We start from the raw sequence: 1,153,433 nt of genomic DNA, 5'->3' as shown, positions 1-1,153,433 counted from the left end.
ATCTCATCCACGCATTACAAGTGCTACAGGCTACCATTGGTAATATGTTGGGTGAGACATCTGACACACTTATCATGTAGTAGCTTGCTTGGCAAGTAAGGCACTTTGCCACAGGAAAATTACCCTTCGGCGTATATTTAACTTTCTCACTTCTGCCCATGACCGCATCTCGATTCTTATCCACCTCAATCTTACCTGCACCATTCAACAAAACTGATCCTTCCACGGTACTTGCTACCCTCATCTCCCTAGGCACACACAGTAAGTATGGTCTTAGGATTCCGCCTTTTGCTCCATTCAGAGAGGTTAGGGGTGTGGTGGTCTTAACACAAGGGATGACAAAGGATGGAGAGTGATTGGGGTGGGATTCTAAAAGATAAGGAGGTATGGTAAAAGGGTAAATAGGAGGAGATAAAGAAAGAAAGGGGTATGTGTAAAAGAAGGGCTAAAAGTGAACGTTCTAAGGAAAAGAAAAATGCAGAATAGAGACAATGATGAAGGAGCGAGGAAGAAAGAAGTAGGAAAGTATACAAAAATCAGGCAGCAGGACAAGATGATAGGGAAAAGGCTTGTTATGGGAATAATAGTGGACAAGAGGAAAATATGGAACTTCAGGGATATGGCATGAAAAGAAAAGAAATAAAAGGAACAATCTGATATAGGATAAACGCTACACGAGAAAACACATTTTAGATAAAGGACATTTTTTAGGATGCAATTTATCAAGTTTGTAAATTAGCAAACATTGACTAAAATGGATTTACGCAATCCATGTGCTAAAACATATTTCCTTTATTTGGTTTTCACCACAAATTTACATAGGTTGGTTACCCACAACCTCCAAACCCACATTTTTTACTGTTCTCAGACTGCATAGTTTCGAGGCTTCCTATAAAGGTAATGGGAAAGAAACCAACAGTTGGGTGGACTTTTTCACAGTGATCAAAGACGTATAGCTTCCCGAGTTCCACATAGGAACAATGAGGGATAGCACAGTTGAGTGGCTACCAGTGTGAATTGTTTCCGGGTGCTATCATAGGCTAAAAACATGAAACATAACCCCCAATTCTTTAAGATGATTCTTTGGGTGAAAATCGCTACATTTGTAGTTTTCCACCTAAATACATTTCAGCTACTTTGGGCAGAGTGGCACTCTACTCTTAGTAGGAGGCATATGTATCCCCACTTCCTTATATGAAAAGTGAGACTCATGCAACTTAAAATATCACTTTAATGTTGCATCTAGTCACTTTATGGGTGTATTACAGTTGTAAATCAGTCAATTGTTGTACTTATCGTAGGCAGAGATCTTCTCTTAGGCTCTGTAGAACTACAAATTGAAAAGAATATCGAAACAGACATCACCAGAACAAAATGAGGCACACATGTAAATCATTACAAGTGTAAAGTACATAAATAGAACAGCACCCTAGGCTCTTAGCTCTTATGAGAAAGTCCAGGCATGGGGAGTGGTGTGTGTGCGTGTGTGTGTGTAACATGCCGTGTTATGTTTTTACGAAATATAGATTAAGCATGGTAGTAAAATCTGTTTCGTGGGCGATTTTGCATATTTTTGACAATTTTGCGATCCACGAATCGCGCGAATTTGCCCAAAAATCCACAAATTCGCAAGCTACGACTTATTTTGCTTGGTCGCGCTTGAGAAATACAATATCGCGCGCGCGGCGCAGACTTACCGTGATTCTGAGTCCGCTGAGTTGTTTTTCTCCCGGTTTGCGTGTGCTGCACCATTTTCGATCTTGCTGCGTGATCGTGCGAGAGTTTTTTGAACGCAATTACGTTATCGCAGTTTGCCACCTTGCACAGCGAGAGTTTGACAACGCGAGTTCGTCATAAAGGCCCGCGATCACGCATTGCGGGAGTAAACAGTGCCGAACACGTAGATGCGGCGCGCAGCTGACTTCCGGCGGGAGATTTGAACAGCTCGCGTTCCCGAAATTGCAAAAATTGCAATTCTGCGCAAGAAATCCACCGCAGGAAACATAAACCTTGTGAAAATGATGATTTTGATCAGAATAACTCCTCAGATTGACATTTGGCTGCACTTTTTGGTGCAGGAGCCCATTTTTTGGGGTGGGGTGGGAGGAAGGAAGTGTCCTAGAGTCTCTAACTTCCTGTTCCTGTCCGGCAGGCTCCTCCCAGTGCTTTGTCCATGTCCTGGTCACTTTTGATTTGGCTGTGGAGCTGGAAGGATTACTTTTTGTGGCTACTGCTGGATATTTGTATTTGAGGACTTTTTGGACTTTGGAGTTTGGATCACTTTTGGACTTGAGATTTTACAAGTAAGTTGGTGTTGTTTGTTTGGGGCATTGAATGTTGAGGCAACTACAGTTCTAAAACTTTTTCACAACTTTAACAAAATACATATTGTGGGTAGCCACAGTATCCAGTAGGCCCAGGGTTAGTCATGGGTGCATGATACAACTGATTCTGTGATCTAATTTTCATTTATGTCATGGAATTGTAGCTCACTGTTATATGTTGATTTTTTTTTAAACTTTGGGGTACCTGTAAAGCCTCCCTAGCCAGTAGGCCCAGGTGTAGTGACTGGTGCATGGACCTAGTCTTTCTATGGGATGTCTTGAATTTAAACATCATTGAGGGCATGAATGGCATTGGATTGTGGTGATTTGTGTGTGTTTTTTGACTTTTTGGGGTGGTGTTGGGGCCTCGCCATGTGGGTGGGGGCCATTTTGAGGCCTGGGACAGGCAGGGCCTGGTCATGTGGTGGGGGTGAAGGGGCCATTTTGAAGCCAGGCAGTGTGCTCAGGCCTGCACCCAGTTTGCCTTGCTTTCAACCATTATGCCCAGGGGTACTCAGTGGTGCATGGGCCTAGTCTTTCTGTGGGGTGTTTGAATTTAAACATCATTGAGGGCATGGATGGCATGGGATTGTGGTGATTTATGTGTGTTTTTTGACTTTGTGGGTAGGTGTTGGGGCCTGGCCATATGGGTGGGGGCCATTTTGAGGCCTGGGACAGGCAGGGCCTGGTCATGTGGTGGGGGTGAAGGGGCCATTTTGAAGCCAGGCAGTGTGCTCAGGCCTGCACCCAGTTTGCATTGCTTTCAACCATTATGCCCAGGGGTACTCAGTGGTGCATGGGTCTAGTCTTTCTGTGGGGTGTTTTGAATTTAAACATCATTGAGGGCATGGATGTCATGGGATTGTGGTGATTTATGTGTGTTTTTCGACTTTTTGGGTAGGTGTTGGGGCCTGGCCATGTGGGTGGGGGCCATTTTGAGGCCTGGGACAGGCAGGGCCTGGCAATGTGGTGGGGGTAAAGGGGCCATTTTGAAGCCAGGCAGTGTGCTCAGGCCTGCACCCAGTTTGCCTTGCTTTCAACCATTATGCCCAGGGGTACTCAGTGGTGCATGGGCCTAGTCTTTCTGTGGGGTGTCTTGAATTTAAACATCATTGAGGGCATGGATGGCATGGGATTGTGGGAATTATTGTGTGTTTTTCGACATTTTAGGTTGGTGTTGGGGCCTGGCCATGTGGGTGGGGGCCATTTTGAGCCTGGGACAGGCAGGGCCTGGCCATGTGGTGTGGGTGAAGGGGACATTTTGAAGTCTGGCAGTGTGCTCAGGCCTGCACCCAGTTTGCCTTGCTTTCAACCATTATGCCCAGGGGTACTCAGTGGTGCATGGGTCTAGTCTTTCTGTGGGGGTTTTGAATTTAAACATCATTGAGGGCATGGATGGCATGAGATTGTGGTGATTTATGTGTGTTTTTCGACTTTCTGGGTAGATGTTTGGGCCTGGCCATGTGGGTCGGGGCCATTTTGAGGCCTGGGACAGGCAGGGCCTGGCCATGTGGTGGGGGTGAAGGGGCAATTTTGAAGCCAGGCAGTGTGCTCAGGCCTGTACCCAGTTTGCCTTGCTTTCAACCATTATGCTAAGGGGTACTCAGTGGTGCATGGGCCTAGTCTTTCCGTGGGGTGTCTTGAATTTAAACATCATTGAGGGCATGGATGGCATGGTATTGGTGATTTTTGTGTGTTTTTCGACATTTTTGGTTGGTGTTGGGGCCTGGCCATGTGGGTGGGGGCCATTTTGAGCCTGGGACAGGCAGGGCCTGGCCATGTGGTGGGGGTGAAGGGGCCATTTTAAAGCCAGGCAGTGTGCTCAGGCCTGCACCCAGTTGTCCTTGCTTTCAACCATTATGCCCAGGGGTACTCAGTGGTGCATGGGCCTAGTCTTTCTGTGGGGTGTCTTGAATTTAAACATTATTGAGGGCATGGAAGGCATGGGATTTTGGTGTTTTTTGTGTGTTTTATTACTTTTTGGGTTTGTGTTGGGGCCTGGCCATGTGGGTGGGGGCCATCTTGAGGCCTGGGACAGGCAGGGCCTGGCCATGTGGTGGGGTGAAGGGGCCATTTTAAAGCCAGGCAGTGTGCTCAGGCCTGCACCCAGTTTGCCTTTCTATCAACCATTATGCCCAGGGGTACTCAGTGGTGCATGGCCTAGTCTTTCTGTGGGGTGTCTTGAATTTAAACATCATTGAGGGCATGGATGGCATATGATTGTGGTGATTTTTGTGTGGTTTTCGACTTTTTGGGTTGGTGTTGGGGCCTGGCCATGTGGGTTGGGGGCATTTTGAGGCCTGGGAGAGGCATGGCCTGGCCATGTGGTGGGGGTGAAGGGGCCATTTTGAAGCCAGGCAGTGTGCTCAGGCATGCACCCAGTTTGCCTTGCTTTCAACCATTATGCCCAGGGGTACTCAGTGGTGCATGGGCCTAGTCTTTCTGTGGGGTGTCTTGAATTTAAACATCATTGATGGCATGAATGGCATGGGATTGTGGTGATTTTTGTGTGTTTTTTGACTTTTTGGGTTGGTGTTGGGGCCTGGCCATGTGGGTGGGGGCCATTTTGAAGCCTGGGACAGGCAGGGCCTGGCAACGTGGTCGAGGTGAAGGGGCCATTTTGAAGCCAGGCAGTGTGCTCAGGCCTGCACCCAGTTTGCCTTGCTTTCAACTATTATGCCCATGGTTACTCAGTGGTGCATGGGCCTAGTCTTTCTGTGGGGTGTCTTGAATTTAAACATCATTGAGGGCATGGATGGCATGGGATTGTGGTCATTTCTGTGTGCTTTTTGACTTTTTGGGTTGGTGTTGGGGCCCGGCCATGTGGGTGGGGGCCATTTTGAGGCCCGGGACAGGCAGGGCCTGGCCATGTGGTGGGGGTGAAGGGACCATTTTGAAGCCAGGCAGTTTGCTCAGTCCTGCACCCAGTTTGCCTTGCTTTCAACCATTATGCCCAGGGGTACTCAGTGGTGCATGGGCCTAGTCTTTCTGTGGGGTGTCTTGAATTTAAACATCATTGAGGGCATGGATTGCATGGGATTGTGGTGATTTGTGTGTGTTTTTTGACTTTTTGGGTTGGTTTTGGGGCATGGCCCTAGTGGGTGGGGGCCATTTTGATGCCTGGGACAGACAGGGCCTGGCCATGTGGTAGGGGTGAAGGGGCCATTTTGAAGCCAGGCAGTGTGCTCAGGCCTGCACCCAGTTTTCTTGCTTTCAACCATTATGCCCATGGGTACTCAGTGGGCATTGGACCTAGTTTTTCTGTGGTGTGTCTTGAATTTAAACATCATTGAGGGCATGGATGGCATGGGATTGGTGATTTTTGTGTGTTTTTCGACTTTTTGGGCAGGTGTTGGGGCCTGGCCATGTGGGTGGAGGCCATTTTGAGGCCTGAGACTGGCAGGGCCTGGCCATGTGGTGGGGGTGAAGGGGCCATTTTGAAGCCAGGCAGTGTGCTCAGGGCTGCACCCAGTTTGTCTTGCTTTCGACCATTATGCCCAGGGGTACTCAGTGGTGCATGGGCCTAGTCTTTCTGTGGAGTGTCTTGAATTTAAACATCATTGAGGGCATGTATGGCATGGGATTGTGGTGATTTGTGTGTGTTTTTCGACTTTTTGGGTTGGTGTTGGGGCCTGCCATGTGGGTGGGGGCCATTCTGAGGCCTGGGACTGGCAGGGCCTGGCCATGTGGTGGGGGCGAAGGGGCCATTTTGAAGCCAGGCAGTGTGCTCAGGCCTGCACCCAGTTTGCCTTGCTTTCAACCATTATGCCCAGGGGTACTCAATGGTGCATGGGCCTTGTCTTTCTGTGGGGTTTCTTGAATTTAAACATCATTGAGGGCATGGATGGCATGGGATTGTGTGGTTTTTGTGTGTTTTTTGACTTTTTGGGTTGGTGTTGGGGCCTGGCTATGTGGGTGGGGGCCATCTTGAGGCCTGGGACAGGCAGGGCCTGGCCATGTGGTGGGGTGAAGGGGCCATATTGAAGCCTGGCAGTGTGCTCAGGCCTGCACCCAGTTTGCCTTTCTTTCAACCATTATGCCCAGGGGTACTCAGTGGTGCATGGGCCTAGTCTTTCTGTGGGGTGTCTTGAATTTAAACATCATTGAGGGCATGGATGGCATATGATTGTGGTGATTTTTGTGTGGTTTTCGACTATTTGGGTTGGTGTTGGGGCCTGGCCATGTGGGTGGGGGGAATTTTGAGGCCTGGGACAGGCAGGGCCAGGCCAAGTGGTGGGGGTGAAGGGGCCATTTTGAAGCCAGGCAGTGTGCTCAGGCAGGCACCCAGTTTGCCATGCTTTCAACCATTATGCCCAGGGGTACTCAGTGGTGCATGGGCCTAGTCTTTCTGTGGGGTGTCTTGAATTTAAACATCATTGATGGCATGGATGGCATGGGATTGTGGTGATTTTTGTGTGTTTTTCGACTTTTTGGGTTGGTGTTGGGGCCTGGCCATGTGGGTGGGGGCCATTTTGAAGCCTGGGACAGGCAGGGCCTGGCAATGTGGTGGGGGTGAAGGGGCCATTTTGAAGCCAGGCAGTGTGCTCAGGCCTGCACCCAGTTTGCCTTGCTTTCAACCATTATGCCCAGGGTTACTCAGTGGTGCATGGGCCTAGTCTTTCTGTGGGGTGTCTTGAATTTAAACATCATTGAGGGCATGGATGGCATGGGATTGTGGTGATTTTTGTGTGTTTTTGACTTTTTGGGTTGGTGTTGGGGCCCGGCCATGTGGGTGGGGGCCATTTTGATGCCTGGGACAGGCAGGGCCTGGCCATATGGTGGGGGTGAATAGACCATTTTGAAGCCAGGCAGTTTGCTCAGTCCTGCACCCAGTTTGCCTTGCTTTCAACCAGTATGTCCAGGGGTACTCCGTGGTGCATGGGCCTAGTCTTTCTGTGGGGTGTCTTGAATTTAAACATCATTGAGGGCATGAATGGCATGGGATTGTGGTGATTTTTGTGTGTTTTTCGAATTTTTGGGTTGGTGTTGGGGCCTGGCCATGTGGGTCGAGGCCATTTTGAGACCTGCGACAGGGAGGGCCCTGCCATGTGGTGGGGGTGAAGGGGCCATTTTGAAGCCAGGCAGTGTGCTCAGGCCTGCACCCAGTTTGCCTTGCTTTCAACGATTATGCCCAGGGGTACTCAGTGGTGCATGGGCCTAGTCTTTCTGTGGGGTGTCTTGAATTTAAACATCATTGAGGGCATGGATGGCATGGGATTGTGGTGATTTTTGTGTGTTTTTCGACCTTTTGGGTTGGTTTTGGGGCTTGGCCCTAGTGGGTGGGGTCATTTTGAGGCCTGGGACAGGCAGGGCCTGGCCATATGGTAGGGGTGAAGGGGCCATTTTGAAGCCAGGCAGTGTGCTCAGGCGTGCACCCAGTTTCCTTGATTTCAACCATTATGCCCAGGGGTACTCAGTGGTCATTGAACCTAGTTTTTCTGTGGGGTGTCTTGAATTTAAACATCATTGAGGGCATGGATGGCATGGGATTGTGGTGATTTTTGTATGTTTTGTGACTTTTTGGGTTGGTGTTGGGGCCTGGCCATGTGGGTGGGGGGCATTTTGAGGCCTGGGACAGGCAGGGCCTGGCCATGTGGTGGGGGTGAAGGGGTCATTTTGAAGCCAGGCAGTGTGCTCAGGCCTGCACCCAGTTTGCCTTGCTTTCAACCACTATGCCCAGGGGTACTCAGTGGTGCATGGGCCTAGTCTTTCTGTGGGGTGTCTTGAATTTAAACATCAATTTCGGGCATGGATGGCATGGGATTGTTGTGATGTTTGTGTGTTTTTCGACTTTTTGGGTTGGTGTTGGGGCCTGGCCATGTAGGTGGGGGCCGTTTTGAGGCCTGGGACAGGCAGGGCCTGGCCATGTGGTGGGGGTGAAGGGGCCTTTTTGAAGCCAGGCAGTGTGCTCAGGCCTAAACCCAGTTTGCCTTGCTTTCAACCATTATGCCCAGGGGTACTCAGTAGTGCATGGGCCTAGACTTTCTGTGGGGTGTCTTGAATTTAAACATCATTGAGGGCATGGATGACATTGTATTGTGGTGATTTTTTGAGTGTTTTTTTTTACTTTTTGGGGTGTATAACTAATATTCCTCTGGCTTCCTTTGCTTTTAGGTGCACAAGAGAACCACTAGTGCCAGGAAGAAGTCCTGCAGCGGTGTGTGCAGCACAACGTCACGTGACATCACATTTGGCCACAGACAAGACAACTCTGCAACTCGTGCAACTGCGGCCTGCTGTTGTGACATCTCAAGAAGATGGCCCCAAAGAAGGTTGGCCATAGCGCCTCAGCGAAAAAAGTTGCCAGTGTCACTGCTAGTAAGAAGGAGCAGATGAAGCAAGTGGCACCACCTACCAAGGAGACTGGTGTGCCCACTGACACCTTTTTTGGGAAACAAACTACGCCAGCAGCAGCAGCGGTGTCCGCCGGGAACCAAGCTGGAAGCAGCACCTCAGCTTCATTGGGCTCAGTGCTACCACGGCAAGTTAGGTCCAAGAACATGAGTGCTGCTGCGGCAGTCACTTTGGTTGTTCAATCACCATCGACCAGTGATCTTGGCTCATCACAAGAAAGTACCATCCAATCAACGCCGGCTGTAACTCAGCTGATGAGTGTTCAACAACCACAGCCACAAACACAGGTGCAACTAGTACAAGCGCAAGTACATGGGTAAGGAGAGGCGCAAGGAGAGGCGCAAGGAGAGGCGCATGGAGAGGGCCAAGGAGAGGCGCATGGAGAGGTGCATGGAGAAATGCAACTGGAGGTTCATGGAGCGGCACAACTGCCTACAATGCTTGTTCCTCCAGAAGTAGGGGCACATCAGGAAATTGATATTCAAGAGGAGGTATCATCCGAGGAAGCCACTCCTCCTTATGATGATCCATTGCCTTCCAGATCCCCAGCAAGAAAAAGGTCAAGAAGGGATACTACTACTACTACAAGTTCTTCTTCAAGCCCCCTTCATTCTGATGACCTTGATTGTGATTGGAACCCAGCAATGCAGTCTGAGAGTGAGTCACGCCATGAGCCGACAAAGGTAGCTAAGCCTAAAAGGAAGGCTCCCACAAGGCTTCGGGATATGGGCGGCGTAGCACTGGTACCACCACCGTTAACTACAACACCAACACGACCTACAGCTTCCATCTTTTTTAGTCAGAAGGGCCGGCATGGACCTCCATCCAGCTCGACCTCAAGTAGTGGTACTGTAAGTGAACAACAGAAACTAATGCAGCCACGCCCATCCTCCACTTCATCGGGCATTGAAAGTCAAAGTAGCACCTCCACCACCAGCAGACATTTCCAGTCCCCAGTTTGGGACTTCTTTACTGTTAGCACAAAGGCGGAAAACATGGTCGTTTTTTCGATTTGTAAAGTATCCGTTAGTCGGGGTAAGCTTGGTACCAACTATGGCACAGGAGGCCAGAGAGGTCATCTCAAGAAACACCACACTATCATTTGGGAAGCACACATGAGAAAGATCGAGGTACGGCAAAAGAAAAACAAATCCAAATGTATCCCTTGATATTGTATCTGATGATGACGAGAGGCTGATCGTGCAGGGGGGAAGTGTAGAAGCGACAGACATTTTTTCTGGTACACTCAGTACCGCTGGCAGCAGCACTGCAGTGGTATCGCCCACACCCTCTACCCCTGCAACATCTATGAGGCACACTAAGAGTCTGGGAGAGACACCAATGCGAAAAACTACATCACTGGGCCTAACTAGTTTGAAGACGTCATCATCATCATCAAGTAAAATGATCCAGCCCACCATTCGTGGAATGTTGTGGTCGGAGGCACCATTTGAACGCAACCACCCAACGGTACATCTGTATAACGCAAAGCTGGCTAAAATGCTAGCGCTGGACCTTCTCCCTTTTTCTTTCATTGAAGGGGTGGGGTTTCTAGAATTAGTGGCAACAGTCTGCCCTAAATGGAAGGTTCCTTGCGGTCCTATTTTGCCAGAGCTGCGGTTCCAGCACTACATCAAGATGTGCTGGAGGTGATTGGGGCAGCTTTGCAGAAGAGTGCTGTTCACACTATCCACTTGACAACAGACATGTGGGCCAGTTGCCAAGCCCTTGATTACATGTGCATCACTGCACACTGGGTCTCTTTTGCAGGGTCTTTTGTAGGGGTTAGAGACAAGTCAAGTGCAGTTGTTGACCTGCACAAGGTTTACAAGCTACTCGGAAACATGCAACATTAGCCATTTTTGCCATGGAGAAAACTCATGCTGCAAAAAACATTTTGGAGGAGTTTAACAGTAAGGTCTCTGAATGGCTGGAACCAAGAAATCGCATAGTTGGTTATGTTTCCACGGATAATGGCAGTAATATAGTTAAGGCCATGCAGCAAGGTGACTATTTCAGATTGCCGTATTTGGCGCACTGTATAAACCTGGTTGTGCAAGATTTCTTGAAAAATGGAAACACAGTCAAGAAGTTACTGACCACCTGCCGAAGAATCTGCACACATTTCAGCCATTATTTTAAGGCCCGGAAGGAGCTGAGGAGCATTCAACATGAACGTAAAGTGCCAGTCAAATGACTCATCCAGGAGGTGGGAACACGTTGGAACTCACCCTTTTACATGCTTGAGCATCTGTCTGAGCAGTGCATGGTAATCAATGAGTATGTCTTTCAACTAGGTTCTACTATGAAAGACATGAGGCTAGAGTTGGAGGAATGGAAGCTAGTTAAAAGCCTGACAGACATGCTTCATCCTTTTGAGGTCTTCACACGTGAAGTCAGCAGGGAGGACTGTTCTTTGGGCAAAGCTATCCCATTGTTGGTCATGCTAGAGCACCAACTGAAGGCGGTGTGCTCAACGTTCAGAGATGATGTTGAAAAGCAAGACGCATATCCGTTGGCGGAGAGGGTATTAAGCTGCCTAGTTGCCAATGAACAGCTTAAAAACATACATACAGAACAACATTACATTTGTGCCACTATTCTGGATCGACGGTACAAAAAGGCAGTGGCCAGCAAAGCATTCATTCCTTTTGATGAAGCAGATGTTTCAAAGTACAAACATTGGCTAGCTGTGTCAGCCACTCGGTTCGAAAAAGATCGGCAGAAAATTCAAGGAGCAGGCAGAAGTCCAACTGAATCAGCAGGCCATCCAGCGTCAAGTTCCACTTCTGAATCTGTGGGCGAAGGGAGTCACTTTCCCTCACAGCCGTTAACGACACCAGCAGCAACCGTATCATCATCCTCACCTGCACCAGGCCCAGCCATAATATTGTCGGAAGCGGATTGGCTAACTCATCAAGGGTTTGCTCGTTCCAGTGCTGCAAAGGCCACAGATGGTACGCAAAGTGGAGCAACCGTGGGGAACTGTAGGAAGGTGGATACCTGACTTTGGTTACCCCAGATTTTTTGCCTTTTGTTTAGCTGGTTTTCGACTTAGTCGGCCTGGTTCCCTGCTAATCAGGGCCCCAGGCTATCTGCTCTCTCCTTAAAATGGACTCCATGCACCCTAGGTGCATAACCGATTTGTTACTGGACACCTTGTCAACCCCTATACAGTGCACTATAGGTGCCCAGGGCATAGGTGCATCCAAGGCCTACCAGGGGCTGCAGCATAACTTTTGCCACCCCTGGCTGGTTCTTAAATTGACACAACTGGCTGATCACTCAGCTGGGGCAAGGTGGTGTAATCACCCCTTGCTTAGATATAGTATACCTATATCTAAACCTATATCTGGACACATATAAACCTATAAGTCACTCCTATGGCAGGCCTTATCAATCCTGGAAACAGAGTGCTTGGTTTTATGTGAGATGGTGCTCTAGCATGAGCTGAGCCTGTCTGCAGCTATCGGGACCAACTCCCTTAGCTGTTCCGGGATATTGCCATACCATATACTCTTAAGTGCATTATAATTCATTGCGGTTATGTGCTAACTTTGGTTTGGCTTTATCGAAACATGTTGTATAAGGTGTCATACGATTTGGAATACAACCCCCTCGCCAGTCCTGGCGACGGGGATAGCATTCCACCCTTCTAGAGGGAGAAGACATGTTACTTTGCTAAAACGCGGTTAATTCTAACCAGAGCCTCAGCATCACAAAATGGATGCTGCTGCCACCGACACAAGTCTGACCTCCTGCTGCTGACCGAAACATGGCAGAGGAGGCCTGGACAAAGGGTTTCCTGTTGCAGGGAGGTGCTACACCTCCCCAGACAGGAGATAGTGTATTGGGGCAGGGTGGGTTGAATAAAATCAGACACTGCCAGGGGCGCACAAGGCTTCCCCTTGCATAATCCGGTCAAACCGGTTCTGGGGCTCGCCAGCCCCAGTCCCAGCATGACCCTGGACAAAGGGAAAGGGGTGTAACCACCCCCTTCCTGGGTCCCACCCATAGGAGGGACCTAGCAGGTAATCCAGCCCACTAGATTGGTATAAGAGTGGGAGCAGTGCTTGTGCACACAGATTATCCTGATTGAAACTTATGAAACAAAACTCTGGACCCTTAGACATCCTACTCGACGTAGAAGACTGAAGAATCTCCCTTGTGGTCAAGGAGTGACCACCCTGTGCAAACAGGCACCATCCAGCACCTCACCATTTGCTTTGTTGCAGTTCCTGCCAGAACTCGAGCAACCTAGATGGACAAGACCCAGCGTTCCTGCCTTCTTACAGCCCGATTCACAGTCCAAGCAAATCTGAGACCCGTGGAGGTGACCTGAAGCGTGGGGCCGACCATCTTGGAAAAACCACGAGGCGCTGACCGTGCAGCTCCCGAGGCTCCCTTGATGCTGTGCATTGGGGCCTAAGAAGCCCAGCCCTGAGCAGCTTTTGCACCAAAGCTACTTCCTCCACACTCTCCGAGTGCTGCGTGGGACCCTTGTGCGTTTTGCTGCTCAATGCATTGGTCCGGTTGCTTGCCCATTGGCTAGCGGCCCCAGTACCGCCGAACCTTTGAATTCGCTCTGCCAGTCCAGTTGCTCTGGACTGGCCCTCGCTCCCCTGAAAAGGAGCACCCACTCTAACTTCCTGGTCCGAGTAAGAAGCAATCTTCGAATCCTGCGTGGGTTGCACTTGCCAAGGTTTATTTGCTCCAATCCGGAAGCCGAGACCGCCGACAGAAAGAGCTTTTGTGGGACAGCTTGTGGTCCACTCCTGGACATCCTCGGTGCCCCAGAGTCCACGTGGCAGCAGAGACAAGCTTCTCGACAACAACCTGATTGGGCCCGACATTGCCTGGTTCCTTCCTGGTTCCACCCTGGTCACTGCTGAGTGACCCAGACTCTGTCCCCTTTGCTTTCAGGTACCCTTCAGCTTCAATCCACCCTTGGATCGCACCGGACACTTCTCTTCTGGCCGCCTGCAGCATCATCATCTTCAGGATCCTTAGATCCACACGACGAAAGCCGACACGATTTTGCACCTGTGCACCCGCTTCCTGTGGGTGAGGTAACTCTTGAACGCCGGTGATCCTGTAAAGGTATACACGTCTAGTGTCTAGGTCTAAAGTTTCGTCCTTCTAGGTCAGTCGGAAGACTCTTAAAACAGTAACTCGATAACTTTTACGCACCCTTGACTTTGCATTGGTGCATGTGTGTGCTTTCAGCGCTGCACCCGAATCCTGCGGGCTTTTCCCGACTTCAGCATTGCTAGTCCTGATTGCTCCCAGCAATTCTTCAGGCCCTAGGCCTGACCACTGTTCGATTAGTGATACTTATACCACTTTTTTAATATATGGTTTGAGTGGCCCCTGGGCCTCATCCATAATTGTGCATCTTTTATATGTTTAACTGTGCTTTTGTTTAAACACTTGTGCCCCTGCACTCATAAAGAGTACAGAGGATTATTCTAGTAATAAATACATATATTTTTATAATATATAACTTGTGTGGTGTCCTTTAATTTGATATTACAGGATTGTGATTGGTAAAACAGCTTACTTAACATGTCCTCTTGAGTTAAGCATCTAAGGCTGCTTGGCACATGCTACCCTTAGGATAGCTTGTCTATAAGGTTGACTTACAACCATCACCATAAGGGATTGTTTGGACTGATACAAGGTGCCCCCAGAATTGAAGACATCATATATCAGGCCAACTTCTCACATTGGTAAAACGGCTTGCTTTACATGCCCTCTTGAGTTAAGCCTTTAAGGCTGCTTAGTCCAAGCTACCCTTAGGATAGCTTGTCTATAGGTCAAAGCTGTGGACAATGCTCTTGGATCTGGGTTTGGATCGTGCCCTTGTGGATTTCCTGGCTGAAGTCCACAGAGACCTGAAGGAGTCAATACGCATGACACAAGAGGGGAAGTGTACTGCTGGCTTTAAGTCGGGTAGAGGTGTACGCCTGGGGTGCATTTTGGCCCCAATGTTATTTTCTATCTATATTAACTCACTAGGAAATACCTTGGCTACAGCTACCATTGATGTCCCATATGTGGGGGGGGGGGGGGTCCCATTGCCTGTTCTACTGTATGCTGATGATACAGTCCTGATTTCAAGGACCCCCATCGGCTTACAACATCTTCTTAACTCCTTTGGGGCTTTTATGCACAAAATAGATCTTGTGGTAAATATGGAGAAATCCCATGTTATGTCCCTGGGGAAAGGGAAAAATAATACGAAAACACTCACCTGTAATGGCGCTGTACTAACAAAAGTTAAAGTCTTCACCTACCTTGGAGTGGTGTTTGATGACATGGGCTCCTGGGTACCCCAAATCTCTAACAAAGTGGCTGCTGTGAGAAGATCGTCGGCTGCAATTTTGGGGTTCGCAACAAGATTGGGCGGAAAACCAGCAGAGGCCATACTGGCTATATACAGATCTAAAACTATAGCCATAGCAAGATATGGAGCAGCGATATGGGGCTATAAAGACTCTGCCCAAATATAGAGAGAGGAAAATAAGTTCCTGTGTTCACTTCTAGGGCTACCCCACTCCACGTCATCCTTTGCAGTACATATGGAACTGGGGTTGGGTTAAATTGAGGATTCCCTTAACATGGCACCACTCTTGTTTTGGATCAAAACATGGCTGAACCCAAACCTTACACTAAATCACAAGATCATTAAGGACTGTATGGGACGTGATAGAGCAAAGGATATTCAATGGCTGTCATTTATAAAAACAACAGCAAAGCAACTAGGTCGGCCTGAATTATATATTAACCCCGAAAACCTATGCAAGGAAGATATTGCATGGGTAAAGAAACATTTTGTGGGTAACAAAGTAATAGAGCGTGAAGCTCGAGAAATTGTTAAGCCAACAGTAAGAGTACATTATTCCCTGATTACGACAATGTCTATACAATCGTATTTGACTATTGCCACAAGACCATACCATCGGTGGCTTTTAACAAAATTTCGTTTCAATCAGGCACATTTTTTGCTGGGCTATTATGTGAAGTGGTGTAGACCAACGGAAAATGAACCATGCAAATGTGATAGTTTCTCTGACCAAGATCTTATACATTTTATGTTTTTTGCCCTTTTTTTGTGGAAGGACGGAAAAAGTATATTGTACCACTGCTAAAGGATAAGGGGTTTACACAGGTAAAACCTGCATTGTTATATCTACAGCTTATGGAGTCCCCAGTAGTGATGTTTGGGGTTGCGAACTTTCTGATAGCATCTATCCGTGCTAGACGGAACAGAGTAAGGGACATTACATCATTGGAACCGCATAATGTTTAATTGCCACAGCTTTCATCTATTACCAAGTATATAATGAATTAATAATGCAATAATAACTGATATGAGATAATGTATACTTTTGTAAAATTTCTCCATAGAATCATCTATATAGTCCGTTGTTTTTTATATTCATGTGCTGTATTGTTTTTATCAAATCGTTTCTTAATAATTTTATATAAACTTGAAAATTTCTGTTTATAGGTAAAGTATACTTTTATGATTTTAAAATAATCGAATAAAGTGACTTTGACTCTGACTCTGACTCTATATGGTTGACTTACGACCATCACCATAAGGGATTGTTTGGACTGATACAAGGTGCCCCCAGAATTGGAGACATCATATATCAGGCCAAGTTCTCACAGGAACCTTGAGTCGATGGTGCAGGCCTATCTGGATGACCCAACAGAGGTCTTTGTTAATGAGAACCCATTGCTGTATTGGTACAGGAAAATGGCTCTCTGACCACTGATCACCAACCTGGCGATAAATTATTTGTCTTACTCACTCGCAAGTGTGTCTTCTGAACGTTGTTTCAGTGCTGCTGGTGCCATTGTAACTTTAAAAAGGACCCGCCTCTCGGCCAAAAATGTGGAGAGGTTAACACTGATCAAGATTAATCAGCACTTCATACCACCAGATTGCAAAGTAGGTGATAGCCCGCAGGAAGAAGAGGACACCAACTTAGGTGACGGAAGTTCTTCTCTGTTACCTGACCTACTCCCGTCTCAATTCATGGAGTTTGAGGACGAGCTCTACTTCCCTGACACCGAGCCCTGAAAATGACTTCCTTTTTTTCGTCCTTATTCACTTTTATTCCTGTGTGTTTTTCTTTCTTTTGCAACTTTTACCACAACAAAACTCTAATCACCTAATCACAACAAGTCCATCAGCAGCACTGTCTTTATCTTATATTCCTTTTTGATTGAAGGTGCCGCAGGCTGCATTCCTGAGGTTCACAAGTTCACAACTCACAACTCAATCATGCTCCTTTATATTCCTCCTCCAGACTCCCCCTATCCATTTCCCTCAAGGCAGATGGATGGATTACGACGAGTTCCCTCAAGTGGGACTGAAATTACTGAATGACTACATGCTTGCTGATTGCTGACAGAGTTCCTTCTGAAATTGACAGGAGAGGCTGCCCTGTGGACCCTCACTTTCTGAAGAAGATGCAGACAAAAAGTAGAACAGGTAATGAATAATTGAGAAGATGGCATGCAGTAGACAGCAATGGCTGTCTGGCTCTGATGAACCTAATTGCTGATTGTTTTTTGTGCATGAAATGATGATTCATATGTCTTGTCTTAGTTATTATTTAATCTTTTAGACAGTAATTGTAACTCATGTCAATAACTCTGTTTTTTTTACCTTGTTTAATTAAAATTGTACTTCAAATTCAGGGGCCACTATATTGCATTTCACAATATGCAAAATGTCCTTAGAGAGGACTCACTTCCCAATATACCATGATGATTGGTTAAATAATATATCTTTTTTCTTTACAGTCACTCACTGGGATGGATGGATCATCAGCGTCGGTTTACGGAAGAACTATGGCCAATTTGTGAGTGGCAAACAGGTAAACCAGTCTACAACAACTACTACAGCAGAACTATATGTCTGTCTATTCGTGGTATGCATTGGTCGAGCACGAGGCAGTGTACTGTTGTGGTTATGCGAGGCAGAGTCCACTCCAGACAGCAGTTCATGTAAAATTGGGGCTTTGTGGCTTGCTGCATACAATTAGATATGCTTTGTCTGTCTAACAAAGAGCCTAGGTATGCAACATCAGGTTGCTTCACTCAGTGGTGCCTGCCTTGACCCTCTGCATGGCACTGCCTCAAGCTTGGGCCAAACATCTGTTATGTTTGCAAAATTTGCTGTTTTTTGGTATTTCGCAAATCTCGCGAAATTACCGAAAAATCGCAATTTCTTGAGCGGAACGGATTTTTGGCCCATGCTTGCGGCAGGGCCATGCAGACGGTCAAGGCAGGCACCATTGAGTGAAGCATCCTCCTGATGTAGCATACCTAGGCTCTTTGACACAGACAGACAAAGCATATCTAGGGTTTAGGGTTCAGTGCGATTTACTAGGGTTTTTGGGTTTAAGTTGGTATGGTTGACGCTGATTCTAGGGCTCGGGGCCTGATGCAGGCTCGTTCATAATGATGTTGGCAATCTTTTAGGGGGGTTTGGTGTTCTTTGGTCCAGAATTGGCAGAATTTTGGCCTTTTTGGGTGTTTGGGTGAAAACTAAGTGAAAACTAGTCGTAGACCTTCTTCTTCTTCTTCAAAGAGCGCAGTGGCTTGATTTTGTTCTGCCTTGCTGAGATTCTTGTGAATCGCTGGAACAAGTGACTGTCCAGGTAGGTTTCAAGAGGATCGAAGTAGTGGAAGTGCTGAAAACAGCAATGTTTTGTGAACAGCGCAATTTGCCATGTTTTGAATATATCAGTATTGCGTGTTTTTGGGGGGCTGTTTGGGGGTGTTCTAGATTTGTGGGGGTGCGTCTGGGGGTCTGGGAGCACTGCTGGAATAGCATAATTTTGATTGGAAGTGATTTGAAGAAAATCCATGGTGGGAAAGAGGAGTTAGGTCCCAACTGCAGAGCGCGTTTGGACGAATGTTGACTGGAAGCCTGAAAATGTTCTAAGTATGAGTTTTTGCATTCTTGCTTTTTGCCTTTTTATGGGTGTTCTGCTTTTTTACGGGTGGCTGCAGGGGTCTGGGGGCAAAGCTCGGATGGTCTAATATCAGAATCAAGTGTTTTGGACCAAATCCATGGTGAAAAAGTTTTTCAGTTTTTGCTCACTTGCCTGTCTTTTGGGTGCTGTTTGGGGCGCTTCTATGTTTTTGTGGGTGGGTTTTGGGGTCTGGGAGCACTGCTGGCACAGTCTAATGTTGATTGCATTTGTTTTTCAGGAAATCCATGGTGGAAAAGGGGAGTTAGGGCCTAGCTTCAGAGCGCATTTGGACTGAATTCCAGGTAGGCCCGAAAGTTGCTGTCTCACTTTTTGCGGTTTTGCTTTTTGGCTGTTTGGGGGTGTTAAACTTGTTTTCGCCCGGGTTGATGGGTCTGGGGGCATTTCTAGGAAGGTATTATACCGGATAAAAGTGTTTTAGATAATATCCATGGTGAAAAAGTTTTTAACTTTTCAGAGTTTTCGTTCCCTTTTTTACGTTTTCTGGGGCCTGCTTGGGGGGTTCCTGGTGTTGGTGGGGGTGGTTGGGGAGTCTTGGAGCAACGCTGGGTATGGATAGTTTTGATTGCAAGTGGTTTGAAGAAAATCCATGATGGCAAAGGGGAGTTAGGGCCTAGCTGCAGGGTGCGCACGGAGTGATGTGGGAACTAGACACACATTTGTCTAAGTCCCCATTTTTGCATTTTTGCTTTTTGGCTGTTTGGGGGGGTTAAACTTGTTTTCGCCCAGGTTGACGGGTCTGGGGGCATTGCTGTGAAGGTCTAATACCGGATAAAAGGGGTTTGGAGAACATCCATGGTGGAAACGTTTTTCGCTTTTCAGAGTTTTTGCTCACTTTCGTGCTTTCGGGGGCCTGCCTGGGGGTTTCCTGGTGTTTAGGGGGGGTTGGGGGGTCTTGGAGCAATGCTGGGTATGGATACTTTTGATGGCAAGTGGTTTGGAGAAAATCCATGGTGGCAAAGGGGAGTTAGGGCCTAGTTGAAGAAAGCGTTTGACACTATTTTTAACTTAGGGCTTGTTAGGGTTAGCAGTATTGCATGTGTTTGGGGTGTTCGAGATATTGGCAACTGGGTTCTGGGGTCTACTCTTGGAGCACTTATTGAGAAATGTCTAATTTTGGTTGCAAGTCGTTTGAAGAAAATCCATGGTGGGAAAGGGGGGATTTGGGCCTACTTTACTTTCAAAGTACATTTTGTCACCATTTTCCACTAGGCCTCAGACAGGTAGCAGTATTGCACGTTTTTTGGGGTCTGATTGGGGGTATTATACATTTTAGCATCTGGGTTTAAGGGTCTGGAAGCACTGCTGGGAAGGTCTAATTTTGTTCTAAAATCGTAGTTTACAGTACACCTAGCTTGAAGGGAAAGATCCACAAAATTTGCCCATACTTATTTATCCTTCAAAAGGAGACTCAGAGTCCACCCTTTCGAACCTATTGTTCTGTCGATTCTGAAACTGAAAGTGTGACTTTATGCACTACACAGCGTACATACCTTATATTTTTTTCTCAGTGGTGTTTTAATATCACTTCCTGTTTTTCCATCAACATTTACATGGCGGCTTTCACCCTGTGCAATGGAAAAAAGGATGAAGTCAGGCTTCACATTAGCGAGCTGCAATTCAACATCCGCCAGGCAGGCAGTGTACAGGGTGTCTTCTGGTCACCAACATTGATCGACAGAGCGTCAGATGGAACGGAGGAGTACCCGCAAATAAGAGAAACGGCTGGATGCATGCAACTTCCTAAATTCAACAGGACAAGTACAACAACATACAGTAACAGTATCCATTCATTTCTACTTATCTTTTAAGGAATGTTATTGCTGTGAACTTCTATGAGTGTGACTCTGCATTTCTTTCCTCTCTGCTTCTAAATTCATCCCTCCAGCCATTGTATAGTTTTACTTTGCTATTTTTCAAACTAATTTAATGAACAAAGTGTTTCTCTGAGTGCAGAGATAGCCAAGTGAAAACGCATAATTACTGCAGCCCTGTACTGTTGCATTCTTTCATTCATTAGAAAGTACTACTTAGTTTAAGTAACCTAACCATCCATTTAGCAATCAACTTCATGCCTTCAGTAATGCATGCACTTCCTTTATGTCCCTTTAAAATATTTATGGATATCTTCGTATCCAAAGATTTGTTTATCTTCATTTGTTGTTTGTCCATGCAGGTTCATCAGTCAACGCTCTGCGGGTGGCCTACTCCCCACCTCACAAGGACTTTGGCTGTATGCAGCGAGCGTTGGCTGCAGGGCCTGGCCTCAGTCCAGGCTCTATGCCCAACCATTTTGTATTATAATGACAATGCTGCAAGGCCAGCGAGCCCCTGTGTTGTAATCAAAAATCCTGCCTCTCAGGGGTGTCACTGATACGTAGTCCATAAAGCAGTAAGAGACTGACACAGAACTCTGAAATATCAAAGGACAGTTTATTACACTCATATGAAGTGAGGCTGCGCCGCCCAAAAGCCATGGCAAATGAACGAGACAGTCTGAGGAATTCAGAAAGCTGGCGCCTAAAATACATTTCAGACTTACACAGTAAGCATACATGAAAGGGGCAGTCCTGGCTCCTGTGAGCACGCAAAGAATACCTAAAATGGACATACAAGTTCTCTTTGTTCAACCAAGTGGGAGGAGCTAACAGTTTCAGAACGTAGTGAACACATTCCTATGTAAAACGAATCAGTAACAGCTGCAGACTCTACCAGGCATTTCTGAGCATGCGTGAAAGTGGAGGAGGCTAAATATATCCTGTTACTAGGCAGACTTCAGGCGCAGCTAAAAGGAAAGTAGGACAAAGCACATGGTGAGCACATGGCAGCAAGATGGCTGCTAGGAAGACAAAATGGCTTCTAAACAGCAGATAAGATAACTTCTAAATGCAAGATGGCTTCTGCTAACTCTAACCCATTTCTGCCAATTTACAACAGTCGCCCGTTTTAGCGTTTGCTGAAGACATTCATATGATCCAGTAGGAACATAGAAAACAGGTGCTCATTAATTTTCACATAATTTCGTCAAGTTCCTAATTCATTGCTAGATAAGCATTTCCATTCTAAACATTTCAGCAAGGGTATGACCAAAAATACTAAAGAAGAGGACATTAGGTCATAAACATACATACAAACAGTAGGAGAAAGTAATGACCACTATTACAGAGAAAATTAGCAAATTCACAACCCTAAGCAATAGCAAATCCTAAAATCTTTCAGAAAACACTATATACTCATGTGAAACATTGGCAATGCAATCCTTCAATGCTCTCAAGTTGAATAGGGATACTCTTCCACAGAGAATGAACTTATATTCTACCTGTACTAAACAGAATACTACTCTAAAATACTGTAAGCAAGACAATAAAAATTAATTCCACAACACCCAGTAATTAACTGTTCAGGAATCGCTTATATGATCACGACTTATGCCCAGAGTCCAATTCCAAGTCTCTCTGGCAGATTTTTATTGTTCATCGAATCTCTTCTTCCATCACCGCATGGGCCTCTTCATTTCAGGCCTTCCATGGAAATGTGTCTCAGCATCCGTTGGAGTGCCCTTTTGGCAAACACTCATAGTTCAGTCGAAAGTCTCAATGTCTCAAGGCAGTGCAACAGTGTCTCTCATCTGCGGCAGACACTACAGATATTATACTCTTCTTTGATCATGAGCACAGGTCATCTCGTGCCAACCAGAACTACATTTTCAAACTCCAACACTCCCTATTCAGTGTCAGAGGACGCTCAAGCTGCTCTTTCATGGGCACCATAAGATAGTGCCTCTTGCCAATCTTGAATTCTCCATTGCACTGCTCTTCCGGTAGGCAAAAGGGGAAAAAGGGAACGACGTGGCCAAAACTCAGGCAAAGACTCAGGCCAAGACTCAGGCCAAAACTCAGACCAAAGGGCTCAGGGGCTCATGGGCTGTACACTGTCAGAGGTTGCCAGTACATAACAGGTAGCTTTTGCCCTTTTTCCAATTCAAATTCTGTCGCAAAACCAAATCCTCTTTTCTCTCTGTCGTGCAGTGCTGGCCAATGAAGCAAACAAAGGACTTGGAAATACCATTGATGGCGTGCAGATTCCTTACTGGGTGCTGGGTCTATAGACCAAAACTTCCTGCTTTCATCTATGGCTGTCAAGGATAGGAGTTAGAATTCGTCTTGGTCATTCGTTCTGCAGGGTGTCACTCACCCTTTGACTCTGTAATATCCTGCAGAACCCAGTGATGTAGGAAATGTGACACAATTGTTAATTCCCTTCAATTTAGCACAAAAAACAATTCAATATTTAACAAGGGGACTGCAAACAGTTGGCCTGCAATGTTCAAGAGAGTGGTCATACGCCATGGGACTATCATGATCTAAAATGCACTATCATTCAATTCTATCTGAATGGATGTCCTTACACATAGTAGCATCATTTAATGGGGTAAACATTTTCCTCAATGAGAAAATCTAAGTGTTCCTAAATCCCTCATCTAGAACACCTAAAAAACGAAATCACATAAAACAGATGATCAGGGACATTCAGAAAAAGGTTAATTTATCAAAAATGTGAAAACAGAGAAAAAACACGAGCTACAAAACTCCTAGCGTTTCCATTATTAAAACACATGTGGTCTATCAAATATCAAAACAGCAGAAAAAAGAACTGAGAACCTAATTAGAATGGGCATTACATTTTTCACATTTCAAGAATGAACATACAGTGTCTCCCATTGAGATGGAAAACTTTTCTTACTATACTATTAAGTCAGTTAACCAGTCTATCACTAAGCTGACAGTCAGACTGGAAAGCATCAAAAATATAGGCCTAAAGAAAAGTCTTAAGAGAAAGAAACAGTCTGGTCAGGTCACACAAAAGGGAATTATGCATAATGTGGTGATTCCTATTACATCTCTGCAGTCTAAAAGTGTGAACCTGAACAATATATTAATCATAAAAAAATGAGTTGACTGGTAAAAAGAAATACGAACTCAAGTAATAGTCAAGTTTGTGACATAATACCAAGAGTATGAGCAGCACACAAAATGTCACAGTAGTGCAGAAATGTGAACTCTACTGCTGGCCGCTACACCATATATCGTAATCTCAGCTAATGGTCCAGTTCCTTCTTCAAGGGAAAAAAAATGAAGAGTGTAGATCACCTTTAACAAGAGCCACAAATCTATAATTTCATCCTTAGGTCCAATCAAGGATATGTATATAAACCTAGGCCTGCCTGTTCCTTAAGGGAGAAGGGCAGTATTGTGGCTTCCTGTATATCTCTTTTATTTTACTTCAATACTATTATGGCCAAATTTTAACATTCACGAAATTTAGTATCAGCGCAAATATTAACCACGTGGTGTAGAGCGACACATACCGTCATACATGTTTCTTCACAACACAGGCAAATTTGTAATAATATAAAAAAAAAAACAGCAACATTAAACAAAACAATATCTCAAGCCATCAGATATACATGCAGTATAGTAAGCACAAAAAGCATAGACAAAGCACAATGGCACATGTAATCAAGCAGTAACGCATGCATTCATGCAACCCAAAACCCAAAATCCAGGCCTGCTTAATTTGTCAGAATCAAAATCAAAATCAAAACTACACCAAAATTACGCTTTCATTTACTCACACTCCGCTTTTGACAGGTGATCACCAGTTGCTGGTTATCAAACTGGCAAATAAAACTTACAGTGTCGCTTGTGACACATAGGATCAGCAAGAACCATTCATAAGGGAAAAAATGTAAAATCATGACAAAAACACACAAACATTTCTTTTAAAAAAAAGTCATAATAAAAACCCATCTCTTTTCAACATACTGCTGACACAGCACATAACAGATTAAATCTCAACTGTTAAGCAACCATCCTTCTTTTAAAACATGCTAACCCACTTTAATACTGTCCAAAAATAAAGTACTTTCACAGACACACATTGCGTCCTGTACACCAGCCTATCCTTGCGGCCCTGGGAGCCTGTGAGGCCCTCGTGCCCCCCCCCCCAAGGCCCCTGAGGCCCTCGAGGCCCTGCTGTTTCCCTTTTCTTCAAGGCTGGTCAAGAATGCACTTCTCGGAGACAAAGCCCTAATGTAATGAGCTGCAGACGTGGACATAAAAGCCTCACGCAAGCCGTCTAATGTGCAAGCTTGAAATTCTGCTAGTCAGAGAAGCTTTTCACCAAGCAGTCATTGCTCCATCTGTCTTCACTTACTGCTAACCCCATCTCACTGACCTTAAGGTCAAACTCTGCCAGGCGAACCATGCGCTCCTTTCAGACCCCCACTTCCTATTCTCTGACTCGAACTAACAAAGGAAAGAAGCCGTCCCTACTCTTTCAAACCTACAAAACCAACCCTGTTGAAAAACACATGTTATATAAATGACTTCTTTTAGGGATAAAATTCATTTAGTCCTATATTATAAAACATTTACTGTGAACAATTTGCAGAACATAATAACATAGCATACCAGCAGTAAATGAAATGTTTGCTACCTCCCTCTGCAATGGTACTCATCTATCAACCCTACAAAGATGAAATACAAAATGAGCCCTGCCAAAGGTAGAACCTTCAACTCTGATATTAAACACAAACCTCTGCACCGGGCACAGTGGTTCACTGAGCTATGAAGAACAACCTCAAATAATAACAACCCACAAGTTTGTAATATACACAAATATGCATTTTCTGAAAGCCAGAAACACTGCAAAGCTATTGTAAACAACAAGAATGCTGTGTAAAAAGTCAATTTTAACTCAAATTCGACTTTTGACTTTGGGGCACTTGAAAATAAAAATCCTACAATTGTATTACATATTAATCATCCTCAGAATGTACTTTACATGTTGCAAAGAGCGAACATGAGTCATAACGCATGTAATGCCTTAGAAAAATGAGCTGTTACGCCTGCGCCAAGTGAAAACCCAACATGCAAATGTCCTAATTATGCAGTCACACATTACTTAAATCAAATTTTAATTTTAGGAGGTCATAGTATGAGTATTAAGCTTTATGAATATCTAAAAACGATTTTAAAAAGCACTTATTTTTTTTCAAATAATTTTTCCATTATTAATAATTTTTTGTGTCTAAACCCAATCTGAAATACGAAATCCCCATATAAAAACAAACTGCATCCTTCGCCAATCTTTTTAGACGCAGTCATGTATGAGCCTATGCACAAAAGCCTAACTGAAAACAAGACAGATTTTCGCGCTAAAATTTAAAAGGACATTGAGCAACAAAACCAGGAATATACCCCCCTTTTTTTTACTGTGTTTAAAAAGAGAGGAAAACCACAATTGAAATGTCTTCCTGTGATACAAAATAATGAACCTTACTTTTGTAACCCTCTAAAACACTTATTCTGAAATGCTAAATTCAGACCGTGATGAACTAACAGCTAGGCTCTGGCTGAATAAACATTCCGATGTTATTTATGGCCTTTCAAAAACCACATCTGCCGTTCTCAAGGCAGGAAAGGGCCTGCACAAAGCTGAAACCCAGAACTTTCAGTCTTACTGAAAACAGACATTTTCAGAAATGCGTGTGCCACAAGATGCATTTAAACATAGCAAAAATTCACTTTAGCTGAGGTTTTAGCATTTTACATGTATGAAAATGCATGTAAGTAAAAAAGGCTACAAATTCGTTTTCCTACAGAACACACAATTTAATTTTGAGGCCTTTCATAGTCCTAGTGAATGTAAATTTTAACTTTATCTATTTTAAGCATTTAACATTTTTGCACATATGTGCCTTTGCTTAGTCTATAAATTAAAAAGCAACATATAGCGATTTTAGCAGGTAACATGGCAAATTACTGCATTCTTATTTAGTTTCCACCTAATATCAATTAATCCAACATTTTTCTTAACAGACTGAAAACATCAAGAAATCCACAATCACGCATTGAGCTCATTTCACACAGAAACAGAAAAATTTCAAACATGCAGGACACACAATCCAGCGCTTAAGGCATGTGTTTCATAAATTCGCGCCAACGCTATTCACAAACAGAAGTTACACTAACAGGAAAAAACCCACATTTAAACACACATTGAACCCACAGATCAACACATAGGACTGAAACAAAAGACAACCCACAAACGGAACTTAAACCAAACCAATTGTAAATGCTAGTTGTACGTCATATTTAAAAGGAACGTTTGGCAATGGTGTTTCAATTCACAAGTTTTGACTGGCAGAGCACCAAAAATCGCTCTGCATTCCCCATTCATAAAAGTGCACAGAACAAAGGATCCTTATATGTATTATGTCCATATTTTAATTCCCTTGGGATACAAAATCACCAAGGAAGAAATATGTTTTCACACCTAAACCTATTTAGGTATCCCTTCTAAGGGAAGCCGGCTCATTTACTTCACATCACATTATGGTACCTTTCACAAAAGCAACACATTTTAACATGTGAGCTTAACCAAAGACAACAACAGGCATGCCAAAAATAGTGCAAAATATACACTACTATCAAAAGTTTGAGGAAATATCCTCGCATGACCTGCCTATATGAGTTGCAACACATACATATCAAATCAAATCATATTCATATCATATTCATCAAAGGTCAAACAAAATCCAAAGTAGACAAGTCTATCTCAAATACAAATATGCCACAGTAAGCATTCCTAAGACTGCCTTACCATACAAAGGCATCCAAAACCTAGAACAGGTGCCACAAAATTACTCCTATCAAACATAAGCTGTCCAAATTCTAACTGCCAAGTTCTAAATGACCTAACAGTCTATCTTTTTATGTTACATTTTAATACTCACGCCAAAAGTGTTCTCAGTCAGGGGTGACATCATGGGGAGGATCAAAAATCAGGAAGGACAGAAACACACTGAGCTGCAGACACAAGGAATCACCAGAAGCGCCGTGCACAGCATACCTTCTTTGCAGAAACCAGTCTCATGCTGCTCAGCAGTTTTCTGTCTCCTGACAAGGTGATCACTCCTTCAGATAGTCACCTCTCTGATGAGTCCCATCTGGGGTGCCAACTGTTGTAATCAAAAATCCTGCCTCTCAGGGGTGTCACTGATACGTAGTCCATAAAGCAGTAAGAGACTGACACAGAACTCTGAAATATCAAAGGACAGTTTATTACACTCATATGAGGTGAGGCTGCGTCGCCCAAAAGCCATGGCAAATGAATGAGACAGTCTGAGGAATTCAGAAAGCTGGCGCCTTAAATACATTTCAGACTTACACAGTAAGCATACATGAAAGGGGCAGTCCTGGCTCCTGTGGAGTGGTGTGGCTCACTGGTTAGAGGCGGCAGACCCGTAAGCAGAGGACGGCCCGGGACCAGGGTTCGGTTCCCGACGCTGCAGGGTCGTGGACCAGGGTCAGCGGGCTCAATAATTCTCGCCTCGGTGCCTACTCCAGTCAGGGACCACACTCGGCAACTCTGGGCATTATCTTGCCTCATCTTCACAACGGCCCCCCCAGACCGCCAGGGATGCTTGGTCGCACCTTAGAGATACCCATTAGGGACCATCTCTCAGGGTGAGCCAGGACGGGTTCCCCAGCGGTCGAAGCGCGGAGATACTCCTCCAGGAGTCGATTTCTAGCGCTATATAAACACGCAAAAAATTAAATTTTTCCTGTGAGCACGCAAAGAATACCTAAAATGGACATACAAGTTCTCTTTGTTCAACCAAGTGGGAGGAGCTAACAGTTTCAGAACGTAGTGAACACATTCCTATGAAAAACTAATCAGTAACAGCTGCAGACTCTACCAGGCATTTCTGAGCATGCGTGAAAGTGGAGGAGGCTAAATATATCCTGTTACTAGGCAGACTTCAGGCGCAGCTAAAAGGAAAGTAGGACAAAGCACATGGTGAGCACATGGCAGGAAGATGGCTGCTAGGAAGACAAAATGGCTTCTAAACAGCAGATAAGATAACTTCTAAATGCAAGATGGCTTCTGCTTACGCTAACCCATTTCTGCCAATTTACAACACCTGGGCCCAAAATCAAACAATGGCCTGGTGGGCACTAGGGCACAACGTAGATAAAAGTAAATGTAAGCTCTAGCATGGCCCTATGAAATGGGGCTGCTTCCAAAGAGCTGGTGAGAGTGCAGTAAAAAATAGTGAGTGTCCCGTGTAGGACTAGATCCCCCTGAAAGACAAAAAAAAGAAAAAGTAAATAATAAATGAGTGGCTATAGCGGCTTATTTATTATTTACTTCTCCTTCATGGGTCCCCCTAAAATGACCTAGAATGGCTATTTACAAATGTTTTATTTTTTTAGTGTCCTCCCTAGAAGGGGCAGTGACTTCACACATTTTTCTATATGGTGGGTAGGCTGAAGGGAATTCTGTAGCCCCCCAGCAACACAAAAAAACAACTGTAAATCTCCTGTGTCATTGAAACCATAAGCCAGGGAAAATTGACCATATTTTTCTGAAGCATTTCCTAGGCTGCAGCTTTTACTCTACAGCTGGTATTGGAGTGCCACCTAGGGACTGGTTGCATTTATGTGTTAAAGATCTATCATATAAAATACAAGACTTTTCTGTGATTATTTTTAGCACTACATTTTTTAGGGTGTAAAATGAGACAAGGTAGAACATAGACTTATTTTTTGATTTTATTTAAAGAAAAAATAAATATCTCTGACTATTTGTTTTCAGAATTTTCAACCCCCATGTAGTTCAATAAATGTTTTTTGAATGTGTTTAAGTAATTTTTGAAATATACACTTGGTTAAAATTATGGGTGATCTTTTGAGAAAGATGATTGATTTGCTTTATATATAGGGGGTGCTTGGTTGTGGAGTGGGCGGTGTGAGGGAGGTTTGGCTGCATGCGGGGATTGGCCACAGGCCAGGCCCTGTGGCAAATCCCCACCATGCATGTTCGAAGGCTGTCTGCAGCGTGGGCTTAGCTGTCTGTGAGGAGTTGGCTGCCCTCCGCCCAACCCCCCACTGTGCATGACAGAAGGCCATGTGTGGTGGGAGGTTGGATTTAGGTATAGTGATAAAAATTACTTTATGTTAAAAGCCTAGAAATTCACAGAAAAAAACAAAGGCTACAGTAACTTGATGGTTAGGTGAAATGTTCAGGACCAAAATTACATTTTACACAAAAAAAAACAGAAGTTCACCAAGTAACTATAACTCGTGCCCTAAGGTAACTATAGCTCACGCCATCACCATGCACTTCTAATTACCGCACACAATACATCAGTCATGACATCTTCTATGACATAATTAATACCATCACTGCAACATTTGTAAATAAATTATTGATGAGAAAACTGTACATGGAGGGAGAGTGATTATAGTTACCTCAGGGCATGAGTTATAGTTGCTTAAGAGTGCAGTGGCATACAGTGTTGGGGATGTGGCACAGAGTGGAATAGAGGAGGGTGGAGTAGAGTGGCTTAGAACAATGGAGTAGCGTGGCTTGGAGTAGCATAGCGCTGAGTGGCATTGAGTAGAGTGAGGTAAAGTAGAGGGGCGTAGAGTAGGGTGGCATATAGGAGAGTGGCATGTGGGGTAGCGTGAAGTGGGGTAGAGTAAAGTGGGCTATAGTAGAGTGGCATTTGAGTAGTGTGGTTTTGTTTGCGTGGAGTAGGGTAGAGTGGCTCTGAGTAGAGTGGGGTGGCCTAGAGTAGAGGGGCATTGAATAGAGCAGTGCAGACTAGAGTAGAGTGGCATAAACATAATTGGTGAACAGTAGAGTAGAGTACAGTGGCGCAAAGTGGAGTACAGTGGTGCAGAGTGGAGTGGCGTAGAGTGGCTTGGAGGGGCAAAGAGTGGCATAGAGTAGAGCGGTGTACAGTAGAGTGATGTACAATAGAGTGGCATAGATTGAAGTGGGGTAGTGTAGAGTTGTGTACAGTAGAGTGTTATAACGTAGAGAGACGTGCAGTTGAGTGGCATAAAGCAGAGGCATCGCATGGAGTGTGGTAGAGTGGCTTAGAGTGGCACTTTATGGAGTGGAGTGGCATAGTATGGAGTTGAGTAGCATGACTAGATTGGCATAGAGTACAGTGGAATAGAGTAGAGTGGTGCAGAGTAGAGTACAGTGGTATAGGGGGAATTGGTGTAGAGGCATAGAGTTCAGTGGCATAGCATAGAGTGGTGCAGAGTAGAATATATTGGCTTAAAGAGCAGTGAAGTAAAGTGGTGCAGAGTAGAGTGTATTAGAGTCCGGTGGCGTGGAGTGGTGCGGATTAAAACGCATTGGCACAGAGTGCAATGGCATGGAGTGCAGTAGCATAGGGGAGAGTGGTGAAGAACAGAGTGATAAAGAGTAAAGGGGCACAGAGTACAGTTGCTCAGAGTGCAGTGTTGTCCAGTAAAGTGGTGCTTGAAAAATGATGGCTGTATGCGTACCCAACCGCGAGCCGGAGAGCAGATGCCTCTTCCAAGATGGCAGAGTGACACACGCCGGACAACCGACAGCCCTGCTGGGCTGACCTGTGGATCGGCGGCGGGATCGGCATGCAGTTCGGATGGCGCTAGGGTCCCCCAGATCACGTGGGCCTGTGAGTGGAAGCTAAAACCGCTTACTACACTCCGTTCCTTCCAGGAGAGCGATGCTGAGGACCCCTGGCTGCTGGGAGCCGTGAACATGTCCGAGGAAGACCAGAGGCAATGCTGATTACATCACAAGCTCATTGTAGTAGCGGTGGTAACTTTTAATATGCATCAGTGAAGACTCTACCCTCCGGTCAGTCTCTTTTCCCTCTGCCGACTACTGTGGGCCAGGGCCATGGGGGGAGTCCGCCTCCGGGAGCTCTGCCTGACCTCAAGATGGCGGCCGAACAGATTGACACACTGGGGGTCCACGCCTGTTTAGCATTGGGATCCCCAGCTGAACGGTGGTAGGAGCTGCTTCTTCCCCCGTACCATCGAGACTATGTGGGGACATGGCCCCTGCAGTGAAAAGACTCTGCGCAAGGAATTAAGGCCGTCTATCACAGAATACTTTACTCTCAATAACCCGCAGGCTACATCCCCACAGAACAATTGGGACGTATTTATTGGCGGTGTTGAGGGGTAAATGAATCCAACTTAACTTGGTTCTTAATAAACAAAGGCGAAGGAACGCGATGCCCTTGAAGGGGAGTTAGAAACAGCTGAAAAAGCACATAAAGCCACACCCACAAAGACATTGCAGCGGCAACTTACTGCAATATGGGGCAAACTACGCTCCATTTACAACAATAGAGCCAAGTACACACTGCTGAAGCTGCGGCAGACATCCTACGCACAAGGCGACAAGGTGGGTCAATACTTAGCACGTCAGCTCTGAGTGAAACGAGAACTCAAATTCATTGGGGGTATACTGGATCAGGGAGGTCAGCTAGTCCATACTGAGGCCACTAACGCCAACATCTTTGGCGACTTCTATGGGAAACTCTATCACTGTACATGTCCAGATATGCACCTACAACAGCAGCATCTGGATTCAGTGACTCTCCCTCATGTCTCCCCCACGATCATCAGCTCCTTAGATGCTCCCAACACTTCACAAGAGGTGAGGTAAGCCATCTCAATATGTAACCTTCATAAAGCGCCTGGACCTGATGGCCTCCTTGCACAATTCTTTAAATGTTACGCATCCAAAATCACCCCACCTCACTGAGGTAGTCCAGACGAAAGAAGCAGAGGTTTCAGTCTCAACGTCAATGGCCGAAGCTGTGATATCTGTTATTCGCAAGCCAGGGAAGGACCCCCAACTCTGTGCTTCATATAGGCCCATAGCGCTTCTTGACGCGAAACTCTACTCCGCCTTCTTATCCGCTAGGCTGGAGGACGTGATGCCTGAACTAGACCACCCTAATCAATCAGGCTTTATACAGGGAAGGCAAACACATGATAATATCCGCCACCCCATACATCTTATGAGAATGCATCTAAATTTTTATTTCCGGCAATCTTAATGGGTCTTGATGCAGAAAAGGCCTTCGACAGGGTGGACTGGTCGTTCCTCATCCTCGCCATGCAGCAATTTGGCTTTGGGGACACATTCCTCAACATGGTCAATGCCAACTACCACTGCCCATGCTCACGCGTTATGGTCAGTGGATGTGCATCACTTCCCTTCATTCTTAGCAGAGGCACTCAGCAGGTATGCCCGCTTTCCCCCCTTTTATTCACCCTCAGCATCGAACCCCTTGCGACGCAAATTCGGGCCAACAAGGAGATTCTGGGAATACGCTTTAGTCGTACAGATCACAAAGTGTCCCTTTTTGCTGACAACATCTTGCTCACGCTTACAGAGCCAGCCTTTTCGTATAGGGCTGTTCAAGAGGAGCTGAACCACTTTGAACCAGTGGCCGGATTTAAGGTAAACCTGGCCAAATCCTCCATACTAAATCTCACGCTCCCTTCCATTGAGGCAACCAGACTGAGAGGGCAGACGTCCCTGCAATAGGCTAAACACTATCTCCTTTACTTGGGGGTTCACCTCACGCCCAGACTTGGGGATCTATACGGGCCAACTTCCCCTCCCTGGTGACTCAGTGCAACAAGATTTTAAGAGATGGAAGCCACTTTACATTTCCTGGCTGGGGCGGATCAACGCTGTTAAGATGATGGTCCTACAAAAATCCCTATATTTTTTTTTCAAGCCTTACCTATTGAACTTGATCAAGACCTACTGCCCAGCTTGCGCTCACTAGTCACTAAATTCAAGGTGGGAGGGCCTGTCTTCCTTTTCATGTACTGCAACAGCTGCTGAACGAGGGAGAAGTGGCTCTGCCAGACTCTACTATCAAGCGGCACAGCTACAAGTAGTGACCGATTGGTCTGCACGTGAGTCTGACAAGCACTGGCTCCACATGGACAGGTCGAATGTGGGGTGCTCCATTTGGGATGTCCTGTGGAAGCCAAAGAAAGATCGGCTGAACCCTCCCACTTCCACTGCTCTGACAATCTGGGATCAGGTCACAAGGAGGGAGGGGTGGACCTCATTTCTCCCCATATACCCCAATTCACTTCAACACAGCATCCCCACCAGCACTCCGAGAAGAAACCTTTGATTGCTGGAGGAAGGGGGGATGCCTAAAGCTCTCTAACTTATTCCATATTTAGGACATCCTGAAATTCGGAAACTGCAAAAGAGAATGTGAGGGATTCGCCCACCCGACCCAACCCAAGATGGCAGCTGGATGGGACCACGTCGGAAATGAGGTTAGCGTAACAGGCTTACAGGCAACACCAGTCACGACTCCATCCGGCCCTCGCATTCAAATGGCCGGCAACGCGGGGAAGGAGGTATGTCTGCCGGAGCCGGAATCCTGTTACGAGAACCCGGAAGCAGAGAGCGAGCACAGAGAGGAGGACGTGACCAACACCGCAAATCGCCCAGGAGAAGACGGAGCCAAAAAGACACCCGACAACGCGAGCGAGACCGGCCCCCTGAGGGAACCAGAGGAGGCGGGATCTCACCAAGCCACGGTCACCAGGGACCGTGGCAACAGGCAAGTGACGGCGGAGACTGGGTTTTCTATAAAAAGGTGGTGGGTGAGCCGCCTGAACACTTCACAACACCGATATCACTTTGCCCCCCCCCCTCACTTAGGCACCTCACTGTTAGGGACCGGTGTGGGAAGGCCACATCTACCCTACACTACTATACTTGTGTACAGAAGCCCTGACGCTTGTTTTTGTATGTTTTTCTTTTCCCTTCTGCCCCCCTGCTGGAGGCCGGTTAAAGTCTACGCCGACGTGAAGTAATGTGGGACTAGAAAACTCGAGGAAGAAGCCAACTGAAGCTACGTTTAACGCTACTTACCAGAACTATTCCCTAAGGAGCATGATTCCCCGGTTCCCCTTTACTTTTTGGATTATTCTTTCGCCCCACTATCCTTACAACCTGAGACTCCATACCTTCCGGTCTCTAACTGGGATGCTTCCCAGTACATGGATAAAACTGAGCATTTAACCCCGAACAGAGTTAAAGCCTTCAAATCCTACCCTACGACTCGCTCTTACCTTCATACAACCCGGGACCGGGGCGGGGTTCCCCACAGTGGTGTCAGAAGTGGGATTTTGACCGCTGTCTTGCAGTCGGACCCCACCAACATGGAAAACATCGTCACCCAGTTGGTGGAGGAACAACGCCATTTTCAACTAATGGTAGAGGAACAAGGGAAACAGGCCCAGAAGGATAGAGAGGAGCTACACACAGCTCTCAGGGATCAGGCTGCTATTCAGGTCAACAACCAACAGGTGCAAGACACGGCCATATTGCGATTGTCTAACGTTGTAGCCAACACCAGGGTTCATCCCAACGTGCCCAGTGCCGTATTACAAAAATACCAAACAGGCAATGACCCTGATTTTTTCCTTGTAAACTTTGAGTTGGTGGCCACCCCTGCCACATGGCCTCCAGAGCGTTGGGGACAATATGTCGCCCCCTTATTATCTGCAGAGTTACAGGCAGCCTACCAGGCTGCTAATCCTGATGGAAACACCGCCTATACAGACATAAAGAAAACTATCCTAGAGAGACTAGGGTATGACACTGAATATTATAGAACACGCTTCCGAAAAGAAAGATGGTCAACAGGCGACAACCCTAGGACTCTAAACTATCATGTTCCTGATCTAGGGTGTCATTGGCTCCAACCCACCACCGCGTCAGTAGACGATTTGACCGAGAAAGTGGTCCTCAAACAATATCTAGAAGCACTGCCATGAAACACCCAGAGCTGGATACGCCAACATCCTCATGTGTCAGCAACTTTAGCGGTTGATCTAGCCTGTGCCTTCCATCGCCCCCCAGATTTCCGCCCCTTGGCACACCACCCCAACACGACCTCTGTCCGTCTTCCACTATGACCAACACCCCCTCCAGTTAATCCCCGAAGTACCCCTTCCTCAGTCAAAACACCCCAGAGATTTCAGCCGGCCGTAACACCACATCAGGGTCCCCAGTGTTTTCACTGCGCAGAGTGGGGCCATATTGCACGTAATTGTCCAGCCAAATCCCCTGCCCCGAACCCATGGATCTAGGCTATATCAAGGGGAGAATCTATAGCACAGGAAACACAACCAGCCCTTAAAAAATAAAAATTAATGCAAACGGGAAACCAGTAGAAGCAGTGCTTGACACAGGCTGCCAACAAACTGTGGTGGCTGCTGATTTAGTACCAAAAGCCCTTTTAATTCCAGACACTGAGGTTCAAGTGACATGTGTACATGGAGAACACAAACTTTATCCACTGGCAGAAGTAACACTGGAAATATTAAAGGAAATACAGCTAAGGAAAGTAGGGGTTATCCCAGGGCTACCCGAGCGGGTCCTCCTCGGGACTGATCTCCGCGTTTTCCCGATTACTTACAGTCATTAACCGGGTCTACGACATCCTCTGAGTGGTTGACTGACGCCCCCTTTGCAAAGATCCCCATAGATCAACCACCAGAGCGCAAAATAAAAAGTAGAAAAGAAAAAGGCAGAAAAGGGTTCTCTTCTCCATGCAGAATTATTCCCACTCAGTGACTGTTCTTTCCTCCCCAGAGCCATCTTCAGGTACCAGTTGTAACTTCAGGGCAGACCAACGGGAAGACAGCTCCCTACAGAACGCATGGACATAGGCCGAGGAGGAACAAGAAGGGAAGGTAGGCCCCTATTTTGTGGTAAAAAGGGAGTTTGTTGTATCGCCTTACTCAGACTGCTAGAGGAAAAAGGGAACAGCTACTAGTACCCGGTCCATTTAGTCACCAGGTACTGCTCTTGGCCCATAGCCAAGCTGGAGATGGCCATTGCGGAAAGATAAAACCCTAGTTTACTTATTAGACCGGTTCTATTGGCCAGGGGTTTATCACGAGGTTGCCAGGTTTTGCGCTGGTTGTGTACGTTGTCAGCTCATCAATAACCCCACCCTACCTAGGGCTCCCCTTCAACCCTTGCCCATTATTGACATTCCCTTTAGTCGGGTGGGGATGGAACTAGTGGGACCTCTAATCCCCTCTGCCCGCGGTCACTCCTTTATTTAGGTTATCGTGGATTATGCCACTCGATATCCCAAGGCTTTTGCCCTAACCACAGCGAACTCCAAAGCAGTTGCCCAGGCCATGGTAACCCTGTTTTCAAGGGTAGGTTTCCCCAAGGAAATTCTTAGCGACCAGGGGACTCTCTTCATGTCGCGACTTATGAAACAAGTTTGTGACGTTCTCCAGATTAAACAGATAAGGACATCAGTGTACCATCCCCAGACCGACGGTCTGGTGGAGCGGTACAATAAGACCATAAAAACCCTGTTGAGGAAACACATTGATAACACAGGAAGGGATTGGAATCGCCAGCTACCCCTGGTCCTTTACGTAATTTGCACCCATGAACAGAGGTCTACGGGGTTCTCTCCCTTTGAACTTGTGTTTGGGCAGAGACCCCGTACCTTGCTAGACATGGCAGCAGAACACTGGGTGGAAACTGAAGAGGAAGGAAAGCCCCTGCTTCAGTACAGCGAAAACTTTAGAGACACCTTGGCGTCAGTTTGGGAAGAAGCACACACTCAGTTAGATCACGCCCAAGCACAACAAAAACGTCTCTATAATCGACAAACCCGGGACCATGTCAGAAATGAGGTTAAAACAAATGTAAACAATAAAAAAACCTGCCTCAAAGCGGCCGCCAGACTACTAACTGGTTCAAGGAAATTCGACCATATTTCTCCTCACCTGAAAGCTCTGAATTGGCTTCCTCTACAGGCCAGAACCCAACTCAAGTTGGCATGTATCACACACAAGGCAGTATACTCAAACTCCCCTGCATATCCTGCCCAGAAACTGGTGTTATCTATAGGAACCAGAAACACACGATCCTCCAGAGACCTCTTGCTCCAACCTGCACATTTTCGGAAAAAGAAAACTTACAATTGGGCTTTTTCTGGGGGTGCACCGAGAATATGGAACTCTCTCCTGCCCGCCATTAGAAGAATCTCTTCTCTGGCTCGCTTCAAAAAAGATGCCAAAACCTTCCTGTTCATCACCACCCCATTTTCTGAATCATTTTTGTCCACCATAAGGTATACTCAGATGTGAGTCCCTAGCTCATTGCACCATCAGGATTCAAGCATGCCGGGCCGAAGACGGCTGAAATGCCAGAAACCGGTCCCCGTAGCTTGTTTCCTTCCCAGTATAAGAATTGGCTTGGTAGTTTGGTCTGCCCTGTTCCCATGATGCACTGGGCCAGGGTCAGGCTAATTTGCATATAGCCAAGTTCTGAGCTGGGATGGTGCAGTGAGCTAAAAAACGGTGATGGAGCAAGCCTTGATCTTTGGACTGGGTAAGAGTGGTCTGCTTAATTCAGACACTCTGTTCATCACCACCCCCTTTTCTGAATCATTTTTGTCCACCATAAGCGTGGAAGGGTATACTCAGATGTGAGTTTCTAGCTCATTGCACCATCAGGATTCAAGCAAGCCGGGCCGAAGACGGCTGAAATGCCGGAAACCGGTCCCCGGTAGCTTGTTTCCTTCCCAGTATAAGAATTGGCTTGGTAGTTTGGTCTGCCCTGTTCCCATGATGCACTGGGCCAGGGTCAGGCTAATTTGCATATAGCCAAGTTCTGAGCTGGGATGGTGCAGTGAGCTAAAAAACCGTGATGGATCAAGCCCCGATCTTTGGACTGGGTAAGAGTGGTCTGCCTAATTCAGACACTCTGTTCATCACCACCCCCTTTTCTGAATCAAACCTTCCTAATGGGCAAATTCCTTGCCTAATCTTGGCCTCTTACTCATCCAGAGACCGTGCCCTACTTCCGTCTAATGCATCCTTCTGGAGTACCTTGACACTATCCACCCCAAACTTCCGGGCATCCCTCCATGTACTCAGGGACCTACATTGTCTCAGAAAATACAAATGTAAATTTAACTGTTTGTCCTTTATCCCTTGTGTACCCAGCCCCCCCTATGTATGTTGTATATTATTGCTGATTCCTGTAAGGTGCTCTGATACCCGAACAGGTCAAGCTTGCGCTGTATACAAACTTCAAATAAATAATTAAAAATCAAAAGGGGTTTCAAGATGGCACCCAATACTCCACTACCCAGGTTTCCAAACCATTTACCTACAGCAGAAAATCATCTTTCAATGGCTTCCCAGGCTCCTGTTGCTTCTAACTATTTCAAATCCTTAGTTAAATCAGATATATTCTGAATATACTTCTCTAAGTCTTGAGGTTTGTCTACCCTCTTTGTGCTACTGGTCTTCAGGACATGTACACTGGACCCCATTAAACATTGTCCTTCCATAAGGTTCTTCCTTTTGTTGATAGGATTGGATAAGGTGTCAGCATAAGGTGTCAGCATTTGGAGTCTTCCTTAGAAGTCAATCCACTTCTATTGGGCCAGGTAGCATGAAGCTACTGAGACAGAGCTTGTTCTAAGATGCTCTCTCTCCAAAGGGCAAAAAAGAAGTGGGCTCTTTCCCTACTTACAATGTTCCCAATATCTCAGGCATCTTCCCAGGATGCATTTCAGGTCACACCATATAATCAGGCCACGTTCTAGTAGGTATTTTTCCACAATACAAAGATTTAGCATGACCTTGATTCCCAGAGCTTCTCCGGTGAGAAAGTACAACAGTTCTCCTTATCGGTGTTAGCTCCCAATGTATCCTCTTCTCTCCTTGCCTGACTCCTAAAACAAAGCCATTATTCCAAATAACAAGGGCACTTCCTTCCACCTGCAACATAAATGTGATAAAGAACAGAATCTAACAAGCACACAAAATTCAACTATTATTTCTAATGCAAGAGCTTCCAGAGGAAATGCATTTCAGGCCTACAATATTCAGCTAACATAGGAGAAATGAGCATGCGCTTTACATAGAAATTAGTACATATGCAGTTAATATTTTTGTCCATGTACAAAATGACTGGATTATTAAACACATTCAATAATAAAACAATTATCAGTTGCACAACACAGGTGCTTTTTGTTAGTGCTCTCTGCTGTTTACATTTGATTTTCTACAGAATTCTTCATATATTCTACATTTTAGCCTATGCACGTCATTTTCATGTTATTACATTACAAGAGCCTAACACTCAGGTTAACTTGACAATATATTATATGCAGATGAGGTGTGATTAAAAAGAACTCCTACAATGAGAATTGGATTTTGCACTACACCACCTGGAGCAGCTGGGCCCACACTGCAGAGGGTCGGTTTGGGCAGCGGTGCTCCCGAAGCCATGGATAATACAATGGAGCAGAAGACTCAGGGAGTAGCCACGGTTAGATTGGTGAACACTGGGCTGAAGGAAGAAGGCCCCGGTTGCCAAACCAGATAGGGAGGTCCAGTATATCCTCTGTTAGTTCAGCCAAGTACTGAGCCTAGATTCCTGCCCTAGTAAGAGTGATAGAAAAGCAAATGAGTCAGTTGCTGGTTGGTGGCTATTTATGGTCCTAGACTTGGACGTGTAGGTCAGGGGTCGAGTCTGGCCAGTCGGTTGAACTGCACTTGAAAGCGTGGAAAAACAATATCTGTCTTTCACTACCAAACAATCCAGATCCTGCTGCAAGACACATATCACGTTTGTTTTCTTGTTAGGCAACAAAAACAGGTATGCACATCCCAGTTTTTAATAGTCATTAAGGTTTTATACTCAGCTATTCAAATCACAATATGGTTTATTATATCCGTGTCCCCTCAGGCTCGTCAGGCCGTGTTGGTGGAATATGGTGGCACCGTAATTGTATGCAGCAGGGATACCGATTGCTATCTACTGCCTTGTGCCCTACATGACGATTGCTAAGGTCCAAAAAAAAGTAGTGTTTCGGGCCATAAAATGCCATGGTCAGTAACACGTCACGTTGCTATTTCCAATACCTTCTGAGGGAGGACACTGCCCATGCCGAATTGAACCTGCAGGTTCCACACAGACCATAGTGTAGAGTAGGGGGCGCTAGGTCCATGCGCTTAGGAAATAAAGCACACAGACACAGTGAGTGTAGTACTGTAACTGGCCCAGTGCATATGTGCCTGGCCCCTTTTACTAGCAGGGTCACCTGGCCAGTGGTGCTGTGATGGGTGGGTGTAAAGTGGGGTTAAAGCACAAGGCTGAACACTAGAACGTGTCTAACAGGACACTACATCCAGCTCAAAGTTTATTGGAAACAAAAAAAACAAAGTCCAACCTATGGGAAATACACACAACAATACACAGCACCATTGAGTCTCTTCAGGCCATCTGCCGGGCAGTGCTGTATCTCTGGACCGCACAGTCAGGAGGTTTTAGTCCACCTCTGTGATGTAGGTCAGGCCGGCCTGGTCTCAAGGTGTTGGAGTCAATTTATATGGCTCAATGGGGGTGCACCTGAAGCATGGTGGAATCCATTTAGGAGTTCTTCTTGAAAGCGCTCAGGCACGGTGGACGGCAAGCCTGCAAAGACTGATAATAAACTTGGTGGATGAGGGCCTTCCTTGAGGGCAATGATGCTTCCCAATGCCCTCTGGTAGTGCATCTTCAGACTTTCCTCTCCTGCCTGGACTCCTCTCTTACAGGAGTCTTCATGAGGCCGTTTTCTAGCCGGCTGTTACGGGACCGTGCAGATTATGTGGGGCTGTGCGAAGGTCTGATAGCGAAGGTAAGGGTAACACCATCACCAAAAGGAGCATAGTTTAGTTTAAAGCCTAAATAAATAGCGCTAGAAAATAATTGCTCAAGTTAGATAAATGTCCTGATTCCTGATTCCAATGCTCAGAACCTGAAGACTGGCAATGCAGTACTGGAAGGTGATGCAAGCAGGAGATTGCTGGAGCGGTGTGAGTATCAATAGGGTTGTGAAATGTTGTTAATATGCTAGGATGTATTTTTGAAGTGTTGAAAACAGTAAGTGTTTTTGACTGTTGGTGAAATGTTGCTCATTTTGAATTGATGGTTTTATTGATTATATTGCTAGTTTCACAGGACAGAATGTTTTGATTATTGATTCTATGTGGGTCAGTAGTAGGAATTAAACTGACTGAAATTCAAACTGAAAGCATTGGAGAAAATAAATTGCATTGAGCTATTGCAGAAATGAAAATGTTTGAAGGTTTAAAGAAACTGTTGGGAGGTAAAGTGAAACATTTGTTTTTAATTATTGATGCTCTTGGGACAACATTCATGTATGTGGGTTTAACAATGGTGCAAGATTGCTGAAAAAGAAGGTCCTTTGAAGTTTCCAAAGATGGTACTTTTGAATTGAAAATTATTGACAAATTAAGGGAAGTGTTATGTGAAATAAAGACACCATCTAGAGCTGCACAATTTGAGGCTTTAAGCACGTTTGCGATCTCCGATAGCTTTAATGCATGTGCCTGTAAGCTGTTTCTCTTTTTCAGGGTCTGGGTTAATTTGTTCCCCCAAGCTCTCTATCTTTTTAATCACTGCTGCTTTTTCAAAGCAGGTTTGAAAAATCCCATTTCCAAATATATTCATTTTACTCTGGGCTGCAGATGTTGTAAAGACCACTTTCCCCCCACCTTTCAGTGCTTGAACTGTCTTGGGTAATTTCTGTTCAATAATCTGTGAATTCTGAGTTTCTGAAATAAACCCGGCCATAATCAATCCTTCTGCAGCTCTTTAAACCTTTTGAGTGGGTTCCATATTGATTGGGATAGTCATCATTTTTCTAGGCATTGCCTGTGCATCTGCAGTTTGTAATATTTGGACTGAATCAGTTTCGTTTGAAGCAGTAACACCTGGAGATACCACGGTCAGTGCTGAATCAACAGATAGTGGGTCAATCTGAAAGGTCTGCACAGTTCTCTCAATCTGTGTTTCTCTCTGTTTAACAGAAGCAATAGCCACTGTAGTACTTACTGGTACATTTAAGCATGTGGGAAAAAGCAGCAAGGGAAAAAGCAAGTGAGGATAAAAAGGTAAAGCACCAGATGCAGGAGAAGGGAATTAACGATGACAAAAAGCTTTAAATAAATAATGATTCAGGGGATGAAATAATGGATGCATTGTTAACTAATGTGGCCCCCACTAAAAATAGTGATAATAATGTGCATCTTTTCAATGGTTGAAACATGTAGACCTTATTATTAATTTTTCTTGTAATACTCACATAGCACACTACGCTATTGTTAACGCATTACACGTTTTGAGACACCAAAGCCTACCTAATTAGGCACGGGGGCCACACTGCTTTTATAGGGGTCCAAGCACTCAAGAATAAAGTCTTGAAGTGAGTAGTTTTGGCCCTTTTTAACACACTTGTCACTGTAATTTTTATGGACATATAAAAGAAAAAGAAACCCGCTCCACTGTAATCAGGTGTCGCAGCACACCCTGTGGGCACTCGGCCTATGGGGTGGGACCCCGATGATGAAGCATGTCACCAACTAGGTTGGTGAGTGAGGGGTCTTCTAGTAGGACATGCACTGTCCGGTAACAGGTTGGGGCATACTGTGCTGACCTGAGCTTTAAGCTCTAGAAACAGAGAATGTTCTCTTTTTTTCCCAGGGGGTACTCCTCCATTGTTGTTACAAGAAAAAGAAACCACCAGACCTGTTGAGAAAAATAATAAACAGGATGAGGGAGAAACCTTTGCTTACTCATTGAGAGAAAAGGTGGGAGCAGTGCATGTTCATGTGCCACGGAACAAAAGTGAACTTGCAGCATTTCTGAACACATTCCCAAAATTGAGAGACAAACTTATGCTGTGGTACCTACAAATTGATGGATTTGCTGAAAGTTTAAATGAGTTATGTATTAATTTGGAAATGTTCTTTGACATTGCCATGCAGACTGAATTATGGTTTGAATATAAAGTTGTTGTGCCAAGGCCAGGTGAGAAGACAATGAAAAGGGTTTGCATGAGTGCACCATCATTTTCTGTTGTTATGGAGAAAAACATAGCAGTGATTACTTTCCTGAAGGGCAGAGTACCAGCAAAGGATGTTAATTGGGTACAGATTAAAAGAACACAGGATGGAAGTAAAGCTGTTTTGGTTTGTTCAAATTCAGATATGGATGTTGTACTGCTGGAAACGTATTATTTTGCCATCTTTATAACAGATTTGAGCATTGGAAGAAGAAATATAAATTTAAACATGATGCACAAACAGAGAGAGAAATGCAGGTGCAAATTATGCCAGTTAAGCAAATGCACATGTCAGTTCAGAAACAGGTATCAATGGCAGGAGTTTTGCAAGCCCAGATGCTCCCACAAAATATGAAAAATGCTCTAATTAATTTAAATCAGTTATCCAGAGCAAGTGTGAATTAATTCCAGAAACAAAATCAGAACCTATTTCAACAGGTTACTGTATACACAGGCCTAGCAGGAAAACAATTGTTTTGCAAATTAAACAGCACAGATTACTGTAAACCAGATAATGTTAATTTTCAGATTCCTGATGAGGATGTACATTTTAAAATGGCCCAACAAGAGACAGCTGTAGCATTGTTTTCAGAACAGACAGTTGAAAATGTACCTTCTGATTTGAAAGAAATAATAAACACAGAATTAAGAGAGTTCACAGAGGAGGCTGTCAGATTAATAAAATGTGCAGAACATGTCTTATTCAAATTAGAACCAGATGACATGTATTGAAGAACACCATCAGTTGCAGAATTGTTACCCATAATTGGAGATAAACTGAGTAAAGGATTTTTGATGCAATTAATTGGAACTTTGTGTAACTTTCTGATCACAGGTTCACAGAAACTAAATGAAAAGAACAGATTAATGCCGGAGATTAATAGCATAACTTTTCCATGTTGTCCTGTGGTACTAAATCCAGCCAACATATTTTTTCACAATCCTTGTGCTGATGAATGGCTAACTGTTATTTATTGTTGACAAGTTCATGTCACAGTGCCATTGCATGAGAATAGTCAGGAGTACTGTCAAAAAGAAGATGAATACCTGGGACACAAAATTGGAAAGAGAGGTAGAAAGGTGTCTCCAGGGAGAGTGGAAATAATTCACCAGATAAATCCATCTCATATTCAGAAAGAAGTTAGGAAGTTGTTGGAATGGTTAGCTGCTGTAGAGAGTGGTTATTAAACATTTCCCTAGTGGCTACGCTATTACTGAGGCTGACAATTACACAAAAGCATTCCTAGAGTGGAAAGAGAAAAAATGTTGTGCCCGAGCACTAGGAATGAAAGTTTATTTGAAAGAAAATACACCAATTTGCAGTGAGAGGGAGGGCTGTGCTCTCTCAGTGCCTATTCAAAAACATGAATGTGTTCAAAGGTCTGTAATGCATTTACCAATGACCTTTGACACTAACTTCACAGAAATGCCAGCAAATTAATTGGTTTGTGTCGAAACTGAATATGAGTGTCTAGATGTGGTAAAAATATGCATAAAGCCAAGATCAGACTTTAAGGATGAACGTCTGATTCAGACCAACAATGTCCATTTTGTAGATGGCCCATATTTGAAAGGTAACAATGACACATTAAAAGCAGCACACGCTGTACTCCTTATACATTATGTTGTCAAAGCTTCATGGCTTTCAGTAGTTACCTCAGCCCAAAATTTGAAATTGATTGCCCTTACCATAACATGCACTATATCTGCTCCAATGGGAGTCATTGTTGTCATGGGAGAGAGAAATGCTAATTCAGTTGCACAAAATTGTGCTCTGTTAGCATATACATTCAATGGATCTTTCACAGGTGAATTAATAGAGGCCCAAGAAATTGTTTCAGAAGCAGAACAACATGGTTGTATCAGAATTGTTTTTGAGACAAGTGACAACCACATAGTAGCAAATGTGGTATTGCAAAAACTGATGCCCAGGTATAGATTGCCAGTTTCTCTGTAATCAGATCATAATGAGGTTTTAAAGAGGATGTGTGCAGAATCACAGATTGGACAACAATTGGATTGTAGCAATGTGCCAGATGTTTCAAGCATAATAAAGCAACACAAAGACAGTACAGAGTTACACTTTGCAAAAGACTGTGTTTCAGCTTCACTGATTGGCTTGAATATCTAATGCAAATGCACTAGTGAAAAACACAGATGAAAATATCAGCCATTGCTGTGCAGGTCTAACTGATGTGGAGCATGCAGTTTCTCACCAGATTGCAGCTACTACACAAGATCTACATAATGTATGATGCCAAAACTTTGATCTGAGAGATGCTGTGAAATGAAAGGCCTATTCCAAATGATCCTGGGAAAGACTGTTGTGAAATGTGGTGGCCTTCCAAATTGGGTGCATGACTCTAACACAAAAATGGTCCTGAGTCCCCCTGATAAAACAGCTCCTCTTCAAGAAGAGATGCCAGCTGTGGTCAAAAGCCCACAAAAGAGGGCCAGTCAAGCTGTGAGGGAATGCACAGAGCATGAAGCAGCACTAGAGAAAATTGAAGTGGCCCTGGAAAAGCAAAAAGTGGAAACTGACTCAGATGAAAGTGGTGTCAAAAGAGTGAATGAGTCAGGTGCAGCCTCTAAAGAAGAAATTAGTGCTGTGGGCTTACGAGTGGAGGTAGGAAAAAGCTGGCTTAAATGGTATTCAAAAAGTCTAGAGCGGTCACTTGAAAAATCATTTGCACCCATAGCTGAAACATCTGAATCTGATCAAAGTGAAAATAAAAGTAAAAACCTTGGATTGAAAAAGTGCAAAGTAATGATGGTGCTCTGTCAGAGCTTCTCAGCACCTGAGTGCTCAAATTGCATAAAAAAATACAGAATGCCACAATGTATGAGCCACCCTGATGGTTAGCTGATAAAGAGCAAAGAAATGCTGAAACAATAACTGAGAATTGTCAAAGAGCTGAAGAGAAAAGAATCTTTGAATGATGAAAGAAAAAGAATAAAATATGAGAGAACTGTCCTGTTGATTTTCCTTTTATTATTTTAGTTACTTATTTTAGAGACGACTAACAGTTCCAAGAAGCTACTTACAGAACTCTGCACTAAACACTTGAGCTTGGCTATATATGATCTGATTACAGACAAAACTTGTGTTGCCTTAGAAATAGAGGTAACATTGTTATATGATCAACTTTTGCAATAAAAATGTCACCTGTGAAAATAAATAAGTGTGATGATTTACTGTCATGTGAAGTATCATGATTTGTTATCATCAAAGGTTGAGTTGATAAAGCTAGATTTCATCAGGATTAAGCATCGCTCTGTTTTGTGTTTCAGACAGACTGCATTTAAAATGGCAAGCATATTTTGGTGCAAGGGAAAACACATGGCACATGAAACATGAAATGAGACCTCGTCAAATGCTTTTCAAAAGTGACTCTTTTGGTGCATGCAAAGTGAAAGACATGAAATGAGGCCTAGTCAAAATCCTTTCAATCTGAAATGCTTTCATTTAAAACCATGCTCAATTAATTTATCATGGATGTTAACGTGTTTAGTTTAGATTTAACCTCACTATAGAATGTACATTTAATTTAGAGAATGTTTTTTTTTACTTTTAAAGTAGCACATAATTGTGCTGAATTAACGTGTGTTTTTGCAGTGTAGAGAAACTTGTGATTGCAGTTTCCTTTTTAGCTTTGAAAATAAGCATGGAATGTGTTCTCTCCTCCCAGCTCATTTTCCTTGTAATCTACACTCCCTGTTTCCGTCTCAAGAGACTTTGTTGCATATTTAGACAATGCATATTCAGTTCATAACACGTCTTCCTTATAATATGTATTAATTAATCAACCATGCGCCAACACTACATGTTTGGCAAACGCATTTTGCATGATAAGCTATCTAAAACATTAGAGCATGTTACTAAGAGTATGTATTATCTGTTTGTGCTTTAAACTTTGCACTGGTGCATGTTTATGCTATGTTGTACAGTAAACATTTTTGCATGTTGTGTACAAATTATAGAAAAGCTGCTTTAAACTAATAGCTTTTGCTAGGTAATAACTAATACAGGGTACTAGTATGGGGGGAGGTAAACATAATGGGTTTTATTTAATAAATTATTATTCTTTTGTGTTTGTTTTGTTTTTGGGCCCAAAATAAAATGAATGCCTAGGAATCTAGCATGGCTGAGAATTGTTAGCAGTGTCCTGAATGGGAGACACATGCGCAGAACCAGCTGCATGAACTGCCAAGTGCTCCAAGTGAGGACACATGGTTCAAGGCCACAGTGAACTGTACACTCCTGTCATCGTGCCAATGTACCAGTGTTTGTGGGAGAGTGTCATTCCTGCGTGCGATGTGAAAGCGAGAAGGGAACGGACTGATACATTTTTTAATCTAAATGTTGCAACATTTATATAATTATTGATGGTGATTATTCAAATTCAAATTTCAAAGCTTTATTCGACATTTGTCATAAACGCATCCTCCTAACCCTATTACAATAAATACTACAGATAAAAAATGGTGATTATTTATGGTGAAACATATGACTGTACGGAGCCTTAATGCTTCCTTTGTTAGAAATGGTATGGGTTGGTTTTGCAATAAGAACAGGCTGGTGAGACCCTCATGTCATCTATGCTAACCAATCGCAGTGCAAATGTTTACTGAAATTGCAACATTATTAGTATAGTCATCCAATAATTAGAGTATACGAAATAACCCCATAGGGGGCGTGTCAGCCTTAAGCCTTAGAGGAGAGGAGAGGAGGTTGAGCAGATACTGATCAGACATCATATGGGTTAGGTACGTGAATGTCGAGGGCGCAGCCTGGGAGGAGATTGCGTCCAAGGAGAGACAGAGTGAAGGAGGGGGCAGACAGTCATAGGCCAGCCTTGCATGTCATATTTTTGGCAAGGCAGATCACATTCCTCTGTGGTCTTGTGAAGGGCTAGCAGCCACTATCTGTGAGACACAGAGAGGGAGATTGAACAGACCAGGGCAGAGAGAGGGCAGCTGATGGAACAGGTTTAGAGTTAGATGCTAAAACTCTAAGTTTATGCTTTGACTAATTAACTAGTGTTGAAAAGATTTATTTGTCTTATGCATTTATTTCTCTTTATGGGTGATTTTTGCCAATTATTAATTATTGATTAGCCTTGCAAACTCGCTCTTGAATTATATTTTTCCTGAACTCTTTAAAGAATTCTGACTGAAAGTTGATGCCTTTATGGAATTCCTTGTATTCAGTCTGAAATATGTTCTCTATTTATTCTATTTTTCCTATTTTCAATTCTGTAACCTGATTGATATTTGATTAATGAATAAAGGATAGGAGAACCTTAAATTTTAAATAGAAAATAAAACCCTTTAAAAATACTCACAATTCTCTATTGGCTTAAATATTAAATACATTTAGATTTTTCATGTTTATGTAAAGTCTCCTAGAGGTGGTAACACAGTGCCAAAGGTCCATCACCTTTAAAGCGGTAAATTAGAGGTAAATGATGTTTTGAATTAAGAAATTACCATGAAATTACAGCTGGATCAAAGGCATCTCTGAGGGTCTGTGTCCTCTGGCCATCAGGACTCAGGTTTACATGCCTTCCTCAGATAGCCATTGGGTGACAAGTCTCCATCTGTGACCTCCATGCTTCCCAGTGCCTGCGTGGAGCTGCTGCAAATGTGTCTCTCTTGTTGGGATTCTCCTCTCACTGGAATTCGGTTGAGGCCTTTGCCCCTGGATTGCCAAATGACTGCATGGGCTGTGCAGGGCCTCTCGTAGGTTGTGCCGAGGGGTCGCTGAGGAACTCCAAAAAGGGCCATGGCCAAGCATTTTGCAACCCCCCAGGGTGGATAGTCCAATGGTTAAATATGCTCTCTTCGGCAGGCTTCAGGTTCATGGGGGCACACATGTTTCACCCACAGCATCAAGAATGTCCCATTGGATTCCATATGTTTCAAGCGTTTGGATCCACTCTGGTGGTGCGATGCTCCTTAGATGTTTCTGGTGATGCACCTGTAAAATTACTAAGATAACTTTCTTTCACTTGGGCGGCAGGCGGCGATATCTTGTTTAAGGTGATATTGTGGAGTGAGACGGACTGGAGAGGCTACATGGTCACTTGCGGTTATGTTTTGGTAGGTGCTAGCTGTGATGCCATTGATTGCAAGCAACCGGCAGGTGACTGGATGGTCACACTGTGCAGCATGAAGCTGGGACACAGATCATGCTTGCTAGCAGCTTACGTTGTCCTCCCGCGAATCTGCCTCCAGTGACGTCTCAGCACCCTGGTGGCTGGCTTACATTGATGACCACCTTCTACAGTGCTGGCACGAGAACTCTGTCTATTGCTCATCTCCCTTTTCTCTTTTTTGCCCTTGGTGGTTGTTCGTCCTGTGACATCATGCCACCTTTCTTCTCCTCCTTTGTGCTGTGGCGTCCTGCCACGTTCTTGCTTACTTCCGACCAGGTTTCTGATGCAAGTCTCCTCACCCCTCTCAGTTTGCACCAGGCTCCGGATTCCGGAATTCGAATTATGTGTAGTCATTAGCATATCTAATACTAAGGTGGGATCCATACACAGGGTTTGAAATACCACACTACAGCAGGGAGTTACCGGTCAGCAAACAGCTACCTGCACCTACAAATATAGATTTGAGCAAAATGATTTCCTCAGTTTGTTACCCCAGTGTTGCAAAAGCCAATATTTTGTTTGATTGAGCACTTCCCCAGACCATGCTTTCGGTAACTTTCTGCCTATCAGCATGGAGGGCATGACTGCTGCTCATCATGGGCATCTACCTTAGGTAACATTATTTTCACACTAATTTAAATGAGTAGGACTGTTGTCTAAGTATACGACCTGGTATGGAGTCATGCAGGCTCGGTTACCTTTCCTGCCACCTGTGGAAATGTAAAACGAACTGATGGAGGAATGACTTAAGGAGTTAAACAGACATAACTGCCAGTCAGAGCAAAACAGCTTCCTGTGCCTGCAAAATGAGGGTTTAAAGGGAATATAGCAATATACGCTACCTAATACCCTCTATATAAAGTCAGAATTAAACTCACATTGTCCATTAAAGCTTCCATAAGTGCAGATGAACAGGGGAGGCAGGACAGGTGAGAGCAGGCGGTTGGAAGGCACGTGACAAACCTGCACTCTTAGAGTGCTTCTGTCACAGGTCTGGGAGGCGGCTGTGAGCGCAGGGCAGCATAAGCATGTTGGCCGGAACGACATAAAGACTGAACCTGTTGCCAAAAAGCAGAGTCAAAGCCTAGTGGGCCAAAAGAAGCAAAACATCATTTTAAATAGCCCAATAGTTGGCAACTCACACAAATCAGTTTCTAGCACAATCAGGAAAATGTTGCCCAATTGTATAGCCTAATCTGGCAGCACTAAACTCCAGATTTCAGAAATGTGTGGGTTTGGTAGGTTTCCCTAGATGGCCGCCGAGCTCGGGACAAAAAATGCAGGTGACCCCCTTGTAAAACCATGGCATTTTGAGATAGATAATTTTAATGTCTCCACTGTACGTTTTGGGCTTTTCCTTGCCTCAGGTACTTGGCCCACCCGCACAAGTGAGGTACCATTTTTATCAGGAGACCTGGGGAAGGCTCTGGGGTAGAAAATCTGTATCAGCCTAGTGATCCCAAACTCTCCCACACAGAAATGTGAGAAAAATTAGATTTTTTTTCAGCAAAATGTTAGGTTTGCAGGGGTTTTTTGGTAGGAAACGTTGGGAGATCCACTCAAGTCACACCTCTGTGGACTCCCCCGGGTGCTAGTTTTCAGAAATGAATGGGATTTGTAGGTTTCCGGGATCAAAAATTCGGGTGACCCCCCACAAACAAGGTCTTTTTGTAATTGATAATTTTGAAGTCTCTACAGTATGTTTTGGGACATTTTTTGTCACGGTCATGAGGCCTACCCACACAAGGGTAGGCCCAGACGTAGGTTCCTTGCTCTCTTTGCCACTGGATTCAAGCTAGCCTGGCTGATGAGGGGTTTTACCCCGAAAGCTGTCCCAGGAAGCTTGTTTACAGTCCAGGGAAAACCTGGCTAGGCAGTTCGGGTTGGACTGTTCCCATGAGGCACATGGTCAAGACTGATTTGCATATAGCTGGGTCTGAACTGGGGCGGAGAAGTGAGCTAAATAACGATGATGGATTCATCCCAGATCTGTGACTGGGGGTTAGTGTCTGAAAAGTTTCAGCGGTTTGCCATCATCTCCTTGTGTTTGCTTTGTTTACCCACACAAGTGTGGTACCATTTTTATAGGGAGACTTGGGGGAATGCTGGGGTGGTGGAAGTTTGCTGCTCCCCTTAGATTCCAGAACTGTCCATCACAGAAATATGAGGAAAATGTGTTTTTGTTTTATAAAGTTTGAAGTTTGCAAGGGATTTTTGGTAACAGAACCTGGTGAAAGCCACACAAGTCCCCACATCCTTGATTTCTCCGGATGTCTAGTTTTAAAAAAGAATTATAAGTTTGCTAGGTTTTCTTAGGTGTTGGTGAGATAAGGTCTAAAATCCACAGCTAGGCACATTGCTAAAAAAAGATCAGTTTTCATTGGAAAAATGTGATCTGTCCACGTTTCGTTTTGGGCAGTTTCCTTTCACTGGTACTATGCCTGCCTACACAAGTGAGGTACCATTTTTATTGGGAGAGTTGAGAAATTCTGGGTGGGTGGAGGTTTGCGGTTCCTAGGCGATTCCAGAACTTTCTATCACAGAAATGTGAGGAAAATGTGTTTTGTTTCACAAAGTTTGAGGTTTGCAAGGGATTATCGGTAAGAGAACCTGATGAAAGCCACACAAGTCACCCCATCCTGGATTCCCCTGGATGTCTTGTTTAAAAAAATGTATAGGTGTGCTAGGTTTCCTTTGCTGCCAGCAGAGCTTGGGTCCAAAATCTACAGCTAGGCACACTGCGAAAAAAGGGTCACTTTCACTGGGAAAATGTGATGTGTTCATGTTGCTATTTGGGCCATTTACTTTCGCGGATACTAGGCCTACCCACACAAGTAAGGTACCATTTTGATTGAGGGACTTGGGGGGCTGCTGGGTGTATGGAAATGTGTGGCTCCCTGTAGATTCCAGAACTTTCCATCACAGAAATGTGAGGATCAATTTTTTATTTTGCAAAGTTTTGGCTTTGCAAGGGATTCTGCGTAATAGAACTTGGAGAGAGCCACTCAAGTCACCCCATCCTGGATTCCCCTGGGTGTCTAGGTTTAAACATTGTACAGTTTGCTATGTTTCCATAGGTGCCAGCTGAGCTAGAGACCCACAGCTAGGCACATTGCAAAAAAAGGATCTGTTTTCTGTGGAAAAATGTAATGTGTCCATGTTGCGTTTTGAGCCATTTCCTGTCACGGGCACTAGGCCTACCAACACAAGTGAGGTACCATTTTTATTAGAAGACTGAGGGGAACCAGAATAGTTGAACAATTCTTATTAACAATTGACTTTCTCTGTATATCTACCTTCCAAACGTAAGACAATGTAAAAAAAAATGTCATTTTGAAAAATGTCCTCTAATTCACATGCTTGTATGGGTACCCACAATTTTCAGAGCTGTACAAATAACCACTGCTTCTGAACTCTATATTTTGTTCCCATTTCGGAAATATATAGGTTTCCTTGGTACTTATTTTTCACTCTTTATATTTTACGAAATGAATTGCTTTATTTATTTATTTATTTATTTATTTATTTATTGTGATTTATATAGCGCACTATAACCCAGAGGTCTCTAAGCGCTTTGTTAGGATCAACTAGACAATAGAAAGGATGCATCAGATTACAATCAGCGGCCACTCCAGGCTTGCTGGAAAAGCACAGTTTTTAATTTCTTGCGGAAGGGCATTAGGTTCGTCTCATTGCGAAGTTCCAATGGTAATTTGTTCCACATAGCTGGCAGAGTATGTGAAAAAGCACGCCCACCCACAGTGGTCAGTCTACAGCGTGGCTGAACAAGATAGATGGAATCAGCAGATCTAAGCACCCTCCCTGGTTTATAGAGGGTCAGGCGTGATTTCAAATAGGTAGGTGCCCTTCCATGAAGAGCTTTGTGGGCAATGCAGAGCCCCTTGAACATTAGCCTCTGCCTAACTGGCAACCAGTGGAGTTACCGCAGGAGGGGGGATGCCTGGGTGCTCCTCGGTTTCTTACAAATGAGCCTAGCGGCATCATTCATGAACGTCTGCATTCTGTTTAGAAGACCCTGTGGAAGTCCTATGTACAACGAATTGCCATAGTCCAACCTGGCTAAAATCATCGCAGAGACCGCACTCCTTAAAGTGGAAAAAGAGAGCAGTGAGGAAACTTTCCTGAGTTGTCGGAGGACGCCGACACAGCTGCCCACCACAGCTGTGACTTGCTTTTTCATGGACAGCTTACTGTCCACCTGGATGCCCAGGCTCTTAACCACCTCCGCCGGTTCCGGAGGCATGCCCAACTCCCCAGGCCAGAAACGATCACACCAAGGGTTGCCAGAGATGGTAATCGGCAGCACCTCGGTTTTGTCCGGGTTGATTTTTAGGGAGTTACCGGACATCCAGTTAGCTGTACTTCTCAGAATGTTTTGCAATCTAGCAAAAGCATTCTGGCTATCATCCAATTGGATGATGATCTGAGTGTCATCTGCGTAGTTATATACCTGGCAGTCCATTTGATTAAGCATTAGAATCAAAGGCTGCAGATATAAATTGAACAATAGGGGTGACAGAGCAGACCCTTGTGGGACTCCGCAAGTGATCGAAGTTGCGGTAGAAAGCATGTCACCTAATTGCACTCTCTGCGTCCTCCCTTGAAGGAAGGATATGAACCATGCCAATGCTGTGCCCTGAATGCCGAAATCCCTCATCCGCGACAGTAGTTGTTCATGACACACGGTATCAAATGCCGCGGAGAGGTCCAGCAGCACCAGGGCCCCCGGGATTTTCTTGTCTGCTCTGTTCCTAAGCTCATCTACGATTGACAGCATAACCAGCTCCGTGCTATGATTAGCACGGAAGCCTGCTTGATTCGGCTCTAACAGCGTGTTGCTTTCCAGGTGTTCCGATAGAGTGGTGAGGACGTGCTGCTCCAGTACCTTCGCGAGGAACGGTAACTGGGAAATTGGTCGGAAATTTTTCAGACATTTCGCGTCCGCCCCCGGTTTTTTTAACAAAGGAATCAGACGGGCTTCCTTAAAAGAGGAGGGCACTTGACCAATCTGTAAAGAAAGGTTTAAGAGGCTCAGCACATCTTCCTCTATACCAGGGAGTGCGAGTTTAAACACTTCAGGTGGACATGGATCCAACCTGGAGCCTGACTTGACCCGCCCCATGAGAGAAACTAACCTATCCTTTGTAATCAAGGGTAGATTGGAGAGCAAAGTTGTGGCTGGCATTCTAGCTGGAATAGCCACCGGTGGACAGTCAATTTGCGAAGTTGCCATAATTTCAGTGACCAAGTCGATGATTTTGTTGGTAAAGAAATCCTGGAATTTCTGACAATCCTCCTGACTAAAGTCCGGAGACTGTTCCTTATTCTTCCTGAGCTCCGTAAGGACTCGGAAGACTTCTTTCTGTGGATTCGTAGCAGTAGAGATCCTCTCCTCGTAAAACTTGGACTTCCTAGCTATAATCGCTTGCTTATAGCTAGCGAGAGCCAGTATGTAACTGCTCCGAGAATCAGGACTGTAATTTTTGCGCCATATTCATTCCAGTTTACGTAACCCACGTTTCTGTGCTCTGAGTGAATCGTTATACCATGGGGCCACCCGTTTCCTATCCACAAGGTTCACCCTACAAATTGGTGCTACTTTGTCCGTGGCCTTCCGGAGTTTATCCATGAGTACCCCACAAAGGACCTCTGGGTTATGGGGGCGATTATTGGGAAGGGGGTTGGTGCGAAGTAGATGTATCATTTTATCACCATCAATTTTGTTCCACTTCCTGACTGCCTTCCACCCTCCTTTAGTTGTTGTTCTCTGTCTGTCCACCAGTAACTTGCCTCTCACCAAATGGTGATCGGACCATACACATGGCTGGGCCGTTGCCATGTCCTGAACAGGAACTGTCGTCTACACCAAATCCAGGGTGTGTCCCTTGGCATGGGTTGGACCCCTTACTTGTTGGGCCAGATCCAATGAGGTTAACGCCTCCTCGATCTGTAACGCCTGACCATCTTTCGGGACCTTCTCCCAATGGTAGTTGAGGTCACCCATTATCACTACCTTATCATATCTTGAACGAATGTCCTGGGCCAGTCTTATGAACAAATCGGGGAATTCAGGCGAAGTCCACGGAGGGCGATAGACTAGCAGGATAACCAGACAGTCAGTCCCTAGTTTCAACTTGACACCCATCACTTCCGCACCCGCTAAATTTTCCGTCAAGAACCTTTCGACCAATAGACGTGAGTCATAAAGGAGGGCAACGCCTCCCCCCCTCTTAGCTCCAGTTCTATTATAGAAAAGTGCCGAAAAGTCGGATGGAAAGGAAGCAACGAGATCCGGCGTAGAGGAATCTTCTAACCATGTTTCGGTTAATCCTAAAAGGTGTAATTCTCTTTCTTCTAGAAGGGAAAAAACCTCTAAGTTATGTCGTTGCAGGGAGCGTGTATTAAGTAGGCCATAGCGTAAGCTTCGGACCTTACCCATATCCTTCCGACCAGACTGGGAAGTAGGGGCAGTAAGGAGTCCCTCCCGCACAAGAATGGCAGCACATTCTGGACTAATAGCAATATTTCTGGAGTCCAGAGCCTCCAACTCACCTCTAGTATATTCAATGCATGAACCAGGGGTCGTGGCCCTGGGTCCCGTCTGGTCACTGATGGGCACAGATTGGCTTGCCTCTGGCAGGCCTCCGGCGCGCCCACGCTGCGCGCATATGCTGCGCGCTTGCATGAGGGCAGGATTAAGTAGCCTCGAGCGTGCGAGGTGGCCAGGCAGCAACTAGGCTGTCAACCACAATGGCGTCCCAAAGTGGCACTTCCTCCCCCAAGATGGCTCCCGCCCCAAGGAAACAGCTAAAGACCCGCTCAACAGCGGTGTAGTATCCAATTAAAGTGCAGGTATGTCCTAACACAACCCCAGCGAGAAGCGGGACCCACAGAGTGAATTAAAAATTAATTAATTATTTCCGCATTAAAAAGCGCTGTGCTCACGCTAGTCAGCAGCATAAAATTAAATCAGCAGCAGCCTCAGGATCGTGGCGCTTACCTAACAGGGAGAAGCCCTGAACTAGTCAGCTTAAGTAGCCTCGAGCGTGCGAGGTGGCCAGGCAGCAACTAGGCTGTCAACCACAATGGCGTCCCAAAGCGGCACTTCCTCCCCCAAGATGGCTGCCGCCCCAAGGAAACAGCTAAAGACCCGCTCAACAGCAGTGTAGTATCCAATTAAAGTGCAGGTATGTCCTAACACAACCCCAGCGAGAAGCGGGACCCACAGAGTGAATTAAAAATTAATTAATTATTTCCGCATTAAAAAGCGCTGTGCTCGCGCTAGTCAGCAGCATAAAATTAAATCAGCAGCAGCCTCAGGATCGCGGCGCTTACCTAACATATATACATATATACTCTGTACACAATGAAAAACCATTGCTAGACGCATCTCAGTTATTGGCTCTGGGTACCTCAAGTTCTTGATGAACCAACAAATCCTAAATATCCCCCCAACCAGAAGGATCCAACAGACATAACGGTATACTTCTTTTTGCGGGGGGAAATTGTGTTTATTAGTCTTTGGTTTAAATTATACAGATCCTTAGGCAACTATACATTTTCTTTTTGCAGCCGTTTGGTGGATAATGTCATACATCTAGCAGTATTTACTGTGGTTTATTATCAATGCTGCCTTGGGATCCTACATTACCACAACTTTTTTTGTACATAGCAGTGAACATTTTAGCAACTGTCTTGCACCATAGAGAGATATCTTGCTAAGTGTTGCCAGTAGGAGCAAAATTTTTAGCCCAGTCTTTTGTTTGGTGTTTTGGTACTGAGTGCGAAGTGGGTAGGCCCGTCAGGGCGGTCAGAGGGGGCTGCCAAGCGATGATGGACTACATGTTCTGTGTGAGACGAATCATGCATAACTGTGGGTATGTTTGTGAAAGGGGGCGTAGTGTAAACACAAATTTGAAGTGGCAGGTTAGTTTTGTGTGACACCCTGATCTGGGGGTGTGGAGTTCAATTTTAATTAAATGGATGTTAAATATTTATGCTAATCTGTGGGATTGGTCGTGACATGAGGGCTTGAGACATTGTCTTGGGATGACTCGTGTTTAGCCACTAGTGACCTGTGGAGGCCAGATAGCCATAATTGTATTTAAGGTGTCGAACTCGACTTCCAGGCCATGGCCAATCTACGTTTGGCCAGGCTTAGCGCTAGGTCTAAAAATCTGTTGATGTTCCTGCGGCATGAGTTGCACTTAGTTATGTCCAGTTGGAAGTGGGGGCCCTGTCTAGTGATCGGTGTGCCAGTGGCCTCAGATATTGTAGTGGCCACATTGCTCTAATACACTGTTAGTTGGGGGCATGTCCATACCACATGTATAAATGTGGCGCTTGGATTGTGGCATCTACGGCATGTGTCGGTTGAGGTTGCATACATGCTCACTAGTCTATGGGGAGTAAAGTATGTGTGGTGAAGGTAGTTACATTGTGTTTTCTTTAACCGTGCATTAGTGGACACTGTCTTTGTGAATCTTATTGATTGTTCCCACTGTTTATCAGTTAATGTGATTGTAAGGGTTGTATCTCAGTATTTTCTGAGTGTCGCTAGTAGGGAGGTGGTGTCAGCCTCATCTTTTTTTTAAGTTTATTTTTTATTTTACAGAGATTTATATAGTGGGAACTTGACCCGAATAGGGTATCAAAGCAATTTGCATAGCACCAGTTGCATTACATGAGGACACACTCATTTTTTTGTCAGGCACAGGGAGATTATGGGCCAGATGTAGGTGAAATAGATTTACCGATTTTTAATTACCGAATTTTACCGATTCGGTAATTAGAAATCTGTAAATCTATGGGGTGGACATGTAGGTATTCCAGATGTGCTGGAATACCGAATCGGATGATTTCGGTATTTACCGATTCGGTATTTACCGAATCGGTAAATACCGATTTTCACAAGGGTGCAGGGGGTGTCACTTTGACACCCTCTGGCACCCCCAAAACAGGCTCGGGGTGCCATGTGGCAGGCATACATGCCCTAAGGGCAGGTCTGCCTGTCACATGGCATAGGTGTGCATGCAAACATGTGCATGCACACCGGAATCGGTATTTTACCATCAAATTGGATTTGATGGTAAAATACCGATTCGGTAAACCCTCTGGGACTCTGAAGTGTCCCACCTACATCTGGGTGGCTCACATTCGGTAAATTTACCGATTTTTTTATTTTACCGAATCGGTAAAATTACCGATTCGGTAATTTTACCGATTTGGTAAAATAATGCCCCCTACATACCTATCACCTATTTACTGATCGATAACGGCCGAAAATACCGATTTTCGGCCGTTACCGACCGACCTACCTCTGGCCCTATGTGATTTGCCCAGAATCACAGGATGTTCAGCATTATTGCTGAGACTCAAACTCAGTTCTCCAGATTTGAGGTCTCAGCAATAATGCTGAACATAACTGTGGGTATGTTTGTGAAAGGGGGCGTAGTGTAAACACAAATTTGAAGTGGCAGGTTAGTTTTGGGTGACATCCTGATCTGGGGGTGTGGAGTTCAATTTTAATTAAATGGATGTTAAATATTTATGCTAATCTGTGGGCTTGGTCGTGACATGAGGGCTTGAGACATTGTCTTGGGATGACTTGTGTTTAGCCACTAGTGACCTGTAGAGGCCAGATAGCCATAATTGTATTTAAGGTGTCGAACTCGACTTCCAGGCCATGGCCAATCTACGTTTGGCCAGGCTTAGCGCTAGGTCTAAAAATCTGTTGATGTTCCTGCGGCATGAGTTGCACTTAGTTATGTCCAGTTGGAAGTGGGGGCCCTGTCTGGGCTAGGGAATACCCTGAGGGGTAGGTCAGGAGCATATGGCAGAGGTGAGTGCCTCGGCAGCAAATATCTGATCCAACTTTCACGAGCTGTGGTCATTAAGATGTTTCTTGCGTCTTTTAGACACTCTGATTTATAACCGGATAGCCACTCTAGCAGCGTAGGCTGGTGTAAATCAATCGCTCAGAGCCCCAGCTCAGCAGTATTATGCCCGCTAGTCATCGCATTGGCCATTGCTGCTGTGCGGCTTCTTAGTATTGTTCATAATTAGGGGTACCTAATCCTCCCTCTGTTATAGGGTCGTATAGTTGAAGGGCGACTCTGAGTCGGGATTTATCCCAAATTAAGGATGTGAGGAGCGAATTCAGATCACAGAACATTTTCCTTGGCAGTTGGAAGGGGAGGGCAGCGAAAAAGTAAAAAGGTCTTGTAGGCAGTACATCCACAAAGTTAAGGAGGAGAAGGCATTGGTAATTGTTAGAAATGGGATCCCCGGCTGGCCAGGGCTTGCGCCAAAGTCAGTCAGAGACCACCACTCCTAAGTCAGGGCAAGGGAGTTACACGCCAAGATAACCACTGCTCACCCTCTAGGTAACGTGGCGCGAGCAGCAAGGCTAAACTTGGAGGCGATATGAGTTAAGTATTTGCGCACGCACCCCAGCGACAACACCCAAGGCCCACCACAAAGGAAACTCCACACAAGGTTATATATAAAAATAGCCTTTGTATTACACCAAAACACATTAGATAGAACACACACTTTACAATGTGCCAACAGGCACGGGCAGAATTTGCAGGGGATATGTATAAGACAGGGCCACATGGACCACTGTCCGGAATAGGCACTTTTAGAACACAACCAGTAATCACTGGTAAAGGTTAAGTAGCCCCTACGCAATCCTACCCACCTTAGGAACAGGTCACACAGGGAACTAGGACCTCACTAGCACCACCTGTGCTAGCAAGAACAACCACCTAAGTATCACAATACCTGTAGGGGTATAAGCACATAACACATGATGCATGACATACATTCAGAGGTGTAAGGAACAAGGCACATGATGCATAACCAAAACATTCAGAGGTGCAGGGGAGCAAAACACATGATGCCTACAAACATTCAGAGGTGTAGCAATAACAATTGCACAGTAATCACATTGGCACATAAATCATAGATGCGCCAGAACTCACATTAGTCACCACCTGTGACTGTCCCTAGGCCAACTGGCCTCTCTAGGGCTAGGATGCCCTGCGTCCCAGTGTCAGGGCCTAAACGTGGCAGCTGCCCACGAAGTGCTGGGCAGCTGTGTGAAGGTGCTGGGGCCAACGTTGGAGCCTCGCAGGCTCTGAATAAACAAAATGTCCCCCTGAGCCTCTCTGGGCTCTAAAACAACAAAATGCAGCGCCTTTCTATGGGAGTCCCCTCTCTGGGGACTCAAAGTGACAATGCCTGCCAAGAGCCTCGCTGGGCTCTAAATCAACTGATGCCCCGGGGGCACCTTGTGGCTCAAAGGAAATGCTCCCACTCGTTGGAGCCTCTCTTAGGCTCGGGAAATGGTGCCCGGTGTTGGGTGAGCAGGCCGCTCCCTGGCGGGGCCGCTCTCTCGCCAAAAATGCACCCTTGGAGCCTTGGAGCCTCTCAGGCCTCAAAGAACAAATGTGCACCTGAGAATGGAGTCCCCCCTCGGGGGACTCGAGATTGATGTAAGGCCCCACGGGCCCTGCACACTCCTGTGCTCGTTCCAGAGGAGAGGGGCGGGCACCGGCAATGTGCCCCGAGGCCCCCTCTCCTGGGAATGGGGCCCGGAGCCCTCGTGGACTCTGCTGCTCGCCGGACTCTCCTCCCGCCCCAGCACTTACCAGCTTCTCTCTCCTCCAGCTGGCGGCTGGCGGCAGGGGCAGAGGCGGCGACGGCGGTCTTCTCGTGAGCCTCCAAGGCTCTTCCTCACTCTTTCCGGGGCGAGGGCACCGGGGAGCAGGGTAGGCTCCGGCCTGCTCCGTTGCTCCAGACAGCCGAGACGCTTCGTGGGAGGCGGGGTAGGCTCCCGCCCTCCTACTTCCTGGCACTTCCTCCTGTCCCGCTTGTCCCGCCCCCGGCCTGCCTGACTTCCAGTTCGGCCGGGCGGCGACGGAGACAATCTCGGGCAATGCCGGGTGGGCACCGGCAGTAACAGATGAAGCGCACCTCAGCGCTATAGGAATAAAAGCACTGCCAGGCGCTGTGAGGAATATAAAGCACTTCCAAGCGCTAGGGGGGTACAGATAAAGCGCTTCCTGCGCTACAAGCGAAATAAAGCGCTCTTAAGCGCTAGAAGCACAGACACAGCGCTCCCAGGTGCCCTCAGGCAGATAAAGCGCTCCCAGCGCTGGCAGACAAAATAAAACGCTTCCAGGCGCTTCAGGGGAAACACAAGTCCAGCAAAAGTTCCTCAGGGCAGGCAGGGGGCAAGGCTGGGCCCAGAGCCAGCATACTGGGTCTCCAGGCAGGGAGACACTCCAAGTGGCGGTTCTCTGGCCTAGCGACAGCAGCAGCAGCCCCCTCAGGATCCTGGAAGTGAACAACATCTGTGGGGACACAGCCCCATTTTTATACACCACATTCCTTTGTCTAAGGGTGCAGGGTGCAGGAGAAACCAGTCACAGCTGGTTTTGGAGCACTCTTGATGGCTCAACCACCCATTTCATTCACTGGCAGGGCTAGGGTCATCAATCGCACCACAGGGGGTGGAGCCAGCATTGTCTGGGGAAAACCCAGCCTCATTCAGGACACAGGTACACTCCTCCCCAGCCATCAGCATGCTAATATCCCACTCACCAACGGGCAGACCCATCCAGCCTTCCTGGAGCCAGGCTCACCAGCCAGCTCCAGCCAATCACACGCCAGGCATATTTTACACTAATATGCCAACTCCTAGAAGAGGCATTTGTACACAAGAGACACTCATGCCACATACATCATTGCGAAGCATTCACTCTCACGAGTTCGCACATACCAAATTCGAGAATGCACACCTCACACATCAGGAACTACCAGGGACACAGACATTCCCCATGCATTCCTATGGGAGGGCAGACCCATCTCATCACATGCACTCGGAGTGCGCACACACTTTCCACTGGGACACAGTGAAAGTGCGCAGAACCCAAAAATCACCATCACCAGGTCACCCTTACAAGCAAAAAGTCTAGGGGTGAACCTGCAGAAGGGCCAAGTCCAACAGTAATCGCCTTGCCTAAGTTACCATCTATGAGGTCCACTTGCGTGTGGGATACTTGCACTCCTAAGTACTTAAAGATGTTGCAAAACTAGGTGAGTGGGGCAGTTGGCAAGTCTGTCCTTTGCTACAGGGTTACAGGGGTAATCTGGAACAGGAGTGACTTTCCCCAGTTCACCTGTAGGCCGGATATGCACCTGTCGTTATCCAGTAACTCCGCCAATCCAATTAATATTGTTTGTTGACCCCAGAGGTAGATTAACGCATCGTCGGCGTATAACAAGATTATGTGCCCCAATGCTCAAATTAATTATGCTGCTGCGTAGCAGACAGGCCTAGATCCATCGCTAGGGCAAGAATGAGTGGCGATAGTGGGCACCCCTGTCTGGTGCCACGTTCAATGCTGAAGGGGTCCAATGTCATGCAGCCAGTCTTGACTAAGGCTTGTGGCGTGTCACATAGCAATCTAACTCATTGCAAGAATTGAGGGCCGATGCCATAACCCACCCATACCATGGCAAGGTGCTCCCAACCTAGGGTTGGGAGCACCTTGCCACAGCTATTCATGCTGGCTCCTGCATTGTACATTCCCAGTCCAGTAGCATAAAGAAGCGATGTAAGTTTAAAGCGGTGAACCGGCCGGGTATGAAACTGTTTTGGACGGTATGAACCAGCAATTGTGTCACCTCTATTAGTCTGTTGACCAGAAACATGTCCAGCATTTTATAGTATGTATTCAGGAGAGATAGAGGGCGGTATGAGCCCATCTGCAGCGGATCTTTGCCTGGTTTAACTGGAGCCACAAGCACAGCTTCTCGAAGTGAGAGGGATAGTATGCCACTTTTATAGGCCCCCGTGAAAACCTGATATAGCCGGGGGACCAATTGTGAGCTAAATACCATCTGAAATCCATATGGTCATCCATTCGTCCCTGGGGTTTTACCTCTTGCTAATTGTTTATTGGCTTCAGTTATCTCTGACTCTGAAATAGGTAATACTAGGGCTGTGACGTGGGTCTGTGGAATTTGTGGGAGAGCTATACGTCCCAAGAATTGTTGCAGTTCTTGGATGTTTTATGGTGAAGGGGCTCTATGGAGGGAAGCGTAGTATTGATAGAAGATCATATTAATTTTGGCCGGAGTGTTGACCAGTTGGCCCTGCAGGTTATAAATAGCGGTGATGGGTGTTTGGGATACATTTGTTCTCAGTAGCCATGCTAGTGTGCTGCCCGCTTCATCCCCCTCCAGGGTTTTCTAGTTAGGTATTGTTTATAATTCAGGGCAATCAGTCAGTCAAGAGTAATTTTGTGGGATAGTTTGGCTTGGGTCATTGTGGCTATGACTTGCTGGTCTACCAGTGTAAGGAGTTCACATTGCTTTATTTCCTCCTTCAGGTCCTTAAATCTTTTATTAAGGGACATGCGGGAGCCGTATACTGCCTTTATTACATGACCACGGAGGACCACTTCAAATGCATCCCATTCTAGTCCTGTAGTGGATGCAGTGCCTTCATTGTCTAGGATGTATGCCTTGATGGATTGTGATGAGGTAGTTTGCAGTGGAGCATCTGTGAGCACTTCCAAGGGGAGGCACCAGGTAGGGATACTGTATTTATTATTGCTCTAAGATATCTGCAGTTGTAATAGATTGTGGTCCGATATTCTGCGGGCAAGGTGTTCTGCGTGGGCGACTCGAGGTAAAGATTTGCTAGAGTAGTATATCATGTCTATCCTGGTGTATAAATCATACTACCCAGAGTAGTGGGAGTCTTCCGTGCTAAGGGGGCTATACCCCGCAACAGGTCTTGCAGGTGCAAATTTGTTGACCATGACTGCACACTTTGTGAGAGGGTAAAGGGTTGTGCACCTGGTATTGGGGGTGTGAGCTGTCCATGTTGATATCCGGGGTACAGTTGAAGTCTCCATCCCAGCAAGCCAGAGCGGATGGGTCACAGAGAAATGCAGGGTTCTTAAGAATGAGAGTTGGTCAGAATTTGGTGTGTAAAGTGAGATAAACAATATTGGTGAATCATCCAGGATCCTCTCCAGTATTGCATCAAATCTGTTTGGATCAATACATGCGTTGAGTGTTTCCAGTGGAGTCACTGGTGCCCCCATATTAATATTCCTCTGGCATGACCACAGTATGTGTTCCCTCTATCACCCATCTCCAGCGTTTCCCCATTGAGGTCAGTGTTTGTGTGGTCAAATGTGTTTCTTGAAGGAGCGCAATGGTAATCTTGTGCCTCCTCAAGTATTGGTATACCCGGTGTCTTTTGGTATGGCCTGCTAATCCCCTAAAATTCCAAGTTAGTAAAAGTATGCGATTTCCCTGTATTCCCATTCATAGTGGTTTGTTGTGCAAGTAGTGGCCGGCCCCCAGAGTGCCAATAACATTCCCCTCAACCGCTTGCACACACAAAGCACTCATATGGCGTCCAAGCAATTATGTACTCCCTTAGTGATGTGTATGGTATGTGAGTGTAGACAGTGCTTTTCAAACTTTACAAGTCCCCAGCCTCATACACCAATGGGCGTCCAGCCATCTGCACTTAATTTCAATTCAACTAAGGTAATCGGTAGAAAAGAAAAAGATATGAACAGAAAGAAAGGAGCAGAAAGAGAAATGAGAAGAAGCAATACTGCAATATTGGGTAATGTGGACCTGTTGACGAGGTCGGAAAACAAGTTCCTTAGGGACCTAATGGCGCTCTCCCAGAGCACGCCCAGGCTACCCCTGCTCATCGATTTGGGTTGCCATGCAATATCCGACCTCGCTAAACTTCGACCACTCTTACTATGGGCTCGCTTATAGCGCGCCCCAGAACTAACTAAGTATGCACAGGGTTTGTCAGAAGTCATGTCTATGGTTGGTTGGCACAAAATTAGTTGGCTCAAGCAAGTTAAAACACTTTTATGTGACTTGGACCTTAAAGACTCCTGGGCAACTAAATCTGCCCCCGCTAAAGTAGTGTTAAAGAGAATCTTCTGGAACTGGGTAGCGTCCAAACAACGTTCTGACCCTAACCTAGGCAGGCTTACTGAACACTTCATGGAGATTAAAGATGTAGCACTTTGTGAACCCTATCTGGATATTATCCTGAACCCCTTTGACCGGGCACTGTACTTTAAATTCAGGGTTGGTATTCTACCGATCTGTGAGTTCACAGCTTGTTGGGCGCCTCCCCGACAGACCACACCCAATTGCCCCTTCTGCACCACGAGGGTGGAATCAATGGCCCATGCTCTGTTCTGTTTGCATGCCCATTGTATCAATTGCCAAGGAGGCACTGGCTTAAGCCTCTCTGTAAAGAATTGGGAACAAGGCAACATTCTGTGGCACTACGTATTTTTAAATCTGATACCCGTACACTTTATGCTTGCGGCAACGCTAAGTTTTTAAGTTGGGCTTGGACCATCAGAACTCAAAGGCTTAAAGTTACTATTTAATCTAGTTTTTGAAAATCTGTGTTAATGAATTGTATCCTTATGTCCCACCTAATTGACATTATGCAAATTCTTTAGGGCGACTTCCATGTATTTTATAGCTACTGAAACTTTGCACTGGGCGATAAGGATGTTTTATCAAATGTTTTCAATTTTATGGAATAACATGTGTATTTATGCTTTGAAGATATGTTTTTTATCGAAATAAAGCACTTTGAACTGAACTTTGAACTGAACTACTGTTATCTTTCTGGCATAGTCACTCAAAGTGGGTGGATGGTGTATATGGTAGCTTTGTAAGCTCAGAGTACCCGCTGGTTGGAGTTACAGCAGATAACCCTGGTAGTTCCTGTAGTGCAGTAGTTGGTCGAGAGTTTCTCTGCAATCCACGTTGACCCCTGTCTGGGTATCGGATTATACAGTTTCTTTGCAGGGTGTTTTTCACATTAGGTCATCAGAAGTTTACAGGGTGACAGTGGGACCCCCGCCCAAAACTGCTATTTGTTGCGATTCTGTTAGTGACGGGACATACTCCTGGTTATTTATTTATTTATATTTATTTATTTAATTTATTTATTTATTTTTTGCATTTGTAATGCGCGCAGATACCCACAAAGGGTTTCCCGGCGCCAGGACTAAGAACCAAACAGCACAGAAAACAAGACGGCCAGACACCAAATTATTTATTGAAAAGCCAGGTTTTAACGCTTTTCTTAAAGCTGGCAAAGTTTTCCTCCTTTTGTATAACTGGGGGAAGGGAGTTCCAGAGGACTGGTCCCAGATAGGAAAAGGATCTCCCTCCCACTCTGGCCAGTTTAAATCTGGGTACCGCAAAGTTTGCTGCATTTAGAGAGCGGAGATTACGTGCAGGAAAGTAGGGCCTGACTAATTTTTCCAAATACTTTGGTGCGGTTCCTGCCTTTATTTTGAAGATATAGTTCAGGGCTTTGAACCGAACCCGGTTCTCCACCCTGAGCCAATGCAGGTCCTTAAGGTACTTAGAAATCCTCGCTGTCCTGGGGATTTTACACAGCAACCTGGCTGCGGAGTTCTGGACAAGCTGAAGCCGTCTGATCACGGCTAAGTTGGAACCCAGGTAGAGGATGTTACCGTAGTCAAGCCGTGATGTAATGAGGGCATTGACCACGGTCTTCTGGGTATCAGCAGGCAACATCCAGATAATCTTCCGCAGCCATTTGAGGATAGTGAAGCAAGTACCAGCCACTTTGTTGACCTGTTGTTTCATCAATAGTGTGTCATCGATGTGCACCCCTAAGTTTCTGACCTGGGTAGCTGGAATAGGGAAAGCGCCCAGGGATGGCGGCCAGTGAGTATCCTGCCAAAGGTCTCTATTTTTACCTAAGAGAAGGATCTCAGTCTTCTCCCTATTTAGCTTCAGCTGGTATCTACCGTCTCCGATCCTGAAGGCGAAGGGGGACAGGGGGCTGCATGCCGTTCAGCGTCCTTTAGTGCCTGTGCTCTCTCATTTGCTGCCCATCCCTTGGAGGGCCCTTGTGGGCGGTACCTACCACAAGGTCCATGTTGTCATTGTAATTGCCATTTCTGAAGGGACAGGACCTCCGACCCCTTACTGTGCGACAGGCTGTTCTGTTCCATTCAATCCCATGCTTCATCTGGGGTTGTGCAGAAGTTGGTGTTGCCTTCCTATTGTATCCATAACGTATCTGGGAACTGGGGGACATATTTCAGATTATGTGCTCTCAGGTTCTTCTTTACTTCAAGGAAGGAGAGCCAACATTGCGGCACCGTGAAGGTACAGTACGGTGACATATGTGCCACTGTCTTTTCAATTGGCCACAGGCCGCAGGCTCTTATCACATGTAGTATGTGGTCTTTGTTGCGATAGTTAAAGAGACGTGCCACCACTGGTCTTGGGGGGTTTCCTGGGAGGGGGGGGGGGCTGCCCGGTACTCTGTGGGCCCTTTCCAAGGAGAAAAAACAGGATTGTTTGTCCTAAAGGTTCTCGTCTGTGAACCAGTATTCTAGGTATAGTTCCATACTTTGGCCTTCAATTTGTTCCAGGATGCCTACTAATCTAACGTTGTTTCTACATGCCCTAATTTTTTGTGGTTGTCATAATGAAGCCCCACATTGATACATAGTGTGTCCATCTGGGTGCCCAGGGTGGATTTGATATCCATATTTGCAGCGAAGAGTTCATCGAAGCAGCGTGATTGATCCACTGGGGTGTCTAGTGTTGACTTTCTGGTGTGGGTGTTGTCTGTCAGGCGGTTCTCTGGGTCCGAGCAACCCCCATCTGTGCTTGGGGCCTGTCCACCCTGATCTTCCCCATCTTTGAGAGAGTTGTATTAGGCAGCTGCTTATTTGATAGTGTCTGTGTCCAGGGTGGTATTAGTTCAGGGCTTTGGCTATTAGCATGGAAGTCGATCATGTTCAATCTGTTTTGTTCCGCTGCAATATCACTGCGTCAATCTGTTGCCACTGCCTGCTGTGAGGTCGGGTCAACAGCATGTCCCACAGATCTCCTCCCTTGACCTATGTGCTTGTGTTGCTGTCTTCAGTTAGTCCCAGGTTTTTCATTTGTTTTCCACTTTTTCCAGCTTCTGTGTATCGGATGTTGGAGCCGTTATGGCCAGGGAGATGTTTAGTTATGCAGCCTTTGTCATTATTTGGTGCTAAGGTAACGTTGATCCTGCATGTACCTCGCACTGATCATTATTTATATATGTCCCAGGTGTCACACTATATCCAGTCTCTCTGGGGGTAGGACAGGGCCAAATTATTTTCCTCCTCTTCTCGCTTTTCAGAAGGGACCCTGGTATCTGGCGGTCCACCACACACCCTTGGCTCTAGCACCCAGTACTCCTGGTGCCCGTTGAATGGTGCGCCTCTGCGGCCTCTCGCCCGTTTGCAAGTCTCTGTTGTGATTATCCCTGTGCTGGTGGTCACCTTGGCTTGGGAAAAGGCTGGGCGACTGCACTACTCTGCTGTGGTCCAAATTGAGGGCTGAGTCGCCTGTCAGACCACGGCTCATCCGCTGCTGTATTTCGTGTATGAGAGAAGCTCAAAGGTCCAAGCTGCAGGATCAGAGGCAGGCAGAGCACAGCACTTCACAATCTCCTTTGAGCACACCCTTCTCCCCATGGACTCATGTTCGTGTAGCCTGTACTCGCTGTGTTACATAGCTGTATCTTGTAGATCAAGTCTCCCTCTGGCCTGGGCACTGCCGGGGCCCGGCTGCGCCTACTAGTCTGGTAGTCCAGGTATCGAGGGCCGCCACTGCTCCGCTCACTCATTTTTGGCACCTCTCAGGTGGGTAGCCCCTCGGGCCACCATTAGCATCGGTCCACCACCCCAACCAGGAAATGTGGTTTGCAGAGTCTCCCACTTCTGTAATGCTCTGCTGGTCACCAACACCTTTGTGGTATCAGTGTCAGGCCCAATATGCCAGCAAGGTGTAGGTTGGCACAGCTGCTCTCTGCAGATTGCACTCCCCTTACCCCACCATAGAGTTGGTGACCGAGGTGATCAGGTCCTTATTAACTCAGGATCATAGTGACCGGTCTGCTTGTTGAACAGTGGACCACCGTCATGTACATGCCAGGATAATATGCAGGTCCGATACGGAGTTATTCAGTAAGCGTCTGATGCGGCTGACATCTTCGCCATGCCCAACAGTATAGTGCTTTAAAAAATCTGCCATACTTATAAGAATGTACATGTGAAAATGTTAGCACAAATGGCTGATTTTTTAAACTCAATTTCAATGTTCTTTTAATGTAAATAGTGAGTTTCTATAGAAAAATCTTTAACGATCTACACAAATGACACCTTGCTGAATTAAGAATTTTATCTACATTCCTGAAATGTATCATTTTCTGGGATCCATTATTGCTTTTACATCAATTACTACCACTAACTGGAAGGAGGTTGAAAGCACAACAAAATAGGAAAAATAGGCTAAGTCCCAGGAAAATGCCAAAACTATGTACAAAATGCTGGTTTTCTGACAAAAGTCTGCATGTTCCTGAAATCTGGGGAGTTACTGATTTTAGCACCACACACCATTTGTTGATACCTTTTGCAGGGAAAAAACAGAAGCTTTCTACTGGTTCACTTTTTTCCCATTTATCCAAACAATTAGCTGTAATTTGGCCAATTTCTCGGCTCCCTCCAGAGGAATTCACAAACGCTGGGTACCTTTAGAATCCTCTAGATATTGGAAGAAAAGGACGCAAATTTTGTGTGGATTCCTTATGTTGACACAACTTTGCAGGGGCCAAAGCTCAAACCACCCCAAAGAGCCCAAAAAAGGCTTAGCATGGGGGGAGGAAGGCCTAGCAGCAAAGGGGCCATAGAGCTATGAACCAAGGATTTCACGGGTTTGTGAAAAAGGTTATGGTGTGACCATTTATAGTATAGGATAAAGTACCCCTTGCCATAGATGATAAGGATATTGCAAGTCACATCAGAGTACAATAACCTCATAAAGAAATTCACCCTTCAGCCTTGTTCTTCTATATGGTCATGAAACTTCTCAGTGAATTGCAATGTACTTGTGAGATACAGAAAGGGGAACTATATCGCATATATAAAGTAATGGAGGGGCCTTTACTACTATATATGTGTGCCACGCACTACGACATACACACCTGTGTTAATACAGCCAAGATATTCACCTACCTCTTGGAGTCTATCGGTCTCCTGCTATCCTTCACCCTTGGAGCCAGTCAATCCCAACCTTTTATGGCCCGTCTAACCCTGAGGTCTTTAGTGGGATCTGGTACCCCTCTTATTCTTGCAAAAAAGGCAATTGCCGACAACTGCCTGCGAACCATAGCCTGCGATTTTCCTCCCTCTTTCTGGCGAACTATGAACAAAAGCACTCCCTGTGGCTGAAACTGCTCTGCCCCCTTTCTCACTGCAGAACTGTTAGGTATTCCTGCCATGCCTTCTCATATATACTCTTAGTCTTGGGAGCAACTGAAGCTGCTATTAGATCTGACGCAACGGGGCACCAAGCTTCCACTGGCTTTCCGGGAAGGCCGTAATCTGAACGTCTGCTTGTGGCCATTGCTCTCTGAATTCTGTCAACTTAAAATGAGACAGTGCGTCAGCCACTGCATTTTCCACACCTGGTACATGTTTGGCAGTAAAACACACATTACGCCTGAGGCAACTCCGCACCAACTCTTTCAGCAAACAGAGTACCCACGGACATTTCGCCCTTTGGCTGTTCACTGCTATCACTACCGACATACTGTCAGTCCAACACACAATTCTTTTGTTTTCTAGCAGTGCGCCCCATACGTGCAGTGCCACAATAATGGGAAATAACTCTAGACAAGTGATGTTACGGACCAACCCCGTCCTGACCCAATCCGCTGGCCAATGCAGCATACACCATCTTGGTCCTAGCACTGCTCCGAAACCGACACTGCCCCCTGCGTCAGTGTACAGTTACAGCTAACCATTTGCCTGTGCCGGTTGTTGCAATATCACTGAACCATTGAAGCACTCCAAGAAATCTCTCAAAGTAACCAAATCATCCTTCACTTCCACAGATAGCCTTGAGTGGTAATGTTTCGCCCTTAAACCTGACATTGCCCTGGCGATATTTATTGAGAAGACCCTGCCCATGGGTATCACCCGCAATGCAAAATTGAGTTGACCCACTAACACCTGCAATTGGTGCAAGGTGACCTTGCGTGACCTCAGGCACTCCTCCAATGATGCTTGAAAAGCTCTTATCTTTTCTTGTGAAAGTTTACACACTCCTTCAATGGTGTCTGTCTCAATACCCAAGAAAGTTAACCGAGTCGCGGGGCCCTCCGTCTTGTCCTCTGCCAAGGGCACCCCCAATGCCACTGCAATGCGCTGGAAACCCACCAAAGCTTCCTGACAAGCTAATGAGCTAGGCGGCCCCAGGAACAGAAAATCGTCCAAATAATGCACCACCTCTTGCGTGCCTACCGCTTCCTGAACTATCCATTCCAGGAAACTACTAAATCTTTTGAATACCGCACATGCCATGGAACAACCCATAGGCATGCATAGGTCAACAAAGAAATTGCCATCCAGCGTGAAACCAAGCAACCTCGTGTCATCCGGGTGCATCGGCAAGAGGCGAAAGGCCGACTCAATATCTGATTTGGCCGTCAGCGAGCCCCTACCCTGCCTCTGGAGTTTTTGGATTGCCGTGTCAAAGGTGGAGTAGCGCACTGTGCACAGTTCTGGGTCTAACCCTTGGTTGACCAACAGGCCTGGCGGACTGGATGAGTTATGTATAAGGCGGTATTTTCCCACTTCCTTCTTTGGCACTAGGCCCAAAGGTGAACAGACTACGTCCAGCCTTGGAAATTGTTGAAATGTGCCCGCCACCCTCCCCAGCAATATCTCCTTCTCCATTTTTTCCCAGGTCACACCTGGATTTCTTAGCACAGAGAGGTGATTGCGCATGGAAACTGCAGTGGGCCGGGCGTTAGACAGGATACGAAAACCAAATTTAAACCTGTGGTACAAAAATTGAGCTTCTGCCCGCCTCTCATATCTGGCAAGCAGGCGGGCCAATACATACAGTCTAATAGGGGTAGGCAAACTCTTATGATGATTGGGCAGGGCGTCCCTTAGGCTGTGTGTTGGCAGGGGTGCGCTGCTCCTTGGGTTTCCCCACTATCTTGTAACACTTAATCTCTGGGTGCCCGACTATTCCACAGAAGGAGCAAATGTGTTTGAACTTACACGATGCTCCTATATTACAATCATTCTTGTTGAACTGCCAACATGCTTGCTTCTTGTCCCCTGCACCCTTGTCTCCCCGAAAGGAATCCGTGGGCTTGCTGACTGGCGCGGCAGAATAAAACTCGCCATGCCATATATTAATTTACCTCTGATCCCACGCTACTCTGGCCGCACTGCTTTCCTCTGCCTGAATTTCGTGTCATATTGCAGCCAAGCAGTCCCTTGAAATTCTAATGCCGCCCCATGAATCAATTCTTTTCCCAAACAATTTTTTAATTAACGTTGGGGTGTATGTATCACTATTTTTCTTGTGCTGGTCCAATTGCCGGTATGACACGCTGGAAGTCATACCGGCAATTGCACCAGCACAAAAAACGAACAGACGGTGAATGAGGCTCCGCCCATGCCGAAAAATGGGCCGAAGAAAAACACGAGTGAAAACCAGTACACACCCCAGCCAAGAAACACCAAGACTCCTCCAGTGGATCCCAGGTGGCCCCACAAGAAATAATAAGGTACACGAGTCCTGGTTTGGAAAACCCATTTTCCCTGACGAAGACCTTCACCAAAAACACGCCACATAGAAGGTCGAAACATGTCAGCTCTTTAGAGAGAGCCTCTCAGTCGAGCCGAATTGAAATTAGGTCCATAATTGGACTTAACCATTCCTTAAATCAAAGGTTTTGTTGTTTCGTGCTCTAAGATAATCCCCCAAGACCTCTCACCTGGCAAGATAAAGAAAAACAGATTAAGGACGGTCAAATAGAATATACTGCCCTGTCGTATAAAATAATAGGACTGCCTTTGTGGACATCAAGCCCTTTTGCTGTTCAAGTACCTTTTGAACAAATGTGTATATAATTGTCTTACTTCTTGAATGTATATAACACCATATAACAGTTTTTTTCACTGTATATAATGAATGGACACGTGTTTTGTTTTTTAAAAAGTGTGATTTCTATGCTTAACTGCACAATTTGATAAAAACGGGGTCCAACTTGATGGGCATTGTTGTTTTGCAACCAAAAAAAGAAAAATAAGAAAAATAGTGATACATAATACACCCCAACGTTAATTAAAAAATCGTTTGGGACAAGAAATGTTTTTCTAATTTATGGTGTCAGAGGTAATTTGTTTTGTTGTATTTATGATTGTTAATTCCAGCCTCTGTGTTTGTATTTATATAGCGCCTTCTACCCAGAGGTCTCGTAGCGCTGTATTCATACCGCTGTGGAACCCTTCCTGGCTTTCCTGTGAGATGTCCACTCCTGGGCACCCCCAAGGTGAAGCCAGGCATCCAAGCGCTGCTGGGGCCGTTGTGGAGATTAAGCAAGCTATTGCCCAGAGTCACAGAGTGGGACCCATGATTAGACTAGGCACCGAGGCGAGAATTATCAGGTCCGGGGAGATTGAGTCCAAGAGCCGCCGAGGCGGGAATTGAACCCTGGTCCCGGGCCAGACCTCTGCATCAGGGTCTGCCGCTCTAACCATTGAGCCTCCGCTTCTCTGTCCATTCCTTAACAGAATCAATCCCCTTTGTTAGTACTGCCCCATGAATCAATGACATGTAGCTTATCAACTGAGCCGCTAAAGTAGGAAACCGCTTAACCATAATCGCTGCATAAATAGCAAAACCAGTCACCCAGTACTTTAACGACCATTCCACCCACACCTTCTTCTGTTTAAGCTCCCCATCTTTGCCTGCTCTGCTTTTCCCAGTGACCACCCCTGCATTGATCAAATCGAAGACATCCACATATTCCCCCTTATAGATTTTCTCCCTAGTCTCTGCTGGCACGTGCCAAGTTATACTTGCTGATGGTGACACTGCCAACGATGTGGAACCATATAATACCGGGCTTTGTGAAAGGGGAGTCTGAGCTGACACTACCGCGGCAGGAGAGCCCACTGGCATCACTGCCACTGGCCCAACCCCTGAAACTCCTGCACTACTCACTGGCCCTTGAGCTGTTGTAGCCACCACCACAGGTGATTGAAGCACTCCTCCTGACCGGACCCACACCTGAGCCACCTCACCCCCCTGTTTCGTGACTACTGGAACTATAGCCTGCGTGGTTTCCGGCGGGACCTGGACTGTAGCACTTGACACAGCCCCCACCCCTTCCTGCACCACCGAATTTGATGGGCTGCTAACCCCCACCGCTGGCATCGCGGCTGGTGCCACGCTCTGTGTAATCCCCCCCACAGTGTGCAGCCCATTCTCCACCTGGCCTGTCTGTGCAACCACACCAGCCACCTGCCTATTGTCCGTGCATACCAGAGGCTTGCCCACTGCCATTGCCATACCTGCAATGTCCGTTCCTGATTCCGCGCCCCGCTTGGCCTTCTCCTGGTGCGCATCCTTAAAACGACTTGGTGTCCGCCATATGCGTTTTGGCAAGGAAGGCTCTTGTTGAGAATTCGCTCCGGCATCCTGAGACAGAGTCTTCACCGGCCAATCAATGCCCCCTTTCTTGGGTACCTTCCATAATGCAGCCAAGGAACGAATATCCTCCGCTGACGCTGGGGCTTCCTTGGCCCCCTGTGTCCTTTTTGGCGGCAACCTGCCTACTAAGAAATAGAGAGGAGAGTCAAAGACTAACCACGTTCTTTGTGCCCTTTCGACCGTCCTTCCACCAGAGCGCCTCTGTCTCCATGCACATGCCACACCGCAGACCAGGGCATTAGAGATACTTACCTCCCTAGTGTCACCTTACACCATGAGCCATATTTAAACATGCCAAGCCTCCCATGGTGGAGAACCAGAGATACTTACTGCTCCAGCGTCACCTTATGCCATGCATCATCCTGCATCATGCGCATATAATCTAATGATTTGCCCTTTCCATGGGGTGTTCAGCATACTTACTGGCTGAGTACCCCGGAATCACCATGCACCGCCCCAGGCCATAACAGTCCTTTTCATGTCACTTCCAACACCCCACCGAACCTCGTGCCTAGGGTGCCCCACCAGCATGCTCACTCCTCGCACTGCAACAGTCCATGCCCCTGTACTTGAATGCCTAAACTGTATCTGGTGTCATTTACCTAATTGCAGCAATATGCCTCGGATCACTCAAACCACTCGCGGTGTTAATTTCGTTGCATGTCCATTACTTCTAGTTTAACACTGCACGCTCCCCTTTGCAGTTTCCTGCTTATTCCTAATTGCCCGATTTCATCTGATTGCCACATGCATGCGCGTTGTTGCGATTGCTCTCAACTTTCTTACCTCCCCCTGCGAGCCACTCCATATGCGCTCACTACCGTCCTTTGTAATTCAGACCCGCTGAGCGCGCTCAATGTACTAAATCTGGCAACCTAGTACAGTGCTTCCCACAAAGCAAATCAACACTGACGCGCTGCAGTCTACACCCACACCTTCAAACCTGCAACCCGCCGCCGCATTAATTAACTTTGCTACGCTACGTGAGAGGCCCCTCACCTCGAGAATCACCACCAGCGCCGCCGGGCCAAGGGTGGGCAACCGCTCCAGCTGCGCTTCACAGGCAACCCCCAAAGGCGAGGAGACAAAGGCCCACATGCATCATTGTGTCATTTTGCATTTCTTAATTTGCGAAAAATAAGGAATCGCAAATTAAGAAGTGCAAAATGCTATGCATCATTTTTTTCGGTATTTCTTTGTGATTCGGTAAAAATCGCAATTTTTACCGAATCCCAAAGAAATACCGAATACTTAAGTTAATTTTCGCAATTCCCATTGATTCCTATGGGCCAAAAGGCCCATAGGAGTCAATGCAAATTGCGAGTGGCACTTAGAAAATTTCATGGGTGCAGGGGGGGGTCCAAAGGACCCCCCCATGCACCCCTGAAATGTATTTTTCGCATCATGTTTCACACACATGTCCTAAGGACATGTGTGTGTGAAACATGAATGTTGAAAAAAAAACATTCAAAGCATTTTAAACACTTTTTCCAAATTTACCGAGTGGTTCAACCACTCGGTAAATTTGGAACCCTAATTGCGAATTTCCACTTATCGAAGTAATGATGCATTGCTTTTAAGAAGTCGCACATCTGCGACTTCTTAAAAGCACCCGCAATTTTAGAACTCGCAACAATGTTGCGAATTCTAAAATTGCTTCACGCATCCCAAAAAGCACTTTTGCATTCGCAAACGGCCGATTTTAAGGAATCGCACCGTTTGCGAATGGAAAAGTGCTTGATGCATGTGGGCCAAAGAGGGCTACTCCCTCGGGACCTGCATTTTTATGACCTACGGGGAGGGATTGTACACGTACCACCCCGACGTCTCAGATTACCCTGCGACCCTCCCCATGACTGCTTCCCGGGAGACGAAACCTATTCCTTCAGGCTCAGAATCCCACTAACGGCCCCCTCCCCTAGGCGAGGGGGTTGGGGGGGGGGCGGGGAGGGGTGCCTCTCATTAGGCTTTTCATAGGTGGATATAGAATATGGCAAATGCAGGATATCGACAAAAAGCAGTAGATGTCTCATCCCCCTATTTAGATTGCATAACCATTCAGGCACTATAAATATGGTGAGAAGACACCCGCCACTTTTTGACAAATGTCCTAACTGACACAATGCGGCGCAGCAAGCCAGCTTGCTGCACCGTGCTGCACCATTAAGAAAGTGCCGGGATGCATCATATTTACAACAATATGACACATCCCTGTTCTTTTCTCTGCGCTGGTGCACAAGTGTAAACATAGGGACACTTGCCCCATGGTGTCTGTGTTGTAAGAATTATTGTTTTTGTGCAGGAAGGGGAACCTTCCTGCACAAAAAACAATCAATGTAGGCGTTGTCCTACTATGTGTGCTGCAAAATGCAGCGCACATTGAAAGATGAAAAACCAAGGAAAATTCAGACATTTCCCCTCGTTATGCCCCCCTAAGGGGGGTTGTAGGTTTCTGACACATTCCCAGGTTTACAAATCCTTGTAAATGTGGGAATGCGTCAAAATCCATGGGTGTTGCATGGGAACACCCACTGCAATGCCCATGGAACGTCTCCTTGACGTAGAGTAAGCGAACACAGCAACTTGTGCTGCGTTGCCGTACTCTATATCTACAAGGCCATGTAAAGACACGCAAAGTAGCCTTGCGTGGTCTTGTAGATATGGGCCTGCAGCCTGCGCTGCCGAGCGTCATAGCAAGGGCTCCACCAGCGGTGCCAGCCACGTGCAAATATGCCCCTAAGTGCCTCCTATGAGTATGCCAAGATGTGTAATGCATGTATAGGACATGCATGTATATGGCATATCCAGCAGGATACATTGGTTTACAATAAAAAAAACAAGTTGCCCTCAATGAACTTTTTACCCTGCTAACTTCCAGGCTAGACAAAGTGCCTCCCTGCCCTCCCTCCGGCTGGATTGCTTTTTGCCTGCTGCCAGTAAGTACCTGGGCCTAGATGTATCAAGCCTTTTGCGATTCGTTAAGGCCGAAATTTGCAGAATTTCGGCCTTAACGAATCGCAAAAGGACATTTTGCATCTTTTGGGATGTATGAGAAATTAGCAAAATAAGGAATCGCAAAAAATTGCGATTCCTTATTTTGCTTAAGCATTTAAGGAATCGCAATTTTGCGATTCCTTAAATGCCATGTATGAAGCACTTTCAATTTGCGAATTCAGGTTAAAAAATCGCAAATTAACACCCATTTCAGGTTGGTGTTAATTTGCGAATTCCATTCAAAATTCACAATTAAGCATTTTTGAAGGTGGCATGTGGCACACATACATGCCCATAGGGCATGTATGTGGGCCATATGCACACACATGTAAGTTTCAGGGGTGCAGCAGGGTGTCCATGAGACACCCCTGCACCCTTGCAATAATTCTCAAATTGCGATTAGCAAATTGCGATTAGCAAATTGCGAATTCGCAATTTGAGAATTATTTCACAATCATTCCTATGGGCCTCCTGGCCCATAGGAATGAATGGGAAATTATTCCTTATTTGCGAATTCGCAACTTGCGAATTCGCAAATTAGGAATAATAAGGAATCGCAAAATAAAAGCGATTTTAAACATACATCCCATTTTGCGATTTCTTAATAGCGATTCGGTAAAAATCGCTATTAAGAAATCGCAAATGGGAATGATGATACATCTAGGCCCTGGTCTGTTTCCACTTGTTCTTTCTGATTATCTCGGTGATTTCGACTCGAGCACTTGACAAGTCCTCGAATGCGTGCAGTAAAACAGCAGACTCTTCTTGGTGGCTTGCGTGTTGTATAGGCAGTCCAAAAATGATCCAGTGCTTTTCCCAATATTTGAAGGTCATCTGATTGTGTTCCAACTCCTATATGCAGAGTTCACTGCTAAAGTCAATAATTGACCAGAATAATGGGTTTCTTTACCACACACGGTGTGCTTCACCTTCTGTTGGAATTCGACATGTCCCTCAAGCCAGGAAGAAATGCAGACAGATGAAAATCAAGGTTAGGAGCATCTAAGTCCAAAACAGAAAGTGCTGAGCCTCAGAGATAACTCGTTCCTGTTCTGTCAAATGTAAATAAATGCTAATGCCCATTGTGCTGCAGATTAAAGTTGATGAATTGTCTAAAGAGTTTCAGTGTTTGCCTCTTCCAGTTTCAATACAGACACTGCAATCCTAAAAGACAAGGACCCAGAGGTAGTCATTTTCATACACAACAATCAAAGGTGCCGAACTGTGTTCCACAGGGAAACCCGTGGAGAGCCCTATCTACTATGCCTGGTGTGCTGCTGCTGCTGCTGTCATCCCCTGTGCTGATGCTCTCTAATGCTTCCTTGAGTGACAGAGACTTGCAGATGTCCGTATGTGGTGCTTAGCATAAGAATTGCACTGGAAGCAATGTCATTCCAGTACAAATTATCATGTCTAAACAAGCTTTCCGTCAAAACCTGATCCGCCCTAATAATACCCTCTTCATACAAAGCCACACAAACCACTGAGAAAAGGTCATCTTCTAGCGCAACAACATTTTGTGCTGGAGAGCAAATGCCATTGGCCACTCTATGTCACTTTAGGCTGGTGCAGGGCCTTAGAAAATCTAACCCCAGTTCTATTTCCATGAACAAGTATTCTCTATTATGCTCCCCACGTTATTTGATGGAATTGAAGAAACATCCGCTGCGAAAATCGATTGAAGTGGCAAACATTTAGAATGCACCAAGAATCTCTGAAAATGCAGTTTGAAAGAAAATGTAGTTTAAATGGGAGAGGCAGACAAGGAAGTCAACAAAATGCCTAAACATGGAGGACATTTACGGAACCCATTAAATAACATACAATTAAGTTATGTGAGTGAAATGCAATGAAGAAAAGTTGAAGTTATCATAAGAAAAAAAGTTAAACAATACAGTAATTCACCAAGTAAAAGGGGAAATGTGGAAGCGTTGTTCTTATGCATTTTAGAGATAACGATTAAGTTTGAAAAATATCTACTAATGCAGATACCTTCTACTCCTTCGGAGTCAAATCTGCAAGTGTGGCTTTTCTGAAGAAATATTTTGCGGCACAGGTGAATCTTAAGGCTTGTGAAACGGAGTGGGCAGAACAGAACAGAGACTTGATCCAAGTACTACAAATATATATAATAACCAAGAAAAGTCACAGAATTGAAAAGATCAAAACGTTTGGATTTTGAAAGTGCTAGTAATCATTGCTTAACTGAACTCTCAAAAATGAACCTAGAAGGATTCACTGCACAGCTTGCTTACAGTGGCAGATTCATGGAATTCTACTTCAACGGCAACCTCAACTTAAGAACTCACATAACAAACAAACAAAGCCACTTGGCGCCAATTCCACAAAGTGAAAGGCTTTCTACTAAAAGCAGACCTTCAGAACCTCCATTTAAGTATTTGTCCATTCTGCTCTTGATGGTGGTACAAAAGGGGGTGGTGATGGTGGTAGCAGCCTTTTTATGCCAGCCTCCCAAGACACACCTATCCATTCCAAAGAGTGTTCTACATGTAGTGCCCGGTTGATCAAACTTTTGCAGAAGTTGGACAAATTCAACTTGAATGGTGCACAGAAAATATGAGGCTTAAATAGATATACTCCGATTTCTAAGGTGAACATGCTGGCTATGCACACATTAAAACTATCTGCAAGAGAAGAGCATAACCACGTTAGTGGTGTCGCATCTGGCCTGTAATACAAAATCGGAGACTTCACGGCAAGCAATCATTAGGAAATCTTGGGGCATATTCTCAAGGACTTATCGCCGAGTTAGCGCTCTTTATCACAGCCAAAGTGGCAATACACTTATCGCCCTATTCACAAACTGGTGCTAACAGCCGCTATCACCAGATTTCCTGCGATAGCAGCTGCAAAAAACATCACCACAGATGACACCGGCAACTAACACTAATGATATGCATAGTAGGTGTTCCTGTGCAAAAAGCAGCAACAACACCGCTTTGCAAAATCCCAATGACCAGCCAGATCAGCAAAAAGATCACAAAACAAGCGATAAGGCGCGTTAGCAGCAGGGATTTAACAACTGCTCTTACCTGGTGTTAAGTCGGATGATAAACTGCACCATAAAAGGGAGCCCAGCCCAGAGCCACATCTTAAGATCAACAGATGCCATGGAGCTATTGATCATGCAGCTCGGAGCCCGAAGAGGGCCACAACACCCACCGCCACCACCCCAAGGCCCCCCATCCCCCCGAACCTCCTCGAACCTCAGACTACCACAGAGGCAGCGCAGACAAAGACAGCGGACCTTCAGAAAACGGACCAGCCGCACAGACTTAACACCAAAGGATGTCATTGCCGACTACAGGCTCAAAAGGACAACCATCCTCCACATCCTGACCATCATTGCCCACAGTCTGACGGTACCAACACAGCGTCCAACCAACATTCCTCCGCAGACAAAGCTGCTTGCTGTGCTGCACCTGTTGGCCTCTGTTACCTTCCAACCAAAAATTGCCTGAGTCGGCGGAGCTATTACAGAGAACAACGGTCCTGAGGAAGTTCGATAATTAAACAAATAAAGTTGTAGACTACAATCAATACTATAATCCATTTTCCAGACCCAGCCGGGCGAGGAATATTTAATTTTGGAATAAAAAGGAGGGGGTTTTTGATTGACCTAGAGAGGGTCACATACAAACATTTAGATAGGGCACAATCCTGTACCTAACCGAAGAGTGGGAAAAACCAAAGAATAAGAGAAGTAGGTGAGTCAAGAGAAGAATTTTTACAGGCAAAGAAATGTTTGGAGCCAACTGTCGCTTGCAAATTAATAATCAATTACAGCAAGATTTGACATACAGTGTCTGAATCCGCTGCTCTTGTGTTGCTGGGCTCGCTTACGGGGAGTTATAGCTGGCGAGAAATTATCAGGCCAACATGGAGGAAGGACTAGCTCTTCCCACTGCGTTTACCAACAGATACCAACAGATAAAGGGAACGTCCATGGGCTCGATTTTTGCCCCAAACTTGGCCATATTGTTCATGGATGAAATTGAAAGGCAGGTCATCTTGGTACCATCTAACCCCTTTTTCACCGGCATCATCATGTGGCATAGATACATTGATGACATCTTCATGATATGGAGTTTGGATATCAATGTTCTACGCCATTTTATGCACTGGATGAACAACAATTGTTTGGGTCTAAATTTCACTTCCGTGTCTGACAACTTGTCCATAAACTTCTTGGATCTAACAATTTTCCATCATGAAGGTGAACTCCTTACACGGTTATTCAGAAAACCCACTGAGAGAAACACGCTGTTAGAATACACTAGCAATCACCCCGGGGCCCTAAGGGATTCGCTACCGTTCTCTCAGTTCCTAAGGATTAGGAGAAACTGCTCGAACAGGGAGGATTACTTTAAAGACAGCGCCATTCTCGCCAATAAACTTAAAGATAGGGGTTACCACAGGAAAGTTGTAAAAAACACCTTGAAAAGGGCATGGTTCCGCCCCAGGGAAACACTACTTGTCCCAAATCCAAAGAAAGATATGGATAGAATAGCATGCATAACAACCTTCTCCCCCCTCTCAAATAAACTGAGGAAATTGATTCTACAACATTGGCCTGTGATTAATACAGGTATTCTCGAGATTGAGCGTCCACTGTTCGCTTTAAAAAAAAGTAAGAACTTAAAGGACCACTTGGTCCGAGCAGCCCTTCCAAGCCCTAACCATTCCTCTACACTTGAAGCTGCATGGGGTCTGTCCCCCATTGTAGGACACGTTAAATGTGGGGGATGTACTGTGTGCAATTTGACCATTGAAGGTAAAACACTAGTGTTCATTAACATTACGTTCAGATGCAACACTCTTACAAATTGTAATACAAGTAATGTTATTTATCTCATCCAATGTCCCTGTAATAAAATCTATGTGGGTCAAACATCACAAAAAATCAAAACCCGCATCTGCCAGCATAGAAGCCGCATCAGATGCAGGACACGGAATGCTCCGCTGATGGAACATTTCACGGAAGCAAACCATGATGAGGATGATATCCGATGGACGGTTCTAAAGGCGCTGAAACTACCCCAGAGAGGAGGCAGTATGGCCAGTCTCCTAAACAAAGAGGAATTGAAATGTATAATAATGCTGGACTCGATCCGTAAAGGACTAAATCGGACAGAGGATTGGACTTCGCTCCTCTGAGTCCGGGACTGCTGTTTCTTACCAAGTCTGCAAAAAAGCCTCAGTAACTTTCACCCAGTAAGACATTCATGGAATGGGTGGACTAATGACAGAGGTTCTTCTCTATGATTCGAAAATTGATAATGATGCACGTAGTACATGTATTTTCTTGAGTGCAAACCAGCTTAGATTGGATCTAATGCTATGAATGTATTACTAGTAACATTGTCATGTATACACTCATATGTAAATAGTCCTATGTGTATAATTGCTGGGCCCCACAGGCCAGCCCCTCACCTTGAGAGCACGCACTATCACTTGGGCTCAACACCTCCAAATTATCCATTGTTTTCTTAGTTTAATCACAATCGTGTTCTCACAATTGGTGCCGGTTAAAGATTAGACCTGTCCAAAATGGCCACCATTATTGCCCCGAGTATCTCGGTCCCTAGACCACTCCAAAATGGCCACCGCAAACGCAGTGGGAAGAGCTAGTCCTTCCTCCATGTTGGCCTGATAATTTCTCACCAGCTATAACTCCCCGTAAGCCAGCACAGCAACACAAGAGCAGCGGATTCGCGCTGTCCATGATGAGGAGAGAGACCACTGTGTCTCCACCATCAACTCACCACTGAGCGACCTGCGCAGTAAGGTAAGCGCCAGCCGAGGCTCTCGAAATGGTGCATAGGATACTGTCCCAGACGGGACCCCCAGCCCCATTAATGTAATTTTCCCTCCCACTTTAGCTTCCAGATCGTCTTAACAAAACGGATTCATAACCTAAGGAGCACCTTACTCCTAATCCCGGTCACAACCTTAAAAGGAAGACCCGCTGGCGAGATTACTTTTTCTACGTCCATATCCGACTTAACAAAGGTAATAATTATGCCCTGGCACCTCACAGCGGGAACCCACATTCGGCACTGTTCTCACCCTATGCTTCCCCTCTTTAGGCACCCCCAACTCCGGGGTACTTGACAGAGCCGCCAACGCCCAACAGCGCCTGACCAAGACCACTCCACACACTTGGAAGGTCAGTGGAACCATGAATGGGTAAACAGCCATCGCCCAGAATTCGTTAGGCATGCATGTTATTAGCCACTGAACCCTGGCCACAATCACGAACTGCAATGCGTGTCGGACCCACTCATTGCGCTACTATATCATGCCTCGGGAATCTGACACCTCCTCACGAGCACCACGCCAATGACCACGCACAATTCACAATTGCTCGATTTATCGCCGATTCCATGCGCCGATCCTCACCCATCCTCCACACTGTGTTGACACCGTGACAATTAGTCACTTAGGAATTCATCACTTCACCGCGCCGATTACTGCTTCTCTGACACTCACACGCCCTAGAATTTCTGCAGGTATTGAGGAGGTCAAACTAGATCGACTTCAATGTAACGTTGCCATCTTCACCAAGCCACGGCCCTCGAGGCGGCCCCCATTTGCATGAGTGTGCTGCACAATTGCCTCTCAACTATGAACCAACACCTTGATTTTAATTGAGAGTGGCTATGTAGCCATACACTTGGACCTCGCTAGTATTATTTTCTTTATGTTTCTCTGTTATTATTTCAGGCGGATGCCTTATGCTGTTTTCTTATTTCTTTCCCCCTTTTTACTCCCACAGGCATTCGTAATGTAAACAGGCAGTGATTAATACAGTCCTGATGATGATCCCGGTTCATTAGGAGCCAGGGGATTGAAACGTTGACGCTTAAAACAGTGATGCAAGAATTGCATGTGTATATTATTCTGTAGACACTGTATGTCGAATCTTGCTGTAATTGATTATTAATTTGCAATTTGCAATCCCCATTTGCTTTGTTTTGATTTGTAATAGAACTCCTGCGAACACTGTAAGAATGGCCAGTTCTTAGTGACATCTTTATTGACGTCTTATGTCCAAACCCTATGTCAAACTCGGCACCTTTCAGGTATAAATATACCAACGTTGGCTTAAGCAAACACACGGTGGTGGTTTTGGAGCAGAGCACCTATCTACTTGCCGAGAGCCCAGCTGATGCGAGAGCCCACGGACGCTGCCCCTCCTCTTTGATGCGTTGAGAAAGACGCTGTCTTTTCTCCTGCCGAGAAAATCCAGCTCCGGCGTTTCCAGCCTACCCTTCCGGGTTGCTGGGATATCAAGTCCTGAGGAAAGAGATACCAGACCTCCTACAATCTATTTCCAAGGTACAGTGCTGACTAAACCCTTAAAGAGAATTCTTGAATCAGATTCTTGGCAAAACCATGTTAACTCAAACTGCTACTTATTTACTCCTTCCCACGTATTAGGCTTAGGTCAGGTACACCGGGGTAGGCGTATTTTAGAAGCACCAGTTGAGCACGTTAGTCAATGTATATATGTATTTATATATTTTACCCATTTTAAAGTATCTTATGGCTAAGAAACCATATCAATGCTTTTACAGTATTATTTCATAATACTCCTTTTACTGTACGTACTTTACTTTATATTAGGTATTGCAATTGTGGCAATTCATTTCTCTTGCATGAGAAGGAAGACTGCTCAATAAATAATACCTTTTATTGAAAACGCCCGTCTCTCTCTTCTCTGCACTCTGGTGAAACTAAGAACGCACAATTGACTGAGTGAAATAGCTGTCTATTGTTTTCACACAACTCTAGAGATTTACTCTTATTCTGAGGGAGCAAAGTTTTCATGTTATATGGTTGTCGGAAGCTAATACCTTCTTGTCTATCCAGGGAGGTTAAACTCCTCCTCATTTATTCAAGAAAGTTTCTAGTGACCTTTGAGCTAGCTGCAAACCTTAAGTCTAATATAGTCAGAAGAGACCTAGTCGACCTCAGTCCTACGTCTACACTGCTGAATATATTATTCCAATGTGCAGAGCCTATTGGGAATATAGGAACTAGACTACATGGCGCCCAACGTTTGGTAAGGCGATAAAACTAACGCAAGATGTTAGAGTAACTAAGTCGTGCTTTTTCACACAGACCCTTTTTCCCGTAAATACTCCAATAGACGTCTGGAGTGGGTGAAAGGCTAAAATACTCCGGAACTTAGTAGGAAGAGATTCCTATGTAGAGTTTTTGGTTTAGTCAACGTTGAAGGATACAGTGTTCCAAAATATTGTGCACCTAATCTTTGTCTCCTTGAAAGTAATTCTGCAACAGAAAAACTTTCAGTCAGTAAAATGACAGAAAGTGATGACGACAGGGAGCGAGTAAAACTAGCAGCTCAACTCCTAGAGGAGGACACGAGTCTCCTAAAGGCAGAACCGAATGCAATACTCATTCCGGTCAATTTAAGAAGAACTATACCTCTCAAACTTATAGAAAATGGACTGACATCACGAGGTGGTACAGTCATATTCGTGATAGAGGCTCACGAATATCGGCAGACAGAAGTATTCTATTCATGGATAAACTTTCCAGCAGCAAACGCTGTAACACACAAATTCCACTATTACAAAATAGAGGAACCTCCGGATGAATACACTCTTTTCGAGGATGTTGAAATCCCACTAAATTACCAAGAGCATCTGCTCTGGTTTAAAGGCGCCCTAAAACATAATTATCACATCACCAGGCTCGGTCCACTAGGTAGACTAGGAGCAAAGTGGCCGGTTCTTGCCAGCTACACACCACATCCAGACATCGAAAAAATGTCAGACCGGAACTTTTAGCCTAGCTAAAAGTACTAATTAAAATTCATAGACAGTTAGTCCAATATGTAATGCGGACTGCAACAGTCCAACCAGCTATTAACATTCCACAGCTGACCCCTCATCAGGGAAACCCAAACAAAATTATACCACAGAACATACAATCATGTCTTGGTAAAACACCCGCAAAACGGGAACAAATTCCATTCTGGCCAGCACAAAAGATAACTCAAATAGAGGCAGTATTCCCGAATACTACACCTAGTGAGAAACACAGAATTCTGACTATCTGCCTTCCAATGGGGGTCGCACCACATATGGAGGATTGTGACACTTGGGGGCACAGTCTTTGCTTCCATTTACACAAAAACACATGGTGTTCCGTCTCTGGCGGTAATACCAGATGTATTAAGACAGATTCAAAATGAATATGGTCCAGAACCTGCTTTAACTCTGGGTATGAAATTACTGAAAGACTTCAAGCAGGTCTCGGCTATATTATTAGTCAACATAAAAGGAGAAGCAGCATCTGTGGCGATCCGACAAAAAATGAAAGCAACAGATATAGCAGACCAACCAATTGAACTTGCCAGAATCATAGAAAAATCCTATGAAGAACTAGGTAGAGATAGTTTGGGTGGGAAACCGGTAAAACCCCAACTACTTGAAAATCCTGAAAAGATATTTATTAAAAATAATCTAAACACTCCAAAAAAGAGCTGGGTTGGAAATAAACAATCCACTCCCAAAGAAAAAAGATTCCAGTCCAGAGGAAGGTCTCCTCGGCGGAGGGAAAGAACTCCGAACCGAGAACACAAGTCTCCCCAAAGGGAGCCCTCTGAAAAAAGATGCAACCTTAGAAATAGGGATAATTTGAAAAGGCCTGATAGTTATCAAGATATTGATACACGTCCCTCTCGATCTTTTCAGACTTCCTCGCAGAAATTGGAAAGAAGAGGACGGTCAGAACACAGGAAAGAGCACGTCAAGTCCAAAGACAAGGAACCTGCTCAAAGTAAAAAATTACAATTCCCAAGAAAGAAGGTAGCAAGTATTAAAATAATCAAACATGCCGAGGATACTGAGGACACAGCTGAAAAACGGAGAGTGGGCACAGACAATGCTAGACAGCGCAGCAGAATTGACCATAGCTCGCAAGATCCTGATGAATCATCTGGAGACAGTGGACACGAATGAATACATTCAGGTGGAATCTGCAGATACCAGAGTTAGCGAACCTCATAAAATATACGAAATAACATTGCGTATAGAGGGAGATAAGACTAGGAAGGTAAGGGGCCTGTTTTGGGATAACCTCTCAAAAGGCTATGACATCCTAGTGGCTGAGAAAGACTGGCCACCAGAGTTTGTCAGGGAATGCCCTCATGGCGAAGAAATGATTATGCCTGCCTTCTCAAATCATATTCCAATACATAGAAAATACATATATGCAAGAAAATGGGCAGTAGCTCAAGCACCTGCATTATATAAGAATCATGTAGGACGGGATGAGGACTCTCCTCCTCATAAAATCCAGTTAAAATGTCAACCAGAACAAAGACAGTACCCAATTAAGCAAGAAGCTAAAAAACAGGTCAGGGAGATCTTAGATGAACTTGAATACCAAGGGGTGATTGAAACATGCACCTCTCAAATGAACAATCCTTTGTTTCCTGCCTCCAAACCAGACGATTCATATCATCTAGTCTTGGACTACAGACACCTTAACTCATGTTGCAAGACATTTGCTGTACAAAATTCGCACAGTGCGGCACTAATGAATAACATCATTCGCAAAAATTACAAAACAACATTAGACATTTCTAATGGATTCTTTTGTCAAAATATCGCACCAGAAAGCAGGTATTTAACCGCTTTCTCAATAATAGGGTCACAGAAAAATTTCTGTCGACTCCCACAGGGATTCAAGAATAGCCCAGGATTATTCTCAGCAAGAGTAACAGTATTACTACAAATATATGATGATGAGGAATTATCTTATGTCGATGACATCTATCTCACAGATGATGACCTGGATACTCACTTGAAAAGAGTGAACACCATAATACTTGGGTTCGCAGCTGAGGGTTACAAATTCAACTTTAAAAAGTCACGAATTGCCCATCTAACTGTCCTATTTTTAGGATATGAATTATCAAGTGAAGGCAAAAGCCTAGCAGACAAATTCTTAGAGAAGTGCGCTGTAATCCAAGCACCAAAAACACTGAAGAACTTACAATCAATACTATGTTTCCTGAATTTCAAAAGAACTTACATTCTAAATTATGCAGAGAGGGTTAAACCTCTCTATGAATTAATAAAACCTGATTTTAAACCAATCAATTGGATTCAGAAACACACAGAAATTTTGAGATCATTGCAAACAGACATGGTAGCTAAAACAAAATTAGAAACTCGCGACAATACATGCAACCTTGTAATCCGAGTCATCCCAGGAAGATGCAGATTCACGTACCTGACCTCTAATGAGGGAGAAACGGTACCAATAGCTTACAAATCACATTTGTACACACAAGCTGAAAAAACATTCAGTCTTACAGAAAATACTGTAAATGCGGTTCAGACTGCTGTAGAAAAGAAAGAGCCCAAGCCCAAGGCAAAGGAATAACTGTTTTTACAGCAGAATCAGCCTTTGAGGCGTTATTCAGCCCAGTTAATCTAAAAACGGTGGCACTAGTTCCAAAATGGATACAGTGGGAAAATTCTCTTGCTGCAGAAGACGTGACATTCTATTTTGACCCGAACATGAAAAAACTGAATGATTTGAAATATGAAAAAGAATATCCTCTGCCAATCGAAATTCTGCCTCTCCAACAGTACTCTTGTATAATCTATACGGACAGATTTGTACAACATTACGATGTGTATAATAAATCCTACAATGCAGCATGCGCGATCGTTAAAGGTCGCTTGCGCTGTGGTAAATTCAGACCAAAAATAATAAAACCTGAATCACTGAGAAACTGTTCGGCTCAGCGAGCTGAAATCAGATCTTTAAAGATGGCGCTTGAAAATGCCGATCGTGAATTCCCGACACTAATAGTGTGCGATTTGCATTTCTGCGTTAAATCTTACAATAATAACTTGCAGAATTGAGTTCAAAACGATTACAAAGATGGCACAGGTGCCACAATAAAGCATAAGAAGCTTTGGGAACAGGTAGTTCTTTTACAAAGAGAACTACAGAAGACTCACGTGATACACACACTGAGTCATCAACGTGATGGCGTTCACGTTGCAGGGAATTCATTGGCTAATACAGCCACAGTGGAAGCAACTCAACAGGCTTCCGTAGCCACAAAAAAGCGTTCAGAAAAATACATAGACGGGGAAACCATGCTGGCAGTAAAAACGTCTTCAAAAGGCGACTGTGCAGCACTACCCATGAACTATCCACTCAATTATACATACGTAATTGACGCAAACTCCGTTCCTTTTGCTCGAATCCATGGAGTGGGGGTTAGAGTAATTCCAAACACGAACGGGAGAGTCTTCTTAATAGCGGACGCACACATGGGATTGGGTCTGAGGCACAAAAAGATCAAGGAATCTCTGAAAGAATTACAATCAGAATACTGGTGGCCGGGGATGAGCCTGCAACATTATACATTTGCAAAGAGCTGTCCAAACTGCAACAGAGATCACAGTAGCGAACCGACTGGAGTATTGCCATGGCCCTTTCTGTAGTTAGCATAAGGCTATCTATACATAAATTCCAGCGTCGCATTAATTTCCTTTTAAGTCTAGATTCACTTAAAAATACAGGCCCCAGCGCTCAGCTGACGCAGAACTGTTATAAAAGATTTGCGAGTCTTTATTGGCACATACGCAATTAGCATGCTACATTCTGACCAGGGTCCTGCTTTTAGCTCTCGAGCTTATAAGGAGGCCATGACCAGCATGGGCATTGCATTGCGGTACTCTTGTCCCTTCCATCCTTAGGGAAATGGGATTGTGGAAAGAAAAAACTGAGACATAAAGCAATCTATAACGGCAAAGGTATTAGGTTCGGGTGATGGGTGGGTCCAACATTTAACAAGTGTCCAATGCAGTCTTAACAATCTGCCAAGAAATTCTCTAAAAGGTTTCAGCCCGTACGAACTATTGTTCGGAACTAGAATGTATATTCAGGATTTAGATAGTCAGACTTCAGTGGTAGAAGAAAAAATGCTTTAACATCAAAGATCGTTTGGCTGTTTTACAGGACTTAAATGAAACAAGAAAAGCCCTGAGCAACATAAAGTTAAAACAGCAGCCAACAGCCACTGAAGATAAACCACCTGTCCCAGCAAGGCCTGTCTGTATTCCAAAGATTGGGGATCTGTTCAGAGAGAAGATCGCTGTGAAGAAGGAATTTGGGCCTTCTTACAGAAAAGCAGTACCTGTCTTAGCTGTCAGCGGTACAAGATCAGTTGTACTACCGCCCGTTGCTGGTAAAAAGGAGAACCGAGTTGTATCCATTGACCTGGTAAAACCACAATCATGTGGCCAATAATAAGTAGTAGGCCCAGTGGACTCCCAAGAATTAGCAGAACCCCAAAACTTGCTACAATCCAAGAGGTTCAAACTGAGAGACTAATCACATTTGACAAACCTGCAGTGAATAAAAAACGACTATGCAACAATGCAATGGAACTTGTGCCTCTTGAAACCCAAATTGAAACAGTTCGTCAAGAAACACCAGTCTACAACGATATAGCCACAGACTATGCTAATGAAAGAAAAATTGAAAAAATAATTCCAACAATTGACAGAACTGCATCTGGCTACTTCATCAATTTCAATAACTTTTCTGAAGATCCAAGCAAACCTGAAGAAACGCCAGCAACAAAAACTTTTAAAGACAAAGCAATATAACTCTGTCATCAACTCAAAGAAACCTATCTGATTTCTCCATGGATTAAATTTGGATTGTGTTAGGTGTACTTTTCCTCCTGCTTTGGCTCATCATGGTACTTTGTTTGGGAAAATTCATTGAGGGAAAATACAGTACAATGGACACAGCAATTCAGAACATCAACTTGGTCCTAAAACCACACAAGTCATCTCACATCGAGAAAAGAGAACTATCATCAGTGAATGTCACAGCCATTCCAATACCCGGTGGGGTAGTTTGGGACAAAACGGATTACGAAATCTATGGCCCGGTTGAACTCTTGAAATATCCACATCAATTCAAAGTTTCATTAAGTGACTTTGTAAAACCAAGTACATTCTCTGATGATTGGGACTTTGAAAGCATAAATAATATGATGTCAGATTTAGTAATGTCAGAAAAATTTACAGAACATGATTATTTACAGGGTTCATCGAACTATGAATAAATGTACTGCTATAACCACTTTGCACATCACTATTTGCATAAATCTGCTCAACCTAGAAATGTTTTTAAGTATAATCAATGGGAACATTGTGCAACTCCACCTAAAAGCAGTTCGAAAACATTTTATGAGAAATTCCCATACTTCTCAGGGTTTAACACAAGTGATGCAGAAACATTGTATTATAAACTGTTAGATAAAACAGGGACAAAAACTATGTTGACAAATACTAAATTGATTTATTTGGAAACATTTTATGAAAAAATGATTACATTCGGTTTTGATTTCTGGAAAAACAACATTGAAACAAAAACCACCTGGGGTACAAAAGAATGGCATGTCCAAGGTTTAGAAGCATTATTTCGAGCCTGCATGATCCCAGAACAAATAATGTTCTTGAATGACACCATTCAACAGACTACTTGTCTTGGCCTAGCTAAGATTAAAGACCTAAACAAACCACCTATTCCAAAGCCAATACCTGATAATACGACCACAGATATTGAGATAGACGTATCCCATATTTTCCACCAAAACAGAACACATCCTGATTGGAAAAAGTGGTTAATCTGGCCAACAGACACAAATAACTGTCAAGATGGATTCCTGAACAAAATACAGGGGTTCAAAATGACCAGACCAGACCCTAGATACTCCCAGAGACAACATCCAGGGATAGTAACAACATACAGTGTAGGGAAACTATGCCTTGAATGGCTACAGACATTCACACTGGCAGAAATTAAGCAACACTTGACTTTACTTAAAGACTGTGCTGACTTGCGCGATTTCATAATGGGACCACACAAACAGCGTCAAAAACGTTTCATAGCGGCCAGTATATATGCTGCATACAACGAAGCTTGGAAAGTAACTCAAATTGAGACAGCAGAGAAAATACGAGGAATTGATTGTATGAATTTGGAAAAATCACTTTCTGTTGTGGACAATGGGTTAATGACTCTATCCTCCAGAATATATTCACTGGACAGTATTGTATCATCTGCTATCGATATAATAGATCAGGACTTGCTAATGTTACAACACGGTCAGTCCCAATTACGTTCTATTGTACAGCTCGGCTGGACGTTGCAAAATCAGCGTTCAGGCTACGTGCCATGGCGTCTGATAAACACAATGTCATTATTCTCCATCTTTAACCTTATTGATAAATAAATCAGTTTGGCACAAAAAGGAGCAGACTATACGATTCTGAGCATTGAAAAACTTGAGAGATTACCATTGACAATGTCAGAAAGACCTGTCATTGAGTGGATAATACACAGAATAATCACAATTCCGATAACAACTTTCCAATTTAAAAATTGCCAAGAGTATATACCAGCAGGCTAGTATGAAAGGTTGGGTAAATGGTACTTTAAGTCATCATGGAAATTACCTTACACACACACATGTTATAGTGACAAGAACCAGAATGTATTTCTTAGTGGTAATAATTGTAAACGATCACAAAGCGGTATACTTCTGTGCCAAGGTATTAATTTGCATGGGGCCTGTGAGGGGACTTCAAAAAACCTTTCATGCCACCAGCACGGCACACCTGCAACACAGATAGAGCCATTCTTTAGACAACTTTCTAGCGGGAGTTACGTTCTAATAACGGACCACAGCTGTTGTGGCATGGTGCCAGGGAAAGCATATCTCGTAAGCGTTAGTTCCATGGTCACTTGCTGTATGCAAGTATTGTATCCAAATGGCCCTCCTGATACAGAGGCGACGATTTGACCTTCTTTGAATATCTCTTCAATACGAATTGATACTTTAAGCAGAATGAAGTCTGCTCTTTTACAGACAACCGTGCCTTTAACGTCATCAAAAGAAACGTATGATCTTCAAGTTGCAAGGACAACAGCAGAGATACATACACTTTTATCAACTAATTGCCCCGTGCATTGCGTAGAAATGCTAAGCCAAATTCTAAATATGTCAGATGCCAGTAGCATCGCACATGTATTTATGACAATTTTTTCGGGACTATTAACACACTTCGAAGCAGTTCTGGGCACCTTTCCCAATTTTGTCCATTCTGTCTTTGGCGGCCTACCACTTCTTTTGGGACTCGTAGCAGGAATTTTATTTTTGACTCTTCTGCTCCGATATAGCAAGCCAAATCGCAGACAAGACTCCAGCCACGATGGAAGAAACAATCCTAGCTATACGCTATCGGGACCGCATAACTAAAGTCCTTGGATTGGCCCGGCTAAGAGATCTAAATATGACCTGGTTTCTTTCATTCAGACCTATATGGCAAAACTGCATCTTACCTGTGCTTCGATGTATGCTATGCGGAGAAAAATGTGTGTTGGACACCTGTCTTACACTACAATCAGCAGTACCAATGGATATTGATACTTTGCTAAGTTCTGTAACAGCTCATGCATCGTGTTGTCCCCAGCGGTTACCAATCCTGATGACGGCATTCGTTGAATCTTCACCACTACGACTAGGTGGCAGTGAAGTACGAGATGAGAGCAACATCACCCAGGTACGACCCTCTGTGAGCATTGCTGATCCTGACATTGATGATAGCAATCATTCTCACGACTGCACCGTAGCAGCATTTTCAAACTTGGTCGAACCTTCACCTGAAGCTGTAGACTGCTTTTTTGCACATCTGTCTGAAATGTTGTTCTCCCCTGAACAGAAAGAATAACTTTTTAAGCAAACCGGCACACAGCGTTCCCCTGAACTCTGAATTCGGCCTTCAGCTTTGATAAACAAAAGCTACTGAAAACATTTGGAACTATTTTCTCCCCTGAAAACAAAATTATTTTTTTTCAAAATTCAAAAATATTTACCCTTTTTCGGGCACATGCACTCTGCTTAAAGTAGAACTATTCTTAAAGAACAGAGCTTCTATTTTTAGTAATTCTAGAGACAAAATATTACCTCAGCCTCTAGCACACTTACAAGCAATTGTATTTATATGTGATGAAATAGTCTCGACCTTCTTTTCTGTATTAAGAGACATTTCATGTGTAATTTTCGCAAATCGTTCAGCTAAATATATATGCATCCTTTTTTACTGAATGATTACACTGCTTGGTAAACGTACAGTACCAATAATCTTTCGTGCATTTCGCTTACACCATTTCAAATGCAAAAATGTATTTTGGGGTCGGTTGGAATACACATACACCTTTAAATGTTTACTATTGCTTAGTTTTAGTAATGATGGACATTAGATCGTGGAGTGGGTATTGTGTTTTTATCTAGGAACCTGAATCAATATTGCTATTTTATGCCCTTGTACGGCTATAATCAATAATATCCCTATAATGGCGTAAGAATCAGATCCATATTTAAGTAAATAGCCCTTGCAGTCCAAGGCACGGCAAAAAGCTACTTCCTTGGATTCCTAGAAAGCACAACGAGTTCTTTCGACACACCAAACCTCCAGCAACCTGGGAAATCCCCATTTGGTTTGTTTTGATTTGTAATAGAACTCCTGCGAACACTGTAAGAACAGCCAGTTCTTAGTGACATCTTTATTGACGTCTTATGTCCAAACCTTACGTCAACCTCAGCACCTTTCAGGTATAAATATACCAACGTTGCCTTAAGAAAACACACGGTGGTGGTTTTGGAGCAGAGCAGCTATCTACTTGCCGAGAGCCCAGCTGATGCGAGAGCCAACGGACGCTGCCCCTCCTCTTTGACGCGCTGAGAAAGACGCTGTCTTTTCTCCTGCTGAGAAAATCCAGCTCCGCGTTTCCAGCCTACCCTTGCGGGTTGCTGGGATATCAAGTCCTGTGGAAAGAGATACCAGACCTCCTACATGCTATTCCCAAAGTACATTGCTGACTAAACCCTTAAAGAGAATTCTTGAATCAGATTCTTGGCAAAACCAACGTAACTTAAACTGCTACTTACTTACTCCTTCCCACGTATTAGGCTTAGGTCAGGTACACCGGGGTAGGCGTATTTTAGAAGCACCAGCTGAGCACGTTAGTCAATGTATATATGTATGCATATATTTTATCCATTTTAAAGTATCTTATGGCTAAGAAACCATATCAATGCTTTTACAGTATTATTTCATATTACTCCTTTTACTGTACGTACTTTACTTTATATTAAGTATTGCAATTGTGGCAATTCATTTCTCTTGCATGAGAAGGAAGACTGCTCAATAAATAATACCTTTTATTGAAAACGCCCGTCTCTCTCTTCTCTGCACTCTGGTGAAACTAAGAACGCACAATTGACTGACTGAAATAGCTGCCTATTGTTTTCACACGAGTCTAGAGATTTACTCTTATTCTGAGGGAGCAAAGTTGTCATGTTATATGGTTGTCGGAAGCTAATCCCTTCTTGTCTATCCAGGGAGGTTAAACTCCTCCTCGTTTATTCGAGAAAGTTTCTAGTGACTTCTGAGCTAGCTGGCAAACCTTAAGTCTAATACAGTCAATAGAGACCTAGTCAACCTCAGTCCTACGTCTAAACTGCTGAATATATTATTCCAATGCGCAGAGCCTATTGGGAATATAGGAACTACACTACATTAGCTAAGCCAAGACAGGTTGTTTACTGAATTGTGTCATTCAGGAACATTATTTGTTCTGGGATCATGCAGGCTCTGAATAATGCTTCTAGACCTTGTACCTGCCATTCTTTTGTTCCCCAGATGGGTTTTGTTTCAATGTTGTTTTTTCCAAAACTCAAAACCAAATGTTGACATTTTGTCATAAAATGTATCAGAATAAATCAATTTAGTATTTGTCAGCATGCCTTTCATTCCTGTCTTATTTAAACTCTTGAAATAAAACTTTTCTGGATCAGTATGATTAAACCCAGAAAAGTATGGGAATTTTTCATAAAACGTTTTTGAACTGCCTATTGGCGGAGCTGGACAATGTTCCCACTGATTATAAGTAAAAACATTTCTAGGATTCTCAGACTTATGCAGATAAGGCTGACCATATTATTTATAACAGTACATCTCTTCATAATTCGATGAGCCCTGTAAATAATCATGTTCTGTAAATTTTGCTGACATATCTAAATCTGACAGCACATTATTAATGTTTTCCCAATCATCAGAGAAAGAACTTGGTGTCACAAAGTCACCTAATGAAATCTTGAATTGATGTGGATACTTCAAGAGTTCTACTGGGCCATAGATTTCATGGTCAGTTCTGTCCCATGCTATACCACCAGGTATAGGCTTTGCTGTGATGTTCACTGATGATAGTTCTCTTTTCTCTATGAGAGAGGATCTGCGTGGTTTCAGGACCAAGTTGATGTTTTGACTTGCTGTGTCCATTGTACTGTACTTTCCATCAATAAATGTTCCCAAAATTAAAACTAGGATTAGCCAAAGTAGAAGGATAAGTAAACCTAACATAATCCATAGTTCAATCCAAGGGGAAATCAGTTATGTTTCTTTGAGTTGATGAAGAAGTTCTATAATTTTCTTTTTGAAAGTTTTTGTTGCTGGCTTGTCTCCATGTTCACTAGGATCATCGGAAAAGTCATCAAAGTCGATAAAGTAGCCAGATGCAGTTCTGTCAATTGGTGGGATTGCTTCCGGATTTCCACTGATCTTTGCATTTTCTTTTGGTACATTTGTATAGTCAGTGGCTACATCGTTGTAGACTGGTGTTTCTTGAACTGTTGCAATTTGGGTTTCAAAAGGCACAAGTTCCATGGCTTTGTTGCATAGTTCTTTTTTATTCACTGATGGTTTATTGAAAGTGATTAGTCTTTCAGTTTGAACCTCTTGGATTGTAGCAAGATTTGGTCTTCTGCTATTTATTGGGAGAACACTGGGCCTACTACTTATTATTGGCCACATGATTGTGGTTTCACCAGGTCGATGGAAACAACTCTGTTTTCCTTTTTACCAGCAAGTGGCGGTAGTACTACTGATCAGGTACTGCTTTTCTGTAAGAAGGCCCAAATTCCTTCTTCACCGTGATCTTTTCTCTGACCAGATCCCCAATCTTTGGAATCCAGACAGGTCTTGCTGGGACAGGTGGTTCTTCAGTGGTTGTTGGCTTAGACTTTATGCTACTTAGATTTTTTCTTGTTTCATTCAAGTCCTGTAAAACTGCCAAACGATGTTTGATATCAAAGGTTTTTTTCATCTACCACTGAAGTATGACAGTCTAAGTCCTGGATTCTCATTCTAGTGCCAAACAATAGTTCGTATGGAGTGAAACCCTTTAGAGAATTTCTTGGCAGATTGTTAAGACTACGTTGGACACTTGTTAGATGTTTGACCCACCCATCACCCGAACCTAATACCCTCGCCATTTTAGATGGCTTTATGTCACGTTTTTTTCTTTCCACAACCGCATTTCCCTCAGGATGGAAGGGAGAAGAGTACCGCAATGCAATGCCCATGCTGTTCATGGCCTCTTTGTAAGCTCGAGAGCTAAACGCAGGACCCTGATCAGAATGTAGCATGCCAATTGCGTATGTGCCGATAAAGACTCGCAAATCTTTTATAACAGTTCTGGCATCAGCCGAGCGCTGGGGCCACATCTTTAGTGAATCTAGTCTTAATATTTATGGGACCGCATTTGTCCGGTCGGACGTCTGCGCATAGATAGCCTGATGCTGTCTAATAGTGGTGTCTGGGCTGGTGCCTGGTCCGGTTCACAACGGCGATCTCTGTTGCAGTCCTCACAATTTATTGCAAAATTGTAAATTTCTACGCTCATTCCCGGCCACCAGGATTCTGATTGTAATTCTATCAGAGATTTCATGATCTCTTGGTGCCTCAGACCCAATCCCATGTGTGCTTCTTGTATCAAAAAGATTCTCTGGTTCATGTTTGGAATTACTCTATCCCCCACTCCAGGGATTCGAGCAAACGGAACGAAGTTCGCATCAATTATGATTGAGTGGATAGTTGAGAGGTAATGCCGCATAGTCGCCTTTTAATGAGGCTTTTACTGCCAGCATGGTTTCTCCATCTATTTGTTTTTCTGAACGCTTTTTAGTGGCTACGGAAGTCGGTTGACCAGCCCCCGCTGTGGCTCTATCAGCCAATGAATTCCCTGCAACGTGAACGTCATCACGTCGATGACTCAGTGTATGTATCACGTGAGTCTTTTGTAGTTCTTTCTTCAAAAGAACTACTTGTTCCCAAAGTTTTTTATGCTTTTTTTGTGGCACTTGTGTCATCTTTGTAACCGTTTTAAATCCAAGTCTGCATGTTCCTATTGTAAGATTGGACGCAGTAATGAGAATCGCACACTATTAGTGTGGGGAATTCGCGATCGGCATTTTCAAGCGCCATCTTTAGTGGTCTTATTTCAGCTCGCTGAGCTGTACAGTTTCTGAATGATTCTCTTTTATTGACTATTGGTCTGAATTTACCTAAGCGCCAACGACCTTTAACAATCGCGCACGCATTGTTGTAAATTTGCTTTTCCACAACAAAATGTTGTGCAAATCTGTCTGCGTAGATTACACAGGTGTATTGTTCTAGAGGCAGGATTTCGGTCGGCAGAGGATATTCATATTCGTATTCCAGATTTTCTAGTTTTTTCATTTTCGGATCAAAATAGTGTTTCACGTCTTCTGCAGCAAGAGAATTTTCCCATTGTATCCATTTCGGATCTAATGCCACTGCATTTAGATTGCGTGGGCTTCTCAATGCCTCAATGGCTGATTCTGCTGTAAAAACAGTTAATCTCTTGCCTTTGGCCAGGGCTCTTTCTCATGCTACAGCAGTTTGAACCGCTGTCAGAATCTTTTCTGTGAAACTAAATTTCATTTCAGCTTGTGTGTACAAATGTGATTTGTAAGCTATAGGTACAGTTTCACCCTTATTAGAGGTCAGGTATGTGAATCCGCATCTTCCTGGGATGACTCGGATTACCAGATTGCGTTCATTTGCGCGTGTTTGCAGTTTTGCTTTAGTTAACATGTCTGTCTGTAATGATATCAAAATTTCTGTGTGTTTTTGAGTCCAAATATTTGGTTTGAAATCAGGTTTTATTAATTCGTAGAGAGGTTTAACCCTCTCTGCATAATTTCGAATGTATGTTCTTCCGAAACTCAGGAATCCTAGTATTGATTGTAAATTCTTCAGCGTTTTAGGTGCTTGGAGTACTGCACATTTCTCTAGGAAATTGTCTGCTAGGCTTTTGCCTTCACTTGATAATTCATATCCTAAAAATAGGACAGTTAGATGGGCTATTCTTGACTTTTTAAAGTTAAATTTGTAACCTTCCGATGCGAACCCAAGTATTATGGTGTTCACTCTTTTCAAGTGAGTCTCCAGGTCATCGTCTGTAAGATAGATGTCATCGACATAGGATAATGCCTCATCATCATACATTTGTAGTAATTCTGTTACCCTTGCTGAGAATAATCCTGGGCTATTCTTAAATCCCTGTGGGAGTCGGCAAAATTGTTTTTGCGACCCAACTATTGAGAAAGCGGTCAAATACCTGCTTTCAGGTGCAATTGTTTGACAGAAGAATCCATTAGAGATATCTAATGTTGTTTTATATTTTTGGCGCACAATGTTATTCATTAGTGCTGCACTGTGAGAGTTTTGGACTGCAAAAGTTTTACAGCAGGAGGTTAAATGTCTGTAGTCCAAAACTAGACAATATGAATTGTCTGGCTTGGAGACAGGAAACAAAGGATTGTTCATTTGTGAGGTGCACGTTTCAATCACCCCTTGATATTCAAGTTGATCTAAGATCTCCCTGACTTGCTTTTGAGCTTCTTGTTTTACTGGGTACTGCCTTTGTGCAGTAGGATGATTTTCTAACTGGATTTTGTGGTGAGGAGAGTCCTCATCCCATACTACATGATTTTTATATAAAGCAGGAGCTTGGGCTACTGCCCATTTTCTTGCAAATGTGTATTTTTTATGAATTGAGATATGATTTGAGAAGGCAGGCATAATCATTTCTTCGCCATGAGGGCACTCCATGACAAACTCTGGTGGCCAGTCTTTTTCAGCTAACAGGATATCATAGCCTTTAGAAAGATTATCCCAAAAGAGACCTTTTATTTTCCTAATTTTATCTCCCTCTATACGTAATGTTATTTCATATAGTTTATGGGGCACCCTAACTCGCGTGTCTGCAGTTTCCGCCTGAATATATTCATTCGTGTCCACTGTCTCCAGAAGATTCATCAGGATCTTGCGAGCTATGGTCACTTCTGCTGCGCTGTCTAACATTGGCTGGGACCACTCTCTTTTTTTCAGTTGTGTCCTCAGGATTCTCGGCATGTTTAATTTTAATACTTGCTACCTTCTTTCTGGGAAATTGTGATTTTTTACTTTGATGAGCAGGTTCTTTGTCTTTGGACTTGACATGCTCTTCCTTGTGTTCTGACCGTCCTCTTCTTTCCGATTTCTATGAGGAAGTCTGAAAAGATCGAGAGGGACGTGTATCAATATCTTGATATCTGCCAGGATTTCTTAACTTATCCCTATCTCTAAGGTTATATCTTTTTTCAGAGGGCTCCCTTTGGGGAGACTTGTCCCCTCCTCCTGGAGATTTATTTCTCCGTTGGGGAGACCTTCCTCTGGACTGAAATTGTTTTTCTCTGGGAGTAGTTTGTTTATTACCCTCCCATTTCTTCTTTTGAGAATTGAGATTATTTTTAATAAAGGTTTTTTCAGGTTTTTCAATTAGTTGTTCTAATCGGTAGTTTGTACTGTAAAGTGTAATTTGAACTAAATCTCTACATGCTTTTGTTAATTCTTTTATTTTAACTAAGAGTTCTTCGTTTGACATTGTTTCAATGTCCGGGTGTGGTGTGTAGCTGGCTAGAACCGGCCACGTGGCTCCTGGTCTACCTAGTGGACCGAGCCTGGTAATGTGATTTTGATGTTTTAGGACGCCATTAAATAAGAGCAGGTGCTCTTGGTATGTTAGTGGAATTTCAATTTCCTCAAAAGGAGAGTATTCCTCTGGAGAATCCGCTACTTTATAGTAGTGGAACTCACTTGTCACAGTATGTGCTGCTGGAAAAGTTATCCAAGAATAGAATACCCCCTTCTGCCGAAACTCATGTGCCTCTACCACAAATACAACTGTACCACCTCTTGGTGATACCCCATTTTCTATAAGTTTTATAGTTATGGTTTTTCTTATATTGATCGGGATGAGTATTGCATCATGGTCTGCAATTTGGAGGACTGTGTCCTCTGCTAAGAGTTGAGCTGCTAAAGCCTCTCTGTCTCTTTCCTCTTCACTTTCCGTCATTTTTACTGACAGAACTTTTTTGTTGCAGATCAAGTTTTGAGGAAACAAAGATTAGATGCACAATATTTTGGAACACTGTATCCTTCAACGTTGACTATACCGTAAACTAATACATAGGATTCTCATCCTACTAAGTTTCAGCGGATACTAACCTTTCACCCACTCCAGACGTCTATTGGAGTTTTTACGGGAGAAAGGGGTATGTGTGAAAAGCACGACTGAGTTACTCTAGTATCTTGCGTTAGATTATCGCCTTACCAAACGTTGGGCGCCATGTAGTGTAGTTCCTATATTCCCAATAGGCTCTGCACATTGGAATAACATAAACGGCAGTGTAGACTTAGGACTGAGGTCATCTAGGTCTCTACTGACTATGTTAGACTAAATTAGTTTTTGCCAGCTAGCTCAGAGGTCACTAGAAACTTTCTCGAATGCATAGGGAGGGGTTAACTTCCCTGATTTAGACAAGAAGGGATTAGCTTCTGACACCCATATAACATGACAACTTTGCTCCCCCAGAATGAGGAGTGAATCTCCAGAGTCGTGTGAAAACAATAGGCAGCTATTTCACTCAGTCAATCGTGCATGCTTAATTTCACCAGGGTGCAGAGAAATAGAAAGACGGGCGTTTTCAATAAAAGGTGTTATTTTATTGAGCAGTCTTCTTTCTCATGCAAGCGAAATGAATTGCCACAATTGCAATACTTATCATGAAGTAAAGTGCGTACAGTAAAAGGAGTATTATAAAATAATACTGTAAAAGCATTGATATGGTTTCTTAGCCATATGATACTTTAAAACGGATCAAATATTTACATACATAAAAAACATTGACTAACGAACTCAACTGGTGCTTCTAAGATACGCCTACCCCGGTGTACCTGACCTAAGCCTAATACGTGGGAAGGAGTAAGACAGTTGCAGTTTTAAGTTAAGTTAGGTTTTTGCCAAGAATCTGAATCAAGAATTCTCTTTAAAGTTTGAATCAACTCCGTACCTTGGTTATAGAATGAAGGAGGTCTTGTATCTCATTTCTCAGGACTCGATCTCCCAGTAACCCGCAAGGATGAATGGAAAACACCGGAGCTGGATTTCTCGACGTGAGAAAAGGCAGCTTCTCCAGTGTGTCTGAGGGGAGGGGCGGCTTCCTTCGGCTCTCGCATCAACTGGGCTTCAGGTAGGTAGATAGCCGCTCTGCTCCACACCACCGTGTGTCTGCTTAAGGCAAGTGTTCGTATATTTATACCTGGAAGGTGCCGTGTTTGAGTAAGGTTAGACATAAGACGTCAATAAAAGATGTCACTAAGAACTGACTGTTCCTTTAGTGCTCGCAGGAGTTCAATGACAAATCAAAACAAAGTTATGGGAAATTCCCAGGTTGCTGAACGTTTGGTGTGTCAGAAGAACTCGTTGTGCTCTCTAGGAATCTAAGGAAGTAGCCTTGTCGTATTTGGGCTGCGTTCATTCTGGAGGAAAAAAGGATCATCTTTATGGAGGTGATCAAACACTACCAACAACTTCTCTGGTGCCAATAACTCCTTGGATCGCAAGCCAACGACATGTGGCTGTGTGAGCCTGCTGACCGCTGCCTCCGGCCTACACTGCGGTCATGTAGGTCACACATTTGTAACTGAGCCTTGATTTCTTTATGGCAGAGTTTACATCATTGTACAACCCTCATCGCAGACTGCATCCCCTTTCAGCTCTGGTGCCACTAACTCTGTGCCCCGAAATTCATGGACAATCTCTGGATGAACTTTGGTGGCGTTTGAGTATATGGCCTGGGGGTTGTCTTCATCATCATGTAGCTGATACTGACTTGGTGTTAAGAATGAGCCTGTAGCATGCATCTCCTCCATATTGCCTGTTTCTGCCCTCTGCATCATGCCCTGGAAGAACACATTCCACTGTGTCCCAAAGCACTCCTCGACATTCACCTTGGACATCGATGAGGACCCGCTCAGGTCTCGTGGCCCTACCTCAGTGCACCGCAAGTCACCGTCCCATGGTGGTGTGCCTGTGCCGGCCGCAGTGCTTCCGAGACCACTAACTCTGTGCAGTTCAAGTCATGGACCCTTGCTGTTTGAATTTTGAACTTCTGATTGTCTGATCACTGTTGTAGTTGTTGCCAGCACCAACCACTCCCTGAGGGCTGGCTTACACTCGCCCAACACCCATCCAGCACATGGGTCACTGTACATTTGACCCTGGCAATAAAAGGGGCTGGGCGCATGCGCCCATAGCCAGTTCCACAAACTATCTAAGTGTGTCCGTGTGATCCTTATGTATGCATGAGGGCCCCAGGCCCTACCACATAACATTGTGCTGTGTACAGCGGGCGCAACCATGTCACCTCAGGCAGTGCGGTAGACCTGGGATATGTAGCTGTGTCGTACCCCCCTGTAAGTGTAAGCGGAGTGGACTGTCGTATGACAGTCCAGCGTAAGGGTGCGGTTAATAAACCCAGGGCTCTGGGCGTGGTTAAGTTTTGGCCTTGCCAAGGAAGTAACTAATGTGTGTGTCTCTGTTGTAGTGTTGGCGCCACCCGTCCAGGATTAGACAATGTTGCAATGTAGCATGCCCCCGGAGTGCGTGCTTGGCCGAAGGGGTAAATGAGGGAGCACAAGCCCGCTCGTGGTCCGGGATCATACGTGCCAACTGTTGTGTGTGTCGCTATTACCGCAGCATAAGCCAAAGGTCTACCCTAAACCACATCACAAGTTCAGCCAGCCATGAACTTTACATCTGTGTCTGCCCTATCCTTACCATAGGCCTACACACACGTGGCTGCCCACCTTCAAGGCACAACATCACAGTGTTTTTGTCTGGCTTGTGGACATGCGCAGAGAGGCATGACAATGGTGTGCCGTAGGAGTGCAAGTGATACAACTGCGCTGCGCACACTAGTAAATAGGCTCGGGGGAGGGAGGAGCAACAGTGAGGCTATGTAATACCATTGATGCCATTCATTTGTTACAAGCAGTACGTGTCAAACAGGAATCACGAAGTCACACATATCGCACACCAATGAACCATTGAGCCTGCCAACACATCATGCAGAACTAACTATTGACCCATGTCTCTCTGCACTGTCACAGGTGGCCAAGGATATGCACTCTGCCCTTGGATGATGACACCCCTCCGAGCCCTGAACAGACAGGCCCAGAGGCAGTACAATGTGGCCCACAAACGCACCAGGGGCGTCTTGGAACGCACATTTGGTGTGTTCAAGTCGCGTTTCAGGTGCCTGGACATTACAGGTGGAAGGCTCCTGTACAGACCAGACATCATGTGCAACATGATCATTGTATGTTGTGTGTTGCACCAATGCCCCATGGCTACAAGTGCCAGATGCACTAGACGATGATGTGGAAAATGAGGCATGTGGACCACACCCTACTGCAGCTGCAGCAGAAATAGCCCGTAGGAACACCATCATTGACAATTTCTTCACATGAGCAAGTCACATTGTCACAGTCCTTAGCAATCATGGGGCAGTACAGAATGACCACAGGCACAGCATGTGCAAATAAATTCATACCAACATACATTCCCTGAGTGCATGTCACTCCTCTGTACAATCACATCACTGACAAGTGTAAGTGCAACATGTAGTGATAACAATCTCAAGATTTTAAAAAAGGTGTGAAGTGTGTCACCTCTGTACAGAGAGGCTGTTTGGGGTGTCACGTATTGGAAATGTAATTTCTGTCTTTCAAAGATAGTACGGAATCCCACTCATCAGCGTTTCACATGTGTCCCAAATCATTACATATAGGCTGTCATTTGTGACCTTCAATTGACAACAGGGCTTGTTTTGGGGTCAGATATGTACCACCATGATGCAGGGATGCACCCTGTGACTCAAGTCCCACAACATGAACAACATGGACGTAAGGGGGAATCACTGCCCCTACATTCGTCCATGCTTTCACACTTGATTAATCATAGACATGACACATCTGTGTGTATTAGAATGTATTATTCACTTTCAGTGGAATGTTGACGCTGTCTTAGTACTACAATGTTGCCCCGTGGATGGCTAGCCAGAGTCCTTTAGAGATTGACAAGTTACTCGGAAGGGGAAGAGTCCAGTCCGCAGGCTGATCGCTGTGTCATTGTTTTGCAAAGAATATATGGCATTCCATGTCGAGGTGCAAGGTTAGTGTTGTAGAGTGTATCGGGGGACAGTGGAAGGTGTGATTACAGGGCATGATGCAGAGGGCAGAACCAATCAGAAAGAAGCCATATGGCGGAGATGAATACTACTGCTTCCTACTTACCACTTAGGCAGATTCATCCTCATTTTCGGCCTCCGACGTTTCATGTGCCTCACATGTGGGTGGTGGTGTTTGTTCTGCAGCACTTTGTGACACTGACACATCAGGGGCCGGAGATGTGGATGTAGAAGTAGCAGCAGCATTCATCTGCGCAATGTCTAGTGGCATCATTCCCATGATGAGCATCTGCAGGGCATGAACGATTCCATCTACAGCTTTCTCATGTGCAGCCATGGTAGCCATTCTTTGCGCCTGTATCAACTCCATGTTCTCCATGACCCTCCTTATGTTTCCCAAATCCCGGATGACATCGCTGTAGCCACTCTGACTAGACAGTTGTTGTTGTTGTCTCCAAGTCATGACTCCAGTGACGCCAGCCATGGATTGTTGGAGGGCATGGGGCGGACTGTGGGTGTCCGTGAGGGAGTGTAAGTGGTCCTCGTATGGCATCTAGTTTGCCTGCCATGAGTTCGAACCCCACCCGCAGCTGTTCAGCCAGCTCCTTCTGGCAGTCTAACACACATCGTTGGAACGCCATGTGTTCTTCAGTGAGGTGCTGGGAACCAGACATGGTGGTGCTTGCTTCCTGCTGTGTGGTCTGTGCATGGGGTGGGCTTACCTCAATGGTGCTGGGCTACCTGCTACTGGAGGTGGGGTGCGGAGACTGTCCATGAACCGTTGGAGGTCATCTAGGTCGATGTCCTGGGGGTCGTCTCCAATATCACTGAAGTGATGTAGGGTCTGCTCTACAATACCTGTGATTGACCCTCTGCAATGTGAAGGGGAGATGAAGTTTCGCAGTGTGTTCCATGTATGTTGACGCATTGGCAAAGTTTACATACAGACTGCATGACAATGTACATTGTGACTGTTTGTGGGTAGATGCCTATTTGATGCGGGACAGTGGATATTTGTACTACATCAGGGATGTGAGGTTGTACTCGTACATTGTCATCTCACAGATTCCTGCTATGCCAGATGTGATTGGCCATTTTGGAAACACATGCAGCACCCGTTGTGTCCTGTTTTCTGTTGTTAAAGTGTTGCAGTTTGTACCACATTGTTGTAAATGTTGAGGTGCTCCTATTCTTATGTGTGTGTGCTGCATTGTGGGTGAGTTGCCAATGCAGCTCTGATTTGGCAGCCCCTTATCCATTTTAGATGGTGTGCCTTTGAGTTCTGTGCTTCTACAGAGCTGAGATGTAGCAGACTTGGGTGAATTGAGCTCTTGGTCGAGTTGTGACTCGGGCATGGTTTGTCTGCAGATGTTTTGTTGATGTCAGGGGTTGTTTGTGCACGTGGATGTGTCAGAGTGTGACCTGCTCCTTTCCGAATGTGGTCCACGTACAGCCACCTCAGTGTTGTGGCATGCACAATTTCATGATGATTGGATTGCAGCCATGCTAATCGTCATGTAGTGTCATTTGCAGTGTCAGTATGGCTCAAAAATATGCATTTTTGCTGGGTTTCGCATGTGTGCATGTGTTGGTGGTGAGATCTGTGATGTGTGGGGTCGGACCCCTTTGGGGTCATGGGGTATGGAGGCCTACTTGGTGTTTGTATGTGTGCTGCAGTGAGCCATGGGGATCAGGAGATGATACAGAGTCATTGTGGGTGTGCAGTGTGCTCTACATAACTGTGCATGTGTGCTATTGTGGCCATCTCCCCCTGTCCCCCCAGTCCCTGGTTGGTACTCACCCTGTTGATGTTGTCAGGTCATGTTGAGCAGTGTCCAGATCCACAACTCCTGGCCCGTATCCCGACTGATGACTGTGGCCACCATTTTGTCCATGTCATCCAGCTCCTGGTGTGCGGCTGGACCCCCACCTCCAATGAGAGTTGCAGCTTCCATGTTGGCATCGAGTTTCTTATTAGTTTTGCCCTTCATATCATTCCAGCGCCTCTTGACCTCTTCCATTGTCCTCCTCAACTCTGAAACTACATTCACATGGTCCAAGATAGTCTGCTATATTTGCGACTTTGTTGCCAATGACAAGTTGGAGGTGACAAACAGTTGTTGGTAATGTTCTATCACCTCCATGACGATGATCTTGTTTTCCTGCGGACTGAACAGCATTTTCCTCTTCTCCTTGGCCTTCCCCGACCCCGAGGTTCCTTGATGGTTGTCTGTGGGGCTTGTGGGGTTTGCGTTGTCCTCTGCACACGGTCCGGGTGTATCCATGGTGCTTTGCAGTCTATGTTTTTTTGTCTTTTTTTGTTCTGCTTTTATAGTGCATTTTCCCACATGGCTCGTGGGAATTGCAGGCCTGTCGCTGGTTATCGCTGATTTTTGTATCGCGATTGGCCACATCGCAACTTTGTTTGCATTCGTGTTTCGTGTTTTTTAGGCATTGCGTTCATTTTAACGCGGTCATTTGGAGCATTATCGTGAGACTATCACATGGTGCCGCCGGGTTGAGAATACAACATTAACACAGCGTTATTTTCCCGCGAAAGACTGCGATGTGCAAAGTTGTGTTAAGCTGATTTTGCGATAATTATCACACGTTCTTGAGAATATCCCCCTTGTTTTTATTTTGGTCGACATCCAGCTGATTGCCAGGCTTTTCTTTCATTTACTTGAGCCGTGCTTCTGGCACATGCAGTCAGTGATCTAATGATTGCCACAAGTGTGTCTGATGCCACCAGTTACAGCAAGAAGGGGGTAACACAATTGCGGTTCGCGGACAGTGCACACCTTTGTCTAGTACTACCATGGTTTGCAGCTTTTTTTGGCTCCGCCAGAATAGGAGGACTTTTGAAAGCCGCAAAGTGAAAGCAGGTCACCCTATAGGTGCCTTGTGCCTATGTATCTGTTTAATATATAACTCTAACTGAAAAACAAAAACAGACTTACTATACCAAAAACAAAAACATGCTTATCACTAATATTGAAAAATATTTTCAATATTTTTTTTACCTATGATGGCTTACCCTACACATCAAACACCATCAGAAACAGAGGATGTTATTGATTCTTCCTGTCACATGTATGCAGTAACTCAAACTGAAATACTGAAACTCCACCCAATAGGCAAAACCCTTCTACTGCATTAGGAGACCCAGCTATACCTATGGCTTCCTGTGCAGTAATTAAACATCAACCAACCAACACTGTTCTTTCTAAGGGTGGGCGTAATTCGTGAAGTAGCGCTACGCGAAGCTATGCGAAGTGCACTTCGCACTACGCAAACTTCACGTACCACTACGCGAGCTGCGTAGTAGGATGTTCGCACTGTGCAAGATGCGTTTTCAATGATTGCACAGAGCGGACAAGCATCCGGCACTGTGCAATCATTGAAAATGGCATCTTGCACAGTGCAAGCTGTAGTTTTCTGCTGCTCGAGTAGATTTTTACTCGAGCGTCAGCTTTCTCAACGCGAACTGGTAGTTTCTCATTGCGAGCGGTTGCGAGCATGCGCAACCACTCGCAATGAGAAACCTGACCTCCAGGCATTGAGAATCTCGCCGGGATGTCATTTTGCTTGCTCGCGGTTACGAACATGGCGTTGAGGACCGCGAACAAGCAAAAAATGACTGCTGCACTACGCTACGCTGCACTACGCGTGCTCGCACTGTGCTACGTGCAGCTCACGTAGTGCGAAGTTGCGCAAACTTCGCAAACTACGCGAGCGTAGCGTAATGCTTCGCCCAGGGTTAATTCTATCCTAATTTAGAAAGAGAAAGAAGGGATTTAAGGCACACAGTTCCCCAAATTAGAGAAGTCTGGGAAATCTCTCCTAATCCAGCACAATTCTATGCTTTGGAACAAGCAATAATAAAAATTTAAAGAACACACAAAAGGTGATGGGAAGAATGCTGGCAATTTGTCTAACCAGTGGCAATCCCTCTGGGTAGCAACCCAACCCATCGCTCTTTTGCCCACTACGCAACCTTAGTTCGGACCCAGCCAGATGCAAATCAATCTTGAACCTGTTCCTCGTGGGAACTGTCCATCCCTACCTGCCATGCCAAGTCATCCCTAAACTGGATTTCAAGCATCCCATGAATGGTTTTGCCATAATAAAAGCATTCCAACCATCACTTTTTGTATACTCTAGTATGCTGCCCAAGTGAGATGGGTAAGCCGACAAGTGTGTGTCACTGGAACACTGCTACCTGGCTCATGAGGCCATAACAAATGCAAAACCAGACTTGCGTTGATTCTGTTTCAATTCAGGGAGGACCTTTTTTGACAGTTCAGGCTGGACTGTTCTCATTGGAACAGGGTCAAAACCCGTTCTCCATATAGCTGCGTCCAAACTGAGGTGGCATGGTGTGCAAAATAACAATGGAAGAGTTGCGACCAGAGTAATTGCCAGTGGATGAGATTAATTCACACCTTAATCCATTACTTTTTGTAAACTTATGAAAGTTCCATGAGAGTAGCACAGGGCATACCTTCAATTGAGTAAAAAGGTAACCCAAGCCTTTTCATGCTAAGTGTAGCGTGAAAGGGGGCCTTATTGACAAGGCAGCGTTAAACCATGTTAAGTGGCTTAATGTGGCATTGTAAATAAGGCAAAGCCCCTATAGACACAGGAATGTCATAAAAAAGTGCCTTTCCTATGGCGATAGGGGCTTGTAAATATGCCCCCAGATGTCAATAATGATCCTTGTTTGCGTCGGAGCTGCATTGTACCTCAGCAGTCTCTGTTTTTGAAGATGAAGGTATTGATTCATGATCCAGGTTCTTAACGCATATGCGCTGTCACCTGAAATTTATCAACCCTGTATTAGATTTTTTTTAATACCGAAATGTGGCCACTAACTTTACATTAAAATAACAATTAGAAGAATTGATTGAAGGCGTCCCTGCGTTTGGCCGCGAACTATGGACGTCAGGACAGGCTGTTGAGCGTGCACGAGCGATGCAGGCTGTGGGCTGTGGGCGGAGCGGAGTGAAGGCGGCTGCAGCTGCAGAGGTGGTGGCGGCGGCGAGGGCGGTAGGGGCAGCGAAGGCAGTGAAGGCGGGGGAGATGGCTGGGCCGAGTAAGTGGACCGAGAGAGTGGCTATTGAGGAGCTTACGACCGGCTGTTACAGACCAACGAACCAACGTGAGTCCCGAGTCGATCTTAGGCCGCCGACTCCTAGTGCGGTTGCGCTGCGCTGTGGTTCAATGACAGTCGGCATCGAGTCAGATCCCGTCCTCTCTACTCGGCGCATTGTGTTCTCAGCCAACCCTAACCCTTGCTTTTTGCCCCGCTTGTCCCCGAATTGCCTCTGACCCGTCTCGGTTTTTCACCCAGCCGCATGGCCCGGTGCAGCGTCATCTGCCAGCTGCCCCAGCCCCAGTTCCAGTTGCCCCTAGTCTCTGCTCTGTCCCCCTCTCCGCCCCCCCTCCTGCCGGCTTGACGTTCTCGGGTGCTCACTCGCCCGGTCCTGTCAGCCCTGGTTCTGCTCCCCCCACCCCCGCCTATCCCTTGTCGTCACTGCCGGCCCTACTGTCTAGACAGGAACTGGTCCATGGCGGCTAACTCGGTACCCCCCATACACTGCGTCTCCACCTGGCCTTGGCTTTGGCCTACTAGTTGTGGATACAGTACTGGGATTGTGGAGGCTAGGAGTCAGGCCTAGGAGTCAGGCCTTTGGAGAAGCCTTAGGAGTAGCGGACAGGTGGTTGTGGGCAGTGAAAGGCGAGGGGTCGTGTCGGAACAAAGTGAGCTGGGGGTGCCTGCGCATCACGGCCACCACTAACTGCCCTTGCTGCCCAGGATAAGATAAGATTCAGCACTGCCAGATACAGGGCCAAGTTGGTTCTACACGACCTCTCCTGATCTTCCGGACCACATCTTTGTTCTGTTGGCAATAAGAGACTGGACGGCAGAGGGCCCATTTAAACTAGTTTTTAATTCACAGGCCTGGAATAACTACGCACAACAACGGAAGTGATGAGATCTGGGAAAATAAGAATAGCACCTTCATTACAAAAACGAAAGAAATCAAAACGGCCGGCCACAGAAGTGGAGGGTGCCCCAGTGAACCGCACGAAACACTGACCCCTACGGTCTTATTGAATGCTCCTAACTCTTTGTCCAACGGATGGCATCATAACAGCAACATGCATTCCTCTCATGTACCATCCCCGAATGCTTCAAAATCTTTCTCTCTTTTGGATTATTTCAAAAAAACACCTGGTGGAGTCAAGCACCCCTCCCCCCCTCAAGTCACCGAGGCAACTAAGCATTGTGACTCTAACCAAACTACTGAGCCAAGTGCGCTCCTGCTTCAACCGCCTCAAACGTTAACCAACAAGCCTGCCTTGTTACCGGATGTCTTTATCTTTGGATCATTAGTTGATGATCAGAACACAGCTTCGGAGTGCTTTACGAGGGCCACTCAACATTCTACACCAAGTCACCAACCTTCACCAAGCCACTCTCTTCCCACCCATGACACCTGCAAGCAAGTGGCCCGGTCTAACCAACCATCCTCCGCGACTCCCACTTACAACTCTAGTCCCCAATCACTGCAACCATCGCAGACAGAGAATTTTTAGACTATGTTACCAAAAAACTCTCTTTTAATTTTCCCACAAATTCATGCACAAAAAGACTTTGTACCCAATTCTGACGTATTTAGTCCACGCTCACTACAGGGGTCAAATCCCCTTGAGGGGAGTTCAGAGTCAACTAAGTCCCAACAAAGACCAAACTCACCTCCAGCAGCAGTAACAGTTTTTTCAAAGTACCCACAAAAAACCGACCCAAATGATCAACTGCAATCGGACTTGTCTTTTTTTCTTAAAAATTCTCAAAACCCACCCAATCCTAGACTAAAATCCGAGTCACACCCCGACCACTCTACAACAATGAGTATCTGGCCTCAATTACTCCAAACTTTCCAATTAACAGTCACTGCCTTTCCATTCCGATAAATTGGATATGCAGGTTGATCTATTGAATACCTAAGCTCTGTAAACAGCAGGGATCGACAATAAGCTGGAAAACCTGAATAATCTAATATTAGGAGCGCAATCATCCTCAAAATTAGTACAGTCAGTCTGCTGTTGCTCGCCTATTGTTGATTCTCTCTCTCCGCTTCCAACTTTTTTACCAGTGTCATAAACAAAGTCAAGTTGCTGAAGGGAGGCCGAGTAACTGAACACCTCGACCAGTCATCTAAAAAATTTCCAACACACAACTCAGAACCGGCTAACTTTCTGATCTCACCCACAACTGGGACTTTGGTGAGTGGGGAAGTAAAACCTCCCCCCAAACAGACTGACCACCTCCAAGACCTCCAAGACCTCCACCAAGACCAAGGCTCTTTATCCTCAATGGCATTTACTCCATCATCGGCTTTAAACCTTCAGACAGCGAGTGGGCAAACTCATACAACTTATAACAACGAGGTAGGGTCTTCTGTTAAACCAGCTGCTGTTGCAGCACCCAACCCCGAAATGTTTCCTGTTCCTTTGCCAGCCTGCAGTAAGACAGAGTGTAAACGTCAGCGCAAACAAAGAAACAAATTAAGACTAAAACCAACAGTCAAATTACCTAAATTATTCCCACTGTTTTCAACCATTGCTAATAAAAGAGCCTTAAGTGTCACACAACCACCACCAATATCAAAAAGTTTCTGTCAAAGCTCCTCCATGGTTGACTTAGCCTTAAATGCCAGTCAACAGACTTCTGCATGCCGTCATGACCAAAATGCTTTACCCGCGGAAATAGTGGCGCTAGAGTCACAGGTTTGTACTGAAAAAACAAGTGGTAAATTTAACGCACTGACTATAAGGAAGACGACAGATATGATAACTCAACCTCAACCAGCTTCCCCTTTAAGTCTTCTTCACCCTGAAAAATCAAACACTGGATGCATTCCCTTAAAAGTAATTTTTAATAACATATCAATTCCATTCAAAGACACCCAGATATCTAGGCAAGGTTCACGAGATTCTCCCCAATTCCACCTGGGATCAGAATTAGGCTCCTTAACTGATAAATGTATTCTGCCTAACTTAAGCCCTAGCACTCAGAGTGTCAAAAGTGACTTGCAGCATTCCAAAATACTTCTTGCTCCTGAATATAAATCAAAAGGTCAGCATGATATCCTCAACAGATAAAATATAATCAAATTAGTGAACGGTGCCCCGGGTTTTGAGGCTCTGACATCCGACAAAATTGAGTCCATTGAATTTCTTCCACCAAGAGGCTTACAACCCTCAGAGGTAACCCTGGTGACCTTTAGATATGTTACTTGGGCACAAGCATTCTTAGCCCAAAAGGATATTTTTCAGCAATGGGGAATTAAAATCCACCCTTACTCTACCCCAGGCTGTCCCACAGCACTATTAAAGCAGCCAGCCAAGGATTGGTGTTAAAAACAGGCCTTACTCAATCCTATAAAATGCCTTAGGTACAACACAACTGACTGAAAATTCATTGGCTAAAACTCCTAACCTTGAAAAAGCTCAAGATTGGGGTTGGCTTCCGGCCGCCCTGTCCCACAAAAAATCAGACTGACCACTTGGAAAACTCTCTGCAGACCCAAATTGCAATGACTCAGTGCAATCAAGACCCCAATTATCACCTCCTATAAACCTTTTAAACCCCCAGTTGCAGTCATCCTTTACACTGTGCTCATGGAACATCAGTGGTCTCCACCAGAAAATGACCAACTTGGAGACGTACAACTTCATATTTGGGCACGATTTAATAGCCTTTCAGGAAACATGGGCCACCCAAAATTGTCCAGCGATAGGCTTCATTGAATACTTGAATCCTGCAATTAGAGACCGTATTTACGGCCACCCCAAAGGTGGTCTGTCGATCTAGGTTTCAAACAACCTAAAAGGCCCGACCGAGCTATTGAACTTGGATGAGGACTGGTTACTCAGAGTCAAAATCAGCTCATGGAGCAAACAGCGATCGCTTTTACTTCTTAATGTTTACATTAACCTGAGCACGCGTTCGAAAAAGGAGCATTTAACACGCTTAATCAAAATCGTATGTGACCTGGCTGCGGATTATTCTCATTCAGACTGTATGATCACCAGAGACTTTAACACCAACCTCTTTCAGGGAAACTCTGCAGACTTTGAAGGGCTTTTACCATCCATATCAACAGAAGTAGAGGCACAGTCCAAACCACCAAACCAAGCATATTATGATCTAGGATAGCTTTGTGTGTTGCAATTTTACAGTGCCAGCTTTTTGCTAATGAATGGTAGATCTATGAAAGACATTCCACCAAAGTGGCCCTGGGCAAACGGTCGCAAACATTCCTATCTTGATTATACCATCTGTAACTTAGCCCTGTTCCAACACTTGGTAAACTTTAGCATTCACCCCCGATCTGAAAGCGACTGTGATATGATGATCACTATTCCAGTGAGCACCTTGCACCAGTTCAAACGACCCTTATGGTGATTGGTTGTAAGTCAACCTTATAGACCAGCTTTCCTAGGGGTAGCATGGACAAAAGCAGTCTTAGGCTAAACTCAAGAGAGCATGTGAAGCCAGCTGTTTGACCATATGCAATCCTTTTAACATCAAATGAAAGGACACCACACAAGTTATATATTATAAAATATATGTATTTATTAATAGAATAATCCCCTGTACTCTTTATGAGTACAGAAGCACAAGCGTTAAACAAAGAACTTCATATAACATACAAAGGTTGCACAAATATGGATAGGACCTGGTGGCCACTCAAACCATATACTAAAATAGTGGTATACGAACCACGGTACAAACAATTGTAAGGCCTAGGGCCTTGAGAATCGCTGAGGCTACACTGGACTAACAAAGGTTAGGTCGGGGGAGGCCCACAGGATGCAGGTGCAGTGTCTATAGGCACACACCTTTACCAATAAAAGTCAATGGTGCGTAAAAGTTAGAAAGTTACTGATTTGGGAGTCTTCCGACTGGACTAGAACTTAACCACTTAAAACTAGGAGACTAGAGGTGTAAACCACTACAGGAGCACCGGAGTACTCTCGTTACCTCACCCACAGGAAGCGGGTGCATAGGTGTCAAAGTGCGTCGGGTTTCGTCGTGGAGTTCTATGGAGCCTGGAGGAAAAGAGGCTGCAGGCGACCAGGAGAGAAGAGTCCGGTTGGATACAAGGGTGGATCAAAGATGTAGAGTACCTGAAAGCAGAGGTGACAGAGTCTGGGTCACTAGCCAGTGACCAGGAAGGAACCAGGAAGGAACCTGGCGATGTCGGGTTGCGATCGGGTGATGTCGTGAATCTTGTCTCCACTGCCACGTGGACCAGGAGGTATCAACGATGACCAGGAGGTGGACACAGACTGTCCCACAAAGTCTCTCACTGTCAGCGGTGTCGGTTCTCAAATCAGAGTGAACAGGCCTTGGCAAATGCAATCCACGCAGGAATCGAAGATGGCTTATGGATCAGAGCAGGGTCTGAGGGGCTGCTCCTTTTCAGGGGAGCAAGGGCCAGTCTGGAGCAACCAGACCAGCAGTGGAAATTTGAAGGTTTGTCATCACAGAGGCCACTAGCCAACGGGCAAGTGACCGGACAACGTGTCGAGCAGGAAAAATGCAAAAGGGCCCCACGCAGCACTCAGTGAGTGTGGAGAGGTGATCTTCGGTGCAAGAGCTGCTCGGGGCTGGGGTTCTCAATCCCCAATGCACAGCTTCGTGGGTGCCTCGGGAGCTGCACAGGAAGCACTTTGCTGGCTTTCCAAGATGGCCGGTCCCACATCTCATGTCGCCTTCATGGGTCTCAGCTTGGCTGGGACTGTGGATCGGGCTGTTGGAAGTCTGGGAGTCCAGGCCTTGTCGCTCTCTTTCGTTCGAGCTCTGGCGGGAGCAACAACAAAGAAAACCTTTGAGCGCTGATGGTGCCTGCTTGTGCATGGTGGTCACTCCTTGACCACAAGGGATATTCTTCAGTCTTCTACATCGAGTAGGATGTCAAAGGGTCCAGAGTTTCGTATCAAAGTTTCAGTCAGGATGATCTAAAGTCTATGGGCACAGCTCCTACCTTTATTACAAATCAAGGGGCTGGATCACCTGCTAGGTCCCCCCTATGGGACCCAGGCAGGGGGTGGTTACACCCCTTTACCTTTGTCCAGTTTTGCACCAGAGCTGGGGCTGGAGTGCCCCAGCACCGGTTTGAACTGGACTTTGCAAGGGACACCTTGTGTGCCCAGGCAGTGTCTAGTTTCATTCAGCCCTCCCTGCCCCAATCAACTTTCTCCTGTCTGGGTGGTGCTAGCACCTCTCTGTGACAGGAAACCTTTTGTCCAGGCCTCCCCTGCCAGAGTTTCAGTCAGCAGCAGGAGGCCAGACTTGTGTCTGTGGCAGCAGCATCCATTTTGTGACTCTGAGGCTCTGGTTAGATTTAACCGCGTTTAAGGAAAGTAACATGTCTTCTCCCTCTAGAAGGATGGAATGCTACCCCGTTGCCAGCACTGGCGAGGGGGTAGTATTCCAAAGCGTATGACACCTTACACGACATGTTTTGATAAAGCCAAACCATAGATAGCATTTAACCTCGAGGTTCATAATGCACTTAAGAGTATATATGGTATGGCAATATCCCAGAACAGCAATACGGACATGGTTCCGAAAGCTGCAGACAGGCTCGGCTCATGCTAGAGCACCATCTCACATAGAACCAAGCACTCTGCCTCCAGGATTGTTAAGGCCTGCCATAGGAGTTACGTATAGGTACATATGTGTCCAGATATAGGTTTAGACATAGGCATACTATATCTAAGCAACAGGTGATTATACCACCTTGCCCCAGCTGAGTGATCAGCCAGTTGTGTCAGTTTGGATGGCCAGCCAGGGGTGGCAAAAAATATGCTGCAGCCCCTGGTAGGCCTTGGATGCACCTATGCCCTGGGTACCTAAAGTACTTTATACAGGGGCTGATAAGGTGACCCAATCCCAATTGGTGATGTAACTAAAGTACATGGTTGTGAATTTAGAGCGGGAACAGCAGGGCTGTGGGTCTGATTAGGAGGCCCACAGCCACATTAGGTCGAAGACCAGTGAAGCAAAAAGCAAAAAGTGGGGTGACCATAGGAAAGCAGACCCTACTCTCCTACATCGACCATCGCCCAAAAGTCGCTACCTTCAATGAAAAGCCAGTGTATCATAAATCTGCCTCAACAACTTGCAAAGGAACCTACACCGAAAACCTTTAACGACTAAGATGGAGTGAAGACATCTGCACTAACGTTATGAAGGAATGTTTGGCCCTCACAACAGGAGGCATTGACTTGGCGGCCTCCCCCACTGTTTCCTGGTCCATTTTCTGTTCCCATTTGATAAGCCTTTTTCCATCTAAACAGCATTCCCATAAGGCTTCTTCCAGTCCCCAGTTTTCGATCTCAAGCCAAACTATGGCACTGAAGAAATCTAGAAACAATGCCTTGCGCACTTTTAAGAAATCTCCTGGGAACAGTCAGCTCTTGAATGTGTACAAAACCGCCCCAAAAAAATTTAGGAAGGCTCAACAAAAAGAAAAACGACTTTACCTAGGCCAATTCTGGTGTAAACTACTATGGGAGAGCAAAAATCGCATCCCAAGAAAATTTTGGGCCCTAATCCATCGTCAAAACTCTAGATTACCCATATCTGGGTGTGCAAACATTGCAGAAGCCAACTGGTCTGCCTTTTTAATTGTCCACTTTGGGGACACAGAGGGAACAGCCTCTACAGACATAAGTGCTCTCAATCCCACAAAGTAAGCCCGAGCAAGGGCCGGAGCAGTTCCACTGAATTTTCAGAATCTCCAAGTTAGGACCTGCAGATCTCTCAAGAAATGGTCACCAAAGTACTAATAAAACCAAGATCAGATGGAGCGCCTGGCCCAAATGGTCTACCACAGATTTTGTTCAAAACAAATATAAACCTTTGGTCAAGATATTTAACTACTCATGGAGAAGTGTGGCTCACTGGTTAGAGGAGGCAGACCTGGAAGCAGAGGTCAGCCCGGGACCAGGGTTCAATTCCCGGCTCGGGGGGGTCTTGAGCCCTAAAATGTCCATGGACTTGACAATTTCACTCCGGTGCCTACTCGATTCACGGGTTCACACTCTGCGACTCTGGGCAATAGCTTGCTTAATCTCCACAACGGCCCATCGCGGTGGGATGCCTGGCTTTCACCTTGCGGATACCCTGCCGGGGTTATCTCACAGGGGAATACCAGGATGGGTTCCCTAAGCAAGCGCTTAGAAACCGCTTGGTGATTTACGCTATATAAATTCCTGTACATTTACATTTACAACTTTGCTTTAAGAAGTTCAACCATACCGGATTCTTGGCGAGGCGCAATAATCCATCCGATCTACAAGTCAGGCTCTCACAAGTCTCCAAACAACTACAGACTAATCGCCCTTCTAGACATTGAGGCAAAGTATTACGCACGTTTTCTACTGGAGGAACTGAGAACCTGGGCTGAGCAGAATAACTTGATCCCAAGGAACCAAACTGGCTTCACTGCAAATTCTGGCACCATGACTAACCTACTGACACTGTCTATAATTGTTTATAATGCACTTATTACATTTAGGTCTGTTTTTTGCTGCTTTGTAGATTTTAAAGCCGCATTTGACCGGGTCCTCAGGGCTGCTCTTTGGGTAAAGCTAAAAAAATGGGGGATCCCAGCTAAACTTCTGGAGGCGATTATCCAACTGCACTCCGGCACATGGATACAAGTCAAGCTGGGGACTGGCACACATCTCTCTCGGAAAATCATGACAACTAGAGGTCTCAAACAGGGATGTGTGCTAGCCCCATTACTCTTGAATTTGTTTATAGCAGACTTACCAGCCACCCTAGAAGAAATAAACAGCCATCCTCCCAAGATTGGTGGTGCGTCAAATAAGTAACCTTTTATATGCTGATGATTTGGTCCTTTTTAGTCTCACCCGGGTAGGGCTGCAAAGGCTACTAAACAAACTACACAGCTACACCACCATGAATACTTTAGAGGTTAATCTAAGGAAAACCCAAGTGTTATCTTTGGCAGAAAACGCAACCACTCTGGTGGATGGCTATACAACAATATAAGTCTTACAATAGGAAAAACATATAAATATTTTGGGCTCAACTTTGACTCTAGGGGAACCTTTGCCAAACAACGTAGCGAAATATCAATAAAAGCCATGAACCTTCAGGTGAACCTTTCTAAGCTCTCAAAAAAACTGTCTGGTCCGAGTTTATCACCACTGTTGGAAATCATGAGAGCAAAAATCGGGCCTAACCTGTCGTATGGCATTGAAATTTTTAGGGGAAAACTAAACGCCAACTTAAACCAACATGTGACCAAAATTTACAAAAAAGTCCTTCACATGCCTAAAGCCGCCTCTGCCGCACAGATTAGAACTGGGCCTACTAAACTATGAAATTTCAAACACTGGCACATATTTGAATCTGTGCCCCAAACTTAGGCAAGCAGACCCAGGTTCCTTGGAGTCATTACTTTGGCTAGACATTTCTCAGAAAAACCCAGGTGGCTCTTATGGCCGATTTTTTAAGGACTCCGTCCAGCAAATGTTTGCGTGCGATCTATGGCATCTCAACCCCAGCAAGGCAGTTTTTAAAATCAGTATTAAGAAACGCATTTGAATGAGGTCCCAAATCACTCATAAAGCTCACTTTGCTAAACGTAGACATGCATGGGCAATAATGAATTCTTATTGGATGGCCTCTTCTCCTTCTTATCTGTCTTACACCTATCCCCTGTACTTAAAACTTAGCTTTATGGCTCTTAGATTGGGTGACTGGCAATTTTTAAAGGATTTACCCTCCTGGTGCCGAACGTCAGAGGATCTATTGTGCAGAGGGTGTGGCAAGACGGCTGAAACTCTGGAGCATGTAGTATGTCTTTGCCCTGCTCTACTGCCACAGCGCAGACTAAAACTGAAAATTGATTGGAACAGGCTGGGAATCCGGACCCGTAGACAGGCAATTATTGCTGCTCTGACTCCTGAAAATACAGCTCTACATATAGGCCTTACAATTTTTATTCGTTATGCATACCGTAATTTCACTCAGTAACCGGAAGGGCCTGCCAATGCTTTTTTAAAGAAACCAACATTGAACAAAGCTAGTTTTTAGTACCCAGGGCCGGTCCTAGAACTTCTGGGGCCCCGGGCGAAAGGGAAGATGTGAGGCCCCCCTAATTTCTATGTAACATCCATTCGCGGCCGGCATGATGCACGGGTGGGGGGTCTCATAGGGGTTCGGCGCGGGGGGTAATTAAAAAAAAAATAAACTTACCTTCCCAGGTCTCGTAGTCGTCTCAGCTCCTGTTCTGCTCTCCTGCTTTCCTGCCTCTGGCAGGAACAGGAAGCAGGCAGCCTCCTTTCCCTAAGCCAATCACAAGGCTGCAATGGCAGCATTGTGATTGGTCGATACGCCGACCAGCCAGGCGCCTATGGGAAGGCCTTTTTCTCCATGTAGGGTGCAGTGCCCATGACTGGTTTGGTCGGCCCAGAGGGCCGACCAAACAGTCAGCGCCCTTAGCAGTGGGCAAGGGACTCCTCCCCTGCCCTAAAGCAGACCCGCACACCCCCAACCAAACACTTCTGCTTTCTTGCAGTGCGACAAGCAGAAACATAAAATGGGAGTTTTAGAATTTTGTGTTTCTGCTTCTCACACTGTGAGAAAGCAGTAGGGCGACACTCCTCCGCCTGAGTGGAGGAGCCGCCCTTGGTAACATCACAAGAAGTGACATCACTGAAATTGGCATCTTGCACAATTGATAATATTTGGCATCCCGAAGAGACCTAACTTGGATACCAGTAACATGGACAAAAAGATCAATATACATATAAAATAAGTCCATATATTTTAAAACTGTATTAAATGGATTACATTTGTCACATTGGATGGAAAAGCTAGGTGCAGTTCTCACAAAAATGTATATTATTTACTCCTCGTTAACTGATTGTTTCCAGATGAGTGCAAGATTCAATTTCCAGTTCTGCCTCATAAAGGGGGGAGATCCTGTTGAGGTAATGAGGGGCGGGATCATTCAAAATATAAAATGACACAAGAGAAAATCTCTCACACCATGGAAATAATTGCAAATTTGAAAAGGCTCCCTTATCTTTCTGTGCCATTATTGTGCTACCTTAGGATGACATTAATACTTCTTAATTTGTTTTAACATAAATCCTCTCACCAGTATCCCGCATACACATGCTAAGAGATGTAGGACAATCTTTTTTGTGTGTGGAATCTTTACTCGCCAGAATTGTGTTAAGTGCAAAAACACAACGCCTAGTACAAAATTACAAGACACCATTGAAAACAAATAATGATTGTACATAAATAAAAAAAGACTTGAAACAACCAAGACCACTGCTAAATCATACATTGACTTGAAGGTAAACTTCAGATTCAAGGGGTTGTCAAATCAACGTTTTTGATTTGGTGGTAGAACTGTAGGAAGTAGAAGTGGCCGCCTTTAGCGCTGGTGGAGCCCTGTGCGACAATGTTGGTGACCCTCAATGACTCTGCCATGGATTGCCTCACTACCACCCTTTAACAGTGCCACCCTTTAACAGTGCCACTCAAGTCTCCATAACCACACTCTCTCTCAGATACATTTAATTTAATTTACAGAGCCGCTGATACCAGTGTAGGGTTTCAGAGAACTTTATATCACACATTACATGGAGACAATCAATCCTACGTGTGTAAATCACAATAGGTAATGTTACATAAGACAAAGGACTAGGAGTCACATTACAATCATACTAGTAGGCAGTATGGTGCATTAGTGATTGATCAGGAAAAACACAAACTCTGAATTTAGAATGTAATACCATGGTTCAGGGTTCTATTTAATAACTAGAATTGATTTCTGTCTTTTTGCAACATTGGGATACTCAAAGACTGGGGAAAAAACCATAACGCTGTAATTTATACCTTGTAGTTTGCATGCAGCTCTTATGACAGTTAATAGCTCATTGTTCAATGTTAGGATTTTGACTTATAAACTGCAAGTAACAATAGCATCTCTCTGACAAAAGCAGTAACCCATTGGCCTATTTAAATTATGTGGATTTAGTGATCTGCATGGTACATTTTCTTTGCAGCAGGCACATTAACCCTCTGCGCTACCTTTTAAAGAAGTCAAAATTTCCACTTGACAAAACTCCATCTCTCTCTAGGAAGAACATTAATCATCGGAGTATTCATGACAATTTTATTGTGGCCAAAATTGTTGGAGGCCAGGAAGAAGGCAACAAGTGCTTTTAGAAACATAATATACTCACAAACATGACTCCCCCACCCGAAGTCAGCACTCAGTGCGTTCTCATAGGTCGAACCGCCCTAGAGCCTTCCTGCTCAAGGGTCCTATGACCTCAATGCCAGTCACTAGGGTGTGCTGCTTCGAAGGCCTGCCCAAAAGACTCAAGTTAAGCTTCAATAAGGGTTGTAATGGACAGGCCTTCAAGTTTAACCCACACTTGCCACCGCTATGGTCCACCTGCTGGTGCTCAGACACCATTCTTCTAAAGTCTTTTGGGGCCTACTGAATGTGCTCTCTTGGGAGAGTGGTCTGGTCATGAAGGTTGAACCTGGTTCCCCAGTTCCAAATTTGGCCGCTCTGACCATAGTGCCACATCCTCTCCCTCACTGAACACCATACTGCCCCACTGGGAGAAACTTACATTTTGAACCTTTTATTTCTCTCCATCCCAATGCTGCAGGTTGGAAGAGAAAAATGTCAGAAAAAAGACGACCTTTCCAGCAACTGTTTTTATTTTTTGGATTCATTTCACTTGAGAACAAATAAAGTAGTACTGGCTACAAGGCCCAGGGAAAGGGGCCCCCACACCTGGACCTTGCAGCTTTCTATAGTGCTTAGAGGCCATGGGAAAGGGGGCCCCCACATCTGGACCTTGCAGCTTTCTATAGTGCTTAGAGGCCCAGGGAAAGGGGCCACCACACCTGGACCTTGCAGCTTTCTATAGTGCTTAGAGGCCCAGGGAAAGGGGGCCCCCACATCTGGACCTTGCAGCTTTCTATAGTGCTTAGAGGCCCAGGGAAAGGGGGCCCCCACACCTGGACCTTGCAGCTTTCTATAGTGCTTAGAGGCCCAGGGAAAGGGGGCCCCCACATCTGGACCTTGCAGCTTTCTATAGTGCTTAGAGGCCCAGGGAAAGGGGGCCCCCACACCTGGACCTTGCAGCTTTCTATAGTGCTTAGAGGCCCAGAGAAAGGGGCCCCCCTCCCCTGGGCCTTTGAAGCTGTGAGTCAATTCGTAAAACATTGCCCTAGCACTGGCAGTTCTACATACATTAAGTTAACAAAAGCCAGTTGATCTGGCTGCTCCCTCCTCCCCTCACCCACCTTCCTTACCTGTGTCCGGCTGGTCCTGGAAACAAAGGGGGCCTTCTGTAACCTGGCAACAAAATGCAGACAGGGAATGGCCGGTACTTAACAGAGGTGCTGCTCCGCCCCTGACACTGTGATGCTGGCTGGCTGCTCTGCCTTCCCCCCACCCCTGCACCCCCAGGAATGCCAACACGCCGTGATCAGCAAGGTCGACTCCAGACCATGTGTATTGTATTGTGATTGTGCGGGGAGGGGGCCCAGCAGGAGCAGATGGGCAATCTGTGAAAGTGTGGCCTTTCACAGTGAAGCGGTGGTGGCCCCCTGTCTTGCAGCCGAGCGCGAGGCCCTGGGCAGCTGCACACACTGCCCATGCCTAGCGCCGGCCCTGTTAGTACCAATATTGTTACAGTTTTCTTTTTTCTTTTTCTTCTTTAAAAAAAGCACTTCCATCACATTTGAGTTATTTTAACTGTTTATTTATGTATATGCTTGTATGTACCCCACTTTTATGATTATATATTTTTAATCAAATAAAGTATACATTATTGTCTGAATTAGCTAACAACCATTTGTCCCCAATAATTACTTTTGCTATTCCCTTCTATAGTCTAATCCACAATCTAAAAATCAGGTGTGTTCCCAGGGTATCGTAAAACAAGATCTGAATATTTAGTAAATGATGACTCTTTCTTTTGCGATACACTTACATCTGTTTAAGAGGGAGGACACATTGGAGCATGCGACCATCCAACCATCTAATCACTTGTGGAAATGAGAAATTGCATAGAATTGGAATTTTGTATCTTCTAACACAGCACAGATGCTTGAAAATGCTATGTATGAATTATTTTTTGACAACAAAGCAACGCAAATATTTCTAAGAGTCCTGCATAAGGCACTCTGGGATATCTACCCTGAACCTGCATTGATGTGTTGGTAGCTCCACGGTGCTACATGGTGAAACCTACACAGCACCAGAATGTAGGTAGGAATAGCACAATTGCTTAGTGTCGGCCAGCTTCATGCAGGGCGCACTTCTTTAATTAAAATGATCGATTTATTAAACCTATACCCATCAAAAAATCCTCATCTGTTTAGATGAACAAAGACACCCTCTGTCTAAAAATCATTCCCCTTTTTTTCATCCTCATATTATTCAACTGAGCTCCAAGAATTCTCCCCACTACAGATAGGGTGCAGCCAGAAAGATTGCAATGCATTTTGGCATAATTTTATACTTTGCAACTGGCTACCAAATCACACGAAGGAGAAACTGCAACATTTTCACCAGTTAGTGCATTCTATAGGCCTCCTCGCAGGCAATTCTGCAAATCTGCTCTCTTCCCATCTCCTAACTACCGTTAGATGTTTAACCTCTGTGATCGATCTGTGATTCATTTGAGGCACAACCAGCGCTTAATTTAGCCGCGTCTAGTGGCTTAGTACACTAATGGGTTCACTTTAGGGTCCTGTTTTTAACCTCTTGGTCACAGGTTCAAATTCTGGTGAGTTCACTCAGCCTTTCATCTTTTTAAGGTCAATAAAATGAGCAATATTGAGTTGGGTAACAATCATCTGTTATTCAGCGCCAAGATACTCTTCTGGGTCAACGTGGGATGTACAAAAACCCTTGTTAATTTGTGGCAGTGAATTTGAATTTAATTTTGAATTTAATCTTTATTGTTTAGTTAATTAAAACCATAACAAATTTTCTTTCCAATACTCATCCAAAACTTAAAAGGAAAATCACGTTGATTATATTCAATTAAAAAATAAATAGCAACATGGTAAGATCCGAATCATACATCTCCGGAAAGTGAACTAAAATCGATATAAAATGTAAAAAATGCAAATATTTTAACCATAGGCCTGGTAAGTCTTAAAAATATTAGATTGCTTTCAGGCGTTTCTCAAAGGTCAGCAAGAACTTTACCATCTTGCAGTTTATTTGAGGGGAAGATGAGTCCAATCCACTGATTACTGCAGTCCTGTAAGTGCGTAATCTCTTAACCGTAAAGATGTTCTTTAAGAAGAGTCTTCGCTCCGTATTCAACATCTTACAGTGACATATGATATGAATTAAGTCTTCTTTTGTGTTTCCACAAAGGCGACAAATAACAGAATCAGAATGCTTCCAGACAGGCTCATCGGCTAAAGTTGGAAATTTGCTGAATCTCAAGGCCATCGACCTTTTTTTGATAATAACAGAGTAGGTTGCATCCAAGTAAGCCGCTGGTGTGAGTGATTTATAACTATTGATCACAGCCTAAGAATGAGATCGGTGAGAGAAGATTTCTTTGTCCGTGATCAGTGAATGGAATTTCGCGGCGCTATTTAATGCCAGTTTGAATGACGTAAATGGCAAGTTTTTATCCCAAAGCTTGGCAGCGCATGTTAAGTTCAAAGCACTAGAAAGGAATTTGTTTGCCTCTGATTTTTTTTTGCGTTTCTAGTTCCTGCCACAAAAATTTGTTCAGAATATTATTGATGGCTTTCTTCTTGATCTGATACCACACCTTGATACATGAGTAAAGTCGACCCAATGACTCATTTTTTAAACCGAATTCAAGGCGCATTTGGACAGGTGAAGCAGAGTTGGGGAGACGTAAGACCTTTTTGTAGATTTTAGTGATTAAATTGTTTAAAAGAACAGAATCCTTGCCATGCATAGCTACGCTGGCATAAGCTAAGGTGGGCAAGGCTTTGTTAGCAATCACAGTTAGTAATGGTGTTAACGATGGACCTTCCAATTTAGTTGCCAAGGTACTGAGTGCAAATATTAGGGCTCCTGCTCCGTGTGACAAGTAAATTTTCTGATCTTTTAAAGAGAGCTTATCGTCGATATAATACCCCAGGTATTAATAATTTGCAACCCTTTCCAGCTGTTTTCCTTCTAGCCAGATATTATAGTTTGTTGTGCATCGATTGGCAATTAGCATTATTTTGGATTTGGATGAATTAAGGACCAGCTTGTTTTCTGAAAGAAATGCTGAAAGAGCTGTTACCAACCTAGATAAACCGACTTTTGTAAGACTCATTAGCATGATATCATCGGCATATGCCAAGTGTGTCAGTTGTAGGTTGCCTAATTTTGGGCAATGAGAGTTACTGGAGTTTAGCTTGCCAGAAAGATCCGAAATGAATAAATTAAACAAATGAGGAGCCAGGACACAACCCTGGTTTAATCCAATTGTTGTGAACACTTTTCTTGATAAGTGGGATCCATTCCCTAGTTTAATTTGCGTCCAGGTATCTGAGTAGAATACCAACAGGCCCCTTAATATTCTCTCTGGTATCGCCCAAGCTCTTAATTTAGCCCACAACAAATTCCGGTCCACACTGTCGAAGGCCGCTTGCAAGTCTATAAAACACAAGTTTAAGTCCTGTTTGGTACGCTTGCATTTATCGGCTATCATTGTGATGGCTAAGATGTTCGATGTTGTTCTGATCCCTTCTCTGAACCCAGTTTGATTGATTGGCATCAGTTCTCTTTCTCCAGACCACGTAACAAGATCTTTTAAGAGCAGTGATGCGAAATTTTAGCTTCAACATCCTGAAGAGCTATTAAGCGGTAATTAAGTGGGCTGGTTCTGTCTCTGCCTTTATATATAGGCGTTATAATGGAGCCTTGCCAACTTTCTGGGACTCGGTTATAGGTTTGCACGTCTGTGAAGAGTTTCTCGAGCAGTGTGCTCCAATATTCCGGTGCATATTTATAGGTAGCTTGCAGGATGCCATTTGGGCCTGGAGCCCCATTACTTTTGCCCTTTTTGATTATTTTTTTATCTCCTCTGCGGAGTAAGAGCCGTAAGTTGCATCTGAAAGTGAGATTTTGCGCTGAACGGTAGATGGAATCTGACTGCAGCATTCTTCCTCGATAATCCTTTTATTTTGATGTTTCAAGATAAGTGCGTACCCAGGGACTTTTTCTAAGCTTTCTTTAAATTTTGATGAGAGAAAAGTGGCCCATTCGGATTCCTGCACATTCGAAGTTATAACATTTAGAGGTCTTATTAACTGATTTATTATCTTCCAAAATGAATTTGAATTCGGAAGTTTAGAGCTGAAGAGCAATTTGATCCACAAGCTCTTGTTTGTCCTCCTTTTAAACTCCCAGACCAATTTTTTGTATAAGTTTCTTTTTGCGAGAAATGTATCCAGTTGACGCACGTGTTTGTCATTCGACTGCCACTTCTTATGTGTTCTACGCAGATCCTTCCTTAGATCTAACAGTTCCTTTGGTAATTTGCTATTTGTGCCGAGCCTCTTGTCCTTAGTAGCTTGAAATTGTATTTTTTTTTTTTCATAACCAATTTTATTGAGCAGAAGAGTATCAAGAATGTGGTACCTTCACATACCAAGATCCCCACAACAGTATTAATGCAACAGCGATATACTCGGCAATCCATGAATCAAATGATGAAGCTCAGCTTTAAGGACGCCCTAACTGCCCACCCCAACCCCAACTACCCCCCCCCCCCTTACCCAACCCCCCCCACCACACATGTACAGAAGCAACATAAAGACGGTATACATATAAGAATCAGGTATGATGCAACCAGGGCTTTGCCATTCGGGCCAGGAATGTCACTGCGATCAAATGTCCTCCTCTTGTTCCGCTGGGGGTTCCAAGGACAGGCCGCGGTAGTCGGCCCACCGCTTCCAAATCTTGAAATGTTTGCGCAGGCAACCCCGCGCCTCAAAGACTGGTTTCTCAAGGCCCATGAAGTAGTCCAGCCCAGCCTTCCATGCAGACAGGGGGGGAGCCCTTACAGATTTCCAAGCCCGAGCCAGGTCACGCTTGGCCACGACCAGGCCCAGGAGCAACAGGTGGCGCTTATACACGTTACCCCCAACCCCTTCCATAATGTGCAGCAGGCCTAACCGGTGGGTACGGGGAAGATCCCAACCCAGGACCTCAGCCAGGCAACTCCATACTCCCCGCCAGAATCCAGCCAGGCGACCACACGACCACACTGTATGCAGCAGGGAGCCAGGCACCTCCCCACAACGCAGGCACTCCGAGGACGCAATCAAACCAGCCTTCCACAGGCGTTCACGTGTGTAATAGGCACGATGCAGGTATTTGAATTGTATCAGGCGGAGCCGAACCGCAACAGCAGCGCCACGTGGGGACTCCAGTGCCTCCCTCCAATCGTCCTCGTCCAGGGCGCCCACATCCACCTCCCACGCCTCCCGAAGGGAGCTGAGAGTGGAGGAGCAGTGTGTAACGAGGGACTGATAGATCCTAGAAACCTTCTTGTCTCCCAAGTCTCCCATAAACACTTTCGCCTCAATGGGGCTGAACTCGGGCAGGGAGTCGAGGCCGGCGATGCTCGGGGCTAGGGCATGCCTCAGCTGGAGGTAGCGGAAGAACTGGGAGTGAGACATCTGGAACTCCGCACGGAGGTCCTCAAAGGACTTGAGGGTGGTGCCCGATACGACCTGGCCCAGTTGTGTAATTCCAATAGCCTCCCAGCCCTCAAACCCGGCCAAAGCCGCCAATTCCGGGAGCATGCCATTGTGCCACAGCGGTGTCTCGGCTGTCAGTTTGCCCCACCAACCCATACGGCGCAGAGACTGCCGCCACACGGCAAAGACCACTTTAGTTACCGACGGCAACCCACGGCGTATACGAGCTGAGTAGAGAATGGTGTGAAGTGTACGGTCTCCCATTAGGTGTCTCTCCAGGGCATAGGCCGGATCACTCCTATCTCCATACCACCAATCATTGAGGACAAGGAGGTGTGACGCCTGATAGTAGGAGAGGAGGTCGGACGTGGCCAAGCCCCCACAGTATGTGGACAGAAAGCACGTTCTCAGGGCTACCCTGGCTGCTCCGCCATCCCACAGGAAGCGGCTCAGCACAGAGTTCACCTGACGGAACCATTCCATGCCAATAGGGTGTGGGAAGTTCTGGAGTTGGTACAGCAGTCTCGGCAGCGCCACCATCTTAAAGATTGCCGACCTCCCAAAGATTGTAAGGGGCATCCTGGACCATGTTTTGACATCGGTCTGGACCCGGTCCCATACCGGTAAGATGCTACGTGTCCAGGCCACGGCCCGCGAGGTCGAGAGGAAGACGCCCAGGTATTTCAGGCCGTCTGTCGCCACGCGCAAGTCTGCGGCCCAAGGGTCGGCGACCATTCCGCCACGCAGAACCCACAGGGTCGATTTAGACAAATTAAGATGGAGCCCCGAGACCTCGCCAAACCCCCGCATGATCTCCAAGACTCGGGGACCCGAGCGCCGCAAATCAGTAAGGAACAGGAGGACGTCGTCAGCATAGAGTGCGATCCTATCAGTTAGGTGGTCGTTCCAGACAAAGCCACGTAGATGGGCATCCATCCGGACCCGCGCCGCCAGGGGCTCCATGGCCAGAGCAAACAAGTAGGGGGAAAGTGGACAGCCCTGCCGGGTACCACGGCCAATCCGGAAGCGCCCAGAGACCGCACCGGCGACACGGACCGAGGCCGTGACATTGGTGTACAGGAGGCGAATATAGGACAGGAAGACCGGCCCTAGATTGAGGCGGGCCACAGGGTGAACAGATATGTCCAACTCACCGAGTCGAAGGCCCGGTCCATGTCCGCAAGAAGGAGTGCAGCCTGTTCGTCTCTGGCTCCCATGGCGTCGATCGCTGCCTGTGCCCGCCGGATATTATGCCGGGTAGCCCTGCGTGGCATGAACCCGGCCTGATCAGGGTGGACCAGGTCGGCGATGTGGGGTAGCAAGCGGTTCGCAAGGGCTTTCGCCAAAACCTTGGCCTCAATGTTGAGGAGGGAGATCGGCCTGTAAGAGTCGTGCCGATCCGGCGCCCTGCCCGGTTTCAAAAAGACCACAATCTCGGCGTGGCGCCAGTCAGGTGGCAGCTCGCCCCGAGACCTCGCCGCCTCCAGGGCGTTGCGGAAATGGGGTCCCAGTTGAACGTGGAACTTCTTATAGAATTCGGCAGGATAACCGCTCGGGCCGGGTACCTTCCCCGTGTTCAGCTGGCCGAGGGCCTCCCCAAGTTCCTCGGAAGTGAGAGGGGCCTCCAGGGCCGTTCTAGTCTCATCCGGGACTGCCCGTGGGAGTAGGTCATCCAAATATGAGGCTATGTCGCTCTCCACTACTGGGTCCCGAGGAGCATATTGTGCCGCGTAGTAGCGGGCAAAGCTCGCCGCCAGCAAACCCGGGTCGGACATGACCGACCCGTCATCCGCCGCAAGGCCGGGCAGTTCTAGGGGTTGGAAGGTCGCCTAACAAAGCCTATGCAACATGGTGCAGGACTTGTCGCCCCACTGGTACACCCTGCTACGCGTGGCGAGCCACGCCTGCCGGGCCTCCTCGTATAGAACCGAGGCATACGTCTGCTGGGCCTGCAGGAGCCGTCGCACGACGCCCTCGTCGCCCCCGAGTCGGCTACGCTGCTCCAGGTCCTCCACTCGGGCCGCGGCGGTCACAATGGCCTCCCGACGCTCCCGCCGAGCGGCCGCACACCAGGCTATATCGATGCCCCGTATCGTAGGCTTGAGCGCTTCCCACACAACAATGGCATCGACACCCCCCACCAAGTTCTCGCGCCAAAAATGATCGATCGCTTGGCGTATATGCGTCACGTATTCCGGCCGCTGTAGCTGCCAGGCGGACATGCGCCATCGAAATGGCTGCCGTTTAGAGGGGAGGGTCACGGTGGCCAGGACAGGGGAATGATCCGAGAGGCCCCTGGGGAGGATCGCTGCATCCCTGACACGGCTCAGACAGGCACCCGGCACAAACAAGTAGTCGAGCCTAGAGAAGGACCCATGCACCGCCGATACATATGTGTAGGCCCGCTCCGCGGGGTGGAAATGCCGCCACACATCAATCCAGCCCAGACTACGCACTGTCGCACACAACCGGGTGGGAGCAGCCGCGGGGGGGGGGTCAGGCACCACATGCACTCGTCGCCGGCGGTCCAGGCTCACATCCATGACTTCATTCCAGTCGCCCCCAACCATGGTCAGGACCTCGGGAATGTCTTCCCACAGCGCAAACAACCGCTCAGACAGTGCCCACTGCAGGGGGGGAGGGGCGTAAACACTTCCAAAAACCACCGGCTCGGAACCCAGCAGGCCTTGAATAAAGACAAACCTACCCTGAGGATCGATCCACTGTTTCTCATGAACATAGGCCACCCTACGATGCACCAATATGGCCACCCCCCGTGAACCCCTCGCAAATCCAGCATGGTAAACCTGTTGATAACTAAACCTTTGGAGGCTGAGGGCCTTGGAGCCCAGCATATGAGTCTCCTGGAGCAGGAGTACATCCACCATCTCCCTCTTCCCCCACCGCAGCACAGCCCCACGCTTGATCTTATCCAGAATGCCCCGCACGTTCCATGTCACTACCCGCAGTGTTTTCAAAGGAGACATAAGCGCAGTGTCAGCCATTATCAATACCTAGCCCAACATCCGGCCCTCCCTCCCACCCTGGTGCAACCCGCAAACCGACAAAAATCAAAGCCTCAGACATGTGTGGACCCCCCCCCCCAACCCGCAAACACAGCGCTCCCTTCCCGACCCAGAGCCCCCCCAACAAGTACAACTCCAAAACACCCCCCCGCGCCCCACACCCACCACCCCAATACCTCAGAAAACATTGAAGTACCTGTCGCGGCATGGAGAGACCCGGGTCCCAAACAGAGGACCTAGGACCCACCATACCAATGGATCCCAACAACCCCACAATGACACACACACCCCCCCCCCAACAACACTCACATCTGTGAGGGTCTGAGGCCCACAAGTGGTACCCCCCAAGCCCCACTGCATCCCCATGACAACAACTGAAGTCTTCACAGGGGAACTGACCGGCACATCAAGGACAGTATGAAGCAGTCTCACCGGCCAAAGCAGGGCAGTTCAGTATGCAGCATACAAAGTGCGTGTAGAACCAGCAATGTTCAGCTGCCCGCGTCAGAGTGCTCCGAGTCCCGGGCATCGCCCGGCCGCGTCGTGCTGGCAGAGGCCGATCTCTTCTTGGAGCGGGACCTCCGATGGCGGCCCTTCCTGTTCGGGCGATCTGTTCGCTCCGGCGACAAACCCTGGGACCTGCCTGGATCCAGCCCCGGCTGGGCATGGGGCCTGAGCCGCACCGATTCATCTGTCCAGCGGAACACCTCCTCCGGCGAATCGAAGAAATGGGTTCGAGATTGATATATGACTCGCAGGCAAGCTGGATACAGAAGCGAGTATTGAATCTTGAGGCCCCTAAGCTTGGCCTTAGCGTCCATGAAAGATTGCCGCTGTTGCTGAACCATCTTCGTGTAGTCCGGGAAAATCATGATATTGTGATTCTCGAAGGCAAGGGAGCCCTTGTTCCTTGCCTCCCGGAGGATAACATCTCGGTCATGGTAGTTCAACAGCCGAGCGATAACAGGCCGTGGGCGCTCGCCTTCCGGTGGTCGCTGGGTCAGAGCCCTGTGTGCCCTCTCGACTACGAAGCACGTAGACAGTGCCCCTTCGGGGAGCCAGCTCTCCAACCTTGAAATTGTATTTTTGATTTTAATTTCTTAAGGAAGAGAGACCATGCTTGTATGTTATTCATTGGGGCGTTACCTAAATTATGCAACGTATCATCTATTATTGTGAACCACTCCGTTTTATTAGAGTTAGACCAATTTATGCGCTTCTGATTAGTTGTGCATGATTGTCCCTCCGGTATATGATATGTTTGGAAACTTTCCATAAAAATATTGAACTTAATATGTTGCATCGCATGATCACTCAGGCGTGAGTATTCGATGTAAAAACTTTTTATTAAGGGGATTAACGATAGGCTTACGATGGTGTAATCCAATGTTGATTGAGCATGCGGGCCATAGTAAGTTTTCTTCGGTGGACGATCTCCATCTATCCTGCCATTCAGGACGCGCATGCCTTTGTACTCTAATTCTGTTATCAGAAGTGTGCCCAGTCGATCCTTTCGAGTACTCACCCCTCCTTGTATCTGCTGTGGAACGCACCAATCAGACCCCCCAGGATATAGCGGCATGGATTCGCAAATTTAGCGGCACAAAAATGGAAATTTCGCGGCACAAATATGGAAATTTAGCGGCAATTTTGCGGCATTTTATTTGGCCATTTTTCCTACAACAAACACAGATATCTTAGCTTTTTTAGTTATTTAACAACATGAAGCTATGTATATTTGGTTTAATTACAATGTAGACACTTTGTTTCCTTCGAAAAGCATGTACTGAGAGTGCTGGTGCGGGGAGGGACACCCTGTGCTGGTGCTGCGGGTAAAAGCAGAGAGCAGTCTCCTCCTGAGTGGGCACTTCAGTGGGTGAAGACTTATTGGTGAGTTCTGCCCTCAGTGTGGGGCTCTAGGTGCTTCACGAGGAAGCTTTCTTCCTGCTGCAGCTCCGTTAGCTCTCTTCTGGGAATGACTCGATGTGCAGGGTTGCAAATTATGGTGCTGGGGCTCAGCCTAGTGAAGCCTTGAGCGGAGGGCTTTGCTCTATCTCTCTCGCTTATTTTGGAGCAGTTCACACAGGGGCACTGCCAGCCATGCTGTCTTGTGCTTTGTCCAGTGTTGCATAGGTCTTTTATGCTGTACATACTTTTCCCCAGGGCTGGTGTTGTGAAAAGACATGTCCAATATCCCTTGCTATTGTTCAGATGCCACCATGCACTCAGGCCGGGGCAGCTCTTTGGGGTTTGCAGGTGCCGGTGCTGGCTGGGGCTTACTGTCCATGCGTGTTGGCTACCTTTATCCCCTTCAGCCGGTCTGGATGGGAGTTCACCATGCCTCATGGAATCCTTGCTGAACTTTCGACCATTGGGAATGACTTGGGCTTTATTCCAGTCCAGGTTTTGCTCACTTTGCCCAAGGTAGGGATCAGCCACATTCAAGTTAGTCTTGTTCCTGCTTCAGTAGAAATTGTCGAGCCCAAAAGGGCCAAATGGTGACGTGCCCCTGTGCACTGGAAGGCCCTTTGCAAAGGTTGACTGGGCATCTTGTAAATGTTTATTGTTGTAGTTCGGTGTTAAATTAGAACTGACAAAGTGAAATGTTTCCCCAGATAATATTACCATGTGTGAAGATGGCAACAATTAAGTAATACTATCACAGAATGTGCCGCATTACACAGCTTAATTTGCCTTTTCTTGCTACATAATTTAGCTTGCACTGACACATAATTGGGTCCACCTCTGCCTCATAATTCCAGTAGCCCTGGCTACCGGTAAATACGTTACCACACTTAAAACATGCTGTTGGTGTCTCTGCACTGTGCTGGCACTGTTAGCAAGGATAGCTGAAGTTATTGAGCACGCCACACGGTGGCGCTGTAAGATATAATGTTGATAGTTCCTTCGTCTTCAGCATTTTGGTAATTCAATAGCTAACTGTTGGAGTTTCCACATGTCCGCAATTTAATACAGGACTCTGTCCGTTAGCATGTATGTCACATGCAAACATTTTCATATTTCACTTTCAATGCTCTTGCACATGCCCTATGCCGATGTTGTAAAATATGATGTTGACATTTACAGTGTACGCAGCATATTGGCCCTGAAAGTATAGATTCCGGTATTTCCCATGGACTCCCCTAGCTGGCACCGCAGTCGGATGACGATAGCTCACGTGCACGCCGTATTTTGGCACTGGAAATTGCGACTCTAATAGTTAACATGCATGTAGCAAGCAGCATTGCATAAGTAGTAAAATTAATATGTGGAGGGGCCAGGTAGCTCCTCCCCTCCGCAGTCTAGGCTTGATTCCACCGACGAATGCCTTGCCCCAAGGAAGCAGTGTCCCCAAAACCACCGCAAGACCCTGACACCTGCCAGAGCCGAGGATAACAGGCGGGGGCGTGAAAAACAAAGCCTCATTAACGAGTGAAAGGTCTTTTAATGACCTGTTAAGTACTCGGGTGCGGCTGGCAGCCATCTGAAAACTGACTGTGTGTCCCGGGAAGCTGCTGCTGACACACACGAGTGGGGGCGGCGGCGCGCACAGCCAATAAAAGGCATTGTTTGAAATATCGCGGCCAATATGGTTATTATCGCGGCCATCGCGGTAATCTGCCGATTTCGCGATGTTTTCGTGAATCGCGAAATCGCAATAAACTGGAGGGTCTGACCAATACATATTATCTGTGGTTAGTATTTCATCTTCCTCTGGGAAGTATATCAAGTTTGAATTAAAATCGCCTGTTAATATTATGTTCCATGAAGGATCTAAGGTGTGAAGGTCCATTATTACTTTACATAATAAGGCATTTTTTATCCTTTTCACTCCTGAGGTTGGTTGTGTGTAATAATTAATCAGGATTGTTGTCATATTACCGGTTGCATTTCGACTCGATAGTTTGATTAATTGAAGACTTGGATCGGTAGAATTTAGCTGTTCCGAGTTATTTTGTAAGGAGGTTGATACATAGACGGATAGGCCTCTGATGGCCCAGCCATATATTTTGCATTTTTCAGCGGCAACAGTATAGTGAATAAAGCCAGCCAACGCAATTTCTTCTTGCAGCCAAGTTTCTTGCAAAGCAATTTTGTCGCCGTTAGCCCATTCGTCTAGAGGTAAACCTCTGACCCAGTCCTGAGGCGGAAGCCGGGAGCTGGAGGTACTCTTTTGTTTTAAAACTGCCCATTTTCCTTCATTTGTTGCTTTGTGTGGTGTCACTAAATCCTATGTGTTTTAAAATAACAAGGCACTAATTAGCGCTCACACTCACCGTGCGCACAGCTGATTTCTAGCTGGTCGCGCCCCTCTCTGCTCTCTGCCAGCAGCCGCCATCGCCAGCGGCGTGCGCGCTGACTCCGCCCCCTTTTTAGACCACGCCCCCCTTTTTAGGCCACGCCCCCTGATCGGCGTACTTAACCCGCTGACTACAAGCGACAGCCAGTAAACCTCTGACCCAGTCCTGAGGCGGAAGCCGGGAGCTGGAGGTACTCTTTTGTTTTAAAACTGCCCATTTTCCTTCATTTGTTGCTTTGTGTGGTGTCACTAAATCCTATGTGTTTTTAAAATAACAAGGCACTAATTAGCGCTCACACTCACCGTGCGCACAGCTGATTTCTAGCTGGTCGCGCCCCTCTCTGCTCTCTGCCAGCAGCCGCCATCGCCAGCGGCGTGCGCGCTGACTCCGCCCCCTTTTTAGGCCACGCCCCCCTTTTTAGGCCACGCCCCCTGATCGGCGTACTTAACCCGCTGACTACAAGCGACAGCCAGTAAACCTCTGACCCAGTCCTGAGGCGGAAGCCGGGAGCTGGAGGTACTCTTTTGTTTTAAAACTGCCCATTTTCCTTCATTTGTTGCTTTGTGTGGTGTCACTAAATCCTATGTGTTTTTAAAATAACAAGGCACTAATTAGCGCTCACACTCACCATGCGCACAGCTGATTTCTAGCTGGTCGCGCCCCTCTCTGCTCTCTGCCAGCAGCCGCCATCGCCAGCGGCGTGCGCGCTGACTCCGCCCCCTTTTTAGGCCACGCCCCATTCCTTTCTCTACAAATGTGCATGCATAGGACGCGCAGCGGACGAGCGCAGCGGGAGCGCCGTTTGCGCGCCGAAGGCGCACCTAAGGCAAGCCCGTCTGCGCCCGTCCGCGCCAAGACCGCGCCAGGCGCAGGAACCCCTGCCCAAATTACTCCAACCATCAGGTACGCTCCCAACGTCCTCCTCAAACTCCAAGGTAGATCTGACTGCCCCTGCAAGCTTGATCTTGCTAATGTATTCGGCTCCACCAGCTGTAACAATTGTCGCTGGACTCTCAACTTCGCCTCCAAACAGCCAACCTCCCCCAACAGTCCGCACTTTACAGGCGGTTTGGTAAATGCTAGGTCATTGTGTAAACATAGTCAGGATATCCACGACCTTATCATTGACCATGACCTAGATTGTCTCTTTATCACCGAGACCTGGCTTACTGAAGACAGTAACCCAGACATAGCCATCGCCCTCCCCCCTGGCTACTCCTTTCACAGACAAGACAGACAGAAAGGTAGAGGAGGTGGTGTTGCATTCATCCTGAGGAACTCCTTTAGCTGCCACACCTTCTGCCTCGACCCTCTCACGGATACAGAGGGGCTAGGTTTCTCCATTAAACTTAGTCAAACCCTTTCCTTCTCTGGGGGTTTGATCTACCGCCCACCCGGCAATGCCGCGAAGTTCCTTGACTCCCTTCACGAAGCCCTCGGACACTTCTTACTCCGCTACCCCCATTTCACCCTCTTAGGCGACTTTAATCTACATCTCGAAAAATCTTTCGACCCCCTTACTAGAAATTTTCTGCAGACACTAGACATCTTTAAGCTGCAACAAACTGTTAAATTGCCTACTCATTCCCTTGGTCACACTTTGGATGGTGTCTGTTCCAATTTCCCGTCCATCACCACCTTGTCCCCCACCCCCCAAATATGGACTGACCACTGTTTGATCCCCTTTCACATTTCATGCGATCCTCCGCCTACCTGCATAAAACGCACTCGCCAACCCATTCACTCTATTAATTGGAAAACTGTTGAGAAAAGTTTCAGTTCCTATCCCTTCTCTCCTACCACTACCCCCTCCTCCTCTGGTAACATCTATACTGATGCAGTATGTCTCAACAACTGGCTCTCTCACGAAATCTCAAAACGATGCCCTCCGAATAACAAAGGCAATACCCTAAAGAAATCGAAAATTAAAGCCCCCTGGTACACGCCTGATCTAACAGCCGCTCACCTACTCTGCAGGAAAGCTGAACGCAAATGGCGTAGATCTTACGACAGTGTTGATCGTAACTACTACATCCTACAGAGGAAAAATTATCTTTCAACAATCAAATCAGCAAAAAGAACATACTATGTAAACGCCATTAAAGAGGCCAGTCAAAAACAAAAAACCCTCTTTTCCATAGTAAAATCTTTCACCAAACCTAAAGCTCTTCAACCAGAAATCCCCCCTTCCCAAGAGCTGTGTGATAAGATTTCTGACTACTTTGATGAAAAAATCTCCTCCATCCATAAAGCCTTCCCCCCTCCCCCCCCTGTGCACTCAATCTTGGATCTAAACCAAACTCGCCCAATTGCTAACAGTCTCCACCACTTTACCCCGGTGACCTTGACTCAGACCAGAGAAGCGATCCTGTCATGCAAATCGGGCTCCCCCTCTGACCCTTGTCCCCCCAAGATCCTCCATATCATCATTGATGAAGTCAATCCTATCATTAATGAAATAGTCAACCTCTCCCTCAAAACTGGTTCTGTTCCCCTCTCTTGGAAAAAAGGGGTGGTTAAACCTCTCATGAAAAAGGCAAACAAACCCCCCTCCGATCTAACCAACCTCCGGCCCATCACCTTATTACCTGCACTAGGCAAAATAACTGAACAGTTAGTCCACAAGGAGCTCAAGTCCTTTCTTGACACTCACAACCTCCTTCACCCCCAACAATCCGGTTTCCGGTCTAAACATTCTACCGAAACCGCCTTGATCGAGCTGACCGATACCATTAAAACCCTCCAAGATCAAAGGAAGAAGGCCATCCTAATCCTTCTTGACCTCACGGCAGCATTCGATACCATTTCTCACTCCATTCTGCTTAACAGACTCAAGGACATCGGCGTTACAAACTCGGCCCTAGCCTGGATTAGTTCTTTCCTCTGCAACAGGTCTCAAACTGTCACACTGGGCCCCTTCCATTCAAAAGAAAAAATGGTATCCTGTGGAGTTCCTCAGGGCTCCATTCTGAGTCCCCTCCTTTTTAATATATATCTCATCCCTCTGCTTACCCTCATAGAATCGTTCGGCATAACCGTCACGTCTTATGCCGACGATACCCAGCTTGTCATCCCTATCGACGACAATTCAAACACGGCCGAACTCAATCTTAAGCACTGTCTCACAGCGGTCTTTCAATGGATGGACGCCAACCACCTCCGCTGCAACTCGAATAAAACCGAGATCCTGCCCATTGGTAAGAACGCTTCTTTTTGCCCCGCCCTGTGGTGGCCTGATAATTCCGCTGCCCCACCTCAGACAGTTTCATCAGCCAGAAACCTCGGAGTTATTTTTGATTCCGATCTCTCTTTTGATACCCACGCCACGACCGTAGCAGGTAAATGCTTCGGCATCATAAAGTCCCTGAGAAAGTTCTTTGACTTCCTCCCGCTCGACTCCAGAAAGACCATCGCGGTAGCCCTCATACTTTCTCGAGTGGACTACTGTAACGGCCTCCTGGCAGGGACCAAAAAGTCCACCCGACTGAAACTTCAAGGCGTCCTACACACTGCTGCGCGCCTTGTCCTTAAACTCCCACGCAAATCCTCAATCTCCTCTGCTCTTAAATCCTTACATTGGCTCCCCTTGCATAAGAGAATACTCTTTAAAATTCTCATTGTAGCTTTCCGAGCCTTCAACAAATCCGGTCCAGCATATTTGTCAAGCCGTTTCCCCCACTACACACCGGGCCGCTCTCTCAGATCCTCGCAAGAAAACCTCATGACCCCCTCCAAATTCAATCTGAAGTCTAAAGGCGGTAAAACACTTAGCTCCCTGGCTATCAGAGCCTGGAACAGCATGCCAAGGCATCTCAGACTTCAGACGCTTGAAAAGCCGTTTAGGAAACATCTCAAAACGTGGATTTTTAATCTTTCTGATGACTGGACCAAAGCAGCCTTCTAGCCCCCCACTATCTTCTTTGTGATTCGGTCATTGGTTTGTCAGCGCCATGATGCTCCTTCCGGAGCGAACGTTTGCGCTCTATAAATACCTATCCAATATCCAATATCCAATATCCAAACCATCCTCCAGCAGTCTTTTAGCACCGGCAATATTCCACGATATCACATGTATGCCTTCGTTTACAGTTTGATTCACCTTAACTCTATTCAGTCAGTTCTTTCTTTTATCATTTAACATACTGGGCAGCCATTTCCAAGGAACCTTCGATAGTTGTGGATCCCCCATTTCTATCTACATCCGTTCCCTCCTGGGTGAGAACCAAGTCGCATCTGCCTTTAGCGTTGTATACGATTGAATAAACTGGCTTTTGGGGAGCCAAATCAGTCAATTTCCTGGTAAAGTGCACTCCACAAGGTTTCTTCAATGGCAATGGGTAACGCTGGGCGATGGTCTGTGATAATTGTATATCCCATGATTGAAATAGGTCTGTGCTCCTTAATATTAGTTGAACTATCCCTTGGGTTTTCCAAGTGGTCAATGTTTGCTCATTTTTTGTATTCTTTAAATCTCTTAAAAATTGAACCTGTTCCAGATCTTTGGATTTAATATTGCATAGTACCTTGATTTCAGCCATGAGTTTCAAGATGTTGCTCCTATTTAATATATCATAGCTGCCTGGAGTCCAAATGATTTGATGACATTCATCACCGAGCTTTGTTGAATCTATCCTTGTTGCTTTGCCATGCATCCGATTTGGTTGCTTAATTTCCTTATTTATGCAGATTCTTAAATTGCTCTGACTTAAATTGCTCTGGGTTTTTGTGGCAGTGTTTTCCTCTTCTCAGAAGCAGCACTAATTTCGTAGCACTGGTACATATTTATGAGAGTTCGAGATATGGTGGCACTCTATTTTTGTTTAGAGCACATCAGTGGCATAATTTATTTATAAACGTAATATAATCTTGAAGAAATAGTATCACTGGCACTTCAAGGTCATCCCTCCATTTTGAGGTGACCTGGAACAGTACAAAATGTCACTCTTGCTTGAGTGTGATTGTGGCACTGGTTTTAAGCAGCAGAGTTAGTAGCTATAGGTGGTGCCAGTAGATGGGAACTCGAGTGAAATATGTTTGTCCCTTGCACTGAATATGTTCACATTCAGGACTGAAGATGACAAAGCACATACACCGACCCAAGGCAGCACAGAGCACACATTTGTCATGGTTCAGATGTTTAGATCCCACCTGGGGAGGGGCTCTACTCCCCAGAAGTTGTCTACAAGATCAACCCTGCATGTTGCGCAATATCACTATGAACACTTACTCACTCTATCCAGCACTCCGGGTCTAACCAGGTCCCTAAGCTGGGCCACTGCACGTAGATGACGGTCTGCGTGTTAACAACCAGATTATTACCTCATGCTTCACATAGGTCCGACAATAGAATGTCTTACAGAGATAAAACATTCAGGACATGCCTTGGAAGAGAGGTAAGTTGCAATTATAAATTAAAGTGTCATTGAATGGGGTTATGGGCCCTGAATAGGTCGTCAATGCTTATTATTGGCCTTTTGGAACTCACTGTCCTCAGTGAGCCTCAAACACGACAATGATATGAGGGAGTGCATGTGTGTGGACATTTTATGTACTACCAATATGTTATCCTTTTCCCCTTTAATGGCATTTAAGGCACAGCACCCCAACAGACAAGTCTACAGTAGTCATGAATTCAGAGTCAGGAGAATGGTTTGTGTTGCTGAACAACTGCTTTTAGAAATGCCTTTCAAAGGTAATGATGTTATTTGGTAGCATAGCCTGCGTAAGTATTTTAAAGGGTTAATGGCCCATTGACTGGATCGAGAGATCTAAGATTTAAATGGATAGAACATTCTGTGCCATTTACGATAATAAAATGCACATGAAAACACTTTTCAAAATTAATGATCCGCATCTTAAACGATTGCCAAGCCTTTGCGGCATAAATGACAAATTTAAATTAACATAAATAAACAGCTAGGTTAACTATTCACACTAAAGCACATTGAACAATGTGGATATCATAAAGGTTCACTTTGTGATTAACAGAAACTCCTTTATCAATTTACTAGTTGGCTCTATTAGATCCTCAATAGCCCCATAAATGATTTGTTAGCGAAGTACATAGCCTGCGCTCATCAGTAGGCCTTTCACCATTAGCTCATAGATGTGTAAGGTCACAGACTCGAAAGAGACCCAGGGCATCTTAGGAGTATTTTCACAAGCATGTGTGATAACTACCACAAGAGTAGCGTAAAGCAACTTTCAACATCGCAGCCTATTGCAGGAAAATAACACAGTGTCAACATGGAATTCACAACAAGGCGGTAGCATGCAATAGACACCAAATAACGTAGGAAATATCTGAGTGAAAATCAACGCCGCGCCGCAAAAATGCGGTTTGCGAACTCAAAAAAACATGCGATGAGGCCAACCACGGGACAAAAAGTAGTGAAAACCAGCCACAGGACTGCTAATCCCACGCGTCTGGCGGGACAATGCACCATAAAAACCACAGAAAAATACACCAGAAACAAGCCAAAGCACGTAGCAACATTGAGGCCTACTCAAACTCCACAACCCCCACAGACCACCAGCAAGGAACAACGGACTCGGTGAAGGCCAAGGAGAAGAGGGAGAGGAAGACGGGGTGCAGACCGCAGGAAAATAAGAACATTGTCACGGAGGTGACAGAACACAACCAGCAACTGACCCAATAGCAGAGGTATCCAGCCCCCCCCAAACAGTCACGCTGTACACTGTCATACAGACTGCATGCAAACTAGCACAATGTGCCAACATATATGCTAATAAAAAGGCAACACACACCCCACTTCACATCGTAGAGGGGCACACAATATCTGCAGCAGAGCACATAATACAACGCATCAGTGATGCCGGAGAGGACCACCACACCGTCAACACCGAAGCCCTCCAACAGCCCATGGATATCCCAAGCAACCGCCCACCAGGACCCAGACAGCCAAGAAACTCGAAGGAGAACACAGAACCTGCAACAGACCACACAGCAGGAAGAACCCGCAGGCACAGCGGGCTCACAACACTTCACCCACCCACATATGGCACCCCAATGGCATGTGTCAGCACGCCAAAAAGAGGTGGCCCAACAGGTGTGGGAGGGGGCCGAACCCACAGAATGCGAACCAAGACACATACATAGGGGTCTATCATCCTACAGGGCCCACCCACAACCCACTAAGGAGACCCATGCTGCCATAGAGACACATGCAGATGCACATGCACAGAACAGAACCACGCCCAGGGGCGTGCAATTAGCAGTCACACACCCATGTTGGCTCTGCAGACGACGGCCCTGGCCACTCCCCTCATGAATGGAGTGGGTGACGACAAAGCTACATATCCAAGCCCCAACCCGCTGTCTCCGATGACATGTCTGCCTCTGTGGTACTCCGCACAATGTAAAGTCGTAGGGCCCAGGGCCCACATGCATACTACAAGACCACAGGCACACATGCAGAGATAATGTTGAACTGGCTACGGGCACATGCGCCCGGCCCCTTTATTGGCAGGGCCACATGTACAGTGATGCCTGTGCTGGATGTGTGTGTGGTGAGTGTGCGCCAACCTGCACAGAATGTCTGGTGTTGGCAACCACTTGGACATTGGACACTAGTGCAATGCAAACATAAAACACATGCAATACGGAGTCAACTGATGAGCAACATGGGGTAATCTGGATAAAGTCAATAGGACAGCCAACATGCAAACAGAAGTGTCCACGAGTCGAGGTGCACTGGGCTGTGGACACTAGAGAAAAGTGCGCTCATGTGCAGAAAAAGTCTCGGCTTGTGTCCCTTCGATATATTTATGATGCAGATGCAGTGGGGTGTGTCAGACCTACATCATATTCACCATCAACGTCTCAGGGCCCCCACACTGTTTGAGGTGACATACCTGCGCAAACGCTCTACAGGACAAAACACGATCAGCTACGGACAATGACCTGTGGTGCACTGAGTCACTGGCACCTGGAGTGCTGAGCAAGGTAACAGGCCGATGATGGCATCCACGACACGCCTGAGCAACCACGAAGTCTGTCTGGACCACTGCTTCAACTCTGGCAGATGGTGTTTGGAGGTGGGCTTTGCGGTAGTGGCTTGTCTCTCCTGCAGTGATGCTTCATCCAAGCAGGTCTTAACTCGCTTTGGTGTTTGAGCCCTGGTGGGAGGCATTTGGGCCTGGATGCTGAGTACAGGGCAAGGCCACAGAGTCATGGCGTTGATGAGACCAAGGCCTATGCCTCAGGGGCCAGCCTATGTCTCCGGAGAAGGGGTCCCAGACTTGACCAGCACGGAGTTAGTGGCCCCGGATGCAATGCGTCCGGCACAAGCACCCAGCCACGGCACAATGACTTGCGGTGCAGTCAGATGGGCCATATGACCTAAGCGGGTAACCATCGTTGTCCGAGGTGTATGTTTCTGAGTGTTTCATGGGACAGTGGAAGGTGTCCTCCAGGGCAAGATGCTGAAAGGTTTGATTTTATCAGTAAGCAGCATATGGAGGGGTGGAATGTGACAGCCCGTTGCCACCACCAATTCAGTATCAGCTACTTGGGGTGAAAACTGCCCCTTAGTCCATAGGATCAGACGCCACCACTGTTCGACCAGAGAGTGTCCATGAATGTTAGGGAACAGACTTAGTGGCACCGGGCCTGAGTGGGGATGAAGACTGCGATGATGCTAGTACACTGATATGGACTCCTCCATTGCTGAATCATGACTCTATGACCTACTGGACCGAAGTAAGCCATTCGCAGCGGTCAGCAGTGGCCTACAGCCAGGTGACTTTGGCTTGCGAAGCACAGCTCTAGTGACACCAGGGCAGTTGTCAGTAGTGTACGAACACCTCCATAACGATGATCTTTTTCTCTCCTCCAAGCTGCAAGGCGACATCCTTTTAGGCCTCTGCTTGCGTGCAATGATGTGTAATCTGCCTTTGCATACTCGATGTTCAGTGCCAAATCTGTGGCCTACTCGAGCACAGCCTAGACTGAGAGCAGTATAGGCCGGAGGCAGCGGACAGCACACGCCATTCACTGAGTTTCACCGGCATAGGTTGGTGGCCCCACCATCCTGCGTAGTTCAGGTTCAGTAGCACCACGTGTTCGGTCACCTCTGTGACTGTGACCCGGCTTTCGCCCGGACTGAGCCGCATCTTCCTCTTACTCCACTCTGTGTGTCCACTGGTGTGGACTCAGCCATTTGTGAATTGTGACTAGATGCTGGATGTGAGACCTACTGGTCTGCATGGTTGTCCTGGTCCCTCATCCTCGGTTCGCCGGATAGCATTGGACAGGGTTTGTGGCAGGATGTGTCGCAAAATGCGCATATGGAACTATGCCTCACTGATCGAAGGGAGTCTGGTGCTGTGGCCCCTGTCCCGGATTTGGGGTCACTGCCATTCAGGAGCTAGGACACAGTCTCACATATGGGACCCACTGGCCGCAGAGGTCACCGGTAGAACATGTAAACGAGAAAGGAGTAATATGGGCCAGCGTCAGGGGGACAGCGGTGGTCTGAAAGGCCGGCCGGGTCGTTGGCCTCTGGCTTGGAGCTTACACTGGCATGTGGTGGGCCCTCCATGACACATGTTGGTTTTGGATACTGATTAGTGTGGCCTGGCTGCGTAGGGTCGACCCTGATGGGTTTATGGTACGGCAGGCCGGGGTATGGCAGGCGCACAGGGTCTCCGCTAATGAGGACGGCGCCTGCCTCGTGGCGGGGTGGGAGGCACCGTCCTGGCAGAGACGTTGAGCTTTTCGGAAGAGGACAACGCCCAGGGCCACGTGCTTTTTTTTCACACCCCCTACGCTAGCCTGGCGTACGCCGACCCATCCCACTTTGCTCACGTTTACGGGTGGGGCGTAACAGGCAATATTTCCGCAAGGACCCTCACTGGCTGGGGTGACATGGTTGCATCCACTGTCCACTACACTCCATTCACCAGAGGTGTATGTCGATGTAGATATGGGGGTGTTCTGCATACTGCGGTTTGTTCAGCACTTCACCGCCACTCTTGGCATTGTGTACTTTCCCAGTCATGGTTCTACTGCATCGTTCACATGTGCCTGGTTGCCTCCTCTCCCAACATTCGTCTATTGTGTGGCTGAGGTGCCATGCAGTAGATTGGTCAAGTTCACGGCTTGCCCAGGTTACCATTGTGAGTTGTTCAATCGTGACTGGTGGGTGGGCATGTTGTTGTGTATCTTGGTTCTGGACTTGTGACATGTGCATTGCCAGAGTTGTAGATTGCATGGTTGTGGAGTTGAGGTGAGTGGGGTGTTAATTAGGAAGTTGCCAAGGGGATGTGCATTTCCCTTTGTGCCATTCTGGGACAGCTGGCTGTTGGACTGTCGGAGGGGGAAGGAATCATCCACATTGGCTGTGTATTTGGAGGCGACATTGGTGAAGTTCCCATGGTGTTTGGATGTTGCCTGCACATTGATGTGTGACGTGTGCTTCCTGTTGCACTGATTGTGCTGTGTCACCAGGGGGCACAGGTGGGACATGTGTGTAGTGGATTGCCACTTAAAGGTGCATGCATCCGGCTATGGCGTATGGTCTTTGCTTGGTCTCCTGCGGTTCCTGCACATTGTGTTGGCAGTACGGGGACTGCTGTGCCAGGGTGATGGTGATGTCCAGGACAGGTGTGAGGGTCTTGGATGTGGCTGGCTGCGAGACTCCACCGACTCTGGTGGGTGTTGTTTGGGGTGTGCCAGTAGCCAACAGGTGGTGCACAGTTGGTGTGGGGTGGGATGTTGGTTGTCCGCTGTGTTGGTGCCATATGCCTTTTAGGCGATGATGGCCAGGATGCGTAGGATGGTTGTACTTAAATTCGAAAGCATAAATTAATTTATGCCTTCGAATTTAATCAAATAGATTGTTATGTAGAAATCAGGTTAATTGAATTTTGGACATTGAGTATTTGTTCATACACATATATATGCACTAAGAAAGATGATGTGCTGTGGAGTACATATATATATATATATATATATATATATATATATATATATATATATATATATATATATATATGTATGTGATGTATATGGGTCAAAATTGTCTTTGATTTATCTACATGTTTTTTCTATCATGAGTTTTTGTAAAAATTAATGTTTTATATTGTCTAAACACAGTAATGTAATAAATGTTGAACGTTTAGTATTATATTTTTGTTTAAAATATGTGTTGCTCTGAACAAAGAGAATTTCCACAAAATATTTTTTTAAATATTTGAATAAAGGGTAAAATAAAAAACCTGAACCACTAAAAGTATATAGTGTGGTGTCTTGAAAATGAAGAAATAGGATTCAAAGTTTTTCTTGTTAAATTCATTGTTAAAAGGCCCTACCTGGGTCCTGTCCATTGGGCCTACCCTCTATTTCAGTCAATGATTGGAATTATGTGACATGATGTGGAGGGTATTTGTATAAAATGTGTTACCAAGTTTAAAAACAAGCATTGGAAATGCAATAGGTCTCGCATTTGTTTGAGTTAGAGCTATTGCTGTTATAAATAAAGCACAAGGACAAGTTTAATTTGGGGATGCCTTTTAAGGTGTGAATTCAAAGTACTGAAAAACAATACTCCTAATCAGTTTATGAACTTGTTTATGAAGTACAGAGGGAGAAATTCTATGGCCTCTAAGCAGCTGCAAATGTATGTAGTCACTGGCACCGCTCACGTTTGCATAATGTACAAGCAGTTTTCAATTCATTTAGTCTACTTTTCAAAGGTGCAGAAAGGAACCAATGAATATATATGTTCTTGCATTGTGTGAGGCGGAGAAGGGACAGTGGCGTACAAAAAACGCAGCTCTGGTCCAGGAACACATTCCCCAAGACTCAGAGCAGTGCATTATTGAAGGGAATACTAAAGGAAAACAATGCAGTTCAGAATGGCTTTCGTTGCATAAGGTATATGACTATATCATGATGTTGACATATATAATAAATACAATACTGAACCTCATTAAATAACGAAAATAGATGATTTCTTGTACTTGCTAACTGCTTCATCATTTCCGGAATTCAAGTTCATTCAAAAATATACTATACAACGTGAAAACATCCTGTAGGCAATATACATTAATTCACTGCTGAAATATTCTTAAACAGAGGGTTGATCAAATATCAAAAAAGCAACTTACATTAAACAGATTGATCGGACTAAAGGATAATTATCACATAATAAATATTTTGCCTATGATAAATTAAGCTAGGATTACAGAGAGGCCCATATCCGAATACCCACAACAAGGGTGACAGGTCTAACATCTAAAGTTCGTGTAGGCACAACCACCTTACCCTAGGGGTTAGCTTATGTATTTAAGGGCTGTCCTTGGCCTCTAATATTCCCATAAGAAAGTTTTACAAATGGAATCTATTTCATTAAACCGTTTCGTGAGGACTACAAAGGGGGGTTGCCCTGTGAAAGTACAGTATTTTCAGGAGTGAACCTCAAATGTGTACTCTCATTTAGGGCTTGCTCAGTTCTAGTTCGGGTAGATGTATTCAGGTTTATGAGACAAACTGAGTTTTAGGTCTGAGGACACCCAGTGGACTGTGTTTTTGGGTGGAAATGTCAACACTATCTCAGGGACAGCCTTTAAATATTTTTTTTATAATTATGTAACAATACTCATATTGGTCTTATAGGCATGTCTAAACAATGGACACTTTTGCTTCCATATATGTGCATCATACTGTACACCCCATATCATAGTTCTGAGCACCGTCTGCACTATTGTTGCACTACCTAAGGTGCAAACAAGAATATAACAGATTTGCAATTTGAAACGCCTCTGTTTTTAAATCACTGAATAAAAAGTGTATAATTTGCAAGGTCTCACACTTGGAGAAGTCCTTGAAAAAAAAATAGACCAACGGAAGCGTTGTTCTAAAATTCCACACACACACTGAACATCGCTGTCTCTTCGCTGCACAGCCGTTACCTAAACAAATTAAAAGTACCTTCTAATTCGAAAACCTACTTTACAAAAACCACATCTGTTCCGCAGCACCACAGTGCCTTTCGTTTGCATCAAAAAAATCCAGATGTGTTATTTCAAAGCTCTAATGTCATGGCAACTATACTTATTATAGGGGAGTGTAGAGAGCACACCCGGACTCTCCTCTACTATGTTGCCACTTTGCACGCATCCACGCATACCCCGGGGCGGGCTCGCGCCGTGGTATAAATAAATAAGGCGGAAGACCGCTCGGGGTCTTTCCGGCTAGCACGCAATCACAGTGTCTGTCTCCGTTATTGTGACACCACGTGCAAGGCCCTGTCGCGGCCCACCACATTGGCGACGAGGCCGGTCTGCGCCCACGTGGGCCGGATCGCCACCCCCTGCCTGCTGTGCAGTACGGCGTCGCTGAATCTGGGAGATCACCCGCACTGCTCCTCGCGGTCGGGGAGGGGGAACTCAGAGTGCTGCCCGCGCTCAGGCTCGAGGCCCGCCCTCGGGCTTCCCTGTCGGGAGCGCCTTCGGCTGGCATGACTCGCCGAGCACGGTTTCATCAGTGGTGAGTCTGTCGCTTCGGCCTCCCCTCCCCTGCAAGCACTGCACCTGGCGCCACCCCGACCTTGGCGTGCGCCCCACAACGGCGCTAGCGATCGAGCACGCCACCACTTCGAGCCTGCAGCCTGCTCGAGGCCCCGGTGGGAGGGGTGAAGAACACGGCGCGCCTGAGCCGGCAGCCAGCTGAGGCAATTTACTCTCCTCACACCAGCACATGCCCCAGCAGAAAACAAAAAATAAAAACACCCGCAAGGGCACGAGCACGGCTCAGTCACTGTGTATCGGGTGACTCCCCAAACAAACACAAGCACATCCAACTGCATGACACGGTGAGGGAGCATCCCAGCCTGTTTTCTTGCGACTTCCACACCTCCAGGCCGCCAACCAAAGGCAAGCAGCCCAAGCAGGACAGTGGGAGCCCCCAGAACATGCAATGCAGGCGAAGGGAGTACGCCCAGAGCTCGAGAGCGGGGAGGCCACCACTCACACTCACGGACGTCACTCCAGCAACTCCGAGTAAATTCAGCAGGACACCGGCGCGACAGCCATGTCGGTTGTCCCCACACAAGGACCTGGCCAAGCCAGAGGCGGCCAAAATCAAGCTGCAGCTACTGCCCCACCACCACACCCTCCCCTGCCGCCAGCACCGAATCAGGCTGCGGCGGCTGTTCTGCCATTGCCCAGCCACCCACACGTGGGTGCGGCGCCGATTCCCCCCTTCAGCGAGGCTGCGGATCCTGCGACGTCGGCAGCGAGGTGGAAAGCCTGGGTGGGGAGGCTCAACTTATATTTCAAGGGCACACACGAGACTGATGGGACAGTCAAAAGGTCACTCCTCATCCTATATGGGTGTCCCGAGATTTATGACCTGTTCGAGACACTCCCCAACACTGGGCAGGAAAACTACTACGACGCAGCAGTCGCTGCGCTAGACGCCCACTTTTACCCCCAACTCAATCAGGATTTTGAAAAGTTTAAATTTAAGAGAGCATGGCAGAAAGACTCGGAATCGGTAGACATGTTTCACGCGCGGCTACGCCGGCTGGCCCGCTCGTGCCCTTTCACCAACCCGAGAGAAGAAATTAGAGACCAGATTATACTGGGGTGTCAGTCCAAGCTACTAAGGAAACTCATACTCCGTCAACCTGGAATTTTATTAGATGAAATATTGTCCCTAGCCCGCTCCCACGAACTCTCTGACGCAAGAGCGGAGGAGATGGATATGGCCCTGCGGATGCCAGTGGCGGTACCAGCCCAGACCCGGTCACAGCCAGTGATCAAGGAAGAAAAGGTCGAGGTGGTCCAGAGAAGATCCCCGGGAAACCGCCAGTGCACCGCAGCCACAAGAGGGAATCAATGCGGCTACTGCGGCGAAGATCACCCGGCAACCGCAACGTGTGGGGCAAAAGGAAAAACGTGCTTAAAATACGGCCGGCTAAATCACTTTGCCCAAGTATGCCAAGGAGGGCGATATCGGCCAGCAGGTCCGCTGTCCAAGAACATAACACAGCGAGTTCGCCAACTATCGATGAACCAGGAGCCGTGTCCCCCGGACAACCAAGCCCAAGAAAGGCGACTGCGGTACGAGGACGACAGTGACGACGAAGTATATGTCATCTCATATGTTAGCAGGGTATCGACGAGGGAAAGACCACCACCCATGTGCTCTGTCTCCATAGAAGGCACAGAAGTGAGAGCTCTCATCGACACGGGGGCATCCGTGAATGTGATGAACTCCGATCAATATGACAAGATGTCACCAAAACCCCCTCTCGAATCTTCCAAAGCTCTGATATACACCTAAGGAGGAACTGACCCGCTGCCACTGCGAGGCGTTATAGAGACAACGGTTGTGAACGGGGAATACTCCACCAAGACTCGTTTTCACATCACCGAAGGGAAGAAGGGCACACTTCTGAGCTGCAATACCGCAGAAGATTTAGGACTTGTGTTCTTTGCGAACCAGGTGCATCAGGCTCATGCAGATACCCTACTGAAGGAATTCCCCGAACTATTCCAGGGCCTAGGGAAACTCAAAGGAAAGAAAATCAAGCTTCACATTGACTCGTCGGTGCGACCCGTCGCCCTAAGGCACAGACGGGTACCGTTCAACTTGAGACCCCTAGTGGAGGCAGAGCTCTAAAAGCTGGAAGACCTCGAAGTGATAGAGAAGGTGTCGGGTCCGACCCCGTGGGTGTCCCCACTAGTGCTAGCACCTAAGCCGAAGCAACCTGGGGCCATCAGATTATGTGTGGACATGAGGCTACCCAACGTGGCCGTTAAAAGGGAGCGACATATCACCCCGACCAAGGACGATATAGTGGCCAACCTAAATGGAGCAAAATGGTTCTCAAAGTTGGATCTCAACTCGGGATACCATCAACTCGAGCTGGACCCAGTGAGCCGATACATAACCACATTTTCCACCCACGTAGGGCTACATCGATACAAGCGACTGAGCTTCGGAGTGTCCTCAGCCGCAGAGGTGTTCCAAAATGAAATACGTGAGGTGCTGTCAGGACTGAGTGCAGTAATCAACCTAAGTGACGATATACTGGTCTACTCTGACATCCCTAAGGAACACCATGCGCATCTGAGGGCAACTTTGCAAAGGCTGGTGGACAGTGGCCTGAACCTACACCAGTCAAAATGCTCCTTCTACCAAGAGTCCATCGATTTCTTTGGATACACATTCACAAGAGAGGGCCTGAGGGTTGATCCCAAGAAAGCCGAGGCAATCAAGGCTGCCAGCACCCCGTGAAACCCCACCAAAGTGCGGAGCTTTCTGGGCATGGCAACATACTGTGGCCGCTTCATCCCCAACCTAGAAGCCTTGGCAGAACCAGTAAGAGCACTCACGAGGCAAGACCACAAGTGGGAGTGGACAGTAGCGGCCAACAAAGCTTTTCAAGACATAAAGACAAGCCTCCTAGACACAGCAGTGATGGCCTACTTCCAACCCTGTAGCAAAACGGAGCTCATAGTTGACGCCAGCCCGGTAGGCCTAGGTGCGGTACTCTTACAAGAACATGGGTCAGAAGTATGGAAGCCAGTAGCCTATGCCAGCAAAGCCCTGTCCGATACAGAAACCCGATACGCACAAATCGAGCGTGAGGCTCTTGCTATAAAGTGGGCCTGCCGGTCAAGAATTCAGCGTGGTGAAGGACCACAAACCACTACTGCCCCTGTTTGTGGGATCTACCAGGCTCGCACCCCCCCGGATAGAGCGATGGGCTGTCCAATTGCAAGGATACAACTTCAAGATGATTTTCAGGCCCGGGGCACACAACCCCGCTGATTACCTATCCTGGCACCCAGATATCACTAGCCGATCTGACCACTGGAAGATGGAATGAGAGCAGAGGCGTTCATTCACATGATCTCGCAAGCAGCGTGCCCCGAGACAATGACACTGGCAGAGATAGGAGAAGCAACGGCAGCGGATGAAACCATGTCCCGAGTCCGCCATGCTCTCGAAGGGAACCAATGGGCCCATTTCCTAGATGGAGCGCAAAATCTTCAAGCGGAAGTCAGTCACATGCGCCAACAACTGTGGCAGGTCCGGAACGAGCTGAGTGTAGGGGACGAAGGAGTCGTTCTGCGAGGACACCTAATCGTAATTCCCGAAAGCCTCCAGGCAAGGATATTGGCAATTGCGCATGTAGGCCACCAGGGGATGGCCAAGACAAAGGCACGACTGAGAAGTAAGGTGTGGTTCCCAACCATGGACAGCATGGTAGACGAAATGATGCGTTCCTGCCATGCCTGCACGATCACAGGCAGCGAACCAGCCCCAGCTCCAGTTATCACAGAAGACTCTTCCCTGCGTCCATGGACCCACCTCAGTATCGACTTTGGGAGCTTCCCAGATGGCAGACATACCCTTGTCCTGGTTGACTCATTCTCCAAGTTCCCGGTAGTGGAGGTACTGTCATCTACAGCATTTCCACAGGACAAGAAAGCTCTCAATCGTATTTTCGCCACCATGGGAATCCCGGAGGAAATCAAGTCAGACAATGGACCACCCTTTCATGGGAGAGAGTTTCAAAACTACCTGCAGAGCCTCCAGATCGCCCACAGGAAGATCACTCCGCAATGGCCGCAGGCAAATGGGGAAGTGGAGAGATTAATGAGGACCCTCAATCGTGCTCTAAGGATTGCCGTGGACGGAGGGGAAGACCCGGAGACTGCCCTTGATCAATTCCTAGGGGCATACCGGCAGACACCAGACAGCACTACAAAGTGTGCTCCTGCACACGTGTTATTCAAGCGAGCACCCAGAGACAGCATCCCAACTGTCCCGGCGTGGAGGCCTGAAGACAGGAATGAAGAAGCCATTCAAGCTCGGAGGCAGAATACTAATCAAAAAGCGAGTGAAGCGAGACATGCCCAAGAGCCGACGCTGCAAGTAGGAGACACCGTGGTGATTCAAGACAGACACCCGGGGTGGAAATTCCGAACCCCGTATGAACCCGAAGTGTGAATAGTAGATAGAATTCAAGGCACCATGATCACCGCCCGGCGCGGCGGACAGATGGTTACCCGCAACGTCTCCTGCTTCAAGAAAGCGCAGGCTTCTGCGGGTGTCCGAAGTACAGCTGAGGGCCAAGAGGCTGGGGAGGAGTTTGGTCAGGGTAACAGTGCCTCATTCTCAAGACCACCCCCGGCCAGATCGACCGGTGTAATCTCACCCTGGGAAACTGAACAAGATACCCGATCCGGGCCCAGCAACCCAGGGGTGGATTCCCAGAATGAGAGTGTGGATTCATCCCCATCCAGAGCAGTGGGGTCTCCAGTTACACGCAGCCAAAGATACAACTTACGACCGAACCCAGTACCCAGCCAGAGGCTGCAAGACTTTGCATGGTCCTCACCATAGGGAACGGATGCTGGGAAGAGAACAAGAGACTAAATTGAAGGAGATATGTAGAGAGCCACCCGGACTTTCCTCTACTATGTTGCCACTATGCGCGCATCCACGCATACCCCGGGGCGGGCTCGCGTTGGGGTATAAATAGATAAGGCGGAAGACCGCTCGGGGTCTTTCCGGCTAGCACGCAATCACAGTGTCTGTCTCTGTTATTCCAGTGCTAGTGACACCACGTGCGAGGCCCTGTCGCGGCCCACCACAGGGAGACAAAAGAATTTGTATAGAGACAAGATAAAACTACAGTCGAAGCAATGATTCATTTCTGCGCACATTAGTAATGTATCAATATTCACAGTAATTAGCCTCCCAGATAAGTATTCCAGTCATGCTAACGGACAGACGTCTACAGAATGTCTTACACCTACAAAATGCTACTACACTGCCAGCGACAAAACCAATAAGAGGCAATGCCAAGTCGACCCAATATATTTGAAGTTGACGGGTATGGCCGCGAACCCAAACAGACTTGCACATTTTCTCAAGCAGTCAATACAGTGCATAATGAACTAGGCACCTACAATTCCTAGTTGAATACATTTGTTAAAACGGTTTGCTGTGAGAGTAATTAACACTAAATAGGATATACGATCACCACACCGAATAGTCCAGAGATGACAATGATGTCATCTACAATACCGAGAGGATGGGACACTAGCTCACTGCGTAGTTTTTTTCTTACAAATTCTCTTAAAACTAAAAAGACTGTTTCCGTTTTTCCTGGATCACCCCCGATGCGGATCTGTCTGGTAATGACATTTTTGTAATTGCACACCCCTTAAAATTCTGCAATGTCCATGTTCTCAGAAAACAAGCTCGCCATCCGAGTCAAATTGACGTGGTTGTCGTTTCGCTTAACTATTTTAGGGGCATATTAACAAGGGATTTATCTCCCTATCAACAACTTTGCATGTTAGCACCCTTTTTCTCTACGCTTCCCTTTGCATCTCTAATGAGATGCAAAGGGGGTGTTCCAGAGCAAAATAATGGGAGAAATGTCGCTAAGCGACATTTCTCCTATTACCAAGCTTCACACTAACCCTCTAAGAGATAAAAAAAAGCAGCGCCAACCACGGTTAACACTGCTTTTTAAAATCTGCTAATTTTCAGACTTACCTGTATTGGGAGGTGGATTATGTGACTGCAGCCACAGTCACTATCACCAAGGTTATCAAATTTTTTTATTGAATATCGCTGGAAATCCAGCTTTATTCAATGAAAACAGCAATATTCCTGCTATCCCTGTTTTTTTTATCGCCATGGAGCTCAGTGTAGATAACATGCGCTACCATGGCGATTATCACCAGGGATAGCCGGCGATATATTTTTTAACGCTAACAGCGGTCAGCGATAATTTGTGCTGCCGCTTGTTAATATGCCCCTTAATATGTAGTGAATTCACCAGTGTTTAAAGGAGCGTGAGTAAGTGTCACTCACTCATGTATCACACAACAAAAAACATGCAGCTTCCAGACTCAGTAACATTTTGCGACACTTAGTCCCACAGTCAAAAATCTTTACAAGTTCAGTGAGGGCGATTCTCTTCGCTTCCCGCACAGAGCAACTTTAAACACCGACGGTAGGGAAAGCTCGTCTCTAGTGACTGACCGGAAACTTGAAAATGAAACATTCGCTCTGGAAGAAATTTAATCTGAAGTTATCTCCCCAGTTGCAGTTAAAAAAACATGCAGTTGCAATTCAAAAAGCCTTGCATTTCCGAGACTTTGAGCTATCGGAATTGCAAATTGATAATTCCTTTTATGTATGTACTTTGAAAACCTGTAGGTTTTTAAAATACTTAAATAAAAGGCATTGTCATTTGCAATGGCTGAAACTCTTCAAAATGCGAGACCTATTACCTTGCAACTGCTCGCTATTGTAAGCAATGCTCCACTAAGCGCTTACTTTGTGAGGGGCAATTTGGTACGGGCAGCCTTATAGCAAGGACTCTGATTCTCCCACAGCAGTAAAGCTGGTAATATTGAGGTTGATTGATGGCTTGGCTCAGCTAAGCTGCAGTGGAGGACGCGGGTGTTCTCTGGCCTGCTGCAGCTGGGTGAAGAACCACTCCGGCGGCCGGCAGCCAACATGCTTAGGGGTTCAGTGGGCTCAGCTGGTGGGTAACGGGTCGGGCGGGTTATGACCTTGGATAGACAACCACCCGCGGTGTGAGCTACAGCGCACTGCCATTGACACAGCAGCTGAGCCAAACTGTTATTAACCCCTTAGCTGGGGCGGCTATTCCACCGCAGTGCTAAGGGGGGGGCGGGGTCCCGCGGTGCTCCCGTACTCATGACGGAACTGCTCCGTCACGTTCCTCGCGTGGGCTGTGCTTGTGACGGAACGGTTCCCTCACGGCCCCGCCCGCTCTTTAGAACATCAGCGCAGGCGCGGAATTCACGCCGCGCAGGTGCGGCGAGCCGGCAGTGACGGAACCGTTCCGTCACCAGCACAGCACACCCGAGGCTCGTGACGGAACGGTTCCGTCACAAGCACGGAAAGGGTTAATGTGTAACCACCCGCATTGCTCGCTTCACAAACGAACCTACTCGCCGAATGCAGCGGCCCCCATGTTGCACACATGAAAGCGGGCTCTGCATTCAAATGTTAGCACGGCATGTAAAACGTATGCACATCGTGGCCCGTGCCAAAAATCATGAAAATGGGAGCTGTGGTTAAACTTCACAAAATTAGGTAGATGTCAAGGTTGAAAGACGCTAAATACTTTTGAAAAGAAACACTTTACTTTCACTGAGAAGTTAATTTTGTAACTGCGTTTAGAGATTTTTCAGACAGATGGCTGAAATGAAGCAACCCAGAAATATGAGTTAAAGAAGTAAGTTATCAAAAGGCTTCACTGCCATGAAGAGATGTTGAATACATGCTCTCTTTATTATAAAAGGCATAGTCTGTATTTTGTTTGTGCAACGCCATGAAATATTACAGCTTAAACGTAAACAAAATGGAAAACAATGTAAAATTGTAAAACATATCATTTAGCAACAGGTGGGCGGCAGCGGCAAAGAATAGTTTAAGATTTTGGAAAGGAGGCATAATTGGGGCAAATTAATGACTATTGTTATATTGTGTATTCAACATTGCTCTCTGGCATGCACATTCTTCTCCCACATAAGCAATTCGTTAACCTGACCTACCAAAGGTAATTGATTGCAAGTCAGAATTTGCTTGCCTAAATATATACGTTCTCAATACTTTTATGTGGATTTTTGGCAGTGTCATGGTGGATGGTTTGCTTTCGAGCTGGCAGCGAGTTTGTAATGCAGTTGGCAAACCTATTGTACATTTTTCAATGAAATAAATTGTGCTTACAAAGGGTGCTGCTGCAGATGAATGCACTACTAAGGTAGCTCGGTGGGTATGTGTACCTTTGCCAGCGGAAAAAAAATTCAGCAGGACTGTAATGGAGATTTCTTGCCAATACAAGACTAGGGGCCAGATGTAGGAGAGAAAATACTGGTCGGTAACGGCCGATTTCGGCAGTTAACGACCGGTATTTAGGATTTGGCATGTAGGGGCCATCATTTTACAGAATCGGTAAATTTACCGATTCTGTAAATTTACCGATTCTGTAAAATACCGAATCCACATGTAGGTGACACTCTCAAGAGTGTCACAGGCCCTTAAGAATCGGTATTTTACCACCCAATCCAATTGGGTGGTAAAATACCGAATTCAGGTGTGCATGCACATCTGTGCATGCACACCTGTGCATGCACACCTGTGCAATGTGACACACAGACATGCCCTTAGGGCATGTCTGTGTGCCACATGGCATACAAGTCCGGAATTGGGGTGCTAGAGGGTGTCAAAGTGAGTGACACCCCCTGCACCCTTGCAGGATTCGGTATTTACCGATTCATGGCCAATAGGAATCAATGGGCAATACCGATTTGGTATTTACCGAATCGGTAAATACCGAATCCTACCGATTCGGTAATTCTCAAATTCGAATTACCTACATCTCCCCCCTTCATATTTACCGACTCTTAAATACCGAATCGGTAAAATTTGCTATTTAAGAGTCGGTAAATATGAATTACCTACATCTGGGCCTAGGTTACTCTTTTGCCTGCCATGTCGCAGGAACCTTTATTTCTATGCAAATCAAATGCTTACATTAACACAAAATGGTGTTTTTTTTTAGACCCTTGGCCTAATACCACATTTTAGTTTAATTTTTAGGCTGACCTCTCCGCCGGACTGTTCTCCATGGAAGATAAATAAAAGACAAAACTGCAAGCTGAAAGTCGTATCTAATAAACTTCTCTGTAAAAAATATATGGAATGTGCTCCTTCATACAGTGTCTCAATACACCCAGGTATTCCAACATGGCTACATATGGGCTTTACTATCCCCAGCAGTGTTGTAGCGTCCATTGGTGAATCAGGTGAAGTGACACCGGGGCACCGAAGAGTGAGGGGCCCTTATTATTGCTGTGTTTCACAGTTCATACAGCGGCCAGAGGGCCCAGTTCCATTCTTGCACTAGGGCCCAGGACATGTTGGCCTGCCAATACTCACTGGAATCCCAAGATTATTCTACTATAGCGGGCAGGCAGGTACGATGGCCCATGTGGGTGAAGGCATTGGCATAGACACACAAAACCAAGACACTGAAGGCACAGTCTTTTTTACAAATTTGTGAAATGTATTTGTAATGCTTACAACTTTTTTCTGGCTCGATCCCACATGAGATGAAACTAAAAACAGGTGAGGAGTGCTTATTTTACAGGGCTGCCAGAACTTTAACACAGTTAATAATTATTTTTTTTATATTTCTTTTTATTGAACCAAACATCAGCAAAAACACATTACAGAGGGTCAATTCCAGTAGCTGAGCAAACATCATGGGGTGACAGGATATACAAAATTCAATTGAAAATTCAGAACTTCACGGAGAGGGGGAATCATCAGAAGCAACATCAAAGGGTGGTGTACAAATCTCTCCCCTTTAGCTATTCCTAGGCCCCAAAATCATGGACCATTTCCGAGGGCGTCCCTTAGCGAGATCCGTAATCATCTCCTTGAACATACACCAATCCAGTTTATTTTCCCACCCTTCCAGAGTGGGGCCGTGCTCCGCTCCCCATAACTGTGCGATATTACGTTTGGCTATCATATAACCCAGGGTAACCCATTGCATCTGTGAATTATTTAAGTCAGTAGGTTCCCATATGTTCAGTAAGCATCTCCTCGCTTCTGTGTTGTAATTGGACGATGGCCGAGTTAGCGCTTAGCTGTAGCTACACGTTTTCTGTCTAAATTGGCCATACACGGAAACGCCATTTTGTGTGTTACGGCGGCCATCTTAGATCATGAGCGGCCTCGTGGCCAGCGTACCCTTTAGTCCGTTGTCCGTACCACTGACCACTTGAGTTTGCCCAGCAACAGGCTATTTTTAGTAATGGTCAAGCCTGTACATGCGCAGTCCCCTCTGACCAGTCACCCCTCAGGAATGTGTTGCAAACTGACCAGTGGGTTTGAAACCCTCCAATGAGCTGGCAGTGTTCCAAAACATGACCATATATGTACATAATGTTCTGTAACTTTGTGCCGCCTGTCCTTTTTATTACCTGTAAAACGTATAAAAGAGGGGGTCACACCGATGTTCGGTGTGATACTTCTTGCATTACCGAAGGGTGCTGTAGGAATGTACCACCACCCCATGGGGTCTTAATAAACTTGTTCTTTGAATTTTTCAGTTTCCGTGCCAACAGTCCTTCCAATGTAAGTGGGTTATCTTTGGAGCATGTAGGCCTTGGGAACCCGATACAACAAATTGGCGACCACGAAGGGACTCATCGGCGACTCGGATGCCCGAAGGAGAGGTCGTGACGAAGGTTTGGACACTCGCCATGGACGCGCGCTGCCACTGAGTGACCCGAGTCTTGGCACCCACGGTGTTTCTTCCTTTCCTTCCGATCTTACCTTCCAGGTGGCGCCGGTCTCCGACTGAGTTTCCGATCGTCTGTGTTGCTGGATAAAGCGCCGTTTGGCTGATTCGATTAAAAGGACCTTGGCAGTTGGAACCTGGACCTTTGATACTTTGGGTAAGATTTGTGATCGGTAAGGTAGTCTGCGGAAGCTTACTGAGGTTCTGTGATTTGTGAGCGGTAAGGTAGTCTTCGGACGCTTACCGAAGTTCTATGACCTATGATTTTGATTTGAGTTAGCTAACATTTGTGAATTTGTGATCTTTGAATCTATATGTGTAGTGCACTTCACATAGGCAGGCATGTAGAGATGTTTCTCTAATTTTGTTTTTTTCCTTTGAGCGGCACATTTGCGTGAAGTACTGTAAGTGCCATTTTTCTACGGTATCGCGCTTTCGTGGTACCACCTTGAACATGCCTGTTTTAAGCACACTCCGAGGGATGTGCTGTCTTGGAAATGGTACCACAATTAGGTTAGCGGAAGCACAGCCGGCTCCCCCAGAGGGAACACCAAATAGGGACATGTATATAAAGCATGGCCTTCCACCTATAATGTACAGTAGATTATGGAATAAGTACACCAAATCTGATCCTGAATTGCAATGGCCTCTACATGGGTCGTTCGATTTGCGAAAAGTACAGTTTGTGGAACAATGTTTGTTTCAGCGAAGGTCTAGACAGAATATGTTTGATTGTGTGCGAATGTGGGAGAAAGCGGTGCGTGAGCGAATGAAGCGTGAAGTTGCCTTGGCGGACAAAGAGCAGCGCAAGGCTGCTCGGGATAAGGCTTTACAGCTTGAGGAAAAAGAGGAGCAGGAAAAGAAAGAGAGGGAGGAACGGGAGCGTAAATTGCAAACGACTGGTCAATTCCCTATTCGTCGACCGCTTTATCCTGTCCTTAATAATGAAAGTGATGATTTTTCTTTATTAGATCGATTACCGCCTCTGTACGTTTCGCCTACGGCTCCACTTCCAGAATCGGATGATGAAGGACAGGATAAGTCGGGAAAGAAGGGGATATCTGCTCTCAGGTTTACGGCGGAGAGATCCGCGCATTTACGTAGTTGGGCTCGTAGAGTGAATACGAAGTTTGCTTCTCAGTCTGAAATTATTGCTGAAAGGGGTACCTGGACAGACCGAGAGTTATTGTATTTTATGTCCACTTTGGCAGACGAAGTTGTTACCTCGTTTCGTAAAATTTCAGATACACTAGAACCTAAGGATGTGTCAGTTCATCGTGAGAACATAGAAAAAGGTGTGTTTGTTCTTGCAGATGTCGACGTCTTTTACAAACAACTGATCAAGCTGCGAGACGAGACTAGCAGAGTGCGAGACGAACGGGAAAAGATTAAGGAGCCCGGGCTGGAATCCGACGGGCAGTCTAAGGAGTGTTCTCTCCGGGGTTCAGATAAGAGTTCTGCAATGCATGTTATGCCTATGCGTGAAGCTGCACCTTTGTATGTTCCACCGAAGGGGGAAGGTACAGATGATGATAGAAGGTCGAAGGATGCGAAGGGGTATTTTGTATATAATTGGGTGTATACGCCTTGGAATAGAGCGGATGTTATGGCGTTGAAAAATTCTCTACCTGACCTTCGTAAAAATCCGGCAGCATTCTATGAAAGGGTGGAAGGGGCTATTTCATCTTGTGTGATGACTCTGGTTGATATAGATTTGTTTTTTGGGTTAATACTTCCGCCTGACATGTGGAGACAAATTCGTAAGAATAATGATGAGACAATACTAGGGGGTACATGGAAGGAGATCAATGAAGCTGACTTAGAGAGGAAACCGGCATGCAAGCTGATTTTAGATCTTCCAATGGCTATTTTGGTTAAATTAAAAACGCTCGTACCTTCTAAAAAGATAGATTGGACCATGTTAGCTTCGTGTAAGCAAAAGCCAGATGAAACGGTCTCAGACTTTTTTACACGCTTTGAAGAGGCGTTTCACGATTACAGTGGTCAATCTTTAACAGACGATACAGGTCGGCATTTGTTTGTAGATAAGTATGTGGCTAATCTCCTGCCGGAGATTGCCAAACGATTGAAGTTGAGTGAAAGTTCCTGGGCCACGGCGACCCCTGCGTCTTTGTTGACTATGGCTCAGTATTATGAGCGACAGGAGTTGGAGGCTAAAGAAAGTGTTGATAAAAAGGCGAAAGAATTGAAAACGAAAGTTATGTTGGCACAGGTTCGTGGAACACAGGGTAGAGGGAACGACAGGGGTAGACGAGGTGGAGGAAATACGTCGTATGGTCGTACGGATATTGCGGAGGATCAATGTGCTTATTGTAAGGAGTTTGGTCATTGGGCTGAGGATTGTCCGGTACTACGGGAGCAACGTAGCCAGCGTGGTCGAGGAGGTGGTAGGTCGTGGGGCGGTTATGCAGGGGCGAGAGGTGGCGGAGGTGATCATGGAAGGGCTGAGCAAGGGGGCCGTGGCCAGGATGAACGAAATACTTTTGATAGACGAAACCAATATCAGATTTCAGAGGGTGAGAATGTGGAGCATCAGGATTATGTGCATGCGTAGGACTGCGTAGGATGGGGTGCGGAACCAATTGAAGTGCCGGTAGATCAGGAGGGTCCGTATGTAACAGCGGGCATTTTGGGTTCTACTGATCAATTCCTAGTAGACACCGGAGCTACTCGTAGCGCCTTGTCAAAGAAGTTGGTTCCGAGGGCTCCCCTGTCTGGCGAAATGATCACATGCGTAGGGTTCGATGGCACACCCTCCCCTAGCCCTTTGTCTAAACCCCTTGCACTCTGTCTTGATAAATTTTTTAGTTTCGGCCAATTCTTGTTATCTCCCTATACCCCAGATAATATCTTGGGTCTTGATTTGCTTAAATATTTTCGAGCAACGATACGGTGTGCTCCTGAAGGAGTGCGGGTTATCCTGAATGACAATTACCCTGATCCAAATAGGTTCTATACCATATCGGAAATTCCCGCTTTGGCCTCTCTCCCGCACACGTTATGGGCGACCTCAGACACAGATGTGGGGGAGATGCGTATTCCACCTATTCATATTACTGTTAAGGAGGGGGCAGTTTTGCCACGAGTGCCACAGTATAAGATTTCGAAGGAAGGTGACATTGCCCTGACTCACATTGTTCAAGACTTGATTGCTGCTGGGGTGGTGGAAGAGGTTTCTTATAATGTCTGTAACAGCCCTATTCTCCCGATTCTTAAAAGAGATACTGATGACAAAGTCTATCGCTTTATTATTGACTTGAGAGAGATCAACAAAATTGTCATTCCCCAATATCCAGTGGTGTCCGATATTACGACCTTGCTTACACTGGTACCTCCAACAGCCACGACCTTTAGTGTAATTGACTTGAAGAATGCGTTCTTCTCCATCCCTGTCCATCCTGATAGCAGATATTTGTTTGGCTTCACGTTAAATAATAAATCGTATAGATTTTGTCGTGTTCCTCAAGGTTACACTGAGAGCCCGAGTATCTACAGCCAGGCTCTGAAAAGACAGCTTGATTCCTTTGAATTGCAATCGGGGGTTGTTCTGATCCAATATGTGGATGACCTTCTGCTTGCTGCAGATTCTTACACACAATGTGAGGAGAGTACGATTGCGCTGCTTTCCTTTTTGGCACAGAATAATCACAAGGTTTCTAAGAAAAAGCTACAATACTGTAGACCCAAGGTGACCTACCTCGGTCATCTTTTGTCTAAGGAGTGGCGTGCATTAACATCAGATCGAATTCAGGCGATTTTAGATACACCAGTCCCCCGCACGCAGAGAGATGTGCGCGCCTTCATAGGGTTAACGTCCTTTTGTAGGCAGTGGATCATGGGGTTTTCGCACATTATAAAACCCTTGTTAGCGTTACTGTCCAAAGCTACGCCAATGCCCCTTGAATGGACAGATGAATGTCAAAATGCTTTTGAACAATTGAGACAAGCCCTTTGCTCTGCCCCCGTATTAGGTACACCAGATTACACGAAGATTTTCACATTGTATGTACACGAGAAGGATGGGTGCGCGTTATCAGTGTTAGTGCAGACACACGGGGACAAGCAGAGGACATGTGCGTACTTCTCAGCCATCTTGGATCCTGTAGCATGAGGGTTACCTGGGTGTTTCCGAGCAGTCGCAGCAACAGCAGTAGCGATACGGCAGAGTGAGGGAATAGTGCTATCGCACAAATTGTTGGTGTTAGTTCCTCATGCAGTAGATGCCCTGCTAAACCAAACAAAGACCCAATATCTCACGAGTGCACGGTTAACAGGATACGAGCTTACCCTGTTGGCGCCACATATCACACTAAAAAGATGTGCTACTCTGAATCCTGCCACTTTATTGCCCTATCCGGTCGAGGAGGGTCAGGAAGAAAAACATCATGACTGTGTTTTCCTGACCGAGGAACAGACAAAGGGTCGTGTTGACCTACAGGATATGCCACTTCCAGATGTGGATGGGGAACTGTGGGTTGATGGATCATGTTTGAGGCTGCCAGATGGCACAACTTCCGCAGCCTATGCAATAACGACACTTAAGACAGTGGTGGAAACAGCTAGAATACCACAGAAATCGGCTCAAGCAGCGGAGCTGATAGCCCTGACAAGAGCCTGCAAATTGAGTGCTGGCCTATGTGTGAACATATACACAGACAGCCGGTATGCCTTCGGGGTAGCACATGACTTCGGTCTACTCTGGAGAGAGCGTGGGTTTTTAACTTCTCATGGAGTACACATTATGCACGGAGAGTTGGTGCGTGATCTCCTCAACGCGTTGCTTTGTCCAAAGAAAGTAGCGATAATTAAATGTAGCGCCCATAAAAAGATCACTGATGAAGTAGGTCAGGGAAATGCTTTTGCGGACAGCATAGCGAGACAAACGGCTATGTCCCGAGCTGACTCCCCCATGTACGTGACAAAATCTCAAGCAGAGCGATGGAATGATGCTAGAGCGGAAATATTAGACATTCAGAAATCAGCTACTGAATCAGAACTTGCAGCATGGGCAACTGATGGGGTGCTAGACGATGAAGGGTGTTGGAGAAGTAAGGACATGGAGAAATGGAAATTGCCTGCAGCTTACTTGCAAGCGATGGTCCAGATGACACATGGGTTAGCGCACGTGGGGGCTCTTGCAATTACTCGATTGTTAACGAGAGTTTGGGAGCATCCCGAGATTGCTAATACTGCTAAGATAGTAGTGCAGACCTGTCTGATATGTTTGCAGCACAATCCTGGAAAGGGGACCCATACTCCGAAAGGAGGGTTCGTTCCACCTTCTGCGCCATTCGAGGTACTCCAAATGGATTATATCCAGCTTGAGCGTTGCAATAACCTGAAGTATGTCTTAGTGGTGGTATGTGCTTTTAGCAAATGGGTTCAGGCCTTCCTCACGAAAGATAATACAGCACTGACAACAGCTAAGGTGTTGCTCAAGGAGTATTTCCCTCGATTCGGAATTTGCAAATTTTTGTGGAGCGACAATGGGCCTCATTTTGTCGGGAAAATTGTGGAATACGTGCTGAAGGGGTTAGGGATCCAGCAGAAGTTTCATGCTGTGTTCCACCCTCAGTCGGCAGGTCTTGTCGAGCGGTATAATGCCACGTTGAAATTAAAATTGGCTAAGATCGTGGCGTCCACGTCATTAAAATGGCCGGATGCCTTACCGCTAGCGTTACTCTCTCTTAGATCAGTGCCCCACTCACGAACAGGCCTCACATCATATGAGGTGGTGTTTGGAAGGCCTATGAATATCTGGGGGGTGCCCAAGCCGCGATTGATACATGATGTGCCTTGTATAATGATGAACGATTATTTGGCACGATTAACAAATGATTTGCTTTCTATTCATCAACAGGTTCGAGAAGCGCTCCCCGACAACTCTACTGGAGAGGTCCATGATCTTCGCCCTGGTGATCATGTAATGATCAGGTCGTTTGAGAGGACGAATAGCTTGGAACCGAGGTGGCGTGGCCCCGAGCAGGTCCTCCTGGCTACTCGAACGGCTGTACGAGTAACCAACAGGAAGCGGTGGATACACTCATCCCACTGCCGTCGTGTCTCTCCTGACCTGGTGAATCCTGCTGTGTTGACCGACTACAAAGAGATTCTGGATAAAGAAAAGAGCCCAGCGGTGACATCGGCTGAAGCTGAGGGAGCCTTCCCGGACCACACTGTTTCTGGACGAGAGCACTACAATCTACGGCCACGATAAGAAGATTTTTTTGGGTTGTTTTTTTGAAACTGGTTGGTTACCGCTCCAGGTTTGTGAAACGGAAACCGGGAATTCCAAGGGGGGGGGATCAGTTCTGCTCAGTGTAGCGACACCCGTCTTGGCCCGGAGAAGAAAACAACGGCTACCTCGGAGTTCAGCACCGTATTTTTTCTTTTTTAGGTATAATACACACATATGTACATTTGAGAAACTTGTGAACTTTCTGAACTTTTTGAACATTTAAGACTTTGAGCTATAATTGAACTATGGCGTCGTCTGCATCACGGGATAAACGAATACTGGGTGCCATCCTTTTTGCTTTGACGATTGTGGTAATAGCAGTGATAGCCTGGGTAGTTGAACTTGTGGTGCCTGCACGTGAACATTTGCTGCCGACTACCCCGGCTCCATCTGAACATTTTCACTTCACCTTGCCTTACCATGAAGAACGGCACCAACAGACTTATTTGAACAATAGTTTTATTCAGATCCTACATCATACGCACAATATGACAAATACATCTAATTGTTGGGTGTGTGGGATGTTGCCTGGGCACCAGAAGAAAGGGGGTACTCCACTCATTCCTCTCCCGTTTTCACATAATGGATCCTGAAATGCCTGGTACACTCTCCTCTTCACTCTGAGATGGCCAACGAAAGGGGGGGTACTTTTCCGTTTGAATAAAGTATGTTACCATGACCGAGATGGGTATCCGCGAGCTGAGGGTACTCGATTTGAATGGGAGGAGTACCGGCCCGATAATGTATCTGCCCCACGAGTTTACAACAATCAACGGAATATCAATGTATCGAGTGCACATGTCATTAACGTTATTGCCACTAAAGCTGATTTGTGTATACGCAATAAAGGTACAATTTCTGTTGGGAAAAGCGAATGCAACACCACACTCACATTTGACAGTCCTAATGGCATATCGTTTGTAACATCCCGAAATACTTACTTTATTTGTGGAACGAAGGGTTATCATCAGCTTCCATTAGGATGGTCAGGCACTTGTTATGTATCTTTCGTGTTGCCCCCTGTATTCATTGCCCCACCAATGTATCACAATGACTATATTCTGTACCATGACTTTGTTTTGAATAGAGCTAAACGTGCTGTCGTGTTGAATGACATTGACCAGACAGATACTACTTTACAGCAGTACGTGGATTTTAATTTGGGACTGTTTTCCTTTGTGGGGGCTGCTCTGAATAGCAGAAAGATACGACGATTGACCCGTGTTGTTGAAGCTGTAGCCAATGATACTGCTATTGCATTGGGAAATATAACAGAAGAACTGCAAATTTCTAGGATTGTTACGCTCCAGAACCGAATGGTTCTTGATGTAGTTCTAGCCGACCGTGGGGGGCATGTAGAATAATCGGAAGTAGCTGTTGCGTATATGTGCCTGACAATTCACCATCTGTTTATGATGCTATTACCAAGCTGCATAAGATAGCTGCCGAAATACACCCGGACAATGGTACTTGGACTCTGTCAGGATGGTTCTGGTCAATGCTCTCCACATGGGGATGGAAGCTATTAACTATTTTATGTATTATTGTGGGGTTACTGTTCGGTGTATGCTTATGTATTCAATGTGGTCCCGTTTTTTGCTCTATGTGTCTATCAGCTTGCATACCATCATGACGAGCTCTCGCTCACGACAAAATGATGCTTCATAAAGAAGTAAATCAGATAATGTTGATTGACATTGAAGATGAACACCCAGATTATGTTCACTATGAGGTAGCTTCAGCTGAACGCTAAAAGGGTCGTCTGTCGTAATTGGACGATGGCCGAGTTAGCGCTTAGCTGTAGCTACACGTTTTCTGTCTAAATTGGCCATACACGGAAACGCCATTTTGTGTGTTACGGCGGCCATCTTAGATCATGAGCGGCCTCGTGGCCAGCATACCCTTTAGTCCGTTGTCCGTACCACTGACCACTTGAGTTTGCCCAGCAACAGGCTATTTTTAGTAATGGTCAAGCCTGTACATGCGCAGTCCCCTCTGACCAGTCACCCCTCAGGAATGTGTTGCAAACTGACCAGTGGGTTTGAAACCCTCCAATGAGCTGGCAGTGTTCCAAAACATGACCATATATGTACATAATGTTCTGTAACTTTGTGCCGCCTGTCCTTTTTATTACCTGTAAAACGTATAAAAGAGGGGGTCACACCGATGTTCGGTGTGATACTTCTTGCATTACCGAAGGGTGCTGTAGGAATGTACCACCACCCCATGGGGTCTTAATAAACTTGTTCTTTGAATTTTTCAGTTTCCGTGCCAACAGTCCTTCCAATGTAAGTGGGTTATCTTTGGAGCATGTAGGCCTTGGGAACCCGATACAACATCTGGAGAAAGGGAAACTCCGAGCACTTTGTGAATAGTGTTATGTATACTACGCCAGTATGTCGTGACATATACACACTCCCAAATGATATGCATAAATGTACCTACTAGACCACAATTCCTTTTACAATGCCCGAGTCCAAATGTCCCATGTGGACCAAACTCGGACCCGTTAGGTAGACCCTACGTAGAATCTTGAGTTAAACCAGACGGAAGCGAGCCGGGATCGCAACCTCCCTAGGTGATGACACAGCTGACCGCCAGTCTTCCTCATCTAGTTCAATTTCATCTTGTGACCACTTGTCTCTAAGCACCTCAATAGATTCAATCCTGTGGTTAATCAGATTTTTGTATATTAGAGAGATCGTTTTGTCCGGTAAATAACCATCCAGTATTCTATCTTCCAAGGGGGAAGCTTCTAAGGGTTCCGCCCCACCGGGCAACACTGACAGGAGAGAAAGTAGGACCTGTCCATACCAAAAGAATTCAGAATGTGCAATTTTATATTCCTTCTGCATTTCCTCAAATGATTTAATCTCCCTCTTCCCCCAGACTTCTCTAACAGTGGAGATGCCAATGAGTTCCAACTTATCAAAGCCTTTCGTCTTCCACAGCTTGCCAAGCCGTTCGGAGTCCCAAAGCGGGGTGGCCATGGTCAACTTGTCTTTCCAACCCAAAGAGTCTGTAGCCCCATGCCAGACATGGACGGAATGTTTAGTGGGCCCTGTTAACTTCCCCCTGTTAGGCTGAGAGTATAGGGCTCTGTTATAATTACTTCCGGAAAGAAGCCATTTGTCCATCGCATAGCCAGGGTCATCGACCCGGCCATACGTACAATGATTAATTGCTGCTAAATGGGCCACCCTAATAATACCTTTTGATATCAGGGAGGGCAATGCCTCCATCGTACCAAGAAAGAGTCAACTTATGCAGTGCAATGCGCGGCCTCCCTTCCCATAACAGACTACGCTGTAGACTCTCAAATTCACTGAAATAATGTGAAGGCACCACATCTAGGGAATTTTGCAAAGCGTAAATAAAACATGGGAGGGCCATCATTTTGAAAAGAGACGCCCTACCCAATAATGAGAGAGGGAGCTTCTTCCAATTGGATATATCACTCTTAAGTCGATGAAGAGGGGGAAGAAGGTTGCGAGAATACCTGACGGACGAATCCAGAGACACAAAGACCTCCAAGTATCTAAACCCTTCTACAATGAACTGTATAGGACAGTCTCTAGGCGGTACAGGAGGATCACCTTTTAAAACAAATAAAACAGACTTGTTCCAATTAATGGAAAAGCCAGAGTTTCTCCCGAAGGAGGCAAGGACATCGAAAACCACAATAAGAGATTTACGGGGGGAGGCCAAACAAAGCAAAATATTGTCCGCATATAAGGATATGCGGTCCTCCCAGTCAGGGGACCACCGCAGACCCCTAATCGAGGGCTCCCAACGTATCCATGCTGCCAGAGGCTCCATCGCCAGTGCGAAAAGAAGGGGGGACAGCGGGCAACCCTGTCGGGTACCTCGCCCCAACAAGAAGGAAGCCAATACTTTGTTATTTACTACTTCTTGTGCATGTGGCTCAGAGTACAACAGGTGTACCCAGCCAATGAATCTGGTGCCAAACCTAAACTTCACCAAGACCGCCCAGAGATATGCCCATTCAATCGTATCAAATGCCATTGTTGCGACTAATGATGCAATTATAGCCGGTTCTTGCAGTGTCTGAGCCCTGGCCAAGATCCCCTGCAGTGTACGCAAATTCAAAGCCGTATTTCTGTGGGGCATGAAGCCCGATTTATCGGGTTGAACCAGATCTGTAATGACCTTTATAAGTCTGTTGCCAATAAATTGGCCAAAATCCTGGGCTCGGCATTGAGCAGAGAAATAGGTCCATACGAGGCACAGCTGGTTTTGACCTTACCCTCCTTATGTATCACCACTATTGATGCGACCCTCTGGTCCCTTGGGAAGGTACCTCTCTCCCTGGACTCCAGAAGCATGTCTTTCGGGTAGGGCGCAAGGCGATCTGGCCTAAGCTTGTAGAGTTCTATAGGGAGACCATTAGGGCCCGATGCTTTACTTGAGTTTAAAGGACGGATAGCCAAAGCAATCTCATCCTTTGTCAGTTCACTATCCACACAGTTTTTATCTTCCATGGAGAGATATGGAAGTTGTATGTCTCGGAGTAAATGATGAGAGTCGGCCTCCGGGTATGACGAGACCGAAGTATAAACAGTATGGAAGTGTTTAGCAAATTCATCTACAATAAGCTGTGGATCTATAAGTCTCTCACCTTCCTCCGTCATAAGTTCAGGGACCAGTCGGCAGGCCCAGTCCTTCCTGTCCAACCATGCGATGAGTTTCCCCGCCTTGTCTCCCAAATCATACAGCCTACCCTGTTGCTCCCTGCCAAGAGCTCTGGCCCTGTCCGTAACCAGGGCTTTTTATTCATGTTGTTTAAGGCTCAGCTGATGAAGCCTACTCTGCATCACTTCTAATTCAATTTCCCTTTCCAACCCCTCAATTGTAGTATTCAACTCAACCACCTCCCTCTGTTTCTCCATCTTAGCGCCCGCTATCAGCGACAAAGCCTGACCCCTAACAACCGTTTTAAAAGCCTCCCATATGGAAACCGAAGAGGCGACATACCCTACATTAATGACAAAATATTCTCCTAGTTTAGCAAAAAGGTCTTTCCGTATTTTGGGATTATGTAAATACCATGGGTTTATGGGGGCCACTTGCCCTGCTGAGCCGCGGTGTACGACTATATGTAACCATAAAGGAGAATGGCCCAAAATCCCTCTAGCGAAGTGCCTAACCTTCGTCACATAAGAAGCCTGTGGAGTCAGGACCAGACAGTAGTCCAATCACGAAAGACTATTATGTGCCCCAGAATAGCATGTATAATGCTTTTGATCAGGGTGCAGCAGTCTTCAGCAGTCAACCAAACCCATTGCCTCCATAAAGTCAGGTAGCCATCGCATCGCCCGTCCCATTTATCGAGGGGATGCCTGTCCATCAATCCTCAAACAACTGCATTAAAGACGCCTCCCAAAATTAAAAAACCCCCTGGGAGCGACAGGAGGACCGACCCAAATCAGCTAATGTTGTACCCTGAAGCCTTGGGGGGACATAAATAGAAAGAAAGGTTATGTAGTGACCCTACCACATGCCTGAGACTCCGACATACCTACCCCTCCCATCTTCCCACCCGACAGTGGAAATGCCTTGCGGATCAATATTCCTACCCCTCTAGATCCTGATGTGAACCCCGAATGAGCAATCAACTTATATCCCATTCTGTGTAGTGCGTTACATGAATTACCAACTAAGTGAGTTTCCTGAAGAAGAACCATATCCGGTGCCTGCCTCTTGGGAAATTGAAGAACAACACTCCGTTTAATTTTGTCCTCCAGCCCGTTAATGTTCCAACTCATTACTTTTATTTCACTACCCCCCTCGCCTACCTACCACCGCCCACTTCCACCCACATGCTGCCTATTAAACCAAGATATAATGCTGATGAAACCTGCAAAACTAAAAACAATAATCATTAACTTTTCCCCTCAAATCCCCCTACCCCACTACCCTGCTCATTGGGCTCAAAACTGCCCGCTAAAAACTGCAGAGTGCCTGTCGCCCCTAACACTTTAAAGAAAGAAAAAACTCGAAGAGGCATTGCCGCCATGTAAAGCCATGCGGTCTTCACTCTTGGGGCCCCCTACGGGCCCCCAGAGTGAAGGAGGGGTGGGGGCTGCACACAGGGGGGGTACCTGTGGTACCCCCCACATTTGCATAAACAAAGTGGCAGGCACCGCGATGTGCCTGCCGCTTTGTTTATGCAAATGCTAGAAATGTAGGATGTGCCCGCCACTGTGGCGGGCACATCCTAATACCCCCCACGGGACCCCCGCCCTTATGGTGGGCGGTCCCAATCCCCACTAGAATGACGGGCGGACAAAGTCCGCCCGTCATCCTAATGGACCCTTTAGTTTCTTTTTTGACTGCCAGGAAATTACGACGCTGTTTCTGTACTGCCTGTGTGAAATCCGTGAAAAAGGAAGGGGTGGCGTTCTCAAACCGGATGGGGTCTCCAACCTTTGCTGTCTGCAGGATGAGATCTCTGTCCGAAAAGTTAAATATTCTGGCAATCAATGGGCGGGGCAAGGCCCCGGGTTTCAGTTTCCCCCAGGGCACCCTATGTGCACGTTCAACTGTAAAATAATTACTGAGACCCTTAGGCTGGAGATGCTTGAGGACGAGATCTTCAACAAATAAGTCAGGCCGGCCCCTCCGACCTCTCAGGAACCCCCAGAATGTGGATGTTGTTTCACCGGGCCCTGCTTTCATACTCATCCAGCTTGCGTTCTGCTTGTTCATGAGAGGATTTGAGCATTTGCACATCCTGCAGGAGCTGGGCAACATCATCAACCTGACCGGAAGTCTTAATGTCTAATTATTTGACCTTCTCATTTACTTTAGTGAGGTCGGCTCCTATGAGGTTCACTTCAATGTATACTGTGTCCAATTTGACATCCAGCGTCACCATCTGTTGCCCCAGGGAGGATTTAACACTGTCTATAGCTCCCATGATGTCCTGTAGCGTGACTTTCCCTCCCTGTCCGGAGGCATCCCCGATGCGACAACTGGAGACCCCGATCCAGATGGCAAGCCTTTAGGCTGAGTATAGCGGTCTAATTTGTTAGTTTGCACCGGCTTTGGGCCTCTCTGTCTCCTAGAAGAGTGCTTCTCTCCCTCCTGTTTGGATGCCCTTTCGTATAATGTTTAATGCCTGGACCAGTCATCAATCTGAATGCTCCACTCCTGGTGTTCCTGCACCCCAAGATCAAATTATTATTGTATCCCCAGCTGAGTCTCAGGGCAAGCCACTAACCAGGTGGGAGGCTGCAAGTCCGGCACCCTATCAACTCAAAACGGCTGCACCTCACCCCAAGGCACCCCAGCCCATCCAGCTCTCCCTTTCAGGCCACCTTAGATTCGGGCTCTGAGAGAGCCACTGCTCCGTTCAATTCGCTCCAGGCTGGCAGCGCTGGGACTGGATGTTCCAACAAGCAGTGATTCTGCCTCCACCAATAAAAGGGTTACTCCTCATTCTATCACCGAAGCCCTAGAAAGTCAATTGGGGGAGGGGCCCCAGTGACACCTCAACCCACCCTCACCCCCAGCCGAATCACTGACGTGCCATACCGGCCGCCGCCGTAATTACCATTCAGGCCGAATACAGAGCCTTCCAGGACCCCGTGTCTCTACGCAGAGGAGGGGGGGCGTCTCCCAGTCTCACCGGCGCCACGCGCTGCCCCCGCCGCCGTCTACGCCGCTCCTCCGAGGTACCCGACCGGGAACTCCCGGTTTTGGGTCCCCGATGTTGTTGAACTCTGAGACGGCTGGCACGATCACTCCAGACCCCGGCTTCTGCTTGCAATAGGCCCCGATTTGAAACGGGCACAACTTCGGTCCCGATTGCTCCCGTGAGCACCAAATGCCCCACGCGACCTCCGGAATCTTTTCCTGGGCTCAGAGGTCAGGATGGAATTCAGGATATCGGGGCCGGTGGACAGACTTGGCAGAGCCCAGCGTCTACGCAGCCATCTTCATCGACGCGTAGCTCCTCCCCAACACAGTTAATATTGATGTTCTGCCATCGTACAAAAAAAACATACAAACTATTTTCCCTATCTCCTAACATGCCTAATCCCTGTCAATCCTCACATTCAGGCACACAAGCAGAGACAGATGAAACACCTGGTAATAACTCAACTCCATGAGCAGCAAGCGTAACAGGACTACCAAAAATGCTATAAGGGAAACGTTTGGGTGTTGCTGCCCCGCCCCCTCGACAACTGGCTTTAAAGAGGTTTCAGGCTAAGAGAAAAGAAGACTTGGAAGGAAGATACAGACAGGGTGTGTGCTTGCAGCAGGAGTGCTTTATAGCGCTCTTTTAAGATGGGTGCTACTTGCCCCCACTCCAGCCTGAAAATCTGCCGACAGGGTATTTTGGAAGCTACATGCCACCTCTTGTAAGGCAACACAAGGGCTGGAATCAATAGGTATCCTCAGTTTTTAAAGGTGAAGGGAGTTGCCCCCTGTCCCCTGTGCAAAAAGAACTATCGATGGACAGAATGCAGAACATTGTCAAACATTCAACCCAGTACAATGATCTGGGCCTAAATCCATCGATTTATTTTGCTCACCATGCCATTCAAGTTTGGACCCAGCCATATGCAAATCAGTCTTGACCCTGCACCCAATGGGAACAGTCCAGCCAAAACTGCCAGTCCAGGTCCTCCCTGGACTGGAAACAAGCATCCTAGGACTGGTTTCGGGGTTTCACCCCTCTTCAGCCAGGATAGCTAGAATCCAGTGGCATGGAGAGCACGGGACCCGCGTCTGAGCCTACCCGTCCCACTCGGGGTGAGAAATGCAAAAAGAACTATTGATTGACAGAATGCAGAACAATGTCATACATTCACCCCAGTACAGACATCTGGGCCTAAATCCATTGTTTCAGACGTGGGTCCCTTGCTCACTGTGCCACTGGTTTCAAGCTAGCCTGGCTGATGAAGGGTGAAATTATCTAAAACCAGTCCAAGGATGCTTGTTTCCGGTCCAGGGAGGACCTGGCTTTGCAGTTCGGGCTGGACTGTTCCCATGAGACACAGGGTCAAGAATGATTTCATAATGGCCAGGTCTAAACTGGAGTGACATGGTGAGCAAAAGAATAATGGATTTAACCCAGATCTCTTGACTGGGGTGAATGTTTTGATTTGTTCTGCATTCCATCCATTAATCGTGTGTCTTTTGCTTTCTCGCCCTAAGTGGGCCAGGTATGCCCAGACATGGGTCCTGGGCTCATTGTGCCACTGTAATCAAGCTATCCTGGCTGAAGAGTGGTGAAACCCCGAAACCGGTCCTAGGATGCTTTTTTCCGGTCCAGGGAGGACCTGGCTTGGCAGTTTGGGCTGGGCTGTTCCCATGAGGCACAGGGTTGTTATAAACGAAATTGAGGCCTTAACATAGGTACTGTCTCAGAGGCACAAATCCTTTGTGTCACAGAGACAAGCAGGCCCTTTCACAGAGACAGGCAGGCCCTTTGACCTAGATTAGCCCTGATTTCACAATAACGAGCAACAGAGAGGCTGTCCCCTTATCTGATCACTGTGTGCTCTGTGCACAGAAGACGGTCCATCCTAAATACGTAATCTCCATGTCCAACAGTGACTAACCTACGTCACAACAAATTCTTTTTTTTTTTTTTTTTTTTCATCCTCATACATGCCACCAATAGATGTTAACTCTAGATGAGCTTACTCTAGGCCACCAACACTACCGCCCTTTTCCGCCCTTGTGTTGTGGAGAGCCGTTAGAGATTGCCCAGAGGTAGGTCAATTCCAATCCAACTCCCAATTCCGATGTTACTTGCCACTTTGGGAGGATCGGACCAATTAACCTCTGGCATAATCATTGGACTTATGGATATAATTTCTCACACCATGTATTTAATACTGACCACAATTTTGTTGAATTTGCCCCACCACACAACAAATCCAAGGGGCTTATTGCCATAATATTTCTTAAACAGTCTGCAAATTTTGGAGGACTTTCAGATTTCCACTCCCTACAGATCTCCCTCCTAGCAATAACAACTACGTAAAAAATAAACTGTGTAATACGGCTTTTTATGTTATAGTCATGTGAGAGACCAAATAAAACTAATCTAGGGCTATAGATTATTGGTATTGATAACACTTCTTCAAGAAACTCACACACCTGCCTCCAATACGTAGCTATTTCTGAACATTCCACAAACATATGACCATCATCCGCTGCTGGCGATTTGCATCTTGGGCATAAATATTCTTCTGTTGCAATTTTAGAAAGTTTCGCAGGTGTCCAGTACGCCCTATATGACGTAAAAAGATGGGTTCTTCACAAATTTGAAGGTTTTATGATTTTTTGAGACAGGGTAAAGGAATCTGTCCAGACTTTTTAACAAATCTCCTTCGATCTGTACAGTGGAATTGTCCCATAGCTTAATGATTTCCGCTTCTTGGTTATCCCTGGTTCCCACTAGAGTCCTATACCATGGTGCAACCTCGCCTTTCCATCCCTTCTCTCTGCTAATTGGTTCGAAAATGGTGCTCTCCTTCTCACTAGACCAGTTCTGATTTCCTCACCAGGCAGATAACTGATAGAATTTAAATCTGGTCATAGTTCCTCCTGTTAAAATATTATATTAATATACAATATAGGGTTCATTTTTATAAAAACATACCTTTCTCAGCTATAGACATTTGCGAAAAAAAACCCTTAGAAATTCACTAAAAAGTACATAGGTATGAAGCCCTATAAAAAGTTAAGAATTAGCAGTTAAAAAACCTATGAAATTCACAGAAGAAAACAAAGGTTTCACACCAGTTATAGTTTGGAATTAGCAGTTAAAAAACCTTTGAAATTCACTGAAAAAACCATAGGTTTCACACCAGTTATAGTTAGGAATTAGCATTTAAAAAACCTATTAAATTCACTGAAAAAACCATAGGTTTCACACCAGTTATAGTTAGCTGGAAATTTTACTGACATAAAACCATTGAAATTCCCACGTTATAGTTAGTTGGACTCACTATTACTTGCGCGCCTGCAATGCACTGCTGATGACGTCACATATTACATCACTCATGACATGGTCAGTGACATCACTGATGACATCACTGATGACACCATCCTTGTGACAGAGTGACAGACCTCCTTTCAGTGTAATGTAAGCCTTGAAACACATATTCAAAAATAGAAATTAACATTTTCAAAAAAATGGAGATACCCATACCAGTTACAACAAACAATTCAGTAATTCCACCATCTATATACACATCCACTCATTCACCAACAGTTCTATATAGTCACTCATACATATACTCACTCATTATATGTAGTGATACACCTATACATCCTGTTACACACCGACAGTCATCCAAAAGTTACTCACACACATATTCACACATGCAAAAAAACTATTGAACATCCATTTATTTGCATATACAGCTATACACACACTACCACTTTACTTCTAAGGAAACTTACACATACTTACTCTCTTAAACAATCACTTATAGAAACACATACTTATTTAAACAGGAACTCTTGCAATCTCTCACTCTCACATATACTCACTTATATATATCAATACTCACATATACTAGATTAAAACATATGTCGTTACTGAAAAAGACAATAGTGAGACAGTTGTTTACTCACTAACATACGCATATACACACTCATCCATCCATACATTCCTGTACATATGCTGTCTTCAAAACACATACAAACAGTGAGTCAGTCACCAACCCATACAGCCACTTATACACAAAGTGAAACACTGATACATACATTTCAATATTTAAAAGTTACTTGCTAATATATGTATTCACTAAGATACACTTAATAAGCCAGTTAACCAATCAATTTTTTTTTTAAAAAAACATCCATTTACACACTTATTTAACCATTTATTCTTCCATCGTCCTTTACAAATACATAAATAAAATAAATATGTTTTTTAGAAAGACACACATTCACTGGAGGGTGTCGTTAGTGATGTCATGAGTGATGTCACTGACCATGTCATGAGTGATGTAATATGTGACGTCATCAGCAGTGCATTGCAGGCGCGCAAGTTATAGTGAGTCCAACTAACTATAACGTGGGAATTTCAATGGTTTTATGTCAGTAAAATTTCCAGCTAACTATAACTGGTGTGAAACCTATGGTTTTTTCAGTGAATATATATATATATATATATATATATATATATATATATATATATATATATATATATATATAACGCTCCAATTTCTTCCAAATTGGTAGAAGAACCAAAACAGCACTCGAAGGTGGAAGGTTTCAACACGCTAGATTTTATTTAGCGAGGGGGTGCACACAGTTGCGTTTCGGCGTTCTGCCTTCGTCAGTGTGTGTTGCACTGTGTTTACTCCCAACATAGTTTTAAGTGTTGTGTATTCACTCCCACATTCTGTAAAGCATGGACAAAGAAAGGGGACTCACACCATACATAGAATAGTGGCGGACATCTTACAATGTTTGTTTTTAAATACCAAACACATTAACATCTTACATATAGTAAACGTTGAAAGCCCGCTGATGGGCAACAGCCTCATTCTGAGTACGGTATATATCACATGATAATCCAAAATGGATAAAAAACATTTAGCCGTGGATCGGCTGGTGTCCCCTTACAAAGTAAATGGTCCAATGCAATTAACCAAAATATGAGACTTCAGGTTCAATAACATTTCAGTTGAAGATACTCATACGTGAACTGTGGGAATATTAAAGTGGGATGCCTCACGTATAGCAGCAGAAAACAGATTGAATTCATTACAAATCTAGGAATCACAGTTCATTTTTAGGAACGATCTCTAAAGATGCATAAAAGAATACGTGAAAGACAGTGGAAATCAAAATAGTAAATAAAGAATTGGAAAATTACTATTGCAGTAAATCCATATGGAGATCTAAACAAACATTCATCAATTATGAGTCTTGGGAAGTCATTTGCTTTAACTCATATTTCATATATGCCCAAATGGCTTGATATTGTTCAGACATTGACTCAGTTTCCACATTTATGTGTCTCATAATCCTGATGGAGTTTTCCTCATTCACGTTTGGGCAACATGATATAAAAAATCTCTAACGTAAATATCTTCATATGACACAAAACAGATAAAAACCTTAGGCTATGTGTACGCTTAATATAGGGATTGTCTATTAAGGATGACACTCAAGTAGTTCTGATTACAGTTTTTCTTGAATTATATGTCATCATAGATCTGTATAATCCTATTGCTGTTCTTCAATCAATTGGATTCATTACCCTAAATGAAAGGCCATCTCCTCCCCGCTGTTGAGACCCTTGGGATGTTTAGTTGAGAGGTCTATGATGTATCTGGATTCAAGTCTCCTTAACCTGCGTAAACGGTCACCGCCACGTATATTGGGAGGCACAAGGTCCAGGCCGAAGTATTGGAGGTTACTCCGGTCTCGATTATGGGCCTCTGCAAAGTGGCGAGTCACCGGATAGGCCTGATCCACTTTATCGATGGCTCTTAGGTGCTCGAGTATTCTTAACTTGAGCTCCTTGATAGTGCTCCCGATGTAGCGTAAGCCACACGGGCACGGTAGACAGTAGACGGCATACTGCGTACTGCAGGTTATACATTTATTGATACTCATTTTCCTGCCAGTATCAGTAATGGTGTAGGTTAGCACCCGTTTACTTCCTGCGCACGCTTTGCAGCGGCTGCAGGGGTAAAAGCCTTTTTGCTCCCTTATGGTGTTAATCTTACGGGGCAGTTTTTCAAAGTGGCTGGTCACCAGCATGTCGCCTATCGATCTGGCTTTGCTGAAGGTTAGGAGTGGCTGGGTTGGTAGGTCCTCCTTGAGCACATTATCCATTAGGAGAATATGCCAGTTCTTCTTTAAGATAGCTCTGAGGGTTTCAGCTCCTGATGAGTAGGGAGTTATGACTCTAAATTTTCCTTTACTGTCACCTGGTGATCCCCTACGGTTCCCATGGTCAGGATTATTGGTCAAGAGGGTCTGTCTTTCAATTCTCCTGACTCTGTTCAGGGTATTATTCAGTAGTTTATCACCATAACCCCTGATCCTGAACTGGGATATACACTCCGAAGCGGCCGCTTCGAAGTCAGACATTTTTGAGCAGTTCCTGCGAAGCCTGAGTAATTCCCCATAGGTACTACTGTTAATCAGTTGGGGAGGATGGCTGCTGCTGGCAAAGAGTGTAGAATTGCCAGCAGTTTCTTTTCTAAAGAGGCTTGTGTTATATATATATATATTACCTACTGGCGGTCGCCAGTAGGTAGTTATAGTTAGGATTATTTTCAATGTTAAATCTCAAAATTCTATTTGGAATAACTATGGCGCCGGTTGACGAATCTGCCTGAAAATTTCCTCAAAATGGCCTCTTTGAGCTCAGGTCCTTCCCTGAAAGTTTGGGGGGGATTCGTCAAGCGGGGGCCGAGATAAAAGGGGGGTCCCAAAACACGTATTCCCCATGTTAATTTCCATATGGCGGTCGACCTCACTTTTAGCCCGAACGGCTGAATGGATTTCCACCAAGCTTGGCAAAATTGTAGGGACTGGTGGCCCTATGTGCCTTTGCTATGTCTCAAGATATGTGCTCTAGTGGATTTTGAGTAATTTAGGTTAAAACAAATATATATCTGTAAGCGCACCCCGGTACGCGCACCGGGGAGCGCACCAGGCGCGTCACGCGACTTGCGCACGGAAAGCTGATTGGGTCACGGGTGTCTGTAAACATTCTAAACAGTCCGGAGCGGCCTCCATCTTGTGTCTTGGTAGGATCGAGACATTAGAGGTGGCCAAAACAAAGGGGGAAATGACCATAAGGGGGCAGAGTAGACCCTCCCTGACCCCCTAGGTTTGATGTGGGGGCTTTAAAAGGGCCCTGCGGGGCCCAAAAAAAATTTTTTTTTTTTTATTATTGCGGGGGAAGCACCCGGTATGCGCAGCGGGGAGCGGACCGGGGAACGTATTATGGGGAAAAAAGAATGAAACTTTTAAAAATTGTATGTTTATTAATTGTTCTTTTTGTTGTTTTTTTTTATTTAAGTACCAACATGTAGGTACCAATGCAGAGTCTATAATTTAATATACACCGTCTCCTTTGTAGATATCTTGCATGTTGTTACAGAAGTTATTGTGGTATATGGAATTCATAGCGTAGTCTGTCAGGAAAGCAGAAACAACATGGAGGCAGGAGATGATAAAGAGATGTTAAATACACATTGGAGATAATATAGTGGAAGAAAGGAGGTAACTATGAGCAAACTTACTATGTAACACAAAAAAGTTGAACAGTATACTATAAGTCTCACTTTATATTTTAAACATTTTTGATCTACTTGATGAATTACATATAAAAATGAATAATGGCTCGAACAATTTTGATTATTAAATATAAATGTATTCTTCTGATTCTTTTTCATAATTTAATAAAACTTCTAATAATATATTGTCTGGAATGTCCTCATTTGTATTCTGTGATTCCATTGATTCCAACACTGAACTAATTCATGGTCCAGAGACTCATCCATAAAATCAAAGTCATCATTTTCAGCAATTCTTTCTTCTGTGTTGTTGTCCAAAACAGTTTCAAAAGAAATATCCTGTTCTCCTTCCATTTTGTTGCTGTAAATTGCATTAAAAAAATATATGAGTAGAGTTAGGGCACTTTTGTGTTTAAGTTCAGACAGGCAGTTTGGATTTCTTAATAGTGAAGCTATCTTTGGGTAGTGTATGGTATTAGGCTGGAATTTGAAATATATAAAAGTGTATGTGATAAAGCCTAAGTAACTTTATAATAATACAAGGGAAGCCTAACTCAATCTATAACTATAACAGAGAAGGCTATCTCAATCTATTTCTATTACAGTGGGATAGTATATAACTAACAGAATATTTTTTCTCAAATTAACTGAAAGTGCACAACATACTTCACTTTTCCAAATAACAACTTACCTTTAAGAAAGCAGTTGAAGTTGTCAGTGTAATTTCTTTTCAAATGTACTTCAGGAAGTAGTAGTCAAAATGGCTGTGTTTCCTTCTCTTTTTTTATATATATTTATGTACATAACCAATCAAATGTCAGGAAATAAACGTAGAAAATGTAAGAAACTTTTTAATTGGTTGTCAATTCTAACACTTCATATGTGTTTGGTCATGTAATTTACCTCAGGATATTTAGACAGGTCTGTAGCCTAAATGTCTCAATGGAATTTCACCAAATTTGGGCAAATGGTAGGGACTGCTATGTAGTAGGGCCTATTCTATATTTGATGAAAGTGTCTCCAGTGTTTTTTCTGTGAATTACTTTCCCACCTTTTTTTATGGAGCGCTTACCGGTGCGCGCTCCGGTACGCGCACCGGCAGCGTTGCGGGAGTCCTCCATTTTGTGTTTTGGTACAATCGAGACAGAAGATGGAGGACAAACAACGTTGGGAATGGGTAGAAGGGGGAACGGTAGACACTTCCTGACCCTCTAGGTTTTCTGAGGGGGGCTTAGGACGCTCATATAGGCCAAAAATAAAAAATAAAATTTGAAAATTTCGCGGGGGGAGCGCCCGGTACAAGCACCGGTAAGCGTACCGGGGAGCGTACTCTGGTGAAAAATAGTGAAAAAAGTTAGAAAAGATAAACGTTTTGAATGATCAGAGTTAGGGTAGTTCTGAAAAGAGCTTTTGGGTTCTGTGGCTGATTTAGGTACCTACAAGTAGGTTCCAATGCACAGTCTTCAATTCAGGAGGAATATTCTATTCCCCTCATCTGAAAAGTGCACACCATCTCCTCTGTAGATGTCTTGCATGTTGTAACGCAAGTTATTATTGTATATTGAACCCATTCCACAGTCTCTCATGTGAGCAGAAACAGATTTATTCACATGTTTCCGTGCTTTCTCAAATTGTGGACAAAATTGGTTGGACCAGTTCCATTTCTGTCTTTGGCATATATAGGAATATACCAAGGCAGTTTGTGGAAAAAGTGTCATCAATTGATCAAAGGTGTCCTTTAAAAGCATTTCCAGACCAACCCCAGTCATAGTGCCCAAATCATTTCCACCACAGTGCACTATTAAGAGGTCAGGGTTTGGCAGATGCAAAAAGGTTTTCACCAATTCTATCAATTGATGACATCTCGAACCTCTCTGGCTAATCCACTTAATTTCCACATTTGATAAATCAAGGTTGTGATAATTTCTGCTTGCAGCATACCTTTGACCCCAGTGGATGTAGCTATGTCCAATAATCCATACAGAATACATGATGTGAGAAGGTTCTGGTGCAGTCAGATGAAGTGTGGGAATGAAATGGCAGTTGGAACAGTAGGAGTTTACAGAAAATAATTGTGGAGTTTCCCTGCTGTTGAATCACAAGCAATGATTGGTGGATTCAGTTAGTTGAAAACAGAAAGTTAGGGTGCATGGTTGTGTTGTGTGTAAGAAGCAATTTGAATGGTTAAGAAAAAGTCACTAAAAGCAATAATGCCCTGGATAAGTTGGTGTATTGAGAGGTCAAACATCCTTGCTGACTTAATTTGCAACATTGTAGAATAAACTTTTGAACCTGAGAGTTCAGTTAGGAGGGAGTTGCTATGGTAACAGATAGAAAGGTCTGACAGGGGGAAGGGTGTTGGTTTGAAAATAGTGAGGGAAGACTTTTGATTGGTTGAAATAAGGCATATATGTGTAAAGTTAGAGATTTACTATGCCAGCCTTGGTTTAAGTGCATTGAGTGCACACCTTTTGCTCTGCTAAAGAAAAAATGGTGTGTGTGTCTTACACTGTTTTCAATCTCCCAAAGCATTTGTAAAGGTAAGTAATGATTTATTTAATTTAGATAGAGACTTGTTTGCTCTATGGAGAATATTTGGAAGCAGATAGTTATGTTTCAGTAGTGAAATTGTATGCTTGTACATAGGTCCTGTGTTGTGTTTCTAAAATGTTATTAAAAAAACGATTTTGGGTGCAAATCAATGGTATTTTCATTTGGCCCTTATTTATGATTGCCTTGTGCAGCCGGTGCATCGCTTTAAACATGGGAAATAAGTGACACTCTTGTGGCGCAAGGCCTTCATAAATAAGGCCCTGATTTTTTTTGTTGTTGGTTTGTGTTTTTGCTTTTTGATAATACTAGCTATGAACATTTGCAAAATAGTGGATTTGTATTTTGGGAAACAGTGAGGTTTCAAAAGTGATATTGAGTGGTTGTACATAGGTTCTGCGCAGTGTTTCTAAAATGTTATTCAAAAAACGATTTTGTGTGCAAATCAATGGTATTTTCATTTGGCCCTTATTTATGATTGCCTTGTGCAGCCGGTGCATCACTTTAAACATGGGAAATAAGTGACGCTCTTGTGGCGCAAGGCCTTCATAAATAAGGCCCTGAGTTTGTTTGCTGTTGTTTTTTTTTTTGCTTTTTGATAATGCTTGCTATGAACATTTGCAAGATAGAGGATTTGTATTTTGGAAAACAGTCAGGTTTCAAAAGTGATATTGAGTTGTTTTACATAGGTTATGTGCAGTTTTTCTAAAATGTTATTCAAAAAACGATTTTGGGTGCAAATGAATGGTATTTTCATTTGGCCCTTATTTATGATTGCCTTGCACAGCTGGTGCATCACTTTAAACATGGGAAATAAGTGACGCTCTTGTGGTGCAAGGCCTTCATAAATAAGGCCCTGATTTTTTTTTTTGTTGGTTTGTGTCTTGCTTTTGGATAATACTTGCTATGAACATTTGCAAAATAGAGGATTTGTATTTTGGGAAACAGTGAGGTTTCAAAAGTGATAATCAGTGGTTGTACATAGGTTCTGCGCAGTGTTTCTAAAATGTTATTAAAAAAACGATTTTGGGTGCAAATTAATGGTATTTTCATTTGGCCCTTATTTATGATTGCCTTGTGCAGCCGGTGCATCACTTTAAACATGGGAAATAAGTGACGGTCTTGTGGTGCAAGGCCTTCATAAATAAGGCCCTGATTTTTTTTGTTGTTGGTTTGTGTTTTTGCTTTTTGATAATACTAGCTATGAACATTTGCAAAATAGAGGATTTGTATTTTGGGAAACAGTGAGGTTTCAAAAGTGATATTGAGTGGTTGTACATAGGTCCTGTGCAGTTTTTCTAAAATGTCATTCAAAAAACGATTTTGGGTGCAAATGAATGGTATTTTCATTTGGCCCTTATTTATGATTGCCTTGTGCAGCCGGTGCATCACTTTTAACATGGGAAATAAGTGACGCTCTTGTATAGGTCAATGGAAGAATAAATGTTTAAATAAGTGTCTAAATGGATGTTTTTTACATTACTTTATTTCTGTTTCTGTATCCTTCACTCTTGCTTTATTTCTTAGTATACTTTTTTGTTTTTTTCCTCTTGACCTGTTTCTTCTATTTTAAAAGATATATTTTACTAATTATAACTTTTTTTTTGTCTTTCACAGATACAAAGTGTAGTTTTAACATGGAGTAAAGTTCTCAATAATTATATGGTAAGTGTGATTAAAAAAAGTAGTTTATCATCACCCTTTGCTTTAACTTCACTACTTTTCTCTCACCTACTTCACCCCTAATTCCTTACTGTGCTTCCCTCACTTATTCTTATCCTCCATGTTTACTTCTCTTTTCCTTACTTACCTACCACATTCAACTTCTTTCAGTGTCCCTGCTCATTTGAACTCCTTCACTTACCTTTTTTTTCTGATTCCCTTAGTCCCTTTCTGACACTCCTTCCTTTACTCTCTCTGTTCTTTCTCTCTATCACTCCCCATGTCTTACCCTTATTCACTTTTATCCACCCTCTTTCACTCCTCTTTACTTACACTCACTGCTATTTTGTTTCCCTCTGTCACCACTGTTCCTTTTCTCTAGTTCTGTCCCCATCCTTTACTCTCCTTCCTTTTACTTTCATCACCCATTCACATTCTCCCAGAACTTCAACGTTAGTCTTCTTCCTCTTTCTTCTCTTCTTTTGCTCCCTTATTCATTTTCCTTTTCTCATTTTTTTTCTTTTTTTTTAAAAAGTGCGCTGACGGAACGCGCCCCGGTACGCGCACTGGGGTGCTCACCGGTAGGCGCACCGGAAGCGCACCAAAGAGTAATTTTTAAAAAAATGAATATACTTCAAAAAAAATATTATATTAATATACAATATAGGGTTCATTTTTATAAAAACATACCTTTCTCAGCTATAGACATTTGCGAAAAAAACCCTTAGAAATTCACTAAAAAGTACATAGGTATGAAGCCCTATAAAAAGTTAAGAATTAGCAGTTAAAAAACCTATGAAATTCACAGAAAAAACCAAAGGTTTCACACCAGTTATAGTTTGGAATTAGCAGTTAAAAAACCTTTGAAATTCACTGAAAAAAACCATAGGTTTCACACCAGTTATAGTTAGGAATTAGCATTTAAAAAACCTATCAAATTCACTGAAAAAACCATAGGTTTCACACCAGTTATAGTTACCTGGAAATTTTACTGACATAAAACCATTGAAATTCCCACTTATAGTTAGTTGGACTCACTATAACTTGCGCGTGTAATGCACTGCTGATGACATCACATATTACATCACTCATGACATGGTCAGTGACATCACTCATGACATCACTGATGACACCATCCTTGTGACAGAGAGACTGACCTACTTTCACTGTAAAGTAACCCTTGAAACACATTTTGAAAAATAAAAACTAACATTTAAAAAAGTGGACATACTTATACCAGTTACAACAACCAATTCAGTAATTCCACTATTTATATACACATCCACTCACTCACCAACACTTCTATATAGTCACTCATACATATACTCACTCATCATATGTAGTGAGACACCTATACATCCGTTAACACACCGACAGTCTTCCAAATGTTGCTCACACACATACTCACACATGCAAATAAACTATTGAACATCCATTTATTTGCATATACAGCTATACACACACTACCACCTTACTTCTAAGGAAACTTACACATCCTTAGTCTCTTAAACAATCACTTATAGAAACACATACTTATTAAAACAAGAACTCTTTCAATCTCTCACTCTCACATATACTCAATTATATACACCAATACTCACATATACTAGATTAAAACATATGTAGTTACTGATAAAGACACTAGTGAGACATTCATTCACTTACTAACACATACATATACACACTCATTCACCCTTACAATCCTACACATATGCTGTCTTCAAAACACATACAAACAGTGAGTCAGTCATTGATGCATCTATGTGCTAAGTAACACCCCGACCAAATCAAACAGATAATAAAAAAAATCTAATAATTCATATACACACACATGTAGCTACTCACCAACCCATGCAGCCACTTATACACAAAGTGAAACACTGATACATATATTTAAATATTTAAACATTACTCGTTAATATATGTATTCACTAAGATACACTTAATAAGCTAGTTAACCAATCATTTTTTCTTAAAAAAACATCCATTTAGACACTTATTTAAACATTTATTCTTCCATTGACGTATACATATACATATATAAATCATATTTATTTTTCAGAAAGGCACACATTCACTGGATGGTGTCATCAGTGATGTCATGAGTGATGTCACTGACCATGTCATGAGTGATGTAATATGTGATGTCATCAGCAGTGCATTACACGTGCAAGTTATAGTGAGTCCAACTAACTATAACGTGGGAATTTCAATGGTTTTATGTCAGTAAAATTTCCAGGTAACTATAACTGGTGTGAAACCTATGGTTTTTTCAGTGAATTTGATAGGTTTTTTAAATGCTAATTCCTAACTATAACTGGTGTGAAACCTATGTTTTTTTCAGTGAATATATATATATATATATATATATATATATATATATATATATATATATATATATATATATATATATATATATTACCTACTGGCGGTCGCCAGTAGGTATATATAGTTAGGATTTTTTTGAATAGGGATTTCTGCAAATTCTATGTTGAATAACTTTGGCGTTGATGGACGGAATTGGCTGCAATTTTCAGGAAAATGGCACATTTTGTTTCTGAGCGTCCCCTGAAAGTTTGGGGGGTTTTGTGAAGTGTGGGCCGAGAAAAAAGGGGGTCCCAAAACGTGTTTTTAACATTGTGTTTTCCATAGGGCGGTTGGACTCACTTTTAGCTCGAACGGCTGAACGGATTTCTATGAAACTTGGCAAAATTGTAGGGACTGGTAGTCCGATGTGCCTTTTCTAGGTCTCAAGATATGTGCTCTAGTGGATTTTGAGTAATTTAGGTTAAAAAAAATATATATATCTGTAAGCGCGCCCCGGTACGCGCACCGGGGAGCGCTCTGGGCGCGCTACGCGACTTGCGCGCGGAAAGCTGATTGGCTCTCGAGTGTCTGTAAACATTCTAAACAGTCCAGAGCGGCCGCCATCTTGTGTCTTGGTAGGATCGAGACACAAGAGGTGGCCAAAACAAAGGGGGAAATGACCATAAGGGGGCAGAGTAGATCCTCCCTGACCCCCTAGGCTTGATGTGGGGGCTTTAAAAGGGCCCCGCGGGGCAAAAAACAAAAAATATTTTTTTCGTTTTTTTTGCGGGGGGAGCGCCCTGTACGCGCACCGGGAAGCGGGCCGGGGAGCGTACTATGGGGAAAAAAGAATGATAGACGTTTCAAATATTGTATGTTTATTGATTGTTCTTTTTGTTGTTTTTAAAAAAAAAATGTATTTAAGTAGCAACATGTAGGTACCAATGCAGAGTCTAAAATTTAATATACACCTTCTCATTTGTAGATATCTTGCATGTTGTTTCAGAAGTTATTGTGGTATATGGAATTCATACCATAGTCTGTCAGGAAAGCAGAAACAATATGGAGGCAGGAGATGATAAAGAGATGTTAAATACACATTGGAGATAATATAGTTGGAGAAAGGAAGTAACTATGAGCAAACTTACTATGTAACACAAAAAAGTTGCACAGTATATTTTAAGTCTCACTTTATATTATATCTTTTTGGGTACTATTTCATAATTTTAATATAAAAAAGAATAATGTCTAAAAACAATTTTAACTTTTTAAATTTAAATTTATTGTTGTGATTTTTCAAAATCTAAAAGAATTTGCAACATTAATTCATCTGGTATGTCCTCCTTTTCATTCCATGATTCAATTTCTTCAACACATTTAATTAAGTCTTGGTCTACAGTGTCATCCAAAAAGTATATTTCTTCTTTGTCTTCCTTAGGATTGTTTTCCATATTAATTTGAAATGAAATATTATTTTCATTTTGTTGGGCTTCCATTTTCTTGCTGTAAATTGCATAAAAAATAAATATATCAGTAGAGATAGGGCACTGTTGGGTTTAAGTTCAGACAGGTACTTGTGAGTTTTTAACAGTGAAGTTATCTTTGGGCAGTGTATGGTTTCAGGCAGGAAGTAGAACTATTAAAAAGTGCCTGTGATGAAGCCTAAGTAAATTCATAATTATACCACAGAAGTCTAACTCAATCAATAATTTAAATCAGGGGTCTCCAACCTTTTCTGTAGTTAGAGCTACTTCTGATCAGTAAAAATAGTCGTGAGCTACTAAAGGCCGAGCAACTCGCGCATTTTTCTGAGACATCCCCCCACACCCAGCTTCATAACTTTAAGCCTAATTACTGCTGTTCATCAGGGAAGACAAGGAAACACTTCCCACATAGGATCACAAACCAAAGAAAACATGTCCAACTACCCACGGTACACATGCCATAGCTTGCTGACCATGTAGGTAAGTGCTTCAGTGCCACACATTGGATTAGTAAGTGCTAGAATAGATAAAAAGCTGCAACAGAAGGCCTCCCCTTACTTCATTATAAAGTAAAGTAAACAAAGGGAGAAAAGTTATGTTACAAGTGAATACATATTACTTTTTTCATGCTTGGGCTTTTGCAAACTATTAAAACAGCAACAAATGGCCGGTATTTGGAAAGGTGGCAAACCTACTTTCACTATAAAGCACTTCACTCAGTTCTATAACACATACTTCAACTCTACAAAGTCCAGAAAATGCATAGCCATAGTTCTTCATTCTGTTCAGCCCAGCAACATACTGTCTGCTAAGCCTTCCACTCTCTGCCCAGTCTTCTACTTCCAGAAATCCAACTCCAATCTCTTGGCAGCCTTTTATTTAATCAAAACCATAATTTGCAGTCTATTTTACAAGGGCTTACTTTGCAGTCTAGCTTTCACTCCTAACTCAATTATGTTCTCACATTTCGTCCTGCACTTCAGATTTCAGATGTCAGCATTTTCTGCATCCTACACTAAGCACATCTCCATTTTCTCAAAAGCCATTCACTAACAGTACAGCTGTCCTCTACGCACACTTGCTACATACCCATAAGGCACACAGGTGTAAACCTCTTCAAAAAATGTTTTGAATGTGAGGGCATCAATCTGTCTGTGTACAATCCCAGCCATGGTGATTCACCTGCTCAAAATGTTGAGGGCTACCAGTGCATACTTGAATTCATTTTACTATTCTTTGTCTCAAAAACCATTGTGCTCTGTCTGATAATTGTTTGGTCTGCGCACCGCTAACTAAATGTTTGATGGGTCCCTACTCATCTGGAGCCTGTGCCTTTCTGCAAAAGTAGGAGATTGGAAAGTAAAAATGTATTTTCCCTTCTCACATTGTGTGGCATGAGTTTTGCAGTCTGGACATTGAAAAGCAAAGAACAAGACAAAAACTCATCAAAGGGACTCCGTCTTTGACTGGTGGCAATGCCCGGTTTCTGCATGTTTACACATATGTTGCAGAATGGAAATATGCAAAGCAAGATGCACACAGCCTTCATGTTTCAAAAGAAATATACATTTAATAATGTTGACAGTGCAAGTACATATTTTCAATGCACTGTTGGCCCTAGTCTGACCTTCATTTTAAAATTTCCCCACAGTTAAATTACAAAAATGAAGCTCAGTGCATACGAGGCCCTTTGATTGCAATATCCGCTGCCACCGCACTTTTACTATTGAAGAAAGATGTAAAGCGCGGTGGCTGCCAACGTTCCTTGCATGCTCGGAGCAGCTTTCTCTGTCTACTTCAGGCAAATATATAGCGCGGTGTAGTAATCAGTGAAAACTTTCACTGAATATTACACCACGCAATATACTTGCCTGAAGTAGACAGTGAAGAGTTTTATTGCTGGCAAGGATTTTTTTGTTATCTGCCACCGTGTTTTACTAATGACGGCAGGCAAATAAAAAAGCGCCGCAGCTGCCCAGTGCATGCAACAACTTCTAATTCAAGTAGATGTAAAGCGCTGTTGCAGCCCATATTAAACTCAAAGTTCCTTGCATGCACGGAGCCACTTTCACTGACTACAACGCGCAGGCAAATGAAAGCGTGGTGAAGTCAGCTCCGGGCATGCAAGGAACTTGCATTTTAGCACCGACTGCCACGGCGTAGCAGCCCAGTGCCTGCAAGCACCTTTGATCTTAACGTCGCCTGCCACCGCGCATTATTTTTTAATGCAGATCTAAAGCGCGGTGGGAGCCGACGTTCAAACCAAAGGGCCTTGCTTGCATGGGGTTAATTTTAACAAATCACTATGCTGCTGCTCGGCCACGGGCCATCTTACCTTGCAGTAACTCCGGGTGGATGAAATAGGAAATACGAAGCACGACCCCAGCCTGGAAAAAAGAGGTGGTGCATTACTTCAGGAAGCGTGACTTCAGGAAGAACGTCACGTTCTTCAGCACGCCCCGCCCCAGCAAAGCTCACTTTAGCCAATCTGAGGAGCTGGTTTGGGTGAAGGCGGGCAGGAGCCGATTGCCATAAAAGAGAATGATGTAATACGAAATAAAATGCGAAATCACGTCTTAATTAGATAGGAGGCACGAGCTACTCCCAGAGGGTCGGCGAGCTACCGGTAGCTCGCGATCGACCGGTTGGAGACCCCTGATTTAAATAAATAAGCCTTTCTCAATGTCTAACTCTTATAGAGGGACAGTATATAACTATCTGAAAACGTTTTAAAAAAATTAACTTAAAGTGCATAACATAGTTCTCCTTTCAAATTAACAACTTACCTTCTTCAAAGTAGTTGAAGTTTTCTGTCAAATTCTTTTCCAAATGTACCTTAGGTAGTGTTAGTCAAAATGGCTGTGTTTCCCTTTCATTTTTATATATATTCATGTTCTTAACCAATCAAATGTCAGCACATAAAAGTACAAAATGTAAGTAACATTTTAATTGGTTGAAAATTCAAACAGTTTCAGATGTGTTTTTGACATGTAATTTACCTCAGGATATTTAGACAGGGCTACAGCCCAGATGGCTCAATGGAATACCACCAAATTTGGGTGAATGGTAGGGACTGCTATGTAGTAGGGCCTATTCTATATTTGATGAAAGTGTCTCCAGTGGTTTTTCTGTAAATTACTTTCCCACCTTTTTTTTGCGAGCGCTTACCGGTGCGACCCCCGGTACGCGTACCGGCAGCGTTACGGGAGTCCTGCATTTTGTGTTTCGGTAGAATTGAGACACAAGATGGAGGGCAAACAATGTTGGGAATGGGTAGAAGGGGCACTGTAGACACTTCCTGACCCTCTAGGTTTTCTGAGGGGGGCTTAGGACGCTCATATAGGCAAAAAATACAAAATCGCGGGGGGAGCACCCGGTACGAGCACCGGTAAGCGTACCGGGGAGCGTACTTTGGTGAAAAATAGTGAAAAAAGTTAAAAAAAGATAAACGTTTTGAATGATCAGAGGTAGGGTAGCCCTGAAAAGAGCTTTTGGGTTCTGTGGCTGATTTAGGTACCTACAAGTAGGTTCCAATGCACAGTCTTAAATTCAGGAGGAATATTCTATTCCCCTCTTCTGAGAAGTGCACACCATCGCCTCTGTAGATGTCTTGCATGTTGTAACGCAAGTTGTTGTTGTATATTGAACCCATTCTAAAGTCTCTCATGTAAGCAGCAACAAATTTATTCACATGTTTCCGTGCTTTCTCAAATTGTGGACAAAATTGGTTGGACCAGTTCCATTTCTGTCTTTGGCATATATTGGAATATACCAAGGCAGTTTGTGGAAAAAGTGTCATCAATTGATGAAAGGTGTCCTTTAAAAGCATTTTCAGATCAACCCCAGTCATAGTGCCCAAATCATTTCCACCACAGTGCACTATTAAGAGGTCAGGGTTTGGTAGATGCATAAAAAATTATATTAAATACATATAAAATATATTTTTCCTTTAAAAGAAGAATACATTTTAAAGCTTTTGATATTTGCTATTAAAAAAACATTGAAATTCACTGAAAAAACTATAGGTTATAGACCATATATAGTTAGGAATTAGCATTTACAAAACCTTGAAAATTCACTGAAAAAAACATAGGTTATAGACCATATAAAGTTAGGAATTAGCATTTACAAAACCTTGAAAATTCACTGAAAAAAACATAGGTGATAGACCATATATAGTTAGGAATTAGCATTTACAAAACCTTATTTTACTTACACAAAACCATTGAAATTCGCATATATAGTTAGTATATAGTTATCCGCAATCCACTGCTGATTATGTCACATATTACATCATTCATGACATGGTCAGTGACATCACTGATGACATCACTGATGACAACTCAAATAACATCACTGATGACAACATCCAGTGACTGTATGTTTCTGTAAAGTTAAAATATGTCTTACATATTGAAGAATGAGTGGATGTATAAGTGTCTGGATGAAGGATTTAGTAGGTGCATGACTGACTGTATGAGAGAGTGATTAAATGTGTCTCACTGAGTGCATGGGTTAGTGACTAAACTGTCTTAATTTGTGCATCATTATATCTGTTGTTCTGTAAACTGCTGCATGTGTTGATCAGTAGCTATATGATTAACTATATGGGTTATTGATTGGTTGCCCAAGTATTTTTTTATGGGAGAATAAGTGTGTGTGTGGGTGGCTGGGAGGTGTGTGACTTTGTGCATAGATGTGTGAGCAGTTGATTCACTAGATGTATGGGTTCAAAACTGCATGTGGAAACTAAGCATGGGCGGATTTTGTGGATCCACGATCCGCGGATTTTGCGGATTTGCGGATCGTGGATCCGCAAAATCGGCGGATTTTGCGGATTTGCGGATCCGCGGATTTGGGGCGGGGCTTCCATGCGAGTGCACATGCCTCTTGTGTGTTTAAAAGGTCTGAGAAAGATCAGTTCAGCAGATGAAGAGAAAGAAGCCCCTGGTCACAAGAACAGCACGGGTATTGTGCTCGTGAAAGTCAAGGATGCAAAGGCCTCTATCCAGCATCACAGCTGATGTTCCACGGTAGATTTGGGATGATGGCACACCTGTCCAGCCTCGACGACGCTCACGATTGTTTTTGGGCTAATGAATGAGTCACTGAATTTGAGCTTCAACTAGTTCGAGCGACCATGTGTGTGTTACTATGCAATCGCCCCGAAGGGCGCAGGGGTCCCTGAGTGAGCTGTCCATCATAGTGGGTAAATGGCGGGAAGACGGTGCAAACCGCGAGTGTGTGGGTGGGGCCAAACAGGCATGGCTTCAATGCGAGTGCACATGCCTCTTGTGTGTTTAAAAGGTCTGAGAAAGATCAGTTCAGCAGATGAAGAGAAAGAAGCCCCTGGTCACAAGAACAGCACGGGTATTGTGCTTGTGAAAGTCAAGGATGCAAAGGCCTCTATCCAGCATCACAGCTGATGTTCCACGGTAGATTTGGGATGAAGGCACACCTGCCCAGCCTAAACGACGCTCACGATTGTTTTTGGGCTAATGAATGAGTCACTGAATTTGAGCTTCAACTAGTTCGAGCGACAATGTGTGTGTTACTATGCAATCGCCCGAAGGGCGCAGGGGTCCCTGAGTGAGCTGTCCATCATAGTGGGTAAATGGCGGGAAGACGGTGCCCACCGCGAGTGTGTGAGCGGGACCAAACGTGCGGGGCTTCAATGCGAGTTCACATGCCTCTTGTGTGTATAAAAGGTCAGAGAAAGATCAGTTCAGCAGATGAAGAGAAAGAAGCCCCTGGTCACAAGAACAGCACAGGTATTGCGCTAGTGAAAGTCAAGGATGCAAAGGCCTCTATCCAGCATCACAGCTGATGTTCCACGGTAGATTTGGGAAAGGAAATTACACCAGCCTGGCCTGATGTAACTATTTTACGATGGCGCCGGCAAGCTGCCAGCGCCATCCTAAAATAGTTACTAAATTAGCTTCAACAGTAAGCTCTAATAGATAAAATCGAGCACCTGCTTTATTTTATCTATTAGAGCTTCCTGTTGAAGCTAACTTAGTAACTATTTTAGGATGGCGCTGGCAGCTTGCCGGCGCCATCGTAAAATAGTTACAACAGGCCAGGCTTCAACTTTTGCCCCCGGATCCGCCGCTCCCGGATTCGCGAATTCTCGGTAAATTCGCGGGAGTTCGCGGATCGCGAATTTACCGAAAATTCGCAAAATCCGCGAGTGGAACGGATTTTGAGCTCATACTTAGTGGAAACAGCTGTGTGGGTGGTTGACTGTGTGCATGAGTGTATTGGTGAGTGAATGGATATCTCAGTGCTACATGTCAAAGTAAGTACATATGTAAAACTTAGTACATGTGAGAGTTGACATATATAAATAACTGTGTATAAGAGCCAGTGAATGTGTGAGTGGCTGTATGGATCATTGGAAACTTGTATCAGTGATTGTATAAGAGAGTAAATATGTGTTAGAATATGTTTGAATAAGTAGGGTGTGTATAACTGTATATTTGAGGAAATGGAGGTGTGATTGATTCTTTGCATGACTGACTAGGTGTATGAGTAACTCCATGGATGAGTGACAGTCTGTGAGTGTCTGTTTACACTGAGTGTATCTAAGGTTATATTAGAGTCTGAAGAGGTTCATTGTATTATCACATGAATGATGTCATCAATGATGTTATCAGTGATGTCATTTGAGTTGTCATCAGTGATGTCATCAGTGATGTCACTGACCATGTCATGAATGATGTAATATGTGACATCATCAGCAGTGGATTGCGGGTGCGCGATATATAGTTAGTGCAACTAACTATATATGCGAATTTCAATGGTTTTGTGTGAGTAAAATAAGGTTTTGTAAATGCTAATTCCTAACTCTATATGGTCTATAACCTATGGTTTTTTCAGTGAATATATATATATATATATATATATATATATATATATATATATATATATATATATATATATATATATATATATATAAGAAAGTTGCAGGTCTCAAAGTTAGACTTGCACAGAATCCTAAGGACTCAACTTCTGAACGGGGATTGGGCTCAGACAATGTTAAGGCAGAGTGGCAGTAGTAACAATAGCTCACCAGAACCTGAAGGAATTTCTGGACAGCAAAATTGAAAGATTACATCACTGTGGAAACACCAGACAGAAGGGTGAGCGTCCAGCACAAGTTATATGAAATAACACTCCGCACGGAGGAGGACGAACACACAAAAGTAAAAGGTCTCTTTGCGAAGAACCTATAGTCTGGTTTTGACATACTATTAGCAGAATAAGGTTAGCCGCCAGCATTCGTCAGGGAGCGCCCAAAGGGAGAAAGTATATTTTTCCTGAATTTTTTCAACCATGTTCCCTGTTCACCTTAGACATAAATATGCACAGGAGTGGGCAGTATCCCAGGCTCCAGCATTGTAGAAAAATCACACTGGATGGGATGAGGACTCAACCCACCATGTGATCCTGTTAATAGTTTCACCGCATGCTCAAAGACAATATCGTATTAAGCAAGAAGCTAAAACACAGGTCACTTAGATCTTAGATCAATTTGAATCCAAGGGGATCATTTAAAAATGCACTTCACAAATGAACAAACCCTTGCATCACTTATCAAAACCTGATAATACATTTAGTCTAGTTTTCATTTACAGATACTTGAACACTTACACAAAGACACATGCTGTCCAACATGCAGATAGTGCCGCATTAATGAATAACATTATGCGGGAGAAAATACAAATCAACACTTGTTGTCTCAAATGGATGTTTCTGTCAAACTATAGCACTTGAAAATAGGTACCTAACAGCATTTAGTATATTAGAATCCCAGCGACAATTTTTTGTCATCTCCCCCGTGGGTATAAGAACAGCTCAGGGGTATTTTCTGAAAGAATTACTGAATTGCTAAAACACTTTGATGAAGAAGTGTTGTCCTATATTCTGTGATATTTATCTAAACGGACAACCTTTTGGGGAAACACTTGACCAGGGTGAGCATCATTAGTATGGGATTGCCCTCTGGGGGCTACAAATTTAATTTTGAGAAAATCAGAAATTTCCCACCTCAGTATTCTATTTTTGGGATATGAGCTTTCAAAGTGAAGGCAAAAGCCTGGCAGCTAACTTTTTAGAAAAATGTGCGCTGCTCCAGCCTCAAAATATATTAAAAAACTTCCAATCAGTACTGGGGATTCCTAGATTTTGGCAGAACATACATTTTTGATTTCAGGGAGAAAGTAAAACCTTTCTACGACGTTTTTCAAACCTGACTTTTCAGTCAAACACTGGGCATAAGAACACACCAATATTCTTTGTTCACTCAGGAAGATATTATTGCTTCCAAACACATGCACACACGTGTACACTTGCACCACATGGTACTCAGTATCATTTTGGGTCAATGTGGGTACACATATTTTACCTTTTAATAAAGGTCAAACTGTACCAATCATATACGATTCTCATCTGTACACAAACACAGAAATTAGTTTTAATTCAACAAAAAAAAATCTAACAACCATTCAGGCTGTAGCAAAAGAAAGAGCACTGGCTCATGGGAAGAAGCATTATTGTCGTCACCCCTGTACTGGGGCTAGCATTCCTAATGCCAAAACCTTACATCCAGAATGGATACAAATGGCTATCTCTTTTGCTGCATCAGACTTTGAATGCAGATTTGATCCAAGTTTAAAAACACAGGCATTCCTGCAATATGACAAAGAAACTAAATGAAATCTTGCCTCTAGATCAGTATGAATTTGAAAAATCTACACTGATGGGTCTGCCCCACCAGCCGCTTTTTTGTTAAAGATCAGATGCTGGATGGCAAGTTCCGTCCTCATTGCACCAAAAAAACTACCTCTAGGTAATAGCACGGCTTGGTTGGCAGCTTTAAAAGCCCTGATACTTGCACTTGTAAACACGGATCGAGAATTCCCAACACTCATTGTGTTTGATTCTTTTTATATAATAAATATTTACACCATTGGGAACAAAATGGGTTTAAAGATGAAACAAGGTGGCATAAATAAACACAAAAATTATGGGAACAGGTAGTGGAGTTGAGAAACGACCTACCAAAAACTCACGTGATTAACACTCTGAGTCATCAACGTGATGGCGTGCACGTTGAAGGGAATTCAGTGGCTGTTGAAGCCACAAACGGGGGCTGTTCACACAGCTTCCATAGCTGCGCACACTCGCCCAACAACGAGAATAGACGGTTAGAATATGGTGGCTGTAATTGCTTCACGCAAAAGCAGCACACCAGTGCCTAAAATTTCCACTCAAATACTCCTACAAGGTAGATGCAAACAACATTCCATATGCTCAGATACCTGGAGTGGGGGATAGAGTATTTTCCAAATATGGAAAGTAGGCAGGAATTAATCATTTAAAGCAGTGGTTCCCAAACTTTTGACTCCTGAGGACCCCCATTGAGTTACCACTGGAAGCCGGGGACCCCCAAGCAATTTGTATGAGTTAACTTTCAAACATTAAAAGAGTAATTCAAAAAAAATACACATGTGTGCACACAAAACAAATACTCAAAGTACTAAGGATTTTGGGGCCCGATGTACGTCCATTTCATTTAGCGCCTCGCAATTGGCGACACATTGCGAGTGGCAAATTGCAAGTCGCTAAATGAAATGTACAACAGTGTGTTTAACACTGTTTGGGATTTCCAATGGGGTCGCAAATTACGAGGTTCATTAATATTAATGAGCCTCTCGCAATTTGCAAACCCATTGGGAATGCCAGCCCTCCCAGCGATGGTGGCCTGCTGGGCTCTGCAGGCCATCATGTCTCGGACTGCTTTTAAATAAAGCAGTTTAAAAAAAAAATGCAGCCTGTTTACCATGCATTTAAAAAAAATGCACTGCCTGCCCTTAAAAAATAATTTTGCATGGACCCCTTCCCATTTGCGAATGCATTACCATCTACTTGAAGTAGGTGGTAATTGTGACTGCTTTGCGACCGCAAACATTTGTACATGGTATTGAGACTCGTTATTTGGAAGGGAATGCCCCTTCCAAATAGCAAGTGCAAAACCTATTTAGAGAGTCGCAAACAAATTGCGACTTGCGAAATAGATGATGTACATGGCCCAATAGGTTTTTGAGTGCACAAACGGGCTCGCGAACCCGTTCGCGCATATAAAAACAGATCGTAAATCTGGCCCTTAGTATTTTATATTGAAGTAATAGCCCCTCTGTCACATGTATTTCATTTGTTTTATAGCATCTCTCATACCATTGTAGGATGTCAGAGCACTTTACATCACACACATATAGAGACATTGAATCATTACATGTAAATCAGTGTGTATATAAAATGTTTAAAGAGTGCTTGGTCTGGAAAAGCACAAACTCAGGATTCAGAACATAACACAGTGGCTAGCATTGACTTTAACATTAAAATTGTATTTCAACCCACATTTATATTTTTAGCAGCATCAGGATAAGTAATAACTGGGACAAAATATTAGTTACTAACTGGTACCATGCAATTTGCAAGCAGCTCTTTAATGACAGTTTACAGGTCCCTCTGCTAGATTACGATTGTCACTTATGAAGTGCACAGTAACAAAAGAATATCTGTGACAAAAGCAGTAACTACGAACCTAGGCACATAAAATGCTGCTTTTTAAGATGCATGTTACACGTTCTTTGAAGTAGGCACATTAACCCTCTGTGCTACATTAGTTAAATCAAAGCTGGCACTTAACAAAACTCTCCTCACTCTCCAGAAGGTACATTAATCACTGGCATTCTCTTGACACTTTTATTGTTGCTGGAAAGCTGCGAATTAAACGAGAAACATTTCTGTGCTTTTAAAACTGTTGCCCACGGACACCCTGGGAATGTGTCACGGACCCCGGGGGGTCCGCAGACCACAGTTTTGGAAACACTGATTTAAAGCACACAAGGGCATTGGCTCCGCGCATTCAGGGGTAATAGCTACTATTTCTTCATTGCAACAGTGCTATTGGTGGCCTGGGATCAGAAGACAGACTATTAGCTTTGTCTTGAACTGCAACATCATCAAACGAATGCCAGGCTACACCATCACAAGACCAGCGCAGGTCCCATTGCTAGACAGCCTCAGACTGTCCACTTGATCGTGTCGTGTAAAGGACCACTGTGGCCCTTCTCATATTTTGAGGTGGCTTAAAAATATATCTTAGTGGCAGTGGGTCCTTGCTCAAGTTTCCTATAAGTATGGCCTCAATACTTGGCTGACGCTCAAAACTGTTATAGAAAGATTTGCGAGTCCACAACAGGAGATACTCAATCAACGTTACAGCCTGACTGTGGCCCCACACTTGGCTCTCGAGCCTACTGAGAGGCCATGGAAGGATGGATGTAGTATTGCGGTACTCCTCTCCAACGCCATCCTGAGGGTATTAAGGTAGAGGAGAGGAAGGACTGGGGCATAGAGCAATCATTAACAGCTAGGGTATTAGGCAGGGTATTAATGGGGTCAAACACTTATATGGATTCAGGGGGAAATACACACTCAGCCAAGAAGCTCTCTAGGAGGTGTCACCCCATTTACAAATATGGGAACCTGATCGTACATGTGAAGGCACAGTGGCGAAAGAAAACCATTCTGTATCTATGATCATTTGGCAGGAACTAAAGGAAACAAAGAAACAAACAAAGATTCTGTCAAAGTTAAACAGGCCGCCACTGGGAAGTCGAGGTAATCACGGCAAGTCCTGTCTGAATCCAAAAGTCGTGGATCTGGGCAGAGAGAGAAAAAGATTGTGGACACAAAGGAATTTGGGCCTTCATACAGAAATACATGTGGCACTCCTTAAAGTGAAAGGAACAAGAATTGAACTTTTGCCGCATCCTGCCATGATAAAAACACCAGATTCAATTCAATTCAATTCAATTAATTTATATAGCGCGCTACATACCCAGAGGGTCTCAAGGCGCTTGGAGAAGGGTGGGGAATTACCTGTCGAATATCCAGGTTTTAAGTTGCTTTCTGAATGCTAGGTGGTTCTGAGTGAGGCGAAGGTGAGTGGGAAGTGAGTTCCAGGTTTTAGCCGCCAGGTAGGAGAAGGATCTTCCTCCCATGGTGGTTTTGTTGATGCGAGGTACAGCATCAAGGGCTTGGTTGGAGGAGCGTAGCTGGCGGGAGTAGGTGTAGAAGGAAAGTCGTGTGTTGAGGCATTCAGGTCCAAGTTCGTAAAGTGCTTTGTGTGCGTGGGTTAGGAGGCGGAATGTTATCCTCTTATTGACGGGGAGCCAGTGGAGGTTTTTCAGGTGACCAGAAATGTGGTCTTTACGCGGGATGTCTAGTATGAGTCTGGCTGATGCGTTTTGAATGCGTTGGAGTTTTTTCTGAAGTTTTGCGGTGGTACCGGCGTATAGGGTGTTTCCGTAGTCCAGGCGGCTTGTAACAAGTGCGTGGGTGACCGTTTTTCTAGTTTCGGTGGGGATCCAGCGAAATGTTTTTTTGAGCATGCGAAGAATGTTGAAGCAAGATGATGAAACGGCGTTGACTTGTCTGGTCATCGAGAGTGAGGAGTCTAGAATGACACCCAGGTTCCGTGCGTGGTCTGTCGGGATGGGTGCTTTTCCAAGGGACTCTGGCCACCAAGAGTCGTCCCAGGCGGAGGAGGAGGTACCTAAGATAAGGACTTCTGTTTTGTCGGAATTCAGTTTCAGACGGCTGTGCTTCATCCACTCGGCTACTTCTTTCATTCCTTCATGTAGGTTGGTTTTGGCGGTGTTAGGGTCTTTGGTGAGTGAGAGGATCGGTTGAGTGTCATCAGCGTAGGAGATGATGTTGAGGTTATGTTGGCGTGCGATGGCTGCGAGGGGGCTCATGTATACGTTGAAGAGGGTGGGGCTGAGTGAAGATCCTTGTGGCACGCCGCAAATGACTTCAGTGGCCTCTGACTTGAAGGGTGGGAGGCGGACTCTCTGGGTTCTTCCAGCAAGGACCGAGGTGATCCATTCCAGTGCTTTTCCTTGGATTCCGATGTTTCTGAGGCGTTGTAACAGGGTGCTATGACAGACTGTGTCGAAGGCTGCGGAGAGGTCGAGGAGGATGAGGGCGACTGTGTCTCCGTTGTCCAGTAGAGTTCGAATGTCATCTGTTGCTGCGATGAGTGCGGTCTCAGTGCTGTGTTTGGCTCAGAAGCCGGACTGTGAGGAGTCAAGGGATTTGTTGGTTTCGAGGAAGGCGGCGAGCTGGTTGTTGACAGCTTTCTCTGTGACTTTGGCCGGGAATGGAAGGAGCAAGATGGGGCGGTAGTTTTTGAGTTCGGTGGGGTCAGCTGTGGGTTTTTTCAGAAGGGCGCTGAGTTTGGCGTGTTTCCAGCTTTCCGGGAAGGTGGCGGAGTTGAGGGAGCAGTTGATGACGTCTCGGAGGTGTGGTGCTATGATGGAATCTGCTTTGTTGAAGATGTGGTGAGGGCATGGGTCTGTTGGGGATCCTGAGTGGATGGAGTTCATCAGGCGGATGGTGTCCTCAGTGGAGATTGGGTTCCAGTCAGTAAGGATGTTCAAGGGGGTTGAAGGTACGGCGGAAGGTTGGGTGGGTTGGTCTCCAGGTTGGTTGTCAAAGCTGTTGTGGATGTCTGCGATTTTGTCATGGAAGAACGAAGCTAGGGAGTCGCAAAGGGCTTGAGAGGGAGTGATGTCGTTGGAGTTGGCAGTGGGGTTGGTAAACTCTTTGACGATGTTGAATAATTCCTTGCTGTTGTGGGCGTTGTTGTCAAGTCGGTCTTTGAAAGCGGCTTTCTTGGCAGTCCGGATCAGTTGGTGGTGTATGCGGGTGGCGTTTTTGAAGGCGTCCCTGGTGCTGGTGTTTGGGTCTTTTTTCCAGGCCTTCCCAAGGGAGCGACAGAGTTTCTTGGATTTCTTAAGATCATCGTTGAACCAGGGGGCGTTTTTTCTGCCTAGTTTGATTTGGCGTTTTTTCAGGGGTGCTAGGTTGTCGGCGCTGTTGGTTAGCCATTGAGTGAGGTTAATGGCTGCTTGGTTGGGGTTCGAAGAGTGGGCAGGGGGGTTTTGAAGAAGCGATGAGGAGATCTGGTCGATGGTGATTTTGTTCCAGTTTCTTCGCAGAGTAGGTTGAGGATGGTTGTGGGTTGTGGTCTTTTTGTAGATAAAGTGAACGCAGCTGTGGTCCTTCCAATGGAGAACTGTGGTGTGACTGAAGGAGATATGTTTGCTGGAGGTGAAGATAGGGTTGAGTGTGTGACCTACGTGGTGAGTCGGGGTATTAACAAGTTGTTTGAGTCCGAGGTTGGCGAGATTGTCCAGGAGGGTGGTGGTGTTGTTGTCGTTGCTTTTTTCCAGGTGAAAATTGAGGTCTCCCAGTAGAATGTAGTCCTCAGAGGGGAGGGCGTGTGGGGTGATAAAGTCAGTGATGTCTTCACTGAATTGTGCACGGGGTCCTGGTGGCCTGTAGAGGAGGGTGCCTCCGAGTGTGGTCTTGGGGTCGGTGTGGATCTGGAAGTGAAGGTGTTCGGCGCTAGCGAGGTTGACGTCTGAGCTGGTTGAGATGCGGATGGAATTCTTATGGACGATAGCAATGCCTCCTCCTGTTTGCTTGGTGCGGTCTTTTCGGATGATCTTGTAGCCTTCCAGGATGGCAATGGTGATGTCTGGGGCTGAGGAGGCGTTCATCCATGTTTCTGTTAGGAAGGCGACGTCCGGAGAGATGGTGTCTAGTAGATTCCAAAGGTCGATGGCGTGTCTGTGGACCAAGCGTGTGTTGAGCAGGATGCATTTTAGGTGGTTGGTGTCAGGTCTCTGTTTGGTGTTAGTGGATGGGGAGTTGGTCTTGGTGCCGTCATACTTGCAGGAGTTGCATGTGAAGGATCCATGGGTATGTCCAGGGGCGGCTTGGGTGCAGTTGGGGAGTCGACCGGGGTTTAGGGCTAAGAGGGTGGAGGGGTCGTATGTAATGCGGGTGGGGTGGGTGGTACGGGGGCCAGGGGGTCTGGCGCTAGGCGCGGGCTTGGCGCGGACGGGTGTAGACGGGCTTACCTTTGGCGCACCTTCAGCGCGACCCCTGCGCGTGGACACTGCTCGAAAGTCCATCTGTCTCTAATGGATAGTGGAGGGGGCGGAGCGTGGGAGGGTCAGCTGGGAGGTGGGAGCGAGGTGGAGGAAGGGCCAGGGGTTCCAAACAAAATGGCAGCAACAACAACAAACTCAGCAGCAGTGGAAATGTGGGCGCTTGATAATATGCAAAACACGTTACCATACACAGCTAAGAAGTGCAAGCTAGCGATGCTAAATAGCAATTTCAAGTCAAGCGCTACGATATGACTAAGGGCTGTGCAGTCAAGCGCTGCGTTATGAGTAAGTAATCTGCAGTTAAGCGCTACGATAGTAATTCCTAAAGCAGAGTCAGGCGCTACAATACCGGTCTGCAGTCAAGCGCAACGTTGCTATTGCCAGAAGTGGAGACAGGCACTACAATACCAGCTCTCGGAGAAAATTACAAAAAACAATTTGATGGACAGAATGTAGATCAATGTCTTACATTCACCCCAGTACAAGGATCTGGGACTAAATCCATCGTTTTTTGCACTCCACACCACCCTGGGTTAGATAATGGCTTTATGCAAATCAGCTCTGACCCTGTGCCCCATGGGAACAGTCCAGTCCGAACTACACAGCCATATCTTTCCCAGACCGGAATCAGGCATCCGAGGACCGGACCGGTTTCGAGGTAACACCTCTCATCAGCCCGGCTAGCTTGACTCCAGTGGTGTGGAGGCTCTGGGACCCACGTCTGAGCTACCCCAGTACACTCAGGGAGAAAATTACAAAAAACAATTTGATGGACAGAATGTAGATCAATGTTTTACATTCACCCCAGTACAAGGATCTGGGCCTAAATCCATCGTTTTTTGCACTCCACGGGAGCCAGGTGGAGGAAGGGCCAGGGGTTCGAAACAAAATGGCAGCAACAACAACAAACTCAGCAGCAGTGGAAGCGTGGGCGCTTGATAATATGCAAAACACGTTTCCACACACAGCTAAGAAGTGCCCGCTAGCGATGCTAAATAGCAATTTCAAGTCAAGCGCTACGATATGACTAAGGGCTGAAAGAATCAACCAAAACCTATGTGGCTAATACTGAGCAGTAGGCCTCGTGAATTCCACAATAGTAGACGTCCCTCTCACTACTATTCAAGAAATTCAAACTGAAAGGCTCATCAGGTTTGAGCAATCAAATCCATGGAGTGGGGGACTATGCAACAATGCAATGGAACCAGTTCTCCTAGAACCAACCTTTCAAATTCAAAGTAAAAATCGAGACAACACTCAAGTTGCAATTTGGCCAAAAACAAATGTGTACATCAACGTTTTTTCAACAAAAACATCAAATAATAAATGTTTCAACGTTTTTCAACAACAGCATCAAATTATAAAAGCTTCAAAGTTTTTCAACAAAAGCATGAAATAATAAACGCTTCAAAGTTTTTCAACAAAAACATCAAATAATAACTTCAACATCTGAACGTTTTTTCAGCAAAAACATCAACTAGTAACTTCAACATTTCAAGGTTTTCAACAAAAACAGCAGAAATAACTTCAACTAAATACGATGCAATTTCAACAATTGAAATTACAGCTACTGGCTATTTTATTAACTGTGATACGTTTTCCATTGATCAACGTGAACAGGAAGCGACAGCCAGCCCAAAAACAAACAACAAACATACAAGTACAAACTTTTGAACCTTTTCCTTTCCAAAAGATACAGACCTGGCTTCACCATGAGTAGAACTATGTGGTATTTCTGGGTTCATCTTTTTCTGTTCTGGCTTTCCTTAGAGCTAGCTTTTTGTATGACTCTTAGTGGACACTTTCTACAATACAGGATCAACATAAAACTGAAGCCACGTCCATTTTCAATTCAGATGCAGAAGAGACTTATAAATGTATTCGACCTGAACAAACCTTTATATTCTAAATGATGTACTTAATCATCCAGTTTTTAATTCTGATTAATGTATTTTGAACTTTCATTCATTTTCATTTATTTTTATCATGCATACAGTGTATAATATGCTGTCTGTTTTAAGAATAATTGCTACATTTTCAGATCATGAAATGTTATAGATTTATTCATATTGCAACGCTTTATACCTGTTACCTTCATTAAGGTTATCAACTCCTTCAGAATTGAAATGCATCTAGAAATGTGGTTGTTTAAACACCAGTAGGAACGTTGCCAAACACCACCATACATACATCAGCAGAGGCAATATTAGATGCTATTTACAACACAACAGAACAGACCCAGTTAGGAAAATATGGGTGGTTTGGCCTTTTGACAGAAATACCTGTCACAGAAATGATTCCTGAACATCACCAAGGGACTCAGTATACATAGGCCAGACCTACGTTATGTACAGATAACATCCAGAGGTAGTGAAATCTTACAGTGTAGGAAAGCTGTGCCTTTAAAAAAAAAAAAAGGCACCAACACTGACAGTAGTAAAAACGAAAGTTTCCTTTATAAAATGCAATGCTTAAGGCAATCTGAAAACTATGCTTGTGCAGCATCTTTTCATTTTTCATTTTACATCAGCTAAAGAAATATTTTTTTCCTTTTTGCAAAATGGCACTCTTAAATTTAGACTGCCCCTTTTTCCTTTTTGATAAATTTGGTCTTTCACATACAAGCAGTGTATGGGAATACCTTGAACAGGAACTAAGCCTCTCATGGTTTCTCATTTAAAAGACCAGTCTGACAAGACTGCAACGTACCTGTTCTTGCAATAGAGAATGTGCATCTGTCTGACACTTCCAAAGGAAAACGCCAGTGGCAATTACCACCATGCAGGGTCTGCTGAAGTCCCATGCTTGGCTGTGTCCCAAGCATATTCCCATCAAACCAAATCATTCCTTACAAATCCATTGTGTTCCTTGTGCTTCATTTAGCAACACCAAGGTATGGATTGAGACCTCATCGGCGAATATGGCTAAAGGTGAGGTACGAGTAAATCCAGGCACACAGGTACAATCTTCAGCACCGGCTGCCTCAGAACAAGCAACTGGCAGCACTGTCTTTCTGTGCTTCCACAACGACTATGCGAGGTATTAAAAAGGTCTGTTCACTGCAGCAAATGGCTACGAGAAATGTTGTGACTACCAGTACTTTGTATCTCTAGTTCTTCAAAACATGTCCTGAAACACATTTTTTCTGTTATTGTTTCAACTTTCACCGAGTCCATGGAGCTTTCCCTCTAAATTGACTTTTTTAAAGGAAGCATGGTCTTCTGAAAAAAGCATGAAAGAGTTTTCAATATTATAAACCGAAACTTTTATAAGTAACTACTTACTCTAAAGAGTATATATATATTTTTTAATGACACTATAGATTTTTCCTGTCTCCACAGCTGCTAATTTTTTCAGCTCATAAAACTCTCATGCAACTACCTGCCAATTATATGCAAATGCCTATTTTAGTCACGTAGTTTGCTTTTAATGGGTTATTAACCTTTGTCCATAGATTGGAGTGGGTGTTATAAACGAAATTGAGGCCTTAACATAGGTACTGTCTCAGAGGCACAAATCCTTTGTGTCACAGAGACAAGCTGGCCCTTTCACAGAGACAGGCAGGCCCTTTGACCTAGATTAGCCCTCATTTCACAATAACGAGCAACAGATAGGCTGTCCCCTTATCTGATCACTGTGTGCTCTGTGCACAGAAGACATTCCATCCTAAAAACTTAATCTCCATGTCCAACAGTGACTAACCTACGTCACAACAAATTCTTGGAAACAGACCAAGAACACATCTTCCTCTGACCAACATTACGTCAATCGAAGACACCGATCCAGTATAAGTATACCTCCCTTTGCCCAAGCAAACCAGAGGAGACAGAGACTTCCAGGGTGACACTCCGCCCGAGGTGCTGCAACCTGCATCATGCCACCGCTCCATCTGGAAGAGGTCCATCACCCATCTGTGGGTGTCCAGCTCAAGATCAGGATGAAGTCCCACTAAGGTAATGGGGTTAGACTAACTCCTAGGGGGATTCTTGGCTCTCTAAGACCTACACACATGCTAGGTACACTTAGGTACATCTAGTTAGGCATCATAGGGGTATACGCTTTATCTTAATACATTCTGTATTTCATGTATGTATACATTACTATTGCAAAATGGTAGAACAATGCCTTTTTATTTAACTGCACTGCTGGCCATAATTCTCTGCTACTGTCCAAACAACAGTTGTTGCAGCACATATAACCAGTACTAGAATAACAACTGTGCAATAAATTTTATTGTAAACACACCTGACTGTTTCTTCTATGTACTTATCTGAGATGAGTGACTGAATGAAAAGTAGTATATTGTTTCCATGATCCTGAGGGATGTGGGTTTTATGTTATGTGGTTGCCAGAAGCTATTCCCTTCTTGTCTTCAAGAAGTTTCTAGTGGCCTCTGAGCTAGCTGGTACACAGTAATTAAGGTTAATATACATAATAGGGGCATACAGACCTTAGTCCTATGCCAAGCCTATTGTGTATGCTATTCCAATGCGCAGAACCTATAAGGGAAATAGTAACTACACTACAGGGTAAAGACTGATTTGCATATGGCCCGGTCTAAACTGGGGTGGCATGGTGAGCCAAAGAATGATGGATTTAACGCACATCACTTGACTGGGGTTGAATGTTTTGATTTGTTCTGCATTCCGTCCATCAATTGTGTGTTTCTTGCTTTCTCACCCTAAGTGCGCCAGGTATACCCAGAATTGGGTCCTGGGCATCAGTGCCACTGGAATCAAGCTATCCTGGCTGAAGAGGGCTGAAACCCCGGAACCGGTCCTAGGATGCTTGTTTATGGTCCAGGGAGGACCTGGCTTGGCGGTTCGGGCTGGACTGTTCCCATGAGGCACAGGGTCAAGACTGATTTGCAGATGGCCAGGTCTAAATTGGGGTGGCATGGTGAGCAAAAGAATGATGGATTTAACCCAGATCTCTTGACTGGGGGTAAATGTTTTGATTTGTTCTGCATTCCGTCCATCAATTGTGTGTCTTTTGTCCTGTCCTCTGGGGTCTTGGGGTTGAAATTTCAAGCAGCAGACACACAAACTGAGGAAGGTTTGAGGTCTAGATGAGTCTTCAAATAGGGTGAATCAGACAACTGGAGTTGGCAACAATCGGCCCCGACAGAGGTGTGCGGTGAAGCCTGAAACGAGAATTGCCCGAGGCATAACACAAAAAGCATGATAAACTAAGCATATGTACCTGTAATTTTGGAGGTCTTCCAACAAAAACTGAATATGTAATAATAATGGAATACTTTGAGACATTTGACATAATTGCTGTGCAGGAGACACCTCATTAATTTGGGCAATTTAATTCAACAGATTCAACAGATGGGCAAGCAAAACTAGCACCCACTGAGTAGCAAAATGGGGGCTAACGACCTGTGTGAACTCAAATTTATCTGTTAAGGTAACACCATTTGATATAGAGGAACCTTGATTACTTGCTCAATGTCTGGAGTGATGGAACAAGCAGTCTAAAAGTCAATTGGTCCTGTTTAGCATTTATATCAACCTGAGAGAATAAAATAAAAGACTAGGGAAACTAGTCAAGCTGCTCCTGATGTCGAAAGGCGATAAACAAATGGCAAACCTGGAATTTACTGGAGATTTCTATCTGAACCTTTACCAAGACACATATGAGGCTACAGACAAGTCATTACAGGTGCTGCTTGTACAAAGTCACCCCCGCATAGATGCCATGACAATCATGGGAAAAGGCTTTGGAAGGCTTGTGAAGCAGCTGGTCTAGAGTACTCAATGAGCATCTCCCAGGAAGAGATCCCACCTACTTGGACAAGGCATTTATTGAAGATGGTCTCCTACCTTGACTTTATGATGGTGAGTGACAGACTCTTTAGTGGAGTAGTCAACTTCAAAATTGAGCACAGAACTGAGAGCGATCATCACCCACAACATTTCTGTCTAAGCACTGATGTATCCGTACTAGATCAGGCGCGGAGAGTGCAGGCCGAAGCTCACACCAAAAATTTAAAATGCCTCAAATGGAACCCAGACAACATTGGATGCTTGGCATGTGAGGCCGAAGGAATCCTGAAGGAATTTTTAACTAGCAAGGAGACCCCTACAAAGGCATGGTAGTGCCTCTCTTAGACCCTAGCAGCAAGATACCTGGCCAGCAATCTGGAAAAAGGTAAACATATTTCCCACAAGCATTTTCTCATTCCGCCAAAGCCAGTTTGCCTCATCAGGTCAAGAACATAAAAAGCACTGCGTCAATTGTGGCGCTCACTTCATGATTTAGTAATACTAACATGCCTATGTATGTAGCATAAGACCTAAAAAAGGTGGTTAGGCTGCTATAAAAAGAGAGATTAAAACCATTGTGGGCAAAACTTATTCACTCCTCCAAGCGAAATGTGTTTAGAAGTGCCTAGAAACTGGTCAATGAGCTGGATAAGGGCCCTAGAGCAGCAAACAATGCTAACATAAGCGAGGAAGAATGGATTAAATATCTAACATTATAAGGGAAACACAGGTGACCATTCTGCCCCAGACCCTGGTTTGTCCTTACATGTAAAAGTTCACAACACAAGTCCACATGAGCTGGTGACCCTGACAACCAATGGCAATGGTGATTCTGACATCCCATACCACTCAACGGAACCCCTAGATTTCTCAATGGAGGCATTGGTAAAAATAATTAAGAACTTGTGCTCAAGCTGCGCTCCTGGCACCAACGGCATACCAACTTCTCTTCTAAAGCTCAATGCCACAACCTGGGCTTTTAACCCAATGTTTATGCAAATATTCCTGCCAGAAATTATATGGAAAAGCTGGAGAGGCTCAGTGATCCACCCCATTTTTAAGGGCGTGGTAGATGCACCTGTAGCAATTACAGGTTGATATCACTGCTCAATGTGGACATCAAATACTTTTTAACATTACAACTGCAGGATTTACAAGAGTGGGTGACAGAGGCAAAAAGGGTGCCAATGAACCAAACAGGGTTCACTAAAAGCAGGGAACCACCACTAACTTGATGGCTGTGGGCCTCATAATAAAAAGAGCATGCAACACAGGGACATCCCTTTTCATCTGTTTTGTGGACTTTAAAGTGTTTTTGAATGCTTCCCCCGAAGCCTGCCCTGGGAAAAACTATCACGTTGGGGAATTCCACAAAACCTTTTCAGGGCCATCCAGCTGATATACACAAAGACCTGAGTAAAGATCAAGGAGGGGGACGAGCGCAATTTATCCTGAAAAGTTAACACCTCCCTTGCTTCGAAACAGGGATGCGCTTTGGCCCAGCTGTTAGTTAATATTTTCATCAGGGACCTACCAGACTCCCTGGTAGAAGTGGTTTCACAAGCACCGGGTCCCAACAGCTGAACAACATCATGTATGCAGACGATCTACTGCTTACTAGTCAAGTCAATTCAAAAATAAGTTTATTATGACAAATTGGTCTTTCAACTACACACACCATCATAACACAGATAAAAATACAACTATAAAATTCTATTCTTAAAAGGACCTAAAACCAAATTTCATTATTTTCTCATAAAAGCTTGTTTTTGTATTTACATACTATAAGACAAAACCAAATACTTAAAAATTCAATGCATAAAATACTTTGTCTCAAATTATCCCTCCTTGGTCCCCCCTTCCCATTTCCTTATTGCATGAGAAGTCTTTTTGCTTCTTGTACAAAGTTCGCCAAGGCAATTGCAATGTCAAAGAACTGCATTATCCATAAGGAGCTTAGGGCTAGATGTAGGTAATTGTAATTTACCGATTCGAAAATACCGAATTGTGCTGATTCGGTATTTTCGAATTGGTAAATGCAATGTAGATAAAAAGTCGGTAAAAAATATTGAATCGTTAAGATTCGGTATTTACCGAATCAGTATTTACCGATTCGGTAATTGCCATTCATTCCTATGGGCCTGCAGGCCCATAGGAATGAATGGCAATTACCGAATCGGTAAATACAGATCTGGTAAAATAGGGAAAGAGTCAAGGGTGGCAGGGTGTCACTTTGGCACCCTGTTGCACCCCTGAATAGTGCTAGTGTGCAGAAGTTGCATACATACATGCCCTAAGGGCATGTATGTCTGTCACATGGCACAAGTGTAAATGCACAGATTTGCATTTACAGAGGAATTCCTTATTTACCACCAACTAATAGTTGGTGGTAAATAACGAATCCTAAAAGCACAAATTATGATTCGGTTAATACCGAATCGGTAAATATACCACCTACATCTGAAAAGGCTATTACCGGTCGGTAACTGCTGATTCTGGCCGTTACCGACCGGTAATAGCCTTCCTACATCTGGCCCTTGATTGCTTGCGTCCTTGAGATTATTCCTTATTTTAAAAAGAGTGGCCTTTAAAGCTTCCGCCATACCGGATGCAATTTTTGGCAATCCATTACAAAATGGACACTGGTACATTTTACATCTAACCCGCATGTACATTTACCACAGTCATCCATTAAACTATTTTTTATTCTTTCATTTTAGCGGGTGCGGGATTGATGCCTATTCTCGCTTTCAATAATTCCAATCTCATTGCATAATTTGGTACAGTATCTAGATAAGGATACCAATTGTCGTTACTCCAGGTATTTAGCATAAAATGCAGTTTCCTTTTGATTCAAGTAATCCAAGTCAATCTGCCTAGACTTTTCATTTCCCAGGATTTTTAGAACATTCTTCCGTTCATCAATGCATAATGACTCTGGGTCAATTTTTACTCTTAGGGTTTCACAAATGGAGTACAGTTTCTGGTAGCTTTTGCCGATTTCAGTTCACTTAGTTGGATCTCCCTCCTACACCAACATGCCACTTTCTGCTCCTCTCCTGTTCCCAACCATTTCCAAAATCTACACAGGATTACCTGGACTTGTATGTTCCATGCTGGCCAATCTAGTTCTAACCTAATGGCCTGTAACATTGAGGAGCTGGGTAAGGAGAGAAGAGTTTTTAAACATTTCCCTTCTTCCTTATCCCATGAACATTTTCCTTCCAAACACAACATGTCTGCCCCGTACTGGCATCTGAGGGGGGATCATAGCCTTAAATGCTTTCATCATTGGTCTATGAGACATGTCTCCATAATTACTATTAATATTTTCAACCCACATATTCCTGCTAGGCCTTTTGTTTTCTGGGCCTGTACATGCATACCCCAGTTTAAATTTCTGTTGAACCATACTCCTAAGTATTTATATTCATTAACAACTTCCAATTTTGTCTGACCAGCTATATTTATATTTTTTCTTTTTTCCAAAACACAATATATTTGTTTTCTCCATATTTACTATTAGGTGTTTGGATAAACAATATGTTTCAAAAACATTTAGCTTTCTTTGCAACCCCAATTCTGTTTGGTCAAAGATAACTAAGTCATCAGCATATAGTAGCAAGACAAATGCTTTCCATTTACTTTTGGGCTTGCTCCTCTTTCAGTTATTAATACTTTCGGTAAATCTGCAATAAAAATTGAGAATAAAAGAGGGGCATACATTATTTATTTTTATTTCTTGGGTAAAACCTCCTGCTATATCTTTAATAAGTTGTGCCCAATTTTCACTATGCAGTGCCTGAATAACCTCTAAGAGGGCCTCGGGGATATTATATCCTTTTAGCGTCTCCCATAAGCATTCTCTATCTACCAGATCGAATGCTGCCCGGAAGTCAACAAAACAGCAGTATAATCTACCCTGCTGTTCTACAGACTTCCTAGCCACAGCCAACAAGGCAAAACAATGATCGAGTGTTGAGTGCCCCTCTTTAAACCCTCCCTGTTCTACCGGGACAAATGCGTTTAATTCAACCCATTCTTTCAGTTTTCCCAAGATTATTTTGGAGAACACTTTCACACCGATATCTAACAGATTAATTAATCTATAATTATTTGGGTCTTTTCTATCCCCTTTTTTGTGCAAAGGCCTAATCATGGCTCCCCTCCAAGACTTTGGAATTGTACTTGTGGTTAATACTGCTATGAACATTTTTGAGAAAAATTGGGCCCACCATTTTAACTCTGTTTTGATTATAACTGCAGGTAAATAATCAGGCCCTGCCGCACGGGTTAGATTTAACCTTTTAATAGTGTTCATTACATTTTCAACCGAGTATAAGGGAACCAGATTTTTTAAATTGTGACGCCTCCAGGTTTTCTCTCCACTGATTACTGGCCCATTGCTACACTTATCTAAATGATTTAGGTGCTCCTCCCAGGAAGTCTCATCGACTTCCAATTCATGGTTCCCGGGGATTGATGCGCTGCATCTTGGATCAACCTCCAGAACCCTTTAATATTTTTACTTTCTATTGTTTCCAGTAAAGAGACCCAACATTTTTCTTTGAAGCTTCTTTTCTTGTTTCTCACTAACATTTTGTATTCCTTCCTCAGTTTTAGTAAATTATTGTAACCCTCCTGATCATATCTTAACTTCCCCAACGACATACCAACTGCTTTTCTAAAGCTCAATGCCACAACCTGGGCTTTTAACCTAGGCCCTTATTTATGAGGCCTTGCGTCACTTTTGCGCCGCCGGTGCGTCACTTTTTGTGACGCACCAGCGGCGTACAAAATGCGCCTTGTTGCGCCATATTTAAAAAGTGACGCATCTAGGTAGATGCGTCACTTTTTAAACCCCTGCGCCACATTATACCTGCGTCAGGTATAATGTATGCAGAGGTGGCGTTCCCCCGCAAAAAGCCTCGTAATAGTGACGCAGTGAAATCTATGAGATTTCACTGAGTCACTTTTAGGATGCTGTTGCGTAAAAATCTTGCGCCTGCCTCATAGTGCCCACACCGCCAGCGCTCGCTCCACACTGCGCACGTTAACACTTACATACCAAGGAAACTCGTGAGACATATTTTTTGGGAAAGCAGTGGTGCAGGTTTATTTCGCACAACAAGTAGCTGAAAAGGTGGGTCATCTTACAGGCGATCCAATGCGGCAGCCCCTCGCTGACCTGCATGCCTAAGGAGCCATTCTTGCACGGCGAGTCGATGCTCTGACGGTGCAGTAACTTATCACTTTATTTCGTTCTACTCCCGCCCCCCCTGTCAGGGCGGAGCGATGAGGCACACCCCCGGTCGGTTCAGGCCCCCCGACCGCCCGAAGGACTAACGGGACGCCGACGCTGTTTCCTGGAACCCCCTCGGCTCCAGGTTCTTGGCTCAGGCACCCTTACTGTGCCAGGCAGAGGTATTTAGACTGTATCCTTCTGCCGCAGAGGTACCCCTACTGTCCATCTGCTTCCAGATCGCCCTGTGACTCCGCCTGCAACACAAAACATGACCGTTAAAAGTTCACAACTTCCGCCCTCCGCTCTGCCGCTGGGTCAGGGTTAGGGTGGGAACAGCGCAGAGCAGCCCACGGCACCGACGCGGCAGGAAAGACCGAGCAACGTGCTGGGCCTGCTATAACAAACCCCTGGGCACGCCCCCCCGCCTAGGAGCGCCCTCCCATTGGCCGTTAGTGAGGAGGGGGGTTGGTGCGCTGTAGGCTCCTCTCGCTCGTCGTGTGGTACTAAGACGCTGTCTCGCCCATGCTCCCCTTTGTGTCGCGCGGCCAGCGGCACAGCAGGCGTAATACTGACGCAAGCCCTTTCACATGGGGCTTTCCCCATGTGAAAGGACGCATTGCTGGAGTTGCGTCACTTTTGTGACACACTCCAGCAATGCGTCACTTTTGCGCTTACAGATGCGTCAGAAATACTGACGTATCTGTAAGTCCTTGCGACATGATGCATCATACATTAAATATAACGCATCATTGGTGTTGCAAGGAGGGCGCAGTGAAAAGTGACGCTTCCCTGTTTTCACAAAGCGATGCGTCACTTTTCATAAATGAGGCCTGTTGGACCCGGCCCTTTAGGCAGGTTCACCCGAGACTTTTTGCCTTTTCCTAGCCTGTTTCTGGAACCTGGTGGTGGTGATTTTAGGCCTCTGCGCACTTTTTCACTGTGGTACAGTGTAAAGTGCTTGAGCTCTCTGTGTATGTGTGGTGAGTGACCTGCCCTCCCATAGGAATGAATGGGTAATATGTATGCCCATGGTAGTTCCCGATGTGTGGGGAGTGCAGGGGCGAGTTTGGTATGAGAGAACTCGTGAGACTGAATTCTGCAAAATGGTATATGCGGCATGAGTGTGTCTAGTCTAGAAGTGCCACTTTTAGAAGTTGGCATATTTGTGTAATTTGTGTCTGGCGTGTGATTGGCTGGTGAGCCTGGGTCAGGAGTGCCCGGGCCTGCTTGTGGATTGACTGTCTGGTGTGAGGGTGACAGGGGCTGGAGAGCCCAGGAGGTTGTCTGAGTCAGCCCATGGATGAAAGGCAGCATCTGCTGCCAGGGAAGTGGGAGGAGATGGCACCTGATAGTGAAGGGCTGTGCCTGCCTGACTACAAAGCTGGCTCCACTTCCCACTGGGGGACTGTCACCTCTGTCCCTGATACTGACAAGACTTCCCTATAACCAGTTCTAGCTGGTTCTCACACTCCCTACACAAAGACTTCAAAGACGTTTCTGTGTATAAGAAGGGGCTGTGTCCCCTTCCAATTTGTTCTTGTTTCTAACTTGAATCTGCCAGGAGCATGCTGCTGCTGGGGCTCAGGGGAATCCCTGGAACCTGCTCAGCCCCTGGACCTCTGATGGACTTTCCTGGATGCCTGGAGGACTTCTGGGGGACCCCTCTGCCTGTCCTGGAAGGAGGGGGACTTTGCTTTACCCTGGAGGGACTTTGCTGTATCTCCTGGAAGACTTTACTGGACTTTGGATGTCCTTATAGTGCTGGGGGCGCTGTAGATCGATTCTTAGCGCTGATAGCGCTTTATTCTTAATCCTGGGCTTGAGGGCGCGTGTTCTTGCACCTTTAGCGCTATGGTGCGCTTTATCTTGCCCAAGCGCTTAATAGCGCTTTTATTTTCATGTTTATTTATCTCGAGGGAGCCCACCCCTCGGATAATGATTGCCCGCCTGCCTGCCTAAAGCGGGGCCGCTGCGCTGCCCGCAGCGACCCGGAAGTGGTTGGCCGGCCAGCCAATTGGAGCGCGGCCGGCCGGAAGTCCCGCCCCTGAGGCCGCCGGAAGAAGCCCCAGTCAAGACGCCACCTCACAGCAAGTATCCGGTGAGTGCGGGCGTCTCAGGCGGGGGGTCTCCAATGGAAATGTAGAGCGGCCCCGTCTGGCAGCGGGCCGCTTCTCGGTGTAGGGGCGCATTCTTCGCAATGTAGAGCCCAGAGAGGCTCATGGGCATAGTTGAAGCCACAGGGCGGCCCCGGTTGGCAGTGGGTCGCCCCAACGTGAAGTAGAGCCCAGGGAGGCTCTGAGGGGGCATGTCTTGAGAGCCCCCGAGGGGCTCAGGGCCCAGATTGTGTTAAGAGCCACGGAGGCTCTAGGGGGCAGTTGGAATTGCGAGGCTCGAGGGGCCATTGTCTGCAGAGCCAGAGGGCTCCAACGGCCATATCTAGTTTAAGAGCCTGTGTAGCTCCAACGTTTGGGGCATGTGCTGCCCAGAGCCTGTGTGGCTCCATCGTTTGGCCATTTTCAGTTAGAGGGGGCGCCGGGGCATATTGCCGGTGCCTGCCCCCTGCTGCCTGCGAGGAATTTGCTTTTAGAGCCTGTGTGGCTCCCACAGTGGGTGCAGTTCGCGCCCAAGGGTCAGTGAGGACCCTGTCACAGTTTCTTTGATGGTTCTCCAGCTGCCCAGCAATTAGTGGGCAGCTGCACCGTTTAGGCGCAATTTCAGGAGAGAGCCCCTGGGTGGGACAGAGAGGGCACAGTGGTGCCAGGCCTTCACAGCTGCGCAGCACTTAGTGCCAGCTGCTACGTTTAGGCTTTCTTTTCTTGGACTGGCGCTGCATGGCAGCACACCCTGACATTGAGACTCAGGGCGTCTGAGCCCCAACAAGGCCAGTTGGCCTAGGGACTGCCACAGGTGGTGGCTTATGTGAATTTTTGAGCAATTGTATGGTTATTGCACCTCTGAATGTGATTTCTTGCATCGTGTGTTATTCCTGCACCTCTGAATGTTTTTAGACATCATGTGATTTTTTGCGCTATTGTGTTGCTCTGGCACCGCTGAATGTTTTATTGCATCATGTGCTTTATTCTTAACACCTCTGAATGTTTTAGGCATCATGTGTTTCTCTTTAATACTCCTCTGAATGTGTTTCATGCATCATGGGTAATGTGTTCTGGTACACCCCTAAATGTATTTTGTTCTTAGGTGGTTGTCCTTTTTAGTACAGGTGGTCCTAGTAAGGTCCTCGTTCCTGTTACCAGTGGATACTGGTTGTGATCTTTGTGATTACCCTTTTAGGTTCTTATTCTAGAAGTGCTATATCTGAATCTGACAGTGGCCCATGTGGCCCTGTCTTGTAAATAATCCCTTATGAATGTTGCCGTGCCAGTTGGCACAATGTACATGTGTGATTTTTATCTGAAATGTGTTTTGACAATACAAAAGTTATTTTATAATAACCTTGTGTGGAGTTCCTTTTGTAGTGTGCCTAGTATGTTGTTGCTGTTGTGCGCTGACGCAAATGCTTTACACATTGCCTCCGAGTTTAGCCTTACTGCTTGTGCCAAGCTACCAAGGGGGTGAGCAGGGGTTATCTTGGCGTGTGACTTCCTTGCCCTGACAAGAATGGTGGTTTCTGCCTGGCTTTGGCGTCAGCCTTAGCCTACCAGAAATAGCTAGTTCTAACAAGGCCCCTAATGTTTATGCAAATATTGCTGACGGAAAGTATACGGAAAATCTGGAGAAGCTCAGTGATCCACCCCATTTTTAAGGGCGTGGTAGATGCACCCGTAGCAATTACAGGTTGATATCACTGCTCAATGTGGACATCAAATACTTTTTAACATTACGACTGCAAGATTTGCAAGAGTGGGTGACAGAGGCAAAAAGGCTGCCAATGAACCAAACAGGGTTCACTAAAAGCAGGGAACCACCACTAACTTGATGGCTGTGGGCCTCATAATAAATAGAGCATGAAACACAGGGACATCACTTTTCATCTGTTTTGTGGACTTTAAAGCGACATTCAAATGCTTCCCCCAAAGCCTGCCCTGGGAAAAACTATCACGTTGGGGAATTCCCCAAAATCTTTTCAGGGCCATCTAGCTGATATACACAAAGACCTGGGTAAAGATCAAGGATGGGGACTAACGCCATTCATCCAGAAAAGTTAACACCTCCCTTGCTTCGAAACAGGGATGCGTCTTGGCCCAGCTGTTGGTTAATATGTTCATCAGGGACCCACCAGCCTCCCTGGTAGAAGTGGTTTCACAAGCACCGGGTCTCAACAGTTGAACAACATCCTGTATGCAGACGATCTTCTAATACTAAGCAACATCCATGTGGGCATACAGAGGCCCAGATCAATAGGCTCACCGAGTACTCAGTAAACAACCAGTTGGAAATTAACCTTAAGAAAACAAAAGTTATACATATTGAAAGGACTAATAGCAAACATATCGAAATGGCGCCTAAGTGGTTCCAAATATTTATGAAGTTGCTACATACATGTCTGTAGTGTTGCGGACAGTGGGGTGTACCACTGCAGCACACGCCCCCCTCCCACTGTTACTATGTGTTTTACCCCTGGAGCGTAAGGGGTCTTTGGTTTGGTCCAGGCGTGAGCGTGGACACGCAAGTTATGCAATAAAAGGCCCAAGGCTCTGGGCGTGGTCAGGTTAGTTTGCCGCCACCAACTATATCACACCTGTTCTGTGTCTTGTCTACCTAGGCCCCAACTGGGACACCACACTGGTGACGAAGGTGGTCTACGATCCACCCCTCCACGTGCTTTGCTGCACTGCGGCGCCGTACTGGCCTGTACGCGACGCTCTGCCCAGCACTCCCGAGCGCCGACGGCCCGCTGTGGCCCGCCTCGGTCCAACCGACCTGCCTACCCCCTGCTTCGACTCGCGCCGCTCACCGGTGCCCTGTGAAGTCTCCAGCCCGCCTCCTGTGCCGTCCTGAAGTCTCCGCAGCTGCACGGACCTGGTCGCGGTCCCCAGGTACCCCCCAGTGCTCCCGCTGCTCCCCGCTGCCTTCAGCCCCTGGCTGCACCGCTCTGCTCGGCCCCCGGCCCCGGTCGGCTCTTCGGCTGTCCCGCGCATGCGCAGTGTGCGCCCACACTACGCTCCTGGCGCGCAACGCGGCCGCCCGGCTTCTTCTCACGCATCTCGCATGAGTCCGGACCCTACTAATCCTCACGCATCTCGCGGAACGGGGCCTGGGAGCCCTCCACACTTCTGGAATCCATTTTAGAGTACCTGCTGCTGCCTGCGGAGCCTCCTACAGCCCCTCCTGTCACCCAATCGGCAGTATTTCAGCCATCATGGCCACCGTGCCGCATCTGGAACCCTTTGCTGTTACAGGGACCCCCCCTTCACAAGCTGCACGATGGAAGAAGTGGGTAGAGCGGCTTGAAAATTACTTCATTGCGGTGGATATTGCGGTGGGGCGTCGTCGCGCTATGCTGTTACATCTAGGGGGTGAAGCTATCCACGACATTTCCAAGGACATCACAGAGGGCGACCCTCCACACACATACGCCACCCTCCGTGACGCCATCACAAGGTATTTTGAGCCATTTGCCAGCGCAGATTACGAGCGTTTTCTACTACGCCAAGCACGCCAGCTCCCTGAGGAGTCTGTAGACGTATTCTACGCTCGACTCAAGAAATTAGCCAGCACGTGCACTCTCCCGGATGCGGAGGATGAAATTCGCGCCCAATTCATACAGGGATGCGCCTCACTGAAGCTACGAGAGAGGGTGCTTGAAACGGACGCGATATCCATGCGCGACATCCTCGCCCTGGGGCGGTCTAAAGAACTTTCCAAAGCCCGTGCTGCCCATATGGAGCCGAAGCCACCGGTAACAATCAAGACAGAACCCGTATGTGCCATCAAGTCGCACCCAACAGACAACCGGGTGAGGACCCCCAGGAAAGGGCGGCCGAAACAAGGACAGTCCACCCATGACCAAGCCTGCATGTGGTGCGGAGGCGCCACCCCCCACAAAGGCGGGCACGACAGATGGCGCCACATCAGAATACGTCGAACAGCAGTGACATGGACGACGACGAAGAAGACGCCGCGTCCGTCCACGTGGTGCGCATGCTCAATACCCTGGCAGCCGCGTCTTCGACCGAACCGATGTGCACCGTCCAAGTGCATGGCCAAGCAGTCAGAGCCCTTATCGACACAGGCGCCACGATAAACCTCATGGCCGCCAGTGTATACCAAGGCCTCGAAGACGCCCCCACGCTCCACCCCACCAGAGTGCAAGTGTTTGCCTATGGAACCCGGCGCCCACTGCGCCTGTGCGGAGTGTTCCGGACGACTGTGTCCCACGACTCGACGCAGCTACAAACAAAGATCTACGTGTCCCAGGAGGGATCAGGGTTCCTTCTCGGCTGCAAGACAGCACGGGAGCTCAGACTCATACACTTTGCCCTAACAGTGCAAGCCCAAGGATTGGACCATCTGGTTGCAGAGCATTCCTCGCTGTTCGAGGGCATCGGATGCCTACGAGGCCCCCCTGTCCGACTCCACATTGACCAGTCGGTAGCCCCAGTAGCCCTCCGGCACAGACTAATCGCTTTCCACCTCCGGCCCAAAGTCGAAGCTGAGCGAAGGATGCTTGAACAAGCTGGCATCATCGAGCGAGTCACTGGACCCACACCGTGGGTATCTCCCATCGTTGTGGCCAAAAAGCCGAAGCAACCCGAAGCAGTAAGGATATGCGTGGACATGCGCCTCCCCAACCTAGCCATCAAGAGAGAGCGTCACCTGATGCCAACCATTGATGACATCATCGGGGAGCTCGCAGGGTCCAAGTGGTTCTCCAAGATTGACCTGCGGTCAGGGTACCATCAGATCCCTCTTCACCCAGACTCGCGCTCAATCACAACCTTCTCCACCCACGCAGGCCTGTGGAGATATACCAGGTTAAACTTCGGCATCTCAAGCGCAGCGGAGGTGTTTCAAAACATCATTCACAATGTCCTCCAAGGCCTTGACAGTGTGCTCAATGTGAGCGATGATATCCTGGTACATGCCCCAACCCTGGAAGAACACATCAGACGCCTCCAAGCAGTGTTCAACCGGCTAAAGGAGAGAGGACTAACTCTCCACAAAGACAAATGCGAATTTCTACGCATAGACATTAGTTTCTTTGGATACAAATTCTCCGACCAAGGAGTGGGCCCGACCCGGAAAAGGTCAAAGACATCCACAACGCGCCTGCCCCCACGTCTGTGACAGCCGTCCGCAGCTTCCTAGGTATGGTGACGTACTGAGGGCGCTTCATCAAGGACCTGTCGGATCTGACAAGGCCCCTCCGTGACCTCACCAAGTCAAATGCCACCTGGATGTGGGGCCCGGAGCAGCAGGAGTCGTTCATGAACACCAAGGCAGCGCTGTCGGCTGACACAACTTTGGCATACTTCGATCCGCAACATGAGTCACAATTGCTAGTTGATGCCAGCCCCACGGGCCTGGGAGCGGTCCTGTCACAGCGTCAGGCATGTGGAGAGTGGGCCCCCGTAGCGTACGCCAGCCGCACGCTGACTCCTACCGAACAGCGCTACTCACAAATTGAATGGGAGGCGATTGCCATTCTATGGGGGTGCTGCCATTTCCATGTCTACCTCTATGGACATCCTTTCTCAGTAATCACTGATCATAAGCCCCTCATACCCCTTTTCCAAGGCTCGTCCTCTCGCCCACCACCGAGAATCGAAAAATGGGTGCTGCAATTGCAGGAGTTCCAATTCAAGGTGGAATACCGGCCCGGCACACGAAACCCCGCAGACTATTTGTCAAGACACGCCCGTCCTGTTACCGACGCGGAAGCAGCTGAAGCAGCAGCCATGGAAGAGTACGTCCGGCTAATTGTAGAACAGTCGAGGCCACGTCCAATGTCTCTGGAGGAAGTAGCGAGGGCCACAAAAGACGATGACTGCCTCCAGATCGCGATCCATGCCATAGAATCCGGCGACTGGAAGGCGCTGCAATGCCCGGCATCTTTCCGCACTCAAGACGCCCAAGCTGTCCTTAAGGCCCTGTACCAAGTCAAAAACGAACTATCAGTATCTACCGAAGGATGTCTCCTGAGAGGCCCACGCCTCGTGCTGCCCAGCAGCCTCGCCCAGCAAGCTGCCTTGCTGGCACACGGATCGCACCAGGGGATCGTCAAGTCAAAAAACAGACTCCGAAGCAAGTTGTGGTTCCCTGGACTCGACAGAGCAGTCGAGGAAGTAGTTCACAGCTGTCCGGTGTGCCTAGCGACAAGCCTACCAAACCCTCCAGCACTGGTGATCACCGAAGATGGGCCAACGTCCCCGTGGGTACGAGTAAGTGTGGACTTCGGCAGCCTCCCCGGAGGCAAGTACATGCTTTTCGTGGTGGATGACTTCTCTCGCTACCCCGAAGTAGAAATCGTGACATCGACAGCGGCAGCTGAGGTGATCCCAAAGTTCTAAAAGATCATTGCCACCCACGGGATCATGAAGGAAGTCCGCACGGACAATGGAACCCCGTTCAATGGCAGCGAATTTACAGAATACCTGCAGAGCCACAGCGTCAAACACAAACGGATAACACCAAGATGGCCGCAGGCCAACGGAGAGGTCGAAAGGCTAATGAGAACTCTGAACAAAACAATTCAAATTGCAGTCGCCGATGGCCACTGTCTGGAGCTAGCCATCTACCAATTCCTCTGAGAATATCGCCAGACCCCACACTGCACTACAGGAATCGCCCCAAACCGACTATCATTTAACCGGGCTATTGCTGACACCATCCCACACCATCCCATGTGGGAGATGGCCCCAAACCCCAGGAACCGGTCCATGGAACAGCGCACCAAGAACAACCAGGAAGCATCCCGAAGACGGAGGGCCGCAGACAGCCCCATTCAAGTCGGCGACGCGGTTCTTGTGAAAGACCGCCATCCCGGCGGGAAATTCCTCCTGCCATTCGAGCTGGACCCCTGGAGAGTCACTGAGGTACACGGAACAATGATCACGGCCGTCAGGAATGGAGAAGTAGTCACAAGGAACATTTCGTTTTTCAAACAAGTACCTGAGAGAGGAGAAGACCCGGAACCGGATGACTGGCACCTGAGTCCACCGCGCAGACCATCTGAACCAACCGAGACAAGCATCCCAGCACACCGAACAGGTGACATCACCCCGAGCAACGAGGAGCCAGCGAGACCGGCTGAGATCCCCAGCGCCGCCGAGACCAGAGAAGCAGAAGAACCACCCCCAGCCACAGCAGGAAGTCGCAGCCAAGCGGGATACAGCTTACGTCCGTGCCCCAAGCCTTCCCAGAGGTACCGAGACTTTGTGGCCCAGTGCTGGCGTTGAGATGATCTAGATGGCTGACCCCGCCGAGAATAAAGTAAGACTGTTATATTTTATGCCTTCTATGTGTTGGATTTGTCAGTAAATTCAGAGACTGCAGCAGAGACTGTTTAGCAGACTTTGTCGAACATAGCAGCTTTAATGGCCACAGCAGTTCCACTGACCTGAGAGACTTTTGTGTGTTTTCCTTCTTCTTCCAGTTTTGTTTTATCCTAGGTAAAGGAGGAATGTAGTGTTGCGGACAGTGGGGTGTACCACTGCAGCACACGCCCCCCTCCCACGGTTACTATGTGTTTTACCCCTGGAGCGTAAGGGGTCTTTGGTTTGGTCCAGGCGTGAGCGTGGACACGCAAGTTATGCAATAAAAGGCCCAGGGCTCTGGGCGTGGTCAGGTTAGTTTGCCGCCACCAACTATATCACACGTGTCCTGTGTCTTGTCTACCTAGGCCCCAACTGGGACACCACAATGTCCTTGGGGTTTATATTGGAATCACAAAATTATTTTGCAGCGCAAAAAATGCTATCACTGCCTAAACAGAGGCTTTAAACGTTGTCTTGTCAAATCTGAGGAAAAGCCTGTGGGGTCATAATCTAAAGGCGCTGGTAACAGTTATCAAATTAAAACTGATTCCAACCTTTTCTATGGAGGCGATATAATGCAGGGTGAAGCTCGCAGTACGATTATATAAACATGCATTCCAGCAGCCAAGGTCAGCCTCCCCCACCAAATATGGTAAAATTTTGCCCTAGTAAAACAATCACTAGCCAGGCAAGGGGCCGTCATGCAGTGCTGCCATCAACTGCGTAGACCCCCTGAGGGATCGCTGGCTAAACTAGTCTGAGCAGAGTTAAACCTGACAAGGGGTAAAGGTCAATTTGAGAAATACCTGCAGGAAAATATACAGAATCTTTATATCTAAGACTTATGGCAACTGCAACTGAACATGAGTGGCTATACCTTTAAAAAATGTGAACAAATGCATACAACAGAAAAGCAGGTTGGAAGATAAAACTGCACTGGTAAAACGATCAGATGGGCGGTTAGTAATAAATTCATAGGACGTAAGCAAGGAACAGTTCTATTTCGAGGGAACTTTGTCACTGACCATCAAGCGATAAACTGATTAGGATGTGCCACTTGTGTAGTCAGGCTAAAGAAACATTTGTATGTGTACGTTGTGTATGCCCGAACTTGCTTGTAACGGGAAGTCACTACTGCCCAAGGAGTGTTTATTTTTTATTTTTTTTCTTAAGTTTTGGATGAGCATGTACTCTGAACACCTTTTTTTGTTTTTATTTTTATTTTTTTTATGTACTGTATACCTTAGATGTTAGAGCCTGCAGGGCGGCGGCCATAGAGGCTTTAATTCTAAAGATCATGTTGGACATTTGCTTGGTGCAGGTTTTAGCAACCTTTTACAAACAGATTGAAATTTGAACTTGAATGCCATCCACGGGTCGGAAGGGATATACACAACACTTCAACTCGCTATTTGCCCAGTAAATGTTTCCCTTACACTGCTGTCTAATGGATGCACTATTCACTTTAGCCTCCTTGGCAGATAGGTGCCTTTAACAAGCATGTTTTTTTGTAATCCTGTAACTGCCTCATCAAGCAGGTTTAAATTTCCCTTTTGCACAGCTGCACAAAGTATGTGGTTTAATTGGACAACGCTCATTGCACTAGGCACTATGGTAAAGCACTGCACGTATAAATTCTCACTAGGTTGGTAGGAGTATTATTAATAGCTTTAAAATGCCAATGCCTTTTTCGCACAGATTGCGTAACCTACTGTTAAGAGTTGACAATGTCTTTTTTGCACAATAGCGTCAAGTTTGCATTAAGTATCATGAATATTGCTGTCATGCACTTTACTCTAGCAGGCGACTGGAGCAGCTGTTCTGTCCTAAAAATGTTGACATTGTTTTTGCCTTCTTGCACAGTAACCTGTGGATTTTGTATACTCTACAGGTTGCAACATCCTTATTAGCTCAGGATCATGTATCTGAGTTGTCAGTTTTATATTGTACCTTTATGGTATCCCTGATATCGAATGCACAATACAGGAAAGCCAATGCGTTTATATTGGTCAAAATGTCCAATTTTTTATCTTGGTGTATGCATGATTTTTAGACTTGGCTTGGTGTGTTCGTGATGGTCACACTGGCTTAAATTGCCTGAAGGGGAGATTTATTGATTTTACACGTATTGTATTTGTGATTATGCTGTGGATTATATGTATGTTTATGCTTTTTTATTAACTAATAAACTAAATTGGTGATTGATTGATTGTAGTGGCATATAGTAAAGTGGTGTATAGTCTTATAGGGTACAGTGGTGTGGCATAGACTGGAATTGAATAAATTGGAATAGCGTAGAGTGGAGTGTCATACAATAGAGTTGCGTACAGTCAAATAGTGCACAGGGGAGTGGTGTAGAGTGAAGTGCCACACAGTGAAGTGGTGTAGACATGAGCCGCAAAGAGTAGAGTAGGATAGAGTGCATTAGCATAGAGTGGAATAGCGTAGGATGAAGTGGGGTAGACTGCAGTGGGATGCAGAGTAATGGTGTTCATTGTAATAGTGTAGAGTGGAGAAGCATAGACTGAAGTGGCTTAGAGCAGAGTGGCATAAACTGGAGTGGTGTAAAGTGAACTGTTATACAGCGGAATAGTCTAGAGTCCAGTGTTGTAAACTGCAGTGGTGTGCAGTGTAGTAGCATAAAGTGGAGTGCCATGCAGTGAAACAGCGTACAGTGGATTGGCGCAGAGTGGAGTGGAATACAGTGTAATAGCGTAGAGTGGGGTTGCTTACAGTGTAATGGCATAGAACGGAATAGCATACAGTGGAATAGCGTAGAGTTGCGTTGTGTAGATTGAAGGAGAATAGAGTGGAATAGCATACAGTGGAGTAGCACACAGTGTAGTGATATAGAGTGTGGATGCATACAGTGGAATAGCTTATAGTGGATTGATGTAGAGTGAAGTGGGACACAGTAAAGTGGTGTAAAGTGGAGTGTCATAGAATGGAGCATAATAGAGTGGAATGGCTTATAGTGGCACAGAATAGAGTGGTAAAGTGTAGAGTTTCGTGGTGTAGCCTGGAGTGGCATATAGTAAAGTGACATACATTGAATTGACGTAAAGTGAAGTGGCATAGCCTAGAGCAGAGGACTCCAATATGTGGGGCACGACCCCCAGGGGGGCCGTGAAGTCATGGGAAGGGGGGCATGCATTCCCCAGCCTCTCCTGCCTGGAATCCTTTGTTTTGGAGAAAGCCCACTGTCCCTAGACAGTTCTTAATTCTGATAGTTAAAATGCTTCAGGTGGAATGCTCCTTGCCTCAAAGAAATGCAAATGTACATAATGAGTTAAGCTGCAAATGTAAAGGATGCTTGGGAGCTGGTATTGGTCGAATCACTTCAAGCTTTGTGATGACAAAGATTTATTCTTTTTGAGCGGTAATGCAAAGAGTTAACAACTGAGCTCTGAAATGCATGCTTTTAATTGTCATTGTTTTTACATATCGCTTACTATCTCTGAGAAGGTGTTAAAATGATAAAAATTACATTACGCCAGGTGTGGGTATAACTAAAATCTATATTTTGGAAGCACCATTTCATCGTAAATTTGTTAGTGCATTTTTAAGCAGTCTATCTTTTACTGTGTGTAATGCAAGTATAAAATAATGACTTACATATTCACAGTGCTTTCTGTAACAGGCTGTGACTCCGTAGCACTAAAAATTAAAACCATTTTCGGGGTAGCCTCATTGCTGATTATGGCAGGTGTTTGGAAGGCAGTGGCCAAAAAGTTCACATAGTTTGCCAAATCCACCACTTTCTAGGGGAATGGAGAATATCATCCTCATATGTATTGGTTCTGGACATTGATAGGGGGGAATACAAGGTACAATTTATTTCCCCTCCAGATGTTACAGAAATCATTCTTATGGCATGGTCAAAAGACTCACAGAAGAGGATGGCAATGGAGGACGGAGTATGAGCCTTAACGATGAAGAATGCTATAAATCCTGTACCAAAAACAGAACACGAACAAGGGGTCTACCTAACTATTCTCCTGACTCTCAAAGTGACAGGGGATGTTGCATTGTTATGGACCTCAAGAGAGTGAACAAGCGTGTGAAGATCATCCCTTGAGACTTTGAAGATAATGATACGATTCATACCAGTACATCACTTTATGATGATAACTTACTTGAGGGATGCCTATTAATACATACCTATTACAAAATGGCACCAGAGTTTCTTGAGATTCTGCGTCCAGGAGAAGCAATGGCAAAGGAAAATTCTACCTTTTGGTCTCCGGTCAGCACCAAGAATCTTCACAAATGTGGTTGGTGCAGAAGTGACTTTTACCTTCATCTCCAAAAAGTTCTTACTTATGCATATCCAGAGCAGTGTCTGATTATTTGCTGGAAATAACACGATCACCCCTGACTCACGATGGCTCCCTGATTAATTTTCTAAACATCAATTGCTACCCTTGAAATGACCGTCATTGAGGCCAGGTTTAGAAGAAATTTATGGATGGTGTTTCTTTCCAGAGAGACCAATCTGTCCGTGTTTTCTGATTTCTACCCTGCAGTCCCTTTTGAAGCCAGTGTATGGAAATGGATAGAGTTTCAAGGGCATATTACAACCTGTGTTTTCATGGTTCAATGGGCGAGACTTAATCCTCACTCACTCTTCTTTTACAGTAGTATTGGTCTCCAGCTTCTCAATATGTGTAAACTCTGGTTCGGTTAACACCAGTGATAAAATCCCAACTTCAGTGGTGAATACATCCAATGAACTTCTCCAGAGGTTTTGTGATCCAACTAGAATCACTGATTATGTTAGCAACGGATGTTGTTTCTCTTGGTTGGGGATCCTCATGTTCTAAACCACGTGGTCTTTTGACTGGGAGTCACAGATCTTCAAATTGAAGGGAATTGATAGCAGTGTTACGAATCTTACATCATTTCAAAGAAAAAGTGACTCATCTCACCAATCTGGTCAGATCATACCTCTGCAACAGTAGCATATATTAATATTAAGGGAAGACCCACTGCAATTCAGTCAACAATGTGAGAGTCCGATTGCGATCATGGGTAGATACTTGTCGTCTTACAAACTAAGGACTCCAGGTCAAGGCACAGCACAATCTACAATAGTTCAACTGAGTAGAGTATTTCCTTATTCTCAAAACCTGTTGTTATTGCGGGCAACGTTTCAGAAGGTGGGTATTATATTTGGCACCTGACTCCTGGACCTATTTGCTTCCGAGAACAGTAACCTATTGCCCAGATTCTGCTCCTAGTCTCCAGAGAAAGGAGAATGGAAAATGGATGCTCTAGCGGTGTAGTGGTCCAATAGATTCCTGCATGCTTTCACTGTGTTTCCTGACATTGCAAAGCTCCTGTGTAAAATTAAGAGGAGATGAGTGGAGGTGATAGTAATAGTTCTCTTAATGGCCGCACAGAACTTGTTTTCGTCTGCTACAGCCTCTAGCTATTCTTCCACTCTCCCCATCCCCTCTCAGACATTGAACTCTTCCTCTTCCTCTGAAACTGTCTGCATTATCCTGGAAGAAAATTACAGAAGAAGGGTGTCCCTTCTTATATAGCAGAGGCGATGTAATGTTTTAGTAGATCTATTTTCAAATCATACTCCAGGCACTGGGTTTCTTTCCACAAGTGTTATTCTGAATGTTCAGTGTATCCAGTTTCGCGCTTTTTCCCTCCTATTTTGCAATTTTTGATGGATGGGTCTATCTTAATCATTCCCAAACTACTTTGAAAACTCAACTGCTTGTAATTAGGTAATCTGTGAATTTGATAAATATTTTCAGGAAGCTTAAATCTTGATTTCTAGGTTAAGAATTTCTCTCTCTGGACCTCCTTCTCACCCTACTGCTCTTCCTAGGGACCTCCCTTTAATTTGTAAATCTATGCAATCAATCCTTTTTAATTTCAGTCCTGTCATGTAACCCTAATTTCTAAGATCAGTTTTTACAGTACAGCAGTTAGGGACTTTGCCTTTCTTAATTCAAATTGTTAATACTTCCAGGTCCACTGCATTCAGGAAATAAGATTACCTCCCGTCCCTCCCTCGCCTTCCTTTTTCCTTGTTAATACTTCCAGGTCCACTGCATTCAGGAAATAAGATTACCTCCCGTCCCTCCCTCGCCTTCCTTCCATACAATTGAGGCTCCGCCTCCCACCCAGACCCACCCCAGCATAAAAACTCTGCCCGCCCCCTCCCCCACCTGTACGTAAACAAGCCGAGCTAGCACTCAGTTGAACCGCACCGGGAGGGAGGGAGGGTCCTCGAAGGAAGGCGAGGGAGTAGGACTAGGAGTAATGCCATTATCATTAGAAATTGAAGCATTACCTCCCGTCCGTCCCTCACCTTCCTTCCATACAATTGAGGACATAGCAAGCAGAAGAAAACAGAGACGGACAACTGAGTGATAAAGAACACCAAAATTTAATACAGTGCCCCAAACACAGCAGATCAACATCCCTGGCCCAGCATAGAGGACAAGACCCTGTGGCCCAGAACATTATCCAAACGTTCCAGACTCGCAATTCGATAGTAGCAGACAAAAGTAGACGGAGAAGACCAAGTCGCCGCCCTACAAATCTCCACCACAGAAGCCCATGCAACTCAGCCACCGTAGCAGCCATACTGCGAGTGGAACGCCCCTGAACCCCCACAGGAGGATCTACACCCTTAAGATGGTAAGCCAGCAAGACCGTGGACCTAATCCAACGACTCAAAGAGGCCGTGGAAGGCTTAACCCCTTTCCGAGCCGGACCAAAGTTAACAAACAAAGAGTCTCCCACTCGGAAGGTCTCAACAACATGGAGGTACCACAGCAAGGCCTGTCGGACATCCAAACATTTCAACTCGCTATTTGCCCAGTAAATGTTTCCCTTACACTGCTGTCTAATGGATGCACTATTCACTTTAGCCTCCTTGGCAGATAGGTGCCTTTAACAAGCATTTTTTTTGTAATCCTGTAACTGCCTCATCAAGCAGGTTAAAATTTCCCTTTTGCACAGCTGCACAACGTATGTGGTTTAATTGGACAACGCTCATTGCACTAGGCACTATGGTAAAGCACTGCACGTATAAATTCTCACTAGGTTGGTAGGAGCGAGAATCCTCAGCCGAGGAAGGAGCAGGACAGCACAGAGGCAAAATCACCTCCTGACTGAGGTGAAAAGCCGAATTGCCCTTAGGGACAAAGGACGGAACGGGAACCAGAACCACCCGATCCGAAAAGACTTTACAAAAGGGAAACTTGCAAGACAAGGCCCCCAACTCCCCCAAGCGCCTCGCAGAGGTGATAGCGACCAAAAAGCAAGTCAAGAGATGCAACTCGAGACCCTCCAGGGGCTCAAAGGGAGGACCAGACAGGACATCCAACACCAGATGCAAATCCCACGAAGGGAAGGACCGAACAGGGAGGGGAAACAAGTTCAACAGACCCCGAAAAAAACCGAGGCATCAGAGCTCCATCATCCTGGAAATTACGCCAGGAGCCCCTAAAGGCCTGAATAGCTGCCCACTGCACCCGCAGAGAAGCCACCGACAGCCCCCAGAAGAGCCCCATCCTGAAGGAACTGCATCACCAAAAAGAGGTCAGCAAGCGTGGGGTCAATACCCTTACCAGCACACCAGACCGAAAAGACCCGCCAATGCCTAGCTAAGTACAGCAGAGTGGAGGGCCTACGCTGAGGAAATATAATTTTTGATCGAGTAGTGTTCCCCAGCGAGTACCCCACCGTCTCCATGTACTAGCTTACAGTGCATGTAATTTCCCTCCTGTGCCAGCTACGAAGACGCAAATACATTTGCGTCCATCTTTAACATGTCCTCTATCAGATCCGCCATGAACGGATTGAATATTCAGTTCCTATATATGCCGTGCCACCGTCTCTTTGCGGTACACTTCACACGTTTTTCAGCTCTGGCGAAGTAGGCCCAGATTATGCCATTGAGCCTTTTTCTGGTTCTTTCCTGCTTCCTGACTCCGAGGGCCTCAGCCCAGGCTACCTCTGTACCAGTGACCCCCACCTTACTCCTTGCGCGGCTCCGGCGCATAGCCTAGCCTCTGCCTGCCAAGACTGCATTCAACCTTCGAATTATCTGCTCCACTCCTCGAAAACACATTCCTGTCTCGTAGCTCAAGTAAACATCCTCCCAGCTGCAGGAGCAGAGGGCCCGGTCCTTCTGTCTCCGTGCAAGTAATTCATAGACTCCGTTGCCATGGTAGGCCCATGCCCCCTCACCTAGCAGACCGACACGTAGACACATGTACACGCACTCAGTATAGTGTAGTCTCCGCCCGAGAGACCTTTTCCCTTCCAGACATTACAGTTCCTTAAACATATGATATCAGATATGATTTGGGATTAGGTTGATCTGACATCCTAGACTTATGTCTACACTTACACGACTTATGTCTACCCCTGTAGTGCTAAATGTCAAGTCCCCTTCGCCCTCCAGTTATAAGTCAGACTCACGTCAAGCTGCTGCGCGCGCATCTCTGCCATAGATTTCTGCTGACATTGCAGGATTCTCTTATGGATCCACCTACTTATGACATCATGATAAGTGACGTTTCTAGTATACGCCTATTGTAACGCCTTTTTTCCATGACGTTTCCATGTTTTATCTCTTCTTTTCCAGTTGTTACGCCTACTACATGCTCATACATTGTAATGCATTGACTATATATATGTACTTCTGTAAACAATATGTTGTCTGTCTGTCCCTTCCTGAACCCGCGTGGTGATGGAATGGTTATGCCACCTTGGCTCGAGCCAATAACCCAATTCCTTTTACAGGAATAAAACCCTTTTGAGTTAACCTCAATATCCCGGATTTTGCCTCTTATTTCTCTGAGTTATTCTTATTGATTATTGATTATAAATTATGTATTGGTAATCGATTTTACCACAGTTTTGGCGCCCGAATAGGGACCCCTCCCCCACCCCACGCGCCGGAGGTGCGTTGCAGGCCTAGCCCCCTGCCACAGCCGGACGGATAATTACGCGTACCCGCAGGATTTCCTGTATCTCCCTCAGGCCAACGGAGGTGACTGAGGCTGCGATCGACACCCAGACGAGGCGGTGAGGAGTGCGGAGGATCCCGACCTGAGCCTAGCTGAGAGAGCAAGATCCGTGGTATACCGAGGCCCACCAGATTCCGAAGTATCTGCGTCGAGTCCGAATCCAGTCCGAGTCCAGTCCAGTCCAGGGTTTCCGAGGCCTTCTGTTTCCGTGCTTCCTGGTGAGTACCGTTGCTAGGGACGCATCCTGACGTGCGCATTAGTTTGTGCCGGTCAAGACGGGTTCGGGTACACGAGCCTGTTCTGCACTGTTCAAGCAGTGTATCTGTACTGTATAGCAGTATATCTAGTTTGCACCTGTAAAAGGTGTATCTGTGCCGTTTAGCGGTACATCCTGTTACACTAGGTTGGTAGGTTTGTCATTGTAATTAATGTGGGTTGTCTTTGAACTGTTTTGATGTGTCATTCAAATGTCGTGGTATGAGTGAATGTTCGATCTTCATTATTGTGCTTAAACGTGTCTTATGTGTCCATGTTCATATCTGAAGTAAGAACCAAGTAGCCAGATTTCAGAATGCCGTTGTTCTCGAAACTAAGACAGATAAAAACCCGTAAAGGGGTTCTAGAAGAAGCTGTTCCCATTCCACCTAGGGACACTCCCGGGTACTTTATGTACCATAAACACGGCCTAGATGCTGTTTTATTTCTCGACTTGTGGGTAGACTACACTAAAGACTTGTCGGAGAATCAGAGATGGCCCGCTGCAGGGACATGGGATGCAGATTGCATCATGAGAGTAGAAGAAGCATTATGGAAAAAGAAAGCCAGACAGTCACAGAAAGACGCCATCGAGTTATGGCGTAAAGAGTCGCATAGGCGCACAGAAAAAGCTCACAGACTAGAAGAAAAGAGTAAGGAGGAGCCTGACAAGGCCCAGGAAAACGTGTTAGTTGAGGAAGGTATCAGAGTAAAATTAGAACAAGTAGACAGACAGCGTAATACACTTATGAATGGCATGTACCCTATCTTGTCAAAAGGCCTGCCTAAGGCCTCCCCAGAAGTACCGAAGGACCTACCACCCCCATTGCTCCCGACTAAAATACACCAGAGGACAGCAAAGGACATTTTCCTTTCTTCCTATTTAGACGATGTGGCTCCCACATATGTTAATACCGCATTGCCACCGCCACCAGTGCCTGTACCTGACGGTCAGGGCGGTCAGGATAATTATGCTCTTCCTCCCCGACAGGCTACCCCCCCTCTTCCACCTCCTCCTACTTCCCTTGACACGAACTCGACTAATCCTTTCGGAGCCGGTGCCTCAGGAGGCGCGTCCGGAGGGACAGGTTTCCAGACTCCACCACAAGTCCAACGTCTGAGCTTTAGAGAAATAGCGCAACAGCGTACACCTAGAACAGACATTACAATTTTTGGAGATCGCCTTATAGACTGTAGATATGATCCAGTACCTGGTAAAAAGAGTGACGAGAGAATGTTACTCGCATCAGTACGTTTACGGCGAGTCACGAACTTCCTGATGACGTTACCTGGAATGACAGAACACTTAGATCGAATATATACGTTTGTTCAGACAGGGGTAGGGCCTGAAAGTATTAAAGAGGCCATGGCCTATCAGAAAGTGGATACTAAGGGCAAGTTATTGCGGTTTCTTATAAACTGCTTTATTAGAGAAGTGGATAGGCCGGGTATGAACCCGGAGGATGTAAAAGCACTCCACAAATGGGGTCAGCATATAGCGGATGGACAACATGACAAAGATGCCTGTATAGATAATATGTACCGAAGAATCAGAAAGGCAATAGTTAAGATGCATGAGAAAAGACAGCCCGTACCGGAAATAGATTCAGACAAACAGGAATCCACAGAGGAAGAGGTAGAGGAGGAAGCCGAGACACCAGAACAGACTCAATTGCCAGTAAGAGAAATGGTGGCTTACGTAGGTAAGGGTAGACCATTTAATAATTCTATGCGCCCAGTGCGCCCGGAAAGTAAAAGAATCTATCAGGAAGCCATGTGTAATCCTAGAACACCCGAACACTTATTCCAAGCTACTGACAGAGTACTTCAAGAGCGCATGGGGTACCATGTACTCGATTCCATGGACGAACAAGAATTAGCCAGGTCAGCCGTGCAATGGGCTGACAGCTCCGAGAAATATGGTGATGATGCGCTAGCACATACGTTCTTGAACTTGACACCGAGTGAACAGCGTTTAGCTGGTATGTACATGATACAGCATCTGCTCTTATTGTATAAAAGCCAACATTCTGATCCAGGCCCTCTGCCTGATATACTAATTGAACTGGTCACGAACAGATGGAAAGGTCTAAGTACCGACCTGATTAAAGTAATTCTAGAACACCGTCACAAGTATAGTGCGTTCTTATGTCCACAGATCAACTCAGCACCCGTTATGGAACGAAGGACCATGTATTACATGGATAGACAGAATCCGTTGCGAGAAGTGCACCCAGTGCAGAACGCAGACAACACGCTTAGACGCGTGTTTGTGTATACACCTATAACTAAAATAGAATTGTTAGAGATGAAGAAACTAGTACCTAGTCATGATAAAGACCCTGCAGGTTTTCACCGTGAAATAAAAGACATGTTATTAATGGGCGATTATACTTATCCCGACCTTATGAAAATACTGAAAGTACTACTACCTCCAGGCATATACGAGAAACTCAAAGAAAAAGAGTGGGAGGTGGGAAATGCAAAGATTGATTGGGCTGCATTACAAGATGAAGAAGATACCCGAGTTCCAGGCCTAGGGCTTGGAGATAAAGTTAAAGCGTTACCAGGTTTATTAGTACAAGTGTTGCCACGCTTATTGAGTACTAAAAAGGAGGATTGGGGTGCAATTTCAGCATGTAAACAGAAACCCGATGAAGATACTAGTGATTTTTATACACGATTTGAGAAATGTTTTGGTATTAATAGCGGTTTGAAAGCAAGTAGCGAGTCATATCCACATCTTTTTGTAACAAAACTAGTCGAGAATTCCTTACCCCAAGTTAAGAATAGAGTATTGAAAGTAGAAAGCACTTGGCAAGCTAACACTCCTGCACAAATGTTACAAATGTTACAGTACCACCAGAATAGACTTAGAGAAGAACAAGAACATGAACAAAGACGTATGAAAGACACAAAAATGAAAATGTTAGTCGCTCAGTCGGTTCCTGCCGACGGTCAGAAAAAGGGTGCGACCCATCCCGGGAATCCGACAGTTCCTGTAAAGGGTGTATGTAATTATTGCAAACAGCCAGGTCATTATATAAACGATTGTGCAGTTTTGAAACACAATATCGCCACGGGTAAGACTAAAGAGAGGCCACGTCCTCCTAGACAAGACCAGACTACACAACAAGTACCGCGGAATATACAACATATTGCACCCATGCCAGCCTCCACACAGACTGTAGCGATACCCCAGCAGCAGCCCATTACCGCAACACAAAACACGACACAACAAATGTATCAGTATGCACAGAACGATTACCCCGATTACCAGCGATACACATGAAACAGCCTAGAGAGGGAATTCCGCTTGCCTCTTATTGAAGTTCCTGTAGATCAGAATGGTCCCTATGTACATAGTCAAGTATTAGGAAAAGACAGAAAGTTCCTCATTGATACAGGGGCAAGCAGAACCACAATAAGCCACAACGAAGTACCAGGGGCACCCCTCTCAGGCTCCCAGAACGTGTCCCTCGGATTTTCAGGAAAACCCATTATTAACGAAGTATCGCAACCCCTCCCTCTTGCAGTAGGTCCTCTGACACGGACTACAGATTTATTGCTTACGAAATCATGTCCAGAAAACCTGTTAGGCATTAAGACACTGAAAGCTCTAGGAGCGATTATTTGTTGTTCTCCTGAGGGGGTACGATTATTCTTGCGAGATTTCAAAGGCCATTATGTATTGAGAGATATGGATCCCCGGTTACAGAACGTCCCTGCACACTTGTGGGCGCAGGGCCCCACTGATGTAGGTTGCATGCACATTACTCCGTATCGAGTTACACTCAAGGCAGGAGTAATATTACCACGAATTCGACAATACAAGTTACCCCCAGATGCTGTAGTGGCTTTACTGAGAATCATTGACGAGCTGATTGCACAAGGAGTGGTTGTGGAAACCGACTCCAATGTGTGTAATTCTCCTATCATTCCTGTTCTTAAACGTACTGACCCAAATGCTCCACCTGTGTATCGATTAGTTATTGATTTACGGGAATTGAATAAATGCATTGTACCACAATACCCTGTGGTCCCAGATATCTCTTCATTACTAACTGCTATTGACTCAGAAGCGACGTTCTTCACTGTAATTGACCTCAAGAATGCCTTCTTCAGTGTTCCTATTGACCCGGAAAGCCAATATTTGTTCGGATTCAGTTTAAATGGACGATCTTTCAAATTTGCACGTGCACCTCAAGGGTTCACAGAAAGCCCCAGCATCTATAGTCAAGCACTGAAAAAACAACTCGATAGCATCCACATGCCAGTACACACTGCTCTGCTTCAGTATGTCGATGATCTGCTGATCACCGCTCGAAGCGAACCCGAATGTGAAACTGCTTCTCTGACTGTTTTGAACTTCCTGGCCGACAAAGGACACAAGGTGTCTCCTTCGAAGCTACAATTCTGTGTTCAGCAAGTTGTGTACCTGGGTCACTTGCTGTCCAAAGTGGGGAGACAGCTCACACCCGATCGCATTCAGTTAATCGTAAACATGTCACCACCCAGAACACAAAAGGAAGTGCGGGCTTTCATAGGCCTCACCTCATACTGTAGACAATGGATTCCCCAATATGCATTTCTAGCAAAACCACTCATTCAGTTAACGACACAGGAGGCAGCGACTTCATCTGTCCTCCCTTGGACTCAGGAACATATACAAGCTTTTGAAGACTTGAAGAAAGCCTTATGTCAAGCACCTGTTTTAGCAACACCATGTTACAGTAAGCCTTTTACACTTTTTGTCACAGAACGTGAGGGTACTGCCTTGTCAGTCCTCACTCAAGAACAAGCAGGTTCACACAAGCCGTGTGCTTACTTTTCTAGCACATTAGATCCAGTAGCCCAAGCCCTTCCAGCATGTTTGAAATCAGTTGCAGCAACAGCTTTAGCAATCAGACAGAGTGATTCTATTGTGTTAGGACACCCATTGACAGTACAGGTTCCACATTCTGTAGAGGTTCTTTTAAATCGCACTCAGACCCAACACCTGACTATAGCACGATTGACAGGTTACTAACTGACATTGTTTCAACCACATATTGAAATCAGACGCTGCAGCACATTGAATCCTGCCACGTTATTGCCAGTAAGTGGAGTAGATCCATTGGCACATGATTGCATCGAAGTTATCACTATCACAACAAAGCCTAGACAAGACTTGACAGATGTTCCGTTATCGGAACCAGACCTGACACTGTATGTGGATGGTTCATGTATGAGAACAAGGACAGGTGAATTAGTGGCAGCCTACGCTGTCACGACAGACACGGAAGTCATTGAAACCAGTTGTATTGACACTTTGTCAGCTCAAGCGGCAGAGCTTATTGCTCTGACACAAGCATGTATTCAAGCCAAGAATAAGAGAGTCAACATATATACTGATTCACGTTATGCATTCGGAGTCGTTCACGACTTTGGAGTCCTTTGGCGGGAGAGAGGTTACTTGACTTCTCACGGTGCCAACATTCAACACGGTCCCCTCATTCAAGCTTTATTAGATGCGATACATCTACCCACTGCAATTTCTATCATGAAATGTAAGGCACATACCAAGGTTACTGATACCATTTCCCAGGGTAACGACCTGGCAGATCGAACTGCAAAGCAAACTGCTCAGAACCGAACTCATGTACCTGACCAGACACAGATAGTGGTACCATCACATTGTATGACTGTTAGGGACCCCGCACATGATGTGATCGACATACAGTCACATGCAACACCAGATGAAATTAAGGAATGGACTAAACTAGGAGGGGTCCAAACAGATCAGGGATGGATGACGAAGGGGAAATCTACATGGTTTCTCCCCGATTCTATGGTACAAGTCATTATTAATACAATACATAGCCCAGCACACCTAGGAGAGAAGGCAATGCTAGACAGTATTCAACACATATGGTCCAATAAAAACTTACGGGCAGCAGCCAAACAGAAAGTGCGTACTTGCATGATTTGTGGTCAGTTCAATCCAGGTAAAAGCATCCCCGTAGAGCAAGGTGGATTCCAGCCTCCCGATCACCCTTTTGAAGTCCTCCAGATGGATTATATCCATATGGAACGATGTCGAGGATTTAAGTATGTCCTCGTAGTCGTGTGCGCTCTTTCCCGATGGATAGAGGCATACCCTGTTCCCGATTATACCGCTCCGACCACTGCCAAGCAGCTGGTTCGTGAATACTTCCCACGGTATGGTTTGCCCCGTATCGTGTACTCAGATAATGGTCAGCCGTTCTCATCCGCACTTGTGGAAAACATTACACTTCTGTTAGGTTACCAGTGGAAGTTCCATTGTGTTCGGCATCCCGAGGCAGCAGGTCTCGTGGAGCGCCATAATCAGACATTGAAAATCCGACTTTCCAAGATTTGTAGAGACAAAGGTATAGATTGGATAGTTGCCTTGCCGGTCGCCCTCTTCTATATGAGGATGGTGGTCCATTCCCGTTCAGGGCTATCCCCGTACGAAGTGGTCTTTGGTAGGCCACCGAATATGTGGGGGACGCCTATTCCACGTAAAATAACTGATGTTGATTGTCTTATGCTGACAGATTACCTTGCCTCCTTGATGTCTGCACTACAATCTTGTCGTTCACAGGTAGCTGCAGCCTTTCCCGACAACACCGAGACGAAGCCCCATGAGGTGGTTCCGGGGGACTACGTTTTCGTTAGGAATTTTGATCGGAAGAGTCCACTGGAGCCCCGCTGGCAATCCCCGAAGTTGGTTCTGCTCACGACGAGGACAGCTGTGAAAATAGAGGGCAGGAAAGGATGGCTGCATTCCAGCCATATTAAGAAATACTTCGGACTTCCTTCGGACTTGGACTCTAAGCCCTGCCCTCCTCCACAAACTGACACGAAACTCCCTTTGGTTGAGAAAACTGCTTCAGAAAATTACAGACTAAAGTTACGATCTAGCAAGTCAGACAGTTTAATTGTTTAAGTCCTCCCCTAGGTGAATCGGTTAAATTAGTTTCTGACATGTATCCCCTAGATCGAGATAGAGAGAGAGATAGGCAAAGACAACATAAGAAAAATGCATATTGCAAATCACTTCGTAGTCGCTGTTTAGTGACACTACTTGTTATGTTTTTTTTAAGTTTACTTGTTATTACTGCTAGTATTCTGCTACATATATACTATCCTATATTCAAGCGTGCACAATCTGCCTATAATGCTACTGCTGAACATTCTTTTAGTGAATTACCGCCTCACGAATTGTCCTACAGACTTGCGCTGCGCAATAACACTTTTATTAGTATGTTACATCACTCCCATCAGATTACCAATGCTACTAATTGCTGGGTATGTGGTCGTCTCCCTCCTTACCAAGAAAACAAGGGTGTTCTGCCCCTTTTCCCATATCCGTTCACTCACAATGGCACGTGTGGTGCATGGTTTAAAATGCTCAATTCCCTAGTTTCTACTGCTGCTATTTACGAAGGTAACTGGGTTTGGGGAAACCTGAACTTAGTCCTGCTTAAGGTATGCTATCCTGACAAGGAGGGACTCCCCGTAGATACTGGAACTGATCTAGAAAATGAAGTATATGGATTAGGTAATTACACAGTTACATTCATGATTCTGTCTGTTGAATCCGAAGCTGCTCCTGTTCTACCTGCTATGGAAGTATTGCCCGTAACTGGTGAACTCTGTGTTCGCAAGAATGGTTCCGTACACTTAGGTCATAGCAAATGTACCACTGTAGTCGATTTCACTGATCATGGTAGATCCACGTTTAGGGCCATACGTCATTCCTATTTTGTTTGTGGTCATACTGCATATGTCCGTTTGCCTCTAGATTGGGATGGTACCTGTTATATTGCATTCCTTCTGCCACCTGTTTTCCTAGCCCCTCCTGACTACCATAGAAACACCAATCTGGTTAAACACAGATACCAGAGGGATCTCCCGCTTGTCGATTATACTGAAACTACATGGGAACAATATACAGATTTCAATAAAGGTTTCTTCCCCTACTTAGGTACTGTTTCAAATAGTAAACTAATTCGTAGATTAACCAGAACCCTCGAAGCAGTGGTACTTGAGACCACTTCAGCCCTAGGCAACTTAACAGAGGAACAGTCCGCTATGCGGGTTGTTGTTCTTCAAAATCGTCTTGTTATTGACGTCATCTTGGCAGATAGGGGTGGAGCTTGTAAGGTCATCGGGTCAAGCTGCTGTATTTTCATTCCTAATAACGCGCCAACCGTGTATAAAGCTATTACACGTCTCCATAAAATTGCAAGTTTAATTCATCAGACTCCAGGCACCTGGACTTGGTCCGGTTGGTTCTGGACAACGTTGTCAGCCTGGGGGTGGAAGATCCTATCCCTCCTAGGTATTGGCTTTCTCGTAGTATTCAGTTGTTGCCTGTGTCTCCAATGTGGTCCGGCGATTTGCGGCCTGTGTGCCACTTCATGTGTCCCGCATCCAAGTTCCCATTCAAAGCGCGTGAAAGAAGAGCAAATGATGTTAAGTGAACAAGTTGATCAATTAATGAGAATCGATGTATCATGAAGGGTCCGTGGGGAACAAGGAGGGAATGAGGAAATATAATTTTTGATCGAGTAGTGTTCCCCAGCGAGTACCCCACCGTCTCCATGTACTAGCTTACAGTGCATGTAATTTCCCTCCTGTGCCAGCTACGAAGACGCAAATACATTTGCGTCCATCTTTAACATGTCCTCTATCAGATCCGCCATGAACGGATTGAATATTCAGTTCCTATATATGCCGTGCCACCGTCTCTTTGCGGTACACTTCACACGTTTTTCAGCTCTGGCGAAGTAGGCCCAGATTATGCCATTGAGCCTTTTTCTGGTTCTTTCCTGCTTCCTGACTCCGAGGGCCTCAGCCCAGGCTACCTCTGTACCAGTGACCCCCACCTTACTCCTTGCGCGGCTCCGGCGCATAGCCTAGCCTCTGCCTGCCAAGACTGCATTCAACCTTCGAATTATCTGCTCCACTCCTCGAAAACACATTCCTGTCTCGTAGCTCAAGTAAACATCCTCCCAGCTGCAGGAGCAGAGGGCCCGGTCCTTCTGTCTCCGTGCAAGTAATTCATAGACTCCGTTGCCATGGTAGGCCCATGCCCCCTCACCTAGCAGACCGACACGTAGACACATGTACACGCACTCAGTATAGTGTAGTCTCCGCCCGAGAGACCTTTTCCCTTCCAGACATTACAGTTCCTTAAACATATGATATCAGATATGATTTGGGATTAGGTTGATCTGACATCCTAGACTTATGTCTACACTTACACGACTTATGTCTACCCCTGTAGTGCTAAATGTCAAGTCCCCTTCGCCCTCCAGTTATAAGTCAGACTCACGTCAAGCTGCTGCGCGCGCATCTCTGCCATAGATTTCTGCTGACATTGCAGGATTCTCTTATGGATCCACCTACTTATGACATCATGATAAGTGACGTTTCTAGTATACGCCTATTGTAACGCCTTTTTTCCATGACGTTTCCATGTTTTATCTCTTCTTTTCCAGTTGTTACGCCTACTACATGCTCATACATTGTAATGCATTGACTATATATATGTACTTCTGTAAACAATATGTTGTCTGTCTGTCCCTTCCTGAACCCGCGTGGTGATGGAATGGTTATGCCACCTTGGCTCGAGCCAATAACCCAATTCCTTTTACAGGAATAAAACCCTTTTGAGTTAACCTCAATATCCCGGATTTTGCCTCTTATTTCTCTGAGTTATTCTTATTGATTATTGATTATAAATTATGTATTGGTAATCGATTTTACCACAACGCGATGCCTGCAAAGTAACCGCCAACTGGGCATGAACCCCAACCCAGCTAAGCCCTGTCCCTCAACAGCCAGGCCGGTGCAACCTCCGGAGAGAAACCAGGGGAAGGGCCAGAAACTCCAAAGGGGACGGAACCAATGGAAGGACCCACTCCCGGTCGCAACACAACTCGGTCAGGAGAGGAAACCAATTCGCCGAGGCCAATAGGGAGCCACCAACAACACCTGAGTACAATCCCTCCTCGAAGGAAGGCGAGGGAGTAGGACTTGGAGTAATGCCATTATCGTTAGAAATGGAAGCATTATTTATATGTGATTTTAGTATGTTAGGTAGAAGCAAGAAGGTCTACAAAAATGAGAATGATAAAATCGATGGGTTAAAGAAACAATGCGATTGATATATGCTAGGCAAGAACTTTCTGGTCCAGGAAAGGTCTAATGAAGATCTACAAGAAAAGAGGACAAGTAGGGTTTAGAGTAATGAAGATTGTTGGTAATTAATTGGTCAGTTACCACACATTTATTGAAGCTAATCATTGGCTTGCAACCAAAACCACAACCAATGGAGTTACAGAAGCATTCAGACACACAAGCAGCATCAGACATAGAAGATTGACAAAAAGAACAACCATTTTTTTTCTCATTTTATTTATGTGCTCACCAGTTCGAATATTTAAGTAAACTTCTTGCAATTATAATGTTGAGAGGGTAGAAGATAAACAATTGACATGCATCCTTTTTTTGGTTTGTTAAGAAAAAATGCAATAGTGGTGGCAAAATGTTTTAATACATGCTAGCCACTGTTTTTGCTTTTGCGGGTCTCACTGGAAATGAAAAGTGCATCAGTGGTAATGTAACAACAATTCTAAAATCAAATGGATAGAGGAATACACTATTAACGTAGGTGCTTTTTCTGTTTTTTAACCAAAGCAATAGGTGTCTTTTTAATTTTAAACCTGGTAAAAAGCCATACTGATCTTGCACCTGTGACAAACGTAAACACAATTCAGGAAATTATAGCTGTTCTGTTAATCCTCATGAAGTCAATTAGTGTAGGAAAAGATTTGCATATTGCTGGATTGATCCATGCAACTTATGACAGAGGGTACACTTTTTTCCTGATGCTGGGGCATGTGCTGTATTAAAGTACTTCATGGCTAGGTGTCCATTAATTACGCCAGCAATTCCTGGCAGAATGCAGGGGCTGCAGGGATATAGAGGAGCCATGCTTGTTTTGTATTTAATATCCCTGCAGTCTTCACTCTTCATTGCTTAATGTTTTCCCCCAGGTCCCAACCTGCACAGGTTATCCAGAAAGGTGATGCACAAAGGTTCATGCAAGATCTGCACAGCCTGGAAGTAGCGGCAAAGACTTGATCCACATCAAAAGCGAAAAACACAAAATGAGACTACCATACAGCTGAAGCTAGGAAGAGCATGGGCGGGGTTTCATCTGGCTGGTGCTCCTGCACTCGTTGTGTGACATCATCGAGGAGAGCCCAACTGTAGGAGAGTAGGATCTGCTCTTATGGTTACCCCCACTTTTTGCTGATGTTTCACTGTTTTTCGACTTTAGTCTGTCTGGGGCCCTGCTATCCAGGACCCCAGCCTAGCTGCTTCCTCTCTAAATTGATTCCAAGTACTTTGGGTACACTCCAATTTGGTTACTGGGGTACCCTTGTGAGTCCCTAGTATCGGTACCTTAGGTACCAAGGGCATAGGTACCCCAGAGGCCTACCAGGGGCTGAAGCAAGTATTATGCCAACCCTGAGAAGCCTTCCAAAATGACACCACAGGACTGCTACTAAAGCCTGGGTAAGGTGGTGCATGCACCCCTTACATAGATATAGGTTACCTATATCTACCTTAAATCACTTCACACATACACCTATCAGTCACCCCTATGGCAGGTCTTATCAATCCTGAAGGCAGGGTGCTGGGTTTTGTGTGAGAGGGTGCCCATGCATGAGCAGGGCCCCTCTGCTGCCTTCGGAACCTATTCTCTATTTAAAAAGGTTAAAAAGGTTGTTGCTACATGTGAGAGCAAATTAATGAATAAGCAGGTGAGTAATGAAGTAACTAGTAAGCATAATAAAAATACAGATGCTAAAGATGCAGTTTTAAACGACACATATTCTGAAAGAATACCACCTCCCCCAAAAGAAATCATTTTTAATGAAAATTCGATTCCCAAATCAGCGAATGTAAATAATAAACCTGACAGAGAAGAATTAATTTATCATTGTAAAAACTATGTTGTAAATAAAGAACAGGACAGAAATAAAAGCAGATCCCCAGAACAGATTAATGTGACGCCAAGAAAGCAGATTAATGTAAAGCCAAGAGTCCCAGTTCAGATTAATGGAGTCACAGTCCAGATCCTTCTCAAGGTGTCACAACAGGTAGGTATGATGAGATGTCTAGTACTTCTGAAATTATTATTCCTGCTCATGTAAATTTTACAAATGATTTAATGGAGCAGTTAACGTCAGACATGGAAGCAGTGACAGTTCCTGTGACAATTGGACCTATTTCCCCAGTGCTTAGAAAAGATGAAACTAGTCCGACAGCTTTAACAGTCCCATTGAATTGTGAAATTCAAAAGTTTGCTGAAAATAAGATAATAATGATTCAGACTCAGCAAGAGAGAGTGATGACTCTAGTTTCACCTAGTGAAAACTCTGACGTTGACCTGATTGACCTGACACAGCCTGGTGAGTACAAATTACTGGATAATATAATCAGTACAGACAGATTAAAAAGATCACAGGATGATGAGGACATTGAAGGCTTGAACAATACAGGTAGGTTTGCCTCTGCCCATATAAAAGATTTAATTTGGGCTTTGAGAAAAAGGGGTAGTCTGAATAAATGGAAAACAAAATGGACGAAGAAAAAAGAGAAGGAAAAAGCGACCTTAGTTTTTGTAGGAGGGTGTAAAAATGCACAGATGCAGAATGAGATAAATAAGCAGCAACAGTTACTGAATGAACAGCTACAAATTCAGCGACAGGTGGTGATTGAGCAGAATGAGATACCTCCGCCGCCATTTCCAAATTATGTTAATGAGCAAAAATACAATACAGATACAGGATTCAGTGGAGACAAGGAAAACAGACCTGATCCAATTAAAATTGCAAACAAGCAGGGAAACTCATTTCCTAATGTTGCACAGTACAAGATGAAGCCAGAAACAATTCCTGTTATTGAAAAATTCATTAAGCAGGGTGTCCTAAAAGAGATTGAGAATAGTCTTTGTAATTCACCAGATATGGGAATTAGAAAGCCAGATGAAACGTACAAAATAGTACAGGACCTGAGAAAGGTTAACGAGATAGTTATCCCTTGTTGTCCTATTGTGCCTAAACCAGTAGAGATCTTTTGTCAGATACCACATGATACTGAGTGGTATTGGGTCCCAATGCACCCAGAGAGACAAATAATTTTTGCTTTCAGGTTCCAAGAGAGAATTCCCAGTCAGGTAATTATTGAGAGAATTAAAATGATTCAGGCAATGGAATGCCCAAAGACACAAAAACAGGTATGAATGTTCCTAGGCATGGTTGAATACTGTTGCCAATGGATTAGTGGTTTCTCACTAATTATGAGGCCGTTGCAAAGACTGACAAAAGCAGATATAAAAGACCCAATTGTCCTGACAAAAATTGAGCTTGAAGCCATTGAGCAATTTAAAAAGAGTTTGAGTGAAGCTCCTGTTCAGGGCATGCCAGACTTCAACAAAGAAATTGAGCTTCTTGATAAAATAGCAGTGATAAAATGTGCAGCAAATGGAGAGAAAAATGATCATGTCTCAAAAGGTAATGAGCACGCAGGTACCATTGTTAAATTTTGTGCTCAAGAGTGGGTTGCAATCAATGGGGAAAAATTCAATGAACATGTTTCAAGCATCCTCATACTAATGTTTGCAATTCAGACATGGCAAGAATTAAAACAATTACAAGATGAGGCACATGATGAGGAGAAAAACACATGGCTCAAAGAAGGTTTCAGACAGCAAGAGGAAGATGAAATTTGGTTTTACAAAGATGACAGACCTGTTATGCCCAATTGCATAGTTGCTGACATGGCACGGATGTACCATGGTCCAATTGAGAGTTTGGGAACCGTAGGCCGGAAGGGTGGTTCATTTAAAAATATTGAAAAAGACTTCTTTGAAATGCCCCAACATAACAAACTGAGATATGTCCTAGTCATCATCTGTTTATTTTCAAAATGGGTAGAAGCTTTTCCAACAAGAAACAATGATACAGTTTCTGTATTCCATCAGTTGGGAACAGATGTGGAAAAGGAGGAGGCTCATGATCTATTGCCAAGAGACTTGGTCAGAACAAAGGTTCATCGAAGGAGAAACTGTCTAGTACCCAGGTGTCAGAAAGCAAGTCAGGTGACAACAGATACTGGATGGATGCATATCAGTCATACCCTTTGTGTACCTGAACCTGATAACACTGATGAAGTTAATAAAGACACTACAATTGATTCAGACTCTGAAGAAGACATTTTTAAAGAAAATCCAGATCTTGAAGATCGACAAGGTGGTCGACATCTGGATGATGATGTCAATGTGAATGAAACATTGAATGAAGAAGATCTAGAGATTGTGATTCTAGATTCAGAAAATGATGAAAATCTGATAGAAACAGAATGTCAAGGAAAAGAAGAAGATTCAGAAGCAGAAGACTCTGAGCAAGACGAAAATCTAATCCAGGAGATTGAAAGGCAAAGGAGTAGCTCTGTGTGCAGGAACAAGAATCCTGAAACTGGGAAGCTAAAGGTGATCCCTGAAGAAGAGGAAGAATTACCAAGTACCAGCTGTAAGGATGATGTTCCTAATGGAGTGAAGCTGCCGAGTAAAGAAGTTCCTAGGTACGGATTTGAAGTCTCAGAAACAAATACAGACGGGAGTGATGAAGAGTCTGAAATAAGAAAATTCAGACAAAGGGCTTGGAAAGCTGAATGTAAAGAAAGCAAGCCTAAGAAGAAACTCTTGAGAAAAGGTGATGTCTGGCCGAAAGATTTAAAATTCAAATATGAAGTATCAAATCAGAAGAGTGATTCAGACAAAAAAGAGCAAGCTGAAGAGAAAATTGAAATGATTGCCAGGAAAAGCAAAAGACCATTGAGACCAAATGTAAAATACAAGTCTTCAGAATGGGCCTACATAACTATCCCTCCAATAGTTGAGGAGCGCAGTAGCAGTCAGGTGGTCTTGAAAGAAAATGGTGACAATGACTAGGTTTAGTTTTCTTTAAGTTGAGGTTTATTTTTGGCATAAGGCTGAAGAAATTATGTTAGGGTGACACAAGGTCTAAGAAATTGTGTTAGCTGGCAACACTTTTATGTAAGACGCAAGGTCGAAGAAAACATATTTTAGAATTTTAAAAAAAAGAGGGGGTATATACTATGTACTAATTTTTCAAAAATTTTCAAAAATTTCCTTTTTTTTTTGTTTTGTTTTATACTACTCAGATTGATATTTGTTTTGTTGGTGCAATTCAAAATATAGTTATGCAATTTAAAACTTAGTAACCTAAATTAATTGGGGGTTGGGGATTCAAAGGTGGAAAGGATCCAACTTAGCCGAATAAAGAAAGGGTAAAGGATACAGAATTAGTAGGATGAGACACTCAATACTCATTATGAGAGTTGCAGAAATATAGATGAAATTAGAGTTTAAGTACTAATCCTGAGTAAGCCTGAAACATGTTCAATAGATAAAATTTTTAAGTAAAATTTTTGGGTGTTGTTTGGTGATTTTACAATCACCAGATGAGGGAGTTGATGAAGCAGGCTTCAGAAAATATTTTATTCTGACTCGTGGATTTAATTCCCCATAACATGAACTAATCAATTAATGAGCTGTTACATGATTTGTTTAATTAACACAACCTAGATTAAGTTTGCACCACACATGAACACGCGGGAAACTAATTACATGTGCTCTTGTTGCATTTGCAAGTCTGTTTTGTAACACATAACTAATATTGTTTTGTTTGTTATGTTTGTCCTATTGTCTTTGTCACTATTAATATGCGGCTGATTATTCATGGCATGTGCTTTATTATATGTGCTTACATGTTTGTCCTATGTTGTGTTTGTCTGTCTGTGTATTATTTAATTATCTTTTTACTCTTTCAGAAACATAAAGCTGGAGTGCATGAAGAATGGTAGATATTAAATGTGCTGCTTTTCTGTGTGCTTCTGCTAGGTGACTTATATTAATGGGTTAACATTAGCTATGTAGGTTGGAAACAGAATGTCTTTCATTACCTGAATTAATTATTGTTTTGTGTTTGTTTAAATAATAGTTTTCTGGAAAGTGACGTGAGCTAAAAGTGGCCAGTGACGCAAGCAAAAGAGGCGCAGAAAATCGATGCTTTCTGAAAAGAGGTCTGCTGTTGTTGAAAGCCACATGAGAAAACCTTATTTTGAAGTGGATGAAAAGCCTATGAACTTTCATTGTGAAATGGTTTGAAAAGAACTGCAAAAGGCACTCTGTGGAGTGGTTTGGTTGTGCCACGGAAAGCTCAGAACGGACAGGCTCAAGGTTGAAAGGAAGAGACGTGACAGATTTTGTATTGCTTGAACATCTTTGCTACAAAATGTAGCAGACTAAGGAACTGTCGCCAGGATTCTGTGCATGAACAATGGCTCTGTGTAAAAGCCTGGTCTCGTGGTGGAAGATGTCACAGTTTACTGCGGCGTGAGGTGATTCAGCCAATGGGGAGTCAGAATTCAGCTAATGGAATGTGAAAAATAGTTAGCTCAGCTTAATATAGGGTATAAGAATAGGCTTTAGCTGCAAATTTTTGGCTTACGCTTCTTGATTCCAGAGGGACGTGTTCTGCTGTCCGATGATTACACGTAAGGAAATGTAACTTTTTAAGACTTTGTTTTCAGGCGATGAGGGTAGAGACAGAGAGTTAGTTAGGTTTTGGAAATGTTCTTTTTCACTTACTTCTGCTAATGAATAATATTTTCTTGAATTAAGCTCTCTTTATAAATGCTGAATAAAACTTTCTTATGACTTTTCCTAATGCTTGCTTAATAAAGTTCCAAACCTAAGTTTTCTTAAATATGTTTTAATAAACTTTTAAAATGACAAGCTGGTCTTGATTATTGAAAAGAGTTCAATTTCAACATATAAGATCCATTCACCTCATGATTCAGCTGCTCTGTTATTTCTATGGGCCTGGTATAGATTGGTAAGTATGGTGGCAGATAGTGACATCATTTATGCAGAATTTTAGTAAGAGCGCTGGATCAATTCCCGACACCAAAAGACACCTATGCACCCGGCTTCCCTGGGTGAGGTAACTCGAGTGCTTGGGTGTTCCTGTGGGTGTTGGCTCTCGAACCCCTCAAGGCTAATGGGGTTTGCTCAAAGTACTCTCCTAAGTGTCCTTAATTTTAAAATTAGCAACCGCGACTTTCTCCATAGAAACTAATGGCGTCTCGCGGCTGTGTTCTCACATTGCACACGTCCCCCGTGGGTCCCCTGATTCACTCCTTTGGGTGGTTCCTTGTGGCCCAGCGATTCTACAGGCTCTAGGCCTCTTGTCTAGTCAAGTCGTGGTTCTTATACCACTTTCTTAATATATGGTTTGGTATGCCCCTACGGCTCAACATATATTGTACTAATTCACTGTGTGATATTAAGTGTAACATATGTGCTTTGACCTTTAGCCTCATAAAGAGACTAGTAGGGTGTGTTTAGAAAAAAATACATATATATATTTTATATATATACCTGGTGTGGTTCTACTTTCATTTGGTCATTCAAGAGATTATTGACTGGTAAAATAAGCTGCTTTACATTCCTTAAAGACTTAGCCTGAAGGGTGCTCTCCATAGCTAACACTAGGATAGCTTTCAAATAAGGTTGTCTTTAACCTATCACCTCTAAGGGGTTGTTTGGACTGGTGCAAGGTGCCCACTATAACTAGCAGATAGCATATGCCAGGCCAACTTTTCACATAGGTATGCAGCGTTTGGGATTCAAGCTTGCCATTGTTTTACCAGATAATCTCAAGTGAGGGACTAACTGAAAACCACTAAAGGTACCTAAGGTACATATATAGTACAAGATTAAACTATAGTAAGTTCTACTGAACTTAGAGTTGTGTGTTAAAGGCTTAGCACACCCTTTCTACAACTCAGGAGAGTTTAGTAGGCCACACTAGAGTAGGTAGGTGCATACACCACACCGCACTAGTAATGTTTTCAAGGCCAGGAACCAGTGGGTCCCTGACAGATGTCAACAGACTGTTGGCATCCAAGTAAGAAAAGCTCCCATTCTTGGAATTGAGAGCATTATGTACTACTAGGAGATTGAAGGCAGGCAAAAGGGCAAACACCCAGCGCCTCATAGAGGTACTGCTGTTGGATGATCTCAGAATGGCCTCAGGGCCTGAGGAGATAGGCAGAGTGGGTGGGGCAGCAGACGAGGAAAGGCCCAGGGGTGAAAATGACCAGAACCTAACCTCTGAAGCTGACCAGGAAAGTGACAATGACCTTAACCTGGAAGATGCAACTCATCCTGTGAATGAGGAAGCAGGCCCCATGAAGGCCCTCTCTTTGTTCCACCAGGGAGAGTTGGAGGTGTGCCTAGAAGGTCAAGATCTCCTTCTGAGGGATGTATCCATTCTGACACATCTGTAAGGACCTCTGTTTCTTCTAACAGGAGGAATCCTCCCAGGAGAAGAGAGAAAGGAAGATCAAGTTTGAGGAAGCCCAGCTGATAATTAGAAGACAGCAGGTAGCCTTAGAAAGGGAGTCACTAGAGCTTCAAAGTGCTAGAAAGAAGATGGGGCTAGAGCCCCATGGTGGCAGCTACATCCCTAGTGGTAGAGATATATCTCATGACCATAGGAACTTAAGCACGATTTTCCCTTCCTATCAGAGTAGGGAGGACATCCCTGCACTGGAGAGGGCCTGTAAAGTTCAAAAGGTCCCCCAGGAGCAGTGGACAGCAATCTTGTGGTTCTCCTTTGCAGACAAAGGTAGAGACACTCTCCTCGCTGTTAGGGAAGAGGATGCTGATGATTACATAGTCCTGAAGAGTGCTCTGGTTGAAGGGTTTGGCCTAACCACTGAACAATACAGAATAAAGCTCAGAAATACCCAAAAGGCTCAGACACAAGACTGGGTGACTTTGTTGATTGTGCTACTAATGCTCTGGAGGGCTGGTTACTTGGCAGTAAGGTGTGTGATTTCAAAGGACTGTACAACTTAATTAGGAGGGAGCAGATCCTTAATAATTGTCAAAATCAGCTGTTGCATCAGTACCTGGTGGACTCTGATCTGACCTCTCCCCAAGAATTGGGAAAGAGGCAGAAAATGGGTCAGAACCAGGGTGAAGCAGAAGGTTCAGAACCATGGTAGGGATCAGAAGACCAAGATTAAAAAAACTCTGATAAGGGTGGGGAAAAGGGTAAAGACCAGAAGTGTTCTCAAGGTCCCCAAAAATCTGCATCTGGGGGGGAAACCCAATCATCCAAAGGAAAAGGCCAAAATAAACCATGGTGTAAAATTTGTAAATAGAAAACCCATTGGACTAGTGATTGTACTAAGTCTAAAGATTCAACTCCAACCACAAATGACCCTAAGGCAACTGTCCCCCCTAGTTCAGCTCCAAGTGGTGGTACTCAGTTCAGTTCAGTTCAGTTCATAAACCTTTATTCGAATTCCAATAATTCATAAAAGCACAATCAGCAAATTTACAATAATGGTATAAAATCCTTATATAAAAAGCTTTGAAAAATCATAATAAACATCAAATGATTTAGCAAGGTTTCCATACAGAGTTAAAAAAAAGTCAGGCATTATTCATCATTTTGTGGGCTCGGGTGGCGATTCTCAGAAAAGTGCAAGTGCGAAAAACAATTTCTTCGTTATCTAAAGAAAACAGCATCTGGTAAGATTTTTCCAAGGAAACAGGTCTGTGTTTTTTTTAAAATGGGGTTAAAAGCCATTTCACATATTTTAAATAATATTTACAAAAGAAGAAGAAATGCAAATCCGTTTGTGTGCTCACTCCATCACAAGGGCATGGTGTATTTACTAGGTTTGACCAATAGCCAGAAGGGAAACATAACAAGAATCTTACAGTTCCAGATCTCAATCGAAATAAAAGGCTTCTTTCCCAGTTAGTCATTGGCAAAGTAAGATATATTGGTAAGGGGTACCTATACAATTCTTTGCACATATAACTAAAAAAGGAGGATTTCTTTGATTCCTTACTGATCTTTTCTGAATTGTAAAGTGCATGAAGTGCTTTTTTCAAGTCACTCTCTTTGGAATGAGTCGGCTCTACTTGGGTTTAAAAAGAGACTACCTTTATGAATGCTACATAGACTCTGATAGACCACTGAGAGCCAGGGAATATCCATTCCTCTCTCACATTTAAGGCAATCATTTATAATTTCTTGCGTTAGGGATGCAGATTCATTCCTCCAAACTGAGAGCCAAAATAGAGCAGGTCGAGCACTAATAAAATCACAAATAAAATGGAGGTTAAGTTCACTCTTACAGATGTACTGGGAGGTGGAGATTGGAACACCCAGCAGCTTTCTACAGAACCAATTTTCTTCCTCCTGGATGCACTGACTCTTCGCCAACCCCCATATATCAGCCCCATAAGTGGCTACAGGAACGCATTGCAATTTAAAAATTTTAAAAAGGCTGGATTAGCACCTGTTTTCTTCGGGCGGGGGAGGCTTAAAAAAGAATTGATGACCTTTGAGAACTTGCTTGTGGAGTGGGCCAAATGCCCAGTCCACGAGCCATTCGCAGTAAAGACCATCCCTAGATATAGAAAAGTACAAGTAGAGATTAATCTGTCATTCCCTACCAATATAGAGTTGAGCTGGCGTTTCCCTGGTCCACATGACATAATAAAAGATTTTTTAAAATTTACACGTAGATCCAGGCCGTCCATGTACTCAACAAGGGTTTTAACCAGAGTACGCAAGGAGTTTGGCGTGCGACCTATGAGGACCACGTCATCTGCGTATAAGAGTACCAGTAGTGGTTTACCATTAAGTATCGGGACGTCTGGAGTTGACAGTTTCAGGGAATACCTCAGCCCGTTAATATAAATAATGAAAAGCAGGGCTGCTAAAACGCACCCCAGTCTGACTCCCCTTCCTACCCTGATTGCTCCCGAGACCTCCCCACCCATGCCAATCCTGACTTGTACCTGGAGATCTGTGTGCAAAAATGCCAAAAAGTGTACCAGGGACTCATCCAGGCCATAATCCAACAAAATAGACCAGAGTTTAGACCTATTAACTAAATCAAAAGTGGATGATAGATCAATAAAGGCCAAATAAACTGGGGAAGATCAGGCAATATTATATTTACTGATAACCAAGTTAAGGTTTGGGCACTGTTGAATTGTTCCGACCTTAATTTGAAAATCCAGTTGGCATGGCTCTAATATACCACTTTCCTCTGTCTATTTTAGGACCCTATTATATATAACTCGGCCCAAAATCTTTAGTGTGTTGTCAAGCAAAGAAATTGGTCTATAGTTAATAGGTTCTGATCTATCCCCCTTTTTGTAAATTGGGACAATGGTGGTACTCAGAATAAGGGTGTAGTAGGGCTATCCCTTGGTTCTGAGATGGGCTCTGGCCTAGTCAGAGTTCCATCTCAGGCTGTACTGATCTGTGATGGAGGTATGGATATGTCCTTCTTTGTGATTCCCAGTAAACTGGGCAAATACAGACAGCAGCCTTTGATTAATGGAAAAGAGGCTTTGGCATTCAGGGACACCGGGACAAGTGTCACTATGTTGATACAAGACCTTGTGGCTCCTGAGCAGGTCATACTTGGTGAAATGTACCAAGTGACCAATGCTAGCAATGTCAGGATTGACCATGCCCTGACAGTTGTTAATTTCTCCTGGGGAGGGGTAACTGGCCTCAAGAAGCGTGTGGTAAGTTCAGACCTCCCTGTTGAATGCTTGCTTGGCAATGAGTTAGAGACTTCAGCTTGGGCTGAAGTGGAGCTCAGGACCCATGCAGAAATGTTAGGAATCCCTGCATATGTGTTTGCAGTGACTAGGTCACAGGCCAAAAGGTCAAAAACTGAACAGGCCCTGGATTCTGGAAGAATGGACCAGGTGCCTTCCAATAAGAGGAGCAGTAGGGTTAAGACAGTGCCTTCCTCCCTGACTCAGAATACAGATCAGTCTCTTGAGGGAGATGATCTTAGTCCTGAAGAAGGAACTGTCCCAGATGAGCTTGAGCCTGGTCAGGTTGAGTTCTTTGGACAGCGGGCCCCCCCAGGGCAGATCTGAGCCGGGAGCAGCTAAGCTGTCCCTCTCTTGAACCCCTCAGATAGCAAGCCTCTGCTGAGGCTGCTGGACATGCTTGTGGTACCCATAGAATCTATTGGGATGATGGACTCCTATACTCAGAGAGTAGAGACCCCAAGCCTGGTGCTGCCAGGAGGCTGGTTATACCTCTGAAGTTTAGGGGCGTCCTATTAACACTAGCCCATGATATTCCCTTAGCAGGTCACCTGGGCCAATACAATACTTTGGACAGGATTGTCCCTCACTTTCATAGGCCCCACATGTCTAAAGACACCAAGGAGTTCTGTCGCTCCTGTGTCACCTGTAAAGCCAGTGGTAAGGCAGGTGGTGCAACAAAGGTCCCCCTGATACCACTACCTGTGGTGGGGGTTCCTTCTGAAAAAGTGGATTTTGACATAGTTGGTCCCATGGATCCTCAGACAGCCTCTGGGCACAGATTTATCCTGGTGGTGGTAGACCATGACACTAGGTACCCAGAAGCTATTCCACTTAGGACCACCACAGCTCCTGTGGTGGCAAGGGCCCTCTTGGCAGAATTCTCAAGGGTGAGTTTTCCTAAGGAGGTAGTATCAGACAGAGATACTAACTTCATGTTTAGTTAATTGACTGCAATGTGGAGGGAGTGTGGAGTGAATTACAAATTCACAACACCCTATCACCCACAATGCAATGGTTTAGTTGAAAGATTCAACAAAAGCTTGAAGGGTATGGTTAAAGATCTCCCAGAACAGCTTAGGCACAGATGGGACATCATTTTGCCCTGTCTTGTATTTGCCTACAGGTTGGTCCATCAAAAGGGGGTTGGTTACAGCCCTTTGGAAGTTTTGTTTGGACATCCTGCTAGGGGTCCATTGTGTCTGGTGAAGGAGGGCTGATTTACCTCTCAAACCCCCTAAACAGGACTTAGTGGACTATGTACTTGGTCTCCGCCCCAGGATGGCTGAGTATATGAAAGAGGCAACCAAAAACCTTGAGGCTAGCTGGGAATTGCAAAAGGCCTGGCATGACCACAAAGCTGTGCTGAAAGTTTACCAGCCATGGCAGAAAGTACGGGTGTTGGAGCCTGTGATCCCAGCAGCCCACCAGGACAAGTGGAGTGGCCCCCATACAATTGTTGAACAGAAGGGAGAGGTTATCTATTTGGTTGACCTTGGAACTCCCAGGAGCCCCCATAGGGTGCTCCATGTCAAGAAACTGAAACCATATGTTGACATGGCAGAATCACCCCTCCCATCTGTTAAATAGTGGGCTCACCCACTAACCAAAACATAGCATTTCTCCTTTATTCCAAATCAAACAAACAGGGAATCAAATCAAAAATGAACAACTGGTTAATGTCTTTTCAGTGAAGAAAGTTTCGAGAGAACTGGAGAGTGAGATAGCGAGAGAAAGAGAGACAAACAGAGAGAGAGAGACAGAGAGAGACACACACCAACACACCAGTAGTTCAGTGCAGTAAGAAGTCTCGCTGGACATGGTCGGAGATGGTATCGATCTGTCCCTTGGCACGCGGCTTCTTCTCTCGTCTCATCTTGCTGTACTGGCTGTAGGGACATGCTCAAATCAGGCAACACATCAGGACTTTGCGCTGAAAAAAACTAACTACCAGCTCCGGGGCCACAGGCACTGCCAACTCTAGGGTGTTGGATACTGGGTTGATTATATATCTGCATCATCTTGTGCCTCTTCTCTGGGGGTTGAACAGAGATGCTCTCCGGACTCACTGAACTGACTACAATAACATTTAAGAAAGATATTGATGGTGCATGATTTTTGTGAAATATCATACTCAATCAAGTCTGCTCATAAGTGTGTTGCTAATAAATATAATTAACAGTGTGAAAATGATTAACATGTGAACTGTTTTAAAGTACAACATGAAGATGTGCAAGAAAAACTCCTCAAGTTTAGTAAACAGAAGCTTCAATTTTTAACATGCAGAAAGCATGGAAATGTGACAATTTTTTACATGAACTAAAATGACACAGGAGATATAGTTGATGGAAGCAAAACCTATAAGTAGAATTTTGATAAATGTAAATAATGAAAATGCTTGAAGTAAAATGTGTCATGATTCTGTTTTCTACTTTATAATAAGACAGTAATTGATTAAGAAGAACTCATATTTTTAAATTGAGTTACGTTTTTTAATCTAATTAGAATAATCAATTCATTTTCATTATTTTTTCTCTTTTTATTTCTTAAACAGTAATGCGTGTGTTTTATTCCTCGTAAAAATTACGATTTATGCTTTTCCTAACAAGGCCTCAAACCGTGCTGGAGGTATTTTTCTCTTTTTTTAAAGTAGGCCTCGAAAGGAATGTATTTTGTCCTTTGTTATTTTTCCAAATTTCAAACTTTGCTGATTTATTTGTTTAGTTGTGCTAAAAATATCCCTAGAATGCCCTTTCTATGGTTTCAGTATTTCTCTCTATGAATAATTGTGTCGGCTAAATTCCAAGCTGATGTGGAAGCGTGCGTGAAGATGTGAAGAAAGTTTCAAGTTCTTTTCCAGCTTCCATGGAATGATGACATCTTTCATATTAACAATGGACTGTCCTGTTAAAGTTCCAGGTGATATAGCTTGGAGAACGATCACCTCATGATCTTAACCAATAGAATTGTGTAGAACTGTGAAATTAGGAACAATAAGGGGTTAGATTATGAACATTTTGTGTATTGTTATGTCCGTGGGAAAAGATTTTGGCAGTAAATGTTTCTATGAGAAGAGAGCCTTTAGCTGCTATATTCTTTCTATGCTACTCCAGCTGGCTATAATCCTTGCAATTCTGGGCGTGACATGATGTCAGGCTGAACTGGATTTTTCTTTGAACAAAGCAATCCTGATTACCTTGCACTTCATCGGCTGGTGATGTTGCTTAAGCTATACCTTTTCAGCTGAAGGGTTAGCTATATGACTATTACACGCTGTGCATTAGGGCATTGATCCTAGGTTCATATGAATCTTGTATTGCATACTGATATTGCAATGTATTATTTCCTTTGCTTTTCTCTTTCTCTCTCCTGTCACACTTGTTATTGATTTTGATGTATTTGCAATGAACTGCATTTCTTTATTGCGATTTTACCTGTAACATTAAAATAATATTGAATTGACATTACTAATGTATTTGGTGTATAGACCATTCGTATTTTGATGATTTAGATAAAAGTGACTTGTTGAGTATACATAGTTTGTCGTTATTTGTGAATTATTTGACATTGATGTATACTGTGGCTATTATGGTTGGTTAGGATTTTTCTGCAACAAATGATGGATGGAATGCTGAATGATTCAAACATTCTCCCCCAGTCAAGAGATCTGGGTTAAATCCATCGTTCTTTTGCCCACTACGCCACCTCAGTTTGGACCCACCCTTATGCAAATCAGTCTTGACCCTGTGCCTCATGGGAACAGTCCAGACTGAACTGCCAAGCCAGGTCCTCCCTGGACTGGAAACAAGCATCCTGGGACTGGTTCCAGGGTATGTCACCCTTCATCAGCCAGGCTAGCTTGAATCCAGTGGCACGGTGAGCAAGGGACCCACGTCTGGGCATACCCGTCCCACTTAGGGCAAAAAGACTAACTGCAACAAATAATGGACGGAATGCTGAATGATTCAAACAATCTCCCCATTCAAGAGATCTGGGTTAAATCCATCATTCTTTTGCCCACTACCCCAACCCATTTTGGACCCAGCCATATGCAAAACAGTCTTGACCCTGTGCCTCATGGGAAAAGTCCAGAGCCAGGTACTCCCTTTACCGGAAACAAGCATCCAGGGACCGGTTTCAGGGTATGTCACCCGTTATCAGCCAGGCTAGCTGGAATCCAGTGACACAGTGAGCAAGGGACCCACGTCTGAAACAATGGATTTAGGCCCTGATCTCTATACTGGTGTGAATGTATGACATTGTTCTGCACTATGTCCATCAATTGTTCTTTTTGCATTTATCCCCCTCGAGTGGTACAAGTATGCCCAGATGTGGGTTCCGTGCTCTCCAAGCTTTCCTGGCTGATGAGGGTTGAAAGCCCGAAACCCGTCCTTGGATGCTTGTTTCCAGTCCAGGGAGGACCTGGCCTGGCATTCCGTTCCCATTGGGTGCAGGGTCAAGACTGATTTGCATATGGCTGAGACCAAACTGGGATGGCATGGTGAGCAATACAACTATGGATTTAGGCCCAGATCCCTGTACTGGGGTGAATGTATGACATTGTTCTGCATTCTGTCCATCAATTGTTCTTTTTGGTTAGGGATTTTCTTCATTGTAGGTCCTCATGAAGGAAATAGCATCTGTCTCTCAATATCTGAGTACCTATTAGCTCTCCAAAGATCTTTCTGAGGACCAAATTAATATGAGTGGTTATGAGTTTCTATGGGCCCTGTTAGAACTTGGATTTCTGGTTGGCTGAGGCTTGCGCCAAAGCCTGGCACAAACCACCACTCTAGTCAGGGCAATGGAGTTACACGCCAAAGATTACCCCTATTCTCCCCCTTGGCAGCTTGGCACGAGCAGTCAGGCTTGTCCCGGAGGCAATGTGTAAAGCATTTGCGCACGTACCCACCCGCAACAACATCCCAGGCCCCCCACAAAAGGAACTCCACACAAGGTTAAATCAAAAAATAGCCTTTATATTATTAAAAACACATCAGAATAATAATCACAGGATGTACATTGTGCCAACTGGCACGGGCAATACTTACAAGGGATTATGTACACCTGATAGGGCCACAGGAACCACTGTCAGGATCATCACAAAGTGAACTTGGTAAATGTGAACTAAAACATACAAGTAAAAATAGGTCATAGAACGTACAGTCAGTAAACACTGATAATCACTGAACTTGCAACAGTCTGTGTCATAAAATCCATCATACACAATATCTCACCAGTCTAACTACATTAGACCCTCACCACCTAAGTAAAACCTTACACCAGGGGCGGAACTCACACAGGGAAGTACAATCTCCCTAACATAACCCTAAACAGATAAAACAACCTCCTATGCAGAAATCATATCTAGAGGCATCAAACACAGGGTGCGCAAAACATACTACACACAGTACATTTCCTAACACCCAGAGCATTAGCACATAAACCACATTTAGCACATAACTCACATCAAGGTCCAGGTTGAGCGACTGCGCCAAAACCTAAACGTTGCAGCTGGCCACTACTTGCTTGGCAGCTGAGGACAAGAACAGGGCCTAAACGCTGTAGCTGGCACTAAGTGCTGCGCAGCTGGGGAAGGCCAAAGTAGGGGCGAAGAAGTGCGACTCACTCCTGAGTCCAAAGACATTTCCCTAGAAAGAAAGAACCTAAACGGTGCAGCTGCCCACTACTTGCTGGGCAGCTGTGAAGTAACCTGCGAAATGGGCCCTCACTGGCCCTCTGAACAAAGACTGCGCCAAAATGTTGGAGCCCTCTGGCTCTAGAAATACATATTGCGGCACAGGTTGGAGCAATCTGGGCTCTAGAAATAACTGGGGCCCTTTAAGTAAATTGCCCCCAAACACTGTGGAGCGCACTGGCGCTAAAATAATGGGGTAGGTTAGGGCTGGAGCCCTCTAGGCTCAGAACACAAACATGCGGAACGTTGAAGCCATCTAGGCTCTTGCAATACACAGGGTGGAGCCAGCACGGGCTCTAAATCACATAGGTGCCAAGCCCCTCATGCTCTGTGAATCAATAATGTGCCTCTGGGAGAGCCACACGAGGGCTCTGAAATACTTTAGGCAACATGGGGGCGGCCCGCTGCCATCCGGCGCCGCCCTAGGCTGGGTGAGGTACTGGCACTAAAAATAGTCCTGCCCTCATGGAGTCACAAGGGTCCTGAGGGAATCGTGCCCCGGGTGATGGAGCATCCCGCAATGGCAGGGCCGCTCTGAAAATGCGGCAAGAATGTTCCCCCCAGCCCTTACTCCCCAGGCTGCTCCCCTTTGCGAGGCGGCGTCACCAGGCCAGCATGCTGGGCTCCGTCCTCATTGCAGGAGCCCCGTGTCGGATCCTGCTACGTCTCTCCTGGTTGGGGAGACCGGCGAGGCACTGCACCGCCAGGGGAAGCGGAAGGAAGGATTCACCAGGCCCGCCCCGACTTCTACTTCCGGGTCGTGCTAGGCAGAGGCTCAGGGGGAAGTTCTCTCGTGGCTCAAGGCCGCGGTGGTGAGACATGGGGTGGGCACCCGTGCAAGTTTAAAGCAAAAGGCTGGGCAAAGTCACAGGGTAGGCACCCATGCAGGTTAAAACATGACAGACTACGGGCATAACGCAGGGTGGGCACCTGCCAGGTAATAGCCAAATAAACAGAAAGAAAACGCAATCGCGGATCTCGGGCCGCCGGCGGTGATCAGGGTAACAAGCCTCCCCCGGTCTCTTCATGGCCACAGACAGGGGAGAGCAGACAGATGGGGCCCATTAACCCTACGCTTCCTGCAGACACCAGTGGGGGAAATTAAAAGAAATGCATCACAGCACTCCCAGGGCCAAAGTAAATAAAGTCCAAGGTTTCTAGCGCCAGGAAAAGTCCATCAGGCATCCAGGTGCTGGGCAGGGCCCGGGGAGGCAAGCCTTCCCCTGGGCTCCAGGAGCAGCATTTCCCTGGTAGATTCAAGTTGGAGAACAGGAACATTTTACATGAGGCCACAGCCTCTTTTTAAACACACAAATCCTTTGTCTACAAAGTTGCAGGCAAGGGGCGAACCAGATGCAACTGGTTCTGGAGCACTTAGTTTTGCTCAGCCCCTCTCCGTATTCACAGGACAGGCTAGGGACATCAGTTGCACCACAGGGGGCAGAGCCAGCATTCTGTAGGGAAGGCCCAGCCCTATTCAGGTCCCAGGTGCACTCCTCCCTGCCATCAACATGCAGATTTTCTCATTCACCACCGGGGCAGATCCATCCTGACTCTTGGAGCCAGGCACACCAGCCAGCTCCAGCCAATCACAAGCCAGACAGTCAATTCACATTCGCTGCACAGACATGCTAACTTCTAGAAGTGGCACTTCCACAGTAGACACAATAAATCCGCGCACATCATCGGGCAGCATTTAATCACACGAGTCCGCACATACCAAACTCGAGCATGCACTCCCCACGCATCAAGAACTACCATGGACACACATATTCCCCATGCATTCCTATGGGAGGGCAGGCCAATCTCATACACGCACTCAGAGAGTGCACGCACTTTACAGTGGGACACAGTGTCAAAGTGCGCAAAGACCAGAAATCACTATATTTATGTAACACTAAAAGTCAAAAAGTTCAGAGGTGAACCTACCAGAAGGGCCAAGTCCAACACAACCCCCTTCCAGCCAAAACGCAGGGCAGACCAATCACCACTGTGATGGACTTCCCTGCTTTGGGCGATAGAACACGGACGCTGGCCCACACTGCAGGAACACCCTCTGGTTCTACGCCATGTTGTTCCACAAAACAAGCACACATAAAAAAATTACAAAAATTCAGGCCCAACTAGGCTACCCCACCGGTACTCCTTAGTTGTCCACGGCTGGGACCAGGCCCTAGGCCACCCAGATACCACTGGTCCTTGCCCATACACACAATGCGGGGTGGTAACCCCTGGCATACAACAGCCATTCTCCACTCCCTTTCTCAGTGTAGTTCCAAACTACCACTGATCCTTCAACCTAGGGACAGGACCCTCAGGCTGACCAGAGATCACGGGCAAGAATGCCCCACCCTACCTCTACTTCTGAGGTTGCGCACTCTTCCAGGAGAAGCACACTCCAGAACACAACTCTCCCACCAGTTTAGGACCTCTCTTCCTTGACTGGTCTACCACCCAGGATCTAAATTCACCGGATGCACAGGGGTCAGAGGCGAGGTCTCCCTCCCTATGCACCCCCTTCCAAAGTTCTGCAGCCTCGCAACTGGAGTGGTACCACTAGAAGACAAACTGGCCAGGACACTGGCAAACACCTGACCTGGCTCCCCAACCTAAGGACGGACCCTTTGGTCAGATGCCTGGCGCACCAGGACTTCACAAGTTGAAAATAAAGTCTAAGGTTTTCGCCTCTCCTTCAGCAGCAAGGCTACCACTGCGGGCTAATCCCCCAGGTCAGGGACTGTATTCCTCCTGCAGCTTTCCCAGTTCCTTCTCTTCAGGCAGAGGTTTCTTCTTGTAACTTCAGGACACTGCTTACAGTTGCCCTTATGTCCAGATCCGGAACCACCGGCTACTGGCTCCCCAACCGAGGGGCGTACCCTTTGGTCAGATGCCTGGCGCACCAGGACTTCCTTGAGGGTGCCTGTCACTCAGGACAGAACTGGCATCGCCATGGTAACTCCCCGGCGACACAGCTCTTCTGGCTGGCCCCTGACCCACTGGTTCTTCCACTGGGGAGCTTATTCCCCTCGCACCCTTCCAACTGGAGCGGTACTACCAGATACCAGAACTACTGGAACCCTGCTTACAGATGTTCCACGTTCTCTAGACACTGGGAGATCCTCCTCAAATGGCTTATTAGTACAGCCTAGGCCCGACCTGATGTTCCCTTAAGAAACAATCCAGGCCCTCAGATTGGGTTTCTGGCACCTGGAGACACGCAGTCCCACCCACTCCTTCTCCTCTGAGACAAGACGTGAGTCTCTACACCGGGACCTAGCTGGGCTACTCTGAACCTCTTCCACCAAGCTGGGCTAGAAGACACCTCAGCCACTCTATTTGGAATCACTCCCACCTCTATGTCTCTCTCTTCACAGAACCTTACCAACTCTAACATACTGTATCTAAACAGACCACAGAAATCAAAAGCAGGCTCCATTTTGGCGGATGTTTTCGAGAAAAGTTTAACACAAGGAACCTAGGTGTCTGAGCTAAAACAGGAGTACACACCAAAGTATTCAGCAAGCTCCCTACCTCAGAGAACTCACACCCAATCATTCAGCAAGCTCCCTATCTCAGAGAACTCACACTCACTTTTCCAGTGCAACACACCATTCATCCACACACCCCACCAGACCGGTGAGACAGTATCTACTGTCCCTGAATCTCAACCTGCACCCCTCTTACTGAGCACCAGGTATCATACTCTGGGAACAGGACGGGGAACACATGCACTGGACAAATTTTCGCTGCCACCACTGGATCCCACCCATACTGGTAAATCCAGAAAACTCACACCGCACTTAGGGGATAATCTACCCTCCCGAGCTAGTGGTAGCTAACTCACAGTGCACAAGAACCACATTTCCAAAGAAATGACATTTTTAGAACCAACTTAAAAACAATAATCCCTTTCCATGTGACTATCTAAAAAGCAGAGTTTTGTAGTGAAGCCAGTTGTCGCTGTGGTACTGAGCAAACACAAGTCCAATTTCTCACCGCTGAACACCAATGTTAGAACTGAGATTTCTGGTTGGCTGAGGCTTGCGCCAAAGCCAGGCAGAAACCACCACTCTAGTCAGGGCAAGGGAGTTACATGCCAAAGATAACCCCTGCTCATCCCCTTGGTAGCTTGGCACGAGCAGTCAGGCTTATCCCGGAGGCAGTGTGTAAAGCATTTGCACACGCACCCACCCGCAACAACTTCCCAGGCCCCCCACAAAAGGAACTCCACACACAGTTATAACAAAAAATAGCCTTTGTATTATCAAAAACACATCAGAATAATAATCACAGGATGTACATTGTGCCAACTGCTATGGGCAATACTTACAAGGGATTATGTACACCTGATAGGGCCACAGGAACCACTGTCAGGATCATCACAAAGTGAACTTGGTGAAGGTGAACTAAAACATACAAGTAAAAATAGGTCATAGAATGTACAGTCAGTAAACACTGATAATCACTGCACTTGCAACAGTCTGTGCCATGAAATCCATCATACAAGGTATGTCACCACTCTAACTACATTAGACCCTCACCACCTAAGTAAAACCTTACACTAGGGGCGGAACTCACACAGGTAAGTACAATCTCCCTAACATAAACCTAAACAGGTAAAACAACCTCCTATGCAGAAATCATATCTAGAGGCATCAAACACAGGTTGTGCAAAACATACTACACACAGTACATTTCCTAACACCCAGAGCATTAACACATAAACCACATTTAGCACATTACTCACATCAAGGTCCAGGTTGCGCCACTGCGCCAAAACCTAAATGCTGCAGCTGCACACTACTTGCTGGGCATCTGAGGACGAGAACAGGGCCTAAACGCTGCAGCTGGCACTAAGTGCTGCGCAGCTGGGGAAGGCCAAAGTAGGGGCGAAGGAGTGCGACTCACTACTGAGTCCAAGGACATGTCCATAGAAAGAAAGAACCTAAACGGTGCTGCTACCCACTACTTGCTGGGCAGCTGTGAAGCAAACTGCGACATGGGCCTTCACTGTCTCACTGAACAAAGACTGTGCCAAAATGTTGGAGCCCTCTGGCTCTAGAAATACATATTGCGGCACAGGTTGGAGCCATCTGGGCTCTAGAAATAACTGGGGCCCTTTAAGTAAATTGCATCCAAACACTGTGGAGTGCACTGGCGCTAAAATAATGGGGTATGTTAGGGCTGGAGCCCTCTAGGCTCAGAACACAAACATACAGAACGTTGGAGCCATCAAGGCTCTTGTAGTACACAGGATGGTGCCAGCACGGCTCTAAATCACATAGGTCCCAAGCCCCTCATGCTCTGTGAATCAATAATGTGAGTTCTGGGAGAGCCAAACAAGGGCTCTGAAATACTTTAAGCAACGCGGGGGTGGCCCGCTGACATCTGGGGCCACTCTAGGCTGGGTGAGGTACCGGCACTAAAAATAGTCCTGCCCCCATTGAGTCGCACAGTCACACGGCTCCAGAGGGAATCATGCCCTGGGTGATGGTGCGTTCTGTAACGGCGGGCCCACTCAAACAAAATGCGGCAAGAAAGTCCCCGCCCAGCTCTTACTCACCGGGCTGCTCTCCTTTGCGAGGTGGCGTCACCAGGCCAGCATGCTGGGCTCCGGCCTCATTGCAGGAGCTCCTCGTTGGATCCTGCTCCGTCTTTCCTGGTTCGGGAGACCGGCGAGGCACTGCACCGCCGGGGGAAGCAGAAGGAAGGATTCACCAGGCCCCGCCCCCGTCTTCTACCTCCGGGTGTTGTGATCATATCTAGGACCCTAATTAAATAAACCCGATTTATGCCCTTGTGTGGTTATAGCAAATCATACCCTTATAAAGGTATAAGAATCAAATCCATATTTAGTAATAGCCAATGCAAACCAAATGCGGCAAAGCTACTTCCTTAGACTCCTAGAAAGCACAACGAGTTCTTTCAACAAATCAAACCTCCAGCAACCTGGGAATTCCCCATGCTTTTGTTTTGATTTGTCCTAGAACTCCTGTGAGCACTGAAAGAACGTATAAATATACCAGCGTTTGCCTTTAGCAACACACAGTGGTGTGGAGCAGAGCGTCTATCTACTTATCCAAAGCCCAGCTGATGCGAGTGCCGAAGGAAGCCGTCCCTCCCATTTGGCGCACTGAGAAAGACGCTGTCTTTTTTTCCTGCTGAGAAAATCCAGCTCCAGAGTTTTCAGTCACCCTTGCGGGTGACTGGGAGATTGAGTCCTGAGAGCGAGATACAAGACCTCCTTCATTCTAAAACCAAGGTACGGAGCTGATTAGATCCTTAGAGAATCCTTGAGTCTGATTCTTTGCAAAAACGAACTTAACATAAACTGCAGCTCATTTACTCCTTCCCACATACTAGGCTTAGGTTAGGTACATCGGGGTAGGCGTATTTAGAAGCACCATTCGAGTACGTTTAGTCAAACTTTTATCATTGTATGTAACTGTATATATTTTATACCTTTTAAGTATCATATGGCTCAGAAACCATATCAATGCTTTTACAGTATTATTTCATTATACTCCTTTTACTGTACGCACTTTACTTTATAACAAGTATTACAATTGTGGCAATTCATTTCTCTTGCATGAGAAAGAAGACTGCTCAATAAATAACACCTTTTATTGAAAACGCCCGTCTCTCTATTTCTCTGCACTCTGGTGAAACTAAATATACACGATTGACTGAGTGAAATAGCTATCTATTGTTTTCACACGACTCTGGAGATATACTCCTTATTCTGGGGGAGCAACGTTTTCATGTTTATGCGGTTGTCAGAAGCTGAATCCCTTCTTGTCTAATCAGGGAAATTCACACCTCCCTGTTCATTCGAGAAAGTTTCTAGTAACCTCTGAGCTAGCTGGCAAACCTGAATTAAGTCTAACATATTCAATAGAGACCTAGTCGACCCCAGTCCTACGTCTAAACTATCGTTTATGCTATTCCAATGCGCAGAGCTTATTCGGAAAATAGGAACTACACTACATGGCGCCCAACGTTTGGTAAGGCGATAATCTAACGCAAGATACTAGAGTAACTCAGTCGTGCTTTTTCACACAGACCCTTTTTCCCGTAAAAACTCCAATAGAAGTCTGGAGTGGGTGAAAGGTTAATATCCGCCGGAACTTAGTAGGATGAGAATCCTATGTATTAGTTTACGGTATAATCAACGCTGAAGGATACAGTGTTCCAAAATATTGTGCACCTAATCTTTGTTTCCTCAAAAACCTGCTCTTAAACAATGTCGAATCACGGCGACAACAACGAAACCGGTGAAGCCGCAGTAAATGCGAATCAACCTTACAGACCATGATGCAATAATCATCCCGGTCAATATAAGAAAAACCATAACTATAAAACTTATAGAAAATGGAGTATCATCAAGAGGTGGGACAGTCATATTTGTGGTAGAGGCACATGAATTTTGGCAGACAGAGGTATTCTATTCCTGGATACATTTTCCAGCAGCAAATGCTGTAACTGATGAGTTCCACTACTACAAAATAGCAGAATCTCCAGAGGAATACTCTCCTTTCGAGGAAGTTGAAATTCCACTAACATACCAAGAGCACCTGCTCTTGTTTAATGGCACCCTAAATCTTCAAAATCACATTACCAGGCTCGGTCCACTAGGTAGACTAAGGAGCCACATGGCCGATTCTAGCCAGCTACACACCACATCTGGACATTGAAACATTGTCAGACAGAGTACTTTTAGTTCAGCTAAAACAACTAATTAAAATTTATAGACAATTGGTCCAATATGTCATGCGGACTTCAACAGTCCAACCTGCAATTAGAATTCCACAAAACACTCCTCAACAGGGGAACACAAACAAAATTACACCACAGAATATACAATCGTGTCTTGGTAAAACACCCGCAAAACGGGAACAAATTCCTTTCTGGTTAGCTCAAAAAATCACTCAGATAGAGGCAGTATTTCCTGATACTACCCCTCGCGAAAAACACAGAATTCTGACTATCTGCCTCCCAATGGGGATCGCACCACATGTGATGGACTGTGACACTTGGGGCACAGTCTTGGCTTCTATCTACACAAAAACACATGGTGTTCCGTCTATGGCGGTTATATCAGTTGTACTAAGACAAATTCAAAACGAATACGGTCCAGAACCTGCTTTAACTCTGGGTATGAAATTACTGAAAGACTTTAAGCAGGTCTCGGCTATATTACTAGCCAACATTAAAGGAGAAGCAGCATGTGTGGCAATCCACCAAAAATTGAAGGAGACAGATATAACAGACCAACCTTTTGAGCTTGCTAAAATAATTGAAAAATCCTATGAAGAATTAGGCAGAGATAGTTTGGGTGGTAAACCAGTAAAACCCCAACTAATTGAAAATCCTGAAAAAACCTTTATTAAAAATAATCTCAATTCTCAAAAGAAGAAGTGGGAGGGTAACAAACAAACCACTCCCAGAGAAAAACAATTTCAGTTCAGAGGAAGGTCCCCCCAATGAAGAAATAGATCTCCGGAAGAGGGGGGCAAGTCTCCCCAAAGGGAGCCCTCCGAAAAAAGATACAACCTTAGAAATAGGGACAATTTGAGAAAACCTGACAGATATCAAGATATTGATACACGTTCCTCTCGATCTTTTCAGACTTCATCAAAGAAATCGGAAAGAAGAGGACGGTCAGAACATAAAGAAGAGCACTTCAAGTCCAAAGACAAGGAACCTGCTCATCAAAGTAAAAAATTACAATTTCCCAGAAAGAAGGTAGCCAGTATTAAAATAAAACATGCCGAGAATCCTGAGGACACAACTGAAAAATGGAGAGTGGACCCAGACAATGCTAGACAGCGCAGCAGAAGTGAGCATAGCTTGCAAGATCCTGATCAATCTTCTGGAGACAGTGGACATGAATGAATACATTCAAGTGGAAACTGCAGACACCCGAGTGAGCGTGCCCCATAAATTATATGAAATAACATTACGTATAGAGGGAGATAAAACTAGGAAAATAAAAGGTCTCTTTTGGGAGAATCTATCTAAAGGCTAGGATATCCTTCTAGCAGAAAAAGACTGTCCAACAGAGTTTGTCAGGGAGTACCCACATGGCAAAGAAAGGATTATACCTGCCTTCTCAAATCACATTCCAATACATTAAAAATACACACTTGCTAGAAAATGGGCAGTGGCCCAAGCACCTGCATTATATAAAAATCATGTAGGATGGGATGAGGATTCTCCTCACCATAAAATCCAGTTAAAAAAATCAACCTACTGCACAGAGGCAGTATCCTGTTAAGCAAGAAGCTAAAAAACAAGTAAAAGAAATTTTAGATCAACTTGAATATCAGGGGGTGATTGAAACATGCACCTCTCAAATGAACAATCCTTTGTTTCCTGTCTCCAAGCCTGACAATTCAAATTGTCTAGTTTTGGACTACAGACATCTAAACTCCTGCTGTAAAACTTTTGCAGTACAAAACTCACATAGTGCAGCCCTAATGAATAATATTGTTCACAAAAAATATAAAAAAACATTAGATATTTCAAATGGTTTCTTCTGTCAGAACGTAGCACCAGAAAGCAGATATTTGGCTGCTTTCTCCAGCATGGGGACCCAAAAACCATTTTGTCGTCTCCCACAGGGGTTCAAGAACAGCCCAGGTTTATTTTCAGCAAGGGTAACAGAGTTACTACAAATATATGATGATGAGGCATTATCCTATGTCGATGACATCTATCTTACAGAAGATGACCTGGAGACTCACTTGAAAAGAGTGAACACCATTATACAGATGCTGGACGACCTGTGACACGTGACTCTCCTTTGGCTACCATGCCTATCTCTGCTTAACAAGACAAAGTACGATATATACAGCATAATCCGAACAAGCACGAGATATACGGTTATTCCTTATACAAGCCATCCAATTACATCCTTTCAGGAATTAGAGGAACCATTAACCTGCCATTCCCATGGAATCTCAGTTTGCTGTATTAACTTTGAACTAAAACTGATGTTTGAGCCCTGAAGAAGTCTCAGTGTTAGAGACGAAACGCGTTGGCTGAGAAGGAAAATCCACATTTGTTCTTGGATTTTTGCCTGTCTTGGATTATCACAATAAAGAGTTTGTATCAGAAAACTCAACAACAGTCCGGACTTATTTATTGCAAGATCTTGAACTTTTATACATATTGAGAACAACAGAGAATGTCAATTAACATTTCCTAGATGGGTGCTGATTCCACTTTGTTCACCATAATACTTGGGTTCGCTTCTGAAGGGTACAAATTTAACTATAAAAAATCAAGAATTGCTCATCTAACTGTCCTATTTTTAGGATATGGATTATCAAGTGAAGGCAAAAGTCTAGCAGACAACTTCTTAGAGAAGTGTGCAGTACTCCAAGCTCCAAAAACGCTGAAGAACTTACAATCAATACTAGGTTTCCTGAATTTCTGAAGAACATACATCCTAAATTATGCAGAGAGGTTTAAACCTCTCTACAAACTAATAAAACCTGATTTTAAACCAATTAATTGGACTAAAAAAACACAGATATGTTAAGATCTTTACAGACAGACATGTTAACTAAAACAAAACTGCAAACACGGGAAATGAACGCAACCTTGTAATCCGAGTCATCCCAGGAAGATGCGGATTCACATACCTGACCTCTAATGAGGGAGAAACGGTACCAATAGTTTACAAATCTCATTTGTACACACAAGCTTAAATGAAATTCAGTTCAACTGAGAAAATTCTAGCTGCGGTTCAAACTGCTGTAGCAAAAGAAAGAGCCCTAGCCCAGGGAAAAAGTTATCTGTTTTAACAGCAGTATCAGCCCTTGAGGCGGTAACAATACCAGGCAATCCGAATGCTAAAGCTCTAGATCCAAAATGGATAAAATGGGAAACTTCTCTTACAACAGAAGACGTGACACACGCATTTGATCCGAAAATGAAAAAACTAGAATATCTGGAATATGTTTTTTCAAGGCTAACAAAGATTTCTTAGGGCAGTTATATTTAGATTTAGAGGTGCGGTCTACTGCAGGGTCTAATAACAAATTGAAATCACCTCCTAATATAATAGGTATAGTATATTTCAACATATGTTTTTCTAATTTCTGTAGAAAACATGGCTTATCTTCATTTGGGCCATAATAAACCCCACATAAAAATTTAACAGTACAAATTGAAACAACTACGGCTAACCATCTGCCTGTTTGATCTGTGGCCCAATCATGCATAACAATTCCTTTATTTGCACAGATTATTATTGCCACCCCTCTTGTGTTACCTAATTGTTTAGAACACAAAACATCTTGAACCCATTTACTCTTAGAAAAAATGTTCCTACATTCGTCTGCTTCCAAATGGGTCTCTTGTAAAAAAATCAAAGAAGCCCCTTTATTCTCCAAGAAATGGAGAACATTTAATTGCTTCTTGCGATTTCCTAAACCGTTCACATTCCAGGAAAGGATTTTAGTATACCTAACTTGAGACATGTTGAGCTTTTAAACTATAAGTTGTGGCTTGTCCAGAACATATGTATTGACAATTTAAAAAAAATAAAAAGAGTGATATTTTAAGGCACATGAGGACTTTTTTCACTGCTTTTTTTCCCCTCACCCTTGTGAACCTACCCACCCTCCCCCCCGGGAACCCTTCCCTCCTGATTGGCGAAGATACGCCCTATGAGGCCCCGAACCACTATTGCCCACCCCATCAAGAAAAGTCGGTCTCTATATCCCTATCTATATCTGTTTTATTTACTTGGAGTTTTCCCTTTTTTTTTTTTTTTTTTCCCACCCCCTACTTTACTGAGTCTCTCCTTACCACACTCATCATTTTTCACAATTCTTATATATTTATATATATATATATATATATATATATATATATATATATATATTTTTTTTTTCCCCCTCTCCCGCCAAAACTTTATCAATCACCCCACGTCGTGTTGTGTTGTTTTTTTTTTTTTTTTTTTTTTTTCCCCCTCTCCCACCAAAACTTTATCAATCACCCCACATCGTGTTGTGTTGTTTTTTTTTTTTGTTTGTTTTTTTTTAACTCTCATTTCTAACTCTATTCTGTTTTAAAGGTACTTGAAGTTAGACGAATAATAGGAAGTAATGGGAGATATAATGGATACCCTATGAGCACCCTAGATAAACTCTATTCCTCCTGTTCTTCCGATTCTTTCATCTTAGTCAAAACTGCATCAACTTCCTCGGGGAAATGGCAAGTGTACATTTTATTGTTCCACATTATTTTGAGGAGCGCTGGGAATTTCATCTGGACCTGTGCACCGTATGAACGTAAATCTGGCATTCTGGAGCCTAATTCCCATTGTCTTTGAGCAGTTTTACTACCAATATCCGATCTAATATGGTAGGGATTAGCACGAAAATGCAAGGAAGTACGAGACAAGCACCTAGTGAGAATCAACTCTTTTATACTATAAGTCTGAAAGTATACCAGGATCTTCCTAGGCGCCTTTCGATCTGGATGCAACCTAATATAGAAAAACATATGTTGAAATATACTATACCTATTATATTAGGAGGTGATTTCAATTTGTTATTAGACCCTGCAGTAGACCGCACCTCTAAATCTAAATATAACTGCCCTAAGAAATCTTTGTTAGCCTTGAAAAATATCATGAAGGAGCATCTGCTGTGTGATGTGTGGAGAGTTAAGCACGGTACCCGCAGTGAGTTTTCTTTTTATAGCAAAAAATACCACCAATTCTCCAGGATAGATTTCTTTCTGGTTAACAGATCATTGCTTGCAGACATTAAATCCATTTCCTATATTCCAACCGGGTTGTCTGACCACTCAGTAGTTGAGTTAAATATTAGCCTCCAAAAGAATTTCTTAGAATATAGGTGGTCTTTGGATAGGACCTTTTTGTTAAATGAAAAGTATAAGATTAAAGTTAAGGAGAATATACTAGAGTTCTTTCTGTTTAACCATAAGACTGCCCCAGATAGTATAACATGGGACGCATTTAAATCCGTATTAAGGGGAATATACGGCTCCCAAATGGCTCTGACTAGAAAGCTAAAAAAAGAAATGGATACTAACGATCTTAGAGCGATTAAACTAAAAGAACAGCAACTTCTTTCTGTCACCCCCAATGATCAAGCTGGTATATCAAGATTGGAAAAAGAACTTTCTGAGTTACAAACAAAGTTTAGGTTAAGAAATGAAAAAATACTTAGAGATAAATGGGAAATAAGCAAACTAAGAAATTTCGAATATGGGGAAAAATGTGGGTCACTGCTAGCGTGGAAAGCCAGGTCTGAGAGGACTAGGAATAATATTAAAATTTTAAAACAAAGAAGAACGGGCACTGTTTTGTCTGAAGATGGTGAGATCAAGGAGGAAGCTAGATCCTTCTACGAAGAACTCTATTCAGAAAACATCAATAACACAACTGATGACCTAGAAAAGTTGACGATCCTGGGACACTTACTACAGTTATCCAATGATGACATATCTTTCCTAGCAAAAGAAATAACTGAGGGGGAGATCAGACTGCAAGTTAATAAGATGGCAAGGAATAAAGCAGCAGGCCCAGATGGTCTGCCAATAGAGATCTATAAGGATAACTTAGATGAAATCTTGGGCCCACTACAGACACTATTTAACAATATTTTTATTCAGGGGGAACAAATTCCCCCCTCTTGGTTAGATGCTACAATTTCACTAATCGTAAAACCGAATAAAGACCCGGAAATAATAGGGTCATACCGACCCATCTCACTTTTGAACTCTGACCTAAAAATTTACTCGGGAATACTAGCAAATAGATTGGCTAAGGTTATAAAGACTATTATTCATCCCGATCAGCGAGGATTTATTCCTGGTCGACAACTGAATGAACTCACATTTCAAGTGATTGGGGCGATAGATTATGCAATTCACAAGGAAAAGCCACTTGCAATTGTGGCAATAGACGCTGCCAAAGCTTTCGATCAAGTGAATTGGCTCTATCTATGGAGAGTGATGAAGAAATTTGGCTTCCCTGAGATTTATATAAAAGGTATTGAAACGTTATATAGGGCCCCGAGAGCTAAGATTTTGGTGAATGGGGGTTTGTCAGAGTGGTTGAATATCTGCAGAGGGACGCGACAGGGTTGCCCCCTGTCTCCATTATTGTTTGATATATATATTGAACCCTTTGTTTGTGTTTTAAGGCAGGATCCTGTAATTTCTTCATTTAGTATTGGGGAATTATCCATTAAGACGGCACTATATGCAGACGATCTTCTCCTTTACACCTCTAATCCACTAGTAGCAATCCCAAGATTATTTAGCCTAGCTGAGGATTTTGGTACTGTTTCCGGTTATTCCATTAATCGGGATAAAACTGAGGTTATGTGTTGGAACATCCCGTTCGCATCCCAGAAGCCAAACCAAAGATGAGATATCTGGGTATTTATCTAACTCAGAAATTGGAGGAAATTCCTAATACTAGTTGGGAAGAGGTAATAAAGGAGATTAAAAAACTTTTGTCAAGGTGGAATGCACTACCTTTCAATATTTATGGTAGAGTCAATTTAGTTAAAATGATTATCCTACCTAAGGTGACGTTTTTGTTTAATTCTATTCCTTTAATATTTAATAAAAAAGATATTACTAACCTGCAAAGCAGGATAGGATCTTTTATTTGGGCAACTAAAACTCCAAGGATAGCCTGGAAGAAGTTGAGGAGAGGATTGAAAGTAGGCGGACTATCTCTTCCGGACTTATTATTTTACTGTTATGCTTTTCAACTTAAAAATTTTCGGTTATTAGCCAACAAACTGGACTCAACTTCCAATAGTTTGTTGTTTCAGGCAATGCTGCAAGATCTACCATACGATGCAGATTTTTTTCTGTTTAAATTTGGTGATAAAAAGTTTTTCAAAAAGGTTAGATTAAAGCTCTTGAAGGCTGCTCTATACTACTGGACACAGATCTGTAAGTTATTGCATATCCCCTATTATCATTCATTCGCTCCAATTTGGGATTCCCCCGGCACTCCTGAATGTTTAACGGACCAATTGGCCCTTCCTCTGAAGAGAGCAGGTCTTTTTAGATGGGGAGATTTTTGCGATGAGTCACGAAGTCTAGATTGGGTTTTTTTGGTGGGTATAACTGGCGGAACTCTTACGAGATTTAAATTTTATCAACTCTCTGCCTGGTGGGGAACCCAGTACTGGGGAACTGAAGACGACAATCTTCTTTTGAGATTCATTAGTAGTTGTACTGGTAAGAAAGGAGAGACCGCCCAATGCTATAAAATTCTTTTAGATCATAAAGATAACTTGGAGTTAGAAATCACTAGGCTATGGGGTCTGAGTACGGTCCCGATTGCTGATAACTTGGAAAATTTGGAGAAAATGTGGACAGATTCCTTCTTGATATCTCAGAAAATAATTAAACCGTCCAATTTAAGAAGAAACCACCTATATACAATGTATAGAGTATATTGGACTCCAGCTAAGCTTTCCAAGTTGTCAGTAACCTCGTACCTTTGTCCTAGATGTAACTCACAGGATGCAAATGACATACATATGTTTTTGGATTGCCCTAATATAAGCAACTATTGGGAACAAGTGTGTAAGTTTCTGGAGGATGTACTATCTTTCCCAATTATATGTATCCCCAGCTTGGTATTTTTTGGTCTAACTCCAAATTATGTTGTCAATAACTATATAACACAATTTATTTTCTACGTAATAGTGATCGCTAGAAGAGAGATTTGTAAAGCTTGGAAGTCGGCGCTCTCTCCGACGTTTGCAGATTGTCTCCAAAACATTATGGGGGTGAGTAAATTGGATACTTTGTGTGGGGGTGAAAAGTCTGCTAAATTATGGTCGAAGTTAAAAACTTGGAGCGAAAAATAATCCTAATAGTCCAATGATTATGCCAGAGGTCTTGTGGTCCTGTCCTTCCTACGCAGCAAGCATCATTACGAGAGGAAGTTGGACGGGTAACAACCCTACCTCTGGGCAATCTTCACAGGCTATCCACAATCACAAGGGCTGCAACAGAAGGTTGTGTCAGTGGCTTGAAGAGCGCTAAATCAGAGTATCATTTTACTGGTGGCATATATGAGGACACAAAAAAAAAAAAAAAAAAAAAAGAATATCTGGAATATGAAAATGAATGTCCTCTGCTGATCGAAATTCTGCCTCTCGAACAGTACACCTGTGTAATCCACACGGACAGATTTGCACAACACTACGTTGTGGAAAAACAGATTTGCAATGCTGCGTGTGCGATTGTTAAAGGTCGCCGGCGCTTAGGTAAATTCAGACCGATGGTCACTAAAACTGAATCACTCAGAAACTGTTCAGCTCAGCGAACTGAAATAAGATCTCTAAAGATGGTGCTTTAAAATGCCGATCGTGAATTCCCGACACTAATAGTGTGCGATTCGCAATACTGTGTCCGATCTTACAATAATTCCATGCAGACCTGGATAAAAAACGGTTACAAAAATGAGACAGGTGCCACAATAAAGCATAAAAAACTATGGGAACAGGTAGTTCTTTTGCACAAAGAACTACAAAAGACTCATGTGATACATACGCAGATTCTTCAACGTGATGGCGTTCACGTTGCAGGGAATTCATTGGCTGACAAAGCCACATCGGCGGCTGATCTCTCAGCTTCCGTAGCTACAAAAAAGCGTGCGAAAAGACAAATAGATGGGGAAACGCTGCTTGCAGTTAAAGCCTTAATGGAAGGCAATTACGCGGCGTTAACTCTAATCTATCCACTCGGCAATACATACATAATTGATGCGAACTCCGTTCCGTTTGCTCAAATCCCTGGAGTGGGGGATAGAGTAATTCCAAACACGAACCGGAGAGTCTTCTTGATACAAGAAGCACACATGGGATTGGGTCTGAGGCACCAAGAGATCCTGAAATCTCTAATAGAAGTACAATCACAATTCTGGTGGCCGGGCATGAGCGTTGAAATTTATAAATTTGCATGAATTGTGAGGACTGCAACAGAGATCGCAGTTGTGAACCGGACCAGACACCAGCCCAGACACCACTATTAGACAGCATCAGGCTATCTATGCGCAGACGTCCAACTGGACAAATGCGGTCCCATAAAAATTAGGACGAGATTAATTTGGATGTGGCCCCAGCGCTCGGCTGACGCCAGAACTGTTATAAAAGATTTGCGAGTCTTTATCGGAACATACACAATTGGCATGCTACATTCTGACCAGGGTCCTGCGTTTAGCTCTCGGGCTTACAAGGAGGCCATGGCCTGCATGGGCATTGCATTGCGGTATTCTAGTCCATTCCATCCCGAGGGAAATGCGGTAGTGGAGAGAAAAAACCGGGACATAAAGCAATCTATAACAGTGAGGGTATTAGGTTCGGGTGATGGGTGGGTCAAACATCTAATAAGTGTCCAACGTAGTCTTAATAATATGCCAAGAAATTCTCTAGGAGGTATCAGTCCGTATGAACTTTTATTTGTTACCAGAATGATAATTCAGGACTTGGATTGTAAGACTTCAGTGGTGCAACTAAAAGTCTTTGATATCAAAGATCGTTTGGCTGTTTTACACAACTTAAATGAAACAAGAAAAAGTCTGAGTAACGAAAAGCTAAAGCCAAATACCACTGAAGAAAAACCACCTGTCCCAGCAAGAACTATCTAGATTCCAAAGATTGGGGATCTGGTCAGAGAAAAGATCGCGGTGAAGAAGGAATTTGGGCCTTCTTATAGAAAAGCAGTACCTGTCTTAGCTGTCAGCGGAACAAGATCAGTTGTACTACTGCCCCTTGCTGGAAAAAAGGAGAACCGAGTTGTATCAATCGACCTGGTGAAACCACACTCATGCGGCCAATAATAAGTAGTAGGCCCAGTGGACTCCCAAGAAATAGCTGAAGACCAAATCTTGCTACAATCCAAGAGGTTCAAACTGAGAGACTAATCACATTTGACAAATCTGCAGTGATTAAAAAAGGATTATGCAACAAAGCCATGGAACTTGTGCCTCTTGAAACCCAAATTGCAACAGTTCAACAAGAAACACCGATCTACAACGATGTAGCCTCGGACTATACAAATGTAACAAAAGAAAATACAAAGATCAATGGAAAACCGGAGGCAATCCCACCAATTGACAGAACTGCATCTGGCTACTTTATCAACTTTGATGACTTTTCCGATGATCCAAGTGAACATGGAGACAAGCCAGCAACAAAAACATTCAAAGAAAAACTCACAGAACTCTTTCATCAAGTCAGAGAAACATATCTAACTCCACAATGGATTAAATTATGGATTGTGTTAGGCGTACTTTTCCTCCTTCTATGGCTCATCTTGGTTTTAAGTTTGAGTAGATTTATTGATGGAAAATATAGTACAATGGACACAGCAAGCCAGAACATCAACTTGGTCCTGAAACCACACAGATCATCACACATCGAAAAAAGAGAACTGTCATCAGTGAACATCACAGCCATCCCTATACCTGGTGGTATAGCATGGGACAAAACTGACTATGACATTTATGGCCCGGTTGAGCTCTTGAAATATCCACACCAATTTAAGATTTCTGTAAGTGACTTTGTATCACCTAGTAGTTTCTCTGATGATTGGGACTTTGAAAATATTAATAATATGATGTCAGATTTAGAAATGTCAGCAGCATTTACAGCACACGATTATTTACAGGGTTCGTCGAATTATGAGGAAAAGTACTGTTTCAACCACTTTGGGCATCATTATCTGCATAAAACTGCGAATCCTAGAAATATTTTCAGTTATAATCAATTGGAACATTGTCCAACCCCGCCAAAAGGCAGCTCAAAAACATTTTATGAGAAATTCCCATACTTCTCGGGGTTTAATGTCACTAATCCTGAAACATTCTTTTTTAAAATGTTTAATAAGACAGGAGTGAAAAACATGTTGAAAAAATACTAAACTGATTTATTCTGAAAAATTTTATGAAAAAAATGTCTACATTTGGTTTTGAATTTTGGAAAAACAATATTGAGACAAAAACCATCTGGCGTACAAAGGAATGACAGGTACAAGGTGTAGAAGCTTTCTTCAGAGCCTGCATGATCCCAGAACAAATAATGTTCCTGAATGACACAATTCAGCAAACAACCTGTCTTGGTTTAGCCAAGATAAAAGATTTAAACAACCCGTCTATACCAAAGCCAATGCCTGATAGAAACACCACTACAGATGAGGGGTTAGACGTGGCCTATATTTTAAAACAAAACAGAACACATCCTGATTGGAACAAATGGTTGATCTGGCCCACAGACACTAATAACTGTCATGATAGATTCCTGAACAAAATACAGAGGTTCAAACAGAGCAGGCCAGACCCAAGATATTCCCAGAGACAACATCCAGGGATAGTTACAACATACAGTGTAGGAAAACTATGCCTCGACTGGCTACAGAGATCCACACTTCCCGAAATTAAGGAACACTTAACTTTACTTAAAGAAGGTGCTGACTTGCGAGATTTCATACTGGGACCTCGCAAACAGCGTAAAAAAAGTTTCATATACGCCAGTATATACGCAGCATACAATGAAGCTTGGAAATAAATCAAATTGAAACTGCTGAAAAAATACGAGAAATTGATCGTATTAATTTGGAAAAAACACTTTCAGTAGTGGACAATGGGTTAACGACTCTGTCCTACAGAATCTATTCACTGGACAGCATTGTATCATCTGCTATTGATACAAAGTGAACAATCGGACATGCATAAGGTCGCAACATTATGCATGCCCGATTGTTGTTTTAATTGGGTTAGAACTACCCCTTTATTAAAAAGTTTTTTGTTTAGGGAGTAGTCCATACTCATTTTAACATGCACTTATTTCTGGTACTACTCACCTACTAACAACGGGAACCCGATGAAGACAACTGGCTACCTGACCTGTGTGGGTGCCTGAGGGTTCTTTTTTCCTCACTACGTGCGCATTACAGTACACACTCCCTGTTTTTTTGTACACTCACGGGTGGTGGTGGTAAAATAAGTATTTTTACCCCCCTCTTCGTCGGTGCAGTTTTTTGTTATTAAGGTACTCTTCTATTGTTTTGTTAGATTAATCCCTAGGGGTATAAGAGTAATCCATTTTACCCTTCCTCTTTCGTTGTTTAATTATGGACGTTACAAAGCCTCCGTTCAGGTCACGTGCCATGGCGTCTAATCAACATAACGTCATTATTTTCTATCTTTAACCTTACTGATAGACAAATCTTGTTGGCACAGAAAGGAGCAGACTATACGGTGCTAAGCATTGAAAAACTTGAGAGATTACCATTGACAATGTCAGAAAGACCTATCATTGATGGATAATACATGGCACCATTACAATACCGATAACGACTTTTCAGTTTCAATACTGTCAAAAGTATATACCAGCAGGCCGGTATGAAAGGTTGGGTAAAGGATACATCAAATCAACCTGGAATTTACCTTTTACACATTGATGTTGGAGTGGGGGTAAGAAACAGGTATTTCTTAGTGGTACTGATTTTAAAACGGCACTGAGCGGTACACTCCTATGAGAAGGTATAAACTTGCATGGATCTTGCAAAGGTTCATCAAACAACCTTTCATGTCATCTGCACGGTACCCCGGCTACACAGATAGAGCCATTTTCAGACATCTTTCCAACGGTAGCTACGTTATATTAAGTGACCACCGCTGTTGTGGCATGATGCCAGGAAAACCCTATCTCGTGAGCGTTACTTCCAGGGTCATTTGTTGTATGCAAGTATTGTATCCAAAAAGCGATCCAGACATGAAGGCGGCATTGTGGCCTTTCGTGAAAATCTCTTCTATTCGAATTGATACTTTAAGTTTATTCTTTTACAGACAACTGTGCCTTTAACCTCGTCCAAAGAGATGCATGACCTGCAAGCTGCAAGGACAGCGGCAGAGATACATACCCTATTATCGACAAACTGCCCGTGCATTTCGTAGAAATGTTAAGCCAAATTTTAAACATGTCAGATACAAGTGGCATCGCACATGTATTTAAGACAATTTTTTCAGGACTGTTAACACCTTTCGAATCGGTTCTGGGCATCTTCCCGAATTTTGTACACTCTCTTTTCGGTGGCCTGCCTCTTATTTTGGGACTCGTCGCAGGAATTTTATTTTTGTTCCTTCTGCTCCGATATGGCAAGCCAATTCAAAGACAAAACTCAGGCTGCGATGGAAGAAACGATCATAGCAATACGATACCCAGACCATATCACTAAGGTCCTCGGATTAGCCCGGCTAAGATATCTGAATACTACCTGGTTTCTTTCATTCAGACCGATCTGGCAAAATTGCATCTTACTGTGCTTCGATGTCTGCTATGCGGAAAAGAATGTGTGTTGGACGTCTGTCTTACACTACCATCAACAGTACCAATGGATGTCGATGCTTTGCTTTGTCCAGTAACGACTCACGCAACGTGTTGTCCCCAGCGGCCACCGATTCTGATGACGGCATTCGTTGAGACTTCACCATTACGATCAGGTGGTGGTGAAGTACGAGATGAAAGCAGCGACACACAGGTACAACCCTCTGTGAACATTGCTGATCTGAACACCGATGATGGCAATGCATCGCATATATGCACTCTTTCTGATTTTTCAGCGTTGGCCCAACTTTCACCTACTGTTGTAGACAAATTTTTTGCTAGTCTATCTGAGGTAATGTTCTCTCCTAACAACGAGAATAACAATTGAAATAGCGAGCACACAGCGTTCCCTGAACTCTGAATTCAGCCTTCAGTTTTTATAAACAACACTGCTGAAAACACTTGGAACTATTTTTTCCCTTGAAAGAAACATTATTTTTTCCCAAATTCCAAAATATTTACCTTTTTTTGGCACAAGGTACTCTGCTTAAAGTAGAACTATTCTTAGAGAACAGACCTTCTATTCCTAGAGACTCTAGAGACAATATTTTGAATCAGCCTCTAGCACACTTACAATCTTGTATAAATATGTGATGAAATGGTCGCGACCTTCTCTTCTGTATTAAGAGCCATTTCATAAATGTAATTTTCGCAATTCATTCAGCTGATATTTATATTTGCATTATCTGAATGATACCACTGCTTGAATGCGTACAGTATAATACTCATTTTTCGTGTATCTATACCATTTCAAATGCATTTGATGTATTTTGGGGTGGGCTGGAAAACACATGCATACCTATATGTTTATATATTTGCTTAGTATTTAGTAATGATGGACATTATACGTGGAGTGGGTGTTGTGATCATATCTAGGACCCTAATTAAATAATCCCGATTTATGCCCTTCTGTGGTTATAGCAAATCATACCCTTATAAAGCCATAAAATCAAATCCATATTTAGTAATAGCCAATGTAAACCAAATGTGGAAAGGCTACTTCCTTAAACTCCTAGAAAGCACAACGAGCTCTTTCAACAAACCAAACCCCCAGCAACCTGGGAATTCCCCATGCTTTTGTTTTGATTTGTCCTAGAATTCCTGTGAGCACTGAAAGAACGGCCATTTCTTAGTGACATCTTTTATTGACGTCTTTGTCCAACCTTACGTCAAAGGTATATTTATACCTTCCAGGTATAAATATACCAGCGTTTGCCTTAAGCAACACACGGTGGTGTGGAGCAGAGCGGCTATCTACTTATCCAAAGCTCAGCTGATGCGAGTGCCGAAGGAAGCCGTCCCTCCCATTTGACGCTCTGAGAAAGACGCTGTCTTTTTCTCCTGCCTAGAAAATCCAGCTCCAGTGTTTCCAGTCACCCTTGCGGGTTACTGGGAGAATGAGTCCTGAAAGCGAGATGCAAGACCTCCTTCATTCTAAAACCAAGGTACGGAGCTGATTAGATCCTTAGAGAATTCTTGAGTCTGATTCTTGGCAAAAACTAACTTAACTTAAACTGCAGCTCATTTACTCCTTCCCACATACTAGGCTTAGGTTAGGTGCATCGGAGTAGGCGTATTTAGATGCACCAGTTGAGTACGTTTAGTCAAACTTTTATCATTGTATGTAACTGTATATATTTGATACCTTTTAAGTATCATATGGCTCAGAAACCATATCAATGCTTTTACAGTATTATTTCATAATACTCCTTTTACTGTACGCACTTTACTTTATAACAAATATTGCAATTGTGGCAATTCATTTCTCTTGCATGAGAAAGAAGACTGCTCAATAGAAAACACCTTTTATTGAAAACGCCCGTCTCTCTATTTCTCTGCACTCTGGTGAAACTAAGTATGCACGATTGACTGAGTGAAATAGCTATCTATTGTTTTCACACAACTCTGGAGATATACTCCTTATTCTGGGGGAGCAAAGTTGTCATGTTTATGCAGTTGTCAGAAGTTGAATCCCTTCTTGTCTAATCAGGGAAGTTCACTCCTCCCTGTTCATTCGAGAACGTTTCTAGTGACCTCTGAGCTAGCTGGCAAACCTGAATTAAGTCTAACATATTCAATAGAGACCTAGTCGACCCCAGTCCTACGTCTAAACTATCGTTTATGTTATTCCAATGCGCAGAGCTTATTGGGAAAATAGGAACTACACTACACGGGTCGCGCTAGTCAGCGGCCGGGGGGGAAGTTCTCCCGTGGCTCGGGCTGCGGTGGTGAGACACGGGGTGGGCACCCGTGCAAGTTTAAATCAAAAGGCTGGGCAAAGTCGCGGGTAGGCACCCGCGCAGGTTAAAACATGACAGACCACGGGCATAACGCAGGGTGGACACCTGCCAGGTAATAGCGAAATAAGCAGAAAGAAAACGCAATTGTGGCTCACGGGCCGTCGGCAGTGATCAGGGCACAAGCCTCCCCCAGTCTCTTCACGGCCACGAACAGGGGAGAGCAGACAGATGGTGCCCATTAACCCTACGCTTCCTGTAGACACCAGTGGGGGAAGTTAAAAGAAATGCAGCACAGTGCTCCTTTGCTAAAAAAGGAGCCAGGTGCTTTTAAAGCGAGGCAGCCTTCCCAGGGCCAAAGTAAATAAAGTCCAAGGTTTCTAGGGCCAGGAAAAGTACATCAGGCATCCAGGGGCTGGGCAGGGCCCAGGGAGGCAACCCTTCCCCTGGCCACAGCAGCAGCACGCCCCTGGTAGATTCAAGTTGGAGAACAGGAACATTTTACATGAGGTCACAGCCTCTTAATACACACAAATCTTTTGTCTACAAAGGTGCAGGCAAGGGGCGAACCAGATGCAACTGGTTCTGGAGCACTTTGTTTTGCTCAGCCCCTCTCCGTATTCACAGGACAGGATAGGGACATCAGTCGCACCACAGGGGGCAGAGCAAGCATTGTGTAGAGAAGGCCCTGCCCTACTAAGGTCCCAGGTGCACTCCTCCCTGCCATCAACATGCAGATCTCCTCATTCACCACCGGGGCAGACCCATCCTAACTCCTGGAGCCAGGCACACCAGCCAGCTCCAGCTAATCACAAGCCAGACAGTCAATTCATATTCACTGCACAGACATGCCAACTTCTAGAAGTGGCACTTCCACAGTAGACACAATAAATCAGCGCACATCATCACGTAGCATTTAATCACACGAGTCTGCACATACCAAACTCGAGCTTGCACTCCCCACGCATCAGGAACTACCATGGACACACATATTCCCCATGCATTCCTATGGGAGGGCAGGCCAATCTCACACACGCACTCAGAGAGCGCACGCACTTTACACTGGGACAGAGTGTCTAAGTGCACAAAGACCAGAAATCACTATAATTATGTAACACTAAAAGGCAAAAAGTTCAGGGGTGAACCTGCCAGAAGGGCCAAATCCAACAGGCCCAAGCTCTTAGTTCTGAAAGTTTCTGTTCATTGTTATAGTGGTGTTATAGTAAATGAGTACACAATTTACACCGCTTCCACTGGATCAGTATGTTCCTGGTGATGGTTTCTCCAGATCTCTGAGCAGTGACCATTGTACCTTTTATTAACTACACCTTCAATGGATAAATTTCAAAAGGGAACATGAACTTGCTCCGAGGATATCTATTCTTCACCATCAACAGAACGCCAACCATGATGGAGCTACGTCTTGCTCCAAGGACTCTGGACATGCAGTCATTCCTTGTCTGGCACAGCTGCAGTGGGTCAGCAACTCACTTCTGTATTGATGTTGGTCTATCGATCAATGGAATTATATCAACCATAGGACGGTTCAAACACAGTGAGCTGGAACTGACTTGAGCCATTGTGTGAGGTGTCAGGCGGTATTCCTTGAGAAAAGAGTATTGAGCACATTCCATATTTTGTCAATTGGCGACAGCAATCAGGAGCACCCGAGTACAAATGAAATGCTCCTCTTCTTCATTGGCTTGCTGCCATAGGGACATGACTTTCTGATGTTGAGTACCATGAGACCATGAGTACTCTGTGAACTCCAAGACGGGAGCCTCTCAGGTAAATGGAGGCTAAAATCAGTCTGATTTCTTTAGTCCGATAGGGAGTCTTGCTGAGTAAGGTGCACCATTGCCCACAAACCACAATGGAGGAAGCCACCTGGAGACATTCTTCAGTGGCTGTGGCCTTGACGATCTCAGCCACCGCGATTGGACATCGACCGGAATGACCTACAACCAACTGGGCATACTCCTCCACTTCTTCTGCATCCAATTCTTCACTCTTGGTGGCCAGTCAGGCATGTCTTGATCAATTATCTGCAGGATTCTGAATCCAAACCTCAGCGGGTGTTTAGAGGATGATCCCATGAACAGCAGAATGAGTGGTTTGTGATCTGTATGAACAACAAAAACGCTGGCCATATAGATACAGGTGGAAATAACAGCAGCCCCAATGCACAGCAATGGGCTCTTTTTTTGATGTGCAAATAGCATTGATCTGCCTCTGTCAGAGCACAGCTGGAATACACCATGAGAGGCCATTCTCTGTTGTTCTGTTTCTGGGATAATACTGCACCAAGGCCAGTGGGGGGTTGCATTCACCGACAGTTCTAACTCACGTGTGGTAGTACACCAGAGTGGTGCCAGCTTACAATACTAGCTTTGTTGCTTGAAAGGCTTTTTCCTGATCAGGTCCCCAGTTCCAAATTGTGTTGATTTTCATTAGTTCTCTCAATGGATCTGTGAGGTCCATTAAGTTTTGAATGAATCAACCATTGTATGTAACCATACCAAGGAAGCTTCACACTCCTGTAATGGAGGTGGGGTGCTGGTGCTGCCTGAATGCCCTGGACTTTTACTGGGGCAGGTAGTAATCCATTCTGGGAAAATCGATAACCAAAAAATGCATTTTTTTCCGGAGGAAAGCACACTTTTCTCTGTGAAATGTGAGACCATTGGCTTATAGAAGTTGGAATGTGGCTGTCAGTCTATCGAGGTGTTCTTCCAGCGTGAGGGCATACACCAAGATGTCATCGATCGCTAACGTAGAGGACTCCTTTAAGACCAGCCAGCATGCTCTTTATATTGTCCTGGAATACCTCAACTGTACTGGAGACACCAGAACTGAGAGGCTTGTCGCTTCTCAGGCCTCTGTGGGGGGAGAAAGTGGGGATGGCCCGAGACTTGGGATCCAGTATCAGCTAGTGATATCCGTCCCGCAAGTCCATATTGGAGACCCATGGTCGGCATCAGATGATGTTCTCGCTTAGTAGCTAGATTGAGGTGGCGTATATCAACACATATCCAAACTGCCCATGGTTGTGTTAGTTTGTGTGCTATGACAATCAGGGACACCCATGGTGTCATTTGATCGCCCTCTCAATCATTGAGAGGGTCAATCAACTGACACCATGGGTCGGCCTGTAAGGTGTCAGGTAGAAAGCCTCTCTACATTGTATCAGACGGTCTTTAAGGCACCCCATGCCTTCAAACAGAGGTGCAAATTGGGTTACCTGGTCAGCCACACTTTGCTGATGTACACTGAAGGCAAAAGCGACAAGATGAAGATGTTTCATAGTGCAACACCATAGCAACATTCCTGAGCCTCCTTTGGTAGCATACTCGTTTGTACGAGTGACGTGAGATTCATGGGCAATTTCAGTTGTGAATAATCTGGCCAGTAGGAGTGGATTCGTAGACCCATATGTAAACACTTGTTTAGGGGTGAGGTGCAAAGTGGGCTGAACAGGAAGTATCTGCATTACTGATTGCTCTATGATGTTAATGGATGCTCCTGTGATGATCAGCGCCTGCACTTGATGGCCACTGAGTAGTACGTTACACTTCAGGATATGCTTTCCTGGGGCATCCTTCTGGCCGCATGGCAGGAATCACATCCACTGCCCCTTCGGAATCTTCATCATCCAGGTCTTCCTCGTCCTCTGGGACATGCAACTTCTGACCCCTTTGACAGTAAACCAGTCAACCAGTGTTGACTGGTTACGTCTTCTGACCCCTTTGAGCGGCATACTTTTACAAAATGGTTCAGTTTAATGCACACTGAGCATCTATTTCCTTGTGCTTTACATGGCCCTTGGTGTGGGTATGAACCTCCACATCCATAGCATGTTTTAAGTTCAAGGCCGGCCTTAGTGCGTGCTTTTCTTTTTTCAGGTGTTCAAATAAAATCTTCTTAGATGGGTTCCGTCTTGACTGGCATTGCAATGCTGCTTCCATGTGTGCTGCTCACACCTTGGACAGCTCTTTGGATCAACCCATCAACAGCGTCCCCTATGGGCATTCCTGGGTCCTGAAGGATGTTTTCTCTCAGATTTACAGATGAACATCCCTGGATGAACTGTGCTTGAATTTCATAGTTTTCAGCTGGTAGCATGCACGCTCTAGCTAGATCTCTCAGGCATGAGTAGAACGTATCCAGTGACTTGTCAGATAGTTGTCTGGCTTGGCGTAGCAGTAAACACTTGTAGTCAGGGTTTACGAGTGGCTTGAAGTGTGATACTAGAGCTTGTTTCAGTGTGCCATATGTGAATGTTGGTCAGGCTTCCGCGACAAATTTTCCAAGCTTGTGGATGGCTGCACCTCCCTGGCGCCGAAGCATGGGACATTTTCAGTTGTTGTCTAATGCAATACTCTGAAGTAGGTTTCGAGGCGCTCTGACCATTATTTCCACTTCAGGGCTTGAGCGGATGGGGGATACTCGAGTAGGAATGGCTCAAAGGGGGGTATGGCTGACATGGTTCAACTACTGAGCACCACCAAGTGCTCTCCTCCCCACCAGTAATCTTCAGTGTAGAGCCTTGCCACCATTTCCTCCACAGGTGGGCTTAATCAATGTCGTCAAAGGCTGCCTTGAAATACACAAAGCAGAATTGCAAAGTTCATTTGGTTAATTTTGCCTTGTCAATAAGTAATGACATCTCTTACGGCCTAGTCACGTGGTGTGGCAAGGAGGTGGAACTTTTAAATGATTTACAGATCAAAATTTATAAAGCGGTTTTCAACCTGCCAAAATCCGCTTCAGCCTCCCAAGTAAGGCTAGAATTTGGTTTGCAAAACCAGAACTTCCGGAGCATGAGCGGTTTCGTGAAATTCTGTTGCAAACTTAGATCTGCAGACCCAGATACATTGGACTGTCTAATCTGGGAGGAAATTAAAAAACGGGGGAAATCTGAATCTGTGAACAATTGGGGAAAGTATCTGATACTCTGCGTGGAAAAGTTAGAACTGGAAGCTGTCTGGAAATCTGGGACCGATAAGGCAAGTCTAAAAAAATTAGTTAACTCGGCAGCAAAATGGAAATCCTTTTTGGAAGACAAAGAGTTATTGTCAAAACGTCGGCATGCTTGGACCATCATGAACTCTTTTACAACCCCAAAAATAAACTCATATTGAACATCCCACTTCAGTGGTCATCTAAAAAAGGCTTTTATAGATTATCGGATGGGGATGCATGTTACAAAGGATTTACTACCGGCGTGGAAAGCAACACACCAGACGACCCAATGTCGCCTTTGCGGGTATAAAAACGAAACCCTTGTCCACCTTTTCTGTATATGTCCGGCCCTGACAAGCCAGAGACGACTGTTATTGAAATCCATCTTCAATGTGTTAAACATTCGATCTTGCAGACACCTAGTCACAAGCTGGCTCGGAGGTACCTCCATAATTCTGGCATGCCGTGGAGTTAAATTCTTGGCAGAAGCAAGAAAACTTTTAGAACTAACAGAACAGGAGGACTCCCAGTTGGCGGGCAAAAAGGGTAATTCCAACCCTCGGATTTCATGAACGCTGCCACAAACAAAACAGAGGCCGAGAGACAATAATTTTAGCATTTTAATAATAAAATTGTACTGTTATTTATTATGCAAATTTTGTAACAATTTTAACCACTAAAAGGTTTGTTGTGGTGCCGGTGTCCCTGGAGAAGCCTGTCTGACAGGTGGGAATTATGTTGTGCTCTGATGCCCATTCTTGCAGCTCTGATAGTAAAATTCTGACAAAATATTTTGCCTCAACGTCTAACAGTGCGATAGGCAATAACTGTTTGTGGAGCCCTTCCATGATGCAGGTAGGTACCCAAACTGTCTGACAGAGTTGAAGAGAAGAGTAAAGATTTCTGACCAGTATCCTGGATCTTGTTTAAAAAGAGCAGTGGAATCCCATTTGGGACAGATGCTCCGTCTCTCCTCCCTTTGGAGATTTGTTCCCTGACCTTTGCGGCATCGATTGCGTTTACCTCTGCCGCGGCAGTCATCACGGATTGGGTTAAAGATGCTGGTTGGTTGTCCTTGGAGGCCGAAAATACAGGTATCAGTTGGTGAAAGTAAGATTCTAAGTACAGTGTCCAAGTGTTTTCTATGATGTGCGAGGTCAAGCCACCGGATGCTGATTTTAAGATTTTATTTATAGTTAGCCAGAATCGGGCAATGTTATTTCCTTAAGAATCGTGATATAGTTTAGCCCATAATTCATTTTCATTTTGTCTGTTCATGTCCCATTTGAATTTCCTGATCTCAGCTTTGCTGTTTCGGAGCTGTTGTAGCAGGCCATGTTCCCCTGGCCTTAGTCTCAGTGCTCTCAATAGTTTATTCACAGATTCTTTAAGTAGTTTGAAAGTGGTCCTCTGTTCACTTGTGGCCTTCCCTTCGGCGGTGGGCTCAATAAACGGAAGGTATCGGACTACAGACAAGTGGGCGTTCACAAACATGGTTGTGAAGGTTTCCCATATGCAGGTGGGGCTTCCTGTTGGGTAGTTGAGCTTGATTAGCTGTTCTTTTGCTGCCAGAAGCACCTCCCCAAAGTTAGCTATGGATGACTTTATTCTTTTCAAACTGATGGTATGTCATACGTGCATACCTACTGGGTTTGGGATAGACTTGTCTGGAGGTGCTGGGATTGGAACTTCATGGGGCCGATGGTCACTATCCCCTTTGTCTCCTAGGCAGTAGCCTGATATGTGTTGAAAAAATGAAAGAGACACTAGGGTATAGTCAATAGTGGAGGTCGAGTGTCCCATTTGAAAAGATGCGGCCGGCAGAGAGTCATTGAGAAAACTTCCATTTAGTACCCTTGGGCCAATGTGCTCAAGGTCGTCTAGCAGCACTAAATTACACGTGGACGATCTACTTCTGTCACTGTAGGTTTGCGTTGGAATATTACAGAGAAAAGACTGGACCTGAGTATCTTCATTTAGAATGGTGCCTAGGAGATGTTGATTGAAGTCGCCAGACAGAATGAGGTTTGATGTGGTGTATGAGCTCATTTGTTGAAGCAGATGTTCGACTAAGCTTTTTGATTCAAGTTTTTTCTGTTTTGGGTTTAAATATATGTTAAACAGCAGCACCTCCTCCCTTTTCCCTTTAAGGTTGAGTTGAACCTTTGTGGAGTTTACGGCTGGACGGGGAGGGGGCAATTCCTGTGCCCTATGGAATTTTGATATTTTAATGATTGTGGCTAGGCCGCCAGATAGATGCCCCTATTTACATTTTCTATGAGCAGGAGTGTGAAAGCAAATAAATCCCTTTAGTTACAGAGGCTCCTCTAGCCATGTTTCCTGTAGGAAGAGAATATCAAAAGATGCTAAGTAAACCAAAAGTTCAGCCTCTCTAGCCTCATTAGTCAGCCCGTTAATGTTCCATGAGCATAGCCTCAGTGATGGTTCATCAGGATTTTCTCGGTTCCTCATTGGGAACTCTGTCATTGCCGATGGCTTAGTGTATTGATGGTTCTTGTTATCTGATGGTGGTCGGGGTAGGTGGAATTGTTAAGTGGGGTATTTCATTGTGGGTTTGATGCCCGTTTGCTCTGAGGTGACCGTTCTAGTGCTCCCCTGAGCACAATGCTGTTTTGATTCTGTGACGGGTATATCTTCCCGTGATCTGTCGAGCAAGGGGAGTGGAGATCCTATGTTATAATACACAGAAGATTGTATCCCCCACTCTTTGAAGGTTTCCTGTTCTTCCTGAATTTTATTTGCAAGATAAGTGGAACTCCAGGTCGCTTTGGTAGATTCCCTGCCTTGTGCTTTATCCGACTTTATAAATTCTATAGAGAGAAGGTCAATTGAGCTGATGCCTTTTAGTGTTGGTATAGCATCTAGGAGTTGAAGAATATTCCCTCTGTTCAGTATGTTAAACTGACCTTTCGAATCATATTCAGGCGTAAAGAGTATAATGGCGGAACCCCTGCCTTGATTAGTTGGAGAGGCTAGTACAGAGTTTGTCCCCAGTTGGTTATCACTGATATTTGTATGCTGGTGAGTTTGCCTTCTGAAATTATCCGGAGGAGGCAGATCTATGCACCTGGCACCAGTGGATGCTTCTGGACCACAGTGTGGGTTAAGGTTTATGTTTGAAATTCCCACTGCAGGAGGATCCGGGTACCAGGCAAATGTAGTTGACTCTAGCGGATTCCCTGCACCTCGTTGTTTACTTTGCAAGTTATCTCCTTATGGTTTCCTACTCCTAAGGCCTGAGTTGAAGCCAAGGTGATTTTATCCGACGGATGATCAGTTAGCACCATTCATATTTTTATGTTGGAGTCCTGAGGGAGCGACTTAAGTGAGTTTGAGTGTGCCGCTGTCGTCTGATTTGGACAGTGCAAGGAAATTAACTCCTTTTTCTCAGTTATTTGTGATGGTTGGCTAGTTGTGCTATCAAATTTTTCCTGTCGCAATGTCATTTTACTGTAGCCTTGAGTGTCCATTTGATGGCTAGATGGGACTACCCCAGGAGATGATTTTCGTGTTTGGACCGTGTCCTTCTTTTCATTGTTTTCCTTAGGGTTGGTTTCCGTTTGCTGGTTGGATCTTCTGTCTATTGGAGTGGCATGTACTGAAGTAACGTGCGCTGGCACTAGCGCGACGTGCTGGGATGTTTTTACGAGAGGGTAGACTTTTGTGAGGCTCGTGGAAGAGTTTTTGTTGCGGCCTTTTCTTCTGAGTTGGAGCCTTTGCTTTGCCTTCTGGGTTGAAATTTGTTCCTTGGGTGCCAAGATAGTCCCAGGAGCCATGCAGCTGACTTGGCTACTAATACGACCTCTGCCAGCAAGTTTTGGGCAACTGGAACCATTTCTGCTTGCTCCTTGCATCTTTTTTTGTGCGCGTTAGCCTATGGGATCTAGTGGTTTGGGCCCTTTAGCAGGCCCTTTATGAGGGTGGAAACAATTGAGGGAAATGATGATAGTTTAATGATGATAGGACCACAACTACAAGTCAATTTCGCTTCCTGCTGGGCTCTGCTAATTAGCAGGTTTAGTTTACCCATTTTCTCATCTATTCCCCCACAAAGAGGGCCAGAGTGTCCAGTAGAGTTAGATGCAAGTCCATTTTGTCAGACTGGAAGTGTAACACGTCAACAGTTTGTTGCATTATGTTTAATAAAATGTCCCAAGTATTCTGAAGCGGTTTCCCCATTTGACATGGTGAGCCTAGAGTAGGGGAGGAGGTGGGATGGGGGGCTTTGGCATGGGTTTGAGTTATTGGTCCCTCCTTTTTGACCATTGCCTTGTTTGCCTCCTTGGGTGTTACAAGTTCCAGCTATAAGCGGGAGCTGTTTTTCTGGACATTCCAGGGCATAGGAGACAACTAGGTCCGCCCACTCCTGTGATCCCAAGTGGGAGAGGGCGTGGGAGGCAATCTGGTCCTGCCCTCCTCCCCTGAAGTCGGGTTAAAATTTGGCAGATTCAACTGACTCTTTGGGTGTTACAACTCTCACCCTTGTTTCCACTTCAGGACTCAGGTGTTCGTTTGCAGGCATGATGGCCTCGGGCTGTGTTGACAAGATGTTAGTAGATTTGTAAGAATGTTTTTGGGCTCAGATCTTGTCCTGGAGTTCAAGAGAGTGATTCAAATTGGATCTGCTTGGCTCGTTGTGCCCTGAATTTGAGCCTTTGCCATTGTTTGTTAGTGTAACTTGTGAATGTTGTTCTAGGTTCTGCCTGTTGTGGTTAGTAGCTGCAATTTTTGTGGCTTTGGTAGTTCTGATGGTAGTGCTAGCGGGCAAAAAAAGGAAGGTGGAACGTTCCTGTGCTAATGGTGTGACTTCCCCCGCTTGTGGATCAATGGGAATTATTATTGTGTATTCCAGAGTTTTGTCCGGTTCGTGCAAGGTGACCACAAGATGGGCTGCTATATGTACTACTGGCTGGACTGCTGGAGTTTCCTTTGTAGTGAATGAGGTAGTAGATAGTTGAAGAGGGAGAGGGGGTCATGGAGTCCCGGAATTGTGCAACTGGAAGAGAACATGGACGACACAGGGTCCGTTAAGAAATGAAACTTTGAAGATATTTTTGGTTGGTAGAGATGTTTTGGGTGGCCTCCTGATCGCTGTTGTGCCAGGCCACATGGGGCCAGCAGATATTTTGGCAGCCCTAGAAATAGGGCATTCGCGTAATCCAGTCGCGATCCTATTAGAGACTGAACAATGATTTTCTTGTGCTGCAGAGACAACAGCGGAAGAAACTTCCGTAGCATTTTCAAAATGCCAAAGCATTTCCCAGCAACCCGATGATCTGGGGTCTGAAAGAAAGGTCGTCATCACACAACACACCAAGGTTTTTTGCTTTTGCGGAGGCCACTTCAGGTGGAAACATGTCCTGGGGCCACCATGTTTTCCAGCTGGGATCAGGCGGACATCCGAAAAAAATCAGCTCCGACTTATCGGAGTTGCATTTCAGACTGTGCCGCCGGAACCAGTCAAAGACCGCACCCAGGCAATCTTTGATCCGACTACCATCAAAAGCCTCTTCCTTCTTACACGTAAAAAGGAGCTGGGTGTCATCAGCGTAAGATATGATCCGGGCACCGAAGGACTCCGCCACCGCCGCCAGAGGGGCCATATAGATATTAAAAAGGGTGGGGCTCAGGATAGACCACTGGAGAACCCCCACCTCTAGAGGCGGCATTTCAGCGGAGAACGGAGGTGCCCAGACCACTTGTCGGCGGCCGGTCAAAAAAGATTTAAACCAGTTCCACACCGTCCCTCGAAGACCGATCTCCCAGAGTCTGAGAAGGAGACCATCGTGAGGGACGGTGTCGAAGGCCGCCGACAGGTCCAGCATAACCAGAATAGCTTTACCCCCGAGGTCAAGAGTCTCTCTGATGGCATCGGTGATCTCAAGAAGGACTGTCTCCGTGCTAAAATTAGCATGGAAACCCGATCGAGAATCATGTAAGATGTTATTGCTCTCAATAAAGTTGGAAATAGAGAACTGCACATGTTTCTCAATCACCTTTGCCAGGGCAGGGAGGAGGGAGATCGGCCTATAGTTAGCGTGAACAAGGGGATCCAAGGTAGGCTTTTTGAGCAGCGGCAGGATCAAAGCATGTTTCCAAGCCAAAGGTACCTCTCCTGTGATGAGGGAGAGATTGAGCAGCGGATTAAGCAGGTTGTTAACTGCAGGCGCTACTCTTCCCAGGCATTTCGCTACACAGGGATCAAGTGGCGAACCAGATTGAAACCGGGACAAAAGGTCGAGAGAGGTAGCAGAAGGCAGAGGAGGAAATACCGAAAGAATAGGACCGCTCTCTTCCGATGATGAGGGGAAGGTGATCAGTTGACTAACCGTAAAACTGAGGCCAGCATCAGGGAAAGAATCCTGAATAGACTTAATTTTATTTACGAAAAAATCCCCAAGTTGGCTGATCCAAGCTTTGGTATGAGAATGAGAAGGCGAGCTCAAGGAAGGGGAGGTAAACTCCTTTACTATCTTAAAGAGTTCTTTACTGATATTTTCCGCCTCATCAATTCTGCGCTCCAAATATGTTTTTTTTCCGTCAAAGATGTGCTTATGATAAAGCCTAATCGCATCCCGATATTTTGATTTATCGTCCGGATCATACTTGCGCCTCCACATTCTTTCAGCTTTTTTACAATCTTGACGCATTTTCCCAAGGAGGGGGGTAAACCAAGGGGCCGAGACATGTCTGGCCGCGGACTTAGCTGGCTTAACCGGGGCTAGCTCATCAAATCTGGCAGACAGCCACTTCTGGACCGAATCAAGATTTTCCTCCAGATTACCGGTAAGCTCACAGGGATGGCGGCGGAGAGCATCAGACAACAATTCCGCCGTAACTTGATGATATGGCCTCATCGGCCGTTTCACATCTTTCAGCACTCTAGGGCCAGTCGTAGCAAAGGAAGGAATACAAAAGTTGATTAAAAAATAGTCTGACCATAAAACTGGGAGTGGCGGGGACACATCAATCAGCCTGGTCGAGAGAATCTGATCAATAGTATGGCCTTTGATATGAGTGGGGCTGGTGATGTAAGAGACCAGCCCTAACGGAGAAGCAATATCCTGCAACTTAATTGTGTCAGGATCCGCAGCATTGTCCATATGGAGATTCAGATCGCCCAGCAAGATGCAATGCTCCGATCTCAGGCAGGGCACTGAAAGCGCCATCTGCAAATCGTCAAAAAAAGAGCCAAGGGGCCCCGGAGCTCTATAGATAAGGATCCCAGTGCACGTTTGACAGGGAGATAGCCCAAGGGTAAAACCTAAGGCTTCACAGCCCATGACATTATCAACGGAAAAAGTGGTGCAAGGGATACACTTGTCCACAATCAATGCCACGCCCCCACCCCTGCATCCTACTCTGTCCCTCCTGAAGATGGTATAATTCGGAGGTATGGCAATCGCCAGATAGGGGCCAGAGCACTTGCCAAGCCAAGTCTCCGTAAGAAACAGGTAAGATAATTTGGAGTCAGACAGAAAATTCCAAATATCAATGGAATGTCTGCAGAGGGATCTAGTATTGAGGAAAGAGCATTGATAGTGCGTCAGAGGGGTCTCAAGTACGGATCCCTTCTGAACAGAAGGCCGCCAGCCACATGTCGGACAGCCCTTCCTGAGAGAACGACCGCCCGGAAAGACATGGTGGCAGTTAAAGGATTGTCTGCGCAGAGCAAAAAGCTCCGTAAAGGTTTAAGAGAGCATGCAGACGGACATACACACGTCCTAAGTAGAAGAAGAATAATAGGGAACAAATAAAGCACGGGTCCAGCAGCGTCCGCCTCCGAGATGCTGACGAGCGCAGACGGGCAGGACTCTGGCACGACTCAGGCGCAGGGAGGGCGCTACCGCTGCGCGTCACCGCTGCGAGCCAGGAGGCGAGCTTTAAATAGCCTGCTCTCAGCGTCCACGAGCGCAGGGACGCTCCAAGATGGCGTTCGTTACTCCCTTCCCAATCCAAGATGGCACTTCCCGCCCACAACCTCCCCGGAACCGGACCCGCAATACAGCGGTGGGTCTTCCAGAAGAATTATGGTGCAGGTAAGGGGCAGGACAGGGTCAGTAAAAACAAGGGATAGCTGAAAACAAAATTAAAATAAATACCAAAAACGGGCAATTTAAAATTAAGCAGAACAGCGCTCTAGGCGCGCGCGACCAACAGCGAGGCGCCGAAGCACATTCTCGACCATTCTGTCCTGTGGAACATTCTCCACCACAGGACACCTTTACTTTATCGATGTATATTTGGTTTTTATGAATATTGTACATGTGCGCAGGACCGCCAACAAGTTGAACGATGGTCCTAGGCTAGGGTGTATGCTCATGTTTACAGCTTCTAGTTGATAGGCACAAGCACTTTACAGAAAAACTATTGTAATGGTTGGCCAGTGGGCTGGAGCTCATGCTTACTTTGCCCGGCCTTACATATTTTATATATATTGCATATGCACTTTATTGAAGTTAGTGGGTCTGGTCTAACCAAAAAATGTGGATTGCCTTTTTGTTACACCTACGTGTTACACATGTATTGTCATGTGAGGAATGGTCTTCCTTTTATTGTCTTATTTCTGAATTGAATGAAATGTATGTTATTTTATATATTTTTTTATGGTCACATAGGCCAAAATAAAGGTTTCTGATGATTTTTTTTTTTTAAATATATTTTTATTGCAGGAATCAGCCAAAATTACATAGTAGATCAAAGACATTTCTGCAAAGTAGAACAGAAGCAATAGACCCCCCGTGGGGGAGAACCTCTCGTACACAGCCATTCAGCCCACAACCTGAAGGTCGGGCGGCGCCTACAATGAGTCCACACAAGAGGGTCTGGTAGTCTGCTGAAGTCGATCTGAATAAATGAGCGGCCTTCGTCTGCTTTTCTTAATCATCCCAAACCCCCCCCCCCCCCCCCCCTATTTCCCACTCAACCCAACTCCCCCCTGAGGATCGGGGACTAATCACGCAGTATGAAAAACCAGAATGATAATGAAATGAAAGTGTCCTGCGCTCCCCTCCACCTCTATCCACCCCCCCCTCACTTAGCCCCGCCATCAGTGTGTTGTGCGTGTGAGAAGAGCTTGTGGAAGAAAACCTTTTCCTGCTGTATAGAAGATCAGTGTAATGTATGTCTAACGGGACCCAGGTTGTGCCATATCATCACTCTCGGAATCACTGGAAGAGCTGTAATCACGCAAGGCCTGCACTAATGTCTCCCATTCCTGTGCAGCTTCTAGCGCCTTCTCATTCTGCTGCCGCCTCGCCAGTTGGTACCGCAGGGTGCTCTCCCCCATAGCCCATTTCAGGAGTTCATTGTGCCATTTACTGCCTGTTGGACCAACTCGTGCCTTCCAGTGCCTGGTTATCTCCATCTTTGCCAGAATAAGCCCCAGGTCAATGAACTTACTGGAGATTTTGTTTTTAGGGGTATGAGGGAACCAGTGTAGGACCCCCACCGCCGCGTCAAAGGTCAGGGATCTCCCAGTGACTCCATTAAGGGTGTCACCTATCAGCAGCCAGTATGAGGACAGCGCTGGGCAGGACCATAGCATATGTATAAGGTCCGCCGCAGGTGCTCGGCACCTGGGGCAAGCCGCTGTATCTGAGGCGAAATATTGTTGAATTTTCGCCGGGGTCAGGTAGGCCCGGTAGAGTACGTAAAAATGAACTAACTGAAACCGGGCGTGGCGCGTTCCTTTCCAGGCACGACGCATCAGTTGTGCCCACGTGGTTTCCGGTATGTCCTTCCCAATGTCGGCCTCCCACCTAGTCCTGAGTGTATCGAGCGGGGGCAGCCCTTCGTTGATCAATCTAGAGTATAAACACGTTACCGCTTTGACCGTCCCCGACGACATCATGGCATATTGGCACACCGGAGATGTTGGTGGCTCCTCCACGCCCCTCTGCCAGTGCATCTGGATCGCTCGAGTGACTGCTGTGTAGAGCAGGAAGTCGCCTCGGGGGATGTCAAAGCGGTCCAGAATCACCAGGAAGGGCAGCAACATTCCGTCCTCATAGAGGTCACCTACTAGTTGTAGCCCAGCATCCTCCCAGTGCCTTAAACGCGACTAGTCCCCCCGTGTGGCAAGGCAGTGAGCATTCCCAACGGAATCTCCGGAGCATATGGTTGTTTCATCTCCCCTCGGCCATGGGCTCGATTCCAGCATAATCGTATAGTGCGTTCCTCGAGCGTGAGGTCTTTCAGGGCTAACCGTTGACGCAATGCAATGTAGGATATGACATGTCTGGGCATACCCCTTCCCCTCCCCTCGTCCGGGCCTCGAAACTCCCTCGCTACCTCCTGGGTAAAGGTTTGAAATTGGGCCGCCAAATAGTACTTTTTGAAATCTGGCACCGCTAGGCCCCCCTCCAGTTTCGGCCTCATCAGGGTTCTGAGCGCCACCCTTCGGCGGCCGGATCCCCAAAGGAACGCCACCAACATGGAGCTCAAGAGCCGGAACGTGGCCGGCGGGATCCAAATCGGAAGCGTTCAAAAGTAATACAACAGCCGAGGGAGTGCCACCATTTTCAGCAGTGCTATGCGTCCAGCCACCGATAGCGGCAGGGTGGCCCAAAAGTCCATACTGCCTCGTAGTGCGTGCATACATCGGGCTATATTGCCGTCTAGGAGATCGGCAGGGTCATGGTACACATATACTTCTAGGTATTTGAGGCAGCTAGGTTCCCATCTGATCTCTCTGACGGTGTCAGGTCTGGACTCCCCTTTTCGAACCGGAAACAGGCAAGTTTTGGTCCAATTTACTTTGAGGCCCGAGATCTCTCCGAATGTCGTGAGGGCCGTATCAGCCCCAGACAGGGCATTGCCCGAATCCTCGAGGAAAAGGAGCAAATCATCGGCATAAAGGGAGATGTATTGTTGTCCCGATAAGGTCTGTAGCCCACCGAAGTAGGCCCCAGTCCGAATCGCCAATGCCAGCGGTTCTACCGCGAGAGCAAAGAGCAGGGGGGACAACGAGCATCCCTGTCTCGTGCCTCGTTCGACTGGGTATTGTTGGGAGACCAGCGGGCCCGTTCTCACTCTGGCCGTCGCCGAGGCATATAGTACCATGGTCCATCGGGTAAACCCCTCTCCGAGACCAAAATGCGCTAACACCCTACGTAAATACTCCCATTCTAGACTGTCGAAGGCCTTTTCCAGGTCAATCGAAAGGATTAAGGGGCACGGGGCCTCTGCGTGGGATTCCTCCAGTAAACGGAACAAACGACGGATATTCATAGTCGTGTTACGTTTAGGGATGAATCCCCCTTGATCCTCATGTACTAAGGAGCTCATGTGACCTAACAGTCTCAATGCTAATAAGCTGCTCAGAATTTTATAATCAACCGTTAGCATCGATAGCGGTCGATAAGACGCCGGGTCATCAGCCTCCCTGCCAGGTTTGAGGAGGGGGACCACTAAGGCTTCGGACATCGAGCCGGGGAGGCGTCCCAAACGTTTCGCTTCCCTATATACCACTAACAATCGGGGAGCCAGGAGGTCCACGTAGGTGGAGTAAAATTCCACCGGGAGCCCGTCAAGGCCCGGAGTCTTGTTTCTCGCCATTCCCTTTATGGCGCTACGGATTTCTCCGAGCTCTATGTCTTTACCCAAGTCCTTCGCTATTTCAGGTTCCAGTGCGGGGATCTGCAAGTTCTGTAAGTAGTCATCAATCTGGGCAGTGTCCTGGGTTAGTCTACTACAATATAGCCTTTCATAATACCTCAGATAACAGTCGAGTATCTCCGGCTGGGTGTGTACCTCGGTTCCCTCCGCGGTGCGCATTGTCACCGTTGGGGTGGTTCGTCTCATGGGATTGGCTAGCCAGGCTAGGAGTGCGCCCGATTTATCCCCCTCTGTGACCTGGTGACATATGCTTTATAGTCGAAGCAACGCAATCGTTCGACTTCCACAGCTACCGCCTCCCTCGCTGCAGAAGTTCGTTCCTGAAGTTCCGGATGGCCGGGACGGAGAAGCTCCATCTCGCGGAGTTTTCGGTCAGCGTTGGCCAAGTCATCAAGGATGACCCTTCGCATTCCCACCTTCTTAGTTATGCAGTAGCCTCTAACCACCACCTTAAAAGCATCCCACACTAAGGCCCTCGACCGGGCTGTGCCTTCGTTCGTCACAAAATATTCCGTGATTTTGTCCTCTAGATCCGTCTTGAACACCAGATCCTCCAATATCTCGGGGCGCAGCTTCCAAGTGGGTACACTAGGGACACCCGGAAACCATCGAAAATCCACTAACAGGGGGTTGTGGTCAGTGATGGTCCTGGTCAAGTATTCAGACCGCACTGTAATAACAGTGTTTGAGGTGCTCTCATAAAACATTTGTGGATACATTGTAACTATTTAAAAAACTTCTTTACCGTAATATCAGTGTTTGAGGTCGTAACAGAAAATAATTGTGATACATTAAAAATAATTTTACAACTTTGTTACTGTAATATCGGCATATTTGGTGCTTCCTATGAAATGTATTAAATATTTATCTTGGAAATGAAGCAACAATATTTTGTGCTTGAGTGTATAATATTTTGAAAATATTCGAAAAATAAATACAATAAATACAGTGTCGCTATGCATTGTGTCAAGTGCTTTATTTAGGATATACAGGAATATGTTACCTTTGATTGTCATGACACACAAAGCCAGACAATACAGAACACTGCAACTCAGGCGCATTACATAATAGTACAAAGCATGTTATTGGAATATTGGGTATTAGGATGGCATACAGAGTTTACGTATAAATTGATTTCAGAAACTTGTTACTTTTTCTATGGTAAGGGTTGGTAAGGTCTTTCCAAGAAGATTTGAATATTTAAAAGGGGAAAGTAGGAAGTGAAGAACAGAGGTAGGAGGTTACATCTCAGGATGAAAGAATGGATGAAAAGGGTGGTCCAAGGTCTGCATGTACAATGGCCAGTGGAGACGTTTTGAGGGTGGGTACACTCAAGGTGTTGTCTAATGTGCAATATGTGATGGCGGTACCACCACACAGAGTGGGCAAGGGCAGATGAAATGATGGCTTGTATGTGCTTGGACTATAATGAGAATACACTGTAGGAGAACCACGGTCAAGTGCAGAAATGTAATACTTAAGGCATAGCAAAGGAGGTGGCAACAAGGGGCAGGAGGGTCCAAGAGTGGTGGAGGATGGGTTTCTTAACCCGTGTCCTTTCTACTGTGTTGCAAGCTTAAAACAGTGACGACCAGAGTGCCTTACTTTGGCTCCCCCCATTGCGTTGTCAATTAGGGTGGAGGGAGGCAATGGAAAGGAGTACTGGTATGTTCAGGACACTGGATCAAGCACTGAATATCCAAAGTCAGATACAAAAGAAGATACACAAAGGAAGGCTGCACAAATAGGACGGCGGATCTTGTACACAAACTGGTAAGTCAGCAAAAGGACAAGAAGGTTGAGAACAGTTGAACGGACGCTACACTGTGGAACTGATTATGATAAGAGGTAGAAAGATACTGTAAAAAAAAGCAGAGTTCAAATAAAGAAAAGGTGAAAAAGATATACATGATGACAAAGACACTGGGGTAACACTCTGTTGTCCAACACAGAAAAGATTTTGCAAAAATTATGTTAGAATGTTTAAGGAGCTGCAAAGGGGGTACACAAACACCATCACCCTAGTCAACGCAGACTGGCAACCTAGAGTAGGCCTGTATAAGCTCCCTTTAGACTTAGGAGGTACACAAAACCACGGGGAGCAGAAATACTATCTGCTCTCCAACACCGCCAGCCAAACCCTAGTCAACGCACAATGTCAACCTAGAATAGGCCTTGATAAGCACCCTTTAGACTTAGGAGGGTACAGAAAGCCACGGGGAACAGAAATACTATCTGCTCCCCATCAACGGCAGCCAAACCCTAGTCAACGCACACTGCTGACCAAGAATAGGCCTGTGTAAGCTCCCTTTAGACTTAGGGGGTACACAAAACCATGGGGAGCAGAAATACTATCTGATCCTCATCAACGGCAGCCAAACCCCAGTCAACGCACACTGCCAACCTAGAATAGGTTTGTATAAACTTCCTTTAGACTTAGGGGGTACACAAAACCTCAGGGAGCAGAAATACTATCTGCTCCCAAACACCGCTAGCCGAACCCTAGTCAACACAGACTGCCAACTTAGAATAGGCCTGTAAAAGCTCCCTTTGGACTTAGGAGGCACACAAATCCACGGGGAACAAAAATACGACTTGCTCCCCAACACCGCCAGCCAAACCCTAGTCAATGCACACTGTCAACGTAGAATAGGCCTGTATAAGCTCCCTTTAGACTTAGTATTTCTTCTCCCCGTCGTTTTGTGTACCACTATCTGCTCCTCATCAACGGCAGACGAACCCTAGTCAAAGCACACTGCCAACCTAGAATAGGCCTGTATAAACTCCCTTCAGACTTAGGGGGTACACAAAACCACGGGGAACAAAAATACTATCTGCAGAAATACTATCTGCTCCCCAACACCACCAGCCGAACGTTAGTCAACACAGACTTCCAACCAAGAACAGGCCTGTATAAGCTCCCTTTAGACTTACAAAAAACCATGGGGAACAAAAATACTATTTGCAGAAATACTATCTGCTCCCCAACACCACCAGCCAAACCTTAGTCAACACAGACTTCCAACCTAGAATAGGCCTGTATAAGCTCCCTTTAGACTTAGGGGGTACACAAAACCACGGGGAGCAGAAATACTATCAGCTCCACATAAACGGCAGCCAAAACCTAATCAACGCACACTGCCAACCTAGAATAGGCCTGTATAAGCTCCCTTTAAAATTAAGGTCTACACAAAACCACGGGGAGCAGAAATACTATCTGCTCCCCAACACCGCCAGCCGAACCCTAGTCAACGCACACTGCCAACCTAGAATTGGCCTGTATAAGCTCCCTTTAGACTTAGGGGTACACAAAACCACGGGGAACGAAAATACTATCTGCAGAAATACTATCTGCTCCCCAAACACCTCCAGCCGAACCTTAGTCATCACAGACTTCCAACCTAGAATATGCCTGTATAAGCTCCCTTTAGACTTAGGCGGTACACAAAACCACGGGGAACAAAAATACTACCTGCTGGAGCATGAATACTATCTGCTCCACATCAACGGCAGCCAATCCCTAGTCAACGCACACTGCCAACCTAGAATAAGCTTCCATCTGGACACAGGACAGAAAAAAGCTAGAACACCTGTATTTTAATATCATTTTTTATCATATGATATATATATGTATTTGCATATAAATATATTTATTAACACATAAATATGTGTATATTTATAAACTTGTTTTGACAACATTTAAATACTTAAAACACAAAGAGTTTTTGTAAAAAAATAATTTCCTTTCAAACATGCATATGCCATGTGACCAAAGATAATTCAATTTATTGAAAATAATCGCTTCTTATAATGTTGACCAATACACTATTGTCTCAAGTTCGTTCACAACACTTCTGTATTCATTGGTCCTTGCATATCTTTAAATAATTGCTGGATATACACTTTATGACTCTATACACATGCAACATCATTTCAAAGTGAGACGCAGTGAGACAGCGCAGGCGCGTGTATGGGGAGCACAGACAGATAGGGGGCAGCAGCAGACAGACAGAACCTATCTATACGTCTCCCCCGTGACGTACAGGGGTACACAGGTCGACGGGGGTCCACACATGGATAGAACACCGGCACGACCGCCATATCTTCGGTGTGGCGGATGCTGGCCCCGCCTTTCCATTCTCTGCTGCTGAAGCACAGAAGACCAAACCGTCCCCAAAATCAGACTGAAAGCTGCACGAAAGCATGCCAGCGACTCATTCAAATAGCACATAAACTGCTGTCGCCACACAAAGTCCCAATTCTCCCCCAAAAATATATAATTTGCTTGTGCGTTTTTTTTTTTTTAGTTTGGGTGGTCACATCCCATCCTGCAAAACATGCACAGACCTTAATTGTTTGGGACGATTAATGCCTGCGATTTGTATTTTAATAAAAAACGCTAAACCTTGCATATATTGTAGAATAAAATATGCGGAGTAGAGCACATTTATAGTGGTTACTGGGGCTCCGCATTCCCAATCCCCTGTCTTTACAGCCATCTTAAAAAAAACAGCAGGGACGGTTCGTGAGAAAACTGCACAAAAAAGAGCTTGATTTCAAAGTTTCAAAATGCACAGCAGGTAAGATTGTCAGTGAGCTAAAGCTCACGTTTGATTCCCGGAAGTGCCCGTCAGACTGGCATCCTTCTTTTAAATGGAGTAGCAATGAGTTTAGCAGTCATAACACCTTTTATTTGAGCATCACAAACAGTTTTTGGTATATGCCACATAAAAGTATTGGTCTGATTATTATTTTATTTAGGAATTATACGGTCAACCTGATTTCAAATCAAAGTGTTGCAGAAGTCACTCCAAAATAAATAATCACACTTTTTCAAACAGAAAGGCAAATAAACTTGCAGAAGCTTGGGGCATAATACTTAAAAGTGAGTCAACGCATCTTCCCATTCTTTCTGACATTTAACCGACAAAGAGCGCAAGGAAAGCCTTGGACAGGACACAAAGGCTTTCAGCATCTTACCTTCGGCAGGAGAAGGTGCTGAGTGAATGAAAAGGGCGGAGGTCCAAGCCTTCTCCACAGAGGCTCCGTACCTCACACGTGTGTCCCTCTTCAATATTCAATGTTTACGAAAACTCTTTGATGCTCTTTAAATGAAGGTAGGGAGAGACTGAATATAGTAGGACCCTGCAGCTAGAGATACCATCTATTTTCCCAGAGCCCTTGGACGTTTGTATATTTTAAAACATTACCATCAAATCACGGACATGTGCAATTCAGTTGTTTACTAGACAAGCCCTGATTGTTTTTCTATGTGTATGAGCAGGAAACCAGCCTGCTTATCTGAGGTAGTTCAAATGAAATAGCAAGGCCAGGCAGTGTTTATACAAGTGGTGCGCACCTGCGCGCCACAGTGAGACATCTGTTATGAATTATCGGGCACGATAATTCAAAACAGATGTTACCCTGTGCAGGTAACAGACAACAATAGGCCATGGGCGGGGCAAATGCGGGACATGTGCCCACATTTGCCCAATTGGTGCTGTCTTTTCTACAAAGACGCACGCAACACCCAATAGCCTGCAAGGAAAACAAAACCACACGCACAAGCGTGTGGTCAGCTTTCCAAAGCCCTTTTACTGTGTACATGAAGTCTCGCGCTGCACGACAGTGCTGCGCACTGCAACGCTAGGCGCGAGACATAAAAATGTGTGTGTTGCAAAAAGACATGGCAAAACAAAGACGAGGAAGAGCACATGTAGTGTGTCCATGCTCCAAGAAGGAGCTACCATAAGAAGGTAAGGGAAGCCCACAGGAGTTAAGCAATTGAGATACTGCAAATGAAAGTGAAAAAAACAACTGATGGCATGCTGTGGTTGGGTAGATAGCAAGCCCACTGAGTTGTAATTACTACCATGATAACAGTACATGCTCTGTGTAGATGAGACCTGAAAATGGACAATAAAAATAATAACTGTTGGGCCCTGCATTCATGCCTTTAAGAGTGAATGTAAAAAATTGTTAGGGTAATCCATGTCATTGATTTAGTAACTGTTTATATTTTACGTTTTACTTAATCTTGCATTCCATAAGATTGTTTGCTATTTCAAAGATGTTGTGTTTCTGTATTTTTGTGCGTATCATGTTGCTTTTGTGTACAGCGTGCTTTGAGCTGAGTCTTCTCCAGGAGATTATAATGGACCACGATTCAAAGCTCTGGAGTCAAGGCTGAAGGCAGTGTGAATTTCTCACATGCATGTCATTGGGCAACAGAGGTGTGCAGAATACATGATTTTCCAATTCCTAGCTACTCTGCAGTGTATAGAGCAATGGTCACATAATCCAGTTGAAATTGTGATTCTGTGCAAATGTGTGTGAAAGAAGTACACAGCAGTCAAGTCAAAATATAGACAAGGCAAATGTAAGAGAAAATGCTGGACTTAAAGGTGAGTGGGTGCGTTGCGTGTTTGTGGGGTGGTGAAGTGAAGTAGGTGTAAGTGAATTCAGGAGTGAGTGAAACGAGGGTGCTGAAGAGGAAAGAGATGAAGTATAAGATATGCAGATGGAGGTGATGTGTCTGTCTAACATAGAGTGAACAGAACAGAACAGGAGTAATTGAAACACTCTGAATATCACTACTCATTCTATTGGCATCAGTAATGCTCAAAACACAAGCTCATAATTTCAGAATCAAATTTTTTTCACTATTATGTAAAAAAAATCATTATTGTTACTCATTTATCTTAAACAGCTAAATAAAGTACTGGCAAAGCCACTAGCAACTGGCTGGATTTTAATGTGTGTAAGTTGGTGGGCTATATATCTGGATGTAACAAAAGAAAGCTCATGTAGGCACCATATGGGAATCACAGAAATGTCGTTTATATGTTTAATCCATGCCCTTAATTAAATAGGCAACACCTTGGTTAAGGATTACCTCCCCCTCACATGCACACACACTTTTTTCATCACACTGAAAGCCCAGATCAAGCAATTTATGTATGGCCATCTATAAACCTACTGACTCATAGGGTATGCAGAACAGCACAGTAATACATTTCTAAATGTAATCACAATACAATTGATTAAGGTGACAGCAATGTCTATAAAAAGCTCACAAGCCAATCAAGGACAATGTGAAACATGTGTTGGCTTAGTGTGTCTAAAAACACATGTGATAAGATGAAATTCTATCACTTTAAGGCAATCACTGGTCAAAGTGGAGGGGGGGGCGGAGTGTAAGGGGCACTGTGTCCGGATACTTTTTTAGTTTTAGAAAAACAGTTCCCCTACTTTTTGAGAAAAGATAACTGTCCTGGGACAGTTTAATTTGATTGCTATAATGCTTCAGCTGAAGTGTAAAGCAGGGAGTTTCCTCTGCTGTGCTAAAGAAAAGATGGGCAGACAAATAAACGAACCTTCTTGCAAAGGTGCCTGCTTGCCTGAAAGAAATGTATATGTGTGCAACTGGTGTATCTACAAATATAAAAGGTACTTGAAAGCTTGTATTGTAAGGGATCTAGCAGCGAAACTGTGAAGTGTGTGCTTTTAAAAGACAGTTATAAAAAATGTGCTCTGCGAACAGTTTGCGTATTAGTAAAATCTATATTTTTAAAGCACTTTATCTTAAGCCTTTTTGCGCATTGTGTAGCTGCCTATGTTAGTTATACTGTGTGAAATGCAAATTTAAAATAATGACTTAGATGTTCACTGTGCTTTCTATCACAGACTGGAACTTGTGTAACTAAACATACACAAGTCACTATTCTCCACTGCGCCAACCAGGATTTAGTTCTGTGGCTCTCTGGTGCAGTGCATTACCAAATAGGGATTACATACTGTACAATAGAGCATTTCACACTGTTTAACATAATTTGAATGTCCCTTCTATTTAAGCTGTGCATTATTTTATATGTAGTTACCTGAAAGCGAAAGGTACTTACCGGAAGTACTGCCCAGCGTGAAAATACTGAGCTCAGCAAACCTACAGTGAGAGTTTATGTGATGTCAAAATCTGTGTCAGGTATGGAACCACATCTCCTTGCACTTTCTAGTGCCCATGATAGATTTTTTATTACACGCTTCAGATTTAATGAAGTTCATCACCTTTTACCCTCTCCATCTGGATTTCTTCCTCTAATTCAAAGAGACCCTTGTGTCCATGATCTCAGATCTCCACAGGACAGCTTCATTTTGTTTTATTGTGTAAATTGCTCTCAGAGCCTAGAAAACACTTCCTCCAGCCTTTATTAAAGAGTCTGTAGTTTATTTAGGCAGGCTAAAGTGGCACTTTTGCACCTGCTGTTATTAATAATAATTATAATAATCTTTATTTGGATATAAAATAATATCCTTAAAAGGAGTACCAACAGCAATACACATTGTAAAGGCTAAAAAACAAACATCAAGTAAACAACAGTGGATAGATACAGGTTTTCCACATTGCGTTATGCAGCATCCTATTGTGAACAATCCACATAACATTAAACAGAGCTTTAAAAGGTAGGAAGGTTGTGGTACTGTTGATTAGCAGTGCTGGGCTTGTGAAACAATCTAATGTTTGACAAATATTTACAGGTTTTAAAAAGTGAGAGCAGATAAAAATAGCAGCAACAGTTCAATAGCAGCAATTTGTGATAAAATACAGAAAAGTAAAAAGGAAAACTTTTTTTCAGCAGCTTAAAAATAATGCAATTTAATTTAGGCTGTTGCCAACAAAAGGGGTACATACATAAAATTGCGGTATGCAAGGCGTATAAAGGTTGTGAGGCCTATATTTAAAGCTGTGTTTTCTGGGCTTAAGGCCCGCGATGATTGCCTGTCTGCAATACCAGATGCCCAGCCTGTTCCACTCCGCTTTCAATTTACGTCTATGCTGTGACATGAATGCTGGGCAAAGACAGACCACATGCTCCAATGTTTCAGCCGTCCTGCCGCACACTCTGCACCACAAAACATCTGACGTACGACGCCAGCCTGGCAGATCTTTTAAAAATTGCCAGTCACCAAATCTAATTGCCATAAAGCTAAGTTTTAGATGCAGGGAGTAGGTGCAGGACAGATAGGTTGCGGGAACTAACCGCCCGTACGAATTCATAATTGCCCATGCGTGTCTGCGTTTGGCAAAGTGGTTTTTATCAATGATGAGGGAGCTCATTCTGACACATTTCTTAATGGTGATTTTAAATGCTGTCATACTGGGGTTGAGGGCCCATAGATCAAATAATTAATTTACTCTCTTAATTTCTATGCAGGTAAGTACTTAATCAATAATAACTCAGTTCGGATGTAAAAAGACAGAGTCCGTGGTGTGAGAGTTCTAAGGGGTTTTATTCCTTAAAAAGGAATGGTCATGGCCAAGATATCATGTTCTGACCACCACACAGGGTGTCAGAAGGGATAGAGCGCTACATTTTATTAACAGTACATAGCTTATATACTTATTTCATTCCATAAGTAACAGTGCAAGAGGCGTAACAGCTGAGAGAAGACAAGATAACAATATACACGTGGTACATGTGCGTAATCAAGAGGCGTGAACTAGAGGTGTGTTCTGGAAACGTCACTGATAGGTGTCACAAAGGGGTGGCACTAACAGAAAATGTGGCAATGTCAGCAGAAATCGGAAGCTTGGATGCGTGCGCAGCTGTATGACGTGTAATTGGAGGGGTGCAGGGGACTTGACATTTACACTGACGGAAAGAGACAGAAGTCTGGCATGTCAGATCAACTTGTGCTTCTATCATATCTGATATCTGATGTTTAGGAACTAAGCTATCTGGGCAGAAAGGTCTCTAGAGCAGAAGCTATTCTATACTTGCTGTGAGTGCGTGTATAAGCGCCTGGGTGTCTGTATGAGAGGCGTGGGGGCATGGGGCCTTCCATGGAAGCATGGCAACAGAAGCTATGAATTACTTGCACAGAGACAGGTCGGCCCTTTAGCCCTGCAGCTGAGGAAGGATGTTTACTGAAGCTAGCAGGAAGGAATGTATTTTCGGGGAGGGAAACAGATAACTCGAAGGTTATAGTCAATCTTGGCAGGCAGCAGGCTGAGCTGAGCACGGAGGGCCGCGCTAGAAGTAAGTCAGAGTTCACGGGTACGGGGGCTGCCTGGGCAGAGATTTCTCGGAGTCAGAAGCCAGAAAAGAGGCTCGGTGGCAGAGATTCAGGGCCTACTTCAGCCAGGGCTGAAAAACGTAGGAGTACACTACAAAAAGACGTTGGCATAGCATACTTAGGAACGGACCATTCAACCCATTCATGGTGGGTCTGAAAGAGGACATGTTAACGTTGGACGCAAATGTATTTGCGTCTTCATAGCTGACACAGGAGGGAAGTTACATGCACTTTAACTCGTACATGGAGTCGGTGGGGTACTCGCTAGGGAACACAACTTGACCATAAAATTTATATTACCTCATTCCCTCCTTGTTCCCTACGGACCCTTCATGATATATCGATCCTCATAAATCGATCGGTTTGTTCTTGTAACATTATATGTTCATCTTTCTTTCTTTGACTGTTTGAGAGACAACTGGAATGTTCAATGCACGATGTGGCACACAGTCCACAAATCGCTGGCCCACACTGTAGGCACAGGCAGCAGCTGAATACTATAACAAGGCCAATGCCTAGGAATGATAAGATCTTCCATCCCCAAGCTGTTAACGTAGTCCAGAACCAACCGGACCAAGTCCAGGTGCCTGGATTCTGATGTATCTGATTTGCAATTTTATGCAGACGGGTAATAGCTTGATAGACAGATGGTGCGTTTTGTGGAATGAAAACACAGCAACTTGACCCGATGACCTTACAGGCTCCACCTCTATCTGCCAAGATGACGTCAATTACAAGACGATTTTGAAGGACAACAACCCGCATAGCAGATTGCTCCTCTGTTAAGTTACCTAAGGCGGAGGCAGTTTCATGTACTACTGCTTCAAGTGTTCTGGTTAATCTGCGTATTAATTTACTGTTTTGGACAGGTCCTAGAAAGAAGAAGAATCCTTTATTGAAATCAGTGTACTGTTCCCATGCCGTTTCTGTGTAGTCGACAAGTGGAATATCTCTTTTGGGTCTATTCTGCACTAGATTCGTATTTCTATGATAATCAGGGGGAGCTAGAAAAACAGGTGGCAGAAGGAATGCAATATAACAGGTACCATCCCAATCTGGAGGCAAACGTATGTATGCGGTATGACAACAAACAAAATAAGAGTGACTGGTAGCTTTAAAGGACGATTTACCATGGTCACTGAACTCGACCACAGTAGTGCATTTGCTATGACCTACGTGTACTGAACCTTTCTTGCTAACACATAGTTCACCTGTGACTGGTAATACTAACATATGGGGCAAAACTGGAGCGGCTTCGGATTCAACAGTAAGGATCATAAGGCTAATTGTGTAATTACCTAATCCATATACTTCATTTTCTAGATCAGTTCCTATTCGAGTGGGAAGTCCCTCTTTATCAGGATAACAGACGTTGAGCAGGACTAAGTTCAAGTTTCCCCAAACCCAGCCCCCATCGAAAACAGCAATATCAGGATCTAAGGAATTAATTATTTTAAACCATGCTCCACAGGAGCCATTGTGAGTGAACGGGTACGGAAAGAGGGGCAGAGCTCCCTTGTAATTCTGGTAGGGAGGGAGTCGACCACATATCCAGCAGTCTGTGGCATTATTTGTCTGATGGGAGTGGTGTAACATACTAATGAATGTATTGTTGCGCAGCGCAAGTCTGTAAGAGAGTTCATGTGCAGGAAGTTCACTAAAAGTGTGTTCAGCAGAGACATTGTAAACAGATTGTTCACGCCTGAAAATAGGCCAATATATAGGTAGCAGAATGCTGGCAATAATAATTAGAATACTTAGAAAAAACATTATTAACAACGTCACTATACAGTGACTACGCAGTGATTTGCAGTATGTACGTTTCTTTGCTTCTCTCTCTCTCTCTCTCTATCTCGATCTAGGGGATACATGTCAGAAACTATTTAACCGATTCACCTAGGGGAGGACTTAAACAATTAAACTGTCTGACTTGCTAGATCAGAGCTTCATTCGATATAGTTCTTGGGGAGTCTTTTCTCGTTCGGATACGGTAAAGTCTTTTTCCTCAACACAGTCTTTGGTGGGGGTGGACGAGTCAGAGTCCTGTTTTAGTCCGTTTTTTAGTTCATTGCAAAGTTTGATGTGACTCGTATGGACCCACCCCTTTCTCCCCTCTATCTTCACGGCGGTCCTGGTTGTAAGGAGGACGGTCTTCGGAGACTTCCAACGGGGCTCCAGCGGATTTTTCCGGTCGAAATTCCGGACGAGTACCAGGTCCCCAGGACGGACCTCATGCGCCTTTACATCGGTGTTGTCAGGGAAGGCTGCGGCAACCTGTGAACGACATGATTGGAGTGCAGACATCAAGGAGGCAAGGTAATCTGTCAACATATTACAATCAACATCAGTTATTTTCTTCGGAATGGGCGTCCCCCACATATTCGGTGGTCTGCCAAAGACCACTTCGTACGGGGATAGCCCTGATCTTGAATGGGCGACCATTCTCATGTAGAATAGTGCCACGGGCAGGGCGACTATCCAGTCGACCCCTTTTTCCTGACAGATCTTGGCAAGGCGTATTTTTAGTGTCTGATTATGCCTTTCTACAAGGCCTGCTGCTTCGGGATGTCGGACACAGTGGAACCTCCACTGATATCCTAGCAAAAGGGAAACCTGTTTCATCAACTCGGACGAGAACGGCTGTCCGTTATCTGAATACACGACACGGGGCAAACCGTACCGTGGGAAGAATTCACGAACCAACTGTCTGGCAGTGGTCGGAGCAGTGTAGTCTGGGACTGGGTATGCTTCGGTCCAGCAGGACAGAGCACAAACAATTACAAGGACATATTTGAATCCTCGACAACTGTTCATCTGGATATAATCCATCTGGAGGACTTCAAAAGGGTGATCGGGAGGATGAAATCCTCCTTGCTCTACAGGGACGCTTTTACCTGGATTGAACTGACAACAGATCATGCAAGTACGCACTTTCTGTTTTGCTGCTGCTCGTAAGTGTTTGTTGTACCAGAGATTCTGTAAACTGTCTAACATCGCCTTCTCTCCTAGATGTGCCGGGCTATGTGCTGTATTTATCATGACTTGAACCATTGAGTCAGGGAGAAACCATATAGATTTTCCCTTCGTCACCCAACCTTGATCTGTCTGAATCCCTCCTAGTTCAGTCCATTTCTTTATTTCATCTGGAGTAGCATGTGTCTGAATGTCAATTACGTCTAGGGCGGGATCTCTAATTGTCATACACTTTGTCGGTACTATTGTCTTTGTCACATCAGTAATCTGGATGTGAGTCAGTGCTGTATGTTTTGCTGTCTGGTCTGCCAGGTCGTTACCCTGGGAAACAGAATCTGTAACTTTAGTATGTGCTTTACACTTCATGACTGATATGCCCGAGGGCAAATGTATTGCTTCTAACAGTGCTTGAATGAGGGGACCATGCTGAATCTTGGCCCCATGAGAGGTCAGGAAACCTCGTTCTTGCCAGAGGACTCCGAAGTCGTGTACAACTCCGAAGGCATAACGGGAATCAGTGTATATGTTAACATTTCTGTTCTTGGCTAGTATACAGGCTCGGGTCAGAGCGATGAGCTCTGCTGCTTGAGCAGACAGTGTATCAATACGATGTGTTTCTTTAACTTCAGTTTCAGTGGTCACGGCATATGCGGCCACTAATTCTCCTGTACTTGTTCTCATGCATGAACCGTCCACATAAAGTGTCAGGTCTGGATTTGTCAATGGAACATCTGTTAAATCTCGTCTAGGCTTTGTTACTGCATTAATGATTTCTATACAATCATGTGGGGCTGGATCTGTCATAACTGTTGGTAATAGTGTTGCGGGGTTCAGGATACTGCAGCGTCTGATTTCTATGTGTGGCTGGAATAGTGTTAATTCATAACCTGTCAGTCGTGCTATAGTCAAGTGTTGAGTCTGGGTTCTGTTTAACAAAACCTCTACAGAATGTGGTACTTGAACTGTTAACTTATGACCTAAAACAATTGAATCACTTTGTCTTATTGCTAACGCTGTTGCTGCTACTGACTTTAAGCACGCAGGGAGTGCTTGGGCTACCGAATCCAATGTACTAGAAAAATAAGCACAAGGCTTATGTGAACCTGCTTGATCTTGAGTGAGGACAGACAATGCTGTACCGTCACGTTCTGTAACAAAAAGTGTAAACGGTTTGTTGTAACATGGTGTCGCTAAAACTGGTGCTTGACATAAGGCTTTCTTTAAGTCTTCAAAAGCTTGTGTGTGTTCCTGAGTCCAAGGGAGGGCAGTCGAAGTCGCTGCCTCCTGTGTCGTTAACCGGATGAGTGGCTTGGCTAGAAATGCATACTGGGGAATCTATTGTCTGCAGTACGAGGTGAGGCCTATGAAGGCCCACACTTCCTTTTGTGTCTGGGGTTGTGGCATATTTACAATTAGCTGAATGCGATCGGGAGTGAGCTGTCTCCCCACTTTGGACAGCAAGTGACCCAAGTACACAACTTGCTGAACACAGAATTGTAGCTTCGAAGGAGACACCTTGTGTCCCTTGTCGGCCAGAAAGTGTAGAACTGTCAGTGATGCTTTTTCACATTCGGGCTCACTTCGTGCGGTGATCAGCAGATCATCGACGTATTGCAGTAAAGCGGTGTTAACTGGCATTTGAATACAATCTAGTTGTCTTTTCAATGCTTGACTATAGATGCTGGGGCTTTCTGTGAATCCTTGAGGTGCGCGCGAAAATTTGAAACTGCGTCCATTTAAACTGAATCCGAAGAGATATTGGCTCTCTGGATCAATAGGCACGCTGAAGAAGGCGTTCTTGAGATCAATTACAGTAAAGAACGTTGCTTCTGAATCAATAGCAGTCAATAGAGAGGAGATATCGGGGACCACAGGATACTGTGGAATAATGCATTTATTTAATTCTCGAAGATCAATCACCAGCCGATATACTGGCGGTGCATTGGGATCAGTACGTTTAAGAATCGGAATGATGGGTGAATTACAGATATTGGAGTCGGTCTCGACGACCACTCCTTGGGCAATGAGCTCTTCAATGATTTTCAGTAAAGCCACTACAGCATCGGGTGGTAACTTATATTGTCTGATTCTGGGTAATACAACACCTGCCTTGAGTGTAACGCGGTATGGTGTAATGTGCATACATCCTACATCAGTTGGGCCTTTAGCCCACAAGTAATCAGGTACATTTTTCAATCTGACATCAAACTGACGCAGAACATAATGACCCTTGAAATCCCGCAGAAAGAGTCTAACTCCCTCCGGGGAACAGCATATTATAGCTCCTAGAGCCTTCAATGTTTTAATTCCTAACAGATTTTCTGGACATGATTTCGTGAGTAACAGGTCTGTAACACGTGATAATGGACCCACAGCCAGGGGAACTGGTTCGGATACTTCATTTACAATAGGCTGTCCTGAAAAACCCAGGGAGACATTCTGTGAGCCTGAGAGGGGGTGCCCCTGGAACTTCATCATGACTTATTGTAGTGCGACTCGCCCCTGTGTCAATTAAAAACTTTCTGTCTTTTCCCAATACTTGACTGTGTACATAAGGACCTTCTTGATCTACAGGAATCTCAATAAGAGGCAAGCCACCTTCCCTCTCTAGGCTGTTTCATGTATATCGGGAATATTCGGGGTAAGCAGACTGGGCATACTGGTACATCTGCTGTGAAACTTGCTGAGTTGCGGCAATGGGCTGTGGCTGTGGTACTGCTACGGTCTGTGCTGGAGTCGAGGAAGCATGCATAGGCTGTGTATTCTGTGTAGACTGATGTTGGTTATGGTCTTGTCTAGGCGGATGCGGTCTTTCTTTAGTTTTACCTGTCGCTATGTTATGTTTCAGAACTGGGCATTCGTGTACGTAGTGACCTGGCTGCTTGCAATAATTGCATGTCCCTTTAACGGGAGCTGCAGTGTGACTTGTCTGGGTCGTACCCTTTCTGTGTCCGTCGGATGGGACTGTCTGAGCTACTAACATTTTCATCTTTGTGTCTTTCATGCGTTTTTGTTCCTGATCTTGTTCTTCTCTAATTCTGTTCTGATGATATTGTAACATTTGTAACATCTGGGATGGCGTATTTGCTTGCCATGTACTCTCGACCTTGTACACTCTATTTTTAACTAACGGTAGGGAATTCTCGACTAACTTTGATACAAAAAGATGTGGGTACGACTCGCTACTTGGCTGGAGGCCACTATTAATAATAAAACATTTCTCGAATCGGGAATAGAAGTCACTAGTATCTTCATCATGTTTCTGTTTACAGGACGATATTGCATCCCAATCCTCCTTTCTAGTTGTCAATAATCTGGGCAGGACCTGTACTATCAAACCTGGTAATGCTTTAGTTTTGTCCCCAAGGCCTAACCCTGGGACCCGTTTCTTTTCTTCTTCCTCTATTTCTGCCCAGGCAATCTTTGTGTCTCCCACCTCCCATTCCTTTTCCTTTAATTTCTCGAATATACCCGTAGGCAATAATACTTTCAACATTTTCATGATATCATCATATGTGTAGTCCCCCATTAATAACATGTATTTAAGCTCTCTATGGAACCCTGCAGGGTCTTTATCATGGCATGGTACTAGTTTCTTCATTTCTAACAGTTCTAGTTTAGTCAGAGGCGTGTGAACATACACGCGTTTCAAAGTTTTATCCTCACCCATAACAGGGTGCACTTCTCGTAAGGGGTTCTGACTTTCAATACCACCCCCGCATTGCATATGGTACATTTTCCTTTCTGGAGGTGGGGCGGGAACATATTCAGAGCTTACAAAGGTATCATATCTGTGTCGTTGTTCTAGAATTATTTGAATTAATTTAGTGCTTAGACCTCTCCATCTATCCATCAGTAGTGCTTCTAGTGTTTCGTGTAAGGGACCTGGATCGGAATAATATTTTCTGTATTTAATGAGAAGGTGCTGAATCATGTATACACCTGCTAATTTCTGTTCGTCGGGGGAGAGGTTCAGAAATGTCTGCGCTACTGTGTCATCATTATATATGTCTGCATTTTCGGCCCATGATACAGCTGATCGGGCTAGTTCTTGTTCATCCATAGAATTGAGTACATGGTACCCAACTCGATCTCGAAGCCTTTTATCAGTTTCCTGGAACTGATGCTCAGAAGAATTCGGATTTGTTAAGGCAGAGATGAAAACTCTCTTGCTCTCTGGACGGATACCTTTCCTAAGGTAAGTTCCCTTACCTACATATGCTATGGTGCCTATATCTTTTTCGGATTCTTCATGTACTTCTTCCTCCTCGGAGGAAGCCTTTTCCTTTTCTTTCTGGTGTACTGCTATCACTGCTTTCCTAATTTTCTTGTACATAGAGTCTATGCAATTTTGTCTATCATGTCTTCCTTCAGCTATATTTTGACCCCACTTGTTCAATGCGTCTAATTCACCCTGATCTGTTCCGGGCCTGTCTCGTTCTCTTATTAGACAATTTATGAAAAATCGTAGTATCAGTGCTTGCATGCCAACTTTCTGTTTCTCCATGGCATCCTTAATACTGTCAGAGTCCTTTCCTGTCTGAACGAACTCATATATTCTGTCTAGACGATCCTTCATTCCTGCATACCATAACAAGCTATCAGTAGCGGATCTTAACCGTAATGATGCCAATATCATTAAATCGTCTTTTCCGGGTACTGGATCATATCTGCAAACTGACATGTTTTCTTTTAATGTGTCTAGGCGGGATGAATTAGAGGAGTGGGGAGACCTGTACGTAAGAGGACTCTGCATATCTCTGAGATTGAATCTGTGAGTTGGTGGCGGGGTCTGAGGACCCGCGGTCGCACCTCCTGAAGCGGATGCTTGTACATTACCTCCCTGTGGAGTCTGTATCTGGGCTTGGACTTGTCGCTTAGGTGGATCAGGCAAACGTGGTTTTGGTAGGTCAGTTTTTAGTACGGGAAGTGGCGGGGCTGGCGGAACGGGAGAGGTCTGTTGCGGTACCGGCGGAACGTGACCTGGGGGTGGAGTGCCACCCCCGTCCCTGTCAATAGGCAGGGCACGAACAGGCAGATTGGTGTAAGCTGGTGCTACATCGTCTAAGTATGAATTTAGGAATATGTCTTTAGTAGTCTTATGCATTACTTTAGTTGGAACTAATGGTGACGGCAAATTTTTCGGTATTTCTGAAATGGCGTCAGGGGTACCTTCGGCCAAAAGATACATGTTGTTCACTTGGCTATTTCGGATGCGATCTATTTGTTCTGATTTTACTCGAATTCCTTCAATAACTAATTCGTTTTCTTGGGCCTTTTCTGATTCTTTAAGTCTGTCTTCTCTACGGAGTGCTCTTTCAGCACGTTTATGTGATTCCTTACGCCAAAATTCTATGGCGTCTTTCTGAGATTGTCTGGCTTTCTTTTTCCGTAATGCTTCTTCTACCTTTATGATGCACTCGGCATCCCATGTTCCGTTAACTGGCCATCGGTATCTTTCCTCTAGGTGCTTGGTATAATCGGTCCATAACTCTAGATACAATATGGCGTCTATGCCATGTTTGTTATACATGAAATTACCTGGAGTGTCCCTAGGGGGGATTGGAATTTCTTCCTCTAACATCCCTTTCCTAGTTCCTATCTGCTTTAACTTGTTGAAAAACGGCATTGTGCCTACTTGATACTGAAATGCTCGATCCTTGATACTTAATTCTGAATGTAACTATTTATGCAAGAAAACACAATAATGCACAAGGAAAACAATCACATTCATACCACGACATTAATCACAAAAACATTTAAAACATAGATGACTACCCCACTATACTAGATGTACTGCTAAACAGTACAGATACACTGTTGTAACAGTGCAGAAATTCAGAAATTCGGAATACTAGATATACTGCTAAACAGTACAGATACACTGCCTAAAAACAGTGCAGACCGGACTTGCGTACCCAAACCCGTCTAGATACGACCCAGCAATGGTACTCACCGGGAAGCACGGAAACAGAAGGCCTCGGAAAACTCGACTGGACTCGACTCGGTACTTCGGAAAACTTCGGAAAACTTCGGGAATTTTCGGAAAACTTCGGAAACCTGGTGGGCCTCTTGACACCTCGGACCTTGCTTCTTTCGGCTAGGCTCTGGTCGGGATCCTCCGCACTCCTCACCGCCTCGTCTGGGCACTGATCGCAGTCTTCGTCACCTCCGTGGGTCAGAGGGAGATGCAGGAAATCCTGCCGGTACGCGTATGTTCCTTCTAACTGATGGCAGGGGACAGAGCTTGCAATGCGCCAACCGGCGCGTGAGGTGGGGGAGGGGTCCCTATTCGGGCGCCAAAATGACGTAAATAATTAATTTACTCTCTTAATTTCTATGCAGGTAAGTACTTAATCAATAATAACTCAGTTCGGATGAAAAAAGACAGAGTCCGTGGTGTGAGAGTTCTAAGGGGTTTTATTCCTTAAAAAGGAATGGTCATGGCCAAGATATCATGTTCTGACCACCACACAGGGTGTCAGAAGGGATAGAGCGCTACATTTTATTAACAGTACATAGCTTATATACTTATTTCATTCCATAAGTAACAGTGCAAGAGGCGTAACAGCTGAGAGAAGACAAGATAACAATATACACGTGGTACATGTGCGTAATCAAAAGGCGTGAACTAGAGGTGTGTTCTGGAAACGTCACTGATAGGTGTCACAAAGGGGTGGCACTAACAGAAAATGTGGCAATGTCAGCAGAAATCGGAAGCTTGGATGCGTGCGCAGCTGTATGACGTGTAATTGGAGGGGTGCAGGGGACTTGACATTTACACTGACGGAAAGAGACAGAAGTCTGGCATGTCAGATCAACTTGTGCTTCTATCATATCTGATATCTGATGTTTAGGAACTAAGCTATCTGGGCAGAAAGGTCTCTAGAGCAGAAGCTATTCTATACTTGCTGTGAGTGCGTGTATAAGCGCCTGGGTGTCTGTATGAGAGGCGTGGGGGCATGGGGCCTTCCATGGAAGCATGGCAACAGAAGCTATGAATTACTTGCACAGAGACAGGTCGGCCCTTTAGCCCTGCAGCTGAGGAAGGATGTTTACTGAAGCTAGCAGGAAGGAATGTATTTTCGGGGAGGGAAACAGATAACTCCAAGGTTATAGTCAATCTTGGCAGGCAGCAGGCTGAGCTGAGCACGGAGGGCCGCGCTAGAAGTAAGTCAGAGTTCACGGGTACGGGGGCTGCCTGGGCAGAGATTTCTCGGAGTCAGAAGCCAGAAAAGAGGCTCGGTGGCAGAGATTCAGGGCCTACTTCAGCCAGGGCTGAAAAACGTAGGAGTACACTACAAAAAGACGTTGGCATAGCATACTTAGGAACGGACCATTCAACCCATTCATGGTGGGTCTGAAAGAGGACATGTTAACGTTGGACGCAAATGTATTTGCGTCTTCATAGCTGACACAGGAGGGAAGTTACATGCACTTTAACTCGTACATGGAGTCGGTGGGGTACTCGCTAGGGAACACAACTTGACCATAAAATTTATATTACCTCAGGCAGTTCTCGAATAGAATCCTTAAAAAGGCGACCATTTGAGTCCCCTGGATTTTTCTCGGTAATGTCTAACCAAACTAGTGACTTTAATGAGCCTGTGTCTGCTTGTCTAAGTTTGTGGCAAAGATTTAAATACGTGCCGATGCTGGAGACTTCATAATTTAGTAGGCCCAATTCTAGCCTGATCTGGGCGGCAGAGGCATTTTGGGGCAAATGGAGAGCTTTTTTATAGATTTTGGTCACGTGTTGGTTTAGGTTCATGTTTAAATTACCCCTAAAAATCTCAATACCGTATGACAGTGTCGGACCAATTTTTGCTCTAATAAAGGTGACAAGCTTGGGCCAGACAATTTTTTTGAGAGCTTGGAGAGGGTCACCTGTAAGGTCACAGCTTTGGCTGATATCTCCTTGCGCTGTTGTAATGACCGACTTTTTCCGGCCCTTTTTAGAGGGAGAATGATGGAGGATGACTCCAGTCTATTACCCTTACAGTATAGGGATTAGGACTATAAGTAGGACCTATCCATGAGGCACAGTAGTGCATTTTCGTACCCTTTTCTTTAGATCAGGGCTTATAAACTTAAGCTAGGGGATAGATATATAAGTATTGGTGATGATCCATCCTTTTGCAAGAGTGTTAGTATATCTTCCATGGAGTTATGCGTATTTTGGGCCTTGTAGGCCTTAAACGGGACAGACTCCATCTTGCTCTCTGCCCGGTAGCTTGAGAGGCTTTCTAGGTTAAGTGTAATGTTTTAGTTTCAAGGTGTTGTTCGCTTGGAGAGAACCGGTTCAGGCTGGCCCTTATCGAAAGACTGTATTTTTCTCCACTCCGAAGACACAACTTCAGGCCGGCCGGCTGGGAACGTGTCCTTGGTACGGGGAGGTACAAGAATTTGGTGGGCGGCAGGTTACTGGCCGTAACTTTCCATGAAGGGACAGGCTTTGATATTAGCGAAAGTGGTAGGCAATGAGTCAGTTGTTCATAGGCGGCAGCTAGCCGTTAGCATCTAAGCCATTAATTATTTTCAAGGCAGACAATCGCCATTTTGAAGTCCGAGAAAGATTCCAACACCGAGACTCTCTGAGAAAGACTGAAGGAGAAATAGCGCGGACGCACAGAGACAGAGAGAGAGAGAGACGGTAGCTACTAGCGAGCAAGGTTCCAGTGACTTGGAGGGAAGCAGAGGAGATTGAGCATAGCGGTGCAGACGTGTACCTGTGACTGCTGAGGTGTGAGTCCGAGACGAGCCAAGACACAGAGACGAGACGGGAACCTAGATGACTGCCAAAACCCGACTTCATATTAACCAGGTGATCTCTGCCCTTTCCTTGATAAGCGCGCGCTCTAACCTTTACTTTTCTTTGCAGCATATATATTGTGTAGTGTTGTGTTTATTTTTATTGTAATAAAAAACCCCAGTTCTTAGTGAACCGACATGTGCCTTGTATTCTTGTTCAATCATGGTAAAATCATCAGCTCGTCTGGTAAAGGTACCCAGATTCAACAAAGCCAGAACTGGGGGCAGATCCTTCAGGGTCGCAGCGGCCAAGTTATGGAACAGCCTGCCTACTGACATACGCCAGATTTCACAACTGCTCCCATTTAGGAAGCGCATCAAGACCTGGCTATTCCCTTAAATCCCTGCTCACCTGCTAACCACTCCGGTCTATTCTTCAGCAGAGTATTCTCCAGCGCCAGGAAGCCTGCAAGGTATCAGCTGCGCTTTACAAATGCTTAAAATAATAATAAAAAAAAAATAATAAGTAACCTGGTCTTCTAGTTGAGCATTGTTTGCATGAACGGATGTGAAATCCCGATCAGGTAAGGAGTGACCAAATAAGTAGGAAGCGAGGGGACCTTTGATGCCACGAGCAGAAGGTACATATTATAATTCGGAAAACCATACCAATTTCTATTATCGTGGTTTTATCCCGAGTAGACAAATGAGAGATTTCTTCCATAAGTGTTCACAGGAAAGTGATCGTCGTTGGTATACGGCGTTAATGAGAGCACTGGAGGGATACGGTGCGTAGGTTCGCCGGATTGTGAACCGTGTGTGAATGAGAGCACCGGAGGGATATGGTGTGTAGGTTCGCCGGATTGTGAACCGTGTGTTAATGAGAGCACTGGTACTGCAGGCCCGTGTGTAGACACGCCGGATTGCGTGTCGAGTGAGCACTGATGGTGATCGGTGTATAATGATACATAATCAGATCTGCCCCAGGGTAGATTAGTCTGGGTCTAAGTGGCCGCGAGACTAGTTGATATGAATAGGACATTGTAGAAAACCTACGCATGTTTATTGCTATTTCCCCATCCTTAGGTACAAAATGTACATACATATATCCGTACCCATTGTAAATACCTTCTAAGGAGGGAGGTGATTACGTTCCGGCTGGGTTAGAGGGGCTCCTAGGAGCTGATTCCATCTAGGCGGAAAATCCGGTCGTTACATCTGGCGTCACAAACTGTTTACGAAGCCTGTGTGCGCTGTATTGTTTTAATCTTGTTGGTTTGCGCTCGGCTCGTACGTATTTTTTCTTTGTTTATAATTGTGTATATATTTTTTGTGTGTCGACATGTTTTCGAAAAAATCGACCTCTGTTTTCAAATTGCCTATTCAAATTCCCGGCTGGGAATCAACGCCTTACGAGGCTTTGGCCCGTGAGTGGGCCGATTCTACTGGTTTGAGTGAGAATTGGTCTTCCTGTTTGGAGCAGGCGGAGCCTGCTGATGTGGTTTCATGCTTGCAAAAAGCGCCAGTAGTGAAGGGTGATGAGCTTCCTATTTTGGGACGCAGAGGTTGGATTGTGCTCAATGCATACAGAATTATTCATGAGAAGTTTGTTCAGTTGCGAAAGCAGTTTGTGGATATGGAAGGACAGTTTGTTGAAATGCAAAATGCGCATACTCTTTTGCGGTGTCAGAATAAATTGCTTGCCGACAAACTTGAGACTTATCAAACTATAGCCGAAAGGGCTGCGGTTTGCATTGCGAGATATAAATACAAACACCGTCGTGGTCGTGTGTCTACACGGAAAGTGCGTCTGGTCGTGGCGAAAGCTGGACTGGATTGGAACCCTGACGAGTGGGATGGTAATATCTGGGATTCGAATGCTTCTGACTCCTCGGCTGAGGAGGGTGACAAGCGCGAGTCTTCTCGCTCCGGGCGTGATTGTAAATCTGCTTCTTGTGACAATGATATTGTTCCTGGCGGCCGTGGTCGCTCTTCCCATTTTGGTGACGTGTCTTGCCCTGATTGTTCTTCTAAATCTAAGAATCGGGCTTCTTCGGAAGCTCTTCCGGAGGTTTCTGCTCATCCTGTATTTCGTCGCAAATTACAACAAGCTCCTGGTAATCCAGCTGGTATTGCTTTGGATTGTATTGAGGATTTTACTCAACAGGAGGTTAGTGACATTTTACAACGATTTCGTCAACGGCCCGGTGAGGCTCTGCTTACATGGATGGTGCGCCTTTATGAACTGGGCGCTGCCGGTATTATGCTTGATGCTGTTGATTGTTTACGATTTTGCTCTTTGAGTTCCGATTCTACTGTACAAGATCATTTTCGAAATTATAATGGTGCTGGCAAGATTAGTTTGCTCCAGCGTGCGACTGAAGGCTGTAACCATAAATACCCTACTGAATCTGATTGGCCTGTCAATGACAAGCCGTGGTACACTTTGCGCGATGTGTCGCAACGTTTGAAAGAGGAAGTGATGAAAACTGCGATTTTTCTCAGTACTTCTGACAGACTGTTGGATGGTCTTTTAACATCTTCTGTGCGTAATCGCATTATCCGTTCTTCGCCTGTTGCTTATAAGCAGGTTATGATGACTTTGTTGATTAATCAAACTGGCAATCCTTTGTCTACGGTGCTTGAATCTGTTTGTCAGCTTGGTGAGTTGGGGGAATGGTTTAAACCTGAGAGACAATCTCGACCTGAGGGTCGTACTGCTGGGGATTATAAATTCTCTAGACGTGATATGTTTCTTGCACTTTTGGCTGATGGTGTGAAAAGGGAGGACATTGATGGCGAACCTAATAATCGCTTGTGGGAGATATTTCGTAAGCGTGGTTTGGATCGGAAGGAGGGTGCCCGTCGTGTGCGGAAGAATGATTGTGACCATGGTTCTGATGACAGTGGTGATGAGAGGCGCCGTGTGGATTCTGATCGCCGTAGTGACCGGTGCTATGATCGTGATGTGTCCCCTCGTCGTGACAATGTGAGAGTGAGAGAGGGGGAAAAAGAAAGGGGGAGAGATGATCGTGCTTCCAACCGAAATAGAGATGAGAGAGATTATTCCCCTGAGCTGAGGAGAAGGGAGGATCGTCACAGGCTTTCTGATCGTAATTCACAGTACTATGAAAATGACAAAAATCCATTTCGTAATGGAGATGGATATGAACAGGACATTTTGATACCCAAGAAACCTGAGAGCATTTATCCTGATTTGTCTTGGTTGACAGAACGCAGTAAAAATGACTAGGAAATAGGTCAAGCTCCAGTACACAGGTGGGCTCACAGAGACAACAGACCCAATGTAGATATTGAGATTTTTTGGAAACATCGTAATATCCAAAGGGTCCGAGCATTAGTAGATACAGGAGCGGAGGCCACTTTAATTCATGGTAAATCAAAGAAATTTAAAGGACAATTCTTCACAATTACTGGTTTAGGTGGAAAAGAGACCCCCGCAGTGCAAACTACACTTGAGATGAAAATTGGTAGGATTCCCCGTAAAGAATATTCTGTGTTAGTTGTACCACTTTTGGAATATATAATTGGAATTGATATTTTGAAAGGAATGACTTTGCATTTGGATGATGGTTGTTATCAATTTGGAACCAAGCATTACATTTCGTCCAGACCCGTACGGGTTGGCCGTTTACGGATGCCCCCCATTAAAATTCCTCAAGCTACGAAAGTAGTTTCTCAGAAACAATATCGTATTCCAGGTGGTCATGAAGAAATTAGTGCCACAATTCAGGATTTGGTTGATGCAGGAGTTATAACTCCGGTCACGTCTGCTTGGAATAATCCCGTTTGGCCCGTGCGCAAGAGTGATAATTCTTGGCGCATGACTGTTGATTATCGAGAGTTGAACACACCTCGTTTAGCTGTTGCAGTGCCAGACATTGTTACTTTGATTCAGAGAATTCAGAAGCATCCAGGTACATGGTATGCGTCTATTGATATTGCTAACGCTTTCTTTTCGATTCCAATTGCCCCCGAGTGTCAGGAACAATTCAGTTTTACCTGGAATGGATGTCAAATGACGTTTAGGAGTCTTCCTCAAGGTTATGTACATAGTACTACGATCTGTCACCGGCTGGTGGCGGAGCATTTGTCTGAGGTGCCCGTACATCCACAAATACAGGTGTGTCATTATATTGATGACATTTTGATTCAAGGTGAGACGCAAGATCAGGTCCAGTCCCATTTAGACCAGATCCTTGATTGTTTACGAGCAAAAGGTTGGGAAATTAATCCTGATAAATTACAAGGCCCATCCCAAAATGTTAAATTTTTAGGCATTAACTGGCATGAAGGTCACAGAGAAGTGATCCCACAGGTAAAGCGGAAAATTTTAGATTTTGCAGTTCCAAGGAATAGAAAAGAGGCTCAGAGTTTCATTGGCTTGTTTGGTTTTTGGCGTCAGCATATTCCCCATTTGAGTCAGATTTTGGCTCCCTTATATCGAGTCACTCGTAAAAAGAATGCGTTTGATTAGGGTGAACCACAACAGAATGCATTTAATTTGGCGAAAGAAGCGATTCAGTACGCCTTGGAGTTGTGGTCTGTGGGCGAGGGCGATGTGGATTTGAATGTGTCTGTGGAAGGTCCGTATGCCAATTGGAGTCTATGGCAAAAGCAGGGCAGACAAAAAGTGCCATTAGGATTTTGGACTAAAAAGTTACCTGAGGCTGGTGAACGTTATACACCTTTTGAAAAACAATTGCTTGCATGTTACTGGGCTCTGGTGGATACCGAGCAATTGACCCTAGGTCATGCTGTGATTTTGAGACCTGAGATTCCTATTATGCAGTGGGTTTTGAGTTCGCCAAAATCCCATCGGATTGGACATGCTCAAGAGGCGAGTGTGATTAAATGGAAATGGTACATTCAGGACAGGGCACGTGTGGGTCCGAAAGGTGTGGCCGTGTTGCATGAGCGAGTGGCGCAGGCGCCATCGAATGAGACTGGAAGTGATTGTTCTGTGCCTGTAGTACAGGAATCTACTGTCAAGTGGGGTAAATCATTTGATGATCTGTCCGCGGAGGATAGAAAACATGTGTGGTTTACGGATGGTTCAGCGAGGTTCATTGGTGAGAAACGGCATTGGAAGGCAGTGTCCTATAATCCGATCACGCAGAAATTATTGAGTACAACTGGTGATGGAAAAAGTAGTCAATATGCTGAATTGTATGCAGTTTACCAAGTTTTGAAGCAGGAACTACCTGGCACATGTCATATTTTCACTGATTCCTGGTCCACTGCTAATGGACTGGCGGTATGGTTACCAACATGGCATTCTCATAAATGGGAATTGCATTCAAAAGAACTGTGGGGAAAAGAACTATGGCAAGAAATTTGGGAGTTGCTCCCACAGAGTACTGTGACAATCTTTCACGTAGATGCTCACACCCCGATAGACTCCCTTGACAAATTCTTTCATAATATTGTAGATGAAAAGTCTAAAATTGCTGAGGCAGTGGTGGACATGCAAGATTCTGATTTGGCGGGATTGGCGAAATGGGCCCACCAGAAAGCGGGACATTTTGGAGAGAGAGCCACTAGCAGGTGGGCTGCCGATCGAGGAATTCATATTCCTTTAAATTTGATTAAAGATGTCATTCTGCATTGTCCCATTTGTCAGCATTCTAGAAAGAGAAAAGTGCCTCATATTGTTCGAGGCCATTTACATCGAGGAAAATTGCCCGCTCAAATTTGGCAGATTGATTATATTGGCCCGCTCCCTATGAGCAAAAACTGCCAGTATGTTTGTACAGCTGTTGATACTTATAGTGGCCTATTGGTCGCTTTCCCTTGCAAGCAAGCTACCCAAGTGAATACCATTAAGACTCTGGAATTGCTTATTTTGTATTATGGTGTTCCATTCCAAATTCAATCTGATAATGCATCCCATTTTCGTGGAAGATTGGTGCAGGAATTCTGTGTGGAAAATAACATCGAATGGGTGTTTCACATTCTATATTATCCACAGGCTTCGGGACTGATTGAGAGGATGAATGGTTTGCTAAAAGAACAATTGCGTAAATTGACTGATGAACATTACAAAAACTGGAGAGACTTTTTGTTCCAGGCATTATTGATATTGAATAATCGCCCTTTGTTGCATGCTGAATCTCCTTTAATGCGTTTGTTTCCCCCAACTGTTGATGCGAAACCCAACACCCTTGTTAATACTGTTATGTACTGGGAAATTACCCCCGGAGCTTTGGCTCCATGCAGAGCAACCCCAGGTTCCGCAGGCTTGGACCTGCATGCGATGAATGACGCTGTCCTAAAAGGTAGAGACCGAATAATTGTTGAAACTGGCATTGGTGTCTGTATACCAGCCGGTAGCTTTGGACTGATTGCCCCTAGATCGGGCCTTGCCTTAAAAGGTATTCAAGTTCTTGGAGGAGTGATTGACAGCGATTATCAGGGAGAGATTAAGGTTCTCCTGCTTAATAGTAGTGAGATTGATTTGTCGATTCAAAAATCTGACCGTGTTGCTCAGTTGCTAATTATGCCTGTTTTCAGTGGTGAGATTGAGAAAGGCACTGCCCCGACTTTGCTAACAATACGAGGCCAAAAAGGCTTCGGATCCACAAACAACCCTGGTGCAAAAATATGGGTGCAGTCGCCTAAACATCCCCCTGAACAAGCTGAAGTTATTGCGACCGGTCATGATAATACCATTTTGGTAATGAGACCAGGGAAAGATAGCTGGGAAGCTGTCCCAGCTGACAAATGTTATTTACGAGAATGATTAAGGCCTGTGTTTGTATTCTTTCAGATCATTCTCTGGACTGCTGCTGCAGGATGTGCCGGCGTTGGACTCCTTTTGGTCTGCTACGCCGGGAGAGGAGAGAACCCACCGGCTTCGGTTGATTGGAGAACCCGAGTTCCGCGTTCCTTCGCTGCGTGGGATTCTTCGGCCAATTTCTGGATTACCTTGGCGAAAAGAGTGACTAACTCTCCACATTTCTGCCTCACTCCCATGAGGTCTGTGACTGATATCTTGGCGACCTGCTTGGTTGCTGTCCCTGCATCCACTGAAACTTTGCGACATATTTTCAATATCTCAAGTGCCCAACCCAATATCATTCTGGGCGATTTTACGGCCCATGAATTCTGCCCTTTATGTACCATACTTTCTGACTCCGTTCCCCCTATTCATTCCCGAATTACTACCTACAATATTTCGCAGGGTGATTTATGCTTCATTTTAACATGTGATCCCAAGGCCATTACAGAATGTATTAAATTGAAATTGCAGGCTGCCACTTCTTTTTCAGCTCATCAACGATTGCTGTGTTTACAAAGACTTCCAAATTCATGTGTTTCCGTCAAAAACAATATGACATGTAAACGTTTATCAGTTGCTCCTAGTTATTATCGTGCAATGTTGCTACCCTCCGGCTGGTTATTCTCATGTGGGAATTCCTCCTGGCCCTATATTCCTGCTAATATTTCTGGAGGTCCATGCGCTATTACCAGATTAAGTTTATTAATGTTTTCCTCACACCCTGGTTCCCATTCCCGTGTGGTACGAGACTCTATGTCATTACATGAAGACTGTGATTCCTCCGTACACCTTTACTCTAAATTTGAATACCTTGGTTTAGCTTTTTCTATTATTGGTGTCCCGGCGTTAGCCGTTTATAATGCTAAAACGATTGGCAAGATGGCCTGCTGGATGGTTAAATCCATTAATCAGACTTCTACTGTATTATCTGACCTGTTATTAGATGCCCAGGGTGAACGTCGAGCTATTTTGCAAAATCGCGCAGCGATTGACTATCTCCTGTTAAAACATGGACATGATTGTTCTGACTTTGAAGGTCTTTGCTGCTTCAACTTATCTGACAACTCTAAATCAATCCAAGCCCATATTGACAAACTCCACGACTTGACTGCAGAAGTTAGACAACATATTGATCAGGGCTGGTTCGACTGGCTCTTTAATTGGCTACCTGACTTACATTCTTTACGACAGATTTTAGGGGGTATTATGATTTCTATTTGTGTTTTAGTGGCCATTTGCTGCTTTATTCAGTGCATTCCTTCTCTACTCCAATATTGTAGATTTGGCAAGAGGCATAGATCAGTTAATTTTGTTTCTTATTATTCCTCCACTGATGTTAGTTCTATGTAGAACATGGTTAATAGACTGGAGTCAAGGGTGAAGTGTAATGACCGACTTTTTCCGGCCCTTTTTAGAGGGAGAATGATGGAGGATGACTCCAGTCTATTACCCTTACAGTATAGGGATTAGGACTATAAGTAGGACCTATCCATGAGGCACAGTAGTGCATTTTCGTACCCTTTTCTTTAGATCAGGGCTTATAAACTTAAGCTAGGGGATAGATATATAAGTATTGGTGATGATCCATCCTTTTGCAAGAGTGTTAGTATATCTTCCATGGAGTTATGCGTATTTTGGGCCTTGTGGGCCTTAAACGGGACAGACTCCATCTTGCTCTCTGCCCGGTAGCTTGAGAGGCTTTCTAGGTCAAGTGTAATGTTTTAGTTTCAAGGTGTTGTTCGCTTGGAGAGAACCGGTTCAGGCTGGCCCTTATCGAAAGACTGTATTTTTCTCCACTCCGAAGACACAACTTCAGGCCGGCCGGCTGGGAACGTGTCCTTGGTACGGGGAGGTACAAGAATTTGGTGGGCGGCAGGTTACTGGCCGTAACTTTCCATGAAGGGACAGGCTTTGATATTAGCGAAAGTGTTAGGCAATGAGTCAGTTAGTTCATAGGCGGCAGCTAGCCGTTAGCATCTAATCCATTAATTATTTTCAAGGCAGACAATCGCCATTTTGAAGTCCGAGAAAGATTCCAACACCGAGACTCTCTGAGAAAGACTGAAGGAGAAATAGCGCGGAGCGCACAGAGACAGAGAGAGAGAGAGACGGTAGCTACTAGCGAGCAAGGTTCCAGTGACTTGGAGGGAAGCAGAGGAGATTGAGCATAGCGGTGCAGACGTGTACCTGTGACTGCTGAGGTGTGAGTCCGAGATGAGCCAAGACACAGAGACGAGACGGGAACCTAGATGACTGCCGAGCCCCGACTTCATATTACCAGGTGATCTCTGCCCTTTCCTTGATAAGCGTGCGCTCTAACCTTTACTTTTCTTTGCAGCATATATATTGTGTAGTGTTGTGTTTATTTTTATTGTAATAAAAAACCCCAGTTCTTAGTGAACCGACATGTGCCTTGTATTCTTGTTCAATCATGGTAACCTGGTCTTCTAGTTGAGCATTGTTTGCATGAACGGATGTGAAATCCCGATCAGGTAAGGAGTGACCAAATAAGTAGGAAGCGAGGGGACCTTTGATGCCAGGAGCAGAAGGTACATATTATAATTCGGAAAACCATACCAATTTCTATTATCGTGGTTTTATCCCGAGTAGACAAATGAGAGATTTCTTCCATAAGTGTTCATAGGAAAGTGATCGTCGTTGGTATACGGCGTTAATGAGAGCACCGGAGGGATACGGTGCGTAGGTTCGCCGGATTGTGAACCGTGTGTGAATGAGAGCACCGGAGGGATACGGTGTGTAGGTTCGCCGGATTGTGAACCGTGTGTTAATGAGAGCACTGGGACTGCAGGCCCGTGTGTAGACACGCCGGATTGCGTGTCGAGTGAGCACTGATGGTGATCAGTGTATAATGATACATAATCAGATCTGCCCCAGGGTAGATTAGTCTGGGTCTAAGTGGCCGCGAGACTAGCTGATATGAATAGGATATTGTATAAAACCTACGCATGTTTATTGCTATTTCCCCATCCTTAGGTACAAAATGTACATACATATATCCGTACCCATTGTAAATACGTTCTAAGGAGGGAGGTGATTACGTTCCGGCTGGGTTAGAGGGGCTCCTAGGAGCTGATTCCATCTAGGAGGAAAATCCGGTCGGTACAGCTGTTTAACAAAATTACCCCTTGAGTCAAAATTGACCCCTTAATATTTGTATGTACTTCCTACTGCAATAATCATATTGTTGTACGACCATCCTCCCCCGACTCTACTTTTTCTTCCAAAGGTAACCACTTGGGTTTTCTTTAGTTCAGCCTCTAATTGATTCACAGTGGTGTAATTGTGTAGTTTAACCAGAAGCCTTTGCAAACCTACACGTGTACGACTGAAAAGAACTAAAACATCGGCGTAGAGCAGGTTGCTTATGGGAACACCTCCAATCTTAGGTGGGTGACTATTGGTTTCTTCTAAGACTGTCGGCAAGTCTGCTATAAACAGATTAAAGAGAAGTGGGGCCAGCATACAGCCCTGTTTGACACCCCTGGTAGTCATGATTTTCCGAGAGAAATGTGTGCCGGAACCCAGCTTCACCTGGACCCATGTGCCTAAGTGTAACTGAATGATTGCCTCCAGAAGTTTTCGTGGGATCCCCCATTTCTTTAACTTTTTCCATAAGGCTGCCCTGGGAACCCGGTCGAAGGCAGCTTTAAAGTCAACAAAGCAACAAAAAACAGCCCTAGATGTGAGACAAACGTTGTCAACAATTATGACGGTGTCAATAAATTAGTCATGGTCCTGGATTTGGGAGTGAAGCCTGTTTGGTTCATTGGAATCAAGTTGTTCTCGTCCACCCATGCTCTCAGTTTCTTCAGGAGAATGCCTGCATAATGCTTGGCCTCAATATCTAAGAGAGCAATTAGTCTATAGTTGTTTGGTGATGAATGGGAACCTGATTTGTAAATGGGATGGATTATTGCTCCGCGCCAAGAGTCCGGTATGATTGAGGTTCTGAAGGCGTAGTTAAAAAGTTGGTTAGATGACCCGACCAAAGTGCTATGTTTGATTTGAATAAGTTCTGTGGTAGGCCATTAGGACCCGGCGCTCCATCCGATCTTGCTTTTAACAATACTTTAGTAACCATTTCTTGAGTGGTCTGCAGATCGTCGGTACAGGGGTCCAAGCAACCAGTAGACCTACTTCGGCTCTTGCTCAGGCTTGTTTGCATCAGCCTGGAGGCACATGCATCTGTAGGTACTGTTCCCTCTGGGGACCTAAATTGTTCTGACAGAAAAACGAACCAACTGGCTACTTGAATGTTGGCTGACCCAGAGCTGGATTGGCTGGAGTTGCTTTTATTTTTGTATTGCCTGCCTAAACGATTTTTGAACGGTTTTATATGCGTTAAGGAGCTCGTTCTTTCCTGGAAATTTAATTAGAGACCGCAAGGCGCTGTTTCTGGATTTCTTCAGTGCCCTTGTTTCACTTGAAATTGTGCGCTGGTGACTGGCAAAGTCCAACTGTGAATACTGTTTAGTTGGGAAGAGGGTTATCAGTTGAACGCAAAGCGTCGACCATGCAGCAACTGGAGAACCCCGGGTCGGAGCAATCTGAAATAATAGCCAGCCATGCCTCCGTGACATAGGGTCTTATGTCTTCACTCCATCTTAGGCGTTTCAAGTTATCACAGTGCGTTCCTGTGCATGTTATTGGGGCGGATTTATGGAACTCTGGGTTTACATTGACAATTACGAACTGAGGACGATGGTCGCTTTCGGTTCCCAGGTAAATACTGAAATTGCCCAGGTGTTTCAGCAGGGCCACATTACAGATGGTATAGTCTAAGTGGGATTGCTTGCGGCCATACGTCCAGGTCCAATTTGGTGAAGTGTCATTCGTAGATCTTCCGTTCATTACCAGAAATCCTGCACTGTGAAGTTGCAACACACAAAGTTCTCCCAGACCACAGTAGGCTTGGTTTGGTGGTTTGGACTGTGCCGCTGCCTCCGCGAATGCAAATGGAATTAGCCTTTCGTAATCTTCAGTGTTACCCTGGAAGAGGTTGGTGTTAAAGTCCCCTGTGACTATACAGTCAGCATGAGGTTGATCCACAGCCAGGCCGCGCATGATTTTCATTAAACGGATTAGATGGATCTTTTTTGTGCGCGTGCTGAGGTTAATGTAGATGTTGAGCAGTAAGAGTGGACGCTGTTTACTCCAAGAGTTGATTTTGACACCCAGTAACCAGTCTTCGTCGAAGTTTAGAGGCACAATCAGACCTTTGAGATTGTTGGAAACATAGATCGACAGGCCACCTTTATGGTGGCCGTAGTGACAGTCTCTAATTGCTGGTTTCCAAAATTCAATGAAGCCGGTCACAGGGCTGTTTTGAATAGCCCATGTCTCTTGGAGTGCTATTACAGTGTGCCCAAATATGAAAGAGTGCGTATCCAAGTTAGTGCTTTTGTTTTGGAGACCACTAATGTTTCATGAGCACAGAGTGAATGAAGAATCTCGCTCAGGGATTGTGGAGTTTACAGATGAAAGTGCCTGAGGTGTTAGTTGGACCAAGGCCTTACAGTTTATGTTTAGAGGTGGGACTTCAGGTGGTCAGGCCATTTTCTTGCGGGACAGGGCTGCCGGAAGCCACCCCCAATCTTGAGGTTTATCCGGATTAAGATTTATATTCGAGGGAATTAAATTCGCTTCTGTCATACCTAGGGTGTTTTTTAGGATTGAATAAGGCCTAATATTGTCTCCTAATTCAGTAGGTTCGACTTTTTGCAAAGTATCCGAATGGTTTAATAGCACTGTGGGATAGCCTGGGGGGTTGTGGGAGTAAATTGCAATGCCCCATTCCCGGAAGATAGCCTTGTGTTCAAGGAATGCTTGTGCCCAGGTTGCTGATTTGAGTGACACCAGAGTTTCCTCAGAGGGTTGTGTGCCTCTTGGTGGGAGGAATTCAATAGACTCGATGTCATCCGATGTAAGGGCCTCAAAACCCGGTACTCCATTCGCTAATTTTATTATATTTGACCTATTAAGGGTGTCATGACAACCCTTTGAGGTGTATTCGGGGGCAAAGAGTATTTTATCACCCTGTGTGTCGCATTTATCACCCTTACTATTAGGGCTTGCATTGAGGTGGGAGGTTTTATCGGTTAAAGAACCTGCATCTAGGCCCAGTCAAGGCTGAAAAGGATTTAGTGGGCCTCTGCTCGATGTCTGGGTGTTTGGTAGTGGGATTGGTTTGTTATTTTAGATTACTTTTGAAAAGCTGCGTCCAATGTTTGGTTTACCCTGCCAATGTGAACTTGAGGTGAGGGCAGGTTGGGGTTGTGTTATCATGACTGTAGTCGTTGATTGAATTAAATCACTAGATTTGACCCTTAATGGTTCAGTGGAGGGTTGAGACTCGGATACCGCTGCTTCTGCAGATGTGATAATACAATCATGTCTGCAGCCCAGAGTCTGTTGACAGACACTCGAGGTTAAATCTTCCTTGAGTGGCTTTTTACCAGGAGTTGTTGCCCTGGGTGTTGATTGAGGGGCACTTAGGACTTTTTTATTGATGGCATTTACAAATAATGGAAATAGTTTGGGAGGGTTGACTGTTGGGTTTAATCTTAATTTGTTTCTCTGTTTGCGCTGACGTTTGCGCTCCCTCTTACTAATGTGAGGCAGGGGAACAGGAAGTGTTTCTGGAGTAGGAGTGGCCGCAGTGGCTGGATTGGCAGGCACCGTTGCCCAATTGGTGCTGGTAGGGTGCGAATGCCCATTTGCTAACCCAATATTTATGGCTAGTGGCGCAGTCAGCCCGACTGGGATGGAGGAGCCCTTGGAATAGTGGGGGACTTCTTGGTGGTCAGTCTGAATTGTTAAAGATTCCGACACCCCGCTCGGCTGTGACGCGGCCACTAAGCCATGCAGGGGGTTGAATAGTTCAGAGTTCACAATCGAGGACTTTTGGGGTAGCTGGTGTAAACATTCAGATCGATTGCCTCCCTTCAATTGCTTAACCTCGCTTATGACGGTGGATAAAAAGGCTGGAAGCGAGGACAGCGAGTCGATAATGGGCGAGCAGCAGCAAACCGATTGAACTAATTTGGAAGATGGTTGTGCTCCTATAATTAGATTATTTAGTTTGTCCAATTTATTATCGATCCCAGCTGTAAAATCTGCTAAAGTGCATGTCCAATTTGTCTGAGTGATAATTTAGAGCGGTAACTGTCGATTGAAAAGTATGAAGTAATTGGGGCCAAATGCTCGGTTTTGTAGACATCTTGCTGTTGTTTTATTTTTTGAGTTAAATTAGGTGAGTTCTCAGGATTTTCAAAAAAGAAGGACCGGTCCTCTAACAGTTGGTCATTAGAATCAATTTTTTGAAACAGTTTTGGGGAGGTTACTATTGCCGTTGATGATGCGCGTGAATGTTGTTGAGGATTTGTCAAGTGTGAGCTTCCCTCTGAGGGGCTTGGGGCTTGAAAAGTGGGGGAACTGAATATGTCAAAATTGGATACTGGAACCTTTTGTGCATGTATTTGTGGAAAGATTAAGTGAGAATGTAGCGCTGGGGGGACCTCCCTGGGCACGTCGTAGATTTGGGGTAAAGGAGCTGAAGACATCTCTGGTTGCTAAAGTTGCCGTGCTTGAGGGCTTTGGTTGATAGTTAGAGTCAGAGGGGGTAATTGACTAGAGCAAACCTCTTGCATGTGGGAGTCATGTTGGGGAGAAAACTGACTTGGAAAAGGTTGGTCAATTGGTGATGAGTTTTGAAAGACTCTCCCCAGGTCCTCCGAGAAGATGATCTGGTCGACGAGTGCAGAGCCAAAGATATACACATCCATGACAGGAGCAGGCTTATTGATTAATGTTGACTGTAATTTGAACGGGTGCGTGTTTGGGTCTGCAGTTTGCTCAATGTCGCAAGGCTTATTTACCTCAAAGGGTTGAAGGGTAGAAGTCGACTTAGCCCCACCTGGAGCTTTTTTGAAATAATCCAGAAGGGTGAAGGATTTTAAGCCATTCGATGATGGAGCACATAGGGAGACCGTACCCGTGTTATTGGAATATTGCCATCAATTTTGTGGAGATTTGGAGGCCTTCAGTGCGGCCTTGGCGACTGATGGGCTCTTCTGGTCAGCAGGGGGGTGCTCCGTAATGATTTCCGAATGTTTAAGTTTCTTCCGTTTTGTTATGTTCAAGTTCAAGTTCAGGAATTTGTATAGCGCACTACTCACCCAGAGGGTCTCAAGGCGCTTGGGGGAGGGGGTGCATTATTTATCGAATCGCCAGGTTTTAAGTTCTTTACTGAAGGAGATGTGGTTCTGGGTAAGGCGAAGGTGAGTGGGGAGAGAGTTCCAGGTTTTGGCCGCCAAGTAGGAGAAGGATCTTCCTCCCATGGTGGATCTATGGATGCGCGGAACTGCGGCGAGGGCTTGATTGGAGGATCTTAGTTGGCAGGTGGGTGTGTAGAAGGACAGTCGTGTGTTGAGGCATTCAGGACCTAGTTTGTAGAGGGCCTTTTGTGCATGGGTGAGGAGACGAAACGTTATCCTCTTGTTGACGGGAAGCCAATGGAGGTCTTTCAGGTGTCCGGTTGTCGTAATTTGACAATGACTGGGTTAGCGTTAAGCTTCTGCTACACGTATTTTCCTTATCTTGGCCTTAGTGTTAAACGCCATTTTGTATGTTACGGCGGCCATTTTAGAGAATGAGTTGCCTCGTGGTCAGCGTGCCCTTTAGTCCTTTGTCCGTACCACTGACCACTCGAGTTTGCCCAGCAACAGGCTATTTTCAGTAACGGTCAAGCCCGCACATGCGCAGTTCCGACTGACCAGTCATCACTTAGGAATGTTCCGCCAAACTGACCAGTGGTATTGTAACTCCTCCCATGAGTTGGCTGTGTTCCAAAAATGACCATATATGTACCGAAAACTCTGTAACCATGTACCACCCATCTTTTAATGTCTGTAAAACTGTATAAAAGAAGGACTTACACCGATGTTCGGTGTGATACTTCTTGCATTGGCGAAGGGTGCTGTAGGAATGTACCACCACCCCATGGGGTCTTAATAAACTTGTCTTTTGTATTTTCTAGTTTCCGTGCCAACAGTTCTTATGGTGTAGCGGGTATTCTGCGGAGTATGGAGGCCTGGAGAACCCAATACCACAAATTGGCGACCACGAAGGGACTCATCGGCGACTCGGATGCCCGAAGGAGAGGTCGTGACGAAGGATTGGAAACTCGCCATGGACGCGTACGCTGCCTTTGAGTGACCCGAGTCTTGGCACCCACGGTGTTTTCTTCCCTTCCTTCTGATCTGACCTTCCAGGTGGCGCCGGTCCCCGACTGAGATCCTGCTCGTCTGCGTTGCTGTGCAGTGCCTGTTTGGCTGATTTGATCAAAGACCTTGGCAGGTGGAACCTGGACATTTGAGATTTGGGTGAGAATTGTGAGTGGTAAGGTAGTCTGCGGACGCTTACCGTGGTTCTATGACTATGAATATGTTTCGAGTTAGCTAACATTTGAGTTTGTGAATTTGAGCATATATGTGTAGTGCACTTCACATAGGCAAGCATGTAGAGATGTTTCTCTAATTTCGTTTGTACTTTGAGCGGCACATCTGTGTAAGGTATAATAAGTGCCATTTTTTACAGTATCACGTTTTCGTGGTACTTTTTGAACATGCCTGTTTTAAGCACACTCCGAGGGATGTGCTGTCTTGGAAATGGTACCACGTATAGATTAAATGAATCTCAGCCGTCTCCCCCAGAGGGGACCCCTAATCGTGAAATGTATATAAAGTTTGGCCTTCCCCCTATACTGTACAGTAAATTATGGAATAAATACACCAAGTCTGATCCCGAGTTGCAATGGCCACTACATGGGTCGTTTGATTTACGAAAGGTTCAGTTTGTGGAGCAATGTTTGTTTCAACGTAGGTCTAGACAGGATATGTTTGATTGTGTGCGAATGTGGGAGAAAGCAGTGCGTGAACGTATGAAGCATGAGATTGCCTTGGCGGAAAAAGAGCAGCGCAAGGCTGCTCAAGATAAAGCTTTACAGCTGGAGGAAAAGGAGTTACAGGAGAAGAAGGAGAGGGAGGCACGGGAACGTAATTTGCAAACGTCCGGTCAATTTCCTATTCGACGTCCGCTTTATCCTGTCCTTACTAATGAAGTTGATGATTTTTCATTATTAGATCGGTCTCCGTATGTTCAGCCTACGGCCCCGACCGAGGACTCCGGTGATGAAGATCGAGATAGGGCGAGTACGAGGTTAACTGCTGAAAGAGCCTCGGAATTACGTGGTTTTGCCAGAAAATTGAATTTGAATAGAATAACTATGTCAAAACTTAATGCTGAAAGGAATAAGTGGTCGGAACGGGAACAGTTGTGTTTTTTAAATACTTTTGCAGATGAAGTTATTGAGCGATTTCATAAGAATTCAGAGGACTTAGAACCTAAGGACGTATCAGTCCATCATGAGCATATGCGTAAAGGTTTATTTGATATTTCAGATGCGGATACCTTTTTCCTACGATTGGTCCAGTTACGGGATGAGGCGTCCAGATTGCGGGAAGCACGAAAAGCAGCGGAGAAGTCCTTGCCAGGGTCGACGGAGTATACCAAAGAGTGTTCTATCTTTGGGGCAGATAAGAGTTCTAAAGTGCATGTTATGCCTATGCGTGAAGCTGCACCTTTGTATGTTCCTCCTAAAGGGCAGGGTACCAGTGATGATAAAATGTCTGGGGATGCAAAAGGGTATTTTATATATAATTGGGTGTATACGCCTTGGAATAGAGCGGATGTTATGGCGTTGAAAAATGCTTTACCTGATCCCCGTAAAAATCCGGCAGCTTTCTATGAAGGAGTAGAAGGGGCTATTTCTTCTTGTGTTATGACGCTTGTTGATATAGATCTTTTCTTTGGATTAATTCTCCCCCCTGATATGTGGAGAGCGATTCGTAAGTTCGATGATCAAACAATGTTTGGAGCAACTTGGAAAGATATAAGCCAAGCTGATTTAGACAGGGAGCCTGCATGCAAACCTTGTCAGTTGATTTTAGACCTTCCAACAGCTATTTTGAATAAATTGAAAATGCTTGTTCCCCCTAAAAAGATTGATTGGACTATGCTAGTATCGTGTAAACAAAAACAAGATGAGTCGGTATCTGACTTTTTCACACGTTTCGAGGCAGCATTTCATGATTACAGTGGGCAATTGTTAACAGATGATACGGGTAGGCATCTGTTTGTCGATAAGTATGTGTCTAATCTCCTACCGGAGATTGCAAAGCGGTTGAAAACAAGTGAAAGTTCCTGGACCACAGCGACCCCTGCGTCTTTGTTAACTATGGCTCAGTATTACGAGCGGCAGGAATTAGAGGCTAAAGAAAGTGTTGATAAGAAAGCGAAGGAGTTGAAGACGAAGGTGATGTTGGCACAGGTTCGCGGTGCGCAATCTAGAGGGAATGACAGAGGCAGGCGAGGAGGGGGTAATGCGTCGTATGGTCGTACTGATATTGCTGAGGACCAATGCGCATATTGTAAAGAGTTTGGGCATTGGGCTGAAGATTGTCCGGTGCTTCGTGAGCAACGTAGTCAGTGTGGTCGAGGAGGTGGAAGGTCACGGAATAGTTATTCGGGAGCGAGGGGTGGCGGAGGTGATTGTGGTAGGTTTGAAGTGAGGGGTCGTGGTCAGGATGAACGAAACACTTTTGATTGGCGAAATCAGTATCAGATATCGGAGGGTGAGAACGTGGAGAGTCAGGATTATGTGCATGCATAGGATTGCGTGCATGGGGTGTGGAATCGGTTGAAGTGCCAGTAGATCAAAGAGGTCCATATGTATCAGCGGGCATTTTGGGTTCTACTGATCAGTTTTTAGTTTACACAGGAGCTACACGTAGTGCTTTGTCTAAAAACTTGGTTCCAAGGGCTCCCCTGTCTGGCGAAACGATAACATGTATAGGGTTCGATGGCACACCCTCTCCAAGCCCATTATCACAACCTCTTGCATTTTGTATTGACAAATTTTTTAGTTTTTGTCCATTTTTGTTGTAGCCCCACACTCCAGACAATATTATGGGCATTGATTTGCTCAAATATTTTCGAGCAACGATACGCTGCGCTCCTGAAGGAGTGCGGGTTATTTTGAATGACAATTACCCAGATTCAGGCAGATTCTGTACCATGCAAGAAATTGAAGCATTAGCCTCTCTCCCACACACGTTATGGGCGACCTCAGATACGGATGTGGGACAGATGCTCATCCCGCCTATCCGAATTACTGTTAAGGAGGGAGTATCTTTGCCAAGTGTACCGCAGTACAAGATATCCAGGGAAGGTGAAATTGCCCTGACGCACATCGTTCAGGATTTGATTATTGCAGGAGTAGTGGAGGAAGTTTCTTACAATGTCTGTAACAGTCCTATTCTTCCGATCCTTAAGAAAGACACTGACGACAAAGTCTATCGATTTATTATTGACTTGAGAGAAATAAACAAAATTGTCATTCCCCAGTACCCGGTGGTGTCTGACATCACCACCTTACTTACTTTGGTCCCCCCCACAGCTACGACTTTCTCTGTTATTGATCTTAAAAACGCGTTCTTTTCCATTCCCATCCATCCCAATAGCAGATACCTATTTGGCTTCACGTTAAATAATACATTGTATAGATTTTGTTGTGTTCCCCAAAGTTACACGGAAAGCCCTAGCATTTATAGCCAGGCTTTGAAAAGACAGCTTGATTCCTTTGAATTGCGATCTGGAGTGGCCCTTATTCAATACGTTGATGACCTCTTATTGGCGGCAGACACCTATGCACAATGTGAGGAGAGTACTCTTGCTTTGCTCTCTTTTCTTGCTCAGAACAATCACAAAGTTTCTAGGAAGAAACTGCAATATTGTAGACCAAAGGTGACCTACCTCGGTCATCTTTTGTCTAAGGAGGGGAGTGCATTAACATCTGATCGAAATCAAGCGATTTTAGATACACCAGTCCCCCGCACTCAGAGAGATGTACGTGCCTTTATAGGTTTAACGTCTTTTTGTAGACAGTGGATAATGGGGTTTTCGCACATTATAAAACCTTTGTTAGCGTTACTGTCCAAAACTACACCAATGCCCCTTGAATGGACAGATGAATGTCAAAATGCTTTTGAACAATTGAGACAGGCCCTTTGCTCTGCACCCGTGTTAGGTACACCAGATTACACTAAGATTTTCATGTTGTATGTGCACGAGAAAGATGGGTGCGCATTATCAGTGTTAGTGCAGACACACGGGGATAAGCAGAGACCATGTGCGTACTTTTCAGCCATTCTTGATCCTGTAGCACGAGGGTTACCTGGGTGTTTCCGAGCAGTTGCAGCAACAGCAGTAGCTATACGGCACAGTGAGGGAATAGTTTTGTCACACAAACTGTTGGTGTTAGTTCCCCATGCAGTGGACGCTCTGTTAAATCAAACGAAAACCCAGTATCTTACGAGCGCACGTTTAACAGGATATGAGCTCAGACTTCTGGCGCCACATATCACACTGAAAAGATGCGCTACCCTGAACCCTACCACTTTATTGCCATATCTGGTTGTTGAGGGCCAAGAGGAAGAACACCATGACTGTGTTTTCCTGACCGAAGAACAAACAAAGGGTCGTGTTGACTTACAGGATACGCCACTTCCAGATGTGGATGGGGAACTGTGGGTTGATGGATCGTGTTTGAGGCTGCCAGATGGCACAACGTCTGCAGCATATGCGATCAGGACACTTAAGACAGTGGTAGAAACAGCACGAATACCACAGAAATTGGCCCAAGCAGCGGAGCTAATAGCCTTGACCAGAGCCTGCGAATTGAGTGCTGGCTTATGTGTGAACATCTACACAGACAGCCGGTACGCCTTCGGAGTAGCGCATGACTTCGGCCTACTCTGGAGGGAGCGTGGGTTTTTGACTTTGCATGGAGTACACATTATGCACGGAGAGCTAGTGCGTGATCTCCTAAACGCGTTACTTTGTCCAAAGAAAGTGGTGATAATTAAATGCAGTGCACATAAAAAGGTCACTGACAAAGTGGGACAAGGTAATGCTTTTGCAGACAGTATAGCGAGACAAACGGCTATGTCACGAAATGACTCCCCCATGTATGTAGTGAAATCGCAGGCCGAGCGATGGCATGATGCTAGAGCGGAGATATTAGATATTAAAAAATCAGCGACTGAAGCAGAACTTGCAGCTTGGGCAGCAGAGGGAGTACTGGATGACGAGGGTTGTTGGAGAAGTAAAGATATGGAACGATGGAAATTGCCTGCAGCTTACTTGCAAGCGATGGTCCAGATGACACATGGATTGACACATGTTGGAGCTCTTGCAATTACTCGATTGCTAACGCAAGTTTGGGAGCATCCTGAGATTGCCAATACGGCCAAGAGAGTAGTGCAGACCTGTTTGATATGTTTACAGCACAATCCTGCAAAAGGGACGCATACTCCGAAAGGAGGGTTCGTTCCACCTTCTGCACCATTCGAGGTACTACAAATGGATTACATCCAGCTTGAGCGTTGCAATAACCTTAAGTATGTCCTAGTGGTGGTGTGTGCCTTTAGCAAATGGGTTGAGGCCTTCCCCACGAAGGATAATACAGCTTTAACAACGGCTATGGTTTTGCTCAAAGAGTACGTCCCTCGATATGGCGTTTGCAAATTTTTGTGGAGCGATAATGGTCCCCATTTTGTTGGGGAAATTGTGGAGTACGTGTTGAAGGGATTGGGGATTCAGCAAAAGTTTCATGCTGTGTTCCATCCTCAGTCCGCAGGTCTTGTTGAACGGTACAATGCTACTTTGAAACTAAAGTTGGCTAAGATTGTGGCATCCACGTCTTTGAAGTGGCCGGATGCCTTGCCTTTAGCATTACTCTCTATCAGATCAGTGCCCCATTCTCGAACTGGCCTCACACCTTATGAAGTGGTGTTTGGAAGGCCGGTGAACATATGGGGAGTTCCTAAGCCTCGATTGTTACAAGATGTGCCTTGTATAATGATGAACGATTATTTGGCACGATTAACAAATGATTTACTTTCTATTCATCAACAGGTTCGAGAAGCGCTCCCTGACAACTCCATTGCAGAGGCTCACAATCTTCATGCTGGTGATTACGTTATGGTCTGCTCTTTTGAGAGGACGAACAGCTTAGAACCGAGGTGGCGTGGCCCCGAGCAGGTATTGCTCGCAACTCGAACGGCTGTGCGAGTGACCAACAGGAAGCGGTGGGTGCACTCTACTCACTGCCGCCGTGTCTCTCCGGACCTGGTGACTCCTACTGTGCTATCTGACTACAGAGATATCTTGGACGAGGAGAAGAGCCCAGCTGTAACGTCTGCTGAATCGGAGGGAGCCTTCCCGGACCACACTGTTTCTGGACGACAAAGATACAATCTGCGCCCACGATAAGAAGTATTTTTTTTTGGTGCGAGACTGGTTGAGTTACCGCTCCAGGTTTGTGAAACGGAAGCCGGGAATCTCAAGGGGGGGGATCAGTTCTGCCAAGAGTAGCGACACCCGTCTTGACCACGGAGAAGAAAACAACGGCTACCTCGGAGCTCAGCACTCATATTTTTATTTTTTAGTTGTACATTTGAGACATTGTGAACTTTTTGAACTATGGCGTCTTCTGCAGCACGAGACAAAAGAATCCTTGGTGCTGTATTATTTGTGTTGACAATTGTGGTAATAGCTGTGATAGCCTGGGTAGTAGAACTTGTGGTACCTGTGCGAGAACATTTGCTGCGGACTACCCCGGCTCCATCTGAACATTTTCATTTCACCTTACCGTACCATTAAGAACGGCACAGACAGACTTACTTTAACAATAGCTTCATTCAAATTTTGCATCACACCCACAATATGACGAACACTTCTAACTGTTGGGTATGTGGGATGTTGCCTGGGCATCAGAAGAAAGGAGGCACACTGCTTATCCCACTTCCGTTTTCCCACAATGGGTCTTGCCATGCCTGGTACACTCTCCTGTTCACTTTGCGCTGGCCAACAAAAGGGGGGCTGCTTTTCCGTTTAAACAAAATATGTTTTAATGATCGAGACGGCTATCCACAAGCTGAAGGTACTAAGTTCGAATGGGAAGAGTACCGCCCGGATAACGTATCTGCACCTCGAGTTTACAGCAATCAGCGAAATGTTAATATGTCTAATTCTCATGTTATTAATGTTATTGATACAAAGGCCGATCTCTGTATACATAATTAAGGTACAATCCCAGTTGGCAGAAGTGAATGTAACACCACACTTACATTTGATACCCCGAACGGCATCTCATTTGTGGCCTCCCGAAATACATACTTCATATGTGGCAATAAAGGTTATCATCGTCTCCCGTTAGGATGGTTAGGAACATGCTACATCTCTTTTGTATTGCCCCCTGTATTTATTGCCCCGCCAATGTATCATAATGATTACGTTTTGTACCACGACTTTGTACTGAACAGAGTCAAACGAGCAGTGGTCCTTGAAGACATAGACCAGACAGATACCGCACTGCAACAATATGTAGATTTCAATTTGGGTTTGTTTTCTTTTGTGGGAGCTGCTCTGAACAGTCGGAAAATACGACGACTAACTCGTGTTGTTGAAGCTGTTGCCAATGATACTGCTTTTGCTTTGGGGAATATAACTGAGGAGCTTCAGATTTCTAGAATTGTAACGCTTCAGAACCGAATGGTTCTAGATGTAGTTCTAGCAGATCAGGGGGGACATGCCACATTATCGGAAGTAGTTGCTGTGTTTACGTCCCTGATAATTCACCATCTGTATATGATGCCATATCCAAATTACATAAAATTGCTGCTGAGATACATCCGGACAATGGTACATGGACCTTTTCGGGGTGGTTCTGGTCAATGCTTAGTACATGGGGCTGGAAGCTACTGACAATCTTATGTATAATTATTGGGATATTATTCTTCTTATGCTTATGTATCCAATGTGGTCCTGTATTATGTTCTATGTGTTTATCTGCTTGCATTCCATCCAGACGAGCTTTTGCCCAAAATGAACAAATAATTCGTAAAGAAGTGGCCCAAATTATGTCTATTGATATAGAAGATGAGTATCCCGATTATGTCCATTATGAGGTAGCTTCAGCTAAACGCTAAAAGGGTCGTCTGTCGTAATTTGACAATGACTGGGTTAGCGTTAAGCTTCTGCTACACGTATTTTCCTTATCTTGGCCTTAGTGTTAAACGCCATTTTGTATGTTACGGCGGCCATTTTAGAGAATGAGTTGCCTCGTGGTCAGCGTGCCCTTTAGTCCTTTGTCCGTACCACTGACCACTCGAGTTTGCCCAGCAACAGGCTATTTTTAGTAACGGTCAAGCCCGCACATGCGCAGTTCCGTCTGACCAGTCATCACTTAGGAATGTTCCGCCAAACTGACCAGTGGTATTGTAACTCCTCCCATGAGTTGGCTGTGTTCCAAAAATGACCATATATGTAGCGAAAACTCTGTAACCATGTACCACCCATCTTTTAATGTCTGTAAAACTGTATAAAAGAAGGACTTACACCGATGTTCGGTGTGATACTTCTTGCATTGCCGAAGGGTGCTGTAGGAATGTACCACCTCCCCATGGGGTCTTAATAAACTTGTCTTTTGCATTTTCTAGTTTCCGTGCCAACAGTTCTTATGGTGTAGCGGGTATTCTGCGGAGTATGTAGGCCTGGTGAACCCAATACCACACGGTAATGTGAGCTTGGTGCGGGATGTCCAAGATGAGTCTGGCTGATGCATTTTGGATGCGTTGGAGTTTTTTCTGTAATTTGGCTGTGGTTCCGATGTAGAGGGTGTTTCCATAATCCATTCGGCTTGTGACCAGTGCGTGGGTGACAGTCTTTCTTGTTTCGGTGGGGATCCAGCGAAAGATTTTTTTGAGCATACGAAGTACGTTGAAGCAAGAGGATGAGACGGCGTTTACTTGTCTGGTCATCGAGAGGGAGGAGTCTAGGATGAAACCTAGGTTATGTGCGTGGTCTGTGGGTATGGGTGCCGTGCCCAGGGCCGATGGCCACCATGAGTCGTCCCAGGCAGAGGGGGATGATCCTAGGATGAGGACTTCCGTTTTGTCTGAGTTAAGTTTTAGGGGGCTGTTTTTCATCCATTCGGCTACTTCTTTCATGCCTTCATGAAGATTGGTTTTGGCGGTGTTAGGGTCTTTGGTAAGGGAAAGGATCAGCTGGGTGTCGTCAGCGTAAGAGATGATGTTAAGGTTGTGTTGTCGCACGATGGATGCGAGGGGGCTCATGTAAACGTTGAAGAGGGTGGGACAAAGTGATGATCCTTGTGGGACTCCGCAGATGACTTCGGTGGCCTCTGATTTGAAAGGGGGGAGTCGGACTCTCTGCGTTCTCCGGCGAGGAACGAGATGATCCAGTTCAAGGCCTTTCCTTGTATGCCGATGTTGTTGAGGCGTTGTATGAGGGTGTTATGACAGACTGTGTCGAAGGCGGCGGAGAGGTCGAGTAGGATGAGGGCAGCTGTTTCTCCATTGTCCAGTAGTGTTCGGATGTCGTCTGTCGCTGCAATAAGCGTAGTTTCGGTGCTGTGTTTGGCTCGAAAGCCTGACTGTGAGGAGTCGAGGGAGTTGTTGGATTCAAGGAAGGCGGCAAGCTGTCTGTTGACTGCTTTCTCAATGACTTTGGCAGGGAATGGGAGGCGGGAGATGGGGCGGTAGTTCTTAAGTTCAGAGGGGTCTGCTGTGGGTTTCTTCAGGAGGGCGCTGAGTTCAGCGTGTTTCCAGCTTTCCGGGAAGGTAGCGGAGTTGAAGGAGCAGTTGATGACATCACGGAGATGGGGTGCGATGATGGAGTCTGCTTTGTTGAAGATGTGGTGGGGACAGGGGTCGGTTGGCGAACCTGAGTGGATGGAGTTCATTAGGCGGATGGTGTCTTCAGTGGTGATTGTGTTCAAGGCGTTAAGGATGTTAGAGGGCGGTTTAGGTTCTGAGGTGGGTGGAGTGGATTGTTCATTGGAAATGTTCAAAAAGCTGATATGTATGTCGGCGATTTTGTTGTAGAAGAAAGAGGATAACGAGTCGCAGAGGTCTTGGGACAGAGTAATGTCGTTTGAGGCTGTGGTGGGGTTGGTAAATTCTTTAATGATGTTGAATAGTTCTTTGCTGTTTTGGGCGTTGTTGTCGAGTCGATCCTTGAATGCTGATTTCTTGGTGGATCTGATCAGTCGGTGATGTTTGCAGGTGGCTGTCTTGAAGGACGTCAGGTTGTGAGTGGTTGGGTTTTTTCTCCACGTTTTCTCGAGAGTACGGCATAGTTTCTTTGATTTCTTAAGGTCCTCGTTGAACCAGGGGGCCTTTTTGCTACCTTGTTTGATCTGGTGGTTTTTCAAGGGCGCTAATTCGTCAGCGCTGTGGGTGATCCATTGTGTGAGTTTGGTGGCAGCTTGGTTTGGGTCCGATGATATGGTGGGGGGGTTTTGGTTAAGCGATGTGAAGAGTTGATCGGAGGTGATTTTGTTCCAGTTTCTTCGAGGAATGGGTTGTGGTGGGGCGTGGGTCGTGGTCTTTTTGTAGCTGAAGTGAACGCAGCTGTGGTCCGTCCAATGGAGAGCTGTGGTGTGATCGAAGGAGATGTGTTTGCTGGAGGTGAAGATAGGGTCGAGCGTGTGTCCGGCTAAGTGGATGGGGGTGTCAACAAGTTGTTTGAGTCCGAGATTGGCCAGGTTGTCCAGGAGGGTGGTGGTGTTGCTGTCGGTATTCTTTTCCAGGTGGAAGTTGAGGTCTCCCAGTAGAATGTAGTTCTCGGAGGCAAGGACATGTGGGCTGATGAATTCAGTGATGTCTTCGCTGAATTGTTTACGGGTTCCTGGCAGTCTATAGATGAGGGTGCCTCTAAGTGTGGTCTTGGGGTCGGTGTGGATCTGAAAGTGGCGGTGTTCGGCGGTTACAAGGTTATCGTCGAGGCTGGTCGTGATTTTGATGGTGTTCTTATGGACGATGGCGATGCCTCCTCCTGTTTGGTTGGTGCGGTCTTTTCGGATGATCTTGTAGTTGTACGGGATGGCTATGGCGAGGTTGGGTGCAGAAGAGGCGTTCATCCAGGTTTCTGTATGGAAGGCGATGTCCGGTGAAGCAGTGTCGAGTAGGTCCCAGAGTTCAGTGGAGTGTCTGTGGACCGAGCGGGTGTTCAACAGGATGCACTTCAGGTGGTTAGGGTCGGAGTAGTGTTTGGAGTTAGTGGATTTGGTGTGTGTCTCGATGCAGGCGAACTTGCATGAGTGGCAGGCGAAGGGGCCGTGGGTACGTCCTGGGGCAGCCTTATAGCATTGTGGTGTGCGTCTGGGGTTAAGGGCTAGGAGGGTGGCGGCGGCATACGTTAAGCGGGAGGAGTGTGGTTTGCTGGGGCCAGGGGGTCTGGCGCTGGGCGCGGTCCAGGCGCGGACGGGCGTAGACGGGCTTACCTTTGGCGCACCTTCGGCGCGCATGGGGCACGACCGCTGCGCGTGAACGCTGCGCGCAAATGCATCTGTCATTAATGGATGGTGGAGGGGGGAGGGGCGAGGGAGGGTCAGCTGGGAGGCGGAGGGCGGGGTGGAGGTCCGGGCAGGGAGGCACAACAACAAACTACAAGATGGCAGCAGGCCAGAAACAAAACTGGATTGGGGCAATACCTAGAGAACAACGCTAAACGCTATGCAATAATAATACAGTGAAATGATTCAAATTAAAGGCACAATGCCATTCCACAGACTGCGCGCTTGATAATACGGTGAAATGATTTAAATTAAAAGCACAATGCAATTCCACTGACTGCACGCTGCAAGGCTAAATTATTTAAATAATAAATTGGCAGCAATGAGAAATAACAATAGCAGGAAAGGCAGGTTGCAATTGTGAGGCGCTACGATACCACTGCAGTCGGGGCGGGGAACTGCGTGGGGAACGACCGCTTCTGGAGGATTCAGGACGGTCACCCGTCCTGAATCCTCCAGATGGACGTCCATATCCTCCAGAGGTTATGGACGGGGGTTTTCTTGTTTTCCCTGATCTCATCTTCCTATTGTTGGACGGGCTGTTTGAGGGGCTGTTCAAAGCTAGTAAGGATATAGACTTGAACAGCAGAAGGCTTCTTCAAGACACTCTCTATATTGCCGGCAGCCTTTAGATGTATTTACTTAGTCGAAAAGACCTGAGTGGTCGTAAGGGGACAGGGTGACTCCAAGAAGGGCTGCTGGTCTTGTCTTGTCTTGGAGTTATGTTATCATAAACATGAACATTACCGACCAAGATGCGTGGCCAGAGTTTAAGCATGGGCACCCCCGCACACTTAGTCTCTACCCAGCCCCCCGCCTGTGGGCACCTATCCGTTGGTCCCTGTTACTCCCTCGCCTGTGGCCCGCGCTAAGCGCCCCCCCCCCTAATGCAGCCCCACTACCAGTAGGGTCACACGATGGGGGAGGAGAGCCGTCGCCACCCAGTTGCAACCGAGGCTGTGGGGCCAACAGTGGTGGAAGCAGGCTAGGGGTGTTGGGGGGGCGGGGGGAGCAGGACCGAGACTGAAGAGGTCTTTTACCAGCATAGGCCCTAAGCGACTAGACAACAAGGGGAGGAGGTCGGCAGGCAGGGGCAAGGGCCAAACAGAGCAGAAACAAGGAACGGGGGCGCAGGGCAGCCAAGGCTTGGGTCAGGGACCGAGGCGCGGTCGCTGGATGGTGCGTTGCAGGCAACCCAGCTGGGTGCCTGCACCTGCACTGGTCAAAGGAAAAAAAAACCAAGGTGGTTCGGGACCGGCTAGGGTGGTTTTACAGGCGGTGCACAAGAGTGTCCAGGGGTAGAATGCGGCCCCCAGGGGAAGTGAAGGTCGCAGACCAGTCTTCCCCTGGTGAATTTGCGCAAAGACTGAAAGGACAAGGTTGGGGTGGGATTAGAGGGGCAAGGGGTAGTGGAGGGATCTGGGAGGCCATATAAGGTGTTGGGAGAGAAGAAACGATTAAAAAAAGGGGGTGGTGATGAACAGAGTGTCTGAATTAAGCAGACCACTCTTACCCAGTCCAAAGATCAGGGCTAGATCCATCACCGTTATTTAGCTCACTGAACCATCCCAGCTCAGAACCTGGCTATATGCAAATTAGTCTGTCCCTGGCCCAGTGCATCATGGGAACAGGGCAGACCAAACTACTAAGCCAATTCTTCACCGGAAAGGAAACAAGCTTCCGGGGACTGGTTCCTGGCATTTCAGCCGTCGTCGGCCCGGCTTGCTTGAATCCTGATGGTGCAGTCAGCAAGGGACTCATGTCTGAGTATACCCTGCCACACCTATAGTGGCCAAAAACGATTAAAAAAAGGGGGTGGTGATGAACAGAGTGTCTCAGATGTGAGTCCCTTGCTCACTGCACCATCAGGATTCAAGCAAGCCGGGCCGAAGACGGCTGTAATGCCATAAACCGGTCCCCGGAAGCTTGTTTCCTTTCCAGTATAAGAATTGGCTTGGTAGTTTGGTCTGCCCTGTTCCCATGATGCACTGGGACAGGGACAGACTAATTTGCATGTAGCCAGGTTCTGAGCTGGGATGGTGCAGTGAGCTAAAAAACGGTGATGGATCAAGCCCTGATCTGTTGACTGGGTACGAGTGTTCTGTTTAATTCAGATACTCTGTCCATCACCACCCCCTTTTCTGAATCGTTTTGTCCACCATAAGCGTGGAAGGGTATACTCAGATGTGAGTCCCTTGCTCACTGCACCATCAGGATTCAAGCAAGCCGGGCCGAAGATGGCTGTAATGCCAGAAACCGGTCCCCGGAAGCTTGTTTCCTTTCCAGTATAAGAATTAGCTTGGTAGTTTGGTCTTCCCTGTTCCCATGATGCACTGGGCCAGGGACAGACTAATTTGCATGTAGCCAGGTTCTGAGCTGGGATGGTGCAGTGAGCTAAAAAATGGTGATGGATCAAGCCCTGATCTGTTGACTGGGTACGAGTGTTCTGTTTAATTCAGATACTCTGTCCATCACCACCCCCTTTTCTGAATCGTTTTGTCCACCATAAGCGTGGAAGGGTATACTCAGATGTGAGTCCCTTGCTCTTTGCACCATCAGGATTCAAGCAAGCCGGGCCGAAGACGGCTGTAATGCCAGAAACCGGTCCCCGGAAGCTTGTTTCCTTTCCAGTATAAGAATTGGCTTGGTAGTTTGGTCTGCCCTGTTCCCATGATGCACTGGGCCAGGGACAGACTAATTTGCATGCAGCCAGGTTCTGAGCTGGGATGGTGCAGTGAGCTAAAAAACGGTGATGGATCAAGCCTGATCTGTTGACTGGGTACGAGTGTTCTGTTTAATTCAGATACTCTGTCCATCACCACCCCCTTTTTCTGAATCGTTTTGTCCACCATAAGCGTGGAAGGGTATACTCAGATGTGAGTCCCTTGCTCACTGCACCATCAGGGTTCAAGCAAGCCGGGCCGAAGACGGCTGTAATGCCAGAAACCGGTCCTCGGAAGCTTGTTTCCTTTCCGGTATAAGAATTAGCTTGGTAGTTTGGTCTGCCCTGTTCCCATGATGCACTGGGCCAGGGACAGACTAATTTGCATGTAGCCAGGTTCTGAGCTGGGATGGTGCAGTGAGCTAAAAAATGGTGATGGATCAAGCCCTGATCTGTTGACTGGATACGAGTGTTCTGTTTAATTCAGATACTCGGTCCATCACCACCCCCTTTTCTGAATCGGGACAGAAGAAACGGCCTCTGTTAATACCTGAGCACCACCGGGGGGACATAGCAAAACTTTGTCCACCCACCCACCCTACAGGTCTTAAGCGATGGGCTTGGGGTGGTTTTTGGGTCCGATTGTGCCAGTTTAGGGCAGGTTGCAGGGCAGAGGCGTTGCAGTACTTTGGAGGGGTGGTGAGTCACATACGGGCGGATCCACCCCTCTGGGGGGGGAGAACGGTACACGGGTGACTAATAGCGGGAGGCAATAAAGGAAATTCAACAGAGGATGCTCGGAGGGCAAGTGAAGGTGAGAATGGGGAGAGGAAGGAGGTCACCGAGTGAATGGGGAAGAGTCAAACAGGTGAGATGGTTTTGAGACGGAGGAATGGAGAATGAGTCGGTATGGGGTGGGGAAAGTATATTTATGGCATTTATATACTATGTAATAAAGTCTAAAGGATTGCAACCTTGTCCTAATAAAATGGCCTTTTACACTTCAAGTAACAGCGTGGAGTGTGGTTCTTGCGCGAGAGCTTACACCGGGGCTCGCTTTAATCAGGGCGCACACTTCGAAATGCGCACAGACAAGCAGACGCCACCTCCTCTCTCCCCTCACTTAAAGGACTTGCTGGCCCCGTCCTTACCGTCCATGGCGGGAATCACCGCCTCCACTCCGTCCCGCTTCCTCCGCAGGTCGCGGCAGATCACAGCGACCAGCGCAACGGCTCTCAGCAGCCCCGCACCGCGGTCCTGACCCCCTCGCGGGACTCGCGCAGCCTGAGCTTGGCACCTTTGGCCCGTTACACAGACACAACCAGTGCCTCCGTGCTGCTCACCCCCTGCAGCTCGCTCTGTACGCCCGACTCTTCCCCTCAGCCGTTACCTCGCCCACCTGTGTCTCGCGCTTACTCGATCCTAGAGCACTTCCGTCAACAGTCAATGTCCGCGGCCGACCAGTCACAGACCTGCTGTTGTTAACAAACTCCCATACCCTCCACACTGATATGTTTTCCGCCGACAGCTCATAGAACTAGGCTCTCAGGCAGGAATAGAGTGATCTCTCATTACTTTTGTATTTACGAGGTCACTGTTGGCACGATAGGGTGTATTGTCCTAGATTTATGTAACTCCATTGTCGTGATTTGTTTTTAATTAGTCGTGATGTTTTATCGGTATGTAATTATTTTATATTGTATGACTGTCTTATTGTATCTTTTATGGATGTTTTGTATTCATCCGAATGCATTTTTTTCTATTTCTACCTGAACGTGAAACATCTAAAACAGATACAGAATATTTTGTTTTAGACCACACCTCCACGGTAACTCACCCCGCTCCCATTGTGCTCAGTGTCACAGTCCCCATGCTTTTTTTATGCACCTCGACCACTTAATGCAACTTTGGAAAGCCAAAAGCTACACGTTTTTTGAAAAAAATAAACAAGCCACAATTGCGTTATAATTTAAAGAGGTTACCGAGATTGTTTCTATTTTTTGTAAAAGAAAAGGATAGTTGCACCCTCCCGCCCCTACTTCCATTTTACTACAACGCATGTATCCCTTGTCACGTGCCGTGTTCTGACGCTGCCAGCGTAGCTGTGAGGCGTGTATAGTTCCACCACGTGTAACAGCAATGTTGTCACGATGGCAGTGCGCCGAAAACAAGTCAAACGTGATTAGAGGAGTGAAGTTCTGAGAGCTTCTATTCCAGGGTGAAACCGTGAGTAGCTGCTCCTTGATTGACCTGGCATCACCATTCATCGCCTGCGTCTCCATTATATGAAAGGATGAGGCTATGCACACACACATAATAAGCTTCTGGCAGCCAGCACACCGCCTCCTAATCTACCTCCAGAAGCCCGCCCACTATTAATCAATGGTAGGAAGGTGAGCTATGTTCAGGATGTGCCGCTGCATTTAATTAAGGCCAATAGCCGGTTCCAGCTCACTCCAAGGAACCTGCTTGGCCTGGGGGTGGTGGAACGCACCTGACCAAGCAGTTATTGAGCTGAGGAGGCCCAACACTCAACAGCAACTCTTGTTGGCATTTGTAGCGCTGTGTAGCTCTGCCGTCAAAAGTGTGGGCACCGGTAAAGCGAGGTATGCTTTCTTTTCTCTTTTGAGCGTAATAAGTTGCGATTTATGCTAGTGACGATGTTCAGTGAAGTGGGCTTTTGATGTATCAAACGCATTTATTTATTTAATTTTGGCATTTGTACAGAGCTATGTTTCACTATGACCACTTCAGAAAGAAGGGGAATTTGATTCTTAAAGCTAGATTGAAATCTGTCGCAGTTGCAATTGCATCAGGAAAGAATGAACACATGCATTAATTAAATGTGCCTAGCTGTGAAAACGTAATCACCGTCGCCGATTTTGTCGGTAAATGAGTTGGTTAGTAGTATTGTCACACGTGATGGTAGGGAGGGCATCGCATTGCCAGCTTCCTCTGACTGTGGCGCGCCGTAGGGCTGGTGTGCCCGGTCACTGTGTGTGTGTGTGGTGGGTTTTTGACTATTTGTTGGTCTTTTTAGGGTCTTCTGAGCCGTTTTTACCTGTTGCTTTCCCTGATAATTAAAACAAATATTGCTTGCAGCAAGCACCATGGCGCATCGTCTCCCACAGTTTCCAAAACACATAGACCAACTGCATTTACAAGTAGAATACTGCAGAATGCAGTACACTTTTTTAGCAATCCGATTCGGTAACCGGGGCCACTTTTATCTTGGTGCCCAGGCCTATTTTCTGTCCTAATACGACCCTTATAGAGTGTTGCTCCGTAGGGTCTGAGGGCATGAATACGGAGGCGTCAGGAGTGAGGTACATTATTGTGGTCTTGGAGGTTTGGACATTTGGGCGAGGCTAAGGCATCGAGCAAGAGCGACTGGCGATCCTCAGTGAGGCAGACGACCTAGAAAGACGCCCAGGTGCTGACGAAAAGCCTGTGTGGATATGAAAGGTCCCCTGAGGCCCTCAGGCGCGAAGGGGACCATGTGCAGTGTAATGGGAGAGTTCAGGGTTACTCAAATGTTCTCTGGAAGCACGGGGGAGACCAGAGACTCTCGGGGTGCTGCTGAGGTAGAGCCGTTGGATTAGTGAAGATTCTCGGGGCGAGGAGGGGAGTCAAGTTTTGGCGCTGCTTGTACTTTAGGCTATATTTATTTATTTCCGAATCGGCCGGTTTTACCTCCTACACATCGCAGTGCAGTACTGCGAAGCTTTGAGACCGAGAGAGTTTGTTGTTGAGATGAGCCGTGGAAGCAGTGGTCGAAAAAAGTAGGTGAACTGTGGGTGGAGACTCAGAGGGTGGGGATAACCCAAGGATTGGATCAGTGGGAGGAGTCAGGTGTGGCCAGAATGTGCCAAACATCCCAATGTTTAGTATTTGCCTGGCATTTCACCGACCAGTTACAGCTTATTGTGGTATTGAATTCAACCAATGGATACACTTGATTATTTAAGGTATAATAGGAGTTATTGGCATTTAAAAACATTCAAAAAGTGGAATATATTTCCAATCACACAATGTCTCAAATATGCTTAAATGTGGAATCACAAGCCATTCGTCTCCAAGCCATGCAGTTTCTCTCATTATCACTTCTCTGCCCTTCTTCCACAAGAGCAGTTCAAACCTGAATGGCAAAATATCCTAGTTTTCAAATGTTTTCTATATAATTATGACTCTGCCATATTTGTCACATAATACATCATCCACTGCATAATCTTGAAGTTTTAACTAATCATTTTTGTAGCTCAAACGGATAAAAAGCTACTAAAAACGTGACTTGAGTTGCTGCAAAGTGGACGACCCTTTGCAAAGGTTGACTGATCACTTTTCTCACTGCTGCATTTGCATGTTATACTGATACTAATGGGGCAGATAAGACTTAACATGAGTAAAAATGTCTGAATAATAAAGTATAAGAAAATATCTTGCATTACGCTGCAGCCTTTTTTTCTGTTACATAATTTAGTCACTGTCACTGTCAATAATACTTATTTGATTTATAATAAAATCATAGAAAGGGTGGAGCTTATCACCATTTGGTCAATATTTACATCTTTAAAACAACACAAAATCGGCTTCAAGTCAAAATAAAACAAAAAGGATATGAAAAGCAAAGAAAATATAAAATTACAAGGGCTTTTCAGGAAAGTGGTCTAAGGGGAAAAGTAAAACTTAGAGAGGTGTTATGAGTTGGATTAGGGTACACTTTTATGACTTGAAATTACACAGACTTTTCAAAAAGTGGGGTAAGGGGGAAAGTAAAACTTGGGGAAACAATGTGGGTTGGATCAGGGTACACTTTTGTGACATGAGTTGAAGTGCTAACAGATGGAAACAAGAGAGTCTGTTAGCAAAATAAGAGTAAGTCCATAGCCGGCTGTGTCCAGACCTGTTATCCTGAGTTCTCTTTGGTTGCTGCCTTGTTTCCCAGATCTTGAGCAGCATGCTCCAAAAATTTTATAGTGTTGCAAGATAGTTTTATCCAAGTCCCACTGAGGCATAGGATGACGGCCGCCTTGCAGGTTCTCACCTGAGTGACTCTTAAGAGTGGTAACAAAAGCACTTTCCTTAGTTTCTGCAGTGCAGGGCATATACATATTAGATGCAGTAATGACTCTGCGCCGTTGGTACAAAGGCGACAGTCGGAAGTTGACCATGACTGTAGCCATTTGGGGGTGAGATCTTTACTCACAAAGCAGCCCAACCGTAACAAGCTTAATTTCCTTTTGTAATGGTCCCTGAAGCAGTCTTGCAAATATGGATGGGGCTTTATGTGGATGTATGATGGCAGAACAATCCAGGCGTGGCTTTTACCTGCCACTGCAGCTTTGTCCATTAGTAGTGACGCTTGTTTGATCGCATTGTTAGTTCGCAGTTTGAAAGCAGTGTAAGTCATGGGTGCAAGCCAGGATTCTTCCAGTGCTAATGATTGAAGCGCTTGCTTGAGGGACTTGTATATAGACTTGGGAAGTCCCGCCTGCTTTTCTACTTCCAGCCAACACAAATGAGCCAGGGAGTGATCTTCTGCGTCCCTCATTCGCCAGTAGTATTTGACGAGGGCTCCTTGTCTTGCCGGGAGCTCATTTGTGAGGCCGTATTCCTAGCGTATTTGAGTTTGCGAAATATAACAATGGATTGAAAAAAGATTTTTAAAGACGCTAGTTTGGGGGAGGTTTAGCGCTGTGGAGTCCCGGGTTGCCATCATCTCAGAACCATATGTGAGTAATGGCAGGAATTTAGCAGCTACGATCTTTAAAATGTGGGCAGTGGAATTTCCGCATAGATGTTTTTGGACTGTTTTAAAGGCGAATTGGAGCTGTTTAACTTTTGATTTCCCCTGTTCCAAGTGCTGTTATAATTTAGTCAACACTGCAGCATCATTTTGTCCCCCATTGCTGCATAATTCCAGTGGCTCCAGAGCAGGTAGCACATGTTAAAAGTGCTTGTGCATGAATCAGAGAGTGTGAAGTTTGCAAACTTAGTTTAGTGTTTGTGCAAATCCTGCATTACCTATCCTTGTTGAGTTGCAGCTACTACTACTGAAACGAGGCCAATGGAGGTACCAATGGGTGAGGCAGACTGGCCTTGATGGCAGGGCCGGCGTTAGTGCTGATGGCGCCCTGTGCAACAATGTTTGTTGTTTCCCCCAAAGGTCACCTACACCTTGAACACTACACAGAGACAAACATGTATACGTGTGTAAATCACTGTATAGGAAATGTTACAAAAGACAAAGGACTACAAGGTGTAGAAGCCACATGACAACCATACTAGTAGGCAGTATAGTTTAATATCTCACTGTTCTATGTTAGGATTTTCACTTATAAACTGCAAGTAACAAAAGGATCTCTCTGACACAAGCAGTAACCTACTAACCTAGTTAACATTATGTGTACTTTGTGACCTGCATGGTACATGTTCTTTGCAGCAGGCACATTAACCCTCTGTGCCACCTTTCCAGGAGTCAACCCTTCCACTAGACACAACTCTGATCGCTCTCTAAGAAGAACATTAATCAACAAAGTTTTTATGACATCTTTATTGTTGTTGAAAGTTACTGGAGGCCAGGAAGGAGGCAGCAAGTTTTTTTTTTAAAAACCATTATATACTTGTAAACACTACGCACCCACCCAAAATAGGTACCTGTGACCACAGTGACTGGATCACTGTTGCTCTCGGGTGTGCTGCTTCGTAGGCCTGCCCGCAAGGCTGGAGGTGAACTTCAGAATGGATTGTGGTGGTCAGGCCTTCAAGGTTAACCCACAATTGCCACTGCAAAGGTCCACCTGGTGGTGCTAAAACACCCGGGCTTCTAAGGTCTAGTGGGGCTTTCTAAGTTCTAGCATGGGAATGTGCTCCCTCAGGAGAGTGGTATGGGGGACTGGTCATGAAGGCTGAACTCGGTTCCAAATTCAACAGCTCTGGCCATAGTGCCACATCCTCTCCCCCACTGAACACCATACTGCCCCACTGAGAAAAACTCACACTGCCTTCAGCTACAATGCCCCGCTATAAACACCAGGATGCAACTTAATTCAAATTCTGCATTTGATAAGATTAATATGCTGCCTGAAAAAAAATGTAAAAGTAAACACTCATAGGGAGTGCAAGATTAAGTAAAGCATGTGAAATGTAAGCAGAAACAACATGGTTACCTTAACAATCTCTCACTCGCTATTCAGAAATCAGCGAGTGGGGCTTTCTAAGGTCTAGAATGGGAATATGTTCCTGCAGGAAAGTGGTCTGGGGGACTGGTCATGAAGGCTGAACCCGGTTCCAAATTCGACAGCTCTGGCCATAGTGCCACATCCTCTCCCCCACTAAACACCATACTGCCCCACTGAGAAAAACTCACACTGCCTTCAGCTACAACCCAATTGTGCCCTGCTATAAACTCCATTATGCAACTTACTTCAAATTATGCATTTGATAAGAGTAATATGCTGCCTGAAAAACAAGAGTAAAAGCAAACACTCATAGGGAGGGCAAGATTAAATAAAACTTGAAATGTAAGCAGAAACCACATGGTTACCTTAACAGATCTCTCACTCACTATTCAGAAATCAGTGAGTGGTTTTACCTAAAAAGTTAAGGACATCACTACAGGGCCCTGCAGGGAACCGTTTCAATGTCCATTGCTTATATCCTTAATAAACGTAAATAGTATGGTTTAAAAAGACTACATCCATAAACACAGAGTTTTCCAATCCACCCATCAACCAGGTACTGCAATACCTCCAGGAATGGTGCACTAACCCACCTGGGGACAACAATGCTGTTCAAAGCAAGACGAGAAAACAAAAGTAGCGCTTCACTGCAAAGTCTGTAAAGTGAGGCTGATGTGTTTGGATGTGAATAAAACCAATCTGGCGACTTTGCAACCACTCTGTTTTGCTTTATTTAGTTATGTATTTATTTTTCATATTTAAAACCTTTTTATTTCTCTCCATTCTGAGCCTGCACTTTGGAATAGAAAAATGTCAGAAAAAGGGCATTTCCAGCAAGAGTGTTTTTATTTTATTATTATTTTTTTTAATCCATCAGTGAAGTTTTACATTGGGTTTTAAACTGCCATGGTGCAGCTCAGAAATGAAAACATAGGTGATAACTATCTGAACTAGTGCCCCTAGTGAAATCTGTGTGTTTCAAGGATCGTTTTTCTGAATGAAACCTAAGCTTGGTCTTGGGCCAAGGTCAACGGACTCGATAATTCTCGCCTCAGTGAATACACTAACCATGGGTCCCACTCAGCAACTCTGTGCAATAGCTTGCTTAATCTCCACTAACGGCCACATCAGTGCCGGGGATGCTTGTATTCACCTTGGAGATGCCCAGGAGGGACCATCTCACAGGCAAAGCCAGGATGGGTTCCCCAGCGGTATACAGCGCCAGGACGCCCCTTTGCTGGGGCAGCTGTGCGCTTTACAAGTATACAACATTTAACATTAATAAGACCTCCTCTATCTAAGCAATAGGTCTGCTGCCCAGAGTCTGGGATACATGTGTAGCACGTGGGCCAGCTATGTTATGCGAAACCCGAGCCTGTGTATTTTTGTACGCTGACTGGCAACTCCAACCCCTATCTAACATCTCTAGTTTGGGGATCTGTTTGCTGAGTCTATTAGCGATTTGGGACCGTAGGGATAGCTTTGCCACCCTTTGAGGTATGTGGCATTTGAAGGATTCATCTCTGTGAAAGCTTAGCCTGTGTGAAGTATGTACCCTGAAGGATAGACTTGTTATACAAAGTCTGGGATGTGTAGGCCACTTGGAATAGCTCTTGTCGCTACAGTAGGAGTCTCTACAATCTCTGTAGCACCATGGAAAGCTAGGATTTCTAAACCTGAACCATCCCTGTAACCTTGGGGATAGCTGCCATAGCCTGAAAAAAATACCATATGGAGTAACTTTGATGTCCCAAAAAGGGACGGGAATAGCTGTCTAATTAGTTAGTTTCCCCTTTTCTCAATATAGTAAGCAATACTAAAAAGTCTCTCTTTTTATAGGTGCCCTTCCACACCACCCTCACACCCTAACACTGTCTGTCCTGAGGAAGACCCCGCCGTAGGGCTATAGCGTCGCCTGCACGTCTGGGGTCGAAACGTCGACACGCCCTTGTTTGTTCCCACCTGTTAGCAACGGATCATTTATGACTGTGCAAGCTGTAACAGGATAGGCTCTCTAGTATCAGAATCAATAAATGACAATGTAATACATGTCTTATGTGGTACTCGATGTGAAAAGTAGATGAGACCACAGACTATCTAATTGTATAATTGGTTTGACTATTTTGTACTATTCCTACCTTTCACCCTTCCTTTCCTTTCCACGCCCCCTGTCCTGGGCATGTTATTGAATTTCTAAAAAATGTTCTGTTGTAAAGACATTGCAATTATTTTGCCAAATGAGGATGTGTATTAAATAGCATCTCTCTAAGTTTAATCTTATGAAGTTTCTCTATTGTTCACTTTATGAAGTTATAAGTTTGTACTTTTGATTTAATTTTGTATGAACTGGGACCCCCCTTCATATACTATTGACTACCCAGGTCCCAGTACTTTTGGGTCAACCCGTATATTATAACATTCTACCCTTTTCCTCAATCTATGTGGGTGACGATGCGCTCTATCGTTTATCAGGCTGTGCGAAATCTTACAAACTCACCAAGTTTAAAAAGAAGCAGGGGGCTTCAGGGGCTCTACATGGTAATGGTAGACATTCCCCTGGCCACAAGGAGTCGCTCAGGGTAACAAGTGAGATACTGCCTCCCTCCCTTTGCCATGCAGTCAGCTCCCTCCATCTGTCGCTTCTCTACCCCTCACCCATGTAGTTTTGCAGCTTGCCCTCAAGCCAGTCCCTGAATTGCGCCCCACTCCAACTCAGTGGCGTCTCTAGAAGTGATTTTTTTGGCGTGTCTCACACTCGGCCTCATAAAGGGCAGAGGAGTTCAAGGGGGGCCACCAAAACATCCTGTTGTGACCATTGTATCGGTCACAGTGGGGGCTGGCAGGTAGCCTCGGCAGTGATGAGTTGTAAATCACTGCACAGTAGGGCCATCTGAGGTGTGCTAACCCAAGACTGATGGCCCGTTCAGTGTTGCTTTGGAGGCCCCTGCTGTTACAGAGGGGAAGCGGGAGGAGGCCGTGGGCACTGCAGAGGCTTTGCTCGAGGCACCTCACAGGGGACACAGCTGAATGCTACAGCTGTAATTTCAATTAGGAGCATTCCTGCCGTCCCGGGATGCTTTTTTAAAATAAAGAAGTAGGGGAACGGACTATAATACATTTTCAAAGTAGGGGCACACCGTGCCCTTCCGTCCCCACCGAGTTCTGAAAGATCGGTCCTCTAGAGCTGTCGCGGAGGATGCATGAGAGAGGGAGGACGTGCGCACACGGTCTGTAGTGCTGACCACTGAATGAATCCTGGACACGTTCTGAGGACTTCCAGTTTACTGAAATTAGTGCAGGGCTCGAGTCTGGGTACCACGCAGGTGGACGGCGTCCCCCCCACTTATTTTACCGGGAGGTCGATAACAAACTATTGCCAGAGTCTAATGTGCGTGCAACACCTCCTTTGATCTATAAAATACATTACACATGAAGTGTCTCAGCTGTATGTCACGCGCTCGCTTCTCTGATGCAATCGCATCTCAGTATGAGCGAGGGGAGGCAATGAGTCTGATGGTGCAAGCCACCTTTCGTGAAGTCACTTCTGGTCTTGATGTCAGTGTCTGACCCCCCCCACATATTTTTTTTTAGGACTTGTGCCCTGAATTAGTGCATGATTTCCACCTAATGTTTTACAGTAGTAACGGACCGCCGCCTAAACAATCAGCTTCCTGTAAGGAGGGTGAGGGGCCAGGCAGTAATTGTACTCGGCGGCAATGCTTTCAATGGAAAAATAGAAGTGCAGGTACCCTGTACCAGAGTTAGGGTGACCAGATTCTCAAAACAAACAAGCATTGGCATAGCCAACAGGTCTCGCCTTTGGGACCTTTATAAGTATTTTAAGAAGATTTCGATGGAGAGGGTATCCGTGAGTGCCTTGGGGCTGTTTTTAAGTGGTTCCAGTTAAACAGCCTCAAGTGCAACTCAGATAAATCTGAGATACTCTTCTTTGGCTGTCCATCGGATCCGGACTGGCATGGGTGGTGGCCCGCCGATATGTTCCCCCCCCAGCTCATTCGTCCCAGTCAGCCAAGAACTTAGGAGTTAAAATAGATAACGAGCTGTCGCTTAAATCCCAGGTTCTGGCTCTCACAGGAACTTGCTTTGGCATCCTTAGGATGCTCCGGAAGTTCTTCCCTTTGCTCTCTGAAGAGCATAGGAGGACGACAGTTCAGGCCTTAATCAGCTCAAGGCCTACCGGAGTACCTCTTGCAACGCCTGCAGGTAGCTCAGAATTCGGCAGCACGAGCCATCTTTGGCCTCCACAGGCGGGCAAGTGCTTTCAGTCTATTACAATCGCTCCACTGGTTACCTATCCAGAAGCGGATAACATTCAAGGCCATGACATTGGCCCACAAGGCTTTGTATGCCTCGGGAGCCCAATATTTGCAAAGGAGGCTCGCCTTTTACCATCCGGCACGATCCTTGAGATCGGAATCCCTCTTCTTGGCTGTGGTGCCCCTTGTGAAAAAAGCCTGCATTGGAGGGCGTTCGTTTAGGTTGCTAGCTCCGCAGTTGTGGAACTCCCTACCTGTGACCCTGCGCTCTACTTCTAATTTGCTGGCGTTCAGGAAGGGCCTAAAGACATGGCTTTTTGCCCGCTAGGGATTTCCTGTCCTAGTTCTTGAACTTAGGGAGCCTTTCTTTCTTTAACTTTCACTGTTATGTTTTTTTTTTTTTCAGGTCATGAAACATAAAGCGCCGGGACACTCCTTGGAGTAGCTGTGCGCTATAAAAGACCTATTTAACATAACATAACATATTTTAGCCATGCAGCACATTATCTTGGATGCTACAACATCTCGTGTTACTTCACGTGCCATTGGTGACTGGCCATGCTGTGGCTAGAAGCAATGCAGCCTGTGGGTCCTGCGCATGACAATGATGCCATTAATATGTTCTTAAACGTTCTGTTCTATGATAGCAATGGTCACGTTTGCTATTTTCATCGCCAAGAGCTCTAGCTTTCACAAATGCGAGACCTATTTTATTGGAAGTGCTTGTTTTTATCTCGCACTTGCCAGCTCTAAAACGTTGGCATGTATGCCACATCCCAAATAATAATGTATTCTGCGAGACTGAGATTACTGCACTACCTCCATCCAACTCACCTGACATAACTTTGCTGCCACTACACCACCATACATGGCAACATTTTAGAAGGGGAAAGTTGGGAGAATTGAAAAAACTAATCGGGAGAATGTATTTCCACCATTGACTGTTATTTAGTATACCTGAAAAGCAGGAGTTTCCCACCCGAATCAGGCGCTTTGGCAAGTATTCACACCTACATCCTCTAACAAATTTAAGTCGATTTCTTTGCAAAAATCGAAACAAACAACTGCCCATAGGGATCTACCCGTTACTTTGTGCCTTTTGTAAAGATCATAACAAACTGTTTGTAAAAAATATATTTCTTTTAATGAAACCTGTTTTATTGTGATGCCCTCTAACACATTTGGGTAATGTTCGTGCTATGCAAAAATGCATAAACGAACGAGATTGCAAGCAAACTTGGCACTTCTCGGTCCAGGTGGAGACCAAAACAGAAACACTAATGCAAAGCTGAAGGAGCAGGGTGGGGTAAATAATAATGAGCCATTCACATTGAGCAGCACAGAAGAGGGCGGAGTCCCGAAAGGAATCGCAGGTGGGAAATAGCACTAGGGAATGGCCTTAGTCCGTCTTAAGTTTTACTGCTGTGAGTTTTGCCTGTTTTTTCTTTCAGTGCTCCCCATCCCCCTGCCGTAAGTCTCAACTTTAGACTACACGTGTCTTCGCTGTACAAAACACTGGTGTGCATGTGTGTGCTGCCTGAGTATAATGCGTGGCCCATACCAGGACAACAATGACAGGCTGCCCCGGGCCACCAAAGGGGGCCACCTACGAGGGCGGCCATCCTTAGTGCCACAGGATGGCACAGACTCCAATGAGCGGCCTAGTGTTCGGGACTCGGAGGGTCCCCAGTGATGTCACTTCTGGCGGGGGAGGGGTCATTACTGTCCCTGTGGTTGGGCTCGCAGGTTACAAAGTATGAAATGCGTTTTCTTTTAAACAACTGGTGTATATGGGCATATCCTACATCCCCATGTGCAATAAGGATATGTGTTCTTTTGTACAGCAACTGGTGCGCAAGCAAGGGGCTCTGAGCCTGGCAATCGAGCGAGCAATAGGCCTACCTGTCAATGCTGGTTGGGGGCTGTTTGCATGGATTTATTTCTTCCAGAAACGCACCGGTTTCGTTCTATTATGGTCAAACCACGCCTAGCAGGCTGGTTTGCCAGGGTTCAAGGCGGGTGCAGGGGAAGAACACACTGGGGCCAGTGTGTGGGGTTCTGGATCAGCACATCCGGGATTGGAGTATAACCTGTTCTCTAATTTCAGGACAATCGGATCAAGGACACAGGCACCACTCTGAGAAGGACAGGTGGGAACGGAAGTAGGAAGGGCCAAGGGTGCTCCAGGCTCGGAGCCTGAATGCTGTTCCTGGTTAAGTGCCCTAGGGGGTGTAGGAGAGTAGGGTCTGCTTTCCTATGGTCACCCCAGATTTTTGCTTTTTGCTTCACTGGTTTTCGACATAATGTGGCTGTGGGCCTGCTAATAAGACCCACAGCCTGCTGTTCTCTCTCTAAATTCACATCCATGTACTTTAGTAACATACCCAATTGGACACTGGGTCACCTTATCAGCCCCTGTACAGTGTACTACAGGTACCCAGGGCATAGGTGTATCCAATGCCTACCAGGGGCTGCAGCATATCTTTTGCCACCCCTGGCTGGCTATCCAAACTGACACAACTGGCTGATCACTCAGCTGGGGCAAGGTTGTGTAATCACCCCTTGCTTAGATATAGTATACCTATATCTAAACATATATCTGGACACATATGTACCTATAAGTCACTCCTATGGCAGGCCTTAACAATCCTGGAGACAGAGTGCTTGGTTTTATGTGAGATGGTGCTCTAGCATGAGCTGAGCCTGTCTGCAGCTGTTGGGACCAACTCCCTTAGCTGTTCCGGAATATTGCCATACCATATACTCTTAAGTGCATTATAATCCTCGCGGTTACTTGCTAACTTTGGTTTGGCTTTATCAAAACATGTTGTCTAAGGTGCCATACGCTTTGGAATACTACCCCCTTGCCAGTCCTGGTGACGGGGGTAGCATTCCACCCTTTTAGAGGGGAAAGACATGTTACTTTGCTTAAACGCGGTTAAATCTAGCCAAAGCCCCAGCATCACAAAATGGATGCTGCTGCCACAGACACGAGTCTGGCCTCCTGCTGCTGACCAAAACTCTGGCATGGGAGGCCAGGACAAAAGATATCCTGTCACAGGGAGGCGTTACAGCACCCCAGACAGGAGATAGTGGATTGTAGCAGGGAGGGTTGAATGAAACTAGACACTGCCCAAGGCTTCCCATGCATAGTCCAGTTCAAACTGGTGCTAGGACACTCCAGTCCCAGCTCTGGCACGAAACTGGACAAAGGGAAAGGGGTGTAACCACCCCCTTCCTGGGTCCCACCCATAGGAGGGATCTAGCAGGCAATCAAGCCCCTTGATTTGGAATAAACGTAGGAGCTGTGCCCAGGAGCATTAGATTATTCTGAACGAAACTTTGATACAGAACTCTGGACCCTTCGACATCCCACTCGACGTGGAAGACTGAAGAATCTCCCTTGTGGTCAAGGAATGACCACCCTGTGCAAACAGGCACCATCCAGCGTCCAACGGTTTGCTTTGTTTCAGTTCCAGCTGGAACTTGAGTGACAGAGATCAACAAGACCCAGCTTGCCTGTCTTCTAACTGCCTGATTCACAGTTCCAGTGAATTTGAGACCCGTGGAGGCGACGTGAAGCGTGGAGCCGGCCATCTTGAAAGGACTGCGAAGTGCTGACCGTGCAGCTCCCAAGGCCCCCTCCAAGCTGAGCATTGGTGTTTTAGAAGCCCCAGCCCCAAGCAGCTTGTGCACCGAAGATCTTCCCTCCACACTCATAGAGTGCTGCGTGGGGCTCTTTTGCATTTTTCTGCTTGATGCATTGGTCTGGTTGCTTGCCCATTGCTAGTGGCCCCAGAACCGACGAACCTTGAAATTTACACTGCTAGTCTGGTTGCTTCAGACTGGCCCTCACTCCCCTGAAAAGGAGCCACTGCTCTGACCTTGCTGGTCTGAGTAAGAAGCGATCTTTGAATCCTGCGTGGGTTGCATTTGCCAAGTCCTGTTAACTCTGATCCAGAAGCAGACACCGCCGGCAGCGAGAGCCTTTGTGCGACAACTTGTGCTCCACTTCTGGTCATCGTCGATGCCCCAGAGTCCACGTGGCAGTGGAGACAAGCTTCATGACAACCACCTGATTGCGCACGACATCGCATGGTTCCTTCCTGGTCACTGGCTAGTGACCCAGACTCTGTCCCCTCTGCTTTCAGGTACTCTACATCTTCTATCCACCCTTGGATCCAACCGGACTCTTCCCTCCTGGCCGCCTGCAGCATCTTCATCTCCAGGCTCCATAGATCTCCACGACGAAACCCGACACACTTTGGCACCTATGCACCCGCTTCCTGTGGGTGAGGTAACGACCTAACACCGGTGCTCCTGTAGTGGTTTACACCTCTAGTGTCCTAGTTTAAAGTGGGGTAATTCTATTACAGTCGGAAGACTTCTAAAACATTAACTGGATAACTTTTATGCGCCATTGACTTTGCATTGGTGCATGCTTGTGCTTTAGGCACTGCACCCGTGTCCCGCGGGCCTCTTCCGACTTCATCACTGTTAGTCCCAAGTAGTCCCCGCGATTCACAACGCCCTAGGCCTTACCATTGTTCAAGAGGTGGTACTTATACCACTATTTTAGTATATGGTTTGAGTGGCCACCGGGCCTATCCAAAATTGTGCAACTTTGAATGTTTAACTGTGCTTTTGTTTAATCGCTTGTGCCTCTGCACTCATAAAGAGTACAGAGGATTATTCTAGTAATAAATACATATATTTTTTATAATATATAACTTGTGTGGTGTCCTTTCATTTGATATTACAAGATTGCATATGGTAAAACAGCTGGCTTCACATGCCCTCTTGAGTTTAGCCCAAGACTGCTTAGTCCATGCTACCCCTAGGATAGCTTGTCTGTAAGGTTGACTTTACAACCACCACCATAACAGATTGTTTGGACTGATACAGGGTGCCCACAGAACTGTGGACATCATACATCAGGCCAACTTCTCACAGGGGGGCAATGTGTCAACCCGGTTCTGACTTCTTGGAGGGGAGAATAGAAGCAGTGTTAAGTGTAGTAGTTGAGCTATTACCATGACCTCTTTACACCTCAGCCCCAGTTGTGCTCAAGTATCTTAGGTGTCAGCTCTTAGGTCACAGGAGGGGTAACCACAAGGGTAGATGGGCAGAAGACTAGTATGGTATCTTTAGGAGGGTGCCCAGGGGTCTTTTCCAGAAGTTGTCTGAAGGTCAGTACTTGTGACGCACTATAGGGTTTGCACACAGCAGGGGAGAGGGGACGTATGCTGCCACTCCTTTGGAATAGGGACAGCAACCACGGCTTCCAGGCAGGCTTGCCAGTGGAACACATAACACAAGCGGGGCGTAGAGTCAAGTTACTACAAGAATTCCATATGTCCTTAAGAGGCAGGTTTAGGCACTGACCGCGAATTCTGATGTGCCGTTGTTGTGCGACCTGGAATCGGTGTAATCATGTTTGCAGTGTTTGAAGAATTTGGTTGGTGTACATAATGAATGATGTGTAAAACACCTGCCTGAGGCGCAGGGGCCTGCTGCACATGATGAGGAGCACTTTGTGCGATTTGAGCAACTTGCTGGGGACCTGTGAGTTTGGTGGTCTGAAATTACCCCAAGGCTTTATTGGCGGGGCGCAAGGACAGGGGAGGCGATGGAAACCTCTCGCAGGCAGGTCAACAGCGCTATGCGCAAATTCACTGAGATACGTGGATTTGGTTTCATTAGACAGGGGTTGTTACATGCAAAATGCATAGGGTGCTTTGACGAAGATGGTATACACCTATCAGAAGTGGGTATGGCCCTCTTCCTGCTAGTTTTAGCGGAAGCACTAGTAGCAGCAAGGTGATTAAAAGATCACTAGAAGGTGGGGGGCTCTGGGGCGGCGGCGGCCACACCCAGGGCCATGGCGGAGTTACAGGGCGATCCAACGCTGGAAGGTACAGAGGGGTACCCTCTATAGGAGCACAGTAAGGGTGCGAGAGCCAATTATCCCCAGAAAGATCCTCGGTGGGATCCTGGAGGAGTGACGGCGCCCCGTTAGTCCTTCGGGCAGTTGTGGACCTGAGCAACCGGGGGTTGCCTGCAATGCTCCGCCCCCGTGGGAAAGGGGTGGACTGGAGTTCCGCCGGGGGTTCGACCTCCCCCCCCATATTGACAACACCCCGTGGTTAACATCACAGGGGGGTTTATGGCTCATCAGGTGGGCAGATCGCAAGGGGTGGCCTGACCCTGGGTCCCCCGTAAGATAACCCAACATGTTGGCATAATGTTTATGCAAATAAAGCTGCAACAACTTTCTCCAACAAAAACATTGTGTGGTGTCTGTTATTTGGGAAATTGTTGCGAGCGATTTGGGGTATGGGCCGACACTGGCACTATGAAAGGCTGCCCCGGGCCTCCGAAGGGGGCCATCTACGAGGGCGGCCACCCTTAGTGCCACAGGATGGCACAGACCCCAAAGAACGGTCTAGTGTTCGGGACTCTGGGGGGTCCCCAGTGATGTCACTTCGGGCGGGAGAGGGGTCAGGGCCAAAGGTATATGGCCCGGGGTCGCGGGCCTGGTGCCCTCTTTGACCCCTGACCGGCCACGGGGACGGACCCTCTTCCCCCCCCCCCGTGACTCGGATGAGCGGTGCTGCCCGGACGCTGTTTTCCCTCCCTACAGCTAACCCGACTATCGGGCAGCAAGGGGGGGGGGTAGATATCTAATACTATTTTACTTTGTGTTGCAGGCGGAGTTACAGGGCGATCCAACGCTCCAAGGTACAGAGGGGTACCCTCTACAGGAGCACAGTAAGTGTGCGAGAGCCAATTATCCCCAGGGAGATCCTCGGTGGGATCCTGGAGGAGTGACGGCACCCCGTTAGTCCTTTTGGCGGTTGTCGACCTGAGCAACCGGGGGTTGCCTGCAACGCTCTGCCCCCGAGGGGGAGGGCGCGAGTAAGGGGTGGACTGGAGGTCCGCCAGGGGGAGGGGGTTAGACCTTCCCCCACCAATATTGACGACGCCCCGCGGTTAACACCACAGGGGGGTTTATGGCTCATCAGGTGGGCAGGTCGCTAGGGGGGGGCCTGACCCTGGATCGCCCGTAAGATAACCCAACATGTTGGCATAATGTTTATGCAAATAAAGCTGCAACATCTTTCTCCAACAAAAACATTGTGTGGTGTCTGTTATTTGGGAAATTGTTGTGAGCGGTTTGGGGTATGGGCCGATATTGGCACTAAAGGTAGGATGAGGAAGGTCGGTGGGCAGCAATTCAGAGGGGACAGCCATAAGAACGGCAAAGAGATACTCCTGGGGGGAAGGGCAGAGAGGAAACGTCTGGACTAAGTAGGAGATGAGAGCTGAGAAGACATAGTGACTGAGAAGGTAGGAAAAAGGTATGGAAACAAGTGGTGTGAAAAATCCTTTCACTTGGAGTACTAAATGCATCCTAACCCGTAATGTCCTAAAGGGAAAGAGTGAGAGAGAGAGAGAAAGAGGGCGAGAGAGAGGGGGAAAGAGAGAGCAGGAGAGAGAGAAAGAGAGAGCGAGAGAGTCAGAGAGAGAGAGCCCAGGAGTGTTGTATGTGTGCACGAGCAGTCTGCTCATTTTCGAAGTACACACTTGTGTATGTGGCACGCTCCTGCGCGCTCCCTCAAGGTGTATGCCGCCACAAGCACGAGTATGTGCTTAAAAAAAAAAGCTGAACGATGACTAAAGGGGAGCGGAACCGGGGATGAGTGGAATGGCCGCTCACCACTCATCCCCGGTTCCGCTTCCCTCCCTATGACCACATCACTCTGTAGTTCCTCCTCATGGGGTTCTCCACCCCATACCCCACATTCACGGCTACACTCCCGAACAATTGTTCCTGGTCAAATTATGGTGGACCACATCGCATATACCCCTCGCAGTGCTCAATAGCGCCTTTTTTGCATTCCGATCCTGCTGCGACTGATCACTCAAATGCGCCTTCCATCACTCACTCCTTGTTCCGCTCACCTAAATATGACCATACCTCTCCATAGTTGCTCCTCGTGGTGCCCACTACCCCTAACCCCAGTGCCGGCTCCCATCTTCCTCCCTTCCCACCCTCACCCTCTCTTTCCTTCCTTGTACAGCACCATTCCTTCTACCTCAACCCAGTCCTGAAGATGATCCCATCTAAGACGGATTGAAACGTCGTCGACTATTCAGTTCAATAAAAGGCGTATATCCAAGTGTGGCTCTTCCAAATCATCACTGCAAACCAAAAACCTTCGCATTGCAATTTATTTAGAGCCACATTGTGTCCTTCTAATTCACTGTATATATGTAACATTTCTTCACCATGCGCCGTTCTTGCTGACCACAATTGTCACTTGCGTCGCCACCACAATGTCACTTGCATATTTTAAGCACCAAGTATAATTTGGGTTGTTTTACTATCAATTTAAGTATAGTGCTGATACAACTGTACAAATTGTTTTTTTCCTTTTTCCATTTTTCTTCCTAATTATATGATGTCATGAGCACACTTCGTAAACAAACGAGTCTCCTTGTTTCTGTTCGCGTAATGCCTTTTGCATACATGTTTAATTGTCTTTCTTGAATAATACCAGTTGGGATATTGTGTTTGTTACTATAAAAAAATGTTTCATGATGAGGTGTAATATACTTGTAAAAAAAAGTACATTTGTCAGCAGAGTGTTCTATGCACCAGACATCCACCAGTGAGGGATCATTTATGATGTCTCTTAGCAATACCTTTTCATGTGAAATATATTTTTCGATGACCCCAGTACTGTCCAGAATAAGGTCAAGGGCAAAGTTCAAATATCCTCCCACAATAACCTTTGTCCTGCAAAAGCAGTCAGTGGTCTGGATAACTTTGACAGAAAGGAAGACTTGGCATTATCGGGGGTCTCTATAGAGCCCACTTACATTGTCTGATCAGCCAGTTTCAGGAAAACGTCATTGCCATCCATATCTGGATATGCAGTTTCGATCACCAAGTTTGATCCTAACCCGTAGGTGGCTCTGCGTTGTACAAAGAGAAGGGAAATCCTGAGAGAAAGTGTCTCTCTTCAAAAGGTTTCCCTTCCTGCTACAACGCTCACCTAAGTGACGTCACGCCTTAAGCAGTGCAAAGAGAGCAGGCAGGCGCATGCTCAACCGAAACACCAATAAAAAACCGGGACATTTCTATGTTTAACCCGGATACTGTTTAAAAACCTGGACATTCCATTAACTTGGAGAAAAGTGTTGAGACACCGGGACACTTCTCCAAAAATGGGGACCATCCGGGAAAACTGGGACATCTGGTTACCCTAACCAGAGTAGCTGTTTGTTTCTGAGAATTGCTGGTACTTTTCCAATTAAAAGTATTACGTCATTTTCGAGAAGTGCAGGTACTCCCCCTCTCAAAAAAAAAATAGTGCCGGTACTCCGTACCGGACAGTACCGGCCCATATAAAGCACTGCCAGAGATCGCATGCTCGGCTCATCCTATAGAGGAGGTCCCCATTGTCCCGAGCCGGTTATGGTGTAAAAGTTCACAACTCTTTAAGACAACAGTAGAAATAGAACTAATAAATATAGACTCAATCGTTTCTATATTGATTTGACATGCCCAGCCGGACAGAGGTCGAATATTTACTCATTTAGCGATGCAAGGCAATATTTACATACAATATACAAGGTGCTGGTTTTCGAAATGTCATTTTATTTATTTTCCTAGTTTCTCTTCAGTGTTCCTATGGCGATGAGAGCTGTCCATCTGTGCAGATCCGTTGATGTAAACGTATAGTCCGTCTACTTTTGTAAAATGTCCCGGTTTTTGGTTCTCAAGATCTGGTCACCCTAATTAGGGAAGGTCTCAGAGAAAGTGTTAATGTGTCACTCTCAACCTCTTCAATGCGTGAGCATCCTGATAGTTGCTGCTCGTGATCTAGTCTGTGACAGAGAAGTGTTCACTGCCAGTGTTGTCAAGTAATTCCCCCTCAGACTGATTACCAGAATGTTTGGCTTAGGTTGTCTTGAAAGGCTGTCCTCTCTTTTGGAATTAGATGCGACCACCTCACTCATGGTACACAATAACATTCATCATCTGTGTTTCCGAGCAAGACGACCTTGAACCAATATTTCCTAGCAGTCCATTTCTGGCCATGTAGGATTGAGTGACGATCCATACTATTTTCCTCCTGCCGACCATGAGTATTTATGAGCTAAAATACATTCATTCCTTATAATTGGCAGTCACTCTGGGTCATATCCTGTCTCACATACCCTTTGTATGTATTCAATTACCACCTGCCCACTTTCCTTGTGCCATCCTAGTGCAAGTTGTGCAAGCGTAGTTGCAGCATTGAAGTGAAAGGAGTGGCTGCTAAAGTGCACAGTCAAAGTCCCCTCTCTTCAATAACTTAAGCACCATAATTGAAATTGGTGTGTGTAAAAATATAAACACAAGCTTTGACTAAATAGCACAGGACCATGATCAAGCAGAGGTGGGTGAGCCAACAGGTTTACAGGGAGAGCCTAGCCAGAGCCAACTGAAGGGCGTGGCTCGGATCTTAGGACCCATGCATGAGCAATCAATCAATCAAACTGTATTTATTAAGCACGCTTATCATCCATGAGATTATCCAGGTGCTGGGCTGTGGGGCTCAGTCAAAAAGCCAGGTCTTAAGTCCCTTCCTTCTGCCAAGATGGAGGGGAAGGGCGTACCAGGATCTGGGGGTGAAGTGGGAGAAGGATTGTACTCTGGTGGGATCGTCCTCCGGTGTGGCAGAAGTTAATGTGTGGTGTCTGTGTGAGGGCGAGGTGAGCGGAGCAGAGGTTTCTGGTTGCTGGTGGAAATTCAAGTGGTGGTTCATGTATGCTGGCCCTTAGTCATGGAAGGCTTTGTAGGCAAGGGCAGGAGTTTGAAGTGGTATCTCTTCTGGATGGGGAGCCAGCGGAGGTCTCTCAGGTGCTGGGAGGTGTGGGTTCTTTTGGGCAGGTTGAGGATCAGCCTTGCTGCTGCATTCTGGATGGTCTGAAATCTTCTCATCAGGTCATCTGTGGTGCCTACATTTTGGGCCAGATATACAACCCTAAATTGCAGTCACAAATGAGCTATCAGCCCGTTTGCGACCACAATTTAGGGCATGGCCATGTACAAACCTCACTTCGCAAATCAGTAAATTTTACCAATTCGCAAAAGGTTTGTGACTCGCTATTCGGAAGGGGCGTGCCAAGGGCGTCCCTTCCTAATAGCGACATGCATTTGTATGAATATTTTGCAACCGCAATTGCAGATGCAAAACACTATACTTTACCTAAGTAGGTGGTAAACCATTCAGAAACGGTAAGGGGTCCCCAGGACACCCCTTTCCCTTCATGAATGGGTAAAAAAAAAATAAAAATAAAAAAATATATATATATATATATATATATATATATATATATATATATATATATATATATATATATATACGCGCAAAACTCCTCTGTTACACAGGACGAATGCAGCACTCGTAGTCCAAGAGTCAAGCAAAAGTTTTTAATCAAGGGGAACGGGTAAGCACAGACGCGTTTCGGCGTGAGCCTTCGTCAGTGTGTCACTAGTCAGTATCATGCATCCCATTAAAATAAACAAAGTCTTGAGCATTGACATAAACATAGGACTACACCCCATTGTGGGCACCATATTGGAAAGGTGTTCTATCCAAGTAGGGGTCTTATCTAATTCATGCGTGACTGTTCTTATATATTTTTTAAAATGCATCTTGTTTTCCTTTAAGGAAAACATTCTGCATTTAAAAAAAATGCTTTATTTAGAAGCAGTCTCAGACATGGTTGTCTGCTGACCCCAGCAGGCCACCATCCCTGGGAGTGCTAGCCATTCCTAATCGGGTTGCAAAATTGCACCTGCCTCATGAATATTAATGAGGCATGCAATTTGCGACCCCATTGGGAAACGCAAAGAGTGCCTGAGACCCTGTTGTACATCCCAATTTGCAAGTCGCAAATTGTGAGTTGCAAATGCGACACAATTTGTGAGTCGCAAATTGGTGGGTCATACATCTGGTCCATAGTGCTTTGCTGTAGTCTTGACTGCTGATGATCAGAGCCTGCATCCCTGTGTACTTTGTTCTGGTGGGTAGCCACTTGAAGATTCTTCGGAGCATTTAGAGCGTTTGGAAGTTGGCTGAGGATACGGCGTTGACCTGTTACTTCATGGAGAATTCGCTGTTGAGGATGATGCCAAGGTTGCGGGTTTGATCTTTCGGAGTAAGGGTGGGTCTGAGTACTGATAGCCACCAGAAGGTGTTCCAGAGGGAGGTGTGACTGTCAAAAATCAGCATTTTAGTCTTGTCCTTGATGAGCTTCAGGCAATTGTCTTTCATCCAGGCTGAGACATTCCATGCAGTTGTGAAAGTTGGATTCACATAGTCATAGTGGGGTCCGCTGAGAGTGTGAGGACAAGGTGGGTGTCATCGGTGTAGGAGGAGATGATGTTGATGTGTTGAGTTCTGATGTCTGCTAACGTCGTCATGTAGATGTTAAAGAGGGTGTGACTGATTGATAAGCCTTTTTATATAAAAAGAACTAGAGCAAGTTTCTGTATTGAACCAAACGATAATCAATTTATATATATATATATATATATATATATATATATATATATATATATATATGTGAGTCTAGGTTGAATAGTTAAAACTTATAAAAATCAATCACTACAAATGTAGAAATACTTTCAGTTTTATTTAATTTGATATTTTTTGTATAGAAAAAGGAAACAAAATCATAAGTTCATTGATCATCCCTATTGCTAATTCTTTTTGGGCGTTGATTGTATTCTTTTTCACAGGTCTTTGGTTCATTATAAATACACATTTACACATTTACATCTCATAACATATACAGTTTTTCAATTATATCAGTATTGATTTTTTTGAAAATTGATGATGGCAAGCGGCAAGGTTGAAAACTAAGTGTGTTTCGGCACTGCTGCCTTCATCAGGAACACCGTCTATGTGTACAAACTGAATATTAATAAACAAGAAAAAAATATTTTAAAAACATTATTTACAAGTGCAACCTAGCTCCTCCACACCAAAAAAGACAATATTATACATATACTTTAGGGCATATATTTACAATTTGCTATACACACGGCAAAACCAAGGAGACCGTCCTGTTTCGTTAAATACTAGACTACTCCATCAAAAGTTTTAAATTTTACTTTCTCAATGGCATCATTGTTTGTAACACAATTCGAATCAGAAGGTAATATTTCAAAACTGTTATTTTATAATAGTTATATACTAATTTGTTTAAATACAAGAAACTTGTTTTATACATGATTAAATTCATTCCTGTATCAGGAGTGTTACACGGCTCAAGAATGAGACCCTCAAAACATACTAAAACATATATATGTGTCCTCACAATTTAAAGAAAAGAAGAAAAAAGATATAAATATATATACAGAAAAAAGAGGATTCACAGTTTTTGTCCTTCTAGTTTTAAAGACATTACTAAGATTTTTGCTGCTTAATGACAATATTACCACCAATCATATTCCTTCTATTTAAATCTCTAGAATACCCAATGTCTAGTTTGGATATCTAATTTGTTGCTTGGAAGGTACTGCTAGATCTAAAACCATGGTCTATCCATTGGCATGATTTAATTCATGCTTTGCTAACAGAAGAAGCCATCTTTTTTTTAAAGGTAGATATCTAGGTAGTACTTACGTGATGTATGCTGAATGAAGATATTGAGGCTTATGAAGATGGGTCAAGGTCAAAAGAAGATGTGAAAAGATACCTGAAGGGGCGATGATTAAATTAATGTTGTAAGTTCTATTTTTCATAAATATTTCTATTATCTCTACCGTTTGTCCTAGAAGATGTTAAACCGAAGTAATTTTCTCATTTATTAGGTGAATAGTTTTAATAGACAATCAAGTTTTTGCGATTTTCAGTTGTCGTCCGTTACATACTTAAAGTATGGTTACCCCATATGACATAAAAAAAGTTGATAGCTAATGGGGTATGCTTACTTGATATCCAAAGGTCAATGTTCCAATCTTTTTATTTATTTGAATAACCATGTTGGTTCCCACTATTCATTTCGTTAAAAATATTTTTTCAGGCAAGGCCAAGGTATGGATCACTACAATAGAATTATAAAATAAAATATTCAATTCTGATCTACTATTTTTAATGGAATTAGCTTACTCAATATATCCTGTGTAGCGTAATAATTGAATGCCTGGTAGCAATTCCTCATATCTGCCACAAAAATGTCACCAGACCTATTATAAGTATTGATCCATATAGTCCAGAACAGATCCACGCTTTAACACACTATAACATAAATAGAAATATCTATTATGGATTTTGTTGAGATATATTCACAGATGGCCATTATACATACGTTTAGTCTTATAAGGTAAAGAAGTTACCTCGTCCTAGTGGATTCTTACTTGACCTCTGTGATGGTGATGAAATGATGTGCACAGCAAGCGAAATGGAATTCTTGCCTCTATGCTGCTGAAAAATATATGCAGATGGTAGTTCAAAGTCAATTGACTAATGCTTATATTATGAGCTCTCATTACCTGACATACGGTGTAGCTAGTGTTGAGCTTACCGTTTATATTATTTTCTGTACTCTGTATGTCGGCAGCCTAATTCTGGGTTCATAAGCGTATCCGATCGAGAACATCCTTCTACGTATATATATATATATATCTATATAGATATATATATATATATATATATAAGACAAATAGAAATCTCCATAAGCTGCCTTCGCCCAGCATGATTCCGACTTCTGCGGATTACGCAAGCCAGGTAGAAGATATTATTCTATATACATAGATAGAAAATAACGAGAAATCTCTATTAGATGCCTTTGTTAGAAAGGGACGCTTAAGCTTCAATATACGCCATTAAGGATGCCACGCTTACCGTTTTTTGATACACGCTCGGCATAATTCCGACTTCTGCGGTAGGGGTGCTACGCGGTCCTATGTCGATTGATGTAAAAAATTATAGTTCGCTTGAATGCTGTATTTAACGGTTGCGCTTCAATGAGTGACACGCACATCAAAAGAGAGAGCGGACTCCATCAATATAGCGCGGGCACCATATTTCAGCATTGTTAGTTTTAACGATACATTCTGATGTTTTCTAAAACCAAGTAAAGATATGACATGTATATTCCACATCCGGTGCGAAATCACCAGCCCAAGAGTGAAACACATTCCTCCCAGAACCATCCGTATGCTATATACAGAGATCACACCGGGCAACAAGGCATATAGTCCAACACAAGGACATAGAAAGTGATGATGGACTGGATCTACACTTTCCAAGCGCTACATCACGACGTCCCATGCTGAGTACTTAGCTCCCAGTTCACCACTGAACTCAAACGGATATATACATTAGACTCCGAGACTATGTCCTATCTGGATTGTAAGTTTCCTTAGTGTAAACGTTCATATAGGGATTGTCCATTTTAATATATGACCGATTTAGGGAGAAATGATGGACTCAAACATAATTTATATGAACACTATATTCGAATATCTTCAGTTAACTGCTTAAAGACTGTTCTACTGTTAAGGCCGACAGAGGATCTATTTGTCAATTTGTATTTTAACCTATAATCGTCTGGCCCAGAATCTAATTTTAACATGTTAATAAGGGATCTGATTTTGCCATGCTATACCAGGGGCAGAGATAAAAATGCCATATGAATAAGCGGTTAAGCTTTCAAAATCACTTTAGATACCTTCTCACGATGTAAAGGGTTGCATATATTTAAGTCCAATTACGAATTATTAATTGGAGCCTAGTTGTCTAGTGACTGTAACTGTGACATCACATGAGAAATGGGATGTGATAGCTACTATGTTTAGATGATCGCATTTTCCCACGGTATATCTAAATTCAGTCCTTTATTTACAGTATCTAAAAGGAAGATACAGAACACTTCACGCTTTTTTCTTACACTGTCCTGATTCTGTACTTCTTTTGATGATATCTTTTCCAGTATGAACCATCTTATTTCATCTTCTGTGTGACCTTTTTCCATATAATGGACAACCGTTGGAGAGGTCATTTTTCTTGTTCTTATAGCTGACCTGTGTTCAGTAAGTCTGACATTTAAGGTACGGGAGGTTTCCCCCACATATCCCTTGTAACAAGGGCACATCAAGAGCTATATTACATTTTTAGATTTACAATTAGTCATGCCTTTTTATTTGATTGTATGACCATTACATTTTAATTCATTTGTCTCCATGGTCAACTGACAACTTTTGCATGTGCCGCATTTGAAATTTCCCTGAATAGGTAACATATTTTCAACACTTCTGTTTGCTCTTTTTTACTTGGCATACGTGACCTCACTACCAAATCCTTTAGATTTTTGTTTTTGCGATATGCAAACATTGGTTAAGATATGGCATCTGCTGATGTATGGTTAACATTCAACAGATGCCAGTTAGAACAGAGTATTTGGCGAATTTTCTCATTTAGAACTGAATGACGCTTGACAACGACTAATTGTCCTTCTTGTTTAGGGGCAACATTCTATAATAGATGTTGCCGATCATAGAATCTAGCACGTTTGTATGACTGCCTTACTAGTCTATGTGGATATCCCCTAGCCAAAAATGTTTTTGTCATATCAGTTGCTCTAAGGCGTAAGAACTGCCCAAAAGGGATACTGTCCTTTTTGTATAGTCGAATGGTAACTTATAAGGAAACAATGTGTTGCGAGCAGTTGGCTTAGTGTAAAGATCCACTATAAGTTAGCCCATTTCATGTTTGATCATGATATCCAAAAATTCGATTTTCAATTTGTCAAACTTTGAGGTAAACTTTAAGTTTACATCACATAGGTTAAGTCAGGATGAAAACTCTTCCAATATGTTGATATCATCATCCCAAATGAACACTATATCTATATAGCGTGACCAATGAAGGACAGAGTCAAAGAATGGGGCTACTTCATTGAAGATGAATTTTTGTTCAAAATAGGCTACATAAATGTTCGCTATCGTAGGGGCGCTTGACTTGCTTATATAATTCTCCATGGGATTCAAATATATTTTCCTCCAGTATTATGTGTAAGCAGTCCGTGATAACATTTATATCACAGTCCATAGTCCTTAGTGTGATGAACCATTGTAGGGTATATTGCTGTATAATCTTTCTACTTCTAATGTGACTATCCACTGTCGATTAGGATTGAATGTAGTTCCTTCCATTAAATTTATTATGTGGCAGGTGTCTTGTACATGTCCAGGAATGGGCGAAGAATGTCGTCCAGGTATTTGGATATTGGTTCTGTGACAGAACCTATTGTTGTGACAATAGGTCTAAAAGGGGGATTTTTGTCATCTTTGTGAATTTTTGGAGTACCATAAGCTAGCCAGCTATGGATGGTTAAAATTCATGTATTCAAATTCTTTGTCACAAATAAGGCAATTTCTTAGGGCCTTGGAAGTTATTCTTGCTATTTTGTTTTTTATCTTCTGTCGGGTTTCTGACGACTTTAGTATAAAATTGAGTGTCACTTAGCATTTCTTCAATTTTATTGACATAATTGGTATTATCTAATATGGCTATGCCTCCTCCCTTATCACAACTTTCAATTGTGATTTCAGGGGAACTTTTTAATGTCATCAGTGTCTTGTATTCCTCCATATTGATGTTAAATAGAGTATTTGGCACATATTTGGTAGCAACTAATAGCTTTTTGTATACTACTTTTTCAAATATCCCTAACTTCAGGGGGTACCTGATCAATTGGTGTGAAAGTTGATTTTGGGGCTAACCCTAATTTGTTTGTTTCTACGTTGTTGGTGTCAATGTTTGAGAAGAAACATTTTAAACGAAGTTTACAGAAAAATGACTTCAAACCTGTTCAATCCAGAATGAGGTACATAGGTGAGACCTTTTGATAATAGAGAACTAGTTGCCTCGTTGAGGTTAACTGTGCTCAAATTAAAGATTGGAATGTCCTCTATCTCTCCAATATCGCGTGTCTCGAGATATTGATTCTGGTTGGGTAGCTGTTGGCCCTGGAACTGGGTTTGATATTGTCCTCGAGATTGATATTGAGGTTGCGGTTGGTACTGTTGTTGATGTTGCGGTTGATATGGAGGTCGCCAGTTTCCCCTGAACTGTTTGCGCCTCCATAAAAAAGGTTGGCGGTAGTCTTGGTTGGGGTGTGAGTTATATCTGGTTCCTCTATTTTCAAAACTCATGGGTGAATTTTCTGTGTCTGAATCCGTAGTCTCGGAAAATGTGGTCACCTTTTTGTTGTATGTTCTATTTGTTTGCTGATAGGGATATTGATTTTGACCTGATGTCTCTGATTGCAAATAGTATCCATCAGATAAATATGGATAAGTATTCTACTTACTAAAGTATCCTATATCTTTTTTTTAATCTATCTATTTTACTTTTAATAGATACTCAATTTCAGAATTTAATTCCGTGTCTAGTTCTTCAATTTTTTTTTCTTCGCGTCTTCAACTGCTGTCGAGCTATTAATTTTGCTTTCTAGTTCTAAGATTTCCGAGATCAGCTGAGAGAGTAATTCTTTTGCTGTTTCTACTATTAACATCATAAGGTCTCTCAAACACCTATTAGCAATCATTGACCACCACTTTTCTAAGTACAAATAACGCTGGAAAATTTCTAATTTGCAACCCCTGGGAAATAACTCCTGATCGTAGACTATCGAGCATGAATTGCCCATGCAATTCAATTTGTTTACTTTTTTTTCTTAAGTGACCTAGTTTGATGAGGTCTTCATTTTTATCAGGACCTACCTTTGTTCTGTTTTCAAAATTAGTCGAAGATCCTATAATGGACACAAAGTCATCATCTGTGAATCCAAAGGTTTTGAGATTCACCATTTTGTAATGTCTAATATTTTCTAATTGCTACTTATTAAGTAGTTGGAGGTGTTTCCGCAGCAGGGCTAGAACAAGAGAATAAGTTTTATAAAGGAAAAAGAAAAAGAAAAAAAATAGAATTATATAAGTGACATCAATAAACGATAATTATACAATTAATACACTACTCCCTAGTTGGGAATATACAACTGTTACAAATAATCAATGTCTCAGTATAACCTTCATGTATTATGATGTGTATTATAGTTTTGTGTAACATTGATTAAATAAAGTGCATCCCCTCATAGACAGGCTATGTGAAATATATAGTTTAGGAAAATGCGGGGACCCCTACACAACAAATATACTTGATTAGTCGTAGGGAACTAAGATTTTTATATAAAAAGAGCGAGAGCAAGTTTCTGTTTTGGAGCAAACGATAATCAACTTATATATATATATATATATATATTCACAGAAAAAACCATAGGTTATACACCATATATAGTTAGGGATTAGCATTTACAAAACCTTATTTTACTCGCATAAAACCATTGAAATTCGCATATATAGTTAGTTGCGCTAACTATATATCACGCACCCGCAATCCACTGCTGATGATGTCACATATTACATCATTCATGACATGGTCAGTGACATCACTGATGACATCTCAAATGACATCACTGATGACATCACTGATGACATCTCAAATGATATCACTGATAACATCAATGATGACATCTCATTTGACATTACTGATCACATCAATGATGACATCATTCATGTGATAATACGATGAACCTCTTCAGACTCTAATATAACCTTAGATACACTCAGTGTAAACAGACACTCACATACTGTCACTCATCCATGGAGTTACTCACACACCTAGTCAGTCATGCAAAGAATCAATCACACCTCCATTTGCTCAACTATACAGTTATACACACCTTACTTATTCAAACATATTCTAAGACATATTTACTCTCTTATACAATCACTGATACAAGTTTTCAATGATCCATGCAGCCACTCACACATTCACTAGCTCTTATACACAGTAATTTATATATGTCAACTCTCACATGTACTGTGTTTTTCATATGTACTTACTTTGACATGTAGCACTGAGATATCCATTCACTCACCAATACACTCATGCACACAGTCAACCGCTCATACAGCTGTTTCCACATGCACTTTTGAACCCATAGATCTAGTGAATCAACTGCTCACACATCTATGCACAGAGTCATACATCTCCCAGCCACCCACACACACACACTCAGTCTCCCATACAAATACTTGGGCAACCAACCAATAACCCATATAGTTACTCATATAGCTCCTGATCAACACATGCAGCAGTTTACAGAACAACAGACATAATGATGCACACATTAAGACAGTTTAGTCACTAACCCATGCACTCAGTGAGACACATTTAATCACTCACTCATACAGTCAGTCATGCACCTACTAAATCCTTCATCCAGACACTTATACATCCACTCATTCTTCAATATGTAAGATATATTTTAACTTTACAGAAACAGACAGCCACTGGATGATGTCATCAGTGATGTCATCAGTGATGTCACTGACCATGTCATGAATGATGTAATATGTGACATCATCAGCAGTGGATTGCGGGTGCGCGATATATAGTTAGCGCAACTAACTATATATGCGAATTTCAATGGTTTTATGCGAGTAAAATAAGGTTTTGTAAATGCTAATCCCTAACTATATATGGTGTATAACCTATGGTTTTTTCTGTGAATTTCAATGGTTTTTTAATACCAAATATCAAATGCTGTCAAATGTCAAGTACATGATAGGTAAAAACATTTTCGTGTTTATGCACGCTGATGTGCTTTGAACGCTGCCACCCCCTCTCCCCCCCCACTCTTTTCTCTTAGCAGTACTCTCTCTTTGCAGATAGTGAAGGGTAGTTAACGCAGGCCTTTGCCCCCGTTGTAATCCGTCGTGCCAGCTTCTCTCTCTATTTGATTGCTATCCAAGCATTTACTGTTTTAGAATTGGTTCTCTTTTGTTCATTCTGTATTTACAAACAAGCACAGAGTCGCAATACTCTGTTTAGTCTTTGCAGATAGTGAAAAATAGTTTAAAAAAACAAAAGGAATCGAGCAAAATCAGTAGGCCAGTAATGGGATCTGTTTTTGACCTCGCTAAAATAGAAACATTAAGAACAACCCCTCATGAGAAATACGGAACTAGTAAGATGAACTTAGCTCCACACCATGATGGCTGCAAGACAGCTCGACTCTGCCGCCCACCCCACCCCACCCAAAATAACGACAAACCCTATGCAAATATTATAAATATATACAACACACCAGAAAAGTAACAGGGTAAAACGTTTTATTAAATAACTATATACATGGCAGCCTGCTGCAACATCGATCCAAATGCCTTTTGGTGACTCTTCCATTGTGAACATTGTCCCACAATCCGTTTGACCTGAAACGATTACACAAATAAAACATTTGTGAGTTTTAAATTTCCGGAGAAGTATAATTCACCAATAGTTTTCTCTGTAAATCTTTTTCCATTAACAATCCCAGTTCCATCACCCGCCCAGGATATCGCTACTGTTAGTTGTCATTGTTGCTTTTGTTTTAATAAAAAATGTTTTAAGGTGTTTACTGTTTTTGTTGCGATGTATATATTTATAAGTTATTAAAGTGTTATAATCCTACTATTTTTTTTATCGATTATTGCTGTTTGAGATATTCCCTGTCTACAAACAGAGAAGAATAGAAATATTCTGTCTCCCTTTGCAGATAGTGAAGGATAGGTAATGCGGACTTTTGTCCCCCGTTGTAATCCGTCATGCCTGATTGATTGATTGGCTGGAAATTTATTGTTCAAGGAATAGTTCTTTCGAGGTACTCTCTGTTTGCAAATAACGTGGAATAGAAATATTCTGTCTAGTCTTTGCAAGTAGTGAAGGGTGGGTAATGCGGACCTTTGTCCCCCGTGGTAATCTGTCACTCCCCACTGATTGAGAAACTACTTCCACGCGGACCATTTATTAGAGGTACATCATCTGACTCAACCGGAGAGAACCCCTAATAAAGAAGACATATGTAAAATACGAAGTAATCCCTGTATCCTGTTAAACAGAAACTTTAGCATGAAACACACTTGAAAAGGAAAGGAAAGAAATCGAACAAAATCAGTAGGCCTCTGAGTTCTTGACTTCGCTAGAAATAAGAAACATGAAAATGGTGAAAGAAGCCAAGCTTGACGTTACCGCAGCCACAAGGTAGCTAGGCTCCGCCACCCCCCCACTGCTCCAAGCATGTCTGTCCCACCGCCCGCCACGCCCAATAACGGTAACATGAAATAAATACAAATCAGCAGATACCTACCCCCATTCCGGAAACTCCCGAAGTGCAACAGCGGTGCCATCCCTAGTCTGATCAACGTGGTGTGGAAGAATGGCTATTCCAATATATATATTATTTTACTCGCATAAAACCATTGAAATTCGCATATATAGTTAGATGCGCTAACTATATATCGCGCACCCGCAATCCACTGCTGATGATGTCACATATTACATCATTCATGACATGCTCAGTGACATCACTGATGACATCACTGATGACATCACTGATGACATCTCATTTGACATTACTGAGCACATCACTAATGACATCATTCATGTGATAATACGATGAACCTCTTCAGACTCTAATATAACCTTAGATACACTCAGTGTAAACAAAAACTCACAGACTGTCACTCATCCATGGAGTTACTCACACACCTAGTCAGTCATGCAAAGAATCAATCACACCTCCATTTCCTCTACTATACAGTTATACACACCTTACTTATTCAAACATATACTAACACATTTACTCTCTTATGCAATCCCTGATACAAGTTCACAATGATCCATACAGCCACTTACACATTCACTGGCTCTTATGCACAGTTATTTATATATGTCAACTCTCACATGTACTGTGTTTTACATATGTACTTACTTTGACATGTAGCACTGAGATATCCATTCACTCACCAATACACTCATGCACACAGTCAACCACCCATACAGCTATTTCCACATGCACTTTTGAACCCATACATCTAGAGAATCAACTGCTCACACATCTATACACAAAGTCATACACCTTCCAGCCACCCACACACACACTCAGTCTCCCATACAAATACTTCGGCAACCAATCAATAACCCATATTGTTACTCATTTAGCTACTGATCAACACATGCAGCAGTTCATAGAACAACAGATATAATGATGCACAAATTAAGACAGTTTAGTCACTAACCCATGCACTCAGTGAGACACATTTAATTACTCTCTCATACAGTCAGTCATGCACCTACTAAATCCTTCATCCAGACACTTATACATCCACTCATTCTTCAATATGTAAGACATATTTTAACTTTACAGAAACATACAGTCACTGGATGTTGTCATCAGTGATGTCATCAGTGATGTCATCAGTGATGTCACTGACATGTCATGAATGATGTAATATGTGACATCATCAGCAGTGGATTGCCGGTGCGCGATATATAGTTAGCGCATCTAACTATATATGCGAATTTCAATGGTTTTATGCGAGTAAAATAAGGTTTTGTAAATGCTAATCCCTAACTATATATGGTCTATAACCTATGGTTTTTTCAGTGGATTTCATTGGTTTTTTAAAAGCTAATATCTATAGCTGTAACATATGTTCTTATTCTAATTCATAAATATATTTTATATATATTTGTATTATATTTTTTAAATTCAATTTATATTATAGTTTAAATTATTTTTTCTTGTTTCGCTGCCGATCCGCGAAACGGTAAACGTTCCGTTAGTGCAAATACCGCGTTAGAAAGGCACATCGCGATGCGTCCCGTAAACGCAACATATCGCGTTACTACGTAATGTCCCTTAAGACGTTCTGCATTAGCGCACCCGGAAGCGTTCTAGAACGCGAACCAAGGCGCGAAACGTAAAGGCTCGGAATCGATCCGGGGCGCGGCGCGCAGCGCGTAACGTAAGCATAACAGGTCATGTGACTTGTTTATAAAACTTTTCATTGGTTCATTTTACTTTTAGTTTCCTAATGATGGAACGCTTGAGCATATGATGTAAAATAAACACTTTTCATTGGTTTAGAACATTTTCTTTTCTCAAATGATGAAAGTCCCACCTTTTTTCCTCACTCCGACTTTCATTTTAATGAGAGAAAGACCTGTTTTTGTTTGCGAAGACATGGCATTTGTATTAGCTGCAGCTGGTGGATCTCCACCACCTCCACCACCACCAAAGAAGACAGGACCGACTAGCCAGGTCATCTTCGACCAGGTAGAAGAAGAGGAAGACGAGGAACAGGAGCAAGGGACAAGTGGCTTTCTAAAAGAAATGCCAAGAACATCCCATATCAAAGTGAATTTTATCTGGCAATTTTTTTCTCATCCTTCTCATGAAAAGAAAGTTAATGCCAGATACGTTACCTGCCTCATCTGCAAAAAAAACTCTCCAGAGGGACCGAGAAAAAATAAAGCTATGGTAATCATACCATGCATCGGCACATGGAGAGGTGGCACCCTCCCAATTATTCTAAAGCACAACTTCGAGATCTGATGGATAACCCCCGACCGGCTAAAATATCCACCAATGACTTGGCAATAAGTGAGTCAGCGGCAAGAGAAACGGTCCCAAATCTCCAAAAGAACTTTGGGCAGATGAGATTTACATGTCTAGCATGTGGAAAATTAATTTCATGCGGAGAGATGAGTATTACTTTAATAAATACATCATTTGAAAATCATCAATGTCCAAACCGTCCAAGAAAGTATTTTTTTTTTTTGTTGCTCCTGTTGAGCCCTTTGAAGTGAATCATGTTTGTTTCCCCTTCCTCCAAAAAAACACAAAATAAATATAAAAAATCAAAAAGAATAAAAAAAAGTTCTTTTCAGAACTACCTTCCCTTTTTAAAAAAATTGCTAGAATGTTTAGCACTCTAGCATCCTCTATTTCTTTTGATTCGCTTCCCGGTTAGCGTTCCGGTACACGAACCGGGAGCGAACTAAAAAAAAATATTTTAAAAAAAAAGACAAAGAAATAAACAGAGAGTAATGTGAAAAGAAAGACAAATAGAGGGAGTAATACACAGTTACTGTTGAAAGAGGGACTGATAGAAGAAGTGAAAAGAGTAGTATAAGTAAGTAAAAGAAAAAAATGAAGGAAGTAGCAAAGACCGGAAACTAAGGGTTAAAGAAAAGAAGCAGTGGAACTAATAAAAGTTAAATCTGATAGACATGTAACGTAAAGAGTACTAAACACTTACCTTTTAATTGTCATTACCGTACTAAATTATCTTTTTTATACTTTTAATCTGTGTAAGAAAGAACAAAAAAATGTAAATTAATAGAAGGTGGTAGAAAAAGTGTGAGCATGAGACAAAATGAATGTTAAATGTTAAATGTGGTATACTTGTAAAGCGCACTGCTGCCCCAGCAAAGAGGCGTCCCAGCGCTGTATACCGCTGGAGAACCCATCCTGGCTTTCCCTGAGAGATGATCCCTCCTGGGCATCCCCAAGGTGAAGCCAGGCATCCCCGGCGCTGATGGAGCCGTTAGTAGAGATTAAGCAAGCTCAAAAAAGGTGGGAAAGTAATTTACAGAAAAACAACTGGAGACACTTTCACCAATTAAACATTAGCTCATACTACATACCAATTCCTACCATTTTCACAAATATTGTTGGAATACCATTTAGCCATTTAGCATGTAGAACTCTCTAAAATCCCTGAGGTAAATTACTTCACAAAACATATCGGAAGTGTTGGAAATGACAACCAATTAAAAGATTACTTTCAATTTCTACTATTATATCATGACATTTCATTGGTTATGTACCTGAATATATATATATATACAAAGAGAGAGAAACACACCTATTTTGACTACTACTTCGTGAAGTGCATAACAAAAAATCAACTGATAACTTCAACTTATATTTAAAAGGTAAGATATTATTTTTAAAACTGAAGTATGTTCTGTACTGAAAGCTAATTAGAAAAACATTTCATTTTCTGACAATTATATTCTATCACTCTGTAATACTTATAGAAAAAAATAGACTTCTCTGTTTTAGTTATGGCAGGGCCAGTCCAAGGATTTGCAAGACCATGGGCTAAAAAGGAACGTGCGCGAGGCCCCCTCCAATTTACATAAGTGGCCCCTTGCAAGGAGAACATTCACAGATACTGAGGGGGCCCCATTGTCCAGCATTTTGACGCCCCCACAGTTTTAACTTTAAATCCACACGCATATCTCACACCTTCATAGGTGTGAGAATTGATTGTGGTCTAAAAGTTAAAACTATGGGGGCGCAAAAATGCTGGACAATGGGCCCCCCACAGTGTCTGTGAATGGTCTCCTTGCAATTGAGGGAGCGTCTCCTTCTCCCTCCCCTATACCTCCTAACACCATCCATGGGTGGCCCAAGGAGGGGGCCCCCTGCAATAGACCTTAATTGCAGGCGACACCTTTCTTTGTGATAGATCTCCAGGAAAACAAAAGGACACATCACCAGTGCGTGGCCCAATGCTGGTGTGCTGAGTGCGAGACCATGAGCGGCAACCCACGCTGCCCATGCCTAGCGCCAGCCCTGAATTAAGGATAGAGTTAGACTTCTATAGTATAATTCAGAATTGACTAAGAGTTTATTTGATAATTTTCTTCATATTTCTACTTCTAATTTGATACCATACACTGCCCAAAGAAAAAAACACTATATAAATAACCAAACTGCCAATCTGTACTGAAACCCAACAATACCCTTTCTGTACTGATATATTTTTTAAAAATTCATTTTTTAGAATTGAAAATGGAAGAACAACAAAACAACATGACAACTGAAACAGAAAAAAAAATTGAGACACAAGTTGACATGGATTTCTACGACGACACACTAAATAATGAACTTGTGCAATGCGTAGATGCAGTAGATTTTCTACTAAAAAATGAAGAAAAAAATGATCACGATTTTTTAGATTTTCTTTTAAATTTTGAAAAACAAAATGAAAAATAAATTTTAATTTCTTAATTCAAAAATTGTTTGACACATTATTTATTTTTATATGTATATTGAAAACTAGTAGCAAATTTATTATAACGTGAAGTCAGACTTAAAATATACTGTGCAACTTTTTAGTGTTACATACTAGCTTTGTTCATAGTTACTTCCTTTCTCCCACTATATAATCCCCAATGTGTATTTAACATCTCTTTATCATCTCCTGCCACCATGTTGTTTCAGCTTTCCAGACAGACTATGGTATGAATTCCATATACCACAATAACTTCTATAACAGGCAAGATATTTACAAAGGAGACGGCGTTTATTAAATTATAGACTCTGCATTGGTACCTACATGTACCTACGTAAATAAAAAAAAACAACAAAAAAAACAAAACGAACAATCAATAAACATACAATAAGTTAAAAGTCGATCATTCTTGTTTCCTTATAGTACGCTCCCCAGACCGCTTTCCGGTACGCGAACCGGGCGCACCCCACGGGGCCCTTTAATATCCCCCTCATCAATCCTAGGGGGTCAGAAGGGGTCTACCTTGCCCCCTTTCCTTTATTTCCCCCTTCGTTTTGGCCTCCTCTTGTCTCTCGATCCTACCGAGAGACAAAATGGCGGCCGCTACGGACTGTTTAGAATGTTGACAGACACCAGAGAGCCAATCAGCTTCGCTTCGCAAAGCTCTGTTACGCGAAAAGTACGCGAACTGGTGCGCTATCCAGGACGCTGTCACAGATATATACATTTTTTAAAACGTTAATTTCTCAAAATCCACTGGAGCACATATATTGAGACCCAGCAAAGGCACATCGGGCTAACAGTCCCTACAATTTTGCCAAGTTTCGTGCAAATCCATTCAGCCGTTCGAGCTAAAAGTGAGGCCAAACGCCCTATGGAAATTAACATGGGAAAAACGTGTTTTGGGACCCCCCTTTTTTCTCGGCCCCCCCTTGATGAAACCCCCCCAAATTTTCAAGGGCTGCTCAGAAACAAAATGTGCCATTTTCCTGAAAATTTCAGCCGATTCCGTCCACAAACGCCAAAGTTATTAGACATAGAATTTTCAAAAGTCCCGTAGGAAAAAAATCCTAACTATATATACCTACTGGCGACCGCCAGTAGGTAATATATATATATATATAGATGCTCAAACTCTTCTTCCTTACACAAGAAGGAGGCAGCACTCGTAGTCCAAGAGTCAACCAAAGTTTTAATCAAAGGGAACAGATAAGCACAGACGCGTTTCGGCGTGAGCCTTCGTCAGTGTGTCACTCGTCAGTATCATACATCCCATTAAATAAACAGATTCATGAGCATTGACATAAACCTAGGACTATACCCCTTTTGGCCACTGTGGGCGCCATATTGGAAAGGTGTTCTGTCCGAGTAGGGGTCTTATCTAATTCATGCGTGACTGTTCTCACGTTGAAAATAAAGCCGTGGATCGGCTGGTGTCCTATCATTTTTTGTGCAATGCCAAAATAAACAAACAGTGCAAAACGTAACAAAAGTCATCAGGCACATGGAAAGAGTGCTACTGTCCTTCAAATGGAAATCGTCCAAAATTCATCATCGAAATTCATCATGATCAATAAAGATTATTGTTCCATGGGGTATATAGCAGAAGGGTACTCTTTCAAATTAATGGGCCAATAAAGGAAAAATATATATATGATATATATACAAAGTAAGACAGAGGCACCATCCGGTGTGTGTGTAAATGGGTAATAAAGCTGGGTTACCCGAATGGAGGCTTCCAGGACATGAATTCCAATTAATTTCTAAATGCAAATATCTACATCAAAATCCTGGTTCAACTGTTGTGAAATACCGTCCATAGTAATATAGAAAAGCCTCAGTTGAGCAGTATTAATCACAGCGGACCTCACACATATATATATATATATATATATATATATATATATATATAATTTCACTAAAAAAACCATAGGTTTCACATCAGTTATAGTTAGCTGGAAATTTTACTGTCATAAAACCATTGAAATTCCACGTTATAGTTAGTTGGACTCACTATAACTTGCGCGTGTAATGCACTGCTGATGACGTCACATATTACATCACTCATGACATGGTCAGTGACATCACTCATGACATCACTGATGACACCATCCAGTGAATGTGTGTCTTTCTGAAAAATAATTTTTTTTATATATGTATTTGTAAAGGACGATGGAAGAATAAATTGTTAAATAAGTGTGTAAATGGATGTTTTTTTTTCAAAAGAATGGATTGGTTAACTGCCTTATTAAGTGTATTTTAGTGTATATATATATATTAGCAAGTAACTTTTAAATATTGTAATATATGTATCAGGGTTTCACTTTGTGTATAAGTGGCTGCATGGGTTGGTGACTAAGCATGGGCGGAAAATCCGTTTCGCTCGCGGATTTTGCGGATTTTCGGTAAATTCGCAATCCGCGAGATTTGCGATTCTCCCGCAAAATCCGCAAATCCGCGAGCAGCGGATTTTATGGCTTGCTCGCACTGTTCGCGTGAGTTCGCGGCTTCCCAGTACAACTTCGCGCCCCGCGAATAAGCGCTAAATTGCAGAAATACGATCTTAGCAAAACTGAAACTACTTACCAGGTTCAAAAGTTCAGGCTCATCATTAGTAGCCATTTCCTGTAGTGCTTCCTGAGGGGCCCCTCCAGAGTTCAGTTGCCAGTTGCAACTATTATGTGACCCTGCTCTGAACCTCAGAATAGTTACACATATGCCACAAAGGTCCTGAATTACAGCTAAGGGAGACAAGCAGGAGCCAGGCTGGAAGTTCAAATCCATTAATCAGCCCCTAATTCATTATTGTCAGTTGGGGCAGGGCAGGTGTTGTAACTAATTTTGCAACAATGAAAGCACTTAGCAAGTGCAAAAGATCACTAATCAGGAAGCACTAAGGAAGCAGGTGCCAGCGAAAAAAATATTCTGTGACACATTAATCAGCCCCAAATTAATTCAGGTCACTTGAGGCAGGGAAGGTGTGCTTTGCTTTGCCACAATAATGTAAAACTGGACAACCAGAGGGTGCTGTGATGAAACAGAGGGTGGCATGGGTGGGCCAGAGGGTGGCATGAGTAGTCAGAGAGTGGCAGTGGTGACAGAGAGTGGCAAACACAAAAAAAAAAATCCGCAAATTCGCGAGAATTCGCGGATTTTGCGGATTGCGAGTTCGCAAATCCGCAAAATTCGCGAACGCGAGATTCGCAAAATTTGCCCATGCTTATTGGTGACTGACTCACTGTTTGTATGTGTTTAGAAGACAGCATATGTGCAGGACTGTATGGGTGGATGAGTGTGTATATGTGTGTGTTAGTGAGTGAATGACTATCTCACTATTGTCTTTATCAGTAACAAGATATGTTTTTATCTAGTATATGTGAGTATTGATGTATATAAGTGAGTATATGAGAGAGTGAGAGATTGTAAGAGTTCCTGTATAAATAACTATGTGTTTCTATAAGTGATTGTTTAAGAGAGTAAGTATGTGTAAGTTTCCTTAGAAGTAAGGTTGTAGTGTGTGTACACTTGTATATGCAAATAAATGGATGTTTATTAGTTTATTTGCATATGTGAGTATATGTGTGAGTAACTTTTTGATGACTGTCGGTGTGTAACAGGATGAATAGGTGTATCACTACATATGATGAGTGAGTATATGTATGAGTGACTATATGGAACTGTTGATGAATGAGTAAATGTATATATAAATGGTGGAATTATTGAATTGGTTGTTGTAACTGGTATGGGTATCTCCATTTTTTAAAATGTTTTAATTTATATTTTTCAATATGTTTTTCATGGGTTACATTACAGTGAAAGGAGGTCTGTCACTCTGTCACAAGGATGATGTCATCAGTGATGTCATGAGTGATGTCACTGACCATGTCATGAGTGATGTAATATGTGACGTCATCAGCAGTGCATTACACGCGCAAGTTATAGTGAGTCCAACTAACTATAACGTGGAATTTCAATGGTTCTATGACAGTAAAATTTCCAGCTAACTATAACTGATGTGAAACCTATGGTTTTTTTAGTGAATTTAATAGGTTTTTTAAATGCTAACTCCTAACTATAACTGGTGTGAAACCTATGGTTTTTTCAGTGAATTTCATAGGTTTTTTAAATGCTAATTCCTAACTATAACTGGTATTTAACCTATGGTTTTTTCAGTGAATTTTACAGTTTTTTTTTAATACTAATTCCTAACTTTAAATCTCACTTTATAAGTAAGACTGTTAGCGCTCTAGTTGTTTAGAACACTCTGATACATTCTGTCATTGGGCTACAGTTTGGCTACATCTGGCTGATATTTGGGATATATTTTTTTTTTGTCTCTGGTGGCCATCTTTGGGCTACATTGGGCTGCATTGGGCTACATTTGGCCTACATTTTGGCTCTAACATATATTAAGCCCAATGTAGCACAATACATATTTTTCTAAAGTTAATTTTTTTTAAAACCACTTCAGAATAGGGCTACCTGTCCCTACAATTATCCCATTTTTTTATTTTTTATTTTTGGAGCGCTCCCGGAGCACGCCCCGGGGAGCGCCCCAAAAAGCGTACTTCTAAAAAGCGCCCCGGGGCGCGCTCCGGAGAGCGTCCCGTGAGCGCCAATATCGCAAACGAAAACATGATTGTGACGTATCGCGTAGCCGCGTCCGCGTGATACGCACGGCGTAAGCGTACCCGGAAGTACTCGAGCGAATACGATCGCGCAACGTAAACATCCGACGCGCTCACGCTACGCGACCCGGAGCGCGCCCACGGGCGCGCCCCGGGGCCCGTAGCGTAAGCGCGTCGGTCATGTGACCTGAAAATAACACTTTTCATTGGTTCATAACAGTTTTGGTTTCATAATGATGAAGCCCCTGGTCTTGTGACCTGAAAATAACACTTCTCATTGGTTCAGGACAGTTTTTTTTTCCAAATGATGAAAGACCCCACCTTTTTTCCTTATTCTGACTTTGTCCTTTGACTGAGGAAGACCTGTTTGTACATCTCTGTACCTTTTTGATCTTAATAATGGCTTCAGTAGCAGCAGCAGCTGGTGCATCTGCCCCACCACCACCACCACCACCAACAGGACCAGCTCCAGTTTATATTGGTGGTCAAGAAGAGGAGGAAGAGGAGGAGGGGAGGAGAAGATGGCTTCCTGAAGAAAATACCCCATACAAGCCCAAGCCACACATTGTATGGGAGTTTTTTTCAATCCCAGAGGGGAAGAAAAAAGTCAATGCGGCCAAGGTAACTTGCCTAATCTGCAATGAAGAACTTTCAAGGGGCAACCCAAACAAAAAATATTCATTTGGTAACTATACCATGATTCGTCATATGACCAGAAAGCACCCTAACAACTATTCTCGTGCAGAGCTCAGGGAACTGGCCAGTAACCTTCCCCATTCTTCAAGGACCACCTCCCAAAGAAACAAACCCTCTTCATCAGGACCAGAAACATCAGAGATGATGCCTTGTATTCAGCCAAGATTTGCTGATTTTAAAATAACTTGTACTGCATGTGGCAAGCTTATCGCCTATGGTGAACAGAGCGTAAAGCTAATCGTCCTTGCAGGTGACAACCACAAGTGCCCAAAAAAGAACGAATTTTTTGGGTTTTTTGTTTTTTTGCTCCAGTTGAGCCAGTTTCAATTACCTTTTTTTTGTTTCTCCCCCTAAAAAAATACAAAAAAAATATAAAACTGTTTTGAAAAGACAAAAAAAGTACAAAATGTTCAAAAAACACAAAAAAAATATAAAACAACAAAAAGAAGAAAAAAAAAGTTCTTTTTAGAACTACCTCCAAATTCTAAAATATGGCTTTCTTTTTTAAAAACTCTGTCATTCTTTTTTCCTCATAGTGCGCTCCCCGGTACGCGCACCGGGGAGCGCACCGAGCGCTCCCCCCGCGCAAAACAAAAAAATATATATATTTTAAATGCCCCGCTGGTCCCTTTTATTGCCCCCACATCAAGCCTAGGGGATCAGAGGGGGTCTATCCCTGACGCCTTATGGTCATTTCCCCCTTTGTTTTAGCCACCACTTGTGTCTCGATTTTACCGAGACACAAGATGGCGGCCGCTCCAGACTGTTTCAAATGTTTACAGACACCCGAGAACCGATCAGCTTTCCGTGCGCACCTCACGTGACGCGCCCGGAGCGGTCCCCGGGGCGCGTACCGGGGCGCGGCTATAGATATATATATTTTTTTTAACCTAAATTACTCAAAATCTACAGGAGCACATATCTCGAGACATAGCAAAGGCACATCGGGCTACCAGTCCCTACAATTTTGCCAAATTTGGTGAAAATCCATTCAGCCGTTCGGGCTAAAAGTGAAATTGACCGCCCTATGGAAATTAACATGAAGAAAATGCGTTTTGGGACCCCCCTTTTATCTCGGCTCCCGCTTGACGAATCCCCCCCAAACTTTCAGGGAAGGACCGGGGCGCCGCGAGGCCATTTACAGGAAATTTTCAGGCAGATTCGTCAACCGGTGCCAAAGTTATTCCAAATAGAATTTTGAGAATTAACATTGAAAAAAATCCTAACTATAACTACCTACTGGCGACCGCCAGTAGGTAATATATATATATATATATATATATATATATATATATATATATATATATATATATATATAATGTGAGTCTAGGTTGAATACTTAAAACTTATACAAATCAATCACTACAAATGTATAGAAAAAGGCAACAAAATCATAAGTTCATTAATCATCCATATTACACATTTTTTTCGGGGCCTTGATTCTATTCTTTTTCATAGGTTTTTGGTTCATTATAAATACATATTTACAGTGCGGTGTCAGGCACTCTTTTTAACGGTTTTGTGTAGGTTGTGGTAGTTGTTGAGAGCAGACTAGAAGATGGCTCGATCACTGTTGCTCCTTCTGGAGCACCATTTTCTTTCCAGTTGTTTGCAGCTGCATTTCACAGCGCTGAGTTCTGGTGTGTACCAGGATCATTTGGTGAGTCTGTGTGTTCTGGCTGGTTTGGTGGGAGCGACATGTTTGGAAGTGCAGGTGATCCAGGCATTTACATTTTTTACTGTCTGGGTCAGGTTGGTGGAGATGTTGGGCTAGGAGAGACTGAGGGTGTTGATCCATTGGTGCTGAGTGAGCTTGGTCCAGCTGTGGAAAGGAGCAATGTAATGGTTGTGCGTAGTGCTGGGCGATCGGCAATGGTAAAGTGTATGATGAAATGATCGGACCAAGTGAGTTCCATGGTGTGGACGTATCTGATTCTGTTTTTGGACTTGAAGATGGGGTCTAGTGTGTCCAGCTCTGTTGGTGGGGGCTGAGACCTGCTGCATGAGGCCGATGTTGTCCATTCATTCCAGGAGGTAGGCAGAGTTGGTGTCTGTGGGGGTCATCCAGGAGAAAGTTGAGGTCTCTCAGAAGGACATGGTGTTCTGATTCGATGGCAAGCAGGGTGATGAATTCTGTGATGACGTCACAGAGGCCAGTTCATGGTTCTGGGAGTCTGTATGCAAGGGTTATTCTAATGGTGGTTTTGTGACAGTATGGAACTGATAAATTCAGGTGCTCCATATATAGCGTGGTTTAGTCTTCAGTGGTAGTACAGATGATAGCTTTCTTGTCTATGATGGAAATGCCACCTCCGTGTCTGGTGCAGTTGCAGCATTTCATCTTGTGTCCGCTGGGAGTTGCGGTGGCAATGTCCAGGGTGGACGCGGGGGTGAACCAGGTCTCTTTGATGGTCACATCGGGGGCGAGGCTGGTAATGGAGTCCCAGAATTTGGTGGCGTGTTTGCCTTGGATACCTAGAAATGTATCCTGTGTAAATCACACAATTAGCATGAAACATCACATGAAATATATATGTTTTACAGAGTTTTATATAGCGCAATTTTGACCCGAATCGGGTGTCAGAGCACCTTACATAGCACCAGTTGCATTACATGAGAACATATTCATTTTGTTGTAAGGCAAAGGGAGATTAAGTGATTTGCTCAGAATCACAGGATGTCACCCGATAAAGCCACTACAAAATTCAAGAAAATACAGAGTATTGCCTTAACATGTGTAGTTTTGTCTTCAATAAATCACATTTAGCACTGCACCAAGAAGTTCTTATTGAAAATGAGAGGTTTTTAACCATGAACCATTAGTGCACTATGAGGCAAGACAATTGTCAGATAAATACTGTATGTGAACCAGATTGTTATTGAGCATTGATACTCAAATTATGGCTCAGAGCTGCATACGGCCACCTGACCATTGCATGTGCCCCCCTGGTCAACAGCGATAAACATGAAAAAATGGTCCTAGACCTATATTTCGTATTTTAAACAAAATAATTCTTCGAGAAATACTGATTCACAGGAATTAATCCTAAGCAAGAGATAAACAGCCCAAAATGTTCTTGTCCATACATATACATACAGTGCACCCATTAGATGTTCCAAAAGATATTCATTACGAACATCATCATTTATTGAAATATTTACAATTTCATAAAAATGCTTTGTACAAAAACTAAATGAGAACTGCCAGGCGCAGTAGTAAAGTGCAGGAAAAGTGCTCGTGTGAGAGAAAAGCTTGATAAAAGAATAGAACAATTCAAATATAAACAATAAGGTGCAATTCCTTACAACAGAAACCTGACCCATACAACTAAATCTGAACAATTTGTTATTTCAAAAAACAGCAACAAAATGCAGTGGATGGGAGGGGGTGGGAAAATGGATTCAGGTTTCACAAAAAATAGGGGCAAGGGCGGTTTCGACGTTTCGACCCTGGCGCATTGGTGGGTGGGTTAGCACCTCAGCTACGGGTCTTCATCAGGACCGGGCAGGTGAACCTGGGGTAAAAAACAAATAGATCATCAGATCCAAAGTTCTATAGGAATTAAAGACTTCAAAAGTTTCCCAACAAATGGGTAGGGTACATTACCTTATGCGTACGATGGCAGCACTTCACATAGGTGAGCCACCTAAAGATAGACAACGAACACTGGGCTAAATGCCAAAATTCATATAATGGCACTAGACAACTCTATATAGTCTCATTCATAGTAACGAGAGAGAGGGATGAAACACTCGCCACTTAATGATGTGCTCCACCAGCAAGATATCTATATATACACAGCGTGACCTCAAATCTATCAATGAAGAGGTATGTCCTTACGTAGAACTCGATTCTAAGGGCTACAATGTAGAAAGTAGGGAAATATAAGTCTTATATTCAACAAAGTAACAAGGAATCGATTCACAAAATGCCTCATTGAGATGATCCAAAAATAGAAACTCACCATATGAATGTAGTATTTGAAAAACACCCAAGGTTGGTTTAAATACAGTAATAAAACGGTTCTCCCGTCAGTTCTAGGAGAAAGCATAAGTGAAGACGCCATATCATTATGGTGAATCCTGATGGGTGCTTAAAGAATATAGTAATGCCACCATTCAGGACATATCAAAGTTATGCATACCCGATAATTTGATGTTACAGCTGGCACCAGAAAATCGTAGCACCAAGTTGGCAGCAACAACTGTACGTAATGTGCTGCAGGAGTCCCTCATTCAATTCTAAAGAATGCAAATAATGCAAAAACGCCCCATTAGTACAGAAAAACAGCATTTACTAATGCAAACCTTATTCATGAACACGCCGTTTTTATAAGCAGTTTATTATTATATATCCCCATGACGCCTACCTTATTGTATTCGCTCGGCGAGGTCTAAATATCCCAACGAACGCCGTGGACAAACGACCGCATTCGATGTCAGGCGTCTCTAAACACGAGAGAAAGCTGGCTTCCATAGTGCGCGAAACACCGGAACGTGTGGGGCGGTCCTATACTTCAAAATACAAGCCATAGTGATTTTCAAAATAGAGTCCCCTCAACCCTAGGCAAGGCTAACCCTTCACAGGACTGTCAAATGATCTCATAACTGCCACGTTTTAATGTGAGATTAAACACGATAAATACCCATGTTAATTTATGGCTCATGGCAGATTTTGAGTACTGCCCACCGTTTATGTGCATATATATATATATATATATATAGAGGCATTATTAAGTGATTGCTAAAGTTGACCTATCAAAATATAATAAACAAATTCCACTCCAATGGTCCAAGGTCATAATAAACACATTCTAAGTGCCTATTCAGACACTATCCAAGAGCATTAAAACTAGTTATCAAAATTATTAGATGCCAAATGGGGCATACAGCCCTCAAGGGGGAGCAGGATGTACTACTCATGGGGAATATCTCCTTCATTTCATACCACTATGGTATCTGCATACCTCATTGACGATTGCTGGTATTATTCAATGTCATAGAGCATCCAATGCTCCTGATCTTGTCATACAAATCAGAAAAATATATTGACTGATATTATCCGAGATGGTAAAAACAATTACACAAACATGCAACATTAGAAACAACATTTCAACACCATTACAGTCAATAACAATATACACAGACATAGCCCTCAATCCCAAATAGCGGAATCTGTCTAGTAAACGCATAGATGGTTACCCAAGGGGCAGACTCATTTGTCCCCTAAGTGGTCATACAGCCATCCTGGTACCGATTATTATACATACATGAAAGAAAAAAAACATTTCATTTCAGCACGATTAACATCAATATCAATACAGAAAAAAGAGACTTGTCCCTCAATCTAATACAGGAATACGTCCACGTTACACATTGACGGTACCCCTGGGGGCAAAATCCCTTATCCCATGAGTGGTCATACATACATCCTGTCGCCAGTTGTTGGATACATTACACCATGACGGACGGAAGGAAACCCTACACACTCTGCAGAGCAGCCATTGGTCTATTGACCTCCTCATATTCATTTAGGCCTCTTCTCACTGTATCCACTTGCATTCACACATACTTAGGGTATTCGCAAAATTCCCACCACATGGATTCCTTGTGACTTTCTCCACCACCCACCATTTTAGACTTTCCGGGGGATGGTTACATTTTACAAAATGGTCCACCAGAGGAGCACCTTGTACTCTGCATCGTACTCGGCTGCAGTGCTGCAGAATACGTGCTTTCACCCTCCGCACTGTTTGCCCAATGTACATGAATCCACAAGGGCAGAGTATCGCGTAGATCACCCCCATAGAATTACAGTTGCTGTGATGTTGTAAGACATTCTTATAGTCATTGTATGTAAATGTTTTCAATTCCAAAGCCATATCACAAGCCTTGCATGCCCCACACTTATGAAGGCCCAATACTGGGGGCATGTTCCACAATGTTGTCTGGTTGTCAACATTTTTCTTAGGCAGTAGGGATTGTACCACAAAATCCCTAACACTTCTTCCTTTCCGAGATGTGTGCATTGGTGGGTCCACTATTCCAATTTTATTAGCCATGTATGTATATGTATGGACAAGAACATTTTGGGCTGTTTATCTCTTGCTTAGGATTAATTCCTGTGAATCAGTATTTCTAGAATAATTAATTTGTTTGAAATACGAAATATAGGTCTAGGACAATTTTTTCATGTTTATTGCTTGATACCCAGGTCCTAAGACTATTTTGGGTGATACCCCATTTTTCTAATGGTCCCCTGGTCAACAGCAGCACTGGCCTGCTGTTTACTGGACTTAGTACTATCAATAAACAATTTCGAAATAAACAGGCAAACATTTATTTAAAAGTTAATTGGTGTTAAAGAAAGGAGGTAACTAGGCAGCCCTGTGCCGTTTAACATTAAGAACCTCTTTATCTTCCAGTAAAAGTATAAAAATATGACCCTTCAAAATATAAAAGATGTTTCATTTGCAGAACTATTTAACCTTAGTACATCAAATTATATCAGTGCATTGGGAAGTATTAATTTAAAAGGGATCGTTTTCAAACATGAATTTAGAAAAGTAAATTCTTCCCCCACCCTGAATTCAGTGCAAATAGTAAACTAAAGAGTTAAGTTAGCTGTTTTGTGCACTCTTAAATGTATTTTTGGGATCCTCTTATATGTGATCATGAAGAGACTGGAGGGAAAATTAAATAAAACAATTGCCTATGATCACATAACTTGGTAAAGGGGGAAGCTGAGACCAATTCCTAGTTTTCTAGTTTCACATTGTTCAATCCAGCCACTAGATGTATGTGCCTTGTTTACTGTACACCGATCTTACCGTCAATTCCCCCCCAATTCTCCTTGCCCGACCGCCACCCCACTGGCATCAATGCGGTCCTTGGTCATATCACATGCCGAACTTCTTTTTGGCCCCTGGAAAAATGTTTGCAAGGATTCATGTTATAGAGCAACATTACAGTCGATTAAAGTAAGCACATTACATTTGTGTACAACTGTTATTCTGAACTCAGAAAGCTACACAATAATGAAGGGAAAAAACGTTTTGGTGGAAGGAAATACTTGTCCAAAGATCACACAACTTAAGTGGGAAGTGTTGGTTTAGCCAGGTTTTCTGGTTTCACTTTGTAGAGATCAGTCAGGAAATGGGTATACATATGTCTATCCCTATGTTAAGGCATTATTTTCACCTTCTTGTGCATTTTTCTGTAGTTTTTGTAAAGCTGGAAATAGACCCAAAGGTATTGGAGCACTTTAAAAACGCAAAATGGTATATTACACAATTACATACATTGTTTATAGGTGGGGAAAATTGAGTGAGTGATTTTCCCAGAAGCACATGATGTTGAACCAATGATGAGACTAGACCCTGGTTGGCAGCTCTGGCAGTAATGCCACATCCTGGATAGATGTAGGCAAGGAGGCAAAGGCCACATGGAAACTCGACTCATTATGGGCTCAAAGTGACATTAGACCTGAAGCTGAGCCCCAGCCAGGCTGCAGGCTCAAACCTGGCTCCAGCTTTCAATGACTTGCCCACCTCTACGAGCAAGGCTAATTTTCACATAAGCTTTCAGCATGCAACGTGGGCAGTAGCACAGATCTTCCACGAACCCCAGATGCATGACCACAATCCTATCCTCTTGTTTGGTTATGGATTGTCCGATCCAGATGGACTATTGTCCTAGGGGTATGCAGTGGCGGTTTGCAGAGGGAGTGCTGCAGGTGGTGAGGCAGGGCAGGGGAGGGGAGGGGAGGGCCAGGGTGGGGGGTAGTAAACTCCAGCATATGGAGGTATGGCGTTAAGTAAGTAAATGAATAAATAAAACAATTTACATTGCATGCGCTGCATCGCCGAGTTGGCGTTGCAGTGCGCACAATGTAAATTGTTTTATTTATTTACTTGTCTCCGTACCTCCTTATGCCGGAGTTTACAACCCCCTCACCCTGTCCCTCCCCGGTCCTGCCACACCGCCCCACAGCACTCCCTCGGCGAGCCACCACTGGGTGTATGTCATTTGTCCTTGGTCATTGCACACATTTTCCTGTGTAATGGCACCATCTTCAAATAGTGATTATCCCTCCAGTTTAACAGCTCCCACAAAGTAGCAAACCTCTAGACATATAAAGGGGCATTGTATCCCCCTTCAAGCCTTATTCACTGCCCTACCCTTTCATGGATAGGCTGAAAAATGGGGTGTATGAAACTGAGTTATAGGTTGAGGGCTGGAAGCCCTAATCGGGCAATAAGCACAATCCTTTTCAGAGTGAACCATGAGCAATCACTAGATTAACCTGTGTTTAGCCCCCTGGTAACTTGCACAAAAGCAACCAGGTTTAATTAAAGGCATTGTACAAAGTATTTATGCAGCAGACAAAAAGTAATAAAATGAAGATCCAACGCAAGAAATTCCAACCCATTTTTAAAAAAAAGAGTACATTTTAATAAATAAAATGATACCCGAATAACTAAAAAACAATCAGTAGATGCAGAGATAGTCCATGGTAAAGGTTCTAGTGAAAATAGTGCTTAAAAGCACAAAGCACCACTTATGGTCATGCAAGACCAGGAGAAAGTCACAAGTTCAGGCATAACGCACTGTACCGTGGGTCAGATACCTGGAACAGGTTATTTAGCTGAAGAGTTACCTTGTCAAGTCCAATGCAAAAACTTCCATTTGCTCTGGAGAAGGCCTCGAGAAGGGGGGCTTTCAGTGTGAAGAGCAGGGTGAATGTTGCAGGCGGTCATTGCTCTAGCCCGAAAAATGATCGCCACTGGAGCTACACATTATCACTCGTTGGAAACGGTCATTATCGTCCTAAAGAGCAGGAGCTTCACATCGATAGTCATTGTGGGCAGCAGAGTTTCAGCATGAACTGGCCTATTTGTGACTAGTGCAACTTCAAGATTTTCACATTGACCTTGACCCCACCAGGTAGGTCGCTCCCCCTCTGCACAGCACCACCTGTGTGTCCCCTGCCCCAGCTGCCGCTGTTGAGGAAGTTCGTGGCCCTCCACCACCCACAGGCTACCACCTGCGCCTCATCCCTGGTGGCCAGTGGTAGGCCTTAGGTTTGTTTGCACTCTCTTGCTGTCGGTGACTGCTGTTGTCTGTCTCCACCTTTGTTGCCCCTGTGATTCTGTGCCTTTTTTCTCCTGTCCCCTTTGCTGCCCCCGTGATTCTGTGCCTATGTCTCCTTCTGTCCCCTCCGTTGCCCCCGGGATTCTTTGCCCTTGCTTCTGTCCGGCCACTGCGGCCCCACCCCCTGACTGCCCATTCGCTGCCCGCGCCTCCCAGCTGCTCCTCCCTCCCACCTACCCATATATGGCGGCTGCTGCGCCTCCGTGCTGCTGGCGTGCCGAAAACGTGCCTAAGGCAAGCCCGTCTGCGCCCGTCTGCTCCTGGACCGCATCCGGACCGTGCCCAGCGCCGGAATCCCTAACCCCGCACCTGCCACGACAACCGCTGCTGCGACTATGCCAGCACCCTGCACGCCCTCAACCCTGGACGGACACACACCTGCTTCAAGGCCGCACCAAAACGCACGCATGGTCCTTTCACCTGCTGGAACTGCAGCTACACAAGCATCAGAGCCGCCGAACCACCCACCAAGAAAAACCTCAACCACCTCCGATGCATCCTACGGAACACCCGCTCTGCACGCAAGCATGCCGTTGAGCTCTGGGACCTGCTCGACACATCATCCCCAGACGTCGCCTTCCTGACAGAGACCTGGATGAACGACTCCTCCGCAGCCGACATCGCCATAGCCATCCCAGACGGCTACAAGATCACCCGCAGAGACCGCACCAACGGAGTCGGAGGAGGAATCTCCATCGTCCACAAGAACAGCGTCAGCGTCTTGAACAACAACAACGACACTCTCAGCACTGCCGAACACATGCACTTCCAGACCCCCGACCCCATTCAGCGACTCCTTTGCCGACTTCATCAGCATGCACGCCCTGACCTCCACCAACTACATCCTCCTCAGAGACCTGAACTTTCATTTTGATAACAACAACAGCAACTCCACCATATCGCCAACCTCTAACTGAGGCAGCTCGTCACAACACCTACCCATTCCGCCGGCCACACGCTCGACCCAGTCATCTCCTCAAGCTCCCACATCTCCTTCAGCCACACCACCGAACTCCTCTGGACCGACCACCGCTGCATCTACTTCACCTTCCAGAAAACAACCACACACCACCTCACCCAACAGATCCCTCGCCGCTGCTGGAGCAAAGTCACCGAAGACCAACTACACGCAAACCTCGCTCTCAGCCCACCCACCAACACCTCCAACATTGACCCTGCCTGCAACCTCAGATGCTGGATCAACGACTGCGCCACACTCGCCCCGCTGAAGAAACCCACCCACAGAGACACCAGAAAGAGAGCTAGCTGGTTCACCCCAGAACTCAGAGCCTCCAAGCTACCCTTCCTGAAACTAGAGCAGAAACGGCACAATGAAAAGACACTGGACAGCCTCACAGCCCACAAAGATGCCATCCGCAAACCCCATCACCTCATCAGGTCTGCCAAGAAGACCTCCTTCGAAGACCACCTTGACGACAACGCCCACAACAGCAAGGAGCTCTTCAACATCATAAAGGAACTCTCCAAGCCCAGCTCAAACACCAACGACATCCCGCCGTCGAAAGCCCTGTGAGACTCCCTCGACACCTTCCTCAACCGTACGATTGCTGACATCCACAACAGCTTCAACGCCCAGACAGCTCCAACAGACATCAACTCAGCAGACCTCCACACACCATCGACCACTACCCTCTGCCAGCCGGGGCCATCGTAAACATAGATGACACCATCAAGACCATGAGCACAATCCACTCCGGCTCCCCACCAGACCCACTCCCGCACCACATCTTCAACAAAGCCAGCAGCTCCATCGCACCCCACCTGCGCAACGTCATCAATCTCTCCTTTGAGACCGCGACTTTCCCATAGAACTGGAAACACTCCGAGATCCACGCCCTACTCAAAAAAGCCAAGGCGGACCCGAGAGACCTCAAAAACTCCTGGCCCATCTCCCTGCTTCCGTTCCCTGCCAAGGTCGTTGAGAAGATCATCAACAGACAGCTAACCCTATACCTTGAAGAAAACAGCATCCTGGACCCATGCCAGGCAGGGTTCCGCAGCAACCACAGCACTGAGAGTGCCCTGATTGCTGCCACAGACTACATCAGGACCCTGCTAGACAACTGTGAGACCGCGGCCGTCATCCTCCTGGACCTCGCAGCTGTCTTCGACACAGTCTGCCACCGCACAATACGCTCACGCCTCCACGACGCAGGGATCCGAGACCAGTCCCTGGAATGGACCACCTCCTTCTTCTCAGGCAGAACCCAGAGCTTCCGCCTCCCCCCATTCTGATCCGAAGCCGCCAAGATCCTCTGCGGCATACCCCAGGGATCATCCCTCAGCCAGACACTGTTCAACATCTACATGGCCCCGCTCGCACAAGTCGCCCGACAGCATGATCTCAACATAATCTCCTATGCCGACGACACTCAACTGATCCTCCCCCTCACTAAGGACCCCCTCACCACCAAATCCAACCTCCACGAAGGAATGAAGGCTGTCGCCGACTGGATTAAGATCAGCCAACTGAAGCTGAACTTGGACAAGATGGAGGTCCTTTTCCTCTGCTCCAACCCTTCTGCCTGAGAGGACTCCTGGTGGCCTACGGCTCTGGGAGCAGCCCCTACACCCACCGACCACGCACACAACCTGGGAGTCATCCTCAACTCAACACTCCATGACCAAGCAAGTCAACGCAGTCTCCTCCTCCTCCTGCTTCAACACCCTCTGCGTGCTCTGCAAGATCTACAGGTGGATCCCGACAGATACGAGAAGAGCAGTCACCCAGGCCCTCGTCAGTAGCAGTTTCGACTATGGAAACGCCCTATACGCGGGAGCCCCGGCCAAGCTCATCAAATGACTGCAACTCATTCAAAACGCCTCTGCACGCCTGATCCTCGACGTACCATGCCACAGCCGCCACATCTCCCCCCGCCTGAGAAACTTGCATTGGCTCCCCGTCAACAAGAGTATTTCCTTCAAGCTCCTCATCCACGCACACAAGGCACTCCACAAGACCGGCCCAGCCTACCTCAACAAACGACTCTTCTACATCACCAACTGCCAGCTCTGTTCCGCCTACCTCGCCCTCTCCACAGTCCCTCGCAGCCGAAGAACAACCACCGGTTGCAGATCCTTCTCCCACCTCGCCGTCAAGACCTGGAACACCCGCCCACTGAGCCTACTACAGACCCAAGACCTGCTGACCTTCAAAAGGCTACTCAAGACCTGGCTGTTCGACCAGTAGTGCCCCCCCTTTTTCCCCCAGAGCCTTGAGACCCTCACGGTTAAGTAGTGCACTTTACAATTTCTTGATTGATTGACATTTTTCTTCTTGGACGAGCTTCTACTGATGTCAGCCGAGAGTCCAGGAGCTGGGGAGGGGGGCACCTATTGGGAATCTGGACTAACTCCAGCAGAGGCCAGCACCTGGACTCAGGCAGGTCTTGGTAGGTACAGGCAGGCCAAGTTGCATGGAGGCCTCTGAATCTTTATGTCCCTGTAGCTCAGACAAGAAATCAGCCAATTGACCCCTGCAGTCACACTGGGTAGCCTATGTTCTAGCAATGTTCCAGTGTTCCTTCTTCAGACAGCAAGGCATTCCTTCAAGCAGTAGGTCAGTCCTTCTTCTGAACCTTCCACAGGTTCAGGTATGTTCTCATTAGTGTTTCTGGAAGTCCAAGATTTACATTTTTGAATGTGTCACCCCGAGTAAGACTGGTATGCCCAGACTCCATGCCACTGGATTCAAGCTATCCTGGTTGATGAGGGCTGAAAGCCCGAAACCGGTCCTAGGATGCTTGTTTACAGTTCCGGGAGGACCTGGCCTGGCAGTTCGGGCTGGACTGTTCCCATTGGGCACCGGGTCAAGACTGATTTGCAAATAGCTGGGCCCAATTTGGAAAGGCATGGTGAGCAACAAAATGATGGATTTAGGCCCAGATATTTGTACTGGGGTGAATGTATGACATTGTCCTGCATTCTGTCCATCAATTGTTCTTTTTGCATTATTTATTTCCAGCCTTTGTGTGGGGGACTCCCAGACCCAAAAATGGTTCAGGAAAGTTCAGCCACTCTCCTTGGTCTCCAAACTGTCTGGGGTGACAAAAAGCAGGGTGGGTCTGGTGCCAGGTCACTGTGTGTGAGGAGTAGCCAAAGCTCTTTGAAGTTTAAGTGGAGCTATATACAGCACCTCCCCAGCTATCCTGCCAGGATGGTCTTTACTGTCCACTCATAAACCCCCTTTGTATGACTGTCTGGAAGTAGTACACAAACCCCAAATGCAGAGCCACCTACTGCCCCTCCAACTGGACCTCTGTACTTTCCTATTAGGAGTAGTGCCCCAGGAAACCTAACCTTTTGGGCGCCTTAGGAAGCCACCCCTCCTAGCTCTTCTAGCACTGGTGGCAACTTGTTTCAGAATGCAGTCAATGGGCATCTGGAACTGGCAATGACCCTCTTCTGGGTTACCTCAACACCCCATACCAGGGATACCAAAGCCATAGTGCCAAAGTCTGGCCCCTGAGACTGGGTTACCCTACACACTTCTCCAGTGTAACGATTTGTAGATACCAGTATTTCCACTACTATGGTCTGACTGGCACCGGTATCCTTGAGAGCAAGGACTGGGATCCCGTTTACTGTGATCTGATGGAACTGAAGATTCCCACCTTCAGGGATCGAAAGCCTACACTTTAAGTTCATCTCCCAACTAAGGGAGACTAGGGCATGCTTCACCCTCTTCTTGCTCATTTAGGCAGTTTTCTTCTCCTCCGGTAGCTCTGGGACTCAGGCCATGCCCTCTCTTTCGTCATCATCATTCTCCACATTCATCTCCTCCTCCTCAGGGTCATTACCCTCCTTCGTCTGGTTGTAGTTTGCATCCTGCAGACCTCCTGCAGGCTCTGAGGGCTATCAAAGTCCACTTTTGTCCCACTTCTCGAAGTTTAGCCCTCTGTCCTTGAATATCTTCCAAAACTCTGCCATCATGAGGTTGTTAATGCTGCTAAAGAGCCAACTCCAACTTCTCAAGCAGGTGTCGCAGGCTGAGCAAATGTGAGGAAGGAATAACATTTGGAAAAAGTAGCCTGACGAAGAGAATGGGGAAAAAAACATCTGATGTCCTACTATTTATATGAGAGTTTTGGTTTTACACAAATCACTGAGGGGCACTGCACAAACACAAGTACTGGATCCCACCACTGAACACCAATGTAGGAAATCAGGTTACTGGTTAAGGGGCTGGAAGCCTCACTCAGGCTGCAACCACAATGCTTGTCGGAGTAAACCAATAAAAGTCACTAAATTAACCAGGGCTTAACCCTCTGGTAGCTTGGCACAGTAGCAGTCAGGTTTGACTTAGAGGCAATGTGTTAAGTATTTATGCAGCACTCCAACAGTAAACAAGTGAAAACACAGTACAAGAAAAATCCCAACAAATTTAAAAAATAGATTCCATTTTAATCAAAATGCTACCAGAATGGCAAACATTCAAGTAGCTGAACCAGAGATATTCAATGTTAACGTTTTAGTGAAAATGGCATCTAAAAGCACAAAGCACCACTCCCAATCAGCTGGTCGAGCTAGGCCGGGAGAAATTCACACTTTCAGGCGGATCGTGATGGAGTGTTGGACATGTGCCAGATAAAGGGACAAATGCCGTCCTACTGAAGAATCTGACTCCAGTCCGGCACAAAGAGTTCCTTTCACGTTGGAGGAGGCCGCAAGGATGGGGATTTTGGCTAGCAGAGCAGGTTGAGTGTTGCAGATGGTCATTGCTGTAGCACCAAGATCCACTTGTGGTTGGATCTTTAAATTGGCAGTCGCCGGGGGCTGTTGTTGCTGTTGTGAGAAGTGCATGTCTCGTGATGCCAGTTGACGCCACTATCTTTGTCTGCATAAAGAGCAGGTTTCATCTGAGTATTGTTTGTTGGTCATCATGAGTGGCTGAATTTTGGTGTGAACGATCCCATTTGTGGTCAAGAGGAGCCCAACCAGCCAAGAGTCCAGGACCTGTGGGGGGGGGGGGCACCTTTTTCAGATGAGGACTCACTCCAGCAGAGTCCAGCAGCAGGACTCCGACAGGTCCATTGAGATACAGGAGAAGTCCAGTTTTTTTGTGTCCCTAAAGGTCACACAGGAGAACAGTCCACTGACCCTTCAAATAATTCTGAATAGTCTGAGAACAAGGCAAGCCGGTCTTGTCGTCTTTCTTCAGACAGCAAGTCTGTCCTTTAAGTAGCAGGGCAATCTTCTGGCTGTATGGTATACTTTTCTGAATCTTCCACAGGTTTAGGATTGTTCTGATGAGTGGTTTTGGAGCCAGCTGGTTGTGTCCTATCTCCAAAACTTGCCCTGGAAACTTCTTCCACTTCCCCTGGTGTAGGCTACAAACTATCTGGGGGGACGAAAGGCAGGGCAGGCCTGTTGTCAGGTTCCTTTGTGTCTGCATTAGGAAAAGCCCTTTGAAGTGTAACTGGAGCTCTGTATAACCCCTCTGACACCATCCTTTGAGGGTGGCCCTTCCTGTCCACACCTAGGTCCCCTTTGTGCCACTGTCTGGAAGCAATACACAAACGCCAACAGCAGAGCTGTTCAGATTCATGTGTCCCAGGATACTGACAGAAAGGCACAGTTGCCTTGTGTTAACTTTCTAAAATTGGCATTTTCAGAATGGTAAATTAAAATCCTACTTCACTATGAAAGGATTTTAAATTGCATTTCAGTTGAGTGTAAAAAAAAATATTTAATCTGCTACCAATCCAAAGTCAGCAAATATTAAATGTAATGAGTAAGTTAGCAAAATATTTTTTAGGGGACAACTAAATGCTATCAAAAGTTTTTAGCAACCAGATAAATACAAAAAAGAAATGTATAGTAGATAAAAATTAGAATCCTCCGGAACAACCTAATAAATAAAGTTAAAATCACTGCACGTAATGGGCATTTCACCCTATACTGTGACGATTATCGAATTAACATCTGATTAGCCTCCCAAAAAGTCAAATCATTAAGTTATGAGGAAATTTCTCCTAATGCACCAGAAATTTAACCACAGCACAAATATGCGAACGTAGACAGATCAGATCTCAATATCCTTAGAGCAACTAGATGGTTCTGTGTGCCCAATCCTCTTCATAATGGTTTCAGCCATTGTTCCAGAGGAATCTTGTAACCTGGGCATGGAAATATTACATGGGTGACAGTCTCTATTATATCCAAACAACCGGGGGAACAGTGAGATACAGGAGTAGAGCTGAACCACCTGCTTATAAACACATTGAGAGGAAGAGCTCCCAACCTGAACTGTAAGTACAATTTCATTTCATTTGGGACCAGAATGTTATCCAGGTAGTACTCCAATACACAGTCAGATTTGAAATCCAAAAACAAATTCGTCAAACTACCACCTGTTATCAATTTGCATTCAAGATGTCTAGCCCACTCCCAGTATCTGGCATTTACCAAGGATCTAGGGGAAAGGTGTTTGTGAATCTATTATCCCAAATCGCTGGCAATCCAATATCAGCCAGCAAAGATTTTACCTTCCAGAGCCATGCGTTTTATTTGGATTTTTCAAGGTTGACAACCTCTTGAAGTGTCAGGGCATAGGAGGATAATTCAAGCTTGACCCTAATTCACCTCCAATACAACAGCGGATGCAGTCTATCCTTGTCTCCAATTGATTTCCTAACCATATCCAACTTCAAGGGAAGTAACTGGGTACTAAGGGGGAACATGTACCAGTTTCCTCAAGAACTTATGTTTTATACTTGCAAGTTCATCGCCTCTCTCTAACCTCAATTTCCACCCTGTTAGAGTGCACCTCCCAATGCTTTCAGATCATAAATTTGGAGGGCTGAGCCAATGAGTTGGCTGGTTGAAGATTGATGTTCTTTAAGGAGTACCCCAACTGTTTGCCTAAGTTTGAGAGACATCTTGGTTGTGTGAGGTTTACAGAATATCCTTTCCGACAGCACGATGCCCAAATACCTTGAATATATCAACTCTCTCAATAAAAACCCCACCTAAGTTAACCCCCCTATATGCTTTATGGGGCTTGATTGCCAAATATCTGGTTTTTGATGTATTTATCTCAAAGCCGCACAAGACACAGAAAGCTTTAAACTGATTCAGTAACAATTGCACACGCCCAGGTTTTTTTTTTCAACAAAAAGGTATCATCTGAAAATAGGTGCGCCGAAATTTCCTCCTTATTTAATGATGGGGCAGCTGCAGGTTTTGAAGCAAGAAAGTGGACAACATCGTTCAAATAAAGAGGAAAAAAGGGTGGGGCCAGAACACATCCCTGTTGAACGCCCTTGGACACAATAAAAGGTTCTGTGAGCTCACCTTGATCTCCTCGCCTTACTCTAGCACAATTGTCTTTGTGGAGACGTACCACAAATGTTAGGATCTCTAGGGGCATTCTCATATCTTGCAACACACACCAAAGATTCTCTCTAGGCACTAGATCGAACACAGATTTCAGGTCGATGAAAGTGACATAAAGGCTCCCATTCCAGATAACCATACATTTTCAGAATAGAAGGAGGATACAAAAAACTGGTCAATGGTACTTATCTTCCACCTGAAGCCAGTTTGAAGGGGCAACAATCTACTCTACTTCTCCATCTAGTCCTGGATGTTCAACGGCAAGGCCCTGGAGAAGACCTTCTGAACTGAATCGATGAGACTGACGGACCCGTAGTCCGTTGGATTATTCCTGTCACCTTTCTTGTATATTGGTGTCAACTCATCCCAATTCCGGGGTCCTGGAAAGAGGCAATCACCAGCTGTGGCAATAGAAAGTATCCTATTATATCAATTAGAAATAAGTGGTGCACCTTTGCATCAATAGAGGTGTGGATTTCCCCCAGATCAAATTGGTTACTATTGTATACCAATTGGAATGGAAATGTTGCAGAGGTATTGGTGACTTCAGAGTAAAGTTATATCAAATGGGCAAGCCACTCCTCTACTGCTATATAATTTGATTGATGGTCCAGCTCTGGTACCACCCCGTGAGGCCAAGGACAAATGTATTAGGATTCCTATCTTTTACAGGCTTCTTTTTAAAAGGCATTACCTTTCTTCATCCCACTCCTTATTTGCCTGTGTCTGTTGAAAGAGGTTCCTTAATGATCTTTCTAGAGCTACGTCATTTGACTTAATGGCCTGAAAGAGGCGTGCTTGCATTAGTCTGCATTCTTTATTGAACCAGGTATTCGTGGCCCTTGAGGGTTTCAGTGGCTTGGCTCTTGTCACAGGTGCCATAAAATGCTAAAGCAGCCAATCAAAGAAATGTGCATCAGCGACGAAACCTAGGCCCCTTACCTCCTTACTCAGAGCTGGGATCTGAGGAGCTCTCTATCAATTTATAATCGGTTATGTCGCAACCTGGGGTACTTTATGACGTCACTTTAGTCATCATTTATTGTTAGGGAGGACCAGGTCTCATTCTGCCTGGCACAATTAGGCAAACGGGTCCAAGGAGACAACACACTTAGGCATAAGGGGTTGTGGTCACTTTCCATTCTGGCCCTTATTTCCATATTGTCAACTAGATGCCACAATATATAGTCTACACGATTTCAAACTGTTAAATGTGTGTGCCCCCTGCTTATCTGACTTGTTCTTCTTCAATTGAGTCCTCTGACCCCATACTCAAGGGACATGGCTTTAACCTATGGAGCAGCTTTTGCCTATTTTTTACCAGGACATAGCACTAGGCTCTGAAAATGCCATATTTCACCTTTCACAATTGCCCCACAAATATCATCCCTAGTCAGGGTTTCAAAGGTGACAGTTAAGTCCCGAACAAGTGAGAAGGGCCAATCCTGTCCTGTAACTCCTTTAACTTCTGCAAGGTGTCTGATTGTCTACGCCCCTGTGTTCCTTGTGCATAAATGTTGTAGATATCAATGATAGTATTGGAATTAGAATGCCCCCTAATACGAATTCCCAAAATGTCAATGCTGCCAGTATGGAGCTGGGTGACACTGTATCTCAACGCGACCCTCACACAAATCAGTAACCCTGCAGCTGTGCACCCAAACTGGTTTGATCAGCCAAAATACAATTGTTCACAAGGAACTCATTTGAGACAAAGAGAATGTTATACTTTTTCCCCCAAAATTTTCTTTGTCTCAAATGAGTTCCTTGTGAACAATTGTATTTTGGCCGTTCAGCTAAACCCAGTTGGCAAGGACATATGGGAGGCTTTTGATTTTTGGTGAACAAACTTCTTTGATGCCGCGGTTATATGAAAATTTAAAAACCCAACCCTATTTATGGGCTCAGCGCTCCAAGTTTCCTGAGAATCGCAAATGTCTGCAAGTTCCACAAATGAAGTCCAATTGGGGAAAGTCATTGTTGATTTAACTCCAGCTATATTCCAGGAAACCAAAGAAATTTTGTTGGAGGCCTTTGCTATAGATGACTGTGGAACTGATGACAGATCAGTGGTGTTAAGAGAGCATAAGTGCCAGGAATAACCAGGTTTAATGGCAGAATCGGACTTGGAGGCATACTACCTTGCCACCCTGGCTGGTCTGTGGGTATATCTCAGGTGGTTTGGCCATTTGGGATTAGGTGGCCACAAGTGTATCACCTCTGAGAGTTCTTATTAGATCCACGTGATGGGAGCACCTCCCCTCTGCCTCATGGCCTCCTTGCTTCTGTAGTCAGTCAACCAGACCCAGCACCGACGCTTCCTCAAACTTTGGAACTAGGGGCTGACTGTCAAATGTGGGCCCACTAAATACTGGGCTATACTTGAACTGAATATTGAACCGTAATGAAGGGGTAGTTTTGGGGTCTAAGGCAACCAAATTATCGACCAAGTTTCTATTAGTTAACAACAGTTCAATACAATCTGTGGAACTAAAAGGAGTCCTACACCTTTTAGCTCCAAGAATATCTCCCTAATAACAGATCTGCAGCCCCTAACATCCCGAATCCAATAAATGGCCTTGTTTCTCAGCAAGTCCTCATCCTCCCATCATGGGTTTATTAGAATCCTTGGCACGTTCACCATAAAAACTTACATTGAGCTGGGCCCTCCTTTTTCCCTTGGTGCAGTGGGTAAAAATGTATCTGTAGCTTTGTTGGTGCACAGCTATGGGTTCCAGATCCCCTTGTAGTACAGGGACAACATCACCAGTCTTGTGCCCCCTTGAGCCAAATGAAGTCCTCCATTTGCCCAGAACAATGTTACTACTTTTGCCTTCCATCATATTCGTCTACCTTCAGGTCGGGTTTCACAATTGAGGCTATGCAAGTGGCCTTCTTTGCACAGCCACTGGGTGGATCAGGGGTAGAACTGGAATGACGGCTAAGCCCAGTATAAAATAATACATTCATTCAAGTTGTCAACTTTTAACTGAAAAGTTTTTTAACCTGCTCTTCATGTGATTTTTAACACTGTATTGTAAAGGCACTAAAACTGTTAATGAATGTATTATTTTTATACTGAATAAATTGTACAATTTTTTAAGAAAATAATCACTTTTGGACATTGGGTTTTGAGTATCTAATCTAATTGAATGTGTCTGTAAAACATTGTGGTTTTTACTTTATTTTCGAGGGTTTGAGTGTTCGCTAAAGGTGGCACTGTCATGACATTTCCAAGGTTTGGAAAATAGGGACTCCCACATTTTTTGATTCTTTAGCCCACTCTGCCACCCCAGTTCAGACATGGCCATATGCAAATCAGTCTGACCCTGTGCCTCATGGGAACAGTCCAGCCCGAACTGCCAAGCCATGACTTCCCTGGACCGGAAACAAGCTTCCTAGGACCGGTTTCTGGCATTACAGCCGTATTCAGCCAGGCTTGCTTGAAACCAGTGGCAAAGTGAGCAAGGGACTTACGTCCAAGCATACGCTGCCAACTTATGGAGAACAAAACGGTACAAAAGGGGGTGGTGATGGATGGAGCATCTGAACCAATCAAACACTCGCACCCAGTCAAAAGATCTGCGTTAAATCCATCACCGTTCTTTAGCCCACTCTGTCAACCCAGTTCAGACATGGCCATATGCAAAACAGTCTGACCCTGTGCCTCATAGGAACAGTCCAGCCCGAACTACCAAGCCATGCCGCTTTCTATAATGAAAGCACACAAATGGCTAAAGGTGGGTGCATGTCCCTCTTTTGAAATGTTCACTCCCACCGCATTTTGCCTCGGGAGCGAGCAGCGCACGCAGGGCGGCATCGCTTTGACATCATCTCACCCCCCCACGTCATCAGAGATCTAACGCTCCTTCAGCCCACCGAGTTACTACATGCCTGGCAGAACATGCCATTGTCTTCACTTATCTGGCAGACGTCTGGGAAACAAATAATTTTGTCTTCGTTTTGAAGATGCATTATTAATCACAGTCCTTAAAAATGTCCAGCGGGTGCAGTGCATACGAATTTGTATCTGTTATCATTGTGCCTGTTTTTTTTTTTGTTTTTTTTTACTTTCCCAAGACGTTTCTCCCTGAACTGATGTGGGCATAAATGTGTCATCCAAAAATAACCTACAAAGCAATATTGTAAACCCTAAGGCGCTGTCTTGATGATGGTTTTGCAGAATGTTTTTGAGAGAGTGCTTTGAGACGGCGGTACGGTGCTTTCGGTATTGCAATATAAAACAAGCATTTGCAATACAATAGGTCTCATATTTATGAAAGTCTGAGCTATTGACATTGCAAATAACAATGCCTTTTATTTTTGTTTTCATTTTTAAAACATAAATAAAAGGCATTTTCATTTACAATGCCAATAGCTTAAACTTGTGTAAATGCGAGACCTATTGCTTTGCAAATGCTTGTTTGCTTTTGCTGTTACAACATATTTTCTATGTGTACAGCATACAGCTAACCGAATTCGTATTTATTTATTGCCTGTCTTCTCTGAGTTTTAACTTATTTTGCTGTTTGTACAGCACTCTATACCCGAATGGGTCATGCTCGTGCTATATAAAACTCCTTAAATAAAAAAAAATATTTAAAAAATATTTTCTCGTCACACACTTTTCTTTGTGCTACAAAAAGCCTTGATCGTAAAGTTGTAAAATCAGTGCATGTGGGCAGGGCACCTTGTTTCTAGTCCCTCCCCCCTCTTTTATAAATAATTTTAACAAGTGACTGATGGCCTCATGTACTAAGCCTCAGTTGCAAATAGCGGAGAGAGCATGGACAATTTAATAGGGCCTCACCGAACCCAAGCCAGCCACGGATCTAACTTTAAGAGTCTGTGCATGTGCCAAGTCAAGAAAGTATTTTGCATGTACAAAATGATGCTATTAGTAATCCAAGAGGAAAGTCAGCAGTCTTTTGCTCACGTACTTGGCCTACAGTGTTACTATAGCTGGAGTAACTTTACAGTCTTCTTCTTTTATTCAATACACACCCCAAATGTAAGTATTTCATGGTGCTCTCATGTGATGATGATGGAAAAGGAGGTTCTGTAAAAATTAAATTGTCTAGGAGCACACAATGTGGTCAAGTAGAATTCCCAATTGATAAAAAAAAGGTTTCATGTTGTGCAGCTCAGTCACTACAAGGCTATCTCATTCTCCGTGCCATTTTAGATCAACGAAAAATGCCTCTTGTGTAGATCTTAGAGGTGCTGAATCTTAAAAGTGCTAAATCTTAGAGGCGCTAAATCAGTGCACTGTGCTAAATACTTCCGGGTTATGCATGTTTCACAAGGATTGGTGTCAGTGGTGTTTAGGGAGAGTGATGCAGAAGCTAAAATAAAAGCCAGAGCTCCACCCTTGGTCAGTATAAAAATAGTTAAAAGTCTTTGTTCATAGTCATGCATTCTTGAATTATATCATCCACCAGTTCCTCACTTTCAAACAATTCATTCAAGTCAAGTAAAATAAATCTTTATTCAGAATATTTGAATCCATAAAAATGTGAATGGGTTTTTATAGAGCACACAACTACCTGAAGGCATTCCGACGTTAGCTCCTAGTACACGAGCATGGTCATCCTTATGGGGAAAAAAGACAAGTCTTCAAGGGCTTCCTGAAAGCCAGGAGAGTAGAGAGGGAATGGATTGAAAGAGGTAAATCATTCCATCTTGACAGTGCCCAGGATGAAACTTCGGCCTCCCCAGTTAGCTTTTTTGAATCTCTGACCTTTTAGGAGATTTGCACTGGAGAATCTGAGGAAAGAAGGGCTATAATTTTGGGAAGCCTTATAGGTTATACAGAGAGCTTTGAATTTCATTCTCTTTGTGACTGGGAGCCAGTGCAGGTCCCCAATCACCGGTTGGATGGGACTACATTTTGGGGTTCCAGAAAGAAGTCTCGCAGCCCCATTCTGAAGAACTTGAAGCCTGTAAAGATGTTGCTGCTGCATGTTCATGTACTGACTGTTACAGTAGTGTAGTCTGAACAGAATAAGCGAGGACACTACAGTTTTTCAGGTATCTGGTGACAGGAAATTTTTCCTAACTTTCATAGAATAAAGAATGATGTGGAGGTAACTAAGTTAACATGATCTTAAAGGTAAGTCTGTGGTCCTTCATAACTCCTAAATTTCTTACTTTTTAAGCCGGAGTAGGGAGCGAGCCCAGTTCTACAGGCCACTAAGGAGGAGACCAGAAGGAGAGGTTGTTACCAAATAGGATAACCTCTGTTTAATTTGAGTTCAGTTTTAAATAGTTCTGGCCCATCAAGGCACTGACCACAAGCCTGCAACCATGGAAGCAGTTGTTTTAGAAGAAAATAGTCACTGAAGCTGGTGGGTTCTACAATTATTGAAGGGAAGAGGTTAGCACCATTTATAGAGAGAGGAATATGGGCTATATTGAACTACTTCTGTTTCCATAACTTGTCAGTAGGACACTATTCCCACTCACCTCACTTTGTTGCAACAATTCTAAACTACATTTATATAAAAGCTAATTTAAACAATTGCTGGGCCTGTATGTTCCACCTGACATCAAAACCGCAGATTCCTGCGGATGAAGAAGCACAAGGGTTAATATTGAAATTACCGGCCCAGATATATATACTTTTAGTCTGAAGCTCTTGAGTAAATGTTTCTAACATGTCATCAAGCTTTTCTACCACCTCTTGGTGATTTCTACAAAAGATTTTATAATAATTAAAATAATTAATCAAAACAATCCATACATTTGTGTCATACTGTAGTAATGCAAGTTGAAAGTAGGGAGAGTTGGTATAGTCCTTCATGTGAACTGACACTAAGGTTGACATCATAATTGCCAACGCTCCCTTAGCCCGCCCATTTGCTGATGGAGTAACTGTGATCGTAACGGTAGTATAGCCATCTATTGCAAACGGTTCTGTGAGCCATGTCTCCTGGAAACATAACAGACCTACGGAGTATATTTGAGTTTGCCATTACATATTATATATATGGCAGTATCTTTTTTTACTCCAGCCATGTTCCAGGATTTCATGGTTGGTGTGCGTGTGGACGTTAACTTTATTGCCTGTTCCTTTATTCCTGACTGGTGTGGTCTCATGGCAATCCCATTTATCTAGGTCACTTTCCCTATGTTTAGGTCGCGCATTTGAGACCTCTAGTGTATACTTTAGTATATACTTTAGTGTATATACTTTAGTATATACTTATATGGTAAAACCTTTGGCTGTTTGAAACGGAGTGACTGCTGTGCTTCAATTTCAAAATGCTTTATTCGGTTTGTACAAGTACAACCATATAGCAAAATACATAAATACAATTTCAAAATCACGTTTATGTAGGTTTTAAATGAAAAAAAAAAAAAAAAACAGTTTAAATTATATCAATATCAATTCACCAAACCCATTTTTCGTTATATACAAAGCATATCTCATTTAAGTGCAAAAAAGCTATTCAGTCACTGTAAACATTGTAGCAGCAGTTATAGTAGAAAAGGTTTGTGCAAAAAACGCTAGCGTAAAGTGCAGAATACCAATCCTATCGTAAACGTATGATACTTTCAACAAGTGCAAATATGCAATATAAAGTGCATAGCGAATAAATACATATGTAAACAATTTGACTCAAGCAGTGAATCACACAAAAAATAGTACACATCATATTATAATTGATTTCCTAAGTGATGTACATTTTAAGATGTAGGTGGCCACATGGTAACACACGTCTGGAGAGGCTAAATTAAACAACAGTTGCATCGCGGCTCTTGTATTGCACGTATTGTATTTTAAAAACAATTGCTTCAGATAAAACTTTCTAAAACCAGTATAAAAGTTACAGAATAATAAGAAGTGGCAGGTGCTTTGTTTGGATATTCCATCGCATGGACACGGACATGTCCCAGGTTTTTTTACAGTGGGGAAAGCCACTAAGTGGTGAACTATTCCCAGCCTCAGATGTGCAAGGACAAAGCGATGAGAGTTAATACTAACAAATATAGGGTAAGGAGATAGACCTGGGCTGAGGTTGTATTCCATATATAAAGTAAACGTACTTTGCGTTGCATACTTGTTCATTCTGGTCCCTTTTGCATGGACCAGGTAGGTGGATTTGAGGTCATGCTTTGTAAGAGTTGATTCTGTTAAGATGTCTTTGAAAATATCCTGGCAAAAGAGGGTCTTGTACCAAAGTTGTATATGTTTTAGCCATGGGATATTATAGTGACGATCAAGTGTGATACAATCCACAATTACTTCCTGAGTGAACCTGGTTTCTTCCTTGGCCCATATGGATCGCCATAGGGACAGCGGACGCAATGCAATCAAATCTGTTACGTAGTTTAGGCCAAGCTCTCTGTGTATAATCTCGCTAGATGCCGCAGCAGGGAGGCATAGTAATCGTTTTAAGTACTTGTTTTTCTCCCTCTGGATGGACAGGGCAATTTGGGGGTTATAGCCCCATATCCCAGCTCCATATAGAGCAGAGGCCATACATCTTGAATTATAGATGGAGATCATCTCACGGATTCTACGACCCCCGAGTTTTGATGCAAATCTAAAAATACAATTTACATTTCTGATCATTTTCAGGTCAACACATGATTGTTCACTGGCCCATCTCCCATCTCCTGAAAAGGTGATGCCTAAATAACAAAAACTCCGGACGGCCTCGAGTTTTTCCCCATCCAGAAAGAATGCCTTATTTTTCCTCATTTTCTTTCCGCAGGTCATAGTCATCGTCTTACCCTTGTTGATTTTAAGCTTTCTACCCTGAATAAAAATTTAAAACCTGTCAATTAACTTTTGCAGTCCTTTTGCGGTCCTGGAAATCGGGACCGCGTCGTCCGCATATAAAAGGACGGGTATTTGTTTTCCATTAATTAACGGTGCATCGGCATTAGATTCTCGTAAAAATTGATCAACCTGATTAATAAAAAGAGAAAATAAAAGTGGGGCTAACACGCACCCTTGTCGGATGCCTCTTCCAATTTTAAAAAAGGGGGTACATTCGCCATCTGTTCCAAATCTAACCTTACTTGAAAGACAACTATACATTCTGGCCAGAAGGTGAATGATTTCTGGTGGTGCACCCATGGCGAGAAGTGTTGGCCAGAGCAGCGCGTGTTCCACCAGATCAAATGCGGAACTTAAATCGGCAAAGCACATAAACAAATTCCCTTCCTTGGCTTTTGTGTACTTGCCAATAATAAGTTCCAGGTTCACGCACTGCTCCATAGTTCCTAGGCCCTTCGAAACTCGTACTGGATAGGTGAAAGGATATTGTTGTCTTCTACCCAGGTTTCTAGTCTCACCAGGAGTATGCGACTCAAAATCTTTAACGATGAGTCCAAGAGTGAAATTGGGCGGTAATTTTGTGCTTCTGCCCTGGAACCCTCTTTAAATAGTGGCACTATGATTGATTGTCCCCATGAGATCGGTAGCTTGTCTTCAATTGCAGCGTTAAAATAGCGGGTCAGAATGGGGGCCCATAGGGTGATCTCAAATTTATAAAAATCCACAGGGACCCCATCGGGCCCAGGGGCTTTTCCCCCCCTTGCTGTTCTTAATTGCCTCAATCACCTCGCTTATGGTGGAGTGACGGAGTGACTGCTGTGCTTACCGCTGAGGGAATCCTTTTTGTGCCCTGCAGAAGCGGCGAAGAAAAGCGCTCCTGTCATCCGCAGCGCTTGTGCACCACTGCTCGCGTTTCCCGCTTCGCGGGAAACACTCGTTGCTGGGGGCTTGTTGGACGCGAGGGAGGCCAGGAACATCATTGCTCACAAGCCATCTGGGCTTGGAGCACATCCCCGCCACGCCCCCCTCACCTGGCTCAAATTGTGCAGCAGCGCCCTTGGAGAGTATAAAACTTTTCGCTGTTTGAAATGGATTGACTGATGTGCTTACCGCTGAGGGAATCCTTTTCGTGCCCTGCAGAAGCGGCGAAGAAAAGCGCTCCTGTCATCCGCAGCACTTGTGCACCACTGCTCGCGTTTCCCGCTTTGCGGGAAACACTCATTGCTGGGGGCTTGTTGGACGCGAGGGAGGCCAGGAACATCATTGCCCACAATCCATCTGGGCTTGGAGCACCTCCCCGCCACGCCCCCCTCACCTGGCTCAAATTGTGCAGCAGTACCGCGCATCGCGGGACGCGCGCGAGCGGCGCCGGGCTAAGCCCGGGCAAAGGGCGGGCCCTCTTAGCCCTCATAGACCGAAGTAGGCCGGGCTGGGCCCACTCCCTTTCATCTTATTAGTGACAAGTTTATTTTACTTGTACCATTTCTGGTAGAACATTGTTAATGCAAGGCCATTGGTTTATTATATATTTTGTTGTTCTGTTTATGTGGTTTCAACTATTGTGGTGCATTGCACTGTTTTAGCCCCTTGCTATTTATAGGTATTATATTTTGTATTTAATATTTTTTGTTCATTTCTCTCCCTAGCTGGTGTATAGAGAAAATAAATATGACCGCCAAAAAGCTGCGGTCGGGGAGATTGTTGATGGGAAGATCATGTAGTAAGACCAAATCGAATCCACTAAGAAATAGGAATGGTCAATTATCCCTTGTTAAGGGTCAGTGCCAATTATTTGATCTATGGGAAAAACCCCAAAACAAATTGGGGGCAAATGAGGCTGCTCCTTCTGTCAATGATGCAAGTAGAGATACCTGTGTGTTACACACATCTGATGGAATCTCTCCTCTATTGGCAATTAATGGTCATTCTGATTTTAACTCAATTGGTATCCATCCTCCTACTGAGGCTGTTCAGAAGCCATCTTCTTCCATAGGTGCCTCTCCTCCTAGGTTAGTTAGCCATATTCAATCTAACTCTATGGTTATAACGGGGAACCTCCCGACAACCAACTCTGTTGGGGGTGAACCGGTTGCTTCAGAGGGAAATTCTATATTACCTGACATTGACATGGAGCTCTGCAAGAGGTATCTCCCTGATACCCTCTCTGAATCTGTGGGATCCACTAAAACGCCAGAAGTTGCAGGTCCCTCTGGTTTGTTGCTCTATAGCAGTACGCCCTCTGTGAAATCTTTCGATATGTCGAACTTTTCTAAAAGTCCTGGGTTGGAGTTATCTGGCATTGATCCAATTAATCCTGATAGGCAGGACAGACCAATCTCTGAGTCAATGCTAGCTCTTGAACAACTGCTGTCCTCAATTTTGTTATTATTGGGTACATTTGTTGGAAGTTCAGATTGCATATTGGAGTCAGTTACTCAGATATTGAAGGCCCTAGTGAATAGAAATGTGGAGAGGGTCCCTAGCATGGCTCTGCAAACTGGTTTAAATATGCCTTCCTCTCCAACTGTCCTTTATGCTGGAGATATAATACCTGTGGCCACGGATGTTAATGCTTTGTTAGGGGTTAAGGTTGATTTGACCCCAATTCCATTATCCGCAGCCTATAACTGCGCTATTGACAATGACTTAAAAATTGAAGAGTCAGAGGCAGTTGAGGGAGTGGATGGTACAAATGCAAATAAAGAACTGTTCCCAATTTTTCTACCTGAGGAAAATATTGGAGCGGAAGAAAATAAATAAGAAAAACCCAAAACTAACAGAGGTAAAAAGAGGAAAGTTATTCGTAGACCTAAGCAAAAAAGACAGAGAAGAATTGTTTTTGGTTGCATGGAGAATTCTCCTATAAAAGATGTGGGTAATAATTCCGGAACCACCGCCAAGATCCAGAAGAGACTCCAGCGCATCCAGAACGCCTCAGCCAGACTCGTCCTCGACATCCCACGACACAGCCACATCTCCGGACACCTAAGAGACCTGCACTGGCTCCCGGTCAACAAGAGAATCACCTTCCGCCTCCTTACCCACGCACACAAAGCTCTCCACGACCAAGGCCCGAGCTACCTCAACAACCGAATCAACTTCTACGCTCCCAAACGCCACCTCCGATCCGCCAGCCACACCCTCGCCGCCGTCCCACGCATCCGCAGAGCCACTACAGGAGGAAGATCCTTCTCCTACCTGGCCGCCAAGACCTGGAACTCCCTCCCTGCCGACCTGCGCCTGACCTAAGACCACCTCTCCTTCAGGAAGAAGCTCAAGACCTGGCTGTTCGAGCAGTAGCGGCACCCCCCCCCCCAAAGCGCCTCGAGACCCTACGGGTAGGTAGTGCGCTCTATAAATGTCTTTGATTGATTGTAAAATTGGATGTGGACGTGGCTGTCCCGATAGCACAGGGACAAAATGTTCTTGTAACTAAAAAACCTGTTACCTTTTTGGAGTGCGTGAATTCTGCTTATGATGGGGAGATATCTGTACCAGGTGGTTATGTTGATATGTCTGGAAAGCTCTTGTTACCGGTGCCTGTAGAAGATATGAAAACAGCTACACCCTCTATACAAAATACCCCTAACCCGGAGGCTCTACCCTTTGCGGCTAGTGACGGAGAATTAAAACACCCTGTTGCTTTGCCTAAAAAAGAAGGGGTAGACACTCTCACACTAGACTTCTTCACTCTTTTCGATTCTGGTTTAATATTAAACAGATCTCTGTTACTTAAATGTTTTCGAGAGTTAGAAGGATTAAAATTATTACAATCCAACGATATTGATCTGGTTTCGATTTTGAAAAGTGAGGATGGGACATATATTAGGGTAAAATTCTAATCCAAATTAATTGTGAATCTCATTCTCCTTCAGGCCGAGAACTTTCAATGTAGGGGGATTGATGTTATGCCTTTTGTATTAAATAGGAAAGAGGGCTTTCTAATTAAAAAATGTCCCCCGCCTTTATTGGGATCAAGTGGTTTTCCCCAGGGCTTTGAAGATTTAAAGATTAGCCTAACCAAAAACAACCGTCAAGTGTCACATATAATCCCTTTCTCCCCGGCCTCAAATAGGTTAACGGTTGAGGATAGCCGTCAGTGGAATTGGTTGCCTGGAGTGCTTGCGAGTAAATCTACCAGTAACCCCACATTATTTTCTCATCTTTAGCAGCGGATTGAAAATAATTACATGGAATGCTGCTGGTATAAAAAACTGCCCGGAGAAGTTGCAGTACCTTTCCTCTTTAAATCATTTCGCCTTATTTTCTCAATGCCCAAAACTTAACTATACTGGGTGATCTAAATCTCCACTTGGAGGACAAATCAAATAGTACAGCTATGAACCTCCTGGAGGATTTCACCGCTCTGAATATGACACTGCGCAATGAGGGCCCTACTCATAAAGCAGGACATTTGTTGGACCCTATTATATCAAACATACAGGAGTTAAAATGGCTTAAAACTGACCCCATTTGCTGGTCTGACCACTTTCTAACTCTCTTTAGCATTACCCTCAGAGAACACACGCAGCTATGTTCCACCCGGCCTCCGATCCTCATGAGAAATTGGAAAAGGCTGGATCTGACTGAGCTGCAGAATGCATTGAAGACATCCCCCCCTGTCATGGGTTGCGATATGGATAAAAATGCGTTTGAAACCCATACATGGTTGGAGAGGGCAGTTGACACTTGTCTACCTATTGCCAGGTGTAGAGGGAATGTACATCGCCCACCTGCTCCCTGGTACACTGAGGATCTTAAATTAGAAAAGACTAAGTGTAAGGCACTTGAACTGAAATGGCGCAAACACTATGACCCTCTAAAAAAAGAGATCTACCGTAAGGCCAGAAACCTTTATCACTCGGCCTGTATGAGAGCCAAAGCCTGTTATGTAACGGAGACCATTAACACTGCTGCTAATAAAGCACAGACTCTCTTTAATACTGTTAAAGAACTAGCTGGAGCAAACTCTATGGCTGCTGCATGCCCCCTCTGATGTAAATATATAATTTACCGTCGTAATTTCTATGCAGGTAAGTACTTAATTAATAATAACTCAATCGGAAAGAAAGAACCAGAGTCCGGGGTGTTAGAGTTCTTAGGGGTTTTATTCCTTAAAAAGGAATGGTCAAGACCAGGATATCATGTTCTTCCCACCACAGGGGTGGAAGAAGGGATAGAGCAATGTTTTATTGACAATACATAGCTTATATACTTAATTTACATCATAGGAAGTAATAGAGTAGGCGTAACAGCTGAGAGTAGACAAGATAACAGCATCCACGTGTTACTAGTGCGTAATCAGAAGGCGTGGACTAGGCGTAACTGGAGGTGTGTGCTAGAAACGTCACAGATAGGTGTCACAAAGGGGTGGCACTAAGCAGAAAGTCGCAATGTCAGCAGAAATCAGAGGCTTGGATGCGCGCGCAGCTGTATGACGTGTGATTGACGTGAAACTGGAGGGTGTAGGGGGCTTGACATTTGCACTGACGGAAAGAGACAGAAGTCTGGCATGTCAGATCAACTTGTGCTTCTATCATATCTGATATCTGGTGTTTAGGAACTGAGCTATCTGGGCGGAAAGGTCTCTGGGGCAGAAGCTATTCTATACTGACTGTGAGTGCGTGTATAAGCTCCTGAGTGTCTGCATGAGAAGCGTGGGGCATGGGCCTTCCATGGGAGCATGGTAACAGAGGCTATGAATTACTGGAATTACTTGCACGGAGACAGGCAGGTCCTTTGGCTCTGCAGCTGGGGGGGATGTTTACTGAAGCTAGTAGGCAGGAATGTATTTTCGAGGAGCGAAACAGATAACTCGAAGGTTGAAGTCAGTCTTGGCAGGCAGCAGGCTGAGCTAAGCGCGGTGGGCCGTGCTGGAAGTAAGTCAGAGTTCACGGATACAGAGGTAGCCTGGGCTGAGGCTTTCAGAGTCAGGAGGAAGAAAAAGGCTCGATGGCAGGACTTCTGGGCCTACTTTGCCAGAGCTGAAAAACATGTAGAGTACACTACAAAAAGACGTTGGCATAGCATACTTAGGAACGGACTATCCAACCCATTCAGGGTGGGTCTGAAAGAGGACATGTTAACGTTGGACGCAAATGTATTTGCGTCTTCATAGCTGGCGCAGGAGGGAAGTTACATGCACTTTAACTCGTACATGGAGACGGTGGGGTACGCGCTAGGGAACACAACTCGACCAAAACTTATATTTCCTCATTCCCTCCTTGTTCCCTACGGACCCTTCATGATATATCGATCATCATAAATTGATCAGTTTGTTCTTGTAACATAATCTGTTCGTCTCTCTTCCGTTGTCTGTTTGAGAGAAAACTGGAATGTTCAATGCACGATGTGGCACATAGTCCACATATCGCCGGCCCACACTGTAGGCACAGGCAGCAGCTGAATACTATGACAAGGCCAAGGCCTAGGAAGGATAGGATCTTCCATCCCCACGCGGTTAATGTTGTCCAGAACCAACCGGACCAAGTCCAGGTGCCTGGATTCTGATGTATCTGATTTGCAATTTTATGCAGACGTGTAATAGCTTGATATACAGATGGCGCGTTTTGTGGAATGAAAACACAGCAACTTGACCCGATGACCTTACAGGCTCCACCTCTATCTGCCAAGATGACGTCAATAACAAGACGATTCTGAAGGACAACAACCCGCATGGCAGATTGCTCCTCTGTTAGATTACCTAAGGCGGAGGCAGTTTCATGTACTACAGCTTCAAGGGTTCTAGTTAATCTACGTATTAATTTACTGTTTTGGACGGGGCCTAAAAAGAAAAAGAATCCTTTATTAAAATCGGTGTATTGTTCCCATGCCGTTTCTGTATAGTCGACAAGCGGGAGATCTCTTCGGATTCTATTCTTTACTAGATTTGTGTTTCTGTGGTAATCAGGAGGGGCTAGAAAAACAGGTGGCAGAAGGAATGCAATATAACAGGTACCATCCCAATCTGGAGGCAGACGTATGTATGCGGTATGACCACAAACAAAATAAGAATGACGGGTAACTTTAAAGGATGATTTACCATGATCACTGAATTCGACCACAGTAGTACATTTACTATGACCTAAGTGTACCGAACCTTTCTTTCTGACACATAATTCACCAGTAACTGGTAATACTGACATAGCGGGCAGAGCTGGTTCAGCTTCGGATTCAACAGTAAGAATCATAAGGTTAGTTGTGTAATTACTTAATCCATATACTTCATTTTCTAGATCAGTTCCTATTCTAATGGGGAGTCCCTCCTTATCAGGGTAACAGACGTTGAGCAGGACTAAGTTCAGGTTTCCCCAAACCCAGCTCCCGTCGAGGACAGCAATATCAGGATCTAAGGAATTAATTATTTTGAACCATGCACCACAGGAGCCGTTGTGAGTGAACGGGTACGGAAAGAGGGGCAGAGCTCCCTTGTAATTCTGGTAGGGAGGGAGTCGGCCACATATCCAGCAGTTTGTAGCGTTATTAGTCTGATGGGAGTGGTGTAACATACTAATGAATGTGTTGTTGCGCAGCGCAAGCCGGTAAGAGAGTTCATGTGGAGGTAACTCGCTAAAAGAATGTTCAGCAGAAACGTTGTAAGCAGATTGTTCACGCTTGAAGATAGGGCAATAGATTGGAAGAAGTACGCTTGCAACAATTATCAGAATACTTAGAAAAAACATTATTAACAATGTCACTATACAGTGACTACGCAGTGATTTGCAGTATGTACGTTTCTTGAATTCTCTCTCTCTCTCTCTATCTCGATCTAGGGGATACATGTCAGAAACTATTGAACCGATTCACCTAGGGGAGGACTTAAACAATTAAACTGTCTGACTTGCTAGATCGAAGCTTGAGTCTATACTCCTCTTGGGGAGTTTTCTCTCGTTCGGAAACTTCAAAGTCACTGGGCTCGATACAGTCTTTGGAAGGGGTGGACGAGCCTGGGTCGGATTTCAGTTCATTGCATAATTTAACATGGCTCATGTGAATCCACCCCTTTCGGCCCTCAACTTTCACCGCTGTCCTTGTAGTAAGTAGAACGGTCTTCGGCGATTTCCAGCGGGGCTCCAACGGACTTTTTCTGTCAAAGTTCCTTATGAGAATCAGGTCGCCTGGACGGACATCATGCGGCTTTACATCAGTATTGTCAGGGAAGGCTGCGGCAACCTGTGAACGACATGATTGGAGTGCAGACATCAAGGAGGCAAGGTAATCTGTCAACATATTGCAATCAACATCAGTAATTTTCTTAGGAATGGGCGTCCCCCACATATTCGGTGGTCTACCAAAGACCACTTCGTACGGGGATAGTCCTGATCTCGAATGGGCGACCATTCTCATATAGAACAGTGCAACTGGCAGGGCGACTATCCATTCGACCCCTTTCTCCTGACATATTTTAGCAAGGCGTGTCTTTAGTGTCTGATTATGCCTTTCTACAAGGCCTGCGGCTTCGGGATGTCGAACACAATGGAATTTCCATTGATATCCTAGCAGCAAGGAAACCTGCTTCATTAATTCGGATGAGAATGGCTGACCGTTATCTGAGTACACGACACGAGGCATGCTGTACCGTGGGAAGAATTCACGAACCAGCTGCTTGGCAGTGGTCGGAGCAGTGTAATCTGGGACTGGGTAGGCTTCGGTCCAACGGGACAGTGCACAAACAATTACGAGGACATATTTGAATCCTCGACAACGGTCCATCTGGATATAATCCATCTGGAGGACTTCAAAAGGGTGATCGGGAGTATGAAATCCACCTTGCTCTACAGGGACGCTTTTACCTGGATTGAACTGACAACAGATCATGCAAGTACGCACTTTCTGTTTTGCTGCTGCTCGTAAGTGTTTATTGCTCCAGAGATTCTGTAAACTGTCTAACATCGCTTTTTCTCCTAGATGTGCTGGACTATGTGCTGTATTAATTATGACTTGAACCATAGAGTCAGGGAGAAACCATGTAGATTTTCCCTTCGTCATCCAACCTTGATCTGTCTGGATCCCTCCTAGTTCAATCCATTTCTTTATTTCATCTGGGGTAGCATGTGTCTGAATATCGATAACATCTAGTGTGGGATCTCTAACTGTCATACAATTTGTCGGTCCTTTTGTCTTTGTCATGTCAGTCGTCTGAGTGTGAGTCAATGCTGTATGTTTTGCTGTCTGGTCTGCCAGGTCGTTACCCTGGGAAACAGAATCTGTAACTTTTTAGTATGTGCCTTACACTTCATGACTGATATGCCTGAGGGCAGATGTATTGCTTCTAACAGTGCTTGAATGAGGGGACCGTGTTGTATCTTGGCACCATGAGAGGTCAAGAAACCTCGTTCTTGCCATAACATTCCGAAGTCGTGTACGACTCCGAACTCATAACGGGAATCAGTGTATATGTTAACATTTCTGTTCTTGGCTAGTATACAGGCTTGGGTCAGAGCAACAAGCTCTGCCGCTTGAGCAGACAGTGTGTCAATACGATGTGTTTCTTTGACTTCAGTTTCAGTGGTCACTGCATACGCGGCCACTAACTCTCCTGTACTTGTTCTCATGCATGAACCATCCACATAAAGTGTCAGGTCTGGATTTGTCAGTGGGACATCTGTTAAGTCTCGTCGTGGCTTTGTTACTGCATTAATGATTTCTATACAATCATGCGGGGCTGGATCTGTCATAATTGTAGGTAACAGTGTTGCGGGGTTCAGAATGCTGCAGCGTCTGATTTCTATGTGTGGCTGGAATAGCGTTAATTCATAACCTGTCAGTCGTGCTATAGTCAAGTGTTGAGTCTGGGTTCTGTTTAAAAGAACCTCCACAGAATGTGGAACTTGTACGGTTAACTGATGTCCTAAAACAATTGAATCACTCTGTCTGATTGCTAGTGCTGTTGCTGCAACTGACTTTAAGCACGCAGGGAGTGCCTGGGCTACTGAATCCAATGTACTTGAAAAATAAGCGCAAGGTTTATGTGAACCTGCTTGGTCTTGAGTGAGGACAGACAATGCTGTACCATCACGTTCTGTAACAAAAAGTGTAAACGGTTTGCTGTAACATGGTGTCGCTAAAACTGGTGCTTGACATGCTTTCTTTAATTCCTCAAAGGCTTGTGTATGTTCCTGAGTCCAAGGAAGGACAGTCGAAGTCGCTGCCTCCTGCGTTGTTAACTGAATGAGTGGTTTAGCTAGAAATGCATACTGAGGAATCCATTGTCTACAGTACGAGGTGAGGCCTATGAAGGCCCGCACTTCTTTTTGTGTCTGGGGTTGTGGCATATTTGCAATCAACTGAATGCGATCGGGAGTGAGCTGTCTCCCCACTTTGGACAGCAAGTGACCCAAGTACACAACTTGCTGAACACAGAATTGTAGCTTCGAAGGAGACACCTTGTGTCCCTTGTCTGCCAGAAAATGTAAAACTGTCAGTGATGCTTGTTCACATTCGGGCTCACTTCGTGCGGTGATCAGCAGATCATCGACGTATTGCAGTAAAGCGGTGTTAACTGGCATTGTGATACAATTAAGTTGTCTTTTCAGTGCTTGGCTATAGATGCTGGGGCTTTCTGTGAATCCTTGAGGTGCGCGTGAAAATTTGAAACTGCGTCCATTTAAACTGAATCCGAAGAGATATTGGCTCTCTGGATCAATAGGTACGCTGAAGAAGGCGTTCTTGAGGTCAATTACAGTAAAGAACGTTGCTTCTGAATCAATAGCAGTCAATAAGGATGAGATGTCAGGAACCACAGGGTACTGTGGAATAATGCATTTGTTCAGTTCTCTAAGATCAATCACCAGCCGATATACTGGCGGTGCATTGGGATCAGTACGTTTAAGAATCGGAATGATGGGTGAATTACAGATATTGGAGTCGGTCTCTACGACCACTCCCTGGGTAATGAGCTCTTCAATGATTTCCAGTAAAGCCACTACAGCATCGGGCGGTAATTTGTATTGTCTGATTCGGGGTAGAACTACACCTTCTTTGAGTGTAACACGGTATGGAGTAATGTGCATACAACCTACATCAGTTGGGCCTTTTGCCCACAGGTGGTCTGGTACATTTTTCAATCTGACATCAAACTCACGCAACATATAATGACCCTTGAAATCCCGCAGAAAGAGTCTAACTCCCTCCGGAGAACAGCAAATTATGGCTCCTAGAGCCTTCAATGTTTTAATTCCTAACAGATTTTCTGGACATGATTTCGTAAGTAACAAGTCTGTAACACGTGATAATGGACCCACAGCCAGGGGGACTGGTTCAGATACTTCATTTACAATGGGCTGTCCTGAAAAACCAAGGGAAACATTCTGTGAGCCTGAGAGGGGTGCCCCTGGGACTTCATTATGACTGATTGTTGTGCGGCTTGCCCCTGTGTCAATTAAAAACTTTCTGTCTTTTCCCAATACTTGACTGTGCACATAAGGACCCTCTTGATCTACAGGAATCTCAATAAGAGGCAAGCCAAACTCCCTCTCTAGGCTGTTTCATGTATATCGTGGATAATCGGGGTAAGCGGACTGGGCATACTGGTACATCTGTTGTGAAACTTGCTGAGACGCGGCAATGGGCTGTGGCTGTGATACCGCTACTGTCTGTGCTGTAGATGATGAAGCATGCGTAGGCTGTACATTCTGCATGGGCTGCATATTCTGTGAAGACTGATGCTGGTTATGGTCTTGTCTAGGCGGATGCGGTCTTTCTTTAGTTTTACCTGTCGCTATGTTATATTTCAGAACTGGGCATTCATGTACGTAGTGACCTGGCTGCTTGCAATAGTTGCATGTCCCTTTAACGGGAGCTGCAGTGTGACCTGTCTGGGTCGTACCCTTTCTATTTCCGTCGGTATGGACCGACTGGGCTACTAACATTTTCATTTTCGTGTCTTTCATACGTTTTTGTTCCTGATCCTGTTCTTCTCTAATTCTGTTCTGATGGTATTGTAACATTTGTAACATCTGTGACGGCGTGTTTGCTTGCCATGTACTCTCAACCTTGTATACACGATTCTTAACTGCTAACAGGGAATTCTCAACTAACTTGGATACAAAAAGATGCGGGTACGACTCGCTACTTGGTTTAAGACCACTATTAATAATAAAACATTTCTCGAATCTTGAATAGAAGTCACTAATATCTTCGTCGGGTTTCTGTTTACATGCTGATATTGCATCCCAGTCTTCTTTTCTAGTTGTCAATAATCTTGGCAGAACCTGTACTATCAGACCTGGTAGTGCTTTAGTTTTCTCCCCAAGGCCTACCCCTGGGACCCGCTTGTTCTCTTCATCTTCTATTTCTGCCCATACAATCTTTTTCTCTCCCACCTCCCATTCTTTTTCCTTTAATTTCTCGTAGATGCCCGTGGGCAGTAATACTTTTAACATTTTCATGATATCTTCGTACGTATAATCTCCCATCAGTAACATGTCTTTAAGCTCTCTGTGAAAACCTGCAGGGTCTTTATCATGGCAGGGTACTAGTTTCTTCATTTCTAGCAGTTCTAACTTAGTCAGTGGCGTGTGTACATACACGCGTTTCAAGGTACGATCTTCACCCATAACTGGATGTACTTCTCGTAAGGGGTTCTGACTTTCAATGCCAAGCCGACGTTCCATATGATACATTTTCCTTTCTGGGGGCGGGGCGGGGACATATTCGGAGCTTATGAAAGTGTCATATCTATGACGTTGTTCTAGAATTATTTGAATTAATTTGGTACTTAAACCTCTCCATCTATCCATGAGTAGCGCTTCTAATATTTCGGGTAAGGGACCTGGGTCAGAATGCTGGTTTCTGTACTTTGTGAGGAGGTGCTGAATCATGTATACACCTGCTAATTTCTGCTCGTCTGGGGAGAGGTTCAGAAATGTCTGCGCTACGGTGTCATCATTATATATGTCTGGATTTTCGGCCCATGATGTGGCTGACCGGGCTAGTTCTTGTTCATCCATAGAATTGAGTACATGGTACCCTACTCGATCTCGAAGCCTTTTATCAGTCTCCTGGAACTGATGTTCAGCAGAATTCGGGTTTGTTAAGGCACAGAAAAGAACTCTCTTGCTTTCTGGACGGATGCCTTTCCTAAGGTAAGTTCCTTTACCTACATATGCTATAGTGTCTGCAGTTTCTTCTGGTTCTCCATGTTCTTCTTCCCCCTCGGAGGAAGCCTTTTCTTTCTCTTTCTGGTGTATTTCTATCACTGCTTTTCTAATTTTCTTGTACATACTGGCTATGCAAGTCCCCTTGTCGTGTTTTCCTTCAGATATATTTTGACCCCACTTGTTTAGTGCATCTAATTCACTCTGATCGGTCCCAGGCCTGTCTCGTTCTCTTATTAGGCAATTTATGAAAAAACGTAGTATCTGTGCTTGAACGTCAACTTTCTGATGCTCCATGGCATCCTTAATACTGTCGGGGTCCTTCCCAGTCTGAACAAACTCATATATTCTATCTAGGCGCTCCTTCATTCCTGCATAGCACAGCAGGAAATCAGTAGCAGATCTTAACCGTAGTGATGCCATCACCATTATATCGTCTTTGCCGGGTACTGGATCATATCTGCAAACTGAAAGGTTTTCTTTAAACATGTCAAGACGGGGTGATTTGAACGAAAAAGGATTTCGCAAGTCCCCGAGCGGTAACCTGCGTGTCGGTGGCGGGGTGTGAAGACCCCCGGTCGCACCCCCTGAGGCGGAAGCTTGAGCATTATTTCTTTGTGGAGTCTGTACCTGAACTTGAATTTGTCTTTTAGTAGGATCAGGTGGAAGCGGTTTCGGTAGATCAACTTTAGGTACGGGAAGTGGTGGAGCTGGTGGAACAGGGGAAACCTGTCGTGATACTGGCAGAATATGATCTTGGGGCGGGTTACCACCCCCGTCCCCGTCAGTAGGCAGGGCGCGAACAGGCAGGTTGGTGTAAGCGGGTGCTACATCCTCTAGATAGGAATTCAGGAATATGTCTTTAGTGGTCCTATGAGTTACTTTAGTTGGAACCAATGGTGGCGGCAGGTCTTTCGGTATTTCTGAAATGGCCTCAGGTGAACCCTCAGCCGCGAGATACATACCGTTTACGAGGTTATTTCGTGCGCGGTCTATTTGCTCTGATTTTACTCGGATCCCCTCGATAACTAACTCGTTTTCTTGGGCCTTGTCTGATTCTTTAAGTCGGTCTTCTCTACGTAGTGCTCTTTCAGCACGCTTATGTGATTCCTTACGCCAAAACTCTATGGCGTCTTTCTGAGATTGTCTGGCTTTCTTTTTCCATAGAGCTTCCTCTACCTTCATGATGCACTCGGCATCCCATGTTCCGGTAACGGGCCATCTGTGTCTTTCGTCTAGATGTTTAGTATAGTCAGCCCATAAATCTAGATATAATATGGCATCTATGCCATGCTTATGGTACATAAAATTACCTGGGGTGTCCCTAGGGGGGATAGGAATTTCTTCCTCTAGTATCCCTTTCCTAGTTCCTATCTGCTTTAACTTGTTGAAAAACGGCATCTTGTTTACTTAATACTGAATGCTCAATCCTCACTATTTAATACTGAACGCAGCTAGTTATACAAGAACACATTAATGCACATTAGAAACAATCACACTCATACCACGACATTAATCACATGAAAAGACGTTCTGAAACATATGACTACCCCCTATACTGGATGTACTGCTAAACAGCACAGATACACTGCTAAGGCGGTGCAGAAACTTGAAATAACGGATGTACTACTAAACAGTACAGATACACTGTCTAAAAACAGTGCAGACCGGACTTGTGTACCCAAACCCGTCTAGATACGTCCCAGCAATGGTACTCACCGGGAAGCACGGAAACAGAAGGCCTCGGAAAACTCGACTGGACTCGACTCGACACTTCGGAAAATTTCGGAAAACCTCGGAAAACTTCGGAAAACTGGTGGGCCTCTTGACACCTCGGACCTTGCTTCTTTCGGCTAGGCTCTGGTCGGGATCCTCCGCACTCCTCACCGCCTCGTCTGGGTACTGATCGTAATCTTCGTCACCTCCGTGGGCCAGAGGGAGATACAGGAAATCCTGCCGGTACGCGTAGTTTCCTTCTAACTGATGGCAGGGGACAGAGCTTACAACGCACCAACCGGCGCGTGAGGTGGGGGAGGGGTCCCTATTCGGGTGCCAAAATGATGTAAATATATAATTTACCGTCGTAATTTCTATGCAGGTAAGTACTTAATTAATAATAACTCAATCGGAAAGAAAGAACCAGAGTCCGGGGTGTTAGAGTTCTTAGGGGTTTTATTCCTTAAAAAGGAATGGTCAAGACCAGGATATCATGTTCTTCCCACCACAGGGGTGGAAGAAGGGATAGAGCAATGTTTTATTGACAATACATAGCTTATATACTTAATTTACATCATAGGAAGTAATAGAGTAGGCGTAACAGCTGAGAGTAGACAAGATAACAGCATCCACGTGTTACTAGTGCGTAATCAGAAGGCGTGGACTAGGCGTAACTGGAGGTGTGTGCTAGAAACGTCACAGATAGGTGTCACAAAGGGGTGGCACTAAGCAGAAAGTCGCAATGTCAGCAGAAATCAGAGGCTTGGATGCGCGCGCAGCTGCATGACGTGTGATTGACGTGAAACTGGAGGGTGTAGGGGGCTTGACATTTGCACTGACGGAAAGAGACAGAAGTCTGGCATGTCAGATCAACTTGTGCTTCTATCATATCTGATATCTGGTGTTTAGGAACTGAGCTATCTGGGCGGAAAGGTCTCTGGGGCAGAAGCTATTCTATACTGACTGTGAGTGCGTGTATAAGCGCCTGAGTGTCTGCATGAGAAGCGTGGGGCATGGGCCTTCCATGGGAGCATGGTAACAGAGGCTATGAATTACTGGAATTACTTGCACGGAGACAGGCAGGTCCTTTGGCTCTGCAGCTGGGGGGGATGTTTACTGAAGCTAGTAGGCAGGAATGTATTTTCGAGGAGCGAAACAGATAACTCGAAGGTTGAAGTCAGTCTTGGCAGGCAGCAGGCTGAGCTAAGCGCGGTGGGCCGTGCTGGAAGTAAGTCAGAGTTCACGGATACAGAGGTAGCCTGGGCTGAGGCTTTCAGAGTCAGGAGGAAGAAAAAGGCTTGATGGCAGGACTTCTGGGCCTACTTTGCCAGAGCTGAAAAACATGTAGAGTACACTACAAAAAGACGTTGGCATAGCATACTTAGGAACGGACTATCCAACCCATTCAGGGTGGGTCTGAAAGAGGACATGTTAACGTTGGACGCAAATGTATTTGCGTCTTCATAGCTGGCGCAGGAGGGAAGTTACATGCACTTTAACTCGTACATGGAGACGGTGGGGTACGCGCTAGGGAACACAACTCGACCAAAACTTATATTTCCTCACCTCAACACCCAAAAATGTCAAGACCTTGCCACCTATTTTGTGGAAAAGATTGAGACCATCATTGCCAATATCAATCCTCCTACGAGGGATGGCAGAGAGGATCCGCCTCCAGTTTGAGGTTCCGTGACGATTTGAACCCGTGTTTTCAATATTGTCGGAAATACATAATATTGGTATCAGTGAACCGCAAATGATCCATTTAGCATATCCTGGTGTTTTCGCTACGTTACGAGCAAGAGCACTCCTGTTATGAACACATTTCCGATCTACCCATGGCATCCATCTTAGATCATGGCAGCCATTTTGTGTTTCTTGCCCTCACATATGCAATACCTCTGATCACTTCATTACGATTAAGGACACGTAGCCTTAGCCGGAGATTCACCTCTTTAGTGACACGTGCACCTTAAACCAGATCACGCTGTAGCCGCATGACTCGACAAAGGCTGCCTCCTCTGCCCGAGGCCAGCCCACCTGAACTGGTTTTCCTGTCCATTGTCCTGATCATGATTAGGCGGCCGAAGCTGGTAGCCTTGCCCATTTACAACCCACAAACATCTCTTATCCCGCTTTTCTATCTTTTGCACCTGGCTCTGCTCCTTTCCTTCTGGGCCTTTATTAGGGGGAGGTAACGAACTTTACGATGAGGCGGTCCGGCTCTTGAATGCAATATTGACAAGGGATTGTGATGGACTAGTGGGAACCCCTCTTCGTGATGTTTGGCATCAGATATTATCGACAGTTCCTGTGTAACGCCAAATATTTATTGTTTAAGACACAAAGGTCTAGGAATGTACTGACATGTGAAATATTTGCCTGAAGCACAATTTTTAGTATATAAGGAGCAACCCTCAATGTACAAATCGAACAGGCTCCTAGATTCTGCCCGTGTGTAGACTCTGTGACTTCTGTGTCCCTGCAGTAATAAACCTTTGGTCTTTGACGCCACCTTCGAGAAGCCCGTGTTTCTGTTCATTTGCGCACCAAGGCAGGTGGAACTCCGGGGTCTTTGGGTGTTGTTCCCTGACACCTCTGGACGGAACCAAAAAGTCCAGAACTCCAATTGGCGCCCAACGTGGGGCGACGTCATTCGGTACCGGTCCAAAAGCCTGAAGAGTTCGAGAAGCTTCGTGTGAAGATTCCTGAGGGAGGCGCCCCACTTCATCGATCCCGGCATATCGCAAAAGTGGCCCTGACGTTCTCTTCCACGAGGGTTCCCGTTCAGGACGGCTGCAGTGGGCCGTTGCCTTGACCGTCGCCCTGTCTTGGACCCGAGGTGCAGCCTTAGTACAGCGAAACGTGACGGGTTTCTCCTTGGTGACGTCATCAGTGCCTCAGTTAAGTATTTAGTGATAGCTAGCTGGTTACTTTGTGAGGGTTGTTAAAAATCCTTGATTGGTTCTTAGTTTGGTTTCGTAAGATTATCACTAGTTGTTCTGGTTACGATAATCTATTTGGTTCAGTTTGGGTATCGATACATTAGTTTGGTTTTGATAGGCCTAAGTTCTTGGTTCGAGTGCACATATTTGTTTCGTGTTTTGTTTGTCTTGTGTTCCAGACTGAAAATGGTAAGTCGGAAAATGTTGTCTTGTTTCAGTTGCAACTGTGATTCACGATTGGAGGATTCCTGTCTGGTTCCTCCGATTGGGACTCCCCTATATGACCTATATTGTAAATTTGGTGTGGGTCCTATATCTTATAACGAGGTATGGGTCCGCTACACTGCGAAGGATGGTGTCCTTAGTTGGCCACTACATGGTAGTTTTGAACCCGAGATTCTTGACAATTTAGAAGCGAAACTGTTTAAGAAGAAAGCCCGGCCGGCAATGTTTGATTCTTTCCGTTACTGGCGAAAAGAGTCTAAACAGAGAGAAATTAAAAGGTTGAAGAAAGAACAGAAAGAGCAAGAAGAGTTAACTCTAGAGCAAGCGACTAAACAGTTGCAAGATAATGAGTGCGAGAAGGCTATTGAGGTGGCCATTAGAGAGCGTAATTTAGCGATTGACAAGTGCTATCCTGCCTTGCCATCGAAAACAGCTAAGATACTAGAGGATCCCGAAAACGATCCACTGTTGTCTTATCTGTTACGATCACCTCCACCGTATGCACAAGGTGCTACGGCTCCGCCTGTGCCAAATGTTCAATTGCCGGTTGCTGTACAACCTGGTATTCCTGCTCCTGTTCCTCAGAATTTAGTTCCTGTACCTCCTGTGGTTAATATGAATGTTCCTACGGCTCCTCCTCTTCCTGGATTGCCGACTTCTATACCTGTATCTATCTCGCTTACACCTAATGCTCCGCAAACTATTTTCCTCGATACTCCTACTGTTTCGCAATCTGTTCCTACCTCTACTGCTTTCTCTACATCTGCGAGTGTGTTAACTCCACTTTCTGTTCGTAGAAAAATCACTGATTCTGTTGCTAGTATACTGTCTCCTTTATATAAATCTTTGATTAAGACTCCTACTCCTGATTCAGTTCAGAGACGTAGTCAGCTACCAAGTACTGAAGAACGGGGAATTTTAGATTCCACGGCTCTCAGATGGATTACGAAAGTTAGAAGATATAGTACGAGAGATGTACTAGATACGTTTATGCAGTGGAAGGAACCAACGTAACGGTACGTCTTTGATGAGATGTGCTCATTGTTACGTGAGGAAATAGAGGAAGATGAGGTTGAATCAGACTTGGAAGATTTAATTAAGGTGCAAAAAGAGTTTGCTGCAGGAATGATAGTGGGAGACAATATTGAAGAAGCGATGGAACTTATTTTAAGTTTTAGGAATGATCCATCTCTTCGTTCGCCGAGAGATTTAGAGAAAGGTAAAATGAAGCTAAGTCGCCAATATCCTATGAGGGAGGTTCCTCCAATCTGGCGCGAAGCAATACAACGTGATGATAATGCGGGTATTGCAGCTGCTCCAGCACAGTTCCAACGAGTGTGGATACACATTCCATGGAAGCGAGCTGAAGTGCTAGCAGTAAAACAAGCCTTGCCAGATCCGCGTAAAAATCCTGCTGGGTATTACAAGGAATTGACACAGACAGTTGAGGCTTGTATAATGAACTTAGCAGACATCGACATGTTATTTGGTAATGTAGTTCCACAACCAGTTTGGGCTAAAATTCGTAGGGAGGATCATCAAGCAGCCTTAGGTGGTGATTGGGCAGCTATCACTGCAGCGGATGGTCAGCAAACGGGTGGTGCAAAACCCGAACCCCTAATTGCTAATCTTCCAGGTAGAATAATTGACTTAATGAAAACTCTGATGCCTGCGTTGCGTGTTAATTGGGATAAATTATCCGCATGCAAGCAGAAGAAAGACGAAAGTGTCTCCGATTTCTTCACGAGGTTCGAAGAGACTTTTGTAGATCATAGTGGTCAGGATATGAGCACAGAAGGAGGACAGAGATTGTTTGTCGATAAATTTGTGCATAATTTGTTACCTGAGTTATGTAATAAATTGAAGGATTCAGAGAGTGCGTGGGCTGTTTCTACGACTGCGCAAATACTTGCGACTGCACAGTACTACGAAAATAGGGATAAAGAGGAAAAGGAGAAATCAGAAAAGAAAACGAAAGATTTAAAGACTAAAGTTCTTTTGCAGCAGGCGTATCCGCCTCGCACGAATCAGACTAATATGCAACAGAACTCGTATCAAAAGACAGATTATAGTTCAACCAGGCCTCAATACCAGTGGAATCAGTGTGCGTACTGTAAGAAAGAGGGTCACTACAAGAATGAATGTCCGATCTTAGCGCAAAATAATGCTGCAGCAGCTCAGAGAGGTCGTGGTGGTTTTGTGCAGAATTCTAGAGGTCGAGGGCGAGGTACTATGCCTCCGCAAACGAATGATCGTCCCACCAATCACTTTGATCAACGAAATGGACAGTCAGCTCAACAGAATAGATCTCAGCAATATCTAGTTGAAGACTATTGTGAAGCAGATGGGGAATTTCAACAAAATGGGTACTAGGACAGCCATAGACAGAGAGAGGGAGTAGTATCAGTTCCAGTGGATCAGAGTGGGCCTTATGTCGCAGTAGCAACATCAGGTGTAGTCGAACCGTTTCTGTTGGATACTGGTGCCGCAAAAAGTTCTATCATTCATGCGAAACTCCCTGGCGCACCTTTGTCTGGCTCAACAAATGTTTCCGTAGGTTTTTCAGGCGCCCCTGTTTACAATCCAATATCTGGTCCTTTGCCTATTTCTGTTGGACCGTGTCAATTGAAAGCACCCTTGATTTTGACGACAGGTTGTAATGAAAATCTGCTTGGTTTAGATTTGTTAAAACGACTATATGCGACATTGTACTGTTCTCCGGAAGGGGTACAGCTTACGTTGGGTAAAAGAATCACTTCTCCGATGTATTTGTCAATGGATGCACTCCCACCAGAGCTACGTTCACTCCCTGATTCTCTTTGGGCGACTGGTCCTAATGATGTAGGCCTTTTAGAAATACCACCGTATGTAGTTACTCTGAAAGCAAATGTGAAATTTCCAAGAATTCCTCAATATAAAATATCCAGTGAAGGAGAGCGTGCACTTTTATTGATTGTGCAAGATTTGATTAAGAAGGGTGTGGTTGAAGAAACACGAGGAAATGTTTGTAATAGTCCTGTATTGCCAATTCTGAAACGAACTGACCCTATGAAGCCTCCAGTATATAGGTTTGTCATAGACCTTAGAGAAGTCAATAAAATTGTGGTTCCACAGTTTCCTGTGGTCCCAGACATTACTGCCTTGTTAACGTTAATTCCTGCTACAGCCACTTGGTTTTCAGTCATCGACTTGAAGAATGCCTTTTTCAGCATTCCGATAGCTGAAGAAAGCAGAGATATTTTTGGCTTCTGTCTAGGAGGTCGAAGTTTCAGATTTAAACGCGCTCCACAAGGCTACTGTGAGAGTCCATCTATTTACAGTCAAGCATTAAAAAGTCAGTTAGATTCTTTTGTCCTTCCTCCAGGCTCTGCCCTAGTACAGTACGTAGATGATCTTTTAGTGGCTGCCGATGACCAGGAAACTTGCAAAGCAGCTACGGTATCGTTATTGCATCACTTGTCTGATTTGAATCACAAGGTGTCACCTTCCAAAATGCAATACTGCTGCCAAGAAGTGACCTACCTAGGTCATCTCTTGTCAAAGGAGGGAAGGAAGTTGACCCCAGAAAGAATAAAAGCAATTACGCAGATGAGTGTTCCACGCACACAGAGAGAAGTACGTGCCTTTTTAGGTATTACCTCTTACTGTAGGCAGTGGATTCCAAATTTTTCTCTTTTAGCAAAACCATTGGTAGCTTTGACTGGGAAAAATGTTCCGAGTCCGGTGCCTTGGTCTGATGAATGCCAAGAGAGTTTTACTGAATTACGAAAAGCCTTGTGTTCAGCTCCTGTATTGGGTACACCCGATTACAATAAACCATTCACGCTCTACGTTCATGAGAGAGAAGGTTGCGCGTTGAGTGTTCTGACACAGACATTTGGTGATAAACAACGCCCTTGTGCGTATTTTTCATCAACATTAGATCCGGTAGCTAGAGCGTTACCTAGTTGTTTGAGAGCTACAGCGGCAGCTGCGGCTTCCATTCGACAATCTGCTGGATTGGTGATGAACAACATGCTAGTGGTCATGGTTCCCCATGCAGTGGACACACTCATGAACCGAACTAAGACACAACACCTTACTAGTGCGAGATTATCTGGTTACGAGTTGACACTACTAGCGAGTCATATTCAGATCAAAAGATGTAATGTATTGAATCCAGCAACACTGTTGCCGGCTAATCAAGAGTCGAGTGATTCCGAGCCACATGATTGCTGTTTCAAAACGGAGGAAGAGACAAAAGGACGCATTGATTTGAGGGATACTCCGTTACCCGATCCGGATGGTACGCTGTATGTGGACGGGTCATGTTTTAAATTGGAGAATGGTGATGTGACTGCTGCCTATGCAGTAACGACTTTGAAGACGATTGTGGAGACTGCAAGAGTGAGTCAGAATTCTGCCCAAGCTGCAGAATTAATAGCCCTAACGAGAGCATGTGTTTTAGCTGAGGGAAAGAGAGTGAATGTTTTTACAGATAGTCAGTACGCATTTGGCGTGGCCCACAGTTTTGGCCGGTTGTGGAGAGAAAGAGGTTTCATTACGTCCCATGGGACTAAGATTCAACATGGTCAGCTAGTTAACGACTTGTTGGAATCTCTAACCTTGCCGACTGAAGTTGCGATTGTGAAGTGCAGTGCTCATAAAGCAATCACGGATGATGTCGGACGTGGGAATGCTTTTGCTGATGAAATTGCTAAACAGACAGCTAGAGACACGATGAGCAGAATGTATGTTGCAACGTCTGCAAGATGGATCGCTGAGTCTGGGATGTGTGAAGATACAATGGAAAGTGTGAAAGAGATTCAGAAAGAAGCAACTGAGGAAGAGAAACGTGTATGGAGAGAAAGTACGGGCAAGTTGGACCTGAAAGGATGTTGGATTGATTTGTCAGAGCAGCAACGTTGGATGTTGCCCGATGCGTATGTGCTTGCAGTGGTGACAATGGCGCATGGAGTAGCGCATATAAGTTCTAAAGGTATCTGTAAGATGTTGGCTCCGGTCTGGAAGAATGATGGGATCAGTAAGTGTGCAGAAAGAGTGGTGAGAAACTGTATGGTGTGCTTGATGCATAATCCTGGCAAGGGAACTCCAACTCCAGCTGGTCATTTCGCTCCTCCTTCCTGCCCCTTTGAAGTGATTCAGTTAGACTTCATTCACATGGATCGCTGTAATAATTTGAAATATGTCTTGGTAGTTTGTGCTTTTTCCAGGTGGATAGAAGCATATCCACTAAAGGACAATACTGCCTTATCAACTGCCAAAATCCTTCTCAAAGAATATTTCCCTAGGTACGGCATGCCACGGATTGTATGGTCAGATAACGGAAGTGAGTTTATAGGGAAAGTTATGCAGAGTGTATGTGCAGGCCTAGGTTTGAAACAAAAATTTCACAGTGCAAACCATCCGCAGTCTGCTGGTCTAGTGGAGGGTTATAATGGCACCCTCAAGCTGAAGATAGCTAAGATACAGGCATCCACAGGTTTGGCTTGGCCAGACGCACTTCCTTTGGCTCTGTTATCCACGAGAGCGACTGTACATTCTCGAGTGGGGCTTAGCCCTTACGAGATTGTATTTGGTCGTCCTGCCAATATTTGGGGGGTGCCAAGGCCAAGGGAGTTCAGACAGCTGGAATATCCTATGTTGATAGACTACCTTTACGACTTGACTGCTAAATTGAGTCTTATTCATCAACAGGTTTTCGATGCACTGCCAAAGCCACCGGAGAGTCCAGGGCATCAACTGAAACCCGGCGACCAAGTGGTGGTCAGAAATTTTGCGAGGACAAATAATCTTCAGCCCCGCTACGTCGGTCCCTTCCAGATTTTACTGACAACAAGGACAGCCGTTCGTGTAGCTGGCCGCAAACATTGGGTACACGCGTCACATGTAAAGCGTGTACCCTTGCCGCTACCTTACGACAACTGGGTGAAAAAGGGAATTGGTACATCTGAAACTGACAGCACACCGAAGTTCACCTCTTTCAGCGATGCCGAATTGATTACTGATACTCCAAAATCTGACTCTCCTCCAGAAAAGACTCTTTTGAACACTGAACAATTGCCTCCAGCATCAGAAGAAACTTTGCTATCTGCGAACTTAAACACTACAACAGCTGCTAGTGATACACTATTTTCCGATCAGACAGTTCCAGCAAAACAAAGATACAATTTGAGAAAACGAAACATGGACAAATAAAGCAGGCAACTGCATATTGTGATTTTGATGTATTGAACTTTTGCCTTCAGCCAGGAAGTTTGCTATTGTTTATTGTTTTTAATTGCCTTGCCGTCTGGGTAGCCGTAGGGTCGTGGCTGTGTGCCTAGTTTGAATCTGCAGGGGTCTGACACAAGGTCGATCTTTCTGTTGGTTCTGGGAACTCCCAGGGCTGACAGAGGCATTTTCATCTACGTACACATCATCAGTGGTCGCGAGCGGATTGTAGAAGATGGAGCTTCCTGCGCTGCAACGAGAAAATGTGATTTATGTTCGCAGAAACAGACTTTATAAAATTCTTCGTAGCAAATGCTTTTTGATGCAATGTGCCGTTACATTTTTGATTATTTTAGCAACATTGGTGGGTGGAATAGTCTTTAGTATAAATTTGATTTTTGTGCCAATTACTACAGTACCTACCCTTGATCCTGCTACTTCTACTGTTTCTTCTATACACTCTTTTCATTCGTTTCCTGAACATGAGCAAGCCCGACGCACAGAGTTCATTAACAACACTTTTGTACAGCTCTTGCACCCACACCAACTGGTAGTTAACACTACAGACTGCTGGGTGTGTGGCTTGATACCCCACACTATGGATAAAGGTATTCCCTATCTGGTTTTGCCTTTCAGCTACAATGGATCATTTCAGGCCCTTCAAACCATCTTTGCTTATGCCCTTGAGACCTATCCTCCACGTCCACCACGTTCCACTAGATATAACTCTGCCAACAAAGCTTTAGTCCAGGGAATTATTGACATGATCAAGGATGTCAATAATACTCCATCTTACCCGAGAGACGAATTGCGAGTGTATTTAAGTTGGAATACTTCAGAGTATCGCCTTAGTTTAGGAGAAAGCAAGCGTAAAAGCTCAACTCCAATCTGGGTCGTACCTCACCGAGGTCAGGTCTGCTTGCAAGGTAATGGGAGAAATCCGAGAGCTCAGCTAGGGAGGAGTGAGTGCGTAGAAACTTACGTATTCCCGTCTAACTCTTCCCCTGCCTTTCTTACTGCTAGGGGTACCTACTTCATCTGTCAAGACAGAGCATATACATGGTTGCCTGCCGACTTTGCAGGTTCATGCTACATTGCTCGACTGTTGCCTCCAACATACACTGCTTCATCTGATTACCACAGAACAAGAGTAGCGAGAGGTGTCTTCAGCAAGGAAGATACTGCTGGTCAGGAAGCTGGAGACTTCTTCAAAGGCTTCCTTCCGTTCTGGGGGCCTATGGCCAATAGTAAAAACATACGTCAGCTAACACGGGTAGTTGAATCTACTATTACCGAAACTGCTGGTGCCCTTAGCAATCTGACAGCTGAGCTTCAGGCGGACAGACTCATGACGTTGCAAAACCGTATGGTTTTAGACGTTATCCTTGCAGACCGAGGTGGGGTATGCAAAATGATCCAATCGAGCTGCTGTGTCTTTATTCCTAATAATGCTCCAACAGTCTATGAGGCGATCTCTAAGCTACACAAGATTTCCAACTCTATACACATAGAGAAGGGAAACTGGTCCTTTATGGAGTGGTTGTGGACTCTGGTCTCAGCATGGGGATGGAAGGTTCTTATGGTCATTGGTGTCATCCTAGTATTCCTATTCTCATGTTGCCTGATTATCCAGTGTGGTCCAGCTCTGTGTAGTCTTTGTGCTGCAACCTGTTTTAGGAAACCACCTGCGTTTGGAGAAAAGGCACGAGAAAGGATGATGATACAACAGCATGTCACTGACCTAATGAGCATAGAATTAGACTCTGATATAGACTGATTAATTGCCTATGTAAGGGCAAAAGGAGGGTCTGAGGTTCCGTGACGATTTGAACCCGTGTTTTCAATATTGTCGGAAATACATAATATTGGTATCAGTGAACCGCAAATGATCCATTTAGCATATCCTGGTGTTTTCGCTACGTTACGAGCAAGAGCACTCCTGTTATGAACACATTTCCGATCTACCCATGGCATCCATCTTAGATCATGGCAGCCATTTTGTGTTTCTTGCCCTCACATATGCAATACCTCTGATCACTTCATTACGATTAAGGACACGTAGCCTTAGCCGGAGATTCACCTCTTTAGTGACACGTGCACCTTAAACCAGATCACGCTGTAGCCGCATGACTCGACAAAGGCTGCCTCCTCTGCCCGAGGCCAGCCCACCTGAACTGGTTTTCCTGTCCATTGTCCTGATCATGATTAGGCGGCCGAAGCTGGTAGCCTTGCCCATTTACAACCCACAAACATCTCTTATCCCGCTTTTCTATCTTTTGCACCTGGCTCTGCTCCTTTCCTTCTGGGCCTTTATTAGGGGGAGGTAACGAACTTTACGATGAGGCGGTCCGGCTCTTGAATGCAATATTGACAAGGGATTGTGATGGACTAGTGGGAACCCCTCTTCGTGATGTTTGGCATCAGATATTATCGACAGTTCCTGTGTAACGCCAAATATTTATTGTTTAAGACACAAAGGTCTAGGAATGTACTGACATGTGAAATATTTGCCTGAAGCACAATTTTTAGTATATAAGGAGCAACCCTCAATGTACAAATCGAACAGGCTCCTAGATTCTGCCCGTGTGTAGACTCTGTGACTTCTGTGTCCCTGCAGTAATAAACCTTTGGTCTTTGACGCCACCTTCGAGAAGCCCGTGTTTCTGTTCATTTGCGCACCAAGGCAGGTGGAACTCCGGGGTCTTTGGGTGTTGTTCCCTGACACCTCTGGACGGAACCAAAAAGTCCAGAACTCCAAGTTAGGTCAGTAGGGTGCCGGCTTGATTCCTGGCCACCCATTACTTTGGAAACTTTGAAATCCCTAGCTAACTCTATTAAGTCAGGCTCCCCATGTGACCCTCTCCCTATCAGCATTCTAAGCCAACTGGATGACTCTGCTCTGAATATCATGTCCGAGACATTAAATGCCTCTATTCATCTGGCAAAAGTTCCAGCGTCCTGGAAACACGCCATGGTCAGCCCTCTGCTGAAGAAGCCTTCTGCTGATCCTGAGGTGTTGGCCAACTACCGTCCCATCTCCCTGCTGCCTGCTTTCTCAAAAATTCTGGAGAAACATATTCACGGTGTACTTACCACATTTACGGAGAACAACAACTTGCTCCATTTCTCCCAGTCAGGTTTCAGGGCTGGCCATTCCACCGAATCCGCCCTCCTGGGAGTCACCGAGAAGATTAGGGGGCTCATGGACGATGGGCAAACGGTTGCACTTGTCCTACTCGATCTGAGTGCGGCCTTCGACACCATCTCACACGACAGACTGCTTACCAGACTGAGTGAGGATGGTGTCGGAGGGGCAGCGCTGGACTGGATTGAATCCTATTTGTGCAACTGGACGTTTCAGATCTCGTCTTCACAGGCCCAGTCAGACACCTTTTGTTCGCCCCATGGCGTGCCTCAGGGCTCAATTTTGAGTCCGCTATTTTTTAATCTGTATCTCCGCCCTCTCGCCGATCTAGCGGAGCGAGTTGGTCTAGAACTAATGACCTATGCAGACGATTCGCAGATTATTTTTTCTCTTACTAATTCGGATCCTTCATCCCCTTCTGCGCTGAAACTAGGTCTTCATGAAGTCTTCAGCTGGATGTCAATGAACCAGCTGAAGCTAAATGGGGAGAAGACTGAGATCCTTCTCTTAGGTAAAAATAGAGACCTTTGGCAGGATACTCACAGGCCGCCATCCCTGGGCGCTTTCCCTATTCCAGCTACCCAGGTCAGAAACTTAGGGGTGCACATCGATGACACACTATCGATGAAACAACAGGTCAACAAAGTGGCTGGTACTTGCTTCACTATCCTCAAATGGCTGTGGAAGATTATCTGGATGTTGCCTGCTGATACCCAGAAGACCGTGGTCAATGCCCTCATTACATCACGGCTTGACTACGGTAACATCCTTTACCTGGGTTCCAACTTAGCCGTGATCAGACAGCTTCAGCTTGTCCAGAACTCCGCAGCCAGGTTGCTGTGTAAAATCCCCAGGACAGCGAGGATTTCTAAGTACCTTAAGGACCTGCATTGGCTCAGGGTGGAGAACCGGGTTCGGTTCAAAGCCCTGAGCTATATGTTCAAAATAAAGGCAGGAACCGCACCAAAGTATTTAGAAAAATTAGTCAGGCCCTACTTTCCTGCACACAATCTCCGCTCTCTAAATGCAGCAAACTTTGCGGTACCCAGATTTAAACTGGCCAGAGTGGGAGGGAGATCCTTTTCCTATCTGGAAACAGTCCTCTGGAACTCCCTTCCCCCAGTTATACGAAAGGAGGAAAACTTTGCCAGCTTTAAGAAAAGCGTTAAAACCTGGCTTTTCAATAAATAATTTGGTCTCTGGCCGTCTTGCTTTCTGTGCTGTTTGGTTCTTAGTCCTGGCGCCGGGAAACCCTTTGTGGGTATCTGCGCGCATTACAAATGCAAAAAATAAAATAATAATAAAATAAATTTAAATGCTAACGTTATTTGTTTACAAGAAACGTGGTGTGTGGACAGAATGCCTGTAGTAAAGGATTACTTTTCCCTAGAGGGGGAGCCACACCTTCAAAGAGAGGCCATGCTAAGGGGGGTATAGCATGTCTACTCTTAAGTCATATAAGGTGGAATTTTTCTCACCACCTCGACTCGAGTAAGCTTTTTCAAGCGGTAACATTGTTTAGTGCGGACAACGCTTTAAACTCGAATCCTTTAGTAATAATTAACGCTTACATCCCCCCTGAAGCTTGTTTCGATACTGTTCTAAAACAGGTTTTTGACTATATAAAGACAATCATAGATGAAACCCCTGCTCCCCATGTAATATTAATGGGAGACTTTAATTGTCAAGTCTCTAACCTAAGTTTGGAACTCTTTAGAAACAAGCTAAAAGAGGAATCTCTCCATATCCCCCGGGCCGTTTTCCCGGATAAGATTAAAACAAACAAGAGAGGGAAACAGTTTTTATTCGAACTCTCCGAGATGGAGGGGATTATAGTAAACAGAAGATTCCCTTGCGATTCTCCCGCAAACTGTACGCATAGATCCAAGCAGGGTCTACTTTAGACTATGTGATTATAGATATAAATAGCTTTTATATTATAAGTGACCTGTTGGTCCTAAACACCACACTTATTGATCACAATATGATATCGGTATCAGTGTTAATAAATCCGCCTATGACCGATCCATGGACTCTTAATGGCGACTTGGTCAATTTTTCTAACAAGTCCGGAAGATGTTTTTGGAACTCTACGGCTATTATGGGCCTAGCGCCTATTATAGATAATAAGTTAAAAAATCTACAAAATTGGAATAGCTTGTCCCTATCCCTTTTTGAGGACTTCATGAAGGAGGTAACATCCGTTGCTAGAAAATCTACTCTCCACTGAATGAGGAAAATAATTCCTAGTTCCATTTTGTGTCTCAACAGGGAAATTAATAAACTATTCAGGGAGCAATATATATGCAGATCCCTTGACAGAAACAATAAAATAACCCTTCTGAAAAGAAGGAGGCATAGGGCTAAAATAAAAATAAAGAAGGATAAAGAGGACAGAATATGGATCAACCTGCGTGAGGCTGTAGTATGCGGGCAGGCAAGTTTGTTTTGGTCCTTAATTAGTGAGGGTTGTGGGACAAGGTCTTCCCCCTCTCCCATCCCCATTGCTGAGGCAACTTGGATTAACTATATCTCTAGTCTTTATGCGAGTAATGGTGGTATGAATGTCTTCAGGGATTGTAAAGAAGATAGCCCTCCTTTAGATCCACCTTCTGAGAAGGTTATCGAACGGGCCATAAAAGAATTACGCTCCTCTGGCGCAATGGGCCCTGATGAGCTTCCAATTCTGGTCTTGAAGCAGGACCCTGTTTCTTGGAGCAAGATTTTATTTCCATTATTTAGTTTTTGCTTCATGAATAAAACTGTCCTGCCGTCATGGAAGGGAAGTATACTGGTGCCGCTGTTCAAGAAGGGCGATAGGAATGCCCCTAAAAACTATCGTCTTATCGCCCTTCTTGATGCAATCGGTAAGGTCTTTGCTAAATGCCTGCTGTTCCTGATAGACAAATGGGTGTCTAATAACAACATATTGCCCCTTGAACAGACAGGCTTCCGCAGGGGTCATGGTACCCTTGATAATCTTACGGCCTTACAAATAATCACTGACAAATATGTGAAGGTTTGCGGTGGTGGGGTGTACGCAGTGTTTATAGACTTCTCCATGGCGTTCGATAAAGTGGATCGTCCGCTGCTTTGGAGAAAGCTATCAGCGCTGGGTATGCCTTCCAGCTTGTTGGAGCTGGTGTGTGCTCTTCACACAGATACATGGTGCAAAGTTCTTTTAGGGGGAGAAAGAGGGCTATCTAGGGTCATTCCCTCTGTTAATGGTCTTAAGCAGGGTTGTTTGTTAGCCCCCATTCTCTTCTCTTTATATATTTCTAATCTTCCCTTGACACTTGCCTCCTATGTTAGGGGGCTCTGCGATTTCTAGTTTACTTTACGCCGATGATATCTTAATATTGGATCTGACCCCTAAGGGCTTAAATAACCGCTTACATGCCCTCCATTTATTTGCTGAATCTCATTTCCTTAAAATAAACATTTCTAAGAGTAAAATAATGTGTATTGCTGGCAAGAAAAAACCCAAAATCGGATGGACTGTTGGGGGACAAATGTTGGAAGTTGTATATAATTATGTATTTTTGGGGAAAATAATAACTAATAATTCTAGTGAGAAACCCCATATTGATAATAACATGCGGAAGGCAGTGGCCCAAGGCAAAGGTTTACTATCCCTTTATACTGCCACTGGGAGGCAACATTTTTCCTACCTGCTGGAGGTATTTCGTGCAAAAATCCCGTCCTCCCTACTCTATGGACTGGAAACAGTGGATTTGGGGCAATGGGGTTTTTTGCAGCAGGCTGAGGGGAAGATTTTCCGGTATCTAACTACTACTAACAACGCATGTACAGCAGCGGCCTTCAGACTTGAGTTTGGAGTACGTAGTAGTTGGGCCCAGGGCCTGGTGGGATTGGTGTGATGGGTTGTCTGTTTGGCCAAGGGGAAAGTGGGGACCCTACGATGTCTTATGAAAAACGAATTATTGGGGTCTTTTAATGAATTCTCCCTTCTCGTAAAAAACTTTAGAAAGGCGTTGTAGTTTTAAAATTAGATGAGACCTCCCTTTTTTCACTATCCCAGGGCCAATTAAAATCAGTCCTGAAACGGGCCTCGTGGGAACTTAGTTTTTGTTTAGATAGGGAGTATATCGTGACAAGGAAGGGAGTCACTCCATTCATTTCATCTTGTGCAATTAAATACAGGCAACCCTATATATCTGGAACCTATCTCATGGTGTCCGGCGGTTCTGCTTCCTGCTAAGACAGGATCTTCTACCTTTAAACAGACTTTTGGCTAAATGGTATGGTACTTCCGCAGCCTGTAATTTTTGAAACTTCCCTACGCAAGATTTAACACATGTACTATTTGTATGTCCCTCTCTGCTTCCTTCCCGACGCAAATGGTTGCGCCACATCTGTTTGAAATTGAGTATTCTAACCGTTAATGCTTTTGTACTTGCCCTTAATAACCCTCCCAACGAGATGTTCTGTTTTAATGTTTTTAACTTTTTTAAATGTTTTTTAGATATTTATTGAGGGGCCTTTCTTTGCAATGTATGAACTAAGGTATTATGTTTATGAAATCCGTATTGGTCTTTCTGCACAGATAATGGTACTTTGTAATTGTGTCTTTCATTTATACAATCTGTATTTCTGTGATTATGTATTTTCATTTTGTGGATCTCTTCGGAGTTCCAAATCAAATAAAATAAACTTGAAACTTGATATACTTATATGTTTATGTACTTTGTGGGCTCTGGGGAAGCACTTGTATGCTTCCACTTAGGGACTTTTTTTCAGTTCAACTGCCTCTATTTTACTTGCTTGATAGAAAACGACCAGCAGAGGTCAGGAAAATACCGGAATCACTTTAGCATTCTCTAGATTCCAGTCCATAGAAATTGTCTTCCACAAGCACCCGTAGACATTTTTTTTCCAAATCTTGTATTTTCAGCGATATGACAAATGAAGGCCCTGCTTTTATATTAAAAAAAGAGCTTTGGACTATCCATTTTCCACTGGAAGACAATGTTTCTCTCCATGTGTTCCCATATCTGGTGTGTCATGCAGTTTGGTGCTTACTTTCCCTCCATGTTAAAGAACAGTAGATATAATCCGCACCCAGGCCAATGTGCTGCAGAGCTAAATACAAATGAGGCCCCAAAGGAGAGACTGATTGCATTGCAAATGCTTGTTTTCTCACAGTCAGCCTTGCTCCACCAGATTTGAAAGTGTGACACGCCTATTGTTTTCACGTTACTGAATAGAACATGAGATGGTATAAAAGAGCCCTATTCATTCATTAAGCCACTCGACCCTGTCTCTAAATTACACTAATCCACTTAATGGTTTGACAAGGTTCTATAACGAAAAATGTGTTGTAAAATGCACCGTATTTAATTTTTTGTTTTAGGTAAAAATCTACCCACTACTAAGCCTTGTTGACACTCCTACTGCAAAGACAGGGTGTGCAAACGGAAGTCAAAAAGATGTTTGTCTGACAGAACTTTACAAAAACTAAAATGCTAAAGAGCTCAGAACCTCTGCTTAGGGATTCTAAAGTAACATCTGTGAACTTCTCCAGCCATGCACTGGTGACTACACCATTCAAATTGAGAAAGCACTGCGCCGCGGCACAAGGAGAAACCTGCTAGATGGCGGAGTCTGAAATAGGACCTAATTTGAGCAGCAATTCGCAATTCGTTCAGCTTAGGGACGGGGGGAAATTTTAAAGTGACATTTTCATTGAACACTAGTTTGCAGTTTACCACTGACAACAGAGATTGGGGATTAAGAAACAATTTAGAATTCAGTTTGCAATGTCCTCTTCCCCAAAAAGGTATAAACTTCTTTTATCCACTTTGGTCCTTTTATTCCAAAGCGTGTGTCTTTTTAGATTAGTAGAACACCTAAGAAAACCTAGCAAAGAAAATAAAAGACCACTCTAAGATTATCCAGCAAGAAATCTTCCGTATAAAATACTCGGAATATGCCTTTGCAACGAAATGGGGATCATGGGGCATTTCTACAGAAAACATGTTCCTACAAATGCAGCCATCCTCTTATTGCCATTATTATCAAGAAGGTAATAAAAAACATTTCCTTTAGAGCCGTCCTATTTGTTTGATCAGTTATCTCGGAAGTTCACACCTCCCAGGAACATTAGTCCAGATGCACGACGCCTGTTAGCAGTGTCAAACCCTGGGAGTTGCTAACTCTCAGAATTTGGATAGGGTATATGACCGCTAAATGGGTTTTTGGAATGTTACTAAATCCATTTGTTAGCAGTTTATCAAATCTCAAAATGGGCTTGAAAGTGTATAACGAATCGCAATTTGAAAGGGGTGTCCGATTCATTATGGTATGTATCCAAGGTTTGCAACCGAAATCCAGTCACAAAATATTGAAATTTTACAGACTCCCAACATTAAGTAGTAATCCATTACCAAAAGAGAAGGGGGGTCACTTTGGTACCCCTTGTCCTTTGTGAATGTAAACAAAAATGTTGGGGCGTAGTCAGTGGTGGAGGAACCACTCTCTATTCTCAAACAAAGTTTAATGTTTTTTTAAACTTTAACTTTTTTTAATGCTACGCCCCTTTTTTATTTTTATTTTTTTAAGGACAACAGGCTGCACTTAAAAAAATATATATATATTTTAAAAGTGATCACAGCCTTAGTAGTCTGCTGACCCCAGCAGGCCACTGTCACTATGATGGCCTCCTATAATAGTGAGTCGCAGTTCACGACCTCCCTCCTCAATATTGATGAGGTAGGTCAGATTTAGATTTATGTGATCCAACCTATTAGTACATGTCAGCTTGCATAATTCCACACTAATCACAAAAATACTGGTCACAATTAGCAAAAACGATTTTGCGACTAGTGATTCGTGCATCTGGCCCATTCTGCTCACTTTTGCTAACATATATATTTATCTTAGGTCTAGCATTAATTTTGGATACAATTTGCCATATTATGTTACATTTTCTTTTAAGGAGAGTATTTTGTATTGTTTCCCTGATCTAATGCTTGGGGTAGAACCAGACTTTTTTTGATCTTCTCTAGAAGATGTGTAGACTCTACATCATGATTTAGATTGCTCTTAACCATGTGGCTAATTCCGCTGCGGTGCGAGGGGGGGTGGGGCTGGGCGTGCCGCTCAGGTACCCAGGACAGCTCCCGGCTGTCAATCAGTGGGTGTGTGCTCATGACGGCCGGGAGCCGTCCGAACTCTGCCCACCAAATATTTTGCCCGCACAGGTGGGGGAATTAACCGCTCGTTGTCGGAGCGGCAACGGTCCGACGGCTCCAGCCGCCATGAGCACACGTCTACTGTGATTCATGACGGCCGGAAGCCTCCATGAGCATTGATGAGGTTAAAGAATTTTTCCCTGGCTTCTTTTCAGTTTAGAATTATATCTCAGTTAGCGGTACCGCTCTCCCAGGTCATCCCATTACTTACAGCAATTCACAACAGTACAGTGTAACATGACAACATTTGTGTGCAAGACGAGAATTATAGTTTAAAATCAGATGATGGAAATTAAATGTGCACCAGACAATCGGTATCCTAAGAGTGCCCCGGCACTGACTATTGATGCTTTCTGAATTCTAGGCTCAATGGCAGGAATGTGAAACAGACCGATATTGATAGCATATACTTGTCTTTGGTGGGTGAGCTTAGGGAGGTGGGTGCTAATACCCTTATTTTTCACCAGCGCTCAGACATTAACAGCTGCTAATTGGCCTTCCCTGTAGTATGCAACACCTCCTTTGGATATGGTTCTCAATGATGGAGTGGACAGCGGTTCATGCTATCTGCACACCCCGAGCAAAGGACAACACTGCTTAGTTGCAAGATAGGTGAGCAGCTCTTGGATGGCTGAAAAAGACCATTTATTTCTCAGCAATCAATTGTCTTGCTTTTTTTACTTCTGGAAATATTTTTCTTACAATCAGTCACTGACCAATAACTATTGCTCCCACGTTAAGATGTTTCACAGAAACAAGAATCGTTGCTCTCCTATAAAATAAGCAATAGGAGAAAAAAAGGGCATCCATTAAATAGTCAAATCCTGTCATGCTGTGCCAGGCCAAGGAAACCTGATGATCCCCAGGAGTTGACCACTTTGTTTTCCAAAATGTGTTATATGTGTCCCCATATGTTAAAATGTCCTCCATTGTGCCAGGGCCAACATTTTGTCATGGTTGCCACCAAAATATATTGTTGCCCCTTAAGCGAAAAAGAGTAATAGTTTTGTTATGTATGCCGTCCATATACCATAAGTGACCCTTATGTCAAAAATTACCCCAGTATGTCAGGTGCAGTATTTTGTAATGGTATTCACCCTCTCACATGCCAGGTTGTCCTCCTAATGCCAAGAACTACCTCCATTGTGTTAGTACCAGTATTTTGCACCAGGTGTCCACATGCCAAGAATTTCCTCAAGAATGCTAGTCTTTTTCCACTGGTGACCTGAGTTGCCTCTAGTATACCGGTACCAGTATTTTACCATTAGTGCCCTTTATACCAAGAAATTGCACCAGTGTGCCTGTGTCAGTATTTTGTCACAGGTGTCTGTCATGCTAAGAATTGCTGCAAGTATGCAATCACCAATATTTTGCCCTTGCTGAGTCCATAAGACAATAATTACCTTCAACAACAAATTCACAAGCATCACTTCACATTCTCGCTCCTACTCAAATTCACTCACTCATCGTCATTCTCTCACTCACTCATCCCATTACATTCATTCTAATTACATCTAATTCACTTGCATTTACTGTTTATGCCACTCGTTCTCACTCAAATCATACTTACTGACACTAAGGCACTTTAGTATGCAGAGTTTGCATCGCTTTTGTACAGCAAACCTGACGCAAAGTGTTGAGGTGTGATTTGCTATCCAACGCAAATCATAATTTGCATTGGTTAGTAACATAAACTCGCACTATGCGGTGAGTTGAGTTACTTTACGTGAAGGGAGCATTCCATGGGTGGTGCTTCGGCATTTCAATGCAACCACCCATAGCTTTTGATGCAATTTTACTATTGTAGGATGCTGGCTTTTATATGCTGCTCACGTATGTGAGTGTAGCACCATGCACTAATTCAAACAACCCTCATGATGATTTTGGTGGTCTTAGACAATCTTTGAAAGCTCTCTAAGTGGTAGCTGTTGAAAGCAGCCTTCAGACTTGGTCCAGAAGGAAAGTAAAGCAGCTTGTTTTACCAGTACTAATCATATAGTGTAGGTTAAGTGAAAATAACCACAGTGTAGTTATAAAATTATGTATTTATTACAAACACTCACTAACACATTGCAATATCTCCTACATTGAGATATAACCATGATACACACAATACTTTGGAAACAGAACACGTAAGAAGCACAAATACACAGTGGTCTCCATGGGGAAACCACACCATATACTGAAATAGTGGAATGCCGATGACGACCTAAGTCGAGGCTAGACCCAGAAGACCTAGAAGAGCTGTGGACCTACGGAACCGCCCAAGATAAGTATCTAGGAACCCCATGGAGGCCCTGTGCAGAGTGGGAATACAACCACCTGCTCAACACAAGTCCATGGGTAAGTTGCGGTTGCAGTTTTAAAGAAAAAGGACCCCTCCCAGAGGACCCTAAAGAAACCCTGTGGAAGATGGTAGGTTGGAGAGTCACCCCCACTCATGGATACCCCAGGAACCAGGATACCTACACCAGGGAAGTTGGTGCATAGGGGCAAAATGATGTCAGAAATCACTGTAGACCACAATGGAGGACTTCAGTAAAATGCCACTGACGAAGAAGGTGAAAGAGTCCGGTGGAACCCAAAGTTGGATTCAAGATGAGAGGTACCTGCAAGCAGAGGGGGGAAGAGTGTATGCCACTTAGGAGTGACCAGGAGGCACAGAAGAAGAATGCCCACGGATGTCAGATGCAGGAGAGTTGATGATGCCCTTGGCACTGCAGCTGGGGAAGACCAGGAGCCATTCATGAGCTGTCCCACATCGGATGCCAAAAGCCAGGGGGTCGATGTCTGTCAGGAGCACCAACAAGCCTCGGCAATGGCAACAAACGTAGTATGCAAAAAAGGTGCAGTGTCGGGACCAGCAAGTTCCAAGTGACTCTTCACAAGCAGGTAGGTCAGCATTCTCTGAGCAAGCATGGGAGACCACTGGAGCCGAAGACCCTCAAGAGGATCCACAGGCAAGCCACAGGAGTCTCAAGAGGACCTTCGGCAGCTCACTAGTGATGCAAGCCCACGGTGAGAAGATGCGACGAGTACAAAGACCTTAATTATAGGAAATTCTTGAGGCTGGAGCTTCTTGGAGCCTGAAGATCTCTGGAGGAGAGAGTCAACAAGCCTTGGCAACGGCAAGTTGACGCATTGCATATGGGTACTGCTCCAGTGGTTCAGATGAAGGATACTCGCTTCAAACTTGCTCTGAAGACAGCGCAGGCCTTAAAGGGAGTTGCAGAACAATCATCTGTGTTGCTGAACCTTTTGTAGTCAGTGGGAGCTCAGGAACAGCAGACTGGTCAGCTTCGTTGCGGTGCCTGCAGATGCAGGGGAGTGACTCCTTCACCCCAAAGGAGATTCCTTCGGATGTATTGGATGTTTACAGGGCTTCTGAAGAACCCTATGAAGTACAGACACAGATGACGCAGAAGAATAGCATGACAACGAGACCAAGAGCAGCAGGAGTCTTCCCAGTTGCAGTCTCAGTTACCGAAGCAAAGTTCAACAAAGTACAAAGTGCCCAGGCAGTTGAAGATTAAGTGGTTTTGGATCTGAATTATGTCCCATGGCGAATCTAAGGAACCACCCACAGGAAAGCCCGTAAGTACTCTAAGGGAAGGGTTTATATGATTCAAGGGTTTCTCCCACAGGAGAAGCTGGACAGTGGGGAGGATACTCCCATATCATTCGTCCAGTTTCACGCCCGAGAGGGAGCCAAAGGCTCCCAAAACTGGTTCCAACTGGAGTATGCAAGAAGGGCACCAAATGTGCCCTTCAAAGCAGTTTAGTGGCACTGGCAAGCACTCCCACCCTCTCCCAATACTCTTAAGTCCTGTCTGGGATGTGGTCACACCTCCCTGTGACAGTAAATCTTTTGTCTTGCCATCCCTTGCTCGAACTTGCCTCAGCAGCAAGAGGGCAGAATCATGGCTCCGGGCTGCAGCAGCCATAGCTTGATGTCAGAGTTTAGAGACTGGTACCAGGAGCACTGACGCCCTCCCGGAGGCGCCGCAGAGTGGATGGAATCATACCTCCAACAGAGTTTACAGTGTTTGGGTATGATTTCGACATGTTTATATCTAAACTGGCTGTAAAAAACCCTGTAATGTTTGGTATCAGTCATTGTGTAATGACGCCTGACAAACTCTCTATATCATAAAGGCTGATGCACTTACAACCCGGAAGAAAGGACTCTGTGGGTTGAAGGGGTGTACTGCTCATGCAGGGATACCCTCATACTAATAACCAAGGTTCCTGCTTTGAGCACTGAAAGGCCTACGTTAGTGGTGCTAGCATCAGCTTACTCGGGCTGAAATGGCAGGCCTGTAGTCACAATTTGATTGTTCTCCAATAGATGTTATAATACATGATTCAGCCCATGGGGGACCTCTGGTGTACCTATGCACTCAGTACCTTAGTACCATATTCTAGGGACTTACAAGGGTACACATGTAGCCAATTTGGGGTGTACCCAAGTACTCACCAGGTCCAATTTAAGGACGAAGCATAGAGACTGGCATCCTGATTAGGAGGATCACAGTCCGACTAGTCAGAAAAAACATAATGACACCAGCAAAAAGTGGGGGTAACCATGAAAAGAGATCCTACTTTCCTACACCGATCTACAAACATTGATAGACCAGAATTTTCACCAAAATCTTATCCCACCTCCAGGGAGGCATAACCAGGAGAAATTCTTTAATTTCTCCTAATTTTGCTAACTTTTCATGTGTGTTGCATTGCACAGTACACATACAAAGTTTTATTTTTGTACTGGAAGGGACCCATCTCCACTACAAAACAGAGAATGTACACACCCATGCACTACAGCACACAGGTGTTTGCAGTATCGTTTGGATGCCAAAGTGCGCCAGGGCACTGTGAAAGAAAAACACACCATAATTTAGTAGATATTGTGCATTTTGTTTCTCTCACTTTGCCTCAAGACAACACAGCAACTTTGGTGCACGGTGCCTTACATCAAAGAATAGCAAATCTGTGCCTCATCTCACATAGAATCTTACTGACAAACTCTTGCTCACTTTCACTCACACTCATTTCATGCTTACACATGCATATGCTCTGTCTCATATAAACACATTCTCGACTGCAAGCTTGTACACAACATACATTTAAAACAAATTTTACTTACCACAGCTACCACCAGTCCTGTGCCAGCGTTTGGACAAAATATCGGAAAAACATATCAATATACACAAATAACATGTAAAAAATTTCATAATTTCATAAATATCCACAGGAATACCGAATGAAAAAATCTTTTTGTGTGTTGTTTTTATTATCATTGTGAAAACTATGAATATTCAAAATATAGCTGTATGTAATATCATGTGTAACTGTTAACGAGTTTCATTTATTTGAGTTTGCTCGATTGTATATGAGTATTTTTTTGTGTGGTAATAAAAATTTAGAATTCTTTGTTATATTAATATAATTACATTTTATGTTAATAAAATATATATTATATCTTTTTAAATAAAGTAGAATCGTAAAATTTATGTAAAAATGTGAATTTTATTTGATCTTTTTCAAATATTTAAACTTCCAGAATTAAAAATATTTTTTTACTTTGTTATTTTGTATTATGATTTTTACAGTTTATGTAAAGTTTATCAACGTAGTAAATATTTTCAACAATTTATTCATTTTTGATAGTCACAAAAACTGCATTTTACATATAAAAATTTTAATAGGTATATAAGGTTTGTTTAGATCAGCATGTTTTTAGGTAGTTTTAAATCAAAGTGTGATCATAAAGTATTGATTGTGTATGTGAAATATTTAATTTGTATTATCTTGTGTAAAATATTTTAATAAGTGGATATTGTAAATTTCATCTCTTTAGCGTCCAACACCTTCTTCAAATAGCCATTGAGTGTGAGTAGTATTTTTACCCCTCTGTTGTTCAGCACCTTCCCCCATTATGGTTAGGTATGAGTGGTAATAGTATATGTCACCCATTTATGGTCCGATTAAGAGTTTGATGGTGTGGGAGTTGATCGCAACGACACCACCCAGCTCCCACTCCAACACTGCTAAACCGGGCCAGTGAAATCGTGGTCTGGCGGGCAGGTGGCGTGGCAGTCCTGTGGGGATGCAGTAAAAAGAATCAATTGTGAGCCTAAATGCTGCACCGCTGCTGGACCACCTCCGCGCGTTCCAGCATGACATGGACTGTGCCCTCTGCATGCACCAACGTACATGTTTCCTGACCGCCAGCAGTTTCATGGAGTAAGAACCTCCATAAAACTGTTGGTGGTCAGGAAACTCGTAATATGCATGGCAGTGCCGCAGTGGCACCGCTAGCATATTGTGAGCCCTTGACTGTGTGGCCACCGCCAGGGAACGTGGTTCCCTGGTGGTTGCGGTGGTCCAGTGGCTGTCCAACCTCCTAAATTGTAATAAGGCAGTCAGACCGCCGGTCCAATATCGTCCCTCCATATGGTTAAATTGGAGTAGGAATAGTAAATGTCACTCCTTAAGTGCCTAACATCTTCACAATATTGGTTTAGATTGGAGTGGGAATAGTAAATGTCACCCCTATGGTGCCCAAAACCATTTTTCAATATGGATAGATTAGAATTGGAATAATACATTTCAGCCCGTCCGTGTCCAATGCCTTTCCCAAATTGGATTAGACTGGAATGGGATGGTGACTGTAACCCTTTTAGTGTTCAACACCTTCCCCAAATTGGTTTAGATTTTGGGGGGATGTAAAGTATATGTCACCCCTTTAGTTTCCAACACCTTCCTTTAATACGGTTGGATTTAGAGTAGGAATAGTAAATTTCACCACTTTAGTCTCCAACGCCTTTACCAAATTGGGTTAGATTGAGGTGGGAATAGTAAATGTCACCCTTTTAGTGTCCAACATCTTTCCCAAATTGGTTTGGATTGGATTGGAAATATTAAATATTACTCCTTTAGTGTCAACACCTTCTTCATATAACCTTTGGGACCGATTATGAGTTTGGTGGTCTCACCACCGTACGGCCGCAGTAGCGGTCCCAAGAAGAACTTGGCGGTCCCTAAAAGAACGCAGTGGCGGCAGTCTCTTGCCGACCATATTACGATGTCATTGATGGCCCAGCAGGTGTGTTTCTCATGGCAGGGAATATTTTTCCATGTGTGTTAATGCAGGTGTGTATCTTTTGACTGCGCAATTGTTAAATGTACACAAATGCGTGACACATTTGAAAGGTTATCTACTACCAGTACTTACCCATTGCTGGAGTCCAGACCATATGTGCCCAGTCTAGTCAATAGGTAAATATCTCAAAACATACTTACATGCATTTTGGCAACAATAGGGTTGTTTTCTTCGGGGTCCAGATGCTACTGTGAAGAGGAGCCCAGCAGGAAGGGGTCCATGTAGGAGACTGAAGGGAAGAAAAGGAAATAGGTAAGTATGTACCAGAATTCCTTTGTTCATGCTGTCCCGAAGCAGGCGATCGTCTGGCCACGGTCGGCTATCAGAAAGCCTACTCTTAATTCGGACAGCAGTGAACTTGTCTGTACCACCGTCTGACAACTGCTTTCCCTCTATCAATGTTGAGGTGGTTGGTGAAACGGCTGACAGTGGTGCTCTGGCGGTCTTTCATCCTGCAGACCACCAACATCGTAGTATGGCTGGCGGACCGCCAACTAGGCGATGCGGTTCCCGAAGCTGTTTCGATGGTGGTTCCCTTACTGCCAAATTTGTAATCAGGCCCTTAGATTGGAGTGGGAAACATAAATGTCATCCCTTTAGGGCAGGGTTACAAGTCTGGTGGTCTATAGACTGCCATACTAGTGAGGGTGTGGTGGTGGCGGTCTTCTGACTGCTCTATCACGAATTGGGCAGTAGGACCGCCACAGCTCTGCCGCAGCTGCAAGGAAACTAACATTCCCTGGCAGTGTTGCAGCTGTCATGAGGCCTCAATATGCTTGGCGGGACCACTGCAGTCCTGTCAAGCATATTACGAGTTTCCTCTCCACTGGCGGTGTCATGGAGGTTCTTACTCCATGAACACCATGGTAGGGAGGAAACAAAGGGGAATCTACAGCCTCCTCCACATGTGGATTCACACAAAGGGCCAAAAAATGTGCTCCCCTGCGTGCATGCACTGTTATTGATGTTCTCATTGCAGTGCCTATTTTCTGAGGCACCTCTATGGGAACAGCAAAAAACAGCCCGCCAGAAGGCAACTCCTAATCTCACGGGCAGTTTTACCACAGCTTTGATGATGTGGCAGGGTGGACCCAGTACTGCACCACCACATTTATAATCAGGCCCTTAAAGTCCAAAGCCTTCCCCAAGTTGGTTTGGATTGGAGTGGGAATAGTAAATGTCATCCGTTTAGTATCCAACACCTTCTATCAATATGGTCAGATTGGAGTGGGAATAGCAAATGTTAGCTCTTTAATGTCGAACAATTTGTTAAAAGATTTATGTTGGAGTGTGATAATTGCATTTAATAATTGTATTACAAGCACATTTATTTGACTTTTTTTGCCTGTAATATGAATGATTTATCTTATTTGATTATTGGTGTTGATTAGCAACATAAAAACAAATGAAATGATACATTTGTAAAATAAAGAATTTACACATTTTTCTATTTTTGTTTTCAATTTTTATTTGTTTAACATTTATTTATATATATACTCGAAACGCGTTATGCCTGTTTTTTTAAATAAAAATCTTTTGCAAGCACTGTTGGTGTGGCCCGTGCAGCGTGAGGTATTGCGCACGTCTTTCTTTGATGTAATTGAGATGTCTGACATATCTCGAAACGAGCCCCGACCCATGAGGACGATGGCGCCCTTCTTGTCAGGATCTTGGGACGTGAAGCGAGGAGCTTCTTTAAAAGGGTGCCCTCCGGCTGCTAAAGAGATGACACCACTAGAGTTGGATTGGAAGAGGCCTCCAGTAGGGGCCCGCCTGAACTTTGGGAATGGAAACTTTGGCGCAGCTAGGGTATGCCGAGGATTACCCTCAGCAAGACAGACTTGGAGCTTTGGAAACAAGATAAGCTGCTGAAGGTCTGCGTGGTAGTGAAATCCTATCTGCACGGTGTGACCGAGGTACGGAACACTTTCCCTTTAAAAGCAATGTTTGCACTCTGGACACATCGCGCTGACATTGATTTTACCAAGACCAGCAGTGGGAACCAGTTAACATTTGAAGGGCAGTGGAGCATTATGGGCAATGGAGTCCCGTGATGATATGACTTTAAATACAAAAGCAGAGAAAACTGTTTATTTTGTACCACTGTGGGGTTACTTGGAAACCTGAAACACATAAGTACTCACCTCTGCTTTTTTTTCTACAGAGCAAATGGGTGAAAGAAGAAAAAAATACTTTACACACTGTCCCTTTAATCTGGAGTCAATGACTGAAGTCCTTTCTCACTGCCTAATGAGATACGTTATTTAAATCAAAACGAACCCACGAACCCTGCAGCTTGGCATTTGATGAAGAGTTGTGCAAACTCGAAACGCGTTATGCCTGTTTTTAAATAAAAAGATCTTTTGCAAGCACTGTTGGTGTGGCCCGTGCAGCGTGAGGTATTGCGCACGTCTTTCTTTGATATATATATGTCTGCAGCGTGAACAAGGGCACCTGTGCTCGAAACGCGTCGCTGAACTGGCTTTGTGAAACTAAATAAACAAGAACTACTTGCTGAATTGGTGGTCGTGGAGGTTTTGACCGCGTGCGCAGATCTAGAGAGAGGGAACCTGTGCTCTTTTATTTATATATATATATATATATATATATATATATATATATATTACCTACTGGCGGTCGCCAGTAGGTAGTTATAGTTAGGATAATTTTCAATGTTAAATCTCAACATTCTATTTTGAATAACTTTGGCGCCGGTTGACGAATCTGCCTGAAATTTTCAGGAAAATGGTCTCATGGCGGTCCGGTCCTTCCCTGAAAGTTTGGGGGGGATTCGTCAAGCGGGGGCCGAGATAAAAGGGGGGTCCCAAAACGCGTTTTCCCCATGTTAATTTCCATAGGGCGGTCGATTTCACTTTTAGCCCGAACGGCTGAATGGATTTCCACCAAACTTGGCAAAATTGTAGGGACTGGTAGCCCGATGTGCCTTTGCTATGTCTCAAGATATGTGCTCCAGTGGATTTTGAGTAATTAAGGTTCAAAAAAATATATATATCTATAGCAGCGCACGGGTACGCGCACGGGTGCGCGTACCGTGCGCGCCACGCGACTTGCGCGAGGAAAGCTGATTGGCTCTCGGGTGTCTGTAAACATTCTAAACAGTCCGGAGCGGCCGCCATCTTGTGTCTCGGTAAAATCGAGACACAAGAGGTGGCCAAAACAAAGAGGGAAATGAACATAAGGGGGCAGAGTAGACCCCCCCTGACCCCCTAGGTTTGATGTGGGGGCCATAAAAGGGCCCCGCAAGGCAAAAAAAAAAATTTTTTTTTTTTTGATTTTCGCGGGGGGAGCGCCCGGTACGCGCACGGGTGCGCGTACCCGGGAGCGTACCATGGGAAAAAAGAATGACAGTTTTAAAAGTAGCTGTTTAGAAAAAAAAATGTTTAGTTGTTTTTTTTATACATACACATACATATATATAAATGCATATGCACATATATATATGCATATATGTCTATATGTGTGCGTGTAGAGAGAGGTAGAGAGGTAGAGGTGTAGAGGTAGAGAGGTAGAGAGGTAGCGGTAGAGAGGTAGAGATTAGTAGAGAGAGAAGAAGAGAGAGGTAGAGAGGTAGAGAGTAGAGAGTGAGTAATAGAGAGTAGAGAGTGAGTAGTAGAGAGTAGTAGAGAGCAGTAGAGAGAGTAGCAGAGTGAGTAGTAGAGAGTAGTAGAGTGAATAGTAGAGTGAGTAGTAGAGAGTAGTAGAGAGTGAGTAGTAGAGAGTAGTAGAGAGTAAGTAGTAGAGTGAGTAGTAGAGAGCAGTAGAGAGTGAGTAGTAGAGAGTAGGAGAGAGTAAGTAGTAGAGAGTAGTGGAGAATATTCCAAAGTTTGGCACAGCACCACTTTCACAATGAGTCCAATCAAATCATATCACTTAGAGTACTTATTGAAGCGCTGAATCTTGGTGTATATTCAAATGCTTTTATTTTCCTTAAGTTTATGTACCACAGCCAGCCGAAACGTTTCGTTCTGTACAACAGAACTTCTTCAGGGCGTTCTTATTTCCTTCAAGTTATGTTGGTATCCCGTTGTCATATAACTAGATATTTCTTCCAAATGTTAGACGAGACATAAGTATATTCTTATTAAAAGTGACTAGGTATCAATTTTACCCACACAATTCGGGCAGACTTGAGTAATTTATAGCATCCTCAAAGTCAGTCTTTCAAAAATTCCAAAGTATAGGACATGATAATCCAAATCCAAATGTTTCTCAAGAAAAGTCATTTACAATCGTTCGGAATATCGGTGTTTGGGCAGATATGATCCAGGGACCCCCAGTATGCAAGGGGAATTAGTCCCCCCTCTACAAACATGCACGGGGGCTGCGTTGCAGAGAGGTGTAAAAAGGGTTGTGGCTTCATTACACCTCTCTGCAATGCAGTCCCCTGGCGCTTACTGGAGATTCCTGGTGGGCTTTCAGGTCTTATATAGTTAGGAATTAGCATTAAAAAAACCTTTGAAATTCACTGAAAAAACCAAAGGTTTCACACCAGTTATAGTTAGGAATTAGCATTTAAAAAACCTTTGAAATTCACTGAAAAAACCATAGGTTTCACACCAGTTATAGTTAGGAATTAGCATTTAAAAAACCTATTAAATTCACTGACAAAACCAGTTATAGTTAGCTGGAAATTTTACTGACATAAAACCATTGAAATTCCCACGTTATAGTTAGTTGGACTCACTATAACTTGCGCGCCTGCAATGCACTGCTGATGACGTCACATATTACATCACTCATGACATGGTCAGTGACATCACTCATGACATCACTGATGACAACATCCAGTGAATGTGTGTCTTTCTGAAAAATAAATTTGTTTTATATATGTATTTGTAAAGGTCGATGGAAGAATAAATGTTTAAATAAGTGTGTAAATGGATGTTTTTTTTAAAAAAAATTGGTTGGTTAACTGGCTTATTAAGTGTATCTTAGTGAATACATATATTAGCGAGTATTGTTTAAATATTTAAATGTTTGTATCAGTGTTTCTCTTTGTGTATAAGTGGCTGCAGGGGTTGGTGACTGACTCACTGTTTGTATGTGTTTTGAAGACAGAATATGTGCAGGACTGTATGGGTGGACGAGTGTGTATATGTGTGAGTTAGTGAGTGAATGACTGTCTCACTAGTGTCTTCATTACTAACGACATATGCTTTAATCTAGTATATGTGAGTATTGATGTATATAAGTGAGTATAGTATATATAGTGAGAGATTGTAGGAGTTCCTGTTTAAATAAGTATGTGTTTCTATAAGTGATTGTTTAAGAGAGTAAGTATGTGTAAGTTTCCTTAGAAGTAAGGTGGTAGTGTGTGTATAAATGTATATGCAAATAAATGGATGTTCAATAGTTTATGTGCATGTGTGAGTATGTGTGTGAGTAACTTTTGGATGACTGCTGATGTGTAACAGGATGTATAGGTGTATCACTACATATGATGAGTGAGTATATATATGAGTGACTATATAGAACTGTTGGTGAATGAGTGGATGAGTATATAGATGGTGGAATTACTGAATTGGTTGTTGTTACTGGTTTGGGTATCTCCATTTTTTTGAAAATGTTTGTTTCTATTTTTGAATATTTGTTTCAAGCGTTACATTACACTGAAATTAGGTCTGTCACTCTGTCACAAGGATGGTGTCATCAGTGATGTCATGAGTGATGTCACTGACCATGTCATGAGTGATGTAATATGTGACGTCATCAGCAGTGCATTGCAGGCGCGCAAGTTATAGTGAGTCCAACTAACTATAACGTGGGAATTTCAATGGTTTTATGTCAGTAAAATTTCCAGCTAACTATAACTGGTTTTGTCAGTGAATTTAATAGGTTTTTTAAATGCTAATTCCTAACTATAACTGGTGTGAAACCTATGGTTTTTTCAGTGAATTTCAAAGGTTTTTTAAATGCTAATTCCTAACTATAACTGGTGTGAAACCTTTGGTTTTTTCAGTGAATATATATATATATATATATATATATATATATATATATATATATATATCCGGTCACCCCAGATGTCATGTGATCAAGTGATGGGAAATAAAGCACTTTTAATTTGGAACTTGCTGTGTGGTCCGTGTCCTGATGGCGGTCACCAATAGGTAGTTATACTTAGGAACTATTATCTATAGGAAAACCACAACATTCTATTGCCAGTAACTTTGGCGGCGATTGAAAAATGTTCTCGAAAGTTTCCAAACCTTTGGCCAGCTCAGATCCGCTCCTTCCCTGCAAGTTTGGGGTTGAGTGGTCAAGCGGGGGCTGAGAAAAAAGAGGGGGTCCCAAAACGTGCTTTCCCCATGCAATTTCATATAGGACCTTTAGACACGGCTAGAGCCTAAAAGGCTGAACGGAATTACACCAAATTTGGCAGAGCAGTAGTCCTCCGTTCCGGCTTGTGCCTTTGGCTTATCTGGTGTCAATCTGTACAGTAGTTTCTGAGAAAATTAGGGTTAAAGTCATTTATATATCTATTGACGCGACGGATCCGCGGATTAAACGAGTATTGTCCTCGTAGCATGAGCGCACCCTCCCGATATGCGCACTCAATTCCAATTGGCTGTCAAGCGGTTATAAACGTTCGAAACCAGGAACTGTTGGCAGCCATTTTGTGCCTCGGTAGAAGCGAGGGTGAAGAAGTCTGTGAAATATTTGTTGAAAATGTGTACAGGGGTAGGGTAGACAAACCCTGACCATCTAGGCCTGCTCAGGGGGGGTCTCACAAGGACCCGTAGGGCAAAAAAATACACATTTGTTTAACAAAAAAAGTTGCGGGAAGCACGTAGGATCTGCGCATTTCTCAGCTGAAAAAGATTAAGCGTGTATATTTGAGAAGTTATATTAAGTTTGTGTATAGATGTTGGGTGGCTCAAAAAAGAGCCCCTGTGTTTATTGAAAGATTTTAGTACTTACAAGTAAGTACTGATGCAGAGTCTAAAGTTCATGAATAAAACTGTTACCCTCATCTGTAAAATGTACACCATCTCTTCTATAGAAGCCAGGCATATTGAAACGCAGATTGTTCTGGTATATGGACACCATTCTATAGTCTCGTAGAAACCGATTTATTCACATGTTTCCGAGCTTTCTCAATTTGTGGACAAAATTGATTGGACTAGTTGCATTTTTGCCTTTGGCTTATGTTAGAATAGTTAAAGGGAGTTTGGGGGAAAGTGAAATTAAAACAGAAAAGAAATCATTGGTTGTTTGACAACATTCTACACAGAATACTTCGGTGCATGTTTCTGTTTTTAAAAAAACATGATTATTATTGGTTATTATAACGTAATTTAAAATAACATTACGTAGGATAAGGTTGTATATTGAGAAGTCGAGCACACTTGCTGTTTTATTTAGCAACATTGTGTGATTAACTTTTGCGTTCTTCTGGAGCCGCATTGCTTTTTTGCATGGGGAGATGCTAATTTGTATGTGGAAATGCAATCTGCTTTGGAAGTGAGAACAGATTTCACTGCTCTGTCTTTCAAAATGCAAACTAAGTTTGCTATGGGAGGGCGGGGGTCGTGAGAGTTTCGCACTGTGAAAGCAAATAGCAGTATACCGGGGTAGGCACCTCGGGACACTGCAGGAACCAGTCGTGGTAGTTCCTAGGGCCCTCGAGGGCACCAGGCAGAGGGCCACGCAGCCTACATCCCATAATACACAAATTCACGGGGGTAGTGATTCCCGGAGCATGAGGGGGGTCGTTGAGGCCCACATACTTGTAATTTTATTGGGGGGAGTTGGACGTAAAAGTGGTGCAAGGGGGTTGTAAATCTGGTACACAGTGTTTTGTTTTACTTTGCTTTCCTTTCGGTCATGTAGAGGATCCTGGGTAAATACAACTGTTTTTGTACAGCCCGTAACTTGTAACCCTACACCCAAACGGCTTTCTGCCTGTTACCATAGTAACAGTTCATGGAACACTTATTTGAGCATAGAGGTTAGAAGTTCACCACAATATGTTGCTAATGGGGTTGTAGTTTAAAAACTTTTGTTAGTTGTAGGTATAGACTCTGGTAAAGAGTTAGCCTTAGAATTATAATTCAAAATATAAATATCATTTCTATTGACTGCTACCCCAACAAAAAAAAGACGTATGTACTTTTTTAATTAACTTTTATTAAAACAATAAATAACTGGAAATATAACGAAATGATAGCAATACAATAAATAACTAGAATCATAACTTTAACAGAACAATATAATAAACAACATATAATATGGACTCCATTAGAAGTACTGTAGTTAATCTGCAAAACAAAGAAGAAAATTAGTGTTTAAAATTAGATCGATGTGACTAAATGAGGTCAAAGATTACAAGTCAAAGTAATACTTGACAATATTTACTGTTTTTTTAATGTGTGCAGTGTGCTTTATAGATTTCACTCATCTTATAGGCTTGCATTCAAATGGTGTCTGTATATAAGTGCCTACTGCGCCATATTTATATTACAGATAAACAGGTCTTTAAAATGATTCAGAGATGAGACTGAATTAGGTGAGAGATCAAGTCATTATGGAGGACAATATTTTTTAGGGCTTATTCACAAAACTCTTGTGCCAATTTTGTGTTACTTTTCTCATGTTGAAAGTGACGCAAAAGCGGCGCAAGCTGTTTGTAAATAAGCTCTTTTATTTCTAATGCATTTAATCAGAGGCATTGTATAACTCGGCTGCTCTGCTTACTTTGTTGAAACACTGTGTATAGTAGAGTTCCCAACTTCAACTCCGCTTTGGTTCTACACGTCGGAGTGGACAGCAGTGTCACTAACTGTAAAAAAGAAAGAGAAACAATATGGGAGAGAGAAAGAGAGAGAAAACGACATTAAAACTGTGAGAGAGGGAAAGTTATAGATGGAACAGATTTGCAAACCCAGCCTCCATCACCCATGGACCTTCCTCCCCATTGTTGCCACCTCCTTTGCTATGCCTTATCAAATATCTCCACTTGACCTTGGATGTACTCGCTCTCAAAACGCTTCCACTGGCCATTGTACATGCAGGCTTTGGTTCACCCTTTTTATTCCTTTTTGCACTTTAAGATATAACGTCCTAACTCTGTTCTTCTTCTCCTTCTTTCTCCTTTCAAATTCTCTTGTAAAGAGCTCATAAGCCTTCAAGAGAAAATGTAAGAAGGCTGGGAAACAACTTTATATGTGAGTTCTGTATGGCATCCTAATACCCAATCATGTAATTTCATTCTTACTACCTTGTGTAATGCACTTCAGTAGCAGTGTTCATTCTTATCTGGCTGTGTGCGTTACGACAATTAAAGGCACCATTTTTGTGCATATTTTCAATAAAGCATTTGACACAATGCATAGTGACACCGTATTTATTGAATGTTTTGAAATTAATTTCCACAAGTATTCAAAAAGGTGAATGCAAGAAAAGTTACTTGCCGCATATGCAAGACTGCTTTCAAGAGGAGACCCAAATAAAGAGAACTGGTGTGGAACTGCAAGTATGCGGAAGGACTTGTACACTAAGAATCCGGTCAACTTTGCAAGGGAAGAATTAAGGAGATTGAGAGAGTCTCCTCCTGCTTCATGACAAGGACTAAGTACCAGTGGAGCAACACGTCAACCTCTACTGCACAGCCTAATATTCGTCCCTAATTTGGAACCCTTTAAGAGAAAAAGTAAGAAGTTTGGGAGCTCTGTATGCCATTCTAATACCTAATTATCCATTAGTTATATAGAGATCAACCCTGTATCAGACCCATTCATTCAAGTGTGAATTGGAAATTATCTGCCACCAAAAACCCCTCAAGTACCTATATTATTTACTTTTTAACTTCGTCGACTAGTCCTATTGAGAGTATTTACCTTAACTTTATCCGTTAAAAATGTGTGGATCTCTATGGCTTCATACAACTAGTTCATGCCATATCTGAGACATCGGTGTTATGAACTGGAAAAGGAGGATATACTTTTTTCAATGTTGGTAACTTGCTGCTGACTTATGTAACATTCTGCTATGTGAAAAGAGTTAAAAATGTATATGTTGTACATATGTCCAAGATTAATTTTAATGTTTATAAAAACAATTGTTCTCAATAGGATTGGGGAAGAATAGCAATCATCAGAGTTTATATTTGGCCAGCAAAATAGGAAATCGCATTGCATTATACACAAATGTTAGGCCGAGATTGGTCACTCACTTCATTCACAAACTCCTGGGCTTGATCTGATGGAACACTTTTTGGATGTCTAGGATCTAGAAATTGAGAAACAAACATCAAGGAAAATTTAATGACACGTTTGCAAATAAAAAATTTCAAAAACAACATTTTCACTTTGTTTCTGAACTACAGGCTGAAAATGTGTAACGAGCATTTAAATAAATATTTTCAGAAACAAAAGTCTATAAGACTATCACAATGTAGATTTATATTTTATAAAAATATTTATAGAAGTAAGAAATTATAACTCATACATTGTTTAATTTTAAATGAGATATTTGGCTAATAAAATCGGGAGGACATGCTTTTTTTACATTTGGTTGATTTCAGAATGCCTACTAATTCTAGTAAAACATGACAATAACACAGTTATCTGTCTGCAAACACATGAAATACACAAATACTTATCTCAGAATGATTTTGTATCATGAAATGTTGAAGTCAAACCTCCATTAGGTCTATTGCAATTTTCGGCGGATAACATACGGAGAGCAGTCAGTGGATCTGGTGTGTCGAGTTGTTTACCCCCACGTGGTATAGTGTATGGGCAGGAATAAACAGCTTGTGATGACCAGTACGTCTCATGGTTAAGATATCTGTATAATGAGATAGAACAGGGGGCAAATCAAGGGTAAGGTTATTGAAAAACATGCAGAGCGTGCTAAAATACAACATTGGTCAATCGATTACATGTGCAGTGCATGGGGAGGAAGCAGCGCGTGGCGCACTACTTAAAAAATTATATGCTGCAGGATTAAGTGATTTGCCCAGAAACATCGCCTACCAAGGCAAGATATTTGAGGTATAAGAGCTGTTAATCGTGCTAAAATACACTATTGCCGAAAACATTACTTTTGCAATGCATGGGGCACGTGACGCACTATTTACACGAGAAAAACTACATCGCATTAACTTGAACAGCACGTAGCACACTGGTGCAGGAGCGGCAACGTGGCGCTTGGCAAATTAAACAAACGCACCAGGATTTTATTTGTCCAGAAACAAAAGTTACAAAGTCAACTTTAACAATATAAAAGGAGAAAAGCGTGCCTAAAAACATCATTGTCAAATCTAACATAAATTTGCTTTTACACAGTATTTAAAGATTATTCAGATTAATTAATTTAATTACGCATGAAGAAGTGGATATGAACACTCTCAATGGCCGTGACTGCGCAATAGGAAAAGTTCAAGAAGGTTGGCAGCTTATAAATGCTTTGCAGAAGGATGATTGGTTCAGCATGATGTCACTGGGTGTAAGAGCTGTGATTGGAAATGTTGTAATTGAGCATGCGCAAAAAAATTACAATATGTTAGGGGTACATAGCCAGACTGTGTGATGTATTGTGCGCATGCGTAACATTAACATGCATGCGCTACCACAAACATGCATGCGCAAAGTGAAGGCAACTCCTAGGGGGTACATACATAGATGGAGCTCGGATGTTGATAGAACACCAGCTCTTACAGGAGGCGGAGAGCTGGCGGGACAGTGGGGGAATTGGAGTCAGTCTTACGGTCCCCAACGGTGATGGCCAAAATTAATAAAAGAAAAAGGCTGTCCCCGGGGAATGGGGTCCCCGGGGCCTTGCAGTGGCTTCAGGAGGAGGGCGTTGCAGCCCTCCTCCATAAAATAATATTTAATTAGCCATGCCCCGGAGGCTGGGTATCCCGCTGGCAGGAATTGGCCATGGAAGGGGGGCCAAGCAGCCCACTTCCCATAAAAAATTGAATACGAATACTCCGCTTATTGTCATCGTATCATAAGTGCATTCTTCCGATCACACGCTGAAGGCTAATTGGCTGTCAAGTGGTTGACCACATTTGAAACTAAAAATGATTGGCAGCCATTTTATGTCTCGGTACAAGGGAGGCTGAAGAAGCTTGTGAAATGTGTGTTTAAAACGTGAAAAGGGGGAGGGTAGACACAACCTGATCCTCTAGGTCTGCTTAGGGGATCCCACAAGGTCCCCCAGGGCCCCTATTTTTTTTTTTGGGGGGGAATAGCGGGGTGCGCGTATGATCCGCGCATTCTAGCGATATAAAAAAAAGACATGGGCTTCCGCGCGTCTTTGGTATTTGGCATTCTTTCATCTGTTTAGAGGAGATGCAGCAGTGCTGGATCCAGGATCCACCACTGAGTAAGAAAAGGTTACGATAACGCGATCTACCTGCTAAGTGAATTTCCTTTCATAGGCTAACATTCACTGGTTTCACTTGCAAATTCTTCTAAGTGTGGAGTTTTGAAACTTTAAAATATTCACCTAAAATCATCCGAACAACGAATTGCAATTTATTTACCTGTTATCAGGACATAAACCAGTGCTGCATCTTGTAGCCCAGCACTGACCCTAAAAAGTAGTACTATGCATACTTACAAGTAACTTGTATTTCCTTCCACAGGAATCCCCTTCCTATAAAACAAAATGAAAGCATTTAGATTTGCGGGTCAGGCTCTAGGGGATGGGGTCCATGGCCCAAAAAAAGTAAAAGGAAGAGTGACCACACAATGTAATGTAATTTAAAAAATAAAATATCTAAAAATAAATAGTTTAAAAAAATAGTAAATCAGTATAAAAAAAATAAATATAAGAATAAATATATTTAAATATTGTCATTTAAAAAAACCTTTAAAATTCACTGAAAAAACCATAGGTTTCAGGCATGTTATAGTTAGGAATTAGCATTTAAAAAACCTTTGAAATTCACTGAAAAAACCATAGGTTTCAGCGGTGTTATAGTTAGTTGTACATTTCACTCGTACAAAACCATTGAAATTTCCTTGTTATAGGTAGTTGTACTAACTAACTCGTGCGCCCGCAATCCACTGCTGATGATGTCACATATTACATCACTCATGACATGGTCAGTGACATCACTGATGACATCATCCATGTGACAATCTGATAAATTTTATCATTCACTAGAATACCTTTTTAACACATCATAAAATATGAAGTACCATACTTTAAGGCATTGACACACTAATACAAGTTTCTAAAAAGCCAATTAGTGATTCCTAGGTCTACACACACATCTAAACACTTACCTATAGATTCACTCATCCATGGTAACAAAGATCAATACAACACTATTAAATGTGCTTATACACCTACATCAACATTACTCACCAGCACACATCCTATTCACTTATGCAGTCATTCTACTCACTTATGCAAACAGTTGATTATACTTCTATTTTCTAAGCTACGCAGTTACACAAACACCACTTTATTTATTGATAACAATTGTAACTAATACTTAGTATGTTATAAAAACCCTATTAAAAGTATACAGTTATCCATATGTCAGTCATTCAATCACTGAGTCTTATGTATAGTTATTTATATACAACAACTGTCACATAAACTGCTTTTTATATTTCTAGTTTCTTGGACATGTATCATTGAGAAATATATTTACTCATCACCACACCCATAAAGATATTTATTCATCCAAACAACTGTTTCCACATACAGTCTTAACCTTATATACCTACTAAATCAACTATTTACACATCTTTGGACAGTCGCACACCTCCCTCCCAACCACACACACACTATCCCATACAAATACTCACTTAACTAATTAGTAACTAATATAGACTTTCACATAGCTAGTAACCAACTTATGTAGCAGTTTACACAACAAGAGATACTGATACAGCTATTTACAAAGTTTAATCACTATCCCATATATTTAGTGAGACATTTTAAATTCATCACTTAGACAGTCAATCACATTGCTACTAAATCCTCCATTCAGACATTTATACATGCACTCAGTATTCAAGGCAGATTGATATATATATATATATATATATATATATATATATATATATATACAGTCAGCAGTAGGTAGTTATAGTTAGGACCGATTATCCATTGGAAATCTGCAACATTCTATTTGGAATAACTTTGGCGCCACTCTGGTCCGCTCTGTTCCTGAAAGTCTCTGGGTGATACCTCAAGTGGGGGGCCGAGAAAAAAAGGGAGGGGTCCCAAAACTTGTTTTCCCCATGCAATTTTCCATAGGGACTTTTAGTCACAGCCCGAACTGCTGAACGGAATTAAACCAAATTTGGTAGAAAGGTAGACCTTGGTTCAGAGTTGTGCCTTTTGTTTAAATGGTGTAAATCTGTTCAGTAGTTCCTGAGAAAATCAAAATCACATATATCTATGGCGGTGCTGGATCCACGCCCCTCCTGATCACGAGCTGCATGCTAATTGGCTGTTAACTGTCTGTCAACACTCCAAACCAGGAAGTGTTGGCAGCCATTTTGTGCCTCTGTAGAGGCGAGGCTGAGGAAGTCAGTAGAACTAGTGTGTAAAACGTATAAAGTGGGCAGGGTAGAAATGCCCTGACCCTCTAGACCTGCTTAGGGGGGTCCCACAAGGACCCCAGGGCTGTAAATGTATTTTTTTTAAATGACACTGGGTGCGTGGATCCTGCCATTTAAAAAATAATAAAATGAAGTCCGTGCTTTAATAATTAGCACCCAGGGGGGGGCAAATCCCGGGGCAAAAGTTTTTAATTTTTGGGAGGGCCCAGAGGGGCTTTTTGAAAAATGGTTGGGGAGGCTGAAAGACCCCTCCAAGCCCCAAGGACCACCACCCCATGGGGCTTTGTATGTTGTGGAGGGTGCCACGTGCCCCCCCCTCCTGGAGCCTTTGACGGCCCTGGGGACCGCCAACCCCCCAGGGCTGGCTCCTGCAGTGTCCCGGGGGGCTGTTATCGCAGGGCGAGAGCCGAGGCTCCCGCCCTGTCATAGCAAACTTGGTTTGTATTTTGAAAGAGAGAGTAGGGAAACCATATTCCTTTCCCACATGGGGAACTGCATGTTAGCAGCTCCCCATGTGGAAAAGCAATGCCGGCTCCCAAAGGACGCAGGGAGCTGGCTGGGACCATGGGGGCATTGGGGCTCCCCCCACGGTCCCCAGTGTTATATATAAGCCCCGGGGGATGCGGTCCCCGGGGAGAATACAAATTAATGATAGGTGCTATATTTTTTTTACTGTAAAATTGGGAGTCGCATGGCGCTCAGCGCGGCCCCTGGTGTGCACGCGTTGGGTGCCCGACTAATAACGTGTAGGGTGCGCGACTCTAGCGCATTGGCTGCACGATTTCCCTCGCATTTGGTGCGTGACTCCTAACACGTTGGGTGCGCGACTCCAAGCACAGACAAAAAAAATATTTTTCAGATATTTATTTATTTATTATTACATTTCTTAAGCGCACAGCTACCCGTAGGTTTCCCGGCGCTGGGAGTAATAGCAGTATGCAAAATGTGGGAGAGTCCAGTCAGCAGTTTTACAGATCGAAAAGCCAGGTCTTAATTCCCTTGCGGAAGGTAAGGAAGCACCTTTCAGAGCGCAGAGGGGGGGTAGAGAGTTCCAAAGAGAGGGAGCCAAGAAGGAAAAGGAGCGCCCTCCCATTTTTGCTCTCTTGATGCGCGGAATCCGGAACTTGTTCTGGGTAGAGGACCTAAGCGTACGTGGCGGGAGATAGTGCTGAACCAGAACAGATAAGTAGCGAGGAGCTTTCCCGGACATTATTTTATGCATGAAGCATAGTGCCTTAAATTTGACCCTGCTCTCGATCTTCAGCCAATGTAGTTTACGCATATGGGACGAGGCTGAGGATCTGGCGGGTAGATTACAAATAAGGCGAACAGCCATGTTTTGTACTACCTGGTACTTCTTCGTTACCTCCTTACAGGCACCCAAAAGTAAGATGTTGCCATAGTCCAGGCGAGAGATGACAAGAGCCTGGACTACAGTTCTCAGGGTGTCGGCAGGCAGCATCCACGAGATTTTCCTAAGCCACCTGATGATGGTGGTACAGGTGGCGGAAACTTTCATGACGTGCTGCCTGAAGGACAATTGGTTGTCCAGGAGGATGCCAAGATTGCGAGCAGAAGAGGTTGGGGTGGGGAGAGGGCCCATCTCCGGTGGCCAATGTTGTGGGCCCCAGAGTGGAGTGTCATGGCCAAACAGGAGAAGTTCAGTTTTTTCCCCGTTTAGTTTTAATTTGTGCTCCAACATCCATGCCGAGATCTGAGTAAGACCAGCTTGAAGGGAGGAAGAGGGGAGATGCTTATTAGTAGAAAGGGAGTAGATGACCTGAGTGTCATCAGCGTAGGAGTAAATAGAGAGACCTGCCTGTTCCGCCAAAAAAGCAAGAGGTCTCACATATAAATTAAAAAACAGGGGGCTAAGAATAGAACCTTGGGCAACACCGTGATTAGAAGGAAAAGTAGAGGAGACAGAAGTAGAAGAAAAAACTTGAAACGTGCGATTAGACAGAAAGTCGGAGATCCAGGCCAGGGCAGTGCCATCGATACCCACCTCTCTCAGGGTGGACAATAAGATGGAATGGGAGACGGTGTCAAATGCGGCACTCAGATCCAATAAAATGAGTGCCACGGTCTCCCCGTTGTCCACCCTTTGCCTGATGGATTCTGACACGCCAAGGAGAGTGGTTTCGGTCGAGAAACCGGCCCTGAACCCGGATTGAGAGCCATGAAGAAGGTTAGAAGTTTCCGCATAAGAACTAAGCAACGAGTTAACGTGTTTCTCCAAGATTTTAGAAAAACATGAAAGTAAAGAAATAGGTCGAAAATTGGATGGATTATTAGGATCTAAGTTGGCCTTTTTTAATAACGGGACCACCATAGCGTGTTTCCAATCATTGGGAATGCAAGCTTCAGTGAGGGAGGCATTCAAAACCTTGAGAATAATCAGAAGTATGGCTGGATCCAGAGAGCTCAGGATTTGGGGAGGCAAAGGATCAAGGGGGACCCAGATTGTATGTCCTGTAGATACTTTTTTAAAAGCAGAGGAGAAATGGGCTCCCAAGCGAGGAGTTGCGGAGGCACGGGAGTGGGGCAAGGGGGGGTACCAGGTGATGGAGTACCTAAGGTAGGAACGGGGTGAGGGGACACCGGAGGAGAGTTGAAAGTATCATAGATTTTCTCAATCTTTTCAACAAAGAATTTGGCCAGAGCTTCACACTGGGGGGTGTCAAGACAGGGGGCTTTAGGGACGGAAGAGGCACCTGACAACTCTTTCACCATTTTGAACAGGGCCTTAGGTCTGTTCTGTGCCGTGAGAAGTGTGGTATTCGCAAAGGAGGCTCTGGCACAATCACACGAAGTGTGGTAAGTTTTGAGAGCGGCCTTATACTCTGCTTTGTGGCCCGCATCGTAGTGTGAGCGCCATAAGCGTTCCAATTTTTTACATTTGGATTTTTCCAATCGGAGGGCATCCGTAAACCAGGGAGCTGGTGGATGGTGGATATGAGATTTGTTTTTTTGCAATGGAAGACAAACATCTAAGGCACTCGTCAACCACCGTTTAACCGAGGGTAGTTCCCTGGTAGACAAACTACCAGACAAAGGAGGCATGGAATTAATGAGACACAAGTTTAAATTGGCGATATCCAGACGTTTCCAATTTCTGCTGGCTTTATGGGGGAGGGTAGGAGCAGGTGGGCTGGAAGAAGCCACTTCAATAGAGAAATTTACGAGAAAGTGGTCCGACCAAGGGACCTGCAATGAAGATTGGTACGAAATGGTAGGTAGGTTAGAAATAATAGGGTCCAAAAGGTTGCCAGCCTTATGAGTGGGATCAGAGTTGTGAAGGTGGAGATCTAAAGCTCCAAGATCCTGTAAAAGACGGGTGGCAGTGACACATGAAGCAGAGTTAAAATGGATATTTAGATCGCCAACGACCATAAAGTTATTTGATTGTGAGAGGAGTGGGGCAATGAGGTCAGGGAGGGAGGCGGCCCAGCTACTCGCTGATCCAGGCGGACGATAGATCAGCGTGCCGGTAAGAGAGAAATGCGGGGTGAGTAGTAGCTTAAACAGACCAGCTTCGCAGTTAGGGAACTCAAGGTCTTCCCATTTACAGGAGAATTCTCTCCTGAAAATGATAGCAATTCCCCCGCCATCTTTAAGAGGGCGGTTTCGCCCAACATAGGTGTAGTCTGTGGGGAGAGCCATGGCGATGTCAGGGCCGGAGCTCTCATTTAACCATGTTTCTGTTAAAAACATGGCAGCTGGGCTGACTGCCTGTAAGAGGTCAAAAATGTCTCTCTTGTGTTTGGCGAGAGAGCGGCAATTAATACTAATAAATTTCAGCGGGGGACTAAGGTTGGGTAGTTTGGAGGGAAGGGAGCTTCGCCGGGAGGGAGTGTTCCAAAAGGAAGAAGATTTGAGGTCTATCCGAGATGTAACAGAATCCAATGAGAGATTGCAGGAAGGACACGAGGTTGGAGCATTGTGACAGTTAAAAGCAGAGTTCGAAGAACAGGGGGGGCCACGCAGCCGCAGTAGAGCAGTACGGGTATAAGTGATTAAGGTTGGGGCAGCGGGACAGGGCCCTGGGCACGTACTGGCGCAGACGGGCTTGACTTGTGCGCGACTTCGGCGCGAAGTCGGCGCTCCCGCTGCGCTCGTCCGCTGCGCTTCCTCCATGTCCCCATTATGTACTAAGGGTGAGGGACCACTAGACCGCTCACCTGCCAGGACTAGCGCAGGGCGGAAGTGGTGTCAGCCTCCAGGAAGTGCGCACCTCGGACTGGTCCTCCGCAACAAACGGCACAAGCCGGGGCGGAACGGGACCACGAGGGCAATGAAGTGCAGGCAATGCGTCGGTCACAAGTACCGGTAAGAAAGGGCAATTAAAAATGATCTGTCCGGCGCGCTTTTGAGATCAGCCGCGGACCGATTGTGCAAATAGGCAAATTAAGAAGCAACTTTTAAAATATCGTCATACATGCTCTCACATCAGCAGAGGTAAAAATAGTATAACAGCGTCCAACACTCACACCGCCACTGTGGACTGCGTTAGTTACTGGAGCCGGGGGCGTTAGCGCCGATCTAAATAATGAGGCGGGCTCAGCACCACTAGACCGCTCACCTGCCAGGACTAGCGCAGGGCGGAAGTGGTGTCAGCCTCCAGGAAGTGCGCACCTCGGACTGGTCCTCCGCAACAAATGGCACAAGCCGGGGCGGAACGGGACCACGAGGGCAATGAAGTGCAGGCAATGCGTCGGTCACAAGTACCGGTAAGAAAGGGCAATTAAAAATGATCTGTCCGGCGCTCTTTTGAGATCAGCCGCGGACCGATTGTGCAAATAGGCAAATTAAGAAGCAACTTTTAAAATATCGTCATACATGCTCTCACATCAGCAGAGGTAAAAATAGTATAACAGCGTCCAACACTCACACCGCCACTGTGGACTGCGTTAGTTACTGGAGCCGGGGGCGTTAGCGCCGATCTAAATAATGAGGCGGGCTCAGCACCACTAGACCGCTCACCTGCCAGGACTAGCGCAGGGCGGAAGTGGTGTCAGCCTCCAGGAAGTGCGCACCTCGGACTGGTCCTCCGCAACAAACGGCACAAGCCGGGGCGGAACGGGACCACGAGGGCAATGAAGTGCAGGCAATGCGTCGGTCACAAGTACCGGTAAGAAAGGGCAATTAAAAATGATCTGTCCGGCGCGCTTTTGAGATCAGCCGCGGACCGATTGTGCAAATAGGCAAATTAAGAAGCAACTTTTAAAATATCGTCATACATGCTCTCACATCAGCAGAGGTAAAAATAGTATAACAGCGTCCAACACTCACACCGCCACTGTGGACTGCGTTAGTTACATACATTAAGCTTCTGTGTATAGATCTTGGGTGGCTCTAAAAAGAGCCATTGTGTTTGACAGATTTTGGTACCTACAAGTAAGTACCGATGCAGAGTCTAAAGTTTATGAGGAAGACTCGGTTACCCTCATCTGTAAAATGTACACCATCTCTCCTATAGATGCTGTCCATATTGAAACGCAGATTGTTGTGGTAAATGGACCCCATTCTATAATCTCGGAGAAAAGCATAAACCGATTTATTGACATGTTTCCCAGCTTTCTCAATCTGTGGACAAAATTGTTTGGACCAGTTCCGTTTCTGCCTTTTGCATATTTTAGAATAGACAAAGGCAGTTTAGGGGAAAAGCGACATCGATTCTCCAAAGGTGTCCTTCATAGGAATTTCCAGACCTACCCAAGTCAAAGTGCCTAGGTCATTGCCACCACAATGCACATTTCTGAGGCCAGGGTATTGGAGATGCAAAAAAGATTATACCAATGGCATCAATTGGTGCCACTTTAACTCTCTCTATCCCATCCATTTAATGTCTACATTTGGCAAAGCTAGGTCTTTGTTAATGCCTCTATTTTCTGCATACTTTTGGCTACAGAAAATATAGTGGTGTCCCACAATACCCACACTAAGCATCTTGAAGGGAGGTCTGGATGCACTCAGATGGTCTCTGTAAATGAAATGGCAGTTTCAAAAGTAAGATTTTTCTAAAATGGTGGATAAGATGCAGTTTTGAAAAAAGAAAAGAAATGATTGGTTGTTTGACAACATTCTAGACTGAAAACTAGGGTGCATGTTTCTGTTTTTTAAAAGCATGTTTCTTATTGGTTAACAAACTGTTTGAAAGGAATATTACATAGGACAAGCTGATATGTTGAAAAGTCAAGCACACTTGTTTTGATTAGCAATATTGTATGCTGAACTTGTGGCCTGTGTGCTCAGTTGAGTGTTACATGAACTGTTTCTATGGTAACAGGCAGAAGGCAGGTTGGGGGTAAGGTTCAAACTTATGTCAATTGGAAAGGGTTAAAATGTGTAACCAATAGAAATGTGTGTTTGATTTTGAATTAATGTGGGAAGCAATGTGATTTGATATTTACATGTATATCTGTGCAAAATGAGAGGGAAAGTTTGCCATTCTTTGGTTTTCCTGAAAGGAGTACAATAGAGAGATTCTGTATAAGAAAATCTGGTGTGGGACTGACATACTTCTTAATCTACAAAACAATTTGAAAGGTGAGTTAATAATTTGTGAGGGGATGTATGTGGTGTATTTTTGTTTTTAATAAGAGTAATGTGTTTCTCCTGCTAAAGTGTAGGGAGTCTTTTTTTGTCTAGAATCACATTGTGAGTCTGTGTGCATTTAGGAACCATTCTGAGAGAAGCATTTCGGTATGTCAAGTGTTTGTAGATACATAACTGCTTAAAAACCTACCCTGTTCTCACGTTTTGGCAGAATTAGAAACCAGTCGTTGCTTAGGTATTTGCAAAATGAGTCCGACTTCTATACTAAAATGAGGTACCCCTTACAGACTACTAAATGTGTTTTGGTAAAATCCAAGGGATAGTGTTTGTTTTCTAGACTCACACTGAGTCTGTGTGCATTTAGGAATCATTCTGAGAGAAGCATTTGGGTATTCCATGTGTTTGCAGCCCATAACTGCTTAAAAACCTATTCTGTTCTCACATTTTGGTAGAATTAGAAACCAGTCATTGTTTATGTATTTGCAAAAATGAGTCCGGCTTTTACACTAAAATGCAATACCCCTTCCAGACTATTTAATATATTTTGGTAAAATGCAAGGGATAGTGTTGCTTGTCTAGAATCACACTGTGAGTCTGTGTGCATTTATGAACCATTCTGAGAGAAGCATTCTACACTAATGTGCAGTAGTAAAATATTTGGAATATGTGCAGTCAGGTTACCTCTTCTAGACTAGTAAATGTGTTTTAGTAAAATCCAAGGGATAGTGTTTGTTGTCTAGAATCACACTGTGAGTCTGTGTGCATTTAGGAACCATTGTGACAAAAGCATTTCGGTAGTTCGTGCGAGCCAGGCCTTAGGACATGGACTGCTTCAAACTCCTATGCACTATGCATGTAGTGGTCTAACCACCTTTTCACTTGTGTTTCGGGCCGACAGTTCCCCAGTCAGTATCCATACACTCCAGAAAACACTCTGTCACTGCTTTTGCAATCCCATAATGTCCCTTTCACACCATGTACTAATCCATTCAGTGAAGTAAAACTGAACCAATTATAAATCACCCCCAAGTGTCTCTCCTTGTAGTACTCTAATCATTCAGTCAGTATCCATGTACCCATGCAGTGAGCCAGGCCTTAGCACATGGACTGCTTTGAAGTCCTATGCACTAAGCATGTGGTGTTCTAACCACCTTTATGCTTCTGTTTCAGGCCTACAATTTCCCAGTCAGTATCCATACAGTGCTGCAAACACCCTGTTACTGCCCTTGTGCTCCTGTAGTGACCCTTTTAGCAGCATGTACAAATCCATTCACTAAAGTAAAACTGAAACAATTGTAAATTGTGTTGGCATTTATATAGCGCACTGCTACCCGTAGGCGTCCTGGCGCTTCGACCGCTGCGAAACCCTTCCTGGCTTCCCTGAGAGATGGTCCCTTAATGGGTATCTCCAGGGTGCGACCAGGCATCCCCGGCGGTCTGGGGGGCCGTTAGTGAAGATGAGGCAAGCTAATGCCCAGAGTTGCCGAGTGTGACCGCTGATCAGAGTGGGCACCGAGGCGAGAGAATTATCGAGTCCGCTGACCCTGGTCCAGAAACCTGCCGCGCCGGGAATCGAACCCTGGTCCCGGGCCGTCCTCTGCTCTCGGGTCTGCCGCCTCTAACCAGTGAGCCACACTAATTCACCCAGTGTCTCTACTTGCCACCACAATGCACATTTCTGAGGTCAGGGTGTTGGAGATGCAAAAAAGATTTTACAAATGGCATCAATTGGTGCCACTTTACCCCTCTATCCAATCCATTTAATGTCTATATTTGGCAAAGCTAGGTCTTTGTTAATGACTCTATTTTCTGCATACTTTTGGCTACAGAAAATATAGCTGTGTCCCACAATCCACACTCTAAGCATATTGAAGGGAGGTCTGGATGCACTCAGATGGTCTCTGTAAATGAAATGGCAGTTAAAAAAGTAAGATGTTTCTAAAATGATGGATAAGATGCAGTTTTGAAAAAATAAAAGAAAGGATTGGTTGTTTGACAACATTCTAGACTGAAAACTAGGGTGCATGTTTCTGTTTTTTAAAAAGCATGTTTCTTATTGGTTAACAAAAACTGTTTGAAAGGAACATTACATAGGACAAGCTGATATGTTGAAAAGTCAAGCACACTTGTTGTTTTGATTAGCAACATTGTGTGCTGAACTTGTGGCCTGTGTGCTTAGTTGAGTGTTCCTTGAACTGTTTCTATGGTAACAGGCAGAAGGCAGATTGGGGGTAAGGTTCAAACTTATGTCAATTGGAAAGGTGTAAAATGTGTAACCAATAGAAATATGTGTTTGATTTTGAATTAATGAGGGGATCAATGTGATTTGATATTTACATGTATATCTGTGCAGAATGAGAGGGAAAGTTTGCCATTCTTTGGTTTTCCTGAAAGGAGTACAATAGAGAGATTCTGTATGAGAAAATCTGGTGTGTGACTGACCTACTTCTTAATCTACAAAACAATTTGAAAGGTGAGTTAATAATTTGTGAGGGGATGTATGTGGTGTATTTTGTTTTTAATAAGAGTAATGTGTTTCTCCTGCTAAAGTGTAGGGCATCGTTTTTTTGTCTATGCAAGGGATAGTGTTGCTTGTCTAATCTGATTTGCATTTAGGAACCATTCCGAGAGCAGCATTTCGGTATGTCAAGTGTTTGCAGATACATAACTGCTTAAAAACCTACCCTGTTCTCACGTTTTGGTAGAATTAGAAACCAGTAAAACCAAAGGTGGTGATGGATGGAGCGTTGACAATACAAACACTCACCCCCAGTCAACTGATCTGGGTTTAATCCATCACCGTTTTTTAGCTCACTCCGCCACCCCAGTTCAGACATGACCATATGCAAATCAGTCTGACCCTGTGCCTCATGGGAACAGTCCAGCCCGAACTGCCAAGCCATGTATTCCCTGTACTGGAATCAAGCTTCCCAGGACCGGTTTCTGGCATTACAGCCGTCTTTAGCCGGGCTTGCTTGACTACAGTGGCAAAGTGAGCAAGGGACTCACGTCTGAGCATACCCTGCCAAATTATAAACCAGTCATTGCTTATGTATTTGCAAAATGAGTCTGACTTCTACACTAAAATGCAGTACACCTTCCAGACTACTGAATGTGTTTTGGTAAAATCCAAGGGATAGTGTTTGTTGTCTAGAATCACACTGTGAGTCTGTGTGCATTAAGGAACCATTCTGAGAGAAGCATTTCGGTATGCAAAGTGTTTACAGACACATAACTGCTTACAAACCTACTCTGTTCTCACGTTTTGTTGGAATTAGAAACAAGTCATTGCTTATGTATTTGCAAAATGAGTCCGGCTTCCACAGTAAAATGCAGGACCCCTTCCAGACTACTTACTGTTTTTTGACAAAATGCAAAGGATAGTGTTGCTTGTCTAGAATCACACTGTGAGTCTGTATGCATATAGGAAGCATTCTGAGAGTAGCATTGTTCATGCGAGCCAGGCCTTAGGACATGGACTGCTTCAAACTCCTATGCACTATGCATGTAGTGGTCTAACCACCTTTTCACTTGTGTTTCGGGCCGACAGTTCCCCAGTCAGTATCCATACACTCCAGAAAACACCCTGCCACTGCTCTTGCAATCCCATAGTGTCCCTTTCACCACCATGTACTAATCCATTCATTGAAGTAAAACTGAACCAATTATAAATTCCCCAAAGTGTCTCTCCTTGTAGTACTCTAATCATTCAGTCAGTATGCATGTACTCATGCAGTGAGCCAGGCCTTAGCACATGGACTGCGGTGAAGTCCTATGCACTAAGCATGTGGTGTTCTAACCACCTTTATGCTTCTGTTTCAGGCCTACAATTCCCCAGTCAGTATCCATACAGTGCTGCAAGCACCCTGTTACTGCCCTTGTGCTCCTGTAGTGACCCTTTTAGTAGCATGTACTAATCCATTCACTAAAGTAAAACTGAAACAATTGTAAATTCACCCAGTGTCTCTACTTGTAGTACTCTAATGTTTGAATCCGTATGTAAGTACTCATGCAGTGATGCAGGGCCTAAGCACTTGGACTGGTACAAACTCCTATGCACAATGTATTTACTCCTCTAACCACCTACACACGTGTTTTAGGCCTACAATTCCCCAGTCAGTTTACATAGACTGCTTCAAACACCCTGTTAATGACCTTGCACTCCTCTAGTGACCTTTTCTGCACCGTGTTTTAATCTGTTCATTGTAGTAAAACTCAACCAATTATAAATTCACCCAGTGTCTCTCCTTGTATTACTCTAATAATTCAGTCAGTATCCATGTACTCATGCAGTGAGCCAGGCCTTAGCACATGGACTGCTTTAAAGTCCTATGCACTAAGCATGTGGTGTTCTAACCACCTTTTTGCTTATGTTTCAGGCCTACAATTCCCCAGTCAGTATCCATACAGTGCTGCAAACACCCTGTTATTGCCCTTGTGCTCCTATAGTGGTCCTTTAATCAGCATGTACTAATCCATTCACTAAAGTAAACCTGAACCAAATATAAATATACCCAGTGTCTCTCCTTGTATTACTCTAATCATTCAGTCAGTATCCATGCACTGAGGCAGGCCCTAGGACATGGACTGCTTTAAAGTCCTATGCACTATGCATGTATTGCTCCAACCACTTTTACGTTTCTGTTTCAGGTCTACAATCCCCAAGTCAGTATCCATACACACCAGCAAACACCCTGTCACTTCTCTTGCAATCCCATAGTGGCCCTTTGAGCACCATGTACTAATCCTCACACTGGTACAAACCCTTGTCCATTACACATACAGACATGTAATCACCTATACAGTTATATGTACACATTGAATTACAATTTCAATTCGTGATTACAAAAGGAAGTGGTTAAATGATTTTGATATAGAATGTGTTTGTATAGTAATAGAAAAGTATAATTGATACATTTATTAAAATACATTTATTTATGTTTACTTTTTACAGATATTGATTATTATCATTAAATTAAAGTTATCATGCCTGAAAAATCAAGAAAGAGAAAAGGATAGCAAAAGGACAATTATCTGAAGAAAATTTACCAAACCGTATTGGATGACCAACATCATGTGGCTAAAAAGTCTTCCGGTACAACCAAGGAATTCATAAAAAAACTTTTAAAGCCTACAATTAGTGTGCAGAATGTGCAAAGTAATGACAATGAATCAATAACAGGAAAAGGAGAAAAAGAAAATGTACATGCAAAAGATTCGAAGTATGGTAAAAGAAGGCAAAAGCAGTACAAAGAGATACGTAATTTTTTTTACAATAGAGTGGTTCTTAATATGTTGAAAGATATGAAAACATATAGAAAAGAGCTCTATTTTATAAAAAGAAGCATACTGAATTCATTGTTGAAAAGGCTTTTGAAGTAAAAAGGAAACTATTTATTTTAGTTTTAAACAGAATTCGATCATTAGATAAACCAACCCATTTAATGAAGGCCAAAAGTAAGAGTAAAAGAGTCGTTAACAGAACACATTTTTTTGATGTTTTTTTGGGTGAATGGAAACACAATTGAAGTTCTGAGCCTTTCTTTAATGAAGTTATTTTCAGACCAATGATTTGTTGCATGCAGTTGTTACCAGTGGTCGTGCTTATGAGATTAGAAATGGTTGTCCAATTGAGAAAGAGAAAATGGTTTCCAGAAATGCAGAAGAAGTGATAGCTGACGAAGTTCTAGGCAGACGTCCTAAAGCCCCAGTGTACACATGGGATTGCAGTAGTATTTGTAGTGTACAACAAGAATCTATTGATAAATTACGCAATTTCTTATGAGCATATAGTAAAAAATCTGTAAAACAAAAGATTAAGATATTGCAAGGACTAGACCCTTGCTGAGTGAAAAAAAATACTGGTTTGCAAGGTCATTCTCTGGCTTGTCTTTCTAGGAAATTAGGTCAAAATGTTTTTAATCATTTCAGGATGTAAGCAGTACATCATACTCAAATGCGGAAATTAGTCAGAAGATGGTATTATGCAAAAAGACCAGCACTAATGTTAAATGAGTTGAACAGTGTTCTTTTGCGTAGATTAGTATCAGATGTGAAGAAGTTTTGCGATGAAATTGAGTTTTGTTACTTTGGTCCTGAGCAAGAGAGTGCAGAAACTGATACATTAATAGAGGACAATGTTGAAAAGAATGTTGAACATAGTAGTACAAAAAATTTTGAAGATTAAATTACACGGTTTAAGGTGATTTCAGGTGAAAGGCCAAATTATATTTGTATTTGTAGCCTGCGAACTCACTATAAAAATCAGACTAGGACTGTTGATCTGTATTTAAAAAGTGAAAGAGAAAATAATAAGTGGAAGGAATTTGCAACGTATTTGTTGGTAGAGAATTGTTTTGATTTAGGTTCTCCCCAGCGTATTTGCAAATATTGCTATAACAAATTAGATGAGAATAAAATGCCCGCTAGAGCTGTTCATAATATTCTAGAGTTGGTTGCTATTCCTTCAGAACTGATAGATTTAAATACCTATGAGTATATTCTCATTCAATATGTGCACCTGTTTCAGGCTATTGTTTGTATGGAGCCTAAAACAGGTAAATTGCCTTCTACAGATTTACAGAGAGGATTAAAAGGAAGAGTTGTATATTTACCTCTAGATTTAAAGAAAAATATTGAATTGGTGTAGAGAATGAAGAAAATGAACCACTAGTTATTGTACTTAAGGGCGTTCATACTAAGAATAAGAAAATCTGGCAAGAGTTAGTGCATGTTAGGAAAGTGAAAAAGGCGACATTGTATCTGTTAAACAATAAGTACTATAGATATGTGTATGTAGGAGAAGAAGAAATTGTTTTAGCAGAAGATACTGAAACGTCAAGTAGACAAATTGAAAAAGTGGATATGTCCAGAACTGAAGAAATCTATGAACATTACAGTGTACATCCACTTAAATAAAACAAAGTGATGGGGAATACTATTGAGTTATTCCAAATGAAAAAAAGCAAAGGTAAGTCCCATGAGTGTATGGGAAGAAAGCTTGGAAGCTTTTTCTTTTCCACTTTTGTTCCCAACAGGAAAAGGAGGAAGATATGATGAACGACCTGTGCAAATTCCTGCATCTGAATATCCGACAACAAGATTGTATGTAGAAGATCCAAGATTTCAACAATGTATTCCATATATATTTCATCTTTTGTTTGAGAGTGAGTTGTCTGGACTTTCATACGCAGTCAATCGCATATTTATAACAGGAGTACATCTGCAAAATGTTTCAGCAAAGGAATTTATGGATAAAGTACATCAGAGAGATGATCATTTAGAATCTCAGTTGATTAATCTGATGGCATGTCAGCGTGGCACTAATGAGTATTGGTACCATCGTCATGGAGAACTTAAATGTATGTTAAGGAACTTGGGAACTCCTACATGGTTCCTTACCCTAAGCAGTGCTGAATACACTTGGGATGATTTACTTGAAATTCTTCAAGAGGCATATTTGAATATAAAAACTATTGAATACAAGACACCTGGAGAGTTGTGCTCTTTGGATCCAGTTAATGTATGCAGGTATGTCAATCAAAGATTTGAAGCTTTGATGTCTTTTATCTTCAATAAAAAAATCCTCCTCTTGGAGAAGTTGTGGATTTCTTTTGGAGAAAGTAGTATCAAGCAAGAGGAGCTCCTCATATACATATGCTGATATGGATCAAGGATGCCCCTAAATACCAAACAGATTAGGATGATGCTGTTTTGTATTTTATTGAACAAAATGCCACATGTGCGAAACCCAAAATCACAGAAGAAAACCACTTAAGACAACCAGTCTTACGATTCCAAAGCCATTGTTGTGAAAAATACTGTCGACGAAAGTTCAAGTCTAAGGAAAAGTTTTATAGCAAATGTCATTTTGCTTTTGCACGTCCTGTAATATCTAAAGGAAGAGTAAACAGTTTTATGTCCGCTATGCGACATACCATCACAAGAAAATCTCCCAAAAGTACCTACAATTTAAGAAGTGTCAAAATACATAAATGATTACAATCTGGTCATTCTGTCCATGTGGAATGCTAACATGGATATTCAATATGTTGCGGACAATTCCATTACTGTTGCTCGATATGTAACCTCCTACATTACAAAATAAGAAAAGACGGAATTGCAAGAAATGTGGAAAGAGATTTCTCACGAGAAGACTAAGTAAGAAAATATACAGTTTCAGTTTGAAGATGTTATCCCATCAAGAAATCAGAGCGTATGAATGCTCAGATCAGTTATCATCTGCAAGTCTATACTACAAATCTAGACTAATCATTTGGGTTAGTCTAGGTCTTGCTGCAACACGAAATAGAGTACTTAAATCTATACAAAAAATCAAATATTTAGCAGAAAAAGATCCAGAAAATACAGATATTGTGAAAACGAATACGTTGGACACATATTATCCAAATAGAAGTCATCATCTTGAGAACATATGTCTCTATGAAGTGCTGCAAACCTACACTTTTAAACAGAATACTACAGAAAATATCAATGAAGGAAAATATTCCGTTATTGGTTTTGAAGGATGTTTGGTGAAACAAAGGAAATGAAATGTGATTAATCACAGAAAACTGAGTTGTGACTCTCCTAATAAAAGGGAATTTTACTATTTATCACTTTTGCTACTCTTCAAACTGTGGCATTCAGAATTGGAATTAATTGGAGATTTTCAGAGCTATGAAGATTCCTTCAATGCTTGTAAAGATAGCATATATTGTACAGTTTTTGCAAATTATCTCAAAATGTTGAATGATGAAATTGGTCAAGAAGCTAATATTTCAGCTGAGGTTGCTAGAAACAGTTCTCAAGACAGTCAGACTTCTGCTCCGCTGAGTCAAGATCCACTAGGACAGCCAATTGTTGAAAATGAAGCAGCAATCGCCATGAATGAGGTGGAAACCACAATGTATCAAGCTCAAGAAGATACTATGGAAATAGCAAATTTGGAAGAACTAAATGTTGAACAGAAATAAATAAATCAGCAAGTGAGACAACAGATTGACAATGAATTACTTCATGGAAAGAAAGAATGCACATTAATATCATTTCAACCTATCCGAATGTATGTGAGTAGGCAAGCTGTAACAGGAAAAAGTTTCTTAATTAATCACCAGTTATCTACAGAAAACCACTGAGTCACATTTGTCTTGTGTTGTAACTGCTCCAACTGGGTTGGCAGCACACAGGAATTACATTGCATCGTTTACTTATGCTACCATTAGAGCATGAAAACAAATGGGAATATCACAAGCTATCTGGAGAAGCTTGTTGTGAAGTTTCAAGAGTCCTGAAGAAAATGGAACTTCTGATTATTGATGAGGTAAGCATGGTCTCGAACTTAATGCTTGCTTTTGTGCATTTACGAATGCAGCAAATTCCTAAAACAGAGTACGACATGTTATTTGGAGGAAAGCACGTAATAGTTTTTGGAGATCTACTGCAACTTACTCCCATAAAAGGGCAACCAGTATTTAAAACACTTGCGCATGAAGATACCAGAAAGTCTCTGGGTAGTGTTGTAATCGTTAACATTTGGTCATATTTTGAATAAAAAGAACTCATTACAAATATGCGACAGGCAAATGATGATTATGGAACTATTCTTCAAGATATAAGAATTGGAGTACTGACAGAACACGGGAAACAAGCTTTGCAGAGTTGGTTACTTTCTAATTTTTTTCCAAATTAAAATATAGTTCTTGAGAAAATATATATGAAAATTGCAGAAAACAAATCTGTAATCTGCTTAATGCCAACACTGCCTGAGTGTTCTATATTAAACTAACAACTTTTGAAGCTGGAAAATGAAGAAATTATAAAAATGGAAGCCATTGATAAAATAGAGCATGAAGGAATCACTATTATTTTGATAGAAAAGTTGAAAACAAAATTGGATTCTTTAGAAAAATCGATATCTAAATCTGCTGGTATGGAAAAGAATCGATATGCATGTATAAACTGTCGGGTAATTTTAGGGCATATTTGGATGTAGAAAAAGGTTTAGTTAATGAAGCAATGGGCAAAGTTGTGGATTTTGTTAATTATCCGAATAAAGATGGTATTGCATTTAAAAAAATAAAATTTGATCAGATTGAAGAAGTGAAACAAATTGGTTGTTGTTCAGACGTTTTTTGCTTGTTAAAGATTTTTATGTTCGTAGAAAACAGTTTCCAGTTTCTCTGGCATATGCAGTGACTATTCATAAATCCCAAGGTTTAAGTGTAGATAGTGCTTTGGTGAACATTGGAAGTACCGTGTTTAGGGAGGTTATGGCATATGTTGCTTGGTCCCAAGTCAGAAATGTATCTGGTTTGTTTTTGATTGATTTTGATGACACAAAGGTTACTGCAGATGCAAACTGTGTAAAAGAGTATAATATGTTAAGAAGAGTGAATGCTCCCAATTTAGGTCAATATCCTGTATTTGAAAAGCGTGTGATAGGTCGTAAAAGAAGGTATTAGAATATCTGTTGTCAAAGTATAGAGAAGTGAAAAATACAAGATAATGTGATTGCAAGCAAAAAGAAAAAGGACACTGTTGAAGAGATTGTTGGTTATCAGTTTGAAAATAGTTCATATGCCAACTGCTGTGCTAAACTAGTGGTCAATGTTGTTTTTTTTTCTTGAAGGTTTACAACTGCAAATTATGGAGAATCGGGAAAAAAGATTTTGTTCCTTTTGCATTGTGTTTATGAAAAATTGAGAACTGATAAAAGTCAAATACAAAGCGTTAGTGATATTCGTAATATTTTGGATGAATGTTCTGGTTATACACAATTTATGCAGAATATCCAACAAGATGCTCAGGAATTCCTAATGCATATGCTTACCATAAAGGCCGAGAAATTGAAAATCTTTTTGGCCTTTGTTATAAATGGGAACATTATTGTGAAAATTGTATGTTTACATGTAGCACTAACATAGACACTGAAAGATTTATATATTTGACATTACCAGATTGTAAATCAGTGTCTTTCAATAAAGTTCAATATAGTTAAAACAGCAAATCAAAAACATGGAGTGTAGCCAATGCAAATCAGAAATGTTATCAACATTATTTATACAAAGATATGGACAATATATAATTTTAATGATGCAACGTTGTACAGCTGATGGAAGAAAATTGGACACTTTAATAAAACATTATGTACCAAGTCAACTATCAATATCAGGAAGGACTTTTGTAGCAGTAGCAATAATTTTCCATGACGCTCCTTTCACAACATCTGGAAATTACACTGCCTTTTTAAAATGTGATAAAGGCTGGACATATTGTAATGATGCTCAGTTGGTTTTTAAACAACTTTTGCCAAGCGAATTACCAAATTCCTACCTAATATTTTTGAAGCCAAAGTTTTAGGAACATAATTCGGCCTCTGACGAATTTATTAATATGATGTAATATGATTACTATTGACAATTTAAATAAAAAGGATTTCAATAATACCATTTGGCCTCAAGGAGAGGTGTATGTTTGAATTACGGACTTTTTCTTGCACATTGTCTCAGCGTATATTTTTAAGCAACATCATTTACAGTGTTTATAAATGTAACTTAGAAAATGTTCTTATGAGTAAGCATTTTATATACGTGTGATTTGTATATGGTATGTTATTGAGGATGTAGTCTTGGGTTTTTTTCAACAATGTTATTGATTGTTTTTTTTGCCCGCTGTTATGTGATGAGTACGATTGAAATCACTGTTTCTAGTGAAATTCAATATATTCTGAGAACAGCAAAAAAGGCAAAGAAAATAATTTGTAAAATGTTAAAATTATGCTGTGTTGAAAAAAATATATTATTATATGTTAGAACTGTATTTTTTCTTCTCTTTCACAGATCCTAATTCTAAAATTTGAAATTTTCAGCAATTTAGATTATAAAAACCAACTGGAAAAAATGTGCAAAGTTTTTTATTTCTATTGCTGTAAAGGTAAGTTTAACTAAAAATGCACAATAGCCTGTGTTTGCACACAGGTGAAGAAAGGGGAGATGGTTGGAGTAGATACATGTGGAAAGATGCTTTGTGGGTGTTTTAACTTACAGGATAAAGGTAACAAGAACACGGAGTGTCACTTGGGGCTAACTAACCCGCTAGATATGTGCAGAAAGTGCCCGAGAGTTGCATTGCAGAAAGGTATATATTAGGAGATGGCTTCACAGCACCTCTCTGCAACTCACCTGTATGGTATTTAATAGAGAGACATGATGGGCTAGCAGGGCCGAGGGACTTTCAGGATTAAAAGAGACAAAATTCCTTAACTTAAAACATGTCACAGAGTGTGTTTGCACATGTCACATCAGGCCCCATCCCTTCACTAATCTATAAACGTGTCCTATAAGTTTGCCAAAACCTAAGTACTTATAAATGTATCTTGTTTTCTGTTTGCAGAACTGAAATTACCATACTTGTTACTCGTATAGTTAAGGATTGGCCTAACCATTAATCCTAGTACAAAATAATTTCTTTATACACTATGCAAACAGATCTGCAAGAAGCTTCAAAGTATTAATGCTGTCTTGAAAACACCCAGTTTATACCTGTATAGTTTTGGAATCTCACTGCCATAGGATATTGTGTGACCTGAAAAAAAAAAAGTTGATTGGTTCATAATTTTTCCAATTGTACCTATTGAAGAACCGCAATCATTTCAATCATTCTTCTTTGAGCAACTTTGCAGACATAAGTCTGTGCTTACCTCCTATCACTTTAATGCAATTTTTCAAACAATTAACTAGCAATATGTTGTTATTGTAATAGTCTGCCAATACCTAAGCACATATGGGGCAAATTTAGAAGCATCCTGTGCCAGCAATATGTCACTTTTTGTAACTTAGTTATAGCGCAAGACACTCTTTCATATTTACAAAGAGAGGAAAAGGCAGTCTGTGTACCTTTTCTACTCCATGTAAATATGACCTCATCATACATACCACTTTGCGTTGAAAGGGCGTTCTATAGGTGTTGCTGTGCCTGTTTTCACAGAACACTCATAGAACAAGACACATCTCCAGATTCATCAGAAATCATAAATCTGGACTTGTGTGTGAATGCTGAACCATCCTCCAATTGGTGTAGTAAGGCACAACAAGGAGAATTGTTTTCATTTCTCCTCATTTTTTCTCTTTTAATATATGCTTCAATGCAGAGCATACATTGAAGGAGAAAAATGCCTTCACTGACTGTTTTTGTGCAGGAAGGTGTGTCTTCCTGCACAAAAACAAACTCTACATGACACAGATATCCTTGCACCATGGTGCAAGGGTGCCTGTGTGACCACATGGCTGCAGTTTAAGCAGCAGCGCAGCAGTGCAGAGGGAAGCATAGTCTTGCAACTTATTTATGTACATATGTTGCATCCCTATGCTTCGGAAGTACCACAGCACGCTGTACCTAAAGAGCTTACAGTGTCATGCTTATAGTTCTGTACTTATACATTCACCATTCACCACAAATGCATTCTTTCAGTCAATTATCGACTATACATACATTCATCTAAACTTTCACACACTAGCATACAAATGTAGCTCTTTTTTTAACCAGAGTAGTTAGTTCTGAAAATAACTTTTTGTGTGATTTTGTAGTTTTATATTATTTTTTTGAAAGTTTTTTTGATTTTTTGGGGGTTTTTTTCAAAAGGAAAAAGTCAACTGGATGAACAAAACCATGAACTTTGGGAGGAAAAATAAAAAAAAACTCTAGCATCGATGGTTATCGATTGCCCTGCAAACTAAGTCTACCGATTGCTCCCCATAGCAGATCAACCGATTACACTTCACACAGTGCATTTTTACTTTCCCAAATTGGGGACGTATGTCTGGTTGTGAGGTTGAAGGTGATGCCCTAGAGGTACTTGGAATTGCCGGTGGTGTGGAGGTGCATTTTGGCGGAGTCTTCTGCATTCTTCATGAGCATAATTCACTGGATGCAGGGATTGTAGGTGCTTCCGCATACTTACAATGCCACAGGAGTATTTTTTATCAGGATCTCCTCTGGCTAGCACAGCCTTGCAAATATTACATGTCACCTTGGTGGAATTAACTTTTTTTTTGTGAAAAATTTCCATATGAAGAATGAGTATTTTTCGGGACGGGGAGGTTCTGTTTGAAATTCCTCTGCATCTGAATGGTCCGAATCAGACAACTCTTGCAGTGGTGTAGCCATTTTAGTTTGCAGAAAGGAAATTCAGGTCTCCAATGAAGAAAAATTAGGTTCTTCTCGGCACAGGTCTTTTCCCAAGGAAGGTCTAAGAAGAGTGATTGAAATGGGTGGGGTCCTTCAATAGTTAGCAAGTGTTATGAACCAATCAAATCTCTTTTTTCTGGTCACGTGGGATCCGCATAGGGTGCGCACTACACAGCCCCACCCAGCGTGACTTCGCGAAATTACATTTAAAAGTAATATAAGTTTATTAAAACCTATAAGAATATAATTTTTTTGATTACCTCAGGTAATGTCTTGCCTTAATATTTATATTAAATACATATATCTCTTTTAGACATTACATTTTTTGCAGGAGTCGCACACCCACTGCGTCCAACATGTATATGAAGTCACGCGGAAACGCGCGAGCGTTGCGTAATGTAATACATACATGTTGAGCATTCACCAGGAGTCACGTATGAGTCGCATAGCGATCGCGTAGGGAAATACACGCGGAAATGCGCAGGCACCAGGAGTCTCGTATGAGTCGCAAAGCAATCGTGTAGGGAAATACACACCGATCGCACACCCTATGCGGATCCTACACAACAATCCTAAAATGGTGGCTAGGTTCTGCGCAGTAATCGAAGAAGGTGCGCTTTGGGTGCTTGACTCCGTAAAAAAAAATAGAAAAAAAATAATAAAGAAAATATTAAATACATTTTAAGAAATATAAAATAAAAAATATATAGAATTTCAATATTTGTAAACTTTTTTTCAATTTATGTTAAAAATATGTAATGTAATATTTTAAAAAATATCTAAGAATAAATAGTTTAAAAAATATAGTAAATCAATATATATATATATATATATATATATATATATATATATATATATATATATATATATATATTACCTACTGGCGGTCGCCAGTAGGTAGTTATAGTTAGGATTTTTTTCAATGTTAAATCTCAAAATTCTATTTGGAATAACGTTGGCGCCGGTTGACGAATCTGACGAGTATTGTTTAAATATTTAAATGTTTGTATCAGTGTTTCACTTTGTGTATTAGTGGCTGCATGGGTTTATGAGTAGCTACATGTGTGTGTATATGGGTTATTAGATGTTTTTTTTAGTATCTTTATAATTGTCTGTTTGATTTGGTGGGGGTGTTACTTAGCACATAGATGCATCAATGACTGACTCACTGTTTGTATGTGTTTTGAAGACAGCATATGTGCAGGACTGTATGGGTGAATGAGTGTGTATATGTATGTGTTAGTAAGTGAATGACTGTCTCACTAGTGTCTTTATCAGTAACTACATATGTTTTAATCTAGTATATGTGAGTATTGATGTATATAAGTGAGTATATGTGAGAGTGAGAGATTGAAAGAGTTCTTGTTTTAATAAGTATGTGTTTCTATAAGTGATTGTTTAAGAGAGTAAGTATGTATAAGTTTCCTTAGAAGTAAGGTGGCAGTGTGTGTCTAGCTGTATATGCAAAACAATGGATGTTCAATAGTTTATTTGCATGTGTGAGTATGTGTGTGGGCAACGTTTGGAAGACTGTCGGTGTGTTAACGGATGTATAGGTGTCTCACTACATATGATAAGTGAGTATATGTATGAATGACTATATAGAACTGTTGGTGAATGAGTGGATGTGTATATAAATGGTGGAATTACTGAATTGGTTGTTGTAACTGGTATAGGTATCTCCACTTTTTTGAAAATGTTAGTTTCTATTTTTGAATATATGTTTCAAGGGTTACTTTACAGTGAAAGGAGGTCAGTCACTCTGTTACAAGGATGGTGTCGTCAGTGATGTCATGAGTGATGTCACTGACCATGTCATGAGTGATGTAATATGTGATGTCATCAGCAGTGGATTACACTCGCAAGTTATAGTGAGTCCAACTAAATATGACGTAGGAATTTCATTGATTTTATGTCAGTACAATTTCCACCTAACTATAACTGGTGTGAAACCTATGGTTTTTTCTGTGAATTTAATAGGTTTTTTAAATGCTAATTCCTAACTATAACGTATGAAACCTATGGTTTTTTCAGTGAATATATATATATATATATATGTGTGTGTGTATATATATATATATATATATATATATATATCAAAGAAAGACGTGCGCAATACCTCACGCTGCACGGGCCACACCAACAGTGCTTGTAAAGGATCTTTTTATTTTAAAAAAACAGGCATAACGCGTTTCGAGTTTACACAACTCTTCATCAAATGCCAAGCTGCAATGTCCGTGGGTTCGTTTTGATTTAAATAACGTATCTCATTAGGCAGTGAGAAAGGACTTCAGTCTTTAACTCCAGATTAAAGGGACAGTGTGTAAAATGTTATTTTGTTCTTTCTCTCATTTGCTCTGTAGAAAGAAAAGCAGAGATGAGTACTTGCGTGTTTCAGGTTTCCAAGTAACCCCACAGTGGTACAAAATAAAACAGTTTTCTCTGCTTTTGTATTTAGAGTCATGTTACCACGGGACTCCATTGCCCATAATGCTCCACTGCCCTTCAAATATTAACTGGTTCCCACTGCTGATCTTGGTAAAATCGATGTCAGCGCGATGTGTCCAGAGTGCAAACATTGCTTTTAAAGGGAAAGAGTTCCGTACCTCGGTCACACCGTGCAGATAGGATTTCACTACCACGCAGGCCTTCAACAGCTTATCTTTTTTCCAAGGCTCCAAGTCTGTCGTGTTGAGGGTAATCCTCAGCATACCCTAGCTGCGCCAAAGTTTCCATTCCCAAAGTTCAGGCGGGCCCCTCCTGGAGGCCTCTTCCAATCCAACTCTAGTGGTGTCATCTCTTTAGCAGCCGGAGGGCACCCTTTTAACGAAGCTCCTCGCTTCACGACCCAAGATCCTGACAAGAAGGGCGCCATCATCCTCATGGGTCGGGGCTCGTTTCGAGATGTGTCAGACATCTCAATTACATCAAAGAAAGACGTGCGCAATACCTCACGCTGCACGGGCCACACCAACAGTGCTTGTAAAGGATCTTTTTATTTTAAAAAAACAGGCATAACGCGTTTCGAGTTTACACAACTCTTCATCAAATATATATATATATATATCAATTAATACATTTAAAAATTGTCATTGAAAAAACCTTTGAAATTCACTGAATAAACCATAGGTTTCAGACATGTTATAGTTGGGGATTAGCATTTAAAAAACCTTCGAAATTCACTGAAAAAAAACATATATTTTTGGGGTGTTCTAGTTAGCTGGACATTTCACTCGTATGAAACCATTGAAATTCCTCCTTTATAGTTAGTTGTACTAACTATAACTCGCGCGCCTGCAATCCGCTGCTGAAGATGTCACATATTACATCATTCAGGACATGGTCGGTGACATCACTGATGACATCATTCACATGACAATTTGAAACACCTCATCACACAGTAGTAGTAGTATAACATTTAACCATTCAGTATAAAATAGAGTACCATGTTTAAACCATTGACACACCAATACAAGTTTTTAAAAACCCACTCAGTCATTTGTAGATCTACACACACATCTAAACACTTACCTATTCATTTACTCATACCTGCTGAGCAAGATCAATAGCACACTATTAAATATACTTATACACCTATATTGACATTAGACACCAGCACACATCCTATTCTCTTATGCAGTCATCCTACTCACTTATGGAAACAATTGATCATACTTGCATCTACTCAGCTACACAATTATACAGACAACACTTTATTTCTTCATATACATAATTAGTCATACTTAGTATGTTATAAAAACACTATTATAAGTATAGCACCACTTGAGACGTAGCATATTGTACTTTCCCCAACTGTGTTGAGCGCCCTCCTTTGTAGCTGGTTACCATTCAGTTTAGGATCTGTTTAATTCAGCATTAGCGCAGCTGCAGGGGTAACTATGAATAGGGATAAGGAAGCATAGGAACTGTTTAGCAATTTAGGTGCAGGAGGCTCAATTGGTGCAGCTGTGGGTACTTCTAAAAATGTGAGAAAAGAAGGCCTTCGAGCCAAATTTGTTAAACTTGAGTCTCTTAAAAGAATGGAACTTAATAATTGGTGGGATGCTGTAACACTTAAACAATATCTCACTCTAAACCGAATACCACGTGGGTTGAGATCACAGATTATACCCAAGTATGAGCACTTAGAACCCGATCTTTTGAATACATGGGAGAAGGAACTGAATAATAGCTCAAGAAATTTGATGAATAGTCTAATAGAGAATGCCAAGAGGAAGATTACTAAACTTTTAATTGAAATTTAAAAGGTGGAGGATGAGATCAAAATACTGAGTCTTCCGGAGGCAACTGTTAAAAACTATACTGTTTTAGATGAAATTTTGAATAATTTGCAGGTAGATATTAAGTGGAGAAAAGCTAGGAAATTAAAGCGCAATGAAATGACTACAGATCAGGACGTGTATACATGTTTTCAAAACTTTTTGATTATTTAGTGAATGAGGATCTGGGTTCAAAACGTAAAGAAGATGCCCCATCTACCAGTGATGTTGATGCATCATCAAGTAATTTGTCGAGTAGTGAGGGTGAAGAATTAGGAGCTACTTAGGTTACAATTTGTATTGAGAACAATTTTTTACAGGAGGTACGGAGATTGAGTATAGGGAATCGAGCTACAGGAGCCAGAAATCGAGAAATGGGTTTAAAAAGACAAGGAGAGGGACAAGAGGGAGGGGAGGGGAGGAGCAAAAAGCAAGACCAGGGATGATGACCCGATCATTGAAGAACTGAATAGCTTACACTGTTTATCTGATAATGAGATTGAGATCATTATTCTGTCGTCTTTATATATATCTCAGACAATGATTACTTTGTTGAAGAAGGAAGGGACTGGGATTTTGCCCGGCAAGAACAGCAGACTGGTATATGACGAAAATAGATGTATAGAAATTTCGTGAGACTGTTAAAATTAAAAAAATTCTTTGTGAATGCACCAGAAAAGTAAAGCATATGGAAACAAAAAAGGATGTGAGTAATTTAACTATTGAAGAGATTAATGACACACAATTATTAATGTCACTGACTGAGAGTGAAAAAGATCCATTTACTGTGTCGAAATTACTTGAGGAATTAGAGGTTAACCGCTATTTGAGTGAGAGTAGTGGTTTGCGAATGAAATCTAAGTGGACTCCACAGTTAACAACAGGCAATACTATTGATGCCTTCTACAAATCTGTTAACTATGATCTGGATAAAATCATAGATAAATCCATTAACAGCAGTCCTAATAGAGAAATTGACAATTTGACGGTGGGAGATAGGTTGACACTGATGGAGTTGAGTACCAATAAAGATGTGACTATTCGTATGGCAGATAAAGGGGGGAACATCGTTGTGATGAACACAAAGGAGTACAATGATGAGGTCTATTCACAACTCAACAATGAGACATATTATGAGCGGTTGACTTGTAACCTCCTTGAGGAACTGACAAACAAAATTAACAAGCAACCTAAGGAATGGTATGACCAAACACTGTTAGATGATGATGAGTACAATTACTTATTAGTGGTGTCCCCCAGATCACCTTGTATGTTCACTTTACTTAAAGTACAGAAAAAATACAGAAAAACCACCAGGTAGACCGATAATTTTGGGTATAGGAGAACCGACTGAGAAAACTCTCCCAGTACGTGGATAACTTTTTATGACCTTATGTACAAAATCTTTTATACAGGATGCTAAACCTGTATTGAATATCATGAGTGATATAGCATGGGAGCCAGGGATGATTATGGGGACCCTAGATATGGTATCACTATAAACCAATTTACACCATCATTTAGGTTTACGGGCAATTGAGACCTTTTTGAATAGAAGACCAGCAGAGTATTATGACCACACAATGATGATTTTGCAGATGACCGATATGGTGCTGAAAAATAACATTTATTATTTGACAATAACTGGTATAAGCAGCGCCTTGGTACAGCGATGGGATCCAGATTCGCTCCGTCTTTTGCCAATCTCTTTATGGGATGGTTTGAGGCGGAGTGGATCTTTGGCCATAGGGGGTGCAAATGGATAGAACACATTTACTACTGGGGTCCATTTATAGACGACGGCCAATTGACCTGGACCGGGTCTGTTGAATTGAAAAGTTTTTTCAATTATCTGAATGACAATGATTTGAATTTACGCATTACCACCCATTACGATTCTGAACGCATTGCTTTTCTAGATGTAGAGCTCTTTGTAGAAAACCATAGATTATGCAGCAAGATGTAAAGGAAGGCAACTATTTGTAATGCTTTATTGCATGCTAGGAGCTGCCACTCAAAGAGCCAGATAAATGCAATACCATACGGTGAAATGGTTTGGACCAGGAGAAATTGTACAAATGAGAGGGATTTTAAGTTGAATTTTGGAAGATATGTCAGAGATTTGTGGTGAGAGGCTATGAACAGAAGGTGATTAATAAGGCAATGAAAAGAGCTCAAGACCTTAAACTCATACAGACACTAGAGACTAGGAAGACATATACTGGAAGCAAGGAGGGAGACAAAGTACGATTGATCACACATTTTAGTACAGAAAGTCATAAACTTTACTCCATTCTAACAAACATTGGCCTTTACTCAAAGCCGATAAAGACCTATTTTCCTTTGTGAGTGAGAAACCCAGTTTGACGTTCAGAAAGGACTGACACTGGCTAATACTGTGAGCCCTAGTTACCCAGGTAGACGAGAACATATGACATGGTTGGAGAATAGGCTGAAAGGGTTCTACAAATGTGGAAGATGTAGCTCTTGTAGATTGGCTAAGAATAAAGTAACAACCTTTAATTATAATGATACAGGGACCCACATAATTAATGTTTATTAACTGTGATACTACTTTTGTGATTTGTGTGATAGCATGTTCATGCAAAATGATATATGTGTGGAGCACAATCAGAAGACTACGGGATAGGATGATGGAACATTTTAGAGCATGGAAGAACTGTGATACTCAGTACCCAGTTGCTGCACATGCAGTACAGAATCATGATAACCGAGATGAACATAACTTTAGCTTCCACAGCATAGATCATGTCAAGCAGGATATAAGAGGTGGCAATAGACAACTGAAATTGAGACGAAGGGAAGTTCTATGGTTGATGAAACTTAAAGCGGTTGAGCAAGGAATGAATATTGACAATGAGTTTCAATACTTTTTAGGACAAGAGTAATGTGGGTTTATGTTTTATATTATATCTGCTGTATTACCTGATAACCCAACCTGCTTTCTAGAAGTGATGTTACCTGTTGAACTTTTCAAATTGCCCACGAAATGTAGCGATGTGACTGGGCTGTTTAAGAATCTAATTCGACAAGAGTAACTTATGTGGGGATATGTTCTATGTGGTAATTTCTGTTACACTACATTTTGACTTACCTGCTTTCTAGATGTGATGATACTTGCTTGACTCCTTTAAATAGCCCACAAAGTATAGCAATGTGACTATTACTTATTGCTTATGAATCAAGCTGGATTCTGATGAGGCAACTTTACTACATGTCAGTTTGATACTCTGGTACTATTATCATGTAACAATAATGGGTTGTCCTTAATGACACTTAAACTGGTCAGGATTTTATAATTATGTTTACATTTTTAGGTCTCGTCTTTTCCATTCCGCAGGAATGGAAAACGGAGAGAATTCTAGTGCTCAAAATATTCGTCAAACTAAGGCTTTTTTCTGTGCGGTTTTCTTCAAGTTCACTTGAATCACGTGACCAATCAATCAATCAATCAATCATCGCATTTATATATCACACTACTCACCCAGAGGGTCTCCAGGCACTGAGGGAGGGGGGTCCGCTACTGCTCGAACAGCCAGGTCTTGAGTTGCTTCCTGAAGGTGAGGTGGTCCTGGGTCAGGCGGAGGTGGGTGGGGAGGGAGTTCCATGTCTTGGTGGCGAGGTAGGAGAAGGACCGTCCACCTGTGGTGGCTCTTCGGATGCGGGGGACGGCGGCGAGGGCGTGGCTGGTCAATCGAAGCTGGCGTTTGGGAGCGTAGAAGTTGAGGCGGCTGTTGAGGTATCCTGGGCCTTGGTTGTATAGGGCTTTGTGTGCGTGGGTGAGGAGACGGAAGGTGATTCTCTTGTTGACCGGGAGCCAGTGCAGGCCTCTTAGGTGTCCGGAGATGTGGCTGTGACGGGGGATGTCCAGGATGAGTCGTGCTGAGGCGTTCTGGATCCACTGGAGTCTCTTCTGGAGTTTGGCAGTGGTTCCGGCGTAGAGGGAGTTGCCGTAGTCCAGACGGCTAGTGACGAGGGCCTGGGTGACCGTCTTCCTGGTCTCGGTGGGAATCCACCGGAAGATCTTACGTAGCATGCGCAGGATGTTGAAGCATGACGAGGAGACGGCGTTGACTTGTCTGGACATGGAGAGGGAGGAGTCCAGGATGAAGCCCAGGTTGCGTGCGTGGTCTGTTGGTTTGGGTGCTTTAGAGGGGATGATGAGTGTGTGCAGTGTTACATTTTAAAATCCTTAGGCTCAGTCCTTTTTAGATGAAGAAGATCAAAGTAGTCAATTCTTTGTAGAAAAATAGCTCTTTATTTATGATGATACAAGCGTGAACAGCCGACACGTGTTTCGCCCCTGTGGCGAATTGCGCAAGGGCTTTCTCAAGGCTGTAGTAAATCACAATAAAAACGGGTGTGAGTGTCCATCAGTCCAAGAGGAAAAAAGGAAAGGAGAGGAAAAACGCCTAAGACCCCAACAGACCGTGCAGAGCTATGGGAGAGAAAAGTGGATTAAAAGTGCAGATTCCTTGGCATTTCAGTACCGGGAAAAGAAAGTCCTCTTTAAGGAAGAGAGTCTGTGCGCGCAGACAGAGAGAATCAGTCAGAAAAAGATTTTTATCAGTAAAAGATTTTTTTCAGAAAAAGATTTTTTTGGAGAGTTCCACCACCTCGGGTTGTGCTTGGCAGTTGCAGAACTCCTTAGATTTTGAATTAATTTCCAGTTATGGGTGATACAATACATCAAGGGATGGACAGATACCTCCACCAGTCTAATCAGAGAACAAGAGTTTTGTGAGTGGGTAGACAGAGTGCGGGGACGTGGTGAGATAGAAAAAGAGTTGAGGAGAGTAAAGCATTGGCCATTTCATACCTATTTACAATCTTGTCTATTACCGCAATCTGTACATGATAGATTTCACCGTAAAATCCGGTTTGTTAACCTGTTGACACAATGTATTACATTTTTAAATAAAGTTTTTTTTAAAATAAAGTTTTTGTAAAAAAACAGTTTGTATATTGATCTTTAGAAAACTACATTATCTTGTTACTCAGTCAAGAAAAGGTCTGGTCGGACATTTAACCAAGGTTTAAAAAGCAATTATAATCTTATGATTTACATGTCCATTTTTATACAGTTTGTTCATAAGTTTCCATATCTAGCGTCTGTGACCTTTTCATTAGGTGGCCCAATGGTAACTTCCAAATAATATCTTGTTAGTAAGCATGATTTAAGAACAATCTAGCATGTTTCAAGAGAACGATTATGTCAGGCCAGGGGAATTATTTCTGGATGCTCTGATCGTACTCTGTGGGTTGACTCTGAGAGGGACGTGATTAAAAACGATTCTGTATTGAGAGCCTCGTGTAGGGGCTTGTTCACCGGTGCAGTGGAAACGCCAGCTTGCTAGTAATTAGAAGCAGCCTGGCGTGTATTGAAAAAATTTGTATTGGTACTGTGGCTGCATTGTGTCCCTGCATAAAACATTCTTCGTCAGGGAGTTGGACAATTGTAATACATTTAGAGCCTCATCAGCGGGAGCTGGGGTTGGATTTAGGACGCAGACCATATCTCCAAAGGAGAGACACTATATGCAGGCAAATACGATTAAATCCGAAAGCGGGAGTTAGCGGTGTCAGTCATCAGGCCAAAAGCTCTTTATACAAGCGAGCTCTAAGATTTAAGGCATTGTGGCACTTACTTATAAAGGGATCAAATCCCCGGCGTGTCTCACCAAACAGTTCGTCTCTCCCGGCGTTTCCGCGTTCTGTTTGGTTTGCGAGGCTCTTCTCTATTTAACCCGGAGGTTCAGCATTAACCCGGAAGTACTGGTCGGGAGCATAGACCGGCTTGTTTTGGTCATCCCTATTTTGTCGAAGCGTGATATCAGGAAACGGAAAAGAGGGATGGGCGATGACATTGTTATTTTGAGAAGGAAAAGGGCACTTTTCATAATCTTCTCTCGGCGTCACGTGTTAAAAATCGAATGTCGGTGCATGACGAGTGCAGAATCAGCGGGTCGGTAGTAGATAAATAAGAGTCAAAGACTGACTTCGTAGGGATGTGCAAGTATAGCGCCATATTGAACTGGCATAATGAAAAGGTGTGGGCTTAACATAATGCCAAACAACACAAGTTAGTGTTTATACGGCTTTGACATTTGAGGGAATTGGGGACCCATATTGGTGGTCTCGTAATGTTTACACAACCAGCTCTTTTGTGGGGTAACAAAAATGTGTTATACGAATCACGTCTAATGTGTAGGGAGGGGTGGTGCCACTGCTCTTTTGTTTTATGTCCCGACTGTTATGAATGTAATGTGTTTATTTAGGAAAAGGGTGGTACCACTGCTCTTTGGTTTTATGTCTCTACTGTTATCAAGGCAATGTATTTAATTAGGATATGGGCGTTCTAGTTAGAGGTGTTGCTTTGGATTTAAACCATGTGATTGAGTTGTCATGCTCAATATTGATAAAGATCGATGGACATTGTCATCCTCAATATTAACAATCAACAAATGTGGCCAGGATTGAGCTTAACCGGAATATGTCTATACTAGGAGTGGCTTTGGGCACAATACCATCTACCTAAATATGACAGTTCCATCTACCTAAATATGACAGTTATGCATCGACCTGTTTAATACTGTTAGTATAAAGTTATAGTCCAATTTAGCTTGATCCGGACCATAGCTGTGCTGGGCAAACTGAGTTCCTTCTGTTGGTCCCTGTATATTGTACTCAGGTGTAGTTTTATTCTAACCAGTGGTGCCATTCATATTCTTGGTTGAGGCCCTTCTCAACAGTGTCCATTTTAATGATCAGTGCACTTTCCTCCCTGCGTAGTAGACGATCCACATCACCTCCACGTTTGGGTGTCTTGAGTTTTTTAATACCGACAAAAGAAAATGTTCGATTATGCTCATGATGTTGCAGAAAGTGTTCTACAAGGGATTGTCTGGTGTCAGTTTTGTGGATATTGCGGTAATGTTCCTGAATGCGGATCTTAAGGGGTCGTCTTGAGCTACTAATATAGTTTTTGCCACAGGGGCAAGTTATCAGGTAAATTGTGTTGGTACTTTCGCAATTGATGAAGTCTCTGATTATGTATTTTTGTCCATTGATGTTAATATCTTTGGTCTTGGACCGACCAAGTTTGCATATTGAGCAGTTTGTGCAGGTGTAGAAGCCTGTGGTTTGTGGTGGAAATTTCATTGATTTGTTTTTCATCTCAAAAAAGGATGGACAGAGTATGTCGCGTAGGTTCCTACATCTCGAAAAGCCTAGTTGTGGCTTAGCTGTCAGTGAGTCTTTCAGGGTTGGATTGTCCTTCAACAAATGCCAGTGTCTATTGAGTATTTTTCGGATTGTTTATTCCCCACTATGGTATTCTGTGTTAAAACAAATTGTTGTTTTGTTCTTTTTGACCAAGTTGTTGTGGAGTAGGGATTGTCTCTCGGTTTTCAGAAATTTTTCTTGTTCTTTTAGGAGTTTTTCTTCATTGTAGCCTCGTTGTTTTAGTCGTTGAGTTATGGCCTCTGCGTGGTTTTGATAATCTCCTTCTGCACTTCAGTTTAGAAGGGCCCGTCTATATTCTCCACCTGGGATATTGTCAATTGTGTGTGATGGATGGCTGCTAGAGGCATGGAGGATCGAGTTTGCAGATGTAGGTTTCCTGTGGATTTTTGTTTGTAACTGCTGGTCCGTGACATATATTGTTAAGTCTAGGAAATCAACTTCTGTTCTGGAGATGTTGTGTGTGATTTCGATGCCCCATTTGTTTGGTACTAGTGATTTGATGAAGGATCTTAGCTTTTGTTCACTGCCCTGCCATATGAGGAGAATGTCATCTATATAGCGACCCCACATAATTATGTTATCAATGATTTCTTCAGGCCTTTCTTGCCATAGCCAGTGTTCTTCTACTGTGCCCATCACCAGACAGGCGTACGGTGGGGCAAATTTGGCCCCCATTGCAGTCCCTTGTAATTGGATGTAATATTTGCCATTGAATAGAAAATAGTTATTGAAAAGGCAAAATTCCAATAGTTCGAGGATCATTTTATTCCGTGCGGTTAGATGAACTGATCTTGTCTGTAGGTATTTTCTTGCTGCTGCTAGACCATCCGTGTGTTTTATTGAGGTGTACAAACTGCAGATATCAATTGTGGTAAGGAGGTAGTCATCTTGCCATGATATGTTTTCTAGTTTTTGTAGAACATCCTTGGTGTCTTTGATAAAGGATGGAAGTGCCTTCATCAGAGGTTGTAGTTCTGCATCGATGAAGGCCCCTACATTAGAGCAGATGGAGTCGATTCCAGCAATGATAGGTCGTCCTTTCGGTATTCTTCCCGGCTTATGCACCTTGGGTAGCAGGTATAGTGTTGGTGTAATAGGATTTTTTATGAAAAGCAGGTTTTTTTCTTCTGCACTCAGCAGGCCTTTTTCATACCATAGATCTAATAAGGTAGTTAGCTTATCCTGTATTTGTTTGGTGGGGTTATGGTCCAGCAGTTGATAGCAGGTTGTGTCCTCCAGCTGTCTTTGGGCTTCTTTCACGTAATCGGAGGTGTTTAAGAGGACCACATTTCCTCCTTTATCCGCTTCTTTGATCGTGAGATTATCATTACACCTCAGGTCTTGTAGCGCCATTCTTTCTTTTACTGAGATGTTCTTGGGAATGTATTTTTGTTTAGTCTTGTATTTTTGAAATTCCTTATCGAGGTCTTCTGAGACTCTTTTGGAAAACATGTCGATGGAGTTTCCTGCTGGGAGTGAGGGGGTGAATTTAGATTTTTTCTTTAGTGTATTTGGTTTGGAATGGAAAATGTCAATACCCAAGTCTTCTGCCGTCGTAGTCAAAAGTTCCAGATGATCGGGATCTGTGTCTGTTTCAAGATGTAATAACCGATTGCTGTTTTCAAGATCTTGTGCTGACATGTCACTTGTTTGTGCATAGTTATGGGTGGTATTTTGTCGTCTTGGATTCTCGTTAAAGAATGATTGGAGCTTAAGTTTTCTTGTGAATTTGAAGAGGTCAACCTTGGTTTTGACCAAGTCCCATTGTGCCGTCGGGCAAAAGGAGAGACCCTTGTTAAGGATGTTATAGTGTGTTTCAGGTAGGGTCTCCGTCGACAGGTTCAGGACCAAGTTGTTTCTTAGGTTTTCAGCAAGTGCTGTTCCTTCATCCTTGCTCTTGTCTGTACACCCGCTGCATTTGGTTTTGGTGTCCCTAGGTTTGGTGGACGTTGTCGATTCTCCTGTACGTTCCCTAGTCGATGTCGTTGGACTTCCTCCCGAAAATTTACCTGTGGACGGGGATTGTTGGTTGTAGTTAGGTCTTCCAGCGATCCTGCCTCAGATGAACTTGGAGTTTGGATCGGTGTATTTGGATTGCTGTTGGTTGCCGAGGTGTTGATGTTGTCATATTTTTGGGCAAATGTGTAGACCCTTCCTTGTTGGTAGTCGTTTAGATCACGTCGAAATTTGCGATTCTTCCTTTGTATAATATCCTCCTCATATTCATCCAAAAATTTGTTAAAGATGTCATAATTTTTTACGGTGATGTCTCTCCAATTCGCTTCCTCAATTTTCTTAGATAGGTTATCCACTTTTTTTTTGTTTATTTCGTATTCCTCATGTGCGATGTCAATTAGTTGCCTAATCATGTTGTTGGATGCTGTACGGAGATTTTCCTCCCAGAGTTGTAATTTTTCCGGTGATGTTGTGTCAATTGGGGGAAAAATGAGGATGCGTAGCCCTCGTGGGATCAAGTTGTGTTCCAGATATTTTTTGAGCGACGCTCCTTCCCACCATTTGGAGGTCTCTTTCTTAGCAGCTCTTTCTAATGCTTGGAAGGTGCTTTTTGCTGATGTTAAGTTGGTCGTACTCGGAGTTTTACTAATTGCAGCTCCAGAGGGGTCAAAGGCTTCTGCTAGTCTGTTGTTGCGTCTATCCCGACGATTGCCGTATGCTGACATTCTGATTGTGATGATGATCTTCGTTTTTTATCCAAAATGGTTATTGGTCTGGGAACTCTTTGATTGCAAACTTTGATTATATTGAATGTGGTACTTGGAAATCCTTACAGAGAAATTGTAGCAAAGGGGAGGTGGTCCACGGAAGGAGACCAAGTCCACATAAGTTTTCACTGATTGATTGTTGATGCTAGCACACTCAAGAAAACTCTGGACCTCTTGAGTTTTCAAACAACAAAGTCTTTAGAGGGGATGATGAGTGTGTGCAGTGTTACATTTTAAAATCCTTAGGCTCAGTCCTTTTTAGATGAAGAAGATCAAAGTAGTCAATTCTTTGTAGAAAAATAGCTCTTTATTTATGATGATACAAGCGTGAACAGCCGACACGTGTTTCGCCCCTGTGGCGAATTGCGCCAGGGCTTTCTCAAGGCTGTAATAAATCACAATAAAAACGGGTGTGAGTGTCCATCAGTCCAAGAGGAAAAAAGGAAAGGAGAGGAAAAACGCCTAAGACCCCAACAGACCGTGCAGAGCTATGGGAGAGAAAAGTGGATTAAAAGTGCAGATTCCTTGGCATTTCAGTATCGGGAAAAGAAAGTCCTCTTTAAGGAAGAGTCTGTGCGCGCAGACAGAGAGAATCAGTCAGAAAAAGATTTTTATCAGTAAAAGATTTTTATCAGTAAAAGATTTTTTTCAGAAAAAGATTTTTTCGGAGAGTTCCACCACCTCGGGTTGTGCTTGGCAGGTGCAGAACTCCTTAGATTTTGAATTAATTTCCAGTTATGGGTGATACAATACATCAAGGGATGGACAGATACCTCCACCAGTCTAATCAGAGAACAAGAGTTTTGTGAGTGGGTAGACAGAGTGCGGGGACGTGGTGAGATAGAAAAAGAGTTGAGGAGAGTAAAGCATTGGCCATTTCATACCTATTTACAATCTTGTCTATTACCGCAATCTGTACATGATAGATTTCACCGTAAAATCCGGTTTGTTAACCTGTTGACACAATGTATTACATTTTTAAATAAAGTTTTTTTAAATAAAGTTTTTGTAAAAAACCAGTTTGTATATTGATCTTTAGAAAACTACATTATCTTGTTACTCAGTCAAGAAAAGGTCTGGTCGGACATTTAACCAAGGTTTAAAAAGCAATTATAATCTTATGATTTACATGTCCATTTTTATACAGTTTGTTCATAAGTTTCCATATCTAGCGTCTGTGACCTTTTCATTAGGTGGCCCAATGGTAACTTCCAAATAATATCTTGTTAGTAAGCATGATTTAAGAACAATCTAGCATGTTTCAAGAGAACGATTATGTCAGGCCAGGGGAATTATTTCTGGATGCTCTGATCGTACTCTGTGGGTTGACTCTGAGAGGGACGTGATTAAAAACGATTCTGTATTGAGAGCCTCGTGTAGGGGCTTGTTCACCGGTGCAGTGGAAACGCCAGCTTGCTAGTAATTAGAAGCAGCCTGGCGTGTATTGAAAAAATTTGTATTGGTACTGTGGCTGCATTGTGTCCCTGCATAAAACATTCTTCGTCAGGGAGTTGGACAATTGTAATACATTTAGAGCCTCATCAGCGGGAGCTGGGGTTGGATTTAGGACGCAGACCATATCTCCAAAGGAGAGACACTATATGCAGGCAAATACGATTAAATCCGAAAGCGGGAGTTAGCGGTGTCAGTCATCAGGCCAAAAGCTCTTTATACAAGCGAGCTCTAAGATTTAAGGCATTGTGGCACTTACTTATAAAGGGATCAAATCCCCGGCGTATCTCACCAAACAGTTCGTCTCTCCCGGCGTTTCCGCGTTCTGTTTGGTTTGCGAGGCTCTTCTCTATTTAACCCGGAGGTTCAGCATTAACCCGGAAGTACTGGTCGGGAGCATAGACCGGCTTGTTGTTGGTTTGGGTGCGCTGCCTAGGGCGGGGGCCACCAGGAGTCGTCCCAAGCGGCGGGTGAAGATCCCAGGATGAGGACTTCCGTCTTGTCCGAGTTCAGTTTCAGGCGGCTGTTCTTCATCCATTCGGCTACCTCTTTCATCCCTTCGTGAAGGTTGGCTCTGGCGGTGTCGGGGTCGTTGGTGAGGGAGAGGATCAGCTGGGTGTCTTCGGCGTAGGAGATGATGTTGAGGTTGTGCTGGCGTGCGATGTCTGCGAGGGGGCTCATGTAGACGTTGAAGAGGGTTGGACTGAGCGAGGAGCCTTGAGGAACGCCGCAGATGACTTTGGTGGCTTCAGATCTGAACGGAGGGAGGCGGACTCTGTGTCCTTCCAGCGAGGAAGGAGATGATCCACTCCAGTGCCTTCTCCTGGACTCCGACGTTGCTGAGGCGTTGTACTAGGGTACGGTGGCAGACAGTGTCGAAGGCCGCGGAGAGGTCGAGGAGGATGAGGGCCGCTGTTTCTCCGTTGTCGAGCAGCGCTCGGATGTCATCGGTGGCTGCGATCGGGGCGGTCTCTGTGCTGTGGTTGGCCCGGAAGCCAGACTGCGAGGGGTCGAGGGATCCGTTTGTCTTGAGGAAGGCGGCCAGCTGCTTGTTAACAAGCACACGCATCAGCCTCCCTCCCTCCCTCCCTCCTAATTGCATTTTTTCACGGCCACCACCACATCAAAGGGCTTCTCCCAGCGTGTGCTCTGCGGCTTCTCCTCCCCTAATTATTCATGGCTGGCCGGCCGTACTTTCAGTTTCCCGGCCACTCTTGTTTCCCTAATTCTCTCACACGTTATCACGTGCTCTCTCTTGTACTGTTTTCTCTCTCAGCTCCCTCTTTCTCTATATCTTTGTGTCAACTGTGTCTCTCTCCAGATTATTTGCCTACCCGTTTGTTTCATTTCAGTTTGTCTGTCTTATTCATCCCTTTGTTTTCTTTCATCATATGTGCCAGGTTGTCACCCCTCATCGCTCTTTTTTCTGTTTTCTGCATTTGCTTGTTATTCATGGCTGGCCAGCCGTACTTTCAGTTTCCCGGACGCTCTTGTTTCCCTAATTCTCTCTCACGCTATTACGTGCCCTCTCTTGTACTGTTTTCTCTCTCAGCTCCCTCTTTCTCTATATCTTTATGTGTCAATTGTGTCTCTCTCCAGATTATTTGCCTACCCATTTGTTTCATTTCAGTTTGTCGGTCTTATTCGTCCCTTTGTTTTCTTTCATCATATGTGCCCGGCTGTCACCCCTCATTGCTCTCTTTTCTGCATTTGCTTGACACTTTCACTTCCGAGCTTATTAAAGCATAACCCAAGACAGAATACAAACCACTTTATCCATTAGCATTATCCTTTTAATGAAATGTATTAATCTACTTGAAGTTGTGCGGGCCTTCTCCGAGAGGTAATGAGGTGTCAGCATCTGCTGGGGACCGAAGAGGCTTCCTCCTCTCAAGACACAGACATTCCTCAATTAACTGAGCGCCAGCAAAAGTGGCCTGGGACCGACTCCATTAAACCCTTCAGATGCTTGAGAAGAATCGATGTAATCATTTCATACAGCTAATACCCAGTGAGGGATGCGCGCGCATGCGGCTATGCAGACAACGTGCAAGAGAGGCATGGAAACAGGAACGCGTGAAGATCCTTACAATGAGACACAGCGTTAATAGGTGCACATGATGTGCAAGGATATTATGATATGCAGTGAACCTTCCATAGTTACTATTAAACATTCATATTTCCCTATGCAGACATGCACAAACAGTGGAAACAAGTAGGGTGTTGTTGGCCAATACACTGACTGAATACGACCATAAGCATCAAACAAACAGAAAGCCACAACCTCAGCAACCACCAAAGAAAATGATGGTTGCAAGCATATCCAGGTCCTTTGAAGTTCGTGTCAGTGCTCATCAAACAGCAGGAGCAGAGGCTGGGATCAGTCCTTGGGACTGCCTGCTGCTGGGCAACGAGAAGGCACTCAAATATCAATAAAGACTATTAGATGGCAATCAGCAGTTGAACTAAGCCAGAACACAATTTGCAGTTTTTTAGAGGTTTCTCACTTCAGAAGGTTTGCTGGTTTGTGGCCAACTAATTATGTCATTTGTATAGCTTATTTTTGGGCCATTTATTAAAGTTGTTTTTCCTTCACTAAAACTTTCACATAGTCATTTTGGCTAGCCTCCACCCAACCACACACACAACCACACACCCAACCACAGACACAACCACACCACACACACAATCTCACACACAACCACAGACAACCACATACCAAACCAAACACACAACCACACACACAACCACACACACACCCACACACAACTACACACACAACTACACACACACAACCCTACACACAACCCCAAACACCCACACACACACAACCCCACACACAACCCCAACACCATACACGCATACAACCACTCACACATACAACCACTCACACGTACAACCACCCACGCATACAACCACCCACACATACAACCACCCACACATACAACCACCCACACATACAACCACCCACACATACAACCACCCACACATACAACCACTCACACATACAAGCACCCACACATACAACCACTCACACATACAACAACTCAAACAACTACACACACAACCACACACAACCGCACACACACAAACACACACACATCTGTCGCCCTCACTCTATCTATTCCACTCACTCTATCTATCTATTGCCCTCACTCTATCTCTCTATCGCCCTCATTATCTATCAATCTATCTATCGCCCTCACTCCATCTATAGCCCTCACTCTATCTATCGCCCTCACTGTCTATCTATCTATCGCCCTCACTCTGTCTATCTATCTATCGCCCTCACTCTGTCTATCTATCTATCGCCCTCTATCTATCTATCGCTCCACCACAGCATCACTCAGGGGCACCACAGCATCACTCAGCACCACCACAGCATCACTCAGCACTACCACAGCTTCACTGGTTCGAATATGTTCTCTCAATGTTTGCAGCTTTATTGCAAATGTCACAAAAAAAGTTAATATTTCACTTCTGTTCTTGGATTTTAGTCACTGAACATAATCTTCACAACAGTTATTTACAAAAGTTTAAGCTATTGCCATTAAAAATTACAATCACTTTTATTTAAGTATTAATTATTTAAAAAAATTAAAAGCCAATGTTAATTGTAATATCAATACATCTAAGTAAAGGCAATACAAAACATGTGACATTACAAATACTAAAAGTGTCACATATGCTAAATAAGTATTGGCATTGTAAATCACAAAACATAAATATAAAATGTCATTTACAAAACCAATAGCTCCAACTTTCCTACTGCGAGACCTATTGGCAATGCCAGTGCTTGTTGTATCTTAGTTCTTTCTTCTTTTTTTCCCTTTTCTATCTTCCTCTTGCTTTCACTATCTAATGGAGTTGACTTGTGGTCCAGAATTGGGTTTGAGGATATTTCATCTGGTATGAGATAATAACTTAGCATGATCAAAATTAGAATAGGTGACACTTACACTATAGGAACAGTTATAGGAATTACATTGTATGCCTGTAACAAGGCGTTGTGGCTGTAAATAGACGTTACCGCCCGTAGTTGTGTATGGGAGACAATTATGCTTTTACTTTTCTCCTTTCACCTTCCTCTTACTTGTAATAATTAATAGAATTTACGTTAGGTCCACGGTTGGAATTATGACACTGAATGATTGAACTTATAACTGAGACCCTTTCACTTCCAATATTTGTCAGAGCTTACGTGCGGTCCATAGTTGGATTTTTGACATGGATTGAATTTATAACGGTGACATTCACCCTATGAAATGGCAGTAGGAATTACAATATATGCCTTCTAAAAGACGTTGTGGCTGTATAAGACGTTACTATACGTGAATGTGAGATTTTACTCTGAAAAAAAGGAGAGCGCCATAGCTCTGTGACACGTAAAGATGGTGTTTACGTTATTTTTAGTTTTCAATGGATTACTTGGTTGGCCCGCATTAAGATTGCCATCTACTGCAAGGGTAGTAGGACACATTGTTTATATGAATAATATGAGAGAGATAATGTACGCAAGATACGGGGTGTATATTGAGGGATATTAGGAGTCCGCAATTGGGACTGTATAGATTTGGTCTACTTGGAAACTAACGATAAGGAATGCAATGTGTCATTTAAAGATGGCGCCCACGTATTAAACGTATAAATAAGAATACCAAGATGGCACTCAAATAGGACGCCGGTTGCTGTATTGGGAACAGGCTGCTGTTTTGAGGATACTGGGTGAGTGTGTAGGACTCGTCCCGGCTTGCTTTTATATATTATAAATATATAATTCTAATTACAGGAGTTAAAACCACACGTGTCTTTCTTTTTTGCTTTGTTGACCTATAGATCACGTACTCGTGACAGCGTTTATTGCGCACCTTTGATTTGAAGGGAGGACGAATATTTCATGTACAGAAAACAAATAGATGGGGTGAGTTCAAGTTATGATTCGATGCGACTTGCAATATATAACAGTGGGAATGCTACAATAGTTTAAATTGCGATTTATTAGAGAATGCTCATTTGAATAGTGATTATAACTTTAATTTCAGAACATTTGACACCAACTAAGGGACAGAGTGACTGGGATGGAGACTAATGGCTATATTTTAGGTTGAAATCTGTGAGGGTAAAATGTTTGATGATTGATCGAGTTGGTGTTAGGGCACCAGAATAAGTTATTACTAAAGGACTTGAGATACATATATTTATTTTTAGGGAAGATTGTCTCGTGAGGATCATCTGCGGACTACTGATGAGTTGATTGTTGGATCTAAATATTAAAAGGGTACAATACATTATTTGAGGTTGGTTTTGTGTTTAGTCGTTATTTGTAGATGTACAAATAGTTATTGACTTATATTCACTTTAGGCGAATCTTTATTGGGAACTTGGTTCTGTTCTTTCCTGAGAGCACTGGGTGATTGTTGTGTTGGAACCTTTTCTGTAAATTATCTAAATTATTGAGTGGATAATAATGGAATGTGTAATTAGATGTATTAGTAATGTACTTTTGTACTGTCATTTTGGGTTGCAGCCCTGAAGAAGTCAAATGTGCTAGAATTATGCACGACGAAACACGTGTTGGCTGCTTTTCTTTGGATTGAATATTGGATCAATAAACATTAATTTGGAAGACTCTATATGAGCTGGCGTGTGTATGGATACAGAATACAGAATGACGGATTGAACTGTGCCAACTGAGGGATACTCTTTTGGAGAGAGACTTCCTATGGACATTAATTAATTATATAATATTGAGTGCTCATGAAGACTTTGGGGAGTATTATGTATACTTATTTATATACAACAACTGTCACATACATTGCCTTTTATATTTCTACTTTGTTGGACATATATCATTGAAAAATATATTAACTCATCAACATACCCATAAAGAGATTCACTCACCCAAACAACTGTTTTCACATACAGTCTTAACCTCATATATCTACCTAATCACCTATTAATACATCTTTAGACACCTTCCGTTCAACTACACACATTCACTCTCATACAAATACTCACTTGTCTAATTAAAAACTAATATAGAGTTTCACATAGCTAGTCACCAACTTATGCAGTAGTTTACACAACAAGACACAGCGTGAAACTAATATTCACACAGTTAAATCACTATCCCATATATTTAGTGAGACACTTTAAATTAGTCACTTACATAGTCAATCACAGTAGTAGTACTAAATACTCCATCCAGACACTTCTACATCCACTCAGTCGTCAATGCAGATTCCTATATATATATAATACTTATTTAAATAACCAACCAAACCACATTCACTCATTGATGTCATCAGTGATGTCATTTGAGATGTCATCAGTGATGTCACTGACCATATCATGAATGATGTAATATGTGACATCAGCAGTGGATTGCGGACGCGCAAGTTAAAGTTAGAACGACTAACTATAACAGAGGAATTTCAATGGTTTTATACGAGTGAAATGTCCAGCTAACTATAACCACCCTAAAACCTATTTTTTTTTCAGCTAACTATCTTGTGCTCCCGCAATGCACTGGTGATGATGTTACATATTACATCACTCATGACATGGTTAGTGACACCACTGATGACATCACTGATGACATCATCCTGTGAATGTGTGTTTCTGGAAAGCTTAAATATTTTTCGTATATATCTATGCCAAGGTGTATTGAAGAATGAGTGTGTTTACAAGTGCCTTAATGGATTATTTAGTAGGTGCGTGACTGACTGTATCGGTTAGTGATTGAACATGTTTTTCTGAATGCATGTGTTAGTGACTAAACTGTGTGAAAGTCTGTATTAGTCTCTCGGTTGCATAGTTGGTGAGTAGCTACATGAGTGTCTATATGTGTTATTGATTTATTGTCTGAGTATCTGTATAAGTGCCTGAGTGTCTGTGTCGGTCGGTGGGCGGGTGTGTGACTGTGCATAGATGTCTGAGTGGGTGATTCACTGGTTGTATGGATTCAAAAGTCCTTCTAGGAAGGGCCGTACAGGTGAGTTAGTGTGTGTATGGGTATGTTGGTGAGTGAATTAATGTTTCCGTAGTATATGTGTGAGTAACTACATATGTTTTAAGGCAGTATATGTGAGTGTTAGAATTTATAAATGACTATACATGAGAGTAAGTTATTTGAAGAGTGTGTGTATAAATGAGCGTCTGCTTGTATAAGTGATTGTATAAGACAGTAAATATGTGTTAGTATCTACGTACATAAGTGATGTGGTGTGTATAAATAACGGAGTTGGTGTGTATAACTATACAGTAGAGTAAATTGGTATGATATTGATTCTTTGCATGACTGACTAGGTCTGTGAGTAACTCTATGGATGAGTAGCGGAGTGTTACTGTATTTATAGGTGTATGATTGCATATTATAGTACTGTATTGATGAGTAACTGCATGTATAAGTGACTAGATGTGTGTACAGACCTAGGAAATAGTGGGTGGTATGTAGTAGCTGGCATTGTGTGTATTGGTTCAAAAATAGTAGTCTGTATTTTAGAGTGCATGTATCAAACTATATTAGGGCATCAGTATATGCATCAGATTTTCATGTGAATGATGTCATCAGTGATGTCATTTGAGATGTCATGAGTGGTGTAATATGTGACGTAGTCACCAGTGCATTGCGGGCCCGTGAGTTATAGTTAGCTCAACTAACTATAACAGGCGAATTTCTCTGGTTTTATATGAGTCAAATGTTCAACTAACTATAATGTCCCTGAAACCTATGTTTTTTTTAGTAAATTTCAAAGGTTTTTTAAATGTTAATTTCATATTTTAATGTTTATAAAACCTATATTTTTTCTATGATATTTTTAAATATTTTGGAACTCTATTATACTTCTTTTTTTCAAATTTAAAAATGATGTAATGTTTTATATCTTCCCCAAAAAAGATGTATTTTTTGGGGGGAAAAACTGCACTCCCACACCGGTAGCCTACCAAGCTCCATCACCACGCGAATCTGATCACCATATTGCTAAACTCGTAAATGATGCGCATTTCTAATGAGACCGGTTCGTGACACTGCGTCCCGCAGAACATCATATACACATGAAGTCGTCCCAGCTGCTACTTTGGTATCCGATGGGTACACCGTACCAAGCCATGCGTTACGTCATGTACGTATGGGGTCGCACCGGCTGCGCATTGCATATGCGACGAGTGCATGCCACCAGGTCCGGTGTTACATCAGACGTACGGTGTCACACTGGGAACACCATTCCCTCTTTTTTTTTTGTCTCAAAAGTGGATCTAAATAAATTTAAACAGTATATAACAGCAAGCGATAATCTAAAATATTTTAAACATTTACATATTTTTAACTATAATAAACGTATATTATGATAAATATATTTTCTCAAAATCACGTCGGGTGCGGCCTCCTTGCACGCTCAGTGCGCGATTGCCATGTGACCTTAAAAAAATGAATTTGGTTGCTTCATAACATTTCCCATTGTAACAATTGGACGGCCCCAGCCATTTTAATCATTCTCTCTACAGTGTTTAATGAGAGACACCACTTCACCTTAAACAGCTTTTTTGAAAAGTTTTTTTTCCTGTGTTCACATATCTTATACTACACACAACATGCAACGATCATCTTGATCAATATTCATGGTCTGTACATTAAGCCTTCCACCTGTGAAGGCCATGCATCTGAAACGTTACATCAAAAAACAAATGTGTGTTACACAATGCCCCTGGTGTGTGTGTGTGCACATTATTTTGCTGCCTTTCGGCCTGGGTATTGGGGGCTCTAACGAGTATCATCAGCCACGGGCAGAGTGCACATCCTAGATCACATATGACAAACAGTAATGTGTAGATTTGTATTGCTGTACGCTCTGTTGTCAGGCTTTACCAATATAGTAGTGTGTCATATGTGAGACTTTCAGATTCACGTTTGACATGCATTGCTTAATTGTAATGAGCGTTATCACTGTGTATGACGTAGCCTCACTGCTGATCGTGAGCACATTCACATGTGTAAGCTACGCGATCCCAAAACTTTCAATAATACCGCACACCATTGACATGCATGTCTGCTCATATCCACAACCTAGACAACAACATGTAATGTTCGCCATTTCATCTTTTCGAACAGCATCTCATTGGCGATAGTTGCCGCCCTCCCGATACATGCTACATTATTAATATAAATTGTGCATTCTACGACAACAAAACTGCAAAAGAAACACACATAACTACACTTCCTGGACATCCAGGAACTGAACAACGCCCAGATCCCCGGAACAATTATTCACACCCCTACGCTGCCCTGGCTTATGCAATCCCAGCCCACTTTGCATACGTATAAATAGGATAACGACGACGCCACATGTCCCTGTTCTTCCACGCTGCCTCAGGTGATATGGCCGCATCCCCCTCGCACATCACAATATGTAATTAAAAAAAGGGATGCATGAGGTGTACACCATCCTGGCAATCAACACTGGTTCTAAATTGTGAACCCTACTACCCGTCGTGTTTCCAAACGGACTCATGAGGTGTACACCATCCTGCAATCAACACTACAACTGAATTTTGAACACTGTTCCCCGTAATATTTGCACACACAACAATGACAGCAGGTGAGCAGTGGGGCCTGGGTGCACAGCGGCTCCAATTGAGCATGGTGCTGTGGGAGGGGTGGGCTGCATGAGCCTGAGTGCGCAGGTGCGAACAAGCAAAGTTCCCTGCATAATTATGTGATCTCTAACCTCATTCAGTCACATCTCTGTCTCATTTTAAAGACCTGCTGGACCTTCCTCTAGGCCTGAGCCAGCGGGCAGCACTGCTCTACACACAAGTGTTGAGCACAGTGCTGCAGGAGAGGTGGGCTCCATCAGCCTGGGTGCGCAGGTGCGAAAAAGCGATGTTGCTGTGCATAATGATGTGATTTCTCACCTCATTCAGTCACATAGCTGTCTCATTTTAAGAACCTGCTGGACCGTACTGTAGGCCTGAGCCAGCGTGCAATGCTGCCCTACAGACACGTGGCATTGGCTTTTAGGGCACAGTAGTGAGCTTATTACTAAGTGTACATGCACACAGGCTTTCACCACTGCATTACACATGCACATTATGCTTCTAGCATGTGCTTTCTTCCTTTGTATGTGAATCCTTGTTATAACATATTATTTAGCCTTGTGTATTGTTGTGCACTCCAACGCCTCTTCTAACCACGATGACCACTAACAGTTGGTAGATCCTTCTTCAAAAACGAAGGATGCACTGAACTGGTGTTTTCTACTAAGCTTGAAATAAACCTTCATTTACCTCCAGATGTTTCCACCATTAAATTATTTCTCCCTTTTCAAACACTGAATTGACCGAAAATGGGCGGAGCTGGTGCTTACCTAGTGATGATGCCCTCTGCATTCTGATGCCTACCATTGTGGTATGAAGACACCATCCCCGACCGGGGACCTACTCTCCCACCCTACAAAAGTACCCCGGACTCCGAGCTTGCACGGGACGTCGTTGGACACACCGATGAGGGCAGGTGAGCAGTGAAGCCTCGGTGCGCAGATCCTACAATTGAGCACAGTGCGGGGGAAGGGGCTGGGGTGCATCAGCCTGGGTGCGCAAGTGCAAACAAGCAATGTGGCCATCCGTAATGATGTGATCTGACCTTATTCAGTCACATCTCTGTCTCATTTTAACGACCTGCTGGACCGTACTGTAGGCCTGAGCCAGCGGCCAGCGCTGCCCTACAGTCACGTGTTGATCACAGTGCTGCGGGAGGGGTGGGGTGCATCAGCCTGGTTGCGCAGGTGCGAACAAGCGATGTTGCCCTGCGTAATGATGTGATCTCAGGTCATTTTAAGGACCTGCTGGACTGTACTGTAGGCCTGGGCCAGGAGGCAGCGCTGCCCTACAGACACGTGGTGTTGACTTTTGGGGCACTGTAGTGAGCTCATTACTAAGTGTATATGCACACAGCCTTCCACCACTGCATTACACGCGCACATTATGCTTCTAGCATGCGCTCTGTTCCTTTGTATGTGAACTTTGGTGTAACATTATTATTTAACCTTGTGTATTGTCGTGCACTCAGACTCCTCTTTGAACCACAATTACCACTAACAGTTGGTAGATCGTACTTTAAAAACGAAGGATGCACTCAACTGGTGTTTTCTATTAAGCTTGAAATAAACCTTCATTTACCTCCAGACATTTCCTCCATTAAATTATTTCTCCTTTTTCAGGCACTGAATTGACTGAGCCAAAATGGGCGGAGCGGGTGCTCACCGCATGATGATGCCCTCGGCATTCTGACGCCTTCCATTGTGGTATCAAGACACCGTCCCCGACCGGAGACCTGCTCTCCCACCCGACAACGGTACCCCGGAGTCGGAGCATGTACCGGCATGTCGTTGAACACACCAGTGTTGTCAGGTGAACTGTAAAGCCTTGGTGCGCAGGACCGGCAATTGAGCTCAGTGCGGGGGAAGGTGCTGGGTGCACAAGTGCAGGCAAGCGATGTTCCCGTAGCTAATAATGTAATCTCTGGCCTAATTCATATGTTTCATTATAAGGAATTGCTCGACCACCCTTTCTCGTGGACCCCAGCATCCTAGACAAACTGGTGACGAGACGTAAACACTGAGGGCTGGGTGCAATAGGCCGACGCTCTGTCTCCTCCTCCCTCTGTTCTTTTGATTCTCCCTCCCCTTCTCCCGTCCACCCACTCCCTCTCCCTCCCACTCTCATTATCTTCCTTTCATTCGGACTACCTTTCTTTTCCTCTTCCACATGGCACACCTACTTATGTTTCATTTTTGTCTTTCGGGTTTTGTACGCTGCTTCCGGAGGAGTATCACCTACGTATTTCATGTTCTACTGTTGTTTCGTCTAATAAACTTGTGTTTCCATTTATTTGTGTTGTTTTAATAAACATTATTTTCTTCCAATATATGAGTGTATAGGTCTTCTTTTTCTGACAACACTTGTCTGTAGTTTATTGTGAAAATCGTCTGTTTATAGGAGGTTATGAGAGAAAACATTTGTAATTTTGTGGTGCACCTACAAAATATAAACCAATAGACTATTACATAAATGAAGCTTGCGTAATTCTACAACTGCAAGGGTTCTATGCGTGTATCACTTTATTACACCATTAGTACTGCCCGTATGATTACAGAACCAATAAGGGACTGCCTAGGACCACAGCAACTTCAGGGACTGCCGAGCCCACCCTGCATATTGAAGTAAAGCCCCGGAGGGTGGCAATCCCCAGACTTCAGTTGGCCTCAAAGCCCGCCGAACAATTAGTAAACAATACCCGAGAAGGTGGCAATTCCCTAGGCTATGAAACGTCTGTGTCCTTCCACGCCTAATTTACATGTGACAATAAGAAGCCCAGTCCTACAGAGACCCCTCAATATAATATTAGGATTAGCCACTGAACATTACCCACCAGGAGCCTAATTTAAAATCAACGAGTGAGACCCCGCTTTTTTTTCTCCATTTTTACCATCCGGATCCGCTCTATTAAAGCGATACAAGGTTTTCCTCCACTCACTTCAACTAGTCAAACAAGCATTTGATATTGCAGGGTGGAAGCCATGCACCTGCCCTCTAATAGCAAACATAAATGTCCCGCACATGCACACCCCGGGACATTGTATGAGCTGCGCCTGGGAGGTCACGCTCCCTTGGACCATGATGCATTGGTTAGTATAAACGCATACTAACACTACTTACACAGGTGTAGTACGATCAGAATGTAGTGAAGAGGCAAAGGAAGCGCAAAATCTAAAAATATCAATCCTACCAGAGGTCGGATGATATAGTTCAATGAGCCAACGGCCCAGGGATGAGTAGAAACAGCTACACAAAGAAAACGGGTCTTCAGCACAACGCAAGCAACTTTGAAGTATTGGTGAGTGCTGTCTTCCTTTTTACCTTCTCCCTCTCATTGCCAAATTTATGTTGTGAAGAGGCAGACCGTAGTGGATCCGATAAGTAGATTTATTGCAGGAAAACAAGCCAACAGGAGCAAACAGCAAGGCAACCGTCTTCTCCAGCACTGTGTACAAACTCCCCAAGGTTCCCCTCATGATAGCCCTACATTCTAACATTATATAATTACATTCTAGTAGAATTACATACTAAAATTCTACTACGTCTTACTTTGGAATACTACACAGAGCACATGATTCTCCAGCAATGAGCTCATGGTTTCATCCAGGAGTCTTAAGACTGGTAGTGGTGAGTAGTTCGCTTCCCACTCCGTGTATTATATAAACGCAAACTAACACTAATTCCATAGGTATACTACAGCGCCCAAAGCACATCACTTTACAGGAGTGAGCACCCGATTTAGGCTCAGAGTTTAATCCTGAGCCTTCAGACCAGTAGGAGAAAGTAGTTCGCTACCCACTACCTATAGACTATAAACGCATACTAACACTACTTTACCACTCTACCTAACTCTGCCAATGACTAATTGGGAAAGAACACTCCTTTTTCATTTAAGGGCAAGATGTTGGTCTTTTATTTTCTTTATTTCTCTAAGAAGCGGGCTGTGTGGCCCCCTTCTTTTTCTAATTTATTGGCCCTAGGGACCCCATCCCCTAGTGCCTGCCCCCTAATTTTTTTTTCAAAATAAAACATTTGGAAGGAAACCGCGTGCCCCTCCTCCCGTGGCCTTGATTGGCCCCGGCGACCCCATCCTCTGGGGCATGGCCTTTTTTAAATTTCATTGTTTTGCCCCCCTCCCGGACCACTTGTAGGCCCGGAGACCCCATCCCCGGGCAATGGCCCACTCCATTGGGTTCCATGGTGGGGTCCCCAATTTGGTTTGCATTTTGAAAGAGAGAGCAAGTTTCCCTGCTCTCTCTTTCAAAATCCAAACCAAGTTTGCTATGGCAGGGCGAGAGCCGGGAGGCTCCCGCCCTGCCATAGCAAACTACAGTGTCCCGGGGTTGGGCACCCCTGGACACTGCAGGAGCCGGCCCTGGTGGGTGGTGGTCCCCAGGGCCATGACAAGGCTCCGTGAGGGAGGCAGCCCGGCCCCTGTCCCACAATTTACAAAGCCCTGGGGCACTATTTATTGCCCCGGGGAGGTTTCGGTCCTCGGGGCGTGTTGGGGAGGGCGTGTGGTAGAGCTTGAGCCCCCCACAGAGGTATTTTTTTTTGTAATGAAAGGAAAATCAAGCCCTGGGGAATGGCGGTCCCCGGGGCTGTGGGGGGGCTGTGAGCCACCAGGAATCGAACGGTCCTGGAAGACTGCCTCAGGTTCTTCAGGTGACATGGTTTGGCCTTTCTCCATATCCAGGTTGTGTCGATGGTCGATCAGGGCAGCAGGTTCCACCAGGGTAGGCGGCACTCTTTTGCAATGGGTAGAATGCACCCAGTTCCTCTGGTTCATCACTTGGACCGCAGTTCTCATCGCTAGGAAGACTTGCTCTGGGCCTCACCATCTAGGCTCCAAGCTGCTCGACCTCTGGAACGATGGGACCATGACATGGTCGACGGGCCGTAATCCGTGTCCTTCACCCTCTGCTCTGTCAGGAAGAGCTTCTCGAAACTGTTGATGAATAGAAATCAAACTGTCAGTCAACTGTGATAGGTCACTCATCAAGACACATGGTACATCATGTATGGGGCATGGCTTAGGAATTCCTCAAATATTCATAGGCCTTCCAAATACCACCTCATATGACGTAAGACCAGATCGTGAATGCGGCACTGATCTAACGGACAACAATGCCAAGGGTAGTGCATCAGGCCATTTCAAGGATGTAGAAGCCTGTATTTTAGCTAGCTTCAGCTTGAGAGTAGCATTGTATCTCTCCACTAGCCCTGCTGATTGTGGATGGAAGGCAGCATGAAACTTATGCTTAATCCCTAATCCTTTCAGGACATACTCCACAACTTGCCCAGTAAAATGGGGTCCGTTATCACTCCACAAAAGTTTGCAAACACCAAATCCGGGGAAGAATTCTTTTAGAAGCACCTTTGCTGTAGTAAGAGCTGTATTATCTTTCATAGGATACGCCTCTATCCACTTACTGAAGGCACATACCACTCCTAGAACATATTTCAGATTATTACAACGTTCAAGCTGGATCTAATCCATTTGCAAAACTTCAAAAGGTACAGTTGGTGTAGCAAACCCTCCTGTAGGAGTTTGTGTCCCTTTCCCAGGACTGTACTGGAGACAAATCAAGCAGGATTGCACTACCTTTTTAGCTGTGCCAGCAATTTTTGGATGCTCCCAAACTTACGTAAGCAATTTTGTTATCGAGGGGGCTCCAATATGTGTCTGCCCATGTGCCATATTAATCATAGGTTGTAAATAGGCTGTGGGCAGTTTCCACTTGGTCATGTCTTTATTTCGCCTATAGCCCTCATCATCCAATGTTCCCTCCTTAAAACATTGCTCAAGTTCTTCTGCAGAAGCAGATCTCTGCATGTCTAGCACTTCTTGCCTAGCATCATGCCATCGTTCAGCCTGTGACTTCACGATGTACATAGATGTGGTGCTTCGCTGCATTGAAGTTTCACGGGCAGTGTGATCTGCGAAGGCATTGCCTTGTCCTATTTTATCGGTCTCTTTCTAGTGTGCGCTACATTTAACAATCGCTATTTTCTTCGGGTATGTCAAGGCAGTCAGAAGATTGTGTACCAATTCTCCATGCATTATTTGCATCCCATGGGATGTAAGAAAGCCTCTTTCGTTCCAGAGTAACCCAAAATCATGAGCCACTCGGAAAACAAAGCGGCTGTCAGTATAAATGTTCATCAAATTGTCAGTACTAAGTTCACACGCTTGTGTTAAAGCTAATAGCTCAGCTGCCTGAGCTGACTTCTGTGGAATACAAGCTGTCTCAACTACCGTCTGAAGTGTTTTAATTGCATTTGCAGCTGATGTCGTGCCATCTGGTAATTTCAAACAGGACACATCAACCCTCCGTTCCCCATCGGCATTTGAGAGGGGCGTATATTGCAATCGACACAACCCTTTGTCTGTTACTCAGTAAGGAATATACAATCCTGAGGCTCTTGTGACTGGGACTGAGTCATTGGGTTTGGCAACCAAGTAGCTGGATTCAGGGTTGAACATCTTTTCAAAGTGATATGAGGGCCAAGAGTGTCATTTCGTATCCTGTCAACCTAGAACTAGTTAAATGCTGTGTTTTCGTTTGGTTCAAAAGGGCATCAACTGCATGGAGTACTAACACCAACAGTCTAAGTGACAAGACTGTCCCTTTACTCTGAAGTATAGACACAGCTGCCACTATGCCAGAACGGAAACACCCAGGCAATGCACGAGCAACTAGATCGAGAACAACTGAAAAATATGCACAAGGATGTTGCTTGTCACAGTGTGTCTGTACTAAAACTGAAAGTGCACACCCATCTCTCTCATATACATAGAGTGTAAAAGTCTTAGTGTAATCTGGAGTGCCTAATACTGGTGCAGAGCAAAGAGCTTGACGCAACTGGTCGAAAGCATTCTGGCATTCATTCGTCCATGGAAGGGGCATTGGAGTGTCTTTAGTCAGAAGAGCCAACAAAGGTTTAACAATGTGTGAGAAGCCTAAAATCGATTGCCTACAAAAATAAGTAAGACCAATGAATGCACAGACATCTTTCTGAGTACGGGGCACTGGTGTGTGTGGTATGGCTTGAATGCGGTCTGGTGTGAGTGCACGTCTCTCCTTAGACAGGATGTGACCTAAACAGGTAACCTTCTGTCTACATACTGCAATTTCTTCCGCAAAACTTTGTGATGGTGTGATGCAAGAAATGAAAGAAATGACAGTGTTCCTTCTTCACACTGTTCAAGTGTATCAGCTGCCAACAAGATGTCATCGACCTATTGTATGGGAGCCTTCCAAGTCGGCACGGGAACAGAATCAAGCTGTCTTTTCAATGCTTGGCTGTAAATACTAGGACTCTCTGTAGGTTATCCTTGGGGAACTCTGCAGAATCTAAAGGATCGGTTATTCAAAGTGAAGCCGAACAAATATTGGCTATCAGGATGAATAGGGATGGAAAAGAAGGCATTCTTCAAATCAATCACAGTAAATGTAGTAGCAGTTGGAGGATCCAAGGTAAGGAGTGTCGTGATGTCAGAGACTACCGGGTATTGTGGCACTACAATCTTGTTAACTTCTCGTAAATCAATGATAAACCTGTAAATGTTAGTATCAGTGTCTTTCTTCAGAATAGGAAGGATAGGGCTATTGCAAATATTGTGAGGGACTTCTTCCACAACCCTCACTTCAATCAGATCATGAACAATGCGTACAAGTGCTTCTTCACCTTCTCAAGAAATTTTGTATTGAAGCAATCGAGGCAAAGAAGCTCCATCCATTACATGAATATGCACTAGTGGAATAACCATTTGTCCCACATCAGTGTCTGAAGTGGCCCACAAAGTACTAGAGAGTGAAGCCAAAGCAATATCCTCTCTAATGAGACAGGACTTCTCAGTCACCGGAGAGTTATCATTCAAAATAACACGCACACCTTCTGGGGAACAATGTATTGTAGCTCTAAAATACTTGAGCCTATCAAGACACACAATATTGTCCGGTGTGCTAGGGGAAAGCAAAAACAGACATGGAGCAGTACATTTATCAACATGGAAGGCAAGTGGTTGTGACAGTAGGCTAAGGGAAGGTGTCCCATCGAAACCTATCACTGTAATGGGGAGCCCTTGGAACCAATTGTTTAGACAAGGCGCTATGAGTAGCTCCTGTATCAACCAGAAACTGATCTTTAGAACCCAAAACATGTGCTTGAACATAGGGACCCTTCTGATCTACGGGGACTTCAACTGATTCCTTGCCCCATCCTAGGCATTTCTATGCATAAGCAGAGTCCTTCAAATCCAAATTCAAATAATCAGATATTTTATATTGGTTAAGCCAATCAAATGTATTTGAAGAATTTGGAGGATGCCCAACAATTTCAAATCTAGCACGATCATCCATACCTCCCCTATGTCCTGGATTCCCTAGGCGGCTTCTTATTTGTCCCCAACCACGCTGATACTGCTGAGTATGCAAACAAGGACATTCAAAAACCCAATGTCCAGTCTCCCTGCTGTAAGCGCACTGATCAGAAGGCAAAGTAGCTCGGGGAAAAAGAGGGTGTGCCTGGTGATACATTGCACGTCCGCCTCTACCACCACTTCCATAAGATGGGCCATAAACTTGAGCAATCATAACCTTTGTTTTTATCTCATTATTTTTTTTTATCCCCATTGCCCTTGGCTTCCAATTCCTGACGTTCATAATACTGGACCATAGTCAAAAGAGACAGGGGAAGACGTGGTCCATGAACTTTTGCTGGCTTTTTGGCAACTAGCTATTCCTCGCAAAATGTTTGCGACAAATTTATCGACAAACAGATGCCTGCCCGTGTCATCTGTCAATGACTGGCCAATAAAGTCATGGAACGCCTCCTCAAAACATGTGAAGAAATCAGAGACCGATTCATCTGCCTTTTGCTTGCAGGATGCTAACACAGTCCAATCTATCATTTTAGGAGGAATGAGAGTTTTCAATTTAACTAGTAGAGATTTTGGAAGATCTAAAATTTCTTTTTCGGGTTTCTGTGCGGTTCCCTGTCCTCATCGATCCTTTCTAGTACTTTCCAAACATCCCCAACAGTTGTATGATCATCGACTTTACGACTAGATCTCCACATATCCAGGGGTAAAATAAGCCCAAAAAACATATCAATATCCAATAAAGTCATAGTACAAGAACTAATGGCTCCGTCAACGTCTTCATAAAAAAGCAGCCGGATTTTTCTGCCGGTCAGGCAAAGCAGCTTTAAGAGCCATGACATCTGCTCTACTCCAAGGAGTATAGACCCAAATATAAATTAAATGACCCTTTGCATCAGTGGAATTTTTATCATCTGTTCCTGTACCCCTAGGAGGGACATACAAAGGCGCGGCTCCAGAATGGGTTTTCCATGAATTATAACATTCTTATCTGTCCCTGAAGTGTCTACCTGCGGCACAGTGGTTTGAAATGTTTGTGCAGCTTCACCAGCTGCCCTTTTCTCCTCCCGCAAACGGAGTACATCAGCTCTTAGTTTAACCACGCGTCTAATTAAGTCAGCCACCTGAGAGGGGAGAAAAAGACCGACAACTAATTATTTATAATCATTTTCTATATCAGCAGGCTCTAACTCTGTGGAATGTTTTCTAAACTGTTCAATTACTTCTGTGGCAAACGTTTCTACAAAATATAACTGCTCTCTATCCTGCCATTGTTGTACTTCGGCTAAAAGATGTGAAGCAGAATTATCACGGGTGGATTTACGAGCAGCAGATCGAAGGGTAGCCGCACGATCAACGGTCCGCATAGAGCGGGTCTCTCGCTAAGCATCCAATCCTAACTTATCCTCATCCAAAGAGAAATATCATCATCAGAATCAGGGACCGGGGCAGAGGGAAAAGTATATGGAGGTGGAGAACGATCTAGCAGAATTGAATCATCCTGTGGTTTATTAACGAGAGGGTAGAGGGGGCGCCGGACAGGGTATTGGCCATTTACTTGTAAACAACGTTCCTTATCCTCTCTCTTTTATCTCCTTCATTTCTTTAGTTTTTAATTCCAGCGCTTTCGCATGGATATAGTTTTGTGTTCTTTATCTATCAAGGCTTGCTCTCTTCTCACTCGTTCATGCACTTCTTTCTCCCACATTCGTACACAGTCAAACATATCTTGTATACTTTTGCGCTTAAACATACATTGTTCCACATACTGAATTTTCTAAATCAAATGACCCATGTATAGGCCAGCGCAACTCAGGATCCTTGCTAGTATATTTATTCCATAACGTGCTGTACATAATAAAAAAAAAAAAATAATTTAATATACATGTCCCTATTAGCTGTCCCCTCGGGGGGAGCCAGCTGATTCTGCTCGATATTCACATTGGTACCTCCAAAGAAACAACACATTCTACGAAGTGTGCTTGAAACAGGCATGCCAAAAATATTGTAGTATATATTATACAGCAGTGGCACTTAACACAATATGTACCGTTACAAATTATTCAAAGGTTGGAGAAAAGTCCCCTCATTACCTGCCTATATAAATTGCAATTTATATATCCAAACAAATTCCAAATATTGGCCAATTTCCATATACAAATTGTCGCATCAAATGACCTTACCAAGCAAAAGTCTCCAGATTCCAAGTGGAAAGTTCTGAATCGACCACATTTTCTCTGCATGGCGAACACCAGAAGGGATCTCAGTCGAGGACCGGCACCACCTGGAGGGTCAGATCAGGAAGAGAGGAAAAGTGGCGTGGGTGCAAAGATGCGTGTCTCCTCTGGCAGTGATCGTCCGTAGCGAGATTCCAATCCTCCGTTTTGACCACTCCCTTCGGGCATCCGAGTCACCAATGAGCCCCACTGGTTGGACGCGAATCTGTAGATGTGGACCTCAGCAATGCCTAACTGTGTTTAGGGGTTCGCCCTTCTCTGCACACAAGTCCTCAGACCAGTAAATAGAAGTTGGCATGGAAACTGAAATAGCAAAAAGGTTTTTTTTAACCTCATGAGGTGGAACTACATTCACACAGCACCCTTCTGCAGTGTATGAAGTAGCACAAGGAATAGAACAACCATGGGTCTCTTATACCCACACAGGAGCTCAAAATAAGGCAGTACAAGCACACATAGAGTTACATACATAGATGGTCATACATAAAAGCACAGTCAACAGAGAAGGAGGAGCTAACAGTTGCTAACTTTAGCAGAAACACCCTGACAGTCACAAACCTAAGTAGGTGCATGGGCAGCTACAAACTCTTCTGAGCATGTGCAGAGTAGCAGAGGCTAAGTATAGCCAGTTCTTTGAGCAAAACACAAGGGCAAGCGACAGCAAAGAAGGAAAGAGCACATGGTCAACAAGACGGCTGCCGGAAACAAGATGGCTTCAGCTAAATGCTGACAGCAATCTCTGCAAAATTTCCACAGCATGGTTCTTGTTTCTAAACATTTTTTCAGTTTTTTTTTAATGTATCCTGGATACTTTGGATGCTTGGAGGGATTTATATTGGATTCATTATATTATGCAGTTTTTGTTGGGATTTTGCATATTATTTACCTCATTTTTGGTGGATTACAATTTTTTATTTCTTGGATATAGAGAAAGATGCAGCTGTGTCCAGAGCAATACAGTCTGCCAACCCAAATGTCTTTGAAATAGTCCATCAGCAGACTTATTTTGTCTTAGTTTTGTTGGTAGAAAAGGATTTATATTATTAAATTTTAGTGGTTGGCTACTTCTGTGACAGGGACATAGGCTAGTGCTATCATTTCTTTAATTTCAATGGCAAATTGACTGTATGTAGCATAATCTATACTTATTGTAGATTTGTGGAGGTGTCTTCATACACTTTAATTGCAATGACAGTAACGCCTTGTATGGCTGTGTGTCGGTAAATTTGTAGAAGTTTTGAATAATTGCTTGCTCAAAATGTATGAATATTTTTGGGGGTAGTAGTTTCTTATTTTATGTTTTGTATGGTTTAAGAGGTCGTAGTAAGTGCTGTTTTGTTTATTTTGTAGTAGGGCATATATAAATGGGATGTTTGTGTTTTGATTTTCACCATGTATGGTGTATATATGAGTGAATGCTTTGGGACACATTTTGAAGGTTCCATTTATCATCCAGGTTTGACATTGGCTAGGTTTTACTCAGTTGCCTACTGTAGACAAAATTTGGTTTGTTTCTTATTATTCAGTTTGGCATGCAAAAAAAGTTCCTCATTAAGGGCTTTATTACAAGTCTGGCAATCCACGGACTGCCAGAATTGCACAGGACACAGTGGTGGGAGTCTTTTGGCCACCTCATTACGACAAGGGTGTTTGAGATTCCTGGCAACTTTGTGGTGTTATTTAGGCAGCAATAGTCTTGAAGGGTCCGATGTGGCCCCGCCAACCATATTGCGAGTTTCCTCATCGCCACACTGCCATACTTTTCATGGCAGTGCAACCGCCATGAAAAGTGTGGCAGAGAGGAAAATGGTCCCTTCTGACTCACACCAAGTGGATACACACGGGGGGCATAAAATGTGCCCCCTTTGTGCGTGCACACCAGTACCTGCATGGTAGGGACTTCAGCTATCCATGCCATGCAGGTACTGCATTTGCCATTCCCATTGTAGTGCCTATTTTATAGGCACCACCCTGGGAACGTCCAAAGACTGTCCGCCAGACAGGAGAAAACTTCTAATCTAGCAGGCAATTTGTACATGAGTTTGGCGGTCCAGGAGTGGGGTGAGCCCGATCCCACACTGCCAAACTCATTACAAGGACTTATGTGTTGCTGTTAAGTGTTCAGGTATGTGTATGTCTTAGGGGCCTATTAGGATATCTGGCAGATCGCCTTAGCCGGCTCGGCATTGGCATTCAGCCCCAAAATATCCTTTTTCACCCCCAGCATATTAGTATGGCGAGGGGCATTGCTGGCCAGGCAGAAAAGGTATCCAATATGGTGGTGGTGCCCTGCAGGCACCGCCATCCATATTAGCATACCTGTGGTAACTTACATTTCCATGGCGGAGACTCCGCCATTGAAAGGCATGCGGAGAATGCCTTTGGGTGCCCGTTGCGGGCCCCTGGGTGGTGGGTGGGTGGATGCCTGGCAGGCACCGCATGGTGCCTGTCACTTTGTGCATGCCAATGCACAACATGCATATTTTGCATTGTGGTGGGTGCTGCTGACAGCTCTGCCCGCCGCAATGTAAAATGTGCTGGATGCGACCGCCAGGGTGGCGGTCGCATCCTAATTGCCATGTCAGGACCGCCGAACCTCTGGCGGTTGATACGGTTTACTGTTACGGTGGCAGACGGACAAAGTCCGCCTGCCATCGTAATAGGCCCCTTAGTATCTTCCCCTGATAGGTGGGGTATCACTGGTGGGTGTTTTAGTTCATGCAATTAACGTTTTAAGGTGGGTATAGGTGGTAGTTGCCCTGGTATATGTTTGGGGACTTTAGGTATTATATATTTAGGGTTTTGGTTGAGTTTATACTTTTTATTAATTTATATATACTTACTTTTGTACATATTTTTGCTGGTTTCTTATAGTCATCATTTTCCAGCAGTTTTTCATTTTTCAAGTTGTAGATTCTTTTAGGAAGTGTTAGAAATGGGGGTCTCTACTTGGCAGAGGGAGGTACCTTTGTACAAATAGGGACCCTTGCTTCTAGTCAGGGTAAGGGCGATACATTCCTAAAATAACCCCTGCTTCACCTTCTTGGTAGCTTGGCACGAGTAGACAGACTTTTCTCAGAGGCAGTGTGTAAAGCATGTGTGAACACATACATTAATACAGTGAAGACACTACAAATGGACACCACACCAGTTTCGATGAAAATATGACTTTCAGACGGTAGAAATAGTTCAGTTCAAAGCAAATTGTAAATGCAACACTTTTCTCAAAAGTACCTTAGATGTGCCACGCAAAACAAATAAAATAGCTGCTGGGAAGGTGATGCGTCAGTTCCTTACACTCAGGGAAGGTGATGCGTTGACTCCTTTCTCCGGGGGAGGTGATGCGTCGGTTCCTTACTGCAGTGCATGGTAGTTGATGCCTTGGTTCCTTACCGGAGAGGAGGTGATGCGTCCTTTTCTTCCTGCGTGGGGAGTTGATGCGTCTGTTTCTTACTGCAGCCCCCAAAGATGTGACAGTCTTGGCACCTCGATGTAATGCGTCGATCTGGTACAATCCGTGGTTTTGTGCAGCCGCACATCAGGCTTCTGTCTGGATCAGTGCGGTGATCCCGGACTTTGGATATTGTTGCACCAGATGCGTCATGCGCCGATTTATTGAGCCGCGGCAGGGGCTGCAACGGTTTCTTCAGTGATGGGTCAGAAAACAGGTACAGATGAGACCACCTTCTTCGTTGCGTTGATTTTCCAGCTCCCGGCAACAAACAGTCTCTAGAGGTCCCAAACAGCATCGGGCATTTCAATGCAGGTTGGAATTCCCAGCAAGGAAATTCAGGGAAGCTGGAGGTGAAGTCTGTGTCCCTAATGCTTCAGAACAGGAGGCAAGCTCAGTTTCAAGCACTTGGAGATCTTTTCTTCAAGGAGGTGACAAAGCAAACAGCAAAGTCCTTTTCCTCCTTTCCTTTGCAGCAAGCAGCCACTGCAGGCCAACTCCATACAGCAAACCATGCAGGGGCAGTATTCCACCTCAGCTTATCCAGCTCTTCTCCTTCGCATTGGTTCCTCTTGACTTCCCAGAAGTGATCTAACAGTCTGGGATCTGGGCCCTTCTTTTTATACCCAAAAATCCTTTGTTTTCTGAAAGCAGAGAGTGTCTGTACCCACCCAAAACCAGTTCTGTGGGGCACTTTGCAAGTGCACAACAATGTCCATTGTCCGTGTGAGCCCTGGTTCCAGACACACCACAGGGGGTGGAGCCGTCATTGTGGAAAGAAGGTACAGCCCTTTTCAGGTGAAGGTGATTATCCTCCCACCACTCCAAATGCAGACCAGGCCTATTCAGCCAGCCCTGACTCATCAGACTTCTGAAGCTAGTGCCCCTCTACAGCCCCTGTCATCCAAAAGCCAGACATGCAATACACAAACCAAGCAGAGGTACACTGCATGGTTAGGCAAGAAAATACCTACTTTCTAAAAGTGATATTTTCAAACACAGAATGTAAAAATCACCCCAACTAAAAGATGTACTTTAACATTCTGAGTTCAAGCATACTAAACTTTACTTTTCTAGCTTGTTTCTAGAGTCAGTTATGATTATACGATGTTCAAAACAAACTCCAGATTCTGTCTTATGGGAACAGATAGCCTTGCAGTAGTGAAAAACAAAATTGTCATTGTTTCCCTATCAGGACATGCCACACACATCAGGGCATGTCCTACCTTTCACATACAATGCACCCTGCCCACAGGGGTACTTTGGGTCTACCTTAGTGGTGACGAATATGAAGAAAAGGGAAGGTTTAGGGATTGACAAGTCTGTGCACTTGCCAAGTCGACCTGGCAGTCAAAGAGTCGCATTTTAAAAGCTGCTTCTGTGCGTGGCACAATCGATGCTGCAAACCCATAAGCAGCAATTGAATTACAGGCCCTGGCCACACACAGTGCACTGTACTAGGGTCTGACTAGTCCTACAGGAAGTCTATGGGAAAAGATGGAATTTGGAGAGTATGTTAATATTTATTTGCTATTTTGCGTTTTTAAGTTTCATAATAGCTACCTTTTAGTTTAAATGTAAGTTTTACTTATTTGGTTAGGTAGTTGTTTGAAATGTATATATTTTATTTGAATGGTCTGATGAGAAAATCTGGCAGACTTTACTCTTCTTGCAGAGTCTGCCGTTCTTGAAGTATTAAGTTGTGCCTTTTACATCGATTTAATTGTTTGATTTGATTAGTTCAAGTTATTTATATATATGTGTTAATATTAAGGTTAGTGTTTAAAAGTTTGTAGTTAGTGCTATTTTTTAGGGGGATGTAGTGTTAATATTTTAGTTATACAATTTTTTGGGGGTGAATGGTTAATATTTTGTTAAAGTGATATATGTTTATTTAATTTATATTTGTATAGCAATTATTTTTGTGTTATCTGTAAAAGTGTTTCTAATCTATTTATGTATGATGATTTCATTATTTTGGTGCTAATATTGTAGTCAATATTTGTTCCTGTGATCTGTTTGTTATATTATATGTTTATTCAAAGGTAACTATTTTTTTATATACATCTCAAAATCGATATTTTTGACAAGGATGTTTGTGTTCTCAATGTTTGTATTTTTTTATAAAACAGCCTATTTGTGTTTTTTTATAGCTAAGACAGGAAGTCATTATTTCTGTAATCCATATTTAATCACTGATATTTTCGAGTTTTGCTATTCTATATATATTATGTATAATTTACACATTTCAAACCTAGCATAACATATGCATCTGTATTATGTGAGTGATCCCCTATGCCAGCTCAGTGCGCTCCATTTTCCTATTACACTAATTGTGAATAATAAAATATTATTATCAAATAGTTTGGTGAAAAATGGGCAGAAAATAAGGAACAAGGAGCCACTGATTTTGCCACCTCTGAGGTGAGTGGCCGCAAAGGCATTGTCAGGAGTCACAAGGGGAAGGCCAGGGGTCACAGATGCAACCTTTGACACCCCAAAATGGCGTCCATGATGACGCACAACAAAACTTTCTGCAGTCTGCATTACTAAATTGTGGGATAGTGGCACCGTTGTGCCACTAAGGCAAAGTAAATGATTTACAGAATGGGATACCATGTATTTCAGTTATGGCTTATATCCCTTTTTGCAGATTTTAGGCATAAATAGAACACACTTTTCTATGATTGGTTATTTACTATTTTTAAGGTCATCATCTTCTTGAAATGCTACATTTTCTAAAAATACTGTATCAGCAGTTATTGCCACAGTGGTTGTCTGTGCAGGAAAGTGCAGTGGGGCGGGAGAGTTTTGTGAAAGTGACATACAACGGGATAATAAATATCGAATAAAGAAATAATTAAAACCACTTACCTTGCGCTCACTGCATCACCAAGTCGGCGATGCGACCAGATCAAGGTAAGTGGTTTTAATTATTTCTTTATTTTATATTCTTTAGCCCATCATATGTCACTTTTGCCCCACCCCCACACGCCCCCACCACCCCCCACCGCACTTACCTGCACGGACTACTACTGATTATCAAGCATGGGTTGAGACATTTTTCCAAGTGATATACAGAAAAGGATAAAGTGTATTTCTCCTCTGGCATTCTCCACAATGTACTGCTATATTAAAATGGTGCCTCCTGATAAACTGCTTATGTGCTTAGAGAGCACCGATTACCTTGTGTGCATACTGGTGTTGTCTCCCTACAATTGACTATTTTACCAATGTTTATGAATTCACCATCCTGCAGTGTGGTCTTTTCTCAAATACTGCATTAGCAGATGTTAGCATGCAAGGAAAGTGAAACAACCTGGCAAGCAAAGTGTCAAACCGTTGTTGTTTGAAAAAAACCTGGCAAGCAAAGTGTCAAACCGTTGTTGTTTCTTATTTGTATAAACAGCAGTAAATCCTACGATTTTTTAAAATAGGGCTTTCAATAATAGTATGATTAATTTGCCCCGTATTATAAAATCGGAATATTATTAACTGGCTTATAAACTGCAAACAACATTTTTATTTTGTGTCCATAATCACAAGCAGATCGAGTTCTTCTGTACTCAGTCTCACAGCTTATCACACAAAAGACAGAAGGAAACATTTTCATAAGATACTTTCCTTCCATAAAGCTGCAGATTTTACCCTTGCTTTGCAGCTTGCTATACGTGGCAGTGCCTTTGTTATCAGTGATCAATGAAAGCAGGAGGAGAAATGTAATGTAAATGGGCAATACCTGTTTCAATTTCTGAAGTTTCCACTCGCCGCCCTTCCTCTTACCCCTGAGTACCCGATATGAGGTTGATGAGGACCCCTAACATGGGATAAGCTATCCAGCAGCGTCATGTCATCTGAGCCAGGGGCGTGGGATGCCACTCCCACTTCCCCAGCAGGGGCGTAACAAACACCCTGCAGCCCCCACGGTGCAAGGGGCCCCCAGTCTTCAGTAGGTGAAGGGGGCACCCTCAGCTCGTCGGTAGAGAGCTGTGAGAGGTTGGCTCTAAAGCAGCTACAGGGTGCAGCCTGATCTGAGCTCCTCGCGCTGACCCAGGACTGAAGAGGAACAAAGTAGCAATTTAAATTGTTTCTCTTCAGTCAGAGCCAGGCCATAAAAAGGATGGGGGCCCTCAGCGGGACTCAGGCCAGGCAGGGCAAGCTGGAGAGCTGTGTTTCGCTGCAGAAAGTCCTTCTAGATTGAACTAGCAGGGATTCAAAATATCCTCCCTTTCAGCCATATGTTTAATCCGACCCAGAGAGCCAAATGTGATCCTTTTTAGAAGACTAACCTTCACCATTGTATTATACAGTATAGCAGGAACATTGTCGTGGTTTCACCAGGGCTTTAAGTCAAAGCTTTTTCAGTATCCTATGCAAGCCATAGTTGGTGCTCATTTATCTTATGCAACTAACAACCGTTGACAAAGCCAATAGTCCTGACCTGTTGTACGTATGATGTTAGTTGTTGTATGATATATCTGGATGATCTTAATTACATTGGCCACGCCCCTTTGAGAGACCCCTCAGGTTTTTTCATCCCACTTAAAGCCCTGATTCTATTTCATCTATCATTCACCCCTCAATGCCCGTGTTTTAGCTTTGCCAATGCTAGTTTACCCCTGACAAAACTCACGAAGGCAGGAACGACAATCGAGGGAGGGTAAGAGCGGGATAAGGGTTCAATTCTGATGTCATGGAGACCAAAGGGAGAGCGATGTCACTTCCCCACACCTTACATTTTGTTGTATTAAAGATGGGAGACGTCTCTTCAGGCAAGACTGGTGTGGCATAGCCTTACTGGATGTGATGTCACTTGTAGTTGCCTTTCAGGAAAGAACATTTTAGCAATCCTTGCGATTTTCATGGGAAACAAATGTTGTTTTGTTTGTGTTTAGTCGAGTGACGGGGGGCTTGACGTGGGGGTCACGCCCCGGTATGCCCTAGATGACATTATTCGAGATTTTGGGAATAACCAACATTAAAGTCCAAGGCTTCTGTTACACTTGGATCGGTAATCCAGGCTCGGGTGTAAAGTAAACGTGTTTGCACAAACAGTGTTAATATTTGGGTAAACATTCTGCACACACCACTTGGGACAAATTTCATCACGTGAAACGCAGTGAAATGTGTGCACGAAAGAAGTGGAAGACGCCCGATCTGCCGGCTTTGAACGGGAGAAATTGCTTTTTACCGTCTTGTTCCACGATTTGACAGGCAGAACTATGGATGGGGAAGTCGCGTCTCACCATGGAAAACTTGAGAACCACGATTTTACTGCACAGAATTATATTGAATTAGAGGATGAACATCCCCAAAAGTGTGCACCATTAATGTTGCCAGGCTATCGGTTGGGGTTTGTGTACAATGATTTATGCTGCTGCCCTGCACGTCTGGTCAGTGTTCTGTCCTCGACCGCATCTGTTTCACAGCTGGAATTTGGCAGGGCAGAGTGACTGAAAACTTAGGAACAGATTTTTTACTTTTTGTGTAATTTGAAGGGAAACCAGTTTTGAAGCTATTTCTTTAGTAACTTCTGAAAAAACTGAATGTGTAGCGGAATGAATATAAAATAACAAGTTAGTATCCAAATGGGTGCCTCTTTTTTGACAAAGACACTTAAAAGATTGAACGCTACAGTTTTAATCGGCTATGACCGTAAAGTGCCAACCCAATAAAAAAAACAAATAATTTAAAAAAACGAGACTTCAAAGTCATATTCATTTTAACCCAAAGTATTTGCAATTCTTAAACCCTCCCCTTCTGTGGCTATCAAAGAGACCCCATGTGTGAAATTTCTAGCAGACCCTCAAAAGGGAGATGTGTCCCCTCTGCCCCACCCCCTCAACATCCCTTCCAAGGGAGACTGGAACAAATGGCAGGGTTTAGTAACAGAAGCGTATGACTTTACTGCCTTGGACACCACTGGTGACAGGTTCACTAGAGGCCAATGACAATGAGGGGGGGTTGAGTTGGGAGGTTAGGGGGGTGGTGAGGAGTTCTTTCAGGGGATACATGTTCTGTAGATTTGCTAAAAAAAATAAAATATGAATTACTTATAGGCAGAACTAAAACCCAACCTCCGGTCAACGCCTCAGGTTTTTTTGTACCAGGACAACAACATTTTTTGACAGCGAAATGACACCATCCCTCCCTGATTTAAAGGGAGACCCTCTATTTTGGCTAAAATGCTGGAGTCTTTCACCACTTTTTTTTTTAACTGAGTTTTATATAGCGTGAACTATCACGGTATCGGGTATCAGAGCGCTTTACATAGCACCAGTTGCGTTACATGAGGACACATTCATTTTTGTCAGGCACGGGGAGATTAAGTGATTTGCCCAGAATCACAGGATGTTCAGCGTCATTGCCGAGACTCGAACCCAGTTCCTCAGATTTGAGGTAGACCGCCCTAGCCGTTAGGCCAACTCCTCTCCTTTACATCCTCCCTTTGTCCATATCACATGGTAAATAACGTCCAGGAATAAATAGAGCAACCTATAGTTCTGATATTAAAATGCCCCTCACAGATGCTTCCACATATGGACTCCTGGGAATAGTAATGAATTTACAATCGAAATCAGCCTACAAGCTGCTTAAACGTTTTTGTTAGCGTTTTTATCCAGTGACTTGTTTAAGATACTACTTTCTACTGTAAGCTTGACCTGTGAGCAGCGAGCTACACACATGTTTGTGTCATGTGGACTCAGTCATTCAGCTTTTTGGGGTTCATTTTCACATGAATGTACCCCTTTGAAATGCAGATGGTAACCAGTGGCGTTACTGATGCAACTCTACGTTTTTCTTCATTTTTTTTTGCTAGCTTTACAGCAGTTTGTCTGTCACAAATCACTTTGTTTATTAGCATACTGCTGCCTGGAGTTTTTTCCCCTCAAAGTTATGTTATCACATTACACTGTTACCATCACCAGGGTCAAAGTTTGTCTTTATCGATTAGAAGGGGTGCATAGCTCCTGGCGCCACATCACGTGTGACACCGTCAGCCAGTCTTGGCGACAGCACTTTGCACTGTGGAAGGTGAAGTTTCAGAATTGGAGAATGCATAGTGCTGGAGGCAAGATGGCGTCACAGGCGAAACAGACCAGACTGATCAAATGATGGCATTATGTCCATGAGAATAGCATTGGGGTTTTTGTGAAATACCTGCACTTGCTTAAAGTGGCAGCTGGCATCATTGGGAAGAGGGGGACGCACTCGCTCAGATAAAATAAAAACAAGCATTTGCAATGCAATAGGTCTCGCATTTGCGAGAGTTTAAGGTATTGGCACTGTAAATGACAATGTTTTTTATTTATATGTTTTGGTAATTACATCATAAATAAAAGGCATTGTCATGTACAATGCCAATAGCTCAAACTCTTATAAATGGGAGATCTATTGAAGAAAGCGGCTGCCATTGTCCCTGGCTACTTAGAAAGTGAATGCAAGCATGACACACTGAATGTTGCAGGAAAACATGTTGTAACTGCAGTAGTGGAAACTATTTAAATAAAATAGTGCTTACAGACTAAAAAATACTCGCTGTGTAACCACCAAAGTAAAAGGGGCAAATCCTAATGGGAGGTTACGAATGAAGACAGGAGGGACTAACAAGCCTATTAATGCATGAGAAGCCAGTATTTATAAAGGACAATGACAAATATAGGTGGGGAGTTGGTGGGGCTTCTATTCCATACTCCAATACAGCATGGCTCGCAGAGCAGTGCATGCGCTGCCCAGACTTGACATGAAAATGTTTATTCAGAGGGGGGCACACACTATGGCTTTAGGATGATTTTTTGTTAGCAGTTACACTCTTTGAACAGGATTGACTTTGTTGTGGATGGCCAGTCTGGGAGAGAGGAGTCTGGTCGTACCATTGCCCCCCCCCTTTGCTAACAAACCAAGAATTGAATGCAGATAAATACATTTTCTAGAAAGCCATTGGTGAATATAGGCACTTCTGCATCAAGATGGTCTAGGAAAGCTGGAGAGCATTGCTCAGTGAGAGTTTGTAGGCAGGAGTGAAACCACATTGCCAAGATTAAAGGACTGTTATCGTTTTGGGGACAATGGGTTTACATGCCGAGGTAGGGTGGGTTCCTGAATTGGCAATTGGTGTCTGAAATGACAAAGCTGTCATTACCTTTTAGCAGAATGCTGTATTGTGCATTGAAGGTTTTGGTGCCCACCCCGCTTTATATTTTAAGTTGAGAGGGAGCCTACCCCTTATAGTCCACCAGGTGTTTTATTGATGAGGCGGGAGCCCACTCTTGGTTTCGCCGACACAGCCAGAGCTGTTCTGGAAGCCTTCTTCGGACCGCTCTCAGCGTGACATGGAAGTCAAGCAACTTTGCCTGGGACATGGGCAGTGCATGGAGAGTGTGGCCGAAAGTGACTGGGGCTCCTGTGAGCTGAGGGAGCTCCACGTGTTGCAGCCTGCATGTAGGAGAAGCGAGGCCGGAGCCCACCCGCACTGGTAGGCCGTAGACGGAAGGGTGACCGGGTGAAGAGGCCAGTCCCCCCTGCCATCGAGACCAACCGGGGAGCAGCGCAGAGTCCCCACAAGAGCCGGTGAGTGGGGTTGAGCAGAAGGCTGCAGGTGATTAGAGGCATGCAGTACGTGGCCACCGGCTGATAATGCATGCAGCTGACTTAAGCGTGCCGCGCCTGGTCAGGAGAGGAGATGTGCAAGCAGGGGTTGTGATAACGCCACGAGCCGAAGGCGTGCATATCTCCTGTCTGTTAAGTTTCGCCACAGACAGTTGATGTGCATGCCTGTGGCTTGTGGCGTTATTACAACTCCTGCTCGCACCATACGCGTGCACATGTCCTGTCCCCTTCGCAAATCAAGTTGACAACAATAGATCTCGCCTAGGCGCATGGTGCTGCATCGCTATGCAAGACCTAAAAATCAAACAAAGCTGGTTAGCGCAAATATATACTTAAACTATATTAAAAAGAAACACCTAACAACTGGCCCTCCTGCACCAGACCTCTTTCTGCAGCCCGGCCACCAGGAAACTCCCTTGAAAAATTGACAAATCAGGGCGCTGCTCTCACCAGTATGAGAGCAGTGTCCAGATTGGAGGGAGTGGCCTGTCTCGGCTCTCCACAGTGCTATGGAGGCCTGAAGTTGCTCTAACGCTGCTGTCGTAAGACAGCTGGGGTAGATTTTTCAAAGTGCGTATGTCTGCCTGGCTGTCGCAAGACGGTTGGAAAAGAACAAATCACCCTCCTTCCAATCCCTGCTGCTGTCATTCAGCAGCTGCCTCGCCCACGTCCTGTCGCTAGTTCTGTACGGGAGGATGTCAGGATGGAAATTAAAATGGTAATGATGAATTACCATTTTAGTTTTCTTTCTGTGCATTTAAGTGGGGTTACTGCCCTCTACTCCAACGGAGGAGCCGACCCTGCTAGCAGATGACAATCACCAGGCAAGAATGTGCATGTGCAAAATGGCTTGTCTCCAAGAGCAGAGATGGTAACGCTGCACCATAAGGTTTGCCTGCCTCCCTGTTAAAGCCCTGAACCCCCAAGGGAGTCGAAAATAATAAAGACAAAAACACTTACCTTATGCCACATCTCTCCTCGTGTTGGAAATGGAACAGGAAGCACCCAGGCTCCCCTGACCAATCACAATGCTGCCATGCAGCATTGTGATTGGTCTGAGTGCCATGGTTTGACACCCAGCCAGGGAATGGGAGCCTGGGCATGTTCTCCAACCAGGCTGTAGTGCAGCCCAGCTGGAGAACATGCCAAGTGCGCATGAATGTATGGTCGGTCCAAGACGGCCAGCCAAACATTCATGCACACGTGGAATGTGCAAACCATTCCACTTCCTGCTCCTCTGTCATTGAAGGAGCCCTGCCCCGCAAAGCTGCCACACCACAACTAAATAAAATGATAATAATGTTGAGTCATCATTTTATTTTACCTTTTTTTTCACTGCTAAAAGCAGTGAGGCAACGCTACTCCGCCAATTGTGCCTAATGTGTCTGATGCCCTGGACCGGTCCTCATCTTCAGCATTCCCCTTAAGTATCCCTCCCTTGCTTCTCATGCACTCATGATGGATGGATCTGACACTGTTGCTGCCCGTCCATTAACTGTGCTTCCACCAATTTATGGTCAATGACAAAATTGACCTGAAGATCCATAGATCCATCATATGTACTGCAAGGATTTCTTGTTCTTTTTGAAGATGGTTCATGTCTACGATGGACCAACAGAATCTGTGTTATAATCTGGGGGATACGTCTGGCATATCATGACTTCCTCTTTCACTATGATGAATCAGAAAGGCATGAGTTGCTTTATTTGAAAGAGCACATGGAAAATAAGGTAATTGGCCCTTTTCTGGTGTCCACTACAGCTGTTGATAAGTACTATGTTTCATGTCAAAGACTTGTAGTAGATTCCATATTTTCCTCATGCCCTTCAGGTTTTGTGCCTGGATCTAGTCCACAAAATATGCGAGGTAGCCTAGAAAGTCCCTCTGTCCAGTCAGTAGCCAAACAGTCTAACTTGCCAAGTTGCCTGGAACTCTGCCTTCTTACCCATGTGGTTTTACCTTGCCTAAATCCAGATTAACCAAAAACACTCCCTGGCAGTCCTTCTGAAGGTTGGAAACTTCTGGTAACTTTCTGCTTGAGATGGTTTTAGTGGAGAAGAGTTGTCCACAACACGTGGAAGTCCTCATTGCAGCGCTCTCACAAACATCCTGCTATTAAAGTCACCAAGCAACAACCAAGATGTCTCTTACCCTCTTCAAATGTAAGCCATCAAAGTGGTCCTTTGTTTTCCCTTGCAGTAGGGCGACCAGTTAACTCCAGACTGTACGAGACCCATCTCAATGAATACCTTCTGCTAGTTGTTGCTTTGGTGCCCTCCAGGTGAACTACCTTGCCAGTGATGCTTTGTTTAAGAAAGACTCCGCATTGTCCTCACTTTGGGCCTAATGTAGGTAATTCGGATTTACCTACTCTTAAATACCGAATCATACCGATTCAGTATTTAAGAGTAGGTAAATTGGAAGGAGGCAGATGTAGGTAATTCTTATTTAATAATTACCGAATCTGTAAGATTCGGTATTTACCGATTCGGTAATTACCGAATTGGTATTTCCCTTTCATTCCTATGGGCCTTGAAGCGTATAGGAATCAATGGGAAATACCGATTCGGTATTTATTAAAGGGGTTTGTAATTATTAAAGTGGTTTGTAAAGCACCTGGTGACGCCTCCCGGCGTGTCCCCGCGCTGTGGAGAGAGCGTCTTTAGGAGGGAAGGAGACAGAAAACAGGCAGCTAGAGAGTGAAAAGATAGGTTTTCAACAATTTTCTGAAGGAAGCCTCATTTTTATCTAGTCTGATGTTCATGGGGAGGGTATTCCACTTCTTGGCTGCAAGAGTGCGGAAGGACCTAGCTCCCATTCTAGCTTTTTTTGGGAGCGATGTTTTAAGCAGACCCATTCCCTTGGAACGAAGGGATCTGTTTGGCTCGTACGGTAAAGCTAGATCGGACATGTAGGAGGGGGCTTTTTGATGGATAATCCTGTGGCACCAGAGGAGTGCTTTGAATAGTATCCTCTTACCGATAGGCAACCAGTGGAGGGTAGCCAGGGAAGGTCTGGAAGGAGCTCTGCGGGGGAGTCTTAAAAAAAAAAACACATAGGCAGGATTGTGTACGTATATGGTCTTCACTCTCTGCAAAGTCAGTACCAGGTTTTATGTTGCTAGAGAAATTAGCATATATTTACCGAATCAGTAAATACCGATTCCTGCAAGGGGGAACGGGGTGTCACTTTGACACCCTGTAGCACCCCAATTCCAGGCTTGTGTGCCCTAAGGGCATGTCTGTGTGTCACATGGCACAGGTGTACATGCACAGATGTGCATGTACACCTGAATTCGGTATTTTACCACCCAATAGAATTGGGTGGAAAATACCGAATCCTAAAGGGCCTGTGGCACTCTTTGAAGTGCCAGCTACACATGGATTTACCGAATCGGTAAATATACCGATTCGGTATTATACCAAATCGGTAATAAAATAGGCCCCCTACATTGGAAAAGGCCCTTACCGACCTGTATATGCCTACCTACATCGGGCCCCTTGAGTCTATCATTACTGTTTGCATTTTTTGTGCTTATCTTCATTCTCTTGAGCCACTGGGGGATGGCCCTGTGACAGTGGGGTCAAGCAGAAGCATAACAATGGCCCCCACAGCCCCCCCAGTGCAGGTGGCCCTGATTCCCAGGGCCCCCCTCTGTCACTGTGTACGGCCCCAGGCTTGAGAGCCCCTGACTTGGCCTGGAGGGTGGGGGACCCTCCATGTACTTTGCAGGGGAGGCCCTAAAGTTTCGTTACGCCACTGTTCTCCAGGTAATTTGATGAATCAAAGCCCATTTGAATACGAGCGTATGGCACTGTGGAGACTGACCTGCTGATCCATTAAACACACTGGGACTTTATTAACCTTAACTGGCCACAAATTAATAATAACGCGGCTCATAAAGGTTCTGCTGGTTAAGTGAAGCTGCCTGGCAATCATTAAAGCAAGCTCCTGGCAGAGGCGTGGGAGAAGCGGGAAGGGCTCTCAACACAGGGGGTGTGTGCCAGCCTTGTCTTTTGTACCGGGCAATATGTTTTATTCACATTTATGCTTAATTAGCAACAATCATTGACTGATAAATAAATTAACGCATCTACTGCAATCCTATTTATAAATACATGGTGTTATTCAAGCCAGGTCTTTATAGAAAAGAACCCACAATACCACAGGGAAGAACAGGGGCAAATATGTGAATGAGCGCCAGATTTACAGGGGAACGAGCGCATTAACCTTCGTAACAATGAAAGGGCTTTACAAGTCTCCCTTGGCTCTTAGTTACATCGCCATGAAATTATCAGTGTATCTTTTACTGCACAATCAGGAGCCCAAATGTCTGAAGTGAAGCGTGTCAAGCGCCACCTGGAGCTGAGGATTACCCAACAGTGTCAAAACTGCCAAACAAACGCACGAGCGAACTAGGGTTAAAGCAACATATCAAACGAGGGCCAACTGTGCCGCTACTTCCGAGCGCATAAATGCATGAACCCTTTGTGTTTCAGTTTAATTCCCCACGTGCGATAGCTATGCCACCTCTGTGTCCCGTGCCTGCTGTGTCACATGACTCAGGCTGCACCTCACTGATGAGGGCTAAACTGGTTTGCGTTTTCTTGTATTCCTCTCTGGTGGTGTTCCGGCCAAGACGTTTGTGCTTCATTGCTCTTGCTGGGGTGGGAGCCAGCCAGATTTTAATAAAGGCTGCTCCATGTCTTGAGAGGCAAAGTGGGTTTAAAAGCGATGGACTGGAATGCAACTTGTTTAATTGAAAGTGGCTGAGACTTCTGCAGTCATCCTACACATCGCATTTTGTGTTTCATTACAACTCCCTATGGGCGGCGTTTCCCATGCTTGCTGAGGCACAGGGATCCAGTCCACCTCACTGATCAGGCTGAATGAGTGTGCCAAACCAGCCTAGGGTTGCTTGTGCTCCCACCTAGAGAAGTCTTGGCCATCCCATTTCGGGCTGTAATGTTCCTATAGGGTCAGGACCGAGCCGATTTGTGTATAACTGTACCCCATCTAAACTGGCCAACTAAGCAAAAAGAAAACGGATTGGAAGGCAGCCTGGACGATTGCCAGAGGCTGAAACTTTGACCAGCATTTCAGCCATCACTTTTTGTGCTTCCCATCCAATACTGGGCGCATTTCACTACATTGTTTCTTCTCACACTGTCCAGTAACACTTCCTCCATTTATGCGTTCATCGTTTCTCTTAGCCTTCCATCAACACACTCATTCTCTCATAGTTGCAGTCAATAATTTACCAGTCTACTACCCATTCCTTCATACACTGCCCTTTCTCCCACACTGTTGCAGTCACTGCCCCATCCTCACCACCCTACCATTTCTGCCATACTGCACAAGACGCCACATATATTTTTGGGGCACCAAAGTAATGAGCTTTGTTCACAACATATCCGAACCTGAAGCTACTTCTAATTTCAATGGTGATACTGAAGAGTGATGGACCAGTCATATATTCAGGGAATATATTGTTCCTTACTGCAGCCCAGTACCATCATGAGCCATTTGTGGACGTGCAAGGTGTATTTTAGAAAATCCAGGAATTATAAAGTTCACCTGTTTATGCATAGAAATTGGACTATCATTTTCAAATCAAAGTGTGAGTTGTAGGATTTAATACCAAACTGCAGTCCCAACTGATGCTTAATGCATTTGGTTTGTGAATTGATGTGTGCTTGCAAATTAAGGCTGTCTATGATACAATCCGGGAAATGATTACAGTAGGTAAGTGGTGGCTAAGCAAGTCAAGCCGGGTGTCGACAGTAGTGGAGTAGCGGTTATTAAGGAGGCTAGAAATAGAGGATATTCTGTTTTTAAAGGATTCAGTTTGGGGTTGTGGAAGGTCATCAAGGATTAAATATCCTCAATTACCCGAGTGAGGGGGGAGGAATCATTAAGGGAAGATACGTTCATGTACAGCTGAGTTTCATTGGTGTATGTGATGAGAGATGTTAGTCACTAAGAAGAGATTCAAGTGTGTAATCATTGTATTTGAAGGTAATTAATATTGTGTGTTTGTTTACTTCATCACATGATGCTTATAGATCCAGCAGGATGGGTCAAGTGTCTTTATTATGCAGGATGGATAGAGCATCATCCGTTTATTTGAAGCAGGGCTGTTCAGTGCTGCATTCAGCTTCAGCCCCTGATTTCAGGTTGTGAATATACCATATTTCAACATGATTTATTTTATCTGAGAAGCCACCCTGTTTTCTAGGGCTTTTGCTCAGAATGGTAGTATTGTCAGTGGGTGAGGGTTGTTCAGGGATTCTGCGTCTGCCCTGGTTTCTTCATAAGAGATTTTACCAAACTTTCTTTTACACAGTAAGGGGTCTCACCGTGACTCTGGAATGTGTTGATGAGGTTTGTCCACCAGGGGGCAACCAAAGTGCATAAGTACTAAAGCAATCGGGTTTGAGACGTAAAGATAGGTTTTGATATTAGGTATCCTTTTAAGCACTTCACTTACAGTTATCTCTTTGAATTAGCACAACTACCTAGGCTTATGGCTCAGGTCCTTGTTAAGGAGTGTGAGGGAACTTTGAATCTTTGGATATTCTCTTTAAAGATTAAACAAAACTTCACTTGTATTCTGTGGGATTGTGACTCCTTAGATGAGTTAATTGACAGGTGGTCTTTGTAAATTTCAAAGAATGTTCTTGGTGTACCAATTTACATTCTGAAGACAGAGGATTTTGCCTTACAACTGTCTGTTTGTAGTTCCTGCATTCAGAGCAAAGGTTTTCTATGTATTTAGTCCAGGGTCTTTGACACCACTTAATTTGGAGTCTCCGAGTGACTTTCTTACTTCATTCAATCAGGTATTTAGAGCCCCACACAGGTGATTTTTTTTTTTCATTTTAAATTTGCAGATGCAAGCACAATAAAGACCATATTATAAATATTGAATGGAACAGTTCTTGAGAGAATTATTCTCTTGGTCGTCTGGAAGAGTAAGTTAAACTGAGGTGACTTTTGCTGCCAGTGTCGCAACATTAATGTGTTTGGTGTCTATGACACAGTGTTTGATCCTTGTGGGGTGACTGTTGATTACCATTTTTGTCTGGATTTAGAACCAACAGGTCCACTCTTGCTGTGAGTTTCCGTTATCAACCTATCTTTCGTGTTGGATCATGGGAACCCTCTAACACAACGTGTCATCCTCATCAGCTATCACTAGGGTCAGTATGTGGCTTCAGAATCCTGACTCCTCCAGGATTCTAGAGCCAGTCAAGTCAAGTCAGTCAAGTCAGATAATTTGTATAGCGCACTACATACCCAGAGGGTCTCAAGGCGCTAAGGAAGGGGAGGAGGATTACTTGTCAAATATCCACGTTTTAAGTTGCTTTCTGAATGCTAGGTGGTTCTGGGTAAGGCGGAGGTAAGTGGGGAGTGAGTTCCATGTTTTAGCGGCCAGGTATGAGAAGGATCTGCCTCCTATGGTGGTCTTGTTGATGCGAGGAACAGTGGCGAGGGCTTGGCTGGAAGAACGTAGTTGGCGGGAGGGGGTGTAGAAGGACAGTCGTGAGTTGAGGCATTCTGGTCCGATGTCGTAGAGTGATTTGTGTGCGTGGGTTAGCAGTCGGAAAGTGATTCTCTTATTGACGGGTAGCCAGTGGAGGTCTTTCAGGTGACCAGAGATGTGTTCGTTGCGTGGGATGTCTAATATGATTCTGGCTGAGGCGTTTTGGATTCGTTGGAGTTTCTTCTGGAGTTTAGCGGTAGTACCTGCGTAGAGGGTGTTTCCGTAGTCCAGTCGGCTTGTGACCAGAGCATGGGTGACTGTTTTCCTGGTTTCGGTGGGGATCCAGCGAAATGTTTTTTTGAGCATGCGAAGAATGTTGAAGCAGGATGAGGATACGGCGCTGACTTGTCTGTTCATTGAAAGTGAAGAATCCAGGATAACGCCTAGGTTCCGTGCGTGGTCTGTCGGGATGGGTGCTTTTCCAAGGGCTTCCGGCCACCAAGAGTCGTCCCATGCAGAGGGGGATGTACCTAGGATGAGGACTTCTGTTTTATCTGAGTTCAGTTTCAGACGGCTATGTTTCATCCATTCAGCAACTTCTTTCATTCCTTCGTGTAGGTTAGTTTTGGCGGTGCTGGGGTCCTTGGTGAGAGAAAGGATTAGTTGAGTGTCATCCGCGTAAGAGATGATGTTGAGGTTGTGTTGGCGGGCGATGGTCGCGAGGGGGCTCATGTATACGTTGAAGAGGGTGGGGCTGAGTGAGGATCCTTGTGGTATGCCACAGATGACCTCAGTGGCCTCGGACTTGAATGGTGGAAGGCAGACTCTCTGGGTTCTTCCGGTGAGGAACGAGGTGATCCATTCAAGTGCTTTTCCTTGTATTCCGATGTTGCTGAGACGTTGTAAAAGGGTGCTGTGGCAGACTGTGTCGAATGCTGCAGAGAGGTCGAGGAGGATGAGGGCGACTGTGTCTCCATTGTCCAGTAGAGTTCGAATGTCGTCTGTTGCTGCGATGAGGGCGGTCTCGGTGCTGTGTTTTGCTCTGAAGCCAGATTGTGAGGAGTCGAGGGATTTGTTGGCTTCGAGGAAAGCGGCGAGCTGGTTGTTGACAGCTTTCTCGATAACTTTGGCCGGGAATGGAAGGAGCGAAATGGGTCGGTAATTTTTGAGTTCGGTGGGGTCCGCTGTGGGTTTTTTCAGAAGGGCGGTGAGTTCAGCGTGTTTCCAGTTTTCCGGGAAGGTGGCGGAGTTGAAGGAGCAGTTGATGACGTCTCGGAGTTGCGGTGCTATGACGGAGTCTGCTTTGTTGAAGATGTGGTGAGGGCATGGGTCTGTGGGGGATCCTGAGTGGATGGAGTTCATCAGGCGGATGGTGTCCTCAGTGGAGATTGGGTTCCAGTCGTTAAGGGTGTTCGCGGGGGGAGAGTGTTCAACATGTGGTTGGGTGGGTTGGACTCCGGGTTGGTTGTCGAAGCGGTTGTGGATGTCTGCAATCTTGTTGTGGAAGAATGAGGCTAGGGAGTCGCAGAGGGCTTGAGAGGGGGTGATGTCGTTGGAGTTGGCCGAGGGATTGGAAAACTCCTTGACGATGTTGAAAAGTTCCTTGCTGTTGTGGGCGTTGTTGTCAAGTCGATCCTTGAATGCTGTTTTCTTGGCCTTTTGGATTAGTTGGTGGTGAGTGCGGGTGGCGTTTTTGAAGGCGTCCTTGGTGCTGGTGGTTGGGTCTTTTTTCCAAGCTTTTTCAAGGGTGCGGCAGAGTTTCTTGGACTTCTTGAGATCATCATTGAACCATGAGGCCTTCTTGTTGCCAGGTTTGCTTTGACGTTTTTTCAGTGGTGCTAAGGTGTCGGCGGTGTTGGATAACCATAGGGTGAAGTTGGCGGCGGCTAGGTTTGGGTCCGAGGAGTGGGCTGGGGTGTTTAGAAGGAGCGATGAGGAGATCTGGTCGGTGGTGATTTTGTTCCAGTTTCTTTGCAGAGTTGGTAGGGGGTGGTTGGTGGGTTTGGGCTTGTTGTAGGAGAAGTGAACGCAGCTGTGGTCAGTCCAGAAGAGATCCGTAGTGTGGCTGAAGGAGACATGGTTGCTGGAGGTGAAGATGGGGTCGAGTGTGTGACCTGCGATGTGGTTGGGGGAAGTGACCAGTTGTTTAAGTCCGAGGTTGGCGAGGTTGTCCAAGAGGGTGGTGGTGTTGCGGTCGTTGATCTTTTCAAGGTGAAAGTTGAGGTCTCCCAGAAGGATGTATTCTTTGGAGGGGAGCGCGTGTGGAGTGATGAAGTCCGTGATGTCTTCACTGAATTTTGCGCTGGGTCCTGGTGGTCTGTAGAGGAGGGTGCCTCTGAGTGTGGTCTTGGGGTCGATGTGTATTTGTGCGAACCTGTGCTTGTGATGTGACAGTTGGAACAAGGCTGTGGAGTTACTAATAAACTTCTGCTCCGTCTTCTGCTCATGTGGTACTTCATTTTGTGAGCGGTTTCCCATTTTTACACACAATGGTCTACATTGATTAATGACAATTTCCTTGACACCATGTTTCCAAAACTCAAAGAGCAAGATGGTGGTCTGTGAGGCGTGGATGCGCTCAGCTGAAGAGCATGAGCACTGATCCGGGGTTCCATGGGAAGCGCCAGTGAATGAAAAGGGCTTGAACTTATTGTAAAGAACTTCCTTCAGGAAAGTGGTGAAGACAGAAAGATCTTTATTAACTGACCAACACAGGCTCCACTGGGACGGAATGTAAGGAATGGAACCGCCCAGTCAGTGGTCAGCAGTCAACTGTCAACTGACAGCTGACAGTTCACAACAGACGGTGGCAATACGGTGTCCGCGCAGGGACACAAGAACGCAACAGTACATATGGTGCACTCGCAGGGACACAAGAGTACAATCGTAACACATCGTGCTCCTTATGGAAACAAACGGGGAGAGGAAAGAGAAGGAAACAACAAATGTGGAAATGTGTGTATAGTGTAAAGGTGTGGGTGAGTGGGGTTACTCACAGACATAATCTGAGAGTTCGGTAGGTGGCAGCAATCTCCTACAAGCTCTGCTAGTGCTGGCAGGGTAAGTGATGTTACTCAACCGTGTAGGGGGAAGATGTCTACCAACTCTACTTGTAGTGTTAGGATCAGCTGAGGCGCGCATGGACCGAGCCGTGGCCTGTAATGTCGTGCTGTGCAGTTGTCACTGGTATTAGATTTGTGGTCAGAATCATCGTCCAACAAACCAGTGTGGTTCCCACTTGGATCTCTATTCGCTGCGTATTCCCTGGGGGAATTTAGGGGTAGGTTACGGTCCGGATCTCTTGGGCTTTGTTTACACTGGGACAGAGAGGATACATGCCATACCTTGCTGTCGCTCAGAAGAGCGGAATTACAAAACACCTTCTGTACAGCAAGGGGTTGCGAGTATCTATCCTGGCCCTTCTGTACAAAACCACTTTTCTTAACCTTGACAGTGTTCTCAACCTGAAGTTCCACGGTTTTGCATCCATGTTTCAGGTCTTACCTGATTTTGGAACTGGCTTGTGCCCCTGTAAACTTTTCCTTTATGCTGTCAGCTGACCAGTGCACTCCCTTCGTGGCTCGGGTCCACCCTACGTTATCTTTGGACAAGCATGTTCTGCCCCACATAAGCTCAAACGGGCTGTATCCAGTTGAGTCAATGGGGGTAATGCGATAGGCCCACAGGATTTTCATAATCTCCTCTCTCCAACTCGGGTTGTTACTGCAGGACAATTGAACAATACCTTTTAATGACCCTTTTAAAGCGTTCAACTGCACCGTTGCCTGCAGGATGGTAAACAGAAGTTGTTTTGTGTACTATTTGGTTCCTGTGCGTGTAAGACTTAAACATCTGACAAGAATTGAAGCCCATTGCCGCTTATAATCTGTTTTGGGAGGCCTTCGTGGGTGAATAAGTCTTCAAGAAATTTCACAATACAAACCGAATCGTTTTTTTTTTTACAACCGTAAGCTCCGTCTACTTTGAAAAGTGATCAATTTCAACGATTATGTACCACTGTTCAGTTTGCTCAAGGATGGGAGCCATAATGTCCACACTGATCCTTTACCAAGGCATGAAGGGACATGGGATGGAGCTGTGGTCTCAAAGTGACCTGAGTCTTATCTGAGTTCATGCATTGCGTACAATTCCTTGCCATTCTTTCTACAGCCAAACTGATACCTGGCCACCAGTAACTGTTTTTGGTTCTGCACTTGGTTTTATCTATGCCTAAGTGTCCTTCGTACTACTAAACACCACCGGATATGGGCTCCCAAGCAGCAAGGCCAAACCACTGCCTTATATAATATATAACAAAAAATGCCAATGCTGCCTATCTAAATACACTACCTATTCTTCCATCTCACCTTCGAAAAGAACATAAAGTGAGAGAACCTTAGTTTCTTGAATAAATCCTTCTTTTTATTTTGTATTACTTCATTTGAAATGTTTTGATCATTTTTTTCAAAATGTTCACATTTCAAAAAAACCTATAACAAACAATATATGAAAACATTCTATACATTAAAACATCCCCCTCGTGACAATCACGCTCACTATCACTACAGATCTCTTTCAAACACTCTCAGACATACTCTCAATCACACCACTCGTATTTACAATCTTAAATGCAATAATCTTTCAAAAAACAATTTTTTACATAGCCATAGATTATAATGTAAACATAAATCAGCAATCTACAACATTCATTTTTTTTGCTCGGTTCTTATGGCTTTAAACAACAAGGTCTACGCGTTTCGAACTCTTCTTATTGTGGAGTTCTCATCAGTACCACATACTGTAAATGAAGAGAAGGGGAGGCCTATGTTAGGTGTATACTTTTGACCATATAAGACACTACTAATTGGCTCAACAGCCACCTCCATGCATCTTACCTCTCTAATTGAAGACAAGTCAATTGTACTAGTCATCAGAACCGCGGTGCAGGACCACCTGAATCACATTAAACACAAAGCTCAGCAGAACTGTACTGCCACATTTATCTTAAAGACAGCACTTCAATATGTCAAAAACTACTCACTGTTCTTGTGTAGTTTCCGTTCACACTCTACCCTGTAAGGAAACACAGTGTGTATTGTTGATACTATCTTCCTAAATGCCCCTATTATCCTGAATACGGTCCGAACCATCGCTTACCTAATTAATTTCTTTTATTCGGCAGGTGTGGGTAGATGGGGGTTTGTTGAAAGACGCACCTGAAAGGATAAATTGGATAGTATTGGTGTCTGGAAACTGTACATATCAGCATATCGCGTCTGGTTATAGCGTAAGCTGAGTCTAACCGCCTCCGTGAATGCGATGACATCTTAACAACCCATCGCATCTCACTAGGGTCCATATTATTGCTACAGCATATCTGGAATATTACTGGCATCTCGTGTCTAACTCAAACAATATGGCGCGTTGCAGTTCTAAGGCGGAGGAATTATCCACCCGCCTTCCTGCCCGATATCGGGCGTGACTAGCTAGGTCTTTGAACAGTCCAGAGGCGCTCACCTTAATTGCGAGTTAGTTGACGAGGTATATGGCTCCTTCAATTCAATTGCGGCCAGTCTCTGAATCTTAGAATCCGTATGTCCCGTTATATCTGGATCTGGAAACCTAGACTTCCGGGTATCGCCATCTTGTAGTGTGCAAAGCTTCGCTCCAATGGTAGTGCGGTTTCGCTATATTTTAACCGGCCCTCTTACATTTCTCTTGCCCATATTTTTATGGTAAAAAACCAAAAATAGTATTTGTCAGATAGTGTTTGGTAATCAAAGCTTCAAATAACACTGGCCACCAATTGAATTGGTACCGTCGCTTCCGGGGAGCGCCATCTTGTAAAGTGCATTACATCACTTCAATATTAGCCACCACTAAGTGGTTGCCAGTATCATTAAATAACTTTGTAGTGACATATTCAATACCTAACTTCAGTTTGAAACGTATATGCCACAATATGCGGTGGCTTAGGTGTTTCCATAGCTTTTGTCATTATTGTTGATGCCAATGTTGCTGCAAGATGCTATGTGCTATTCTCAAAAGTCAATATTCAGCTGCTGTCCGCCAGATTTGAGCTATTATACTGTGTCCTGTTGTTCCTTATTAGACACATGGGTTCCATGAAATTGACGCGCTGGGATTCATACTCATTGCCACTCCTTATCATAATTTATATATTTCTGAAAGTTCATTCAGTCCTTCTGTCACTGAATTAAATTTCATGATCATCATTGCCTCTTGCCTTAAAGGTTTCGCCTCCAGATCTCCTCCCCTCATATCCTGCTCAACTTTGGAGATCACTGTCCATCACAACACATTCTCTGTATGATTTTTTAGTTGCCAATGATGTACCAAAGGTGCATTTGGAACCTTCCGTTTTATTCTAGATTTATGCTGCTGGATTCGTGTTTTAATCTCCTGATTAGTTTTGCCAATATAAAGCAAATCACACGGGCGTTTGATCCCGTATATCACATACCGTGATTTGCAATTGGTGAAAGCCTCGTGCTTCCACGTAATTTCCTTGTACTTAAAGATGGCACCTTCTTCCGTAGTAGCACAACAATTACACCCACCACATTTGTGATGGCCTTGAATCGGTGGCAGCCCAATCATGGTTCTTAAGGTAGTTTGTTCTTTCACAGGCATTGCTGCTCTTGCTAGTTTGTTTGCTATACTGGCCTCTTTTCGAAAATCAAATAAAGGTGGTTTATTTAAATCTTCACACAGATTTTTTTTATCCAATGCCAATTACTATTGACTACCTTCTGTAGCATGTTTGAGTTGGGGCAATATGTTGTTACAAGTACCATTCTGTCACTTTTTTGTTTGACTTTTTTCTCCAATAGGCACTCACGTGGTGTCCATATTCCAGATATGCCATAGCATTAATATGGACCGTAGTAAGATGCGATGGGTTGTTAAGATGTCATCGCATTCACGACCTCCCACCACGGAGGCGGTTAGACTCCGCTTACGCTATAACCATACGCGATATGCTGATATGTACAGTTTCCAGACACCAATGCTATCCAATTTATCCTTCCAGGTGCGTCATTCAACAAACCCCCATCTACCCACACCTGCTGAATAAAATAAATTAGGTAAGCGATGGTTCGCACCGTATTCAGGATAATAGGTGCATTTAGGAAGATAGTATCCACAATACACACTGTGTTTCCTTACAGGGTAGAGTGTGAACGGAAACTACACAAGAACAGTGAGTAGTTTTTGACATATTGAAGTGCTGTGTTTAAGATAAAAGTGGCAGTACAGTTCTGCTGAGCTTTGTGTTTAATGTCATTCAGGTGGTCCTGGGCCGCGGTCCTGATGACTAGTACAATTGAATTGTCTTCAATTAGAGAGGTAAGATGCATGGAGGTGGCTGTTGAGCCAATTAGTAGTGTCTTATATGGTCAGGAGTATACACCTAACATAGGTCTCCCCTTCTCTTCATTTACAGTATGTGGTCCTGATGAGAACTCCACAATAAGAAGAGTTCAAAATGCGTAGACCTTGTTGTTTAAAGCCATAAGAACCGAGCAAAAAAAATGAATTTTGTAGATTGCTGATTTATGTTTACATTATAATCTTTGGCTATGTAAAAAATTGTTTTTTTGAAAGATTATTGCATTTAAGATTGTGAATAAGAGTGGTGTGATTGAGAGTATGTCTGAGAGTGTTTGACAGAGATCTGTAGTGATAGTGAGTGTGATTGTCAAGAGGGGGATGTTTTAATGTATAGAATGTTTTCATATATTGTTTGTTATAGGTTTTTTTGAAATGTGAACATTTTGAAAAAAATGATCAAAACATTTCAAATGAAGTAATACAAAATAAAAAGGATTTATTCAAGAAACTAAGGTTCTCTCACTTTATGTTCAATTTGAAGGTGAGATGGAAGAATAGGTAGTGTATTTAGATAGGCAGCATTGGCATTTTTTGTTACTTATTATATAAGTGTCCTTCGTGGCACAGCTTTAGTATTCTCATTCTTAAACTGCTGGGGGTAACAACTCTACCTCCCCTTAGTAACAAACCGTTTTCGAGTGACAAATCCTCTTTCACCTCCCAAAAGTGTCGTAACGGGTCTGTCAACTTGTTTTTTGCATGTCCATCCCTCACTTAGCATATTTATGACTTGTTTTAAAATGGTATCTTTGTCCTGTTCATTTATCCATTCCTCATTTGAAATACCATCAACTTTTTTATTTATGTTGGCTTTGCATGACTCTTCTATCTCACCTGGGTTGTCCTGTTCACACAAGTCAACAGGCATTCTGCTTAAAAAGTTCTGCCACCACATTCATAAACTCATGGCTGCTTCTGATGGCCACCGGCCATTGCGTGCACTACCTTTGTAATGCTGCGCACGTCCGTTGGCTGTTGCGGCCCCGACCGCTTCATAGAACGTTCCGCACTGGTGCGGAACGTTCAGAGCAGTTGAGGGGTTAAGCCCAGGAACATATCGTATTTTGTAGTTCTAGTCAAACAGGCGCACAGATAGTCTCACCAGCCTTGGGGAAGCTGCATTGAGTCCCTTAGTGGTAAACTTTAGTCAAGGGTTTGTGATCAGTACACAGGGTAACTTGGTTTCCCCACACAAAATATCTAAAGCATTCGATGGTCCTTACACATGCCAATGCTTCAAGCTCTATGAACAAATACTTTTCCTCAGTGGGGGTCAATGAGTGTGAAGCAAAGGCTGTTGTGTTTTGCATGCCTTTAGTGTCTTATTGGGTGAGAACCGCCCCCAGACCCTTAGAACTTGCATCTGTAGTTACGATATTTTCCAACCGTGGATCAAATCCTTGCAAGGGCAAGGCTGTGCACAACTTTTTTTTTTTTTGGGTGGTAAATGCCTGTTGACACGCGTCTGTCCATTCGAACTTGCTTTTCAATTTTAGTAGTTGTCTCAGTTCATGTGTTTTGCACAAAAAGTTCTTTATGAACTTTACATAAAATTCATTCAGTCCCAGGAATGATCTCAATTCGTCCTTGTTACTGGGCACTGGTGTATTCTTAATTGCATTCATAAGTTCTTTCTTTGGGCTAATCCCTTCACCAGTGATGTCGTGGCCGAGGTAGCTCACGGAATGGCATGCAAATTTGCACTTTTCATGCTCAGCAATTAACCCCTTGTTATCCAATATTTCCAGGACTTGCTTGACTCTAGTGTCATGATCCTCCCTGGTTTTCCCCTTTATGAGGATATTATGCTGGAAGATCAGTATACCAGGTACTCCCTCGAAGATGTTATGCATTAGTCTTTGGAACATCGCGACAGCAGACACCAGGCCAAAGGGTACTCTGGTGAACCTGAAACAAACAATGGGCATTATTAAGGTTGTGAGCTTCCTGCTGTCGCGATGTAGGGGTACCAGGTGGTATGCCGACTTCCAGTTGATAGTAGTGAACCGTCCTATTCCTTTAGTTGTAGATAGCATCTCGCTTATTCTTTTGGAGGGGAAACTGTTCTACGTTTATATTGCTATTTAGGTCGCGCAGGTCTACACACAACCTCAATTTTTCATTGGGTCGCTTGGCTATGACCAGCGGTGCAACCCACTCTGAAGCTTCAACTTTCTCTGATGCCTTCTTTTAACAATTTGTTGAGTTGTTAATTCACCTCATCTTTGATAGAGAAGGGCAAGTTCCTAGCTTTATGCACTACTGGGATTGCGTCTGGTTTTACGATGTTCTTGTGTTGGTACCCTGTAAGTGCTTTGATTCCCCCACTGAAGACTTTGGGGTATTTGTTTAATATTGAACTGCCAAAGTTGTTGTTTTCATGGACTACAAGGACTGGGTCTGGCTGGCTTGGATCGAGAATTATGCCCAGGTTGCCCTGATCCATCCACCCCAATACTGAGGGACCAACTTTAGATATGTGCAATTGCCTTTGGCTACTCTTCCCTTGAATTCAAAGTCCAGTTCCTTGAAACAACAAACATCAATGGGCTCACCTGTAAATGACTTAATGCTTATGTCTACTTTATTTTGATGTCCACCTATGCTGGGTCTGAATTTCTCTTACCAGACCTTGCTGTTGACAATCGTGTATGGTAAACCTGAATTCACGACTATGCTGATGTCAACACCCCCTATGTTCATGTCACAGATGGGTTTTTTTCATTTATTTTGGCTATGCATGACTCTTCTATCTCACCTGGGTTGTTTAATTTGGGAATGCCTATTCGGTGTGCTCGAAATGATATGTTGAGTTAGGCTTAAGGTTCTGTGTCTTTCTACACACACATAGTTCTGCTTTAAACTTATTGCTGGGCTGTTATTTTAGTACCCAATCCTTTCCTAATAACTATATAGAAACCAGTACCTTAAAGTGCCTTTCCTCAATCGCTTTGCTTTTCCACTTTGTATAATATCCTAAAGTTCTTGACCTCCGCAGCTACCACAAATGCATCTTCCGATCCGAAATTTTGGTCCAAGATGGCGGCATGTGTGCATGCGTGACGTCTGATAGCAAAGCTAGAATGCCAACTTCCTCAAAAGATTCAATACTCGTCGACGTTGTTGCGTCATCACAATTTCTCCTGCTTCTTCCGAGCTGTTAGTGCCTTCTTTACATCTGACAGTTGATGTCTGTTTTTTCCGTTGAACTTAAACTCCTACAAACAGACTTTCTGCCCAGATTTGATGCGTTGCTTCCACGTACATTTGCACAATATATATCCTTGGAAGTTTTAACAGTTGAATCAGAATCAGATACATATATTCGATTTCAAAGCATGTTAAAATCATAAGTCACAGTTTAAACATTCATTATTGGTAAAAAATAATTAGTCAATATCACCTATGCAAATTGTATTTTTTTAAACAACTCCATCATATCATTGTTATTATCGATCTTTCTAAGAAATGGTATACATATCACACAGTTATGCTCTTTCTTTTCCTTATTATACTTTTCAGGAATCGCGTCATTATGGACACACAGTATATGTTTTCCAGTAGTTGCAGATATAAAAAGGCCGCACTGCCTCCAACCTCCCTGTTTTTAAAATGGCAAAATCCATCTACTTCTTTCGTTACAATACAATTTACAGAAAAGTAACACATGTAAGGTAGATTGATTGGATAAATTATCACGTGGACAGTAACATAGATTTCTGGACCAATCATTAAGAACTGGAAAGCTGACCAATCGATGGAAGCAATCAGGCCTAAATCTAGTAAGAACATATGTGTCAAACCCTCCTATACACCAGACCAGGTATGGCTGTATACGGTGGTTACTAGAGTTAGTTGGTGCTGGACCACCTTCTGTTTGTTCTATTCCTGTGCAGCTCTTAGGGACTCTGTGTGTAATACATAATAGTTTAAAATCTTTCCTAGAAATGAAGTTCATAGTTTGAGGAAGGGTATAAAAATCGTTGTGCTCGATATCTGATAAAAAATTCATGATATAATTCATCCAGCTTACCCTGGAGAGATGTTCTAATTTCATTTTATCCCCAATAATTTCTCTATTCAAACCTGTACTGGTTGATGTGCAGACTCTGTGCCATAATAAGAGGTTGCATGCTAATCGAGTCCGAAATATATGGGATCCTCAATTCACTGTGGCAAATGTAAACTGGGGTACACTGAGGAACCGCTAAAATAAATCTTAAAAGTATATTTTCAAGTACTTGAATTGTTGAGACATCCTGAAAACCCCAAATTCCAGACCCAAACATTGCAATGCTAATGCACTTTACTTGATAAATTTTCATGAGAACCTCCGGGGTCCTTTTATCCAACTTCTTTGCAAAATTTATCACGGCCATAATTGGTTTTCTAAAGAGAAGGCATCAACTCTTGATTGCTGCTCCCCAGGAACAGTTGCGGTCAAATACGACGCCTAGATCGCTGAAGGTACTGGTAGAATCTGTCCTATCTTTCCCCACTGTTAGACCACTACATTTACTTTTCCCCTTTAAGCAGGGCATTACAAAAGGTTTTTTTACATTTAGTTTTAGTCCCGGCTGTCCATAAAACTGATGTATGTGGTGAGGGCTCGCTGTAAGTCGGTTTGTGTTCTGGCCATAAGCACCGCGTCATCCACGTAGAGTAGGTTAGACCATTGGATTGTTAATTCGAGGAGGCTCACTCGCCCTAGCCGCCAGTTCCTCCTCTAAGGCATTGGTACATAAGGAGAAAAGGAACGGGGCCAGGACACAACCTTTTCTCACTCCCCTCTCCACCCGGAACATCGCCATGCATTTTCTCTTTAGCCCAAACCTCACCTTGGCACTAGCCGCCGAGTATAGTTGTCTTCAAATTTTTACCAGTACTGTGTTAATGTTTGACTGTCAAAATTTGCCACAATCTAGTATGGATGACGCAGTCAAACGCAGCCATGAGGTCTACGAAGGCCACATATAATTTCTCAGCCTTGGTTTGTACGTATTTCCCCATTACTAAGCTTAAGTTCAAAACCTGTTCATTGGTCCCAAGCCCCCATCTGAAACCGTATTGTATGGGACTCAGTATGTTTTTATCTTTGGCCCTCATTTATAGTCTGTTTAAGACAATCCTGCCTGCCACCTTCACCAAAGCATCTAAAAGAGATATTGGGCGGTAGCAGGTTGGATCATTCTGATCACCCTTTTCATAGATCAGGATGATCACAGAAACCGACCACGTGCTGATAAAACCCCTTGCCCAGCAAGCTTCAAGGACCCTAGTTAACAATGGAGACCATAAAAATGGAATAGACTTAAATAAATCCACCGGAACCCGGAGCCTTGGCTCCTTTACTGGCGTTAATGGCTTCACTTACTTCTCGTGTGTTATATATAAATCAATTGGGATGAAGTAATCGTGGCAATCCCCATTTGGGGGTTCAGAGGCCGAGTTGTTTTCTTCGAACCTCCGAGCACTATATACGTTAGCGAAAAAAATCATTCCATGATTTCTCGTCAATTGCCACCTCAATCTTCGCCACATCGCCACTTGAAAAATACGGGGCATTAACCGCCTGCCAAAACGAGGTAAAGTCCCTTCGTAGGGATGCTTCATAAACAGCATCCCAAGCTTGGTCTTTAAGTTCTTTCATTCTTACCTTTCTTGCAAGGTTGTATCCCCTCCTGTATTCTCTAATTTCCCTCTGGTCGCTTACAGTTCTATGAAGTGCGGTTTTCAGTTTTGAATAGGCCCTTGTACAGTTTGAATCAAACCAACCATTTTCCTTAGTAGAGCCACCCTTTATCTTCGCAGTCAGGGAATCTTGAACCACAGCAGTAATTTGAGCAAAAGCCCTCAGTATTTCCTCAGAAGTAGTATTTTCTTTTAGGCCTTCTACTATGTGGTCATATGATTTAGTAATGATCTTTTTGTTCAGCTCCTCTGGGTCCTTCATACCCCATCGGAGGCAATACCCATTCTGTCGAGATAGTGCAATATTCTGTGTCCATGCCAAACTATTAAAATAAGCCCCCGCTTGGGGATGGATAGCTGACTACTAAGGGTGAGGTGGTCACTCGGGACATTGGGGTGAATTTCAAAGTTTCCAAACCAAGTAGCATAGCGAGTCGGGATTACTATAAAATCACTTGTGGATTTACAGCCTCTGCCGATAAATGTGTTTTTAAAATCCACCGATGGGAGCACAATACGTGAGCAAAACCCAGATCCTGCATAGCCATAAGATCATTGAACTTGTCTCCCCTATCAGTATGTATAAAATGAGGCATTGGCTCATTTTCTTTGTTTACTTTTCACAATGTCCTGTTCCTGCCTGTGCACATATATTTATATGAAAGTCACCTCCCCAAATTATAATCACATCAGAATCTTTTTGTACTCCTATGTTGTTTAATTTCTCACTAAGTGTTTTTAAAACCTCCCCCAGCTGACCCCTGTCGGTGTTATAAAAATTGACGACATGTACAGCTAAGTTACAGTCAAATAAACAATAACAATTTGGTAAAAAGTGGTTGATATGCTCCTTTCAATTCTCAAAACCTCCAATAAATTAGAGATATAAACACATATACCTCCTTTATTTCTCCCACGGATTGACCTGATTAATGGCACATGATAGGTCTTGTACCCATTTATAGTTACTTCGTCATTTTCATCTAAGGATTGAAGGGGCCCAAATCTATTAGATACCTCTAGGCTGAAATTTGGGGAGAGGTTTGGCTGTAAGAGGCAGTGTGGAATTAAAGGCCTAATGATTCTTTTGGGTGGGTAAAAGTATCCCAGAGGGAAAACTTGTAAACCTTCCATCATATCGTTAGTATCAGAAGTGCTATAAATTATTTCTCGCACCAATGCAGGATTCCCCAGGGACAAAACTACACAGTACCGCCCGAACTCTTTCCTATTTGGACCCACCCATGAGATATGTCTTTTTATCTTGAAAGCAGCAAACGTCTCTCTAGTGAAACCAACTCTTAGACCCAGACAATGTATAGCTCTATTCCTCAGGCTGATCCATGTTTCGTTAACTTCCTCGGATGCTGGAGGGACATTAGGCAATATAATTGTATATGGAGTGGCCTCAGGTGGTAGGTGCAAATTCTGTGGTTTGTGCTGGCGACCACTCTAGTTAGTGTTAAGGGACCCTGTACCAGGTCGAAGATCTCTAAACAAGAGACTGTCATGTTATATTGGTATGGATCCTTTCTCTGCCACGTTGGGGAGAGGTCTGGCTTTCTGTATTTCCATTTGAGTCTTGGGTCCTATCGTACAACTGTTACTGTGCCTCTCAGTCGTCTGGTTTTCAATAGTTGTAGGGTTACCTGGAGATCTGGTTGGGAGATATTATCATTCTACCAGATCTCACCTCAGTATTATGCTTAGTGGTTGCTCCTACTGTTATACAGGACAGATGTTGATTCTCTATAAGGGTTTCTAACCCAATTTCTATTTTACCCAATTTTGTTTCCAGGGTACTGATTGATTGTCTAATGTGTTGGGTAAGATTTGTCATCAGGTCTACTAGCCCTAGTATTTCCTTAGTAGGGGTGGCATTGCCATTATTTTTATTTCTTGGGGCACCATCTTTCACTTTGCCTTTACAATTTGGCTGGTTGCCTTTTCCCTGCATTTTATTAGCCTTGGGCTTATTTGCAGTGGGTACCTGATCTATAGAGGGCGGTGGATTATCAGTTACTTTTATTGTTTTAGAATTGCAGGTTCTTTTTGGAGGTGGAAGCAACTCTGGCTCTGGTTCGCTGAAGGATATCATCTCTATTGGCCTGGATGCAGCAGTTCGGGAGCTCCCTATGTGTGTCAACTGCAATACTTGCCCCAGATTCAATATATTGTACATCGGTGTCTTTACTGTTTAGCGAGGAGCCCTATGTTTCCTTACTTAGGGACTCCTTGACGATCAATATTTGTTTTTCTAGGGCTCCAACCGCCCATTAGATAATTCAACAGGGACAGGTTATCTTTTAGTTTCCTACCTGTATGCGCAGAAGTCAAACTCTGTGATTTCCTTTTACCCATGGCCGACAGAACCAAATAGAGAAATAGTAACACAGTGTACCTGCGACCACGTAATGCAATACTCACTATACTCGCTGTCTATCCCCTTGTTGCCCTTCCGCTATGAACTGTTAACAACTCGGTTTGAAGGTCAACATATACAACCTATGATAATCAAAGACGTCAGTTATCTGTATTGTCAATGCTTACAGGAATGTTTTAAGACTTCCTCGTGTCCCAGATATCAGGGTCAAAAGATGTGGCCAGCCCCCTACAGGCTAGTACAGGCTAAGACGGGCCCGCCCTTGGCCCGGGCTTCGCCCAGCGCATCCCGCGACACAAGAGGTCAGCCCCGCTATATGCGCCACCTGGCTTGAGTTCTCCGTCGTCATTGACCACACTAGGGGGTTGAGTTAAAGTTCTGTACACTGTTACGGTCTCTAGCTCCCCTCTCACCCCTTTTAACCAGGGAACCAGCCATGTTAATAAAATTCAGTGTGGACTGTTTTACCCTTTTTACTATCACTCACGTTTACACTGACTATATTTCTTTATCTCCTCACGCACACCCACCATCGGCAAGGAACTAAAGAACCCCGCTAAAAGAGTACCTGCGGGTACTCCGGCAGACATTGCAGCGCCGGTCTGTCGAGGGGCAGTGAGTCGATGATGACACTGGGTACCCTCCAGTAAGGGTGTGTTTCACACCTAATACTCTGGGTGTATGAGGCTCTCAAAGTTCCGACTAGGGAACCCTTCTAGTCAGAGTATTGACTATACCATTCCTTATCTCCACGCATTCACACCTTCTCCGGGGAACTTTGTACTCTGCTGCTAGCAAGACTTCCTCGTGTCCCAGATATCAGGGCCAAAAGATGTGGCCCAGCCCAGCCTCCTACAGGCTAGTACAGGCTAAGACGGGCCCGCCCTTGGCCCGGGCTTCGCCCAGCGCATCCCGCGACACAAGAGGTCAGCCCCGCTATATGCGCCACCTGGCGTGAGTTCTCCGTCGTCAGGGGCGGCTCCAGGCAGCGAGGCGCTGTGGGGGCTGTAGTCCGGTGTTTACTCCAGGAGGCAGGTTAAAGTGCAGTAGTGAGGCAAACCAATGAACCGGAGCTGGGTCAAATTGGGCTCAGGCTCCCTGGTCTCAATTAAAAATAATTATGTGCAACATGCAGCTCTTGGGCCAAAAGTCCACGGCCCCCGCTCCCCCAGAGGTCAGCCTTGCTATATGCGCCACCTGGCGTGAGGTCTCCGTCGTCAGGGGCGGCTCCAGGCAGCGAGGCGCTGTGGGGGCTGTAGTCCGGTGTTTACTCCAGGAGGCAGGTTAAAGTGCAGTAGTGAGGCAAACCAATGAACCGGAGCTGGGGCAAATTGGGCTCCAGTTAAAAATAATTATGTGCAACATGCAGCTCTTGGTCCAAAAGTCCACTTTTCTTCATGTTTATTTTCATCCAAATTGTATTTCTCGTTTTAAATATTACTTTCATGCTATAACCCAAGACTGTCGCTCATTCTTTAAACATTATAGCGTTTCTATTTTCCTTTGTTTTTTTATGAAAGAATCCTTTGAATTATTTACTCCATTTCACTGTCTGTAAAATACTATTTTCCTTCTTTTAATTTCTTTGACTGACCTTAGGTTTCTGTGATCTTTGATTTCTTCTTTCATCTGGGGCTTTGTTTGCGTAAAGATGCGTTCTTTTTTTTTCTTTTATAAATGCTTCGGTTTCTTCAAGTTTTCAATCTATGGATTTTTTTCCTATTTAGTCCTTTAACATCCGCCTGGGTTCTGGTGTTGGTCCTCGTCTTTGTAAAGAACTTCCTTCAGGCAAGTGTTGGAGACAGAAAGATCTTTATTACCTGACTAAGACCGGCTCCGCCGGGACGGAGCGTAAGAAATGGAACTGACCAGTCAGTGGTCAGCTGCCAACTGTCAAGGGCCAGCTGATAGCTCACAACAGACGGTGACAATGCAGGGACACAAGAACGCAATAGTACATATGGTGCTCTCGCAGGGATACAAGCACAATCGATTTACCATTTTTGGGCCTCCATTTCAAATGGACAAGGGGCCCTGACTGCCTGAGAGCCCTGAGGCTGCCTGAATGCTCGTTGTCACATATTAGATATTTGCAAAGGCTACTGGGCCGTAGCGCCCTGGGAAATCTACTACATGCTGGGCTTGGCAGCACTGAGGAATAGTTTGGAGACTTTCCTTCCTCGACAGGTTTCTGTATTCCCCCCCACCCCTCCTCCTTCTGTTGTGACTGAGCAGATGGGGCTGGGCTATGAGCTGCCTTGGTTTTATTGAAGTGTGTTTTGAACAACTAAATACATTTTGGTCTGCTGACAATAAGTGGTACTACTGGTGGACTGATCAGACGAATATATATTTGTGCTGTACTGACCCGTAACAGATTACTCCACTTCTTCTGTTTTTGCTTGGCTTGCTCAGAATGGTTCTACATCCAAATGCTGCTCACTTGAATAACGGATACAGAGACAGATACCTTGCAACCCGTAAATGAAGATGGGGCCCTTCATAAGGTAGCAATTGTGCTGGTGAGGCACAGAGAATAGTTAAAACGTCTTGAAAATTGTATCTGACTTAAAAGGTTCTCCGGAAGAAAAAATTGATGGGGTGAAGACTGATGTGAGTCCCCTCCAAGTGACCAAAGAAAACTGTCTGAAATAGTGATCGTAAATTAATTCCCCTTGTCCTCATTGAGACCTTCGGTTTGGGAGCTGCAGACACAAATTAAGTTGTTGGCGGAGAAAGTGGACTACCTTCAGAATAGGGTGGTGGATGACAAGAATCGTTCTTGTAGAAATAACTGCTGGGTCACAGTCCTTCTGGAGAAAATAAGGGGAAAGAATGTTGAACAATAAATGGAAACGTGACTACTAGGCAACATATTCACAGGCACTCCTCCTCCCTTAATTGCAACCGAATAGAGCTCCTGGTAGCCCCCGCCCCTATCTCAACCAGGAGCCATCCCATGACCAGAGAGGCAGGGCTATTTAATTATAGGGAAAGGAATCATGTCTTGCAGCGACCCAGCAGATAAATCTAAGGACAGTTGAAGGAATCCAAGTTTATATGTTATACCACCATAACACAAAAATTAGGAAGCTCTTTCTTTGAGGTTAAGGTGAAATTGCTGCAGCTTCACATTATTATGCCCTATTCTGGATGCATCCCCAGGTTTCTAAAGATAACTGGTCCATATGTTTGACACTTCAGCTGCTGTCTGGGATTGCCTTGAAAGCAATGAAGTTTCCCCGGTGGGTCGGTAGGAGTGGAATAAGGTAGTTAAATAAAGAGATCCCCGACGATGATGGAGGAAGAGCAGAACTCCTGGCCATGGACTAGACAACAAGCAGAAGAGGAACAAAACAGAGCCGTCACAGATGTGGAGTACTAGAGTCAGTCACAAGACCACGGGCCAGACATGAGCACTGAGTTGCAGAGGACTGTATGGAATCTGACGCTGAGGAGTCTTCGGGTTTGCTGGCTGGGGCCCAGCATTGATCCCAACAGCTGAGAGTATAATTTGATTTAAGATGTTTGGGCATACACTATGTACCTGAGCAGAACTGCTTAAACTAAGGTTGGTTTGGGGTCTAGAACAATGATGCTTATGCAGAGACGTTTTGAGGCATGGACAAAGTGGGCTCTGGCCCAGGGCCCCCAGCAAAACACACAAGATGATGGACGGAATGTTGCACATTGGCAAGACATTCACCCTCAGTCACAGATCTGGGTTGAATCCATCGTTCTTTTGCTCACCACGCCACCCCAGTTCGGAAATGGCCATATGCAAATCAGTCTTAACCCTGTGCCTCATGGGAACAGTCCAGCCCGAACTGTCAAGTCATGTCTTCCCTGGACCGGAATCAAGCATCCTAGGACTGGTTTCTGGCTATCAGCTGTCATAAGCCAGGATAGCTTGACTCCGGTGGCGTAGAGAGCACTGGACCCACGTCTGGGCATACCCTTCCCACATAGGGCGAACAGCAAAACAAACAAGATGATGGGCGGAATGTTGCACATTGGCAAGACATTCAACCCGCGTCAGAGATCTGGGTTTAATCCATCGTTATTTTGGTCACCATGCCACCCCAGTTCAGAAATGGCCATATGCAAATCAGTCTCAATCCTGTGCCTCATGGGAACACTCCAGTCCGAACTGCCAAGCCATGTCTTCCCTGGACCGGAATCAAGCATCCTAGGACCGGTTTCTGGCTATCAGCTGTCTTCAGCCAGGATAGCTTGACTCCAGTGGCGTAGAGAGCACGGGACCCACGTCTGGGCATACCCTTCCCACATAGGTCGAACTGCAAAACACACAGGATGATTGGCGGAATGTTGCACATTGGCAAGACATTCACCACCGTCAGAGATCTGGGTTTAATCCATTATTTTGCTCACCATGCCACCCCAGTTCAGACATGGCCATATGCAAATCAGTCTTAACCCTGTGCCTCATGGTAACAGTCCAGCCCGAACTGCCAAGCCATGCCTTCCCTGGACCGGAATCAAGCATCCTAGGACCGGTTCTGGCTCTCAGCCGTCATCAGCCAGGATAGCTTGACTCTAGTGGTGCAGAGAGCAAGGGAGCCACGTCTGGGCATACCCTTCCCACATAGGACGAACAGCAAAACACACAAGATGATTCACCCTCAGTCACAGATCTGGGTGTAATCCATCATTATTTTGCTCACCACTACACCCCAGTTCAGACATGGCCATATGCAATCAGTCTTAACCCTGCCCCTGACCTCACATATGAGAAATGGTAGGTTGACGGAGAGATTATTTGCAATAATTTAAATGAGCTGCTGATGCACTTGAATATTAAAAACACACATCACTATTGCAGGTAAAAATACATTTTGGAATTTGGACGAGTGGGCCTGTGCACTCTGTGACCTGGCCAAAGAGGCCATGAAAGAGCTGTAATTGGATCATGAATCCAAAGTTGTTTCAAACAGTGGTCCCCAAGATACGTTTGGCCCAGGGTCCCTAAAATCCTTAAGATGTCCCTTTGCTCACAGAGTGCAAGTGTAGAATGCATATGTTGGGTCTTGGGCTCGTCCGTGATAGCTGTGATAGTTTAGATACCTTTTTTTCCCATACAAAGTATGTGAGTGAGGTGGTGATCCAACTGTGACATGTTGCTGTTATTTCTTATTTAATTTTTAATAGGTGTGAAGTTAATTTTCTATTTATATAAGCCATGTTCTGGGTGTAAGAGAAAACTTAATTATGAGTGGGAGCGCATTGCATTTTGCAGATGACTATCACAAAAAGTAAACTTGTGATTTGTCCCATAATCTGTTGCATACTGCATATAGATCAATTACGTGGAATGTAATGTCTTGTATTGTCTAAACGGCGCAAAATGCACTCCTTTTCAAAGCACTGTGGGTGCACAGATTGTCTTCAGGAGAGTCTCCTCGTATAAGCATATTTATAAGCATTGGAACATATGTGGAGCAGGCGGGGGTGGAGGAATAGTGTCATCAAGTTTTCTATGCTGGCTTAGGGTACCCTGGTGTGGGTGGCCCTGGGATCCCCTTTCATTTAGTACAGTCACACGTAGAGCCTGAATGTCGATTTACTGTATTCTACTGGACCTTGGAAGGGACCACTTTCCTTATAGTCCGTGTCTATGCTCTTATTGGACAGGTGCAGTTTCTTCAGCCTCTTCTGCCTTGGTTTGTTACCAAGATTATAAGGGTATATGGGGGTGGGATTATGGTATGGTGTTAAGTAATGTCTTGGAGATCCCTAAACCCACTTTGAGCATCCTACAGTGCACTAGTGACACAGAAATGTGCCTCCTGGATGCACCAATGGCACCTGATTGACATCTGGAGGGAGATATACGTTGAGGCTCGGGAGTATTCCTACTACTCAGCACTACACATACTCAATACTAGATTAGATACATTTCCAGGGAGGAAACGTGTCTAAAGGTTTTATTGCAGACTGAATGCCTAGCTCATACAGTGTCTGGCCATAATCCAATTAGATGAGTAGAAGAGACCCTTAAGGTGCCATTGGAGCAGCAACAGCCAGAGGCACTACATGACAGTGTTTCTAGCAAAAGAAACGGACAAAATTGATTTATATTTGTGGGAGAATGAAGGCTCGGCCCTGCATTTGCTTTACAGTGGGACACCTTTATATTGGTGATATGTGGTAGTAGCCAGTCAGTCATACACTTTATTTTGATAACAAAAAAAATCATAAAAGTCAAAACAACATGCATAATAGTAAAAACAGAAGGTATCCAACATGCATTTAAAAAAATATTTTACTAGGTTTAAAACAATCACCCTGGAATTTCATGGTATTACTTAAAAACACTAGATCACACCCCAACAATAATGCTGTCTAGAGAACCACCCTTCATTGTTCACTGTTGGGATGCAACTTCATACAATAAAGTGCATAGTGCTAAATTATCGGTAGGAGCATACAAAACATGGTGGTAAACATTTACCTGATTGTTCTTGCTTTCCAACGGATCACCCATACCCAGCACAGGAACTTTGCAACAGCGATGACTATGGGACCTTCCACTGATGTTTTTAGGATCCTAAATGCCTCGCAGCTGGACCTTGTCCCCATGTTTGAGCAAATAGGTTTCAGCCATCGGGACCTGGGTTCATGATACGCTGGGCAGGCCAAAAAAATGTGTACCAAAGATTTATTCTTATCGTGACAAAAGGGTCAATTACTGTTATTAGAAGGGTGCCGCTTGAAGTCGCTTTTGTGGAAGCCAGCTCTGTTCTGCCGCTACTTGCATCTGGAGGTGACCTGCTTCGTTGGAAATCGCATTTGAGAACTCTGACAGCCTGCTCGAGACCGGGACTGCGAGGCCCATCAGGCTGTGCGTTACTAACACCTCGCACACCTGCCACCTCTTCCCGTGTCTCCTCCCCTTCAACTTATGTCCGGTATTGTAGGCGGACCTACAGCGCGTTAGCGGGACGCGTGCGCAGGACGTAGCTCGGGACGAAGCCCAGACAAAGGGCGGACAGTCTGAGACAGTCCAAGACTGACCGTGACTGGACTGGGCCAGATTACTTATTCTGTTTCCTGAGTTCTACTCCTATGGAGCTTTGTTAGTAAGACTTTTTGTTTCTAACACCCCCAAGTATCGTATATGTTGGTTTAACTTGCTATCTGCTATCTATTGGCTTATCTGAGCACCCTGTGTAACTGTGATACTATTCTATTGAGTGTAATATTTCTAAACAGAAGACATCTTCAGCCCCTAATACTATGGATAACTACCTAGTACAAGTAGTTAGTAAAATAAATAGTTCGAGAAGGATATCCCTGGGCTTGAGCTCCACTCCCTTACTCCCTACATTGAATTCCTCACTAGATTCAAATATGGTCGAAGTCCCGATACAGATACATTGCGGTGACCTACCTGATAATGTTTGTACTCAGGAAGATAATTCTGACCAATCCACCGCAACAGCTATCGATTTGGTTAACGAGTCGCTAGAAGAATCTAACTTGACCCCAGTAAAATCCCTCCCCCCTCCCCTGTGCCTCGCCCTGTAACTAGAGCAGTAAGAACATGTAGAAAGGGTCAGAATAAACTGGGTGGGCTACGCTCTAGCAGGAAAAGGATTGTTTCACCTCCTGAACCCATACCCACAAATGACACAACTGGGGAGCTAGGTAGGAAGGTGTCATTGGAGGATGACCAAATTAAAATACTCGTGAATATGATCGAATCTAAGATTAGGCATGCTGTTAAACCGCTGCTAGCCAAAATTGACCATCTAACAACAGAGGTAAATAGGCTTGGGGGTATGATAAATCAGATGAAGGAAAAGGTGGTCAATATACCAACACCAGCCCCAAGCAGACCCGACCCCATAGTTATCATATCAAATGCAGAGACAGAGGGTAGGGATAAAATTTCCCCCATTGGACAAACGCCCCTTCATCTCGAACCCAATACTAATCAGGGAATTACTATCGAAGCTCCCCCACCCAAACTTATGAACACATGTACTGAGAAAGGCCCGGTCCAATTAATTGTAGAGGCGTCCCCCCTTGTTCTGGTTCTGGCCAATGTACCCTTCCTAAAGCCGGGTCAAGAGGAATCTACAGCCTCCTTGATTAGCAAAGCCTTTCATTGGCTATCTAATAATATGGTGATATCCCCATGGGGCAAACAACAATTAGCTGAGGAAATCACCATGGCAAGAAGGGTAGAATGGATAGGGAATGGGGTTAAAAAATTCAAGGGTGACTGTGTAGTTTTGCATTTCCTATACCCAGAAGTTCTTCCCGAGGTTTTGAGGAATATTCTTCCCCCACAACTTAGAAGCACAGACATAGTTCCATTAACTCTGGATTTTTTTTATCATCGCAGTAAAATAGGAAATACAAACATTCTAAAGACTAAATGGAATCTGGTGTCCCACAAGTGGGGTAGAGTCCCCCAACCAAGTGAATGGGAAATTAATCTTGAAAATCGGTTTGGGGCACTGTCAAACTTAAATGAGTGTGATTGACTCAAACAGCCTGACAGAGTTGTGTCTAACAAACCAGCTGAGTCAAAAAATGTAGACACTCTTATAGAGAAGGACCTTTGTCTGACACATGCTATCCCCTTATTCTCTGGGAAAATGATAGAGGAAACATCTAATCTAAATAGTAGTATTAAGAACAGATATCTGGAGACACAGCCAAACATCCCAAGGGTAGAACCAAGTCCCGTTCCTGATCTAGTTGTATCCAAGTTCCAACTCACACGCCGTTGTAACACCAATATTGATTTAGATATAGGGATGGGGGACGATTTACAAAGCTCTATTCTACCTCATGTCCCCCTAGAAGTAGAGGGATTGGTAGAGCCAGGGTTGTCTTTTCTCTCCTGGAACATTGCAGGGATCCCAAATAAGTTGACATCACCGGAATGGTGTACATTTATAGACCAGTTTGATATCCTACTATTCCAGGAAACATGGTCCGTGACCCCAATACACCATTTAGGCTACCTTAATTTTCACATCCCAGCCATAAAAAATCCCAAGGGTCGACCGGTAGGGGGCCTAATAATCTGGGTCCGCCAAAATGTATGTTGCAGCATTCAACAAAGGAGCTCTTCAATAGACGATACACTGTCAATTACTCTTTCTTGGGTCAATGGTCATGGGATGGCCATATTTAATATCTATGCCAGGGGTGTAGCAGGTGGCAAAACATCAGAAGTTATAACTGCCTTGGACCATGAGCTTGAAGCTCTCCCAAATCATCTACTCCTCATTATTGGGGGCGACGTTAATACCACTTTTGAACCGCTTGGCATAGAAGACCAAATTTTAACTGAAGAAGAGGACAGTAAGTGGGGTATCCCGCAGCTAGAGCTTCCTACAATTACTAGATGGACAGCGGTGGCTATCCAAATGAAGGCCTTATGTTTAGCTAGAGGACTCAATGCTACAAATGGGCGAACCCCATCGGATCGACAGGGAAAAAAAAGTTTGATAATGGTAGATCCTGTAGTCGAATAGATTATATCTTAGTGGATGTTAGATTATGGCACATGTTGATAGACATGGAAGTAAAAACCCGAATGGAGAGTGACCATAATCCTCTCTGTATGGGTTTCAAAGATCCTGTAGTATTAAGAAAAATAAACCAAGGGGAGCTAAAACCACCCTAGATGTTGTAATTTCGAATAATCAGCGTCACATCAAATGGTGCAGATTGATAGAGAACGTAGAGAGACTAGGGGAGCTTAAAAAAGTTGTGTTAGAAGAAATAGCTGAGATTAACCGACACGTTAACAAGCGAAATTTCTCTGAAATTATGGTTGAAGCCCACACTACTCTTTTTACCAAGCTTCAGGAGTTCTTCAAGAAGGAGAAGAAACCAGGAAACTCCCAAAATAAAATCCCAAAATTAGGATGGTATGATAAGTCTTGTAGAGAAGCCCGCCAGAATCTTAGCATGGAACTTAAAAATAAGAACACCCTAGGGGTGAGAAAAGCGAGGGACAACTATAGGAAAGTCCAAAAAGAGGCTAAGAAAAACTGGGACAAGGCTCTCTGGCGGGACCTGAAAACCGCATGTGACGCAAAGAACCAGAGTCAATTTTGGGCTCTGGTCAAATGGGATAGAGGAGGGATGGCCCAACCCCCACAAAATAACGTAGCCCAAAATCAATGGGTAGAATTTTTCAGGCCTCAATATGCGTGTGTGCCAACTGAAAGGGATTATTCCTTACCCCCCACAGTTCTTTACCAAAGCCAGCTTTTTACCTTAAAATATGTTAGTTTAGCGCTGGATTGCGTGACTAGGGACCGCGCTCCAGGAATGGATGCCATACCTGCAGATGTGTTCCTAAGTGACCGTCCTACTTGGGGCCAGTACTTTGAGTGGCTAGCAAACTCTCTGGCCAGAGATGCTCCCATACTGACCTCTTGGAAGGGAGCAGAAATCATCCCAGTTTACAAAAAGGAAAACAAATCATTACCCAGTAATTACAGACCAATTAGTCTTGTAGATTCTGCACAAAAAATAATAGGTCGTATGATATGTTATGTTTGTTATGTTGTTATGTTATATAATTTGTAAAGCGCTCAGCTGCCACAGCAAAGTGGCGTCCCAGGCGCTATTGGACAAAATAAGACAACCAGATGGAAATACCAGACAAAGCTAAAGGAACAAATTAAACTAGTGGGAACAAAAAAGTTTTGATAGCTCTACTGAAAGGCAGTAAATCCGGTATGGCACGGATATCAACGGGTAAAGTGTTCCAAAGACTCGCTGCCAGGACACCAAAGGAGCGACCACCAACTCTGGCCTTCCTGAAGCGAGGAACACAGGCCAGAAATTGACCCGTCGAACGTAAAACTCTAGAAGGAATGTAGTAGGAAATCTCCTGTGCAAGAATGGGGGGAGATGAAGCCTTTAAGATCTTAAAAACCAGGCACAAGGCTTTTAACTTGATCCTCTGCCCAACGGGCAGCCAATGTAGGTCATAGATGGTACGCCTAGCGGAACAGAATTTGGGCAGGCCTACCAGAATTCTGGCAGCCGCGTTTTGCACACGCTGGAGGCGTGTAAGTTCAGCTTGGTTAACGCCCAAAAGAAGCGAGCTGGCGTAATCCAATCTAGAGAGCACCGTAGCTTGGACGATGAGTTGCCTGGTGGGTGCATAAAAAAAATGGGTCTAAGGCTCTGAAGAACACCAAAGCAGGTACCGGCAACTCTTTTAGTATGAGGGATAAAAGACAAGTTGGAATCAAGCCAGACCCCAAGGTTCTTTACCTCTGTCACAGGAATGGGGGCTTGGCCTAGCTCCGGTGGCCACCAGCGGTCTCCCCAGAGATGAACCTGTTTGCCCAGAATTAAGACCTCTGTCTTCGTTGCATTAAGTTGGAGACAGTTGTCCATCATCCAACTTGCCACCTCCTTTAGGGCAAGTCTGGAATTTAGGGGCATCGACCACAGAGTCCCCATTTAGTGCAACCGCTAGCTGGGTGTCGTCAGCGTACGACACCATAGTTAGACCCCATCTCTTAGCGACAGCAGCTAGCGGTTGCACATATAGGTTAAAAAGGGTCCGGCTGAGTGCCGAACCTTGCGGGACCCCTTGGGAGATGTTGCGGGGGGCAGATTCAAATGGAGGGGTGGATACTTTGAAGGTACGCCCTGATAGAAAGGAGCGAAACCATTCCAATGCTGTATTCTCCACACGTTGAAGAAGGATGGAGTGGGAGACAGTGTCAAAAGCGGCACTGAGATCCAAAAGGATCAGTGCCGCCGTCTGTCCTGAGTCCAACATCCTCCGCAAGTGTTCCACCATCGCCAACAGGGCAGTCTCCATGCTATGGCCTGCGCGGAAACCATTCTGAGATGGATCTAGGAGGCCTGAGTTTTGAAGATGGCAAGACAAGATTTTGTTGACGTGTGCCTCCGCAAGTTTGGATACCCATGGGAGGAGAGAGATGGGACGGTAGTGTTCAGGTTTTGATGGGTCCAGGGTGGGCTTCTTTAAAATTGGAATGACCGTAGCCTGCTTCCATTTACTGGGAACAGTCCCGGACTCAAAGGATAACCCAATAAGATTGTGCACAAGCGGAAAGCAAATCTCAGCGGATTCTTTAAATTGTATAGGTCTTAGTGGATCCGCCGGCGAGCCCGATTTGACTTTCGTAGCAAGAGATTTAAACTCTTCCTGAGAAGGCTTAGGTAGTGACGAAAGAGACCAAGAGGTCACAAGAGTGCATCCTAGGTTATTAGCAGGCATAGTTTGAGGGGGGAATGTTCGGTAAATCGCCTCGACTTTCTCCACAAAGAAAGCAGCTAGCTCTTCACAATGGGTCAGGGAGCGTTTTTCCATTGCCGCAGTTTTCTTGCTAGTAGGATCTTTACAAACCTTAAAGATGAGTTTTATGGGGTTAGGGCTGTTCTTAAACTCCAAGGAGTAATATGTGGCTCGGGCTTTGCAAATGGCTCGATGGTATAACTTAATACTAGCCAGATAGATCTGTTTGAGGTCAGGATCGTATGCCTTGCGCCAGGCTCTTTCAGCCCGTTTACATGCAGTCTTAAGAAGCCTGAGGGAATCATCATACCACGGACTAGAGGGGCCAGACCGGACTTTACTCCATCCCGCAGGGATTAGGGTGTCCAGGGCTTGGGTCAACCACTCGCAGAGATGGTCATATCCCAAAGAAACATCTTTAGGGGGGTCCGGTGGATGTAGTGACAGAAGCTGATGGAAGTCGACCAGTCTCAATTTCCTCCGGGGGCGCTTAAAAACCGCCGGAGTAGAGCTCTTAAAAGGAGAAATATTCGACATAAGCCAAACTTCGATCAGGTGATGATCTGTCCAGGCCATGGGTTTAGGTGGAAACGTGGTAGCATTATGGAGATTCGTCAGAAAGGGATCTAGAATATGTCCGCCCACATGAGTCTGATGGTTGATCAGCTGATGAAGTTGTAAGGCCTCAAGATCTGCGAGGAAACTACTTACAGCAGAGGAAAGGGGAGTATCCAGGTGGAGATTGAGGTCACCTACTATACTAAAGTTAGCCGATCTAAGGGCCAGAGAGGAGACTACCTCAGGAAGGGCGAGCCGAAAAGCAGCGTCAGGGCCAGGGGGTCTATAAATGAGAAGTCCGGAGATGGTAAGATGAGGGTTTATGGAAATTACAAAATGGGCGCTTTCACAGTCCGCTATAGCAATGGCCTTCCATGAACATGGGTAGCATGTCTTAATCACAGCCGCAATCCCGCCACCTCTGGAGTTACGATTCAGAGTGTACATAACGTGCTCCTCAGGTAGCGCAAGATTCATAGCTGCTGTGGCCGCGTCGTGGAGCCATGTTTCCGTCAAGAAAAAGATGTCAGGTTTTTCGTCTGTAAGTATTGTGAAGACATCTAAATGGTGACAGACCAATGATCTGACATTAAGATGGAGTATTTTAAGGGTTGTCTGACGGTGAATAACAGCAGGGGGGTCTGCTCCACTAAGGGCCGTTTGTGAGGGCTGTAAGTCGGTGATAGGGAGGGGCAACGGGAGCTCAAAAGAACACGTGGACACTGGAAAGGTCCACAGAGGGGGTCAAGCGCGTCGTGATCGCATGAACTCACCTTATGACGGAGACCAATTAAAAAGTCACCAGAAAGCTTAGTGGAAGTGTCCAGAGTGTCCTGCCCTAGCCCTGCCTTAGCACTGACGGGCGCAGAATACAAAATAAATTACAAACTTGGATTGATGAAAATGATATCCTATCCCCTTACCAAGCTGGGTTTCGCCCTTGTACAAGCTCAGTAGACCAGGTTTTCTTTTTTATAGCCCTTTACTGGAGGAATGTGATGCTTACTAAAGGAACCCTTTACACTGTATTTGTAGATTTAAAATCAGCTTTTGATCTAGTTCCCCGTTCCAAGCTTTGGGGGGTACTTGCTGAAGCCGGGATGGCTCCGGAACTATTGACGCTACTCGTCCGTTTACATGAGAACAACTATGCTAGAATCAGGTGGGGTGCTCAGGGTGAGGTGACGGACACATTCCCAGTTGAACGTGGAGTACGGCAGGGGTGTGTCTTGGCACCAACACTGTTTTCCATCTATATTAATGGTATTGTAAAACATCTAAGACGCACGCCCACTGATGCACCGATTCTGGCGGGAGAGCGTGTGCCTGTTCTCATGTTTGCGGACGACACGCTCATAGTGTCCCGTACACCTAGTGGGCTCCAGAAAGCAGTAAATGCCTTCGGATAGTTCTGCAAAGCACATGGACTTGAGATAAATACATCCAAAAGCAAGTTCATGTGCTTAAATCAGCGGAACACCTTTAGGGGCTCAATACATTTTAATGGTATCCCCCTAGAACAAGTTGAGGCATTCACATACCTAGGAGTAAATCTCCAATGTAATTTGAGTTGGAAGAATTATATCGATACGGCTGCCTTAAAGTTTCAACAACTGGCAGGAGTAGTGGCTCACAAATATAAAGCCTCACAGACAAGCCCATTACCCCTGCCCTTGAAATATATCATATGAAAGTGATTAGTGCCACCCTATATGGATCGGAACTATGGGGTTTCTCCAATCTAAAGCAATTAACACTAGCAGAAAACAGTTTCTTTCGAAGGTTGATTGGGGTTCCCCAAAGTACCCCTACCGTGACATTGGCGTATGAGTTAGGTAGGAAACACATCAAGGACCTGGCACGCCTACGACCATTACTTTACTGGACACGCCTTATGACCACCCCTGAACTTGCCCATTTTGCAACTGCCCTAAAGGATATCATTAGGGCAGAGCGTTTTCATTTGATTGTGTGGCTAAAGAAAATAAAAGGGCTCCTTGGTAAGCTGGAATTAGACCATCTGTGGTACTCATCCAACGTTGAAAGTTTTCCGTCAAAGGATACATTGAAGACCATGTACTGGGAAATGGTATGGATGTCCACCCAACGTAAAGGCTCTAACACAAACTTAACAGGACGCTATCTAAATATTAAATCTGTACCATCTTGCGAGCTCTATTGGGACATCATCGAAAAACCATTCAACAGAAAACTGTATTTTCAGTTTAGAATCGGGACGCTACCTACAAAGGCGTTCACCCGAAATTGGTCGATAAACCAGGACGATAAATGTCCCTTCTGTAAAGATTTGTTGGAGACCGTGGCCCATATATTGTTTGTCTGTCCCTTGTACGTTAATCCCCGATGCAAATGGATAAAACCAGCTTGCCAAAATTTAGGAACTCGCAGGTGTTTAGAGGCGCTAAGAATATTAGAATCTGATTGTGCCCCCTTTCTGGCAATTGCTGTGGCTAAATTCCTAGGTTGGTCATGGACCCTACGCACCCGCACTTTACAACAGCTAGATATTGCTCAATGAAATTATTGACATGGCTGATTGTATGATTCTATGTAGTCAATTTTTTAAATGACAGCATTGTGTTTAATGAGTTTTTTAAGGAAAGGTGAAATGTTCTTAACTTTTTTGTAGTATTTATGTGTAGGGAATATTGTAAGATTGCTTTCATGACTGCTGTCGAATAAAGTTTTGGAACTTGAACTTCTTATTAGAAGCGCACCATTTGTTAATAAACACATTCGTGGGAATCTAACCCACCCTAAACTGGTGATACAGTTTCCTGTCTTTGGGGGTGGTGATTAAGACCCAGTAACCCTCATAAAAAAATTGTGCTTACTGTCAAGGAAGCATTTAGACAAAGAGGGGTTTGTATAAGCTGAGAACCGCCTCATATTTATCATGTTCCAGTACGCTGCCTTTAACTCAGTTTTAGTTGGATATGTACTTTCAGCTGGTGCTGTCCAGAGGGGACTCATCCCCATCTCACAAAGTATGTTTTAACACACCTTAGCCACAAGATTTTCCTAGTGACAGCCATTTCTCTAACTTCTAACTGGGCCAGTGCATAGTGTGAAAGCTCTGGTGTCACCCAGAGCCTCCCCCAGTTTGCAACTGGCCTGAAGTGTGCCACATCTCTAACCGAATGGCAACCCAGATCTAAGTATAGGGGTAGTAGCGAGGTGGACTGCGGAAGACCAATCATAGACCTCAAAAATGTGTTCTGCGCTACCACCAAAGGGTCCAGGTTGGCATAACCCCACAACTCCGCCCCATATAAGATCGAGGCGCCAATTTTGGTGGTATAAATGTGAAGCACAGGAGCAATTGGTTTGGTGTGTGATAGTCTATGCTCCTTCAGCAGAGCACCTGAAAGTTGCGCGTGCTTAACAGTGAGCAGGTCTACTTGGGGCTTCCAAATTAGTTTTTTTAATCAATTGTAACCCCTAAATAAGAAAAAATATCCGTTTGATCTAAAGTACCACCTTTCATTTTGACAGCACCCACAATATTCTTATGGTTATGTAGGACCATATATTTTGTTTTGTCCACATTAACAATGAGGTCATGATCCTCACAAAACTCCTCAAACCTCTTGAGGGCACTTTGAAGGCCCTGTCTTGTTTTGGAAAGAATAAGAGTGTCGTCAGCAAACATGAGTAGAGGGTTCTTAGATCCAGCCAAAGATGGTGCGTCCATGGGAAAGATCTCAAAGTACTGCACTACCCCATTAATATATATTGAGAAGAGGGTGGGTGCTAACACACACCCCTGCCTCACCCCCTTCTGGACTGGAAACTATTCAGTAGTGTTACCCCGTGCATCCCATCTCACCTGTGCGAAATTGTCGGTGTGCCACTTAATCAGTAAAGCCAAAATATCCAACGGCATACCAATCTTCAAAAAGCTACGCCACATCTTAGTACGGAGGACGAGGTCGAATGCCGACTTAAGGTCGACAAACACTGTAGATAGTGCCTCTTCCTAGTACTACGCTACGCCAGTAAATGAGGATAAACCTTAGCACCTGATCTACAGTGCTGGTGCAGGGCCGGAACCCCGCCTGAAGATGGGATAGGATTTCACATTCCTCCAACCAAGCCTGGATGCTGCCTAATTCCAGCCTTGCTGACATCTTTTGGATGCAATCAATAAGGCTTATAGGCCTGTAGTTCCCGGGTAGGGAGTGATCCCCTTTTTTATGAATGGGAAGTATTATTGCTCCTGCCCAGGTGCCGGGCATAGGTGCTCCGTTAGCGATGACATTTGCAAGAAACTGAATATATGATGCCCACATATCAATATCATGAAGGAAGAGGTCAGCGGGAATGCAATCGAGCCCCGGCGCCTTGACTCTTGGGACTAGAAATAATCAGTTTTCCACTTCTTTCTTACTAAAATATAAAGTGGAAATAGGGGAAGGCAGTTCAAACTGATGTGGTAGTAGCACTAAAGCCATGTGTGGGGCCAAATGGAGAGTAAGATATGGGAGCCAGAATATTAGATAGTTAGAAGCTGAAAGTGCATAGGTGAATTATTAAAACTGAAGTTGCAGCATGCAGAGCGGGTGAACAGACTTTAACACTTAGACTATAAAGTACTCTTAGCGAGAACCCATCAGTCGGGTGACAAGCCTGGCCAACTATTGGCATGGCTTCCAGGAGTGAGCTTAGGAGGAAGAATTGTGTGCAATTTATTTACTCACTCACTGGTGAATTCGCAAACGTAAAGAAACTCAGTATTTACAAGTATTATCGCAATCTATATACTTAACCTGTAAGGGTGGATTGATCGAGGATGGAGGAGTACTTGAATCAGCTTAATTGCCAAGAGTCACTGGTGAACTGGTAGAGATGATGGAGCAATTGAAAACAGCTGAAGAAATTAAGCATGCTATGTATCAGTTGGCTAATGGGTACTCTTCTGGTCTCTGAGTTTTATGACACATATCCGGTGCAATTAGGCCCTAAATTACTGAAATTTACTTGGAGGCCTACAAGACTGGGCATCTATCAACATCTACTAGAGTCCCATTTGGTGCTGCTTTTGAAACCGGATCAGTATCCCCTTGATGTAAAAGTGTATTGACGCCTCTTGTTACTTAATATTGAAAACATGATATTAAGGAAAATATTGGCTAACAGTTTACTGAAGGTGGTGGGGTCTTTAGTGCATGAAGACCAATCTGGGGCATAGCAATGCTTACATTTTCGATGTCTCTTGTTTAGTGTACTTAGTGCTACAAACAGATACACATCTAGGTGTTGCATCACTTGATATCAAAAAGGCGTTTGATACTGTAGTTTGGCATACTTACTTGCAGTTCTTGCACAGATGGGGATTCAAATTAAGTAATAAATATGACTATATTAGGATTCAGTTTAGGTTAATGCTAAAGATTTATTTTATTTTAAAATAAATTATTTAAGGATCAAGGTTAGTGTTAGCGATACATATTACAATACTTTCTATAGATAAAATAGGTACTGGGTACAGTATAAGGGATAGGTTCAGGATATTGCAATACATGCATTACATTGTAAATTAATTACAAGTTAAGGTTACTATTAGGTTAAAAAAACTTTGTTTAATGTAATTGAAAATCAATTAATTAGGGTCAGTATGAGGGCTGGCATATGTATAATTAATTATGTTGAGTTATTTACAACAAGTTCTTGAAACAAATGTGACCGAAAAAGTAAGTATCAGGGTTATGGTGAGGATAATTTTGAATACGGGGACACCGTTTTTTGCATTCACACACAAAATACCTTACCAGCGCCTATTGAAAGGAGAACTCTGCTGGGTGAAGATCTTCCTTTGCTGCCACAAATTGCGGGACCCTTGCCTCCCAAATTCTTTGCTGCCTCTCACCCTCCTCCTCTGAAGGCGAGGACCATGCACTGCTTACTACAACATCCATCAGGCAGCGTGGTCCCGCGAGAGGAGTGGAGGGGGTGGAGCCAACTGCAAGCACAAAATCAGAGCGGGGCTCCCGCGGCGCGGGATGCGTGCGGGCTATCCCGGGCCAAGGGCGGGCCCGTCCTTGCCCGTCTGTGCCCCTTCGAGGCCAGGCTAGGCCCATTCTCTTGGTTTCTCTTGGTTTTTCGTAATCCCTGAATGTGGCAAGATTATATCAAAAAGTTCAGACCTACCCAATATTGTATACACCTGAAGTTATTTAAATCTGTTCCTTAATTTTACCGTTAAGTTTCGCAGGTCTACTAGTGACTGCATACACTTCCATCAGTGTGGGGAGCTGATCCTTACTCTTTCATTCTTTAAAGAGACAAGAAAGCCAATTACGATTTACACTTATGAAAACAGCTCTGATCCCCTCAAACATGGGCAAAAGGAAACTACCCAGCCTAAAGTCCATGGTAGGAAAAAGACCCTACATTGAATCTCAATAAAACCCTACTGCGTTATCTTACCGGAGCGATGGGGGCCCTGGACAAACAAATCAGTTCAGTGGTAGAATCCCTCGAAGTTGTTTCGACTAGAGTAAACAACTATTTGGTATGCCCCGAGGCCCCAGTAATTCCAAGACAACCGACTGCAAAAAAGAATTCCTCAAATGGGGGCGATCAGCATATAGTAGATAGTATTGCCCCGAGTGATTTAGATTCCTCATTGCAACCCCCTCAAAAGAAACATAAAACTCCTACACTTGAAGGAAATTTTTCTGCCCACATAAATCCAATTGATAGTGGCCAAACAATCAGTTTAAAAACCACTCCTAATAAAGTAAGTCCATCTGAAAAGGGAAGGAACAAAAGGGGCCCAAGAAAACAGCTCATTAAAGATAGAACTAGGAATAGGAAACACTCTGACCCATCCAGCGAAGATATACAGAATCTAACTGTATTGATCGAAAGGTTGGACTTATATTTGAGAGTCAGGTTGGGCCAGATGGATCAGAGATTATCTTCCATTGAAAAACAGTTAGAAGGTGCCAAAGAACAACATGACCTCATATCTCTTCCACTTGGACCAGGGACCCCACACTTTGGTTCCAAGCCGTTAATAGGGGTCCCTGTTACCCATATTGAAACCTGCCAACTCTCTCAGGATGAAAATACCCGCCCAATAGTTGCCCCCGTCCTCAACTCTTTGACATGTAAAACAACGAGAGAGGGGTCCCAAAATCCTGAAAAAACATCTTCATCAAAATCCACTAATTTAAGAGGAGGATTGGGCCCCGAAACAAGATTTAAAGATTATCCAGGCTCAAGCTTCCATCCTCCATGCCCTTATCAAACTTATAACTCTGCACTTGAAAAGCCTGACTGGGTAAATGTGTCCCTGGTGAACATCTAGACTTGCCCCCAGCAGCTACACCGTACATTATTGTGTTGGCTAACGTTCCAAAAAAGGAAACGCCGGCTCCAGAAGGCTGGGAAACACTCAGAAATAAAGCTCTTTATTTGCTGAACAAGAGAACTGGTATAAACGAACCCCTATTTAGAGAATTTAAGATGGCAGGAAGGGTTCAGTCTGTGGGTATGCGAGGCAAATTTTTCCCGGGTGATTCAATAGTTTTGACCTTTAGTTCTCCTCAATTGGTTCATAGAATTTTACAGGAGAGTGGGACCCAAGTTCTAGAACTTGCCACTTGGCTTCTTTTATCCTCCACCAAATGGGACACATAAGGCTCGGGGTGCGGGCACAAATCGACAAATTCAGAACTCTGTTTATTACATAATAACAAGCAATAGATTTAATTTGCTTTTGGGAATGGAAGAGATCGACTGACTGGACTCCAAATTTTCTAAGCACTATGTTACTAAAGACTATTCTAGATGGGACATACATAACTGAGAGTTTAAAAAATCTTACCCTAAACCGCTGACAGAGGTTAACATCACTGAAAGTGATACACACTCTTTCATTGAACATCATAAAAATATGGTAACAGACCAAGGGATAGGTAAGACCAAGTTTCAAGATGCAGTAGCCTGTAATATCGAGTGCAGCGCTCAATCTGAGACAGCTACCTTAACTTCCCAACCAGGGTGTCCTGTCGGCAAGCCCCAGATTAACATACTTTATTGGAACATTGCTGGCCAGTGCTCAAAGGCGGGGAATGATACCTGGCTTACCTTTGTGCAAAACTTTAACATCCTTTGTTTCCAAGAGATGTGGGCCACTACTACAATCCACATAAGGGCTACAAAACATATTTTTCGCCCGCTCTATCGTCACCGTCTGGAAGAGCGAAAGGTGGCTTGTCCATCCATGTCTCAAATCTGGAGGAAATTAAGGAGACTGTTATTGGTAAATTAGAACCTAATTTCCAAAAACTCAGTCTCCGTATGAATAAAACTGATCTCTTCCTCCTGGTTAACTTTTACAATAACTTACCTCAGGGAGAACTGTTAACAGTAATACGATCTATTTTTGTTCTCCCTTCAGGAATTAACTAACCAGATAACTAACGATGTTGTAATAGTTTTCGGGAAGTGATTTTAATCAACGATTGTGCAGAAATGGCGACCACGGATGAGAACAAACACTCAATAAATAATTTCTCGCATACAAGGATAGGAGATTGCCTAAATGAAACCATCTTTGGTTTAAGCCTATGCCTGGCTAGTACAATGACAAACTCTCTGGCTGCGCCCATCCCAACTTTTAATGGTAGAGGAAGACCGAGTACAATAGATTTTATATTCATTTCTTGCAAGGCGGAATCACGTGTCATGACTTGTATGACCCACGACAACACTATGAGTGATCATCATCCTAACAGCCTTACTATATCGCTTCAGTGGAAGTTAGATAGACATAATATAGCTAAGACCTTAGATCAAAACACACTGATTCTAGACCGGTTAAATGGATTTGCACTGAAATGGGATAAAGTGGATCCGGCAGCTATTACCACAAAAGTATTTAAAACAGCTCGACTAGCGATTGAAAACTGTCTTGACCCCACCATTTCAAATGAGGAAGTTCTGACTAATTTTTCTATTTTTACTAAAATAATAAAAGAAGCCCTCTTCGTCAAATTAAAAAATAGACATCCAAAAAGGAAAGGCTGGTTTAACAACAGTTGTACAAAAGCTCACTCTAAACTGAAAATTGCATTACAAAACCCAGAACGGGATCCCCTAAAAATTGCCACTCTCAGAAAAGAATACAATCAAGCAATAAAAACTTGGAAATTAGAATTGAAAAATGAGATGTGGGACCAACTCCATAAAAGCTACACCCTTAGGGACAGCGCTGCCATCTGGGCAGTCATTAAATATCCCTTCCTCTCTGATTCTAGACGCACTCCTTAAATGGACGTAGCAATTGATAAAGCGACTTGGGTTGATCATTTTGCTCGTATTTTTGGTCTCCCCCCCCCCCCCCCCCAAGGCCTATGAGGTAGCGAACTGTCAAAATATGACTGATCTAGAACCCGACAAAAAACCCTATCCTATAGCTCTTGATATTACCCATGGTGAGGTGGTTCTTGCGCTGCAGGCTGGCAAAAATGAAAAGGCGCCAGGCCCGACGGGGTTCCAATTGATTCCTTTAAATTTAATCCACAATTGTGGTCCCCAATTCTAACCAGAGTTCTGCAGGCATCATGTGCGGTGGGTTTTGTGGACTCATGGTCAGAATCTATATTAGTCCCCATCTTTAAAAAAGGGGACAGTGAACTCCCATTGTGCTAACGCCCGATTTCTCTGCTGGATTCTCATGGTAAAGTTGCAGGCTGAGTCATCCTTGAACGTCTCCAGCATTGGGCGGATGACAAGAGAATCCTGTCAGAAATACAATTTGGGTTTCGGGAGGGGCTTGGCACTACTGAACAAGCCCTAAACTTAACTCTATTGATGGGCAAATATATCAGCGCAAAGGTTGGAGCCTTACATCTAGCATATGTCTACTTATCTGCAGCTTTCGACTGCGTCAGCCACTCAAAACTATGGTCAGTACTGTTGGAAATCGGGGTGGAGCAGCCTCTTGTTGACTTCCTCCACAAGCTATACTCGGACGCTACAGCCAGAGTGAGGTATGGTGTTGAGGGGGGGGGGATTAACAGTGTCATTCGGGGTAGAGAGGGGTTCAGACAGGGCTGTGTCCTGGCTCCCTTTCTATTTACACTCTATACCAATGGCCTGGAGTGGGCCATTGTAAAGGGATGCCAGGACCTTCCCACCATTAACAAATGCCCAATACTGGCCCTGCTCTACGCCGATGACGCTGTTATACTAGCACATACCCTCGTAGAATTACAATGCGCCCTCGCAAGATATAATTCTTTCATGACCAATCTGGATTTTAACATTAACATCAAGAAAACATTTGTCATGTCCTCTGGCACTGGAAAAAAGAATACTAAGGCCATCTTTTTAAATAATGCTAAACTCGAGAGCACTAATACATACCCATATTTGGGAATAGTAATAGACCACAAAATCTCCTGTAGACAGGCCATCGAGTCCAGGAAATTTCTCTTCATGAGGGCCACCGTAGCATTAGTAAATTTCGCATGAAGGCTGGGAAGAAGGCCCCCGGTAGAACTTATTGAGATCTATAAGGCCAAATGTATGCCATTGCAATTTACGGCGCTGGAGTATGGGGTTATGGAAAGATAGATTCTCTGCAGAAGGTAGAAAATAGTTTCATAAGGTACCTTCTTGCCGTTCCTCAAGGTACCACATCCTTTTCGTGCCATTTGGAATTGGGTCTTCCTTACTTGACATACATTGTCAAAATACATCCTCTTCTTCTATGGCATTGAATCTGGACGTCAGATAAACTACTTTCTGCCAAGGGTTCTACAACATTGTATTTCTTTAGACCACGCACACAAGATTGGATGGATTGACTATGTTAAAAGCTTCTTGCATGATACGGGTATGGAAAAATATTTCTAGTCTCCTCCCTCAATCCTAGAATTGTGCAAAAAGGCATTTAATTTGCAGTGTTTAACACACTTAGAACAACTGCGGTTAGCCCAAGAAGCCAGTAAATCGTCAGTCCAACACTCGCTGATAATACAAACAACCCTGACAATTCAACCCTACCTAACTTTTAAGTTCTCTGGATATGAAAGATTTTTATTAATAAGGTTTAGGTTGAATTCTATCTATCGTTTAGTAACCTTTCCAAAAATAAATAATTGGGCTACAGTACTACCACCTTGCCCATGTGACGATATTTCAACCCAATCCACAATTCATACCATTTATTTCTGTAAATTTTATATTGAACCAAGAAGCCTCTGGCTGATCCCGATGTTAAAAACCATGGGTCTTCGAAGATGCAGACCTGCACTCATCTCCTTGCAAAAATTGGAGGAGGAGTGCAAAACGAAAGTAATAGTCAAATCTCTGAAATTCATTGTCAGACACCGATCAAATTTAGAGTAGAATAGATTATACTACCGTAGGACTACATCTTTTTTTACTGTATGTGTTTTTATATTGCTTTTAAAGGATTGTTTATCTGTATTTGATGAACTGTAATATTTTTTAATGAACTTTTTCTCTTAATGCCTTATGGAGCTTTATAAACAAAAACCAGTGCACATCCCTTTTAGTCACTTTTATCCGATAGGCATCCAGCCACGACAATCCAATATTTCCAATATTCTTTCTGTCCACAAATTTAATACATGCACAATGTTCATTGATATTCAATATTCTTTTTATTGATTTCTTTCTTGTCACACCGTTACAGCCGATCCGCGTTTCGCCCTCCACAGGCTTTTTCAAGGCTGTAATTTGCATGCAAGATATAGCACCATATCAGTTTTATACATTGTAGGCCACCTTCACATTGACATTACCTATTTGCATAGGTCTAATTTACACATTTAAATTGTGCCATCACCACTTGTATAATTGCGGCGTGCACCTCATATTGATCAAGTTTTTAGTCATATACCAGGGTCAATCATGAATAGAGGGCACACCTACTACATGCGATCACCTTACTCCATTATCCCATGTCTTTTTTAAGAAAAGATGTTTCAAGGTAACCACTGAATATTAATAAGTGTATAAAAGATTAAGAAGCTAAAGTGCCCATCACCACAAACTTTCCATGAGCGGAGAATTCACCATAAGACTCTATGGTCTAACTTACCAAATACTATATGGTGAGCAGTATATATTCGTAAGAATCAACCATAAACGCTGAACCTGTTTGGCATTAATCCTGTGGAAATATACGGATGTAGTATTAACATTATGCCCAGCATATAGCTAGACAGTCACTACAATATTGTCTGCTGTACTTATATATTGATCTACAGGCTTACCTTCAAGCCTTTCACTTTACACATCAGGGTGTTGTCAGTATATATCATTAGTATATGATCCATTCGTGTGTTGGTTGTCAAAGTCATTGCGTGCTATCTGGAGCCTTGATAAGTTCCATCTAAAATAAAATTATGCCATTGGTTACATTGGTCTCACTAATATCATTGCTGATATACCATTTGATCTCTATATAAAAACGTTACAAATGTTTCCCCAAACTATGGTCTCATTATAATGGTCCTGTGTCCACTCGTATAACAATGCCAGTATTTTTATAGATTTACCAATCTATTTATTATATGACTAGCATCTTTTGATAAAAGAAAATAAATTGACATCTCTTAAGAACAAAGCTTGTTTCCAAGTGCGACCAAAACTCGTCTATATTAACTCGATTTTTAAGCGTAAGGTGTACTTTGAGCAAATATTGCCAGTCTCAAATGAATGTTTACTCTAAGCCAGCGATATGGGCTGTAAATTATTAAAGCATATTATTAATGCTAAATGAGGCGCAAGGTTCGTCGATGTATTGTTATTTTAATGACAGTATTTTGACCTAGTGTCTACAATGTTTAAAAACCGACTTTCGATCTGGGGAGTCCCGCTGTATTAAATACAATGTTGTGGCTTTGAAAAACAGTGTCACAACGTTTGATCCGCGACTCCCGAGAAAACGGGTCCCGCTGTCATTCATCGAACATAATTTAACTACGCTGCATTATCAAAGTACTAGGTTCGTCCAGTTCTCATTTTAAAGCTTACCGCCATTGCGCATCTGTTGGCGTTCACCGAGTAACCTCCTTCCGCGTTCGCCTTCCCAGGGACCTCTCTGTCTCCATTCCCCTGTGTTTTTGTAGAGGGCGTCGACGGACCAATTCACGGATCTCATGTGGCGCTCTATGTTCGCGTAGTGGCCATTTTGAAATATCTAAACTTCCTAATAAGTGGCAGCCGATATCCATTTCTCGAGATATATTAGTTGCAATATTTTTATGAAACAACATTTAGCCATTTGCTTCATTATCATGAATAAAGGTATTAGGTGATCGCACCTAGTTGTCGCTCTCTCTTTTTTTATAAAAAAAACAAACAGCATACATAATTAATTACTATTCAAGTTAAAACATCACAATTCAAAAAACATCGATGTCATATAAAGTCATTGGTCTAATCTCAGATCATAGATTAGAAAGTACAAACTAATATTCTCAACTTCATGTCTGTTATTCTTTAAAGGGCACATTTAAAACCAATTTATACCTAAACCAAATATTAGCCCAGAGCATGGACTCATTTTGTTGACACCAGATATAACTTGATCATCTCTATTGCATAAAAAGGCGATTTCATGCTTTTCATAAGAATTCATGCATCTCTTTATCGATATTAGCCCCCTTCTCCACTGCTCTCAATGAGATAATCCACTTACTTTCCAGTTGACATAATTTCCGCTCACGGTTACCTCCCCTATTGCTTGCCATTGCCACTTCTATTCCATGGAATCTAATCCTATGTAACTCATTCTGTTAATGCGTCTTGTTAAAATGGACTGCGAATGGGTATTTCATGTTATTGCGTATAGCACGGATAAGCTCCTGTATCCTTTCTTTTAAGGGCCTTATTGAACTACCAATATATACCCAATCACATATACATCTTATACAATACACTGTATGGGTTGTATTACAATTGATAAATTGATGTATCGTGTGGAGCTTTGTATCCTTGATATTATTCGGTGCTTGAAAAACATCTTATGTACTTTTATGGTTTTGTACTAACTGAAAACCGAATAAAGAAATTTTGAATTTGAATAAAATAACGTTCATTTAAAAAAAAAAGTTACAGTATAATCACAGTTAGGAAAAAAGTAATCATTAAAGAAAAAATATTTTAATTCATAAAAATGAAGGTCAATGTGTTTAGAGAGTCTGTGTAGTGGGGTCACAGTAGTTGTAGTGTTCAAATTGCTTTGTGGCTTTTCAACATATGAGCAAAAACTTAATAGTGTACAGCTTACTAGTTAACGACAACTTTTATTAGGGAGATGATGGAGCTATCCTAGCAGGTTCTAATTTAAAAACAAATCCTAACATGTTGATCCCTATGCATATAGCGCTGTTACATAATACATTACATGCTAAAAGCTGAACTGAAAAGGTTAAATCTGTGCAATAATATAACATCTCAATGCAGAGACCCGCTTGTAGTTATTTTAAAATGCAACCTAAAATCTGATTGGAAATTCAGTCTCCTTTCCCATTTTTCAGATTTTGAGGAAGTTCCTGAGCCTGGCTGACACCAAAAAAGAATTATCTTATTTCCGCCCAATTGCAGAATTTCAGTTCTGATTCCAATCAAAGACAGGAACTTTTAGCAGTTTTGGATTTTACTTTGGTACCAAAGTCAAATCATCTTGCAATCTGGAGGTCGTTTGCAGACATTTCATATTGGTGGCAGGAAGCATGTATCAGTCAAATCTTTATTCGGTTAACTTGCAGCCATAAAAGAGTGCATCAGAGATTTAAACACATTTAAAATGTAATACAAAAAATATATAAAAGACTTCATGACAATAGAGATTCATAATCAGTAATGTAACCGTGATCATTAAATTGATTATCAAACTACACCAGAGCACACTCAATCACTATATCTATAATCCCAAAAAAGTATACGTTATTCAAATAGCAAGGATTATTGTAGGAAAGTCTCCCTCATAATGTGTATTTCCAATGAGTAATCAGTCCAGTGTCCCAAGAATAAGGCTTCAAAAAATGCTTCAGTCACACTCCCAAATCAGGTCTTTTTCACTTTTATTTCCAGAATGAGTGAAGACACAGCAGCAGCCGACGCGCGTTTCGTCCGCAGGGCTTTTTTAAGGCTGCAGAGGAATACATATACATCCACTATTATAGATATTAGTTTCTAAACAATATCAGGACTGATTACATACAATTTTATTCAACCCCTCTATGTGTATGGCGTTATAAAAGAATATATTAATTTCTAAGAAGGCCGAATTCAGCAGTTGTTAGCTTTGTGCGACAACACTTGATGTCCCGAAATGGGAGCAAAAAAATTAGTTAATAGTTACTTGTGTGAAGAGGGTACATGGTGTGAAGTGAGCCTAGTATAGAGCTCTTGGAAACCAGAATGGACAAGTGTAGAGAGGAAAGTCTAGTGTAAGTAAAACCACCAGAGCAATATAAGTGTGTTGTCCTAAATACTAAAGGTGCAAATGACCCACCACCAAGTGTAAATAAAGAGCTAGAGGTGAGTATATATGATCTCACCTCAAAGAAAGTTGTCCTGTAGATGACTGCAATATTTACTTGCGAAAGAGTAATCGATTTGTTGAAGAGAATACTTCTACAGTGGTATGAAAACAGAATTTCTGAAAAGTGTAGGTAAAAATACTGAGGAAAGATTGAGAATCGCATCATTCCCTTGACAAATAATATACCATCTATATACCATCTATATAGGGCAATGTATATAGTAAAATCAAGACCATTCTTAGTATAAGCACAGGTAATAATTAGGGAAAATGCCTCTAGTTAAAGATTCAACATGGTAATAGCCATTACCGGCTTTGTACAAACCATATGGCTAAACACATCAATAGTTCCAAATTAGCTCATTAAGATATGAAGGGGTCAAAATTCAAGATAACTCAAATCCAAACATTTCATATGCAAGTAACAACACACTGCAAGAAGGTATGCAACTTCCCAAATTCGAAAAAAGGCTCATATCTCACAAAGAACCATTTTGTAGGCAATGTGATTAATATACAATATTCAGAAAATCGTTTAGATAGGATTCTTACCCCATGATCAAGCAGGCAATGTTACGCCAATTAATATTATCACTGAAAGAAAAGTGATGACGCGTCAGTGAGCGTTGTCTCGCAGCTCGTAACAAACCCAGGTGCTGCTAGGTGGACCTTGATTCGTCCAGTAACCTAAATTGCAAAGAAGCAGAGAGGACGTATATGTAATGCAATATAAATCACCGTCGCGAAGTTCCACAACTCCCGCTATGTCCTAGAGTTAAGCTCATGCGACGTGTGGGGAGCTCCATATTACATATTACAGTGCGCTAGCATGTGAGCAGGTCTCCTACCTGTATCACGGTGGTCCATGAGCCATAAAAAGGTAAGGAGGGGCAAACATAGAACAGGATCCCAACATAAATGAAAGAGTAGGAATGACAACCAGATCGGGAGCACGAATCCAACAAACATAAGTAATGATGATTGTGCTAATGTTATGAATGGTATCAATGTTGTCAACCTCTCAAGCCATACATTAACTGAAACTGAAAAATCTTTTGAGCAGAGGTTTGGGATTCTGTCCTAGTGCTTATCCTAACTTTACAGCCTTGCATGTTAGTTGTTTCAAATTCGCAAGAATTCTCAAACTACATAAATTCTTTGCAGAAAAATACAAAATTCCATGTAGTCGAACTAATTTTGAAACAACAAGTGTTTACAAACAATAAGGGACTTAAAGGATATACAATTATTGATGTCCCTAGATGAACAGGAACCAATTACATCAATCCATGCCCTGACAACAAAACTTAACCTGGACACATATACTGACACAGACAGTGGTCTTAAAATTAGTTCTAGATTTACACCTCAACTATCAGGTTCCAATGTGATTGACACCTTTCAGGAAATGGTTTATGAAGATCTGTACAAACTTGAGGATAAACTTCAGTCCTGAAATTTCAAAGCCAAACATAATCTGTCAATAAATGGAAAAAAGGCCCTAAATAGTCTTACCAGCGATTCCTCTCTTGTCATCCGAGAGGCTGGCAAGGGAGGTAACGTGGTTCTTATGAACAGAGTGGACTACTTGCATGAAATACACGGGCAACTTTCAGATCAGACCACTTATGTTCAACTAATTTCCAATCCCATCAAATCAACTGTATTGTTAATTGGGAATAGACTAAAACATTGGTGGGGAGAAGGTCTCATCTCAGAATCAGAATACAAATATCTTTTTAACAATACTCCAACCAGTCCCTGCATATACGTACTGCCAAAATTCCCAAGCAAGGCACATTTCCCCCAGGCAGACCAATTATCTCGGGGATTGATTCCTCAACAGAAAAAATATCGGAATACATTGATATGTACCTTCAGCCTCTTGTAACCAATCTACCCTCGTATATCAAAGATACTCAGGACATCTTGAGTAAAATAGCAGCTGTAGACTGGGTAGAAGGACATCAATTGGTCACAATGGATGTATGCTCGTTGTATACGAGCATACCAGGAGATCAAGGCATCAGTGCAGTGGAACATTTTTTGGACAGTCGTCCTATCAATCTATATGAACACACCATCATGTTACTTGATTTGAATAAGCTAGTCCTAGACAATAACATCTTCACGCACAATGGACATTGGTTTCGCCAAATCAGACGAGTGGCGATGGGGGCTAAGTGTTCCCCATCGTCCGCAAATCTGTATATGGGTCTTTTTGAATACACACATGTTTGGCGCGACTGTTCGGGACATCTTTTGGAATGCATGACAATACTGGGGAAGATTTATTGACAACATCTTGTTATTTTGGGCAGGGACGGATAATGAACTTGAAGAATTCTTCTTGCACATTAACACCAATGATTTTAATTTGTCGTTTACAAAGAACCATAGTACTAGACAGGTTAATTTCTTGGATCTCACTATCTTTGCAGATGGAAACAGGTTAAAAACACTACCTTACCGAAAAACAACTGCTTGCAATGCCACATTGCACGCTACCAGTGCGCATCCGTCTCCGCAAATTTTTGCAATCGCCTATGGGGAAATGTTGCGAATTAAACGGAATTGCAGTGATGAGACTGAATTGAGTAGAGAGTTGGAAATTGTGGAACATCGTTTCCAGTTGAGGGGATAACCAAAAACTATAATCAAACAAGCAAGACAGAAGGTCAACAAGATAAAAAGAAGCCACTTATTGGTAAACAAGAAGAAAAGAAAGCATCCAAGAATGAGTAAATGTAACTTTATTAATCCATACACTACTATCAGTATGGATGTCTAGGATTGTCAAGAAACATTGGAATCTTCTGACTCATGATACCACTCTGAAAAAAGCCATAGGTAAGAATCCCACTATGGTCCATGCAAGGTGTTGCACTCTGAGACAACATCTGTGCCCGAATTTCATTCCACCAATAAAAAATACGACCTGGCTTCCTGCAGCCCCGAATGGTTACTAGAGGTGTGGTACCTGCAGCATCTGTTGGTTTGGAATTCACAAAATTACAAGCTTCCAGTACAATTCTGGGAAAACACATACCATCAGGTGTTTTATGAACTCCAACACCAAATTTGTGGTTTATTTTATCAAATGTATTTGTGGAAAAATCTAGGAGGGGAGCGCGATTAGGTCACTAAAAGACAGGATTCAAGAACATATTCTTGCAATTAGAAATAACAACACACAGTATCCCCTAGCACTACATTTTAACACCACACATAAATAAAATGAGTTACTGAGATTAAGTTTCCATGGCAATGATGCAATTGATACTGGTTTGACAGGGGGCAACAGAGTGTCCCGTCTAAGTAAACTGGAAAGCACTTGTATTATTAAACTACGGGCGGTCGAATATGGGATCAATATTGAGAAGGAAATGTATGAATTTCTGTAATTGTCTTCGAGGAGAAGGAATTCCCTGCAGTCATGGGTGTTCCTATTTGTTACCATTCATGATTGTCAACTCTGCAATAATGACGTTCATCCACAGAGACGCAAACTGATACTAACTGCTCTGACTATGGTGACATTTCTGTCTGGACCCCCTAGGAAATGGTTTTTAACATCATAATATCATCCCTTTGAAGATCTATTCGGACAGCTAATAATTTGTCTTTCACATGTACATAGTGATATACATTGTCTTGCATGCTAACAAGAAAAATATCTTTCTTTTTAATAAGTTTTCTATTCTTTATGGGATTTAAGTTTTCCTTCTCCCCGGGTCTGAAGTTGATAAGAACTTAGACCTCAGGCTTCAGACCTCTAATCATATATCTCAACTGTGTACTTTACAACTGAATTATTTTGTATTTAGACCTCTTTGATTTTTTAGTTGCTTCTCATACAGTATGTGCAAATAATTGCGTGGACTGATATTCCTTTTAGCCACCTTTTTTAGCTGTGGTTATATAAGATATGTCTTATATTTTGCTGGTGTAAACAAAGGCATCGACCAGATTACCTACAACGGGCACAGGACATGATTGTGTAGTCCGTTTTTTATTTCTGTTGTGAATTCGACATCACCATTGGTCGAATCAAGATACAAAAAATATTGTTAATCACTTTAATGGATGTCCATGGTGTATTTCCTCCGATGGCTAGATAACACTAAAGAACTAAGAATATTCAGTTCTGTGCTTTTACTAATGCGTACATTTGATACATTGATCGTTTTTTGTTTATATGGATTAAAAGAAACTTTTTCACTTTACTATCTTTCACACATGAATAGTTGGTGCAATAATATATATGCCACGTAAATAATATAGTTGCATGTCGGGTCTCAAATGTACTTATCGTGCACAAAGAACACATTGCGTAAGTCCACTTTCTATGGCCATTCAAATTGTGCATTGCCATTGTTTGAAAAGATGGCGGCCACATCAGGTGCGTGTGTAGTTGGAAATCGGTCTTCGGAAACTGGACCACCATGATAAAGGTAGGAGACCCGTTCACATGCTAGCGCATGTTAATATGTAATATGGAGATCCCCACATGTCGCATGAGCTTAACTCTAGGACATAACGGGAGTTGTGGAACTTCGCGACTGTGATTTATATTGCATTACATATACGTCCCCTCCACTTCTTTGCTGTTTAGGTTACTGGACGTATCCAGGTCCGCCTAGCAGCACCTGGGTTTGTTACGAGCTGTGAGACAATGCTCACTGACCCGTCGTCACTTTTCTTGGCGTAACATTGCCTGCTTGATCATGGGGTGAGAATTCTATATCTGAACCGTTTTCTGAATATTGTAAATTAATCACATTGCCTACGAAATGGTTCTTTGGGAGATATGAGCCTTTTTTCGAATTTGGGAAGTCTCATACCTTGTTGCAGTGTGTTGTTACTTGTATATGAAATGTTTGGATTTGAGTTACCTTGAATTTTGACCCCTTCGGATCTTATTGAGCTAATTTGGAACTGTTGATGTGTTTAGCCATATGGTCTGTACAAAGCCGGTAATGACTATTACCATGTTGAATCTTTAAATAGAGGCATTTTCCCTAATTATTACCTGTGCGTATACTAAGAATGGTCTTGATTTTACTATATACATTGACAAATAATATACAAGAGCCATTTATATAGGGCAAGGGAATGATGCGATTCTCAAAATCTTTCCTCTGTGTTTTTACCTACACTTTTAAAAATCCTGTTTTCATACCACTATAGAAGTGTTCTCTTCAACAAATTGATTGCTCTTTCGCAAGTAAATATTGCAGTAATCTACAAAACAACTTTCTTTGAGGTGAGATCACATATACTCACCTCTAGCTCTTTATTTACACTTGGTGGTGGGTCATTTGCACCGTTCGTATTTAAGACAACACACTTGTATTGCTCTTGTGGTTTTATTACACTAGACTTTCCTCTCTACACTTCTCCATTCTGGTTTCCAAGAGCTGTATACTAGGCTCACTTCACACCATGTACCCTCTTCATACAAGTAACTAATAACTCATTTTTTTGCTCCCATTTCGGGACATGGAGTGTTGTTGCACCAAGCTAACAACTGCTGATTCGGCCTTCTTAGAAATTAATGTATTCTTTTATAACACCATACACATAGAGGGGTTGAATAAAATTGTATGTACTCAATCCTGATATTGTTTAGAAACTAATATCTATAATAGTGGATGTATATGTATTCCTCTGCAGCCTTAAAAAAGCCCTGCGAGCGAAACGTGCGTCGGCTGCTGCTGTGTCTTCACTCATTCTGGAAATAAAAGTGAAAAAGACCTGATTTGGCAGTGTGACTGAAGCATTTTTTGAAGCCTTATTCTTGGAACACTGGACTGATTACTCATTGGAAACACATTATGAGGGAGACTTTCCCACAATAATCCTTGCTATTTGAATAACTTATACTGTTTTGGGATTATAGATATAGTGATTGAGTATGCTCTGGTGCAGTTTGATTAATCAGTGCTCTGGACCATGTAGGTCTCGAGAGTTTTATACCCTGGTGGGTGGGTATTTAGACTCCATTTTTTGAGCACCTCTTACCAATGAATCTAGCAATGTACATGTTGACTCAGAATGTCATAAGATGTGCACACCGTCTAGCAAACCCACAATTTTTCTGGTTATATTTTATAATTAAATTGATATTTCAACAAATAACAGTATGGCAATACTTAGCAAATACATAAATAAAATTTTCTAACATCCATGGATCAACATACAAACAATATATATTGATCTTTAAAACATGCCTATGTCCCAAAGAACCAGGATATTCAAAACAATTCATTTAAAATCAGATGAGAATTTGAAAAATCATTTCCCAACCAAATTCTGTAGGCAGACAGCTGTGTAAATAAATCTGTAAACCATTAGACATGTATATTCATCATTTAAAATCTGGAGGTGGTATAAGGCTGGCCGACACTTCCTGATATTTAAAGTTTGTAATAGGTGGATAGTAAAATCTTGCCTCGGTTTAGTATAAAGTTGACGAAAAAACAGGAAATGCAGCGTATTCTGTATTGATTTAGTCACACGGGCATGGATCCAGTTTAGCATCACAGTAAGCTTTGAAAGGATAAGATACCAAGAAGTGCGTGATGCTAAACCTGAATCTAATATGATAAAAAATGTTTACATGATAAAAATAATGAGAGATAGGGCTTGACACTTGGGGAGGGTACTAGAGGCAAATCCTCAAACTCTCTTTTTCCTTATCTCCAGGTGCTCCCTAGACAACTTAAAAAAAGATAAAAGGTCCTTCTTCAGCTGAAGTATAGAGGTCTTTACAATACATTCTGGCTTGTAAAAACAATCCACTAGTCCCACTGTCTCCAACTGCCTTTTTATATAGTTGGACCATGGTATCTTTTGCATGTGATAGTCTAAAACAATCTATTATAATTGCACGATTAAGGGCCGGCTCATCTTTTACCCAAGCTGAATACCATCATAAAATTGGTGTAATTTGTATACGATAGGTTAAGGGAGTCAAGCCAAGTTCATTATGACAGAGGTAATGGGGAGACTACTTGGAACTGATAATAGGCGTATCAGAAAGTTATTCTCTGCTACCTGAAGACGTGTTTGGTTACAAAAGCCAAGTACTTTTCTGGTCAAAAGGGATTCCCAGATATGAAAAAGTTGGAACGTAGGACAACCTTTCATTATTATTAAAACACGATTTTAAGAAGGCAGGGGGACTTGCCTGCCACCATGGTGTAAGACTTAGTAGTATTAGTCTTTAAACCCAAATCAGTCTTGAAATAATTGAATCTAGTGACAAGCTTTTGCAGGGCCACACTGGTTCTGGACTTTAACTCAGTCCTCGGCATTGAGTGATGCCGAAAGATTTCTAGTACCTATCTTGGGAACATAAACATGCCATTGATGAATATAACTTTCAAAATTGTTGCTATAAAGACAAAATAGAAAGGGAGCAAGGACGCAACCTTGACAAACCAATGATTCATTTTAATGGGAGCAGTGAGTTCCCCGTCCACCCCATACCCAACCCTCCCAGTCACATCCTGGTGTATCTGAGCTAGAAAATGAACTAGTGGTGGAACAATGCCCAGGTCCGGCATTTTTTTACCATAGTTTCCCTATCTGCACCCAGTCAAAAGCCGATGTAGGATCCATGAACCCAAGATAAAGGGAACCGTTCTTGGCTATTTGTACTTACTTATGACCAGCTGGAGGTTGAGACATTGTTCAACTGTTCCCAAGCCCGTGATGAAGCCATATTGTATATCAGAGAACTTTCACCAGACAATCTAAAATGACCTTGCCCATCAGTTTACAAGTGCAATCAATTATTGAGATTGGGCGATAACATCTTGGGTCTGACATGATCCCTTTTTTTTAAACGGGAACTATAATCACTGTGGCCCAAGATTTTGGAGGACCCTGGGAAGCTATAAGCCTTAAAATACTTTTCAGCAGACGAAGCCAGAGGACAGGATTGGCCAGAAAGATTGGCAGGGACACCCTTCGGACCAGATGCCTTATTCTTTGCAGTTTGATTTAATGGCTTTTCAACTTCATCAATCGTTGAGTGTGCCAGCTCTAAAATTCCCTGCGCATTTTTCATGTCCCTATAATTTGGGATGGAACAGTGCTCACCATTATATCTATATAGGATGGAAAAGTGTTGTACCCAAGCATCGGGCAAAATTGTGGCATCAGTGCTACTATTGTGGGTACTTTGGAAAAAAGTTGAATTAAAAGTTTTCCAGAAAAGTCTAGGGTCCTGATTGAGACTTGCTTCATGCAATTGTCCCATGCTTCTTTTCTTGTGTCCAATTTGTTTCACACTGAATTATCCCTGGTTCTTTTTTCAGTGCCTTAATAAGGTTGCTGTGAGATTTTGAGCAGTCACTATTGAACTATTTATGAAATCTCTGGGATCTCGGTCTAATGTCACCTCGTAAAACAACATTGATGGTCTTGGTTTATTCAATAAGAGCCCTTAACATGGACGGGGGATTTAACCTATTTTCTAGACACTCCAAAATTTGTGCCTTATTGGTAGTCAGTTTCAGTTTGTAAACTTTATTCGACAGTTTAAAAAAACGTCATAAAAGTACACAAGATAAAATCGTACAAATATCATAATGCAGGAACAGTACATATCATCATATGTTGTTTCGTGGACATACAAAGGTCAGTAGATGGGGAACACAGTAAAATAACTAAAAAACCATACTCTTCCTTAGAGCAACAGATTTCAGGATAAAAGTTGCAGTAAAAAAACACAAATCCGGGCTAGCAAGCGAAAATAACAGTTTCATGGCATTTGAAGTAGAGAACACAGAGTATTTTTTAAACAACGGTTTCAGGTAAACAATTCGTAGGGCTTTATAGAGGGGGCAAATTAACATGAAATGAAGGGTACTTTGTTTGGTCAGTCCATCACATGGACAAGCAGAAGTTGGATAATTTTTCATCTTTGGGAAGGCCACAAGATTGTGGGCAATACCAAGTCTAAGTCTGGATAGTACGAATTGGTGAGATTGTCTATAGATTATTTTAAGGTAGGTCGGCAAACCAAGACCCTCATTTACATAGGAAAAATAGAAAGCATGGGTTGAATAGTTACGTGTATCTGCTTTCCGTTTACCGAGTTTTACCCTCATGAATTCTTCTTTCAACCCCTTTTTGGATAAAGAAGTTGCAATCTCGGGATCTTTACGTACATCCAAATGTAAGAGTTCCTTAAAAGTAGTAGTCACATACTTTATCCATGGTATATTCGCAAATTTATCCAAAACCAAACTATCTTTGATAATGCACTTTGTGAAGCTTGTTTCATCCTTCAGCCAAATAGACCTCCAAACCAGGAGGGGTCTCAATTCAATTAGATCGGCTATATGGTCCAACCTTAGTTCCTCGTGGGCCAGATAGTTGGATGCCGTAGGGGGTAAACAAAGTAGCCGTTTCAGAAACAAATTTTCCAATATTTGCAAGTCTTTGTTAGACCCGTACCCCCATACCCCCGATCCATAGAGCGCTATAGATAAACATCGGTGTCTATAGATATTTAACATTGCAGGAATCCTGCGGCTGCCCAATTTATTGGCAAAGCGAAAGACACCTAAAGAAGCCTTCCCCATCCTGGCTTTTATGTTAGTGTGTTCAGGTGCCCATGAGCCCAGACTATTAAAAGTAATGCCCAGATAACAAAAATTATCTACAGCCTCAATTCTGTTATTTTTAAAATAGAAAGACTTATGGTAATTCGCCTTTTTGCCACAGACCATTGTAAATGTTTTGGTGTTATTAATTTTAAGTTTTTTACCCTGAATGAAGTCATAAAAACAATTCATTAGCCGCTGCAAGCCAATTGGAGTTCTGGATAATAAAACAGTGTCGTCCGCGTATAACAACACTGGAATTGGTAGGCCCCCTGCTTGTGGTGCATCAGCCTGGACCTGTTTTAATTCATGTTCCATGGAATTAATAAAAAGAGAGAAAAGCAGGGGGGCCAGTACGCACCCCTGCCTAATGCCTGATTTTACCTTAATCTTGCTCGTGCACTCTCCAGCTGGACCATATCGAATCTGTGTGGACAAATTGGAGTATAGCCTAGCTAGGAAATGGATAATAGCCGGGGGGGCCCCCATATCAAGAAGGGTTGTCCACAACAGGGAATGATTCACCAGATCGAAAGCACTAGAGAGGTCCGCAAAACAAAGAAATAGGGAACCGGATTTGGCCATAGTATATTTACCTATTAAAAGGTTAAGGTTAATACATTGGTCAATGGTCCCCAAGCCCTTTCTAAAGCCATATTGTGATTGTGCCAGGACATTATTATCAGACGCCCACTCCTCCAAGCGTAACAATAATACTCGGCTCATAATTTTAAGGGAGGAGTCTAGAAGGGAAATGGGGCGATAGTTTTTGGCCTCCCCTCTATCTCCCTTCTTGTATATCGGGATGATAATGGATTCACTCCAAGTTGCCGGGGTGGAAAGATCAGTGGCAGCATTGAAGACCTGGGTCAATAGGGGGCTCCAGAGGGCCAAATCGTGTTTGTATATATCTACCGGGACCCCGTCGGGTCCTGGGGCTTTCCCACCTTTACTAGATTTGATTGCCATGTCCACTTCTCGAATGGTGATTCCCAAAGACTGCGGACGCAGCTGGGGGTTCATATGGGTTTTATCAGAAGTCTCCTCAGGTGGGTCGAAGATTCCTGAAAAATATTTGACCCAGCTCTCCTCACTTACTAATGCGGTAAGTACTGGGAAATCATCATTCTGGAGGAATGGGGCATTAATAGTGCTCCAGAACAATTTACAGTCCCGTAGGGCTGCGGCACAATCCAAATTATCCCAGGCTTGTTCCCGGAGTTCGTTTTTCCTACGTTTGAGTTCTGTGTTATAAGTTGACCTTAGGGTTTTAATTATTTCCCTATCTCTAGGGAGATTTGACAGTGCTTGCTTAAGAGTTTTTAGCGCTGTGGTACAAGCGCGGTCAAACCAGCCAACCTTACCCCGTTTAGATGTATTCTTATTATTAGTAAAGATTCCATTAATTATAGTACCAAGATCCTCAAAGTCCGTTATAATGCCCGTAAGAGGGGCATTGACTTCCAGACAGCGAAGTATCTGTTTGGAGCCGCCTACCACGACTGTGCTATGTAGTTTTTCAGATTTTTCGGTACACCACTTTATCCTGGTTCCGTTAGGCCTACTTGGGACGATATTGTCGACAACCCTGCCTGTGGGCATAATTTTCAGGCCCCACATATGAATATACATAGTTAGGGCATTGTGGTCGCTCAAACAAAAATCCTTGGTAATTGGCACTGTACAAAATGGCACCAAAAGGGTTGAGATCAGCAAATGGTCAATGACCGACTCAGCGTCCCTCCCTCTAAATGTTGGAACGATATTGCCCATAATGTCGAGAGCTGGTTGGTGAATAACTAAATCAAATTTTAACAGAAGACCATTAAGGGCGGTCCCATATAGGGAGTGTTGAAAATGAGCTAGATTCTCCCCCGATTCCCCATCAAACCCACAAACTGGGGTTAGAGAGTGCGGGCATGTTCTAATGTTGAAGTCCCCTCCCCATATGATGTCATAAAATGGGTTGGGTTTGTTACAGATTTTATTTAAAAAGGCTTCCAGTTCATCCACAACCAGACTACTGTTAGAGTCAAATGTATTATTGTAGTGATTGATCAATAAGATGTTCCTGCCCTTTTTAGCTTTTAGTTCCAGAATTTGTGAATGTGTGCCCACAATTGCATATGTACCAACAGTTAACGGGAGATCAACTGATAACAGAACAAGCAGGCCCCCTTTTGCCCTCCCCATAACAGATTCCTGGGCAACACAATTGTATGAAACAAAGCCATCGACATAAATTTCTGTAGTGGACCATGTTTCCTGTAAACATAAAATATCAAACCCAAGAATTAGTTCCCTCCACCCTAAAGCTGAAGCTTTCTGACGCCAGCCAGCTATGTTCCAGCTCACCATAGAATACCCTTGATCACTAGGGGGAGATATCTCTTCTAGGGAAGAGATCATGGTACATCCTTTATCATCAATAACCTCAACGGGTGGTGAAAAGTTGGACTCGTTTGATTTATCATGAGTTGGGGGGGTCCAAACAGGTGTATTGCAGGTTATTTTATCTCTCATTGCTGGTAGGGTGAGATATTCCACAGTGACTCCGCTATCGGCAAGGTTAGTCTCGTTGGGTAGAGGGGGGACAGTAGTGTGGACATTGGATAGTCAGTCGACTCCTTCGAGCCCATCAAGACAACCATATCGATTATAATCCCAGAAGATGTTCTGCGGGGTCTGAAATGGGGGCAATCTGGTGTGACTTGGGCGAAAAGGCCTTCCCCTACGTTCGACCCTAGTCCACTCGTTGCTTCCATCATAGTACAAGGGGTTAGTCGGTGGTGGGAAGAAAAAGGAAACAGGGAGGGTCTGGATAGTGGAATCGGGTGACCTATTAACACCCGCACATATGTAAGATACTGTGCGTGGATCTCTAAAACTGACAGTGATACAATCTCCCTTGATAGATTTAGGGGTTTTACCGATCCATGGTACCCTCCGCACCATGATGACTTCATTGTGCAGATGTGCCGGCAAGGGGCGGTTCCAATTAAGCCATTTAATAACTTGATTTTTAAGGGAATTGAAAGTTTCAGTTTCACCCCTGGCTAATGGAGGTGCACCTGCCAGGATTACCATAAATCGGTTGGCCTCCGGTGGGAGGTTGGGCCGTCTCGTTCTTGGAGTTTTAGGATCTTCTGGTTGCGGCCCTTGGGTATCCAGAGACATAAGTGCGGGTGGAATATGCAAACCTTGAGGGGGGCCTTGAGTAGACTGTGGGGCAACTAGGCTAACCGAGCTAGAGGCTTGGGGAGCGGGTTGTGTGCTTACGGTCATAGAAACAGGAATTTGGGGCACAATAGCCGGAGGAATAATGTGGAGAGAGGGCAAACTAGGAGGAGGGCCAGAACTATTAGGCTTAGTGGAATTAGCTAGAAGTATAGCAGTTGATTTCTCTATATTAGACATTCTGAAATCAAGCCTATCTAGTTTGGCCTCTAGAGGAAAAATAAACGATTTAAGTAAGATTGCTAATTTATCCATAGACATATCATTACTGGGTGAGCTCCCTTCCCCGTTGGAATTCAGCAATAAGGGTGCTCCGTCTGTTCTGGCTGTTCTAGCTATTTTAGGTGTCCTCCCAGTAGTTTTTCCCTTGCAGTTATATTGTCTCTTCCGTTTCTTGGTGGCCCCTTCATTCCCCCCCTGAGTTGTAGGGATAGTAGAATTCCCATCATTAGCAGCGGCAGAGGATACATTTGCACATTCAGATATATGACTAGAATCAGCAATGGTGATGGAGGGGTTAGATATAACAGTAGAATCTATGCTTAGCGGGGGGGCTGAGTCTGGAAGCGGAAATAGGGCATCCGACAGAGGCAAGCAGTCAGAAGGTCTTTCAGGAGTTCTGGCATTAGCTAAAGGGCCCATACTCGAGCGTTTAAGAGACATTAGCTCCTTGGACAGTCGTTTCTCCAGAGTGATAATTTCTTTGTCAATAATGGTGTTAGCCCTAGTAAGAAACTTCTCCATACCTCCAGCGGCAGATTGAGATCCTCCTGCCAGCGAAGATTTGCTCCTCGTTTCCCGGCCAACCATGGTCCACAAACGGTCAGGCAGCAGGAAGAGTTAGGGGGGTAGCCCGGTCCGGTCACTGCCGGTCACGAACGGGCACAAACGGGCCCGCTCTTGGCCCGGTCTTCGCCCCGGCCTTTGCCCCGCGCGCGTCCCGCGTGCGCGGTCCAGACACAGCTTATCTAGGGGCAGGGCTGGTGGGGGGGGCGGGAAGAGGACCAGCTGCGGCCGATGAGCGCCGCTCAGCAGGCTGGTCCTCGCAGTCCCGCCTCAAGCCTCACTGCGGGGATCCGGTGTCAGAGTGGCCGCGTTGGTGCTCCAATGCACTGTCAGGGACCCGGTGGCAAAGTTCAACAAGTGTCTACGCCTACGAGCGGCTCCCGCGAAGCGGGGGCCGCGAGGCGTGGTGTGGCGCAGCGGCCGGCAAACAGGAAGGAAAAGAAGAACCGCTTCTGTGCTCCCAGCAACTCGGGAAGAACCGCTTCTGTGCTCCCTGCTACTCGGGAGAGAACCCAGGCAGCTTCCACTCCAGCAGGGTTTTATCAGGTGGAGGGGCGGGAAGAGGACCAGCTGCGGCCGATGAGCGCCGCTCAGCAGGCTGGTCCTCGCAGTCCCGCCTCAAGCCTCACTGCGGGGATCCGGTGTCAGAGTGGCCGCGTTGGTGCTCCAATGCACTGTCAGGGACCCGGTGGCAAAGTTCAACAAGTGTCTACGCCTACGAGCGGCACCCGCGAAGCGGGGGCCGCGAGGCGTGGTGTGGCGCAGCGGCCGGCAAACAGGAAGGAAAAGAAGAACCGCTTCTGTGCTCCCAGCAACTCGGGAAGAACCGCTTCTGTGCTCCCTGCTACTCGGGAGAGAACCCTTATTGGTAGTCAAAATCTGCTGAAGGACGGAGCCTGGATCTACCAAGGACCACTTACGCAAGAGACCTTTATTTTTATTCTAAGTTATAGGGTGTAGATTTGATTTCCCAGAGGAATGGCCAATCTGGGTCTCTAAACGAATGGCTAGGGGAAAGTGGTCACAGAAGCAAACTTTTAAAATGTAAAATGCCACAGAGTAAAGTTTAAAATATTCGGAAAGGGTAATAAAGTCAATGAGGCTACCTTGCACTGTGCCCATAAAGGAGACATGGTCTAGACCCACTGGTTGGATAAGATCTATTGTTAAAAAAAGAGAATTTCGAAAGCGGAGAGGTAACATTTTTCCCACAAGGATTATGATGAGAGACAACCACCATAATTTCCCCATCTAATAAACAACATGCAGACTGCTATGATAAAGGACATATTCTACAATTAAAATCTCCCACCCAAAGTACAATATTATCTGTTTTTAGCTACTGTATATGTCTACTTAATAATTTCTCTAAATCTTTTGCAATGACAGTGTTAGAAACAAAATAATTATGATAAAAAATAGCAATAACCAATGTTACACTCTGAATATATCGAATGTTAATAATTTGAAAATGTGGCAAGTCAAGCTGTGTCTTGTCAACTTTATCTGCTAGTGTAGTTGCTAATAGAGTAAGTAGGCCTCCCTTGAGATGGCCACCTAGTGCTGTGCCTACTGGAGTATGTGTGTGTTGCAAAGTCCTCCTGTGCCCTGGATAGCCCCAGACATTTTGATGAATGGTACTGGTGGTAACTGACTGACTGACCCTGGGCTCTGCCTAACCAGGCCCAGGGCCAGTGCTATGCTGTAAGAGACACATTTAGAATACAGTGAAAACAACTACATACACTAGGGTACACTAAGGGGTGGGGGTACCCCTGTGGTTGGGTTGGCATGACCTACCCTATCAGACTCTATTAAATATTATGGCAGGGGAATTAAAACTACCTATAAGTCCCTAGCCCACAGTGGGGCATGGCAGTTTAGAGGTCAGCTGCTGTTTCTGCGCTTGCATGTGTGCACTGCTGAAGCCTGGGGTCAGTTTAAAAGTAGCCCTGGGTGGCAGGACTGCTTTTAAAAAATGAAATGTGCTCAAACTCGACTTTGGGGCACTTAAAAATGGATAACCTACAATATTTTGGCATATTAGGAACCCCCAGGGTCTCCCCTGTGTGTCCCAGGGGTTGGGGTCAGGTATTTATAAGGTAGACCCTTATAACATGAGTTTTATTTTCCCTGGGTGAAATTAAATTTCACATTTCACTCCCCACATTGTGATAAAGGGCTGCCCAAATTCGAATTTAATTCTAGGAGCACTGTGGAGGGAGGATCTGCAATATTTCTACAGATTCAGAAACCCTAAAGTCTCCCCTAGTTGTCCGATGGAGTGGGGATCCTGTAGATATAAACAAACTACTTATAAAATATGTTTTTGTAAGTCCTGGTGCTGGAAAAATGGCCAAAGTCATTTTTCCCAATGCAAATCCCCTGCCACATAGGTAAACATGGCAGGAAGTTACTGGCAATGATGGAGTTGTGCACTACTAGGATATCCTAGAGGTAATAATGAAGCTCAATCAGTTTCTTCATTGTAAGGATCTTTATTAATATAATTCCAAAGTGTAAAAACAACAGCCAACGCGTTTCGTTCTTAGAACTTCGTCAGGGCAGTCAGTAAAGTTGAACAATGATCGTCTCAGTCTATCGTGTCTTAAGCATCATGGAGTGAAGTCTTCTTTCAAGAGCGTGCGCCACCTTGTTAAGGGCCACGATATAGAACTGCTCGTCAGTCGTCTCGACGCGGTGCAGGAAGTTATTAACTAATAACTCTTGATAGGAGAAGGCTAAAAGCACTATTCAAAGGCTTCCCAAAATGGTATTGATAAACTCAAGAATATGATAGTGTTGAATTTCTCCTACAGTGCACATGCAAGAAGTTAAAAGACTTTCTTGTTTGTAAGTCCAGATTCAGCCTTCCAGTGGTCTGTCCTGATTGGTCAGAGTTAAATGGATTAGTCAGGTTGCTTTGAAGAGGTGATAAAGAGCCCCTGGGGTTAACCGGCTCTTCTGGAAGGGCAGTGTGCTGTTCCACAGGAATGCCAGGGCAGGGGGAGGAGTCGTAAACCATGGTCTTCAAAGAGAAGAGAAGAAACTAGTGTCATTTACAACTCTAAACTTTTCACCTCAGACAGACCTAGGCTTATGGAAGGAAGGCACAGATACAAGGGGGGGAGGTTATGAAAAGTAGCCATCCTAGGGGTGTGTTTAGCCAGCTCCTACCTCCCTGCTGGAAAATCAGCCATTATGAATTTGGAGAATTTGGTGCACTCTGGGACAAAATAATGCCATACTCTACAGGATGTGGTCATATTCTTGGGGAGTTGCCCTGCTCCCATTGGTCAGTAGTGACCTCCTGCCTGACCCAGAGAACTTGGAATAAGTATCTGGGAGGGGCAGAGTCTCTCAGATCTGTTGCTCGAAATGTAACCGAATCAGAAGGGTCTGCGCTGAAGATTTCTGATGTGCATTTCCAAAGGCCAGGACTCTGAGATTGCACCTTTTTTGCACCATTTGAAACTACATCCCTGTGGGTCAAATCTGCTTCAAAAAAACTAAAGAGTGGACTCCCTGCAAGCTACAGGTGAACAGAGCTCACCTGGACATCCCCACAAAGAATCCCAAGCCTGGAGTTGCTGTGGATTTGTAAGGGTTTTGTTCAAGTGGATTGCGGAATTAAAGTTTCACATTTTTAAGGACCCTCTTGGAGATTCCAGAACCTTGGATTGTGTGTTGGATAGTTTGGGACCCGCAAGAAGAACTTCAGTGAGGAGTTCTAACTGGACCCAGCCTGCTGGAGTAGGCTGCACAATTGCGGTGAGAAATTCTCCACAACAATTTCTAAAGATGTGTCCCTGAAAACAAAATGACTAAAAGGGGCACGGTTGATTTCTAGGCACTAGAAAGTGACTAATCTTTAGAAATTCATATCTCTGGTTCCCTACAGTGGATTTATTTTGTTTTGGTGTCATTCGAAAGATACAAATATGTCCTATCTTTATAAATTGGTGTTGGATTTTTATTTTGTGTTGTGTCTTATTTATTTACTGAATTGGTGTTTTTAAATGCACCCTGCTGGCAGCCACACTACCAAGGGCTGAGCATTGGAATAATTGTCTGAGCCCTATACTGTGTTAGTGGCCTTATTGCCAGTGGCAGACCTACATTTGCCCCTACCAAAAATACACGTTCCAACAGTATGGAATCATAACCATCAATGTGAACTATCTCTCTCATCCAGGTTTCTTGGAGGCATATAACGCTATAGTCTTTTACAAGGTTGCGCCAGGCCTCATTCCTCACTATGTTTAGTAAACCTGCGATATTTCAGAACAAGCCTTCATAAACAATTGTACTATTATAACCAGAAGGTGCTCCCCGGCTGCTCGCATGGTCAACTATCCGGCAATCATCCCAATATTTCTGGCTATATTTGGGGATATCATATATTGGCTCTTGTCTACTAATGGAGTATTTAGGGTTTCCACTGAGACTACCGTTGCCAGATCAGGCATGATAGGTTTACCCACATGTGCCAGGCCATTAGACACTAGCATATCAATGCTACTCTCAGCATCTGTCGTAATTAAGTCACAGTTAATATCCAATGTAGTTCCCAGCACCCATTGATGTAGTCAATCCACCTGTTCTAGGGAAGAAAATCGATTAGAAGTTGAAATAACAAAATGCTGCAGAGCACTGTGATTTACATAATTTCACCTCAACTCTACCTCTTTGCTTTATTTATAAAAATAACCAAGGGGTACTGCCACAATTGAACCACCAGCATTTCTACTCCTAGAAAGCCTTTCCATGAGGGAGTGTACCAGAGACATGTTTTTAAAGTTAATGACAACACAATCACCAGCATCCGCTTTAAGCTGTGAGCCCACCCAAGATACTCGCTCAACATTATTTATATTCCTAAATAGGTCTCCAGAATTCGTCCAGTTTGTGGCTTGAGCTAACCAATCTACAGATTTATTCCTTAACTGCTGCAAATCTTCCTCCTTGTAAGATGATAAAGGTGGAAATGTTTTTTTTAAAACAGATTTTATTGAAAAGTTGCACATATTCCGCAGAGCTCTGCACACCAGAGATATCTGCAGAACAAAATAGCACATCATGCGAGATGCAAGCAGTTTTACTTTTCTGTGATAAACAAACATAAACAAAGCACTTCTAGATCCCCCCCAACCCCCACCCCAAACTCCCCCCTCCCGGATCCCACCCACCCAGGTCTCATATGGTCCGTCATGTGTCTCCTGTCCAGTATATATCTAGATGACTGCACCCATGTACACTCTACCGATGCCCCTTCATGGCCCTTCCGGTACATCTTCCCGGTCCACCGGGGGCTCAAGCCACAGACCCCGAAAGTCAGCCCAGCGCTTCCAAATTTTATAGTGCTTTCATGGACATCCTCGGGCTACAAAAATCGGCTGCTCCATTCCCTATCAAGTCTAACCCTCTCTTCCATACCACCACAGAAGGATCTTTCCATGCCCTAGCCACATCTCTTTTGGCCAAAGTAAGACCCAACAACAATAGATGTCTCTTATAAACATTACCGCCCACCTCATCCATCACGCGCAGCAAACCAAGCCGCGGCGTACGGGGGAGCTCCCACCCCAGAACCTCAGACATGCAATGTAGCACTCCATTCCAGAGCCGCTCTAGAGAGCCACAACTCCACACCGTATGTATGAATGTCCCCACTTCCGGGCCGCATCTGAGACAGTCTGGAGATGCAATCAGCCCCGCCCGCCATAACCGCTCCCTAGTGAAATAAACTCTATGGAGAAATTTAAATTGTATGAGCCGTAGGCGCATTGCTGTAGCCGCTTCCCTAGGGACTGCCAATGCCTCCCTCCAATCCTCCTCCTCAAATTCCCCCACATCCTCTTCCCAAGTCTCCCTAAGCTTCTGTAATGTGGGGGAGGAATGTGTAACAAGTGATCGGTATATGGATGATATCTTTTTCGCCTCCAGATCTCCCATAAACACCTTCGCTTCCAGAGGGCTGAATTCAGGGAGGGACTCCAGTCCCTCCAGGCTTGGGGCAAGGGCATGGCGGAACTGAAGGTACTTAAAAAAACTGCGAGCGAGGCATGCTAAACTCCCCACATAGCTCCTGAAAGGACTTAAGCATTGTGCCGGCCAACACATCTCCCAGCGTGGAAATACCAATGTTGTCCCATCCCCTGAAGCCCTGCAATGTCGCTAGCCCCAGTAACCACCCATTATGCCAAAGGGCGGTTTCACCTGTCAGGGTATTCCACCACCCATGCGGCGCAGAACCTGTCTCCATATCTGAAACACCACCTGTGTGACCAGTGGTAGCGTCTTCTGCAATTGCCCCGCATACAGAATGGTGTGTAGTGTGTAATGCCCCATATGGCTATGCTCCAGGGCATACGCCAGGTCCCCCCGTCCCCATACCACCACTCATTTAAAACTAGAAGGTGCTAGGCCTGATAATAAGACAGGATGTCTGAAGTCGCCAAGCTGCCGCAATAAGTAGACCGAAAACAGGTGCGCAGTGCTATCCGCACTGTGCTCCCCCGCCCAAAGGAACTGCCCTAGTGTGGAGTTTACCTGCCTGAACCATTGAGGCGGACTGGGGAAAGGGTGGTTCTGCAACTGATATATCAGCTTGGGAAGGGCTGCCATTTTAAAAATGGCTGATCTGCCATATATCGTCAGTGGCATGCGGGACCATATCTTGATATCAGCTCAAACCCGTTCCCACACCGGCGCTACATTCCGCTCCCAGGAGACTGTGGGGACCTCGGAGATAAAGACCCCGGATACTTAATGCCACCCATGGCTACTTGGAGTGTGAAAGCCCAATCCCCGACCTCCTCATGCCTCCCCAACACCCACAGGGTGGACTTGTGAAGGATCAAATACAGCCCGATGCTTCCCCAAAAATGTGCATAATTTCTAGTATTCACGGCCCTGACCGGTTTAGGTTCGGAAGGAAAAATAGGACATTGTCTGCATAGAGCGCAATCCTATCAGACAGACCCGGTACCCCTCAAACCCCGCAGTTGTGCATCAATGCACACCCACGCCGCCAGCGGCTCCATAGCTAGGCCAAAAAGGTACAGTAAAAGGGGGCAGCCCTGTCTGGTGCCCCGCCCGATGGGGAACCTGGTAGATATGGCCCTGCTACATGAACCGAGGCTGTCAAATCCTTGTATAGAAGTCGCAGATACGAAAGGAAGCGGCCCTAGATTAAGCCGAGGCAGGAGCGCAAACAGGTAGACCCAACTCAACTAATCGAATGCCCTGTCGTTATCTGCCAGTAACAGTGCAGCCTGCTTCCCGGTATTCCGAACCGCTGCCACCGCTACATGCGCTCGCCTAATGTTATGTCTGGTTGCTCTTCGAGGCATGAAACCGGCCTGGTCTTTGTGGACCAGAGCTGCGATATGAGGCAAAAGCCGATTCGCTAATGCCTTGGCCAGAATTTTTGCCTCCACATTTAACAAAGAAATGGGGCGATAGGATGCGTGTTGCTCCGGGGGCCAGCCCAGCTTATGAAACACCACCACTTCAGCGTGTCTCCAATCTGGAGGGAGGCTACCCCTCTCCCTGGCCTCCTCCAAGGCCGCTCTATAGTGTTTACCCAGTTGTAGGTGATATTTCTTGAAAAATTCACTAGGGAACCCGTTAGGTCCAGAAGCTTTCCCTGTGTAAAGCTTGCCCAGGGCCGTGCCCAGCTCCTCCTCTGTCAGCGGAAGCTCAAGCCGCTCTCGCACCTCGTCCGATACCACACGAGGTGGCAGATCAGCAATAAACTTATCTACCACATCTTCCTTAAGGCATTAATTCGGGCATACAAGGCTGCATAATATGCAGCAAAGCCTTCTGCTAATTCTTTCGGATCCGTAATCGGGGCACCCGTTCTGTCCAGTATGCCTGGTAGGGCCTACGCCTGAAAAGTACCCTGACACAACCGGTGCAACATCGTTCCCGACTTGTCCCCCCACTGATATATCCTACTGCGTGTTGCAAGCCATATCTGCCGCACCTCATCCAATAACAGAGAGGCATAGGACTGTTGTTATAAACGCAATTGCCCCACCATAGGACCCTCTCCCTCTGCACTGCCCCAACGCTCCAGCGCCTCAATCTCCGCCTCAGCCTGTATCAATTCCGCCCTGTGCCTCTTCCTGGCAGCCGCACACCAAGCTATGTCCACTCCCTGTATTGTGGGTTTCAGGGCCTCCCACACTGTTCCGGCACTGGCTACGGACCCTACATTCCCGACTAGATAATATGCTATGGCCTCGCAGACATGCTTCTGATAGTCAGCGTGCTGCAGATGCCACATGGACAAGCGCCACCGAAATGGCTGCCGCCTTGTGTCTAAACAAATATCAATTGTAATGGGGGAATGGACCGAGAGTCCATGCAGCAGTATGTCCGCCGATTCCACCCTAACAACCACCGCTCTGGGAACAAAAATGTAATTTAGGTTGAAAAAGGACTTATGGACATCTGACAGACATGTGTACTCCCACCTAGTGCCAATCATATGCCGCCATGTATCCACCCAATCCAAGCCCCGAACCATATCTCTCATTTTGGTGGAGTGGCACCCTCTCTGTCCCCCCCCCCCCGGGCCTATATCTATCTCTGTGTCCATCCATAATGTCGTTCAAATCCCCTCCTACCACAGCTAGCGCATCAGGAATGTCGGCCCACACCACTAACAACTTCTCAACCAGCGACCATTGCAGAGGGGGCGGGGCATACACCCAACACCAAGGGCTCTTCCCCTATCATACCCTTGATAAATATGTAGCGTCCCTGTTTATCAACCCATTGAGCAGAGTGAACATATGGAATCCTGCGATGTATTAAAATGGCCACTCCTCTAGATCCTCAAGTAAAACCTGCATGATAAACCTGATGGTAGCCATATCGCTGAAGGCACAAGGTCTTAGTACCTAACAGGTGAGTTTCTTGTAGCATCAACACGTCCGCTCCAGCCCTCTTTGCCTGCCGTAACACTGCCCCCCTCTTAATCTTGTCAAGCACTCCCCGCACATTCCAGCTAAGGACTTGCAGTGAGCATCTGGGCCCCGCTTCCCCACCTACAGGATTCGTCATTAGGGATCATTTAGAGCCGAGGCCCAACTACTGGACCACGCAGATTCATACTTAGCCTTCAGTGACACCCCAATAGGACCATGCAACCCATACCCAACTGGAACTGTTCCCCCTCCATGAACCAACAAACCCCGCCCCCCCCCTACCTCAAGAACATTGAAGTACCTGTTGCGGTATATGTGACTCAGCCCCAAACGCAGGACCTCAGGCCGTCTACACCAATGGATCCCCGCCCAACAACCCATAAACCTTAAGCCACCCCCAACAAGCCTGAAACTAGGGGGGAAGAACATTCGCCCACCTAGTATCTCCCTCCACCCTGCCCCGACCCACAGTAATGCTGAACTTTGTGCATAGCAACCCATCTGTCACCTCCAGCCCGCAAGGCGGTATCAACAGCAGACTATACCACAGCACTATACAGAGTTGTGATGGAAACCAGATCCCACTACCCGCTATTTAGCAAAGTCAAGGGCCAACTGTTTGTTGTCCAGAAGTGTCCTTCCCTTTATCCAAAGTACCGCCGGATGTAGGTCGCCGCCTGGGCCTTTATCTCCAGGTTCCCCTTCTCCGGGACCCCCGAGAGGACTGTGACTGCGCCTTCACTGTTTCGTCAGTCCACTTAAATACCTCCTCAGGAGTATCGAAGAAATGTGTGCGAAACTGAAAGACCACCCGCAGACGGGCCTGGAAGAGCAGAGAGTAAGGGAGCTTAAGGTCTCAAAGACGTGCCTTGGCAGCCATAAAGGATTGCCGTTGTTGTTGCACCAAGCGTGTGTAGTCTGGATATATCAGGATACGTTGGTTCTCATAGATTAGGGGGGGTTCCTTGGCCCTCGCCTGCTGCAGGATAGTGTCCTCCTGGTCATGATAGTTCAGCAGTTTTGCTATGACAGGCCGTGGGTGTGCCCCCACCGGTGGCTCCTGCGTTAGGGCCCTGTGTGCCCGCTCTATTATGAAACATCTGGAAAGCGCATCTGAGGGGGAGCCAGCTTTCCAGCCACTGCGTCAGGAAGCCCTCCATATTACCCTTCTCACAACCTTCCGGGAGGCCGACGAAGCGCAAGTTGTTCCGCCGGGCCCGTCTTTCTGCATCCTCAGCACGGAGCGCCAGGCCCTTCTGGATACCCACCATACTCGCCAATTTTCGTTTCAGGGCTGCGACATCATTCTCTATCCCAGAAATCCAGGTTTCCGCCTCCATGATCCAGGCCACATCGTTACGTAGGTACTGGCTCAACAACGTGACATCTGAACCTACTGCGCCGATTTTAGCGTCCAGCATATCCCTGGACTGGGTTATGGCCGCCATCAGAGCTGCGTTATCTGGTCCAGAGTCTTGCTGGCCGCCCACGGCCCCTGCACCGCCACCTGGCCCCATGAACTTATCAATGGGCCCATGCTTCGTGGACCCGCCACTGCCCTTGTCCCTCGTCATGGTCCCCGAGTATGTAAGCCCACCTAAGGGGAGCCCAGGCGACGGAGCTCCAGTCAATCCCACGCAGGCACCACCAACGCCTCAAATAATCTCCCGGGCTACGCCCGGTCGTAGAATGAGCTCCCTCGGGCTAGGCCCAGCCGTCCAGTCATGTGCCCCCGAAACTCCTCACCAGGCTCTAGAATTGACAAGGAAGGAGGCCCAGTGCCCATGCCAGGCCACAGGATATCGCCCAGGTCCTTATCGCCAAGGCCACAGTCACACTCCCGGGTCGCTTCCAGCAGGATACCAGGCACTCTCAAGCCAGGGCCCTCCGTGCGCCCTGAGCTTCTTCACCCAGGCTTTAGAGCTGGGGCAGGCACTGCTTAGGCCCCTGAACCGCTCTCACCTCTGCTGCGGCCCGGTCCAATTGCCCTAGGATGGGCCACGGGCCTCTCCAGCCCTGTGGTCTGGCAACACCCCAATGTCAAACCTCTACATGGGAGCCGTTCTCTTCCTTCCTTCCTGGGGGCTAATGTGCCCCCCCACGTGCCCACCTTGGGTCCGGCTGCCGGATTTTGCCGCCGAGGGTTCGCCAACTTGAGCTCCCGGCTCCGTCTCGCAGACCCAGGCCTCGCCTCGCTGGAGCCGCAATGCTGCATGTACGGAGAAAGGACCCCCCCTCCCCTCTCTTGGCACTCACTGTCAACGGGCACTCTGGGGGGGCAAACGGCACTCCTGGGCACTTGCGCGGGTCCCGCCGATGCAAGGACCCGCTCCGCATGCCGTAGGCTGCGGCGCGACCACCGCTCCGGCTGCCGGGACCCGCGAAAATTGAGGTCCCCGGCTCCACTCCGCCGCCCAGGCCGCACAAAGCACGGCTGCGATCTCCGGTCCCCGGCACACCAAATCTCTTGAAAGTCAACCGGGTGCTTGCCGCCAGGCTCTGGTACAGGATCCCCCCCCTGGGTCACACGGGGGCAGGATAATTGTCAGGATTAATATCAGGCGGGACGGAGCTCTGTTAAGCCGCGTCCGCCATGTTGGCTCTCTTGGCCATGCCCCCGGTGGAACATTTTTAAGGACTATAACTAACTGGGTTGCTTCTGGTGAAAGGTGAAGGACTCGATCATGATTTTTCCTTGTGTCAAAGTAGCGTTTTCAGACTGGTTAAAATTTTCCGGTAACATTTGAACCATTTGAAGTTCTTGGATATCCCCCACCGCCAACTAGAGTGGGTACAACATTTCCTCTGGATTGAGATAGGCAAGTTAAAATGTTATTGCCCATTATGTTACACTGGAGACCAGATATAGGCTGATGGTCGGACATAACCGACATCTGAGGGGGCAAGAAAGTGCACCGCATAGGCAGAGGCTCAGAATCTGTTACCTTTTTAGTCCCAGTGGTTAAGCTTGACAGGCTTGAGCCAATTAAAATTTTCAGCGAAGTGTTAATGCTGTTAGGAATGCTTAAAGAGTTGAGAAGAGTTTTCATAGTTATTTCCAGAGAGCTAACAGACTGAGCATATGGCACAAAGTCTCCCTGGCCTTGGGGTCCTGATTCAACTTCCAAGTTAGAATCCCTTACACTCTTCCTTGCAGTGGAGGCCAAGTTTGTTTCCAGGCTGCAGGTGGCAATAACTCTCTCTTGGGTTTGCTGCAATCTTTTGCCTTTTTGAGAGGGGGCGAGCATAAGATGTCATATGAGGGACCATGCGGTACTTTAATGCCAGACTCTAAATCACTGGATTTATGTCTTTTGTAGAGGGCTTAGGACCAATGGATTGCTGGATTTATGATGAGCTAGCTGGTTCTGCCAAAGAACTTGTATGTAATGCCTGCTTTGTGGCCCCCAGTCTCTCCTCCACACATTCAATCTCAGTAGTAATGGCCCCCATAGCAGTGGTGAGGAAGCTAGTGATGGTGGAAGTTAATGGGCGTTCATTGGTAGGAGGCATAGCTAATTTTCGATTTCCCCATCCTCTTACTTTGTCTATTGGACGAATCTGCAGAGGATGATCAAGGCTGCAACACAAAATGAGAGAAAGGGCCCAGCCCAGCCTTGTGCGACAACGGACAAGCGCAGATGGGCCTGCCCTTTTCCCGGGCGTGGCTTGGGCACGCCAGCGTGTGTCCCTCGCTGCGAGAGCCCTGGACGGACTTTATAAGCCTCCTGGCACTGCAGTAATGGTGTTGGTAGCGTAAGAGCTGCTTGGCAACCTCGGGCTTGGAGTCCAGCCCCCAGCGGCAGCAAGAAACCGAAACAAATGGGCTCCCACGCTGCAGGAGCCCTGGACAGACTTAATGCACCTCCTGGCGCTGCGGTAATGGCTTTGGCAGAGTAAAAGCTGCTTGGCAGGCTGAGAGTCCTACCCCGCGGCAGCAACAAACAGCAATAAACTGGCATCAGTGCTGTGGGATCCCTGGACAGACTTGATGTGCCTCCTGGCACTGCTGTAATGGCTTTGGAAACGTTAGAGCCGCATATCAGGCTAGGGCTTGTAATCCGCAGCAGCAACAAACAGCAACAAACAGGCTCCCATATATGTTGAGGTGTAGTTACGAGAAGGATTCTTCTGGAGAATGATATGATATGATAAAAAGGATTTATATAGCGCTCGTTCACCAACGGTTTCTTGGCCCTGGGGTAGGGAGGCGTGAACAGAGGGGGAGCTGTGAGTTATTGATCATAAACCTGGGAGAACAGCCAGGTTTTGAGGGATTTCCTGAACATAGGGTAGGACTGCATTAGATGTAGTGAGGGTGGCAGTGAGTTCCAGAGCTGGGGTGCGAGGAACGTGAATCTCATCCCCCCCCATTTTTCTTGCGCTTGAAGGCGAAGGGTGTCAGGAGATTTGCATTTGCAGAGCGAAGGGTATGGCGGGGGATGTAGCGCTGGACTCTGTTAGAGATGAAGGTTGGCCCATGGGATGAAAGAGCTCTGTGGGTCAGGCAGCCAATCTTGAAGAGGGAGCGTTGCGCCACAGAGAACCAGTGAAGGCCTTTGAGAAGAGGTTTGGCTTGGTGAGACTTAGGTAGGCCGTGTACAAGTCTGGCCGCCTGGTTATGAACCAGCTTAAGCCTCTGCAGCTGACAGGTGAGGATCCCGGCATACAAGGAGTTAGAATAGTTGATTTGTGATATTACTAAGGCCAAGGTAACCTGAACCAGGGCCTCAAAGGAGAGGAATTTGCTAATTTTTCTAATCCTGCGCAAGTGAAAGAAGCAGGATGAGACTACGGAGTTAACTTGAGTCTTTAGGGTGAGGTCGTTGCTAATGGTGACCCCAAGGCTTTTGACTGTTTCAGCAGGGGTAGGTGGAAGGCCCAGGGTGGGTGGCCAGAAGCTAGGATTCCAGGGGTTTGATGAGGGCCTGCTTAGTACTAGCTCAGTCTTATCTGGATTTAATTTGAGTAGACTTGTGTTCATCCAGGTTCGAATGAACGTCAAGGTGGACTGAAAGGATTCGATTACAGGAGGAGAGGGATTGATGGTGAAGACGAGCTGAATGTCATCAGCGTAGTTGAAGATGGCTACGTCCCTCTTCCGTAGATCTGATATTAATGGCCAGATGTAAAGGTTAAATAGGAGTGGGGAAAGGGAAGAACCCTGGGGGACACCGCAGGTAAGTTCCTTTTTTCAGACATAAAGTCGGATAAGCGGACGGCTTGATGACGATTACTAAGAAAGGAGGAAATCCATTTTAATGGGATACCATGAATGCCGGCGCCTTCGACACGTTCGACCAGAGGTTTGTGGTCAACAGTGTTGAAAGCAGCTGGCAGATCCAGGAGGACAAGTGCCTGCGAGATGTTATGGTCTGCGCCGCGTCTCAGCTCATCGTGGACGGCTAGTAAGATGGATTCCGTGGAGTGCTCAGGTCGAAAACTTGCCTGTTGAGGGTCCAGGTAGTGTGAGTGTTCCACAAATGTGCTAAAGCAACTTGTGACATACGCCTCTAGGATTTTACCCAGAAAAGATAAAAGTGAGATGGGTCGGAAGTTGCTAGGTACGGAAGGATCTGCCCCTGGTTTCTTCGAGATGGGTCTTACTTCTGCCATTTTGAAGCAATTTGGGACAAACCCTGAAGACAGGGAGTTATTGAGAAGAGACAAAGGGGTTTCAGGTAGCTGGAGAAAAATCTCCTGAGCATTGTGGGGGTGGTCTGCTATCTGTGGGGGAACCGGAACGGACTTTTTTAAGGAGAGAGAAAAAGATCTCTTGTGTGATGGGCGGGAACAAATCAAATGAGGATGAATTGTGATATATCTGGATGGGCTCCGGGGGGGAAGTGGTCTTGGGGATACCGGCTTTAATCATGGTTATTTTATCGAAGAAGTAGGTATTGAGGGTGTCAGAGAGCTGTTGGGAGGGGGCTGGTTTGGCGGTGATCCAATCAGGTTTGACAAGTTTGTCCACAATAGAAAATATTTCCTTTGCTTTATTGCCTTCAGAATAGCAGCTTTATATTAATGCAAAGCCGTTACGAAGGAGGATTTCAACATGGGGCAATAGTTCTGTCTCCACTTTCGCTCTGGTTGGCGCAGGGACAGTTTAAACTCTTTCAGGTGTTGCGTGAACCAGCGTTGTGCGTCATGGGGTCTTTTATGATTTACGTTCCTGAGTAAAGCCAAGCTATCATTGAGATTATCGGCCTGAGCATGAAGAGAGGGATGGGTTCGTGGGGTAAGGGACTGGGGGGTTTAGAGGTGGCTAGGAAGGAACAGAGTTCGGCGATGTCGACTCGGCTCCAATTCCTTACCTTACTAATCCCTGAGTGAGGGGTTTTGGCACAGGGGGGAATGGGGAGGGAAAAGGAGATGAGGAAATGGTCTGACCAGGTGCATGGTGTGATCTGTAGATCTAGGATCTCCACATTAGCTGACCAGACCTGGTCAAGAATATGCCCTTTAGTGTGGGTGGCTAGCTTAATATGCTGTGTGAGATTCATCCCACTGAGTAGCTCTGTGAGGGCTACCGACGTTGGGCACTCACAAGTGTTGCCTGGCCAAAAGTTAAAATTGCCGATAACAAGAAGTCTGGCGTGATTAATGGCGAGTTCAGCTATAATGTTTCCAAAAGCTTGAGGAAAGGTAGGCATGTAAACGGGGGGGTCTGTAAGTTACCACACACACAATTGGGGAAGTTGGTGAGTGAAGCTTAAACAGAAGGCAGTCTACCTAAGGAATTCCAGAGGAGGAAAGGGACATAAATCTATGTGTTTTCAGGATTATTGCAGCAACTCCACCACCAGCCTTTGTCTCAGATCTGTTGGCGTAAAGGGCATAGTAGTTATTGGGGATGGCTGCCAACATATCTGGAGAGGATTCGTCATGTAACCAAGTTTGGGTAAGAAACAGGATGTCAGGTTTGTGGGAGTCTAACAAGAAGAAGATCTCTAATTGGTGCTTGACCATAGATCGAGTGTTGAGGTACCAGATGGCCAAGTTATCGCATGTCTGTGTTGGCCGAGTGGGTGAGGCTGTCCCTATGGATTTTAGACCGCGGGGGAAGGTCAGGTGGGGGTGATGGCGTGTGTAACCGTGGCTTTAGATACAAATAGTCCATTTGCCTTCAGAGTATTGCTGGTGTGTGGGGATATGGCCTGGCGTACCCGTAATGACAACAATTTAGATTGGGGTAGTACCGGGAAGTTTGGGCAGAGTTCATGGCCTCTGGCCCCGGTCAGTCGCGGACGGGCACAGATGGGCGCAGACGGGCTTGCCTTAGGCGCGCCCGCTGCGCGCGTCCGCTGCGCACAACCGGTAGCACATAGGAAGATATAGGCAGTGGGCCTGCCCTAGTCGCGGGGCTCCGCCCCCAACTGCAACTGAAGAGTTACTGCTGCCTGTGTCAGCCTGCACCCTCCACAACAATCTGGATAGCCCGTGGTGGACCGGGGTGCAGGCGGCAGGACACGGCAGGAAGTGCAGGTGAGAGAGGCGATCTCACGAGTGGTGTGCAAATTAGCAATCAATTTTACAACACAAATGTTTAAAAATTACAATAAAGGTAAAAACGTTATTTTAAAAAGATGGTGCTGGCGGAGGTTTAGACTCAGACTCACATCTTCTCCGATCTGTTATCACGCGTCTGAATGCGTGGAGAAGTGGTTCAACAGATGTAGGCAGCGGGCCCGCCCTAGTTGCGGGACTCCGCCCCCAACTGCAACCGAAGAGTTACTGCTGCCTGTGTCAGCCTGCACCCTCCACAACAATCGGGATAGCCCGTGGTGGACCGGGGTGCAGGCGGCAGGACACGGCAGGAAGCGTGGAATGAGGCTTTCCATGTGGCAGACCAGATTAACTCCTGGTTTTAGTATTATTCAAGTGGGTAATAGTGCCATGTATGATTTACAGTGCTCAGAGACACTAAAAATGAGATACGAGCCAAGGTGCAAGATAAAAATGTTATTATATTTAGTTCTTTCCAATTGTCCAGGAATAGTTGGATCCAGTCTAAAGATGTATCTTTTATTTCAGTCGACTCATTAAACTAATCCCAGCCCCCTGATATACCTCTTGTTAGATCTGGGGTCTCTGGTTGGCAATGGTTTGCACCTTTGTCCAAATCGGGACCCTGGCTTCTAGTCATGGTGAGGGGGCTACACTCCTAAATAACCCCTGCTCAACCCTGTGGTAGCTTGGCACTAGCAGATAGGCTTATCTCAGAGGCTGTGTGTAAAGCATTTGTGAACCGATAGAGTGAAAACACTACAGATGGACACCACACAGGTTTTCAGAAATAGCCTGAAAAATGGTAGAGATTGCTTAGTTCAAAGTTGATGTTAAATGCGCCACATTTCTCACAAAGTACCTTGGGATGTATAACGCAAGAAAACCGAAGGTTCGCAGGGAGAGCGATGCGTCAGTTCCTTGCTTCGGGGGCGGTGATCTCTATTCCTCAGTGCTTGCGCAAAGTAGGCAATGCTTCTGTTCCTTATCGGAGAGGAGGTGATGCTTCGATCTCGGATTACATTCCAGTTACAATGCAACAAGATTGCACTGCGATGCGACGATCCGGTGCGATGCGACAAGATGGTGTCTTTGCTGCGATTTGACAATGTGAAGGCAATGCGTGCACGCCCAATGGCCGTGCGGTGACTCTGGAACTTTTGAGCCGTGACAGGCCCTGTGACACGCTTCTCTGGTGATGTGACAGTGACCCTTGCGGTTGCGACACGCTTCGCTAGTGATGCGACAACAAACAGCTGAGACGCAGACACGCTTCTCTTGTGATGCGATGGAGACCTCTGCAGCGTTGACACGCTTCTCCAGTGATGAGAAGGAAACAGCTGTGGTGGCGGCATGCTTCTTCTCATTGTGTCACGCTTCCAGCACCCAACAATACACAGGCTTCAGCAGACAGAATTCCCAGCAAGGAAATTCAGGGGGGAGCTGGTGGTGAAGTCTTGTATCCCTGAGACTTCAGCAGGAGGCAAGCCCAATTCAAGCCCCTGGAGATTCTGCTTCGAGATGATGAAAGTTCTTTGAGAAGTTAGCCTGGTATATGATGTCCACTATTCTAGTAGGCACCCTGTATCAGTCCAAACAACCCTTATGGTGATGGTTGTAAAGTCAACCTTATAGACCAGCTATCCTAGTGGTAGCATGGACAAAGCTGTCTTAGGCTAAAACTTCAGAGAGCATGTGAAGCCAGCTGTTTTACCAATAATAATCCCTTGAATATCAAATGAAAGGACACCACACAAGGTATATATCAAATATATATGTATTTATTACTAACACAACCCCTCTGCACTCTTCATGAGGTCAGAGTTCGAGATACAGCACAAGTTATTCAATAAGCATACTATAAGTTGCACAAATACAATTCTGCCCTAGGGGCCTCACGAACCATATACTAAGTAAGTAGTATAAGAACCACTTCAGGAAAGGTGAATAGGCCTAGGGCCTAGAGAATCAATGGGGTTACGCTGGACAACCAAAGGTTAGGAAGTAGGAGTCCCACAGGATGCGTATGCAGTGTCTAAACACACACGCGAGTTACCATAGAGTTAGAATGGGAATGTAAAAGTTACAAAGTAGTAGATTTTGGACACTTCCGGATGGACTACGGGAAAGCCCTGTTAAACTAGGACACTTGGATAGTTAATACCCACTGGAGCACCGGAGTACTAGAGTTACCTCACCCAGGGAAGCTGGGTGCATAGGTGTTCTTTCATGTCGGGTTTCGTCGCTGAATCCTATGGAGAGCTGCAAGAAAGTGCTGCAGGCGACCAGGAGGAAAGTGTCCGGGTGGATCCAAGGGTGGATCGGAGTCAAGAAGAACCTGAAAGCAGAGGGGACAGAGTCTGGGTCACTAGCCAGTGACCAGGAAGGAACCAGGTGATGTTGAGATGCAATCAGGTGAAGAGGTAAAGCTTGTCTCTGCAGCCACAAGGACCAGGACGCGTCCATGGCAAACAGGAGCTGGAGTCTAGCTTCTTTACAAAAAATCTAGCAGTTGGCGGTGTTGGTATCCGGATTGGACGCAACAAACCTTGGCCAATGCTATCCACGCAGGATGGAAAGATTGGCTTCTGTTCAGACCAGCAAGGTCTGGGGAGCTTCTCCTTCACAGGGAAGCTGGAGAAAGTCCGGAGCAACCAGGCAAATGGTGTAGTTTCACAAATAAGTCTTCAGAGGGGCCACTAGCCAATGGGCTAGCAACCGCAAAGATGCGTTGAGCTGAAATGCAGGTGCAGGCCCCACGTGGCACACCTGGAGTGTGGAGGGTTTAGCTTTTGTGCAAATGCTGCTCAGGTCTGGGGCTTCAAAAACCCTAATGCACAGCTTTTAGGGTACCTCAGGAGCTGCACAACCTAGCAAAATGCAGGTAGTCCATGATGTCCGGTCCCACGTCTCTCGTGTCCGCCACGGGTCTCAGCTTTGCTGTGGATGTGGGTCGGAGTCAGAGAAGTCTGACAGTCAATCAATAAATCAATCAATCAATCAGTGACACTTGTAAAGCGCGCTACATACCCGTAGGGTCTCAAGGCGCTGGGGGGGGGGGGGGGGGGGGGGAGGGAGCCGCTACTGCTCGAACAGCCAGGTCTTCAGCTTCTTCCTGAAGGAGAGGTGGTCTTGGGTCAGGCGCAGGTCGGGAGGGAGGGAGTTCCAGGTCTTGGCGGCCAGGTAGGAGAAGGACCTTCCTCCTGTAGTCGCTCTTCGGATGCGGGGGACGGCGGCGAGGGCGTGGTTGGCTGATCGGAGGTGGCGTTTGGGAGCGTAGAAGTTGACTCGGCTGTTGAGGTAGCTCGGGCCTTGGTCGTGTAGGGCTTTGTGTGCGTGGGTGAGGAGGCGGAAGGTGATTCTTTTGTTGACGGGGAGCCAGTGAAGGTCTCTCAGATGTCCGGAGATGTGGCTGGTTCGTGGGATGTCGAAGCTGAGAGTCCAGTTCCTGCATCGCTAATTCTTCGGGTTCCAGCGGGAGCATTGACAAAGCAAACCAGCAAGTTACTGCTGGTGCCTGTTTGCACAGGGTGGTCACTCCTTGACCACAAGGGAGATGTCTTCAGTCTTCCAGTCGAAATGGAACGTTGAAGGTCAAAGAGTTCATTTCAGAGTTTCTTTCTAGGATAATCTAATGTCTCTAGACACAGCTCCTAACTTTATACCAAACTAAGGGGCTGGATTACCAGTTAGGTCCCTCCTATGGGTGGAACCTGAGAAGGGGTGGTTTGTCCAGTTTCATGCCAGAGCTGGGGCTGGAGTGCCCCAGCAACTGGTTTGAACCGGGCTATGCATGGAGCACCTTGTGTGCCCCAGGCAGTGTCTGGAATAGCACCTTTCCATTGAACTCACCCTGCCCCAATCCACTACAGGTTGTCTGGGGAGGTGCCAGCACCTCCCTTGACAGGAAACCTATTGTCCAGGCCTTCCCTGCCGGGGTTTCGTCCAGCAGCAGGAGGTCAGACTCATGTCTGTGGCAGCAGCATCCAATTTGGGATGCTGAGGCTCTGTTTAACTTTAACTGGGTAAAGCAGTAACTACATGTCTTCTCCCTCTAGAAGGGTGGCATGCTACCCCCGCCGGGGGGGGGGGGGGGTAGTATTTCAAAGTGTTTGACACCTTACACAACATGTTTTGATAAAGCCAAACCAAAGTTAGCATTAACCGCAAGGATTATAATGCACATAAGAGTATATGGTATGGCTAGATCATAGAACAGCTATAAGGACATGGTTCCGAAAGCTGCAGACAGGCTCAGCTCATGCTAGAGCACCATCTCACATAAAACTAAGCACTCTGCCTTCAGGATTGTCAAGGTCTGCCATAGGAGTGACTTATAGGTATGTATGTGTCTATATATAAGGGTAGATATAGGAATTCTATATCCAAGCTGAGTGTTCAGCCTGTGGAGTCAGTTTGGATGGCCAGCCAGGGGTGGCATAATTCATGCTGCAGCCCCTGGTAGGCCTTGGATGCACCTATGCCCTGGGTACCTATGGTACACTAAACAGGAGCTCGCAAATGTGACCCAATACCCAATTAGGTATGTACCTAAAGTACATGGTATGAATTTAGAGAGAGAACAGATGGACGGTGGGTCTGATTAGCAGGCCCCAGCCACACTAAAATCGAAAAACCAGAGTATCACAGCAAAAAGTGGGGTTGACCATAGGAAGCAGACCCTACTTTCCTACAAGTTCTATGAAAAGTTCTTTCCCCTTTCCTTGACAATTAAGTAACCACTACAGGCCAACCCCAGAAAATACCACACTAGCAAAGGGGCAGTCAAATCCTTCAGCTTCCTTGGTTTCTTCTCCTTGGCCAAGGTCCGTCTTGATTCCCAGAAGTGATCTAAAGTCTTGGAGTCTGGCCACCAATATTTATACTATTAAATCCTTTGTCCTCTGAAGGCAGAAGGTGCCTATACCTAGCCAAAACCAGCTCTGTGCAGCTTCCTGGCAGGAGTTGGAGATAGAATTGTTGGCCCAGGTAGCTGAAAGGAAATTTCCTTCCCCACCTCTCTATTCTATGAGGGCTCAGGGGAGTGAAAGGAAATATCCGCTCCCCCCCCACTCTCTAATCCGCCAAGGTCCTATTCAGCCCAGCCCTGACTCATCCGACTGCTGGAGCCCAAGCCGTCCAGTCACTCACAAAACAGACCTGCAATACGCAACCTAGCAGAGGCAGGCTGGATGGTCAGACAAGAAAATACCCACTTTAAATATAGTTTTATTTGCTTTTTTAAAGTGCATGAATATAACAAGCATGTCGCACGGATCCATTCTCGATACCTTGCCCCCCAGCCACCCTCCTCCCCTCACTCACCAAACCCATGGTCCCATCAATAATATTACACAGTAATAAAATGATGCCCCCCTGTCTCCTTAGTACTCAGATTAATCAGGAAGCATCCCGCAGTCAACCAGGAAATTGGGTGACCTTTCCTTTTGCTTTCACTCCCCCATCTAACCCATAGTACTGTCTCCTATTCCCCCATACTCTGGTAAACCTCTTGGGACATCCCCTGGCCTTTTAGGTGACCCTTTCCGCTGTCATGTACATGTCCATGCCCCGTCTCCAATCATCTAGCTGGAGAGGTGTGGGAGCACCCCACGTCCGGGCCACATCCCTTTTAGCCACCACCAAGGCCAGTGTTACCAAAAACAGAAGTGGGCGAGTCACATCCACATCACTCGTTATTCCCAGAAGAACCCGTTTAGGCTCCACTGGGAGGGCCGTCTCCAGTATCTCATTTAATTCTCTTAAGATCTTGACCCAGTACTCCTGGATTACACCACATTCCTAGGTAGTATGATAAGTCTCCCTTCACATGCCCACATCTCAGACAGTTAGTATCACTAGCACACCCTATTCTGTGCAATCGTTGCCTATCATAATAAAACCTATGCAGAAATGTATATTGTATGAGCCTAAGGCGAGACTTTATTGCAACTTCCCTAGGATGCATCAAGGCCGTCTCCCAGTCAATTGTGTCCATCTCCCCCACATTTAGTTCCCATGCTTCTCTCAATTTCACTAGTCCATCTGGCATATTATTAATCAGTCTTATAGGTTAGAGAGACTAATTTGCTCGGGACGTGCTCCTGCAGTAGACGGCCCTCAAGCGGGGTGTACTCTGGAAGGGGACATATGAGCGCCTTCTCTGCCCTCCACGCATGACGCAGCTGCACATATTTCAGGTACTGGGTGTGATGCAGCCCATGTTCTACCCTCAGCGCCTGGAAGGACTTCAAGTCTCCCCTTTGCAACAAGTCCCCCAGTACAGAAATGCCAATGTCATCCCACCGTTTAAACCCCCTCAACTTATGCAGCACCTTTAGTCATGCGCAGTGCCATATCAGGGTCTGTTTCGTAGGTTTGTGTGTCCAGCCTATCGCCTCAGTCGCCCTTACCCACACCTCCTCTGACACCGGTGTTGCTGAGAGCAGTCGCTCTGTCCCTCTACCTCCATAGATATAGTGCAAACAGGTGCGTTGCACCATCCTCTACCTCTCCAGTATTTACGTGAGGTGATCCGCCGGAGCATGAAGCCAAACATTTATTGGTGCCAAGTGTTCTTCCCAGTAATACGCTTCAATATTTGGCAAGGAGATTCCCCCATTATACTGATTCCTCTGCAATGTCTCTAGGGATATCCTAGATTGCTTCCCTAACCAGAGCAAAGACCGGAGCTCAGCGTTTATATCTTTAAAAACCTGTCCGGGAAGAGGGAAATATTAATTCTGCAGGGTGTAAAGAACCGCGGCAACGTTATCATTTTGAACATTACAGCGCGGCCTAAAATCGTGAGGGGGAGTGTCTTCCATCTAATTGCATCAGTGAGTACTCGCTGAATGTTTCTCTGATAGGAGACCATTTAATCCCTTGTCACATATACCCCCAGATATGTAAACCCTTCATCTGTGGCCCGAAGAGCGCCGGGCAAGGGGGGCCACACCTCCACCTCTCTGGGACTATATAGAATCGATTTGTGCCAATTAATAATGTACCCTGAATAAGAGCCATAACGGCCCAGTAGGGTAAATAGCAGTGGGATCGAAACAGCTGGGTGGGTAACATATAAGAGAATGTCATCCGCATATAGCAGATTTTCTCCTCCGGCGTATCCGTCTGTGTAATTTTAAACCGTCTTATCCCACTTTCCGGTCTTATCTCACACGCCACAATCTCTATGGTAAGGGCGAACAATAACAGGGAAAGGGAAAACCCCCTGCCGGGTCCCCCTCCTTATAGGGAAGTCCGCTGATTGCACCCTTTAACCCTCACCCTGGCCCTTGGGTCTGTATATAGAAGGTTCACCCACTTCCTGAACTTGGGACCAAACTCGAACTTGGTCAACACTCCCTCCAGGAAGGGCCAGTGAACTGCGTCAAACGCTTTTTCCGCGTCCAAAGACAGGAACATGTGGGGATCCTGTCGGCCACACACCTCCATCAGCCAATTATGGGTTCTCCTCAGATTTATCCTGTTTGCCCTGTCAGGCATGAAGCCAGTCTGATCCAAGTGGACCAGATCCGGGATAACCCGTCGTAGCCGAATTGCCAAAATCGTCGCAAGGAGTTTGACCTCCACGTTCAGGAGTGAAATAGGGCGGTATGACGCACAGTCCTCGTGGGGGTTTGCCCTGCTTGTGAATAGGAATAATTGTAGCCATACAAAGGTCCGGCGGTAGCACGCCTTCTTGAAACGCCCCCGAGAACAGGGCCAGCAGGAGGCCGCTGAGTAAATCGCCCATTTTTTTAAAGAATTCTGCGGGGAATCCATTCGGACCTGGGGATTTCCCTGAGCGAAGTCTAGCCAGGGCTTCTTTGATCTCTGTGATGGTTATCTCCTCTTCCAGGCTCAACTGATCTTACTCAGATAGCACGGTGGTCTCTATGCTGTCTAGGTAGAGCGTTACATCTGCTATTGCTGCCAGGTATCGGGCCTTGTAGAAATTCTCATAGTATTCGGCGAATGCCTGAATTATTTGGACATCTGTCCACCTGAGTTGGCCCTGCCCATCAGTCACTTGTTCCACCCACCGCGCTTCCTGCTCTCTGTGGCTTAGCCATGCCGGGAGCTTCCCAGACTTGTCCCCTACGTCGTATAGTCTGTGGAGTTGCCAGTGCCTGAGTTTTATCTTACTCTGTTACTAGGGCCTTATACTGTTTCTGTGTATCCACCAATACTCTAAGGGTCTGCGCGTTCCGGTCTATCACCTGTCTCCGCTCCAGCTCCAGGATACGAGCTTTCAGAGCCAGCAATTCATCCTGACCTTCTTTTTTTCCCCATTTTATCCTGTTCTGGGCTCTATCCCGCATGACCGTCTTAAAAGCTTCCCATAAAATCACCCCCGATTGGACCGATCCTACATTATCTGCGAAGTATACCTTCGTATGCGCCCTCAGTCCCCGCAGCGAGTCCTTGTTCTGAAGATCCCATGCCGTAAAATGCCAGCCCCTACCTCCAGCCTCGGGCCTCCCCCCAAATTTCACCAGAAGAGGTGAATAATCCGAAATTCCCAGCGCTTGATACTCTGCCACATCCTTAATGCTAAGGATATGACGGGGAAGGAAGACATTATCTAATCTGGAGCACACCATGTGGGCCCCTGAAAAATATGAATAAGTCCTAGCATCCGGGTGTAACCACCGCCAGACATCCGTCAATCCCAGTGTGTCAATCGTCCTTGCCAGAGGGGTCACCACTTGGTCATCAGGCCAGCCCCTCGACCTGTCTAATGAGGAGGACATAACATCATTGAAGTCTCCACCCACCACATGAAGTGGACCCGGTGTGTTCAGTAGGATATCAGCTAAACCAGTCAGGGTTCTAGATTGCAATTTCGGTGGTGCATATGTGGAGATGATCGTTAACTTCCGGCGCCCCCATGTTCTTGTTATCCCCACATACTTCCCCTGTGGGTCCGTCCATGTCTGAGTAGCTACAAAAGGGGGGGACTTCTTAATCAGGATAGCAACCCCTCTGGAGCCTGACGTGTACCCCGCATGGGCCAGAACCTTATATGCCCCCCTCGCCAGGAATCCACATCACGTGCCATGTAGGTGGGTCTCCTGTAATAGGATTATGTCTGGACCCACCCTCCTCACGTAAGACATGACCAACCCTCTCCTTATCTTAGTGCCCAGGCCATTCACGTTCCATGTTAGGACTTTGAGACCACCCCTGTTGTGCACAGCCGTCTGGGTGCTACCCATCCCTGTAGGGGACATCATTCGTAAACTGCTCGTGGGATAGCGGGTGTTGGGTGTGTAGTACGCAAATGTATGGACTGTTCTCGTTAGTCACATGCCAACAAAACTTAACTGTGATCCCCATATAACTCCCACCCTATCCTTACCCCCCTCCCCTTCCCGAAAACAAGGTAAATCTCCCCCGAAATCTCCCCCCTCCCAACCTCCCTTTCCCCTGTAGACCTATCTCCAGCCGACCGGTAGAGATTAAGCTTTTCCGCTGAAGGAGGTCTGTCGCCCACCTAGTCTCAACCCCACAAAAGAAGAGAGGCCCGCTCTAAACCTTTAAGAACAACATGCAAAGGTATAACCAAGAGCAAGCAATAACAGTATAGAAATTAGACCAAAAGAACACAACAAATAAGAAGGGGTGTCCGACTTGCGTGCTCAGTGCAAACATATCCATTTTGTGGTCAGCCAGCTCAGTCCCTGCATCACGATCTAGAGTCCGTGGGGCCCCCCCGGGATGCCACAGTCTCAGGCGTAGTCTCGTGTTCCATCTCTTTTATCGCCACCTCCAGGGGATGCAAAGAGTGTCTGCCTGATTCCTCCCCCTCAAACGATGAACATTGCGTCCTTCCTCTCCCTCTGATTGCGCGTTTCCCTCAAGGCAGTGGAATCAGGATCCAGTCGGTCGATTGGAGTCCAGGGAGGAAGTACTCCTTCGCCTCTGCCGTACCGGTCCAGCTGTGGGGTATGGGGTCGCACCCGGGTTTCGACTTCCACACCTTTGTCTCGACCCCTGCGGTTTTGGCGCCCCTCCTGGGGCCTTCCATAGACCCTTCTACATTAGTGGACTTCTGAGCTCCAGTTATGTGTCTCGTCAACGGAGGGCGCTCCTATAGCCACTGCCACGCCTCCTCCGGCTGACGTAAATAATTAATTTACTCTCTTAATTTCTATGCAGGTAAGTACTTAATCAATAATAACTCAGATCGGATGAAAGAAGACAGAGTCCGTGGTGTTAGAGTTCTAAGGGGTTTTATTCCTTAAAAAGGAATGGTCATGGCCAAGATATCATGTTCTGACCACCACACAGGATGTCAGAAGGGATAGATGAGCGCGCCACATTTTATTAACAGTACATAGCTTATATACTTATTTCATTCCATAAGTAACAGTGCAAGAGGCGTAACAGCTGAGAGAAGACAAGATAACAATATGCACGTGGTGCATGTGCGTAATCAAGAGGCGTGAACTAGAGGTGTGTTCTGGAAACGTCACTGATAGGTGTCACAAAGGGGTGGCACTAACAGAAAATGTGGCAATGTCAGCAGAAATCGGAAGCTTGGATGCGCGCGCAGCTGCATGACGTGTAATTGGAGGGGTGCAGGGGACTTGACATTTACACTGACGGAAAGAGACAGAAGTCTGGCATGTCAGATCAACTTGTGCTTCTATCATATCTGATATCTGATGTTTAGGAACTAAGCTATCTGGGCAGAAAGGTCTCTAGAGCAGAAGCTATTCTATACTTGCTGTGATTGCGTGTATAAGCGCCTGGGTGTCTGTATGAGAAGCGTGGGGGCATGGGGCCTTCCATGGAAGCATGGCAACGGAGCTATGAATTACTTGCATAGAGACAGGTCGGCCCTTTAGCCCTGTAGCTGAGGAAGGATGTTTACTGAAGCTAGCAGGAAGGAATGTATTTTCGGGGAGGGAAACAGATAACTCGAAGGTTATAGTCAATCTTGGCAGGCAGCAGGCTGAGCTGAGCACGGAGGGCCGCGCTAGAAGTAAGTCAGAGTTCACGGGTACGGGGGCTGCCTGGGCAGAGATTTCTCGGAGTCAGAAGCCAGAAAAGAGGCTCGGTGGCAGAGATTCAGGGCCTACTTCAGCCAGGGCTGAAAAACGTAGGAGTACACTACAAAAAGACGTTGGCATAGCATACTTAGGAACGGACCATTCAACCCATTCATGGTGGGTCTGAAAGAGGACATGTTAACGTTGGACGCAAATGTATTTGCGTCTTCATAGCTGGTACAGGAGGGAAGTTACATGCACTTTAACTCGTACATGGAGTCGGTGGGGTACGCGCTAGGGAACATAACTTGACCATAAAATTTATATTACCTCATTCCCTCCTTGTTCCCTACGGACCCTTCATGATATATCGATCCTCATAAATCGATCGGTTTGTTCTTGTAACATTATATGTTCATCTTTCTTTCTTTGACTGTTTGAGAGACAACTGGAATGTTCAATGCAGGATGTGGCACACAGTCCACATATCGCCGGCCCACACTGTAGGCACAGGCAGCAACTGAATACTATAACAAGGCCAATGCCTAGGAATGATAAGATCTTCCATCCCCAAGCTGTTAACGTAGTCCAGAACCAACCGGACCAAGTCCAGGTGCCTGGATTCTGATGTATCTGATTTGCAATTTTATGCAAACGGGTAATAGCTTGATAGACAGATGGTGCGTTTTGTGGAATGAAAACACAGCAACTTGACCCGATGACCTTACAGGCTCCACCTCTATCTGCCAAGATGACGTCAATCACAAGACGATTTTGAAGGACAACAACCCGCATAGCAGATTGCTCCTCTGTTAAGTTACCTAAGGCGGAGGCAGTTTCATGTACTACTGCTTCAAGTGTTCTTGTTAATCTGCGTATTAATTTACTGTTTTGGACAGGTCCTAAAAAGAAAAAGAATCCTTTATTGAAATCAGTGTACTGTTCCCATGCCGTTTCTGTGTAGTCGACAAGTGGAATGTCTCTTTTGGGTCTATTCTGCACTAGATTCGTATTTCTATGATAATCAGGGGGAGCTAGAAAAACAGGTGGCAGAAGGAATGCAATATAACAGGTACCATCCCAATCTGGAGGCAAACGTATGTATGCGGTATGACCACAAACAAAATAAGAGTGACTGGTAGCTTTAAAGGATGATTTACCATGATCACTGAATTCGACCACAGTAGTGCATTTACTATGACCTACGTGTACTGAACCTTTCTTGCTAACACATAATGCACCTGTGACTGGTAATACTAACATATGGGGCAAGACTGGAGCGGCTTCGGATTCAACAGTAAGGATCATAAGGCTAATCGTGTAATTACCTAATCCATATACTTCATTTTCTAGATCAGTTCCTATTCGAGTGGGAAGTCCCTCTTTATCTGGATAACAGACGTTGAGCAGGACTAAGTTCAAGTTTCCCCAAACCCAGCCCCCATCGAAAACAGCAATATCAGGATCCAAGGAATTAATTATTTTAAACCATGCTCCACAGGAGCCATTGTGAGTGAATGGGTACGGAAAGAGGGGCAGAGCTCCCTTGTAATTCTGGTAGGGAGGGAGTCGGCCACATATCCAGCAGTCTGTAGCATTGTTTGTCTGATGGGAGTGGTGTAACATACTAATGAATGTATTGTTGCGCAGCGCAAGTCTGTAAGAGAGTTCATGTGCAGGAAGTTCACTAAAAGTGTGTTCAGCAGAGACATTGTAAGCAGATTGTTCACGCCTGAAAATAGGCCAATATATAGGTAGCAGAATGCTGGCAATAATAATTAGAATACTTAGAAAAAACATTATTAACAACGTCACTATACAGTGACTACGCAGTGATTTGCAGTATGTACGTTTCTTTGCTTCTCTCTCTCTCTCTCTATCTCGATCTAGGGGATACATGTCAGAAACTATTTAACCGATTCACCTAGGGGAGGACTTAAACAATTAAACTGTCTGACTTGCTAGATCTGAGTTTCATTCGGTATAGTTCTTGGGGAGTCTTTTCTCGTTCGGCAACAGTAAAGTCTTTCGTCTCAACACAGTCTTTGGTGGGGGTGGACGAGTCAGAGTCCTGTTTCAGTCCGTTTTTTAGTTCATTGCAAAGTTTGATGTGACTCGTGTGGACCCACCCCTTTCTCCCCTCGATCTTCACGGCGGTCCTGGTTGTAAGGAGGACGGTCTTCGGAGACTTCCAACGGGGCTCCAGCGGACTTTTCCGGTCGAAATTCCGGACGAGAACCAGGTCCCCAGGACGGACCTCATGCGCCTTCACATCGGTGTTGTCAGGGAAGGCTGCGGCAACCTGTGAACGACATGATTGGAGTGCAGACATCAAGGAGGCAAGGTAATCTGTCAACATGTTACAATCAACATCAGTGATCTTTTTCGGAATGGGCGTCCCCCACATATTCGGTGGTCTGCCAAAGACCACTTCGTACGGGGATAGCCCTGATCTTGAGTGGGCGACCATTCTCATGTAGAATAGTGCCACGGGCAGGGCGACTATCCAGTCGACCCCTTTTTCCTGACAGATCTTGGCAAGGCGGATTTTTAGTGTCTGATTATGCCTTTCTACAAGGCCAGCTGCTTCGGGATGTCGGACACAGTGGAACCTCCACTGATATCCTAGCAAAAGGGAAACTTGTCTCATCAACTCGGACGAGAACGGCTGTCCGTTATCTGAATACACGACACGGGGCAAACCGTACCGTGGGAAGAATTCACGAACCAACTGTCTGGCAGTGGTCGGAGCAGTGTAGTCTGGGACTGGGTATGCTTCGGTCCAGCGGGACAGAGCACAAACAATTACAAGGACATACTTAAATCCTCGGCAGCTATTCATCTGGATATAATCCATCTGGAGGACTTCAAAAGGGTGATCGGGAGGATGGAATCCTCCTTGCTCTACAGGGACGCTTTTTCCTGGATTGAACTGACAACAGATCATGCAAGTACGCACTTTCTGTTTTGCTGCTGCTCGTAAGTGTTTATTGTACCAGAGATTCTGTAAACTGTCTAACATCGCCTTCTCTCCTAGATGTGCCGGGCTATGTGCTGTATTTATCATGACTTGAACCATTGAGTCGGGGAGAAACCATATAGATTTTCCCTTCGTCACCCAACCTTGATCTGTCTGAATCCCTCCTAGTTCAGCCCATTTCTTTATTTCATCTGGAGTAGCATGTGTCTGAATATCAATTACATCTAGGGCGGGATCTCTGACTGCCATACACTTTGTTGGTACTATTGTCTTTGTCACATCAGTAGTCTGGGTGTGAGTCAGTGCTGTATGTTTTGCTGTCTGGTCTGCCAGGTCATTACCCTGGGAAACGGAATCTGTAACTTTAGTATGTGCCTTACATTTCATGACTGATATGCCCGAGGGCAAATGTATTGCTTCTAACAGTGCTTGGATGAGGGGACCATGTTGTATCTTGGCCCCATGAGAGGTCAGGAAACCTCGTTCTTGCCAGAGGACTCCGAAGTCATGTACAACTCCGAAGGCATAGCGGGAATCTGTGTATATGTTAACATTTCTGTTCTTAGCTAGAATACAAGCTCGGGTCAGAGCGATGAGCTCTGCTGCTTGAGCAGACAGTGTGTCAATACGATGTGTTTCTTTAATTTCAGTTTCAGTGGTCACGGCATACGCGGCCACTAATTCTCCTGTACTTGTTCTCATACATGAACCGTCTACATAAAGTGTCAGGTCTGGATTTGTCAATGGAACATCTGTTAAATCTCGTCTAGGCTTTGTTACTGCATTAATGATTTCTATACAATCATGTGAGGCTGGATCTGTCACACTTGTGGGTAACAGTGTTGCTGGGTTCAGGATGCTGCAGCGTCTGATTTCTATGTGTGGCTGAAATAGTGTTAATTCATAACCTGTCAGTCGTGCTATAGTCAAGTGTTGAGTCTGGGTTCTGTTTAACAAAACCTCTACAGAATGTGGTACTTGAACTGTTAACTGATGACCTAAAACAATTGAATCACTTTGTCTTATTGCTAACGCTGTTGCTGCTACTGACTTTAAGCACGCAGGGAGTGCTTGGGCTACTGAATCCAATGTACTAGAAAAATAAGCACAAGGCTTATGTGAACCTGCTTGATCTTGAGTGAGGACAGACAACGCTGTACCGTCACGTTCTGTAACAAAAAGTGTAAACGGTTTGCTGTAACATGGTGTTGCTAAAACTGGTGCTTGGCATAATGCTTTCTTTAAGTCTTCAAAAGTTTGTGTATGTTCCTGAGTCCAAGGGAGGACAGTCGAAGTCGCTGCCTCCTGTGTCGTTAACTGGATGAGTGGCTTGGCTAGAAATGCATACTGGGGAATCCATTGTCTGCAGTACGAGGTGAGGCCTATGAAGGCCCGCACTTCCTTTTGTGTCTGGGGTTGTGGCATATTTACAATTAGCTGAATGCGATCGGGAGTGAGCTGTCTCCCCACTTTGGACAGCAAGTGACCCAAGTACACAACTTGCTGAACACAGAATTGTAGCTTCGAAGGAGACACCTTGTGTCCCTTGTCGGCCAGAAAGTGTAGAACTGTCAGTGATGCTTTTTCACATTCGGGCTCACTTCGTGCGGTGATCAGCAGATCATCGACGTATTGCAGTAAAGCGGTGTTAACTGGCATTTGAATACAATCTAGTTGTCTTTTCAGTGCTTGACTATAGATGCTGGGGCTTTCTGTGAATCCTTGAGGTGCGCGCGAAAATTTGAAACTGCGTCCATTTAAACAGAATCCGAAGAGATATTGGCTCTCTGGATCAATAGGCACGCTGAAGAAGGCGTTCTTGAGATCAATTACAGTAAAGAACGTTGCTTCTGAATCAATAGCAGTCAATAGAGAGGAGATATCGGGGACCACAGGATACTGTGGAATAATGCATTTATTCAGTTCTCGAAGATCAATCACCAGCCGATATACTGGCGGTGCATTGGGATCAGTACGTTTAAGAATCGGAATGATGGGTGAATTACAGATATTGGAGTCGGTCTCGACGACCACTCCTTGGGCAATGAGCTCTTCAATGATTTTCAGTAAAGCCACTACAGCATCGGGTGGTAACTTATATTGTCTGATTCTGGGTAATACAACACCTGCCTTGAGTGTAACGCGGTATGGTGTAATGTGCATACATCCTACATCAGTTGGGCCTTTTGCCCACAAGTAATCAGGTACATTTTTCAATCTGACGTCAAACTCACGTAGAACATAATGACCCTTGAAATCCCGCAGAAAAAGTCTAACTCCCTCCGGGGAACAGCAGATTATGGCTCCTAGAGCCTTCAATGTTTTAATTCCTAACAGATTTTCCGGACATGATTTCGTGAGTAACAGGTCTGTAACGCGTGATAATGGACCCACAGCCAGGGGAACTGGTTCTGATACTTCATTTACAATAGGCTGTCCTGAAAAACCCAGGGAAACATTCTGTGAGCCTGAGAGGGGTGCCCCTGGAACTTCATCATGACTTATTGTAGTGCGACTTGCCCCTGTGTCAATTAAAAACTTTCGGTCTTTTCCCAATACTTGACTGTGTACATAAGGACCTTCTTGATCTACGGGAATCTCAATAAGAGGCAAGCCACCTTCCCTCTCTAGGCTGTTTCATGTATATCGGGAATATTCGGGATAAGCGGACTGGGCATACTGGTACATCTGCTGTGAAACTTGCTGAGTTGCGGCAATGGGCTGTGGCTGTGGTACTGCTACGGTCTGTGCTGGAGTCGAGGAAGCATGCATAGGTTGTGTATTCTGTGTATTCTGAGGCTGGTTATGGTCTTGTCTAGGCAGATGCGGTCTTTCTTTAGTTTTCCCTGTCGCTATGTTATGTTTCAGAACTGGGCATTCGTGTACGTAGTGACCTGGCTGTTTGCAGTAATTGCATGTCCCTTTAACGGGAGCTGCAGTGTGACTTGTCTGGGTCGTACCTTTTCTGTGGCTGTCGGATGGAACCGTCTGAGCTACTAACATTTTCATCTTCGTGTCTTTCATGCGTTTTTGTTCCTGATCTTGTTCTTCTCTGATTCTGTTCTGGTGATATTGTAACATTTGTAACATCTGTGATGGCGTATTTGCTTGCCATGTACTCTCGACTTTATACACTCTGTTTTTAACTAACGGTAGGGAATTCTCGACTAACTTTGATACAAAAAGATGTGGGTACGACTCGCTACTTGGCTGGAGGCCACTATTAATAATAAAACATTTCTCGAATCTTGAATAGAAGTCACTAGTATCTTCATCATGTTTCTGTTTACAGGACGAGATTGCATCCCAATCCTCCTTTCTAGTTGTCAATAATCTGGGCAGGACCTGTACTATCAAACCTGGTAATGCTTTAGTTTTGTCCCCAAGGCCTAACCCTGGAACCCGTTTTTTCTCTTCCTCCTCTATTTCTGCCCAGACAATCTTTGTGTCGCCCACCTCCCAATCCTTTTCCTTTAATTTCTCGAATATGCCTGTAGGCAATAATACTTTCAACATTTTCATGATGTCATCATACGTGTAGTCTCCCATCAGTAACATGTCTTTAAGCTCTCTATGAAAACCTGCAGGGTCTTTATCATGGCACGGAACTAATTTCTTCATTTCTAACAGTTCTAATTTAGTCAGAGGCGTGTGTACATACACGCGTTTCAAGGTTTTATCCTCACCCATAACAGGGTGCACTTCTCGTAAGGGGTTCTGACTTTCAATACCACCCCCGCATTGCATATGGTACATTTTTCTTTCTGGAGATGGGGCGGGAACATATTCAGAGCTTACAAAGGTATCATATCTGTGTCGTTGTTCTAGAATGATTTGAATTAATTTAGTGCTTAGGCCTCTCCATCTATCCATCAGTAGCGCTTCTAGTGTTTCGTGTAAGGGACCTGGATCGGAATAGTGTTTTCTGTATTTAATGAGAAGGTGCTGAATCATGTATACACCTGCTAATTTCTGTTCGTCAGGGGAGAGGTTCAGAAATGTCTGTGCTACGGTATCATCATTATATATGTCTGCATTTTCGGCCCATGATACAGCTGATCGGGCGAGTTCTTGTTCATCCATAGAATTGAGTACGTGGTACCCAACTCGATCTCGAAGCCTTTTATCAGTTTCCTGGAACTGATGCTCAGCAGAATTCGGATTTGTTAAGGCAGAGAAGAAAACTCTCTTGCTCTCTGGACGGATACCCTTCCTAAGGTAAGTTCCCTTACCTACATATGCTATTGTTCCTACACTTCTTTCGTGTTCTTCAGATTCTTCTTCCTCCCCGGAGGAAGCCTTTTCTTTCTCTTTCTGGTGTACTGCTATCACTGCTTTCCTAATCTTCCTGTACATAGAGGCTATGCAAGTCCCCCTGTCGTGTTTTCCTTCAGCTATATTTTGACCCCACTTGTTCAATGCATCTAATTCACTCTGATCTGTTCCGGGCCTGTCCCGTTCTCTTATCAGACAATTTATGAAAAATCGTAGTATCAGTGCTTGCATGTCAACTTTCTGTTTCTCCATGGCATCCTTAATACTGTCGGGGTCTTTCCCTGTCTGAACAAACTCATATATTCTATCTAGACGCTCCTTCATTCCTACATAGCATAGCAAGTTATCAGTAGCAGATCTTAACCGTAATGATGCCAATATCATTAAATCGTCTTTTCCGGGTACTGGATCATATCTGCAAACTGACATGTTTTCTTTTAATGCGTCAAGGCGGGATGAATTAGAGGAGTGGGGAGACCTGTACGTAAGAGGACTCTGCATATCTCTGAGATTGAGTCTGTGAGTTGGTGGCGGGGTCTGAGGACCCGCGGTCGCACCTCCTGAAGCGGAAACTTGTGCATTACCTCCCTGTGGAGTCTGTATCTGAGCTTGAACTTGTCGCTTAGGTGGATCAGGTAAACGTGGTTTCGGCAGGTCGGTTTTGAGTACGGGAAGTGGCGGGGCTGGCGGAACAGGAGAAGTCTGTTGTGGTACCGGCGGAACATGACCTGGGGGCGGATTGCCACCCCCGTCCCTGTCAGTAGGCAGGGCACGAACAGGCAGATTGGTGTAGGCTGGTGCTACATCTTCTAGGTAGGAATTTAGGAATATGTCTTTAGTAGTCTTGTGCATTACTTTAGTTGGAACTACTGGTGACGGCAGATTTTTCGGTATTTCTGAAATGGCGTCAGGTGTACCCTCGGCCAAAAGATACATGTTGTTTACTTGACTATTTCGGATGCGATCTATTTGTTCTGATTTTACTCGAATTCCTTCAATAACTAATTCATTTTCTTGGGCCTTTTCTGATTCTTTTAGTCTGTCTTCTCTACGGAGTGCTCTTTCAGCACGTTTATGTGATTCCTTACGCCAAAATTCTATGGCGTCTTTCTGAGATTGTCTGGCTTTCTTTTTCCGTAATGCTTCTTCTACTTTAATGATGCACTCGGCATCCCATGTTCCGTTAACTGGCCATCGGTATCTTTCCTCTAGGTGCTTTGTATACTCGGTCCATAATTCTAGATATAGGATGGCGTCTATGCCATGTTTATTATACATAAAATTGCCTGGAGTGTCCCTAGGGGGGATAGGGATTTCTTCCTCTAACATCCCTTTCCTAGTTCCTATCTGCTTCAACTTGTTAAAAAACGGCATTGTGCCTACTTGATACTGAAATGCTCGATCCTGGATACTTAATTCTGAATGTAACTATTTATACAAGAAAACACAATTATGCACAAAAACAATCACATTCATACCACGACATTAATCACAAAAACATTTAAAACATAGATGACTACCCCTCTATACTAGATGTACTGCTCAACAGTACAGATACACTGTGGTAACAGTGCAGAATTCGGAAATTCGGAATACTAGATATACTGCTAAACAGTACAGATACACTGCCTAAAAACAGTGCAGACCGGACTTGCGTACCCAAACCCGTCTAGATACGACCCAGCAATGGTACTCACCGGGAAGCACGGAAACAGAAGGCCTCGGAAAACTCGACTGGACTCGACTCGATACTTCGGAAAACTTCGGAAAACTTCGGGAAACTTCGGCAATTCTCGGAAAGCTTCGGAAAAACTGGTGGGCCTCTTGACACCTCGGACCTTGCTTCTTTCGGCTAGGCTCTGGTCGGGATCCTCCGCACTCCTCACCGCCTCGTCTGGGCACTGATCGCAGTCTTCGTCACCTCCGTGGGTCAGAGGGAGATGCAGGAAATCCTGCCGGTACGCGTATGTTCCAGCCAACTGACGGCAGGGGACACAGGTTGCAACGCACCAACCGGCGCGTGAGGTGGGGGAGGGGTCCCTATTCGGGCGCCAAAATGACGTAAATAATTAATTTACTCTCTTAATTTCTATGCAGGTAAGTACTTAATCAATAATAACTCAGATCGGATGAAAGTAGACAGAGTCCGTGGTGTTAGAGTTCTAAGGGGTTTTATTCCTTAAAAAGGAATGGTCATGGCCAAGATATCATGTTCTGACCACCACACAGGATGTCAGAAGGGATAGATGAGCGCGCCACATTTTATTAACAGTACATAGCTTATATACTTATTTCATTCCATAAGTAACAGTGCAAGAGGCGTAACAGCTGAGAGAAGACAAGATAACAATATGCACGTGGTGCATGTGCGTAATCAAGAGGCGTGAACTAGAGGTGTGTTCTGGAAACGTCACTGATAGGTGTCACAAAGGGGTGGCACTAACAGAAAATGTGGCAATGTCAGCAGAAATCGGAAGCTTGGATGCGCGCGCAGCTGCATGACATGTAATTGGAGGGGTGCAGGGGACTTGACATTTACACTGACGGAAAGAGACAGAAGTCTGGCATGTCAGATCAACTTGTGCTTCTATCATATCTGATATCTGATGTTTAGGAACTAAGCTATCTGGGCAGAAAGGTCTCTAGAGCAGAAGCTATTCTATACTTGCTGTGATTGCGTGTATAAGCGCCTGGGTGTCTGTATGAGAAGCGTGGGGGCATGGGGCCTTCCATGAAAGCATGGCAACGGAGCTATGAATTACTTGCATAGAGACAGGTCGGCCCTTTAGCCCTGTAGCTGAGGAAGGATGTTTACTGAAGCTAGCAGGAAGGAATGTATTTTCGGGGAGGGAAACAGATAACTCGAAGGTTATAGTCAATCTTGGCAGGCAGCAGGCTGAGCTGAGCACGGAGGGCCGCGCTAGAAGTAAGTCAGAGTTCACGGGTACGGGGGCTGCCTGGGCAGAGATTTCTCGGAGTCAGAAGCCAGAAAAGAGGCTCGGTGGCAGAGATTCAGGGCCTACTTCAGCCAGGGCTGAAAAACGTAGGAGTACACTACAAAAAGACGTTGGCATAGCATACTTAGGAACGGACCATTCAACCCATTCATGGTGGGTCTGAAAGAGGACATGTTAACGTTGGACGCAAATGTATTTGCGTCTTCATAGCTGGTACAGGAGGGAAGTTACATGCACTTTAACTCGTACATGGAGTCGGTGGGGTACGCGCTAGGGAACATAACTTGACCATAAAATTTATATTACCTCACGGCGTTTGAAAGAAGTACGTCTTATCCTTGTAAATCATCTTTAGTTTTTCCGGGAATAGTAGCATGTATTGAATTTGGAGGTCTCTCAATTTCGCTTTTACCAAGTCATAGGATCGTCTCTGCCTCTGCACCTTCTGACTGTAGTTGGGAAGATCATTATTTGGGCATTGTCTAGACGAATTTCCCCAAGTTTTCTAGCTTCTCTTAGTACCATGTCCCTATCCAGAAAATTCAGAAAGCAAGCAATCACTGGCCGAGGTCTAGCTCCTGCAGGTGGTTTCGCCAGCAGCGCTCGATGAGCCCTTTCTATGATGAAACAGGTCGCAAACTTATCTTGTAAAGTGGGAAAGGGAGAGGGAAAGTGCGTAGTAGCCAAGAGTGCAGGAATTCCGCCATATTTGTACCCTTGATTCCTTCCCTAAAGCTTACAAAGCGGAGGTTGTTGCGCCTTGCCCTGTTTCCTGTCTTTGGACACGGAAAAAGCGTTTGACGCAGTTCACTGGCTCTTCCTGAAGGGAGTGTTGACCAAGTTAGAGTTTGGTCCCAAGTTCAGGAAGTGGGTGAACCTTCTATATACAGACTGGAGCTCCGCAATACCTTTCCTTATACCCTGTATATTGTCCTCAGCTTCCCCCAGTCTTGTTCCGACTCCGTTACCCGCTCCGCGGGATTCCGGACGTCCTGCCATAAAAGCGTTACTTCTGTGCCCACCTCGCCGATCTTATTCTCCAGGGCCTCCCGGGACGTCTGTATTGCGTTCATCAGGAGGGCTGTGTCCGAGCGTGCAGCCGCCGGGTCAGCGTTGTGGTGTAATGATCCAGTGTTCCCTGCCTGGGGGGCTTAGGATCCTTATCCTTCTTGCCCATGCTGTGCTTCCGTTGGCCACGGACCTGCAGTGACTGCTCTGTCCGGACGTCGGTCAGCCCCTCACCTCGGCCCACCACTGCCAGGTCCCCCTCCAGAAAGTCTTATCAGCAGCAGCTGCTCACCTGCCGCTCAGCAATGCTTCCGCCTTGGCCCCTTGTCAGAGCCAATCTCTGTAGCCCCACAGGAGGGGAAGGGGAGGCTGGTGAGGTGGTCCGGGGTGTGTCCACTATGCTCCGTCTGGACCAGTGCAGCCCGTACAGCTCACTATACTCCTAAAAAGGGATAGTACAGGCGATTTGCGTACCCCACCTCAGCTCGATGGTCCCAGTCACCACTCCATGCTGCACTGAAGGTCGGCGAGAGCTACACTGCGTGCCCCTGACCAGATCTGTGGCCTCTCTATACCGCCACCAATTATTCCTAGGTCACCTTCCTTCAAGGCCTCCCAGTTCTCAAACCCCCCCCAGGGAGGGGGGGGGGAGTGGGAACAAGTCCCGCCGGGTCTCTCTCCGGCGCTGGGGGGTTAGGGGGGGCAGAGGCCCCTTCAGCTCAGGCCTGCTGTTCCCCTGGGCCTCCCTCGAGCTCACCCAGGCCACAAGGGAGTTTCTCAGCGCTCAACGCACATTGGGATCCGGCCGCGTCTCCAGCTGCGTCCGCACCGCAGGAGCGGGTGGTCGGGCGGCGGCCTCTCCAGGGCATAAAGTACTTCGGCCTAGTGTCCGCCCGGCTCCTCCACCAGATGCCGTGCCCCTCATGGGCAGCCCCAACCTCCGGGCTCAGCAGTGCGGTCCTGCCTGCGTCCGCTCTTCCTCTCCTCGGCTAGTCAGAGCCACAGAAACACCGCAGCGGTCTGTTAAAGTCCAGGCTCACACCTGTGGCCCCCGCAATCACGCAGGGCCGAGCCTCCTTCTTGGGCCGCCCCGCAGTCGGCAGAGCCCCCAGCAGCAGTGTGTTTAAAGTTGGCGTCCCAGCGGCACCATCTTGGATCATGGTCCGAGGCCCTCGCAGAGACCTTCTCCCCTCCAGATCGGAGGCTCACCACGGCAATCTCTCAGTCGGTCAGTGCCCTCGGAAGGATGACGGACCCCCAGGAACAACAGGGTGTCGATTTTGGGACCTCAGGCCACCATCAGGTATGTTGGATCATTTCTATGTTGCCGGAGCAGCATATGCACACGTCCGACTCGGCCATGTAGCTGGCCACGCCCCTAAAAGTGGTATTTTCAAACACAGAATGTTAAAACCAACTTCACTAAAAGATGTATTTTATCATTCTAAGTTCAGGCATACTAAATTAGTTTTTCGACCATGTTCCCTGGGTCAGTTAGGATAAAAAAAATGTTAATATCAAACTGCCCATTCTGGCCTATTGGGACAGGTAACTGATAATCAAAAGAGAACGGACACTGGTATCTGCAAAAACCATTAGTTTTTATCGAAAACCCTCATAGACATCCTGGAGTTGTTATAGCGGTATATCTTTTCATCCGCCCCATCAGGAGTCTTGGCATCGTCATAGGGTCAACGATTGACGTGCAGTATGCCTGCCTCACCCGAGGCTACTTCTGGTGTATGCAGAAGTGTCCAGAAATGAAAAAAGGATATTTTAAAATATAATGACTAGCCAGAAGAACTTGGTTTTTCATCTAAAAAATTTTGACTGGTCACTAATATTAAAAAGAAATTGGGATATTCAGGTAGTTGAGTTACTAAACTACCATATCGTTTTTGAAAAAAGTCGACATGTTTCAGCTCATCGGGCCCACAGAGGGTCAGTGGAGCTTTCGTCAGGACATGAACAAAAAAACACACAAACAGAAATATATATGTATGACGCATACACCCTTTGTGTGTATGGTGAAAATAACACAATGGAATTTCCAAGCTGTGAAAGAAATCAATGAAATCGTTGTATCAAAAGTATGTTCACTGGGTTTAGGCAGACATATACAAATAATAGCATTGTTGTATGCAAAGACGAGAGTTAACCTGATTGCGGCATAACCCTCGTGGGGTGAGTATGTAGGAGAAAAATCATGGGTTTAGAACCAGATGGTACATGCTTATAAGCTTTCTATTTTTAGGATTTGTGACAAAAAATTTTGCTTACAGGTCTCATGTGGGTGTCAGATGCAACGCGGTGTTTGAAAAATAAGAAAATGCACTTGCAAAATACATTCGATAACCGGTAACAATTCAGGCTTAGTGTAAAGAGTGACATGGTTATAATACGCTAGTATCTACATCGTCGATTAAGAGTCTATATGTTGTGTAAGAAACGACTCGCGTGTTAGTGAATCGCGGGTGTTGGGAAACTAAGGGTTTTACAAAAGGGGTTTACAACATTCGTGGTTTGTGCTACCAACTTCATGCACACCCCATAGAAAACCCGTAAGGTACCTGGTGTTTTCAGAAGTAAGGTGTCCAACAGGGAATCAGAGTCGCATCTGGATTTTCTCTACATTCGGAATAATATATATTCATTCAGGTTAATTTAGGCCGTCATCTTACCTCTTTTCTTCGGAGACACTCAAAGAACGCCATTCTTACCCATGCGGCATCAATCTGTGAGCCTTGTGCTGACTCTGCCCCCGGCTGTGGGCGGGTCATGAGTTGCTGGTCTTTTGTACTGGCCAACGACACAAAGGTAGGACCATTTGTTTATGAGGCCGCTATAGTAGGCTAATGTATAGGGCTTAGAGAGCCTGGTTTTAGGCGGAGTTGTCGACACGATTCAATGTCGATAAAGTTATCTCACAATGTTACCTGTATACATATTTTGCACTACTAGGGGAAAGATGTGAAGAGGATATCTTATCGATCATTCTTGTAGCTTATAGGGGTTAGAGCACATTTATGTGGAATTCTGAGATGAAGTATATTTACAATGACGGATATAGTCAGCAGTACATTTCATTTTCCATGGATAAAATCAGTAAAGTTGGTTCCACGGAATATGGTCATTCATTCCTATTTCATCAGTCTTTAAGCGATCTACCCATCTCTGTTCTTTATTAAAAAGAACTTGTTCTGCGTTTTGATCCTTTGTTTCTAGCATTTCTAGTACTGTCCACTTAAGCTCATCACATGTATGGCCAGCTTCTATGAAGTGGGTGCATAATCTGGTCGTATTCTTTTTTTAACCTGATATTGCTCCGGTGTTCCCCTATGCGGAGTTTGACTTTCCGGCACGTCATGCCCACATACTGCTTTTGGCATGGGCATGTGATCAAATATATCACGTGTGAGGAGTTACAGTTTGTATGGCTCCTTTGAGTCCATTTGAGATTGTCATTCAACTGTAAGGTCTTTGTACTCGACGTGAACTTACACACTCCACAGGTGCCACAGGGATAATGTCCGGTGACTGGTACCATATGTACATCTCTGATGGTTGACTTGAGAGGTGTTTTTCTCGGTCTTGTGTGTACAAGGAAGTCTTTAAGGTTCTTGGTTCTTCTGTTAGCAAAGCGGGGCTTTGGCCAGTTCAATGTTCCAGAGGTTAATATCTGCCAATTTTTCTTTATGAGTTTTTGCACCTCATAGGTCGCTGGGCAAAACGTAGTCACGCAGGTGACGAGATCTTTGACTGGTTCTTTTTGTGTACTTTGTAGCCGGCAGTCTCTAGGTTGATTAGAGGCTCTTTTTCTACATTTTGATATTATTGATGATGTATAGTTTCTTTTTTTGAGTTTTTGGCTCAATTCTTCTGCTTGTTTTTTGTAGTCCTCTTTTTTGCTACAATTCCGCTTGTGTCTCAGGAATTGGCTATATGGGAGATTGTCTCGTAACGGGCGGGGATGGTAACTGTAATAGGACAAATATTGGGACAGGTAGCCTTGTAATAGTGAAAAACGAAATTGCTGTAATTCACTATCAGGACATGACACACACATCAGGGCATGTCCTTCCTTTTACATACAATGCACCCTGCACATGGGGGTACCATGGGCCCACCTTAGGGGTGACTAATATGTAGAAAAGGGAAGGTTTAGGGGCTGGCAAGTGGGTGCACTTGCCATGTCGACATGGCAGTACTAGACTGCACACAAGCTCTGCAATGGCAGGCCTGAGACACAATCAATCAATCCGAACAATTTGTAAAGCGCCCTACTCACCCGGAAGGGTCTCAAGGAGCTGGGGGGGGGGGGCATCCGTTACTGCTCGAATAGCCAGGTCTTGAGTTGCTTCCTGAAGGAGAGATGGTCCTGGGTCAGCCGTAGGTGGATGGGGAGGAAGTTCCATGTCTTGGTCGCAGGGTAGGAGAAGGATCTTCCTCTGGCGGTGGCTCTGCGGATGCGCGGTACGGTGGCGAGGGCGAGGCTGGTCGATCGCAGCTAGCGGGTGGGCGTGTAGAAAGTGAGGCGGTTGTTGAGGTACTTGGGGCACAGGTCGTGGAGAGCTTTGTGTGTGTGGGTGAGGAGTCTGAACGTGATCCTCTTGCTGACGGGGAGCCAGTTCAGTTCTCTCAGGTGGGCGGAGATGTGGTTGTGGCGGGGGATATCTAGGATGAGTCTTGCGGAGGCGTTCTGTATGCGTTGAAGTCTTTTCTGTAGTTTGGCAGTGGTTCCCACGTAGAGGGTGTTCCCGTAGTCCATTTGGCTGGTGACGAGTGCCTGGGTGACCGTCTTCCTGGTTTCGGTGGGGATCCATCGGAAGATCTTACGGAGCATGCACAGGGTGTTGAAGCAGAATGACGATACGGTGTTGACTTGTCTGGTCATTGTGAGGGCGGAGTCCAGGTTGAAGCCCAGGTTTTGTGCGTGGTCCGTTGGCTTGGGGGTGGTGCCCAGGGCAGGGGGCCACCATTAGTCGTTCCAGGCGGAGGGGGATGATCCAAGGATGAGGACTTCCGTCTTGTCTGAGTTCAGCTTCAGGCGGCTGTTCTTCATCCATTCAGCGACGTCCTTCATTCCCTCGTGTGGGCTAGCTCTGGCGTTGGCGGGGTCGCTGGTGAGGGAGAGGATCAGCTGGGTGTCGTCGGCGTATGAGATGATGTTAAGACGTTGAAGAGGGTGGGGCTGAGCGAGGATCCTTGAGTTACGCCGCAGATGACTTCGGTGGCCACGGATCGGAACGGGCGGAGGCGGACTCTCTGGGTTCTTCCCGCGAGGTATGAGGTGATCCACTCCAGTGCTTTCCATTGGCTTCCGATGTTGCTGAGGCGCTGTATTAGAGTGCGGTGGCAGACTGTTTCAAAAGCTGCAAAGAGGTCCAGGAGGATGAGGGCAGCTGTTTCCCCGTTGTCAAGCAGGGATCTGATGTTGTCGGTGGCTGCGATGAGGGCGGTCTCGGTGCTGTGGTTGGCTCGGAAACCGGACTGTGAGGGGTCGAGGGATCCGTTTGTCTCGAGGAAGGAGGTGAGCTGTATGTTGATGGTCTTCTCAATGACTTTGGCAGTAAAAGGGAGGAGCGAGATGGGGCAGAAGTTCTTGAGGTCGGTGGGGTCCGCTGTTGGTTTCTTCAGGAGGGCGCTGAGCTTGGCATGCTTCCAGCTCTCCGGGAAGGTGGCAGTGTTGAAGGAGATGTTGATGATGTTCCGGAGTTGGGGTGCGATGATGGAGCCGGCCTTGTTGAATACGTGGTGGGGGCCGGGGTCGGTAGGGGATCCGGAGTGGATGGTGTTCATCGTGCGGGTGGTGTCTTCGGTGCTGACCGGGGTCCAGTTGCAGAGGGTGGTGGTGGGGGCGTTGTTTCGGTGGTTGGGTGCGTGGTTAGTGCATCAAAGCTGTTGTGTATGTCGGCGATCTTGCAGTGGAAGAAGGAGGCGAGTGAGTCGCAGAGGTCTTGCGGGGGTGTGATGTCGTTGTTTCCGGCACTGGGGTTGGAGAGCTCTTTGACGATGTTGAAGAGTTCCTTGCTGTTGTGGGTGTTGTTGTTCAGGCGTTCTTTGAATGATGTCCCTTTGGAGGTGCGGATCAGCTGGTGGTGTGTGCGGGTGGCGTTCTTGAGGGCGGTCATGTTTTCTGTGGTCTGGTCGTGGCGCCAGGCTTTTTCGAGGGTGCGGCAGTTTTTCTTGGAAGTTTTAAGTTCATTGGTGAACCACGAGGCTTTTTTGCTGCTGTGTCTGCTGGGAGGATTTTTCAGTGGTGCGAGGTCGTTGGCGCAGTTGATGAGCCACTGTGAAGATGCGGGCTGCTTCGTTGGGGTCCGTCGTGTTGGTGGGAGGGTTCTGGGTGAGGGAGGTGGTGAGCTGGTCGGCGGTGATCTTGCTCCAGCTCCTGCGGGGAACTTGTTGCGGGTGGTGGTGGGTCGTGGTTCTCTTGAAGCTGAAGTGGACGCAGCTGTGATCGGTTCAGTGAAGTCCGGTGGAGTGGCTGAAGGCGATGTGCTTACTGGAGGAGAAGACGGGGTCAAGTGTGTGGCCGGCATAGTGGGTGAGGGTGTTCACCAGTTGCTTGAGTCCGAGGTTGGTGAGGTTGTCCAGCAGAGTAGTGGTGTTGCTGTCGTTGTTGTTCTCCAGGTGGAAGTTGAGGTCCCCTAGGAGGATGTAGTCAGAGGAGGCGAGGGCATGCGGGCTGATGAAGTCTGCGATGGCTTCGCTGAATTGTGTGCGTGGTCCCGGGGGTCTGTAGATGAGAGTGCCTCTGAGGGTGGTCTTGGGGTCGTTGTGTATCTGGAAGTGGAGGTGCTCGGCGGCGGTGAGGGTGTTGTCGGATGGTGTTCCTGTGGACGATGGTGATGCCTCCTCCGGTCTGGTTGACGCGGTCCTTCCGGGTGATCTTGTATCCGTCCAGGATGGCTATGGCGATGTCCGGTGCTGAGGAGGCATTCATCCATGTTTCCGTGAGGAAGGCGACATCTGGAGATGTAGAGTTGAGAAGGTTCCAGAGTTCGACGGCATGTGTTGAGCAGGATGCACTTGAGGTGGTTGTTGCTGGTGCCTGGCCTTTAGGGTCCGGTGATGGTCCGGAGGCAGGTGAACTTGCAGGCTTGGCAAGTGAAGGGTCCGTGGGTGCGTTTCGGTGTAGCTCAGTCGCAGGCGGGTTCCGGTCGGGTTTGAGTGCGTTGAGGGTCGCGACGGCGTACGTCCATCGTGTTGGCTGGCATCCTCGGGGGTCAGGGGTCCTGGCGCTGGGCACGGTCCAGGCGCGGAGTGGCGCAGACGGGCGCGCCAGCGGCGCATCCACTGCGCGCGTCCGCTGCGCGGTCTCCATAAGTGAGAGGGGGAGGAGGGGTCAGCTAGGAGGTGGAGGTGGGAAAAAACGGCGGGGGTCAGCGGCGGGAAAAGCGGTGACGTGGGGTCAGGGGGTGCTGGCACACGGGGGATGCAGGAGAAGGCTGGCAGGCTGAGGAGGCGGCTGGCTGGCAGGTTGAGGAGGTTGCTTCAGCGGCGGGGAAGCGACCTATCCGAGGGTCGAGGGTCGCTGTCTCCGTCGGGCAGCAGCCTCCCTTTAACTGGGGTCAGCTGGGAGGCCGGAGGGCAGGCTGCCAATGGGCATGGGGGGGCGGGCCGCAGGGGGAGTCAGTGGCGGGAAAAAATGGAGGGGGTCAGCGGCGGGAAAAGCGTTGGCGCGGGGTCAGGGGCTGATGGCACACTGGGGGTGCAGGAGAAGGCTGGCAGGCTGAGGAGGCGGCTGGCTGGCAGGCTGAGGAAGCGATGTAGCGGCGGGGAAGCGACTCACCCGAGGGTCAATGGTGGGTAGCTGCTTTTGTGGGTTGCAAAATCAGTGCTGTAGCCCACTAGCAGCATTTGATTTACAGGCCCTGGGCACGCATGGTGTATTATACTAAGGTTTGATAAGTAAATCAAACAAGCCAATCATGGAGTCACTAATCCATTACAATACTTTACAATAGAGAGCACTTGCACTGTGGCACTGCATGGCAGGGGCCCAGTGCCCATAGCATTTAAAACCAGCAAAACATACCAAAAACAGAGGAGACAATAGAGAATATGGGAGGGAGACTCACGCCAATGGTACCAGGTCCAACACGTGACCCCTCCAGCTGAAATGTGAGGAGAACTACCCATCCTCTTGGGAGTTCTCTTCACTAAGGCGGAAAAATCTGGACAGACCATCAGCATTGGCGTGTTCTGTACCAGGGCAGTGTTCCACCATGAAGTCTATCCCCTGTAGGGAAATGGACCACCTAAACAACTTTGGATTCTCACCCCTCATCTGCATCAACCATCTGAGGGGCCTGTGGTCAGTCTGAACCAGAAAGGGAGTCCCGAACCAGTTTGGTCTCAACTTCTTCATCGCCCAGACCACAGCAAATGCTTCACGCTCAATTGGACTCCACCTTTGTTTCTGTGGAAGTAACCTCCTACTGATGAAGGTTACAGGTTGGTCTAGTCCCTCATTCATCTGTGAAAGAACAGCCCCCACACCATGCTGTAAAGCGACTGTCTGAACAATGAAGGGCTATGACGGGTGCAGTGCACATGGTAGTCTTCAGGGCATCAAAAGCTTTCTGACAGGTGTCAGTACAGTTCACTTTCTTGGGCTGCTTCCTGGAAGTCAGCTCAGTCAAGGTTGCAACAATGTTGCCATACCCCTTGACAAACCTCCTGTTGTACCCTGTGAGTCCTAAAAAGGCTCTCACCTGAGTCTGGGTTTTGGGGGTTTCCAATGCCAGGATGGTATCAATCTTGGGTTGTAGGGGTGCCACCTGGCCGCTTCCTACCTGGTGCCCCAAGTGCACCACAGAACCCTTCCCGATCTGGCACTTACTTGCCTTCATCGTGAGGCCTGCTTTCCGCAGCGCCATCAACACTTCCCTGAGGTGGCGCAGATGTTCATCCCAGGTGGAACTAAATACTGCGATGTCACCCAGGTAGGCGGCACTGAAATCTTCCAGTCCAACCAATACCTGGTTGACCAACCTCAAAGGTGGCAGAGGCATTCTTCATCCCAAAGGGTATAACCCAGAATTGGTAGTGCCCATCTGTTGTGGAGAATGCTGACCTCTATTTGGCCCCTTCAGTTAAGGCGATCTTCCAGTACCCAGACGTCAAATCAAACGTACTCTGGTACCATGTAGCCCCTAGCCGATCAATGAGCTCATCAGCTCTGGGGATTTTGTTGTGTGTCAGTCCTGGTGACTGAATTGAGTCCTCGGTAGTCCACACAGAACTGAAGTTCGGGTATGGCACCAGGCGCTGCAGCCTTCGGGACAAAGACCACTGGGCTGGCCCAAGGGCCGTTAGAGGACTCCATCACCCCTAAAGCAAAAATCTTGGAGACTTCCTCCTTGATGTAAGCTCTGACCCTGTTAGTCAGTCTGTAAGCCTTGTGCTTAACAGGGGACAGCCCCCAGTGTCTACATCATGGACGCACCACTCAGTGACACCAGGAACCAGGAGAACAAATCAGAGAATTGTCCTAACAGTTGGCGACAATCATTATGCTGCTCAGGGGTCAGTGTGGCAGAGAGGCTCACACCATTCACTGACCTATCTTGCTCTGTTGCAGACAGGAGGTTAGGAAGAGGCTCATTCTACTCCTCCATTTCAGCATCTGTCGCTAGGAGCATGCCCACTTAGGACCTCTCTAAGTGGGGCTTCAGGTGGTTAACATGCAGGACGCGCAAAGGGTTCCTGGGAGACCGCAAGTCCACCAAGTAGGTGGCATCACTCTTGCAATCCACTACCTCAAATGGTCCGGTCCACTTATACTGGAGCAAACAGGGCTCCACTGGGGGCATGATCCAAACTTTCTGTCCATGCTGAAACTTGATCAGAGTTGCATTCTAATCATAGCACAGTTTCATCTCTTCCTGGCTGGATTCCAGATTCCCCTGAGCGAGTTGTCTGAATTGCCTAGTCTGGTTCCTGAAGGCCAGCATGTAACCATATATATCCTGGGGAGGTTTTCTGGGAGCTTTCTCCTAGCCTTCCTTAACCAGACTCAGAGGTCCTCTTACCGGGTGACCATACAGCAGTTCAAAGGGACTGGACCCTAAGGACTTTTGTGGTACCTCACAGTAAGCAAGCAGAAGGCATGGCAAGATGACGTTCCACTTACGCCTCATGGGTTCCTCAAGACCCATAATCATGCCCTTCAGTGTCTGGTTGAATCTCTCCCACCAGCCCATTACCTTGGGGTGATAAGGAGTGGTGAACTTGTATGTTACACCACACTCCTGCCACAGGGCTTTCATATACTTAGATATGAAGTTGGTATCACTGTCTGACACCACCTCTCTGGGGAACCCCACAAAGGAGAAAATCCTGATCAGTGCACGTACCACCACGGGGGCCGTCACTGTCCTGAGCGGGATGGCTTCCGGGTACCGGGTAGCATGGTCCACCAAGACCAGGATAAACCTGTTGCTCATGGCTGTCTTGGGGTCCAGAGGCCCCACAATGTCAATGCCCACCCGGTCAAAGGGGGTACTGACTACAGCGAAAGGTTGGAGAGGAGCCTTGTGCTTCCTTCCACTTTTACCACTTGTCTGGCAAGTCTGGCAGGTCCTGCAATGAGTATCTAAACTCTTGTGCATTTGAGGCAAATTAAAGTGGGTAACAAGCCTTTCAAAGGTCTTGTTCTGCCCCAAATGCCCTGCCAAAGTCACATCATGAGCCAAACCCTTTAAGAAGGCTCTGAAGCGCTTGGGTACCACCAGCACATGGGCTGACACAGGCTCAGCAGCCTTTAGCTCGCTATACAGGAGACCATTCTCCCAGTAGATCCAAATCCTGACTGATCACCTGCTGCCTGGTTTGTGGCGTGTTGCTGAAAACCCTTAAGAGGTCACTTCTTCTGCTCTTCATAGAATTCCTCCCTAGAGGGTCCTCATTCTTTCTGCCAATGGGTCAGCTCAGGCAGGTCCCCCAGTTCAGCCACTTGCTCCCCTGTAGGTTCCAGGGCATCCCCCTCAAGGTCTGCCTCCTCCTGGACCGTGGGAACTATGGGAGCGGGTTTCCCACGCCCCCTACCTCTTCTCTTGAAGGCAGGTGCATGGGTCCTATTTTCAGGTTCCAGGTCCTCTTGAACACCCTTACTGGCTGCCATAGACCGAGTGGTTGCCAACGCCCACTCAGGCAGACCAAACCTCTACAAATGAGACCTTCTCTCTACCTTAGCCCAAGGGGAGTACTCTAAATCATTGCCCAACAGACAATTAACAGGCATGGCTGGCCTCACAGCTACTTGAAGAGGACCTTAGACCCCCCCACTCAAAGGGAACCTGAGCCACCTCACATTGGCTCTCTGAGTGGTCCGCGGCGACTACAGGGAAGAATGCATGGGGGACCACCTGCTCCTTAGACACCAGCCGACAACTGACTGCTGTCACACTGGCCCCGGTGACTCTCAGAGCCTCCACCCTACGGCTATTGATGGTCACCAACTGCCTGTATTTCTTATTGTTATCAGGCATCTGAGTCCTAGGGACCATCTCACAACCTCCTAAAGAGAGAAGGGACATTTCTTCGAGAACCCACCCACCTTGGGCACCCCTCTTCTCCCTTCCCAGGGCTATACTTTCCATCTGACTGGGTGGTGCACTAGGGGTGCATTAAGACCCCTCAGGGTACACTGGGGATCATATCAATGGTGGCCCACTTGACCACACTGAAAACATTTAGGGGGGGCCCTTGTGAACAGGTTTACCTGTTGGGTCCCTTGATTTCTTATGAAGGGGAGGCTGGGAACCCTTCCCTTGGTTCCCTTGGGGATTACTTTGGGGCCCTTTGTGGAACTACCTCTGTTTACCTTTGTCCTCCCACTCTTCTGCTGCTGAACCTGCTAACTTTTGGTGAAGTCTCCCACATGACCCTTGTGGACCCAGGTACTGACCCAGCGGTCCGACTCCTCAGCAAGCTTCCTAGGGTTATTTAGCTTGCTATCAATAAGGTGCTGGTGTAGCCCTGGAACACAATTACCAAACAAGTGCTCCAATACAAACAAATCATAGAGCTCCTCTAAAGTACTCACTTTGCTACCCTTCACCCAACCATCCATAGCTTTGCAAAAGGAAGATACATACTCCAACCAGGTGGTTGCCTCCAGTTTCTAACAATTCCTGAACCTCTGTCTATAGAGTTCTGGTGTCAAACCATACTTTGTCATCGGGGCTTCCTTCATGTGGGCAGGTCTAACAATGTATCCCTTCCCTCACTCTCAAAGCGGCCCCACAACCCCGTGCCACAATCCTTCTCAGGGACCCGGTGGGCCAGCATTGCTATTTCATAGGCTGCAAACTACTGCCCAATAACATCACGCTTATGAAAATCCTTTGATATCCTTGGGGATATATACCCTGCTTTTTGCAGGCACAGGTGGTGCGCTGCCACCAGAGGAATTCAATGATACGTTTTTGGCTTTGCTCTCCAACTCCCTCAACATTCTCTCATGCTCTAATTGCATTCTCTCTCTTTGCAATGCTAACTTGTTATTTTCAAACTCCAGCTTCTTATTCCCTAGGTCCTTTTGACCCTCCATCTTGAGCTTGACCAGCTCCATTTTATGCCTTCTATTTCTTCCCTGTCCTCCAGCTCTCCTGGGGACAGGTCCCTGGAGGAAACACTGCTGCCTAGTGGGGAATGTACTTTCTCCATGGCTGGGCCCAATGGCCCATTCTCTGCCTCCACCACAGGAACCTCCACATCCTCCAAGGAATTTCTAGCTTCTAACCAAGCCCTCAGCGCCTTCTGGAACACATCCTTCTTGGTGAGGCCTTGAGTAGCAACTTTACATTTTCTACAGAAGCGTTTCAGCTCTTTCACAGTGTAGGTATCCACCCTTTCTTCCTCAAAATCTAGATCCTTAAATTCGTTGGATGCTGGGTTCCTCATGGCAATAAGAATTGGTAGTCATTAGCAAAAAATACCAGTTCCAAGGAAAAAAAATTCTACCAAAATGTATGTGGTTGTTTGGTCTGCACTCACTAGTAGTGTACACCAATCACTGTGTATGAGTCACAAAAGCAAGTCCAGATCCTCACCGCTGACCACCAATGTTAGATATGGGGGTCTCTAGTTGGAAATGGTTTGCACCTTTGTCCAAATAGGGACCCTTGTTTCTAGTCAGGGTAAGGGGGCTACACTCCTAAATAACCCCTGCTCAACCCTGTGGTAGCTTGGCACAAGCAGGAAGGCTTATCTTAGAGGCAGTGTGTAAAGCATTTGTGAACCCATACAGTAATACAGTGAAAACACTACAAATGGTCACCATATAGGTTTTATAAAAATAGGTAATCTTTATATAGACTTAACACAAGACCCAAACGACAAAAATCCACAATACTGTAATCAAAAATAAACTTTAAAATGGTAGAGATTGTTTAGTTCAAAGTTGACGGTAAATGCAACATGTTTCTCACAAAGTGCCTTGGGATGCGTAACGCAAGATAGACAAAAGGTTCGCAGGGAGAGCGATGCGTCGGTTCCTTGCATCGGGGGAGGTGATGCGTCTGTTCCTCAGTGCTTTCGCAAAGTAGGTGATGTGTCTGTTCCTTACCAGAAAGGAGGTGATGCGTCTATCTCAGGTTGCGTTCCGGTTATGATGCGACAAGATGGCGCGTCCATGCGTTGCGACGATCTGGTGCAATGCAACAAGATGGCGTCTTTGATGTGATGCGACAATGTGAAGGCGATCAGCTCCCAGCAATATGCAGGCTTCTGCAGACAGAATTCCCATCAAGTGAATTCAGGGGGGAGCTGGTGGTGAAATCTTTTATCCCTGAGACTTCAGCAGGGGGCAAGCACAATTCAAGCCCTTGGATATTCTTCTTCAAGATGACGAAAGTTCAATAAAAGTTTTTTCCCTTTTCCTTGGCAATTAAATAACTACTGCAGGCCAACACCAGAAAATAGCACACTGGCACAGGGGCAGTCAAATCCTTCAGCTTCCTTGGTTTCTTCTCCTTGGCAAAGGTTCGTCTTGATTCCCAGAAGTGATCTAAGGTCTTGGGGTCTGGCCCCCAATATTTATGCTAATGAATTTTTTTACTCTAAAGGCAGAGGGAGCGTGTATTTATCCAAAACCGGTTCTGTGCAGCTTCCTGTTAGGAGGTGGAGACAGCATTGTTGTAAGCAGACCTGGCCCAGGTAGCTGGAAGGAAATCTCCCCCTACGAAATCTAATAAAATCAAAAAGTCTTTATTCAGTGACTATAGAAGTTAACAATAAAAGCACAGAACACATATTGATACAATGAAAATCACCTTATAGTTATGACAAACCACAATTCTTAAAATTACATCAACATTAATTTGCGGCATTTAAAAACTTTTTTTTAAAAGCTGCAATGGGGGGGCGTGTCCAAGATGGCGACCTGATCGGACGCAGGTCTCCGCGGTTCCCTGCCCCGATCCCTCCTAAACACCCCTAAAAGTGACGCCTAACCTCCCCAGAGCACCAAGCACATCGGATATTGGGAGCTGAGTTTGGCTGTTGCCCCCAGAGAACTGTTGCTGCTTCTGCGCGACCCCAACAATGCTCTGACAGCGAGGGTTGACTCTGCCGCGGCTCCTGAAATGGCGGCAGCCCAGGAGCAGTAATCTGTTTGCCCTCTCTCTGCCCCGGCCCCTGAGCGACGAAGAGACCGGCTAGCTGCCAGTAGGGGCCAGGACCCACACAAAGAGCTGATTGCTGCCGTCGCGAACCGGCCGGTGGTGAAGGAGGGACTGGCCGGGAGTCGCGAAAATTGAGGCCCCGGCTTTGGGCCTACCGGGCGTAGTGGCTGCAGACTATGCCACGACCTTGCCGGAATATCCCTGTGGAACGGTGGCGGCATCCAAAGCCGTTAAGCTCATCACGATGCCTCTGAGTCGAGATGGCCGGGTGTCCTGAGATGGGAAGCCCCAGCTTTGGGCCTGCACGACCATCGGGCCGGGAAAGGACGACGGCGCCGCAGCTCACTGGCGAGGCCCGGCAGAGCCGGCCTGACGGAGCAGCGGACAGAACCGGGAGGCCGGGGCTGCAACAAGGGGCGGCCTAGGCACACCAGGACCGGCGAGCTGAGCCAGACCAGTGGGCAGAGGTGAGGAGAGCAGCAGTGGGCAATACAGAGAAGCTTGGGGGGCATAATCGAGCTCCCGGGGTGAGGACCGGTTGGGCCTGAGGGCCGTGCTGAACCGGCGAGCAGGGGGAGGGACAGCGCGCCTCCCATCAGCGCTGTCTGACAGTTGGGCCCCGTCCACTTCTTGCCGTCCACACATATAGCCATCAGGGGGTTGCCTGAGGACGGGTGCAGACTTTTGGAGGGGAGGCCTATCCCGATACGTGGCCTTGCCTGACTGCTTCTGCCCGCCTGCTGATGGTCTCGGGAGCTGGCGGGGGGGGGACGCTTGGGCTCCCTGAAGAAGTCACCCGTTGCTGGGTTGCCCCTTGATGACACGAGGGCCGCTGCCACACTATTGAACCCTGGGCCCTGGCCGCTCCACAAAAGACTGGCTTCGACCAAGCGGTGAGGGGTAGAACGCAAGTGGTCATCAGCGCGGTAGCCGGCCGCCTTGTTCTCCGTCCGGGACCCCCAACACAGAAGAGAGGGCGCCGACTTCCCTATAGCGCAGATCGCATTTATCCTCAAGCCTGCTGGGTCTCTGCACTTACCTCCGGCTCCCTGAGGACCATCGGGCGGGACCGTTCCGGTAGCTGTCCGTGACATGGCGGGCCTCAGGGGTAAAAAAGCGCCCCAGAGCTGTTGGAAAAATCCCAACACAGGGCCGGCAAGGACCCACCTTCCCCTGAGACCGCAAGAACACCCCCGGAGCCCTCCGGCGATCAAGTGCCCATCAACAGGGCCTTTCTGGAGACACTGTTCAATTCCCTCATGGAGGATTTCAAGTCCTTGAAGCAAGAGGTGGCGGGCGAGGTCCGGGAACTCAGGCGAGACGTGGAGGGTCTTGGAGACCGAGTGGTCGCCATCGAGGAGGCCACCAGACTAGAAGCGACAAAATCAAACAGCTCCAACAGGAAGTCCTGCGACTCACAGACCAACAGCTGGACCTCCAGGCCCACACGGAGGATCTTGAAAACAGCTCCCGTCGCAACAACATACGGGTCCGGGGGGTCCCTCAGAAAGCAGAGGGGATGGATGTCACTGGCTACCTGCAGGACCTTTTCAGAAACATCTTGGGGGAACCTGCTGACTTTACTATCCGCATCGATCGGGTACACAGAGTTGGGTTTCCTAGACGCGCTTCCGCCCCACTGCCGGACATCTTAGCCTTTCTCCCTGACTTCCCGCTAAAAGAGAGGATTCTTCGGGAGGCCAGAGGGGCGCAACCTCTTCAGTTTCAGGGCCACCCCGTCACCCTATACCAGGATCTTTCGGCCATCACACTACAAAAACGGAAAGTGTTCAAAGTTGCGACTGACTTTCTGCGACGACAAGAAGTTCCATATTCATGGGGTCACCTGTTCAGACTGATATTTAAATGGAATGGGACCCTACACCAAATGCGCTCGCTCAAAGACACTTGTGCTCTTCTGACTTGATTTGGAAGAAGATGCGCCAACGGTGAAGATGTCGCAGGGGTTCTCCAGGGGAGACTGGCAGATGGTGGGCCGTAAACGATCCCCGCCGCAACGCTTGAAACCTGAAGCCCACATCATAACGCAGGAGAGGGCGACGGCGGTAGCGGAAGTAGCCAGAGAGACATTACCCTCTAAATGATCTTTGCACTTGAAGGGGAGATTGATCATAGCAAGTACCTTGCTCCTGGGCTGGGGGGAATGCTGGGTGGGGGGCCCGATGGCTGCCGTCGGACATGACCCTTGTAAGTAACTTTACCACAGCCCTGTGTGGACTGACAGGACTGGGACTATGCATTCTTATGGTTTGGTGGTTGGGGAGTGGGCAGTGGGTGGGGGGAGATGACCATTCAGGTCAGGGACTTTTAGGCCATTAGTTTTTGGAAGTTGTGTTGGGGGTCGGGCGTTGGGGGGGGGGGAAGGGAGGGTAGGGACGGTTTGGGACAACGAGTGGGTTTGCGGGTGGGAACCAGTGTGCCAAAAGGGATTTGTCAGTGATGGAATTGCTATATTTTAGATTTGTCTCCCATTACTTTGCTTACTTCTTCAACCAACGCCTCCCCCGTTCACCTCTGGATATGACTTTAGCCACACATGACGCTTCATGCACACTCCCCTCCGGGGCCAGGTTGTCAGGGGGTTCCCTCATGCTAACTAGTCCATTACATTCCTATCTGCCACGGATACATGCCTCTGCTTTGCGATACCCCACTTACCCTCCTTAGTATGGCTGATTCCACTTTGAAAGTGCTGACCCTTAATGTGAATGGGTTGAATAATCCTATCAAAAGAAGGGCTGTAATTTCCTACCTAGAGAACTTCGGGCCTACATCTGTTTATTACAAGAAACTCACCTCTTGCCCAAAGACTGGCACAGAATGCGCTCCCGTGCCTTCCCACAGCAGTTATTTTCCTCTCTTCCAACGAAGAAGGCTGGGGAAGCTGTTTTAGTGTCTACTCTAGGCACTTCCGGGGAAAAGTGGGGGACAAAGCAGGAGACGTCAAGGGTCGCCTTTTGGCCTATAGCTTCCTGATAGGCGACAGACATCTGACGATAGGTTCCATCTATGCCCCGAATGCGGGACAGGAGGTGTTTTTGAAAGGCGCAGTATCGGAGTCACTTCAGCCCTCTAACTCGCTCCTGCTCATCGGCGGGGACCTCAACTTGGTTATGGACACGAACAAAGATAGGTCAAGGCATCGGTATGGGGACTCGGGCATATCATGGCCACTGGAACAGAATGGCTACGGGAGAGAGGCCTAGTGGACCTCTGGAGGGCCAAACACCCTAACGCAACGCAATTTACCTTCTACTCCCACGTGCACCACACTTACGCCAGGCTAGACCATTACTTGGGCTCCTCTGAGCTGCTCACAACCCTCAACCAGGTTTGCATAGTACCTGCGGCCCTCTCAGATCACGACGCGGTGGAGCTGTCGCTCAAAATCCCTGTGTCCCTTCGCCCCCGAGGGTCGTGGTGCCTCCGCGAAACCCTCCTACATAGGCCGGAGGTCACCAAATTGCTTCACAAATGTATCGTCGACTACTTAACCATTAATGATAGGCCGGAGATATCGCTGTCGGCTCTGTGGGGGGCCCTGAAATCAGTGGCCCGCGGTGAACTCATTGGGATCGCCGCAGCAGAGGCCAAAGACCGGAGAGCGAAAAGAGACGACCTCACCGCTCAGGTTTCTGAACTGGAGAGGGTTCACAGCCGCACTTGCGCTCCACGGGTCTGGTGACAGTTGAAGGCAGCTAGGGCCCAATTAGCCAGCCTAGATACTGAGAGGGCAGAATTCGCTGCGCTCGGTCTTCGCCATACGTATTACGTCGGGGGTACCAAAACTGGCCGCTTTCTTGCCAGTGCTCTGAAAGCTAAGACCCAACGCTCCAAAATTTCCGCCCTTACAGACGACTCTGGCACCGTCCTCGCTGAGGAGACTCAGGTTGCGGAGGCATTTCGGACCTATTATGCCTCACTATACGGTGCTGAGGCGGTGTCCCTCCAGGAGGTCGATGCATATTTGCGCACGGCGGCGATTAACGAACTGTCTCAGGCCAATGCAGATGCTTTGGATGCCCCCATACGTCTGGAGGAGGTGTTGGCCGCTATCTCCCGCCTCCGTCTGCTTAAATCTCCGGGACCAGACTGTTTCTCAGCCGGTTTTTACAAAACCTTTAGCCAGCTGCTAGCTCCTGTCCTCACCCGGCTCTTCAACTCCTTTGAAGGCCCAAGCTCCATTCCCCCGGATATGTTAGCAGCCGAAGTGGTGGTGCTGCCTAAACCGGGTAAGAAACCCACACACTGCTCTGTGTTCCGCCCAATATCGTTGCTGAACCTGGACCTGAAACTCTTCACCGGAATTTTAGCTGCACGCCTTGGTCCATGCCTGCCTTGGATCTTGGAGCCTGACCAATCAGGCTTTGTGCCTAACCGTCAATCCAGCGATAACACCAAACGGGTGCTCCACCTGATAGACAAGGCCCATTTTCAAAACTCGGATTCCGCACGAATAGCCATCGACACTGAAAAGGCTTTCAACTGTGTCAATTGGACCTATTTACAACGAGTCCTGACGCGTTTTTGGCTGGGAGACCACTTTTAATCCTGGATCGCCTGCTGTTACCACCGCCCCCAAGCTCGGGTCCGCTTGGGTGGTCTTCGATCACACCCATTTGAGATCCAACGTGGCACGAGACAAGGGTGTCCCCTGTCCCCCCTCCTGTTTGCCCTGTACATAGAGCCCCTAGCGCAGAAGATCCGAGACAACCCTGACATCCGGGGTATCACCTTCGGCCGAGAACCGCACACGATCAGCCTCTATGCTGAAGACATCATAGCCTCTCTCGACCATCCAGATCACGTCTCCTTTGGTGCTGTCTCAGCTTTCAAATCAATAGGGGGAAATCCCCGATATTACCCCTGGACAAAAACTCCCACTCCAATGGGTCTGCGTCTACATATGGGAGCGATCTCCAGTTGGCCACACAACTCCCATATCTGGGAGTCACTCTCACTTCTTCGACAGAGTCGACGATAGCTCTTAATTACAAGACCCTCACTGCCCAGATCTGAACAGACCTCGCACGTTGGTCTAAGCAACCCCTCTCTCTACTAGGGAGAGTCGCCTCGGTAAAGATGTCAGTCCTACCTAAAATCTTATATCTCTTTCAGACCATTCTGGTCGCACCCCCCGCAGGCGCCCTCACGGACCCACAGGCCGCCCTCCATCATTTCATCTGGGAAGGGAAATGAGCACGCTTACATAAGAAACTGGCGTACAGGAGCATGGATGAAGGGGGCCTCTGAGTCCCCAACCTATTGCAATATTTGCAAGCCTCTCAACTCCGCTATTCGGTGGAATGGTATAGGCCGGAATCCGAAAAGAGATGGCTCTTCTAGTATAGGGCTTTGGCTCAGACACCCCTCTGGAGGGTTCCTTTCCTCACCCGACAGCACCGGTTGCGATACATCTTGAACTCACCTATCACCCGCACCATCATGCAGGTCTGGGACATGGTCACTGTCAAGAAAGGCTTGACTACCTTTCCTTCCCCGTTTACCTCCATCCTGGACAACCCAGAGTTCCCGCCGGGCAATGATCCTCATGCCTTTTTCGCAATGGCGTGGCACCGCCGGCCGTTGTGCCGGCGTCCTCTTCGATATACGGGGCTTTCTTCCCCTCTCGGACATTAGACAAGGCTACAAGGTAGCGGACCCTCATCTTTTCCAATACTTCCAACTCCAACACTGGCTCACCAACCCGGTCACCGCCACCCTAGTGGGTCGTCCGATGACAGTTTTTGAGAAATGGCTGCTGACTAAAGACACGGATAGACATCTTATCTCAGACATCTACAAAATGCTCACACCCCCACCCATCACAGGTAAAACAGCGGGTCAGAAACGTTGGGAGGCAGAACTTGGCAGGACACGAACACCTAAAGAATGGAGTTACATATACTACAGGGCCTCACACACCACACGCAACACAGCGGGCAGGGAAACTGCGGTGAAGCTAGCAATGTATTGGCACCTCACACCGGCCCGGCCTCACAGAGGGAACCCGACCTGCAGCACATTGTGCTGGAGGGGATGTGGGGAGCGAGGCACATTAACCCATCTCCTCTGGGACTGCTGTCAAGTCCGGAGCTACTGGGAGACAGTCCTGGATGACATTGACTCCACCTTTGACACAGAAATCCAGAGATTCCCTGCCTACATTGTCCTAGGCCTGCCTAATGCACTCACCTTTCCCTTGAAATCTATTCGGGGTCGCCAAATGGGGATCGCCATGCAAGCAGCTACACAGCATGTCTTATCCCTCTGGGGCTCGACCACCAAGCCCACACATGTGGGATGGCTACACAAACTCTGGTTCACTTTGGGGATGGAACGCATCCAGGCTACCCTTACACATACCACTGCTGCATTTCAAAAGGTCTGGCTTCAGTTGCTATCCCTCTTGTCCAAAGAATTTAATGAGATCACATGCCCCAGATATCTTCGGATTCTGCGCCTTACTGAAGCTACGCGTGAACCTCCGGGATCTCATGCATGATCGCAATATCCACTATTTGATTACTTCTGAAATTGCTTCCTGCGCATGGCACACTGGTTGGGATGGGAGGGGGGGGGATGGGTTGGGAATGGGGGGGGGGGTTTCTGGTTTTTGTTATTTTGGTTCTGTTCTCTTACACTGCTTATCATTTGTCACCTTGGTATCATACCTCTACTCTGGCAAATACACCTCGCCTTCTGTTCAATTTACAGAGAAGACATGCCTGTCTGTCTCAACCGCCTTATATGCCTGATGCCTTTCCATTGCAATGTGATGCCTATTTCTGCTCTTAAAATCAATAAAACACATTTGAAATTAAAAAGCTGCAATGGAGGCAATAGTAAATTCATTGTCTAGCAGTTGCAAAGTCATAAATGCAGGGCGACATCGTCTCAGGCTATATCTTTCAAAATCAGGGATAATCCAACTTTTTCTAGATATAGAATAAAATCTACAGAAGAACAATATATGTATTGTGGATTGATCAGCAGCAGCGTCACACAGGCATTTACTTAAAACTCTCGACCAATCGTTTAGTATGTGAAAACTAAAAGATCTATGAAGAATGTCCAGTCTAAAGCGTGTTAGCAAGAACCTCTCATAATCATCAATTACTAATACAATGTATCATTGTATGAGTGGCGCTGCCAAAACCATATAATGAGCTTGAACTGTAGTGTAGTTCCGATATTCCCAATAGGCTCTGCGCATTGGAATAATATATCCTGTAGATTAGACGTAGGACTGAGGTCGACTAGGTCTCTGTTGAATATATTAGACTTAATTATGAGTGCCAGCTAGCTCAGAGGTCACTAGAAACTTTCTCGAATTCACAAGAATGGATTAGTCTCTGACAACCGAATAAACATGACCACTTTGTTTCCCAAAGATAAAACTGATCTTCAGAGTCGTGGAAACAATAGATAGATATTTCACCTAGTCAATCGTGCATGGTTAGTTTAATCAGAGGTGCAGAGAAAATGGTAAGACAGGCGTTTTCAATAAAAGGATTTCTTGAACAGTCTTCTTTCTCAAGCATGGTAAATTAACTGCTACAATCGATAAAACTGGTTGCAAAATATAATGCATACAGTAAAAAGAGTAGAATAAAATAATACTGTAAGAGTATTGTATGGTTTCTAGACCATAAGTAAATACATACATAAATAACAGAGGCTAAAAGTACTCAACTGGTGCTTCTAAAATATGCCTACCCCCGGGTACCTAACCTGATCATAGTACGAGGGAAGAAGTAAGTGAGGTGTAAAATAAATAGATTATTCTTTTGCCAAGAGTTCTCATAGGGTCTAATCAGCTCCGTACCTTAATTTGGAATGAAGAAGGTTAGGCTCAGGACTCGATTTCCCAACAACCCGCAAGGGTAGCTTGGAAACACTGGAGCTGGATTTCTCGGCAGGAGAAAAGACAGCGTCTCTCTCAGTGCGTGTGCTGGAAGGTCGGCTTCCTTCGGCACTTGCAGTAGCAGGGCGCGTCAGGCAAGTAGATAGTCGAACTGCTCCAAACCACTGTGTGTTTGCTGTGACAAGTGTGAGCATATTTATACCTTGAAGTTGCTGAGTTTGACGTAAAGGTGGACATAATGACGTCATTAAAGACTCTCAGTTCTTTGAAAACACCATGAGTTCTTGGACAAGTCAGTATTCAAGCAAGGAGAAGTCCCTTAGTCGTTGACGCTGAGTTTTCCAAGAAATTGTTGTAGATTTTCGGAACTAGTGGAAGTAGCCCTGCCGTATTTGGACTGCATGAGCTATGTCTAAATATGGTTATGATTCTTATGCCTATATAAGGACATGGTGATTTTATACCTATATGAGGGCATGAATCGGGAAATTTACAATAGTGTCCTAAAATGGTTCGCAACAGAACCATTGTTTTTTTTATTTCGGCTCTGGTTCTAATTTCGCCCAAATAAGACATGCAGCTAGTTTTAAGCTCTTTCCTAGACACGTAACACATGTTGTCTGAATTATTATAATATTCAGGATGGCCTAGTTTAAACAGGCTCAAACCAATTGGAAGAATGACTCCGCACTCGAATTTATTGGTTGTTGTAATTTGTAGGAATATGGTTTAGGAATGTGGTTGGTGCTGAATGTGAATTCTCTTTCTGAGCCACAGGGTTAAGTATAGATACTGACACGTGTTTCTTGAACATCAAGATTCACATTCACATCTGCACTCTTGTGTCTTTCATACTCATGGTGGAAAAACTGTACTCAATTATGGTTGTCGAATAATCTTCAGATAGTTAATTTCATTTTAATTCTCATGAAATTGTTTCTCATATTTCCATTATTCCGAATTATCAATATAATACATCAATTTTTCATGCTGCCCGATGCATTTCGAGCTACACAGCTCTTCCTCAGGGAATTTTTTGTCTGAAAAAAATATATATACGTCTTTTCACTTATGGTGTACCCAATACAATCAAAGCAAATTTCATTACAATGGCATAATCTCATTAATCACGTTCCATGAACACATAGGGCATGCAATAACTGGTATATCGATGTATCACCTTATAGCCCTTCATTTTCGTGATTTGTGACTTTGTGTGTGAAAATGCGCGTGTGTCCGATTATCTGTAACACTAACCTGAACCCTTTTCACTCTGCAATGGTCATGGAGCTGTAACGAGAAACGGGGGCTGTTTGTAACAAATTATCTATGCAATAGCTAGTGAAATCTCTTCCCATTAACGATGTTCTATCTGTCTCTTACCGTGTGTAAATCTTCGTTCGGTTTTGCTTATCTCGCTGTTGGCGTGCGTCACTCTAGCTGTGACTGCGAGTCTGTGGTAGTACCGGTCACGGGGTGTATACGTACTGGTTGTCTGCGCGCTGGGCTGGACACGCTGTTTTCTATGCCTCCTCTACGCTCGTTGTTCTGTTGCTATGGACGCTCTAAGTGAACGCGCTACTTTCTATCTGCGCTGCTCTATGCTCATTGTTGACCAATCACGTGTGGTCCATGTGAAGGGATGGTGCAAACTGAATTGTGAAATGTGCGTACAAGGCCGTTAGTGTGTGGTAATGGCCCGGTTGTGTTGGGAACGTGATAGTGTGTTATGTGATCAATATGTCATAAACATGTTCAATGAAAACTACACATATCAAAATAGATCAGATGTGTCGTGTTCGACACAGTTAACGCATGTAAAAAGTTATTGCACAAAGCAACTGAGTTCATTGTTACAAAAAATAACTGAGCTCAATCCGTTCATTTAACCCTTTCGGGTGTAAAGTACATAGGAAATTGATCCAGAATGTCTCTCTCCTCAATAAATGATTATTATTGTCTCTTCCAGGCAAGATTGCGACTGTTTCTAAGATGCAGAATTTTAGTTGAGACGGGTTATGGTTTGCTTCATTAAAATGTGTAAACAAAACAGGTGATGGACCGAATGTGGATCAATGTCACACATTCATCCCAGTCCAAAGATCTGGGCCCAAATCCATCGTTTTTTTGCACTCCACACCACCCTGGGTTAGACAATGGCGATATGCAAATCAGCTCTGACCCTGTGCCCCATGGGAACAGTCCAGTCCGAACTACAAAAGCCATGTCCTTCCCAGAACGGAATCAAGCATCCGAGGACCGGACCGGTTTCGAGGTAACACCTCTCATCAGCCCGGCTAGCTTGACTCCAGTGGTGTGGAGTGCCTGGGACCCACGTTTGGCCATCCCCAGCGCACTTAGGGCGGCAATTGCAAACAAAACAGGTGATGGACCGAATGTGGATCAATGTCACACATTCATCCCAGTCCAAAGATCTGGGCCCAAATCCATCGTTTTTTTGCACTCCACACCACCCTGGGTTAGACAATGCCGATATGCAAATAAGCTCTGACCCTGTGCCCCATGGGAACAGTCCAGTCCGAACTACAAAAGCCATGTCCTTCCCAGAACGGAATCAAGCATCCGAGGACCGGACCGGTTTCGAGGTAACACCTCTCATCAGCCCGGCTAGCTTGACTCCAGTGGTGTGGAGTGCCTGGGACCCACGTCTGGGCATTCCCAGCGCACTAAGGGCGGCAATTGCAAACAAAACAGGTGATGGACCGAATGTGGATCAATGTCACACATTCATCCCAGTCCAAAGATCTGGGCCCAAATCCATCGTTTTTTTGCACTCCACACCACCCTGGGTTAGACAATGGCGATATGCAAATCAGCTCTGACCCTGTGCCCCATGGGAACAGTCCAGTCCGAACTACAAAAGCCATGTCCTTCCCAGAACGGAATCAAGCATCCGAGGACCGGACCGGTTTCGAGGTAACACCTCTCATCAGCCCGGCTAGCTTGACTCCAGTGGTGTGGAGTGCCTGGGACCCACGTCTGGGCATCCCCAGCGCACTTAGGGCGGCAATTGCAAACAAAACAGGTGATGGACCGAATGTGGATCAATGTCACACATTCATCCCAGTCCAAAGATCTGGGCCCAAATCCGTCGGTTTTTTGCACTCCACACCACCCTGGGTTAGACAATGGCGATATGCAAATCAGCTCTGACCCTGTGCCCCATGGGAACAGTCCAGTCCGAACTACAAAAGCCATGTCCTTCCCAGAACGGAATCAAGCATCCGAGGACCGGACCGGTTTCGAGGTAACACCTCTCATCAGCCCGGCTAGCTTGACTCCAGTGGTGTGGAGTGCCTGGGACCCACGTCTGGCCATCCCCAGCGCACTTAGGGCGGCAATTGCAAACAAAACAGGTGATGGACCGAATGTGGATCAATGTCACACATTCATCCCAGTCCAAAGATCTGGGCCCAAATCCATCGTTTTTTTGCACTCCACACCACCCTGGGTTAGACAATGGCGATATGCAAATCAGCTCTGACCCTGTGCCCCATGGGAACAGTCCAGTCCGAACTACAAAAGCCATGTCCTTCCCAGAACGGAATCAAGCATCCGAGGACCAGACCGGTTTCGAGGTAACACCTCTCATCAGCCCGGCTAGCTTGACTCCAGTGGTGTGGAGTGCCTGGGACCCACGTCTGGGCATCCCCAGCGCACTTAGGGCGGCAGTTGCAAACAAAACAGGTGATGGACCGAATGTGGATCAATGTCACACATTCATCCCAGTCCAAAGATCTGGGCCCAAATCCATCGTTTTTTTGCACTCCACACCACCCTGGGTTAGACAATGGCGATATGCAAATCAGCTCTGACCCTGTGCCCCATGGGAACAGTCCAGTCTGAACTACAAAAGCCATGTCCTTCCCAGAACGGAATCAAGCATCCGAGGACCGGACCGGTTTCGAGGTAACACCTCTCATCAGCCCGGCTAGCTTGACTCCAGTGGTGTGGAGTGCCTGGGACCCACGTCTGGGCATCCCCAGCGCACTTAGGGCAGCAATTGCAAACAAAACCGGTGATGGACCGAATGTGGATCAATGTCACACATTCATCCCAGTCCAAAGATCTGGGCCCAAATCCATCGTTTTTTTGCACTCCACACCACCCTGGGTTAGACAATGGCGATATGCAAATCAGCTCTGACCCTGTGCCCCATGGGAACAGTCCAGTCGTGATTTGTGACTTTGTTTGTGAAAATGCGCGTGTTTCCGATTATCTGTAACACTAACCTGAACCCTTTTCACTCTGCAATGGTCATGGAGCTGTAACGATAAACGGGGGCTGTTTGTAACAAATTATCTATGCAATAGCTAGTGAAATCTCTTCCCATTAACGATGTTCTATCTGTCTCTTACCGTGTGTAAATCTTCGTTCGGTTTTGCTTATCTCGCTGTTGGCGTGCGTCACTCTAGCTGTGATTGCGAGTCTGTGGTAGTACCGGTCACGGGGTGTATACTTACTGGTTGTCTGCGCGCTGGGCTGGACACGCTGTTTTCTATGCCTCCTCTACGCTCGTTGTTCTGTTGCTATGGACGCTCTAAGTGAACGCGCTACTTTCTATCTGCGCTGCTCTATGCTCATTGTTGACCAATCACGTGTGGTCCATGTGAAGGGATGGTGCAAACTGAATTGTGAAATGTGCGTACAAGGCCGTGAGTGTGTGGTAATGGCCCGGTTGTGTTGGGAACGTGATAGTGTGTTATGTGATCACCAGTAAAACTCAAAGTATCAGGTACCTGCGACAGAAGCAATGTTGTGTACATGTTGAGATGTCCTTGCGGGTTGTCATATGTGGGGAAGACCCAGAGGAAAATCAAAACTAGACTGGTTGAGCATAAAAGTAACATCAGGCTAAGAAACCAGAAATCCACTGTGGCCACACATTTTAATGAAGCAAACCATAACCCGTCTCAACTAAAATTCTGCATCTTAGAAACAGTCGCAATCTTGCCTGGAAGAGACAATAATAATCATTTACTGAGGAGAGAGACATTCTGGATCAATTTCCTATGTACTTTACACCCAAAAGGGTTAAATGAACGAATTGAACTCAGTTATTTTTTGTAACAATGAACTCGGTTGCTTTGTGCAATAATTTTTTACATGCGTTAACTGTGTCGAGCACGACACATCTGATCTATTTTGATATGTGTAGTTTTCATTGAACATGTTTATGACATATTGATCACATAACACACTATCACGTTCCCAACACAACCGGGCCATTACCACACACTCATGGCCTTGTCCGCACAATTCACAATTCAGTTTGCACCATCCCTTCACATGGACCACACGTGATTGGTCAACAATGAGCATAGAGCAGCGCAGATAGAAAGTAGCGCGTTCGCTTAGAGCGTCCATAGCAACAGAACAACGAGCGTAGAGGAGGCATAGAAAACAGCGTGTCCCGCCCAGCGCGCAGACAACCAGTATGTATACACCCTGTGACCGGTACTACCAGAGACTCGCAGTCACAGCTAGAGCGACGCACGCCAACAGCGAGATAAGCAAAATCGAACGAAGATTTACACACGGTAAGAGACAGATAGAACATTGTTAATGGGAAGAGATTTCACTAGCTATTGCATAGATAATTTGTTACAAACAGCCCCCGTTTATCGTTACAGCTCCATGACCATTGCCGAGTGAAAAGGGTTCAGGTTAGTGTTACAGATAATCGGACACGCGCATTTTCACACACAAAGTCACAAATCACGAAAATGAAGGGCTATAAGGTGATACATCGATATACCAGTTATTGCATGCACTATGTGTTCATGGAACGTGATTAATGAAATTATGCCATTGTAATGAAATTTGCTTTGATAGTATTGGGTACACCATAAGTGAAAAGACGTATATATATTTTTTATCGGACAAAAAGTCCCCTGAGGAAGAGCTGTGTAGCTCGAAATGCATCGGGCAGCATGAAAAATTGATGTATTATATTGATAATTCGGAATAATGGAAATATTATGAGAAACAATATATTCATGAGAATTAAAATGAAATTAACATACTGAAGATTATTCGACAACCATAATTGAGTAAACATTTTTTCCACCACGAGTATGAAAGACACAAGAGTGCAGATGTGAATTTGAATCTTGATGTTCAAGAAACACGTGTCAGTATCTAGTTTAAACAGGAACATTTTAACGTATGCTAACCACCTTATGTTAATTGCTCCGTCTGTTGTCAATGCGTCTTTCAGAATGAGGTGATCAAAATCTGTTCCTCTGAGGTCAAGACTATGCCAGAGGAGGACTGGCTGAACCTTAACAATGTCTTCTAGGTGTGGCATACCTAGTTCTTGGTGGCATATATATGTAGCTATACTGTTCTGGTACTGCCAAGAGGGACCTGAAAAAACGTATTTTCTGCAGACTGTCATGAGTTTACCCCTTTGTACCCCCAGATTCCAGCTCCATAGGTGACAATTGCCTCACATTTTGCCCTATAAATCTGTAACAATTCTGCAGGCGGACTTCTTCCTATATTTCTGCTGAAATTTAGGAAGGCCATCCGAGATTTCATGAAAAGCAGTCATCTTGCTTTTATTGCTTGACACCATGTGCCAGTTTGGTCGAATAATATCCCTAAATAGGAGAAAGATTTAGTACGCTCTATTGCCTTTGAATAAATAAAAAACGTCTTGGGCTTCTTTCTTACTCCTGCTCCACAATTCATTGCAAATGTTTTCGAGCAGTTCACATTAAGTCCCAGGTTAGACATAAAATTTATAAAAACATTTACAACCTTTTGGAGACCAATCCGTGTGCGGGCCATCAGGACCGCATAGTCTGCATGCATGAGTGCCAGGATCAGATGTGTCATTGCTTCTGGTAAATCCTTGCACTCCCGGACCAGAACCACCTCTAGTTCATTTCTATATAAAGTAAAGAGGAATGGGGTGAGGATGCACCCTTGTCTGACTCCTCTCATTCTTTTAAAGTACTTCGTGCATTGGCCCCCCTCCCATAACAGACCCTGGCCCTTGCCCCTGAATATAGTTGATTTAAAAATCTGATTGTTAAAACGTCAACTCCCATCCCCTCTAAAACCAACCACAGCTTTCCATGAACCACGCAGTCAAAAGCCAGTGTTAAATCAATAAAAGTAAAGTATAGCCTCTCTTTCACTTATGGTGAAATTTAAAGGTAAACTTGTATGCCTTACAAGGTTCTCTATTTCGACCCCAATTGGTGACAATCCCTGTTAATCTGTCTGTGAGTTATTATATAACTTGGCAAAGTTTAGCATCCATTCGTGTTCGGGGATGGCAATCTCTACTGTTGCTTTGTCACCTTCTGCTAAAAACTGTGCGTTAACCGCCTTCCAAAAAGAGGAGGAATCTCGATTAACAGAAGCTTCATGTTAGGCCTGCTAAGCTTCCTCTTTTAGAGCCTTCTTCCTTGCTTTTATTGCCCTCTTATAATCACTTCTTGCCAGTTGAATCTGTTTCCGGTTTGTTTCTGTTGTACAGTTATTGTCAAACCACCCTTTCTTACGTTTCGAATTATTTCTTGCTTTCACATGCAGTGTTTCCTTAATAATGCTTGTGATGACGGAAAAGTGTTCTAAGATTTCCTGGTGAGATGACTTCTTATCTTAACATGATAAAAACTTTTCTTTACATTTCATGACCACTTTATCGGTAAATACCTCTGGGTCCACATTAATCCATTTAAGTGCATAACCATTTTGGGTATTCAGTGTGATATTTTCTGAGAAGTGCATGGAAGTGCCTCAGGTGTTTTTGATATTATCAAGCACCATAACGTCAATGCCAATAGGAAAATGGTCGCTTAGTGCGATCTCATGTGTGGTAAAATCCTTGATAAGGGTGAAATGTCTGCTTGATGCTGATACAAATTCTATGGTTGAGAAAATACCTCGGCCATTAAAGTAGGTTGAAAAGGGACAGAGGGAGAACATAAGTTATTAGCAAAACCTATGTCAAGTGAGAACATGAGAACATGATCCCATTTAAAAGATCCCCATACAGGCTATGGGGAAAACCAGATTCTTTCCCATATGTTATGCCGCAAACCGCCTTATTAGCATACTGACAAATAGATAAATTAAAATCCCGTCGCATATAATGCAAGTTTCCTTGGATGGACTTGATTGTAAGAGATACAGGTTGCTGCTCAGCGGTCTTAAAATTCTCCCAATCTGCTCTGGTACAGCGTTGTTATAGAAATTCACTGATGCTATACAAAACACTTTATCTATCTGAAGAGTGATGATTTGATCAAACTGATCTGACGTATTTAAAAACAAAATCCTATGTTCAAATAGTTAAAAATATAAATGCACAGACCCCCCCCCCTTTTCTTTGTTTTGTAATTATGGGACTGCTGAGGTGTGAAATGTTTTATAGCTGCTAATATTGATGGGCCCTTCGCCCAGGTTTCCTGCAAGCTGAGCGTGTCAAAACAACACTCAAAGTCCATCCATATTTTGTTTGTCACCTTGGATTTTAGTCCCGCCACATTCTAAAACAAGAACTGACGTTTTCTCATGCTATGGTTTCCCCCCTTCCGTTATCCCTGCTCATTGAGGTATTACCAGCCAGTGAGGTAGGGGATACGATGGAGTCCGCCGTGATATTTAGGGTTGTGTCGCTAGCAGTCTCTATGTTCATTAACATGTTGTCGACTTGCAGTACAATATTATCATTACCAGCTGAGGTCACAGATACAGGCTCTTTCGTAGGTCCCTTTGCTAAAACTGAAATCTCTGGTAGAGTAAGAATGGACTTTCGTTGTCAGCCACTGACTCGATGTTGGCAAGGGCATCAAAACGATTTTGAGTTGGGAGGTTAAACCAATGCCTGTTGTAAGTGGATTCAAGATCCCTATATATTGGGGCAATCTGAGGTGTTGGTGGATATAAATAGCCTAAGGGGAGTAAGTTAACACTGTGTCCAGGTATATAATGGTTTTCGGCTCTACTCAAAATAAGTTGCGTTGTGTTGACCTTTAAAACTCCTCATTTAGTACAATCTCCCATCATGTTCTTATGTCCCTTCCCCACCCAATTCACTCTTCAGACCGTTTTAAATCCATCAATTAACCTCTTGGTAATGCCAGTCCTAACCCCAAGCCAATGTAGTGACTTGTTCCGTAATATCTCCCACGTTTCCTCTACCCCTTTCTGTAAATTAGGGACGTTTGTCAAAACCATCACAAAAGGTGTCGCAGCGGGAGGTAAGTCCAAATATGCTGTATTTCTCCCCTCCACTTTTCCTTACCGCTGACTAGAGGCAATACCACCAATTGTCTCTACCAGATGTTTGGACATTATTGGAGCGGTCTAGGTAGTGGGTAAGAAAACCATGGGTATCGCATTAAGGGAATTTTTGGACGGTATTTTGGGGAGAAAAAGATAATTTCTCGGACCGCTAGAAATGGGAGGAGTATTATTGCCTTTTTATTGTGCCTGGCTAAGCATTTTTGCTGTTGTCTCTTTACTGGGGGACTGAAGTTTAGCTACGCAATTAGATAGCACTTCTTCCATCAACCCCATTTTATGTGTTAGGCAAACCAGGCTTTCCCTGAGAAAGGAATCCAAAGCATCCAATTTGAAATTTAACTTTAACACCTCCTCCTGTGTGCGTAAGGTAGCACTGGCCATTTGTTTTCCCCCATTCATAACATTTTGTGTCAGTAGTGGTTTATCTTCCTAGTGACCTTTTTTCGTGCCTTAGGGGTTATTGCTGTGTCTGTTATAGCTTTATCCCCATTTATATAAGTCAAAATATTGGGATTTCTAGCTCTCTTGGTCAGTGGTTGACCATCAGATTCTAGATCACTACTAGATATATTATCTGGTGTATTTACAACACAACCACTTGTTCCCTGCAGGCTCCTTGGTGCAACTATGGGTAATGCAGGCCCTTCCCTTGGTATGTTAACCAGTTCAGCTGCCTCCCCTAATCCTGAATGACCAGGGTTTAAGGCCTCTTCAGCAGTAATAATCTGGCTCTCAATTGCACCCACTGCTCCAGTTAGATAGCTAAACAATGTCTGGTGTGGGTGCGACCCTGTATTGGCCTTATTTTTATTTGGGAGACTCATTGTTTTTCTCTTTCCCATATTTAGTCTTTCCACAAAGTGACTGTTCTACTTTCACCCCCACTGCGTTTGCAGTTCCTGCCTAAATTGTGCTTGAGGTTCACCGTACACCTATTACTTCACACACCGAAAATCAATTACTGTCCAAACTGGGTGGGTGTACTTCCACACTACTTCGTTAATACAGATCAATATTGGAGTCGTTTTCAAAACAAATGTTAGAGCTGTGGCCCAGTCTAGTCTCTGCCAGAATGACTGGCTAAGACAGGCCCGTCTTGGCCCGGTCTTCGCCTGGGCCGAGTCCGGGCACGCCCCGCATGCATCCCGCTTCGCGGGACCACTGCCGATCTTTAAACACCCATCCGGGGGCTAGGAATAAAGTGCTTCATGCAGTGGCTATGGTGGCTGCCCAGGGACTGTGGCAGAAGTGCTGAGTTCCTCCAATTCGGTCTCCGTCTACTCTCTGAGGGTTCGGGGGAGTGAAAGGAAATCTCCGCCCCCCCACTCTCTATTCAGCTAAGGTCTTATTCAGCCCAGCCCTGACTCCTCAGACTGCTGGAGTCCAAGCCCTCCTGTCACTCACAAACCAGATATGCAATAAACAACCTAGCAGAGGCAGGCTGGATGGTTAGGCAAGAAAATACCCACTTTCTAAAAGTGGCATTTTCAAACACAGAATGCTAAAACCAACTTCATTAAAAGATGCATTTTATCATTCTGAGTTCAGGCATACTAAATCCGTTTTTCCACCATGTTCCCTGGGTCAGGTAGGATTTTAAGATGTTATAATCAAACTGCCCATTCTGGCCTATGGGGACAGGTAGCCTTGCAATAGTGAAAAACGAAATTGGCTTTAATTCACTATCAGGACATGCCACACACATCAGGGCATGTCCAACCTTTCACATACAATGCACCTTGCCCATGGGGGTACCTTGGGCTTACCTTGGGGGTGACTAACATGTAGAAAAGGGAAGATTTAGGGACTGGCAAGTGTGTGTATTTGCCAAGTCGACATGGCAGTACTATTTTTTTTTAATTTTCTTTATTTAATGTGATTTTATATAGGGCAAACTTTACTCAAAAGTGTCAGAGCGCTTTACATAAGAACCAGTTTCAATACATAAGGACTTAGAATTACGTGTGTTACATAAAAGATACAAGCAGAAAAAAATTGCAAACGTACAAGTTGTAAAGTCACACAAGGAAGAGAGTCACTCAAGGAAGAGATACAAATGGATAAACTCTAAGGGTCACATAGAAATGGTAGAGAGTACAATGGTCTACAGCATATACTAGGGATTGGCGTTATCTCTATAAACATATATACACAAATAGTAGATTTGGTCGGGAGTAGAGAGGGTGGGAGGGATACTGGGGTATGGAGAAAAGGCAAATCAGAAACATTGGAGGATGATCAAGGGGGAAACGAGGGAGACTGGTAGAGGCTGAGGGAACGGACAAGATGGTGGGCCAAGGTCAGGAGAAAAAAAAGCGGCCGAGAGCAGCAGCAAAATGGCGGCCAGGACGAAAGAAAAAAGTAAAGAAGTCCATGAGAGTAACCCAGTGAGTATGACCAAAGTGCCAGGAGAAGTCCGGAGGGGTACATAGTTAAAGGAAATCAAAGTCAGGAAGGGAGAGGAGGTGTGTGAGCTCAGGTCCACTGGATCAACGCCGAAGACCATCAGCCGCTCGTGGCTCCCGCACCCCCAAACCTGGGAGAAGTTCACTGGGGTCACTAAAGTCGATGAAAATGCGAGACAAAATCCAGGAAGATTGGGAGGAATCGGGGCGGCAGGCACATCAACAAAGTTGTCTCGCTGTCCCAGGAGGAGGGGAGAACTCGCCTCACAGCTGTCCCACATCATCTGGAGCCATATGGAGGAGCCGTAGCAACGTCGCCGCTGGATAGGCACAGGAGGAGGGCAGGCTCTACAGGCGATGCTTTGGCAGCAGCCGATCGCGGGCTTGTAAGTCCGTCAGGGGAGTCCTTGGCACCGAGGTCCCTAAGGCGCCGCCATTTTAGAGTCAGGCAAGCGAGCCGCGGGGCAGAGCAGACTGGAGCGCATCTCTGAGGAGACAGCGAGGGCGCACCAGTTAGTCGCAGTGGGGCCCGGCTCACCTCTAGTGCTGATATAAAATGGGAGTTCAGGCCATGGTCTTCAGGTGGCATCCTCCGCCAAGGGTGGATATTGCCGATATCACGGCAGAGCAGCCGCTGGAACTATCGGCGGCCCCAGTGGCAGACGATCCAGATCGTCTGATTTTAGCATTAGACTCTAGGCACTGAAATGGCAGGCCTGAGACACATTTTACCAGCTGCTTCTGTGGGCGGCACAATCAGTGCTGCAAGCCCACTAGCAGCATTTGATTTACAGGCACTGGGTACACATGGTGCAGTATACGAAGGTCTAACAAGTAAATCAAAACAAGCCAATCATAAAGTCACTAATCCATTACAATACTTTACAATAGGGAGCACTTGCACTGTAGCACTGAATAGCAGTGGCACAGTGCCCAAAGCATTTAAAACCAGCAAAACATTTCAAAAACACAGGAGCCCACAGAAGAAAATGGGACAGAGACTCGTGCCAATGGTACAAGGTCTAACCCCTCTGTAAAAAAAAATTGTTGTTCAGAGATTTTCATTTTTCATTTGTGTTTTTGGATCATTAGAGAAGTAATTTAGCTTGGGTAGACATTGCTGATCAGGGTCGAATTTTCCTGAACGACATTCTTAAAAATGTGAATATATTGCAGTGATATACTATTTCAGGAACCATGAGACCTATATACTTCATGTTGGTGTCAAAACATAGGTTTTAAGGTTCAAGTAGTCTCAGAGAGACAGAAGATAACTCGCCGGGGCAACCATTCTGCCATTTTCCAAAATGATGGCTGCAATTGAGGAAGAGATGTGTGTGTGTATATATATGTATATGTATATGTGTATATGTGTGTGTGTATATATATTTATCAATCAAAGTAGGCGAAAGACCTCGAACAGAATTATTACCACCAGGCATCGAGGCAGACAATGAAACTGTAAGCACCCAGGAAGCACCAAGATTAATTACTACGTTCAGTAGACAGGAGCAGAAAATAAGAGCAATACTCAATAGAAATTGGCCAATTGTTTTAACAGATAGTGTTCTGAAAGAAGACCTTTTAGATAAACCACAGGTAACTTTCAGAAGATGTAAAAACATGGCCACCCATGTTTCTCAACCACAGACAGCAGGGGCTCCTGCAACTATGTGGTTACCAAGTGAACAGGGCTTCTATAAATGCACAACCTGCCAGGCATGTAATTTCAGCATCAATACCGCTAAAAACAACACCCCCTTTAGTGAGCATGATTACAAAATCAAAGGCAACTATGACTGTCGTACAGAATTCGCTGTATACATACTTACATGCGGGCTCAGATACGTGGGCAGCACCATTAAACCAGTGCATGTAAGAATACTCCAACATATGCGAGCGATTGCCCTTCCCCAAAGCACGCCCCTCGTATCATTACGCTTGGATCTGGGCTTGGAACCCATTACCGAACTGGTAGCTGCACGACCTCTGCTCTACTGGAGAAGGCTCTGGTCTGTGCCGGAGCTTGCATCATTTAGAGCAGAGTTCAATACAATTTAGGGGCAGCTAAAGAATGAGAACATACCCTGGTTGGTACATACAAAGGCTCTCCTCTACAAAATTGGCCTACCCCAACTATGGGACACACCAGAGGACAGCTGCACGAGGATGCAAAGGTCTGTACTAGTGGCGGCCGTAAGGTCATATAACCTCAAAATGCTACACTGCTCGACTTCCCTGGGCAAGCTGTCTACTGAGTTCCTACTGATGAAAGCCGATTCCAGGACGGAGGTGTTCCTGGACCTAGTGCAGCCTCCACTTGCAAGAAAACTATACATTCAATTGAGACACGGCTCTATACCGATTGGGGCATTGACATCTAGATGGGCAAAATTGATGGAGGCCAACTGCCCTGCTTGTAACTACTGTAGGGAAGACATTGTACATATCTTCTTCTTTTGTCCGGCATATAGCGAAATTCGGACATGCTGGATTATCCCATTTTGCAAAAACCTGGGTTTCAGACAATGTGTACAAGCTTGCAGAGTTTTAACTTATGATACCGCCCCTCCCATTGTCTTTGCTGTACTTGGCATGTGGCGGATAAGATCTGTTTTTATTAATAAGAAATAATGGACTATTGCTTCTCATTTCTTCTCATCTTTGATAACTAACGTTTAATAACTTTTAAAAATGTTATGTATTCATGGTTTTATTTCTGAGGCTTGTATATATCTTATTGCACTTTTATGGTCATTGACCGAAATAACGTTATCAAATGAATGATTATCAATAGCGACCCCACCTACCCGGTAGCAAGGCATTTTAAGGCAATTCATCATAAAAATATTGTTCAACTTATTATGTAATTGATTCAGTACCGGTGCCTAAAAGAGGTGGAGACAGAGAAAAGCTTCTGAGACAGTTGGAGACGAAATATATATTAAATCTGAATAGTAAGTCTCCATATGGATTAAACAACACAGCAGATATGCACACGTTCTTATAAATACAACTGTGAATTATACATAATGAAATACGGCAGAAGATGAATTACAATTTTATGCTAATGCACTAGCCAACCTCTTATTCCCAATTTTTTTAATACATTTATATACCTTTTTCAATGTTTATATGCACTGAGCACTTTTTAGACAATGCAGATAAAACATTGGGTTTTATGTCCGGGCTCGGACTATTAGCCATGGAATTTTGTAAAGAACTTTGTATGCGAAATGTCTATTTATCGGTTTCTTTAAAGATATTCATTATTATAAGGCATTATTTTGCACATGTAAAAGGAGTATTTTCCGTTGTGTACTGTAATTGGGTAATTTTGCACATACTTGGGTTTGCAGGCATTTATGCCGATATATGTTTTAAATTCTGGAGTTTTATTGTCTTTTAGAATTTTAACATGAACCAATGCGTAATATTGCACAAACAGTGGATCTAAAGCATTTATGCTGCTATATTTGAATTCTAAAAATGTGATCAATTTTAGAGTTTTTTTATATTGTAAAATGTCATGAAATTGTATTGCACATATTTATTATTTATTTAATATTTATGGCATGATATTTGCACATTTAGAATATATTGCATACTTTTATAATGACTGCTAAAGAATGAAACTGTTTAGAGTATATATAAACAACATGAATGTTGGACGGCATACTTGGTAAAAGAGAGAAAAAAAGAGAAAAAATGCATTGTCACAAGTAGTATGTTTTCACTTCTTAGCACCACGTGGTGAGAATGGTTGAAAAAAAATAAGTATTTAATGTGGAAGGTTACTTGCTGCGTGGTGGTACGTTATTCTGCGGTACGAAGTACGCTGGATGCAGAGTGTACAAAGATATATATATATATATTCACTGAAAAAACCATAGGTTTCACACCAGTTATAGTTAGGAATTAGCATTTAAAAAACCTATGAAATTCACTGAAAAAACCATAGGTTTCACACCAGTTATAGTTAGGAATTAGCATTTAAAAAACCTATTAAATTCACTGAAAAAACCATAGGTTTCACACCAGTTATAGTTAGCTGGAAATTTTACTGATATAAAACCATTGAAATTCCCACGTTATAGTTAGTCGGACTCACTATAACTTGCGCGTACAATGCACTGCTGATGACATCACTCATGACATCACTGATGAGACCATCCAGTGAATGTGTGTCTTTCTGAAAAATAAATTTGTTTTATATATGTATTTGTAAAGGTCGATGGAAGAATAAATGTTTAAATAAGTGTGTAAATGGATGTTTTTTTAAAAAAAATTGGTTGGGTAACTGGCTTATTAAGTGTATCTTAGTGAATACATATATTAGCGAGTATTGTTTAAATATTTAAATGTTTGTATCAGTGTTTCTCTTTGTGTATAAGTGGCTGCATGGGGTTGGTGACTGACTCACTGTTTGTATGTGTTTTGAAGACAGCATATGTGCAGGACTGTATGGGTGGATGAGTGTATATATGTGTGTGTTAGTGAGTGAATGACTGTCTCACTAGTGTCTTCATTAGTAACGACATATGTTTTAATCTAGTATATGTGAGTATTGATGTATATAAGTGAGTATAGTATATATAGTGAGAGATTGTAGGAGTTCCTGTGTAAATAAGTATGTGTTTCTATAAGTGATTGTTTAAGAGAGTAAGTATGGGTAAGTTTCCTTAGAAGTAAGGTGGCAGTGTGTGTATAAATGTATATGCAAATAAATGGATGTTCAATAGTTTATTTGCATGTGTGAGTATGTGTGTGAGTAACTTTTGGATGATTGCTGATGTGTAACAGGATGTGTAGGTGTATCACTACATATGATGAGTGAGTATATATGAGTGACTATATAGAACTGTTGGTGAATGAGTGGATGTGTATATAGATGGTGGAATTACTGAATTGGTTGTTGTTACTGGTTTGGGTATCTCCATTTTTTTGAAAATGTTTGTTTCTATTTTTGAATATGTGTTTCAAGCGTTACATTACACTGAAATTAGGTCTGTCACTCTGTCACAAGGATGATCTCATCAGTGATGTCATGAGTGATGTCATCAGCAGTGCATTGTACGCGCAAGTTATAGTGAGTCCGACTAACTATAACGTGGGAATTTCAATGGTTTTATATCAGTAAAATTTCCAGCTAACTATAACTGGTGTGAAACCTATGGTTTTTTCAGTGAATTTAATAGGTTTTTTAAATGCTAATTCCTAACTATAACTGGTGTGAAACCTATGGTTTTTTCAGTGAATTTCATAGGTTTTTTAAATGCTAATTCCTAACTATAACTGGTGTGAAACCTATGGTTTTTTCAGTGAATTTCATAGGTTTTTTTAATGCTAATTCCTAACTTTCTATACAGACTCATACCTATGTGTTTTTTAGTGAATTGCTAAAGTATGTTTTTGTAAAAATGAACACTATAATGTATATTGAGATAATATTTTTAATTTAAAATATTTTTTTTTTATATTTCACTTTGGTGCGCTTCCGGTGCGCGCACCCGTGCGCGTACCGTCAGCGCACTAACAAAAAAAAAGAAAAAAAAAATGAAGGAGTGACTGTGTAATAGATAGTAAGACAGATAAAAAGTTTAAAAGGAAGTAACTGAGAAAAGAAAAATGAATAAGGGAGCAAAAGAAAGAAGAAATAGGAAGAACACTAAAGTAGAGGTTAAGGGAGAATATAAATGGATATTGAAAGTAAAAAGAAGGACAGATAAGTATGAGAATGACAGGTAGTGACGGAATCAGAGGAAAAGAATAGCAGTGATTGAGGGAAAGTAAATATCAGTGAATATAAGTAAAGAGGGGTGAAACAGGGTACATATAAGTGAATAAGGGCAACACATGGGGAGTAATAGAGAGAAAGAAGAGAGAGAGTAAAAGAAAGACAAAAGGAAGAACTAACTGAACTACAGTACAATGAGTGTGAAAGAAAAAAAAATGGAGAAAGAGAAAGAGGGTTAGGAAACTAAAGCAGTGGTACTAAGTGAATATAAAAAAGATAAAAAGTGGTGGAAGGAACTGAGGAAATGCAGATAGTTCTTATTACATTAAGAAGTTGTGAATGAAGTACAGTAAAGAAACAGCAATGAAAAAAGAGTGTAAATTAGTAAAGAGAGGTAAATAAGGGTGAAGAAGAAAATGAGTGCATAATAATGTGAACACAATATAAATTACATAAAGCAAACAACACAATAACTTCTACAATATGTTACATTATTTATTTTTGCTGTTCTCAGAATATATTGAATTCCACTTAAATTAGTGAGTTCAAAGTCTTCATCATATAACAGCGGGAAAAAAAAAACACAATCTAAAAGATTGTGTTTAAAAAAACCCATTCAAACATACATCTCATATATGTACACTAATCTTTGATTCACTTACTTTTCCATGAGGCCAAGTAGAAGATAGTGAAGGTCCTTTTGGTAGAAAAAAAGTCTGCTGTTCCTTATAAGTTCCATTTCATCGACTTCCTATGAAAAAAGATCTAAAAACATCATACCATACACAATCCTCACGGCCAATTTGTGTCAGATATATCGGTATTTTTTACTTTCAGATCCACTTAAAGTATCTACATGAGATTGCAGATAGTGAAGGTCCTTTTGGTGAAAAAAGTCTCCTGTGCTCTATAACTTCGATTTCATCAACTTCCTATGAAAAAAGATCTAACAACATCATATCTTACATTTTCCTCACGGCCAATTTGTGTCAGATATATCAGTATTTTTTACTTTGAGATCCACTTAAAGTATCTACATGAGATAAATAATTTCAAATATTAGATTAACTAACTAACTAACTAACTTTTATTAACTATTCCCGTCTTCAAAGGCCAATTCCCTTTACTAAAACTTTGGTTTTAAAAACACTAGATAAGAATTTGTAGAGTCATAAGGCAAACGTTGTTTATAAGTTAAATGACAATCATTGCAGTAACTCCATCCATTTTCAGATTTTAAGTAGCATGTATAATGTCCTGAGGTGGTCGAAGGTCCATCATGATAAATAATAGCTTCAGTTGTAAAGGTCCTTCCAGAAATTGATAACTGAGAAGCCACAAAATTTTTGATAGAAGTTGTCAATTTAGTTCCATCAGGTCTACATCGTTGGAAAACTAAAATGATATACTGCCCATACCTTTGTATAAATAATGTGGACAGCATTGTACAGTTACATTGGGTACACACCATATTATGATCTGCTGCTTTAACTAGATTTTTAAAAGACACTGATTTACAGTCTGGTAAAGTCAAATATATAAATCTTTCAGTGTCTATTGTAGTAGTACTTGATAAACTACAATTGTGGCAGTCATGCTGCCATTGATAAGAAAGACTGAAAAGATTATCTACATCTACACCTTCATCTTCCAAAACACCAAACATATACATTAAAAATTCCTGACAATCCTGCTGAATGTTCTGTGAAAATTTATCTTGACCAGAACACAAATCTAAAATATTTCGAATTTCTGTTACACTTTCTATTTGTGCTGTAACACTGCTACATTTCTGAAACACAGAATTCAATAAACCACACAATCTTTGATCCCGATTTTCAACAATCTGTTCTTGTAAACTTTTAAGAAAAAAAACAACATTAACCACTACATTAGCATAGCAGTTGACACCAGAACTGTTTTCAAACTGAAATCCAACAACATTTTCTCCACAATTCTTTTTCTTCCTGTTTTCAATTACAGTTTTCTCTACTTTTTGTCTTTTTGCAACTACCTCACTACAATTATCCTCATTTCTTCTTTTTCGGCCTACCACACGTTTTTCAAACAGAGGATATTGAGGCAAATGTGGAGCATACTCTCTTCTTAACCTATTGTATTCTTTAACACAATCTAGATCTGCACAAATTTTTGTCTCATCACACGCAATCAAATACAATCCTGATAAAGTTCTGACTCGAGATAATGCCACATATGCCATACCCTCTTTAAACACAGATCTTCCAATGTTCACCAATGCACTATCTACACTTAAACCTTGAGATTTATGAATTGTCACTGCATACGCCAAACAAACAGGAAACTGTTTTCGGCGAACATATAAGTCTTTTACAAGTAAAAATCTAGCAGAACAACGACTTATTTGTTGTACTTGTTCAATGCCATCAAATTTTATTTTTAAAAATTCAATTCCATCTCTATTTCTGTAATTCACAAAATCAACAACATAACCCATTGCTCCATTTACCAGACCGCTTTCAACATTTAAATTCCTTCTCAAAATGATACGACAATTTAAACACACATTCAGAGTCTTTTCAAAACCAGCTGTTTTTGAAATACTTTTCTCCAATGAATGCAATTTAATTTTCAAATTTTCTGACAAAACAATTGTTGCACCCATATGCTCTATTTTATCTATTGCTTCTAGTTTCACAATCTCTTCATTTTCTAAGTCTAACATTTTTTGGTTGAAGATGGAACATTCTTGCAGAGTTGGCATCAAACATATCCCAGATTTCTTCTCAGTCATTTTTTTAAAAATATTCTCTGGAAGAATGTTGTCATTTGGATACAAATTTGAAATTAATCGACTATGCAAAGCTTTTTTACCTTTCTCAGTCATTTTTCCAATTCTTACATCTTGTAGAATATTTTTATAATCTTCATCCTTGGCCTGTCGCATATTTTGAAGCAGTTCAGCATATTTAAAATTTAGCCATATATTAACATTTCCAATGCTTCCAAGGGACTTCCTGGTATCTTCATGCGTGAGCATTTTAAACACTGGTTGTCCTTTTACTGGAGTCAACTGCAATAGATCTCCAAAAACAATAATGTGTTTTCCTCCAAATAACACATCATAGTCTGTTTTAAGAATTTCTTGCATTCTCAAATGCACAAAAGCAAGCATTAGATTTGAGACCATGCTTACTTCATCTATGATAAGAAGTTTCATTTTCTTCAAGACTCTTGAAACTTCAGAACACGCATCTCCAGATAGCTTGTTGTAATGCAATTTATTATCATGTTCAACTGGCAGCATCAATAAACGATGTAGAGTAATCCCTTTAATGTTATGTGCTGCCAGACCAGTTGGAGCAGTTACAACACAAGACAGTGGTGAATCAGTCCTTTTCTGCAGATAACTTGCAACGGCTTTAATTAGAAAACTTTTTCCTGTCCCCGCTTCTCCACTTACATACAGTCGGACAGGGTCAAATAATATACATGAGCACTCTTTTTTCTCATGTCTGAATCCATGTTCAATCTGCTCTGTGACTTCATCATATATCTTTTTCTGCTCAATGTTTAGTTGCGTTACCAAATCTTCTAAGTTAACTCCATCCTCTTGAGCTTGTTCCATAGCTCTTTCCACCTCATCCATGGCAGTGGCAGCTTCATTTTGGATAATTGGTCCTCCTAGTGGATCCTGGCTCAATGAAGTAGAACTCTGACTATCTTGAGAACTGTTTCTAGCTATCTCTTCAGCAATTGTGGTTTCTTGCTCCATTTCTTCATTCAACATTTGCAGATAATTTAGAAAAATAGGACATTCTATGGTATCCTTAGTTGCATTAAAAGAGTCTTCATAACAGAGAAAATCTCCAAGTAGTTCCTCTTCTGTACGCCATGGCTTAAAGAGTTGCAAAAGAGCTAAGTAGTAAAATTCTCTTTTGTCTGGAACTTCACAACTCAATTTTCGATGATTAATCAAATGGCCTTTTTTCTGCTTCACTAGACATCCTTCATAGCCAATGAGTGCATATTTTCCATTATTGATATCTTCTGTGATGTTCCTCTTATAACTGTAGTTTTGAAGAACTTCATACAAACATATGTTCTCAAGGTGAGTACTTCTATTTGGATAGTATGTATCCAACATATTTGTCTTCAAAATATCTGTACTGTTTGGTTCTTTTTCCGCCAAATATTCAATTTCTTGTACAGATTTCAAAACTCGGTTTCGTGTGGCAGCAAGACCAAGACTCACCCAAATGATTGTTCTTGATTTGGCATAGAGACTTGCTGATGATAACCGATCAGAACATTCATATGCTCCAATTTCTCGATGTGACAACATCTTCAGACTGAAACTGTATAATTTCTTGCTTAGACTCTTTTCATGTGAAATGTCCTCCCACATTTCCTTCAGTTCTGTCTTTTCTTTTTTGGTGATGTAAGATGTCACATATCGAGCCACAGCAATAGAGTTGTCAGCAACGAACTGAATATCCATGTTAGCATTCCACATGGATAAAATCACTGGGTTGTAATCGTTGATGTACTTAGATTCTTCATTTCTTTTCAAATTATATGTGTTTTTGGGAGATTTTCTCGTCACAGTATGTCGTAGAGATGACATCAAATTATTTACTCTTCCCTTAGAAATCACTGGTCGAGGAAATGCAAAACGACATTTCGTGTAGTACTTTTCCTTGTTTTTAAATTTTCGACGACAGTACTTTCCACAACGATGAGATTGAAAACGTAAAACTTGTTGCCTTAAATTGTTTTCTTCAGTAGATTTTGGAACAGCACATGTTGAATACTCTTCAATGAAACTCATCACTGTTTCATCTGAATCTGATCCAAATTTGGGTGCATCTTTAATCCACAACAACATATGTATATGAGGAGCACCTCTCGCTTGATATTCCTTCCTCCAAAAGAAATCCAAAACCTCTCCAAGGGGAGGATTTTTTTTGTTGGTAATAAAAGACATCATAGCTTCAAATCTATGATTAAAATATCTGCAAACATTCACTGGATCTAAAGAACACAGTTCTCCTGGTGTTTTCAATTCTATATTTGGTATGTTTTCATTTGCCTCTCGTAGAAATTGAAGTAAATCGTCCCATGCATACTCAGCACAGCTAAGAGTGAGGAACCATGTAGGAGTTCCTAAGTTTCTTAGCATACATTTCAATTCTCCATGACGACGAAACCAATACTCATTGGTTCCACGTTGACATGCCATGAGATTGATTAGCTGAGATTCCAAAATACTGTCTTGCAGATTAACTTTCTCCATAAAGTCCCTTGCACATACATTTTGCAAATGAGGTCCACTTTTTAATATATGATTAACTGCATAAGAAAGCCCAGACAAATCACTTTCAAACAGTAGATGAAATAAATATGGAATGCATTGACGAAACCTTGGATCTTCTGCATATAATCTTAGAGTCCGGTATTCAGCTGCAGGAATTTGAACTGGTCGATCATCATATCGTCCACCACAACCTGTTGGAAATAATTGTGGAAAACAACGAGCTTCCAAACTTTCTTCCCATACACTAATGGGACTTCCTTTTGCTGCCTTCATTTGAAACAAGTCAATTGCATTTCCCATTACTTCTTTGGAATGTAAAGGATGAACAGTATAATGTTCATATATTTCTTCAGTTCTAGACACATCAACTTTTTCAATTTGACCAACTGAAGAATCACTATCTTCTTCTGTAGCTGTTTCCTCAACTCCAACACTTACATGTTTGTAGTACTCATTGTTTTTAACTAAATACAACGTTGCCTTCTTGACTTTTTTAACATCCACTAAATCTTGCCAAATTTTCTTACTCTTTGTTGGAACCCCATTAACTAGAATAACTAAAGGATCTTCTTCTACTCTTTCTACACCAATTGTATTAATATTTTTCTTTACATCTAGAGGCAAATAAACAACTCTTCCCTTTAATCCTCTCAGTAAATCTGATGGAGGCAATTTCCCTGTCTTAGGCTCCATGCGTACAATAGCCTGAAAAGGATGGACACATTGAATCAAAATAGATTCATAAGTATTTAGATCCATCAATTCAGAAGGAATATCTATCAACTGAAGATTATTATAAACTGCTCTTGCAGGCATTCTATTTTCATTTAATTTTTTCAAACAATAAGTGCAAATACGCTGATCCAAACTCAAATCAAAAGAATTCTCCACCAACAAATAACTTACAAAATCCTCCCATTCACTATTATTTTCCAATTCACTTTTTGCATATAAATCAACTAACCTAGTCTGAATTTTATAATGAGTCCGTCGACAACACACACAAGTTACATTAGGCCTCTCACTTGATTTCACCTTAAACTTGATAATTTCCTCATCAAACTTTTCAATACTTGAAATTTGTCCATTATCTTCTACATTACCATCCATTACTATATCTATTTCTACACTGTCCTCTTTGTTCCCAAAATAACAAAACTCAATTTCTTCACAAATAGTCTTCACATCCACTTCAGATCCATGCAAAAGAGCACTATTTAACTGTTTAAGCTTAAGTGCAGGACTTTTTGCATAATACAACTTCCTCACTAATTTCCTTACGTTATTATGATGCACTGCTAACATCCTAAAATGATGAAAAACACTCCGACAAACTTTTCTAGAAAGACATGCTAGTGAATGCCCTTGCAAACCTGTGCTTTCTCTCACTCTGCAAGGATCTAACTCTTGCAGGATCTTCATTTTTTGTTTGAGACTTTTTTTACTATATGTACGTAAGAAATTTCGAAGCAAATCAATTGATTCCTGTCGCACACTACAAATACTACTGCATTTCCATGTGTACACTGGACCCTTAGTACGTCTCCCTAAAACTTCATCAGCTAACACCTCTTCTGCATCTCTAGGTACAAGTTTCTCTTTTTCCATCACACAACTATCTTTCACCTCATAGGCACGACCACTGGTGTCAACCGCATGCACCAAATCATTTTCCTGAAAGTAACTCTCCTCATTAAAAAAAGGCTCAGAACTTGAACTATGCATCCATTCACCAGAAAATACTTCACAAAAATTACTCCGATTAATAATTCTTTTCCATTTACTGTTCGATTTGAAAACATCCATTGCCTTATTAAGTATCCTAATTCTATTGATTATTAAAATAAATAATTTTTTCTTAACTTCAAAAGCCTGATCAACAATCTTTTCTACACTTTTCTTTTTCTTGTAAAAAGCAGCTTTTAGTTTACTTTTCTTTTCATTTTTTAGCAAATTTAAAACTACCCTATTGCGAAACATTCGCCTACGAATGTCCCTAAAAACATTTACTCTTCTATTGCTAACCATTCTCTTCTCTCCTGGTCCAATGGAAACATTTTTTGTGGGCTTCTCTTTCCTTTTTAGATTTGTTGACTTTTTCTGTATATTCACATTAGCAATTTCATTTTTTTTCCTACGACATATGTTACGAAGAAAAGACTTAATTGGCTTACCAGAAGCTTTTCTGGTGTTTTTTGAAGTAGTTGTTGAAGAGGATTCCATAAACTCTGTTGTTGATGTTCTCCTTTTCCGTATGGTATTTTTGATATTTCTTTGCCTTGAAGGCATTTTTGCTTGCTTTTCAGAAGTTGATTTGAATCTGTTGTTCTGTTAAAAAAACACATGAAAGACCACTATTAGCAAACAACAAAGTAATGTTAAAAAGCAAACAATATAAACAATAAATTGCAACATATTTAAGTTTATACAATAGCAACTCATGGCTTTATTTTTAAAGGCCTTGCGCCACCAGTGCGTCACTTATTACCCATGTTTAAAGTCAAGCATCAGCTGCACATGGCATTCATAAATAAGGGCCAAATGCAAATACCAATCAATTGCACCCAAAAATCGATTTTTCAATAACATGTAAGAAACACTGCGCAAAACCTAAGTACAACCACTCAATATCATCAAACAAAGTCAGGGTCTGATTTATAAAGGCCTTGCGCCACCAGTGCGTCACTTATTACCCATGTTTAAAGTCTTGCAACGGCTGCACATGGCAATCATAAATAAGGGCCAAATACATATACCAATCAATTGCACCCAAAAATCGATTTTTGAATAACATGTAAGAAACACTGTGCAGAACCTATGTACAACCAATCAATATCATCAAACAAAGTCAGGGCCTTATTTATGAAAGCCTTGCGCCACCAGTGTGTCACTTATTACCCATGTTTAAAGTCATGCATCAGTTGCACATGGCAATCATAAATAAGGGCCAAATACATATACCAATCAATTGCACCCCAAAATCGATTTTTCAATAACATGTAAGAAACACTGCGCAAAACCTAAGTACAACCACTCAATCTCATCAAACAAAGTCAGGGCCTTATTTATGAAAGCCTTGCGCCACCAGTGCGTCACGTATTACCCATGTTGAAAGTCATGCATCGGCTGCACATGGCAATCATAAATAAGGACCAAATACATATACCAATCAATTGCACCCAAAAATCGATTTTTCAATAACATGTAAGGAACACGGCGCAGAACCTAAGTACAACCAATCAATATCATCAAACAAAGTCAGGGCCTTATTTATGAAAGCCTTGCGCCACCAGTGCGTCACTTATTACCCATGTTTAAAGTCATGCATCAGTTGCACATGGCAATCATAAATTAGGGCAAAATACATATACTAATCAATTGCACCCAAAAATCGATTTTTCAATAACATGTAAGAAACACGGCGCAGAACCTAAGTACAACCAATCAATATCATCAAACAAAGTCAGGGCCTTATTTATGAAAGCCTTGCGCCACCAGTGCGTCACTTATTACCCATGTTTAAAGTCATGCATCAGCTGCACATGGCATTCATAAATAAGGGCCAAATACATATACCAATCAATTGCACCCAAAAATCGATTTTTGTTTAACATGTAAGAAGCACTGTGCAGAACCTATGTACAACCAATCAATATCATCAAACAAAGTCAGAGCCTTATTTATGAAAGCCTTGCACCACCAGTGCGTCACTTATTACCCATGTTTAAAGTCATGCATCAGCTGCACATGGCAATCATAAATAAGGGCCAAATACATATACCAATCAATTGCACCCAAAAATCGATTTTTGAATAACATGTAAGGAACACTGCACAGAACCTAAGTACAACCAATCAATATCATCAAACAAAGTCAGGGCCTTATTTATGAAAGCCTTGCGCCACCAGTGCGTCACTTATTACCCATGTTTAAAGTCATGCATCAGTTGCACATGGCAATCATAAATAAGGGCCAAATACATATACCAATCAATTGCACCCCAAAATCGATTTTTCAATAACATGTAAGAAACACTGCGCAAAACCTAAGTACAACCACTCAATATCATCAAACAAAGTCAGGGCCTTATTTATGAAAGCCTTGCGCCACCAGTGCGTCACGTATTACCCATGTTGAAAGTCATGCATCAGCTGCACATGGCAATCATAAATAAGGACCTAATACATATACCAATCAATTGCACCCAAAAATCGATTTTTCAATAACATGTAAGAAGCACTGTGCAGAACCTAAGTACAACCAATCAATATCATCAAACAAAGTCAGGGCCTTATTTATGAAAGCCTTGCGCCACCAGTGCGTCACTTATTACCCATGTTTAAAGTCATGCATCAGCTGCACATGGCATTCATAAATAAGGGCCAAATACATATACCAATCAATTGCACCCAAAAATCGATTTTTGTTTAACATGTAAGAAGCACTGTGCAGAACCTATGTACAACCAATCAATATCATCAAACAAAGTCAGAGCCTTATTTATGAAAGCCTTGCACCACCAGTGCGTCACTTATTACCCATGTTTAAAGTCATGCATCAGCTGCACATGGCAATCATAAATAAGGGCCAAATACATATACCAATCAATTGCACCCAAAAATCGATTTTTGAATAACATGTAAGGAACACTGCACAGAACCTAAGTACAACCACTCAATATCATCAAACAAAGTCAGGCCTTATTTATGAAAGCCTTGCGCCACCAGTGCGTCACTTATTACCCATGTTTAAAGTCATGCATCAGTTGCACATGGCAATCATAAATTAGGGCAAAATACATATACTAATCAATTGCACCCAAAAATCGATTTTTCAATAACATGTAAGGAACACGGCGCAGAACCTAAGTACAACCAATCAATATCATCAAACAAAGTCAGGGCCTTATTTATCAAAGCCTTGCGCCACCAGTGCGTCACTTATTACCCATGTTTAAAGTCATGCATCAGCTGCACATGGCAATCATAAATAAGGGCCAAATACATATACCAATCAATTGCACCCAAAAATCGATTTTTGAATAACATGTAAGGAACACTGCACAGAACCTAAGTACAACCACTCAATATCATCAAACAAAGTCAGGCCTTATTTATGAAAGCCTTGCGCCACCAGTGCGTCACTTATTACCCATGTTTAAAGTCATGCATCAGTTGCACATGGCAATCATAAATTAGGGCAAAATACATATACTAATCAATTGCACCCAAAAATCGATTTTTCAATAACATGTAAGGAACACGGCGCAGAACCTATGTACAACCAATCAATATCATCAAACAAAGTCAGGGCCTTATTTATGAAAGCCTTGCGCCACCAGTGCGTCACTTATTACCCATGTTTAAAGTCATGCATCAGCTGCACATGGCATTCATAAATAAGGGCCAAATACATATACCAATCAATTGCACCCAAAAATCGATTTTTGAATAACATGTAAGGAACACTGCACAGAACCTAAGTACAACCACTCAATATCATCAAACAAAGTCAGGGCCTTATTTATGAAAGCCTTGCGCCACCAGTGCGTCACTTATTACCCATGTTTAAAGTCATGCATCAGCTGCACATGGCATTCATAAATAAGGGCCAAATACATATACCAATCAATTGCACCCAAAAATCGATTTTTGAATAACATGTAAGGAACACTGCACAGAACCTAAGTACAACCACTCAATATCATCAAACAAAGTCAGGCCTTATTTATGAAAGCCTTGCGCCACCAGTGCGTCACTTATTACCCATGTTTAAAGTCATGCATCAGTTGCACATGGCAATCATAAATTAGGGCAAAATACATATACTAATCAATTGCACCCAAAAATCGATTTTTCAATAACATGTAAGAAACACGGCGCAGAACCTAAGTACAACCAATCAATATCATCAAACAAAGTCAGGGCCTTATTTATGAAAGCCTTGCGCCACCAGTGCGTCACTTATTACCCATGTTTAAAGTCATGCATCAGCTGCACATGGCATTCATAAATAAGGGCCAAATACATATACCAATCAATTGCACCCAAAAATCGATTTTTGTTTAACATGTAAGAAGCACTGTGCAGAACCTATGTACAACCAATCAATATCATCAAACAAAGTCAGAGCCTTATTTATGAAAGCCTTGCACCACCAGTGCATCACTTATTACCCATGTTTAAAGTCATGCATCAGCTGCACATGGCAATCATAAATAAGGGCCAAATACATATACCAATCAATTGCACCCAAAAATCGATTTTTGAATAACATGTAAGGAACACTGCACAGAACCTAAGTACAACCACTCAATATCATCAAACAAAGTCAGGCCTTATTTATGAAAGCCTTGCGCCACCAGTGCGTCACTTATTACCCATGTTTAAAGTCATGCATCAGTTGCACATGGCAATCATAAATTAGGGCAAAATACATATACTAATCAATTGCACCCAAAAATCGATTTTTCAATAACATGTAAGGAACACGGCGCAGAACCTAAGTACAACCAATCAATATCATCAAACAAAGTCAGGGCCTTATTTATGAAAGCCTTGCGCCACCAGTGCGTCACTTATTACCCATGTTTAAAGTCATGCATCAGCTGCACATGGCAATCATAAATAAGGGCCAAATACATATACCAATCAATTGCACCCAAAAATCGATTTTTGAATAACATGTAAGGAACACTGCACAGAACCTAAGTACAACCACTCAATATCATCAAACAAAGTCAGGCCTTATTTATGAAAGCCTTGCGCCACCAGTGCGTCACTTATTACCCATGTTTAAAGTCATGCATCAGTTGCACATGGCAATCATAAATTAGGGCAAAATACATATACTAATCAATTGCACCCAAAAATCGATTTTTCAATAACATGTAAGCAACACAGCGCAGAACCTATGTACAACCAATCAAAATCATCAAACAAAGTCAGGGCCTTATTTATGAAAGCCTTGCGCCACCAGTGCGTCACTTATTACCCATGTTTAAAGTCATGCATCAGCTGCACATGGCATTCATAAATAAGGGCCAAATACATATACCAATCAATTGCACCCAAAAATCGATTTTTGAATAACATGTAAGGAACACTGCACAGAACCTAAGTACAACCACTCAATATCATCAAACAAAGTCAGGGCCTTATTTATGAAAGCCTTGCGCCACCAGTGCGTCACTTATTACCCATGTTTAAAGTCATGCATCAGCTGCACATGGCATTCATAAATAAGGGCCAAATACATATACCAATCAATTGTACCCAAAAATCGATTTTTCAATAACATGTAAGGAACACTGCACAGAACCTAACTAAAACCACTCAATATCATCAAACAAAATCAGAGCCTCATTTATAAAAGCCTGGCGCCACCAGTGCATCACTTATTACCCATGTTTAAAGTCATGCATCAACTGCACATGGCAATCATAAAAAAGGCCAAATAAAAATACCATTCATTTGCACCCAAAATCGATTTTTAAATAACATGTAAAAAACACTGCGCAGGACTTATATACTAACATACAATTTCACTTCTAAAACATAACTATCTGCTTCCAAATATTCTCCATAGAGAAAATAAATCTCTATCTAAATTAAATGAATCATTACTTACCTTTAGAAATGCTTTTGGAGATTGAAAACAGTGTCAGACACACACACCAATTTTTCTTTAGCAGAGGAAAAGGTGTGCTCTCAATACACTGAAACCAAGACTGGCATAGAAAATCTCTATCTTTGTACACATATGCCTTAATTCAACCAATGAAAACTCTTCCCTCACTATTTTCAAACCAACACCCATCCCCCTCTCAAACCTTTCTATCTGTTACCATAGCAACTCCCTCCTAACTGAACTCTAAGGTTCAAAAGTTTATCTTACAATGTTGCAAATTAACTCAGCAAGGATGTTTGACCTGTCAATACAGCAGCCTATACAGGGTATTTTTGCTTTTGGTGACTTTTTTTAAACCATTCAAATTGCTTCTTTCACACAACATAACCATACACCCTAACTTTCAGTTTTCAACTATCTGAATCCACCAATCATTGCTAGTGATTCAAGAGCACAGAAACTCCACAATTATTTTTTTGTGAACTCCTACTGTTCCAACTGCCATTTCATTCCCACACTTCATCTGACTGGACCAGAACCTTCTCACATCATGTACTCTGTTTGGGTTATTGGACATAGCTACATCCACTGGGCTCAAAGGTATGCAGCTAGCAGAAATTTTCATAACCTTGATTTATCAAATGTGGAAATCAAGTGGATTGGCCACAGAGGATTAAAATGTCACCAATTGATACCATTGGTGAAAACCTTTTTGCATCTGCCAGAACCTGACCTTATAATTGTGCACTGTGGTGGAAACGATCTAGGCACATTAACTGGAGTAGGTCTGGAAATGCTATTAAAGGACACCTTTCATCAATTGATGATACTTTTTCCCCACACTGCCTTGGTATATTCCAATATATGCCAAAGACAGAAATGGAACTGGTCCAACCAATTTTGTCCACAATTTGAGAAAGCACGGAAACATGTAAATAAATCTGTTTCTGCTTACATGAGAGACTATGGAATGGGTTCATTATACAATAATAACTTGCGTTACAACATGCAAGACATCTACAGAGGAGATGGAGTGCACTTCTCAGATGAGGGGAATAGAATATTCCTTCTGAATTTAAGAATGTGTATTGGAACCTACTTGTAGGTACCTAAATCAACCACAGAACCCAAAAGCTCTTTTCAGAGCTACCCTAACTCTGATCATTCAAAGCGTTTATTTTTTTCTAACTTTTTTCACTATTTTTCACCAAAGTACGCGTACGAGTACGCTTAAAGGTGCGCGCACCAGGCGCTTCCCCCGCGAAAAATTTAAGAATTTTTTTTTTTTTTTTAACGTTTATGAGCCTCCTAAGCCCCCCTCAGAAAACCTAGAGGGTCAAGAAGTCTCTACAGTTCCCCCTTCTATCCATTCCGAACATTGTTTACCCTCCATCTTGTGTCTCGATTGTTCCGAAACACAAAATGGATGACTCCCGTTACGCTGCCCGTGCGCGTACTGGAGCGCGCACTAGTAAGCGCAAAATAAAAAAAGGTGGGAAAGTAATTTACGGAAAACCCAATGGAGACACTTTCATCAAATATAGAATACGCCCTACTACATAGCAGTCCCTACCATTTGCCCAAATTTGGTGAAATTCCATTGAGACATTTAGGCTACAGGCCTCTCTAAATATCCTGAGGTAAATTACATGACAAAAACACACTTGTAATGTTAGAATTTACAACCAATTAAAAAGTATCTCTCATTTTCTACGATTTTTTCCTGTCGTTTGATTGGTTAAGTACAACAATATATATAAAAGAAGAGAGGGAAACACAGCCATTTTGACTACTGCTTCCTGAAGTACACTTGAAAACAAATTTCACTGTCAACTTCAACTAATTTCTCTAAGGTAACTTCTAATTATGGAAGTATATTGTACACGTTAAGTTTATTTCTTAAAAAATATTCTGTTAGTGATATGCTATCCCTCTTTAATAGTTAGAGATAGACATAGACTTCTCTGTAATAGTTATGGATTGAGTTAGGCTTCTCTGGTATACAGTACCCTAACTCTACTAATATAGTTAATTTATATGCAATTTTCAGAAAGAAAATGGAAGGAGAAAATAAGGCAAATGATACTTCTATCAAAGTAAAGGTGGAAAAACCAGAAGATGAAAAAAAAGAAGTTGATTTCATGGATGACTCTTTGGATGAACAGTTTATAGAATGTTTGGAAGAAATTGATTCATGTACATATAATTATGAGGAAATTCCGGACAATATTATGTTAGAAATTTTATTAAATTATGAAAAAGAATCAGAGGAATAAATTTATCTTTAATAATATCAATTGTATCAGACAATATTCTTTTTTATATGTAATTCATGAAGTATTACCAAAAATGTTTAAAATATAAAGTGAGACTTATAGTATACTGTTCAACTATTTTTCTGTTACATAGTAAGTTTACTCATAGTTACTACCTTTCTCCCACTATATTATCTCATATGAATATTTTACACCTCATTTTCATAAGTGAACAGGACAGACTACTCATGATCCCCTAGAAATTCTCAGGGAGTGCTTAAAAGATCTGTTTCTCCTTTCCAGACAGACTATATTATGAATTCCTTATACCACAAAAAATACAATAACAACATGCAAGATGTCTACAAAGAAGATGGTGAACATTAAATTTAAGTCTCTTCATTAGTACCTACATGTAGGTACTTACATAAAATAAACAAATAAAAAAAAAAACAATTCATAAACATACAATTTTTGAAGTGATTATTTTTCCATAGTACGCTCCCCAATACGCTCCCCCGTGCGCGCACCAGGCGCTTCCCCCGCGAAAATCGAAAAAAAAAAAAATTTTTTTGAGGCCCCGCGGGGCCCTTTAATGGCCCCCATATCAAACCTAGGGGGTCAGGGGGGGTCTACCCTGCCCCCTTATGGTCAATTCCACCCTTTGTTTTTGCCACCTCTTATGACTAGATTTTACCGATAGACAAGATGGCGGCCTCTCCGGACTGTTTAGAATGTTTACAGACAACTGAGAGCCAACCAGCTTTCTGCGCGCAAGTCGCGTGTCGCGCCGGGAGCGCTCACGGGTGCGCGCACCCGAGAGCGCCTATAGATATATATATTTTTTTGAACGTTAATTTCTCAAAATCCACTGAAGCACATATCTTGAGACATAGCAAAGGCACATCGGGCTACCAGTCCCTAAAATTTTGCCAAGTTTGGTGGAAATCCATTCAGCCGTTCGGGCTAAAAGTGAAATCGACCGCCCTATGGAAATTAACATGGGGAAAACGCGTTTTGGGACCCCCCTTTTATCTCAGCCCCCGCTTGACGAATCCCCCCCAAACTTTCAGGGAAGGACCGGACCGCCATGAGACCATTTTCCTGAAAATTTCAGGCAGATTCGTCAACCGGCGCCAAAGTTATTCAAAATAGAATGTTGAGATTTAACATTGAAAATTATCCTAACTATAACTACCTACTGGCGACCGCCAGTAGGTAATATATATATATATATATATATATATATATATATATATACGTACCGCTCGGGTGCTTGAACCTACCAAAAGAGAAAAACGGACTCTTCAATTGCTTTCATTCACTGCTGGCAACAGTGACTTTTATTAATCCATATAAACGCAATTCATGCTGACAAGATGACACGTTTCGGCCAGCGGCGTGGCCTTGCTCACATACCCGCATTGCTTGAAAAGTCAATTTAAATACACAAGTGACAAGTTCACGTGACTAAAAGAACTACTATCATAATGAACAGTGAAAAAATACTTGTTACAGGTAAAGACTACAAAAGTCGAACTTACATTCAGATGCATGATGATTGTTGCCAAATGAAATGGTTCAGAACAGAAAAATGAATTATATGCATGGCTATGGTGTAGTTAGATGACATATGAACTGATATTATTTATCTGAGGATCATCAATTATCATCAACATAGTTGCAGGGAAAAAATAGACCTGGATAAACGGAGCTGCGAGTCTTGGATTCATGCTCACTTGATGGAGGACAATATTCACAGAATTTTACAATATTTACAGTATCTACAAAGTGTGAGCCCAAAAGTTAGACTATATACAGCGTGGTCTACTGGATATCTCAATTCAGTAAATTCACAATTGAATAACTGCACAAATGCAAACACACCACATGAAAATAGAAAACCTGTGGACATGCATAAGACATTTAAATGCTTATGTCAAAATAATGATCCAAGGAATAAATTCTAACTTGAATGCTCTCACTAATGTTGGAAACATTGTAACGGAAATCATAACAACATGTTACCGTGTTATAGTCCTCTTAACATAACTCCTTGTCAGCTAAGGCTAAAGCCGTTAATTTTCACTTTTGATCTAGATGAAAAGAAAAACACCATGCATAAAAAGCAGTGTAGCCACTGAAAACCTTAATTTCCATTTGAACGGAAGTACTTAAATATCATGTTCAACATGATGTAAAGACAGAAAAAGTGCTAGTGAAGTGACTTGTGCTAAAACTAAAATATGTACAATTATAAGATGTACTGAATACAATTCAAGAGAAAAGGTAAAGTCAAAAACTGTAACCGAGTTTTCAGATTTGCTCTATACCCTCCACCTTGATGGTAATATGTTTGTGGGGGCACCTGATTTGGAGGTTAATGTCCATATGTCTGAGTCCCTAGCTGCAACCAGATAAAAAAGGGATCATATTCAATGTCAGAGAAGATTGACCATCAAACATGGAAGGAGACAGCAGTGGAAAACAACAGTTGAAAACATAACTGAGTGCATCTGGTATTGCCCTGATGTTGCAAGTAGGGATAGTCTAAAAATAATGATGTAGATCTTCGCAAATATTTTACCCTTTCGCGGCCAGAGTGTCAAGCTCAATTATGTACTTTGTCTCTAGCTGTCTGAGCTGCTTTTCTCGGTTACCCCTCTCTTACTGAGGGGAACGCTGTCGATAACAAAGTACTTGAGCACATTAAGGTTATTTGCATGCTCCATTTTTACGTGCCGGGCTACTGGATAGGTGGGATCAGAATTTACGGTTGCATGAAGGTGTTGTAAGATCCCCTGATATGCTGGCAGCTTTGTGCTGCCAACGTAGCATAATCCGCAAACACATTGCAGGATATATACCACATGGTCAGTGCGACATGTATAGTGTCTTTTCAAATAGATAGGGGCATCAGAGAAAGCAGTCATGTAGGTTTTCACGTTCATGCCGAATTTACATGCTCGGCATGTACTGCATTTGTAGAAGCCTTTGCTAGACGTCAACCACCCCGATTTAAGATCTAATTCTGGACTGGTTCTGACAAGGTCACTTCGCATGGAACGGGCTTTTCTGTACGTAAAGTTGGGTTTTGGCAGGTAAAACCTGAGACAAAACTATATCGGTAAGTATTGTGGGCCACTGGGCATTAATTATGCCCTTGATAATATTGGCCTGCCTGCTGTACGTTGAGATAAACCTGCATGTAACTGGAGGACTGTGATTGAAACTATCACTCTGGCTCAAGATAGAGAGTGAATTTGTCGCTGTCATTGCCAATGTAGGCTGAGTTTGCAACAAATCAAGTCTGTCATGTGCATTGGCTTTGATGAGGGCAGAATCAAGCAATTTGGCTATGTAACCTCTTTGTAAAAACCTGCTTCTTGCTGCTTCCTGTGCTACAACTAATGATTCTGGAGTACTGCATGCTCTGTAAATCCTCAAAAATTCACCATAAGGTAAACTTGTGATTGTATGCTGGGGATGAAAGCTTGTAGCATGCAGGAGTGTGTTGCCTGCTGTAGGCATGCGAAACAACCGTGTTTCCACTTTGCTGTTTTCAATATACACTGTGATGTCTAAGAAATTAACTGTACAACGATCAATGTGTGCTGTGAAGTGCAGATTTAGCTGATTATTGTTAATAGTGGTAAAAAATTCTAAGGCTTGATTTTTAGTGCTTTTCCAAATGACAAATATGTTGTCTATGTACCTCCATATGTGGACTAGATGTCTGTCCAGCAGTGCTTTGTGTTCCTCCATAAGGACATGATTCTCCCACCAGCCTACATGCAAGCACGCATAGCTGGGGGAGAAGCATGCACCCATGACCACGCCCTGTTCTTGCCTGAATATTTTGCCATCGAGCATGAACAGATTATTAAACAAACATCACTGAATCATACTTAATAGCATGGTATTATGCCTATACATAGAAAGGCACCTATTTTTGAGGAAATGATCAACTGCTACGAGTCCATCAACAGTTTTTTAGCTCACTGCACCATCCCAGCTCAGAACCTGGCTACATGCAAATTAGTCTGACCCTGGCCCAGTGCATCATGGGAACAGGGCAGACCAAACTACCAAGCCAGACTAATTTGCATGTAGCCAGGTTCTGAGCTGGGATGGTGCAGTGAGCTAAAAAACGGTGATGGATCAAGCACTGATCTTTGGACTGCGTAGGAGTGTTCTGCTTAATTCAGATACTCTGTCCATCGCCACCCCCTTTTCTGAATCGTTTTGTCCACCATAAGCGTGGAAGGGTATACTCAGATGTGAGTCCCTTGCTCACTGCACCATCAGGATTCAAGCAAGCCGGGCCGAAGACGCCTGTAATGCCAGAAACCAGTCCCCGGAAGCTTGTTTTCCTTTCCAGTAAAAGAATTGGCTTGGTAGTTTGGTCTGCCCTGTTCCCATGATGCACTGGGCCAGGGACAGACTAATTTGCATGTAGTCAGGTTCTGAGCTGGGAAGGTACAGTGAGCTAAAAAACGGTGATGGATCAAGCCCTGATCTTTGGACTGGGTAGGAGTGTTCTGCTTAATTCAGATACTCTGTCCATCACCGGCCCCCTTTTCTGAATCGTTTTGTCCACCATAAGCGTGGAAGGGTATACTCAGATGTGAGTCCCTTGCTCACTGCACCATCAGGATTCAAGCAAGCTGGGCGGAAGACAGCTGTAATGCCAGAAACAGGTCCCCGGAAGCTTGTTTTCCTTTCCAGTAAAAGAATTGGCTTGGTAGTTTGGTCTGCCCTGTTCCCATGATGCACTGGGCCAGGGACAGACTAATTTGCATGTAGCCAGGTTCTGAGCTGGGATGGTGCAGTGAGCTAAAAAACGGTGATGGATCAAGCCCTGATATTTGGACTGGGTAGGAGTGTTCTGCTTAATTCAGATACTCTGTCCATCACCACCCTCTTTTCTGAATAGTTTTGTCCACCATAAGCGTGGAAGGGTATACTCAGATGTGAGTCCCTTGCTCACTGCACCATCAGGATTCAAGCAAACCGGGCCGAAGACGGCTGTAATGCCAGAAACCGGTCCCCGGAAGCTTGTATTCCTTTCCAGTAAAAGAATTGGCTTGGTAGTTTGGTCCGCCCTGTTCCCATGATGCACTGGGCCAGGGACCGACTAATTTGCATGTAACCAGGTTCTGAGCTGGGATGGTGCAGTGAGCTAAAAAACAGTGATGGATCAAGCCCTGATCTGTTGGACTGGGTAGGAGTGTTCTGCTTAATTCAGATACTCTGTCCATCACCATCCCCTTTTCTGAATCACTACTGATTTAGACACATTTTCATAGTTCACTTTATTTAATTGTTTAGGCAATCGTTTGTGGTACATTTGCAGACTGTTGAGCATTTGAGAAGAGCATATCAACAGGGACATCTTTTTGTAGCAGAGGTTTTGCAAGTACATTTGGGTGTTCTCTGGGTGGAGGCTTTAGACATTTCATAGATTTTAGCACCCTTCAATATCTTCCTAAACAAATTCACACAGATCTTTTTCTACATATGCATGATCCTAAACATTTACACATCTTCTGATTAAGTAGAACTCTCTTTTAATGAATTGACACAGACGATGTCAGGGGAAGGTCACTTAGGGCCACTAATCTCTTGAACTCACTGTACCGAAGAATGTCAAATGTTTGACAGTCAGAACTCATTTTCCACACAGGCGCAAGGTATTTTTCTACGTCTTTAAAGTCACATTCTTCTTCTGTCTTAGCAAATCTTTTTAGAAACTTCACAAAGCTCTCAGGAAGAGCAAAAGTAATTGCAAATGACTGGAGAGAGAATGGCGGAAAATTGTCAACTCTGAGGGTAAAGAAAACTATAAGAATGCTCGAAAGGTCCACTACAATCAAATGTATGCAGAGAAAAAATATTTCTTCTCAGCTAAAATTGAGGCAGCTGAGAATCAAAGTAAGGAAATTTAAAAAATAGTGAAAATGTCTCCTCCTGAGTGCGGTCACCAGAGTTTTCACCCCCACTAGCAAATAGACCAATCAACTTGCCCTATACTTTCTCGACAAAATTAAAACTATACAAGACTCCACTACAGAATCCAACAGGAAAAAGGTCAGGAGTATAATCATGCTACCCTCCTGCATCCCTATCAGGGGTCCTTTTCTCACACAGTTTCCCCTATCCCTGTGGAGACGTCCATTGGGATTTTAAAAGGCCTTAAGTCAGGCTCTCCCTCTGACCCTTGTCCGACTAAAGTGCTGGCATCCATAGCAGAGATCATTAACCCTGCAGTCAACACTGTCCTTAACTCCTCAGCGGAGACGGGCTAGGTGCCAGAAAGATGGAAAAAAGCAAAAATCCTCCCACTATCCAAAAAAACTCTGCCAAGCCTTGGGTAGCTTCCAACTACAGACCTATATCACTCCTTCCTTTCATCTCTAAAGCCCTTGAGAAGTATGTGAATTCGGTGACCACTGAATACGTGGAAACTAATAATTTGATTCTCCAGAGCCAATCTGGCTTTAGATTCAAATTCTGCATAGAAACTGCCTTGATTGGAATTTCTGAGTCTATCAGGAAATATTAGATAGAGGGGGCAAGGCAGTGCTGATCTTGCTAAACCTCTCCATAGCCTTTGACACGGTGCCCATGACCGTCTCCTGCACAGACTCCAGGAGTGCGAACTGGGAGGCACGGTGCTCAAATGGTTCACCTCCTTTTTTGAGGATAGACACCAAGAGATCTGGTCCCCTCCCTTTGTAGTTCCCATTACCCCCTTGCATGTAGGTATCCCACAGGGTTGCATCTTGCCCCCAACACTGTTTAATCTATACATGGCCCCCCTGGCGGAAGAAAGTGGCGCAACAATTATTTCAAATGCTGACGACACACAGCTGTTGTTCACATATGACAAGGGTGAGGACTTCTTAGGTGAGAAGATCAACAAATGTCTGACTGGGGTATTTACTTGGCTCAGGGAGAATCAATTCAAATGTAACCATGAGAAATCCGAAATATTTTCATCAGGTCTTCTCCTCATGATGATTGGCAAAATTGTTGGCCATCTGACATGCCATCTCCCTCAACCCCAGTTAATACCGTTAAGAACCTGGGGGTTACGCTGGACATCACCCTGTCCATTAAAGCTCAAATTCAGGCAGTTGTGGGATCCTGTTTTGGCCTTCTACAAATGACAAAGACTTTTCTCCCTCTACTATCCATTACCCCCCGATAAGACTGTGGTCCAAGCCCTCATTGTCTCCAGTCTGGATTATGTAAACGTTCTGTACCTGGGTCTCCACGAGTACTTACTAAGCAGGCTTCAGGTGGTCCATAATGCAGCCGCCAGGGCGATCCTCATGTTGGGTCCCAGAGCTCTGAATTCGCCTCACCTGAAAGATTTGCATTGGCTTCTCGTCCTGAAGAGAGTTCACTTCAAAGCTTTGATTTTGGCTTTCAAAGCTTTTCATGATATGGACGCGCATTATATCAGGAAGAGCGTTCTACACTATGGCTCTACCAGAACCCTGAGATCCTCTTCTCTGCAGCAGGCAATTGTTCCTAAGTTTTTCCGCACCTGTACCAGTGGCCGCTCTTTCCAAGTTCAGGCTATCGGTGTGTGGAACCTCCCGCCAATATCTGACAGGTCTCACTTACTCAGCTTTAGGAAACAGCTGAAAACCTGGTTTATCCTTCCCTGTTCTCAACTACAGTAACAGCCCTGTCGCGAGGCCCTTAGCGCCGAGACACTCTTCCTGAGTAACTGTACACTCTATAAGTACCCATTAACATAACAGGTTCAGCAGTTAAAGCTCCAAGCTTTGTTCCAACTTTGCTCATAGTGTCATCACATGTAAGAATACGTGCCTTGATAAGAACACTGGGCATCTCTGAATCAAGTTTTGTGTACAGAATACGAAGCAGGATTCAGTGTTCTTTCTCTAGAGGCGGCTTTGGTTATCCTCCTCCCCCAAATTTGCATGCTTTAATCAAACCATCAATCCAGCTACTTGTGCAGAAATTACTCCTGGTAAATGGGATGCTTCAATTACACCTGAAATGTTACAAACTGCATAGGCAGCATTAAGTTCTCCTCCCTCAATTCTCAAGCACGAGCCATCTCCAAATAGCTTGTGATCTGGGTCTTTCAGGGCCTCTTCCCTAATGTCAGGTCGGGTCTTTGTACACATCCAAACAATCATGATCTATCTCATCCATCACCTCCTCACAGGTGGGATCTGGCAGTAGAGTTGTGGGGTTTAATACTGTACATCTCACTACTGTCACGTTTTCTGCTCCCAGAATCACTTTCATACTTAGTCATCTGACTGGGAGTAAGGTGCTGAGTTCGAGTTCTGGTTAAAAAAATTCAACTGAATGTGGGATGAAAACATTGACAGTATGTCCCATCACAATAGGTTCACTTTGCTCTAGGCTCATACAAGTAGCAGCAACTGCCTTTAAGCAGCCAGGTAATGCTGAAACCACAGGGTCTAAAGAGCAGAAAAATAGGCTACTGGACGTCTGCCCAATCTATTTCTTTGGGTCAAAACTGAAAGTGAACAATTTTCTCTTTCACAACAGAACAGTGAAAATGATTTGCATAGTCCGGCATGCCTAAAGCAGAGGCCTCAAACAGACTGTCTCGTAATCTGATAAAAGCTTCAATGCATTCATCAGTCCAAACAATTGGGTCATTTGCGTATTTTCGGGTCATCTGGATTAATGGTTTTGCTAACAAGGAGAGCCCCATAATCCATTGTCGACAATATCCAACTACTTCCAAAAACATTCTCATTTCTCTTTCAGTGTGAGGTACGGTAATTTGTTTTATTATTTTTATCCTTTCTGCAGTTACTTTTCGGACTCCTCTTTCTATAGTGTGGCCTAAGTATTTGACTCCTTGTTTCCAAAATTGAAATTTTTCAGGAGATATTTTGTGTCCTCCTTTTGCTAAATGATTCAGTAATGCAATTGAGTCAGTAATACAGTTTTCACGAGTCCTTGAGGCGACCAGCAGGTCATCAATATACTAAACCAGGACTAACTTTCGGGGCATGACTAGTGTTTCCAGACATTTTTTCAAGATCTGGTTAAAGATTGAGGAACTCTCTGTATACCCTTGAGGAACTCTGCACCATACCAAGACACGGTCATCAAACTTGAAGGCAAACAGATACTGACTATCTCAGTGCAAAGGAATAGAGAAAAAGGCATGGCATAAATCAATTACAGTGAACCAGCCTGCATTCCAGGGTATCTGATATAAAATCACTGCAGGGTTCGGTACTACTGAGCAACAAGGCACTACGATTTTATTTATTTTCTACAATCCTGCACTACTCTGTACTTCCCAGTAGGCTTTTTAATTCCTATTAAAGGCGAGTTACAAGGGCTGCTCTAAAGGCGAGTTACAAGGGCTGCTCATTATTCCTTTTAAAATGCCTTGTTCAACCATTCGTTTGATTTCTAAAGCAACTCCTGCGTTCTCTTCTGGACTCATTTTGTATTGTCTGGTATTTGGATAGACTGCACCTTCTTTCACAGTTACTTTCACGGGATCTAGATTTGCCATCAATCAAGGTAATTCTTAGCTCTTCTGGTAACTTGTTTGAGGTCATTAGAGAAAACATTTCATTCACTTTAGTACCTTGCTTCACTAACATTATCTGATATGCAATATCTTCATCAGGGTTTGGAAAGCGACACCATCTGGTGTGCAATAGATTGTGCAGTTCATCTTGCAGAGCAGGTCTCTACCTAATATATTTACATGACTAGAGTCACAAACAATAAATTGATGCATATCTTTAAAGTTACTAATATGCAACTCTATTGGCCTTGTAAGTGGAGTTTTAATTTGTTGGTTCAAAATACCAACAACTCTGATACCATCTCCAGAGAGGGGTAGGTTTGGGATGTCTGCTGTTCTCACTGTAGAACAGGTAGCACCAGTTTCCAATAGAAAAGTGATCTCATTACCTTCCACTTTCCAAACAATAAATGGACCTGACTGATCTACCGGCAAGGATGCGCCAAGTACGCACTCCCATTCCTCCCCTCTCAGGCACCATCATTCATCTGAGTCACTGTCAGTACTTTTCAAAGGATATTGTGAAATCACAATATTTTTGTTAACACTTCCTCCTGGAAATCCAGCGTCCATGTGGTGCTTTTGAGGGTTCACAAAGATTGGCATAGGAGCTGGAGGCACCTGATACTGTGGATTAACTACCTGCTGTGGCTGTCTCTCAACCCCTTCAGTCTGCATCTGTGGGTTTAAATTTGGATTTGGCCCATTATTATTCTGAATATTCGGACACTCATTTCTCCAAATGTACAAGCTTACCGCATCCGTGACATGGAAACTTCTTTTTCACATCCTCTCTATTCATTCGTCCTCTCAAGTTATCTCTGCATTTAATTTTAATTCCTGCTGTTATGCTAATTTCACTTGTGCCCACATCTTCTCTTTTAACTTTTTATGCCTGGCTTCAATATCATCGCCACGATATTTGGCATACTTAAAAATGTCGTCAATGCTTTTGCTCTGCCAGCAAAGCATATGCTGTTGAATCATCTGATTAATTTCTGGTTTCAAGCCATACACAAACTGACACACAAAATGTCCCATATCTTTATCGCCTATATTCTCAAAACCGCTGTACTGTTGGAACACCTGTAACACCTGTAATAGGCATGTGTAGACTCATTTGATTCTTGAGTTGTCCTGCCCATCTTTAGCCAATCTGTCTCTTTTGGAGGAATTTTCCCTTTTAAGGAAGTAATCACATGGTGATACTTTTTCATCACATCATCTGAGGGTGCTCTTGTTTAAGCATCCCTTGGAAACTCTTCACTCGGCCAATCAACTGTGATTTTACATTCTGTCTACAAATCTGCAGGTACCACAATGTCAAACAACCCAGTTCCTTCAACACCTTCACAAACCTCTCAACCTGCGTGTACCACACTCTGGGTTTTTCTCTCAATTTCAGAAAGTCATTTGTAAAGGACAAAATATCCTGTCTGCTCCATGGGACATGAACCTATCCTCCACCAGGTACTTCTTTCATGGGACACAACCTTTCTAGCTTTTCTATGTCTTTCAATAAGAAAGCAGATGTTGACACTTCCCTAGCCTTTGCTTCCTCTTTCTTTTTTGTCCACCTAGTTTTCCATTTATCCATATCTCCCCACTTCTGTAAAATGTTCATTAATTCTTTTACTTGTAATTTTCTACCAGACACATTCATGTTTTCCAAATCCTTGTCTGTGAATTCCACTCGATAGGGCTTTTGAAACACCTTAGATTTCCCTTTGTCTATTCCGATTTCTGCAGCCAATTCCACCAATTTCTAATGATACAGCTTTGCATTTCACCTAAACAAAAATGTTTCTTCATTGTAATCATTTAATCTTCCCAATCCCACATTCCCAGCAATAATTTCCTCTAACTCCACTTTCAATTTATAAATGTCTAAAATCTTTGGGACTGAAATTTGTCTTTCTATTCCCTGTGACCACCTTTCCAAATCTTCTGGAGTGACCGCTGTTGTACTTTTAGGGATTGGAGGTGCTACTGTCCCTTTTTCCCTCCCATATTCAGGTAAACTTCTTTTTGGCGATCCAATTACTGTCTCTCCTATAGGGAGACCCATTAATGTAATGACTGAACTGCACTCACTGGCTTGATCTTCCACAAATATTTCAATTCTGGAGTTGTTCACTGGGACAGGTACAGTTTGAGAATTTTGAACATTCACTTTATTCCCCAATAGTGGTATAACAGGACCTATAGTTACAGGTACTGACAGGGCTTCTGTGGGCAAATTTAATTGATTTATTTTCTGTATCAATTCTTCACTATTTTTGTCCAAGACCTCAAGTTCTTTTTCTTGGAGTACTCAATTGAATCATCATACAAAATTTGCTAAACTAAAGGGGTTCCTAATACTGGGGCACTTGGGGTGGCTACTCTATTGAGTCCTTCCTGATATGGGGGAGGATTTTTGGTTAAAATATCCTCTAAAATGTCATCCTCTGATTCACCATACCCTGTCACACTCCTATGCTTGGTTTTCTCTTTACACTTACTTCCTGTCTGTTCTTCAGCCATCAATACTGGATATAACCCCAAAGCAGTTCTGTCAGGACCATGATCTTGTTGTCAGGCAGTTTTGTCAGGACCATGAACTTGTTGTCAATGTTTACGAGACCAAGTACATGGTCCTGACCGACTCCTCAAAGGCTATTGGTGTCGTCCGGATGAACGAGGGAATTCTTGAACAGACAGACATTTTCTTACCTTGGCGTTCTAATCGATAGAAGGGTAAGCTGGAAGCCGCAGGTTAACTGTCAGGCCATTAGGCATGCCCAACTCGGAGGAGCTTTGTTGAAGGAACACACAGTCCCATACAAAACCTATAGCACCAGTGCTACAGCTCTATAACTCCAAAATTGGTGCCTCGTTACTTTATGGGGCTGAGCTGTGGGGTTATGCGAATGTGGACTGTATAGCTATGCACAGAACAAATTCCTGCGTTCAATAATTGGTCTCCCCCAATCTACCCCTTTAGTCCCCCTGTTTCTGGATCTAGGGTGCCATACAATAAAGGAAGTGGCACACTACAGGTTGGTTGCCTACTGGAGAAGACTATGGGTGACCCCAGAACTCACCCAGTATGCCCAGACTTTGATGGAAGTCAGGTATTTGGACGTAAACAGGAAATAGGGGGGGGTTCAGGAGTGTCAAAAATATACTTACGGATATGGGGCTGGCCCACTTGTGGACTTCCCCAGCTGAAAGTATATTTCCATCCAAACCAGAGTTCCAAGCCGCCTACTCGACTATGGTAAATACAAAATGTATTGTGGCCTCCCCTAGCTCTTCTCTATCTGGTGTTTTCCCTATACTTCAAGCAGGAGCCATAATACGAGGTGTTACTGGGATATCATTTCATCAACCTGCGATAGGAAGCTATTTCATCAGTTAAGGGTGGGCCCACTCCCTGTCAATAACTTTGTATTTAAGTGGGGTAACACACAATCCAGCAACTGCCCATTTTGTGTGGACTTGACAGAAACAATAGGTCATATCGTTTTCGTCTGTCCCGCGTACAGCAAACCAAGATCTAGGTGGCTGAAACCCACCTGTGCTAATATGGGTATTAGGTCTAGCCTTGAGGCTCTCCAAATCCTCAAAACATCAGTGGCTGGACCGGTTGTGGTTTCAGTAGCCAAGTATCTATGCTGGGTATAGGTGCTTTGCTGGAAAGAGATGAGGCAGGGGCATTGATCCACCCCAGATAGGCCTCCTTATATTTTGAAACATCTATTATGTATTACCCCCCTTAGATAAAATGTACTCACTGTAAATGCAGAGCACTAATTTCAGGACATCCGTCATGGGATTTTTACAGTTTTTTTTATTGTTTTCAAGTTTTTATACATATTTATAAATAACTTTTAATGATTACATAAGGTGCTTGTTCGTAGATATTGTATTAGTTTTCTCAACTATAATGTGTAGCTCCATTTTTTTTAATACATACCATGCACATGTGTTTTAACTTTTGTGATTTAATGTAAATCGAAATAAAGTTATAAATATAAAAATGGATATAACCATTCTGATACCATTGCTCTTCTACATTGTTTCATCTGATCTTCTTGTGATCCATTCATATATCAGGGAAAAAAATATTTGCATTCTCCCTCTTCCGTGCTTTTCTCTCTCATATGACTCAGTCTCACATTCTTCTAAAGCTTCATACTGCGTAAATCTAGGTCTTGGTTTTAAATCGTTCATTCTCATTCTCAAATTCTGAAGAACTCACCCATTAAATGTACCATATTCTGGGAAAGCTAAGACTCCATCACTTTATTTACCCAATTTTCCAACCATACACAGGTATGGTAACCTCTCTCCATCATCATAAATGGAGCAGATGTTTTCGGTGGAAGGAGAAGGATCCCTTCTCTGGTCAATACGGGCTTGTCTTTCTTAAAACAAATCTTATTTCTTTTTATCAATGACATTTTTCTCTCTTCTCCATACATTTTGGATAAGTATTGATGCATAAAGTTGTATTCTGCAAATTCTAAAAATCTCCTATCTGGGCGATTACCTACAATAGCCTTTTCCCAATTTCACATATAATTTTTCTGTGTCCAATCCTAAAGTAGCTTTTATTTTTCTCCAACCCATTCAGACTCACACTTGTGGTTTGACCAATCCCAGCGCTGCCTTTTGTGACGTCCGTATCACTCCTTACTACTGACCCCTCCTTTACAATCTGTGTTTGTCACACATGCCTGCTGTTTCCACCAATCCCAGCGAGGCACACTGTGACATCAGTCTAACTCCGGAGACTGACCCTCCCTTTACAAGGTATTGCGATTACTATTCTCTATGCTCAACCGTACTTAGTAAATCACATATCCAATGCCGCCCAAAAAACACTATTACAATTACAGCTGGGCATCACCATTTTAAAAGATCATACACCTCCATGGAAGCAAGCATGGCCGTCCCCTGTCTGCAGACTATGTGGGAAAATGGAAGAATCAATGTTACACATATTGTGCATCTGCCCATCCTTGAAAATTTTGAGACGTTATTATCTACTGCATGTATTTCGACTTTTTCAGATTAGATCATGCCGCCCAGCTGTCATGCTAGCACTGAATAGTCACCATCTGCAGACAGCTTGTAGGGCTGCCAGATTCTGCCAAAAGGCATTGCTGCTAGTAGCGAAGACTGAGAAAAAAGATCACTGAACGCTCGAACATGAATGCCCAAAGGGTTACAAACAGACTCTGAATCCCCTCTTACAAATGTACCAAAAATATAGACATTTTAGTAAGTTATTTTTTTGTTTTCTTTTTTAAAGATCAGCTGAAGTCGTACATTTTATTCTTAAAACATGTGTTTTTATGTAACCATATTGTAAAGGTGTTAATTAACTATATACAATAAAAATGTACTTACTTACTTCTTCTCAATGCTTTCCATTAAATTCTTCGTTGGTAACATGAAAACATTTGCTACTCTGCCTGTTCCACTAAACAAAGGATAGATTGAATTCTTACTGCGAGTAACACATTCTGCTTACTCGTCACAAAGTAAGAACTTTTGTTTACTCTTCAAACTCTGCGAGTAAATCCCTTCCGCTTACCCTTCATTCAAGCTCAGAAGAACCTGCTACTCCTTCGGTGTTACCCATTCTAGGTTAAGTAAGACCAAAGTTTCACCAGAAAAACACTTTTGGTGTCCCTCTAGCTAGGAAGAACCTGCTACTCCCTCAGTGTTACCCTTTCTAGGTGATACAACAACTGAAGTTTCACCAGCAAACTCTCTGCTTTCAATCACACTCACTTTTATACGAAATAGTCCCTAATTTAACACAGCCAGCCCTGCATAGCTTCATAGTGCTATTCCAGCAGACGAGTAACCTCAGAGCAGTGTGGCTACTGCCACCACCCGCTATTCCTTCCCAGGAGTTCTAGGTATCACTATACCCGTGTTTCCAGACAACATAAAACGCGACGCGGATTGATTTTGTTAAAACCTAAATCAACCATCAATACTCATCACCAAACTAGTCCATAATAACCATAACCCTGCTACCACATAACTGATCCAGAAGCGCACCAACAGATGCGCCAATACCATATATTTACTTGGGCCCATCAATCACACCTACACTTCACATTCATCTGGTTAGCAGCAGGGGGGTTTGTTTGCTTATTCCATAGATTGATCAGAACTGCTATAATTAGTATTTTGCCCTATTTATCACTGATCAATAAATTCTTTCCAATTGGTCAATGAACCAAATTAGTTAGAACTAGTTGATGGAGATGACACACTTAACCTATCTTGTAAATAATTCATCTATAATAATAAACACAAAATCAGGAAGTTTTCAAAACCTTTATCTGATGTTTAAATGTGAGTGAACCATTCAAATACACCACGGACACCATCAATCATTAGGGAAGAAGAAACAATCAATTCAGAATACTCTCACACTTTAATAGATTGAAGTTGCTCAGAAAGGAGAGGATAGAGACAGCAGTACAACAGGAAATATATGAATTTTATAGTTACCACAGATGGTGTGAAGACCAACCCCCTGTCTAAAGGGCTGGTAAGGGTCCCTTGGGAAAGATCAGGCGACAAAGGCTTCACAACAGGAATTAGGACAGGATAGTGGACCTCTCTAGAACCAACAACTCACCGCACCCCTCTCTGAAACTCATCCTCCTCAAGATTCCTCTGTGATCTTCTAATTATTTGCTTAAGATAAGTAATTCTCTATTCGAATCTTCCTCAGCATCTCACTTCTTCAGCGTCGTCAATAACTCTGACAGCATCTCCCCTCTCAGCATTCTCTCAGGATCAAGCACACCCAACTAACTAAAACTACCTTAGTTATACCTTTTGGGATTCATGTACCGCCCCCTAAAGTTGCAATATCATAAGAATACGAATTTGATTGGACAGGCAAAGGGAATTCAGTCATCACACCATGAAGGCTTAGCACTCTTCTTTGTCCCCAAACCCATTCCCTTATCAATATGCATTTTTATTTTATTCCCACTAGAGTTTATTCACAGTTGAAACATTTTTATCAATAGTATTCATATGTCTTTAGCCACTGCACTGCTGACATCCGAGTTTCCCAGAGTTTAGCGGTCGATGGCCTTGGACGAGGTCCGATCATGGGATCGTTCTTCCAGGGTAAATAGCGGTCACACATGCGCAGAAGGCTGTCTTTCAATCACTCGGGTTGTGGCAAAAAGGCCCAAAACTTGAACTAATAAAATGTCAAAAGAGAAAATATTAATTCAAGAAATAAATGATTTCACTGTATACCACCTACATCTACTCTATTCCCATTTATTCATTTAATACTTTCCCTGCATTAGCTCTTAGTAAATAAAGCGTTTTCTAAATAGCAAAGCAGGTGCCCTGCATGTGGGTCTTGAAGACGCCATTAGTGTGTTTTGCAAATGCGCAAGAAATTCCCTCCAAGCTTGTTAGACGTCACATTACGTAGATGCAATTGACAGTAAAGTTTTTCCTGTTAGAGCTGCGCTTTTAATCTGCTATCCGTGATAATGGTTAGGAAACACATAGGCAAGCTTCTCTGTCTTATTTATGTAACTGTAAGGTGCAAGAATTAATCACGAAACAAAATTAATAATTCATGTTAATCAGTTAAACGAGTGACTTGAATTCGAGCAAGTCTCACATAAATGAGTCCTTGCTCCATCAACCCTGCTGAGTGTTCATGCACAATTGCTCCATTGTCAGCATTCTATTTTTAAAATTTGCGTGTCACTGTTCCTGTTTTAGGGTCCCGGTGTCAATCTGTCCTAGTGTCTCAGCGGCTCCATTCTCCTATCCCTATACATGTGCCAGTTTCCCTTTTGTCTATGTCACTATCTTAATGTCATTGACCCTGTATAGTGTCCCCTGGCCCTGTTTCTCGGTGTTTCTCGTGTCAGACTTTGTGATAGTGCCCTCGGGCTCATGTTTCTGTGAGTATTTCCATGTCAGTCTAATACGAAAAGCTTGTCACTCGTTATCCAGGTGCCCCATCGCGCATGTCCCACTGACTGTGTTTCCATTTGATTGTCGCCGTGTCAATGTCCTGGTTTCCCAAGTCACTTCCCTTGCCCCAGCATACTCATTCATGCCAGTCACTGTGTCTCAAGTCATTGTTTGTGCCTGCATCGTATCACAATCGGGTTCTTATTGAAGCGTGTGGGTGTGGGTGTTTAATCGGGTGTGCGTTGGATGGTGTAGCACTCAGAGTCTCAGACCATATCAAGAAAGGTTAAAACCACAATCAGTGAACAAGGAAAGGAGGTCACGCACGGGTGAAGGGTCTCTGAAGTTGCGAACGGATTTCAAGTGAGGTAGTGACAGAGCGGAACAGTTCAGGAACAAAAGATTCAGTACCATGACAAAACATATTTAAAATAATCTGCGTTTAAAACCACTAATTTTGAACTAAAAAATGGATAGATGGCAAATTGATTATTTTTAAAAGAAATGCGCAAGTTCGCTTCACCGTGCTGAGGCGCACTTATTGTGCTTTCATTCTAGGTGAATCATGTTTGAAATAAGCTGAACATTTCATTTGGAAGCACATCTACTTTTATCGTCCCCGCTCTGCCTGCTGCTTAGGTTGTGTAGAGGGGCAACACATAAAAACTTGACTGGTCGGGCCACCTCGGCCCTGCCCTGCACACAGCCCCACGGTCAGTAGAGAACACAGCAGTGTTTGGACAGGGAAGAAATAGACCTTAACCAGCACTATCGCTCCTGCAATGTGGGCACACTGTAGCGAACACAAGCAATCTCTCATTTGATAATCTAAAATAGATGGTCCCTACAATTGTAGGACACGGGAAAAGACCTGGCACGACTGATTTGAGGTCTGATTGTAATACTAGGTTGGTGCACACATTCTAAACCTCCCACCTCATCGGGCCCCCCTGGCCTTGCACATATTTAATGTGAGTCGTCAAAATGGCAAGTTTTCCACTTGACCTCTGTGCGGGAAGGCAAGGCTTTGTAAAGAGATGCACGTGCACTCTTAGCTCAATTACCGGAGGGCAAAAGGCAGAATCATGGCACGCTCCGTTGCCCACGCGGACATTATTCTCTTAGTTTCCAGCTCTAACCAGCTCTCCCTGCCCTTGAAAGCTGTGGGGGATTGCTTCATCAAAACGAGTCTCACATGAGGAAAAAGAATCAGTTAATTTTGTACTAGCTTTTTGGTCTTTTAATGTCATGCATTTGCTTTGGGTCGCTCACATTTTCTCTGCATCGACGACTTAGCTGGTTTCCAAAATTCTCAGTTTATTTGGCGCCTTATCACTAACTAAGGCCCCGATTGTAAGGGAAGAGATGTTCGAGGCCTTTTAAACAACTTTGCACTGGATCGGAAGTGCGCGTAGTTATCACCATATGCTGTTCGTCCCTGCTAGCTGTGAGCAGGCCAAACAGAAGAGATGTTTTTGTAAGGAGGTGGGGAGAAAAATGTGTATATAAGTAATTTTTTTTTAAAAAAAGCGTTTTGTTATTAATTCCAAGTTCAAAACTCAGAATAACATGTTTTTACCACACCTGGTAAATCCCCTACCCCGCCATGGTATTAGTGCGTTAAATACGCCCCTCTTTTCTGTACAACTCGTAAGTAAGGCCTAAGAAAGACCAATTTCAATGGTGAAACCCCTCCCTGCTTTATCACATAGGAATTCCTCTAACATATTGTTTGTAAAATGAATTGTAATCGGCTCCCGTTTTTGTACATTTTCAGGAAGTAATGTTGTCTTCGCCAATTGAATGGCAGTGTGCGCTATTTAGGAAAGCCTTGATTTTCTCGCAGCTCATCTCATCTGTTGCCAACTCAAGCAAGTGTGGCAGAACTGGTTTCAAACACCACTACACTTCAGCCGATGTAAGTTTGTGCAGTGAAACTACTTAATTTGCAAACAAATCTTGGTCCCAATTTTTGGAAAGGCCCTTATGTGCAAACATGCATATTTGGTGTGCACATGGGCACAATACCTGCCAAACACTATGCTGGAAGAATGTGTGGGCTCCTGCATATATATTGACACACGTATAGAGAGCCTCCTCAAAGGTCAAAGTTCAGTGTGGGCATGTCCAAATCCCATTTTTGTACCTTTGGCCACGGTGGCAAGTGGTGTGCATCTTCACATCAGTCTCTTCCAAGAGGTGGCTGGAGCCCCACAGGAGGAGTAGAGGTCAAGTGATCCTCGATGCCCCTCCCATCTGCCCCATTGTCCCCAGCTGCATGCAAAATGAACCAAACCTCGGATTGCAGACATTCATGCATGCCTTGTAGTTTTTTTGTGCAAAGGGGGCACGGATAAGGGCAAATGTGGTTCCCTCGAAAGCATAGGAACACGACATCTCCATGAAAATTAGCTAATGCTCCAGTCGATATACCAGAAAAACCCTTGTAATCCCTTCCGTAATACAACATAGCCACCTCAGAATGGCAAAACGAATTAAGTGAGCCTCATGCTGGGAGTGCACATTTGATAATATGGCCCCCACTATGAATGGAGAGTCAACTGAAAAAGGCTACTGATGGCACAAGTCATTCAAGAAGAATTTGCTTGCATCCCATCCATCTTACGAGTCACAGTGACATGTAAAGAGCACTGAAAAGGAAAGGGAGCACTGAAAAGGAAAGGTCATGATGTTATGTGTGCAAATATACACTGGGTTTTGTTTCTGAACCTACCAAAAGATTTTTTGACAGAGTTGATTATTCAAAAAGCCTAAGTTTGATCTTATACCAAGCACCCACCTTTGGTCCAACACAATGGTTACAATAGCTGAAAAAATTTAGGAAAATCTAGGTATGAATTCAGAAATCATGGGCAATCACTGTTTCATCTCAGCAACGGATGGATTATCTTGCCAAACGTTGAATTTACCTAGAAGTATGTTGATACAGGTAAACATTTCATAAACTCGCTGGGCATGTAATGGTTTATTTGGGCACAACTTAGCATGATTGGACACACAAGGTTGATATTTCAGTCACCGATTCACAAAGCTGTCAAAGTCTGGTATATATGTTTACATATTTGCCATAGCATGGCCTACCAGAATAAAAAAAGCCCATTTTATCATTAAGAGTAGCAAACCAAGAGAAATGGCTTTCAGAGGTAATATGATTAGCTTTTGACAACCCTTCAGAATCCACTTTTTATATGTTACAAATGAAAAAATGCTCAGGAAAAGCACTCACAAAAATGCAAAAGCCTCTTTCATAGTGACAAGTGTGGTGCAAATGCTTCTGCATATGTTTTGTAACGATCATTTGTCAAATCTGAGTAGAAAACACACATTTTGTGACTCCCTCATAACTTTCCTCAACTTTACCTGATTTGCACGAGACTTAAGAGAGTCAATCTTACTTGCATGTGAACTTTTATTGTTCAAAGCTTCATGCATATTTATCAAAGAAGAGCAAAATGATTAGCAATCAAAAAGGCACTTTCTATCTACATTAACTGGATTGACCACAACTGCCGGCCGCTACTCTGGGTAATGTGTATTGTGAATATGCTGAACACATGGAGAGATCCAGCACAGTGGTGCAATATTGGGAACACATATTCAATCACATTCCTCCTCCAAAGTACTTTTGGTTTTTTATTTTTATGCCACTCCACCTTGGATTTCTAGTTCAAGTTCCAAAATTTGTATAGCGCACTACTCACCCAGAGGGTCTCAAGGCGCTTGGGGGAGGGAGATGTTTTACTTATCGAATATCCAAGTCTTTAGTTGCTTTCTGAAGGAGAGGTGGTTCTGTGTAAGACGGAGGTGGGTGGGGAGAGAGTTCCAGGTCTTGGCCGCTAAGTAGGAGAAGGATCTTCCCCCCCCATGGTGGATCTGTGGATGCGCGGAATTGCACAAGGGCTTGATTGGACGATCGTAGTTGTCAGGAGGGGGTGTAGAAGGATAGACGCCTGTTGAGGCATTCGGGTTGTAGGTCGTAGAGGGCTTTGTGTGCGTGGGTGAGGAGACGGAACGTTATTCTCTTGTTGACAGGGAGCCAATGGAGGTCTTTCAGGTGGCCGGAATAATTGACTCCTTTTTTCTCCTTTTCCGGACCACATTATTTTTTTCTTTATCCTATTGCTTCGTCTCCCAATGCACTCACAATGAATTACCACAACCAGTTAAGAGAAACAACACTTTGTCAATATCCCAGAATAACTGCGAAGTACAGTGAGCACTACTTGCCATTTCCTTCAAGTTATTTTTGAAAGCCTTTTTAAACTTTGGTTTATGTGATTCTGTTCCATTAACTTCGTGTTTAAACATACATAAACCAAAGTGATCCCAGCAGCTGTAAATGTCTAACCCGCTGACCTGTAAAACATCGAGTTTATCGCTCTTTGTTTACAACCGTGTATTCGGGGTGCCTTTATCCATGGTTATGAAGCATTGCACTCAGATCCTGGTTCATCAGATGCTTGGACGTGCGAAGCCTTCTATTATCGAGGGTTTTCTTACAATAATACGGGTTTCTACTTGGCTATTTGACTTGAATGCGTGTCACATTTAGTTCGGTTTATGCTCATCAATTCAGAAACTTGAAACCAACATGAGCTTACACCGTTTGTAAACCTAGAACAACAAATCAATGCTTGCCACTCCCCCAGTTTTTAAAATGTTCTTCTTTGTATGAAGATAATCTGCTGTTTGTAATGTGCTCCTGGCTGGTAGTTATGAGAATGTGAACAAACACCATGAGGAAAACTAGCGACCAGGTGCAGCAAGCGGCTCTGTAATAACAAGCATAGTCAAGGAATAAGTGCTCATAAATGCAGTAAGTCATCACAACACGCTAAACAACACTGCTGCCAATATTTTAATAGAACCAAATTATTTTTGGAAACTGCATTAAGTGAGTGTCTGCTAATGTTATGGATCACTTAATAATGGAGTATTCAGTGCTTCTTAGAACTTCCAATTTTAGGGATAATGGAAAAGAGCTTAGGTGACAAATGTTCTTTCAGGACTGAGAAAGCAGTGCCAACCTGCCAATTTATTTGGTCTGTCCTTTTTTTAGGTCTCGTCCTATTAATCGCGCAAGCGATAATAGGACGAGAGTATAGAGGCTAAACCAAGGTCTGAAACCATCGTGGATTTTGTCTAGTGCATATGCTTGTGCACGCGCTTACCATTTGCTCCCCGAGCCGCCTGCCTCTGAGAGCTTCACTTCAAAGGGATCTGCTCCCCCGCCCCCTGCTTCACACTTTTCACGGCCGCCAGGCCATGTCTCGCACTTCTTCCCCCCCCTCCCCACAGCAATGCCAAGAGCCACCCACTTTAACAAGTAATTACATTAAAAAATCTGAAAATGTCACACATAGCAATTTGAAACCTTGGCAGCATAGATTTCGTTGTTATGTTCTTTCTTCTGGGTTGTTTTTGTATGCCAAGCAGGCTAGTTTCAATAGTGCCTACGTCTTGCCTCCACGCCGTAAACTCGAGTGTCTATGACAGCCTAACAGTAATCCTTCAATACTGCGCACTGAATTTTTTAATAATTTATTTATTTAAGGTTGAGCATAGTGTTGAGCAGGCACAGATAGCCACGAAAACGGGGAAAATTTGAGCACAAAAATCGTCAGGATAAAGACGACAGTGTATCTGCTCAAGGTCTAAAGAGAAATGCAAGTGACATCAAGACTGCAATGACCATCGAATCAAAAACAGATATTAAATCCACAAATATACAACAAAAAAAGGACTGCTATTATGCTATTAACAAAATGTTAGAAAAGTATTCCGTTTCTAAAACACATTCTTGTTGGCCCTGCTGCGAGTCTCCCTAAGTGCGAGGTGATTGCTCTGCAGTGCTCAACCCTTCTATTTCACCCTTTAACGGGGGGCCCAGTAAGGCCAAATCGTGTTTGTTTTCCCAGAGGATGGCTCCAAGCAACCCGGGCCAGCACCAAAACTTTTGATGCGTGGCTGATTTGCATATTATTGGTTCTCTGCTTACAAGCATTAATTTGCAGGTGGTTGGACCCCTGCTGTAATGACTCATTCCAGCTAAAATGATGGAGCGGAATGCTGCCAGGGGATTGCCCACTAGTTATAAACCATTGATTCCGGCCTTTCCAGCCATCATTTTTTTGCTGCCTCTTTGTATACCCTGCAGGGCCGACTCAGCCGTTCATCTTTTGTAGGTAAATACAAGTACCATTGAGTTGATTTTTAAGTGTTACGCACTTGCAAGGGAATGTTCTGTGTGTGCTGCAGATAGTGCAACAGGCTTCTCGCTCACTGTAAGCCCAGTGAACATACTTTAATCGCGGCTGCCGCTTCAGCAGCGCCTTGCTTAGCTGAACCATCATCTAAGTTGGCGAAGGTTGTTTATGTAAATAAGTGCAAATGCTTAAACTTGCACTAGAATTGCTACAAAGCTAATTTTTAAAAAATCATTCAGTAACGCTAGTACGTTTGCAAACGTGAAGAAGTGCTCTTTATTTTCCCCCGGAAATAGCATGCTAAATCCCAGTATTTCCACCTACGGTTTGGTTTCATGCTGTGAATGTTCTGCTGCACTTGGGTGTCGCTGCGCCTTCTCGGTGGTTTTCTGTACTCCGGGTTCTTAAAGGAGACAAACTAGGGAAAGTAAAACGAGTGATTTTTTTTAATCATTAGCAATGTTTATTGTTTATACCAGCACGTAGGAGGGTAATGAGGGACTTCCAACGGTGTGAGCTCTGGAAATTTTTTTTGTAGCAAGGGCTCTAATTATATTCTCAGTTGTGGATCAAAATAGAGTGCAAAAACACAAAAAGAGCAGACCAGGTCAAGGGATGGTGTGTAATCATGACGGAGACCGTGATATAGTCAGGTGTGTGTGTGTCAGCAAATGTCATTGCATAACTGGAGCTCAGTTAGTAGCTAGAACACATCCCATCAGACCACCCTCGTGGTGGTTTTCATCATGTGGGAGGTGGTGGTCGCTCTAGACCTCCCCCAACCATATAGTGTCGGGGATCAAAGCCAACATTCTAGCCATGATACAGATGTCATACAGTGAAAAAGTCCAAAATAAAGTGCAGTGCTGAGGTGATAGTGATGATTAAAATTAACTACTAGGACTCAGAGAATATTTACTCTGAAGTCTAAGTGTCAAAAATTAAAAAACACGCCGAGTAGTTGAAAGTTAAAGCTACTCATAGGCGCTCTGCAGGTGGTCGACATGTTTCAGCCAATGGGGGAGTCTGCCCCGGCTTTCTTCAGGACCTATAGTGTAGACTCGCTACTGCAACTAACCATAATTTGTGGACTCACAAATAGCATAATGAGTGTATATCTACCAGGAACTTGATACTCCAATGTTCACTGGATTCAAAGACGTAACTTGTTCCCAGCTTTGTGTGGGTGAAGACCTCACCTCACCCGGCAACCGCTCGGGAGAATGAGGCCCCGCTCTATCCGTCGGTACCCCTCATCGTGACCAAGCGGAAGTGGACACCCATGGTGAGCAGGTTTCTGGCATAACAACACGGACCTTAGCAGGGACTTTGTCAGTGAAAAGTAGAACCCCCCTTTCCCTCCAAAAGTTCTGCGGTTTCTTCTCATCCCGTACCCCACCCTGCTCAAGCATTTAATGCGGCCGGCTAGCTGGTTGCAGCATTCCTCTCTGTGATGGAGCTCCTGCTGCAACGGATCCCTGTAGTCTCTCCATGAGCACGGCTGCTCAGCTGTTCATGGTAGAGCCTGCTGCTTTCCTTTCCCCACTCCTGCAGCCCTCTCCTTCCACAGGCTCCGGTTTTCAAACACTCTTCAAATTACTGTAGGGTTCACAGCATCGGACAGTAATGTGGCAATGCAAGGTGATGACATGGCTGGTGCATCCATCACAAAAGGTTAAGAAACCTCCTCAAGGCCACCTATTGGCGATAGTAATGGTCCTGTTGCTAAGGCACAGGAGCACCAAAACAAAGCCTGGGGCTCTGAAAATCCCAATAATGCCAGGTCACGCTCATAACATAAGCATACCAATGAATCACCTCAAGAGGGTTTTTTTGATGCAATTTATAAAATCAAGTAGACACCACACACAACAATCTGCTGTACCTGTCGCTACATTACTGAAAGGCAGTGTACCTTTTTTTATGAGGAGAGAATCCCGGTTGCCCAAAAGTTGCTTCTAAACTTGCATGGGGTGAAATGCGGTAGAAAAGAAATAACCAGACTGTCAGGTTTCAATAAATGTGATCATGCGTTTTACACCATGCCCACTAAGAAGCTACATAGATGCTTTCTAATGCTATAGAAAAGTGGCTTGCTTGTTTTGCCTTTCTGCCCTCTGTTAGACTCGTTTTTTGTGCCTTTCTGCCCTCTGCATCACCACATCACTCAGCGCTACCCCAGCATCATTCAGCACCACCACATTATCACTCAACACCACCACATTATCACTCAGCACCACCACATTATCACTCAGCACCACCACAGCACCACCCAGTGCCACCCCAGCGTCACTCCGCGCCACCCCAGCATCACTCCGCGCCACCCCAGCATCACTCAGTGCCACCCCAGCATCACTCAGTGCCACCCCAGCATCACTCAGCGCCACCCCAGCATCACTCAGCGCCACCCCAGCATCACTCAGCGCCACTCCAGCATCACTCAGCGCCACCCCAGCATCACTCAGCGCCACCCCAGCATCACTCAGCACCACCACATTATCACTCAGCACCACCACATTATCACTCAGCACCACCACATTATCACTCAGCACCACCACATTATCACTCAGCACCACCACATTCACACTCAGCACCACCACATTCACTCAGCACCACCACATTCACTCAGCACCACCACAGCACCATTAAGCACCACTCAGCCCACTCAGCACCACTCAGCACCAACACAGCACCACTCAGCACCAACACAGCACCACTCAGCACCAACACAGCACCACTCAGCACCAACACAGCACCACTCAGCACCAATACAGCACCACCACAGCATCACTCAGCGCCACCACAGCATCACTCAGCGCCACCACAGCATCACTCAGCGCCACCCCAGCATCACTCAGCGCCACCCCAGCATCACTCAGCGCCACCCCAGCATCACTCGGCACCACTCGGCACCACTCGGCACCACTCAGCACCATCACCGCATCACTCGGCGCCACCCCTGCATCACTCGGCACCACCACAGCACCACTCAGCGCTACCCCAGCATCACTAAGCACCATCACATTATCACTCAGCACCACCACATTATCACTCAGCACCACCACAGCACCACTCAGCACCACCACAGCACCACCACACCATCACTCAGCGCAACCCCAGGTTATAGGTATCACCTTTGCGAAAGTTATAACTATTGGCATTGTAAATGACAAAGCTATTGTTTTGCTTTTTTCAAAACCAACACATAAATAAAAAAAATTGTCATTTACTAGACCAATAGCTCAAACTTTCCTAATGCGAGACCTATTGCATTGCAAATGCTTGTCTCCTTAATTGGCCTGACAATCGATGAGCCCAGGGGAGGTTCCTAACAAATGTGTTGATGACAGGCAACAGAAGGCTCAGCTGTTTAGCATAGAGCGCAGCTCCCTAATTAGGAGGACAAGCAATGCACAACAGACCAATCTGTCAGTGAAGAGGCCACCTTAAGCAAGTTAGACATTCCAGAGTGACAAGGACTTTACAGCCCTGCTGGATAGGTCTGCTCTAGGACATTGATGTAACGAGGAGGGTTAAGAACCAGCAGAGAACATTCTAATACTATTGGTGTAATGATCCTTGTTCATCCCAGACTCACCCTGCACACAACCCCTGATTATGTGTATGCCTGCTATCTTCCCCTTTCCTTGCACCGGCAGGAGAGGACATACCACAGAGGCTATCCTATAGAGCATGGGTACTCACAAACTTTCTCTCGGGGGCCAAATTTACAGTGTGGTTTGTGGCTGGGGGCCACACTGGTGGGGGCGGGGTCAGAGGAGGAGGGGGCGGGGCTAAAGCAAAACGAAAACTTGTGACCATGGGGTTGCACACAGGTCCCTGGAGTAGATGCCATCATCCACTGAGCTACCAGACCCAGCATACATACATCTCTCTCCCTCCTGCCCTCCCTCTCCATCTCTTTCTCCCTCCTGCCCTCCCTTTCCATCTTTCTCTCCTGCCGTCCCTCTCCATCTCTATCCATCCTGCCCTCCCTTTCCATCCTGCCCTCCCTCTCCATCCTGCGCACCCTCTCCCTCCTGCCCACCCTCTCCCTCCTGTCCACCCTCTCCCTCCTGCCCACCCTCTCCCTCCTACCCTCCCTCTTCCTCCTGCCCTCCCTCTCCCTCCTGCCCTCCCTCTCCCTCCTACTCTCCCTCTCCCTCTCCCTCCTACCCTCCCCCTCCTGCCCTCCCTCTCCATCCTGCCCTCCCTCTCCATCCTGCCCTCGCTCTCCATTCTGCCCTCGCTCTCCCGCCCTCCCTCTCCCTCCTGCCCTCCCTCTCCTTCCTGCCCTCCCTCCTGCCCTCCCTCTCCCTTCTGGCCTCTCTTTCCCTCCTGCCCTCCCTCTCCCCCTCCTTCTCTCCCTCCCTCCTGCCCTCCCTCTGCATCTCTCTCTCCATCCTGCCATCTCTCTCCCTCCTGGCCTCTCTCTCTCCCTCCTGTCCTCTCTCTCCCTCTCCATCTCTCTCTCCCTCCTGCCCTCTCTCTCCCTCTCCATCTCTCTCTCCCTCCTGCCCTCCCTCTGCATCTCTCTCTCTCTCTCCTGCCCTCCCTCTCTCTCCTTCTCTCCCTCTCTCTCCTGCCCTCCCCTCCTTCTCCCTCCCTCTCCCTCCTGCCCTCCTTCTCCCTCCTGCCCTCCCTCTCAATTTCTCTCTCTCTCCCTCCTGCCTTCCCTCTCCATCTCTCTCCATACTGCCCTCCCTCTCCCCCTGCCCTCCCTCGCCCTCCTGCCCTTCCTCTCCATCCTGCCCTCCCTCTCCATCCTGCCCTCCCACTCCCTTCTGGCCTCTCTATCCCTCTCCATCTCTCTCTCCCTCCTGCCCTCTCTCTCCCTCCTGCCCTCTCTCCCCATCTCTCTCTCCCTCCTGCCCTCTCTCTCCCTCCTACCCTCTCTCTCCCTCCTGCCCTCTCTCTCCTCCTGTTCTCCCTCTCCCTCCTGCTCCCTCTCCCTCCTGCCCCCCTCTCCATCTCTCTCCCTCCTGCCCTCCCTCTCCATCTCTCTCTCCCTCCTGCCCTCCCTCTCCCTCCTGCCCTCCCTCTCCATCCTGCCTTCCCTCTCCCTCCTGCCCTCCCTCTCCCTCCTGCCCTCCCTCTCCATTTCTCTCTCCCTCCTGCCCTCCCTCTCCATTTCTCTCTCCCTCCTGCCCTCCCTCTCCATCTCTCTCTCCCTCCTGCCCTCCCTCTCCCTGCTGCCCTCCCTCTCCATCTCTCTCCCTCCTGCCCTCCCTTTCCCTCCTTCCTCCTTTACCTCCTGCCCTCCCTCTCCATCCTGCCCTCCCTCTCCATCCTGCCCTCCCACTCCCTTCTGGCCTCCCTATCCCTCTCCATCTCTCTCTCCCTCCTGCCCTCCCTCTCCATCTCTCTCCCTCCTGCCCTCCCTCTCCATCTCTCTCCCTCCTGCCCTCCCTCTCCATCTCTCTCCCTCCTGTCCTCCCTCTCCCTCTCCCTCCTGCCCTCCCTCTCCATCTCTCTCCCTCCTGCCCTCCCTCTCCCTCCTACCCTCCGTCTCCCTCCTGCCCTCCCTCTCCCTCCTGCTTTCCCTCTCCCGCCTGCCCTCTCTCCCTCCCTCCTGCCCTCTCTCCCTCCCTCCTGCCCTCTCTCCCTCCCTCTCCCTCCTGCCTTCCCTCTCCCTCCTGCCCTCTCTCCCTCCTACCCTCTCTCCATCTCTCTCCCTCCTACCCTCTCTCTCCATCTCTCTCCCTCCTATCCTCTCTCTCCCTCTCCATCTCTCTCTCCCTCCTGCCCTCCCTCTCCCTCCTGCCCTCCCTCTCCCTCCTGCCCTCGCTCTTGCCCTCCCTCTCCCTCCTGCCCTCTCTCTCCCTCCTGTCCTCCCTCTCCCTGTCCATCTCTCTCTCCCTCCTGCCCTCTCTCTCCATCTCTCTCCCTCCTCTCTCTCCCTCTCCATCTCTCTCTCCCTCCTGCCCTCCCTCTCCCTCCTGCCCTCCCTCTCCCTCCTGCCCTCCCTCTCCCTCCTGCCCTCCCTCTCCCTCCTGTCCTCCCTCTCCCTCTCCATCTCTCTCTCCCTCCTGCCCTCCCGCTGCATCTCTCTCTCCCTCCTGCCCTCTCTCTCCCTCCTGCCCTCTCCCTCCCTCCTGCCCTCTCTCTCCCTCCTGCCCTCCCTCTCCCTCCTGCCCTCCCTCTCCCTCCTGCCCTCCCTCTCCATCTCTCTCGCCCTCCTGCCCTCCCTCTCCCTCCCCCTCTGTCATCTCACTGTGTGTCTGTCCGTGTCATCCTTCAGCCCGGGCTGAGACAGCTTCCTCAGCGCGCACACAAACAGCCGCACCAAAGTACTTGGCCGGTCTTTAAAAGACCATTTACATGTTTTTGAGGCTTTGTTGTAGCTCCCCTGCATCTCCACTCTGACAATCACCGCTCGCTCAGCCCCACAGAGCAGAGGCTTTGTCGTATTTCACCTCTTAGCGCCCCTGCATCTCCACTCTGCTCTGTGGCGACCGGGGGGAGAAGTGATTGTCAGAGTGGAGATGCAGGGGCGCTAAGAGGTGAAATACAACAAAGCCTTTGCTCTGTGGGGGCCGGGGGAGCAGTGATTATCAGTCTCTGAGTCAAGCGCTACTGCTGCTGCGTTTGCTAACACTAATCAATTATTTTTTTAGCACAGGTACGATTGTCTGCAAGGTCCGCGGGCTGCCAAGGAAGGCTTGCCAGGCCGCCACCGGCCCACGTGCCGTACTATGTGTACCCCTGCTATAGAGAATACCACGGCGACACCAGCGTCAGCATCGTTTGAAATGATTCAACACCATTACGGAAAGAATCAGTATATCCCTTAACACAGCTCACATGAGCAGAGAGCGCCCTTGTGTGCATTCTGTCCCCTGCCTCTCCTGTTACACAACGATCATTTAGACCCCGGATCCATAGGACTAGCTTTTTACACATGCATGCCTGCTTACCTAACTCTCATCTGGGCTCCCGGCTGGGATTCCTGTGAGATTTTCCTTCACCTATACTGCACGGTGCCACCACTCAAGATACTTCTCAGCGCAAGCCCCCTTCAGGTGTCCCCACATTGACAAGTCCTGAGGAGACCCGACATCCACCATGGGTCGAAACGCCGTTGACAGTTAAGAGGCATACCGCGAACAATAGTTGCCTATTTTTCCAACTGTAGATTGATTTGATAAACTTTACTTGGTCGCCTCTTTCTGATGAAACCAAACAAAAGATAGAAACCTCCTTTGTTTCCTATATGTTATTTGTTTGTCACCATAGTAGTGTAGGTTCTATGATATTTTCACTTGGGACACACCGTCACTTGTTGCAGAATGTATGTAAATATTTGATGAAACACACCAGAAAACAAGTGAGGCCACTTTTGCTAAGGCCCCCTTTGCCCGAGTGCCCGCGTTACCAATCCGACCCTGCCTGAGGGTTTTTTCAAATTCAGAAACAAACTCTTCCATCTCTCATACAGGCAGATTCACTTCTATCACAGAGATCCCCACCAGGCAGTCGGTATCACTGAAGATGGTGGTTCTCAACAAAAGGAGCAAAGGCCAGGGCCTTCACTAACCTTGTTGGACCCTGCTAAGGTACATAGAAGTCCTCAAGGTTTTTCTGACTTTGGAAACCGGCGTTTGGCACCATAAAACCATTTTTTCAATTTTGCTGGGGCTTCTGTTTAGTTTGAGGGGTGGATCTTTACACGTTGAACTTTTGTAGCTTATTTGCCGATTCTCTGGCATCTTGGTTCAATCAAATTACTCCCTCGTCACACAAATACTCTCAGAAACTAACTTCCAAAGCTAAATCATATCATGGGAAGCTTGATACTTTGTTGTTCCATCTAAGCCTTGCCCTGATAACTTTGATGAATCAATTCCATAGTAAAAGATTTGAGATCTTTGAGTAACGGTAAGCAACTGAGAAACCTGAACATTTCTCTGTATGATAATGCTGGCCACAAAATCCATGTTATTTGTACGGTATCTCTGTGCTGCACACGTTCTACAATTGCGTTTGGTTTTGTATCCTTCTTTTAACTACAACAGTTTCATATATGTAAATAAATAAATATTTGTAACGGATATAGCGCTGACTGGATCCTGAACCTTTTGAATATTATTACTTGTGTCTTACACTAACTGCATCTCAAACCATGTATGACCTATGACTCTTTCTTGGGGAGTCACGTGTAAAAAGAGAGTAACTTCATTTTCCAATTGAAGTGCAATAGTTCCTCCACCTTGAAAAACCAATGAAAGATGGCAACAACAGGCACAGACTCTGCATGGGCATCACTAACTGGCCATGACCCCAGAGCAGGCCCCACAATCGATATGATGAAACGGGTTCTAATCATCAGTGCCATTAATTTATGGGTCCTGCTTCAAGGAGAGGAAGCTATTGACTCATTGGTACACCGCTTCAAAACCAACATACTTTTCCTGTGACAGAGCTAGTACTGAGGCAGTTATTGAGCAGAGAATTTTGCAGAAAGATGAATAAGTCAAGGTTTACTTAGGAGGTGGCAGATTTGAAACTCATATACTGTGCAACTGGATAATCGTACACAATAAATTCAAAGTCCAGTCAACACTATGCCTTATACAAATTAATCAACATTTTTGTATTTATCTGTGTGGAATGTGAGTTAAAATTGAGAACCCTGGGAAACCGAAAAGTCTACCTTCAAGAGCCAGGGTATGAAGTTAAATACATTTATAGCACTTCGTGACTAGATGTAATATTTCAAATAACATTGAGGCTTCTGCAATATCTTTGTAAGGTCTTTGGTCTAAAGTCATTTACTGTGGCAGGTTTTACAATACCTGTTCAGCGAAGCAACGGTGTCATACAGAATCCTATGATAAGCCACGTCTTCGTTAATGAATCTGCACTTAATCCTACATTCTCAGTGACCCTGTGAGCAATACATAGCATAACCCCTGCACTGTGCCCTACTCCAGAGCATATATACACATATGTATCCCACCTATGGTAGTTCTCGGAATGAACAAGCCAACAACTGTTTGGTTTTTTAGTGGTCAGTGTTGGCCGCAGTTTTTATTGATAATACATGCATATACTGTCTGTCATAAGTCATATGCGATTACCCTACAATACTATTTGTGACCTGTCATGCATGGGTCATAAGTCATCAGTCTGTGTTTGCTGATCACTTCCATGGTCCCTTGCATATGGACTGGCAGTTCGTTCGTTAGTTCTTTCTGTAGGCTTCTCTCGTTTTTGCCCCATCTGGGCCATTTCCTTGTTCGGTTGTCTTTGCTCTTACTTTGCGCAGGGGTAGCTTCCTTCCCGGAGTTAGGACCATACTCGCTACCTTGTTAGGCTTTGTTGTGCCCTGCCATCCGGCGGGGGCTGGGCAGCGAGTGCTGTCTCCGTTTGCCACCTCCTTTTCTTGTTTGGCCACTCACCCTGCCTTCCGGCATCCAAGTGTGAGGGTGCCAATTCTTACACACCGCCCGTCGGTGTATCTCCGTAGCAACCATTGTATTGTTAGTTTCCACCACGTCTTCCTGCGGCTCCCCCCCCCCCCCTGGTTTGGAAAAAAAAAAGTCTTCTCTCACTTCACTCTTTTTTTTTCCTACTTGCAACCCGCTAGTGCCATTGCACCCCACAGGTTGTTCCAAAACACTTTCATACCGTCTTTAAACGGGTGGACTCCATCGCTCGCATAGAGTTCTGGGCATCCCGGGAGGATGAGCCCGTGGCTCACACTTTCCATACCATTGACTCTGCAGAATTTCCTTTTGGCTATGTTCAGTTTCCTCCTAGAATTCTCCACTGCCTTCCTTGATTCCGCCCCACGCCATTCCTGCTGATTAGTTCCGACCATATGACGGCTGTATTCCTGAATGACCTGCTGTCTCCGTGAGGTCGCTCGGATCTCGTTGAGGAGCGCCTTCCTTCCCCTGTTCATCAAATTGTTCCCCCCAAGGTGTATCATCAAGATGTCGGGAAGATAGGGTGCGCCTGTCTGAACTTTGTCCAGTGTTGCCAGCAGCTGGTTCCAACTCATCCCCAGCCTACCCAACTACCAGATGCACATGTCCACTGGCATCCCATCCTGCTTGCAGCCTCACTGTTGCCACCATGCCTGCATTCTGGATATGAATGAATGGCCCACTACTAGCACCAGCCGTGGTCTCTTCTCTGCTGGATTAATGGTCACAAAAGTCAGTTCCCTGTTTGACACCTTCTGTGGGGTGGCGTCACTGCAAACCCTTCTTGACATGTATAAAGAAATCTCACTGAGCACTCCAAAAGTCAAAATTATCCGCTGTCCCAATTCTGATCAAAAGTCACTATTTCCAATTGCCAGTAAAGTTCATATCTTCCAGTTAAAGATTTGTAACTTCCAATCACGATCTACAAGAGTTTGAGATCCAGTCAATTATAATTTGATAGTAGAAAGACACCGGGGTTGATTGTTCGTTCGTAGAGAGCGTTTATTTGTCAATCTCTCAACAATTGCAGCAACCAGCAACCAACACGTGTTTCGTCAGGCATTAGTATCATGCCACATTGACTTCATCAGGGCTGCCACCCAAGAAAAAGTATTAAGAATATTACCATAAGAGTGTTACAATACCTAATTATTCAAGATTGAAATGGTAATACACACCCTGGTGGAAGGTAGAAAATATAGTCCCAGGTGTGAATAAAGTTAAAAAAAAAAAGAAAATCAATAACGAGTAGCGTGCAGACCCAGGTGTCAAATAGAGGGACCTTTACACCAGTAAATTATAATTGTTAACGTCTAGTCCATATTACTTAATCTGAAGTTACAAATACCGTAAATCAATATTCTCGTGTATACACAGAGCAATGATAAAAGTCGAACCCTGAAACAGGAGGAAATACCATTTACCATGAGATCAATATATCACTCAGCTTAACATAACACCTAAGTTTATTGCTAATAAATACTCACTGACAATCTTGAGGTAATCTTTACAATTCCAAAATTTATTAATCCAGTTTTCATTCACGGGTAATCCTAATTGTCAATAATGTATTCAAATTATATGTCGGTCACCCTCTGAAACAATAATATTTAGAACCATAGCTTTAGGTACTGTCTATAGGTTGTAATTAAATCAAATACCCTTGGTGCCAACATTACTCACCATTCGAGCAATTCGTTACGTTCCCAACATAAGCAATAAGTCCTCCATTATCCGGTATGGGCTGTAAGTCTTAATTATATATTTCACCTTTTCCTTCAAACACGAGTACGTGTTACACTGTAAGGAGGAAAGGGATAATATGCTAAAGTTGTCTAGAATTTATGATTTATAGCAGTATAATATCATAGTACTCTCAGCGCTGCCCTTACCTGTCACGTATTTCTCTGCGCTTCGGTCTTGGTGTAAACCGGCGTCTCAGAAGCACGCCATGTTGGCTCAGCTTGTTAAATCTATCTAATCCTATATAGCCGCCATCTTGTAGTGGTGGATAAGTTCATCGTAAAAAGCACAACTGATAAGTAATGACTCACTCCTAAAAATACTAATCAGCCTTAATATTGCAGTGACAACTCATCTCTAAATGAAAGCGTGCCACGTCGGTTCAGCTTACTTTGTCGGTCTAACCCAGTTAGCCGGCACCTGGTAATAAGATCTAAACTTGTAATAAAAAAACAAATCGTAATTGACTCACAATCATGATTATATTAATATCCATTAATATTACGTTAAGCATTACTTCAATAATCGCCTGAGCTTATACCTGGTTACCGCCAATAACTTTTCCCTTCTTGACATGTGATTGTTTCTACAGTAAGTGAGGCCTAATATATGCCTGGAAAGCTCGGGACTCCTACCTACCTACTGCTTTTCTCCCAGCCTCCGACATCCCATGTTCAGCTGCTGATGTGGCTGCCCCAATTCTGAATGTGTGTGACCCGAAGGATGCAGGGGGGAGGCCTGCTTTGCTTAGAGCCAAGCGTATTACTGTTGTGAATTGGAATCTACTCAGTTGGCTGCTGTCCCTGTGTTTAAAGAGTGGCCCCTCACCACCTGGTCGGATTGCCATAAAAGCCTGCAGGTTGGTTACCACGCAATACCTCTGGTCCTCAATGCAGTGTAGCCGTATTGTATTCCCTACCCCAGCCTGGTCCGTCTGAGCGCCTCAGCCGTATCTCCACCTGGGACGCATTTGGCGTTATGTCTATTGCTTGTATGCAATTTTCCGCGGGCCCCTTCCTACTCCGGGCAACCAGCTCGCTGATGCGGAATGACCAGAAGAATGCTGTGGCAAAGGCCGCTCTGAAAAGGCTGAGTTCAATTGCATCCCTGGTGACGTCTTTGTGCTTCCAGCAGGAGAGCCAGTTTTGGGAAATCTATTGGCCGCCTGTTGTCTTTTCTCGTGCCTTCGGCGCGCCTCCAACCTTTCAGGCTGCCTTGACAGATGCTGCCGGGTCATGTCCCCATGTCAATTTGGTGAAGTGTGTTACTGCAGATAGGTGTGCCTGGGCCCAGGACCTAGATTTCTTACAGTTGAAGGCCCACTGAATGACCCTCTCTGCCGCCCTACCCGTTGCCCTTGCGTCTTCCAAGTTCTGGATGCCCCCTATCTGCATCACTGTTCCCACATACTTCCTGTATCGTGTGGCTGCTTCAGGGGCGAGGGCTTGGTTCACCAGAACAGAGAGGTCTACCCCACCAGGTCCCACAGGTGAACCGGAAAAGGGGTAATGTCCTGATCTGCCCCTGGGGCCAGCTGCCTGAATCTGACCATCTGCGCAAGTGATAGTGCGTCCGCCAACTCATTCTCCACCCCTGGTACGTGTCGGGCACTCAGGTCCATGTTGCCACCAGACTGTAATTTAACCAGGTGGTGCATTAGTTTTAGTATATTGGAGAACCTAGCTGATCCTTTGTTGATGGTTTGTACCACCCCCTTGTTGTCAGACCAAATTGTTAGTTTCATATTGCGCAGCTCACGCTTCCAAATAGTCAGGGCCACTACGATGGGGAAGAGCTTGAGGAATGTTTTGTTCCCTGTCATGCCTGACCTGTACCATTCGCAGGGCCATTGCCCCCTGCACCATTTGCTGCTCAAAATGGCCCGAAGCCGTAGCCGCCGGCGTAATCTGTGAACAGCGCGATCTGCTTGCATGTCACCCATCCTTCCCTCCATATGAGAATCCCATTAAAGTTTTCCAAAAATGAGTCCCAAATTAACAGGTCTTGCTTGATATCTGCTCCTAGCCTAACATGGTGGTGTTTGCGTGTCATGCCTGATGTCAGCTGGGTTAACCGTCGGGCGAACACCCTGCCTGCTGTGATTACCCTAGCTGAAAAATTGAGCTTGCCTATCAGACCCTGAAGCTCCCGGAGTGTTGCTTTCTTGCGCGGAATGCAGATTCTATGTCCGCTTTTCCCATAAGGGCACCATGGCCCGCCAACCTGACTAGGTCAATGGAGTCGTCCACTGTGGTGAAACCCACTGAGCAGGCCTCAGGGATGATCCCATCATTAATGGATGACCCTTTGGGGAATGGCAGGTGATGTATTAATCTGAACTGGCTTGGCTCCTTCTTGGGTATCACCCCTAATGGTGAGACCACGAGCCCTGCGTGTATGTGCTGTGGCAAGGGACCCTCTATCCTGCAAGTGCTTTTTCTTTTTCCAATTTCTTGGAGACCACCCCGGGATGCTGGAGGGCAGATTTTAAATTCTTTGCCCCACCTAGCGGCAGGGTGCCCTCAAATGGGATGACAAACACTTCTTCAAAACCTTTCACTAATACTGTTGCATCTGTCTTGTTGTGGTACATGTTGCAAGCCTGCGTAACTGCTTTGTGTTAATGGGAGATCTGGCTAGGCTGTATTGTCGGAAATCTACTGGATCCCCACGCATTCTGCTGTCGCCTTACTGCTTCCTCTTTTTCTCTTTTTTGTCTCTCCCTTGTTCGCCCTTGCGTTTGCACCCTGACACTGGGTGACCCCCTCCACAACTGGAGCAAATGTGTTGAAATTTGCATGAAGATCCCCATGAGCAGTCATTGGCTTCATATTTCCAGCATATGGCTGCCCCCCCGCGGTGGCGAGGCCTTCAATGTGTTGTGTGCTCTGCCTTCGTGGAAAGTTCTGCCTTTTCCCTTGTGAAAAGGGGGTTGATAAGGCTGCTCCCTCCTCCCAGCCCAGGTCTTGGTCTCCCTAGCTATCATCATCTTGTGGATAAAGTCAGACACATCTTCCTCATTCCATTCCATCTCAGGGTGTGTCTGCATCTTTAAGCAAAAACCCTTATCATACTCTAGCCATGCGTCCCCGGGAATTGCCTCTGCGCGTTGTGTATGTTAGATTCATAGAGCCATAGGTCAGCGGCGCAGTGCGGGAACTTCTCCACAATTATGCATGCCATGATCCTGAAAGCGTCTATCCAATTGTCAAAGTTCTGTTCCTTCCTCTCTTTCCTCCTTTCCCTTCTGTCCTCATCTTTTGTCACAGACTGTCAGGTCCAGCCCGTCCAACTGGATCTCTAATAATGTAAAAATATCTATTAATTCTTTCTTCCATATTCACTCCTTGACTGACAACGGTATCATACTTGCTAGCCCTGTGGCCCTAGTTGTCAAGGATGCGGGACCAGGGGAGGGCTGTACATATGACTCCTGTGCCGGGAGGGCACTGGTTGGGCAGCCGTCTGGGCCGCCCCCACCTGCTACTGGTGACCCCAGACCCCCCTGCCGCTCAGCTGTGCTCTGTCCCCTCAAGTGTGCTTGCCGTGCCCACCGGGATCAATCAGGTGCCATGGCAAACCAGAACTTTCCCCCTCTGCCTGATTGCTTGTACTCCCCGCACCCTGTGTGTTCCACCCCTGCAGGATGAGTGGCGCCACAGCTTTGAAGCATTCCTGCACAATAGTGTTAATATGCTCACCACTTGTCGCTGCGGTCTCCATACTGCCGCTTGGTCCTGCTGCCCCTGGGCTGTCCGTAGGCGGAGGGGCTTTCCTTTTCTGTTGCGCCTTCTTGGGTGCTGCTGCCTCCGCTAGCTTGGCTGGGGGCCTCCTCTGTCGTTTTTTCGTTGGCTCCTCTGTCTCCACTGGTTGTTCGCTGCTTGGTCCTTCGCCAGCGTCCTGCCACAAGGGAGGATGCAAAAACCACAGTTGATGGACAGAAGGCAGAACAATGTCATACATTCACCCCAGTAAAGAGATATGGGCCCAAATCCATAGTTTTTTTTGCACTCCACACCACCCCAGTTCAGACATGGCCATATGCAAATCAGTCTGACCCTGCGCCTCATGGGAACAGTCCAGCCCGAACTGCCAAGCCATGCCTTCCATGGACCGGAAACAAGCTTCCGAGGACCGGTTTCTGGCATTCCAGCCATCTTCAGCCCGGCTTGCTTGAATCCAGTGGTGTGGAGAGCATGGGACTCACGTCTGAGCATACCCATCCCACTCGGGGTGACAAATGCAAAAACCTCAGTTGAGGCTGCAGCCATTCCGCCCCATGTACCTCAGAGGCTGCCCAGATCTGCTTCAGCAATTTCCCCAAGTCCCCTCTTCTGCTCATGGTTGCCGGAGGTGCTTGTCAGCTGTTTGCCAATGAGGGCGGGGAGCAGCCGCCTTCCAAATGCACCAGCAACAGTTCCCTGCCCTTGCTTTTAGCGCACAAATGTCCAAGGTGGGGTGCAGCCACCTGCGTTATGCACCAACCTAGCTCCCACTCCTACTGCGCCACCTCTGCAGCTGGATTGCCTTCATCAGCGTACTGAAACCTAGGCGGCGTGCAGCCCCTGCTTTATGCACCAAACTGCGAGGAAACGCTGGGCCGTCCAAACAAATGAAGTCTGAAAATGTCCTTGTTGTTTGACAGTGGAAGACACACTGTGTCTGAACAGTCCAACCGGTTGCCCCCGGTTTAGCTTTATCAGTGGCTGGGGGTGAATGAAAAGCCCCCATCTCCTGATGCCCCGCGGTCTTATCCTTGATGCCCCAACCTTGCAGGCGCCGCCTCTCGCACTCGTGAAGCCCGAGGGAGGGGTTCCTCAGCTGCGGTGAGGAGCGGGCGCTCAGAGGAATTTAAAAATGCCACCCTGGTGATGCGTGCCGCAGGATAGTTCCGGCTTCCTGCCCCACGCCGTGTCACTCTTCGCAGCCGCCTGGGGAGGATTACAACTGCCGCCTCTGAGATGTGGGCCACAAGCGTGGGGGTGTCCCTGTGCTGCAAGGCCGAAAACTCCATCTTCCAGCCCGCCCGCGTCACTCCTTGCAGCAGCCCTGTGTTGTGCCCGCGAGGTACCGGGCCATGAGACCTACGAGCGCTCTGGAAGTGTTTCAACGATTTCCGGCTTCTTGTCCCGAGCCGACAATACCGCTTGGGGATTCACCTCTTTTACAGCCACTCAGGATGGCCGTCCGCTGCTCTTCTCTACTCCGGATTCCTGGCTCTACACAGCACTGCCCATGCCACATTGAAAGGGGGATTTGCGTCCCACGAGGTGTCTCAACGAAGGGGGTTCTTTGTCCAGTCATCCGCTTGCTGCTCGGGCAGCGCTTGCCTTGCAATTACAGGTGAGCTCGTCCAGATCAAGATTCCTCCGAAGCACTGCTACTGCCCCCTGGTCCACGATGCCAACTGGACCCAGGAGTGGAGCTTATATGCTCCCCTCTTTGCCTCCCAGGCTAGCTGGCCTCCTTCCCTATTGGGGGTTTGTACCCCGCGATGTCCCCTTTTAGACGGGGGGCAGCCGCCCACTTCGCACTGCCAGCGGGGGGGGGCACAGCATTTTCCTGCTTCTGGGGTGCGCCCAGGCGCCCTGAATCAGTTTCCTTCTGGGGCTTGGCGAGGGTTAAGTCGCCCTGTGGGGGCGGCCTCTGCAAAATCAGTTTATCACACCCAGGTTGCTGAAAAACAATAACCTGCTCGGAGATTCGAGAACACACAAACCTAATCTCCCAAAGTGACCTTGTATTTTCACGCACACTGTGATTATGCACTAGATGCTAGTGGACTTGTTTCTTAGGGGAATGCAAAATTTGTGTATTTTGCTTTTGCATATTTATGGGAAATTTTGGGAAAAGTTAATAAAATGAAATGACAGAAGTGGCATATGGGACTTAAAACTAGTGCAAAAAAAACACAAGAACATCAAACGGAAGCCACTCGCATCGCACTATTTCCCAAGGGGGTAAACCCAAGGGTTCAGGAGAGTCCATTGGACCCATACGTTTCCTCTCACTTACTCGAAAACCAGAATTTTGAGCTAAAGGCCAATCACATGTTTAAACCACTATGGGGCATATGCATCAAAAATCGGTAATACATGTCGGTAATAGCGAAAAATAAGGAATCGCTATTAAGGACATGCAAACCGCAATGCATCAATGTCATCGGTAAAAATTACCGAATCGGTACAAATCGCAATTAAATAGCGAAAGTACGTTAGCGAGACTAGCAAATACCGAGTTAGCAAATACCGATTCGGTATTAGTAAATCCGGTAATTGCGAATTCGGTAATAGCGAAAACGGGAAAAATACGCGACGCATCGGAAGCAGGCCGATGACATCACAACCAGGAAGTAGGACAGCCCATGCTCCATTCAGTGTTCCGAGGAGCACAGAGGAGGAGGCAGAGCACAGGAGCTGAGGACCCAGACTGAACCAGCAGCAACCAGGACTAGGCAAGCAGGACAAGATGGAGAAGGAGGCCACCCAGCAGGGAAAGGACACACACTGAAAGAGAAAAGGCAAGTTCTCTGATAAGGAACTGGAAATCCTGATAGAGTGTGTGACCAGCAACAATGACCAACTATTTGGGAATTTGTCGCTGAAGGTGCCTGAGGCCGAAAAACGAAAGATGTGGCTGCGCATCAAGGACAAGGTAAATGCCTGCGGAGTCACCCACTGCAGCATCGACGACTTAAAAAAACGCTGGTATGACCTGCGTAAGAGGGCCAAGGAGAGGATTGCGCAGAGGGTCAAGGATGCTGCTGGCACAGGAGGGGGCACATCCAATGTGACGCCTCACACAGCCCTGGAGGACCTAGTGGAGTCTACCATAAAACCGGAAGCTGTTGTGGGGGTCACAGGTCTGGACACCTCTGGTGCTGCGGAAGGAGGACAAGGTAAGATGCATGGCAGCGTAACAATGCAGCGTGTAGTAAGTCCCTGCCCACTTCCCCATGCCAGACCCAGTGCACATGTAGCGGTCCCCAAAACACATACCCTCACCACTGTGTTGCACCATGGGAGTTGTAGTCAATACATGAATGAGTGTATGCCTGAACCCAGAGGCGAATACAGCTGCAAAGGGCCAAAGGTCTGTCCGAAAAAGTACTTTATTGTGAGATGCCAAAGCTATTTTCACATACAATACCATGATAATAACTTTGCACTGTTTCACACACAGATGCATCCCCCATCGATTCTGGCGACAGTGGCCGCCTCGTCATCTCAGAGACACCAGTGTTGACCGATGCGGAGTGCTCACAGGAACCTGAAGCCATGTCCTCCCCTTCACCACCACGGCGGACAATACCTCCACCATCCCTGCGGTCAAAGACAACACCACCACCACCGCCATCCTCGCAGTCCAAGACCCCACCGCCACCACCGCCCTCCTCGCGGTCCAAGGCACCACCACCACCAGTGCCGGCCACTCCGCAGAGCAGATGTTTCCTCCCTGCCCGTGATGGAGTTGGAGCAGAGTTCAGCACCCCAAAATGTCCCACGCCAGGCTGTCGTCACTCCAACCAGCCAAACTGCAGCACGTCAGCGTATCAGACTGAGGGCTGTGCCCCCGGGTCGGGCAGCTGCAAGACAAGTGGATCCGTCCGAAGGGTACGGAGTTGTGGAGACCCGGATGCTGCGTGTCCAGCGCCTGCAGGAGAGACAAATGGGTGCCATGAAACTCTCCATGACCAAACTTTGCAACAAATTAGGCAACATGACTGACGCTATGCGTGAGCACACCACTGCCGTAGCTGCCGGCAACAATGAAATCAAGCTTTGCCTGCAGGAACTGACACGTGCCGTAGTCGCAGGCCAACAAAGTGAGCGCCGGCGTCACAGGCAGATCATGCTCGCAGTAAATTCCACTAACAAGGCCATCAATAAGCTGTGCACCAGCACAGATGTGCTGTCCCGCAGGTCCGTGTCCCTGCAAGTGGACCTAGGGCATTATTGTGGGGATGTGGCAAAGGCCCTTGAGAGGGTGACCACTGCAGTGGAGCAACTGCAGCCTGGGTCAGCCAGTGTCAGCAGTCTGGGAGCGGAAAAGGGGAGTGAGGCAGCCTCCAGTGTCAGCAGCGTCTCCCTGCCGGAGACCAGTGGGAGGAGGCGCAGTGGGCGCAATGCAACTGCCACAGACACCCATCGTGGAGAAGCGGAGGAGTCACAGGACAAGAGGCTGCGGGTACGCGGCAAACGCAAGTGAACATGTGACAAAGTCACACTGTCCTTGGTGAGGTAACCATGGCCAGACTAAAGTGCCACACGCATCACCTGTTCTGAGAAGGGACAATTTAAGTTTGACTTCAACTGCAGCAGCAGCATGTTTGTGTTACGTATATCTGCACCAGTCAGGTGTCCATGCCCATTAAACCCTTGCAAATCTGATCCTGTTGTCAAGGCACTCTCTTACCTGTCTCAGAAATGATGCTGTGTGATGTATGTCCGCCTCCGTTGCCTTTCAGCTGTGTTGGGCACATGCGCCTGTCGGTGTTGAGGGGGAGGGTTGCTGTGCACGTATTTCATCCTCTCCGTCCACCTCTATGGGTATCCCCCTGCATGTGGCGATGTTGTGCAGGATGGCACAGACAACAATGATCTGGCAGCAGGTCACTGGGTCGTACTGCAAAGCACCTCCAGTCTTGTGCAGTATTCGGAAGTGACTCGTGAGGATGCCGAATGTACGCTCAACCAAATCCCTTGTGCTGATGTGTGCTCTGTTGTAGTGCTGCTCTTGCGGTGTAGCTGGGTTGAGGTAGGGAGTGAGTAGATATTCACGCAATGCGTATGCGCTGTCACCTGCAGGATGGGGAGAGAATGGTCATCAGCATGAATGCAAATATACATGTGGGAATGGAGTGGATGGAGAGTACAATGATGCATCAATATGTACCTAGTAGGTGTCCCTCTCCAAATTCACTGTTGATCAGGCGCCTGTGGAGGCCACAGTGACAGAAAATGTAAGCGTCGTGTGTGCTCCCGGGGAATTGGGCTACAAGGTCCGTAATGATGTACTTGGCATTGCATACCACCTGCACATTAATAGAATGATATGACTTCCAGTTACGGAATATGTATTCGGTGGCTGATGGAGGACAGATGGGGACATGCTTGCAGTCAACACACCCTATGACATGGGGGAATTGTGCTACCTGGTAGAATTCCCGTTTGGTGTGGGTCAGCTGCTGGGGCGTTGTGGGGAAGGTGATGTGGCGATTTATTAATGTCAGCATGGCCTCTAGGAACCGGTGGAAGAAGGCTGATAATGCGCTTTTCTACACGCCTCCAGTCTCAGCTATTACCCCCTGGAAGCTTCCAGACGCAAGCAGGTACAGGCAGCAAAGGACCTGGACATGGGCTGGTATGGCGTTGGTCCTACGGGTCTCGTGCTGCAGTAATGGTTCCAGGTCTGCTATTAGGCGCATGATCATGACACGGTTGAGTCTGTACTTATTGAACACCTGTTCCTCGGTCTGCCCCAGCAAAGTGATGCGCACCCTGAAGATCCTGTCCTGGATCATCCTCCTGGGCTGGGCCTGGGCTTTGATCCTCCTCCTCCTAGCAAGCACGTAGAGGGCAGCCATTTTGGATGACATGTGGGGTTTCCCAGGGCATTTGTGAAGGGTTACTGATTGTCAGCACCTGCTGATGGGGTGTATTTTTTTTTCCTATCCTTCAGATTACTTTACCTCCTGATTGTGATTCCCCTTATTTTGTTCATGCTAAATAGCGATTTTGGGGTTTTTCGGTATTAGCGACTTTTAATGCATTCCATTGCGATTCTTTAACAGCGATTTCGGTATTTCCGAGGTCAGCTTTGGTATTCGTTATTTCCGATTGTCTGATTTGCGATATGGAAAAATTACCTCAGGGTTTTTTTGCGATTCTTTATTTTTTACCGATTTTGGGTTGATGCATAGCATTTTCTTGTTTTGCGTTCGGTAATAAATCTCCAGAGTGGCAAGGGGATACAGAGATAGTTTGATTGGCTACAGAATCTGGGAGAAAAGCCTGAGCCAGCGGCGCCCTATCTTAAAACCTAGCTCTGATTATAACGTGGTCAGAAAAGTAGTGATATTTACCTCACATGGTAAACTCCTTTACCATGATGTAAGGTTTTTACAGTGCAAGAGAAAGACCTACTTTTCCAAGTTTTCAGTTGGGAACGAAGCATGGCATGTTGCAGAGAAATTTAGTACAGATAATTCTGCCTGTTCTGGGACATTTTTCCCTGAGCTCAAACTTCCTGAAATCTGTCGTTGTAGAATTGTACAGTTGTGATGCAAAAGAGAGAATACTGATTCCTGAGCACAAGGATTAGAATTTTCTTCCACACTCGGAGCCTTAGAGTGCAAAGTAAAATCCATGTTGTACCTATCATGCGTGTAATGAGTTGATTTGAGCTTGCGTATATTTAGGGAAGTAAAGCCTAGACAAGCTCACCGAATTATGAAGTCATTCAATTATCCACGCCCTCTCTTGACTCTCGAATAAAACCGGTTTCTTTAGTCTGACAGTCAGATAGGGTCGCACTATTGAGGCTCTAGAGAAGGCTTCGTTCCTCAAGATGTCCTTTAACCGATAGAGGCAGCCCGACCTTCCTCTTTCTTTTGAGATGTATCAGTTTAGCTAGTGCTTAATTTGACCAGGGCCCAAGGTTTGCGTAGAAGCCTGCAGTTGGATGTATCAAAGTCAGTTGCCAAGTACCAAGGTCGTGTCATTTCTGATTCCACCTCACGCCTCTTTAGTCCACCACGGACACTCCCTGCCTCTTTATCTCACTCCTGCAGTTACTTTTCACCCTGCTTTCTTCCTCTGTCACTGTTTTCCCGTCTTGCTCTTCCTTTGTCTTTCCCTCTTTTGTGTTTTTCTCTGCCGCAGGGTCCTACCGGCTCCAATTAAGCACTGAGTTTAGCTCGTCTTCAATCAACACAGAAAGACACATCGGCTAGAGTTCTTCTGATAAAAGTCAGCATATTGCACAGAAACACACATACACTGCACAGTTCACCACATTAACAAAGAAGAAAATGAGAGACGGAGACCACAGAATGAAGAGATGTTGCATATAACCACTGGATATCCTTACCAGTGGCACGGGTAAAGAAACGCCTGTGACTCATTACAATCTCATCTGTGTCACCCACAAAGCCTGGTGAGGCAGCAGTAGACACCCGGTCACATTTCTCTTTATGACATTTTGGATCAATGTTTGAAGCAAATTGTCCTGCCTACATTTCTGAAGACTAAAAATGGGCTGTCTTTCCGTCAATCTTGATTTCTTGAGCACGAAGGAACTTAGTCTAGTATCGATTTTCAATGATTTTTTCTGTTCATTTAAGTGAATATCCAGAACCATATTCACTAACAAATAGGTGATTTCATAAGTCCTAGCTACCATTATACCTAACATTTTTATAACGTTTTTTGTTTTCGAATTCATAAAAATATCTGTCTGCGCCTGGAAGTCTATGAAAGGTCGAGATTTTTTTTATGCGGATACATAACACTAAACCAGAAGATTGTCCATACAATGTTAGTTTTGGGATATTGTTAAAGTTAAATGCGCCTTTACTTTTTTTTCTCCACATATAATATATTTTCCATGTTTGGAAATTATTTCAAGTCAAAAATTATTGTTCTGGTTGGTCATTTTTCACATCCATTTTTCATACTCACGCCAGACTATGAGCCATTGAGATGTTCGTAGCGGTAAGAATTTGTGGGAGTCCTCCACAATGTCAATAGCAACTCCCATGGCCCCTTTCTCGGGTCACACTTCTTCTAATCTCTTATACCAGGCATGAATGTAAATTTCATACAGTGAAAAGTTACTTATATGGTTCGAAAAATCTACAAATCATGAGTGATTGAATCATGATTTTGGATTTTTCGGTGCCAATGCAACTTTTTACGCACCTGAGTAACACTTAAGTCTGCGGAAAGGTCTGAGAATTGGGCCATCAGTTTGTATGCTTTTAGATTTGGCTATTCTTTTGGGTTTAAAGCCTAATACGTTTAGTGAATGCTGGAGATCAGCAAAAATAGTTGAAATGGGAAACATTACATGGCACTGCTGTAAAACTCAGGCTTGTGGTCGTTGCACAACATGCAATTTTGCCGGAGATCCAGGTTTTGCTAAACTCCGGTCTCTGAGAGCTCAAGTAGGTCAGCTTTCTGGTTATCCTACATACAAACCATGAGCTTTGCATGAAATTGATAGGAATAATCAATTCAACACAGAGCAATTTGTATGTCTTTTTAAACCCAACATATGCTCAACAGGCGAGATATCCAAACAGTTACCTTGTTTTTGACACTTGGGAAAAGGTTACATGTGTACATGCCGGAGGGTCGGAGCTGTTACCACTACACTGAACAATAGATTTAGTGGGACCAATATAAAGTGCATGGTTGATAGTAGACATGTGATAGACTGTAGTCTCTGTATTCTGCTGATGGCTGTCCTACACCAGGGGGAGGAGAATCAGGTTTTCAGGTTTTAATGTCTTTATTTCGATAGTAAAATCATAAAAGACAATTTTAACAAGCATTTAAAAACAGTTTCATTATCCCTACATGATACAAAATCTTATAAAATATTTATAATCAACAGTTTAACCTCAATTTAGGGTCCACAGTTACAAAGTTATTAAACCACTTTAGAGAAGAAACAAGACATTAATTTTAACAGATCTTAAAAATATGCTTAGCATTTGCTCAAAGGTACTATACAAATTACACACTTTATCTAATCATGTGGCGGTTGAATTCCTTCTTGCTCTGATTGCCCATGCCCATCCTAAATATTTAGCCAGACATATCACAGTGAAATCAGTGGTAATTGTTTTTAAAGCCCATATTGCATCTGATGAGTCTTTACATTTCATACGTTTAAAAATGGGTTTTAGCCATTTTGAGCGTGGTTCTCTATATTGAGGACAGGCGAACAGAAAATGGCCCTCTGTTTCCTTACACCCAGGGCAGCAGCTACAAAAACTGGTAGTGTTGTTGCGCCAGGATGTGGTGAACGAATTAAGAGGTAATGAACCCACCCGAAATTGGTGGAACAGTTTTCTGTCCAATGGCCTGGAGATAAGGTCCCAATATATCTCACGAGCCAGGTCCAATTTAAATCTTAAAAAACGCCCCGTCAGATCTTCAGAGCTGGATGCATGTGCCAAAGAATGACGAGTTGAGGCCCAAAATAAACTCCTAAATTCCTTTTTCGGGGGGAAGTTGTTAGTGCCTGGCGAAACCCAAAGATGACTAAGACCCATATCAAACAGGCTATTTTTCACCGAGCGAAGCCAGGGGATCCGCTCGGAGCCTCCAATTGCCTTCACCTCAGTTAACTCCTTTACAAAGAGTGCCAACTCCTCCGTAGTCCACAGACGCCTCCAGGTAGACACTACTCTATACCTTGCCATGTCTGTTATTGGGTGGCAACCCATGTCATGGCAAAGAGGGATCAATGGAGTTGATTGGGGAAGCCCCACCAGATTGCGAAGAAACCTACACTGGATTTTATACAGGCTTGAGAGATCCATAAAGCCCCATAACTCTGCCCCATAGAGTGTCGCAGCATTAATTTTTACATCATAAATTTGTAAGGCGGGGGCGACCCTTTTGGTGATCGATTTCTTTTGCTCTCGCAGAAGACAACCAGTCAATTGGGCCAGTTTTAACTGCTGGGTCTCTATTTGAGGTTTCCAGGACAAGCAGTAATCCAAAGTGACCCCCAGATAGGTCATCGTGTCAACTTGTTCCAGGTTGACGCCGTTAAGTTGCACGCAACTGCGTATGGGTTTTTTCCTGGAGAAAACCATAAATTTAGTTTTCCCCACATTTATCTGGAGGTCATTTTGGTGGCAGTATTCCTCAAAGTGATTTAGGGCCCTCTGCAGACCCCCCCTCGTCTTTGATAGGAGGAGGGTGTCGTCCGCAAAGATCAACATTGGGAATTTAGTCCCCGCCAGGGATGGTGCATCCGTGTTAGTAGACCCAAAGAATTTCACTACCTGATCTACAGATCATCTTGTAGTTTCTTTCCCTACTTTATCTCCCCCTCTTACCTGTCTATTGGTATATCGTCCGCCCCAGCTGTCACCTTTATTTTTGCCCTCCATACAGGATCTGTTGGCCACCTTAGTGGTCAACCATGCTTCGGTCCTTGTACTTGGGGACTTTAATTACTGGCCCACCGACGCTCTAGAATGTACCTCTTCTAAACAGTTCTCTGAACTTCTTTTGGCCTTGAACTTGGTCTCCCATGTCCAAGTTCCTACACACAAACATGGTCACGTGTTGGACCAGGTCTGGTCCCTCAATTGTTCTATTTCATCCATTTCTGTTTCCCCTTGTCCGTGGTCGGATCACTTTTTAGTTGCCTTTTCCCTCCATTACAGGTCAGCGGCGAAAGTTCCATTAGCCAAAAACACCTGGGCACGTAACTGGGGTCGTGCTGACCTCCAGTCTTTGTCATCTTCCCTACTGGACTCCTCGCCTAAGTTGACAGGCCTCTCCTCTTCATCCCAAGCCGCCATCCTTAACACCTGGCTTGCCAGGGGATGCGACTTGGTAGCTCCCCTACGTCGGATATCAACTAGACGTCCCAACGAATCCAATCGCTGGTTTAACGAGGAGTTAAAGGAGAAGAAGCTTGCTCTTAGGCGAGCAGAGAGGCTGTGGAGAAGGGAATACTGTCCTACATTGAAAGTTAGATACACCATCCTCCTGGGAGAGTATAAGAGAGCTATACTCGATGTAAAGACTGCTTATTTCTCCGCCAAAATTTTGGTGGCAGAAAATAAACCCAGAGAGATTTTTTCCATAGTTCATGACCTGGCCTACTCGGACAGGGCATCTCTCAAACCCCTGCCTACTCAACATTTATGTGATTCCCTTAATTCTTATTTTTTGGATAAAATAACCAACATTAAACTAAATATTCCTCCTCCTTCCCCGGCCTTCGTTGATCCTTCCCCCCCTATTGCCCGGTCTTCCCTCACTTCTATTCCTCCGCTCACTGAGGATGCGTTTCTGGCCATTCTCCCAAAAGTTAAATCGGGCTCTCCGACGGATGTCTGTCCAGCCCGCATCCTCAAACACATTTATACTGTTTGTCCCTTGCCCCCTCTTACTTTTCTTAACAATTCCTTGACTCAAGGGGTGGTGACTCCTTCCCTAAAATCCGCCACTATAGTGCCGATCCTCAAGAAAACGGGGGCTGACCCTTCCGCTCCAGCCAATTATCGTCCAATCTCGCTGCTGCCCTACCTGGGCAAGGTGCTGGAGCGGTATGTAACAACGATTTTCAGCTCCTTCATTGAGGAGAACGGCGCCTTAGCGCCCCGACAAGCAGGATTTCGACCAAGACACTCCACGGAGTCCGTTGTGGTGTCGGTCCTTAACAACCTTAGGGAGGGAGCAGACCAAAACCATCATCAGGCCCTGGTGCTCCTCGATCTCTCCGCCGCCTTCGACACGGTGGACCATTCCATCTTGTTGTCCCGTGTCGGAGCGGCGGGAATCGGGGGCTCGGCCTTGGTCTGGCTCTCCTCCTTTTTAAGGGATCGCACCCAGGCGGTCCGGCTGGGAGACTTTTCGGCTACCTCATTACCTGTCACTTGTGGTGTTCCTCAGGGCTCTTCTCTTTCCCCTCTCTTGTTTAATCTCTACATCTGTCCTTTGATTTTTGCTCTTCAGCAGCTGGAGGTCACCGTCTTTAATTATGCGGATGACCTCCAGCTTATCTTCAATCTTTCCTCTTCTTCTCATTCTATCTCTAATTTTCAGTCAGTTATGGTTTTCATCAGGGACTGGATGAATCACAACCACCTAAAGTTGAACCCGGACAAGACCGAGTTGGTCCTCACGGGTGGTTGCTCCAGTCCCTGGAATTCTCTATTCTGGCCTTCTTCTTTTGGGCCCCCTCCTTCTCCTTCTGCCTCAGTCAAGACACTAGGTGTCAAACTCAATAATCAACTCACTCTTCACTCACAAGTCAGTCATGTGGTTTCTTCTTGCTTTCTCACACTTCGCACTATTCGCACTGTTTCCCGTTTTTTTTCTTTTCCGGCACTCAAGTTGATTATGTCCGCTCTTGTTGTCTCCCGGCTGGACTACGCGAATGCCCTGTACAACGGCATTCCAGCGTATAGCCTACGGAAACTCCAGTTGGTTCAAAACCAGGCAGCCCGACTTATTCATGGCCTTTCTCGTTCGCATCACTGCACTCCTCTTCTAAAAGCACTTCATTGGTTGCCTGTCAAAGAGAGGGCCTTGTTTAAGTTGGGTTGCATGGTTTTTCACTCACGGCGGGGCTTGGCTCCCGCCTTCATTTCTTCTATGATTAGGGAGTATATCCCCACTCGAGAGCTTCGCTCTTCGTCTCAGTCCTTGTTGGTGGTCCCCCGCTTTAAGCGCAAGAAGTGGGGTGGGTCGAACTTTTCCACGCTGGCACCCACCTTTTGGAACTCTTTACCGGACCACCTAAGACTGGCAACACACTACCTTCCTTTTCGGAAAGACCTCAAAACTTTTCTTTTCAAACAGGCCTTTCCTTTGTGATATGCTCTTACTTTTCTTCAGGTCCACCAGTCGTCTGGTATGGTAGTCACTCTTCCCCATTGTTACCCTGCCCTCCACAGCGCCAAGAAACTGCTAGTGAATGTTGCGCTTAATAAATATTTTAAATTCAAATTCAAATTCAAATTCAAATTCAAATTCATAAAGAGTAGGAATAGGGTGGGTGCGAGAACGCACCCCTGGCGGACTCCTCGTGACACTGGGAATGAGTCCGTAACTTGCCCTTGTACCCCCCATCTGACCCTGGCGAAATTGTCTTTGTGTAATCTAATAATAATGTCCACTAATTCCCCCGGCATTCCTAAATCCCTTAATACCTGCCATAGTTTTCCCCTCGGCACCAAATCGAACGCTGATTTCAAGTCTATGAAAGCAGCGAAGATGGTGCCACCGCCAAGTATGACAGTCTTCCAGAAGATCATACAGAACCTCAGGACCTGGTCAATGGTACTTGTACCAGATCTGAAGCCCGCCTGTAATGGGGACAGTATTCCTTCAAGCTCCATCCACCCAAGAACCCTCGCCAAAATCATGCGAGCAAACACTTTCTGAAAGCAGTCAATTAGGCTAATCGGGCGGTAGTTCCCTGGGTTTGATCTATCGCCCTTTTTGTGTATGGGGAGAATCTCCGCCCCTTTCCATGTCTTGGGGATACGGGCACCTCTCGCTATGGTGTTAGCTATGCTTGTTAAGTAAGGTACCCAAAGGCCTATATTTGCTTTGAATAGGTCTGCCGGAATTTGATCCAACCCAGGTGCCTTCCCCCTCTTTGTTAGCCTTAATGCATACTCCGTTTCTGCTTCAGTAAAAGACAGAATCGTATTGCTAGGATTTATTACCGGCAACATAGTCGATCTGGACAGGGAGTCAACGGCTACTGGGCAAAATTGGGCAGAGTAATGTTTAATCCAATCTTCCGGGCATACATGGTTAGATGGGGTACGAAACTCACCATCCTTTCCACATTTAACAATATCCCAGAATTTGGTCTGGTCGTTGGATTTACTGGCGTCCAGAAGGTCAGCCCAAAAATCGTCCTCCCATTCCTTCTTTGCCACCCATTGCACTTTTTTATACCTTTTCCTGGCCTCTTTAACTGCAACAGAATCTCTAGATTTAACTTTCTCGATGAGATAGCTATGGGCCTCTCTGCACTCTCTATTGTACCATTTTGCTCTTGGTGGATTCAGGTGCCCAGTGTTAGACTTACAAGGCTTTGATAAAATAATTTTAAGTTCGGAAAAACATTTGTCATGTAAGCCCATCATCTTATGTAATTCGCCCTGGTCCCGCTCAACAGCAACGGTCCTCATATTATTTAGAGCATTTGTCACCACATTTTCAATATTGGCCTGAATCGTTACATCATTTGAAATTAATGACCACTTCACCCTCCTCCGATCATTAGATAAAGTTACCACCCCTTGCCCCCTCGGATCTGGTTCCCCTATTCTTATCTGATTACACATTTTAAGTTTCAGGGACAGGGGGTTATGGTCACTTTCTGGGCGTATTATGATTTCCATATCATCGATTACATTCCAATATTCCATTTTTATAAAGATGTAATCGATACGACTTTTTCTAACACCATTATCAAAAGTGGGATTAGCTTCAATGTCCGATTTGGTGCGACCATTGACAGCCCTTAGGCCCCATGTGAGGCAAAAAGCTGTCCAGTTCAGAGCGGCCTCCGTTGCTTTAACTGGAATTTTATTGGAAAGTTCTGGGATTTTCCACGTGGCATCCTCTTCAAACCCCCAATTGTCTTCCGGCAGATACAATGGCTCAATCGTACTATTGATATCCCCTGCTAAAATAATGAATGATGGTTTTTTCCAGCCCGTTAGTAATGTGTCTAAAGCACCTATCAGCTTGGGGCACCGGCCGCCAGGGAGGCCTCTGGAGTAAATGTTGATAATGAGCATATCCTGCCCCCCTGCTTTGCTCAACCTTATGGCCAGTATATCGGGATTATCTATGTACAATTCGGCAGCTGAAAAACACCAGGCCTGCTTCACCCATATAGTTAATCCCCCAGATGCCCGCCCCTTTATACCTTTTATTGCGGGTTTAGAGAAGTTTATATATCCAGCCATATAAAACGGAGCTGTAGCCCACGTTTCCTGCAGAAGTACAACCTCATAATTGCCTATAAACCCCATCCAATCCTCAGATACCAGGCGTGACTTTGCTCCAGCCACATTCCAAGACACCATATGCGAAATTTGTGAATCTATCTCTGCGTGGTTGTTACTAACAGAGAGAGGGGAATGGCTACTCAGTAGGCATGTAACTGTTGGTCCAATTTCTTCTGTGTTAGAAGGGGTGGCGTTAATCCCCACAACCCCCCTCAGCGTCCCGGTATTGTGGGGCATAAACTGTACCTCCTTCGCTAGTTTTGGGGTAAGGGTGGATGGGGTATACGCTCCGTCAACTTCCACTGATACTAGGTTAGGTAACTGGATCTGTGCACCTAGTCAGTCAACCCACTCCAGATCTGACAGTGCCTCAAAATGGTTATAGAGGGGAGGGTAATATTGGGGGAAATATATTGCAGGCTCTCGAGGTCTTCCCCCTTTGACTTTCCAAGGATTGTGGCCCATATGATTAGTTTGGTGTGTATGGGGGTAGAAGTAGCCAAGGTGTAGGGTCTGAACATCACCCAAACGGGCGAATCTGGCTTTCCTCTGGATTCTATCCACTACCCAGGGGTCTCTGAATGAAACTAAAATACAATCCCCCTCCAGATCTTTTTCACCCTTTCCTACCCATTCTACTCTCCTTACATAGAGGATTTCGGTGGGGGACGAGGGGGGAAGTGGGCGGTGTTTATTCAACCAAAATGTGACCTTGTTCCGTAAGTCCACTTGGGATTCCTTAATACCCTCTCTAAGGGGGGCCACTCCTGTTAGTACGATAGTGTATGGAGACGCTTCTGGGGGTAGGTTAACCCTCGGTGGATTTCGTGAAGTTCTATTGTTTATCCTCTTGTTCCTATCTGGATATGGGGTTTTATTATCCCTACCCAATGCGGGTGTATGTGCTGGGGTGTTTTGTGGTTGGTTTGTTACACCATTCGCTTGCTGTCTTTTTCCCTGAGCATTATTGGCTGCCAATGGATGTTTGGCCTTGGGTGTTTCTTTGATAGGGACTCTACTAGCAGATGGTGTTTTTGTCCCCGTTTGTAGTTTCTTATTTAGATTAGTTGTGGATGTCGCTGAGGGATTGATTAAAGTTTTCCCCGTATTTATAGTTGTTCCCCCTGTTGGATTTGGTCCCCTCGTTTTAGTACCAGTAGCTGTTAAATTTTGTAAGAGGTCCATATTAATATTAATAGCTGCTTCTAAAACATCTATTTTAGCGGACATTATCCTGGTACTCTCTAAGACCGGCAGCAATAAAGTTTTAACCATTGCTTCCATTTTTGCCAACAGGACGTCATCACTACTAAGGCAGGTTGGACAGGGGTTAGAAGACCCAGAATGGGCCAATGAGGGGCAATACACTATTGGGGGTACTTGAACGGTCTGGGAGTGGGAAGAGCTGTTAGTTTGATCTAATTTAGGTTGTTTCTGTATCATGACTCCCTGTGGGCTTGAAACATGTTTTCTTTTTCGTGAGACCTGATTGGTAATTACAGGTGGCGGGACAGGGATACTAGGTGGGGAAGGGACATGTAATTGCGGGGATCCTGGTGAACTATGCTTATCATTCTCATTAAGTAGGCTATCCCCTTCTATACTAGTCAAATTATTACCAGAGTTCGGAACCAAATTTTCAAGTGACCTAGGTGATGAGGCTTCAACCCCATCCACATGTACTATAATTTCGGCGTCTGATGTAGAAATACAATTAAACGCTGCGTTGGTTAATGGGCTTTTAGCACGAGCCAAAGCACCTATAGAGGAACGCTTCCCAGTGACTAAGTCCAGGGACAATCTGTGCTCAACCAGTTCAATTTCTTTTTCCAATATTCCCGTAGCTCTCGTGATAAAGGCATCTAAAGGGCCTGAAACAACACCCTTTGAAGTTTGAATGTGCACTAGACGTTGTTTGCCAGATCTCAGGGCCATGTTTAGGAACAGGTATTGGATCCTCTGTGTACAGTTGGTCAGGGTATCAAAAGGTTAGGACCAGGATTCTAGGCCCAACCCAACCTCGTCCGACCCCGGACGGCCACAGACGGTCCCGCCCTTGTCCCGGGCTTCTCCCGGCGCCCTCCCGCGCGCTCCCGCGCAGCGGGAGAGCAAGGTGCTTAATATAGTATAGTTCGACGTAGGTGAAGGGGTGGGAGGGGTCGGGGAGAGCGGCCCAGGTGTGGCTAGTCAGGCAGGTGGGCGCTCCTGGGATATGCAGTCCCAGTAGAGCGCGCTCACACGCTCGCAGCCCCGGCAATTCCAATCCCACGTTGTCCCCTTGAAAGAAGCAGCAGGCGACACTCCTGTCGCAGCGGGACCCGCGGAGCGGGTTCCGCAAGAAGTAGGCTGTGATTCCTGGTGAGTTGGAGCAACAAAGGTTCAGCAAGGCGTCCCGCTCGCAAGCTCTGCGAGCACAGTAGAAGAAGGCTCGGTGAAGGGGTGGGAGGGGTCGGGGAGAGCGGCCCAGGTGTGGCTAGTCAGGCAGGTGGGCGCTCCTGGGATATGCAGTCCCAGTAGAGCGCGCTCACACGCTCGCAGCCCCGGCAATTCCAATCCCACGTTGTCCCCTTGAAAGAAGCAGCAGGCGGCACTCCTGTCGCAGCGGGACCCGCGGAGCGGGTTCCGCAAGAAGTAGGCTGTGATTCCTGGTGAGTTGGAGCAACAAAGGTTCAGCAAGGCGTCCCGCTCGCAAGCTCTGCGAGCACAGTAGAAGAAGGCTCAGTGAAGGGGTGGGAGGGGTCGGGGAGAGCGGCCCAGGTGTGGCTAGTCAGGCAGGTGGGCGCTCCTGGGATATGCAGTCCCAGTAGAGCGCGCTCACACGCTCGCAGCCCCGGCAATTCCAATCCCACGTTGTCCCCTTGAAAGAAGCAGCAGGCGGCACTCCTGTCGCAGCGGGACCCGCGGAGCGGGTTCCGCAAGAAGTAGTCTGTGATTCCTGGTGAGTTGGAGCAACAAAGGTTCAGCAAGGCGTCCCCGAGAATCACAATAAGGATGTGCCTGAAAATCACCCTTACAAGTTTAGGTGTGAGGTATGGTCCTGTTACATTCCCCAACCTAGGTCTAAGTAGTAAAGTCACCTTTTAACATTCGTCCTACCTTGCTCTGCATAACGGTTCTAGCACTGATCTTTACACAGTTATGTGCTGAATAAAAGTCAATTGGTTTCCTTGAAACTAGCCTCATATTTTTATGAGGATTCTTAGTGGAATCTCCTGCACTTGACGTGCATAACAGAATTAACATACTCTGTGCAAACATCACTGCTATCTTCATCCTAGGGCAACAGGAGTACTTTGCATAGTGATCCCACGTTTTGAAACATCTATAGAGGAAATTACGCCTCCTCTGGCACGCAAGCTTTTTCTACAGTTTAGATATAAGACCCTACCTACTAACCTTTTCTGCTCTAGGTGGTCCATGTGTCCTCCAGTAGTTGATTTATGCCCTGTGTTTGAAGCTTCCACAGAATCTATTGTTCATTTACTTTTTTTTTTATGTCCTTATTATGCCCTACTGAGAAAGAAATGGATAATAGTGATGTGTTTTATCTAGGAACCCGATTCAATATTGTGACTTTATGCCCCTATACGGCTATAATCAATAATATCCCTATAATGGCATATTAATCAGATCCATATTTCAGTAAATCGCCCTTGCAGTACAAGGCACGGCAAAAGCTACTTCCTTGGATTCCTAGAGAGCACACCGAGTTCTTTCGACACACCAAACCTCCAGCAACCTGGGAAAGCCCTGCTTGCTTTGTTTTGATTTGTCATAGAACTCCTGCGAGCACTGTAAGAACGGCCAGTTCTTAGTGACATCTTTATTGATGTCTTATGTCCAAACCTTACGTCAAACTCAGCACCTTTCAGGTATAAATATACCAACGTTGCCTTAAGCAAACACACAGTGGTGGTTTTGGAGCAGAGCACCTAATCTACTTTCCGAGAGCCCAGCAGAAGCGAGAAGCCCACGGACGCTGCCCCTCCTCTTTGTCGTGCTGAGAAAGACGCTGTCTTTTCTCCTGCCGAGAAAATCCAGCTCCGGCGTTTGCAGCCTACCCTTGCGGGTGACTGGAATATCGGGTCCTGAGAGAGAGATACCAGACCTCCTACATTCTATTCCCAAGGTACAGTGCTGACTAAACCCTTAGAGAGAATTCTTGAACAGATCCTTGGCAACAAACCTACTTAACTTAAACTGCTACTTATTTACTCCTTCCCACGTATAAGGCTTAGGTCAGGTACACCGGGGTAGGCTTATTTTAGAAGCACCAGTTGAGCACGTTAGCCTATGTATATATGTATATATATTTTATCCATTTTAAAGTGTCTTATGGCTAAGAAAACCATATCAATGCTTTTACAGTATTATTTCATAATACTCCTTTTACTGTACGTACTTTACTTTACATTAAGTATTGCAATTGTGGCAATTCATTTCTCTTGCATGAGAAGGAAGACTGCTCAATAAATAATACCTTTTATTGAAAACACCCATCTCTCTATTCTCTGCACCCTGGTGAAATTAAATATGCCCATCTGACTGAGTGAAATAGCTGTCTATTGTTTCACACGACTCTAGAGATTGACTCTAATTCTGAGGGAGCAAAGTTGTCATGTTTATGCAGTTGTCAGAAGCTGAATCCCTTCTTGTCTGAGCCAGGAAAGCTGTTATCTTCCTATTCATTCAAGAAAGTTTCCAGTGACCTCTGAGCTAGCTGGGGCAAACCTAAATTAAGTCTAACATAGTCAGTAGAGACCTAGAAGACCTCAGTCACTTCACTTCAATTTTTTATTATGTTTTGGAACTCCGTGGAGGTCCACATAAAAGAATATACACAATACAAAAATCCATTCAATACCAGAAAGTCAATTTACAACAATTTACCGCAATATAGATTAATTCATTGATACATACTTCATAAGTAAAGCCATCAATAAATAGGTAAAAAACATTTGAAAAAGTTAAAAATGTTAAAACAGAATCTTTCATTTGGGGGGTTGTGTAAGGTAAGCATAAAATAATTGGCATTTAAGATACCCATTTGCAAGCACATTTGCCTTAACCACTTACGGCGAAATGGACGCAGCACTGGACATATAAAAAGTACATGCATTCGATCTTGAGTGGACAAGTGACAAAAGTCACAGATTGCGGGGACTCCGTACCATCTAGACAAAAGATTATTTAGGGGTGACAAGTCCTGCCTCAAGAGAAACCAAAATCTCCGGACGCCATGAGGCAAATTCCAGGCGACATAGGGTTGCACAAATGTCCTTGCAAATGAGTCAGTGAGGGGATTAACACCTTTCTTAACAAGGATAGAGGCACTGTCTAATCTGAAGCTAAGGTCCCAGGAGGCCTGTTTCAAGAGAGACTTTAACTGAGCTGCAGATAAGGAGAAGAGGGTACTCTCCTCCAACTGCAGGAGCGAAACAGCCTTTCTAAAATTTTTAACAATTAGAGAGTATTCTCTTAAACTTCCCAACAATTCCGCCTTCATAAGGTTTCTCATGGACCCCGTTTCTCCTCTGGCTAAGCTTGCGACCCAACGCACTACAGCTGCCAGGCACTGCACCCAACTACTGCGCAGGCCAAACTCAAGTCTACAAGCGGCCACTGTGCAAGCGGAATTAATGGAGGTTACGCCTCTCAATAATTTTCCTTCTACCACATTTAAAAAATCCCAATACCTTAGGTCAACCAGTTCCAATCCATACAGGAGGGTAGACAGGATTTTTGCCCTGAAGACCTCCAATAAATAAGAGAAGTGTCTTCTCCCCATTGCCGAGTATAATGCATTTAAGCTTCTCCCATTGGGATAAGGCTTTCCGGGCATTATTGTCGATATTGGGCTTATCACTTAAAGTGTCAGAGATTATTTTTCCCAAGAAGACATAACTCTTTACCACCTCAAGTTTGTCACCTCCCACCGACCAGACAAAGCTCTCATACTTGTGTTTTTTCCTGCCTGAAATACACATAATTTTACTCTTAGCTACATTTATTTTTAGAAAATGAGTTTCTGCATACAAATGTAAAGAATGGAGGCGTTTGGCGAGTCCTTTAGGCATAAGGTCCATTATTAAAATATCATCGGCATATAACAGGCACGAAATAGGCTTTCCACCCAATACTGGGGCTATACCATCGCAAGAGGAGAGTGTGGCAGGTAAATCTGCAATATACAGAGAGAAGAGCAGTGGAGCAAGGAGACAACCCTGCTTAAGACCGTTAATTGAAGGAATGATCTTAGATAATCCCCTTTCTCCACCTTGAAGAACTTGACACCATGTGTCTGTATGCAGAGCCTGAACCATATCTAACCATTGAGGGGGCATACCCAGAGCAGATAGCTTTCTCCACAGCAAAGGGCGATCAACCTTATCGAATGCTGTGGAGAAGTCTATAAAAGCCACATATACTCTTCCGCCACGTACCTTTATGTATTTATCAGCAATAATCTGAAGGGCGGAGAGGTTGTCCAGGGTTCCATGCCCCTTGCGGAAGCCTGTTTGTTCTAGTGGCAAAATGTGATTAAGAATCACCCAATCATTAATTAAAGACAACAAGCATTTAGAGAAAACTTTCCCAATAGCGTCTAAAAGTGCTATTTGTCGATAATTATTGGGCAGGTTTCTATCTCCCTTTTTGAACAAGGGCACCAGAATGCTCCCCTTCCAAGATGATGGGATAATTTTTTTGATAAAGCAAATTCTAAATAATGGCAATAGGATTTTAGTCCAAGATACTGGATCTTGTTTCAGATCTGATATCGGGAGTTCATCCAGTCCCATAGCTCCTGAGGGACGCATATCCTTAATAGCCAATTCTATAGATAATTCGGAAGGGGACTCTATTAAGAGATTGCTATCTTCACCAATTCCCCTAAGTTCCACCCGCAGGTCATTCCTAGCATATACATTTGTGATGTAGTCTATCCAGGTTAGTTCCGAGATAGGGATTGGGAGGGGACTCACTCTTGTACCACAACCCTCCCCAATGAGCGACCAAAACTGTCTAGATTTTCTTTGGACAGCGGCCTCCCGCAAACCTATCCATAGGGAATCCTCCTTTCCTTTTTAAATTTTTTTCTTAACCCTACTTCTACTTCTTTTGAGGAGAGCTATTTTCTGATATCTCTCTGCTGATCTACTTAGATAATGCTCCCTCACCAACTTATTTATTTCCTTATTAAGGGTAATAACTGCTTTAGGGAGGGAGATCTTTCTTATAGTTAAATTCGATTTTTTTACTGCCGAGATAATCTCCTTCATAAAAGCCTCAATAGAGATTAGTTCCAACCCCTGCCAATTATCTAAATTTATGAAAGTTTTTTCAAGGATAGGCTCCAAACCTCAGTCCTACGTCTACACTGCTGTTTATGTTATTCCAATGCGCAGGGCCTATAGGGAAAATAGGAACTACACTACATGGTGCCCAACGTTTGGTAAGGCGATAAAACTAACGCAAGACGTTAGAGTAACTCAGTCGTGCTTTTTCACACAGACCCTTTCTCCCGTAAATACTCCAATAGACGTCTGGAGTGGGTGAAAGGTTAAAATCCGCCGGAACTTAGTAGGAAGAGATTCCTATGTAGAGTTTTTGGTATAGTCAACGTTGAAGGATACAGTGTTCCAAAATATTGTGCACCTTATCTTTTGTCTCCTTGAAACTTGATCTGCAACACAAAAACCTTTCTGACAGTAAAATGCCAGATAGTGAGGATGAAAGGGAAGCAGCTAGATTAGCAGCCCAACTAATGGAGGATGACACGAGTCTCCTACAGAATGACCGGAATGCTATCCTCATTCCGGTCAACATAAGAAAAACTATAACTCTAAAACATATAGAAAACGGACTGACATCACGAGGTGGTACAGTCATTTTCATGATAGAGGCACACGAATATCGGCAGACAGAGGTATTCTATTCATGGATAAATTTTGCAGCGGCAAATGCTACAACACACAAATTCCACTATTACAAAATAGAGGAACCACCGGAAGAATATACACCTTTCGAGGATATTGAAATACCTCTAAATTACCAAGAGCACCTGCTCTGGTTTAAAGGCGCCCTAAAACATAATGATCACATCACCAGGCTCGGTCCACTAGGTAGACCAGGAGCAACGTGGCCGGTTCTAGCCAGCTACACACCACATCCTGACATCGAAAAAATGTCAGACAAAGAACTTTTAGCACAGCTAAAATTACTAATTAAAATTTACACAGTTTTTCCAATATGTAATGTGGACTGCAACAGTCCAACCAGCTGTTAATATTCCACAGCTGACCCCTCTTCAGGGGAACACAAATATAATTACACCACAGAACATACAATCATGTCTAGGAAAAACACACGCAAAACGGGAACAAATTCCATTCTGGCTAGCACAGAAAATAACTCAGAGGCAGTATTCCCGAATACTACCCCTATTGAGAAACACAGAATTCAGACTATCTGCCTTCCAATGGGGGTCGCACCACATGTGGAGGACTGTGACACTTGGGGCACAGTCTTTGCTTCCATTTACACAAAAACACATTGTGTTCCATCTCTGGCGGTAATACCAGATGTGCTAAAACAAATTCAGAATGAATACGGTCCAGAACCTGCTGTAACTCTTGGTATGAAATTACTGAAAGACTTCAAGCAGGTCTCGGCTATACTACTAGCCAACATAAAAGGAGAAGCAGCATCTGTGGCGATCTGCCAAAAATTGACAGAAACAGATATAACAGATCAACCAATTGAGCTTGCCAGAATCATAGAAAAATGCTATGAAGAACTAGGTAGAGATAGTTTGGGTGGGAAACCAGTAAAACCCCAACTACTTGAAAATACAGAAAAATTATTTATTAAAAATAATCTAAACACTCCTAAAAAGAGCTGGGATGGAAATAAACAATCCACTCCCAAAGAAAAAGGATTCCAGTCCAGAGAAAGAGCTCTGAGCCGAGAACATCAGTCTCCCCAAAGGGAGCCCTCTGAAAAAAGATACAACCTTAGAAATAGGGATAATTTGAAAAAACCTGATAGATATCAAGATATTGATACACGTACCTCTCGATCTTTTTGGCAGAAATCGGAAAGAAGAGGACGGTCAGAACAAAGGGAAGAGCACGCCAAGTCCAAAGACAAGGAACCTGCTCAAAGTAAAAAAAAATACATTTTCCAAGAAAGAAGGTAGCCAGTATTAAAGTAATCAAACATGCCGAGGATACTGAGGACACAGCTGAAAATCGGAGAGTGGGCACAGAAAATGCTAGACATCGCAGCAGAAATCAGCATAGCTTGCAAGATCCTGATGAATCATCTGGAGACAGTGGACACGAATGAATACATTCAAGTGGAAACTGCAGATACCAGAGTTAGCGAACCTCATAAGATATACAAAATAACATTGCGTATAGAGGGAGATAAGACTAGGAAAATAAGGGGTCTATTTTGGGATAACCTCTCAAAAGGCTATGACATCCTGTTAGCCGAGAAAGACTGGCCACCAGAGTTTGTAAGGGAGTGCCCTCATGGTGAAGAAATGATTATGCCTGCCTTCTCAAATCATATTCCAATTCACAGAAAATATATATATGCAAGAAAATGGGCAGTAGCTCAAGCACCTGCATTATATAAGAATCATGTAGGATGGGATGAGGACTCTCCTCACAAAATCCAGTTAAAATGTCAACCTACTGCACAAAGGCAGTACCCGATTAGGCAAGAAGCTAAAAAACAGGTCAGTCCGATTTTAGATAACTTGAATACCAAGGGGTGATTGAAACATGCACCTCTCAAATGAACAATTCTTTTTTTCCTGTCTCCAAACCAGACGATTCATATTGTCTATTCTTGGACTACAGACACCTTAACTCATGTTGCAAAACATTTGCGGTACAAAATTCGCACAGTGCGGCACTAATGAATAACATAGTTTGCAAAAAGTACAAAACAACATTAGACATTTCTAATGGATTCCTTTGTCAAAATATTGCACCGGAAAGCAGGTACTTAACCGCTTTCTCAATAATGGGGTCACAGAAAAATTTCTCTAGACTCCCACAGGGATTCAAGAATAGCCCAGGATTATTCTCAGCCAGAGTAACAGAGTTACTACAAATGTATGATAATGAGGCATTATCTTATGTCGATGACATCTATCTCACAGACGAGGACTTAGATACTCACTTGAAAAGAGTGAACACCATAATACTTGGGTTCGCAGCAGAGGGTTACAAATTCAACTTTAAAAAGTCACGAATTGCCCATCTAACGGTCCTGTTTTTAGGATACAAATGATCAAGTGAAGGCAAAAGCCCAGCAGACAACTTCTTAGAGAAGTGTGCTGTACTCCAAGCACCAAAAACGCTGAATAACTTACAATCGATTCTAGGCTTCCTGAATTTCGGAAGAACTTGCATTCTAAATTATGCAGAGAGGGTTAAACCTCTATACGAATTGATAAAACCTGATTTTAAACCAATCAACTGGACTCAGAAACACACAGAAATTTTGAGATCACTGCAACCAGACATGTTAGCTAAAACAAAATTAGAAACACGTGACAATACACGCAACCTTGTAATCCGAGTCATCCCAGGAAGATGCAGATTCACGTACCTAACCTCTAATGAGGGAGAAACGGTACCGATAGCTTACAAATCACATTTGTACACAAAAGCAGAAAAACATTCAGTCTTACAGAAAATACTGTAAAGGCAGTTCAAACTGCTGTAGCAAGAGAACGAGCCCAAGCACAAGGAAAAGGAATAACTGTTTTCACAGCAAAATCAGCCTTCGAGGCGCTATTCAGCCCAGTAAATCTAAAAACAGTGGCACTAGATCCAAAATGGATACAGTGGGAAAATTCTCTTGATACAGAAAAAGTGACATACTATTATGTCCCGAACATGAAAAAACTGAATGAATTGAAATATGAAGAAGAATACCCTCTGCCAATCGAAATTCTGCCTCTCCAACAGTACTCTTGTATAATGTATACAGACAGATTTGTACAGCATTACAAAGTAGAAGATAAATCCTACAATGCAGCCTGCGCGATTGTTAAAGGTCGCTGGCTCTGCGGTAAATTCAGACCGAAAATAACAAACTGAATCACTGAGAAACTCTTCGGCTCAGCGAGCTGAAATCAGATCTTTAAAGATGGCGCTTGAAAATGCGGAACGTGAATTCCCGACACTAATAGTGTGCGATTCGCATTTCTGCGTCAAATCTTACAATAATGATTTGTAGAACTGGGTTCAAAACGATTACAAAGATGACACAAGTGCCACAATCAAGCATAAAATGCTTTGGAAACAAGTAGTTCTTTTACAGAAAGAACTACAAAAGACTCACGTGATAAACACTCTGAGTCATCAACGTGATGGCGTTCACGTTGCAGGGAATTCATTGGCTAATACAGCCACAGCGGAAGCACCTCAACGGGCTTCCGTAGCCACAAAAAAGCATTCAGAAAAATACATAGACGGGGAAATCATGCTGGCGGTAAAAACGCCTTCAAAAGGCAACTGTGCTGCACTACCCGTGAACTATCCACTCAATTATACATACGTAATAGATGCAAACTCCGTTCCTTTTGCTCAAATCCCTGGAGTGGGGATAGGGTAATTCCAAACATGAACAGGAGAATCTTATTAATAGCAGACGCACACATGGGTGATGGTCCAAGGCACAAACAGATGGAGGAATCTCTGTCAGAATTACAATCAGAATACTGGTGGCCGGGGATGAGCCTGCAACATTACAAATTTGTAAAGAGCCGTCCAGACTGCAACAGAGACCGCAGTAACGAGCCAACCGGAGTATTGCCACGGCCATTTCTGTAGTTAGCATAAGGCTATCTATACATAAAATCCAGCGTCCTATTAATTCCTTTTAAGACTAAATTCACTTAAAAATGTGGCCCCAGCGCTCGGCTGACGCCAGAACTGTTATAAAAGATTTGCGAGTCTTTATCGGCACATACGCAATTGCCATGCTTCATTCTGACCAGGGTCCTGCTTTTAGCTCTCGAGCTTATAAGGAGGCCATGACCAGCATGGGCATTGGATTGCGGTACTCTTGTCCCTTCCATCCTGAGGGAAACGGGGTTGTGGAAAGAAAAAACCGAGACATAAAGCAATCTATAACGGCAAAGGTATTAGGTTCAGGTGATGGGTGGGTCCAGCATTTAACAAGTGTCCAACGTAGTCTTAATAATCTGCCAAGAAATTCTCAAAAAGGTTTCAGCCCGTACGAACTATTGTTCGGAACTAGAATGTATGTTTAGGACTTAGATAGTCATGCTTCAGTGGTAGAAGATAAGAGAAAATGCTTTGACATCAAAGATCGTTTGGCTGTTTTACAGGACTTAAATGAAACAAGAAAAGCCCTGAGCAAGATAAAGTTAAAACAGCAGCCAACAACCACTGAAGACACACCACCTGTCCCAGCAAGACCTGTCTGGATTCCAAAGATTGTGGATCTGGTCAGAGAGAAGATTGCGGTGAAGAAGGAATTTGGGCCTTCTTACAGAAAAGCAGTACCGGTCTTAGCAATCAATGGAACAAGATCAGTTGTACGACCGCCCCTTGCTGGTAAAAAGGAGAACCGAGTTGTATCCATCGACCTGGTAAAACCACAATCATGTGGCTGATAATAAGTAGTAGGCCCAGTGGGCTCCCAAGAAATAGCAGAATACCAAAATTTGCTACAATCCAGGAGGTTCAAACTGAGAGACTAATCACATTTGATAAACCTGCAGTGAATAAAAAAGGACTATGCAGCAATGCCATGGAACTTGTGCCTCTTGAAACCCAAATTGAAACAGTTCGATAAGAAACAACAGTCTACAATGATGTAGCATCAGAATTTGCTAATGAAAGGCAAATTGAAAAAACAATTCCCACAATTGACAGAACTGCACCTGGCTACTTCATCAATTTCGATAACTTTTATGAAGATCAAAGCGACCCTGAAATAACGCCAGCCACAAAGACTTTTAAAGACAAAGCAACAGAACTCTTTCATCAACTCAAAGAAACTTATCTCATTTCTCCATGGTTAGAATTTTGAATTGTGCTAGGTGTATTTTTCCTCCTGCTTTGGCTCATCATGGTACTTTGTTTGGGAAAATTCATTGAGGGAAAATACAGTACAATGGACACAGCAAGTCAGAACATCAACTTAGTTCTGAAGCCACACAAGTCATCTCACATCGAGAAAAGAGAACTGTAATCAGTGAATGTCACAGCCATTCCAATACCCGGCGGGGTAGTTTGGGACAAAACAGATTACGAAATATATGGACCAGTCGAACTCTTGAAATATCCTCATCAGTTTAAGGTTTCATTAAGTGACTTTGTAAAACCAAGTACATTCTCTGATAATTGGGACTTTGAAAGCATAAATAATATGATGTCAGATTTAGTAATGTCAGCAAAATTTACAGAACATGATTATTTGCAAGGTTCATCGAATTATGAACAGATGTATTGCTATACCCACTATGCACACCACTATTTGCATAAATCTGCTCAAACTAGAAATGTTTTTAAATATAATCAATGGGAACATTGTGCAACTCCACCTAAAAGCAGTTCAAAAACATTCTATGAGAAATTCCAATACTTCTCAGGGTTTAACACAAGTGATGCAGAAACATTCTATTATAAATTGTTAGATAAAACAGGGACAAAAACCATGCTGACAAATACTAAATTGATCTATTCGGAAACATTTTATGAAAAAATTATTACATTTGGTTTTGATTTCTGGAAAAACAACATTGAAACAAAAACCATCTGGGGTACAAAAGAATGGCAGGTACAAGGCCTAGAAGCATTATTTCGAGCCTGCATGATCCCAGAACAAATAATTTTCTTGAATGACACCATTCAACAAACTACCTGTTTTGGCCTAGCCAAAATCAAAGACTTAAACAAACCGTCTATTTCCAAAGCCAATACCTGATAACACAACCACAGATATTGAGATAGACGTATCCCAAATTTTACATCAAAATAGAACACATCCTGATTGGAAAAAGTGGTTAATCTGGCCAACAGACACAAATAAATGTCAAGATAGATTCCTGAACAAAATACAGGGGTTAAAAATGACCAGACCAGACCCTAGATACTCCCAGAGACAATATCCAGGGATAGTAACAACATACAGTGTAGGGAAACTATGCCTTGAATGGCGACAAACATCCACACTGGCAGAAATTAAGCAACACTAGTCTTTACTTAAAGATGGTGCTGACTTGCGCGATTTCATAATGGGACCACACAAACAGCGTCAAAAACGTTTCATAGCAGCCAGTATATACGCTACTTACAACGAGGCATGGAAAGTGACTCAAATAGAGACAGCAGAGAAAATACGAGAAATTGATTGTATTCATTTGGAAAAATCACTTTCTGTTGTGGACAATGAGTTAATGACTCTGTCCTCCAGAATATATTCACTGGACAGTATTGTATCATCTGCTATAGATATAATAGATCAGGACTTGCTAATGTTACAACATGGTCAGTCCCAATTACGTTCTATTGTACAGCTAGGCTGGCCGTTGCAAAACCTGCGTTCAGGCTATGTGCCTTGGCGTTTAATCAACACAACATCATTGTTCTCTATCTTTAACCTTACTGATAAACAAATCAGTTTGGCACAGAAAGGAGCAGACTATACGATTCTGAGCATTGATAAACTTGAGAGATTACCATTGACAATGTCAGAAAGACCTGTCATTGAATGGATAATACACAGAATTATCACAATTCCGATAACAACTTTCCAATTTAAAAAATGCCAAGAGTATATACCAGCAGGCCAGTATGAAAGGTTGGGTAAAGGGTACATTAAGTCATCATGGAAATTACCTTATACACACACATGTTATAGTGACAAAAACCCGAATGTATTTCTTAGTGGTAATAATTGTAAACAGTCACTAAACGGTATACTTCTGTGCCAAGGTATTATTTTACATGGGGCCTGTGAGGGGACTTCAAATAACCTTTCATGCCACCAGCATGGCACACCTGCAACACAGATAGAGCCATTCTTCAGACAACTTTCTAATGGGAGTTACGTTCTAATAACGGACCACAGCTGTTGTGGCATGGTGCTAGGGAAAGCATATCTCATAAGCGTTAGTTCCATGGTCACTTGCTGTAAGCAAGCATTGTATCCAAACGGCCCTGGAGACTCAGAGGCGACAATTTGGCCTCCGTTAAATATCTCTTCTATACAAATTGATACTTTAAGCAGAATGAAGTCTGTGCTTTTACAGACAACAGTGCCCATCACGTCATCAAAAGAAACTTATGATCTTCAAGTTGCAAGGACAACGGCAGAGATAAATACACTTTTATCAACTAATTGCCCCGTGCATTTCGTAGAAATGCTAAGCCAAATCCTAAATATGTCAGATGCCAGTGGTATCGCAAATGTATTTAAGACAATTTTTTCGGGACTGTTAACACCCTTCGAAGCAGTCCTGGGCATCTTTCCCAATTTTGTCCATTCGGTTTTTGGTGGCCTACCACTACTTTTGGGACTCGTAGCAGGAATCTTATTTTCGACTCTTCTGCTCCAATATGGCAAGCCAAAACGCAGACATGACTCCAGCAACAATGGAAGAAACGATCCTAGCAATACGCTACCGGGACCGCATAACTAAAGTCCTTGGATTAGCCCCTCAGAAGCGATAATACCTTTTATTGAAAAAACCCGTCTCTCTATTCTCTGCACCCTGGTGAAATTAAATATGCACATCTGACTGAGTGAAATAGCTGTCTATTGTTTCACACGACTATAGAGATTGACTCTTATTCTGAGGGAGCAAAGTTGTCATGTTTATGCGGTTGTCGGAAGCTGAATCCCTTTTTGTCTGAGCCAGGGAAGCTGATCTTTTCCTATTCATTCAAGAAAGTTTACAGTGACCTCTGAGCTAGCTGGCGCAAACCTAAATGACTGTTTTAGCACCATGGCAGAATTCTACCATCTTTTTACTCTGTTGGTGCCTGTAATCTTACGTTAGATTCTGCCTATTAATTGTCACAGCAAACATGTTTTACACTAGAATGACACTGGTTCAATAAATACTTATTGAAAACATCCCCAACGTTTATTCTGTGCATCTCTCTGAAACTAAGTGAGCACGATTGACTAAGTGAAAAGTACTGTACTGTTTCTACGATCCCTGAAGTGTCAAGGATTGTCATGTTCAATGGTTGGCAGAAACTATTTGCTCCTTGGTAGGTTTCATCTGTTTATAGAGGCACTGTGAGCTAGCTGGTCTACAGTCTGACCTATCCTGAGGTAGTGCCCGGAATCAGTCTATACCCAATCCCTTAGTTTTTTATCCAACAAACGTGCAGATCCTATGTATTTTTAGGGACTACACAACAGTCTAGGGCAGGGCTATGCAAACATTTTAGAACCACATCCTAATTTTTAGAACAACAACCTTGTGACCCACCTAGCTTTAATAGATATAAGGCAGGTTATTTTTTTTTATTTGTATGTTTCTAAAGCATAATGCGGGAGCGCATTGTCATTTATAGACAGCACATTTTCCATTGAAATGGCACTATATGTGCACAGACATACAGTTTTACTGTTAAACTACATCGTACACAAATGATAATGTGCGGAAATCGGGTTTCAGTGAATATTTATAATTTGTACATCACCAAGTAAAGAGTCTTGATTTGTTTTGAATCTATTAAAATCTTTGTTTCCAAAACACTTCAGAATTACTAAAAATTCAGTTTTATTTTCTTTCTGAACTGCTGAGTTCATTTACAGGTATTTACATTTTTTGTGTCAAAAAATTACAGCCTACAGCCTTCCCTTTCACACTTCCTGGACCCCAGAAATATTGTCAAATAATTTACTTTACTTTTCTTTATCTGACTACGTAGTGAGGAATTTGTAAACACCAATCCCAATGTTAAAAAACTTAAGCAGCAATTTTTCAGAAGACATAGCCTGACATTTGATTTGACCTCTGTATTTGAGGGAAAGCAAATGTCACCAGATAAATACAGAATTTAAAGGCATCTTGATTTACTGCTTGGACTTTCACGACCCACCAAAAATCAAATTCCTTTATTTGGGAAAGGATGGTCTAGGGTGCCACTGAGCTGGGGGCACCAAATTGCATGTAATAGGATGGAAATGTGTCCCCTCTGAGGGGGAGGCAAGTGCCATTTTGCGTAGGGTAACTGAACCCCTTGCACTCTTATATGAGGGATGTACTAGGATTGTTGAGTTTATTCTGTGTGGATAACTGTAAGTTCTTGGTTGGCTAAGAATACATTTTTTAATGCTATCATCTTGAAGTGATAATTGAGTAATTTGTAGCAAGTATGGTGGATGAAAGTCAGGTTTAAAACGTGATGTTTGTTCAGTACACGCTCTATTTTTAAGTGGCAGGTATATAAGGTTACAAATGATAAGGAGAACACAAACAAATTATCATTAGTATTCTCTCGGAATCTCTTCTCCGAGTCTGAAAACTGCAAGTTCTGTTAGTTGTTGCTTAGCAGGAATCAAGACTTTGCAGAAGAAGGTGAGGAATCTGTTTCCTGTGCTTTCCTGAGTGCAATATGTTCAGGCCTATGAAAGGTGTAATGTAATGAGCAAATTCGGTACGTTTCGGTTGATTGTTGTGGAGTCAACAGTGACTGCATGTTGGTTCACTGATGTGCAGCCACTTGTGAAATTGTGTAGGGGGTATATATATTTTTTGCACTTGCCAGTCCTGGTTCGCGTACAGCTTAATTTCCAAATGTATGTGTGCCCTATTCATTTTTTTGGTTTAGAGTTTTCTGTGTTGGTTTTGAAGATTTTTATACCACTAGCCACTCTAGTGATAGTAGAAGTCTTATTAAATATAGGTGAATGGAATGCCTATATTTTTTTACTCAGATATGCATGATATGTCCACAAGCTAAATTGATGTTTTTATTTGTGCACATGTCAGATATCACAGCCTCGCAGTCTATTAGTTTCTTATTGTGAATTTATGGGTGATACTCTTGAGTCTTCTGCATTTGTCTGTTATGGCTGGTTTGTTTTAAGCTGCTCAGATGTTGTAGGAAAGTTGGTTTCTGTTTCAGTAACCCCCCCACGTTTTGCCAGACTACTGATGCACTTTTACTTGGGGTGCCCTGGGTCCCTACCAATCGGGTTCCCAGGGCCTGTGTTCTTTTCCCAAAACTAAACGCAATTGGCATCTCTGGCCACAGGTCAGCCCCTGGTAAATGGTACAACAGGTACCCAGGGCACTGTGACCAGAGAGGAACTCTAATGGCTGCAGCTCACCCTTAGAGGTCCTGGATCACTACACTTACACACTGCCTTTGCAGGCTGCGTGTTTTGGTGCAGAACAAAGTGAAGAGTCGACATGGCACACATCCCTGTGTACCATGCCTACAACCCACTGCCCTGGCATAGATCAGTCACCCCTCTAGTTGGGTGCACTATACCAGTGGTGAGGGTACAGGTGCATGAACCCTGTACCCCTACAGTGTCTAGATCCATTCTTAGGCATTGGAAGTGCAGTGCTGCCATTAAGAGTATATGGTGCTGGGAGTTTGTCATTACAAACTCCATAGCACCATTATGGCTACACTAAAAACTGAGAAGTTTGGGATCAAACTTCTCAGCACATTAAACCCACACTGATGCCAGTGTTGGATTTAATGAAAAATGCACACAGAGGGCATCTCGGATATGCCTCCTGAAAACGAACCCACCTCTAGTGTCCCAAATGAGTGGCTACTTAGGCTGCCATCAACAGACATGTTTCTGGACCCCTGGAGCCTGCTGCTCTCGGGGGCCTGAAACAATGCACATCCTGGGACGAGGTGCCAAGTCTCCTCCCCCAGGATGGGCGGGGTTCACAAAGGGGAAGCTTTAAAGGCATGCACCTTTGTGAGCTTCCCCAGACCACTTGCTGCTTTCAGCAACTGGTCTCCACTGGTCCTGCCCCCTAATTTGGGTGGGAGAACCGGCAGGAAAAACAAGTGAGGGAGAGAGGTGTGCCCACCATCTTGAGGATGGGGGGACCCAACCAACCAGGGACAGGCTCATGCCCCCCTCCCACTGGGGGGTGGCACAATAGGGGGTGTACCGACCCCAGGGAAGGGACCTATTGGTCCCTGCCCTCTACCTACCTGTAACACCACTAAATCTAGTATTTAGGCGGCACCCTGCTTCCTCAGATTCAGAAACGACAAGAAAGAAAAGAATGAGTGAAGAGCCGTGCAGAACTAAGAAGAGGAATACAGGCCTGTCTCCCCTCAAACCTGCTCCTGCGAAATCTTGGTGTGTCCTGCAGCCAGCAACCTCAAAAACCCCCAGAGGACCTGCCTTCACTTCCAAAGACTGCTTCTCCTGTGAGCACCATATTCGTTCAACGGCAACCTCAGCAGCAGGCAGAGAACGCGAATCCACCCCACTCTGCACCCGCTGTCCACGGCTCGAGCTCAAGTAGCCAAACACCACAAGGAGGTCACCCCGGCGATCCTGAACTGAGATCCTTTAACCCCTGACCTTCCTCAAGCCTCCAGCAGATGCCTGCAGCCTAAATCCAGAAGGCCCCTCTAACCGCGACCCAGAGCTGGTAAGAAGATCCCACCCCAAAAGGCACCCCTGCACCCGACTCCCGTGTTTGCCCAAACCGACCGTGCCTAACCAACCCCTAACTTCCCAACTTACCTCTCAAAGTGGTGGTCGCACCCAGAAGTCCTTTGTCTCCCTGCCTGCAGTGCTTTTGCAAATTGGAGGTTCTCCATTGAAAACAGGGCACCCCACCTCGAAACAGCACCCTGCACCTGACCCCCATAGTGTCGCTAATTTATTTTCCCATTTGCCCTGAGCTAAAGTCCAGGAGCTTTCCTCCCATAACCCAGTGGCCTGCTTGGCAGAAGCCACCAACCTGAGACCCCCAATTCCCCATTGGATAACGTTGGGCCTCAACGCACTGCACCTGGCCGCCCTAGTGCCGCTGAGGGTGTAACAAGAGTGTATCATGGACCCTGGGGGACCCTAAGTCTAACCCCAGAACCTTAACTCCCAGTCGATAACTTACCTTTGAACCGATAACCTGTTTTTCCTCAATAGGATAACATTGACAATTTTCTTCCAAAAAGTTTTTAAGTGTGGAGTTTTGAAATCTAAAAATATTATTTAAAAATTGCACGAATAGCCAAAACGTATTTACTTACCTGTTTGCAGGAAATGTCCCAGTGCTGAATCTTTATCCAGCACTGAGTTAGAAAAGTAATGTAAAAAGTGACTTCCCTGTAATTTACTGAAAATGCCTATTCATTTCAATGTAATGTAGTTGCTAAGAATTACAATCTTCTGCATCCCCTGTTAATCAACAAAGTACCATTCCTATTGCATTTTCAAACTGTTATACGTTCAGCAACGTATTACTGTAAAGTACTCAATGCTTACTTATGCCAAGCTTGCTTGGTTCTAAAAATAAAACAGTATATTTTTTATGCAAAAACAATTGGTCTAGAGTTCAGTCCTCGAGTGTGTGAATTCACTTTCCTGACAGAGTGTGTACATCAAATGCTTAACACTGTCTTCTGATACTGCCTTACTGCTCGACCACTCTACAACAAATAGAGAGTAAGATTCTATCTAACTTGATCCTCTGCCTACCTCTGGGGTCACTTGAACTCTCTGCACACTATACCTCATTTTGGTGTAATATATATAGAGCCAGTTTCCTACAGATGCCTTTAACTTTTGTGTCTTTTTTGATGTGTAGGCATGTGTAACAGCATGTTTCATCTTATGCATTTATCACTGATAGCCTTTGGCAGGGGCGGCCTTAGGCATGTGCAAGCCGTGCACCTGCACAGGGCCACCAAACCCCAGGGGCCACCACACCAATATATATCCATAATATAATAATCCTCTGAGGATGGCTACATATTTGTGTGGCGACCCCAGTGGCAGGGATTTGGTGGCCTCCGGCTCTGTTCCACTTCCAAACACCCCGACCCCCCCCTCTTCACTGGCCTCCGCGCTCCGCACACGCCCGGACCCCCACTTCCGGGGCCCCCTACCTACGCTCCCTGCCCAGGGCCACCATGAGCCTAGAGCCGCCCCTGCCTTTGGCTTTTCTATTAAGCAGTGAAGCATGCGAGTCGTTTGTCATAAATGAACATGTGAATGGTTCTTAGTCTAAAAGTATAGATGATTATCTTGACCCTGCTCTCTTTGCAGCTACTTGATATGTACGTTTTTTGTTCAACAGTTTCCAGTTGCTCTCTGTATTTAGATTAGGTGCATTAATTTGTTTGGACTTCTTATTGTGTAGGCGTGAGGCCCGTTCTCTGGGTATTGGACCTGACAGAATTTATTGGAGAGTATCTGCGGTGAATGTTTTCACCCCCATTGGTGTTCCAGGGCTCCAGTTATTATTGCATTACAAATGGATGTCAAAAATGCTCTATTTTTGCATTTGACGCCCTAAGACCAATGAGGCTGAGCCGTTCAGGCTTAGTCCAGGAGACCGTTTGTAACTTAGATGCTGTACTTAGATACTGTACAACACAAATTATTACAGTCAAACTCCATATCCATACAGAGCGACACCTGTCAAACATGGATATTCTTTTAACATGAAGGAAAGTGAGCAAATAAAGTTCGGAAGCCATAGAAAGGCAGAAGGTTCCAGGCCTCTTTAGGTCTGAGATACAAACTTTTCTTTTTATTAATTTCTTTATTGATTTTTTGCTAATAAAACGTAGGTGAGAAACAAATAATATCCAAAAAATTAACATTAATGTATACAAGTGAAGGGGAAGTCTATCTGCAACAAATGTTCATCAGTTCCATGTGTGTTCCTGATAAGATTGCGGCAAGAAAAAAAATTGAAAAAGTAAAAACATGGGTCCACTCCGAGACTGATCTAGGAGGAGAGACATGGTGTCTATAGCGCCAGCAGGAGAGTGGTTAGGCAAGCAATGTAAAGGAGTGTGTGACCTACATTATGGGGAGAGCAGATTACACCCGGAAAGTGAAGATGCCACAGGAATGTGAGGCATTGGGGGTAGAGCCTTAGTTTATGAGATGTGAGAATGTTGCTGTTGTATACGATTATACATATTTGTATCAAAGTGCAATATGTTTTTATCACAGTCAGGGTCGTGGGAATTGAGCTGAAAAAGTTGTAAATAGGTATACAGTGGTTGCCATAGGTTTTTAGGCCTGGAAGTGGGTGGCTGGAGAGTTGCGTGAGTATCACTTGTCTAGTCGCAATTCACCAGATCTTCAATACAGCCCTTGGCCATGGGAATGGATGTAGCCCCCAAATGTAAGGACAGCTGGCATTTAGCTAGTACAAGTACAATAGCAGCATAGCGCCGGACCCCAGCAGGGAGCCGTCGAAGCCCAGTAGTGCAGTGAGGGGAGTTGGGTCAAGTTCAGTTTCGATAATTTGTGACAGGGTATGAAACACCGCTTCCCAGTTAGCAAGTATAAGTGTATGAAGTTAGCATACATACATATATATGAAGTTAGCATGATCTGCTGCTCATCTTGGGAAACAATGGGGTTTGGTGGAATCAAATTTGGCCATCAAACGGGTGGGGGTGTAAGAGTGCTGCAGATATTTGAAATGTAGTAGCTTGTGTCTGTAGTAATTAGAGACCATTCTGGTCTCCTCTCAACAATAGTATCACATCTTATTCAGCAGTGGGGCTCCCAGATTTCTTTTCCATGCCGCCCTCGCTCCGTCAACAATTGGTTTCAGAGATGAAGTTGTATGATAGTCGGGATATCAGGTGGGCCCCGTCTGAGGTTGTAATGGCCAGGGACAGGAGGGAGTAATCAGGAGGTTCTAGGGGGCGGTAGGGATCGTGGCGCATAGTGCACTGTGCAGACTATGTAAAATAAATCTTTCAATGTGTGTTACATCTTGTCACTCTTCAAGAGAAGTGACCGAGTGCAATCTCTGAACTTTCTGTAATTGCATCTAGATATATAACACAACAACTGGCATGCATTTAAAACAGCCAGGACTATTGTCTTAGTCAATTGCTGTTAGGTGTTTAAGATAAATAGTAACAACAATGATCAAATGATTTACGTCTGAAATTATGAGACTGTGAATGAAACATTACTGAGGCCTGCGGAAGTTGTAGTGGTCTTCGGAGTCTCAATCACTCATGTTATGTTCAATCTGTTAGACATGTATGACCTTTTTCATTCCACATTTTGTCCAATTTGTAGATCTTACACCTCCTCTCCTTCCTCTTTGGTGGCTTTTTTACATGCTCCTGAATACACCTGCTGTTAACTCCTTCCCTTTATCATCCCGAAAACACACAAAGCCCCAAATCACATGTAAGCACTGCATTTTCTTTTACTTTCGCTGTGTACCTTATTTCACACATTTGCACAGGATCACAATTGTAACTGAGAAACTTGACCATTGCTATGTGCACTTATGAGCAAGCATTCTGAAAACTTTATGACCCGCTGACTGGCACTGAGAGAAACTTGCACTGCTTCCAGGCCCCGCTGGAGAGCTCTCAGTCTTGGCCGTTATAAATACCTGGGGTAAACTTTTGTTCAGAGAAAGCTATATTCGAGAATAATACGGTGGCTGAAGATAATATTGTAATACAGCAACTGGAAAAAGCAAACACTCTTTAGGGAATGCAAGATTAAGTGAATCATGTGTAATATAAACATGAACAACATGGATTAGCTTAACGTTTTTTGCATACAGCGTTTAGAAAATTATCACTGCTTTTGCCTGTGAAGTTAAAGAGATGAATAAAGGGCCCAATATTGACCCGTTTCAATCTCCATTTCCAATTAGTAATGGGTCTGAGACCTGGGCCACATAAAGCCTACATGATAGGTTTGATATGGCTGAGGTGATGTATGTTTATGATCTGCTTCTTCTAGAGGAGGGTTGTGATAACTGTTCCTTACATTTTTTATTTTTAAATTTGTTTATTGGGTTTTTGTTTGCATTTTACATCCAACATGACAGTGATTATACGGTATAGTAATGCATGACCATAGGTACATAGTTCCAGAAAAAACGCTTAGTAGTCTTCCCCATTCAGTGATCCCATGTCCTTCGACCACACCTAACTGTGTGATCCAGTAGCGTTTACCTCATGATAACTGTTCCTTACATGTGATTGATCAAAGCCCAGTCAGTCTCGCCATGCCTTCTATATCTAGGGGTTGTATTTATAGGAGTAAGATGGATGGGTCTGCCAGGATTTCATATCTTACTACCCCTTTAATATGGCCTAGCTTTTCTATCTAAAATGTCTGTTTGACCATACAGAACCACCATATATGTATGAAGGTACCTATGGCTGATGCAACAATATTTTGTAGATGTTGTGGGTAATATTTTGCTGAGCCAGTGGCAGGTAAATACCATTAATGCATCATCTTGTAGTCTGATTCTCTATGGAGGGTGCTCTTATGGGTTTTGGTGTTTTCTCGCTATAACCTTTCCCAATTTTTGTCTGAAATATCTAACCCCCCCAAGTTGAGCTTTCAGTGGTAATAAAGTGGGTGTTTATATGTCGGCTTTTTGCACTTGTTCCTCAGGAGTAATGGATGCAAGGACATTTAACAGTGTGGAGTAGAGGCCTGGTGGGTGGGGATCTTGAAAAAGGTCCTAAAATCAAAGTTACACAACCAACCACAATCCGAAATGAACAGATGTTCCACCTAAATCAACATTTAGGGCCAAATGCACAAAAAGTAGGAATTGCGATCTCCTGTTCATTGGCAAACCGGATTAGAGGGGATTGTGATTTTGTCTTGAGCCCTAAGCTAAAGCCTCCCCCAGCCCTCATTGGTGTCCTACAGTAAAATGTCCCAGGTGGGCCCCTGCTAGTTGACAGAGTAGGTCTGCACATTCCCCCGACTCCAGTTTGCCATTGAACAAAAGCATTTCACTATGAACAAAAGCATTTCACTATGATAATATACATTTCTAATGGTAGAAACTCCCAAAGTCCTTAACCAAAACATATATATATATTTTCTCTATTTTGCTTGGTCAGTGCTTCCCTAAGCCACGGTACAATGCAGAAGATAAGTACCAGTGGGTAGGTAAGTATACTTATATAAATGAATAGTTAAAACTTAGGCAATCACTACTTGATGAACAAAACTTACAACGGACATCTGTGGCATCTTTGCAGGAAATACCTGTACTTGGGCAGGGCTCTCGTCAGGAGCCCACTGCAAGCTACACCACCCATTGCTCCTGCCAACGATGCTAACAGCACCCAAACAACAACTAATCATCACAATCCTGTAAGTGCAATAATTCAGATAATTTCAGGCCCCCAAAGCCATGAGAATGACTTGAGCGGCAGGTATTTGTCTTTTATAAAGTACTAGCTTACCTGTCGAAAGTTGCTGCGATCTCAGAAGAAAGGAAATTCAAAGAAACTCGTTATGGTAACATTAAATTTACGTTGTGTCATTGTTATTGAAACTTATTCATTTTATTTTTGAAAACATTTCCAAGTGTGGCTTGAGCAGTGCGTCCCCGATTGGCTTCCAATCTTGATTCTGGTTGCTTGTTTGTTTGAGAAGAACGGGCTTGAGCAGTGCGTACTCGATCGGCTTCCAATCTTGATTCTCGTTGCTCGTTCATTTGAGAATTACGGGCTTGAGCAGTTTGTATTCAAGCAGCTTCTAATCTTGCTCCCCATTGGTCGTCTGTTTCTGAAGCTCGTAATGCCTTTTTCTTTCGTGCTTCTGATGTAGATTGACCAATCGATTTCCGTTTGGGGGTCATAACTGTCGACGATGCTCGCAAATTCACTGTCTATTTCATTATTCGAAAGATTATGAGGGCCCTGGGGGGACGATTTTTAAATTCCTTTTTTTTTTTTACAGAAACCTTTGCGGGAGTGTACTCACCAACTTCCCAAAGTTTCATGGCGATCAAATGAATGGTGTAGTAATGCATAAAGGATAGACATACTTTCGTTTTATATATATATATATATATATATATATATATATATATATATATATATATATATATATAGATATTGAATTAATAAACAACAGTTTTTCTGCTCATCTCCAAGTTACACAAAGAGTGCCACCATGTGGCAGACTGTCATAAGTTCTGGTGTTGATAATAGAGTGCAGGTGCCGAGCACCAGAAATCATCAGCTCAAATTAGGTGCTGTATTTAGGCGTGATACACCAATCTGTTTGAGGTGATGTAATCTCTTAATACCCTGGATTGACACGATTCCCTATCTTTTCTATTTCATTTAGTGCCTTTCCATGAGTCCCTTTTTAAAGTCTCCAACAAGGTCCCCAACACAAGTGTCTCCATACTTTAAAATGCATTTCTTAGTTGTGCAATTTTGTTGTAGTTCACATTCGTGTTCTACAAGCAGAAAACTGGCAAGAACTGTAGTTCACAACCAGCTCCAGGGGCGAAAGTGAAAAATAAAAATAAACCCTAGTCGACAAGCATTCAAATGTCATGTGCAACTTTTATTTATGAAGCCCCGGTTGAGTCCTCACAGACTGCTCTTCAGACTAGCACTTATACATGGAGGAGACACACACTAAAACTAACCCTGACTCGTGTCTTGAGTTACACCCAGGCAGTGCACCTATACTATCTGGCCATTGAAGTAGTTTAATGGTTGGGTGTGGAGAGAAAGCTTGTGTTCCTTAAAATCTTCATAAACAGTAACCAGAACATGATCTCATAACTTATAACAACCAAAAATACATTTGTGCAAGACATACCAGATGCTTTCCCAAAAAACAAAGCTAAATACCGTGCCATAACCTCACAAATACAAAGTAGCCCTAAATAACAAAATCGTTCAACATCTAATCTGTACACATAACCTTTGGGCATAGTCATAACTCTAAGCAATAACCAAAATACACATACCAAATAACCATATCTAATAACTATAGCCCTAAGCAATAAACATAACCATCACTAATAACCATAGCTCTAACAAAATACACATCCTACAACTGCACCGTTAACCAAATTAATATTAACAGAACCGTGATCAATAACCACAACAATCACATAACCTATAACATTAGCAAACATTCAGTACTGTTCAATATATTTATTCGGCAGGAGAAGAAGCAGCCATTAAACTACATAAAATAAATTCATTATTTTATTTGTATTTTATTTTTTATTTAATGTGATTTTCTATAGCGCGAACATTACCCGAAGGTGTCAGAGCGCTTTACATGAGAAACAGTTATGATACATAAGGTCTTAGGATTACATGAGTTACATAAAAGATACAAACAAAAACATTTCCAAATGTACAGGTTGTAGAGTCACATAAGGAAGAGCTACAAGCAGAAAAAAATTAGCAAATGTACAGGTTGGAAAGTCACTCAAGGAAGAGATACAATTGGATAAACTCTTTAAGAGTCACATAGGAATGGTAGGGAGTACAAAGGTCTACTACATATACTAGTGGTTAGAGTTATCTCTATATTACCTACTGGCGGTCGGCAGTAGGTAGTTATAGTTTGGACCTAGTTTCCATAGGAAATCCACAACATTCTATTTGGAATAACTTTTGCGCGGGTGGATGAATCTTTGCGAATTTCTCCAAGAAAATGGCCTGCTCAGTTCCGCTCCTTCCCTGAAAGTTTGGGGGTTATTCGTCAAGTGGGGCCAAGAAAAAAGGGGGGTCCCAAAACCTGTTTTCCCCATGCAATTTTCCATAGGACCTTTAGCCAGGGCTACAGCCCGAACGGCTGAACGGAATTAGACGAAATTTGGCAGAGAGGTAGAGTTCGGTTCCCAAATTGTGCTTTTTGTTAAATGGTGTAAATCCGTTCTGTAGTTTCTGAGTAAAATCATAGCGATAGCTAGAGACGCAGTACAGCACGCGTACGGAAATCCGTAAAATTACGAGCACGAGCTGCATGCTGATTGGCTGTGAACTGTCTGTCAACACACCAAACCAGGAAGTGTTGGCAGCCATCTTGTTCGTCGCTAGAACCGAGTCACAAGAAAACGGTAAATCAAAGTTTCGAAATAAGGAAAGGGGGCAGGGTAGAAACAAACTGAAGCTCTAGGCTTGCTCAGGGGGTCGTACATGGATCTTTAGGCTCAATTTTTTTTTTTCAAAAAAAAAAAAACCACGGGGTACGCGTATGACACTTGTACGCGGTGGAAAAAGAAAAAAAAAACAAGAAGTCAGTTTTATTCATTAGGTCCCGGGGGGCAAATTCCGGGGGCAATTTTTTTCCATAATGGGGGGCTTGTAAGGTGCCCTGAGCACCGGGGAACGCCACCCCTCTGTGGTTTTATTTTGAAGTATGCCGGGGGGTAACGGTCCTCCTCCCCTCAGACTCGGGGACCGGCACCCTGTCGGGGTTTTTTAAAATTATATTTTTGTTTAGAAGTATGTTTTCAGCTCTTCCTCCCTCTCTCCCCGTACACGTCTCATGGACCACCACCTTCCTGGGGTAGTAATATGTAAAATGACCTTCCAGCCCCGCGTACCTGCACTCTCCGGGGTTTTTTAATATTGGAAGGAGGTCGTGCTGCCCCCTTACTGGAACCCTTGATGGCCCTGGAGACTAACATCTCCCAGGGCTGGCACTTGCAGTGTCTCGGGGTGCGTACTCCCGGGACACTGCTGTTTGCTATGGTTGGGCATTACCGTCGCCACTCCCACTTTACAATAGCAAACCACTTTCCTATTTGAAAAAGAGAGCAAGTTAATCTGCTCTCTCTTTCAAGTAAGAAAGCAGATTGTTTTTCATCAGAGAGAGCAGCATGTAAGCTGCTATCTCTGATAAAGCAATGTGGGCTCTGGAAGAACGCGGGGAGCTGTCTGGGATTGTGGGGGCATTGGGGCTAAAAAAATAAATATATTTTTGAGAACTAAGTTTACTGGTCAAAAAAAGAGCTATATTTCTATGATACTATGTAAAACTTTCCGTTTTTTTTGTGCACCAGTTGTACTCTCTACGCATGCGCAGCCTCGTTTCCAAGCTCACGTTTTTTTCTTTTTCTTCAAGTTCGCCAAGCAAACCTCTCCTCATTTCAAGTATTAATTTTGCCGCTTTTTTTCCCGGGCCGTGTGTGTCATCCGCTGCTATACTTTTGTAATATATTAATAAATATATTGTATCTATATTTATTTGAAATGTAGTGTTGAGGTGCCAAACGTTGATTATATCCTCCGTCCACCGCCCTTTTAGTAGTTTCCCTCCGTTATTTTTATTATATCTGTTACTTTCATTTTACCCTCTGCTTATCTTTTCTGTGATCAATGAGATTTCCTGCCACAGACACCACAGTGTTTGTCCTTGGCCTCTGATGTTATCAGACTTGGTCACATGTATACCTAAAAACTAATTTGAAGCACGTAAGCCACAGCCATTACAACGCATGTTCGTCAACAAAAAGACATTATTATGATTATCCGTTGCTCATGCGTGGTAAGTGTTTAGTAGTTGTACAAGCATGCATGGTAAAGCCGTGCGTGGTAAAGCCATATGTGTGCTAATGGCTTCGTGGTGACGATCACGTGTGGTTATGACCGCGTTGTAATGGCTGTATCCCCCAGGACACTGCAGCAACCGGGTCTGGGCGTGGCGGACTCCAGGGCACCAGGTGGAGGGAACGCAGTCCCTCTCATACAATATAGAAATCTTTGTGGGGTGATTGTTTCCGTGGTTTGAGGGGCATCATTGAGGCCCACACACTTAATTTTGTAGGGGGTAGGTTTGCATGGGAAAATGTTGCAAGAGGTTTGTAAATGTGGTACACAATGTTTCATAGTACTTTGATTTCTTTATCATGTTGTAGTCTATCCAGAGAAAATATAACTCAGTACTTTTCAATCCTACTCTTGAACATCTTACTATAGTACTTCAACATTATAAATATTTTTATTGTGGACCGTCCCCCCCCACAAACATAAAGAAGTATGTAGTTTTTTTAATTAACTTTTATTAAAACAATAACTGTAAACAAATCTTAATGATAACTATATTATAAACAACTAGAAAAATAACTTTAAAAAAACTATTATAAACACATTGTGAAGTGGACTCCAAAAGGCGTTTGATTGGTAATCTGCAAAACAAAAAAAAAATAGAGTTTAGAATTATGTAGATGTGAGTAAATGAGCTGAAGCATTACAAGTCAAGGTAACACTACGATTTTACGTGTGCAGTGTGCCTGGTACATTTCACTTCTGTTATAGTGGCGCATTCAAGTGGTGTCTATATGGAAGTGCCTACTGCGTTACTGACACAAAAGTGGCACAACAGGATTGTAAATATGCTGACTTATTTCCAATGCATTGTAATGAAGGCATTGTATATCTAGGCCTCTGTGCTTACAGTTGTATAAACACTGTGGCCAAACACTGCGGCCAGTGGAATTCACAACTTCACTTTAGCGGTTGTTCTACACGTCAAAGCAGACAGCAGTGTTTATACGTTTAAAAGAGAAAGAAATTATGTCAGAGTGAGAGACAGAAAGAAAGAGAGAGAAACAACATTAAAACTGTCTCGCAGAGTCTGGAGTTGAGATTTTTTCTTGAAAAGTCAGACGTAGATTTACAAGCTCCTTGCGTCACTTTTCCCATGTTAAAAGTGACGCAAAAGTGGCGTAATAAGCTTGTATATCTGTTTGTCAGACTGTTGTAACCTATCTGTTGTCACTGCTCGGAGGTAGTTATACATTTCAACACAGTGAAGCTGCTGCACACCACCCACTCTCTCCTTTCACAAATAAAGGTAACACTACGGTTTTATATGTGTAGTGTGCCTAGTACATTTTAGGTCTGTTATAGTGCCGCGTTCAAGTGGTGTGTATATGGAAGTGCCTACTGTGTTACAGACACAAAAGTTGCACAACGGGATTGTAAATATGCCGACTTATTTGTAATGCATTGTAATGAAGGCATTGTATATCTAGGCCTCTGTGCTTACCCTTCTTTGAACACTGCGGCCAGTGGAATTCACAACTTGAGTTCAACTGTTATTGTACACATCAAAGCAGACAGCAGTGTCTATAACTTTAAAAGAGAAATGATGTCACAGAGAGCGAGAGAGAGAAAGAGAAAAAAGAACATTAAAAGTGTCTCGCTGAGTCTGGAGTTGAGATTTTTTCTTGAAAAGTGAGACGCAGATTTACCAGCTCCTTGCGCCAGTTTTCACATGTTAAAAGTGACACAAAAGTGGCGCAATAAGCTTGTAGATCTGTTTCTCAGACTGTTGTAATCTATCTGTTGTGACTGCTAGGAGGTAATTATACATTTCTGCACAGTCAAGCTGCTGCACACTACCCACTCTCTCCTTTCACAGATAATTTGTTGTTGTTTCAGAAACAAAATTCTTTGTCACCTAGTGCCATTGGAGTGATTAAAGGATGATGCTCTACGTGTGGAAGAAGCCTTCACTGTAATCAAGAGAGTTAATCATTTCAATTCAGATAAGGTTGTATACAGCAGAGTTGAGGTAGCAGCGTCCAAAACTTTAAAAAAGAAAAGAGAAACGGTGTGAGAGAGTTGGAAAGTGAAAGAGAAAAAAGGACATTAAAAGGTGGGAGAGACACACACGACAGGGGAGGGGGTACCTGAAGCCAGAGGCGCAACCACAGTCAAAAATATCGGGGGGGGTCTGGAAAAAATTTGGGGGGGCTTAAGTTCAAGCAAAAAGAAGAGTGGAGCTGCAGGGGCTGTAAGTGGGGGGGATATCAAAGCTTCATTAGCAAGCAAAATGTCTTTAAAAGACCTGTGACCTAACCTGGTGCGTCTGTGTGTGGGCCCAGGAAGCTATCTCATCCTAGCTAAAGCCCCGTTAGCCCAATGTGTGTTTTTTTCGCGCCTGCTGCATACTACAGATTCTCTCCTTTCACAGATATCTTGTCGTTGTTTCAGAAACAAGCTTCTTTGCTCACCTTGTGCTATTGCTGTCGTCCTTGTTACATAATCCATTGTGAAGCTGTACATCTAAAAGATATTAAAAGAAAGATGTTATGATTGTGGTAATTGTTGCTATATTAATTTGGAGTTAGATAATATCGCGCTTTTATAGACGTTCATTGTCACATTTCTACGAACTGTTTGTATTGTGAATATATTCTGTACATTTCAGCGATTATAAAAACTTTACTGCTTTTGGCAAAAAAAATTAAACATGTAAATTAATTCATTATGTAGGAGTGCGGTCGTCTAAAATACTAAGTCGCATTTTTGTATGTAGTCAGCTACAACCCTTTGACTCCTGATGCGTACTCAAGTCTCATTGCTCACCTTTTTTCGTGGAAAAGACACCTTCTTCATGATGTCCCGATCTCCAACTAAGAAGTCTCATATATGGTGGCGAGTCTTGATATCTCTATGGCTAACGACATACTCGTGCTCCCATCATCATCATCGCAGGTTCTTCACCCGCTCAGTGCTTCAGGCACCACTAACTCAGTGACCAAAGAGGCCACGCATGTAGTAGTGGGCCCCTTGTTCGATGCTTTAGGAACAACTCTAAAATGGCGTACAACACGTGCGCTCTGTCTTTTGTATACATAGGGTAACGTGTGTAGTGACGGATACGCTGAATCGGTGTGGTGTGGGTGTATACCAGCCATGAGGGAGTTAGTGTGTCGATCTGACAACTAGACTTGCAACAAAAAAATCCCTACAATGTAAATTGTACTGTTGTGTTTTCCTGGTAGCGTAAGAGTGGCTTTCTTTTTTCTATGTTACGTTACGATACAGTCACCATGTATGTAGCCTTTTTTGTGACTCATTTTATTGTATAATGCGTTCAAAAACTAGTTGTGGTAGGGTGTTAAATTAAACTGTGTACTCTGCTTACGAGTTTGTTGAGTGTAGAAGTATTTTTTTTCTATTTTCTATTCTATCATAATTGTGCTGACTATTCTCCTTTAGCGTGCAGTACTATATTATTTTTTAAAATGTATAACTGTTTAAATCATCTTTGAAAGTAGAATGTAAGCATGTAAGCTGCTCTCTGTGATAAAAAGCAATGCCGGCTCTGGCAGGAAGTGGGGATATTTGTCAGATATTTATGAAGTGTATGTGTTTAGATGTTGGGTGCCTCTAAAAAGAGCCCTTGTGTTCATGGGAGATTTTAGTACCTACAAGTAAGTAGCAATGCAGAGTCTAAAGTTCAAGAGGAAGACTGTTTTCCTCATCTGTAAAATGTACACCGTCTCTCCTATAGATGTCATGGATATTGAAACGCAGATTGTTGTGGTATATGGCCCCCTTCTATAGTCCTGGAGAAAGGCAGAAACAAAGGTATTCACATGTTTCCTAGCTTTTTCAATCTGTGGACAATAGTGGTTGGACCACTTCCATTTCTGCCTTTGGCATATATTAGAATAGACAAAGGCAGTTTTGGGGAGAAGTGTCATCAATAGCGCAAAGGTGTCCTTCATAAGCATTTCCAGACCTACCCCTGTCAAAGTGCGTAGGTCATTGCCACCACAGTGCATAATTATGAGATCAGGGGGTTGGAGATGTAAAAAGGATTTCACCAATGGCATCAATTGGTGCCACTTAAATCCTCTCTGTCCAATGCATTTAATGTCTACATTTGGTAAACATAGGTCTTTGTGAATTCTTTTCTGTTGTGCGTACCTTAGGCTCCAGAAAATATAGCTGTGTCCCAAAATCCACACTGTAAGCATCTTGAAGAGAGGTCTGGATGCACTCTGAAGGTCTCTGTAAATGAAATGGCAGTTTGAAAAGAAAGATTTTTCTAAAATGGTGGACAACATGCAGCTTTGAAAAAAGAAAATAAATGATTGGTTGTTCGACAACATTCTACACTAAGCTAGGTTGCATGTTTCTATTTTTTAAAACGATACTAAAGGGGGTGGTGATGGACGGAGCATCTGAACCAATCAAACACTTGCACCCAGTCAACAGATCTGGGTTTAATCCATCACCGTTCTGTAGCCCGCTGTGCTACCCCAGTTCAGACATGGCCATTTGCAAATCAGTCTGACCCTGTGCCTCATGGGAACAGTCCAACTGGAACTGCCAAGCCATGCCTTCCGTTTCCTGGAAACAAGCTTCCTAGGACCGGTTTCTGGCATTGCAGCCGTCTTCAGCCAGGCTTACTTGAATCCAGTGGCAAAGTGAGCAAGGGACTCATGTCTGACCATACCCTGCCAACTTATGGCGAACAAAGTGGTGGTGATGGACGGAACATCTGAACCAATCAAACACTCCCACCCAGTCAACAGATCTGGGTTTAATCCATCACCGTTCTTTAGCCCACTCTGCCACCCCAGTTCAGACATGGCCAAAAGTCTGATTTTTATTAGATAAGAAAAACTGATAGAAAAGAATTGTCCATAAGATAAGCTGGTATATTCTCAAGTCAAGCACACTTGCTGTTTTAATTTGCAGCAATGTATGATAATCTTTTTACCTGTGTGTTGAATTAGGTGTTCCCCGAAGTGTTTCTATGGTAACTGGCAGATTGTGGAATGGGGGAAGGGTTGAAAGTTTTGTTAGTTGGAAAGGGTGCGAAAGTTCAAGCAATATAAGTGTTTCGTTTTGATTTAATGTAGGAATAAATGTGATTTTTAAAAATTTATTTGTATATGTGTGTAGATTGAGTGTGTAGATTTACAGGAAAAGTTTGCTATTTTCTATAGGACTTCCTGCCCCCTAGGACTCCTTAGGGGGGTTTACAATGATCCCCAAGGTCAAAATCTTTGATGGCCTTTGTTGAGCCTTGGCTGGCCCTGGGGAGCACCACCTCCCAGGGCCGGCTCCTGTAGTGTTACGGGATGCCTATCCCTGGGACACTGCTGTTTACTATGGTAGGCAAGAGTTCTTTTTCAAGTAGGAAAGCAGATTGCTTTTCATCTGAGAGAGCAGCATGTAAGCTGGTCTCTCTGACAAAAAGCAATACCTGCTACCGAAGGACGTATGGAGCCGGCTGGGACCGTGGGGGTTTTGGGGTTTCCCCCACGGTCCTGAACGTTCTATTTGAGCCCCGGGGTATGGGGTCCCCGGGGATTGTAAAAAATTAGTGATAGATGCTACTTTTTTTTTACGGTATATTTAGTATATGCGTACTGTGCGAATTCTGAAAGTCGTTTCATAAGCGTATGTAAGCAAGAAAAAATCAATTAAAAATATATATTTTACAGATATCTATCAAGTTTATGTGTTTATATGTTGGTTGCTTATAATGAGACCTTTACTCTTTATTGGTACTTATAAGTATGTGCTTATGCATAGTATAAATTTGTTGAGGAGCAGTGTTTTATACAGTGCGGAACTTTTGACCTCTGTTGACAGTTGACTTTTGCATGATCTGTTGGGGGTAGGGTGGAAATTTATATCAGTTGGAAAGGATTGAAATGTTAAAGCAATAGAAATGTGTGTTTCGTTTTGAATTAATGGGTGAAGGATTTTAATTGGTTGTTTATATTTATGTATGTGTAAAATGAGTGGGAAAATGTTACATTTCGTGGTACTGCTGCAAACACTGAACTAGAGAGATTCTGTATAAGAATATCTACTGTGTGAGTGGCATTCTTCCTAATCTACAAATCAATTTGAAAGGTGAGTTGATAAGTTGTATGGGAATGTATGTGGTGCATCTTTGTACATTAAGGAATTATGGGGCATATTATCAAGACAGGCGATAAAATTATCACTGCTTTATCGGCAGAAAACTGACGATAAAGCGATGATAATGGGCCTGATAATATGCTCTATGGAATTCCAATTGAAGCCCATGTTAGATGTGAAGAACATCTAACATGGGCTTCGAATTGAATTCCATACAGCATATCATCAAGTTCATTATCACCGCTTTATCAGCAGTTTTCTGCTGATAAAGCGGCGATAATTTTATCGCCTGTCTTGATAATATGCCCCTATTTTCGTCTCTTGTTGTTTGTCTTATAGTAGTAATTGTGTTTTGCTATAATGCATGCTGTTATGTTTTTTTGTTTAATATCACATTGTGCGTCTGTGTACATTAAGGAATTATGGGCCATATTATCGCCGCTTTTATCGGCAGGAAACTGCAGCTGAAGCGGCGATAATGGGCTTGATAATATGCCCTTGTAAATTCCCATAGAAGCCCAGGTTATGGTGTTAACCTGGGCTTCTATGGGAATTCACAAGGCCATATTATCAAGCCCATTATCGGCACTTTAGCAGCAGTTTCCTGCCAATAAAAGCGGCAATAATGTGTCGCCCTTTCTTGATAATATGACCCTATATTTGTCCCTTTTTCCATAATTTCTAACCTCCTCTTTTTATACTTACCTCTTTCTCCTTTCTCTCTCTAGGTACTACTGTCTTTTTCTTATATTGTCCTCTGTGGTCATATTGCCCTTCTTTGTCTTTATATTTTCCTGTTTCTCCTCTTATTCCTTCCGTCTCCTCCTTTTCCTCCCTTTCTCTTCATATTTCATTTTTTTCTTGATACTCCCTGTTCTGTCCTCTTTCTCGTTTCTCTCCCTCTGTATATAGTCTGGGTCGATTTACAAGCCCCTTGTGTGTCTTTGTTGTTTTATTGTTAGTTTTGTTTATGTAATAGTGGCAGAAATAATGTAGTAAATTGCATATGTATTTGGAAAATGAGTCAGTGTTGTTCACTGAAATGTAGTAATTATATACATGGAATATGTATAGTCACCTAAACGTTTTTCAGTAGTAAATGGTAAAATGCATGGTCTCATTTTTTTTGTCTAATATCACACTGTGTATGTGTGTACATTAAGGAATTATATTCGCCCCTTTTTAAACGTTTTACAGTAGTAAATGTGTTTTTATAAAATGCATGATCTTATAATTGTGGGGTAATATCACACTGTGCATCTGTGTACATTAAGGAATTATATTCGCCCCTTTCTGCATATTTTCTACACTCTCTTGTCATACTCCCTCCTCTCTCGTCTTACTCCTTCCTCTCTCATTATACTATCTTATTTTTCTTATACTCTGCTCTTTTTTTATACTTTTTTATATTGCATATTTGTCCTCCTCTTTATTCTATATTCTCTCTTGTCTTTATATTCACCACTGTTGTCATAGTTATTACTGTCTTCTCATAGTACTCCCTCTCTCCTTATACAGTCAGTCTTCCTTTATATTTGTCTTTTCTCCACATTTTTGTCTGTCTTTTTACATTCCTTCCTCTTTCTTCATATAAACTCTTCTGTTTTCATATTCTGTTTCTTCTTATACTTGCTGTTCTTTGCAGGTACTCCCTATTGTTTTCTCACACTTTTCTTTTTCGTTTAATACTCTTCTCTCTGTACTCACATTTCTCCTCTCTTTTCTTATATTTTGCACTCTCTAATAATATTGCCGTCTTTTCTTGTCATATTCCTCTCCTCATTTTCCCCCTGTTCTTATACTCCCCCCTGTTTTCATATTCTCCTCTTTACTCTTACTTCTCCATGTCTCCTCATACTACTGAGTTTTTCTTATATTTCCTTTTGTCCTATACTCCATCTCTCTGTGTTCATATTTTCCTCTTTTTCTTCATATTTCTTTTCTATTTTCATTTTCTGTCCTCTCTGTTTCTACTTCTTAAATCTGTTTGTATTGTTTGCTCTCTTCTCTTACTCCTCCTTGACTCCCTGCATACACTCTGCAGCACTTTCCTAATATTCTCCGTCTTTTTATTCTGACCTCTCTTTATATTTGTTTCTCTTGTCATACTTCTGCCTCTTTCGTCATACACCTTTCAGTCTTCATAATCCTCCATCTGTTTATACTCATTCTTTTCTCCTCAGACTGTATCCTCTGTTCTTGTACACCCCTTTTTTCCTTATGCTCCACTTTTCCTCACATTCTCCGTGCTCTCTTCTGGTACTGTTCTCTCTGTCCTTATACACTGTCCTTTGCTAGTATTCCTTTTTTGTTCTTACAGTTGCACATCTTTTCACATATTCCTTCTTTTTTCGTTAGTCTTTCTCTCTCTTCTTATAGTGCCGCCTCTGTCCTCTTACTCTTTGTTCTTCTTATACTCTTTCTTCTCTCCTCATATTTCCATCTTTCTCTTCATACTTTCCCTTACCTATTCATACTTTCCAGTTTATTCATACTTCCTTTATCCTGTTATATTGCAGTGTCTGTTTATACTCCCCTTTTTCGTTATTTTTTCCCTTGTTTCATACTCCTTCCTCTCTTGTTGTAAGTACTTTTATTTTCATAGTCTCACGTTTGTCCTTATAATCCTCCCTCTGTTCTTATAAGTCATATTATAGAATATTTCATATATTTATTTTTGTAATGTTATATATTTTCTTTTTATAATAGATTCTGTTTATCAATACTGAAAAAAACTGTTTCATGCCTACGAAATCTCAAAGAGGAAACAACAAAAGGGGTGTATTTGAAGAGAAGTCATCCACAAGATTTACATGAAGAACCATGTGTTAACATAAAGAAAAAAGTCCTGGTAAGAGAAGGAACACTTTTATGAGGAAAATATTAAAGACTAAGAGTAGTGTGCACAAAGTGAAAAATTATATTAGTTTATCTGCAACGAAAAAGAAAAAGAAGAATAAAGAGAACAATCATGGAAAGTCAACTGTAGAAAAAATAGTGTATAGTAAAAGGAGGGAAAAACAATTTTTGAACATTAGGAAAAAATGTTTTATAATAGAGTTGTGTTAAATTTAATTAAAGAAATTAAGAGATGTAAAAAAAACAGCATTTTATAAGAAGAAGAAAGGTATAGAAAATATAGTTGAGAAAGCTTTTGAATTGAAAACAAAATTGTTTATTTTAGTAATCAATAGAATTTGTTCACTAGTTAGGCAATCCATTGAATGAAGGTCAAAAGTAAGTGGAGAAGAGTGATTAACAGAAGTAATTTTTGTGAGTTTTTTTGGTGAATGGAAACATAGTTCAAGTTCAGAACCTTTTTTAATGAAGAAAGTTATCTTCCAAGTAATGATTTGTTACATGCAGTTGACACTAGAGGTCGTGCTTATGAGGTTAGAAATGCTTGTCCTATTGAGAAAGAGAAAATTGTTCCTAGAAATGCAGAAGAGGTGTTCGCTGATGCAATTTTAGGGAGACTTCCTAAAGCTCCAGTGTACACTTGGAATTGTAGTAATATTTGTAGTGTACGGCAAGAATCTATTGAATTTTTGTTAATGCAATTTCTTACGTAACTATACTAAGAAAAGTGTTAAACAAAAGATTGGGATGTTGCAAGGACTAGACCCTTGCAGAGTGAGAGAAAATACTGGTTTGCAAGGTCATTCTCTGGCTTATGTTTCTAAAAAAGTATGTTGAAGTGTTTTTCATCAATTCAGGATGTTAGCCGTACATCATTCTGAAATGAGGAAATTAGTCAGAAGATTGTATTATGCAAAAAGTCCAGCTCTACTGTTAAAAAATTTGAACAGTGATCTTTTGCATGGATCTGTATCAAATGTAAAGAACGTTTGTGATGAAATTGAGGTTAGTTATTTTGGTCCTGAGGAAGACAGTGCAGAAATTGAGATATTAATAGAAGGAAATGTAGCAGAGAATGTACAACAATGTAGTACAGAAAATTTTGAGCAAGAAATTACAAAGTTCAAGGTGATTTCAGGTGAAAGGTCAAATTATTGTTGTCTATTGTCGATGAACTCATAAAAATCAGACCAGGACTGTTGATTTGTATTTAAAAAGTGAAAAGGAAAATATTAATGAGTAGAAGGATTTTGCAATTTATTTATTGGTAGAGAATTGTTTTACTTTGGGCTCTGATCAGCGTATTTGTAAATATTGTTATAACAAATTAGACGAGAACAAAATGCCTGCTAGACCGGTGCATAATAATCTTGAGTTGGTAAATATTCCTTCTGAACTGATGGATTTCAATACCTATAAGTCTATTCTTATTCAATGTGTGCATCCATTTAAGGCTATTGTTCGTATGGAGCCTAAGACAGGAAAATTGCCTCCTTCAGATTTACAGAGAGGATTAAAGGGAAGAGTTGTATATTTCCCTCTAGATTTAAAGAAAAATATTGAAACAATTGGTGTAGAAAATGTAGACTATGAACCTTTAGGGATTCTTGTTAATGACGTTCCTACTAAGAGTAAGACAATCTGGCAAGGATTAGTGGATGTTGGGAAAGTGAAAAAGGCAAAGTTGTATCTGGTAAAAAATAATCAATAATACAGAAATGTGTATGTGAGAAGAAGAAATCACTGTAGAAGAAGTGACTTGTCATCTGGACAAATTGAAAAAGTGGATGTGTCCAGAACTGAAGAAATCTACGAACATTAGTGTTCATCCACTGCATTCTAAAGAAGTGATGGGGAATACTATAGAGTTATTCCAAATGAAAGAAGCAAAATTAGTGTATGCGAAAAAAGCTTGGAAGCTCGTTATTTCCCTCAGTTGTTTCCCACAGGAAAAGGAGGACGATATGATGACCGACCTGTGCAGATTCATGCATCTGATTACCGGACATCAAGATTCTATGCAGAAGATCCAAGATTTCGACAATGTATTCGGTATTTGTTTCATCTTTTGTTTGAGAGAGATTTGTCTGGACTTTCTTATGCAGTGAAACATATATTGAAAACCGGTGTAGATCTGCAAAATGTTTCGGCAAAGAAATTTATGGATAAAATACTGCAGAAAGATAATGTTTTGGAATCTCAGCTAATTAATCTCATGGCATGTCAGCGTGGTACTAAAGAGTACTGGTACCGTCGTCATGGAGAACTGAAATGTATGCTAAGGAACTTAGGAACTCCTACATCGTTCCTTACTCTAAGCTGTGCTGAATATGCTTGGGATGATTTACTTCAATTTCTTCAAGAGGCAATTCCAAATATACTAAATATTGAATACAAGACACCTGGAGAATTGTGCTCTTTGGATCCAGTTAATGTATGCAGGTATTTCAATCATAGATTTGAAGCTATGATGTCTTTTATCACCAATAAAAAAATCCTCCTCTTGGAGAGGTTCTGGACTTCTTTTGGAGAAAGGAGTATCTAGCAAGAGGTGTTCCTCACATACACATGCTAATATGAATCAAAGATGCTCCCAAATTTAGAACAGACTCAGATGATACTGTGTTGTCTTTTATTGAAGAATATGCTACATGTGATATACCTAAAAGTACACAAGACTAGGACGATTCCAAAGCCATCGTTGTGGGAAATACTGTCGTCGAAAGTACAAATCTAAGGACAAATTCTACACCAAATGCCGTTTTGGATTTCCACGTCCAGTAATATTGAAAGGAAGAGTGAACAGTTTTATGTCATCTTTGCGACCTACTATCACAAGAAAGTCTCCCAAAAATACCTACAACGTAAGAAGAAATAAATAGTCAAAATACATAAATGAATATAACCCAGTCATTTTGTCCATGTGGAATGCTAATATGGATATTCAATATGTTGCAGAAAATTCCATTGCTGTTGCTCGATATGTAACATCGTACATAACAAAATCAGAAAAGACGTAATTGAAGGAAATGTGGGTAGAGATTTCCCACGAGAAGAGTCTGTAGAGATTTCCCACGAGAAGAGTCTAAGTAAGAAATTATATACTTACAGTTTGAAGATGTTATCTCATCCAGAAATTGGAGCGTATAGATGCTCGGATCACTTATCTGCAAGTCTATACTCCAAATCTAGAAGAATCATTTGGGTGAGTCTAGGTCTTGCTGAAACACAAAACCGAGTTCCTAAATCTGTACAAGAAATTGAATATTTGGCTGAAAAAGAGCCAGAAAGTACAGATATTGTGAAAACAAATATGTTAGATACATAATATCCAAATAGAAGTCATCATCTTGAGAACATTTGTCTCTATGAAGTGCTGCAAAACTATATTTTTAAACTGATTATTACAGAAAACATCAATAATGGTATATATGCCATGAGTGGTTCTGAAGGATGTCTGGTGAAACAAAGAAAAGGACATTTGATTAATCACCGTAAACTGAGTTGCGTAACACCTGACAAAAGGGAATTTTACTATTTCGCTCTTTTGCAACTTTTCAAGCCATGGCGTTCAGAATTGGAAATACTTGGAGATTTCGAGAGCTAGGAAGATTCCTTCAATGCAACTAAAGATACTATAGAATGTCCTGTTTTTGCTAATTATGTGAGAATGTTGAATGACGAAATTGAGCAAGAAGCTACAATTGCAGCTGAGATTGCTAAAGACAGTTCTTAAGAGAGTCAAACTTTTGCTCCGTTGAGTCAGGACCCACCAGGAGAACCAATTGTTCAAAATGAAGCAGCAACTGCTGTGGAAGAGGTGGAAACAGCTATGTATCAAGCTAAAGAATATGTAACAAACTTAGGAAACTTGGAAGAATAACTAAATCTTGAGCAGAAAGAAATATATGAGCAAGTGAGAGAACAGATTTACCATGGATTACTTTATGAGAAGAAAGAGTACTCTTGCTCATCATTTGAACCTATCCGAATGTATGTGAGTGGACAAGCTAGAACTGGCAAAAGTTTTTTATTTAAAGTAATCACAACTTTTCTACAGAAAACAACTGTGTCGCATTTGTCTTGTGTTGTCACTGCTCCAACTGGATTAGCAGCCCACAATATTGTATTGTATTTATTGCTTATTAAGCGCAGCTGTCACCCAAAGGGTATCCTGGCGCTGAGACCTGACCATGCATCTATTAAAAAGCTACATTACTCTGGGGAACAAGTGGGTTTTAAGGTCCTTTTTAAAAGTAAGCAGATCAGGGCAACTCCTCAATGCCAGGGGAAGAGTATTCCACAGCGTGGCAGCCGTAAAACTGAAAGCGCGACCACCCATTCTCATTCTATTGATTTTAGGGACTTTTACCAGGAACGCCGAAGATGATCTTAGAGGTCTGGCTGCCTGATACCAGGAAAAAAGAGCCTGAAGAGGTATTGGTCCCAGTCCATGCAGGGCCCTAAAAACAAGGCAGAGAGCTTTAAACGCAATTCTCTGCTGGACTGGGAGCCAATGCAAATCGGCCAAAGCTGCCGATGAAGAGGCGGACCGCGGTCGAGACAAAGCCAGTTTAGCGGCCATATTCTGTATCCTTTGGAGCTTTAGAACCAGAATCTTCGGGGCACCCAGAAGTAGTGCGTTGCAGTAGTCGATCCTACTGAAAATGGAACTACGCACTACCTCAACTCTGGAGCCCCGTGGGAGAAGTGGCAAGATTTTCCGTAGAGCACGGAGCAACCCCATACACGTTGCTGCCGTTTTATTTACGGACAACAAGGGGTGGTGAGGGACAGAGTCTCTGAATTAAGCAGAAAGCTCTCACCCAGTCAAGAGATCAGGGCTAGATCCAACACCGTTTTTTAGCTCACTGCACCATCCCAGTTTCAGAACCTGGCTGTATGCAAATTAGCCTGTTCCTGTCCCAGTGCATGATGGGAACAGGGCAAACCAAACTACAAAAGCCAATTCTTACACTGGGAAGGAAACAAGCTCCCGGGGACCGGTTTCTGGCATTACAGCCGTCTTCGGCCCGGTTTGCTTGAATCCTGATGGTGCAATGAGCAAGGGTCTCACATCTGAGAATACCCTTCCATGCTTAGGGTGGACAAAAATATTTACAACAAGGGGTGGTGAGGGACAGAGTCTCTGAATTAAGCAGAAAGCTCTCACCCAGTCAAGAGATCAGGGCTAGATCCAACACCGTTTTTTAGCTCACTGCACCATCCCAGTTTCAGAACCTGGCTGTATGCAAATTAGTCTGTTCCTGTCCCAGTGCATGATGGGAACAGGGCAAACCAAACTACAAAAGCCAATTCTTACACTGGGAAGGAAACAAGCTCCCGGGGACCGGTTTCTGGCATTACAGCCGTCTTCGGCCCGGTTTGCTTGAATTCCTGATTTCTAAATCGTTTTATTTACGGAGGCATCAAGCTGCAAATTGGGTTCGAATAGAACTCCCAGGTTGCGAGCTGACTCTGCCGCCTCCACCGAGCCCGGGATGGACACTGGCCAAAAATCGGCCGGTAGTGTACGGGGAGTTCGGTCCAAGGAGCAGTGGAGTACCTCTGTTTTTGACCCATTGAATTGCAGCGCATTGGCTTATTATATTAAAGGAATTACTTTACATTGTTTATTAATGCTACCAGTAGAGCATGAAAACACATTGGAATACCAAAAGCTAGCTGGAGAAGCTTGTTGTGAAGTTTCAAGAGTCTTGAGGAAATTTAAACTTCTCATCATTGATGAGGTAAGCATGGTATCAAACTTAATGCTTGCTTTTGTGCATTTAAGAATGCAGCAAGTTCTTAAAACCGAGTATGACGTAATATTCGGAGGAAAACACGTCATAGTTTTTGGAGATCTTCTACAACTTACTCCTGTAAAAGGACAACCAGTGTTTAAAACACTGGCGCATGAAGATACCAGAATTTCTTTGGGGAGCATTGGAAATGTAAACATTTGGTCATATTTTGAGTTTAGGGAACTTATTAAAAATATGTGGCAGGCAAATGATGCTGATTATGGAACTATTCTTCAAGATATAAGAATTGGAAAAATTACTGAACATGGCAAACAAGCTTTACAGAGACGATTACTTTCCAATTTGTTTCCAAATGAAAATATTGTCCCAGAGAAAATATACATGAGAATTGCAGAAAACTAATCTGTAATCTGCTTAATGCCAACTCTACGTACATGTTCTGTATTCAATGAAGAAATGTTAAAGTTGGAAAATGAAGAAATTATAAAATTGTAAGCTATTGATGAAATAGAACATGAAGGAATCACTATTATTTTGACTGAAAAGTTGAAGAGGAGATTGGATTCTTTAGAGAAATCGATAAGTAAAACTGCTGGTTTAGAAAAGAATTTGTATGCATGTGTAAACTGTAGGGTAATTTTATAACGTAATTTGAATGTGGGAAAGGTTTAGTAAATGGAGCAATGGGTAAAATTGTTGATTTTGTTAATTATGTAAATAGAGATGGGATTGAATTTTTGAAAATCAAATTTGATGAAATTGCTGAAGTACAACAATTTAGTCATTGTTCATCTCGGTTTTTGCTTGTAAAAGATTTGTATGTACGCAGAAAACAGTTTCCTATTTGTTTGGCATATGCGGTGACCATTCATAAATTTCAAGGTTTAAGTGTAGATAGTGCTTTAGTGAATATTGGAAGTACCGTGTTTAAAGAGGGTATGGCATGTTGCTAAGTCTCGAGTCAGAACTTTATCTGGATTGTACTTGATTGATTTTGATGAGACAAAGGTTAGAGCAGATGCAAATTGTGTGAAAGAGTATAATAGGTTAAAAAGAGAATATGCACCCAATTTAGGTCCATATCCAGTATTTGAAAAGCGTGTGGGAGGTAGAAAAAGAAGATTTGAGAACATCTGTAATGAAACTGTAGAGAAAGAAATAAAACACAACAAAGTTGCACCTGCAAGCAAAAAGAAAAAGGACAGTGTTGAAGAGAATGTTGGTTATCGGTTTGATGTCAACTGCTATGCTAATGTAGTTGTTAATGTTGTTTTTGTTCTTGAAAGTTTGCAACATCAAATTGTTAAAAATCGGGACGAAAGATTCTGTTCATTGTTGTGTTCTGTTTATGAGAAATGTAGTAGTGATAAAAGTAAAATACAAAGTGTTTCTGATATTTGAAATGTTTTGGACATATGTTGTGGTTCTAGTCAATTTACGCAGAATATTCAGCAAGATTGTCAGGAATTGTTAATGTTTATGCTTGGTGTACTGGAAGATGAAGGTATAGATATTAAAAATGTTTTTGGCCTTTCTTATAAATGGCAACATGACTGTCAAAATTTTTTGTTTACATGTAGCACTAACATAGACACTGAAAGATTCATATATTTGACTTTACCTGACTGTGATTCAGTGTATTTTAACAATCTAATTAGAGGAGCAAGAAAAAACATGGAGTGTAGCCAATGTAAATCAGAAATGTCATCAACATTATTTATACAAAGATATGGACAGTATGTCATTTTAATGCTGCAACGTTGTTGAGCTGATGGAAGAAAATTGGAAACTTTAATTAAAATTTTTGTAGCTGGTCAAGATTCAATATCAGGAAGAACTTTTGTAGCTGTTGCAATTATTTTTCATGATGGACCTTCTACAACATCTGGACATTACACTGTTTATTTAAAATGTCTGAAAGGTTGGATACATTGTAATGATAGTCAATTATTTTTTAAGCAACGTTTGCCTAAAGAGTTACCAAATTCTTACCTAATATTTTTAAAGCCAAAATTTTAAGATCAAAATTTGGCCTTTCAGGATTACTGCTGTTAAGGTAGATTAGTCTGGTGTTGTAGAGGATTTTGTAAGTGAGGGGGAGGAGCTTTAAGGTGATCCACTTGTCGATATTGAGGCAGTGTAGGTGTATCAGGTGGTGGTTGATGTGGCTGCAGCAGGGGACATTGATGATCACTCAGGTGGAGGTCTTTTGGATTTGTTGTAATTGTTGTAGGTGTTTGGCTGGAATTCCCGTGTAGAGTGTTTTGCCACAGTGTAGTCTGCTGCTGATGAGGGCCTGGGTCACTGTTCTTCTTCTTTTGGTTAGGATCCACTTGTAAATGTTGCGGAGCATGTGGAGGGTGTTATAGCAGTACGAGGAGACTGTGTAGACTTGCTTACACATGGAGAGGGAGGAGTTGAGGATAATTCCTAGGTTGTGGACATGGTTGGTAGATGTTGGTACTGTCCACAGTGTAGTCAGCTAGCAGGAGTCGTCATAGGCTGAGGGGGTGGGTCTGAGGATGAGTACCTTCATTTTGTGCAAGTTCATGTTTAGAGAGCTGCTCTTTATGTACTTGGTGACGTCCTTCATTGTGTCGTGGAGGTTGCTTTTGGGGGTATGTGGCTTCTTGGTGAGGAAGAGGATGAGCTTGGCGTTGTTGGCGTAGGAGATGTTGTTGAGGTTGTGATGGTGGGCTACTTGTGTAAGGATGGCCATGTAGATGTTGAATAGCGTCGGGTTGAGGGATGAGCAGTGGGGGACGGAGCAAATGATGTCGGTGGTTTTGGATCAGAAGGCTGGGAGGCAGATGCTCAGGATTACTATTGAACAATTTCCAAAGTAAGAATTTGACGTATACTATTTGGCCTTTAGGAAAAGTATGTGAAACCAATAACGAGTTTTTGTTGTATATTTTGTCAGCATATATTTGTAAGTAACATTATTTTCAGTGTATGAAAATTAATCATGTTTTGTTATTGCTCTTAGAAAAAAACATTTAAGATGTTTTATTTCTATTTTTTAGACTGTTATTGAGAATGTTGAATGGGTTTTTTAAAGATAATCTTATTGATTGTCTTTTTTTGCCCTCTGTTATGTGATGAGTACTATTAAACTTACTGTTTCTAGCGAAATTCAATATATTCTGAGAACAGCAAAAAAGGCTTTACAAATTATTTTGTGTTGTAAAAGATATATTGTAACTGTATTTTTTGTCTTCCACAGATGGTAATTTTTTATAATATATCATTTTTTATTATTTGTTATGCTTAAGGTTAGTACAAGTAACTGTTAAAAATGGTCTATGGAATGTGCTTCAACCGAGCTGAAGTAACAAAACATGGATGTAGAACATAAGTGTGTAAAGATGGTTTGTATTTTTAAAGACATTTCAAAAAATTATATACGGAGTGTACCTGTTAGAACCCCTAATTAATCAGTGGATACAATAATGACTTATCTAAACCCTAGCTGGCGCAGGAGAGATGAAGAATCCGCAAGGAAACAGACTTGGAGTGCTTTAGTGCAACAGAGGAATTCTAAGATGGGCACCTCGAAAAAAGACGCTGTGGCGGTCTTGTCATTTACCACACACCTGTGGGGAATCCTTGGTGAGGCGCGCGCTCCCTAACGAGTGCACATTTCACCTAAGACGTTCCCGAGTTCAGACCCGTTTTCAATTGCTCCATAGATATTCCTGAAGAGAAAGCACAAATATTTCTGAGAGAGTTAAAGAAGGTTCCTGGTTAAACTTGCCTTAGTTATCGTGCCCGCAACTAGAATTCAGATTCTGAGTTGCAAGAAGCCCGAACATTGCACAGCAGTTGATTTTCCCGTCGCGGCTCCTTCTGGGCAGACAGACTCCGTTGTGTTCGGCTCCTGAAGAGCAGAGAGAACAAGAAACCATACAAGAAAGCTAAGTGATACGTTATAGTTGACAAAAGTATATTCTTGGAAAATAGTAGTAGTATAGCTTTATTTCGATACGATACATATCATAAAAGCAGTACAAAACATAAATAAAAACATTACAGAGATACATAATAAAAATACCATAGGGAATCATAATAAAAACAGTGATACACAAGTTACACATTTAAGATATCCTTACAGATATTTACACTAGTATCTAAAGCAGGTCACAAAAAAACGCATTACTGGATCAATAGCTTTCTTGCAGATCTTATACGCCATGCCCAGCCAAGAAATTTTGCCATGCAGCATGCAAAGAATAGGCGGGCATCAGAGCGCAGTATACGTAGGGCTTCTAGATGTGATCTTGTTCCTAGACTTCTACACAAGGACTTTAGCCATTTCAATCTAGGAGCTGCATAGACACTGCACTCAAACAAGAGGTGGGCGACAGACTCAACCCTTGAATCGCAAAACGGACAAAACGGGACCGTTTGGAAAGGAGGATTCCAAGAGGAAGTTAGCAATCCTAGGGGGAGAACACCCACCCTGAATTTGAAGTATAGTGATCTGTCTCCAGAGTTGTGAATTGAGTCCAGATAAGGTTCCCTGAGGGGGAGCTCCTTGACTAGTAAGAACTGGGCAACAGATTTGCAATGGTTGGAGTTACGCATTCTGTTGTTTTTTACCCATAACCAGTAAACGTTCTTTAGGAACTGCTTGGGCGGTGCTGTTTTATTGGCCCAGGCATCTCCTAATCCTAGCTCATAGAGCAATTGTTTTACCTCCCTGAACCAGGGTACCTTATTGCAACCTGGGAGGGACAACAAATCTTTCAGGGCGTCAGCGTAACTACACAATTCGGGGACATTCCATATCCGGGACCGAAGTAGCAGGGGGCGTAATTTTGCTTGCTCACAAATTGGGCGAGTACCTGCATCCAGCAAGAGAGGGATTGTAGGAGTACTGTGGGGTAGCCTCATCAGATCTTTATGGAAATTGTTTTCAAGATGGGCCAAGGTATCGACTCTCTGCGTGCCCCACAGTTCTGCGCCATATAGGGCTGCGCTTACAACCCTTGCTCTGTAGATATCTAGCACTTCCCCAATTGGTTTCAAAGAAGAGGCTTGTTGTTCCTTGAGCAAGGCACCTGTGACCCTATTATGAGTCAGAAACACCTTTTGGTGGTGTGCCTTCCAACTCATTGAGTCACACAAACGTATTCCCAGGTAATCAAATTCTTTGACTCTCTCCAGAGGGATGGAGTCTAAAACGGCTGGGGCAACGGATTTCTTGGGGGGTTAAGGACAAGGAATTTGGTCTTGCTTATATTTATAGCTAAACCCTTGGTGTCACAAAAGGATTTAAAGCTAGAAAGCAATTTCTGGATGCCCGCTGGGGATTTCGAGATCAGGAGGGTGTCATCCGCAAACAGGAGCGTTGGGACTTTTCTCCCCGCCAGAGTAGGTGCATCCGCAGGATGTTGCAGCAGATGCTCCACCACTCCGTTGACATAGAGAGAAAACAGAGTGGGGGCAAGCACACACCCCTGGCGGACGCCCCTGTCTACTGGGATGAGAGATGTTTTTTCTCCCTGGACACCCCACCTGATCTGGGCGAAATTGTCTTCATGGAATTTTTTAAGCAAGAACAACAGGTAGGTGGGTAACCCTAATCCATCAAGGACATTCCATAAGAGTGCCCGCGGGACCAGGTCGAAGGCCGTTCTCCAGTCTATGAAGACTAGATATAACGTGCCCCCTCCCAGCACCACCACCTTCCAATATATCATTAGAAGGCGGAATGTTTGCTCGATGGTGCCTGTCCCTGTTCTAAAGCCTGCCTGGAAATCGGACAGGATCTTTCCCTCATCGGCCCACTGCAAAATCCTACCCAGGACAACTTTCCCCGCAACCTTCTGTGTTGAATCCAACAAACTTATAGGGCGATAGTTGGCTGGATCGTCCCTGCTGCCTTTCTTAAAGATAGGCACTACTTCTGCACCCCTCCAAGAGTCAGGAAAAGATCCTCCTAGCAGAGCCTCATTTAGGAGTGAAGCGATTAATCTGCTCCACACTGCTGGGTAGGATTTCAGTAGGTCACCTGGGATCCCGTCGGGACCTGGAGCCTCATTGGGGACAATGCCCCTAATAGCCCTTTCAACTTCCTGGCTAGTGAAAGGGACGTCAATAGCAAGGGGATTAACTGTTATGTTGGACAAAGACCCCGGACATGGAAGAGACAAGTCCAGTGCAGCAGAATAAAGCTTGGAGAAGTGGGCAAACCAAGCGTCACCCGAGATATTACAGGTTATTTGCTGGTCAATGGGCTTATTCCTTGCTCTTAGGAGATCCCAAAACCCTTTGGAATCCTTCATGCTACTAGCTTCGGTTAGATCACACCAGAAGTGATAGTCATGAGCCTCCTTTGCCTCAGCCACTATTTTTTTGTACGATTTCCTTGCGGAACTAATAGCCGCTTGGTCCCTACTCTTTACCGCAGCAATAAGCTCCCCCTTAGCAGTACGACATTTAGGGGAATACCATTTGTCTCTAGCATTAGAGTCACTTTTGGAAACCACCCTGGGCTTAGTATATTGAATAATAAACAGTTTGCTCAGTGCTACTATGGTCTCTGAAAACAGTGATAGGACTTTTATACTGGATGGGCTTAAAGCGTCAAGCCGAGGCTCCACCACAGACAAGATGGTCCCGGCTTGCGCCAACCTTGCCTCGTCTGCTTTAACTTTTGCCCACTTCAAACGCCTGCCACAATTGGACGGAACAATTTCATGGGATGACTTCCAGATATGGACTTGCTTATCATACTTCTTAGTTTGCCAAAGGGGAGAGAGGGTTAGGCAAAGAGGGTTATGATCACTATCGCAGGATGCTATAACCTCCATATCTATGTGAAAGGGCCAGAGATTATAATTCAAGATGATAAAATCAATTCTGGAGGTGTGGCCCATTCTGTTATAAGTGTAAGCACCCATAAGGTCCGATTTTGATCGACCATTCACTGGCCTCAGGTTGTGTTCCAAACAGAGTGCATTGATGTCTATCGCACTTTGTGTCCATTTGGGAATCGGGTCAAGGGACAGGATCGGGATACCCCTTCTTGCGTCTTCTTCAAAGGAATCCAAAATATCTTCTTTTGCCAAGGGTTCAAAACAACAGTTAAAGTCGCCTGCAAGGAGAATATAGGAGTCGATCTTGCAAGCAGCTAGGTCGTTGCTAAGACCTGTCTGAGGAAGGCTTGATGTCCCGCTCCTGGCGCCCCTCAGATATAGGTTGAAAACCTCTAACATCCTTCCCCCCTGGCAATGTATTGAGATCCTCTGCAGGTCGGGAGAATGTGTGGACCTATGGCTCACTTTTAGGCCCAGAGCAATGCTGACCCATATTAAAAGGCCTCCAGACGGGCGACCCTTGGAACCCCTTTGTTGGAGAGCTGGGACAAAATAGGTGGTAAATCCTACTCTATATTTTGGTTCCTGGGTCCAGGTTTCCTGCAGGATACAAATGTCAAATGGCTCTAGGAACACATTCCATTCTGGATTATCAAAGTTCCGATTTAGCCCTGCCACATTCCAGCTTACAATCTTTAACGGGGGTACAGCTATGGTAGATTGGCTGAGAGAGTGAGCAGATGCAGATGGAGTAGGCACAGCCACTAAGGGTAACCTTTCTAAGGGCTCATCTTGGGAAATAGTGTGGGTGGTTGTAGGGACCATAATTCCCTCAGGCTGGGTTCCTACAGATGGTGTGGCCTGGATGGGGGCCTTGGGTAAGATGTGGGAGGGTGTCAACTGGTCATCCCTACCTCTTGGGCTAAAAGCTCCCAGATCAGTCAGCTCAGCTAGATCTGCGCTGCTCTTAGCTATCGACCCCCCTCAGAAATGGGGCTATGTGATGTTCTTACTAAGCCAGAGGCATGGACAGTGACTAAGGATTCGATGCCTACACAAAGGGAATCGGAACGCCCATGGGCTGGCAAAGATAGTACATTACCCGCTGTGTGGGAACCAGAGTGCCTGGAGAGTCAATCTACTTCCTCCAGGCCTCCAAATCTATTTGTGATTGGGAAACCATTACAATGTGAAAGGGGATCCACTTGATGGTTATGGCGGTTTCTCCTTGGTTGGTGATGGACTAATGACCAGTTGTCCGTCTGATTAAACATGGAGCGTGGGGGATAGAAAAAGGACAATGGCCTCGGGATGACAGAGGACCCTTCACTGCAGGGCCACGAACATATATGCTGAGCCGTGTGTGGATCATCAAAAGTTACAACTATACAATCCCCCGCATTCGTTTTCCTAGTTGGGCCCACCCAGGAAGTTCTGCGCACCATCAGAACTTTACTTCTGCGGCCATTGGGAATAGGTCTGTTGACATTAAGCCAATGCATTATTTTATTTTTCAAGGACCAATGATTCTCATATTGGCCGCTGCTAATCTGAGGAACTCCCGTCAACACAACTACAAAGTCGTTGGCTTCCGGGGGAAGGTCAATATAACCCCCTCTAAAGTTATTCTTTACCTGGAAATCCTGGGTAGGCGGTATAGTGGCCTCGCCAAGCTGGAGTTTTGAAGTTGTACCAGGTTTAGTGTTAGCAGGTAAATGGGTGGAAGCCCGTTTGGGGGCCTTAAGGATTGTGGTAGTTGGCATTTGGTCCACAGCCACAGTCCTCGGTTTGGGGACCGGGCGTGCAGTGGTAGGTATAGTGGGCAGACTTTGGTGTACTTGTGGTGTGGGAGCTGGAGGAATAGCATCAGCTACAGGAAGGCCCTGGTTCTCAAGACTTCTCAAACCGAGAGTGGCCAGAGCAATAATGCTCTTTTCCATCTCAAGTAGGTTATTTTCGATTCGTGAGAGTCTGAGATCTAGAGGGGAAAGAAGCTTTTTAAGGGATTCCCATACCAGATCTATAAATTCCCTGTCGTTGTTGCCCAAACCATCTATCTGTAAACCTTCAGTTACTAAGGTGGTACCGGGTGATTGCTCGGTGGTTGTCCCCGCCCCACCTCCCTCCATTGGGGGCTGCTTCCCAAGAGGCCGGACACCTTTGGTGGTAGGTGTTGAGCCTTTCGTCAGTGTCAAATGTTGTGACACCGCGACTTTCGCCTTCTTCGGTGAATAAGCGGAACGAGAGCGAGGCTTCCGGTTTGGTTAGGTAGCACTAGGGGCGTTAAAAACCACTGGAGGGGGAAGGATAGTAGTGACATTCTGAGTGCAAGAGGTGGCAGGTGCACTCGCTTCCACTGGGTTGGGTTGTAGAACGTGGTGTGGAGAAGGGACAAGTTGGAGCGGGGTCGGATGAACCTCAGCCTGTGAAATTATACAATGGGGAATGGGAGGGCGCTCTGGAGTAACCGCCGCAGCTATGGGGCCCAAGGAAGATTTTTTGGAGGTAGCAATAACTTCAGAAAATCTTCTAGCCGCTGCCAACTCAAGAGATACCCGAGTTTGGAGCTTGGATATTTCCTGGTCAATGGCGAAATTAGTGCGGGTAATGAAGTCATCCATTGGACCACTAATTGGGTGACCACCTTTAGAGGCCTTACTCCTGGTTATTCTAGTGCACATATCTTAAGCGAGGGGCAGGGCCAGGCAACAAATAATATGTGGAATGGAGGGCAGAAATTGAACTTTGTGGTACTCTGTAATAGGGAACAGTGGGCGAAAGAGAATGGGCTAGTCCAGTCCGCTCAGTCCTCGAACGGCCTCAAACGGCCCGGTCTTTGCCCGGTCTTCGCCCCGGTCGCTCCCGCGCGCGCTCCCGCGCTGCGTTTGGTGTCCGTATTTGTAGATCCAAGGTCAATGGGCGGGGTTTGGTGAAGGTGGGGCGGGGTGGTCAGGGAGAGCGGGGCCAGGTGATACGGCCGCTTACACCGGGACTCTTGGGAGTGTGAGTCCCGGGTTCCACTCGCAGCCCTGCAGCCTCTCAGACCCCCACAGAAGCGCCAAGCAGAGGGAGAAATCCGAAGCGGGACCCGCGGAGCGGGTTCCGCGAGCCGTTGACAGAGAGCCTTGCAAACAGCAGCACAGTCCAGGTATGAGAGGAGTGTCCCACGCAGCACAGGGTCCTTCCCTCTTTTCTATTGGTGGAGGTGGGGCGGGGCGGTCAGGGAGAGCGGGGCCAGGTGATACGGCCGCTTACACCAGGACTCTTGGGAGTGTGAGTCCCGGGTTCCACTCGCAGCCCTGCAGCCTCTCAGACCCCCACAGAAGCGCCAAGCAGAGGGAGAAATCCGAAGCGGGACCCGCGGAGCGGGTTCCGCGAGCCGTTGACAGAGAGCCTTGCAAACAGCAGCACAGTCCAGGTATGAGAGGAGTGTCCCACGCAGCACAGGGTCCTTCCCTCTTTTCTATTGGTGGAGGTGGGGCGGGGCGGTCAGGGAGAGCGGGGCCAGGTGATACGGCCGCTTACACCGGGACTCTTGGGAGTGTGAGTCCCGGGTTCCACTCGCAGCCCTGCAGCCTCTCAGACCCCCACAGAAGCGCCAAGCAGAGGGAGAAATCCGAAGCGGGACCCGCGGAGCGGGTTCCGCGAGCCGTTGACAGAGAGCCTTGCAAACAGCAGCACAGTCCAGGTATGAGAGGAGTGTCCCACGCAGCACAGGGTCCTTCCCTCTTTTCTATTGGTGGAGGTGGGGCGGGGCGGTCAGGGAGAGCGGGGCCAGGTGATACGGCCGCTTACACCGGGACTCTTGGGAGTGTGAGTCCCGGGTTCCACTCGCAGCCCTGCAGCCTCCCAGACCCCCACAGAAGCGCCAAGCAGAGGGAGAAATCCGAAGCGGGACCCGCGGAGCGGGTTCCGCGAGCCGTTGACAGAGAGCCTTGCAAACAGCAGCACAGTCCAGGTATGAGAGGAGTGTCCCACGCAGCACAGGGTCCTTCCCTCTTTTCTATTGGTGGAGGTGGGGCGGGGCGGTCAGGGAGAGCGGGGCCAGGTGATACGGCCGCTTACACCGGGACTCTTGGGAGTGTGAGTCCCGGGTTCCACTCGCAGCCCTGCAGCCTCTCAGACCCCCACAGAAGCGCCAAGCAGAGGGAGAAATCCGAAGCGGGACCCGCGGAGCGGGTTCCGCGAGCCGTTGACAGAGAGCCTTGCAAACAGCAGCACAGTCCAGGTATGAGAGGAGTGGAAAATAATCGTATGGCAAGTTACTGAGTGACTAAACTTACCTGACATTCTAGACAATATTGAATGTACTCAGTTGATGTATTTTCTCTAACCTAAAACAAGAAACGATAACATTCGTGTTAAGCAATGTCTTAAGGGAAAAGAACACATTGAGTAAGGAATACCAGAAAGACTCTTCAATTAAGAAGGAACATTAGTGAAAAACACAAGATAGTCAAGGATTGACAGAATAGATAACAAGCAACTGCATAAAGAAAGGTTAGTAGAAGAACACAAGGAAATTAATAATATAAAAATTAGACAATAAACTGAGAGGTCTAGGTTAATGAATGCTATGTAATTATAGCTTATCAGCAGTGAGGAAAATAAAGAACCGCAAGCTACAAGGTTGCAGATACACAATAGAGGAGAGGCTAGTTCGAAAGACGAAGGGGTAGGTAATTAGCAGCGTTAGACTAAATTATAGATAAGGAATAGAGATGGAGTAGGGTAGGTTATTAAATAATTGTTCTTTGTTAGTTTCCATTATGTATCCATGTCAAGGGATTGTCTGTGAATAAAACAAGACAATCAACAAAAGAGAGGGACAGAGAGGGCTATTTTTACCGGGGTCCAGCGTACAAGACCTGTAACTTCGAAAACAAAGAAGGGTACGCAGTTCCCCAAAGACAGTGTTGCACCACTGTATTGTCACGGAATGTTGGGACCAGGTCCCAGTGCATGAAAGGGAAAGGGAGGGGGAATCTCCCTTTCGGGACTAAAACTCTCACACACCCAGCAAGCTAGGTGTCATGCTTCATCATTTGGGTTTTGCTTCTCATCAAACTGGTGGTTCAATGTCTGACGGGCTCCCTAAAAAGGGGCTCTTTGTCTGAGATCTTCTGTCCCTGCCAATTGGTGCTTGGGTGTAGATGCCGGGGAGTGGTGAAAGTGTTAAGAAAGGTTATGTAATCCACTCTGCAATTTTAATGGCGTGGCTAGCTACCTTATTGAAAGAAAATAGGAGAGGTTACTATCCAGTACACATATCCAAGGAAGTGCTCTCTATCTAATGTTCAACATGTTTCATACTTAGTGCTCAAAGTGATTCAGTGCAATTCGTCAGGACCCAAAAAGTAAAATTTATCTACACAGTGTGTTAGGCCAAAACTACCTAATCCACACAATATTCAATGGCAGGCCGGAGGTCCTGTCATTAATTCCTGGAACCCTACAAAAGGGTTGCCACCTCGGTCTCCTCCTGTGTAAGGGAACTTCAAAAGTAAGAACCCTATTGCTCCGCAGGAGCCCACAGTTCACCTACCCACACATCGGCCAGTGCAGAGGAGCCGGAACAAGACCGCCAGAGAGAAGGTGCCAAGGAGGAAATCCAGAGGTTTCGAGCCAGTCTCTTCTTTATTATTTTTCCCCATCCCCCTTTTCCCGTATTTTTTTAGAGATTATATTAAAAAGTTTGGTCTCTGGAGGATCCTGGAGGGGGAGTTGGGAACTAGCATCATTTGTTCCTGTGGTTGTATACGGTAAGAGTTTCTGGGCTTACTGTTACTGACAGTACCAGTGTTCTATACCTGTTGTTGTAACTATTTTCGACTTCTATAATTGTAATTGTGTGTGTCTTGTAAAGCGCACTGCTACCCGCACCGCAGGCCTCGTAGCGCTATAGACCGCTGGGGAACCCGTCCTGGCTTTCCCTGTGAGATAGTCCCTCCTGGGAGTCTCTAAGGTGAAACCAGGCATCCCCCACGTTTGTGAGGGGCCGTTGTGGAGATGAGGCAAGCTTAATGCCCAGAGTTGCCGAGTGTGATCCCTGATTAGAGTAGGCACCGAGGCAAGAATTATCAAGTCCGCTGATACTGGTCCAAGACGCTGCCGCGTCGGGAATCGAACCCTGGTCCCAGGCCGTTCTCAGCTCTCGGGTCTGCCGCCTCTAACCAGTGAGCCACACTACTCCACTACTTTCTAAATCTGTTAAAAGGTGAGTACTGGATAGGTCTTTAAGAGTTTATTTGTGTGAAAACACATGAAGTATTCAAAATGCAGTGTGATAATGATATATAAATACACACAGATACAGTGTTATTTTGGATAATCAATAGTATCTCTTGCATTTTACTAAAACACATTTACTATTTTGGAATGGGTAAGGTGAATAGACATATTCTACATTCTTTAGTACTGTATCCTACTATAACAGCCTGAGTCTTTTCCTATAGTCATAAGGAGTGACTGGTTTCAAAATTTAAGAAAACCTATGAACAGGATATCCTTATAAGTAATTATATTTATATAAGTTTGTAAAGGAGTAAAACTCCACTAATGGAATGTTATTAGACAATGGTATTTATATAATATTTTTTGTAGGCCAAAATAGGTGAAAACGTTAGTTTTGTATTATATATTACGAAAACTGATAAAATGAACTGTTTATATTTTTATACAAGGAGCAACAACATAAAGGAAAACTTTTGGAAAGAGAAGACCCTCATACTGAGGAGATTTTGGACATTACCTTGAGTGTAATTGCAGAACTAATCTTATCTGTCAAAGGCAATGAGAGTGAAGAAGGGGAAATTAGTGCTGCAGCATGAGCTATGATTTCGAAGACGAAAGCTTTGATGCAGAGTTTCTGGAAGCATTAAATTATGTTAAAATTGTAGAACAAATTAATTCCGAAACTGCTAACGAGGGAATTGATGTGTATGAAATACCTGATGAACTTGTTTTAGAAGGTCTGTTAAATTATGAGATGTTAGAAGAATACATTTATTGTTTAAAAATAATAAAGGTTTGAGCACTATCTACTAATGTATTCATTGTACTAAAAGTGAAGCACTTATAGATTCAGTTATACAATCTTTACATTTTTGTATGGATTTAAAATGTGCAAAGTGGGTCTGAGGGTATGGATTGCTTTAAATCTCTATGGAGTTTACATGCAGTCTTCTATGCACCTGCAAACTTGTGTTTTATACCTTCAATTCCCCAGTCCGTAATCTTAGACTTCCACCAAACACTCTGACACTGCTGTTTTAGTATTGTAGTGAGCCAGTCAGCAGTATGTTCTTTTCCGTTGTACCGTGGTAAAACTGAAGCTGTAATAAATTTAGTGAGGAACTTTCTTTGCAGAACTGTAATGATCCACTCACTATCTAGATACTCATGGATTAAAACAGGCCTTAGCCCATAGACTGTTTCAAACCCCTATAGACTATGCATGCACTGTTCTATGCACCAGCAAATTTATCTTTTATACCTTCAATTCCTCAATGTGTATCCTTACACTTCCAGCAAACGCTATCATACTACTGTTTCAGTATTGTAGTGAACCATATAGTAGTATGTGTTTATCTATACATTGTTGTAAAAGTAAAGCTGCTATGCATTCAGCCACACACTCTGCTTGCAGAATTGTAATAATTCAGTTAGTACCTAAGTACTCTTGGTGCAAAGTGGGCCTTGGGGCATGGACTGCTTTAATCTCCTTTAGACTATTCATGCACTGTTCTATGCACCTGCAAATTTACCTTTTATATGTTCAATTCCCCAGTCTTTATCCTTACACTTGCATGAAACACTGTCATTCATGTTATAGTTTTGTAGTGACTTAATCAGTGTGTAGTAATCCATTCACTACATTTCAAACAGTAATCCGCAGATGTACAATAAGTGGTACATCCCCAGAGATATTCCAGTTATTGTGCACTGTGACATCATCACCATGGATGCACTATATTTACAATGTGGTGTATTATGGGGCAAAAACGGTACAGATATGTGATGTATTTGTGTTGTAACGGTGGCACATTGCTTGACTTGCGTTGGAAACATAACGCAGCTCCAGCAAAGCTCTTGGGGCCCTATGCTTACAATGCTGTGTCAATCCTTACACCTGTTTCAAGCAGATGCAGGGTTTTGATGCAGCATAAGCATAAAAGTGACTGAATGAAATCTTATAGATTTCACTTAGTCACTTTTAGGAGGTGTTCCTGCACCAGAACACCTCCACCACCCCTCCCCCCTCTGCGCAGGAAAGCCTCCTTCTGGCACAGGGCTTTACAATGTGATGCACCTTCCACATGCATGTCATTGTGAATACCACACACTATGGCACATATTTTGCACAACCACTGCATCACGAAAGTGACGAAACAGATGTGTAAAATAGTCACCAGGGCGTTGTAAATCCGTTCCTAACACATACAAATTCACCCACGTAGTTTCACTAGCAGTGCAAATTGAATCATACACTTGTAACATATTTATATGGATATGTTGCATTCAAGTGCTTCAGAAGTACTACACTATACTATAAATACCTTCTAGATTTATGCTGTAGCACTTCCTTATAGTTCTGCAGTTTCACATTCACCATACAGTAGTAATATATTCATTCATTTATGAACTACACATTCATTCTGACAAACTTTTACAGGCTAACATTGAAATGTAGTTCTTTCTTTGGGCAGTGTAAGTAGTTCTAAAAAAAACGTTTTTTGTGGGTTTTTTTCCAACTAAAAAAATAGAACAGGAAACCAAAAAGTGTCCAACAGGAGCAAAATGGAATGTGAAAAAAAAGTAATGACGATGACAACGATGCTCACGCTTCCTGCGTTTTATGAGGTTGATGGACTGTTCCCCGTAACATAAAAGTTTGTCACAATAAATGCAGAGGATTTTAACTTCACTAAAATCATGTTTGATCTGTGGTTGTGGAATTCTTTCCACAGGTGGTGCACTTGATGTACTTGCTACAGCAGCAGGTGGGTCCTCTTTCGACCTCCGTGTTGCAGCTCTTACAAAATTGTTGGGGTGCAAGGTCTTCACGTGCCGCACCATACTTGTAGTGCCAAATGAATATTTTTATGCAGGATTGCCCCTGGAAAGTGTAGTTTGGCAAATTTTACAGGTCACAAGAGGTGCATTTACCTTTTTTTCCCCTTCAGTAAATTCTCCATCAGAGGAGTGCCTGAAAGATGAGTCCATAGGTGTTGTCATCGTTCTAATATGGCAGGCTTCAGAGTAGAGATACTTCTTCTTAGAAAGTCAAAGTAGAATGATTTAAATAGAAGGTCTTTCAAGAGTTTGAATAGGAAGTGGTATGAAGCAATCTAATCTCTTCTTTTTAAATCAGATGGCTTTGCGTACGCTTACAGTGCGTTTACGTTGCTCTTACGATGCAAGTGTGAATGATCTACTTCCGCGATTTGCGTAATTGTTTTTAAAAGTAATATATGCTTAGTATAAGTTTAAAAAACTAGTTTCATGACTATCTCAGATGTCTTCCCTTAATATGTACATTAAATACATAAATATATGTTTTTGAACAATTAGAAACTTTTGCGACCTATGCGTACGGGACACCGTACATGACGTCACTTGGCAGCGTAGATGCGAAGTGTAACATCAAGCGCATTCGTGACGTGTATGCGCAGAGTTTAATTTACTGTACAAAGTATAGTGCGATCACCGTATGCGTATGGTAAGATTATCCCCAAAAAAACAATTAAAAAGGAATTCTATAGAATTTATTTTTAATATTTTGAAAGAAAAATGTAATAAAATGTATTTAAATTTAGTTTTATTTTACATTAAGAATATGAAATATAACTTTAAAAAAATATACATAAATATTTATATTAAAAATGTAGGAAATTTGTATAAAAATAAAGAAATAAAAGAATTAATACATTTAAAAATTATCAATTACAAAACTTTTGAAATTCACTGAAAAAACCAGAGGTTTCACACACATTATAGTTAGGAATTATCATTTAAAAAACCTTAAAAATTCACTGAAAAAACCATAGGTTTTACACATGTTATAGTTAGCTGGACATTTTCCTCCTACAAAACATTGAAATTCCCCCGTTATAGTTCAGCTAACTATAACTCACGCGCCGGCAATGCACTGTTGATGACATCACATATTACATCACTCATGACATCACTGATGACATCTCAAATGACATCACTGATGACATCATACTTGTGAAAGAGTGGCAGACTTCCTCTCAGCGTAATATAACGTTTGATACACACATTCAAAAATAGAAACTACATTTTTCAAAAAAATGGAGACACCAATACCAGTTACAACAACCTATTCAGTAATTCCACCATCTACATACACATCCATTCATTCACCAACAGTTCTATATAGTCACTCATACATGTACTCACTCATCATATGTACTCATACACCTATACATCCTGTTACACACCGACACTCATCCATAGAGTTACTCACATACATACTCACACATGCAAATAAACTATCAAACAACTATTTATTTGCATAAAAATTGATACTTGTATAGCGCACTACTCACCCGCAAGGGTCTCAAGGCGCTTGTACGAATACCGCTGTGGAACCCATCCTGGCTTTCCCTGTGAGGCGTCCACTCCTGGGCACCCCCAAGGTGGAGGCCAGGCATCCTTAGCGTTGTGGGGGCCATTATGGAGATTAAGCGAGCTATTGCCCAGAGTTGCAGAGTGGGACTCCATGATTGGAATAGGCACAGAGGCGAGAATTATCAGGTCCGTGGAATTTTGAGCCCAAGACCCGCCCAGTACAGCTATACACACACTACTACACTTACTTTTACAGAAACATACACACACTTACTCTCTTAAACAAACACTTATAGAAACACATACTTATTTATACAGGAACTCGTCCAATCTCTCACTCTCACATATAATCATTTATATACATCAATACTCACATATACTAGATTAAAATATATGTAGTTACTCATAAAGATAATATTGAGACAGTAATTCACTCACTAACACACCCATACACACTCATCCACCCATACAGACCTGCACACACATGCTGTCTTCAAAACATATACAAACATAATAACCCCCACCGAACCATACAGACACTCATACTGATACTCAAAAAACAAACTATTAACCAATATACACACTCATGTAGCTACTCACCAACCCATGCAGCCACTTATAGACAAAGTGAGACACTGATACAGATATTTACATATTTAAACATTTCTCGCTAATACATGTATTCATTAAGATACACTTAAGTCAGTTATGCAATCATTTTTACAAAAAAACATCCATTCAGACACTTATTTACCCATTTATTCTTCCATCGACCTTTAAATATACATATATAAAAAATATTTATTTTTCAGAAAGACACATTCACTGGATGATGTAATTAGTGATGTCATCAGTGATGTCATTTGAGATGTCATCAGTGATGTCACTGACCATGTCATGAGTGATGTATTATGTGACGTCATCAACAGTGCATTGCGGGCGCGCAAGTTATAGTTAGCTGAACTAACTATAACGGCGGAATTTCAATGGTTTTGTATGAGTGAAATGTCCAGCTAATAATAACGTGTGAAACCTATGGTTTTTTCAGTGAATTTCTAAGGTTTTTTTAAATGCTAATTCCTAACTATAACGTGATTGAAACCTCTGTTTTTTTCAGTGAATACATATATATACAAATAGTAGATTTTCTCAGGTCAAGACCCGAAAAACCAGGAGAGCAGAGTTCCATTAAGTGGGGCCGGAGGGGGGACGCAGTCACAGCACCAAGGGAGGGTGGGAGGGATACAAGGGTATGGAGAAAAGACAAATGAGAAAAAGGGGGAAACATTTGAGGATCGTAAAGGGGGAAACAAGGGAAAAGGGTAAAGGACGAGGCAATGGACAAGATGGCGGGTCAGGGTCTGGAGAAAAATGGCCGAGAACAGTGGCAAAATGACAGGCAGGACAAAAGAAAAAAAAATCCCCCCCGCATGGCTGGCTCTTTATCCTCCCTGTGTGTTTTGGTGCCCACCAGAACTGTACTTACTTTGACCTACGGAGATCCTCACGCCAGGACGGCGCGGGTTCGAACGGTGCCGACTCCGTTGGGACGATGGACCCCCCAAGTTGAGATGACAACCTCAAGGCGATAATGCTAGAGGTCAAGTCTACCGTCACCGGCATCGCCTACCACCTCAATCAACTATCCGCTCGCCTTGACTCCATGAAGGCCCGTGTTGATTCCCACGACAACAGACTCCTACATGTGGAATCCAGGGTCTCCAACGCTGAGGACACGGCCATCCAGGATAGGCAGAAGTTGCTCCAGATGGATAATATCTTGGCCGTAATTCGGGAGAAGAATGAAGATTTGGAGGCTCGCTCCCGCCTGAGTAACCTTCGCATCACGGGCCTCCCTGAGTCCACCAACATCTGATGGAAGACTTTGTCGAGCAACTCATTAGGGAAATCATTGGGGAGGTCCTCTCTCCATTCTTCATCATGGAACGCGCCCATCGTTCCCTTGGCCCACGTCCTGGTCCTGGTCTGCCTCCCCGCCCCATAGTGGCGAAGATCCCAAACTTCCGAGATTGAGATGCCATTCTCCGGGCGGCACCGAATAAGGGCACCATTACGCACCAGGGCAACGCCCTTTCTTTCTATCCGGACTACACCTTGACTGTCTAGGCCGCCAGGAGAGAGTTTTTTCAGGCCAAATGCATCGTCCAAAAGCATGAGCTTTTATACTCCCTGGCCTATCCGGCGAAGTTGAGGGTCCGACAGGGCTCCAGGACTCTGATTTTTCCTGATCCACTGGAGGCGCTTGCTTTTGCTAAGAGACTTGACAAAGAATCCAGATCCTCCCCTCTCAAGTCTCCACACAAAACTGCCAACTGCTTATGTGACAATGACTAACTGTGCGGACTATGATTTTTCTTGCTTTACCTGAGAACTGTTGCTGATGTTGCTGATGTCGCTATTCAATACAAGCTTGGCCCTCCCGCTCCTCTGCGGAGGTGTCCGCCGAGTCCTGCCATGCCCCCATCACTCTGAGTTTCCTCCTCCCAGTTGTGGGTCCCCTGGGTGGAGTGGGTGGTATTCTCAGCCTGATTGGGGCGTTGGTGTGGCTGCGGGGTGGTTGGTTTTCTTTCTGTTTGGGTTGGGTTTGGGGCTTGAAGGAGGGGGCGGCCTGGATGTTGGTTTCCTCCTGGTTTGGTTTTTGGCACTGCACTGTGCTCTCTGCACAGCACCATCGCAAGTCTCCCTAAACCAGCTATCGCTTTGCTTGGTCTTCTGCACAGCACAACGTCCTTCATGTTTTGGTTGTACTCAGCCGACACATCCTACAGCTGCGCACGCTGCTTTACCGGTCTCTTCCTCCCTCTATAGGTCGTGCCCCACTCACCTCCCCTGCACTGCCCAGAAGGCTGCAACCCAAGCAGCTTTTTTCCTCACCTGCGTAGCTCCCTACACCTGTTCTACTTTGCCTCTGGTGATCTTCCCCGCCCCATTTGAGTGGCCTGCTGGTCAGCGCTCCCTGCCGTCTGCCCCACCTAGTGCTCCTCCCCATCCACATATGGCTGACCTAGTCTGCTGGACTTGGAACGTCCGTGGACTAAATGATTTCCACAAACCTGGTCTGATTCACTCACACCTACAGTGCCACAAAATAGATATATGTCTCTTACAGGAGACACCCTTGTTGCTAGGCTCAATCTTCAGACTCCAGTCCCGCTACTGGGGGGAATCCCACTCTTCCACATATTTGTCCTATGCAAGGGGAGTTTCCATTTTTCTGCGTCATGGCCTTACTTGGCAGATCTCCCGGTTTCTCCTCGATCCAGAGGGCACTCCACTGCTTGCTCCTAGGCAAGCCTGTCACGATTGCTGCAGTATACGGCCCCAAATCAGAAGACCCTGACTTTTTTCGTCATGTTTGGCATCTCATCTCCTCCTGCGGCAGTGATTTGGGTTGGCAATTTTAACATTGCTCTTTCAGCGACCTTGGACCGCTCTAGCTCTCATTCATCGCATCTGCGGGCTGTTTCGGCTCACACGTCCATTTTAACCCATAATGCACTTTTAGGTGCCACCTCCGACCTGATGTCTGTGAGGGCACCTGTGTGACTGGGGTGAGGGGCTGCTGGTCGCATATCTACCTCTGGCTGACCTCGCCTGATGTCTTGTCCTGGCTGGCTGATGCAGAGCACATGGCTCGCACCTTCTCTGATCACGCGCCGGTCCAGATTCTTCTCAGGCTTCCTCTCTCCCAGAGGCAGGCCTTCACATGGTTTCTCCCTCCCAACGCCCTCTGGGACACTGTTCTGCTCTGACATTCACACGGCGATTACTAATTATTTTGAGCTCAACTCTGGCTCCGTCGATTCCGCTTGCACCTTGTGGGAGGGATTAAAGGTTGTCATCTGCTCTGAGTGCATTTCCAGACAGGCGGGAGTCCTTCGCTCTATCCGCTCCACACTCGCAAGGCTCGAGGGGGAAATTAGGGATCTGGATGCCGCCCAGGTGTTGTCCCCCGACCCGGAAACGCTTGAGCTCCTTCGCCAAAATCACACCAAATTTTCTGATGAGGACGGCCGCGAATTGTCCTTTCTTGGCAGAGAGGGTCGGGCACGCCGCTTCGGTGAGGGTGACCGCCGGGGACATACCCTTGCTAACCTTCTGCGCCCACCACGTGCGGCCTCCTATATAACCGCCCTTAGCGATGGAGGTCTAGATAGGACCACCTGCCCGGTGGAGATCCAGTCCCGCTTTATCGATTTCTATTTGCAACTTTATTCGGCCAACACTCCTCCGCCACAGGAGGAATTCGAGCAATATTTTGAGTCCGTCTCCCTGGTCTGGTTCGAAGATCATAATCGTAAATTTCTTGATGAGCTCTTCTCTAGGGTAGAAATATTGTTAGCCATAAACAGCCTCCCCGGTGACCAGGCCCCAGGTTTGGATGGCCTGCCTGCCGCGTTTTACAAAAATGTTGCTGATATCCTGGACCCGCATTTGGCGGCCATGTACAACGAGTCCTTTAACACCGGTCTTTTCCTGCCGTCGCTTCATGAGGCCCTGATTACCCTGTTACTTAAGCCTGACAAGCTTGCTGATCATCAGGAGTCCTACTGCCCCCTCTCCCTTATTAACATAGACAACAACATTTTTGTTGAATTGATTGCCTTTTGGCTTCTCCTACTAATGCCCACCCTCGTCCTCCCCGATCAATCGGGCTTTATACCTGGGAGGGCAACCTCACAAAATCTCTGTACCATTTTTTCTGTTTTACATCAAATTAACCCCACCTTGCCGGCCTTCTTGATGCCACAGAGGCGTTCGATACTTTGGAGTGGTCCTTCCTTTTTTACATCTTACCACGTATGGGTTCAAGTGACATCTTTCTGTGCAAGATCAGACTCCTTTACACTAAACCTACTGAGCGCCTCCGTATTAATGGCCAAATTTCTGATCCGATCTGCATTGCCCGCGGCAGCCGTCAGGGGTGTCCCTTATCGCCCATGCTTTTTGCCATCTCATTGGAGCCCTTGGCTGCCAGGCTACGTCGGCACCATACGCACAAGGGCATCAGTATCTAGTCTCGCTCCCTTCTTGTCTCCATGTACACGGACGATGTCACTCTATATGTTCGCCATCCTCAGGACAATCTCAACCCCTTAGTCCGGGAGATTTTTCATTTTTGCGGGCTCTCGGGCATCCAGGTGAATTGGAGCAAGTCTGTTCTTGTTTCCTCTGACCGAGGCCACGGTCCCATTCTTATCTGATACCCGTTTGATTGGGCATCTGGCCCCTCGCGTTACTTGGGCATCTGACTTAGTAGTGATCTGGATGAGCTGTGGAGGGCAAACTTTGGGCGGGCAGTGAACTGGTTAGAATACAGGATCCCTTCGTGGAGCAGACTATTGTTGTCCCTGGCTGACCGGATCGCCATTGCCAAGATGGTGGTTCTTCCTAAATTCCTTTACCTTTTTTTTAATATACCCATCCCCCTTACCTATCACTTTTTCCGCAATTTGCGCTCTAATAATCTCCTTTGTTTGGGCGGGTAAACAACCTAAGGTGGCATACGATATCCTTACGCTCCTATGTCTGCCGGTGGGATGGGCGCGCCTGATTTTCGTATCTATGCCCTTTGCGCCCAGGCCAGCTTTTTGCATTTTTGGATCCACCCCACCCCCTACCAGCCTTACGTCACGGTGGAGACTGACTTATATTCCCGCTGGCCTCTGTCAACCACACTGTTCGCGCCTGCGGTACGTCCCTGGCAGAGATTGACATGGTTGAGATGCTGCGTTGGGCTTGGTCTTGCCTGTGCTGGCACTCTAGTCTTTCTCTCCTCTCTACTAGCACCATGCCAATAGTTAATCACCCTGATTTCCCTGCGCTTCAGTCGTCCAGCATGTCCCGCCATGCAGCGTGTTCGGGCCTCGGGACAGAAGCGGATCTGTACCCAGAAAACTCCTTTTACTCTCTCCCCGATTCCCCAGGGCTGCAAGATACACTGCTATTTTATCAGCTGCGCGCCACTTGCCAAAAACTGCACCCTACTTTTCCCCGGCCCCCGCCTACCCTTCCAGCTCTAGGCTTCATTTACTCCTTGCCCTCGCTGCACAAGCTAGTCACCAAGCTATACGCTTAATCCTTGGCATCTGCTCACATATCCTGTGATCGGGCGCGGGAGGCATGGAGTGTGGACCTGGGCATGGATATATCAGAGGCGGATTGGCTTTATTGCAGTAACCTAACCAGAAAGCTGTCCCGCATTATTGGCTCTGCCTAATCCACTTCAATTACTTGCACAGGCTGTACCTCACCCCTGTGCAGCTCCATCGACTTGGGCTTGTCCCTAATGATAACTGTTTGCGCTGTGCTGCCCCTGCCGCGGACTATGCCCACTTGGCGTGGATCTGCCCTGAGGTCTCTGAGTTCTGGCTGGAGGTGTACTCCACCATTACTGACATGACTGGTGCTATTGTACAACTCGACCCCCCCCTCCCCTGTGCCTCCTGGGATTCATCAAGTTCTGCCCTGATGCCTCTCGCCGCCTCCTCTCAATGCTATTGGTGCTTGCCAGGCACATGGTGGCCATGTGCTGGGGGCGACGTCCTACCCCTAGGGTTGAGAGTTGGCTGGAGGATGCCTACCGGTGCCAGACTCTCCTTTCTGAGTTCTGAGACTTAATGCCCGACAGATCCCGCCCTGTTGACATCTGGGCGCCATTGGTCTCCTACCTTCTCTCCCACTCCCACCCCAGCGGCGCTTCCTTTCCTGCGCTGTCTGGTGCTGGTCAGTGACTGCCCCTTGCCCCTTTTCTCAACACCTGTGCACTTGTTGCTTTAGCTTCCCTACTTATTACGCTTCTCCATGTGTGCTTCCTCCTCCGGAGGTTGAGACCTTGAATCTTCTAAACTGGGTCTTTACATGACGGATTTCCCATGTTGCTGTGATTATAAATCGATTGTAATTTACCAGATAGTTTGTAATGTATCTGGTCGCTACGTGCGTTGCTGCTGTATGGGGTATTGTGCCTGATGTGTCTTTATTCTTTAATAAATGTTTTTGAGAAATCAAAAAAAAAAGACGTCTAAGTGGCATGATGTGAGAAGCCCTTAACTTTCGAGAAAGTCACTAGGAAAGAGTCATGCAACCGTGGGCGTTTTCCCAATACATGTGCAGTAGTTTGGGGAAATACTATTTACTGATGAGGCAGGGAAAGTCACTTCCTTTTGCTGGGTTTTGTGTCTGATGCAAACACTGAGAGGGAGGCTAATTCCAGTCACATCTTGCACCACCCTCTGCGGCTGAAACAGGTGAGATGCGGCGCCCGTACCTGGCGGGAGCCGCCAATGTCCTGTAATATACCGGAGCCGCGTTTGCACCACCCTCCTCGGCCCCCGTCCACCCGAAACAGGTGAGAAGTAGCGTCAATACCTTGAGGGACATCCAGCGTCTTGGAATCTAGCGGACGCCGAGCAGTGCCAAAACCCTTCTAGAGCCAAACTTTCAAGGTCGGACAAGTCGCAGGAAGGAGTACCAGGCTTTGGAATGCACCAGTCTATCTACTTGTCTCAGTTCCCACTACAGAATAAGCGCTCGCCAAGCAGCCTGCACCCGCGCTTTACTTTTTACATTAAAAGTAAAGAGTGGCTGCCGCGATTATACTAAAAGTAAAGAAATAGATGTTTTTTCTGTTTCTTTACTTTTTGTATAAACACGGCACCCGCGCTTTACTTATAACATTAAAAGTAAAGCGCAGGTGCGCGATTATACCAAAAGTAAGAAATAGAAAAAACATCTACTCCTTTACTTTTGGTATAATAGGGGCACCTGCTCTTTACTTTTAATGTTAAAAGTAAAGCACGGGTGCCAGGATTATACCCAACGTGCGCTCGCCACGATGCCACGACAATAAGTTTTCTCTTTTAGAGCCATTGCATTGCTGGCGTAAAAGGTTCATTATCTTCTTTATGGGGCCATCTGTTTTGCCCCATAAAGAAGATAACAAACCTTTTGACTCACACGTAAGTCAAGGAAGCCAGTCCAAGTGCGACGGCTTCAAAAGAGAAAAGAGTAAGTCACTAATACTTCTTTTCCAATGGCTGGCCACCGTTTAGCATGAACCGTGATGCCAGCCAATGGAAAAGAGGGGCGGGGCTTAACCTCGCTAGTGAAAGTACTCTGAAAACATGACCTCTCGTGAGCGCCACTGCGCATGTGCGCAGCCTACGCTAACAAGACCTAAAAAAGGAAAACCAAGAGAGGGGCCAAAACGCAACCCTGTCAAATTCCTCGCCCTACTTTAAATGAAGTGGAGCATTCCCCCTACCGGCCATAACAAACTTTGCTTGATAAATTCTCATACGTTCATGACAGAAAACTAATAATGGCTTTTGGGGCACCAAGGGAATGGATCACAAGGTCAAAAGTACTGCTTTAGCCAGCAAAACAGAGATATAAAGATCCTGGTTTAGCTGTGGTGTATTTCCCAATCTAGAGATTTAGGCTACCACACTGCTCGATGGTACCGAAACATTTTTTAAAGTCCAACCTGGGCTCCGGATAAAATCAAAGATTCCTACACCCACTCTTCCAGTCTCATGAATAACATTTATCAACACCCCATTGGGACCTGGAGCCCTACCACTGGCTCTATCATACAAAGCTTGGGTAACTTCGTCCAGGGTAATATCTAATCGGAGACTGTTCCAGTTACCACTCCGAGCACAAGCTTCTAAGCTGCTATTCACACTATTCTGCGCAAAGATTGCAGGGAAGTGTGTTACCCAAGCTTCACAGGAAATGAAGGAATGAAACTCTGGGATTAGATCTTTTTTTAAGAATGGAACATTAATCATATCCCAAAATAGCTCATGGGCATTATACTTGCCCTCTAAAATTTGTTTGGACCATGCACCCTCTTTATTGCTGCAAGAACCTGCCTATATTCTGCACAAAGTGACTTAATTAGGGTATAATCCCGTGGGTAGGAAAGTAGGGTCTCTTTCAATTGCTGGGAAGCCTTGTTACATGGATAATTGAACTATCCTCTATTCCTTGTATAAGAAAGATTCAAATTGAAAAGTGTGTTAATAGAACAAGTGGTATGTTTAAAGTTAGACAACAGCCTGTCAGGGGTCATGTCCTCCTTTAAACAGTAATAAATATCAAAATGGTTTCTATTTACTAGCTCTTGAAATATTTTATTTGTCTCTATTCCTGACCATTTGACTCACACACCATTGGACTTCGTAGGAATGATGAAAGCTAATGGAAAGGAGACAGATTTCTTATCACAGAAATAGAAAGGCATCAGAAGTAGGTTGTGATCACATAATGGCATCCTTGGGGTACCACACAAATAGCTAGCAGAGGCAGATACAAACACAAGATCAATGACTGACAAGGCATTTCCACCCATAAAGATTGGAATTTGGTCCCCATTTTCACCACATTTGCATTTCAGCAACGATAGGTCATACTTAAAGATTGAGTTGAGTGCATCCCCATAATCATTTTCTCAAAATGTGTGGAACCATCCCCATCTAAATTTGTACATCAACATACCCATTTGGATGGTAATGGACAAGACTGAACATAAAAACTGCCTACTCATAGCACTACTAAACAAGTATGTATAGGGCGTTGAGCCCAGATTCAAGTGCGTAGACCACCTTACAACGTGTGGAATCAAAGATGTTATTATAAAAATTGACCAAGACCAACTTGAGATCCCCTCTGACTGATAGCCTTAGCAACTGGGAATGGGGGCCTATTTGTGAATGCTATTTTGCAGGTTACTGAGAGGTTGTTAGAAATGAGGATCTGTAGCCCTCCTTTGGCTCGCCCAGCATCTGAAGGTATAGCACTTAAAAAGTAAGAGGAAAAACCCTTAGCATGTTTATGAGTCATACACAGTGGCTCCATTAGACAGATAGGATCAATGCCTGATATGGTATTGGCCCAATCCAAAGTTCCCAAATAATCTGATAGCCCTAACACATTCCATGTAGCAAATTTGTACCAGCCATCCAAATCTGGAGAGTTATTATACATATTATGCTCATTGTTATGCTGTTACCTAGGACTAGGGTCAGCCACACCTATATCTTCTTTAATATTGTCATAAACTCCAGATTGAGTAGGGCATAGTTACTCAAGGTTGAAATGTGAAAGCCTATTGTACATGGATTGCTCATTATGATGATGACACCTAGGGTGGAAGTTAGCAGCACATATCTTCTCATGAATGGTGTCAGGGGCTAAAATTTAGGGTGGGCAAGGATTAGGGTCTAAAACAATAGACAAGTTAACCATACTGGAGAGTTAATCGATTGATCAAAGGGCGTCAAATACGTTTACTTCGGAATAGAAAAAAGGTTCTGGGTCTATTGCAGAAATCCACTGGGCCATGGGAAAAAGTCACAGGGGCTGATTTACAAAGGTAATCTGAGACAAAAGTCTAACTTTATGACTTTTGGTATTCACAAGGATCATACTAGTCATATCTTTACATCCACAGTCAGGCCATACTCTCCACACCTGGGTCGTACTCTCCGCACCCGTGCCGTACTCTCCGGCTGGGGCCGGGTGAAGTGTCCTCAATGACCCAGAATGCAATTTTTACAAAAGGGGTCATTAGGAACATGTGGTAAATGATAGAGGAGGTCACAAAAATCAGTTTGGGCAGGGAAAAAAAGGTGTGGACGGACACTACATTATATCCCAGAAAAGTTTGCTCCTTTGCATCATGATACACGCAGTGCACAATTTGTGTTCCCCTCAATGTTGACTTAAGTGTTTACACTACAGCCAACGCTGAGGGGAGCACAAATTGTACCATGATGCAAAGGACCAGCCAGTTCAAAGATGTACTATACAACTCTTCAAGCACTCGCCCAAGTCCTTCAACAGGGTTGGAAACCCAATGAGAACCACTAGATATTAATAGGTGGCCGGTGGAAAATTAACCACTGCTTGGGCAGACATTTAGGCGGGAATACTAACCGTAGGTGCAGCTTCACTGAAGGTTGTCATTTGATGTTCAACTGTGATGCTTTCAGCCTTCGAGCCTCATGTTATTCAATTACTAGGCTTATTGCATTTTAAAACCCTTTATTGCTTTTCTCATGGCAAGTTAAAATTTCCGACCATTAATAATTTTCCAAAATAACACCCTTTCTCCAACTCAAGAGAGTTTAGTAATTCCCACTAGGTTAGGTAGGTGCCTATACCGCATAACGCTAGTAGGTCTTTAAAGGCAGAAGCCAGTGAATCCATGCTAACTAAGTATGACCATCTTCCATTTCAGGAACTGAGGAATATGTGTGCATCTAGAAAACTGAAGACAAGGAAATATCCTAGAACTCCACTGTGAGAAGTTAGCCTGGCATATGATGTCCACTATTCTAGTGGACACCTTGCACCAGTCTTAACGACCCTCATTGATGGTGGTTGTAAAGTCAACCTTATTGACAAGCTATCCTAGTGGTAGCGTGGACCAGCAGTTTTAGGCTAAAACCTCAGAGAGCATGTGAAGCAAGCTGTTTTACCAATTATAATCCCTTGAGTACCCAATGAAAGGACACCACACAAGGTATATATTAAATATATATGTATTTATTTCTAACACAACCCCTCTGAACTCTTTATGAGGTCAGAGATCGAAATACATCACAAGTTACTCATTAAGCATACTATAAGTTGCACAAATACAGTTCTGCCCTAGGGGCCTCACAAACCATATACTAAGTAAGTGGTATTAGAGCCACTTCAGGAATAGGGAGTAGGCCTAGGGCCTAGTGAATCGCTGGGGCTACACTAGACAACCTAACGTTAGGAAGTAGGAAACCCACGGGAGACGCGTGCAGTGTCTAAACAGTCGCGAGTTACCATTGACTTATAATGGAGAACATGGAAGTTACAAAGTTACAGTTTTAAGACACTTCCGGATGGACTACGGTAAAACTCCTTTAAACTAGGACACTTCGAGAGTCAACACCCATGGGAGGAGCACCGTAGTACTCGAGTTACCTCACCCAGGGAAGTCTGGTGCATAGGTGTCTTTTCGTATCGGGTTTCGTCAATGTTTTCTATGGAGATCTGCAAAGAAGTGCCGCAGGCAACCAGAGGAAAAGTGTCCGGGTGGATCGAAGACGAGAAGAACCTGAAAGCAGATGGGAAAGAGTCTGGGTTACTAGCCAGTGACCAGGAAGGATCCTTTAAGGAACCAGGCGATGTCGAGTGATTTCAGGTGAAGATGCAAAGTTGTCTCTGCAGGCACGAGGACCAGGAGGCGTCGACGACCACCAGGATCTGGATTTTATCTGTCCCATAAAGGATCTAGTTGACTGCGGTGTCGGTATCCAGATTGGACACAACAAGCCTTGGCAACTGCAAACCCATGCAGGAAGTGAAGATTGGCTTCAAGTCAGACCAGAAAGGTCTGGGGAGCTTCTCCTTGGCAGGGAAGCTGGAGAAAGCCTGGAGCAACCAGGCCAGCAGTGTAAATTTAAAGTTTCATCTTCAGAGAGCTCACTAGCCAACAGGCTAGCAACTGTGAAGACGTGTCATGCAGAAATGCAGGAGCAGGCCCCACGCGGCACTCATGGAGGGTTGAGCTTTGGTGCAAATGGCGCTCGATTCTGGGGCTTCTCAAACCTCAATACACAACTTCAAGGGTGCCTCGGTTTTTGCGCTGTTAGCAAAATGCAGGATGTCCAGGGTGTCCAGTCCCACGTCTCTCGTGTCCGCCACGGGTCTCAGCTTGGCTGTGGATGTGGATCGGAGTCGGAGAAGTCTGGAAGTCCAGTTCCTGAGTAGCTGAGTCTTCGGATTCCGGCAGGAGCGTCAACAAAGCAAACTGGTAAGTTACTGGTGGTGCCTGTTTGCACAGGGTGGTCACTCCTTGACCACAAGGGAGATGTCTTCAGTCTTCTAGTAGATATAGCACGTCGAAGGTCCAAGAGTTTGTGTCCGTTTCTTCCAGGATTCATCTAAAGTCTCTAGATTCAGCTCCTATCTTATTTTTTTTAATTTTTTTTTTATTTTTGTTCACCAAACAGTAGTTACATCCACGTCAATTGTTATTACAATGTATTATATCTACAGTTCACAATAAATGTTTGGTAAATGTTAAAACATCATTTGACAACATTGTTCACATCCCTTTAATATCACCTGCTGACCATTAAACATTACCATTAATGTCTGTCGGTCCCGCTGCCCCACCATTATGCCGACCTGTTAGGACCGCTTCGTGTTTTAAACATTCTATTTATATGTCCATTAGGGTTGCACTCGGCTCCCCTGGTGTAGTATCCTGGGCGACATCAGCCACCTCCCTCCCTTGTTCCTCTGTGGGGTCTACTGATTGGTTTAGCAAATAGTCCACAAATGGCTGCCAGAAATCCTTTTTGCGTAGAAGCCTGAGGCAGGTCCTCCTTGTATGTATGCAGTGTTTCTTTGCAATATGCCAAGTCGAACAGCCAGTCTTTGAACCTGGGTGGGCGCCTGCTACCCCATTTTATGGCTACCCGTCTTTCCGCTAACAAGAGCGTCACTGCCAACAGTTTGCGCCGCCTATTCTGTTTAAGCTTATATACTCCCAATAGACAGTTTGTAGGTGAATTAGGGATTGGTTCGGACAGCATTTGTGATAGTGCGTCCGTCACTTCCCGCCAGAACCTCTCCAGTGCAGGACACACCCATGCTGTAGGAAGGAAATCCGCTCCTGGAGTGGAGCATCTGTTGCATTTATCATCTGCTCTAAGACCGTATCTATATAATTTCGCTGGTGTGTAGTATGTCTGGTGGAGGTATCTGTAGTGTATGATGCGTAGATTGCAATTCGGTGTCAGTAGACGTAACTGTGCACACTATAGTCCCACTCTTCCTCGGATATCGCGGATCCTGTCACCTCTTCCCATCTTGCCCTAGCTTTATCCTGGTCAGTATTCTGCTCATTCTGTGATGTAATATATAGTTTTATAACCAGCGCTACCCGTGTCGGTGCATTGAGTAGCAGTTGGAGAGCTTGCAGTGCAATGGGTTCCGCCGGGAAATCCCTATAGAGATCTCTCACTGCCGCCCTCAGTCTGTGGTATGCGAATATTTTTAGAGGTGTCTGGTGAGCACACAAGGCTAGGTCATTATTAGAAATGAATGTGTTGTGCGGGAATAGTGTGCCTAGCGTTGTTAGACCCATCTCACCCAGGATCCCCCCTCATTTTCTGTTCAAGCGTGACTGACAGTCTAGGATGATGTGCCAGTGGTAACGCCGGTGCATAAATTGGCATTTTCTGTGCTTGTGATGTCAGTGTGTGCCATGCCCTGAAGGTGCATTTAACAGGGTGTATAGTGTCATTCGTGTAGTACCCTACAGGGTCTGAGATGTATTGAATCAATTTTTGTGGGAGTACACAGTCCGTCTCCACCGCTATGTGCAGGATGTGGGAATGCGGTTGAGTCCAGTAGTGCGCATGTTGTGCCTGCGCACAATAATAGTATAACTGTAGATCAGGTGCAGCGAAGCCCCCCTGGTGATAGAGTTTAGTGAGGATTTTCCAGCTTCCCCTTGTCTGCTTCCCTGCCCATGTGAGTCTCTGCTGTGCAGTGAGCAGTCTAAGGAAGAATACTTGTGTGAGACATATCGGTATGTTCCAGAACAGGTATAGGAATCTGGGTAATATCACCATTTTTTGCAGTGCTTTGTGGTCCGCCATTGACAAAGGCAGTTTAGTCCATCTTTCAATTTGGTCCTCCAGTTTACCCACTACCACCCCATACTTTTCTTTAATGAATGTCTCCGGGTCTCGATGTACCCAGACCCCCAGGTATTTCACCGGGTCCCAGCTCCACTTCAGTGGATAGTCCATTTGTGGCTCCGGTGTCACCGGTGTTAGGGGTATCACTACAGATTTATCCCAGTTTATACTGAGACCTGAGTATAATTCAAACTTGATGTATTCCCTAATCAGCGGGTTTAGGTTCATGGTCGGATGTCTAACATACAGCACCATGTCATCCGCATAGAACGATATACTCACAGGGCTCAAGCTAAACTGAAGTGCCGTTTCTTGGTGGTTCTGTCTAATTTTACAGGCCAGCGGTTCTAGTACGAGCGCGAAGAGGATAGGTGATAGTGGGCATCCTTGTCTTGTCCCTCGACTAACCTCGAATTGCTGCAATGTATGCCCATTAATTTGTACCCTGGCCCTAGGTTCTACGTAAAGGAGCGCTATCCATTTTAGGAAGGCTCTTGGAAATCCCATCCTGGATAGTACAGTCATCATGAAGTCCCATTCCACTGAATCGAAAGCTTTCACTGCGTCAAGCAGCGTGGCTACTGCTGGTAGCTCAGGGTTCAGACTATGGTACATTGTAACTATAGTTCATATGTTTTGAGTTGTGGAGCGCATGGGTATGAACCCTGCTTGATCTGGGAGTATCAGCATCTACAACAGTGGTTGTAGTCTGGTGGCTAGTATTTTTGCTAGTATTTTTACGTCTGTGTTTATAAGGGAGAGAGGGTGGCATGATTCGCAAAGCGTGGGGTCCTTGCCTGGATTGGAAAGCGCTATCAGTAGTGCCTCTCATAGCGTTGGCGGAAGGGCCCCTTCCTCGTATGCCTCCTCCAACATCTGAGCCAGCTGTGGAATCAGCAGATCCTTGTATTCCTTGTAAAATTCCCATGGCAACCCATCCAACCCCGGGGCTTTGTTATTTGGCAGTGAGGTTATTGTTTCCAGTAATTCCTCTTTCGTTATATAATGTCCCATATATTCCCTGTGAGTATCCGATAACCATGCCAGGCCTACATCATCCAGGTATTCGTGAATGTCTGGTGCTGTATGCATTGTTCTAGTGGTGCATAGTGTGGAATAATACGTGCGGAATTGCTCCAATATAGAGGGGGTGTCGTAGAGTTGTATGTTCTGCTTGTTAGTAATGTGTGTTATTAGGGAAGTGTCTGATATCGGTTTGAGTTTTTGTGTCTGGATGTCCCTCTCCACCATCTGCAACTGTTGTCTGATGTCCCTTAGTATTCAGGCGTGTTTACCTATGCAGTGTCCCTTTATGGTCACCTTAAAGGTCTCCCTCAGAGTTCTATAGCTCTCCACTGTGCCCTCAATAGTCTGGAAGTACTCCTCTATGGCCTGCCTTAAGTTCTCATGAAATGTCTGATCCTTCAGAGCCGATGGTCTAAGCCGCCACTTGAACTGTCTTGGGGTGTGAGGGTATGTCCAATACCATCTTTACGGGTGAGTGATCTGATAGGGTCTTTGGCATATGCTCCACCTCCGTGACCCATGTGCTTGCTTCTCGTGTGATCAGCCAATAATCTATTCTGGACCAAGTGTTATGGGTCAGTGAAGTGCACGTGCCCTCTCTCCACCCTGGGTGTCTTAGTAGCCACACATCTATCATAGACCATTCTTGCATGCCTTCTAGGAGAGATCGCGCCGCATGCCTCCCGTGTCTGTCAGCGCCAGTAGCCCTATCCAGCATCGGGTCTAAACATGTATTGAAGTCCCCACCCCACAGTACCTCTTTTGGGCATGTTTCACGGATCTTGATCCAGAGGTTATCATAGAATTCCGGGTCGTCCGTGTTGGGGCCATATGACGTGACTATTGCAAGATCGGTTCCATCAAAAGTCGCCCCTAAGTATTATGTATCTTCCCTGATCATCTGTGACCGTGTTATGTAGTGTAAACGGGATGTTGGGTTTCACTAATATCAGTACTCCCCTGGCCTGGTTTGAATATGAGGACGCCACCTGATATTGAGTCCATCTACTCCCTATCCTGTTATCTCTCCGACGTGTAGTGTGAGTTTCCTGGATGCATGCAACATCTATCTTGTGTCTGTCTAAGTACCCAATTACGTTCCTAATTTTACTCGGGTCTTGTAGGCCTCTTACATTCCATGACATGAGTCAGCGTCCTAGTCTGAGGTGTCCTGGCCATCTTGTGTATTCCAATCATATCAGGCAGATTGTGTATCTGGGTCTGGCCTTGAGGCAGTGTGAACATGTGAACTGAAACTAGTGGTGCCTCTTACTGCTAGGTGATTTTCAACTTTTTCCCCCAGTCCCTCCCCCACCCACTTTGTCGCAACTCCCTGGACAAAGACATCTCCCCACTGTCTCCTTCTTCTCTTGTAACCAAAAACAGTTGTGGTACTCACAAGTGGGCGGCAACTGCCTGGCCGTAGCCCTCCCTGCACCTAGAAGATCCGGGTGGGGAGGCCTGGTTTATCAGTATGAAAGTACACTGCGGCCATAGACCACGCTCCCAAATCGAACTCAACTTAGTCTATTGTTACCAAACTCCAGGCATATTGTACCGAAATTAACACACGAAAACCAACCTTTCCCTGGTCCATAAAGTGCAGTGTGTCCTATATGCCACTTATCTGATCCATCCGTCATCTTCTCTCGGTACTCAGGATGTGGGGGATTCAGTGCTGCAGGAGTCATAGTTATGCTCCGTCTGTTGGTGTGGCGTGTCTACCTGACGCTTGTGCTGTAGGATGTTAGTAAGTTCCCTGGGCAATGCCGCGTTAGTCAGGGACGGCCACAGTCCCCGTCTGCAACCTAATCCTCCCACTCTTGCCGTATCATTCTATATCTGACATGGGACCTTGTTCTTGTTGTCTATCTCTTGGCGATCTCCGGCGTTCTCCTTTTGGCTTCCTCAGTTGCATGTATTTGGACACAGCCTTGGGATCATTAAATATCTTTGTGGTTCCTTCATCTGTGATCTTCAGCCTAGCCATGTAGAGCATGGCATATGTGATCTGGAGATCTCGGAGTTTCTGCTTAACCTGTATGTATCTCTTATGCTCTTCTTGGACAGATTGAGTGAAATCAGGGTAGAGCGCTATGTCCATTCCCTCGTGTTTCATAGACCCCAGTTCACGCGCTTTGCGCAGAGCCGCGTCGCGATCTCGATAGTTCAATATTTTTGCAATGATGGGACGTGGTCTGGAGCCCACTGGTGGTTTCGGGGCCAAGGATCTATGAGCTAGTTCAATCAGGAATACGTCAGAGAACGTGTCTCTACCTATCAGAGTTATTAATAGCTTCTCCACGTACTGCTCCATTGGGCCTGTGTTGGTGGTCTCCGCAATTCCCATAAGGCGTATGTTACTTCTTCTGGACCTGGTTTCCAAATCTTCTGCTTTGGCTGTCAGTGCGGCTAGTTGTTTATCCACTCCTGTTTGTTTTGCAGAGATTTGGGTAGTCGTGTCTTCCACCTCCGAAATTCTGCGCTCGGCCATGTCGATCCTCTCCATATGTCTGTCCAATCTCTCAGACATTCGATCAACTCTGTGCGTGAGATTGTCTATTTTACCATCAATGTTTGTCAGTGCCCTTTGGATTGTATGGAACATTGCCTGTATATTGTCGGACGTTATTCCTCCCGTTGTTTGCGCGGTTTGAGCGGTTGGCGGTTGATTGTCTCCATTTTGTTCCTGAGGTTTCTTTGCTTGATCGAAATTCAGCTTTGGTTGGTTTCTCTCTGAAGATGACCTCTGGTGCCTGGACTGTGCTTTTCAAGGCCACGCGTTGTTTATCCCCAGTGGTCCAGCGGTACTTCAGGACCGGCAGTCCGACGATGTTGTCGGGGGATTTGGGGCCAGTCCCATTGCCCACCAGGGCGAGATGTCTGGGGCCACTCAATCCACACACTATCTGTGCCGCCCAGGGCCGCGCCAGGCGCTGAGCACAGGATTCCGATGGCCCGTGCCATGCGCTTGGAGCCAGTCCTACTATGGTGGCTTATCTGCCCCGGTTCCTCTCGTGTTTGGGTCCAGATTCGCTGTGTTTTAGTTCCTCCAAGGTCCCACACTGATCCTCGGGACCCCCGCGTCACTTCGGTTCTGCCAGCAGCCCCTCAGTATTTTTCATGGCTGGGTCAGGGGGGGGCTGCATTTTGCTATCACCCCCAGTCACCTCGCTCGCTGTACCTGAGGAGCGCAGGGTGCGTTCCGATTTCCCTTCTGGTCTAAAGCTCCGGGTCAGGCCGTGATCTCCGCGTCGCAGCGGTGGGTGGGGCCACCTCAGTCCGGGTTGCGTGCTGTGCATGCCAGCCTAGTCTCGCACTATAGTCCGGTGCGCTGCGTATGCAGTCTGTCTCTGGGCCGCATCTAGTTTCCGAGGGTCACTCGTAATGCACAGTTTCGTGCCGATTTTTCCTATGAGTGCCGTTGGATCCTTAAGTTGCAGAGTATGTTCAATTGTAGGTGCGGTGGTCACTCCGCCAGTGTAGGATCAGGATGATATTGTGGGCCCACGGAGGAGCTCACTCAATGTGCGGCCATTGCTCTTCGCGGCTAGCTCCGCCCCCCTCAGCTCCTATCTTTCTACTGATTTTAGGGGCTGGATTACCTGCTAGGTCCCTCCTATGGGTGGACCCTGAGAAGGGGGTGGTTACACCCCTTTCCCTTTGTCCAGTTTCACGCCACAGTGGGGCTGGAGTGCCCCAGCAACTGGTTTGAACCGGGCTATGCATGGAGCACCTTGTGTGCCCCAGGCAGTGTCTGGAAAAGCATCTTTCCATTCAACCCACCCTGCCCCAATACACTACAGGCTGTCTGGGAAGGTGCTAGCACCTCCCCTGACGTAAAACCTATTGTTCAGGCCTCACTTGCCGGAGTTTCGTCCAGCAGCAGGAGGCTAGACTCTTGTCTGTGGCAGCAGCATCCGTTTTGTAATGCTGAGGCTCTGTTTAACTTTCACCGGGTAAAGCAGTAACTACATGTCTTCTCCCTCTAGAAGGGTGAAATGCTACCCCCACTGCCAGGACTGGTGGGGGGGCGGGGTAGTATTACAAAGTGTTTGACACCTTACACGACATGTTTTGATAAAGCCAAACCAAAGTTAGCATTAACCGCGAGGATTTTAATGCACTTAAGAGTATAAGATATGGCTATATCATAGAACAGCTATAAGGAGATGGTTCCGAAAGCTGTAGTGGGGCTCAGCTCATGCTAGGGCACCCTCTCACATAAAACCAAGCACTCTGCCTCCAGGGTTGTTAAGGCCTGCCATAGGAGTGACTTATAGGTTACTATGTGTCTATATATAAGGTAGATATAGATATACTATATCTAAGTAAGGGGTGATTACGCCACCTTACCCAAGCTGAATGATCAGCCTGTGGTGTCAGTTTAGATGGCCAGACAGGGGTGGCATAATACATGCTGCAGCCCCTGCTAGGCCTTGGATGCACCTATGCCCTGGGTCCCTATGGTACACTAAACTGGGGCTCACAAAGGTGATCCAGTATCCAATCTGGTATGTACCTAAAGTACATGGTATCAATTTAGAGAGAGAACAGCTGGGCTGGGGTTCTGATCAGCAGGCCCACAGCCACACTAAAGCCGAAAAACCAGAAAATCACAGCAAAAAGTGGTGGTGACCATAGGAAGCAGACCCTACTCTCCTACATCCACGCCTAATAGAGTCTTTGCTTTTAGATGACCTCAGAAAGAGCCCAGGTTCTGATGAGGCAGGCAAGTTGGGTGGGACAGCAGAGGAGGAAAACATTCAGGAACTAGACTCTGAGGCTGACCAGGAGGATCAAGATGATTCTAACCTGGACAATGCAATTCTTCCTGGAGATGGGGAGAAGGCCCCCTGAGGCCCTCTCTTTACCCCACCTGGAAGGGTTACCAGTTTACTAAGAAGATCAAGATCTCTTTCTCAGGAGTCTAATCATTCTGATACTTCTGTAGGGACCGCTGTTTCTCATAGGACCTCTGCTTGTAAGAAAAGGGAGTCCTTCTATGATCAGAAGTGCCAACTGATTGACTTTGAGAGAGCTAGGCTCATAATCGAGAGAGCAATTGGCCTTATATAGGGAATCCCTGGAGCTTCAGAGAGCTTCACAAAAGTTGGGGCTATAGCCCCATGGTGGCAGCAACAGTGTCCCTAGAGGTAGAGAACATACTCATGACCATAATATCCACCTGAACAAGATTGTCCCTCCCTACCAGAGTGGGGATGACATCCACAAATGGATAACTGCACTGGAGAGGGCGTGTAAAGTACAGAGGGTCCCTCAGGTGCAGTGGGCAGTGATCTTGTGGCTCTCCTTTGCAGCCAAAGGTAGAGATAAGCTCCTCACTGTTAGAGAAGAGGATGCTGATAATTACAAAGTATTGAAGAGTGCTCTGAATGATGGGTTTGCCTTAACCACTGAACAATACAGGATTTAGGTCAGAGATACCCAGAAGGCACAGACTCTAGACTGGGTTTACTTTGTAGATTGTGCTACTAAGGCTCTTGAAGGCTGGTTACTTGGGAGTAAAGTGTGTGATTTTGAAGGATTATACAATTTAATTATGAGGGAGCAGATCCTTAATAATTGTCAAAACAGTTCTTGCATCAGTACCTGGTGGACTCTGATCTGACCTCTCCCCAAGAATTAGGTCAGAAGGCAGACAAATAGGTCAGAACCAGGGTGAGGCAGAAGGTTCAGAACTAAGGTGGTGACTCCAAGAAGCAAGATTCAAAACCCTCGACAATGGTGGGGAGAAGGGTAAAGACCAGAAGTCTTCTCAAGGGCCCCAAAAATCTTCTACTGGTAGGGAGTCACAATCCAACAAGGGAAAAGGTAAGAAGAAACCATGGTGTCAAATCTGTAAACAGAAGACCCATTGGACAAATGACTGTCACAAGTCCAAAGACCCAACTCTAACTACCACAGCCCCTAAGGCAACTGTTCCCTCTAGTCCAGCTCCAAGTGGTGGCGTAATAGGGTTAACCCTGGGATCTGAGATGGACTCTGGCCTAGTCAGAGTTTCTACTCAGGCTGTACTGATTTGTGATGGAGGCATGGCTATGGCCTCCTTATTTGTAATCTGGGCAAATACAGACAGCATCCTTTAATAAATGGAAAAGAGGCCTTGGCATTCAGGGACACAGGAGCAAGTGTCACCATGGTGACAAAAGATCTTGTGGCCCCTGAGCAAATCATACTTGGTGAGATGTACCAAGTGACCAATGCTAGCAATGTCTGGACAGACCATTCATGGCAGTTGTTAATTTCACCTGGGGAGGGGTAACTGGCACCAAGAAGGTTGTAGTAAGTGCAGACCTCCCTTTTGAATGCTTGTTGGGCAATGATTTAGAAACTTCAGTTTGGGCTGAAGTGGAACTGATGACCCCTGCAGAAATATTGGGAATCCCTGCAGATGTGTTTGCTATAACTAGGTCACAGGCAAAAATGTCTAACCTTGAACAGGCCCTGGATTCTGGAAGAATGGACTAGGCGCCTTCCAAGAGGAAGAGCGATAGCGGTAAGACAGTGTCTTCCCCCTGACTCAGAATGCAGATCAGTGTCTTGAGGGAGATGATCTCAGTCCTGAAGAAGGAACTGTCCCATATGAGCTTGAACCTGATCTGGTTGAGTTCCTGGGGACAGGGGGCCCTTCCAGGGCAGATCTGAGCCATGAGCAGCTGAGCTGCCACTCTCTTGAACCCCTCAGACAAAAAGCTGTTACTGGGGCTGCTGGGAGTGTTGGTGGGTCCTATAAGATCTATTGGTATGATGGACTCCTTTACTCAGAGTAGAGACCCCAAGACTGGTGCCACCAGGAAGTTGGTTATACCTCTGAAGTTTAGGGGCTTACTATTGACACTGGCACATGATATCCCTTTAGCAGGTCACCTAGGCAAAAACAAGACTTGGGACAGGCTTGTCCTTCACTTTCATTGGCCTCCCATGTCTGAAAACACAAAGGAGTTTTGTCGCTCCTGTGTCACCTGTCAAGCCAGTGGTAAGGCAAGTGGTACAACAAAGGCCCCCCTGATACCACTACCTGTGGTGGGGGGTTCCCTTTGAGAGGGTTGGGATTGATATACTTGGTCCCATGGATCCTCAAACTGCATCTGGTCACAGATTTATACCAGTGGTGGTGGACCATGCCACTAGGTATCCAGAAGCAATTCCCCTTAGGACCACCACAGCTCCTGTGGTGGCAAGGGCCCTCCTGGGAATCGTTTCCACAGTGGGTTTCCCTAAGTAGGTATTATCAGACAGAGTAACAAACTAAATGGCTAGTTACTTGACTGCTATGCGGAAGGAGTGTGGAGTAAATTACAAATGTACCACCCGATTATCACTCACAATGCAATTGGTCAGTTGAAAGGCTAAACAAAACCCTCAAGGGCATGATTAAAGGTCTCCCACAAAAGCTTAGGCGCAGATGGGACATACTTTTGCCCTGCCTTCTCTTTGCCTACAGAGAGGTTCCACAGAAGGGGGTTGGTTACAGCCCATTTGAACTTCTGTTTGGACATCCAGTTAGGGGTCCATTGTGTCTAGTGAAGGAGGGATGATAGTTACCTCTGAAACCCCCTAAACAGGATATTGTGGACTATGTACTTGGTCTCTGCTCCAGGATAGCTGAGTACATGTAGAAGGCAACTAAGAACCTTCAGACTAGCTAGGAATTGCAAAAGGCCTGGCATGACCAAAAGGTTGTATTGTCTGTTTATCAGCCAGGACAGAAAGTATGTGTGTGGGAGCCTGTGGCCCCAGTAGGCCTCCAAGACAAGTGGAGTGGCCCTCATACAATAGTTGAGCAGAAGGGAGAGGTTACCTACTTGGTGGAACTTGGAACTCCCAGGAGCCCCCATAGGGTGCTCCATGTCAACCGGCTCAAACCATATGTTGACAGGGCAGACATGGGCTTGCTCATGGCTACTGATGAGGGACAGAAGCAAGAGAGTGATCCACTGCCTGACCTGCTCTCACAGAACCCTGATGATGGTTCCGTTGATGGTGTAGCCTTGGCAGGTAGCCTCACTGTCCAGCAGCGAACTGGATGCAGAAAAGTTCTTAATCAGTTTAGACATATGTTTTCACTGTCTCCAAGTCAGACTACCTGGTGCACTCAAGAAGTAGACTCTGGGGACAGTCTGCCTGTTACAAATATGATTTACAGGCAACCTGACCATGTCAGGCACTGTATCAGGACTGAAGTACAGAAGATGTTGGATTTGGAAGTGATTGAACCCTCAGATAGCCATTGTGCTAGTCCAGTAGTCTTGGTACCCAAACCTCACACCCAGAATGGTAAGAGATGAGGTTTTGTGTTGACTACAGAGGTCACAATGCAATAACTAAGACTGATGCTCACCCAATCCAAAGGGCAGATGAGCTTATAGATACTTTGGCCTCAGCCAAGTTTCTGAGCACATTTGACCTAACAGCTGGCTGCTGGCAAATCTGACTAGCTGGGGATGCAAAGCCAAAAACAGCATTCTCAACCCCCAGTGGGCACTACCAATTTGTGGTGATGCCCTTTGGTTTGAAGAATCCACCTGCTACTTTTCAAAGGTTGATGAATAATGGCCTTACAGGCCTGGCTGGAAGCCTATAATGCAGCATATCTAGATGATATTACTGTCTTTAGCTCCACCTGGGAAGATCACCTGGTCCAAATGAGAAATGTTGTGGAGACCCTGCAGAAAGCGGGCCTCACTATCAAGGCCACCAAGTGCCAGATAGGGCAGAGCCAAGTTATATACCTGGGCCTCCTTGTAAGTGGTGGTCAGGTTCAACCATTTCAGAGCAAAATCCAGACCATCGTGGACTGAGTTGCTCCAACCACCCAGACTCGGGTCAGAGCTTCCTTGGGCCTGATTGGGTACAATATGAGGTTTGTCAAAGGATATGGATCCATAGTGACCCCTTCTAATGACTTAACTTCCAAGAGAATGCCAAAGAATGTTCAGTGGACAGTTAGCTGTCAAAAGGCATTTGATGACCTGAATCAGGCCATGCGCACTGCTCCCATTCTGCAAAGTCCTGCCTACTCCAAACAATTCATTGTCCAAACAGATGCATCTGAGTTGGGGGTAGGGGCTGTGTTATCACAATTGAATGATGGTCAGGATAAGCCAGTAGTTTTTATTAGCAGAAGGTTGACCCCCAGAGAGAAACGTTGGTCAGCTATTGAGAAGGAGGCCTTTGCTGTGGTTTGGGCTCTGAAGAAGCTGTGGCCATACTGGTTTGGCACTCACTTCATGGTTGACAGACCATAAGCCCCTCTTATGGCTAAAAGAGATGAAGGGTGAAAACCCCAAACATTTGAGGTGCTCCATTTCCCTACAGGGGATGGACTATACAGTGGAACATAGACCTGGGAGTAACCATGCCAATGCAGATGGACTCTCCTGATATTTCCACTTAGAACATGAAGACTCAGCTGGTCAAGGTTAGTTTAATGTCCTGATGTTTGAGGGTTGTGTAGGAGAGTAGGATCTATCCCAACTTTTAATAGATTTGAATCCTTCATTAATTTGGAGGATATAGATTGACTGGGTCCTCTAACTCAAATTGAAAAGACCCTATCTCAAATGGATGACCAAGGTAGGGGAGAAACCAAGCGATATGTATTCCTAGTAATGGTAATGAAGTATCAGATGGACTACATGGGAGATTACTGCCTTTAAATCTGGGTCCATTTGTAACCACTGGGGCATGCGGCAATGGTACGGTTTATCCATGTAATTCCACTGATAAAGTTCCAGAATCTTACCTGTCTAACTATGGACAAGGCCCCCAAATAATAATTAGTGTTCCTATGGAGGCAAGCACTGTCTTAAAAATAGCTTCTTGGAATATTGCGGGGCTGGTAAGCAAAGTAGTTCTATTGAATGGACCTCATCTATTGAGGATCTAGATATAGTATGTTTTCAGGAAACCTGGGCACAGGACCAGGTTTATTGTGAGGGATATATTAATTTTTCAAAACAGCTGTACAGGGTGAAAGGGATAGACCGAAGGGGGGCTTGGCATTGTGGGTTAGGCAGCTCCACCACTACAAGTTAGAGGAGATTGCTATTGACTCTCACGACATTCTCATTGTCAAGTTATCACAGGGTAATTTTCAGGATGTTTTGCCTATTAATGTTTATTCCAGGGGTCAGCAAGGCGGGAAGGCATCAAATATAGTAGCCCTGTTGGATGTTTTTTTAATGAACCATAGAGGTCATAGTGATAATATAATAACTGGGGACTTTAATTGCACTTATGAATCACTTGACTGTGAGGATATGAATTGTAGTGTGGAGGAGGATGACCAGTGGTCGATCCCACCTCTGGAACTTCCGCCCATAAAAAAAGTGGACTAGTGCAGCACTCCATTTAAAAGTATTTTGCCTGGAAAATAGGTTGAGAGCACAAAATCTGACAAATCAGGGATGCCAACATTTAGTAGTGGCCATCGCTCTAGTCGTATAGACTATGGCATCATAAATGAAGAACTTTGGCCAAAATTGTTAGACATGGTGGTAGAAGCCCAGCCAGAAAATTATCATAACCCTCTTTTATTTTTCTATGCGGGCCATAGAATTAAACCGTGCTGAAGAGTTGCCACCCTGTCCAGATTTTGTTGAAGGTCATTTGTCAAATGATACAAGACGCCTTAATTGGGCCAAGGTTACTCTCAACCCTGAGAAGCTGCTAGATATTAGCAACTTAGTAACTAATGCCATGATTACTCTTCAGGCAAATGCTGAACTTTGGGTATATTTGGATAGAGTTGGCCAGGCGCATGAGCATCTTTTTAATCAACTTAAAAGTTTTTTTATTATAAAAAATAAAAAAGGGTCCATACCATCCAACACCAAGGCTGCAATTTGGTATAATTCTAACTGTTGCTTGCCCTATAGAGCGCTGGCAGCTGCAATCGGGAGTAAAGAACAGGTTAATATTAGAGAGAAGAGGCAGGCCTATAAGGCAGCACAATCCCAGGCAAAAAGGGACTGGGATGAAGCTCATTGGGCTGAATTGCTCAATGCATGCTCTGGGAGAGACATGACAAGATTTTGGCATCTGGTGAAATGGGGGAGTGGGGACCCTAGAAATGTTCCCACAAACCATGTGGAACCATATCAGTGGGTCCGCCACTTCAAAGGTCAATTTGTCAGTGACACAGATGCTCAAGTCACCTTTGTAATGCCATCTTCTCCACCTTCTCTCTGTAGTACTAAAAAGGAAGTAGAAACAGCTCTTCTCCAGGTCTCTAATGGTCTTGGCTGCATTCCCGCAGACCTTTTGTTTGCAGGATCTGAATCCCTGGGCACCGTACATTCAACTATTATTGAATGCTATCGATAAGGGAGCAGGGATTCCTAGTTCTTGGGCAGGTGCAGTCTTCCTATTTTTAAAAAGGGTGGGTGACTCCCGAGATAGCCAACTATGCTTTGGCTGTGTTGGAGGTCAGGGAGTTGGATGTCAACAAGAAATTGAGTGGTTTAGGAGTGTTAAAAATATTATCTATGAGCTGGGGTTTAGTAGGTTGTGGACCTCCCCTGTCTAGAGTTTGTTCCCCAGTAAAACCGAGCTAAAGGCAGCTTATTGGCACATGATTTATTTTAGGAGGTTTACAGCTCCCACTAGTCTTACCCTGTCTAGCACCTTTCTTGAAATTAAATTTGAACCAAAATATGAACAGTACTGGGATCTAATCACATCAACACAGGATAGAAAATGATTTCATCAGTTTAGAGTGAGAAAAATACCCACCAGGCCTTTAGTTTGAAATGGTCTAATTCTGACGCAACTAATAGCAACTGTCCTTTTTGTCCGGTTAGGGTAGAATCATTGGCCCATATCCTTTTTGCATGCCCAGCGTACAGCAACCCGATGCGATGCTGGTTGCAACCCCTGTGTTCACTTCTGGGCACCAGGTCACACAGTGAGGCATTTAGATTACTCAAATCAGCAGTAGACGGCCCCACTGTAATTGCCACAGCTAAGTTCTTGGGTTGGGTGTGGGTGATTCGTTGGACTGAAGGGAGGTATAGGTAAACTTCCTCTCGTGTCCTTTGCCCTACATTTTTTATATTTTTGTATTTTTTATATCTTTTACCATTGTCATATAAATGTTATTGTACAGATTCGATGCTCTTTTATAGGGAAAATCTCTTTCTTATTTCTTCTGGCCGCTGTCATGGGAGTATTTGAGTTTTACTAAATTATTTATTGTTTTATGATGGTTTTTATATATCCACGTCATAATCAAGTGTGTCGATATAGTGATATGATTTACTGTCTATTCTGGCCTCTGTTTCTTTCTTGTCAACTTTTGTGATTTTTTAAAATCAAAATAAAGTTTCTAAACTGAAACTGTATTATACCAACCCTGGGAGACCATTCAAAATGACACCACAGGTCTGCTACAACAGCCTGTGTAAGTTGGTGCATGCACCCCTTACTTAGATATAGGTTTACTATATCTACTTTATATCACTGCACTTATAAACCTATCAGTCACCCCTATGGCAGGCCTTATCAATCCTGAAGGCAGGGTGCTGGGTTTTGTGTGCGAAGGTGCCCATGAATGAGCTGAGCCCCTCTGCAGCCTTCAGAATCTATTCTTAGGGGTTGTTCTGTGACAGCAGCAAACCATATACTCTTAAGTGCATTATAACCTTGCGCTAAATGCCATCTTTAAAATGGCTGCAGGGAAACATGTTGTGTTTGGTGTCATTCACCTTTGAATCAAACCTCCCCGCCAGTACTGACGGGGAGGTATGATTCCATCCTCCTACATGGAGAAATATGACCACACCGGTACACCCGGTATGAGCTTTCTCGACCCTGGCATCACAAGATGGAGGCTGCCAGCCACAGACCTGCGCCTGCCCTTCTGCTGTTGGATGATACTCTGGCAGGGGTGGCTGGACAATAGGTTTCCTGTCACAGGGAGTTGTGACCATCTCCCATACAGGCTTCAGTGTATTGGGGCTGGGTGGGTGCGCTCCAAAAGTGCTTTGATGTCTGCAATGGGGGCACCTTTGGTGTCTCTGTGCATAGTCCAGCTCTAACCGGTTGCAGGAGCTACCAGCCCCAGCTCTGGCATGAAACTGGACAAAGGATATGGGTGTAGCTGTCCTGACCCTCCCATAGGTGGGGTCCCCAGAGTTTGTCCCACCCCTTCCTTGGGTATAAAGTAGGAACCCCTGACTACAGGACTTTAGATTTTACCTTGACTAAACTCTGCTACAGAAACCAAGTATCCTTTGATGATTTACACTTTCCTGGACGACTGAAGAATCTCCCTCCCTTGGAGTAAAGGAGTTACTCCCCTGCAAGGCAGGCATCTCAACGCATCTGACCAGTTTGCATCTATGCAGCTCCTGAAGGACTCCGAAGATTTTGCAACACAAGAGGTGGGTTCCTGAGCTTTCCTGAGGCCGACCAGTGCTCTCAGCAAATCTGAGACCCGCAGCCCTCGTGGGGACCGTGCAACCTGAACCCCTGGATACTGTTTACATTTGAGGTTGTGCTTTGGGTATATGCAGTCCACGCCCAGAGCATTGTTTCCACTGAAGATTACCGGCCTACACTCCACGAGTGTTACGTGGGCTGGTATTTTGTGATTCCTTTCGAGGTCCCTTCGCGATCCCTGGACTGTCGACCTGTGGGTCCCTGTAAAGGTAGCTTTGACTTTCCGTGGACTTTTCTGTTTTCTCCAGACATGCCCTAACTCTCCATAGCTTGAGGAGTCCCCAGGACCTTGCTGGTCCTCACCGAAGCAGCTTTTCTCTTACCGCGTGGGTTGCAGTTGCCAAGGCTTTTTGGTCTCCAATCCAGACACCGACCCCCTCCATCACTCAACATCTTTCGTGGGACAGCTCGCCTGTGGACATTGGTTGTCGTCGACGTCTCCTGGTCCCCATGGCAGCAGAGTCAAGTTTCACCTCTTCGGACCTGAAACACTGACATCCGTTGGCATTTGTCTACCAAGCCCCTGGTCACTGGCAAGTGACCCAGAATCTGTCCCCTCTGCTTTAAGGTTCTTCACAGCTTCGATCCAGGCTTGGATCACATCAGACACTGTTCCTCCTCACGGTAGCAGCACTTTGCAGCATCACACCATTGAAAGCAACAAAGATTCCTGACACCATTTGACTCGTATGCACCCGGCTTCCCTGGGTTAGGTAACACCAGTACTTCAGTGCTCACATGGGCGCTGGCCTTGGAACCTTCTACATTTTAAAGGGTTTCTCAAAGTCCTCTCCTAAGTGTCCTTATTCTTTCAAATTCCAACTGCGACTTTCCCAAAGGACTGTTCGGAGCTCGCCGCTAAGTTCTCACACTACACACGTCCCCCATGGGTCCCCTGTGTCACTACCTTGGGTGGTTCCTTGGGGTCCTAGCGATTTTACGTGCTCTAGGTTAGGATAAGAAATGGCTACAAGGGATTTTATTCATAAACTAAGAACCTTAGGTTTAGAGTATAGCATTTAAGGGTTGATTAAACAATGAACCCTATCGTATCCACAGGATAACGTATCAACAACTCCATAGGTAAAAGAAGAAGACCAAGTTCACTAGTATACAGAGGTATCCTTCGAGCATTGATGCTGTGGAGATGGGGATTAAGTCGACGTTTCGGTCTTGCTTGTAGGCATCAATAACACCATCATCAGGACTAATTTTTCGTGCAAAAAGCCCCCTGCAGTGACTAGCAATGTCAGCTGTAACTGCGATACGATGGTTCTGTTAGAAGTCTTGACTGGGTAGACACAAATATCGTGGGGTAGACACAAATATCGTGGTATTAATTGCACGAACGGGAGTCGCCTGTTCTTGAAACTGACACCGTGACAGGAACAAATGTTCCTGTCACGGTGTCAGTTTCAAGAACAGGCGACTAGTGAACTTGGTCTTCTTCTTTTACCTACGGAGTCGTTGATACGTTATGAATTGATTTGTTGATTTTTATGTACATCTATTTATAACTGCCAATATTGGATTTGTTTCTTCTTTTTATCCCCATGATTTGTACTCACTGATCAATTCAATACTAACATTTTCATAGAAAATTAATTTACTGTGTGCTCACTTCATTTTATCTTCTCTTCAGCTTGATTTCATTGAATGCTTATGAATAACACAAGAATGATATAGCTATCCTGTGGATACGACAGGGTTCAATTGTTTAATCAACCCTTAAATGCTATACGCTAAACCTAAGGTACTTAGTTTATGAATAAAATCCCTTGTAGCCATTTCTTATCCTAACCTACACATTGCCCAAGCCTACAAGTGTTTATTGGGTCACCCATATCTTCTCATACCTTTACGTGCTCTAGGCACTGTCTAGTCAAGTTGTGGTTGTTCTACCACTTTCTTAGTATATGGTTCTGTCTCCCCCTGGAGCCCGCTGTGTATTGTGCTATTTATTGTTGTTCTAGTACTGTATATTGCGTGCCTTGTTCTCTAATCTCATAAAGAGGTTAGTAGAGAGTATTTAGTAATACATATATTTTATATATACTGTGTGTAGTTCTCCTTTCCTTTGGTCATTCAGGAGGTTATAATCTGGTAAACCAAGCTGCTTTACATTCCTTTGAGACGTAGCCTGAAGGCTGCTCTCCATAGCTACCACTAGGATAACTTTCAATAAAGGTTGCCTTTAACCTAATCATCATTAAGGGTCGTTTGGACTGGTGCAAGGTACCCTCTATGACTATTGGACAGCATATACTAGGCCAACTTCTCACAATCCCAATACACTAAATCCGGTCTGGGAGGTGGTCACACCTCCCTGTGACAGGATGCCTATTGTTCTGCCTTACCCTGCTTGAGATTGGCTTAGCAGCAGGAGGGCAGAATTGTGTCTCTGGTCGTCAGCAACCATTTTGTGCTGTCCGAGTCAAGTAGGCTGATATTAGGAACACTGAGAACCTAACGGAGGGCTCTTCCAGTGCATGGAATCATACCTCCTACACAGTATTTCAACATATTTGATACCAAACATGATAGGAATTGTTAGAGCCGTTTTTGAGAAGGTCATCTCTTAATTATGTGGTGCCCTTCTATATAGTTTATGACTGCTTCACTGACAACCCCTGAGAAAGGACTCTGTAGGCTGCAGGTATGTCCTGCTCATGCAGAGGCACTCTCTCTCTTAGAACCAAGCACCCCACCTCCTGGATTGCAAAGGCCTGCTATAGGGGTGACTTATAAGTTTTAAGTGCAGTGACTCTAGATATAGGAAACCTATATCTTTAGAAAGTGGTGCAATCACCAGCTTACAGAGGCCTCAATGGCAGGCCTGTAGTTCCATTTTGAATGGTCTCTCATGGGTGGCACGATACATGCTTCAGCCCATGGGAGACCTCTGGGGTACCTATGCCCTTGGTACCTTAGTACCATATACTAGGGACTTATAAGGGTACCTCAGTATTCAATCTGGGATGTACCTAAGTACTGAACACACACTTTAGGGAGAAAGCAGATAGACTAGGGTCCTGATTAGCAGTATCACAGTCATACTATTCAAATACAGCTAAGCACCAAGCAAAAAGTGAGGGGTAACCATAGAAGCAGATTCTACTTTCCTACAGTTATCCTTTACTTGCTTTCAAGTATGAAGTAGATTCACATTTGCTGTACATTTGTCTTTGCAAGTTTTTAACCCTCAAATGATGCTTATGTTATCTACATCCCTCTTTAACTGCTCTCAAATTTCCCATTTCTTTTGGTGACAGTCCCTTCTACTATGCCCTTGTCCTACACTTTATCCATAGAAGTATCAGTTTTGAAACATCAGAAACTTGGTAGCATTACTCATAACATTAATTTGTAAACATTATTTTTAACTTTAAGATGTAAGTGACTTGAAAACAAGACCTAACTTTCTCAAAAACGCTGGAGTCATTAATAAATTACTGCCTTTTAAAGTCAGACTTCACCCATTTGTAATTGTCATTTACAAAATTAATCTTCAGTTCTAATCAATTGCAGTGTTTATCACAAATGGTCAGGTAGCAAATTACAGGTGTCTTCACGTAGCCAAAGTGTACAACATTCACTTACACTTGAACACATATTATTAATCTCCTATAAAAACGAAGTGGGTCAGCAGAAGGTAGTCAGTATCTTTTTTCTCTTATTGGATACTGGAGATATTGCCTGAATAATATTTTATTGGAGAGCTCTCTTCGCTGCTCTGGTGCACAAGTGCATATTTTTTTTCTTGCTTTAAATCTGTTATGTGGAAAGAGGCCAGTCTTGGCATAGATTCTCGCATTCCACAGGTAATCAGTGAATGTTATTAAAGTTTAACCTGCTTCAGTCTCTTTACTTGGAAATGAGGAAATCAGAAGTCATTTTAGAGGTAAACATTTTACTCTTTAGCTGATAATTACCTTTAATCATGGAAAATAGGTTTGGAAATAGTGAAAACTTACTTCATAGAGAATCAAAGGTTTATCATACTATATGCAGTTGAGAATTTGAATCTAACAACCACCTCTTCGACACAGATTGGGGCCATGAAACAGTTCCATACTGGCCACAATCATGTGCCAGAGCTCTTGGAGACAGTGTGCTGCAATAAATCCAAACTCATGGGACCCTATTACTTATCAGGCACACTTTTTGTGTTTGCGCCATGGCGCACCTTAAAGCAGGTGGGATGGGTGCAAACAGGAAATTTGCCGTATTACATAGAACGCGCAACCCTCATTGCAGCCGTGAACTCATGCTGCCCCTAGGCCAGTGCATTCAAGAGAAATATGAAGCTGCTGTTTAAAAGATGTTCTGTGTTTCTCTGTGCAGGCAGCACCTGCCTACACTTTCAACAGGGATTAGAGATCCCCTTGCAGGTGGGTGCAGTGAATGACTGCACTCACCTGCAGGGGGATGTCTGATGGGTCCATGGTACCCCCTTTTATCCATTGACAGGGCTGTCCTCAAGGAACGCACTGACATTGCGCCAACATTTTGTGATGCACTTTCAGTGTGCCTTCTAAGGGAATGGTTACCTTTGGGCCCATGTTGGTAATTCAGCATGAGTGCAGCGGCAAAGTGATTCCTTATTTGCTTGGGGCCACGCCCCATGGGAAAGAGGGAATGCCCTCTCTCAATAGTGCTGCCGCTACATGTGCGCCAGTGCATTACAGAAAGGGCTGCACAAGTGTCTGCGGCCCCTTCTGTAACTTGGAAAATGTGTTTTTTCAGCTAAATTTGAGGTTTGCAGGGGATTTTGGGTAGGGAAATGTTGGGGGACCCACGCAAGCCATACTTTGCTGGTCTCCCCCGGGTGCCTATTTTTCAGAAATGTGTGGGTTTTGTAGGTTTCCCCAGCTGCCCGCTGAGCCAGGGCCAAAAACTCATGGGACCCCCCTTGCAAAACCAGGTTGTTTTGTGATAACCTGTTGAGGAGACATCAAAATTACTTTTGGGCCCTTGCCGGTCGTGGGTAATTGATCCACCCACACGAGTGAGGTACCATTTTTATTGGGAGACCTGGGGGAATGCTGTGTAGAAGGACATTTGTGGATCAACGCATATTCCTGAACTTTTTCACATAGAAATTTGAGAAAAAAGTGAGTTTTTCAGATGAATTTGAGGTTTGCAGGGGATTATGGATAAGGAAATATTGGGGGACCCACGCACGCCATACCTTGCTGGACTCCCCAGGGTGTCTAGTTTCCAGAAATGAGTGGGTATATTAGGTTTCCCTAGATGGCTGCCGAGCCCGGGGCCAAAAACTCATGGGACCCCCCTTGCAACTTCAGGTTGTTTTGTGATGGGTAATTTTGAAGTCGCCTCAATAGGGTTTGGGCCCTTGCCTGTCACTGGTACTTGACCCACCTATACAAGTGAGGTACCATTTTGCTCGGGAAGACTTTGGGAAATGTGGGCTGCGTAGAATTTTGTGGATCCACGCAAATTCAAGAACTTTCCACCACAGAAATGTGAGGAAAATGTTTTTTTAATGACAAATTTTGAGGTTTGGAAGGGATTCTGGGTAAAAGAACCTGGTGAGAGCCAGTCAAGTCACCCCATCCTGGATTTCCCTGAGTGTGTAGTTTAAAAAATGTATAGGTTTGCTAGGTTTCCCTAGAAGCCGGCAGAACTAGTGTTCAAAATCTACAGCTAGGCACTTTTAAGAAAGTGTCAGTTTTCACTGTGAAAATGTGGTGTATCTACGTTGCGCTTTGGGCCGCTTTCTGTCGCAGGCACTAGGCCTACCCACCCACACAAGTGACATATCATTTTTGTCATAAGACTTTGGGGAACACTGGCTGGGTAGAATTTCATGGATCCATGCAGGTTCCAGAACTTTCCACTACAGAAATGTGAGGAAAATGTTTTTTTGGACACATTTTTAGGTTTGCAAGAGATTCTGGGTAAGAGAACTTGGTGAAAGCCAGTCAAGTCACCCCATCCCGGATTTCCCTGGGTGTCTAGTTTTATAAAATGTATAGGTTTGCTTGGTTTCCCTAGGTGAAGGAAGAGTTAGGATTCAAAATCTCCAGCTAGGCACTTTGCAAAAAAAGGTTCAGTTTTCACTGTGAAAATGTGGTGTGCTCACTTTGTATTTTGGGCTGTTTCCTGTCGCGGGCACTAGGCCTACCCACACAAGTAAGGAACCATTTCTATCGGGAGACTTATTAGGTAACAACTGTTGCAGTACAATTCTGTGTTACCCTAACTTTCGATACGTTTCTGCCTTCCAAATGAGACATTGTGTAAAAAAGAAGCAATTTTGAAAAATGACCTATAATTCTCATGCTAGTATGGATACTCACAATTTCGGAAATGTGCAAATATCTACTGTTTCTAAATGCTATATTTTGTTCCAATTTCAGAAATACATAGGTGTCTTTAATACCAATTTTTCCATCTATATATTTTCCCAAATTAATTGCTATATACCCGATACATAATAAAAAAACATTGCAAGACGCTGCTCAGTTATTGGCTCTGGGTTCATCAGTTCTTCGTGAACCTACAAGTAGCATATATTCTCACAACCAGAAATATCCAGCAGATGTAACTGTGTACTGATTTCAAACAGCTGTCACAATTAGAAGAAGTCAACCCAGGCGGTAACAAACAAACCTTGCCCACATAATAGTAATAGGACACCACAACCCACTTCCGTAGCAAAGACAGTTTATTTTAATTAAGCACGATTTTGCTTAATTAAAATAAACTGTCTTTGCTACGGAAGTGGGTTGTGGTGTCCTATTACTATTTATGTGGGCAAGGTTTGTTTGTTACCGCCTGGGTTGATACCTGCAAAGTGCCTTTTCCCTGACCTAGGGGTGATTACTATCTTTATCACAGGGAACCCTTGTTTTCTACAAGTAATATTAGAAGAAGTTACAGGCGAAAAAGTTGACACAAAAGGCTGTTTTTTTTCAACCAATTTTCAATGTTTCCAATATTCAACTGTTAGTTTCTATAAATAAACCTTGAAGGATCTACACAAATGACCCCTTGCTGAATTCAGAATTGTATCTGCAATTCTAAAATGTATAGCTTTCCAGGATCCATTATAGCTTTCATACCCATTTTCACCATTAACTGGAAGGAGGTTGAAGCACAAAAAATAGCAAAAATAGGGTATGTCTCAGAAAAATGCCAAAACTGTTTATAAAAATGTGGTCTTCTGACAAGTCTGCTTGTCCCTTAAAGCTAGTAAGATTGTGATTTCAGTACCATAACTCCATTGTTGATACTATTTGTAGGGGTAAAAAACAGACACTTTAATCTCTAGCCCCTTTTGCCCATTTTGCCCATTTTGCAAAAATAAAATAAAAAATGTGCTATATTTTGGCTAATTTCTGGGTCCCCTCCATAGGAATCCACAAACACTGGGTACCTTTAGAATCCCCATGATGTTGGAAGAAAAAGACGCAAATTTGCATGGATACCTTATGTGGTCAAAAGGTTACAGGGGCCCAAGCGCAAACTACCCCAAATAGCCAAAAAAAGGCTTAGCACTGGGAGAGGGGGGGAGGAGGCCTAGCAGCGAAGGGTTTAAATAAATAAAAGTTGAAGTAACGTGTGAAATGCATTCTTTTATTTAAGGGAAGCTTAATTGGTTAATGTGATGACTGCAGATGTATGTGTGTAATGCCAGACAGTCACACAACTGAATCCTGGTGCACCAGGGAATAGTGACATCTGTTTATAGTGCTACACAGTTACAACCTGGAGCTGTAAGCACTGTAAATAAGTAATTATTTTACCATTTTATTACACATATGTTGCAAATGGGGGTCTCTAGCTGGCAAGGGATTGCACCTTTTTCCAAGCAGGGACTCTTCCTAGTCAGGATAAGGAAGTTACACTCCTAAAATAACCCCTGCTCACCCTCTTGGTAGCTTGGTATGAGCTGTCGTGCTTATCTTAGAGGGAGTGTGTTAAGTATTTGCACATGACCAACAGTAATAGTTAGAACACCACAAAAGGACACCACACCAGTTTTGGAAAAATATCCACTATTTTATATACTTAATACAAGACCAAAACAATAAAAATCCATAATACAGTACTCAAAAACATACTTTGCAAGAATGCTTGAAAAACACAGTTCGTACGAGTCGGTAGCTCCGTCCGGGGCTACCGGATGCTGAAAACAAGTCTAACAGTTCCTGTTGACCACGTTGGTACAGGCCAGTAAAAGCGTGGACAGATTCGGTAACAGTACCTTTCTCATTGTGGCTGTCACGTTGATGCGATCCGGTCGTCGCAACCGCCACAGTTGCGTTGCAAAATGGAAACGGCGCATGGTACGGTGTCCTCTCGATGCGATGCAGGCAGCGGCTCAGTGACGATTGTCCAGACATAGTTGGTGAGACCAAGGCTTACAGTGCAGTGGGAGATGGTGCTCAAAACAGGTGCGGGCAGGTTGCAGTGAAGGCGAAAGAGACAGTTAGCGGGAATTGGCATCGCTCAGCCCAGATGGCTGTGTGGGTTGAGGTTGTGTGTCATGAAACTTACTAGTGAAGCCCGCAGCCACAATGCAGTCATGGGTGTCAGTCAGCAGCAGCGACGACATTGGTGAGACCAGGATGGTGAAGTGAAGTGAGGCGGTACAGAGTGCGGTGCCCACAGGTTACAGTGCAAGCAGCGGCTCGGTGTCAGTGGTCGTCATCGGCAGTGAAACCAGGTTTGCGGTGTGAGATGCGGACGGTGCAGTCTGCTGTGCCATCAGGACACAGAGCCAGTGACTGAGTCAGTTATGGAATTGGTTGCATTTTCCTTCTCTGTGGCAGCTGATACAGCAGTTCGAGAAGCGGTACCGAGAGGTCGGTGAAGTCTTTGCAGTCCCTGAGACTTCAGAATAAGAGGCAAGCTCTATTTCAGGCCCTTGGAGATACTCAATAAAGAAGTTGCAGAAAGTCCAGTCCTTTCACTGCCCAAGACAGAAGCAGCCACTGCAGGCCGCCACAGCAAAGTGGTAGTTCCTCCTTACAGCATCTCCAGCTCTTCTTGGCAATCCTCTTGGTCCAAAAGAGTTCTAAAAATCTGGGGTCTGGGCCCCCATATTTATACCACAAAATCCTTTGTTCTCGAGGCAGCACGTGTATTTGCCCAGCTAGAACCAGTTCTGTCCACCCTGGTGCTGCGTCCTGGCAGGAGGTGAAGACAGCATTGTCAGAGGCAGACCAGGCCCATTTAGGTGAAAGGAAATCTCCTCCCCTACTCTAAATGCAGCCCAGGTCTATTCAGCCCAGCCCTCGCTCATCAGGCTCTCTGGAGCCACTGCTACTCCCCAAACCCCCTGTCATCCAAAATCCAGAAATGCAATACAAAAACCTAGCAGAGGTACATTGGATGGCAAAGCAAGAAAATATCTACTTTCTTAAAGTGGTATTTTAAACGACCGAACGTAAAAATCACACCCCACTGAAAGATGCATTTTAGCATTCTGAGTTCAGGCATAATAAACTTTATTTTCCTATCTTGTTCCCAGGGGTAGTTATGTTTATAAGATGTTATAAGAAAACTCCCCACTCTGTGCTATGGGAATAAATAGCCCTGCAATAGTGAAAAATGAAATTGGCAGTATTTCACTATCAGGTCATGCCACACACACCAGGGCATGTCCTACCTTTCACATATACTGAACCCTGCCCACAGGGGTACCTTGGGCCTACTTTAGGATGACTAATATGTAAGAAAAGGGAAGGGTGTGCACTTGCCAAGTCAACATGGCCGTACTAAACTGCACACAGATACTGCAGTGGCAGACCTGAGTTTCCTTTTCAGGGCTACTTATGTGGGTTGCACAATCAGTGCTGCAGGCCCACTAGTAGCATTTGATTTACAGGTCCTGACACACTCAGTGCACTTTACTAGGGACTGACTAGTAAATTAAATGTCAATCCTGGAAACACTAATCCATAATAACAATTTATGACAGAAGTACCTGCACTTTAACACTGAACAGCAGTGAGAAAGTGCTTATAGATACTAAACCAGTGAAAACCAAGTCGAACCCAGGAAGTCAAAAAGCAAAAAGACAGGGGGAAACATGCCAAAAGATGCCAAGTCGAAAGCATGTCCCCTCCAGCTGAAAGTAGGGAGAACTACCCAACCTCCTGAGAGTCCTCTTCACTGAGGACGAAGAACCTGGACAGACCATCTGCCTTGGCGTGTTCTGTGCCAGGTTGGTGATCCACCGTAAAGTTCAATCCCTGTTGGGCCACCTCTACAGATTTTCGTTCTCACCCCTCATTTGCATCAACCATCCGTGGTCTGTCTGAACTTGGAAGTGAGTCCAAAACAGGTAGGGCCTTAACTTCTTCAGTGCCCAGATCACAGCAAAAGGTTCCCTTTCTATGGCACTGCACCTCTGTTCCCTGGGGAGTAGTCTCCTGCTAAGCAAGATTACAGGCTGGTCTAGGCCCTTTTCGTTCAGTTGTGAGAGCACCGCTTCCTCACCATGCTGTGAAGCTTCGGTCTGCACAACAAATTCTTTGGAGAAGTCGGGTGCATTGGGCAGGGGCTCTGCACTAAGCATGGGCGAATTTTGCGGATCTCGCGTTCGCGAATTTTGCGGATTTGCGGATTCGCAATCTGCAAAATCCGCGAATTCCCGCGAATTTGCGGATTTTTTTTTTTTTGTGTTCGCCCGTGTTTCTGCCAGTTCGCGAGGGTTTTTACAATTTCGCAATTTGCGAACTTACCTGTCGGGTCGCAAGTTTTGCGAACTTGTTGTTTCTACGTGTCCAGCCTGTTTGGGACACTCTTCTTCATCACTGCCACTCTCTGTCACCACTGCCACTCTCTGACTACTCATGCCACCCTCTGGCCCACCCATGCCACCCTCTGTTTCATCACCACACCCTCTGGTTGTCCAGTGTACATTATTTTCGGCAAAGCAAAGCACACCTTCCCTGCCTCAAGTGACCTGAATTAATTTGGGGCTGATTAATGTGTCACAGAATATTTTTTTAGCTGGCACCTGCTTCCTTAGTGCGCCCTGATTAGTGATCTTTTGCACTTGCTAAGTGCTTTCATTGTTGCAAAATTAGTTACAACACCTGCCCTGCCCCAACTGACAATAATGAATTAGGGGCTGATTAATGGATTTTAACTTCCAGCCTGGCTCCTGCTTGTCTCCCTTAACTGTAATTCAGGACCTTTGTGGCATATGTGTAACTATTCTGAGGTTCAGAGCAGGGTCACATAATAGTTTCAACTGGCAACTGAACTCTGGAGGGGCCCCTCAGGAAGCACTACAGGAAATGGCTACTAATGATGAGCCTGAACTTTTGAACCTGGTAAGTAGTTACTTTCAGTTTTGCTAAGAGCGTATTTCTGCAATTTTGCACTTATTCGCGGGGCGCGAACTCACGCGAACAGTGCGAGCAAAATCCGCTGCTCGCGGATTTGCGGATTTTGCGGGAGATTCGCGAATCTCGCGGATTGCGAATTTCCCAAAAATCTGCAAAATCCGCGAGCGGAACGGATTTTCCGCCCACACCTACTCTGCACACATGGCTGCCTTCAGGGCATTAAAAGCTTTCTGACAGGACTCAGTCCAAATCACCTTCTTGGACTGCTTCCTGGAAGACTTCTCTGTTAAGGGGGCAAAATTGGTGCCATAGCCCTTGACAAACCTCCTGTAGTAACCGGTGAGGCCTAGAAAGGCTCTCATCTCTGTCTGGGTCTTGGGGGGGTTCCCAAGCCAGAATGGGGTCAATCTTGGACTGTAAGGGCCCCACCTGGCCGCTCCCTACCTGGTGTCCCAAGTACACCACAGAACACTGACCGATCTGGCACTTAATGGCCTTGATCGTGAGGCCTGCCCTCTGCAGAGCCCTCAACACTTCCCCAGGCTGCTGCAAGTGTTCTTCCCAGCTGGAACTGAACATTGCAATGTCATCCAGGTATGCGGCACTGAAATCCGTCAGCCTAGCCAACACCTGGTTGACCAACCTCTGAAAGGTGGCAATGGCATTCTTCAATCCAAAGGGCATCAACCGGAACTGGTAATGTCCTTCTGGGGTTGAGAATGCTGACCTCTCCTTGGATTCATCGGTTAAGGCAATCTGCCAGTACCCAGACGTCAAATAAAAAGTGCTGAGGAACTTGGCAGCTCCCAATTGATCAATGAGCTCATCAGCCTTGGCGATGGGGTGTACATCAGTCCTGGTGATGGCATTGAGGCCACGGTAGTCCACACAAAACCGCACTTCTGGAGTGGCACCGGGTGCAGCAGCCTTTGGGACCAAGACCACTGGGCTGGCCCAAGGACTGTTGGAGGGCTCTATCACCCCTAATGCCAACATCTTAGAGACCTCCTCTTTGATGCTGACCCTGACCTGGTCAGTCAGCCTTTAAATCTTATGTTTTAAAGGAGGGCTGTCACCAGTGCCCAAATCATGGGTACACCAGTGAGTGACACCTGGGGTCAGAGAGAACAGTGGGGCAAACTGTCCCAACAACTGGTGACAGTCACCCTGCTGCTTCAACTTGCCCATGGTGCTCATTGGTGGACAGGAGGTCAGGGAGAGGTTCAGTTCCTCTTCCACCCCATCATCTGTCACCAAGAGCATGCTCACTTCGGACTTCCCAAAGGGTGGCTTGAGGCAGTTCACATGGAGGACCCTCAAAGGGTTCCTGGGAGTCTGTAAATTTACCATGTAGGTGACATCACTTTTGCGCACCACCACCTTAAAAGGCCCAGTCCACTTGTCCAGCAAGGGACAAGGTTCCACTGGTGCCATGACCCACACTTTTTGTCCCGGTTGAAATTCAACCAGAGTGACATTCTGGTCATACCACTTTTTCATTTCTTCCTGGCTTGCTTCTAGGTTTGCCTGAGCGAGTTTCTTGAAGTGGCTTCTGAAGGCCAGCATGTAGCTTAACACATACTGGGGAGTTTTCCTCAGAGCTGCCTCCAAGCCTTCCTTCATCAAACTCAGAGGTCCTCTCACAGGGTGATCATGGAGGGAGGGGGTCAAAGAGACAGAACCCAAGAGACTTCTGAGGCACCTCCCTGTATGCAAAGAGAAGGCATGGCAAGAGGATGTCCCACTTTCACCACATGGGTTCTGTTAGAAACTTGATAATGCCCGTCAAGGTTTGATTGAATCTCTCAACCAAATCGTTACCCTGGGGGTGGTAAGGGGTAGTGAACTTGTGGGTTTCACCCCACTCCTTCCACAGGGATGTCATATACTTCGATATGAAATTGGTCCCCTGGTCAGAAACCACCTCTCAGGGGAAATCCATGCAGTCAAAGATCCCTAATAACGGCCCAGCCCACCATTGGCGCCATTGCTGTACTGAGAGGGATTGCCTCTGGGTACCGGGTGGCATTGTCCACCAAGACCAGGATGTACCTGTTGCCCATGGCTATCCAGTGGCCCCACAACATCCATCCCAACCCGTTCAAAAGGAATTCCAACAACTGGAAGAGGCTGGAGAGGAGGCTTACACTTCCTCCCCCTCTTACCACTGCCCTGGAAGGTTTGTCAAGACCTGCAATGTCCATCTGAAGGTCATCTCATTTGAGGCCAAAAGAAATGGGTGACAAGCCTGTCAAAGGTCTTGTCCCACCCAAAATGTCCTGCCAGGCACGTCATGAGCCAGACCCAGTATGAAGGTCCTTAAGTGCTGGGGTACCACCAGCACACAGGTTGATCCAGCCTCAGCAACCTTTGGCTCGCTGTACAGGAGACCATTCTCCCAGTAGATCCAATGTGATCCAGACTGATCACCAGCTGCCTGGTTTGCAGCTTCTGCTGCAAACCCTTTAGAGAAGGGCATTGTTTCTGCTCCCTGCAGAATTCCTCACTGGTGGGAACACCTTCTTGCTGCCAATGGGTCAGCTCACAGATGTCCCCTGTTCAGCTACCTGCTCCCCTGTAGGCCGCGGGGTATATCCTTCAAGGTCAGCCTTCTCTCAGACCATGGGTACCTCAGGGGATGGTTTCACCCCCACCCCCTGCCCTTTTATCTTGGTAGGGACCTGGTCCACTGTCTCAGGCTCCAGGTCCTTTGGATCACTCTTTCCAGCCCGCAATTGGCAGAGTGGTTCAACATGCCCACTCTGGCAAACCAATCATCTCCAAGTGAGACCTGAACTCAAAATCCATCCACAAGGACTGCTCCAGGTCGTTACCTAGCAAAGAATCTACAGGCATGGTAGGGGTCACAACCACCCTCAGGGGGCCTGAGACCCCCATTCAAAGGGAACCTGCCCCACCATACAGTGGTGCTCTGAGTTGTCCACAGCAACTACTTGGTGGAATGCCCTGGGGACTACCTGCTTCTCATAGACCAGGTGACACCTGACTGAGGTCACACTGGCTCCAGTATCTCTACCCTTTTCCCATTTATGGTCACCCAGGTGCTGTCTTTCTTTGTGTTGGGGCACCTGGTTCCATCTCACTGTCCCCTATTGAGACATGGTCATTTCTGCAGATCCCCACCCTCCTGTGGACACCCCACCTCCCCAAGCGCTACACTAGTTAATACCTTGGTGCACCCACCAGTGGGTGGCTGTGTCCTCTTGGGACACTTGGGGTCCCCCTTCAAGTGATCCACCTGTCACAGGAAAAGCCCTTGCAGGAGGCGGTCTCTGCAGGCTTTCTTGAAGAGACTATTGCTTTCTTAACTCCTGCAGGATGGGAATATATTTTTTAGAGAACTCCTGTGCTTTGTCCCCCCCATGTTTCTACTGGGGACACTGCCCACCTTTGGTGAGGTCTCTACCAAAAGCTTTCTTGTGGACCCTGGTGCTCACCCAGCGGTCTGCCTCCATAGCAAGCTGCCTGGGGACATCCAGCTTACTATCAACCAAGTGCTGGCACAGCTCTGCAAAACATAGACTAGACCAGTGCACCCATGCAATGAAATGGTAGAGCCCCTGATAATCTGTCACATTACTGCCCTTCATCCAGCCATCCAGTGACCTACAGAAAGACTCTACACATTCCAACCAAGTGTTGGCATCAGTTTTCCTGCTGGACCTAAACTGATCCCTGTATTTGTCAGGAGTGAGTCCATACCTAGTGAGGAGAGCGTCCTCCATGTCATCGTAGGTGAGGTTCTGCCCCTTACCCAAAGCTATCATAGTGTCCCTTTTTTCCTCTAGAAAGAGAGGCCACAACGCAGCCCCCCAATTCCTTTCAGGGACCTGATTCATGTGAATAGGAGACTCGAACCCTTGAAACAACTTTGTATCTCATCCCCCTTCTTGAATTCTTTACCTACATGTTTGGGAGTGTGCCCAATCCTGTCTGTCTGCACTGAAGAGTTGCTGCCACCATCCGTGCTGGATTTGCTCTTCAATTCCAGCTCCTTGAGCGCACACTCATGGTCTAATTCCATCCTTTGTGATTCCATCTTGAGCTTCTCAAGCTCTATATCATGCCTCCTAGCTTCTGTCCTCTAGCTCATCTGGAGATAAACCACTGCAACCAATCCTGGATGGACCCCCCTCCCAACAGCACATCTTGTCTAGGTGTAGGCTCTACCGCCTCCCGACTAAGATCTCCAGACTGCCCACAGGCATGTCTGGCTGTTATTCAGGCCCTCATCACCTTTTGCAGCTCCTCCTTCCTGGTGAGGCCTCTGACTTGGACCTTTAGGTTTTTACAAATAGCCTTTAACTCCGCAAAGACCACCTCTAGAGATGCAAGTGATGATGCTGCTGTGTCAGGCATGATGCAGTAGGTAGTTAAAGTTCCTAAATGATAGGATCACAAACCTAGACCTGAAATAAACAGTTTGTGGTACGTTATGGTCTGCGATATGGTAGTAGTGCACACCAATCACTGTAAGTCAAGTGCAAACACAAGTCCTATCCTCACTGCTGACAACCAATGTTAGAAATAGGAGTCTCTAGTTGGCAAGGGCTTGCACCTTTGTCCAAGTAGGGACCCTTCTTCATAGTCTGGATAAGGGAGTTACACTCCTAAAATAACCCCTGCTCACCCCCTTGGAAGCTTGGCATGAGCAGTCAGGCTTATCTTAGAGGCAGTGTGTAAAGCATTTGCACATGACCAACAGTAATACAGTGGAAACACCACAAAAGGACACCACACCAGTTTTAGAAAAATATCAATATTTTATATACTTAAAACAAGACCAAAACAATAAAAATCACAATACAGTACTTAAAAAGGTATAGTTTGCAAGAATAGTTGGAAAAAAACAGTTCGTACGAGTCGGTAGCTCCGTCCAGGCAACTGCGATGCTGAAAATAGAGTAAGAGTTCCACCCGATCGTGCTGGTACAGCCCCGCGAAAGCCTGAATAGACTTGGGTAACAGTACTTTTCTCATTGTGACTGACACTGTGCGAGCCGGTTGTGGCAACCTTCACGGTTGCATTGCAAAATGGAAGCAGTGCAGGGTGCCGTGTCCTCTCAATGCTGTGCAGGCAGCGGCTTGGTGGCGATTGTCCGGACAGTATTGGTGAGACCAAGGCTTACGGTGCAGGGCAAGACGGTGCTCGACGTGGTGCTGGCAGTTTGCAGTGCAGGCGACAGTGCCGGTTAGCGGGAGTTGATGTTGGTCGGCCCAGACGGTTGTGTGGGAAAATGCAGAGCATCATGAAACTTACGAGAGGTGCCCCCAGGCATGATGCGGTCACAGTGTTGAAGTCCGCATTATATTCTTTTATCAGTTAAATGACCACCTTACCGTATAGTTTTGTTGTGTCTAGTAATTGTGTAGGTGATCACAATCCACATTCCATTAAATGTAATTGTTTTATTAAACCCACAAGCCAAATATGGAAAGACAAAGCAGACTTCTCGAAGAGTAGAGGACTAAAGATAAAATGCAATAAAGTAGATCCAGTGGTTTTTAACCAAGACATTGTAAAGATACCATGGGATCTATTGTAACTGTTGCATTCGGGCCAGCTAAGATAACATTTTAGTTCAATAACATTTGCATGCCTATTATAACCTCACTTCTACCAGATCCTCCTATGAGACAGCACTGTGCTGGTGGTCTAATATAGCATGTTCAGTGGCCCATAAAAAATTATTGGCCACTTTGAAAAGCAACCCGCGTGGAGCAGACTATGTCAAGGAGGCAAGGAGAATATATGAACTGGTGTAGAATAGAATTATAAGATCAGGAATAAAGCCTGGAAAGATCTCATAGTGGCAGGGACGTTAACGGGTAGCTATAATCATTGAGAAGTGGTTCATTAGCCTTTTTGTTCTGAGTTAGATGCACCCAAAATAGACAGCCTAATTACCGGGGATGCATGGGTGACCCATTTTTAAGAAAATCTTTTCACCAGAAAATGAGGCTACTAATTCAGGTTCAGATTGCAGCGTAAACATCAAGCTCTCTTATAACTTCACATGACCTATTGAAGTCTACAAAGTGTCTCTATCCATCAAAAAATGTATCTCCGAAAGGCCCCAGATGGCGTTCTAGCCTAGGTTTTTAAAACGTACATCAATTTGTGTGCTTCTTTACTGACTAATGTTTTTACATCTGTTGTGTCCAGTCCCAATTCTTGGAGGACCACTACCATGGTCTCAATTTTTAAAAGGGAGATAGAAGCCATCTAACTAGCTATATGCCAGTCTCTCTAATGGACTGGAGTGCCAAGATCCTGGGGCAAGAATTACTGTCTCGACTAGAAGAATGGGCTGCAGCAAGCAATGTTATGATTGAAGTCCAATTTGGATTCAAACCTGGCATCGGCACTGTTGAACAATGTTTAAATCTTTACCTTATAGTTGGAAAGTATGCTAAAGTCAAAATGGGTTCATTACATTTGGTTTTTATCAACTTATCAAGTGCCTTTGACCTAGTGAATCGCTAGAAGTTATGGGACTTCATGGGCAGATTGGTTGAGAAAGAACTCCTTACCCTCAATTAGACAACTACACCAGGATCTCACTGGAAGTTTGCATTACTGCTCCTCTGGTGAACACTTCCCTCATATCAGCTCCACTCGGGGTGCTAGGCAAGGGTGCACCCAGGCCCCTTTCCTCTTCCTGCATTATATTAAGGGTATTAATAAACACCCAAAGGAAAATAGAATGGATTTGCCACGTTTGGGAAATAAGCTTACACCCATTTTGTTATACACTTCTGATGCAGTGCTTGTTGCCTGCACAACAAGTGACCCAGACCCTTTTGGATCTGTTTTAAGCCTACATGAATGACTTGAACCTCCAGGTAAATTATTCATAATCTTTTATATTGACTTGTAGCCATCCAAGCATGAAGTCCAAGCGTTTTGTCAGAAGGGATTTTCATTTAATAAAAGTAAAAACTTTTAATCATCTAGGGATTCTTTTTAGGACTTTTTCTAGCTGGACTGCAATTTTAACATCAAAAGCCCAGAATTTTAATAGGAATATTAAGTCCATATTCAGATTTGCACAAAAGAAATTACGTATTACAATAAAAATAACCACAGACCCTGGAAATATTTTAAATCTTTAGCTAAATTAATTGCATGTGAACCAACTCAAAGTACAGTACAGTCTCCGTCACTCATAGGAAAAATGATTCAATTAATCAATCATCAAACACATGCTTTGTACCTTGCAATGACTTATGCTCAGAAAGGATAGGACAGAGAGAAAAAGACATCTGCACATTAACGAAATAATATTTACCTAGGATGGTGTGAAAACCAAACCCCTGGTTCAAGGGCTGGTAAGGGTCCAGCCAGGAAAGATCAGGTGACAGTCTTCAGGACAGGATTCAGGACAGTATACATCACCTCTCTAGCACAGACACTTGGTAAGCACCCCTCTCTGACACTCTCTTTCTCCTCAAGATTCTTCTGCGATCTTCTTCTAAATTAATGTATTTAAGATAGATGGGTCTGCATTAGATTCTTCATCAGCATCTCTCGTTACTCCGACAGCATCCCGAGCTCTGACGCCTTCAGCAAATCCCCTTCTGACTAAGACTACCTCAATTATACCCTTCGATATTCATGTACCACCCTTTAATGTTTCAATATTGTAAAAATAGTGATTCTGATTATATGGGCAAGGGGGGGAAGATCATCACACCATGCTTATGTCATCCTAGTCTGTCAACCCATTTCTCATAAATCCAACCCCTTAATTTTTATTCCAAAACTTTATTCCCACCCGGATTCACATCTTATTAGAAACAATTGTTTTAATTTGTCGTGAACACCCAGTCATCTAGAAGTCTTCAGTGCTTGTTCCCAGGGTATGTAACTTTTGTGCCCTTGGGTCGCATTCAAGAGTATCGTCATTCTTTCAGCTCAATTCAACAGGCATGCACGGAGGTCACATGTCTAACAAATTCTAGACACACACGAGAGGCCCAAATTCATACTAATAAAGTCAGAAAGACCAATATTATTTTCAATAATAAAGGGTTTCACTGTATAGCACCCATCTCAACTCTAATCCCCTTTATTTAAAGCAGATGCCAGGCGTGTGAGCTTTTAAGCCGCCATATTAGTATTTTCTGCTCGTATGCAAGAATTTCCATCCAAGCGACAGCTCGTCCTACTGCGTAGATGCCATTGACGCATGTGCAATGAAGATGTGTCGTTAGCAGCCATTTTAGAATTTCGCTCAAGTTACTTACGTTAGTAAACACATATGCAAGCTTCTCTGACCCTTATTTTGATGTGGTGGGTATTAGTTTTACACAATACGTAATGAATACCATGTTAGAAAGTTGAACGAGAAGATTTCTTCCAAGCAAGTCTCTTTTCTACGAGTCCTTGCTCCATCACTGCGACATTCATATGCTGTGAGGAACTTGGATTGCCATAACTGGATGGTCTGATTGGACTTGCCCCACTGCTGTTGTGGATTCAAGTTTGGGAAACCCCCAAGGCTGGGCTTGTCAGGACCTGCATTACTGATTGGCTGTCTCTTGATAGGGCAGAGCAGATACCCTGGCTTTCATAGCTGAGGGAGTCATTTAAATTAATAGTACTTCAAGAATTTGACAATAATCCTTTTATAATTGAGCCGGGATATAAAGAATGGGTCAAGCAACGCTATTTGGACCATTGTAAGAACGTACACTTAGAGAAGGTCCAGGCTATGGAATTGATAGTCAAATATTCATTAGAGTCAACAACAAGGAGCACAGAGTGCCATTTAGGATGGATTTTGAATCCTACTCAGCAACAATATCGTATACTCTTTAGGCTCTGTATATTGCATTTCTAAATTGTGTTCTAACAGGCAACATACTTTACCCATTTGCTGCTATAATAATGTTTCTATGCAAAGAACAATTCACTTTATACTGTTTTTCACTTTGTATTCAGCTCTGGGGATATTCTGCAAAAGTCGAATTTGAGACACATAATGATGTTGTATCCTTGCAATGTTTAGGAACCCCAGACATCTGCTATGCCATTTTAAATTTCATAAGAGTGTCTTTTAATATTAGAAAGCAATATGATTTTAAAAATCCATGTATGCATTTTAAATTCTACCTGAGCACTTTCTCCTTTTGAATGAATTGATGCCTCTTCTGAAATGTGAATTCTTTTGTTTCCACTGTGATGACTGGTTGTAATTGTTAGGAATTTATATGAAATGTTTTAAACTTTGTGATATACATGCATTATGACGCACATGGGCACTTTCAGCCAGATTCATGAAGCATTTTTGCGGGCGCAAACGGTGCGAATCGCAGAATTCGGCTGTTTGCGCCCGCAAAAATTGCATTAGAAATTCATCATTGGGTCATGTACTCGCAAATTGAGAAATCGCAAAAAATTTCGATTTTTGAAATTGCGATCACATTTAAGGAATCTCAATTTGAGATTCCTTAAATGATATTCATGACCCAATATAAAATTGCGAATTCGCTATTTTTGGACGCAATTTACCGCGAGGTCAAACCTCGCGGTAAATTGCGAAAACTCCGAAAAATGCATTTAAATGCATTTTTCTGAGTTGCATGTTACACACACACATGTCCTTTGGACATGTGTGTGTGCAACACCTGTGTCACATTTCATTTGAGGGGTGCTACAGGGTGTCCTGTGGTCACCCCTGGCACCCTTCAAATCGCAATCTTATTTGCGATTAGCTAATTGCTAATCGCAAATAAGGAATACTCCCCATTCATTCCTATGGGCCTTTTGGCCCATAGGAATGAATGGCGAGTTATTCCTTATTTGCGATTAGCAATTTGCTAATCGCAAATAAGGAATCAGTAGGAATCACATTTTATTATGCGATTCCTACATGAATGCCGTTTTGCGAGTCCTTAATAGCGAATCGCTATGATTCGCTATTAGGGGCTCGCAAAACGGCCCTTTGATGAATCAGGCGGTTTATTTCCTATTGAATTCAGTTCATATTTTCATTAAAATGTTCACTCAGTATTTTTTATGTTGATGCCTCTTTTATGGCTCTGGCTGAATAATGATATTTTGAATTGAAGTTGAATTGACTCCATCAATTAAAGCTATACACTGTCCCTCGAGCAGCTTTTAGATTTGCTAATTAACCAAGTGCACATGTTTTCATGTTTTTTAGGTAGCAGACAACCTGGCAAGAGGGCTTGTTTCTTCTATTGCTGTCTTCATCTACACAGGACAGGAGACCACCCCCCTTGACTTCCAGCCAGAGGCAGATGAAGGTCAGCATTATAATTCTGGAGTTGTTGTTCTTTATCCTTTTTTGTTGAAAATAAAAGACGCCAATAAAAATTGAAAGCGATTATGAATGTTGTTCCTAATTGATCCCGCCCACTTCAAAACTGAGGTTATTCAAACCCCATCTACTGGTGGAGGAGGATTCGTTTGCTTATTCATTTCCTCTTCCCTGATGGTGTTGCACTCTTTCTGCCAAATCAGACCACTTGCAAGGTGCCCAAGAGCCCAGATTGACAACTGTGTAGAGCAGTACTCTCATGTGGAATTCTGAGCTGCAAAATTATAAGAGGTCCAATGTTCCTGCTTTGGGACTTACTGGCTGCACGAACAACAACCCAGATTTTACCAAATGAAATCCCCAGAAACGAAAATCACTGCAACCCATCTCTCACTCATTATCTCTTCAAATTCAATCGGAGGCATAACAACAAACGTATTGAGAGCATAACTGTGGCCTTGACGCATGACAAAAAAAACTCCCCAAATAGGCCACACAATAAACACACACCGTTTAATTTATTGTATTCCCCGAGTAGCATGCTGCCTATCCTCACGCGTGCTTTGGTTCCTCATTAGGAGTATTAGGTACTGTATAAACACATGAATGATGCAAAACAATATACTCAAACCCTACTGCACAGCGAACCCACAATAATGATAATGCAGAGCTAGCCAAATGACTATCGGCATAACCTATACCTGCCACCATTTATTAACACGCATGTAACTTATATCGCTGACTCAAAGCTGTGATTTAAATTCTGATCAAGGCACCAATGAATGTTTGCAGAAAGGTTGAAATTCTGAGTCGTGCATCAAAATTATGCAATTTTTTCCTGACAGATATCCCCAGGAAACGTATCAGGATAAAAGATATGAAAACATTGAAAACAAATAGAAACTGGTGCTGTAAACACATTGTCCTCTTGTTAGGCTCAATTTTAAGGTAATGTAGTCAGGAGAAGTTAAGTATGTCTTCCATATAATATCCCACACTAGGTTAGCGGTAATTACCATGTGCACGAATTATAGCCTAAACTAAAACATAACCTGACATCTTGGCCATAGTCTACAAATATTTCTTTGTGCTTCTAATATCAAGATATTCATACAGATCCCTAATAAAACACTTGGTTTCCTGCCGAGCATATTATGAAACAATCATCATGCTGTTTATGCGTTTGCTTTCAAATCTAAACAATCCCTTCATTATTGCTCCTCCCTCCTGCTGGAAGTACTCCAATTTAGAAACGCTCGGTGGAGGGAGGGGTGTGAGGGAGATGTCCCTTCCCTTTTCTGCTTCCTCCGTTTGGAATATAATCCATCGTGACCTGTACAAAACAGAAGACCTTTCAATGGGTAAGAAGGCTCTTCAAATGAATCTGTTTGATTATTTTGTTATCTTCTAATGTTGCTAGTCAAGTCCATGCCAAGATGCCTTCGAGCGTTCATTGCATTTTATAAGTAACATCTCAACTCCACTCTTTTCTTGCATGTGCAAGTTTTCACTATGCTTAATCAGTGCCCTTGGGCCCTAAACAAAGGACTAGTGGCAACTTAAGAAGAAATTGGGCAGAAGTGATTGGTTGTGGCTCTTGGCCTTTGATGATGGAGCATTGCCATGTGAACAGAAACATTGGGGGAGTGTAAGGGCCACCTACACTATTTCATATGGCACTCCAGGTGGAGGGAACAACTCCTTCTACAAAGGTTCTGGTGGTGTAACCAGTATGATGTATGAGAAATCAGTGTTCATAAACTGTTCATGATAATGTATTTATTTGAAGAATCACATATTGTATTCATAGCGACTTCATTCAAAAGAACATGTAAATTCATCATATTCCAAAATATCCAATTGCACTAATGGTATTCCTATGCATTTCGGGACAAAGTCCCTTCATCAGGGGACAGTTGGCAATCTGTAAGTTAAAATTCACAAAATCTGGAAGTGTAAGAACCTCCACGAGAGAAGTACATAAATGCAAATGACACTGTGAAAAGAAACTTAAAACTGCGACCTGCCGATTTAGTGAAATGGTAACATGAAGAGTCAGCAAAGTGGAAGAATAGTAAGCGATAAGGCAAATAACAAAACAACAGAATATGGCAGTGGGTGCGTGCGGGAAAATAAGGCAAGTGAGTGCTAGAGCGTAATCCAAACGGGAGGTGTTCGGGAAAATGTCCAAAAGTCTCAGAATGAAAAGCGGCGTGCAAAGAATGTAGAATAGCGTTATCCAAAATGAGTCGTGGTGACAGCATGATGTTGTTGTTGGTCGGTAAAGAATCTAAAATAAATAGTGCACCCCGTGAAGTTCGTGAATTATTATCCTAACATGTCTCAGGTACGGTGGTGAAATCTTACCGGCGTAGTCTCAAACGATCTGATTCATGCGGTGCAGCGGGTGAAAATTCCGGGTACGAGACACGGAAGTAAATAGTAGGAGTGAGCGTTGTGCAGTAGGGAAGTTAGAAACAACCAAAGGACTACAGTAGACGGAGCGGGGTGAGGAGGAAGGTTAGAAACAAACAAAGGGCTATAGTGAATGGGAAGTCGGCAAGAAAACCCAAAGGAGTGTAGTAGGGATGTAAACGGACAAAGTATGATACTAAACAAATGAATAGTTTGTGCAGGGTAAACGACTGGTATGCAGGGAAACCGATATAACAGTACAACAAAACAAAGAGTAGAAGTAAAGAACAGACACATAAGAGCGGCCATCTTAGGTAGGGAAAAAACGAGTCAAGGCAGTGAGGTAAAGGAAGAAAGTGTAAATAACCAGAGGAGAAGTTAAGTGTCATAGCCAGATTTGTAATGAGGGTAAAAGGGGGAAGGGGTGAAAACAGTATGGAAGTAGAAGAATAGAAACAGATAAAAGGAGCGGGCAGGTTGGACACGAATGAAATGTAAACAGAGTATATATAAAGAACATCAGAATTAAAGAAAAAAGCTGTATTCAATGTGGTCATTGAGACCTTTCGGCTGGCAGGTATCAAGTCTTTTCATCCAACAATTTCTCTTTGTAAGTTTTTTTTTGTTATCAACGCCTGATCTCAGAGGTACAATCTCCAAAACAAGGAACCGTAGTTGGCTGACATTGTGGTGATGTGCGGTAAAGTGGGCAGCTAAAGGTGCTTTGGTGGTCTTATTCCTTATGGTACTCTTGTGTTCCGTCAAGCAAACTTTTATTTTTCTCTCAGTTTTTCCTACATACGGGAGTCCGCATGGGCATTTGAGAAGAAAGACGACATTTGTGGAGTCACATGTGGCATTGGTCATGAGTTTGATATTTTTGCCTGACCCCATTGCATTGTCATGTGAGACATAGCAAAGGTGATCTGTGGATGGACTGATAGATTGCTCAACCATGATAAGCTTTAATGTTCGGATGGAAATGTGCTTGGCATGGTAAGAGACATGCACTCCTGCCTTGAGTGGCCGCCTGCACTGTTATCTGGATCTCTTATGCTGATTTTTTTTTGACATCTGCAAACATTGATAATGCACGTGCATCATGACATAGACTTCTCTCACGGATTGCAGTCTTGTTGGACAGGGAAGGGTGCCCAAGCACTACCTTCAAAGTGGTGGGATTCTACTGCCTTAATCAAGAGTTAAGCGGTACAAGTGCTTTGGTGGGATTATACCATATAATAATCAGTAGGAGCGAACAGGTCATTTTTCCTTTGTGCCACTGGTTTGTGGCCAACAAGCTCACTTACCTTTTTAAAGTTCCGCTGCTGTATGATTAACATACCCTTGGCCTACATCAGGTAGATGTAGAGAGCGCTGAATGTATGTGTGCCTTGGAAGGGTACAATACAGAGGTAGAACACTAGTGTGCAGTACATATGGGATTAGTGTAGGTGATGAATGTACGTTATGCCTACAAGGAATACATTTCATTTTATTTCACGCAGCTTTATTCAATCATTATGAACAGATCATAAAAGCAAAGGAATACATATAAAAATATATAGATCAATAAATATTCTTATATACATGGGGCTTTTAAAAAATACATTGCGACCCAACATTGCCTAAAATTGGTGCCTCAGAATTGGCAGTATAAACAATTTCCTTGCCTCAGAATATTTTTGACAAAATAGTAGGATATGCAGCTCTGTCTGCGCCACAAGGTTGTTACAGGGGCGGAGATCAAGATCTGCTAGCCTATCTTCTTTTGTGGATATCCCAGGGGTAACAGGATCATGTTTAATCTGAAGCGCAGTAGAATAAATCTGTGCTGAGCGTTGTTGATCCGTGCTAAGTAACGGAAACCATCTCCTGGTATTAATGGGACCAAGTCATACGCAATAGAAGAGTGATGGATCTGTTTTTTTCCCTGCGGGCGTATTCTACTCTTTGGGAATATAGATCTTTTAACCATTTCTTCATGACCCCCTTATAGGAGTCCGGGTCCTGAAAGAGTTTTTCCATCCCTATAGCCTTCAGTACAGTTTCTACATGATTTAACCACCCAATTCTTTTGTAATAATCTAGGTTGTAGCATTCTCTTATAATAGTTTTTGTCAAGTCTACCATTGTTCTTTGCCAAATGGATAGCCACAAAAGGACCCAGCCTTACATTACATGAAAGATGTGCTGTGCAGTACTTATGCAATTAAACACATGTGATGGGTGTGTGTGTGCTTGTCAGAATTACAGTACATGAAGGGTGAAGTGTTGTGCAGCACGCACATGGCAAATCTGTGAGTGCTGGCAGTGTGTGTGTTTGCAAATAACATACCCTGGAACAATAGAGAGAGGCTGTAGTACTGAACTGTGGTCACAGATTGAATGTGTGTGCTGAATGTATGTCTGTCTGTAGTGGCATAATGCATGGAGGTAACAGTACTGAAGACTATGTATGCTGTGAAAGTACAAGTAGTGCAAGCATACCTGCAATGGTACAGTGCATAGAGGACCCTGTGTTCCATTTTCAAAGCTGAGGCCTGCCTGGTGAAGACCTGAAGAGCGGAGACAGATTTAAGTATTTCTGCATTTCTGTGAGCTGAGTGGGACACACACTGGAGAAAGAGCCTCCACTTTATTCTTCAAAACGTTGCTCTTTGATTAAATGATAGGTCAAAAGGAAGGTGACTATACACATCTCAAGAAAAAGATGGGGCAGATGAGTAAATCATAAAAAGAGGGCTGGGGCAGAATTACACTTTTGATGCACATATCACTTTGGCTTGTAGCGTCATGCCCAGCCTAGGAACCCAGCATGGACTACACCACACACGGAGCTGAATATTGCATGTCTTTATTCGTGTGTGAATACCTGCAAACCCTACATTCTAAAACAAGCTTTCATTACATCACAGCTCTATGGAGTCTCTTTGAAGCAGAAAGAGTGCTGTCATAAAACTTGCAACACTACGTCTCCCAATATGATAAATAAAAACTAAATTTTTACAAATTAGTGTGTGTGTGTGTGTATATATATATATATATATATATATATATATATATATATATTACCTACTGGCGATAGCCAGTAGGTATATATAGTTAGGATTTTTTTCCTATGGGATTTTTGAAAATTCTATGTCGAATAACTTTGGCGTTTGAGGACAGACTTGGCTGAAATTTTCAGGAAAATGGAACATTTTGTTTCCAAGCAGCCCCTGAAAATTTGGGGGGGTTTCGTCAAGGGGGGGCCGAGAAAAAAGGGGGGTCCCAAAACGTGTTTTTCCCATGCAATTTTCCATAGGGCGGTTGGCCTCACTTTTAGCCTGAACGGCTGAATGGATTTACACCAAACTTGGCAAAATTGTAGGGACTGGTAGCCCGATGTGCCTTTGCTATGTCTCAAGATATAGGCTCCAGTGGTTTTTACGAAAATTAACTTTGAAAAATATATATTGGGCTACATTGGGCTATATATATGTTGGAGCCCAAATGTAGCCCAATGTAGCCCAATGTAGCCCAATGTAGCCCAAAGATGGCCACCAGAGACAAAAAAAACAAATGTAGCCCAAATATCAGCCAGATGTAGCCCAACTATAGCCCAATGACAGAATGTCCCAGAGAGTTCTAAAGAACAACTAGAGTGCTAACAGTCCTGCTTATTACAAAGGTATGGCACACCTGAAGCCATCTTGATTGGAATAAAGTGGTAACTCTTAAAACATTTAATTTAAAAAGGAACAAAATGAGGGGGTTCATTTTGCCATAGAAAGTATGATTAGCGAATATATGACGAAATCCCGCATACCATCAGTCCGCAAAAAAAATCCTGCATGTACTATTAGGCCGCAAATTAAAATAACGAAAACTTTTAGAACGAATATGCCTTTAGCATACACTAAACAACTAAACTACCCTAAACCCTAAAACACTACCCCTAAACCCTAAAACACTACCCCCAGCATGGCCCTACGCTACACAAACAGTACAACACTACCCTAAATCCTAAAACACTACCCCCAGCATGACCCTACACTACACAAACACTACAACACTACCCTAAACCCTAAAACACTACCCCCAGCATGACCCTACACTACGCAAACACTACAACACTACCCAAAACCCTAAAACACTACACCCCAGCATGACCCTACACTACGCAAACACTACAACACTACCCTAAACCCTAAAACACTACCCCCAGCATGACCCTACACTACACAAACACTACAACACAACCCTAAACCCTAAAACACTACCCCCAGCATGACCCTACACTACGCAACCACTACAACACAACCCTAAACCCTAAAACACTACCCCCAGCATGACCCTACACTACGCAAACACTACAACACTACCCTAAACCCTAAAACACTACCCCCAGCATGACCCTACACTACGCAAACACTACAACACTACCCAAAACCCTAAAACACTACACCCCAGCATGACCCTACACTACGCAAACACTACAACACTACCCTAAACCCTAAAACACTACCCCCAGCATGACCCTACACTACGCAAACACTACAACACTACCCTAAACCCTAAAACACTACCCCCAGCATGACCCTACACTACGCAAACACTACAACACTACCCAAAACCCTAAAACACTACCCCCAGCATGACCCTACACTACGCAAACACTACAACACTACCCAAAACCCTAAAACACTACCCCCCAGCATGACCCTACACTACGCAAACACTACAACACTACCCAAAACCTTAAAACACTACCCCCAGCATGACCCTACACTACGCAAACACTACAACACTACCCAAAACCCTAAAACACTACCCCCAGCATGACCCTACACTACGCAAACACTACAACACTACCCAAAACCCTAAAACACTACACCCCAGCATGACCCTACACTACGCAAACACTACAACACTACCCAACACCCTAAAACACTACACCCCAGCATGACCCTACACTACGCAAACACTACAACACTACCCAAAACCCTAAAACACTACCCCCAGCATGACCCTACACTACGCAAACACTACAACACTACCCAAAACCCTAAAACACTACCCCCAGCATGACCCTACACTACGCAAACACTACAACACTACCCTAAACCCTAAAATACTACACCCCAGCATGACTCTACACTACGCAAACACTACAACACTACCTAAAACCCTAAAACACTACCCCCAGCATGACCCTACACTACGCAAACACTACAACACTATCCTAAACCCTAAAACACTACGCCCAGCATGACCCTACACTACGCAAACACTACAACACTACCCTAAACCCTAAAACACTAGCCCCAGCATGACCCTACACTACGCAAACACTACAACACAACCCTAAACCCTAAAACACTACCCCCAGCATGACCCTACACTACGCAAACACTACAACACTACCCTAAACCCTAAAACACTACCCCCAGCATGACCCTACACTACGCAAACACTACAACACAACCCTAAACCCTAAAACACTACCCCCAGCATGACCCTACACTAAACAACCACCACAACTCTACACTACACTAACACAACACTACACTACACAACACTACACTACACTACACAATCACTAACCCACGAAAAAATTAACACAAACCCACTTACCTCTCTCGTCATCGTGGTTTTCACAACGCAAATGCATTTACCATACATGCCTTTAAAACGTAATTCTTTGTAAAGGCATGCGCGATAAATGCACATGCGTTTTGAAAAAATGCGGGATAATGGTATGCGAGGTCAATGACCTTGCGGGATAATGGTATGCGGACTGAAAGTCTGCGGGATAAAAAATGCGGGAAAATGGCTGCAAACCATGATTAGCAGCAGACTTCCTTGGTGAGCACTAGCTTTACTACAGTGATCTAATGAGCAACTAGAGTGCTAACATTCAGAATTTATGGCAAATGTGTGACACATCTGAATGCCTTCTTGATAAAACCAAAGTAAACAAGCATTGAAAATGCAATAGATCTCGCCCTCGTTTAAGTTAAAGCCATTCTGTTTGTAATGAGGTGGCTTTTTAGCTTTGCTTTTATTAGTGTTTTTAAAACTTTCATGTAAATAACATGCATATGTATGCATATATGTATATGTATGCATGCATTTATATTTATATAGATATGCAGATTATATATGTTTATATATGTATATTACCTAGTGGCGATAGCCAGTGGGTATATATAGTTAGGATTTTTTCTCTATGGGATTTCTGAAAATTCTATGTCTAATAACTTTAGCGTTTGTGGACGGAATTGGCTGACATTTTCAGGAAAATGGCACAGTTTGTTTCTGAGCAGCCCCTGAAAACTTGGGGGGGTTTCGTCAAGGGGGGGCCGAGAAAAAAGGGGGGTCCCAAAACGCGTTTTTCCCATTCATTTTTCCATAGGGCGGTTGGACTCACTTTTAGCTCGAACGGCTGAATAGATTTACATGAAACTTGGCAAAATTGTAGATATGGTTTTCCCGACGTGCCTTTGCTATGTCTCAATATATGTGCTCCAGTGGATTTTGAGAAATTAACGTTTAAAAAAATATATATATCTGTGACAGCGCTCCGGTTAGCGCCCCGGTTCGCGTACCTGACGCGTAACGGAACTTCGCGAAGCGAAGCTGATTGGCTCTCCGGTGTCTGTCAACATTCTAAACAGTCCGGGGCGGCCGCCATCTTGTCTCTCGGTACGATCGAGAGACAAGATGTGGTGAAAAATGAAGGGGGAAATGAAGGAAAGGGGGCAAGGTAGACCACTCCTGACCCCCTAGGATTGGTGAGGGGGATATTAAAGTGCCCCGCGGGGCAATAAATAAAAAAAAATTTTTTTTGCGATTTTACGCCGTAGAGGCGCGTCCCGGTACGCGAACCGGGCAGCGAACCGGGCAGCTCACTGGGCAGCTAACCGGGCAGCTAACCGGCAGCGTAGCTGTCAACATTGTAAACAGTCCGGAGCGGCCGCCATCTTGTCTCTCGGTAAGTTCGAGAGACAAGATGTGGTGAAAAAAGAAGGGGGAAATGAAGGAAAGGGGCAAGGTAAACCCCTCCTGACCCCCTAGGATTGATGAGGGGGATATTAAAGTCCCCCGCGATTTTTCGCGGTAGAGGCGCTTCCCGGTACGCGAACCAGGCAGCTAACCGGCAGCGTAACGGGAGTCCGCCATCTTGTGTTTTTGGAGCGTCCGGTTCGCGTACCGGGTAGCGTCCTGGTAAGCATAACAAGGGGAAAACCAAGAGAAACAGTAAAAAAAAAATTAAGGGAATAGATTTCCAGCAAACTTGGCAAAATTGTAGGGACTGTTTGTTTGATGTGCCTTTGCAAGGCCTCAAGATATGTGCACGTGTGGATTTTGTCTAATTAAGGTTAAAAAAAATATATATATCTGTAAGCGTGCTCCGGCACGCTTACGTTACGGGTTTTGTTTGCGCTGCAGAGCCGATACGTCACGGTTATGCGACGCGTCATGAGGCGTCTCACGTGGCTACGTGATACGTCACGTAATAAAGAATATATTTTACAGCTATAGATATTAGCTTTTAAAAAACCAATGAAATTCACTGAAAAAACCATAGGTTATAGACCATATATAGTTAGGAATTTGCATTTACAAAACCTTGAAAATTCACTGAAAAAACCATAGGTTAGAGACCATATATAGTTAGCTGGACATTTTATTGACATAAAACCAATGAAATTCCATATATAGTTAGTTGCACTAACTATATATCGCGCACCCGCAATCCACTGCTGATGATGTCACATATTACATCATTCATGACATGGTCAGTGACATCACTGATGACATCACTGATGACATCTCAAATGACATCACTGATGACATCACTGATGACATCTCAAATGACATCACTGATGACATCATGACACACCAATACCAGTTACTACATACGCACTCACTGATTCCTACGTCTACACACACATTCACTCATTCACCCATACAATCACTCATACATACAGTCACTCATTATTACAACACTATCATATGCACTCATACACCTATGCAGACACTCACACACTGCCACTCATCCATGGAGTTACTCACACACCTAGTCAGTCCTGTAAAGAATCAATCACACTTCCATTTCCTCATCTATACAGTTAAACACAGAACACTATACTTCAGTGACATCACTGATGACATCACTGATGACATCTCAAATGACATCACTGATGACATCTCAAATGACATCACTGATGACATCATGACACACCAATACCAGTTACTACATACGCACTCACTGATTCCTACGTCTACACACACATTCACTCATTCACCCATACAATCACTCATACATACAGTCACTCATTATTACAACACTATCATATGCACTCATACACCTAGTCAGTCCTGTGAAGAATCAATCACACTTCGATTTCCTCATCTATACAGTTAAACACAGAACACCATACTTTTCACACATATACTAACACATACTTACTCTCTTATACAATCACTGATACAAGTACACATTGATATGCACAGAGTCACACACCTCCCAGCCAGCCATACACACACTCAGTCTTCCATACATCGACTCATTCTTAAATATGTAAAACATATTTAAACTTTACAAAAACACACAGACACTAGAAGATGTCATCAGTGATGTCATTTGAGATGTCATCAGTGATGTCATCAGTGATGTCATTTGAGATGTCATCAGTGATGTCACTGACCATGTCATGAATGATGTAATATGTGACATCATCAGCAGTGGATTGCGGGTGCGCGATATATAGTTAGTGCAACTAACTATATATGGAATTTCATTGGTTTTATGTCAATAAAATGTCCAGCTAACTATATATGGTCTCTAACCTATGGTTTTTTCAGTGAATATATATATATATATACGACATCAGGATGGATTGAAAGCCCTGGAACATTACTTGAACAAATGCCACCCTCATTCAGTGGCACACAATAAGATGCTGGTGGACATGACCAGAATGTGCCTCGAACAGAACTTCTTTATCTTCAATGGCGCTATCTATCATCAAGTAAGAGGTGTGGCGATGGGGGCCTGTTTCTCACCAAGCTACGCGTGTCTACACGTAGGGCTATGGGAGGAACAGGTCCTTGTCGGTCAGCACCATGACATTGTTTCCAACAATATTGTACTTTACTTGCGTTACATTGATGATATTTTTTTGATTTGGAGGGGGGACATTGAAAATGCCAAGGCTTTTGTAGAGTTAATCAATGTCAACTCGGTTAATCTTAACTTTACATCAAGTATTAGTTCTGCTTCCATTTGTTTTCTGGATGTTGAAGTCTTTGTATCTAATAAGACCTTAGGTACTAGACTATACAGGAACCCGAGTGCTGGTAATACAATCTTACATTCCAATAGCCAGCACCCTGCACATCTGATTCGGAGTATTCCCTTTGGGGAAATGCTCCGCATCAGGAGAATCTGCAGCACTGATGCTGAATGTGTGGCTGCACAGGGAGCTTGCAGACTACGTTTCCTTGACAGAGGCTATTCCAACACTTGCCTAGTCAAAGCCATCCAATGATCCAATTCTGTCAGCAGACAGGAGGCCCTTGTTCCTAGGGTAAGAAATACCACTATAAATAGCCAGACAGGAGGAGAATCAGCAAATATTTGCCCACAAGTTATTTTAACTTTTAATCGTCAACACGGGGCATTGCGAAAAATCCTTTATAAAAACTGGAATCTGGCTCAAAGTGATCCAGTTATTGGACACAATCTTAACAGCAAACCAGAAGTCACTTTTCGCAGATCTCCATCAATGGCAAGGGCACTAGTGAGCAATACCCTGGAACCTATAACCTCCACCACTTGGGGGGGGCACTGAGGAAGGGCTTCAAGACCTGTCCCCAATGTAAAGCCTGCCGATTTGGCAGCAACAGGACCCATTTTCAGAGTCCCTTCCGTGAACGCCCCACAGCCATCTCCAAGTGGCTAACCTGCAAATCGGAGTTTGTCATCTATGTGTTGGAGTGTCCGTGTGGCCTACAATACGTAGGTAGTACTAAACTACCTGCCCACAAACGGATACTCCAACACATACGTGCAATCTCAGGCCACGACCAAAACTATCCAGTGGCTAGGCATTTCCAGGACAAACATCAGGGCTCACCCGATCAACTCCGGTATTTTTTAATTGACGCAGTTGAGGTTTCAAGAAGGGGAGGTGACCGTGAGGCCAAACTCTGTCTTCTTGAGACCAGATATATACTGGAGTTAAACACCAAGAATCCTAATGGATTAAATGATCGGGAAGATCTTTACACATGTATCTGAATGAATTCATAATTATGCCCTCATAGATTTTTATATGTCTTGCTACTGTTTGGTTTAACTTTGAGTCGAATGAATTTTTCTGAATTGTTGTGATGATGTGGTGCTTCACTTGATTACTTTTTTAAACAAATTTATGAAAAGATAATGTCGAAACTTGTTTTTTAACATGAAACTTTTGCACTTATAATGAGCAGCTTTCACTTGCACTTTATACAAAAAAAAGAAAAAAATCTTCTTTCACTTTTTGCACTTTATTAGACTCGGCACATGTTCTCATCGTGGAGTGTGAGTAATGGCAGGGAAGCGGCAGGAGACATTTACATGCCAACCCACTGTGGATTTATTTTTTTGTTAATTTTGGGAGCTGCAAGATACCCGCTGGGATTGTTATGTCACAACACTACAAGTCACAGAATTCCCGGAGGCCTGCATGGGCGGGGCCTAATTGACAAAGTGGTGGTGTCAAATTTCTTGTTTGACTCCTTTGAAGACAGTGAGTGTTAGAAATGGGTGTCTCTAGTTGGCAGTGGCTGGCCACAGTCCAAGTAGGGACCCTTCTTCCTAAGTCAGAGCAAGGGGGCTACACCCTTTGATAACCCCTGCTCAACCCTGTGGTAGCGTAGCACGAGCAGCTAGACTTATCTCAGAGGCAGTGTGTAAAGCATTTATGATCATACACAGTAACACAGTGAAGGACACTACAAAGGGACACCACAAAAGTAGTTATCAAAAATAAGTATCTTTATATATAGACTTAACACAAGACCAATAACGGTAAAAAGCGACAATACTGGAAAAGGGGGGTACTCTTGAAAAGCTGGAAAAAGAGTTCAAGGTCTTCAAATAGGGGTTCAGTTCAAAGCAGGGGTCTCTGCTACCCTTTTACTTACAAAGTACCTGGATTTCGTAGCACAACAAGCAAAATGTCACAAACTAGCTGTAGCGATGATTTTCCCCATGCTAGGCCAGTGATGTGTTGAATCCTTGCCACAAAGGAGGATGATGCGCTGGTCTGCGGGTGCATGCGGGACCCAGCGACTATTCAAGCTAGGCTAGCGATGCGTTGAATCCTTGCCGCGAGGGAGGATGATGGGCTGATGCTTTTACGTGTGCGATCTTGTTGCGATGAAAGAAAATGGTGCCCCGCAAGGGAGCGATGATCCGGGTGCGAAGCGAGGAAAATGGCGGACTCACAGCGCCCGCTCTGCGATTTCGTGATGTGGTGATCTCGATGCGATGATGCAGGGTTAACGAGCCTTTGACAAGCCCGCAAACGTGCGATGCGATGATCTTGGGGGTTAACAAGCACTTTGTGGCCCGCAAGCGTGCAATGATCTTGGGTTTGCGAGCTCTCTGCAGCAGCAGCGCAATGATTTTTCTTACGCACTTCAGCTGCAGTGGCTCGCAAACGGGCGTTAGCAACGATTTCAGCACTCTGAAGGACTGGGTTCTGCTAAGACCCAGCGGTACCAGGGATTACACCTAAAACCTTCGTGGGTAACCTGTTCCGGCGTACAAATGACAGAGACACGGGACACTTCCTTCGGCGTCAAAGATTCGAGGTTTATTACTGCAGGGAACACAGAAGTCACAAGAAGTACAACGTGTGTAGGTTCGAGGAGACTGCTTCGAATTGCTACTGTGGGTCGCTCCTTTTATACAGTTTTTCCTCATAGGTTAACATGGTACACAAAGGTTTACAACTCGGTTCCCATCATAAAGACCATAAGGGATTACTTTCATGTATTCAAGGCCCGGAACATAAGTACGGAAACGTTTGGTGGTTCCCAACTGTAAAAACCCATCTTCCCACCATTAGTACATTCCAATCAGCAGTAAACAGAGTGAGGAAGGGACAGAAACAGGTGCAGAGGAAGACAGAAACAGTGGGGAGATCGGAAAGGGTGTAAAAGGGGTGGTATCGGGAAACACGAGCTACAGGCATCAAAGGGTCGTGCCTAATGAGATGCACACCTTAGACAATAGAGCGGCACGGCAAGATGAGCCTCGAGCGGGGCCATCTGCCTTACAGTGTCATCCCCCTCATCATAAAGACATTTTCAAAGGAAACGTGTCTTCCGCAAGAGTTTGGGATTCCCAGGGTCGCAAAGCGGACAGCGTCCGTTCGCTGGCTACTTGAGGGCAAGAGACAAAATGGATGCTGCATCTAAGATGGAACCCGTGGGCTCGTATGTAGAAACCCACGAAACAAACGAACGGTTTAGGCTAGCACAGCGAAAACGCGTACACCCACTAAACTCGTCATTTGCGGTTCATAGATACCAGACTCAACCATATTCGTACGAGTCCAAAACACCACTTACGATCGTCACGGAACCTCAGACGCTCCTTTTGCCCTCATGTAGGCAAGCACTAGTCGGAATCATACTCGATATTCATCAGACCATCCAGATGCTGCTGCAACATAATTCTATCCATCTGAGCTCCTTTGGTAACAGGCGGCTGTCTTATACACGTCGTAGCACAGAGGCCACATAAGGCAGGACCACACTGCACACAAAGGCAACACGTGAACAGGAATGCTACAACAGCCCCGATGATCATCAGAATCTTCCAACCCCAAGTCGACATTAGGCCCCAAAACCACCCAAGTAGCGTCCAATCCCCTACGTCCACGTGTATGGACTCGGAGATCTTATGCAACTTCGAAATGGCTTGATAGACAGTCGGAGCGTTATCTGGAATGAAAATACAGCAGCTCGAATGGATCACCTTACATACTCCACCTCGATCTGCTAAAACAACGTCTAAAACCATACGGTTTTGTAACGTCATAAGCCTATCCGCCTGAAGTTCTGCTGTAATGTTGCCAAGGGCACTGGCAGTGATATTAGCTGTCGATTCCACCACTCGGGTCAACTGTCTCAGGTTCCTACTATTGACCATAGGTCCCCAAAACGGAAAGAAACCCTTGAAAAAGTCTCCTGCCTCTTGACCGGTAGTGTCCTCTTCGCTAATCACGCCCCTCACAATTCGAGTCTTGTGGTAATCGGAGGCGACTGTAAAAGTCGGTGGCAACAAATTTGCAATGTAACATGTGCCCGCAAAGTCAGAGGGCAACCATGTGTACGCACGATCATGACAAACAAAGTACGTACCCTTGGCAGTCAGAAACACACGTCTCGGAGCAAGCACTCTCTCCAAGATGTGCTCTCGGTCTTCGGCCACGACCTTTTAGACAGAAATTACCAAGGTGGGGTACGAGCCATATTGGAGACGAGCTTCTAAGCTGTCTTTCACCCACGAGCGCACTATACTCAGCCTCACTCAGATCCCTATAGGCTTGCACCTCTTCCTCTGGGATGAGCGACGGCTCATAGATATCCCTATCTAAATCAGCGATCGCTATAGCCAAAGGCTTGTGGTACGGACCGGGACCAAAGTGCGGAGGACATGGCTCTCGATTGGGGTAGGAATCTAGTGCACTTCGAAACATTGTTTGGAATGCTCGAGCTGAACCCTGGGAACTATAAGGAAGGACCAAGTACGGAATCCCCTTATCGGTGGTATGTGGCATCAACCCACACACCCAACAATTGGTAGTGTTAACCACCAACTGATGTTGATGAAGGAGCTGAATGAAGGAATTGTTCATGAATTCCGCACGTCTTGCCTGCTCGTGTTGGGGTAAGATGTGGAAGGAATGAGGAGAAACAGTGGAGGTAGTTTTAGGTTCAGGAGAAGGGGTAGGTGAGGCAGAAGGCAAAAACGTCAATATCAGGTAATACACCCCACCCACCAATAGCGAAGAAACAGTTAGGAACAGAAGGAACACTTGAAACATGAAGCATTTGGTACGGGTAATTTTCTGCAACTTGAATCTTTGGGCCTGAGCTCTTTCCAAATCCATCAGCTTAGAGAACGGCATCCTCTAAAACCGTCCACAACGTCTCTTGACGCACTTCGTTCTGTGTAGCAGTAGTCAATCCCCAGGAGTTCCCAGGAACCAATGGCCTTTAACCTAGTGTCAAGACCTACTAACCAGAAGGAAGTACACGCGCGGCCCTACGGTTCACCCGGATGTAAGGTATTTCTATTTACAAATATATACAAAATCTCCTAGCTGTGGAAGCAAAACACATGTATGGAAACAAACTCACAATATTTACAAAAACCAAAATCATACGAGTGTGTTCAGACTGAATGGTATCAATGGGGTAATGTGGATGTCAAAAGGGGGAAAGCAAAAAGCTTTTTTATTTGTCCTTGGGATTGGATCGCAGAAAGTATCGGTTTTTCCCGGGACGGGTCTGTTCATCAAACAACTGATCCGATGGTGGGACAGAGTTCTGCTGATCAGTCAATTGTTCAGATCTTGAGTTTTTCGATGGTAAGGGTTCAACAATGTCTTTCTGCTGCACTGAGGGCTCTCCAACAAGCTGAGCGTCGCTGAAAGGGACGAAAGTCTGTGCAGTTTCTGTTTCTGATGAAGCAATGTCTTTCCTCACCCACGAGTCTGCTGATAAAGGTATAGGTACCTTTTTGGTGTGGGTGGCATGCACCCAATGTTTACGTCCTTCCAAACGAACTGCAGTCCTCGTGGCGAGTAACACCTGGTAGGGTCTAGTAAAGCGGGGTTCAAGATTTCTTTTTCTTCCAAAATTACGAGTCACCACCCAGTCTCTGGGCTGGAGCTGGTGGCCTGGACCCTCCGTCTGCGTCGGCAGTGCTTCAAAGACCTGTTGGTGAATTAACCTCAGTTTAGCAGTCAGATCATGCAGATAATCGATCAACATTGGGTACTCAAGATCAGAAAACACACTCGGTCTAGTGACCCCCCCAAACTTTTGCAGGACGGCCGAACACTATTTCATAGGGACTGAGCCCTACTCGGGAGTGTACAGTCGCCCTTGTTGACAACAGAGCTAGAGGCAAAGCGTCAGGCCAGGAAAGACCAGTTGTAGCCTGAATCTTCGCCAGCTTCAATTTAAGCGTGCCATTGTAACCTTCAACCAAACCCGCTGACTGAGGATGATTGGCGCTATGGAATTTTTGAGTAATTCCAAGGCCCTTACACACATTCTTCATCACACTCCCCACAAACTCACTTCCGTTATCAGACCATACAATCCGTGGCATTCCATACCGAGGAAAGTATTCCTTCAGTAGGATTTTCGCAGTGGACAAAGCAGTATTATCTTTGAGAGGGTAGGCTTCAATCCATCGGGAGAATGCGCAAACCACAACTAAAACGTATTACAGGTTATTGCATCGCTCCATATGGATGAAGTCTAGCTGAATTACTTCGAAGGGACATGAAGGGGGAGCAAAATGGCCAGGAGGTGTAGGGGTTCCTTTTCCAGGGTTGTACATCATACATATCATACAATTCTTAACCAATCTCTCAGCACATTTAGTAATACCGTCATTCTTCCATACAGGGGACAACAACTTGCAGATACCTTTCGCACTAAAATGTGCTAACCCGTGTGCCATCGTCACAACAGCTAGTACATACGCATCTGGCAACATCCATCTCTTATGCTCCGATAAATCGATCCAACAACCATTCGCATCCAACTTTCCCGTACTCTCTTTCCACTTCGTCTTTTCAGGTTCGGTGGCCTCATTCTGTATGGCTTTCACTCTCTCGATAGTATCCTCGCACATACCAGTCTCTGCAGGCCACCTTACCGAACTCGTCACATACATTCTCGTGCTAAGGTTCCTGGCAGTCTCCTTAGCAGTCTCATCCGCAAACGCATTCCCACGGCCAACATCATCCGTCACCTTACAATGCGCACTACATTTAACAATCGCCACCTGCTCAGGCAATGTAAGTGCATCCAGAAGATCATTCACAAGCTGTCCATGCTGAATCTTAGTGCCATGCGACGTCATAAAACCTCTCTCTCGCCACAATCGTCCAAAACTATGTGCGACGCCAAAAGCATATTGGCTGTCGGTAAACACATTCACCCGTTTCCCTTTCGACAACACACACGCTCTAGTCAAGGCAATCAGCTCTGCCACCTGGGCAGAATTCTGATTCAATCTCGCAGCTTCCACAACCGTACTCAATGTCACTACAGCATACGCAGTCGTTACATCACCATTTGGCAACTTAAAACACGACCCATCCACATACAAAGTCCCATCGGGATTTTCCAAAGGAGTATTTTCCAGGTCCACACGACCCTTGGTTTCCTCCTCAGTTCGTAAGTAGCAGTCATGAGGTGCTACTTCATCTGATTCCATACTGATTGGCAACAAAGTCGCCGGGTTCAGGACATTACAGCGTTTTATTTGAATATGACTTGCCAAAAGCGTCAACTCATAACCAGACAACCTTGCACTCGTCAAATGCTGAGTTTTCGTACGATTCAAGAGAGTGTCTACTGCATGCGGAACCATCACCGTAAGCATATTATCCATGACCAACCCTGCAGATTGTCGAATGTACACCGCAGCTGCCGCTGTTGCCCTCAGACAACTCAGCAATGCTCTTGCTACTGGGTCCAAGGTCGAGGAAAAATATGCACATGGACGCTGCCTACCGCCGAATTGTTGCGTCAAAACACTCAATGCACAACCTTCCCTCTCGTGAACGTATAGTGTAAACGGCTTACTGTAGTCAGGGGTACCTAACACAGGAGCCGAACACAACGCGTCACGCAGTTCAGAAAAACTTTTCTGACATTCTTCCGTCCATGGCAAAGGAGTTGGAACATCCTTGCACGTAAGAGCCACCAAAGGTTTTGCTAGCAATGAAAAATTTGGAATCCATTGCCTGCAGTATGACGTGATACCTAAAAAGGCACGAACATCTCTCTGAGTTGTTGGCACAGTCATTCGGGCAATCGCTGCAATTCTCTCTGGGGTCAACCTTCTTCCCTCCTTTGACAATAAGTGACCTAGATAGGTTACTTCTTGACAACAATATTGTAATTTAGAAGGTGACACCTTGTGATGTAAGTCACAGAGATGTTGCAACAACGATACCGTAGCAGTTCTGCAAATGTCCTGAGTGTCCGCAGCCACCAATAAGTCATCGACGTATTGGATTAAGGCTGCACCGGCCGGCAACACAAACGCATCAAGTTGACTCTTCAAGGCTTGACTGTATATCGATGGACTTTCACAGTAGCCCTGAGGAGCACGTTTAAACCTGAAGCTGCGGCCACCAAGAGAGAAACCGAAAAGGTCTCTACTCTCCTCAGCAATCGGAATGCTGAAAAACGCATTTTTCAGATCGATCACTGAGAACCAAGATGCAGAGGCTGGAATCAGAGTTAGTAGCGCCGTGATGTCAGGCACCACAGGGAACTGAGGAATCACAATTTTATTCACCTCCCGTAAATCGATAACAAAACGATAAACAGGGGGTTTTGATGGATCAGTGCGCTTCAAAATGGGCAGTACAGGGCTATTGCACACGTTTCCCCGAGTCTCCTCGATAACGTCTTTCTTGATCAAATCGTAGATGATAGCTAACAGTGCCCGTTCACCATCAAGGGAGATACGATACTGGGGAATACGTGGCAAACGCACATTAGATTTCAAGTGAACAACATAAGGGGAGATGTCAAGCAGGCCCACGTCATTGGGACCTGTCGCCCACAAAGATGCAGGAAGAGAACTCCATTCCGGTGGAAGCTTATCGATGGATAAGTACATAGGAGAGACAACTCTCTCACCCAACGTAAGCTTTACTCCCGCAGGAGAACAATACAAAGTTGCATACAGACGTTTTAGCAAATCCAGGCCCAAGAGGTTTTCACCACAACCAGTGGTCAAAATCAGCGGAGCTTGCAGCTCACGAGGCCCAATTGTAAGGGGCAAAGGGCACGAAACCGGATTGCTAACAGGGGCGCCAGAGAATCCAACGGAAACATTTGTTAAGCCAGACAAAGGTGCGCCAGGGAGTTTCGAATGCATGATAGAACTTTTTGCTGCACCAGTGTCCAACAGAAAAGGCTCAACGACGCCCGAGGTGGCAACTGCGACGTAAGGCCCTCTCTGATCAACCGGAACTGATACTACTCCCTCTCTTTGTTCATGGCTGTCCTAGTAATTACCATCATCGATATTGTGATCAACGTAATAATCGTCTACATTGTACTGAGCAGATCTGCTTTGTGATGATCCACGTTGATCAAAACAGTTGTTAGAATCGGAAGAGTTATTGGAACGATCAGTCTGAATACCACGACCTCTACCACGTGATGCTTGTTGGGCGCCGCTACGACCTCCTCTAGATGAATTACCGCTGTTTCGATCACGCAAAACCGGACAATCAAATTTCAGATGACCCTCGTTCCTACAATAGGCACACTGATTGTACCCTAATGAAGATCTGTCAGAAGAGGAGTCATTTCGAGATTGCGATCTATTCGACTGAGGCTGCGGTCTATTCCGCTGTTGCGAATCGTTCTAATTCGAACGAGGAGGATACGCTTGCTGTAACAACACTTTTGTTTTGAGCTCTTTCGTCTTTTTATCAGCACGGTCATTCTCTTCTTTCTCTCTGTTCTCATAATATTGTGCCGTAGCCAATATTTGAGCAGAAGTAGAAACAGCCCACGCACTTTCGGAATTACGCAATTTGTTGCTTAAGTCAGGCAGCAAATTCGAGACAAACTTATCCACAAACAATCGCTGACCTCCTTCAGTACCCATATCCTGACCACTATGATCGATGAATGCCTCCTCAAATCTCGTAAAGAAATCAGAGACACTCTCGTCCTTCTTCTGTTTACAGGCAGACAGTTTGTCCCAATTCACCTTCATAGCTGGCATAAGCGTTTTCATAAGAGTAATAATTCTCTGAGGTAAGGCTGTAATTAACTGTTCAGGCTTAGCCCCACCAACTTGCAAGGCATCCGCCGCTATAAGAGCAGCCCAATCACCACCTAATTCATTTGCATGATTTTCCTGACGAATCTTTGCCCATATCGGCTGCGGTACGACATTACCAAACAGCATATCGATATCGGCAAGATTCATTATCGTAGCATCCACAAGCTGCGATAATTCTTTATAGTACCCTGCAGGATTTTTGCGAGGGTCAGGCAAAGATTGTTTTACCTGCAAAACTTCTGATCGTTTCCACGGGAGATGTATCCATACTCTCCGAAAGTGTGGCAAGACTGCAGGATTTTGAGTAGCATCACCTAGCATCCAGACCGGTGGAACCTCACGCATGGGGTACTGACCTGGCGTTCCCAACGGTCCCTCAATGTCTTCTACGAACAATGCTCGAGGCATTATAGAGGGACGAAAAGATAGCAACTGCTCAACAGCACGTCGAACATTGCTACCCACTACCATTCCGCTCGAAAACTGGAGCTGGAGGTCAGTTAGAGCAGACATCGTTTCTGCAGATGCATCAACTAATATTTGGTCTCGCAAAACCTTGCACATTTCTTCAAAAACGTATCTTTGCGTCGGTACATTGAATTGACAAAACGTATTCAACACTGCACGTGGAGGATTTCTAATGGGGTATTTCATCCAAGCCATCGCCATATTATACAGTGCAGCACGTTCTCGATTACCGGGAAGCTGACTTCGTCTTTGAGGACCGTCCGAATCAGCGGACTCAAGAATAGGTCCAAGAGAATTAAAAAAGTTAGCAGCAACAGAGGGAGTATGACGTCGGGCAGATGGAGAAGAATAACATAAAGGATTACCAAGAGAAGTGTCGGAAACAGAATGAACAGCGGGAGTAAGTAGAACAGGAGCAGCAGCAGGAGCAGGAGTATGAGGAAGTACAAGCGGAGGAGCAGTAGGAACAGAAGTAGGCAACGGAGCAGGAACAGTCGGAAGAACGGGTACAGGTTGAGGAATAGGTTGGGGAACAGGTACAGGAGCAGGTACAGGGGGAACCACAGGAGCTGCAGTACCCTGTGCGTACGGAGGTGGTGACTTCATGAGATAAGACATTAAAGGGTCCTCTGTACCTTCCTCCTTCTTATCCGTATCCGCCGGTAAAGCGGGGTAGCACTTATCTATAGACATACGCTGTAATCTATCGAAAACTTCCTTTTCCTTTTCCTCCTTATCTCGCTGAAACTGCTCTGCTTTTCTTACCGTGGTAACAACTCCATCTCTCTGATTACGTTTAATCTGTCTGATTTCTTTCTGTTTGGCTTCTTTACGCCACAACCAAAAGGAATCAAACATGGCCGGCCTTGATTTTCTCTTAAATAATTTGGCTTCAAGATTATCTAGAATCGGGGTCTCAAAACTACCATGAGGTGGCCAACTAAGGGCACCATCATTTTTAGTATAGCGCACCCAACACTCATTGAATGTAATTGGACCTAACCCGTGCTTGCTATACAGCTCATAATTTGGAGTTCCAATCGGAGGTATCGGACGCGAGTCCTCCAATCGGGAATCCGAACCACAACGTCTAAAACAACTGAACAAAGTACTGCGGCCAGGCATCTTGCACGCTAACCGAGTTTCACAAACTTCAAGGGTTATAGGATTTACAAAGTCCCTGCAAAGAGCAAAAACCCTCGGTTTTTGGCGACTGCAGACGTCAAATATCACAACAAAGAACCAAGTACTAAGAACCACAAATGCAATGGAACCATGCAACAACTAAGCACCCACAACTAAGGACTCTGGGAGCGACCCACAAATACTTAACTCAAAGATCGATGGCGTCACCAGGAAGGCCCGTCTATCGTCTCGCTGTACCAAGGTCTACGCCAGGCACCAAAACAGGTCTACAGTCAGGGCAGCAGTCCGTCGCAGCCGTCAGGAGGCGGGAATCTTCGCGGGAAAAGTCGTCGGGCCACTTGTTTTGACAACAGGATCGATGAAGCGGGGTGCACCTTCCCTCTGAGATTTCACACGAAGTTCCTCACGATCGTCGGGCTTGGACCGGTACCACTGATGCAGCCCCACATTGGGCGCCAACTGAAGGACTGGGTTCTGCTAAGACCCAGCGGTGCCAGGGATAACACCTAAAACCTTCGTGGGTAACCTGTTCCGGCGTACAAATGACAGAGACACGGGACACTTCCTTCGGCGTCAAAGATTCGAGGTTTATTACTGCAGGGAACACAGAAGTCACAAGAAGTACAACGTGTGTAGGTTCGAGGAGACTGCTTCGAATTGCTACTGTGGGTCGCTCCTTTTATACAGTTTTTCCTCATAGGTTAACATGGTACACAAAGGTTTACAACTCGGTTCCCATCATAAAGACCATAAGGGATTACTTTCATGTATTCAAGGCCCGGAACATAAGTACGGAAACGTTTGTTGGTTCCCAACTGTAAAAACCCATCTTCCCACCATTAGTACATTCCAATCAGCAGTAAACAGAGCGAGGAAGGGACAGAAACAGGTGCAGAGGAAGACAGAAACAGTGGGGAGATCGGAAAGGGTGTAAAAGGGGTGGTATCGGGAAACACGAGCTACAGGCATCAAAGGGACGTGCCTAATGAGATGCACACCTAAGACAATAGAGCGGCACGGCAAGATGAGCCTCGAGCGGGGCCATCTGCCTTACAGTGTCATCCCCCTCATCATAAAGACATTTTCAAAGGAAACGTGTCTTCCGCAAGAGTTTAGGATTCCCAGGGTCGCGAAGCGGACAGCGTCCGTTCGCTGGCTACTTGAAGGCAAGAGACAAAATGGATGCCGCATCTAAGATGGAACCAGTGGGCTCGTATGTAGAAACCCACGAAACAAACGAACGGTTTAGGCTAGCACAGCGAAAACGCGTACACCCATAAACTCGTCATTTGCGGTTCATAGATACCAGACTCAACCATATTCGTATGAGTTCAAAACACCACTTACGATCGTCACGGAACCTCAACTCTCTTCTCTGTAGTAGAACTAGAGGCCCTGAAACTCACAGGGGCCTCACCTGCAGATAGAAATCCTCGCTGGGTGGAATCAGGAGGCTGGTGGGGGAGTCAGATGTGCCTTTGACTCCAGTAGGAGGCTAGCTCTCTTCTCGCCCTGGGTGATTGCTTAACAAAATAAATGTCTCTCAAAAGTCCCTTTCCCTCTTCTTCCAAGTCCAAGGGGAATTACTGCTGGAAAATCCAAGAAACAGCTCACAAGCACAAGAACAGACCTCTCCTACAGATTCCTTCAGTAACACGGACAGAGGTTCCGTAACACGGACAGAGGTTCCTCTTGACATCCAGGAGCAATACAAATTGTAGGGATTTGGGCACAGATATTTATACCCCAAAAGTCTTTGCTCTCAAAAGTCTCTAGTCACTGAATCCAGCCAGAACCAGTTCTGCTCATTCTAGCCTATGGGAAACAGGTAGCCTTGCAGCAGTGAAAAACAAGATGGAGGTTGATTCACCACCAGGACATGCTACACATATCAAGCCATGTTATGTTATGTTATGTTATATTATTTATATTTTTATAGCGCGCAGCTGCCCCAGCAAAGGGGCGTCCTGGTGCTTAGACAGGCACTATAACATAACACACAATAAAAGAAAGGGACAACTATTCAGACCTTACCTTACACACACAATCCACCTACTATAGGGATGACTGACATAATGCTAAGGGAAGGTTCAGGGGCTGGGAAGTGTGGGCACTTCACAGCCAAGATGGCAGTTCTGGACTGCACGGAGACACTGCAGTGGCAAGTCTGAGGAACACTTTACAAGCTGCGTTTGTGGGTGGCGCAAGCCAACGCTGTGGGCCCACAAGCAGCATTTGGTTTACCAGCCCTGGGTACACACAGGCCACACTTCGGGTGAACCAAATAAGCCAATCGGGGATATACCATTTCACAGTCATATTTACACAGGGAGCATTTGCTCTGTGGCACTGAATGGCAGTGGCACAGCGCCCAGAGCATCTAATACCAACAAAAACAGAGAAGACAACAGCGAAAAAATGGAAGGGAGACCCACGCCAATGGTGCCAGATCTAACAGTGAGCAAGGGAGAGTAGCCCGAAACATATTTGGCACTTGAACTGGGCATGGTATAAGCTGTCGCACCCACTGCATCTTCAGGATTGAAAACGTTATACAGCAGTGAGGCTTTTTCCAAATGAGCAGTCTTTTTTTTTTTATGTATTTAGGCCTGCTTGGTTGAGGAAACTGCCCGCCGCAGAAAGGTGGATCGAGAACCCACGAAGCCGTGGTGTTTGTGACTGGTGCATGTTCTCATCGTGGAGAGTGAGTAATGGCACGGGGGCGGCAGGGTACATTTGCATGCCAACCCACTGTGGATTTACTTTTGTTTTAATTTGGAGAGCTGCAAGATACTCACTGGGGTTGTTACGTCACAATACTGCAAGTCACAGAATTCTCGGAGGCCTGCATGGGCGGGGCCTAATTGACAATAAAAAAGTGTTACCAAATTTCTTGTTTGACTCCTTTGAAGTCAGTGAGCAAGGGCGAGTAGCCCGGAACGCGTTTGGCACTTGAACTGGGCATGGTGTAAGCTGTTGCACCCGCTGCACAATTGAGCAGCTATGTTTGTTGGATATATATATATATATATATATATATATATATATATATATATATATATATATATATATATATATATTCACTGAAAAAAACATAGGTTTCAGCCATGTTATAGTTAGGAGTTGGCATTTAAAAAACCTAAGAAATTCACTGAAAAAACCATACGTTTCACACATGTTATAGTTAGCTGGACATTTCACTCATACAAAACCATTGAAATTCCCCCGTTATAGTTAGTTCAGCTAACTATAACTCGCGCGCCCGCAATGCACTACTGATGACGTCACATGTTACATCACTCATGACATGGTCAGTGACATCACTCAATACATCACTGATGACATCTCAAATGACATCACTGATGATATCACTGATGACCTCATCCAGTGAATGTGTCTCTCTGAAAAATAAATATTTTTTATATATGTATATCTAAAGGTCGATGGAAGAATAAAATGGATGTTTTTTTTCTCGTAAAATTGTATGTATAACTGACTTAATAAGTGTATCTTAGTGAATACATGTATTAGCGGGTAATGTTTAAATATGTAAATATCTGTATCAGTGTCTCACTTTGTGTATAAGTGGCTGCATGGGTTGGTGAGTAGCTACATGAGTGTCTATATGGGTTATTAGTTGGTTTTTTGAGTATCAGAATGAGTGTCTGTATGGTTTGGTGGAGGTTATTACTTAGCGCACAGATGCATGAATGACTGACTCACTGTTTGTATGTGTTTTGAAGACAGCATGTGTGTAGGACTGTATGGATGGATGAGTGTGTGTATGGGTGTGTTAGTGAGTGAATGACTGTCTCAATAGTATCTTCATGAGTAACTACATATGTTTTAAACTAGTATATGTGAGTATTGATGTATATAAGTAAGTATATGTGAGAGTGAGATATTGAAAGAGTTCCTGTATAAATAAGTATGTGTTTCTAGAAGTGATTGTTTAAGAGAGTAAGTATGTGTACGTTTCTGTAAAAGTAAGTGTAGTGGTGTGTGCATAGCTGTATATGCAAGTAAATGGATGTTTGATAGTTTATTTGCATGTGTGAGTATGTGTGTGAGTAACTCTATGGATGAGTATCGGTGTGTAACAGGATGAAGAGGTGTATGAGTACATATGATGAGTGAGTACATGTATGAGTGACTATATAGAACTGTTGCTCAATGAGTGGATGTGTATGTAGAATGTTGGAATTACCTAATAGGTTGTTATAACTGGTATTGGTATCTCCATTTTTTTGAAAATTTTAGTTTCTATTTTTGAATGTGTGTATCAAAGGTTATTTTACGGTGAGAGGTCTGCCATTCTTTCACAAGGATGATGTCATCCGTGTGTCATCAGTGATGTCATTTGAGATGTCATTTGAGATGTCATCGGTGATGTCATGAGTGATGTCACTGACCATGTCATGAGTGATGTAATATGTGACGTCAGCAGCAGTGCATTGCGGGCGTGCAAGTTATAGTTAGCTGAACTAACTATACCGGGGGAATTTCAATGGTTTTGTATGAGTGAAATGTCCAGCTAACTAGAACATGTGTGAAACCTATGGTTTTTTCAGTGAATTTCTAAGGTTTTTTAAATGCTAATTCCTAACTATAATGTGGCTGAAACCTATTGTTTTTTTTGTGAATTTCTAAGGTTTTTTAAATGCTAATTCCTAACTATACCGTGGCTAAAACCTATGGTTTTTTCAGTCAATTTCAAAGGTTTTTTAAATGATCATTTTTAAATGTATTAATTGTTATGTATTTTATACTGATTTACTACATTGTTTTAAAGTATTTATTTTTAGATATTTTACTTTTCAAATGACATTACATATTGTTATTGTAAATTGAAAAAAAAATGTTTTGAAAAATATTGAAATTGTAATCTTTTTATTTTTATTTTATATATTTTTTTAATTTATATATATTTTATACAGCAGGCAGTGATATGCAATGGAAGGAAATTCAAGTGACTTGTTAAGTGCAGTTACAATTACTTTTCAGGATCAGTACTGGGCTGAAAGATGCAGCACTGAGGTCTCTCCTGATAACAGGTGAGTAAATCGGAATTCGTAGATCGGCTGATTTTAGAGGAATTTTTTAATGTTCCAAAACTCCACACTTAGAAGAACTTCCAAGTGAAACCAGTCAATGTTAGCCTATGGAAGGAAATTTAAGTTACTGTAAATATGGTTAGAATTACCTTTCAGGATCAGTAGTGGTCTGAAAGAAGCAGCACTGAGGTCTTTCTTGATAATAGGTGAATAAATCTGAATTCGTAGTTCGGCTGATTTTAGAGGATTTTTCTAAAGTTCCAAAACTCCACACTTTGACTGGTTTCACTTGGAAATTCTTCTATGTTATCTTATGGAAGAACATTCAAGTTATTGTAAGTATGCTTAGAATTACTTTCAGGATCAGTAGTGGGCTGAACGATGCAGAACTGAGGTCTCTCCTGATAACAGGTGAGTAAATCAAAATTCGTAGTTCCGCTGATTTTAGAGGAATATTTGTACATTTCAAAAATAGACAGAAACTTTTCCAGTGAAAACCACACAATAGATTCCTATGGAAGAAAATACAAGTTACTGGTAAGTACACTTAGATTTACATTTCAGGGTCTGTACTGGGCTCAAAGATGCAGCACTGACGTCTCTCAAGATAACAGGTGAGTAAATCCGAATTCGTAGTTCAGCTGATTTTAGAGGAATATTTTGCTCAATAGTGAAGGAAGGGGGCGGGCCTGAGGTGACATGTGTGCAAACACACCCTGTGGTGCGTTGTAAGTTGGGAAATTAATTCCTCTTCAATCCTGAGGTCCCCTGTGGGCCAACTAGCCCACTAGTTACCCCCAGTATGCGCCAGGGAGCTGCGTTGCAGAGAGGTGTTCAGAAGCCACGCCCCCTTTTTACAACACTCTGCAACACAGCTCCGTGGCACTTACTAGAGGTACCTGTTGGGCTAGTTGGCCCCTAGGGGAGCTCTGGATTGAAGAGGAATTAATTCCCCAACTTAAAACTCGCCACAGGGCGTGTTTGCACAAATATCACCTCAAGCCCCGCCCCCTACCTTCACCACTGTGCAAACGCACCCCGTAGCGCGTTCTAAGTTGGGGGATGTAGTCCCCTTGCATACTGGGGGTGCCCAGGGGCCAACTAGCCCACCAGAAACTCCAGTATGCATCAGGGGCCTGCGTTGCAGAGTGGTGTAAAAAGGGGCCTGGCCTCATTACACGTCTCTGCAATGCAGCCCCCTGGTGCTTTTCCAAAGGGGGAACTAAATCCCCTTGAATACTGGGGGTCCCTGGAGGCCAACTAGTCCACCAAGAACCTCCAGTATGAGCCAGGGGGCTGCGTTGCAGAGAGGTGTAATAAGCCACGTCCCTTTTTACAACTCTCTGCAACGCAGCCCCTGTTGCATACTGGAGGTTCCTGGTGGGCTACTTGGCCCCAAGGGACCCCAGTATTAAAGGGGAATTACTTCCCCTCTGCAAACACACAAGGGGGCGCATTTGCAGAGTGGTGCAGGGAGGGGGCGTGTCCTCCTCCCCATCCCGTTGAAAAAAGAAAATGTTTTTAAGAAGGGGGCTGTGTAGCCCCCCTTCTTTTTCTTTTTTTTTGGGGGGCCCTGGGGAACCCATCCCCCAGGGCCTCACCCCCAAAAAGTATTTTAATTTTTTTTTAATGGGAAGGGGGCCGGGTGGCCCCCCTCCTGTGGCTAATCAAGGCCCCGGGGACCCCATCCCCTGGGGCATGCCACATTTAATTTTTAAGGAGGGGGCTGCATAGCCCCCCCTCCTCAGGCCACTTAAGGCCCCGGGGACCGGCCCTCCTCGTTGGGGGCCCTGGGGGTTCCCCAAGCCCTCCACGGTCCCTGCCTGCTTCCCGCATCCTGCGGGAGCCGGCATTGCTTTTCTGCTCCGGGAGCAGCTAACATGCTGCTCCCCATGCAGAAAAGCAATCTGCTTTGATTTTTGAAAGAAAGAGCAGGTTTCCTGCTCTCTTTCAAAAACCATAGCAAACAGCAGTGTCCCGGGAGTAGGCATCCCGGGACACTGCATGAGCCGGCCCTGGGGGGTGGCGGTCTCCAGGGCCATCAAGGGCACCAGGAGGGGGGCCGGGGCTGGGGGGTCCATCACGGACCCCCCTATTTTGAATATTAGTGCCCTGGGAGTGGCGGTCCCCGAGTCTGAGGGTGGGCCATGAGCCCCCCGCATACATTTCATGGAAGCTCCGGGGGGTGGCGGTCCCCGGGACTGGTGGGCTCCTCTAGTCTTCCCATTATTACAAATAAAAGAAATCCTGGGGTGGCGGTCCCTGGGACTGGGGGGCCCCTTCGGGCCCCCCTTTACAAAGAGTCTATTGCCTCCGGGATTTGGCCCCCTGGGGGCTAAAAAAAAAAAAAAACAAATGCACTTTTTTTTATCGGCAAAGTACGCGTACCAGACGCACATCCTGCAAATTTTTTTTAAATTTTTTTTTAAAGAATTTCTTTTTGGCCTTGAGGGTCCTTGTGAGACCTCCTAAGCAGGCCTTGGGGTCAGGGTGTTTCTACCCTGCCCCCTTTTCGCATTTTTCGCGTTTCTTTTTCTGTTTTCTTGTGCCTCGGTTCAACCGAGGCACAAGATGGCTGCCTACACTTCCTGGTTTGGAGTGTTGACCGCCAATTAGCATAATGCTCGTGCTCGGGAGGGTACGCATACTGTATGAGTACCTACTTCGTCTATAGATATATCTATGATTTTACTTTTGATTTTCTCAGGAATTACCAAACGGATTTACAGCACTTAACAGAAAGCACAATCTATGAACCAAACTCTACTTTTTGCCAAATTTGGTGTATTTTCGATCAATCGTTCGGGCTGTAGCATGGGGAAAACACGTTTTGGGACCCCCCTTTTTTCTCGGCCCCCGCTTGACGAATCACCCTGAAACTTTCGGGGAACAAGCGGAGCAGAGCGGGCCATCTTCTTGGAGAATTTGGCGAAGATTCATCGACCGGCGCCATAGTTATTTCAAATAGAATGTTGCGGATTTCCTGTGGAAACTAGGTCCTAACTAGAACAACCTTCAGACGACAGCCAGTAGGTAATATATATAATGGTCCCTTCGGTGTTCCGTTTACTAGCACCACAGCCAAACGGCACAAGGCCAAATGACTACAACATCTGTTCAGGTAAGATCTTCAGTTCTTTATTTTTGTTTTCATTGTCCTCATGTTTTCCATATAGGCATTACATAATTTCATGCTCCATACCAGGACAGACCGATGCTTTTCATCTGATTGCCTTCTACTGTACATACATATACATAAACATATATATAGGTTACAGGGACGTTATAGTTGGGCAATAGAATTTAAAAAATCTTTGCAATTCACTGAAAAAGACAAACGTTACAGGAACTTTATAGTTGGGCTCGGATTTCACAAATACAAAACCAGAAAAATTCAGGAGTTATAGTTACCTTAACCCATTCCGTGCTCATGACAAGCTCAGCTCATCATGAGGCACAGTCGCGCTGTGCTCATGACGAGCTGAGCTAGTCATGACCGTTGCGCTGCGCCCACGCGGGGATAATTCCCCTGCTGTGCTGGGCATTCAATTGGAACGGGCGTGGTCATGACGAGCTCAGCTCGTCATGAGCACAGCACCATCGTGCTGCATGATGAGCCAAGCTCGTCATGAGCACCGCGGTGCTGAGTGCACCCCCTCCCCCCAGCACAGCAGGGGAATTAACCCCCACGTGGAAGGGGTTAACTAACTAGATTTTTAGCACCCACAATGCACTGCTTATGACCTCACATATTACATCCCTCATGACGTGGTTAGTGACATCACTGATGACATTACAGATAACATCTCAGATTTAATCACATCATCCAGTGAGTGTAAATGTTTTGTTAATGTTTCTGAGAATTAAAGATATATACAAAGCTGCTGCATAAGTTAAATTACTATTCTTTCTGTAATACAAATGAGTGATACCATTTTTAAAATGTATGATCTGAGAGGCTGTGTGACTGTATCAGTGTGTGAGGGGGTGTCTGAGTGGATCTATGGGTATATGAGTGGCTGTATGGATATTTCAGTGGTTATGTGAGTGGCTATATAGATCTATCACTAGGTATGTGAGTGGCTGTATAGGTCATGTGAATGGGTTTGAGTAGTTTTCTGGATGTGTGAATGGCTGTGTGAGTGGTTGTAAGGTGTAGAGTGGCTGTGTGAGTGGCTCTATGGGTGAGTTGTTATATTCCACATAGGTACCATAATATAGGCCCTGGTAACTTCATTACCCTTTACCTATATTCTTCCCTACATTACACTTGTAACAGTTTACAGGGACTGACTTTTTACCTAAATACGACACTGCAGTCATAATGCAGGTTTTCCCTAGTTCGAAATCTCATACATTATGCATGAGGATTCTCGGAAGCACAGCAGGACTGCCATCTCCTGTATAATATCTATGCATAAAGTTCATGCACGATGTCATACTTAGTCCGACACAGCAATACAGCGAGGTAGGACCCCTGGAGAGACCTACAGGTGTATATAGATCACATCCTGCTAAGATAGCTAGAGGAGACCAAGACGTCCCAGCCGACTCACTGACCAGAGACACTGAGGTTCCTGCATGCAGACACTCTAGCTGACAGTGGTCTAAGATCCTTCGCGGGGTGTCCAACTCAAGACCAAGACAGGGTCCCAAAGTATCTCACTTCAGGTAATGGGGTTAACTAAATCTGAGAGGGATTCTTGGCTTTACACCCATACACATGCTAGGTACATGTAGGTACATCTGGTTAGGAAGGAATCGTAGGAGTTCAAAGCTTTTTATTGTGTGTTTTATATATTCATATGTCTTCATGATTATTGTAAGATGGTAGAGCTATACCATCCCTTTACCTTTATAGTACTGCTAACCATTTATATCTTGTACTGTCTAACGGTTGTTGCAGCTCATCTATTCTAAACCAAAATAACAACTGTTCAATAAATGCTTATTGAGAATGCCCAGCTGTTTATTCTGTGTATCTCTGATTAGAAACTAAGTAGGTATGTGTAACTGAGCGAAAGGTAGTAGATCGTTTCCACGGTCCCGAGGGATTGGGGTTGACATATTTGATGGTTGCCAAGAACTATTTTCTCCTTGGTAAGGGGAGATTCTAGTGGCACTGTGAGCTAGTTGGCACAAAAGGCCAACATACCCGGAGGGTGTGTTCAGAGTCAGTCTGTCACCAATCCTACAGTGTATGCTGTCCAGACATACAGATCCTGTATATCTATTATAGGAGCTACACAACATGGCGCCCAACGTTGGTTGGATACTTATTTAATAATAGAATCTGAGTAGTTCAGTTGTGCTAGTCTCAGAGACCCCTACTCACAAATTGCCAGAGACGTCTGTAGTGGGAGGGCACAAACTCTGCCACTGCTGAGTAGGCGAAAATCCTATTTATTGCTGTTGGGTAATCAAGCTTGAAGTACACAGTGGTCCTGAAAATTGTGCAAAACACCTTTTCCTGGTTCCCTTGAAAGTTATTATGTGTTTTTAACACAATGACTAACCAGGTCTTAGATCCAGTAAAGCAGCCACTACCTTTCAGAAGATGCAAATGCAACACATATTGCGGCAAATGTAGAAATGCAGTCAACCTGAAACTGCTTGATCATGATCTAACACCTAGGGGTGGCATAGTAGCTTTCATGATTGAGGCACACGAATCATACAGAACAGAGGTATTTTATTTGTGGGTTACATTCCCAGCAGCAAATGCAAGAACAAAACATTTCATTACTACACAGAAGAGGAACCACCAGCGGAATATTGTTCGTAAGAGGACATTGAAGTTCCACTCACGTACCAGAGCACGTATACTGGTTTAAAGGCACCCTCCCCCATACAAGAAATAAAGTAACGCTTGGTCCACTCGGAAGTGAAGGAGCGACATGGCCAATATTTGCGGCATATACACCACATCCTGAAATTGAAACAATGCCAGGAGGAGACTTACTTATACTTCACAAAGAATTAATAAAAAGTTACAGAAACATGACAGTTTGTCATGAGGACACTTATAGTCCAGCTAACAAAGGTTAGAACAAATACAACGCCAGTTCAAAATACAACAACTAAAATACCACCACAAATGTTGCACACAGGAATGGGTAAAAGGCCTGCAAAACGTGAACAAATGCCATTCTGGGTAGCTCCGAAAATAACACCGCTAGAAGCAGTATTTCCATATACTAGCCCATATGAAAAACACAGAATGCTGACATCTGCTCGCCCATGGGGATAAAACCACAGAAAGAGGAATGTACCTCGTGGGTTACAGTTTTCGCTGCCATATACCAGAGCTCATGGTATCCCATCATTAGCAGTCATACCAGATGTATTGATACAAATACAAAATGAGTATGGAGCAGAGCTGCTCTGAAATTATGGATGAAATAACTAGGTAATTATGCCCAGGTATCAAACATAATATTAGCAAATATTAAAGGGGTGGCAGCATTAGTGGCTATCCGCCAATGCCTAAGGGAGTTCCGTCCTTTACAAAAAGACTACAAACTACCTAAAAATAATTGAAACTGCAAATGCAGAATTAGGCAGGGATAGTTTGGGTGGAAAAGCATTAAAACCACAACTGATGGGTGGTCTCGAAAAAAGGAGACCTTCAAGCAGACACCTGCTTCATCAAATGAGAAGTGGGAAAAGAAGAAAAAACAAAACGTTAAAGAGAACCGGTCTTAATCCAGAGGTAGATCTCTTCCACAGGAGCCCTCCGATAAGAGATATAACCTTAGAAATAGGCACAATATTAGGAAACCTGACCGGTATCAGGATACTGATACACAATCCTCTCATTTCTTTCAGGGTTCAACGAAAAACTCCGAGAGGGTAGGACAGTCAGACAGACAAGAGTGCACAAAGTCCAGAGACAAGCAGCACGCTCAAGAATTTGTTATGTTAAGTCCACTTGTAGCGCGCACGGCTACTCAAGAGTGTCACGGCGCAAAGCCTGAGAGGGTACAAGAGGAAATTAACAAACAAAGAAGTGAGTCTTAAGTTTCTTTTTAAAGGTGGCAGGATTCTGGATGGACCTTAGAGAAAGGGGGAGGGAATTCCAGGCAATACTGGCCTTCACAGTGAAGGAACTGCCACCCATTCTCTGAAGCCTAAAGCGAGGCACCCGGGCAAGGCATTGGGTCGCAGAACGCAAGGCACGAGCTGGGGAATAAAAGGAAAATCACTTCTGAAGATAGAGAGGCCCCAGGCCATGGAGAGCACGGTGGGCCAACACTAAAGATTTAAACCTGACCATGTCAGCCCCAGGAAGCCAATGAAGAGAGAGAAGAAGAGAGGACACACTATTCTATGACGGAATACCCAAAAGCAATCTTGCAGCCATATTCTGGATAACCTGAAGCCTTTTGAGTAAGTGACCAGGGGAGCCAACAAAGAGAGCATTAGCGTAATCCAGGCGGGAGACGATAAGAGCACATGTGACAGTTTCTCAAGCCGCTTGAGGGAGCAGCGGGAAAAAGGACCGCAGAGACTTAAGAAGACCGAAGAAACAGCCAGCCAGTTTTTTGATGTGGGCAGGGAAAGAAAGACTCTCATCGAACCATACTCCCAAGTTTTTTGCAGGCTGTCCCGACCCCGAAGGGAGCTGGGAGTCAGGGGGCCACAGCTGCTCACGGAAGCCGGTAGGAAACCTGCCGAACAGCAGGATTTCCGATTTTTGCTCGTTGCACTTCAACTGAGCTTCGTTCAGCCATTTGAAAATGGCGGCCAGACACTGTTGAGCTGCTGTCACCGAACTGGAGGTTTTATCCCAGGTAAACAGTAGCTACGTGTCGTCGGCATAGGCCATTACCTTAGCCCCCAGCTCCTCAGCCAGATATAGAAGAGGCGTAACATAAATGTTAAAAAGGAGCGGGCTAAGGGAGGAGCCCTAAGGGACGCCAGTGGTGACCTGCTGGGGGGAGGAGGAAAAAGGGGGAGCCTGATCTGCTCGACCCCACGCTGCTCCTGATACCCCAACCTCAGCCAAACGGACCAGGAGTAGAGCGTAAGGGACTGTGTCGAACACGGCCGACAGATCAAGCAGGATCAATGCCGCCCTGCTGCCGCGTGCAGGCACTCCCGGATGGCCTCAGCCACCTCCACTAAGACAGTCTCAGTGCTGTGGTAGGCACGGAACCCTGATTGAGCTTGGTGCAGGAGACCCTCTGTCTTCACAAACTCTGTGAGTTGGTTGTTAACAACCTTCTCGCAGACCTTCGCATTGGCAGGGAGGAGGGAGATGGGGCGGTAATTCTCTGGGGTGAGAGGGTCCAAGGAGGCTTTCTTAAGAAGAGGCAGTATCTTCGCCTCCTTCCACCTCAGAGGCACCACAGCATTTTGGAGGGACAAGTTGACAATACTGTTCACCTCGGTGTTGATGCACTCAGCCACCGCCGCCAGAAGCCTCGCCGGGCAAGGGTCAGTGGGGGAGCCAGTCTTAAGTCTCCGGAGGATTTTAAGAGATTCCAAAGGAGCCGCTGCTCTGAAGGCTGTGCAGAGGCGAACAGGGGCATCGAGATGAACAGCCGGGGGACCATGCAGCCTCCAATAATAGGTGCAAAGGAAGATTGAATGGTCTGGATTTTCTCTCTAAAGCAGCGGGAAAGAGTTTCACACCAGGCAAGAGAGGACGGAATAACACTCGTCTGGGCCCTGGGAGATGTAAAGTTCTGCACTATAGAGAAAATTTCTTTAGCATTATTCCTAGCGGAGTCAATGCGGGCAGCAAAGAATTGTCCTTTGGCCACCGCAATAGCCTCATAATAGACTTTTTGCGAAGCTCTTCGTGTCATCTTAGCCGTAGGACAGTAGCCGCTCTGGCGCCAGGCGCGCTCCAAAACCTTACAATCATACTTCCAAAAAAGAAGATAAACCAAAACAAAAGTCACAGTTCAAATAGAAGGTTGCAGTTCTAAAGATCAGACATGCCCAGAATTCTGAGGACTCGACTGCTGAAGGGGGAAGGGGCTCTGAATATGCTAGAAAGTGTGGCAGAAGTAACAATAGCTCTCCAGAACCTGATGGAATTTCTAGTGACAGCGGACTTGAATGATTATATCAACACCTGAAACTAGGGTAAGTGTCCCACATAAATTGTATGAAATAACACTCCAAATGGAGGGCAACAAATGCAGAACAATTAGAGGTCTCTTTTGGAAGAACCTGACGTTTGGCTATGACATTTTGTTAGCTGAACAAGATTGGCTGCCAGAATTAGTCATGGATTGCCCTAGGGGAGGAACAGTAATATTACCAGCCTTTTCTGACCCTGTTCCGAAATATCTAAAACACCCATATGCACGGGAGTGGCCAGTAGACCGTGTTCCGGCACTATACAAAAATGTTGGATGGGTTGAGGATTCAACCCACCACATTATTCCACTAAAAAATACTCCGACTGTACAGAAGCAGTATCCAATAAAGCAAGGAGCTACAAAACAGGTCAGGGAGATCAACTTGAATTCCAAGGGGTGATTGAAACTTGCACCTCTCAAATGAATAACCCTTTGTTTTGAGAATAAACACCAGACAATTCATATCATTTAGTTTTGGATTACAGACATTTAAGCACCTGCACTAAAGACATTTGTAGTTCACACAGTGCTGCATTAATGAATAACATTGTGCAGAAAAAATACAAAACAGCGCTTGATATCTCAAATGGATTTGTTTGCCAGAATATAGTGCCTGAGAGCAGGTATTTAACCACATTCTCCATGTTAGGCTCCCAGAGGCAATTTTGTAGACTCACCCAGGGGTATAAGAACAACTCGGGATATTTTTCAGCCAGAGTAACTGAATTACTTCAAATCTGGATGAAGAGGCATTGTCCTATGTTGATGATATTTATCTAATGGCTGAAGACCTGGAGGAACACTTGAACAGAGTAAATATCATCATTTTGAGATTTGCCTTTGAAGGTTACAAATTTAATTTCCAAAAGTCAAGATAGCCCACTTCAATGTCCTTTTTCTGGTATATGAGCTTTCAAGTGAATCAAAAAACCTATCGGCTAACTTTTTAGAAAAGTGTGCTCCGCTCCAACCTCCAAAGTCATTAACAACCTTACAATCAATCCTGGGATATCTGAACTTTGGCAGAACATATATTTTACATTACTCAGAAAGGGTAAAACCTTTATATGATTTAATAAAACCTGACTTTTCAGTTAGACAATAGACACACTGATATCCTTTGTTCCCTACAGGCTGATATGATAGCTTCTAACCACTTACAGACATGCGTAAACGTACACAACCTGGTGATCCGTATGGTTGCAGGTCAATCAGGGTACACCTACCTAACATATAATGAAGGTGGATCAGTACCAATAGCATAAAAATAACATTTGTACACAAATGCTGAGATGCGCTTTGCATCAACAGAGAAAATTCTAATATCAGTACAGACTGCTGTAGTAAGAGAAACGGCATTGGCTCAAGGGAGGAGTATAATTGTCATTACCCCAGTTCCAGCCTCAGAGGCTGCGACAAAGGCACGCGTTCCCAACTCTAAAGCCTTACATCCAAGATGGATACAATGGGCTAATTCTCTTACTGCTACAGATGTAGAATACAGGTACGACCCAAGTCTAAAAACACAAGCATTTCTGCTACACGAACAAGAATATCCTCTCCCAAATGAAATAATGCCTCTAGATCAGTATGAATATATAATTTACACTGACTGTTCGGATCAACCAGCCATAGGGAGTAAACAGCAATACAGCGCTTCGTATGCTATCGTTAAAGGGGGCATGCAGGATGGAAAGTTTAAAAAAAAAATATTTTATTTATCATTTTGTCATAAGAAAACAGCAACCTCAAAACAGGTCGAAGGTATGCATGCATACATACAGTACAAATGATACAATAAGCAGTAAATGAAATACAGGCACATAAATCGGGTAGGTTCATATGCATCAGCTCGGAACAGTAATTGGGGTAGTGTCCACATATTCTAAGATCAGTATTTCAATGGCTTAGTGCCGATATCTGCTAGTCAAAGCACTTCAAGTGTTAGTGGTGTAGGTCACAGGTGTGTATGCAACCTGCACTACGCGTTCATCAGCATCCGTGTACTGCAACATATGTCGTGTATGGTCCCCAGATGTCTCGTGGCCTTGACGCTGATGGTAGCCCCTCAGCATAACATGTGAGTTGATCCCGGCAATAACGCCAGGTCTTAGAGCCATTCCCCTCCCCCCACAGTGCTACCCTGTGTTTGGCCAACTGTAATGAGAGCACCACCAGCTTGCGCACCCCCACCAGTATCTTGGACACTATGCCCAACAGACATATCTTAGGGTCACATCCAATCTGAACACTTGTCATAGCAGACAGGACCTCGGACACAGTTGTCCAAAATGCGAATATACCAGGGCAATTCCATGCCAAATGCACGAAGTTGGCACCGTCCAAACCACAACGCACACAGCAGTCCTATTCTCTCAGTCCGTACTTATGTAACTGTGCCAGAGTGTAGTACAGTTGATGGAGATATATATAATGTAAAAGCTTAAAGTTGCCATTCACAGCAAATTCTCCAGTCATCGCACAGCATTCTTCCCACTCATCGTCTGTCAATGGCTGTGCCAGACTGCTATCCCACTCATCCCTGGAGCGCGACCCAGCAGCCCCCTCATCCATCTGTGAAGTCTGGTACAATCTGGAAACTAGCTTCGTTCTGCTATTGGCCGTGTAAAGCAACTGCAAAGCCTCCAATGTATTGGGCTCAATCTACAATCCATGTAACACTGTTCTGCAGATATTATGAGATTCCTCGCAAGCGCTGGATCATTCCTATACTCCGGAAATTGGCTCTGAGAACATGTCGGCCAGCCTATTTGGCCCTGCAGTTCCTGGATTCTCAATATATTACCAAATGTGTAGCTTGCTTTTTAAAATCATGTCTAAAAATCCGCTGTAAATATTGAAGCTTTTATTTACTTGTCTACCTGTTTGGTATCCTAATGAATTGTTTTTAAACCAATGGTTTTTAATGTTTAAACTCTTTTATTGTTTTTAATGTAACATACATTGATATTTTTATATGCATTGTAACATTTTATTCTTGTACTTTTATGGTTACGTTACATGCAACCGAATAAAATTTTATGAACAATCTGGAAACTAGCTTCATTCTGCTATTGGCCGTGTAAAGCAACTGCAAAGCCTCCAATGTATTGGGCTCTGCAGAAAATGTCGAATATAGGCAGCGCATCGCAGCCCGACACCTGGTATAGATGAAGGTAGCCATGGCCGTGTTACCCCCTTTCTCTAGGAAAGCCTGTAGAGTGACAAATGACCCATTTACAAAAGCATCTCTCATAACACGCAGCCCAGCATTGTGCAATATCGGGAGAGCCCCAGCCTCACTCTTTACTGAGATAGCAGCATGAGGCAGCAGGGGCATGGCAGGAGCATACAATGGTAGCCGCTTCGTTCTCTTCCCCATCTCAGACCATGCTCTTGCTGTACACTGTACCGTATCCACTTCGTCTTTTTCGTGCACTGAGTGTGTATTTACAATCATAGCTTTAAGGGGCACCAGATGAACCGCTCCGGCCTCAACTGCCACATGAGGCATAAAGGGCGGCGCCGACTGCCAGTATGTGGCAAAATGCGCTTGAGCACATAGATAGTATAAGTGCATATCCAGGATTGAGAACTCGCCAAGTGCATAAGACTTTGTCAGCGTGTCCCAATTTATGCGAGGTTTCTTACCACCCCATGCCAATGTGATAAGTAATGAACGAATCGTGTCAAAGAGATGGCCCTTCAGCACAATTGGAACGTTAACAAAGAAATATAAAAATATAGGTAGCACCACCATCTTAATCAGTGCAACTCTGTCTGCAAATCTCAGAGGTAGACGTATCCATCTGGACACCTGGTCCTCCAGTTTGGATACTGCCACACCGTAGTTAGCCCTGATATCTTCTTGTGGGTCTTGGTGTACCCAGACACCGAGGTAACGGACGGGGTCTGTTGCCCACTCCAATGGAAAGTTCAGCTCAAAACTCACAGTACTAATGGTGAGCGGCAGTATGATAGATTTAGTCCAGTTGATGGTTAAACCCGAGAACCATTCGAAGAGCAAATATTCCCAAATCACTCTCTCCAAATATTGCTCCGGCTGTCTAACATTCAAGACCATATTGTCAGCGTACATCGATATAGCCAACGGTCTTTGGTGGAATCTAAGGGCCGAGTCTGCATGCCTCTGCCTCAACACACACGCCAGCAGCTCCAGTACAAGATCAAATAGCAAGGGCGATAGCGGACACCCTTGCCTGGTGCCCCGCTTGATGGCAAATGCCGCCGAGACATGCCCATTTACACGCTCCCGAGCCACTGGATCAGTATACAGCAGTCGTATCCAGTCCACGAAAAACAGAGGCACCCCCATCTGGTGGAGCACTGCAAACATGTATTGCCAAGCAATCGAATCAAACGCCTTGGCGGCGTCTAAAAAGACCGCGGCAGCCGGTAGTTCCGGTTTGAGCAAATAGAGCACAGCAAACAGAGCTCTCAGATTATGAGCCGTGGAACGCGTGGGAATGAACCCTGACTGGTCCGGCAGGACCATAACGTTCAACAGCAGATGCAGTCGCATCAAAAGGACCTTGGCTAGTATCTTTACATCAGTGTTCATAAGCGACAGCGGTCGATAGGACTCATTTGTCCAGCGGTTTACCTGGTTTGGGTAGTGCAACTATTAAAGCCTCCCTGAGTGTGGCGGGCAGCCGCCGTTGTTCAAACGCCTCTGAGTACATAGCCGTGAGATGAGGCAGCAGCTGTTCTGCATTTTCTTTATAATACTCGGAAGGGAGACCATCAGTGCCCGCCGCCTTCCCATTTCGCAGTGCACCAATAGCATCCCTGACCTCAGTTTCTGTCGAATGATGCATCAGAAAATCCTGCTGTCCCTTTGATAGCCATACCAAGGCCACATCGTCTAAATACTGCGCTATCTCTTCCTCACTGGCCGTGTTTTTATGCCCACACATTGCTTTATAGAATTCAACAAATTGTTCTAAGATATCGGCAGTATCTGTAACGGTCGTACCCTCCTCTGTAAGTTCTTGCACTCCGCAGTACTTAGCCCATGGGTCTGTGATCCTTTCAGCAAGTCCCCGCCCAGGGCGGACACCCTCACCATAATATCGGGCTCTGCGGAGTTTCGACAGGTACCTCCCCTCCTGCTCTGCCAACTCATTATATTCGTCCACCTTCAGTCGTATAGTACCAAGAAGGGATGCTCCCAAAGCCTGCTCATACTGTCACTCCAAGTCCGTCAGTTCCCGCTCCAACTTGCTCATAGAGTCTCGTAATGATTTAAGCACTCCTGCCTGTAAACCAATGCACGCGCCCCTTACAGTCACCTTGAACGCCTCCCAGACTGTACCCACATCAGCCACCGATCGAGTATTTAATGCAAAATAATTCTCTATAGCCTCTCGTATACCTTCACGAAACACCAAATCAAGTAGAGCCAGAGGTTGCAATTTCCATGTAAATGGGGCCCGGGTGTGCGCTTGGAGCACCATGTCAATCATTACAGGCGCGTGGTCCGACAATGTGCGGGGCAAATGCACAGCTTTCACCACCCAAGCATTCACATCTTGCGTCGCCAGCCAATGGTCGTGGGCATATGTGTAACATATGTGTAACACGTCCCCTCTCTCACACCAGGATGACGCAAACGCCACACATCCACTAGCCCGAACTCAGTCATGCCATCTCGCACTGCTTGCACCGCTTTCTTGATATGAGCAGTGTTGCACGACTTCCTATCAATCTCTTGATCCAAAACGACATTCAGATCGCCCCCGCATATGACAGCAGACATTGGTAGCGCAAAGACCTTGCTCCAGAACACTGTATAAAATTCAGGGTTATCTAGATTTGGCCCGTACACATTGACCATTGTGGCCAGAGTTCCACATAATTTCCCTTGCAGTATTATGTACCTGCCTTCCTTATCAACTTCCTCATATGTGCTCACAAAAGGCACACCCTTCTTTATTAGAATCATGACCCCCCCTAGTATTTGAAGAGTATGTAGAGGCAAGGTGTATCCCTGCCCAATGCCTGGCTACTGATGTCGCAGTGTGCGCCGTGAGATGCGTTTCCTGCAGGAAAGCTATCTGTACATTATGGCGATTCATGTATGCCAGGACCTGCCTCGTTTTCTTTGGATTATTCAAGCCCCTTACGTTCCATGTAAGCCAAGTGAGTTTACCTCCCATACCCATAAGAAACAAAGAATATTAACCTGTAGCGAATAATTAAGTAGCACACCTTCAGATTCCGTTGCCAAAATTTGTAAACTCGTAGTCCATGACAGTACTCATGAAGCTACACCATATAGCTGATAGTAAAAAACAACCTAACCCCCTTTCCCATACCCATCCCCTCCCACCCACCACCCACTTTAGCTACCCGAACCTGCCAAAGCCATCCCAATACCCCACCAATCAACCCTCCCCACCCAACACAATCTAAAGTTTGGGGTTCACCCATATGTAGGGGCGTAGCCGCACATTCCTCCCGCAGAACGAGAGGTGACCAAGCAACTATATTGTAACATCCTTATACATCAGTTATAGCAGTGACATCAGTCCACTACCGGCAGTGTGAAATAGAAGGGCCCTTATAGCCAGGATAGGTGGAACACTAGATCCCATCAGACATCATAGCAAGTCACAATTTATGAATAAATCAGATCAGCATTGCAGTCAGAGAATAGCCACAACAAACGACTATTCAGCAAAAGTTGCTTTCCGTTATCTTATCAAATTCAAAGGCACCAAAATAGCAGAATGATCCCATCCCTTCCACAGACGTAGAGACAGGATACCGGCTCTACTCTCAGCCGGTTAGTGCAAGCATAAAGTGTGTAGAGAGCGTTCACATACTGCCCGGACAGCCCAACTAGTTCTCCTCTTCGTTCAGCATTTCCTCTTCCGGTATTTCAGTTGAATCCCGCTTCTTGCGTTTCAGTTTCTTAGCATAGTCCATTGCCGCTTTTGGGGAGGTGAAGATCTTGTTGTCCGTAGCCGCACCAACACGAAGACGGGCCGAGTCCAGCATAGCGTAAGGGATCTCCTCCTTACGCAGAAACTGCTTTACATTGGCAAACTCCCTCCGTGCAGCCTGAACATTGACCATAAAGTCTGGGAAGAATGCAAGTTTGTTCCCTTGATGTTCGATTGTACCCTTCTCCCTGGCCATGCGTAGAATAGTGTCCCTGTCCCTATAATTCAATATTCGCGGCGGCGCCCTGGCACTGGTCTGGCAGCCAAAGACCAATGCGCACGTTGGACTATAAACATGTGAAACAGCTGTTCCGTGCCAAACACGTCCGTGATGAGCAGCTCCATATATACCTCCATTTTGACAACGTTCGTGGATTCCGGCAGCCCCGTAACGCAGATGTTATTGCGACGGGACCGGGCTTCCAACTCCTCATTTTTTGCCTGGATAATGGAAAGCACCCTCTCCATGTTTAGCGCTTTGTCAGAGACCGTCTTCAGTCCATCTTCCGTGGCAGAGACCCTTTGCTCCACCTCCCCCATACGCGCACTCTGCTTCTCAAGCTGGGTAGACATATGATCGTCTATGGTTGACCGCTGCCATGGTGCCCTCTATGGACTTCAGGGTCCGCAGCATGGCCACCAATGTGGCCTCCAGAGTAGGCGAGCTCCCCGACGCTCCTTCCACCTCAGAGTCCGTGACCGCCTCCAATGAAGGTTTGGTCCTCCGTCACGACTCAAAGGTGAGCTTTGACTGATTTCTGTCCGGTCGACCCATGGTTTAGCACTGGGCACAGTTCTATAATATGGGAACAACCCCAAGAGTGGATTGCAGCCAGGGGTCACAATTATCAACTCAGCGCCGGCAAGAGCACCGTTGACTGTGTCAGACCCCTGAGTATCACAGGCGCAGCAATGAAGCAGTAGATTGCACAAGTAGTCCCACCGCTTTACACTGCAGTGTCAGCAACTCATGAAGCCCCTCCGTGCTGGCAAAGTGTCCATCACCCGTGAAAGTGCCCCCTAATGCAGTCAGTGTCCATCTGCGCGGTCCCACTTTAATTCACCACACTCCCTGGGAAGTGAGCCGCCTAGTGTAGTATGCATCAATCAGGGTGGCAGCGTGATCGGCCTCACAATGCAGAGGGAGCCTGCAGCCTGATTAGCCCTCCCAGCCAGCGACCAATGCTCCTCCACAGCTAATTGAGGCCGAGGCTTTAAGGCCCACTCCCGGATATCGCCGCAAATGCTCCCACCACCGGCACTAGCAACCACAGGTGGCCTTCTCACATTCCCAGCACCCAATCGCCTGCGCCGCCACCATACGCTCCCCCCACACCAACCACAGCCAGCAGGGAGCAGCCCAGCACCCACTCCGGCACCGCCTTCACGAGCCCAGCCTTCACCGAGCCCCTACCCCACTCACCGCACCGGTGCTGAGGAGATCACAGGGCCAGCAGCCGCAGACGTAGGGAGCTCCGAGGGGCCGACACCGCAGTAACAGGCCAGCAGGAGACTTTCCGGTCATCCTTGCCACCACCGCCGCCTCCCGTCACAGCCGCTCCTAGCACTTCAGAATCAGCGCCCCGCTCCAGCACACTGTAGAAGCCGCCTGGGTGGTGCGTGTGTTAGATCATCAGAGCCGATCCAATCGGCAGCACAGTGCAGCGCAGGACCCTTAGGAGACAGGCTCACGGCGGCTCCGCTGCGCAGCTCCGGACAAGCCGCCACTTTGTGCGCGCCTCGCGGCCAGATCTCCGCCACCTCGCAGGTCAGCACACAGTGCTCCAGGATGCCGCAAACGCAATAAAGTCCCTCTGTGGGTCCCCGGATAGTCTTACACTATGGTAGGTAGTCTTAAATTATAGGATGCTGGTCGGATGATGGCTCGGTCTGGCAGAACCTCACAGAGGTCCGGCCATCTTGCCTGGCGCCCTCTAGTGCCCCCCCCAGAATGGAAAGTTTCATCTGAATTGTACAAAAACCCAGTCGCTCAAAGACTGCATGGCACAGCTGGCAGAATTAAAAGAACTACTATTGGCAGTGGTAAATATATATTGAGAATTCTCCTCACTAATCGTGTGTGACTCCTTTTACTGTGTACAGTCATTTAATGAATACTTACATCACTGGGGACAGAATGAGTTTAAGGATCCAAAAGGTGGCACAATTAAGCACAAAACACTATGGGAACAGGTAGTGGAGTTGAAAAATGAACAACCAAGGGCTCAAGTGATACACAAGCGGAGTCATCAACGTGATGGTGTTCCCGTTGAAGGGAATTCATTGGCTGACAAAGCCGCAAAGGGGGCTGTACGCACAAATTCTCTAGCTGCAATCACTCGTTCAATAACGAGAATAGTCTGTGAGATTATGGTAGCGATTATTGCCACACGCAATAAATCAGCAGTACTGAAAAGATTTCCACTCAAGTACTCCTGCAAGTTAGATGCAAACAACGTTCCATTTATCTCAGATTCTTGGAGTGAGGGACAGAGTAACACCAAATACGGATCATAGGTTAGGATTAGTTCTAGCAGCACACAAGGGTATAGGTTCTGCACATGCAGGAGTTACCTTGACTCTCTCTCTATTGAAACAACGCTACTGGTGGCCTGGATTAACAAAGCAAACTAAGGACTGTCTTGAAATGTGACATCTGTCTGCAGATGAACGGCTCGACCATAACACATCCAGTACAGACCCCATCAATAATATCAGATAAACCACTCGCGTGTGTTTATTTGGACCACTGCGGCTGCTTACAAATAGATGGGGCTTACAAGTACATCATGGTTGCAGTGGATTCCTGCTCTAGATTCCTATGGGTGTGGCCCCAGCTCTCAGCTGACACTTGAACTGTTATAAAAGATTTGTGAGTCTTTATATGGACATACGCAGTAGGCACATTCTGACCGTGGGCCCACGTTTAGCTCTAGGGCTTACAAGGAGGCCCTGAGAAGTTTGGGGGTAGCATTGCTATACCATCCCGAGGGAAATTAGGTGTGGAGAGAAAAAAACTGATCTTAAAGCAGTCTTTAACATCTAGAGTATTAGGCTTGGTGGAAGTTGGGTAAAACAACTGTATGGAGGTCAAAGGGCGTTGAATTACCAGCCAAGAAGCTCTCTAGGGGGTGTCACTCCTTATGAGGTCCAATTTGGGATGAGAATGTAGTTAACTGATCTTGTTGTGATGGCCCAGTGGCGGATAAAAAACCTTTTGACATCCATAAATGTTTGGCTGTTATACAGGACCTAAATGAATCCAGGGCACTGCAAAGTAATGTCCAGGTGAAACGGACCGCCGCTGGGGAAGTCAAGTCTGTCACTGCAAGATCTGGATCCCTAAAGTCAGGGACCTGGTCAGAGAAAAAATAGCGGACAAAACTTCATATTTTGGGCCATCATACAGAAAGCCTGTACCTATCCTGGCAGTTGAAGGAGTAAGAACACTACTTCTGCTGCCTCTTGCCGGTAAAAAGGAGAAGAGATTTCTCAATAGACCTAATCAAACCACACTATGTGGCCGATACTGAATAGTAGGCTGTGTGGACTCCGGAGTAAGACACCCTCCTCTCGCAACTATACAAGTCCAAACAGAGACTCATCACGTTTGAAGATTCACCTGCACGGAATGATGGACTACGCAACAATTAAATAGAACTTGTTACTCTTGAAACTGAAGTTCAAACTCCGAACTCAAATGAAAGACAAATTTCAATTCGACCAAACACTCATATCTACGTCAACATGCCCCAACAAGAGCAAGCTACAGTTTCCACAAAACCTGTGGAATCATCAAAAATTGATCGAACTTCATCTGGCTATTTCATTGACTTTGATACGTTTTCATTGGATCTAAGTGAACATGAACCGATGCAAGCCCCAAAAACCCGTCTACAGCGATTTAAGGATTTTCGGAGCCTTCTTAAAAAGACGTACCTGGTATCGCCTTGGGTAGAACTCTGGGTAATTACCGGGATGCTTTTCTTTCTTTTCTGGATAGGCTTAGTTACTGTCTTTACTATGCTTATAAATGGAACTTATCTTTGAGAAAGCTCTGCCGCACAAAAAGTAAATGTGATTCTGAAACCGCATCTATCATCACATTGTGAAAAAAGAGACCTATCATCAGTGAACACTACAACAGTTCCTATCCCAGACAGTATAGTGTGGGACAAGGTTAATAACGATATATTTGGCCGGACTGAACTTTTAAAAATACCACATTTATTTAAAATGTCTAAGTGATATTACCTTTAGTACATTTTCTGATAGGGATTATGAAGCTGTGAATAATATGTTGTCTGATTTAGAAAAATCGGTTGCATTTTCTAATAATGGAATGTTGGAAGACACATCAGACTTTGAAACAAAGCATTGCTATTAACATTATGGTAATCATTTTCTGCATGAATCTGCTAATCGCAGGAATGTTTTCACATACCACCAATGGGAACAGTGCCCAATACCGCTGAAAAACAGTTCAAAAACATTTGCGCAAAAGTTTCCATATTTTTCAGGGGTTAACACATCAGACCCAGCCTCATATTATTATAGGGTTTCACCAACACCATCACAGAAAAATATGTTCACAAATACCAAACACATTGATTCTGCTTCCTTTATTGCCCAGTTGTCTGAACAAGGTTTAGACTTATGGAAAGACACCATAGACTTGAAATCTGTCTGGGGTACTAGCTACTGGCAGGTCCAAGGAACAGTGGCACTATTTAGAGCATGCCTTATTCCTCAGTAAATCATGTTTTTGAATGAAAAAGCGCAAAGACAACTTGTCATGGACGAGCCAAGAACAAAGACTTGAATACACCTCTGATACCTACACCATCACACACCGAGGTTAACATAACCTCACAAGAAGGGATTACGCTAGATAAGATCATGCAATGCGCCAGATCAGACCCTGATTTGAATGGATGGTTGATTTGGCCTACAGACACCAATAGATATCAGAAAACATTCATGGGTAAATCTGAAGGGCTTAATATCAACAGGCCAGATTCACGCTATGTACAGAGAGAACATCCAGGGGTAGTGACATCATACAGTGTTGGAAAGGTATGCCTCGATTGGCTAAAGACCTCAACACTTACCCAGGACAAACAAAATGTATTCTTACTTGCAAAGGATGAGGACTTACGTAATTTTTTATTAGGTCCTAGGAAGCCACGTCAAAAACATTTCTATTATGCTGTCAATAATGAGATTTTGAAAATATCACAAGCCTGCTGAGAGATTATGAGAAATTGATTGTATAAACCAGGAGAAAGCTCTACCAGTGGTGGATAATGGGTTAACTACACGAATATTGAGGATATATTCACTAGGCAACATTGTATCTCCTGCTATTGATGTAGTAGAACAGGATTTGTCCATATTACAACACGAGCAATCACAATTGCGTTCTATTCTGTTATTAAGCTGGATGTTGCAAGGCTATGTGCCTTGTCATTTCATAAACCACACGTCTGTTTACTTCATACAATCTAATGGAAAAACAAAGAGAGAAATGGCACAAAGGGGAGAAAAGTATATAATGCTGCGTATTGAAAAACTGGGCAGATTAGCTTTTACAGTGGCAGAGTCACCGTCCAGAGTGGTTACTCCATGGCTATATAACTCTTATGGTCACTATTTTTCAATTCTAATATTGCCTTGAACAATATTGCCTTGACCAAAAGTAGGCAGGCAGGTATGAAGAAATGGGTAGGGAATTCATCGAGGAATCTTCGGAATTACGTACAGATTTTAATGCTGGAGTGGGAAAAGAGAAGTGTTTTGAGTGGTACAAACAGCGAGAACACTTTAAGTGGATCACTTATATGCCACGATATAATGCTTCATGAGGCCTGTAATGGTTTAGTAGCAAATGTATCCTGTCACTTTGGGGGTGCCACAGCTACTGTGATCACTCCAGTGTTCAGACTACTTTCAAATGGGAGTTACTTGATGCTGAACAATCAAGGTTGCCTTGGGATGCTTTCGGGCATCCCATATCTGGTAACCGTGAGCTCCATGGTTACTTGCTGTTTGCAAGTATTGTTTCCACCAACATATACAGTCAGGGAGGCGCCGTCATGGCCTTCACTAAATGTTTCATTAATACGGTTTGATGCTTTGAGCAGAATGAAAGTCATGCTATTACAGAAATTTGTGCCCTTAACCTCCGCTTGAGACTTTTGATCTCCAGATCGCAAGGTCTTCGGCAGAGATACAGGCACTCATAAGTACAAACTGCCCCTTCCATTTTGCATAAATGGTAAATCGTATCATTAACATATCTGATGTGACAGGCATTGCCCACCTATTTGAGACCATAGGTTCTGGACTATTAAGCACCTTTCTGACTGTCCTCGGTGTTATACTAAACTTTATACACTCCGTATTTGGGCGCATATTTGAAGGGCTGCCGCTGATCCTGTTTCTAATAGCAGGAATCCTGAGTGTTATTTTTCTGCTATGCAATGGATGGCCCAGTCACCAAGGAGATGGAAACAGTACTCTTGGAGTAAAAATACTGTGATCGTATGGTACAACATCTAGGCACACCTCGCCTAAGGGAACTATGTGCATCTTGGTTCTTGTCATTTAGACCACCCTTAATGGAAAGCATCTTACCTGTCCTTCGATGCCTGTTTTGCGCAGAAGAATGCAACTTAGATCTCTGCCAATGTTGATGGCGGCATTCCTAGAGCCAACACAGGCAGTATTGGCTCCTGTTGGTATGGACATCAGCTTCACCTCTGACATGAAGGCCTTGGATGGCGCACAGGCTGTCCCAGCATTGGTTGTGGATAGTACAAAATATCTGTGCTCAATTGACATCTGCGAGGTGTTACAAGGACCGTCGTCTGCGGAGACAGGCAACGAGAATGTTGCCTCTACTAGCCAGGACACATGAACATTTGACTCATTTGGGCTTTGGTGTGCTGGGAGAGATTCAGAATTTTATTTTGAGAAACAAACTGAAGAAATTGGAACTCAATAACAAAATTGACATTTTTTGAGCATGCATGGCTTTCAAATGTTTATAGTAGTTCGAACTATATCTTCAGACACATTAGGACTATAGCTGGAGTGACAATTTCCTTTTTAGATTTTTTAAAGATTTTTTTAGAACTTTTGGAATCTTGTTTTAGCACTAATGTTTTTAACTATTTGTGTACCAGTATCTAGTCAGCCTAGTAGTACGTTTAGAATTTAACTCATGTCGTCCATTTCGGTACCATAATATAGGCCCCGGTAACTTCATTACCCTTCACCTATATTCTTCCCTGCATTACACTGGTATTGGTTTATAGGGACTGACCATTTATCTAGATATGACACTGCATTCAGAACACAGGTTTTCCCTAGTTAGAATATCATACATTATGCATGAGGATTTTTGGAAGCACAGCAGGACTGCCATCTCCTGTATGATATCTATGTATAAAGTTCAAGCCGGGCGTCATCCTAAAGCCGACACTGTAATACAGTGAGGTAGGACCCCTTGAGAGACATATGGGTATATATCCATCACATCTTGCTAAGATTGCTAGAGGACAACAAGACTTCCCAGACGACTCATTGACCAGAGGCGCTGAGGTCCCTGCTTGCAGACCCTCCAGCTCACAGTGGTCTAACATCCCTCGCGGGGTGTCCAACTCAAGGCCAAGATGGGTTTTCAAAGTAACTCACTTCAGGTAAAGGATTGACTAAATCCTATGAGGATTCTTGTCTTAACACCCTTACACATACTAGGTACATGTAGCTACATCTAGTTAGGAAGGCATCATAGGAGTATGCATCTTTTTATTGTGTGTTAAATATATATTCGTATGTATTCATGACAATTGTAAGATGGTAGAGCTAGACTATCCCTTCACCTTTAGGTACTGCTAACCTTTTCTATCTTATACTGTCTAACGGCTGTTGCAGCTCATCTATTCTTTACCAGAATATTAACTGCTCAATAAATACTTATTGAGAACTCCCAGCCTCTTTATTCTGTTATCTCTCTGAGAAGAAACTAAGTAGGCAGGAATGACTGAGCGAAAAGTAATGTATCCTTTCCACAGTCCTGAGGGATCAAGGTTGTCCTGTTCGATGGTTGCCAAGAACTATTCTCTCCTTGGTAAGTGGAGATTCTAGTGGCACTGTGAGCTGGTTGGTACAAAAGGCCAACATACCCGGTGGGGCTGTTCACAGTCAGTCTGTCACCAGTCCTACAGTGTATGCTGTCCAAATGTGCAGATCCTGTAGAACTATTATATGAGTTACTGTCAGGTCCTGTAATCCTTAGGGACGTACAATGCTATAGGGGGTCCACCTCCTGATAGCTCAAAGGTCTGATTCTAACCACGTACTCATTCGAGAGATCAGGCGAGGGAAGGAAAGGGAGGGATCAACAGGGAAGGAGATCTGTAAAGAGGAAACACACAATGATCAAAACTCCTTGCTGCTTCTAACGTGACAGAAAGCATATGTATACATCACGGGGCACATTTCCCTTTCCCCTTCTTAAATACCTGTAAAGGAAAATAACTGTGCTTTATTCCAAGGTATTGAATCAGCTAAGCGACTGCCTCTACTTGATCTAGAGATATAATAATGATATTACTACATATAGATATACCCACAGTGTCCAGTCAGAAGAAGCATGGCAATTTGGTATCTGTGCATACCTAGAGACGATAAGTGGAAAAGAGAACAGGGGAATGAGCTATCTTCCATGGAGCTCAACCTGCCCCTGCTACGAAAGAGAACAAGCAAACACTGACTTAATTATGCTGGGTCCAGAAATCAATAATACTGAGTATGCAGAATCACATTTGAAGAAATGTACTTCCATTGATAAATAAATGAACGTTAGGCTCCGAGTTCCATAGACTCAAACTACTTAGTCTCTCATCAGACCCTCTCCCATCCACTTGCTGTATTGACCTCATACATGCCAAGGAAAAGAGTTATATGTATAGTATTCAGGAAGTGGTATTCTTGCAGCAGCGCGGCCGCTTTGCCACAAGTGCCCTTTGAACCACGAGGGCTGTTGTCACCAGAAAAGGCTATGGTAGCCCCGCAAGAGCCGGACCAGGCTCAACCAACGGGCTACAAGCTTAAATCAGGAAAGGGTAAAGCGCGATGACAAAGCGCTTCTCAGAGAACAACACAGGTCACATTTAACAGCCTCCGCAAGAGTCGGAACTGACTCATCCAACGGGGCTGTATGAAACCATTCCGAACGGGAATGGAGCAAATTGCAAAGATAGATCAGGGAAAGTTTTTTGGTGCTAACTGCACCCCTACCGGAATCTTGAGCCGCCTCTCATACAGGGAATTCCAAGAATTATCGGCACCGGACAAAATCTCCATGAAGCCTTAACCCGGCTTCAGCGTAGCGTATGACATCATAATCAGAAGGTCCCCTTGGCATCATTGGATGTGTAGTTCCGTCTCTACCGCTTCTGTCTACACAGAGCTGTGGGTCTCGGCATTGTTCTAGTGCGACCACTGGAGTGTGCCTTGACAGTTACATGACAGAGTGACTGAGTATGTAAGTGGGGTATGGGTGAGTGAGTGGCTGTATGAGTGTGTGTATGGATATGTGTTTGAGTATGTGAGTGGGTGTGTCATGTCATGTCAAAAGTTTTTATATGGCGCATCTTATCACCGCAAGGTCTCAAGGCGCTTGCAGCATAAAAACCGACTTGATCAGAGGGGAGGCTAAACCCAAATAAAGTAAACTGCTGAAACAGAACCAAAAAGGGGAAACTACTTGGGGAAGAGCCAGGTTTTCAGGGCTTTACAAAATAGCCTGTGCTCAGCAATGGTAAAAGGTGGGGAGGCAGCTTATTCCAGAGAAAAGGATCAAGATAAGAAAAGGACCTCTGACCGTACCTGGAGGTCCGGGTGTGAGGTTGAGTCAAAAGAGATTTATTACTGGACCTTAGGGATCTCTTGGGGGTATACCAACTAAGTTTATTTTGGAGGTATTTAGGCCCATTATTGTACAAAGAATTGTGCGTTAAACACAAGATCTTGAAATGGCTTCTTTGACGAATGGGAAGCCAGTGAAGCTTTTTCAAACATGGCGCTGATGCAGTTCTAGGGAGTAGATCCAGAACTAGTCTGGCTGCCTCATTCTGAAGGGTTTACAGCTTTCCTAGCAGATCCTCATTCAGACCAAAGTACATGGCATTGTCATAATCAAGATGGCTAATGATCAGGCCCTGACCCCAGGGGTTTTTTAGCTTCTATAGGAAGCCATCTGAAAATCTTCCTGAGACTGCGCATTATACCATAGCAAGTCCCTGTCACTTTGGCAATGTGATTTTTAAATAGACAAGGTACTGTCAATTATTATTCCCAAGTTCCGGACAACAGATTTGGGAGAAGGACATACTCCCAATTCCGGAGGCCAACAGTCTTGCGTCCAGCACTTTTCTGCCTTATCAAACAGAATGATCTCAGTCTTGCTGGCGTTCAGCTGGAGCTTGTTGTTCCTCATCCAACTGCTTATCTCTACCATACATTTATTGAAACGTGAACGAGTGCCGACGAGATCCACGCCACAAGTAATCAGCAGCTGGGTACCGTCGGCATACGACACAGTTTCAAAGCCAAGGGAATTAATGATTTTAGCCAAAGGATTGAGGTACAGATTAAAAAGTAACGGGCTCAAGATCGACCCTTGAGGTACCCCCAACTTTACCGGATGACTGCTAGAGACCAAAGTGTCGACTCGAACGGTGGTTAGGCGATCAGTGAGATAGTTTTCAATCCAACCCAGGGCCCCTCCTCTGACACCTATCTCCCAGAGACGCTGTTTCAAAATGCTGTGGGAGATGGTGTCAAATGCGGCGGAGAGGTCCAGGAGTATGAGAATAGCTGATTTGCCTCTGTCCACCACGAGTCTGATGTTATCTACAATCTCGACCACAACTGTCTCTGTGCTGTGGGCAGCCCAGAAACCGGACTGAGAATGGTCAAGGACTCCGTGTGCCTCTATGAAAACTGTCAGCCGCTTGTTTACAAGATGTTCAAACACTTTCCCAAAGAAAGGAAACAAAGATATATGCCAGTAATGAGATGGTACAGTAGGGTCATCAGAAGATTTCTTAAGAATAGGCTTTACTAGGGCATGTTTCCACTTATATGGAACGGTGGCTTGTTCGAGAGAGGTGTTGAATATGGGCGTAAGGGAATTGACTAGCAAAGGCATAATTACGGCACATTGGCGCAGTAAAAATGGGTCCATTGGGGATCCAGATTTTATTTTGCTTAAGCCCTCCAGAGTTTCCGTGACTGTAATCGGGTCAAATTCCATTAGATAAGAGGGCTTACTGCAGTCCGCCAACAAAGGTGAGAGCATCAGATTGTTGTCCTGCGGAGGCTGGGCTAGGTCTGTGTTAGGAAACGAGGAGTATATTGATTTAATTTTACTATCCAAGAACTCAGACATCGACTCAACCCATTTTTGAGAATGACTAAACAAAGACTGTTCAGAGGGAGGGGAGGTAAATTCTTTCAGTACTTTATATAATTCTTTACTAGAGCTAGTTGAGGTGTTTATGCGCTGAGTCAAGTATGCCTTCTTGGCCATTCTAATATTCTTTACATAACATGAATGTAGTGATTTATACTCGGCTCTGTCCTCTTTCGTTTCTGTTTTTTGCCAGCTACGTTCCGCTACCCTGCTGGCTTGTTTGTCTTTTTTTAGGGCGGTCATAAACCATTGCGAGGCAACTGATTTAGCTTTGAAAGTGGTTTCAGGAATGATTATATCTAGAGTATGTATAATGGACGATTCCAGGTTAGTTACCATTTGCTCCAATGGAAGAGCCAGATTATTTAAAGGTTTAAAGTGGGTCAGGAAGGCTTCAGATGTAAGTTTACGCCAAGGGCGAATCAGCACTCTTTTCCCACTCAATGGTTTAGTGGAGGCCTGGCTAAATAAATTGAATTTTAATAGATAATGATCGGTCCAAATCATAGGAAGAGAGTCTTCCTTGCTAAATTTAGGGGAGCTGGTGAAAATTAAGTCCAGGGTGTGACCCACGTGATGAGTCGGACCCGTTACTCTTTGAGTTAAACCAAGGCTGTCCATCGTTCTAATTAAGAGACAGGTATCAGGGTCAGAAGAGAGCTCAGCATAGGAGTTAAAATCCCCTAGCAAAATAAAGTTTTCTGTAGCCAGCGCATGGGCGACTATTATTTCTAGTAGTTGGTTGACGAAACCTGTCTTGAGGCCTGGAGGCCTATAGACTAGTGATGCTTGCCAATTTTCACAGCATGAGATTTTAATATTAACTATCATGATTTCTGCTGTGGGACTAGAAGAGGATTTCAATAGCTTAACCTCAATTGGGGCTTTAGCCGCAATGGCTATGCCTCCGCCCCTCCGCATTTCCCTGTCCACCCTCGTTAGGAGGTATTCAGGGGGAAAGGAGGATGCTATATCTGATGATGCCTGACTGTGAAACCAAGTTTCAGTAAAGAAACAAATGTCAGGCTTTTCTGCTTCAAGTAGACTCCAAACCTTAATAGCATGTTTTGGTATTGACCGTGCATTAAGGTAGAGTGCAGTAATGACCTTATCTTTTACTAGACTTTCTGTGGCCGGCATAATGATTGGACTTGGTGGAAGAATCAGGTTTGCACTGCCCTTAGCGGTGACTGAGACAGAACCTTTAGATGTCTCGCTCTGGGGGGCCACGAAGGGAAATACTCGCTGCTGGGTCGACTGGGGGATTGAATCTGCGTCTGAGTTACAACCGGTGTTCAGGGGTCTCAGTTCGGCACTGGTATATGACAGCATTATTCACAAAGCTTTCCTGGCTATCCGTCATTAAAAAGAGCAGGGGTCCTGGCAACGGGCAGCGGTCAGGCGTGGACGGGCGCAGACGGGCTTGCCTTAGACGTGCCTTAGGCGCGTCGCTGCGTGTGTCCAATCTGAGATAGCCTCTAAATCGTGAGAGGGGCGGGTCTGTGGTGATGACGCTGGCCAATCAGAACACAGATTGGCTTTCACTAGATTCCTTGTCCCTCTGCTCAATCGGCACACGCAGTGGCGGAACGGGGACTGGAGTCAGTGTCAAGCAGGTCAGAAAAGAAACACAAGTAAAATACAAATGTTTCAAAAAGATGCGGGAGCAAGATTAAAAGCCTCTAAGTAAGGCACACTATATATCAATTCCGCAATTCAGCTGCAACCCCAAGCGCCAGCGCAACAGCCTTATGTAAGAGTGGCTGCATGCATGAGTGGCTGCATGCATGAGTGAGTGGGCATGTGAGTGATTGTATGGATTTGTAAATGCATATGTAAGTGGTTGTATGGGCAATCGAATGTGTGTGTGAGTGGCTATGTAAGTGAATATGTGGATGTGTGAGTAGCTGTATGGGTGAGTGAGTGGGTTTCTAGTGGCTGCATGAGTGAGTGAGTGGATGCATGAGTAAGTGTACTAAGCAACTCCAAATGCCACAAATCTCTCGCTTCCAAGCACAGCATGTGACCAGAAATGGGAGCCTAAAACTTCCAAGAAACAGACTCCACTTTGCTGAATTTCTTTGGATTTGTACATGTGAAAGCTGAGCCTAACTGCAATGTCCCTGTAATGTTTGCTTTTTTCAGTGAATTCTAATGAGTTTTTGAATTCTATTTACTAGCTATGTCTCTGTAACCTTAGTTTTTCTTTGTGAATTTCAAAGGTTTAAAAAAATATATATTATATGTCCCTGTAACCTTGTTTTGTTTTCAGTGCATTTCAAAGGTTTTTCAAATTCTATTTTTAGTATTATGTCCCTGTAATGTTTTTCTTTTTGAGTTAATTTCTAGGTTTTATGTTTGATATTGAGTAATCTACAATTTGTTTTGATATTTAAATTAGCATTTTTTTTAACTGCAGACATTCTTTTAAAAAAAATTATACTTTATATATAATTTAAAAGGTAAAAACACCATACATGGTTCATGTAAAATAGCTAATGTTTTTTGTAAGTGTAATTGAACCAGTTGATTTTTTAAAATTATTATTGTTTTGTACAGCGGTCCTAAAACATAGACAGGACCACAAGTACTGTATGGCTTTTATGTATGATCATGTGATCGGAATGAGCCCGTGAAGTCAAATCAGCAGATTCACAGAAAGGTTTCAAGATTATTTCACATGTTTACCGCTCTCTGCTTTCTTTAATACCATCAGTCTGAACATGTTTACAAGTGTGTATATATATATATATATATATATATATATATATATATATATATCGTACCACATCTCTCCGTAAGAAAAGATCAGAGGCCAAAGGGGATTTCAGCAGGGGAACCGCTTTATTTGGAACGTTGCAGCATCGGCGAATGCATTTCAGCAATAAGCCTTCCTCAGCGCCATATCTGCATGGAGTTCTGCTTCAAAATGTGCCCAATACTGCTCAGTTTGTAGAGTCACGCCCTAATTACTCTTTCCCCAAATCAAGGTTCGTTGTAGCACACCAGTTGTTTGTTGCGCCAAATACACCAACTACAATTCCCAGAGTGCATCATGATTATGCACCTGGGTTGGCGGCATGGGGAGCAGTGAAACACGTAGGTGCAGGCGTGAAATGATTCTGCAGGTAGGTGATGCTAGTATCCACATGATGTCCAACATCCACGGCACCTGTCTGAGTCCCCTCTTACCGCTGCTACCAATGTGAATGTGTCCGTAGTGGAGTAGGGACCGTCATTACGGCAATCAAGCACCCCCATGTAGGTAAAATACCTTGAATCTCCAAGGCAGTCCAAATTCACAATAGTTGGCCTCCGGACATCTCGGTACCCCGAGCCAAAAACGCTGTAAACAGCGTGGTGCGAGTGTGAAGTCCGGGTCACTTTGTGCAGCGGGGCCATCTGTTCTGAGCCCCTGGCCGGCTCAGTATATATCGTACCACATCTCTCGGTAAGAAAAGATCAGAGGCCAAAGGGGATTTCAGCAGGGGAACCGCTTTATTTGGAACGTTGCAGCATCAGTGAATGCATTTCAGCAATAAGCCTTCCTCAGCGCCATATCTGCATGGAGTTCTGCTTCAAAATGTGCCCAATACTGCTCAGTTTGTAGAGTTACGCCCTAATTACTCCCCCCCCCCCAATCCAGGTTCGATGTAGCACACCAGTTGTTCGTTGCGCCAAATACACCAACTACAATTCCCAGAGTGCATCATGATTATGCACCTGGGTTGGCGGCATGGTGAGCAGTGAAGCACGTAGGTGGGGGCGTGAAATGATTCTGCAGGTAGGTGATGCTAGTATCCACATGATGTTCAACATCCACGGCACCTGTCTGAGTCCCCTCTTACCGCTGCTACCAATGTGAACGTGTCCGTAGTGGAGTTGGGGCCATCATTACGACAATCAAGCACCCCCATGTAGGTAAAATACCTCGAATCTCCAAGGCAGTCCAAATTCACAATAGGTGGTCTCCGGACATCTCGGATATATATATATATATATATATATATATATATATATATATATATATATATATATATATATATATATATATATATATATATGCCCCTTATGTCTGTTTTTCAAGAAATGTATTCATTGTATGAGTTCTGAGGTTCTACAGACTGGATTTGTGAATCTGTCCGATGGCACACCCAAGCTTTGCCTTTTGATTGGATACATTAGGACCCCACCCATTTATATGTGAATCCGCACCCAAAAACATTTATTTCACTGGTGAACCCTGTAGAAAGGATTGAGAATCAGTGGTGCTCTGCTTTCATAGAATTGCTAAAGCTTTATCTTCTGTTCAGGATGAAAATCCAGAACTTGTTAAGGAGGAGGGGAAAGATACAACACCACCAAGATAAATGTGATGTTTGGAAGTATTTTACAATACCGTTCGGGGCAAAGAATGTTAGAGCTAAATATGTGGTGTGGAGTGTTTGTGGAAAGCAGTTATCCAGGGACCCAATCATGAAGTATTCACATGGGACAAGTGCCATGTGGAAGAACTTACAAAAAATTCATGAATGTGTCAACGACCGGATGATGCAAGTGCAGCAGGGCAGTCCACCTCTACAGCACCCGTGGGAAAACCTTCATCAGCTGCAGTCATTACAATACCAGCTGCGAAGAACTGATTGAGATAGTTACTCACTGTGTGTTATGCCACACGTTGTCACTGTAAAAATGTCTTCTGTGGGTGCATTCTTGAATACAGTGAAGAAGCTTTTAGTTTTTTTGCTTCCAGTTACCACATAATGCCTTTTTTGAAGACCGAAGCGAGTTGCTTTTTTGTATTCCCTTATCCTTACAGTTTTACTGCCTTGTTTACTTTTGTTCAGAAAGAAAGAACAAGAAAAAATATGAAAACTTAAAAATAAAAACATTTTATAAAAAAAATGTCTTTTCAGAACCACCATCTGATTAAACAAAGAGCTAACTCTGTGTTTTTAATGTGAAAGAGACTATATCAGTGTTAGACTGAATGTGTCAGTGACTGGGTGTGTGCCTCGGTATGTCACTGGCTGTGTCTGTGTGTGAATGAAAGTACAATATCTGTATCAGAGTGTGGCTCAGTGTGTCAGTACTTGTATCAGTGTGTGTGTGTGAGTGGCTCTATCAATGTGCGAGTGGATGTCTTATTGGATGAGCAAGTGTGTGCCTAGGTGTGTCAGTAGCTGTATCAGTGTGTGCCTGGGTGTGTCGGTGGTTATATTGATGTGTGCCTGGGTGTGTCAGTGTCTGTAACAATGTGTGCGTGGGTGTGTTAGAGTCTGTATTAGTGTGTGTCTAGGTGTGTTAGTATGTGTTTGGGTATTTGAGAGGCTGTACCAGTATTTGGCCGAATGTATAAGTGACTGTATTAATATGTAACGGAGTGTTGTTGCTGAATGAGTATGTGCCTGGGTGGTTATATTGATGTGTGCCTGGGTGTGTCAGTAACAATGTGTGCTTGGGTGTGTTAGTCTGTATTAGTGTGTGTTCAGGTGTGTTAGTATGTGTTTGGGTATTTGAGAGGCTGTACCAGTATTTGGCCGAATGTATAAGTGACTGTAACGGAGTGTTGTTGCTGAATGAGTACGTGCCTGGGTGTATCAGTTGCTGTATCAGAGTGTGGCTGGGTGTGTCAGTAGTTGTATCAATGTATGTCTAGTTATGTCAGTGGCTGGGTGTGTCCCTGTGTGTGTCAGTGGTTGCATCTGTGAGCCTGGTTCTTTCAATGTATTGGTCTGTGCATGGATGTGCCTATCTCTGTGGACTTAACAGTGTTTGGGTGTGTGCATGAGTAGATGTATTGGTGTATGGGTATGTAGGTGAGAATATCAATGTATACCTGGGTGTATGAGTGAATGTATTGGTGTGTCTCTTGGTGTGCGAATGACTGTGTATGTGTATGAGTGGCTGTGTATATGACTATGGGTATATGAGTCTATGTAAGCAGGTGTTTGCCTGTGTAAATGGGTGTCTGACTGAGATTTTGAGTGGGTGTGTGAGTGTATGTGTGGGTGCCTCTCTACCTGTGTGAATCTCTGTATACATGTGTGAGTTCATATGAGTACCTGTTTAGGTGTGCTTTTGACCCATATGTTAACTTAGTAATAACATTTTATGACTTTACAAATACATTCTATTATCACATTACACAATACAATGTACACCAAACAATAAGCAAACATAACACAACTTCTTTAAATATTTAGGAATACATTTTGTACACAAATACTTTAGACACATGCAGGTATATTTTTAGACCAGCCGAGAAAAAACAAAGTGATGTTTGGGAGCATTTTTCTGTACTTTCAGTGGAAAGGAATGCTACAGGTAAATATGTGCGGTATAATATTTGTAACAAGCAGTTATCCAGGAGGTACTGCCAAGAAGAGTTTACATGGGAAAAGTTCCATGTGGAAGCACTTAAAACAATTCATGAAAGGTCAATACCCAGATGATACATGAGACAGCAGGTGCAGCAGGACAGATAACCACGACATCGCCCTTGGAAGCAGCAGTCATTACAATTCCAGCTGCCAGCGATGGATTGAGTGAGATGGTTACTCACTGTGCACAATACCACATGCCTGTTGCTGTAGAAATGTCTTCTGTGGGTGCATTTTCCCTTTTTTGCTGATCCCATGTTCTATACTTATACACCATAAATGATGTACGGTTGAAATATTTATCATTGAGTAGAGGAGAAAACCAAACATAATGATTGTGGAAACAAAAATGCACACTATGTGTTGTAAGTGTTTGCATGTGTAAATGGGCATGTGACTGACTGTATTGAATTTTGAATGGGTGTGTAAGTTAACATGTGGGTGTTTCAGTACCTGTGTGAATGTCTCTATAGGTGTGAGTTCATACATGAGTATCTGTATGGGTGTGTTAGTGACCCATATGTGGAATTAGAAAGACAGATTTTTATAACTTTACAAATACATTTTATTAACCTATTACAATGCAATTTAAACCAAACAATAAACATAATTTATTTAACTATTTACAAGTACAGAAACACAACCAAATCTGAATGTCTGATTAACTCCACTAGGACCCCACCCTTGTACTTGCAGTGCTGGTCTATTTACTTTATCTCTCCATATTTGTTTAATTTGATGGTATGCTAACAGGGTACCAATGAGTACTGATATTATCGTCATGGTGAGCTCAAGTGCATGTTGTGAAATTTAGGAACACCAACTTGGTTTCTGAACCTCAGTTGTGCAGAATATCCATGCAATGATTTATATAAAGACCGCAAATTCAAGATACAAGAGGACTTAAAGATAGACTTATGTATTTGCCAACTTTGTGCAGTGTAACCTCTGCGACAAGCAATTATCAAGAGAGAATGGTAAAAAGTATTCTAATGGGAAAAGTTCCATGTAAAAGCATGTTAAACCCATCCACAAAAAGACATACAAATACTTCATGCAGAAGAAGGCGACTGAAGGAGAAACTCACTCACCTTCTGTAGTCGTCTTAGGGGAGCCTTCAAATGTTCAACAAATAACAGTACCAGCTTACTGCACTACATTACCCGAGATGATAACGTTATACAATTTAAACCAAACAATAAACAAATAAACACAACATAACTTTCTTAAGTGTTTACAAATACACTTTTGTGCAAATGTGCATTAGATAGATGCAGGTATGTCTTTAGACCAGCGAGGACAATGTTGTAGATGACTCAAGACACTTCTAGTTAAGTTACGGGTAGCTTTATTGTAGGACACAGCAGAGCGCACACCTCGCCAGCTGACCTGACCATCAACAGACAAGAGTAGAACTCTCTAGTAAAGTTAGAACACTGACAAGTATTCCGGGAGGCTGATGAGGTAAGAACACAAAGGAAGGGCTATTGTGGGCCATGTTACATAAAGCACAAATATACAACACAGCTTCCTCCTTTACAGAGAAAAAGGAAATAAAGAAACAAAACACAAACAATGAAGCTTAAAGCACTGGAGACAACCATAATCCTGAAGACATGTATGTGGTCAACAACATCTTGAACTATTTAGTTCGCGTAGGCAAAGGAACGTTTAGAGGTCAGAAGTGTCCAGAGTGGAGGGTGAGGTGAGACATCACCAAACAACCAACATCACCGCCACCTGCTCCCCTTAGACTGACAAAAACAGCAAATGACAGTCCACCCTCTCCAATTCGTCCTTACCACCTAAACCAGGAAGAGACAGTTCACTTTCTTCAATCGGTTTCTGTCCACCACCACTTTCCGCCCCAAGTTGAGGATGAACAACTCAACAGATGCCTCCATGCTTTAGTTACAGATTTCTTTAACATTAAGTTGAGAGAACCATAGAATTCCAACAGCAGATACTGCAGTCCTGGGTACTCGTCAAAATTTCCAATAGCATTACAGCATAAGAACTTTTTTTTTTTTATCTTGCTTGAAATGCTTCAGACTGACATAAGATTACATCGGCCTCTCTTGCTTCAAGCGTTGACACACAGTCCTAGTTATGAGTCGCTTTTTCCCAGTTCAGGTTCACATTCTTTGGTTCTGGGCCATTTACACCGGTTTTGGACCTCATACTCTGCTTCTGGACTCTGTCTTGGATTTTTTTTAAAGGCTCTATGTCCGTACTGTGGGCTGTCAGACCCGGTTCTAGGACCTTTGTCCCCATTCTGGACTCTGTCCAGGCTTTGGTTTTCTTTCTCCTAGTCTGGACTCTCTGTCCCAGTTTTGGATTGTCTTTCCCAGTTCTGGTTCTGGGACCTTTCCCCCCTCTTTTTTTTATGGATCTGGGACTTTTGTCCCATCCTTTTTTCTGGTTCTGGGACCTTTGTCCCCTCCTTTTTCTGGTTAGGGGACCTTTGCCCCCTTTGTGGTTCTGGGACCTTTGTCCTCATTGTGGGCTCTCTGTCCCGGCTCTCCATCGTAGTTCTAGGACCTTTGCCTCCTCTTGGTACTGGTTGGGACCTTTGTCCCCTCTTGGTACTGGTTCTGGGACCTTTGTCCCCTCCTTTTTCCATAGTGAATCTGTGAAATTTGTCCCTTGCCAGTTCTGGGTCCCTGTTCTAAGTTCACTGACCTGTTTCTGGGCCCGCTTTCTCGGTTCTGGGCTCTCTCCCCCAATTCTAGACTTTCCCGCTTCTGGGCTTTGAGTCGCAGTTCTATGTTCTATGTATATGGTTGAGTAAAAATATCTGCTTGGGAAAAGGGTGCCGGATCCTATGCTGTGACTTAGCTGCTGCACACACTGTCCGAGACCTTTAGCTGCACTGTGGTGAGCCTCTCATATGAATTTTATCTGACTCTTGCACAATACGCGGAGTGCAGCGGACAGTGAGTGCGACCATCTCCCACCAGCCTTGGCAACAGTTGTGGACAGCATTCCAGAAATTGCTCTGCATTCCTGAAACCAACACTGTGATTACATGCTGGAACAATGCGGGGAGAGTAGAAACCAGTGCATACCTCGATGCTCCGAGGGAGCTCTTCTCCTCCAAGTTAAAATCCCTCCCCAAGAAATTCCACCACTGCCATTGTTAGTGTGAAACCTTTTGTGCGCGCAAGCTTTGCTGCGTGATGCTGGCTAATTGCGCGCTCACCTGTGAGAGATGACGTCTAAAATGACAAGGCGTTCTTTACTCTTCATTCTCGTCTTGTGAAGACTGAAAGGTCCGCATCCTCCAAGTGTTGCCTTGGTAACGGTCCCTGTGCAAAACGACGGTGCCCGAGTGCCCACATCTTGAAAATGTCCTTTATGCACATATTGGCTCTTTATTCATGAGCTCCGGAGCAAGCGGGAGTAGCGCAAGGAAGCGCTTGTGTTACTAGGCAAAGTTTTAACAAGCGGAGAATGCGAGCACATAGGGAAGCGCATGACACTGTTGCCTGCTAACCTTCCAGCATCCAGAGATCTGACTGACTCACGTTTTGTAAGAGTGATGTCAGGAGTGCCTCCGGAGGGTTTCCCTTCTCTTCTTGTGTTTGTGCTGAAATTGGCAAACACGTCTAAATACTACCGGGCTCGATCCTTGCCCCCGATTAACACATTTCAGGTGCGAGTTTTCAGAGTGCTTGACCTTCACATCGGGGCTCGATCTTTGCTCCAATCAACTCATTACACAATGTCAATCGTCACTTCCAAACAGGATTAATTAGCGTAGGGGTCTGATCTTTGTTCTAGCTTGGCACTTCCAAAGTGGAAATACACCGTCTTGTGGTCAACAGTTTATATGACGCATGCAGGGAGGAACACGGCCCGACCAGCAATTGACTTACTGTTGAAATGAGTGACATATGAGGTACTTGCTTCTTTTCATTTCTTGGTTTAGTTTCTTCTAGTTTTCTCTTGTTTCACAGGTTTATTGTTTCTTTTGATAACGTTACTGGCATCAGATGTGTGGACCACCGTGGGTTCTTGTTGCGAGGTGCTGCTCAAAGCTGTGATGACTTCTTCTCTGGTATGGTCAGCCGAATCGTCGCCAAATTGTTGTAGCTGACTCAAGACACTTCTTGTTAAGTTATAGGTAGCTTTATTGTAGGACACAGCAGAGTTCACACCTCGCCAGCTGACCATACCATCAACTGACAAGAGTAGAACCCGCTAGTAAAGTAAGAACACTGACAAGTATTCTGGGAGGCTGGTGAGGTAAGAACACAAAGGAAGGGCTAATGACCACTGTCGGCTATGTTACATGAAGCACAAATATACAACACACAACCTGACCCTGTACTGCATGAGCAGGAAGAGATGCCACCTCCAAAAAGGACGAGTAATGTTTGGAAATATTTCAGTATTCCTTGTGGAGAGAAGATTGTCCAGTTCAATGTCTGCAGCAAGCAATTGTCGAGACAGACTGGTAAGAAGTAGTCCCATTAAGAAAGCTCCATGTGGAAGCACATCAAAACTATATATCAACACATGTACCATCGCATAATGTTGGAAAAGGCAGGTGTAGCAGAAGAACACTCATCTACAGGGAAACCATGGTCACTGGCTATCATAACTATTTCAGATATCCCGATAGCTATCTGTGATAGTAACGCACTGTAACAAATTCCAGATGCCAAAGGTTCTAAATATGTCATCTGTGGATGCATACCTGGATACGGCCTACTTTAGGGGTGACCTATGTATTAGAAGGGTAGTTTAAGGCTTGGCAGTAAAACTGCACACAGGCTTTGAAGTAGCATGCCCAAGACATGTTTAAAGGACTACTTGTCTGGATGGGTAGCTAGGAGTGAGGACTTGAGTACATATCTAAATAAATGTATCCATCCCTCTGTGAGTGTGTCACTGGATGTGTAAGTAACGACTGGCTCTCTTCCTAACTCTGCATCTGTAAAGCATATATAAGTTGCTGTATGGATTGCTTCCTGGCTGTCTTAGTGTATTTCGGGGTAGGTAACTGTGTATGCTTAGTTACTGCTTGATGAATAAGTGCTTTGTGGGTGTATGACTGTATGTTGAAGTGCCTCTGATGCTCTCTCACTGGATGTGTGATATTTGATATTTGATATTTATTGGAATTTGTATAGCGCGACTATCGCTCCGGAAGGAGCATCTTGGCGCTGAGCAAAGCGAGGATCAGATGGCTGCGAGGACCGATGAATCAGACTGAGGGAAAATCCAGGTCTTCAGAAGTTTCCTAAAAAGGCTTTCTGAGGGGGCATGCCTAAGGTTGGGGGGGAGACAATTCCATGCCTTGGAGGCAAGAAATGAGAAGGTCTTACCACCTTTTGTTTTTAGTTTTATTCGAGGTACAGTAACTAAATTGGCTCCTGACGACCTCAGGCAGCGAGATCGAATGTAACCCAGGAAGTGCTTAGCCAGGTAAGAAGGGCCAGTGTTCCTGGTGGATTTGAAGACCTGATGAGAAGCTTAAAGAGAATTCTTTTGTGGAGGGGCAGCCAATGAAGAGTGTTAAGGGCTGCAGAGGCCGAGGATCTTCGGGGGAGTTTAAGAACGAGCCTGGCCGTTGCGTGTTGGACACTTTGCAGTTTCTTGAGGGAGGATTTCTTTATACCTGCCAGGAGGCCATTACAATAATCCAGCTGGGAAAGGATGAGAGCAACCGCGACTGATTTCCTGGCTGAGATGGGAAGGAAGTCAAAGAATTTCCTTAGCTGTCTGATCAAGCTAAAACAGCACCCTGCGGTAATGCGCACATGCTCGTCAAGCTGAGGGACGAGTCAAAGTGAACTCCAAGATTGCGGGCTGAGGAGACCGCACTCGGTGGTGCTTCAGAATTTTGAGGCCACCAGTCTTTAGGGGAGAAGAGGAGGCCTTTGCCTAAGGGTATTATTTCGGTTTTGGTGCTGTTGCGTTTAAGGTGGTTCAGGTTGAGCCAGGAAAAGACTTGGGAGAGGCAAATTTGAAATCTCAGGGCAGCGTCAGGGTGTATTTTATCTATGGTGACGACAAGCTGAGTGTCGTCAGCATAGGAAGTCACGAGAATCCCGTGGGATTCGATCAGCGTGAGGAGGGGAGCCATATATATATTGAAAAGGAGAGGACTCAGTATGGACCCCTGAGGCACACCTGATATGGTGGATCTTTCGCCGGAAAGAAAGGGGCCTAAAGAAACAGTCTGTGATCGATTGGATAAAAATGATGTTATCCAGGCCAAGGCGGTACCCGACACACCAATCTCACGCATTCTGTTGATGAGAATGGCGTGTGAGATGGTGTCGAAGGCCACGGTTAAGTCGAGCAGGATGAGGACAGCCTGTCTTCCCTCATCCTGCAAGAACTTAATGGTATCCGATAGTTCGATCAGTGCGGTTTCTGTGGAATGGCCCGGGCGGAAGCCAGATTGCTGTGGGTGCAAGATGTGATTATATTCCACAAAAATTTTTTGTTCCTCGTGGACTAACTGCTCGGTGATTTTGCCCAGTGCAGGGAGTAGGGAAATTGGACGCATGTTGGATAAATCAGTGGGGGATTTATTTTGTTTTTTCATGAGGGGCTTAACCATGGCCTTCTTCCATTCAGCAGGGACAATGCCTGAGTTGAGGGATTCGTTAACAATGGCATTAATTGACGGGTTAACGACCTCAATAAGGTGGTGTAGAATGATCGGGGGCAGGAATCCGTGGGGGCTCCCGATCTACAGGTCATAATAGCCTTTTGTGTTTGAAGCAGGGAAACTGTTGTAAAGTTACTCAAAGAAGGTATGGTGGTGTCGGTATCTTGTGTATGAATTGGTGGGGGAGGGAAGTCCTTATGAATATTGTTGATTTTTTCGATGAAGAAATCTGCTATTTGGTCACAGAGGGTTTGTGATGGGGGGATTTCAAGTGCCAGTGCCTTTGGGTGGGTGAAGGACTTTACTATATTAAAAATAGTATGTTGTTTCTGTTTGGCTTCCTCTATAGCTGAGGTGAAAAATACCTTTTTGGCTTTTTTTATGTTGGAGAGGTATTGTTTCCTCTGCAGGATGTATGTGGATCTAGACGTGGGATCATACGTTTTTCTCCATTCTCTTTCAAGGACCCTGCACTTTAGGTGACACTCGGTGAGGGCCTGAGTGTACCAAGGGGCATTGGGCTTCCTTTTGTATTGGACTGATTTTTGATTGGTAAAGTTGGAGTTGACAGAGACCACTCTGTCAATCCAGAAATGAAAGTTTTTAGAGTCTTTAATGGCTGTATGGTTTGGTAAATAGGTATGTGAGTAGCTGTATGGGTGTATAGGTATGTAAGTGCATGTAAAATCAATGTCTGAGTTTTCGATACATGAATGCCTGTACAGGTTTGTGAGTGGGTATGCTAGTGCATGTATGATTGGGTAAATAATTAGGTAAGTATATGTAATGGTGAGTAAATGGGTGTGTAAATGGTTTTATGGGTGTGTGACTGAATGTGGCATTCACTGTCTGGCTATATGAGTGGTGGGTACATAAGTGCCTTTATGTGGCGGTAACTGAGTATGTAAGTGACTGCCTTACTGTGAAAAAATTACATACTATTAAATTACTTATAAGCAAACACCCACACCATTTTCAAACACATTCATTCATATTGGCTTAATAAAATTACTACATTTTCGGTATGCCAATTCCTCCTTCTCCTTTCCTACTCACTATATTTTTAGTTAATGGTCTCATCTAAGGTACTTCCTATTTTGCCTTCTAGTATAGCGTGTAGAAGCTACATATTTGCCTTAATTTCCATACACTCAATGTTTTATTTAAATATTTTTTTTTTCACTACAACTAAGCATGGGCTGAGTTTGCGGGGTTCTGCTACGTGGAACTCCGCGAAGTGCAAAACAAAACTGTGGAGCTCTACAAGCAGCTGAGTGCATTGGATGAATGTTGATTGCAGTGATTTTCAGTGCCAGATTCTTGTCTGCAATGTGCAATCATCACGAATGGCACCATGCACGGAGCAAGCTGGTGCTGCTTCATTTCTGCCACTCGAGTAGATTTGTACTTGAGTGGCAGCTTTCTCAATGCAAGCAGACAGTTTCTCAACGTGAGCGGTCGCCTGCTTTGAGAAATCTCGCCGGGAAATTGATTTTCCATGCTCGCACTGACCAACTTGATGTTGACTATCCCGAACGAGGAAAAATCTCGCTGGGCGGTAGATTTTCCATGGTCACGCTTGCCAATTTACTGAAGGCAAACGCGAGTGAGGGAAAAAACTCTGCGTCCTCCGCATAACACGGAGTACGGAAATCTCCGCAAACTCCGCGAGTGGAGCGAAGTTCATCGCACAGACTTAACCACAACCTAATTAACATGCCTGTAAACTTTATTTGCTGTTCTCTAACTGTAATTTCTATTTCTGTTGATATCTATTTTTATTAGAAATCTCTACAAAGAGCTATGGCAATCCTCCTCCAATCTCAGTACAAAAGTAGCTAAAATGACTATCCTTTACCATGTGCTTTTATGTATACTCCTGAGGTTAACAAATCACAGCCTTCCTTTCATCTTTTATTTCTGTCAATTTGGTTGTTTTTTTCCCTAAATTCGCAGATACATGGTAACTCTTCACAAATCCACTGCAACGCTCAGTGCAGCCCCCCTGTGTATCTTCACGGTGGATCCGCAGATCCTTACAGAAGCCCATAGATGCATTTAATAATCTACTATTAATAGTTTGTATTTATATTTTACTCTGTAAAAACTACTCAATTACAAGCCAAACACCCCAAAATAACCAATGTTTCCACACCACTCTTTTCAAGTTTCACAGTGCAGTCATTGTTGTTCCCGTCCCCCATATTTTTTTAGCTCCATGTCCATGGTGACCATGTTAGCAGCACTCCTTACCTACCACTTTGTGAAAGTACACATCACTTTCTGTAAGCAGCAAACTCGCTTAAATTAATCTATCGAAGGTGTGGTTGACTGGTTGCAATTTCAAGCATATCCCTAGCTATATTTTTTTTCCAAAACCAATCACAATTGTAGTTACTTTTTTCTCCAAATCGTTATCTAATTTTAGTTCCATGCAAATCTCCACCATCCAATCAAATATGTTCTTTTATATTCTACTTGCTGTCCTCCATATTAGCTACTTCTCATCTTTAAAACTGCCTCATTCTACTGCAGCTCTCTCCTCTGTGCTACACCTCTTTCCTTCCAAAATTGCCATGGTGTGGATTGTGGGTCATAGTTTAGTGTTTTGAGCATTGTGGATCCCAAAACAAAAGCACACATTTAAAACCTAACCGAAACATATTTTTCTCAGGAAAAACAATTTTTGTAAAACAACACATCTAATACAGTAGGTGTATAACTGGCTTCAGGGGTATCTAAAATAATGTGGGATTGGCTGTATAGGTCTGTGAGTAGGTCTGTCTGTGGTTTTGATGTTGTGTGAGTGGATATATAAGAGGTTGTATGGGTCTCTAACTGGGTGTGTGAGTTGCGGTATGGGTCACTGTGTGAGTGTTCGACTGGGTGAGTGAATAAATGTTTGGCTGTGGGGTATGTGAGCAGGTTTGTCACAGACTAGATAGGGCTGTGACTGTGTGATTGGGTGTGTTGATGGTTGTTTGAGTGGTAATAAGGGTATGAGTGGCTGTTTGAGTGGTTGTATTGGTGTGTGAGTGGATATGTAGTGGTGTATAGATGTGAGAAGCTGTTTCAATGGTTGTATGCAGGTGTGAGTAGCTCTGTGGGTATATGAGTGGTGGTATGACTGGTTGTATGGGTGTAGTAGTAGCTGTGTGAGTAACTGTTGATGTGAATGGGTGTGGGGTAGCTCTTTAAGTGGGTCTGTGAGTGCTTCTCTGTGTGTCAGTGGTTTTGTGAGTACCAGTATGGGTGTTTGAGTAGTTGTATTGGTATACGAGTTGGTATGTGAGTATGTGGATCAGTGAGTCAGTGGGTCTGTGAGTGGGTCTGAGAATGGGTGTGTGAGTATCTGGTGGGTGTGTAGGTGAGTGTGTGTGTGTGTGTGGGGGGGTCTATGAGTGAGTGTGTGAATATGTGTGGGAGTATCTGTGTGTTTGTGAGTGGGTGGATGAGTCTCTGAGTGGGTGTGTGAGTGATTGGGTCTGAGTGAGTCTATGAGTGGCTGTATGAGTGTCTGTGTGGGTCTGTCAGTGGGTGTGTGAGTGTGTTTGTGGGTCTGTGAGTGGGTGTGTGAGTATATGTGGGCCTGTGAATGGGTGTATGAGTGTGAGTGAGTGTTAGAAAGGCGACCTTAGGGGGGAGGGCAGGGGCTCCCTGCCAGACCACCCCAAGTCTCACCCCTCCTTTGAGAACTGGCTGAGCGCGGTCGAGAGGCCTCCGGGTGAGGTTCCTCTCTTAGGATCGTACAGGTCGAACACTATGCCACTACAGACGGACACCACACAAAGATAGATTCTCAAAGTCTTTATCGGTAAACTAGGCAGGTTATCTTAGCAATACAATACAAAGGGATCGAGGGATCCTTAAAGTCTTTGGTAGCTGGGGGAATAGGGTAGCGGGACAGTCTTGGTACCAGTCGGGTACGGGGATACCCTGCGCTCAGCTCTCAATCCTCGAGCCGGGGGGTTACTTAGAGTCGGGCCGCGGCAGCGCCAGCAGGGCTCAGGAGATGTTCTCAGCAAGGATGGGCCGTGGCAGCGCCAGCAGGGCTCCAAAGATGGTTTCAGCGAGGTTGGACCGCGGCAGCGCCAGCAGGTCTCCAAAGGATGGTTTCAGCGAGGATGGGCCGCGGCAGCACCAGCAGGGCTCCAAAGATGGTTTCAGTGAGGTTGGACCGCGGCAGCGCCAGCAGGTCTCAAATGAGTTCTTCTCGGTGTCTCTCGACTCCAGGATACAACTCCCAACCCATTCCAGGGCTGCCCCAGATATAGGTCTGAAGTCCTTTGATGTCTGGACCCTCGCACCTTGGGCCCAGAGGGGCCGGGATGAGAGCGATCAGACACTCAGCAGGGGGTGGAGCCAGCGCCCAGGGAGGCAGGAGGGCGATCGAAACCTGGCGTCCGGGGCGGCTGAAGGCCCATCAAAACTCATCCTCCGTGAGGTGCCAAGTGGCTGATTTACCACCTGGGCAGATCTTGGTGCCTCGATGTCGGGGCTGCGTTGGGGCCGCGGCCGGGGTCGGGCCGAGGCCACGAGGCCTGGATGAGGGAGGCCCAAGATGGAGTTGAGGCCTGTGGGGGTGGCCCAGGATAGGTATCGGGCCCGTAGTGTGGGCGAGTCGGAGTCGCCATGTTCTGATGGGGGGAGAGCGGGGGTCGCCCATGGTGGCGGCCCTCATGCAGGGTTCGAGAGGGTCTCTTCAGCCCGGAGGACATGGGCGATGTTGTCCAGGGCCCGCCAGGCGGGGGGAGCGGGACCACGCCACGAGGCCGGTTCCAACAGTGAGTCTCTGAGTAGGTGTGTGAGTGTCTGAGTGGGTTTGTGAGTAAATGTGTTGGTCTGTGAATATCGTTCTTATATACGGGGTGACCCAAAGAAAGTTCTAGGACCTGGGTATTGAGCGTTACAGATATGGTGGTCCTAGACGTTAACTCCACACACAATTCTTGATATGATATTATTTCAAGTAAACTTTGTTCAACTCTTATTCCACATGCAAAATTAATCCTGCAATGAAGAAAATGGAAACAAACAAGGAAAAACAATAGCCCAAAATAAACAAGTGTCCAACTCACACAAAAAAGGTTTTTCAATTGTTTTAAAAGTAGAGGAGAGAAGACTCTACTGTTTATTCTCAATAAAATTCCTCCTCATGGTACAATACAAAAATATGCAGTTTAGGAAAACAGGGGGTTACCAAAGGTTTTTTCAGTGAATATATACATATATATTATATATATATATATATATATATATATATATATATATATATATATATATATATATATATATATATATATATATATATATATATATATATATATATATATATATATATATATATATAACATTTCTATGGCAAAATCAAACGCCTCATTTTGTTCCTTTGCAAATTAAATGTTTTAAGTGTTAATACTTTATTCCAATCAAGATGACTTCAGGTGTGCCATACTTTTGTCATAAGTAAGACTGTTAGTGCTCTAGTTGTTCTTTAGAACACTCTGGGACATTCTGTCACTGGGCTATAGTTGGGCTACATCTGGCTGATATTTGGGCTACATTTGTTTTTTTTTTTGTCTCTGGTGGCCATCTTTGGGCTACATTGGGCTACATTTGGGCTCTAACATATATATATAGCCCAATGTAGCCCAATATATATTTTTCAAAGTAAATTTTTGTAAAAACCACTGGAGCATATATCTTGAGACATAGCAAAGGCACATCGGGCTACCAGTTTTGTGGAAATCCATTCAGCCGTTCGAGATAAAAGTGAGTCCAACCGCCCTATGGAAAACTCAATGTTAAAACATGTTTTGGGACCCCCCTTTTTTCTCGGCCCCCGCTTGACGAAACCCCACCAAACATTCAGGGGACGCTCAGAAACAAAATGTGCCATTTTCCTGAAAATTTCAGCCAATTCCGTCCATCAACGCCAAAGTTATTCAACATAGAATTTTCAGAAATCCCTATTCAAAAAAATCCTAACTATATATACCTACTGGCGACCGCCAGTAGGTAATATATAACATTTCTATGGCAAAATGAAACCCCTCATTTTGTTCCTTTGCAAATTAAATGTTTTAAGTGTTAACACTTTATTCCAATCAAGATGACTTCAGGTGTGCCATACTTTTGTCATAAGTAAGACTGTTAGCGCTCTAGTTGTTCTTTAGAACACTCTGGGACATTCTGTCACTGGGCTATAGTTGGGCTACATCTGGCTGATATTTGGGCTACATTTGGTTTTTTTTTGTCTCTGGTGGCCATCTTTGGGCTACATTGGGCTACATTTGGGCTCTAACATATATATAGCCCAATGTAGCCCAATATATATTTTTCAAAGTTAATTTTCGTAAAAACCACTGGAGCATATATCTTGAGACATAGCAAAGGCACATTGGGTTACCAGTCCCTACAATTTTGCCAAGTTTTGTGGAAATCCATTCTGCCGTTCGAGGTAAAAGTGAGTCCAACCGCCCTATGGAAAACTCAATGTTAAAAACACGTTTTGGGACCCCCCTTTTTTCTCGGCCCCCGCTTGACAAAACCCCCCCAAACTTTCAGGGGACGCTCAGAAACAAAATGTGCCATTTTCCTGAAAATTTCAGCCAATTCCGTCCATCAACGCCAAAATTATTCAACATAGAATTTTCAGAAATCCCTATTCAAAAAAATCCTAACTATATATACCTACTGGCGACCGCCAGTAGGTAATATATATATATGTATTACCTACTGGCCGTCACCAGTAGGTAGTTATAGTTAGGACCTAGATTCCATAGGAAAACCTTTTATTATTTTCCCAATACCGTTGGCGCCGGTTGACGAATCTTCGCGAAACTTAAAAAAAATAAAGGCCCACTCCGGTCAGCACCCTGTCTTGAATGTTTCAGGGTGTTTCCTCAATGGGGGCCGAGAAAAAAGGGGATCCAAAATGCGTTTTCCTCATGTTATTTTCCATAGAAAACTTTAGGCAAAGCTACAGCCCGAACTGCTGAACCGAATTAAACCAAATTTGGCAAAAAGGTAGTTCTTGCTTCAGAAAGACCTTTCTTTATTAAATGGTGTAAATCCATTCAGTAGTTCCAGAGAAATTAGAAAAAGAAAACTTTTTGAGATCTATGGCCGAAGTGGGTTTGTGAACATTCCCGAGCATAAGCTTCATTCTGATTGGCTGCCAACACTCCAAACCAGGAAGTGTTGGCAGCCATCTTGTGACTCAGTAACTGAATCACATGAAAACAGAGAAATAAGGATGAAAAACAAGAAAAGGGGGCAGGGTACAGACACCCTGACCCCGAAGGCCAAAGAAAGCATTTTTGTTTTAAAAACTCGGCAGAATTTGCGCTGCGTGCATGAATTCAGATGAATATTTTTTTTAAACGATGCGCAGGCTCCTGTGCTTTATTTTTAAGGCCCCAGGTAGGCCAGGTCCCGAGGGGCATGCAGAAAACTTATAGCGAAGTCCCCCCGGGACCGCCACCTCCTATTTAAAAAAAACAAAATCTGTGTGGGGGCTCGAGCCTTTGATAAAAACCGGGGGCACATTGCCCCCCACAGCCCTGGGGACCACCACCTCCCCGGGGCACTAAGTATGCAAATGTGGGCGTTCCATTATGGACCCGAGCCCCGGGGACCACCGCCTCACCGGGGCACTAAGTATGTAAATGTGGAGGTTTCGTTATGGACCCTGAGCCCTGGGGACCATCACCTCCCCGGGGCTTTGCACATGTTGGAAGGGGGGCCTTGAAGGCCCTGTGAACCGCCAAACCCCAGGGCCGGCTCCTGCAATGTTGCAGTTTGCTATGGCAGGACGGGAGCCGTGCGGCTCCCGCCCTGTCATAGCAAACACTGGTTTGGGTTTTGGAGGCAAGAGCAGGTTCCAAATCCAAAGCAGATTGCTTTTCTACAAGGGGAGCTGCATGTCAACAGCTCCCCGTGTGGAAAAGCAATGCCGGCTCCCGCAGTAGGCATGGAGCCGGCGAGACCGTGGGGGCTTTGGTGCTCCACCCACAGTCCCCAACGGAGTGGCCAGGCCCTGGAAGAGCTCAGGACACAAGTGGACTTCTTCCTCTGAGCAGCAGTAGACCAGAAGCCACATTTGCACTGTGGTGTAAAAAGGGGCATGGCCTCTGAACACCTCTCTGCAGCTCTGTGGTGCATACTGGATGTACCTGTGGGCTACTTGGCCACCAGGGACCTTCAGGATTCAAGTTGAATTAATAGAGATGTTTTAGTTAGAAATTAGCATTTAAAAACCATTGAAAATCACAGAAAAAACTATTGGTTTCAGGGACATTATAATTAGAAATTAGCATTTAGAAAAACATTGAATTTCACTGAAAAAACATAGGTTTCAGGCATTTGTTATAGTTAGAAATTAGCATTTAACAAACCTTACAAATTCACTGAAAAAAACAGGTTTCAGGGACATTAGTTAGTTGGACATTTCTCCCATACAAAACCATAGAAATTCCCCTGTTTTAGTTAGTTCAGCTAACTATAACTTGCGCACCTGCAATGCATTGCTGATGACGTCACATATCACATCATTCATGACATGGTCAGTGACATCACTGATATCATCCACGTGAAAATCTGATGCACCTGCTAACACTCTAATATAACCTTTGGTACACGCACTATAAAATACACACTACGTTTTTCGAAACCATTGTCGCACCAATACCAGTTACTACATACGCACTCACTGATTCCTGGGTCTACACACACACACACACACACATTCACCCATACAATCACTGATACATGCAGTCATTCATCAATACTACACTATCATATGCACTCATACGCCTATTCAGAAACTCACACACCGCCACTGATCCTTTGAGTTACTCACAAACCTAGTCAGTCATGCAAAGAATGACGACTACCATATCGCAGACCATTACATACCAACTCATGAGGAGTGTGTTTCCCTTGGGGGGTTAGTGTACTCCCCCGGAAGTCCTGGGTTGCCAGGCACAGGTCCAGCCTAAGGGTACAGACCCTGGGTTGGAGAACCAGGTTCAGGGTGTCCCCCCTGACCTGGAAGAAGGGGCAACTGCTAACAGTATCACTACCAGTTTGTCTTCTGGGGGTGCCACTCCAGGTGGGAGGGTACAATGCCCCATGGAGGAGGACAGCGTGTGGGTGAGGCCACCCCAGTCCTGTGTCCATCCTCAGGGCACAGACCCTAGGCTGGTGTACCAGTTACAGGATAGCACCCCTGAACTGGTGGGTAAATTGTGCAAGGCACCTGCCACAGATGCCATGACCATTCTAGAAGGGGGTACCGCTCCAGGTGGGAGGGTATGGAGACCCTGGAAGGAAGACATGGGGTGGGAAAGCCTACCCCAGTCTCCTCTCCAGCCACCGGGTACAGACCCTAGGCCGGTGGGTCAGTGCCAGGATGTCATCCCTGGCCTGATAAAAGGGAGAGTAGACAAAGGGTGCCTGGCACCTGGGGCAACCGCCCCCCACTCTCTGATGTCACAGAGGTTAGAGAGCCCTGAGAGGCATAAGGCCTGGGACTCCCCACTGACAACTGTCAGTAGCCACTGTGGCTTGCTGTCTTGGTGGACAGGGTTGCTCCTGGGAGGGGGACTGGAGTCACACCCCGGGGTGGACTGGGCCACACCACTGTGTTGGCCATGTGGGCACTGTCAGCCTGTTGGGACACACCTGTGAGCAAAGTAAATGTAGGCGCTGCACAGATGTAGTTGACAGGAGAGAAGGGTTCCCCATGGGTTGGCTTAGTGGGCCCTGAGAGTATGGATACAGGGATAGAACGGGAAGGAAACCCTGCTGTTGTGGGCCAGGTTCCGTGTTCTATTGCTCCAAGCAGGGTAGCCTATCGAGTTATGGATTGGTCTCCCCTGGCTATAGCATGGAAGGGGGTTGTGTTGGAAATGTCCCTTTTTGCGGGGTTATCTCCAAACTGTTTGCTTTTTCCTCCTATTTTTCCCTGACCTGTTTGTATTGGTTTTAGGACTCTGGGCACTTTACCACTGCTGATCAGTGTTACAGTGCATATGCTCTCTGTGTAAAATGTGTTATGGATTGGTATCTCCATGATTGGCTTATTTGATTTATGTGTTAGTCCCTAGTAAAGTGCACTGAGAGTGTAAGGGCCTATAAATAAAATGTTGTTGGTGGGCTGCAGCACTGGATTGTGCCACCCACGCAAACATCCCGCAAAGTGTAACTCTGGCCTGCCATTGCAGAGCCTGTGTGCAGCCTGGGGCTGCCATGTCGACTTGACAAGTGCAAGTCCCTAAACCTTCCCTTTTCTACATATGAGTCTCCCCTAAAGTAGGCCCAAGGTACCCCCATGGGCAGGGTGCATTGTATGTGAAAGGTAGGACATGTCCTGGTGTGTGTGGCATGTCCTGATAGTGATTTACAGCCTAATACGTTTTTCACTATTCGAAGGCTACCTATTCCCCATAGGACAGAGTGGGCAGTTTGATTATAACATCCTCTAATCCCAACTGACCAAGGTAACAAGGTGGAAATTCAAGTTTAGTATGCCTGAACTCAGAATGATAAAATACATATTTTAGTAAAGTTGATTTTAACATTTAGTGTTTGAAAATACCATTTTTAGAAAGTAGGTATTTTCTGACATAACCATCCAGCCTGCCTCTGCTAGCTTGTGTATTAGCTGTCTGGTTTGTGAGTGACAGGAGCTGCGGGGAGACTCCAGGAGACAGGGTGAGTCAGCACAGGGCTGAATAGACCTATCTACACATAGATGGGTGGGAGTAGTCGCACCTGGGTCTGAGCAGGGCTGTGCCTGCCTTTCACAATGCTGGCCCTACCTCCTGTGGTGAGTCTGATGACCCTGGCCTACACTGAGAAAGGAAGAAGGTACACACTGGTAGAATGCATGCAAAACTGGTTTAAACTAGGTACAAGACCCTCTGCCTTCAGAGGACAACAAATTTGGTGGTATAAATATTGGGGCCCAGACCCCAGATCTTGAAATTACTTCTGAACTAAGGAACCTGCCAGGAAAAAGGACCGGGAAAGCTGGAGGAGGAGTACTGCCCCTATGCTGCGTTTTGTGGGGTTTGCCTGCAGTGGTTGCCTCTATTTGGGTAGGGAAAGGACTGGACTGTGCTTTCATCATCCTGCTGTTAGGGTTTTCTCGAAGGGCTTGAAGTAGAGCTTCCCTCCTGTTGGAAGTCTCAGGGATAGAAAAGACTTCAAAGAACTCGCTGGAATCAAGGAACCTGCTAAGAAGAAGAGCTGGAAGAGCTGCCAGGAGGAGTACTGCCCCTTTGCTGTGTTGTTGCTTTGTTGTGTTGGCGTGCAGCTGCTGCTTCTTCCTTGGGCAGTGTAAGGACTGGACTGAACTTTCTCTACTTGTGCTGAGTATCTCCAAGGGCCTGAAACCAAGCTGACCTCCTGTTAAGAAGTCTCAGGGACTGCACAGACTTCACCACCCTCCGGGTACCGCTCCTGGAACTGCTGTTTCAGTTGCCACAGAGAAGGGGGAACCGCGACCGACTCTGTCACCAACTCCGTCGCTGGCCTTGTGTCCTTAAGGTACCGCAGGCCGCACCGTCTCGCCCTGCACCATACGCATTGGTCTCACCGACACCATCTGCACGATCATCACCAAGCCGCTGCCTGCACCGCATCGAGAGGCACTGCAGCCCGCACCGCCTCTCTTCACTTCGCTGGCCTGGTCTCACCGACACGGTTTCCGCTGGCTCAACACCCGTGACCCCCTTGTCCCACACAGATGTCTGGCTCTGCCAGTGTCCATTCCCGCCAACCGGTTCTGTTGCTTGGATGGCAACCTGCTAGCACCACATCTCGCACTATCTCGCACTGCACCCCATGCCTTGGTCTCCCCGACGCCGTCTGCACGATCGTCACTAAGCCTCTGCCTGCAACACATCGAGAGGCACCATGCCCTGCACCGCTTCCACTTTCCATCTTAACCACGATAGACGCCACGACCGGCTCTGTCACCTGCACCGCAGCCTGCCAGCACTGCATTGAGCACCATCTCACCCTGCACCGCAAGTCTTGGTTGATCGTCACTGAGCCGCTGCTTGCACCGCAGCGAGGGGCACCACACCATGCACCACTTCCACTTTGCATTGCAACCCCGACGGATGCCAAGACCGGCTCACATCTCTGTGTGAGCCGCACTAAGAAAGGTACTCTTAACAAGTCTGTTCACGCTGTTGTTGGCCCATACCGGCGCGGTCAGCTGGAACTGCAAGACTCTGTTGTTTTCAGTAGACTCGGACTGAACTACTGACTCGTATGAACTGTTTTTTCAACGTATGTTTGCGATTTAAAGACCTCTTGTGAGCTAACTATTTTTAAAGTACTGTATTGTGGATTTTTATCGTATTTGGTCTTTGTCAGGATTAGCTCCGCAGGATCCGGATGTTGATTACAATGTTCCATCTCCTGACGTTACCAACCTCCTGAAGGTATATACACACAAGGGGTTCAAACAATCAGGCGAGGGATAGGAAAGGGAGGGGTCAGCAGGGAAAGGAACCTGCAACAACAAAGAAGACCAATATAAACAAAGCTCAGGAACAATCCTACACTCATGTTCCTCACTAAACTCTGTATAACTGGTAGCAGATTTAACATCATAAATATCCTGTTTGTCTCTTCAAACAGTATGCACACTTTCTGCTCCTGTAAGAAATTAGAACGACACATAAATAATGTTTATTCCATACACCAGTATCAATGCTTACTGAAAACAGTGTTTAAATGAAACGCATACCAGAAGGTATAAACTTTTTGAGAAAAGACAAATGACTTCTTTTGCAACAGGCTTCCTTCAAGGTTTCCTACTTCTTCCCTTTCTAAAAACAACTCTCGGCAAGTTGAGGGGTCTCTCTCAGCCCAAGTCACTATAACCAAGTAGAAAAGCTCCTCCCACAGATCATCAAACATATATAGTTGGTTTTCTTTTCTTATCCAATAAAATGAAAATCGGCAACACGTAGCTGCGAGCGCCACCATGTTTCGCTAAAGAATACTGTAAAAGTCTTTGTTACATGAGACTCGGTAACCCATAGCAGACACCACAGAGTTCTGTTCTCAATCCTCACAACAAACTGTCACACAAACAGTTTCCCGGTAGCACGTGGTTGAGACCACCACCCTCGCTCCAGACCTTGTAACCAATGGAAAGAGGCTCTTGCAGCAGCAGGACCTCACCTGGAGGAACACCACGCCATCTCGCCACACGCAGCCTCACGCCCCTGGGTCCGGGAACGCTGTAGGTCTCGCCGCCATCACCATCTCGGCGGCTGGAGACTACAGCTCCCAGCGGGCTTTGCGTGTACATCCGGGACTTCCGGTCCCCGCAGACAGCGCGCCCGGAGGCGCTTCAAAGGCGGGCCAGCCCCTCGGCGGAGCGGGAGGCTCTTGCAGCAGCAGGACCTCACCTGGAGGAACACCACGCCATCTCGCCACACGCAGCCTCACGCCCCTGGGTCCGGGAACGCTGTAGGTCTCGCCGCCATCACCATCTCGGCGGCTGGAGACTACAGCTCCCAGCGGGCTTTGCGTGTACATCCGGGACTTCCGGTCCCCGCAGACAGCGCGCCCGGAGGCGCTTCAAAGGCGGGCCAGCCCCTCGGCGGAGCGGGAGGCTCTTGCAGCAGCAGGACCTCACCTGGAGGAACACCACGCCATCTCGCCACACGCAGCCTCACGCCCCTGGGTCCGGGAACGCTGTAGGTCTCGCCGCCATCACCATCTCGGCGGCTGGAGACTACAGCTCCCAGCGGGCTTTGCGTGTACATCCGGGACTTCCGGTCCCCGCAGACAGCGCGCCCGGAGGCGCTTCAAAGGCGGGCCAGCCCCTCGGCGGAGCGGGAGGCTCTTGCAGCAGCAGGACCTCACCTGGAGGAACACCACGCCATCTCGCCACACGCAGCCTCACGCCCCTGGGTCCGGGAACGCTGTAGGTCTCGCCGCCATCACCATCTCGGCGGCTGGAGACTACAGCTCCCAGCGGGCTTTGCGTGTACATCCGGGACTTCCGGTCCCCGCAGACAGCGCGCCCGGAGGCGCTTCAAAGGCGGGCCAGCCCCTCGGCGGAGCGGGAGGCTCTTGCAGCAGCAGGACCTCACCTGGAAGAACACCACGCCATCTCGCCACACGCAGCCTCACGCCCCTGGGTCCGGGAACGCTGTAGGTCTCGCCGCCATCACCATCTCGGCGGCTGGAGACTACAGCTCCCAGCGGGCTTTGCGTGTACATCCGGGACTTCCGGTCCCCGCAGACAGCGCGCCCGGAGGCGCTTCAAAGGCGGGCCAGCCCCTCGGCGGAGCGGGAGGCTCTTGCAGCAGCAGGACCTCACCTGGAGGAACACCACGCCATCTCGCCACACGCAGCCTCACGCCCCTGGGTCCGGGAACGCTGTAGGTCTCGCCGCCATCACCATCTCGGCGGCTGGAGACTACAGCTCCCAGCGGGCTTTGCGTGTACATCCGGGACTTCCGGTCCCCGCAGACAGCGCGCCCGGAGGCGCTTCAAAGGCGGGCCAACCCCTCCGCGTCGCGGACGCGCGCGGACGCCGGGCGGAGCCCGGGCAGAGGGCGGGCCGTCTAAGGCCGTCCAAGGACGACCAGGGACGGGACGGGCCACGTCCTTAACATCATCCACAATGGGTAAGCGCAAATTGGCAACACCAGCGGCTGATGAAGCTAAAGCGAAGGTGCCTAAGTATACTACAAGTATACTTACATATCTAACTACCAAGGTGGGGGAACTTTCATCTCAGATTGCTGAGTCAGAGCGTGAACTGGGCCTTGCTGCTAGTCCTGGGACTGTTGACACTTCTAACTCCTCCCCCATAAATTGTATACCACTGGAGCCTCGGGTCATTATTGAGGCCTGTAGACCCATTTTGTCACTTCCTGCTACTGTTCTTCCATGCCCGGCTATACCGGAAATCGTGACACTTAACTCCCCTTTGAACCCCGGGGATGCTGGAAGGTCGGATGTAACTATGGCTGGTTCTACCCAGCCAGCCCTTCTGACGGAGGAAGTCATTATGGCCTTACTGGAAAAACTGTTCACAGATAGACTTGAGACTGCTTTAATCCAGATTGCCTCGGATATAAATGAAACTCTTAAGGACTGTGTTAAGAACCTTATGACAAAATGTGATCGTATAAATGAGGTTCTTAATACCCGGGCCCCTGCATTCTCTATGCCTTTGGCTCCATGTCCCCCAGTTGTACAGGTCACTACTCCTATTGCTGGTGACCCACCGGTAACCAGACCAGCCAATATCCCTCTTCTACCTATTGTCAATCCTGTGCCACCAAAAGGTAAAGTAGACAATGGAATATACATCCCCACGTCAGAGGTTGCCCACAGTGCAAGTTGCTCCACAAGGCCTAGAGGCCAGTGGGGGGCTCCGGAAAAAAGGATACCGCCTGTAAATTTACCTCCGGATGCAACACCTTTTGTCGCTATTCTGGTTAACGTGCCTAAACTTGAAGACGGAGCAATAGAACAACATGAGTCTCTGCTTAGGCACGTTAAAAAATGGTGTAATGCCAACTGCACGGGAGAAAGTAACATCGCAGCCAATATTGTAACAAGTAGACGGGTAAACTGGGTGGGTAAAAGCAAGAAAGAGGTTTCTGGAGACTGCGTCATTGTAAATTTTAAATCTAAGAATGTCGCGAGTCGAATTTTTTGGGATGACTCCCCTCTGGATCCTGTAAGTAAAGGGGTTCGGGCGATGCCTTTGGGTTTCTTTTATCCCCGTCCGCATAGGTTAGTTGTAAAGGATAACATGATTTTACAGTCTACTGATAACACCTGGGCTGAAGACAATCTTATCTCACCCATGCCTTCTAATGTATGGCTGACTAAGCCAACTAAAGCAAATGGTGTAGTAAATGTTGTAAGGAATACACCCTCTACCAATCTACCATTGTCAAACAGGTTTTCAGCATTAGCTGATAGAGTAGATATTGAATGACTAGTACCTGTTCCTGAACAGGATAGCCTGACTTGCCAACTCCCAGTTAACACTGATGTGGCCCAACCTGTTGTTAGAGGCGAATCTGTTATTAATGACCCATTACAGTTAGGGGAAGGGCACATACGGTTAGTATCATGGAACATCGCGGGCCTACGGGCAAAACAAGACGACCCTATTTGGTTACAACTAGTGAAGAACCATGATATTGTCGCACTTCAAGAAACTTGGACGAAAGATAAAGGTTTCTGGGTAGAAGGATACATTTCCTTCTTTGTTGATGCCCTGAGTTCCATTTCGGGCAGGGACAGAGGGGGTTTGCTATTCCTTGTTTCAGTTAAAATTGCAGGTAATGTTAGAGAAATCCCTAGTTCTTCTCACTATTTTCAGCTGGTGGAAATTTGTTTGGCAGATAAGAATAAGATTGTACTAATAAATTGTTACAACTCCATGCAGGGGGGACCCCCAAATTTTGTTTTAGATGGTCTATCAGACTTTTTAACTAAATACATGTCAAAACAAACCACTTTTGTTCAGTGCATAATGATGGGTGATTTTAATGTTCATTTATGTGAGTCCCATTGCCAGATTATTGATGAAAATGGCCCTGATTACACTACACCGCCACACTTTGAACATAGTCCCAAGGGTGTGGCGTTGGAAAACCTGCTCTCATCAAATGACCTATATGAACCAGGGTTCGTAGATATAACAAACCGTGTGGTCACGTACAACGCAAGGGGCAGTGAATCCATTATTGACTACTTTTTTATGTCCCCAGGGCTCCTTCGTTATGTTTTGTTTTATAATGCAATTGTCAGTGGATTTAGTGACCACAACCCTGTGTTATTGGTTCTGGATACTCTCGCTGGTTTGTATAAAGGAGTAGTAAGGGCTACCTCTATAAGGGATGTGAGGAGTAAAGACCAAGGTAGACGCCTCAAATGGTGCAAAGTCTGCCCAGAGGATTTTCATGGTCGTATTGTGCAGGATATGGGAGTTGAATTTGGGAAATGTATGAACAGAGAGATGAGGGGAAGGGAAGTTGTGAGTGCCTTTGAAGCTATATGTGCTAGAGTGGATAAAGAGCTTAGAGTCAAACCAGGGAGGGGTTCTGTCCCAGTGTGTAGATGGTTTGACCACTCTTGCTCACAGGCACACTCAGCTCTGCTGAAAGGTCTTAAACAATCACCTAGAGACAGGACTTTGGTTGCAGATCTAAGAAGACAATACGCATTGGCAGTCAAACTTCGAAAAAAAGCCATCAAAGACGAAGCCTGGGACTCTTTGATGGACCCCATTACCCTAAAACATAGCTCCAAATTTTGGGGTATAATTAATAATCCCTTGTTCTCTCACACAAATAATCTGGATCTTGAAATTAATATATCTGAAGCTGACTGGATTAAACATTTCTCCAATATATATGGTTCCAATGAAATTGCTGAGGTGTTTAAAATACCTTACTCCTCTGCTTCACCCATTAATTTAGATTTTACCAAATCAGAAGTAGAGCTGGCAATTTTAGGCTCAGCTGCAAACAAAGCCCCGGGCCCGGATGGGGTCCCTCCGGACCTATACAAACTAAACTCGGAGTTTTGGGCCGAGATTTTAGTCAACGTTTTTAATTGTGTGTATGAGGGGGGGTTGCCAAAAACATGGTCATGTGCCATTATAGTACCTATTTTTAAAAAGGGCCTAAGAAGCGACCCAAAGTGTTTTCGACCAATTTCGTTATTGGATTCTTCAATGAAGATTTTGGGCAAGGTCCTGCTTGCTAGAATTAACACCTGGTCCGCAGATAATAATATTTTAGTAGATGCCCAATATGGGTTCCGTGCTGGGAGGGGGACCGAGGACCAATGCCTAAATCTTCATTTGTTAATTTCGAAATACACAACTGTCAAAAAAGGGTCAATTTTTGTTGCTTTTATGGACCTGTCCACAGCTTTTGATTTGGTGAATAGAGCTCGGCTGTGGACCATGTTGTTAAAGCTGGGTCTGGACCCCCCTCTTGTATATTTTTTGGCAGAATTACACAAAGATCTGAAAGCTTCAATCAGAATGGACCAAGAAGGTAATCGTACCGCTTGGTTCAAATCCAGCAGGGGTGTGCGGCAGGGCTGCATTCTTGCGCCCATGCTATTCACCTTGTATATAAACTCACTTGAGGAAACTCTTTTATCTGCGACCTTGGATACTCCGCGTGCAGGGGAAACTCGTATTCCGGTTCTCCTGTACGCGGATGATGCCGCTTTAATAGCTCGGACTCCCATAGGTCTACAAAAACTTTTAAATGCTTTTAATGATTTTATGCTATCATTAGATCTAGTGATAAACAACTCCAAATCACACGTCATGGCTTTTGGGGCTGGTAAAAACAACTCCAGACAGTTCTTTTGTAATGGTGACCCGATCACCAACGTTAAAATTTTTACATACCGTGGTGTAATTTTTGACACCAAGGGGAGTTGGGCTCCGCAAATTGTAGCTAAAACCAAAGCGGTTAGAAGCTCAGCCACTGCTATTCTAAGTTTTGCTAGGAGACTGGGCGGGAAGCCAACAGGCGCGTTACTTAACTTGTACAGGGCAAAATCAGTGGCAATAGCCAGGTATGGCTCGGGTCTGTGGGGCTATGTAAACAGTGAATCCATTCAAAGGGAAGAAAATAAATTCCTGCGTTCCACCTTAGGGCTTCCCCAATCTACAGCCACGTTTTCAGTCCACCAGGAAGTTGGGCTTGGTTATATATCAGATACCCTTCTTATGGCTCCTATCCTGCTATGGATAAGGCTTTGGACCAATAAAAACTTGGGTCTTAATCATAAAATACTGGCGGACTGTTTAAAACTAGACAATTATAAAAACATTAAGTGGCTTTCACACATACAAAAGTGCTCTTTGGATCTGGGTCGTCCTGATATTTTTCTTACTCCTCTGAGCCTTAAGAAATCAGATTTAGTTTGGGTGAAGGCCAATTTTATAACAAGGAAAAATGTGGAGAGGGAAGAATGCCAACTACTCAAGCCCACGGTCAGAGCCCATTACCTGACCATTACGCGTCTTACCATCCAACCGTATCTTACTATCGTCACTATCCCCTTTCATAGGTGGCTTCTGGTTAAACTTCGGTTTAACCAGATTTATACAGTTTTGTGTGATAGTCATGGATGGTTTAAGGAGGAGGATGCCCCTGTCTGTAATTGTGACAACTTCTCTGCTCAAAATAATATGCACTTTATGCTATTTTGTAATTTCTTTATTGAGCCCAGACAGAAATACCTTGTACCATTATTGAAGGAAAAAGCTTTCCTTCAGGCAAAACCTGCTCTCCTGTACCTCCAATTAATGGATTCTACGTTGACCATGTTTAGCGTGGCCAATTATCTTGTTGCTGCGGTTAGGATCAGGAGGAAAAGACTTAAAGATGTAAATATTAGTGTTTTGTGAAGATAAATGAAATGGATGTTGTTCTCATTTTTATATGTCTATTTTACTGAGTATTTTGTCATATATGATGTATTTTTATAATGTATATTAATTATTTATTATTGTTGTTTCCTCATATCATGTATTTTTATGAAATTATTTCTGATTGATGCTTTTTGTAATTGCTTATGAATTTATACTGCCCTTCCTTTGATATGATTGTAGAATGCTTTTATGATTTTTAACTAAATCGAATAAAGTGGTTTTGACTTGACTTGAACCAATGGAAAGAATATTGTGGTTCAATACACAACGGCAGGGCGTAGTCTTCAAACCACTGCACTCCGCTGTTTTTATACATATATCTCTCCTTCTTTCTAATCAGTACAAAGACGGCAACACGAGGCTGCGACCGCCTCTGTGCTCCCCTCTGGGGAAAACCAATGAAGAAATAAACAAATGAGGAACGGTAACGCGTGAGGCTTCTCTCACCGCATTCCGACGAACTCAGCTCGAGATTTTCTTGAAATACTCGAGCAGCGCGTGGTTAGATCCTACCGCGCTCCGATTTCAAATGCCAATGCACTTACCGGGCCATCGAAACCATAACAGATGTCAAAATACAGCTCCCACTGGCAACGGACCGGTCGGCACTCAGGAACTGCTGAATGTTCAGAATTACGAGCATTGGCCAATGCGCGAGTCCCACAGATATACTTCCTGTTTAGTAAGGATCATGGGACATGTCGTTTTTGGCAGCTATGCAGGCGCTGCTAGGTGATTCCTGACAGTTTTGTTTTAAGTATATAAAAATATTGGATATTTTTCTAAACTGGTGTGGTGTCCTTTTGTAGTGCTTACACTGTATTATTGTTGGCTATGTGCAAATGCTTTACACACTGCCTCTAAGATAAGCCTGACTGCTCGTGGCAAATACCAAGGGGGGGGTGAGCAGGGGTTATTTTTGGAGTGTAACTCCCTTATACTTACTAGAGTGGTGGTTTCTGCCTGGCTTTTGATGCAAACCTTAGCCAACCAGAAATCCCATTTCTAACAATCGCTCTTCGGCAGAGAAAGCCACTCCAGTTTGCTCAAGTAAGTGTGTTTAATTGCAGACGACAGCAAAAAGATGCGTTTCGACCTTTCTCTGGTTGTTGGTCACATGACCTGGTCCTGAATCCAGGAATTGTTCTAGTTGTCAGAATATGCACATCACAGGGAGCAAAGTTAACAGTGAAAAAAGACTGTTTCTCAGCTGTTTTTGCATGTCATACAGAAAATAAATTAAACAGAACGGTAATATACAATTCATCATTGTATCATAGCGTGATGTGTTTAACCATCAATTGATAGTGCGACAGATTCTATTGGAATAAAGTAAGTTAATTTCTAATTAGTTAAGTACATCTAGTGTCGTGGATGGCGGCATTTGCATTTAGAGAGACTATAGTAGTGTTAGTTTTGTCTACCCCATTATCTGTCTGTTGTAGTGATTGTTGTGAAAAACATTTGCACAGTCAAGGTATAGTACATGCGTATTGCTAATTCTCCAAGTGTGAACGTTAGTCTATGTACTATGCCATGTCACTTTATGGGAGTTGTGTAGCATTTTCTGACTATGTGAGAAAATTAGTTGAGAAGGTTACGTGCATGTGGGTGTAGTACACATTATCCAAGACATCATGGTAGTGTTAGCAGTATAATCATAGAACAGTGGCTCGACTAAGACAACAGATTTTCGTTGCTTGGGCTCTTATCGATATCTGTGGCTATTCTTCACTTCGGTTGTGTTCCTGGCAATCTGTGGAGCTGTATAAAAACATTAAGGCAAAACAGAACATTAACGTTCATGTTAATTGGGGTTGGCATACATATATTCGGTCACATATCATACAATTTATAGGGCTGAAAGTACCATCATCGTCTTCCTATACATGGTATATTTTATACCGTGACACATTTTCTATAATTGTTTAATTTTTTTAATCCATCAATCAATTACTCTAAACAATGTATCAAACTTTGGAGAGGTGGGGGATAGGGGATACCCGAAATCATAAATAATACAGTTTAAGACAAATTAGAAGAAGAAACTTTTAAAATATAATATATATACAAAAGCTCCTGAATTCATGTTCAACCAGGCCCGGTTAAAAATTGGCAAATATTTATAAATGTCAGTGCATCTGCTCATCATTACTCATCCCTATTGGGAATATGCTGCCTGCTTGTAGGATGAAGCGTGATTCTAGTCTACGCAGAGTTTGTACTCGATTTCCACCCCTTGGATGTTTTGGTATTGTGTCAAGAGCATAGAATTTTCTGACTGTCCAAATGCTGTTATGAACTTCCAGAAATGTCTTGCTGTGCTGTAGCTGAGATCCTGATTAGTTATTGCTCTCCAATGTTCAAGAATGCGTTTCCTAGCGGGAAAAGTATTAGATCCTGCATACACTTTGTGGCGTGGGCATGTAATCACATATACTACACAGTATTACAATTGATATTTCTTGGGATCTTCCATATTTTGCCTGTTTTTTCTAGTCTAACTTCCTTGATGTCATCCCTGTGGCTTCATGTTTTGCACTTTCTGAATCTAAAGAATCCCCTTCTTTTATCTCGCCAATTAGTTCTTCGTGGTTTGAGATGGCTATTGACTAAGATTTTTGAAAGAATACATTCTTTCTATAGGACAGTGATGGTGTGATGCCTATTTTAGATTTAAGAAGTGTATCCTGTGTGAGAATATCCCACCTTTTCTTTAGGATCTGTTTCAGATTGGAAGCCTGTGTATTAAACGTAGTGATGAATCTTACTGGTGCAGTATTAGGATTGGTTTCTCTTTTTTGACACTTTGCTTGGTATAGAGTATATCAGTTCTCTCAATTATCTGCTTTAGTTATCTCTTTATACAGCATTTTGGTAGAATACCCTCGCTCTTTGAATCTTTTTATCATGTCTGTTTTGGTTCTTGTGTAAAATTCCTCAGAGCTGCAATTGAGTTGCGCTCTAAGAAACTCTCCATAGGGAATACTCCATCTAAAGTTAGGTGGGTGGCAACTCACAGCATGGAGTATGGAGTTATCTGCTGTCTCTTTTCTATGAAGATCAGTAGAAAGATTCCCTCCCTCTACTGTCAACCTTGAATCGAGGAAGTCAATGGTCCGTTGACTGTGTTGCATAGTGAAATTCAAATTCATGCTGTTACTGTTCAATTTTATCAGAAAACTCATGAAAGCACATTCACCTCCCTCCCATACAAAGAAAATGTCATCTATGCAACAAAGCCAGATATTAAAATTTTTAGTCCATGATTCCATCTCGTCACTCCAGAGCACCTGCTTCTCCCACCAGCCTACCGTCATGTTGGCCTACCTGGGAGCAAAGCAGGTGCCCATGTAAGTCCCTTGTGTTTGTTTGAACCACTGTCCATGAAACATAAAAAAATGTCAGTGAGGCAAAACTCAATCATCTGTAAGAGCATGCGTGTATGGCCCAGTAGGTGTGTGCTTCTAGTCTTGAGAAAATTCTGACAGGCTCTAAGATCATCCGCATGGTGGATACTGGTGTACAAGCTCTCTACATCGAGACATACCATCCAGTGTTTCTCTCCCCAGCATACATTTTTAATCTTTTATAGAAAGTCCTTGGTTTCCCTTACCAGAATTAAGGTCTTTGACATACGGAAAGAGGAAATGGTCTGCATACATAGATGTGTTTTCCAACAAACTATTTTTGGAAGACATGATCGGGCGCCCTGGGGGATTAGTGCTGTTTTTGTGGACCTTAGGTAGAAGGTCGCGTGGTAGGTGTGTCATTCTGTAAGAACTGTTTCTCATCACAACTAATGAGTTGGACAATCATATCAGCCTTTCAACATGTTAAAATACCTTTCTTGCAGTTTAGTTAGGTAAGATTTATCTAACTTCTCTTAGCATGTTTCGTAGTTCAGCTGTCTATTGGCTTCCTTGATGTAACTTTTCCTGCTCAAAATTACTACATTCCCCCTTTGTCTGAGGGTTTGATTACAATATCATAATTTTTCTACAGTTCAATAATGGCTTCCTACTGTTCTTTAGAGAGATTTCTTCTCTTAGTTATTTCAAGTGCCAGCTTGGAGATGTCAAGGTTGACAGCCTCATGAAACACATCAATGTTATCTTTGGGGATTTGGTGGATCTATTTTGATGTGGCTCTAAAGTCTGTTTTGCTTGCTAAATTAGTGTCAATCCTTAATGACTGTCTAATCTCCTCATCCCATGTGTGGTCAAAGGGATTGAAGGAGTTGTAGGTGGGAAGGGATCCCTCTCTTCTTGTACTTGGCATTTCGTTAGATAAATTGCATAACATTCTCAGAGTTTCTATATCCTCAATACTAAGTGTAGATATTTGTCTTTCAGCAGGGCTACTAGTTCCTTGTGTGTTAGCTTACTTACACACTGAATGAATTTTTAGGAATATCAATTTACGCACAAATTTATAGAGATTTACACGTGTTTGTGCGTAGTCAAGGGGCAAATCAGGGCAGAATGACCTACCCAATTTCAATACAAATTCTTTATTTTTTGTGATTACCCTGTTAGAAAGGTTTATTATAGTTAGCTTGGTCTTGTTCTCCATTACTACTTCTTAATGGTCTGCCCCCTTGTTACCATGCCAGTGCTGTTATTTTCTGTGTTGTCGTCTCCTTTTGCTTTGATTTTTCCTCCTCTGCTGCTTCCTTTGCCCCCCCCCCTGTTTGAGTATTCCAAGTTTTTCTGTATAAGGTGCAGTTCCTCGGAAAAAGAAGTCCCCTCTCTTGGGTGGGATATATTACTGTCCACAGACTCCAGATCTGAACTTAGATCGGTTGGTGATCTGCATGTTGTTTTATCCGCTCTGGCTAGAGCTTTGTTTCTTGTCATTTCCGCTCTAGCTCTGTTGAATTTTCTGGCGAAAGTCAGTATTCTTCCCATGGTATAATCTCTCTCATCACGCCCAAATATTCTTTGCTTTCTTTCCATGACTTCCTCTTCAAATTTCCTGATTTTCTCATCCATGGTTGAGAGTATTTTCTTGGCCTCACTTTGATCACTTTCCTTTTCAATTTAAGCAAGTAAAGATTGGATTTGTAGCATCTGCTTACAGTGCGCTTCCCACGCATTTTTGATGAACATCAGTAGCATGTTCCTTGAGCATTAGTTCGTATTGGATGCCCAATATTTTAGGAACTGTGATGTGTATATATATATACATTCACTGAGAAAAACACAGGTTTCAGGGACGTTATAGTTAGTTGGACATTTCACTCGTACAAAACTAGAGAAATTTGGCTGTTATAGTTAAGCTAGTAGAGCTAAATAGAACTTGCGTCCCCACTGTGCACTGCTGATGATGTCGCATATTACATCATTCATGACCTGGTCAGTGACATCACTGATGACATCATCCAGTGACTGTGTGCTTCTGTAAAGTTTACCTATGTTTTATGTATATATATTTCTTGCGTGACCACTGTGCAAGCAAAGGGACCCACCCTGACAAACCAAGCACAGCAGTGGCAATCGGAGGAGTTTTGTGGCAACAAATGGTGCTTGGTACGCTGCTGCCACGGGAGGGCAGGAATTCGGCAACAAATGGGACTGTACCTTCATGGTGAGACACCACATTGTCATGTGTTTCCTGGACTTTGCCCAGAACAGAGACTGCAGAAGGCGTTGGGCAGCTGAGGCGGTGGCTGTTCGTGAGAAGACATGCTTCTGGTTCTAGGTAGCCTCCATGCATTCCTTCCAGAGGGATGCTGGATCCTGTAGTCCTTCAGCTTTCCATCCAATGGGGGAGAGGTACTCCATATTAAAGGAAGGACTGCAGGGCGCACCTGTGCAGTAGGAGTGGCATCTGATGAAGGAAGTTAATCCGAAACGTGTCATGCCACTCACAAATAAACCCACCTGAAACTGACCCGCTGTGTCCCTTTTCATTCTTTTCTGGAGGCAAGTTTGTTTTATATACACCAAGGTGTATTGAAGAATGCGTGGGTGTATGAGTGTCTGAATGAATTATTTAGTAGGTGCGTGACTGACTGTATAAGTGAGTGATTAAACATGTCTTACTAAATGCATGGGTTAGTGACTAAACTGTGTGAATGTCTGTATCAGTCTGGTAGTTGGTGAGTAAGCGGCTGCATGGGTTGGTGAGTAGCTACATGAGTGTCTATATGGGTTATTGATTGGTTGTCTGAGTATCTATATGGGTAGCTGAGTGTCTGTGTGGGTGGGTGCGGAGTGTGTGACTATATAGATGTGTGAGAGGGTGATTCACTGGGTGTATGGGTTCAAGAGTACATCTGTGAAGGGCTGTATAGGTGGGATAGTGTGTATGGGTGTGTTGGTGAGTGGATATCTTAGTGGTACATGTGTGAGTAACTACATATATGTGAGTGTTGGAGTATATAAATGACTATATGTGAGAGTGAGTGATTGTGAGAGTGGCTATATGGATAAGTGTGTGCTTGTCTCAGTGATTGTATATGAGACTAACTATGTGTTAGTATCTGTATGAATGTATAACTGTATAGGTGAGTAAATGGGAGTGTGATTGATTCTTTGCCTTACTGCCTAGGTGTGTGAGTAACGCTATGGGAGAGTAGTGGTGGATGAGTGCCTGTATAGGTGTATATGATAGTGCTGTATTGATGAGTGACTGCATGTATGAGTGACTATATGGGTAAATGAATGGATGTGTGTGTAGATCTCGGAACCAGTGAGTGGGTTGGTAGTAACTGGTATTGGTGAGTCTATGGTTTTGAAAATGGTAGTCTGTATTTTAGAGTGGGTGTATCAAAGGTTATATTAGGGTGTGAGGAGGTGATTCAGATTATCACGTGGATGATGTCATCAGTGATGTCATTTGAGATGTCATCAGTGATGTCACTGACCATATCATAAATGATGTAATATGTGACGTCATCAGCAGTGCATTGCGGGGGCTCGAGTTATAGTACTTAACTAACTATAATGGCCAAATTTCTCTGGTTTTGTATAGGTGAAATGTCCAACTAACTAGAACGTCCCTGAAATCTGTGTGTGTTTTAGTGAATTTCAAAGGGTTTGAAATGCTAATTTCTAACTATTCCTACAGAGGTAGGACGTGCAGAAAGAGGAAGAAAAGCACAGAAAGAAGCAAGTGAAATTCAGAAAGAGGCAACAGATTTCCAGAAAGACTAAGAAAGGTGCAGAATGAAGCAAGCGATATGCAGAGAGAACAAACAGACGTTCAGAAAGAGGCCTTGTTGCAAAGTCATCCTGTGCCCTCCTTACTGGTACTGGTGGTAGCTAACTCTGAATAACCGGAGCCAGTGCTATCCTGAAAGAGGCTTGGAATACACTGAAAACACCTACCTACACTAGGGGTACCCCTGTGATTGGCATGACCCCCTGTCAGGCCCTAGTACATAATAGGGCAGGGGGATTAAAACTACCTCTGAGTCAGCGATGCAGAAAGAGGCAAGAGAAGTGCAGGAAGAAGCAACAGAGATGCCAAAAGAGGTAAGGGAGGTATAGAAATAGGCTAGAAAGGTACAGAAAGTGGGAACAGGGGTGCATAAAGAGGCAAGAAGGATACAGAAATGTTTATGAGAGGTTCAGAAAGAAGCAAGCACAGTGCAGAAAGGAGCAAGAGAAGTGCAGCAAGAAGCAAGAGAGGTGGAGAAATAGGGAAGAGGGAGCAGAAAGAGGCCATATGGATACAGAAATTTGCAGAAAGAAGCAAGGGCAGTGCAGAAAGAACTAACAGAGGTACAAAAAAAACGAGAGGGGTGTAGAAAGAGGTACGAGTGGTGCACAAAGAGGCAAGAGGTGCAGGAGGGGTGCAAAAAAAGGAAGGGAGTGCAGAATGAAGCAACAGAGGTCCTGAAAGAAGCTTGAAGGGTGTAGAAAGAGGCAAGAAAAGTGCAGAAAGAACAAAAAGAGGTACAGAAAGAGGCAAGAGAGGTGGATAAACAGACAGCAAAGAGGGAACAGGGGTGCAAAAAGAGGCACGAGAGGTGTTGGAAGAGGGGTGCACAAAGAGGCAAAAGGAGTGCTGAAAGAAGCAAGTGAGGTGCAGAAAGATGCAAGAGAGGTGGGGAAACAAGCAAGAGAAGTGCAGAAAGAGGCAAGAGAATTGCTGAAAGAATCAACAGAGATTTAGAAAGAAGCAAGAGAAGTACAGAAAGAGACATGTGAGGTACACGAAGAAGCAAGAGCAGTGCAGAAAGAATCAACCGAGGTTCTAAATGAGGTAGGAGGGCTTCAGAAAAAGTTAGGAGAGGTACACGGATGAAAGTGAGGTACAGAAAGAGGCAGCAGGGGTGCAGAATGAAGGAGGAGAAGTGCAGAAATAGGCTAGAGAAATGCAGAAAAAGGCAAGAGAGGTGCAGAAAGAGGCAAGTGAGGTGCAGAAAGAAGCAAGTGCAGTATAGAGAGTACCAACAGAGGTGCAAAAAGAGGCAAGAGGGGTGCAGAAAAGGGTAGTAGAGATGCAAAAAGAGGCAAGAGAGGTACAGAAAGAGGCTGGAGGGGTGCAGAAAGAAGGAAGAAAAGTACAGAAAGAAGCAACAGAGGTACAGAAAGAAGCAAGAGAGGTATAGAAACAGGCATGGAATGTGCAAAAAGAGGGAATAAGTGTGAAGCTAGAGGAACAAGAGGTACAGGGAGAAAGGGGTGCAGAAAGAAGCAAGTGAGGTACAGAAAGGCAACAGAGGTGCAGAAAGACACGAGAGGTGCAGAAACAAGCAAGAGAAGTACAGAAATAAGCAATAGAATTGCTGAAAGAACCAACACATGTGTGGGAAGAAGCAAGAGAAGTGAAGAGAGAGGCAAGTGTGGTGAAGAAAGAGGCAAGAGAGGTGCAGAAAGAGGCATGAAGGATGCAGAAATACACAAGAGAGTAGCAGATAGAAGCAAGAGTAGTGCAGAAAGAACCAACAGTAGCATGAAGTGTGCAGAAAGAAGCAAGAGAAGTACAGAAAGAGGTAAGGGAGGTGCACAAAAAGGCAAGAGGTACAGAAAGAGGCAGGAGGGGTGCAAAATAAAGGATGAGAAGTGCTGAAAGAAGCAACCGGTGCTGAAAGAGGCAAGAAAAGTGCAGAAAGAAGCAACAGGGGTACAGAAACAAGCAAGAGCACTGCAGAAAAAAACTAAGAGGTGCAAAAAGAGGCAAGAGGGATGCAGCTATGTGCAAGTGCGTAGCAGATAGAAGCAAGAGCAGTGTAGAAAGAACCAACAGAGGTACTGAAAGAGGCAAGAAGGGTGCAGTAAGAACAAGAGAAGTGCACAAAGAAGCAACAGAGGTATAGAAAGATGCAAGAGTGGTACAGAAAGAGGGAAGAGCAGTGTAGAAAGAGGCAAGAGTTTCACAAAGAAGGAAAAGAGGTGCAGAAAGAGGCAAGAGGTGCAGAAAGATGCAAGGGAAGTGCAGAAAGAAGCCACAGGTATAGAAAGAAGCAACAGAGGTGCAGAAAGAGACAAGAGGAGAGCAGGGACAGGGAAGAGTGGTGCAGAAAGAGGCACAAGTATTGCAGAAAGAAGGGACGGGGCAGAAAGAGGCAAGAGAAGTGCAGAAAAAGCAACAGATGTAGAAAGGGGGAGGAGGATGGAGAAAGAGGCAAGGGGGTACAGAAAGAAGCAATAGAGGTATAGAAAGAAACAAAAGAAGTGCAGAAAGAAGCAACAGTTACAGAAAGAGGCAAGAGGAGTGCAGAAAGAGGCTAGAGGAGTGCAGAAAGAGGGAAGAGGGGCAGAAAGAGGCACAAGGTTTGCAGAAAGAAGGGACATAGGTATAGAAAGAAGTAAGAGATGTACAGAAAGAAGCAACGGGTGCAGAAAGAGGGATGGGGTTAAAGAGGCAAGAGAAGTGCAGAAAGAAGCAACAGATGCAGGAAGAGGGGTTGAGAAACAAACAGGCAAGAGGGAACTAGAGAGAAGCAAGAGAGGTACAGAAAGAAACAAAAGAAGTGCAGAAAGAAGCAACAGATGCAAAAAGGGGGAAGTGCGATGGAGAAAGAGGCAAGAGGGAAGCAGAAAGAAACAAGAGAGGTGCAGAAAGAAGGTACAGAGGTGCTGAAAGAGGCAGCAGGGTTGCAGAAAGAGGGAAGAGGGGTGGAGAAAGAGGCTAGAGGGGAGCAGAAAGTAGAAGCGATGTGCAGAACGAGGCAAGAGAAGTGGAGAAAAAGAAGTAAAGGTACAGAAAAACAACAGAAATGCAGAAACGGGCAAGAGAGGCGCAGAAAGAAGCAAGTCGCTTGCATAGCATTTTTATTTATTTATTTATTTTGAAAGTTTTATATAGCGCGAACAAGATCTTTGCAGATATCAGAGCGCTTTACAATGCAGTGAATACCAACAAGAGAGTGAAAAGCAGGTCGTTAGGGAGTAAAATAGTACAGGTACAACAATAATGCAAATATTACAAATAAATGAGTGCATAGATAGTCAGGTAAGACAAAAGTACAGGTAAAAACACCTAATCGAAGGGATCGAGCGGAATAATACAGATCAGTGCAGAGTCTTTACAGATCCACATTAATAGGTCAGATGTATTTGGCCATGAGAATAGCTTTTACTTCTTTCTTAAAGAGTGTGAAGGAGGAGATGAGCCTGGTTTCAGGAGGGAGTGAGTTCCAAATCCTGGGTGCCATTCCTGAGAAAGAGCGTTTATAAGTTTTTTCCTTCCGGAATCTTCGGGGTTTTAGCAGAAGATTGTTTGTGCCTCTAGTGTTTCTAGAGCCGCCAGAGATTGACAGCTTCTGATTGAAGTATCCTGGAGAGCTCAGGTGTACAGCCTTGTATGTCATGCAGGCTATTTTCAGATGTATTCTGGCTTCAAAAGGCAGCCAGTTCAAGGATTTCAAGTCAGGGGAGATATGCGAGTGTTTTTTTGACCCAGTGATGAGTCTCGCTACAGCGTTTAGAGAAGCTCTTAAGGGTGCAGTAGTTGTTAGCGGGAGACCGCAGAGGGCGATGCTGCTGTATTCAATTAGTTGGATTACTAGTGCTTGTACTGCAGTTTGGAAGTCTTTGGCTGGCAGAAAGGGTTTAAGTTTCCTCAGGGTATTGATTTGGAAGTTCGCTCCCTTAGTAGCCTTGCCGATATGATGCTGCATGTTGAGATTGGAGTCGAGAGTTATGCCTAGAGATTTAGCTGAATCCACTATGGTGGGTTGGACATTGAGTGCAGTTAGCTGTTTAAGCCAGGTTTGAGTGGTAGAGATCTTCGCGGGAGGTGAGATCAGAAGGAACTCTGTTTTCAGAGCATTGAGTTTGAGATGATTGTCGGCAAGCCAGGATTGGGTGTTTCTGATCGTTGAGTTCAGGAGTAAAATGTCATTGGGGGATTGTAATTTGAGATATAGTTGGGTGTCATCTGCGTACATGTGAAAAAGTACATTGGATGCTTGTAGCAAGGTGGTGAGAGGTTCCATAACTAGGTTGAACAAAGTTGGTGATAGGGAGGATCCTTGGGGGACTCCTAACGAAACAGGTATTGGCGAGGACATCTGGTTGTTACTCTTGAATTTCTGCGACCTGTTGTGTAAAAAGGAGGTGAACCACTTGAGAACAGTCCCAGATATACCCATTCTTGTGTTCAAAAGTTCGAGTAAATTCTCATGTTTAACAGTGTTGAATGCTGAAGAGAGATCAAGAAGGATGAGGAGGCAAGTATCATTTTGATCTAGGATTTGAAGAGCGTCGTCAATTATGTGAGTCATAGCAGTTTCAGTACTGTGTCCTGCTCGGAAGCCTGATTGATGAGGGTTGAGGAGATCAAACTGATCAATGTGTTTAGTCAGTTGTAGTTGTGCCCATTTTTCCAATAGTTTGGCGAGAGTGGGAATATTTGTGATGGGACAGTAGTTGTTTAGGTCAGATGGGTCGGCGGTGGGTTTCTTTAGTAAAGGAGTGACTTGTCCAACTTTGAGGGAGTCTGGGATGGTTCCTTGTTGGAGCGAGCTGTTGATAATTTTGGTCCAGAGTGGAAGGAGCAGTGGGGTGAAATCTTTGACAGCGTTAGCAGGGAGGGGATCCCTGAGGTGATTGGAAGGTTTCACAGAGCTGAGCAGTTTGGTTATTTCTTCTTCGGAGTAGGTGTCGAAGGAGGACCAAGTAGCATTGTTTTTTGGTTCGGTGGGTGTTATGCAGTTGGGTGTGGCGAAGAGGCTTGCTTCAGTGCGGAGATCACTCTTTATTTTGTCAGTTTTTTGGGAAAAGAAAGCGGCAAAGTCTTCACAGGAGGGTGCTTCGCATAAAGTACTTAGAAGTTGAGGATGTTCCTTGACTTGTGTTCTGATTAGCTCAAACAGTTTTCTTGGGCGTTTTTTTGCTTGGTCGAGCTGAAGGCTGAAGAAGTTTGCTTTTGAGCGCTTTATTTTCCTGAAGTAGGCGTTTCTCTTTTTCCTCAGGATTTTCAGGTGCAGTGCAGAGGGAGCTGTTCTCCAGGTGCGCTCTGCCATTCGCATGGCTCGTCTGTCTTCATTGAGACTCCCGTCGTACCATGGATTGGAGATTTTAGCGGAGACTCTTTTTAGCTGCATAGGGGCAGCCTCATTATTATTGAGGTTATGGCGTTGAGATAGTGGTCCGTCAAGGATTGGACATCTGTGGCATCCGTAGGAGGGAGCAGGAGGTCGCGGCTGTTTGGGGGTAGGGAGTATGGGTTGAGTTTTTTCAGATCTCTTTTCCAGACTTTAGGTCTGGAGGATTGCCCCGTGTTGAGTTTGACTTTTTCATTGATGAAGAATGTGACCATATGATGGTCTGACCAGTCACATGGTTGGATAGACTCAAGTTGGATAGCGTCCTCTTTGGCAATGATAAGGTCGAGGATAGAACCTTTCTCGTGGGTCGGGCTGTTGCATATTTGGGTGAGGTCTAGGGCGTCGAGGAAGTTTTTAAGGCTATTTACCACCGCATCATTGAGATCGTTCCAGTGGAGGTTGAAGTCACCAAGGTATATTTGTGTGAGCTGTCGTCCGGCGTTGGTTGAAAGTACTAGTACCAATTTAACACCCAAGTAACAGGTGACCATTCTAGGTTTATAAAGGACCTTCCACCATGTTGTAACACTTGTTGCTGCATTTTTGGTAACGTTTGATCCGTTTGACCTAGAAACAAGGCTTTTTTCATTCAAATCTGCAGATTAAGTAGCAGATGATGAATTGTGTGGCTAATGCGGAAAATGTATAATTGTGCAAAAGTTGGTGCAGCCAAACAGTTGCATAATTCCAGTGGCCCTGCTCATACCTCTGACTAGGCACGGAGGTGCTACTCAGTGATTCCTTTTTTTTGTCTCTTTGAGTTCATAGTTTAGCTTCTATGGAAACGAGGAAGACTAAACCTGAGGTTATCACTCCACAACACAGACTACCATACCACATAATTACTCTCCATAACACATAATCCCACTCCACAAAATTCCTATAAAAATAAATACCACCTACTGTCTATCTACCTAATTTTACTTCACACCTTACCAGATATTTTAACTACACACAATATACAGCCACTCCACTCCCAAAAACATTATTATAATGTTTTTACATTTACATTGCCTAGCTCTAACTCTCACAAATGTGAAACCTTTTACATTGCAAACACGTCTTTCACTAGTAGTCGCGTTTGCACAGTAGTGGAGAGAGGGTGCTGGGCCTCTGGCCAGCGCTCAGGAATTCTGCTGCATAGGACTAACAGGGGGTACCATGGGGGCTTCTTGGCACCCAAAGTCCCTCAGGAGTAAATTAGACTTCATCCCCTATCCTGTAGTCTGCCAGGAGGCACATTTGCAGAGTGGTGGAGAAAGGGGGGTATGGCCTCCAAAGACGTCTTATCAATCCTGCTGTGTGGGACGTACTCGAGGTAACAAGAGGGGTAGTGGGCCCCCAAGGACATCCTTGGGGGTCAACTACTCCTCGTATTACCTTCAGTAAGTCCCACACAGCAGGTCTGCTAAATTGTTATAGCAGGCCTCGGCCCCTTTCCCCACCACTCTGCAAACAGACTTCCTGGTGTGCTCTTGGATGGGGATTAAAGACCCCTTTGGTGCTTGGGGTCCTTAGGGGGCAACTAGCCTACCTGATACCTCCAGTATGTCTCAGATAGTGGGATTGTTGAAAGCTGGACACAGGCCACGGCCACTTTCCCCACCACTCTGCAAACACCCCTCCTGGTGCGTTCTAAATTGGGGGATTACAGCCCTTTGAATACTGAGGGTCCCTGGTGGGCAACTAGCCCACCAGGTACCTCCAGTAAGTCCCACACAGCTGTATTGCTGAGAGTGGTTCGAGGCCATGCCCCCTTTTTAAACCACTCTTTTTTTGGCCCTGTTTTTTTTAATCCCTTTTCTTGTTTTTTTCACTTTTTTATTCCTTTTTACCGAGTCACAAGATGGCTGCCAACACAGTCTGCTTTGGAGTGTTGGCAGCCAATTAGAATGAGGCTCGTGCCCTGGAGGAGTCGCGACTCCTCGGTGCTCAGATATTGATATTTTTATTTTTTTAATTTCTCGAACTACTGAATGAATTTACACCATTTAAAAAAAAGGTTGCTTTCTGAACCAAGACTACCTTTTTGCCATATTTGATGTAATTCCGTTCAGCAGTTCAGGCTGTAGCCTGTTCCAAAATGACATCACTGATGACATCATCCAGTGACTGTTTGTTTCTATAAATTTAAATATGTTTTATTATATGCCAAGGTGTATTGAAGAATGAGTTGGTGTATAAGTGTCTGGGTGGAGTATGTAATAGGTGTGTGACTGACTGTATAAGTGATTGATTAATTGTGTCTTACTGAATACATGGGTTAGTGACTAATCTGTGTGAAGGTCTGCATCAGTCGGTCTGTTGTGTAAGCTGCTGCATGGGTTGGTGAGTAGCTACATGAGTGTCTATATGGGGAATTTATTGGTTGCATGAGTATCTGTATGGGTGCCTGAGTGTTTGTGTGGGTGATTGGGGGGTGGATGACTTTCTGCATTCATGTGTGAGTGGGAGATTCACTGGGTATATGGGTTCAAGAGTACATGTGTAAATAGCTGTATGGGTGGGTGTCTGTGTGTATGATTGTGTTGGTGAGTGAATGGATGTCTCAGTGGTATATGTGTGAGTAACTACATATGTGAAAGGCAGTGTATGTGAGTGTTTGAGTGTATAAATGACTATATGTGAGAGTGAGTGATTGTGAGAGTGGCTGTATGAATGAGTGCATGCTTGTGTCAGTGATTGTATAAGAGAGTAAGTATATGTTAGTGTATGAATAGGTGAGGTAGTAAATGTAGAACAGTATAGGTGAGTAAATTGGCAGTGTTATTGATTCTTTAATAGGTGGCTAGGTGTGTGAATAACTATGGATGAGTGGCAGTGTGTGAATGTCTGTATAGGTTTATGAGTGCATATGATAGTGCTATATTGATGAGTGACTGCATGTATGAGTGACTGTATGGGTGAATGAATGGATGTGTGTGTGTATACCTAGGATTAAGTCAGTGGGTACGTAGTAACTGCTATTGGTTTGTCTAGGGTTTCAAAAATGGTAGTCTGTATTTGAGTGGTTGTATCAAAGTTTATATTAGGGTGTGAGTAGGTGCATAAAATTATCACATGGATGATGTAATCAGTGATGTCATTTGAGATGTCATCAGTGATCTCACTGACCATGTCATGAGTGATGTAATATATGACATCATCAGCAGCGCATTGTGGGGGTGCGAACTATAGTTAGCTCTACTAACTATAACGGACGAATTTCGCTGGTTTTGTACGAGTGAAATGTCTAACTAACGTCCCTGAAACCTGTGTTTTTTCAGTGAATTTCTAAGGTTTTTTAAATGCTAATTTCCAACTATAACTAAGTAGTTACGCAAAGTGCACTTCACACTACGTGAGCTATGCGTAGCACTTTGCGAACTGCTTAGAGCATTTCGCAATGTGCAAGATGTCATTTTCAATGATTGCGCAGTGCGGACAAGCATCCGGCACTGTGCAATCATTGAAAACGGCATCTTGCACAATATAAGCTGTACTTTTCTGCCGCTCGAGTAGATTTTTACTCGAGCTGCAGCTTTCTCAACGTGGACAGGTAGTTTCTCATCGCGAGGGGTAGCGAGCATGTGCGACCACTCGCAATGAGAAACCTGACCTCCCCGCGTTGAGAATCTCGCTGGGAGGTTTATTTTCCATGCTCGCAATCACTAACAAGGAAAAAGTCTCGTGAGGATGTCATTTTGCTCGCAGTCGCCAATTTGGCATTGAGGATGGCGAGCAAGCAAAAAATGACCTCTGCACTACGCATGTTTCCACTGTGCTACGTGCAAACGACGCGAGCGTAGCATAGTGCTTTGCCCAGGGTTGACTATAACATCACTTAAACCTATGGTTTTTTCAGTGAATTACTAAGGTTTTTAAATGCTGATTTCCAACTATAACGTCCCTGAAACCTATGTTTTTTTGTGAATTTCAAAGGTTTTTTAAATGCTAATTTCTAATTATAATGTTCATTAAACCTACGTTTTTTCAGTAATTTTGAATTTTTTTGTGATATTTTGTTACTTAAATATCCTAAAAATAGTTTTTGTAATTTTTGTGTTTAATAAAAGCATATGTCTTCTGTTGTCTTAAATATTAATATATATATTTTTTTGTTGAGATAAAAGTGGAGTTGCACACCCATTGTTTACCTATCTCGGTGGATGTGCGGATTCAAACTGCCATATTGGTGAAGTCGTGAAGGATGAACATTTCAGCCAGTCCACTTCGCTTACAGGGAGGGAACTACAATGCTATGTAGTGTAGTTCCTATAATCCCAATAGGCTCTGCGCATTGGAATAACATAAACAGTAGTTTAGACATAGGACTGAGGTCGACTAGGTCTCTACTGAATATGTTAGACTTAATTATGAATGCCAGCTAGCTCAGAGGTCACTAGAAACTTTCTCGAGTGAACAGGAGTGAGTTAACTTTCCTGAATAGACAAGAAGGGATTAGCTTCTGACAACCGCATACACATGACAACTTTGCTCCCTCCAGAATAAGGAGTATATCTCCAGAGTCGTGTGAAAACAATAGATAGCTATTTCACTCAGTCAATCGTGCACGCTAAGTTTCACCAGAGTGCAGAGAAATAGAGAGACGGGCGTTTTCAATAAAAGTTGTTATTTATTGAACAGTCTTTTTTCTCATGCAAGAGAAGTGAATTGCCAAAATTGCAATACTTGTCATAAAGCAAAGTGCGTACAGTAAAAGGAGTATTATGAATTAATACTGTAAAAGCATTTATATGGCTTCTGACCCATATGATACTTAAAACTGATAAAATAAATACAATACACACAATGATAAAAGTTGACGAAACTCACTCAACTGGTGCTTCTAAATACGCCTACCCCGGTGTACCTAACCTAAGCCTAGTACGTGGGAAGGAGTAAGTGAGCTGCAGTTTAAGTTAAGTTAGTTTTGCCAAGAATCTGAATCAAGAATTCTCTAAGGATCTAATCAGCTCCGTACCTTGGTTTTAGAATGAAGGAGGTCTTGTATCTCTTTCTTCGGACTCGATCTCCCAGCAACCCGCAAGGGTGACTGGAAACACTGGAGCTGGATTTCTCGGCAGGAGAACAGACAGCGTCTCTCTCAGTGCGTCAATGGGAGGGTCAGCTTCTTTCGGCACTCGCATCAGCTGGGCTTTGGGTAAGTAGATAGCCGCTCTGCTCCAAACCACTGTGTATTTGCTTAAGGCAAATGCTGGTATATTTATACCTGGAAGGTGCCGTGTTTGACATAAGGTTGGACATAAGATGTCACTAAGAACTGTCACTAAGAACTGGCAGTTCTTTGGGGACTCTCAGGAGTTCTAGGACAAATCAAAACAGAAGCAGGGGGAATTCCCGGGCTGCTGGAGGCTTGGTTTGTTTAAAGAACATGTTGTACTTTCTAGGAGTCTAGGGAAGTTGCCTTGCCGTATTTGGACTGCATTGGCTATGACTAAATATGGATATGATTCTTATGCCTTTATAAGGATATGATTTGGTATAACCACATAAGGGCATAAATCAGGGAATATTTAATCAGGGTCCTAGATACGTTCACAACACCCACTCCATGTATAATGTCCATCATTACTAAATACTAAGCAATATATAAACATAGAAGTATGCATGTGTTTTCCAGCCCACCCCAAAATACTTCAAATGCATTTGAAATGGTATAGATACACGAAAATAAGTATTATACTGTACGTTTTTAAAGCAGTGGTATCATTCAGATAAAATTTCTGTAGTGCATTTTAATCTTCACTGAATGAATCTCGAAATTTACATTTATGAAATGGCTCTTAATACAGAAGAAAAGGTCGAGACCATTTCATCACATATTTATACAAGATTGTACATGTGCTAGAGGCTGATTCAAAATATTGTCTCTAGAGTCTCTAAAAATAGAAGTTCTGTTCTCTAAGAATAGTTCTACTTTAAGCAGAGTACCATGTGCCAGAAAAAAGGTAAATATTTTGGGAACTGGAGAAAAATAATTTCGCTTTCGGGAAGAAAAATAGTTCCAAATGTTTTCAGTAGTGTTGTTTATAAAAACTGAAGACCGAATTCAAAGTTCAGGGGACGCTGTGTGCTCGCTATTTCAAAAAGTATTCCTGTTGTTAGGAGAGAACATTACCTCAGATAGGCCGGATAAAAATTTGTCTACAACAGTAGGTGAAAGTTGGGCCAATTCCAAAAAAGTGGAAATAGTGCCTACATGCGATGCATTGCCATCATCGGTGTTTAGATCAGCAATGGTCAAGGAAGGTTTACCTGTGTGGTGCCGCTTTCATCTCGTACTTCACCGCCACCTGATCGTAATGGTGAAGTCTCAACGAATGCCGTCATCAGAATAGGTAGCCGCTGGGGACAACACGTTGCATGAGGCCATTACCAAACCAAGCAAAGCATTGATAGCCATTGGTACTGCTGATGGTAGTGTAAGACAGATGTCCAACACGCATTCTTCTCCGCATAGCAGACATTGAAGCACAGGTAAGATGCAATCTTGCCAGATTTGTCTGAATGAAAGAAACCAGGTAGTATTCAGATCTTAGGCCAATCTCCGGGCCAATCCGAGGACTTCAGTGATCCGTTCTCGGTATCGTATTGCTAGGATCGTTTCTTCCATCGTAGCCTGAGTTTTGACTGTGACTTGGCTTGCCATATCGGAGCAGAAGGAACAAAAATAAAATTCCTGCTACGAGTCCCAAAATAAGAGGCAGGCCACCGAATAAAGAATGCACAAAATTCGGGAAGATGCCCAGAACTGTTTCAAAGGGTTCTTACAGTCCCGAAAAAATTGTCTTAAATACATGTGCGATGCCACTGGTATCTGACATGTTTAACCCCTTCGATGCTGGTGACAGAACCATTCCGTCATCAGACACGGTTGAGCTGTGCTGATGACGGAATGGTTCCGTCACGACCACACCCATTATCATTGGGGCCCAGCACAGGGGGAAAATATCAACAGCAGCGATGAGGTTAAGATTTGACTTAACATTTCTACGAAATGCACGGGGCAATTTGTCGATAATAGGGTATGTATCTCTGCCGCTGTCCTTGCAACTTGCAGATCATACGTCTCTTTGGACGAGGTTAAAGGCACAATTGTCTGTAAAAGAATAGACTTCATTCTGCTTAAAGTATCAATTCGAATAGAAGAGATATTCACAGAAGGCCATATTCCTGCCTCCATGTCTGGATTGCTGTTTGGATACAATACTTTCATACAACAAATTACCCTGGAAGTAACGCTCACGAGGTAGGCTTTTCCTGGCATCATGCCACAACAGCTGTGGTCACTTATTATAATGTAGCTACTGTTGGAAAGTTGTCTGAAAAAGGGCTCTATCTGTGTAGCAGGGGTGCCGTGCAGATGACATGAAAGGTTATTTGATGAACCTTCGCAGGCTCCATGCAAGTTAATACCTTGACACAGAAGTGTACCGCTTAGTGATTCTTTACAATTGTTACCACTAAGAAATACCTCTTTTTTCCCTTCACTATAACATCTATGTGTATAGGGTGAATTCCAGGTTGACTTGATGTATCCTTTACCCAACCTTTCATACAGGCCTGCTGGTATATACTTTTGGCAGTATTACAACTGGAAAGTTGTTATTGGGATTGTAATGGTGCCATGTATTACCCATTCAATGACAGGTCTTTCTGACATTGTCAATGGTAATCTTTCTAGTTTTTCAATGCTCAGCACCGTATAGTCTGCTCCTTTTTGTGCCAACGAGATTTGTCTATCAGTAAGGTTAAAGATAGAAAATAATGACGTTGTGTTGATTAGACTCCATGGCACGTAGCCTGAATGGAGGTTTTTTAACGTCCAGCCTAGCTGTACAATAGAACGTAATTGGGACCGGCCATGTTGTAACATTAGCATATCCTGTTCTATTATATCAATAGCAGATGATACAAAGCTGTCCAGTGAACAAATTTTGGAGGACAGAGTCTTTAACCATTGTCCACTACAGAAAGTGATTTTTCCAAATTAATACGATCAATTTCTCGTATTTTTTCAGCAGATTCAATTTGTGTTATTTTCCAAGCTTCATTGTAAGCTGCGTATATTCCTGCGTATATGAAAAATTTTTGACGCTGTTTGCGAGGTCCCATTATGAAATCTTGCAAGTCAGCACCTTCTTTAAGTAAAGTCAATTGTTGCTTAATTTCGGGTAGTGTGGTTTTCTGTAGCCATTCAAGGCATAGTTTTCCTACACTGTATGTTGTAATTATCCCTGGATGTTGTCTCTGGGAATATCTTGGGTCTGGCCTATTCTGTTTGAACCCCTGTATTTTGTTCAAGAATCTATCTTGACAGTTATTAGTGTTTGTGGGCCAGATCAACCATTTGTTCCAATCGGGAATAGTTCTGTTTTGTTTTAAAATATAGGACGCGTCTAACCCCTCATCTGTAGTGGTGTTTCTATCAGGCATAGGCTTTGGTATAGACGGGTTGTTTAAATCTTTTATCTTGGCTAGGCCAAGACAGGTTGTTTGTTGAATGGTGTCATTCAGGAACATTATTTGTTCTGGGATCATGCAGGCTCTAAATAATGATTCTAAACCTTGTACCTGCCACTCTTTAGTACCCCAGATGGTTTTTGTCTCAATGTTGTTTTTCCAAAATTCAAAACCAAATGTATACATTTTTTTCATAACATTTTTCAGAATAAATCAGTTTAGTATTTGTCAACATGGTTTTCCTTCCTGTCTTATTTAACATTTTGAAATAAAACATTTCTGGATTAGTGTTATTAAACCCTGAGAAGTATGGGAATTTCTCATAAAATGTTTTCGAACTGCCTTTTGGGGGAGTTGGACAATGTTCCCATTGATTATAACTGAAAACATTTCTAGGATTAGCAGATTTATGCAGGTAATGATGCCCAAAGTGATTGAAGCAATACCTAAAGCTGAGGGTTGGGTCCCTCCCGGTGAACGCAATCACTGCCGGTTGGAAAAAGTCAGGCCCCCCCAACTCTTCCTGCCCCGGATGCTTTGCCCCTAAGGAGTCTGGGGCCCATTTTCTCTTTGCTTGTCCTGCTTACAAGGCTGCTAGGAAAATTTGGATAAAACCAATTTGTAAGGAGTTGGGCTTCAGATGCTACAAGATGGCTTCACGTGTCTTGTCCACCGACACGTCATCCCTGATGGTAGTATGCGGGGTAGCAAAGTTTTTGGGTAGCTCTTGGCAGACTCGTATAAGGCTGTTAAAAGCGACCCCCTCCTCAAAAATTCTGGCTGTGGACTGATAATGGTTTTATACTTAATCAGATTTCTATGAGATTTTCTACATGTTTTATTATATATATATATTTTTAATCTGTTTTTTAAATGGTCTATGTATGCTGTATGTACAATGGATTGATGGAATTCTAATTACGATTGTACAGGGATGTACAGACTTTTATGATAAAATATTTTTATCGAATAAAGTACATTCAAAGATTGAAGCAATACATTTCTTCATAATTCGAAGAACCTTGTAAATCATGTTCTGTACATTTTGCTGACATTTCTAAATCTGACATCATATTATTAATATTTTCAAAGTCCCAATCATCAGAGAAAGTACTAGGTGATACAAAGTCACTTAAAGAGATCTTGAATTGGTGTGGATTTTTCAAGAGCTCAACCGGGCCATAGATTTCATAGTCAGTTTTTTCCCGTGCTATACCACCAGGTATAGGGATGGCTGTGATGTTCACTGATGACAGTTCTCTTTTTTCGATGTGAGAAGATCTGTGTGGTTTCAGGACCAAGTTGTTGTTCTGACTTGCTGTGTCCATTGTACTATATTTTCCATAAAAAAATCCACCCAAACTTAAAACTAAGATGAGCCATAGAAGGAGGAAAAGTACACCTAACAAAATCCATAATTCAATCCATGGTGAAATTTGATATGTTTTTCTGAGTTGATGAAAGAGCTCTGTAATTTTCTTTTAGAAAGTTTTTGTTTCTGGCGTTTCTTCTTGTTCACTTGGATCATCAGAAAAGTCATCAAAGTTGATAAAGTAGCCAGATGCAGTTCTGTCAATTGGTGGAATTGCTTCCGGATTTCCATTGATCTTTGGATTTGCTTCTTCCTTTTTCAAGTTAGTATAGTCCGAGGCTACATCATTGTCTATCCAGGCCCAGCGGTGATGGGTAGGCACGAACTGTACTGACTCAGGCAGACGAACCTTCGTTACAATGGCTTCTCCCCTGATGTTAGACCTGCTGGGCACTGTTGACACCTAATACCTCTAACTATTAGGCAAGAGCAGGTGTTAAACAGGTAGTACAATTTGTGTGCTTTTTGTAAACTGACACTTATGTAGGTCATGTTTTTGTACATAGTAGTTTTGATATATATATATTAGGTCCTGAAGAATCGCATGTCAATGTACTTTAAGCGAGAAACATGTTGACCAAACCTTTCACACCTTAGTACTGTCTCCTATTTGGAAACTTAAGTTCCAGCGAGTACAGACTAATCTTTATTTTATTTGCGGCAGAGGACCACCAGAATAAAATTGTTTTCCAGTACCTTATGCCTCATTTTATCCTCACCCACTCCGTCTACTCTGTTCTGGCCCCTCACCCTCACTTCACCCATAGGCAGTTGGATAAAAAGATCTCCGATAAAAAGCCCCTCTTTGAGGTGTGCCTGTTTGGTATTGCACCACCTACCCAACGAGGAGCATTGCCCATGATGAAGCATGACACTCGCAAGGGTGTGTGAGGCCATTATATCCAACACAAAGGATACCCAGGGTTAGTTCTCCATTGAGCACTGCCCCTTGCACCTTAGTGACCATCCTATCCATCCTTTAGGAACAGCCCAGTCCTCTTTTTGTTGTCCGCTACATCATTGTAGAGAGGTGTTTCTAGACGAACTGTTGCAATTTGGGTTTCAAGAGGCACAAGTTCCATGGCTTTGTTGCATAGTCCTTTTTTTATTCACTGAAGGTTTATCAAATGCGATTAGTCTCTCAGTTCGAACCTCTTGGATTGTAGCCAGGTTTGGTCTTCTGCTACTTCTTGGGAGTCCACTGGGCCTACTACTTATTATTGGCCACACAATTGTGTTTTTACCAGGTCGATTGATACAACGCGGCTCTCTATTTTACCAGCAAGGGGCGGTAGTACTAATGATCTTGTTCCGCTGACAGCTAAGACAGGTACTGCTTTTCTGTAAGAAGGCACAAATTCCTTCTTCACCGCGATCTTTTCTCTGACCAGATCCCCAATCTTTCGAATCCAGACATGTCTTGCTGGGACAGGTAGTTTTTCTTCAGTGGTCGTTGGCTTTAGCTTTTCGTTACTTAGACTTTTTCTTGTTTCATTCAAGTCCTGTAAAACAGCCAAACGATCTTTTATATTAAAGGTTTTTTTGTTTCAACACTGAAGTGTGACAATCAAGATCATGAATGATCATTCTTGTACCAAACAAAAGTTCATACGGAGTGATACCTCCTAGAGAATTTCCTGGCAGATTATTAAGACTACGTTGGACACTTATTAGATGTTTGACCCACCCGTCACCCGAACCTAATACCCTCGCTGTTATAGATTGCTTATGTCACGTTATTTTCTCTCCACTGCCGCATTTCCCTCGGGATGGACTAGAGTACCGCAATGCAATGCCCATGCTGTCCATGGCCTCCTTGTAAGCCTGAGAGCTAAACGCAGGACCCTGGTCAGAATGTAGCATGCCAATTGCGTATGTGCCGATGAAGACTCGCAAATTTTTTATAACAGTTCAGGTGTCAGCCGAATGCTGGGGCCACATCTAAATGAATCTTGTCTTAATATTTATGGGACCGCATTTGTCCAGTCGGACGCCTGCGTGTAGATAGTCTAATGCTGTCTAACAAAGGTGTCTGGGCTGGTCCTACTGTGTTGGAGTCAGATATCTGGTCCGGTTCATAACTGCGATCTCTATTGCAGTCCTGACACTCCATTGCAAAGTTATAAATTTGCACGCTCATTCCCGGCCACCAGTATCGTGATTGTAATTCTATTAGAGATTTCAGGATCTCTTGGTGGCTCAGACCCAATCCCATGTGTGCTTCTTCAATCAAGAAGACTCTCCGGTTCGTGTTTGTAATTACTCTATCCCCACTTCAGGGATTTGAGCAAACGGAACGGAGTTCGCATCAATTATGTATGTATTTCCGAGTGGATAGTTTAGAGGTACCGCCGCATAATTGCCTTCCATTGAGGCTTTCACTGCTGGTAGCGTTTCTCCATCTATTTGTTTTTTAGATCGCTTTTTTGTGGCTACGGAAGCCGGTTGACCAGCTGCCGCCGTGGCTTTGTCAGCCAATGAATTCCCTTCAACGTGAACGCCATCACGTTGTAGACTCTGCGTATGTATCACATGAGTCTTTCGTAGTTCTTTTCTGCAAAAGAACTACTTGTTCCCATAGTTTTTTATATGTTATTGTGCCATCTGTCTCATCTTTGTAACAGTTTTCTATCCAGGTCTGCATGGAATTATTGTAAGATTTGACACAGTAATGCGAATCGCACACTATTAGTGTGGGGAATTCGCGATCTGCATTTTCAAGCTCCATCTTCAAAGTTAGTAGTTCAGCTCGCTGAGCTGTACATTTTCTGATTGATTCAGTTTTAGTGACCATCGGTCTAAATTTACCTAAGAGCCAGCGACCTTTAACAATCGCGCACGCAGCATTGTAAATTTGTTTTTCCACAACTTAGTGTTGTGCAAATCTGTCCGTGTAGATTACACAGGTGTACTGCTCGAGAGGCAGAATTTCGATTGACAGAGGAAATTATTTTTGGTATTCTAGATATTCTAGTTTTTTCATTTTCGGATCAAATGCGTGTTTCACGGCAGTTGTTTGAAGAAAATTAACCCATTGCATCCATTTTGGATCTAGAGCTTTAGCATATAGAATGCCTGGTCTTGTTACTGCCTCAAGGGCTGATACTGCTGTTAAAACAGATATTCTCTTCCCTTGGTCTAGGGCTCTTTCTTTTGCTACAGCAGTTTAAACCGCAGTTAGAATTTTTTCAGTAGAACTGAATTTCATTTCAGCTTGTGTGTGCAAGTGTGATTTGTAAGCTATTGGTACCGTTTCTCCCTCATTAAAGGTCAGGTATGTGAATCCGCATCTTCCTGGGATGACTCGGATTACAAGGTTGCGTTTGTTTGTGCGTGTTTGTACTTTTGTTTAGTTAACATGTTTGTCTGTAATGATCCTAAAATTTCTGTGTTTTTGAGTCCAATTAATTGGTTTAAAATCAGGTTTTGTTAATTCGTAGAGAGGTTTAACCCTCTCTGCATAATTTAGAATGTATGTTCTTCAGAAATTCAGGAAACCTAGAATTGATTGTAAGTTTTTCAGCGTTTTTGGAGCTTGGAGTACTGCACATTTCTCAAGAAGTTGTCTGCTAGGCTTTTGCCTTCACTTGACAATTCATATCCTAAAAAAAGGACAGTTAGATGGGCAATTTGTGATTTTATAAAGTTAAATTTGTACCCTTCAGATGCGAACCCAAGTATGATGATGATCACTCTTTTCAAGTGAGTCTCCAGGTCATCGTCTGTAAGATAGATGTCATCGACATAAGATAATGCTTCATCATCTATATTTATAGTAACTGTTACCCTGGCTGAAAATAATCCTGGGCTGTTCTTGAATCCCTGTGGGAGACGACAAAATTGTTTTGGGTCCCCATGCAGGAGAAAGCGGTCAAATATCTGCTTTCAGGTGCTATGTTTTGACAAAAGAAATCATTTGAAATATCTAATGTCGTTTTATATTTTTTGCGAACGATATTATTCATTAGTGCTGCACTGTGTGAGTTTTGTACTGCAAAATTTTTACAGCAGGAGTTTAGGTGTCTGTAGTCCAAAACTAGACGATATGAATCGTCTGGCTTGGAGACAGGAAACAAAGGATTGTTCATTTGTGAGGTGCATGTTTCAATCACCCCCTGATATTCAAGTTGGTCTAATATTTCTCTGACTTGTTTTTTAGCTTCTTGCTTGACAGGATACTGCCTCTGTGCAGTAGGTTCATTTTTTTAACTGGATTTTATGGTGAGGAGAATCCCCATCCCACCCTACATGATTTTTAAATAATGCAGGGGCTTGGGCCACTGCCCATTTTCTTGCAAATGTGTATTTTATATGAATTGGAATGTGATTTGAGAAGGCAGGCATAATCATTTCTTCGTCATGTGGGCACTCCCTGACAAACTCTGGTGGACAGTCTTTCTCTGCTAGAAGGATATCATAGCCTTTAGATAGATTCTCCCAAAAGAGACCTATTTTTTTCCTAGTTTTGTCCCCCTCTACATGTAATGTTATTTCATATAGTTTATGGGGCATGCTGACTCTGGTGTCTGCAGTTTCCATTTGAATATATTCATTTGTGTCCACTGTCTCCAGAAGATTCCTTAGGATCTTGCGAGCTATGGTCACTTCTGCTGCGCTGTCTAGCATTGTCTGGGCCCACTCTCCGTTTTTCAGTTGTGTCCTCAGAATTCTCTGCATGTTTTACTTTAATACTGGCTACCTTCTTTCTGGTAAATTGTAATTTTTTACTTTGATGAGCAGGTTCCTTGTCTTTGGACTTGACGTGCTCTTCTTTATGTTCTGACCGTCCTCTTCTTTCCGATTTCTGTGAGGAAGTCTGAAAAGATCGAGAGGGACATGTATCAATATCTTGATATCGGTCAGGTTTTCTCAAATTGTCCCTATTTCTAAGGTTGTATCTTTTTTCAGAGGGCTCGCGTTGTGGAGACTTGCCCCCCATTCTGGAGATCTATCTCTTAGTTGGGGAGACCTTCCTCTGGTCTGAAACAGTTTTTCTCTGGGAGAGGTTTGTTTATTACCCTCCCACTTCTTCTTTTGAGTAATTAAATTATTTTTAATGAAAGTTTTTTTCAGGATTTTCAATTAGTTGTGGTTTTACTGGTTTATCACCCAAGCTGTCTCTCTACCTAATTCTTCATAGGATTTTTCAATTATTATGGCAAGTTCAAAAGGTTGTTCTGCTATGTCTGTTTCTTTCAATTTTTGGTGGATCGCCACAGATGCTGCTTCTCCTTTTATGTTGGCTAGTAATATAGCCGAGACCTTCATAAAGTCTTTCAGTAATTTCATACCTAGAGTTAAAGCTGGTTCTGGACCGTATTTATTTTGAATCTGTCTTACAACATCTGGTATAACCACCATAGACGGAACACCATGTGTTTTTGTGTAGATAGAAGTAAAGACTGTACCCCAAGTGTCACAGTCCTCCACATGTGGTGCGATCCCCATTGGGAGACAGTCAGAATTCTGTGTTTTTCGTGAGGGGTAGTATTAGGAAATACTGCCTCTATTTGAGTGATTTTTTGAGCTAACCAGAATGGAATTTGTTCCCATTTTGCGGGTATTTTACCAATACAAGATTGTATATTCTGTGGTGTAATTTTGTGTTCCCCTGTTGAGGGGTGTTTTGTGGAATTTTAATTGCAGGTTTGACTGTTGAAGTCAGCATGACATATTGGACCAACTGTCTATGTATTTTAATTAGTTGTTTTAGCTGAACTAAAAGTTCTCCGCTTGACATTTTTTCAATGTCGGGTGTGGTGTATAGCTGGCTAGAACCAGCCATGTAGCTTCTGGTCTACCTAGTGGATCGAGCATGGTAATGTGATTTTGATGTTTGAGGGCACCATTAAACCAGAGCAGGTGTTCTTGGTATGTTAGTGGAATTTCAACTTCCTCGAAAGAAGAGTATTCCTCCGGAGATTCCTCTATTTTGTAGCAGTGGAACTCGCGTGTCACAGCATGTGCTTCTGGAAAATGTATTCAGGAATAGAATACCTCTGTCTGCCGATATTCATGGGCCTCTACCACAAATACGACTGTACCACCTCTTGATGATACTCCATTTTCTATAAGTTTTATAGTTATAGTTTTTCTTATATTGACCGGGATGATTATAGCATTCGGGTCGTCATTTTGGATAATTGTGTCATCCGCTAGGAGTGGAGCTGCCAAAAGCATCTTTCTTCATCACTTTCTGGCATTTTACTGACTGAAAGTTTGCAGATCAAGTTTCAAGGAAACAAAGATTAGGTGCACAATATTTTGGAACACTGTATCCTTCAACGTTGACTAAACCAAAAACTAATACATAGGAATCTCTTCCTACTAAGTTCTGGCAGATATTAACCTTTTACCCACTCCAGACGTCTATTGGAGTTTTTACGAGAAAAGGGGTCTGTGTGAAAAGCACGACTGAGTTGCACTAGTATCTTGCGTTAGATTATCGCCTTACCAAACGTTGGGCGCCATGTAGTGTAGTTCCTATATTCCTAATAGGCTCTGCGCATTGGAAGAACATAAACGGTAGTTTAGACATAGGACTGAGGAATGACTTAACTTTCATGAATAGACAAGAAGGGATTAGCTTCTGACAACCGCATACACATGACAACTTTGCTCCCTCCAGAATAAGGAGTATATCTCCAGAGTCGTGTGAAAACAATAGATAGCTATTTCACCCCAATCAATCATGCATGCTTAGTTTCACCAGAGTGCAGAGAAATAAAGAGACGGGCGTTTTCAATAAAAGTTGTTATTTATTGAGCAGTTTTCTTTCTCATGCAAGAGAAGTGAATTGCCACAATTGCAATACTTGTCATAAAGTAAAGGGCGTACAGTAAAAGGAGTATTATGAAATAATACTGTAAAAGCATTGATATGGTTTCTGAGCCATATGATACTTAAAACGGATAAAATATATACAATACATACAATGATAAAAGTTGACTATACGTACTCAACTGGTGGTTCTAAATACACCTACCCCGGTGTACCTAATGTAAGCCTAGTACGTGGGAAGGAGTAAGTGAGCTGCAGTTTAAGTTAAGTTAGTTTTGCCAAGAATCTGAATCAAGAATTCTCTAAAGATCTAATCAGCTCCCTACCTTGGTTTTAGAATGAAGGAGGTCTTGTATCTCTTTCTCAGGACTCGATCTCCCAGCAGGGTGACTGGAAACACTGGAGCTGGATTTCTCTGCAGGAGAAAAGACAGTGTCTCTCTCAGCGCTTCAATGGGAGGGTTGGCTTCCTTCGGCACTCGCATCAGCTGGGCTTTGGGTAAGTAGATAGCCACTCTGCTCCAAACCACCGTGTGTTTGCTTAACGCAAATGCTGGTATATTTATACCTGGAAGGTGCCGTGTTTGACGTAAGGTTAGACATAAGACATCACTAACAACTGTCACTAAGAACTGGCAGTTCTTTCAGGACTCTCAGGAGTTCTAGGACAAATCAAAACAGAAGCAGGGGGAATTCCCGGACTGCTGGAGGCTTGGTTTGTTTAAAGAAAACATTGTACTTTCTAGGAGTCTAGGGAAGTAGCCTTGCCATATTTGGACTGCATTGGTTATGACTAAATATGGATATAATTCTTATGCCTTTATAAGGATATGATTTGTTATAACCACATAAGGGCATAAATCGGGGAATATTTACTTAGGGTCCTAGATACATTCACAACAGCTACATGTCCCAGGTCTTTCCTGTAGTGATCTGCTGATCACAGGTCTAGTTGTCAGCAAGCCACAGTCACTCCCTCACAGCTGTTTGACACCCACACCACACTCATGCAGCACAGGCATCACAGGACATGTGACCCTGCAAATAAAAATGGCCAGGCGCACGTGCTCGACGCCATTTCCACTCTCTATCTGGGTGTATCCGTGTGCTTAATATGTTGGTGACAGCCGAGGCACTTTGGCCGACACGGGCCTTACACAACGTGGAGATGACTTGAGGTACACAGAGTTGGTGGCAGCAGTGGCACTTTGGCTGACATGGGCCTCCCCCAATGTGGCGAAGACTTGAGGTGCCCAGAGTTGGTGGCAGCCTAGGCATTTTGGCCAACACGGGCCTCCCGTCTCGTGACCATGACTTGAGCTACACTGAGTTAGTCCCACCAGAGTTGAGAAGGTCTGCAGCCTGCGATGATGCGTAGGCCTCGTAACATCATCCTGCCAAGCAAGACCCAATTTGAATTGTGAGCTCGGCTGGACCGAGTGTACACCAAAGGCAGCTGGCTGTACAGACATGACTCCTCGGCGCAGGGCTGCAGGATGCGCTGGTGGCCTGTGCCGCGAAATCCAGTGACTGTTGAGGAGGTTGCTCCGGCACTTGGTGGGCTCCCTAGGAGACAAACCGGTGGTGGCAGGTGAGCATTGAGGTCTGGGTGCGCAGGGTCGGGCAGTCATCGATGGGCGGCAGACTGGTCTGGGGACTAGGGTAGGATGCTTGTGGAAGATGTAGGAATCATGCACACTGCCTGAGAAGTTTGCAACAACATTAGTGTACAAGCCCCGGTGGTCCAAGTTTGCCTGCACATAGTTAGAATGCATGTGGTTTCTGTTGCAGTGATTGTGTAGTGTTGGCAGCGGGCACAAGTAGTACATGTGTGCAGTCAATTGCCCCAAACACATGCAGGAAGCCTGCTATGGTGTGAGTACATTGCTTGGTCTCCAGCTGTTCCTGCGCAGTGTGTGAGAAATGAAGATGCAGGTGTATGAAGCTGAAATGAACCATGATATTTTCAGGTATGATAAATCCTGCATAATGAGACCGTAACAGAAGTTAGTGTGGTTGTAACATTCCTTTTCTTTCCGAAGAAGGTTACGGCCACATTAACATCTGTTACGGTCATTTTGTCCAGGATTCAAGATACCAGTAAGCATTCCGGTTTGTCCAAGTGCAATACATTGTACCATATTACGTTTGTGACCATACAAATGTTTGACCATTCTCACCATCTATCCAACAGGTTTCTGAATGTGGAGTATGGGGATTTCCAGGATGATCTGCAGTTATTTGGATCTACAAGTTGCCTTTTTGAAATTCCCCGTTGGGAATGTCACTCGTTGTTTGATGTTTTTGTGTTGTTAATTTATGTTTTTGTAATAAAGTTCTGTTTTCCCACTACTGTTGACTACTGGACTTTATGACCTGGCACACCCCCATTTCAGTGACTACAATCTTGGATCTGGTGCACAGAGACGTAAAGCAATTGCTGGGGTTGAGGTTGGTTGTGCAGGAATACTACGAATTGGGACAAGCAGGTGGTGCGGATACAGGGGCCCTCCTTTGCTTATGTACATGCATCCAAGACGTGTGAGGAAGTTTAATAGGGCTGGATGTGAGACTCCTCTGACTCTGGCAGTTGGTAATTAGAAGGTCCCAGAGGGCAACAGGTGCAGCACAGCCAGTAGCTTTGTCAAGGATGTTGATTGTCTGCTGTGATGGTACGGTCAGCCTGTGGGCAATATGGCAGTGTGCACCAACTTGAGAATCGGGCGATAATTCTTTCACCACGTTTGCTGCGCTAAAGTGCTGATAACTCAGCAATAAGTTCCCACTGTTGGGTTATAGGGTGACTCTAAAACAAGCCATTGTGTTTATTAGGACTTTGTTGTAGCTACATGCAAATCACAAGAAAAAAGATGAAAAAACAAGAAGAGTGGGCAGGGTACAAACATCCTGACCCCCCTAGGCCTGGGGATCCACAAAAACCCCCAGGGCCCAAGAATTACAGTTTTTAATTTTCAAGTGTCTGGGTGCTAGAATCTGGATGAAAAAAAATAAATAAATGATGGGCCGTAATCTCAAGGACGTATCGCCGAGTTATCTGCACTATTGCGCAGTAAAAGTGGCAAAAACATTATCATCCCATTCTCAACTAGGTGAAAACTGCAGATATCTGTAGTTTTCCAGCGATAGCTTCCGCAAAAAAAATTGCTACGAATGAGACCGACAACTAATGCTAAAAATATGCAGAGTAGGCGTTCCTGTGCAAAAAAACATGAAAACACCACTTCACAATATTTCCAACGACCAGCCAAATCTGCGATGCAATCCAAAAACAGGCAATAAGCCGTGTTAGCAGTAAGAATTTAACATCTGCCTTTTACTGGTGTAAAGCAGGACGACTACCTACAGTACTACAGTAAGAAAAGGAGCCTAGCCCAGAACAACATCTGAAGACCACCACATGTCATGGAGCTACTGATCATGCAGCTCTGACACCAAAGAAGGCCACAACACCCACTGCTACAACCCCAAGATCTCCCCCCAGACCCACTCCTACTACCACCAAGGCAGGCAGCGCAGAACAGGACAGCGAACCTTCCCAAACTGGCATGGCCCCTCAGCCATACAATAGCTGTATGTTGGGAGATGTGGCAACCAAGTATGTGTGAAGGACGCAAGTCACCCATCAATAACAATGCACACAATGCCAAGTGTAGCGGTGATGTGCTGGACAGACCTCATTATGCAGAGCACAGACCTCTCCATGTGTACATATACTGCTGGTGCTTGTAGTGTGTTGGGCAGTGGACGCAACCATGTTCCCTCAGGCAGTGGGGAAGATTTCATCATGTAGCTGTGTCGTCACCCCTGTAAGCGGGAGTGAGTTGGTCCAACGTGTGCCACTCCAGCATAGAAGTGTGAATAAATAGGCCGAGGCTCTGGGTGTGGTTCAGTTCTGGGAAGGTCAATGCATCTGCCAGAGCGGTGGCCCTCACCCTGCCAAGAGGCCACAGCTGTGACCATCGGCCTCCTTGACACAGGCCCCCTGCAGACCCAGCGGCCTAGCACCGCAGAGCTATGTATGTACAGACTACTGCCTTCGGTGTACACTGCGGACAGCAGGGCTCACAATTCAGATAGTCTCAATTGCAGATGACACAGTCCAGTAGGCAACATACAGTGCTACTAGTGTGGCCCGCCCGGACCACGCATCATCGTAGGCTGCGCACATGCGGAGTGCTTCAGGTACCACTACCACTACCTCTGCAACTCAACGCCACGTGGATGAGGGCCCTTGCTGACCCCTGCCTTTGGTCTACACTGCGGACAGCAGGGCTCACAATTCTGATTGAGTCACGATTGCAGATGACACAGTCCAGTAGGCCTGGACCACGCATCATTGCAGGCTGCACACACGCCGATTGCTTCAGGTGCCACTAACTCAGTGCACCACAAGTCATCGCCACGTAGCCTTATAAAGGCAGAATTCATTAGACAAAAGACATTGCTACCAGTGCGGCCCGCCCGGACCACACATCATCACAGGCTGCGCATACGCGGAGTGCTTCAGGTGCCACTAACTCTGTGCAGCTCAAGTGAATGCCATATGACTGTTGGTCCTTGCTGACCACTGCCGCCGGTCTACACTCTGGTCAGCAGGGCTGACAATTCAGATAGTCGTGATTGCAGATGACGCAGTCCAGGAGGCAACAGACATTGCTACCAGTGCGGCCCACCCAGACCACGCATCATCACTGGCTGTGCACACTGCGATCAGAAGGGCTCACAATTCAAGATTAGTACCGATGCAAATTGGTAAGAGACTATAATCGGTTAATAAGAAGAATAAATGCTCCCAATCAGTGCAGCTCAAGTCAACGCCACATAGCTGTGGGTCTTTGCTGACCGCTGCCTCCGGCCTATACTGTGGTCAGCAGGGCTCACAATTCAAATTCAGTCTGGATTCATTAATTTCAGAGTCCAGTAGGCAACTAACCATAACGTCCCTGAAACCTACATACTTCATCTTTTGTTCCATACGCCTACACTGCGGTCAGCAGAGCTCACAATTTGAATTCATTCTTGATTAATTACTTGCAGAGAGAATTGTACTCTATGTCCTCAGATTTTGTCAAGAGGAAGTGACAAAAAGCATTCCTCGATGTCTGTCTGTGCTGACTACTGCCTTCAATCTACACTGCGGACAGCAGGGCTCAAAATTCAGATCGAGTCGCGACTGCAGATGACGCAGTCCAGTAGGCAACAGACATTGCTACCAGTGCGACCATCCTGGACCATGCATCATCGCTGGCTGTGCACACGCTGAATGCTTCTGATGCCCCTACCTCAGTGCACCACAGCTCATGGACCTTTTCTGATAGAATCTTTGATGTATGATTTCAGATCTGCTGCCCCTACCTCAGTGCACCACAAGTCATGGACCCTTTATGATAGAATCTTTTGTGTGTTATTTCACATCTGGTGCCCCTAACTTAGTGCAGCATAAGTCATAGACCCTTTATGATTGAATCTCTGTGTGTGATCCGATATTTACTGTTGTGCTTGTTGCTAGCACTAAATATTCCCTGAGGGCTAGCTTACACTCACCCCACATGCATCCAGCACAGATGTTACTGGACATGTGACCCTGGTAAAAAAAAAAGGGGCAGAGCGTGCCAGTACCCAGTTCCACTATCTATCTAACTGTGTCTGTGTGTTCATTATGCATGCATGATGCCCCTGGGCCCTACCACATTACATTGTGCTGTGGACTGCGCACGCAACCATGTTTCCTCTGGCAGTGGGAAAGACTTTGGTTATATAACTTTTTCTGGGTCATTGTATAAGTACATAGGTAGAGACTGGATCATTAGAGTACTGCAAGGAGAGTGTATAGTGAATTTATATGTGCTTGGGTATTGGTAAGTCATATGTTGGCAGAGCCTAACCCCAGAGCACGAGCTGGCTCTAATTGGCTGCCCTTCATGTGCCTAAACTGAAATTTGGACTTTGCATGGGCCTGTATTGCTACAGCTGCAACACTCAACTGAATGCACAATAAACATTCATATCCACACAGATATGTCATGTCCACAATCCTTCATTTGTGGAAGTATGGATGAATGTAGGGTCAGTGATTCCCCCTACCTTCCATGTTGGCCATGTCATGGGACTTGGGTCAACAGAGACACCTGCGTCAGTTGATTCCTCATACAGCCCAGGATGGAACCACGCCCAGAGCTCTGGCGTCACGTTCACAGCCTCACGCAGGACTGGCAAATGCCAGGCCATCCCACTCCGCTTCCAGGGAGGAACGACAACGCTACATGTCCCAGGTCTTCCCTGTAGTGATCTGCTGATCACAGGTCTAGTTGTCAGCATGCCACAGCCACTCCCTCGCTGCTGGTTTACACCCACACCACACCCATGCAGCACAGGCGTCACAGAACATGTAACTCTGCCAGTAAAAAGGGCCGGGCGCCTGTGCTGAAGGCCATTTCTATTCTCTCCCATGACGTGAAGTACATAGAGTTGGTGGCAGCCGAGGCACTTTGCCCAAGAAAGGCCTCCCGCTAGATGGAGATTACTTGAGTTCCACTGAGTTAGTGCCACCAGAGATGAGCGAATGTGAAGCCTGCGATGATGCATAGGCCTCAATACACCATCCTGGCAATAAAGACCTGATTTGAATTGTGAGTTCAGCTGGACGGTATGTACACCACAGAAAGATGACTAGTCGGCGCGATGCCTTGAAATGTTCTCGGCCATTGCGATATCAGGACCCAGAATTAAATGTGCAACCTTCTGGCTGTCGAGGACGTGGGCTCCGGCCTTGAAGCTTGCTTCAGCAACTGATGGGGCCCTCTTGGACACACGCCAGTGGCGGAAGGTGAGCAGAGAGGCTTGTTTGCACAGCGGCAGGCAGTCACCTCTGGCGGTGTGAGTGGAAGGTGTGCAGCAGCCTGGGTACGCTGGGGCGGGCGGACACCTCTAGGAGGTGGGAGTGGATGGGGTGCAGCAGCCTGGGTGCGCAGGGGCTGGCAGACACCTCTGGGTGGCGGAAGTGGATGGGGTGCAGCAGCCTGGTAGCGCAGGGGCAGGACAGTGATCAATGAGTGTGCAGTTGTATGTACTCTGCCATTACTGATTATATACCACGTATCAGATGAGTGAGCTGCAGTATTTCCCGGGACATGGTTGGAGACACACCGGTGGTGGAAAGGTGAGCTGTGAGGGTTTTGTCTGCAGTGTTGGCACTCACTCCCCCTCACCATCTCTTCCTTTCTTTCTTACACTTTCTCTCTTTCTTGCTCTCTCTCTCACTCTCTCCTTCTCTGTCTTCCTCTCTTTCTCTCGCTCCTTTGATGGGTGTATGACGCACAATTGTATCTTGCTTTTTGTCTGGAGGCTGTGACTCACAGATTGTCAAGGGATGACACTCCATGGCTGTACCTACTTTTATTTTCTTGTGTTTAAATAAACTGTTTTATACGTAAATCCATAGATGACTGTGATTCTCATTTGTCCAACCTCACATGTATCTTGATTGTTATAATTGTGCGATATCAGCCGATTTGTTACGTTCCAGATTTTGGAAGGTTGCTGTCACATTTGTTTGTCTGGGGGTCAGGGGAGATGGCGGACCAGGTTGTGGTGGCGCGGGGTGTCTGGGCACTGTTGGGTGTCCGAGCGGCATGATCGTTGGGTCCATGGCATCTGTTGTCGTTCAGGTGTGGCTGTGGGCTGGGCTCCCTTTCATGTTGCAGGTTGTAGTCTGACTTTACACCAGGTCAGAGCAGGTGTAAACTTCCTGCTGCTAATGCACCTTATTGCCTGTTTTGTGTTCTCTTCGCCGATCATGCTGGTCGTTGATAAAGTTGTGAAGTGGTGTGTTCGCTGATTTCTCATTGGCGATATTTGCCGGGGTTGTCCGTGATGATGTTTTTTTAGGCTGCTATCGCTGATAAACTAGTGATATGGGCTGTTTGCACCAGCTTGTGAATGTTGCATTACATTTATCACCATTTTGGCTGCGATAAAGTGCTGTTAACTCGGCGATGTATCCTTGAGAATGTGCCCCTCTGTGTTTTAAAGACCTGAGAAGTACTCGAGTGCCACGCTGAGAGCCGCGCACACGGCGCATTCACACTAGGGAGCCGTACTGAGAGCTGTGTACTCTTCGTATTCACACTAGAGGGGCAACGCTGAGCTGCGCACCCTTCATGTTCACACTAGGGGGCAGCGTTTGGGTCGCAACTCCAAACTTTTTAGAAAAATCTTTTTTCACTTTCATTAATTTACATTTGCCTCGGGGACCCCATCCCCCAAGGCATGCCCACATCTACATAATTTTATTTTTTTCTCAGAGGGGGGCCTATTTGCCCCCTCCAAGGTCACTTCTGGCCCCGGGGACCCCGTCCTCCGGGGCCTTGCCTCACTGTTGGGGATCGTGGGGGAAGCTCCAATGTCCCCACGGTCCCGCCTGCTCCCCGCCTCCTGCGGGAACTGGCATTCTCCTTTCCTTTATTGAATCAAGAGGAGGTTTTCCTCTTGCTTCAACAAAGCAAGCCAGGGTCTGCTATCACAGGATGGAAGCCATGCTCCTGGCTTGTCATAGCAAATGGCAATGTCCCGGAGATTGGTACCCCAGGACATTGTAGGACCAGGCCCTGGGGGTGGCGGTCCCCAGGACCATCAAGCGCTCTAGGTGGGGGGCCGCATGACCCCCTCCATCTATTTTCAAAGCCCCGGGTTGGTGGTGGTCCCCGGGGCTGTGGGAGGGCTGTGTACCCTCCTGCACCTAATTTACATAGCCCCGAGGAGGTGGCGGTATAGTTATACAATTGTCCCTGGGACCTGGCCCACCTAGGGGCACATTTAAATGAAGTGGGGGAGCCCCTGCTTCATTTAAAAAAAATGTTTTGTCCGGATTTGCGCACCCAGCGCGCATTCGTACGTTTATAAAATGTGGACTCCTTGTGGGACCCCCTGAGCAGGCCTAGGGGGTCAGGATGTTTCCACCCTACTCCCTTTTCTTCATTTTTCACTTTCTTTTTCTGTTTTCTTGTGACTTGATTCTAACTGAGTAACAACATGGCTGCCAACGCTTCCTGGTTTGGAGTGTTGGCAGCCAATTAGAATGAAGCTCGTGGTCGGGCGGGTTCACAAACCCACCGCACCCCTAGATATCGATATTTTTATTTTTCTAATTTCTCAGCAATTACTGAACGGATTTACACCATTTCAAAAAGATTGCTTTCTGAACCAAAAACTACCTTGTTGCCAAATTTGCTGTAATTCCGTTCAGCAGTTCGGGCTGTAGCCTTGGCTAAAGTTTCCTATAGAACTTAACATGGAGAAACCGTTTTTGGGACCCCCCTTTTTTCTCAGCCCCCGCTTGAGGAATCACCCCCAAACTTTCAGGATAGGAGCTGACCTGGATAGACTTTTTTTTTAGAACCCCGCGAAGTTTCTCCAAACAACGCCAAAGTTATTAGCAAATCAAAATATGCTTTTTCTATGGAAACTAGGTACTAACCATAATATATATATATATATATATATATATATATATATATATATATATATATATATATATATATAAACTCAAAGTTGCAGCTGAACCTTTGCCTCCGTCTCGGCGGGCTCACGGCAGGGGTAGCCACCCCCTTAAAATTCCAACACAATCCACCAGCGCCTTCCTTCTAGCGATATCAGAAAGAATCACACCGGAGCCGTGGCCTTAGTAAATGGTGCAGTTTATTGCTGATACAACGTCCTACGCGTTTCGGAGTAAGCCTACTCCTTCATCACGGGCAAACTTTGTGTATCTCTGTGTGAATAATAAAGTGAAAATCTATGTCATGTGATAAGAACATAAACAAATGCTTCGCTTTTACACAATTTTCAAATTGGTGTTAGTACTAACATTAAAGATGACTGCAATTTATGTATTACTCATAACGGCAATCCAAAAGCACAATTATAAACATTTTAGGCATTTTGAAGCATGACTTGGGGTTTAAATTTGAAGATCATCGCCTGGTATTATGACGCAAGTTCACAGCGCAGCATAAACCTCTGCTTCGAGTAAAGCATGAAAATTCAGTTATCATTGAATGATTATAAATTGTACTGCTGAAATAATAATGTCAAACATTATAAATCAAACAACTCTGTTAAGAGCGGATACGAACCCCTGATCTCAAAAGAGTAATGCGAGGTGACCCAAACCACTAAGCTAAGCGAGTTACCGCGTGCTAGCGGCTGAAATAAAACAGATATATACCCTAGCAGCAAAGCCTGAGGCTTACAAATAAACATTGCTGTGGATCGGTGCTGCCCAACTGGGCTGACAAATTACATTGTAAACGCTTAAGGAACAGAAGAACTATTGCCCAAGTGGGACCAGTCCGTGTGCCTTGAAAATTCCATGCTTAATGTAGAGTTCATTCAAAATTAGGTCAGGCATTGATCAAAGCCCCAGTGGGCTGGTGCACTGTAGGATGCCAACAAAATTCTCCTCAGTCACTGTTGGGTAAGTACTTGTAACACCTAAGACAATGATTAAGGCAAAGTCCTATTAAAATCTTGATAATGGAAGAAACGTAGCAAAAAGAAAACACACAAAATTCTAAAACAACATGCAGAAGGTTATTGAGCAGCAAAATTATTGTGACAGACTGTTCGAATTCAATGTAAATGCACTGACAGTTCCTCGTCCATGTTCAACCCCTGGGGCACCATGGTGTTGAATCTTATGATAAATTTGGACTCTAGCTTTCTGAGTTCCAGAAGTCTATTTCCACCTCTTTTGTTGTGGCGGACACAATCAATAACGGCAAATTTTACGAGATTGGCATTACTTTTATGGTGCTCTTGGAAATGCCGAGCTACAGGATAGGTTTTGTCATTTTTTCCAATCGCTCTCAAATGTTCCAATACTCGCTTTTTGCCCTTATGGATGGTACTCCCAATGTAGTATTTGGAACATGGGCATTTCAAAGTATAGACGACATATTCAGTATTGCAGTTCAAATGTTTTTGTATAATCCATGGAGTTTCACTGCTGCTGAATTTGATAGATTTTACACTACTGCTAAATTTGCAGGCCTTACATTGATTACATGTAAAGAAACCTTTAACAGCATTGTCTTTTCTGGGGGTGGGGATCATATTACTGCATAATTGATCACGCAGTGCCCTCGGTTTTCGAAATGTTAGGGATGGGTGATCTCCTATGCAATCCCTAAGATCATTGTCAGTTTTAGAACTTCCCAAAATTTGCCAAGACTTCTTTTCACTTCCCACGCACTATATGTGGTAATGAATCTTACTGTTTCTTCAGACTTAGGTTCAGTAGGTTTAGGAAATAGCAGGTCTTGTCGATTGAGGGTTTCTACTCTAGTAATAGCTTTTTCAAAAACCTTGGGGCTGTAGCCCCGTGACAGATCTTTCTTTCATGATAGTTTTTTCTTGTTCAAACTTGTCAGCTGTACTGCAGTTTCTGCGTGCTCGTAGTAGCTCTCCAAAGGGTATGCTGTTGATTAAGTTATGGGGATGGCAACTACCTGCATGGAGCAAGCTGTTGCCAGCCGTTGCTTTCCTGAACAGCGAGCTAACAATGGTATTGCTGCTAACCTCTAATTTGAGGTCTAGAAATTCCATGGTGTTCTTACTGATCTGATGAGTGAATTGGAGATTCAACTGGTTGTTGATGAGAATTTGCACAAATTCAGTAGCTTGTGCATCAGTACCACTCCACACACAAAAGATGTTGTCTATATAGCGTAGCCAGAGGACGGCGTGGTCTTTAAATAGCCTGATGTTGTGGACTACCTGCTCCTCCCACCAGCCCAGGTAGATACCTTCAAAGCTGGGGGCGAAGCAGGTCCCCATCGCCGTCCCCTGTGTCTGCCTGAAGATGGTATAGTCAAAAAGGAAAAAATTGTTACTCAAGCATAGCTCAATCATCTTGAGTAACATCTCGGTGTGTCGGAGAAAGCATAACTGTCTCTTAGAGAAAAACTGTCTGCAGGCTTCAAGACCCAGGTGTTGCGGAATGCTAATGTACAGACTACAAACATCTAGGCCTAGCATAAGGTAGTTGGGGGACCACTCAATGTCATTGATCTGTCGTAGGAAATCACTGGTATCTAAAACAAATGATGGGAGCGATTGTACCAGTGGTTGCAGAAAAAAGTGACAAAGGGGGTAATGTGGTTATCTGGCCGCTTGATATGTACAAACAAGAAGGGTACTCACAGTTATCTGATACCAATAGGTATTGCCAAACCACTAGAATTGAATATGACCAGGCAATGCAATGTGTAGCCAACCAAATCACTGAATGGAAAGATCAGGGCACATTGAGTATTGACGAATTTTCCTATCTGGCGTGTAAATATCCCAAACTTCCTGTGCTATATTTGCTTCCTAAGTTACATAAAGATGCCCAGAGGCCACCTGGTAGGCCGATTGTGTCGTCTTGTGGTAGTGCTCTGGAAAACACGTCCAAGTACGTAGATTATTTTCTGCAACCACTGGTACAATCGCTCCCATCATTTGTTCTAGATACCAGTGATTTCCTACGACAGATCAATGACATTGAGTGGTCCCCCAACTACCTTATGCTAGGCCTAGATGTTTGTAGTATGTACACTAGCATTCCGCAACACCTGGGGCTTGAAGCCTGCAGACAGTTTTTCTCTAAGAGACAGTTATGCTTTCTCCGACACACCGAGATGTTACTCAAGATGATTGAGCTATGCTTGAGTAACAATTTTTTCCTTTTTGACAATACCATCTTCAGGCAGACACAGGGGACGGCGATGGGGACCTGCTTCGCCCCCAGCTTTGCAGGTATCTACCTGGGCTGGTGGGAGGAGCAGGTAGTCCACAACATCAGGCTATTTAAAGACCACGCCGTCCTCTGGCTACGCTATATAGACGACATCTTTTGTGTGTGGAGTGGTACTGATGCACAAGCTACTGAATTTGTGCAAATTCTCAACAACAACCAGTTGAATCTTCAATTCACACATCAGAACAGTAAGAACACCATGGAATTTCTAGACCTCAAATTAGAGGTTAGCGGCAATACCATTGTTAGCTCGCTGTTCAGGAAAGCAAAGGCTGGCAACAGCTTGCTCCATGCAGGTAGTTGCCATCCCCATAACTTAATCAACAGCATACCCTTTGTAGAGCTACTACGAGCACGCAGAAACTGCAGTACAGCTGACAAGTTTGAACAAGAAAAAACTATCATGAAAGAAAGATTTCTGTCACGGGGCTACAGCCCCAAGGTTGTTGAAAAAGCTATTACTAGAGTAGAAACCCTCAATCGACAAGATCTGCTATTTCCTAAACCTACTGAACCTAAATCTGAAGAAACAGTAAGATTCATTACCACATATAGTACTCATGCGTGGGAAGTGAAAAGAAGTCTTGGCAAATTTTGGGAGGTTCTAAAAACTGACAATGATCTTAGGGATTGCATAGGAGATAACCCATCCCTAACATTTCGAAAACCGAGGGCACTGCGTGATCACTTATGCAGTAATATGATCCACACCCCCAAAAAAGACAATGCTGTTAAAGGTTTCTTTACATGTAATCAATGTAAATCCTGCAAATTTAGCAGTAGTGTAAAATCTATCAAATTCAGCAGCAGTGAAACTCCATGGATTATACAAAAACATTTGAACTGCAATACTGAATATGCCGTCTATACTTTGAAATGCCCATGTTCCAAATACTACATTGGGAGTACCATCCATAAGGGCAAAAAGCGAGTATTGGAACATTTGAGAGCGATTGGAAAAAATGACAAAACCTATCCTGTAGCTCGGCAGTTCCAAGAGCACCATAAAAGTAATGCCAATCTCGTAAAATTTGCCGTTATTGATTGTGTACCCCACAACAAAAGAGGTGGGAATAGACTTCTGGAACTCAGAAAGCTAGAGTCCAAATTTATCATAAGATTCAACACCATGGTGCCCCAGGGGTTGAACATGGATGAGGAACTGTCAGTGCACTTACATTGAATTCGAACAGTCTGTCACAATAATTTTGCTGCTCAATAACCTTCTGCATGTTGTTTTAGAATTTTGTGTGTTTTCTTTTTGCTACGTTTCTTCCATTATGAAGATTTTAATAGGACTTTGCCTTTATCATTGTCTTAGGTGTTACAAGTATTTACCCAACAGTGACTGAGGAGAATTTCGTTGGCATCCTACAGTGCACCAGCCCACTGGGGCTTTGATTAATGACTGACCTAATTTTGAATGAACTCTACATTAAGCATGGAATTTTCAAGGCACATGGACTGGGCCCACTTGGGCAATAGTTCTTCTGTTCCTTAAGCGTTTACAATGTAATTTGTCAGCCCACTTGGGCAGCACCGATCCACAGCAATGTTTATTTGTAAGCCTCAGGCTTTGCTGCTAGGGTATATATCTGTTTTATTTCAGCCGCTAGCATGCGGTAACTCGCTTAGCTTAGTGGTTTGGGTCACCTTGCATTACTCTTTTGAGATCAGGGGTTCGTATCCGCTCTTAACAGAGTTGTTTGATTTATAATGTTTGACATTATTATTTCAGCAGTACAATTTATAATCATTCAATGATAACTAAATGTTCATGCTTTCCTCGAAGCAGAGGTTTATGCTGCGCTGTGAACTCGCGTCATAATACCAGGCGATGATCTTCTAATTTAAATCCCAAGTCATGCTTCAAAATGCCTAAAATGTTTATAATTGTGCTTTTGGATTGCCGTTATGAGTAATACATAAATTGCAGTCATCTTTAATGTTAGTACTAACACCAATTTGAAAATTGTGTAAAAGCGAAGTATTTTGTTTATGTTCTTATCACGTGACATAGTTTTTCACTTTATTATTCACACTGAGATACACAAAGTTTGCCCGTGATGAAGGAGTAGGCTTACTCCGAAACGCGTAGGACATTGTATCAGCAATAAACGGCACCATTTACTGAGGCCACGGCTCCGGTGTGTTTCTTTCTGATATCGCTAGAAGGAAGGCGCTGGTGGATTGTGTTGGAATATATATATATATATATATATTCACTGAAAAAACCATGGGTTATAGACCATATATAGTTAGGAATTAGCATTTACAAAACCTTATTTTACTCACACAAAACCATTGAAATTTCATATATAGTTAGTTGCCCTAACTATATATCGCGCACCCGCAATCCACTGCTGATCATGTCACATATTACATCATTCATGACATGATCAGTGACATCACTGATGACATCACTGATGACATCACTGATGACATCTCAAATGACATCACTGATGACATCACTGATGACAACATCCAGTGACTGTATGTTTCTGAAAAGTCAAAATATGTCTTACATATTGAAGAATGAGTGGATGTATAAGTGTCTGGATGAAGGATTTAGTAGGTGCATGACTGTATGAGTGAGTGATTAAATGTGTCTCACTGAGTGCATGGGTTAGTGACTAAACTGTCTTAATTTGTGCATCATTATATCTGTTGTTCTGTAAACTGCTGCATGCGTTGATCAGTAGCTTTATGATTAAGTATATGGGTTATTGATTGGTTGCCCAAGTATTTGTATGGGAGACTGAGTGTGTGTGTGGGTGGCTGGGAGGTGTATGACTGTGCATAGATGTGTGAGCCGTTGATTCACTAGATGTATGGGTTCAAAAGTGCATGTGGAAACAGCTGTGTGGGCGGTTGACTGTGTGCATGAGTGTATTTGTGAGTGAATGGATATCTCAGTGCTACATGTCAAAGTAAGTACATATGTAAAACACAGTACATGTGAGAGTTGACATATATAAATAACTGTGCATAAGAGCCAATGAATTTGTGAGTGGCTGTATGGATCATTGTGAACTTGTATCAGGGATTGTATAAGAGAGTAAATATGTGTTAGTATATGTTTAAATAAGTAAGGTGTGTATAACTGTATAGTTGAGGAAATGGAAGTGTGATTGATTCTTTGTATGACTGACTAGGTGTGTGAGTAACTCCATGGATGAGTGACAGTCTGTGGGTGTCTATTTACTCTGAGTGTATGTAAGATTATATTAGAGTCTGAAGAGGTTCACCGTATTATCACATGAATGATGTCATCAGTGATGTGATCAGTAATGTCAAATGAGATGTCATCAGTGATGTCATCAGTGATGTCACTGATCATGTCATGAATGATGTAATATGTGACATGATCAGCAGTGGATTGCGGGTGCGCGATATATAGTTAGTGCAACTAACTATATATGAAATTTCAATGGTTTTGTGTGAGTAAAATAAGGTTTTGTAAATGCTAATTCCTAACTATATATGGTCTATACCCCATGGTTTTTTCAGTGAATGTTCAAGGTTTTGTAAATGCTAATTCCTAACTATATATGGTCTATAACCTATGGTTTTTTCAGTGAATTTCAATGTTTTTTTAATAGCAAATATCAAAAGCTTTAAAATGTCAAGTACGTGGTAGGTAAAAACATTTTCGTGTTTTAAAGATGGCTCTGGGCAACCGTGGAACTCGGACGCTTGACTGCTAGGGCATGGGCCCCATTCCCAAAAGAGTCCCCTCAGCCTTGAAGATTCTACAACAGTCACCGGGACCCCCGACTCCCGTAGACTTCCGGTGGGGAGCGACTGCTATGATTGCTCGCGGAATGGCCACGACGTAGCCACGAGATGGTGGTGCTCTCATGCTGACGCCAGCTTCAGTCTGAATCATCCAGAAACACTGTAGACTACCAATTCGATCAGTTCCGGTGGAGCCCCAACGTGACCCGGTAGAGAAGAACTTGCCCTCCCCTCTTTGACTGATGGTTCTTGTTGCCTGTCCCTTCTGTTGTCATTTAACAGAACTTTTTGGACTGCTGAAAGGGGTTGTGTTCCGACCGCTGGTTGGTGGAGACATTTTGACTATATTCTGGACCTGCATTGTCGGGTAATGCGTCATATGACGCGCCACGTTAGCGCACCCGGAAGTGCTCTGGTGCACGAGGTGTAGCTTCCCGGAAGCGATCCAGGGCGCGGTGCGCAGCGCGTAACGTAAGCATAACAGGTCATGTGACTTGTTAATAAAACTTTTCATTGGTTCATTTTACTTTTGTTTTTCTAATGATGGAAGGCTTGGTCATATGACCTAAAAATAACACTTTTCATTGCTTTCGAACATTTTTTTTTCCCAAATGATGAAAGCCCCACCTTTTTTTTCTCACTCTGACTTGTAAAGCAAAGGACCCCGATGCATTTACAGTTTATCACTAACAATGTTCCAGGCTAATGTATTTTACCGGGAAATTTACAACTGTCCTGCAAGTAAAATATTCCTATTTCGAGAAAAAGGGCGTTTCTTCGTCCCATGAGGGAGCCGTTGAACAAAAGAGGCTCGGCCTGCTGTCTTAGTCGCTGATAGGCATGAATATCTGATTCTTATCGATCACATTATGTTGCAGAAGTGGAAAACACAACAGCCCTTGACCATTAATCTTTACTGCGTTCCTGCGTATTATACCTTTTAACCGTCATGTAATCGGGCTGCTTTATTTCACTTGCCTTTTACTGATTCGAAAACAGTGGCTATTATTCAAAACTTTACCAATCTAGGTACTACTACCATGTTTTGTTTTAAAAACCTTTATTGTGAAAATGTCAGTATACAAATACGGGACTATAACCACGTGGGCCGGCCACGGAGCAAACTGGAATCGTATATGATGAGGGGACATTTACACTGTAGAAGAACGTAACGGGCGGGCCATTAGGTTGCAAGAACTAAGGTGTCTAACAGTTGCGGAATCGGTGGACGTACATTTTATAATTAAAGTATGACAGGGCCAGTTACAATAAAATTATCTAGATATACATTTGCGGGCAAGTACCATGGGTGACGTTAATTCAAACTTTCAATAGTACAGTAATCAATAACACATCAGAACTTAATATCAATAAGGATGTCCAAATGTTCAATCAGTACTCGTCCCCGCCCGCCATGTGCTTCAAAACTGCATATGTATCTCGTGATATCAAGGTTGGGCAACCAGTACACAACAAGGAGTTACGAGTCCCATTTATACCGGCGCCATTTTGGGCGAGGCCGGGCAGGTCCAGGATATAGTCAAAATGTCTCCACCAACCAGCGGTCGGACCAGAACCCCTTTCTGCAGTCCAAAAAGGTTCTGTTGAATGACAACAGAAGAGATAGGCAACAAGAACAATCAGTCAAAAGAGGGGACGCTTTCGGGAATGGGGCCCATGCCCTAGCAGGCAAGCGTCCGAGTTCCAAGGTGTCCCAGGACCATTTTAGTGGACCAGGCCCAAATCCAAAGAGCCGGCCGCCATTTTGAGAGTCCTGTTGCAGCCGCCTATCGCTGCACCACAAGAGTGGGCGCAATTCAGCTGGATGGTGGGCGAGACGCTGTAGCCGCAAGAGTGGGCGCAACTCAGCTGGATGGCGGGTGAGGCACTGTGCCGCAAGAGCGGGCGGAACTCAGCTGGATGGCGGGTGAGGCACTGTGCCGCAAGAGCGGGCGGAACTCAGCTGGATGGCGGGTGAAACGCTAAGAGGCGCCCCACTGCAGATGAGGTGCCTCCACCTGGGGAGGCGGGAGAGGCCCGTTTGCACCACCTCCCCCGCCCCCCCGGGTACCCCACGCCGTCTTTCGGCGCAGCAATGTAGGATGGCCACACCAGTGCGGCAACTTGCTGGACACCACCTCGGTGCCATCCGGATCTCGGCGCATTGTGCTGCCTTCGGCCTACTGTAGCAGCAAGTGCGGGCGCAACTCAACTGGACGGCGAGTGAAACGGTAAGGGGCGCCGCACTGCAGATGAGGTGCCTCCACCTGGGGAGGCGGGAGAGGCCCGTTCGCGCCGCCTCCCCCCCCACGGGCACCCCACGCCGTCTTTCGGCGCAGCATTGTAGGATGGCCACATCAGTGCAACTTGCTGGACACCACCTCGGTGCCATCCGGATCTCGGCGCGTTGTGCTGCCTTCGGCCTATTCGCACATCGGTCCACTACTGACGCCGCCTCACAGGCCAACGGATTTTGTAGGCTTTTTATAGCCCAAAGCCGCATAACAGGTCATGTGACTTGTTTATAAAACTTTTCATTGGTTCATTTTACTTTTGGTTTCCTAATGATGGAAGGCTTGATCATATGACCTAAAAATAACACTTTTCATTGGATTGAAACATCTTTTTTTTCCCAAATGATGTAAGCCCCACCTTTTTTTTTCTCATTCGGCAGTCCAAAAAGGTTCCGTTAGATGACAACAGAGGGGACAGGCAACAAGAACCATCAGTCAAAAGAGGGGAGGGCAAGTTCTTCCCTACCGGGTCACATTGGGGCTCCACCGGAAGTCATCGATTTGGTAGTCTACAGTGTTTCTGGATGTTTCAGACTGAAGCTGGCGTCAGCATGAGAGCACCACCATCTCGTAGCTCCGTCGTGGCCATTCCGCAAGCAATCATGGCAGCCGCTGCCCACCGGAAGCCTGCGAGAGTCGGGGGCCCCGATGACTTTTGTAGAATCTTCAAGGCTGAGGGGACGCTTTCAAGAATGGGGCTCAAGCCCTAGCAGGCAAATGTCCGAGTTCAAATGTGTCCCAGGGCCATTTTAGTGGACCAGAACCAAATTTAAGAGTCCTGTGGCAGCCGCCTATCGCTGCACCGCAAGAGTGGGCGCAACTCAGCTGAATGGCGGATGAGGCACAGTGCCGCAAAAGCGGGCGCTAAACAGCTGAATGGCGACTGAAACGCTAAAGGGCGCCCCACTGCAGCAGAGGAGCCTCCACCTGGGGAGGCCCGTTCGCGCCACCTCATCCCCCCCCGGGGCGCCCCACGCCATTTTTCGGCGCAGCATTGTAGGATGGCCAGACCAGTGCGGCAACTTATTGGACACCACCTGGGTGCCGTCCGGATCTCGGCGCGTTGTGCTGCCTTCGGCGTATTCGCACAACGGACCGCTACTGATGCCACCTCACAGGCTGACGGATTTTGCCGACTAAAAGCCAGACCAAAGCAGCCCATTGTTGCTTTGAGACGGATGTTGCAGCAGGCTGCCATGTAAATAGTTGTTTAAATTTTTTTTTTTTAACGTGTTTACTTTGTTGGAGCATTGTATATATTTATAAGTTATTAAAGTGTTATAATCCTACTACTTTGTTGGATTGCTATATATTTTTAATGTGACACATAATTGTGAAGACTTTGATGTACAAAAAGGCATCCCTGGAATCTTCCGCTTCAGGCTCGGTCCCACACACCCTTACAGTGAGAATCCCCTCCCCAATCACAATACAGGATCGTTATCAGATAGTAGGAACGCGTGTGGTGTGACGGATCTCATGGGGTGGGGGCCTTGATCTACTGTAACTCCTTTGAAGAGGCGTGATTCTTTACAGTTGGGGCCATAAACTACATCCGCAGGGCTAGGTGATAGCCTGGGACCAGCCACGACAATCGGACACAGAGGAAGAGGAGTGTCAGAGGGTGCGGTAGTGAATAGGGTGAAAGGGAGGTGTCGGGCGGGCACAGGGTTTCTCAGGGAAGAGCAGCGCAGATGGGGGGAGGGTTTATGGCCCATGCATGAGAGAGAGAGCGGGGGTGACCAGTGCGTGGGGGAGATGCTTGCGAGGGTGGGGAGCCATGCCCCATATGATGCTGAACCTGGTTATGTAGTGTCCACCATGGGTAACCCCAACATCATTCCTAGGGGGTCAAGAGGGGTCTACCTTGCCCCCTTTCATTAAATTCCCCCTTCGTTTTTCTCCTCCTCTTGTCTCTCGATCCTACCGAGAGACAAGATGGCGGCCGTTCCGGACTGTTTAGAATGTTGACAGACACCGGAGAGCCAAGAGCAGCGCAGATGGGGGGAGGTTTATGGCCCATGCATGAGAGAGAGCGGGGGTGACCAGTGCGTGGGGGAGATGCTTGCGAGGGTGGGGAGCCATGCTGAGGATCGGCGGCGTGCAGAGAGTGGGTCTGGTCAAGGCATCTAAAATGGCTGCCGTGCACGACAAAAGTGTGGCATTGGAAAAAAGGCAAGATGGCGCAGACAATGTTTATCAATACGGATTAATTTATAACAATTATTTTTAACAATATATTTACTCGCAGTGACAAAATGGCGGTCAACACTTCCTGATTTCCTTCGAATCGAACGTTAACAGACGTCACGCAGCAAAAAAAAAAAATGCTCACGCGCAGCCGCTGGAAGACATGTATCAACATATATAACCATCCTCAGCCACCCTCAGAAAACATAGGGGGTCAGGATACGTCTCCCGTACCCCCTTATACCCATTTCTCACATTGTTTTTCCTCCATATTGTAATTTAATTAAAACGAAACACAAAATGGCGAATTCCCGTTTCGCGACCCGGTTCGCGAACCGGGAAGCGCTTCTACCGCGAAAAATCTAATTTTTTTTATTTGCCCCACGGGACCCTTTAATAACCCCAACATCATTCCTAGGGGGTCAAGAGGGGTCTACCTTGCCCCCTTTCATTAAATTCCCCCTTCGTTTTTCTCCTCCTCGTGTCTCTCGATCCTACCGAGAGACAAGATGGTGGCCGTTCCGGACTGTTTAGAATATTGACAGACACCGGAGAGCCAATCAGCTTCGCTTCGCAAAGTTCCGTAACGTGAAAAGTACGCGAACCGGAGCGCTACCCGGGACGCTGTCACAGATATTTCTGTTTTTTAAAACGTTCATTTCTCAAAATCCACTGGAGCACATATATTGAGACCCAGCAAAGGCACATCGGGCTAACAGGCCCTACAATTTTGCCAAGTTTCGTGCAAATCCATTCAGCCGTTCGAGCTACAAGTGAGGCCAAACGCCCTATGGAAAAATGAATGGGAAAAACGTGTTTTGGGACCCCCTTTTTTCTCGGCCCCCCCTTGACGAAACCCCCCCGAATTTTCAGGGGCTGCTCAGAAATAAAATGTGCCATTTTCCTGAAAATGTCAGCCGATTCCGTCCACAAACGCCAAAGTTATTAGACATAGAATTTTCAAAAGTCCCATAGAGAAAAAATCCTAACTATATTCGCCAGTAGGTAATATATATATATATATATATATATATATATATATATATATATATATATATATATATATATATATATATATATATATATATATATATATATATTCACACTCCTCGGTTGCTCCAAAAGGTTGCGGTCGGCCCCGCGGGAAGTGGCGTGGGCGCCGGTAGAGCCCGCCGGTAAATTCAATTAACAATCACCTCGTGACAAATTGTACCACGCTCTCAGGCACTCAATAAACGTTTATTGAGTGCCTGAGAGCGTGGTACAATTTGTCACGAGGTGATTCTTAATATATATATATATATATATATATATATATATATATATATATATATATATATATATATATATATATATATCTTTAATTAACCTTCTTGGTGCTGAATTATTCAACCGACCTGATCTGATAGCTGGGTGCTGTCATTGTCAGTGTAAGACAGCTTCAAATACAGTGAAGAGATAACAGCAGTCACTGAGATGTCAGATTCAGTCTTTCCTTCACAATCTTAATCGGAAGACCAATGAATCAAATGTCAAAAAAGGAACAGATTTTCCAGGACTCTGGGCAGTCACCATGTTACCCATGGTGGACACTACATAACCAGGTTCAGCATCATATGGGGCATCCGATTTCCTTCTTTGCATTTGTCGGGTGATCACTAGATCCCCTCTCTTAAACTCAATGGGCCCGATTCACAAAAGTAATCTGAGACAAAATCCTAACTTTACGATTTTTGGTATTCACAAAAGCCATTTAGGAGTAGTAAAGTTAGAATTCCTAACTTTACTACTCATAAATGCCTTTTGTGAATACTGAAACTCGTAAAGTTAGGATTTTGTCTCAGATTACATTGGTGAATCAGGCCCACAGTCCTTTGCATGGCCTCTTGTCTCCACAGGCTTTCATTTTCTGCTTGTTAACCATGTCCTTTGTATGAGTTGCGTTTTAACTTCCTTCTCTTTGGTTGGTTTATTGAGGTAACTTGGTTGTCATTGCTCTTCTGAACATCAAAGTCACAGGACTTTCACCTGTGACCAAGTGATGTGTTGAACGATAGGCTTGTAGGGTAGAGTTCAATACAATTTTTAAACTGAGTCTCTCGAGTGTCACGTTGTGCTGCTTTCTTTGGCATACTCCTAAACCCCTTAACTAATCAGTTGGCCTGCAGACATAAAGATGTACTCTTCTGATGCTTTATGTTCAGACGCTCCAGGAAATCCTTGAATTCTCTACTGTTAAAAGGCAGGCCATTATCAGACTTCAAAATGACTGGAGCACCCCATGTTGCAAAACCAACTAATTTCTCAATATCTCAGTCCTGAGTTGTGGATGATATCTTCTTTAATTGGAAAACGTGAGTACTTATCCAGGATTACCATCAGATGATGTCCATTATCGAGTAGGCCAAATAAATCTATGGCTGTGCCCTCTCATGCATCTTAGTGTTCTGACATGTTAAGAGTATGTTGGTTAATATTGGTAGAAAGCCAGTCAGATGGATGACAGATGAGATTGTTGAAAAGGAACTCAAGGCCTAAGTATGGAAACCAAACTCTGTCTCAGAGAGCACTTTTGGTAGCGACAATGCCAATATGTCCTTCGTGAGCTACTTTAATTATTTTATGTCACAGACTCTGTGGAATCAGGATTCTCCACTCTTGCATTATAACTCCTTCCTGAGTTATGGACAGTTCCTCTCTAACATTTTTATATTTTTGATTTTCACCATCACTGATAAGAGGTTGAGTGTGTTGGTTAATTATATCTTTCAACTTCAACATGTTACTATCGTGGCTCGTGGCAGGGATGTACTGGGCCAACGATATAGCAGATGGAGAAATTTTATTATACATTGCAATTAATGTAGACTTCCGCCATTCTTGGATGGAGTACCCTAACCTTATATAGGCACTCTGGAAAAGTAGTGAGCAGGGTCCGGATCCTTCCCTGGATGATGCACAATGGTATAATTGCACTCTTGTAATCGTCCCAACAGTTCAATGCAAGGAGGCATCTTAACTTTTGGATTGCCGGTAAAGCTGGAGGATCATTTACCAGCGTAAAAGGCTTTCCATACATGAATACATGGGCCTGTTCACAAGCCCATACCATGGCTAAACTTTATATCTAAGGTTGTGAGTAAAACATGTTCTGTCTTGGACAAACTTCTACTCACTTATGCCACAATATGCCTTGAAGCATTTGGGTGTCCTCTGTGTTGTGCAAGGATAGCACCTAACCGAACTGGGCTAGAGTCAACAACAACCTCTGTATGAAGCTTTGGATTGAAGAGGGCCATTTCAGCAGCAGTTTCAAAGGTTGTTTGATTTTTTTTTTTAAACTTCTCTCACATTCTCGTGAGCATTACAATGAAACTTTTTTTCAATAGATTGCATATTGTTGCCCTTAAATATAGGCTTGAGTTAAATGATACCAGAGTTTGCCTTAATGTCACACTTTTTTTTATGAAAGCAATCAATATACGCAAAAGTATTGTTTTTTTGATACTAAAATGATTTTTTTAGAAATTGGTTGGAAGATTATTTTTTTAAACAATCTTTAAACATGCACTTTTGGCAGGGTCATTCATGATTACAGTCATGTGTAATTGGTGTTACTTTTATTTATGATCATAATTATGTGCAATTGTTTTATTGTTTATTGCTATTTTGGTTGTCTTCACATACTGAAAGTCTTGAATCGAAAACATTTTTTTGTATGAAACACTAAAACATACATTAGAGATTCTATGTATGTGAAAATTAAGTTGAGGGACTCCTATTTGGGGATACGAGACAATACCTTGTTGCTTTTGAAATTGAGTCCCTCTATACTAATATCTCGCAAAGTGAGGCTTTGTTGGTACTAGGAGAAGTATTTGACTTGAGACCTACTCCACACGAAGTCCCTACAGAGTTCTTAATATCTTTGGCAACCCTTTGTTTGAAGAAGAATTTCTTTGCATTCAAAAGTAATTTATATCTGCAGATAAAAGGCAGTGCCATGGGGTGCTGCTTTGCCCCAGAAATTGCTAACCTGGTAATAGACTATTTTGAGAACAAGTGGATCTATAGTAACACAAATCCATATAATACACATATACATAAATGGTTCTGGTACATTGATGATATCTTGATGATATGGATGGCGACTATGTAACACTAGATGAGGTTCATGGATGGCTCAACAACCAAGACACTAGACATGAATTTCAACATAATATGTGACACCCAAAAAGCCAACTTCCTTGATCTAGTAATATTGAATCAGATAGAGCATGTAGAAGCATGCCTGTTTATTAAGCAAACAGTTTGCAATTCCCTGATCCAATTCACAAGTAGCCACCCATGTTCCCTCAAAGAGAATCTGCCATTTAGACAGTTCCTCTGGATTGGGAGAATACTAAGAAGGATGACTACTTTGAAAATGCTGTGACTCTAATGAAAAAAATGAATTTCAGAGGTTACCCCAGAAAACTGGTTAAAACAGCACTGAAAAGGGCCTGGTTCACACCCAAAGAGTCCCTACTGATGCCCAAAATATGCCCGGAAACTAATCCACTCATGTGTGTTTTGGCATACAACCCCACAGCTAATAAAATTAAAATTATAATATGTAATTGGAAAACTTTAGAGCACCTCAATACTCCTATACCCATGTTTTCATCCCATAGAGCCAGCAATTTACATCAACATCTACTAAAGGCAGACCACCCAGAAGAAGCTAGAAAAGACTTGAAAGGAATGCTGGGACTCCCGCCGGTTATGGGACATTACAAGTGTAATAATTGAGCAGCATGTGAATTTACGAAAGATACTAAATTCATTGTCATCAGAGGCAAAAGACACTCACAAACAAGGTTTTTCAATTGCAACACCAAAAATGAGGATGATATCCGATGGACAATCCTGTTTGTGTTGCAGAACAGCCATCGAGGGTGTACTATTGAGTCTGTACTTAAAGGAACTGAAGCAAGAATGATTGAGAGATGTGGGACAGCCATCCAAAGCCTCAATGAGTTTGATGAACGATGGGCATTCATCTAAATCGGTTAATATTCTCAATTGGTTGCCCTTAAATACTAGTTTTTGATTTTGTTAGTCTTCAGTTATTAATATAGTGTATTCGGCACACTATACATATATCTGATAGGTGTATATTTTCTTGTTTTTTATCTGTCTAGATGCAATGTAGATGATTAAGTCTGCCATTATGATTTACAAGTTTAATCCTTCACAAAATATTTTCGGTAGGCCATTATGCAATTCTCTGGAGCTGTTCTGTTATCTGCATCTTTTTTTTAAAGCCACTCACACTCTGTTGAACAAAAAATGTTTTGTGCCCGTGCATACTACACGCTGCATGCCCCTTAGCTATTAAAAGAAGGCTGACACTTTTCCCTCTGGTAAGCTCCAATATATAAATCTGCCACTGCGCATGCGCTGTCATTGCAAGAATTGGTTTGTGCACTACCCGACCTGCTCTCACAGATGGTCGAATGTGAGGAGGGAGCTTCACACTTCCCGCTATATGGTAAGCCTTAGACCAAAAACGTTGGGGAATATTTCCCCCCTAACACACTGGCTGAGCCTTTGATGTTTAGCCCCCTCTTCTTTTTTCAGTTTCCCCCAAATCGGATCATGCTGCCTAACTAAGGGTGGCACCGCGTCCTCAACTAGATGTTAAAAAAAAGATTCCCTCCCTTTCCGACATGCATAGTGTATTCCACATGGATGGCTGACTGCAGCGGTCATTCACTACCACATTCGTACCGCTTGGAACTGGGTTGATTTTAGCTGGGTACTTTAAGTGTAAGCTGCCCGGGAGTACCTCTGTGACTCCTTCTGTGAATTAGTTTGAGTATTTCGGTATGACCAAAGCATGCCCACTACACACTTGCACAATATATATTGAGAATGCCAGACACACTACCTTAATTTAACTGCATGTAGCATAAACTAGAACAAGAGCTTCACTACTTGCCTCACAAAGATGGGTGCAGCCTCTTTGACACCATAATATAGAGAATTTATGACTCCCACGCAAAATTTTAGTTGGCACCAGGTCTGTTGGGGCAGACTAGATATTTATTGTTGGAGGTGATATGTACACACTGGGTCAACTAAGCTGACTCCGGAGAAGATGCTTTATGCCGATAATAGAAGCACTGCCTAACCCTCGTCCCCCTTTTGGGCCTAACTCCCCTTGTTACTTGGATATTGAAGCAAAGCATTTATAAGTAAAACTGGTATCTACGTTAATCCACAGGTTTCTCATTTTCCTATGTCTCGAAGAGGCCCAATTCCAATGGCAGAAACGTATCAACTTCTATGATTGGAGGAGTTTGATCTAAAACTAAATCTTGTTTAGATTGCAAGGGGCACACAAGAAAATGTGTGATGGCTGGAGGTTCCCTCATGTGTGTCACCATAATGGAATACCTCTAATATGGACTGCATATAATAATTAGAAATTGCAGTTGTATAGTTGTATGAAACTTCTGGAAGAGAGACGATTCCTATTGATTTTGAGAGTATATAGAATATATCTGTGTTTTTCTGTAAACCCTAAATTAGTTTTGTTTTATGGATAAGAAGAAATGTTCAATGTTGTGATGTTAGTACACATGTGTTTTGTTGTTGTTACATGTAGGCACACTTCTCTACTCATCTCCTTTAAGGAGTTTTGGGATTTTTGGTTTTCAACAAGTCAAATAAATGGTATTGTGTAATCTTGTAAAACAGACCAGTGAGCAATTGATATGTTTACTGGCATCATTTTGTGACCATTTATTCCCACAAGTTGCCATTTTTTCTGTTTTCTATACCCTAAACCCAAGTCTGACTGGGATTATTTGGGCAAATCCCTTGTGTTGTAAACATATAAGTTTGTCTATCACCACACTCTTCAGCTCTGGCTGCCATCAACACTCACTCAAGCATTAGAGTTTCCCTCAACATTTGTCATCTGAATGAATCTGACAAGCATCCATGAAAACCTCTAAGACGTATTGCTTCTTCATCATAATAATAATTGAACTTACAAATGAGTGTAACGATTCTTTCCACAAATTCATCAATGACTTCTGCCATTATTTTGGTGTTCTTGACTGAATATGTATCATTCATAATCAATGTTTGTCACTGGATTGAACTTGAGATTCAAGGTTTATTCAATGCGATGGTGTGGGATTTCTTCGTAGGTTCACAGGATTTTGTTTGACTTCTTTCATACCATCACCAGCAAAATTTTTCTGATATTTCATCATTCTTTAGGCTATCAATCTCTTCAAGTGCATCAATGAAATCTTCAAATATTTTTATCCACATAGTCAATCTATTGCCAATATTTAGTTTTTGGGCGGTATCGACAGGTGAGGGTTGTTTCAGGAATGCAGCAGCGTTATAGACCAGTGTTGAACCTAATTACACTGGTGGTGGATCACTGTGACTTAGTTTAGGCATCTCAACTGTGAGACCTTGCAAGTGTTGGCCTCTGAATCATTTTTAATGATAGCTGGAAATGAGACTTTCTTCTCAGCCATCTGATAAAAATTCACTATTCTGAGAGTTGCTCTTGGCTCTTTATTCTTCAATGACTGTGAAATTTTTCTGACCCCATTCAACAGTTTAGGTTGCGGCTACTTCAGCTATGGATGGCTCATTAAACACAGCCCTGGGCACTTCTCCACGAGCCACTTCACTGATGCTTAGGAGCATATCGGACCTTGAATGGGCTCCTGTCCGGAGCCCGAGGATTGAAATCCCACCACGACGGTGTGCAGAAGTTTCACTTACCTCATCCCTGCAGATTGGGAGCAGTTCCGATCACTGGGAAAAAAAGCAGCGCAGCTTGAAGGAGATACCCTTCCCCTTCCAGGTGCTGGTGTGTGAATCACAAGCAGCCCGACTTCTCCAAACATGAGCAGGACCTGTGAACATCCACGGACAGGGCACTCACTGTACCGCTGAAGACTTCAACTGGGCCTTTGGGCTTAGGGGGACTCGCTGCTGACAATGTTGTGGCACCATAAATGGGAATAACCGCAACCACCTTACAAAGAAGAGGGTTTGAAAGGGATTTGTCTAACAAACACTAGAACCCGGAACTCAAGAGGATTCTATTAATGCTTTCAAATATTGTTGTTCCTTTGAATGTACAGAGTTAGAAATAACATACTTATTTTTCTTATTAAAGAAAATATTTGAATGGACATTGATTTATTGACTACTGTATGCCCTTTATGTTGTCATATTCACTTAACTGTATCTACAACCGCCCCCCCCCCTCCAGGAGTATTTAACTGCATGCCCAGAGCTACCAAAGAGAGTCAAGTGTAGAAGAGGTACTTGTCCCAGTTGCTCAAGATCCATAATAGGGCGGGCCAAGAGATATCAGGAGTAAAAAGCCTTAACCACCGTGGTTGGGCCCAGTAGTCTCTGCATGCTAAGTGGCCCTCTAAAATTGGTTCTGATACTGAACATGCAATTTATGTCTAACAGAAGACATACCTTCAAAGCCTATAGCAAACCTTTCTATGATCAGGTAATCAGACTGCACTGTAAGATAGGTGTAGTATTTGCATTAATGTTTGCTGTGTTTATGTTGCTAGAATGGTGTCTGTGCAGACACAGTACACCTGAATTCCACTTGTGTATGCATTGCATCAACGTCTACTGCCTCTTCAAACTAGCGTTTGCTTGAAAAATGTTACTCTGCTGTCATACTTAGCCTGGGTCTGTCAAAAGCAGCATCATTTGATATAGTGTGTAATAGGTTCCAATGCAAAAGTGTTGTTCAATGAAAACACTGTTTTGTTCCCTACTTGTTCAAGTTTCACAATGACAAACTGGTAACCACATTGTCTACCTGGTGTCTCACTTGAGCCCCATTCAAGGTTGTCCCTTACTCTACTCAGGCGACGCCAATTTTTAAAGCTAGTATAGACATTCATTCACAATTGCAATAGAGACAATGGTCATTCTTCTTAGAGGAATTTTGGGAGAAATGTGTAACAAATGTTGCATTGTAAAATGCACATTGTCCTTACAAGAGGGCATTAAAAAACATATATATTTGTGGATTTTTGCACTTCGAGCTGAGCACTTCAGAAGCTAATTGAAATGATGGTTGCTGTTAATGTAACATATGCTATATTATGGTTCTGTTGGAGTAACCTTTTTGCAGGTACACATTCTGTGTGTTCAGGAGCTTAAAGGAATACTTGTAACCTTTTTCTGCAATGTTCTTTAGGTCTGGTGGCTTCCTGCATAGATGTAGCTCTGCCATCTAATGTGAGATCTGCTCAATGTGGTGTGATGGCAACAAAGATCTAATTTGATTTAAAATAGTGCAGATCCCTGGCAGGGGAAATAACAGGAGGTATTATTTCTTAGTGATTAGCAATCACTTAGTCTCAGGAGGCATGGAAGATTCATGAGGAATCAAATCTTAGACTTATTAGTCACACATCCAAATTCTTGTGCGTTAACTACCAGGATCAGTATTGTGAGACATATGCATGCGCGTGGCCTCAAAAACCAGCTTATGTTGCTACAGCTCAATGAGCAGACTGGACATGTCCGTAGTATCTTTCTTAAGATTAAATAAAAAATATTTTATGAGCTCATTGTCATTTCGCAGATAGAATTTTCGGAGAATTGACAAAAAGGGTCCTCATCTTAAAATAATAGGTTCTAAAGTGCTTTTTATTGCAATCTGCAGAAGCTGCTTCTTAGCTGTCAAATCGCTAACTACCCTTTCATAAAATCTATCAGTAGTGTATAAACATTGTCAGATCCACTGAACCATGTTTGTTGTAATCTTATAAGGTTTTAGCAATGTTTTTAAAATGCAGTTTATTACTCGATTTTCTTTTAGTAGCTTTAAATATAACTCAACCCCATTTCTTGAAGTGTTAGCCACTGCTCCATTGGCCGACCTGTTGGCTCCCACGAAGTTCGGGTCTTGTTGCCCCCTGGGTAGATATGCACCCATGCTTGCTATATATTGAAATGAGTACTGAGCCCCTCCCTGAAATCGCAAATCTGCAATGGATGTGGCCTAACGGCTAGAGCGTTCGACCTTGAAGCCGAGAGACTGGGTTCGAGTCTGGGCAGGGACGCTCAACATCCTGTGATCCTGGGCGAATCACTTAATCTTCATGTGCCTAACAAATTGAATATGTCCCTCTGTAATGTAACTGGTGCTATGTAAAGCGCTATGATACCTTCAGGTCGAGTTTGGTTATATAAAACTCCCAAAAACACAAAAAAATGGGTGTTATTAAACAATTGAGTTAATGTTGCCTACCAAAATATCAATATAGTCCAAGAAGAAATCGATAAGGACAAAATCTGTCCATATTTGCATCTATGGAGCTAAATGCACCTCCATAGTAGAGAAAGGAGGACGCTTGATGAGGCCGGCATTCATTATAGACCAGCCTTATTCAGTTTAACTAACCATACCTGTTTTTGTGTGTGTGGTAAGTCTGATCCACCATGCCAGAGAAGCTTGCACTACTGTGTAAGGGAAAGCGATAATTCTGATGCCAATAGTATGACCTTTTCTGCATGGAAGAGAATGTTTCTTTCTTTGCATTGGCCCATCCTGCATCCATTCTGTAGGTACTGACAATACTTGCTTTACATAGACCCCTTTGCATGATCAAAATGTTTACAGTTATTACAGGGATTGTAACTATATGTATGTTTGCCCCCACATATGAAACGTGATATCGAAAGGAATGTGACAAACTAACACATTTACAATATGGGGCACAGCCTAAACAAATATTGAACGAAGTGCATACCTAGATTGCATTGTTTAGAAGACCCCAAAGTTTTTTTCAATTTAAAATGTACATTTAATTAAAAATGTTTTTGCCTGCATATTTCCTGAACTGATTGTCAGATTAAATAGGAAAATAGTGCATACTGGCGGTACTACAGGTTTATGATGAAAATTATTTCTCTTTTCAAGGCTTCCTTTAGCAGACACGTTTCCGTCTTTTTTCCCGTGGGTCTAGAGTCCAAGCGGTCAAAGGTCGTTTTACAGATCTTGTTGATGTACAATCAGCATTCCATCCAGCTTTGTATTTGAATGCTGCAGTGGGATGTCTTAAATATATCTCTGACTGCGTATTTCTCTTTTAGGTGGGATTGTTACCGGGCAGGATGCTCAACTTCCTATGCAAACATTTTGATTGCCACTTACCGGAAGGCAAGAGGAGACGGGGAAGGCTAGTATCCAAGGATGGGCGATGCAACATTGAATTCGGCAACGTGGAGGAACAGACACGGTTTGCCTTCCTTTCAGACATATGGACCACTGTGCTGGACTTGAAATGGCGTTTCCAAATGGCGATCTTCTTCACTGCCTTTTTGGGGAGCTGGTTTCTTTTTGGTCTGCTTTGGTATGCTGTGGCCTATTTGCATCAGGACTTGCCACAGTTCAACCCTTCTCCAAACCATACTCCATGTGTGGAGAATATTAATGGCTTAACTTCTTCCTTCTTATTCTCCTTGGAAACTCAGGTGACCATTGGCTACGGTTTCAGGTGTGTTACTGAACAGTGTGCTACAGCCATATCTCTGCTGATTGCCCAATCCATCATTGGTGTTGTCGTCAACTCGTTCATGTGTGGTGCCATTCTGGCTAAGATATCGCGGCCCAAAAAAAGAGGAAAGACCATCACTTTCAGCAAAAATGCTGCGATCAGCAAACGTGGTGGAAAGTTAAGCCTCATAATTCGAGTTGCTAACCTCAGGAAGAGCTTATTAATTGGAAGCCATATCTATGGCAAGCTGTTGAAGACCACAGTCACACCAGAAGGAGAGACCATAATCCTTGATCAAGTAAACATAGACTTCATGGTGGATGCTGGCAATGAAAACTTGTTCTTTATCTCCCCACTAACTATCTACCACATCATTGACAAAAACAGTCCATTCTTCGAGATGACTGCAGAAACTATCCTGCAGCAGGATTTTGAGCTGGTGGTTTTCCTAGATGGCACAGTGGAAGCCACTAGTGCCACCTGCCAAGTTAGGACATCTTACATCCCTGAAGAAGTCTTCTGGGGCTACCGATTTGCCCCAATTGTGTCAAAGACCAAAGAGGGCAAGTACAGAGTCGACTTCTCCAACTTTAGCAAGATGGTGGCAGTGGATACCCCACACTGTGCTTTCTGCCTTTACAATGAGAGGGATGCTAAGAATCGGCTCAAGAAAGCCTATGATAATCCGGGATTTGAATTGTCAGAAGTGAATGAAATAGATGAGACTAAAATGTAATTGCTGCAAGAGCGAATCTCAATCTCTATGAAGGATAAACATTGAACATGCTGATTTATGGCCCAAATGGACATGCAAATGAAGGGTTTTTTATTGCCAAAGTAGCAAAAGACTTTATGAATGTTTATTTAAATGTTACTGGTACCATACTTTTAAATATATTTTCGTATTTTAGTTTGATTCCACATTAATTATGAGCATGTTGAAATGCCTTCTCTAGAATGCAGCTATGTCTGTAGTTAGAGGACTACCAGAAATATAATTGCATATTATTTCTAACAATACAGATCTAGTCATAATTCATCAGGCCTTTGTCTTCCTTCTTCCATTGTTGCTTACTCAGGATATGGATTAGGAAAACAGACAAAGCTATTAATAATGTGTATACAACTAACTACGAGCATGCCAAACAGGCTATTGCTACATACCGTGTTGCACATGAGTTCAGAGACACTCATGGCAGTGAGAGCTTCTCCACTGAATATATAATCAATGAGCTGCCATGTGGATATAGAGACAGTAAAAAAATGTGTGCAGAAAAACAAAGAACTCCAGAATACAGACTGGAAAACATCTCGATCTTTCATAAAGAAATCCCTACAGAAATGTTGCACTGATTGATTTTTAAATCCTGTCCTATTCTCTTTCGCTATATATTTTTATGAACTGGGTTCATTTATTCTACCTCCAGGCAGTGCCTAATATGAGCGGGCGGGTCTACAGGCACTAATTGAATGAGGTCGGCAATTATTTTGCCGCCTCAGATATTTTCTGAAAGCAACATAAGGAAAAACGCACAAACCGGAAAGAAGGAGGAAGGGAAAGACAGAAAATCCGCCACCGAGGGAACAAACCGGAACCTGTAAGAGTTAGATAATTGGAATAGAGAGTGCCTGACAGCGAATTAAAGAGGAATGGGTGGATTCAGGACTTGCACCCTTGGTATGCTAGTCGGCACACTGACACGCTGACGCACAGGTGTCTGTTAGGCTTTGTACACTGACACTTGCTATTTTACAAAAGAAGCACTGCCTCCAGTACTAGAATATTTCGGGCATGTTTGGTACTGGGATTAGGAAGCTTTTTGAGAGATACTGAGCTTGCTGAGATGTGGAAGGACGATTGTATCTGAGAGTGTGAGAAGTTGCACTTAGGATGGTATTGGTGTTTCAGACAAACACATCCTTTTGGGTAGAAAAATGTGAGGTACTTTTTAATTTAAATTCAATTCATTTAAATTCAATGTAATCTATTTACTAATTCCTCTCTCTTTAAGAAGTCAACAGGGCACACGCAATAACATTTAATACACATACATTATAGACGAGATAAAGGAAATGAAAGACAAAAATCATATGTCCTTTGTACTCATAAAAATTGACAACTGGTTGATAAGCCTACTACTAAGCATATTGCCTGTAGATATAGATTGCCTCAACAAGCAAAAACTGCGCTTAGCCTTGTTCAAAAATGAATATACGTTCATGTGGTAGATATTTCACAGAACAAAGTAAGGTTAATGGGCCTGTTGTCTTGTAAACTCTCAACAAGTGAAGAATGTTCCCTTGCCAAGCACATTTATAAAGGGAATGCATCACTGCGCTTTGTGCTATAGCCTTAGCATTTTTAAGTGTATCACTTAGCTCTTGAGTAGAGACCTTACCCAAATAAACATATTATTTCACTTTCTAAAATTTTCTTGTCGCAATTGCCAGTTAAATGGAGTGCTTTCGCACTTGACACTATAAGTTGTGATCTTACCCTTTGATATTGATCTTCAGAGAAAATGCTGGTCAGAGTCATGGTTTAATACAAACATGGCGCGCTGAAGGCTAATTAGTGTTAAATCAAAAAGCATTGCATTGCCAGCATCCATTAACATGTTAAATAGGCGTGACCCAAGACATTAAGACATTGTTGGAGTCATTTGACTATTCTGGAACAATCATATAAACACAAGGGAAGTAGCAGAGACTCAACATAAATACAGAAATCATTATTAGAGGCAAATCTCTGTATCAATAAGTCTTGATTGTTCAATTGAAACTATTCCCTCTCTGATACATTGGAGTGTACATTTTCTAAAAGACTCTGAATGAACAACTTTCCGACTGGTGTCAAGAGTGCAATCTTCCTGATGCTTGTTTGGGCATTTAGTGACCCTTTTCATGGAAACGCATTATTGTGCTATCCTTCTAAGAACTACCTTCTGAGCTTTCGGAGGAAACTTTTTTTTATTGAAGTACAATAGTACTACAGCGAAACTACTGTGGGACTTAGAAATGTAAAAAAAAAATAATATTTAAGGGATGCAAGTAGAGGGGTGTAATATATAATATACTACACCACTCAACTGTATGTCACTGCACTGCAATATTCACCACTATACTTTACCCACTGCACTACATGCCTCTACTTGCATCCTTTTTTTTTATTTATTTGGAAATAACGCAGTACTTTTGAGGGAGTACTACTGTACCTCGCAAACCTTTAAAAAAATATATAAAACAAAATGTCCTCATACTGTAGCTTAAAAATATACCAATAAGCTATATTTCACTATAGAATCCCACAACACAGCAAATGTGTGGTATTAAACATTATGGCTGCCTTTTAATTTCATTTTACTCCACTGCAGTCCACTGCACTTAATGCCACTGCACTGTACACTATGTACTCTATGCCAGTGCACTGCATGTCTCTGCACTTTATGCCTCTGCAATGTACACCACTGCAGTCTGTGCTACTGCAGTCTGTCACTGCACTGTACTCCACTGCACTCTACACACTGCAGAATATGCCACTATCCTGTATGTCGCTGTACTATACAGCACTGCATTGCACATTAAACAGTTGTACACTGCCATACTCTACACCATGTGCTCTATTTTACAAAACTGCACTTTACGTGGCTGACCTCTATGACACTCTACTCGATATTGCACACTCTACTCTAGGCCACTGCACTCTATGGAACTTCACTCTACCCCACTGCACTGAATGCCACTGGACCATATGACACTGCTCTGTAAGCCAATGCACTCTGTGCCACTGCACTTTGTGCCACTCTACTGTACTCTGCACCACTGCACAATAAATTGCAGCACTCTTTGCCACTCAAGCCACTTTCTTCACTTTAATGTATATGTCCCTATAATCCACTCCACTCTATTTTACCCTGTGCTACTGCACTCTACTTTGCAACACTGCACTATATGCCCCTCTACTCTACACCACTTCACTTTATGCCACTCCACTGTACACCAGTCTACTCTACCCCTCTTCACTCTACCCCACATCACTCTATGCCACTCTACTCAATTGCACTCTACTGTATTCCACACTACTCTACTCCACCCCAAGCCACTCTACTTACTCCATTACACTCTATGCACTTTACTCCACTCTACTCTATACCACTCTACCCCACTGCACACTGTGCCACTGCACTCTACTCTAAGCCACTTTACCCCACTTCGTTCTATTCCACTGTACTCTTCAACATTCAACTACTGTGCACCACTGTATGCCTCTGCACTCTAAGCCACTCTACTGTACTCCACTTCACACCACCTCACCCTATGCCACTTATTTATACTCCACACTACTGTATTATATGGCACTTTACTGTAGACCAGTGTACTCTAAGTAACATTACTCTTCCCCAATAAAATCTCCCCCACTTCAATCTAAACCACTTCACTCAACCTCACTTCCCTCTACTCCACTCCATTGTCCTCTACACTACTGTACACTTTGCCATATTATTACCGCTTGTCACTCCCCTGTATGAAACCTAAACCCTCTCTACTCTACACCACTCTACTCTAATATGCACCACTCCACTGTACAACACTGTGCACTTCTCTACACCACTCTACTCCATTTCACTCCGTGCCACTCTACTGTAAGCCACTCCACTCTGCCAGTCTACTCCACCCCACTACACTGTACTCTACTTCACTCCACAGCACAGTATTCTACCCTACTCTACTCAACTTTACTCTGCCTCATTTTAATTTATCCCACTTCACTCTATGCCACTCTACTCTATGCCTTCCTTTCCACTGACCCTTAAGCCCTCCTCATGTCCTGCTTCTCAGATAATGTATGTTAACAAGATATGCCAGAATGATTGTTGGGAAATCTGAACCTCACCCTACCAATCTTAATAACCAGGCTACTCTCCAATGTACGCCACTCAAAGCTACTGTACTCTATTTTATGCCACTCTATTCCACTGTACTAGAAACCACTACACTCTATTGTGTCTGCATCACTGCACTGTATGCTGGTCCGCTGTACAACACTCTACTCTGCAACACTGTGCTCTACCCCATTTCACTCTACCCCACTTTACTGCTCCTACAACTGTACTCTACACCAATCTACTCCATGCCACTGCACTCTTTGCCTTTGTACTCTAATCTGCACCACTCTACTCAACGCAACGCCACTCTATCCAACTTCTATCTATGCTACATTACTGTATGCAACTTTACTCTTTCTGACTTCCCTCTACCCCTCCACTCGAACCCACTTCACTTTATGCCAATGTACTGTACACCAATCTAGACTACAACGCTCTACTCTACCCCACTTCTCTCCTCCCCACTCTTTCTATGCCACTGCACTTTATGCCACTGAACTCTATGCCATTCTATTCTACTCTGCACCATTCTACTCTGACACTGCACTCCATGGCATTCTAAGCCAGTCAACCCCACTCCACTCTGTCACTGTCCTCAACTTAGCTGTACTCCTCCACTCCACTCTACGCTACCTCATTCTCACCACTGCACTCTACTCTGCACTACTGCATTCTATGCACCTGTACTGTACATCACAGTACTCTACATCACTGCACTCTTCCGCCATTTTATTCTTTGCCACTCTACTGTACAAAGCTCAAAGCCACTCTACACCACTCTACTCCACTCTGTACTCCTCTACTATATGGCACTGCACTGTATAACACTCTACACTACTCTGCACCACTTTCCTCTACCCAAATTCACTCTACGCCACTCTACTGTTGTCTACTAGCTTGGGTGTATCTCTAAAACACCATACTCACCTGGGCCCATGAAACATTCATACAATAAGCTGGCAATCTTGCACTGGCGATCCGGGCTTAATTTTTTCCTTATAGTGAATCATACCTGTACACCATTTCTTACCAACACCTTATCTTAGTTCTCAATTTCCTCTGGTTGACAGATCAGGTTGTTAGAATAATAGACATAAGTGACATTTACCTTTTATAGGAATGACCACAGACTCAAGAGAGTTTGAAAACCTTTATCTATGCAATAATTTTGTGAGTCCAAGACCAATACATGTCAAACACCAAACTTTTCGAAGAGAAATTATGATTTAAATAAAGACTTAGTAAAACCTCACGATGTTGGTACCCGGGATTAGTGAAAAAGGAAAACTGAACAAGGACATACCACACAGATTTATATTTACCTTGAATGGTGTGTGGACCAACCCTTGGCCAAGGGCTGGAAAAAAGGAACTCCCGAGTAGTCAGGAGCCAACTGTTCAGGACAGGTTCAGGTCAGTACAGGTAAGGTCTTCTAAGTGCAATGCCGGTGTTACACCCCTCTCTGGTACTGCTCTCAATTCTCCCCTTCTAGATGGACAGGTTAGTCTTCGTCAGCGATCCCTCCAACTCTTCTCTCTCTCCATCTCTCCGTTCTTGATTCTTGTGTCCGAGTGCTCGGACTGCGTTTCTGACCTCCCTGGCCTCCGGCGTCTTCTGCAGCAATGATGGGTCGGTGACAGGTCGGTGATAAGTCTGACAAGTCGGTGACAATCTAACTGGCTGAGCCTACCTTAGTTATATTATTCTCCGTGTATGTACCACCCCCAAATGTTTCAATATTAGTGTATTCCCTACTGGTGAATGGACAATGGAATGGGGAGAAGTCATCACACCATACTATGTAATGTTATTTTTTGTAAGGTTCATTGTTCTAAGTTCCCTCCCTTACTTATTTTCCCATGCTTTAATTCCCAAACCACACAGAATCAATTTCATCAACAATATGCAAAATTTGTTGACTTCTTCCCCTCTTTGGGTCAAGAGGTGCTGTTCCCAGGCGTTTTTCTGCTTCAAATGTCCTTGGCTGGGTTTCACTGTCACAGTGAGTTTGACAGATTCCAGTACTCTTGCGCGAAACCAGACAAGATGGCGATTTTTCAGTCACCCTCCAGACCCAAATACCAATTAATAACAAAGTCAAAGAAAAACATGTTAAAATACGAAAATAATTGGCTGCACTGCATACCATGTATTCCTACTCTAATTCCCTTAATTTATTTTAGCTATTGCATTAGCAGTTTATTAAGACAAGCGAGGTTTAGTTTCAGCATACCATGTGCATTATCATGTGAGTTTCAAACTGCCATTTTAAATACTACTGCGCAGCTGCAAAGATTTCCCAACAAGGCGAAAGAGGTCATACTATGTAGATGCATTAGACTCATGCGCAGAAAAGTTCCCGCGTTTTCAGCAGCCATCTTTTGTCACTCTTATTACTTGTTATCAAAGTACATTGATAAGCTTCCCCTAGATGAAATAAATGTCATGTGGTGCAATTATTAGTACTTACAAAACATGTTGGTTACATTATTAAACATTATTTCAAGAGGTTTGAATCCGAGCAAGTTTCTTTACATATGACACCTTGATCCATCAGTCCCCTCTTTGATGGCATTCTATGCCATGACTAATTTCTTAAACCAGATGCCAACTTTAGCAATTTCCCAGTTCTATTTCTTCTATCACTTTTGTATTTCCTTTTTCTTTTCTATTTTGAAAACCTTGCATTCTTTTGTAAATGTCTCCTTTTATTTCTTCAAGTTGAATGTCATCATATTTTCTTTTCATTTCCCTTTTCATTCACTCCATACCATTTTCTTTTTCTGCAGCATTTGCACCAAACCATTTTTGTTAAAACGAATAGTGTTATTACTAATATTGACATCAGTATTTGACCTATAATACTTCTTCCTACATTAGAAAACCAACTACCTATAGAAGAAATACTATATGTAAGTTTCTTCCATACACTGTCAACTTCCAGTGGTTTCAATTCTTCTTCCAAATTCGTAATTATTTTGACATACCTCCCAATTTCGATATTTTTGTCAGCTATGTAAGTGCAACAATGTTGTGCCTTCAACATTTTACAGACTCCGCCCTCGTTTGCCAATAATATGTCAAGAGCAAGTCAATTTTGCAAAACCATAGATCTTACCGCAACCAATTCGATATTGATCAATACAAATCCTCCAGCAGTGTCAGTCGATAAGCGATCCACCACTGTTGATAATTTACAAATTCTTTGTGTATTCAGAATTACTCCCACTGAAGGTATTAATGCACTCAATATATCTCCTAATAACCTGAGGGACTGATTTGAAGCAGTGACCAAATGGATGGCATTTTCTTGTCTCAAGTGGAACGGATACAAAACCAAGCTGATGCTCTTAGGTAACTCCCCCAATCTCACCATCTTACTGTGGCCCACCTGCGTTGGACCTTCCCCCATGCCTAAGGACACAATTAAGAACCTGGGCATATGGTTAGATAAGTCCCTTAACTTTAATTGTCAAGCAGCTACACTGCTTGACAATTAAAGCTAAGGGAAGCTACCTGCTTTGGTCTACTTGGGCTGAAATGGAAAATACTTCACTTACTGCCCTTCCAAGCGAGATATTATGGTCCAGGGTCTCATTCTGTCGTATCTGGATTTTGGGAATGCCTTTTATTTAGGTGCCCCTCAGGCCACCATGCTCAAGCTCCAGATTATCCAAAACTGTGCAGCCCGAACCCTCCTTCAGATCCCCCGTCGACTCCCAGTCAAAACCAGACTACAGAGCCTTCACTGGCTTCCAGACAGGAAAAGAATTGAATTCCAGGCCCTGTGCATCGTCCACTGAGCCTTTGGGAAACGGGGGCCATCATCAATCAATCACTAATCAGTCCCTATCACCCAAACAGACAGCTCAAATCAGTATCCTCCTTCCTCACCACAGTGCCCAGGATTAAGTGTCCGATGTGGGGGGCGTTCGGTATCTTATAACTCGGCTAAGCTCTGGAACTCCCTTCCCCTCCATCTGTGATCAAAGCCCAACCTACTCCCTTTCCCCAAACATTTAAAAACCCTGCTTTTTAACAAATCAGACTAGTATCCAACTGTTCATCTGCACGCGTTTGTCCGTAGCACTAGGATGCCTGAGTGTAGCTATCGCGCTTAACAAATGGCCTTTCCATTCCATCTCCTACAATCTCTGAGAAACTAGCCCTTTTCTTGCGTGTTAGTCCATTATTTTCATCATTGCTTCCAGCGATTCTTTTTACATGGTACATCTTTGGGAATACTATTCCTAAATAGCAACTCCAATACCAGTGGTCAGGCAGCTTAAAATAAGCTTTTTTCCACAGATATAATAAACTCCAGGAGATTCTGGATCTGTTCCACCTTTTAGTCCCCATCCCCCTAGTGTCAAAAAATTGTGCTCACATTCACTGGAAGCAATACATATGCCTTGAAAAGAAAGGGAAAATCTATCTTAATAGGTTACAAACAGAGTTTAACTCTGTTATACTCAGTTTTTAACCTATTAAGACAGATTTTCCCTCTCTTTTCAAGGTCCAGGGACATAGCAGCATCAGTCTTGCCAGTTGCAATAAAGTCTTCTCTCAGCCCATTTAGGTATCTGAGGTTTCGGTTCAGAAGCCCTTCCAAGGAAATCTTGTCTCCTTTTCTCTACTAAATTCAAACATATCTTTTCTTCTTCATGTAACTTACATGTTAGATGTTGCGTATGTGCTTCAGCTATATCTATTGCTTTCATTGTTAGAAAATATTCACCCATGAATTGTGAATCTCTACTGCTAAGGATGGAGTTCATAATTTTACACAAGGGAATTTCTGAAAAAATCACATCTATGTTAGAATAATAATATTGTAACTTTTCAGTTCTGAAAAAGTAGCTAAATTACTACATGATATACCATATGTCAATGGTAAATGATATGTTACTCTTTCTGCTACAGATGTTGGCATTTTCATGCACACATAACAATCACTAACTTCCATGGTTTCTGCATAGTGTACTAACAGGTTTGCAAAAACATTTAAATCTGTATTATTTTTATATATACTGTGATGTAAATCTATCTCATCTGGTGCTTCTATCTGCCCAGCTTGTAATAATGGCATTGAGTCCATTTCCCACCTTCTTTTTGTTTGTGGGGTATATTCAACACCCCGTCGTGTCTAGTTAAAGGTGATGTGTAGATTGCTTGGCACAAGGGAGAGTAAGGTGGATTTATGAATAATCTGTACTAGCACCCAGCCGGTTGTATCTGTGGCGGTTGCAAAATTCTTGGAATGGGCATGGGCTATCAGAAGGAAATTGATAACATGATAGTAGGCTGGTTGAGATCAAGCCTTCACTTCTATGTCTCTGTGCTAGTTACAAGGAATGTTTTGACCATGTTGATGAGTCCTCATTGGTCGTACTATTATTTTTATTGATGTTTTATCATTGTTTTTTTAATATTAGTGAAGTCAAAATGCTTCATTCTTTTAAATTCCCAATATGTAACTACTGTTCCTTTTATGTAACATGGATAATAAGGAAATGTATTGGAGTTTATATATATTTTATAACTTTTATCAAGAATGAAAACGGTTTTAAATGTACTGTGCTTTTGAGTTTTTACCTCGAATAAAGCAAATTTGACTGACTGGCTTAATGTTAGCTACCTTTCCATGTGCACCAGTGTTATTCTGTTTTTTTTCGGTCATTAGTTAGGGAATGGCTATTGTCAATCCTAACCATACTATATGTATTAAAAATATGCTACATATACACAATTTACAGCATCTTTCTACACAATTACATTTTGATTTTCCAGCAACTCATTTATCAACCATTTTTAGGAAGATTATTCCCCTTTTTTAAAATTTGTACAGGGTACAACCTAGGGAATCTCTTTGCTTCAAGTTGGTCTCACTTCCTCGTCAATTCGATCTGCATTCAATTCTTCATCACTTTCTCCACTTATTTCCAGATTCTCGAAATCTTCATCCATTCAGAACCCTTGAATTTATTATTCAGTCTTTAAAATCGTGGACTTCTCCTTCTTGGATTTTCAGCAGTCAGTCAGGTTAGTTACTTGGTCAGGTTCTTCATTTATTGTCTTAAGGCGATATTTCGGTCTTGTGATAATACTAGGCCAAGTATCACCTTTCTGAATCTTTTAGCTTGCACTGTGCTTTCAGTTTCTTCAAATGCTCTTTTGTATTTGTTGATTTATGGCACAACTTGATTATTTTTGTCTTCTGAATTCCTCTCTATCCGACCTTGTCCAGGGCTTATTACCTTTGCAGTTTCTGCCTGGATGGGTTCTTCTTCACTATTCTGACCCTGTTCAGGAGTTCGTTTGATTTGACTTTGTTCTCCTTCTTCCTGAACGTGTTTTCCTTTACCTTACTGGTCCTGCTCAGGTCTTCTAATGTCTTGAATTTCTTCTGCCTGGGCATTTTCTCTAATGCCTATCTGTCCCTCATACTCACAGGTGTTGCTTTCATTTTCTTCTGTCTGAGTACATTGCTCTTTCCTTATCTGGTCCTCCTCAGATTTGATGTTTGCTTTATTTTCTGTAATCTGAGTACGTTCTTCTATTCCAGTCTCATCCTCACTCTCGTCCTGTCTTTCTAATCGAGTTTGACTTCTTGTTCTCACAATAATTTCACGTATGTCTGCTACTGGGATACAGTCATCCTGACTAGTGCTAGGTTTTTCTAGATCAGCTTCTTCAGAATCTATTGTCTGTGATTCTTCAGGTGTACAATCATCAGCCCTTTCAACCACTTAAGCTTGTTGTGTGTCTACTTCGTCAGGTGCTGGTACTCTGTTCGTATGGCTTGCATGAATCCAATTAGGCCAGCCTGCACATTTTACAGCTGTTGTTGTAACCAATTTAACCTGATGTGGCTTTCCCCACCTTGGTGCTAGGCACGATTCTTGAGTGTGATCTTTCACTACTACCCATTCACCAGGATTCAGATCATGCACTTGGTTCGGTACCTGGCAATGGCATCTTCCCCAACCTGGTGAGAGATAGAACTCACTTTGTCAGCCAACTCTTTGCAATACTCCAGTACCAAATCATCAGATATATTCAACAGCTTTAGTCCTGGTATACATGCTTGCGTAATTGCCCTTCCGATAAGAATCTCATGGAGACTCAAGCCTGTATTTCTGTCTGGGATGCTTCTAAGTCCCATCAGGACAACAGGTAAAACATCAGCCCATTCCAGGGGGTGGATGCACCCACCTTCCCCAGTCTTGACTTGATTGTGCCATTTAGTTTTTCGACCACTCCAGAAGCCTCTGGACGGTATGCACAGTACAATTTTTGTTCAATTGTAAATGCTTCACAAATTAATCAAATTATTTCATTATTAAAATTAGAGCCTCTCTGATTCAATAGTTACTGGAAAACCGAATCGAGGAATGAGTTCCCTCAGTAAAATTTGGCCACTGTCAAGCTGTCATTCCTTCTGGTCGGTATGCCTCCACCCACTTTGAAAACGAACAATGACAAGTTCATAATTTAATCCTCGACAAGCAGGTAACTGGATGAAATCAATCTGAAGTCTTACAAACGGACTCTCAACCTTCTCAGTCTTTTCTGTGCAGACTACAGTTTTCCTGCCTGGGTCCATTTGTTGACAAGTTAAGCATCTCTGGGAAAGACTCTGTGACATTCCTGAACCTTGCATTAAACCAAACTTGCTTAAAGAGTCTAATCATAGTATCTCTGCCTATGTGTATGTCTCCATGATACATTCTAGCCATTGGTGCAAGCATACTATCAGGTAACACAGGTCTTCTGTTAGATTTGGGGGTCTCTAGTTGGCACAGGTTGGTACTTGTGACAAGTAGGGACCCTTTCCTCTAGTCAGGGTAAAGGGATACACTCCTAAAATAACCCCTGCTCACCCCCTTTGTAGCTTGGCACGCGCAGACAGGCTTGCCTCAGAGGCAGTGTGTAAAGCATTTGTGACCACATGCAGTAACCCAGTGACAACACTACAAATGGACACCACACAAGGTTTATATAAAAAATAAGTATTCTTTATATAGACTTAACAAAAGACCACAAACGACAACAATCCACAATACTATACTTAAGATGGTAGTTTTAGCTTAGTTCAGTTCAGTACTTAAGAGGTGACAGTTTGTGTCAATGTACCTTATGATGCGTTGCGCTTCCCCAACAAGTAATGTTGCAGCGATGGAAATGCGACAAAGTTTCGGTGCAAAGAAAAAAAGACGTGAAGATCTTCCAGATGCGGCACACTTCTCCGAGGATGCGAGAAGTCTCGGTTTGATGCGTCGGCTGCAGCAGCGACACCCTTGTTTAGCGATGCGACGGCAACAGCCTTAGCTGCAGCACTCTTCTCCGACATTGTGAGAGGCTTACGCACAATGCAACAACTACAGCGCCGACATCCACGATGCGACGGCAGCAGCTCAAACGGCGGTGCGCTTCTCTGGGGATGCAAGACACTTTTATCGATGCAGTGCAATACGACAGCTACAGCGCCAACATTCACAATGTGACGGCAGCAGCAGCAACGGCCCACACGTCCTCTTCGTTACTAGACGCTTCTCTCGATGCGGTGCAATACGACAGCTACAGCGGTGACACCCTCCTTCGGAGTCGCAACGGCAGCAGCCGCGACGGTGACATGCTTCTTCTTGGGTCGCGCTTCCAGCTCCTTGCGACACACAGTTCCTCAGAAGGCCCAAAACAGCAGGCACTTCCAAAGAACTCTGAGGAGCAGGGGTTTGAAGTCTGTAGACCCTGAGACTTCAGCAGGAGGCAAGCTCTTTTCCAAGCCCTTGGAGATCCTTCACAAGTTGAAAATAAAGTACACAAACGACCTTTCTCCTTCCTTTGGCAGTCAGGCAACCACTGCAGGCTGATCCCCTAAGCAGCACTTCAGCTTAGGGATAGTCTCTCCTCAGCTTCTTCTGGTTCCTCTCCTCAGCAAAGGATTCTTCTTGTAGTCCAAAAGTGATCTAATTTCTTGGGCTCAGGGTCCCAATATTTATACCCCAAAATCCTTTGTTCTCTGAGGGGAGAGTCCAAACCAGTTCTGAAGAATTCTGTTTACCAGACTTCTTCTTTCCTTTCCCAGTACAGGACAGAAGCATCAGACGGCCCACAGGAGGTGGAACCATCATTGTGGAAGGCAAGTACAGCCCTGGAGCACTTTGTTGACATCATTCCTTCCCTTCTTTCACAGTGCAGGGCAGAGACATCGGACACACCACCGGGGGTGGAAACAGCTCTGTGGGGGGCAGGCACAGTCCTATTCAGGTCCCAGGTGCAACTCCTCTCATTCATCTAGATGCAGATCTCTTTATTCACCACTGGGCTGACTCATTCTGTCTCCTGGAATCCCCCAGCACTGTCACTCAAACTCCAGACAATGAATACACAACCTAGCAGAGGCAGGCTTTGGATAGTTAGACAAGAAAACACCTACTTTCTAAAAGTGGTATTTTCAAACACAGATTTTTAAAACCAGCTTCACTAAAAGATGCATTTTATCATTCTGAGTTCAGGCAAACTAACCTTGAATTTCTACCATGTTCCCTGAGTCAGTTAGGATTATAAAATGTAATAAGCTAGCTGCCCATTATGGCCTATGGAGAACAGTATTGCTTTGCAATGGTGAAAATCGAAAATGGCTGTAATTCACTATTAGAACATGCCACACACATCAGGGCTTGTCCTACATTATACTTACAATGCACCCGGCCCTTGGGCCTACCATAGGGGTGCCTGACATGAAGAAAAGGCAAGGTTTAGGGACTGGCAAGTGGGTGCACTTGCCCAGTCAGCATGACAGTACCAGACTGCACACAGACTCTGCAATGGCAGACCTTAGACATATTTTATAAGGCTGCTTCTGTGGGTGGCACAACCAGGGCTGCAAGTCCACTGCAGCATTTGGTTTACACATCCTGGGCACTCCTTGTGCACTGTACTAGGGTCTGACAAGTAAACCAAACCAGTCCATTATGGAATCACCAATTCATACATCAATTCACCATAGGGAGAGCAGGTGCACTTTAGCACTGATCAGCAGTGGTAAAGTGCCCAGAGTCATAAAACCAACAAAAACAGGTCAGACAAAATACAGGAGGAAGCAAAAAAGTTCAGGGAAGACCCTGCAAAAAGAGCCAAGTCCAACATCTTCCATCTAGGTAAGTCCACACCCCATCAACAGCTCTCCTCTGGCAAACTATCTTTTCCCACTCTTCCTTTTCTTTTGTATCTGCTTAATCTTGTAGTTCTCACTTCTTCCCATGTTCCTATACCCCCAAGTAGCACAAGTTGGCATCTGATTCCACATGCATCGACTTTCTTGTTTACTGCTATTTTGCATTTAGCACAATGCTGGGCAACTTGGTCAACATAACAATTGCCAGCTGTCACCTAATCATTTCCTGACTGGTGAGCAGCATACTTGACCATATCCACTTCTTTTGGTAATTGAATTGCTTCAATTAATTCTTTTACAAAAGTTCCTTTTTTTAATAGGGATCATGAAATCGCTTTGCATCCAGAGCTAGCCAAAGTCATGCACAACCTCGTGACCATACTGACTGTCAGTGTAAATGGTTACTCTCCAATTTTTCCTAATTTTGCAAGCTTTAATTAAAGCCACCAATTTTCCTATTTGTGCAGACCTGACTCCTGGCAAATAAAATGCTTCGACTATTTCAGTCAATGTTATGTTATGTTATGTTAGTTGCATTTTAATGCGCACAGCTGCTCCAGCGAAGGAGCGTCCTGGCGCAGGGAAAGGTAAACACAACACAACACTAGGTCCGGTAACAAAAAGCAAACAATAAAAGCTAGAAACAATTAAAACAGAAAGGTTTTCAAGGCCCTACGGAAAGACATTAGGTCATTCGAAAGGCGGATTTCCAAGGGGAGCGCATTCCAGAGGGTTGCGGCTTTCACGCGGAAGGAGCGACCCCCCATCCGACTAAGTCTGAAACGGGGGACGACCACCAAGGACTGACCAAGGGATCGTAGTGAGCGGGTAGGAACATAGGGAGAAATCAGTGTATTGAGTATTCCAGGTGCCAACTCTCTCAGAATTTTAAAAACCAGACAGAGAGCCTTGAATTGGATACGCTTGCATATCGGGAGCCAGTGCAAGGACCGCAGGGTGTTAGAGGTAGGGCAGGTTCGAGGCAGACCAACCACCGCCCTAGCCGCCGCCTTCTGGACTCGTTGTAAACGAAGAATCTCGGCTTGGTTCGCTCCTAAAAGGAGAGAACTGGCGTAATCCAACCGCGAGATGATCATTGCTTGAATGACCAGCTGTCTTGTGGGAGCATCGAAGAATCGCAGCAATGTGCATACAGCATATGCAGCGCTCAATCATCCTTCCTCATGGCACATACACGAGCGATCTAAAAACAGCACATGTTTTGCATTCTTTAAAGGTTCTTCCTGTATGTCAAGACGAGGCTTAGTACTTAGTTTAGTGACATCAAGGCCTTCATGTTCGACTTCATCTTTTACTTCCTCAAAATATGAATCGGCAACAGAGTTACGGGGTTTAAGACAGTACATCTCGTAACATTTTCAGCACCTAATATAACTCGCTCATAATTAGTCAGCCGACTAGGCGTAAGATACTGAGTTTGAGTTTGTGTTAACAGAATTATGACTGCATGTGGGACATACATTGTTACAGGGTGTCCCATTACAATGGATTCACTTTGTTCCAGACTCATGCATGTTGCAGCAACAGCTTTTAGACACACTGGCAATGCAGATGCCAATCGGTCCAAAGTAGCAGAAAAATATGCCACAGGACGTCGCATTAGCCCTGTCTCTGTGTTAGGACTGAGAGTGCACAATTATCTTTCTCATCCAAGAATAATGCAAATTCTTTGGAATAATCTGGCATACCTAAAGCAGGTGCTTCATACAGACAGTTTCGTAGTTTCACAAAAACTGTCATGCTTTCATCATCCCACTCTACTGGATCCTTTGGTCTTTTCTTTGCCATTATTATCAAAGGTTTGGCTAGTACTGCAAATCCCACACTCCACTGCCTGCAATAACCTACGACTCAAAGAAACATTCTTATTTCTTTCTGGGTCTGTGGTAACTGCATATTTTTTATTTTTGTATTCTTTCTGATGTCACTCTTCTGACTCCTCTTTCTATTTAGTGTCACAAATATTTGACCGAAGTTGTGCAAAATTGTAGTTTTTCTGGCGACACTTCATGTCCACCTTCAGCCAGGTGATTCAATAAAGCAATGGAATCAATGATACAATCATTCCGAGTTTTTGAGACGACTAGTAAGTTGTCAATGTATTACACCAAGACTGATTGTATGGGCACCGGAGATTCAAGATTTTTTTTATAATCCGAATAAAAATCAAAGGACTTTCAGTATACCCTTGTGGAAGACAATTCCAAACATAAACATGCTCGTCAAATTTGAACGAGAATAAAAATTGCCTACCAGGATGCAATGGAATAGAGGAAAAGACATGGCACAAATCAATGATAATGAACCATCCTGCGTTCCACGGTATCAGATGTAAGATTACTGCTGGGTTTGGGACTGTCGGACAACAGGGCACGACAATTTTGTTAATTTTCCTCAAATCTTGGACCACCCTATATTTGCATTAGGTTTCTTTATACCAATTATAGGCGAATTACAGGGACTACTCATTATTTCTTTTAGTATGCCTTGCTCAACTAATCGTTCAATCTCTGCTGCAAGACCAGCTTTAATTTCTGGGCTCATTTTGTATTGTCGGGTATTTGGGTAAACTGCACCTTCTTTTACAGTTATTTTTACTGGGTCTACATTTGCCATTAATCCTACTTCTTTTCCGGTAAAATCCCACACATCAGGATTTACTGTTCGGACCTCATCTGGTAACTCATTTGGTGTCATCATGGAAAACATGTCATTTACTTCTGTTACCTGTTTAGCTAATATGATTTTGTATACTCCATCTTCATCAGGAGTTTGAACTGCAACACCATTCGGTGTGCAAAATATTGTGCAGTTAATTTTGCACAAGAAATCTCTTCCTAGCAAGTTTGCGGGACTCGAGTCACACACAACAAACTTGTGCATTTCTCGAAAGTTGCCAATACATACCTCCATTGGTTCAGTAATTGGGGTCCTAATTTTTTTATTAGAAACGCCCACTATTTGGATCGCTACTCCAGAGAGGGGTAGGTTTGGGATGTCTGCTGTTCTTACTGTAGAACGGGTAGCAACAGTATCCAAAAAGAAGGTGATGTCATTTCCTTCCACTTTACCACCTATAAATGGACCAGACTGTTCTAACGGTAAGGATGCGCCAAATACGCATTCCTCTTCCCCCCCCTCTCAGGCACCGTCATTGTGATTCTGCCTCAAAAAATGAAAACTGCAAAAGAAACTGTGGTGTTACAGAAGTTTTCTTATTACTTCCCTCCTGGAATACGGTTTCCACACTGTACTTGGCTTGACTCACAAAATCTGTCATCGGGGCAGGTGGCAATTGACTCTTTACAACCTGCTGCGGTTGCCGCATAAACACCTCATTCTGTGTCTGTGGATTTAAATTTTGAGTTTGGGCATTATTATTCTGTATGTTACTTGTTTTTCCAATACCCAATTTTCCGCACCCTTGACTGAAACTTTTTCTTTGCCTCCTCTCTGCTCATTTGCCCTTTTTGTTAGCCCCCACTCTTTTCACCATGACCGTGCCCTTTCCTAGGTTTTCTGCCTGGTTACTTAGCTGAAGTTTTTACTGTTCTGCTAATTTAACTTGGGCCCACATTACTTTTTCTTCTAATTTCTTTTGTCTATTGTCGATCTCATCCCCACAATACTTTGCTTCCTTAAGGATTTCGTCTATTGGCTTTGCTTGCCAGCATAACATGTGCTGTTTAATCATTTGCGATATTTCCAACCTTAACCCAGACACAAATCGATACACAAAATGTGTCATGTCCTTGTTTTCAATGTTCTCAAATACACTACACTGCTTGAACACCTGTAAAAGTCGTTCATAATATGCATGTACTGACTCATCTTTTTCGTTGGTGGTTCTGTCTATTTTTATCCAATCAGTTTCTTATGGTGAAATTTTCCCTTTCAGAAAAGTAATCACCTGATGATATTTTTTCATCACTTCGTCTGACGGAGCTCCTGTTTTTGCATCTCTTGGGTACTCATCGTTTGGCCAATCTACAGTGATTTTACATTCTGCCTATAAATCAGCAAGAACAACAATGTCAAACAACCATCTAAATCCTTCAGCAAAACTTTTGAAACCTTCACAAACCTTTCAACGTGCCTGTACCATTCTACTGTTTTTTCTCTAAGCTTTGGGAAATCATTTGTAAATGATAAAATATCTTGTCGGGTCCATGGGACATGTACATAACCTCCTCCTGGAACTTCTCTCATTGGACGCAACCTTTCAAGCTTTTCTGCTTCTTTCATTAGATACTCGGATGTCGTTCGATTTGCCTGTGCTTCCTCCTTTTTCTTTGTCCACTTTACTTTCCATCTATCAAAATCTTCCCATTTGGTGCAATAATGTCAATAATTCTTTGGTATGTAATTTTCTTCCTGACACATTCATGTTTTCTAAATCTTTGTCAGAAAATTCGTCTCTGTATGGTTTCTGCAATACTTTAGATTTACCTCTGTTAATTCCCATTTCTGTAGCCAAATTCATTAGTTTTTTGTGAAATATTTTTGCATTTCGCGTAATGTTTCTGCATATGAATAACAACTCTTCTTCACTGAAAGTGTTTAATCTTTCTATCCCTACATCTCCAGCTGTCGTTTCTTCCAATTCTACTCACAATTTAAATATATACGATACCTTTGGCTGAGTTTTTGGCTTTTCTATGTCTCAAGTCCATCTTTCTATTTCTTCTGGGGTTACTACAGTAGCACTCTTTGTACCTGTGGGTGTTTCGATCTGGAGCATCCTGGTGTAACTTTTCTGAATGAATCTTTTATTTGCTCTCTTATTGGCAAATCCATTAAAGACATTATCGACTCACACTCACTTGCTTGATCATCAATTATTATATTTTCGTTCCTAGGTTTTGTGATCTCTGTGGTTAGAACAGGAGTTTTAGGACAGTTCGGCTTATCCCCATTTTAGGGAACAACGAGACCTATAGTCACTGGTAGCGTTAGTGCTTCAGGATTTGTACTTAAGTGGGTTATTTTCTGAATTAACTCACTTCTATTTTTATTTATTGCTTCCCTTTCTTTTTCTTGAATTACTCTTTCCATTGTAGTCTCATGTACAACCTGCGAGACCAAAGAAGTTTTCAGAAGCTGAGCACTAGGGGTAATTATATTCAATTCTCCTTGTTAAGGTGCAGGATTTATCATAAAAATATCCTCAAAATAATAATCTTCTGAATCTCGACTATCAGTCATTAAATGCTTTGTTTTCTCTGTACATTTACTTCCTGTTTCTTCTGTGACCAGTACAGGATATAATCCTTCCACTACCATGACCTGTCTCCATTGTTTCATCTGTTTGTCACGAGTCTCATGAGGAAATCTGTTCTTAAATTTACTCAAGTTCCTGTCACATCGTGATCTGTCTCGCTCAAAGGCCTCAGTTTCCCATTCTTCTAAGGCTTCGTACTGAGTTAATCTAGGTCTTGGTTCGAACTCATTCATGCGAGTTCGTAAATTATGTAGAATTCTCCATTAAATTCTCCATACTCAGTCAACGCTAATACTCCATCTTTTGTGTATTCTATCCAATTTTCTAACCATACACAACTGTGGTAGCCTCTTCCTATCATCATATATGATGCAGGTATGTTTGGACGAGGAATAATAATTTCTTCTCTAGTTTTAATGAGTTTATCCTTCTTAAAATAATTATTAATTTTCTGCATAAATTACATTTTTCTTTTCTCTCCGTACATTGTGTTTGGATTCCCTGTAATATATTGTTCGTGAACAAATCCTAAAAATCTTCTGTCTGGACGAGTCCCTATTATAGTTGGATCAGGGTTCCACACGCAATCCCCACTGTCTGTTAACACCTGAACTTTGATTTTGGCGACAATCAATTGTTTACCTCTACTCTAATGCTTTTCCAATGCCAGCTCGTCTTTTATTCTGATGACCAATCAACGTTTGGTTTACTGAATTAACTTAACAAATGCTTGCATGGCTTTTCTGTGATGTCCAGTTCACTCCCCCTGACTCGCTCTTCCTTTACAATTTTACCTCTGTTATATGCCCGCTGTTTCTACCAATCCCAGCATGGCTCTCAGTGATGTCAGTGCAGCACCAACAACTAACCCCTCCTTTGCAAGGTAATGCAAAACTCAATTTCTTTCAATTTTACTTACATATTTCATTAATTAACAATGTGGAAACATTCGCTACTATGCCTGATTGACTAATTCAAAGGAAAGTCAATTTCATTTGCTGCGAGTAAAACCTTTTGTTTACCCTTAACACACTACGAGTAAAAACCTTTCCTCCTACTCAAGCATTACAGAACCTGCTACTACTTCAGTATTGCCCTTTCTAGGTGATATAAGACCAAAGTTTCACCAGCTAACTCCTTTGCTACCAATCACTCTCACTTTTATACAAGAAATAATCCCTAATTAGTGCTTCACGTTCTACCTAACTTTTCACACTTTCTTCATCAAGGCCAGTAACCTCACTGCAGGATGGCGTCCATTTACCACCCGCTATTCAACATCCCCAGGGACTTCTGGACAACATGAAACTATACAAACAGGTTTTGGTTAATACACAAATCACTATTCAAAAACACGACTAACTACCTATCTTAAATAAAACCTAACCATAGCTCTGCTACTAAGAAATACTGATGCAGCGGGATTACCAGCTTGGTTTTATCTCTAAAACACCATACTCACCTGGGACCATGAAACATTCATACAATAAGCTGGCAATCTTGTGCTTGTGATCAGGGCTTAATTTTACCTTATAGTGAATTAAACCTGTACACTATTTCTTACCAATACCTTATCAACTTAGGTCTCAATTTCCTCTGGTCGATAGATCAGGATGTTAGCATAATAGGCATAAATGACATTTACCTTTTATCTGAATGACCACAGACTCAAGAGAGTTTTAAAACCTTTATCTATGCAATCATTTTGTGAGTCAAATACCAATACATGTCAAACACCAAACTTTTTGAAGAGAAATTATGATTTAAATAAAGACTTAGTAAAACCTCATGACGTTGGTACCTGGGATGGGTGAACAAAAAAGGTATAAGGCCATACCACACAGATTTATATTTACCTAGAATGGTGTGAGGGCCAACCCCTGGCCAAAGGGATGGAAAAAAGGTACTCCCGAGTAGTCAGGACAGGGCAGGTAACCTCTTCTAAGTGCAATGCCTGTGTTACACCCCTCTCTGGTACTGCTCTCAATTTTCCCCTTGTAGATGGACAGGTTTGTCGTCTTCAGGGATCTCTCGGGCTCTTCTCTCTCTGCGTCTCTGCCTTCTCGATTCGTCTGTCAGAGTACTCAGACAGCATTTCTGACCTCCGTGACCTCCGACGTCTCTTCTGCAGCAATGATGGGTCGGTGATATGTCAAGTCGGTGACAATCTAACTGGATAAGCCTACCTTAGTTATACTATTCTCTGTGTATGTACAACCCCCAAATGTTTCAATATTTGTGTATTCCCTACTGGTGAATGGACAATGGGATGGGGAGAAGTCATCACACCATACTATGTAATGTCATTTTTTGTAAGGTTCATTGTTCTAAGTTCCCTCCCCTTACTTATTTTCCCATGCTTTAATTCCCAAACCACACAGAATCAATTTAATCAACAATGTATTGAAAAGTTGTCGACTTCTTCCCCTCTTTGGGTCAAGAGGTACTGTTCCCAGGCGCTTTCCTGCTTCAGGTGTCCGTGGCTGTGTTTCAATGTCACAGTGCAGAGTTTGACAGAGTCCAGTACGCTTGCGCAAAACCAGACAAGATGGCGATTTTTCAGTCATCCTCCAGGCCCAAATACAAACTAATAACAAGGTCAAGGAAAAACATGTTAGAATACGAAAATAAATGAATGCACTGTATACCACTTATTCCTACTCTAATTCCCTTAATTTATTTTAGCTATTGCATTCGAGAAAAGCGAGGTTTAGTTTCAGCGTAGCATGTGCATTATCATGTGAGTTTCAAGCGGCCATTTTAAATACTACTGTGCAGCTGCAAAGATTTCCCACCATGGCGAAAGACGTCATACTACGTAGATGCAGTAGACGCATGCGCAGAAGAGTTCCTGCGTTTTCAGCAGCCATCTTTAGTCACTCGAATTACTTGTTAGCAAAGTACATTGATAAGCTTCCACTAGATGAAATTAATGTTGTGTGGTGCAATTATTAGTACTCACAAAACATGTTGGTTAGATTATCACATTATTTTGAGAGGATTGAATCCGAGCAAGTCTCTTTACGTACGAAGCCTTGCTCCATCACTGTACCATACTCTATTCTACGCTTCACTACCCTACCCCACTTCACTCTATGGCACTGTTCTACCCAACTCTGCTCCACTTCACTGTCCTCCAGTTAACTGTCCACCACTCTACTCTATACTACTCTTCTCTATGACATTCTACTCAACTCCCAGGTGCGTAGCTTAAGGGAGTGTTTGGAGAGTTACACCCCCTAACAAATATATTCTGTAGTAAATAGTTGGGAACAGGGGCTTTCACTCACAGCAGTGGCTCCTCTGCAGTGGAAGAGGAGCATCACCCCACTGGCTCATAGTCTGCAGCTGAAAAAAGAAAACAATATTTTACTATAGTTTTATTTTTCAGCTGCTGACTCTGAGCCAGCGTGTACAGGGAAAAGCTGGGCAGGGCCATGGGAGAGGGGAGGAGGAGTGGTAAATGTGTACTTTTAAGTGGGTGTATCAGTTTAGCCAGCCATTTCATTCCGGCTAAACTGACATGCACACATAGGTTTCTCCTACCTGGTTGTTTTCAACAACCTCGCTGTATTGTACAGCTGGATTGGAGAAACAGCACAGACTACCTCTGCCTGAGCAAGCATTGATCCAGCCTGCTCAGGTCAATCCCCATGCTGCTCTCATGCTTGAAAGCAGTGTGGGGATTGGATGGGGAGACCAATGCTGTCCCAGAGACTGCCAGGACCAGAAACACGAAGTGCAAGGCACGCAAAAGTACCAGGTAAATCTTGTTTTTTAAATAGATTTTCACAGCCCCCCCTGCGCTCTCCCCAGCGTGCTGCCCACCAGCCCCTCTCTCCCCGCAAGCCCTCCACCAATCCCCCAGTATTTATCTCTGTCAGCTACCACTGTTCAGTCAGGTATGTTGAGGTGTCTGTTGGATCTCACTTAGGATTTTTATATGCACACACGGATTAAAACCCATACACACACACTCTCTCCTCTCTGTTTTGAAGTTCTTAATTTTTTTGGGGTATTTTACAAAATATATAGTTTTAAGAACCACTAACCATTCTCCCTCTTCTCCCTTTCTACTGTGCTTTAAGCCCCCTCATGTCCTGCTTCTCAGATAATGTATGTTAACAAGATGTGCCAGCATGATTATTGAGGAAGCACATACTCTTCAATCTTACTGACCAAGCTCTGCCCCTGAGTACACCACAAAACTACTGAACCCCATTCCATGCCACTCTACTCCATAGTATTTCCCTACAACTTCAGGCCACTGCACTGTATTCTATCTACGCCACTGCACTTTAAGCCGCTCCACTGTAAAACACTCTACTCTACAGCACTCTACTCTATCCTACTTCACTGCTCGCCACTTATCTCTTCGCCAGTGTACTCTGCTCTACAAATCTGCACTGTACTCCTTTGAACTCTGATCTGCACAAGTCAACTTGATACACCCACTCTCTATGCTGCTGTACTCTATGCCACTTTACTGTATGGTTCTCTACCCTACTCCACTTCATTCTACCCTACTCCGCATCACTCTACCCCACTTCACTCTATGCCACTGTACTGTACCACTCTACTCCACTTTAACTCACTTTACTCTACACCACTGTACTGTACCACTCCCTTCACTTCACTCTACCCCACTTCACTTTACACCACTCTTCTGTATGCCACTGCACTTTACGCCACTGAACTCTGCCACTCTACTCTGCACCACTATACTCTTCACTTAGACAGTCAAAGCCATTCAGCTTCACTCCTCTCTATGCCACTGCACTCCTACTAGCTGTACTCCACTCTATGCTACTTTAGCCACTGCACTCTACTTTGCACCATAGCACTCCGCGTCAATGTACTGTACACCACTATACTCTATGCCACTCTACTATACCCCAGATCACTGTACCCCACTTAACTCTATGCCACCCTACTCTATACCACTCTACCCTTCCCCACTTCATTCTATCGCACTTCACTCTATCCCACTTTGCGCTATCCACTTCACTGTATGTCACTATTTTCTTTGCCACTCTATGCCACTCTACTCTACCCCACTCCACTCTCCCCCACTCCACTTTACCCCACTCCACTTTATGGCATGCTAATGTAAGCCACTCTACTCTACCCGACTTCGCTCAACAACACTTCACTCTGTCCCACTTTGCTCTATGCCTCATTACTCTACTTTTTACCCCTACTATACACCACTGCACTTTACACGACTGTACGCTACTCCACAACACTTCACTCGATATCTCTCTACTCTTCACCATTCTACACTACGCCCCTCTGTTCTACGCCACTCTACTGTACACCACTCTACTGTACGCAACTTAATTCTACCCCACTTCACTCAATGCCATTCTACTCTATGGCACTGTACTCTAAGCCACTCTCCTCTCTGACACTTTACTCTACCCCACTTCACTCTACTCAACATTACTTTACACCAATGTACTCTATGCCACGCTACCCTACACCACTGTACTGTATACCACTTCACTGTTACTGCCGGTTTTCGAAGAAGTTCAAAATAGAATGCAGGAGGCTTCCCTAGCCCCTGTTTAAGCAACGGGAGCTTGTTTTACCAGGCACGCTCCACCTTCTAAAGCACTAAACCTCAGTGAGTACGCCGACATTTACAGACTGCATGGCCCATGTGCACATGCCTGAGCACTATCTGTACTATATCAGCTCAGGTTCCCTGCAGCGTTTTTTAATTAAGTGCCTCAACCCGCTTCTAAGCGATCTGTGTCGTTTCTTTTTTCTTGACATCACCGCATCTTGGTCGTCACTGCAGTTCTGATATTTTCCAAAGAGCCTCCATCCATTACTCGCATCTATACTTGCAAACACAGCCACGTATATATATCTCGGGCCCGGCTACTACAAGTCTTTTCTGGTGTCGCCCAAATACCTTGCTGGTCACCAATCATTTATTCCATGAACAACATTCGTTATCACCTACAAACATTTTAAATATTTTTAGAGATTTACTATCTTAGATGGTATTTTCCTGATGAAAACACCCCTGTGTCGAAACGCGTTGAACAAAACCGTCTACTCTCTATATTGATTTGTATTTTATGAATTATGTTGATCACATTGTCTAAATTTTATGTATAGAGACATTTCCTGTTTTTTTTATCAAAAAAAAATATAGATCACAAACCTTTTTATCAGATTTTTATGAAATGTATTAAATGTGACTATTTTTGCAATTCTAAGTGCATACTTGCTTTCTTTGTTTGCTTACATTGCCGCCCACTTCACTTTGCCTGGGTTTGTTATTTGTCATAAAATACCACTTCACTATACCCCGCCTTACTCTACTGCACTTCGCTCTAAGGCACTCTACAGTATGCCACTCCAAGCCACTGTACTCAAAGCCACTCTACTCCACTCTAAGCCACTCTGCTCTAATCCACTCTTTGCCACTACACTCCAGGTCATTGCATTCTACTCTGCACCACTGCACTCCAAGCAAGTCTACCCTACCCTGCTCCACTCTCTGCAACTTCACTGTGTCCCACTTCTCTGTACGTCACTCTACTCTACGGCATTTAACTGTAACCCCTTAACTATATTATATCCCACTTAACTCTATGCCCACTCTACTGTACGCCATTCTACTCTACCCCAATCTCCTCTACCACACTTCATTCTACCCCACTACACTGTATCCCACTCTACTCTATGGCACTCAATGCCTCTCTACTCTACCCCACTTCACTCTACCGTACTTCGCTGTAAGCCACTTTACTGTACACCATTGTACTCTATGCCTAGTCTTTCCTGTTTTCAGTTTCTAATTTTGGTAAATTCTGTTGAGGTTTTTGCAGTGTTTTCAAGGGATTTCAATGCCTTTAAAAACAGTGGTTATCAGTGGTTACACATTTTCGCGCCATTAAAAACCATGGTGTTTATGGAAAGTTTGGCTTTTATTATTGCTTGCTTTCTGCACTGATTGTGCATGGAATATAAAGTTTTGCAAATCAAAATTTTATAGTACACCATACAATATTTCTTTAGTGAGTCTTTGGTCATGTGTGCTCGCTCTTCTCTTCCCATGTAAACTCTTTTCTGTAAAAAAGTACCTCTCAACATTGCCACTTTAGATGGGCAACACCAAAACAGCCAGTTCACAATTTGCAAACTCTGTCCACTGACATAACTTTCCATGCCAATACTGGTGCACTTGAAGATTGCCATTCTCTGGGCAGGTTACGCAACATTTGCATTGAAATAGGCGTTTATGCCTTCAGAGTTTTTAAAGCAGTCAAAAGTGAAGCAGCACTTATGAAACTATGGAGAACATTCCCCTTAATGGAAGGGATCTTGAACTTCTACAGGTGGTTCATTGACTTCAAATTCCATGGTTGGCGAAGGCACATTTTAATGCATAATTGCAATAGCTCTTCAACATTGCTTTGCCTACCAAGTGGCAAGCACTCTAAAATGGAACATGTTGCTGTTCCAGAGTCACTAAAGGTATCACCGAGCCTATTGTCATATATGCATATACATTACAGAATGCCGATAGGCATAGTTAGGATTCCAAGAGCTAGAAATTCTGGAATTTTGCTTGGGAATAACTTTGCCACTGTTTGATGAATCTCCAAGAAACTTTGCAGACCCATTGCTTTTTCCCACATTGGCTGATGATTCAAAGCTTTGTGGTGATTATTCAAGGGCGTGGAAAAAAAACGGAATTGGACCAAAATATATTTTTCCACCAGGGCATTTTCCATTGACTTTTTCCTCAGAAGTAGCGACAAAATGAAAGAACAGATTTCCATGAAATTTGGCATGAATTGCTTCAGTAGAGTTTAAGTTACTAGGGACTAAAATGTAGTGAAGATTGGGCCACAAATTACCGCAGTAATTTCGAGGTATATCGTAGTGTATGGCAATACCAAAACTCAATATTATTGGCTTATGGCAACCGTTAAAAAGTAAAAAGGCAGACATATTGTTTAGACTACACTTTGTGTTTGTTCTGTGTTTAAACTGGAAATATAGCGTATTGCTGTTTCTGGAAGGTATAGAAGGAAATAATCCACTTAGAAATATTAAAAGATTTCTTTTATTTTTTACATAAGACACTCTACAACACTACAAAACGCTACACCGCTCTACTCCTCAACATGCCATTACACTCTATAACCTGCCACTTCTCTCTATGACACACCACTCGATGCAACAACACTCCACTTTACAACACACTACCCCACTCTACGACACGTCACTTGACTCTGATACACCAGTCCACTCCTCTCTGTGACATGCCACTCCACTCTACAACATCGGACTCCACTGTATGCCACTCCACTCTAAGACACTCTATGATACTCCACTCCACTCTAAGACATGCCACTCTACTGTACTCTGCGACATGCCACTGTACTGACATTTTGCTTCCCTCTATGCCCTTCCACTCTTTGACCCTGTACTTTCCTCTTCCATAAAACATTTCCCTCCACTCCACAACATGCTACTTTATTTTCTGGCACTTTGCTTGAACTCCATGTGACAGCACTCTACATTTCCACTCCACACATCTCCACTCTACAAATCTTTACTTCATGCTTTGCCTCGCTGCCACACTCTACTCCACTCTACAGAACTCTCTGCACTGCACTCCGCACCACTTTGTTCCACTCTACTCTATGCCACACTACCCCACTCTACTCCACTACTTCATTCTATACCACCCCTCTATATGCCACTATACCCTAAGACACAGTATGACACAAAACTATATGGCACATCACTGCACTCCACACCAGCCACTGTGCACCACTTCACTCTGCAACTCTCTACTCCACTCTATGCCACTCTACTCCACTCTGATACACAACTCCACTCTACACCAGTCCACTCTACAACAGTTTACTCCACTCGATGCTACTCCATGCTACACCACTTTACTCCACTCTACAACACTGTACGAAATGCCATTCCACTCTGATGTGCTATTCCATTTTATGGCAAGGCCCGCCACTCTCTGACATCCCACTCTACTCCACAATGCTCCACTCCACGGTTCTCCACTCTGACATGCCACTCCACTGTACGCCACTCCACTCTCAGCCCCTCCACTCTACAACACACCATTCTATAACACTTCCCTCCTCTCTACTCTATAGGGCCCAAAGCACAATGGTAAACTGAGATGAAAGTCTAACTTTGCGACTTACGGTATTCACAAAGGGCATTTGCAAGTAGTAAAGTTACTTTTGTCTCAGTTGAGAGGAGAACTATGTTGTTAGCACTCTCGGTAGAGGTACCATAGTGTTTCCATACCGCACTGTACAGTTTAAACGTTTTACTGTTTTTAAAAACTATTACTTGATTTTAAAACAGACTGTTTGAATTGAATCTGAATTTGAATCTGTAATGAAATCGGAATTGAATTGAACATCTCTTAAATCCTTGCTGCTACCGCTAGCGCTTTTATTAGCTGCTACAAACTGAGAAAATATTTTAATTCAATTCTGTTACCCAGTCTCCATGGGGTCTTTCTTAACTTATGCTCATCATAGAGAGGGCGCTCCACTCCTTTTGACCATAGAGAGGATCGCTCCTCCCCAAGGTCATGGAGTGGCTGGGTTAGCGCTATAGCTGCAAGGAACTCATCTACTTATGGCGGCAGCTGTGCAGATGCGTAGCGGCTGTGCCACTTGCGCACCAAACGCGTGCCAAAGGCACATGACAGGAACCCTGCATGACTTCCCTCAGACCTTTCAGGAAAAATAAGGTAACCTAAAGGTGAACTAGAACAGCTTAGATCTGCCATGCCCCCACTTTGTATGCATTCCCTTGATGTAGAAATGCTTCTGGGTAACATAACTCACTGCCAAAATTGTAACTACTCAACCCCAGTTGCAAACAGGTCATATGTGGCAATACTGTACACTGGAAAATGGACCTCATTAACTGCAGATCCTCCCATGCCACAAAATCGAAATTGGACTGCTATTAGAGGATGAAGCCCTTGATGTTCTGTTAGTCACAGAAGCATGGCTCAAAGAAATCTCAACGCCACACATCCTCCTGACCCTCGGAATCCTGACGGTCGGAAGCGCCGGAGGGACGTGACATGAGGGGCTTGAGATACACTGAGCCACTGGCGGACACGTGATCATGTGACATGGGGACCCCTGTATTATTGCCGGTACGTTCTGATTTGGCAAGCATAAGGTCCGACATAAATATAAGTGTGAAGACTAAGAACTGAGAACCCCAGATTGCCCTGATGAAATTGCTCAAAGTGGAGCAATGAAACATGTTGGCACTATCTAAATATGGATGGTATATGAATACCCATTTTTAATTTGGGAGGCTTGCAGCACCAGAATAAAGAGAGAGAGCTAGCAACCCTTAGCATATAAATTTTAAATTTTGGTTGAACTTAACACGTTGGTTTATTTTTCTTCGGGGTTCTAGGTGCATTGGTACACGATTTACAAGAGTGCACATTGGTATTGGTTATTTCTTTTACATACCATTATTATGTATACACTTGGTTATACTTGGTCATTTCTTTCACACTATATACAGAGAGAGTGACCGATGATGAGAAGTGGGTATACTGGCAACTGTTAACCAGGAACCCCCTCTGGAGTCACGACCGTGAGGCACTCTGTTTTCACACATTTTTTGTGGTTTTGGGGACCGTGTCTGTTTTTCTTTCTTAAACCTACATCCTTGACCCATGAGATTAGTGTTACCTAACACACTTGAAGGATCTAGATGGTATATCAGATCCCCTATGATGGTCATAAAGCTTTGACGTATTAAGTAGGTAAGGCATGTTTTGAATTCATTCCTGCGCAAACTTGAGGCATTTCGTATTTTGTCAGGAAAATGCACTCCGAAAACCTGACACACCTAAAGTGGAGCGTCTGCTCTATTAACTCATTAGCAGAGGATGCAGTCTCAAGTTTGCAGGACCTAGCTTAACTCGATCTCAATCCAATAGTGACATGGGAGACTCTTGCCAACATTATGACTAAAATCCACAGTGAGATGAGCCTAAAGAAGGGAACTCTACTTGATCATGGCAAATCTTCAATTATCCCCATCCATATTCAGAACACAAAGATCTGGACCTACTACAACAACTCCGCAATGAAATACGGTGGGCACAAAAAGAGATCTGGAAGCATAAACAAGCCAAACAAGAAACATTATGGGCTCAGTTGCCACTCGCCTCTAAAACGCACAACTCGGAATGATTCTGGCAGATAATTAACATGAATGAGAAAGGGCCTGCATATGCGAATATCAGCAACACAGAATATGTACATTACCTACAGTCACACTTCAAGAGCGGTTTGATTCCTTCAGCTTTAACATACTGTCCTTAGAAAACCACTGTGGTACAGCGACAAATTACAGCAACTGAAGTAGATAAGGTCATCAAAACACAGGTCTTTGGTTGGTTGTAGTATCATTACACTTACCTTACACATTTCTTTTTGCCTTTTCTAGTTGGAGTGCAAATCCTAACAGTATTTTTCATATGTATTCCATAAACTTGTATCATTACTGGTCATCTTTATTTATTGTTTTTCTCATATTGCGTTGTAGGTCCGCTAAGAGAGCATGAAGATTTGAACATCTGTTTCACATGGAATCACTATATATTACCCTGAAGAAGGGTTAGGATGAACCCGAAATGCATTGGGAGTGTTGTTAACAATTTAGTTTATTTAATTATGTTGGAACACATATATCTTATGGAGATTCAATTTATTATGGTGATGGTTTGTTGAAATGCGAATGAACTGTAATTCTGTATTTTGACAAATACCTCGATTTATGATTTTTGATGACACCTTGATCAAAATCCTGTTGAAATATTTATAAATACACAATTTAAAACAGTAAAGAGCATTGAATTTTACTAGAGACACCAGGTGTCGTAAGCAGTGCATCACGCAGGCAGTGTTTCATTGCTGTATTGAATCCCGCCACATTACTCCCACTGGATACTCAGGATGCCTGTTTAGTTCCACATGACTGTATATTGAGGACAGAAGAGGAGACAAAGGGACAGGTTGACTTAAGGATACGCCAATAGCAGACCCAGAAGGTACACTGTATGTGGACGGATCATGTCTCAGAGGGCCAGATGGTAACACATCAGCCGCCTACGCCCTCACGACATTAGAGCAAGTAGTAGAAACAGCTCAGATTCCAAAGTGCTCTGCTCAGGCTGCAGAATTAGTGGCTCTCACTAGAGCCCGTGAGTTAAGCAAAGGAATAACGGTTAATATCTGCACTGACAGCCAGAACGCCTTTGGGGTGGCTCACAACTTTGGGAGACACTGGAAAGAAAGGAATTTCCTTACTTCACATGGGACAAAAATTCAACATGGCCCCCATATTCACCGATTATTGGACTCTCTGACATTTCCCAGAAAGGTAGCTATTATAAAATGTAAAGCGCATAAGAAAGTGACGGATGATGAGTGACAGCAATGCCCTGGCTGACCAGACAGCCAGACAGACAGCTCTTAAGAAAAAGGAAGGAATGTATGTGGGAGGTCCCGACAGGTGGGTGGCAGAGGGGGGCATGGTTGAAGATACTGTACAGAGTGTGATTGCTATTCAGTCCTATGCTACCCCTGAGTAGCTGAGGATGTGGACGGAGCATTTAGCGGTAAAGGAAATAGATGGTTGTTGGGCCCGTATCATTATGGAGAGACAATGGATGTTGCCTGACAGTTATCTGCTACCAGTAGTTACGATGGCCCATGGCCTTGCTCACATTAGTGCAAAAGAGATATGTAAGTTGTTGGAACCTACCTGGCGTAGCTCAAAGATACAAGCATATGCTGAGAGGTTGGTCAAAACATGCATGATTTGCCTTCTCTATAACCCAGGTAAACACACAATTACTCCGGCAGGAGGATTCTCTCCTCCTACCTTTCCTTTTGAAGCCCTACAGATGGATTATATCCAGATGGACAGATGTAACAGTTTAAAGTGGTGGTCTGTACCGTCAGCCGATGGGTGGAGGCCTACCGAGTCAAAGACTGCACCGCTATCACTACAGCCAAAATACTATTGAAAGAATACTTCCCACGATTTGGTTTGGCCCGTTTGGTCTGGAGTGACAAAGGGACACACTTTACTGCTCAAATAATAGAGTATGTCTGTTCAGCACTGGGTATAAAACTAAAATTTTATGCAGCTAACCACCCACAATCAGCAGGTCTAGTGGAGGTGTACAATGGCATCCTAAAGACAAAAATGGCTAAGATTGTAGCCGAGACAGTTATCACTTGGGTTGATGCTCTGGCTCTGCTGTCTGGCAGGACAACGGCCCATGCCAGGATAGGTCTATCTCCCCATGAGATTGTGTTCGGCAGGCCTGCTAATGTGTGGGGAGTTCAAGGACCCCAGAAACTGTCTGATGTTGAATACCCTGTGTTGACTGATTATCTGTGCAGTTTGACTAACACCTTTCGTACTCTTTACCACCAGGTGCATGAGGCCATACCTGATCAAAGCGAGGGCCCAAGACACGTTGTCCAACCTGGTGACTGGGTTCTGATTCGCAACTTTCAACGTACTAAGATCATCGAGCCCTGCTGGACACAGCCCGTCAGTTGTTACTGGCCACCCACACTGCCGTGAAAGCTGAGGGACGGAAGAACTGGATCCACACGACCCACTGCAGACGAACACCTCTGCCTCTCCCCTATGATCAGTGGGTGAGGGAAGGACAAGGAGACTCAGAGACAGAAATAGTCCCGACGTTTGTTCCCTTCAGTGATGCAAGATTACTTTCCACATCTACGGAAGCAGAGAGTGACAGTATACTGAAGGGAAAGAGGAAACACTCCCCTCACTCTGCTCAGCATCAGGAACAATTATTCCCCGACCATACTGTTCCTACTTCTATCCGATATAACTTTCGTTCCAGAAGGAAGGCTTGCCCTTGACTTCGCTCAGGTGCCATTAGGCTGTAGGGCTGTGATCTCCCGGCTAAGAATGGTGCTGGTATGTCAGTCTAAGGTACGCCCTAGGGCCCTTGGCACCGGCATCCAGTGAAGCAACCACCATTCACAGACAGCCGCTAGTGGTCCCTGGCTTAGTACAATGGCAGCCGTCCAATACATCCAAGTCCAGAAACGATATGTCAGTCTCCTACATAGCAAGTGATTTGTGGCCCCCATGGTGACGCTGTTTGTCTCAATCATCTTGTCTATCATTAGTTGGATGTTACTGATCTACTATCCTGTTACCCCACCAACTCCTACCCCGACTCCTGTAGAGCATCAGTATTTCATGTTACCCGCCCACGAATAGCCCCGCCGTGCAGAATTTTTCAATAACACCTTTGTCCAGATGTTACATCATCATCAGCTGATCATAAATACTTCCAACTGTTGGGTATGTGGACTGATGCCGCATGCTATGACACAACCTGTTAGAGTCTTTCCTTATCCTTTTTCCATCTCTGGGTCCTGTCTTGCATAGTGGATGTCGATGCAGGAGGCCTATACTGTCAATGGTACCGCTAATTCTGCCCTTGGAACATTTCGAGATGACTTCTGGCGAAACAGGTCTGGCAATACCAATACCCCTTTTTGCCCGACCAGTTCATCTACATTGCTATTACGACCGGAGGAACTTGGTTAGATGGTGGTATTTAACTCAACTTCTCGACAAACATTTACCAAATTTTGCGCCAGAAGGCTACCTGGTGTACAAAAAACTCTGAATGTTATAAATGTGCGGGCCGTGTCGGCATCCATGGCTTAGGAACTAAGTAAGTTGGTACTAGTATCTGTGACATCACTAAAACTTTGACCTCTACGTCACCTCCAAAGTTGGTGGCGTCCCCCAACACTTACTTCATCTGTGGCACAGCAGCCTACACTTGGCTCCCACGTAACTGGTCTGGTACCTGCTATCTGGCCTTCCTCCTTCCACCAACGTATTCTACCCATGGAGATTACCACCTGTTGATAAAGGGCGCTTTGCGCCGCTTACGTAGGAGTGTCATATCAGCTGAGGATACAGTAGGCCAGGAAGCCGGGGACTTCTTTAAAGGTTTCCTCCTATTCTGGGGCCCAATGGCAAACAGTCGGGCTATACGAGGATTGACTAGGGACCCTGAGGCCACCATCACAGAAACAGCTGGTGCCCTCTCCAACATCACTGCAGAGCTACAGGCAAACCGCCTTGTAACACTTCAAAATCATATGGTCCTTGACATCATCCTCGCTGATTGGTGTGGTGTGTGTAAATTGATTGGCTCCAACTGCTGAGTGTACATTCCAGATCATGCCCCCACAGTATATGATGCCATCCAACGGCTGCATCACCTTTCCTCTGAGATTCATCAGGATGAAGGCAACTGGTCCCTCACAGGCTGGATCTGGGGCCTCCTTTCCCAATGGGGATGTAGGGTCCTCATCTTGCTTGCCTTGGGAGTAGCTGTCCTAGTCTCCTGCTGTTTGTGCATTCAGTGCCTGCCAATGCTCTGTGCAAAGTGTGTTCAGGCTCTCAAGCCTCATCCTTCTAACATTCATGACACCAATAAGAAGATGATGCTCCAACAAGAAACAGATGATCTCATGAATATCGACGTTTCCTAGAGTATTTGCCACTCAATGGCAAAAGGAGGGTCTGAGGAAAAGTGTCCTTCTTGTCAGCATTTATTTTGTGTCAGGACTCCATTGTTTTTGCATTGCCATTTCTTGTCAAGCACCTCTGCACGACTCTCCTGGTAGTTTCTGCTGATGTCTGATGAAATTCTAGCTGTCACAACCACCCTACCCTTCCTGCTCCTTGTGGTTGAGCCAATTTTGAAAAAGGGGAACAAAGTATTGGCCTCACCATCTCACCACCCTCTGACTGAACCCCTGCACGCACCTGTTTTTCAAGACTTGGTCAAACCACCGTCCCTGATCTGTCGGTTTCTTCGTACCTCTCCTGTTTTACAAGATCTGTCCACAATCTTTAGTACCATATGTTGCAGAACCGTCCTGCCTGAACAAAGAATGGCGTAACTGCATTCTGACTCACGGGCGTCAGGCCCCCACCCAAACTGGTTTCTTAAGGTGGGAAATGTGTATATAAGACTTGTAAGATGCGCAGTAAAGCAGCAGCCTCCTCTGTATTGTTTCTAAAGAGCTTGGGACTCTGTTCCATAGCCCGGGCTATTCTAATAAAACTTGGTTCCTCCTGCATACGAAGGCTCCTGTGTCTCCTTTTACTAAATAAGGAGGGTACGGAAGACTTGGGTGGTTCCCCCGCCACCGAGACCCAGTAAGTGGATATAACCGGTTCTTCAAATTGACTAATAAACTAATTAACTTTACTGATGGCTGATCAATAATTTTCCCCTGTAGGTTATTGTTTTCCTTCCCCTTTGAGAGATAGCAAGATTCCTTCAGAAGGTCCACTCCATAATCCACACTGCTTTATTTTATTGTTTCTACTTTCTACTCCTCAAAGTCAGACTCCACCAATCCCTTAGATAATGCATCTACAAATGTTGTCTACACAAAAAGTGACTCAATATTTCCCTTCTTGATGTTCACCATCTAAATTGTAATATCAGGCAAACTATTGCATTTGCTTCAGGACTCGGAACACAGTTAGTATGGAGTTGGACACCACATTCGGAGTCAGAATCAGGAGGATCAGAGGTAATGGAATGACTCAGGGTTTGAATGTGACTTCTTCGAGAACTGCCACCAGAAGATAGAACTCTTAATATTCACTTATACCAACCTATTTTGTGATGACTTTGAAGTGGCCTGAAAGTAAACAACAGACCTATACAACTGTGTAGTGGGGGGTGAGTGGTGAATGACAGCGGTACATTTTACTGGATTGGGAAAATGCTATGTTGCTGTGTGTGTGTGTCTGACTCAAATTCTAAGCTAAGTGGTGGTTGGGTGAGGTGCTTGTTGTTGAAGGTAATTGTAAACGGACATTTAGCCATGCTGCCTTTGAGTCTTCATGGGGCATTCCTTATGCAATTTAACTTTTTTCCTTGATTTTTTAATAATTATGTTTGTTTTTCAATCTACAGGCCCTTTACCCTGAGACACTCTGGAAAAACAATATAACATGCTCACACTTACCTTACTGAACTGCATCTGCCAGGCACCCAAGACTGATGGACAGTTCAAGAGGAATGCAGATGCAACTCCCAATTTGGGAATACAGTAGAATTTCTTCTCTTTAATCATTAGAACTGTGTATATTGTTATGCTTGTTTACTTGACTCCTACAAATATTTTAATTTTATTTGCTATCTTTCAAAGCTCTATACAACGGAACATAATGTAACTTGGGTCTCTCTGGGGGCAGAAGGACAATTTGATTTGGTTTACCTGTACTACTCATCATCATACATGCATTTCCTCTCATGACATATTTATGATGGTTGGCTGCCAAGATGAATGTCGTCTTTGTGTAGTGTTTATCTTTGTCAAACCTTCCCCTCAAATCCGCCTTCCTATTCATTCAGCAAATCCCTAACCATCTACCCCTGGGGTATGTGATTAATTGAGGTGTGACTAAATTAAATGTACACCATTAATTGATCACACACTTGCTGGGGTGAATGTGGTAAAAGCAATACCAGCTCAAGGCAGGGCGAGGATCTTCTTCAGCTCTAAGCATAGTCCACACTAGCAGTATTATATGTATTCAGATTACTCGCCCATGCACAGTATTTGATATTTTTTTTCTTCAGAGGAACGTAATTCATAATTTCCAGCATCATTATCCTTCTGGCTCTGTGTTGCATGCATCAAAGGTTATGCTTCTCCACTTCACAGCTCAAGTCGACTTCATTGTGTAACTTTTACTTGCTACTAGCTCAACATCTGATTATTTTTATTTAGCATTGCTTATCATATTTTCTCTATGGACTCTTTTCTTCTAGTGTACTAGTAGTACTTTAGTCTCCCTCTAGTAACTGTCTCCTATTTTTTGTAAAGCTTGCATATAAAATGACATTAACTCAATTTTTATTACAATTTAATTAGTTCCTTGCAATGAATATTCCTAATCCTACAGTTTGAGTTCAACTAGGAGGGAGTGGAACCTCACTTCTGGATTTGGTACTTTCATTATTCAACTAGTGCACTAGCATGCTGCTACTGTATACCACCACCACCATGGCACCGTGGTGAACAATGTAGCCATTGCTTCATCTAATCAGAGGTAAGAGATGAACTGGTGGGGTTCCTTGTTGTGCTGCGAGTATCTATTTAAAATGGAAATGTACATACCCAAAGGGTTAATATAGTTGCAGACTGTAGAGAGTAGGAGGACAATGTAGTAGGACAAGTGAGGATACTGCATAACTATTTGTTGGTGTTTCACTATCAGCAGGTTTTTAAAACTGGCTGCGTGTCTGCAGTAAAGGAAGCAGTGCAAAGTAAAAAAGTAGAACCTCCCAAAAAGATTTAAATCATATGCACAACTATAAATAAAAATATTTTCCTCACAAATAGAAACTAGAAAAAACCCCTCACCTGGCCACCCCTCTCCCTAACCCGCAACCAATGTCCAAAGTAAGCTTAGAAAGAAAGTTAAAAAATGTAATTGTCGATAAATAAATAAGCGAAAACCGCCAAGAATGACCCGATTCCAACATTACCATTCTCTCACCAGTTTGTTCCAACCAGCAAACTGAAGATTCAAAAAGAAAAGGGACAAGAGAGGCCTGGTGGTAGGCTAGGAGCTTCCTTGGCAATCTGTTAAAAAGCTCCTCTATCCTGGCTTCCAGGCACACCATCCTCTGGAACAAACAGCACTGAAAGGCTCTATACAGCCTATAGAGGGAGCAGCAGTGGTTGAATGGCAATGGGCAGCTGCCTGACCATGGTGCCAAAGTACCGGCAGCCCTGGGGGCTGCCTGGGGTAATGGAGGCTGCAGCTGCTGCCAACTCCTCCTTTTTCTCCTCTAGGACCAACAGCTGCTGATGTTTGGCCCTGATGGCCTCCAGCTCTAAGCAATATAGAGTATACAAGTAATCTATTCTTTCTTGTATAGCTAAATGAATGTAGGCATGCCAGCTCAGCTTACACCCAGACAGACATACTAGTGTTGCATTACTTTGCTACTGTCTGCAGCTGTGGCAGCTGCACTAAACAAATATTTCATTTCCATGCTCTGTTAAAAAATGTCTCAATTTCTGGCCTGACTAAAAAAAGTCAGATTAATTCTATATACCAATATATATGATATATGTCACGTGAGATACTACTATTATAACCATGCAGCAGATAGGTCGCCCATGGTCATCACTGGCGAAATGCCATGGGTAGGGACTTGGAAGGAGGTGATTGATGATGATGGGTGGGTACATGATATATATGTTGCACTTGAAAACTACTGTGAGTCAAAGGAGTAGTCTGAAATACCACCTCAACATTTGAATCAAAAACCTTGATAATAAATAAATTCCCTGCTTCCTCTTCTTCCCAGAGATTTTTCATTTTTTATTGCATTGTTCTTCTAGTACTTTTTATTCTCCCCCCCTTGGCTTTGCTACTCCGTTACTACTTATGGTTTACGTTCGCTACATCCATTCTTCACCTATGAGTACCATCCAACTATATGCCCTTAGAACAATTGAAGTTGTTTACATATTTAGGAGTTACATTTAGCGACTCCCTAAGCTGGACCCCCCAGATTGAGCTTATGGCCTTGAAACTTCTGCAGATTGGAGGTGCGCTGATTAAAGAGCACAAACGCTCCTTTACTAGGCCTATCTCGCCCCTTATTAAGATCTATGGATTCAAGGTTCTTCCCTCTGTTCTTTATGGGGCAGAACTTTGGGGGTTTAGCAACTTGGACCCGCTGAGATTAGCCCAAAACAAATTTCTCAGGGTGGCATCAGGTCTGCCGCAATCAACCCAAAGGATCCCACTTATGTATGATCTAGGGTGTCTTCCGGTTGAGGAGCAGGCTAGATTTCGCCCATTGGCGTTCTGGAGGTGCCTATGGACGACGCCGGAACTTAACCTGTATGCCAGGGCCTGTCTAGATGTTAGAAATACCTCTGGTTCATCAAACATAAGTTGGTTTAGAGATCTTAAATCGTCACTTTATGCCTTGGGGTTAAGTAATCTTTGGGTGGCCCCAGATTCAGCAGTCTTCCCCACAAAGAAAATATTAAAAGCACTGTATTGGGACTGGGTGACTTCAAACCGTCATCAGAGACTGCCTGCCAATAACCTTTCTAGTAAGTTCATTGACCTCAAAGATGCCCCCAAGCTTGAAAAATATTGGGACCTAATCACCAAACCAATGGATCGCAAATTGTTCCACCAGCTTAGATGTGGTACGTTGCCTTTAAGGGTATTTACCAACAAATGGTGTTCAAGTGGGCCTGAATGTTGTCCTCATTGTCAAGTTTTGAGCGAAAGTGTTGATCACTTTCTGTTTGTTTGCCCACTGTATGCTGCTCCAAGGTCCAAATGGCTTGGCCCAGTTTGCAGATCCCTGGGTACTCGCTCAGCTATTGAGGCTAGCAGACTCTTAAGAACCGACCTCACCCCTCATATTGTCACTGGTGTGGCTAAATTCCTTGGATGGGCGTGGGTGATTAGAACTAGGTATTTAAAAAACAGTCAGTGCTAGGCTTGCCTTTGAACATTTTAATGTGACTTTTAATTGTAGATCTAGGTCTTCCAGGTTTTTATATTGTATTACTAATCATTGCTATGTACCCATTATAAGAATGCCTGTTATAATTGATTTAATACTTTTTCAACGCCACAATGAATTAATGTTGTGTACCCATTATAAGAATGTTGGTTACAACTGATTTTATGTGAATTTGTTATTTTATCATGTATATTTTGTATGTACGTCTTTTAAGATGAAATAATCGAATAAAGACTTCTTAAATGGAATGGAGTACCATCCAACTATTCATCCAAGCATAGCTGCCATTCTCAACAAACCTTTTACCAATAGATTTGTCATTTAACCACCCAAGCATCCTTTCAATCAATCAAGTGCCCCAGAGAGTTACTTTTACTCATACACAATCACCCACCCATGCAGGCATCCTTTCACATTTCATCAATCCTTCACCCATCCATGCATCTTCCTATCAACCAACCACCTATAGTATATGCATCCTTTCACCCAAGCATGTTTCTCTGCCAGTCATAATATATTTCACCTGTTCTTTCTCCTTCCATTTTTCTTTTCCCTTTCCACCAACCCATCAAGGTCTCATGAAACTTTCTCTGCTGCATTGAAGATAGAAGTAATTAGTTACTCAACTCCCACTGTTTATGCTACGTAAAGAGGGATGTCTTGAACTGTTCACACGTCTCAACAGTATAGTGTACACTCTTTAAGCGAGTATATAAATTGTCAATAATTAAGCAACATCACTTACCACAGCCGAAGGCTCCCACCTGCAGCTACCCCATCTGTTTCCCGGATGGTGCTGCCGTCCCCGCTGCTCCCGGTACTCTTGGTTGGTGCGGCTAGAAAAAACATTACATATTTTTAGATGCATATATGCCTCCCCCTATTTATTTATACATGTAGCAAAATTGAAATCGTACACCACACGCATCACTACAATTTGAATACAGACAGTATGTTCTATCAAAAATATCCGATTGGACATTTTGTTGGTGGCAATTTTTGAAAAGCCTTTCAAGAAGACAACCTGTTAAGGACTAGACTGAGTGGCTAGAGCGGTTTTATGACATTACCACGCATTTACTCTGCTTGCACGTTTTTACTATGCATATTTTACAAAGAATACCACTTTCACTCTTATTTGAAATACCTTTGCGATGCAATCCATTTCCATGCATACTTTTACCACGCTTACTGTTAGTTTAAAAAGCAGTCACAGTCTAACACTGCCATCTACTGTCCAGTAGTTACACATTAATTATTTATACTTTAATATATATATAGAAGACCCCCAAACCTCCCTTTTAAATTACCCTTTAAAATATATAAACTACTAATCACATGTGTTGCAAACACTTACAACTTGTGTGTTTAAAACTTAGGGGCCCATTAGGATGTCGGGCGGTGGCGCCACCGTGGTGCTGGTGGGGCAGAAAAACACCTTTTTCCACCCACGAGCAGCGTGGATCACGTCCGCCATATTAGTAAAGGAAAACATAGGTCATTTCCCGTCCGCCGTGGAGTGACCTGCACCGCCATCAAAGTGCGCCCGCCACCGCGGCGGCGTGAGTCAATGGAGACTCACCGCCATGCCGAATGATGTCTGCCTTTCTCCACCAATTAGGATGGCCCAAACAAGCAGACGCACCGCAGCAGAGACGCCGTCGGCGGAGTGCGATAGCACAGACCCGGTCCTCCCCATCCGGTCACAATGGGCAGGACTAGCACACCTGTATGAGAGACAGGTGGATGAGGCAGGCAACCACTCACTCTTGGCTGTCAGGCGGACTTGGAGCTGGCTGTGTGTCAGGGACAGCAGGACCACTTGACTGGGGAGACAGAAGCCCAGGTGATGTAGGGCGATCAGTGGTTTGGCAAGCTGGAAGGCTGTTAGGATCCGGTGGTATAGTGGCACGTGGAGGTAGAGTCATGCAGACCTGTGACACAGTGTGGGTGGGAGAGGTTTGAGGGGTGCCCTTCCACTTGTTGGGAATACGAAATGGCTTCCCTGTCTTGGGGTCAATGGGAACAGGGGATGACACAACAGGCACACACACCAACTGTCCTGCATCAGGTGCAGACACCGACACTCCCTCTGGTGATGTGCTGGATCCTGCCGAATGCTTTGTATGGCTACGCCTCGGGACCACCTTCCCCTGTTTGCCAGGTGTCCCACCTACAGTGCCCTCCTTTGCCTCTTTGTCAGGTGTCCCACCTATAGTGCCCTCCTTTGCCTGTTTGCCAGGGCTAGCCCCTACAGTGCCCACATCCACCTGCTTCACTGGGCTTGGAATTGGAGTTGATGGGGTAGGGGGATGTAGCCCTTTGCCCTTCCTAGGTGTACCCTTGCCATACAACACCACCTCAGTGGGCACAGACACTGCACACCTAGCTCTGCGTGATGTGTTTGGGACGGAAGAGTCCTTCGCTGGTGATGCCTCTGAGGCATGGGAGCCTGATGTCTGCCTCATTGCTTCTTGGGCCTTGCTCTTCCCTGACGGGCTCTTGTCTTTGCATTCTGAGGTGGCTCTGCTCTTCTGTGGGGATGGTGTCTGTGGGCGGTACCGCTTAGGTTGTGTCTGCTGTGTGCTCCTTGTGCTGTATCGTATTTGTGACGCATGCGAACCGTGGTCACTGTCATCTGATGTGGCTACTGACTGGGGGGTGGACAAAGGCACCTGAGCAGGAATGGGAGTATGTGCCTGTTGAAGGGCAGACGTCACTGCGGCTGACAAAGCCTGGACTGTACGGTGTAGGCCACCTACGTCAGAGTATATGCCCTCCATGTATGCAACCACCTGGCCTAATTTTTTGTCATGGTCACTGAAGGCATTGAGCAGGCCGGTCTGGCCCACACAAAGCTGGCGCAGGAGCTCTACAGACTCAGAACTGAGGGCAGCAGGGGGGACAGGTGCAGGCTCAACAGTGCCAAGTGTGAATGTAACACATACCCTCTCACTGACATGGACACGGGCAGCACCAGAGGAAGTGGGTGGGAGGGTGGCCACTGGCCGCTGTGTGGAGGATAATGATACAGACTCACCATCCCCTGTGCCTGCCAACATGGATGCATCACCGCTGGCATCAGATGATGTTGTACTCTGTGTCTCAGGCACGGGTTCCTCCTGCATACTACGGCCACCCTCAGATGCACTGGTGAGCTGTGTCACTGGCCTCCGGTGCAGCTGTGGTGCTACTCTCGCCACCACTGGTTTCCGGCTCCTGTTCCTCCGTGTCCACTGGTGATTCTGCATGAGAGAGAGATACAGGGTTGTGTTAGTGTCATCATCAGGAAAAAGCAATCCAATCAATGCCGTACAGGAGATGCCCAAATCAACATGGTGACCACCACAACCTGCAATCACATTGCAGCAACATACTACATAGACCACAACAGGGCCTGTAACACTGAATCTCTGCCATGACTGAGCCATGTTGAGGCCACACAGCACAACACCTTGATCGTAGATGAAGTGTACCAGACACACAACTTGCCCAGTCCACACCTAATTACATGATGTTAGGACAACACTTACTACCACTGACAGACCCTCTGGGAATGGAAGGGGACAACACACACACCTATTAGGACATGACAGTCCACAATGGCAAGTAGGCCATACCAAGCACCATGTGGTACTCTGGGGCACCTTGTTGTCAGATGGGTGGGCCTCACCGATCATGGTGCATGGAAAGTAGACATACATGAAGTCACACGCAGACAGTGGACACTGCTGTTCACCCCCAAATAGATTCCCCACACCATCCCAATGCTAAATGACCATGTGGATTCCAACACATCTGGATATGAGAAGGCACAGCAGGGAGGATCACCTTTGTAAGGCCAGTTTGGCCCAATGCATGACCCTAGCTCCCATCCCAGCAGCCACTCACATGACACAGCACAGCACCACCACACGAACATCACATGGCCCACCGCTGCCACAGGCCCTGTACACATGCATCCGCTCCCAGCCAAAGTCACCCTATTTATGCAATTTGTTGAGCGCACGATTACCCAAGGGTGTCTTGGCGCTTTAAATACTCACCCCTGCCTTGCTGGCGATTCTCCTTCAGACGTGTGTCCAGCTCAGGATGAGTCACTACCAACATGCGGCCCATCAGTGGTGTCATGTTGCGCTGTGCCAAACGCCCAGTGTGCGGTAGTAGGCCCAATATCATCTCTGCTACTGTTTTTGCCAGCCGGCTGATGTCGTCCCACCTCTTGTGGCAGTGGGTGCGTCGTCGGTTGGATACCCCCAGGGCTCGCACCTTTGCTGCAATGGCCCTCCACACAGCCTTATGCTGGTGTACCTTGAGCTGCAGGTATGGGAGAAAAGAAGGGGAAATGATCAGTGACACAGTGTCATGTACCAATACCTATCAGCACAGTAGCAAGACACAGACTCATGAACAATTGTAATCTCCCTCCTTCACAAACTGGGGAACACCTCACAAGGGCACTCTGCATTGGCCAAACATATGTGACTGCATGCATTCATGAGGGCGTACAGGGTCCCTGATGAACTCACACACATGCAGGATGGCTGCACTGAACCCTCTCAGTGGCTTGAACACTTTTCCTGTCCCATGCTTGTCTGGCCACTACATACATCACTTATCTACCTGTGTCTGTGTGTAGAATCACTGTGAGCATGACTGGGCAGCATTCAATGAGCATGTCCTGTGAACATATGTGTATGTAACGTGTGTGGCATCGGGGCAGATGGGCTCGCTAACAAAATATCAATCTACACAAGTGTGGTCGTGTACAAATATACAGGGCTGAGATGGTGCATATCGTCATTTCAGTGTGAATGAACAGGAGTAAGGACCCAGTAAGTTCAGCTATGTGATCTCGTTTGGGTGGGCGGGCGGGCACTGGGCCTAGTCTCAGGGTTCACACTGAGTCGGACAACAGGAGCACGCAGAAACAATCAGCCGAGCATTTTCTGTCCTGGCACCTGCATGTCTGACATCCTGGGGATCTGTATGGCTGAGAAGGTAACACACTCCACTCACACATACAACTGCAGGCAGGAAAACAGTGACATTGGGACACACACACTCCCCTGCCCTGGAGACGGCTTGTTTGTCATTGTATGACACAACCCCACACCCTCAGGCATATACTGCAGCAGCACAACTACGTCTGATACCCCCCGTCCTACACCTCCCTTCATGATGACTTACCACTACATTGGGGCCACCATACAGCCTTGGGTACTGTGCCAGCACCTCGTCCACAAGGACCTCCAGCTCCTCGCTTGTGAATGGACTGGCACGGATCTTCTATGTCCTTGCCATCACTGTGAACATGGAACACCTGTGGTGGAAGTGAGTGGTTAGGGGTCCCAGGCAGCAGGCACTTGAGGCAGCAGCAGGAGAGGGTCCCAGGCAGCCGGCACTTGAGGCAGCAGCAGGAGATGGTCCCAGGCAGCAGGCTATGTGAGCAGTGGAAATGTGAGGCTCACTTCCAGATTTATAGCCCCCTGGGTTAGTTTCTAAGGTACACATCTACAGCAACTGGTTGTCCAGGTCTGCTCCATTCAAAAGCATGCAATGTCTTCCTCCGCGGTGGTGGAGCACGCCTTCCGCGATTTTCAAAACTGCATCATGCCACAGCAATCATCACTCCTGTTGGCTGTAGGCAATGCTCCATGGTGGTGATGCACTGCAGGGGCCCAGGGTGAGCTACTACGATGGTGCATCATTCACAAGCATCCAGTGTCCGCCTCTGCGGTGGTGGAGCACACCTTCCGCGATTTTCAAAACTGCGTCATGCCACCTTAATCATCACTCCCATTGGCTGTAGGCAATGCTCCATGGCAGTAATGAAAAGCAGGGGCCAGGCAGTAGCTACCGCGATGGTGCATCATTCAAAAGCATCCACTGTCCGCCTCCGCAGTGGTGGAGCACGCCTTCCGCGATTTTCAAAACTGCATCATGCCACCGCAATCATCACTCCCATTGGCTGTAGGCAATGCTCCATGGTGGTGATGCACTGCAGGGGCCGGGGTGCGCTACTGCGATGGTGCATCATTCACAAGCATCCAATGTCCGCCTCCGCGGTGGTGGAGCACGCCTTCCACGATTTTTAAAACTGCATCATGCCACCGCAATCATCACTCCGATTGGCTGTAGGCAATGCTACATGGCGGTGATGCACCGCAGGGGCCGGGCGGTAGCTACCCCGATGGTGCATCATTCAAAAGCATCCAATGTCCGCATCCGCGGTGGTGGAACACGCCTTCCGCGATTTTCAAAACTCCATCATGCCAATGCAATCATCTCTCCCATTGGCTGTAGGCAATGCTCCACGGCGGTGATGCACCACAGGGGCCCGGGGTGCGCTACCGCATAATTCAAAAGCATCCAATGTCCGCCTCCGCGGTGGTAGAGCACGCCTTCCACGATTTTCAAAACTGCATCATGCCACCGCAATCATCACTCCCATTCGCTGTAGGCAATTCTCCATTGCGGTGATCTACTGCAGGGGCCCGGGGTGAACTACCTCGATGGTGCATCATTCACAAACATCCAATGTCCGCCTCCACTGTGGTGGAACACACCATCCGCGATTTTCAAAACTGCATCATGCCACTGCAATCATCACTCCCATTGGCTGTAGGCAGTGCTCCATGGCAGTGATGCACCGCAGGGGCCTGGCGGTAGCTACCGCAATGGTGCATCATTCAAAAGCATCCACTGTCCGCCTCCGCAGTGGTGGAGCACGCCTTCCGCGATATTCAAAACTGCATTATGCAACTGCAATCATCACGCCCATTGGCGGTAGGCAATGCTCCATGGCAGTGATGCACCTCAAGGGCCCGGGGTGCGCTACCGCGATGGTGCATCATTCACAAGCATCCACTGTCTGCCTCCGCGTTGGTGGAGCACGCCTTCCACGATTTTCAAAACTGCATCATGCCACCGCAATCATCACTCCCATTGGCTGTAGGCAATGCTCCATGGCGGTGATGCACCGCAGGGAAGCGGCAGCTACCGCGATGGTGCATCATTCAAAAGCATCCAATGTCCACCTCCGCAGTGGTGGAGCACACCTTCCGCGATTTTCAAAACTGCATCATGCCACTTAAATCATCACTCCCATTGGCTGTAGGCAATGCTCCATGGCGGTGATGAACCCCAGGGGCCCGGGGTGCGCTACTGCTATGGTCCATCATTCAAAAGCATCCAATGTCCGCCTCCGCGGTGGCGGAGCACGCCTTCCGTGATTTTCAAAACTGCATCATGCCACCGCAATCATCACTCCCATTGGCTGTAGGCAATGCTCCATGGCGGTGATGCACCGCAGGGGCCAGGCGGTAGCTACCGCGATTTGGGCAGTTGAGCATGCCCACCGCCATCTACACATGTCTCCATGCCAATGGCTACTGCACTTGTGAAGGGGGTGGTGCTGGTGTCACACCACCGGGGCCAGGTGGTAGCTATCGTTATTCGGGCAGCGGAGCATGCCCACCGCCATCTACACATGTCTCCATGCCAATGGCTACCGCACTTGTGAAGGGGGTGATGCTGGTGTCACACCGCCAGGGCCAGGCGGTAGCTACCGCAATTTGGGCCACATGCATTGGCAATGTCCATCGTGAACACTGCATCAGTACACAGCAGCAACATGGTTAAGGGCACATCATTGTGCACACAATTCCATTATTCCATATAACTCACAGGTGGACACAGGTTATGTGTGACGCACATTGGTCTGTGGTACCTGCCATGTCACTTATGCATTTGATGGTTGATGATGTTTGACAGTGTGAAGCTGGTGTCAATGATGTGAAACCAATAAATGTGTTGTGGGTCAGTGCTGAACTTGGCGGCAAGGCTTGTCTCACTGTATGGTGTTGCTATTTACTTGTGCTTACATATCAGCTCATGCACACAACTGACAGTTTTCCGGCTAGTGTCATCATTGGTTTGTGGATGTGTCCCAAGTTTACATGATGCATTGAGATGTGACAGATACAGCAGATGCGTATGAGACAGTCGTGGTCATTTCACACACATTGGAGATGTTACGGTACAAGGCGTCCACATGTGAACTGTGGGGTTCAATATGTGTGCATTCACATTGTCCTATGTGTTGTTTGTGGCACTTGTGTATTGTAAATGTAGAGGTGTGCCCTCTATGTGTCTCAGATGTCCAAACATGTAACCTGTTGTGCCACGCCTTTCTCGGTGCAGTCTGTTTGTCCATGACATCCTTAACAGTATGTGCTGTGGCCATCTCATGATGGTTGTCATTGACATGTGTCCATTTTCAACTCAACTAGGAGGAGGCCTAATCTCCTACGTCACCTGACACTTCTGGAGGACATAGAGGATGTTGCGATCCTTCCCAAATTCTGCCTCAACAGACCAACACTTAAGACCCTTTGTGATCTGTTGGAGCCCCACCTGCAGCCTTGTTGCCACTACCCAACAGCATTCACACCCACGTACAAAGTGATGGCAGTCCTCCACTTTTTTGCAACTGTTTCCTTCCAGGAGACGGTGGCTAGCGCTGCAGGGATGTCGCAGCTCATGTTTAGCCTGGTGCTGAGGGATGTTCTTGCAGCCATGATGATATATAAGGATAGATACATACATTTCCCCAGGGGAGAAGATTACTGTTGTGAAGGGTGACTTTTATCCCCTTGGACACATCCCCCATGCCGTTGGTGCCATCAATTGCACCCATGTCGGTCTGCTGCCACCACAGGCGAGTAAGCAAAATTTTAGGAATCGTAAACATTATCATTCGATGAACGTGCAGGTGATGTGCCTTGCGGACATGACCATATCACATGTGTGTGCAAGATTCCCTGGCTCAGCCCATGACTCGTACATCCTGAGGAACAGCATGGTGCCACGGATGATGGCAAATCTTCTTCCTGCGCGTGCTTGTATTGTGGGTGAGTATGTCTAGTGATATGGCGTGCTGTGTGTGTGACATGCTGTCCTCTGCCTGTGCAACGTTGCAATGTGTGTTTGTCATTTCTAGGTGACTCTGCATATCCCAGCCGTACATGGCTGCTGAGCCACTACGGAATCCCAGAACCCTTGCTGACATCCTGTACAATGAGGCACATGGCAGGACCCGACGTGTCATTGAGCAGACTTTTGGCCTGCTCAAGTCAAGATTCCGCTGCCTTGACAGGACAGGAGGTGCACTGTCATACTCGCCTGGGAAGGTCTGTAAGATCATTGTGGCATGCTGTATGCTGCACAACATGGCCATTCAAAAGGGGATTCCCCTGCTCCTGGACGATGGTGAGGACCCAAGGCCACCGCCTGATCAAGGACCTGAGTCCAGTGATGAGGACAGTGGAGAGGAGGAAGGAGTTGACATGCGTCAACAGCTCATCACCCGCTACTTCACTCGAAGGTGAGTGATGAGGTACAACTTGTACATTGTCCGGTGTGATTGCTGTTGTCATGAAGGGCTATGTGCGAATGATACAAACAGGCTTATGTGGAGTCACCTGTTTGTGGAAATGTGGCAGTGGCATTTCACCTGTAAACATATACGGAACTCTGTTTGTCGACCCGTGTTGCATATTTTGTTGTCTGCCTGTTGACTTGTGTAGATGGTTGGTGTAGTGTAATGTCTGTAAAGCCACACTCACGCCATAGACTATTGTTCTGTTGTGTCTCCCTAGGTGCCTAAGATTTTTCCAGGCCTATGTACTGTACATCTTGTGGCAGACATTATGGACATTATGAACAGTGGAAATATTGCACTAAGGACAAATTAACATCAATTGAAGTGTGTAAGGTATTTTATTTACAAAGTTAACATGTGAGGGGTGCGGGCATATTTACATGAAGCTGGTGATGGAGCAGTGAGTTGACAGTCATGGTACATGAGATGTAAGAGTAGACACCACATGGATGTGGTGACCCAGTCCAAGAGACAGGTACCATTCACAAGGCAGTGTGGGGAAGGACAGTCCAAACAGTCAATTAAGTGGGGAAGAGGGTTGCCATCAGGGCTGGCTCCGTGACTGGCATTTGGCTGGTGCTTTGCCACCAGAGACTCCCAGGCTCTTCTTAGGAGGGCCCCTTGGTCGCTTGGCCGGAGGGCCCTGCTGCTGAGCCAGCGGCATCTGAGGACTCACCCCTCTCTGTGGCCCCAGGGGAGGATGGTGCACTGTCATCCTGCAGCACAACAGAGGGGGGCGGAGGTGTTGTTTGAGAGGCAGGCCTGTCCCTCAGTAACGCCACTTGCTGGCCCATGAGGTCCACCATTTGTACAAGGCGTGTGTCGATGGACCTCCTCAGCAGGATGAGCTCAGGTAATAGTTTGTCAGACCTAGTCCAGGGATGGTATCCCAACCTCCTGAGGTCTGGGGGTGACCCTGGACCTCCCACTTGCCCTGCTGCCATTGACCTGTTGCCTCACCACTGTGGGTCCCCGCACACTCTCCCTCCCATTCACAGTTGTTGGTGTGGGCTGGTCATCCACTGGGACAGGGAGGGTGCTGCAGGTGGCACTGGTGGTGGTGGTGGTGGCAGATGTGACAGCGGTGGAGGCACAGACTGTAACTGCAGGGGTCTGTTGTGCAGTTGTTGTTGGAGCAGACGTGGTGGTGGTGGTGAGGAGGGGGGCTGGGACCTGTTGCTCCCTGGGACACCAGACGGCCTGGAGCTCATCGTCCAGAGAATCCTGGGCGTCTACATCCGAGAGTCCATGTACCGGGGGTGGAGACTGGCTCTGTTGGTCGTTGTCGTGGTCCTCAGCAGTGAGTTCTTCTTCACCTGAGGATTAGATGGAGAATGGTCAGTGTTGTGCACTGTGCAATAATACTGTTAGCTGTGTGTCATCCACTGTCTGTACACTACACAATTGACTGATCTTCAATAGTTTTGCTTAGCGAAATACTGTACCTCATTACATGTTGCAGAGGTACATCAATTACTCGTACATGTCAGATATTGATTCATTCCATGCACTTGGTGCAGTGTGTAGTGATGCCGGTCTCCCACCCCCAAACAGACCTCCAAGGCAAGATGGCTACCTACCTGTAAGTTTGTTTGGTGAAGAGTGCAATGGCTTAAAGGTGCTCCTGGGTGGGGGAGGGCTCCATCCTGCTTAGGGGTGGAACAGGGGGCATGGTGGGAGTAGTGATACAGGCCTTCCACCCCCAAACAGGCCTCCAAGGCAAGATGGCTACCTACCTATTAGGTGAGGGTGAACAATGCAATGGCTGACACATGCTTCTGGCTGGTGTTGGGGGAGGGGTCCATCATGGTAGGCTGTGGGACAGGAGGCATGGTGGGAGTCGTGGTACAGGCCTCCCACCCCCAAGAAGGCCTCCCAAGCAAGTTGGCTTCCTACCTTTTAGGTGAGTGTGAACCATACGATGGCTGTATACTGCTTCTAGGTTGGTGTGGAGTGCTCCAATCTGCTTAGGAGTGGGACAGGGGGCATGGTGGGAGTCGTGGTACAGGCCTCCGAAACCCAAACAGACCTCCAAGGCAAGATGGCTTCCTACCTGTAAGTTTGTTTGGTGAACATTGCAATTGCTCCAAGGTGCTCCTGGGTGGGGGAGGGCTACATCTTGCTTAGGGGTGGGACAGGGGGCATGGTGGGAGTCATGGTACAGGCCTCCCACCCCAAACAGGCCTCCAAGGCAAGATGGCTGCCTACCTGTTAGGTGAGGGTGAACAATGCAATAATGACACATGCTTCTGGCTGGTGTTGGATGAGGGCTCCATCTTGGTAGACTGTGGGACAGGGGGCATGGTGGGAGTCATGGTACAGCCCTCCCACTGCCAAATAGGCCTCCCAGGCAAGATGGCTACCTACCTGTAAGGTGAGGGTGAACCATACAATGGGGTTTTGGTTTTAGAATAAAGTACATATCAGTGTGTTGGTTAACATTTGTTTGTACTTACCAGCCTCCACTCCCCCCGGCTACTCCTGTGAGACTCTCAGGATGCAGTATGGCAAGCACCTTCTCCTCCGATGGTGTGAATGTTTTTGGTGGAATGGGAGGGCCACCGACAGTCCTCTCAGCCAGCTCCCGGTTCTTGCTTCTCCTCTCTTTCACAACCCTCTTGAGATCATGCCACCGCTTCATGATCTCCTTCTTGGATCGCGGGGTGGTCCCTACTGCCTTGACCCTTTGTACTATCCGTTCCCACATTTGAGTCCTTGTGGCTAATGGTGTCTGTTAGACCAGGCTACCAAACAGTTGTGGTTCTACTCTCACTATCTCATTGACCATGACTGTCAACTCACTCTCTGTGAATTTTGGCATTTTCTGAGATGCCATGGTGTGTGGTGTTCGCAATGTTTGTGGGTGCCGAGGTGGGTGTGGTGTTGGTGTGTGAGGTGTGTTGTGTGGTGGGGGATTGTTGGTGCTGGTGTGATGGTGGTAGTGGTGGTGTTGGTGGTGCTGTGTTGTCTTGCCTCTCCTGTCTGGTCTGGTGTGTGGCCTCTTCCGCAGTGTTGCAAAGGATAGTGGTCAGGGAAGGAGCTGGTTTTATACTCAGCTATGTGGGTGTGTCCAATTGGAATTTTGCTGTCAGGTGTGTTGTGGGAGTTGTCCTGGGAATGGTATCATTTTTTGGGGCATTTATTTTTCCATTGGTATGTGTTTTTTAAGTATGGGCGAAATACGTGAATTCGCGGTCCGCATAATCCGCAAATTTGTGCGCGTTTGCATATTTTTTTGCGTGTTCGCGGGGTGCTTTGCGTGTTCACGGGCCTTTTGCAGTGCACCGACCGCAAAGTTACCCATGAGGTCGTACATGGGCGCGGCCATCTTGTTCGCGTTGCGTATTTCCATTTCCGGGCGCTAGTTGCATGCCCGCGTTGTGCGTGGGGCGTGATTACGTGTTCACGTACGTTTTTGTGTGCTTGCGGGGGAAATATCGCGCGACCTTACCCACGCGGTCCTCACTGGGCGCGGCCATCTTGTTTTTAATTCATTGCTATGGTTCTGGGCATGCTTTTTTAAACCTCCCCTAATCTTTTCAATCCTTTGTTTCTTTGAACTTTTTTTGATCTTTTTTACTGATTATCTATCCCTATCTTTTTCTACATCTATATTTTGTGTTATTTTCTACTTTTGGTTACTTTAAACTACTTTTTTAACTCTTATCTTTTATTTACTTTTTCCCTATTCTTTCCTATTTAGGTCGAGGTAATATCCGGTCTGCCGAAGGCAGAACCGGAAGTACCGAGAAATTAAGTTCCTTAGAGGGGCTCCGTCCCGCCTCTCATTTTGGCTCTCTCCCATTGGCTGGCTTCCTAAATGGAGGCCAGACATTGGAGGAGAGAGCCGTCCTTCCAAATAGGCTCCGTCCTTTTCGGATTTGGAGGTGTGTTCGGTGTTTTTCTTTCCACTTTTTAGCCACGCCTACTTTTGAACACCGAACACGCCCCCAAATCCGAGAAAAAAACGGAAGCTTGTGTCTACCATTGTTTGTCTCGTCTGGCCGTGAGAGGACATGAGGCAGCCCGCTGCCACTTTAGGTAAGTTTTGCTCTAGCTCGTTTTTCTCTTTGCCGGTGAGGATCGTAGCAGCGTCAAGGAGGTTTGCCCCTCTGTCTGTGAATAGATTCAGGTGCCTCTTGTCTTGCGGCTTTGTGCAGTTTTTCCTGCCCCCCTGTTTGTGCCGTTCTTTCTTGCCTCTGACTCCCTGTTTGCCCTTCCCGTCACCTTCCCTGCCTCAGAGTCGAGACGGAGCTCGCCCCCTGATTGTGCAGCTTCTCTCGCTGTTTCCCCCTGTCGCCCCCTCCTCAGCCTCTTCCTCTACAGTCTATGCCGGACCCGCCCTCCATCGGCATTGGTATGCACAGCATCCTCTCTCCCTGAGCCCTCCCTCTGCCTCTCCCTCCCTCCCATGACATCTCATCACATCTCTGTGCCTTGAGAAGGATGCCCGAGCCCTCCGCTGCCGTCCCGCAGCCCCCCGAGGCACGGGACCCGTCCTTGGCCACGCCGGAGATCAGGACGCTGTACAACGTGCTGGGGAAAAGGCTTGTTTGACTTTGATATAATATTTAGTTTTCAGCATTTTAGTTTTCATGCTACAGCCTGATAGGTGGCTGTGTCAGAACTTCAAATGGTAGTGAAACTGACGCCTAAGAGCAAAGACACAGCTGGACACCGAAGGGCTTCCCTGTATTGCCTTGCACAGAAGCGGAAATACTCGGTATACCTAGAAGTCCAATATCTCTGCGTTCATTCATCTCATTGAAGCCCAGACCCCTTTCTAATTGAATGAAATGACTGAAACTGCACTGTTCGCTACCTCAACTACCCTTGCTGCCTGTTTCAAATTTGCACCACGCGCTATTGTATTCATCATTTACTGTGAGATAGATTAGGGACATCTTTTCATACGACTCTCACCAAAGTTTATATATTCTGTGCTCACGTGTCAACTTAAAAATAATACCAATGGATAACAAACAATTTCAGGGTATGACATATTTCACAGAATCCTTCGTCGGCTCTGTGTCAACAGAGAGGGAATGGGGTTTCTCCATGATCAGCCACTTCCTGGCGGAATGCTTACAGTGTTGGTGGTGGTTTCTCGCTTCCTACCGTTCCCTGTTTCTTGATGTGGTGTAAATGTACTAACGCTCACAATTCAATTAATATTTTCTGAAATTAATCATGAGGGCTGCTCGTCATGAACAATGAAATGGCGAAAAGCTGGTAGAATTTACTTTGTTTACTTATTTACTGTAAATCCTCCCAGCGTTATCGTCATTTCTTTTATCCCCCACTGCCTCTTCCCTTTACCAACACTTGTTTGGAATGGCCGCGCTGCCTCAGCCCAACCCAAATTCGGAACTTGAGAGAAGTTTGCTGCTGTGGACTCGAGGAGCACCACAATTGTGTGTGTGCGCCAAGGCCGAGCATTTGTGTGCAAGTGTATATTTATGTTGTGTGTTTGCGGTTACTTTGTGTTGTGTTAAGCAGGAGTCCGCACCTGCTCGAATGAGTGGCACAGAACAAGAGGGCATAATGGGCTCACTCAGGCGTTGGGAAGCGCACAAAGGGATGATGTGTGGTGTTTTTAATTATGATCGCCCTTTAACTGCCACATAACTCAGAATAGAGGCGTCTTGCAGACAAGAATAATTTCCGTGTGTTTGCTGTTCACGTGCCCACACTGTCCTTCCGCACGCTGACATTTTCACTCCTTGTAGGAGACTTGCGGTGTGAGGTCTGGCAGTTTATTTGCGTAGGTTCAGCCGTGGCAGCCTCTTGTCCTCACCCCCCCCTCCTATTGTGCGCACCTCTCACCACCCCTGTGGTTTGTGCACCTCAAGTCCACGTTCTTTACTTGCGTTAACATGTGTAATAAATATATTTCAAACCTTTCTATGTATGCCATGTATATAGTTTGTAAAAGCCTATTTCATACTGTCCTATTTCAAATGTTTTAAATGTTCATGATCTGCACTCCTTCATCTTCAGTACCTTTCTTTTAAATATGAACTAGTGTTAGAAATTTGGAATAGTTGTCTGCCTTTGTGCTCGACAGACTCTCATAGGCTTTTGTTCTGCTGTGTTTGTTCTGCTGTGTTTTTTGTATCAGGTATACAAATGCTATCAGTCCATGCCAGCTCCATGATGGGCAGTGGAACGAGCGCTAATGAGCCTGGGATAGATTGTTCTTGTTTCTCCTGGCAGCTTATGTGTGCTGATCAGCGGCATGAGAGGTAAGTGCCGGTCTTAGGGTGGGAGGTATTTGTAGCATGTTTGTTTGTTGCTTATTGTTAGCATGCATTCCACATCACTCTCTAACACACTACCTCACAACTTTACTCTCTCTCTCTCTCACTACCTCACTCTCTCTCTATCTCACTACCTCACTCTATCTATTTCTATCTCACTACCTCACTATATCACAACTCACTCCCTCAAAAATTCACTACAACACTCTCTCACTAACTCACTCTCTATCTCACTACCTCACGACTTCACTCTCTCTCTAACTCACTACCTCACTCTCCCTCTTTCTATCTCACTAACTCACTTTCACTCTCTTCCACTACCTCACTCTCTCTCTATCTCACTACCTCACAAACTCACTCACTGTTTCTATCTCACTACCTGAGAACATCCCTCTCCCTCACTACCTCACTATTTCACTACCTCACTCTCTCTAGATCAAAATCTCACTCTCTATCTACCTCACTCTCTCACTACCTCACTCTCTCTCTGCTAATGCAATAGGTATCACATATGCAAAAAAAAGCTAATGCCAATGCCATTTATTTAGGGATACAAAAAAGATTTAAAAAATGAGCAATACCAATAGCTCTACCTATAATATTGCTAGACCATTGCATTGTAAATGCTTGTTTTTATTTAACTTTCCTGACCAGGACCATGGCAAAGGGAGCCGGGAAGAGCAAGGGGAAGGGTCCCCCACCCTGTAGCCAGCTCCCTTGCGGGAGATTAAGGGGGAAGGATGTAGTGGCCAGAGAGATTTTCAGCGCGGTGGAGGTGGCCGCACTCATATTTTATGTTCAGCGCCACCTCCCGAAGACCGTGGCAGCAGGGGGCAGGCCCGGTCAAGGGTATGGCCTCTGTGAGCATCACCAGCTGTGGGATAAGGTGTGCCAGGCCATGCGTAGGGAGTCGGGGGTCTGGCGCATTTATGACCAAACGACACACCGGTGGGCAGGCGTCCTTGACCGGGAACAGAACCCGCTCCACCTGCTAGGTGTGGAGATCCCTGGTCTTGTTGAGTAGCTATTTATAAACTACTTTGTTTTCTTCTGCTCTGTGTTATATTGCTAATATATGTTTTTCCCTAAGAGCAAGAATGCTGCTGATTCGATTACATTGCAGGTAAATTAATGTTTATATAACTTCTGTGATTGCATGTGCTCGCCTGCTCAGTGGCGTTGCTACTTTGCTTACTTGTTTGCAACTTTGTGCTCATTTGGCCTGAATATGTATGAGTGTAGTACTTTTCAGAACTGCGTAATGCTAGAGAGACTAGAGACTCAAGTCTAGTCCATCCTTTATACTCCTGCTGCCGCTAAGAAGAAGAGATAGTGGTGGATTGATAGGTTGAGTATATTATGACTTGTAATTAATAGTAGGACATTTTTAAGTGGCCTGCAATCATGATTACGGACTGTGTCTGTCACGTTGCGTGCTGCTGAGGGCTGGCAGTCATAGTAGAACCTTTTTGTTGTTGGTTTAATTAGTGATTTACATAACTTTCCAAGTAGACTGTCTTCGAATCCAGCAATACGGTACTAGTATCCTCCTAGTTGACCAGCTCAGGTAGGTCAATACATGTAGTGCAATTGTTGCTAATTTGTTTCTCTAAGATAATTTTAGATTGTGGTCAAAGAAATCAAATATTTCAAAAAAACAATCATCCATGTTTGTTTTTATTTCATGATCATCAGCAGCTCCCAGGGGCAAGAAGAGTACACCCCAGACTCCGGCGGAACAGAGTGGGCAGGAACGGTCCTCTGCAGGCTCTTCTGCTGGCCCCAGTAAGTTGTTCTGTTGTTAATATAATTATACTTCCCTAACTGTTACAGCTCCTATTCATTTCAAACTGTTTCCTAATTCTAATTTTTACAAAATAGTCTTTGATCTTCTTGTAGACTGTTTCTACATTCTTATCCTGCCTCTCTACCATCACTCTCTGTCCTACTATTTACTATTATTATGAGTCGCTCTATGTAGGTAGCTGTAACCGGGAACCTAGTGACACAGTACCTAAGACCCCCTCAATTGACTGGTGGTTAGCTGACACCTCGACTTTACCCTCTCTCTGCTCCTCGCAGAATGACTGGGAGGATGAAAGAGATCATCTCTGGGGCCCACAAGACGAGGTAGAAGACGTGTTCCACTTTAAAGGGGCGTATCCTGTGTGGCCAGGACCGCCCAGGAGTGATGTAGCGGGCAGCTCACTGGAGAAAACCGAGGAAGGCCTACAGTCGGCGTGTGACGTCACCGACAAGGAAGAACGAGCGGAGGTTGCTGCCCGAGACCGGAGAGTGAAGGACGGAGAAGAGAAGAACGGAAAAGACGACTACAGAGAAGCGGACGAGAAGCCTGGAGGCCAACGTTACGGTGCTTCGCCCAGCCACACTCACAGAGGAGTGTGGCTATCTCGGGTACGACAACAAGTGTCGAGCTGGGTAGGGAGGCGGGCGGGGTCTGAAAAGAAGTAGTGGACGCTTGCGATATTTGCCTACTGCTCCTGTGTGTTCACGTTCCTCTGCCCCCTCTCCATTCTCCCCCCCCCCCTGTTGTACCCTTTTCACCTTTGCACTGACGGCTATCTAAAACGCCCGATTTTGAGCACCGGTGACTTTCCTCACACCCTGGCCTCTTTAAACAAAATATACCTCAGACGGAGGTTTGAACATTTCCGTTTGTTTCCTCTATGTTGTCTTTGAATGCCACACCACGATAGAAGAGCCTACAACCCCTGAATTTTGTCCCTGAGGGAGGTCTGCTCATGGAGAACAATCACCCTGTCCAGAGCAACCACGGACCCAGCTGCTCCTTCCCGAGAAAGAAAATTAAAGAAAAAGAAGAAATTGTTTGTTAAAATAAAACCTTATCTACCCAGAGCTACCGGTTTCCGACCTGTTTCTCCCACTCGGTTACAGTAGCTAAGCTTGCCCAGTCGGCAAACGGTATTAAACAAAACTCTGATCCAGCAATAGCTCTAGAGGCACTGAGTGCCGTCCTCTGGGTTGCCCTTGCTGCCTATTCCTGTCTTCTTAATCTTAGTGCTTTGACAATTTCCAACAACAAAATGTCAATGTCCTGTCCACCAAGAATAAGCTAGCAGTTGGCTTTTTGATTTGATAGTAGCACATACCATACCGCTAGTGTTTCAGGGACTATTCTGCACATACAGAAGTATGGACAAGAGAAATAGGACATTGTTGATGATAGGTGCAGTTCAACTTTCCAAATACCTCAGTCAGAAGTAACTGTGTGGGACTCGGGAGCCCTCACCTTGTTGGAACTTCAAGTCCTCCTGGTGGTGATGAGGAGTAGGTGGTTCTGCTCTGTAAATAGAAAAATGTTACACGTTAAATAAGCAAGCATTCATCAGTTGTGCCAAAAAGTGTTGCATGTTATGGCTAAGCATATAAGTTAACACCCTCCCCAAAACCGTGACTTTTCTTCAGTCCCAATAAATACATTTGTTTATGTATTAACATTTTCTCTTCCATTAAGAGACAAAATATGGGGTGGAGTATGGCATCTAAAAATATGACATGTTTTTTCTAGGCGTCACAACATCGGATGCGGCGCTTCACACCACCAGTGCCGGGGCCCAGCAGTGCAGAGGGGTCCTCTCCAGGGGCGGATGCGGCGGCGCCACAAGTGCCTCCAGGAGGAGCTGAGGGGATGGCTCAGCAGTGGCGGATGGTAGTAAGTTATTCTACTCCTTACTTATTGACCTTATAGAGTAGGCTCGAAAAGGAGTGTATGATGTACTGTACAGTAGACAGTACAATAGTACAAGTACACTGTACTGTTAAGAACAGTTAGTAATTTAGAACTACATTTTTGCCAATCACGGAGAAGACAGTCACCCTTGACTTAGCAATAGCATTAGCTGTGTTAGTTCTAGAGTAAGCATTGGCCCCCTCTATTTAACTTCAACTTAGCTGGGAAGCTTTTATCGTGAAGCCAAGTCATATCAGATGAGCTTGAGGGATGTGATGAACGAAAAGAGAAAAAACTTAGGGTGAATGGAAGGACGAGCGAGTCGTAACATTTATGACTGTAAAGAATGATCCGTGTTTTTGAATGCAGGCAGAGGTGGCTGATAGGAAGGAATCAGATGCATGGCTGCTTGAAGCAAGGATGGTTGGAGGAGAAAGAAAAGATGACTGCCTGTGTGGGTGAATCAGAAAATTCATGTGTGGTGTGCATTGCAATATATCATTTGGGTGAAACTCAAATGCAAGTAAAGACCGTGGTTTACCAATTAAACGAAAAGGGTGTTAGTTGGTTGTTGAGAAAATGTAAAGTTGGTACAGTTGAGACATTAAAAAGAATGATAGACGTTTACTTTGAAAGCCTGGATGGTATCTTCTTCCTCATAGATAGCAGAGGTGTATGTAGAGCAGCCGCTCAGTGCATGAAGAGTGTTACTTTGTTTGAACAGCATGTCCGTGCCAGAGTAGCAAAGCAGATGAAATCCAAATACTATAAGTTGTGATTGTTCAGAAACTCAATTAATAATTAACAAACAGAGGGGGGAGAGAGAGAAAAGGAAATCAGAATGGATTCATTCTCCCTGGGCATAGATAATTAAACAAATAGAATCCACTTCTTGAGACTTTTGGTGTATCCTCCACAGTGGGGAACACCTTTCTTGTTTTTAGGTCCCCTCACACACCAACAGGCCCCTTGGTGTCATGCTTCATCATCGGGGTCATCGTACCCCTCTACGGGGTACGGCGTGCTGCGACCTACGGATACGTGGGAGCACTTGGTAGACTATGTGTGGTGTGGGTGAGGGTTTTTTTTATAGGTGAGTGTTTTGTGGGGTTTAAGAAAATAGTGAAAGTTAAAAAGAACCTGGCTAGTGGGGTGACGAAAAAATATTTAATAAGCCCCCGGGCTGGTGCAATTAAAATAAAGGTGGGAGGTTGCTACGCTGACAATGTGCGTTACCTCCTCTCTGTGTGCGTCAACATGTTTCGGGGCAAAAAGCACCTTCTTCAGGACGGGGTACACAAATCCCCACCTTACTCACGTTTCTCCAACTAATACTAGAATTTTCTAATAAAAGTGAGGAAAAATTACAGTGCAGGTAAAAACAATGTACCTAGCAAAAAAAAACGTTGTCTGTTGATCAACCTGTAAAGGAAAGAAGACAAAACATTTTTGGGAGTAGTCTACCTCTCCATATCCATAGGTAAAATTTCCAGTGGTTACAGGTGATATACTATAGCTGCATTCCATTGCTTATAGTGGGATAAAAGTTTAACAAAAAAACACACTAGACTCACTGACACATAACATAGAACACACACTTAATAAAGAAAATTGGTTCAGGTGTTTTAAAATTATTTTCTGGCCGTAACACGATTGTTGGTAAACAGGAAAGGGCAAAGTTGTATTATGTCCCCTGTAAAGTGAAGAGGAAAAATTTCATGCCATTACATATTCACAACATACTGTTTTGGAGTTGAAGAAAATGCCTCATGAGCCAAACGTCAGTTTCTGGTGTGCTAACTAGCACCTGTTTGGGAAAAAAGGCATATTCAGGTCCGAGTTTTACTTACACTAACGTAGTGGTGACACTGCTCGTGGTCATCAGACCTTTTTACTCACGATTTCTGCAAGGAAATACCTCCCGATCGATCCCTTCGTGGCTCCGATGGTAATGCCAGAAGGTTTTCGAAGTCGGGGTTTTATACCTTTTCCCATCTTTGTCGGTTCTGCTCCCGGTTGCTTTTCTGGAAGCGTCTTTTCTTCGCGGATGCGCCTATGTGCGCGTTTGGGCCTTCTGTTCCGCGCATGCGCTTTCTTAAGCACCTTTCATTTATGTCACGCGCATGCGCTATCTTGCGCGTACATTTTCTATTATGATGGTTTATTATGGCAATGCGATTTACATCTTTTCTCACAAAAGGCACTATGGACGGCGTTTCTTTTGGAATACGTGCCTATTCTGATGTTAGTACTGCGTTCCTAATAGTGTGCATGGTTATTCAATCCTGCTGATCATTTTACTTAATAAGTGGACAGAGAACTGCCTCACTGAGTGGTAAAGCAGACACCTGGGCATATTTTAGTGGTAAAGCAGACACCTGGGCTTATTTTAGTTCGCATGGTAGATGCTACATGTGGAGAAATTAAAAGGGGATTTCAGAAATCTACATGGGATACTCAGCTGACATAGATTTTCTTTTTTTACTCCTCGTGAGATAGGTGATTCAACAGGAGATCTACGTTAACTGACCCCAGGGGATATTGTCATTCAGGCCTGCAGTGTTTGTCCCGAGTCTAAAAACCCATCTCTGCTCCTTCTCAAGGAGCCCTTGTTCTGATGGAAGTTGTTCAACTACTGTCCACCTGATGTCATTTACACAATGTCCATTGTCAACTAAATGCGTGGCCATTTTTGTTGTTGTCTTCTTGCATCGGATGTTGCTCTTATGCTCCCCGATTCATATTTTCACTGGTCTTTTTGTCATGCCAATGTACTCCAAACTGCAAGGGCAGGTAATCATATAAATTAAGTTTTTGCTGTTGCAGTTGGTTAGCTTCTGTTGCTCCCATTTCGTTCCGTTTGCAAAAGTCAGATCTTTACTCTTCTGAGTAAGGTGACAACTCGCACAGTTACCACATGGGTAGTGACCTCCCAGTCCTTGAAGATGGAGTTGTGACGTTTGTTGTGGTTTTGGGTGCATGTGCACAAGCATGTCCTTGAGATTTTTGCCTCGTTTGTGGGCAAAGAGGGGTTTCTCAATGTCTAGTTTTCCACTTGTCAGGATGCGCCAAGCACAGGATTTGAAAAACGAATTACTGAGAAGGCAGTACCAAGAGAAAATTATCAACAACGCCATGAAAAGGGCGAGAAATAATCATCGAGAGGCACTACTGGATAACAAGACCCAGAGCAATCAGGCAGCAGTCAAACCCATCTGCCTGACAACTTACAGTCCTCAAACCAATGAGGTTTCCAACCTCCTTAATAAACATTGGTGCATCCTGACAAGTGGAAAACTAGACATTGAGAAACCCCTCTTTGCAATGTCATGATTTTTTCAAACATAAAATACAAAATTCACAATATATAAAAAATTCTTTACACAAAATCCATAATATACATATACAATAAAAAAGGACTACCAGAAAAAAAATGTTTGTCTTCTTTCCTTTACAGGTTGATCAACAGACAACGTTTGTTTTTTGCTAGGTACATTGTTTTTACCTGCACTGTAATTTTTCCTCACTTTTATTAGAAAATTCTAGTATTAGTTAGAGAAACGTGAGTAAGGTGGGGATTTGTGTACCCCGTCCTGAAGGTGCTTTTTGCACCGAAACATGTCGACACACACAGAGAGGAGGTAACGCACATTGTCAGCGTAGCAATCTCCCACCTTTATTTTAATAGCACCAGCCCGGGGGCTTATTAAATATTTTTTAGTCACCCCACGAGCCAGATTCTTTTTAACTTTCACTATTTTCTTAAACCCCACAAAACACTCACATATAAAAAAAATTCACCCACACCACACATAGTCTACCAAGTGCTCCCACGTATCCGTAGGTCGCAGCATGCCGTACCCCGTAGAGGGGTACGATGACCCCGATGATGAAGCATGACACCAAGGGGCCTGTTGGTGTGTGAGGGGACCTAAAAACAAGAAAGGTGTTCCCCACTGTGGAGGATACCGCGAAAGTCTCAAGAAGCGGATTCTATTTGTTCAGAAACTCTCCCTTGCCTAAAGTAACAGTACAGTAGTTTACTTTGCAAGCACAACATATATTGTGTATGTATGGTATAGTTGACAATTATATCAAGTCAAGTCCCTTCCTCCGGCAATTATGGTTACCACACTCCCTCCCTATGTTAATAATTTTCTTTCTGCTGTGTCATGGGTGGACTATTGCTGTTGTTTACTCAATCTATCACAACAAAGCACCTAAAGTCATCCATCATATAAGCAAAGATCATGTGATCGGCTGGATACATGATCAGAAATGACTAATCTTCATTTTCCTTTTGTAGTACTGAAGACCCTGGGGGCAGTGCGAAATTTAAATTACATTGAGCAGTAGCCCTTGATGTAACCGAGTATGGCCTGTACCACCCCTATAGAAAAGTAAGAGCTTCCCTATTCCCACCTGCATGTACTGCTTAAAGTGATGCGAGTCTGTGTCATCATGGCTTGTGTCTGTTTTTCTTGGGTGCAAGCTGACAAAGCTGGCATTATGCTAGCTACCACAAGTTCACGTACAAGTAATTTATTTCATAAAACTAGAGAAAAAAAGAATACTGGTGTACTCTCTGACTCTCTGACTATGTAGTGAGTCCACAGTGCTGCTAGTAGAATTCCTGAAATTCCCACTAATGTTACAGGCCTACAAAGACAGCAGAAAGATGCATTCCAAAATGTTATACTGTGCTTGCAAAGTGCTAGTGTTACTGTGAGACAACTTTCTGTTGAATTATTTTGTGATATTGTTAGAGTATTGGTTACAGTATTTTTCTTTCTTTCTTCATATAGATGCTCCCAAAAAGCTCACCCGACCGGAGATGGCTGTCCGGGCCAGGGCCCGGAAGCTGGAGGCCATTTGTGCAGAATATCACCGGCTGTGGGCTCGGGAACAGGAAGAGGAGGCGGCAACAGCTGCTTCCTCCTCCAGTGCCCCCAGGTCCACCAGCCAGCAGCCTCCAGCAAAGCACTGTGGTCGGACAGCCTCCCGCTGCCGCTGCTCAGCTGCAAGAATGCCAGCAGCTGCCCCCCTCAGAGCCTGGATGGCACGCCTGCGCCGCCTGCGACACCGAGTGGACTACCTGGAGCGCAAGGTGGAGAAGCAGCAGCAACAGATCCGGGACCTCCGCAAAGAGCTGCGGGACCGCCTGTCCACAGACTGCCAAAGTGTCTGTGTCCCTTGCCCCTTTGTTAAAGACTGTTGGGGGGTGGGAATCGGGAGTTGGGGATTATTTGGGACTTTTCACAGGACTATTGAAATGGACAATTGTTTGGGTTAGGGAGGGGGGTGGTTTGAGTCTTTGGGAGTAGTTTATTTTTGTTAGGGTAAATAATATATAATTATTTATTTTACATACTTCAATATAGTGTACGCGTTCATGTTATTTTGTGGGGTGGTGGGCGGGGGTTACTGCACGTTTGGTTTCCTCAAACTTACCAGCATGAATTATCTAAAAAGTCCAAAAATTTTCAAAAGTGCCACTAACAGAGTTAATGAATTCAATTGGCCTACTAGTACTTTACTAGTACTACTGTCAGTCTCTCCTCCGAGTGCTAGCCCATTATTCTACCTCCCAAAAATGCTGATCTTACCTGTGATTCGTGTTTGAGAATACAGCTAGGCACAGTTGTTTTTTTAAGCAGAATTACAATATCCTAGGATTCATCTAGCTGCCTTAAAATTGATTTGAGAAGGTTGCTTGCACCTTATCCTCCCAGCAAGTGTGTGGAAATATTGTTGCCATTTAGTCACACCTCAATGAAAACCACACAGCCCGGGGAAAGAGGGTTAGGGTTTGAAAATTGGATGGGAATTGGGTTTGTGGGGAAAGTTTTGTGGAGAGAGGAAAAAAAACACAGCATGGACAAACAACAAATGATGATAAACAAATCTTTGGATACAAAGCTATCCATAAATATTTTAAGGGACATAAAGGAAGTGCATGTACTACTGCATGCATGAAGTTGTTTGCTAAATGGATAGGTTACTGAAAAGTAAGTAGTACTTTCTACAACGTACTAACCATGAAGAAACAATGTGACAGTACAGGGCTGCAGTAATTACGCAATTTCACTTGCCTATCTGCCCTCAGAGAGAAGAACCACTTAGTACATCAAAGTAGTTAAAAATAGCAAAGAAAAACATATACAATGGCTGGAGGGATGAATTGAAGCAGAGAGCAAACAAATGCACAGAGTCACACTTATAGAAGTTCACAGCAGTAGCATTACTTCAAAGATAAGTAGAAATGAAGGTGGATACTGTTACTGTATTTTGTAGTTGTCCTGTTGAATTTGGGAAGTTGCATGCATCCAGCCATTCCTCTTTTTCGCGGTACTCCTCTATTCCGTCTGACGCTCCGTCGATCAATGTTGGTTACCAGAAGACATACTGTCCACTGCCTGCCTGGCGGATGCGGAATTGCGGATCGCTAATGGTAAGCCTGAGTTCATCGTTTTTCCCATTGCACAGGGCAAAAGCCGGCCTGTAATTGTTGATGGAAAAACAGGAAGCGGTATTAAAACACCACAGAGAAAAAAAAAGGTACGCTGTGAAATGCAAAAATAACACTTTCAGTTTCAGAGGCGACAGTATTACATACAAGAATCATTTCGAAAGTGCGTACCCTGAGTCTCCTTTTCAAGGATAGTAATTAGTAAGTATGGGTGAATTTTGCAGATCTGCGGTCCGCGAATTTGCGCAAAATCGCAAAATAAACCACAAATTCGAGGATTTTTCCGCAAACTCTCGGATTTTTGGGCGATTTGCATAACTATTGCTAGAGTACTTCCCACTGGCTAATCCAGTAAGTGCTACCTCGTTAGGTAAATGTATAGTGCTTTTCCTACAGTACAGCTGCGTAAAGTGCCAGAGTTGTCTCCAGTGAAAACTGCAATAACTCATTACCGGCAATGTTAGCCTATAGGCCGAAATACATCTCAGAAACAGGGCCAAATTCCCCTTTCCCCTCAACCTAGGACGAAACTGTTATTTTAGAACAAAATTAGACCTTCCCAGCAGTGCTCCCAGACCCCTAAACCCAATCGCCAAAAATATGGAACACCCCAAAATAGCCCCCCAAAAACATGCAATACTGCTACCTCGCACCCCTTTTCCATCATGGATTTCCTTCAAACCACCTGCAATCAAAATAAGAAATTCCCACCGTGCCTCCCAGACCCCTAACCCACTCCCAAAAATCTAGAACACCCCCAAATAGCCCCCCAAAAACATGCAATACTGTTATCCCCCAAGAGGCCTAAGTTAAAATCGTGCCAAAACGCACTATGAAACTAGGCCCAAAACACCCCTTTTCCACCATGAGCTTTCTTCAAACCACTTGCAATAAAAATTAGACCTTCCCAGCAGTGCTCCCTGACCCCTAAACCCAGTCACCAAAAATATAGAACACCCCCAAATAGCCCCCCAAAAACATGCAATACTGCTATCCCCCAAGAGGCCTAAGTTAAAATTGTGCCATACCGCACCAGATAATAGGCCCAAAACACCCCTTTACCACCATGGATTTTCTTCAAACCACATACAATCAAAATTAGACTTTCCCAGCAATGCTCCCAGACCCCTAAACCCACTCCCAAAAATCTAGAACACCCCCAAATAGTCCCCCAAAAACATGTATTTCTGCTATCCCCCAAGAGGCCTAAGTTAAAATCATGTCAAAACGCACTCTGAAACTAGGCCCAAAACACCCCTTTTCCACCATGGATTTTCTTCAAACCACATGCAATCAAAATTAGGCCTTCCTAGCAGTGCTCCCAGACCCCTAAACCCACTCCCAAAAATCTAGAACACCCCCAACCATGGATTTTCTTCAACCAACTTGCAATCAAAATTAGACCTTCCCAGCAGTGCTCCCAGACCCCTAAACCCACTCCCAAAAATGTAGAACACCCCCAAATAGCCCCCCAAAAACATGCAATACTGCTATCCCCCAAGAGGCCTAAGTTAAAATCGTGCCAAATCGCACCCTGAAACTAGGACCAAAACACCCCTTTTCCACCATGGATTTTCTTCAAACCACTTGCAATCAAAATTAGACATTCCCATCGTGCCTCCCAGACCCCTAAACTCACTCCCAAAAATCTAGAACACCCCTAATAGCCCCCAAAAAACATGCAATACTGCTATCCCCTAAGAGGACTAAGTTAAAATCGTGCCAAAATGCACCCTGAAACTAGGCCCAAAACACCCCTATTCCATCATGGATTTTCTTCAAATTGTATTGTATTGTGTGTGGTACTTATATAGCGCATGCTGTCACACTACGGGTATCCTGGTGCTTTAGATTTTACACCATCATCCTCAGATGGAAGGACGTGAGCACGGGGAAAACCTAGCAGGTCAGGAAGAGCCAGATTTTCAGGCTACCTCCGAAACTCATGAGGGTCTCACTCTGTCTGATACTCAAAGGAAGCTCATTCCACAGGCGTGCCGCAACCACCCGAAAAGTCCTGCCCCCCAGCCTGGTCTGCTTGAATCTTGGGACTTCCAGCAGACCAGCACCAGCCGAACGGAGCTGTCTCTGTGGCCGGTACCAGGAGAAGCAACCCTGCAGTGGGACTGGGCCCAGGTCATGTGTCGCTTTAAATACCATGCATGGAGACTTAAATAATACCATCTCTTTGATCGGCAACCAGTACAGGTCCCATAAAGCTTGGGTCGATGAGGCACTGCGATTCCTCTTCAGAGCCAACTTGGCTGCTAGTGACTATACTCTCTGCAGCCTGTCGATAACAAACTGAGGTGCCCCCAGATACAGAGAGTTACAATAGTCCAGCCTGCTCAGCACAATGCTTCTCACCACCAACAACCGCTTATCATCTGGAAGAATAGGGAGGAGTCGACACAGCATCCGCAAGACACTGAAGCACAGGCCGGCTATCGATTGGCCTGTGACTCCATTTGTAAGTTTTTGTCGAGCAGGACCCCTAAATTTCTTAATGTATCTGACGGGGGCACTGGCTCTTCAACCGGAGTAAGCCTGAACTCCCTCGGTAGGTGCTGAGTTAGACCTGCTGGGGCTCAGTACAGTACCTCTGTTTTCTCCCCGTTGAACTGTAGGGAGTTCTTCCGGAGCCAGCTGGCTGTATGTTGCATACATTCTTGGAATCTTTCCATTGGGACTGCGTTTTTCCCTTCCAGGGAGAAAGCCAGCTGTGTGTCGTCTGCGTAATTGACTACCTCTACCCCAAATAATTTAATAAGGGGAAGGAGTGGCTGAAAATATACATTAAACAGGATGGGGCTAATGGCCGACCCCTGGGGGAGCCCGTGAGCTATTGGCTTCTTGTGGGCGGAGAAGGGTGACAATGTGACCACCTGCTTTCGCTCTGAGAGGTAGGACCGCAGCCACTGTAGTGCACATCCCCGCACCCCCATACTCTCCAGTCTTCCTAGCAGGATAGAGTGGTTTACCATATCGAATGCGGCCGACATATCGAGAAGCACTAACACTGTGACATTCCCGTTGTTGGCCCGCATTCTCAGTTTATCAAGCATCAGAGTCAGTGCAGACTCCGTCCCATGTGCTGGGCGGACTCCAAATTGATCTCTGTCAAACCACTTGCAATCAAAATTAGACCTTCCCAGCAGTGCTCCCAGACCCCTAAACCCATCCCCAAAAATCTAGAACACCCCCAAATAGCCCCCCAAAAACATGTAATGCTGCTATCCCCCAAGAGGCCTAGGTTAAAATCGTGCCAAAACTCACCCTGAAACTAGGCCCAAAACAGCCCTTTTCCCCCATGGATTTTCTTTTAACCACTTGCAATCTAAATTAGACCTTCCCACCCTGCCTCCCAGACCCCTAAACCTATCCCCAAACATCTAGAACACCCCCAAATTGCCCCCCAAAAACATGCAATACTGCTATCCCCAAGAGGACTAAGTTAAAATTGTGCCAAAACACACCCTTAAACTAGGCCCAAAACACCCCTTTTCCACCATGGATTTTCTTCAAACCACTTGCAATCAAAATTATACATCCCCACCGTGCCTCGCAGACCCCTAAACCCACTCCCAAAAATCTAGAACACCCCCAAATAGCCTCCCAATTACATGCAATACTGCTACCTCGCACCCCTTTTCCATCATGGATTTTCTTCAAGCCACTTGCAATCAAAATTAGACCTTCCCACCGTGCCTCTCAGCCCCCTAAACCCACTCCCAAAAATGTAGAAAAACCCCAAATAGCCCCCCAAAAACAGGCAATACTGCTATCCCCAAGAGGCCTACGTTAAAATCGTGCCAAAACGCACCCTGAAACTAGGCCCAAAACACCCCTTTTCCACCATGGAATTTCTTCAAACCATTTGCAATCAAAATTAGACCTTCCCAGCAGTGCTCCATACTCCTAAATCCACTCCCAAAAATCTAGAACATCCCCAAATACATGCAATACTCCTTACACTTACAATCAAAGTAAGACTTTCCCAGCAGTGTTCCCAGACCCCTAAACCCATCCCCAAAAATCTAGAACACCCACAAATACTCCCCAAAAACATGCAATACTGCTATCCCCCAAGAGGCCGAAGTTAAAATCGTGCCAAAACGTACCCTGAAACTAGGCCCAAAACACCCCTTTTCCACAATGGATTTTCTGCAAACCACTTGAAATCTAAATTAGACCTTCCTACCGTGCCTCCCACACCCCTAAACCCACTCCCAAAAATCTAGAACAACCCCAAATAGCCCCCCAAAAACATGCAATACTGCTATCCCGCAAGAGGCCTAAGTTAAAATAGTGCCAAAACGCTCTCTGAAACTAGGCCCATCACACCTCTTTTCCACAATGGATTTTCTACAAACCACTTGCAATCAAAATTAGACATTCCCAGCAGTGCTCCCAGAACCCTAAACCCACTCCCAAAAATCTAAAACACCACCAAATAGCCCCCCAAAACATGCAATACTGCTATCCCCCAAGAGGCCTAAGTTAAAATCGTGCCAAAACGCACTATTAAACTAGGCTCAAAACACCCCATTTTCCACCATGGATTTTCTTCAAACCAATTGCAATCAAAATTAGACATTCCCAGCAGTGCTTCGAGACCCCTAAACCCACTTGCAAAAATCTAGAACACCCCTAAATAGCCCCCCAAAAACATGCAATACTGCTATCCCCCAAGAGGCTTAATTTAAATCGTGCCAAAACGTACCCTGAAACTAAGCCCAAAACACCCCTTTTCCACCATGGATTTTCTTCAAACCACTTGCAATCAAAATTTAACCTTCCCAGCAGTGCTCCATACTCCTAAACCCACTCCCAAAAATCTAGAACACCCGTAAATAGCCCCCCAAAAACATGCAATACTGCCACCTCGCACCCCTTTTCTACCATGGAGTTCTTAAAACCACTTGCAATCAAAATTAGACCTTCCCACCGTGCCTTCCAGAGCCCTAAACCCACTACCAAAAATCTAGAACACCCCCAAACAGCCCCCCAAAACATGCAATACTGCTATCCCCCAAGAGGCCCAAGTTAAAATCATGCCACAATGCACCCTGAAACTATGCCCAAAACACCCCTGTTCCACCGTGGATTTTCTTCAAACCACTTGCAATCAAAATTGGACCTTCCCACCGTTCCTCCCAGACCCCTAAACCCACTCCCAAAAACATGCAATACTGCTATCCCCCAAGAGGACCAAGTTAAAATTTTGCCAAACACACCCTCAAACTAGGCCCAAAACACCCCTTTTCCACCATGGATTTTCTTCAAACCACTTGCAATCAAAATTAGACCTTGCCAGCATTCCACAAATCTTGTGTTTAGGGCCCCTGGAAGCATGAAAATCACTTTAAACATGCTAATTTTAGCTCCAAAACTTATGATCCACCTACAAATGTGAACTGATGTTCAAAAATGCAACATTTGAAAACGGACCATTTTTCAACTTTCTGAAGCATGACATAATGGGGGGTGTTATCTCTTTTGTCAAAAATCAGCCGTTTTTGCTTGAACATTAAATCATACTTCCCAAAATCCCCCATGCACTGGCGAAGATCACCCCCTTCGCATATTCCCCATACCCCCACCCTCCTCACCCCCCACCTCACGGCTCCTGCGAACGTCGCAGATCCCACTGTAATCAATCACCCATCCGATCTCACTTCCCCACACCCCTCATGCACTGGTGAATATCACCCCCCTTCACACATACCCTATACCCCCACCCTCCTTACCCCCCACCCCACACCTCACACGAGTCTCGCAGAACCCACCTCCACCGCACTGAGCATATCTCCCACGCCCCGCGACATGACCAACTCTCACCCTTTCTCCCCCCCCCCACTCTCACTCCCCACTACCCCACTCTACCGGCCAGACTCACGGAACACACCACCTCCCTCAACCCAACCCCTTATCCTCTATCCCCCCCATTCTTAGCCCCCACCATCCTACTGTCACTCCTTCCTTTTCCAGCCTACACTCATCCCTCAACTCACCTGCACCACCTTCCACCAGCGCCATCACCTACGCTACCAACCTCCCCCTGTCCTCATCCACGCCATCCACGCCCCTTGCTCACAAACTCTCTCATCCATCGAATGCCACCCCACCTACTACAGCCGCAGAGCCCTGCACCATCGCGTGCACATCCCACCCCTTTCGATCCAGTGCCCACCCCATTGCCCCACTCAATCACTCACCCACTGCTCTCACTCCCAATACCATCCCCAATCCAACTCTGGACATGATCATATCCACCCTCCTACAAGTCAAAGAAGATCTTCACACCATCAAATAACTTCTTTTCACACACCCCAGACACCCCCTACCCTCCACTTCCGCGCCCAACAAGTACACCACTCGCCCCTCAAACCTTTTCACTCATCACTCCCCATGCTGGCCCTCTATCCCCGATCGGAAGGCCACCGGCTGCCCCCGTCGCACCTTAAACCCCCTCTCTGACCGAGACGTACACACTCGACTCCGCTCATATGGCCCAGGTCCCACAAAACTACCACCCACCACACACCTTCCCATACCCACGATTCTCACAAATCCCCTCAGGCCCCCCACACTGAGCAATAGAAGCTCCATCCCCTGTAATCTCAGAAAATTCCCCCTCTCCCTAGAACACTCACCCACTCTCCTCACCCCCAGACTAAAGTGTATCCTGCTCAACTGCAGATCGGCCCCCAGACACTCCTCCGGCATCGCGGATCTCATCTTATCAATGGACCTCGATCTAGCCATTCTGACTGAAACGTGGCTAACTGAAGCCTCCACATCTATAATGGACATACTAGTCCCCCCCAACTTTCACATTATTAGACTCGACAGAAATGGCAAGACGGGCGGGGGAATCGCATGCATCTACAGGAGCAACCTCGTTGTCACTGAAGGTCCCTCCCCCTCCCTCACCTCCTGCGAACTCATCTGCCTCGATATTACTAGCAAGGGTAAACCTGTGTGCTCCCTTCATGTTATCTACCACCCACCCGGGGACAACCTCACCTTCTCCCAACAACTCATGGACACGATATCCACCAACGCCGGTCGACAGATCAATCAAATCTACTTGGTAGACTTCAACCTCCACTGGAACGACCAGAAAGACGCTGTGGTGAATAGCCTTAAGACTTTCCTCAATGCGCTTGACCTCACCCAAATCCTTGACCTTATTGCCAAAGAAGACTCTACCCAGCTGGAGGCAATCTAACCCTGTGACTGGTCAGACCACCACATCATCACCTTCTTCATCAACGAAAAGGTCAAACTTAACCCCGCTCAACCTGCCAAAACCAAGATCTGGAAGCGGGACATGAAGAATCTTAACCCAAACTCCTTGCCTGCCCACACAGGCAGTCTCCTTCTTCCCCCGACGGGCGTCTCTGATGTGCATTCGCTGACCGACCTCTACCTAGACACTATGTCTGCAATAATCAATGAAGCCGCACCCCTGCAAATAAAGAGAGTCGCCACCAAGAACTCGAACCCATGGTATGATGGTAGACTCAATGAAGACAGACGTGCTATGCGCATGGCAGAGCGCACGTGGAGATCTGACCCCTCAGCACTGCACCTTAGAGCGCTTAAGAGTAAGAGAAACGCTTACTTCAGAAAAATCAAACGCTCGAAATCAGTCTTCTTTAGCTAACAGCTGGATCAAGCAAAAAACCGACCAAGAAAACTGTTCGAGTTAGTCAAAACCCAAACCAAGACGCAACCTCTACAACCTAACTACTCAACAGAGTACATTCCAAGTTGCGAAGACTTTTCTGCTTTCTTCAAGCAAAAGACCGACAATATAAGAAGTGATCTCCTCAAGGATGTAAGTCGATACTCCTGCTCCATATGCATAACTAACACTCAACCTAAAAACAACGCTTCATGGACGTCCTTCAACACCTATACTGAAGAATCAATTCACAGGCTGCTCGGCACCTTGAAACCCGCCAATCACCTCACAGACCCCCTACCTGCCAATGCTGTTAAAGCCCTCACCCCCCTGCTCCTCCCACTCTGGACTAAAATCATCAACTGTTCCTTGCAACAAGGACTCATCCCAGACTCCCTCAAGATAGGGCAAGTCACGCCTATACTCAAGAAACCCACAGCTGACCCGGCCGACCTAAACAATTACCGACCTATCACCAATATCCCCACTCTGGCCAAATTGCTAGAAAAATGCGTACAACGCCAACTGACAAAACACATTGAGCAGTTTGACCTCCTCAACCCTCACCAATCAGGATTCAGAGCAAAACATAGCACGGAAACGGCTATGACACACATAATTGATGACGCCCTCCAAATCCTTGATCACAATGAGTCCTGCCTCCTCATCCTTCTTGACCTCTCCTCAGCATTTGATACGGTCAAACACGAGAATCTACTGGAGCTGGTAAATACCAGAATGGGCATATCTGGGACTGTTCTCAAATGGTTCACGTCCTTTCTGCACAACCGGTCTCAGAAGTTCAAGATCAACAACGCATTGTCCTCGCCTGTGCCCATAACACTAGGCGTCCCTCAAGGTTCCTCCCTATCCCCCACATTGTTAAACCTCGTCATGGAACCACTCACCACCTTGCTTCAAGCATCAAATGTACACTTCCATATGTACACCGATGACACTCAGCTCTACCTCAAGCTTCAATCCCCTGAAGACATCAAACTTTTGAATGCCACACTAAGAAACACCCAAGCATGGCTGGCCGACAATCACCTCAAACTAAATGCTCTGAAAACTGAGTTCCTTCTGATCTCACCTCCTGTGAAAAAGGCCATCACCCAAACCTGGCTCAATCATCTAACCGCACTCAATGTCCAGCCCACCATCGTGGACTCTGCGAAATCCCTTGGCATCACACTTGACTCCAATCTCGACATGCAGAAGCATATTAGCAAAGCAACTAAGGGAGCCAACTTCCAAATCAACATGCTGAGAAAACTCAAACCCTTCCTACCACCCAAGGACTTCCGAACTGTTGTACAAGCCCTAGTCATTCCTCGCATAGACTACGGAATTGTGGCTCTCAGCGGGCTCCCCCTAACAACAACGGCTCCCCTAAGAGCCTCCCTGAACGCGGCCGCGAGACTCATCACTGGTTCAAGAAAACACTTGCATATATCCCCTGACTTAAAAGCCCTGAACTGGCTGCCTTTTGAAGCCAGAGTTCAGCTGAAAATTGCCTGTATGACACACTCGGCCGTACACCACAAGTCACCCAACTACCTCACTCACAAGCTGACTATATCAGGAGGCTCAAGATCCAACAGAAGCACAAAGAATCTCCTCCTGAAACCTCATAGATTCCGGAAGGAAAAAACATACAAACGCTCCCTCTCAGGAATGGCACCTAGGATCTGGAATGCACTCCCGCCAGAAACTAGGCTTATCCCCTCCACTGTACTCTTCAAGAAAGAGGTAAAAGCCATCCTTATGGCTAAGTTCACCTGAACCCTATTGCTACTGGAACAATGACAGTACATGGCTCCTATATTATCGGCTACCTGAATGCTTATCTATGTTAGACTCTTTTATGACTGCTACTGGATCAAAATCATTGCACGGATGCTATATTATTGGTTTCCAGATTGTTTATTAGGGCTGTACACTATGACTTGAGTGCTTTACAAACTTGCAATTCAATCACTACTGACTACTATTCTGTTTTCAACAGTGTGTTTACTCACCCTCTGGGGTGCTATAATCTTATTCGAGTCGGCATTGCACGGCTTCTATATTATTGTTTCTTGATTGTTATTAGTGTGCATACTCTTGTGTGATTGCTACCCTATTTTGCAACTCACTCACCACCGAATATTATATTGCTTTCAAGAGTTTGTCTACCCTACCTACTGATTCTGTAAAGCGCTCGGATATCTGCAAAGATCTTGTTCGCGCTATATAAAACTGATGATCCACCTCCTAATGTGAGATGACGTTCAAAAATGCAACGTGTGAAAATGGACCATTTTTCACCTTTCTGAAGCATTACGTAATGGGGGGTGTTATCTCTTTTGCAAAAATCAGCCGTTTTTGGTTGAACATTAAATACCTCCAAATGGTATTTAATTCACTTTCCGGGGTGAAGAAACACTTTTTGAGACCTCAGAGGGAGTAAATTGGTAATTTTCATGCACTTTTACCCATTCCAAAAATCTTGCATTTAGGGCCCCTGGAAGCATGAAAATCACATTAAGCATGCTCATTTTAGCTCTAAAAGTCATGATCCACCTCCTAATGTGAGATTTGAAAACGGACCATTTTTCACGTTTCTGAAGCATGACATAATGGTCGGGGTTTTATCTTTTTTGTCAAAAATCAGCCGTTTTTTCTTGAACATTAAATGCCTCCAAATGGTATATAGTTCACTTCCCGGGGTGAAGAAACACTTTTTGAGACCTCAGAGTGAGTAAATTGGCAATTTTAATGCACTTTTAACCATCCCAAAAATCTTGCATTTTAGGGCCCCTGGAAGCATGAAAATCACCTTAAACATGCTAATTTTAGCTCTCAAAGTGCGGATCCACCTCCTAATGTGAGATGAGGTTCAAAAGTGCAACGTTTGAAAATGGACCATTTTTCATCTTTCTGAAGCATTACGTAATGGGGGGTGTTATCTCTTTTGCCAATAATCAGCCGTTTTTGGTTGAACATTAAATGCCTCCAAATGGTATTTAGGTCACTTCCCGTGGTGAAGAAACACTTTTTGTAACCTCAGAGTGAGTAAATTAGCCATTTTCATGAACTTTTAACCATCCGAAAAATCTTGCATTTAGGGCCCCTGAAAGCATGAAATCACCTTAAACATGCTCATTTTAGCTCTCAAAGTGATGATCCCCCTCCTAATGTGAGATGACGTTCAAAAATGCAACATTTGAAAACGGACCATTTTTCACCTTTCTGAAGCATGACGTAATGGTGGGGGTTTTATTTCTTTTGTCAAAAATCAGCCGTTTTTTTCTTGAACATTAAATGCCTCCAAATGGTATTTACTTCACTCCCCGGGGTGTAGAAACACTTTTTGAGACCTCAGAGTGAGCAAATTGGCCATTTTCATGCACTTTTAACCATTCCAAAAATCTTGCATTTAGGGCCCCTGGAAGCATGAAATCACCTTAAACATGCTCATTTTAGCTCTAAAAGTGATGATCCACCTCCTAATGTGAGATGACGTTCAAAAATGCAACATTTGAAAATGGACCATTTTTCACCTTTCTGAAGCATGACGTAATGGTCGGGGCTTTATCTCTTTTGTCAAAAATCAGCCTTTTTTAACATTAAATGCCTCCAAATGGTATTTAGTTCACTTCCTGTGGTGAAGAAACACTTTTAAGACCTCCGAGTGAGCAACTTTGCCATTTAAATGCACTTTTAACCATCCCAAAAAATCTTGCATTTAGGGCCCCTGGAAGCATGAAAATCACCTTAAACATGCTCATTTTAGCTCTCAAAGTGATGATCCACCTCCTAATGTGAGATGACGTTCAAAAATGCAACATTTGAAAACGGACTAGTTTTTCACCTTTCTGAAGCCTGACGTAATGGGGGTGTGTTATCTCTTTTGTCAACAATCTGCCGTTTTTGGTTGAACATTAAATGCCTCCAAATGGTATTTAGTTCACTTCCCGGGGTGAAGAAACACTTTTTGAGACCTCAGAGTGAGCAAATTGGCCATTTTCATGCACTTTCAACCATTCCAAATATCTTGCATTTAGGGCCCCTGGAAGCATGAAAATCACCATAAACATGCTCATTTTAGCTCTCAAAGTGATGATCCACCTCCTAATGTGAGATGACGTTCGAAAATGCAATGTGTGAAAATGGACCATTTTTCACCTTTCTGAAGCATTACGTAATGGGGGGTGTTATCTCTATTGCAAAAATCTGCCGTTTTTGGTTGAACATTAAATACCTCCAAATTGTATTTAGGTCACTTCCTGTGATGAAGAAACACTTTTTGAGACCTCAGAGTGAGTAAATTGGCCATTTTCATGAACTTTTAACCATCCCAAAAATCTTGCATTTAGGGCCCCTGGAAGCATGAAAATCACCTTAAACATGCTCATTTTAGCTCTCAAAGTGATGATCCACCTCCTAATGTGAGATGACGTTTAAAAATGCAACATATGAAAACAGACTAGTTTTTCACCTTTCTGAAGCCTGACGTAATGGGGGTGTGTTATCTCTTTTGTCAACAATCTGCCGTTTTTGGTTGAACATTAAATGCCTCCAAATGGTATTTAGTTCACTTCCCCGGGTGAAGAAACACTTTTTGAGACCTCAAAGTGAGCAAATTGGCCATTTTCATGCACTTTTAACCATTCCAAAAATCTTGCATTTAGGGCCCCCGGAAGCATGAAAATCACCTTAAAGATGCTAATTTTAGCTCTAAAAGTGATGATCCACCTCTTAATGTGAGATGATGTTCAAAAATGCAACATTTGAAAACGGACCATTTTTCACCTTTCTGAAGCATGACGTAATGGTCGGGGTTTTATCTCTTTTGTCAAAAATCAGCCGTTTTTTTAAACATTAAATGCCTCCAAATGGTATTTAGTTCACTTCCCGTGGTGAAGAAACACTTTTTGAGACCTCAGAGTGAGCAAATTTGCCATTTAAATGCACTTTTAACCATCCCAAAAAATCTTGCATTTAGGGCCCCTGGAAGCATGAAAATCACCTTAAACATGCTCATTTTAGCTCTCAAAGTGATTATCCACCTCCTATTGTGAGATGACGTTCAAAAATGCAACATTTGAAAACGGACCATTTTTCACCTCTCTGAAGCATGACGTATTTCTTTTGTCAAAAATCAGCCGTTTTTTCTTGAACAAAAAATGCCTCCAAATGGTATTTAGTTCACTACCCGGGGTGAAGAAACACTTTTTGAGACCTCAGAGTGAGTAAATTGGCCATTTTCATGCACTTTTAACCATTCCAAAAATCTTGCATTTAGGGCCCCTGGAAGCATGAAAATCACCAAAAACATGCTAATTTTCGCTCTAAAAGTGATGATCCACCTCCAAATGTGAGATGACGTGCATGTGTGAATTCTGCTTCACAATGATAGCAAGAGCCGACATCGAAGGATCAAAAAGCGACGTCGCTATAAACGCTTGGCTCCCACAAGCCAGTTATCCCTGTGGTAACTTTTCTGACACCTCCTGCTTGAAACTCAAAAAGTTAGAAGGATCGTGACGCCCCGCTATCACGGTCTGTATTCATACTGAAAATCGAGATCAAGCGAGCTTTTGCCCTTCTGCTCCGTGGGAGGTTTCTGTCCTCCCTGAGCTCACCTTATGACACCTGCGTTATCGTTTGACAGGTGTACCGCCCCGTCAAACTCTCCACCTGCCACTGTTCCCGGAGCGCGTTGTGCTCGGTGGGCGCCGGGCGCTTGGAGCCAGAAGCAAGTGCCCCAAGGGGCTCGCCCCCCGCCTCACCGGGTAAGTGAAAAAACAATAGGAGTAGTGGTATTTCACCAGCAGCCCTAGGGCCTCCCACTTATCCTACACCTCTCATGTCTCTTCACAGTGCCAGACTAGAGTCAAGCTCGTTGACTTTCTTTCCCCACTGATTCTACCAAGCCCGTTCCCTTGGCTGTGGTTTCGCTAGATAGTAGGTAGGGACAGTGGGAGTCTCGTTCATCCATTCATGCACGTCACTAATTAGATGACGAGGCATTTGGCTATTCTGTACCACCTTGCGGTGGCTCATTCTGGGTTATTATGCTGCCCATCAGCGTCAAATCGGTTTTGCTTCCAACAATACAACATTCTTTCGCTCCGGGGTACAGCCACACTGAACGCTGTCCTCACTGGAACTGGGATCACGTTTAGGCCAGAGATAGTACACATTGCAGTACTATTCCAACAATTTAAGATTGTCTACGAACAGTTCTGAGAATTCAAATATAGTTAGCAGGACATCAATAAACAATGTGTGATAAGTATGTGAGTGCGATTATGTGAGACCTATTCACCATTCAAGACATTTCAAAGGGTACGATGTACACACTATATCTATATTGTTATAAGCACACATATATATAAACCCAAAGAACACATCTACAATATTCAACATCTAATTAGAGAAAGCAAATCTAGAAGAAATAACATCTATAAAATTCACATCTATATTAACTTTTATATAAACCTATGTGGTAAAACTTATGTTCTATGAGGGTGACATGTGTGCTGCAGAAAGTGTACATCTCATTATAGGGTTGATACTCAATTGTCCATGAATACTTGGCACATTTTAAGAGTGTCCATTAAAGTAGTCAGGCAAACATTTTTCTTGAATGGAAATGCTATTTGCAGACCTAAATCAGCCAGAACAACATCGTTACATTGAGGCCAGATACCACGACATCCTACGATAAAGCCATGAAATGTAACATTTTTGCACTTTGTGAGATCTTTGATTTGCTGTGACTGATCCTGATAGTATTTCACCTTACTCTCAAACGCTAATTCAAGGGAATTATGAGAGTTTTCATAACAAATTGATACATCAATCACAACAGCTGTGGCATTTGGTAAACACTACATCTGGTTTTCGTAGTTCTCCTTGATTGTTCATAACATGAGGTTCCATATATGCCAACCAACCACACCTTTTTGCTCTATCAATGAGCAATTCCAGAATTTTGTTATGTCTTTGTATCCTAATGTCCTTAGTTTTAGGACATGCACCTGAAATATGAGAAATTGTGTCACAAACATTATTACAATACCTACATGTAGCAAATGCACAATTTCTCCCCCTGGTGATGGTTTCTCTGGTATATAACACATTTGCTCTTAACATCAGTGCAGCTATGTACTGGTTTTCTTTCATTTTGGTATGCTTGCTGATCCAGAAGTTTGAGGTTGGATTACTTGATAAGTATTTTATACCATCACCTTGGACAGGGAGATTTGCTCCTCTCTCAAACTCTTCTTTTCTCCAGTCATATGTTGCTGACAAATTCAATTCATAGCTCAGATAGCAACTATCCATAATGTTGAGTTTGTGTGTTTTTATTATGTTGTCAATTTTTTCATTTATATTTTCTCCTACATACATGAATGAACGCGCTATGTACCGGTCTGGAGCATCCCTGAGATACAATAAACTATTGACTTTATTGAGACCAATTTGTGTACATAGTTTTGGTATACTGAGGCCCCCAAATGATCTATTCGAATATAGGAGACCATCACATGTGTATGCAGGAAGGTGTAGAAAGTGTTTGACATACTTTTTTATTGTTTGATCAAGAACATTCAACGTTTTTGCTTCAGTTCCCGTCATTTCTAGTTTGAATGATAGCTTAGGTATCAAGTACTGACACAGTTTTCTGCGTGGGCTTAAGTGGTAAATTATCAAGATTTTGAGCCCATTTGACAAGAACCTCATTATTTATGTTGTTGCTTGTATGACCAGTGTGTGGATCAAAGTTCAATCCGAGGTATCTCTCACTTTCTCCTGGATAAATATTTTCAATATTTTCTTTCTCAAATTGCCATGGTTTACATTTGTTAATCAGTATTTTGTCTTTATGGTGACTGATATAAAATCCATGTGTTTTTTTCACATTCAGTTTTAGTCCTGTAGCTTTACTGAACTTTTCAACGACCTTCAGATTTGTACTCATTCCTTCCCATGTATTGCTGAGTACTGCAATGTCATCGGCAAAGGCGAGAGCAGTGATTTGTTCATCAAGATCATCTGATCCAAATGTGAAGCCTTTGACATTTTTCTGAAGATCACAGATTAGAGGATCCATGGCAATGTTAAATAGTAGTGGGGATAAAGAGTCACCTTGCTTGACCCCAGATTTCATTGTTAGTTCAGGAGTTTCTTCGTCGTTCTTTCCCTTGAAAGATGTTGTTGAGTCAGTGGATAGGTCTTTTATTATTTCTCTGATGTTTGGAGGAACTCTTTGCCTTGCGAGACTCTGTATAATGTGACCATGGCTGACAGAGTCGAAGGCTTTTGATATATCAATGAACACAACCGTTAATGAGTCACTGTTTTTTCGTGCTCCTTTTATGATATTTTGCAGGAGAGTCAGATTCTCGAGACAACCTCTCACCTTCATGAAGCCTTTTTGTCTCGTATTCAATTCAACAAAAAATGACAGTCTTCTAGTTACTATTTTTGTGAATAACTTCATGAATGCAGTACCGATGGTAATTGGACACCAGCTACTGATTTTTGTAAGTTCAATGATCAGTACATTCTTGGGTATCAAAATTGACCGGTTCTTTTTGATAATTTCTGGTACTCTTCTCATTAACAACTAAGATGTTAGAACTCTGGGCAGCAGTCTTGGTTGCTTGCTGTGCACTTTATTTAGTTCATTCAGACCTATCTTGTCAGGCCCCACTCCTTTTTTTAGATTGGAGCTCTCAAAAGCATGAGTTATTTCGAGCAGTGTTATTTTTTTGCACAGATTCTCAATTTCATAGTCCTCTGGTATTCGATCTATCGGTATGAATTTAGGGTTCTTTTTGTTTTCTTTTTCAATTATCCTTTTGTAGTATTGAAAGATTTCATCAGCACTGATTTGGCAAGTGGTATCTTCTGCCCCATCAGATATAATTATGGCAATTTTCTTTTTATCTTTCTTAAACATTGCCTGGTATTCTTTATAGCTGCCCTTTACTTTTGCATATTTTTTCTTGTGCGTCCGATTAAGCTTTTCGTTGTTCTTGTCTTTTTTTGTTATTTTGTTTCTTGCTGAGGCATTCTGGTGCTCGTCTTGAGCAGAGTTCATAGACTCATTATTAATTTCACTTGTTGGTTCATTTGTTATCACTCTTGCTAGATGAGGACCAATATCAGTGGTGTTTTCTGTGATATAAGTCACTACTTCATCCATCAGATCCATAGCAGCATTGTGCTGCTCTACGTTTTGAGTATATTTCTCGATTTCTGATATTCTGTCTTCCAGTTCATCAAAGTTCTTGATTTTTTGCGCACGTTTTCGAGTGATAAAGTCTCTGTGCTTTTCTGTTGTTACTTCCACTGTAACTTCTGGTTCATCGCAAGAGTCATTTTCAGAAACATTTGATGCTTGCAGTACATCTTTTGCGGATTTTTTGCTTTTATCTCTTCTATTTCTTCTTTTTTCTGCAATTTGTTTACTGTTCTTGTTGTCAAAATGTGGAACCATCAGCACATTAATATTCCTCTTATTTTCATATATTTTTTCCAATTCTGCTAATAGCAGTATTTCTTCCTGTGACCATAATTTTGACGGTTTGCTGCTTGCTAGACCTGCTAGTCTAGCCTCATTTTGCGCTCTTCGATGCGCATGCCGAGCATGTTGAGAAACACCAATTTCTGTTCCAAATCTGAGATCACACTAGCTGCACAGGAATGGCAGCACTCCTTTTTGAGGTCTTCCTTTACATTTGGAATAATGGCATGCAATATTGTGATATTCGGCTTCTTTGTCACATTTTGAACAGTATATTGTGAGATAGAAGCCTTTGTGCTTGTTGGATACATGTTTTCTCAGTTCTGTAAAGGTTCCCATTATGCCTCCACACAAGTAACATTTATTTTTTTCGTTTGGATATTTCCAGTAAGTGACTTTTTTGGTGTAATCACTGTTCTTTGTTATTACATCTTTGCTGACCTCGTACACATCGGGAAGATCATCAAATTTTGTTGTACCAATGTCATTCTTGGCTGAGGTGGCTACAAATTCGATGGATTTGCTGAGGTCTACTGTTGTGTCTTCTTCTGCTATAGTGGGAGCACTAACGCCTATATCGTGATCTGAATCATTGTTATTTGTTGCATTGTTGGAAGCTAGTGCTGGTTTGTCAAATTTGGTGAGGAGGTTAATGATTTCTGGGAAAGACAGCACCTCCTTATGCATATTAACGGGGTTTTTATTCTCCAGGAACTACCCCATCTGGTATTGGGTTCGTTTGCTTCGCCATTTCTCACTATCACTCTCGCTGCCATGATAGAACATTGTTTGGCCTGTCTCTATATGCTTCTCTATGCAGAGTCTAGCAATTCAGAGACAGTTACCGGCGGGACCACTGGGAGGTAAAGGCCACTACAACCGAGAATAGGTTAAAAGAGTCATAGTTACTCCAACTGTTTACCCAGGCTTCATTGAATTTCTTCACTTTGAAATTCAGAGCACTAGGCAGAAATCACATTGCGTCAACACCCGCCTCTGGCCTTCACGATGCTTTGTTTTAACTAAACAGTCGGATTCCCCTGGTGCACACCAGTTCAGGTAGGTGCCTGCTGAGGCAAAACTCTGGCCCGCGCCCCCGGGGAAGGGGGCACGGGGAGAGGCGACCACCACAGCTGGGGCGATCCAAAGGAAGATTTTCAAGGACCAGCAAGAGCTCACCAGCCGCAGCCGGAACCGCAACGCTTTCCAAGGTTCGGGCACTCTCTCGAGGCGAACCCATTCCAGGGCGCCCTGCCCTTTTCAAAGAAAAGAGAACTCTCCCCGCATCTTCCGCTGGGATCGTTTGCTATACCCACTGGACGCCGTGAAGGTGCCCATCTCCGCCACTCCGGGTTCGGGGATCTGAATCAGACTCCCTTTCGATCGGCCGAGGGCAACGGAGGCCATCACACGTCCCTTCAGAACGGTGCTCACCCTTCTCTTAAGACCGAATTACCTATGTTCAACTGCTTTTCACATGGAACCCTTCTCCACTTCGGCTTTCAAAGTTCTTGTTTGAATATTTGCTACTACCACCAAGATCTGCACCTGCGGCGGCTCTACTCGGGCCCTCGCCCCCGGCTTGCGTGGTCACCGTAGCGGCCCTCCTACTCATCGCGGCTTAGCCCCCGCGGATCTCAGCGCCGGCGACGGCCGGGTATGGGCCCGACGCTCCAGCGCCATCCATTTTCAGGGCTAGTTGATTCGGCAGGTGAGTTGTTACACACTCCTTAGCAGATTCTGACTTCATGGCCACCCGCCTGCTGTCTGACCCGGTGCCCCGGCTGTGCCCCTGGACCCAGCCGGGGCTCCCAGGCCTGGAGGCGCAGAGGAAGCCTCCCTGGGCCCGCCGGACACCATCCCGGGCACCCTGCCACGCGGCAGGACCGAAGAAAGTTCAAGTTCAAGTTCAGAAATTTGTATAGCGCACTATTCACCCAGAGGGTCTCAAGGCGCTTGAGGGAAGGTGGGTGCATTACTTATCGAATAGCCAGGTTTTTAGCTGCTTTCTGAAGGAGAGGTGATTCTGTGTAAGGCGGAGGTGGGTGGGAAGAGAGTTCCAGGTTTTGGCCGCTAAGTAGGAGAAGGATCTTCCCCCCATGGTGGATCAATGGATGCACGGAATTGCGGCGAGGGCTTGATTGGACGATCGTAGTTGGCGGGTGGGTGTGTAGAAGGACAGTCGTGTGTTGAGGCATTCGGGTCCTAGTTCGTAGAGGGCTTTGTGTGCGTGGGTGAGGAGCCAGAACGTTATTCTCTTGTTGACGGGGAGCCAGTGGAGGTCTTTCAGGTGACCGGAAATGTGAGCTTGACGGGGGATGTCCAGTATGAGTCTGGCTGAGGCGTTTTAGATGCGTTGGAGTTTTTTCTGAAGTTTGGCTGTGGTTCCGGCGTAAAGGGTATTTCCGTAATTCAGTCGGCTTGTGACCAGTGCCTGGGTGACTGTCTTTCTTGTTTCGGTGGGGATCCAACTTTTTTGAACATGCGTAGGATGTTGAAGCATGAGGATGAGACGGCGTTGACTTGTCTGGTCATCGAGAGGGAGGAGTCTAGGATAAAGCCCAGGTTACATGCGTGATCTGTAGGTATGGGTGCTGTACCCAGGGCTGGTGGCCACCATGAGTCGTCCCAGGCAGAGGGGGATGATCCTAAGATGAGGACTTCCGTTTTGTCCGAGTTTAGTTTTAAGCGGCTGTTCTTCATCCATTCGGCTACTTCTTTCATTCCTTCGTGTAGATTGGTTTTGGCGGTGTTTGGGTCCTTGGTGAGGGAGAGGATCAGCTGGGTGTCGTCTGCGTAGGAGATGATGTTGAGGTTGTGTTGTCACGCGATGGATGCGAGGGGACTCATGTAGACGTTGAAGAGGGTGGGACTTAGTGATGATCCTTGTGGTACGCAGCAGATGACTTCGGTGGCCTCTGATTTGAATGGGGGGAGGCGGACTCTCTGGGTTCTTCTGGCGAGTAACGAGATGATCCAGTCTAAAGCTTTTCCTTGTATTACAACGTTGCTGAGGCATTGTATGAGGGTGCTATGACAGACTGTGTCGAAGGCGGTGGAGAGGTCGAGTAGGATGAGCGCAGCTGTTTCTCCGTTGTCCAGTAGCGTTCGGATGTCGTCAGTTGCTGCGATGAGGGCGGTTTCGGTGCTGTGTTTGGCTCGGAAGTCGGACTGTGAGGGGTCGAGGGATTTGTTGGATTCAAGGAAGGCGGCGAGCTGATTGTTGACGGCTTTCTCAATGACTTTGGCAGGAAATGGGAGGAGCGAGATGGGGCGCTAGTTCTTAAGTTCAGAGGGGTCTGCTGTGGGTTTCTTCAGAAGGGTCCTGAGTTCGGCATGTTTCCAGATTTCCGGGAAGGTAGCGGAGTTGAAGGAACAGTTGATGACATCGCGGAGATGGGGTGCGATGATGGAGTCTGCCTTGTTGAAAATGTGGTGGGGCATGAGTCGGTTGGTGATGCTGAGTGGATGGAGTTCATCAGGCGGATGGTGTCTTCAGTAGTGATTGGGTTCCAGGCGCAAAAGTTGTTAGAGTGCTGTTTTGGTTCGGAGGTGGGTGGAGTGGACTGGTCATCGGACTGGTTTTCAAAGCTGTTATGTATGTCGGCGATTTTGTTGTGGAAGAATGAGGATAAAGAGTCGCAGAGGTCTTGGGAGGGAGTGATGTCGTTGGTGCCGGCGGTGGGGTTGGTAAATTCTTTTATGATGTTGAATAGTTCCTTGCAGTTTTGGGCGCTGTTGTCGAGTCGATCTTTGAATGCTGATTTCTTGGTGGATCGGATCAGTTGGTGGTGTTTGCGGGTGGCGTTCTTGAAGGTGGCCAGGTTGTCAGTGGTTGGGTTTTTTCTCCAGGCTTTCTCGAGGGTGCAGCAGAACTTCTTGGATTTCTTAAGGTCATCGTTGAACCAGGGGGATTTTTTGGTACCATGCATGATTTGATGGTTTTTCAAGGGTGCTAGTTCGTCGGCGCTGAGGGTGATCCATTGTGTGAGGTTGGTGGCTGCTTGGTTTGGGTCCGATGATTTGGCCAGAGAGTTTAGGTGAAGCGAAGAGGAGAGCTGGGCGATTTTGTTCCAATTTCTTTGGGGAATAGGTTGTGGGGGGATGTGGGTCGTGGTCTTTTTGTAGTTCAAGTGAACGCAGCTGTGGTCCGTCCAATGGAGAGCTGTGGTGTGATCGAAGAAGATGTGTTTGCTGGAGGTGAAGATTGGGTCGAGCGTGTGCCCGGCAAGGTGGGTGGGGGTGTCAACAAGTTGTTTGAGTCCGAGATTGGCCAGGTTGTCGAGAAGAGTGGTGGTGTTGTTGTCGTTGTTCTTTTCCAGGTGGAAGTTGAGGTCTCCCAGTAGGATGTAGTTCTCGCAGAGGAGGGCATGTGGGCTGATGAAGTCAGTGATGTCTTCTCTGAATTGTGTGCGGGGTCCTGGTGGTCTGTAGATGAGGGTGCCTCTGAGTGTAGTCTTGGGGTCGGTGTGGATCTGGAACTGAAGGTGTTCGGCGGTAGCGAGGTTATCATCGGAACTGGTCGTGGTGCGGATGATGCTCTTATGGACGATGGCTAGGCTTCCTCAAGCTTGGTTGATGCGGTCCGTTCGAATGATCTTGTAGCCGTCCGGGATAGCTATGGCGATGTCGGGCGCTGATGAGGCGTTCATCCAGGTTTCTGTAAGGAAAGCGATGCCCGGTGATGTGGTGTCGAGTAGGTTCCAAAGTTCAATGGAGTGTCTGTGGACCGAGCGGGTGTTGAGCAGGATGCACTTTAGGTGGTTATTGTCGAAGCTCTGATTGGAGTTAGTGGATTTGGTGTGGGTCCTGAAGCAGTCGAACTTGCAGGAGTGGCAGGTGAAGGGTCCATGGGTGTGGCCTGGGGCGGCTTGGAAGCAGTTAGGGAGCCGGCTTGAGTTGAGTGCTGAGAGGGTTGCGGCGTCGTATTTTATGCGGGTGAAGTGGGTTTTGCATGGACCAGGGGGTCTGGCGCTGGGCGTGGTCCAGGCGCGGACGGGCGCAGACGGGCTTACCTTTGGCGCACCTTCGGCGCGCATGGGGCACGTTCGCTGCACGTGATCGTTGCGCGCAAAAGCATCTGTCATAAATGGCTAGTGGAGGGGGAGAGGCGAGGGAGGATCAGCTGGGAGGCGGGTGCAGGTGTGGGGAGCCGGGCTGGGAGGCACAACAACAACAACAAAATGGCAGCAAGCCAAGAGGCACAAATCGGCAAGCAGGCAAATGCAGCAGTGTACAATAACAAATAAACAATGCGCAGTCCAGCGGCACAGCGATACCACAAAATCCAATTAAGCACTAGCAGCGTGAGGACAATGCTTCCAGGTCACAGATCAGCTCCAATTCAATCGAGTTCAGCAGCAACAGCGCGAGCAGCGCTATGATACCAGGTCAGGTACTGGACCGTCACAGCGCTTAAAGCGAAGGTTAGGACCTATGTTCTCAGTGGGAGGGAGGATCAGCTGGGAGGCGGGAGCGGGGCAGGGAGCCGGGCTGGGAGGCACAACAACAACAACAAAATGGCAGCAAGCCAAGAGGCAACCAGGACGAGATTGGGGCACAGGCAAAGCGAATGGCAGTGAAATGGCCAGCGAAATCGGCACAATCAGGCACAAATTGGCAAGCAGGCAAATGCAGCAGTGTACAAAAACAAATAAACAATGCGCAGTCCAGCGGCACAGCGATACTACAAAATCCAATTAAGCACTAGAAGCGCGAGGACAATGCTTCCAGGTCACAGATCAGCTCCAATTCAATCGAGTTCAGCAGCAACAGCGCGAGCAGCGCTATGATACCAGGTCAGGTACTGGGCTGGGAGCAGCGTGGGGAGCGACCGCCTTCGAGGAGCTCAGGACGGTCGCTCTGGGGTGGGTAGGCCACCCTCCCCGGGGCCCCCGACGGAGATTCTGAACCCAGCCAAGCAAGGGGAGGCTCCCCAGGCACCACGGAACCCCGTCCCGTGGCTTTGGCAGTGCTGCAGGCCGGGGGACAGGGCCCAGGGCCGGAGCACCAGACACGGGGCCCAGTGGGCCCCTGGACCCAGCCGGGGCTCTCGGTCTGGAGGTGCAGGGGAAGCCTCCTCAGGGAATCCAGACCCTGTCCCGGGTTCCCAGTCACACGGCAGGACCTAGGATGGAGCCTGGGGTGGGGAGGCCGTCCTCTCCAGGGCCCTCAGGGGCCCCGGCTGGAACTCCTGAGCCCAGCCAAGCAGGGGGAGGCTCCCCAGGCACCACAGAACCCCGTCCCGGGGCTATGGCAGTGCCGCAGGATGTGGGACAGGGCCCAGTGCCGGAGCACCCAACCCAGGGCCAGGTGGGCCCGTGGACCCAGCTGGAGATTCCACGCCCGGAGGCACAGGGAAAGCCTCCCCGGGCCCTCAAGACCCTGTCCTGAGCACCCTGCCATACGGCAGGACCCAGAACAGAGCCCGGGGTGGGGAGGCCGCCCTCTCCGGGGCCCTCAGGGGTCCGGCCAGAGCTCCTGAACCCGGCGAAGCAAGGGGAGGCTCCCTGGGCACCACAGAACCCTGTCCCAGGCCTTTGGCAGTGCAGCAGGCCAGGGGGGCAGAACCCAGGGCCCGAGCACCCAACCTGGGGTGCAGAAGGGCCCCTGAACCTAGCCGGGGCTTCCATGCCCGGAGGCACAGGGGATGCCTCCACGGGCCCTCTGGACCCCGTCCCAGATACCATGCCACGTGGCAGGACCCAGGACGTGGGGAGGCCTCCCTCCCTGGGGCCCTCAGGGGCCCCTGCCTGAGCTCCTGAACCCAGCCAAGCAAGGGGAGGCTGCCTGGGCACACTGGAACCCTGACCCAAGCCTTTCGCAGTGCAGCAGGCCAGGGGATGGGGCCCAGGGCTGGAGTACCCAACCCAGGCCCGGCCCCTGGACCCAGCCGAGGCTCCCAGGCCCGGAGGCACATGGGACATCTCCCTGGGCCCTCCGGACCCCGTCCCAGGCACCCTGCCATGCGGCAGGACCCAGGACGGAGCCCAGGGTGAGGAGGACACCCTCCCTGGGGCCCCTGGAACCAGCCCATCAGGGGGAGCCTTCCCGGGCCTGCCGGACCCCATCCAGGGCATCCTGCCATATGGCATGCCCAAGGACAGACCCAGGGCTGGAGTGGCATCCTGGCCCGTTCAGGTGCCGGCTGAGGATCGCTAGGCCTAGAGGGGTCCCAGAGAACCTTGTCCCTATTAATCCGGAGGAAGGCTCCCCCTCTTTCTGGGAACCTGTGTGTACCGCAAGGCTCCGGGGACCCTAGGCACAAATGTGCCCGACCTCCTGGAGCCCTGGCTAGGGATCTGGTAGATGAATGGCACCTCATAAGGACTTCCAGGGAAGCCCGGCCATCTGGTCACCCCATAGGAAAGCATACGGGTGCGACCAGATGGCCGAGGGGAGAGCGGCGACCAGATGGCCAGGACCGAAAGGACTCCCATCTGCCCACCCTGAGGTCTTCACAGTGGGGCTCCCGCCTGCCCACACAGGGCTCGGGGATCAGAGAGACCCCGGGTGCTGGGCCTCAGGTGCAGATGGGGCTGCCAGAGCTCTCGGGCCCAGACACCGGGGGGGAGGGCTGCGCAGGACCCATGGAGCCCTTCCCGGGCACTTTGCCATGCCGCGGGCCGGAGGAGGTAACCCCGGATGCCTAGGGAGGTGTTTCCCAGGCACAGCCCATCTGGTCCCTAGCAGAGAACCGCCAGCCCAGGCGGGGTGTCCCATCATACCCTGCCCCTAGTAATCCGGAGGAAGGCTACCCCTCTTTCTGGGAAACCATGTGCACCGAGTGACGGAGGTGACCCAGGGTGCAGGGGTGCCCGTCCTCATTGAGCCCTCACTGGGATTGGGTAGGTGAATGGCCCCTCATCGGGACTTCCAGGGAAGCCCAGCCATCTGGTTGCCCCATTGGAAAGCATTGGGTGCGACCAGATGGCCAAGGGGAAAGGTGCGACCAGATGGCCATGACCGAAATTACGCCAATCTGCCTGTCCGAGCCTTCGCGGGAGGGCTCCTGACTGCCCTTGCAGGGCTCAGGGGCTGCAGGGCTCCGGGGTGGCAGGGCTCCAGGACTGCAGGGCTCCGAGGCTGCAGGGCTCCAGGGCTGCAGGGCTCCGTGCCAGCAGGGCTCCGTGCCAGCAGGGCTCCGGGGCGGCAGGGCTCAGGGGCTGAAGGGCTCGGGGCTGCAGGGCTCCAGGGAGCTCTGAAACCAGACACTGGGCCTCAGGCATGGGGAGGACCACGGAGCTCTCCAGCCCGGATGCCCAGAGGGAGGACTGCCCGGGACCCATGGAGCCCGTCCCGGGCAAAGGAGATAGGTATCTTCCCAGCATAGCCCATCTGGTCACCGGCAGAGAACCGCTAGCCCGGGAGGGGTGTCCAATGCATTCCCTGCCCCTAGTAATCCGGAGGAAGGCTACCCCTCTTTCCGGGAACCTGCACACACCTGGGCCCATAGAGCCCGTCCCCGGCAGTCGGCCATGCTGTTGAACCTGGGTCTGAGGGATCCTCGGATGGCCGAGGGAGGACTGCCCGGGACCTATAGAGCCCATCCCGGGCACTCGGCCATTCCATTGGCCCTGGAGGATGAAGCCCCAGATGCCCGGGGGAGGACAGCCCGGGACCCATGGATCCCGTCCTGGGCACTTGGCCATGCCATTGGCCTCGGAGGAGGGAGCCCCGAACGCCTGGGAGAGGACTTCCCAAGACCCATGGAGCCCATCCCGGGTACTCAGCCATGCCATTGACCCTGGAGGAGGGAGCCCAGGGGAGGACTGGCCGGGATCTGAGAGTGAGTAAATATGACATTTTCAGACAATTTTAACCATTTCACAAATCTTGCGTTTAGGGCCCCTTGAAGCATGAAAATCACTTTAAACATGCTCATTTTAGCTCTAAAAGTGATGATCCACCTACAAATGTGAGATGACGTTCAAAAATGCAACATTTAAAAATGGACCACTATTCACCTTTCTGAAACATGACCCAATAGGGGGGGTGTTATCTCCTTTGCAAAAATCATCCGTTTTTTCTTGAACATTAAATGCCTCAAAATGGTATTTGCTTTACTTCCTGGGGTGAAGAAACCATTTTTGAGACCTCAAAGTGAGTAAATTGTAGGGGTGGGCAGAAAACTACTCTCTGACAGCGTAGTGGATGAAGCCAGCCACACCTGCTCCCCGGCCCAGTCCCTGCTTCTGAATGCAGCCAGGCCGGGCAGAGCCTGCTCAGGCCCCAGTGGTCCCAAGCGCCCGGACCCTCGGCCGTCTTGCAGGACAGGGGGCTCCCACCCCCCGGGGCCCTCCGTACGCTGCACGAGCCTCGGGCCCGGTCCCAGCTTCCAAACCCCAGCCAGGCCGGGGAGAGCATCCCCGGGGCCCGGTAGACCCCCGTCACCAGCACCTGGACCCTCGACTGGCTTGCAGGATGGGGGCTCATTCACCCCTGGTCCCACCAGATGGAGCTCAAGCCCTGGGCCCGGTCCAAGCTTATCCAGGCCCGGGTGACCATCCCCGGGCCCTGGTGGACCCCCGTCCCCATCACCTGGACCCTCTGATGGCTTGGAGGATGGGGGGCTCATGCACCACGGGGCCTGCTGGATGGAGCTCAAACCCTGGGCCTGGTCCCAGCTTCCAGACCCTAGCCAGGCCGGGGGGAGCCACCCCGGGACCCGGTGTACCCCTGTCCCCAGTGCCCAGACCCTCTGATGGCTTGCAGTATGGGGGGCTCACGCACCCTGGGGCCTGCCGGATGGAGGTCAAGCCCCCGGCCAGTCCCAGCTTCCCAGCCCTAGCCAGGCTGGGCAGAGCCTCCCCGGGCCCCGGTGGACCCCCGTACCCAGTGACCGGACCCTCTGATGGCTTGCAGGATGGGGACTCAGGCACCCCGGGGCCTGCTGGACGGAGGTCAAGCCCTGGGCCCGGTCCCAGCTTCCGAGCCCTAGCCAGGCCTGGGAGAGCCTTCCTGGGATACAGTGGACCCCCATCCCCAGCACCCGGTCCCAGCTTCCGAACCCTAGCCAGGCCTGGGAGAGCTGACCCGCGGTGGATGGAGGCCCCTGTCCCTGTACCCCGGTGGGGTAGGGACAGGAGAGGGAGGCCCCCGTGCCAAAGGGCATGTGGTGGAGGTGGCCTTGCGTTAACCCCTCTGCATCCCTCCCACCGGCCTGGCATCAGAGGGACCCACCCCTGGGTGTGGTGGAGGGAGGCGTACGCGGGCACCCACGCATGGAGAGACAAAAGCTTGGCTCAGAGGATGACTTTCGATAGATCGCAGCGAGGTAGCTGCTCTGCAGCTTACAAAACCCTGACCCAGAATCAGGTCATCTACAAATGATTTAGCACCGGGTGCCCCATGAACATGCAGTGCACTAAGGGCGATGGAGGTGGCCCCCTCCGTCCGCGCGCCGGTCCCCAAGCGAGCGACTCTATGCACCGGCCCCCCGAGAGAAGTCAGCTACTTCAGGCCAACCAAGGCTCCACGGCACTGCGGTATTGTTGGACTTGGCCCTTCTGGCAGGTTCACCCCTAAAACTTTTTGATTTAAATGGTGAATTGGTGGTAGTGATTTTTGGTTTCTGCGCACTTTCACGGTGTCCCAGTGGAAAGTGCGTGTGCACTCTGAGTGCGTGGAGTGAGGTTGGCCTGCCCTCCCATAGGAATGCATGTGGAATGTCTGTGTCCCTAGGAGTTCCTGATGCGTGAGGCTTGCATGCTCGAGTTTGGTATGTGCGAACTCGTGAGAGTGAATGCTGCGCAATGGTATGTGTGGCGTGTATGTGTCTAGTGGGGAAGTTCCACTTCTAGACATGGCTGTACGTGTGCTGTGAGGGTGCTGGAGTGTGATTGGCTGGAGCTGGCTGGGATGCCAGGCTCCAGGATTTCATGCTGATGTGAGGGGAGGAGTGCACCTGTGTCCTGAATGAGGCTGGGTTTTCCCCACACAATGCTGGCTCCGCCCCTGTGGTGCGACTGATGACCCTAGTCCTGCCAGTGAATGAAAAGGGTGATTGAGCCATCAAGGGTGCTCCAAAACCAGCTGCGACTAGTTTCTCCCCCACCCTGCACCTACAGACAAAGGAATTTACAGTATAAGAAGGGGCTGTGTCCCCTAACAAAATGTTCTCTGCCAGTATCCTGCCTGAGGGGGCTGCTGCTGTTGCTGGGCAGGAGGACCGCCACTTGGTTTGTCTCCCTGCCTGGAGACCAAGTGAGCTGGCTCTGGGCCCAGCCTTGCCCCCCTGCCCACCTGAAGAACTTTGTTGGAGTTTTTATTGCTGCCCTAGTGCTGAGGAGCGCTTTACTTTCTGCTTTACTGAAGCCTCCAGTGCCTGGAACCGCTGGACCTGCCTTGAGCGTTTGGGAGCGCTTTGTTTGGCCCCACAGCGCTTAATAGCGCTTTGCTGTGCTTTTAGCGCCCGGAAGCACTTTTATTTGACTTACAGCGCTTGGGAGCGCTGTCCCACATGGTGGTGAGTAGGCAGTGGCAGTGTCTACAGCCACTGTGCTCGGCGAGGAAGGTCGAGACTGCTACTTCCGGTGAGCGGGGGGGACCAGTTAGCGGTCTAGTGCTCCTGAGGCACTCGCTCTGGGGCATATAAGGCACTGGAGGAGCCGGCTCGCGTGGTGGTGAGTAGGCAGTGGCAGTGTCTACAGCCACTGTGCTCGGCGCTGAGGCATTTTAATAGCGTTTAAAGCGCTTTTATTCTACGTCTGACATTTACTTTTTAAATTTCCTGGGCCACATTAATTGCTGGCTTACCTGCTGGAGCGGACGCCGGGACTGATCTCTTCCCTCCTTCCCGCCCTGGTCCAACGCGGTGACTAGCACCGTTGCGCGGAGGGCGAGGAAGGTCGAGACTGCTACTTCCGGTGGGCGGGGGGGACCGGTTAGCGGTCTAGTGCTCCTGAGGCACTCGCTCTGGGGCATATAAGGCACTGGAGGAGCCGGCTCGCGTGGTGGTGAGTAGGCAGTGGCAGTGTCTACAGCCACTGTGCTCGGCGCTGAGGCATTTTAATAGCGTTTAAAGCGCTTTTATTCTTCATCTGACATTTACTTTTTTAATTTCCTGGGCCACGTTAATTGCTGGCTTACCTGCTGGAGCGGACGCCGGGGCTGATCTCTTCCCTCCTTCCCGCCCTGGTCCGACGCGGTGACTAGCACCGTTGCGCGGAGGGTGAGGAAGGTCGAGACTGCTACTTCCGGTGAGCGGGGGGACCGGTTAGCGGTCTAGTGCTCCTGAGGCACTCGCTCTGGGGCATATAAGGCGGTTGTATTCTCGGCAGCGCAGCGGAAGAGCGCAGCGGGCGCGACGAAGGCTCGCCGAAGTGTCGCCAAAGTCGAGCCCGTCTGCGCCCGTCCGCGGCCGACTGCGGGCTAGGGCGAGAACCCCTGTTCCGGATGGTAAGATCTACCGGGACAGGGAGCAGCTCCTCAGACTATGTCCGGATACCATACAGCCATGCAGGCACGGCATGTCTAGTGAGGATGCGGAATGTGCTCACTGCGGTTTCCGTTTTACCACCTTGTTGCAAGATGCTGGGGAGCAAGCTGCGCTAACCTGTGGTCTCCTTAACGTGAGGTCACTGCGCAAACATAGACTCGACATATTCGAGCTGCTTACGGAGAGAAAGTTTGACCTATTGTTCCTCACGGAAACATGGTTGGACCAGTTCTCTGACTCTGATATCATTGAGGCTATGCCTGAAAGTTACTCCATGGTTAGGCAGGACAGGCCAGGGGGGGAGGGAGGGGGGATTGCGATTATTTTTAGGAAAACTCTTGGATGTTTGTTGGAGTTTACGTTGGTCGCTGAGAGCGAGGCGGGAGCATTCACTATACAAGTCAACGGGGGTATGACGATTAAAGGTTTTCTTGTTTATAGACCCCCAGGGCCTTGTACCAAGTTCAGGGAGAGTCTGTTAGAAAGTTTAACAGAGGCAACGCTATGTAGGGACACATTCCTCCTACTGGGCGATCTGAATCCGCATTTGAATTGCCCAGAGGATAAAGGAGTGGAGGAATTTTGCCGGGATATTCAAGCCCTTCAGCTTGAACTTAAGCTCTCAAGCCCCACGCACCGGCAAGGGCATCTTTTGGACCCAGTTTTTGCAAACTGGGGAGGGGTCGAGGTTTCCACAATTGAACCGATCCCCTGGACAGACCACTTTTTGGTGGTATTCTCTATAAATAGCCCTAAAGCCACTAAACTTAGTCAGGCACCCCTGAACTATTTAAGGAGGAAGTGGGCAAAATTCTCCTTGGAGGATTTTAATCAAGCTCTGATGAGGGATGGCCAGCCTGGAGGTGAGGATATAGAAACGGCGGTTTCTAACCTGAATAGGTGCATTACAGAAGCGCTTGATCAGACCGCTCCACTCTGCCGAACATCCGCATGCGGCCGCAAGGAAAGATCAGCCCCATGGTTCAGTGGAGAGCTGCGGCGAACAAAGGCGGAATGTAGGCGAGCCGAAAGAGCTTGGAGGGTGACATATGACACTCAGGCCAGGGAACTGTTTTTAGAAAAAAGGCGGCTTCATCACAGGCTGATTAAAAAGTCGAAGGCAGCCTTTTATGCAGGACAAATTTTAGGGGCAAAATATTCGGCCAAAGAACTCTTCGGCATCTATAAGTCTTTGACTATTATAGACTCATCTGCAGACCCGGAGAGTTGTTTGATGGAAACATGCGATCGCATCGCCGAATACTTCTCCACTAAAGTCGAGAAAATGTACTCGACTTTTCCTAACCCTCCCCCTACAGGGGTTGAGTTTGAGGTAACATCGGAGGGCACGGAGACGGCGGGGTTCCTCACAAACTTCAGTACCCCGCCTCCTGAAGAGCTAGTCAGGGTATGCCTCTCTGTAAAATCGGGCTCCCCTTTGGACCCGGTGTCCCCTAAACGATTGGGGGACAGCCTGGAAGTACTGGAGCCCTACATAAGGCATGTCCTGGATACCTCTTTCAAGTCGGGCATGTTACCTAAGGGGTGGAAACAGGCAGTGGTGCTCCCTCTCCGGAAGAAATCCCACATTGGCTTTGAGGTGTTGGAAAATCTGAGGCCCTTCTCACTCCTGCCTTTTCTGTCCAAAGTGGCGGAGAAGGTGGTAAACACCCAAATCATGAAACATGTGGAGGAGGCGGGATTGCTCCACGCTACGCAGTTTGGCTTTAGACCGTGCCACTCTACTGAGTCCGCCCTTCTTATGGCAACAGAACATCTGAGACAGGGCGTAGATGAAGGGCAAACTATGGCCCTGATCCTGTTAGACCTCAGCGCGGCGTTCGACACTGTAGCACATTCTACCTTGCTACAGTGTCTGAACAGAGGTGGCATCGCTAACACTGCGCTGAGGTGGATCCAGGCCTTCCTAACGGGGAGAAGCTTTCAAGTGAGGCAAGGCGACTGCTATTCTAAGGGGGTACTTTTGGGCCAGGGCGTGCCTCAGGGCTCGTCCCTGAGCCTGACCCTTTTAAATCTGTATGTAGCACCTGTAGCCTCCATTGTGGAGAGCCATGGCCTCCAAATGGTATTTTATGCCGATGTTACGCAACTGGTCATCTCCCTGTCACATGCGCCCTGTCTTGCAGCAGATGGCTTCCTGGTCGTGCATGAAAGAACTTGCCGATTGGATGGCCATCAACTGTTTGAAACTTAATGGCAGCAAGACAGAGGTGTTGGTGGTAGGGAGAGCCCAGTCTGCTTGGTCGTCGGCCTGGTGGCCATCCTGTTTAGGACCAACTCCCACCCCCTACCAGGAGGCAAAAAACCTCGGGGTATGGTTTGATGCTGGTCTTACTTTCGGGCCCCAGATCAACCGGGTGGTCGGAGTGTGCTTTGGGGTACTGAAAAGACTGAGGAAAGTCTTGGACCTACTGCCGATGGAAGCTCGCCAAACCCTGGTACATGCTCTGGTGACCGCAACTCCAGGTTGAATTATGCGAACCTGCTGTACCTGGGGGTACCGGAGAAAAGCATGGCCCGCCTTCAAGTGCTGCAAAATGCGGCAGCACGTCTGATCCTTAGGCTGCCCAAAAGGGCGCCTTCGAAGGTGGCCCTGCAGAAGTTACACTGGCTCCCTGTGAGGAGCAGAGTCGAATATAAAGCCCTCTGCACCTGTCACCGGATCCTGAATGGCAGGGCACCTCGACCATTGAGGAGACTGATTGAAGTTTACGAACCTGCTCGAGCGCTCAGATCCGCTGGTGGGGGTCTACTGAGGATCCCCAGGGTGAAGAAAGCTCGCATGGGAGGCAGATCCTTTAGGTATTTAGCGGCAAACTACTGGAATAAACTCCCAGTGGACTTCCGCCTGGAACCTGAAGAAGCGAGGTTTCGAGCTAAATTAAAAACCCACCTCTATGTTAGATAATTGCCTGCTTGGCAGCTGTTTTCCCTGTTTGCCGCCTCTCCCACTTCTCAGCGCGTGGACACGCCGGTGCGCGTAACTCAGCGCTTTATAAATGTCCCTATTATTATTATTATTATTATAGCGTCTGGGAAGCGCTGTACTTTGCCTTCAAGCGCCTCGGAGCACTGAAATTGCCATAGCGCTCAGAGCGCTTTCTTTTTGCTCTAGCGGCTGCCCACGCCGCATTTGCCCCGATTTTCTTCACGTACGGGTGCTCACCCCATTTTAAATCTTCGCAGACCGGGTGCCACCCCGGATTGCTGCAGACACCCACTGTTCCCCCTCCGGGCCGTCGCGCTGCCTGCGACGACCCGGAAGTGCTCACCAGCGACCTGGAAGTAGGAGCATCCAGCAGGAAGCGGCGGGAGCCTACCCCTCGCTCCTGAGCACCAGCTGGAAACCGCCGGTGAGCCCCGCAGACGAGGAGCCGCCGCCTGGAGGAGCAGGCGGGGCTCCGGTGGAAAGCAGAGTCCGGCCACGAGGGCCGCGAGAACCGCGAGGCCCCGCAGCCAGTGAAGGGAGCCGCCGCAGAGGAGCCCCCACCACAACAGCCGGGTGAGTGGGAGCCGTGAGGTTGTTCGAAAAGAGGGGGAGGCGTCGGGGCACATTGCCGGTGCCCGCACCCCCCCCTCCCTCATAGCGCGATCTCGAGCTCATTTTTGTTGTGAAGCCCACAGGAGCTTCAGGGTCATTTCCGGTGGTTGCACACCCACGAGGGCGCCTGGGGGCATATTGGGTAAGAGTATCCCGAGAGGGACTCCAACGGAAAAGGGCACATTTATTCGGAGGGCCCCGGGGGACTACCCTGAATCCGAGTCCACGAGGGACTCCAGCACCGGGGGCAGTCTTTCTCCGAGTCCACAATTGGGGGACTCCTACAATTTGGTGGCATCCTGGCATTACCAGTCCCCAAAAGAGGGACTCCCACAAGCTGCATCATTGCTTTCAGAGCCCCGAGAGGCTCAAGCTGCACATTTCTTTGTTTTGCGAGCCCAGAGAGGCTCGTGGGGGGCATATTTAATTCTACGAGCCCAGAGAGGCTCAGGGGCAGCCACGTTTGCCAGGAGGCCACAAGAGGCTCCTGGGGGCCCCATCAGTGGTGCAGAGCCTGGAAGGCTCCAACGTTGTCCCCACCATTGTTTTCACCAGTTGCCCAGCACTTTGTGGGCAACTGCCACGTTTAGGCCCCTAACACTGGGACACAGGGCGGCCTAGCCCTAGAGAGGCCAGTTGGCCTATGGACAGTCACAGGTGGTGACTTATGTGAGTTTGGCGCAGTTGTTCTTTTGTTACACCTCTGAATGTGTTGTTGATACATCATGTGTTTTCCTTCCTTACACCGCTGAATGTATGTTTATGCATCATGTGTTATGTTCTTATGCTTATACCCCTACAGGTATTGTGATACTTAGGTGGTTGTTCTTGCTAGTACAGGTGGTGCTAGTGAGGTCCTGGTTCCCTGCGTGACCTGTTCCTAAGGTGGTTAGGATTGCGTAGGTGGTTCTTAACCTTTACCAGTAGTTACTGGTTGTGTGCTTTATGTTCTATTTTATGCTACAGTGATTTATATTCTATGTTCTAAGTGCTAATTCTACCTAGTGCTAAGTTCTAAAAGTGCTATTTCTTTACCAAGTGCTGATTCCTGACAGTGGTCCAGGTGGCCCTGTCTTGTACATATCCCCTGTAAATTCTGCCCGTGCCTATTGGCACATTGTAAAGTGTGTTTTTATCTAATGTGTTTTGGTGTAATACAAAGGCTATTTTTATATATAACCTTGTGTGGAGTTTCCTTTGTGGTGGGCCTTTGGTGTTGTTGCTGGGGTGCGTGCGCAAATACTTAACTCACATCGCCTCCAAGTTTAGCCTTGCTGCTCGCGCCACGTTACCTAGAGGGTGAGCAGGGGTTATCTTGGCATGTAACTCCCTTGCCCTGACTTAGGAGTGGTGGTCTCTGACTGACTTTGGCGCAAGCCCTGGCCAGCCAGGGATCCCATTTCTAACAGGTATCGTTATGGTTTAGGAGGGATTATGACTTAAAGGCATTCAGTCATAATCCCGCAGATGGTAGCTTCGCCCCTTTGGCTCCTCAACCAAGCACATCCACCAAATGTCTGATCCTGCGGTTCCTCTTGTACTGAGCAGGATTACTATTGCAACAACACATCATCAGTATTGAGAGAGCGCAAATTTGAATAGGAATTATGTATAGGCCATATTTAGAGGCATATCGTGTAAACGTAGGAATGAAATGTATATCGGATATAAAGTTGACATCTATAGCATGAAGTTCAACAGAAGGGATAACGTGGTATAGGAAATGTATAACTATATTCACTTTAGAATGTATTAGATTTAGAAGGCCGTATACGTAGTGGGCTAATGTAGAAATGCTTATGAACAGTAGAACGTGCAGAGTAGAATTCATGTACGTGGGTAACTTTAAATGCAGAAACGGCAAGAGAAATGTAACATGGAGAAACGTGCAAGGAGCATACACATAACGATGTAATCAATGAGAGTATAAAGTTATGTTCCATGTATAGGGTTATATCTTATGTACTTTATATTCTATGTATTAAGTTATACTCTACGAAATTGTATTTTAGCTAAGATGTATTCACACATGAACGAAGTATTTGCTAAAAGCGTTCACATTTAAAATGTATGCTAAAGGTTATATTGTGTAGAAGAAGTTTGTAGGAATACTAGAAGAGTTTAGGTCATTTGTGATTATAACCTGAATGACCAAGGGTTCGCAAGAGTGTAGTCCATGTATGTAATTTAGTGGACTCACAGGAGTCGTGAATAGTCTTCACATGAAGGTGCGAGCCGAAGAGTCTAGCATTTGTTAGATTTAAGATGGCAAATGTCGAACGAAGTTTATTGCCTAAACATGAGAGGAGGCGATTGGAATTTGAGCTTTGTTTTCGAATGACCATTCACAGGATCTCGTAAGGTCAAAGAAAGAGTTATAATGTTAAGGTCTTGTTTAAGGTTATTTGACTTTGGATGAAAGTGTCAACTAAAAGTCGCCAACGAGAAGATGAAGATGACATCTAAAAGAGAAGGGTCAACCTAACGGACGACGAGAAGAAATGAAGTAATGGAAAGAGCCAGAAACTGACATCATCGGGGAAAGTCCGAGGTGGGCGTCAAGGGGCGTTCCACCCACACTGTGATTGTGTATTTTAGGGACAGCACCCCGGGGAGGAGGTAGCAATTGGCAGTTGGAGGTTAGGAACAGCGAGGCGAATTGCTCAATGCAAAGGCAAGGGTAGATGCCTTGAGCAGATGCGCTGAGAGAGATCAGAGCGCAAGGGAGCAGTAGGCCGAGGACCCTAAGAAGAGCGGATGGGTAGGCAGAGAGGGTACTGCTTCTTAAACTCAAGTTACCTTTAGAGGCTAAGAGAGTTTGAACTTCTTTGGAAGTCAAACTGCTGACACCTTTTTAGGATACCAAGGAACTTGCGAAATAGGGATGTCACCTAGTATAGAGTAGGGACAGATTTAACTTGATTATTTTCTCTTTCTATAGATGACGCAAAGGAACCACTCTACATCAAAACTTTAAATTGCTGATTAAGGAACTGATTTTGTATTTTGTATACTTGAGATTTATCTTGAGAAGATTGTAATTTGCATTTAAATTTGACTTTTATATAAAACCCTAAAACTTTACCAGTTGTAAGTGGTTTTTCAGAGTGGCGTCATTTAATGGGATTTAACTAAACTTGTGTGGTAGTCGTCTTTTACTCAATGACAGATATTATCGGTCCAAAATCGAATGAGATAAACTATTAATTCGATCATAAATTGATACCAAAATCTCATTCTCCGCAGTTGGTAGCAGAGAAATGATGGTTATCTTCTTGAGGAAGACGACCTAGGCCAGGTTAGTTTACCCCAAGGTCCCTAGTCATCGTCGACCAGAAGAAGAATTGCAGCCGAAGACGGTGCTGACGGTGCGTCGAGAGAAAAGCAGCAGAGTCGGTCGAGAGTGAGTATAAGGGTCATGCGTTGTAAGATTGCGGTGTTTTATGTTGTTCCTGTGTTGTAATGTCAAGCGGAGTTGAATGCCTGTAGTATGATTGAGGGAAGGTTGTGAGCGCGCGCAACCGGATAAAATCTTATGTCCAGAGGACTTAAGTGGTTCGGGTGTATCGAACACCCAGAGTAATTTGTCTACCATTTAATGGGGGTCATGAGGTACCATTGATCGCCCGCAGACCGATGATAGGGGGAGCGTTTGAGTGAGTGTATGAGTAAACGCATGCTGGTCGTACGTTTACTGTGCGTAAGTAACCTATCAGTTGAGGTGAACGTCTGACCGTACGAGGAAAGACGTCTCGCCAGTTGAGGTGACAATTACAGTTAGACTGTGGCCGTACAGTCAGAGAAAAGTGACCGCTTGGACGGAAGTAGTCATTTTTCGGCGTATGAATGAAAACGCATGTGATAACGTGAGAGAAGTTGAGAAACGAAGGAAATTGCTGCAGAAGGAACGAGTGACGTCAGCGTAGAGCCGCGCTGAGATTGGTCGGTTAGCACGGAACATCGTTGGGATAGGCTGACTAGCGAGAGTCGCACCGGGATTAGTGGTTGTCATCGGGACGTAAATAGGAAGAGAATTAATAAGGGAAAATCGTAGATTATCAAAAATGAAATGCTTTAAGGGTTTAAGAAAGATCTTTAGGAAGAATAGAAGGAACTTATATGCTGGAGAAGAAGCTCCACCAGAAGGCACACCAGCTTATCATATGGCAGTAAATGTAGGCTTACACTCGATATTATGGATTTCCGAGTGGAATAGGCTAACAGAAGGGGAAAAAGAATTGACGTTTCCGAGATTCGGAACATTTAAACTAGATGTGTTGAACCAACTGAAAGCGGTAATGCTTGCAACAAGACCTCTACCGAGGCCAACACAATTCGAAGCTCTTAGTGCATGGTTTAAAGCAGCACACGCAAAAGGCGTAAAGAGGCGTCAGGAAAGAGTGAGACGATCAGTAAAGGCATTACAAGATGCTAAATGGGATGAGGAAGCTAAGAAGTGGAGAGTGCAAAAGATAGAAGCAGACAAACTGTTCACCATGATAGAAGCTACGGGAGAAAAGAAACCCCTAGAAGAGGAAGATGAGGATAGCGAAACGGAAGAAGATCTGTTAGAGAGGTTGTTAACAGAGAGACCACCTCCATATAGCGGTGAGTCCGCAAGTCCCATATTACAGCAAGGGGACGGAGCTAGATGGGGAGAATATAAATCGATCCCAGTAACAGAGTGGGACTCCAACAAGAGTGAGGAAATACCCCAAACTAGTTCTGAACAGAGAGTAGTGGGAAGATTTGTGGTCCAGAAAGCACCAGAGACGCAATGTGCAAGGTCGTACCAAATGCCGGACGCCTTACAAGTACCTGTCACCATAGGCCCTATAGTGTCAATCTACAACCCAGAGGGGGTCCAGCAGGAGGAACAGGCACGATGGGACAGGGAAAGGGCGGAGATGGAGAATAGGAATAACACGATGAATCCTCAAAGACAGAGATTAGCACCAGTGAATCGGAGTACCCCATTAGATTCCGCAACGGGTCCCTGGATAGGACAAGGAGATCAAAGAGGATCGATGGATTTGAGGGGACCAAAACCGAAATCCTATAAGGAATTAAGGGAATATCTGAAAGAATGGGATACTGCTGAGGAAGCTAGGAATAAAAGCTTAGAAGCAGGAGCTGAGTGGAGAGACCAGGATAACAAGGTCCTCTCTCATTGTGGAGCTGGCGAAAGCAGCCCAGAGTGGGAGAGAGGGAGTCAAGGAAGCAGAAGAGATAATTGCCCTACCAATAGCGGCAATAGGCAAATGTGCGATGACAGGAGTGCAGGGTGTGGCGAAGTACCTCGTGTCACCTTCAGTGAAGGGGAACGAAGGACGCAGGAATACCGGAATACCTTTAGGTGCACACACCATGCCCCAGAGGAAAATGTACAACATTGGAATCACGGAAACATGGAGAGTCGCGAAGCGTCTCGACATGCATCCGGTGATAGTGGACGAAGTCAGGAGAATTTAGGGAGTCGCGAAACGTCTCGCCATACATCCGGTGATCACGAAAGAGATCGCGGGAGCATGGAGAGCCATGAAGGACCTTATCGTTTGTTAAGTGATACCAGACAGCAAGCGAGTTACAGTGGTTTAGAACATCACGGAGGATCTTATCTTGTATCTGGAGAAACTGAGTTCAAACGACAGAATGAAGGGTTGAAGGAAGGAGCATTGTTCCACCACACCCCAAGGGAAGATGGAAAGGCTTGGGATCTAGAGAGGTGGGAACAAAGAGATGGAAGAAAGATTCCTCATAACTCACCTGTGCTCAGGCGTAGGGCGCATAGTGGAGGAGAGAGGGATATAAGAGAACAACCTAGGACTGACGTACTGAGAGCCGAAATAAAAGCAAGACGCATAGATGTAATGAGTTTAAAATCAGACTTAGATGAAATAATTGATGGCACAGTGGCAATCGAGAGGTTAGATCTGTACGCTCCAGATGAGATACTGTTTTTATCCAAGGATGTTACTCGAAAGGCAAGAGCAGCTCATGAAAAGTTATCTGAATTGGCTGGTAAGTACATGATAGACATATCACGAACTAAAGCCTTGCAGGCCAACCATAGGCTGAATTGCACGGATCTAGACTTAGATGAGCGCAGAACGATTGGACTGAGAGTACACATAAGGGAATTGGTCATGTGTATTAGAATATGGAGAGATCTGGATAGATGGGAGGAAAGATGGTCCAAGAAGGGATCTGTCAGACGGAGTACACTTGTGAAGTCTCAGGATACAGACCTAATGCGAATGGAAGCTTTCCCTTTGCGAGAGATCGCGAACGGAAACTACGTGCATGTACCATGGAGTAGGGGGGATTTAGCGGCATTCACTCATTCCTTCCCGAAGCTTAGAGAAAATCCTGTTGAGTGGTACAAGCAGGTAGAGAGATTCGTGAAGATCTCTAAGGTTCTCTGGATCGATTTGAACACATTGTTCGATATCGTAGTACCCGGAGATTTGTGGACGGCATGCAAACTTAGTATTGAATGGCCCACTTGTGAACCTCAGAGAGATGCACAGACAGGTGGTCCATCAGACAGAGTCATGGAAAAATACGAGAGAGTAATAACATGGCTGAAAGAGAAGGTGCCGGTGCAAGACATAGACTGGGTTAAGATAGATCGAACAACTCAGGAGCCTAAAGAGACAGTTCACGAGTTTTATGAGAGGTTACTGAAAGCATTCAAACAGTACAGCGGGTTAGACGTAATGGATCCTAAGGACATCGGACAGTTTGTGTCGAAGTTTGTTCTCGGATTGAGACCGGACATAAGCCTAATGATTCAACAGCACTTGATCTGTTGGCAGAACAAACCTTTAGACGAAATTCTGAGGTATGCAAGGTATTGTAGCGATGAGATAGACTCGAAGGCGAAGAAGCTCAAGGAAAAGTTAATGTTAGTGCAGATGCAAGCAGCTGGAAAGGGTGGACAGCGACAGCAGGGAACAGGAGCGCAGGCGAAGAAACAAAACAACCAGAGCAGAGATGAGGAAGAAAAACCGAGACCGAGATTGGATATCGCGACACTGAAAAGGACAACCAGGTGTCATCAGTGTAACGAAGTGGGACATTGGAGACGCGAGTGTCCGTACAATATTGAGACAGGGGAATTAGAACAGGAGGAGGAAGAGGTACAGAACAACGTGGTTAAGGGGGCAACAGTCCCGAAGGGAAGGTTTATCAAAGGGGGGACTCAGACTCCTCGAGCCCCGTTTCCTCAACCACCTCGCATTACAAATGGAGGGAAAACCTATAGACAAATGCCATTGTTCGTAGGAGGAGAAGAATGCTACTACGTTGATCCTCTTACAGGGCAACGAATGAATGGGAACGAAGATTGTACTTTGGGAGCAGCCCTGGAAGTAGATCAGAGAGGACCATACGTAGAAGCTGAAGTAGCCGGATGTCCTACGACCTTTTTGGTGGATACGGGAGCCACTAGATCCACGTTGAGATCAGCGGTAGTCCCAGGTCTGCCGATATCAGGAGAGATGATTCAGGTGGTAGGAGTCGCAAATAAGAGAATGACGAATCCTTTGACAGAACCAGTGTCAGTGAAGATAGGGAATTACAGTGACGAACATCAGTTTGTGATCTGTGATTCTAGCCCTGTGTGTTTGCTGGGAAGAGATCTATTGTGTAAACTGAATTGCACAATACATTGCACACCAGAAGGAGTAGAAGTACAGACAAATGATGAAGATGCCGATTTCAAAGTTGTCAACTCGCAGGAATGCGTGGAACTATATCCTACCCTAACAGTGGAGGAGCTTCCACAGGACTTGAGGGAGAAAGTGTCAGCTGAGGTGTGGGATTTTACTGGAGAAGAAATAGGCTTGATCAAAGGAGTAGAACCAGTAAAGATCCTGGTAAGACTCAATGCTGAGTACCCAAGAACACCACAATATAAGTTGACACCGGAGACGATTGCAGGAATAAAGCCTGTGATCGAATCCATGATTAAACAGGGAATATTGAAGGAGATCGTGGGTAGTCCATGTAACTCACCGATCATGGGTTTGCAGAAACCTAGTGGAAAGTACAGAATAGTGCAGGATCTTCGAAAGATTAATAATATTGTTGTCTCATGTTGTCCAGTGGTACCGAATCCATCAGTGATATTATTTCAGATACCGTTCCAAGCTGAATGGTTCACCGTGATAGATTTGTGCCAGGCTTTCTTTTCGATTCCTTTAGATGAAGAGAGCCAGTATCTTTTCGCTTTTAAGCTGGAAGATCGCGTCTTAACATGGTGTCGTATCCCTCAGGGGTATACAGAAAGCCCATCGATCTTTAACCAGCTTTTAAAGAGAAATCTTGAAAGTCTAGTACTGCCCAAGAACTCAGTTCTAGTCCAGTACATAGACGACCTCCTAGTTGCGTCAGAAACAGAAGAAGCTTGCAGAGTAGACACCATAACCTTGTTAAATCACTTGGCCGAGAATGGGCATAAGGTGTCTCCAAGTAAATTGCAATATTGTCAGACTGAAGTGCAATACTTGGGCCACAGGATCGAAAAGGGAAAACGGAAGGTGTCTCCAGACAGAATAGAGGCGATTATGAAAATGAACGCGCCTACAACACAAAGAGAGGTCAGAATGTTTCTAGGCATGGTTGGTTATTGTCGACAGTGGATAGCCAACTTCTCACTGAAGGCAAAACCTTTATTACAACTGACGCACAAAGGAGTGAGTGATCCGGTACCATGGGACAAAGATTGTTTGATGGCATTTTTGCAGCTGAGGGAGGACTTATGTCGCGCCCCGGCTTTGGGAATGCCTGATTACACCAAACCATTTTTGCTTTACTGCTGCGAAAGAGAGGGATGCGCTTTAGCAGTACTAGCTCAGATCCACGGAGATGCGCGTAGGCCAGTGGCGTATTTTTCGGCTACATTAGATCCAGTAGCCGTAGCGTTGCCCGGATGTCTCAAATCCGTAGCTGCAACGGGTGTCAGCATTGAGAGATCAGAAAGCGTAGTGATGGGACATCAGTTAGTGGTGTATGTACCGCATTCTGTGGAATTGTTAATGACCAGGACTAAGACTCAGCATCTGACGAATAGCAGGCTCACACGCTACGAGCAAGTCATACTGGCTGCCGAGAATGTGACCCTAAAAAGATGCTCCGTCTTGAATCCTGCTACTTTGATGCCACTTCCAAATGAAGTGGAAGACGAAATTTGTACAGATCATGACTGCCTCGATGTGACTGAACTATGCACCAAACCGAGACCCGATATCGTAGATGAGCCATTGACTGACCCTGATGAAATTTTCTTTGTTGATGGTTCATGCGTAAGAGACGATATCGGTCAGCTGAGAGCAGCTTATGCAGTTTGCACGATTACCAGAGTTGTAGAAGCCGCTTGCCTGGAAGGAGTACACTCCGCACAGGTAGCTGAAATTGTTGCTTTGACTCGTGCTTGCTTAGCAGGCGACAAACTTCGAGTCACCATATACACCGATAGCCAGTATGGTTTCGGGGTAGTTCACGATTATGGGCAGTTATGGTCTCAAAGAGGTTACATGACCTCCTCGGGTTCTCCCATTAGGAATGGAGAATTCGTGAGACTACTGTTAGATGCATTGCAAGGTCCGTCAGCCATAGCCGTTGTCAAGTGTGCCGCGCACACTAAAAATGTAGACTTTGTGTCGCAAGGCAACCGCTATGCAGATGAAGTAGCACGTTATTGTGCTGAACAGGGATATTCTCACACTGATGTGAAAGTGGGGGGAATTCAAGAAAGAACTGAATTGACGATGTTATTAGACACGGTAGATACATGGGATGAGTTAAGGAGTGTCCAAGAGAATGCACCAGATAATGAGAAAAAGGGCTGGGAAACAGCGGGTTGTGAGAAAAGCGAGATGAATTTTTGGGTATCTGCCGATGGGAGGGCAGTTTTACCAAATGAACTTGTTAGTCCAATGGCAAGGAAATTGCATGGATCAGCACACATAGGTAGAGATGCCATGGTGAGAGTATTCAGACAAACGTGGTTCAATCCTAAGTTTAGAGTAGCGGCCGAAGCAGTATGTCAGCGATGTGCGATCTGTCAACAACTCAACGTGGGAAAGAGAACACCAGTTACATTGAGTCACATAGGAAGGTCTGGGGGGCCTTTCAATCGAATGCAGCTTGATTTTATAGAAATGCCTCCATGCAACAGACTCAGATACGTTTTAGTGATTGTTTGCATATTTTCTAGATGGGTTGAGGCTTACCCTACACGTAGATGCGATACACTTACAGTAGCGAAGCTGTTACTTAGAGAGTTGATACCGAGATTTGGGGTGCCATCCTCTTTAGAATCGGACAGAGGAACTCATTTCAATAGCGAAATAGTGAAAATGTTGTGCTCAGCTTTGAAAATTGATCAAAAGTTACACTGCAGCTATCGACCAGAAGCTTCAGGGATTGTAGAGCAGATCAACAGTACAATCAAGTCCAGATTGGCTAAAGTTTGTTCATCGACGTCCCTGAGTTGGCCAGACGCACTTCCAGCGGTTCTTATGAGCATACGTAGCACACCTGATAGGAAAACAGGCCTCTCTCCACATGAAGTGCTAATGGGGAGAGCTATGAGATTGCCATCGGTTCCGACTGCAGCGCTAGTGAACATCACAGACGACTTGATCTTGGACTACTGCAAGGGACTATCTGATGCCATTAATTCTGTGTCCCTCCAGGTCCAGGCTGCAGAGGTTCCATCAGTACAAGACTTGTGCCATGACCTGAGTCCTGGAGACTGGGTCTTGGTGAAGAAGCATGTAAGGAAGAACTGCTTAGACGTGCGCTGGAGAGGACCGTTTCAAGTCATACTTGTCACAAATACTGCGGTGAAGTGTGGAGGCCTGCCGAACTGGATACATGCTTCACACACCCGAAGAGTGCCAACACCTCTAGAAGAAACAGCTACTCTCTCGGATGAGAATCCAGCGGAAAGTGGAGAAACCATAGAGGGGGAAAGCCAAGCTGTAGAGGTGATCGAAGAGGCTGAAATTGTGACAGAACAAGTCGACGAAGGGCAAGAGACGAGCAAGACCGAAGTCGTCTCAGGAGAAGACAGTAACTGGGAAACTGAATCAGAAACTGAACAAGCTGAGAGTGACCAAGAGACTGGTCCAAGAACAAGGAGCAGAAAGACAAGGAGTAACGAAGCCAGTTGGCCGGAGAGAAAGAGAAGGCCAAGCTCGGAAGAAAAGCAAGAAAGGACTCTTGTCCCGATCGCTGAAGAATCGGATCAGGAGGAAGAAACGACAGACTCAGGAACTGAGAGTCCACGAAGGTCAGAGAGGGTACGTGTGCCCTGCAGAAGGTACGCCACCCCAGAATGGACTTATCTAGCAGATGTATTGGGGACAGAAATCTGGGAGAGTGAAGAGTGTGAAAGTAACCACTCACGATCCAGTTGTGACGGTGGAGATATGGATGTTGGCACCTGGACTCGAGACTGAGGGGTTACTGACTTTCACACTTCCCATACCCCCACGTTTGAGTAAAATTCAAGATCTAGTGCTAAAGAGATTACAGTTTCCAACAGCTGGTCAGCAGATGACAGAAGAAGAAGAAAAAGTTATTCGTTTCGAACTATTAATTATTGTTGTGAAAGCTGCAGGTCCGAAAATAATTGTTGATGCATAAGAGACTTTTGTACCTATGTTATAAAGAAGAAGATAACCTAGCGCCGAGTGGAAAGAAGAATAAAAATAGGGATTACATTTAGAGGACGGAGAAGGGTTAGGGTTGTCTGTTGTTAAAATAAAGAGACATTGTTGCGAGAAAGAGACTTTTTGTTGATAAAGAGCACTTTACAAACTGAGAAGAAAACAAGGCAAACTAAGGACTGAACTGAAAAACTTTTTCGCAAAGGAAAGAGTTGCGCTGTTTTTGACAACATGGAGAACGGCAACCCAAACAGAAAAGCTAGATGTATAATAGGTACACTTATAGCTGTAGTAATATTTCTCATAATTACAGTAGTGACAATATCATACATAATAGGACATGAAACAGATAAGGAAATAGCAGATGTTAAAATTGTAACGACTTTGAAACCTGCTCTTGTGGGAAAGAAGGAGGAGAGCAATGTTATACGTGGAAAGGCGTTACTAGCAGATGAAGTTCGTAGATTACATGTAGATGAGTCACAGGGAAACTTTAGGTCAAACGCATATGCTAAACTATTATACAAATATATCGATGCCATGGAGGCCAAAGATTGCTATGTATGTATGCAATTACCGACTTCTGTAGACGAGGGCATTAGATATCATCATCTCCCATTAACTTATGGGATAACATGTAGTTTACTGCTTAGTATATTTTATGGTAGAGAAGGATTCGAGTACTACTTTTCGAATTATGATTCGGTACTGCCTGAAGTTCCGAATTATAAGCAAATGAATAAGTGGGACTATTACAAAAAGGAGGATAGACTAGCCAAGTTCTTTCTTCCTTGGGATACATTAGATACATCATACGCACGTAGAAATAATCTGACTTGCAAAGTGTCAGAGATTGAGAAAAGGTTTATAGGACAAGTAGATGACCGATACAGAAGGCAAAAGATATTAAAAATGTCAGGACAGTGGAAAACTGATTGGACAGAAGAAGAGAAGGCACATAAAAAGAAAGGAAGCAATGGTCCAATAGCTTTGGATAGAACGCAGAAAGGAAAATTATGTTTAACTCGAAGCAAGACATATTATGAGAGTGAATTCGTAGGTGAAGTTAGTTGTGAGCACTCTTTTAAATTAGAGTACTACACGAAGGATTTTATGAAAGGGATGCAGGCTATTCCTAATGTATATTTTGTATGTGGGAGAAATGCCTATGTAAAACTGCCTGACAATTGGTATGGTTCGTGTTACTTGGCAATTGTCTTCCCCAAAATATATCATGCAAAGGATTTAGCGGTAATAGAAAGAAAGGCTTCGACAAGAACGAAAAGGGAAGTAGGAGATGCAGAAATAGTAGGAGACGTATTTGGAGCGATGTTTCCTATGTTGGGTTTAATACTTAACGATGTTAAGATCAGGAGACTAGCTACAGTCGTGGATAGATTATCTGCGAGTACTGCAAGGTCATTAATGTTAATAGAAGGTGAGATGCAATCGATCAGAGCAATGGTTCTTCAGAATCGACTTGCTCTTGATGTGATATTAGCAAAAGAAGGCGGAGTTTGTAAGGCTTTGAAGGTTCAGGAATGTTGTACTTATATTCCTGATAATTCAAAACCACTTGAGAAGGTTATAAGAAACATTACACAGATTCATCAAGAAATAGAAGATTTGACAAAAATAAATGTTTGGGAAAAAGTGGGTAATGGAGTAGGAAAAGTTGGGAGTTGGTTTGCCAACCTTGGCAAAAATATTATATGGTACATATTAAAACCTGTATTAATAGTATTAATTTGTATAATCTCATTGTTAGGATTTGTGAAATTATATAAATGGTATAAGGCGAACCGGTTACAAAGAACGATGAGAGAACAAGAAAGGAAATTAGCTGTTATACAAGATCAACAGTATAAAAGCTTGAGAGCCTTGGAAATGATGAAAAGAGGGAATGATGTAACTAGTTCGGTTTAAAAGGTGTTATTCAAATTGCTTTTAGTGATGACTCCTAAAAGTCATCAAAGGGGGGACTGAGAGAGCGCAAATTTGAATAGGAATTATGTATAGGCCATATTTAGAGGCATATCGTGTAAACGTAGGAATGAAATGTATATCGGATATAAAGTTGACATCTATAGCATGAAGTTCAACAGAAGGGATAACGTGGTATAGGAAATGTATAACTATATTCACTTTAGAATGTATTAGATTTAGAAGGCCGTATACGTAGTGGGCTAATGTAGAAATGCTTATGAACAGTAGAACGTGCAGAGTAGAATTCATGTACATGGGTAACTTTAAATGCAGAAACGGCAAGAGAAATGTAACATGGAGAAACGTGCAAGGAGCATACACATAACGATGTAATCAATGAGAGTATAAAGTTATGTTCCATGTATAGGGTTATATCTTATGTACTTTATATTCTATGTATTAAGTTATACTCTACGAAATTGTATTTTAGCTAAGATGTATTCACACATGAACGAAGTATTTGCTAAAAGCGTTCACATTTAAAATGTATGCTAAAGGTTATATTGTGTAGAAGAAGTTTGTAGGAATACTAGAAGAGTTTAGGTCATTTGTGATTATAACCTGAATGACCAAGGGTTCGCAAGAGTGTAGTCCATGTATGTAATTTAGTGGACTCACAGGAGTCGTGAATAGTCTTCACATGAAGGTGCGAGCCGAAGAGTCTAGCATTTGTTAGATTTAAGATGGCAAATGTCGAACGAAGTTTATTGCCTAAACATGAGAGGAGGCGATTGGAATTTGAGCTTTGTTTTCGAATGACCATTCACAGGATCTCGTAAGGTCAAAGAAAGAGTTATAATGTTAAGGTCTTGTTTAAGGTTATTTGACTTTGGATGAAAGTGTCAACTAAAAGTCGCCAACGAGAAGATGAAGATGACATCTAAAAGAGAAGGGTCAACCTAACGGACGACGAGAAGAAATGAAGTAATGGAAAGAGCCAGAAACTGACATCATCGGGGAAAGTCCGAGGTGGGCGTCAAGGGGCGTTCCACCCACACTGTGATTGTGTATTTTAGGGACAGCACCCCGGGGAGGAGGTAGCAATTGGCAGTTGGAGGTTAGGAACAGCGAGGCGAATTGCTCAATGCAAAGGCAAGGGTAGATGCCTTGAGCAGATGCGCTGAGAGAGATCAGAGCGCAAGGGAGCAGTAGGCCGAGGACCCTAAGAAGAGCGGATGGGTAGGCAGAGAGGGTACTGCTTCTTAAACTCAAGTTACCTTTAGAGGCTAAGAGAGTTTGAACTTCTTTGGAAGTCAAACTGCTGACACCTTTTTAGGATACCAAGGAACTTGCGAAATAGGGATGTCACCTAGTATAGAGTAGGGACAGATTTAACTTGATTATTTTCTCTTTCTATAGATGACGCAAAGGAACCACTCTACATCGAAACTTTAAATTGCTGATTAAGGAACTGATTTTGTATTTTGTATACTTGAGATTTATCTTGAGAAGATTGTAATTTGCATTTAAATTTGACTTTTATATAAAACCCTAAAACTTTACCAGTTGTAAGTGGTTTTTCAGAGTGGCGTCATTTAATGGGATTTAACTAAACTTGTGTGGTAGTCGTCTTTTACTCAATGACAGATATTATCGGTCCAAAATCGAATGAGATAAACTATTAATTCGATCATAAATTGATACCAAAATCTCATTCTCCGCAGTATGGTAAAACTAACCTCTCTCACGAAGGTCTAAACCCAGCTCATGTTCCCTATTAGTGGGTGAACAATCCAACGCTTGGTGAATTCTGCTTCACAATGATAGGAAGAGCCAACATCGAAGGATCAAAAAGCGGTGTCGCTATAAACGCTTGGCTCCCACAAGCCAGTTATCCCTGTGGTAACTTTTCTGACACCTCCTGCTTGAAACTCAAAAAAGTTAGAAGGATCGTGAGGCACCGCTTTCACGGTCTGTATTCATACTGAAAATCGAGATCAAGCTAGCTTTTGCCCTTCTGCTCCGCGGGAGGTTTCTGTCTTCCCTGAGCTCGCCTTAGGACACCTGCGTTATCGTTTGACAGGTGTACCGCCACCGGCAAACTCCCCACCTGCCACTGTTCCCGGAGCGTGTTGTGCCTGAAGCAAGTGCCCCAAGGGGCTCGCCCGCCGCCTCACCGGATAAGTGATAAAACAAGAGTAGTGGTATTTCACCAGCGGCCCTAGGGCCTCCCACTTATCCTACATCTCTCATGTCTCTTCACAGTGCCATACTAGAGTCAAGCTCGTTAGACTTCTTTCCCCGCTGATTCTACCAAGCCCGTTCCCTTGGCTGTGGTTTCGCTAGATAGTAGGTAGGGACAGTGGGAGTCTCACTCATCCATTCATGCACATCACTAATTAGATGACAAGGCAGTTGACTATTTTGTACCACCATACGGTGGCCCCTTCTGGGTTATTAATTGTGCTTCCCATCAGCGTAATTCGCTTCCAACATCAACACTTGCTCCGGAGTACAGCCACTAAATGCATGCTGTCCTCACGGAACTGGGAGTTGGAGAGCGTAGCCAGTTTGTCAAGTCCGGTAAGTTAGTAAGGAGGAGGTTTTTTGAAAAGACAGCGCCCCCTTTCGCCATCTTAAAGGGGTTTTGTTTAACCAGGAACTGCCACTTCTCTAAAACCTTGTTTGGCCTTCCTCCATATACTTCCTCCACAGAGTCCGTACTAAAGAGTCAATTACCGGTGGGACCACAAGGGTGAAGGTCACTGCAACTGAGAATAGGTTAAGAGAGTTACAGTTATCCCTGCGCCATTTCTCTCTATCACGCTCCCAGCCATGATAGTACCTTGTTTAGCCTGTCTCCATAGACTTCCCTCCACAGAGTCCAGTCCTATGGAGCAGTTACCAGCAGGACCACTTGGAGGTAAAGGCCACTATGACTGAGAATGGGTTCTAAGAGAGTCATAGTTACTCCCGCCGTTTACCCACGCTTCATTGAATTTCTTCACTTTGAAATTCCGAGCACTAGGCAGAAATCGCATTGCGTCAACACCCGTCTCCGTCCTTCGCGATGCTTTGTTTTAATTAAACAGTCGGATTCCCCTGGTCCGCCCCAGTTCTAAGTCAGCTGGTAGGCACCTACCGAGGCAAAACGCTGGCCCGCGCCCCCAGGGAGGGGGCACGGGGAGAGGTGACCACCACAGCTGGGGCGATCCACAGGAAGGGCCCGTCTCACGTCCAGAGTTGTTGCCACCCCGGAGGGAGAAGACTCATCCAGCCGCGGCACGCGCCCAGCCCCGCTTCGTGCCCCAGCCCGATCGACCCAGCCCTTCGAGCCAATCCTTATCCTGAAGTTACGGATCTGACTTGCCGACTTCCCTTACCTACATTGTTCCAACATGCCAGAGGCTGTTCACCTTGGAGACCTGTTGCGGATATGGCTACAGCCTGGTGCGAGATTTACACCATCTCCCTCAGATTTTCAAGGACCAGGAAGAGCTCACCAGACGCAGCCGGAACGGCAACGCTTTCCAAGGTTCAGGCCCCTCTCTCGAGGCAAACCCATTCCAGGGCGCCCTGCCTTTCACAAAGAAAAGAGAACTCTCCCCGGGTCTCCCTCTGGGATCGTTTGCTATACCGCACTGGACGCCGCGAGAGTGCCCATCTCCGCCACTCCGGGTTCGGAGATCTGAACCCGTCTCCCTTTCGATCGGCCGAGGGCAACGGAGGCCATCACAAATCCCTTCAGAACGGTGCTCACCCATCTCTTAAGACCGAATTACCTATGTTCAACTGCTTTTCACATGGAATCCTTCTCCACTTCGGCCTTCAAAGTTCTCGTTTGAATATTTGCTACTACCACCAAGATCTGCACCTGCGGCAGCTCCACTTGGGCCCTCGCCCCCGGCTTGCGTGCTCACTGTAGCAGCCCTCTTACTCATCGCGGCTTAGCCCCCGCAGCTCTCAGCACCGGTGACGGCTGGGTATGGGCCCGACGCTCCAGCGCCATCCATTTTCAGGGCTAGTTGATTCGGCAGGTGAGTTGTTACACACTCCTTAGCAGATTCTGACTTCCATGGCCACCATCCTGCTGTCTGACACGGGGCCCCAGCTGGGCCCCTGGACCCAGCCGGGGCTCCCAGACCTGGAGGTGCAGGGGAAGCCTCCCCGGGCCCGCCGGACACCATCCCGCAGGACCGAAGAAAGAGCCTGGGGTGGGGAGGCCACCCTCCCCGGGGCCCCGGACAGAGCTCCTGAACCCAGCCAAGCAAGGGGAGGCTCCCCTGGCACCACGGAACCCTGTCCTGGGGCTTTGGCAGTGCCACAGGCCAGGGGACAGGGCCCAGGGCCGGAGCACCAGACACGGGGCCCGGCGGGGCCCCTGGAGCCAGCCGGGGCTCCCAGGTCCGGAGGCACAGGGGAAGCCTCCCCGGGGCCTCCGTACCCTGTCCCGGGTTCCCTGCCACACGGCAGGACCTAGGATGGAGCCCGGGGTGGGGAGGCCGTCCTCTCTAGGGCCCTCAGGGGCCCCGGCCGGAGCTCCTGAGCCCAGCCAAGCAAGGGGAGGCTCCCCGGGCACCACAGAACCCCGTCCCGGGGCTTTGGCAGTGCCGCAGAATGGGGACAGGACCAAGTGCTGGAGTACCCGACCCGGGCCCGGCCCCTTGACCCAGCAGGGGCTACCAGGCCCGTAGGCACATGGGACACCTCCCTGGGCCCTCCGGACCCTGTCCCAGGCACCCTGCCATGCGGCAGGACCCAGGACAGAGCCCAGGGTCTGCCAGACCCCATCCAGGGCATCCTGCCACGTGGCATGCCCAGGGACAGACCCAGGGCTGGGGTGGCATCCAGGCATGTCCAGCTGCCGGCTGAGGATCGCTAGGCCAAGAGGGGTCCCAGAGTACCTTGTCCCTATTAATCCGAAGGAAGGCTACCCCTCTTTCTGGGAACCTGTGTGCACCGCAAGGCTCCAGGGACCCTAGGCACGAATGTGCCCGACCTCCTGGAGCCCTGGCTGGGATCCGGGAGGCGAATGGCATCTCATCGGGACTTCCAGGGAAGCCCGGCCATCTAGTCACCTCATAGGAAAGCATACGGGTGCGACCAGATGGCCAGGACTGAAAGGACTCCCATCTGCCCGCCCTGAGGCCTTCACTGTGGGGCTCCCGCCTGCCCACACAGGGCTCGGGGATCGGAGAGAGCCCGGCTGCTGGGCTTCAGGTGCAGGTGGGAGGACTGCGCAGGACCAATGGAGCCCTTCCTGGGCACTTTGCCATGCCGCGGGCCGGAGGAGGTAACCCCGGATGCCTAGGGAGGTGTTGCCCGGGCACAGTCCATCTGGTCCCTGGCAGAGAACCGCCAGCCCAGGCAGGGTGTCCCGGCATACCCTGCCCCTAGTAATCCGGAGGAAGGCTACCCCTCTCTCTGGGAAACTGCGTGCACCGAGTGGCGGAAGTGACCCAAGGTGCAGGCGTGCCCGACCTCATGGAGCCCTCGCTGGGATCAGGGAGGCGAATGGCCCCTCATCGGGACTTCCAGGGAAGCCCGGCCATCTGGTCACCCCATTGGAAAGCATTGGGTGCGACCAAATGGCCAAGGGGAAAGGTGCGACCAGATGGCCGTGACCGAAATTACGCCAATCTGCCTACTTTGAGCCTTCGCGGGAGGGCTCCCATCTGCCATTGCAGGGCTCCGGGGCTACAGGACTCCGAGGCTGCAGGGCTCCAGGGCTGCAGGGCTCCAGGGCGACAGGGCTCCATGTCAGCATGGCTGCGGGGCGGCAGGGCTCAGGGTCTGCAGGGCTCCTGGGCTGCAGGGCTCCGGGGAGCTCTGAAACCACACGCTGGGCCGCAGGCATGGGGAGGACCACCGGAGCTCTCCAGCCCGGATGCCCAGAGGGAGGACTGCCGGGGACCCATGGAGCCCATCCCGGGCAGAGGAGAGGTGTCTTCCAAGCATAGCCCATCTGATCACCGGCAGAGAACCGCCAGCCCGGGAGGGGTATCCCATGCATTCCCTGCCCCTAGTAATCCGGAGGAAGGCTATCCCTCTTTCTGGGAACCTGCGCACACCGTGAGGCTCAGGGGACCCTAGGCGCGAACGTGCCAGACCTCCTGAAGCTCTGGCTGGGATCCGGGAGGCAAATGGCACGTCATCGGGACTTCCAGGAAGCCCGGCCATCTGTTCGCTCCATAGGAAAGCATTGGGTGCAACCAGATGGCCTAGGGGAGAGGTGTGACCAGATGGCCGGGACCGAAAAGACTCCCACCGCCAAGCCCCGAGGCCTTCGCGGTAGGGCTCCCGCCTGCCCACGCAGAGCTGGGCTCAGGGGCTCTCGGGCCCGGACACCTGGGAGAGGTCTGCCTGGGACCCATGGAGCCCGTCCCGGGCAGTCGGCCATGCTGTTGGCCCTGGAGGAGGGAGCCCCAGACGGCCGAGTAGGACTGCCCGGAGCCCATGGAGCCCGTCCCAGGCACTCGGCCATGCCGTTGGCCCTGGGGGAGGGATCCCTGGATGCCCGGGGGAGGACTGCCCGGGACCTATAGAGCCCATCCCGGGCACTCGGCCATGCCGTTGGCCATGGAGGATGAAGCCCCAGATGCCCGTGGGAGGACTGCCCGGGACCCATGGAGCCCGTCCTGGGCACTTGGCCATGCCATTGGCCTCAGAGAAGGGAGCCCCGGACGCCCGGGAGAGGACTTCCCGAGACCCATGGAGCCCATCACGGGTACTCAGCCATGCCATTGGCCCTGGAGGAGGGAGCCCAGGGAAGGACTGCCCGGGACCAATAGAGTCCGTCCCGGGCACTCGGCCATGCCGTTGGCCCTGGAGAAGGGAGGCCCGGGGGAGGACTGCCCGGGACAAATGGAGCCTGTCCCGGGCACTCGACACCCAAGGAGGAGTTGCCCAGGCATAGTCCATCTGGTCCCCGGCAGAGATCCGCCAGCCCGGGAGGAATGTCTGGGCATACCCTGCCCCTAGTAATACGGAGGAAGGGGACCCCTCTTTATTGGAACCCACATGCACAGAGAGGCGCCCAACCTCCTGGAGCCCTTGCTGGGATCAGGGAGGCAAATGGCACATCATCGGGACTTCCAGGGAAGACCGGCCATCTGGTTGCCCCATTGGAAAGAATTGCGTGCAACCAGATGGCCGAGGAGAAAGGTACGACCAGATGGCCGGGACCGAAAGAACTCCCAGCTGCCTACCCGAGCCTTCACGGAAGGCTCCCTCCCCGCCTGCCCTTGTAGGGCTCTGGGGCTGCAGGGCTCGGGGCTGCAGGGCTCGGGGCTGCAGGGCTCGGGGCTGCAGGGCTCGGGGCTGCAGGGCTCGGGCTGCAGGGATCGGGGGCTGCAGGGACTGGGGGCTGCAGCGCTCGGGGGCTGCAGGGCTGCAGGGCTCCGGGCTGCAGGGCTCAAGGGGCTCCAAAACCCCAAGCTGGGCCTCAGGCATGGGGAGGCCGGCACACGCTCCTGGGGCCCAACTGCCCGGGGGAGGACTGCCCGGGAGCCTTGCAGGTCTCTGGGGCTCGCAGAGCCGTAGGACGGGGGTTCCCTAACCCAGGTCCCGGGGCTGGTCCTTGCTTTCCAACCCAAACAGGCCGAGGAAGAGGCACCCCTGTCATGGGCACACGGACCCTCAGGACGTGCCCTCGTTTTCCACAGATTTTTTTCAAAAATTCTGCGTAGTGTCGCTACGCACACTACGTCCAGCCCTAATTTAGAGAATGAACCTAACAACCTCCAGCCTTCTGAGCGAACTAAGGAGACTGATGGACCTAAATAACTATACACGGGCTCAGTCACAGTGATACAGGTTTAATATTTATATTTGCGCGTGGCCTGAACTACAGTGACGTAGACAAATAGAGATGGACGCAATCAGTCACATGGACTTCAGGGATTGAATAACTGTACACAAACTCATTCAGCATTACCTAATCTCTCTGCACATGGGCTGAACCGCAGTGACGCAGGTCCAATATCTGCACCTTAGCTGAATCAGAGAAATAGGATTGGATATGTGTTCGCATGTCCATCCCTAATGACAGAGGTGTAAGAAAATGTACACTAGCTTTTACTCAGTGTTAGCCTTAACTCCTATGTGTACAAAAGTTCAACACACAGACGACTCAGTAAATGGAGAGACTTGGACATACGACTTATACTATTTGTAATTTAAGGACACGTGGATGGGGAGATAGTGGGACACGGAGGGCACTTGAAAGGGGAGACATTGGGCCAACCAGACAAAGAGGCTTGAACAGGGAGACACAGTCACACAGCCATATCATAGCTGAACAGAAACACTGGTCTGGGAAGGCTCTGACACTGGGACATGGGGGACACAGAGACACAGGGAGATATGGACAGTGGGAGACATGGAGAGTACAAAGCAAGCATGAAGGTGTGCCCTATGTTTTTGATTTTTGGCAAAGTTTGTGGAATCTTTGATCCAGGGACTCCCAAAACTGCAGCTCATGTACTACTCATGGGCGCCCTCTATTGTGCCCAAACCTCCCTTCGTTTCTTCATACTGTCCACCCCCCATCACCACCACCACACACACTGTATAGGGCCTGGCTTGTGGTAGAAATCATAGGTTTTGGGGTGCAGTAGCTTCATCCAGTACCATTTGGAGGGGTTTCAGATGTCGGGCAAGTCATATAATGTGGGACTCTGTTCGAAACAGCTTTGAATTGACTACCCATTTCAGCTAATACACCTTTTAAGTTGTTAAATAATTTTGAATTATAGGTTGAACTTTCATAAAGGGGGCATGCAAAAAAAAACGTTAAACAGAAGCCCACAGTGTCCTTCAGCTATGTAGTAGCAAAAAAGCTCAAAAACATTGATAATGCCGTTTCTTATTGTTCCGGTACTAGATTTATTTTTCCTTGCATAAATATTTTACATGAGTTCAGTGTCAAACTAACCACTTCCTCCCATTGTAAGAAAGACATACTAAGGGTGATTTAATAGATTTTTGGTGGAAAAGTGCATATTAAAATAGGATTTATACACCTTGCTGTTGACATTGCATCTTTAGATGTCAGTATTTGTAATTACAAATAATTCCCTTCAAAACTGCCATGTGGGAAGACCGTGCAAAAGCACACACATTGAGAGAGTAAAAGCCCTCATTAATAGGGCAGGTTTGACTGCCAGTTCTCAACTATACTACAATTAACAACACCCAGGCTTCACTAACGCATAGACTTTGTCTTAACCCCAACCACCTTTAAAGTCCCCTTCAACCAGGCAGTTTCTATATCTATTCCACTCATGTCTTCTCTCAGGCTGCCTTTACCATTCCAAGCAGACTTAGTTACTGATTCATGTGCGTTGGTTAATTCCGACCCATGTGTAAACTTTGGTTTACGCACGGGTCGGAATTAAGATCAGTGGCGGGCAGCGACCCTCAACAGTGGAGGGTCGTTGAGCCAGTGCCAAACCCAGTAGCAGATACTGTGATAAATCACAATGCCTTTAGGCTCACATTCCAAAGCTCTCAATCATGTCTCGTTAACAGATTTTATGACAAGCCATGACTGAGAGATCTGGAGTTGACGCTGAAGACAATGCAAGATTCTCACAGTGCACCAAAAAGGTAATGAAAAACATACTTACCTTTACCCTACTTCCTCGTCCTGACTGTAGTTAGCTCAAATCCTCCTGGAACCTCAGTCAGCTCCCCTCTCAAATCCCGTTGCTGTTTTCATGTGCAGATGAGCAGCATCAGAGCCGTGACAGGATTGGCTGGAGCGGGCTGCCTCAAAGCTGCAGCACGCACTGAAGGATTGCTCCTGCTATCCACCCACCTGTCTGAGACAGCTAGTGGAGAGGTTTAAAGTGCGCATGTCAGCTGGCTGCCAAAGTGACATGCACACTTTAAACTAGAGTGAGCACCTATCCCCTGCTGCCAGTCAGCAGCAATGGTCCCACCCACAAACACTGCTCAGGCAGGGAGCAGTGAAAAATAAAATAGTAATTCATTTTATTTTTCACTTTTGCTGCACTGGCAGCAGAGGGGGCAACACTCCTCTGCCCTAATGTGGGGACTGCCGCTGATTACGAGTTTGCAGGTATTTGACTCATCAGATAATTACTGTATACATTAAATAACTCAGCCTTCGTTAAATCCGACTGGTCAAACCTGCCAAAATTTAACAGGAGAAAATCAAATAGTGTTTATTGTATCATGCAGATTTTGGTGAGTTAAACATCAAAATCCACATTGTTCCCAACAAATTTGTGATATGCGTAATCTATCTCACCCAATATATAACATACCCTGCAGTTTCGTTATTTATCAGGTGCATTAAATAACACCTAAACTTGTAATTGTTATATTCCATATAGGTACTATAATATAGGCTTTGGTAAACTTGTTACCCTTCACCTATATTCTCTCCCTACATTACACGTGTCACAGTTTACAGGGACTGACCTTTTACCTAGATATTACACTGCATTCAGAACGCGGGTTTTTTCCAGTTCGAAATCTCATTCATTATGCATGAGGGTTCTGGGAAGTACAGCAGGACTGCCCTCTCCTGTATAAAATCTAAGTACAAAGTTCATGCCCCATGTCATCCTTAGGCCGACACAGTAATACAGCAAGGTAGGACCCCTGGAGAGACCTATGAGTATATATACATCACATCTTGCTAAGATAGTTAGAGGAGATCGAGACTTCCCGGCGGACACACTGACCAGAGATGCGGAGGTTCCTGCATGCAGACCCTCCAGCTCGCAGTGCTCTAACATAACTCGCGGGGTGCCCAGCTCAAGACCAGGACGGGGTCCCATATTCTCACTTAGGGTAATGGGGTTGACTGAATCCTAGAGGAATTCTTGGCTTAACACGTACACCCATGCTAGGTACAGTTAGGTATATCTAGATAGGGAGGCATTGTGGGAGTACGCACCTTTTATCATATGTTTTATATACTTGAATGTATTCATGATTTAGTAAGATGGATGTATTCATGATTTTAGTAAGATGGTCGAACTATACCATCCTTTTACCTGTATAGTACTGTTAATCAGTTATTTCTTGTACTGTGTAACGGTTGTTGCAGCGCATCTATTTTACACCAGAATAACAACTGTTAAAAAAATGATTTTTAATACGCCCAGCTTGTTTTATTCAGTATATCTCTCTGAGACAGCCTAAGTAAACATGAGTGATTGAGCGAAAGGTAGTACATTGTTTCCACAATCCTGAGGGATCAGGGTTGTCATGTTCGATGGTTGCCAAGAACTATTCTCTCCCTGGCAAGAGGAGATTTTAATGGCACTGTGAGCTGGTTGGTACAAAAGGACCAGCCTTCCTGGTGGGGAGATCAGAATTCGTCTGACACCAATCCTAGAGTGTATGTTGTCTAAACGTGCAGATCATGTATATTTTCTCTAGGAACTACACAACATAATCAGAACCTTAATGTTAGACTTCTCTAGCATAGCCCTAGCGCCACAAAATCTCAATAGCCTTATTGCCTCATCCACAGATCAAAGTGGGCAATTGCCTAGGCAATTGCTCAGGGCTCCCACCTTCCATGGGAACCCCGGGAAACTGTATTTTCTCGCTATTTGAGCACTATCATATTTCTAAACCTCAAATGCCTCTCTGACTACCTCAACCTCTGACTCTGTCTCTACCCTGTATCAATTTAAGGATTTTTGAGGTCCAGAGCAAGACATGGTTCAACTATTTTTGTGCGACCCTGGTAAAGTTTAAAATATAATGATGGATTTTTTACATTATGTGGGCTTGAATTAGCAGGAAATGGGTAATAAAATGTGTGCTGTACAGGGCCCCTAAATATATTTCTTCCAGGGTTCCCTAAAATGTTTAAGATGACAGTGCTCATCCATGGATACAAATTGTACTGCTGTGTCCCCACTATCAATGAAGTCATTCACACACTGCCACTCAAGCCATGACAGATGATGAATCACATAACACTCTTCACCTGTTTTCTTAGGCACCACACCTAAAGGAGAAATTGACAAATCTTCCAAAGGCCGATGTTGTGGCCGACCTTTCCTCAAACACTTCTTTAAGCAATGTGTCCTCACAACTTGAGGCATATCCCATACTGATTTCGGATTTTCTGTAAAAGATCTCTCCTTTCAGCCTTGGTAACCCAACTAAAACCCTTCCATTGAAGTTCTAGCTCTAGTACTGATCATTTTTTTGTATAAAAACGCAGCCGTCCAACCAAGTTGCCTGATCTAACTGCTGTACATGCCCTTTCCTCAAGGCGGTATCTGCTGCCACTTGCCCTGTCCTTGAGGCTCCTGCACCAGCATTGAAATGTTTCCCTGGCATTTCATTATAGTGTGTTTGCCACCATACATGGAGTATTCATGCTAATAACTACATGGGGCCCGCTAGAGAAACCCCAGTCCAATCCCCAGCATGCGCCTCCATTCTGACATTCACTGATCATCAATTGGCTTCTGGCATATTCCTTGAATAACTTCCAATATTGAATGAACCAAAAAACATATATACATATAATGAGCACTGATCTAATGATTTGTTTAAATATCACCCATTCTTCATTTGTCCTAGGCAAACTGATTGATGGGTGAAGCTATTTGATTATTTTTAAAGGGCCTTCAGAAGATATTGTGTAGAATGATTCCTTTGTGTTTTGTGTTTTGGGCCTGGTAAATGATGTCAACAATCTTTGGGAGTTATGCTATCTCGGATTGTGGGAATCTTGTCGGAGAAAAATAATAGAAGTGTTTTGCATTTTTCTGTTGCTGAATACAGGGATTCTTTCTTTCTGCATCCCGATTTGCATGAATGAATTTGAACAATTCTCTGGCTCAGTTTTTGGATTTGAATATCTGATACTGAATGTAGTATCTAGCTTTTTCTGTTCTTATTGTTCCCTTAAATTCTGCTCTTATTTTTTTTTGCTTTGACCGAACAGTCATTGATTTGTCCACGATCCTTTTTTTTCATATTTTAAAATTTTGTAAAGGAGATGTTGTTTGAATCAGGTTGGCTGGGTTTCTACATTTTTTTTCAGTGCTTTGGTGCCATTTTGTTGACATACTTTTTCACTTCACTTTGGTAATCTGTTACTAGTTTTTCAAGTAATCTTCTAGGCCAAAACATTTTAAGGCATATTTAAAGGATAATAGTGCGGTGCTGCAAGCCATCTTGCTACACTGAGCTACGTCATTAGGAAAGTGCAGGGATGCCTTGTATTTACAACAATGCGAAGCATCCCTGTGCTTTCTTCTGCAGTGGTGCATAATAGGCTACTAGCACCAATACAGGCACCTTTGCACCATGGGATGACTGTTTTTGTGCAGGAAGGCATGCCGTCCTGCACAAAAACAATCATTGATGGCGTTTCTCTCCTATGTGTGCTGCACAATGCAGCACACATAGAAAGTGGATACAATTAGGAAAAATAAAGGCATTTCTCCTCATTGTGCCACTTTTATGCCTCCCCTGGGGAGGCTTTTGAATTCCCAGGTTTACGAAACCTTGTAAATCTGGGAATGTGTCAGAATCCATGGGTGTTGT

General features: G+C 44.6%; 2 protein-coding genes and 1 pseudogene across 5 annotated transcripts; 2 read left to right on the top strand and 1 right to left on the bottom strand.

The window, feature by feature from the left end:
- The first annotated feature begins 210,606 nt into the window (after positions 1 to 210,606).
- Positions 210,607 to 253,466, top strand: LOC147731761 (uncharacterized). 4 transcript variants are annotated; one of them, XM_086956885.1, is made up of 4 exons: positions 210,607 to 210,837; positions 211,571 to 211,783; positions 236,231 to 236,560; positions 243,205 to 253,466. In XM_086956885.1, exon 4 carries the CDS (start codon positions 249,928 to 249,930, stop codon positions 251,635 to 251,637), a length of 1,710 nt encoding a protein of 569 aa, XP_086813011.1. In that variant the 5' UTR covers positions 210,607 to 210,837; positions 211,571 to 211,783; positions 236,231 to 236,560; positions 243,205 to 249,927; the 3' UTR covers positions 251,638 to 253,466. The 4 variants fall into 4 exon arrangements, with proteins under 4 accessions (XP_086813011.1, XP_086813010.1, XP_086813012.1 ...); XM_086956884.1 differs by lacking the exon at positions 236,231 to 236,560 and having other exon boundaries at positions 247,670 to 253,466; XM_086956886.1 differs by lacking the exon at positions 236,231 to 236,560.
- Positions 253,467 to 358,556: 105,090 nt separating this feature from the next.
- On the top strand, positions 358,557 to 1,029,209 carry KCNJ1 (potassium inwardly rectifying channel subfamily J member 1). The gene is made up of 3 exons (XM_086956882.1): positions 358,557 to 358,711; positions 876,122 to 876,224; positions 1,025,790 to 1,029,209. Exons 2-3 carry the CDS (start codon positions 876,219 to 876,221, stop codon positions 1,026,927 to 1,026,929), a joined length of 1,146 nt encoding a protein of 381 aa, XP_086813008.1. The 5' UTR covers positions 358,557 to 358,711; positions 876,122 to 876,218; the 3' UTR covers positions 1,026,930 to 1,029,209.
- A 112,123-nt stretch (positions 1,029,210 to 1,141,332) lies between these two features.
- On the bottom strand, positions 1,141,333 to 1,143,275 carry LOC147731759 (28S ribosomal RNA; annotated as a pseudogene).
- Positions 1,143,276 to 1,153,433: the final 10,158 nt, after the last annotated feature.

This window comes from Lissotriton vulgaris, chromosome 2_1 (assembly GCF_964263255.1).
Source record: "Lissotriton vulgaris chromosome 2_1, aLisVul1.2, whole genome shotgun sequence".
Taxonomy (NCBI): Eukaryota; Metazoa; Chordata; class Amphibia; order Caudata; family Salamandridae; genus Lissotriton; species Lissotriton vulgaris.
The sequence above is the reverse complement of the archived record's forward strand: the minus strand, read 5'-3'. Positions and strand labels throughout refer to the sequence as shown.

Bases quoted from the DNA above. Each gene is read 5' to 3' on its own strand.
- LOC147731761 (XM_086956887.1), top strand. From the start codon at position 249,928: ATGTTCCTAGGCATGGTTGAATACTGTTGCCAATGGATTAGTGGTTTC.